Source organism: Loxodonta africana, chromosome 15, assembly GCF_030014295.1.
Source record: "Loxodonta africana isolate mLoxAfr1 chromosome 15, mLoxAfr1.hap2, whole genome shotgun sequence".
NCBI lineage: Eukaryota > Metazoa > Chordata > Mammalia > Proboscidea > Elephantidae > Loxodonta > Loxodonta africana.
The window spans coordinates 14,002,359-15,149,402 of NC_087356.1; the positions used below are offsets into that span (position 1 = coordinate 14,002,359).

General features: G+C 43.7%; 6 protein-coding genes, 1 long non-coding RNA gene and 1 other non-coding gene across 12 annotated transcripts; 3 read left to right on the forward strand and 5 right to left on the reverse strand.

Moving 5' to 3' along the window:
• Positions 1 to 1,352: 1,352 nt before the first annotated feature.
• EDAR (ectodysplasin A receptor) lies at positions 1,353 to 44,170 on the reverse strand. The gene is made up of 11 exons (XM_023552651.2): positions 44,071 to 44,170; positions 42,420 to 42,542; positions 41,239 to 41,420; positions 32,653 to 32,738; positions 17,417 to 17,503; positions 15,566 to 15,688; positions 15,370 to 15,444; positions 14,804 to 14,876; positions 11,197 to 11,356; positions 9,666 to 9,726; positions 1,353 to 4,237 (listed from the first exon to the last, which is right to left on the reverse strand). The coding sequence occupies exons 1-11, from the start codon at positions 44,110 to 44,112 to the stop codon at positions 3,915 to 3,917; spliced, it is 1,335 nt and encodes a 444-aa protein (XP_023408419.2). The 5' UTR covers positions 44,113 to 44,170; the 3' UTR covers positions 1,353 to 3,914.
• Positions 44,171 to 281,831: 237,661 nt separating this feature from the next.
• SH3RF3 (SH3 domain containing ring finger 3) lies at positions 281,832 to 778,565 on the forward strand. Of its 2 annotated transcripts, none has more exons than XM_023552520.2 (10): positions 281,832 to 282,449; positions 568,480 to 568,755; positions 586,956 to 587,051; positions 642,563 to 642,916; positions 672,417 to 672,520; positions 689,143 to 689,313; positions 694,406 to 694,659; positions 709,608 to 709,942; positions 760,464 to 760,798; positions 774,658 to 778,565. In XM_023552520.2, exons 1-10 carry the CDS (start codon positions 281,832 to 281,834, stop codon positions 774,824 to 774,826), a joined length of 2,712 nt encoding a protein of 903 aa, XP_023408288.2. In that variant the 3' UTR covers positions 774,827 to 778,565. The 2 variants fall into 2 exon arrangements, with proteins under 2 accessions (XP_023408288.2, XP_064124678.1); XM_064268608.1 differs by lacking the exon at positions 281,832 to 282,449 and adding an exon at positions 392,799 to 393,046 and having other exon boundaries at positions 774,658 to 778,563.
• A 67,992-nt stretch (positions 778,566 to 846,557) lies between these two features.
• SEPTIN10 (septin 10) lies at positions 846,558 to 909,531 on the reverse strand. 3 transcript variants are annotated; one of them, XM_064268610.1, is made up of 11 exons: positions 909,407 to 909,529; positions 879,735 to 879,800; positions 876,145 to 876,262; positions 875,545 to 875,740; positions 870,706 to 870,892; positions 864,192 to 864,353; positions 861,595 to 861,691; positions 859,164 to 859,332; positions 857,042 to 857,174; positions 848,418 to 848,599; positions 846,558 to 846,642 (listed from the first exon to the last, which is right to left on the reverse strand). In XM_064268610.1, exons 1-11 carry the CDS (start codon positions 909,434 to 909,436, stop codon positions 846,627 to 846,629), a joined length of 1,356 nt encoding a protein of 451 aa, XP_064124680.1. In that variant the 5' UTR covers positions 909,437 to 909,529; the 3' UTR covers positions 846,558 to 846,626. The 3 variants fall into 3 exon arrangements, with proteins under 3 accessions (XP_064124680.1, XP_064124679.1, XP_064124681.1); XM_064268609.1 differs by having other exon boundaries at positions 876,145 to 876,265; XM_064268611.1 differs by lacking the exon at positions 846,558 to 846,642 and adding an exon at positions 847,764 to 847,899 and having other exon boundaries at positions 909,407 to 909,531.
• LOC135227851 (U4 spliceosomal RNA) lies at positions 906,014 to 906,098 on the forward strand. Its single transcript, XR_010318033.1, has one exon. It is a non-coding gene; the product is annotated as a U4 spliceosomal RNA (small nuclear RNA).
• Positions 909,532 to 910,252: 721 nt separating the features above from the next.
• On the forward strand, positions 910,253 to 918,302 carry SOWAHC (sosondowah ankyrin repeat domain family member C). The gene is made up of 3 exons (XM_010593588.3): positions 910,253 to 910,614; positions 910,653 to 910,662; positions 910,757 to 918,302. Exons 1-3 carry the CDS (start codon positions 910,357 to 910,359, stop codon positions 912,082 to 912,084), a joined length of 1,596 nt encoding a protein of 531 aa, XP_010591890.2. The 5' UTR covers positions 910,253 to 910,356; the 3' UTR covers positions 912,085 to 918,302.
• An 80,674-nt stretch (positions 918,303 to 998,976) lies between these two features.
• Positions 998,977 to 1,000,465, reverse strand: LOC111751546 (reactive oxygen species modulator 1-like). Its single transcript, XM_064268338.1, has one exon. It carries the CDS (start codon positions 999,614 to 999,616, stop codon positions 999,377 to 999,379), a length of 240 nt encoding a protein of 79 aa, XP_064124408.1. The 5' UTR covers positions 999,617 to 1,000,465; the 3' UTR covers positions 998,977 to 999,376.
• A 55,767-nt stretch (positions 1,000,466 to 1,056,232) lies between these two features.
• Positions 1,056,233 to 1,080,170, reverse strand: LOC111751561 (uncharacterized). The gene is made up of 3 exons (XR_002786666.2): positions 1,068,505 to 1,080,170; positions 1,066,418 to 1,066,577; positions 1,056,233 to 1,061,616 (listed from the first exon to the last, which is right to left on the reverse strand). It is a non-coding gene; the product is annotated as an uncharacterized LOC111751561 (long non-coding RNA).
• Positions 1,080,171 to 1,089,432: 9,262 nt separating this feature from the next.
• Positions 1,089,433 to 1,113,022, reverse strand: CHAMP1 (chromosome alignment maintaining phosphoprotein 1). 2 transcript variants are annotated; one of them, XR_002786665.2, is made up of 5 exons: positions 1,112,894 to 1,113,022; positions 1,108,852 to 1,108,969; positions 1,099,192 to 1,103,709; positions 1,091,017 to 1,091,132; positions 1,089,433 to 1,090,051 (listed from the first exon to the last, which is right to left on the reverse strand). XR_002786665.2 is itself a non-coding variant. In XM_023552654.2 (3 exons), the coding sequence occupies exon 3, from the start codon at positions 1,103,655 to 1,103,657 to the stop codon at positions 1,101,189 to 1,101,191; it is 2,469 nt and encodes an 822-aa protein (XP_023408422.1). In that variant the 5' UTR covers positions 1,103,658 to 1,103,709; positions 1,108,852 to 1,108,969; positions 1,112,286 to 1,112,683; the 3' UTR covers positions 1,100,107 to 1,101,188. The 2 variants fall into 2 exon arrangements, 1 of the variants encoding a protein (XP_023408422.1); XM_023552654.2 differs by lacking the exons at positions 1,089,433 to 1,090,051; positions 1,091,017 to 1,091,132; positions 1,112,894 to 1,113,022 and adding an exon at positions 1,112,286 to 1,112,683 and having other exon boundaries at positions 1,100,107 to 1,103,709.
• Between the last annotated feature and the right edge of the window lie 34,022 nt (positions 1,113,023 to 1,147,044).

Below are 1,147,044 nucleotides of genomic sequence, written 5' to 3' on the forward strand. Positions count from 1 at the left end.
GTGCAATTTGACAGTGTTGCTCCTGAAGTTGTTACTGTGTTATATTTCACAACCATTTACACCTGTTGTGGTAGGCATACTAATGCCCCCCTCCCCAAAGGTGTCCATGTCTTAATCCCTAGATCCTCGAAATACATTACTTCACAAGGCGAAAGGGACTTTGCAGATGTGATTAAGTTAAGGACCTTGAGATGGGAAGATTATCCTTTTACCTGGGTGGGCCAGTGTAATTACAAGGGTCTGATGAAAGGAAAGACGGAAGCAGGAGGCTCTGAGAAGGGAATGTGATGATGGACGCGAGGTGGGAGTGATGTGACTGCTGGCTTGGAAGACACAAGAGGGCCATGAACCAAGCAACGTGGGCAACCTCTAGAAGCTGGAAAAGGCAAACAAATAGATTCTTTTCTAAAGCCTTCTAAAGGAATGCAGCCATGCCGTCCATTTTAGATTTCTGAACTTCAGAGCTGTAAATTAATACATTTACATTGTTGTAAGCCATTAATTTCATGGTAATTTGTTACAGTAGCAATAGGAAACTGATATGCCTGTGGAAGTTTGCATGATCTAACCTGGGTTTTACCGTTTTCTACACCCATGCCGTGCCCTTGGCCATTTGGCTCACACAAACAGGTGAAGTCTGTTTTCCTTTGCTTGATTCTGGATTCAACCGTGTGATGGATTTGCTTTGGCCAATAGAAAGAGCTAGAAGTGTGGGTGTGCCAGTTCTGAGCCTAAGTCTTAAGAAACTTTGTGTTTCAACTCTCTTTTGTGCTTCTGCCATGGCCGTAATGAGGACGTGGCTGGGCTAGATCACTAGCTTTAGGAGGATGACCGGCGATGGAGTGGAGCTGCCCCAGGGAAGGTGTTCCAGCAGCTGAGACACAATGCATGACCAAGCTCAGTTGAGATCAACTGAGCCCGGTCTAGCTCAGCTGACCCCTACTGACCCTGAGCTATGATAATAAGTGATTGTTCTTTTAAGCCGATGCATTTTGGGATGGTTTGTTACATGGCAGTAGCTAAGTAATGCAATGCGTTATAAACTAATGATGGCAACTCAGAAAGCAATGTTCCAGGTGGTCTTTATATGATCTCGTTGGAATACTTGCCTCTGCTGAATGAATGGCCCAGGACGTGACCTTTTAGGGAATTCTTACCTGGCTGGCCCCAATCCTATAGTCTCAGAGTCAGAGTACACAGTGTAATAACGACGAAATAGAGCAATCAGATTGTCCCCACTCACCCATTCCAGTTTCCAAAAGAGCTCACATTACAGCAATCTTTAAATATTCTTTTAATTAGTTTGTTTATTGAGATTGTAAAATATAATAAGTTATATATACAGAATTCGGCAAAAATATTGACAATTAAGACTTCACTGGTTAAGGGCCACAGACCTAGCCTGGAGGTGTTTTCTAAATATGTTTAAATATAGCAAAACAATGGCTGTCCCCACACAACGGCAGGTAGAGTCCCAGCCTTGGTCAGGCTCATCATTTTGATGGCCACACCAATTCTGAATTCCGTAATGTAGGTTACAGCTCCATCAGAGCAAACCCTTCCTGGATTTATTTCTAAATAAGTAAAGGGCAAAGGAATGTGTAACAATATGACTGGCTCCCTAAATGGCAGTTTGAGAGTTAATGAAACATGGTCTGCTGCCTGCTGGCCCCTGGCCCCAGAATACTAATAGAGTGAAAGTAGGCAAACCACCCGGTCTGGAGAACAGCTCTCCTCCTCCTTCACTGAAAACATTGCTCTAAGGCAGGTGCTAGCTGTTAACCCAGAATGGTAGGCTCACCACACATGACATTTGTGGTCTTATTAAGGGAGAGACATTCAACATTAAGTCAAAGCAGGGGGAAAAGGACTTCAAAGAGGAGTTAAAAGGATGGTTAAGTTTTGCCGTGGAGTGGTTAGCTTTTAGAATCTACCAGATAGGTTCTGAAAAACAGCAGCAAACAGACACAGTCAACGATGATACTAAATATTCAGAACCTAATTATGATCCTATCACAGAATGTTCTACATAGCCACCACTGTCGAGTTGGTTCTGATTTATAGTGACCCCGTAGGGTTTCCAGGGCTGTAAATCTTTATGGAAGCAGACTGCCACATCTTTCTCCTGTGAAGCGGCTCGTGGGTTTGAACTGCCATCTTTTGGTTAGTAGCCAAGTGCTTCTACCACTGTTCCACCAGGGCTCCTCAGAGCCTCCTTATGATCCTATCACAGCGTGTTCTACGTATGTTGGTGGAAAATTGCTTGTTGGCTTTAAACACATGACTGATTTCTCCCCCCACCCCAGCATGTACTCAATCGTGTGACTTGTAATTTAAAAATATCACTTTATAAGTCAAAGAATTTGTTTTAATTTAAGAATAACGGCAGTCAAACCTGTCACTAGAAGACCTCAGCAGTGAACTCTAAATTCACCCACTGGTGTGATCCCTGCTCTTACTCCCCAGCTCTTGGCAATTACTGGTGAAATAAAGAATCTGCCAAGAACGATGTCAGTTTGTTCACTTTATCTCTAAATGTTATGTCACATAATCACCATTACTGTGAAAACTCTGAATCTGAGCTTTCCTGCTTTTCTTCCCATTTTACTTGACAGCTCACGCTACTTTCACCTCCATGGAGTGCTTCAAAAACCTTGCATTTTCTGCATGCCACTTCCTTTTTGCTCACCTGACCCTTCTCTCTGATTATAAAATCACAACTGAGGCACAGGTGGGAGGACCCTAGAGCCTGGTCAATCCAAACGTCTTGTTTGGAGAAGAAAAACCGACACCCAAGCTGGCACACTGAGAACCTGGGTCTCTGGACTCCAAGCCCAGGGCTGTCTTCACTGCAGGCTCCACTTTCCACAACTGGCTCGACAGATCTGGAGTCAGACACTCGCATGACATGAGGCTCAGCCGTAAGTTTGGAAATCTAGAATGATGCGTGGCTGGACCCCTAGGAAGTTGTCCTTTCCCTTCCTAAGCAAAGTTTAACACGTATTTTTGCTTGAAGCAAAAAGATAGCCTGGCACATTGTAATTTAAACTGCTCATGTCTTTGAGTATTGCTGCCCCCTCAAAAGTCAAATCTGACTAATAAGGAGTAGGGAAAGCAATTCATTCAGCCACCAGGTCTAGGACTCACAGGGTAAATGAAATCAACTACCACACAGATCTACTTGATGGACAAACATGTGCCTTGCAGACCTATGACAAAAAACAGGCCATAGGGTGAGCTCTTCCATTACTGGCTATGAGGGCCATGGGAAATATGAATGACCTCAAGGACAGTTAAAGTTATCCCAGTGAAACCATGTAGGATCTCAACAGACTTGTACTGAATGTGAAACAACACTCGGGGTGGGAGGAGCTGGGGGGAGTCTGCATTTTGTAGCCATTTGCCAAAACTTTCCAGCTACTCTTCTTTATCCACGTGGAAGCCCTCCTTCATTGTCCCAGTGAGGAAGCCATCTCCTTCTCTTAAACCTTCTATTATGTTTTCTTAGCATCCGCTCATACAGTTTGTAGACATGTCTTATGTCGCTCACGAGATTGTAAACTCCTCAATGGCAGGGGCCAGATTCTTCACCTTTGTCACCCCCACACTGTTTGGTTCATTTGGGTACCACTAAGCACTGTCTGTAGAACGAATCAGTGGCTGGCTAGATGAATAAATACTCATCCTGTCTGGTGAGTAGCTGGGAGTATCCCAGCTTGAACCCTTTATCTTCAGTGGGATGGGAAAATAGGCCTCCTTTCCTTTTGCTCCTTGGAACAGCCTAAGGTAGACCCTGGTGACATATTGGAAAAAGCCTGGATTCTTGGCAGTTTGCTGGCACCACTCACAGCTCCAGAGCCCTCGGTTAGGTCTCTTGGCTCATCCCAAGGAAGGACAGTTCACAGTCACACCCCTCAGGATGTAGGGGATGGCTGGGGGGCAGGGGACATGACCCCAGCCCACTCCAGTATGTCTGCACACAGGGACTCCACTGCATCCAGCCGCTCGATTTGCACGAGTTTTGTGAGCAGCTCTGGGATGCTGTAACCTGCCGTGCTGATGCGGTCAAAGAGCTGCATGCCGTCCGTCATGCCCCCGATCTCATCCCGCTTCAGTCCAAAGCTCTCGGCAAGGTGGCGCCATGTCTTCACCACGGCCTTCTCGGAGTTGTATGTGGAGCTGAGCATTCGGCTGGTCTTCTCGAGGCAATCAAATGGCAGTTCTGTGGGGCTGAGACCTATGGAGAGCAAGGGCCACGGTCAGACGTCACCAATGACAGCTAACAGAAGCTCAGCACCATTAAAAATAGTTAAAAAAAAAATTTATATTATAAAATAAAATACAGATTCAGAGAACTAAATGCAACAAATGCATAGCTTACGGCGAACAGTGCCCAGAACGGTGCCAGCCACACGAGAAGCCTCCCCATGTGCCCCAATCCCAATACTAACATGCCCTCCCTCCAAAAATAAGCATGAGCTTGACTGTTATAGTAATCACCTAAAGACCATTTTAGCAGTCTCCAAATTCTTTAGTTCAGGCTACCCTTGGTTGGATAACCCCTGCTTCACATGAGGCTGGGGCTGAGGAGGAATTTTAGGAGAGAGTAGTCACCTTTACGGAGGGTGTTCTGAATGACAGCCCGAAGTTTGGGTCATCTGAGCCAAGTGACTGCCAACTTAATGGTCTATCGGTTCTCAACCCTCACTGTACGTTACACTCACTTCTGGAGCATTTAAAGTAACGCTGATGCAATTCTGCCACTAGGAACTTGGAGTAGATGTACTTTTCCCTATTTCTTCCACTAAGTACAATTAAAAATCCAGGACACGCATGAGATAAACATAAGATCTTCAAAGGTGGAGAGAAAGCACGCCTGCTAGGAACCTTGGGACCCAAGGAAGGCCATGGTGGTGCGTTCCCTGGGCTTTCTTTTGCCTCGTGTATCCCAGACTTGGAGCTGAAGGAGCCAGCAACTCAGAAACACCAATTAGCAGAGACAAAAGAGCCCCAACAAAAGCTTGCTCTTTCCAGCCAAACAACCAGAAAAGGGGCAGCCTGGTAAGACAAAAACTTTTAGACAATAAATAATCTATTTCAGACAAATACCACAGAAAAAAAACCATGGCCTCACCCCAGCCCCGCCAGCAAAGGCTGAGTAGGGAGCCTAGACTTTGAACTGCATGAAGTTGTAGTAAAGGGCTCTTGACAAGTGGCCATGTAGAAAGCCGGGGCTTTCATCCCCCACAGCCAGTAATAGGACCTGAAGTGTCATGGAGACCACGTGGACAGCCTGACTTCCAGCCATGCCCAGCGGTAACATGCTACACCTCCCCTACCCTGGGCCGAGTGGAGAGTAAAGACTTTCACCAGACCCAGCAGCAATGATACCACCCCACTGTGGTGTCAGTGGTGACCACATGGGGAACCCAAACTCCCACCCCTCCCCAGAAGTAACAAGGAACCACTGCCTCAGGTGTCAATGGAGCTGATTGGGAACCTGGGTTTCTACCTCTACCTGGCAGTAAAAAGGTGGTACCCCTCCTTCCTTTATCAGAGCAGTGTGAAAGAAAGCCAGTTAAAATCTTAAATAAGATTCAGAGTCTCATGAGGCAATATGAAAATGTCTATGTTTTAGTAAAAAATCATGGAACCAGGAGGACCTCAAACTGAGCAAAGGCCATCAATAGATGCCAACACTGAGATGACAGAGAAGTCACAATCATATGACAAAGATTTTAAAGCAGCATCATAGAAAAGCTTCAATGAGCAATTACCGTGTGTTGACACAAATGAAAAGCTAGCCCCAGCAAAGAAAGAACCAAATGGAAATTTTAGAACTGAAAAGCACAACTATGTCGTGCTGTCCAAGAATATTCAGTGCGGCTTTATTCATGATAGCCCCAAACTGGAAACAACCTCAGTGTCCTTTAATAGGCAAAAGGTTAAACAAACTATACTGTGGAATACTACTCAGCAATGAAAAGGAACAAACTATTGGTACACCCAAGAATTCTCTGGCTGAATCTCCAGAGAATTATGCCAAGTGAAAAAAAAGTCAATCCCCAAAGGTTACATATCATACACTTCCATTTAAATAACATTCTTGAAATAACAAAATTATAGAAATAGAGAACAGATTAGTAGTTGACAGAAATGGAGAATGGGTTGGCACGTACGAATATAAAAGGGCAACCTGAGGGGTCCACGTGGTGATGGAACGTCCTGTATCTTGACTGTATCCATGTCAATATCTGGCAGTGATATTGTACTAGAGTTTGTAGGATGTTACCTTTGGGGAAGCTAGGTAAAGGTTGTACAGGCTCTCTCTGCAGTATCTCTTACCATTGCATGTGAATCTACAATTGTCTTAAGATAAAAAGATTAATTAGAAAATACATGGAAACCTAGACTTCACCCCAGACTGTTAAATCAGTGTCCTGGGGCAGGTCAGGTGCCCTGGGCAGGCAGAGATACCTTTGAGACTCCCCAGGTGATTCTAAAGTTCATCCAGTGCTGGAAATTGCTGGTCTAACATTCTCAGCTGTGTGTCAGCATCACAGTGGAACTGTAAGACCCACGCCCCTGGGGATGCAAGAGGGTGGCTGAATGGACAAAGCTTCAGATTCTCCACGCTCACTTTCCTGTGGGGTTCCTACAATTAAATTGAAAAGCACCATCCCAGGTGTGTGGGCTCTTCAAGCCAAGACATCCTTGGGAACAGAGAAGGGTTCTCTGGGTGACAGAATGCAAGCCTCAGGCCATTCTTCACTGGGCAGCTGACAGCCTCTGGTCATGCCAGGCTGGACCAGACAGGCTGCCCAGGGCCAGGTATATCTCTGGAGAGATGCCACATCTCTACAGGTAGTCACAAGGAGTTTTGGGACCCCAGAACTCTGTAGTCATAGTTGGTTTTGGCCCACGGAGCACCCAACCAGCAAGATTGCCCTGAGGCTCCATGTGTTGGCACTCAGCTCACTCGGTGAAGTGGCTTCACTCCTGTTGCCCAATCTAAACATGGGAGAGTCCCCAGGAGGAGTGCCAGGGAGACCAGCCCAGCCCAGCCTGGAGGGGAAAGTCCTCCATGCTCAGTGATGAGTGTGGAGCTTTCTGCAAACAAACCCTCAGCTCAGCAGTGGGTGCCAGTGCAGGGGGTACCAGCAGGGACATGGCCTGGAGCAGCTGGAGCCAGGCCCCCCCACCAATGCCTGCCAAACCTGTCATGCTCCCATGGTGCCTCCCTGGCAGCTCTGACCCTGACCTGACCACAGCCCTAACGTGCTTATATCTGTACACAGGGTTGGCAGGAATTCCTGCCCACTGACTCTGGCGTGATCCAACCCTGGCACAACCAGAGGAGAATCACTGGGAGAAGCCATCGAGGAAGGAATGGACACCTGGAGAGCTGGCCACCTATTAGGCGCCAAGCGCTTACGTCCATCTTCTTACTCAGTTTTCATAGCGTGATAGATGATGGTAAGCAGCAGCATTTGTTTTTTCAGATGAAGAAACTGAGGCTCAGTGCAGTTGAATGATTTAAGGTCACACAGCTAGCAAGGGGCAGACAGCAATATCAATTCTTGGTCTATTTGGCTTCTTCCCCCTCTTCCACGTCTAACGCAGTTTTGCCTGGAGTGGAAAGTTTGGCCTGCCTCTGCTGTGGCTACTACTCTCTGCAGTACTGTCGCCACTGCTATCGCTGACTATGGACATAGAGGTGCTGGGTATTCTGCTGAGCAACTCAGAGGCGTCTGACTTGGTTCTTTACCAGAACCTTCATAATCAACTGAGGTAGAAGCTGAGAAAATATTATGGTCACACAAGTGGTAGCGCCATCTGGGGTTTAAACCCAGATTAGTTTGACTCCGAAACCCACATTCTGGTTTTTGTTTGTTCATTTTTCACCGTCTGTTCTTTGCTGGATCGTCATTATGGATGAGGAACCGCACAGTATGGAAAAGCCTCCCTTGACCACAATCGTCAAGGTCTTTGAGCTCTCAGGATGAATGACGTAGCCCAGCTCATCCCAGAGCTTGAAGATCCTGCCAACACATTTCTTTCTAAACCATCTGAAAAGGACAGGAGGCACCGTGGTTCCATACTGTGCCATTTTCAAGTGAGAGGTCTTTTGGGACTGCGCTATTGAAGCCTAGACAGAACTTAAATTCTGCCTCCCTGGGCTGTGGGTTGGTCTGGTCATGGCTGTTCCCAGAGGGGCTCCTGCTGGCTCTACCCTACACCCACTGCTGCAGGGAGCCTGAGTTCTGATGGGGACCTGATTCTGACCACTTATTTCTCTCCCAGCTCTACTAGGAGGCAGCTTTACTTTGTCACCACAGAAGTCATTCATTAAAAAAAAAAAAAAAATCAAACATAAAAAAATGATTTATTACAAAAAAATGGGGACTTTATTTTCAGAGAATTGCATTTTTTGTTTCAAACTTTCTGAAAAGTTCTGTAATCTTAGAAGACTTCTCACTGGTACCAGAGCGATGTCTGAAGAAGTGCTGACCGTACTGCCTGTGGCTGACGGCACTGAGCACGCCCACAGGACTGTGTGGGGCCGAGTCCCGTGAATGGCCTGTCAGCTACACTGAACAACTGCACCTTGAGCAGCCCTGTGGGGGCTTTTTTGCACCTCTGACCAGTTACAAAATTACCCGTGCTGCTTGGCCAGCTCAGCGTTTAACTCTCAGTTTTCATTTACTTTTAGGCTGGAAAGTTTTTTTTTTTTTTTTAATAAACTCTAAATGTGTTCCACGTGTAGAGATGAAGATGAGAAAACACAGGCGAAGTGTCTAGAGCCACGGAAGGCATTTATAAACAAAAGCAAGGCCTTGTAGAGGTGCTGCCATTGGCTGGTTGCCTTCCATACAGGGACCGATGCTTGCTCTTTGAAGTTTTTTGTTTTTTTTTTTAATTTTCTGGGTGAATAAGAAGAAAATTTAGAGACTAGATGTGGAAGAAATTGAAAGTGTGGATTATGATTTCAGGTTGAAATTTGGACTTCTCCTAGTCCTGATGCCCCTTGACTGCCCATTCCAAAACTCTAGTCATCATGAAACAAAGCTCAGCTTTGTTTGCTTAGGATGGCATCTTTGGGAGGGAGCCGAGAGGTTCTACAAGGCCATTACATATTATAAACTGCTAGACGGAAGGGGGCACGACTGCTACTTATTTGGTAATTTACTGGTTAACAACTATTTTCAAAGATGGTAATACTGATGTAGAGCTGGAAATCTGGGAGGGCATGCAAGGTACACGTGGCTCCATTCACGTCTCATTCTCTAGTGTACCTGTGAGTCCTGACTCCATGGGTCACTCCAGTTGGGTCCTACATTGGGGCAGTACTTTGTCTGTTGACCCTGTGAGGGAAGTGTTGTGGGAAATGCTGGGGGAAATGTGTTAAAATAGCTTGGCTACTTCAGCTCTTTTCCACACCTGGAGTTGTAGCAACCAGCCATTCCTGATAAGGGATGTAAAAAGTCTGTGGGAGATTTCACTCAGTTCCCTTCACAGAAACTTCAGGATCTTTCTGTCAAACTCTCATTTCACTGTTGACAGCCAGGTGAAGGTTCTTTAGAATATTCCTGCCCATAACTTAATATTGGGTAATAACCTTATGTTAAGTGAAGTGTCTCCCTTGATGGTTCCTTCATGCTTACCTTCTACTACTCCACACACATTGGCATACACATCCAATATCTTTTTCCTTCGACTTTGTATCTGTGGAAAAAAAGAAATGTTAAAAGAATGTTAATCTTCAGAAAGGGGGGAAAAAAAAAGGTAACAAAAAACCAAACAGCCCATCTGAGTACTGGCAAATAGGTGCTTTTCCCTGATGCCTAGGAGATGTTCAACCAGAAACATACCAAGTCCTGGTATGGAAACCTCATCCATAATTCAGAGGGAGAGAGCCTTTTCTTCAGATTACCTAACGAAGCACCTTCAACGCCCACCAGGGGGGTCTCCTTAGGCTCAACTGGACATTCAGACTCTCCAGACAATGAGAGACCACTCTAGGCACCCGTCTATTTAGAAGGGTGTCTGTTGGGAGTTTTCCAGCAGGGGAGCAGAGAATCCTTGCAGCAGCTCATGCAGTAGCCCCGATAGCTGCGCAGAAGCTTCTTCCCAGGTGATACTGGTCGGTGCAAGGAGGTGAGGCCATGGTGTACACGCACAGAAGTGGCCCTGGCTTAAAAGTCCCATGCAGGACAGGGGCCAGTATCTCTCATAACACCTGCATAGGCTCCAAGGTCCCTACAAGTGACAGCACAGTTACAGAGTCACCGTTCTCAGGGATGCCCAAGCTATTGGCATCTTCAACAAGATTCCAGGCTAGATCTAGTCTACCAATCGGGGGCCATTTTTACCGTGAGCAAGGTTGCCTAGCAACATAGTTGACAAGCTAACTTTTATTAGGTTACCAGAGTGACAAAGTCAACCAAATGTAGCCTGGAAAAGGGCTTTGTTAACATTTTGTCCACAGCACTCATGCCACAACATTTCAAGATGGCCTATCTTAGGTAATAAAACAATGTGGACAATTTTTATATGTGATCCTATTTTTATATTAAAAATGTACACACACAAACTATATATATGTGTAAATGTATATATATATAGAGAGAGAGAGAGAGAGAGCACTCCAGTGGTGCAGTGGTTAAGAGCTCAGGCTGCTAACCAAAAGACGGGCAGTTCGAATCCACCAGCTGATCCTTGGAAACCCTGTGGGGAAGTTCTACTCTGTCCTATAGGGTTGCTATAAGTCAGAATCAACTTGACAGCAATGGGAATATATATATATGTGTGTGTTGTGTAGGAAATTATCTGGTTGGATATTTGCCCGTATATTTACAAAGGTTCTTTCTGTCCTGTGGCATTCCAAGTGATTTTGATTTTCTTCTCTTTGTTTATTATTATTTCTCATTTTCTCCAATAAAGCTATATGATAAGAAAATAAAAATTTTCCTATTTTTAACATCATGCTTTAAACCTGTCACTCTATGCAGGTTTCATATCACAGACTTGTTGGAGAAACATATTGTTTCACAGATAAGCTTATTAAATAAGAAATGTCTCGTCCTTTGGCCATAAATCAGGCAAATCTCTCCTGGCAAGGCAGTGTGTTATTTTCCCACGCCAATAAATCGTGAGTATTAGTAGAAAAATGGTGTGTGCGTGCCAGATCCTCACCCCAGTTGATTTGTTGTTGGTGGAAGACTTCTCTCTCGTCAGGTGAACTAATGATAACAGGCACAGCTCGGGGGAGCCCTGCTTGTCAGTGGCGGGTTCCTCATCACTGTCCATGCTCCGGCTCAGCAGCTGCTCGTTCTCAGATGATGCATCGTTCTCACTGGAGAGATGAGAGCGACGTTAGTGGTGTCTGGGAAGGGCAGCCCTGTAAAGTTCTTTCCATGATTACCTTTATGGCCAAGGTGTAGCTAAGAGGGACACAATCACTTGTTCATCAACCTTTTACTGAGCACCTCGTCAGCTGGTGCTGGGGACACAAGATGAGAAAGACTCATGCCTGCTCTTTGCTTTCTTCCAAACCAGCAACTACAATACAGTGATGCCTACGCATGTAGCCAAAGGAATGGTAAAGGCTGCTGTGGGGGTCGGGGGAGAGGGTCAGCAGTCCTTCAGGGGCTTGGGGCTGCCCATGGGGCAGGGACTGCATCTTGTCATCTTTCCATCTCTTCAGCAAAGCCTAACCCAGGGTGGATGCCCCGTAAATGCTTCTTGAATATGCTACAGATTTCTATATTTAATCCGAATAAGCACCACATTCTACTTTGTGTCTTCGTGTTTATGTGAATGGCTCTGAATTCCTGCAAGCTCTAAGACATAATGGAAAACAAAGCTGAATGGAACTGAGGAACCAGGGAGTTGAGAGCTGTGAGCATGGGAAGCCTTCTCTCTTGGCTAGTGGGGGTGATCTGGCTGAAATGTGCACATCATGGGAACAGGGGCTCAGACCCAGGGCTTCAGGGAATTCCCCAAAAGCGGGAAGGGCAATCCAATGTGCCAAAACTAAGGGCTCCCTTCGTATGAGGGCCGACTGCTGAGCTCCACACTAGTTAGCAAGACAGCCTTAAGCACAAGCGAATTGGACCTTAAACTCTCAAGAAATAAAAAAAAGTTAAGAAAATGTTTTCCACAGCTCATTAAAATCATTCCAAATATATTAAAAACAACATTCTTTTTATAAGCATCCCGCTTGTTTCCTGTGGTTTGGCTGAAGACTCTTTTTGAATGATTATATTTGTTAGTAGTCACTGGGTTACAGTAATAAGTACTCAAATACAACTCTACAGACAGGATGATAAAAAGAAGAGAAACAATGGATGATGCCCCACTGGTGAAACCCATGTCCTGATGTGATCTCAGAGCCTCAAAGGGAGTCAGCTTGCCTGTCCACTGTCTGCACACCAAAGAGGCAAGTAATGAAGCCACCACGGCACACAGTTGGCTGTCTCCCGTCCCCGGATCCTTTCTCCCAAGATTGGAAATCACTCATTAGGGGATGGATCGCAGTGCCTTGTTGTTTTTAAAGTACAATTTTCAAGTTTTAATTTTTGCTTAGAAGTTGTGTATTAAATACGTTTTCTTTTTTTTTCCAATTAAGGTCCCCCAATTTTTCCTCCAGGAGCCCTGGTGGCACAATGGTTAAGAGCTCAGCCGCTCACTGAAAGGTCAGCAGTTGGAACCTTCCATCCACTCTGTGGGAGAAAAGATCTGATGATCTATTTCAGTAATAGATTTAGGGCCTAAGAAACCCTCCGTGGCAGTTCTACTCTGTCATGTGGGGTCACAACGAGTCGGAATCAACTTGATGGCACCCAACACCACCAACAAAAATTTTCCTCAGTCATTAGGTGAAACTCAATCCACAGGACATGTTCCCTGCCTGACTGTTCTTCTTTTTCTACTATTGGGAATAAGAAAGACCAGAAGAAGACAGGGAAAGAGTCTGAAACAAATGGGATTATGGATGGATTGGAAGCTGGAGGGCCAATTCTGTTTCCAATGAGGCAGTGCATAAGAGCCAAATCCACACATTACAGCCCCAGGGCCTGGACTCAGCCCCAGGAATAGCACCTCAAACTTGGCACACACCTGCCAGAGTTACTTGGACCACAAATTCCTGGAGGTTTTGAGAAATGATCAATTGGAATACCTTTTAAATAACCTCTCTCTAAGGGATGACCAATTTCACAGACACATTCTGCTTTTCTTTCCTAGTATGCAAAGGTTTCATGACTTAAGTTTGCTTTCTTGTGTGAGGACTCTTGCGAGATGCTGGGGTTTTCCAAGTGAAATAATATGATCGGATGTGCTTTATAAACGCCCAAGTCTGGAGCTGTTATTGTTCCTAAATATGAAAGGCTTTGTAGAAGTTTACTCACGGTAGAGCAGGAAGATCATGGGGCCAGGGGTCAGGGAGGAGGCCTGGCAGGGAGGGCTGCACACACTGCCTTGCTTGGAATAGATAACCAGGGGATTGGTTTATGGAACCTAGCCATTACCCACTGCTATCGAGTCAATTCCAACTCATAGCGATCCCATAAGGTTTCCAAGGCTGTAAATCTCTATGGCAGCAGACTGCCACATTTCTCTCCCATGGAGTCACTGGTGGTTTCGAACTGTGGACCTTTCGGTTTGCAGTCAATTGCTTTAACCACTGCACCACCAGGGCTCCTTAATAGTGTGAAGTCCAAGTGAATATCCAAGGAGGAGAATAAAATGTTAATTCCCTTCATCCCAGATTTATCTGGGGTGTGATTCACTCCCCCCACCCCCAATTTTATATGTGAAACTTTTGCCTTAAGAGGCCTTATTATACCTAGTGTTGGTTGTTCATCAGGAGCCTGTGGAACGCAGCTCTGGAGGCAGACTACCTGGATTTGGACCCCAGCCTGCCACTCACCAGCTGTGTGGCTTTAGAGAAGTAACTTAACTTCTAAACCTCGGTTTTCTCATCTATGAATGGGAATGATAACGATACCTGACTCACGGGGCTGCGGTGAGACAATGCATTTACACATTTAGCACAGTGCCAGGCATGTAATAAGCACCTAGTATGTGTTGGGTGCAGTGGTTAAGAGCTTGGGCTGCTAACCAGAAAGCTGGTAGTTCAAATCCACCCGCCACTCCTTGGAAACCCCATGGGGCAGTTCTACTGTGTCCAATAGGGTTGCTATGAGTCGGAAGGGACTCGATGGCAATGGATTTGGTTTTAGTTTTTTACGTGTCAGGCATCCTTCTCATTATTATTACTGTTGTCATAGTAACATCACTACTAGCAATAGTGATATTACTATGTTAATAGTGATGTTAATAGTGCTGATATATATGAGTATTTAGGGTTAACAGCAGCATTATTAACCCCAGGTGGCACATGTCGTCGGCTTTCTTTCACAATCTAGAGAAGAACAGGGCATATGGTAAGCTTTGGGATCTGCACATGGAAGGAAGATGTTAAGAAGAAGGGCTGAGAACATATGGCACCAGCAAAACAGAGGATGAGGCCCTGACCCCGGAGTAGCAGGCATATGTTAGCCACCTGCTCTCAACACCAGCCTGGTGCCTGCTGGTTGATGGATGACATGAAGACCAGCATTGACCAGGCCCAGATGGATCAGCTGTCATTGAACAGCCCTCCAGCCACCAGCGTGGCCCTGGTCACCATGTCCTTCTCTAGCACTATCCCAGCAAGCCAGTCGCTCTACTGCTCAATAACCTGGCACACCCATCCACAGCCCTATTGTGCCCAGGACTGCTACTTGCTTGACCTTACCTCTTGGTAGTCTTTGCTGGAGTTGGTGTCAGCTTCTCAAACTCATCCTTCTCAGAGAAAATCACTACATTGTCTGCAGGTAAATGGGAAGATTTTGGGGGAAACAATGAGTTAAATTAGTTCTATGTCTCTGAGCTTGACCTCCCCTGGCTTAGCTCCTCTTTTACTTTTGTCTGATGACTAAATCCCCTTAAATGACACCACCCTTTTAATTACATGCTAAGGATTAAGTGAAGCCCTAGTGGTGCAGTGGTTTACAGCTCGGCCACTAACCAAAACGTTGGCAGTTCAAATCCACCAGCCACTCCTTGGAAACCCTATGGGGCAGTTCGACTCTGCACCATATGGTCACTATAAGTCAGAACTGACTCGATGGCACCTAACAACAACAAAAACAACAGGGATTAAGTAAAATGTGGGTGCTACGAACACCTCTTCCTGTGGCCTCTGTACTAAGTGACAGGAGCAATTAGGAGGTCAGGCTGTTGGGGGTAGTGATAAGAGGAATGTGTAATCTCCCTCGTGTCCTTTTGTGGAAGCAAAGGCACAAGGCAGGGTTTGCTGACCTTGTGTCTCTTTTTTCTCCTCTTCCTTGCTCACTTGGGCTTCTACGCTCTTCACTGAGTGGCTGGTACAGCAGGCTGGTGGGAGAAATAGAAGAATGTGATTAGCAAAGTTTACCTGCTGGGGTAAGTTGATGAAGCTTTCCAAGAGGGAGAGGTAGGGGTGGGCACAGGAGCTTTGGAGAGAAGGGGCAGTCACCTTGGGCAGGCTTCGTCTTCATGATGTAGAACATGATAATGAGGACAATGGCGATGGCCATGATGAAGATGGTGGACATGGCAATGATCAGGGCTGTGGCCAGGTGTCCTTGGCCTGAGAGGTCTGCTGGAGTCAGGAGAGAGAAGAAGGCAATGACCTAGGGCTCAACAGTCTCTGCAGGCAGTGAGTATCCCCCAACTGGGCAATGTGCTCTCTCCTTGAAGACCATGGTCCCCTGCAGGCAATGACCCTGCTGTCAGGATGCTTCCAAGAGACTCTTGGAATCTGAAATGTTGACTTAGTCTGAGAATTGAGCCCCAAAATTTGGCTAAATTAAAAAACTGGAAGCTCTTAATTAAACTGGTTTGCTTCCTAATTTCATTTTGGCCACCAGATCAGTTGTACCAATTAGCTTCTCTTGCTTTTCTCCAATGTGGCTTGTACACACTTGTCTGGGAACACTGTAATTCAATTGACTCGGGGAGCTGGGGACAAGGTGGCCTATGGAGAAAGAAAGAGACCCACAAAAAACGGTGTCCTGCAGGCAGTTCAGTCTAAGTTTGGGCATTTCCAAGTGATAGTCAGGGTACAAAGATCAACTCCTAGGACCAGAGATTTTTATTTTTTGATTGGACCTATGTCAACATAAGAATAGTAAGAATCCCAGGGCAAGGTTAGTGTAAAAGCCCATATACCTATTCCTCCTGTTTTGTCCTATTCAGCTTGTAACCCCCACCACGACAGTCCCTTACCCCTAGGGGAGTGTGCTTATTTCCCTGATTCATAACTGCCTTTGATGTGTAAAATGCACTGAGGCTTGTTCCAATTCTGTTAACTAGCCAATCAAGATTCCCAGTCTCAGGAAGCCGGATCCAGGCTTCCCATTACTCAAACAGGAAAGTGAAGTGTGAAAGTACTTAAAGTTTCTCTGGAATCATCTGCCCAAGGCTACAGCCCAGTTCTGAACAGAAGGCCCAGAGCTGATAGCCAAGGCAGGCACTGTTTTGGCACCTGCCCACCCTCCCGCCTGAGGGCCGCATTTGGGGAGTATCTGTAACCTAGCGTGGATGCCAGGTGTGGGTGATATAGATGCTTTAATATTCTCTGTGTTGTGTGTTACTTCCCCCAGGGCCTGGTGGAAATGAGATTCATATATCCTAGCAGGGTTTCCTGCCTTAATGTTCCCTGTTGAATACAAGGCCGGGTCAGGTTTTGAGGGCCATGAGGAGGTGCTCAGAGCCTCTGTCGCACACAGGTCTGAAGGGTGTTTAAATAATGGGATGCCACTCAAACAGTCGAAAGGGAAAGGAGGATCTAGTTCAAGGTCTTCTGTGAGGGAAATATTAGATTTGGGGAGTATTTGAGAAACTGTTATCCTCTATCATTTCCATCCCTAAATGTAGTTATTGAAAATGAACATTAAAGTGTTAGGGTCAGCAGGTTGATAGGAAAGCCAGCAGTAAACTGCTGTTGATTTCTGGCCAAAGCGAAGCCCTGAGAGCATCTATACCCACTCAGTGGGGATTATTCTGCTGTGGTCAGCAGCCAAGGGCTCTCTCTTCTTACCTTCACTGAATGAGCACCACTCAGTGCTCCTGCTTCCCTAATTCTAATGAAATGAGGATACCCATGGAACGATCAATTCCACCCCTGTCTGAGATAATGATGAACTTCCAGCAACTGGGGTCAGCTCAGGTCATTAAATCACATTAGAGAAATGATCTGAGGTGGGGAAGAGCTTCAAAATTATTACTACAAATTATCTCCTTTCTTCCTGTTCGCTTTCACCCAGCCACCCCTTTTCTCTTGGCGGTTAACTCCAGAAGATCAATACCTGAGCACCTTCCTTACCTTTATGGGCATGCTGGAAAGGGGACAGAGTGCTACTGCCAGAGGTGCTGGGGAAGTTGGCAGAAACTCCCGACGTGGCTCCCACACCTGCAAAGAGAACAAATTTACCCTCCATTCCTCAAGGTGAGCTGGAGAAGCTCCAGTTTTAAAGGCTGGAAAATAAGGTGTGACAATTGAGCTAATGGAGCTAGAATTCCAGGTTACAAATGTGCTGGAGAGAATGGGGGTGGGGAGGGAAGACGTTTTTATTTCCTAGAGTGTTTAGTAATCCCTAGAGTATTCTGGGAAACCACTACCCTGGTGGCATAGTGGCTAAGTGCTACAGCTGCTAACCAAAGGGTCAGCAGTTTAAATCTACCAGGTGTTCCTTGGAAACTCTATGGAACAGTTCTACTCTGTCCTATAGGGTCCCTATGAGTCAGAATTTACTCGACGGCAATGGGTTTTGGGTTTTTTAGAGTATTCTGGGAGCTCTGGTGGCACAATGCTTAAGAGCTTGGCTGCTAACCAAAACATCGGCAGCTAGAATCCACCAGTCGCTCCTTGGAAAACCTATGGGGCAGTTCTACTCTGTCCTATTGGGTTGTTATGAGTTGGAATCGACTCGATGACAATGGGTTTTTTTTTTTTTTTTTAGGATATTCTTACCTTTCAAGGGTTATTTATTGCTTTTTAAGCAAAAGGACACATAATAACTCTGGTAACACCAAACAACAGGCATTGTTCTTGTTGGTGATGGGGGTTTGCAAGCCTCACCAATACAGTTTTCCTATGAGCTGAGATAAAATATATGTAATCTATAGAAAGGAGCCCTGGTGGTACAGTGGTTAAAGTGCTGAGCTGCTAACAAAAGGTCTGTAGATTGAACCTACCAGCCATTTTGCAGGAAGCAAGACGTGGCAGTCTGCTTCCATAAAGATTTACAGCCTCGGAAACGCCGTAGGGCAGTTCTACTCTGTCCTCCAGGGTTGCTACGAGTTGGAATTGACTTGACAGCAGTGGGACTTTTTTGTTGTTTTTTGTTTTAATCTATGAAAACAAGAATACAAACAAACCAAACCTGTTGCTGTTGAGTGGTTTCCGACTCATAGCAACCCTGGAGGACAGAGTAGAACTGCCCCATAGGGTTTCCAGGGGGCGGCTGGTGGATTGGAACTGTCGACCTTTTGGTTACCGGCTGAGCTCTTAACCACTGAGCCACTGGGCTCCAAAAATGAGGATAGTATATGTATATAAAAGTATTATTAGGAAGAAGTAATAATTGACTATTTCAACTACATAGAGCAGTGTAGTATTTTAAATATTTTTGTTGCAATTATAAAAATAATATATGCTTATTATTAAAAATTTGGAAAAAAATGAGAATATGAGAAAGAAGGACCACAATCAGCCCTAGCCTCACTGCATAAAGTTCATAGTTTGATGTATTTTCTTCTAGGTTTTTTTTCTATGATATCTTTTAAAAACAATCGTGGCCAAATTGTTTAAGAGCAGGGATGACCTTCGTCTTTCCTCAAAACTATGATTCATAAACCTCCTTGCTTATGTAAAAAGTAGCACTTAAAACCAAACCCAGTGCCGTATAGGACAGAGTAGAATTGCCCCATAGAGTTTCCAAGGAGCGCCTGGTGGATTCAAACTGCCAACCCTTTGGTTAGCAGCCATAGCACTTAACCACTACGCCACCAGGGTTTCCCTTAGCAGGGATAAAATGGAAGCTGATTTGGCCATCGGTTAAACTGCTAAGAAACTCTTCTCTTAAACAAACAAAAATATTCTGTCAAAGAAAAGACAGGAGTCCCTGGGTGGTGCCATGGTTAACATGCTCAGTGGCTGTCTGGAAGGTTGGCGCTTCCAGTCCACCCAGAGGTACCGCAGAAGAAAGGCCTGGCAAGCTACTTCTGAAAAATCAGCTGCTGAAAACCCTAGGGAGCAGTTGTACTCTGACACACAGGGAGTCACCATGAATCGGAATCGACTCAATGACAACTGGTTACAGAAAAGACAACATCCTCACCGCTAACCTTCTTTTAAGCCGGCCTTTAATAAATACAGTTAATAAATGAGTTTCCCTCTCTCTCCCTTTCGTCTCTACCAGTTTGACAGTGATTTGGGAAGTGGGTTTGCATTATACAAAAGAAGCTTGTGAGTCGAGGACTAGAGAACTGCCCTGCCTAACGTCAGTCCACCCAGGTCCTCCCAAGCCCAGCCAAGGCACGGGGTACAGGCATAGAGGCTTGTACCCTACAGCTCACCAATGTCTGCCGTGCTTTCTTGAGCAACAAGCTTCTGTAACAGGAAAATTTTCTTTAAAAGAACATTCTGGGGAGAAACACAAATGCCTGTTCTGTGAGTATTTCTAAAGCCGTCTACACAACTAGTTTGGGGCTATCTAGCACATAAACTTTTAGACCTTCTGGAATGGGCAGTGACCTCGGCTGCCTGGGAAAAGAAATACCTGAGGAATTATTCACACGTTTTGCTCAGGAGGTAGAGAATGGTCACAGGAGGGCAGGGTCAGAAACTTTGGAATCTTTACAGCCTTTAAAATAAATAGAGAACTATTCGTGAAAGAGGAGCCCTGGTGGCACAGCGGTTAAGCTCTTGGCTGTTAACTGAAAGGCTGAAGGTTTTAGCCCAATTTTTTTTTTTTTTTAGTGGCACCGCAGGAGAAAGGCCTGGCGATTGGCTTTCATAAAGATGACTGCCTAAAAAACCCTGTGGGACTGTTCTACCCTATAAAATAGGGTCACTTTGAGTCAGAGGAAACCCAGGTGGCATAGTGGTTAAGTGTTGCGCGGCTGCTAACCAAAAGGTTGGCAGTTCAAATCCACCAGGTGCTCCTTGGAAACCCTATGGGGGCATTTCTACTCTCTCCTAGAGGGTCGCTATGAGTTGGAACCAGCTAGACAGAAATGGCTTTTTTTTTTTTTTAATGTGTCAGAATCAACTCCACAGCACCCAACATCAACAACAACACTCATAAAAGAGAGTGGAGGCCTTGTGAGGGAGCAACGACCGGCTGGGTGTAATTCTGCTCTTCTGTCTGTGGTCTCTTGGAGGTTGCCTGTTGCTCAAGTTGAACAGGAAATGAAACCGCTGGCTGGTGCATGAGAAACGTCATCTGCCTGCTGAGAGGCAAGAGATGCGTGCTCTTTAACCCACCCATTTTTTAATGCAGTAGGTAAGAGCTCCAGCTGCTAACCAAAAGGCCGGCAGTTCGAATCCACCAGTCACTCCTTGGAAACCCTATGGGGCAGTTCTACTGTGTCCTATAGAGTCACTATGAGTCAGAATCGACTCGATGGCAATGGGTTTGGTTTTTTTGGTTTTGCAGAATGTCCTGGACCTCATCTGGAGCCCAAAGACATATCATGAACTACTGGCCTTTGTCCCTTTGCCTGGTTACTGCCATCCAAGGAATCCTAGGGTGCTGCAAACGGTTATTGTGCTCGGCTGCTAATAAAAAATCGAGTCTACCCAGAGGTGCCTTGGAAGAAAGGCCTGGCAATCCAGTTCTGAAAAATCATGACACACGAGGTCACCCTGAGTCGGACTCCATGGCAACTGGTTTGGTGTTTTTGGTTCTGCCATCCGAAGTTGCCTTACAAATTGGAGTGTGTACCGCCTAGACAACTGCATCATCATGGCTTCCTGTGTAGTTTCTTTCCTCTTTTTTTTTCAATGTTTGGTCATTGCAGTTGCTTATTAACTCTTCCTCTAAAAGTTGGGGGACATCAGGGCACTGAGGCAAACTGCGGCGTCGTTCACTATGTGCTTATTAGCACGGGCTGCCCTTTGAATAGATGAGGACCCTAAAACTGACCTACTCAGATCCAGGCTCTGCTACCTGGTACACCCAGGCTCCCTGAGCCCACGTCCTGGGGCCTCATCCCTTCTCTCTGCAATGACTGACCTAGTGAAGGGACGAAGTCTGTGGGACAGGAAGCAGTAAAGCAGGATGTAGGACCTGAGTGGATGTAACAGCATGATAAAAGGGTTGGAGGAGGAGCCTTGCTGACGACAGCGACAATGTGCAGTTTCCGCTTTGTCTTCCTGGGCTTCCTCTCCATCCGTGGATCCACCGGCCTTCAGTTGTCTCCTTGTCTTTCAGGAGGATAAATAGAAGCTTAGTTTTGTTCCTCCACCTCCAGGGCCAAAATTCATGATTAATTTTGCTTTTATACATAGCTTTCTCCCCTGGCCTCAGAGCAAATATTAGGGGAGGTGCTGGTGGAAAGGTGGGTGCCCAGCTGAGAGGTGCCTGTCTCTCCACAGACACGTGCTCACAAGGTCAGACAACATGACACGGCCCAAAGGCTCGGAAATGCAGGTTTGGCCTTTTACTGCTGAAAGACCCCATTTAATTGCGTTTGAACAACTCCAGCACTGTAAGGCGGGCTTCGGATTTCTTGCCCTGCGTTTACATTAGGAAGCAGCGTATCAGACTTCATCAGGTGAAGTGAGAAAAAGTGATATCATGAACTTAGCGTAACCCAATTTTCTTTTAAAAGTAAATAGGGCAGTGAAAAAAGAAGCTAATCTATATGTTTGGTAAGGAGCTCGAGGGAGTTTAAGATATGTCATCAGGAAAAATAAAATAAAACAACCGTAGGCTCTGCTTGTGGATGTTTGTCATCTTTGTCTCTTCTTTTCCTCTCTGCCGGGGCTTGCAGATTGAGCCTGGGTGACAGGGGTTGGGGACAAAAGTAACCCAGGGCTGTGGTCTAGAGAGGGCTATTAAAACAGCCTCCAGAGCCCGCAGACTTAGGAAATGTCCTCGCATTCACTGGCAAAGGCTAATTACACAATGATGTCGCCAAACAATTCATGCAGGCTACTACAAGTCAACAATGGCGCCTCTCACCGGACCCAGCAGGCACTGAGGATGTACAGCCCTGCCTGTCCCCAGGGTGGGTAACAAGCTGGGGCTTGTTTCTACCCCAGTTCATGAGAATTTTTTTTTCTCAAAACTCCAGCTAGCGTCAACTGAACAGCCCTGGACTGTGCCCTGGGCTGCAGGTTCCTGGTTGTTCACTGATCCCTGAGCTGAACAGAGAAATGTTCTGTTCTGAGCGGATCTGAGTGAGAGGGGAGGGTGGGAGGGGCCGACGGGCAGGGAACAGGCTGGGATCTCTCACCATTTCTTCAAAGCGCAGCCTCTGAATGTCAGGACTTGAGTGAAACACCTGTGTCTGCTTCTGTTGTCCTGGCTCCACCCACACAACCAGCCCCCAACGTGCACCTTGAAGGCCCTGATTGTTCTCATCCCCACTGCTGCCAGGTGGTGGCCCCAGAGGACCCTAGAGAAACCCTGCAGGGAGGGAGGTGAGAGGCTTCCCAAGGCCACCCAACAGCAGATTCAGTCAACTATACTTTTTTTTTAGATACCCCCATAGGCCACCAAGCAAAGGGCAGCAAGCCATTTCCTCACCATGGGCCCCTCTTCCCCAGAGCTCACAACAAGGAGTTATCTTTTCAGCAGACAGGGTGAAGAGAGAAGGTGAGACAGACAAATAATGTCGCAGTGGCCTTTTGCAAACCAATGCAACTGTGGGCTGGAATTTTCAAAAGAGCCATAGCGCCATTACGAGTAGGTAAAAGGAGTATGCTCAGCGGTCATAAAATTGCAAAAACAACATATAGCTTATTTGGTCTGTCTTGTCCACAATTCGTTTCCGTCTGTTTTTTGTCTTCTAGAGTGATGGTGAGGATGTGATAGAGACAAGAGGAAGGTAGAGCCCCCAAGGAGGAACAAACAGCAGGAGGGTCCCCTGACCCTCACGCTCTGCCCTTTCTTGCCTCCTAGTTCCTTCATTGCAATGTTGATCCCTCTACAAGGTGTCAGGTTGGCCCCATCCATGCAGGTATTTTGTCTCTTGTTACTGTTGCCATTACTAGCATTATCACACATTTGACACCGCTATTCTTAGTGAAAACAACTGGGTAGATCTTGTCCACAAGAACCAACTTTGGGCATTGGAGGTGGTTTTGAAGAGCGAGCCAAGGGAGGCACCTGCAGTGGGGAGTGAACCCCAAGCCAGTTCTGCCAGGGGTCTGGTAACGAAGCCTGAAAGTTTTTGCCATTTTTATGGGATTGTGAAAATTCCTAGAGAAAACAAACATCTGCTCCCCATCACCTCTAAATAGTTGAAAAATATATCCCAGAATTGTAACACTACATACTTTAATTTTATTGAAACATCAATATCATGTCGAATAAATGGGATGTCTAACGAAGTCTTGAGCAGCAGGCAGCATAATATAAGGGTGAGGGGATGGGCTTCTGCCTCTTCATTGTTGCTGTTATTGGCTGTCATTGAGTCGATTCTGACTTCCCCTCCTATCACTACCACTGCACTTCCTGGGTGGTGAAACAGTTAAGAACTTGACTGCTAGCTGAAAGGTTGGTGGTTCGAACCCACCCAGAGGTGTCTTGGAAGACAGGCGTGGTGATTCGGATCCAAAAGGTCACAGCCTTGAAAATCCTATGGAGCAGTTCTACTCTGCACATGTGGGGTCACCATGAGTCGGAATTAACAGCGACTAACAACCGCCACTACCAGTTCTGTCTTTCACCACCTATGGGACAACAGACAAATGATTTAACCCCTAATAGCCTATTTCTTAATCTTGAACGTGAGGATAAGTCTCCTTTGCAGAGCAATTAGTAGGATCATAGGTAATGTTGCCAAAGCACCCAGGCTGGGGCCTGGATGCAGCGATTCTAAACAAGGAATTCAAACCTAAACCTAAGCCCTGTGTCAATGAGTTTCTATAAGACAGCCTCCCAGCACCCACCTGGACCCCTGCCAGACCCTGGACCGTGGGTTTTCCTGGTCCAGGTTCTGCTCTGGTCTAGTGAGGATGAATTTAGCACAATACAAGTATTTGGTGTCTGGGAGGTTTCTCTCTCGTATTATGTGACCTGTATTTTCCAGTTTATTTGGTCTCTTTGGAATGGGTAGTGTTATGGATTGACCTTATCCCCAGAGAAGATATACTGAAGTCCTCACTCCTGTACAAAGAGCCCTAGTGGTACAATGATTAAGCACTCAGCTGCTAACCAAAAAGCCAGTGATTTGAACCTACCAGCTGCTCTGTGGAAGAAAAGGCCTGGCAATCTGCACCCATAAAGATTACCGCCTAGGAAACTCTATGGGAGCAGTTCTACTCTGCCCTGTAGGATCTCTATGAGACGGAATTGACTTGACCACACACAACCATGTACCTGTGAACGTGACCTTGCTTGGAAGTAGTTTTTCTTTGCTTATCGGTTAAGCTAAATGAGTATTGAGTAGAACAAATGAAGCCTTATAAAGAGGAGAACAGGCTTGGAAACAGTAGCACGTGCAGGGAGAAAATGCTGTGTGAAGCCAGGTCTATGAGCAGAAGGATGCCAAGAACTGTCGGGAGCCCCAAAACCAGGAGAGAGGCAGGGAGCAGCTTCTCCCTCCGAGCCCTCAGAAGGAATCAACATGATGACACCCCAAATCTGTATTTTGAGCCTCCAGACCTGTGGGAAAATAAATTACTGTTCTTTAAAGCTGCCTTTTTTTTGGTATCTTGTTACAGCAGCCCTGGGAGAGGAAGACAGATAGGTCAGCGGACGTGTTTTCAGTATTGGTTTCTGCTGGATGGTCAACTACCGATCACATAATGTCTGTTTTACCTTCCATAATTCTTCCTCTTGGACACCAGCTTTTAATAACTAAGGAAGAGATATTTTATAACAGGGGAAAGGAAAGATCTGTAAAAGGCGTAGTCTCAGGAAATCCGTAGGAATCTCTACCCAAGCTTTCTGTTAAAATGAAAGAAAGCTAGGTCTGGTTTTGCTCAGCTCCCTGCTGAGTTCAAGGCAGCACTGACTTGGGAACGAGCCGCTGGGACGGGGGAAGCGTAGCAGGGCTTCACAGCGTCTACCTTCGAAAGGATGGATGATACCGTAAACTGTTAAACTTATGAGTTAATGTGGTTGTACCTTGATTCAATGCAATGATAGGATATAATGAGGCCTTTGAGTTTTGTTAATCCATACAATTTATAAATATAGCCAGTATGTATTAAAGACTGGCTTGGATTCTGGAGACTGGGGTAAATAGTTTGGATTCTAAAGGATGGTTTGTTTATTTGTTATTTCTACAGTTGTCGATAAGGGTGGCACAATGGTTAAGTGCTTGGCTGCTAACCAAAAGGTCGTTGGTTCGAACCCACCAGCCACTCCTTGGTAGAGAAGACCTGGTCATCTGTTTCTGTAAAGATTACATACAGCCTTGGAAACACTATGGGGGCAGCTCTACTCTATCCTATAGGGTCTGTATGAGTTGAAATTGACTCCATGGCACACAATGACAATGCTCTTGCATTAGCTGAGCACCCCCTAGTGGCTGATCCTGGAGCAATGGGGAGATTTCATTACAGCCAGGCTATTCAAAGTGTAGTCCCTGGAGCAGCTGCGTCAGCATCACCTGGAAGCTTGTTAGAAATGCAGTCTTTGGTCCCATCCCAGAACTACTGAATCAGAATCCGTTTCTTCACAGATCTCCTGGTGCTGTGTGTGCACATTGAAGTTTGAGAAGCACTGCATTGGAAACAGCTGGGAGCTGATGTTTGGGAGCCCCAAGGGCATTCACATCTGAGTTATGTCACTGTATGGGTGAAAACTCGCTGGGCACTCTTCATAACAGAATGGAATGCTCCAAAAGGTGAGTCCATCTTGGACTTCACTGAGGGGTCTTAGTTACTGCCGAATGATAATAAAAACGAATGTCCACTGAGTACTTACTCAGTGCCAGGTACTGTGCTAACCAAGGTACTGTGCTAACTGAGGTACTGTGCTAACCGAGGTACTGTGCTAACCGAGGTACTGTGCTAACCAAGGTACTGTGCTAACCAAGCGCCTTACTTACTTTAGTTCATTTATCCCTCCTGACCACTCTTTGAGGGAGGTATTCTTTATATATAAATTATATATATATATAAATTAATTTTGTTGAGAATATGCACAGCAAAGCATAAACCATTCAACATTTTCTACATGTACCATTTAGTGACATTGATTTGCTGTTGTCAATTTGATTTCATACAGATATTCTTAAAGGAGGGTAATGCTCAAGCAGATATTCTTTACTAGTTAAGATAAACTGTTGCTTGGTTTTAAAAAGACTTTAGGGGATATTTTTGGTTTAAGATTTAAAGATTATCTCAGGGCAATAGTTTCAGGGGTTCATCTAGCCTTCATGGCTCTGGAAAGTCTGGAGTCTATGAGAATTTGAAATTCTTTTCTTCATTCCCCCCCCCCCCTTTTGATCAAGATTTTTTAATGGAATCTTTGATCAAAATGTTCAGTAATGATAGCTGGGCACCATTCAGTTCTGTTCTCCTGGCAAAGGAGGCATTTGTTGTTCACGGAGGTAATTCCATATTTTTCTCCTATTCCTGGCTCTCCTTCTTCTGTTGTTCCAGGCAAATAGAGACCAATTCTTGTGCCTTGGATGGCTGCTCTCAAGCTTTAAAAAAAATTTTTTTTTATTGTACTTTTAGGTAAAGGTTTACAGAGCAAACTAGTTTCTCATTAAACAATATACATATTGTTTTGTGACATTGGTTGCCAAGCCCATGACATGTCAACACTCTCCCCTTCTTGACCCTGGATTCCCCATTACCAGCTTTCCTTCCCCCTCCTGTCTTCTCATCCTTGCCCCTGGGCTGGTGTGCCCATTTAGTCTTGTTTTGTTTTATGGGCCTGTCTAATCTTTGGCTGAAAGGTGGACCTCAGGAGTGACTTCGTTACTGAGCTATAGCAGTGTCCGGGGGCCTGCCTGCAAGCTTTTTAAGACCCTAGGCACTACACACTGATCTGGGAGATAGAACAGAAGCCCTAAACATGTTATTAGGCTGTGAAAAGATGATCCTAAACTTCCAAACCAAGAAATCAAATTCTGTGAGGTTTTTGGTTGTACATAAGCAGCCTCCGCAGCTACTCTTTCTTTTTTGTCTTTATTGTAAATATATCCGTCACACAACTTTTGCCAATTCAACTTTTTGCGGGTGTACAACTTATTGACAGCCATTACGATAATCAGCTGTGCAATCCTACCTTTAATCAATGAAATATTTCCATCGCTGTTAAACCTCTTTTTCCCCTCCCTCGTGTCCCTGGTAACTGCTAATAAACTTGATCCCTAAACATTTGCCTTTTCTTATCCTTTTATATAGGTGAGATCATACAATATTTGTCCTTTTGTGACTGACTTATTTCACTCAGGGTAATGTCTTTCAGCTCCATCCACACTGTACTATGTATCAAGACTTCATTTCTCCTACTGGCTGAATAGTATTCCATTGTATGTATGAACCACATTTTGTTTATCCATTCATCCGCTGGCGGGCAATTAGGTTGTTTCCACCTTTGGGCTATGATAAATAGTACTGCAAAGAGCTATGGTGTACGAGTCTCCGGGCCTCTGCTTTCAAGTCTTTTGGAGTGGAATTGCTGGGTCAAATGGTAGTTCTACTTTCAGTTTTTTGAGGAGCTGCCACACTGTTCTCTACAATGGCTGTACCATTTTGCAGTCCCACGAGCAATGAGTAATGGTTTCAATTTCCCCACATCCTCGCCAACATTTGTTATTTTCTGTTTTTTTTTTTCCCCCTAATCTTAGGAAATGAAAGCTTACTGCATCTCTGTGATGGGGATCCACAAACAGGAGAGGTAGAGGGTGGGGCGGCTTTCATTTCAAAGCCCTTGAATACCCTCCAGCATTCTCAAGCGTTTGGGTAGAGCTTGTAGCCTCAGCCCAGATTGCCCCTGAGGGGCTAGGTCCATGCGTGCTACCTCTACCACACTCTGTGGCTTAGAGAAGAGTCCTAATTTGAACTTGCTTGTTGTCTTGTTGGCTGCCATCGAGTGGATTTTTGACTCGTGGTGACCCCATCTAACAGAGAACTGCCCCAGAGGGTTTCTTAGGTTGTAATCTTTACAGGAGCAGATCACCAAGTCTTTCCTCCCGACGAGCGGCTGACGGGTTCAAACCTATGACCTTTTGGTTAGCAGCTGAGAGCTTAACTGTTGCAGCACCAGGCTTCCTTAAACTTGCTTAGTGCTTTTCAGTTTTCAAAGTAATTTGTACACGTGTTAGCTCTACTGGTATACCAAAAGCAAACAAACAAAACCAAAAAAACCCAAACCCATTGCCGTCGAGTCAATTCTGACTCATGGCTACCCTACAGGACAGAGTGGAACTGCCCCATACAGTTTCCAAGGAGTGCCTGGTGGATCCGAACTGCCGACCTTTTGGTTAGCAGCAGAACTCTTAACTACTGGGCCACCAGGGCTCCATTCAGATATGATTTTTGTAAATTTACGATAGAGAAAACAGAAACAGAGGGAAAAAGCATGGCTTGCATAGTACTTTATATTTACTAAGTACCAGGTGCAGAACTAAATTCCACCGTACATATATTTTATTTAAAGATGAAAAGCTGGCCTGACATGAATGTTGAGCTCTTTCAAAGGCAGAAAGGATTGTACCTCAACTGGATGGGTGTCCTGTTTCGGTTTCCCTCAAAGTATCTGGCAGTCCCCAAAACCAGAATTATTTCATCTTAAAACGTTTTTCCTGAGGGTCGGTTGGATGGGCTCCATCATATTGGCTAACATGCATGGAGAATATGCTATGTACTAGACTCTGTTCTGAGAACTGTGGGTGTTAAGGTGTTTAATTCTTACAGTGGCCTGTGAGGTAGACACCACTGATGTCTCCATTTTGCAGGTGGGGAAACTGAGGCTTGGGAGGTGAAATAACTTGTCTCAGTTAAAATAGGGGTTTACGTTCAGGCAGGAGTCCTTGCGCTGTGCAAACACTTAATGAACTTTGCTGCTAACCAAAGGGTTAAAGGTTAGAGTCCACCCTGAGGTGCCTCGGAAGAAAAGCCTGGCAATCTAATTCCAAAAAATCAGCCATTGAAAACCCTATGGAACACGGTTTTACTGTGACACACATGAGGTTGCCATGAGTCAGAACTGACTTGACAGCAACTGTTTGTTTTTAAATTGAGGCAGGGAGGTTCCCTTTTGGAAGAAAGTCTTCCCTTTTGGCTGGCGCCAGCTCTGAAATACGTGCTTTTGTGCCACACTCTTTCCCTGGAGTTCTTGGCAAGTTGTCTGTGTGGGTTTTTATATTCACTATTCATTGACTCCACCACCCATCTGTCTGTTGTACTGTGATGACTTATGTGTTGCTATGACGATAGAAGCTATGCCACCACTATTTCAAATATCAGTAGGTCAACTATGGTGGACAGGTTTCAATGGAGCTTCCAGACTAAGGCAGACTAGGAAGAAAGGCCTGGTGATCTGCTTCCAAAAGCCAGCCAGTGACAACCCTGTGGGTCACAACAGAATACTGTCAGATATAGTGCTGGGAGATGAGCACCCTAGGTTGGAAGGCACCCAAAATGCACAGTGCCTGCCACGATGGACTCCAGCACACCAACTATCGTGGGGATGGGGAAGGGCAACGTTTCTTTCTGTTGTACATGAGGTCGCTCTGAATTGGAGCCAACTTCGTGGCTATTAAAAACAACACTTCATTGTCTCTGAGTATTAAGCTCGGCAAGGGCCCAGGTAAATAAAAACCAAACCCAACCAGAGTGAGCTTCTTAGGTTGGAGAAAAAGGAGTGCTGAGCCACTGGCCATGGGCTCAGGAAGAGGCCTGGGCAGGTGACTGGGGACGTTCGTGGTCCTGATGAAATGAGGTTTCTGCCAAGTTCATGGCTTTCTTGGGTAGGGGCTGCTGATGGTAGTGCTGTGAGTTTGGGTCTCAGTGATTACATGAAGGCCACGGTCATAATCAGCCTTTCTGGCTCTGACATATCTGCTGACTGCTGAACTGGTGCAGGGTAAAAAAGATCTTTGGAATGAGGACCAGTGCAGAGGGAAAGCTCAGACTCCAAACGTGGGGGATGTAACTTCCTGTTTCAGGGCCACACTTAAAGAGTCCAGTCACCCAAGGACCTCAGGCAGGGCTCCATCCACCATGCCACACCACAAGGCCCAGCTGGTTATATCTGCCTATTTCCCCGATGGACAGAGGCCTGGTGACTTGCCCAAGGCCACACAGCTAATTGGTAGCACAGCCATGACTGGAGGTCTTTTGACTCCAGGTTCCTTTGAGGGCGTCCTTCAGGCCTGTGTTCTGCCTTCTTACTGCAAGCTGGTTTCCAATTAAGCAATTAAGAGCTAGAGGTGAGTTGAGGTGTGTGCACTCATTTCTAAGACTCCAGGACTCAGGGGAATTTGCTTTCTCTCCGTAGGTGACCTCACTGATGGACCAGAGAAAATGTCTCCTCCTTTGCCTTAGAGCTCTCCAGGCTGGCCAGATATTAGAAGAGCCACCAGGTAGTGACAGAAAACCACTGTGGAACCAGAGTGTGTGCGAGAGGAATTCACACAAAACAGACTAACTGGAGGACAAAAAAACCCTAGACCCACTGCCTTTGAGTTGATTCCAACTACAGGACAGAGTCGAACTGCCTCCCATAGGGTTTCTAAGGAGGAGCTGGTGGATTTGAACTGCTGACCTTTCGGTTAGCAGCCAAGCTCTTAACCACTTTGTCACCAGGGCTCCTCAAAGACTCAAGCAGGTCTGAAATTCAAACCCAGTAGCTATAGACAGGATGACTTTTTAGCTCTTAACCACCTAGGGAACAGTTACTTGTTTTCCAGGTTTCACAGGCAAAGCGCCATTTCTAAATAGGTGGTGAGCATTTGACATCTTCACATATTAGGAGTCTGTCCCTGAGTGATCCTTACTGAATTGGTTTAAATTCCCCAACAGAAGACACATTAGTAATGGCAGCGACTTCACCGCAGGTCATTCTGGCAGTCAGCCTGGAGCCCTTGGGCCTCCTCTAATTTGTGAATTAATTAACATATGGCGGCAGGGTAGGAAAGCTTGGCTTTAAAGGCATGCAAATCCATTATTACCAGAATCATCCACTTAAGCAATTTGGAAAGGAGGGACTGGCTCTCCCTCCAGGGCACCCCTGCCCTACTGCACAGTGGGGGGAAGCTGCTCTCCTCTTCAGCTTGCCTACCTTTCTCAGCTGCTCTTCGGATGCAAGCCCTTTTCTACTCTCCAGATTTTTTGTAAGAACATAGGGGTGGGCAGGGGCTTTTGGGAAACCCTGGTGGCACAGTTGGTAAGAGCTGCTAACCAAAAGGTCAGCAGTTCAAACCCACCAGCTGTTCCTTGGAAGCCCTATGGGGGCAGTTCTACTGTATCCGACAGGGAATTGGCTCGACAGCAACAGGTTTGGTTTTGTTTTGGTAGGGGCCTTAAGACGGAGTCCTGGTGCTGCAGTGGTTAAGCGCTCAGCTGCTAACCAAATCGTTGGCAGTTTAAACCCACCCGTTGCTCAGCGGGAGAAAGACGTGGCAGTCTGCTTCCTTAGAGGTTATAGCCTTGAAAACGCTATATAGGGTCACTATGAGTTGGAATGGACTCCACAGCAATGGGTTTGTTTTTTTTGGTTTAGGGGTCTTATAGGTCCCCTGGGATACCCAGTTTCCTCCCAGCTTCCATCTAGCCTACCTCCCTTAGTATCTCTCCAGGCCACAAATCCAAGAGGCCACTTGGTACATTTTCTGATGCAGAGGCACCTGGTCCTACCTCTTATATAAATGCCAATGAAAACCAAACCATAATGAAAACAGGAAAGAAACATCGCAAGGTAGGATCTGTAAGCTTGTGAGACTGATTTTTTTTTTTTTTTACACGTGGTCTGTGGAATCTGTTAATTGTGATCACTCTTCATATATTTCCCTTGGCCTCATTTGATTTAAAAAAAATGTGTAGGAAAACTTAAATTGTTTGGCACTTTGTGGCTCTTTGCAAAATACCTTTGCATCTGTGGTCTCATTGGTTTTTCCAATAATCCCATGAGATGGCTAGGTCTCATCTTAGTATACCCTTATTACAGACGAGAAAAATGAGACTCATAGAAGTTAAGTGACTTGTTCACTGAGCCACAGTTCAATGATAGCAAGTCTTCCTTCATAGATCTGCTGTCTGATTGATGGGCCATTTTTGACTATGGAACAGGACGATATTTGCCTTCAGTGTAATTCATCTTGTTCAGGTACTAGGAATGGCTTCATTCTACAACACTCTTACTGAAAGATACCAATAATCAACAACTACTGCTCAGATGAAAGGGCTTAGAGACTCACATTCCTTGGTGTTGGGAGGGGCCAGGAGGCAGGAGTAGCAGACCAAGCCGTAGATGTTCCTGGGTCTATTTTCCAACATGTAGTAGCTACAGGGAGGGCAAGACAAGACAAAACAGAGCACAAGTGAGTTGGGCAACTGAACAGGCCCTATTTACTGACCAAGATGATATCCTGACCATTTGGCATGCTCCACAATTGAAGCATTTAGTCAGGCATGAAACAGGCACTGTGGGAACCGGGAGCCCTGCCAAGCCAGTAGCGTATTTGGACCACGGAGTTTCCATGGAGGCTCTCAGCATGTCTTGAAATGGAATATTCTTTTTCTAGTATTAGGCCAGTTTGGGCCTTTCTGTTAATCTCCTCCACCTTTTGGGTCCTTTCACTGGTGGATTTGTTTAGCGTGTTCATATCATGGTCATCTTCATTGACATCATCCACCAGAAACATGGGAGTGTCCACTGTGTGCAGGCCCTGTTTAGTTCTCTGGGTATCTTGCCCATCAGGGAACCGTACTCCCTTGGAGGAAGAGGGCTCCCTCAGCAAGAGCCCCTTCTCGGAGGCTGTAGTGTGCTGGGATTATTGGGGAAGTGTCTATGAGCCTCTGGAATGTTCGGAACCTCCATACACGTTTGCTGAACGAAAGTGCCTGGACTGGGGCTGCTGTAGACAGACAGCTGCAGTGTCCAGAGAGGTCAGTGGAGATGGCTTTAAAGACAGCCTGAAATGCAATAGAGTCAGGATTCAATTCTGTTTGCTTCCTCCTCAGGAAGTACTTGACCGGAGACACCTAGATAATTGCAAGAGTTCAGACTGGGGATTATACTCTTAAAGAAAGGGGCACATTCTGCACAGTGAAAAAAAATGGAAATCCTTTACCCCAGAATGACGCTCTGTGCTCTTTCAAGTTTCCTGATGTCAAAAGACCAGCCCAAGGGCTTAAGTCCTGCCTCTCAGAACGCACTTCCCAGAGAGCCTTACCACTTTGGGTCTGCGTTCTCTGCAGCCCACCATGACCCACCTGTAACACGGCAGGCCCTGCTGACATCACTGTCCTCTCTCCTGGTTTCACAACCTGGCTCCTTTCTAACTGCAGGCTTTGGTGCTTATCTTGGCATATGTCAGCTTTCCATAAACAAACATTCAGCAATGGTCATGGAGGCCATGTATCACATAGTGAGAAGTCGATTAAATAAAGTGAGTTGGTGCCAACATTTTCCGTTTATTACAATTCAAGAAATGAAAAAATTCCTCTCTACTATTGGATTTTTTTTGGTGGTTGTTTTTTTAATCTCTTTTTTATTGGTCGTGTACAACCCAGGTACTCTGCTCATCACACTGGTAACCAGCAGCTCAGAGGAGCAGCAGTGCTCATGGAGGGTATGTGGGGGGAGAGTCTTTGGACTTCAGCCTTCAGGAGTTTGGACCATTACCAGCAACATTATGATAATAATCGCCTGCCCTTCTTCAAAGCCTCTTGTCCTCAGATCCCAGTGTATCTTGTAAACATTAATTAACCAATCTCAAAACACCCCTCAGAGAAGCCACAATAGCTAGTTTTACAGTTAAGCCTTGTAGAAATAGCCTCTCTCAAACATAGTTTTCTGCCACCATCCATAAGCCATTTCTTTGCCTGTGGAAGAGGAAGCAATACTAGGGTAAATGGTAGATCAGCTCTCCCAGCAGGGGCTCATATGTGAGTGGGCCTAAGGGAGGGTGAGCCTGGCAGCCAGGTCAGTCAGTGCCAGTCCCCACTCCCAGCTTTTTATGCCCAGATCAAATGTCACCACTTCCAGGATGCGTTTCAGATATGAGTTATTCTTCCTCTTTACTTTCACCTCCATTGGATTCTCTCTCCTGCCGTATTGTAATTTTCTGTTCCCCCCTCCACTGTGAGGTCCTCGAGGGCAAGACTTGTTCATAGTTATGTTTCTAGTACCTAGTACTGAGGAAGGAGTCCCTGGGTAGTGCAAATGGTTAAGTGCTTGACTACTAGTCAAAAAGTTAGGGGTTGAAACCCACCCAGAGGTGCCTCAGAAGACAGTACTGGCAATCTGTTTCCAAAAGGTCATGGCCTAGGAAACCCTATGGGGCAGGTCTACAGGCAGTCCCAGATTTATGACAAAGTTCTGTTCCAACGTCGTAAGTCAGCTCTGACATAAGTCGGATACCTCTTTTCTTTTGGTTTTCATTATTATTGGTATCTTTATAAATCTGATCTTTATTTGTCTTTGAGGGTTGGAAACGTTACATTGAAACTTACAGATAATGACAACATTAGCAAATTACACGCTGCGACATTGTATGTAGTACACATTACTAATGATGAGATGTAAAAAATAAAAAAAAAGTATAGTCATAAGAGCGGTTCATCGTAACTTGAATATGTCGTAAGCTGGGACTACATGTAGTGTGCACACATGGGCTGCCAAGAGTCACAATCAACTTGAAGGCAACCAACAAAAACAACACCAACAGTACTGAGGAAGGAAGGTTCTTAGTCAGTATTGGTTGGATAAATGCAAGAATGACACCAAGGTCTTCTCCACAGAAGTCTACGATGTGGACGTTGAGAATCCCTGAGGGGCATTTTGTACATCTTTCCTTCCTTTAAAAGCAGAGCCACAGTCATGACCATCCTGCTTCCTTGCCCTGAGTTGGCCATGTCAAGGCAGCACTGTCTTGGATGAACATCAAAAGCCACACTGGTGGCAGGTGCAAAGTGTTTTGGCTTTAGAACAGAGCTCCTACCAGCGTACTTGATGTCTGGCTGGTCCCCAGGGCTACTGTATTTTCTGCAGTCTACACAGGCACCTGGTGAGGGAGCCCAGAGGGGCCTTGGTTCTCTCTTGGGGTGTGTTTCCTGCCTTTTCTTCACACAAAGGTATCAGACTGCATTCATCCAGAGAGTGCATTTTTTAAAGTCCCGCAAATCTGAATAAGCTAGTGGCTGAACCCTCCTACGAAGACGGGGTGCTTGGACCAAGTGATGTAATGTTCTAAAGAACTTAGCAAAGAAACAAAATTGAAAGGCTATCAATTTTTAAAAATATACTCACTCCAGGAAGCTGTTACCTAATTTTACTGTTTGACTCAGCATGAGTGATAAGTACCTCCAATAAAGAGAACGTGCCATTTCTTAGCCTGTATTGTTAAGTTTTTCTCTTTAGGACTAACCTAAACTCTTCATGGTATAGCTTATATCCATACCTCTCATCCTGGGCTAGACAGGGAGGGAGAATAATTGCTTATCTTCTTTCATAGGACAGATTTTCATCCACTTGATGCCGGTTGCTCATATAGGGCCCCCTGTGGCGCCACTAAGGAGTTTAAGATCCCTCATCTTTCTGTAAAGGTCTAATTTCCTACTCTCTGATCCATATTTTGACTTTCTCTAGTTCTTTAGGTTTTTTTTTTTTTTGTTCTTCATGGGTTGATTAAAGTGTATAGTTCAAGACAAAATTCACTTTTAAATGTGGTTTTCAGAATCTTCTAGTTAGGAATTGACTTCCTCCAAGTCAATAGGTATAGATCTTTCCCAAAGTTTTTCTTTTCTCTGGGGTCCTACACTAAACCTGTTGAAAATGTGCTTGTAATTGGCCCCAACGGATCATCAGATGCTCACTTTTCCCTCTAAAATGTTGACAGGTAAAACCAACCACTGTTGTTCTTCTCTCCCCTAGCCTTCCTAGAGCCTCTTATTTGAAGGGAGTGGGCATGGCATGGCACCCAGCCAGCAGAAGCTTCTCCAGTGGGTAAGATGATGCCCTGGAGGAGGTTATGAAATCAAGCCTCCTTGCTCTTCCTCTTCTCATGCTTTTGTTCCCTAGTCCTCCCACACAGACCTTTCTCAACAGGAAAGCCCCCACGTACTGCTGCTCATTGTTCAGCGAGGTATCTCGGCCACATACTGATACACAGCGCAGCCTGAAAGAATAAGGAAAGAGTTCCTGCCAAACCACAAGGGTGGAGAGAGGGCCAAAGAAACCAAACTTGTGGCGTTACAAAGACAAATACAAGGTAGTCTGCATCCGCAGCCAGATAACCGCATGAATTCAGGAATGAAAACACCCTTTCATTGAGGTAAAAATGCCAACTTGCCAAAATTCCTTGTAACCCTGCCCTGTGACATAGGATGAGAGAGTCATTTTGTTCTCCAAACCTAGAGAATATAATAGGAAGCTGGAGGCATTCAGAGTCCTACGCTGATAGAGCACTGACAGAAAGTTCCCTAGAGAGAGGGCATTAGCCAATGAGCGGAGGCTGGGGAACAGGAGGTAAAGAAGGTACCTTCTATTTTGGTAGCCTTGGGCTTGTTGTTGTTATTAGTTGTCTTAGAGTCAGTTCCAACTCATAGAGGCCCCATGTACAACAAAACAAAACACTGCTCAGTCCTGTGCCATCCTCAGAATCCTTGCTATGTTTGAGCCCATTGTTGCAGCCACTGTGTCAGTCCATCTCCTTGAAGGCCCTCCTCTCTTTCACTGACCCTCTACTTTACCAAGCATGATGTCCTTCTCCAGGGATTGGTCCCTCCTGATAACATGTCCAAAGTCTAGCTAACCTTGTTTCTAAGGAGCATTCTGGCTGTACTTGTTCCAAGATAGATTTGTTTATTCTTCTGGCAGTCCATGGTATATTCAGTATTCTTCACCAACACCATAATTCAAAGGCATCAATTCTTCTTTGGCTTCCTTATTCATTGTCTATCTTTTGCACACATGAGAGGCAATTGAAAATACCATGGCTTGGGTCAAGTGCACCTTAGTCCTCAAAGTGACATCTTTGCTTTCTAACACTTAAAAAAAAAGGTCTTTTGCAGTAGATTTGCCCAATGCAACAACGTTGCTTGATTTCTTGACTGCTGCTTCCATGGGCGTTGATTGTGAATCCAAATAAAATGAAATCCTTGACACCTTCGGTCAAACTGAAAAGTGACTCTATGGTTTTCACATCAGTGGAGCAGTGTGAGGGTGCACTGAGATGCAATGTTGAGATGCATCTCCCTGCACAGTATCTTTCATGAAGTTATTGGATGGTGTGGTCCTTGGGTTGACTGGCCCAGGTGGTGAAGATAAAGTGTCGAGTGAGCAGGTTGCTGTTCTCACAGAGGGAAAGGGAGTTTCTCAGTATTTCAGAGCTGGAAAGAACCTTTTCAAAGCACTTACAGGGTCATCCATTTTTGTTTGGATCCTTCTAGAGGCATGGAGCTCACCACAACTGCATTACTGAACTTTAGTGACTAGATACTTTCTGGCAAACACATTAGGACCAAGCAAATTATCTCCATTGTCACAGAATCAGTCTTTCTAATGACCAAGTGGATACCTTGCCTATGGTACAGGATGGTTTGCTGAATTAGCCCAGGTTTTATTTTCTCTGAGTCCCTGAGTGGTGCAAACGGTTAACGTGTTCAGCTGCTAACTGAAAGGTTGGAGGGTTGAGTTTACCCAGAGGTGCCTCAGAAGAAAGGTTTGGCAATCTACTTTCAAAAAATCAGCCTTTGAAAACTCTGGAGCACAGTTCTACTCTCTCACACACATGAGGTCACCATGAGTTGAAATCAACTCTATGGCAATTGGTAGTGGCTTGTCCTTTCTGGCTAGAAATTCTCTGTGGACCCAAATAAAAATGAAACAGCCTACTCAGTGCACATAGTCACTGTATGTTTTGGTCATCTGGAACAAAACCGTGGCTGAATTTCACAGAGTACTGATGCATCCATGGGTCTGAACCGTGGGTGACTAGAGACAGGAATATGACAAGGAGCTCCATTTTCCCTCCCACTCTACAAAGCTGCCTCAGTGGGTGAACCTGTCTGGACCAGTGGCTTCCATCACCATTAATGCCTAGATGACTTCCACATCCTTATCCTCAGCCTGGATCTCTACCCTGAGCTTCATGCTTGTTTATCCATCTATGTGTTTATCTTGTCTGGATGTTCCATCCATAAACCTGCTGCTGTCGAGTCAATTCTGACTCATAGCAACCCTGTAGGACACAGTAGAACTGCCCCATAGGGTTTCCAGGGCTGAAATCTTTATGGAAGCAGACTGCCACATCTTTCTCCCACGAAGTTGCTGGTGGGTTCGAGCTGCCAACCTTTCAGTTAGCAGCTGAGTGCTTAACCACCAGGGCTCCTTGGATGTCCCACAACCACCTCAAATTCCACACATACAAATCTGAACTCCTTATCTTCCATCCTCCCTCCACCTCTTCCTCCGGCATTCCACACCTTAGCAAATGGCGTCGCTGTCTATGCAGACATCTCCTTTCTCTACCGCCCCCGCCAACATGCACTCAGTCTGCAACTTCAGTCAGTGCTACCTTTTGACTAGCTCTTAAATTCTTCCTCTTCCCTCAGCTCCCAATGCCTCCTTCTTTGCTCCAGTTCTTGCCACTTCCCACAGGGATGGTGCTAACCTCCTTCCTGGTTCCCTGGCTCCAATGTCTTCCCTGCCCAACCCGTTCTCCTCACTGCTGCCAAGATTATTATTGTTCAAATGCACAATCTATGTCTGACCATGTCATACAACAGCTTGACCCACAATCAAGTTCAAGCTAAAGATTCAAGTCTTCAGCATTATTCTCAAGAACCCTTTTCCATCTGGCCCCTGTCCACCTCTAACTTCTCCACACCCGTATAAACTATGCACCTTTCACTCTGGCTATTGGGACCCATTCATATTTCAGGCTGCTCACGTAGGAATTGACTCGAGGGCACTGGGTGGGTTTTTTCACACCTTCGAGGTTAAGATTGAGCATCTCTCCGTGCTACTTCTTAACCTAACTCCTACTTGTCCTCCAAGACTTGGCTCCAGCATCACCTAGAAGTCTTCTTTGATCCCTTCCAACTCTACCCCCTGAACCAGGAAGTGAGGGGGGTCCCTCCTCATCTTCGAGAACACTACATGTGTACCTTACCACACTGTGCTGCGGTCACTGATATTCTTGTCTCTCTCCTCTCCTGAAAAGAGAGGAACCATGTCTTTTTTCTTTGGCTCACTAGCACCTACCTGGTAGGTTCTTAATTCAAGGGTTTACAAAAATAAATACTGGAGCTGTTGTGTTAGGAATGTTGGACCAGATACTCACACTGAGAGACTCCCAAAGGAAGTTTAGTTTTTCAAAGAGGGGTATTTTCTTTCCTAGGTGGGCATGGAAGATGTGCCTACTTTGTCTTGGCACATCTATAGGTAGTCCCAGAAAGCTCTGCATTTCGTTCACAGATCAGGTATCTGTACCAATAAAAATCAATCAAGATGAAGTCCTAGGGAGCATGTAAGTTATCAGAGAATGATTCTAGCCATTTCATGTCAAGGTCCTATTGAGTTTCCCACATTCAGAGCTAAGCACAGTATCTGCACAGAGCAGTCCCTCAACAAATGTGTGTGCAATTGGGTGTGAATGCATCGATTCTGGTGCTTCCAACACTGATGCTCCTTTGGTGAAGGCCTCACAATGTAATAATCTCAACAGATGGAGTTAAAGACTACCAGACTACAGAAACTTGTTTTTATTATATTTTCCAGGAGGGTAGTCTAATATTTTCCCTGGTTATAGCTATCTGTAGAGCCCTGGTGGCACAGTGGTTAAGAGCTTGGCTATTAACCAAAAGGTTGGCAGTTCAAATCCACCAGATGCTCCTTGGAAACCCTATGGGACAGTTCTACTCTGTCCTATACGGTCACTATGAGTCAGAATTGACTTGATGGTAATGGGTTTGGGTTTTTTTGGTATAGCTTTCTGCTTTTTTTTTTGCAGATTTAAAAACAAGGTTCTGAAACAAGGTTCCCCTGCTTTATTAATTAACAAACATGTTTGAATTATACTCTGTGTCAGGGACATTTACATGGGGTTACCTAATAGATAGTTAGATATATGGGTCTGTAGCTCCTGAGGCAGGCTTGAGCTGGAGACAGAAAACTGGGGCGACTGATGGTGGGTGTGACCATCAGAGAGCGAAGAATGCAGAAGCCATGGAAATAGATGCTTCTCAGTAACAAATTTGAACTAAGGAAATAATGCTCTTGTATAACCAAAAAACCAAACTCTCTGCCATCAAGTTGATTCTGACTCATAGTGACCACACAGGACAGAGTAGAACTACTCCATAGGGTTTCCAAGGAGTGGCTAGTGGATTCAAACTGCTGACCTTTTGGCTAGCAGCTGAATGCTTAACCACAGCACCACCAGGGCTCCAACGTTTTTGTACAGGATTGTAGTTTTCTTTTTTGCAAAGTAATTCACATATGTCATCTCATTGTAAGTATTTGATGAATTTGTTTATTTGGGTAGTCAGAGATATCATTATTACTATTTGGAGACAAGGTCACCTGGATGGGCTGCCTGTCCTGTGAACACTGGTGACACGACTAAGGCATCCTGGACCACATGTGTGTGGCTCCCTCTCTGCTGAGCTGCCCCTTGTGGAACAGGATGAGTGGCTGGAGTTATGTGACATGGCAGACCTGCAGGTGCTCAGGAGTTCCCAGTTCTCCTGCAGGTTCCCCAGGAGTCCTCACAAAGTGACATTCAGGGCTTTCTGCAGCAAGGTCCTGATGAGGCCCAACAGCACCCCATGCTTACCCGGGGAGACAAGGCCCACACTCAGCATCATTCTCCACGTCCCCCGGCGTCAGCACAGTGGCCCGGAAGAAGCCCTCACAGTCTTTGTGACGCCTGCATATCTGGTAGCCTCCTTTGGAAAACTTCTCTGCTGGGCACGGGACACAGTCATAGTCGTCATCTTTGGTGCCGTAGCCGCAGGACTGACAGGGGGAAAAGGAAATGGGACGCATGTGACTACAGTGACCTACTTCTAAGTAATTCAGACAGGTGGTCCATGGGCAATGACACACTGGCTGTTTCTGAAAGCTACTCTTGCTGAGCCCTCGTTTCCTGACTTATCCTCCATTCACCAGCTGTCATCCTGAGCAGCATTCCTTTTCTCAGGGGCTCTCCAGCTTCAGTCACTGCCCTTCTGAGTGCTCTGAAATAAGTTAAACAAGCTTCTACAATGTCCGGTGTACATCACAGACACCGGTGTCTAACGTTTCTCAGCTATCTGCTGGTTGCTGTTGAGTCACCCCCGACCATGGAGGCCCCGGGTGCGTCAGTGTAGAACTGTGCTTCACAGGGGTTTCAAGAGCCGATTTTTTGGAATTAGATCACCCGACCTTTCTTTCGAGGCGCCTCTGGGTGAATTCGAACCTCCAATGTTTCGGTTAGCAGCTGAACATGTTAAGAGTTTGCACCCTTCAGCGACTCCCTCAGCTGTCTACAAGAACCCCAAATCTTGAAATCGTGGAAGCTTTGCTTAGTTCTTAACAGAACATATATGCTCGGTCTTCCCCAAAGGAGAAGGGAGACACAAAACTCAGGAATAAATAAGCTATTATTGGAAGACATTTCAGTTATGCTTCTGATTCAGATGATCCGAAACACATTTAATCAGGGTTGAATAGGAAAGTAACTGTCCTCTAAAAATATTAAAAATAACTCTGAGAAACCCGTTTACAGATGCCCCGCTGTCTCCCGCTGAGGTAAGCACTGTCCTTGGGTGCAGAGCAGCTGCAATCCTTCAGTCGCAATGTCTAGTGACTACAGAAGACTGCTCTTATTTGCCTGGGTGACCATACAGAGATCAAGGCAAGCTGTGGATGATGTTACATGCAGAAGAAAGCATCTCCCTTGACCTTGGCATTGAGGTTCACCCAGGCCCAGGAGTGGCGCGTGGCCAGTCCAGCTGGGGTAGGTAGGGTCCTTACCATGTAGGGCTCCTCCCCTGGCCCGCACTGTGGACACTCATGGCACAGCCCTGTGGTCTGGTTGTAGTACTCGTTCTCACCGCAGTTTGAGTATTCTGCTCTCGCTGAGTATATCAGAGACACCTGCCACAAGAAAGAGGGTCACTTTTGGCCTCCATGCCTCACTGGAAACACAAGGTACCTTTTCAGGGTCAGGGCCTAAGGAGCTTGGAGATGGCTTATAGGAAAGAAGGCACCTCCTAGAGGGTAGGGAACCCCATTCCATGTTTAGTAAGTTGAGTGTTTGATGCTCAATCAGTCCCCAGTAATTTTTGTCTAATAAGCAGAGCATGACAACACTCTGCCTCCCACCAGCATGCTTCCACCCTGACCCGAGTGACATCCAGGAACCCCACCCCACCTTCGAGGTCTGCTTCAGTTCCTTTTCACCCATGTTATGGATTTCATTGTGTCCCCCCAAAATATGTGCTGTAAATCTTAACCCCTGTACATGTGGATGTAATGCCATTTGGGAATAGGGTTTTCTTTGTTATATTAATGAGACCATCTCAGTGTAGGGTGTGTTTTAAGCCAATTGCTTTTGAGATATAATAAAAGCACAGACTGGGGAAGATAGATGCCACGGCACATGAACATTGCCAGAGAACTGAGGGACAGAAGCTGAAAAGAGACAAGGACCTTCCCCTAGTGCCGACAGAGAGAGAGCTTTCCCCTAGAGCTGGTGCCCTAAATTTGGACTTTGAGCCCCCTAATCTGAGAGAAAATAAATTTCTGTTGGCTGAAACCACCCATGGAGCCCTGGTGGCACAGTGGTTAAGAGATCGGCTGCTAACCAAAAAGTTGGCAGTTCAAATCCGCCAGCTACTCCCTGGAAGCCCTATGGGTCAGTTCTACTCTATCCTATAGGGCCGCTATGAGTCGGAATCAACTCGATGGCAACAGTTTTTTTTTGAAAGCCACACACTTGTGGTATATCTGTTATAGCAGCACTAGATAACTAAGACCACCCATGAGAACTTTCTTTCATTGTCTCCAGGTTATGATCTGGCCACTCCCTCCAGGAGCATCTAAGCCAGCATGGCTCCTTCCAATGCCATAGATATGTCTGCTGGCATTTAGGCCTTGTGGTACTGTCTTAACCTCTCCATCAGGAAGAAAGCTCAGTGAGGGCCAGAAATAGGTCTTTTTCAACTGTGTGTCCCCCATATGGCTTGGTGCTCATCCAATATTCATTGAGTTGCGTGTATCTGAACACAAATGAGCATTTAACCATGTTTCTCTCCATGACTGTATAACAAAGACAGTTACCATTAAAATATGTTTAATTTGAACCAGGTACTGTGTTCAGCACTTTACAGGCATTTTCTTATTTAATCCTCACAAGAACCCTTTGAGAGAGGTGCTATTATCATAACATGTTCCCATTTTACAGTGGTGGAAACTGAGGCTCAAAAGACTAAGGAACTGGTCTACGGTCATATAGCTAATAAGGACATAGCAGGGCATGGGAACCCAAGCTGCTTACCACCAGCTCAGATGCAGGGCTGAGCCTTTCCCCACACCCAAAGATGGATGGCTCAGTGAGTTTGCAAGACTTAACTGAAATGGCAGGTAAGGTGCATATAGCAGCTCAGCATTCTGACACACTTACCACCAGGACAGGGAGCCAGTTTACGGTCCCCCGCGTGGCCATCCTTTCCTGGGTGTCCACCTGCAAAGACACACTTCATCAGCACCAGGTGGGCACCAGGAGGCTGCCTCTTCTCTCAATGCATGCAGTGTAGGCCCTGGCCTTCCAGGAACAGCGCCATGCCCTGGAAGTCATGCCTAGCTCCACCCTGTGCAGTGGGCAATGAATTAATGCCCCCTCCCCAATCCTCGGGCCCACCTGCCTTCAAGGAAAATGTGGCTTCCTCATGGGTGTGATCCACTGGATTTTGTGTTTTTTTCTCACCCCAAAGCGGGGGGTGGGGAACAAATACACCCTGAAGGAAAAGGCAGATTTTAAGCTGAATCCTGGCTCCACGCACCTTGTGCTGACTCCACGGCCCTCACCCAGCATCACACCCATTCCTGGGAAAGAGCCTCAGAGAAGAAGGTCCTCGGGGAGCACATTGACGGGCCTGTTGTTAAACCCTGGGGTTTATGACTAATTGTTTAATGTGCTCAGAAAGCTTTGAAGAAGCCAGGCCTTACATAAGCTTTAAGTATGGGCGTGCTTTGGGCTCCCTCCTGATCTGTGGGTTCCTTGCATAAGGGCAAAAAGAGGACACCCGGAGGGAGTGCCAAGTGAGAGAATCTGGTCCAGGCCTCCATTTACCTCTCTGTTCTTCCAGCCCTCATGTATGTATTTCAATAAGGAGGTTCTTCTCTCTATCTTAATAATGGGTCATCCATCCAAGTAATTAAGAAAATGTTGGGAGTCCACCTGGTTAATTTTCCAGCTGAGACAAATGAAGCCCAGAGAGGTTAAGTGATTGCCCAAGGTCACACATCTAGCTAATGGACAAAGGTTGACTACAGCCTAGGTTTTCTGATGATTTCTACCAACTATTACATTCGTGTACTACTTTGAAGGAGGAGGTGTTATTTTTTTCACTTTCAGAATGGGAGACGTGTGTTTCTAACTCAAAACAGTCTTACCCTGCTAGTCTGGGTGTTAGCTTAGTTGTCCAAAGAGAGATGACATGCTTATGTGACCGCCTAGATTCCCCAATTGCACACTCTGTCACTGTTGCTCTCGTTCAAAGATGGGTTTTGTGGGGAGCCCTCCAGAATTAACCACTGGCGCTGAGCAGAAGTCTAAATGGGCCTTGGAAAATCTCCCAAGATCTTTCACCCTTGAATCCTCTTGTCCTTAGTGAGCCACGATTGGTCATGAGAACCAGTAATTCCCAATACCACACACAAAATACCGTGTAGGGTAGCTCAAAGTAGGCGACCAACAGGAATAGTATAGCCATTCTTTTTTTTAGGAGAAATGTTCTGAACTTTGTCCCTATAACATCCTAAAGGTATTAGGGAGAAAAGCAGCCAAAAGACTATTTACTGGAAATAAAGAAGTTAAATTGAAGAGGTAAGGGCTGAGTAGGTGGGAGTGGGGCAATTGTCTCAAACTGACCTGGAAAGAGCCCCGGGATGCCAGTGAGTGGAGCACCCAGGGGACTGGGTGGAGAATGAAGCTTCTTGTTGGTAGAGACTTGGTCTCATTCTTTTCTGACTCCCTCAGGACTTTAAGTCTTGCTCAGTGAATTTTTTGAAGAGAGAATACATATTTAAGAGAAGCAAGTAGTATATAAATACCTAGAGAGAGAGGAGTGAGAGGTAACATCTGAAGAGCTTCAAGTCTCAGTGGCTCTCAATATCAAGTCTCAGTGGCTCTCAATGTCAAGTCTCAGTGGCTCTCAATGTCAAGCCTCAGTGGTTCTCGATGTCAAGTCTCAGTGGCTCTCAGTGTCAAGTCTCCATGGCTCTCAATGTCAAGTCTCAGTGGTTTTCAATGTCTCAGCACACACAAGTTTGGTTCCTCCAGCAGCCATCTATTCTGACTTCCGACTGTGGAGCAGCAAGCACCCATGCTTTCCATAAGAAAAAGTTTGATATATTCAAAGAGGAGCCTTAAGATAACAGGCTTATTTATAACAGCAACAAACAAAACCCAACCAAACAAAAAGTCCAATGGAGCATCAGATGGGTGGAATACCGTGGAGGGGGCTCTGTCTCCTCGACATGGAAGACGTCTGTCATACATTGCTGGATGAAGAAGAAAGCCGTGTCCTGAGTCACACAGAAGAATGGTTCTCTGTTTGTATCTGCATAGAAATTGTTCTGGAGTGGCATGCAGTAAACTTCCAGCAAAGATTTTCTGGCAATGAGTGACGTAGGGTTGGAGTGACCAAGGACTTGAAGGAGAAATACGAGGGGCATTCACTTTTTATTTTCTACAGTTCTGTACTATCTGGATGATTTAGAATGAGTACATATTAATTTCATAATCAGGAGAAAAAAAAAGACAATAGAGAAATTTTCACTTTGGGAAAAAAGATGCCTCTCTCTGATTGCCCTAAGAACAGGTTTGGGTGATGACTGAGTGTGTGGGGAATCCAGACACTGAAGTAGAACATCCTGAGGGATGATCCTGAGGGGAAAGAGATTGCACTTAAAGATACTGGGGCCCTGCAGGCTCGGACCTTTCCGTGGGCTGGTGCTGTTTGGCCCAGTTATCTTGGAAATGTCTCTCACTCATTCAGTGAATGACACCAGGTGGCATTTGGCGAAGGGCTAAATTTCCAAACCTCTTGTAAAGATACAAACACTGACTGCCTTTTCCCACCTTCTAGCACACAGCCTTACAATTCAGTGCTAAATTAACTGAGCCCAGAAGTTTACCACTGAGAAACACTAAGGAGATTCAGGCAAGATTAAAGCTTCCAGCCACCCCAGCTGTGAACTCACTGGGTATTTTCCTTCTAGCAATGGGGCAAGCCAGGGCAGGCTATGAAGGGAAGCAGAGGGTGCCCAACCCAAAGCCTCACTAAACGGGAAAAGGAAGATGGAAACAAAGGCCCAAAGGGAACCTAGGAACCCACTCCCTTGGGGTCAACGGTCCCTGGCCTTTGTTTTAAGATGATGAAGTTAGCAGTGGTGGGTTTCCTTTGAGTCTGTACATGGGGCCAGAGGTTCTCCTGAAGAGAGCCTGGGCTGGAGGCCTTCCAAGGAAAACATTAATGGTTTCTAATTTAATTGACTTCTAATTATAGCCCAACCTTGGAGGGCGTCTCTGTAAGTGCTAAAAAGGGCTGGGCCTGCCTCACCTGAGAGTCACCCAGGAGCATTTGATGAGAGGCTCATTAAAATTGTTCCCAGGTAAGCCCAAGGAGACAGAAAAGTAAACAAATACATAAAGCAAAACAAAAAGGCCACGGCTTTGGATTTATTTTTATTATCATTACTGTTATTATTACCAGTTCCCCATGAAGGTCAGCGGGGTCGGGGAAGGGAGAAGAGTCTTGTGATCTAGTTTGGATTCTGGTTCTGAAACCTGACTTGCCTTAACAAAATGCAGTTCTGCACCCAAAAGGTGAGCCCAGAAGGCTGAGCTCATGGACTGGGCAGCTTCTGAAGAATAGGTCCAGGCCCCTCAGGAGCTGGTGGGGTGGGCTTTGCTCTCAGTCGTGACCTCCTGCTTGTTTTTTTGGGGGGGGATTTACTGAGAAATCATCCCAAATCCCCTCCCCCCCCTTCACTGCCCAGTGTCAATCTCAGAGCTGCAGTTGCTGAGGAGCCGAGTGGGGTGTGCTCTCCTGCCCGGTAGCACATTTTGGAAGTGCTCCCCTGTCCCCCATAATTACGACAGTGGTGGGAAAATGGAGGGAGTGGCACCGAAACGTTGCCGCTAATTTGTGGAATTACCCACTTTGTGAATGATTCAGTTCGGGGGTCTGTAATCTACGGGTCCACAGGCCGAATCCAACCTGCCACCTGTTTTTGTAAATAAATGTTATTGGAACACAGCCATTCCTACCGCCTATGGCTGCTTTTGGAATCCTTGGGTGGTGTAAACAGTTAAGGTGCCCAGCTGCTAACCAGAAAATTGGTGATCAGAGTCTGCCCGGGGGCACCCTGGAAGAAAGACCTTGCCATCTACTGAAAAATCAGCAAGTGAACACTCTGTGGAGTACAGCTCTACTCTCACACACGGGGGGCTGCCATGAGTCAGAATCAACTTGATAGGAACTGGTGCAATGACAGCTTTCATGATGTGATGGCAGAGTTGAGTTGTTGCCACAGAAACCGTAGTGCCCAGTAAGCCTAAAATATTTACCCTCTGACCTTTTATAAAAAAGTTTGCCAGCCCCTGCTCAAGTTTACTGCTTCTTCTCACTTCCACCTACTCTCTACATTTCTGCCTTTTGGCCTTCTTCAACACTATAATAACAACACAACAATAATGCTAAATGCCTGCAGTTATTGAACTCTGACTTCTTACCAGACACTACTCTTTTCTAATCCTTACCACCACCCTATGAGGTAGGTACTATTCTTATTCACCTTTTATAGGTAAGCAAACTGAGGCACCCAGAGGCTGACTGAAAACTTGCCCAAGATTTGACCTAGCCCTTGCTCGTAATCACTACACTTATTTATTTATTTTTTTAAATTCATATCTGGTTAACAGTTCTAAATCAAGAGTCAGAGGGAAGAGCAGGATGGAACAGTAGGTCTCATTTGGAGAGATTTATGTGGCAGGAATTATTGATGTTTTGTTTCTAAGCTGTCCTATGACCTCAGCAGAATGATACACTGGCCAATAGGTGTAGGGCCAGCCCCTGAGGCTGATGAAAGGTGTCGAGGGAGGAAGAGAGGCCAAAGTGCTCCAGAACCTGGTCCCTCCTGTTATCACCATCTCAGCCCCAGCTGTCCTTTGGCAGCTATCATTTTAGACGTGAGATCACCCTGGTAACCATCATTCCTTTATCGCAAGTCTTTAACCAGCATCAAACAGTCCAACCTCCTAAAACCTGGGTTAGACAAGAAAATGACCAGCAGAGGCCTCTGGGAGGTGTTCGTGGCCCGTGCTCCGGGGTAGCAGCTATGGGGCATCAGAGACACGATGCCTTACAGTTCTTTGGAGAGCTGTTGGCGCTCTGCAGATTTGCCTGAACTGAAGTGGGTCCCACACCCTCCCTTTCTTCTCCTCCCACAGCCCTCTCTAACTCAAGAACCAAGAAAGAAAAGCAAAAGAGAGTTGTCTTCCAAAACCTAGGAATCATACCACTTGCTAATACATAGAGCTTTTCTTACAAGCTATAGAAATTAAGAATCAAAGGATAAAAGTTCAAAACACCCTTAAGTCCAAATATAAAGTCGTATATCCATCAAGAAATCTCCTCTCCCTAAGGCCTCAAGTCAACCAACAAGCACTTATTAAAAATCTACTCTAAGCTGAACCCTGGTGGTGCAGTGGTTAAGAGCTCAGTTGCTAACCAAAAGTCAGAAGTTGGAATCCACTAGCCACTCCTTGGAAACCCTATGGGGGCAGTTTTACTCTGTCCTGTAGGGTTGCTATGAGTCAGAATCGACTTGATGGCAACAGATTTGATTGTTTTTTCTTTCTAAGTAGAGCATGGTGCTTGGCACAAAGCAAGAAGATCAGTGTAGCTCATAGAGTCGCTGTTCTCAGGAAGCTTGCAGTTTGGAATGAAACAGATGAGTCCCTGCCCTCATGATAAAAAATGAGGCACATTGAGTTCCTCAACATGTTAGTCATAGTGTTATTATATGACCCAACAATTCCACTCCCAAGTAGACACCCAAGAGTAATGAAAACGTATGTCCATCTAAAAATATTTACACACATGTTCACTGCAGCATTATTTATAATGGCTTAATGGTTGAAATGTCTATCAAAGGAAGAATGAAAAATAAAATGTGGTATATCCATACGATAGAATATTATTTGGCAATAAAAAGAGATGAAGTACAGAAACTATGGAAGAAGTTTGAAGGCATTATGCTGAGTGAAATAAGGCAGTCACAAAAGATCAAATATTGCATGATTTCATTGATATCAACTGTTTAGAACAGGCAAATCTACAGAAATCCTCAATGAGATGGATTGACACCATAGCCCCAACAATGCACTGGAATACACCCGTGGCTGTGAAGGTGGCACAGGACCAGGCCATATTCCATTCTGTTACACAGAAGGTCACCGAAGTCGGAGCTGACTCAACGGCAACGAACACCAAGGAGACAGAAATTCACTGTCAGGTGTCAGGTGTCAGGGCGGGGAGAACAGAAGCCGACTGCTGATGGAGACAGTTTTCCTTCTCAGAGGATGAAAATGTTCTAAAAGAAGGTTTACACAACTCTGTTCACGTACTGAAAGCTTTTGTATTACATACTTTGAAAGGGTGAATTCTATACTATCTAAATTATAGCTCAATAAAACTGTTACAAAAAACGTTGGCTAACAATGCGATCACTTGCTCTGCTTGTGGAGACTTTCACAGAATGCAGAAGAAAAAGCCCTGGTTTAAGTAGACATGAAAACACATCACGTCTGTGCCCATAAGGAAGGGAAAACCAGGGGTCAAAAGACACTACGTTTGTCCAAATGATAATAATTGCTGAAGCTCTTGCAACTTTTCTGTAAGTTTGAAATCATTTTAAGGGAAAAAGTAAAAAAAGGCGCCATATTTCAAGGATCAGCTAAACTGCGTCTAAAGCAATTAACCAAGAGATGATGAAAATTCTTGCTTATTTGGAAATAAGTTCCTCCCCCCAAATCTTCTGCTATTGTTATTGGTTGGCATTGACTCACGGTGACCCTATGTACAACGGAACAAAATGCTGGCCGGCTTTGCATCATCCCCATGGTCACTTGCAGGTTGGACTATGACTGTTTTTTCAGGTTAGATATAATAATAGTATCTACTTTTCTTACTTTGTCTTAGTCTGGAAGCTCTGCTGAAACCCGTCCAACACCATAGCAACATGAAAGCCTCCACTGACAGATGGGTGCTGGCTGTACACGAGATGCATTGGCCAGGAATTGAACCTGGGTCTCCAGCATGGGAGAGAATTCTAAACTGTCAATGCCTCAAGTCTTCTAAAGAAGACTAAAACACCACCTGTGCTTTCAGCTCTGTGTGAAGCAGGACTGTGTGGGAGAGTGAGAACTGTGTCAACTATCACTCCTGGCAACGGTAAGCCACCCAGCTTCTACCATGAAGCCCTTAGGGGCACACACAGCCTGAGGTCACTTGGCACCTGTGTCCCCATCTACACCTGGACACAGAGTCAGCCTTTGGATAGGCAGGTACACGGACTACATACAATGGGTTGTGCTAACCTGCTTCCTTGAGGCTTTTCATGCTCCCTGAGACCTGGGGCCACAGTTACTCATCAATTTGTCTCCATTTTGTTGACAGTACCTGGTGCAGAGCAGTTGTTCAACGCATCATCACCCTCACTAACATTTCTTGCATGTTTAGTGTTTCCCAGGCACTGTTTTAAGCACTTTAGTATCTACTAACACGTTTGATCCTCACCACAACCATGTGAGATAGAGACTTCTATAACTCTTCTTTACCCATATGAAACCAAGGCACAGAGGAGGTAAGTAACTTGCCCAAGGTAGCACAGCCAGTGGGGCAGAGCCAGGATTTGAACTCATGCATTTGGCCCCAGAGTCTGCCTTTTTCATCACAGCCACTCTATTTGTTGAATGAATGAACTCCAGACAACCTAGGGCTTGGGGAAACTTCACTTTATTCAAAGGCAAGAAAAAGCCTTTGGGACTGACTGTGCGGCCATTTGAGGGCTGGTTTCTGGAGGTTTTGCCTTCTCACCCTGCTCTGGCAACCCCACTTTCCCTGCTTGGGAGGCAGCCTGACATTCCCCCCTATAAAAACGGGGAAATAATGTCCCTTCTACCCTGTGTCTCCACGGGGATCACGCTATGAGGAATAAATGCGATCCTGAATATGACGAGGGCTTTGCAGACTTGAAAACACTGTCAAGGTATATAAAGTGTTTCTGTTCTCAGGAAAATAGAGGTCAAGGTGGTTGCCATGTGGCAGCAACTCCGATTGTGCTCAGTCGGTGGGAGAGAGCTTGATTTTCTTTGTGCTGGAGTTACTGTGAAAATACCCACCTGAGCGTGTTAGAGGCAGTAATAGTATATTCTTTATTTTGGAGCATTTGACAGGTTTCAAAGCACTTGCAATGATTCGTGGGAGGATAAAATAGATACGAGGATCCCTGTTCCAAGAGGTAAACGGGCTCAGGAAGGCTTGTTCAAGGTTACGACTTGGCAGCGTGAATCCCCGTTGTCTGACCCCAGCTCACTGCTTTTCCACCTCCAGCCTCGAAGCTGTCTCCCTGTGAGACTGTACCCTGCCTCACCGAAGGCTTTCTCTGAAGCTGTCTGTGGCATTTCTAACCTGCTGATAAGACCACGTGAGTAACAGAACCATGTCATACATATGTGTGTGAGAATTAACGGCAATAGCTTGTCTTGGGGAGTGAACAGTTGAGATCTAGGGAAATGCTGTTCTCTTTTATGGAAATTATACTCCAGGACCCCAAACTTGTTGGTGGGAAGAGGGGTGTCAGGTAACTCCAGGCTGCTCCTTGCTCAGTCATTGGCTGATGATGGCTAGGCCTGCAGTGATGCAGGTTGGGGGCCTGAGGGGTGGGAGTGGGGGTGACAGAGGAGCCAGCCTGCCTCCCTTTAACACCAGTCTAGAGTACACTTGACCTCTTTTTCTTCATGAGTCTGAAGTTAGCCTGTATATTCAGACGAAGCTGAAATAAAGGCAAAAAGATCAGAAGATAAATAACCACCAAGAAAGGTATCAGTAGAGCCTTGCTAACCCGACCAGCGGCATCAGCAGCACCTCCAAGATTGTAAGATGCAGGATCTCGGGAAGTCCCCCAGGTCGGGGGCACCAGAATCTGCATTTTAACGAGGTCCTCAGGTGATGCATAGGTACACTAAAGTTTGAGAAGCCACCGGTACCGCCAACACCTCCTTGCTTTCTAGGGGCTCGGGGCTTTGTTTAGTTTCACCTGGGAACCCAGGAAGAAGGCTTTGCCTGGGTCTCTCCCTCCCTAAGTCCTGATCCTCTCCCAAGGAACAAATGCCATCTTTAGCATTACCCCACCTAGTATTCTGTACTAGATACTATGATTCCTTTAATTTTGTTCATTTGTTCATTCATTCATCATTTATTCAGCAAATCTTTACTGATTTGCTGAATAAATGATGAAGACTACTATGTAGCAGTCTTACAGACCCTGGGGATGGTGACAAGACGGGCAAGTCCTTGCCCTCAGGGGACTTTCATCTGGCAGGGGAGACAGCCATTGAACACACAATTATATAAAAGTTTAGGCCCACAGTGGTGGTGGTTGCCCAATATAATGAAATTAATTAACACCATTGAATTGTACACGTAAAAAGTGTTGAGACGGCAAATGTATGTTACATACATGTATTTTCACCACAATTCAACAAACAGCTTAGGGCCATTTCCTCTATTTCCAAGTCCCACTTCCTCGAGTCCAGTTTTTAAACGCCCTTCAGCCTTGGAGTGTGGTTTTCCCTCAGCCTACACTTCTCATCCTGTCTGCCTTCAGAGTACACTTGGAAGGCTCACAGGAAGAGGATGACCATTCTTCTTGTTAGTCAGGTCCCAGGACGTCATTGATCATCAGCCTTTTGATTCCAGATAGCCACTGTGTAGTATAGCAAAAAGCTGAACCACTGGTGGCTTCAAGTTCCTTCATTCTGTTTAGAACACCCCTTGACCCCATTTTATCACCCTTGAACATGAACCTGTCCCCAAGGAAGACAAGGGCTGAGCTACAGAGCCACACCTTAGATGTTGCCTATCCCTAATCTGTGGGAAGAGGCCGAAGCAATTTGGCTGCCAGAAGGCTTTGTAAGAATAGAAGCCTTTGGAGTTACCTTTTTAGATGAGTCGGCTGCCGGAGATCCCCTCTTCCTTTGGCCCCTTTGCAATCTCCAGTGTGCGGCCTGCTCCTGGGGGCTCAGAAGCTGGTGCTGGCTGCCTATGCTCCTTCATCCAGATCCAGCTGCAGTGACTGGACACAGAGGCCCCACTGGTGGCCACAGGTGACAGGAGCACACAGTACTGCCCTTGGGGTGGCCTGCATCACCAGTGACAGTGACAAGGGGCAGGAATGTGACTGCTGATTTTCAGGGAGAAGGCTGTGGTAGGTCCACTTGGCACCTTGGCTGACTCTTGGTAGAGAAAGGTGAGGCAGCTGGCAGCTGCCTGTGTTCTGGGTGGAGGCAGCCCTATAGCTGGCTCCCGGCTCCCTGCCCACCCCCAGCACTACCCTCTCCTCCCCTGGCCTCTCCCACCCTCTCCTTCCTCCTACAGAAAGATGCCCCAAGGAAAGGCTGCTGGTGGCCTCCTCCCCACACATCAACAAGATTCCTTTACTCCTCAGACTCCCCAGAAGGCCCTCTGACTTCCCACCAACAGACAGACCTTTCATTCACCCTCCAGGAGCCTGTGGAGCTCATTATCAGAGCAGCTGAAAATACTTCCATTTGATGTGATTTATGACTTGCGAAGCTTCCTTATTCTCAGTTGCATAGCACTAATTAATGCTAGGTTGTGACGAGATTAGCTCATTCTCTTTTTACTTTTGTTTCAGTTAAACGTATTTCATCTGAGAGCTAGGGAGAACACGGACGGAGTTCTGGTGGGGGGTGTACCTGGCCAGGGGTGTATGACATGTACAGTTATACAGGGCTGGCACTTAGAAGGACTCACGCTTGGTTTAATGCCTTGTTGCTGCCATCTTGAGATTCATAATAATTTTTAAACAAGTGGCCCTGCATTTGCATTTTGCACTGGGCCCCACAGATTATGTAGCTGGTCCTGTTCTCAGTCGCTCAGGCCAGGTCAGATGAGGCCACCACAAAGGGCCTGACTGCTGGCTGCTTGGCTCAGTTGCTCCGCAGAACCTGCCCTTGAACAGGGCCTTCAGAGGCAGTGTGGCCAGGGGAGGAGAAGAGTCCGAGAATCAAAAGTCTCGTGAAGACTTAACAGGCAACCTTTCCTCCCTCTAAGCCTTGAACAGAACCACAGAAGGACAGAGAAATGAAAATGAAGACAGAAAATATAGACCAGGTGTATTTTCCAAAAATGTCTAACAATAGAGTATATTTGGGGCATTTTAGAACTGTAAATAACACAACAGTTTTAAAAGGCCAGCCTCCGTTCTTTATAATCGCCCTGAGAAACTTCTGTTCAGAAACTCCTTGCTGAAGGTTTCAGGGTCGTAATAGACAAACTGACTCTCCATCCACACCTCAAGAGCGGAGGGTGGTGCCCATATGTTCTCACAAGGATATACTTTTGACTGAAAATACGTAACGTGTGTGTGACTTTTTTTTTAAGGACCAAGATCTTTCCTTCTGAGTTGAAGGCTTTTTTCTCTGGCTGCAGAAGCACCCACTACGGTTAGTTCTCAGGACAATGCTAGGACTCCAGCTTTTGGTTCTTACATCTGCCTGTGGTGCCATTCAGAAACCCTGGCGGCGTAGTGGTTAAGTGCTACGGCTGTTAACCAAAGGGTCAGCAGTTCGAATCCACCAGGCACCCCTTGGAAACTCTATGGGGCAGTTCTACCCTGTCCTATAGGGTCACTATGAGTCGGAATCAACTCGACGGCACCGGGTTGGGTGGTGCCATTGACTGGGAGAAAGGCAGTTGGGAGCTTTCATCATAAGATGCCTATCTGATACCTGCTGTGTTCTAAAAGGGTTAATACACTAGAGGATTGATGAGTTCTCAAATAATAGGAATAGCAACTTTTATTTCCCCAGAGTTGCACGGGCAGGTGGGGGTGATGAGCAGGAAGCAGGGGGAGGAAACACAAGAAGGGGAGGCTGTAGAGCCACTGAGTGGAAAGAGGTTGGAGTGAACCTTCTGGCTCTGATGACAAACTACAGACAGGGCCACAGGGACAGAGGATCCGACTTGGAGAAGAATAGATAAGGCTGAGCTCACTGGGTCTGAACCCTTGGGTGGGGCCTTCCAAAAAGATGTTGATAAAGAGTTTGGTGGTTTGAATCGAAAGTTTAAAACGAAGGTCCCAAGTTTCATTTTCCAGTTTTAATTAAAATAACATTCAGAAAATAATACACTTGCACACATATAATAATATAACACACAAAGCATGTATCTACTTTTGGCTGCTCCTAGGTTTTCTTTTGGAGGATCACTGGTAGTACAAATAAGCAGGTTCAACTGTTTAGAATTCTATACGGATCCTTAGCCCTTTAGAGGCAAAATCCAGACAGGCGATAACGAGTAAAGAAAACCAGTATTTTGGAAATTTAGTTCACACTTCGCCTTTCTATTTAACTCAACTTTTCCTATCAGTCTTTATTTCCCAACATGTAAACTGGTGACCATGGTAATTGTTTCTGAAGTGCTGTAGACAGCCATGGCTTAACGACATTCCCTGAAGTCTCAGATGATTATTAGTGTTCATCAGACTAGGTCTGGGCTTCTCAGAATATTAATTACATTATTAAGTAGGTACATGTGCATTTGTGCAATGCTAGAACTGGGGCTGGAGCCCAAAGAAGGAGGAAAGCTCTCTCCTACATTTAGAACCGAATGTGTTACTATCTTGAAGTCTTGCTCATGAAAATAACATGGTTAGCAAAGATCTATCCAGAAAGTTCAGAGGGAGAACAATTATCCTTATCAAATCTCCTGCTGTGACGATATGTGCTCACAGTTCCATTTCTGTTTCATGTAATGCCTCAGAGCTAAAATGGTCTTGTGGCAGTGATGAGCCTGGAGAAACTTTGAAAAAAATCCCTGTTTCATTGCCTTATCAAAATTGAAGGAAAACATTTTCATGGTAAAATTAGGCAAGTGATTATAACCCAAATACATTGCTTTAAATGACAAAACACACGTTTTTCTAGAACTCTTACATAAATACAGAAACATGAGATAATTTGTGGGTGTTTTGTTGAGATATGATAGGAGCCACCCTCCAGGACTCTAATGTCTATGCTATTCAATTTCCTTCCATTTCTCTGCCCATTCATCCTTTTATCCATCCATCCATCCATCCATCCATCCATCCATCCATCCATCCATCCATCCATCCATCCATCCATCCATCCATCCATCCTTCCATGCTTGTACTGTTTACTGTGCACCTATTCTGGATCACATTGGAAAACAAACAAACCAACACAGGCCCTGCCCTGGTGCGACCCCACAATTTGTGGAAGACCATGAGAAAGGCAAACATAATTGGGACGAGCACCATAAGGTGGAAGTAAGCACTGGGAATAGTGGGAGCACACGGGAAAACATAACCCATTTGGGAAGGTCAAGAAAACTGCTCCAGACAGAGATATGGAAGGACAGCCAGGAGGCAGTTAAAGAGAAGGGAGGAAGCACATTGGAAAGGTAAAGAAAAAGGAAGAGGGATCGGCATGGATTAAGGTCATTGGAGGTAGAGGATGACACGTCACATCTGGGCCACTAAAGTCTACAGTATACTCCCTTTGGGATCATTGCTCTATCCTCTTGTTTTAGCAATGCATTCTAATGAACTAAATTGCATTCTGATGAAATCAAGACCCCTTTCTGCCAAGTGGCTACTGTTCTTGTTTCTCCCTCAATTCACTGTTCTCATTTCTTTACTCTCTTCAATCCTGAGGTGCTTGAAAAGCAGTACTTTCAGCCCACCTGTCACCCCAAACACAGCCATTCCTCTTGGAGCTGAAGTCCACCAGAGGACAGTAAACTGGCCCCTTAAAACCTTTACACTGCATTATGGAGATGAGGCTTCCTGTGTTAATAGATCTCAATCACATCGATTTGGTTTAACAGCCAAACCAAGAACATAATAAACAATCACTGTAAGACACACTACCAGAATCCCGAAGCATGCCAGCCAAATAAAAGACATGAATTTGTGAGTGAAGACATCTCTCAAAGAAAAAGAAGTTTTTCAAAGAGATAAACCATTAATCGGCACTGGGATCAACAGGTTCTAAATTAGCTACAAAACTTCAGCAAGCAATGAGGTTCTAGAAATCATTACTGTTATTATTCACCCCGGGGGCTCTAGGAGGGCTTGATGCACCTCTGAGGATTTTTTTTTTTTTTTAATGATTTTTTATTGTGCTTTAACTGAAAGTTTACAAATCAAGTCAGTCTCTCACACAAAAACTTACATACACCTTGCTAAAAAAAAAAACAAAACACCTTGCTACGTACTCCCAATTACTCTCCTCCTAATGAGACAGCCCACTCTTTCTGAGGATGGTTTTTGCTCCAGTAATTGAGATGGTTACCACCACGGCTGGCTGAGGCCCGAGGGCGTTGCAGGGTTAGCATCCCTAGACAGCCGTCAATGCCACCAGGGCTTGGCCTGAAAGGAGGGGAGCAGGGAAAGGATATGGAAGGTGGGCATAGGTCACCCAACTCTTCAAGGCCTTAGACCTGAGGGACGTGACTCTCACTTTTCCTTGTTCTCTTCTTCCCTGCACCCTACACCCTCCCTCGCTAAACTACCTCCCCATCTGCCCATTTGCAACTGCCTCTGCCTTGGCACCTCTCTGAAGTCACAGCAAGCCTGGAACAGAACAGAGGCTCTCAATGTGTGGGGAGGAGGCCATGTGTGTCCTGGATCCAGCACTTAGCACTCTGGACTTGGAAGCAGCCCGTCTCTTCGGTTACCTGGAGACTAAGGCAGTTGAATTCTCCATACATCTGAACCAAAAATCTAATAGCATCGTTACACACCATGAACGTAGGATTATGTGCGAATAAGAGAAAAGCTGCTTCTGAGGCCAAGAGTAAGCTCTCTGATTGCATATTACAATATATAATGGGTTACGCACATTATGGCCTATATGTGGGTAGGTGCTTTCAAGTGGGAAATAGTTCGAAATGATTAAAGCAATGTTCTCAGAGCCCATATGTCTCCAAAGAACCTTACGGGTTTATTATTCTGGTTAATGGGCTATATTTTTTTATATTCTTATTGTTAAGACTGAATTTTTAAAAGAACAGCTTTATGAAGGCATAATTAACGTATGATAAAATTCACACATTTTAGGTATACAGGTCAATGACCTTGACAATGGAAACACCCATGTAACTGCCATTGAGTCATGATACAGACCAATTCTATCCCTCCAGAGTTTTCTTGTGGCTCTTTGCCATCCATCTACCCCTACCCCGGGCAAACACCAGCCCATTTTTTTTATCACTATAGATTAATTTTGCCTGTTGTAGATCTTCATATAAATGGAACCATACAGCATGTGTTCTTTTGTGTTTGGCTTCTTTCACTGTACATACTGTGATTCATCCATGTTGTATCAGTAATTCATTCCTTTCATTGCCGAATAGCTTTCCATCGTATTAATAAACCACAACGTTTATCCACTTACCCATTTTGATTTCTTTTTGCTAAGACTACGTTTTAAAATGGTTTCGGTTATGTCCTGGACCTGGGTCAGTCTAGGCCTTACATTTCATGTGTTAGTGTTGTGTGCCGTTGAGTTGATTCTGACTCATAGCGACCCTGTATGACAGGGTAGAATTGCCTCACAGGGTTTCCTAGGCTGTAATCTTTACGAGAGCAGAGAGCCAGGTCTTTTCTCCTGTGGAGCTGCCGTTGGGTTCAGGCTGCCAACTTTGCAGTTAAGCAGTTTAACCATTTCGTTACCAAGGATCCGTATTTGATGTAGATGAGTAAAATATTTAGGCAGGTTTCAGAAGAGGCTGATGCATAACGTTTATTTTTTCCCACAGTGCCATGGGGGGGTGGGGAGTAGGGGTTCTGCTTTCTGCTCCTTTGTTTTTGTCTAAGTCTGTTCTAAACACTTCAAGAACATAATACATGTGGGTTCCAGCCACCTTCATCTCTAAAGACCAGGGCCATTCGGAAGGCACTATTCTGCCCCTTAAGGACAAACAGCTTCCATTGATTTGTTCCCTTCGAAAGGCACCCTGAGACCTTACCCCACTCTGGGCCCAGCTGATTGTTCCATGGAGACCTTACGCAGGAATTCTGAGTGTCCACAAATAAAACACGAGCACCTTCCCACACTAGTCTTGAGCGCCGCCAAAAACGAAGAGTAGAAAGGGAAGAAAAACGAGACATTTTCTCAGTACTCACCTCAGTGAAAGCTTTTCAAAAACTCACTTCAGAAAGATTGCTAGAGTGTTTTGAAAATAACAACCTGTTCACCATTGTAAATGACTACCAGCAACAAAACCCCTCTGTCCTAAGCTCTTTTCATGTTCTCAGGCAGAATTCGCTGGCTGGCCAGAGGAGAAGCAAACACAAGTAAATTTCCTTCACTGAGGTGTGTTTGGTCCTCATTTCCAAATCGTCACTCCATCTTGGCAACCTGAGAGGGCCAGGCCCTACACCCAGCAGAGGAATGAATGTGTGAGTCCAAGGGGGTCAGGAGGCAGGCAGTTGAGATAGCGGGTGTTGCATTCATCAAGCCAACTGGCAAAACTCTGCCTCAAGGAGTGATCTCTCTATTTAAAGATTCCCTGCCACGTAGGAAAAGCAGCACCTTTTCATGTGCCCTTTACTTAATGAGAACCGGGCAGGGTGCCTAAAAGAAATGTCATTTGCTTTCTTCAGGAATCTATGTTTCAAGAGTGGAGTTGGCAGGTGTGTTTGCTGCAGACAGCTGCCCCATTCTCTTAGCCTACTGATGGTTACTATTTATTGAGGGCCTACCCAGGGTCAAAGGAGCCCAGGTGTTGCAGTGGTTAAAGTGCTTGGCTGCTAACTGAAATGTGCTTCCAACCCACCAGCCAATCAGAGGGAGAAAGATATGGCAGTCTGCTCCTGTAAAGATTACGGCCTTGGAAACCCCATGGGGCAGTTCTACTCTGTCCTATAGGGTCATGACTTGACTCGATGGCAATGGGCTCTGTTTGGTTTGACCCACAGTCAGACATTGTTCATGCATACACAACCTCTTTTAATCCTTTTAACACTTAGGAGCCCTGGTGGTGCAGTAGTTAGAGCACTGGGCTGCTAACTAGAAGATCAGCTGTTTGAATCTGCCAGCCACTCCTACGGAGAAAGATGTGGCGGTGTGATTCCATAAAGATTTGTAGCCTTGGAAACCCTGTGGGGCAATTCTACTCTGTCCTATAGGGTCGCTATGAGTCGGAATCGACTTTAGAGCAATGGGTATGGCTTTTGGTTTATTCTCAATTTCTACCACCTACCTGTCTGTCAGTTTGTCATACTGTGGTGGCTTGCATGTTGCTGTGATGCTAGAAGCTATGCCACCGATATTTCAAATACTAGCAGGGTCACCCAAGGTGGACAGGTTTCAGTGGAGCTTCTAGCCTAAGACAGATGAGGAAGAAAGGCCTGATAACCTATTTCTGAAGATCAGCCAATGAAAACCCTATGGATCACAACAGAATATTGTCTGACATAGCACTGGAAGATGAGCCCCCTAGGTTGGAAAAAAAAAAATTAAAAAAAAAATTTTTTTGAAGGCCCTCAAAATACACAGTGGCAGCAACAATGAACTTGAGCATACCAATGATCATGAAGATGGTGCTGGATCAGGGAACGTTTCATTCTGTTATACACAGGGTTGCCATGCGTCAGAGCTGACTCAATGGCAACTAACAACTCCCAGTTTAACTCATTGAGTAAATGGAGGCTCATAGAGGTTAAACAACTTGCCTGAGAGAGTGGTGGAGCTAGGGTACAAACAAACGCAGATATGTTTCACTTCCTGCCATTCTACACAGTCTCTGGGGGAATATAAGTCCTGGGAGCTGCATGGAAAGGCTGGAGGTGGCTGGAAGTGGAGAAGGTAAGAGGGTAAGGTCATTGAAAGAATGCAGGTTCAGGACAACATGGACTAAGTTTAATTTAACTTCTGTGGGCTTGTGATGAATCACATGAATGATGGGCCTTGGCAGGAGCCAGTGATCCCCTTGTCTCCCTCCCTTCCCCAGAAAACATAAATGGCGGCCGCACTTAGTAGTTGGTTGTCATGAAGGAGGTTGAGGAGGCAGAGACGTCTCTCCATCCCACGTGGGGCGCCCCCCACACCAATGACCTTTGAAGATGTCTGGAGAGATTTTGTTCCAGCAGGCTCACGTTATCTCCTCTCCGCATTTCAACATCAAGCCACAGGTATAGAGAATAAGTTACCCAGATATTTAACTCGCAGACAGAGCTGTGGCAGTCTGGACTTCCAGGAAGAGTTCATGCCCTAAAAACATCAGGATGCTGTTTACTAAGAAGGCTCAACAACAGCGGTCTCAATGCAACCGGTCCTTTAAGTTTGAGCAGGTAGGATTTTTGCATGTATGTTTGGTCACAAGTAGATGGATGTTCTCCCGGCTCCTAATCCTTGGATTAGACCGTCCCTTCCCGTGCCTCAGCCCTCACTGATGTGGAAATAACACAGCCACAGATGGTGTTTGATCAGGCAGGTGACTGGTATGGTGCAAGGTTATAAATAGCCATTAAATGTCCCTTTTGGAGCGCCACCCCCACCCTTAAATTCGAGTCCCAGCAAGAAGCAAGTAATCCATAAATTTAGATCCTTCCTGCCAAAGTCAAGGTCTTGTTTTACCGGTTTGAAAGAGGTTTGTTTTTCATCGTTCTCTTTCCAAGTACAGTAATAGGAAAGCCTGAGGAGGGAAAACTGAGCAAAGACAGCTTGTAGGTTTAGCAAGAACACCGAGATGAATCCGCTCTGGTTTTGCTATTCGTTAGTGGGGTCCACCGGGGCTCTAATGAAGAGTCAGAGAAACGAGGAGAGTGTTTATGTCTCTCAGAGCTTGGGGACTATTGGGCTTGAGATTAAACCTCCTATTAGCAGCTTAATTCATTCTTCATATAATTGCAGTATCCATTTATGTGATATAGATCATATTGCAATTATGCCCTATTCATTTTCCTATCTGGCGCCTTTCTTCAGAAGGTAAAGGAGATGAAGTCACTGCTGAAGTCTTTTTTTTTTTAAGAAATTGAAAGTCGTGGCATTGCCCTAGCTGAGACAGGTGGCAAGTTGTCTGTGTGATTAGATTCCAAGGGAAGAGAGCCACCATAAGCTTGGGAGTTCTGGCTTCTGAGCTCACCCCAATTTCTGAATGAACTCTGCAAAGAGATGGTGGCATATTTCCATTGGCCTGGTGGAATAACAGCAAGTGTCCTTACTGGGCTTTGCCTTTCTTGGGTGCTGGTGTCTGCTTTTTGCGGGAGAAAGGAGCTGGTGAGCAGAGCACTCCTCTCTCTCAGTGACAGGGTCCCTGGGCATGGTTGCACCTCACCAGTAGGCTGAGCGCGGTTGAAAGGCTGAAATCCAGTTCACATCCCTGTCCCAGCCCAAGCCTCCACCATCCACCCACAGGAATGCCCTTTTCTAATCTGCACCAAGGCTCTGTATATAAACTAGTAACTATCCCGAGCTTGGTGACCTTGCATAAGTCATTTGAGCTCACTGTGCCTCAGTTTCCCCATGTGTAAATGGGACAAGGACATCGCTCAGTCACCTTGACCGTAAGATGGGGGAAGAGGTCTCCCTGCCTGCCCACTCCTCTGAGATTAAAATGACTTTATCTGGAAGCGTTTTGAATGTAAAAGCTCTATACAGACCGTGGTTCCTCAGGAATATGTACATTCGGTTACTGTCCAGTCGCGGCAGAGAAAATGCTCTTCTGTTTGGCAGGGATAGGGTATTTTCTTTCAGAAAACTAAAATAGTCTGTCTGTGACTGCAATAATGATGGCCATAGAGCCAAGTAGCCAACAACATTATTGCCTTTAACCTAATGGGGTCATTGCCACGGTGAAGTAGAATCTTCTATATTGAGGGAGGGGCTCCTCCCCCCTTTACATAGATGGCCAACTTGTTCCTATGTCGGAAAGGCTTTGGAACACTCACGCACTCCATACCAAAACAAAACTTACTGGGGTCGAGTTGATTTCAACTCATGTTGACCCCATGTGTTACAGAGTAGAACTGCTCCATAGGGTTTTCTTGGCTGTGACCTTTATGGAACCAGATTGCCAGACCTTTCTTCAACAGTGTCACTGAGTGTCTGAACTGCCAACCTCTAGGTTAGTAGTCAAGGGCAAAGCACTTGCATCACCCAGGGACCTGGGCCTTCATTGCTTCTCTGTGTGATTTCTAATAAATGCCTCTTGGGCTAAGTGCTGGGGTCCAGAGAGCTACCATAGCAAGCTCACTCTCATATAGCACTTCCATGTGCTAGGTGTTAATCCAAGTTAACATTCAGTGAGGTAGGTGCTATTCATATCCCCATTTTACAGATGAGGAAACTGTGGCACAGAGCAGATACCTGGCCTTCCTGAGGTCACAGAGTCAGGAGGAGTGATTGAGCCAGGATTCGAGCCTAGGCATTCTGACTGCAGAGTCCATGCTCTCCACCACCAGGCCAGAAGAGCTGCAAGTCCTTTAATGTGAACAAGACTCCTATATTAGTCTTCCTTATTCAGGACTTTGCTGCTTCAGGTGGTAGAAAGGTCAAGAGTTTTCATGATCACTGTATTACACCAGATTGGTGATTAAAACAAACAAAAAATTTTTTTTGTAGCATGCTTTCTGTTTTGCATCAGTGCAATTTAGAGCATTGCCAGACCCACAATGCTGTCTGGCCACGAGGCAGTTCTCACACTCTCCGTGCTTGGGGGACTCTGGACTTGCTTGGGGACTGTAATGGATTGAATTGTGTTCACCCAAAATACATATCAATTTGGCTGGGCCATGATTCCCAGTTTTCTGTGGTTGTCCTTCGTTTTGTGATTGTAATTTTATGTTAAAAAGGATTAGGATGGGATTGTAACGGCACCCTTACTCAGGTCACCCCCCTGATCCAAGGTAAAGGGAGTTTCCCTGGGGCGTGGCCTGCACCATCTTTTATCTCTCAAGAGATAAAAGGAAAGGGAAGGAAGCAGAGAGTTGGGGACCTCATACCACCAAGAAAGCAGCACCAGGAGCAGAGCACGTCCTTGGACCCAGGGTCCCTGTGCCTGAGAAGCTCCTTGACCAGGGGAAGATTGAGGACAAGGACCTTTCTCCGGAGCCAACAAAAAAGAGAAAGCCTTCCCCTGGAGCCAACAGCCTGAATTTGGACTTGTAACCTACTAGGCTGTGAGAAAATAAATTTCTCTTTGTTAAAACCATCCACCTGTGGTATCTCTGTTATGGCAGCACTAGATAACTAAGACAGAGACAAATGGCTGTGCGGCGATAAGTCAAACCAAGCCCAGCGTGTATGGCTGTGTTCTTCCTCAAAGTCCTTCTGCCCTTGTAGAAGGAGCCTGTACTGAATTCTATGCCAATGAATCCAAGTACATAACATTTAAGGACACCGTTCATTAGGTGTTTCCTTATGAAGTTTACTACTCCAGCCGTTCAAATGCCACTTATACCCATGCCAAGAACCATAAAGTGATGCCAAAGTATTTGGAACTAGAGTACGCTGTTGCTAAAATTTAAAAACAAAAAACAAACATTTGAAGCCTTGAAACCTCTTAATTAGAAAGAAATATTAAATTCTTAAAAGAGGAAAATGTCTTTGGGTCTTAAGGGAAGCTAATTACAGGTCTGGATAGAATATATATGATGTGGCTTATTTGGCTCTCTAGTTATCTTAAATATCAACCATCAACAATGGCAGGATCAAGGATTGGAAATGATCTGAAAAATAAAAATACAGCTTTATTTATTTATTTTTTTAAATTGAGATATACTTATTTCAAAATGCCATGGATTCCAAAGGAACATAAACTAATTTAACTTTATTAATACGTGATCATTATATTCCTTAAATCTGAGTTGGTTTGTACCCAAAGCTGAATAGGATGGAAGACATGGGCATGTATATATTGAAGATATCAAGGAACAATAGTTGTTACGTCCAGTGTACTGGCTGTCAACCACTGTCATGGCCTGAGAATAGGGACCATGCTTTATGTGTCTCTTGTAGAGCCCTGGTGGTGCAGTGATTAAAAGCTCAGGCTACTAACCAAAAATGTCAGCAGTTCAAATCCACCAGCTGCTCCTTGGAAACCCTATGGGGCAGTTCTACTCTGTCCTACAGGGTCGTTATGAGTTGGAATCGACGCAATGGTGACAGGTTTGTTTTTTTTGAGGGGGGGGGCCAGCTCAGTGTAGGGTACACAGTGAAGACTACTCGGTAAAAGCTGACGAACTGTTACAGGTTCTGAGCAGAGGACACTGCTTCTCTATGTGATTTCTTTTTTTATTCGGGTGAAATACACATAGCATAAAATTTACCATTAGTGACATTGAGTACAGTCACAACGCTGTGCAACCATCACCACCATCTAAAGCATTTTCATCACCCCAAAAGAAGCCCTGTACCCTTTAGCTGTCATCCCCTGGCCTCCTATCCCTGCAGCCCCTGGCAACTGCTCATCTGCTTTGTCTCCATAGATTTGCCCATTTTAGACATTTCACGTAAATTGAATCATGCACTATGTGGTCGTGTGGTGACAGGCTTCTTTCACTTAGCATGATGATTTCAAGGTTCATCCATATTGTAGCACATGTCAGTGCTTCATTTCTTTTTATGGCTGAATGATATTACACTGTGTGATCTCTATATGATTTTGATGTTAATTCCTGACTGAATGGGAATAATTAATTTTAGCTGGGAATTTTTTTTTTATTGTACTTTAGATGAAGGTTGACAGAACAAACTAGCTTCTCTTTAAACAGTTAGTACACATATTGTTTTATGACATTGGTTAACAACCCCATGACATGTCAACACTCTCTCTTCTTGAACTTAGGATCCCTATTACCAGCTTTCCTGTCCCCTCCTGCCTTCTAGTTCTTGCTTCTGGGATGGCGTGCCCCTGTTGTCTCATTTTGTTTTAGGGGCCTGTCTAATCTTTGGCTGAAGGGTGAACCTAGGAAGTGACTTCACTGCTGAGCTGAAAGAATGTCTGGGGGCCATACTCTCGGGGTTTCTCCAGTCTTTGTCAGGGCAGCAAGTCTGATCTTTCTTTTTGAGTTAGAATTTTGTTCCACATTTTTCTCCAGCTTTGTCCAGAACCATCTACTGTGATCTCTGTCAGAGCAGTCAGTGATGGTAGCCGGGCACCATCTAGTTGTACTGGACTCAGTCCGGTGGAGGCGTGGTAGTTGTGGTCCATTAGTCCTTTGGACTAATCTTTCCCTCGTACCTTTAATTTTCTTCATTCTCCCTTGCTTCCGAAGGGGTGAGACCTGTGGAGTATCTTAGATGGTCGCTCACAGGCTTTTAAGACCCTAGACGCTACTCACCAAAGTAGAATATTTTCTTTATAAACTATGTTATGCCAATTGAGCTAGATGTTCCCCAAGACCATGATCTTAGCTGGGAATTTATTAATTTCTTGTATTAATGTCTTCTAGTGCCATATTCCAGGAGCCCTGGTGGCACAGTGGTTAAGCACTCGGCTGCTAACTGAAAGGTCGGTAGTTCCAACCCGCCAGTCACTCCACAGGAGAAAGATCTGGCAATCTGCTTCTGTAAAGATTTTCAGCGTTGGAAACCCTGTGGGGCAGCTCTACTCTGTCCTCCAGGTCGATAGGAGCCGGCCTGGACTGGAGAGCAGTGGGTTTGGATTATGATGATTTGGTGCCACATTCTTTCCATGAATTTTTTTTCACCCTAGTGTTGGGAATTCCTCTGGGACTCTTCAGCCTCAATCCGAAAAACACAGCTCCTGCTTTTCAGCCCACATAGTATGTTCGTTACGGGACTGAAAGCTTCCTACTCTACAAAACTTTCTTTCAGAAAACCGATCAGAACTGGAAGTTTTTCAGCCTGGGCATTTGACAGGTATAAAAAGCACATTTTAGATAGTGTTCCTTAACTCAAGAGTTGTGTAATTTAAGTTGGAGGCTTCTGTTGTTGGCAATAAACAGCCTTTAAGATTCAAAACGGAAGAAAGCCAAAATCTTTAACTGCTAGGAGAGGGATGGGCAGCAGATTTTCCAATATGTATTATCGGACAAGTAGCTCCTTGACTCCGCCTTGTTTTTAAGGCAACATAACATAAATAAAACTTCAAAGTATCTGTCCAAATTCAAATATGGGTTTAAACTAACGGCAAAAGCAGCAAGCATTTACCCAGATGACCCATTCTCTAAGGAAGAGTGGGCTAGTGCTTCTAACTTCTACTGTCTCCTTAATTGAATTGAACCGTCAGACCCTCAATCCTTATTTTCTCTCATGGCTCATAAACCTCCAATTCTTACTCAAGGCTTTGACCCTTGTTTTTGTTGGATGCTCCTCTGTGAAAATGGACTGTCTCTCCAGAAATTTTTAAAAAGCCTCAGCAAATAGAAAGTGACATTTGTTAAGGGCAGAGAAAACTAAGGAAATATAAAATGAGAAGAGTGTGTGGTCTCTGGGATCAGAGATCACATTGAGGTGAGGCATTAGGGGTCCATGGCGCCAGGTGCTCCGCCATGGCTGGGGTTTTGTAAAGTAGATGGGAGATTCTGACTCAGTAAGCCTGGTGTGTGGGCCTGGAAATCTGTATATTTATGAAAGTTTGCTGGGTTAGTTACTCTCCTGCTTGGTCCTCAGTGGCCCCTCTGAGGGGACCCCTGGCCAAGCCCATGTAGATTTAATTAAAAGAGCAGAAACATGGTAGGTGTAACTACATCTGTAGAGACAGGAGCATTTAATGCTAAGCATTCTGGGAAGGGTACGCACAGAGCAAGGAGAGGGGAGGAGGAGAGGAGAGACTTCAGTCTAAGGTCTTGCCTGTCCTCCTTCATGAGGTAGGTCTGATGTGAGCAAGGTTTTGAAGAGGAGTGGGGTGAGAAATGGGGATAAAAATTCGAAGAGTATGGCCATGTGGATACACCTAGCAGGGAAGATTTTCTGGAAGGAGTGGAGAGCATCAATTTGACATAAGTAAAACAAATGATTACCTATTATCAGACAGATCCTGGGCTTAACTGGGTTCAAGCCCCACCTCTGCTGCTAACAGGTCACCTCAGCTCTCAGAGCCTCAGTTTCCCCATGCGTAAAATGAACAAGGATGATCTCTCAGCTCCCTGTAAGCGCTTGCATTTTCTGGCTCCAGGGGGAGGGTGTTGGGAATATCAGGGAGATTGAACAGGCAAAAGCAGTTCCCAGCTGGGGGAGAAGGCCAAGTTTCCTGTTGGTTACACTGAAAAATAACCATCATGTTTCTCACCCACACACAGTAGACTTGGGGGAAGAGAGTAGAGACCAAATGCCCAGAGGCCAAATGTAGACAGAGGAGAAGTCCATGGGTTGGAGAAGAAGTGAGGAGCAAGGCTGTAGCAGGAGCTGAAGTAGATTAGAGGAGAGGTCCTGGAGGAAGGTGACAGTAAGGCTTGGAGGGCTGCAGGTTTAATAGTTCTTGATAATGAGGAGCCAGTCGTGGTTCTGTGGTAGAATTTGTGCCTTTCATGAGGGAGACTCAAGTTTGATTCCCAACCAATGCACCTCATACATAGCCACCACCCGTGTAGGTGAAGCTTTCGTGTTACTGTGATGCTGAATAAGCTTCAGCGGAGCTTCTAGACTAAGGCAGACCAGGAAGAAAGGCTTAGCAATCTCCTTCTGAAAATCAGCCAGTGAAAGCCCAGTGGATCACAACAGTCTGATCCACAACGGATCATGGGGATAGTGTAGGACAAGACAGCGTTTCATTCTGTCGTGCATGGGATCACCATGAGTCAAGGGCCTACTTGAGGGCAATTGACAACAACGACTTGATAATGAAGAAGTCTATTCTATCCTATTCTTCTGTCTGACCCTTTCTCTAAGTCAACTCAACCCAACTAATTATTTTCAGGCTAGGTTGCTTTTTCTCGCTCCATTACTTTTTATTGTAAACTGGAAGTATTAATCCTCGAGGCCCAACAGAATCAGCCATTTGGGGGGAAGTCCAAAGATTCATGTCTTTAAGGACACACCAGCCCCCTCCTCCTGGAAGTCCCCAACGGCCCTGGGAAAACGTCCTTGGAGTGTGTTCTAGTTGTGAGGAGCAATCGTGGTACAAAATGAAGCCGGGCACCGCTTGTATTCTTGGTCTTAAAATTCTGAGGCTGCCTTGAAACCCCCTCTGTCTTTCTCCCATCACTTTAGACTTCTCAGATAAGCTGCAAACTAATTTCAGTACCTGCAGGGCAGCTCTGTGTGGTGGTGACCAGAGGCAGAGCCCGGGAGGACACGCGCCTGTTCAGCATCACAGAGTGCCTGCTGAGTAGGGGCTCGCTATTAATCTGCTGTGAACTTAACATAAAGATGCCTCCTGGGAGCCCCCTAGCACCAACTGCTTTTTAAAAAACTGGCTCTTTGGCCGAAGATATATTTTATACACTAAAAAGTAAAATTGTTTTGGAGTAAATGACTCTCCGAAGACATTATTTTTTAAGTAGAGCTTATGGTTTATTTTAACCAGTGTAAGAACTCTTTATTGAAGATACTCAAGGGACATCAAACACACACCCGACACACACTGATAATTCCAGAATGCCCACTTCATGTAAAAATGTTACTAATGGTTATTTCTGGGTGGAGGAATTAGGATTTTTTTTTCTTTCTTCTTCATACTTTTCTATATTGCCTGATTTTTTTTTTCACTATGAGTATAGGCTATTTTTTAAAATTAAAAACAATAAAATGGTTATTGTAGAGAACAAAGCAATGGTGTTCACATTCACACGCACACACACACGTGTGTGCACACACCACACACACAAAATACCTGATGATTTTGCTTTTCCGTTAATGTGGCAGAGGTGGCTGCATTCTGCCTGGTAATTTCCTTCCTACAAAGAGCTGTTTTTGGCCCAGGCCTGTAACCCTCCAGTGCAGAACGCTGTTACCTGGGGCATCCAATCACTCTCCGCTAACATTATCTTCCTGCTGCCATCTTTCCTCAGACACCGGCCTCAGAACCAGGGCAAGAATTGTGACTAACTTCATCATGAAAACATTTTTTTTTCTTCTAACAATTGTGATGAGCTTCCCAGTCTTGACCATAAAAAAAGAACCATTTGAGATGAGAGGGCTGGTTGGGGGCTGCAGGAAATAATTACACAAACCAGAGAATCCATTTGAGTCACATCCTACCCCCACCATATATTTCATATGGAAAATGGATGTTCTCATTTTTTCCTTCCAAACTCCAAAGAGTGACTCAGTTGAAATAATAAAGTATACAGCCTATAATTTATCATAGGCTAGGTCCTCATGATGTCTTAAAAGCAGATGTGACTGAAAAATGATCTCAGAATAGTATGGCCCTTCCAAACCAAAGACTTTATGAGCTCAGCCAGTTCAATGCCCTCATTTCCGGAGGTTTTTGAAGAAACCAGTGTGCCTGGGAGTGGAGGAACTCATCTCTCTGGAATTATGAAGATAGGGTGCAGCGAACAGGACAAACCAATTAATCAAATGGTGCATATTCATTGAGTTCATATAGGGCCAGGGTGCACTACAGAAAGGAGCTTCCTAGCTGAGGAGATAAATGGAACACACGTAGAAAAATTCCAGCCCTTCAAGGCAGACTAGGCCTCTGAGCTGTGTATGTCTTTTTATAAGGCTGAAGACATTAACAACAGGTGAGCTTCCTCACGCATTGCTGGTGGGAATGTAAAATGGTGCAGCTGCCGTGGAAAACAGTTTGGTGGTTCCTCAAAAAGTAGAACTACCGTATGACCCAGCAAACCTCATCCTAGGTATAAACCCCCAAAGAATTGAAAGCAGGAACACAAAGAGAAACCTGAGCACCAATATTCATTGCAGCGCTATTCACAATAGCCAAAAGGCGGAAACAACCTAAATGTCCATCAATAGAGGAATGGATAAGCAAAATGTAGTATGTATATACAACGGGATATTATTTAGCCATAAAGGGAAATAAAGTCCTGATACATGTCACAAAATGGATGAACCTTGAAAACATTATGGTGAGTGAAATAAAGCAGTCAAAAAAAGGACAAATATTGTATGATCCCACTTATATGAAACAGACAAATGTATAAAGTTCAAAGCTTCTTAGTGATTGCCATGGACTGGAGGGAGAGAGGAAGGGGGAAGTCCTTGAACTTCTGTTAATGGTGGTGGAACAATCTAGAAACAGTGGTGATGACTGAACAACATGACGAACATAATGTCACTGAACTGTGCATGTAAAAAATTGTTGAACTGGCAAAAATTTTATTTTTGCCACAATTAAAAAAAAAGAAGAGGAGAGTCCAGCCAGGGACAGATTAATCGTGGAAGGGTGAATGTTTCTGTTTATTCTTTCATGTTCCGACATAACATGACTAAAATGTATAGATAGTGTGTGACTTTCACACTGTTCATCACAAGGTCTGTAAGAGACTGTGGTTCTGACTTGATGGACTACTTACCACTTGCGATCACCTTTGCTCTGTTGTAGCCACTCTCAACCCCCCAAGTTTTTGTCCTCACCCTTTCCCCAGGTCAAGTTCCCCAGGAGACAGGTTCTGAAATGGAGATTTAAGGACAGGAAGCTTATCAGAGAGAGCTGTTGGGACTAACACTTGTTGGGGGTGAATGAAGCAAGATTGGGGAGAGAGAGAAGTTGGGCTGTGATGTAGTCACCACAAAGGTCTCAAAGAAGCTGGATGGATCTAGAGAGTTGTCCCGCCTTGGAGCAAAGGGACTGGGTCTTTATACTCTTCATCAACCAGGCATTGTGTGTGAGCTGCCTCCAGGAAGGCGCTGTGATCTTGAGTGAGGCTGACCTCATCATCTAAGAGCAGTTGCCAGGTCGGGGGACTCAACTGCAATTTATCTGCCATCCATACTCTCAGCATCTGGGAGAATGAATGCTTCTGTCTTGAAAGGGAGGATCTGAAGGACATCCCATAGGGTTTGCTACATCCCCATTGCTTGTGCTTGCCCACTAGGCTGATAACTATCTACCCTGGGCCTCTCAGCATCCTGGAATGATTTTATGTAGCTTGAAGCTCTTTCTCAGAGGGTCTTTACAGTAGGGGAGACCCTTCTTTCCCATTCTCCAGATTATACTAGTTCAGTCACCCCAGTAGCTGTGGGGTACTTGGGTGGGGCAAATGGTTAATGCGCTCAGCTGCTAACTAAAAGGTTTGAAGGTTGAGTCCATCTAGAGGCACCTTGGAAGAAAGTTTTGGCAACCTATTTCCAAAAAATCGGCTATTGAAAACCCTATGGAGCACAGTTCTACTCTGACACACATGAGGTCACCATGAATCAGAGCTGATGTGCAACAGTGTTTTTTTTTTTTTTTATAGTAGCTGCATTTTTTTTGTTGTTGTTGTATGCTCTCGAGTCAATTCGGACTCACAGCGACTCTACAGGACAGAGTAGCACTACCCCATAAGGTTTCCTAGTTTTTTTTTTTAATCTTTACTGGAGCAGATGGACAGGTCTTTGCTTCCGTGGATCCACTACTGGGTTCAAACTGCCTCCCCTTCAGTTAGCAGCTGAATGCTTTCACCACTGCGTCGTCACCAGGGCTCTTCATTAAGTAGACAAGGTAAGAAAGAGGGGGTTCCTGAACATCGGGAGGATGCAGTAAAATACGTTAAAAAAAAAATCTCTTTTCTTCAGATCGGATGGTTTCAAGAGATTTTACTTTAAGTCACTGACTCTTCTACAGTCTCCAACATGTTGTTAAGGCCTTTTGGTGAATTTTTCATTTCAGATATTGTACTTCTCTGTTTTAAAATTTCTGTTAAAAAAATACTTTTACTTTCTCTGCTGAGATTCTCTATCTTTTCCCTCGTGACATACGACTTTTTCTTTAAATCCTTGCACAGGTTTTTATTAGTTGTTTTCAAGTCCTTGTCTGCTAATTCCAACATCTGGCTTTCTCGGGGACTGTTTCTACTATTTTCTGGATTGTGGGTCACATTTCCCCACTTCTGTACATGCCTCGTAATGTTTTATTGTATGCTGAACAGCACACTGTGTTACAGTACGATCTGTTCTAGGGAATATACTTTAAACAGTGTCGAGTTTTATTCTGGCAGGCAGTTAAGTTACTGGCAGGTCCTCTTACACCTGTCAGGCTTGGCTCTACTCTTTATTAGGGCTGATCTATTTAGGTTTTTGTTCTTAGTTGTAAGGCATGATCCTTATGCCTCAGGCACGGCCTTTCTGGGTCTCAACTGAATGCATGAAGTCCTCAGTGAGCTTTCTCTACTTTGCGTATGTCAGCACTTCAACATCTCCTGGCCCCGTGAGACCTCTGAGCTCTCTTCAGTGCTTAGTCTCACAACAGCTGCCCTTTGCTAGGTCTTGCAGAGACTCAGCCAAGAAACCTATGGAGAATCCCCATGCGGATTTCCAGAGCCTCCTTCTGTGTAGTTCTCTCATCTCTGATATAAAAAACCCCCAAACCCAGTGCCCCTCAAATTCTAGATATTTAGCAGCCCCAAATTCCAACCTCTGCCTCCTCATCTCAGTAGGAAGCCTTCTTGGCCTGCCTCTTCGAAATCTGGAAAGTGCCTCTGGGTAGAAAGCTGGGATGAATGGGTGTGTTTCCCTTCTCTTCAGGATCACGGTTATGAAAATGGTTGTAGCTTATTGTATACAGTCTGTCCATTCTATAAGTGTCGTTGGTGGGCCCGGACGTGATGGGATGATTTTTTTAGGAAGAGTAAACTAGTGGTATGCTGTGGGATGGCTTGGAGGGATGAGACACTGGAGGCAGATCTGTGCAAATAAGGGCCTAAGATGCGGTGGTGACAGTGGAAACAAAAAGGAAGCATCTAGAAAGCTGGTGGGAGGGTGGCACATTAGAGAAAAGAATGGTTCTGAGGTTTTGAATCTTTTCTCTGCTGCTTTATTACCACCATTTGTATGTCCACAAATCAATGGAAGTTGAACCAGGGATTGAGAATAAAGATCCTTTTTCAAAGAATGCTTTTCTACAAACTATAAATGCAGCATAAAAGACTGCCAAGACCCTAAAACTCCTCAGGTTTCTTCTGAAAAGTGTAACAAGTCTTCCAGTGTCAGACAAAGAGAATTAAAGGATCCCTCTCTTGGTACTAGACTATCTCCCCTACCTGATCTCTCTAGTATTTCTCACATAACTCAACAAGAAAAGTAACACTTGTCATCAGCCCACTCCTTCACCAAACCCACTGTCATCAAGCTGATTCTAATTCATAGCGACCCTATAGGACAGAGTAGAACTGCCTCATTGGGTTTCCAAGCCTGTAACCTTTATGGAAGCAGACTGCCACGTCTCTTTCCTGTGGAGCGGCTGGTGAGATTGAACTTTTTGGTTAGCAGCCAAGTGCTTTAACCACTGCGCCACCAGGGCTCCTTACTCTTTCATCACCTCCTTATAAAATTCTTTGGTTACGGCAGTCCAGATAGCACAGGAGGCATTTCTGTGCAAGAATTCTGGACCCTTTTCTCTTTAGAACAAGGGATCCTGTTCCACAGACAAGCAGGAGGCTGGTATTGTGCCAGGCAGATGGTTATATATCAAGACCTATGGTACATGGCTATAATTTTCCCCCTCTTAAAGTGCGTATCGTTTGAATGGTTCATTACTTAAAGGAATTTCACAGATATTCTGAAGCCAAGCCAGGTTCTGATTCTCTCTCACATTTGGGGACCCTGCTAACTTTGGATAGGTGTGGCCTCTACCCCATCCGTGCAGCCACCAGCCCAGAAACTATAATCCCTACCAGTTCCCCCGGAAAAAATGTGAAATACATGCTTTGCCCTTTTGCCTTAGTCGGTGCCCATCCCAGCTGGTCCTCTGTGCCCCAGGCCACGCAGATCATGTGGTGATTTACCAGGCCCTTGAATTCTCTCTTTATCTGCTTTCCTCCACTCCATCATATCCATGACCTTTATCTAGTCAGTTGTCACCGAGGAGATAATAATTTTATATAGAAATTCATACTAGGTTGTGAGTGATTGACATATCTCCTCCAGGGAGGCACACACAATTAATTTTAAAAATAACGTTATAGGGTAGTGATTATAAGCACAGAGTCCCCAAGTCAGATTTTCAGAGTTCAAATTCTAGCTCGATCTTTTACTATGTGCCTTTGGGCAAGGTATTTAATTATCTGTGTTTGGGTTGTCTCATCAGTAAAATTACGATATTAATAGCATCTACCTCAGAGGTGTGAGAATTAAATAAGATGATGTCTGTAAAGTGCTTAGAACAATGGAGCTGTTTACAGTTGGGTTCATGAAACAGATGAAAACCATTGTTCTTTTGTGTATAAGTAGAAAAGCAAAAACCAAACCCGTTGCAGGTGACAGCTGCCCCACACGGTTTCCAAGGAGCAGCTGGTGGATTTGAACTGCCAGCCTTTTGGTTAGCAGCTGAGCTCTTAACCACTGTGCCACCAAGGTGATCCCTTTTAAACTTTCACTTGGGAGCCAAAGGTCTTAGTCACTGAGGTCAGGAAGTCACAGGAAGGGCAGGTGATGCTGCCCGTTTGAGTACATCTGACCAACCCTGTTATGATTTTCCTAATGATAGTCTTTTAAACAAACCAAGGGCTTGTTTAGCTCCCCCTGAGTGGGCTACTCGGGTCTATCAAGTTCTGCATGGCACACGTGATTTCTTCAAGACCCCCCTCCTCAGTAATGGACCTTCAGACTTGCCTCTCTGACCCACAGCCACACACCTGGATAAACTTTGGCTGCCTGTGTGTGAAGAGACATTTGGTGCCTCCAGCTGCATTTGGCAGATAATTGGTGGGGTGTTACAAACCATTTGATGTCCAAACCCCATCTTTCACCAGGCCTGCAAGGGGAGGCTGGTGGAGGGGAGAAGCCCCATGATCCTTGCTTTTTCATGTATCCAAGCGATTCCAAAGGAAAGGATATTTGTTTTCCCTTTTACTTCTCTAATTGATGCAGCTGCAGGCCGGCCTCATCTGCGTTATGCTAAATATTATGTCTTTGAAATGTTTTTGATCTTCATTAATTATAGCTTGGGAAAGCTGACAGAGATAACCTGCCTCTTTAATATAAACAAGATTAATTGCACGGTTCCTGCTGAAAGTGAACTACCAGCAGTTTAACAAAAAATATTTGTCTTTAAGCAGCTTTTGGATTGAAAAAAAAAAAAAAATTAAAACTGTTACAGGAAGTGCCGAAGCTGCCAAATTACCATGCCCGTAAGCCTCATCCTCATGATCAGACTAAATGAACGCACACACCCCTACACTTTCATCCTCCTCCAGGCCCAAGGAAAAGAAAGGCAAGATAAAAAAAAAAAAAAAAAAAAAAAAAGCCTTTATACAAAAAAGTGTCTCTGAAGTCTGGAATGTACCCTGGCTGTTTGAAGACCAGATTTATACCTGACACCTTTCCTTAAGCTCATTGTTGAGACTCGTCTGTTTTTACATCAACCACAGACTGGGCTGCTTGAGGTACTTCATCTTGTAACGACCACATAATCTAAGATAAATACACAAGGGATTGCTATCACTTTCATTAATAACCATGAAATATTCCTTCCTTCAGCAGGTAAAAAAATAAAATAAAAACGAGCCAATGTAGTCTGTGGAGGCTGAGGGGTGAGTTGGAGGTGCTTGCGGGGAGGGGCTTCAGAGGACACAGGGCAGAGCAAGGTGCTCAGGACAATTTCTCAGTGGAGCGCCCAGGGTAGCACAGCAGGCAGAATGAGCAGCTGGAGGGAACGGCACAGTCACCCTATTGTGCCAGGCCATTGCCCTTAGAGATGGCAAAACCAAGAGTCGGGGTATTCTGTTTCTCCCACTACCTACCCCTCTATTTAAGGGGCCAAAGTCAAGCTAATAGGTCTTTACAAGTCGGCTTCTGTTGGTGGCCTGTGAGATTTAAAAGCCTGAGAGGGAGACCCTGATTGTTTGGGGGTGCTGTGATCTTAAGGCCAATCAGAAAACACTAGCTCATGACTGGCTGGGAAAAGGCTCCAGCTTTTCGGCAGGATGATAATACAGTTCATGAGATAACCAGGGAGCTAGAGCCACACAATAAAATACCACCCGCCTTTGGCTGGCAAGTCCACATCACACAGCCTCTGTGGTTGGTGCCTAAGACAAATGAAGTTGTCAAGTCCCCACAGAAAATGGGACCATGTGCTCTCAAGGTCATGCTTATAAATGAGCTAGAGTCAGAGAAAGGTTTGCGTCAACACCTAATTCTCTGTGGCTTCCCGTGAATTCCTGACTCTGAGAACATTTTGGAAAAATGCCTAATGGGGTGTGTATGTAGAGTGAGGGTGGAGAGCTGGGGGAATAAAGGTTTCGGTGAGGCTAACAAGGCCATCCTGAGGCTAAGCTGGGGCAGAGGAGCAACCCCATGGTAGCTCTATGGTTCTGGGGATTACGCAGATGACCTGGAGTTGGCAATTTGCTTTCCCAGAGATGAAGACATATGTAAAGGAAACCAGAGTTTCCTAGTGTTTGTGATGCAGAGGATGTAGTGGGCCAGATGCCTTGAAGTGATTCTAAAACACGGAAAACCAAACTGTTGTTTAGCTAACGTGGAGAAAGAATTCCATGAAGGTTGGTAGGGTGGAGTGAGCCACAAACGGCTAAATTGTCATTTTCCTAGGCGAGGGGAAATCCTAACATGGAGTTCTCCACACCTGTTGCCATTGAGTCGACTCCGACTGATAGCATCCCTATAGGACAGAGTAGAACTGTACCATATAGCGTTTCCAAGGAGCAGCTGTTGGATTTGAACTATCGACATCTTGGTTAGCAGCTGAGCTCTTAAACACTGGGCCACAATGGCCGCCATACTCTGGTCCAACTTGGGGTCCTTCTGGATTCTTCATGAACAAAATAATGCCTTTTCTGAATGCTTTATTTTTGTGAAATCTTGGCCATCTGTGCCGAAATGACTCAGATTTCAGATTTCCAAGGAACCCTGGCTCCCACAGCAGTCACTGGGCTGGGGAGGATCCTTGGGCCCTCAGACTTCCAACACCGGAATCAGGGTGCACCCTGGAAACTTAGTTCTGAATGCCCAGTGAATGGCTGCTGGTCCCAGAAGGACATTCATGATGGGAAATCAGCTCCACAGAAACGATTGAGGAAGAGGCCTGTTCGCAGGGTATGTCCACGTGATGAGAGCCAAATGTTTGGATGTTACTCAGCAGCTTGGCACAAATCACTGTATGGGAATTAGGAAGACCTGTCTTCTGAAACATTAACCTTGCCACAGGTCTAGCACCACAGAAACTTCAGCCACCTTTGAAAATACACATACATACACATAAAAAATGACACCTGCCCTTTAATTCTGTGCTATTTCTATCCTATGCTACGCGATACTCTTCTATTCCATTACAAAAGTGTTAGTCTTGGTCCATCAGATTCATTTCATGATGCAATAACGGATGGCAACAGGTAATACAAAGGGAGAAATGGATTTGGGATGCCAGCCCACCATAGCCACTACTCTGTGTCCTCCCTAGTTCTTGAATTAACAAGTAGGATTTAAGGCAGCTCATCGTTGTTCTTAGCTGATCCCGTACGCAACAGAACAAAATGCCCAGTCCTGTACCATCCCCAAGACTGACCGCAGATGGGCCCTTTGTGATCCACAAGGAAGCTCATAAACCCAACCCAAACCAAACCCGTTGCCGTCCAATCGATTCTGACTCATAGCCACCCTATAGGACACGGTAGAACTGCCCCATAGAGTTTCCAAGGAGCCTCTGGCGGATCCGAATTGCCGACCTATTGGTTAGCAGCCATAGGTCTTACCATTATGCCACCGGGGTTTCCAAGGCAGCTCATAAAGGAGGGACTTAATATGATATACTGTCAAGTAGCCTAGGAATCAGGAGGGTGGACTCTAGTCCTGGTTCAGCCTGGGCATCTCTGGCAGTCACCTAGTTTCCCTGGGCAGCAGATTCTCTATTTGTAAAAGAACATTGCAATCGGTGATTCCCCAATGTTCTGTCTGTTTCTATGTGCTAATTTGACATGTCCCAAGGAGGCTGAAGAAAAAGGTGATTAGTACCTTACAATTTTTATTGTGGAATGGATTGAGTTCACAACTCAATCTTGACGGTAAGTGCCTTTAAGGATCAACTGTTGTGCTCCTCCAAAATATTAGATATCAGAGTTTCTCAAAACCAGACCATCACGTATTATCTGGAATATTGGAAGGGTGGGGAATGGGCCAGGGTGTACCGGGGTGGGTCCCACACTCCTGTCTCCACTGCCTCTCATTCCGCTGAGACTTGGGGAACTCAGGATTCCAAATAAGTAAGCAGAAAAATGGACATCAACCTCATTGCATTGGCTCACTCATTGATACCCCCTTTTTTATATCTTACTAATGATACAAACAGTATATACTAATTGTAGAAAGTTTTCAAAATGTATAAAAGAAGAAATCTATAAACCACTTGTAGTCCTACCATCCAGAAACATTATTAGGATTTTATATATTTTCTTGTATTTTATGTTGTCGTTGTTAGGTGCTGCCCAGTCGGTTCCGACTCATAGCGACCCTATGCACAACAGAATGAAACACTGCCCGGTCCTGTGCCATCCTTACAATCATTGTTATGCTTGAGCTCATTGTTGCAGCCACTGTGTCAATCCACCTTGTTGAGGGTCTTCCTCTTTTCTGCTGACCCTGTACTCCGCCAAGCATGATGTCCTTCTCCAGAGACTGATCCCTCCTGACAACATGTCCAAAGTATGTAAGACACAGTCTCGCCATCCTTGCTTCTAAGGAGCATTCTGGTTGTACTTCTTCTAAGACAGATTTGTTCGTTCTTTTGGCAGTCCATGGTATATTCAATATTCTTCGCCAACACCATAATTCAAAGGCGTCAACTCTTCTTTGGTCTTCCTTATTCATTGTCCAGCTTTCACATGCATATGATGCGATTGAAAATACCATGGCTTGGGTCAGGTGCACCTTAGTCTTCGGCGTGACATCTTTACTCTTCAACACTTTGAAGAGGTCCTTTGCAGCAGATTTGCCCAATGCAATGCGTCTTTTGATTTCTTGACTGCTGCTTCCATGGCTGTTGCTTGTGGATCCAAGTAAAATGAAATCCTTGACAACTTCAATCTTTTCTCCATTTATCATGATGTTGCTCATTGGTTCAGTTGTAAGGATTTTTGTTTTCTTTATGTTGAGGCGTAATCCATACTAAAGGCTGCGGTCTTTGATCTTCATTAGTAAGTGCTTCAAGTCCTCTTCACTTTCAGCAAGCAAGGTTGTGTCATCTGCATAACGCAGGTTGTTAATGAGTCTTCCTCCAATCCTGATGCCCCGTTCTTCTTCATATAGTCCAGCTTCTCGTATTATTTGTTCAGCATACAGATTAAATAGGTATGGTGAAAGAATACAACCCTGACGCACACCTCTCCTGACTTTAAACCAATCAGTATCCCCTTGTTCTGTCTGAACAACTGCCTCTTGATCTATGTAAAGGTTCCTCATGAGCACAACTAAGTGCTCTGAAATTCCCATTCTTCGCAGTGTTATCCATAGTTTGTTATGATCCACACAGTCAAATGCCTTTGCATAATCAATAAAACACAGGTAAACATCCTTCTGGTGTTCTCTGCTTTCAGCCAGGATCCATCTGACATCAGCAATGATATCCCTGGTTCCACGTCCTCTTCTGAAACCAGTCTGAATTTCTGGCAGTTCCTTGTCGATATACTGCTGCAGCTGCTTTTGAATGACCTTCAGCAGAATTTTGCTTGTGTGTGATATTAATGATATTGTTCTATCATTTCCACATTCAGTTGGATCACCTTTCTTGGGAATAGGCATAAATATGGATCTCTTCCAGTCAGTTGGGCAGGAAGTTGTCTTCCATATTTCTTGGCATAGACCAGTGAGCACCTCCAGCACTGCATCTGTTTGTTGAAACATCTCAATTGATATTCCATCAATTCCTGGAGCCTTGTTTTTTGCTAATGCCTTCAGAGCAGCTTGGACTTCTTCCTTCAGTACCATCGGTTCCTGATCATATGCCACCTCTTGAAATGGTTGAATATTGACTAATTCTTTTTGGTATAATGACTCTGTGTATTCCTTCCATCTTCTTTTGATGCTTCCTACATCATTTAATATTTTCCCCATAGAATCCTTCACTATTGCAACTCGAGGCTTGAATTTTTTCTTCAGGTCTTTCAGCTTGAGAAACGCCGAGCGTGTTCTTCCCTTTTGATTTTCCATCTCCAGCTCTTTGCACATGTCATGATAATACTTTATTTTGTCTTCTTGAGAGGCCCTTTGAAATCTTCTGTTCATTTCTTTTACTTCATCAATTCTTCCTTTTGCTTTAGCTGCTCGTCGCTCAAGAGCAAGTTTCAGAGTCTCCTCCGACATCCATCTTGGTCTTTTCTTTCTTTCCTGTCTTTTCAATGACCTCTTGCTTTCTTCACGTGTGATGTCCTTGATGTCATTCCACAACTTGTCTGGTCTTTGGTCACTAGTGTTTAATGAGTCAAATCTATTCTTGAGGTGGTCTCTAAATTCAGATGGGATATACTCAAGGTCATATTTTGGCTCTCGTGGACTTGCTCTGATTTCCTTCAGTTTCAGCTTGAACTTGCATATGAGCAATTGATGGTCTGTTCCACAGTCGGCCCCTGGCCTTGTTCTGACTGATGATATTGAGCTTTTCCATCGTCTCTTTCCACAGATGTAGTCAATTTGATTTCTGTGTGTTCCATCTGGCGAGGTCCATGTGTATAAAAAATAGTCACCGTTTATGTTGGTGAAAGAAGGTATTTGCAATGAAGAAGTCGTTGGTCTTGCAAAATTCTGTCATTTGATCTCCGGCATTGTTTCTATTACCAAGGCCATATTTTCCAGTTACTGATCCTTCTTCTTTCCAACTTGCGCTTTCCAATCGCCAGTAATTATCAATGCATCTTGATTGCTTATTAGATCAATTTCAGACTGCAGCAGCTGATAAAAATCTTCCATTTTTTCATCTTTGGCCCTAGTGGTTGGTGCATAAATTTGAATAATAGTCATATTAACTGGTCTTCCTTGGAGGTGTATGGATATTATCCTATAACTGACAGCGTTGTACTTCAGGATAGATCTTGAAACTTTCTTTTTGATAATGAATGCAACACCATTCCTCTTTGAGTTGTCATTCCCAGCATAGTAGACTATGTGATTGTCCAATTCAAAATGGCCAATAGCAGTCCATTTCAGTTCACTAATGCCTAGGATATTGAAGTTTATGTGTTCCATTTCATTTTTGACGATTTCCAATTTTCCTAGATTCATACTTCATACATTCCAGGTTCTGATTATTAATGGATATATGCAGCTGTTTCTTCTCATTTTGAGTCGTGCCACATCAGCAAATGAAGGCCCTGAAACCTTTACTCCATCCACGTCATTAAGGTCGACTCTACTTTGAGGACGCAGCTCTTCCCCAGTCATCTTTTGAGTGCCTTCCAACCTGGGGGGCTCATCTTCCAGCACTATATCAGACAATGTCCCACTGTTATTCATAAGGTTTTCACTAGCTAATGCTTTTCAGGAGTAGACTGCTGGGTCTTTCTTCCTAGTCTGTCTCAGTCTGGAAGCTCAGCTGAAACCTGTCCTCCATGGATGACTGTGCTGGTATCTAAATACCGGTGGCATAGCTTCCAAAATCACAGCAACACACAAGCCCCCACAGTACGACAAACTGACAGACACGTGGGGGTTGTATTTTATATATGTGAACAAATCGGTCTTGGAAGAAGTACAGCCTGAATATCCTTAGAAGTGAGGATGGTGACACTTCGTCTCACATACTTTGGACATGTTATCAGGAGGGACATCATGCCTGGTAAAGTAGAGGGTCAGCAAAAACTAGGAAGACCCTCAAGGAGATGGATTGACACAGTGGCTACAACAATGGGCTAAAACATAGCAATGATTGTGAGGATGGCACAGGACTGGGCAACTTTTCCTTCCGTTACATACATGGTCACTATGAGTTGGAGTCAACTCAATGGCACCTAACAACAACAACAACAAATGTGTATATATATATATCTATTTGTAGTTGTTGTTATTGTTAGTTGCTAGGCCCAATGGGACTATATGTATAATATGATTCTCAGTTTTTGTATGTTATTTTTGTTATTATTAGGCACTATCAAATTGGTTCTGACTCATAGCCAAACTCCGTACAATGGAACAAAACAGTGCCCAGTCCTATGCCATCCTCACAGTCATTGCTATACTTGAGCCCATTGTTGAGGCCACTGTGTCAATCCATCTCCTGAGGTCTTCCTCTTTTTCGCTGACCTGCTACTTTACCAAACATGATGTCCTTCTTCAGGGACTGGTCCCTCCTGATAACATGTCCAAAGTTCGTGAGATGAAGTCTTGCCATCCTCACAACTGGACCAATAAACAGTCAAGAAATCAAATGCTTCCATGGGCGTTGATTGTGGATCCAAGTAAAGTGAAATCCTTGACAACTTCAGTCTTTTCTCCATTTATCGTGATTTTGCTTATTGGTCCAGTTGTGAGGATTTTTGTTTTCTTTTTGTTGAAGCATAATCCATACTGAAGGCTGTAGTCTTTGATCTTCATCAGTAAGTGCTTCAAGTCCCCTTTCCTTTCAGGAAGCAAGGTTGTGTCATCTGCATAATGCAGGCTGTTAATAAGTCTTCTTCCAATCCTGATGCCACATTCTTCTTCATATAGTCCAGCTTCTTGGATTATTTGCTCAACATACAGATTGAATAAATATGGTGAAAGGATACAACACTGATGCATAACTTTCCTGATTTTAAACTACAGATTATCCTCTCATTCTGTTCAAACAACTGCCTTTTGGTTTATATACAGGCTCCTCATGAACACAATTGTTCTGGAATTCCCACTCTTTGCAATGTTATTCATAATTTGTCATGATCCACATAGTTGAATGCCCTTGTATAGACAATAAAACACAGGCAAACCTCTTTCAGATATTCTTTGCTTTCAGCCAAGATCCATCTGACATCAGCAATGATATCCTTCATTCTACATCCTCTTCTGAATCTGACTCGAATTTCTGGCAGTTCCCTATCAATGTGCTACTGCAACCGTTTTTGAATGATGTTCAGCAAAACTTGTGTGTAATATTAATGACATTGTTCAATAATTTCCACATTCCAATGGATCGCTTTTCTTTGGAATGGGCACAAATAAGGATCTCATCCAGTTGGGTGGTCAGGTAGCTGTCTTCCAGATTTCTTGGCATAGATGAGTGAGTGAGGTCCTGCAATGTTGCACCTATTTCTTGAAACATCTCAATTGGTATTCTGTCAATTCCTGGAGCCTTGTTTTTCGACAATGCCTTCAGTGCAGCTTGGACTTTTTTCTTCAGTACTGTCAGTTCTTGACCATATGCTACCGCCTGTAATGGTTGGATGTCGACCAATTCTTTTTGGTACAGTGACTTTGTGTATTTCTTTCATCTTCTTTTGATGCTTTTTACATTGTTAAATATTTTCCTCATAAAGTCTTTCCATATTGCAACTCGAGGCTTGAATTTTCTCTTCAATTCTTCCGGCTGGAGAAATGCCATGCATCTCCTTCCCTTTTGGTTTTCTAATTCCAGGCATTTGCTTACTTCATTATAATACTTTACTTTGTCTTCTTGAGCTGCCCTTTAAATCATCTGTTCAGCTCTTTTACTTCATCATTTCTTCCATTTGCTTTAGCTACTCTACATTCAAGAACAAGTTTCAGAGTCTCTTCTGACATCCATTTTGGTCTTTTCTTTCTTTCCTGTCTTTTTAATGATCTCTTGCTTTCTTCGTGTATGATGTTCTTGAGGTCATCCCACAACTCGTCTGGTCTTCAGTTATTTGTGTTCAATGCCTCAAATCTCTTCTTGAAATGGTCTCTAAATTCAGGTGGAATATATTCATGGTTGTGCTTTGACTCTCATGGACCTCTTCTAATTTTCTTCAGCTTCAGCTTGAACGTGCATATGAGCAATTGATGGTCTGTTCTGCAGTCAGCCCCTGACCTCGTTCTGACCGATGACGTTGAGCTTCTCCAACCTCTCTTTCCACAGATGTATTTGATTTCATTCCTGTTTATTCTATCTGGAGAGGTCCACGTGTATAGTCACCATTTATGTTGGTGAACACAGTAAGAGAACCTTAAATATTGTTGGTGGGTAGTTTTTTTATTCCCTCATAGCATTTAACACATATTAACAAGTTACTTCTCATGGAAATCATATGCAATATGTGGGTTTTGTTGTGCCTGTTTTACAGATATTCATTTGCAATGAATAATAAATTGTTGGTCTTGCAAAATTCTATCATGCAATCCCCGGCATCATTTCTATATATATATACAAAATTTAGAATCATGTTGTACATATAGTTTTTATCTTTTTTGCTTAATAATTTAATGAACATCCCCCTTCATCATTGCGTATTCTTCAGAACCATGGCTGCATAGCGTTCTACCATGTGGATGTACTGTGAGTATTTAATCCATCCCCTGGGGTTGGACATTCAAGTTCATTTCACTATGTTTCACTGGCATAATCAATGTTACCACACACATAAACCATATAGAGTAAGTAACTCTATTTCCTTGCAATAAAATACCACTAGTAGCATTGTTGGGTAGTTTATGAGCAGTGTATGAGAGTGTGCACAGATGTACAAGAGCTCTGCCACCTGTTCAGCCCCCTCCCTCAGCCCTTCACCCAGCCAGCACTGGGGAAGGTACTGTATAATAGCCACAGCTACAGGGTCCGTTCAGTCCCTGACTAGATTTTGAAAGTACAGGGAGGAGAATAAAACTGAGCACCACTTGTAATGAAAGAACAAAGAAATAAGTTCCAAGAAAGGAACACTCCCAGCCCATTCCCTCTTGAACAATTAAACAGGTCAGGGAAATCCTCATTAAAAGGAGTGACGTAACCCCAATACAAGGTTGGCTGCTCTGTCAGCAGGAGCCACCAGCTCTGGGCATGACCTCACTGCTTCCCAGGAATTCCCTGGAGCACTCAGTGCCTCCACCATCAGATGGTGGAGGAGGAGTCAGGTCTGAGGCCATACTTCCCTGGAGTCCAGCCACTCTTCATGCCCGATCCTACCCGCCTCCCAGCCTGGGCCCAGGCCTCAGGCCCCAGGCTGCTTTCTTGGAGCTGAAGGGGATCCTCCCAGTGGAAACCTGGAAGGGGCTTCTCTTCAGAAGGAAGCAGAGTTCCCCTCAGGTAACCCCAGGAATTTCTATAAAAAGCCAGCGGCTATTGAGTCAACTCTGCTTCATGGCGACCCTATGTGTGTCGGAGTAGAACTGCGCTCCACAGGTTTCTCACAGGCTGCATTTTCGGAAGTAGATCCCCAGATCCTTCCTCTGAGGCACCTCTGGATAGACTGCCATTGCCAGCCTTTTGGTTAGCAGCTGAGTGCGTTAACTGTTTGTACCGCTTAGGCAGGGACAATTATCCAATAAGCAAAGTATGCATGGGCTTACTTGTGCTTACTTACTAACCTGTAGTGCACAATTTCACCTGTTTTTTTTTTTTTTTTTTCTTTTGTGAAATTTATTAGTTTGAGGAACCAACGTCAGATTTACATATCAAAGATAGAACTGAGGTTTTGGCTATGGAAATTCAGAAAAGTCCAGAGTCTTACATTGAATGAGCATTCATTGACAGAAGGTATTATAATTGTATTTTCCTTTCTGGGACTCTGTAGTCAAAATGAAATCATTCTTAGGCTTGGGCCACACACTGGAGTCTTTCCACACCTGAATGTGGGGTGCACCCTGAGAGCTTAGTTCTGGGTGTCCAGTGAATTACTGCTGGGCCCAGTGGGGCGCTCATGATGGGACCTAGGCCCCACAGAAGTGATTGAGGAAGAGGCCTGACCCCGGGTTTGTCCTTGGGCAAGGCGTTGTCAGCCAAACTGAGTGTTGGATGAGTGGGGAGAAGTCAGGGGAGGCTTCACGGAGGAGGTAAGAAGTGATCAGGCCACATGAATAGAGTCTTCTAATCTGCTACTGAACCTCTTATGGCCTGAGTGGGTGGGGCCCCGTGTGTCACATGAATAGACCCACGCTGGAAACGATCAGGAGCAGTGTAACCCATGTATAGTGTGGCCAACCCCACTCTCGTTTTTCCCAGCTTGATCTTTGTAAGAAAGACTCCAGCTGTGTCCAGGGAAACTGAAGAGGGGAAATGCAGCTGTGAGATGAGTCATGAGTCAAGCCCCCAACATCTCTCCCAAAATGTAACAGTTTGGATAAAATTCTAGAGAGGCATTCTTCCTTGTGTATGCTTTGTCTGTCAATCATAGAAGTGGAATCTACAAAGGTGTCTAAGTGGGAATATATACTTTATCAGGGGCTGGTGTGTGAGAACTTTTCAAAGCATTTCTACCCTGGCCTGTCCTTAGGTTCCTCATGAACACAGCAGAAAACTCAAACCCCCTGCTGTTGATTCGATTCTGACCTATAACGACCTTATAGGACAAAGTAGAACTGCCCCCTAGGGTTTCCAAGGCTGGAATTCTTTGTGGAAGCAGGCTGCGGCATCTTTTCTCCTGTGGAGCGGCTGGTAGGTTTGAACCACCGACCTTCTGGTTAGCAGCCGAGTGCTTTAACCACTGCGCCACCAGGTCTCCTTTGAACATGGTAAGAGAGCATTAAATACTGTTGGTGGGTAGTTTTTTATTCCCTCATAGCACTTACCACATATTAACAAGTTACTTCTCATGGAAATCGTATGCAATAGGTGAGTTTTGTTGTGCCTACTTTACAGATAAAGCCTTGAGGATTAAGGAGATTAGGGCACACAACTAGTCGTGTTGAGAAGGGGACTCAGACTGAGGGCTTCCCACACAAGGCCAGCATTCTCCCCAGTGGTCCGCCTGCGCCGCTTCCCAACTTCCCAGTACGATGTTAGTGTGTGCACTTCCCAAGGCCAAATGTATTACCATTTTGTTCAAGAGTCCGAGCTGAGTGACGCTGAATTAAAAACATAAATCCAGTGTTCGCTTTTCACAGCTGTGCCATGATCTAAAACAAGAGAGCTACAAATGATCCCAGCATTGCCATAGGATAACTAAAGACAGTTACTCAGAGATGCTGAGGGCAGGGTTTGCCCACGGTGGTTGCTGTATCTCCCTGGTGCCAGTAATTGCTGCAGCCACAATCAATCAAACCTGAACAATACCCTGTGGCTCTACATGTCAGTCAAGATGAATCGCTGTCATTTGTAAATCTCAACTCTAGGCACGTCAGTCTCTATGAAGTCCCCGTGCGCTTCCTGACTGAAATCAGTCCAGCTGTACCCTTGATTCCAACAGTATAGAGATGCATTAAAAATTTAGGGTTTTGGAAAACTACATTATACGCAGTCTTACACTATGTACTTTTATTTGAGGGTCTGTGACAAATGTAAAATGGCTGCTGTAAACAAAAAACCCACTCACAACTCACTGCCGTTGAGTCGATTCACAAAAAGATAAGCATAAACCCCAAATTTAGTAAAATTGAAGTTCAGTTTTATTTTGACATGCCATTCAGAGTCTGTGTCTAGGATGCCCACAACAGACATTCTTAAATTAAAAATAATGTGAATTGTAAAAACTGCAGGAGGACTTTTTTTATTCAACAGTAAACTTTTTAGATGGAGACAGTTGTCACTTCATATGCAGTTGTACAAAGTAATACAGAGGAGTCCCATGACCCCTTTACTGTCTTGCTCTCAACGGTTTCATCTTGCAAAATCATAATAAATGTCACGACCAAGATACTAACAGGGGTACAGCCAGGAAACAGAATAGTTACAAGAAGACATTTTGAAGACTCGGTTTTACACAATTCACAAGATGCTCTGTAATCTGCAAGCGATAAGCCACTTCAGCAGAAGATGATCCTGGGGGCTGTTCAAGATGTGACTAATTCTGGGGCCAGTTGCAAGCTGAGGGAGCAACTGCCAGGGATGCTGCAGCCCCCAAAATGATGAGCCCTTCTTTCTGTAAATTCTATCCTTCCCCCGAAAGCTTGTGGGCAGAAAGAGGAAAGGAAGAGGTGGCTGTAAAAGTGTCAAAATACTCAGGAGCAGAATCACAGTGGACTTTGAGGTGAGCAGGGGAGTGAGTCCCTGCATGGTGCAAACAGTTTATGTGCCTGGCTGAAGGTTGGAAGTTCTAGTTCACCCAGAAGCACCTCGGAAGAAAGGCCTGGCAATCTACTTCTGAAAAATCAGCCATTGAAAACCCCGTGGAGCACTGTTCTATTCTGACACACATGGGGTGGCTGTGAGTCAGAGTCAAAGAGGTGACCAAAGTCCTGCTCCCTCTCCAACACTGGCCAATCCAGATTCACTTCTAGCCATCATTTTCCTCAGCTATAAACTGAGATGGTTGATCCCAGAGCTGTCCAGTAAGATAACCGCTAGCGACACGTGGCTGCTGAGCACTTGAAATGTGGCAAGTGAGACGGAGGCGGTGAGTGCTTAATATTAATTAATTTAAATGTAAACAGGCACATGTGGTTAGTGGTGACCCACTTCTCAAATATTCTAATTGAAAAAATATTTAGGCTTCTCTAGGTTTACCATGTTCTTGTTTTTTTTTTCTAAGCACTTGTGAGATAGGCGGTGAACTTGACTCTGAGGGACCTGAGGCTCTGAGAGATGAAGGGACTTTTTTAAGGTCCTGTGGGCAATTCTGTGGTGAAACCAAAGCACACCCGGGCCATCTGACTTGTAGACCAAGCCACCTTCCTTTTTACAGTATAAAATCCATTGTCGTTCAGTTGATTCCAACTCAGCGACCTTACAGGACAGAGTTGAACTGCCCTCTAGAGTTTCCGAGGCTGTAAATCTTTATGGAAGCAGACTGCCACATCTTTCTCCCATGGAACAGCTACTGGGTTTGAACTGCCAACCTTTTGGTTAGCAGCAGAGCATTTAACTACTGGGCCACCAGGGCTTCTCTTTTTGCTGTATAACAAGAGCAACAACAACAAAAATCATTGCTATTGAGTCAATTCTGACTCACAGCAACCCTATGGGACAGAGCAGAACTGCCTCATAGGGTTTCCAAGGAGTGCCTGGTGGATTTGAACAGCTGACCTTTTGGTTAGCAGCTGTAGCACTTAACCACTGCGCCACCAGGGTTTCCTCTTGCTGTATGCCACATCTCAAAAACAATCCCACTAACATCAGCTTTGACAAAAAGGATTCAAGTCACAGAACTGTTTATCCTTCTCTGAACTGAATATGTTCAAGATCAATCCAAAATACGTGAAATAAAACCTCATGTTTCAACTAAGAGAAAATCAGCCACCTTTGAAAAAAATTTATGGCAACTAGTGAGTGAAATGAGGAGAATTTTTTGACAACTAAGAGCCTACTAGTTCAAGAGCCACGTTTCTGTAAGCAAAATAGAACCAAACCAAAAACCAAACCCATTGCCGTTGAGTCGACTCCGACTCATAGCGACCCTATAGGACAGAGTAGAACTGCCCTATATGGTTTCCAAGGAGCGCCTGGTGGATTCCAACTGCCAACCTTTTGGTAGCTCTTAACCACCATGCTACCAGGGTTTCCGCAAAATAGAACGGTAAATAGTAAATCAATTCCAGGAAGAAAAAATATTGAAAGTAAACCCATATGAGAGCTTACAAAATACTAGGCATTTTTTTCCTGCTAGGCCAAGCTTACTGATCATTAAATGATGGCATCAACCCTTAGTTTTGCTCTACTGAGAGACCTAAACCAAAATCAAACCTGTTGCCGTTGATTCTGACTCACAGAGACCCTATAGGCCAGAGCAGAACTGCCCCATAGGGTTTCCAAGGAGCCGCTGGTGGACTTGAACTGCTGACTTTTTGGTTAGCAGCCAAATGCTTAACCACTGCACCACCAGGGCTCCCAGAAAGACCTAGTGCTTCTTAATCAGAGGAGCCGACAGAGAACTGCAGTCACACGATGTTTGGAAAAAATGCTATGAAAATATATCCTGACAAACAATAACAACAGTGTGGTAAAGAATAAGGAACAATTCATTCAATCTAATCCTATGAAGATCAACAGAACATTAAAAACAGATTAAAAAAAAAAAACTAAAGCTCTTTATCTTCAATAACATAACCTGCTCCCTTCACACTAACTTCCTAAACACTTAACCAGTTTCATTCAATATTCCCCCAAGCGTTTTTTTAATTGTCCTGCCAAATCAGAAAATTGTGTTTGTGTGTATAGGGGAGTGGTGGTACCCATATGCTTTCTATGTCCCCAAAGTATCATGATTATAATATCTTTTAATGATGACAAATGTCCCAAATTGTCCCCAGACACAGGTCTTCTGGAAAGATAGTAGAAACACAAGAAGATCCTTGGAAGCTTTTCACCCAGCACCCATTTTCTTCTCCCATGCTCTGGCAGCTTAGAGGGATCTGGGTATCTTTATCTTACCTTTGGGTGTCTGTGTACTTCCTCCATTCTTTTTTTAGTGACTGCTACAGTTGAAAGTTTCCTTCTCCCTTCCCTGGATTTATGGTAACTGACTGTTTGATGTAGGAGAGGTGTGGCTGATCTGTGCATTGGCAGGTGAAGAGAGCGAGGCTGAGGTTTTATCACAGCACATCACAGATGAAATTCAATATTGGGCCCTTTCATGTCTCATCGCCCACCTCCCTCAAGCCCCCTTTGAATTCACTCCCCCTCTACCTTTTCCTTCTAAGCCTCCCACCCCAACCCCACCGGCAAAAATAGATTTCCTGGAAACTGGAAAAACCAGGTACCATCAACCTCAGATCAGTGCTAATAAGATTAAGTTATGAGATTCAGTTCCAGTCCCCTTATCTGTGAGTGACACTTTCCACTTTCCAACCTGGTCTCTTAATATGCACAATTTAAACGTTTGATATCACCATATCCTTGGATCTAATGCAGTTTGTGGCTCTGAACTTCAGGTAAAAAGATAGCACGCCAAGTCTTTGAGTGTGCAAACGGTTAATGCGTTCAGCTGCTAATAGAAAGGTTAGAGTTGTGAGTCTACTCACAGGTCCCTCGGAGGAAAGACCTGGCCATCTATGGCTGAAAAATCAGCCATTAAAAACCACACGGAGCACCGTCTACTCTGACACACGTGGGGTTTGCCCTGAGGTGGAGTTGGCTCATCATAAACTGCTCTCTGCCCTATTTCATGTATTAAATTTCAAAAACTCAAACATGCATATCAGTGTAGCATTACTAGCTATTCACATTCTGTATTATTTTTATTGCTAATTTTTTTTTATCACATGATCTTTACAATGAATATATGGGCTTTGGGTGAAGGATTTAGCATTTTAATCAAAAGGTCAGCAGTTTGAATCCACCAGGTGCTCCTTGGAAACCCTATGGGGCAGTTCTACTCTGTCGTATAGGGTGGCTATGAGTCGGAATCGACTCGATGGCAACGATTTTGGTTTTTTGGTTTATGCTAAGACTGCAGCCCTGGTAGCACAGTGGTTAGGAGCTCAGCTGCTAACCGAAAGGTTGGCAGCTCCAATCCACCAGCCGATCCTTGGAAATCCTAGGGGGCAGTTCTACTCTGTCCTATAGGGTTGCTATGAGTTGGAATCAACTCGACAGCAATGGGTTTGGTCTGGTTTTATGCTAAGACTTGGATGGGAAAGCTGGACAATGAATAAGGAAGATTGAAGAAAAATTGATGCCTTTGAATCACGGTGTTGGTGAAGAATCTTGAATATACCATGGACTGCCAGAAGAACGAACAAATCTGTCTTGGAAGAAATGCAGCCGGAGTGCTCCTTGGAAGCAAGGATGGTGAGGCTATGTCTCACATACTTTGCACATGTTATCGGGGGACCAGTCCCTGGAGAAAGACATCATGCCTGGTAAAGTAGAGGGTCAGTGAAAAAGAGGAAGACCCTAGATAAAATGAGTTGACACAGTGGCTGCAACAATGGGCTCAAGTATAACAACGATTGCAAGGATGGTGCAGGACTAGGCAGTGTTTTGTTCTGTGGTACATAGTGTCGCTGAGAACCAACTCCTAAGCACCTAACAGACATGCTAACTGGTATTAGGCCACTCCAAAACTTTAGGTAGTCAATGGCATTAAGGGCCTGTCCCAGGTGGAGCCCCTTTGGTGATGACATTCCTCAGGGGCACTGAGAATCCTGTTATGCGATGTCTCACTGGGGTGTGGATGCGTAATACAGGGGTGAGAGCCCGTTGCCTGGGGTCTTAGGTGATGTCTTGTGCTCTTTTCTCCTGGCAAAGCCGAGGGCCTATAAGAACAGGTTATCTTTTTTCCTGACACAGGTTTAATGGAATTGGATTGTGTCCTAGTTAATTCAACTTGAAAACAAGTTTCAGCGGTCTTGACTGTGTCTGTGCAAAGCAGCACAAAGTTTCATGTTTGCCATTTTTTTGATCTGTGTGTAAGGTTCCATGGGGTAGAAATACAGGAGCCTTGTTTATCTACAGGGAGCCAACTGCAGATCCTGAAACAGGTAACACAGTGGAGAGAGAGCTGGCCTCCTCGAAACAGAGGGCATTTATTTCCGGGGTAGTGTGGATCACTGGAAACCCTGGTGGCATAGTGGTCAGCAGTTTGGCCCCCCCAGGGACTCCTTGGAAACCCTACAGGGCAGTTCTACTCTGTCTTGTAGGGTCGCTATGAGTCGAAATCGATTCGACAGCAATGATTTTTTTTTGGTGAATCAGTGTCTTTGACTAAACAGTCAAATGGTAAAAACAACAACAACCGAAAAACCACTTGCCATTGAATCGATTTTGACTCATGGTGGCCCCACGTGTGTCACAGCAGAACTGTGCTCCATAGGGTTTTCGACAGCTGAATTTCGGGAAGTAGACAGCCAGGCCTTTCTTCTGAAGCATCTCTGTGTGGACCTGAACCTCCAACTTGCCTTTAACAGCCAAATGCATAACCATTGGCACCAAACAGGGACTCCATATAGGAAAAACAGTCCCACAGACACTGTAATCAAGGAAAAAGAAGGTGGAAATGCAGGGAGGCAGAGAATCAGACTCCCTTTACCAAGGTTTGCCCCCGAAGATGGGCGCATCTTGTATTTTTTGAGAGCAAGTCCTTGGGGGTGATCAGCTGTGAGTTCATATTTCACAGAGGACATCAGAAAAAAAAAATAGTTCATGTTCTCCCTGAGGCTGCAGTGAATGTACGGTAGAAAACATGACTCCCGGGTTTGCAGGCTGAGAAACAGCAGAGGGAAGTAGAGGCCTGCTGCCCTTCAGGCCTTTAACGTTGGTGTTTACAGGTCTTCTTGATTCTCTTTAATCCTTTCTAAAAATTATTGCTACTATTAGCAAAGAGGTTTACAACGGTCCTGTGTGAAACAAACGACTTCCTGATTTTTCTGCCAGAACAAGATAGCTATAAAATTTGAAAAGATCTGGGTGCTGTCCATGCCTGGAAAAACGTATTTTTGTAGCAAAAATTTAATGTGAGTTTGATCCTTTAATTGCTTGAACTTCAATTCATAAACCAAATTTGTGCCCACTTTCCTTCAAAGTTTGTGATAACACCATCTGGGGGTAAAACTAGACCTTGGATTTCTGTTGGATTGAAGACCTCATATATGGATATTTTTTAAAAGGAAAGTAAAAACCTACCCAGATAAGAGTCTGTTTGTGGAACAGTGTTATGAGCGCAGTGACTTTACAGAGACAAAAGGTGGAAAACCCTAGAGATTAGAAAGTCTCAGACCTGTCAAAGACAGCTTTGTAGAAGCAGCATGCACCCTCCCAGGAGCCACAGGAATAGAAAGTAGCCTACAAGAAGAATAAAGCGTATGTGTTCCCCTTACATCTGTGCAGAGAGAGACTTAAAGTATGGTCATATGCGTGCATCGTGGTTCAGTGGTTCTCACGCCTTCTGTGTGAGAGACCCGGGTTCGATTCCTGACCAAGGCACTTCATATACAGCCACCACCTGTCTGTCAGTGGAGGCTTGCGTGTTGCTATGATGTTGACCAGGTTTCAGAGGAGCTTCCAGAGATGGGCTGGGAAGAAAGGCCTGGTTGTCTACTGAAAATCAGCCGATGAAAACCCTATGGATCACAACAGTCCAACACGTAATTGATCATGGGGATGGTGTACGACCAGGCAGCATTTTATTCCATTGTGCAGGGGGCTGCCATGAGACAGGGCTATTTCTTTTTTTTTTTTCATTCAACACTTATTTTTTTATTGTATGTTAGATGAAGGTTTACAGAGCAAATTAGTTTCTCACTAAACAATACGTATATTGCTTTATGACATTGGTTGCCAACCCTGGGACATATCAGCACTCTTCCCTTCTCGATCTTGGGGGGTTCCCCATTACCAGCTTTCCTGTCCCTCCTGTGTTCTCTTCCTTGCCCCTAGGCTGCTGTGCTCATTTAGTCTCATTTTGTTTTACGGGCCTAACCCTTGGCTGAAGGGTGAACCCTCAGGAGGGACTTCTGTATTGAGTTAAAAAAGTGTTCAGGGGCCATACTCTCGGGTTTGAGACAGGGCTATTTCAATGGCAGCTAACAACAGCAAAATATGTGTTTTTGAGCACTGATGATATGACCAAATATTTCCATTTGCCCAGGAAATCCTGGTTCTAACTGGAAGTCTTTCATCCTGGAGCTTTCCCTCAGCTCTGGGCAAATCAAGACTGTTGGTCACGCTAGGGCCAGGCATTGTCCTAAGTGCTCTACACTGCTTCTTTCATTTGATTTTCACAGCAACACCATGAGGTAGGTTTACTATTACTAATCTCACCATACAGATGGGGAAACTGAAGCTCAGAACAGTTAAATAACACACATAGGTTCACAATAAGCTAATAAGTGACAGGCAAGGAATTGTATCCCAAGCTGGCTAACCCTCAAGTATGATACATTTGGTACTTATCCAAATAAATATCCCAAAATTTCATTTTTAAAAGCAGCAGCAGCAGTAGCTGACCAGGCAGGGTGGTAAGCACTTCATTTACACCACAGCACTGAATTCTCCTAGCCCTTCTCTCAGCAGTGTTCTGTAGATAAGGAATCTGAGGCTGTTCTCGCCTCAAAGTGTGGTCCACAGACCAGCCACATCAATGTCATCTGGAAACTTGTTAGAAGTGCAGAATCTTGGACCCCACCCTAGAATTACAATTGGAATCTACATTTTAATAATTACACCTGGGAGGTGATCCACACGCACGTTAAAATTTGCGATGTAACGATTATAACCCAGGCCCTTTTCCTTTTTTTTTGATTGGTTGCACATCCCTATTATTTAAGAAAAAATTGAATAAGCATCATATATACATAATATACATGCACCCTATTGTGTTTTATGTACATGACAAACATACATAAATATAGAAACAAAAAAGCATGAGGCTAAGACGAAATAAGCAATATTTACTGACGAATGGTTTAAGAAACCTCCGGATTGTGTAAGTTTTGGAAACCTGGGTGTAGCATTTTGTGTTTGTGATGGGAAGCTTTCTCCTCACAGTCATGACTGTTAGGAGCTTCGAGGGAACATGAATCAGATAGAACCACATGTGGCTTGTTCATTGATGCCTAAGGGAGCTAATGAGAGGCCTTTCTGCTGCCTGTCTTGGTCCTGTCCCACCAGGCAGAAATCTGGTGAGTGGGAGGTTTTCTGCAGCAAAGCCTGCCAAGGTACAATGGAGCTTGAGGTCCTCAACGAGGGCCTCTCTATAGCATCTCCTCTTAACAGGAAACCCTGGTGGTGTAGTGGTTAAGTGCTATGGCTGCTAACCAAAAGGTCAGCAGTTCAAATCCTACCAAGCACTCCTTGAAAACTCTATGGGGCTGTTCTACTCTGCCTTACAGGGTCACTATGAGTCAGAATTGACTTGATGGCAATGGTTTTATTAGCAAGCGTGGTGTTCTCTTTCTAGCTACAGGGGAAAAAGCTAGCGGGCATCTTCTTCCACACTGCTGTGCAGAGAGGGTCTAGTTTCCTCTGCCCCCTGGGTGTTGCTCTGGGCTACAGTTAGATCCTGATCCAACTAGTTGCTAAAGAAAACAAACACAAAACATTGGACCCCAAGACTATGGCCCCAGGACACTCTGCTAACTCAGAACTGAAACCACTCCCAAAGTCCACCTTTCAGCCAAAGATTAGACAGACCTATAAAAGACACAATAACATACATGAGGAATGTGCTTCTTAGTTCAGTCAAGTATATGAGACCAAATGGGAAACATCTGCCCAAAAGCAAAGACAGGAAGGCAGGAAGGGATAGGAAAACTGAACGAATGGACACGGGGAACCTGGGGTGCAAAAGGGAAGAGTGCGGACACATTGTGGGGATTGTGGCCAATGTTACAAAACAATTCTTGTAGAAATTTTTGAATGGGAAACTAATTTATGCTGTAAACTTTCACCTAAAGCATAATAAAAACAAAACAAACAAACAAACAAACAAAACCTTGGAATTCAGGCAACTTGGAATGACAGGACATCCTTTTCATTGCCATAGGTCTAACTACCAAAAACTAAAACCAAACCCACTGCCATCGAGTTGATTCTGACTCATAGCGACCCTGTAGGACAGAGTAGAACTGCCCATAGAGTTTCCAAGGAGAGCCTGGCAGATTTGAACTGCTGACCTTTTGGTTAGCAGCCATAGCACTTAACCACTATGCCACCAGGGTTTCCAGGTCTAATTAACCAAGGATTATTTAATTCTCCAAAAGAATGTACCTGGTTTTGACTTTTTTTTTATGTACTAGTTGGAGCCCTGGTGGCATGGTGGTTAAAAACTTGGATGCTAACCAAAAAAAAAAAAAAAAAAAGAGCGACAGCCTGAATCCAGCAGCCTATCCTTGGAAACCCTATGGGGGAATTCTACTGTGTCCTATGCGGTTGCTACGAGTCAGAATCAACTTGAGGGCAACGGGATTGAGTTTTGGGTTTTTATGTACTAGTTGGTTAAATCCTAGTCATTGAGAAGTTACATGTTAGCTTGTAGAGTTTTGCCTGGTAAGAAGATAACCCCAAAGTTTATAGTTTTATTGCTCTGTAGGACCTTAAACACGTTTGTTATCCTAACATTCTTTTTTCAATGCCTGTAAGATCCGGTTCCTCACATGCTCTTGGAAGTAGCTTTCCCATCTCATTGGTTCCCCCATTAAGGAGTTAAATAAACTCCTGACATTTTCATTTTATATTTGTATGAGAGTCATCTTTTTAGTTCTTTGAAAATTAGATTTGACATGGCCCTGATGAAGAACAGCACCTCTGCTCTTTATGGCTCCTCCTTATCTACAGGTTTAAGTGTGACTGGGCATCGGCTTTGTGATAAAAAGCCCACAGGAAAAGGACCACCTCTGTTTCGATGCATCAAAGAAAACAGACAAGACCCAAGTTATTCTGAAGTACTCTCTTCTTTTAATTCTGCCCTTCTCTCTGTCCTCAGCCCTCATCGCAACCCCGCACCTATTTTCAGATATGCAGTTTTGTTCTTTCTAAGGACTCATTTGAAATTGCACATTTTCCCCCTTGGTCTTGGTTCTGCTGCCATTGATTTGTACAACCCATGGATGTGATGGCTAAAGGCAGATAGCTTACCTTTCCAATAAGAACAGTTAGCCAACTCATGAATCATTCATTTGCCAAATGTTCATGGTGTCAGACACTGTGCTAGGCCTCCAAAGACATCTAGGTCATGGCCCTTGAGCATCTCATAGGCCAGTGGGAGTGTTGGTGTAGAAGCAGACACTTAGAATGCAATCCAATGAGGGTTGTAAAATGGGAGTGCTTCTGTCTCAATTTAGCTCTTTATTTCTCAAACTAATTTTTTGATTAAGTATGGGAATTTTACCTTGAGTCATTTAAAGAAAAAGTACTTACTAAGTGCCTCACAAATGCACAGCACCATTTCAGTGCTGAAAGAAATGTAAAAGAAGACAAAGATTGAGGAAGCCATAGTCCCTGGGGCCTCACCACCTGCTTGGAAAGGTGGTCAGACACATGTAACAAACTGAAGTAACAACGCAGGGCAGTGTGTGATAAAAGCAAAAATGAACAGTGCCAAGAAAATCTTGGAGGGCTCTAAAAAGGGGCAAAGAATGACTTGGAAGTCAGAGCAGCCTCTGAGGGGAAACTAGCATTTGATCTGGGCCATAAAAATATTTAGATAGGATTTAAACATAAGTAAAAGTAGGGAAATTCTTAATGGAGTCTGGCAAAGGCTTGAGTCAAAGTTGAGCATTAGATACGTGGGTGACATTTAGAGTTGGGCTCAGAAGACTTGTGCTTCTGTGTGGAAGGTGACAAGCATGACAGGCAACATGTGGCCTGATTATGTTGAACCTTAAATGGTCGGCCATTGGCATTCCTCCTATAGAACGTTACTACTCAGATCTTGTGCCAGGATCGCCAGCGTCCCCTGGGGACTAGTTAGAGACAAAGCATCTCAAGCCTCACCCTAGACCTCCAGGATCAGAATCTGCATTTTAACAAGATCCCAGGTGATGTGCACGCACATTAAAGTTTGAGAAGTACTTCTCTAGAACACTAGGAGCCACAAGGTGTTTGCAAACAGTGACACGATGACGGAACTATTTCAGGAATATAAATCGGCTCACGGCGTGTACAAGTTGGAGTAAAGAGGACCCAGAAGCAGAAACTCAATTAAGAGTGTGTTCCAGCAGCTGAGTCATAAAACGACAGGGGTTCTGACACGGTTTTGGATACACTGAAGTAAGGGGGAGGGCAGGACATCCACGTGGAGGTGATCTGGAAGGTGCCAGGCATCCAGGACGGGCCCTGAGGAGCCAGGCTGGAGGCGGAGGCTGATGTGAGCATGCGCAGCCCTGAGATACCAACGAGCCCAAGAGACAGGATTCGTTCTAAGGGAAGTGCATAGCCCGGAAGGATCAGGGGGTCAGAAAGTGAAGTCTGGGGAGCACTTTTACATGACAGAAAGAGGACTCAGAAGAGAAAACAGAAAATCCATAAAGGAGAAAGAAGAAAAATGGGATAATGTTTACTTGCAGCTCTCGTTAAAAGGAATTTTATTAGAATTTCCATAAGCCTAGAAATTCACACTATTAAAATCAGTTCAGAAAATACACTTTATTGGTTAGCGGTGCCAATAAAAGCAGGTTCTCCAAACAATAAAAGTTTAGTCTTGGTAACAGACTACAAGACTAAACAGACACAAATAACAGATTTCCTTGTTTTTTTTCCCTGCGGAAAGAGCTACTGTTCAGTAAATCAGCATAACTGGTGAATGACTTCCAAAGATCATGGAAGATCTGAACTTTATGCTCCTTTCTGCTGTGGTGATGATAAAGGAAGGCAGAAAATGAGGCTTGTCTTGGTGAAATAACAGACCAGCCGGACTCGGTGGTTTACTTCAGATCGTCTTCACATCCTCAAACTCAAACTTACAGTGTGTATTGTTTGTGCTCAGACATAGCAACGATCGTGAGGATGGCACAGGACTGGGCAGTGTTTTGTTCTGTTGTACATAAGGTTGTTGCGAATTGGTATTAAATTATCCACTCGATGGCACCTAACAACAACAACAACAACATTGTCTGGACCACATTGAGAAATCAGCCAGACCCTTATGGTCTTGGGTTGCCACTACATTTTCATGTGTACATCTTCCCCCTTCAAGTAGATTCTTTGTTCTCTGAAGGCTGGAGTTATATTTGTACTTCTGCACTTTTCTCCCAGCATCTAGAAGCTTGCTATTCAAAGTGTGATCCTTGGAATGTATAATGTTACCTGGGAGTTTGTTACAAACACAGAATCTCTCTTCTCAGGGGACTTCTAGCTCAACTGGCATAACATAGTTTATAAAGAAAATGTTCTGCCTACATTCTACTTTGGTGAGTAGCATCTGGGGTCTTAAAAGCTTGTGAGTGGCCATCTACGATACTCCACTGGTCCTACCCCATCTGGAACAAGGGAGAATGAAGAAAACCAAAGACACAATGGAAAGATTAGTCCGAAGGACTAATGGACCACAACTACCACAGCCTCCACCAGACTGAGTCCAGCACAACTAGATGGTGTCCGGCTACCACCACTGACTGCTCTGACAGGGACCACAATAGAGGGTCCCAGACAGGGCTGGAGGAAAACAGAGAACAAAATTCTAACTCACAAAAAAAGACCAGACTTACTGGTCTAACAGAGTATAGTGCCCGGATACCCTTTTAACTCAGTACTGAAGTCATTCCTGAAATGCACCCTTTAGCAAAAGATTAAACAGGTCCATAAAACAAAATGACATTAAATGGGCACACCAGCCCAGGGGCAAGGATGAGGAGGCAGGAGGGGACAGAGAAGCTGGTAATGGGGAACCCAAGGTCGAGAAGGGGAGTGTTGACGTGTCAGGTGGTTGGCAACCAATGTCACAAAGCAATATGTGCATTAATTGTTTAATGAGAAACTAATTTTCTCTGTAAACCTTCATCTAAAATACAAAAAAAAAAAGAAATGCAGACTCTCAGGCCCCACCACAGACCCACTGTATCAAAACCTGCATTATAACAAGATCCTTGTGTGATTTGTATGCACATCAAAGTTTGAGATTATGGCTCTAGAATGGTTCTCTTGGGGAAATTTATGATTATAAGATTTGAAATGATTTGTCTAAAGCCACACGGAAGTTAAAGATGAGCTAACATTAGAAACCAGGGGTGGTGGTTTAAAATATGTACACACATTCTTTGACATTCCCTTCAAAAGGTAGAGCCTAATTCCACCCCCCTCCCCCACTGAGTGTGGGCTGGATTTTAGTAACTCACTTCTAACAAGCAGAAAAAAGGCAGAAGTGACTGTGCGTAACTTCAGAGACTACATCGTGTGAGGTGCTGCAGCCCTTGCCTGTTCGTTCTGTTGGATCGCTCAGTCGCCATGTTGTGAGGACCCTCAAGCAGCCCACGAAGAGGCCCACATGATGAAGAACTGAGCCTTCCAGCCAATTATGTGGATGCTTCAGTCCTGTCTTAGTCATCTGGTGCCACCATAACAGAAATACCACAAGTGGATGGCTTTAACAAAGAGAAATTTATTTCCTCATAGTAAAAGCAGGCTAAAAGTCCAAATTCAAGGCGTCAGTTCCAGGGAAGGCTTTCTCTCTCTGTTGGCTCTGGAGGAAGGTCCTTGTCCTCAATCCTCCCCTGGTTGAGGAGCTTCTCAGGCTCAGGGACCCCAGGTCCAAAGGACGCGCTCTACTCATGGTGCTGCTTTCTTGGTGGTATGAGGTCCCCAACTCTCTGCTTGCTTCTCTTTCCTTTTATTTCTTGAGAGATAGAAGGTGGTGCAGGCCACACCCCAGGGAAATTCTCCTTACATTGGATCGGGGAGGTGATCTGAGTAAGGGTGCTGGTACAATCCTACCCTAATCCTCTGAACATAAAATTACCATCACAAAATGGAAGACGACCACACAATACTGGGAATCATGGCCTAACCAAGTTGACACATTTTTGGGGGGACCCAATTCAATTCATGACAAGTCCCAATCAAGTCTTAAAAAGGCTGCAGCTCCAGCCAACTGCAACCTCATGAAAGACCCTGAGCCAGAACCACCCAACTGAACGGTTCTCTAATTCCTGACCCTCAAAACTGTATAAGATAATAAAGGTTTGTTGTTTTAAGCGGCTATGCTTTGGGGCATGACTAATACCCCAGGGCTTTTGCCTTCAAGTTCTTTGCTACTTCAGTCGCACCCTAGCGAGACATCCACGTGGCACCAAATTATGTTCCACAGAACTTTGGACACTGTGACTCCAGTTCTTGAGCGCCGTAGGATTTAGAGCAGACAATAACAATGAAATCAAAGCATAGAGGCGGGGCACTAGGCCGCTTGATTGCGCAGCCCCACGTACACAGTCACGCTACGGTCCCTGCTCCTTCTCTCGACCCCTCAGTCATCCACCCTGGCGTTCTCGTTGGCTTCCGTTCCAACATTCCAACCACTGTCCTTTCCAACGCAGACTTGGCTGTGGGAGTGTTGGGGTCAGGGCTGGGTCAAGCTGAACTGGGCTAAGGCATCTAAAAAAAAGTGTGACCCTGGTTCAGTAACAGAATGTCGGGCCCTGTGGCAAAACCAGCGTCTGAATGAGCTGATTTCCACTCCTCCCTCTCCCCCACCATTCTGATTCTGTAGCTGTGATTGCACTGGAATGAAAACTTGTCTGACTGATTTAAAGGACAACCCCCAGCTGATTTGTTAATTATCAAAGGTGGGCTATGGTCCAGAAAATTGACGCTGAGATTGAGAGGGGGATGAGAAAAGATGGGTGTCAGGCAAGGCGGTCTCCTGTTGGGATGCTCTCTCTTCTCTGCTTCTTCCTCCATTTGGGAAGGCACCCTGGTTGTCCCTTCCTCCCCTACTCTGGCTAGCTCAATTCTCCCCTTTGCCTTTCTCAGTTTCTTCTAGAATTTTCTGAGTGGGGAGGCTCCAAACAAGGCAACCTATGCCCCTAGTCCAACATATTTCCTGTGATGGTGCTGTTACTTGGTGTTTATAATGCCACCTCCCTTCATTCTGTGCAAACAGGCCATTAAAAGCTGACCTGTTCCTCCCAGACGCTGGCTGGGGCGGGAGGGGGAGCTGAGAGAACTGCGGCCATCCCACAGTCTCCTCCTTCTCTCTGGCAGCACCCAAAACACCCATTGCCCTCAAGTCAAATTCCAACTCATAGCGACCTTCTAGGAGAGAGCAGAACTGCCCCATAGGGTTTCTAAGGCTGTAAATCTTTACAGAAGCAGACAGCCGCATCTTTCTCCCACGGAGTGTCTGGTGGATTTGGACGGTTGGCCTTTTGGTTAGCAGCCTAGTGCTTAACTACTGTGCCATGAGGGCTCCTTCTCTGGCAGCAGTTGCCCTTCTATGGGAGATCCAGAGGGCTGAGCTGGGCTACAGCCATGGCTACCTCAAGGTTTCATTTCCTAGTGTTGTTGGTGCCTGAGGACAACTTACGCCAGAACCCTGGTGGTCAGCAGATATTCCCGCCTCTCTGCTTTGTGCTAGACCAGTCCCAGCCGGAAAGCAGTGGGTCCTAGAACTTGGACCTTGCCTTTCTTACCCCTGCCGGCCAAGCTGCTAGCTGTCTCTGGGGCAATGAGGTGAGGAATGTACTTTCCGGGTGGAGCGGTGTTTGGGAGTCCACTGCGCACATGGTAACAATAGCTTGTTTCGAGCTCCACACTGACTCCAAAAACAGGAGATTGTTTGGCGAGAGCTCGAACTTTGCTTCCATTGCATAGTTAAAAAAAATAAATCAGAATTCTCAAAGGCCTTTTAACATTGGATTCTTTTGAACGCTTTACTGGTCTTTGGTTTTATGTAAATAACTCAACCACTTTTCCTGGGATTCAAGTTCAGGTTCACAGGGCATTTTAAGGACAAAGTTCTTATCCATTATCAATTAAATGTGGAGCTCTTGAAAATGACATCATGTTTGGTAAAACAGAGGGCCAACAAAAACTAAGAAAACCCTCAATCAGATGGGTTGACACGATAGCCACAACAATAGGCCCCAACCTACCGACAATCGTGAAGATGGCACAGGACTGGGCGATGTTTCACTTTGTTGTACGTAAGGTTGCCATGAGTCAGAGCTGGCTCGACGGCAGCTAACAACGAAAGCTCTAGGTGTCATCTTTGTTCACCATAGGTGCCATATTCCACCGCTAGGAGACACGAGGCTGTCCCATTCATTGATTCTCCAAATAATAATAATAATAAATGCTGACACACACTGTGGATTACAGGTTAGACTTTTCATTAGACTCTTTACAAATATTATTTTATCCTTGTATTGTGAAAAGTAGGTATTATTCCCATTTTACAGATAAAGAAACTGAGATTCAGAGGGGAGAAGAGACCTCACATAGTAATAAGTGGCAAGGCAGGAATTTTCTCTCTTGCCACCACCCAGAGCTGCTTCACCAGGCACCCACTGAATGCTTGTAATTTGCACAGTGGGCTTTAACCTCCTCTCTGAAGCTTGCAAGCCTCCAGTGGGAAGATTCAGAATGACTCAGGGCAATAGCTTGGTCAGCTTCTGGCCCTTTCAGGCATCCATTCTGCAGCCTCCTTTAATAAGCATCGGCTTTACACTTGACCTGGAGAACCAAAGCCCAAGTGACCCAATTTTGCCTTTCCTCTAAAAATTTCTTTTTTTTTTCTGAGCCCAGCCTCAAGGGCCAACCCTGCTGAGTGTGCAAGGCACACTGCCTGTGAGAGTTTAGGAAAAACAGCAAGAAAGGGTGCAGTAGCCCAGGAATTGTTACACCCCTAAGCAGGAAGGGGCAAGGGGAGAGAGTGGACCTGACCCAGAGATAGAAAGTGGTGTAGAGGGCTACGTAATAGGAACTACGGCCTCAGGTGGAGAGATGCACGGGGGAGGCTGGGGAATAAATACCCTGACACCATTCTCCCACTGGCCCTGGCCTTCCATTCATGACTTCTATTGGCCAGGCCCAGTTGGAAGCCAGAGGGTAAAGAAGTTTGTTGGTGCAGTCCATGCAGGTCAGACTCCTGGGCACAGAGTGGGAAGGAGAGGGGGAGTGAGTAGATCAGAAGGGAAAAACGGAAAATCATCAGCACAGCGTCCTTCACTAAGCTGGGAGGTGACCGAGTACAAGAACGCGTCTTCTTTATCCTGCTGGCCCCAGCCTGGGGCTCCATATATGTTAGCTGCCGTTGAGTCGGTCCCCGACCAGGGTGACGCCATGCACAGCGGGATCAGATGGTTGTAATTCATAAACTTTTCACTGGCTGATTTCCTGACGTTTCTCGCCAGGCCTTTCTTCCCAGTCTCTCTCAATCCGGAAGCACCACTGAAACCTGTTCAGTGTCACAGCAACACACAAGGCCTCACTGACAGACGAGTGGTGGCTGCACACGAGGTGCCTTGACCGGAAATTGGACCCAGGTCTCCCTCATGGAAGGCGAGAATTCTACCGCCGAACCACGCTGCTCTGACCGTGGTGGCTGAATCAGTGCAGGACTCAGGGAGGGGGAAGGACATGTAAGCACAGATCACCCCCCTTCCCACCTGAACACCAGAAGCAGCGAGGGCAATTTCAAAGGCAGACAGTGGGTGGCCAACACGAACAGGCCTGGGAGAGAGCTGGGCAGTCTGGGGTTGAACTCGGGGAGCTAAGAAGCTTGAAAAAGCCCCAGGTAGAAAAACCCTTAGTCAGAGCCCAGCCTAGTGATGGGGTGGGAGTGGCACAGGGAACCTGAGCTGATTGGTCCAGCAAGAGAAGGGGTGGCATTGTCCTCTCTGGCCCACTGACCACCACTACCCTTGGCAGGTGATGTCAGAGAAGAGTGGGACTGGGAGTGCATGGGGAGGGAAGAGACAGCTGGCTGATCACTAAGAGAAAGACCAGACAATATCAAGATTTCTTATGAAGTCACTTCTGAACATGTTAGCAAAATCAGGGTCACCATTACCTGCTCATAGTGGAATAGAGCAGGGTCTAAGGCCAAGGAGGCATAGTGACGAGGCCTTTGACTTTCAGTGGCTATTTCACTGTCCTGCAAGGAATGACCCTAGGTCATATATCCCTCCCAATCTGTCCTACAGAGGAAGGGTCGAAAGACACGGAAGATTGGGGTTTTCATTACCAAGGAGCTATTCATATTGTGAGTAAGAGGGCCCTGCCTGGTTTGCCAGGAGTGCCCAGAATGTTAGGTTAAGCCAGGGGCCCATAGTGCAATGACAGGGCAGCCACCCTATTCCTAATCTGGAAGACAAAGAGCAGCCAGCCACTAGGAGTCGATAAGGAACCGTGTGTTATGTGTTTCGTCTCTATCTCTTTCTACCTATCTGTCTGTCTGCTGGCCTGTCTCTCTGTCTGTCTATCTAGCTATCGTCTATCATCTAGCTATCTGTGCTCACCTGCTAACTGAAAGGCTGGAGATTTGAGTCCACCTAGAGATGCCTCAAAAGAAAGGCCTGGAGCAGCCATATAAGATGCATCAATTGGTCTCAACCCACCTGGATCAAAGGAGAATGAAGAACACCAAGGACACAAGGCGATCATGAGCCCGAGAGACAGAAAGGGCCACATAAACCAGCGACTACGTCACCCTGAGACCAGAAGAACTAGATGGTGCCTGGCTACAATCAATGACTGCCCTGACAGGGAACACAACAGAGAACCCCCGAGGGAGCAGGAGAGCAGTGGGATGCAGACACCAAATTCTCATAAGACCAGACTTAATGGTGTGACTGAGACTAGAAGGACCCCAGTGGTCATGGCCCCCAGACCTTCTGTTGGCCCAGGACAGGAACCATTCCTGAAGCCAACTCTTCAGACATGGATTGGACTGGACAATGGGTTGGAGAGGGATGCTGGTGAGGAGTGAGCTTCTTGGATCAGGTGGACATTTGAGACTACGTTGGCATCTCCTGCCTGGAGGGGAGATGAGAGGGTGGAGGGGGTTAGAAGCTGGTAAAATGGACATGAAAAGAGAGAGTGGAGGCAAAGAGCAGGCTGTCTCATTAGGGGGAGAGTAATTGGGAGTGTGTAGCAAGGTGTATATGGGTTTTTGTGTGAGAGACTGACTTGATTTGTAAACTTTTGTTTAAAGCATGATAAAAATTATTAAAAAAAAAAAAAAAAGGCCTGGCAATCTACTTCCGGAAAAATCAGGCATTGAAAACCCTATGGTGCACAGCCCTACTCTGACACACACAGGATCTTCATGAATCAGAATCGAATCAACAGCAACTGTTATGTATACACCAGCGGCTTCTGGAGAAAAGACCTGGCAATCTGCTCCCAAAAAGATTCAGCCTAAGAAACCCTATGGGGCAGTCCTACTCTGTCATACAGGGTCACTATTAGTTGGAATCAACTTGATGGCACACAACAACAACAACAACAACAATAACAATGAAAAATATTGGTGCATTATTTTTAACTAAAGTTGATAATCTATTCAGATTTCCTTAGTTTTTACCTAATGTCCTTCTTCTGTCCCAGGATCCCACCCAGGATACTGCATTGCATTTAGTCATCGTTTCCTCTTGGCTCTGACAGTTTTTCAGAATTCCCTTGTTATTGATGACCTTGAGACTTTTGAGGGGTTCTGGTCAGATGTTGTAGCAAAACCCACCCAGTGCTGTCGAGTCGATTCCGATTCCTGTAGACTGTCCGTTACTTGGGATTTCTCTGATGTTTTTCTCATGATTCGACTGGGATTATGCATTTGTGATAAGAAGATCACGGAGGTGAAGTGCCATTCTCATCACATCATATCAAGGATGCATGCTATGAACATGATTTATCACTGTTGATGTTGACCTTGAGCACCTGGCTGAGGCAATCTTTGTCAGGTTTCTCCACCATAAAGTTACTCTCCCCACCCCCCACCCCTTTCACGCGTACTCTTTGGAAAGAAGTCACTGTGGACAGCCCATACTTAAGGGTGGGAGGTAAGTTTCCCCTCTTTGACAGGGGGCAGGGACTAGTGTCTACATATATTACTTGGAATTCTCTGAACGGAAGATTTGTCTCTTCTCTTCCACTTATTTATTCAATCGTTTATTTATATTGGTATGGGTGCATGGATTTTATTTTATGCTTTGGGTTGTAACTCAACGCCACATTATTTATTTTGTTGCTCAAGTTGTTCCACCTTTGGCCATTGGGAGCCCATTCAGTTGACTCCCATGTCCCTTTGACATGCTCACATTGTGTTTTTGTTTGTTTTTATCATTTCCTTACTTTATGGCACCATACGATACTTCAGGTTCATCTTATACATTCCCTGACCCAGCCCTAGAATCTGCCATTTCTCCAGGAGCCTTAGTTCCTTTTATTGAAAAATGGGATTAGAAACCAAGATCTGGGTGTTGGGTGAAGAAACAAATGCTAAGATCTTCAGGATGCTCTGAAATACCTACGGGAAAGAAGCAGCTCACCTTTGTGAGGGTACCTGTGCTGTGATCAGTAAGTCAACAAGGCTGCATTGACAATGGTGGTGGCCCACCACCGGCTCGCCCTTAAAATTTTCCAAAATAGATCAAGCAAAAGTGAACCAAAAGTATCCTAGGTTCCTGGCCAGGAAGTCTGGCTTATTGGGTCATCAGTGGCCTGTCTCAGAGATCTGGTGGCCTTTCACTTTTGACCTTTCATCTTTGGCTCTTTGAATAAGTTCTTCTTCCTGAGTGTTCTTTAAATAGGAAAATGATTCCAGGTATCATGAAAGACTTAGAACATCTGAAAGTCTTCTAATACTTGTTCCCTCAACTTAAAGACACACATTTACTTTCTCATTGGTAAAATCTTTGTTCCAGTTGCTGAAAAAGCCCAGAAAACCCTCATCCATTAATACAAGACTTCAGAGTGGAGAGTAGCAATGTGTTTTAATGTTTTTGAAGGGCCAGCAAGGCTTTTCTGTGGCCTTAGTATATAGCTCCTTCTGTTGAGGGGGACAAATACATCACTAGTTCTTTCCTTTCTCCTTTCAATCTCTCATTCACACAAATAAATCACTTTCTAAGCCCCTATTAAATGAAACATATCATACTAAGTGATGGACAGAGGCAAATGGCATTTGTTTGTTCTTTGTTTTTGGCAGGGTTTATGGCGTCTATGGTTATGGATAAGACCCTTCTAGAAGCCTATATTCTAATACAGCAACATTAAGCAATTTCATCAAATAGAGCTGGGCTGCAGTAGTTCAAAGTATGTCCTTCTCCTGATAAAGGGCATCTACATAGGGAAGTATAAAAGGCAAGAAGGCAAGTTAAAGGAGCACCTGGATGGCATAGGCTAGCAGATGTCATGCCTCTGTAATGCTCAGTACATAGCCTGCTAGGCTGCCTTCATTGAGAAGAGTCTTAAGTATCTTCTAGAAACCCATCACTGGTCTTTGAAGCCCAAAGCATCTACACAGGGCATACGAGCACTGAAAAAATTCAGGAGCTAATAAGTTATAAGGGGTGAGATACACTATCCAGGCTCAAATGTGGGTGAAGACAAGGTCTAGAACACCCAATTAGATCCCTGTGGTTCCCAATAATCACCGTCTTATTAGGCGTCCATGTTTCCCATTAAGTCTAATTAAATACAAAAAGCTCATTAAAAATCACAGAAATTATGTGCAATCAAACACCTCGTGGGATTTGATTCCTTGGTTTGGAGGTTTAGGGTCATGATTTCATGGAACATCCCAGTTAATTGGCCTAATAACATGTTCAGTGCTACTGTTCTATCTCCTAGTTCATTGTGTAGTGCCTGGGCTCTTAAAAGCTTGAGGCCATCCAAGACACAACAATTGGTCTGTATTCACCTGTGGAAGAAGGATAGTCAGGAATAGAAGGAGGATATGCAATGTGTGGCTAATTGCCTCCATGAACAGCTGCCTCCTTTGCCATGAGACCAGAAGAACTGGATGGTGCCTGGCTACCATTACTGAACATCTTGAGCAAAGATTCTACAGAGGAATCTTGATCAAAAGGAGGAGAATGTAGAACAGAATTTAAAATTATCATTGACTCCAGACTTCCTAGAGCCATGGAAGGTGGATGAACCCCTGAAATTATTGCCCTGAGCTAATCTTTAAACCTTTAACCAAAAATATCCTCAAAGTCTTCTTAAACCAAACAGTAATTTAGCTTAACTAGTGAAAAATGTCTGCTTTGAGCATTATGCTCTTTTAAGAACTATCTATATAGGATCAGATTGACAACAGCCACTCAAAAGATTACATAGGAACCTTAGGGGACAGCGAATTTATGTTAATGGGGGAGGAATAACTCAGAAAAGGAGGGATAGAACGGTTACACAACTAGAAGTATGTAATCAATGTCACTGAGTGGCACATGTAGGAACTGCTGAATTTGTGTACGTTTTGCTGTGTATATTCTCAACAACAACAAGAAAATAAAAAAAACTATAGGAAATAATTGCAGAAAAATTGAACTTGGCAGGTTCTGGGTGTCTGCTAATAGGCATGTTTGTGATATCTTAAAAGAGACATGGAGTTTCACAATGTATTTCTAAACAGCAGGGTGCCAAGGGATCTTCATATTTATGGAGCACACAGATCCTCCTCGTAAGCACTGAGGCTGAGAGCAGAAAGGCGAAATATTTTTTCTAAATTTTTGTTTAACAGTGATTTAAAAAAAATCATTACTTCTAACTAATAAAATATAGCCACTAACCTGCTGGAGTCCCTGAGCGGCACAAAGGGTTAAGCGCTTGACTACTAGCCGAAAGGTTGGCAGTTCAAAACCACCCAGAGGCTCCTTGGAAGACAGGGCTGGTGATCTTCCAAAAGGTCACAACCCTGAAAACCCTATGGAGCACAGTTCTACTGTGCACACATGGGGTCATTATGAGTCTGAATCGACTAAATGGCAACTGCCAACAGAAACAACAAACCTGTTAGAATCTGAGATCCAGTGAATTTCGGGCAGAGGAAATTGTTCTAAAGCAACAGGACCCCCAAACACACTGAAAGTGTGTCAGTATGGAGACAGTCTATCAGTAAAGTCAGGGAAAAGGCTGTAGAAAATCCATTCTGAAGGCAGGAGGGCATCAATGAATTTGTTAGCACAGCTGCAAATTAGGTTAAATTAAACCCAACAGGAGAATAATCCATAGACAGAGCAGGGGGAATCAGACAACGTAAACTCGAATGAACACCATTTGAAAGCTTTCCAAAAAGAAACTATTAAACTGCAAGAGTTTTCAGCAGGGGGAGCATAAGGACTAGACATTCCATTTTAAATGAGGACTCAGGTGTGTACTTAGTAAGCTGAGGAGTTCCAGCTTCAAAAATGTTCAGTGTTGTAGAAAACGAGATTCATCTAAAACTCATAAATGCTGAACTACCCAACGGTGCCAAGCATTCTCCCTCCTTCCTTCTCTCCTTCCCTCCCTCCCATCCTTCCTCTTTCCCTCTTACTGAATTTCTTCAGCTTGCCTCTGGGTTCTTTAACAAGTGTCTAAGGAACAGATCTTTCATGCTGCTGGCTAAAGAGAGAGTCTTCAGGTTAGACCCCAGACGTGCGAGAGGTAAAGGCGTCACTCAGTCGTGGAAGTTCAGGAGCCAGATTTATCACCTCCGTGTTAGTCAGCCACCATCTCACCCAACGTCCTTGTTTGCTAGGACCCCCACTAGGCTGCCCTCTACCCCTCGCTTCTCCCACTTCCGCATCCTGCTTCAAGTCTCATCCCAAGCTATTTTGGTTCTTGAGTTTTAACACACACACACACAGATGCACGCACGCACGCACACACACACGCACACACGAAGAGATGCACACACACCAGGCACCATAGTCAGCACCATGCCCTAAGACCAGAACCAACCATGGGGACAGGGGAGCTGCGATTATAAGGCATCCCCCAGCGGAATTCTGGGGCAGGGACAGCACAATTCAGCTGCTTGGGAGAAGAACTGTTTACTCAAAACGTGGAGATGGCTGAAGGGAAGGGCAGGGAGAGAAAGCCAATGACGTTGGGAAAGTGTCAGAGGGAGCGGGGTTCTAGGATACTGAGCAAGGCTGTAGATGTACAGGCTATGGGAAAGAAAAGCTGCCCCCAGCTCCGTCCTGCCCCACAGTTAGATTATATAGGAGAGGACACAGAAAGACAGAATGAAGACCAAGAGGAGCACTCAAGCAGATTTTAGGCAGCAGTCATTAACAAGGGAAAAGCCATTAAGGAATGTTTAGGAACATGCTAATCTGTGGTTCCCTTAACCCCACTCATACCTCTGTAACTGGCTCCTTTCATAAAGATTCTTCATTTCCACCATCTGAAATGCATTGGGTTTCCTGACTCACTACCACTTCTCTCTCTTCGGTGACCAAGCACAGAGTACGGTTGGGACAACATAAGAGGAGGGAAGGAGAAAGCACCATCTGCTTGGGCAGTGTGGCTCCATGGGGAGAGCAGGGGCTACAGAGGCAGAGAGAAGGTGACTCCAGCTCCACCTCCCCAGCTGAGTGGACTTGGGCAAGTGACTTGAGCTTTTCTGGCCTCAGTTTCCTTATCTGAAAATCAGTATAATAATACTTGCCTCCAAGGAGCTCTGGTGGCACAACAGTTAAGCATTCGGTTTCAAACCAAAAGGTTGGTAGTTCAAACTCACCCAGCGACTCCTTGGGGGAAATATCTGGCAATCTGCTCCTGTAAAGATTACAGCCAAGAAAACCCCATGGGATGGGCCACAACTACTGCAGCCTCCACCAGACGGAGTCCAGCACAACTAGATGGTGGCTGGCTACCACCACCAACTAGTCTGACAGGGATCACAATAAAGGGTCCTGGACTGGGCTGGAGAAAAAAGTAGAACAAAATTCTAACTCACACCCACACCCACACCCACACCCACACCCACACCCACACCCACACCCCCACATACCCACACACACACCCACACCCACACACCCACATACCCACACACACACCCACACCCACACCCACACCCACACACACACCCACACAAAACAAGTCTTAATAGTCTGACAGAGACTTGAGAAACTCCAAGAGCATGGCCCCTGGACACACTTATAGCTCAGTAATGAAGTCACTCCTGAGGTTTACCCTTCAGCCAAAGATTAGGCCCATAAAACAAAACGGGACTAAATGGGCACACCAGCCTAGAGTCAAGGACGAGAAGGCAGGAAGGGACAGGAAAGCTGGTAATGGGGAATCCAAAGTAGAGAAGGGGAGAGTGTTGACATGTCTTGGGGTTGGCAACCAGTGTCACAAAACAATATGTGTATCAATTGTTTAATGAGAAAATAATTTGCTCTGTTAACCTTCATCTAAAGTAAAAACAAAACAAAACAAAACAAAAACCCACGGGGCAGTTCTACTCTGTCACACAGGGTTACTATAAGTCGAAAACAATGCAATGGCACCCAACAACAATACTAGCCTCCCAAGGTTGTTATAAGTATTAGTGTTAATGAATATATAGTCATATGCCGCATAATATCTGCTGGGACAATGTCCAACCACATATGTGTCCTTCGTCCTATAAGGTAGGTCATGGTAGAGTTCAGAAATCCTGATAAGAGAATGAGAGACAGAGGAGGTAACCAGATGTAGCAAATGCCACAGCTTCCCCAGGCAACACCTGTATCTCATGTTTCTTGTATATAAATTGATTGCGTTGCCAGGGGTATAATGGTATGGTACATGTATAACCTATAACTCATGTCGTGATAGTCATAGCAAACACCTATGTTAGTGGCTTACGTATGTACTGTACTGTGCTTTCTGTTGTTATCTTATTGCAAACTTGCCCTACTTACAAATAAAAAGTTTATTGTGTAATGGTACATGCTTCCACTCTGCAGCAGCATCTAATCTGGGGTATCACTCATGTCTTGAGTGTTGTAGCGTAATCTCTCTGATTAGTTTTCTTTCGAAAATATTACTGTGAAGTGCATCATGGCCCCCAGACACAGCAGAACCAGTGCTGGCATTAGCAGCAGCAACAGGCAAAGGAGAAGTATCAGTCTGGAAGGGAAACAAAAGGCATCCTACACAGCTTTGCCAAGTATATAATATGGTGTTTGCACAAGGTCCAAATCACATAACGTCGTATTTCACAGACGCACAACTGCACTTTCATTTTATACTATCAGCGATCGTTACGTTCCATGAGATGGGGCGAAGGTGGGTGACCACAGTCACACACTAATTTCTGATATACAAGTGTTTCGACGTCCCCCAGCTGTTCTTTAACCTCACCTCATTTCGTCCTCTTCCCCAGTTGCTTCACTAATTCCAGACACTATTGCGGTGAGAGAATCCCCATCCTGTCTGGGTGACTGTCACATCCTGAAACCTCTGCAGGGGAGAGAAGAGTGACACCTCCCTTACCAGGCTCTCAGGAGCAGAGGGGGAAATTGCCTTCTCCGTTCTGGCAGGCATGTCTTGCCTCTGGTCTCGGCAGATACCCATATTTGTCAACAAGTATTTACTGATTACCCCCTAAGTTTTAGGTTCCCATACGTATGATGACATTTATGATATATATAAAAATATATATATGTACACCTATATAGTGTGTGTGTGTATACATATAAATACAAAAAAAAAGTCATCTAATAATCAATGCTATGGATAAAAATAAAACAGGAAGTTCTGGGGTGGGAACTGTGATTTTATTCAGAGTGCTCAGGGAGCCTTTGTCTGATAAGATGACATATTAGTAGAGACCTGAAGGGAATGAAGGAGAGACCCATACAGAGATCTTGGGAAGAAGCATTTTAGGCAGAAGGAACAGAAGATGACTTGTGTAAGGAGCAGCAAGGTCAGTTTGGCTGGACTACAGTGAGGAAGAGAGTGTCACTGGGGGGAAGGTGGCAACTGGACACCATGCTCCACGGGGCTTGCAGACCCTGCTTTGTCCCTATCAGTGTAGCTGCCCCTTAACTGTGAGGTCCCAGTGGAACTCTGGATCTGCTGGCCAAGTTAATGGGTTGTTCCAAAGAATGACAGACACCTCAGATGGACTTGACATTCCTGAAACTGAACGAACGATTTATAACCAAAGGCATAGCCACATACTTTCTATTCAGTCCATGAGTGTATGGGGAAGACTTTACTGGACTTATTGTGTGCCCATGTCCTGTTCTAAGTGCTTTGCCTGCTTCTTCTCATTTAAATCCTCAAACCAATCTCATGCAGTAAGTACTATTATCCTTTCTACTGCTCAGACGACTGAGAGAATTCGCTCAAAATGATTTGTCCCACCATCAGTATGTAGAGGGGCTAGCATCTGAACCTGTGTCCTTTGGATGCTAGGCTGTGCTCTTACCCATTCTTCTACACTGCCAGCTGCTCCAGCATCCTTTTCTGAGCCATCCTCTTCTACTACGGCCAGCTCACTATAGTCCAACCCTAACATGACATGTCAAATCCAGGTTTGGAAGAGAAGAATGACTTCTGAGGTTGAAATAGATTTAGCTTGTCTCAGGTTTCATGCAACTGACTCATTGCCATTGTCGTGGATAAGCCTAGTTAGGCTCTTGGCCTTGAGAGAATGAAAAGGGTCGTCTAATGGTTCCAAATGCTGCTCTAGCTCCAGCTTCCTACTGACCCACCCAACACCTGTGTAGGTTCCGGGGCCCAGCAGAGTGTCTCTGGGGAACTCAGAGATGTCCAGGGTTCTGGACAGAGTTTTCTGTCTAGGAAAATGACTAGATATAAATCGCCGCCCCCTCTTGAAATGGTTATGATATAAAATTAAGCTTCGATCTTATTTGCCCACCTCATTTCAGATCTGATCTCTGAAGGAGCCCAAGGAGAAGACACAGAGTTGAAGTTCATGAACCTGAGTTGAAATCCTGCCACTTATCAGGAGGAAGCTCATGGGCAAGTCACCTCTCACCTCTCTGAGCCTTCATTTGCATGTTTATGGAACAATGATGGTAATATCCATTTCTCATCATTGTGATGCAGATTAAATAAAGTGAAAACATTGTGAAGGTAAAAAAGTCCAATAAAGGTTGGTTCGTATAAACATTTATTGAGTACCTTCTGTGTGCCAGGCACTGTGCTAGGTGCTAGAGAACATAAGGATGGACAAGACATGCTCCTTATCCTCTGATACAGAGGTATTGATAGTCAGTGCAGTGGAGGAGACGGACATTGAACAGATTAATTACAATGCAAAGCAATGTGACAACTGCTATTTATTTTCATTTCTTCCTATACAGCTTTGCTCTTTGTTTGCGTGTGGATATGCGGTTATTAGACCTATTTTTTTCTTCGCTAGTATGGGCCGTAACAATGAGTCTTTCTTTCTTTTCGATCTTTTAACAAAACCTTGAATAAAATTTGGAGCCCATGATCCTCCTGAGAATGTGGTAGCCTCTTTAATGAAGAAAACCCACCTCCAGGGAGGCCCTCGGAGAAGTGTTTTTCTTCTTCAGACACCATGGTAAACAGGAAAGATGGCCACACCACACCCGCCGTCCAACCCACACTTGGGGAGCGAGCCTGCATCCTCAGCCCTCCTGGTTAGAATCCAGGGAAGGCAGGCGGGGACCCCAGACCACTGCCACAGGTGGAGGGATGTTTAGCCAGATTGATGCCTATATCTCCTGAGGCCCCTTGCTTTTATTTAACCGACGCCCAAAGGAGGTGGAGAGCCTGTCCTTAGAGAACAAGAGGCATGGCATTTGTAAGTGCCTCTATTCTGTAAATGTAAGGAGGAGTTCAACATTCTACTGTTCTTACTTTTGCAATCTTCGCAAAATAAATATTTGCCTTCAAAAGCTACAGCTGCGATAATCATCAGGGTACAATTCGCAAGCGCTGTTTCCCTCACACACTCCAATTGCAGAAGTCGTGTCAAAGAGCTGTGTGTGGTCTGTTTGGATAATGATTTTCATGTGGAAACCTCGAGTTGAAAACCACCTGGCAGTAATTTAGGAGAAAGTTTGGTCTCCTGGTTTTTAGAGTTGACTCAAAATTTCGCTCCTCATTTTATGGAGGGAGGGACATTTCCCAAGTCGCTGAAATGTCCCTCCCTTCATAAAATAAGGAGCGAAATTTACTTAAGTGAGCGCTAAAGAGAACTAGTCCCTGAGTGGTGCACACAGTTAATGTGCTTGGCCGCTAACCATAAAGGTCGGTGGTTTAAGTCCATCCAGAGGGGCCTCAGAAGAAAGGCCTGGTGATCTACTTCCAAAAAATCAGCGATTGAAAACTCCACGGAGCACAGTTCTCCTCGGACGCACACAGGGTCCTCGTGAGTCAGAACCCCCTCCACGGCAGCTGGGTTGCTTTCAGTTTTAAGGGAGAGCTGAGACATCTGCAGCGGAGCTTCCTGGTTGTTGGAAAAGGGCTGGCCTCCAGGTGTCTGTTGTATGATGGATATTTCAAGGGATCAATCTCGCTCCAGAGTCCCTCCAAATCTCTTTAAAAATAAACTTTAATAGGGGTTCTCCTGAATTTAAATACTTGTTGGAATTTTTAGCACCCATAAAGAAAACCACACTCTGCAAATCTAATGATGCACAGTTAATTTGTGCTGTTTACAAATTCCATTCTTTGTCAAGCTGGAAACCATGGTTCTCATGGTTACACTTCCTGGAGATGCAAGCTTTCTGCAGAGTATGGAGTGTCTAAATATCACAGCCTCAAAGTGTACCTTCTGATTTATTTTTTTCATTATGGGCAGGAAGTTTTAGGAGCAGCCATTTTGAGTGCAACCCAAGCCATTATTAAGGACTAAATTTTAAAGAAAATGAACCTTGAGAGTTCCCTAAGGTGCTTTTAAGAAATCTTGGTGCATTTCAATATTTTTAAGAATTAGGATTTTTTTTTTTTCTGGGCCAGAGGTGATGTTTGTTATGCAAGGACACCAAGCTACAATCAAAATATTAAACCATAAGACCACTTCTGCCTGGGTAAATAAAATCAGCCAACCCAATAGACGTTTTCAACACATACGATTGTCCTCAAGGCTCCACTGACTCAGGTCTTCCTATACAACATCAGAACGCTGACTGGGCTCCAAACCAATGAGTCCAACTTTTCAGCTCTTTCCCAGTGATCCATCCATAGGCTTTCAACGTCCCTGGGCTTCCCATGGACAGTACGTCTTTCTCTAGGTTGACTTATCAATCTTTATGATCCCATTACATGAAGGAAATCAAACTTGCCAAGTGCTGGCGGGCTGCACGCTGGCCAGGGCCCAACATCCAGGGATTCTCCGAGTACTCCATAAGAAACTGTGGGCAATTGGCAGTAGCACTTCTGGCAGGCCAAACTGGGTGCTACATTGATCTCTAAATTAGCTCCACAACAGAACACCTGGAAAAGGAGGTATTATGGATTGAATCGTGTCCCCCAAAATTATGCGTTGTAAATCTTCACCTCTATGCCTGTGGAATTGTGGTGCTGGCGAAGAATATTGAATATACCATGGACTGCCAGAAGAAGAAACAAATCTGTCTTGGAAGAAGTACAACCAGAATGCCCCTTAGAAGCAAGGATGGCTTGCTTTGGACATACTTTGGACATGTTGTCAGGAGGGATCAGTCTCTGGAGAAGGACATCATGCTTGGCAGAGTACAGGGTCAGTGGAAAAGAGGAAGACCCTCAACGATGTGGATTGACACAGTGGCAGCAACAATGAGCTCAAGCATAACAATGATTGTAAGGATGGCTCAGGACTGGGCAGTGTTTCGTTCTGTTGTGCACAAGGTCGCTATGAGTCGGAACTGACTCCATGGCACCTAACAACAACAACAACATGCCTGTGGTTATAATTCCATTTGGGAATGGGTTGTCTCCATTATGTTAATGAGACACGTTTAGTGTAGAGGGCATCTTTTAAGAAATAAAAAAGATTAAACAAGCAAATCAGAGAAGCAGAGATGGAGGAAGAGAGATGCCAAGCCACATGAAGACCACCAGGGAGCAGAAGCTCAAAGAGACAAGCACCTTCCTCCAGATCCAAAAGAGAAAGAAAGCCTTCCCCTAGAGCCAACACCCTGAAGTCAGACTTCTAGTCTCCTAAACTGTGAGAAAGTAAATTTCTGTTTGTTAGAGCCACCACCATTGTGGTATTTCTGTTACAGCAGCACTGGATAACTAAGACAGGAGGCTTTTTACATAAAAGAGTCAGGGAAGCCCATGGGCTGTGCTTTGATCAACGCCTCTTTGCCCACCAAATTATATCTCTTTCTGAGCGCTGAAACGTGCTTCTGAGGCATTCCATCTCTCCAAGTTCAGCCAGTGAGAAATGGGGAGTGAACGAAGCTGGCTAGTATCTCTTGGGTGACTGTGGGAGTATTGGGTAGGGCTGGAAGGGGTAGAAGGCAGTGTTTGTTTCTCAAGAATGTCAAGCATTTTCTTTCTTTGCCCAACTTCTTGAGTCTTGAGCATCTAGCTTGAGACTTTAAAATGTAAGCATATGTTTCAAGTCGAGTCTTTAAAAATTTTCTCAGGAAGTCCCATTTGTCATTTTTTAGTTGTCAAGAGAGCAGATGTTGGGTTAAACGGGGTCATTTCACTTCCTGCCAAGTTCTTCCGCTGCCTGCCCCTTTTCTGCTATGCCTAGAGATCAAACTCATTTGGGAGTGATATTCAAAATATAACCATCAGTGCCGCATGGCACTGACCACTGCAGAACAATCATGGGACTGGTACGGAACTGGGCAGCATTTCACTCCGCTGTGCACGGGATCGCCATGGTTCTGGGCTGACTCCACGACAGCTAACAGCAGTGCCCGGCCTGTAGTGGATGCTCAGTGAAGACTTACCGAGTGAATGAATGTTAAAACCAACTTTAAATAGAAAGCACTGGCATATCTAGGGTACTGCACTGTCCCTGGGTGCGTGGCACCACTGAGCAGTTTCTATTAACCTTGCATGGCCCAACATCCTTCCTCAAGCACAGTAATGTGTTAATTAAAAGATTAATATGTTGGTCTCAAACCACCTGGAGCAAAGGAGAATGAAGAACACCAAAGACACAAGGTAATTATGAGCCCGAGAGACAGAAAGGGCCACATAAATCAGAGACTGAATCAGCCTGAGACCAGAAGAACTACATGGTGCCTGGCTACAACTGATGACTGCCCTGACAGGGAACACAACAGAGAATCCCTGATGGAGCGGGAAAGCAGTGGGATGTAGACCTCAAATTCTCATAAAACGACAAGACTTAATGGTCTGAGACTAGAAGCACCCAGAGTCATGGTCCCCAGACCTTCTGCTAGCATGACTGGAACCATTCAGACAGGGATTGGACTGGACTATGAGATAGAAAATGGTACTGGTGAGGAGTGAGCTTCTTGGGTCAAGTAGACACGTGAAACTATGTGGGAAGCTCCTGTCTGGAGGGGAGATGAGAAGGCAGAGGGGGACAGAAGCAGGCTGAATGGACACGGGAAATACAGGGTGGAGAGAAGGAGTGTGCTGTCTCATTAGGGGGAGAGCAGCTAGGAGTATATAGCAAGGTGTATATAAGTTTTTGTATGAGAGACTGACTTGATTTGTAAAGTTTCACTTAAAGCACAATAAAAATTTTAAAAAATGATTAATGAGCTTGACTTGTATTTTCGAGCTGATATTATGGTAAAGTTATCTAAAAGAGGGGTGTTAGATTGGACAAAAAAACCAAACCCATTGCCGTCGAGTCGATTCCATAGTGACCCTGTAGGACAGGGTAGAACTGCCCCATAGAGTTCCCAAGGAGTGCCCGGTGGATTCAAACTGTGGGCCTTTGGTTAGCAGCCATAACTCTTAATCACTATGCTACCGGGGTTCCAGATGGTTGGGCAGGGGCGCAATTTCAGTGCTTGCCATAGGCACCATTTTCTGTAGATACGCTGCTGGCCTTACCAGGTGAATAGAAAGTGCCCAGTGGCACCATGTGCCCAGGGCGGGTGCAATGCCTGCCATACCTGCCAGACCCTAGTTACTCCACTGATAGAAAGCCTTGTTGTAAACGTCCCTTTTTCTCTCTCCTGTGTATGCAGTTTAAGAACCGTAGAATTGGGATATGGAAACATGGAATTTTTAAAAGAAAATATTTGGCAATGGTCTGATAGTTATCAAAACCCTGACCTCTCATATTTTCATTTGCAGTCTAGTTTTGTGTGTCTTTCTTCGTATCTTAAGAAAGTGCTTTATAGCAGGATTAAAGCATTGTTGGCAGAATTATGTCTCTCTTCTTCTCAAGAGACTAATATCTTATTTCAGTCTTTGTGCTCACCTTTCAGTGCTTATGTCTAGCCACTGAATACTGTCATTGAACAGTTTCAATCTTAAAGGATCTAGAAATATCACAACTAAGCTTGGCTTTCATGCACCCTGAGCCTTGCTGCTATTAGTAATAATAATGGGATTGGGGCTGCTGTTGCTCTTATTGCTGATTTCACCGTGACTCACAAGTGAAATAACCTCCCCAGGCCTTCCTGCCACATGTAAGACAGACCCTGGATTTACTGGCTTGCAGAGTGAATTGAGATGGAGTGAGCTTGCTGGGTGGCACAGGTGCAGCCTATCAACGCATGTGCATCTTCCTGTGTGAACCTCATTACCATCCATCCATTTTCCACGGTGAGCTGATTTGCTGGAAATGGAAAACAAAGGCCCCCTGATTAGTTATGTGTGTAAATATGTGTACAATCTATGGGCATTTCCAGGGGTCCCTCTGCAGTCGGTCTGGGCAGAGGAGGCAGGGCTCTCTGGGTTTACTACCATGTGTCTGTTCCACCCTTGTAGCCAAACAGTGTGTTTTACACCCTTGGGCACCCAATCTTTGAGAAATAATAGGTGTCTCTGAGCCTTTTTGAGAAGGGAGCTTTGCCAACTGGAATTTGTCTGTTGACTTAGGGTGCTTTAGTGTTTGGGCGGTCCCTTGCCCCCAGCTGTGTGATTAGAACAACTGGTGACCTTCCTTTGACACAAACAATCTCATTCATTCATTCATTGGACGTATTTTCACTGAGTACCCTCTATGTGCTTGGGAGGACACTAAGACTGAGGACACCTCAGATTCCAGGATCCTCTAACATGCCACCTAATGAATGGCCCACCCTCCTATCAAGACCCACAGCAAAGCTTTTTTCTTAGGTTTGATTGCATAGGGTTAGTCATCCTTGGAGGAGCTTTGGAGGCACAACAGTTAAGCATTTCACAGGCGAAAGGCCTGGTGACCTGCTTCTGTAAAAGAATACAGCCAAGAAAACCCTGTGGGGCAGTTCTACTCTGTCACATGGGGTCACTATGAGTTGGAATCCATTTGAGGGCACCCAACAACAACCACCATCCTTGGGTAATGCTTTCTGATTCTCTTAGGACAGTGATGAAAAATAAAATACACTCAACCCTCATTTATTTGTACTAACAGGGACCAAAGAGTTGTTTCAAAGGGGCTAAAAGGCACTCGAAAATTTGTTAATTACTAGAATACGTTAGCTTGGACCATATGAATTGCCTATATTCAACTGTTCGTGAACTATAAAAGCAGCCATTCCACATGCTCACTGCAGTATTTCCTTTATTATCAAATCTTTTATCGATGTCTCACAAAGAACAAAGCTTAGATTGTGTCCTCTAGAGGCCCTTGCTTCTCGTGAGGACAGGAGGCTAGACAGCAGTGTAGCGCCTAGGACTGAAAGGTGCTTGGAAAACCCCGACACTGGGATGCTAAGTTATCTATGAAGGGGGAGCATTTGTTAACCACGCATTTACTTTGAACTGGTGGTTCTCACTTTCCCTTCTCTGCTGGTCTGCTTGTCCTTTCACGACCGTCACGGCTGCTTGCCTTTGAGTCAGTTCTGATTCATGGTGACCCCAGGTGTGTCAGGGGAAAGCTGTGCTGCGGTCAGTTCCGATGCGTGGTGACCCCAGGTGTGTCAGGGGAAAGCTGTGCTGCGGTCAGTTCCGATGCGTGGTGACCCCAGGTGCGTCAGGGGAAAGCTGTGCTGCGTAAGATTTTCAACGGCCGATTTTTCAGCAGTAGATCACCAGGCTTTTCTTCAGAGGCGCCTCTGGGTAGACTCGAATCTCCAACCCTCTAGTTAGCAATTGAGCGCTTTACCTGTTTGCACTACTTGTCCTTACAAGTGGCAAAATGTGCTAGCCTAAGGGGTAGGAGACGTAGGTTCTAGTCCCACTTCTCCTACTTGCAAGTTAAATGTTCGGCACCAGGCCTGGGCATTTTAAGTACTCAACAATGTCATTATTATTGCTATTATTATTGTTAGCTGTACGGCTTTGGGCAAGTCATTTCACCTCTCTAAGCATCAATTTCCTTATTGGGAAAATAAAAAAACAAAACCCCCTAGGGTCTCCAAGGAGAGGCTGGTAGATTTGAACTGCTGACCTTTTGGTTACAGGCTGTGGTACAGTGGCTAAGAGCAGTTCTACTCTGTCATCTAGGGTCTCTATGAGTCAGAAACAACTTGACAGCAACAGGTTTTAAGCGTCAATTTCCTTATTGGGGAAGACAAACATGGAAACACCTTGTCAAGCAACACAGGGCAGAGGTGAAGTAAGTGGACATCAGTTTATCTCTTCTGGTTGTATTTTATTTTATTTTTTTAGGAAAATAATAAGCAAGGATTAAACAAAAGTCTTGCCTGTAATACGCAAGTTCAAGAACCTGCCTTACTGATGGGCAGCTGAAGTCGCAGGCGGCTGCACTCTTAAAAGGCAGGGGTTGGTGTTTTGTTTCCTAATTGATGTAATGTGCTAAGTGAGCTTAATGTAAGTTAATTAATGATGCTGTTGGTGGGCGGCATTACTTAGGCAGAGCCTAAAACAGCATCAAAGGGAGAGGGCAGGCAGGTGTCCCCTGGGACACTGGAGGAAACAGAGGCCAGGAGTCAGGCGGCTGAGAGGTGTACAGACAGGGAGCTTCAGCAGGCCAGGAGGAAAGTGAGGGGAAGCCAACCAAGAGGGCACCTGACGGTTTAAACAGCGAGGCTGGCTTCCAAAAAGCCATCCTGTTTATAGCTACTGTGTTTGAACTTCAGACCTGCTTGAGTCTTTGAGGAACCTGGTGGTGCAGTGGTTAAGAGCTAAGCCGCTAACCGGAAGGTTGGCAGTTTGAATCGACCAGCTGCTCCTTGGAAACCCTATGTTGCAGTTCTACTCTGTCCTATAGGGTCACTGTGAGTCGGCATCAACTCAACGTCAATCGTTTTTTCCTTTTTTGAAGCTAAGATCCTGTGCATTTCCTTGAGAATGAATTCCATTCTTTGGAAACCACAAAACTCACTTATCTGGGCCCTGAAAAAAGAGACAGGGAGCCGGGCTTTCTATCTGTGCGTCTCCATTGAGACACCAAGGGGTTTTGGCTAGAAGAAGCTCCACAGGATATTTTTTAAAATCAACAGGGCTCGGGCAGTTGCGTTAATCTCTAGGAGTCAATTTGGTTTCGCTCCCTGTGAAATAGGGTTGAGGTCTGGTCTGTCTTCACACCTCCGGCAAACACTGCCATATGGGGACACAGTGATGCTCAAAAGAGAAGGGTGAGTCCCTGACACTTCTAAGCTTTGCGAATATCTATCTTCGATAAAATGAAAACCCTGTTTACTTTTATAAACCAGGAAGTGGTTGGAGAGTGAAAATCAGGCATTTCAGGGAAATTTTATTTATTTTTTTCCTCCCTAAGACACGTCCCTCCAAGATTGCCCCCCAAATGTGCTGTCACAAATTAATATTCCCACAGCGCAGCCTGGCTCACTTAAGGATGGGGAGAGGGCAAAGAGGCCCAATTTCGGGCATATCTGAGACCCCAAATGGTTGTACCAGGACCCTCAGATGCCCCCAATCTTCTCTTCCCGAAATGAAGGGTAAACATGGGCAGTCATTACGACAAACCATAATTTCCTAACTCTGATGAGTGAGCTTCTTGGTGGACTCTGTCAAAATGTACATTGAAAGGCCCCGAGTGCCTGTGACTTTGAAATCTCAGGCACTCAAGTCAGGCGAGAATTATTCTCTCTCTTAAAGTGTTATTTTAAGTGATTCCTTTTCTCCTTCGTCTTTTTTTTTTTTTTTTTTAACTTCTTTAGTATTTTGAAATAGCTATGGTTTCACTCTTAGAGTCTTAAAAAGGCAACTTCAGAACCCCAGAGCAGTGGCTAGCTGCAGAGTCGGGGAAGGAGGGAGCCTGGCTTGGTGTTCGCTCTCTTCCTCTCTCTCCGTTTTTCATTTCATTCATTTCACATCCTTGTGTCCCACCAACTGTGTCTGTATCCTCAGACTGACCAGGTCTTCTGCTCTGTGAGTTTATCACCTCACTCCTGGCCCTTTATTTTTTTAAGCTGTTCCTCTTGTTGTTAATCCAGGGTACATAGAGGCTTATCAGTAAGCAGTTCACCTGCTGTGCTTTCTGCCCAGCCTCACCCTTTCCCAGATCTCACACCTCTGCACGCTGCAGCAACGCGCAGGCTGTTGGGCAGTTACAGCCGGCTCTTTCGCACGGAGCTCAAACTACTCTGTGACCTGTTGGAGGCACTGGGAGAAACCTCTTGAATGGAAGGGAAATCCTTAATCATCAGAAATAGTTACCCAAGTTATACACACACACACACACACACACACACACACACACACAGCCACACAGAGGCCATGAAATCGGGCCTCAGACTTGATTCAAAACCCCATCTAGAAGGGCTCTTAAGGCACTGTGGCTATTTGTGGGTTGGTTGCAGGTACAGAACCCAGAGGCAGCCCCAGCCCTTGCCTGCCTTCTCAGGCAAGCCGAACCCCAGTGCAAACCTGAGAGACAGATTTTCCATGCTCTCTGGAGACACCCGTTGTTACAGTAGCCAAAATCTTAAAGCCTGCTAAGCATACCCAAAGTTTAGCTTGCTAACCAAATGTGCAACCGATAGCAAAACTGAGTTTCTGATGTTTTCCTGAAAACAAAGGCACAATCTTGGATCTTAGAACTGGTGGCGCAGACATACGGTAATTGGTGAAGCTTGTTCAAACGCAACCCAAAAATGACATGCATTTCAAAAATGCACTCAGGCTGTTTCCTAGCCTATGTCACCTCTGTCTCTCCATGCAAAAGAGCACGTGAGCTTAGAAAACCAAAAGAAAAAGACTAAGGCTTACCTGGTACTCGGTGGAGGTTCAGTTTCCAGCCCAAGCAGAAGATGGATCTGTGAGGAAAACCCTACCACGATCCAGTCTGGGGGACACCAGGTTTCCCAGGTGGGTCGTCCCAGCAGATGCTCAAGGTCCCTGTAGGCTGGCAGAGCTCCCTGGGGGCCAGGCACCCCTCCACGGCTGTCAGCCCCACTTCTTTTTGTCTCCAAGGGCTTTCCGGGAACTTTTCCTTGACTACTGAGTGTCCTGTCTGCGAGCTAGGAGACTTCGTCCTTGCAGAGGGGCTTTCCCTCGCTGCAAACTCACCTGCACCACCTAGAGGCCTCTCCCGGCGCTGGAGATTCGAGAGCCTCGGCACTTCAGCCCGTTCCAGCCTGTGCCTGACTTCCTGCCCCTCAAGAGACCAATTGGAATGTGTGAAAATCATTGATTTTTTTTTTTTTCTGGCGGGGGAACGGGACAGAGAGAGTCTTGCTTCTGTTAGAACAACCAAAGCCTTTGGGCAATGGGGTGCTAAAAAAGATAATTAGCATAAAAACATAATTAATCAAGACTTGTTCACGAAGGACCCACCACTGAGATGGCTACAGGCTTGGGTGCTGCTGCTGGAGTCAACTTTGAAACACGTGTGCCACAGGTTCCCCAGCACCCCCTTCACCTGGCACATCTAGGCTTTGAGTTACCAGGAAGCTTTAACTGCTCTTCTGCTCCTCTACCCTGACACCTTACCCCACCAACACTGTACCCCATGTAATTCTAGATAATCTGGAAGATGTCTGAAACACAAACATTTCGAAAGGCATTGCATTTCAGTAGTAGTCCATTTTTTCTCCAAAACTAAACGATTGGGGAGGGGGACCCTCAACCTTGAAAAGAATGTCATTTTTCCAGCTGACCCCACTCCATCCACAAACACAAGAATGGAATGGCTCCTCTAGGACACATTGCTATGTCCCCCTTTTCCATTGGCTCTGGCACATAACATACAACATAATTCACATATGAGAAGTGAATAGTTCAAGACAGAAAAAGAGGCAAAAATGTGTGGGTCTAGGGTGAGGATGCTGACCTCGAAGACTAATTCTGCCACCAGAGAGGGTGAGTAGAACCATATTTGCTTGACTTCCTTGACCAGTGTGAACAATTAATCTGGACAGTGTAGGTTCCCCATGTGAGAGTGTTAAGTTGAACTTTCAGACTTGGTTGTTGACACTGCCCATGCTGACCCCAAACTGAGGGTTCGTGGTAAATTAAAACAATTAAATTAGGAACCCAGGAAACAAATAGGAAGTAAGGGTACTGGGCTAATCTTTTCTATTGCATATAATTTTGACTTTTTGACATTTTCATTTTGATCAATATGTTTGAGGACGGAGATGATCTTAGGGTAACTTTTTTTTTTTTCTGTATTGGAAATTAAATGGTGACTTTAAATTTGCCAAACAGAGATAACAGGGATGCTGCCAAAAGATAAGAAAAAGACAGTTAAAGGATTTGAATATGGATGGTGTCATATAAGCCAAAGGAATTTTCCCCTTTCTCTCTCTCTGAAAAATCTAAAACATGATGCCATTAAGAAAGGTTACAGATGGCTACACTTGAGGTTTTCATAGTCATCATATCCGAATGAAAATGAGCACACAAATTAATTCAGTAGATTAAGAGAAAGAATGAAGCAAGTGAGACTATTGTTTATCTTCATAATTTAAGGCTCCAGAGCTTTGAAGATATGTGAATTTCCGTTTTGCACATTTCATAAAAGGCTGAGGCAGAAATAGCAAAAGGTTATCGATAGCATTTTTGAAATAAGAACATGAATCAAGACTACAAACCATTGTTGGGCCAGTGGGGTCTTTGGGGGCTGTGGAGAATCGGGTGTAATTTAGAACACATGGTAGACACACACACCCAGTAACTCACTCTGCAGTGCCCTGGCCTACGCTTTCATCTAGATTGCACAAATGCGTGACCAGGAATAGAGCAGTGGGGCTGTGGCACGCTGCGGAAGGCACCATCTGTAGCTCTTTTCAGCCACAGTTTTCCGAGGGCTTTTAGGGATTCAGTACAGAATAGGCATGGGCTGGTGCGAATGACCTCCCAGCAGATCAGACAATTGCCAAGGAGTAAACTGAGCCATATTCTGTGTCTTAGCAGCTGACGTCGTGTTGGGTGAGCAGCAAGAAAAACCTTGATACCCTCTTGTCTTAGTCATCTAGTGCTGCTGTAACAGAAATACCACAAGCGGATGGCTTTAACAGGGGAAATTTACTCTCTCACAGTCTAGTAGATTACAAGTCCAAATTCAGGACGTCAGCTCCAGGGGAAGGCTATTTCTCTTCGTCGGCCCTGAAGAAAGGTCCTTGTCCTCAACCTTTCTTTGGTCAGGAGCTTCTCGGGCACAGGTACCCCAGGTTCAAAGGATGCGCTCTGCTCCTTGTGCTGCTTTCTTGGTGGTATGAGGTCCCTCACTCTCTGCTTTCTTCCCTTTCCTTTTATCTCTTGAGAGATAAAAGGTGATGCAGGCCCCACCCCAGAGAAACTCCCTTTACATTGGATCAGGGAGGTGATCTGAGCGAAGGTGGTGTTAAAATCCCACCCTAATCTTCTTAACATAAAATTATAATCCCAAAATTGAGGACAACCACAGAATACTGGGAATCATGGCCTAACCAAGTTGATACACACATTTTTGGGGAGGGGGACCATGTCAATCCATGACACCTCTCAATCCATCAAATTAGCCTGTCTTTTATGTTAATGTACTCATGCATCATTCATTCAGCAAATTCATACCCAGTACCTCTAAGGAAATGGGTAAATGGGTATGGGTACCTCTATGAAGGGTACAAATGGCTAAGAGCTAGGCTGCTGACCAAAAGGTTGGCAGTTTGAACCCACCCAGCGGCTCCATGGGAGAAAGACCTGGCAATCAACTTCTGTAAAGATTACAGCCAAGAAAACTCTACGGGGGAGTTCTACTCTGTCACATGGGATCGCTATGAGTTGAAATCAACTTGACGGCACCTAATAATACTAACAAGAACCAGGTACTGTTTGGGTTGCTGGAATACAATAATGAAAGGGACAGCCAAGACCTCTGGTCTCAGAAAGTTTATACTCTAGCTGGGGAGGTAGCGAATAATCAAATTATCAAGTAAACTTAAAATATACTTTCTGGTAGGACACACGGGTTATGTAGGTGGGGGTTATTACAGCCGGCTGATGACAGTTTCCTGCTACCTGATTACTATCAGGAAAAGTGGTATCAGATCACATACACCAAAATGAGGATGCTCTTTCTGGCAGCTGACCCCTGACATTTAACTGACTTCACCCTAACAACTCATCACAGCAAGTGAACTTTGGTTACCTACAGACGAAGTTTATCTCAGAGTTCTGCAGGAAATCATGTTGTTCAAGGCATAAGAGTATTTGATGAAATGTTTTTACGCCTATGGCGGGTGCTTGGTAACAACCACTGAGTTCTTCAGATCAAACGATCTTAGCTCTGTCTGGTATGGAATTTGCAGCTGCAGACCTGTCTCAGGGCTAGTGCAGACCTGGAATTGTTTTCCGGGACAACCCTGGCCCTGCTGGTGGGTGCTCCTTCAGCCTCGTGGGCTGAGAAGAGCAGGCTCCTCAGGCCCGTCTTGGCCCGGCTCCTGTGCTTTCCCTAAGAACGTGCGATTTGATCTCACCTCTAGCTAATGGCGAATGCACAGGATCTGCCCCCTCAGAGCATGGGCGAGCTAGTTTTTAAAGCATGACCTCAAACTCCCTCCAGCTCACGCTTATCACAATACTATAGGCAGGAACAACAGGAAAATAATAACTTATGATTTAAAGTCCCTGATGCTATCAAAAGAGTGTGGATCATGAGGAGGGGCCTGGCTTACAGATACCTAAAATATCAGACTTGAGTTAGTGGCATGAAGGAAACAAACAACCACTGAGATGGTGCATGAGGGGCTGCTATGTTGGTTGAGAAGGGTCAGGACTGGTTACTCTGAAGGGAAAGATTGACTTTTAAACTGAGACCTGAGAAGAAAGAGTGAGTCTTGCATGGTAGGAGGAGAAGAGGGTTTCAGGGAGAACATAGTGATATGCAAAGGCCCTGAGGTAGAAAAGAGCCAGGAGTGTTGGTGAAACTGAAAGAAACCATGGGGCTTGAAAGTAGGGAGGTGGGCTGGAGAGTGGTCTGAGACAGGATTGGAGAGGGGCTGGAGACCTGATACCATAGTGTTCTGAGGGCCATCTAAAGAGGCTTGGATGTTACTCTAAGTATAAAAACCCAAAAAACAAAACAAAACAAAATCACAATTTAAAGATGACAGAAAATTACTTTAGAAGTAGAACAGAACTCTATCACCACCAATATATGGAAGGGGAGAGACTGAGCCTGGGAGTATTTATATTGGTTGGGCCTTTAGTCTTCTAGGAAAGCCTGGTGGCATAGTGGTTAAGTGCTACGGCTGCTAACCAAGAGGTCAGCAGTTCAAATCCACCAGGTGCTCCTTGGAAACTCTATGGGGCAGTTCTACTCTGTCCCATAGAGTTGCTACGACTCGGAATCGACCATGGCAGTGGGTTTGGTTTGTTTTTTGGTTAAACTAGACCTGAGTGATGAAATAATACGTGAAACTTTGACATACTTGGGTGAACTGTCCTCTGCCAGCATCAGACGAAATGGGCCAACTCCAGGTCAAAGGCAGACTAAGCCAGTTGGGGTTACAACTGATGTTACCCCATTGGAGAATGATATTCTGCACTGATTGGTTTGCCACACCAACCCTGCTGTTAGATAAAGACATAAACGCCAGAATTTGTTTTAGCTACCTGGTTGCCCAAGATTCCTACCAGAAGCACCGTGTATTAAAATGCTGCCTGGATTTGGAATTCTCAGCTGTCGGTAATGATTCTGGTCACAAAAAATACCACGTTTAACTCTCTTCCATGGAGGGAGAAAGAGACCCAGGTGGACGGGAAAAGCTACAGGTCAGGAGCTGAGTCAAGGGCAAAGGGGCACCTTCCCCTCAGTGCCCTAGCCCTCTTTTGCACCCCCATTCCTGTGATGACCCCCCACCTCCCTCCATTATGTAAGCAGTAAAAGTATAATTGAAATTGATCCTGGCCGAGAATGGCTTTGGGAGCTTCAAGAGCGCAAAGGTTCAAATACTAAATCTTTTTTATGACCTGTAATATTGTCATTTAGCTCAATATTACAGATCACTATGTTTTTCTAATAAAAGAAACCACAAGAATATTACAAAACCCATTTGCACTGCACCAAAAAAATTAAGGAGGGGAGGACTGAGTTTAGAAATGCGGAATATTGATGTCTTCATTTAAAAATCAACAAGTTCATTCTCCCCGTAGGTGAGTTCATAATTCCACCACAATTCATGGCTTCAGAGTATTGGGTTAGTGTTTCCTGGGATTATCACTTTCTTCTCCGTGATTACTTACAGCAGGGAAACATGAGTCTGTAGTAAAAACACATATCCGTTCATTGAGTTATGTTCGATAAAACTTGTTGATTAACAAATTTTTATTATGTATATTAGAATATTTTGCAGGTATCTGTAAGGCAGAAGAATCATCAGTTTGCAACAAAGGCTAATGTGTTCTTGAAGAGCCCTGGTGGCACAGAGGTTAAAGTGCTCGGCTGCTAACCAAGAGATCAGTGGTTTGAACCCAGGAGCTGCCTGGGGGAGAAAGATGTGACAGTCTGCTTCTGCAAATATTTACAGTTTTGGAAACCCTGTGTGGCAGTTGGAAACCCTGGTGGCGTAGTGCACTGTTAAGTGCTATGGGTGCTAACCAACAAGTCAGCAGTTCGGATCTACCAGGCACTCCTTAGAAACTCTATGGGGCAGTTTACTCTGTCCTGTAGGGTCGCTATGAGTCGGAATTGACTTAACGACAGTGGATATGGTATGGTATGTATGGTATGGGGCAGTTCTACTCTGTCCTATAGGGTCTATAGGAGTTGGAATCAATGGCAATGGGTTGGTTATTTTGGAGGAATGTGTTCTTTAAGGAGTCATGGTGGTACAACGGTTAAGTGCTCGGCTGCTAATGGAAAGGTCAGTGGTTCAAACCTGCCAGTGACTCCGTGGGAGAAAAGACCTGGTGATCTGCTCCCATAAAGGATACTGCCTAGGGGGTAGTTCTACTATGGGGCAGTTCTACTCTGTCCAATAGGGTCTTTATGAGTTGGAATCAACTTATCAGCAAACAACAACAATGTGTTCTTGAAGGACATTTGATTCTACATTAATATTCCTTTACTCTTCATCTACCATGGATGTGAACTCATCATCCAAAGATCCTAAGAGTTAGAGTCAGAAAAGGAAAACCAGAATGGAGACAAAAAAGTATTTTAGTGGAAATTTAACCTGGACTGGCAGAGACTGCTACTTGCCACCCACTATCCAGTCTCCCATCTTCAGCAGTAACTTCCCCAGTTCTATTCAGTGGAGCCAGGGCACCTGACTAAAAGTCTACGTTTCTCAGCTTCCCTTGCAGCTAGGTATTGCCACATGATTTAGAACCGGCCGAGGAGCCATACGCAGAAGTGTGTGGGACTTCCAAAAAGGCTGCTTGAAGGGGCTGACTCATCTGGGAGGAGGGTTGCTATGTTCTCCTCCACTTACTCTTTCCTGTTGAACAGAGTATAAATGTGATGACTGGTGTGAAAATGGTAGAGTGGAAGGATAGAAGGAGTATTGGTCCCTTCATGAAGCTGTCATGCCAGCCCTGAATTATTTCCATCATTTATGAGAAAGGATGAAGCCTAATGTCTTTTAGCCACTGCAGTCAGGTCTCTGCTACCAGAAGACTAATTGTTTTGCACAGTCCCCCATTATGGAAAATTGGGATATGCAATTTATTTCTTCTGGACAGGTGAGGTTTAAGCAAGTCTATTTTATGATGAGCTTAGCTTTCATATCAGTTTTATTGGGGGCATCACTCATAGTATGAATGGATTCTGAGAATTTCAAAAGTGAGCTCCCCAACATATTGAAATATTTGTTAATTTAAAAGGTTCCGATTTATACTTATCCTTTGGGGAATGGGTAGTGAAGAGTGAGAGTCTTCCGCTGACTAAGCGCGGCTCTCAATGGTAGGCGAATCCAGCCAATGGAGCAGACAAAGGAACTCAGCTCCAGTGACTCAAGAGGCTGTCCCCAAGTGTCTCAACATTGTCTCAGAAACCCAAATTGGGGTGGACAATAGAGAGATGGTACAAGGCTCTTCTCTACCCACCCTTTTCAAAGGGACCAGTAATTGTAACCACACTCCTTGGAGCAGCTCAAAATATGAGAGGCTACAGATGGGGGGAGAATCTATTAGGACACTGGTCTTATTGACCAGGTCCATTAAGTTCATGGTCCAGTGGCCTCCAAAAGTGGGGAGTATGCTCCCCAAAGATGATCAAAGTGATTCACTGGGTGAGGGAGAGAAATATGAAAACTTTCATTTCTCTTTCTGATATCTAAAATATAATAAACAACTTACTACTCATATTTAATCTAGGGATTTGCGTCTTTCACTATGAGTTCTTTTACAAGGTAAAAACAAGTCTAATCAGACTATACAAGAAGTCTACTAATTTTTTTTTTTAAGTTTCAAGAAGAGTTTTTGAAATATATATTTACTTCTATTATTGTTAATGACCGTCATTTGCTCTCTTCCTTTCCTTCTGTTGTCCTGGTCCTCCTACTTAGTAATCTTCCTAGGTCATATTAGTCTGTGTAGGCTAATCTAAGTTGCAGTAACATATAAGCCCTGAAATCTCAGAGGTGTAATACAATAGCTTATTTCTTGTTCATGTCACTTTCTGATGTGGGTCAGGTGGCTCTTCTGGGTGGTTCTCTGTAAGTAGTGGTGCAGATATCCAAGCTCCTTCCATCTTGACATCCTTCTTTCCAAGGCAGATAGGGGAGAGAATGCATGGATGATCAGGGAGGATGCTTTATGCTGTAGGCCTGGCAGTAGTGTATATCACTTCTATTGCTCAAACCTACTCACATGTCCCCAGCCTAACTACAACCAAGACTGGGAAATGTAATGTTCTTGTGTGTCCAGGGAGAGAAGATGGAATTGTGAGTATCTAGCTAGAGTCTCTGTGAGTCAGAATTGACTCGATGGCAATAGGATTAACTGGTGTCTGTCACAATGTACTTTCTGAAACTATTCTTCCTGTTTCGTTAAAACTTATCCAACTTATTCAACTTCTTATCCATTCATTCTTCCAGATCCTGCTTCTAGTTAGCTGATCTGATAAGTCAGGTGGCCTAATATGAGTATAAAAAATTATGTTTGCCAATGGTTTAGAAATGGTCAGAGGACATATTGCATTTTCAACAAGTGTTTTTGTCTAACAAAGATATGAGGAGGCAGGTAGTTGACTGGAAGCTTTGGCATGAAGTCTGGAGACCTGGTTTTAAGACTCTGCTCTGAACTTCCTTAAATGCGTACATTGGCTAAGTCATTTATGCTCAGTAAGTCTCAACATCCACATCTGAGTACAGGGATGATAATAGCCAACTACTGTCCCTCACAGGATTGTACTGAATTTCACAATGAAATGGTTGTATACAGTCATCACTCGGTAAGAACTTGGCTGTTGCTCTCCCTACAATCTGAAATTGTTCTTCCCTAGGTCACCAGGGACCTCCGAACTGCCAAAGCCAATAGATGCCTTTTAGTCTTTATCTTCCTAGAGCTTTTTACTGCAACACACCTGATACCATCAATCTCTTCTTGTGTGAAGCCTGACTCCTTTTCATTCTGTGACCCCATTGGCTTTCCATTTCTTTCTCTGATGGCTTATTCTTGATCTCTCATGGGCAATTCATCTTCCACCTGCCCCTTAGCTGGTGGTATTCTCCAGGTCCCAATCTTGGCCTCTGCTTTCTTCCTGGGAAATTCACCGAGTCTCACAGTCTTGGCAGCCACACGTATACAGATGATCCCTGAATTTACATTTTCAGCCCAGGCCTCAGCCTTTGAGTTTTGACTTTTACATACAACTGAGCGCAAAACGTCTCATCAGGAAGTCTTGTAGATACTGGAAACTAAGCACATCCAATCCACACTCATCGTCACTTGCTGAAACCCACTACTCCTCCTTATTCCATAGGTCAGCTGGGACCACCAACAAGCTGCTCGGGCGGAGATCATGCATTCATCTTTATTTGTTTATTTTTTAAATTTTATTGTGCTTAGGTGAAATTTTACAGCACAGATTAGTTTCTCATTCAAAAATTTATATACAAATTGTTTTGTGACATTGTTTGCAATCCAAGCAAAGTGTCAGCACTCTCTCCCTTTTCACCCTGGGTTCCCCGTGTCCACTTGTCCAGTTTTCTTGTCCCTTTCTGCTTTCTCGTTTTGCTTTTGGATGGGGGTTGCCCATTTGGTCTTGCGTACTTGATTGCACTAAGAAGCACCTTCCTCATGAGTGCTATTGTTTGTTTTATAGGCCTGTATAATCTTTGGCTGAAAAGTGAGCCTCAGGAGTGGCTTCAGTTCTAAGCTGGCAGGGTGTCCGGGGGCTATAGTCTCACGGGTCCCTCCAGTCTCTGTCAAACCAGTAAACTTGGAGCCTTTTGTGAATTTGAATTTTGTTCTACATTTTTCTCCTGCTTTGTCTGGGACTCTCTACTGTGATCCTTGTCAGAGTGGTCAGTTGTGGTAGCCGGTCACCATCTAGGTCTTCTGGGCTCGGGCTGGTGGAGGCTGTGGTTCGTGTGGTCTTTAGTCCTTGGGGCTAATATTTTCCTTGTGTCTTTGGTTTTCTTTATTCTCCTTTGCTCCAGATGGGATAGGACCAATAGATATTTCTTAGATAGCGACTCGTAAGCTTTTAAGACCCCAGATGCTACTCACCAAAGTAGGATCTAGAATATTTTCTTTATGAACTAAATTATATCAATTGACCTAGATGTCTCCTGAGACCATGGTCCCAGCCCTCAGCCCCAGCAGCTTGGTCCCTCAAGGTGTTTAGATGTGTATAGGAAGCTTCTATGACTTTGCCTTAGTCAAGTTGCACTGACTTCCCCTATATTGTGTGTTGTCTTTCCCTTCACCAAAGTTGACACTTATCTACTATCTAGTTAGTGATTTCCCTCGCCATCCCTCCCTTCCCTCAAAGCCATCAAAGATTGTTTTCTTCTGTGTGTAAAGCTTTTCTTGAATTTTTATAATAGTGGTCTCATGCAATATATGTCCTTTTATGATTGACTTATTTCACTCAGCATAATGCCCTCCACATTTATCCATGTTGTGAGACGTTTCATGGATTCATCATTGTTCTTTATCATTGTGTAGTGTTCCTTTGTGTGTATGCACCATAATTTGTTTATTCATTCATCTATTGATGAACAGTTAGGTTGTTTCCATCTTTTTGCTATGGTGAATAATGCTGCAACGAACATAGGTGTACACGTCTATTCATGTGACGGCTCTTATTTCTCTAGGCTATGTTACTAAGAGTGAGATTGCTGGATCATATGGTATTTTAATTTCTAGATTTTTAAGGAGGCACCATATCATTTTCCATAGTGATTGTACCATTTTCATTCCCACCAGCAGTGCATAAGAGTTCCAATCTCCCTGCAACTTCTCCAATATTTGTTATTTTCTGTTTTTTTTTTTTTTTTGATTAGTACGAGCATTGTCAGAGTGAGATGGTATCTCACTATAGTTCTGATTGCACGTCTCTAATGGCTAATGATCTCGAGCATCTCCTCACGTGTCTGTTAGCTGCTTGAATGTCTTCTTTGGTGAAATGTCTGTTCATATCCTTTGCCCATTTTTAAATTGGATTATTTGTCCTTTTGTTGTTGAGGTATTGAAGTATTTTGTAGATTTTAGAGATTAGACCCTTGTTGGATAAGTCGTAGCCAAAAAATTTTTTCCACTCTGTAGGTTCTTTTTTTACTCTTTTCCTGAAGTCTTTTGGTGAGCATCTGTGTTTACTTTTTAGGCACTGCCAGTCATCAAGTTTATCTTCTGGTGTTTTTGCATTGTTAGTTATGGTGTGTGTTGTATTTATGCCATGTATTAGGGCCCCTAGCATTGTCCCGATTTTTCCTTCCATGATCTTTATTGTTTTAGGTTTTATATTTAGGTCTTTGATCCATCTGGAGTTAGCTTTTTTGTGTGGTGTGAGGTATGGGTCCTGTTTCATTTTTTTTACAGATGGACATCCAGTTATTGGAGTCATCTTTAGAGTCTTCCTTTCTTAGCCCCCACATCTTGCCAATTTTACCTCCTAGATGTTTTTCAAATCTACTCCCATCATTCCATGCCGATTGCTTTCGCCCTAGATCAGATTCTTGTTATGTCTTATCTGGATTATAAAGGTCTTCTTTTTTTCTGCCTCTGAATTTATCTTCTCAATCAGTCTCTATAATGATATATCTAAAACTCAAATCTTGAGGACCACGCTATGTATTTGGTAACTGAGTGGAGAGGGCTGAGTGGGGTTGGAGGCATCCAGTCATCACCCAGCTAATTGTTGCTGAAATGCAAGCCTACGGAGTTTTAAGAGATGTTAAAAAAATCTGGATTTTTAAAAAAATGTAAAATCTTCTCATTTTTAAATATTGGTAATTAATCTAAGTCTCTCAGTGGTATAAATGATTATTGTGCTCGACTGGTAACCAAAAGTTTGGAGGTTCAAGTCTACCCAGAGGCACCTTAGAAGAAAGTCCTGGTCATCTGTTTTGGAAAACCAGCCCTTGGAAACCGTCCGCGGCACAGTCCTCCTCTGACAAGCGCGCGCAGTCGTCGTGAGCTGGAATCTACTCCGCAGCCGCTGGCTGTAATCTTTGTGGCCCACCACCCCAAAAAAAGTCTCTGGACTGGGTCTTGGCCTTAGGGAGCCAGGTGGTGCCCTCTAGACTAAAGATTGAAGGCTGAGCCTATTTCCCCCATTTATAGGCCTTCGTTCCCCTTTAGCCCCACAATTCTCCAGGCCAGCTTTGAAGCTCAGACTGCAAGAGCAACCAATAATTTATGGTCTGAAGCCATTTTGTTTTTCTGAAATGAGTTTCTGGAAATAAACTCATCCATTTTTATGTTCCATAGTCCAAATGATTACAGAGTTCTAAGTGGTTGTTAATATAGAAACGTACTTGCTTGGAGAGATCTTGGTGTCAGACAGAATTGTGCTTTCCCACCATAGCTTCTCCTTAGCTTATTAAACCTCTCTAAACCTTGGTTTCTTCACCAGTAAAATGGGGTTAATAATTATACCTACTCCATAGGATTGTTGTGAGGATTAAATCAGATAAAATATACACAGGGCTTAGCTGGGAGCCTGCTGTAAGTGTTAAGTATAATGTAAGCTACTATGCCTATTAATCAGAAATTACACCATCTCTTTCAAACCACCCACTTCATTCATAAAACTACTCTTGCTTACAAATAAGGTGACTTATGAATTCTGCATTACACTTACATGGCAGCTGAAAACTAAAGGAACCAATCCATTTCAGTGAATTATCAAGGACATCATTTTCTACACATCTAACTGAGTAAAGTGACCCTGGTCCTGATCTGACATTAAGTACTTGCTTTATTGCTCCATTAGGCCACTAAATGTGACCTTAATCTTTTCGTATAAAAGATTGTCAGTCTTTGATATGGCAGTGGCACATGGAGATTCTTGGGTAGGTTGATGACAAAAAGCACATGCTGTGTCATGTACCCTTTGTGGTCCTTGTGTTTCATAAAGATTTGTGAAATCCTGTAATTAACGGTTTTAGACCTTCTAGAAGGTAAAGATTAAGTAATTTTTTTAATCACAAAATTTCCCATTTTATTCTTAAAAAAACTTGATGACAGGTATGGGGAAAAATGGTGTTACTTTGAATTTGTGACTTTTCATCAGTGGGAGAGGCTAAGAGTTCGAAATTCAGGGTTGTAGGAGGTGAAAGCTTTGGGTTCCATCAGAGGAATGATTCTCACCCTGCCGAGTTCAGTCCCATTTGATGCCCCTTTGCCCAGGCCTCTTCTTTACACACGGCCTAGTAAACATCTCCCTGTTCTCAAAGGCAATCTGTAGGTTTTAGACAAATCTCTGTGTGTGTGTGCCCTGGTGGCGCAGTGGTTAAGAGCTCAGCTGTAACCAAAAAGGTCAGCAGTTTGAATCTACCAGCTGCTCCTTGGAAACCCTATGGGGGGAGTTCTACTCTCTCCTGTAGGGGTGCTGTGAGTCTGGATCAACTTGATGACAATGCTTTTGGTTTGGTTTTTTTGTGCTTCCTTTATCAAAATTGGTAATGTGAGCAACTGTTGGAAGCGTGACGCTAAGGTGCAGAAGTTAAGCAGAGTGTCAGCAGGCCTATGAACTGAATCCAGAGTGTTTCCTGGGAGAAATTCTGACCCACTGGGAATTCTTAGAGTCAGGGCAGAAAAGGCAGGGAGCCAGGCAGGAGAGCAGGTGAGAAGAGGAGCTGAACAGGCAAATAAGTCCTGATAATGTAGACGAGCCAAAGGAGAGATGCAAAGGAAGTCCTTTCATAGAGGATGGCTTCATGGAGAAGGGCATAGGAGTTAGGCCTTAGAAGAGAGGCAATAATAAGAGTGACCAGCTTACTAGCGCCAGGCACTATTCTAACTGCTTTGCATGACTTAGCTCAAATAATCCTCATAACAGCGCTAGGAGGTAGCTCTACCTATTACCCCCATTTTACAGATGAGAAAACTGAGGGAGAGAATACTACAGTAACTTGCCCAAAGTCACTCAGTAAGTAGCAGAGTCAGGAATCAAATCTGGACAACCACACCCTTAGATCAGAGCTCTGAACACCTTTACTGTGTTGTCACCAGGCCCAGGAGAGGGACTGTGTGTTCTGTTTGCTGTGAGTCTGAGGACATCCTTTTCCCAGTAGGAGAGTAAATTGCAGATCAGGAGAACCTTCACTGCTATTGGTTTTCTGTTCGGTTTTGATGACTCTTTCATTATCAGCAAATGTGCTTAGCAGTTTCAATGCTACATAAGTGGTTTGTGGGAGACATACCGTAGAAGAGCTAATGGTGCTGTGAGCATAAAAGCAAAGACATTTATAGCAAGCCCAGGGGCCATTTGCCCACTTGACTTGGCTTCCAGGGCACTGAGCTCTTTGGCATCACGTGACAATCACAGAAAGAACCAGGCCCCTCGGCTGACAACATTCCTTCTACCTGGCTGTGTGGTGACTACTAAGGCTGAGAAGAGGGTCTGGGACACAGCTGGGGTCACAGAAGGGACATGGCAGCTTTGATGCAGGGAGAGGCAAGTCCAGGCCTGACTCTCAGGAGGGCTGAAAGTGAGCAGCTGTAGGAGCTGGTCCAGCCACCTGGCTGTCCTGCACAGGCCCCACTTCTGCCAGGGCTGGAAGGGATGGGCAAGAGAGAGGGACAGGGAAAGGAGGGAGAAAGAGGACCTCTCCCACTGTGGCTGTCAAAGTGAACGTGTCAGCCGTGTTGGTTGCTGTGGCAGCTATTGACTACCACTCATGGCCCCTGCCACATCAACAGCCCTCATGTTTCCTGGGCTCTTTTGGAAAGGCAGACACAGTGAATTGGCCCTAACATCTTTATCCTATTGCCACCAGGAGAGAGGGCCAATCTTTTATAATGCTTTGCTGGAGAAGTTCTTAACAGAGCCCAGACAGCAGTCTTCAGATCATGTCCTTTCCTTTGGTGGCTCTATACTGCCTTCAGCATGAAGTCCTAGGTCATTGGCTTGGTTATTAAGCTTTAGTACACCAAGCCTTCACAGACTCACAGGGAGCCATTCCCCCCACCACTGCCCCGAACGCTGCACCAGGCTGGGAGCCCCCTGAGCTGAAGGACCCAACACTGATCATGTCTCTAAATCTAGGGCCTGATACTTAAGGTTTTTTTTTAATTTTCTTTTTTTGGTGGATTAAATATGTATTCTTTATTCTGGTCATTCCAACTCACTCCCAGTTTGCTGAATTCTGTCATGCTATTCCCTACTCTTGGGCCTGTGGATGTTGGCCCTCACCCCTTCTTCTTCTTTTTTTTTTTTTGTTGTTGCTGTACTTTAGATGAAGGCTTACAGAACAAACTACTCTCATTAAACAGTTAGTACACATATTGTTTTATGACATTGGTCAGCAATCCTACAACATGTCAACACTTTCGCTTCTGAACCTTGGGTTCCCTATTACCAACTTTCCTGTCCCCTCCTACCTTCCAGTACCTGCCCCTGGGCTGGTGGGCCCCTTTAGTCTTGTTTTGTTCCATGGGCCTGTCCAATCTTTGGCTGAAGGGTGAACCTCAGGAGTAACTTCATTACTGAGCTGAAATGATGTCCAGGGGCCATACTCTCAGGGTTTCTCCAGTGTCTGTCAGGCCAGCAAGTTTGGCCTTCCTTTCTGAGTTAGAATTTGTTCTACGTCTTTCTCCAGCTCTGCCCGGGACCCTGTATTAGGATCCCTGCCAGAGAAGTCAGTGGTGGTAGCCAGGCACCACCTATTTGTACTGGACTCAGTCTGTTGGAGGCCATGGTAGATGTGGTCTGTTAGTCCTTTGGACTAATCTTTCCCTTGTATCTTTAGTTTTCTTCATTCTTCCTTGCTAGAACCTTATTGCTCTAGCTAGAACTTCCAGCACAATGTTAAATAAAACTGGTGATAAAGGGCATCCTTGTCTTGTTCCTGTTCTCCTGGGGAATGATTTCAGCCTCTCTCCATTAAGAATGATGTTGGCTGTTGGTTTTGCATAGATGCCCTTTATTATGTTAAGAAATTTCCCTTCTATACCTATTTTATTGCATTTTTATCAGGAATGGGTGTTGGACTTTGTTGAATGCCTTTTCTGCATCAGTTGAGATGATCATGTGATTCTTTTCTTTCCTTTTATTTATGTAGTGGATTATGTTGATTGATTTTCTAATGTTGAACCATCCTTGCATACCTGGTATGAATCCTACTTGGTCGTGGTGTATTATTTTTTGATATGATGCTGAATTCTATTGGCCAGAACTTTGTTGAGAATTTTTACATCTATATTCATGAGAGATATTGGTCTGTAATTTTCTCTTTTTGTGCTGTCTGCCTGGTTTTGGTATCAGGGTTATGCTAGCTTCATAGAATGAATTTGACAGTATCACTTCCTTTTCTATGTTCTGAAATAATTTGAGTAGTACTGGCATAAGCTCTTTTCTGAATGTTTGGTAGAATGCTCCTGTGAAGCCATCTGGGCCAGGGCTTTTTTTTTGGGGGGGGGGGAAGTTTTTTAAATTACCTTTCCAATCTCTTCTCTTGTTATGGGTCTGTTCAGATTTTCAACATCATTTTGTGTTAGTTAGGGTAGGTAGTGTGTTTTAGAAATTTGTTGGAGTATGGTTTTTCATAACACTGTGTTATCCTTTTTATTTCAGTTGGGTCTGTTGTAATGGCCCCCATTTCATTTCTTATTTGGGCTATTTGCATCCTCGCATGTTTTCCTTTTGCCAGTTTGACCAGTGTTTTGTCAATTTTGTCGATCCTTTCAAAGAACCAACTTTTGGTTTTATTGATTCTTTCTGTCATTTTTCTGTTCTCTATTCCATTTATTTCTGCTCTGATCTTTATTATCTCCTTTCTTCTGGTGGCTGGGGGCTTCTTTTGCTGTTCTCTTTCTATTTCTTCAAGTTGTGTAGCTACTGTTTGATTTTGTCCCTTCCTTCTTTTTTGATGTGTGCATCTATTGCTATAAATTGACCTCTGAGCACTGCCTTGGCTGTATCTCAAAGGTTTTGGTATGAAATGTTTTCAATCTCATTTGATTCTACTAATTTTCTGATTCCACCTCTGATTTCTTCTATTACCCAGTGGTTTTTAAGCAGGGTGTTATTCAGTTTCCATGTAATTGGTTTTTTTCCTTGCTCTTCCTGTTTGTTAATTTCTACTTTGATGGCATTGTGGTCAGAGAAGATTCTTTGTATTATTTCAGTGTTTTGGGTTTTGTTGAGAGTTGCTCTGTGGCCTAAGATGTGATCTATTCTGGAGAATGTTCCATGTGCATTGGAAAAGAATGTGTACTTTGCAGCTGTTGGGTGGAGTGTTCTATATATGTCTATGAGGTCAAGTTGGCTGATTGTGCCCTTTAGCTCTTCTGTATCCTTGTTCAGTTTCTTTCTATATGCTCTGTCCGTTACCAAGAGCAGTGTGTTGAAGTTTCCTACTATTATTGTGAAACTGTCAATTCCTCTTTTCAGTGCTGTTAGAGTTTATGTATTTTGGAGCCCTGCCATTGGGTGCATAGATGTTTATTATGGTTAAGTCTTCTTGATGGATTGTCCCTTTAATCATTATATAGTGCCCTTCTTTGTCTTGTATGGTGGATTTTGGTTAAAATCTATTTTATCTGAGATTAGTTTTGCCACTCCTGCTCTTTTTTGGTAGTTATTTGCTTGATATATTTTTTTTCCATCCTTTGATTTTTAATAAATTTGTGTCTTTGTTTCTAAGGTGTGTTTCTTGTAGACAGTATATTGATGGATCCTGTTTTTTAATCTATTCTGTCACTCTCTGTCTTTTTATGGGTGCATTTAGGCCATTTACAGTCAGTGTAATTTTTTTTTTTTATGAGTTTATTGCTGTCATTTTGTAGTGCTTTTTTTTTTTTTTTTTAATGGTCCTGACATTTTCTATGTTCCTCTTACTTCCTTTTGTTTGTGGATTTCTTTTTCATTTTTTTTTTGTTTTTATAGGTTTTCCTTTTTTTTGAGACTTTATGTTTTTCTTCTATATTTTGATGAGTAGGTCTGTTAACTTTCTTTGTGGTTACTTTGAAATTTACCCTTACCTTCCTAGGTTTGAACCAGTCTATTAATACTTGGTGTTGCCTTACCTTCCTCTCCATTAGAAAGTTCTATACCTACCTGTTTATTCCCTCTTTTATTGTTCTGACGTTGTCGTCATCTACAGATCAACCTCTCTGGTTTCCTGTTGTAATACTTTTGGTTTTGCATAGTTCTTGAGAGTTCATTTCTTAGGTTGGTACCTGGCTGGTACAATCTTGTGTACTAGATTCAGGCTGTTTGTTCTCAGACCAGAGGACTCCGTTTAATAATTCTTATAAGTTTGGTTTGGTTTTTACATATTCCCTTAATATCTGTTTATCTGGAAATGTCCTAATTTCACCATTATATTTGAATGAGAGTTTTGCAGGAGATATTATTCTCAGATGGCATTTTTTTTTCTTTCATAGTTTTATGTATGTCATCTCATTGTCTAATTGCCTGCATGGTTTCTGCCGAATAATCAGAGCTTAGTCTTATTGTTTCTCCTCTGTATGTGGCTTTTTGTTTTTCTCAAGCTGCTCTCAGGATTTTTTCTTTGTCTTTGGTTTTAGCGAGTGTGATTATGATATGCCTTGGTGATTTTCTTTTGGGGTCTCTCCTATATGAGGTTTGTTGAGCTTCTTGGATGGTCAGCTTTTTATCTTTCATTATATTAGGGAAGTTTTCTGTGAGCAATTCTTCAATAATCCTCTCTGTGTTTTCTGTCCTCCCCGCCCCCCATCCTGGAACTCCAATCACTTGCAATTTTTTGCTTTCAATCGTACCCCACATAATTCTCAGGGTTCCTTCATTTTTCTTTGTTCTTTTTTCTGATTTTTCCCGAAACAGAGTTGTATCCAAGTGTTTGTCTTCAATTTTGCTGGACCTGTCTTCCATCATTTCATACCTGCTCCTCAGCTCTTCTATAACACTGTCCATTTCTGAAATCTTGTTGTTTACCTTTTGGATTTCTAATTATCATTTTTGTATGACTTCTAGTTGTGAATTTATTTTGGCCTTTTGTTCCTGTATTATTTTCCTGAGTTCTTCCATGTTTTTGTCTGTATTTTCCATGAACTTTTCTGCCTTTTCCATTAATTTGTCTGTTTGTTCCTCTTTTTTTATCTGCTTTTTGCTTCATCTGTTGGATAGCTCTGAATATTAGAGATTTGAATTCCCTATCAGATAGTTCTAGTGCCTTTTCTTCCACTGGAAAGTTATTTGGTGTTTTATTTTGGATGCCTACTGGAACCATCCTGTCCTGTTTTTTTAAAAAATGTTTTGATACTGTCTGCTGTTTTTGGGACATTCAGTAGTTATTTCCTACATTTCTTCATTGAGATCTGTTTGTTTTTTCCTGATGTTTTGTTTTGTTTGGTTATGTCTCAGTGGATGGGCTGTTCTTTGTTGTTTACTCATCTGTGGTCATGATATTTTCACCTCCATGTCTGGTGGGCAAGGCCTGTCACTCAGCTATTGTGCAGCAGGGCAGGTCCAGCTGAAGGGGAGGCTGGGATTGGTAGTTTGTGGCACATACTAGGGCTAACAGGATGGGCCAGGAATCCGTCCTGGGCAGGTTCTGGTAGGCTGTGCCTGTGCTGCTTGGGGGTGTGATGTTTAGCACACAGTGAAGGTGGGCAGGAAGGAGGGGGGAGGGTGTGATGTGTGGAGCTAATATGGGCATGGGAAAGAGGAGAGAGAGAGTGAAACAGGAGTTAAAAAAAAGAGTGCTAAGGGAGCTTGCTGTTGGAGTGCAGAAATGAGAAACCAAGAAATTGAGGAAAACAAAAAGAAAAAAAAGGGAAAAAGAAAAAAAAAATAGGTAGATAAAAATTTGAAAAAGAAAAGCCCCCAAGAGTCCTCCCACCAGTGCAGCTGCAGAAACCAGGGAAGGCTCCCAGGCTGCATGATATAACCTAGTTAGAGGGGGTATAGATGTCACAAAGCACCAAGTATTCAGGAGCCAGTGAAAGAATGTAAGTATAGAGAGATGAGAACTGAGAAATGAAGAAAGACAGAAAGGAAAAAAAGAGAAAAAAAATGTAGAAAGAAATGCCCCAAGGATCCCACCTATGTGGCTGTACAGATTGGGAGGATGGTCCTAAGCCATGCAGTGCAGCCTGGCTAGAAGGCTCTCCCAAGCTTCGAAGAGAAAAAGAAAACACATGAATAAAGAAAACAGAACAAAACAAAACAAAGCAAAAAAAAAAAAAAATCTTTAGAGATCCCACCAGCATGGTGTCACAGGTTGGGGGAGTGGTTCCCCAGAAGAGTAGTGCTTCACAGCCTTTCAAGAGGAAACAAAGATGGCACATGGAGCCAAGTGTTTGAGAGAAAGGTAGGGGAGGTTATGGGAGGCATGGAAGAAACCAAAAGAAATGGAGGAAAGCAACATCAGCAACAGACAAATGACACTCAATGTGGGTGGGGTGAATCCAAGCAGCCTGTGGCCAAAGCAGCTGCCTTCCGGCCAAGAGACTGTGGCTGGTGGAAAGCAAAGGAAGCCAAAGGGGGGGCATGTAGGGTGGGGGTTAGGAAAGCATATATTGCTGGTTACCGGCTGCTCTGTCTCCTGCTGGGAACTTCGTGAAGCTGCTTTCCCGTACTCCCTGTCCGCTGATCTCTGATGTGGGTGGGGTGAATCCAAGCGGCACGGATGCTGCAGTTCCTGGCCAGCTGAGCCACCTCTGCCAGCCAGGAAGCATGGAGGTAGAGTAGCTGGGAGAGAATGGGGGTAGGAAAGTGTGTATTGCTGGTTACTGGGTGCTCTGTCTCCTGCTGAGAGCTCTGTGTCTGCAGATCTCCGACAGGAGTTTGAGATGGCAAATCTGTGCTGCATTAGCTGATAGGGGACCTCCACACATATCTCTCTTTGCTCTGTATTCTTTGTCAGTTTCTTATTCAATTTGGTGCTTAGCTGAGTTCTTATTCTCTTCATTTGACACCTTGGGTTCCAGGACTGACGTTTGTCTTTGTTTTGCTCAGTTTTTCTGGTCTTTGGTGTGGAGAGATGGTGTGGTGCTTCTGTCTATGGTGCGTGTTAGCTGGAAGATCCTTTTTTTTTTTTTTTTATTGTGGTAAAAATATATGTAACAAAACATTTATTTGCAATTTCAACATTCTTTATGTGTATAATTCAGTAACATTAATTAGGTTTATCATGTTGCTCAATCATCATCCGTATCTGTTTCCAAATCTTCCCATCACCTTTAACAGACCCTCAGTATGCCCTAAGCACTGAGTCCCTCTTTTCTCCTCTCTCCTGCCCACTCCTGGTAACCACTAATAAACTTTGGTCTCTAAACATTTGCCAGTCTAGATGTTTCATATGAACCCTCACCCCTTCTACCTATGAAGCTCATACTTCAAATCACCCTGGAAGAGCTATCCTTTTATTGAAGGTGGTCCAGATGCCAGAAAAATGTTTGTTTACTTGCCTGTCTTCCTCACCAGCTGCCAGCTGGAGTCATTTGAAGCTTAGCATAGTCCTGGGACATAGTAGTCCTCAATAAAGAGCTGAAAAGATAAATAAGTGAGTGACAGATGGTGTGGCCACCTCCTTTAATGCTTTCATTTTGAGCAAGGGCTTATACAACCACATGTGTCTCCTTCAGTATGGAATTAAGCAGCTCAGTTCTGTGTATGGGAATAAAAATGTTCTAGCAAAGGATTTTTTTAAATTGTAATTTAATTGATCAATTAATTATGGTTATATAGTTATATAAATTAATTACAATTTAAATTAAATTATAATTTAATAGATCAAACATGCACTGATAATTCCTGGTGGTTGGAATGTGAAAGTTGGAAACAAAGAAGAAGGATAGGTAATTGGAAAATATGGCCTTGGTGATAGAAACAATGCCGGAGATCACATGATAAAATTTTGCAAGACCAATGATTTCTTCATTGCAAATAACTTTTTTCACCAACATAAACGTGTGGACCTCACCAGATGGAATACACAGGAATCAAATTGACTACTTCTGTGGAAAGAAACAATGGAAAAGCTCAATATCACCGGTCAGAACAAGGCCAGGGGCTGACTTCGGATCAGACCATCAATTACTCATATGCAAATTCAAGTTGAAATTGAAGAAAATTAGAACAAGTTCATGAGAGCCAAAATACCATATTGAGTATATCCCACCTGAATTTAAAAACCATTTCAAGAATAGATTTAGTGCATTGAACACTAATGACCTAAGACCAGACAAGTCGTGGAATGACATCAAGGACATCATACATGAAGGAAACAAGAAGTTATTAAAAAGACAAGAAAGAAAGAAAGAAAAGACCTAAATGGATGTCAGAAGAGACTCTGAAACTTGCTCTGGAACATCGAGTAGCTAAAGCAAAAGGAAAAAATGATGAATTAAAAGAACTGAACAGAAGATTTCAAAGGACAGCTCGAGAAGACAAAGTTAAGTATTATAATGACATGTGCAAAGAAAACAAAACAGGAAAAACATGCTCAGCGTTTCTCAAGCTGAAAGAACTGAAGAAAAAATTCAAGCCTCGAGTTGCAATAGTGAAGGATTTCTATGGGGAATATATTAAATGATGCAGGAAGCATCAAAAGAAGATGGAAGGAATACACAGAATCACTATAACAAAAAGAATTGGTCGATGTTCAACCATTTCAGGAAGTAACATATGATCAGGAACCCAATGGTACTGAACGAAGAAGGCCACACTGCACTGAAGACATTGGTGAAAAACAAGGCTCCGGGAATTGACAGAATACCAATTGAGATGTTTCAGCAAATGAATTGCAGCACTGGAAGTGCTCACTTGTTTATGCCAAATAATTTGGAAGACAGCTACCTGGCCGATCAACTGGAAAAAAAAAAAATAGACCCATATTTATGCCTATTCCCAAGAAAGGTGATCCAACTGAATGCGGATATTATCATTAATATCACATGCAAGCAAAATTTTACTGAACATCATCCAAACACAGCTGCAGCAGTATATCTACAGGGAACTGCCAGAAATTTAAGCTGGATTTAGAAGACGATGTGGAACCAGGGATATCATTGCTGATGTCAGATGGATCCTGGCTGAAAGCAGAGAATCCCGGAAAGATGTTTACCTGTGTTTTATTAACTATGCTAAGGCATTCAACTGCGTGAATCAAAACGAATTATGGATGACATTGTGGAGAATGGAAATTCCGAAATGCTTAATTGTGTTCACGAGGAATCTATACTTGGATCAAGAGGCAGTTATTTGAACAGAACAAGGGAATAGTGGATGGTTTAAAGTTAGGAAACGTGTGCATCAGGCTTGTATCCTTTCACCACACCTATTCGATCTATATGCTGAGCAAATAATCCAAGAAGCTGGACTATATGAAGAAGAATGGGGCATCAGGATTGGAGGAAGACTCATTAAGGACTTGCGTTATGCAGATGACACAACACTGCCTGCTGAAAGTGAAGAGGACTTGAAGCACTTACTGATGAAGATCAAAGACCACAGCCTTCAGTATGGATTACTCCTCTATATAAAGAAAACAAAAATCCTCACAATAAACAACGTCATGATAAACGGAGAAAAGACTGATGTTGTCAAGGATTTCATTTTACTTGAATTCACAATCAACACTCATGGAAACAGCAGTCAAGAAATCAAAAGAGGCACTGCATTGGGCAAATCGGATGCAAGAGATCTCTTCAAAGTGTTAAAAAGCAAAGATGTCACCTTGAGGACTAAGGTGCGCCTGACCCAAGTCATGGTGTGTTCAATCGCCTCATATGCATGTGAAAGCTGGACAATGAACAAGGAAGACCTATGAGGAACTGATGCCCTTGAATTGTGGTGTAGACAAAGAATATTGAATATACCATGGACTGCCAAAAGAACGTACAAATCTGTCTTAGAAGAAGTGCAATCAGAGTGTTCCTTAGAAGGATGGCAAGACTACACTTCACAGACTTTAGACATGTTATCAGGAGGGATCAGTCCCTGGGGAAGGACACCATGCTTGGTAAAGTAGAGGGTCAGTGAAAAAGAGGAAGACCCTCAACGAGACGGATTGACACAGTAGCTGCAAGAATGGGCTCAAGCACAGCAACAATTGTGTAGATGACGCAAGACTGGGCAGTGTTGGTTCCGTTGTACATAGGGTTGCTATGAGTTGGAACTGACCCAATGGCACCTAACAACAACAGCAGCAAAGGATATTGGAAGATAGCTATCAGAGTGTGATACTGAAGAAACTAAGAAGGTAAGAAGGCTGCAAACTTAAGAGACTTGGTTTTCTAATGCAGTTCATGGGAGTCACTTTATAAACCCAGTTTCCCAAGCTGAGTGACTGGCCACCAACCCCTGATAGTGCACCCTCAAAGAGGATCAAGCCCACATTCATTAATTTGATATACAAACCTCCACAGCCCAACTCCAGCGACCTCCTCTCCAAGCCTGCTTTCCAGTACTCCTCCAACTGCCTTCCAAACTCTCATGTCCAGGCCTCTGACGTCCCCCTCCTTCTGTCTGGTGTGCTGTCTTCTCTCCCACCTAGCCTTCAGAAGCAGTATGCGTTTTGTCACCTGTGTGAAGCCTTCCCAGGCACTCAGCCCTCACACTCTCTTCCTCCTTGGTTGACCCGTAACACATATTGGCCCTCTGCATTCATTACGGTTTTATAGGTATTTCACATCCTCAAAATTACGAGCGCTGAGAGCTCTCCTACCAGCATGACTCCTTTAGTTCCACCTCATGGAACACAAGCTCCTTATGGCTGGATTCGGCGGCTAGCACTGGCCCACCCTCCCGAGTGCTGCTGCTTACTCTTCTATCATTATCATCTTACTCTGCCTGCACAGCCTCATATTCGGCGGTACTTAACAACAGCAGTTTTTTCTTGCCCAAGTCACAGCCCAGTTCAGACAGGGAGGAAGCTGCCCTCCTGTTCACAGTCATTCCGGGACCCAGGCTCCTTCCAGCTGCTGGTCTCACTTCTCGATTTCCAAGCTGTAGGATCACTGCATCAGGCTGGCTGAGCGAACAGAGCAGGTGGGAGATCATGTGAGAGGTTGCCGCAGGCAGGCCGGAAGTGGGAGGCATTGCTTCTGCCCTGATTCCATTGACCAGCCCTCAAGTCAATGGTCTGCTTACAGGTACAGTGTATGCATCGGTGTGCTTAGGAAAAGGACAACAAACTCGGATTTTGGTGAGCACAGTCTTTGACACACTCAGCATTTTTTTTGTTTGTTTAATTAATAATTTTCAGAAGACCAAATATGAGATAATTTTACTGGTTAAAATACATGTATGGGTGTGGGTCGTGGAAGCCTGAGGGGGCCAATCACAGTTGAATGTGGCATCATACTTCTGGCTTAGCCATTTCTACCCTTCAAACAATTCCAAAGAAAGCCTAAAACATAAAACATGATGAACATACGCGGTCCACGAGAGCAGAAGCTTCCCTAGCCGACCTCCACTCTACCAACTCAGACTAGTACTCTCTGTTTTGTCTATAAGATACACAGATGGGTGCATAGGGTACGGAGTCGTGGGTGGTGCAAACAGCTAAAGTACAGCTGCTAACTGAGAGGTTGGAGGTTCGAGTCCACTTAGAGGTGCCTGGGAAGAAAGGCCTGGCAGTCTACTTCTGAGACATCAGCCATGGAAACGCTATGGAGCACAGCTCTCCTCTGACACATGCGGGGTCGCCATAAGTCCGAATCCACTCCACGGAAGCTGAGACAGGGATCTCTTCTATCTGGCAGATTCTTTCTAGAATGCTCCAGGCACTTCTGCTCCCTAGGTAAGTTGTATGTTTATCAAGCGTTAGTTGGATTTATTGCCAAACCTTTTTAGACCAATTGTGCATGCTACTTTATTAAAATACATTAGTATTATACAAAGAGATGCGTAAAATAAAAATATGAGTGAAAAAGTATTAAAAAAACTATTTGACTATTTTAGAAAACTTGGTGAAGGTGAGGTGATTAAAATATGACTTTGAATTAGATGTCATTGATAGAACTGTGGGGGGTGAATGTGGGAGGAATTATAAATACTAGAGAATTCTGCACTTTGATTGCTTCAAGGTGTCTCTAAGTTCTAAGTGCACTTTAAAGAAAAGCCCACACTGGAAATTGTATTTGATGCATTACATATGTGATTTTTGCACGGACTGAGTACTTCAGTCATTGGGCACATACTCAGGAAAGGACCTTGGACCCAATTCAAAAGATTGGCAAAAAATGTACACTTAAGCGTTTTAAGTTATTATGGTTATGCATTTTTTTTTTTTTTTTTAATGATTCCCTACTTTAACTGACTTTTTTGGATCAAAAATCCAACTAGTGGTCTATGTATATCAGGCAAAACCCATGCATACCACGTTGTGAACACAGCTCCATAGGGAAGATGCTAAAATTACCCTACAGAAGGCTGATTAACATGAGGAACTGGTTGCTGCCAAGTCAGCTCCAATGCATGCTAACCCCACGTGCGTGAGAGTAGAACTGTGCTCCATAGGGTTTTAAATGACTGATTTTTTGGATGTGGATTGCCAGGCCTTTCTTCTGAGGTGCCTCTAAATGGACTTGAACCTCCGATCTTTTGTTTAGCAGCTGAGTGCACTAACCATTTGTTCCACTCAGGGGCTTCACACTCTAATTTCCAGGAACACTTCCCCTGGCTAAACAATGGTACCTATAGCTTTTAGTACCTCCGGAGCACGGCCTGTGAGTACTCATCCCATATTTGCTGTGACTCCACCTAATCTAGAGAGGTCACACTGCTGCCAGGGGAAGCTGAGGCCCCAGAGCAGCCTACCTAGGGCTGTTCAGCAGGCATCTGGGCTGGGCGTCCCTCTGACTCCCTCTCACACGACCACAGCGTAGGTGCTCAGCTGAAATAGGGAAGGAGATGAATCTTTAGAAGCACGTACCCTTCACCCATTTCTTGGGGGTGAAAGGGAAAGTCCCATTATTTATTTATTTTTTTTATGGCAATGAGGGCAGGTAGAAACACACATATCTTCTATGTTGTCTTAGGAAAAAAAGGCCAGTCCTCTTATCTACTAGAAGAGGTTAAAAAAAAAAGCCTTCCTGCAGGCTCATATCAGCAAGAGACTAAGAGAAGAAATCTAAACCTGTCAGCAGCTTGACTGACGGGAGAGTGGCTGAGGGACAAGAGCTGACCATTCCTGGGTGAGCTGACCATACCGCGGTGACTGCCTTCTCTTTGTTTACACTTTATGCTTTTAAAGAGTTGTTTTTTCTGATAAATTATGCAGACAATGGGCAACACTTGAACACTTTGACCAGATTTGATCCTGCCTTATAGCCATTTACACGCCCGTACATTTCCACTGCTAGAGAGTAAGCTTCTGGAAGTCAGGATCCACCTCTGAGTCCCAACACAGTGTGTGGTGGTGTATCTAAGTACATGGTAAGAAAAAAAAAACTAAACCCATCGCTATCGAGTCGATTCTGACTCATAGCGACCCTATAGGACAGAGTAGAACTGCCCCGTAGAGTTTTCAAGGAGCGCTTGGTGGATTCAAACTGCTGATCTTTTGGTTAGAAGCCTTAGCACTTAACCACTATGCCACCAGGGTTTCCAAGTATGTTTGTGGGACGAGCGCATGCATGAATGATGCTGAGGTAAGAAGATAACAAGAACTTTAATCAGTTTCCAGGTTGCGCCCACGAAACACTGAAATGAAAAAAAGAAAAAATTCAATATTTTAATGAAAAGATATTTTAACAAAATATTTTGTTTAGCTTCCTACCAGGCACCAGGGCTAGGACCAGGCCCTGGGCTCCTTGTCCTCACTCCTTTCCCTCCTGTCAGGTGTAGTGCTCAAGAATGTCGGAGCAGCTGCTGAGAAACAAATAAGAGAAAAAATTCCGTGTGTAATCACCCATCTTTTGTATGCAGCACTGTTTACATTTTATATAGTTAGGTAAAAAGATACCAAAAACAAACAAACAAACAAAACCAAACACCACCCCGGAAACCCAACCCATTGTCGTTAGGTCAGTTTTGACTCATGGTAACCCCATGTGTTACAGAGAAGAACCGAGCTCTTCACAGAAGTAGATTGCCAGGCTTTTCTTTGGCAGAGCTGCTGGGTGGGTTTGAACTGCCAACCTTTTGATTAGTAGCTGAGTGCCACTCAGAGAGACCTTATGATAGCCTGCTTAATTTCAGTGGGGGAATACTTGTATGTGAGAACTTAAAATTAATAACATTTTTTTCTTTCACATATAAGAACAATATCGGCTTGTATTTGGACAATATGGAATAACATTAAAAAAAAATCAAAGTTCATAATCTCACCACCTAAGATAACTTCTGTTAACATCTTGGTAAGAATTATTTCATCCTTTTTCTCTGTATTACTTGGTTTCATAATTGGGATTGCATTGTACACACAGTGTCATGTTCTACCCTCTTCACCTAACTTTATATTTTGAGCCCTCACGTGCCATAGTATATTCCTTAAAATCATAATTTTAATGGCTACCTAATGTTCTATCACTGGATACGCTATAATTTATTTAACAGTTTTTTTTTTTTTTCCTGTATTTGGAGGAAACCCTGGTGGTGTAATGGTTAAGTGCTATGGCTGCTAACCAAAAGGTCGGCAGTTCAAATCCACCAGGCAGTCCTTGGAAACCCTATGGGGCAGTTCTACTTTGTCCTATAGGGTCACTATGAGTTGGAATCGACTCTACGGCACTGGGTTGTGGGTTGGGTCTATATTTGGACATTGTAGATGGACACTTCCATTCAAAAACTTTAATATATGCATTTACATAGTTCACAGAGTCAGATGGCTTTTTAAGGCTTTATGTGAAAATAGCAATCCCCTGTCCTTCTCACCCCAAGCATTTCTTCTCTTTTAGTTGATTATTTTGGAATTTACCTCCATATCTTTCAAAAAAAAAAAAAAATAGCACATTTATACTCCTACTGTAGTTTTAGGCACTATTGACTTCCTTCTCATTCAGCTGTTTTGTAATTCTGAGGAGACCAGCATTTATTGTTCACATGTATGCTCTGCTCACTGACAAGGCGCATGTTATGATTACTTTTCTCTTCTTGGATGTCTTTTTGTTTCCCTGGAGTTCAAAATTGCCCAGGATTTGGAGAAGCTGAAGGAGGAAGCCCAGTAGGGCTGGAGTTGCCCACCCACCACGAGGTGAGCCAGTACCCTGCACCCACCTTCCCAACATAAAAGAATTTGCCTGCTGCTCCATTTTCTCCTCCCAATCACCTGCAAAATTAGAGCTGCTCTCTTTGGCCAACTCTAATCTGGAACCATACAGGGAAGGGAATTCTTTCATCCATTGCGTTGGATACTCAGCGAACCCTAATTTTATTAATAATTTCCTTACCTTCATTTTCTCTATCCTCTCTTTTTGGAACCCTGGTGGTGCAGTGGTTAAGAGCTCAGCTGCTAGACACAAGCTTGGCAGTTTGAATCTGCCAGCTTCTCCTTGGAGACCCTATGGGGCAGTTCTACTCTGTCCTGTAGGGTCGCTATGAGTCGGAATCAACTCCACAGCAATGGGTTTGGTTTTACGATGTGAATTTTGGTGTTCTAGAACTGGTGTTCTCATTTTCTCCTCTTTCCTGTGCTGTTTTCTGTTTGTCTTTTTTTCCCTCTACTTTCTTTGAAACTTCCTCACCTTAACCACCACACTCATCTGTTGAGTTTTTAATTTCTGCCATCATTTCTTAATTTCTAAAAAATCCATGTTCTTTAATTGTTCCTTAAAAATATTGTGTGTGTTTGTATTTGTGTATTACTCTGTTCTTGTAGATGCAATATTTTCTCTTGTGTTTCTGAGGATACTAATGCTAGTACCTTTTAAAGCTGCTTCTCTGATTTGGTCTCTGTATTTCACATTTGAGCCTTTACTCAGGTATCTGGTAATCTTTGATCATCCGCTCATGTTTAGGAGCGAGAGATTAAAAACCTGATAGGAAGCTCTGAGGTTTGCCGACTGCAGGCATTATTTATGGTGATAAATAATGGAAACGCTTATTATTCATATCTTTAGGATTTTCCTCCTGCGGTGGCTGGGGTCCCTCTTTCTCCCCAGGGATCACCCAGTCTCCTTCCAGGAAAGTACGAGCTTGACTGCTAGGGTTCTGAGGACTGACCAGAAGAAAAGGGCTGGAGGGCTCCACACTCAGTATATAAACATTCTACAGTTCCCCTGTTTCCTTACAGTACCCCTGCCCTCAGCTGTGCCTGGCGTCCCTTAGTCCAGAGAGCTTCCATACAATAAATCCTGAGTCATCTGCCACCCCACCTGGGGGAACGGTGGTTCAAGGCAATGAGAGTGAGGGAGAAGGATCTAACTGATTCTTCAGTGTTCTCTCAAATATGTATGCACATGTGTGCATACACACACACACGCAAATATCACATAAACATCCTGTTCTTAGCCTTGCCTTCATCCTCTCTTTCACAGTATCCTGGAGCTGCCATTTTCTAAAGCATTTGTGAGTTCTGCAATACAGATCAAGCTGCTTCTTGGCTTTCCCCACTGTTAATTTAGGATTCAGCTTTTGTGGGTGGGCTAAGTGACTTAAACACTTGTCCGCCTGCTTTACAGTTTCCTCATTTTATTACTGTCATCTATTCTCCCATTCGCTTTGTCCTCATGGGCTTATGCCTCTTCTGTCCATTTTATTGAGATTTGGGAAGGAGCAAGAGTATGTATTCAAGTCAGTGTCTTTACCAGGTACCAAAGGCCTTTTACTAGAATTAAACCAGTCTTCATTCACAGGTGGCCACAAACATGATTCATCTAAGGTGCTGGCTTGGCTCTAAAAATCATCTCTAGCCGATTGCCATGGAGTTGATTCTGACTCATGGTGACCGTATGTGTGTCAGAGTAGAAATGTGCTCCACAGGGTTTTTAATGGGTGATTTTTCAGAAGGAGATCACCACGCCTTTCTTCCGAGGCACCTTTGGGTGAGTGGACTTAAACCTCCAACCTTTCAGTTCATGGTCAAGCGTGTTAATCATTTGCACCACCCAGGAACTCCCAAAAGGCATCTCTGCTGCTGCAGTGTTAATAGATGTGTCCTTTGACTGCTGTTCTTCTCCCTAAAATACATGGAGGCGACCACCTGCCTATATCTTTTCTAATCTCTTCAACTTCATTCAAAGACAGGAACTTTGTATGTTTGCCAGGGGGGAGTCTTTATAAACCGCCAGGGCTCTTTAAAGAAGGATTATTGGGGAGAAACTCCCTGTTTGCAATAGGTGTAAAAAAAAATCTAATTTTCAATCCCTCAGGCTTGGGTTTCAGTGTGTCTGCCTAACTTTTTTTAGGCATCATTTGCATCATTCCAGCCAAGGTAGCCCATCACCGGCGACACTTTTTCAGGCAGCTGGCTGATTTACATAATTTCTTTAAACTATGTTGCCATTAATTTCTGGCTCCTTTCTTGGGCAAGCCACTCAATAAGGACTCCTGTTTCCTCCTCTACTTGCTATCAGCTAGGGGATTAACTTCTGCACAGATGTCCTATCAGTCATCAAGTTAATAGTTTAAAAAGCGAAGTCAAGTTTATAACAGATTTTTATAAAAATGCATTTTTATCATCAGCATAGGAAACTTTTTTTTTAAACATAAAATGGCTGGTTCACTTTAAAGGCACACCTGGCCACTGTGGGAAGTTCATAGTACATAGCAGGGGAGTTGGGTTACAGATGATTTCATAATGTACAAACACATCATTACAAAAACGGGTACGTGCTCTCTAGCAACCTAGTGGTAAGCCATCCTTTGACGTATACAGATGTCACTTTAAACACATTTATATTTCAAAGTGCAAGGTAATCTCTTTCCAATCGCTCTTAATGGCTTATGCTTACTCCTATTTCTGGCTTGTTACTAGATAAAATTTGAAGTTCAGAAGTAAGTTACGTTTATTTTGTTCCCCACTCTTGAACAACAATGAAGGTATTCCAGTTCTGAGCTTATTAGACAATGCCATAAGACAGCTAGAATTTGAATACCTTAAGGATAAAAATTGATATGTATTGTTTATGGTCCAGCAGGTCTTTCAGCTCGGCAATAAATTTACTTTTTTATTAAGCCCTTGGAATCAACCGGATTCTCTTCTTCCAAACAATGGAGGACTTCCACATTGTGAAAAGATGCCTTTTCTTTCAATATGGCTGCCCAAGTGGCCATCGTTTTAGAAAAAATATAGGTTGAGGGGTATCAGGGTTTTGAATGGAAACAGGGTGAGAAGGTAGTGCTCTGTTAAAAACCATGTAGTCGTACTCCAGCTTGAAAAGCCTGATGTTAACATGTCTGTGCCCCTGGGCCAAAGCCCCCATGTGGTTTGGACTCTTCTTCCCTACAGTTTGGGTCTTCTCAGTCCCCACAGTTCATGTCCATTAAAAAAGAGAAAACATATTCGTGGTCTCACAGATAAGTGGATGATGCTCAAAAACAGAGAAACATATCCCTGAGCCAATTTTTATTCTAGACATAGCCCTTGGACAAAAAAGCAGTAACCTTTATTCTTCTGGCAAATTCCTAGTTCTCTGAAACCAGAATCACAAGCAACACAGTGTCTGACAAGATTAATCCAACACCCAAAGCCTGTAAGAGCTCTCCCTACACACACACACACACACTGACACAAGCACTCACACACACATACACACACACTCTCACACACACACTTTTGGCCTTTTTGCTACTTGAGCAACAATCGAGATATTCCAGCTCTGAGCTTGTTATACAATGCAATAAAATAGCTAGAATTTGAATATCTTAAGGACAAAAATTGGTCTGTAAACAGCTTGGTCTCAGTACAGCAGAGGTGTACTGAGTGCAAGATGTAGAGCTAGACCCCAGGGGTCTGAATCACAGCTCCAAGAAGGAGTGTTGTGTGACTTGACAAGTTGCTTAGTCTTTTTGCTCCTCAGTTTTCTCATCTACGAAATGGGTAGTAATAGAACCTACCTTATAAAGCTGTGGGGAGCAAACATGTTAATATACATAAAGTGGGTGTAACAGCACATGGAGCCTGCTCAAAAAGTATTAGCATTATTATCATCGTTGTTATTTTCTTCACAGGTATTGTAGGTGACATTATTGTTGCCATTTTTTTATCCCTCCCTTCCCATGTGACTTTGAAGTTCCTCCCACTAGAGGTAGAATACATTCTTCACCTTTTGACTTTAGGTTTGGCCATGTGACTTGCTTTGGCTAGTGGTGTATGGTTAGAAATAACAATGTACCAATCTTGAGCCTAGGTCTTATGACGTATTGCGTGTTTCCACTTGAGCCCTTAAGCTTCTACCATCATTCTTGAGAAGAACATGCCCTGGCAAGCCCGCTGGTCCAAGGAGGATAAGGGGCATGTGGAACAGAGCTGGACCCAACCCACTTCTTTGGCCAAGCCCAGCTCAACAGTTGACTCTCAGATAACCCTCACATGTTTGATTAAGTGTTTATTTTAAACCAATGAATTTGGGGTAGTTTTTACACAGCATAATCGTGCTAATCGCTGATGGATACAATAAGAAAGTTCATTAAGTGTGTTATGGAGGGGACATGTAAAGAATGGGATACAATTCCTACTGGATTCATGCAGAAACTGAAGTATGAAAGGGTTGAAAGACCTGCGCAAGGCCTGTGGTCTGAAGGCAGGCCTGAGAAGGAAATCTATTCCTCGACTCCTGCTGCGAAGCCCAGTGCCATGAATATCTATGAATCTGCCAAGAGTTTAACTTTATTTTACTGTATTTTAAGAAAGGTGCTCAGTTTCCTCAACATATAACTATCTTGACCGTATTTTCTCATGTCAGAATAAAAATTGTCCTCCCTTTGATTCATACCCAATGGAAACCCTGCCTTGCTCTGGCTGCCCAAGGCTCTTACTACAAACAGATCAGAATTCAGGTCCTGAAAGTGCTGGTTTCTTCATTCACGGTCGGTATGTGTCACTACTTTTCTAAAGCTGTGGAGGCAGCTGAGTGATTTAAACCTCTCTGGTGTAATCCTGAAGCTCCATGGGAGCACGGGCTTGGCACGTTGGCAGGCTTGCTCTGTGCTCTCAGCTTCTGAGGGGGAGAGAGAGAGAGAGAAAGGGAGAGGGAGAGAGAGCACGGGCTTGAGCGCGCAAGTGAGCAGTGGAAGCAAGAGACCTTGGAAACCATGAGATGGTGCTGAGCAGAGATCTTCACCCTGCGGGTGGCTGGTCGTGATCTCTTCAACTTCCTGCCCCTTTCCTCAGCCACTCTTGGGCAGATTTAGGGAAAGCCTGTTTTAAATGAAGGAAGGCCTTTGAAATGTTACCTTTCCCAGTTGGGTTGGAACTCTTCCTTTAAAGTGGCTCCTTTTCCATCCCTTTTTTGTGGTATTTTTTTTTTTTTTTATTGGACAAAGCTAGCTTGTGAAACGGGTGAATATTTTAGTAAATCATCGTGTCATCTCTAATGGATGTATTGACCCCCAGGATGGATAATGTATTCAACCCATCTGTGTGGTGTGGTAGGCAAACCCACACCGGCGTTAATAATTTCTTAGGAGCAGAAACACACAGGCTGGGAGGAGGTCAAGACATCCATCTAAATTCATCCTTTGTTAGAACTGAACATGGTATTTCATGTTATTGGGATTTGTACTTATTTTTCCGTTTAAAATAATCACACTGGAATTTTGCCTGAGGTGATGGAAGTGGTAGTTGAAGTGGGAATAATTCTAGTTAAAATGGTAGTGAGATACATGGCTGGCTCCCTTGTCTCACAGACACCTCATTAGTTAAGCCAAGGTCTTGATGCTTGTTGTTTGGAAATGAGGTTTTGCACCACTCACTGTTTTCTTAAAACAGAATTAGGCAGACTAGACCATCCTACCAATAAGAACTTAAAGTGATGCGTTGCTTCGTATAAGCTCAGTGTGTAGCTTTATATTACAGATGATAAGAAGTTAGCGTTTCTCAAAAGATAGAAAGTAACTTCAACTGGGAAATGACCCAGGACCTGAAATTTTCAAAGCAGTATGGAAGGCATGGGGAGGAAAACTGTCTGCAAAGTCACTTAAGTGAAATGTTACCCTCTCACAACGGCCAGCCTGGGCTGCTGCTCCCCCTCCTAGCAGCCTCCCCATGAGCTGTGGCCCCAGTACATACTCTATCCTGTAGCTGGAGTCATCTTTCTCCAACACAAACAGGATCATGCCATCCTTCTACTTCCTAACCAGCCTCCTGATTAAATTCCTTCAAAGGTTCTCTGTTGCCCTTGGAACCACTTCCTTCCCTCTGCCTGTGAAGTCCAGAGTGATCTGGTCCCCACCCACGGTTCAGCCTCACTGCTCCAGTCCCCCACTCTGGCCATACCTGCAGCTGAGCTCCCCACTACCACAGGGCCTCAGTGCCTTCTCTTCCCTCTGTCTGGAACGCACGACTCCACTGCCTTTCAACTACTAACTAACTCATCCTTCAGGCACTGGCTCAGTTCTGATGTCATTTCTGTGAAGAAGCTACCACAGATCCTCCATCAGGTTCCCAGGTTATAAGCACATGCGGCACTGCTTATCATACATGTAGTTACACTTTTGCATGATTGTCTGGTCAAAGTTCTTTCCCGGTAAACTCTAACTAAGCTCTGTGAAGACAGAGATCATGTAGGTTCTTGCTCACCATCGATTATGTTCCCAACACCAACACACTGCTGGCACATCCCAAGTCCTCAGTAAACATTTGTTGAATCAATGGAAAAGGGAGTTTAGCCAAAAATGCACTTAGAACGTGTAATTGTCATTAGAGAAGCCCATGTTCTAAATTAGATGAGATCAGATCTATTGTTTTTGAAGGGAGGCAGTGTGGTGTGCCAGTTAAAGGCGCGGTCTACGAAGTTGAACTACCTGGGTTCAGACCATTGTCTGTAACTTGCAAACTTCCTGGCTGCACGTGTCTTGGTTTCCCTCTCTGAAAATGGGGATAACCAGGTGCCGTCAAGCTGCTTCCGACTCGTGGCAATCCAGTGTGTGGCAGAGTAGGACTGTGCTCCATAGGGTTTTCAGTGGCTAATTTTTGGGAAGCAGATCACCAGGTCTTTCTTCTGGGCACCTCTGGGCGGCCTAAAACCTCCAACTTCATAGTTAGCAGCCAAGCTGGTTAATAGTTGGCACCACCTAGGGACTCCAGAAATGAGAATGAAAAACCAAAAAACCCATTGTCGTTGAGTGGATTCCGACTCATAGCAACCGTATAGGACGGAGCAGAACTCCCTCATAGCGTTTCCAAGGAGAAGCTGGTCGATTCAAACTGCCAGCCTTTTTTGGTTAGCAGCCAAGATCTTAACCACTGTGCCACCAGGGCTCCTATTAAAAATGAGAAAAAAAAAAAAATCCCGTTGCCATCGAGTTGATGCCGACTCATAGTGACCCTGTAGAACAGAGTAGAACTGCTCCATAGAGTTTCCAAGAAGTGCCTGGTAGATTCGAACTGCTGACCTTTTGGTTAGTAGCCACAGCTCTTTAAGCAATATGCCACCAGGCTTTCCAAAAAGTAGTGCCTAATTCAGGTTTGAGGCTTGAATTAGATACACGTGGAAATCCCTTAGCTCAGTGCTCGTAGTGAGTGCTGTTTGCTGTTGTGGTTGTGTTTCTACACTGTGGTGTACTAAGTTCCAGCAACTCAGTTTTGAGTGGAATAGATCAGATCTGTTGTCACAAAGGAACAAAGATTGGGGAGCTGCTTTTGACCAGGGCCTGTGCTTGTACCCTTGATGTAAGTAAAGCATCTTTGAGCTTTCTGACGTTATTGGTCGTAGAAAGGTGCTAATTCAGGCTGCCCCATCCACCCAGTAAATCACCAAGCAGCTTCTCCAGGAGCCACTGCTTTTGCCTCCTTTCTCAGGGAAAGAACACATCACCCAGGTAATCTTGGGAGAGCTTTTTCTGTCGTCAGGCTCAAGCCAAATACCTCCTGGTTTAGCTCAGTTTGTAGAGCAATTTGATGTGCTGGTTTGATTTTTGACTCAGTGGTTTTTGCCAATAGGCAATTCCTATCCTGGTTCATACCGATTTATAGAAAATAAATCTATCTCTATTTACATGTCTATCTGTCTGCCTATCTCTCTCTCTCCAACCATTAATCTGCCTTTTTAAAATTTTGTCCACATTATGATAAACGGACACTAACACGAGGGATTAGTCCACTCTTGGGTCCTGTGTTTTGCCACTGAGCATCTTAGTTCCCTAGTGCTGCAGTGACAGAAATACCACACATGGATGGCTTTAACAAATAGAAATTTATTTTCTCACAGTTTAGGAGACTAGAAGTCCAAATTCAGGGCGCCAGCTCTAGGGGAAGGTTTTCTGTTGCTGTTGGCTCTGGGGGAATGTCCTTGTCGCTTTTCAGCTTCTGTTTCCCGATTCCTGGGAGATCTCATGTAGCATGGCATCTGTCTTCCCATTTCTGCTCGCTTGCTTAATCTGGTCTTTTATATCTCAAAAGAGATTGACTTAAAACACACCCTACATTAATATTGTGACATTAACATAAAAAAAAAGCCCATCCCCAAATGGGATTATAACCACAGGTATAAAACCAAAACCAAACCTGTTACTGTTGAGTCAATTCCAACTCATCCTGACACTATAGGACAGAGTAGAACTGCCCCACAGGGTTTCCGAGGCTGTAATCTTTACAGAAGCAGACTGCCACCCCTTCTCCCGAAGAGTGGCTGGTAGGTTCATACCACCCAACTTTGGTTAGCAGCCAAATCTTATGCACTGCGCCCACCACCAGGGTTCCTTAAACCACAGGTATTGGGGTTAGGATTTACAACCCATATCTTTGGGGGGACACAATTCAATCCGTAACACTGAGTTTGCTGCCTGAATATTCAGCCCACATTTTTCTCTATAATTAATAGACTTCTGAAATAATCTAAATCAGCGCAGACAATACCTGTGTCCCCAGCAGCCTAGCTCAGAGGTTGACCTGCTCTAACTGTGAAGCGTCACAGAGCACAGGGGAAAAACCAGCAGTAAAAAAACAGAAGCCGGGTCCGGTTTCGGGGCACTGTGTTCAGTGGAATGACTGTGTTTGAACAGGGAGCCCTTTGGGCATGTCGTTGCACTCCTTTTCTTCTGATTTGCTCATTTTCTTTCATAACTCCTTCACTGTAAATACTGGGAAGGGAGATTCTGAGGGAGGCATGCCCTGTGAGACAGATGTGAGACACATACAGTACCATTTGCAAAAACAACAAAGAAGGCCATGAGCAGAGCACGCAGGGAGGTAAACAGCAGAGACAGATGCCAGCACTGTTAAAAGATTGGCCATTAAAGAGAATATCGAAAACAAGCCGCCACAGGAACCTTCTGATAAACCTTCCCCTGGTTTATAAAGCAGGCAGAGATCAAACAAAGGAGGTCAGGGTTAGAATTACCTACAACAGTGGCCACACTTGGATTCCAGTAGAGGAAATCAAGTGATGGTTAAAGGGATTAGGGCTATTTTTAGTGGAAACAAAGAAGAAAACCCTTCAGAGTTGTCGATTCCAATGTGAATGATACAGGCATTAGATGGCCTCTCCTACAAATGGCAGAAAGAGAATGCCATAATTTAACGACTTTATTGGACCCAGATGGGAAAAAGAAACCCCGTAATGATATTAGCTGTGATCTAACTGCAAGGAATTGATAAACCGGGAGGTCACAGAAACAGGCTGGTAGGGAGCCTCACTGAGCACATAGCAAACACAGGTTTTGTGTAGGAGAATGACTGATGGATAACAATAGCCACAACAGTAAGCATTTTTAGTTTTAGGACTTAACATATTAGTAAAACAAAAACAAAAACTATAGTCAGTAGGAGTAATTTCACAAAGGGGGAAATGCAGGCATGAAACGGGTGGATTGCTTGCAGGAGAGAACACGGTGGTGGACGTGTTCAAACCCAGGCTGGAAGACCATGGTCGTCTGCTCAGGTCGATGGGCTTCGGCACAGACAGTAACAGCCCAGGCTTGAGTCTCCGGTCTCTGACGGTGTCTGTAAAGCCAAGCAGGGGCAACATGAATGGTCTCTGAGAGCAGAAACCATTTCAAACACACTGTCCAGCAAAAGGGGAAAAATGGGGACTGGCAGAAACTTTCTTTGACATGGAGATATGACAGGGGCCTGAAAGGCCTGGAGGCTCCCGGAGAAGCTGAACCCGGCGTTGCCACCAGTACCAGTCGTGGCCAAGTTGATCCTGACTCACGGCTGCCCCATGTGCTTCGGAGCAGAACTGTGCTCTGTAGGGTTTTCAGTGGCTGATTTTTCAGAAGAGGATCACCAGGCCTTTCTTCTGAGGTGCCTTTGGTTAGACTCAAAGCACCAACCATTGCACCACAAGGGACTCCTAGAGGATTGTTAAATAAAAAAACCAAATCAGTTGGCATCGAGTTGATTTCAACTCATGGTGAACCCATGTGTTGCAGAGTAGAACTGAGCTCCATAGAGTTTTCATGGTTGTGATCTTTTGGAAGCAGATTGCCAGGCCTTTCTTCTGAGGTACCTCTGGTGGATTCGAACCACCAACCTTTCAGTTATTAGCCCAGTACTGAACTGTTCACTCCACCTGGGGACCTAGAGGGTTGCTAGTGGGTGGTTATGGATTGTGGCAATTTGGTTAGTGCTAACCAAGTAGTAAGGAGCATCAATCATTGAGGTGTGTTTGTATGAAAAATAATGGCAAAGAAGGACTTTACCTATTGAATGAGTCCTGGCTTGAGAAATGTCTTTACAAGAACTGAGGACTTAGGAGCAGATAAATGACAGGAGAAGCAGAGGAAGAATGTTCAAAGAGATTAAGGTAAAGAAAGCACAGGTAAGGAGAACTGGCCTTTCAGGCGGCATCTCATTAATTATCAATTACCCAGGGTGACAAGGATTTGCAAACAGGTCAGCAAAGGACTTCGGAGCCTTTAGCTCACTGTTGGCATCACACTGAGGTCCATTAAAAAGTAGATTGCAGAAGCAGACAAGTGGGTGTTTGGAAATCCAAACAAGTTGCTTTAAAGAGTATCTCTCTTTTCTGACCAGAAGGAATCTGCAACAACATGCTTTTCACCTTCTGCCAGGGATTCTGAAGTGGCTCTAGGGGGTGTTGAAATGCATCTGGGAGCCAAGCAGGAGTTTAAATTTTACAGTTGACCAGGACACATGGCTCTTACACACAGCCTACGTCCCTTTGGCCTGCACAGAAGGCTCACATATTTTGAAAACTTTCTCGAAAATGTGCCCACAGAGCCATCTGCCCCGGCTTGTTTGTTATGTCTGGCACACAGAGGGCGCTGAGCTGCGGTGCTGTCCAAGTCATCAGGCCAGTGTGTGCAGGTTTGTCAGGGGCACAGTAAGTGTGCATGGGTTTGTCAGGGGCACGATAAACATGTGCAGGTTTGTCATGGGTGCAGTAAGTGTGCATGGATTTGACAGGGGCACAGTGTTTCAGGTCCTGGAGCTCGCCTTCATGACCTTCTCACAGGACCGCACTCCAGCCAGGGGCTCCTGTTACACCTTCGTGCCCACTGCTCTTCACCCTCGACTGAGAGGGTGGGGGAGTCACATGAAGACAAGGAAAAGTACCAGAACACCAGTCAGAGGGTGGAGTTGGAGGTAGAGACTGTTGCTCGGGGACACCAACACTGCAGTCAGTCAGAAAGCGAAACTTTCAGTCAGCAGGTGTTTTCTAACACTAAACAACTTAAAAAACAAGTTTCATTCCTTCCCTATCCCCCCGTGCTGCCCCTTTACTGAGTGATTTTTGTTTGTTTGTTTGTAATGAATCAACTGTTTCAAACATACGTATGTGCTGATATACCGCTTTGCCCATCGGCGTTCTCCAGGGAAAGAAAGTTACTCCGTTCAGGCGTCCTAAGCATTATGCGTCCCGTTTAACTGCGTCCAGCGTCCTCTTCTAGCAAAGGCGAATTTTCCAGATCATTGACGTTTTCCTCTTGAAGTGTAAAAACTTTTAAAATGTCATAATTTCTGATGAAAATCTTTATAATGTGTCCACATGCTCGTGTGCTTTCCTAAGCAGAATACACACAGCATAATTCGCTTTCTCTTGATGACCCAGGATGTGATCATGAGTGTCAGTTATGGCGCTCTGCTAACCTACAGTAGTGCCCTGAGGACTTACAGCATTTATAAAACAGTCGTCCCCCACAATGAAGGCTCCCAAACCTCAGTGCCAAAAAAAAAGAAAGAAACTAGAAAACAGAACTAGACGGTTTTTAAAAATTGCACTTTTTCTAATGACAAAAGAATTAGGTGTTCACTGTGCTAAGCTGGTATGTGCAAAATAACAAAAGAGAAATGAAAATGACTGAAATGAGATTTAAAATAGTTTTTTTTTTCCTTGCTGCCAGCTATTCCTGTCAGTGTTTTGCCTCTATCTGTGTTGTTACTACTGAAAATACACTCTTCTTAGCTTCTATCTAATGGTTCTCATTTCTCCTTCAAAGTAAAGGGCCCCGCTTTGTGACAATTGCTTTTATCTCTGGGTAAAATGGTGTTGCTGGTTTCAAGAAGAAAAGATAAATGTTATCGTGAATGTTCAAAATCTTCCTTTATCCCCTTAAAGATAAAGCTGGGTCAATGTATAAACACTATCTTACAAACAGTATCAGTTTAAATCTATAGGAAGTTGGCGAAAGTTTGCAAACAGTCCATAGTCTCTTTGAATCTTTTCATAGTTACTCTTTCAAAATGTTGCAGGTAGATTCTAGAATTAGAAGGTGTCAGGGTTACCTCAGAAACAAATCCCAGAGCTAACTCACTTCAGACTATAGAAATCTGTCCTTTTCACTGTTCCTTCCTTTAACACAGGCTCTAAGAGAAGGGGCTGTAGTCTTCATGGTCATGGTGCTGGTACACATGCCAAATAGTGTCTCACGTCAGGTTTGGGAGAGGGGAAGTTCTGTCCAACTAGAGGAGAAAGGTAAGGCAAAAAAGCACCTGTGCAATCCAGCCTGGAAATTTAGCCACACCCATGTCAGACACGGTTGCAGCTAGTGGTCTGAGAAGTGGCCTAAGTTTACCAAGTTAAGCCAAAGGAAAAGAAAGATGCAGGCAGTTGTAGCTCAAACACCCAGGACATATTTTCAATAGCCAAACCTGAGGAACACATTGTTCTACCCTCTGGCTCCTGCCGACGGTACTTATCTTCAGATAGGAAGACTGATGTACGAATCTGAACGTGAAAGCCAGTCAGAAACTGATATACATCTACCAGGAAGGAGGCATTTGCAAAGGCTGGTGACAAGCTTCCCTAACCCACTGAGAGAAATCGCCCTCTTAGCCTTGAGTATTTAGCTCATTCTATGTCCTTCCAAGGAGACGCTGGGTGGTACTAACAGTTAACGTGATTGGCTGCTAAATGGAAGGTTGGAGATTCAAGTCTACCAGAGGTGCCACAGAAGAAAGGTGTGGCAATCTACTCCTTAAAAATCAACTGTTAAAAACCCTGTGGAGCACAGTTCCACCCTGATACACATGGGGTCGCCATAAGGCAGAACTGACTGGTGATAGACAGTGGGCTCCAGTCTCGAGTGTGTGTATCTGGAGGGTACATACCCTGTGTGGCGGCATAAGGAATTGTCTGAACTCGTGAGGAATGAGAACCAGGGTCAGCACAGATGTGGTTCCCATGAGGAGGAGTTCAGACATACCTCCACTCTCCAACTTCTTCACCATTTCTGATACCAGCTGTTTCCCCCCATGGCACCCTCTACTTCTCTGCTGGCTTTGATAATTCATTGCAGTGGCCACATAGAACTCACAAATCATACTCACAGTTATGTGGTTTATTGGGGGTACAACTCAGGAGACAACTCAGGACCAGAATCAGCTTGGAAGTAACAGAATACAACTCGGAATACAGGATGCAGTTTGTCGATCAGGATGGCCTTCAACCAGGACGACTCTCTCAGCTGCTCTCTGCTGCTAGCGGGCCTCTCTGCCATCCAGACAGACCTCTCTGCTGTCAGGCCTCTCCGTCACTAACTGGCCCAGCTCATGGCTAGTGCAGCCGCCTGCTCAGCTACTGTTTTCTTAGCAGCAGCTTTCTGTTGTTGCCGCTGGCTCTGCCACTGGGCCCCTTACCAGCATCTCGCTTCTGGCTCTTTGCTGCCAGGTGCTTCCAGACCTCTTGCCTTCGGCTCTCTGCCAGGGTCCCCTTCCAGGCTTCTCCCCATCTTTGGTGTTACAACCCTTGACCCTATTTCAGCTCTTTTAGAAGTTCCCCTCCCAGGAACCTCAGGTCCAAACTGCTCCGCTCCAGGTCTTCTTGAGTTTCCCTCCTCCCCTCTCTAAAAATCTCTGTGGATTTAGTTGCTTATGTACACAAACTCCTTCTCAATTTCAAGGCATGATGCTCACAGCAGGACCACGAACTGATGAATCCCCTTGATGGACTGCAAGTCACTCAGTCTTATTGGGTGGTTTTACACACCACCTTTCTCAAGGTGAGTAAATAGACCAGCCCCAGGGCAGATTGCAGCACCCACCCACTGCCCTTGAGTTGATTCCGACTCATAGCGACCCTATAGGACAGAGTAGAACTGCCTGATAGAGTTTCCAGGGAGTGCCTGGCAGATTTGAACTGCAGGCCTCTTGGTTAGCAGTTGTAGCACTAACCACTACTCCACCAGGGTTTCCGATTGCAGCACAGCCAATCATTTTTTGACAGAATGACAAACTCAGGGCCAGAAAAGCCATACATAAGAGAAGCCCATTGCACTGCACAGCCACTGGAGTATGGAAGGAAAATATTAGAACTTTAATATATATTCATTTTTTTCTTAAAATATTTTAAATTTATTTATTTATTTAGGAAACCCTGATGGTGTGGTGGTTAAGAGCTACGGCTGCTAATGAAAAGGTCAGCAGTTCGAATCCACCAGGTGCTCCCTGAAAACTCCATGGGGCAGTTCTACTCTGTCTTATAGGGGTCGCTGTGAGTTGGAACCAACTTGATGGCAATGGGTTTGGTTTTTATTCTTTTTTATCTTTAAAAATATCTTCTTTTCTGTTTTATATTTATATAATATGGTAGCTGAGTAGTATACATATAATTTATAAATTGTTATACCTACTTTGGGGAGCTCTGAATAATTTCTGAGAGAGGTACATTATCAAAAGGATTAAAAGTCGCCAGGTTAGAGCTTCGTGCTGTAGGAGACCCCTACATCCTCACCACCCCTCTCCATTCCTCCAGGCTCCTTTCTGTCATTCTGGCTTTAGAAGATGAGCAAAGCATGCAGCAGAGGGACAGTGAAGGGTCAACATTCTGTAAGTGGTTGAAACTAGCTGAGTAAGAAAGACACAGAAGATGGCTTTATCTACAGGGAGGGAAACTTGCATCCGTGAATGACATGGATGTAATTTCATAGTTATGCAGCTTCTTTCTCAAAAGATTATTAAAGTGAAACTTTTAGTACTCCCATGAAAAATGTAGTAGAGTGTGTGACCCTCCTTTTCCAGCTCAAAAACTGGCCCTCCTGAATAGTCCAAAGATGAGATTTTCAGCAAGTCTACATCAGTGTATCTAACTTAATAGCACCAGTCTCCAAAAGCAGAGGCAGGGGCCCCAAGGAGAAACTGTGAAGCAGACACTTTAGAGCAACTTATCTCAAACCTCGCCTCAGGATGCTCCACGTTTTTTTTCTCTTTGTGTTCTCTCTTTTCCCTACTGAAGCTGCTTGCGGGGAAGAGCTTGATAGCAGCCGTGATCACCGCTGCCAGTGGTTCATCTATGTTCTTGTGTCCAGTAGTGTTAGTAGGTTAAGCTAACCATTATAAACTGAAAGGCTGTGCTCTCTCAAATGTATTTGAGACACCCTGGAGCAGTGACATCCTTAGCCCCAGGCTTCACGGGCAGCCTCTTATTTTGCTCACAGGTACAGCTGTCCCTATAAAGACATACTAACATCTCTCTTGACTTGACAAGGATTGTGGTTGCTATCTCTGTATTCATTCACTCATTCATTCATTATTTGTGAAGTGCCTGTGTGTGTCTTAGAATTACTGCCTGCTTGACTTCTTTCGGAAACCCTGGTGGCGTAGTGGTTAAGTGCTACGCCTGCTAACCATAAGAGTCGGCAGTTCAAATCTGCCAGGTGCTCCTTGGAAACTCTATGGGGCGTTCTACTCTGTCCTATAGGGTCGCTATGAGTCGGAATCGACTCGACGGCACTGGTTTTGTTTTTTTTGTTTTTGTTTTTTGACTTCCTTCTTCAAAAAGAAGTATTCTGGCCTCTGAGTTTTGTTTGGCACCTTGGAGTGCTCTGCCTGTACAAATACCATAAAGTTTCAAATCCACCTGGATTCAAGAGTTTATGAAGTTGGTCTTCAGCCTACATGTCCGACCTTAATCTCAAGCCACTCCTCCACAGCAGCCTGGTTCAGTGCTGCCGGTAAGCATGTCACATATTTAGTGCTTTTCCTTTTACCATTCTTTCCCAGAAGGCCCTACCCCCTTCTCTAAACCTATTACGGTACACTACATAAAATGCCTGAAATGTCAGTTTTAAGTGGCTATCACATAAGTAAAGCAAGGTTGTTAATAATATTGGAAGATTCATTTTTAATTATTAAGAGGCGTGCCAGAAACCTGTCAAATGTGGTGATATATGTAAATGTCCCTAACAGTGCCTGGTGCATAGTAAGCCAAACCCAAAACCAAACCCATTGCTGTTGAGTCAATTCTGACTCATAGTGACCTTATAGGACAGAGTAGAACTGCCCTATAGAGTTCCCAAGGAGCACCTGGTGGATTTGAACTGCTGACCTTTTGGTTAGCAGCCATAGCACTTAACCACTACACCACCAGGGTTTCCATTGGTGCATAGTAAGATGCAATAAATATTAACTGAAAAAATGAATGAATGAATGAAATAGCTCTACTTTCTGTTAAGGAGGGGCTTCCTGAGGAGGAGAGGAAGGTAGTGGCCCAGAGTAAGCAGAACAAGGCTCAGAACTTATAGCACGTATGAAGCAGGAATATCTCACTGGAGTTGCATTCTCCATGAGCGAGCAGGACCATGCTCCTGCCCAAATTTTCTGCACCATTTTTGTTTATACAACCAATCTGCTATCCAGATATTGCCTCTTGACATAAAGCCTACCCAAGACTTGATTGCTTTGTAAAATGGTTATCATAGTAATGTCTGTATCCTTTGTCTCACGTGGTCATTGTGAGGCCCATGTTTGGGAAAGTCATTTGTGAAGAGCTATAAGTCTAAATAATTATTGTTGTTGTTTGTTGTTAGGTGCCGTTGAGTCAGTTCCAACTCATAACAACCCTATGCACAACAGAACGAAACACTGCCAGGTCCTGCGCCGTCCTTACAGTCATTGTTATGCATGAGCTCATTGTTGCAGCCACTGAGTCAATCCACCTCGTTGAGGGTCTTCTTCTTTTCTGCTGACCCTGTACTCTGCCAAGTATGATGTTCTTCTCCAGGGACCGATCCCTCCCGAAAACATGGCCAAAGTATGTAAGATGCAGTCTTGCCATTCTTGCTTCTAAGGAGCATTCTGGTTGTACTTCTTCCAAGACAGATTTGTTCATTCTTCTGGCAGTTCATGGTGTATTCAATATTTTTCGCCAACAGCACAATTCAAAGGCGTCAGTTCTTTTTCGGTCTTCCTAATTCATTGTCCAGCTTTCACATGCATATGATGCAATTGAAAATGGCTTGGGTCAGGTGCACCTTAGTCTTCAAGGTGACATCTTTGCTTTTCAACATTTTAAAGAGATCCTTTGCAGCAGATTTACCCAATGAAATGTGTCGTTTGATTTCTTGACTGCAGCTTCTATGGCTGTTGATTGCGGATCCAAGTATAACGAAATCCTTGACAACTTCAATCTTTTCTCCGTTTATCATGATGTTGCTCATTGGTCCAGTTGTGAGGATTTTTGTTTTCTTTATGTCGAGGTGCAATCCACACTGAAGGTTGTGGTCTTTGATCTTCATTAGTAAGTGCTTCAAGTCATTTTCACTTTCAGCAAACTTACAGTTTTTATTATTGAGTAATAACAATAAATAATTATTGTTATTACTCAATAATAAAAGCTGTAGGTTCCCTGCGACTACTTCCTTCTGCCTCTGAATTCTATGAGGGCAAATGTCTTATTAATTTTACTTCCTTATATATCTCCAGTGTTTGTCGTATCGATAAATATGGAGGAAAGAATGCACAATCTCCCATGCCATCGTTTTCTTTTGTCGTGGTTGTTGTTAGCTGCTGCTGAGTAGACTCCAACTCATGACAACCTATGTATAACGGAACAAAATATTGCCTGGTCCCATGCCGTCTCCATGTCCCAGTCCATTGTCACAGCTCTTGTGTTATTCCATCTCATTGAGGGTTTCTCTTGTTTTTGCTGACCCTCGCTTTACCGATCTGGTTGTCCTTTTCTAGTGATTGGTCTTTCCTGATGATGTGCCCAAAGTAAGTGAACCAAAGTTTCACTGTCCTCACTTCTAGGGAGCGTTCTGATTGTATTTCTTCCCTGATATTTTCCACTATAGACTTATATTCTGCTCAGCTGAATGGTACCAGGTGGTTGAAAAAGAAACATTGTTTCAGTATTGCTAGCATTGTGGGCTGGGCCTTAGCACTTGGCTTTAGCAATCTGGATTGGCTGCAAGCAACCCTGAAGAGACTTATGCATGTCTCAGGGGCCTGCTCTACCTGTTGGATAAAACAGCCCTTCTTTACCACCCAGTCGAAAGAGCTCTCCTCCCCTCTATGTGTTTCTTCAGCTCCAAAGCTTTTATTTTTGCTAAATTTCTTTTAACATGAAAGCCGTGCCCACCCCAGTGTATCTCCTTCTTTCCCCTGTCCCCCCACCACATCCGTTCATTCTCTTTGACCTTCTGCCAAAAATGCTATTTCTTAACGCTCAGCTGCTGTGCCATCTCATTTCCTCACTACGTTTCAGGCACTGTTAAGTTCTTAGTGTTCAAATCCCCTAAGGTTAGATAAACACTACTTTGAATTTATCTTCTTTTTTCTTTCTTTAGAGCTTTGTGTTCAGGTTCATTAGGGACTTCCTCCAGGTGTAATTACCACGGTTTCGTTTTGAATGCTGCCCACCTTCCCCTATTTTGTTAAAAATGTTATAGATCTTCTGAGATTTCATTCACCTTTAAAGTTATTACCTGTCTGCCTGCACATCAATCTTGTTGATTCTATTTCAAGGCATTTTCCAGAGCGCACTTCTCCCGTATAGCTATTTCCCTCCCAGCAGCGCGCGCGCGCACACACACACACACTTCTTTATCTTTTGCAGGAAGGTGCAATAGGACAGAGGGAAAGGCTTAACTCAAAGACTGAACCATAGTCCCTTCAAGTATCGTAATGTGCCTGCTGCTCCCCAGTCTTGTGAAACTGTTATTGGTGACGAACTCAATTGCATATATGTAAGGCTTCCATAAATGCCATGACATTTGTGCCATGAAAGTGTACTCTCCTTTCTTCATTCCACTAGTGTACTACATTACGCCATGAATGAGCTTTCCCTCCCCCACGAGATGCCTGTTTCCTCCAGCTGAGACCAGAAGCCTTGGCAGACTGGGCTTGTCTTTTGGCTGTCACACTTGGACCACCTCTCACCTTTGGCTCAGGCAGGTGATTTAAACGAAACTCTATTTGTGGTTCACAGAGCATTTGATTAAAGCTAATGTTGATTGGAACTCACAAGTCAACATGGAAAATTAATTTGCCTTGGGTTGCAGGCGCAGCTGCTAATGAGCAATCGCTTAATTCCACAGAACAAAAACCAAACCCACTGCCGTGGAGTCGATTCTGACTCACTGTGACTCTCTATAGGACAGAGTAGAACTTCCGCCTAGGGTTTCCAAGGCTTTAAATCTTTATGGAAGCAGACTGCCACATCTTTCTCCCACAGAGTGGCTGGTGGGTTCGAACTGCCGACCTTTCGTTTGACAGCTGAGCACTTTAACCACTGCACCACCTAGGCTCCTTAATTCCATGATAGAGCTCTTGCTAATTGTGTAAACTTAAAGGGGAACTCCACGCAGCCATTAGGAACCAACAATTGTGACCAGAAGCTAATTTTCCCTGCATTTGAGAAAAGGCTTCATATTTAACTCATGTCTCCGAAGGATCAAATATAAATCCCTTCTGAGCTACTAGAAGCTGAGAGTTGTGGTATTGGCCGTGGGAAATACAATTTCCTTTAGATTGGCTGTTACATTTCAGTTTGTTCTGTGCCTTGAGTGGAACAGTGATTTCCCATGTTTAGTCATTCATCAGACAGGCACTTCCTTGAGATGAGGATGGTTTCCCTAGAATGGAATAATGTAGCCCGTTTCAGGCTGTGGATGGAACCTGTCCATTTTAATTTTTACCTTAGCTGTCTCATTTCTGTGAGCTGGGATTTTGGTTATTCTGTTTTCTGAGACTCTCTTTACAAAATGGAGCCATTAGGCTGAATTCCCCACTGTGACCCAGCTACCTCTTGAAGGCAGATGTAGGTGTGAGAGTCCCCAGGTCTTTGCCACGTGGGGAGTTGTTTCCTGTTCACCTGTTTCTGGAGATAGAGAACCAGAAGGAGGAAGAGAACGGAGTCCAAATAACAAAGGCACAAGTAAAATTAGGAACATGGAAATAGGTATGCTAAGATAGATTATGAAAAGATGGTCTGTCCCCAATCTCATAACCCACTATACAGGCATGGTAGTTGAAACAGCCTGGTACTGGTACAATAATAGACACATAGACCAATGGAACAGAACTGAGAACCCAGAAATAAATTCATCCACCTATGGAGAGTTAATCTTCGACAAAGGATCAAAATCAATTAAACGAGGAAGAGATTAGTCTCTTTAACAAATGTTGCTGGCAAAACTGGATATCCATTTGCAAAAAAGAAAAAAAAAAAAGAAACAGGATCCATACCAGCACACCATATACAAAAACTAACTCAAGATGGATCAAAGACCTAAATGTAAAACCTAAAACCATAAAGATCATAGCAGAAAAAATAGAGGCAAACCTAGGAGCCCTAATTTATGGCATAAAGAGACTATCAAACATAACCGAAAAAGCACAAACAGCAGAAGATAAACTAGGCAATTGGGACCTCCTGAAAATCAAATACTTAAGTTCATCAAAAGACTTCTCCAAAAGAGTAAAAGGAGACTCACAGACTGGGGAAAAAAAATTTGGCTATGACAAATCTGACAAGGGTCTAATCTCTAAAATTTATAGAAAACCCCCAAAACTCAACAACAAAAAGAAAACCCAATTAAAAAATGAGCAAAGTACATAAACAGACACTTCACCAAAGAAGACACCCAGGCAGGCAATGAACACATGAAGGAATGCTTGCGATCATTAGCCATTAGAGAGATACAAATCGAAACTACAATGAGATACCACCTCACACCTGTAGTAATGGCACTGATCAAAAAACCAAAAAACCAAACCCAGTGCTGTTGAGCCGATTCCAACTCATAGCGACCCTATAGGACAGAGTAGAACTGCCCCACAGAGTTTCCAAGGAGCACCTGGCAGATTCAAACTGCTGACTGTTTGGTTAGCAGCTGTAGAACGTAACCACTACACCGCCAGGGTTTCCGATCAAAAAAACAGGAAACGACAAGTGCTGAAGAGGCTGTGGAGAGATTGGAACTCTCATACATTGCTGGTGGGGATGTAAAATGGTACAACCACTATGGAAAACAATATGAGGTTTCTTCAAAAGGCTAGAAATAGAAATACCATATGATTCAGCAATCTCAATCTTAGGTTTCTATCCTAGAGAAATAAGAGCTGTGACACGAATAGGCATATGCACACCCATATTCACTGCAACATTATTTACAATAGCAAAAAGATGGAAACAGCTCAAGTGCCCATCATTGGAAGAATGGATGAACAAACTGTGGTACATATACACAATACTTTTCAATTTACTTTGCCCACATCCATCAGTGGAATCATTATCTATGGCAGCTATAGCCTTACAAAATGTATTTCTTAAATAATAAGGCCTGAAAGTCAAAATTACTCCTTGGTTCATGGGCTGCAGAATGAATGTTGTGTTAGCAGGTATGAAAACAACATAAATCTCCTAGTACCTCTCCATCAGAGCTCTTCAGTGATCAGGTGCATTGTCAATGAGCAGTAATATTTTGAAAGGAATCTTTTTTTTTTCCTGAGCAGTAGGAGTCAACAGTGGGCTTAAAATGTTCAGTAAACCATGTTGTAAACAGTTGTGCCGTCATCCAGGCTTTGTTTTTTCCATTTATGGGGCACAGGCAGAGTATTTAGCATAATTCTTAAGGCCCCTAGGTTTTTCAGAATGGTAAATAAGCATTGGCTTCAACCTAAAGTCACTACTTCAGCCCCTAACAAGAGAGTCAGCCTGTTCTTTGAAGCTTTGAAGCCAGGCGTTGACTTCTCTCCAGCTATGAAAGTCCTAGATGGCATCTTCTTCCTATATAAGGCTGTTTCATCTACATTGAAAATCTGTTGGTTAGTGTGGCCACCTTCATCAGTTATCTTAGCTAGATCTGGAACTCCCATGGAAGCAGCAGTCAAGAAATTAAACGACGTATTGCATTGGGCAAATCTGCTGCAAAAGACCTCTTTAAAGTGTTAAAAAGCAAAGACATCACCTTGAAGACTGAGGTGTGCCTGGCCCTAAGCCATGGCGTTTGCAGTTGCCTCATATACATGCGAAAGCCGGACAATGAATAAGGAAGACTTAAGAATTGACGCCTTTGAATTATGGAGTTGGCAAAGAATATTGAATATACCGTGGACAACCAAAAGAACCAAAAAATCTGTTTTGGAAGACGTAAAGCCATAAAGCTCCTTAGAAGCAAAATGAAGAGACTACATCTCACATACTTCAGACATGTTATCAGGAGGGCTCAGTCCCTGGAGAAGGACATCTTGCTTGGTAAAGTAGAGCGTCAGGGAAAAAAGGAAGACCCGTAATGAGATAGATTGACACAGTGGCTGCAACAATGGGCTCAAGCAGAACAGCGATTGTGAGGATGGCGCAGGGCCACGCAGTGTTTTGCTCTGTTGTGCATGGGGTCGCTATGAGTTGGGACCAACTTGGCAGCGCTACCTCGGCACTTGCCGCTTCACCTTGCACCTTTATGTTATGGGGACGGCTTCTTTCCTTAAACCTCATGAACCAACCTGTACTAGCTTCAAACTTTTCTTCTGCAGGTTCCTCACCTCTCTCAGCCTTCAGGGAATTGAAGAGAGGCAGGACCTTGCTCTGGATTAGGCTTTGGCCTAAGGGAATGTTGTGGCTGTTTTGATCTTCTATCCAGACCACTAAAACTTTCTATCTACCAGCAATAAGGCTGTTTTGGTTTCTTACCATTCGTGTGTTCACTGAAGTAGCACTTTTTATTTCCTTCAAGAACTTTTCCTTTGCATTCACATCTTGGCTGTTTGATGTAAGAGGCCTAGCTTTCAGCCTTTCTTGGCTTTCAATATGCCTTCTTCACTAAGCTTAATCATTTCTAACTTTCTTTTTAAAGTGAGACATATGCGACTCTTCCTTTCACTTGGACACTTGTAGGCCATTATAGGGTTATTAATGGGCCTAATTTCAATACTGTTGTGTCTCAGGGAATAGGGAGGTCAGAGGAGAGAGAGAGACAGGAGAAAGGCCAGTTGTTGGAGCAGTCAGAAAACATACAACATTTATCAATTAATTGTGGCATCTTATGTGGGCATGGTTTGTGGTGCCTCAAAACAATTGCAATAGTAACATCAATGATCACTTGATCACAGATCACCATAACAGATATAATTATAATGAAAAAGTTTGAAATGTGAGAATTACCAAAATAAGACACAGAGACACAAAGTAAGCATGTGCTGTTGGAAAAATGGTGCCAACAGACTTGTTTGACACAGGGTTGCCACAAACTTTCAGTTTGTAAGAAACACAACATCTGTGGAGTACAATAAAGCAAAGCACCATAAAAAGAGGTACGCCTGTAGTAGGTCATGGAAGAGTAGGAGGGAAACGTAGAACAAAATTCAAACTCCTAAATAAGACCAGACTTACTAGTCTGGTAGAGTCTGGTGGAACCTCCGAGACTATGGCCCTTAGACACCCTTCAGACTTGGAACTGAAATCATTCCTGGAGGTCACATTATAGGTATGCAATAGACAGGCCTATAAAATGAACGATAACACCAGTGAGGAATGTATACCTCAGAACTATCAAATATATAAGACCTAAAGGGCAGCATTTGCCCAAAAGCAAAGTTCGGAAGGGAGGTAGGTGCAAGAAAGCTGGATGACTGGATATGGGGAACCCAGGGAGGAAGGGGAAGAGTGCTGACACATTCAGGGGTTTGCAACCAATGTCATGAAACAAGCTGTGTATAAATTGTTGAATGGGAAACAAATTTGTTCTGTAAACTTTCACCTAAACCACAATAAAGTGTTAAAACAAAAACGGAGGGTCTGGAGAAAGAGGGAGGATCAAAGCAGCAAAACAGTAGACAGGGCAAGGTACAACTGGAGCAAAAATGTTGGTTCTGGAGTAAAATTAGGAAACCTTCAGTGTTCCTTTTAAGCCTGGTTCAGTACATTTTATTGAGCTAGGGCCAAGCTCTTAAAGACATTGAGCTGGGTCATATGCTCCCTACCTCCATCATGCTATATTCCCGGATACACTGTAAATAGCTTGTTCAAAGTTTTAGGGCTTCTGGGATGTACTGATAGAGGTGGTTAGATGAACTCATTCTTTGCCCCTCTTAAGCAGCTGAGGAGACTTCCTCAAAAAGCAGCAGAGGCTTATACTAACCATAAACAGTAATGATTAAGGATTTCTCAAAAGCTCACCCAGGAGGCAAGGCTTTGAAGAGGGCACAGGAAGAATTACAGAAAAGCGAGTGCCCCTTCACATTTAAAGAAAGAAGAGAATGAACAAGAACGTAATATACATTGGTCTGAAACTTGGCAAAGGCTGTCAGACAAATGGCCCACTAGCGGAGAGCTCTCCTGAGTTTATGAGGAGTTACTTCAACCTTCCCTAAATCAGACTACCTGTCATTGTTCCTCAGCCTTTTCAAATACAATGGCCATTTCCTTGCTTTATTTTAACATTTTTAACAGTGAAGTAAAACTAGAACACAGGAGAAAGTGTTAGAGCATAAATGTAGACCCCTGGTTCTGGTGAATATGGAGTAGCCCTATTCCTCCTAGATCCTTACTCCTACAACTAAAACATCCTGGACGTAACACAACAACAAACTTACGAAGACTCTGAAAGGTGGAAAGAAGAAGGCAGCCTGCCTAGGACCTGGGGACTTGAGTGACATGGAGGTGAGTTCCCTGGATTTTCTTACTGCCTCCCATACTTCCTGGATGGGGCACTCCAGAAGCCTCCAACCCAGAAATACCAACAAGCACAGGGAAAAAAAAAATCCTCTAAGAAAAGCCTGACTGTCCTGGTCAATGGACTGGGAAAAGTGTAGCCTAATGGTAGAAAGCCATTTTGGGGCCTTGTTGGTACAGTAGGTTAAGAGCTTAGCTGCTAACCAGAAGGTTGGCAGCTTGAATCCACCAGCCACCCTTGGAAATCGTATGGGGCAGTTCTACTGTGTCCTGTAGGGTTGCTGTGAGTTGGAATTGACTCGATGGCAATGACCTACCCTAGCCAAACACAATGGAGCCCCTCCCCTGCTTTGTAAGGTTTCAATGGGGTGGGATGTGAAGTTAATCTTCCACTCCATTTCCTCACCTCCCTCACCTCTCGCCCTGCAGGCTGAGGCACTTTGATTCCCCTGCACAGTGGTGTAGGCAGGGCTGAGCTGGGAGCTAATCCTCACACCCTCTGGCAGAGTGAGTCCCAAATAGAAGAAATGCAAAAATATCCACATATCCACACCAAGAAACATCATAATTAAACTTCTGAAAACTAAAAACAAAGAAATAATCTTGAAAGCAGCCAGAGAGAAATGACACATTACCTATAGGAAACACTGATTCAAGGGACAGCGGATTTTTCAGCTGAAACCATGGAGACCAGAAGGAAGAGGTACAATATTTTTCAAGTACTGAAAGAAAGAAAAAAAAAATCTGTCAACTGTGTATCATAGATATGGTGAACGTATCCTTCAAGAATAAAGGAGTTAGACATTCTCAGGTGAAGGAAAACTTAAAGATCTTGTCACCAATACAGCTACCTTAAAAGAATGGCTACAGGGTGTTCTCTAAAGAGAAAGGAAATGATAGAAGAAGGCTTGGAATTTCATAAAAGAAAGACAAACATCAGCATGGATAAAATTTGAAGATTGGAACAAAATTATAACACCATCTGATATGTTATTCAACGTATATAGAGAAATGCATAAGGCAATTATACTGAAAAAGCATGGAGGGTAAAGGGATCTAAGTGAAAGGAAGGTTTCTACACTCAAAGTGACAAAACGCTGATATAAGTACTACGATAAGTTACAAATGAATATTGTGATACCAAAAGCAACCACCAAGAAAACTACACGAAATGATAAACTCAAAAGCTCCATAAACTAATCAAGATGGAATCCTAGAAAATGTTCAAGTAACCCACAAGAAGTTTAAATAAAAGAGAGAAACAGAGGAATGAGAAACAGTGGAAACAAATAGGAATGAAAAATATGAAGGCAGACTTAAGTATTAACATATCAATAACCACTTTAAATGCAAATGGTCTAAAAATATCAATTAAAAGACAGAGATTGGTATAGTGGATTAAAAAACACAATCCAACAATATGCTGTCTGCAATAATTTACCCCAAATACAATGACAGTAATAGGTTGAAAGCATAAGGCTGGAGAAAGATAGACAATGAAAGCATTAATTAAAAAAAATGCAAGATTGGCTTTATTTTTTTTTAAGGAAAGAAAATCACTAGAGACAAAGAGGAACAAATATAAATGTGTATGCAACAAACAACACAGCCTCAAATACATGCAACAAAAACTGACAGAGGTGAAAGAAGAAAGAGACAAATCCACAATTATAATTTGGAACTTCAGTACCCCATTTTCAGCAACTGATAGAACTACTAGACCGAAATGATCAAGGGTATAGAAGAAAAATTGAACCACACGAACAACCAACAGGATTAATTACTACATATATTTTTTTATATTTGGCAGTCCATGGTGTATTCGATATTCTTTGCCAGCACCACAATTCAAAGGTGTCAGTTCTTCTTCCATCTTCCCTATTCATTGTCCATTTTTCGCATGCATATGAGGCAACTGAAAACACCACGGCTTAGGTCAGGCACACCTTAGTCCTTAAGGCAATTATACTGAAAAAGCATGGAGGGTAAAGGGATCAGCTGGTTTCAGCTGAAAAATCCGCTGTCACTTGAATCTTTGCTTTTTAGCACTTTAAAGAGGTCTTTTGCAGCAGATTTGCCCATCACAATGCATAATTTGATTTCTTGAGTGCCACTTTCATGGGTGTTGATTGTGGATCCAAGTAAAATGAAGTCCTTGACAACTTCCGTCTTTACTCTGTTACCATGACGTTGTTAATTGATCCAGTTGTGAGGATTTTTGTTTTCTTTATGTTGAGGTGTAATCCATACTGAAGGCTGTGGTCTTTGATCTTCATTAGTAAAGTGCTTCAAGTCCTCTTCACTTTCAGCAAGCAAGGTTGTGCCATCTGCATAACGTAGGTTGTTAATGAGTCTTCCTCCAATCCTGATGCCCCGTTCTTCTTCATATAGTCCAGCTTCTCGTATTATTTGTTCAGCATACAGATGAAATAGGTATGGTGAAAGAATACAACCCTGATGCACACCTTTCCTGACTTTAAACCAATCAGTATCCCCTTGTTCTATCTGAGTAACTGCCTCTTGATCTATGTAAAGGTTCCTCAAGAACACAATTAAGTGTTCTGGAATTCCCATTCTTCGCAGTGTTATCCACAGTTTGTTATGATCCACACAGTCAAATTCCTTTGCATAATCAATAAAACACAGTCCTTCTGGTATTCTCTGCTTTCAGCCAGGATCCATCTGACATCAGCAATGATATCCCTGGTTCCACATCCTCTTCTGAAACCGGCCTGAATTTCTGGCAGTTCCCTGCTGCATCTGTTTTTGAATGATCTTCAGCAGAATTTTGCTTGTGTGTGATATTAATGATATTGTTCTATCATTTCCACATTCAGTTGATCACCTTTCTTGGGAATAGGCATAAATATGGATCTCTTCCAGTCAGTTGGCCAGGAAGCTGTCTTCCATATTTCTTGGCATCGACGAGTGAGCATCTCCAGCACTGCATCTGTTCGTTGAAACATCTCAACTGATATTCCATCAGTTCCTGAAGCTTTGCTTTTCGCCAATGCCTTCAGAGGAGCTTGGACTTCTTCCTTCAGTACCACCGATTCCTGATCATATGCCACCTCTTGAAATGGTTGAATATCGACTAATTCTTTTTGGTATAATGACTCTGTATATTCCTTCCATCTTCTTTTGATGCTTCCTGCATCGTTTAATATTTTCCCCATGGAATCCTTCAGTATTGCAACTCGAGGCTTGAATTTTTTCTTCAGTTCTTTCAGCTTGAGAAATGCCGAGCGTGTCCTTCCCTTTTGGTTTTCCATCTCCAGCTCTTTGTCTTCTCGAGAGGCCCTTTGAAGTCTTTTGTTCAGTTCTTTTACTTCATCAGTTCTTCCTTTTGCTTTAGCTGCTTGACGCTCAAGAGCAAGCTTCAGAGTCTCCTCTGACATCTATCTTTGTCTTTTCTTTCTTTCCTGTCTTTTCAATGACCTCTTGCTTTCTTCATGGATGAGGTCCTTGATGTCATTCCACAACTCGTCTGGCCTTCAGTCACTAGTGTTCAGTGAGTCAAGTCTATTTTTGAGATGGTCTCTAAATTCAGCTGGGATATATACAAGGTCATATTTTGGCTCTCGTAGGCTTGCTCTGATTTTCTTCAGTATCAGCTTGAACTTGCATGTGAGCAATTGATGGTCTGTTCCACAGTCGGCCCCTGGCCTTGTTCTGACAGATGATATTGACCTTTTCCATCGTCTCTTTCCACAGATGTAATCAATTTGATTTCTGTGTGTTCCATCTGGCGAGGTCCATGTGCATAGTCGCCGTTTATGTTGGCGAAAGAAGGTATTTGCAATGAAGAAGTCATTGGTCTTGCAAAATTCTATCATTCGATCTCTGGCATTGTTTCTATCACCAAGGCCATATTTTCCAACTACTGATCCTTTGTCTTTGTTTCCAACTTCCATATTCCAATCACTAGTAATTATCGATGCGTCTTGATTGCGTGTTCGATCAACTTTAGACTGCGGCAGCTGATAAAAATCTTCTACTTCTTCATATTTGGCCCTAGTGGTTGGTGCATAAATTTGAATAATAGTCATATTGACTGGGCTTCCTTGTAAGCATGTGGATATTATCCTATCACTGACAGTGTTGTACTTCAGGATAGATCTTGAAACGTTCTTTTTGACAATGAATACGACACCTTTCCTCTTCGAGTTGTCATTCTCAGCATAGTAGACTATATGATTGTCCAATTCGAAATGGCTGCTACCAGTCCATTTCAGCTCACTAATGCCTAGGATATTGATGTTTATGCGTTCCATTTCATTTTTGATGATTTCCAATTTTCCTAGATTCATACTTCATACATTCCAGGCTCCGATTATTAATGGATGTTTGCAGCTGTTTCTTCTCATTTTGAGTTATGCCACATCAGCAGATGAAGGGCCCGAAAGCTTTACTCCACCCACATCATTAAGGTCGACTCTACTTTGAGGACGCAGCTCTTCCCCAGTCATCTTTTGAGTGCCTTCCAACCTGGGGGCTCATCTTCCAGCATTATATCAGACAATGTTCCGCTGCTATTCATAAGGTTTTCACTGGCTAATGCTTTTCAGAAGTAGACTGCCGGGTCCTTCTTCCTCGTCTGTCTTAGTCTGATAGCTCAGCTGAAACCTGTCCTCCATGGGTGACCCTGCTGGTATCTGAATACCAGTGACATAGCTTCCAGCATCACAGCAACACGGAAGCCCCCACAGTACGACAAACTGACAGACACGTGGGGGCCTGTAAAAATTACAGCCTAGGAAACCCTAGGGGACAGTTCTACTCTGTCTTATAGGGTTGTTATGAGTTGGAATTGACTAGATGGCACATGACAGCAATATCCCTATAAACTTAAACACAAAAATCCACAAATAGCAGCAAATCAAATCCAGCAATATACAAAAAGAACTGTACATTCATGAGCAAATGGAATTTATTCCAATTACACAAGATTGGTTCAATATTTGAAAATCAATGAAGGTAATATATCATGTCAACACGCTAAAGAAGAAAAATCATATGATTATAACAATTGTTGCAGAAAAAAGCCTTTGGCACAATCCTTCACCCACTGATGATTAAAAAGTCTCAGGAAATTAGGAATAGGGAACTTCCTTAACTTGATAAAGAGCATCTACAAAAAACCTACAGATAACATCATACTTAATGGTGAAAACTGAATGCTTTCTGCTTAATATCTGGAAAAAGAAGGGTGTCTGTTCTCGCCATCCTTATTCAACATAGTACTGAAGTTCTAGCCAATGCAATAAGGCAAGAAAAAGAAATAAAAGGCATATGGATTGGAAAGGAAGAAACAAAACTGTCCCTATTTGCTAATGACATGCTTTTCTACGTAGAAAATCCAAAGAAACCTACTGCAAATGAAGAAACAAAAAACCTCCTAGAACTAATAAAGAAGTTCAGTGAGGTTGCAAGACACAAGATCAACACACAAAAAGCAGATGCATGTGTACGTACTAACAATGAACATTTGGAAACCAAAGTAACACAATATCATTTACAATAACTTAAAAGAAAATGACATGTTTAGGTTTAAGTCCAACAAAATGCGTATATAAACTGTGTGCTGAAAATTATAAAATGCTGAGTCAGCACAACTTGACCAGGGCAAAGTCCTAGAAGCTTCATAGACACATCCAAATACCCTGAGAGACCAAGCTACTGGGCTAAGGGCTAGGGACCACAGTCTTGAGGGACATCTGGCTTAATTGGCATACCGTAGTCTACTGGGTGGTCTATAAAGAAAATGCTCTACATCTGACAGTGGTGAGTAGTGACTGAGATCTTAAAAGCCTGCGAGCGGCCATCTAAGATAATCTGGTCCCATTCTGGTGGGAGCAAAGGAAAATGAAGACCAAAGGCGTAAGGGAAAGATTAGTCCAAAGGACTAATGAATCACAATTACCACAACCTTCACCAGACTGAGCCCAGAACAACTAGATGGTGCCTGGTTACCACCACCAAGTGCTCTGGCAGGGATCACAATAGAGGGTCCTGGACAGAGCAGAAGAAAAATGTAGAACAAAATTCAAATTAAAAAAAAAAAAGACCAGACTTACTGGTCTGACAGAGACTAGAGAAACCCCAAGAGTATGGCCTCCAGACACCCTTTTAACTAAGTACTGAAGTCACTTCTGAGATTCACCCTTCAGCCAAAGATTAGATAGGTCTATAGGGCCAACAATAATACACATGAGGGACATGCTTCGTAGTTCAATCATGTATACGAGACTAATGGGCACACCAGCCCAAAAGCAAAGACAAGAAGGCAGGGAGGAACAGGAAAACTGTATGAATGGAAAGAGGGAACCTGGGGTGGAAAAGGGGAGAGTGTTGACACATTGTGAGGTTGTCAACCAGTGTCACAAAACAATTTGTATATTAATGAGAAATTAATTTGCTCTGTAAACTTTCACCTAAATCACATACACACACACAACAAAGGATAAGGTTGTAGAAATAAGACAGTAACCAAAAGAGAAAATGGGATCAAATCAGAATTTTTTTGGCTACTGAAAAAAAATTATTGTAGTAAAATATGTATGAAAATTTTGCTATTTTAATCATTTTTAAGTGTATAACAAAAAATTTACAAAATGCTGATGAAAGAAATCAGTGGAGAGATGTACTCTGTTCATGGATTGGACAACTCAACATTGTGAAGATATCAGTTCTCCCCAAACTGATCTATAAGTTTAACACACTTCCTATCAAAATCCCAGCAAAGTTTTTTGTAGACATACAAAATATATGGAGGAATCACACTATCTCACATTAAGTCTTATTATATAGCTGTAGTAATCAAGACAGTAAGGAGCCCCTGTGACACAATGGTTAAGTGCTTGGCTGCTAGTTGAAAGGCTGGCAATTCATACCTGCCCAGTGGCCCCATGGGAGAAAGACCTGATGATACGCTCCTGTAAAGATTAAAAGCCCAGAAAACCCTATGGGGGCAGTTCTACTCTGTCACGTAGTGTTGCTCTGAGTTGAAATTGACTTGATGGCACCAAACAACAATAACAATCAAGACAGTGTGGTATTGGCAGAGAGCTATATGCACAGATCAATGGAACAGAATAGAGAACCTTGAAATAGACCTGCACAAACATGCTCAACTGATTTTTGACGAAGATGCAAAAGCAATTCAGTAGAGGAAAGATAGCCCTTTTAGCATATGGAGCTAGAGAAATTGGACATCCATAGCTAAAAAATGAACCTTGGCAAAGTCTCACACCTTATACAAAAAGTAGCTTAAAATGAGTCACACACTTAGATGTAACACAAAACTTTTAGAAAATACGTAAGAGAAAATATTTGGGCTCTGGAGCTAGGCAAAGAGGTTTGACACCAAAAGCACAATCTATAAGAAAGACAAATTGGACCTCATCAAAATTAAAAAAACAAACAAACAGAAAAAACTTTTGCCCTGCAAAAGACCTTGTGAAGAGGATGAAAGGCAAGCTATCCACTAAATATTTTTAAACCACATACCTGACAAAAAACTAGAATCTAGAATATATAAAGAACTCTCAAACCTCAACGGTAAAAAATAAACAGTCCAGTTAGAAAATAAGCAAAAGACATGAACAGGCATTTCCCTGACGAGGATATACAGGTGGAATATAAACACATGAAAATATGTTTAACATCACTAGCCATTAGGGAAATGCAAATTAAAACCACGATGAAACATCACTACACAACTATCAGACTGGCTAAAATAAAAAAATAGCGATGACACTAAATGCTGGCAAGAATGTGGAGAAACGGGATCACTCATAAATTGCTGGTGGAAAATTAACATGATACGACCACTCTGGAAAGCAGTTTGGCAGATTCTTGTAAAGCTAAACATGCAATTTCCATATGACCCAACAATTAGACTCTTGAACATTTATCCTAGAAAAAGTGAAGACTTATATGAACACAAAACCTGTACATAAATGCTCATAGCAGTTTTACTTGTAAACCAATAACTGGAAACAACCCAAACGTCCTTCCAACGGTGAATGGTTAAACTGTGGTGCATCCACACTGGAGAATGCTACTTAGCAAGAAAAAGGAATAAACTGTTGATACGTGCAACGAGTTGGATGAATCTTCAGAGAATTACGCCGAGTAGAAATATCCAACCCCAAAATGTTACATGCTGTACTATTCCATTTACATGACGTTTTTCAAATGACAAAAGTTACACCCTCCGTCCATTTTTATTAATATCTGTTAACTTGTATGGTAATCACTTTGTTGCTTTTCTTCTCTTACCATTTAAGTGTGTGTCTTTAAACAGAGTTTTTTAACTTTAGGTAACTGGAATCATATAAAATCTATCATGTTTGACTTTGTTTACTTAATTCAGTATGTTTACAAGATTGCATCCACGATGCTGCATGCATCTATATAATTCTCTCATTTTTATTTACAGTGTATTATGTCATTGAATAAACATACCACAATTATTCTTTTGATGGACGATTGGATTGCTTACCATTTTTGGCTTCTTTGAATAAAGCTTCTCTGAAGATTCTTGTGCGTGTCTTCTCATGAACATACACATGCATTTCTTTTGAGTGACTATCTAGGAACGAAGTTACTGGGTAGTGGGGTAAGACTATCTTTAACTGGGTTCCAAAACGGTTATACTTTGTCTCAACCAGCAGCATATGGTATCTCCAAATTTTACCTTGCATTTTTCCATTATTAAGGAGGTTGAGCATTTTTGCATAGGTTTACTGGCCATTTGGATTTCCTCTTTTAAGTGCCTTTTTCTGTTTGTTTTTTTCCTACTAGTATATTTATCTTTTTCTTAATAATTTGTAGGCACTTAAAAATATATTCTGTGTATGATCCCAATGCAGTTATAGAGGTTACGAATATAATGTGACTTGCTTTTCACTCTCCTAATGATCTCATTGGATAAATAGGAATCAATAGTTATAATGTCCAATTTCAGTGTTTTCTTCTATGTTCATCCTTTGTGTGGCCCTAACTCAGTTTTCGCTGACCCCAAATGATTTTCTGTATTATAATCTTAAGCCTTCAGTATTTTCTCTTTCACATTTAGATCTGTAATACACCTGGAGTCGATTTTTATATGTGGCATGAAGTAGGGGCCAAATTTCGTTTTTTTCCCGTATGAATCCCAGCATAATTTATTGAAAAGACCCTTCTTTTTCCCCTGAATCTATGTTATTGTCACAGATGAAGTTTCCATATATGCATGGATGTGTTTCTCGCTCTCAATGCTGTTCCCTTGGCCCCATTTTTCTGTCCTTGAACTAATATCCCACTCTCTTAATTACTTTCGTCTTATGGTGAGTCTTAATATCCAGTAAACTCTCCAACCTTGTTTGTTCTTTCTTGTTTCTTTTTTAAAGAATGTCTTGACTCTTCTCGGCTGTTTGTCTTTTATATACATCACAGAATCAGCTTGTAAAAGTACACTCAAAACCTGCTGGAATTTTTATTGGGCTCGCACTGAATCTAGATTAATTTGGGAGAAATTGACATCTTTATGATACCGATTCTCCCGAGCCATAGACACAGTATTGCTTTCCATTCGTTTAGGTCTTTTTAAATTTCTTTCATATTAATGACTTCTAATTTTCTGTCTGGAGGTCTTAAACATTTCTAGCTATTTTGATGCTATTATAACTCAAAGCTTTTGCTATTGTAGCTTATATTTTTTTTTATCTCAAATTCGATTTTACTTGTTTATTGGTGTATAGAAAACAACTGATTTTTTAAATACTGACTTCTGTATATCCAGAAAATTTGCTACACTCACCTCTTGACCCTAGTAGTTGATCTATACATTCTTTTGCACTTTCTACTTAGACAATTATATCATCCATGAATAGTGGTAGTTTTTCAATGAGTTTTTATTCATTCATTCATTTATTCCTGCCTGCCTGCCTTACTGCACGGACTAGGATCTCCAGGACAATGTTGAATGCAAACAGTGAAAGACAACATCCTTGTCTCGATCCCCATTTCCAAACGAAAACTTTCCACACTTCACTGTAGTTTCTTGCAGTTATCCTTTGTTTGATTAAGTAGTTCTTTCTATTTCTAGCTTGCTAAGAGTTTTTCTTTTTAAATCATTAATGAATATGAATTTTATCAAATGCTTTTTCTACATGTATTGAGCTGTTCATATTATTTGTTCTCTTGTATTCTGTAAAGGTGGTGAATTACACTGATTTTCCCATGTTAAACAAATCTTGTATTGTTGGAACAAATGCAAATTGGTTGTGATATCTTTTTATGTGTAAGCTGTATTCGGTCATATTTTGTTTAGAGTTTCTACATCTATGTTTATGAGGGAAATGAGCTATTTACTTTTTTGTAATGTCTTTATCTGGTTTGAGTATCAAGTTTATGTTCTCTTCATAAAGCAAGTTACTTCTTTTTTTAATCTCTGAGTATAGAGCTCTGGGAAGACAGTTACTTTATTCCAGTACACTGAAGATATCATTTTATTATATTCTGGATTCCATAGTTCCTATACAGAAGTCTTCTTTTAAGTAATTGAATACAGTCTATCTCGTTTCTCTGGCTGTTTTTAGATTTTTCTCTTTGATTTTGTGGTCTGAAGTTTTATTATTATGCATAATAAATTTGTATTTATCCTAGCTTCAAGTTTGGTGGGCTTCTTGAATATGTGAGTTTCATCTTGTACTAGTTTTGAAAAGTTCTCAGCCAATCTCTGTCTTTTTTCTTGACGTTCTTCCCACATCCTCTATGCCTTCCACTATCTTGTTTGTTTTATAGGGTTTTCTGCATTTCCATGGCTCTTTCTGGATAATTTCTTCTAACATCTTCTAGTTCATCAATTCTTTCTTCAGTGGTATCTAGTCTGTTGTCAAACTCATCCGTTGAGTTTTAGTTTCATATTTAAACTATTTCTGTTAACTTACATGAAGTTACTTTGTTTTTCAGTACTGAAGTTTCTATCTCATGTTTATTTTAAAATTGTTTTAGTATTCCAATACTTGGCCCCTCTGTGGATTTACTTCTATTGTTTAGTGTCTCCTAATGGTGCCTAGTTAGTTTTGATTTTTGACTGACGTTGTTTTTGTAGAAATAATTTGAGGCTCTGGATGAAGTTATCTCCCTCCAGAGGACTCCCGCCCGCCCCGCTTTCTTTCCTTTCTGCCAAGTTCTTGGGGACACTAGCAATCCAGAATCCCCATAATCAAACTTTAGGGGTTGTGTTTCTGAGCCACCCACATGACTTACAGCTGTGTTACAGTCTGTGTGAAAGCTGGTTTATTTCTGTTTCCCTTATTGCTAGGTCCCATCCCAAAACTCAGGGTATTTTCCAGGTTCCAGCCCTTGGAAGGTACTGAACCTCAATGCTTATCTCTCTTAACCCCGTAAGGTTGTCAAGGATGCCATCAGCTTGTCATTCATCTTTTTTAGATTATCCAATGAGTCCAGAGCAAGAACAGCTCTAAAGGCTGGACTCACCCATCTGGATTTCGGCATTCTTTGGATCTTAACCTTCTAATTCTGCTTGTGTTGTTAGTTCTCCAATGTCTTCAAGCAGATTTTAAAAAATGGTTTATTTAGCTTTATTCCAATGTCCCAGAAGGGAAGTTTGGTCTGGTCCACCATAACTGGGAATCCTAATGACTAATTTCAAAGTTAATACCTTTACATTACTTTTAGAATTCATTGATTGTGAAAGTACCAAATTCAACTATGAATTTAATGAACTTTAAAAATGAATTTCTATGTGATTATTTCTATGTTGTATATTTAAAAAATAGTAGTGCATATGTGTGAAAGTGCATGGTACACACTTAGAATCAGAAACTGTTCACAGTAATTGACTCAGATTCTTTGGTTTACATACTAGGTAAATATTGCTGAGTAAAGGAATTCAAGGGACACCATTTTATTACAGTCCAACCAACATTTAAGCACCTATAATCCTATACTGACAGCAGTTGTGTACATTGTTCACTCTACGAGCTCCTTGCCAAGGAAGTAAGTGAAGACTGAAGTCCAGCCCTTGCTCGGCTGGCCAAACTGCATCCACAGGGCTTTATCCACCTGGTGTGGGGAGGTCACCTTTTTCTACTGTATATGAATGCTAATAGTAGCCCTGGCTAAGAACTGCTATTACAAAAATAAATAAAGTTTTGCCCACAAAATCAGCAGAAGGTTGGAAATGGATTGCCTAACATGATGGGAATAGTTGTTGGTTTTAGGTGCCCTTGAGTCAGTTCCGACTCATAGCAACCCCGCGCACAACAGAAGGAAACACTGCCCAGTCCTGTGCCATCCCCACCATCATTGCTATGCTTGAACTCATTTTTGCAGCCGTGGTGTCAATCCACCTCATCAAGGGTCTTCCTCTCTTTTACTGACGTCCATGTTACCAAGCATGATGTCCTTCATCAGGGACTGGCCCCTCCTGACATCATATCCAAAGTACGCAAGTCGAAGTCTCACCATTCTTGCCCCCAAGGAGCACTCCGGCTGTACTTTTTCCAAGACGGACTTGTTCGTTCTTTTGGCGGTCCATGGTATATTCAGTAGGCTTCCTGAATTAATGAATAGTCAACAATGACTTACAATTAGTGAGTCATTTGTATGTAAATTTTAGTCTCTAAATTACTTTATAAATTCATTCAAGAGATTGAGTATTTCTTGGAATTGTATTTACAGTGTTAATTTGCTTTGCCAACTTTTTTTTTTAATAATAGTTAATACAAGAGTAAACTTCACTACAGATTACCTTTGAATTACAGAAAAATCCCATGTTTGCATAAGAGCACTTTAGTAGAGATGGTGGTTTTATGACTTGAAAGTATTTTATAAGCAACCACAAGCACAGTTATTTGAATGTCACCTAAAGCCAGGCATTGGAACAGACATTAGAAAACTAAAATGAATGAGCCCTTGATACAGTCAGAAGACTACCAAGGGACTGGAACATCATGCTAAAGAAGTTGGATTCTATCTTATAATTAATGATTAACTTTGTTTAAACTAAGAAATGTTTTAGAAAGGAAATTGAGAAGATAAAAATGTTTTGGACACCTGGCTAGGAAGCCATTACAATTATGGACTCCAGCGGTGGCATGAGAAGGGGTGGTGGGGACAGAGGGGCAAGCCTGAAGTGGAGACTGGAGAGGGGTTTTACAGGTAGAGTCCCACAGAGTTTGACAACTAATTACCGGGGAGAATAATCAAGAGGGAGAAATAAAAAATGCTTTTCAGCTTTAGTAAGGAAAATTTGAATTAAGCTTAAAGGACCTTAATATAATTTTAAAAATAGAAGTCTTTTATTCCTAAATCAAAAATTAAGGGCATAAAAACCATAATGTTATCTCTCATTATTGTTTAATTAGAATAGAATTCTTAAAAAAAAATTGATAAGACAAATTGCAATTTCAATAAAACCAGTATTTATGGAATAATCTTTATTCCAGCTCATTCAGTCAAAAGGAAATTTCATGAATTAAAAAAAATATAAAGTGATAGAATCTAAATTAATGAGGGTTTATTGCACAGTTCTTTACCATTCTCAGTCTTGTTTTTAAATATATCTGTGTGTCATAGGCAATAGAAAGAGAGGGCAGGGAACCTGGAGATAAAAAAAAAAAAATAAGAAGTATATTTTATTCAATGTCTGCTTAACTGTGTTTGTGAACGTTTAGTGCGGTTAAGACCCATTCTTTATCTGGAAAGCAAGTCTTCAATGTTTTAATAAAAATCAACCCCCAAATATTTTCTGTCATATAAGGGGAGTGATTTCTCTTGCACAAATAAATGACTCCGCTGAGGTCTTCATATGAAGAGGGTTTACTGTATGGGTAAGCCAAGGAATAGTTATAACTGAAGTCTTTATTCCACAAATTTCTCTGGTCTACGACCAACTTAATACTGTTTGGAGCAGCATTTCTTGAGGGAGGAGGTCAGCAGAAGGTGTGAGGGGCAGGGGTGAGTTGGAGAAGTACACTTGAATGAAGCTCTAATTTATAGCCTTGTTGTAAGTTCAGGAATACCTGGGGAGGCTGGGGGAAAGGGTAAGGAGGAGAGCAGATTGAAAAATATCTGGAAAAGTGCTTTAGGTGTTGAAGAAGGAATAAGGGAGGGAGTAGTCAGGGATGAAGAGGAAGGGGTAGTCTGGAAAAATTAGGGGGAGAGTTGTCCCTTTGTGATGTTCAAAGCATATCGTTAAAATAAAGAAAGGTAACCAAACAATATGCTTCATATTTGTCTTAGTTATTTAGTGCTGTTATAACAATAATACCGCAAGTGGATGGCTTAAAGAAACAGAAATGTGTTCTCTCACAGCCTAGGAGGCTAGAAGTCTAAATTCAGAGCGCCAGGTCTAGGGGAAGGCTTTCTCTCTCTGTTGGTTCTGGCAGAAGGTCCTTGTCATCAATCTTTACCCAGTCTAGGAGCTTCTCAGAGCAGGAACCCTGTGTCCAAAGGATGCACTTTGCTCCCAATGCTGTTTTCTTGGTGGCATGAGATTCCTTTCCTCTCTGCTCTCTTCTGTTTTTATCTCAAAGGAGATTGTCTCAAGGTACAGCCTAATCCTGTAGATTGAGTCCTACCTCATTAACATAATCCTGTCTCATTAACATAATATGATACATGGAAAATCATAGCAGATCACAAAATGGTGGACAACCACACAATACTGGGAATTGTGGCCTAGCCAAGTTGATATATATTTTGGGGGGCCATGCTTAATCCATAACAATATTTAACAGGAATGATAGTTAAAAAAAAATTAAGTCAATACAGGCAGATCCTGGGTTAGAATGAAATCCGTTCTTAAATCTGTCTTTAAGTCAAATTTGTAGGTAAGTCAGAACAGGTACATACAGTTCTTATTTAGCATCAGTTAGTCAAATGTTTCTCTTAGTATATAGTATATATTTTATCTTTCTATGCATATAAAACACTTAACACTTCCAAATTGCACAATGTTTTCATGATCGTTCACAAAGCAGTACGTATGTTCATTATTACAAACCATTGTATTTAACTCAGATTTTTAACATAACAGGCTTGATGGCAGTCCATTCTTAAGTACAAGTTGTCCGCAAGTTGGAGGTTCATAATCTGGGGACTGCCTGTATATTTTTCATTTTTCCTCTATGACCTTTGTAGCATTAGGGCTAAGCCTGGAGGATTATCACCCCACATTAGGATGGGCCTTTGTGTACAAGAATCAAAGTTTGGGGTGTGCCAAACAAAGAGTTTTCCAGCAAGCCATAGTGAAGAGATCTTGAATATTATGACATGGGGAGGTCCACCCAATGGGAAGTGAAATATGAAAGCTGAAGGGGACTGAGGTCAGGTGTGAGTATAATGGCTCCCTCATCAGGAAGAGGGTATAAAAACAATCAGAGAGAAAAGAGGTTGAAGAAACAGGGACCCTAATAGGAACCCAGGAAGTCTGAAGGAGAACCTAAGATGATGTGGGCTGGTCCTTCCCTTCCCTTCATCTATCACTTAGGGTTATGCGACATGACAGAAAGCTAAGAACTGCAACATATCAGAATAGGGCTTTGTTTATATTTTTTAACTTTCTGTTTGGCCTGGGTGAGGGGGAGGAGGGAGAGGCCCTGAAAGTCTGAATACGGAAAAAGATGGCATTAACTTGAAAGAAAGGCTTCAGTATGGATTGCACCTCAACATAAGGAAGACAAAAATCCTCACAACTGGACCAATGAGCAACATCATAATAAATGGACAAAAGATTGAAGTTGTCAAGGATTTCATTTTACTTGGATCCACAATCAACAGCCATGGAAGCAGCAGTCAAGAAATCAAAAGACGCGTTGCATTGGGTAAATCTGCTGCAAAGGACCTGTTGAAAGTATTGAAGAGCAAAGATGTCACCTTGAAGACTAAGGTGCGCCTGACCCAAGCCATGGTATTTTCAATCGCATCATATGCATGTGAAAGCTGGACAATGAATAAGGAAGACCAAAGAAGAATTGATGCCTTTGAATTGTGGCGTTGGCAAAGAATATTAAATATACCATGGACTGCCAGAAGAATGAATAAATCTGTCTTGGAAGAAGTACAACCAGAATGCTCCTTAGAAGCAAGGATGGCGAGACTGCGTCTTACATACTTTGGACATGTTGTTAGGAGGGATCAGTCTCTGGAGAAGGACACCATGCTTGGCAAAGTACAGGGTCAGAGGAAAAGAGAAAGACCCTCAACGAGGTGGACTGACAGTGGCTGCAACAATGGGCTCAAACATAACAACGATTGTAATGATGGTTCAGGACTGGGCAGTGTTTCATTCATTCTGTTGTGGGTAGGGTCGCTGTGAGTCGGAACCGACTCGATGGCTCCTAATGACAACAACAACAACTTGAAAGAGACTGTTTTCAACCAAAATTGAGTATGTTATCTCTAATGGGAACTTTTAAGTATTCCCTCCCCATTCTCATCAACACGATTAGGAGATTCCAGACAAGAGGGGAACCGTTGTGGGGAATGAGAGGATCTAAATGTCTTACAGGCCTCAGTCTGTAAATGTATGTGTATTAATTTGTATATAAGATAATCCAAAATGGGTTTTGCTTTCGGTGGTAGAGTCATCGGCAATTTTTTTTAAACTTCTTTGTTTTTGAATTATGTGAAATTTTTACAATGAGGTTGTATAGCTTTTATTAACCAAAAAAACAAAAACAATACTAAGCCAATTTCCACTTAAATAAAAGAGAGAAAAAGAGTCCCCGCTTCATCCCTCCCACACTGAGTATGCCTTTTCTGGGCCCCAGCCCCAGTGGTCATGCCTTGCCCAAGTTGTTAGGATCTAGTGTCTTGGAACAGCAGCCAGAAGAGAACTGAGAAGTTGAAGGATGAGATAGGAGGCAGGAGACGGAGGGCAGAGCCACTTTGCTGGCCTGGGAAGAAGTAAACCAGTCTTCAAAGCTCTCTTGCCTGTCGTCTGTATGCCTCTGCTAGCAGTTCCATGACACTCTCCCAGATGCACCCACCCTGCTGTGGACTGGTGATGAAAGCAAACTGATGCGTCCTCCAGAGAACCCTCCATGCTCTCCTTCTTTAGCTCTCCCTGGTCCTTTTCTGGCAGGATAATCCCTGCCCCCTGCCCAGGCCCACCCTCATACCCTCCTTCTGCTGCTCTGACCAGCAGCCCCCACCCCCTTCCCAGTAGCACACCCTGCTCCAAACATAGCTCTTCTCCCATGGCTCCCACCAAGTCTGGACTGAGACCTAGTGCCTCCCCACTGTGCTGGGGACCCATCATCCTGAGGAATTAATTGACGCTTAGAGCCAACAGCTGGTGATTACTTAATGCACACACCCCCCCGACCTTCCTAGAGGTCTTAGTGGCTTTTTTTTTTTTTTAACATTTTGGTAGAGGATTTCTGATGACTCAGGGAGGTCAAAGGAGCCAACCCATTCTGAACATGTAAACGTGTGCTCTGCTATTCCATTTCCCCAGGTGGCGATCTGCCACAGTAACCTTGTAGGATGGGCATGATGGTCCCCATGTTACAAATAAAGAAACTGAGGCTTACAGGCCTTATAGCAAAAACAAAACAGGCACAAACAAAACCCCTGAGCCCAAATCACACAGCAGGTAGGTGGCAGGGCCGGGACTGGATTCAATTCCTCTAAGTCCTTTTCTACCATGGTTAGAGAAACCTTTCACCTGCTCCCTTGAAAACCAGCCAGACCGGCCACAGTCCGCTCTGCTAACTGTTAAATTAGTCCTGGGGCGGATGGGTGACAACCCATGACATGAGTGCCACAATGAAATATGCCACCCCCTTCTTGCCATTTTTTGAGGTGACACCATCATCCCAATCAGCAGCTAATGACCACAGAAGGGCAGCAGAATGTCATAGCTGTCTGAATGCTTGATAACTTGCATGGAGAAAAATGAATTTGAAAAAATACCTAGAAATTCCATGTGATCTAGTCTTTCTAAGCATTTGAGCCATTGATTTTGTCCATCAGATGTAATAGCTACAGCTGAGTGTTGTTGGTCTTTCTTGTGAGGCATGATTTATTTATTTACTTTTCAGGGTTCAATCCTATCTTTGGCATTAAATGTTAGACTTAAGCTTTCTCCCAAAAGACATAAACTATACTATCAGGGGGATTTAATCATCTCTGGTAAATATATGGAGCCATGGTGGTGCAGTGGCTAAAGCCCTTGGCTGCTAACTGAAAGACTGACCATTCAAACCCACCAGCCTCTTTACTCGAAAAAGATGTGGCAGTCTGCTTCCGTAAAGACGCAGAGCCTTGGAAACCCTATGGAGCAGTTCTACTCTGTCCTATAGGGTCGCTAGGAGTTGGGATCAACTTGATGGCGGTGGGTTATCCTGGAAAATTACCTTAGAGCAACTGCAAACATATGGAGTTCTGAGCCTTTATCTCCATTGTAGGTGTGATAATACACTAGCCGAGCCCCTTTTAGCCAGCTTTTCGAACTTCTCCTAGGATCTAATAACTATATGTCCTCTACCGGCTCTGCCCCATGCTAATTCAGTCATGTGAAGACTCCAGAATCTATTCTTAAGTGTCGGCTGTTTTCAGACCATTCAGATTCCTTTCTCCATTTTCCCTTTTAATTATTGTAAAAAGCAAAATCAATCTTTCTGAAACATGAACCTTGAGGGGCTGCTGTTGTATATTCTGTAGGCATCCGTGTGGCCCCTGCCAGCCTCCTCCTGAGATAATCCCACTCCTTAGCTTTTCATGGAGGCTGCAGATGGACTAAAGAAATTGACGTTTTTAGAACAGGAGCAAAGAGGTCTATCTCATAAGTTATATATTCATGTAGCTTGACTATGAAAACATAGCTGAAGAGAGTTAATGAACCTGAAAAACGAGCATTTTTTTCCCCTTAATCTTAGAAAAAATCCCATCACCAGATTGGTATGGTGTTGGTCACTTTTGGACTATTCACAATTTTCTCTCTGTTTTCTTTTTAAGAAAATCCTGGTGGTGTAGTGGTTTAGAACTATGGCTGCTAACCAAAAGGTCAGCAGTTTGAATCCACCAGGCGCTCCTTGGAAACCCTATGGGGCAGTTTTACTCTATCTTTTGGGGTTACTGTGAGTCAGAATCTTTGTTTACAGCGTTAAATGTTATCTTTGTGAATGTAAAATGGGTAAGGAAGAAAACAGTTATTCCCAAGGTACCCCGAAGGCAAGAATTTCAAACAAAGGTATTTTTAGCTAAGATATTTTAGGAAACCATAGGGGGGCAAAAAACCTTTTCTAGCTGAGCTAATTACAGGATTGCCCTGGAGTTAATAGAACAAAGGAGCTTACATTTTAGCCTTAGTACTGGCTCCTACTGGTCCAGGCCTTAGATGTGAAACCTTTTCATTAAGAGAAGGCAGGATAACATGTTTCTTTAGGTTGAGATCTAGCCTCCTTTCTTCTCGTCTTGCCTTCCTTTCCTTGCTCCCCTCTCCATAGTCCCGTTTTGCTGACAATGCCTTTGAGAGGTATGCTTAGGTGCATTTTTAGCGCATGTTTTTCATATAGCGGCCAATTGTGTTAGTTGAGTTCAGAGAACTTTCCTAGTGAGCATTTCTTTGCTTGTCCTGCCCAGGAAAACCTTTCAAAGAGATGCCCCCCTTGTCCCTCTGAAGAAACTTCACTTGGATTTAATTGTACATAGGGACATGGGTGGGCCTGGTCCATTTTAGATGGATATGTCTCTTGGCATCTGAGAACAGATATGTGACTCCGCTCTTCTCCTTTCTTAATTTAACCAGCACTGTGTGATCAGATGACCCTGCTGATATCTGAATACCGGTGGTATAGCTTTCAGCATCAAGCAACATGCAAGCCCCCACAGTATGACAAACCGACAGACATGTGGGGGATGTTCTGCTCTTCCTAAGGTTTTCAGTGGCTAATGCTTTTCAGAAGTAGACTGCCGGGTCCTTCTTCCTGGTCTGTCTTAGTCTGGAGGCTTAGCTGAAATCTGTCCTCCATGGGTGAAATCATAGAACAATATCATTAATATCACACGCAAGCAAAGTTTTCCTGAAGATCATTTAAAAACGATTGCAACAGTATATCGACAGGGAACTGCCAGAAATTCAGACTGGTTTCAGAAGAGGACATAGAGCCAGGGATATCATTGCTGATGTCAGATGGATCCTGGCTGAAAGCAGAGAATACCAGAAGGATGTTACTTGTGTTTTATTGATTATGCAAAGGCATTTCGACTGTGTGGATCATAACAAATTATGGATACCCTTGTGAAGAATGGGAATTCCAGAACACTTAATTGTGCTCACGGGAACCTTTACATAGATCAAGAGGCAGTTGTTCGGATGGAACAAGGAGATACTGATTGGTTTAAAGTCAGGAAAGGTTTGCATCAGGGTTATATCCTTTCACAATACCTATTCAATCTGTATGCTGAGCAAATAATCCAGGAAGCTGGACTGTATGAAGAAGAATGGGCCATCAGGATTGGAGGAAGACTCATTAACAACCTGCGTTATGCAGACGACACAACCTTGATTGCTGAAAGTGAAAAAGACTTGAAGTACTTACTAATGAAGATCAAGAACCACAGCCTTCAGTATGGATTACACCTCAACATAAAGAAAACAAAAATCCTCACAACTGGACCAATGAGCAACATCATGATAAACAGAGAAAAGATTGAAGTTGTCAAGGATTTCATTTTACTTGGATCCACAATCAACAGCCATGGAAGCAGCAGTCAAGAAATCAAAAGACACATTGCGCCTGACCCAAGCCATGGTATTTTCAATCACATCATATGCATGTGATAGCTGGACAAGGAATAAAGACCGAAGAAGAACTGACACCTTTGAACTGTGGTGTTGGCAAAGAACATTCAATATACCATGGACTGCCAAAAGAATGAACAAATCTGTCTCGGAGGAAGTGCGACCAGAATGCTCCTTAGAAGCAAGGATGGCAAGACTGTGTCTTACATACTTTGGCCATGTTGTCGGGAGGAATAGATGCTTAATAAATGGTTATGGAGTAAGTGAATAATTGAATGAAAGGAGTATTTATTCACTTCTTATTGTTTCTGATTTTTACTTTTCCTATGTTGGGTATAAACCCAACATTGGTTATTTGATTCCAGGATTTCCTAAGAAATGCCAGAACATTCTTTAAATTTAATTTTTTTGTTGTGATTTAGGTGAAAGTTTATACTTCAAGTTTATTTCTCATACAAAAATATATATACATTGTTGTGTGACATTAGTTGCAATCCCCACAATGTGACTGTACACTCCCCCTTTTCATTCCCAGTTCCCTGTGTCCATTCGACCAGTTCCTGTCCTTTCCTGCCTTCTCATCCTGCCTCTGGACAGGAGTTGTCCATTTGGTCCCGTGTCTTGAACTAAGAAGCATATTCCTCGTGTATTATTTTTTGTATTATAGTCCTGTCTAATCTTTGTTTGAAGAGTGGGCTTCCGGAATGATATCAGTTCTGGGCTAACAGAGCCACCAGGGGCCATGGTTTCGGGAGTTCTTCCAGTCTCTGTCAGATCATTAAGTCTAGTCTTTTTACATGAATTTGAGTTCTGCTCTAGACTTTTCTCCTGGTTCATCTGGGATTCTGTCGTGTTCCCTGTCAGGGTGGTCCTTGGTGGTAGCTGGACACTATCTAGTTCTTCTGGTCTCGGGCCGGTGGAATATCTGGTTCATGAGGTCCTATGAGTTGGAATAGACTCTACGGCACTGAGTTTGGTTTTGTTTTTTTTTCGTGGTCCTTTAGTCTCTTGGGCTAATACTTTCCTTGTGTCTTTGGTTTTCTTTATTCTCCTTTGCTCCAAGTGTCAAATTTAAGTTTAATTCACTTTAATCAACACTTGACTTATAGAAAGGGAAGATATTGCCATATTATTTCTATATAGTGTCTGCCTTAGTTTCTTTGTGCTGCAGTAACAGAAATACTGAAGTGGATGGATTTAAAGAACAGAAATGTGTTTTCTCACAGTTTAGGAAGCTGGAGGTTTGAATTCAGAGCACCATCTATTTCTAGGGCATTCTCTCTCTGTCTGCTGTGGGAGAAAATCCTTGTTTTGGCTTCTTTAGCCCACTGTTCCTCCTTTCCTTGGTGACCTCCAAGTGGCATCTATCTTTCTGCCATTTGTGCTTGCTTGTCTCTGTGCCTAAACTGCTTTTTTTTATATTTCAAAAGTGGTTAGATTTAAGATACACCCTACACTGATACGGCGTCATTAACATAACAAAACACTATTCCCAAATGGAATTATACCCACAGACATGTTATTGTTGTTGTGTGTAAGTGGAGTCCATTCTGACTCATAACAACCCTGTAGAACAAGGTAGAACTGCCCCATAGGGTTTCCTAGGCTGAAATCTTCGTGGGAGCAGATCACCAGGTCTTTTCTCTAGGACTTTGAATTGGTTCGTTCAGGTTAGAAATTTGCATTTCTAACAAGTTCCCAGGCTATGCTAATGATAATGGTTAGAGACCAATTATGAGAACCACTGGTAGAGCAGTGCTTCTCAAAATTTATTATAGGTAAGAATCACCTGGGGATCTTGTTAAAATGTAGATTTTGATTCTGGGGTGGAAATGCACATTCTCAGCAGGGGTTTGAACCAGGATGAACCGGTGTGAAGCTCTGAAAAATATTAGATTTAACCATTCCTTAACCCCAAACCTTCCAGTGGCTTCCCATTGCCCTCAGAATAAATTCTAAAGTCCTTAACTTTGTTCACAAATTCTAAATAATCTGCTCCCACCTACCCCATTTTTCTCATTATGCTCTGTTGTGTCAGTCATCTTGCTCTTCCTGCAATGTAGGAAGTACCTGCTCACCTTAGGATTTATGTGTTTATTTTCTCTCTACTTGGAATGTTCTTCCCCCAGATCTCCCCATGGCTCTCCTTCACTTTCTTCAGGTGTCAGTTCAAATGTCACCTTATTAGAGAAGTTTAGATTCTCCCTCCATAAGCCCAGTAATCTATCATTGTTCCTTATTTTCACCCTGTTTTATTTTCTCCCATGTCCCTGACAATTTAGGTATTTATCTCCTATTGCTAGATATAAGATCCATGAGTACAAGGATTTTATCTATTATATTTAATAATCCCCATGCCCAGCACAATGCCTGAAAGATAGTAGGTCCTCAGTAAATAATTATTGAATCCATTTGGAAGGGAGGGTTGTATAGACCAAGTGTATTACCAGAAGAAAACTATCATGTTAATGCCTAGATTGTACAGAACATTTTTTTACTTTTCTCCTTGAGTCAATCATCATTTTATTTCAACTGCAAATGGGCATTTGGGAGTTCTTACACTTGTTGGGTCTCCCCATTGCCCTCACTTCTTCCTGTTTCCAAGTTTCGCCCTGATAGAGTTCCATTAGGGTTAGGACTTCCGTCCTGGGAGGGCGTGTTCCATCAGTGCTCTCAGAAGATCCCAAGAATCCTCCACAGGCACACACCCAATCAGATTCTTCAGAGTGGTTCACCTCTGAAGCCACAAAAATTCCAGTAACATTGACACATTATTATGCTAAAAGACTCCCTTCCCAAGAAAAGGAATGAGGGGAAGACACAGGGAGCAAAAGGACTGAAAACTTCATCTTGCCAAGGGAGGAGTGTTGTTCTCTAAGGCATTTGAAGGGTTGAGGATTGCATTCATAGAAGGCATGAGCCATTTCACCAGTTTGAAGTCAGAAGAGCCCACATCCCTCACTGTGAACGTGTCTATCTTCTCCTTCTCCCCTCCCACCCTGGGTCACCTTTCTGGTGTTCTCTCATAGGTCCTTAGCCTTATTGCCACTGCAGACCAGAGGGCGCCTGACCCAATGACATTGTCCGTGGGACCATTCTGAGTTCCAAGGGTCTGTTGAAGGTGAGAAACAGAATCTGTCATCAGGAGACATCAGGTGCAGTATCTCTTGTGGCTGCAGGGATGAAATGGAGGTCACGGCTGCTCCCTGGGCAGCCTTTGAAGGTGTGTTTGTGGGGCTGGGGCTCAGCATACCCAGTCTCACAGGTCTTCATTTTATTCTTGGGCTAGGACATCAACCCTGCTGTGCCCCAAATCAGCCCTCCTCCCATCTGAGTCTGGGGTTGTGCCAGGATCACCAGTCCAAATAGCACCTTCCCTGTGATAAGATCTCCTTGGGAGCCCCTTTGCATCTTTTCCTGCTCACTCCTCTTAACTGAGACTATCTCAATTATCAGAAAGGCTCTATTCAAGTGGAACTTCAAAAGGGATGGAAGAGCCCTCCTTTTTCTCTCCCCAGGGGATCCTGGGCTCCTATGCAGATTTGGTGACTCCCTGCCTAAGGTCTTTTTATTTTAATTGGAGTATTATTTGCATAAAATAAAACACAGGTCTCAAGGGTTTAGTTAGATGAGTTTTGACAAATATATAAAGCTGTGTAACCATAGCTGCAATTAAGATATAGAATATTTCCATCGCCTCACTGTGTTCCCTGAGCCCACTTCCAGTCATTTTCCCCCAGTCTCTGCAGGCAACCACTGTTCTGTTTCTATCACCGTAGCTTAGTTTTGTCTGTTCTAGAATATGATACACATGGAATCATACTATATGTACTCTTGAGATTCATCCATGTTGTTTTGTGTTTCAGTGGCTCTTTTTATAGCTAAGTAATATTGTATTATATGTACATACCCCAATTTGTTTATCTAGTCATACCAGCTGATATGAACATCTTTGAATGGACATATGTCTTTATTCCTATTGGCTAAATAGGAGTGGAATTGCTGGTTCATAGAGTAGATGCATGTTGAATAAGAAACCGCTGAGCACTTATTCAAGTGATTGTACCATTTTGTATCTTTACCAGCAATGCATCATACTTCCAGTTGCTCCACACCCTTGCTGACACTTGGTATAGTCAGTTTTATAAATATTAGCCATTTTAGTGGGTAAATGGTGGTATAGCAGTTTTAACTTGCATTTCCATGATGACTAATGAGGTTGAGTATCTTCTTATGTGCGTATTAGCCGTTTGTATATTTTCTTTAGTGAAGTGTCTATTCAAATGTCTCACCCATTGGGTTGCTTAGTTGATTATTGTTGAAATGAGGGCAGTTCTCTGTCAGACATATGTATAACCAATACTTTCTTCCAGATGGTGTCTTGCCTTCTCATTTTCTTAACAGTGTCTTGCTAATATCTTTCTTTGTGCCTTTTCAGTAAGCCCGTGGCAGCTCCAGTATTCTTTGCTATGATTATTTCATTTTTATAGAGTTGCTCAAAATTTACTCAGCTGTAGTCTCCTTGAGTGGGGTTTTGGCTTCTACTGTTTATGTTTCTTCTTCTCACCCCATGGGCAGAGCCTAAAACATGCTCCTGATTGACAGTATTTGCTGATTGATGGGCTAACTTCTATATCAACTCTGTAGCCAGTCCAGGGACCTTTGTTCTGTTTCCTGTTCAATGATAATCTGCTTTGTGTGGGTTGAGGATTCCCCATTGCTAAGTGCAGGATTCTAAAAGTAATTGGTTCTCAAAAATTTATGTGTGTTCTTTTTGTCCCTAAGCTCCATGAAAGCAAGGATCTTGCTCAACACCTGTCTCATGCACCCCTCTACCGTGCTTAGCCCAGTGCCTGGCACACAGCAGGTGCTTAATAAATATCCCTTGGATGAAGTGAATGAATGTGTCCAAGAAGCTCATGGGTGTTGCTGTCCCAGGTTCAAAGGAAAGACTCATAACCAGGTTATAAAATGGTTAACTGAGTTAAATATTCTCCCAGAAATTCTCTTGTAGGAGGAAGAAGTCTGAGAGATGGAGAGAAAATTGCTGTGTTCCTGTCTGTCAGTCTCTGGGGTTTAATCTATTTCTCATCCTTGATTAGAAATTAAGCATCTCCTCATGTGTCTTTGATATCACCTATGTATCTTTTGAAATGAGTGTTTGAATACCTAGGGTTCCTAGGGTTTTAGGCAAGAGATTTGAAGATGTCCATTTCTGTTCCTACAATGTTCATTTGAGAGATTATCATTATGCAAATTAAGATCTAATTAGTCCTTTTAAATAAATCTTCAGCGTCCCCCATAAATCCAGCTACTTTAATATTTTGAACTACAGCCATTAATTTTTCAAGAAAGAGGTCAGCATGTTTATTAATTTGATCTATGGCATTGTATGAATTATGTAAAGGGAAACTGGATTTCCATATTTCCAGTAACTTAAATGGCAAGATGATACTTCAAATTATTTCTAAGGGGTCTTAGTGACAGATGACAGTTCTGTCCTTGACTCTGCTTGACATTTATGATAGGATAATTGCCTTTTAATAAATATTATGTACATGAGAGCAGTGAGCAGATGCGGAGTTGAAGGGTAAAGCCATCTTCAGATTCCTACAGGGTTTCTCTTTCACTTGAACTTTGTGGTAAAGTCACTTTCAGTGATGAAACTTGGGCTGTTCAGCGGCTAGTCAACCGTGAACGGTAAGATTAAATCAGACCTGTCCTTTCAGAGTCACTTATTAGCTTGCTTTAACTTTCGAAGTAGAATGTATCTGATAGTGGGGGCTGAGGTGTTGGCTGCAGGACTTGGTGGATGGCTCTTTGATGAGTACAGTGCACCCGCAATTCCACCTTGGCCCAGACATGTATTTGCAAATAAACATTTGATCACCTAAGTGTTGGCCTTTTTTGATTATGTCAGTCTCTCCGTATGTACTTTTCTGGTGTGAGTCTGGCTGGCTGCCTCAGGGAGCAGGAACTGCCGTCTCTGTCATTCTCGGTACGGCCCTAGCATCACTGCACTTCTAACTAGGCCCTTACTAGCTTTTCAAGGAAGATGATAATCATCTACTTCAGTAGTTACTCATTAGGTTTATTAAATGTTTATATGGCAAGGAGGGGCCTTTGCAGCTGTGGAGGGTAGCGTGTCATGCCAACAAGAGAGTCTTTCTACCTAACCTTAAAGTGGAGATGCTTCAGGGCCAAATAGGCTGGAGAGCAGGGCAAATTATCCAGTAGGCAAGGTAAGCATGGTGCTTTCCTTGCTTACCAGATCATCTGTAGTGAACAATTTCACATTTCTTCCACCACATCAAAGATTCTGCCTCTAGGTATGGCTGGCACCTATCTCTCTCCCAACCACACAGCACTTTTCTACAGAATCAAAAGCTCTTTTCAACTTTACAAGCCCTGGTGGGCAGATGACCCAGTAAGCAAGGTAAACACGGGCTTACTTATGCTTACCTACTAATCCGTAGTGAACAATTTCACCACACATGAAACCCAAGTGAAATTGTTCACTATAGATTAGTAGGTAAGCACAAGTAAGCCCATGCTTACCTTGCTGACTGGGTTATCCGTCCCTGCTTAATGGTCTTTGGGTGTCCCTAGGCCAGCCAGGTGGCAGGGAAGCTGTGGCTCACTGTGTTCAGTGATGGCGGCCAGCGAGGCCCCTCTCCTGCCCACAGCCATGCTGTGGGCTCATATGGTTCCTGGCAGTGGGAGGAGCTTTGGGATAGGCTCTGGGGACTTGGCCACAAAAAGCCCCCATCCACATTTGGGAGGTTGAGCTGCTTTTCAGCGTCAGCCCCTTTTCACTCTCTGAGCAGCACCCTCTTTATCCTTAGAGTCATTTAGTCGTGGTCTGAAGAGGTTGCTGGCTTAAAGAGCTGCAGCTAGGCTGGTGGTATCAGATGTGAACCAGCGTTTTAAAACAAAGTTCATATACTTCTGTGTCATTTCTGCCAAGCCACCCAGCTTCCCGTCCCTTCCCTTGCCCCCGAGCCTCCACAGTGCCAGTGTAGCTCTTCTTAACGCTCTGCAGCCCACAGGAAAGGCATCATCTGGAGGCGCCGAGTCAGTGCCTCAGCTCTCATTCCCTGAGGTATTTATAGGCACTTTGAATGCAAAGATGATACTGTGCAGCTGGCCTGAGGTATTTGCATCAATGTGGAGCTTATTTAATTATTTCATCCCCGGCCAGTCACCTTTGCCCTGCTGTCACAGAAGGGCCCCATGATTCCACACCTATCTCACAATTGTGATGTGGTTCATTAAACGAGGACCACTCTCACTCGGGGGGCTGTGCCAGGAGGCCGCCACAGCACCTGACCTGTCAGAACAGAGACCCTTCTGTGAGGGTTTGGGAAGATCCTTTTTATGGACCGAGTAATTATGATAAATACTTTGGGCCTCTGAAGAGTCAGAGGGTGGGATTGATTGGGTGGAGTGAGGAGAAGAAAGAGGGAAAGAGAGAGCAGAGAGGATCTGTAAAGGGCAATGTCCTCTGTGAGGGTGGAAGGGGTGACATCACGGGAAGCCAACTGGGAGGGGAACAAGTTGGGACAGGGACTCCCAGAAAGAACAATCTCATTGGGGGTCACTCTCCCCTCCATCAAAATTGCGATGGGGAGACCAAATGCCGTTCACACAGATGGAAGGTGGAGAAGCAGGATGGACGCAACACAAGAAGACTGCAAGAAACTAGAGGGGTGGGGGACACGTGGCAGCAGGTGAAGGAAGAGAAGACAGTGAGGAAATAGACAACACATAACTGTGGATCCAAGTAAAAAGAAATCCTTGACAACTTCAGTCTTTTCCCCATTTGTCACGATGTTGCTTATTGGTCCAGTTGTGAGGATTTTTGTTTTCTTTATGCTGCCAAACTACTAGTTACCAGTCGCATTCAAGTCAATTCCCACTCTCAGTGACCCCATGAGTGTCAGAGTAGAACTGTGTTCCACAGGGTGTTCATGGCTGTGACCTTTTGGAAGCAGATCACCAGGCCTTTCTTCCGAGGTGTCTCTGGGTAGACTCAAACCACCAACCTTTCAGTTAGTATGAGCACTTAACTGTTAGCGTAACCCAGGGACCTGCTGCCAAACTGTTATTACTGTTGTTAGGTGCTGTTGAGTTGGTTCCCATTCATAGCAACCCTGTGTACAACAGAACCAAACACTGGCCGGTCCTGCACCATCCTCTCGACCGTTGTTATGCTTGAGCCCATTGTTGCAGCCACTTCGTCAATACATCTCATTGAGGGTCTTCCTCTTTTTCGTTGACCCTCTACTTTGCCAAGCACAATGTCCTTCTCCAGGGACGAATCCCTTTTGATAACGTGTCCAAAGTATGCGAGACGAAGTCTTGCCATCCTCCCTTCTAAGGAGCATTCTGGCTGTACTTCTTCCAAGACAGATTTGTTCACTCTTCCGGCCGGCCACGGTGTATTCAGTATTCCTCGCCAACACCGTAATTCAAAGGCATCAGTTCTTCCTCAGTCTTCCTTATTCATTGTCCAGCTTTCACATGCTTTTGAGGTGACTGAAAATACCACGGCTTGGGTCAGGCGCACATTGTTAGTCCTCAGAGTGACCTCTTTGCTTTTCAACACATTATAAAGGTCTTTTGCAGCAGATTTGCCCAATACAATGAGTCTTTTGATTTCTTGACCGCTGTTCCATGGGCGTTGACTGTGGATCCAAGTAAAATGAAATCCTTGACAACTTCAATCTTTTCTCCATTTATCATGATGTTGCTTATTGGTCCAGTTGTGAGGATTTTTGTTTTCTTTATGCTGCCAAACTACCCAGCCTAAATCGTTTCAAAGAATGGGTGGGGAAGGAGAGAGGAGTTAGACTATCCTCATTCACAGCATTGACCTTTGAGAGGGTTTCAGTCAAGGTACAGTTCAGGACACAGAAACCTCTCTAGCAATTCCAAGGAATTAAGAGTCCACAAATCACTGGACGGCCGAGAGCAGGCACAGTTTGGAACAAACCCTGAACTGTTAATGCCAAGGCCAAACCACGTGGCTGTCATTCAGAGATCAGGAAGCTGCTGCTGCGCCTGCTCCTGCTACACCATCACATCTGTCCCTTGGCACCCAGGGGGCTTGTGAAATTTCCCACTGGAATGTGAAATTCAGCCATCATAAATACCACAGCTGCTGGGACTTGCTTGACAGCCGCCACAGCTGCAGGGAGATGACCTTTGCCCAACTGTGCAATGCAGACCTGACGGGGTGAGTGCATCCTGTTGGCAGAGCCTAAGCTGCACCCAGAACCCAGATGCAGTAGAGTCTGGGAGATGTAGCTTATGGCCTTCAAGCCCCTGCAGTGGAGGGAAAGAGGAGCATAGAAAGGGGTGGGGGAATGCAGTGAGAAGAGCCAACATGCCACAGAGGATCTGGTGAAATGGTGGCATTCTGCTGCTCTGTGTCCCTTCATGGTGTCCTCCAGGCTCCTGGCTCTTAGGCCTGGGCTGGGGTCCTGCCTGCTACCAGATCATGCCTTCCCAGCCCAGCCCGCTGTGGCCTCTTGAGCCATCTTGGCTAATGAGAACCAGACTTCCATCCTGGAGTTAAACATTTTGATAACATGTCTTTTTTGAAGCATGCTGAGTAAATCCTTAGAATATTTCACAGTTACAGCTGATTAAAAATGGAGAATTTAATACATCTATTTAGAAGCTGAAAAATGTAGAAACATAAGGAACTGAGTTGTTAGTAACTGAATACACATGTCTCCCTCAGCCTGTTTCCTGGGGCCATTTATCTAGTTCCCTATCGAACAGTAAAGGATTTACAGTGTGTGTTTACTGAGTAATTTGCTTTAGGTCACATATTCCATGCATATACCTTTGGCAAAGCAAAAAACTGAACTTCAGCTTGACCAAGTCACCGGTGCCACAGTTTCCTCATTTTACTAAACAGGGGAAGCCCCCTAGGGGACAGAATTAGGACACGTGTCGCCACCTTTCTCCTCCCACCTCTCAGCTCACGCTTGTTCTAGCCCTACTTTTCTTCACCTCTGCTTGCATCTCTCCTGAGCTTCTTAGGAACCTTGTGAATAGACCAGCCTCAATTCTCTAAATTATAAAGACGTGGTAAAGTTAGATTCAGGCCAGAAAATGGTAAAGTTAGATTGACCTCCTGAACGAAAGCTACTTTTCCTGTGGGGACTTCACTGAGTGCACAAACATAAGACACCACCAGGCCCTGGGCCTCAGCTTACCCACGTATCACTACCTGATGGCTTTCCTACTGGACAACCTTCTTGTATTTTATGAATTTCTTTGAATTTGAAAATTCCATTATAAATATAATATATGCTTCTGTAGTTAATTGTTATGCTAATTATAGAAAATCTAGAAAATGCCAAAAAAGTAGGAAAAAAAAAATTAAAGTCCCAGCATTCAGAGAGTCAATATTGTTATTTTTGAGTTACCGGATTTCCTTCCACTAATACAGCTCTTCAAACTCGCCCATTTCCATGAAGAACTAAGTATAACAACACTTTGCTTAAATAACAGTTACTTTTGTGATATATACTTTTTTTTTCAGGGCAGGCTTTCTTTTCAGCTGTGGCATTGATCATCAAGCCCCCATAGACATTCTGAAGCCTGCACACTCCGGTTAGCTTTACTAAGGAGCCCCTTGCCTTCTTTTTTTACTGTTTTTTTTTTTTTTTTTTTTTTTCTCAGCAGGCCTCCATGCTGTTGCCTTGGAACCTAAATTAAAAGGAGCAGGGAGGAAAGACAGTACTGTCAGTTGCTATCACACCTTCTGCCTGATTTTTGGTCGTACTTCGTTGTGGTTTCTGAAGTTCTAGGAATATCGCTGAAGATTCTTCTTATCTGCTTTAAAACAGCCAAGTCGAGAACCTTAGTGATCTTAGAGATCACCAGTTCTACAGTTCCTGTTACAGATGAAGAAACTGAGGCACGCCAAGGTGGTGGCCCAGGCCCGCAGTCAGAAGAATCCAACCCCAGCTTCTCTGACTGTGGTTGGCCCTCCGTGGGGGTGCATAATGCTGCTGCTCCACTCGGCCAACATCAAGGCCTGGTTTTGATTCTGGCTGTCCAGGATCCTGGGTGTTTTCCTCTGAGTTCCCAGATGGTACCCCCCTGTGCTCCCTATTAAGAGGAGGTCTGTAGGATGGAAGTTACTTAAATCATAGAAGGCTGTCCTCCTGGGCCATGTGGTGTTGTCCAGGGCTCTGGAGAGTCCTGGACAGTGTGTAATGGAGATGATTCTTGGTGAGAGAGACAGTGTGTTTAAGTACATGTGCACACACCATGTACACAGAATCCCCGGGTTAGGCTGCATTTTTCCATGATATCTTTTTTCAGCATCTCCAGGAAATTCTAGGTATGCTCGTTCAACATACGGAAGGTTTGCTTGACATCATTTCTCATTGCTGGTTTTCCCTCACTTTAAGTTTTCTTTTTCATCTCTGTCCAATTTTCACTTGCTTGGTGGGTCTGTGTGCAGCCAGAGTGTGAAGGCCAGGCTGGGTGCCCTGCAAGCCCTCCTGGCACCCCCACGTATGTCAGAGAACTGTGCTCTCCAGGGTTTTCAATGGCTGATTTTTTGGAAGTAGAACTCCAGGCCTTTCTTTGGGTGGACTTGAACCTTCAACCTTCCCCTTAGCAGCGGAGCACGTTAACCGTTTGCACCACTCCTATGCTAATAGGAGAGACTGTGTGCAGAGGCGAGAGGGGCTATATGGGAACTTCTGTACATTATGTGTAATTTGTCTGTAAACCTAAAATTGCTCCAGAATACAAAGTCTATGAATTTTTTTTGTTTGTTTTAAATGTGGGCGACTGACTTCGCCTCTGCGCCCTGCAGTTTAAGGTTTGGTGAGCTCACGTACTTGTCTCCCTTTGGTGGATGGACGGAGGACCTGTCCATTCAGCGCAGGCACAGACTGAAGCCACACCCACATTCCCGGCACCGGAAGCAGGGCTGGCCCTGTGGCTGGCAGGTAGGATGTCTGCTGTCCCTGAGCCTGTCGTCTCCCATCTGAGGGCCCTGGAACATCCCGGCCTGTACTTTAATCCTCATAGCCCCACAACTGTCCAACATCTGGGTTCCTGGCTTGTCTGGGAGGCAGTGGGGCCGGTTAGGGCCGGACAGAGCCAGGCTTGTGCCTTCTCGATCCTTCCTTTCCCTCTTCCAGAGGAGCTTTAAGCCAGCAACATACGTTTGTTACTGTAGAATTTCAGACATCAAGGACCGAAGGGGCAGGTGTGGGGTGAACGTGTTTTTTGGAGGACTTGTGCTCTGGGACCCTTAAACCAGGCCACACTGGAGGCTGCTCTCTCACAGATTTATCTGCACACTTAGTAAAGTGCACGATCTTAAGTGGATGAATTTTTGTGTATGCGTGCACCCAGGTCAAAACAAATGCCTCCCAGCAGCCTGGTCAATACCCTCCATTGCTGCCCCAAAACTCCTATTCATGTGGAAATATTTTAGCCATTTACCAATCATGTACCTAAGACACAGAGAGGACAAGATACCTTGCTTCAGATCTTACCTGCTCAAAGCTCCCTGTTACTAGACCTGGGTGTTCTGGCTCTAGGCCAGCGCTCTGTCTAATTTCACACCCTCCTCCAGCTCCCCTCATGATCAAATCCTTACTTACACTGCCCTCTCTCGTGTAACTCAGCACCGTGCAAGACTCTTCTGGGATCCCAGAAAAAAAATTGCAGAAACTTCTGGACCCCGCGGGTGCTGGGACGGTGCGGGGGAGGATTTTGGCAGCCTCGTGCACTTGTCCGCCTCAGGGCGACCACCTGTGCAGACAGAGCCTCTGCCAGCCCTGGGCCAGCACACCCACGGCCACCCAGTGCCAGGCTGCACACGGGGTGGAGGGAGGGCATGCAGATGGGTCTAGCTCCTTAAGTTCTGGAGACCCAAGTTCTGAGGTCTCAGGACAGGAGCTGCCTCCTTAACTTTCCACTCTCCCTCTTCTTTACCTGCCACTTGCCGGAGTGCGCAGCTCTCACGCCTACCTCCCAACCTGAGATTCAACGGTGCTGTCTCCCAGGAACCTGGCAGCCACATCCCTCCCTCCTGCCTCATGCTTGTTTGGTCACTGGGGCTCTGAGTTAGACCTGGAGGTTTTCCAACTATGCTTGTATATCCCCAGGGCCTGGGGAAGGCAAGAGTGAGCCACCCACCACCCCAGCTTTTGATCTTGCTTCAAATTACAGGTCAAACCTTTTGACTGTTTCTGGCTCTCTCCCTCACCAACTGCCCTGTCTCTGGGTTTTCCTTTCCCTATTTTAGGTGCCTCTGGAATCTTGGCACTGTGAGGCCTGCACCAGCAACCTCTGTCATTGCTGTGGCCTCTCCTTCTGCTTGCAAGGAGCTCACTTCAGCTAAGGAAATGGGTGCATGGAAGGCAGAAGTGAAGGAGGCCCTCAATCACAGATACCATGCCAGAAACACCTGCTACTGCTTCTCTTCATATGTGCAAGGGAGAAAACTCCCGAGTTGGCTTGCCCAGTAATTAGTTATAGAATTGGCTTATGAACAAACAGTTTCAACTTTCCTGTAGGCACCTGAGTACATACACATACACACACACATACTGACACACCTACACTACAAACTGATTTTTTTCCTTCAATGGTGGGATAATTTTTGACAAATAATATCTAGCTAGTGGCTTGAATAAGGGAAGACTGGCCAAAAGGGGTAACTGCAAGTAATAGAAAAATAGATTTTTTTTTTCTCCTTATGTAATACTAAGCTACAGCTTCGGTTCAGAGATTCAGCAATAACTTTTGACTGTAATTCTTTTGGTCTTATCCCCATGCTTGTTGCTGCATGGGTACAAAATGGCTCTCCCAGCTCCAGCCATCATATCCACCTAAGATGGTTGGGTTGGGTGCTGGGTATACCACACCGGGCTTAGAAGAGATAACATGAGCTTTAAGTGCCAAGCAGTGTTATCCTGTTTAATCCTTACGGTAACTCTCTGAGGTAGGTACTAATGTTATTTCCATTTTATATATGAAGAAACTGAAGCTTAGAGAGGATAAGAACTTTCCCACATCACATAGATGGTAAGTGATGGAACTCGGACTCGAACTCAGTTCTCTCTATGCAAAGTCTTCACCTTTAAATGTTAATCAAGCCTTCAGACTCCATTACATTGTAGAGAGTTAAAATATTATGTAAATACAGCGAACATGCTGTGGAGTTTCTAAAAAAAACAGCGAGAGATTCCTTCAGGCTGCAGAAATGAGTGAGGAGGTGGTGAGACAGCTGAGTCTCAAAGCACACGCGTGACTGGGGCATGAGCAGGAGAGATGGCATTCCACCCCCATCTGACTTCCTCCTTTTTCTATTCAGGGGAACGACTTGAAGCCTCATAGAAGAGATGCTAAGAGAGCATCCTACAAGCTCTAAAGAGGTCATGTCTTCAGGCTGAAGCAAATTGTACCTTGGGGTATTAAAAGAGCTGCGGCTGTGACTGTGGAAGCTCTGCCCTAATGGTTGAGAAACCACAGAGGACAAAGGGCTTGGAGTACAGGAGAGAAACAAATGTTAGCCCCTTTCTCAAAATGAAAAGGAAGAAATTAAGGATACTAAAAACCTCATCAAATGGCCAATTTTCAGGAAAATTTTACAGTAGATTTTTAAACAGATAAATCAAGCCCAATTAACTAATTTTCTTTTCAGAGTACAACCGCATGGGCTGTTAGATGTTTTTGTGAGTTGTCATTGGTGGGCAAATGTACAAGAGAACCAGAGTTATTGGAATGTAGGCCTCTAGTGATGTGCCTGAGGCTTCATATTGATCCAGCCTTGCTTGACACTTATTAATCAATAATTTTGAGGAAGATATAGAAAGGGTGCTTTAAAAATTACAGAAAACACAAAATCCTGGAGGGATAACCTATGATAATAAAATAAAAATTTCAGAAGAGTTTGACAGACAGCCTGGGGCTTAAATAAATGAAATGGAATATAGTAGAGATTCATATAATGTCTGGTGTTAGATTCAGCCCAAGAACTTCAGATGTGTAGGTTCTAGGGTCCTGGCTCATCATTAAGTCATATGAAAAGGACATCACTGACCACAAATCAAACTCAAAGCCAGTATTAAGCAGCATTATATAAAGATAATATTCTTTGTTGTGTGTAGTCTCTGTCCCTGTTCCTTTAGCTTGTGGTCAGCTAGTGGTTTGACAGGGATTTCCTTAAATGCCTTTTTCTTGATTCAGCATTTGCTTGGTTGCTATAAACCTCTGACTGTTTTCCAGAGTTCCAACAAATTTGCATCTGACCATTTTTGTTGGTGTTTCTGGTGTTTCTGTGGAGAGATGAGTCGTTGGAGCTTTCTACTCTGCTCTTTCCACTAAGATCACTCCCATACTTGCCACATTTTATTTAGAATATGGATGTCAGCCTTGTATTCATCTCCAGCTAGGCCATACGTGTTTTATCATGTGCGACTCCCCACACTGGGGGATAACTTGAGAAAGATGGTGAAGGATCACAAACTGGTGGTACTTGACCTGGAAACAGTGAAGCTGTGACAGCTGCTGAAAAACTGCAATGGTCTGACACCTGTCTAGTTCCAAAGGTAAAAGTAAGGACCATGGGAGAAGTTGAAAAGACACTGATTTGTGTTCAGTGCTAGGCAATTTTGTGCAGAAAGAGAAAGTCTATCATGTGTGGTGGTGGCCTCTCCATCTCTGGAAAATTTGAGCAGAGCCCTGCTGACATCTCTTTAAAATGTTGCCGAGGGGATTCTGCACTCAGGGCAGGAAAGGTGAGATGATTTAAGATCCTTTCCATCTCTAAGGCGCTGTCATCGATGTCCATTCTATAGCCTTCAGCTTCTGTCACTAGTTTTTGCTGGTTCTTCTTTATAAAGGCCTATTCTGTTCAACCCCTCCATTACATCCCCACTGCATCAGGCAGACCCTCATTAACTCCTATATGGACCCCTAAAACGGTGCCATAACTGTTCCCACTGCCTCCTGTCTCTCTATCACCCTCCATCTTGTTAAGTATTATAAGAGCTGGCTCTCTACGGCGCAAATATGATCAATCTCTCTCTTTCCTAAAAAATGCAGATGGTTCCTGCTGCCCATGGGACCAAAATCCAATTCCTGCAGTGGAACACTAGGCCTTTTACAACCAGGCCCTAAACTGCCTTTCCAGACCCAGGTTTTGCATGTCCCACCCTCCCCCTTTTACAGCTCAGCTTAGTCAGGGGATAATCATGATGGAGTACAATGAATGTCTCAGTTGCAGGATTCAGGAAGCAGGGGGAATGGGACACTATGGCCAGGACTACATGAGTGTCATGAGGAGATGACATTATTATTGTGCCTTAAAGGAAGGAGAATTCACCAGGTGACAAGGGGAGAAAGGGCAGCCCCAAAGGCACCAAGATCACCCTGACGGGTCACACTTCTCTGAATCAGAGAGATGACCAGGGCTCTCTGACGGTTTACAGCATGCTATGTGGAGTTGCTTTTACAATATTTCATTTTAATGTATTTATGTTCCATCTTCTCCAATGAATTCAAGATGAGGAACAGAAAACCTTATGTCATCCTGGTGCATAGACTTGAAATGTTTTCTCATCAGAAAACAACAATGTATAGCAGAGAGGTAAAATAATATAGAATATAGAAAGAAAAAAAAAGTTGAAAAGAAAGAATGCCAGCATAGCAGGAGAGACCGGCCTTGGTGAACTTACTCAGCGAAGGGTCAACAACGAAGAGACACAGGCTCTCTTGACTTGATTAGGTCCTGGTTGTGCTTTCCTCAGGGGAAGGCCACTGCGATAAGGAAGTAGAAAAAGCCAGCCAATTTTATCCTGCTGTATATAATTACCTTTCCATCTATTTACCCTTGAGGAATTAAAGCAATTATTCATCCTAAAAACACTATGGGCAGCAACACCTCCAATTTTAGCTGTTCCCTCTTCTAATTCAATGTGTAAAGATCAGTAAATGCATAACATTTTAGCAGCTCTTTCCCAGCCCCGTTTTTCTGAGAGAGATTTTCACAGGGGAGGCAGCAATGGCACAGGGGCAACTGCAGTCATCACAATTAAGAGCCAGACCACCAAGTCATGAGTCTCCCAGCTCATCGTGACTCTGGGCAAATCACTTAACCTCTCTGTGCTTTCGTTCCTTCATCTGTAAAGTGGGGATAGTAATAGTATCTATCTCATAGGGCTGTTCAGAGGGTTAAATGAGTCTGTCTGTCTATCTGTGTGTCTATCTGTCCATCCATCCACCCACCCACCCACCCATCATCCATCCATCCATCCATCCATCCATCATCCATCCATCCATCCATCCATCCATCCATCCATCCATCCATCATCCATCCATCCATCCATCCATCCATCCATCCATCATCCATCCCTCCATCCATCCATCATCCATCCATCATCCATCCATCCATCCATCCATCCATCCATCCATCCATCCATCCATCATCCATCCATCCATCCATCATCCATCCATCCATCCATCCATCCATCCATCCATCCATCCATGTGTATATGTGTATATATGTATGCGTGTGTGTGTATATATATATATCTCACTAAGAATATATAACAATCTGTTGTTCCCCTATCCATCCATCCATCCCATCCATCCATCCATCCATCCATCCATCCATCCATCCATCCATCCATCCATCCATCCATGTGTATATGTGTATATATATGTATGCGTGTGTGTGTATATATATATCTCACTAAGAGTATATAACAATCTGTTCTTCATCCACCCATCCATCCATCCATCCATCCATCCATCCATCCATCCATCCATCCATCCATCCATCCATCCATGTGTATATGTGTATATATATGTATGTGTATGTGTGTGTATATATATATATCTCACTAAGAATATATAACAATATATAACAATCTGTTCTTCCCCTCTTCCTCTGGTCTTCTTCATCTCAATCCTTTATCTGCTCAGGCCAAAATTCTTAGAGGCATCTTTGCTTCATCTCCTCTCATATCCAATCTTTCAGTAAACTCTGTTAGCTCTAGGTTCAGAATATACCCAGAATCCACCACTTCTCAACACCACTATTGCTACCACTCTGGTTTAACCCACCATCCCCTCTTGCCCAGATTATTGCTGTAGTCTCCCAACAGTCTCCCTGCTTCCATCCTTGTTCCCCTACAGTTTTTCCTAAGCAAGACAGCCAGAGTAGTCTTTTAAAAACTAGTAGATTATGTCACTCTTTGGCCACATCCTGTGGTGTCTTTCCAAGTCACTAACGGTAAACAGTGGCATCCTTACAATGGTCCTCAGGATCCCTGTGCCTCTTTGACTTGTCATCTGCTATGGTCTTCCTCCTTCACTTCACTTCAGTTACATGGTCTCCTTGCTGTTTCTTGAAAAGGTGGGTTTGCTCTTACTTTAGGGTCTTTGCCCTTGCTCTTCCTTCTGCCTGCAATGCCGTTTCCCCAGATACCTGCACAACTGGTACTCTCAACTCCTTAAAGTCTTGTTCCAATGTCATCTTCTCAGTAAGGACCTCCTTGACCACTGCCACCCACATCACCTACTCATTGGATAGCCTCTTCCCTGTTTTATTTTTATCCACAGTATTTATTAACCTGTAAAAACCCAAAACCAAACTGATTTCCATCAAGTCGATTCTGACTCTTAGTGACCCTATAGGATAGAGTAGAACCAGCCCATAGAGTTTCCAAGGCTGTAATCTTGCAGGAGCAAATTGTCACATCTGTCTCCCCTCTAGGGCCTGGTGCGTTAACCGCTAACACACTATATAATATACTTTTTCAATTTTTCATTGACCTTCTGTTCTCTCTAAAATGGTGGTTCTCAACCAGAGGACATTTGGCAACATATGGAGACACTTTTGGTTGTTGTAACTAGGGGGAGGGGTTGTACTGACACTCAGTGGGCAGAGGCCAGGGATGCTGTGCTACATCCTGTATACACACAGGACATTCCTCTACAACAAAGATGTCCATAGAGCCAAGGCCGAGAAACCCTGATCTAGAATGTAAGATCCATGAGGGCAAGGATTGTTGTCCCCTGTTTTATTTATTTCTTTATCTCCAGCACCTAGAACAGGATACACACATGCACACACACACACATGCACACACACATTTGTTTATATAACATATCACAAAATATGGAAACCCTGGTGGCGTAGTGGTTAAGTGCTATGGCTGATAACCAAAAGGTCAGCAGTTCGAATCCGCCAGGCGCTCCTTGGAAACTCTATGGGGCAGTTCTACTCTGTCCTACAGGGTCACTATGAGTCGGAATTGACTCAATGGCAGTGGGTATCACAAAATAATATATATTAAATAATATATAATTAAAAAAAAAACAAACCCATTGCCTTCCAGTTGATTCGACTCATAGTGACCCTATAGGACAGAGTAGAACTGCCCCACAAGGCTTCCAAGGAGCAGCTAGTGGATTCGAACTGCCGACCTTTTAGTTAGCAGCAAAGCTCTTAACCACTGCATCACCAGGGCTCCATAATATAATTACGTATCAGTAATAATATAGTATAATAATAGCTGCTCCATAAATGTTGTTGAACAGTGTTTAGCACATAGTCAACGCTCAGTAAATATTACTTGTTGTTATGTTATTATTATTTCTTAGTTTCCACAAGTAAGATTTTCAGGAAAATTTTTGCCCTTCTCCTGAGATAGTGTAATAAAGTGCAAGGAGTATTGGATTTGCATTAAAAGACCTGTGTCTGAGTCTCACTTTTGGCATTATTAGCTGTGTGTCTCTCGGCAGGTCACATAACTTCTCTGAAATTTAGTTTTTTCATCAGTTGGGTTGGGATAAAATGCTTTCCTTTTTATCTGGCAAGCTGTTGAAATGAGCAAATATGATGATGTATAAAAGTGCTTATAAACGCACTAGATACATTTAAGTTATTGCCATTATGTGCCTCTTAAATGGAAAACCAATTGACTTTACCTTGATTGACAATCTTAGATTGGTTATAAAGATCCTATTATCCAGGGCCTATTTTTCATAATTTGAGAGGTTTCCGTTTCTGCCCATATGGCACTCCGGCCTTAGACAGGTATCTTGAGAGAGGAAAAGGAGCAGGAGACATCTTTTTAAAATACATTGCACATATCACATATATTTCACTGAACAGCTTTTGCATTTAAAAATTCAGACAATATGCTCAACATTATCCTAATAAATTTTCTATCTTAAGTAACACCTCTCAGACGTATACTGAGAAAAAATAATTAAAGAAAAAGTAATAAGACAGAGATTGTAACAAAAAGGAGGGGTTGGATTGTAAATCAAGGGCCTCGACTCTTAGCCATGATCAAGGCTGCCTTTGAGTGCAAGGATCCCATATGTTTGGTTGGGACATATGCGTTCTTGCAATATGACTGCATTCTCCTTATGAATGAAACATCAAAAGACACATGGCCATAGATGCCAGTGTGCAATAATGTTGGCAAATGTATGCCTCGGAGAACAGAAATAGCCAACGAACAGCTTTCTTCATCGTTCATGGAGCTGTTAGAAGCAAAGCTGAAGGGAGTGTATTGCGCCTGGCTGGCAATGAATAGCCGCTCCTAACAAATCACCAAAAGGCCTTTGGCTAAAAATCTAGAACATCAAAGAGTGAGTGGTGTGGCCTGGCCAACCACCTGGGACAAGGTACTTTGTTCCAGAAGCATGTCTCACAGTTTCACCTTACTGGCTGAGTGGGGATTAAACCTGAAAGAGCCTTTGGAGAAGTTGATATCAAATGAATGTAAATATTATTCACCTAGCAACATAGTTCAGCGTTTTTCTTTTTCTTTTAAATTTTTGGCTCCTTCATGTAGTTGTTGTTCTTTCCTTTAGTTGTCAGTTTCTTCATTTATTCATTCAACAACTATTTACTGAATTCGTTACTCGTGCTGGGCAGTGTTCTAAGTCCCAAGAATTTTGCAGTAAACAAGACAGATAAGTAACCTGACCTTGTGAAGCTTATAATCTGAGAAAATAAGCTAATAAACAAATAAATAAGCCATATAATTTAGAATAGATTAAGTGCTGTGAAGAAACCGGGCAGTGTAATAGAATGTATTTGCATTGCACAGGAGGACAACATCAGGAAGGGGCAGTGAGTAAAGACCTTCTTGAAGAGCTGAGGCTTAAGTGAGGAAGGGACCCAGCAGGGCAACGTGCTGGGGAAGAAGTGTTGGGGAGAGGAGATTGTACATTCAAAGAGCCAGTAGTAGGAACAAGTTAGCAGAAAGCAAGCCACGTGTCTGGAGCAGTGAGCGAGGGAAGAAGAGGAAGCAAAGGGGCCAGGTCATGCAGAGCATCGAAGGCCATGCTGTGGGTTGAACTCGTGGCTGTTTAGGACAATGGGAAGTTGTTGAAGTACTTTACACAGAGGAGTGAGATGATCTGATTTACATTATGAAAAGACCTCTCTGGCTGCTCTGTAGAGAAGGGGTTGTGGATGGGAGAGGAGAGGCAGAGAGACCAGCTGGGGGCTGTTGTAGCAAGAGATAGAGGTGGCTTGGAGTAGGGCAGTGGCAGAGGAGATGGGAGCAGTACATGAATTTGAAATATACTTTGAGGTAGAAAAACAGACCTTTTGAATGGAATAAACACAAACATTAATGGAAAGGGAATATCAAGGATGTCTCCTGGGTTTTTGGCTTAAGCAACAGGGTTAGCAGATGAACACTTAACAACTGTGCTACCAGGGCTCCATGAGGTGCCAGGTAAGTTAGAAGCAGAAAAGAAGCACAACTGTCAAGAATTGAGTTGTGTCCCCCCAAAAATATGTGTCAACTTGATTAGGCCATGGTTCCCAGTATTGTATGGTTGTCCTCCATTTTGTGATTGTGATTTTATGTTAAGAGGATTAGGGTGGGATTGTAACACCACCCTTACTCAGGTCACCTCCCTGATCCACTGTAAAGGGAGTTTCCCTGGGGTGTGGCCGGCACCACCTTTTATCTCTCAAGAGGTAAACTGAAAGGGAAGCAAGCAGAGAGTTGGGGAACTCATACCTCCAAGAAAGCAGCACCAGGAGCGGAGTGCGTCCTTTGGACCTGGGGTCCCTGCGCCTGGGAAGCTCCTCCACCACGGGAAGATTGAGGACAAGGAATCTTCCTCTGTAGCTGACGGAGAAAGCCTTCCTCTGGAACTGACACCCTGAATTTGGACTTGGAACCTACTAGACTGTGAGAGAATAAACTTCTCTTTGTTAAAGTCATCTATGTGTGGTATTTCTGTTATAGCAGCACTAGATGACTAAGACAACACCCAACGCTGGATTTGACAATTCAGGTTATTGGTGAATGGTTTCAGCGGAGTGGTTGGGGCAGAAATCTTCAGGATAAGGAATGAAGGTTTGAAAGGTTGAGGTTAGGAAGGGGTGGGGGACAGCAGTCTTTCAATAATTTTACATGAGAATGAATAGAGAAAGATGATTGCTAGAGGGGAACATTGAACCTAGAAAGAGTGATTTTAGGATGGAAGAAACTTAAGCCCAAGAAGAAGGAGGCGGTAGAGTGGGAGTAGTTGAAGAGACAAGGAGAGGGAATGATTGATAGAGCAGAGCCCCAAAGCCTCTTTACTAATAGCTATCATTTATCTTACTTTTGCCCAATATTGGACAGGACATCTATACGTGTGTGTGTGTGTGTTAATCATATGGTACATTTTTTGGGCAACAGTGACCAGACTTTCAAGAACTATTTTAGAGTATGTTCTGTTGTTTCTTTCTTTTAGTATCTAAGAAGGGAACATTATGGAAGCCTTTACGATGAATGATTCATTTTTCATTTAACACTGGCAAACCCTCTGATCTGGCAAGTAAGTTTGTTGTAATCTTGTGCCTATATCCAGAAAATTATTAAAATAGCAGGAGGGGAGTGTATTAGTTGGGATTCTCAATTGCAAGCAACAGAAATCCACTCTGGATGATTTAAACAGAACAGAAATGTATTAAAAGGATATTGAGCAGCTCACAAAATCTGCAAGAGGACTGGAGAACCAGATTGGATTCCATGTCACCAGGAACAATATTCAAAACCAATGGATTCCACTGCCGCTGTGTCCAATAGGATAGCTCCTAGCTACACGTGGCTACTGAGCACTTGACCTGTGGCTGGTCCTAATGGAGATGTGCTGTGAGCTTAAAATACACATTGGATTTCAAAGACTTCATATAAAAAAAAGAAATTAATGTATCTCATTAATAAATGTTTAATGTTGATTAATTTCAGAACATGGAGGAATCTGGAAGGCATTATGCTGAGTGAAATTAGTCAGTTGCAAAAGGACAAATATTGTACGAGACCAGCATTATAAAAACTCAAAAAATAGTTTAAACAGAGAAGAAAATATTCTTTGATGGTTACCAGAGTGGGGAGGGAAGGAGGGAGAGGGGTTTTCACCAATTAGATAGTAGATAAGAACTATTTTAGGTGAAGGGAAAGACACCTACAGGAGAGGTCAGCACAACTGGATTAAACTAAAAGCAAAGAAGTTTCCTGAATAAACTGAAAGCTTCAAAGGCCAGGGTAGCAGGGGTGGGGGTTCAGGGACCATATTTTCAGGGGACATCTAAGTCAATTGGCATAATAAAATCTATTAAGAAAACATTCTGCATCCACTTTGGAGAGTGGCATCTGGGGTCTAAAATGCTAGCAAGTGGCCCTCTAAGATGCATCAGTTGGTCTCAATCCACTTGGAGCAAAGGAGAATGAAGAACACCAAAGACACAAGGTAATTATGAGCCGGAGAGACTGAAAGGGCCACATAAACCAGAGACTCCATCAGCCTGAGATCAGAAGAATTAGGTGATGCCTGGCCACAATCGATGACTGCCCTGACAGGGAACACAACAGAGAACCCCTGAGGGAGCAGGAAAGCAGTGGGATGCAGACCCCAAATTCTGGTGAAAAGACCAGACTTAATGGTCTGACTGAGACTAGAAGGACCCCAGAGGTACATGGTTCCCAGGCTTTCTGTTAGCCCAAGACAGGAACCATTGCCAAAGCCAACTCTTCAGACAGGGATTGGACTGGACTATGGGATAGAATATGATACTGGTGAAGAATGAGCTTCTTGGATCAAGTAGACACATGAGACTATGTGGGCAGCTCTTGTCTGGAGAAGAGATGAGAGGGCAGAGGAGGTCAGAAGCTGGCCAAATGGACACGAAAATAGAGAGTGGAGGGGAGGAGTGTGCTGTCTCATTAGAGGGAGAACAACTCGGAATATATAGCAAGGTGTATATAAGTTTTTGTATGAGAGACTGATTTGGTTTGTAAACTTTCACTTAAAGCTCAATAAAGATTAAAAAAAATAAATGCTTAATGTTGATTAAATGTTGAAATTTTAATATTTGGATAGATTGGGCTAAATAAAATATATTAAAATCAACTTCAGCTTTTTTTTTTTTAACTTTTTAACTTAGTAACTAGAAAAATTTAAATTACAAATGGAAAACTGGCAAACTTCCTCTGCTTTGTAATGATCAAAGCAGATCACAAAGTCAATTCAGATATTCAAGAGGAAAAAAAACAGACTTTAGCTCTTGATGGGAGGAGTGGCATGCACAGAAAGGGATGGGAGGAATTGTTAGTGGCCAATCTGAAAAACGTCTATGAGTATCTGCCCTCTGCTTTCTTCAAGGGGCCTTGCATCTTTGTACTGAGTACTGGGGATTTGATGAGGGTATGTGATTCTCCAGCTTGATGGCTCAGGCCAAGCTTCAGTCATGTATAGAGTCTTTTGTTATACAAATCAAGTAGGACCTTAGTGGGCTGCCCATCTCTTTTGATCCTAGAGAACCTCATGACCAGTTCTACCATCATATATCACATTTATCAGTCAGAGCATTCTGTTAACCAGGCCTACCTTACTACGTATTATGGTAACCATGTTCTGCTGTCTCTGGCATTTAAGTGCTACGACTTTGCCTCTGTCATCACAGGGCCCTCACACACCTACTGACTTCAAGAGCCCATTTCCACTGCAGTGCCTTCCACCAGCATCCCTAGCCTGCATGGAAGAAGCACCACAGTGCTTTTCAGATATTGGTGTTCTTCTCACCAATGAACTTCTTGTGCCTTGATGAAGAAAGTGTCCCCAGGCCCTCTTGGAGGTTCATAACTGGAGGATAGGTGAGCAGATTTCATAAGATAATTTCACTCCAACATTCTCAGTTTTTCAAGTCTTTGTATTTTTCCCCACATTATACACATGAATTTCTAGCTTCTCAGCTTCATTTCTCATATACTACCATTAAGTCTAAGTTTAAATCAAGAAATACTGTAGTGCAAACAATTAAAACCAGCCCAGCTGTTTGAACTGGCACGCTGTTCCAGAATCTCTCATGCGATGAATTCAGCTCAACCTACAACTAGATTCTTCCATCCTTGTTTGAGCATTTCCAGAATCCATTCCTACATGTACTCACCAGATTTTTATAGCTGAAAAAAAAAAATAAATAAAATCTTCTGAGTCTTTTAATGATAAGTATTCCTCCTTGCTGACGTGAGAGCTACCCTCAGGTAGCAGGTCTCAATCAATGTCCTGTGGCATTCCTTTTTACCTAGTCTTCATTGCTTCTCTTTTCCCTTTCCTCAGCAGCTTTTCCAAAACGTTTTTCAATTTCCTCAAGCTCCTCTCTTCCCTGCATAGTAACCCACTCCTGCAAAGTCCCACTCTTGCCCAGCAGACAATTGAGCCTCCTGTTTCATAGGGCCCCAGCATTAGTAGTTTTGAGCAATGTTATGTTCTGCCTCTTCTGCACTGATCTTAATGCCTGTACCTTCCTTCCTCTCCAGCTTCACTCTCCAAGTACATCCCAACCTATAGCTTCTTTTGTTTCTTTCCCCAAAGACCCTCCTTCCACCATCCACTGGCTGAAAACCTATAATTCATGTATTCCAAATAGAAAATGAATTGGCTGGTTCCAGAATATCCTTATTTCTCCAAAATTCTGACTTCAGGTTGATGTCAACCAAACTCATCTTGGATGTTGATACTTAAAAGCATTTAGCAAAATCTTCACATTGATGAGGAGGGTGGTAAAAATTGGGAGACTGAAGAACTAAACGAAAAACCCATTGCCATCAAGTTGATTCCGACTCATAGCAACCCTGAGTCCTGGTGGTACAGTGGTTAAGTGCTAAAGCTGCTAACCGGAATGTTGTTAGTTGGAATTCACCAGCTGCTCCTTGGAAATACTACGGGTACTTCTAATCTGTCCTGTAGGGTCACTGTGAGTTGAAAGTGACTCAATGGCAACTGTTTTTTTTTTTTTGGTAAGGTTAGGATATAACTGGCCCATAGGGTTTCTAAGGCTGTAAATCCTTTCAGAAGCAGACTGCCACATCTTTCTCCTGTGGAGCGGCTGGTAGGTTCAAAACAATGACGTTTCAGTTAGTAGCTGAGTGCTTTTACCATTGTGCCACCAAGGCTCCTCTGAAGAATCAAGGAGATTTAGTTTCAAATGAAAATGTCATTGCAAAACCAGCGACACTGACTGTGTGTACCAACAGCAGCTGTGAATCTTCCAGGAAAATAAGCGACAAATGTTGCTGCCTTATGCAAGGGATGTTATTGGTATGAGAAATCAGACTGAGTTTCTAGTTGATAGTTCTTCAGATCCTCAGAGCTTTCTACAGTAAGGACTGGTCCTTGACCAAGTGGAAGTTGGCTGTGACTATTGCTTTCTCTATAGGAATCTAAAAAGAACATGGCTTCATCTCTGCCCTCTTCAGAGGTAAGGGACAATGGAGTGACCCAGACTTTGTTAGTTAGAGTGTGCCAAGAAGGTTAAAGATGGAATTAGCTGAGGCCTCTGAAACTCTGAAGAAAACACAGAAGAGGTCTTTTCTAATCTTCAGAACAAAGAGGAGAAAAGGGTACGGCCCACTGTTTGGGGCAGAGGGTGGAATGTCATCTGAGGATGGCAGTGTGGAAATAGGACTCTCCATATTTTGTCTCTTTTCTCTCTCAAGGAGAGTGATCTTCAAATGATGAAGGGCAGAAGGGACACTGGTAAAGAGAAAATTGGAGCCCAAGGTAGGAGAGGATAGCTGCAGAGGGAATTTACCTCTTCAGGCCTTGACAAATTACAGTCCAGTATCCTGAGAGAATTTTGTGGTGATGATACCTGAAGCAGTTCCGGTAAGCCTTAGGAAATGGTACAGCAGTTGTTCTCTCTTAGAGGGCATATAACGATCACTGGAGTCTTGTCGAACTACACACATCTATCTCTTGCCCGTTAGGTAAAGACATTCAAAAGAATAAGAGACTCCGCAGAGCTGAGACAAGAAAATGTCCTAAATTTTAACAAGAGGGAAAAAAGTGGATTCAGGAAATTTTCAGATATTTCCCACCGACAGAAACCCTCTCTCTATCCTCAGAACTGTGGTAGCAGTTTCCTAGGTTAAGATGGTCCTGTGGATGCATTGGAGACCCAGACCCAGTGAACTTGAACTTAGGCATGAGTGTGGAAGGGTTTGGAAGTTTGCAGCCAGGGTGGACCTTGTTGGTTCAAGGCAGTTCTCGTTCAGTTGTAAAGGGGCCAAGCCACCGTTGTTGTTCTGGAGGCTGAGTCTCCTCTCCGTTAGGCTTTGTCACTCCAGAGTATTGGGCAAGTGGCAGTCAGGATGTGGCAAGGCATAGTATTAACGGCATTCATTCATTCCTACTGTTTGATAGAATTCCTGGAGCTCCTGAGAGCAGGGAAAATACAGGGACTTAGTATTCCTTGATCAAACAAACAACAACAACAATAAAAAAACAAACCCGTGGCCATTGAGTCAATTCCAACCCACAGTGTCCCTACAGGGAAGAGTAGAACTGCCCCATAGGGTTTCCAAGGGGTGGCTGGTGGATTCAAACTGCCGACATTTTGGTTAGCAGCCAAGCTCTTAACCACTGCACCACCAGGGCTCCGCAATGTTTCTTGATCATCAGATGCCAAATGCAGTTAAGTCCTTTTACATACGTGATCTCATTTACTTCTCAAAACAACCCTAAGAGGTAGGATGTATTACCCCTGTTTTGCAGATAAGGCTCAGGTTGGAAATCTGCCAAAGGCCCTGTGGTGGAAAGTGATAGAACTGTGATGTCAACTGCGATCTGGCTGAGCCAAAGCCCAGTCTCAGAGCCTCAAGCGCTGCTTCTCAGACTGTGATATTCATAGAAATCTCCCAGTTGGCTTGTTAAAATGCAGGTTCTGTTTCAGCAGTTTCTGGGCCTGAGACCCTGCCATTTTATACAAGCTCCTGGGTGATGCTGATGCTGCTGGTCAGGGGCACACACAAAAGTTGGTGGTCCGAGCCCACCCAGTGGTGCCTTGGGAAAAAGTTCACACCATGAAAACCCTGTGGAGAAATTTTACTCTGCACACATGGGGTTGCCATGAGCATGAGTTGGAATTGACTTGACAGCAACTTTTTTTTTTTTTTTTGTCACTCAGGAGCTGACACTCCAGGGCTGAGCACTGGTCCATGCTGCCTGTGGCAAAACACCTCACAGGACTTCTGGCAAGGTAGGTCACCTCTCTCTACCTCAGCTTTTCAACTTTTCCCTCTAGGGCCTTACAGAATGTTTGCACAAAGAAGGGTCTTTAGAGATCTCCAGTCCATTCTCTCCCTTTCACAGATGAAAAAAACTGAAGCACAGAGAGGGGAGATTATTTATCTCAGGCTGTAGAAAGTTATTGGCAAAACTGAGAGCAGACCTGGGCACAGGTTTCCTAACACTAAGCCCGTTGTTCTCTCCTCTACATACCAAAGTTTTTAGGAGGGTCAAGTTAGTCTTAATTGTCAGGCACATGACATAATGGTTAAGGCCATGTAACTTGGTACAAGATAGTTATGGGTTCAAGTCCTAGCACAACCATTTGCTAACTGTGTTACCTAAGGCAGGTTATTTAACCTCTCCTGGGCCTCAGTTTCTTTATCTTTAAAATGGGGACTACATGTGGTTTGGTGGACAGAGAGTGGATGAGTGAGAGCTTTGAAGTACAATTGGGAGCTATTTTTTCCAAAAAAGTTTTTTTTTTTAGTTGTTCTTTTGATGAAGCCTTACAGAGCAAATTAGTTTCTCATTAAACAATTAATACACATATTGTTTTGTGACATTGGTTGCCAACCCTGCAACGTGTCGACCCTCTTCCCTTCTCCACCTTGGGTTCCCCATTTCTACTCGCCCAGCTTTCCTGTCTCCTCCTGCCTTCTCGTCTCTGGACTGGTGTGCCCATTTAGTCTCGCATGCATGGCTGAGTTACGTGTATTATTACAACTGGGAACTTTGAAGGATGTGGCCAGGAAATGAAGGAAGCAAGCACTATGGATGTGTCATGGTTCCTTCTGTCTGGGATTTTAGAGGAGAGAGGTGGAATAAAGAGAGAAGACAATCTCTGTAGCCCCCACGGGGAGAGTGGGAGGATATATTTTATGGTTCAACGTCTTAAGGGAAGAGTCAGAGCATAATGACTCAGAGCACAGGCTTCGGTGCCAGGCAGACCAGAGCCTGAATTCTGACTCCTCCATTGTGTGGCCTTAAGTGAGGATGCCCTTAACATCTGTTTCCTCGTGGGTGAATGAAGATACTTAAGATAGATATTGTTTGTTGCGGTTTTGAGGATAACTGGGGTAATACATGTGAAGCACATTATATGGCATTGCTAGTATTCTACTCTGTCCTATATGGTCGCTATGAGTCGGAATCGACTCCACGGCACTGGGTTGCTGGGAGTATTCAATAAGCATTATCTATCTATCTTTCATTGTCATCATAATCAAAAGCAATAAAGAATGAGAGAAATTTCTGGGAAAGGTGGAGACCTTGATTATTCATTGGGATAACCCCAGAGAGCGTAATATGCCTTGAATTAAGGAGTTCGATGTAGCCTTAGGAAGAACAAAGGGAATGGATTTATTCTGGAAATTATGTTAGGAGGAAATAAGTCAGGGATGAGGGAAGAACTCAGCAGATCCTGGGGTTTTGGAATCCAAGTTCAGAACCAATTGAGATACAGTTTATACAAGTAGGCAGGTCGAGATCAAAATATCCATCCGATAAATCGTGTTGATGGGTACGGCTTACATCTGGCTGAACGGCTTATGAACACCCTTCCTGTCCTCCTGATGGCCTGAAAAAACAACAAACATATAAACAAAAAACATCTTCACTGAGTTGATTCTGACTCATGGCGACCCTATAAGACAGAGTAGAACTGCTCCATAGTGTTGCCAAGGAGTGGCTGGTGGATTCAAACTGCTGACCTTTTTTGGTGGTCTAAACCAAACCAAACCCATCGCCGTCGAGTCGATTCTGACTCATAGTGGCCCTATAGGACAGAGTAGAACTGTCTCATAGGGTTTCCAAGGAGCAGCTGGTGGATTTGAACTGCCGACCTTTCGGTTAGTAGACTAAACTCTTAACCACTGCGCCACCAGGGTTCCTTTTGGTGATCTAGTCCCGGGAAAATCCATGTGGAGTAAGGTTGGGTCTGTAGAACATGGGAAGACCCAGCATTGCTACCCACTAATGGTACAGTGGGAAGAGGGATTGAAGCCCCCTCTTTGGGACTGTTGACAGAGGTAGAGAAACTAGACCAGTAACTGTACCCACCAACCAGGTAAGGCATTTCTCTGTGGGAGAAATAAGGATAGAACAAGATGCCAAAAGTGTTTGAGGCGAAGCCCTCCACATGGAAACCAGAGGAATGGGGAATAAATGTCCCAACCCCCGAAAAAAGATCAAGAATAAAGACTTTAAAAATTTTTCATTGGAGTGCAGTGGTGGAATTAGGAAGCCTATTGATCTCCATTTTAAAATTACTGTGAAGAATTAAATTGAAGTTATAGGTTTAGGGTATATGCTAGAGAATAAAAAGATGAATTAGAACTGTGTCATGGAAAGGACAGAATTAGCGAATTCTAGGTTAAGGTCCCCAAATGAGTAGCATAAAAGACCAAACTGTGGTATTTAAAAAAAAAAAAACACCAAACCTATAGCCTCTAAGTTGATCCTGACTGATGATGATCCCATGTGCCACAGAGTAGAACTGCTCCATGGGACTTTCCTGACTGTAATCTTTACAGAAGCAGATTGCTGACTCTTTCTTCCATGGTGCTGCTGGGTGAGTTCAAACTGCCAACCTTTAGGTTAGCCGTTGGGCATAAACCATTTTCACTACCCAGGGACTGCTAAAACCTGGTGTCAAAGTAGTTAAATAAACCATCTAGGAATAAATGTTCTGGTGTGGAGAACCAGGACACAATGCTGTCTTCTATTAAAAAAAAAAAGAAAGGAATATATTTATACCAGCTTCCAAGAGGATGTTATAATAAAAGGAAGACCAAATCAAAAACCCATTGCTGTCAAGTTGATTCTGACTCATAGCGACCCTATGGGACTGAGTAGAACTGCCCCACAGGGTTTCCAAGGAGCGGCTGGTGGATTCGAACTGTTGACCTTTGGTTAGCAGCCTGAGCTCTTAACCACTACATCACCTGAGCTCCAAAAAGGAGACCCATAAAAGCCTGTTGCCATATGGTTGATTCCGATTCATAGTGACCCTATAGGACAGAGTAGAACTGCCCCATAGAGTTTCCAGGGAGGTGCTGGTGAATTAGAACTGCCAACCTTTTGGTTACCAGCTGTAGCACTTAACCACTGCACAACCAGGGTTTCCAAAAGGGAGACAGTTGGGTCTGAAATAAAAGATGAAAAGAGATAACTGAGTTAGTAGCATACCACCAAGATTAGTGAAGGAATTCTGGGAACGCAAAAGAGTTTAGCAAGCGGGAGCAAGGGGGTGGGGGCAAAATGAACAAGGTTTATTTCAGGGCATAGTGGAGATAAATGAAGGGACATAGATGAAGTAACTAAGGATGAGCAAAAAGTTCATCAGGAAAATAATCGAGGAAAGGAATGTAAGTGTACTCATTTCAGGAGTGTTAGATTGGGGGTGGGAAGGGTAATGAACAATTCTAGTCAGAATTCAAAAACAAATCAACAAACCAGTTGGCATCAAGTTGATTCTGACTCATGGTTACCCCATGTGTGTCAGAGAATAGCTGCACGCTGTAGGGTTTCCAATGGCTGTGATCTTTCGGAAGTAGATTATCAGGCCTTTCTTCCAAAGTGCCACTGGGTGGGCTCAGACTGCCAACCTTTCGGTTAGTAGCTGAGCTCTTAACTGTTTGTGCCACCCAGGAGACCCCAGTTAGAATAGGAGGAAAGAAAAAACAAAGAGATAAGTTCGTTATAAGAGAAGCTTGGTTTTTTCCTAGCAGCGGTGGGGGGGGCGGGGGGATGCATTAAAATACCTATATATTAAAAACACCAAGGTACGTGTTCTAAGCTTCAGCTGCCATGCTTTTCACCTGCTTATTCCAGCCAACAAACAGGCAGGCATCCAGGTATCATGTGAAAATTGTGTTTTCTAATTTATAAATGTTGACTCTAACAGGCAACTTACAGGTGCTTGTAGGGATGGATTCATTTTGAACATTTATTTACTAAATCTTTTTCACATTAATAATTTGAATAAATGTGAATAATTGGTAGAATTCTTATAGATTGTAAGGTTAAACGCCTGTCACCTATCACGTAAAAAATTGTGTCAAGATATTGTGTGTGTTTCTGAGTATTTAACTTGACCGAATTATTTTATGCATTTGATTGTTGAAGGTTTAAAAATTTTATGATGTGTAAAAATGGGTGAACTCTTAGGAGCCATAAAGACATGGTAATGAAACGTTGGAGGAGAAATCTAATAGTCTGTGAGTTCAAAATGAAACTGTATAATGATGAACACAGAGAGAGAGAGATGGAAAAAAGAAGATGATTGGAAGTGAGAAGGATGAAACACTCCAGGGCAAATCAAGGAGAAGTGCCAGTCAATACTCAACAAGCTATAATCAATGTGGAAGAACATAGGAGACATGATTATTCAACCTGTATAATGGTTATAGACACATACCTCATTCCACCAGATACAAAGAGGCCTCTTATATTCAAAACTGCATTGTTACCTTTTACATTTGAAAAATCCATTAACCAGTGACAGGACCGAGTTTCTAAGAGAATCTGCGTATGCCTTCTCCAAATTGTTACTCTCTTGATATAAGAGGCTGTAAGGACCAGGGTAAGAGGTTTGATGTTTGACTAGTGGGTGTCCCCAAAACAGAACAGTAACTGCAGGAGAGAACAAAGAAATGATAGATGAAAATTTTCCAGACCATGAGTCTTCATCTCGGAAGGGCAACAGAGTGTCTAGCTATTACACATAGACTCTATCATTATGCATGTCTTGGTGTACTTGTGTGGCCGTTTCCAGGGTTGATGCCTAGAATGGAATTTTCAGTTGTAGGTCACACATAGAGACACACACACGTGCACACAGACATCATATTCCAGGACATTAAGGATGAAGAAAAGTTATAAAAACCTTCCAGTGAGATCTTTATGCAAAAGTCTCCACAGATTTTTATTTAAAATTTTGATGTTTTGTTCATCATGGATTTTTTGCATCAATTTTGAGCTTGAGAAATATTGTATTAAAATATTATTTACCTTGATTACTGAATATTTTGGCACCCCCCTTAAATATTGTGCTTGAGGTAAGTGCCTCACTCTTGTTATTCTAGTCTTGGCTACTGAATATCCTAGTCTTGGCACTGAATAGAAGCTCCCAATTAATGGATTTTATACATTTTTTTCTTTGTAGTTAACATTTTAAGAAAGTGTTTAAGAAATATTTGCTTATCCCAAGATCAAGAAAATATTCTACCATGTTTTTCTTTTAGAAGCCTTATTGTTTATTTTCTTTCAGTGCTTTAAAGATGTCATCTTTAAAGATGTTATCTTTTGACTTGTGTAGCTTCATTCTTCTGTGTGTGATATACCTTTTCTCTTTGGTTGCTTTCAAGGTTTTCTCTTTGTCTTTGATGTTTAGTTTGTCTATAAAGGAGCCCTGGTGGCACAATGATTAAGTGCCGGGCTCCTAATCGAAAGTTGACCGTTCAAACCCACCCAGCAGCTCAGCGGGAGAAAATTCTGGTGACCTGTTCTCATTAAGATTACAGTCCAGAAAACTCTATTCGACAGTCAAAAATCAACTCAGCAGAGCACCTAATAATCATGGCAACAATGAGAGCATGTGTGTGTTGGTGTTTATCCTACTTGGTGTCTCTGAACTTCTTAAATCTGTGGTTTGGTGTCTGTCATTCGTTTTGGATAATTCTCAATCCCTCCCAACCTTTTTTTGTTTGTTTTCTTCTGTCCCATTCTCTCTCTTTTTCCTCTCCTCCTGTGATTCCAATTACATGTATGCTAGGCCATTTGATAGTGTCCCATAGCAATTAGGTACTCTGTTCTGTTGCTTTTCCCCGCTTTTTTTTTTTTTCTCTTTGTGCTTCCGTTTGGGTAATTTCTATTGACCTGTTTCCAAGTTTACTGTCTTTTTACTTGGCTATTTCAAGTTTACTGATGAACCTGCTGAAGGTATTTTTCATCTCTGTTACTGCGTTTTTCATTTTTAGCATTTTCATTTGATTCTTACAGTTTCCATCTTTCTGCTGAAATTATTCACCGGATATTGCATGTTCCAACATTTTCTTTAGCTCTTTCAAAGTATTAACTAAAAAAACAAATGAAACCCATTGCTGTTGAGTCAATTCCAATTCATAGTGACCCTATAGGACAGAGTAGAACCACCCCATAAGGGTTTCCAAGGAGCAGCTGGTGGATCTGAACTGCTGACCTTTTGGTTAGCTGCCCAGCTCTTTACCACTGCGGCACCAGGGCCCCTTCAACATCTTAATCATAGTTATTATAATTATTTATCTCATAGTTCAAAAATCTATGTCAGATCTGTTGATTGCTTTGTCTATTGACAGTGTAGATTTTTTTCCCTAGCTTTTTGCATGCCTTGTAAAATTTTGTTGAAAGCCTGGCATCTTGTGTGAGACAGTAGAGACTGGGATAAATGGGTATTATGCTTGGAAATGGACACACCCTTCCTTCTGCTAAGCCTTCAGTGTGGGGGTTTGAGGCAAACTAGTCAGGAATTGGGAGCCCTGGTGGCACTGTGGTTAAGAGCTCAGCTGCTAACCAAAAGGCTGGCAGTTTGACTCCACCAGCTGTTCCTTGGAAACCCTATGGGGCAGTTCTACTCTAGGGTTCCTATGAGTTGGAATAGACTCCAAGGCAACAGTTTTGTTGTTTTTAGTCAGGAGTTGAGCTGGGCTTGGAATTTATTTTGCCTCTGGTTACCTTCAGTGCACCAAGGGCTTCAAATTCCTCTAGTATTATCTTGTTTTTAGGTGGGGCCTGATTTGCTAAAGGGTTTTTCTCAATGTCTGCTCCGCCCTCAGCTTTTGTTGTTCTTAGGTGCCTTCAAGTCAGTTTCAACTCAATTTGTTGTTGTTAGGTACCTTCAAGTTGGTTTCAACTCATAGCGACCCATGTACAACAGAACAAAACACTGCCCAGTCCTGCATCATCCTCACAGCCGTTGTTATGCTTGAGCCCATTCTTGCAGCCACTGTGTCAATCCATCTCATTGAGTGTCTTCCTTTTTTTTCGATGACCCTCTATGTTACTAAGCATGATGTCCTTCTCCAGGAACTGGTCCCTCCTGATAACATGTTCAAAGTATGGAAGATGTAGTCTTGCCATCCTTGCTTCTAAAGAGCATTCTGACTACACTTATTCCAAGACAGATTTGTTCGTTCTTCTGGAAGTCCATGATATATTCAATATTCTTTGCCAACACCATAATTCAAAGGCATTGATTCTTCTTTGGTCTTCTTTATTCATCGCCCAGCTTTCCCATGCGTATGAGGTGATTGAAAACAGCATGGCTTGGGTCAGGTGCACCTTAGTCTTCAAGGTGACATCTTTGCTTTTCAACACTTTAAAGAGGTTTTTTGCAGTAGACTTTCCCAATGCAATGCATGTTTTGATTTCTTGACTGTTACTTCCATGGGCATTGATTGTGGATCCAAGCAAAATGAAATCCTACACAACTTCAACCTTTTCTCCTTTTATCATGATGTAGCTTATTGGTTCAGTTATGAGACTTTTGTTTTCTTTAGGTTGAGGTATAATACATACCGAAGGCTGTGGTCTTTGATCTTCATCAGTAAACGCTTCAAATCCTCTTCACTTTCAGCAAGCAAGGTTGTGCCATCTGCATAAAGCAAGTTGTTAATGAATCTTCCCCCAATCCTGATGCCCCAGTCTTCCTCCTATAGTCCGGCTTCTCAGATTATTTGCTTGGCATACAGATTGAATAGGTATGGCGAAAGGATACAACCCTGATGCACACCTCAGCTTTAGGTCTTCCCTTTGTTCTTTGCCTCAGAGAAAGTCTCTCTCCACACTTTAGCCCTGTCCCTGCAGTATCTCTGTTACTTGTTGCTCAATGCTTGTTAGCCTAGCGGTGAATGAGGGCTGAAGATGTTCTTTGTTGTTCTCCAATTAAGTCTCAGACTTAGGCATGCACCGTGTCCATGGGTCTCAGTGGTGTGGCCTTCTCGGGGACCTGCCCTGCTCCCAGCTGTAGTTCTGGCCCAGCACATATTCCTGTCCTCCAGCAGGGGAAGAGGATTTTTTTCTGTTCTTGGTACTGGTTACAATGCTGTTTCACCAGCGCCCTAAGGACAATAGCGTTATTGCCCTTCCCCAAGAAGTTTAAAGCTTTTGTTAGGTAGAGGGTGCAGGGGAGAAGGATCTGGGCAGGTGTTGTGCCTTTTCTGCCACAGCTGCTGTTCCCATCTCCCAGGCGTGCATCAGGAGGATGTCTTTCTCAGGATTCTTGCAGTCATTGTGTGAGCACTTGGTGAGGTCAGAGGAGAAGAGCCTTTGGGAAGGTGCAAATTCCCCCTAAATCTGTGGTCCGTAGGCATTCTGTATTCTCTGAAAAGCCCACACTTAGCCTTTGACAATTCATTCAATATCTTAGCCGAATTATTCTTAGCAATGTCTGGTGGTATCTGTCCCAGACAAGCGAGCACTCATGCCCATCTCTCTTGTGAAGTGCCTACCTTTCCTTAGATTTTAGGTTAGGCGGCTGCCCTGCCATCTCACATCTCTTGTGGGTTCAAGAAAAGTTGTGAATTTGTAGATTGCCCAACATTTATTTCTTCTTGTTGGTGGTTTAAGGGTGAGAACTTGTCTCTTTCCAGCTTTCCACATCCCATTTGTATGTCTTTGATCACAGCTATTTTATATTCTCTTCAGTTTATCGTTCTGTAGTCTTAGATATTAATGGCTCTAATTCTATTGGCTTCATGTGATTATTAAAACTCTTGGTGCCTGAGTTTTGGAGACTGACAGTTCCTCCCCCAGTAGCTCCAGAGTCAGGCCACATACTCAGTACTTTGGTTTTCAGTTTCTATTTTATTTCTTGAATCTGAGAATGTTCACTATATCTTATCCAGATTTTTTTGGAATTTATAGGAGAAGGATTTGCAGGTAAAATGAATGATTGTATTATAGAATCTGAAGCCTCAGAAAACAATTTTAGATCTATCAAGTGTGAGAGATGATTAATTATGCTTTCAAGATCTTAGAAAGATTATATCTCATGCATTCTTTCCTAGGAATTTTTGAAGACGTACTTGAACCAAATGAGGAAATAAAGCAAGAAAGAGGAAGGATACCATGGCTCTAATCCAGATGAACATTTAAGTTCAAAGATAGCAGCAGTGGAATTGACTAGAGATGGGAGGGCACCATGTGGGAGGACTCCAGGGAAAAGTGAAGAATCGAAAGAATGAATTTTATGATACAGTGTTTGAAAAGAATTGCAGGTATGCTAAAGACAAATAATTCAAGAAAAAGTGAGACAATAAGAAATTCCACGGTGGGTGGGTGGGAGGCCAGAACCAGAAACTCATGGTTTAAATGAAAGGTAAGAAAAGAGTAAGACTAAGCCGCTGACATCCTCAGCTCACAAAGCAGAGAGTTTGGGCATGTCGTTGACATTGTGGGGAATGCAAACAGAGATTTAAGTAAATTACATATCGTTATCCAGCTAATCAATAGAAGAACTAAAAAAAAAAAAAAATCATTGCCATGGAGTCAATTCTGACTCACAGGGACCCCGTGTGTGTGGGAGAAGAACTGTGCTCCAGAAGCTTTTCTCAATGACTGATTTTTCAGAAGTGGATCACCAGGCCTTTCTTCTGAGGTACATCTGGTAGACTCAAACCTCTAACTCAGTTAGTAGCTAAGTGTGTTGTGTTTGTACCACCCAAAAACTCCAGAAGAGTTGAAGTATAATAATAACAACAAGATATCAAACAACAGGAGAAAAGAGTTGTGAGGAACAGTGGAGGGGTGGCTAAATCCTGATTGTTATTTCAGATAACTGCTTAGAGTTTGTAATCAGAAATAGAGGTAAGTTGTGAGCTGGAGGTAAGTATAGAGGTAAGAGAAGAAATAGAGGTAAGTATGTGTCCTGGAAGAAGTACAGCCAGAATGCTCCTTAGAAGCGAGGATGGTGAGACTTCATCTCATATACTTTGGACATGTTTTCAGGAGGAACCAGTCCCTGGAGAAAGTAAAGGGTCAATGAAAAAGAGGAAGACGCTCAATGACATGGACTGACACAGTGGCTGCAACAATGAGCTCAAACATAGCAATGATTGTGAGGATGGTGCAAGACCAGGCAGTGTTTCATTATATGGTATATAGGGTTGTTATGGGTTGGAATTGACTCAATGGCACCTAATAAAAACAACGTGTGAGCTAGACTTATGGAGAAATGACCACAAGCACTAAAATGGAAGCAGTTACAGTGCTCTCTGTTGGAGATGGGAACGAAAGTGAGGAGGGGAAGTACTGGGGACTGGTGCTTTCAGTATGATGTACTCCTGTACTATTTAATTCATTCCCATGTACATATATCATTTTGATAAAAATAAAAGTTCAAAGAACCCCATACTGGGTAATACATCAATATTATTTTGTTACTGTGCGTGACACGACGTTAGGAAGATAGAAACAAGGAAACAGAAGCAGAAATTGTGAAAATCAGAGAACAAAGGAGAGATTTGTTAGGTAATATGATCAAAGTGATAAAAGAAACCAGATCAAGCGAGCTTAGAAGTGCATCCTACAGGCATCTTACAGCAGAAAAAGGAGGGGTGAGAATGGTTGTGCTGGAGCATGAAATTGTCACACATTTAACCCTGTTACTGTCGAGTTGGTTTCGACTCACAGCAACTCTCTATATAGGACAGAGTAGAACTGCCCATAGGGTTTCCAGGGCTGTAACCTCTACAGAAGCAGACTGCCACATCTTCCTCCCTCAGAGCAGCTGACGAGTTTGAAGTACTGACCTTTTGGTTAGCAGCTGGATGCTTAACCACTGTGCCACTAGGGCTCCATCACAAATTTAGGGGTGGAATTTGTCACTCTAGACTGTTTTTGACTCTACTGAGCCCAGTTTTATATCCAAAGATTGAGACAGGGACAGAAGGCTGGAGAGCCTCAAGACTGGAATAACAGGCGCATTGATCTGGGACTCTATCCCATGGGTGATGTTACAAGACAACCCACACATGCAGCCCGTGATGCACAAAGTCTTACATATCTCTCTCAAGTCGTTTTTCAAGACCCCTCTATAGGAGTGGCATCTTCCATGTCTCTCTCAAGTTGTTTTTCAGAACCCCACCATAGGAGTGGCATCCAGCATATCTCTCTTGTAAGTTGTTTTTCAGAACTCTACCATAGGGGGTTGGTGTTACAAGATAACCCACATCCTGGACTCTGACGCATGAAGTTCTGTATACCTTCCCTACAAGCTGTTTTCCAAAGATGAACAGAATCGGCCGACCCCCAGGGCATGCACAGTGAGAATGGGTGCTACCTCACGGTCTTGTCAAGAGGCCACTGAGACTGCACAGTAGTGACGTGACATTGTCCAAACTGACTCCACCTGGGATTCCAGATGTGCACACACCTAATTTCTTAACCTATTTCTCAGAAAGCCCCACCTTTTTCCCAAAAAGCAATGAATAAAACATGGGATCCCTCCCACCTAAAATCCCTTATAAACTCCAGGAAAACCTCTGTTCAGGGAGAGACTGGAGGCTAGCATAGGCAGAAGCCCCTCTCCATCCCTCCCTCGTGAGCCTCTGCTTTCTATTGCTAATAAACCTTTGTTCTGTTGCTAATAAATCTTTGTTTGTGTGGAACCTCTGAGCCTCTCCTGGCCATTATTGGTCAGTAGAAGGCAAGAACCTAGGCAGGACTTGGTCCCAAGCTGGGAAGCCTTGCCCTGCAACAAGATGACTGAAAAATTCCTCTCAGGGACTAAGTAACTGAACTCTCTGGACTTCTAGTACTGTAGCCTCAAGCTGGAGGCCTGGCAAACCTCAGGTGACTGCTCTGAAGTGACCAGGATGAACTCTCCATACTAAATTCCTAAAATTGCAACAAAAATCTGAAGTATGTATCAGGTAGAAAAAAAAAAAAAGAATCAAGAACGACACAGTACGTGTTTGTGAAAAACGACCCCCTTAAAAAAAAAAAAAAACCTAAAATAAAAGCATCTCAGAACGTGTCTTAAAAAAAAAAAACAAAAAACAAACTCTGCCAAGTTCTCCTTAACCTTTAATCCCTAAGTACTCAGATAATTTAATGAGGAGAGAACAGCACTTAAAATTTTTTCTCCCTTGACATAACTCTTCGGTGGTTAGAAATAACCATCTTAAGGAGCTAGAGCTATTTTCTCAGAAGCTTACCACCTGTCGGAATGTATCTGGTGGAACTGTGCAGGGGAGTGAGGATGAGGAAATAAAGAGTCTCTTCGTCTGTCAGCTAAGTAAGTACAAGGTGTTCCTTCTTGCTTGGCTGTTGAAGAACTTTAAATTTCAGAAGATGTGGTAAGTAACAAAGAATAATGGGAGCTGCTCAGTACTTGCTGAGAGAACAAAAGTATTCCAGTAAATTATTCAATGAATTGCTTTGTTCTAAGAAAAGGAATTTGGGGTGAGGGGAGGGAGACGGAAAAGCTGCGAAGAGTCTCATGAAGTGCTCAGTTCTTATTAAGGGAAAGGAGTGATCCATGTGGCAGGAAACAGCTTTGAGAAACCAACCCAAGAATCCACTGCTGTGCAAAAGCAGTGCTCAGAGGCCAATTTATATCGATAAATGCACACATACAAAAAGAAGAAAGAGCCAAAATCAGAGAACTGTCCCTACAACTTGAACAAATAGAAAGTGAGCAACAAAAGAATCCATCAGGCACCAGAAGAAAATAAATAATAAAAATTAGAGCTGAACTAAATGAATTAGAGAACAGAAAAACAACTGAAAGAATTAACAAAGCCAAAAGCTGGTTCTTCGAAAAAATTAACAAAATTGATAAACCATTGGCTAGACTGACTAAAGAAACACAGGAAAGGAAACAAATAACCCGAATAAGAAACGAGAAGGACCACATCACAACAGACCCAACTGAAACTAAAAGAATCATATCAGATTATTACGAAAAATTGTATTCTAACAAATTTGAAAACCTAGAAGAAATGGATGAATTCCTGGAAAAACACTACCTACCTAAACTAACACAATCAGAAGTAGAACAACTAAATAGACCGATAACGAAAAAAGAGATTGAAACGGTAATCAAAAAACTCCCAACCAAAAAAAGCCCTGGTCCGGATGGCTATACTGCAGAGTTCTACCAAACTTTCAGAGAAGAGTTAACACCACTACTACTAAAGGTATTTCAAAGCATAGAAAATGACGGAATACTACCTAACTCATTCTATGAAGCCACCATCTCCCTGATACCAAAACCAGGTAAAGACATTACAAAAAAAGAAAATTACAGACCTATATCCCTCATGAACATAGATGCAAAAATCCTCAACAAAATTCTAGCCAATAGAATTCAACAACATAATCAAAAAAATAATTTACCACGACCAAGTGGGATTTATACCAGGTATGCAAGGCTAGTTTAATATTAGAAAAACCATTAATGTAATCCACCATACAAATAAAACAAAAGATAAAAACCACATGATCTTATCAATAGATGCAGAAAAGGCATTTGATAAAGTCCAACACCCATTTATGATAAAAACTCTCAGCAAAATGGGAATTGAAGGGAAATTCCTTAACATAATAAAGGGCATCTATACAAAGCCAACAGCCAGCGTCAATCTAAATGGAGAGAGCCTGAAAGCATTTCCCTTGAGAACGGGAACCAGACAAGGATGCCCTTTATCACCGCTCTTATTCAACATCGTGCCAGAAGTCCTAGCCAGAGCAATTAGGCTAGACAAAGAAATAAAGGGCATCCAGATTGGCAAGGAGGAAGTAAAATTATCTCTATTTGCAGATGACATGATCTTATACACAGAAAACCCTAAGGAATCCTCCAGAAAACTACTGAAACTAATAGAAGAGTTTGGCAGAGTCTCAGGTTATAAGATAAACATACAAAAATCACTTGGATTCTTCTACATCAACAAAAAGAACATCGAAGAGGAAATAACCAAATCAATACCATTCACAGTAGCCCCCAAGAAGATAAAATACTTAGGAATAAATCTCACCAAAGATGTAAAAGACCTATACAAAGAAAACTACAAAGCTCTACTACAAGAAATTCAAAAGGACTTACTTAAGTGGAAAAACATACCTTGCTCACGGATAGGAAGACTTAACATATTAAAAATGTCTATTCTACCAAAAGCCATCTATACATACAATGCACTTCAGATCCAAATTCCAATGTCATTTTTTAATGTGATAGAGAAACAAATCACCAACTTCATATGGAAGGGAAAGAAGCCTCGGATAAGCAAAGCATTACTGAAAAAGAAGAAGAAAGTGGGAGGCCTCACTCTACCTGATTTCAGAACCTATTATACAGACACAGTAGTCAAAACAGCCTGGTACTGGTACAACAACAGACACATAGACCAGCGGAACAGAATTGAGAACCCAGATATAAATCCATCCACATATGAGCAGCTGATATTTGACAAAGGCCCAGTGTCAGTTAATTGGGGAAAAGATAGTCTTTTTAACAAATGGTGCTGGCATAACTGGATATCCATTTGCAAAAAAATAAAACAGGACCCATACCTCACACCATGCACAAAAACTAACTCCAAGTGGATCAAAGACCTAAACATAAAGACTAAAACGATAAAGATCATGGAAGAAAAAATAGGGACAACATTAGAAGCCCTAATACAAGGTATAAACAGAATACAAAACATTACCAAAAATGACGAAGAGAAACCAAATAACTGGGAGCAAGAAACCAGATAAAATCAAACACTTATGCTCATCTAAAGACTTCACGAAAAGAGTAAAAAGACCACCTACAAACTGGGAAAGAATTTTCAGCTATGACATCTCAGACCAGCGCCTGATCTCTAAAATCTATATGATTCTGTCAAAACTCAACCACAAAAAGACAAACAAACCAATCAAGAAGTGGGCAAAGGATATGAACACACACTTCACTAAAGAAGATATTCAGGCAGCTAACAGATACATGAGAAAATGCTCTCGATCATTAGCCATTAGAGAAATGCAAAGTAAAACTACGATGAGATTCCATCTCACTCCAACAAGGCTGGCATTAATCCAAAAAACACAAAATAATAAATGTTGGAGAGGCTGCGGAGAGATTGGAACTCTTATACACTGCTAGTGGGAATGTAAAATGGTACAACCACTTTGGAAATCTATTTGGCATTATCTTAAACAGTTAGAAATAGAACTACCATACAACCCAGAAATCCCACTCCTCGGAATATACCCTAGAGAAATAAGAGCCTTCACACAAAAAGATATATGCACACCCATGTTTATTGCAGCTCTGTTTACAATAGCAAAAAGCTGGAAGCAACCAAGGTGTCCATCAGCGGATGAATGGTTAAATAAATTGTGGTATATTCACACAATGGAATACTACGCATCGATAAAGAACAGTGACGAATCTGTGAAACATTTCATAACATGGAGGAACCTGGAAGGCACTATGCTGAGCGAAATCAGTCAGAGGCAAAAGGACAAATATTGTATAAGACCAGTATTATAAGATTTTGAGAAATAGTATAAACTGAGAAGAACACATACCTTTGTGGTTACGAGGGGGGGAGGGAGGGTGGGAGAGGGTTTTTTACTGATTAATTAGTAGATAAGAACTGCTTTAGATGAAGGGAAGGACAATACTCAATACATGGAAGGCCAGCTCAACTGGACTGGACTGGACCAAAAGCAAAGAAGTTTCCAGGATAAACTGAATACTTCAAAGGTCAGTGGAGTAAGGGCGGGGGTTTGGGGACTATGGCTTAAGGGGACTTCTAAGTCAATTGGCAAAATAATTCTATTATGAAAACATTCTGCATCCCACTTTGAAATGTGGTGTCTGGGGTCTTAAATGCTAACAAGCGGCCATCTAAGATGCATCAATTGGTCTCAACCCACCTGGATCAAAGGAGAATGAAGAACACCAAGGCCACACGATAACTAAGAGCCCAAGAGACAGAAAGGGCCACATGAACTAGAGACTTACATCATCCTGAGACCAGAAGAACTAGATGGTGCCCGGCTACAACCGAAGACTGCCCTGGCAGGGAGCACAACAAAGAACCCCTGAGGGAGCAGGTGATCAGTGGGATGCAGACCCCAAATTCTCACAAAAAGACCATACTTAATGGTCTGACTGAGACTAGAGGAATCCTGGCGGTCATGGTCCCCAAACCTTCTGTTGGCCCAGGACAGGAACCATTCCCGAAGACAACTCATCAGACATGAAAAGAACTGGACAGTGGGTGCGAGAGAGATGCTGATGAAGAGTGAGCTAATGATATCAGGTGGACACTTGAGACTGTGTTGGCATCTCCTGTCTGGAGGGGGGATGGGAGGATAGAGAGAGTTGGAAGCTGGCAAAATTGTCACGAAAAGGAGAGACTGGAAGGGCTGACTCATTGGGGGAGAGCAAGTGGGAGAACGGAGTAAGGTGTATATAAACTTATTTGTAACAGTCTGACTTGATTTGTAAACGTTCACTTGAAGCTCAATAAAAGTTAAAAAAAAAAAAAAAAAGAATCCACTGCTGTTGAGTCGATTCCGACTCATAGCGACCCTATAGGACAGAGTAGAACTGCCCGATAGAGTTTCCAAGGAGTGCCTGGTGGATCTGAACTGCTGACCTCTTAGTCAGCAGCCATAGCACTTAACCACTATGCCACCAGGGTTTCTGCTTTGAGAAACGGCAGTGCATAAAATTGTATGACTGAAGAAATAAAGAAACCAATATTTACTGAGCACCAGATATGTTGGGGCACTGTGCTGGTGGTTTACACAGAGCAGCTCAACTGCCTGACCTTGAGGCTGCCATGGAGGCAATAGCCTTGAAGGGAAAGTTGGGCGCCTTGGGTCCTAGCCTCAGCTCAGCCCCTAAAATAGTAATGATCATGATGATAATGATAAATATAATGGTTGTTGTTGTTAGGTGCCGTTGAGTTGATTCTGACTCATAGCGACCCTATGTACAACGGAAAGAAATACTGCCCAGCCCTGCATCATCCTCACAATCATTGCTATGTTCGAGCCCATCGTTACATCCACTGCGTCGGTTCATGTCGTTGAGGGTCTTCCTCTTTTTTGTTGACTCTCTGCTTTACCAAGCATAATGTCCTTTTCCAGGGGTTGGTCCCTCCTGACAACATGTCCAAAGTAAGTGAGATGAAATCTTGTCACCCTCGCTTCTAAAGAGCATTCTGATTGTACTTCTTCCAAGACAGATTCGTTCGTTCTTCTGGCAGCCCATGGTATTTTCGATATTCTTCACCCACACCCTAATTTAAGGACATCGATTCTTCTTCAGTCTTCCTTATTCACTGTCCAGCTTTTTTTATGCTTATGAGGCAATTGAAAATACCACAGCTTAGGTCAGGTGTGCTTTAGTCCTCAAAGTGACATCTTTGCTTTTTACCACTTTAAAGAGGTCTTTTGCAGTAGGTTTGTCCAATGCGATACGTTGTTTGAGTTCTTGACTCTTGTTTCCATGGGCGTGTAATATGATGGTTACATGAATTGAATACTTGCTACTTGCCAAATACTGTTCAAAGTTCTTTACATGAATTAAGTCATCTAGTCCTTGCAGAGAAGCCCTGGTGGAGCGAAAGTTTGGTGGTTCTAATCCATCAGTCATCTCCGTGGAAGAAAAGACCTGGTGATCTACTTCCATAAAAATTACAGCCTAGGAAACTCTATGGGGCAGTTCTACTCTGTCATCTAGGGTCACTGTGAGTTGGGACTGACTCCATGGCACACAATGACAACAACAGTCCTTGCAGCAACTGCATGAGGAATACTGTGATTACCACATTTCACAGATGAAGTACTTGTCAACTAACTAGGCATGCTCACCAGTCACTTAATTTAGTTCAGTAAATGTACTGTGCCTTTGTACAAGATCATATCTTGTATGCGATTGCCACTGTGGATCATGTGTCTAACCACACCTCCCAAATGATTCTTAAATGAAGTGGCCCACCAGGGAATTCATAACTAACTGGGGAGATTCTTCCTTATCTGTTAACTAAAAAAAAAAAAAACTAGGTACCATCAAATTGGCTCCAACTCATAGTGACCTTATGTGTTACAGAATGAAACATTGCACAGTCTTGTGCCAACTTTAATAGCCCCTAAAATTTCCCACTTTTTCAGGAAAAGTAATCATGATTTTTCCTGCCCCTCCCCCCAGCCCACTGCTCCTGTTTATAGTTGATGTTCTGTCGGCCTCCACTTCCTGTAGCTGCCAGAAACTTCTAAAATTCAGAAAGACTTCAGGGCCCATGGAGGGAAGAGAACAATGAGAGGAGATGGCAGGGTAGATCCACACCCTCAGTGTAAATACTAGGTCTAGACCTAGAGTCTGAAACTGGGGAGGGTAGCACACCGGGTGGAAGGAAAGCACAACAGAGGGAGCACCGTGCTCTAGCCTGTGCACTGCCTGCTGTATTTCTGAAGGGAACCAGGACTAGCGCCCAGTCCCCAGTCCTCTGAGCTCCAGCCTTACTGTGCCTTTTCAGCGTGCATCTCTGCCATGTGGTTATCTTCAGCCAGAACTTGTCAATTCTGTTTCTGTCTTTCACCTTCATTTGAATATTACTTACCATGCTTCTAACCCCACACAGGTCCTGCCTACAGCTTCTCAGGAAACGTATGCTGATTTGCTACTCAGGAAGGCCAGATCTAAGAAACTCGGCCCCAGCAACAAAAAAGAAATTTCAAAATAAACACTTTTCTGTATCTTTAGATCTGTGAACAGGATATTTAATCCACAGCAACCATTTTTAAAATCCACCCCCTTTCCTGTCAACTTATATGAGCATATAATTTATCATTTAAACCAGAACAATTTTGAGACTAAAAGGGAGCACTAATAATAGTTGTGCTGAAACAACTGTATCAGCCAAGGTTCCATTAGAGAAGCAGAACCACTATCCGTGACATAGACTAAGGGGTTGTGATAGGAACTTGTTGTCATCGAGTCGATTCTGACACATGACCACCCTGTGTGTTACAGAGTAGAGCAGAGCTCCATAGGGTTTTCTTGGCTGTACCCTTTACAGCAGCAGACGACCGAGACTTTCTTCTGTGGCACTGCTGCGGGGGTTTGAACTGCCTACCTTTTAGTTAATAGCCAAGAGCAAACTGTTTTCATCACCTAGGGTCCTTCTTACAGGAACTAGCCCTTATTTAATTATGGGAGTTGATTAAGAAGTCTATGCAAAGCTATTGCCTCAACAACCAGTGTTGGGCCTGACGTTGGCAGGACTGGCAATTGGGAAGGAAAGTGGAACATCAAGTGAGGGAGACCAAGGACAAATTAGAACCTGCACCTTTCTCATCACCTGCAGCCTGAACCACAGAGCTGACCTGCAGGAGAAGCTGGTGCCCTTTGCCATAGCACTTCATGTGCAACTGGCACAGGATTCAAAGGAGTTGGAGCAGCTAAGGCTAGGCTGCTGGTCATACCAGCAAGATGACCCCACAGATCAAGGTCAATGTTGAGGGGCTCCTGGCTCTTTGCCAACCTTCTGAGTGTAAAAAAAGAAGTCTGCTGTTTGACTTCTGCCTCCCAACTCTCGCACATATTTTTCTTGTACCAACCTTGAAACATACAGGAAAGGGAACTCTGGGAAACGTACTCTGGCTTAGCTAAGATGACACAGTGCAAAGCCACCGGAGCAACATACTTCAGTCAGGAGTGTCCCAGAGAACACAACCGAGAGTCCCCGATGGAGCAGGAGAAAAGCGTGGAGCAGAACTCAAATTCACATTAAAAAAAAAAAAAGACAAACAGACTTAATAGTCTGACTGAGACTGGAGGAACCCTTGAAGCCATGGCCTCTGGATGCTCTGGTAACCCAGAACTAAAACCATTCCTGAAGCCTACTCTTCAGACAAAGATTAGACTAGACTGCAAAGCAAAATAATACTCATGAAGAATGCTTCTTAGCTCAAGCAGGTACACGAGACCAAATGGGAGGCTCTTGTCCAGAGACAGAAACGGACAGGAGCTAGTTGAACGGACATGGGAAACCCGCGGTGGAAAGGGAGGGTGTGCTGTCACATTACAGGGATTGCAACTAGTGTCACATAACAATATGTGTATAAGTTTTTGTATGAGAAATTAACTTGAGCAGTAAACTTTCACCTAAAGCACAATTAAAAAAAAAAGAGTGCCGCAGAGAAACCAGGATGTGTGAGTACCTTACGTACACATCACAGTTCCTTTGGTCCTCTGCTCAACTCCTCAAAGAGTTCTCTCTGATTCTTTCTTTGCCTGCCTACTCTGGTCCTTCCCTTGTACTACCCCCCTTTTCTCTCATTTCTGCATTACAGAACCCAAAGAACTAGCCTGGAAGTTTAAGAGGGGACAGAAGTACAGAGCCAGAATTCTCCAGCAGTTGGGGACAGAGAAAAGTCTGAGAAGGGTCATGCATTAGGGATTTTAGTCCTTTCATATCAAGATCCCAAAACCCCAGTGCCATTGAGTCAATTCTGACTCATAGTGACCCTCTAGGACAGAGTAGAACTGCCCCATAGAGTTTCCAAGGAGAGCCTGGTGGATTTGAACTGCCAAGCCTTTGGTTAGCAGCCGTAGCACTTAACCGCTACGCCACCAGGGTTTCCTCATATCAGGATATAACTGGACAATTCAGGATATCGTGGGGGCGTTAAGTGTTGCCACACTCTTATTATATACTGTTACTGTTGAAAGTTCTATCACTTTATAACTTGATCCACTTATTTAATAAATGTTTACTCTGCCCTATAGGGTCACTATGAGTCAGAGTCGGTTGACTGAAATGGGTTTGGTTTGGTTTTTTGTTTTACTTAGCGCCTACTCTGTGCTGAGCGCTGTCCTAGGTGCTGAATCACAATAATTTACTAACATGTAGGCTTCCTGTTCGGAAAGTTAGGCTGCTTGAAGGGAGGGATCCTGCCTCATTCGTATTTGTGTCCTTAGCACAGTGCTTTACAGAAGGGTGCTTAATATGTATTTTGAAGGAAGGAATTAATGCTCAAGCAAATAAACATAATGGTGAGCTCCCAAAAAGTGGGGACACCTTTCCAAGGAGAGTCTTTGCTTTAGCAATGAAAAGTGAGAAGAACTGTGCTGAACCTTTTCCTTAAGGGCATAGAACTTCAGCTAAGCCACTTCTGCCCCACCATCACATGCAGCGCAGAGCACAGGCAAACCTAAAGAAGTATGGAGGAAGTGGAAGCTCTAACTCTGAATTTTATTGCTAATGTGAATTTAATTCAGGACCTTAATGGCATTTTAAAATGGCTTTTATATTTAATTATAGATAACATAGGTAAGTATAGGCAAGCGATTACTTGAAGGCAGGCAGACACAGGAAATCCAAAAACACTAATAGGTTTTTAATGACCAGTTATTTATTATATTGCAAGTTTAATTAAATTGCTTCCTTCAAATACAGTTCATTGCTGATTAATAAAAATATGTTTTCTGTTTATGTGATATGAATACTTATTATACAATCATACTTTACTGGCGAAGTAAGACTTCATAAATGTGGGTGCAAATTATATTTAATTTATATGAATAGATTAGAGATTCAGCTGCACTAATCCTGTTGCAATTAGGTGAATTTAAAAGGACATTGAATCAGTTTTCTTTTCCTGAAGATAATAGTCTTGGAATGGTTCTTAATTTTTATCCGTAGTCCTTATGTCCTTATTATAAAAAGAACCTTTGATCTTAAATCCTGCTGCCTCCAATATGGGCTATTGAGCACACAAATCCCATAGCTTTCCTTTTCATCATGACTTTATGCCAAATGTTGTTAAGAACAGACCCTTGAAAACAAAGCAACAATTTCTGATAAGCCACGTGGCATCTCTCTTCTCAGAGACTGAAGATTTGAGGAGGATCCCCTCACTTGCCCTTTTTCTCTCCCTTTGCCTTATTTGGGGGCTCTGATGGTGCAGTGGTTAAGAGCTTGACAGCTAACCAAAAGGTCGATGGTTCAAATCCACCAGCTGTTCCTTGGAAACCCTACGGGGGCAGTTCTACTCTGTCCTATAGGGTGGCTGTGAATCAGAATCCACAGTGAGTTCAGTTTTGGTTTGGAGTCTTCTTTGCGACGAAGTGCTGGAAGATACAATTAAGACATGCTGGAATCTGAAACACACAGGCAGTTGTGTACAATGGGAATAAAGTGGATTATAAATGAAATCCTAGTTGCCCAGTAATGCTGGAGTATCCATGCTCCCATGGCACTTTGTAAACAGGATCCATTGCTTGCTGTCCTGGCAAGTAGCCACAGTGCTGTGAGTGGGTAGGCGAGCTCTAGAGGCAAAGGAGTCAGGATATTTGGAAATTACAATGAGGCTTTATCAACTCTAAGCCACTAACATAGGCAAATGGCATTTTCCATCACTGGAACTTGGCAGATTTCAAAGCTACCCACGTCTTTAATCTCGTGATCACTTACTTCTGGTTTTTAGAGATGGTCTGGAAATTTGGAGGTCCTCTTCTAAGCCACACTCCTAGGGACACAAGGCAGATCAATATCATCACCCATCACAGTAGCCAGAGATGCGTTTGGAACCAAGAGAGACATCCTCCCAACCTCCTATCCTGCAATGTCTACAATTTAAATAGGTTATTGATAGAATTTGGAAACCCTGGTGGCGTAGTGGTTAAGAGCTACAGCTGCTAACCAAAAGGTCAACAGTTTGAATCCACCAGGCACTCCTTGAAATACCAGTGGGGCAGTCCTATAGGGTCACTATGAGTTGGAATTGACTCGACGGCAACAGGTTTTTTTTTTTTTTTCATTATTGATAGAATTATGAAATCATAGAATCTTGGAATTGTAGGGACCTTACAGAAAATTGACCCAATCTCTTGGCCAGTGCAAGAATTCCATCCACAATCTGTCTGAGAGCCAGCCAGCTGGTCACTAAAAAATTCATGCTGCTTCTTCATGGTGTGGAGTTGTCTTGGGAGGGAGCTATCAATTCCTTCTTACACTCAGCTGAGATCAAGTGACTGGTTCACATTAGTGAAATGAGAGTGGAAGTGAAGTGTGCCACTCAGGCCTGACTTTCTAAGAAACAAGTGGTCCATGTGCACAGTCATCTGGCTAGCTGCAGTGGACTCCACGGCCCTACAAGATGGCAGAGCAACGAGCTGGAAGATGTTTGGGGTCCCTGATTCACACCACCTGCTAACCAGGATACCTGCACTAGACAGTTACATGATCCATAAATAAACTTTTATTGTTTTAAAAACTAGTTGCTGTTGTTGACTCAGACTCATGGCAACCTCGCTTGTGTCAGAGTAGAACTATGCTCTATAGGGTTTTCAGTGGCTTATTTTTCCAAAGTAGATTGCCAGACCTTTCTTCCAGGGTGCAGATGAAGGTACTCAAACTTCTATCCTTTTGGTTAGCAGCCAAGTTCATTAAGCACTTGTCCCACCCAGGGTATTCTTAATTGTATTAAAGCACTGATAATTCAGGGCTTGTTTATTATTGCAACTAGTATTACCCTAACTAATGCCCAGTCACTGCTTGAATATTTTCATGATGAGAAACTTACTGCTTTACAAGGTAGTCTACTCTATTTCTGAATTAATGGACCACTGTGCTTTATCATGAATCAAAATTCCCCTCCTTCTGCCTTCCACATTCTGGCCTCAGCTGCCACATATAGTAATTCAAATCCTGTTGTTTACACACAGGTCTCTATTTTTCGTAGTTTAATATTTATTCATAGATTAGATACAATGTTATTATGGGAATAGTAAAGGACTGGGAATAATATTAACCACCCATTACACCACTGAGTATTTGACTGTTAGGATGTGACCAGAGCAAGCTTATGGTTGAAACTGAAGGGAAAAGTAATCGTAGTCCAGAACAAGGAAATACATAGGTCCAGATATGAACTACTGGTCGCCTGCCACGTTCACAATGGATCTCATTCTCTTCTTCAGCATTGCAGAGTCAGCCCATGCTGCGTTCACCTCTGCAATGAGGTTACAAACTCACTGTTTTTAGGAGATGGTATTTTCCAAAAAGGGGTACAGCAATGTTTCATATACCATATGTTCTTCTCAAACTTAGGACTCCCCCATGAAGAGGTGGAATCTATTTCTCAGCTCTGTAAACTGGGTGGGCTCTTGCGACTGCCTCAGTGAGCAGGATGCAGAGGGAGTGAAGCTATGGGACTCCTGAGGCTAGGTCATAGAAGGTGAAATGGCTTCCACATGGCTCACTCTCTCTGGACACTCACCCTTGGAATCCAGTCACAGTGTTGTAAGGAAACTAAGGCCACTTGGAGAGACCAAAGGTTAGTTCTCTAGCTGACAACCCCAGCTAAGATCTTGGCTGCCAGCCAACATGGACTGCTAGACATGTGAGTGAGCCAGCCTTCCACTGATTCCAGTTCCCAGCCTTGGCGCTTGCACACTTGAGACTGAGTGGGATAGAGACAAGCTTTTCCCACTGAGCCCTGCCCAAGTTACAGATTCATGGGAAAAGTAAATATTGCCATTGTGTGAAGCCAATAAGTTTGGGATTGTCGTTTTACACAGCAATAGATAACTGGAATACTTCACCACTGATGTTCTATGACAAAGCCTCAACATATTGCTCCTGCAGCAGTGGATTCTGGGTGCACAAAAGCGAGTGCAGTGACTAAGCTCCCACCAGGCCCACAAGGTGATTTTCTAGCAAACAAAAGGAAGGGCTTCTCCAATAGGCCGTTACCTTCAGCAGAAATGAGCTGGCATTGAAGATTCAGATTCCTGTGAGAGCAGACCGTGGGTTTGGCCTATTTTGTCCTGTGTAGTACTTAATATCAGCTGGGTTGCCACACAACTTGATGGGCCTCTTTTCATAAACTGTTAGGTGCATTCTTATGAATAACTCGCAGCCTGTAGGGAACTAGAGTTCTGGTGGTGCAGTGGTTAAGAACTATGGGTGCTAACCAAGAGGTAGGCAGTTCGAATCCATCAGACCTTGGAAACCCTATGGAGCAGTTCTGCTCTGTCCAACAAGGTCACTATGAGTTGGAATCGACTAGGTGGCAAAGGGTTTGGTTTGGTTTTTGGTATAGGGAACTTAGTCAAATTTCTCTGGGCTACCAGCAGTATTCTACCCATTGAACTTCATGATGCCTAGTACACAGTGGGTCCTCAGTACAGTTTTGGCTAAGTAACTGATATAGAACACAAGAATGTGGCCCCTAACACCCAAGATAACTATACCCTTGAAAGTTCACCAGTGAAGCAATATTTTACAAATACCATTTCTCCCCAGTAAACCCACCATCAATCAATAAGGTTAAACTTAAACTTGAAATTTTATAGGGATGACCATTGTGGTGCTTTTTCTAGAAACAGTGCATTCCTGACAGATTTACAGACCTTTACATATGAAAAGACCCTAGATGAGAAACAAGCAAGGAAACATTATAAAAATATATATAGGAAAATAATAAACTCAACATCACAGATACAATTTGAATACATGTAAAAGTTCATTAAAATTTTAACCAAATAATAAAAGCAACATTATCTATAAACTTAGTATGTTGGAGATAGCAGGACTAACATCCTTTTCATTACAAAATTGCATGATTCTAGGAGTCCTGGTGGGGCAATGGTTAAGCACTTCGCTGCTAGCCCAAAGGTTGGTGGTTTGAACCCACCCAGTGACTCCATGGGAGAAAGGCCTGGCGATCTGCCGCCATAAAGATTGCAGCCTAGACAACACTATGGAGTGGTTCTACTCTGTCACATAGGGTTGCTACGAGTCGAAAATGGACTGGGTGCCACCTACAACAATAACATGTCCTTCCCAGGCCTAGACCTTTTCTGTCTGATGTTAAACATACAAAGTTTAAAAAAAAAAATTTCTTTGCGAAAATCCCAGATTACATATTTCTAAATAAAAAATGATTAATGTGAGTTTAATTTTAAGAATGTTTGGTAACTTTTACAGAATTCCTTGAGGTTACTGGAGAGAGACACTTTCTGAGGAGTTGCAAAGCCTGGTTTGGGAAACAATTAGCCTAGAGAAGTGAGCAGATGCCTTGGGAGGGGAGCGGTCGACGCCTGGAGACTGTGCTCGGTTATGGCCACTGCAGTGGACGAGGAATAGCAACAATTTAGTGTGTGTTTAAAAGCGCAGACAAAATGATAAAGTCTGGAGAACATTTATTCATTTAACAAACATACATATAGCACCCTCTGTTGCTGTTGAACCGATTCCGACTCACACGCAGTGATTAAGAACTCAGCTGCTAACTAAAAGGTGGACTGTTAGAATCCACCAGCTGCTCCTTGGAAACTCTATGGGGCAGTCCTGCTCTGTCCTATAGGGTTGCTATGAGTCAGAATTGACTCGGTGGCACTGGATTTGATTTTTTTGTTGTTTGTTTATATATAGCACCAGTTTTTTGTTTAAATTTATTTATTTATTGTGCTTTAGGTGACAGTTTACAAATCAAGTCAGTCTCTCATACAAAAAGTTATACACACCTTGCTATGTACTCCTAGCTGCCTTCTTCTTAATGAGACAGCACACTCCTCCTCTCAACCCTGTATTCCCCCATCCATTCAAATAGCTGCTGTCCCCTTCTCCTATCTCATCTTACCTCCAGGCAGAAGTTGCCCACATAGTCTCATGTGTCTACTTGAGCCAAGAAGCTCACTCCTCACCAGTATAGTCTAGTCCAATCCCTGTCTGGAGAGTTGACTTCAGGAATGGTTCCCATCTTGGGCTAACAAAGAGCCCGGGGAGCATGGCCGTCAGGGTCCCTCCAGTCTCAGTCAGACCATTAAGTCTGGTCTTTTTACAAGAATTTGAAGATCTGCACCCCACTTTTGTCCTCCTCCATCAGGGACTCTCTGTTGTGTTCCCTGTCAGGGTGGTCATTGATGGTAGCTGGGCACCATCTAGTTCTTCCAGTCTCAGGCTGATGGAGTCTCTGGTTTATGTGGCCCTTTCTGTCTCTTGGGCTCATCTTTACCATATGTCTTTGGTGTTCTTCATTCTCCTTTGCTCCAGGTAGATTGAGACCAATTGATGTATCATAGATGGCTGCTTGCTAGCATTTAAGACCCCAGATGCCTCTCACCAAAGTGGGATGCAGAAGGTTTTCTTAATACATTTTGTTATGCCAATTGACCTAAATGTCCCCTGAAACCATCATCCCCAAACCCCCATCCCTGCTACTCTGACCTTTGAAGTGTTTTGTTGTATTCAGGAAACTTCTTTGCTTTTGGTTTAGTCTGATAGTATAGCACCAGTTTTGTGCAAGGCACTGAGTTTGGTTTTCCAAGGGGGAAATTAGGTCCTACAAGAAACTTAGGATCTCAGAGGAGATATAAGATGTTCATAGATATAAATTCGCAGACATAAAAGCTATTGAAAAAGCCCAAGCAAAATGCATTGAGACTTACACGAAAACACATCAAGGGATACACCTAAGATTTCTGATGTTTTACTGAATGTATATTATAACTCATTAAGGTACTATAAAATGCTACGGGAAAAAAGAGACAACCTTGGGTTGAGGAAATCTCAGAGAGTTTCACTCTGAATTCTTATTTGGGCTAGTGCCTCCTTAGCAATGGGATTTTGATGAACTTATACGGAAGAGGGAGTCTCTGGGTGGTGCAAATGCTTAAGCACTCAGCTGCTAACAGAAAGGTTGGAGGTTTGTGTCTCCCCAGAAGTGCTATGAAAGAAAGGCCTGGTGGTCTACTTCCAAAAAATCAGCCATTGAAAACCCTATGGAGTGCAGTTCTACCCTATATGAATGGGGTTGCCATAAGTCAGAATTGACTCAATAGCAACTGTGTGTTTAAATGGAAGAGTTCTGCTCAGAGGGAAGACAGCATGCGTGGACAGGTTGACTGGTGGGTAAAATGCCCAGAAAAAGCAGAGGGTACATTGCAGAAGGCATTGGAGAAGTTGGGACTTTATGGTGGCACAGGGGTTAAGAGCTTGGCTGCCAACCAAAAGGTTGACAGTTCAAATCCACCAGTTGCTCCTTAGAAACTCTACGGGGCATTCTCCTCTGTCTTATAGAGTTACTACAAGTTGGAATCTACTCAATGGCAATAGGATTTTTTTATTATTATTATTTAAAGGGAATTCCTTAATTAAAGGAGCAGGAAGGATTTTGGAATTTTAACTTACAAAAGTCCTGATTTCAAAAATTTGGAATCATGTGGCAAAGGGACCAGATTCTTTCCAGGTTACTTGTTGTTGTTGTTAGGTGCTGTCGAGTCAGCTCCGACTCATAGCGACCCTATGCACAACAGAACAAAACATTGCCTGGTCCTGTGCCATCCTCACAATTGTTGTTATGCTTGAGCCCATTGTTGCAGCCACTGTGTCAATCCACCTCGTTGAGGGTCTGCCTCTTTTCGGCTGACGCTGTACTCTGCCAAGCATGATGTCCTTCTCCAGAGACCGGTCCCTCCTAACAACATGTCCAAATTATGTAAGACGCAGTCTCGCCATCCTTGCTTCTAAGGAGCATTCTGGTTGTACTTCTTCTCAGACAGATTTGTTCGTTCTTCTGGCAGTCCATGGTATATTCAATATTCTTTGCCAACACCACAATTCAAAGGCATCAATTCTTCTTTGGTCTTCCTTATTCCTTGTCCAGCTTTCACATGCATGTGATGCGATTGAAAATACCATGGCTTGGGTCAGGCGCACTTTAGTCTTCAAGGCGACATCTTCGCTCTTCATCACTTTAAAGAGGTCCTTTGCAGCAGATTTACCCAACGCGATGCGTCTTTTGATTTCTTGACTGTTGCTTCCATGGCTGTTGATTGTGGATCCAAGTAAAACGAAATCTTTGACAACTTCAATCTTTTCTCTGTTTGCAATGATGTTGCTCACTGGTCCAGTTGTGAGGATTTTTGTTTTCTTTATGTTGAGGTGCAATCCATACTGAAGGCTGCGGTCTTTGATCTTCATTAGTAAGTGCTTCAAGTCCTCTTCACTTTCAGCAAGCAAGGTTGTGTCATCTGCGTAACGCAGGTTGTTAATGAGTCTTCCTCCAATCCTGATGCCCCATTCTTCTTCATATAGTCCAGCTTCTTGTATTATTTACTCAGCATACAGATTGAATAGGTATGGTGAAAGAATACAACCCTAACGCACACCTTTCCTGACTTTAAACCAATCAGTATCCCCCTCTTCTGTCCGAACAACTGCCTCTTGATCTATGTGAAGGTTCCTCGTGAGCACAATTAAGTATTCTGGAATTTCCATTCTTCACAATGTTATCCATAATTTGTTATGATCCACACAGTCGAATGCCTTTGCATAATCAATAAAACACAGGTAAACATCCTTCTGGTATTCTCTGCTTTCAGCCAGGATCCATCTGACATCAGCAATGATATCCCTGGTTCCACGTCCTCTTCTGAAACCAGCCTGAATTTCTGGCAGTTCTCTTCCGATATACTGCTGCAGCCGTTTTTGAACCATCTTCAGCAAAATTTTGCTTGCATGTGATATTAATGATATTGTTCTATCATTTCCACATTCGGTTGGATCACCTTTCTTGGGAATAGGCATAAATATGGATCTCTTCCAGTCTGTTGGGCAGGAAGTTGTCTTCCATATTTCTTGGCATAGATGAGAGAGCACCTCCAGCACTGCATCCGTTTGTTGAAACATCTCAATTGATATTCCATCAATTCCTGGAGCCTTGTTTTTTGCTAATGCCTTCAGAGCAGCTTGGACTTCTTCCTTTAGTACCATCGGTTCCTAATCATACGGTATTTCTTGAAATGGTTAAACATCAACTAATTGTTTTTGGTATAATGACTCTGTGTATTCCTTCCATCTTCTTTTGATGCTTCCTGCGTCGTTTAATATTTTCCCCATAGAATCCTTCACTATTGGAACTCGAGGCTTGAATTTTTCCTTCAGTTCTTTCAGCTTGAGAAATGCCGAGCGTATTCTTCCCTTTTGGTTTTCCATCTCCAGCTCTTTGCACATGTCATTACAATACTTTACTTTGTCTTCTCGAGCTGCCCTTTGAAATCTTCTGTTCAGTTCTTTGACTTCATCAATTCTTCCTTTTGCTTTAGCTGCTCATCGTTCGAGAGCAAGTTTCAGAGTCTCCTCCGACATCCATCTTGGTCTTTTCTTTCTTTCCTGTCTTTTCAATGACCTCTTGCTTTCTTCATGTGTGATGTCCTTGATGTCATTCCACAACTCATCTGGTCGTCGGTCACCAGTGTTCAATGCATCAAATCCATTCTTCAGATGGTCTCTAAATTCAGGTGGGATATACTCAAGGTCATATTTTGGCTCTCGTGGACTTGCTCTGATTTTCTTCAGTTTCAGCTTGAACTTGCAAATGAGCAATTGATGGTCTGTTCCACAGTCAGCCCCTGGCCTTGTTCTGACTGATGATAATGAGCTTTTCCATCGTCTCTTTCCATAGATGTAGACTATTTGATTTCTGTGTGTTCCATCTGGCGAGGCCCATGTGTATAGTCGCCGTTTATGTTGGCGAAAGAAGGTATTTGCAATGAAGAAGTCGTTGGTCTTGCAAAATTCTATCATTCGATCGCTGGCATTGTTTCTATCACCAAGGCCATATTTTCAACTACTGATCTTTCTTTGTTTCCAACTTTCTCGTTCCAATCACCGGTAATTATCAATGCATCTTGATTGCATGTTCAATCAATTTCAGACTGCAGCAGCTGATAAAAATCTTCTATTTCTTCATCTTTGGCCCTAGTGGCTGGTGCGTATATTTGAATAACAGTCGTATTAACTGGTCTTCCTTGTAAGCATATGGATATTATCGTATCACTGACAGCACTGTACTTCAGGTTAGACTTTGAAATGTTCTTTTTGACAATGAATGCAACGCCATTCCTCTTCGAGTTGTCATTCCCAGCATGGTAGACCATATGATTGTCTGATTCAAAATGGCCGATACCAGTCCATTTCAGCTCACTAAAGCCTAGGATACTGATGTTTATGTGTTCCATTTCATTTTTGACAATTTCTAATTTTCCTAGATTCAAACTTCGTACATTCCAGGTTCCGATTATTAACAGATGTTTGCAGCTGTTTCTTCTCATTTTGAGTCGTGCCATATCAGCAAATGAAGGTCCTGAAAGCTTTACTCCATCCACATCATTAAGGTCGACTCTACTTTGAGGACGCAGCTCTTCCCCAGTCATCTTTTGAGTGCCTTCCAACCTGGGGGGCTCATCTTCCAGCACTATATCAGACAATGTTCCGCTGCTATTTATAAGGTTTTCACTGGCTAATACTTTTCAGGAGTAGACTCCCGGTTCCTTCTTTCTAGTCTGTCTTAGTCTGGAAGCTCAGCTGAAACCTGTCCTCCATGGGTGACCCTGCTGGTATCTGAATACCAGTGGGATAGCTTCCAGCATCACAGCAATATGTAAGCCCCCACAGTACGACAAACTGATAGACATGTGGGGGTCCAGGTTACTTAGAGAAGAGCAAGTAGGTAAAAGTTACAGGAAGGTAGACAAAGGCTCAATATACGAATGGATTTTCTAATATTTGTAGTCAGAAAAACAAACCCATTGCTGTCAAGTCGATTCTGACTCATGGCAATCCCATGTATTTCAGAGTAGAATTGTGCTCTGTAGGGTTTTTGTTTTTTAAATAATACTTCTTTGTGTTTTTGGCAAAGGTTTATATAGCAGTTTATGTTCCCATTCAACAATTTTTACACAAGTTGTTTCATATCAGTGTTTTCTAAAGGAGTATAATACTTAAGGGTGATATTCATCACTTTTTGAGCCAATTTGTTATTTAGCTATAAGATGACTTTAGGGGTTAGTTTCAGTTCAAGGTCTGAAGAGTATCTCAGGACAATAGTCTCAGGGAGTCCTCCAGTCTCAACTAGTTCAGTAGGTCTAGTTTTTGTTGTTGTTGTTAGGAATTTGAGATTCTGTTCCACGTTTCTCTCCCCTTGTATTAGAGTCCATCTACTGTGGCCCTGCTTAGAACAGTTGGTAGTGGTAGCTGGGCACCGTCTAGATTTTCTGGTCTCAGGGTAGATGAGGCCATGAATTGTGTAGGCTATTTATCCTGTAGACTAGTTTCTTCTTTGAGTCTTTGGTTTCCTTCTTTCTCTTTTGCTGTGGACGAGTAGAGATCCATAGCTGTATCTTAGATGGCCACTTGCAAGCTTTTAAGACACCAGACACTACTCACCCAAATAGGATGTAGAACATAACTTTATGAACTATATTATGACAACTGACCAAGATGTCCCATGAGACTATGGTCCTAATCCTTCAAAGTCAGAAATCCAATCCTTCGAGGTATTTGGTTATGTCTAATAAGTACCCTTAGCTGTGTCTCCTATGTGCTTTGTTATATATATGAATATATGTGCATACAATCGCATATATGCATATACGTATGCATATGCCTATACACACATGGAGACCCTGGTGGCGTACTGGTTAAGTTCTACAGCTGCTAACCAAAAGGTCAGCAGTTCAAATCCACCATGCACACATATTAATCACATGTACATACCTATACACATATATGCCTACATACATATGTATATACTTGCACTTATATTTTTTGGTTGTTTTCGCTGTTGTTTCAAAATTATATATATATCATAGCAATTACTGGTCCTTTTTTCTTGTGTACTCTTCAGTGACATTGTTTACCTCTGTCAAGCTAATCAAAAGGTCGGCAGTTCGAATTCACTAGGAGCTCCTTGGAAACTCTATGGGGCAGTTCTACTCCGTCCTATAGGGTCGCTATCAGTCGGAATTGACTTGATGGCAACGGGTTTGTTTTTTTTTTTTTTAATATCAGCTCTACCTCTAGTTTTTTGAGGAATTTCCAGACTGTTTTCCACAATGGCTGTACCATTTTGCATTCCCACTAGCAATGGTTGAGGGTTCCAGTTTCTCCACATCCTCTCCAGCACTTGTTATTTTCCTTTTTTATCTTGGCCATCCTAGTGAGAGTGAAATGGTATCTCATTGTGGTTTTGCTTTGCATTTCTCTGATAATTAATGATATCGAGCATCTTTTCATGTGTTTGTTGACCATTTGAATATCCTCTTTGGTGAAGTGTCTGTTTATGTCCTTTGCCCAGTTTTTGATTGGGTCGTTTGTCTTTTTTGTTGTTAAGTTGTAGAAGTTTTCTATCTATCTTAGGTATTAGACCCTTATTAGTTATATTATTCCCAAAGATTTTTTCCCAGTCTGTAGGTTGTCTTTTGCTCTTTTGGTAAAGTCTTTTGATGAGCACGAGTATTTAACTTTCATGAAGTCCCAGTTATGTTTTTTTTCTGTTGTTCCTGTATTGTATTCGATAACATATCATTGAAAAAAAAAATAGGTCCCAAAGCTTTGCTCCTATATTTCTTCCAAGAACTTTATGGTTTTAGATTTAACATGTAGTTCATTGATCTATTTTGAATTAGTTTTTGTGTATGGTGTGAGGTATAAATCTTATTTCATTTTTCTGCCTGTGGAAATCCAGTTTTGCCAGCACCGTTTGTTGAAGAGATGGTTCCTTCACCATTGGATGGATTTGGCACTTTTGTCAAAAATCAACTGACCACAGATGTTTGGATTTTTTTCTGGATTTTCAGTTCTGTTCCCTCAGTCTATGTGTCTATCGTTAAACCAGTACCAGGGAGTTTCGATTACTGTAGCTGTGTAATATGTTTTGAAGGCAGGAAGCATGGGGCCTACTTTGTTCTTCAAAACTGTTTTCCTTATTTGGGATTTCTTGTCTTTCCATACAAAACTGAGGATTAGTTTTTCTACTTCTGTAGAGTGCTGTTGGAATTTTGTTTGGGATAGTTTTGGATAATATTGACATCTTGACTGCATTAGGTCTTACAATCTATGAGCATGGACCAACTTTGCATCTATTTAGCTCTTCTTTAGTCTCTTTTTGAGCTGTGGTGGTGAGTGGTTAAGCATTTGGCTGCTAATCAAAAGGTCGGCAGTTTGAATCCACCAGCCTCTCCTCGGAAACCGTACGGGGCAGGTCTACTCTGTCCCATAGGGTCGCCATGAGTTGGAATCAACTCAACGGCAATAGGTTTTTTGGTTTTTAGTCTCTTTCGGCAGTGTTTTATAGTTTTCATTGCATAAGTTATTCACTTCCCTGGTCCATAGAATTTTCATTTGCTGTAATCTTAAGGAAGTAGATCACTAGGCCTTTCTTCCACAGCACAGCTGAGTGAATTAGAATCTCCAGCCTGTCAGCTAATAGCTGAGCTCAAACTATTTGCACCACCAGGGACCCATCATTTGTGGCATTCAGTAATAAACCAGACTGTTGTTTGAGAGGGTGAGGCTGGCAACTATCTGTCACCTGCCATGTTCAAGCAGAGATTTGCAGGCGACTGTCCTGCTGGAGTACCAGCTTGAAGCATGAAGGTTGAAGGAGGTGACTTTCTAAATTTGAGTCTATGATTTTGTAATAAAATACCTTTGCTGCCTTCATGAAGCTTTTCTTGGAAAGCGTCATCCTAGGTACAGATGAGACTCTGATTTGGCTTTTCAGGAAATGTCTTAGATCCTTCTTTCGATGGTAGCTGTGGAGAAATGTTAAGAATGGCTTACCAGCCCCAGCATCACTGATCTAAGGTACATCAATGTGCATTTGAACCTTCTGAATGTATTTTATTCCAGAAAAGTCTATTTAACCACAGCTCAGAATAAAAACAACCCTTGGCAGATTCACAGTTCTACCCTTTCCTCATAAGGAGGGGGATGTTATCTTAACCCAGAAAAGATTCCATTACTCTTTCTCACGAGATTGATTATTCTACTGTAGCTTTATATCTTTCATAAAATATTTTGCATTTTTCTAGAAAACACATCAGTATTATTTATAATTGACAATCTCCCCTTGGATGATCTAGGATGCACTTCTGCCAAGATGTGAATTCAGATATTAAATATTATTCAATGTCAATTATAGTGTGATGATACTGGAAGTCTTTCTTAGGTTCAATATTCATTCGTTCTGCTTATGACTGTAATTTAAATAAAGGATTTTTTTATTGTGTTAAATGTATTATCAATGCAGTGCTTTGGCTTAATAACTGTACCATGCATACAAGTTTAGGTATTTTCCAAGATCTGGAGCCAAACTAAAATAAAGTGTGTTATGTCTCTGAATTGGAGGAGGGAATTTATTATAATTCTTTTGAAGGCTGTGAAAGAAAACATAGACAACTGCAGGATTATTTTTAATACCAAAGAAGAATTTGAAATATTTTTGTTACAGTGCTATGGAAACTGTTCAGTAATGAGGAGCTACCTCATCAGAGTAAAATGCTCACTGCTTCAGAGTTGAATAAATTGAAATTGTTTATTAAGACATTTATGGCCTAAAAGAAATACAATCGACACTACTGTTCCATCAGTTTGAACAAATTAATGTTTAATAATGTTTTTAACGTTTGAAGCAATCACTCAGGCCCTCACCTGATCAGATGAACAGAAATCCAGATATTTGTCCAGAGATTTGTACCTCCCTCCGAATTTTTCAAGAATTCTGGGGAATCACTTGGTCTGAAGGGGCTGCTGCTGTTTCCATCCAAATTCTGTGTAGTGGGAGACCTGGAGGATGGGACTATCCACCAGAGGGCCCCAGTACCTCCTGTCATTGCTGCGGTGTCCTGTCACTATTGAGGACAGGCCTCCTACAGAGTCAGCTGCCACTCTGTTCGCAGCTCATCTGCATATGCCTGCTTAGAGTGTAGGGCTGGGGGGAGGGAAATTTGTCAACCACTGCATGTTCACCTGGCGTGACCCATTCTGCCAGGGGTCTGGGCTCACTCTCTTTAACAAACAGGGCCATGGTGGGCGGCCACAGGGCTCTTTCAGGAGCCAATCTCTCTCTTCAGGCCGTCTTCAGCCAATGAAGCTTTCCAGGTGGCAGCTCTTGAAATTACCCTTGCACACTCAGCCATTGTCTCCAAGGAGGTTGAGTAAGGAAGGCCTTCCAGTCTGTCTCACACACAGGCTTAATCAGCTATACCATGAACACCAAAATCCTGTTACCCAACCAGGGTCATCAGACCAACCTCACTTCTTTTTTTTAACCAGAATAAACTCATTGATTTTTACTTATTTACCAATTTTTTTTTTTTTGCTGTACTTTAGATGAAGTTTACAGAGCACATTAGTTTCTCATCAAACAATTAATACACATATTGTTTTGTGACGTTGGCTGCCAGCCCCACGACCTGTCAACTCTCTCCCCTTCTTCACTAGCTTTCCTGTCCCCTCCTGCCTTCTCGTCCTTGCCCCTGAGTTGGTGTGCCCATTTAGTCTTGTTTTGTTTTATGGGCCTGTCTAATCTTTGGCTGAAGGGTGAACCTCAGGAGTGACTTCATTACTGATCTAAAATAGTATCCAGGGAGCATATTCTCTGGGTTTCTCCAGTGTCTCTCAGACCAGTAAGCCTGGTCTTTATTTTTTGTGAGTTAAGTTTTGTTCTACATTTTTCTCCTGCTCTGTCTGGGACCCTCTATCGTGATCCCTGTCAGAGCAGTCGGTGGTGGTAGCCAGGCACCATCTTGTGCTGGACTCAGTCTGGTGGAGGCTGGACCTCACTTCTTTTTTGATGAGTTACCCTTTGTGCTCTGGGTGACCTTCTCTTTCAGCAGACCTCAGTCAAAAACATTACAGGAAAGGAGTGAGGAGAGAGGCTGGAAACTGACTCATAAGCCTTTCAGACTTGTGTAGCAAGAGGTGCAGGGAGGGGTGGCTTTTGTCACATCACAAAAATGGTTCTATTAACTTTCCCCAGAGCAGCAGGTGCCTACCCGCCTAATGTCCATAACCAAGGGAAACACTCTATGCTTTCCGAATGGCACAGGTAAGCCTGGCTCCAAGGTGCCTTGCGGTCTCATCTGTACGTAAAGAAAGTGGCAACTCACACAGGGCAGCTCACTCTGGTTAAAAAATAAAGTTCTAACCAGAAATCCAGGTATCTCAACATTAAGAAGCAAAGGTGGGCATCTGTAAAGTAATAAAACATCCTGAACTTCTACTGATGATATTTACATGGCAATTACTGGAACAACTGCTTGAAGAGTGAAATAAGTGCATGGCATATATTTTGCAAGGTTGAGAACTTTCCTCTACCACCACCTCCGTAATGTGGATGGTAACATTTGTGTAGCGTTAAATCACATCTGTAAGGCATTTTGGAACCTGCAGATGGAAAGTGTTATAAATGACTGAGAGTGACTGATCAGCTCCCCTGCTGCACACACCTCCCATCTTCTCCATCAACCAAATCCAAAGCCAAACGTATTGCCATTGTGTCGATTCTGACTCATAGCGACCCTACATTTTCCCCTCAGTTCCAAGTGGAAAACACTGCTTCCTCTTCTCATTCATGGCTTCATCCACCAGCTCCAGGAAAATGACTCCCAGATTCACATCCCCAATCCCAACCTCCCTCCAGAGTTTGTTTGAATCACATCCTTTACTGCCAGACATCTGTACCTCGATGGCCTGCCAGCATCTCAGACTCATGTGTCTAAAATGAAACTTATTATCAGCCCCTCTGAACTCCTCTTTTTGTTAAGGTCTCCATGACCGTTCCCTCTCTCATTCTTCTCAGATCTAGCAAGTGGGCAGTTTTACTTTGAAACACATGGGGTCGCCATGAGATGGAATTGACTTGATAGCAACTAACAACAACATCCATGATTTGTCTCTCTCTCTTTCCTCTTAGATCTAGTCAGTGACTGAGGCATTTCTTTCTTTCTTTTTTTTTTATGTGTGTATTCAGCAAGCATTTATCGAGTGCCTGCTGTGGGTACAGCACTGTACTTGCTAGTTGGGAGAATATAGACTAGAGTCAGATACCCAAAGTACTTAAAAAAAAAAAAAACCAAACCCAGTGCCGTTGAGTCGATTCCGACTCATAGTGACCCTATAGTACAGAGTAGAACTGCCCCATAGAGTTTCCAAGGAGCACCTGGCGGATTCGAACTGCCGACCCTTTGGTTAGCAGCCACTGCGCCACCAGGGTTTCCACAAAGTATTTAGGTTCATGGAAAAACCAAACCCATTGCCATTGAGTAGATTCTGACTCCTAATGATCCTATAGGACAGAGTAGAACTGCCCCATAGTGTTTCCAAGGAGCGGCTGGTGGACTCAAACGGCCAACCTTTTGATTAGCAGCCGAACTCTTGTAGGCTCATAGAAGGGAGATAATATAACTATAGTGGCATGGGAAAGAGGGCTAAAGTCAATATGAAAAGAACAGATAAAGATATAGTTTTGAAGGGGAAACATGAAGGGCAACATACTTTCATGGAAGTAAACTTACATTTATTGAGTGCCTACTCTTTGCTCATTGCGTTAGTTTGGGTTTCCTGAAGCAAGTCCTAAGAGAATGATTTGAGGGCAAGTTGTTGATTAGGGGGAGTCCTTAAGTGGTGCAAGCCGTTAACACAGCCAGCTGCCAACCGAAAGGTTGGAGGTTCAAGTTCACACAGAAAGGCGTGGCAATCGACTTCCAAAAAATTAGCTGTTAAAAACCCAATGGAGCACACGGTTCTATTCTGACACACATGGGGCCGCCAAGCACTGGAATCAACTTGATGGTAACTGGTTAGCTTATTTGGGAGGGGATTCTAGGAAATATCACCAGGGGAGGAGGGATGTGAGACAGAGAGGAGGTGAACCAAGAAAGAGTTTGCCTGTGGGTAAGTGAAGCTTATCCCTGTGGAGGACTCTGGGAATCTGTGTAGGACACGTGCCTTAGAGTGATCCCACCCAAAGAGCAAGAGAGCTGTTGTTTGTCATTGTGGAGGGTTACGCCTGGCATTTGTAGCCTACTGCATGCTGTGGACGCCCTGGTGGTGCAGTGGTTAAGAGCTCAGGCTGCTAACTAAAAGGTCAGCAGTTTGAATCCACCAGCCACTCCTTGGAAACCCTATTAGGCAGTTCTACTTGGTCCTATGGGGTCTCTATGTGTCGCTATCCACTTGACGGCAACAGGTTTGGGTTTGGTTTTGGGCGTGCATGTGAGTATAACAGTATCCAGGTGGCCTGAGAATGCTCTCAAGCAAAGAGACACCCATTGCTGGGAGTGGGAAGTTGGGTCAGTGGGCATGGAGGTAGTTTGGGCTGAGAGCGGGGCTTTGACAGCATCTGCTACAATACGTTATCTCGTTTAAGCCCCATGCCAACTCTGTAAGGTAAGTTTAATTATTCTTATTTTAATAATGAGCTAAGCCTGGGTAACTTGCACATTTACAGTGAACTAATAAATGGTAGCAACAGGTATGAACTCGTGCCATGTTTACTCTGTAGTTCATGGTCTTGCCTCTGCATCACACAGCTGGGAAATCATAGTAGGCTTTCAGGAGAAGGAGGCATTAGGGATGAGTGGGAGGCTTGCAGGTCAAAATACCTGGTGTTGGCAGTGGCTCAGAATTAGTAATCCGCCTTTCCTTTGGGTGCTAACTAGTTACACAATCCTCAGCTTCTCACCTCACTCTTTAGTTCATTGTCTGCCTTCGTGATCATTCCATTTCAGTCTCGTTCATTGTTTCTTTTTCTCATCTCTGAAGCTGTGTTCCCTAGGGCTCTGCCCTAAGTAAGCTTTCCTCTCTTCTCACACTACTCGTTCTCCACGGATGAAAGCATCTATGCCCTTGGGTCTTCCTACTACCTATAAGATGATGATTTTTCAAGTCTGTATTTTTAGCTCTTGCCTTATTCGTGAGCTCCAGGAGTTGAGTGGATATAAAGTAGGCTCTGGAGCCCCCATTCTCTGAGTGCAAATCCTGACTGTATCACTTAATAGCTGTGGGGCTTTGGGCAAGTTACTTAGCCTCTCCCTGCTTCAGTTTTCTCACCTATAAAATGAGGCATGGGGGTAGTGGCAGTTCACTGGTAGACTTCTTGATTTCCATGCAGGAGCCCCAGGTTCGATTCCCGGCCAGTGCACCTCAATTGCTGATTACTGACCAGGTTTCAGCGGAGCTCCCAGACTAAGATGAACTATAAGGAAAGGCCTGGCAATCTACTTCCGAAAATCAGCCAGCGAAACCCCTATGGGTCACAGTGGTCTGATCTGTAACTAATTATGGGATGGTGCAGGACCAGGCAGCATTTTGTTCCATTGTGCATAGGGTCACCTGAAGTTGGGGACTGACTCAACAACGGCAGGTAACGACAACAACAACAACAACATAAAATGAGGCGATATAAGAAGACCTACCGGATAGGGTAGTTTTGAGGATTAGATGAGTTTATATGTATAGAGACTGTAGGACCGTGCCTGGCATGTCTACTCACTCAATGATTATACTATTTTTATTACTGTATTTCTGACTGTTTGTTGCACAGCCTCCTTCAAACCTCCCTTCTCCACTTAATGCGTCTGAAACAAAACACTTTGGTCTCTTTCTAAACAGCCCCTTCCCTCCCCTTCTAGAATGTCAGGATTTCAAAGGAAGGGGCTATGGCCTTTGCTGGCATATTAAAACCAAAACGAAACTAGTTGCATAGAGTCAATTTCGACTCATGGTGACCTTGTGTGTTACTGCTCCATAGTGTTTTTTTGGCTGTAATCTTTACAGAAGCTGGTCACTGGCCTTTCTTCCATGGCACTGCTGGGTGGGTTTAAACTGCCAATCTTTAGGTTAGTAGTCGACAGCAAACCATTTGCACCACTCAGGGACCCTGCTGGTATACACTTGATACTTAATATACAGGTTGTTGAGTGAATTCCCACAGGCATTACTCAAACCAAGGTCTTTAGCACCTACTCCCTACTCTTGTGTTATTTCTTAAACTAATAAGTTTCAATGGCGTGTCTCCTGCATCAAGTTTCTTCTTGCTCCAAATGACTCCATGAAGGGCTGCTGGACTAACCCTAAAACATGGCCCATGCAGTGCCCCATTAGAAGCCCTCAGTGGTTCTGTACGGCATCGAGGACACAGCCAAACCACTTGGCTTGAGTTTGCAGGGCTTCCACGACCTGCCTTTGACTTACTCTCCAAACTCATAGCTCTTAATTCTTCTGCCAAGGTGACCTTCCTTGGTCCTCACACTGGACCGCTCGCCTTCCTTCTGCTGGATGTTCCTGCCCTAAGGGTTCCTTCCCCTTCTTTCTGCCCAGGGAAGTCTAGTCCATCCCAGCAGGCTCCAGAGCCTGCTCCCAACACACTCCCAACTGAACCACTCATTTCGCCCTTCGGACATGCTGCCCTTCATGGTAGCAGTAAATGAAATCAGTAGCTGTCTTGAATCCCCAAATAGACAGAAACTTTCTGAAGATGGGTTTTGTGCCTTCTGCCTCCTGATACTGTAGGACCAAAAAACAAAAACAAAAAACAAATCCCTTGCTGTCGAGTCAATCCTGACTCATAGCGACCGTATAGGACACAGCAGAACTACCCCATACGGTTTCCAAGGAGCAGCTGGTGGATTCGAACTACTGACCTTTTTGTTAGCAGCCAAGCTTTTAAGCACTACGCCACCAGAGCCTAGGCTCACGAATGTGGTTAATAGATTTGAAGGGCTAATTATCAGAAGGTCTTGCTCATCAGAGCTGAACAATAGATAAAGATGTGGTGGGATCAGATGCTGAGTGGGCAAGAGGCCCATGTGCTCATGTAAAGGAAATTTCAACAGTCAGATGATTGCTGAGAGGTTTCCCAAGCCCTGTGGACTGTGTGGTAGGGTGCGGCTCCTGCCCAGCTTCTCTACATGCGTTGTAGACGCAGCGTGGTAAGGGCTGGAAATAGTCACATCCACAGCTGGGAGTCGTGCTATTATTACCTCTGGCAGGCCTACACGATGCATACTACGTAAAATTAATTCTGAGTGCTTCATTCCTTTTTATAAAAAGAAAGCACAATAGACAGTCCACATCTGAGATGCTTAGAAGCATTTATTATGATCTCATACAGTCTTGGTGTTAAAGGGAATTCAGAGGTTAATTAAATTTAGTCCAGTTCTGAAGATGTTTATTAAATGCCTACTATACTCAGGGTCACTATGAGTCGGAATCAACTGGATGGCAATGTGCTTTTTTTTTTTTTTTTAATACTCAGGGCAGGAGTCCCTGGGTAGCACAAATGGTTAACATGATCAGCTATTCATTGAAAGGTTGAAGGTTTTAGTTCACCCAGAGGTGCCTTAGAAGAAAGGCCTGGAGATCTGTTTCCAAAAAATCAGCCACTGAACTACTCTGATTCTACTCTGACACACATAGAATCTCCATGAGTTGGAATTGGCTTGACGGCAACTGATTATGCTCAGGGCACGTCTTGAGAAGTTTGAAAGACTAATAAAACACAGCCTTTGCCCTTGGAGAGTTTATGGCTACAAGACCACTGCAAAAAAAAAAATAAAATAAGGCAGAATATTAAAGGTCCAAGTTTTTTTTTTTTTTAAGAAAAAAGAGCTGTGTGGATTCAAAAGACAAAACATCAGGAAAGGCATCGTGGAGGAGCTGGTGAAATAGATGGGGTTTCAAGAGGCAGAAACAAGTAGAAAGATGCAGTGTGAGTTTATACAGAGTGGGAAAGTGTGGGTGGGTTTGGGAAAGAGCATGGCAGAGGGAGAGGAGTCACTCCCAAGGGGAGACAGCATGAGAAGGTAGCAGCACTGTGATTTAGGGAGCAAAGCTGGCTCCTCAGTGTAGGGTGGATGATGAGCCAGCTTGGAGATAACAAAAGACAGAATTGGTGGCCGTGAAAATGGAAATGGGAGACAGTTGAGGGGCACGATCCTATTGTGATATTAGAAGCTACAAGAATTGACAACTAGGTATACGTGAGGGACTGAGGGAGGAGAAAGCTTTGAAGTTGAATTTCTGTGTTAAACTTGGGTACCTAGGTAAGTGACAGGGTTAGGGCAGCCCCAGGAAGGTGGGTTTTAGTTGAAGTTCTTTTGGCTACGAGTGACAGAAACCCATCTCAAACTAGCTTACGCAGAAAAAGAATTAGAACGGCTCAGTTTCATGTATGGAATATAAATGGTCCAATGATGTCACCAGGTCTCTCTTCTCCCTCTCTCTCCCCTTATTCCTTCTCCTTACCTCGTCTTCCTCTCTCCTCTCACCTATATACTCTACCAGGTCTTTTTCGCATGGTTGGAAAGATGGCCACTAAAAGTCCTGAGCCTACATCTGAAGGCTCAGAATTCAAAAGGAAGCGAGAACTCCTGTCTGAGTCTTCCAGCACTGCTACAACAGAAATACTAGAAGTGGGTGGCTTTAACAAAGAGAAATTTATTCTTCCACACTCTAGGAGGCTAGAAGTCCACATTCAGAGTGCCAGCCCTAGGGGAAGCCTTTCTGTCGGTTCTGGAGGAAGTCCTTGTCATCAACCTTCTCTTGGTCTAGAAGCCTCTCCATGCAGGAACCTCAGGTCCAAAGGACACGCTCTGCTTCTAGTGCTTTCCTGGTGGTATGAGGTCCCCATGTCTCCCTGCTCACTTCTCTCTTTTACATCTCAAAAAAGATTGGCTTAAAACACAGCCTAATCTTGTAGATGGAGTCCTGCCTCATTAACATAACTGCCTCTAATCCTGCCTCGTTAACATCAGAGAGGCAGAATTTACAGCAACACATAGGGAAATCACATCAGATGACAAAATGTTGGACAATCATACAACACTGGGAACCATGGCCCAGCCAAGTTGATACATATTTTGGGGAGACACAATTCAATTCATAACAACCCCCACCCACACCCCAGCATCTATATGTAAAATCTTAGGGACGAAACGTATTGATGCTGCTTTGTTATATATCCATCCCTGAACTAATCATCTCAAGGGGGTGAACTACTGTGATTGGTCAGCTTAGGTCACATGACTATCTCTGTTGGGGGTGAAGGTACAGGCACTGTGATTGACAGTCCTGTGAGAACCACATGGACTGAGGAAGGGGAGACTCCCCAAAGGAAGGGATGATGGTCAGATAAATACCATACATCTCTACAAAGCTGTTTTTTTGGGAAGTGTAGAAGAGATCAAAATTGACCTGTTTTACCAAACTCCTTACAGACATAATTTGTGTTTGAATTCTTTCAATGATGTGGGGCTCACTACTTTACAAGGCTTCGAATTTCATTGTTGGACAACTCAGCCTATTAAAAAGCTCTTACTTGTGTTTAGCTACCACCACCCATCTGCCAGTTTGTCATACTGTGGTGGCTTGCATGTTGCTACGGTGCTGGAAGCTATGCCACCAGTATTTCAGCTGCCAGCAGGGTCACTATGGTGGGCAGGTTTCAAAGGAGCTTCTAGACTAAGACAGGCTAAGACAGGAAGAAAGGCCTGGTGACTTCCTCCAGAAAATTAGCCAATGAAGCCTGTGGATCACAACGGAATGTTGTCCAACTTGCTGACTTTGAACATGTCATCAGGAGGGATCAATTGCTGGAGAAGGACATGATGTTTGGTGAAGCAGAGGGCCAGCAATGGCAAGGGAGACCCTAAAGGGATAGATTGTCACCGTAGCTGCAATGATGGACATGAACTCCAGCGACTGTGAGGATGACGAAGGAATGGGCTATGTTTTGTTCTGTTATACATAGTCGCCATGAATCTGAATTGACTTGACCATAGCTCTCTCTATTTATCTATCCCTATCTCTGAGACATGGATCCCTATAACCTTCATTCATTTTAGTCTCCCCTCCCCCCAATAATAGGGCAAAACAAATATACTCTTAAAATATTTTATTTGATCTTAGAAATTTCAAGAGCCTGTAACCTTTAAGGAGGTTATATTTTTGGCTTCCATTTTACAGAAGATGTACCTGAGTTTCATAGAGGTTATGTCATTTGCCTGAGTCATCCCAGCTGGGTCCCTGTACTTCCGGTGTCAATCTCTACTACCAGACCACACTGCCTATCTTTCTACCCAGGCGCGGTTCACATCCAGAGCCTGACATGTACAATGCACTCAGTAACTGTCTGCTGAATCAATGAATGGTGCTTCAAGTGGTTCACTTTGACGCCTCCAGCATGAAGGCTAGGGGTAGCTGCTGTTCAGTGCAGTGACAATTGTCTCACATTGAGGGCCTTCATTAGTCTCTAACCTGTAATAAATAATTGGCATTAATGGGTTCCTAGTTCCAAAAAACAGAAACTGACTCTGGCTGGCTTAACAAGAAAGGATCTAATTAAATACTATTAAGAAACCCAGAGAATAGCCAGAAAAGCAGGTAAAGCAGTGGAGGTCACAGCCCAGGCTCAACACCTCAAATCATGCCTAGAACTGGTCTGGCGATGGCTGTCTGTCTTCTTCCTAACATCCCCTCAAGATGCCACAGGCCACTCTGCCAACCTGGCTGACATCAGACTCAAGGTGCTGCTGCTACTGGTCCTGACACCTCCCCCACCTGGTCCTGCTGTTGCTAGAAACACAGTGGTGCTCTATGTGCCACTCTCATTCCATCTCTCGCTGTATGGATGACAGCTGGTGACTGGCTGAGCCAGGATCATATCCTCACACCCTAGGTGGAAAAAGAAATATTTGACTGTCACGAAGTGGAGAGTTCCCCAAAGCTAAGAAGGAGTTCAGATTTTGGGCAGCCAAAAACCTGACATACAGCCAGCCGATTCTGCTTCCTCCGAGGTCTCTCTTCCCTCTTCTAACGGCCTCTGTTCCTTCATTCCAAATTTAGGGAGGAGGCCTTCAGATCCCTCACCACCCTGCCATTCATTTTTGGTACTCAGAATGGAAAGTAATCTCCAAATGAGGTCTGATAAGCCTGAGATACAATGGGATTATTTTTTCCATATCAAGACCCCTCCACTTCCATTAATACATCTTAAGATTTCACTACTTTTCTAGGCAGCCATGCTACACTGATGACTCATATTGGCTCATAATATATTTGTGGTCAACTAAATTCCCCAGATCTTTTTCCTATGCACGGCTGTTGGGCCAGGTCTCCTCAGTCTTTTACTTACATAATTGACTTATTGAACATGTGCGAATTTAACCCAGTAATATAAAACGGTATTTGTAATACTTCAACTATTTAGTTTACACCCTTAAATTCTCTTAGACTGTAGTAAATTTTACTTGGCGACTTCAACCAGAAATCAAAAACTGGTGATCTGTAGGCCAATTTGGCCACACATTTATTTTGTTTGGCTAATATGGCACTTTTTTTTTTTTTTTAGAATTGAATTGGCTGCCTGCTGTTGAATATTAGGAGATCTTGAGTGAAAAGCAGGACTTTCAACTTCTCCTGAAGAATAGGAAGACCTGGCAATACTGGGCCCCCATTTCCTCAATGAATGCCTGGCTGGAGCTGACCGGCAGCTAGCTATCCCCTTTAGAAGGTGTAGGCACACCACAGCTCAGCACAGCCCCCAGCATGGTATATTATTTAGGCTCGCTCTGCTCCATTAACGGACCTCATCTGCCCAGTCTCTGTACGCATTTGGGTTTGCAGCCTGTCTGCACTGTGGGAGTTAGAATGAAAATGGAAGAAGCCTGAGAAAGGTGGGGTTCAGTGGCCCCGTGTTTGCTCCAAAGAGCATCCTCTCATTTTGCCAGGGTTGTGCATAACAGAGAGGGAATTTTTATTTTTAATAATAATTTTTATTGTGCTTTAAGTGAAAGTTTACAAATCAAGTCAGTCTCTCACATAGAAACTTATATACACCTTGCTACATATTCCCAATTACTCTCTCCCCCCATGAGACAGCCTGCTCCCTCCTTCCACTCTCTTCTTGTGTCCATTTTGCCAGTTTCTAAGCCCCTCTACCCTCCCCTCTCCCCTGCAGGCAGAAGATGCCAACATAGTCTCAAGTGTCGATCTGATCCAAGTAGCTCATGCCTCACTAACATCCCTCTCCAACCCATTGTCCAGTCCAATCCCTGTCTGACGATTTGGCTTTGGGGAAGGTTCCTGTCGTTGGCCAATAGGTCTGGGAGCCATGACTGCCGGGGTCCTTCTAGTCTCAGTCAGACCATTAAGTCTGGTCTTTTTCTGAGAATTTGGGGTCTGCATCCCACTGTTCTCCTGCTCCCTCAGGGGTTCTAACAGAGACGGAATTTGTGAGAAAAGATTTGGTCTGGGTCCCCGACATGGACGTCAATTGTCCTGTCTGCCTAGCAAGCCACTTCTGGAAATTCTCACGTCTCCTTCCATGTGAAGGGCTCTGGTGGTGCAGTGGCTAAGGACTCGATGGCTAACCAAAAGGTTGGTCATTTGAACCCACCAGCCACATCACAGGAGCAAGATGTAGCAGACTGCTTCCATAAAGATTATAGCCTAGGCAGTTCTGCTCTGTGCTATAGGGTGCTATGAGCCGGAACTGACTTGATGGCAGCAGGTTTGTTTTTCCTTTGGTTCTCTCTGATTCCTGAGAGTGCTGGTAGGTTTCAGGTGATCCCACTCCAATGATCAATGCATATTGATTCAGAGAGTGGCCATCTGACCCAAGTCGGGTGATAGGGTGTTAAAACTTTGAGCAAGTGACAACACCAGGTGAGTCCCTTGTCAGTGACTGGAGCTGTTGGATGACATGCCAAAGGAGCTTTTGACTATGTTTCCTGCTGTGCGGGTTAGACAAGTAGAACAGCTGGTGCAAGAGAGCTAAGGCTAAAGTCGTCACGCAGAGAAGACTGGGGAACAAGGTACCCTGGGGATCCCACCGTATTAACCTGGCCCAGCTAGAGTTAGTTTCTGCTGCGTGCAGCTGAAAGCACCCAGAACATTTCATCACAGGCAATCCCTGCTCTCTGGGGGTCCTCCCTGTGCCTGAGGGGGGTTCCGTCTTCACCCTCCCTATTGGGTCCTGCTTCCTTACAACCCGCTTTGAGGACAAGTATTTGGGTCCTCTAGAAAATTGCCCTTGATTATGCCCAAGTGAAGTTCAAAGACTAAAACTCCACTTCCTCTGGACCTCCCGGAAGTTTGCTCCCAGGTTCCAGGATGCCAGGCAGTTGAGGCACGCCTTCCATCTGGCACTTTTTTCAGTCAGCACTTTTGCCAGTGCCGACTGAATAACACATACGAAAATCCGTGCCACTGAGCAGGTCTGCAAACCCTGGTGGCGTCGTGGTTAAGAGCTATGGCTGCTAACCAAAAGGTCAGCAGTTAGAATCCATCAGGTGCTCCTTGGAAAATGTATGGGGCAGTTCTATGGTTGCAAAGAGTTGGAATTGACTTGAAGGCAACAGGTTTTTTTTTTTTTGGCGGGGGGTGATGTCCATAAAACAGATTTTGGAAAGCCAATTGCTTCCATTAGGAGCAGTTTCCAGGGACTGGTAACCTGACACGAGCTCAGGATACCTGAAATTGAGGTACTAAGATCTGGGTTCGTACGACCACTAGGTGCTGAGGTTGAGACATTCTTTCATTTATTCAACACGTGTTTATTGAGCACCTACTATTACTATGGGCCAGACACTGTTTTAAGCGCCCGTTAAACCCATTGCCGTTGAGTCAATTTGATTTATAGAGACCCCATAGGACAGAGTAGAACTGCCCTGTAGGGTTTCCAAGGAGCTCCTGGTGGATTTGAACTGCTACCTTTTTGGTTAAGCAGCCGAGGTCTTACTCATTGTGCCACCAGGGCTCCGTTTTAAGCACTGGGGATATTAAAGTGTAAAAGACATGTCACTGATACGGAGCTTATATTGTAACAGAATGTGATATTTTCTAAATTTTAGGCTCTGGAGGTGCAAACATTAACAAATTTCAGCCCCGATTATTTCATAACTTTGACCATCACCTTCCTCATTTGTAAAATGAGGTTAAGAATAATCCCACCGGGTTGTTTAAAGGATGAAATAAATTAATGCATAAGCATGTTCTTGGTATTTAAGTCTCAACAAATACTACTTTCTCCCTGAAAAAGCCGAAGAATTACACCTAACCTCACAAACCACGGGACAGCTTGACCAATAGGCAGGTCATGAATACCTGTTTTTGACATTAACCCTGGAAAGAACTGACTGTCTAGTGTCCAGTTGCTTTGGACCAGGGTTTCAGCTGGGCCCAGGATGCTAACAGCTGTGGCGCGTTGGGAATACGAAAACGACCACGAGGGGGCAGCGCACTGCAGGGAATCTCTTCGCCGCCGATCCCAGCAAACCGCCCAAACTTCCCTGGCTTCTCGAGTTCCTCCCGTACGTATTTCCGTTGCTCTGACGCTCTCAGAAGCCTGGGGGTCGGAAAGGAGAGCGCAAATTTCCCCTCCTCTGCGTTTCCTGAAGAAAAATTGGAGAGGGTTAAAGAGACTGTGCTGGCGAGCACGGAGTGGGCGCTGGAGATCGTCGCCGCAGCGCCAGGGAAGGCGCAGCGTGGAGCCAGGTGCCCCGGGAAAGGGTGTCTTATTTGGTTGGCAGCGGGCGCCAGCCTCGTATCCGCTCTTCCTCGGGGACGGCGGGCTGCCGCCCAGAGGAGCCGAGGGCTGGCCCCTGGGGCGCCGACGGCCGCGCCGCCCCCGCGAACTTGAGACGCTTTCCCCTTCCTGCCTCGCCTGGCGGCGGCTCCGCGAAATACCCGCATCTCCAGGCTGTGATTTCTACACGCCGGGTGGAAAGGGGAGAGGATTTGGAGAGCTTCGGAGAGTCGTCGGGGAAGGATGCCCGGGCGTGGGTTGGGACCCTATACTACTCTGTGACGTCGGCGAGGAAGGGAATAGAAATAAAGCAGCCCGCACTTTCTCTCGTGGCAACATCGGGAGCCTCTTACCGAGGCTGGGTGAAAACTGTAGAGAAGACCAGGGGAGCCCAGAGAGAAGAGGGGAGGAAGGAAACGATCGGAGTTGGGGTCCTTCCTTTCCGAAGACCTCTGGAGGATCATCTAAGGGACAAGGCCAATCGCTGGTGTCCAGCCAAGGAGAAGGGAGTTCCAGCGGGGCGCGGCGGCTCCTTTTCCTGAGCCCCTTCCCGTCCCCCGTCCTCCCCCCCACCGCGTGTCCCGGGCCTCCCGCAGTGGCCGTGACCCCCGTGGCGCCCTGATGTGTCGCGCGCTCTCCGCGCACTTGCTTTCGGCGTAGGAAGAGGAAGGGGCCCGGCTGAACGTAGCGTGGGGACAGCCACTCGCGGGCAGGGGCCGGGGGCGCATGGAGGCATCGCGGGGGCGGTGCGGTTCGCCAGCGCCGCGGAGGAGCGCACACGACGCTACCAAGGTTCCGCTGGGACCCGGCCGGCGGCTGTCCGCACTTCCTGCCTCGGGGCTCCTGGCAGCGGGCATCAGCTCTCAGTCCAGAGCCCGCTGAGAGTCGTGCCCGGCAGACTCCGCGGCCACCAACGCGGGACAGACGCGCGGGGCGGGACAGGTGTAGCTGGCAGCCCCGGGGGGCGCCCGGCTCCGAAGGACCGCTGTGGGCTAAGGGCTGGGCGCGAGTTGGCTGGCAGCAGAGCCGAACTCCGGGTCCTCGCGAAGCAGGCCATTCGGTGCGCCACTTTTTCACGGCCGCTGCTGGAGCCTTGGGCCCCCAGGCCGGGTGGGGAGATCTCGCCGGGGGACTCCGGGAAGGAGCAAGCCAACTCCCCCGCTTCCCTGCGGCCGCCGGCCCTCTCGCGCCCTCCTCTCCCCGCCCCCCGGCCTCCGCCGGGGGCGAATGAAGTTGCAGCGGAGCCCGGCCTCTCGGCGGCTGCCCGGGCCGCTGTCCTGATGCCTGCTGCCCGCGGCAGGCCTTGCTCCGGCCCCAGGACCTAGGGCAGCTGCGCGCGCGGCCGCCGGCGGCGGCGCCTTCTCCATGCTTCTCGGAGCCTCCTGGCTGTGCGCGTCCAAGGCGGCCGCCGCTGCTGCGCAGAGCGAGGGCGACGACGAGAGGCCCGGCGAGCGGCGGCGGCGGCGGGCGGCGGCCACGGCCGCGGCGGGCGAGGAAATGGACGAGTCTTCGCTGCTGGACCTGCTGGAGTGCTCCGTGTGCCTGGAGCGCCTGGACACCACGGCCAAGGTGCTGCCTTGCCAGCACACCTTTTGCCGCCGCTGCCTGGAGAGCATCGTGTGCTCCCGCCACGAGCTGCGCTGCCCCGAGTGCCGCATCCTGGTGGGCTGCGGCGTGGACGAGCTGCCCGCCAACATCTTGCTGGTGCGCCTGCTGGACGGCATCCGCCAGAGGCCCCGCGCGGGCGGCAGCGGCACGGGCAGCGGCAGCGGCAGCAGCAGTAACGGCGGCAGCCCCACTGCGCGCCCCTATCCGGGCGCAGCCCCCGCGCTAGGGGGCGGTGGCGGTGGCGCGGCAGGCAGTGCCCCCGGTTCCCCAGTCTTTCTCCCCGCGGCGGCGGCGGGCACCAGCGCGGCAGCGGGCAGTGCCACCTCCAGCCTGCGGGAGTTGGCGGCTGCCAGCAGAAGCGCGCCTTTGGCAAAGGTGAGTGTTTGCCCCGCGGCGCCGCGCCGCGCCACGGAGGGTGTGAGTGTATGTGGGTGTTTGTGAGTGCGCGTAGGTGCGGGGGGCAGTGGTGAGGGGCAAGGGAGGCCAGAGCGTGCCCTCCACGTTGACCCACCCCCTTACCTTGCTCTTTTCCCAACTTCCTTCCTCTCTAGTGACTCGGTGAGTGCTCGTATTTAATTACCATTTTTCAACTCTTGGACATTGTGACCCTCGCCCACACCCCCGCGCCCCCTCACTGGTACTTATGAACTTCTGCTTCTAAGCACGTGCCATTCATCCTCCCCCTCTGGAATTCCTTCTCCCACCACCTGCACTCTCTTTGCAGCGGCATCTGGTCCCGATGAACCTTGCCACCTGTTCCTAGCCCACAGATTCAGTGTGCCAGCTCCGCGTCCTCCCGCGGGCATGGACACTCTTCCGGCCCCATTGCTCTCCCCTAATGCCTGGGCTCTTAAACTTTGCTCCTGCTTTCCCGTCTTCCGAGAAACTACCTTCTTGTCCTGGACGTCCAGACTTGCCCTCTGAATACACACCCTCAGGGTGGGTCTTTGGCCCGCCTCAGGGTAAAGTTAGTTCTTGTTTTCTGGCTTTTGATCGCAAAAAAGACAGTGGGACTCCTCCCTGCGTGTTGGGGGAGGGAGGAGAGAGCAAAGTGGTGTGCCGGGGTTTGGAAACTCCATCTTAGCGGAAGGGAAGGAGTTAATCCAGAAGCCCCAGGAGAGTTTTGGCCATGCCCTTCTCCTGGACTTGGCAGTGTGTGTCTGGAAGCATTGGTTCTCTCCTCGGCTCTTAGCGGGGCAAGAGTTGGATTCCCTTGTGGGTAGTTAGTTTGGACTTTGCTTTTGTGCAACTGCGTTGCACAGTGTCCGCTGCTTCTATTTTAGTCAGAAGACCTTCTCTTGAGGGCTTCAGTGATTTGGTTTCAAAACCTTCTTAGAACTTGCCATTACTCACCCTCAGCTGCCTTGGGGACCATTATGGGGTGGGGGGGTTAGGGGTTAGCCCATGGGATGCTGGTTTACAGGAGAAACAAGTTACTCATGTTTTGTATTTTCTTTAAATGCAGAAAAGCCCGTTTAAAGGCTAAAAAAATTACATTGTTAATGAGTTGGCACTCGCTTTTTTTGAACTACAATCTTATTCCCCTCTTGACCATTTAAAGACTGGATGGCGCATAAAACTTTGGATAATTCTTCTAATATGTGTAATTCTGAAATACTGGGAAAATTCTAGCACCTGAATTACTTAGTAACACAACACCTCTAAGGTCTTGGACGTTGAGCTTTGTGTTTTGCCCAACACCATTTTTCACGTGGTGCAGGGAGAATTGACAGTGGGCCCACCTGGGGAATATTCATTCTTCTAATCATTGGATGAAGCCGTTTTTCTTTAGTTTCCATTGTGGTTAAATATAGTTATATGCTCTTATCACAGATTTTCAAACTTGTCCTTCCAGTCCTTGCTGTTTTTCTCTAAGGTTTTATAGTTATTGTTTGCAAAACAAACAGGTTGCCTGCTCCTCCTTAGAGAATTACATGATTTTGGTGCTGACCAGGTGTTTGCAGATGTTATCCCAGTTCAACTGATGAGAATTGTGTTTGACCAGAATGTTAGAAGGTAACCCCTGCAGTGTGAAAGGTCGCAGCCTTGAGGCAGATCTGGGATTTCTGTGGCATTTCCATCATTCTTTAGGACTTGTCAAAGGTGTTGAAGCTTGTACCCTGTAGTCATGACGCTTAGTAGCAGTGAATTAGTTTTTTGTTGACTAGACTTTGGGACTGTTGACTGACTTTCTGTATGGTCACATGAAATTATTGGACTATGTTCTTGACTTCCTATGCTGTAGGAGACTTTCAGAACACATTTTTTTTTCCTTCCTTTCTTTTTTTTTTCCTGCATTGACTATGTGTAACCCTTAGTTCTTTCTACAGATCTACCTTAAAGAGACTAGATTTGGGTTCCAGAAAGAGGCTGAATTAAATCTAATCTTATATATGATGGTTTGCTGAGAGGAGAGTGGTAGAGGTGGGGACTGGAATACCATCTAGAGTCTCACCTACTGGTTTTGAATAATGGCCAATGGAAGTCTTCTTGGTCAACCAGAAGTGTTGCACGTTGTATTCACAATGCCACTCTGGGGTAGTAGCATTTAGGTTTTGAGTGCATCCTTATTTCATGGAGTAGGGTGGAGGGTTGCAATACAGTATTGCTATTTCAACGTGGAAGTACTTCCAGGCAGGCTTTCAGTCCTTTACTACCCACTGGAATTGCTTTGACTCCTATCACACAGCTCAGTGTTGCTGCATGTTGTTTAATAGATGGGCATTCATTTCATTATTTAGCAAATACCATCTATGCTTGAAAATCAGTCTCCCTTAAGTATAATATAGTCCCCTGTCTTCCCAATGAGAAACTCCTCAAACCTTCTCTTGCCGGTTTGGATGTGTAAACTTTTTTTGTTGTTGCTGTTGTTAGGTGCTCGAGTCGGTTCTGACTACTAGCGACCCTGTGCACAACATAACAAAACACCGCCTGGTCCTGTGCCATCCTTACAATCCTTGTTATGCTTGAGCCCATTGTTGTAGTCACCGTGTCAGTTCAACTCATTGAGGGTGTTCCTCTCTTTTGCTGACCCTCTACTTTACCAAACGTGATGTCCTTCTCCAGGGACTAATCCCTCCTGATAACATGTCCGAAGTATGTGAGATGAAGTCTTGTCATCTTTGCTTCTAAGGAGCATTCTGGTTGCACTTCTTCTGGAACAGATTTGTTCATTTTTTTGGCAGTCCGTGGTATATTCAGTATTCTTCACCAACACCACAATTCAAAGGCATCAGTTGTTCTTTGTCTTCCTTATTCATTGTCCAGCTTTCACATGTGTATGAGGGGATTCAAAATACCATGGCTTCGGCCAGGCGCACTTTAGTCTTCAGGGTGACATCTTTGCTCTTCAACACTTTGAAGAGGTCTTTTGCAGCAGATTTACCCGATGCAATGCGTCTTTTGATTTCTTGACTGCTGCTTCCATGGCTGTTGATTGTGGATCCAAGTAAAATGAAATCGTTGACAACTTCAATCTTTTCTCCGTTTATCATAATGTTGCTTATTGGTCCAGTTGTGAGGATTTTTGTTTCCTTTATGTTGAGGTGCAATCCATGCAGAAGGCTGTGATCTTTAATCTTCATCAGTAAGTGCTTCAAACCCTCTTCACTTTCAGCAAACGAGATTGTAAATAAACTTTTTAGGGATGTAGATAAAGACTTTTTTTAGATTGCTTACTTAATTCATCTAGTTACACTTAAATATTTGGAATGCATCTTGTATAAAATGAATTATTTTGTCTTTGTTTCCACTTGACCTTCATGAAACAATTGTTTTCCAAACTCTTCATTCGCATCTTTTTTTCATCAGGTTTTTGATTATTACCAGAGTCAGTTGGAGCCACCCAACCTGGTTGGCAGAGCCTCTCAGCTTTCCTTTCACCTGAGCCATTTCAGATAAGAGGTTTTTTTTTTTTTTTTTGGCATCAATTAATGATGTTGCTCCTGGAAATTTTATACTAAGTTACAGGCCCCACTGCCTAACTTTAGAACTGTTGGTCTTTTCATTTTTTCCTGTTGGCAAATACTTGTCATTGTGTCAATTCTTAAAGTGGTCTTTAAGAAATCCTATTTTAAAAGTCACATCTCACAGTTGCGATTGTGAAGCCATACTTCAGGGATGCAAAACGGGCGCTAAATTTCCTATCCTAACTTGTTTGTGTTTTGTTTTTACAGTTTTACAAGGTGACCCCTGTAGTACCCCAAACAAGCAGTGACCAAGGCGTTTCAGGGCAAGATATCTTTCTAAAAGGGTTTCGTGGTTCCAAATTGAGTAATTTTTAAAAAAGTGCTTTTTACGATGAGAGATTAAATAAGGACTCAAATAAAAGAGAATCCCAATTTTTTTCTTGGATTTTTTTTTTTTTTTAATTGTTTGCCTTATATTTGGAGTTTGCAAGGCTGTGACCCTTTGGATGCAGATTACCAGGGCTTTCTCCCGAGGTGCCTCTGGGTGAGTTTGAACCGCCAGTCTTTTGGTTGGTAGTCGAGCGTTCAGCCGTTTGTGCCTCCCAGGGACTCGTACATTTGGGCAAGTATAATATTTATTATGTACCTACACTGGGCCAGGCACCATCCAGGCGAAAGAGATGGACAAGGGCTCTTGTCTGACATTATGGGGTGGAAGTCCCCTGATTCCTGCTTTCAGGAGGGCTTGGTATAAATCCAGGACTCTATGAAGTTTAACAGGAAAGACATTTTCACAAGTTAAAGAACTGTAGGAAGCTTGGGTAATGCCTTTGTTGATACAAAACTTAGGCATTATAGCCTAATTAGTTTGTCTTTATTGTATATCTCGAAGGACTGCAGGATATGTTGAAATTGGACGGATTTGAAATCTCTTCTGCGTCTCTCAGCCAATGTGACTGGGACCCGGTAATAGAAAAAGTTAAATAAATTGGAGAATTATAAAAATGCCTGTATCAAATATTTTATCTTATACAGGCACACATATATGTATTCATTTGCCTTTTTGCCTTTTTTATGTAGAGTTAAGGGCTTTTCTTTGAGTAGATGTCTGGCCAGTGGGAGTTCTGAATTGCCTTTCTAGCTTCAACCGCAGCCATAATTTATGATTTTCTATTTGTTTCTTTCAAGCAGAGTGAGAACTAAGACTCTTCCAAAGAATTCTGAGTGGAGCATCATAGACTTCCAGTAATTTCGCCCCATTGTTTTATATTTTTGTTCGCACCTAATTTGACATTTTTAAAGCAACTTGCCTTTATTGAGTCTTCCCTAAATAGGAAATGAGTAGCATTTTTTTTTTTTTTTTTGCACTCAGACTTCTTTGGCTTAAATACTATTTAATTAAATTATAAGTACAACTTGCATAAACAAGGTTGGGAATAAAGACAACTAGTTCCTGATAAGTGTAGAGCTTACCTGGCAGGAGTGCATGTACTAGACAGCAGCTTGCCAGCCTCAAGCCTTCAGGTGTGTGGGTGCGTCTCGCCATTTTACAGAGGACACGTCGGTTATGTGGAGACTGGTTTAGAAAGTGTCCACAGTATCTGGAAACAAATTTATGTGTTCTTTAGTTGTTGACAGCTGGGCAGCTTATGCCCAAGATTTACCTAATATTTAATAAATACTGAGTGCCTGCCATGGTCACTTCGACATATATTGCCTCTGGAAAGTTCACAATCAGTCTGGGAAGTGGTTGGTATAATTGCTTTTTTGAGACCCAGAGAGATTGATATATGGGCAGAATCGGAGAGCTGGAAGCAATTGAGTCAGGATATGTCCTCAGACTCCATTCCTCTGCCCTTTCTATTCTGCTCAACTCTGTCTTTGGGATTTTGTTGTTGTTTGATCTTGGATGTAATAAGGACCCCAAAGGAAGATGCTTAGAGCCTGGAAGGTCTTACCAGAAAAGAGACAGCTTATCAAATGGCAGACAACTGGTTGATTTGTGGTAACCATATCAATAGGGGCCAAATACCAGCCTTTGAGTGACCGATGAGCCACAGTGAAGTCCTTTTCAATGGACCTGTTTACAGAAGACCTCCTGGATGTGGAAACAGGACCTTTGTGATTTACAACAATATTGTGTTTCAGCTTGTAGCTAGTTAGTGAATAATCTAAACTTAGCATTCATTGAGTGCTTACTGTATCCCATGCGGTAAAAAGATAGAGCAGTTTGCTCCTGTAAAGATCACAGCCTTGGAAACCCTACGAGGCAGTTCTGTTCTGTCCTATAGGGTTGCTAGGAGTCTGAACCCAGCTTGATAGCAATGGGTTTGGGTTCTGTGTCCCAAGTGTTGAGTCAAGTGATTTGACTAGATCTTATTTATTCCTTACTACAGTTTAGTGAGGTAGGTAGCTACATGGGTAGAAGCTGAGGCTCCTAGCCTTCCTTGCCCAAGGGCACACAGTTAATAAGATGAACTTCGGACTGACTGGCTAACTGATTTTGTGGCCAGGGGCAACAAGCTCCGTTAACCAGAAACCAAGGTCACAAACCCAAGGGGCACAGACCCCTTGGATTTACCATGTCCCATAGCCACAAATCGCTCTTTGAATTCGAGGCTGCCACCTTGTAAATCAAGGCTGTTGATCCTACAGGCAAGTGGCAGGAACTGTGAAGGGCAGTGTAGTCTAGAAGAAAGAGCATTGATATCTTCTATGGCTCTGGTAGCAAGTAACAGCAAGTTCAGTGGAGATGACATAAGCAGTAAGGATTGGAATACCTCACAGAAAGAAGGCAGGATATGCAGTTTGGGCTTAGAGTCACTCCGGGATGGCTAATTCAGTAGCTCCATTTTGTTACCCACCAGCTGCCCATGTATGCAGAGTAGCTGCTCCATGGTGTTTTCACGGCTGTGACCTTTCAGAAACAGATCACCAGACCTTCCTTCCAAGACACCTCTGGGTGGACTCAAACCTCCAACCTTTCAGTTAGCAGCCAAGGGCATTAACCATTTGTACTCCCCAGGGGCTCCATTTTGTCATCAGGGAGCCAGGTTTGTTCTACCTTTCTGCTTGCCATTGTATTGGTCTTATCCTCAGTTTTACCTGCTTGGTTTCAAGTTCGATGCAGTGGCTTCAGGCATACCTTCCACGACAACACCCCAAAGCAGAGAAAGGAGGGTTCCTTTCTATTGCTTTCTTTCTCCAAGTCAGTGAAAAACCTATCTGGTCACGGTCTAGCATGCCTCCCCTCACATCCCACTGGCCTGCGTTGCAGCACATTCTTGAACCAGTAGGAACTCGGCAAGGGTCAAGGGATGCGGGGCTGGCTTCCCCTCCTGGGCAGAGGTCCCACCCACCCCCTTGAAGCACATTGCCTGTAGACAGGGTGGATTCCTCAGTCAAAGTAGTGTCCTGTGAGGAAAGAGGGAAGGGGGCGAGGACTCAGTGGATGGCTATGGTGTCAGTACACAGGTTCACATAGATTTTAACCTTGGCTTTTTTACGTCTTGACCACGTGCCCTTGGGCAAATGGTTTAGGGTTTCTGAGCCCTCATATCAGTGAGTTAGGGATCATACCTCCTTTATTGGATAGATGGGATAATGGACATACAGTGAGTGATACACATGACTGGCCATCGTTTCAATGCATGTTACTAATATGAAATCTGGAAGTCTTATTGATGAGGCATCCCTGACAGAGTGCACTTTCCAAAAAAAAAAAAAAAAAAACCAACCAAACAAAAACCAAAATAAAACAACTAAACCCATTGTCCTAGAGCTGATTTCAATTCATAGCGACCTGATAGGACAGAGCAAAACTGCCCCATGGAGTTTCTAAAGAGCAGCTGGTGGGTTCAAACTGCTGACATTTTGGTTAGCAGCCAAGCTCTTAACCACTGTGCCACCAGGGCTCCAGTGGGTCCACTTTAATGGTCATGAATTCATGGCATATACCATTTAAAAGTTAAGGGTGTGTGTATGTAGAGATATGTGTGTGTGTTATAGGTCTTGATACCATGCTTTGCCTTTAGATGCAAAGTGGGCCTATAAAATTATTGCTGCTGTAGTGTCAGCCCCCAACTCATGCTGACCCCCCCCCATGAACAATGGAACGAAACACTGCCCAGTCCTGCCTCATCCACGTGATTGGCTATGGATCAGACCCTTGTGATGCATAGGGTGTGCTTGGGTGATTTTCAGAAGTAGATCTCCAGGCCTTTCTTCCTAGGGCTCTGATATAGTGACTGGATTGGTGAACACTAGTGGACATCTCAACTGAGTGGCTGATCCTATCTGTTTGTTTGACCTTTTAAATCATTTCCAAGAGTTATCATTGCTGTCAGAGGCAAGATTCCTAATCCTTACAAGGCTCATTAAGGTGAAAAAAAAAAAAAAAGTCTGAACTATAATCTGCTTAAAGGCGGAAGGGGAGAATAATCTTGCTTAGTTACTGATATGGCAAGTTGGCAGGCTTTCCTGAAAACTACACACACCACCTTCATCTGAACGACACAATAGCTTGTCGACAGCTGCCGGGAGTCAGGCTCCTAGTGATGTGATTGAGCTGAGCAGAATTAAATCCACTGGTTTCTTAGTTCCGGCTTTTGAGGGCTCAAATGCTTGCTGGAGCATGACAAAATGGGGTCTTAATTATGCAGTTATTTCGAGTGTGTATATTAATTCAATCTGTATTTAATCTGCTTTATCTTATTTTTCAGTTAACACGATCCTTTTAGTAGATCTTTGAAAGAAAACGTCAGCAAGGATTTGGTTAGGGGGCAAAGACTCTTTATGGTGCCATTTGAAGAGGCCAAGGTCACTCTTGATCAGATTTGTGTTGCTTGGGAGATGTTCAGATTTGATGAGTTAGAAATAAATGCACGCTCGATGTGGATCCTAATGGAATTTTAATTAACCTTAAAAGAATAGGGTGTCAGGATGAGGTATTGGTAGTGGTGAACGGTTTAAAAATCGTACCACCACGTCAGAACGTGGGCCTCCCTTTTCACATCCAGTGAAATTAAACAGTGTATGAAGGAGCAGCGCAATTTGAATTCTCCCCGCCAGTTGTTGCCTTGTTCTTTAAGCTAGGGGTTAGCTCTCCATGGCTTATGAATATTTAGAGATGTAACAGTCCTCTGGGAGTCCTGGAAGCGTCTGCGAGGGGTTGCTTTGGTTGGCTCTTTCTCTCTTCTGCCACATGCGTTTACATTGTTAAACTGATACGCTGTCTGCAAACATAAAGATATTCTGATATTTGCTTTGCTTCTTAATGGGATGTGCGTGTGATGATTACGTGAATTTATGTGAGTTTAGATGACTTAGGACTAGCCATAGGAGTCAGGTAAATAGAAGTGGTGAGAGGACTTGAAAACATGCTAGCTCAAGGACCAAGATGTAAATGTATGGGAGCCGAGGGCCTTGACAGTAGAAATGCGGGGGAATGCTCAAACGGCTTTCACGTGGCAAAGATGCATCCGGGAAAAGCCCAGGAGTTCACAGTGAATTTTTGTTTTTTTTTTAATACGGTGGTTCAGGAAGAGGGTATATATGCATTTCTGGCTTCTACTTCATTGAATGAATATTTGAGTGCCTACTATGTACCAGACATATAAAAGGCACTGGGGATACTTGGGATAAAAATGATATTAGTCTTTATATGTAATAAAATATAATTTTTTTCCTTTTGTTAAGTGATCAGGCAGACTATAGAGAAAAACATAGGTATATGTGGATATATCTTTGTTAAAATGGTGTGAGGGCAATGTCCAACTTCCTCTAACTTCAAAAGGGGGAAGGAGAGTCAAGATCAATAGCCCAAAGCTGACTTTTCTGAGGCGGAGGTCAGACATGCCTCTTCTCTCCACCAATTCTGACACCAACGGTCCCTCCCACAGCACTCTCTACTTCTCTGCTGGTTTTGATAATTCATGGCAGTGGCCACACAGAACTCACAGGCCATACCTACGATTATGGGGTTTATTAGGGAAGTAACAGGTTACGATTCAGGGTCAGGAACACTCAAGGATATCGTTCTTCTATCAGGACAGCCTCTTCTCAGCTGTGCTTGCAGGCATGCCTCTCCCTGGCTCTAGGCCTCTGCCCAAAGGTACTCAGCTTTCTCTCTTCGAAGCTCACCACGCTGTCTTCTGTTGCCAGGTCTCTGCTGTCGGGTCTCTCCTGCCACCACTTCTCACCGCCTTCAGGATTACAACTCTCTCTCTCTCTGCGTGCTGCTTCCAGGAGCTTCTCAGTGCAGGGATCCTGGGTGCAAAAGATGTGCTGGCTCCTGGCTGTTCTTCCTTGGTGGTGGTGGGATTTTTTCCTTTCCTGCCTCTGAAGTGGCTCATATCAAACCCAGCAGGATGGCAAAACTGACCAGTCCTTTGGTGGGCCACAATTACCCTGTCGGCACAGTCCTGGCCAATCACTTGGGTGGGAGTTACAAGATCATGGCTAGAAAGGCCACAAGAAAGTGGTCCATCACTCTGCAGTCTTTTCGTTTCTATTTATCTTTTAGGAATTTCTAACAAGGAACAGTGTCACCATCATGATTTGGGGCTTAGTGGGTTTTTTTTTTTTTTTTTTTCCACTGAGGGCCCCCGTCTTACAGTTACCTCTCCCATCCTTACCATTTGTCAAAGGAGGACTTCTCATTTCTGCTCTTTAGGTCTTTCTCACTTAGTGGTGGGGAATGAAAACAGGCGGGGAATGTCTCTTCAGTAGTGGGATGCTTTCGATGAAAACGTGTGGCTAATTTCTCAGTTTCCTCTGTTGCTCTAGATCCTGGGGGCTTGGTCATGCAGGGCAGTGTCTTTCAGAGAAGGTGTCTGTCCTTTCTTGGTTCTTGAGTGAAGGGTCCCTAGGCACCACTTTATCTGAAACAGAAGGATTTTGCTGTTGTAGCTGGAAACAATGGGGGTCAAGTGCGTTAAGCACTCAGCTACTAACCGAAAGGTCGGTGATTCGAACCCACCAGCTGCTCACAGGAGAAAGATGGGGCAGTCTGCTTCCATAAAGACTGACAGCCTTGGAAGCCCCACAGGGCAGCTCTACTCAGTCCTATAGGGTCGCTAGGAGTCGGAATCGACTTGATGGCAGAAGGTTTGGTTTGGGTTTGATATAAATAAATAACCAATAAATATATCATTACACGTTGTAATAGGAGATGTGAAAACAGTAAGCCAGAGCCAAGTGATACTGAGTCACACTCTTGGCTTACCGCACAGTCATGGGGTTATTCTGGACTCAGTTCCTCAGCTTATTTTATTTACCTAAATTTATTCACATAATTACTGTTTATGGATACACACTGGATTCCTTAACTCTGTATAATAATACTCCAAATTCTACATAACTTAAAAATTACACCTTTGTTCCCTTCACAAGCACAGCTAAAGAGATTGCTCGAGTAATTAAAGCCAGATGCGTTAGCAGGAGATAATGCGTGCAGAGCATGGGGATGGGGCCGAGCACACAGCTTGTGGGAAATTAACGTCACCTTAAAACAGATAACCAATAAGTCTAACCTCTATCCACAAAGTACATGGTGCCCATGGGTTACTTTTGTCACTAGCAGTGATGGTCTGGGCCAAGTTTGTAGTTTAAACATGTGCGGAATGAAAGGTAGACATTGATGAATAATCACACTCCTGCAGAAGAGACGAGTCTCCTAAATCTTGGCTAGCAGTTCTCGTGTGCCGTTCATGACTGAGGGGGGAGGGAGGACTTCCTGTGTTAAAATCTGCTTTCTTGATTTTAAAAACATGGTTTTCATGGATTTGGGAATGACTAGTGACCTCTTTTGGGTCCCACCTCATCCCCAAAGTTTACCTGGTGCATAAACATTGACATGTGCACTGTAATAACAGTCTTACTGGAATTAAAGTTGTTGCCCCCAGCGTACCAAATAAGGTGACCAGTCATGGATTCTCAAATTGAACCTGACGGTGGAGAATGGCACTTTTTGGTAAATATCAAGGTAAATTATTGCACAATAGATTACAGGTCTTAAATCTTTCCAGTCGTCCATTCATTGAAGACCAGTGTGTGAATTCTACTGCAGTTTGAGATGCTTAGAGTTGCGTGGATGGGTGCCAAGATCCAAAGGGGCAGCAGCCTCAGTGTTTAATGGGTGTGTCTTTGCATTCAGAGTCCTTCGTTTTTGTTAGGTGCTGTCAAGTCGGTTCGGACTCATAGTGACCCCCTGTGCAACAGAAACACTGCACCATCCTCACAATCGCCATTATGCTTGAGCCCATCGTTGCAGCCACGGCGTCAATCCATCTCATTGAGGATCTTCCCCTTTTTCGCTGACCCTCTACTTTACCAAGCGTGATGTCCTTCTCCAGGGACTGGTACCTCCTGATAACGTGCCCAAAGTACATGAGACACCATCCTCACTTCTAAGGAGCGTTCTGGCTGTACTTCTTGCAAGACAGATTTGTTAGTTCGTCTGGCAGTCCATGGTATATTCAGTATTCTTTACCAACACCATAATTCAAAGACATCAATTCTTCTTTGGTCTTCCTTTTCCAGTGTCCAGCTTTTGCATGCATATGAAGTGACTGAAAATACCATGGCTTGGACCAGGTGCATCTTAGTCCTCAAGGTGACAACTTTGCTTTTTAACACTTTGAAGAGGTTTTTTTCAGCAGATTTGCCCAATGTAATATATTGTTTGATTTCTTGACTGCTGCTTCCATGGGCATTGATAGTAGATCCAAGTAGAATGAAACCCTTGACAACTTCAGCATTTACTCCGTTTATCATGATGTTGCTCATTGGTCCAGTTGTGAGGATTTTTGTTTTCTTTATGTTGAGGTGTAGTCCATACTGAAGGCTGTGGTCTTTGATCTTCATCAGTAAGTGCTTCAAGTCCTCTTTGCTTTCAGCAAGCAAAGCTATGTTGTCTGCATATCGAAGGTGGTTAATAAGTCTTCCTTCAATCCTTCATATGGTCCAGCTTCTCAGATTAGTTGCTCAGCATACGTATTGAATAAGTATGGTGAAAGGATACAGCCCTAACACACACCTTTCCTGATCTTAAACCACACAGTACCCCCTTGTTCTGTTTGAACTAGTGCCTCTTGGGGTATGTATAGGTTACTTATGAGAACAGTTAAGTGTTCTGGCATTCCCATTCTTCGGTGGTGCCAATGGTTAATGTACTCAGCTACTAAACAAAAGGTTGGAGGTTTGAGTCCACCTAGAGGCTCCTCAGAAGAAAGACCTTCAATCTACTTTTGAAAGATCAGCCACTGAAAACCCTATGGAACACACAGTTCTACTCTGACTCACCGGGGTTGCCACGAGTCAGGATGGACTTGACAGCCAACTGGTTTGGTTTAATATTTGCGTTCATAGGCAGATGTGGTCTGTTTATCTCGAATACAGCTGCTGTAAAGAAACTGAGTGCTTTATTGACCGGAGATAGTGACTCATAAAATACTGAAACTGTGCCCCCATAACTCAGATGACAAGGCTTGGGTGAAGAGTGCACAGCCAACAGAAGGTTTTCCATGGAAGCCCAGAGCAGACGTCCTTCCCACTGCCGTCCCTTCCAGCCTAATTACTGGTGCGCCTTTTCTAAAGGCTGCCAGGTGATGTGTATGGCCCAGCTCCCCTCTGTCATTGATATCAGCAGCATCCTGCCTCTTCCCCCATATTTCATTTTCCTTCGTGAACCGTAATTCTGCGTATGATGCCTTTACATACTGATACTCGTTTTCTGTTTACCCCAAACTTCAGCAAGTTCTTACCTTTTTATTTAGGTGCTACCTAAAACAGAATTTTACTCCTTTCAGCAAAAGGCATGTATACTCTACACAGGGTTAATAGACAGCCTTTGTGAATTGTGGCTGATAGTAATTGTAACATTTTCTCTGTGGCCCTAAACTAATCAATTCATCAACTTTAACCATCTAGCCCCCACATGGGCGATCTGGCCCCTAGTATACCAGTTTGCCATTTACTGCTTTAAGTGCCATAAACAACCTCATGGGTTTTGAAACAATTTCTTCTACAACCCAGTCTGTCCATCTGTGGGTTTTATGAATGGAAACGAACAAAAGAAAATTGGTTGCTGTCGAGTCGATTCCAATTCAGTGTGACCCCATATATTACAGAGTAGAACCGTGCTCCATAGGCTTTAACTTGGCTGTAATATTTTTTTTCCTTCTGAATTTTATGTATTTTGTTGTTGAGCATATACACAGCAAAACATACATCAATTCAGCGTCTCTCCAGGTACAATTTAGTGACATTGACTACATTCTTTGAGTTGTGCAACCATTCTCACCCTCCTTTTCTGAGTTTTTCTTCCCTCATTAATAAAAACTCACTGCCCCCTAAAGTTCCTATCTAATCTTGGAGTTGCTGTTGTTAATTTGATCCCATATAGATGGTTCTTAAAACAGCATAATGCTCAAGGCAGAACTTTTTTTACTAGTTAAACTATTGTTCAGTTTTAAGATGAATTCAGAGGATAGTTTTGGTTTAAGGTTTAAAGATTATTTCAGGACAATAGTTTCAGGGGTTCATTTACCCTCCATGGCTCCAGAAAGTCTAGAGTCCATGAGAATTTGACATTCTGTTCTACATTTTCCCCTTTTTAATCAGGATTATTCTATGGAATCTTTGATCAAAATGTTCAGTAATGGTAGGTGGGCACCATCCAGTTCTTCTGGTCTCATGGCAAAGGAGGCAGTTGCTCATGGAGGCAATTAGCCACACATCCCACATCCTCCTCCTATTCCTGACTCTCCTTTTTCCTCTCTTGTTCCAGGTGAATAGAGACCAATTTTTGTGCCTTGGATGGCTGCTTGCAAGCTTTCAAGACCCTGGGCACTATGCAACAAACTAGGAGGTAGAATAGAAGCAAGCACACGTTATTAGACCGACTAAATGGGAGGTGCCAGGAAACGATGACCCTAAACCTCCAAACCAAGGAGCCAAATCCCATGAGGTGTTTGGTTGAACATAAGCATTGGCTGTAATCTTTACGGAAGTGGATTGTTGGACCTTTCTTTCATGGTGCCGGGGGTAGGTTCAAACCATCAACCTTTAGGTTAGTAGTCGAACATAAACCGAACATCCCCTAAAATACCACTGACAACCAGGCCATCTGTAGGTGGTCCTGGGAGCAAGGACACTTCGGATGCATCGCCCCTTGAGATGGGCACCTGGGAGTTGGGTGGCTTCTGATTTGGTGTGTGGTAGTGTGCATCTCCCATATTGAAGGGACTAACGCTGTATCAAAATGTAAACTTTGCAATCCAAGTCCCAGTTGACTTCTTCAAGAGGAAAAGATGCCAGTAAACAACCCAGGTTACCTACACCTGCATCTTTATGTGTGTGTGTGGTAAAATATATATAATAAACATCTGCCAATTCAACAATTTTTACATGTTCAGTTCAGAGACATTGATTATGTTCATCATGTTGTTTAGCCATCATCACTCTCCTTTTCCAGATTGTTCGACCACCGTTAGCAGAGACTCAGTGCCCCATAGCAGCGACTTCCCCTTACCCCCTCCCTCCCACACCTGGTAACTGCTAATAAACTTTGGTCTCTATACATGTGCCTGTCTCATGGAAGTGGGATCATACAATATTTATCCTTTTGTGATTGATTGTTTCACTCAGTACACCTGCATCTTCGCCCAGCCCTTTCTTTTGTCTCTCTCCTGTGCAGTTTCTGAGTCCATTTTTATTTCCTCAAGCTGTTTTCAGTGCTCTTTCTTCACTATTCCCTTCTGTGGGCTGTGTGTTTTCCTGACAATTACTGCTTTGTTGGCCCTTTCAAGTTTGGATCAGCTGGCTTCCTGGAGGCAACAGTTAGTCATCTTGCCTCAGTTCCTCTTCTTCGTGCTCTCGCTTTTTTAGTGATTAATGTTCAGCTCTGCACATATCGTTCACCCCCTCCCCTGATAAACGGAATGAAAGCATGCCCAGAGATGGGGTACGAGAGCTACATGGCCCTCCTGCACATTCCCCGTGTCTGAGGCCCGGGTACCAGGTGTGGAGCCAAGCCCTGGGCTACAAAGATCCACCGTAACCCTCTGACCAGCTCTTTATAGATGCAGCCTTGGCTCAAATCGGAATGTAACTTTTCTATTTCAAGAAATCTGTAGTAAATTATAGGAGCATGCCCCACGAAAGGCGGGCAACAGTTAAGGATAACAGTGTATCTTGAGAGAAGAGTTAAGCTTCTAAGTCAGCATCTCATGGGAGAAAGCAAACTCTTCATTTCCTAGGCTCAGGGGAACGGGTCAGTAGCTTAGTAGCTCAGACCAGGTATCCACCGAAGGTAGGACCAGCATGGGAGAGAAGAGCTTAGAGCAGCCACCTGGGGTGTGGGGAAAGGTGTTCGGGCTGGTTAATTCAGCCTCCGTGAAGCCTGCGTTAGGCATTCATCGAGGTTGGTTACGGCACAGATCTCGGCCCATGCCCACCAGGCAAGCGTGCCACCAACAGTGGGCTTTCCAGGTGTTAGTACTGAGGGCTGTTCCCCTCTCTAACTTAGTACATGGTCTTCTTGACTTCCCTGCTGGTCACATACTGTTTTCGCTAGTGATGGTTTTCACCTTTAGGTTGAACAGACAAGCCCTAGTGTCTAGTTAGCATGGCTGGGAACGGTTCCTGGCCCATGAGGAGCAACCATGGGGTTGTACCACCTGAGAGGCCACTTGGCCACTGCCAGCGACTGCCTCCCCTCACACAGTGTTCCTCACGTAGTGCAGGGTTTGTCTGGACTCACCAGGAGAATTCGCACAAATAACTCATCTTCTTCTGGTTTGCCACCTCCACCTACTCACCCCCGGCCAAGTGTCTCTCAAGAGTTCCCTGGAGTCTGCTGGGATGTCTCAGGTGTGTTCCTGAACAGGGTCCATCCTCTCACCTCTTGTCTCTGACCCTGAACCTCATCTTCTGCCACTTGGAGAGTGCCCCCAGCTACCCCGGCTATCCTCAGTGGGAAAGCTCGTGCCTGCTTATTGTTGCTAATAGGTGCCATCAAGTCTATCCCAACTTATGGAAATTCCATGTGACAGACTAGAACTTCCCCATAGAGTTTTCTAGGCTGTAACCTTTATGGGGTCAGATGGCCAGGTCTTTTTTCCCTCAGAGCTACTGAGTGGGTTTGAACTGCCAATCTTTTGGTTAGCAGCCAAGCCCAAACCAGGTGCACCACCAGATGCCCTGCTAGGTGTGGTGTCTTCTGATATGGTTTACAGCAGCCTGTCTCCGAGGAGGCAAGACTGTGGAGATATCCTGGTCATCACTGACCAGGTTGGGGGATGACGGCCCCTCACTGACTCTTCATGTCCATCACATTTTCTCAGCTGTCCCCTTTCCCCCCTACACCCTCTCCACGGATGCTCCTCTAAGGAACAAGTGCTTGTGTGAGGTGTTACTGTGTATAGTGAGACCTGTGAGAGCTGGAACTTGACAGGACTGCCTCATTTTTCCGAGTCTCGGAAGTTTTTCACCTTTCACAGGGTGGAAAATTTTTATGTCACTTGTCTTAGTGGAAAATATTTGAGTTTTCCTTCTCTGACAGGTTTTTACCTTATACAGGTTCAGGTTTTACTGTATATATATATATATATATTTTTTTTTCTTACAAATTCACATGAATGCTTATATTCTACTCAAGGATCTGCCTACTCTGATTGTAATGTAAAAACTGGAGGGTTATCTCCAAAACTCGGGAAAGTGTTTGTCTCACGACACCCCATCCGCGGGCACCCCTCATGTGTGCTCAGCCCGGCAGGCGCGATTGCAGAGGGCTGAGCTGCCATTTTTCAAAGTGTGGATTTGGTAGTAATCACACTTATCGGGTTCCAGCCAGCAGTAAGAAAGGATGGCGCACACGGCTCGCTTCTTTGAAGATAAATTTAGCAATCTGTCCTGAAGCCGAATAGTGAAGTTCACCGAAGGAAAATTTCCAGCCTTGACTTTCATCCGCAGACTTGTCCCGTTACCAGAAGCATCACTGTTGGCAGGATTGGGAGCTGCTCCTGCCTTGATTACTCTTGAGCGGCTCTTTATTTTGGAATTGCCCCGGTGAAATCAGCCTAGTGGAGCGCGTGCCACCGTGAGGTTTATCTTCTGATCGTTGGCGTTTGGCCTGACCTGGCGTGTAATCGGGGATTGTTGTTTGAGTGGAGGAAACTTTGCAGGGATGTCGGTAGATATGGGAAAAGGTTGCAGTCTTTTGGGAATGCTTTCACTCTATAAACTCAAGCAGGAAAAACTCTATCAGGTTGAGAAATTTTCAAGGATGTTAGTTTTCAAAGTGACAGTTGCAGAGTTGACAGACACAGTGTGGGGCTGTTACAAGGAAAGTGTCAGGGACACGACAGGTGGCACCCTGGCTGCCGGAGCAGGACCTGGCCTGTAAAATAGAGAAAGGCAAAATGCCAGATGGGTGCTGGTATTCCTGGTGGGGACCCAGAAAACGTTGTGGATGGTTAAGGTGGTTCCAGCTGCACCTGGGTGAACATGTTTCACGTTAATGTTTGTGATTATTTTAATGGTCCCTTTTTCTATTTATGGAAACCCTGGTGCCATAGTGGTTAAGTGCTACCGCTGCTAATCAAGAGGTCGGCAGTTCGAATCCACCAGATGCTCCTTGGAAACTCTATGGGGCAGTTCTACACTGTCCAATAGGGTCACTATGAGTTGGAATGGACTCGATGGCAGTGGGTTTTGGTTTCTATTTATGGGAGCCCTGGTGGCGCAGTGGTTAAGAGCTCGGCTGCTAACCAAAAGATCAGCAGTTCAAATCCTCCAGCTGCTCCTTGGAAACCCTACAGGGCAGTTCCAGTCTCTCACGTGGGATTGCTGTGAGTTGGAATCGACTTAACAGCAGTGGGTTTTCTATTTATGTCAAGTGATACTTTTTAGATAATTGATGGCAGTTATATGAAATTTCACTTGGAAACACGTTTAAACAAAAAGTGAGTCAATTTAAAGAAGTGGTTAAGTAAATTTTATGAAGATGAGATATGGATAACTACTATAGGTTATGAACACTGCCTTAAGTCACAGAATAGGCAAAATTAATTTCCCTGTAAATCGAAAAACAAAAACAAAAACCCATTGCCAGTGAGTTGATTCCAACTCATAGCGGCCCTGTAGGATAGAGTAGAACTGCCTAATAGGTTTTCCAAGCAGCGGCTGGTGGATTTGAACTGGCGACCTTTTGGTTAGCAGCCCAGCTCTTAACCACTGCAGTACCAGGGCTCCTATAGCATATCAAAGTTCACCTTTTAAACCCCTTGTTTCCTTCTGTATCTTAGATGATAGAGCGCAGACTGTGGGCCGTGCTTAGAATGTGTAAGATCGGGAGAGGTATGGAGAAAGTAAATGTTACAAATAAGGATAGAATTTTATGCTCAAAAACCAGCTTTTGGAAAAATTGCTTTTTTTTTTTTTCGATCCAAGAAGCAAGTGTGAGAATTTTAGCTTTGGGGATTTATTTTGGATTGAAAATATAAATAGGGCAAGAAAGCTTAAGAGTGATATATTACCAGAGGTCCAGACAGGCTTCCTGAACTTTAGAGGTAGGTTCACAGAGGCTTCTCAGTGCCTGTCAGGTTCCTACAGGCCACCCTCTCAGGCCAGATCTCCTTCTGGAGAAATCCAGGGGAAATCCTGACATCTCCTGAGCCCCTGGGGCTCCAGACAGGGACATTTGCATGTCCATCTCTTGCTCTTAGTACCATGCCTCACATGGAGTTGTCTTCACAGAATTTGACCAAGATACGACTGTAGCAGAATAGTAGTGTAGGGTTCAGGAATTAAGACAGGCAAAAGGCAAGAAGAAAATGGCCAAAGCAGGTCTCTTCCACCACCTTTTATCATTAGAGCTTTCCATGCAGCTCCACATCTCCAGGGGAGGCCGAGACAAGTGACCTTGGTGGGGGGAGGGGAGGGCAGGTGGCTAGCACTGATCTCAGGAGCAGGGGGTGGTTCCACACTCTGGTTTCCCATCTTAACCAGTGTAGTGTAAGAAACCAAGGGATAGCATCAGGGTCATGAGTGGGGCTGCCTGGATAAGATCATAATGGAATACTGAGCTTTCGGGGCTTTCCCTAGTACTGGCATTTTAAGGGGCTTTTCCCTCTGTGTCACCAAGTATTATTGTTTCTTTGTCTTGAAAGGCAAAGTTAATTCCTTCCTTTCTGTATCCTCTGAGATACCTCCAAAGCCCAGCTCTCCTTATGTCACAGGTGGGTTTGTATAATACTTCCTAACCGTTCTCCATGCCGTGGGGGACCTGTCTCCTCCAGTCTGCCTTGTGTGCCATGACCCAGGTTGTCATCCTAAAACACTATTTTGTTGTAATGTCTTCCTCTTTACCCTCCCTGTAGGCCAAACTTCAGGTCAGATTTTAAGCTCCACAGACCTGCTCCCACCTTACCTACAAACCTAGGGTCTTTTAAACTATGCCTCCTCTTTCATTCCTACGCAATGTGTCTTTGCTTATATAGTGCCCATTACCTTCTTCTGCACTGATTGGAATTCTGTCCATCCCTGAGGGACTGACCCCGCCTGAAGGACTGCCCCCCAGAATTCTGTATAGATGTCCATCATAATGATTACTTATTGGTCTTTGTTGTAATTACTTACACATCCTACCCCACCTGGTACCAACCGTGCATTGTTGAATGATTCTTTAAACTATGACAAGCCACAGTAGCCCCTAGTCTCATCGACGGTCTGGAGCACTTCTGGCCTAGTATTTATGCTCCAATTGTTTTCCCTGGCTTAGGCTTTTTTCACCCACGCAGGATTGCAGGCTCTTTGAGGTCAAGACCATTGTTGTTATTGTTAGGTGCCATCGAGTTGTCTCCAACTCACAGTGACCTCATGTACAACAGAAAGAAACATTGCCCAGTCCTGCGCTATCCTCATAATCATTGCTATGCTTGAGTCCATTGTGGTAGCCACTGTATTAATCTATCTCATTGAGGGTCTTCCACTTTTTCACTGATTCTCTACTTTACCAAGCATGATGTCCTTCTCCAAGGACTGGTCCCTCCTGATAACATGCCCAAAGTACATGAGACAAAGTCTCGCCATCCGTGCTTCTAAGGAACATTCTGGCTGTACTTATCCCAGGACAGATTTGTTCATTCCTCTGGCAGTCCGTGGTATGTTCAGTACTTGTTGCCAACACTGTAATTCAATGGCATCACTTCTTTGGTCTTCCTTATTCATTGTCTAGCTTTTGCATGCATATGAGGTGATTGAAAATGCCATGCTTGGGTCAGTCTCACCTTAGTCCTCAAGGTGACATCTTTGCTTTTTAATACTTTAAAGAGGTCTTTTGTAGCAGACTTGCCCAAAGCAATATGTCATTTAATATCTTGACTGCTGCTTCCGTGGGTATTGATTGTGGATCCAAGTAAAATGAAATCCTTGACAACTTTGGTATTTTCTCTGCTTATCATGATGTTGCTTTTTGGTCCAGTTGTGAGGACATTTGTTTTCTTTATGTTGGAATGTAGTCCATACTGAAGGCTGTGGTCTTTGATCTTCATCAGTAAGTGCTTTGAGCCCTCTTCACTTTGAGCAAGCAAGGTTGTGTCATCTGCGTACCACGGATTGTTAATGAATCTTCCTCTAATCCTGATGCATATTCTTCTTCATATAGTCCAGCTTCTCAAATTAGTTGCTCAGCATACAGATGGAATAGGTATGATGAAAGGATACAACCCTGATGCATACCTGTCCTGATTTTAAGCCATGTAGTATCCCCTTGTTCTGTTCTAATGACTGCCTCCTGGTCTCTTTTACAGGTGCCACATGAACACAATTAAGTGTTCTGGAGTTCCCGTTCTTCACAATGTTATTTGTAATCTGTTGTGAATAACACAGTCAGAATGCCTTTACATAGTCAACAAAACACAGCTAAACATCTTTCTGGTATTCTCTGCCTTCAGCCAAGATCCATGTGACATCAGCAATGATATCCCTCGTTCCACATCCTCTTCTGAATCCGGCTTGAGTTTCTGGAAGTTCTCTGTTGATGTATGCTGTAACCGTTTTTGAATTATCTTCAGCAAAATTTTACTTGTGTGTATCAGGACCGTACCTTCCATTTATTTAACACACTCCTCCCCCAATAGAAGAAAGATTCAAGAACAATTATTGGTTTGTGGGTTCATGGTTGACCAAAATTTTATTTGTGTGTATCAGGACCATACCTTCCATTTATTTTGCACACTCCTCCCCCAGTAGAGCAAAGATTCAAGAACAGTGTTGGTTAGTTGGTTCATGGTGGACTGAAGAGTAGATTGGTGTGAAGCTTTCGTAGGCCAGAAGGCCAGGAATGAGCTGACCAGTTATGGAGGGCTGCATAGTGTAGTGGACCAGGGTGAAGACCCTGGAGCCAGAATGCCTGGGTTCGCATCCTGTGTACCACACATCTTAGTGTGTGACGGTGGGTAAGCCATTGGGCATGGCTGTTTAATCTCTGTGTTTCAGTTTTCTCATCCATGAAATGGGAATTAAGAAGAGTATCCACTTCAAAGGATTGTGAGGATTGAATGAGTTAATGCATAAAAAAAGGCTTAGAAAAGCACTGGATATTTAGTAAGCATGTAATAAGCGTGTGCTATTTTTTTTTTATTACTGTTATTAGTCTTGAGTTTCGTTTTTCAATAATGGTAATTAGAATGAAAATAATAATAATAATGGCCCTTATTATTAGGGCTAAATAACATTTATTGGGCACTTAGTGCTGGCTGCTTTTGGAGCCAGGTTAAGGGTTAGGTCAGAGAGCATCAATTAATGGGGCCTGAAGCATCATTGGAATAAACTGTCAAAAGAAATTATTTCAGCTCCCCAAAAGGAGGTTGTGCCCCCAAGTGGAAAAAAAAGCACAAAATGACTCAGTACTGCTGACCTGTCTCTGTTAAATATTTTTGCACTGATCTCTTTTTCATTGATCCTGTGCCAGGAGGTCTCCAGTATGGTGGGCATTCCCATCCATTCATATCAATGTCCAGTGGCAGTAGAAAGGATCTGTCACTTTCTTGTTTCTTTGTAGGAGTCAAGAAATCTATCTCTGAAGATAATCCCCTCCCCCCAACTCCCCATGATTCCAAGCAGACTTCTGCTCTTCATACCTCAATGGCCACTATTGGGTCCCACGACCATTCTTTCATCAGGAAGGGGAATCACAGCATCTCCATCAGCAGACTCCCTGAGCACATGGATGCTGGGAAGGGGTGACCTCTCAACAAAGTCAGGGCTGGAACCACAAAAAGGAAAGTTGGGGGCATGGATCAGGGGATCCAGTAGGGTCTACATTGGATATCTTTTTTGAAATTCTTCCTTCCCAAAAGTGTGGGTATACTTTTTATCTAGTACCATATTATCTGCTGGTGCCCTACCTTTTTAAGTTGGTCAAGGTAAAATAAAGTTATGTCTGGTAAGGGCTGTGAGTATATTCTGGTTGTTCCTTTTTCTCTTTCACCTTTCACATTCCACCACCACCACCCTCCCAACACACCTGTATTCACCAGCCCCAGGAAAAGAGGGTGACAGGAAGAGGTTACACTCACTCAGAGGAGTAGGCCATTTAAGCAAGCCTGCATCTTTTTTGCATCAGTCATTCTCAGTGATAGAGGTGCCAGCAAGGAGGTGGGTCCGGAGGCAAGATCAGAGGAGGCCGTGTTCTCCGTGGGTGCCCACCTGCTTTTGTACTTAAGCCAGTAATCTCTGTCCTGAGCACCTAGAGAGGCTTTGTGAATCTTGGCAGGAGCTTTGTTGTGTAGGCCAAGTTTCAGCTGGGATCTCTGTCTTTTTGAGATTCAAATGAAATTGGCTGGTAGCCTTTCTAAGTGCAGTGAGAGACCATGTTTCTTTCTCCCAGTCTCTTAGGGGATTCTGGAGGAGCTCCATGCTTTCTTCAGCCTCCCATGGCTGAAAGTCTTTTGTCCCACAGAAGTAGTTCACTTCTCGTGATCCTGCTGGATGCTAACTTGGTTATTTAAAAAACCATTGATCAACACAAAGAGTGAACCCCAAAGTACCCTATGGACTTTAGTTAATAATTTGGTTTATCAGTTGCAGCAAATGTACCGCATGAAGGCAAGATGTTAATAACAGGAGAAACAACGTGCAGTGGGGAGAGGAGGTATATGAATCTCTGCACTTTTTGCATAATTCTTCTGTAAACCTAAAGCTGTTCTAAAAAATAAAGCCCGTTAAAAAACAAGGAATTGACCCAAAGTTCACTGAGGGTTATAGGCAATGAAGGTGTCTTAGTCTGGGTTCTCTAGAGAAGTAAAACCAATGAAGTGTGTGTGTGTGTGTGTGTGTGTGTGTAAAGATTTATCTCAAGCCAGTGGCTCACACAGTTGTAGAGGCTGGCAAGTCCCAAATCCATGGGTCAGATGTCAGGCTTCTGATTCACGTGGTTTCAGGACCTGATGAATCCCAGAATCAACAGGTCAAATGGCAGGTTACTGGCTCAAGTCCCAAGAACCAGAGGTCAGATTATGATGAGCTGGATCCAGACTAATAAGAGTGAGCTTTGCCAGAGCATCCATATATATTGGCTGTAGGTCACAACCCTCAGGGAAACTCCCCTTACGTCAGATACTTGTAGTGCCTTGAGTAGGGGCGTGGCTTGAGTACGGCTGTGACTTGAGCACCGCTGTGACTTGAGTCACCCCCTTTTGTAAGGGTGCCACTCAAGATACACCCCGCACTAATTCTGCCTCATTGACATATAGGGGTTTAGGATTTACAACACATAAAATGGAGGGTAATTACATAATGCCACAAAATGGAGGAAAATTACATCAGATCACAAAATCGAAGATAATTACACAATACTGGGAATCATGACCCAGCCAAGTTGACACGTAATATTAACCATCACAGAGGAGTTCTTGTGCAGCACAGCCAGCCATGTCATATATGCCAACAGCCTTGTGTTTGGAAGTCCTTTGCTAGCCAGTATCTCCGTGGTTCCTCCTGCCATGGTGCTCTCAAGAACTGTCTCCTCTAGCTGTCTCTCCTCTCCTTTCTTACTATTCTGTCCCAATCTCAATGTCCAGTTAGTAAACTCTTCCCCAAGTTAGCTCTTTGTTTTGATCTTTGTTTTGATCTTTCCTCCTAGAACTTTCCCTGGGGCGTCATCGCCCAACTCAAGTGGCCTCTCAAGGTTTTTTCCTAAGCAAAGGCTCTTGCCTTCCTAAAGCTACTCTGGTTTCAACTGTTCAAATAAGTTCTTTTTCCTTCCTGTTTCATCTGTATTTATTTTTTCCCTCTTGGTGAATAGGTTTTCTGTTTTATCCCAATGGGAGAGCTCTTCTTGGCTGTCACCTTGCTAGAAGTACCTGGAAGAAATGTCCAAAATGTTTGTTTCTTTAAATTATAGTTGTTAAATTGATAATGAGTGGTTTGCTAGATGGAAATAAATGTAGGTGAGACGCTGCTATTCTGTATCAGAGAGTGCATCAACAGCACCCCAAAAAGCTTTGATGTACACGTATTGGATCTGTGTGTTGACAAAGGGCCTTACTATCACTAGGGTCAAATGCACTTGGTTGTGGAACAGTAACTTTAGTGCTCTGTTTGTACAATAAAGACACACTGTATCTGTGTGTATATATAATATTATTGCCCATCTGTTGCTTGGTCAACAGATCTGATAACAAGCCAACATTTGAGTGAATTATCTTGCAGCAAGCACTAAATGGAATACTAAACATAGTACTGTATTAATGGTCCAAAAAAAGATGCCTTGTAAATTATTCAAGAGGGACATATCAAGGTCTCATAGCTCGTTGTTGATTCCCAGTTCTTCTAAAAGTGATTTACTTCTTAGTTCTCCATCAAGTGACCTTTACAGTTATATTTTTCTGCTTCTAGGTCTTAGGTCACTTGGTTTAGTAAGAAGAAGTTAACAATCAGTTGTTCAGATAAAATGTTCAAAATTTTAGCCTGGAACCACCCACCTAACACATTCATCTTTCGCTTAATAACTGCTACATTTTGTACTCAGATACGAAGACATTTATAATTATTAATTGAATTGGCAGTTCATCCCTCTGAATGGAAAATTGGAGGATTAGCTGATTCCTGCTGACCTTTAAATTTGCTTAAGATCACTCAGCTCTTCAAAATACATTGTATAATGAGAAAGGTCCTGTAGATGGATTGATATGCGGTGACAAGGTACAGGCTGAGTCATCTGTCACATCCTAGCTAACTCCTTTTATGTGTGTCTTTGGGTTTCATGTAATCAGGGAAGCAGTGTGTTGTCGTGGTAAGAGTACAGACTTCCAGGGAACTGAAGGTGGAATCCCAGCTCTACCACCTGCTAGCTGTACAACTTGAACAAATTGCTTATTTTTCAGACTACCCACTTTACCCACTTTCTCTTCTGTGATGTTCCCTAATAATGACAACTGTGCAGAGTACATGTGGTGGGGACCAACAGGGACATATGAACAGCACCTGGCATGTGATCAGAGTTCCATCAATAGTTGCCATTGACACTATTCAAGAACTCATTAGAAAGCCATTATAATGATGATTTCTTAAAGATACGTATTTTTTTTCCTTTTTGGACAAATGGGTAAGATGTTATACCTTAAACTGTGTACAAATCCCCTCACGTGCAAGCTAGTACTTTTGAAGAATGAAAGACGGGCTGAGTAATTGATGCTGGGGAATATTATTGCTGACTGGTGCCATTTTGATGAGTAATATATGCCATTAGATCACTCGATTATGTATAATTAAAGATGGCATTAGTCAGGCGGAAACCACAGCATTTAAAAATGTGAAAAGGATAATATCTGATGCTGAAAAGTACACTCATGGCTTAAGAAGCAGAAAATCTTACTGTGTATTTGATTCAGGAAGTTGCTAAGACTTGGTTTATTGACGGACTGCTTGTTTGGTAGGACAGCTGGTGTCCTTTAAGTCTCAAATATTTGTGGTGACAGCAATCATATTGATTTTTAAAAGAGAATTTTAGGTGAGTTCACAGCTCGTGAACATTTCTGAATGGCGGTTTGACCAAAACAGAAGTACTATTTTTTATTCTTTGTGGAGTAGGCGGAGCCCAGGCAAACTTTAGGAGTCTCAGTTTCCCTGTTTGCACTTTCTAGCTTTCAACTCCCAATTCTTTCTTTCCCTGCTGACTCCCTTCTTAGAACGCTTCTCTCGTTTATTCATTTATTCCTTCATTCATTCAGGAAACTTTGATCGAGTGCGTTGTGCAGACCAGACAGTTCTAGGCTCTGGGAAAAGAGCAGCAAACCGCTCAAATCCCCTGCCCTCAAGGAGCTTACGCTTTAGTGAACAGAAAATGAGTTGTGAAATGGTGAACTTGGAGGGGACACGGAGCATGGTGTCCTTGCCCCTGGCTGATGTCACTCACTTGACTTTACTCAGATTCCTCTAGTTAGATGTTTAGGATATTCTCTGCCCTGCTGTGACCTGTTCTCCGGTAGATGCATTGGCTCAGAGCTGAAAAGTCTCTGGTTTGGATTAAGCCCCTCAAGTTGCTGCACCACTTCACTTCTTTTAATCAAGAGTCAAGTGTCTGGCAGAGAGAACTTCAAGTTATTAATAGGGTTGCTGTTAATATTCATATTGGCAGTCATTTGCACTTCTAAACCTCTTTCCATCTCAAAGATTACCACAGCATTTGAGAAACTACATGTTAATGGTTTCAAATGAAGGTGCGGGTTCTCTCCTGGAGTGAGAAGGCAGCCAGGCCTGGAAAGAGATGGAAGCCCAGAAATGCCAAGGAGAGAATTCTTTTGTTTAATTTAGTTAGTGAAATTAAGATAGCTTGTGCCCGGGTCTGTGCTAGATAAGAAACAAAGGACTTCTGGCCCTGGCCTCCAGCCACGTACAGTCCAGCAGGGGGATGACAAGTCTCACATCAGAAGCTGTTCATTCAGCGCCTATTTCTTCAACACCTACTGTGTGCCAGGCACTGCTCTAGGCACTGGTGATATGGCAGAGAAGAAGATAAAGTCGCTGACCTTGCGGAGCTTACATTCTAGTTAGTGCTAAGGGGGCTCTCTTCAGAGACTATGAGTAAAATGGCAATTGATGAAAGTTGCAGGCATAAGGAGATGCTTTGTCGCATGTGTTTTTTGTACTCTAAGTGGACTTGGAAACCCTGGTAGCGTAGTGGTTAAGAGCTACGGCTGCTAACCAAAAGGTCGGCAGTTTGAATCTACCAGGTGCTCCTTGGAAACTATCAGGCAGTTCTACTCTGTCCTATAGAGTCGCTATGAGTCAGAATCGACTCGAAAGCATTGGGTTTTTTGGTAAGTGGACTTAATTTAGATTTAAAAAACCCAGCAAGTCCTCTTTGCAATCTATAGATGACTTTTTTTAAATCCTATTGTAAATTCGAAGTCGTTTTTTTTAAATATTACAGTTTTGTTCCTTTACAAAACCAGTGGCTCTCAACTTTGGCTGCATGTTGAAATCACTTGGGGGAATAGTGGTTTCTCGTCCCGCCCTCAGAGGTCCTGATGTGAATGGTCTCTGTACTGCTTGGAATTAGAGGATTTTCGGAATTCCCCGGATGACGCTAACACCAGCGTTGAGCAGCACTGGTCTCAGTCACGTAAGGCGGGGAAGAGTTGATGGAGTAGAGACAAGTTTTCCTGATTGCTCATTGCCAACTTGCAAAGAAGGGTGAGGGTTTGTGAGAGCAAACACCTGGAGAATCTTGCCAAATACGAAACTGGAAGGATTAGGGGGATGTGGCCAGTGAAGAGGGAGGATGAGAATGTTCCAGGCAGAGAAAACATCAGGTATAGAGGCCTGAGGTCCAGAGGTGCTTGGAGCAAATGAGGAGCTGAAGGGAAGTAAACGGGGGCCAGTGAGGTACAATGAGACCAGCTTGGGATGAGGCTGGAGGGGAAGGTGGAGGTAGGCGGAGCAAACCATGGTGGGGATTTTGGTCTGTAACCTGACAGCAATTAGAGCCCTTTTATTTATGAGCCAGGCACTGTTCTGTTCATCCATTCACTTAATCCATTAAAAAAAATTAATTCAACTCATTAATTCACTTAGTCCTTGTAACAACTCAATGGAATAGGTTCTATGATTATCCCTATTTTGCGGATGAAGGAAACAAGGCCCAGAGAAGTTAGTTGCTTGTCATGAGGCTAGTGGGTGGTGGAGCTGGGATTGGGGCCCAGGTAAGCGCCTGCATCTGCGCTGGTGATCCTGCTCTGCATTTTTATAGGGTTGGGGCTCATTTTACAGAGAGGGAAACTGAGATGCGAGTTGGTGTTAGAATTCAGTTCTGACTACCTCAGAACTCAAGTTATTTTTCCTTACCAGGCCACCCAAACGGGGGGAAATTATTTTGTACTTTATTTTACTCTGTTGTAACTGTTAAAAAAACAAAAACAATGAGTGTATAAATGTGTGAGTCAGTGAGCGAGTTTTATAGCTGAATGTAAGGAGCGTATTAAGAGGCGATGTGTTTTAGGGAGTCCCTGGGTGGTGCAAACCGTTAATGTGCCTCGCGGCTAACTAAAAGGCTGCAGGCTCAGATCCATTCAGAGGACTTGGAAGAAAGGCCTGGCGATCTGCTTCTGAAAAGTCAGCCTTTGAAAACCCTGTGGAGCACAGTTTTACTCTGACACACATGAAGTCACCATGAGTTGGAGTCAACTCAGTGGCAGCTGGCTTTTTACGTATTTGAAGATGATGGAGAAAGGATGCGATGGAAAGGTTCTACCTCGTCCATTGCTGAAATCTTGGTGAAGAACAGGAGGTTAGCCCCGCTTATGGATAAAATGCAGGAGGAAAGACTTAAAGACAATCTCCCATCAGATAGATGGACGCTAATAGAACACAAGGTACACTTGCCCTGTATTTGGGGGCCCTTGGGTTCTTGCTTATATTTGAGGAGTTCTAGAATCACACCATGTAATAACATTATAGAAAATGTGGTCACAGCGTCCCAGGGTACCCTCGAATGTTGAAGATGTCTTTTTGTTCAAGACTTTCTTAAATAGTTGGTCTCTTCCCTGCCATCTGGTCTCCTTCCCTCTGGATTAGATGTTAAAATCAGCCCAAGATGTTTGTGGGGCTCCACACTTGTAGCCATGGAGGCGGACTTGATACAGACTTTTATTTTTCTTCCTGGAAAGCTGTGCCTATGTGTTTCAAAAACATTTACAAGAAGCTAATGGATTGTTTTATAAAAGCTAGTTTTCAAATAAAGTCTTTTTTTTTTTGGATCATTTGAATTCTGAATTTTATACTCTAAAGCCATATATATAGTTTTAAATGTCTCACAGCCACATTAAAAAAGGAAAAAGAAATTAATAATATATTTTAGGTAACTCACTCTGTCTCAAATAGTGTCATGTCAACATGTAATCACCATGAAAACATTAATGAGATAGTTGGTAAACTTTTTTCCGTACTAAGCCTGAAGTTTGGTGTGTATTTTAACCCTCCCAGGACATTTTGGACCGGCCCCACGTCAAGAGCATATTAATGTATTAGTAGCCATGTGTGGCCAGTGGTTATCCTACTGGGCAGCACAGACCTAACGGATTAGACTACTTCTGTATCTGTAGTGCATTGAAGTTCCAGTGCTGACACACTTTTAATGGTTCTAATAGTTGTTGTTGTTAGGTGCCGTCAAGTCGGTTCCGACTCGTAATGACCCTGTGCACAACAGAACGAAACACTGCCCGGTCCTGAGCCATCCTTGCAATCATGGTTATGCTTGAGCTCTTTGTTGCAGCAACTGTGTCAGTCCACCTCATTGAGGGTCTTCCTCTTTTCCGCTGACCCTGTACTCTGCCAAGCATGATGTCCTTCTCCAGGGACTGATCCCTCCTGACAACATGTCCAAAGTATGTAAGATGCAGTCTCGCCATCCTTGCTTCTAAGGAGCATTCTGGTTGTACTTTTTCTAAGACAGACTTGTTCGTTCTTTTGGCAATGCATGGTATATTCAATATTCTTCGCCAACACCACAATTCAAAGGCGTCAACTTTTCTTCAGTCTTTCCTTATTCACTGTCCAGCTTTCACATGCATATGATGGGATTGAAAACACCATGGCTTGGGTCAGGCACACCTTAGTCTTCAGGGTGACATCTTTGCTCTTCAACACTTTGAAGAGGTCCTTTGCAGCAGATTTGCCCGATGCAATGCGTCTTTTGATTTCTCGACTGCTGCTTCCATGGCTGTTGATTGTGGATCCAAATAAAATGAAATTCTTGACAACTTCAGTCTTTTCTCCGTTTTTCATGATGTTCTAACAGACACGTACCTAAATAAGGTACTTTCAGAAGGTTAATGGGCAAAAACATGAAGTTTCCACTGATTCTGAATTGTCATCATGATAGAATCTGCAAACGACAGGAGGAATTTTTTTGTTTTGAACTTAATGTGATAGAAACCTGAAGGGTTTATAAAAGGCATGCTGAGAAATCAGTCTGAAACCCAGAACGAGCCTATCTTTCCTACCCAGCTGATTATTTAAATCTTGCGAGAGGAAACTATTACTCCTTCAACATGTCTCCTCATCAGCAATCTCTTTTCAGTGGTCTTGATGGACATGGAGTCTGATTTTATTTTTTTTCTCCTGGTCCCATTTTGGAGGAAGTGAATTTCAGTGTCTAGATTTACAATCCTACATAGAAAAAAATACTCAGCGTCTGAGTATTAAATGATTACAAAACTATCCTCTGTCTAGTTGTCCATTTTCAGAGGTGACAGGCAGTGCCATAATGGGAGGTGGACATTTTCCCTTTGTCATTGTGTTACGTCTTGATAGGTTTTGGGACTGTGTGTCGGGGGGCAGGGAGGTAGCACTTTCCCTAATGCGTTTGGCAAATCCTTTGTACAGTGCTTTTTGTTAGCTGACATGCAAAGTGAATTGAGTAAATAATTCTGGGCTCGTGTCTCAAGAACGTGTGTGATAACCCTGTTACAGAGGGCCTGGTGTGCCTACAGTGACTTTACAGTGTGCAGAATGAAAGCTAATTTAATGGAAACAGCAGAGCGTTTGAAAGTTCACTGCATGAAAATTGGATTTTTGCCTTTTATTATTTACATTGTGTATTATCAGATTTATATTTAAGGCTTTGGGGATTATCATTTTCTTTAAATGACGTTATTTAATAAAGAGTTGGCGTTTCATGGTTTTCAGAGCGGGGGACCCAGCTCATCATTGGAAATTCCATTAACTGGCTCTAGCTGGAGCGGGCATGGGTCAAGGGGGAGGGAGGGCCTGGGTGGTAATCTGTTGTTCTTCTCTCTGTCTGGGGGTTGTGGTGTTTCATCCCAGCCATCTGAATGGTTGCCTCTCCAGTGTTACATTACTTATAGCAAATATCTCCTTGTCTTTCAAACTTGTAGAGTAAATCTTAGCATATACTCTCTTCCCTGCCCTCAAAATCAGACAAATAGATACTTGGGGCGCCTTCAGTTTAAAGCTTTAATCTCTGGGTTGGAAAACAATTGGTAAAGATAGTACTGAAAGCTAAAAGTCATTGATGCTATGATGTGACTGAACGTGAGCCTTTCTTGGGAACAAAGTTTGCTGGGCAGAAATTGACTTAGTCCATTGACAATTAATTGTAAAACTTTTGTTTGAAAGCCTGTTCCCAGCAGAGCGAAGGTTGTTGATATTTCAGCAGACCAGCAAACATCTGAATATATGTACTACGCTGTCGTCCCTAAACCCATTTGTGAGTGAGGCAGGGACGGACACATTTGCGTCTAATCAAACAAATGAAATTGATCCTCAGTGATAATGTGGGCATTTAAGAAATAAGAGAACCTATTACTGGGGAAAAAGCTGGAATTGGGTGTTTTTTTCTCTAGGCTTTTAGTGATTTTTTTTTTCTTATTTGCATTTTTGTTGAGTCTTGGAAAGGCAGTTATGCTGATTTTGTCAGAAATTTGCATGGACTGGCTCAGTTGAGAAGGAAATAATGAAGGCATTACAAGGGCAAAAAATTTACTATGATTTTATGGTAGCAGTATGGGGTCACACCCTCCTCCCTCGTGATGACTATATGAAACCCTAGACTCAGTCCGATCCTGATATGCTTAATTACCTGAAGAACCTTCTGTTCCGTGCGACTGGACCAACAGATTGTATTTCCGTGTGCATGGAAGCTGCTAAACTAGGTGTCATAAAAAAAAAAAAAAATTACCCAAATTGCTTTATTTCTGACACATTGGCAGGAACCTTGACTCAGCCCTGCAGAGGACAGACTTTTCTGGTGTGTATTTTGTTCTCAGTCTGGCTCTCATGCGTTTTGATTCAGACTCACATGACTTGGCATGTAACAGACCCTGACTGAAGCTGGAATGTCCCTGCAGACCTGCCTCTTCAATCCGGTCCACCCATCTCCAAGTGCCTCTGGGGCATTCGTGATTAGGACTGGCTGTGTAATTTGCCCGAAACCCTGGTGGTGTAGTGGTTAAGTGCTATGGCTACAAACCAAAAGGTCAGCAGTTTGAATCTACCAAACGCTCCTTGGAAACTCTATGGGGCAGTTCTACTCTGTCCTGTGGGGTTGCTATGAGTTGGAATTGACTCCACGGAAACGGGTTTGGTTTTTTTTTTTAAATGTAGTGTGCAACTGTGTCAGTTTTTCATCTGGGCTGGTTTTTGTGTTGCTGTGATTCTGGAAATGATGCCACTGGTATTTTCGGATACCCGGATAGTCACCCATGGTGGGCAGGTTTCAGTGGACCTTCGAGACTAAAGCAGACTAGGAAGAGAGTCCTGGTGATCCACTTCCAAAAATTAGCCAATGAAAATAGAATATTGTCTGATAAACTGGTGCAGGACCGGGCAATGTTTTGTTTGTTGTACATCACCATGAGTCAGAGCGGACTTGATGGTAAGCGATAACAGTGACAACATAATTTGCTATCCATTATTTGGGGTTACCAGAATCTGAGAGAGACAAGAAAAGATCTTCCCCTAGAGGCTTTGGAGAGAACATGGCTTTGCCGACACTCTGAATTTGGATTCCTAACCTCCACAACTGTGAGATGATAGAGGTCTGCTTTTATAAGCCACCCAATTTGTGGTACTTTGTTTTGGCAGCCCTAGGGAACCAATATAGTGTGGATACTGTCAATATGTTGAGATTCCCAAATTTTGATTTCCCTTGTTTAAAAGTGGTTTCCAGAGCTTCTGTTTTGTCTCGTTTGGAATTCAAAATGTCTTCCCTGCGTGGAGCCGTTTGATCTAGCTGAGAATGAGGAACATATTGATGGGAGTCATGGAGGGACCCATTTGTGGTTTTTGTTCTTGCTGTTGGTACCTGAGTGATCAGATTGGACAAAAGTAGGGAAATGGAGAGAAGAGAAGGAGGTAATTGGATGTTCTGGTAGAGGAGGATTTGGGGGAGAATTCAGGGTAGGTGGTATAGATGTGGTACAAAGTACTGTCCTGTGTCCCCTTCACCCAGCACTGCTGCCTTTGTGTGCCAGTAATGAAGAAGCAAGACATTGCTGGACAGGGCTCCTGAGATGAGACCTTCTTGAGGAGGAAGGTCTTGACAGCTCCCTCAGCTGGCTTGAATCCCTCCCTTATTGCTGTGGAAAGCCCAAAACCAAAACCAAACCTGTTGCCATCCAGTTGATTCTGACTCATAGCGACCCTATAGGACAGAGTAGTACTGCCCCGTAGAGTTTCCAAGAAGCACCTGATGGATTTGAACTGCCAACCTTTTGGTTAGCAGCCGTAGCACTTAACCCCTACACCACCAGGGTTTCCTGTGGAAAGCCAGGACTCTTTAAATTGGGATTGGCCCAAAGTCATGGCCAGACAGCTGAGCTAAAGGTGGTAGTGTTCAGGGGCCACATTTCTCTCTTTGTCCTAGTTCCTCTTGCTTTCAAATTAATATTTCTGATCTGGTTGGTTGAGTAGCCAGTGTTTGGACAGGGCCACTGTAGGGACAGAGTCCCTGGGTGGAGCAAATGGTTAACGCACTCAGTTGCTAACTGAAAGGGTAAAGGTTCAAGTCCACCCAGAGGTGCCTTGGAAGAGAGGTCTGGAGATCTACTTACAAAAAATCAGCCATTGAAAGCTCTAAGAAGCACAGTTCTACTCTGACACCAGGGCTTTGGACTAGTTCATTCAGGTTTGAATCTCTGCTGAGAATTTGCGTTTCTAACAAGTTCCAAGGCTATGCTAATGTTGGTGGTTAGGGACCAGTTCTGAGAACCACTCATAGAGCAAGGGTTCTCAAAATTTATTATACAGAAGAATCACCTGGGGATCTTTTTTAAAAAAGTATAGATTTGGATTCCACCAGAACAAACCAGTTCAAAATACTGTCTGACACACATAGGGTCACCATGAGTTGGCATCAGCTCAACAGCAATTGGTTTTCATTGTGGGCAAAGGGGAGTTTGACTCTTACTTAGAAGGCTTCCAATGTGTATGTTTTTGGAGGCTGTCCGTCTCTTGGGTTTCCTGGAGTTCTCTGTCTGGTCCATGAAGATGACTTGGAAGTCGCCATTCACTTTGACACCTTTAATGACTCAAACCTGCTGCGTTATCCCAACAAGAATAACCTTGAGCTATCTTAAAAGCAGGGTCTTGAGGGGAGAATGACTTTTGGATCCTCACTTCCCATCACTGCCCCGAGCTGCTGTAGGGAAATTCTTCTGGAGAAAAATCAGCTCCAATTTCCTAAGGTAGCCTTTGCAATAGTGCCGGCTCTCCAAATCACGAGTTAGGAAAAGAAGCCTTTCTAAATTCCAAGACAAGTAAGGACAGATAGTTAACTTTCATAGTAGTTTGTTTTTCTGCTGGATTCATAAAATAGAGCAGAGTTTTTTCCACGGACACTTAGGGAACACTGAGACCCCCGCCTCCCACAGCGGATTAGGATGGTGGCTGGAGGAGCTTAGGCAAAGGTGTTTTATAACTTGGAAATTACTAATAGTGATGTTAGGTGGTCTCATAATCCATGTGTATCTTGCATTTATGCCTGTCTTATGGTGTGTTTTTACTGTTTTAAATGATTATAGAGTTTTGAAGTTGTATCTTTGCTTTTGTGGCACATTTTTAGTTATTTATGATTTATTTTAAGCAGAGTATCTGGCTTGTAATTCAATCCCAAATTATAACATTGTTCCCATGGGAACTTTGATATGGCTTCCAGCAATACATTATAACAAGTAGCGAGTACTGCCAATATGTATAAAAGCACACGTGTCTGTGTGTATAAATATAAAATGGATGGCTTTGCGAAAACTAGGTGCTGCTTCTGCCAAGGGCCAAAACTTTATTTTTAAATGTTTTGTTGGAAATATTTCTAAAATGATTGTATTTATTGTAACAAGTGTATTGAGTAGGATTTAAGGTTTTTTCAGTGACACGGGCTCATTGTGCGTTGTGTAATTCAGTAATGCCCTCAGGAACTGCTGAGCTGCCTGCTGGGCTGTTTTGCCCCTACACGAAATAGCCCCAGATTGTTTAATGCCACGGATTCTTCCTTCTTTGCTGTCACTTTTCAAAACGTTGAGCTGTAGTCATCCTCTCAATTCCTGCACATTCCAACTTGCCAATTTGCATTCCACCTTAAAGCCCCAAAACCCATTGTCCTCATGTTGATTCCGACTCACAATAACCCTGTAGGACAGAGTGGAACTGCCCCAGACGGTTTCCAAGGAGTGGCTGGTGGGTTGGAACCGCTGACATTTTGGTTAGTGGCAGAGCTCTTAACCACTGTGCCACCAGGGCTCCCACTCCACCTTACCCACTAAAACCCACTGCCGTTGCCACTCCACCTTGCTTTAGCAGGTTGAAACTCAGCTTTTTTTTTAAATATCTATAAGAACAGCAATTTATTATCTCATAATTCTAGAGGGAAACTAAGCTTGTTAAATCAGTGGACTTAGCATTGGGCATAAAATTAATGACTTATTAATGAAAGGAGCCCTGGTAGTGCAATGATTAAGTGCTTGGCTGCTAACCAAAAGGTTGTTGGTGGCTGGAACCCACCAGCCGTTCCTCGGGAGAAAGACCTGGTGATTTGTTTCTGTAAAGATTATAGCCAAGAAAACCCTATGGGGCATTTCTACTCTGTCACATGGGGTCTCTGTGAGTTGGAATTGACTCAAAGGCACCCAACAACAACAGTAACAACAACTTTTTAATGGAAGGGCTGAAGTTATTGTTTTTGCCCATAATAAGCTTACCACAATCATGTATATGTTCTCTGTGTGTTTTTCACTTGTTGGTATCTTCTTCATACCTGGGATTGTTGAGACTCCTTGATCTTGTAGGGCAGGGAAATGAAATGTCCGCTAGAGGCATTTGTATTTGGACCTTTTAATGATTCAGAGGGAGAGGGAAATGCTAAGGTATGAATTTAAAGTTGTTTTCTTTTTAAATGATGTGAAGGCTGATGTAGGAGATCTAAATGCAGGCTGTATGCTTACCTGATTATGTGTTTAAAGCTGGTCTTAATGCAGAGCCAAGGAAGTAGGCTAGATCGTTTTTGATTTATCTCTAATGGCTAATGGAGGCAGTTAATACTTTCTTTATAGTTCAAATGCTATCTCTGATTTAAAGACCGCCAAATAAAGATTTTACTTTGCTCTGAAATCACACGTAAATTGCATATTACTTCAGCCTGTTTTTTTTTTTTTTTTAAACGGAAGGACTTGTATCTTCTGACCCTGTCCGTGAAGACAACGTCCCTGAGGACTTCCTATGAGGACTCCCTATGAGTTGGAATGAGAGCCCTTGAATCTGATTTCCCAGATCGTTATAATGTTTTGTTGATGTTGTCAGGAGCTGTCAAGTTGGCTTCAACTCACAGTGACCCCATGCACAACAGAATGAAACACTGCCCGGTCCTGTGCCATCCTCACAATCGTTGCTATGTTTGAGCCCATTGTTATTATTGACTAGGGACCTTTACATATTTCATTATAAGACTCATTTTATTGTATAGACTCATATTCTATATCCCAGACATAAAATTATAAAAACAGGGCAATATGCATAATATTGCCAGGGATAGTTCCCATCTGTAAAAATGAAACAAAGTCTATATTTCCTGACTTTGTGGACACCCTGTAGATCTGAAATGGGCCTTGGAGATTATCTCGCCTGGAATTCATTAACAAATGAGGAAGATGCTAGGACTTCCTTGGTCTTGTCTGGTTATTAGAAGAGGGAGGATGGAACCCCAGTTTCTCAAATCCCAGTCTAGTATTCTTTCTGTTTCACAAACCAAAAACCAAACCAGCTGCTGTCAAATAGATTCCAATTCAGGGTGACTTCATGTATGTCAAAGTAAAACTGTGCTCCATAGGGTTTTCAATGGCTGCTTTTTTTTCAGAAGTTGATTGTGAGGTCCTTCTTCCAAGGCACTTCTGGGTGGACTCAAACCTTCAACCTTTCCATTTGCAGCTGAGTGCATTAAAAATTTATACTACCCAGGGATTCTAGGTACTTTACATGTATTAGCTCAGTTAAACCAAAAACCAAACCCAGTGCCATCGAGTCGATTCCGACTCATAGCAACCCTATAGGACAGGGTAGAACTGCCCCACAGAGTTTCCAAGGAGCATCTGGCAGATTTGAACTGCCGACCCTTTGGTTAGCAGCCGTAGCACTTAACCACTATGCCACCAGGGTTTCCATTAGCTCCGTTAGTCCTTACTAATTAGCTAGATATGATAGGTAATCTTATCGGACTCATTTTTTACAATTGAAGCAGCTGTGGATTAAGGTGGTGAAGGAATTTGCCCCAGGCAGGTCACACAGGTACTCAGATGCAGAGCAAGGATTTGAGGCAGGTCTCTCTGACTCTGCTCTGTGTTATCACCATGCCCTGTGGCTTTCCTTACTAGATAGGACTCTGATCCTGGCACCAGCTCTCACTCCCCTCATGATCCTTCCTGTAGAGTCCCTCAGCCTCTTGGAGCCTCGGTTTCCTCATCCTCCAGAGGAGGTGTGCTCCCTGCCCTGCCTAACACACAGGCTCGCTGGAAGGGTCCAGAGAGAAATGCATACAAAAGGGCTTTGGAGGCCAGGAAAGGTGATGCTATTATAGAGTGTTATTATGCAAGGTGATAGCATTCTGAAATGCACCCTTCCTGTGTTACTGTGGGGCCCTGGTGGCGCAGTGGCTAAAGAGCTTGGCTGCTAACCAAAAGGTTGGCAGCTTGAATCCATCAGCTGCTCCTTGGAAACCCTCTGGGGTAGCTCTCCTCTGTCCTATAGAGTTGCAGCGAGTTGGAATTGACTCGATGGCAATGGTTTTTTTTTTTTTTTTTTTTATGTTACTGTGGATTTTAGTGATAAAGAACTAACATGCTTTATATCGTTTTTCCTGGTTAACGTGGAATCCTAATGGTGATTTGTAACCCATGTGGTGGTGGTGGTTGTTGCTGTCGAGCCAGCTCCAGCTCATGCCGATCTGTGTACAACAGAATGAAATGTTGCCTGGTCCTATGCCCTCTTCGTCATCACTGGTATGTTTGAGTCCACGTTGCAGCTATCGTGTCCGTCCATCTCACTGAGGGTTTCTTTGTTTTCGCTGACCCTCTACCAAACATGATGTCCTTTTCTAGGGATTGATCTTTCCTGATGACATGTCCAAAGTCGGTGAGCCGAAGTCTTGCTGTCCTTGCTTCTAAGAAGCCTTCTGGTTGGGTTTTTTCTAAGACTGATCTGTTCGTTCTTCTGGCAGTCCACGATATATTTAATGTTCTTCACAAACACCACAATGCAAAGGCATCGATTACAGCCCATGTGTTTAATATTATTGAGAGCTTCTGTTATTTATAAAGTTATCAATTGATTTATAGACCCAGCTTGTCAAACATGTATTCAGCACCTACCCTGTGCTAGGGGCAGGGCTGGCCTCTGGGGCGTCACCTGAAAATCATGGTCTCTGCTCTTGAGGAGTTGACAGTTTTATGGTCTGAATGCCAGGTTAATCAGTAGCTGCTAAACGGAGTGATAAGTGTGATGCAAGAAACATCTGGGGGTTGCCACCGAAGCACAGAGGAGAAGCTTCTAAGTTTGACTGGCGGGGAGAGAAGGCTTTCTTAAGAAGGTGACGTTTGAGCTTAGCTGGATGAATAAAAGTTCAGCAGACTTGTCTGTGTACTCCCGAGAAGGAGTGGTGGTGGGTAGGAGGGCTTTTCACTGCAGTTAAAATTGGAAAGGAACAGGGCCTTGAAGCAGTATTGTGCCTTCAGGGAAGAACAATTGGCCAGTGTAGCCGGGGCTGGACACTCAGCTTGGAGAGGGCGAGACTAAAAAGACCCTCATCCCAGGAGTATTTGCTGGGTACTTGTATGGGCTGGGCACTCAGGTGAGTGTTTCGTGGACACCGTCTCATTTAATTCTCACAATAACTCCATGATGTAAGCATAGTCGTGCACCCTCATTTGAGGTCCTACGACTCAAAAATGGTGAGGCTAGTGGTCAAACTCAAATTCCTCTGGCCCCAGAGGCTGTGCTTGCCTCCACTGGCCCTGCCCCCCACCCCTGGAAACCAGATCTGGAAGGGCGTTGAGGGTTGGTAGAGAAGGTTGAACTTCCCCATTAGGCCAGGAGGAGTCACTGAAGAGCTTACGTGTGAGATGTGGTTTTGGAATGGTCCTGTGAGTTGTGGGAGGGACTGAGAAGGAGGCAGGCAGGGCGGAAGGTGGTGGTGGGGGGCGCAATCTAAGTGAAAGATGATGAGAGCTTCCACCAAGGTGGGGGCAGCAGAGGGGAAGGAGAGAAAGTGAGTCCAGAGAGATTTAAGGGGGTGATGTCTGTCAGCTGGGATGTGGGGGATAGCTGAGAGAATGGATCCCCGAGGATCTGGCATGGATAATGCCATGGACGGTCCATGAACTGGGAGAGAGGATGAAGGAGAACTGGGAGAGAGGATGAAGGAGAACTGGGAGAGAGGATGAAGGAGAACTGGGAGAGAGGATGAAGGAGAACTGGGAGAGAGGATGAAGGAGAACTGGGAGAGAGGATGAAGGAGAACTGGGAGAGAGGATGAAGGAGAACTGGGAGAGAGGATGAAGGAGAACTGGTTCTTCTAAGCAACAAACTTATTTGCTTAGAAGAAAAGATGTTTCAGGTTTCCTGATGTGTTCTTTGTTTTTTATGCATAAAATTGTTGTCAGTAACAGTAAAGCTGGTGGTTCTGGGCATGGAACAGGCAGTTAAATCATGGGGGCAATTTGAATGCGTGTGAAATCCTCATCTTTTGATTTATGTTTTTTTACGTAAAGCATGAATCTGCAGTGCATAGTTTCAGTGAGTCTTGGCCTCTCAGCAGGACCTTGGGAGATGCAGATGGTTTGTGCTAAACTGAAGGTTGCAAGTTTGAACCTACCCAGTGGTGCCACGGAAGAATGGCCTGGTGATCTGCCATAAAAATCACAGCCAAGAAAACTCTATGGGACAGCTCTACCCTGTAACACACGGCTTTGCCATGAGTAGGAACTGGCTGGGCAGCAGCAGGTTTTTGGCCCCTCAGCAGACTGTCTTGCCACAGCAGGAGGTAAGGGAGTGGGAGGGATGTGCTGGCGAGGGCTGAGCCTGGCATTCGGAGTCACACCCTACTTCCAGCTCATCTCTTCCACCTGCTAGCTGTCGTGATCTTGTGAGTGATATGTAATCTCTCTGAGCATCCATTACTTTTTAGTACAGTGGGAACATGAGGCTTCACAGGGTGCCAATGATTTTTCAGTAACGAGTATCACAGAAGCCTTGCGTGGTGTGAACAGTTTATGTGCTCAGCTGCTAACCGAATGGTTGGAGTTTCAAGTCCACCCAGAAGTGCCTCTGAGGAAAAGCCTGGCAGTCCGCTCCCCCAAAAACCAGCCACTGAAAGCCTTTCGGAGCGCAGTTCCACTCTGACACACGTGGGGTTGCCGTGAGTTGGAACTGACAGCAACTGGTTGGGTTTGGTATTGGGCATCACAGGTCCTTAATGTGTAGAAGGGACTCAGGAAGCACTGCTGCCCTGGTCCCAGCCTCCTCCTCAGGAAGCATCCTCAATGTTCAGAGGGAGTGCGTTCGTGCTCACTGAGGAATTCTGCTGGGTGGCAGAGGTAGGAGCTGAAGAAGGCCATCTACTTGTTTCCTTCTACACATGTCTTTGGCCCCATAGTGGAAAATGGAAAGACCTCAATGAGAAATTCATGGAACTCACGTTGTGTGTGTGTATGTGTGTGCCTGTGGATGCCTTGGGTGTGAAGTCTCACTAAAGACCAGCCTGTCTTTTGTGAACATGGAAAATCTCAACTTGGCTATTAAAATTCCTGCAAGGTGCTAGTTAGCGTAAATAAAACTACCCTGACAAGTAAGCAATCACAAAGCCATGGCCTCTGTCATTTCCCTCCCTCCCTCCTTATGGCTGCCTTGACCTTTGAATATGAGAGAATTGTTTAGTTCCTCCATCATATTCCTTTCTTTAATCAGGACACCACAGGGTCAGAGACTGCGGACGATGACTAGAATAAGTAGCCTCTTCCTTAATGTTCCTTGATTGTAAGAGCTCTTGGTGGCCACCTTTTAAGATGGCTGAAATTGTCACCTGTCTTAGAGATTTACAGCCTTTCTCTGACTTGGAGGCTACTTGGATTTGGAGGGAAAAAAGCCCTGAGTATTTATAGTGATAGCAAAGGCTTGACACACAGGCTCAGCCAAACAGGAGGCTGAGGTTGAGTGGATTAATAGCAGCGAGGCCTTTATTTAACTTGGCAGCCTCAGCTGAGCCAGGTTTGCCATTTCTTTGACAGTGGTATTTCAGGACACAGGCAGAGAGGTCCCCAAGAGTCTGAAAGCTGAGCTTGCCCTGGAAACAGGAATGAGAACTTGTGGACAGCTTAGACTCAAACACAATTTTGTTTTTTGGTGTGCAGTGAGTTGTTGACTATGGTGCCCTGTCTTTGATTTTCTAGCCTAATAAAATAGGTGATTACACCATTTGGAGAAAACCAGGTGAACTTTCAAGGGTCATCAAAGGGCAAAATGGAGTTCTTAAGTTTGGTTTTAAAAATAGAAATCAGATCCTCCAAGACCGGACGTTCTTAAGGTTGGAAATTTTATGACTCCATAGTTCGTCACAGATACAGTCAGCAGCTCGGTCTCAGAATGAAACAGTGTATTGTCCTGTTCCTGCTCCTTGCCCCTCAAATAATGGGTTTTCCATGATCTCTCAGCTCTGTTACTTACCATTTGAGGTTGGACCAAGTTGGAATGAAAAAATGCACCTAAAGTTTGATAGGTTGGTAAGTGGGCTAAGGCTGATTTCAATTTCATTATTTGGACTGTTTTTTCTCTTCCCCTGCACTTTCCCTAGGACTTCAGTTCATTTGGTACAGTGAGATCTGACATGATCGTTGTGTTCATGAATCTTTACCTCAAAGGTGAACCACACTGGCTGTGGGGGGATGAAGGTCCCACTCTTTTCCCACAGGTGTTAAATCCTCAAGGAATTCTTCTGGGTCTAGGCCAACTCTCATGCCCTCTGTATTTATTATTAATATTATTTGTAGACCTTATGGCCAGGCCTGCCTATTTCCCAGTTTACTGCTCGTATTCACTCTCCCACCTATCCAGGTTCCTTTTCTAGGACTCTGCCAGGCATTGGTGTGGTGGTAAATGTTAGCAACTTGACCTCTGGGGAAAAAAGAACCCTGGCTTGTAGCATTTACCAATTTCAGAGGTGTAAATACTCCCTCTATAACTAATTTCTAAATACCAATGTGACATTGAATGATTTGCAAGATGCCTGGAAATTAACTATGAGCCCTCATAAATTGGTCCAAGCCGGTCCAGCACACCACTGTGCCAGCAGATTGCTGTTGGTGGTTGCTTTCGGGTTGACTCCAACTCATGGTAGCCTTATAATAGAAAGAAACACTGCCCAGTCTTGTGCCACCTTCGTAATTATTGGTATGTTTGAGCCCCCTGTTGCAGCTGTTGTGACAGTCCGTCTCAATGAGGGTTTCTCTCCTTTTTTGCTGACCCTCTACTTTACTTTTCTAACAATTGGTCTTTCCTGATGATGTGTCCAAAGTGAGTGAGTCCAGGTCTCCAGGATATAGGTTCCAAATTTCTCCTCCTTGTGTTTCTAACCAATCCTACAAATTTCTTTAATGTTTTCAAAGGGGTTTACTAGTGGTCCCTACAAGGAACTAGACCATTGTGAATAAAAATAACAAACGATGGGGGAGGGAGGTTGTAATTGTTTTTCTTTTTAAAGCCTCTTTGTCCTAGTCTTCATTGCAATATAAATCAAGGAAGGTCGGGTTCCCTTCACGGAATCATTTTCCATTCCTGTTGGCAGTAGAACTTGACAGAATTGTGTGTTCTCATTCCCAGGGCTAGTTTCTTCTGGATTCTTCACCTCACCTTTGATAAGGACAAGCTGACTTTAGGTCCTCAACTCCCTGCCAACATAGAATAAAACCATCTCCCACAAAAACGGAGGGAAGGCAGGTGCTAAACGTGCAAACAGATGGTTACTGCGTGTATTAAGGTTTATTTTCGTCTTGGAGGAAAGAGTGGCTGTGAGTGGGGACTGCCTGTCTTGGGCCAACACCAGCCATTCCCACACACCCTCGCTCTTCCTTCCTGCCTCAGTTAGGAAACATTGGCAGAAGTTACTGCCTGACAAGGCAGTTGGAGAAATGAATATGGTTGGCTCAGTGTATCCCATCTCCATTACTAGAAGAAAAACAAGGTGTGGGTGGAAGGGGCATAAGAAAAACCTGAAAGCGGGGATTGGTAAACTGTGGCCAATGGTGGTTGGAACACAGCCACACCCACTCATTTACATATTGTCTGTGGCTGCCTTCCCACAGGCAGAGTTGAGTAGTTGTGACAGAGATCTTATGACCCCCCCAAGACCTAAACTATTTACTACCTGGTCCCTTACAGAAAATATTTGCAGACCCCTGACTTAATGGATTTATTCTGCAGAGTATGCTGAACACCAGGATGAAATATTTTACTTTTAAAGCCCATCTGGGAGCCCATAGGTCTCATATGGCTTAGTGACACCTCAGGTTGGGAAATATCTTTTTTTTTTTTTTAAGTAATTTATTTTATTTGTTGTTGAGAATATACACAGCAGAACTTACACCAGTTCAACAATTTCCATATGTACAATTCAGTGACATTGATTACACTCTTCAAACTGTGCAACCATCCTCACCCTCCTTTTCCAAATTGTTCCTTCGCCATTAATATAAACTCACTGCCTCCTAAGTTTCTCATCTAGTCTTTCGAGTTGCTGTTGTCAGTTTGAGCCCATATGGATAGTCCTTAAACGAGCACAACGCTCAAGGCAGACATTCTTTACTAAAGAAAAAAAAAATTCTTTACTAGTTAAGCTAAATTGTTGTTTTAGAGAAGACTTCAGGAGATACTTTTGGCTTAAGGTTTACAGATTATCTTAGGCAATAATTTCAGGAGTTCATCTAGCCTCCATGGCTCCAGAAAGTCTGGATTTGAACTTCTTTTCTGCATTTTCTCCCTTTTGATCAGGATTCTCCTGTAGAACTCACCAAAACATTCACTAATGGTAGCCAGACATCATCCAGTTCTTCTGGTCTCATGGCAAAAGAGGAAGTTGTTCGTGGAGACAATTAGCCACACGTTCCAGGAAATGGTATCCTTTTTTACTGCTTGTTATGGATTGAATTGTGTCCCCGTCAAAAGATATGTTGAAGTCCTAATCCCTGTACCTGTGAATGTGACCTTGTTTGCAATTAGAGTTTTTCTTTTGCTATCAGTTAACATGGTCCTACCAGGGTAGGATGGGTCCTAGCCCCTTTTGAGTGGCATCTTATAAAAGGAGAGAACAGACAGAGAGACAGAGTCAGCAGGGAGAAAGCACCATATGAAAGAATATCCCAACACAGCAAAGGGAAGCCAAGGATTGCTGGTAACCACTAGAAGCTAGGAGAGAGGCACAGAAAAGTTCTTCTCTCAGAGATCTCAGAAGGAATAATCATGGCTGATACCCTGATTTGAACTTCTAGGCTCCAGAATTGTGAGACAATAAAGCCACCCACTTTGTGGTATTTTGTCATGGCAGCCCTGGGAAACTAAGACACCGCCCTAACCCTCTCCCTTAGAATTTATTTTCCCTTCTTTTTAGGAACACAAGAATCCTCATTTGGCACGAGCGAGATAATCAAAGTTTATTTTAGCACATTTGTCTATCTGTGACTCAGCTTAAGTGTTAAATGCTCTCACTTGTGCCCTGGGCTGGGTGCCTACTCAAGACCCTGTTGTTTCAGAAACAGACAGTCATTAAATTTTATATTTTAGGTACTTGACTTTGGCTCAGACTCCCTTTCCTCTTATTTTCTACTCTTGGGTTCACTTTTCCCATTTTCCTGCTAACTCTGTAGATAAATTCACTTGCAAGCTGCATAGGTGAGGTACAGCGTCCTTTGCGAGCTAAGACTGAGAGCCTGTCCACTTTTCTGGCAGGGGCAGAGATGAGGAATGGCCAGGTACAAAGCAATGGCACAGGCTCCTTCATATGATTGTCTCTGCCCTAAGTTCTCAGCACTGAAGCAAAATATAGCCTTTACCTAGTAGTACCTCATGTCCGTTTGTAGTGTTACATCTCTTTCTCCTGAGATGCTATCACCTGTGCTGAGTCATAGCAGTCGGTAAGAAAAGATTATTCAGGAAAACATTATTCATAGTGAGTTTTTTTGAAGAAATTCCACTGGGGGAGTGAAGGGGAAAAGTCCTGAGCAGAAAGAATCTAGGACACAGGAAATGAAGAAAAGACCTTAAATTCTTCTGCAAAGAGATATGGAATGTCAGTTTTTTGTTTTTTTTTTTCCTTAACCCTACTGACAGTTGCAGTAGGTTCTGGCACTGTCTAAGACTCTAGCTTCAATTTTTAACAGCCCCCCAATACATGATTTTTTAAAGATTCTTTTTTAGCTCTAAGTTTTGCTTAGGAGTTCCTACTTTAAAAAAAAAAAAAACTGTGTTTATACGTTCAACATGATGTATCCATAAATATGCCTTCTTGTTAAAATGCCCATTCTCTAGCCTCCAGCAAGCTAAATATCGTGTTGCTGTTGTTATTAGGTGCTGTTGAGTCGATTCTGACTCATAGCGACTCTGTGCACAGCAGAACGAAACAGTGCCCAGTCCTGTGCATCCTTACAATCGTTGCTATGTTTGAGCCCATTGTTGCAGCCACTGTGTCAGTCCTTCTCATTGAGGGTCTTCCTCTTTTTCGTTGACTTTCTACCAAGCATTATGTCCCTCTCCAGAGACTGGCCCTTGCTAATAACATGTCCAAAGTATGTAAGACAAAGTCTCACCATCCTGCCTTCCAAGGAGCGTTCTGGCTATACTTTTACCAAGACAAATTTGTTCATTCTTCTAGAAGTCCACTCTCTTAGTCATCTAGTGCTGCTGTGATAGAAATACCACAAGTGGATGGCTTTAACAAAGAGAAGTTTATTCTCTCACAGTCTAGTAGGCTAGAAGTCCAAGTTCAGGGCATCAGCTCCAGGAGAAGGCTTTCTCTCCCTGTTAGCTCTGGAGGAAGATCCATGGCATCATCTTCCCTTGGCCTAGGAGCATCTCAGCACAGGAACCTCAGGTCCAAAGGACACACTGCTCATAGCACTGCTTTCTTGGTGGCATGAGGTCCCTGTGTTTCTCTGCTCATTTCTCTCTTTTATATCTCAGAAGAGATTGGCTTAAGACACAACCTAATCTTGTAGATCTCATCAATATAACTGCTGCTAATCCATCTCATTATATCATAATGATAGGATTTACAACACATAGGGAAATCCCATCAGATGACAAAATGGTAGACAGTCGTACAATACTGGGAATCGTGACCTAGCTAAGTTGTCAGATATTTTGGGGGGGCACAATTCAATCCATGACATTCAGTATATTCAGTATTCTTTGCCAATACTGTAATTCAAAGGCATCAGTTCTTCTTCAGCCTTCCTTATTCATTGTCCAGCTTTCACATGCGTATGAGGCAACTGAAAATACCCTGGCTTGGGTCAGGCTCATCTTAGTCCTTCAAGTGACATCTTTGCTTTTTTAGCACTTTAAAGATGTCTTTTTCAGCAGATATGTCCAATGCAATATATCGTATTTTAAAAAAACCCATTGCTGTTGAGTCGATTCCAGCTCAGAGCAACCCTATAGGATACAGTAGAACTGCCCCAAAGTGTTTCCAAGGATCGGCTGGTAGATTTCAATCGGCCTTTTTGGTTAGCAGTTGAACTCTTAACTAGTGCACCACTGGGGCTCATTTAGATGGCTCTAAAAGTACTGTCCAGACAACTCGTTGGATTCCTGTGATCATCACATGGAGGCCAATGGAATTTAGAAGTTGAATTAATAGCATGATTAGCTCAGTAGTAGTTCTAGTAAGTACTCTTTTATGGTATGGTTTCTGGCATATGGAATATTATGCTTCCACCTTTTCCCAGAATATGTAGCCTATACTAAAAAACGGGAGGGAGGTGGCACTTTTAGACCAAAGCATGGCTGCCCATTTACTTAGATACTTAAGAGAAATCATGGGGATAGGAGGATGTGGTAGAGCGATGAAAAAAAATTGAGCCATTAAAACAAGGTCGCTTCTCACCACTTGCAGCCAAACAACATGAGTTGAATGATTAGCTTTCTCTAATACTTGGACTATATTTGATTTAAGAGTGCTGGGGACACTTGATAGTTTATTACCTGGTAAGAGGTGACGATCAGTGTGTGTGTGTTGTGGGGGACCCTGAGACTAGGAGAGTTCTCCTTATTCATTTTTTTCCCTCCTATTATACCCTGAACCCCCCATTGTACCTTCATCACACAACAGTTGTTCGTGTCTAAATTCCCTGCTTGGCCGTGAGCTTCGTAAGACACGGAGCTGTGTTTTGTCTATTATTATGTCTCTCAAATGTATCACATAATAGGTGCTGAAGAACATTTATTAAATAAGTACATAATACAGAGCAATCCCTCCTAAATGTGATTTCTGGAAAGAAGCTTGTTCTATGAAAGGCCTCTGTGAGACTTTGAATTGCTAAAATGAAATAATCCTACGAACTCAAATAAGATAGGCCTTTTATTTTGCTTGAGGTCCCTGGGTGGCGTAAATAGTTAATGCTCTTGGCTGCTAACTGAAAGGTTGGAAGTTTAAATCCACGCAGGGGTACCTTAGAACAAAGGTCTGGTGATCTACTTCTGAAAATTCAGCCTTTGAGAATGATGTGGAGCACAGCTCTACTCTGACACACATGGGGTCACTGTGAATTGGAGTCAATTGTTTGCAACCTTTTTTTTTTTTTTTAATAGTATTGTATTGTGTTTGAGGCAAACGTTTACACAGTGAATTAAGTTCTTGTGTAACAATTTCTATGCAGCTTATTCGCTGATACTGGTTACATTTTTCACAATGTGTCATCATTCTTAATCATTTCATTCTGGCTGTACCATTTCCAGTACTGTAGTTTCTCTATGTGTATCCATAGATACATCTATCCCTGCACACGTATGTACTCACGTATATGCCTATATACATATTTGTGTAACCACACATGCATTTTTTTAGTTGTTGTTGGTGTCATTGCAAATTCATACTTGTCATATCCTTTACCTTTTTTCTTGTGCCCTTCTTAGTGACATCATTTGCCTTGGTCAAGCTGTGTGCACTTTATCCACATTCAGTTGGAAATCCTTTGGAGTGTTAGTATTTACTGGGTCTATTTTTTTCCATTAAATTCATAGTATCTCCCATTAACGGTAATTGATTTCAGGTACACAAAAACGTCAGGAAGCGTTCCCTTGCTCTGTGCTGTGATGATGTGGATGATGGTCATGATAAAGAGAAACGCAACCCAAGTTCCTGAGGGTGGAAGAGGGGTGTTAAAATCATAGGGAAAGGAAGCCGTAGGTGGTTTCTTGTCTTTGTGCTATCTTGCTCACCATTCCATTTTATTTTATGCTTCCTCTTTTCTAAGGGGTCTAGACTAGGCATAAAATTATTTTATGCTGAACAAACCGACCAATCTTTAGCAATCAGAATAGTTCTCTATAAACATAATAGAGTTGGGGAATGCATTTGGACACAGTAGCTATTTAATTGCATGACTTTTAGGCGGCCAAAGTATGTGAATTTCTTTAACTAGTCTTGTTTGAACGAAGAGACCTTAGTGTAGTATCTGGTAATGAAAGAAACATCACCTCGTGGTTCCCTGATCCATAATGCACTTACAACCTCATCTTCATGTAAAACCAGTTGCCCACCAGTTGACTGTGACTCACGGGAACCCCACGTGTGTCAGAGTGAAACTGCTCCACGGGGTTTTCAGTAGCGCAGTTTTTGGAGGTGGATCCCACCAGACCCTTCCTCTGAAATGCCTGTGGATGGGCTCAGACCTCCAACCTTCCTGTTAGTAGTCAAGCCCATGAACTACACCACCCAGGGACTCCTCTTCATATAGCCCATAGTTATGTTTCAGGAGCCTGTTACAGTAGTAATCACCAAGAAATTTTGGCCAAAACACCTTACGAGAAAACTACAATTTACGTATCTCTAAAAATTTCCGGAGGATATAAGGTGCTTTAGAGTGTCGTTCAGGGATGGCAGTATGGTAAAGCAGAAAGGGTTAAACTCAGACTACCTGGGCTCTAGGTCTGGGTTTGCCATTATCAAGCGTTATAATTTTGCATGATGCTTTTTTATCATCAGTGAGTCTTATTTCCATATCTGTAGTTGAGTGGGGTGATATTTTCTAAGGATTGATCCTGCTTCAAAGCTGAGATAGTTATTCCATCATTAAACACATACCTACTGAGTACCAACTGTAATACACCTATGGGGCAGGCACAGGAATAAAGCAGCGGATAAGCCCAGCCTGCTGCTCTCATGAGGTGTACATTCCCTTGCCTGGCACAGACATTCCAAATGGACAGATCAATGGCACATTCTTCCCCTCAGAAGAGGGGTCACCTTCCCAAGTTCAAACAGGAATGTCAAATGCACTCATCGAACAGCGACACAGCCCTACTGGTACCGCACACCGGGCTAGACGCCTAGAGGCACAAAGATAAATAGGATGTGTTTTCGAAATGCATTTAGCCTGGTGGGAGTCACTGACTGGCTAATAGATCATTCTGACCCTGTGTGGTGAGTTCTGCAACAGAAGTGTGGTCAAAGCGTCAGGGAGGAAGGAGCATATATCCTGGTTTGGTTCATTTAAGCCCTGATTTTATGTAACCCACTTGCTATTCCACTTTTCTTGAGTAATTTACAGAGTGTAACAGTTCATTAGATTTTTTTTTTTTTTTTTTAGTTTCGTATATTTGTCTGGTTGAATGTCTTTTTATCTATTTGCCGTATCTTATGCCTTGTCTGTGTTGAAAAGCAAAGATGTCACCTTGAAGACTAAGGTGCACCTGACCCAAGCCATGGTGTTTTCAGTCACCTCCTATGCATGTGAAAGCTGGATGATGAATAAAGAAGACCGAAGAATTGACACCTTTGAATTGTGGTGTTGGCAAAGAATATTGAATATACCATGGACTGCCAAAAGAACGAACAAATCTGTCTTGGAAGAAGTACAACCAGGATGCTCCTTAGAAGCAGGGATGGTGAGACTACGTCTCACATACTTTGGACATGTTCTCAGAAGGGATCGGTCCCTGGAGAAGGACATCATGCTTGGTAAAGTAGAGGGTCAGCGAAAAAGAGAAAGACCCTCAATGAGATGGATTGACACAGTGGCTGCAACAATGGGTTTAAGCATAACAATGATTGCGAAGATGACACAGGACCGGGTAGTCTTTTGTTCTGTTGTACACAGGGTTGCTGTGCGTTGGAACTGGCTCGATGGCACCTAACAACAACAACAATAACAACATACTTTGTCTATAGTCTGTTAGGCGTCCCTGGGTGGCACAAACAATTATCTTAGCTACTAACCAAGAGGATGGAAGTTTGAGTCCACCCAGAGGTGTCTTGGAAGAAAGATCTAGAGATCTACTTCCAAAAAATCAGCCATTAAAAACCTTACAGGGTCTACTGTGACACGCACGGGGTCACTATGAGTCAGAGTCAACTAGACGGTAACTGCTTTTATAGCCTGTTAAGAATGCAAAGTTTTTGTCATCCTCAAACAAAATCATGTCGACTTGCTATTAATATGCACATTCAGAGAAAATCGTATATATAAGAATTGAAATACTCCTCCCTTTCTAAGATGATTTCCTCATCCTCCATGTTTTTGCTTGCTTTCTCTTTTATAAGGACACTTTAAGAACTGGTACTTGGGCTCGCAGGCACAGTTATAACTCTTTTGCCCTCTTGTTGGCCAGTAAAAGGCATTAGAACACAGAACACATGGGCGTCATTTCCTTCTCACCATCTATTATCCGTGCAAAACTGCATCTGAAACATTTCCTGTTGGGGAAGAAAATCAAGGGTTCTACAGGCTTGTTTAGTCTGGGCCTCTGGGAGTTTGGTACTGTTAATGCCTTCCAGAAGCCTGACCACCCGTCTCCCCTGCCTGGGCTGTTGCCCGGTGGGGCCGCGACACACCCCATAGGGTTCCCGTCCAGATTCAGGCCCCTCTCCTCTGATGGCCTTTGAGGGCACGCCAGTGTCCTGAGCACACTCCAAATTGGGAGGAAAAGGAGTGGATTGCTTACACCAAGCTGGCATCTCTTTTGTGGAGTGAAGATATTATTTCATGTTTTATATGGCTCCGTTTTTGAAAACCTCATTTCGTGTTCCCATAAAATACACGAATGTGCAGAGAACTGAATCATAACTCCTTCCTTGGGTTGTGGTAAACTTCACTTCCAGCATGATTTTTAGCTGAGTTGCCCCTGTTTCCCAATAAAAGGCAGCATCCAGGGCTGTGGGCTGCATTATTGCCTGTTGGGTTGCTTGGTTTGGAGCGTAAGGAAAAACTTGATATACGCGTCATTCTCAGATTCTAAGAAATGACCCGAAGGCAAAGCTGGATGGAGAGTTTGTCTCTCTCCCAGGGCCATCTGGAGTGCGGTGAGTAAGCTGTTGGTTAGTTCCAAGTGTCAGGATCTGCAGGCATCCAAGGGTCTTGAGCGCTGTTTTTGATGCACTGGGCCACCCAACTTGTCCTCTGCAGGAAAGAGCCGTGTGTACCACTTTCTTCAGCTTTGGGCCTGCACATTCCTGAAAAGCACCCCTCAAGCCTCTATCAGATGGGAAAAAAGCAAACCAGTGGGTCAAAACATGCCGTTTATCATGCACTTATCCTAACCGCGTGGGCTTCCTTTTTTTGTGACTGTGTTTGTAACTTAAATTTTTTTAATAAATGCTTATTGAGATATATTTTAACTCTTTTGGTGTTATGAATAAAAAATACCTTTCAATTGTGTAATTGTTTTTCCTTTCTTCTCTACTTTTCCTCTCTCCCTCCCTTCCTCACTCCCTTCCTTCCTCCTTCCGTCCCTTCCTTCTTTCCTTCCTCACTCCCTTCCTTCCTCCCTCTGTCCCTTCTTTTTTTCCTCCCTCCCTCTCTTCTTTCCTTCCTTCCTCTCCCTCCCTCACTTCCTTCCTTCCTTCCTTCCTTCCTTTCCTCCTCCCTCCCCCCATCCTGCCTCTTTCTTTCATGTTTTTCCAAATAATGTCAACAGGTTCATGGCTTTGCCTTATCACCCATATTGATGCTTTAAAGTCACCTGCACCCATGACGGGAGCAGTCGCTTGGCAGTCTCAGGTGGCCTTCCTCTGGGCTAGGGCTGCTCATTTTCCTCCCTTTTACTTGGAACAGTGGGGCACATTCATCCATGTAAAGCTCTGGAATGGGTGCTGGACTTTTTGTAGTGACTAAGAAATAAAACCAAGAGTGGATTTACAGACGTGGTCTCTTTAGTTTTTAGTCCCAGCATTTAACCTCATTGAGTGTATATTTCAGAGCCCTGTGGTGGCACAGTGATTAAGAGCTCTTTGGTCAAAGGTTTGCAGTTTGAATCCATCAGCTGCTCCTTGGAAACCCTAGAGGGCAGTTCTACCCGGTCCTATAGGGTCACTATGAGTTGGAATCGACTCAATGGCAATGGGTTTTTAGAGTATATTACAGAAGAGTATTGTGCTACTTGAGTCTAATGTTTTTCCAAAGGAAAGAATATGCAAGTTCAAAATAATTACTTGGATGTGCAGATAATTATTGCTGTGGAAAGCTATGCATGACTGATACTTCCATGACAGCAGCAGGTAGAGTATTTAAAGTTGTGTGCACCTCTTTACGCAGATACTGGCAACGTTATTCACCAAAATGTCCATCCAAGTTGGTTATCTTGGGTGGGAGGAATACAGGTGAATTCTAACTTTCTTCATTTTTTTTTTTTTTGGGTCTTTTAGGTTTTTACAATAAGCATATGTTATTTTTTTGCTCATATTTTTTAAAAGGTACAATTTTTAGAGTATTAGGATTTCTTTTCATGGTAATCAAATACAGAGTCAGTCACAATTTTTAGAATCACAGAATTTTGGAGCTGCAAAGAATCTTAAAGGTCGCCTAATTCAAAAATTCATAATTCAGATGAGAAGAGGTGGCAGAGCTTACACTTCGGCTCTCTCCTTTTGATTCTACCTCCTGTGCGATTTCAACCATCAGTCAAGCTGTCCCTGACTTGGGTGGCCAATATCTGACTATTTCAGGTAGAAGTGGTTTATTCTAGTTTGGGATAATTTGGATAAATGACATAGTTCTTCACTTCTTTTATAATTGAGGCCATACTCACAAACTATAGCAAAGTAGGGCCAAGGGGCCAACCACCTGTTTTTATAAATAGAGTTTTATTGGAACATAACCATACTCACTCATTTACGTATTTCCTGCGGCTGCTTTTGCCCCACAACAGCTGAACTGAGTAGTTGCTATAGAGACCTTATGGTGTGCAAATCCTAAAATATTTACTATCTTGCTCTTTAAGAAAATGTTTTCTGACCTTTGTTTAAGACATGTAAGATGATAGAAGGTTAACAAGAATCGTGAAACAAGTGGGAAATCTCTCTGGAGTGAAAATGTTGAGAAGAAAACAGAGATACTAGCTTGATGTGCTGTTTGCAATCATCTTAGTTTAGGCCACCCTTTGACCAAAGGCTTGAGATGGGAATGGAAAGCTACTGTAGTCCTTGGAAGTAGATATTAAAAATCAGCTACTCTGCTCTGTTGCTTCATCTGGAGTGTTCTCATTAGGAATGTGGAGTTCAGTGTGGGCCAATTCTTACGCCCTTTAAAACAGATGTCTGGTTCAGGCTATGGGTACTGAGTGTTTGAGGCTGGCATCGGCAGTGGAAAATACTGTTGGGGCTCAGTTCATAGCACATATCAGAAGGTGGTGAAGCAGTGCAGTCTGGTAGTCTGCTCCTGCCCTGTGTCCATGCCTTCCTCATGATGCTGCAGGGTTCCGGGTAACCTCCTGACAGCAGGACCGTGCCACCTGGCAGGGGTTCCCAACCCGAGGCTTCTGGAAGCCTTGCAGTCCATGAAGGTTGTAATGGAAGTCCCCTAGCCATTTTTAATATTTCAAAGAGGGAGGTGGAAATTGTATAGTTATCTATGACAGGGTAGCACAGACAGAGAGATCAAAGTTGCTTTGTTTTGGCAAAAAGGGAAAAGGAACAAACATTTAGGGACACACTGTGTACTAAGGGAGCCCTGGTGGTACAGTAGTTAAGCACGCAGCTGCTAACCGAAAGGTCAGCGGTTTCAACCCACCAGCCACTCTGTGGGACAAAGAAGTGGCAGTCTACTTCTGTAAAGATTAGTTTTGGAAACCTTATGGGTCAGTTCTACCCTATCCTATGGAGTCAGTATGAGTCTGAAATCGACTCAACGGCAACGAGTTTGACTGGGTACCAGTCTTGCTGTTGGATACTTTTTATTTTACTTCGCTTTTTCCGTCATAATACCTCTTTGCAATGAGTAGCTAGTATTTCAATTTTTTAGTGGAGGGTGTGGGTAGGGGCAGAGCAGGGACCTGAAGTTCAGAATTTAAGCAACGGGGTCGCATTCACATAACTGGTAAGTGGCAGAACCAGGATTAAAGTTCCATATTTGAATTGAAGTCTGTGGTCTTTCTACTACATCATGTGGCTTCTGGAATCCCCTCAGTATAGCAAGTATGTTCATAGCTTGATGGACAGAAGTCTTAACTGGAAATTGTATGTGTTGGATAAGGAATGGGAAGGTGAATGGTTACTAAATACAATTTATTTGGAAGATAAAATCTTTCAAAGACAGGATTCATCAGTTGAGGTGGGGGATTTTAATGATATCTTTGGAACAAAAGTTAAGAACTTTGCTCTATTGTGTAAATAATTCCCTGGAGACATGTTGGGGAAACCTCGTGAGGGCAGGGTACTACAGAACATTTTTCAGGAGAAGCAGGAGTTCGGACAATCTCTCTCTCACAGCGTATTTTGGATTGCCTTTTGGGCTTGTCCAACGCTAATGTCATCTAATGAAGAGATTCCTTCTAATTGCCAAGAAGAGGGTATATTTAGAGAGTAGTTTCTACTCTTACCAAAAATAATTCATTGTTTAGTTATCTTTAGGCTTCCTTGAGTACCTCTTCTTTGACTCTGGCAACAAAAATCCATACTTAAAGTGTTTTAAGATACAGCTAAGAAATGCATTAATGTCTCCTTGTAGTCCTGGTCATAGAGCTTCGATCTTACTGAAGCCCTGAGACATACTCACAATCCAAGATTGGAAATCTGAATCCATCATTTTCAGAGTCGCTGGTGAAGTTAGTCTTGTGCTATAGACTGTGGAGCTCCCTATTCATGAGCCTGGAGCTTGCATTTCATTATTGCCCCATTGGGCACTCCAGTCTTTGAATAGCTTTATGTTGCTGAAATCTGATAATCTCTTCTTGAACCAAAGAAGAAGGTTAATTTACCAAAAAGTAAATGCTAATGAAATTAAGCATCCTTGAAAATAAATACAATTTCTTGGCAGCTATCCACTTAACATGGAGGCATCATGAATTGACAGGTGGTTTGCATGTTTGTTTGTTAATTTACTCTACAATTATTTGCTGAGAGCGAATTAGGGCAAGAGCATAACTCCCTTTAATAAGACTAACCCTATGACCATACTCAAATGTGTGAGTAGCAAATCTAAAATCTTATGTTATTGCTTTGGCTTAAAAGTGAGATCTGAACAGAAACCTTGCTTTCAAGGATATCTGTTGAATAAAGGGATTTTCTAGTTAGAGTGACAAAACTGAGGTAATTTTGAACGGGTCTAATCTTTTTTTTTTTTTTTTGTAATTAATTGTTTATTTTTAACTAGAAATTTTTTAGAATTGTGGTTTAGATGAAAGTTTACAGCTCAAGTTAATTTCTCATACAAAAATTTATACACACATTGTTATGTGACCCTAGTTGCAATGCCTGTAATGTGACAGCACACTCCCCCTTTCCACCTCTCGTTTCCTGTGTCCATTCAACTAGTTACTATCCCTTTCTGTCTTCTTATCCCGCCCCTGGACAGGAGCTGCCCATTTAGTTTCCTGTATCTACTTGAACTAGGAAGCACATACTTCATGAGTATTATTTTATGTTTTATAGTCCAGCCTAATGTTTATCTGAAGAGTTGGGTTCGGGAAAGATTTTAGTTCTGAGTTAGCAGAGAGTTCAGGAGCCATGTCTTCTGGGGTTTCTCTAGTCTCAGTCTGACCATTAAGTCTGGTCTTTTTATGTGAATTTGAATTCTGCACCCCACTTTTCTCCTGCTCCGTCGGGGACTCTCTGTTGTGTTCCCTGTCCGAGTGGTCATTGGTCGTAGCTGGGCACCATCTAGCTCTTCTAGTCTCAGACTGATGGATTCTCTGGTTTATGTGGCTCTTTTGTCTCTTGGGCTAATATTTTCCTTGTATCTTTGGTGTTCTTCATTCTCCTTTGCACCAGGTGGGTTGAGACCAATTGATGCATCTTAGATGGTTGCTCTCTAGCTTTTAAGACCTCAGAAGCCACTCACCAAAGTGGGATGAAGAACATTTTCTTAATAAACTTTGTTATGCCAGTTGACCTAGATGTCCCCTGAAACCATGATCTCCTAGACCCGCACCCCTGCTACTCTGTTCCTCGAAGTGTTTGGTCGTATTCAGGAAAATTCTTAGCTTTCGGGTTAGTCCAGTTGTGCTGACTTCCACTGTATTGTGTGCTGTCCTTCAATTCACCTGAGATAATTCTTGTCTACTGTCTGGTTAGTGAATTCCCCTCTCTCTCCCTCCCCACCCTTGTAGCCATCAAATAATGCTTTCTTCTGTGTTTAAACATTTTCTTGAGTTTTTAAAATAGTGGTCTCATATAATATTTGTCATTTTGCAACTAATTTCACTCAGCATAATGCCTTCCAGATTCATGCATGTAGTGAGATGTTTCTCGGATTCATCGTTGTTCTTTATCGTTGTGTAGTATTCCGTTGTGTGAACAGGTCTAATCTTGAATAGGTCTATAAGCTTAATAGAAAGACAACTTTGCAGTAGGGGATAATTCAGTTTTTACCGGGCTTAAGCTGTCATTCTAATAAACTAGATGTTAAAATGCCTTTTAGTTTTACATTTTAATTATTTATTGGATGAGCACTGATTTTTTCCCGTGGGAGTTCTTTGAACATTTATAGTGATACTTGATTTATCTTCATTTAAGCAAATCAGAGTGGAAAAGATCTACATGGTCCAAATGATAGTCTGTATTTTATATCCATGAGAGACCATTTGTCTTACTTAGGGTCTGTCTTTTTTTGCTTTTGGTTGGCATACTCGGAAAATCCATTCAATCAACTGGCATTTCCTGGGGGCATTCAATGGATCCCTGGTGGTACAGTGATTAAGAGCTTGGCTGCTAACCAAAAGGTCAGCTGTTCGAATCCATCAGCCACTCCTTGGAAACTCTGAGGCAGTTCTGCTCTGTCCTGTAGGGTTACTATGAGTTGGAACTGACTGGACAGCAACTGGCTAGGTTTGGTCTTTGGTTAGTAATCAATATACAGATTAGTGGGGAAAAAACTGACTTGTACTATAATTATTTTGTAATGCTTGAGTTAAGTAGTAACTGTAGAGGTCCTTAAAATATATAAGAACACAGAGGAGGAAGTCAATTAAAATGATTGTTTTACAAAGGGCTGGATGGTGGTGTTCTGGAAGAAGACAGATGAATAACAATGAAAGAATGACTCCAAGTAGAAACAACATCTGTAAAGGCTTGTTATGTTTTTAGGAGACAAATAATTGTTCAGAGTTTCCAGACCAAAAGGCATAAGGGCATAGAAGCAAGAAAGGAGGCTGTTATCAAGGCAGGAGTCAGGCTCAGCCGCAAATCTTATTTTATAGGTGACGAGGTGTCATTGAATGGTTTTCAGCAGAGACGATGTGTGTTTGAGGGAGAAAGATCACTGTGGCTGAAGTGTGAGGATGGATTTGCAGGGAGTGAGGTTGGTGGTGAGGAGATCACGTAGGAGAATTTGTATTCTGGATGAGATGTGAGGGACGCAGGTACTGCTGTGGAGGTGGGAAGAGAAGTGAGGGTGAGGCCCATGTGTAGTGGAGGAAGCCCTGCACTGGGTGTCAGGTGATCAGGCCCCCATCCAGCTTTGTAGTCTGCTTGCTGTGGGTCCTGGGGAAATTACTTTTTTAAAATGCTTTGAAATCTGAGACAGTGAGCTCTGCTTCTCTGGAAAGATCATTCGTGTGGTGACCTACTCCTCGGTGATGCTGAGGTTAACCATCTGCCTCAGTCTCAAAGAAATGTCTTTCCCTTACACATATATCCCACCCTAGAAGGGGGACTATTTTCTCTTTTGTTAAAAACAGGGGGGATAATACCCCTTTTGTAGGATTATTAAACACAAGGATTAAGTGCCTAGCATAGGGCCTGATATGATGCATAGGCGGTGCCCAGTGAATGGTGATTTTCTTTCATATTTGCAAAGGTCACTGTGGTGGATCCCACGAACATAACCAACCAGGTGGCACCCAGGCATAAATTAATTAGACATGAAATAGTTTGGGGAAGGAATTTTTAAACTTGGGGCCCAGGGCTCCATCGAGGGTCCACGAATGGGCTTTGGAAGCTTCACGATCCCCATGGGACTGTATGTGAAATTGATTTTGTGCTCGCAGGCTCATGGAGCTTTCATTTTTCTGGGAAGTGTGGCCGCCAGATTCTTTTGAGGGCACATAATCCCAAAAGATTAGAATGAATGATCTAGAGAAAGAATAAGGACTACAAGGCATGTGTGGGGTGGGGGCGGGAAGAGAGAAGAGCCGTGACTGCCTTATCTAGAGAAGACTCTGAGGTCCTGCTCTGGTAGTTATTAGGTGCAGTCGAGCAATTCTGACTCAAAGCGGCCGTATATACAACAGGACGAGACACTGCCTGGTCCTGCACCATCCTCATGATCTTTGTTATACTTGAGCCTAGCCTTTGTAGTAAGAAATCTGAACATTCTTCTAATAACTTAGAACAGGCATACTTCAGAGCAAAATGATAGGAATCTCTTTTCCACTTGATTTTCCAGTAGATTTCAGATGGAAGGAATATCAAAGCCTCTTAGACGAGGCAGTTTATTTTGGCTGACTACTTCATGACTTGTAGGTCAAGAGCAAGTAAACTTGTTTGCCTAATCCACCCTTCTCCCTTAAGGTAGGATTTCCCTACTACGTTAGAAGCTTCTAGGGAGTGAGAATCTCATTTCGTTTGTCTGTATATTTCCCAATGCTTCTAACATAATTAGTAAAACCAGAAGTCTTGAAGAATATTCTGTATTCTCCCTTCTAGTTGTTTGAGTATGTTTTTATGTTAAGGTGTAAAAAGACAAACAACTAACCAAACACACTCTAAAGTCGAAAATCACTTTTCCTTCTTATATGTAAACCAAAGTAGGTCTGCTACACTGTTATATCTAGCCCTTCTTTGGGTGAGAAATAAGGCAGCCACACTTACTAGCTTAATACTTTCATATATATTTCAGACATTACCAAGTCATCTTCTGTAACTTCTTCAAGAAGACAGGTGTCTCATTTTTTCATTCTCTTTGTTGTTTTGATTTTTAGAACTGTTTTATGAATGTTCTGTATTCCAGTTTGCAGCGCTCAATGACCATAGAGTGCCTCCACTAGACCTGACAGACCTGAATGTGATGGAGGAGTATTTGTGGATCCAACTCAAGTGACTCTTTAATTTCCTTCAGCTTTGTCCTTTGCAGGGCACTGGTGGCTTGGTGGGAGCCTGGAATCATCTCTTTAGCAGGTACTCTGGAGACATCATATTTGTACACAGGTAATCCTGGATTACGAATGAGTCCCATTGCTAAATGTGTATAAATCAAATTTGTGCATAAGTCGAAACAGATATGGTTTGTATTTCACGTCAGTTAGTCAAATGCTTGTCTTGGTATATAGTATACAGTGGAAATCCTGGTGGTGTAGTAGTTAAGTGCTATGGTTGCTAACTAAAAGGTGGGCTGTTCGAATCCACTGGGCGCTCCTTGGAAACTGTGGGGCAGTTCTACTCTGTCCCTGTAGGGTTGCTATGAGGCGGAATCGACTTGACAACAACAGGTTTGGTTTTGCTTTTTATAGTATATAGTGTACCTTTCTATGCACAAAAAACATTAAAGAAACACTTCCAGATACACTAAAACATCTTTAACATAAGAATAAGCAATAATAATAATGCTTCGATGCACATTGCGAAGTACCGCCCATTTGTTGTTATACATTGTGTATACCTCAAATTTTTAACATAAGAGTCTTTATGGGAGTTGTTTCCTAACTACAGGTTGTACGTAAGTTGGATGTTTGTAACCTGGGGACTGCCCGTAGTTTATATCCCCTGAATATTAGGGATTTTTTCCAGCATTGCTATGTATTATTGATGCCAACTTTTCTATCTTATCAAAGATCTTTGGATTTAAGTGTGCTGATTTTCAAAATCAAGTCCATGGTGGAAGAGCAGGGTAGAATTGATGGCATGGTTCTTGGTTTACTTATATATTAAGCTCTTCTTTCATATCCCTTCCCTGGAATTCACTTTGTTAAATTTCTTATGCTCTTCACTTAGATCTAATTAACATTTTTAATTGGCGTGTTGTGTAGTTCTGGAAACTGCTTATTAGATTTCATAGGTGTCCCTGGGAGCGCAAAATGTTTAATGAGCAAAATAATTGTGTTACAGTGAAATGAATATGTGCATATTCACTGAATTAATAAATGAATTAAATGATCACTGCATGGAAACCTCCTGAGAAATGTGGTTATGGACTATCTTAATATTCTCAGTATAAGATATTGAAATTGACTTTGTGTGTGTGTATGGAGGTTTTAACGAAAGGAGCGTGTTTTTTATTTTAGATTGTAATCATATCGTGGGTGTGTATTTTTTTAGTCAGAATGTGAGTCTGTAAGTAAAACAGGATTCAGATCCTTTACCTGAGCCTTAGAAGAGTCTGTAAAATGCTGTGGCAGCTGAAAGAAAGTGGGTAGGGTATATAGTGTTTCTGAACAGAGAAATATATATCTGGCAGCTGTATGGAAATTGAGACAATCAAAATTGGTCCTACTTCCTGTTCTGACAAGCAGTCGTTTCATTCCCTGATTCTGGAGGTAATGGCCGAGGAGTGAGAGGATGATGTAAAGAAAGGCGGTGCGTCGACTTTTGGAGCTGCTGGGAATGAGTCCAAACTCCTCCTGTATTAGATAAAGAAGCAGAATCCTTGAGGCCATGACTTGTCCAGAGTCATGTAGCTCGTGCCTGATATGGGGAGACCCCCGAGGGCTTTTAACAGGCTTTTTGGTTGAATTATGATGTCTTTTACCGCTGGAACTGTTCATTGTAGGAGGAAAATAAACCAAATAAGACCAAACCAGTTGCCGTTGAGTTGACTCCAACTCATGGCGACTCCATGTGTGTCAGGGTAGAACTGTGTTCCACTGGATTTTCGATGGCCGACTTTTCGGAAGTAGATAGCCAGGTCTTTCTTCTTTGGCATTTCTGGGTGGAATCGAACCTCCAACTTTTCGGTTAGCAGTAGAGCACATTGACTGTTTGCACCACCCAGGAACTCTGTGAGGAAAATAGAAGGATGAAAACAATGACTAAAGAAAGAGCTGGGGCTATTAAACAAGTGGGAGGCTAGATCATTTTGGCCCAAAAGTATTTTTTTAAGACTCTTTTGGTTGTTAGAGTCTTATTCCGAGACAATACATTCTCAAGAATAAAAACTCAAATTCAAGTGGTGGCAGCTTATTATATGGTTTTCCCTGCATGGGGACCCAGGCACAGCTGAACAGGGTCTTAGAAGGGTCAGAAATCACAGGACAGCCAGGCCATGGGGGCAGCTGTCCAGCTGGGTTGTGGGATTTTCTCTGGTCTGCCAGGAAGAAGGAGTCTCTGACTCCTGCTTAAGACACCTTTACTGATTCTGCGGATATTGTTAATGGCTTTTCCTCTTCCTGCTTCCTGTTTCCAATTCTCAAAAAGAGTAGTTTGACTGGCCCAGGGAATCATTTCACAGCAGGCTGTACCCAGGTCATTAGTCAGCCAATGAACTGGCTCTTTCTGGGTCAGGTGCCTTTCTCTAGTCCAGTCAGCTGAGGCTGCAGTTACATGGGCCTCAAGGGACTTTCCTTAAACCAGGGGCTAAGTCCAGGGCAATTTCACTTAGAAGGACTGCAAGGCACCTGGTGATAGCCCTTTATAGTGAAACATATTACCAGATTCCTCCATACAATGTGATTTCTCTTATTTGAAGATGGTTATTTAGATTGATTAATTTCTAACTCCACTTATCTCACCATCTCTTCCTGACAAGGTTACCTTTCTGGTGGTCTAGCCTGGTAGTGTCCATACTGTGCTCAGGGCGACCCTTCATAGGCATAGGTCAAAACCAAAAACCAAACCCAATGCTGTTGAGTTGATTCCGACTCATAGCAACTCTGTAGGACAGAACAGAGCTGCCCTGTAGAGTTTTCGAGGCTGTAAATCTTATTTATTTATTTTATTGTACTTTAGATGAAGGTTTACAGAACAAACTGGCTTTTCATTAAACACTTCATATATTGTTTTATGACATTGGTTAACAACCCCATGATATGTCAACACTCTCCCTTCTTAACCTTGGATTACCTGTTACCAGCTTTCCTGTCCCCTCCTGCCTTCTAGTCCTTGCCCCTGGGCTGGTGTGCCCCTTTAGTCTTGTTTTTGTTTTATGGGCCTGTCTAATCTTTGGCTAAAGGGTGAACCTCAGGAGTGACTTCATTACTGAACTAAAAGTGTGTCCAGGGGCAATACTCTCAGGTTATCTCCTGTCTCTGTCAGGCCAATAAGTCTGGTCTTTTTTTGTGAGTTAGAATTTTGTTCTACATTTTTCTCCAGCTCTGTCCAGGACCCCCTATTGTGATCCCTGTCAGAGCAGTCATTGGTGGTAGCTGGGCACCATCTAGTTTTACTGGACTCAGTCTGGCGGAGGCCATGGTAGTTGTGGTCCAGTTAGTCCTTTGGACTAATCTTTTCCTTGTGTCTTTAGTTTTCTTCCTTCTCCCTTGCTCCTGAAACGGTGAGACCAGTGGTGTGTCTTAGATGGCCACTCACAGGCATTTAAGACCCGAGACGCTACTCACCAAAGCAGAATGTAGAACATTTCGTTATGAACTGTGTTATGCCAGTTGAGCTAGATGTTCCCCGAGACCATGGTCCCCACAGCGAGGCTGTTAATCTTTATGGAAACACAGACCGCCACATCTTTCTCCTGCTAATTGGCTGGTGGGTTCGAATCACCAAGCTTTCAATTATCAGCTGAGTGCTTAACCACTGAACCACCAGGGCTGCTTCATAGGCACAGGTAATGAGGAGGAAGGAATTGAGTGGGCAGGCCCTTCAGCAGAGCTGCTCCCATCTCAACTGTTTTAAATGTTGGATTGACTTGTCAGTTGTTTTCAAATGAACTTTTTATTTTGGAGTGATTTTAGATTTACAAAAAGTTGAAACAGATAGTACACAGAATTCTCATATATCCATCACCCAGTTTTCCCTAATGTTGACGTATTACATCGCCATGGTACATTTATCTAAACTAAGGAATTTACATTGATGCATTACTATTGACTAGGTTACAGACTTTATTCAGATTTTCCTAGTCCTTCTACTCATGTCCTTTTTCCGTTCCAGGATCCAACCCAAAATACCACATTGCATTCAGCTGTGTGAGATTTTGCGTGAAGAAAGGATTTTACTGTAAAACACACACTCATACACACACTACCACCATCACCAACACAAACCAACCTGAAAGGCTGCAGTCCAACCTACACCATACTAAACATTTCTACCAGATTGATCTTCCTTAAAGGCTGCTCTTGTTACCCTACTCTGGTTCAAGTAGATTCCTGTGGCTGAACACATCAAATCCCAAACCCTCGCTTGGCCCCTTGGACCCTTCTACCCTTGAAGTCTGTTCTCTCCTCCACTTTCCCTTTCTTCTTCAGGATAATGGGTGCTGGGTTCCACCCACACACACTCCTGCCTTTGTTGTCGTTGTTTGTTTGTTTGCATTTCTGAGCACACTTCCTCTGTGCTGCTTTCTGAAAGCAATTTCTGCACCATCTATGCCCCTTTTTCTAGATCCCTGCAGGGATTATGTTTACAGTGTTATCTGTATGCCAATTATTCTGTAGCTTTTCCTGTTAGGTCTCACTACAAGTGTATTGTTACATCTGCAAGGGACAGGGCCTCCCCAGACCTTCATGCTTGCCACGTACAGGTCAGTGATGGTCACTCTCTGCCCAGAGGAAGAGGAGAAGCCCAATTTTAGATTTTCTTTTTTTAATTCTCCATGCCATAAACATAGATATGCTGCAAATCTGAATGATTTTTTAAAAATGGATTAAAAACCCACCTTATTGGAGCATAAAGAGATCCCAGAAAGTTGTCTAAGTCTTATCTCACATACCAAAACCAAACGAAACCTGTTGCTGTCAGGCTGATTCTGACTCATAGTGACCCTATCGGACAGAGTAGAACTGCTCTATAGGGTTTCCAGGGAGCACCTGGTGGATTCGAACTGTGGACCTTTTGGTTAGCGTAGTTGAGTATTTATTCATAGTTGTGCTTGGGACATGGAAGGCCTATGACGTTGCACAATAAATATTTGTTGAGTGAATAAATGAATAAGGAGTTGAATGAATGGATAATGATGGCTCCAGTCAAATTCTAATATGTTGAGGATGACCTGGTGGCATCATACCCTTTATGTCATCCACCATGTTTGTCTAAATAAGTGATTTTTCCATTTTTCTGATGTGAAGATTAAAAAAAAAAAAAAAAATGTGTCAGGCCAACCTGAACATGTGAATTTCTAGGAATATAGATGGAGTCTTCAAATATCTACTTCTCATATTTAGTGTACTTAATTGTGTATATTAAAGTCACGTACAATTATATTAATTTAAAACCCTTTTTCTACTCTCTCACTTCATAAATTAATTTGATTCAAGAATTTGCTATGCACTTTTGACACTGGTGCCTTTATTATCCCAGAACCACTTTTTGAGTCTCCTAACAGCCCTGGGGAAACCCTGGGGGCGTAGCGGGTAAGTGCTATGGCTGCTAACCAAGGGGTCGGCAGTTCGAATCCGCCAGGCGCTCCTTGGAAACTCTATGGGGCAGTTCTGCTCTGTCCTGTAGGGTCGCTATCAGTCGGAATCGACTCGTCGGCACTGGGTTTGGTTTTTTTGGCTTTAACAGGCCTTTTGGTGCAGTGGTTAAGAGCTCAACTGGTAACCAAAAGGCTGTCGGTTTGAATCCACCAAACTTTCCTTGGAAACCCTATGGGGAAGGTCTACTCTGTCCTTCAGGGTCACTATGAGTCGGAATCCACGGCAATGGCTTTGGTCTTTTTTGGTAACGGGCTGCAGAGCACATCATCCTTACACAGGACTATGTTGTGTGGCTTGTTTTCTAATCATTTTTATCCCTAGCCACAGTTACTGATCCACCCAACACTGAAACAGTTTACTTTTTAAAAAAGTCATCCTGAATTGCTCTTTTTTTTTTTTTTGGTAAGTGATCTTTAAGGGCTGTCCAGAGTATCATCCCAGGTCATTTCTTTGGGGTTAATTACTGAGTCTGTGTTAACTTCCTTTGTCCGTTGTATACTAAAACCACTACTGGAAGTTCCTTTTAGGCTTGTGGGTCTTCTCTAAACACAACTTTGGTGTATTTAATACAGTAATTGGTAGAGTTCTTGGCAAGATGAAGATCCACACAGGGAATCTGCTAGAAGGGACCTCCTCCTTTTCTGCATGATGACTTTGGATAAAAGCTTTACCCTCTTTTTAGGCACATACAGTGGCTCTGGTCCCAAATTTTAAACATCAGGAAATTAAAGCCTGGGGAGTTTTAAATCGTCTTCTGTAGGCCATGACTTTTGTATTTAAACCAGGACTAGAACATTTGAGTCATAGATCAGCCTCTTCACAATTCGATGTCCTTTTTAAAATTTATTTTTAAATAAAAGAATCTGGAAACTAACTTCTTTCTCTCCTACCTCTCTGCTCACTATTCGATTCTGAAAATGGACAGGTCATCCCTTAAAACAAAAACAAAACCTATTCAATCTCCCTTCATTTTCTTACAGGGAGTATTGAATTCTCACAGCACTTCTGTCAAGTCAGGAATTATTTATCCACTTTACAGATAAGACGATAAGGCCTCGAGAGGTTAAATTACCTTCTGAGATCACGTAGTTAATGAGGAGTGGAGCCAAGGTCCCAAACCGGGTCAGCGTTGTTGTCCCACTGTGGCAAAGCGGTGAGGAGTGTGGGCTTGGGGATCCCATCCACCTGAGTTTGAATTCCACTTCCTGCACTTAACTAGCCGTAGATAAGTCCCTTAACTCCTCGAAGCCTCAGTTTTTCTCATCTCTGAAATGGAGACATGATAGTCCTTGTAAGATTAAGGAACAGTGTATGCTGAGCCCTGGGTATTGTTCCTGGTGTAGCACAATAGAGCTTTACCCTGGGTGGGGGGTTGAGGTTACAAGGTGGTTTCACACGCTTCACCTGCTTACTGTCGGCCTGCCTTGGCTGGTGTCTGACTGTGGTGTTTGGACAAATCTATCTGTCCTTCCAAGCTGGTCTGCATTTCCACTCTCTTCAGGGTTCTGGGAGCTTCGATTGCCTCCAGGTCAAACTAGTATTACACTCCCTGTCCTTCCAACTCCAAATTAGCAGGTTCAGCTCTCTGCTCATATAGATAAATATTTACTGCACAAAGGCCTGGAGTTTCCTAGCAAAATAAAACATGTAAACGCAGTTTTCAAGTGATGCAGGTAGAGCAGGTGTTGCCTGGGCTACCAGCCTGGGAAAGCACAGCAGAGACTGGAAGGTTCAGCTGCCCAGCCCCCTGCCTGCCTGCTCACAGTCCACAGGGCTTCCTCCCAGACACCTGCCTGGGGGTGGAAGGGTGGGGTGGTGGCGGGGAGGGAGTGCTCTTAAACACACTACTCAGCTTCACAAATTATTTCCAAGTTATTTGGTCACCTCACCCCAATCTCAGGGCACTCCTGAGCCTCCACTTCCCTAGAGAGAGGCAGCCTGTCCCCTCAACTCCCTCTGGCTGAGCTGGGTCTGCCCCTCCCTGCCTCCCTGAGAAGCACTTCCTTCGTCTGAGTTCTTCTCACCGTGGGTGTGTGGGTTCCTGCCCTGGCAGGACTTTCTGTTTTGGGTTTGTAGAGCTTGGGAGTTGTGCCACATCCAAGAAGGTGTTTGCCAAGCCCAATGTGGCAGTTGGGTGGTTGTCTAGAAAACTGGGGAAAAGTTAATGTTTATCATTGAGGCATGTCCCCAGAAAACAGTGACCTCCCCAAGCAACAGGTAGTTTAAGAAATTATTTGCGTTTACCATTCATTGCCACCTGTAAAACATAAAAATAATTGTAGGTGCCTGTGAATCATATGTTATACCCATATTGTAGCTGTACCAATCTGCTATTAAAATATGGGACCCAGTTAAATCTTGTTTGTGCACTACAGATTCCTCTGTTCAGGGCTGAGTTATACCACTGAGATAATAAAATATGATCAGAGTAGAATATATCTGTTGACAGACAGTTTGCATTGCCTCTGGCATATTTTTCCAGATTATTAGAATTTCTCTTCTGTTGGGGTTTGAAGGGCAGCTTTTTTTCCATGTACTGACCAGGTGGAATAATAATTTGACAGGGACATATTGTCACATAAATGGTTCTTTATGAATGAATGTGAGTAAAATCCCATGTAAGAGAACCAGGTACTTTTTTTTTTGTTTGAAATAGTAGGAAGATTGGATTGTTAGAGCATTAGAGACGCGTGAAGACAGCTGTGTTTGTTTTCTTTGGGAACCTAAATAAAAAGCCTTGTTTTACAGGCTTGATCTGAAGAGGCCAATTAATTTAACAAAATAAACTCAGGACGTTACGTTTACTTGCAAAACAGAAAATGTTGAGAAATGCAGATGTCAGGAGGCACAGACATTTGGCAGATCCCACAGACACTGTTGGGCGTGGAATGCCCAGTGCCTCTGGGCAGGAGTTATTTTTCCTGCCCCCGTGGATGGCAAATGAGCCAGAGCCGGGGCCCCTGAACATGACAGCCGAGGACACTCCTAGTTCACCTGAGTTTATTCGGCGCGGTGCTCAGGTCTAGGCAGAAAAGACGTCTTCTGGAGAGGAAGTGGGGGGACTTAATAAATATTAGGCACACAAAAGTCATCCAGGAGTTTACACTGATTTGCTGTGGCAGAATTGGCAAATTAAGTTTTTAGTATTTTTTTTTTTTAGTGTGGTAGATGAAATGTGCTGCAGTGTCTTGTAATTTAAAGGCATTCTTGAGCCCCTTGAAGCGGCCAAGTCACTCGTTAAAGTAGACACGGTCTGTTACTCTGCCATTAGTCATCTCCGCCCCCCCGCCCCCCCGCCCCGCCCCGGCTCCTGTTAATGCTGGCTCTGAGCCCCCGTGGTCGACCAGCAGTGGCCTGACCTTGGCTGTCACCAGCATGTTTCATACCATTCTCTGTGCGGTTTTTATTCTCTTAGTCACTGGGATGGTTATTTTGTGCACTTAACCCAGTGTTGTCGCCTGCGTTTTACATCCTCAGGGTGATCTGAACTCCAAAAGAGGGCAGGTTGTGTCCGTGTCTTTGAAAAGCTTGTTTCCACAATTGTCCTGGGTGTTTGACAGTTTTGTACATGAAAATTCTATGTTTGCCTCGCAGAAACAAAGATGTGATAACTTGAATCCTTACTATGTACTAGGCCCTTCTCTGACCATTTTGCGTGTGTGAATTCATATTTTTTTCAGAACAACCCTATGAAATAGGTACTGCCATCATCCCCATTCTATGGATGAGGACACTGAGGCACAAAGAGGTTGAGTAACTTGCGTGAGGTCACACAGCTATTATGGGCTAGAGCCCGGATTTGACTCCAGAAAGTGTGGCTTTACAGGACATACCCTAACCATCAGGTTGGACCTTTCTCTGTGAGTTCAGGTTATGTATAAAATAAAAATTTATTGGGCCAGTTATCCCTGCTTTAATTTAGAAACAAATACCTCCCCTACCTTCAAGTTACAAGGAGCCCTGGTGGCGCAATGGTCAAGCGCTTGATTGCTAACCAAAACGTTGGCAGTTCAAACCCACAAGCCGCTCAGCAAGAGAAAAGACCTGGTGATCTGCTCCTGTAAAAATTTCCAGCTAGGAAACCCTATAAGCTAGTTCTACTCTGTCCTATAGGGTCTGTTTGAGTCAGAATCAACTTGATGGCTTACAATAACAACAACCCCCAAGCTAAAAATGAATCAAAAGACAGTTCATTCTTTGAATGGGATTTCAGAATGAGATTCTTATATCATTGCAGGAAATTTATCTTATTTGTTTGTCTCCTAATAAAGGAACCGCGCATAAGGCATTGAGGGAAATACTTTCTTTGCACCATATTTGGAGGGTCCAGTAGCAGATGGGAAAGAGAAGGCACCCAGCAAATAGTAGTTGCATTGTATTCAATGTACTGATTTAGCATTTATCTTACCTCGCCAGCTATTAGACCAGAGTTTAATTTCTGTGGGTCTATTTATTTGCCCAGTTTACAAGATAAAAGAACAGTAGAGCTGGGCGAAAACTTAGGAGGTCGTTTGTTGCCTTCTCCACTTGTGGACCTAAGAAGTTCTGAACGACACACACAGGTAGAGTGTGGGTACTTGCCCGGTAGCATTTGCCAAGCCAATCACAGATCAGTTCACGTAAGCACTATTGCACTATTTCACTCGCCACACTCTATCATGAGCTCCAGCAGATAGATAGGACCCCTGTCCTACAGTGCTTATCACTACTTTGTCATTGCAACCAGTTATTCCCAAAGGTATCTGTTATATATCCATCATATACCTTTTGTTAGCTTGGGTTTTAAAATCTACTGGAGATCCTTATGATTGCCCAATTAAAAATATCATCGATTAGTGAAGTGTTTTTGTTTCAGAGTATAGAAGACAACCATAGACTCTTAAAATTGGCATTGTGTGGGAAAACTCAAGATGAGCATGGCTGGTGCTTAAGGCCACACGTGTGTGTGTGTGTGTGTGGAGCCCTGGTGGCACAGTGCTTAAACTTTTGGCAGCTAATCAGAAGGTCGGCAGTTCAAATCACCAACCGCTCCTTGAAAACCCTGTGGAGCAGTTCTACTCTGTCCTGTAGGCTTGCTAGGAGTCAGAATGGACTTGATGGCAATGGGTTTGGTTTCTTGGGGGTATATATGTATGTATGTATATATATATATATATGGAGCCCTGGTGGCAGAGTGGTTAAGAGCTTGGCTACTAACCAAAAGGTCAGCAGTTCAAATCCACTAATCGCTCCTTGGAAACCCTATGGGGCAGTTCTAATCTGTGCTATAGGGTTGCTATGAGTTGGAATCAATGAACTCGAGGCAATGGGTTTGGTTTTTTATTTTTATTTTTTGGTATATGTATGTTGTTGGCAGCTGCTGTTGGGTCAGCTCTGACACATGGTGACCCCAGTTGAAGTGGAATGAACTATTGCCTAGGCCTGCGCCACCTTCACAATCGTTGGTGTGCTTGAATCAAGGGTTGCAACCACTCTGTATTTTGAGATCCTTCCAACCTAGGGGCTCATCTGCAGCCCTATATCAGACAATATTCTGCTGTGATGCATAGGATTTTCACTGACTGATTTCAGAAGTAGATCACCAGGCCTGTCTTCCTACTCTGTCTTAGCCTGGGAGCTTCACTGAAACTTAGGGGTGACCCTGCTAGTATTTGAAATACTGGTGGCATAGCTTCCAGCCTCATAGCATCATGCAAGGCACCACAGTATGGCAAACTGATAGATGGGTGGTTGAATACACACACACACACACACACACACACGTATATACAGATACCTTCACACACATGCACACATGTATGTTATACATGCATATAGTCTGGACACACATTCACATTAGGCACACTTCAGACTTATTTTTCCGGTCATCCTTGTAATAAAAGGATTGTTCTCGGCTTATTCAGCACATACTTGTGTGCTTTCTATGTACTGTACAGTTTCCACAGAACTTCAGGAAATGTTAAAGCTTTGTGTGTCGTGGCCTTTGGAACTTGCGTGACCACTGTCAGAGAAGCCTCTCTTTGAAGGCCATAGGCCCATTGCTGTGAAGTATAAAGGGTATGAGGGGAGGGTACTGCCCTCCAGCCCTTTCACTTCCTTGGATGGTGATTCCTCCTCATGGTGACACCCTGGGAGGGAGCCTAGTAATTTCTACTTACAGACTTTCTGAGAAACAGACCCCATTCTCTGAGCCCAGGAGCGCTTGCCTGTTGCCAGCTCTTTAACCCTGGAATCATATTCAATCAGGATGGCAAAGTAGGGGAGGCTCTTCCCAAATACCCCTCCACTTGCCACCAGATTTCTATGCATTTCTTTCTGTAAGATCGTGGGAAGCAGAAAAGAATAGCCATCTGGTCTGGAGCTTGGTTTTCTCTTTCCTCTCTTCCTCACCGGCCATGATCACCACCTCCATGGTTCCAAGGGAGGCTACTGTTTTCTACAGGCTAGACTACCATGGGGGCCACACTGTTTGCAGATCAGACTTAGACACAGGGTACACGCTTTTCCCTCTGGGGTTTGTGCTATCCCTAGTTTTGTTTTATCATCCAGATGATAGACCATTTCTGGAGAAATAGCGTCCCCAGTCATCATGATGACATCCATAAGGGAGATTTAGCTGGTCCTTTCCTCTCTCTCGAACAACAAAATCTTCCTACAGTTTGCTTTGTGGTGACAGGGAAGTTATTCTAATCCAGGGCTGCCTATAGAAGGTTTAAGTGGCGAGTGTTTGGGGTTTGCTTTTATTTCTGTATGATCACATCAAATGGCGCTTGTTGTCAATGTGACTCCTGAGGCTTGTTGAAAGGTGCCATCACAAAAGCAAAGTATTACAATCGGATTGTTTATTGACATCCATGGATAGAATAAGAATGGTTCTCACTTTCTAAGCTGCTTCTTCAAGTGCAATTGAAAGGGGGAAAGTGTTTGCTTTTCTGGGGCACTGTGCAGCAGCTGGCGTTTATTCTAGCACCCTTTTCTTTATTTAATAAAAGAGTCTGAAAATATTTTTAAAGTGCTCCTTTTAATCTGAAAAATAGAAGCTTCTTCTGAGGGAAGGAGGCAGCTCTACACTAGCACCTTCTAATTTCCCATCAGGGCTGAAAACGAAGGGAGAATTTAGGTAATTACACCTACTCTTCACTTACCGACTCTTATTATCTGATATTTCCCATTTACAACCATAGCGAAAAGCCTACTATCTAACTGTTTTGTGGATTAATGACATATGTCTGGCAGTAATGAAGGCTGAGGTGTGAGGGGTGTGAGGTGAGAGTAACGCTGCCTATGATGATTGAGGTTGTGTGTCAGCTTGGGGGGGTCATGATTCTCAGCGGTTTGGCAGTTATGTAGTGATGTAATTTGGCAGTTATGTAATGGTGTAATTTGGTGGTTATGTAATGATGTGGTCATCCTCCGTTTTTGTAATCTGATGTATTCATCCCTCATTTTCACATGACACTGATTTTCACATAATGACCTGTCTTTGGAACCTAACCATGTCAGTAAATGAGAAGTTGGTGTGCTCTAATCAAAACCTGATTGCTCAAACTGAAGGTCTTGAATCATAGGTTGAGGGACTCACAGAATTTGTCGGGGTAGATGCTTTCGTGTTCCTTCTAGCAGAGGCTTCTGCTAGATTCTGTGACCTCGTGACAGAGTGTTGAATTTCTTTTGGGGTGGAAAACATTGCCTACAATACCCTACAGCGATACAGAAGACCCCTGTGTCTAAGAAGGAGATGGTGTGAGGTGTGTCCAAGTGCAGTCTGGAGTTACCTGGGTGTGGGGGTTTCCTGGCAGTAACTGTATGCTTTTAAATATCAGGCTCCGTCAATACCTCATCACTCAACAGCATATATTAGGTGAATTTTTTTCAGGTGAGTTTATTTTGACTTTCTCTATCATACCTTTTGGAGAAAAAAACTCACGTCTATTGAATTCTGAATTTCTTCCCAAGGAGTTTTATTTAGTAAAATAAAAGAACCATGATTTATTTATATCGGTGTTCTCCAATTTTTTAAATATCTTCCCTCCCCACGAATGACTTTCTAGATTATTATAAATTGTTGTTAGGTGCCATTGAGTCGGTTTTGACTAATAGCAGCCCTGTGTACAACAGAATGAAACATTGCCCAGCGCTGCGCCAGCCTCACAGTCGCTGCTATATTTGAGTCTATTGTTGCAGCCACTATGTCAATTCATTTCATTGAGGCTCGTCCTCATTTTTGCTGACCCTCTGCCTCACCAAGCATGATGTCCTTCTCCAGAGACTGGTCCCTCCTGATAGCATGTCCAAAGTACATGAGATGAAGTCTGACCATCCTTGCTTCTAAGGAGTGCTCTGGCTATAGGTCTTCCAAGACAGACCTGTTCGTTCTTCTGGCAGTCCGTGATATATTCTTCTCCAACACCATAATTCAAAGGCATCAATTCTTCTTCAGTCCTCCTTATTCCTTGTCTGGCTTTTGCATGAATATGAAGTGATTGAAAATATCATGGCTTGGGTCAGGCACACCTTAGTCCTCAAAGTGATATCTTTGATGTGCTTTTTAACACTTTAAAGAGGTCTCCTGCAGCAGATTTACCTGATGCAATGCATCGTTTGATTTCTTGACTGCCGCTTCTATGGGCGTTGATTGTGGATCCAAAATGAAACCCTTCACAATTTCGGTGTTTTCTCCATTTATCATATTAACCTGATATGTTGTTAATAATTAAAATTGCAATTAATAGCCCAGTAAAATAGCTTTTATGTTTGTATCCGTATCTGCTAATTGTCTGGGGCTTCTAGCAGCTCTGCCTGTCTTTTTTGAATGTCCTGCAAGTAACACCCACTTCTCAACACTTGCCATTGTTCTCAAGCTGACAGTGACAAAAGGTCATGGTCTTAGACCCACTCGGTTGTTGGTATTAGGGTGGAAATTATGCTCTTTGCACTTCATTCCATAACTGATGCTCCCATGAAGTTGGATGCAAATTGTGGCTGTGTAAAATGGTCCCGTGCAATTTCTTTAACAAATATGCTTATGATTGAGGAAGTTGGCAGAACTGAACAGGAGAGGGAAAACTTGTGAGTACTCTTTGATATAATAACTGTCATTGTTTTAAATTTCCACATAATCAGGTTGGGTGATTTCCTGAATGTGAACTTTAACAAAATTCATGATGAAATCTTTCCCTTTTTTATGGTCAAAATCAGTGTGTCTTATTTTTAAAGGCTGTTGCTGATGGGTTGTAAAATGCCAAAATTTTGATTGTTTTCGTGGGAGACTGTACGGCACCTGAGTGAACAGATTGTTAATGGAGTTGATTAAATTACCAAGCCACTGCTTCCATCGCACCTAATTACGTTGCGCCGACTTGGTGCAAATTTTCTCATTGTTTTATTTTCACAGCCTATGTGCATTTAAAATCAACTGCAACATGTTGGAACATATATTCATTAGGTGTCTGGTATCTCTTTTCCCTTTCCAATCAAATGGCCACACGTCTGTGTGATGGTATAGCCAAAAGGTGTAACACACAAGAGCGGGGGCTCTGAGTAATGTTTTTTTTCCGGGAAGTGTTCAATTTGGAAAACATTTAATTAAACACTCCCAGTATTTATATTCAAAATATAACTATGAGGATTGTGATTTTTTTTGCTCAGTAGAAGCAAACATTTTTATGGGGGTGATTGAAAAAAAATTTAGTAATTCCTTTAATACAGGAGTCAGCCTACCTTTTCTGTAAAGGACCACATAGTAAATCCTATGTCTCCACCATGCCATTATGCATAACGTACGTGGTAGGATCTTTGGGAGCCCAGAGTTGTTGCGGTTAACTCTGGGGTCTGGGCTGTGTATGAATTTCCCAGAGGCAAGAAAAAAACGTAAAGCCTGGAAGTTACGATGAGGATGGAAAGCCTGTTTGTTCATTCTTTCAACAGCTCCTGGTATCCACAAACACATGAGAACATTTTATGTCCCATTCAGGGTTGTAAGAGATGGAAGGATAGAAGATTCAGGTTAAAGAGTCACATCTTTTGACCTAGCAGTTCCATAAAATAAACTTACTCTCCAGATCTCAAATTCATAGTTGGTGCTCAATGAGTCTTAATAGGTACTAATTTTTTTAATGAGCTCAGAGTCCCTGGGTGGTGCAAACAACTGGCATGCTTGGTTGCTTACTGAATGTGGTGGCCCTAGTCTACCCAGAGGCACTCTGGAAGAAAGTCCTGGCAGTTACTTCAGAAAAATCAGCCCTTAAAAATCCTATGGAGCACAGTTCTACTCTGACACAGATGGGGTTGCCATGAGTTAGAATCAACTTGATGGCAACTTTTTTTTTTAATGTGAGCTCTATATTTTTTTTGACTTTAAAGGAAACTCATCTACCGTGTCTTCATTATATGGAAAATCAGTTATTTGGTGGGTGAGGCTAACAGGCTGGGACTGAGAATCCTTCTTCCCTGTAGTTAGAAAAAGAATGACCTTTTATGATTATTAGACCAGTGTTTTTGAAACCCTTACTATTTTTTTCAACAGAAGATCCCTCTGCTTAACAAAAATAGTTGAAAGTGGTACTTTTCTGGTTGATGACGGATGTGACTCAGACTCAGACCTCTTCAGCTACCCTCATTCCACCCTAACCCTTGTGGTCATTCTGGGGGACACAGTTTCAAAAACAGTGAACTTGTCTACCTATGCCGTCATTTTAGAAACGGGGAAACTCAGCAACAAAAGTCAAAGCTGGCTGATTTTTAGACTCAGCGTTTGCTTGTATATCATGCCGTGTTGGCTCTTTGAGACCACTTTGGCACATGGCATTGACCCGTTTGTTCAGCAGGCTACTTCTTTACGTTTGTGCCTATACCTAAAAAGGGAGCCTAACACTGGCACTCAGTCTCATGGGAATGTTTGGGGCAATCACAACTAGAACGTGATTTTAGGTACTTGGAAACAAAAAGCAGCAGGATGAGGTTTTTTTTTGTTTGTTTTTTAAAATCTTCTTTTGATCAGGCACCGTTTTCAAAGCGCAGAGTATTTGTAGGATATATTATCCACAACCGGTTGCCGTTGCGTCTGTTCTGACTCGTGGCCACTCCGTGTGTGTCAGAGTAGAACTGTGCTCCACAGGGTTTTCGGTGACTGTTTTTTTTTTAGTAGATCACCAGGCCTTTCTTCCGAGGAGCCTCTGGGTGGATTAACCATTTCCACCTCCCAGAGACTCCTATGTTACCCATGGGAAACAGTTTCCCAGTTATTAAGAGGAAATACACTTTCATTATTGGGCATTTCGTTTTCATTAGCTGGGTGCATGTAGTAGGCAGTCACACATTTGTTTTGGGTGGGATTAAGTCATTTGTGTTGAGTTTTGGTAATTTGTGTCACTGTCCCAACATTGTCTCTGAGTTCCATTTTCTTCTTGAAACAGGACATGGGATAGCTATGAGATGAGGATGAAATCCACAACTAAATACAGGAGAAATTATCCAAGCGTGCATTCTAGCTCCAGAGCAAAACTTTTTATAATGAGCTATATTTTTCAAGTTTTCAAATTAGGAGACTTATTTCTATTTCTGGGGCCTCTGGCTGCTGATGTGGGCTCCAATGTTGCCTCCACGGTGAAGGTCACAGCATGACAGAAGAGTTCAGGCTTTGACAAATAGGAATGGACAGTGGAATTACTTCAATTCACCATACAGTTATTGAACAGCTGCTTATGTGCCCTGATTTTACGAATTTTCAATTTGTGACAGTCTTCTGGTGAGATGCCAGATACTATAGAGGTAGCCATAGTTAAATTAAGGGTGATAGACAAAAAGAGAGAAATTGTGATGAATGCCCCTATGACTTGGAAATGAGTGGCTTGGGAAGTTATAACATAGATCTTTTGACATCTAAAATGTCAGTCTGAAAAGAAATTCCATAGAGTAGTGCAAAGGTGAATAAATGGGAATAATGGATTAAAATTATGAAGAAAAATTTCTTAACATTTGTAACAATTGGATTTTGGATCCCAAAAGGAAATGCCAGAGAACTGGAATCAAATTAAACAATTTGCCCTCTCCAGGAAGATAGAAATAGGAGAGTAAAAAGTTTCTGGCCATTTAACCTACATTTGCTTTATATTTATTTAGTAAAAAACAAAAAACTTATTGAGATATAATTCACATAGCACACAACTCAAAATGTACAATTCAGTGATATTTAGTATATTCACAGATATGTGTAACGATCACATAGTCAATTTTAGAACATTTTCATCACCTCTAAAAGAAACCCTATACCCTTAAACTGTCATCCCTTGCTGCCCTACCCCCAGCCATAAACAAACACTAACCTACTTTCTGTCTCTATAGCATTCTCTATTCTGGACATGTCATATATATGGAGTCATGCGATGTGTGGTATTTCGTGACTGGTTTCTTTCATTTAATGTGTTTTCAACATTGTAGGATGCATCCGTACTCCATTCCTTTTTATGGCTGAATAATATTCCATTGTATGAATCTGTCCCATTTTGTTTGTACACTCATCAGCTGATGTCTACTTTTAATCATAATATAGAAAGATAAATACATACTATACATTCTGAGACCCAAATCATTCTTTTAAAACCTGGTAACTTATTTCATGAGAACGACTCGTTGCTGTCAAATTGATTCCAACTCATGGTGACCCCCGGTGTTACAGAGTAGAACTGCTATATAGGGTTTTCTTGGCTGGAATTTTTATGGAAGCATAATGCCAGGCCTGTCTTTTGCCGCCCACTGGGTGGGTTTGAACCACCAACCTTTAGGTTAGTAGCTGAGCACAAAGTGTTTGCACCACCTAGTGACCTCTCACGAGAACTAGCTGGCAATTAAAGGGAAAATAATATTTGTACAGTGCTTAGTGTCTGTCATGGTTTGAACTGTGTCCCCCCAAAATATCTGTCAACTTGGCTGGGTCATGATTCCCTTATATGATTGTATGATTGTCTACCGTTTTATTTTCTGATGTGATTTTTCTCTGTGTTGTAAATCCTGTCACTATGATGTAATAAGATGGATTAATGGCAATTATGCGGATGAGGTCAACAAGATTAGGTAGTGTCTTAAGCCAATCTCTTTTGAGATATAAAAGAGAGAAGCGAGCAGAGGGACATGGGAACCTCACACCACTAAGAAAGCGGCACCGGGAGCAGAGTGCATCCTTTGGACCTGAAGTTCCTGCGCTGAGATGCTCCCAGACCACGGGAAGACTGTTGCTTCACCAGGACCTTCCTTCAGAGCCAACAGAGAGAGAAAGCCTACTTTGTAGCCTACTGGACTGTGAGAGAGTAAACTTCTTGTTAAATCCATCTACTTGTGGTATTTCTGTTATAGCTGCACTAGGTGACTAAGACAGGGCCTTAAAGGATTTTTCCTTGACAGAATTTCATTCAGTCCTCACAGTAACCCAGGATAGTAGGTTTTCTGATTACCTCCATTTTACAGAGGAAGAAACTAAGGATTTGGAAGATTATGAGACTTGCCTCAGTGGAGCTCGTGACTAGTGAATTCCAAATGCCATGTTTCTTTTGGCACACCAAATTTCGTGATTGATAAACAAAAATAAACTTGAGCGTCTTAGAACATAGTTTATTCTGCCTGTGTGTGTATACATTACCCCAAATCTCCATATCAGGACATTCTACTATGAATTCCCCCAAGAAATTAGACTCATGGGCAATTGCTATGGGTGGACTACCCTCGAACCCCCCAAGACTCTTCCCGTAACTTTTAAACACTAGTGATTCCAACTCATGGCAACCCCATGTGTGTCAGAGTAGAACTGTGCTCCACAGGGTTCTCGGTGGCCAATTCTTCAGAAGTAGATTACCAGGCCTTTTTTCTGAGGTGCCTCTGGGTGGACTCAAAAGTCTCAACTTTCAGTTAGCAGGTGAGCGTGTTAACCACTGGTACCACCCAGGGATTTCCCCAGCACTCTTAGGAATGCCTAAAATATGGCCCGAGCACTGTTATCACAGAGTACATTAATGAACTCAGCATAAATTAACTTGAAAACATATGTTGATACATAAAACTGACCAACTGTCTCTCCCCTGTGGCATGAATTGCAGGTCTTATCAGTGTCTTCCATCTTCCTTCTTATGTCATAGACGGTGGTGTCTTGCTATTCTCACTTCCCTGAAGACCTTCTGAAGTTCAGCTGTCGTCTCCCTTGGCTGTGCCCCTTCCCGTGCCCCTGGGACCACAAGCTGCGCTGGCCCTTGGTGACCCCCTCTAGCCGTATGCTGGCTTGCCGTCTGCCTCTGCAGCTGCCAGAACAGCAACCTGCCATTGCTGACTCTGTTCTGTGAGGGCAGGGACACCTATTTCCTTGATCACCACTTTTTTCTCTCTCTTTCCCGTCTTTTCAGAGGTGCTCTCTGATGCCACCTCACCTCCCTGCAAGCCACAGCCCTTGGCCGAGCTGTCCAGCTGGCTGATGGCAGCCATGTCACAGCTGCTTGTGATAGAAAAGTCCCCTGATACTTCTGGGTTTGTGTGAGTCTGAGGAAAAGTGGCGTTTGCTTCAGCAGCCAGCAAAGGACACCCAATTTAATGGTGTGAGACGTCCACCCAGCGGAGAGGATGCGAGGGGTGAGGGAGCTGCATACACGCAAACATATGTTCTATGTCTTCTGTGTGTACAGGAATAGATACGGGTTTGGCAACGACCAGATTTTAAGGGGAAACCCTGGTGGCGTAGTGGTTAAGTGCTACAGCTGCTAACCAAAAGGTCCACGATTCAAATCTACCAGGTGCTCCTTGGAAACCCTATGGGGTAGTTCTACTCTGTCCTATAGGGTCGCTGTGAGCCGGAATCGACGTGATGGCAATGGGTTAGATTTTAAGCATCATCAGGGCAGGTGATGGGCTTCACTCTTTACATCCTGAAGGCTGCCTGGCATGCAGAGATGCTTCCTCATATTTCAGTAAATGGCTCTCCCCAGATTATGGTAGTCACAGCTGTGAGAGTTTACACAATGAAAAGATTTACAAACTCCCAGTGCTCGATGCTCAATAGAGAACCTGCTAACTGAAAGTTCAGTGGTTGGAACCCACCAGCCGTTCTGTGGGAGCAAGATGTGGCAGTCTGCTCCCATTATGGAGTCACCTTAAAGGTTACATCCTTGGGAACCCCATGAGGCACTTCTACTCTGTCCTTTGGGATTGCTATGGGTTGGAATTAACTCGACGGCAATGGGTTTGTTTTTTTGTTTGTTTAGCTTACAACAAACTCTTTTTTTGAAAAATATGTACTTTTTTTTTAATGTACTAGTTGGAAAAGAAAAGGAGAACAACTCCAAGGGAGAAAGAAAGAAGGGAAACACTGCAGAGTTAGAAGGCAGGGGACTTGTTCAGAGATTTTGAAGACACAGAGCCTTTTAGAGGCAGGGGAAAATGGAAATGTGAAAATAAGGTTTTTAAAAAGGACCCTAATATTTTGGCTCTTTGAATGAAAAGGAAAGCATTTTACACGTGTATTTGTCATGGGCAGATGGTTAAAATACTTTAAAAAAAAAAAAAAAAGGACACGTTTGGTTCTCCCTAAAATGAGGGATGCTCATGGGAGACAGAGGATAGGTAAATAATAGGTGTCTTCCTCTGCCCAGTCACTCCAGTGCTTAGGAAACAGGAAGATGAGGACTGCTTCTCAGGGCTGGGATCATGTGCAAGGTGGTGGGGCTGGGCTAAGCCCTTCTTGGCCCAGGTAGTGAAGGAGAGGCGTCGGCCAGGCGGAGAGAGAGAGAGACTGAGGAGAGGTGTTGGCCAGGGAGAGAGAGAGACTGAGGAGCTGGCAAAAGCCTCCCTGCCCTCCTCACGCAGGAAGACCCTGTCCTCTGCAGACAGCACTGTCTCCTTTTCATTTCCGATTCATGCCTAGTGTTCAGGGTGTCCCCACCCATTTGTGGCCTGGCTGTTTGAAGAGCTATCTGTTTTATTTTGGAAACCTAAGTTCTTTTGAGACCTGTTTTACTAAGTTCCAGTTTGTACCTAACCCTGGCTTACTTGGTGGGTTTCCCTTGTTGGAGCTATTTTTATGTCGTTTTCTGGAAAGATGCCTCTCTCTTGCCCCTCAGGCAGCTTCCCTGACTGTGTGCCAGATAGCTCAGTTTTTGTTTTGTTTTTCTGAGCACTTGCTATTTTTGATCTTGTAGTACTTATTTGACCTGGACTTCTAATAAGGTTTTTTTAAAAAAGCCTTTGGGCCTCCTGTGGGCTATTGACCTTTTAAAGTTACCCTTCTACCTTTAAATACCTGCTTTTGGTCATAGCTTGATTCTGGAATGGCATAACTCTAGGCATTTGGGGGGTTTCTCTAATTTCCCTTCTACCTTCTAGGTGTTAAGTTGCTTTGTTTCTTAGCTACCTGTGCAATGAAAAGAATCAGGTAGCATGTTCATCTCGTGGGCCGTCTGGAAACTGACGCTAAAAGCTTCAGCAGACACGTTGTAGTTGCTAATCTGTAGGCACACATGTTTTTTCATAGTGGGAATCCATGTTACGTTAAGGCCACGAGAGATGTCTTCCGATTGTCTTGTTCAAAGCCATCTTTTGTGGGCAAAGGAACTGTTATGGATTGAATTGTGTCCCCCCAAAATGGGTGTCAACTTGGCTAGGCCACGATTCCCAGTATTGCGTGCTTAAGCAGTCTACCATTTTGTCACCTGATATGTTTATCCTATGTGTTGTAAATCCTAACCTCTATGAAGTTAATGAAAACCTGGTGGCGTAGTGGTTAAGAGCTACAGCTGCAACCAAAAGGTCAGCAGTTTGAATCCACTAGGTACTCCTTGGAAACCGTATGGGGCCATGTCCTATAGGGTCGCTGTGAGTTGGAATCCACTGGACAGAAACAGGTTTTTTTTTTTTTTTTTGTATGATGTTAATGAGGCAGGATTAGAGGCAGTTATGTTAATGAGGCAGAACTCCATCTATAGGATTAGGTTGTATCTTCAGTCAGTCTTTTCTGAGATATAAGAGAATTGAGCAGAGAGGAGAGGGACCTCATGCCACCAAGAGAGAAGTTCTGGGAGTGGAGCGTGTCCTTTGGACCCAGGGTTCCTGCACTGAGAAACTTATAGACCCAGGGGAAGATTGATGATAGGGACCTTCTCCCAGAGCTGACGGAGAGAGAAACCCTTCCCCTGGAGCTGGTGCCCCTGAATTCAGACTTCTAGCCCTCTAAACTGCGAGAGAATAAATTTCTGTTTTTTAAAGCCATCCACTTGTGGTACTTCTGTTATAGCAGCACTAGATGACTAAGACAGGGACTAAGCTGAAGGTGTTCATTACGGTAGAGCTGGCTGTCTGCTGAAATCTCTGTCCACCCTACTAGGCAGGATCAGATGGCAGTTTTGAGTGCAGTTCCTGTGATGATCACAGGGCCACCTTCGAGAGATGAGGTGATCCTAGAGATTGTCTCAGGGCTGCTGGAGGGGCCGATGACACCGTTTCCTCTGCCCCAGGCCACTCCCTGCCTCTGCCTGGCCTTGCTCATGGCTCCGCTATCCTGGACTGGTGTGTTTCTGCCTTAACCCTTTGGCATGGCATTTTGGCTGTGGCTTGCCTTCCTGGCTTGACTCAGTCCTGCCTCTGGTAGTTACTGTTATTTAATCCCCTGGCGTGGTGCCTTCAGCCCTGTGGCCAGCAATTCCTGCAGCTCTGCTCTACCCTGGGGCAGCCTGGCTGCGGAGAGGAATGCAGAGGACTCCAGATCTGTTTGGAGTGTGTCTGGAGCTGTTTTGGAACATATGCTAATAAGACCGTGAATTTGCCCCTCCTCTGACGGGTTGCCCTACGTAGTGGAAGTGGACTTAGTGCTCACTGGAATCAGCCTCCCCAGCTTTGGAAGAGTGGCTGTTTTGTGCTGACAGCCTGTACCCTGAACCAGCTGGTTTAGGGCTGGTCACGGAGACTGGGGGGAGATGTGTGAATGATAACACCACCCCGTGCTGCGGCTGAGTGTCTGTGATCGTTGGCCCTGGCAGTCGCCTGGGAACCCTGCCAGGGCGGATAAAGCCTGGAGCATTCGGGACCACTAGCTTGCCAGGCCTCAGTGGGGCCAGGTTGTACCACCACTTACAGTCTGACCCCTGACAGTTTCAGGTACAGCTCCCACAGGGGGATTCCTGGACAGAGGTGCAGGTTAAAGTCCTTTGGAGATGCTGGGCAGCCAGGTGTGTGCAGCCTGGTTTTATCTGCCGCATAATAGTAATGGCTTCCGCTTATGCAGCACTTGCTGTGTGCTAAGCACTAGTTTAAGGGCTTTATGTATTAATGTGTGTAGTCCTCACCATAGCTGTATGACTGAGTACCATTATTGTCCCTTTTTGCAGATGAGTAAACTAAGGCAGGTCCCTGGGTAGTGCAAATGGTTAACACTCTTGACTGTTAACCAAAAGGTTGGAAATTTGAGTTCACTGACAGGTGCCTCAGAAGAAAAGCCTGGTGATCTAGTTCTGAAAAATTAGTGGTTGAAAACCCTATGGAGCACAATTGTATTCTGACACATATGGGGGTAATGTGAGTCAGAGTTGACAAAAGAGCAACTTTTTTTTTTTTTTAAACCTAGGCAAAGAGATTAAGTACATTCCCCAAGGTCACACAGCTAGTAAGTAGTAGAGGTAGGATTTGAACCCATGCAGGTGACGCCTAAGTTCCAGCTCTCAACCAGCAAGCCAGCTTCTGGTCACTACAGGTGCGGGAAGGCGTTGGTCTCTGTTCATATTCCACTCATTCACTGTTGAATCCTGGCGTGGTTGTGGAAGGGGCTTCCAAGGGTGCGTGAATGCCCTCAGCCTCATCCCCTGTGTGGCTGGCTCCTCTGCCTGACATAGGTGGGCGACAGGCAAAGTCCGGCCGCTCGCTCAGAAAGAGAGTGGAGTAGAAACAAGTTAGGATGCAAGGTCAGACCAATCTGGAGTTCCTTCTTGGCTCTGTTTTGGCTCTTACAAACTTTTGTCCTCAGGCAAGTGATTTCACCTCTTGGCCCTGTGTTTCTTCATCACTAAGCTGGAGAAGGTGAGGCGCTCCACCTCCCAGGACCCAATGGGACACTGTTTGTGAAAGTGACATATGAACTCTGTGCGTTTTGGACTCAGACGTCCACAAACAGATGTTTCTTGATAGAGGTTTTCGGTGGTTGATGTCTTAGCAGCGGAGCAAAGGAGAGAAGCTGGCGGTAGGACTCTCTTATGGATTGAATTGTGGGCCCCCCCAAAATATGTGTCTACTTGGCTAGGCCATGATTCCCAGTGTTGTGTGGTTGTCCTCCATTTTGTGACCTGATGGAATTGTCCTATGTGTTGTAAATCCTAATCTCTGCCTGTGGTTAATGAGGCAGGATTAAAACCTTTTGCCTTCAAGTTGATCCCAACTCATAGTGACCCTGTTGGACAGAGTAGAACTGTCCCATAGAGTTTTCAAGGAGTGCCTGGTGGATTCGAACTGGTTAGCAGCTGTAGCACTTAACCACTACGCCACCAGGGTTTCCAGGCAAGATTAGGTTATGTTAAAGAGGATTAGGGTGGGATGCAACCTCCTTACCCAGGTCACAGGCCTGATCCAGTGTAAGGGGAGTTTCCCTGGGGCGTGGCCCATATCACTTTTTATTTTACAAGAGATAAAAGAAGAAGCCAGCAGAGAGAGAGAGGAACCTCATACCACCAGAAAGAAGCACTCTTAGTAATTAATAATTTTATCTTTGAATTTTTGATTTGTAAGTGAAGTTTGGGAAACCCTGGTGGCATAGTGGTTAAGTGCTATGGCTGCTAACCCAAGGATCAGCAGTTCGAATCTGCCAGGCGCTCTTTGGAAGCTCTATGGGGCAGTTCTACTCTGTCCTATAGGGTCGCTATGAGTTGGAATCGACTTGACGGCACTGGGTTTGGTTTCTGGGTAAGTGAAGTTTGATGAGACAGTGAGCATGACCTGTGGAGCCTTGGGTCACGTGAGGTCCTGCCTCCCATCAGCTGTTCCCAGGATCAGGTCTCCATTGCCTGCTGCCCAACTCCTGCCCAGCCTCTGCTACTGCTCACCATCCCAGCAGGGGCCTAGGTGCAGGGGAAGTTGGGTGTTTGTGCACCCTGTGCCCTGAGTTGAAGGTGTGGCCCCGGGTGCCTGGGAGACTCAGCACTGTCCCTGCAAGTATCCTATACTCCAGGAGGCACCGCATTAGATAGCAAATAAAAAACACCATGACAGTTTGAGAGAGAAACCACAAAAGAAAGGAAAAGCTTTTTTTCCTGCTTTTAAACAAAAAATCATTTGCCTTGAGATGGCTCCGACTCATGGTGACCCCATGTGTGTCAGAATAGAACTATGCTCCATAGGATTTTCAATGGCTGATTTTTCGGAAGCCGCCAGGCCTTTCTTCTGAGGTACCCCTTGGTTGCCTTGAGCCTCCAACCTTTCAGCTGGCATCCAAGTGTGTTAACCATTTGCATCACCCAGGGATTCATTCTGAACAAAGGGCCCCTCATTTGCATTTTGCATTGCATCCCACAAATTATGTACCCAGCCCTGGTTGGCAGCCTCAGCTATTCAGAATCTGGGTGAGGTCACCGGCAGTTAAGGCTGGGAAAGTAGGAGCAGTTGGGGGTTTTCATTAAATTAGACCTATAATGAGTAAGGGTTGGGTTTTTCAGTGTGGTCGCTGCCGCGTAAAGCTCCTCTGTTCCTGGATTCAGCAGCCCCATGCTTGGCTTTGTCGGGCAGTCAGGCCCTTTGTGGGTAAGTTCCCTTCTCAGGACTTGGCTGATAGCGTCGAGCCTTGCAGCTGTAACTAGTAGTCTCTCAGTGCCCTGGACAGCATGCCTAGGGGTTTAGTCTGTACGCCAGGGACAGCTTACCTCAGGGAGTCCTAGGGGTTGTAAATGATACTCACTGCATGTGTTGTAAGTGAAAAAAAAAACAAAACACAATAAAACCAACAAACACAGTCTAAACCCTATGAGATTAAAGCTGCAGGATAGCCCACACAGCCGTAAAATTTACAACTCCAATGTGTAAATTCTTAACAGTGCAAGACAGAAATTACTTCAAACATCCAAATGACAAATAATCTAAAAATAAAACCCAGTAGTAGGTGAGCTGGGTGTGTTTGGGGAGGAGGAGGCGGTCTGGCAGGCCTCTCCAGGACCCTGATCACCATCTTTGGAGATACCAGACAGAGTGGTTCCCAACTGGAGGCAATTTTGCCCCCCGCCCCCAGCGGACATTTGGCAATGAATGGAGACAGTTTTGGTTGTAAAAACTTGGAGAAGGGGGGCTGGTACTGGCATCTAGTGGGCAGAGGACAGGGATACTGCTAAACACCCTATAATGCACAGGACAGTCCCCACAACGAAGAATTATCTGGCCCCAAATGTCAATACTGCTGAAGTGGAGAAATCACCATGTGTCTTTAAAGTAACTGTGGAGCAATTGACTTGGAGAGAGGGAAGGGCTTTGAAGGGCATTTTCTGTGGAGGGGAATATTCCATGCGGTGTCCACTTATTCTTTATTTTTTTCTTTCATTAAAAATTAGAGAAAAAAATTCATTGTGGTAAAACAAAAACTTTGCCATTTTAACAGTTTTTAAGCATAGGTCAGTGACACACTACTTACATTTGTCATGTTGTACTACCAACACCACTATCCGTTTCCAAAAGTTTTCATCACCCCAAACAGAAACTCAGTCCCCCTTCAGCAGTAACTCACTCCCTCCTCACCCAGGCCCTGGCAACCACTGATAAATTTTTCTCTGTATGCATTTGCCTAATCTAGATATTTCATGTAAGTGGGGTCATACAGTTTTTGTCCTTTGGTGCCTGACTTACTCCACTCAGCATTGTGTTTTCCAGGGTCATCCATGTCACAGCACGCATCAGGACCTCTTTATGGCTGAATAATGCTCCACCATATGGATCTATCACATTTTGTTTATCCATTCATCTGTTGGTGGGTACCTGGGTTAGTTTCCGCCTTTTGGCTGTTGTGAGTAATGCTGTAATGAACATTGGTGTACAAGTATCTGTTTGAGTCTTAGAAGTCTCTTGGGTATATACCTAGGAGTGGAATTGCTGGCTCATATGGTAATTTTACGTTTAACTTTTTGAGGAACCGCCAAACTGTTTTCCACAATGGCTGCGCTATTTTGCATTCCCACCAGCAATGCACGAGTGTTCTGATTCCTCCACACCGTCTCGAACCCTGTTAGCTTCTGTGTTTCTGATAATAGCCATCCTATTATGAGGGTGAGATTGTTCCACTTCCTTTTTAAGACAACCCTGTAAGACATGGACCATTTCCAGTTTATGAGAAAACAAAATACAAACACAAAGACTCCGAGAGGCTAAGAAGAAATACTGGAATGCTACAGCATAGACTGTCACCAGAGGTTATCTCTGAGAGGAAGGATTGTGCCTCTGTGTGTGTCATTATTATCTTTTCAGAAAGACTACTCGCATATGGAGTCTGTTTTCTCAGAGACCTTCACAGAGATCCCTGTCAGCCTCCTTGACGTGCCAGCAGAATTTTATACCAACAGCCTTCCTGTCTCATAGACTCTACTCTTTTTGGTTTCCTTAGGTTTTTCTTTAATTTTCTCTTCTTTCTTGGTTCTTTTCTTGCCTCTCTGACTACTCCTTGCATCCCACATGGTTCTCGGGGTTCAGCTTTGCCTCCCTACTTCCCTGGATGGCCTGTTCCTTGATGATTTTGGCTGACAACTCATTGGTCTCTTGGTTTTGGCTCAGGGGCCTCTGTGTCCTCCTCCCAGGCCTGTGTCCACAGTGCTGACAGGGCTCCTGAACTCTTGCTCTGCTTTGCCAGTTGCCTGCTGGCCATTTTTGCCTGGAGATTCTGACAATATCTGAAGTGAATTTGCTTACAATGAACCTCCCTAACAAAAAAGTGAGATCCTCCTTTCTTGTCTTATTGATTCTGTTGGTGATGCCTCCTTTTCCTATTCACCTGGCCCAAATTCTGTCTTCCTTGGTGCCTCTTCTTCCCCCAACACATGCACTTGGTAACCAGGTCCTGTCATTAGGGCTGGTTACAAATATGCAGGGCCAAAATGAAAATACAGAACACTTTGTTCAAAAAGCAGGAAAAAGGCTTTTTCCTTTCTTCCAAGGTCTCTCTCTCAACCTGTCCTGGTATTTTTTATTTGCTTTTAACGTTGCCCGCCCTTGTGCACAGGCGTACTCACAGGGTAAGTGCAGACACCCTCAAACGTGCCCAGGGCTGCACCCTGCAACTTGGTACCTGGGGCATGCATGCCTGACCCATCCCTTCCTGCACTTGTGCCCAGGCCTTTCTTGGGGACAGACGGTAATAGTGGTCTCTGGGGACAGTGGGGATGGGTGGCTGATAATTTGTCCCAGGGAAATGTTGTGAGATGGCACCACGTGTGAACCAATCTCCAAGTCCCTGGTGTATACTCCTTGTCCCATCTGACTTCACTCACAAAACACAAACTCAAAGATAAGGGTATTTAGACTTTCAAGACAGCGACAACAGGGACATAAACCCCAAGTGAGGGGCCCCCTTCTGGGTGTGGGGCCCTGTGCAACTCACTGGTTGGACCCTCTCTGCCACCGGTCCTCAACGTCCTTTCCATTCTTTTCACCATTCCCTTAGCTCCTGCCTTTATTTTATACTCAGATTGTCCTGTTGCTGTTGACAGTTGCCACTGAGTTGATTCTAACTCATGGCACCCCCAGGTGTGCAGATTGGAACTGCTCCATAGGATTTTCGAGGCTGTGACCTTTCAGAAGTAGGTTGCAATGTCTTTCTGTTGAGGTGTTTTTGGGAGGGTTTGAACTGCTGACCTTTAGGCTAGTAGTTGAGCACTTAACCATTCATGCCATTGAGGGACTCCCAGATTATCCTATAAGTCAATAATCAACCCCCAGGAGTAAAAACTGTCCAAGAATAAAAACTCTTACTCTGTTAAAATAAAAGCAAAGAGATTTATTGAAGGTTCAGTACAGCTCAAGCCGGAGAAGAACGTTCAGCTCACAAAGTGAAACTAGAACACTCTGAGGTGGTATGGTTACAAAGACATATTTATATGCTTAAATCAAAAGCTAACAATACACGATTTCTGATTGGTCCTCAGTGATGTAAGAAGACGGGGCGGGATAACTTGAAGCGGGGAATCGATAGGGATTGGTTCAAAGTGTGTATGTGAGCTTCTTAGATTGGCTACCTTAGGTAATTGCAGAAGTTTGTGACTACAGGGGGGGCTTACAGGGTGGTAACATTCCTTTCTCAGAACACTGGGTTAAAATAGCCTCCTTAGCAAACCCTCTGTAAGAGCGGCTTGTGCAGATTTCTCATGAGGGGCTTGAGTCCAGACTCTTCCTTTAAAAACTTCGTTTCCACATCCTTAGCTTAACCCAAAAAACATTGTCTTAGCTGCAAGATTGAATCTGCTCAAGGTTAACAGTTGCTAGGAGGAAAGCAGAAACTTAAAATGAAGTCAGAACTCAGACCTAGGCCAGCTATTTTACTTCAAACACCTCGATTTTGGAACTCTTGTTCATCTCTAATTCATCTTTCACATGGCTACAAGATTCATGTTCCTCAAACAATGTTTTAATTTCATCACCCTTGAATTTAAAAAGGAAACCCTGGTGGCATAGTGGTGAAGAGCTACAGCTGCTGACCAAAAGGTCGGCAGTTCAAATCCACCAGGCGCTCCTTGGAAACTCTATGGGGCAGTTCTACTCTGTCCTATAGGTTCGCTATGAGTCGGAATCAACCCAATGGCAATGTTTTCTTTTTTGGGGTGGGGGGGGACATTTAAAAACTCATTGCATGAAGTAAAAATTCTTGGACCACATTTGAAACCTTCCACAAACAAACTCCCACCCACTGCTGTAGCATCGCCTCTTAGGTACCTCCCTGCAGTGCTTCCTGTAAACCGTAGGCACAGCCCTGTGCTCTGGACCTTTCCACCTTCCTGTCTCTGCACGAGCCATTTCCCTCTGTTTCTTTTGTTCAGGTCCTGGCATCTCACCCACGCTGAGGCCCAGCTCAAATCCCACCTCTTCCCTGAAGCCACACTCGGCTGTCTGAGAACTAAAGTATTCTCTCAAAGGTTTTGAAAGTTATTTGTGTACCTGTCCTGTCTCCTCCCCTTTAAGTTTCAAGGTCTTTGAGGGCACAGTCCGAGTGTCCATACAGTGTCTTTTACACTATGGCCTCAATTAAATGATCCTCGAGTGAAATTTATCTATTTACTTATTCCCCAGCTCAGTCCAAAAAGCATCGGAAGCAGCTTGCTCCACATTATAAAGGAGATTCACAGACTGCCCAGAGAGGCCCAGCCATAGTGATGAAAGGTCGAATAAATGGTATAAAATACTACTTTGGGAAACTAGTATAAATGCTGTTCAACAGATCTCTTTATGTTCTTTAAATGGGAAAATAATGCTCTTAAGAGAATTACATCCTGTGTTGCCAAGCCAGCCAGCATTCCACCAATTCATCTAACACATTTGAAATCAATACTAGGGTCCATGCGTTTAAAAAAAAAAAAAAATGAATTGAGAAGCAAATGTTTTAATGAAAACCATTTGGTAATATATCCAAAGAAAATTGAGGATGCACGTAATGAACTCAGGCCGCACTTGAAATTCCTTGAAGCCTGGCTGGGTTTTGGAACTGTGTGGCTCAGAACAGGTATGTGCGTACGCCCCCTGGGAGATGATCTCTGTCCTCAGGGTGCATTCTGTTGGAGAGTGTGGCCGTTTCCTCATTTCACTCACAGTTACAGGGCAACACTGTAAATGAACATATTTACAGCTTGTGGGAGGACATTGGCGGTTAATTGGTAGAGTTCTCACCTCCATGCAGGTGGCCTGGGTTTGATTCCTGGGCAGTGCATCTCATGCGCAGCCACCACCCATCCGTCAGTGGGGGCTTGTTGTTGCTATGATGCTAAACAGGTTTCAGCAGCGCTTCTAGACTAAAATGGACTAGAAGGAAAGGCCTGGCTTTCTACTTCTGAAAATCAGCCAATGAAAACCCTACGGATCACAGCGGTCATATCCGCAACTGATCATCAGATGGGACAAGACCCCGGCAGCGTTCCGTTCCACTGTGCATGGGGTCACCCTGATTTAGTGGGCGACTTGACGGCAGCTAACAACAACATTATAGTTTGTAGACAAAACAAGGAGAAGACCGCAGCCCATGCAAAACTGCCATCTTCTTTGCGTGCCCCCCTTTCTCCCTTCTTCCTGGAGCCCTTCCTAGGCTTGCAAGGGGCTGATGCAGCCTCCGGCCTGCCCGGAGGATCCCCAAGGCTGCTTTCTGTGTCTCGGGCCCATTATTTTCCCCCAGAAACTTGAGCTTCATCTATTTTTCAGGTCCAGTTAAGACAGGGTCTGAGCCCCTTTAAAAGAAGATGTTGATAATGCAGTTCTCCCCTGATTGTGTTTCAGGCGCTCCAGGGGCTTTCCACTGTCTGTTTAAGATTTCCTGAAGTGAAGCCATAGTTGGCTGGATTTCTGTTTTCTTTTTTTTTTCTAAATCTCAGTGTTGCTTGTGCTGTGGTACATTCCTTTCGTGTCTGGGTCGCTGGTGGGCAGTTAGCCTGTGCCATTTATATTCCCTCTGCCTTCCATGGCTTCCTCTTCCTCCCTCCCTCCCCACGCCACAGCAGAGATTGTTGTAGATAACTGAAGCATTCCTGCTCAGAGCTTAGGAGATGGAGCACCAGGCCTGGTCTGTGGGACCCTGGCTGTGTCTGAACCAATGGGCAACAGCCTTGGGTGAGCACTGCTTTTCTGAGCCTCCATGTCCCCGTCTGGGAAATCCACCTAACCCTGGCCTGCCGGGGCTGCTGACAGGTGTGCTGTGTGAAAGCCCTTTCTAAATACCACAGCACCCTCCCACGCGTTTTAATAAAGACGGAACCAGAGCCTCCCTTAGTTTGAAGTCTGCTGCAGAATTCAGAGAACAAACAACTGCTTGGTGCATCAGCACGTTTCTCGGTCCTGGTGGTAGTGTTTTAGAGCGTAGCTTACGTGGACTAAATGGAAATACGACTTCACCGTGGGTTTGTAACAGCAGCTCCACTTCGTCTTAGCACTGCTGTCTCAGGGGACATGCGCTCCAGTCGTAGTATTGCCACGATGAAAACTGAAGAAGGATCACTGGTTTGAAACATCCTCTAGGTTCATCGCCTCTGCGCTGGGCCTGGCTCGCAGTCACCCAGGTCCCCTGTCTTGATCGCCTCGGTTCAGTCACGGAGAACTGTTGACTGGAATGGAACTGCTTTACCAGGAGGACGGGGACATTTAGAGAGACGCGTGAGCCTCTTCAGAGAGCTGAAGGACAGTCCTATGAAGGGGGCAGTCTGTACCGCTGTAATCAAGGGGTTGGCAGTGGGTTCCTTGAATGGAAGTCACAAACCATGGCTCCAATGCAGAAGAGCTTTCTAGTAATTACTGTCGTCCCGCTGTGAAGTGGATTGCTCACCTAGTGTTTCCTGGTCCCTGGGAGCCTGTAACCTGTGACCAGGCAACCATTTGCTGAGTCCATTCTATCTGCCAGAGTAATGTTCCTTAAATTGCTTCTCTACTCGAAAGTCCAGTGGCTCCCTGTGGCCTCCTGAATAAACTTTCTCCAAATTTCCTGGTCTGCACTGGGGGCCTCCATGACTGCCCCACCCTATCCATCCAGCTTTATACGACACTGTTACTTTTCACTTACTTTCTGGTGCAATGAACAGTCAGTGAGGCATTTAAATGCCAACTGGAAGGTTGGCAGTTTGAACCCCCCTAGAGATGCCTCGGAAGAAGAGCCTGGTGATTTGTTTCCCGAAGGTCCAAAACAAAACAACCAAACCCATAGCTGTCGAGTCAATTCTGACTCATCATCAACCCTATAGGACCGAATAGAACAGCCCCATAGGGTTTCCAAGGCTGTAAATCTTTTTGGAAGCAAACTGCCAGAGCTTTCTCCCACACAGCAGCTGGTGGGTTCGAACCGCCAACCTTTTGATTAGCAGCTGAGCCCTTAACCACTGCACCACCAGGGCTCCTTTCTAAAAGGTCACAGCCTTGAAAACCCTATGGAGTGCAGTTCTTCTCTGAAACACATGAGATCACCATGAGTATGAGTTAAACCAAAAATAAACGAAACCTGTTGTTGTCAAGTCGATTCTGACTCATAGCGACCCTGTAGGACAGAGTAGAACTGCCCCCATAGGGTTTCCAAGGAGTGCCTGGGGATTGGAACTGCTGGCCTTTTGGTTAACAGCTGAGCCACTGTGCCACCAGGGCTCCAAGTCTAGTTTTGGTGAAATGAACATAATTACTTGCATTCTGTCTCTGTTCCCCTGTACTTTCCCACTACTTTGGCCTAGAATTTCCCTCTGTTGTCTGCACGTGCCCATCCCAGAAAAAACGGCATCCATGTCATGTCTTCCACAAAGTCTTTCTAGTCCTTTTTTCTATACCCGCATACCTGGACTCTTACAGCATTTTCTCTTACGTGTGGTGTGTCTCAGTTTCTCCCTTGTCATGTCTTATTCCTTTTAGACTCTAAGTATCTTGAGGGCAGGAGAGTTGATCTATGCATTGTAGTGGCCTCCAAAGCCTCCCAGCGGAGTGCCTACTTCATACTCAAATGTGCAAATGTTTATGTATCTAAAGAGGTTTTGAATAATGCATATTTGTGAAAATGTCAGAGGGTCTTCCGTGAAAAGCCTGAATTTCCACACATACCCCAAATTGTTGTCATGAACATTTTCAAAGAAGAATAGATGAAAGAAAAATACAGTGAACATCTATATTTTCATTACTGAGATTCAACAATTAATTTTGCCAGATTTGCTTCTTCTTTTTGTCTACCTGTCTGTCTGTCTGCCTATCTATCTATCACCTGTCTGTCGATCTATCTATCAATCATCTATCTATCTAGGAGTCCCTGGGTGGTGCAAGTAGTTAACGAATGTGCTTTGCTGCTAATGACAGATTGGAAGTTTGAGTCCACCCAGAGGCTCCTGGGAAGAAAGGCCTGGCAGTATACTTCCAAAAGTAAACCAATGAAAACCCTGTGGATCACAACAGAATATTATTCATTATTGTGCTAGAAGATGAGGCCCCTAGGTTGGAAGTCACTCAGGATACATAGTGACTGTAACGATGGACTTGAGCACAGCAACGATCATGAAGATGACGCAAATTCAGGCAGCATTTTGTTTTTTGTACGTAGAGTTGCCCTGAGTTGGCGCCAACTTGATAGCAGCTACCACCACCACCAACGTTTTAAGGTAGACCAGCTCTGCAGGGCTCTGGGCCCAGGTGCAGGACCATCACACTGAGTATGAATGATGGGGCGGAGAAAGGGCGTGTTTATCACACATGGGAGAAGGCAACCGTGTGTGAGTTCTTTGGAGCAATATTGCTGGAAGAGTGCACCCTTACAATTGTTTGAGGGTGCACTCTTCCAGCAATGATGCCAGAGAGAGGACCCCTTGCTGTCAGGGAAGTAAGACAGCCCCTCTGGAGACCCTTTCTTGTCAGTGTCCAAGTTACTCTGATTCTGTTGTCCTGATTCACCTGAAATAGGCAGGAGGGAAGTCCAAGACAAATGAAACACTGTGTATGTGTGGGAATGAAACTCTTGAACCTTAATTCATAGTTTTTCTCCTCACTACTTCCTGTTGTTTCATAGATACCAACTATGGGGTTATGTATTATTTGCTTAATTAAAAGAAAAAAGTAGGCATTTGTTTCTCTCAGCTTCATGTAATACTAAGGGTTTATCACGTTAACTTTTTGAAAGGTGGTTAAAGACCAAACGGTTGCTGAAGACTCGCTGGTTGTGTGCTGTCGAGTCGATTCCAACTCATAGTGACCCTACAGGACAGAGTAGACCTGCCCCATAGGGTTTCCAAGGAGCAGCTGGTAGATTCGAACTGCTTACCTTTTGGTTAGCAGCCTGAGCTCTTAACCACTGCGCCACCAGGGCTCCAAAGGCTCACTTGGTAAACCCTTACTTACACTCTGAGTTGCTCTTCAGGCCTCTGCTGTGACTTTTGGGGTATTCTTTGAACTGGAAGTACTTGCATGTGAGATCCTAGGCAGATAGATCTCCAGCCTTGGGAATTCTGCTCTGTACTAAATATTATTATAGGGATTTCGGGAGCCCTGGTGGTGCAGTGGTTAAGCATTCAGCTGCTAACCAAAAGGTCTGCAGTTCAAATTCACCAGCCACTCCTTGGAAACCCTATGGAGCAGTTATGCTCTGTCCTATAGGTTTGCTATGAGTCTGCATCAACTCAATGGCAGTGGTTTTTTTTTTTTTTTTTAAATAGAGAATTGACAGGGTATTTTTAACCATCATCAAGAACTGTAGGATTTGTTGTAATAGTGACCAAGAGTTACTTAAGACGTGGATTTGTTATCCCTGCACCGATTATCAAAGGTAATGAGTTCATAATTCCTCACACATTTTCTGCCCAACTCTGGGCCAGAAGATTGAGTTTAGGTTGGTAAGTCTGTTTCATGTTTGGTTTATTATGGTCGACTGAAGTCAACGTAGGCACGCCTATATTTGGCTTAACTCTGCATTTGCAGGAGGTAAAATTTGCATGGGAATTCTCAGGCAGCACCTGTCTTGGATAATTTGGAGGCAAGGGCGTGGGGACCTGTATGCGTTTGAGAAGGACGATATATGCCTGTATGTGGTTATAGAGGGTGATAAACGGGGTGATGAGGATTCAATGATGATAGAAGCCTGAGTTTGGTATTTTCTAATTATGCTGTCAAAGAGTGTAAACAGAGAGGTCTGTTTACAGCGGTTCATTTTTATGAGTTACAATGATTATTTCCGGATAATTTTGGTATATGGTAATCATTAGAGTAAGCTGTGTATCTGATTAAATAAATAATTTGTCTCTAATTTATGCCAATTTAAAGATGTCTTTTGTGTTTTCTTTGTCTCCAGGGGGAGGGAGGCAGGTTGCTATGGAGACAGTATTAGAAAAAGTGACAGGCAAGAAAGCTTAGCAGTTTTGATTTTGAAAATATTTGTGATGTAGGTAATTATATATGCAATAATGTTACGCAGCAGAGCCATCTGCCTTTGGAAAGATGTGTGTCACGGAATTTTATAATAAGACAATGTTTCTATTAGGAACAAAATACTGTTTGTGTTATTAGGTTGTTGAGGTCGTGAGGAGTAATAAAGATACAACAGAGCCCTACCATTGTTTTCATTGATGTAATTGATATACAATGTGATATACTACCTATAGAATTTGGGAGGCTGTTTTTTCTCTTGAAAGTAAAATATTTCTATACGTAAGACTTACCTGAGACTAAATTGAGTATTCAATTTTGTAAGTAGCTAAAATCAGCCTTATTCTTGCCGATGACTGATTTTGATCAGTTTAAACGATGCCATTATTGTCTTTCTTTTTCTATTAAAATATATCTTTTTTTTTTTTTAACTGGCTGTTTTCCCTTTATCCTCATTTCCCCAGACATTTTGGTTTAGTTTTGTTGCAATTTGGAATGACTCCTTTTTTCCATATGCAGTTGAGAATTTTTTCCCAGTTTTAGAATTCTGATATGATTTAAAACAAACAAAACACTTAAGCATAGGACTCTTTACATTTAACAATTCAGTAACTATTTATTGAATGCCTGTGCTAGGCACTCAACCAGATAAACATGGTGAAACGAAAGTTGAATAAGCCAGGGAACCAGTAATCTTGTCTAAACCCCTCATTTTCTGTATGGAAGTTGAGCCCAGAGAGACAACGTGCTGTTTTCAAAGTAGCCCAGCTAATGAGTGACATGGCAGGTACTGGAGCCCAAGTTCCTGGGGGCAGACTGATCTGGAGGACCCGAACTGGACAACTGGCACGGGACATCCAAGGTTATGAAGAATTTGGAGCCAATAGCCTGAGCGTGTGGGTTTGCAGGTTTTCCGTGACATCTGCAGACGTGGGCAGGAGGGGGCGGCATCATCCATGATGATCATTGTGCATCCCCAAGGCCCGGAGAAGGGTATGTCGGTGGAGTCTGGTGGGCTTCGTGGGTGGGAGTCACAGTGAGGAACCTCTGTTTTCCTGTGATAATTCCTCCTGGGTGTTCAGGCAGGGAGAAATGTGTGACTCCATTGGCTGTTCCTCCAGTAAGATGTACCCATTTCTTAAGCATAAATCAATGCGAAGCATAACTTTTTAAGTTTAGAAATCAATTAATGAACCCTACGTGAGACACCTTCTTTTACTTCATTGAAAACAAGCAAAACAAACAAAAAACCCCAGCACTTTACAGCTGGTAGAATTACTGCTGTTGATTATGACCAAGGGGCTTCCTTTTGGGAGCGGTCACGGAGGGCTCAGCTAGATTCGAGGCCAGGGAGGGGCGTGTGCACTTTCCGCTCAACTCTTTCTTCTCGCTCGGTTGGTGGTGGGTGCCGACTGCTCTTGACTGTTTGCTTTCGCTCTGGTCTTCTGTGAAACGCACATCTGTCTTGGTTAATACACCCATTTATGCATGTCTGTGGGGCCTCTGGAAGAAGCATTACTTGTAAAATTAAACTCAATTAACGGAAAGGTGAGCCTAGCCTTGTGGATTGAAAGCTGATAGAAGGACGGTTCCGTGGCAGGGATAAAAGGCAAGGAAGCAACCATGACAAATGGCAATATGTTAAGTGGAGAGGGGTGCCTGGCAATTTGCAGCAAGGATTGGTTACAAGCCTGAGTTTTGTTTAACGTCTTTATTAATGATGCTGGAGGCAACAGTAAACAGCGCTTTAATGAAATTCACAGATGATGCTAAATCGGGATGTGTTATAAACAACAGTGGAGGCAGAGCACAGCCCTTGGAGGTTAGAAATATGGAGAAGAAATAGCATAGCTTTGTCTAAGAAAAATACAAAAGGTACAGCTAGGATGGAGGGGAGAAACGAGCTGAAGCAGTTACTTATTATGAGAACAGATTCTAGGAAAGCTGTGAGGCCATCGCTGATAACAGAGAGACGAGCTGAGAACACCAAGATAGTGAGCAGCATTCAAGAGACAGACAACTGATATTCTTTCTCGTCTTCACACCTGTTAATTTTCCTGGAAACCTGAACATGAACTCCATTGAATCAATAAATAATTTAAGTACCTACTTTGGTGCAGGAACTGGGCTAGCTTCAAAATTCCGGGAAGATGTTGAAAATTGAAGGCAACAGGTTCAGTTTTTTTGTTTTATCGTGGGTAGCGGACTCCTGGTGGTGCAGTGGTTAAAGTGCTTGACTGCTAACTGAAAGGTCAGTGGTTCGAATTCACCAGCTGCTCTTCAGGAGAAGGATGTGGCAGTCTGCTTCCATAAAGACTTACAGCCTTTGAAATCCTGTGGGGCAGTTCTCCTCTGCCCTATAGGGTTGCTATGAGTCAGAACCGGCTCAGCAGCAGTGGGTTTGGTGTTTGATTATCATGGGTGCTGGGCTGTCAAAGCAAGGAAGATGAGGGAGGGCAGTGGCTGTCAGGTAGGCCTCCTGCTGTGTCTGCCACTGTCAGGACTGCAAACTGTGGGTCTGCAGAAGTAGGTTGGGGCCAGGTCAATGATGGCCTTAGGTACCAAGTTAAGGAGCCTGGTCTTTATCTTTTTCCTTGAGTGGCAAACCACAGGAAGGTTTCGAGTAGGGAAAAGACTCTGGTCACAGTATGGTAGGTGAATTTAAAAGGGCCAAAAGTAGAGACCATGTATCTAGTTATGAGTTTATTTTAGTAATCCAGGTAAGAGATGATTTTCTACATGTGGGTAACAGTAATAGAATGTGAAGGAGGCTGACTTAGTGACACCTTACCCAAACCGGTGGCTGTAGAGTCAGTTCAGGTTCATGGTGACCCCGTGTATGTCAGAGTAAACAGTGCTTCATAGGATTATCGTTGGCTAAGTTTTTGGAAATAGATCACCGGGGCTTTCTCCCAAGGCACCTCTGGGCTTGCTTGAACTTCTAACCTTTCTCTTAGCAGCTGAGCACATTAGCCATTTACACTACCCAGGGGACTCCCATGGCGCCTTAAAGAGACTTGAAGCTTACCCCTGAGGCAAGACTTGATGATGGGGTAGAACATGGAGAATAGGGGAAGGAGAGAAGTCTGAGATGAGTCCCATGTCTCTGGTTTCTGTTAATGAATTAGGGAAAACAGGAAAGTGATAAAATTTGGAGAGCAGCAGAGGAAAACGAGGATTTCTCTTAATTGTTTTCAGTGTGCTGAATTTGTACTTCTGTGACATCTAAGAAGATAACAACCAGCAGGGTGTTGGACATAAACATCTAAAATGTAAGACTGGAAATATAGCTATTAACATATGGTTTATAGTTCACACCACAAGAGGAGATAAAACCACCGAAAGGGAGTGATTAGTGGAACTCGGGCAAATGGATTCTGTCTAATCCTCCAGGGAGCATCCACTTCGGATGGCTGGCCAGAGGAGGACAGCCGAGAGGTTGGAGGGGAGCCGAAGGCCAGGGCAATGGGTTCCAAGAGAGTAGAGATGCCTAGAAAGGAGTGTTTGTTCTCTACTGCCAGATGCAGCAGAGAAGATTAGTGAGACAAGGACCAAAGAATTCTGGGACATGAAACTAAAGGAAGAATATTAATAGACGATTGATTAGGAACCCATTTTGCAAAAAGAAATCTGACTATTGAATTTCCCTGGAGAATTTATCAGCCTAATGTTCTTGCTGACATCTGCAGGGTGTGGTAGTGAACTCAACACTCAGACTAGCTGGGATCCAGTTGTGGCTTTGTTACTCATTAGCTGTGTGACCTTGAGCCAGTCACTTAACCCCTCTTGGCTTGCTTCCTCCTCTGTAAAGGCGAGCCACATCTGTGTACATCAGAGGCATGAGATCGGAGGGCTGCTGGGAGGTAGTGGAGTAAAGATGGGTTGGAAAGTGTAAAGCCCAGTAGGGGAGACACAGAAGGCAGTAGAAGTACTCTCAGCTAGCATTGTGGGGACCTGGCACCCAAGCCACCGGAGCTCTCCTCCTCCAAGAGCAGGAAGCTGATGCTTGGTGAGAGTGAGGGAGTCACCCAGGGTCCTACATCTCGTCAAGGGCAGAGCAAGATATCAAATAATTTGGGAAAACAGCTTTTGTACTTCTAAATGGAGCAATACTGCCCTTTGAAAAAATGAACAGCAGTAAGATTTCAGCTGGGATTATTAAAGTCTATGTGTATCACCATTTGCCATCTAAACACTCCTACGTGTCCTCCCACCCCCTGTGGGACTCTTCTCACCTGGAATAAGGAAATCAGTAGTGCATCCTATCAGGGCGCCTGCCCCTCTTGCTAATGTCAGAAGGGGAGGGAAGGGAGGTGGGCAGAAGGTGGCTTTGGGCAATGGGCGAAGAGAGAATGAGTGCTTCGTCATCGGACAGTGGTTTTCGTCGTTAAAACCAGGAGAGTCAATTTAACACAGGGGAAGGGAGTTTGCTATGTCAAGAAAAAAATGTTTTGACAAAGATCAATGAAACTAGATGATCTGTGAAATACACAGTTTAGCCAACTCCTCCCCAAACCACTTCAAACCTTCGGAACAAGAGCAGAAGGAAAATGAGTTCCAATTTAAAGAGTGTATTTACTTGCCTCGCATTGAGGAGTTCAGTGTACGCCTCCTCCGGGAAGAGCCTCCTGTTTTCCGTAGTGGTTCTTCTTTGCCTCTGGGTGAGTATCTTGTTCTGTGCAATTCTTCCTCACTGCTTCCTGGGTCCCAGCAAGAGGAAGGCGTTCTTGCCTGGCAATGCAGTTTATTGGGATGCTGCTACCAGGATCGCTGCCGTCAGCAGTTCGTGACCCACCCCACTTGCTGCTTTAACCTCACAAATCAACATCACTATGCAGTTATTTCTAAAGACGGAGTGTCGAGCTAGTAGTATTTGTCCACTGTGCATATTATACCAGTTTGTTCCATTTTTATTTTCTCCTGATGGAGAAGTGGGATGTTAAGAATCTGCCACTGTTAGCTGCCATTGAGTCAGCCCCTGACTCGTGGTGACTTCAGGCATGATAGAACTGAACGCTGCCCGGTCCTGCGCCGTCGCCGTGATTGGTTGCAGATCAGACCGCTGTGATCCATAGGGTTTTCACTGGCTGATTTTCAGAAGCCGATCACCAGGGCTTTCTTCCTAGTCCGTCTTAGTCTGGAAGCTCCGCTGAAACCTGTTCAGCATCATAGCAACACTGACAGATGGCCTGTGGCTGTGTATGAGGTGCGCTGACCAGGGTTCAACCTGGGTCTTCCCCATGGAAGGGGAGAAATGGAATTGCTCTTTTTCACAGGACAGTGTGGCTATGAATGTGTCATCAGGCTTCTACTTGCTGGGACCAAGGAAGGTCTGCGTGAGGGTCTGAGCTAGTGGCCAAGTGCCGATTTCCCAGAGACTGTTTGCTTTCATGTCTGACACTTCACAGTCTTACACAATTGTGGAGTTACTGGGGAAGCAAAGGGGAGATGTAGTATTAGAAAGAGATGCCAACCAGCTAACCCAGCTGCCAGAATGGGGCCACACGGGGGGAATTCGTGGCCTCTGTTGTCCTCAGCCAAGTGTCAGGTGGTGGGCATGGGGCTGCTGCTGGTCAGCAGGGCCAGCAGTTGGGATGAAGGGCTGGACACAGAGTGGAGAAGAAAGAGAATGAGGTGGATTTCCCCAGTCTCCACATCTGTCCTTTATTATATCCGACCATGACAAGGTTAATGGCTGAGGCTTCACTTCCTTCCTCCAAATCCTGAACTAACTCCTCTTTTGGTCACCTTTAACCCTGAAACGGGAGTCCCTGGCTGGCACAAAGGCTTAAGTGCTTGACTACTAGATGAAAGATTGGAGGGTCCAACCCATCAGGAGATGCCTCAGAAGAAAGGCCCAGCAATCTGCTTCCGAAAGGTCACGGTCTTGAAAACCCTATGGAGCACAGTTCTACTTTGCACACATGCGGTTGCCTGAGTTGGTATCGACGCGATGACAACTGACAACAACCTTGAAACATAGAGAAAAGGGGATTCTAGGAAACATAGTTCACAGCTTAACAAACCCCACTGGGGGCAGTGTTTACATGCATGCTATCTCATTTAATTTAATCCTCAAAGAAACTCTTTACGTTAAAATAATTAGATCCATTTTGCAGATGAGGAAATTGAGTCATAGGAGACTAAACAACTTGGGGATGGCCGGGCAGTGTGTAAACGGTGAAGCTGCGACTCGTACTCAGCATGACTGTAAATCTCGTGTTCTTACCTCCGTGGTTATAGTGACACAGAGCGTTACTCACAGAAGAAAACAAAACCCAAACGCCGAAGAGTGGAACCAAATGTTTGTTAAACTTGGAATGTTTGATCAGATGCTCTGGGGGCTTTCATGGTTTCCAACCCAAAGCCGGTCATGTGCAGGTGTGAGGACTTTTCCCTCCCCACTGTAGTCAGGTGCTTTGATGGTGGCCAGGTTGGGTCAAAGTTGTTGGGTCACACACTTACCTGGTTGTCTGTTAGAACCTGATATTAATAGGTGTGATCAATATTTGTATAGAGCATATCCTGGAAGCAATAACACTTTGTATACAATTCTATCTTTCTTTGAAGCTTTAAAGTATATTTTACCATTACTTTTAGCATACGGAGTATCGTTGGAGAACCTTGGTGGCCCTATTTGTAGGTATGTACTTGGGTCTGCAATTCCTATAACATGAGTGAGGTAGCAGCTAACTTATAATTGACCCAAACTTCCACATGATCATTACCTGTTGATGTATGTAATTTTCTGTTCTGGGATCACTATCCCACTGTCCCCTGGGCCTGGCTACATGTTAGTCATATCCCTGCTTGACTTTTAGTCTACTCAGTCAGTTGCTTTCTCCAGACTCAAGGTTTATCACCAGGATCGAGAAGTAGGCACATTCCTCCTTGACTGATGGGAGGAAGTCATTGTTGCCATCCCCAAACCTTGAGTATCTTTAGAAAGGCCTCAGAGCAGATTTCTCTCTACCATGACCAACCACATTATGCATATTTGATGGGTAAAATAAGTCCATCAGAAAGGGAACAAAATGCCTGAGAGGGGAATGGAATGGATGCTAAAGCCAGGAGGAAATGATCTCACCAGGAAGGGGAGTGGATATTCCAAGACCTTTTGGGGTTATTATTTAACACCAGACGACCATGGCACGGAGTCCCTGGGTGGTGCAGATGGTTAACATGCTTGGCTCCTAATCAAAAGGCTGGAGATTCTCATCCACTCAGGGCTGTTTTGGAAGAAAGGCCTGCCAATCTACTTCTGAAAGATCAACCACTGAAAATTCCGTGGAGCACAGTTCTACTCTGACACATAGTGGGGCCACCATGAGTTGGAGTCGACTGGAAGGCAACTGGTTAATTAACTATAGCACAGCAATTAATACAGATTACCCCCCCCCCCCACTATGTTTAATTAATGCCAGCCTGGAGGCAGCAGTGGGACACGCTGGGCCCGTTTATCACTGAGGGCCTGGGTGTCCCAGGCTCCTGAATCTCTGAGCCCTTCTGTGAGCCCTCAGTGCCTCTGGGCCCACGGAATTGGACCTTGTACCTGTGAGTGACAAGAAACTTGCCCAGACAGTGCCATTTAGGTCACTCTTGAAGGCTCTTGGCTACAAATGCAGCTGTGGCTTTAAGAGCAAAGCCTTCTTTTTTTGGAGGAAAGTCAGCAGTGGCATTCGGTCTGACCAGGGCGCACTGTGGCTGTGCTTATATAGCAATTTAGACGAGAAATCTGGCCTTTTCTTCCCAGTTTCTTTGAAGTTGCAGTTCTAGGCATTCTGTAAATGGCATTAAGTTCCAGGAGGCCACAAGGGAGCTATCAGGGACCCCTTGTTGATTGGGGCATATGCTTCCCGTTTCCAACAAGCGTGTTCAGCCCTCTCATTGGACCCCTTCCTCCCCACTCAGGGCCTCCACAGAGGGGGCTCATGTATTGTAAGGGACTAGGGCACCTCGGACACTCTGACAGGTGCATCCTAGCCAGTGCGCTACAAGCACCCCTTGGGTTTGGGCCACCTTTCTGATGGGGTTGGAACCCCATACTATCACCTCACGGGCTTCCCCTATTCTAACGCCTCTCACTGTTCCTCCACACAGCAGCTGCCTTTAAAAAATTCTTCTCTCTGGAAGTTAAAGGCCTCAACAGAGAGGTGTCCAAAACAACTGGGTGAGCCACAAAAAATAAAGTTTAACTATCTTATGCTGGTAATCAGCTGCTGAAAAGCAGCCTTCTTAGAGCCCCCTGCCCCTTCCCTCCCCCTCAACTTTTTTACTCCTCTCCCCATCCCTACACACACTTCTCTCTTTTCCTGTCTGTCCTCAAATGAAAGAGAGATGTTGGTTTTCCCGTCTCTTCCTCGCTTGTTTTCTTTTCCACAGCCTTGGCTCCTGGCCCTGTGGCCTGGCCAAGTCTGTGTGGTTCTTGGCAGGCTAGTGCTACTTCATTCCTATTGAGCTTTTATCACCGCATCTAAGCGCGGATTCTACATGACACACATGAATGGAGCCCTCTGAAGAGGGGCCGCACAAAAGTCCTGCCTGTTACACAGATGATTAATGATGGTAGAGTGTGGGTGCCAGGGGCTGAGGGTGGCTGAGGGACGGGGCTCTTGGGACACTGTGCCTTTGGACTGGTGTTCCTTTTGGGCTTTTCTGAGTCTCTCGCTGGCATGCTTCACACAGGCTGAGCTGTCTCACAGACATCATTGTTTAGAGGGAGCTTCTTTCTTTGGCTTGTTCCTTTATGGCTTACCTAATTTCCAACTTCAAAGCTCCCGATGAGGAGGGAAAAATACAGTAGAAAAGGAAAGGAAAGGCAGGAACGCTGGAAAGGGAACATCAGGGTGAGCCTTGAGGGAGGTTGTGCTGGACCGTGTGGAAGGCAACCCTGGATGTATTTTCCCCAAGCCTTTGTTGTTCTTGTTAGTTGCTGTCGAGTCTGTTCTGACTTGTGGGGACTCCATGTGTTTCAGAGTAGAACTGTGGTCCACAGGGTTTTCAAGGCCTGTGGAGCAAGTAGATTGCCAGGCCTGTCTTCTGAGGCACCTCTCCGTGGGTTTGAACCACCAACCTTTTGGCTAGTAGTTGAACGCTTGTTTGTGACACCCAGGGACTCCTCCTTAAGCCTAATTCATAACAAACCCAGAGCAGGCCAGACAATTCTAGAAGGACTCTACCATTTTCCCAGTGGTCTCCGTGGGAGTTTGTACTTTCCCTCAGGGCAGGGGGAAAGGGTTGCCCCTCACATCCCACACCGTCCCACACACAGGAGCGGATCTCTCTGTTGTGGCCTGGCACGAGGGGTGTGCTGACTTGGTTCCTGGAGGTCTCCCAGGCCTGCCACATGACGTTCCATGGCTTGCATAGGTGGGAGTGGAACCCAGGAGACCTTCCAGAAGGAAAGCTCACAGCCAGGAAAATATGCAGAGGCCTTTTTCCTGGAGGGTTTCTGCTGTCACTCCTTTCACCTGTCTTCACTCAAGTGTGGGGATTTGCAGCCTGGGCCTGTGCTGATGGAACCCTGTGCGGCCAGAGAATGAGTTACAGGGTGAGAGTGGGAGGGTGTGAGGGACGTGAGTCAGGGTAGCAGTTTTTGGAAACTGAGCTGAGATGGAAAACCCAGTTTGAATCTCTTTTTCTGCCCCCCCCCCCAAAAAAAAAGAAATAAAGAAAGAAAAAGCCTGCCTGTCTTTACCAGCTTTCTGATAAACGTGACAAAACCTCATTTTAATCAGGGATCATTTATATGGCACTGACACAAAAAGGGAAATTTCAGTATTTGAAACTTTCTTGGCTCTTCTGCCCTCGATTCTGTTGCTTAAAGGAAGGTGTTGATTTCTTCTACTTCCCCAGAAGTCGCCCTTCTTTTGATTTGATATATGGGCTTCTAAGTTGCTGGATGAAACACTCTAGAAACAGTCTTTGAGTGAAAATGTTATGCTTAACAAAAGTGAGGTTCAATTTCCACTTCCTTTCTGCTCTGTGACCCTCCGTGGTGCTGCTCATGAGACAGAAACGTAAGAGCAGATGAAAGGATGTGTGTTACCAGCGCCTTCTGACCACAGAACCCCACAATGAACCTTTTCATCTCCCGCTCAAAATACAACCTCATCACCTCCCCTCCTTAGCCAAAAGACAACACCAAGCTGCTCAATTTGGGAGCAGGTGCCCACAGGGGAGTGAGGGGAGGGTGGGCGTTGTTTTCTTACCCTTTCCTCGGGGTAATGCTTTGGGATTTTGTTCTCCAAGTGAAAACAAGCCATGGCTACTTACTAGGGCTCTGACCGTATTTGTTGTTTATTTAATGCACTGCTTTGCTAAAAGTAAGTTTGAGGTGATTTATAAATATATATATATATACACACATATATGTATAAACTCGTTACCGTCTAGTCAATCCCAGCTCATAGCAACCCTATAAGACAGAGTAGAACTGCCCCCATAGAGTTTCCAAGGAGCGCCTGGTGGATTCAAACTGCCAGCCTTTCGGTTAGCAGCTGTAGCTCTTAACTATTACGCCACCAGGGTTTCCAACTATGCCACCAGGGCTCCATATATATGTTATATATAAACTAACAATACAGTAAGAAAAAAATAGATTGAGAAGATTAAATCAAAAGGGGAAAGTAAGGCTAGAATAACCAAGTGGAGCCAGAGAAAAATTAGGTAAAGATTCAGTGCATTTTCTAATAGTAGACCCATAGAGTTGAGAGCTTCCTAGTGGCCAAAGAAAAAGGGAAAATTTCCAAGAAATCGAGTGTATAGCAGGGCTTAGTCATACCATCTCCAGTGCCAGTTGACAATGACAGGGTAATTTATCGAAGCTCTCAGGGTATAAAGAACGGTTTATGTTTTGATCCTTACGATGACCCATGAAGTTGGCAGGACAGAGGAGTGCTGTCCCTATTTACAACCAAGGAAACTAAAACAGAAGAGAGTGGGTAGTAACTATGGCTGACCGTTCTTAAAGGCCAACTCTGTGCAAGGTGCCGTGCTAAGCCCTTCATAGGCATCACCGCTTAATCTTCACAACAGTCTGAAGAGGTGGGTGCGTTTTTGTCCCTGTGCTATGTTTGGTTCAGAGAAACGAAGTGACCCGCCATGAAATCACAGCCTGAAACAACAGAGCAGAGATTTGATCCCAGGTATTTGTGACTCCAGACTAATGCTTTTAACCCTGAGGCTATAGTGCTGGATGCCATCAAGTTTTGTTTCCACACCTGTAAAATAGAACCAGTACCTGAGAGAATGAGAGTATGTGTGTGCTAGTGTAGCCAGTAAGACACTCATTACCCAAAGCCACCTTTGCCCCACAACCCCCCCAATCTCCCACCTGCCCCGCAGCCCACTAGGTGAGGGCATTGCCTTCTCTGCCAGCTTCAGGCGTGTAGACTGATGTAGGTTTGTAGACTTTCCTCATCTCTTCTTTTCTGGGATGACGCCCTTTATGGGAAGTGACTCCTCCTTCTTGATTAGAGTACTATTTGGGGCTCCAGCCCTCACAAAGCCCAGGACTGGCCTTGATCTGGGTGATTTCCAACTTACCCTCACCTGGCTTCTCACTCCCACCTGCGTGACCGTAGGGCTTCCAGCCTCCCTGGTGCCACATCTCGCCTATGATGGCAGGAAGGGGAAGGTCCTATCACTGGACAATCGGAGAATCTTGCATGTGGAGGGTCTTCGGGGACATCTAGTAGAGTTGTTCCCAGGCTTTTGTTTTCTTGGCCCGGTGTCATTTCCAGAACGCTTTGTGTGCCTACCTAGAGTTCCCACCTCCTTATTTTGCCAAGAAAAACATTAAAAATTTCACCATCATTTCATAAAATAATGAACATTTCAATCACAAAAATAGAAAGGACAGAATCAGAGTAAGACACATGTTCCTCAGAAGGGCCACCGAGCAATGTTATGCAAATATACTAGTGAGAAAAAAAGGGATGTGTTAACGTCGAATGGAGAAAAATTACAAGCTAAAATTTTATAATGTTAATATGTGCAATTGCTTTCTTGATATGAGCTTTTCAATTTGGGAGTCTATATTGGCCGGTGCACGGAGCCCTGGTGGGGCAGTGCTTAAGAGCTGTGGCTGCTAATCAAAAGGTCGGCAGTTCAAATCCACCAGCCTCCTTGGAAACCCTATGGGGCAGTTCTACTCTGCCCTACAGGGTCGCTATGAGCCAGAATTGATGGCAATGGGTTTGTTTGTTTGTTTTTAAATTGTACAGTGCAAATTTAAGTGGAGCTTGATTTAAAAATTCAGTTTTTATCAGTCATGTCCCTAATCCACTTTAAGATAAGTGTGCTGTTGAAAATAGACACAGTTCTTTCATCACTGTCTGGGTGGTTGCTCACACAGTGGTTGATCACCTGACTTGAGCCAGTGCCTCAAGCCCTGCTCCCCCAACATGACACAGAATTATTCTGGGAGAAGACTTAGTCAAGAGGCCCCTTGGCCACTGACCAGAGTTAGGGAGCTGCACTTTAACTTGACGTTCTTATGATGACAGACGTAAGAAATTGAGAGTAAGAGCTTAGAAACTTTTCAAGCAGTTAGTCACTGCTGTGGTGTCCATGAGTGTGGTTTGTGGACTCCTTTCACCTGGCGATGAGTCTGTGTGCACCGGCTGCATACATGTTGTGCACAGTAGGGCCACAGACTGGTCTGCAGCAGCTCAGAAATAAGAAGGCTTGGTCTTTCACCACAGAGAGTGTGGGAAGCCCTAACTTAGCACAGCCGTAACTTTAGGTGCCGTCACCTGTCTGTCAGTTTGTCGTACTGTAGTGGCTTGCACGTTGCTGTGAGGCTGGAAGCTCTGTCACTGGTGTTTAAATACCAGCAGGGTCACCCCTGGTGGACAGGTTTCAGTGGAGCTTCCAGACTAAGACAGACTAGAAAGAAAGGCTTGGCAATTTACTTCTGAAAATCGGCCAATGAAAACCCCATGGATCACAACAGAATACCGCCCAGTGAACAATGACCACGAAGGAGGCGCAGGACCAGGCAGCATTTCACTGCGTTATGCGTGAGGACACCAGGAGTGGGAACTGATTTGATAGCAGTTTACAATAGCAACTGTAGACGGAAGCAGGCGGGGTGTGGTGAGGCTGGGAAACCAGGGCGTTTCTTTCAGCTGCCAACATCCCCAAACCTGTGACATGCCCCTGCTTTTTAATGTGTGTGCACACTTCTCAGGGAATTTGGGGAAACAGGTGTGTTGGACTAGCAGCTGCAGAGCAGAGGGATGGAGCTCTGGGTGCCAGACCCACCTTCTTCAGAGCCTGGGAGACAGCTGGGTAAGCCTCTCCTCTCCTGGCCTCGGCTTTCTCTTCTGTCAAACACCAGGATTAGATTGGCTAATCTCTTTGGGCTCCAACATCTGAAATTAGGTGATTCGCTGAAGGTGTTTTTAGTCTGCTTAAAAAAAAAAAAAAAAAACTGAATAAAGCTCGCTTCAATTCTCAGCCAGGAACTCTGTTTTCCTGCCGACTACACGGTGTTCCCCAAAGGCACTCTTGGCTTCTGTGTCTGGGTCCCACGCTGAGGCTCAGGCAGGTGTGGAAGTGATGGGGTTCGGAGCCTGTCTGGCACCGGCGTCCCCCGTGACTGCGTTTCCCATCATGAGGTGTCCAAGTGGTGATGTGTCCCTCGGTGTGAAGGGTGGGCTCCTGCGCGGTGCCCAGGAGAGACAGTGGCTTTTGGCTCTGTGAACACTATCCATACCTCCAGACCCCAAACGTCATCATCCTGTTTCTCGGCAGAGGCTGGTGTCCCCACCCTGGTGCTCCTCTGTCCCTGACAGGTGGATAGGAAGTGGCCAAGGAGAGTGGCTGGCCAAAGGGTGTGGTTGTCATCTTCTAGCTAAGCCCAGGCATGGGCGTTGCTGCTAAGGACCATTAATATCTTCATTTCCTTTCCTTCCTCTGTCACTCACACACGTGTGCGCGCATACACACACGCACACACACACTTGTAATTAACAGCTAGTTAATCACCATGATTTCAAAGCCACCCGAATGGTCCTGGTCACCCACCAGCAGCTGTGGTGAGGATCCTTCGTTTTTGTTTTCCAGAACTCACTAAGTATCAGAAGGCTTGTGTGAGCGGCAGTAGCCTGGCCTTAGACTGAATTGCGGAAGCTCTTTGTGATTCCTGCATTTTTACAGCAGCCCCTTAGGGAGGGGAGCTGGCCCGCCCAAGGTCAGCCTCTGGGTCAGCAGCCGGAAATACGCTGTCAGGAAGCTTACCTCTCAACTGCTTAGAGGGAGGTCAGAATGAAGGGCATCAGGAACCTGAGTGTGTGCCTTAGCTGTGGGGACAGTTTAGTAGTCCGTGAAGGGCAAAGAGCCAACGTGGAGACAATTTTCGTTTTTCCGGGAACAGCTTTTCAAGGGCTTGACTGATTGCCCTCCTTGGGGCCTCTCTCTCCCTTTTATCCATTGACCGCCTCGTTAGCACCTTTGCCAAAGGGCAAGGGGAACAGATTGTGGCTCTGAACTTCATTTCTTCTTGCCACGGTGTTTGTCCTTATATAGCGGTGTTCCCATTTGCGGTGGTTCAAGTTTATGTAGTTGTATCTTTCAGCAGAAGTGAGCCCTGAAGGATGGGACTCTGTGCTGCCCCTGCTGGTCTCTGCTGCTGGAACATTTGTTGTTGTTATCGTGAGTTGCAACCTGGTCCTGTGCTATCTTCATGATCATTGGTATGTTCGAGTCCATTGTTTTGGGTATTGTGTCAATCCCTTGTTTTCGCTGACCCTCTGCTCTACCAAACATCATGTCCTTTTCTAGGGATTGGTCTTTCCTGCTGACATGCCAAAAGTAGGAGAGCTGAAGTCTCCCCATCCTCGCTTCTAAGAAGCGTTCTCAAACCCATTGCCATTGAGTTGACTCTGACTCATGGTGACCCCACGTGCTACAGAGAAGAACTGAGCTGCATAGGGTTTTCTTGGCTATGATCTTTACAGAAGCAGACAGCCAGGCCTTTCTTCCTCTGCATCACTAGGTAGTGGAGCACAAACCATTTGCGCCATCTAGGGACCTCATCATTCTTCTAGTAGCCCAGTGTATACTTGATATTCCTTGCCAACACCATAATTTAAATGCATCAACTCTTCTTTTGTCTTCCTTTTTCATTGTCCAGTTTTTGCATAAGACATGACTGAAAAGACCATGCCTTGGATCAGGTGCACCTTAGTCATTAAGATGACAACTTTGCTTTCTAACACTTTCAAGAGGTCTTTTGCAGCACATTTGCCCAAATGCAATACGTCGCTTGACTTCTTGACTGCTGCTCCCATGGGCATTGATAGTGGATCCAAGTAAAAGGAAATCCTTGACAACTTCAGCATTTTCTGCACATGAGAATGCTCAATTCTTGTTTGTTGAAATTAAAATTTGTCAGTTTGACACATACATTTATAGAATGTAAGAGTTGAACAGACCTCAGGGTTTATCTAGCCCAGGTTCCTCATTTTACTCATAAAGAAACTGAGACCCAGAAAGGTGACAGGTAACTAGTCCAAGTCACTTAACTTCTGACTCCTGGTCAGCTGGTCTAGTAAATTGTGTGTGTGTGTGTATGTAGGGAGTTATGATTAGTGAGATTTTAACCTTTGCCTACAAAACCAAAAACCAAACACACTGCTGTCAAGTCACCTCCAACTCATAGCGATCCTACAGGACAGAGCAGAACTGCTCCATAGAGTTTCCAAGCAGCACCTGGTGGATTCGAACGGCCAACCTTTTGGTTAGCAGCTATAGCACTTAACCACTGTGCCATCAGGGTTTCCTGCTTTGCCTATAGGACTAAGCAAATAGTATCAAAATTAGATTTTTACTTAACATAGTAAAACAAGACTTGTTTGGTATTATTAAAAAACCAAACCCGTTGCCATCAAGTTGATTCCCACTTATAGCGACCCTATAGTACGGAATAGAACTGCCCCATAGGGTTTCCAAGGAGCAGCTGGTGGATTCAAATTGCTGACCTTTTGGTTAGCAGCCAAGCTCTTAACCACTGTGCCACCAGGGCCCCTTGGTCTCATTAGTAGTACTAAAACTATCAGTGCATGCTGAGCAAATAACCAGAGAAGCTGGCCTGTATAAAGAAGAACGGGGCATCAGGATTGGAAGAAGACTCATTAACAACCTGCATTATGCAGATGACACGACCTTGTTTGCTGAAAGTAAAGAGGACTTGGAGTACTTACTGATGAAGACCAAAGACCACAGCCTTCAACATGGATTACACCTCAACATAAAGAAAACAAAAATCCTCACAACTGGACCAATAAGCAACATCATGATAAACAGAGAAAAGATTGAAGTTGTCAAGGATTTCAGTTTACTTGGATCCATAATCAATACCCGTGGAAGCAGCAGTCAAGAAATCAAAAGACGCATTGCGTTGGGCAAATCTGCAAAGGACTTCTTTAAAGTGTTGAAAAGCAAAATTGTCACCTTGAAGACTAAGGTGCGCCTGACCCAAGCCATAGTATTTTCACTCGCATCATATGCATACAAAAGCTGGACAATGAATAAGGAAGACCAAAGAAGAATTAATGCCTTTGAATTGTGGTGTTGGTGAAGAATATTGAAAATACCATGGACTGCCAAAAGAATGAACAAATCTGTCTTGGAAGAAGTACGACCAGAACGCTCCTTAGAAGCAAGGATGGCGAGACTGCATCTTACATACTTTGGACATGTTGTCAGGAGGGATCAGTCACTGGAGCAGGACATCATGCTTGGTAAAGTACAGAGTCAGTGGAAAAGAGGAAGACCCTCAATGAGATGGATTGACACAGTGACTGCAACAATGGGCTCAAGCATAACGATTGTAACGATGGTGCGCAGGACTGGACGGTGTTTCGTTCTGTGGTACTAGGGTAGCTATTAGTCGGAACTGACTCAACAGCACCTAACAACAACAAAACTATCATATGTTGGGCAAACAAAAAGTATGCGGACATGCTTGTTGTTTCTTGACGCCATGTTGGATTTAATCCCTTTAATTTCCATTTTCTTCTGATGTGAAAGGTTGCTGAAAGCAACTCTTACAAGCCTGGACATATCAGTGATGATGACAGTGTTCTATATCGACCCTGTCCTACAGTGGCTGTTGAACAATTGAACTGTGGCTAGTGTGATTTAGGAACTGAATTTTTAATTTTCTTTAATTGAATTTAAATAACCACATGTGGCTAGAGGCTACTGTAATGGACAGTGAAGTTAGGGAATTGTAATCTAATCTTGTCTTATTTTTCAAATCTAACATTAAAGGAATTTGTGGATGTGAAGGAAGGATTAGGTCTGCAGGAAGGCTGTGTCTGAGCTAGGGTTGTTTTGACTCCTGGTGTAGAGTTTTTTTCCTTCCTGCTAGTCTTCTAGCAACCCACTAAGCTGGGTGATGTCAGAATAATTATTTAACTTCTCGGGGCCTCAAGGCTTCCTCTGGTTCTGGGATCCCATCTCTTCCCATTCTTGGTTACTGGGGATTGAAAGAGAACTATTTTAATTAAAAAAATAGGAATATTTGTTAGTCACTTATTAAATAATTCGGGGCCGGGTGCTCTTCGAGTCAATGTAGTCTCAGCTAGGGGAACCAAAAAAACCAAACCCGTTGCCGTCCAGTCAATTTTGACTCATACTGACCCTACAGGACAGGGTAGAACTGGCCCACAGAGTTTCCAAGGAGTGCCTGGTGGATTTGAACTGCCAACTTTTTGGTTGGCAGCCGTAGCACTTAACCACTACGCCACCAGCTTTTCTTCAGCTAGAGTAGAGAAACCAAAACAAACCAAACCCGTTGCTGTCAAGTCTATTCCGACCTATAAAAAAAAAAAAAAAGGGTTTCCAAGGAGCAGCTGGTGAATTTGAACTTCCTGCCTCTTAGTTAGCAGCCGAGCTCTTAGCCACTGCACTTCCAGGGCTCCTGGGACATGAAAAATAACCTGAAGACAATTTCAAAATGCAGATTTCTGGGCTCCATCCCAGACCCATTGCACTGGGGGAGGGGCAGTTAAGAGGCAGGATATCAGCATTTTAACTAGTTCCCAGGTGATTCTTATTCAAATGGTTCTACTTAAAGTGGCCTTTAAAAAACACAAGCCAGATAGACTTTGGGACAGCGAGAACCTCCAAGCCTGGTCAACGTGGGTGTCCAGCAAAGTGGAATTTTTTTTTTTCCTTGAAACCTGAGCCCCAGAATTATTTCCAATGTGGTATACTTAGAGCCCGTACTCCATATCTAGCCAGTTTGGATGGTTTCAATTACCATCGTGTTTTAAATTCAGAAAGTTGAGCTGTATGCTAACGTACTCCAATGATTGTTTTATTTATTTAGTTTTTCTACAAATATTACAAATAGAGATAAGAGCAGAAGTTATTTTAATGTTTATTTTAATAAGTTAGTTTCCAGTTTGCTTTCTAAGGCAACGTGTTCTAATTCCTATTATCGGAGCTAGCTATAACGAATTACCAAAATGTGATGATTTTAATATTAAAGCCTTAGTTGGTCATGAAAAAATAAACCTAAACCTGAACTGTTTTTCTGCATAACTCTCATCTTGTCATTTTGACTCAGGGCAAACGACTTTTTCATTTCTAGGAGGAGACGTAGGAGGTGGTTGTCCCAAAATAGAAGCTGTTATCTGTCTCCCAGGTTCCTAAAGAACTAAAGCCAACTCCAAGTTCTGCTTGTCAGAAGGAACTTGGAGAAAGATTACCTCCTTTTAAATTTTTTATTATAATAGTTAATGTAACAACAGCCGTGTAAACAGATCATTAAACTCATTTTAAGTGTGACCTTGCCAACTCTTTCAAAGCTAAGGTCCTAATTTAGTGATGAAAATCTGCCGTTTTATCTGTGCTGTTTATGGTCCATGGACAAGGCGGAGCAGTGTAGGTCAGATGCGTCGATGCCTACAGGCTCATTTGCAGCTTCTGTGTTTAAGTGTACCCCACTGACCTTTTAAGACTTGAGTGAAAAATAAACTGTAGTAACAGACTAAGCCTTTTTAAGGTTTAGTAGTTTGTAGTTCTTTATGCTGACTGTCAGGAGCTCTGCTGGTGCCTTGGTTAAAGCCCTTGACTGCTGACTAAAACGTTGGTAGTTTGAACCCTCCAACTGCTCTGCAGGAGAAAGATGTGTCAGTCTGCTTCCATAAAGATTACAGCCTTGGAAACCCTATGGGGTAGTTCTACTCTGTCCTTTAGGGTTGCTATGAGTTGGACTCAACTGGACAGCAGTGGGTTTGGGTAGTTTTTTTTTTTTTTTTTTTTGGTATGTTGACTGTGGTTCAGTCTCTTTTCCTTAACTGTTTTCATTTCTTCTTGAATCACTGCTTGTTCCTGTGTCTTTATCCGTCTCTCATCTTAATTATTCATGTGTGATGCTTCTACTCATTCAGTAAGTCAACTCAGCCCAAGGTCTTTGTAGGGTTTATCATGTGGAAGGCATTATATCGTTCTTTGGGGGTACTCAGATGCATAAAGCAGTTGCCCTTGAGTCGACTCCGATTCATGGTGACCTCGTGTGTGCCCAAGTAGAACTTTGCACCATGAGGTTTTCAGTGGCTAATTTTTCAAAAGTAGATTGCCAGGCTTTGTTTTCATGGCACCTCTGAATGGACTCAAATCTTCAGCCTTTTGGTTAGGGCCGATCGCATTAACCATTGGTACCGCTCAGGGACTCCATTCAGATGTATATAATATGCTTTACACCGTTAAGTAGCTTGTAGTCTAGTAAGAGAAAGAGCCAGTTATAGAAAGGAACCAGGATTCTGACCATTGCAAGGAAGAGAAAATCTAACTCAAACCAGCCAAAAAAACAGAAATAATTTAGTGACTTCTGTAACAAAGTCCTTAGTTGGCTTCCGTTGTGACCGAATACATGCACAGGTGATGTCATCAGGATTTGGTTTCTTTCTAGCTCTGTGCCTTGTGCAAGGCTCTTTGTGGGGGCCTGGCAGCTCTGGGGTCTCTTCATGGGAGCATGATGGTGTTAATGTAGCCATCCTTTTTCTGGAGCCTTTTTTTTTGTTAGCCTTTACAGAACATACATTCACTGACTGGTTGTGTGACCAGTTACTGTGGCCAGAGGAATATAACACCGTGACTCGCTCAGACTTAGGTCATGTGCTCCATCTTGAAACTGGGTGGACTCCACCCAGAGCACAAGGCCTGAGGGTTAGGGGAGAGTGGCTGCTGCCAGAAGAAGGGGATTGACCACTAGGAAGGTAAACAATGCATGTCCATGCCAGGAAATTAATAGAAGAAGGTATTTCATGAGTCGCAAATAAATGAAGAATCAAATGGGAAGGGAGTGCTGAGGATGGAGAGAGAGGGAGAAATCAGGACTATTTCATGTTGGGGAATCCTTGGGAGATGAAAATGGTTAACCTATTCGGCCACTAACCAAAACATTTGAGGTCAAGTCCACCCACAGGTGCCTTGGAAAAAAAGGCCTGGTGATTGACTTCTGAAAAATCAGCCATTGAAAACCCTATGGAGTACAGTTTTACTCTGACACACATGAGATTGTCATGCATTAGAGGAGACTCCACGGCACCTGGCACTGGTACTTCACGCGGGAGTTTTTTGGGTCTCTCTGGGCCCCTGATCTTCCTTGGGAAACCACTGACTTTTCAAGGTCAACTTTGTGTGGAAGATCTGCCCTCGAGCTGGCCTGGCCCTGCCCACTGGCTCCTGGTGGTAAGCTTCAGCGTCCCCTCTCTTCTAGCGCTCCCCGTCTGCCTGTCCAGTTCTCTAGAGATATGAGAATTCAACTCAGCCCCTCAAGGTCCAGCTCAAATCCCCCTTCTTCTGGGAAGTTCATCCCTCCCGTGCCAGCTAAGTTCATGCTCCCTTCTCTGAATTCCTGCCAACATTCGGTGTTCATGCTTGGCCCTTCCGGTGTCACTTCCTTTGATCTGTCTCCTCTTCCCACTTCATCTCTAAGCTTCCATGGGGTCACGTTTGTCATTTCTGATGCTTCTCCGTTTCCCTCTTAGCATGCAGCACGGTAGACATTAAACAGATATCAGTGTTTCCCTGGCTCCGAGGGGTATGGAATTTAAGTTTGTTGTGGGTATGAGAGTGAGGAGCACCTCAGTATTTTCTTTTCTTGTAGGAAAGTGATACCCAGATCCTGGTGTGTATACTGGATACTTGGGCTCTTGCTTGATGTATACACAGTCTCTAATGGTTGAATTTTCATGCAGCAAATTATGTACTTTGTAATGTTTGGCAAACACACTGCCACTTGCTTATAATACTGTCAGAAATTCAATCAGCGGCCTCCATAGCCCCCAGGAAGGTGCTCAGGTGGCAGGTGTTACACTGTGCGTGTCTGTTCCCCGAGGGCTTTTATTGTCTCATTAATGAGCAGGTGCAATAAATTGTCTCATCGACAGGATTTCTGTTAGTCTGCATATGTTTGGAGAGATGTGTTCTGTCCCCGCACGTCACCCTCTCCCTCCCCCTCACCACTTTGGGTACACTGTTTATTGTAGAATAGTCGTGAATACAGCAGAGAGCGTTCCCATGTACCCTACCCCAAGTTTCCCATGCTAACACTGTACATTAGCGTATGTGGCACTTTTGATACGTCGTTATTAACTGAAGTCCTTACTTTATTCAGATGTTTTTAGCTTTTACCAAACGTCCTTTTTCTGTCCTGAGATCCCATCCCGGAGACCACATTACAGTTAGTTGTCACGTCTCCTTAGGCTCTTCTGAGCTGTGATAATTTCTCAGGTTTCCTTATTTTGATGATCTTGACAGTTTTGAGACATACTGGCCAGATATTTTGTAGTCTGCCCCTCATTTGGGGTTTTTCTGTTTTGTTTTCTTTTCTTTTTTTCCTGATTAGACTGGGGTTGTGGGTTCCTGGAAGGAAGTGCACAGAGGGAAGGTACCATGTCATTACATCACGTCATATCAAGGGTACAAGCTGTCTTCCCTTTTTTTCTTATCTTTCTTTTTTAAAGCAGACCAAAAATGCCATTTTCATTTCTAAGCATCCTGGGAATTCACTGGCCCGTAAGCCTCCCTTTGGGGGCTTCTCCCATCTAGGCTGAGGAACAAGGAGGAAGGCAGGAAAGGTCACACTCATTTGTGGAAAGGAGTTGGGTTTAACTGTGCAAGACAAAAAGGCCCTCATTATGTGTAATTAATCCTCCCGGTTCCTGCATGTCAGCTTTCAGACCGAGCAGTGGCGTTGGTTCCTGGGACGCAGTTATTGTTCGCTGGCCCTGACTGCAAAGAGGCTTTCAGTGGCTGGCCTAACCTGCGTGCACATGATTCCACCTGCTTCTGTCCCAGGAGTGGCCTGTTCAGTGTCTTTGTGGGAACTCTCCATTGAAATGTCAGACTTGAGCAGTTATTCATCCAGGAGCTGTTTACCTGGTCTAATTACTGCTCTTTCTTCTACAGCTGAGAGGAATTGGTGGGCGGATGTGGGAGGGGCAAGCTAATGCTATGAGATTTTGACAAGTGTGTTACAATAAAATAACTCCCATCGGAGGTTAATGCAGTTCTCAGCTATGTTAACTCTGGATTCCTGGATTTGTACCTTGTTGGGGTAGGATGGTTTTCTCTTCCTGTGCAGACTCAACTCCACCCATATTCCAACACGTAGTGTGTGAATTTTTTCCTTTCTCCCAGAAACATCTACGAAGAATAAATATAATCATCTGTTCACGGATTTTTCCACTGGGGGTTCCTGTTATATTCCTTTATTCTATGACAGGCTCCCTCTTTCCACCTCCTAGTTAACTAGGTTGCTTGCCTCCACTCTTGGCTGACATTGTGGCTGAGGACGACAGACTAATTTTAACATTAGCCTAAGTAAAAATGTAATTAGTATTTTTAGTCTGCTTCCAAATTAAATCATGCCATGTATTCTGAAGAAAACTATAGAGCATTTGGGATTTGTTTGTTATGCTGAAGCTTCCATTCCCTGTCTCCTTCTTACTCATTTTTAGTCATGTAGCAGTTTTTCATTTTACCATTTTACAGTCCCACCAGCAGTGTATGGAAGTCCCAGTTTCTCCACATCTTTGCCAACACTCGTTATTATCTGTTCTTTTGATTATAACCATTCTAAACCCATTGCCATTGGGTCGATTCCGACTATAGGACAGAGTAGAACTGCCCCATAGGGTTTCCAAGGAACAGCTGGTAGATTCGAACTGCTGACCTTTTGGTTAGCAGCCGAGCTCTTAACCACTGTGCCACCAGGACTCCATAACCATTCTAGCGGTATATTATTTTAGAGCTGGGAAATAATATAGAATAGTGGCTAGAAGGAAACCCTGGTGGTGTAGCGGTTAAGTGCTACAGCTGCTAACCAAAGGGTTGGTAGTTCGAATGTGCCAGGTGCTTCTTGGAAACTCTATGGGGCAGTTCTACTCTGTCCTATAGGGTTGCTATGAGTCGGAATCGACTTGATGGCACTGGGCTTGGTTTTTTGGTTTGAGTAGCTAGAAGTATAGATAAGGGTTCAAGTTAGTACTTGATCACTTACTACTTACTACCTGTGTAACCTGGACAAGTTGCTTAATTTCTCTGAACACTAGTTTTCTTCTCTGTAAAGAGGAGATAATAATACTGCCCTTACTTTGGGAAGCTGTGGGGCTTCACTGTGACCTGCTGTAACATGCATTAAAACTATTCAAGCTTAAAAAAATCTCAAAGATTAATGGTTTGTTTCTGGGGAACAGTTTTAGAGCTGTTAATCACTTTGCCAAAAAGAAACAAAACTCTTTCTGGAAGTGAAAGCTGGCTCATGATGACAGTGTTACTTGGACCTTGTATTAATGATCAAGAAGCCCTGGTGGTGCAGTGGTTAAAGTGCTCAGCTGCTAACCAAAAGGTCAGATGTTTGAACCCACCAGCTGCTCCGTGGGAGAAAGTTGTGTCAGCCTCCTCCTGTGAGATCACAGCCCTGGAAACCCTGTGCAGCAGTTCTGCTTTGTCCTGTAGGGTCACTGTGAGTCAAAATCGACTTGACAGCAGTGGGGCTTTGGTTTTTGTTGATGATCAGACTCCCCAGGGCACAGAGAACCAGGACATTTTTGCAGGTGCTGGATGCCATGCTCCAAACGGTACCTGTAGAGTCCGCGATTCTCCCAGGAAAGCCCTCAGAGGTTGCTCTCTGACATTCTTTCCGTTTCCTCCATAGTGAGAAGCGCCATCACAGAAAAAAAGCATTTCCCACACAGTTGGTGTAAATCACTCTCTCCTCCTCCCTAAAATATACATGGGCATTTATGTTGCTGATTGTGAGCTGTGTTTATGAGGAAGGAGAGAAGAATTCTTGGGTCGGTGAATTTTAGGAAATAGATTGTGTATTTTCTATGCTTATTTGTTCACATACATTTAGTTAAAGATTACAGTCGATGAGGGTTTTATTTTGTTTAGGAACAGGGACACTACTGTTCCCTAGTACCACCTGAAGAAGCTGCCCAAATGGGGGAATTTAAGGAAAACTAAAGGTCAAGGTTGAGGAAAGGAAATCCTGACTGACCCTGCCCTGCCCTCTTGCTTTATTTTTACCTCCTGAAACCCGCGGGACTGTTTCCTGTTTGCAAACTGATGCTGCAGCTGAAATATGATACAGGTCAGACTCACTAGCCTGGGAACACAGCCCATACAGTCACAGGGACTCTAACCCAAGGTCCGAGTCCCTGGGTGGTGCAAACAGTTAACTCACTTGGTTGCTAACCAAAAGGTTGGAGGCTCGAGACCACCCAGAGGTACGTAGGAATAAAGGCCTGGTGATACTTCAGAAAAATCAGCCATTGAAAACCCTGTGGAACACAGTTCTACTCTGACACACAAGGGTCTCCGTGAGTTGGAATCAACGCAGCAACAGGTTTTAATCCAAGGTCAAAAACATGGTCGGCTAATGTGGCAGGTCGTGGAAGTCTGTGGGTGTCCTGATGGTCGGCTAATGTGGTAGGTCGTGGAAGTCTGTGGGTGTTCTGATGGTCGGCTAATGTGGTAGGTCGTGGAAGTCTGTGGGTGTCCTGATGGTCGGCTAATGTGGTAGGTCGAGGAAGTCTGTGGGTGTCCTGATGGTCGGCTAATGTGGCAGGTCGTGGAAGTCTGTGGGTGTCCTGATGGTCGGCTAATGTGGCAGGTCGTGGAAGTCTGTGAGTGTCCTGATGGTCGGCTAATATGGCAGGTCGTGGAAGTCTGTGGGTGTCCTGATGGTCAGTTAATGTGGTAGGTCGTGGAAGTCTGTGGGTGTCCTGATGGTCAGCTAATGTGGTAGGTCGTGGAAGTCTGTGGGTGTCCTGATGGTCGGCTAATGTGGCAGGTCGTGGAAGTCTGTGGGTGTCCTGCGCTCACAGACTCAGGTGACAAGGCCAGAGTATGGCTAAGGGATGAGGGATAAGCATCCCCCAAGTACATTTCAAGTGGCCCAAAGACTTAAATATTCAAAACCCAGTCCAAGAAAGACCAGAAGAACCAACACCTGGAACAAGGTAACTATCCAAACTGAGAAGAGAGAGAAGACAACACAAGTGAAAATTGTGTTGTTGTCTTGACCACACACAATGTTAAAACCAGGGCTTAGCTGGTTTGAATCCCTGTTGAGCGTTTGCATTTCCACCCCAGATATACTGAATTGGAATCTACATTTTAACAAGATCCCCAGGTGATTCTTATGTGTAATGAATTTTGAGAACCACTGCTCTACTAGTGCTTCTCAGAGTTGATCCCTAACCAGCAGTACTAACATCGCCTGAGAACTTGGTAGAAATACATATTCTCGGCAGGAATGAGCTGGTTCAAAGCCCTGGTTAACACAAGTTTTTAAAACAAACTCTTCAAACTAAAAGGCAAAATATACAGGGGGGAAAAGATACTTCCAGAATGTATTTCAAAGAGTTAATATTTTTAATGTATGAAGAACATGTTAAATGTGGTTGCTTAAAACTATGAAAATCTGGTCATACAATGCAGCAAAGACTATGTACAAATAATTTGTAATAGCGGAAATGACAATAATTAATGTTGGAAAACATCTGATCTTTGTTATCTGAAAACATGGAAAATGTCTGATCTTAATAATCAAAAAGATAAACATTTTAAAAAGCAATAAAATGCCATTTCTTAACTGTTCAAATTAACAAAAAAATTTTTTAAAAGATTGCGTCCTTACTCATCAGACATGGAAGGGACTGGACAATGGGCTGGAGAGACATGCTGATGAAGAGTGAGCTACTTGTATCAGGTGGACACTTGAGACTGTATTGGCATCTCCTGTCTGGAGGGGAGATGGGAGGGTAGAGAGGGTTAGAAACTGGCAAAATTTTCACGAAAGGAGAGACTGGAAGGAAGGAGCAGACTGACTCATTAGGGGGAGAGTAAGTGGGAGTATGGAGTAAGGTGTATATAAGCTTATATGTGACAGACTGACTTGATTTGTAAACTTTCACTTAAAGCACAATAAAAATTATTTAAAAAAAAAAAAGTTTGCAGTCTTGATAAGGCCGTGGTGAAAAGGTCACTGAGAGCATCCTTCTGTAAAACAGCACGATGTATTATTGTGAATCATTTTAAAATGTCCTTGTCTTTGGCCCAGTGATTGTATTCGGGGATCTGTCATAAGAAAATAATCCTCAAACACTTTTTACCCAAAGTTTTCATTTTAATATTATAAATCATAGCAAAAAAATGGAGAACAATTTGAATATTAGTAATAGCAAGGGAATTGCTAGATAAACAATTGTGTACCCAGTTAATTCATTGTCACCCATCCAGTTTAAAATGATTTTCATGAAGGCTGATACAGTAGCAGAGTGTTGGCACTTAAAAAGAAGCAAGATACCAAGTAATTACCAAATGGTAACCAAACCTGTTGCTATTGTGTCGATTCTGATTCATGGTGATACTGCGTGTCACAGAGCAGAACTGCTCCATAGGGTTTTCTTGTCCATAATCTTTTGTGGAAGCGGATTGCCAGGCCTTCCTTCTGCAGGGCAGCTGGGTGGGTTCCAACCACCAACCTTTAGCTTAGTAGTTGAGCACAAACCATTTGTGCCACCCAGGCACCTGGATACACATACACACATATACACACACTGGCATTACCAAAAAAATGTAAACGTTGTGTAAACGTATGCTTAGAAAAAAGGCTGGAAGACCACTGATGAAAGCACTCATAGGTGGATTTTTAAAATAAAAAGGGAGCTTTAAAATAAATCTCTCATCTTCTATATTTTAAAGTTTTATTAATTAGTATGCATTCTTTTTATATTGATGAAAATAAAACTTCATCTTGATGCTCTTGACAGCCACCCAGGCAGTGTAGTTCTTGGTGTAAAGTCTTGATCTGAGAGTTCTGGCTTAATGGCAATTTCTATATGGGGCTTCCCTATACAGCAGCTGTAGTTGTCAGGTGCCATCAAGTGAGTTCTGACTCATAGCAACCCTGTGTACAACAGAACAAAATACTACCCGGTCCTTTGCCTCCTCACCATCGTTGTCATGCTTGAGCCCATTCTTGCAGCCAGTGTGTCAGTCCGTCTCCTTAAGGGTCTTCCTGTCATTCATCGACCCTCTACTTCGCAAGCATGATTTCCTTCTCTAGGAACTGGTCCCTCCTGATAACGTGTTCAAAGTATGTGAGATGAAGTCTTGCCATCTTCACTTCTAAGCAGCGTTCTGGCTGTACTTCTTACAAGACAGATTTGTTCGTTCTTTTGGCAGTCCATGGTATATTACGTATTACTTCTCCAACACCATAATTCAAAGGCATCAATTCTTCTTCAGTCTTCCTTATTCGTTGTCCAGCTTTCACATGTGTATGAGCTGATTGAAAACACCGTGGCTTGGGTCAGGCGCACCTTGGTCTTCAAGGTGACATCTTTGCTTTTCAACACTTTAAAGAGGCCTTTAAAGTTGCTTGAAATTAGTAATTTTGTGTGATGGTCATGGAACAGTACTGTGTACAGTTTTTACTTCTCCCATTCAAGGCAGCCCTAACCCATACAACAGGATTTGGGAGGAAAAGTAGCTGAAGAGGAGGTCCCATGGGAGGCCTTCATCGCCAAGCTGCACATCTGCCAGGGTGTCTTGTGTCCATCAAGGTCGTATTAGCTGGTAAAGGGAGGGTGGGAGAGGGTTTTTTACTGATTAGTTAGTAGATAAGAACTACTTTAGGTGAAGGGAAGGACAATACTCAATACATGGAAGGGGAGCTCAACTGGACTGTGCCAAAAGCAACGAAGTTTCCGGGATAAACTGAATGCTTCAAAGGTCAGCGGAGCAAGGGCAGGGGTTTGGGGACCGTGGTTTAAGGGGACTTCTAAGTCAATTGGCAAAATAATTCTATTTTGAAAACATTCTGCATCCCACTTTGAAATGTGGCGTCTGGGGTCTTAAATGCTCACAAGCGGCCATCTAAGATGCATCAATTGGTCTCAACCCACCTGGATCAAAGGAGAAAGAAGAACACCAAGGTCACACGATAACTATGAGCCCAAGAGACAGAAAGGGCCACATGAACCGGTGACTTACATCATCCTGAGACCAGAAGAACTAGTTGGTGCCCGGCCACAACCGATGACTGCCCTGACAGGGAGCACAACAGAGAACCCCTGAGGGAGCAGGAGATCAGTGGGATGCAGACCCCAAATTCTCACAAAAAGACCATACTTAATGGTCTGACTGAGACTAGAGGAATCCCGGCTGTCATGGTCCCCAAACCTTCTATTGGCCCAGGACAGGAACTATTCCTGAAGACAACTCATCAGACATGGAAGGGACTGGACAGTGGGTAGGAGAGAGATGCTGATGAAGAGTGAGCTATTTGTATCAGGTGGACACTTGAGACTGTGTTGGCATCTCCTGTCTGGAGGGGGGATGGGAGGATAGAGAGAGAGGGAAGCTGGCAAAATTGTCACGAAAGGAGAGACTGGAAGGGCTGACTCATTGGGGGAGAGCAAGTGGGAGTATGGAGTAAGGTGTATATAAACTTATATGTGACAGTCTGACTTGATTTGTAAACGTTCACTTGAAGCTCAATAAAAGTTAAAAAAAACCAAACTTGTTGCCTTCGAATTGATTCATAGCAACCCCATAGGACAGGGTAGAACTTGCTCCAGAGGGTTTGCAAGGAGTGGCTGGTGGATTTGAACTGCCAACCTTTTGGTTAGCAGCCTGAGCTCTTAACCACTGTACCACCAGGGCTCCGTTAGCTGGTAGGGAGGAGAAGAACATAGGAAGGTGTAGAGAGCTCTTTCTGATGGCAGAGCGTTAAGCTTGGTTCCCACTCACAACTGCTAACCCGAGGGTGGGGAGACCAGTGAAGGGGTGGCAAAATGAAGACCAGTTTTCCTGACGTTGCTTCATGAAAGGTGATCCTGCGGCCTAGAAGAAAGAGGAATGCTCCACTTTTTGTGAAGTAGGTCAGCAGATTGTTGGCGACATCCTTACTTTGCATCATTAGAAAATTTGGAAGGGACATTTTCTTCAAGAACTATTTTCAGCTTTATTGATGCCTTTGCTTCAGAGCTTCTTAAACCCAGAGTATGATTACAGAAAAAGGAGAGAGCTGAAAGGACAATTGCACTCAGCAGTAAGTGAGTAACACACCTTGTTGTTCAAGCATGTCCTTTTTCTGGAAGATTTATTCGTTGTTTCCACTGGTTGCTCTGACCGCACATAAGGAAAAGCTCTGGATGAAACAGAACCAACCAGTCAGCAGTGATCCCCACAGGTGGCTTCAACTTCAGAGCTGTTCTGTAATGCCTTCCTTTTCTGAAGGGATGACACTGACTTTGCCTGTGGTTGGCCTACCTGGTTTACTGGTCTATGAATGGCAGTAGACCAGAGGAGGTAAATCGAAGCAACAGTTGGAGAGAGGTTGACTCCAGTTGGTTTTTCTGCCTTCTGTTCTTCCTATTGGTAGAAAACAAAAAGCTACATGATATATAGAACAATGATCAGGATAATAAAATCAACCAATTCCCTGGGTTTATGCAAGAACAGTGTCAAGATGGTTGTGCACTTGTAAAGACTTGGAAAACATATTTCTTCCAAGTATTTCAAAACTCAGGATCTTTGTGAACACTTTTAAGATTCACAACCAAGACCTCTTTCTTTTCATCTTACGTGGTACCTAGCATGCTTTGAACAGAGTTAGTAATCAGTAACACAACTTTGAATAAAAGGGGACATGGTTGGTGAAGTATTAGCTTTGTTTTTATGTGGATTTTTGTGTTCTTGAGGGCCTCTAGGGAAGCTTTTACACATTCCCAGTGGCTTAAGAGAACTGCTTTTGTTAAGTTTTCAGTGGGTTGCTTCCAGAGTAGCCATTTCTTTCTCCTGCGCAAAAATAAACTGAATAAGGTTACGTTTTGCAAGTGCAAAGCTGGATCTTTTTTCCCCCATCAGGTAAAATTTTTCTAGATCAAGTGAACCGCAGTGGTCTTAGGAGATTTTGAATTTAAATCTTTATTTGGTTTCAAAATCTGACCAAGGAAAGGGGGTTAATGTGTAAATATGAGACTGGTAACTGCCCAGAGAGATTATCCAGGAAAACAGGGAAGAAGTGGAGGTGAGTGAAGGGCGATGATTTTAAGAATATTCTTAGCTGAATAATAGATCTTAGGGAAAGAGAATTTTCTGGAAAACACTCCAACTTAAACAGAACCACCCGTGGAGAAGAACCAGTGGCTCAGCTATGGAAGTTAGAGATCTTAGAAGGAGGGAGATGACTATTTATTTTACAAATCTTTGGGAGAGAGCATTTCCATGGCCACCTGCCTTTCATCACTGTAACTGTGAAAGGGCTGCCTCTCACAGCTTCTTCCAGAATTTCTGATGGTTTTTCTTTGAGGCTTAGAAAAATGTGCGCTGAAAGGTGAGGATTGATCCCATCGCTGGGCACGTGGCCATGATTACTTATTCTACAAAACGTTTTCTGGTTAGCAATGGGGTTGCAAAGAAGGATGCCTAAGTGGTTTTCAGATGGCTCGCTAGCTACCAAGAATGGATAAATCATTTAGTCTGTCAGGGGCTGCCAGGCCTCTGACCCAGATTCTTGCCCTTGATTTGCTTATGTGAGTTAAGAATGTTGTATTGCTCAGTGGAATGAGCCCTGTCTGAGGATTCCAGACCTGATTCTCTCATTTCTTCCTGCGGTACTGTGGGCAACTCACTTAACACCTCTGGGCTTCAGTTTTCTTCATGTGCAAACCTAGGGTTGGAGTTTTGATGGTCTGTTTTAGTTCTATCATTTGGAGAGTCCTCTGATAGAGACCTACAATACTTGTACTTACTGATAAACAGGGTTTTCACTGTGGCTGTTTCAGATCTTTGAAGTGTCTTCAAACCCCCTAGCCTCCTCTACCACTGACCTAACTTCTTATTTCACACAGATACAAGAGGCCATTAGATGGCCTCCCTCCAACTTCTGAGCTTGTTCATATTTCCTCCTGGGCTCCTTCTCCTCTGTGAAACTGAGAGGTTTATCTTTTCTAAGTCTGCTTCCTCCTTTCATGCTATTAAGTCCATTCCCTGCCTCCTTGAGAACTTGATCTTATCGCTTAGCCTCTCTCGTGGGTGTTCAATCTTCCTTCTCCACCGGCTCCTTACAATCAGCATCCAGTCAAGCCCAAGTCTCCTCAAACAAATCTCAAATCTTCCTGTTGACCAAAAAACAAAACACTGAAACTCTATAAAGCACCAGAAGAAGAATTAGTGGTTACCAAAAAATGTATGCTTAAAATAAATAACCTTAGTAAGAAACTCTAAGACCAAGAGGCCTTATTGTCTAATAAATTAATTAGAATGAGTTAACATTCAGTGATGACAAGAAGAGAATGAGACAAGTTTGCATTTCCGCAGGTTGAAAAGCAATCTCTCGGAAAAGCATTGGGTCTAAACCTAGAAAAGGTCTGTATCATCTTTGGCCTAGCAATTCCAGCCTAAAAAAAAATTAGGCAATGATTCATTTGTAAAGAATTTCATCACAATGACCAAATGAACCAAACCAAATGTTTAATAATAGAGGAATTAAATCATTGTCTATCTGTCTGTCTGTGTTTCTGTCTGTCTGTCTAAACCCATTGCCCTCTAGTTGATTCCAACTCCTGGTGACCCTCTAAGATGGAGTAGAACTGCCCCATAGGGTTTCAAAGGATCGGCTGGTGGATTTGAACTGCTGACCTTTTGGTTAGCAACTGAGCTCTTAACCACTGTGCCACCAGGGCTCTAAGTCATAATATAGAGGAACTAAATCATAATTAAATCATAATAATGGAATATTAGAAAGCCATTATAAAGGATATAAGGATATGGGAACATTTCAAGTAAAACAAGTATATACAATTCTTTATATGCTGTGTTCTCCTCTTTTTTCCAATGCCATATGTGTATGCATTAGGGAAAAACAAAGAAATAAACCAAAAAACTCTCTCACATGCACACACACACACAAATACTGGAAGGAATGCTTTGAATTGTTGTTGTTAGGTGCTTGAGCTCATTGTTGCAGGCACTGTGTCAGTCCATCTCGTTGAGGGTCTCCCTCTTTTTTGCTGGCACTTTACCAAGCATGATGTCCTTCTCCAGGGACTGATCCCTCCTGACAACATGTCCAAAGTATGGGAGACTTTGAGAGTGCCTATTTTTTTTCTTTCTATCTTTTGAAATTTTCTACGATGATCTTGTATAACAGTTTTGAGCAGAAAATCAGATTTAGGAAACTGTTGCTCTCTCTTCCTGCTCCTCTGACATGTACACCTCAGCGTGCAGGTTTTCACCCCTCTCATACATCATGCCCCGGTGAAGACCCTGCTGGCCTGTCTTTGGCCTTCTTCCTACCCATAGCATTTGTCAGCTCTCTCCCCCATTACCTGAAATCCCTGTCTCTTGGCTTCAGTACCTTCCAGCTTGCTTTCTCTGTTTTTTCTTTTTTTATCTAGTCTCTTCAAGAATCTTTTCATTCTGCTTGTTCCCCAGGGTATGGTCTTCACAGCTTGTTTCACGGTGTGTGATAATCATGAGCAATCAGATGCTGACTAGAGGCTTCCATTTCTCAATATTTCCTCTGGCAAGCTGTTGTTGTTTTTAGGTGCCCTTAAGTTGATTTCAACTCAGTGACCCTATGCACAACAGAATGAAATGCTGCCTGGTCCTGTACCATCCTCACAATCGTTGCTATGTTTGAGCCCACTGTTGCAGCTACTGTGTCAATCCATCTTATTGAGGGTCTCCCTCTTTTTTACTGACTCTGTACTTTACCAAGCATGATGTTTTTATCCAGGGACCAGCCCCTCCTGATAACATGTCCAAAGTACATGAGGTGAAGTCTTGCCATCCTCACTTCTAAGGAGCTTTCTGGTTGTACTTCTTCTAAGACAGATTTGTTCATTCTTCTGGCATTCCCACTGGTCTATAGATCACAGGTTTTAGGCATTTGGTGGTCACTAGAGAAGCATCAGTTGAGTGGAAATGAGTTCAAGAGGAGAAGTCTGTGTTTTTGCCCTGACTTCCATGCCCTGGGGCTGGTCTAGCTGGGGTATTTGGTTGGCCTTGACTTTACCCTACTCGGGTTGTGCCTATCTTGTAAGGAAGAGGAAACCCAGTAAAATCAATACCAGTGGGCTGCTTCGTCAGATAGTTAAGGACTATTTCTTAAGCCTCTGCTCTGTACAGTGCTTCCTCAGAGTCGTTGAGGCCAGAATCAGTGGCTGACCTTCTTTACCATTCATCTCCTCAGACAGGGATGCAGTGACTCTGAGGGAATAGTGACCCTGACTCTGTGGCGCAAATAGATTGACAGGGCCTTCCCTCCTGCTCACATTATCTGCTCTCAAAAAGAGAACAAGCATCAGAAGATTTTAGAGAACAGCAGTAGGAAATGAGGAATTGCAGCCAAAGGGAATTATGTTCTTTATGTGAGACTAGATTGGACTTTAATGACTCATGGTTCTGTGATTCTGAATTTATGAGACTATTGGAGAAATTGAGTTCAGAGTGTCATGATTTATGGAAAGGAAAATATGGGCTGTTCACGCTCCTGTCAGAGCCGTGGAACAATAGTGGGTAAGATGTAAAATATTGTATTTTAGGCAAGCAATTTGGAAGAAGATTATTACCTTTCACAAGTGCCTAGTGAGGGCTGAAAAAACAGTTTTTGGGGATATTTGAACAGCAGTGACCATCAAGGACTGCAGGCCAAGGGAACAGAAGACCACCCTTGGAATAAGGCTCAGTGGCAGCAGTGGCTGACATGACTCCCACCCAGTGATTGACAGTCAGTGGGCTAGAGACCACATCACTCCATACTCTTCACAGTTCCTTAGACCTGCTATGCATTGCTATACGTCTGAGCATTCATGCGTTCTGTTCTCTTATATTCACTGACTTATTAGCTGCTTATGGAATGTTTTCTGGGTGCCTGCCATTGTTCCATGCACTGAGTATACAGTGGTGAATAAGAAATACAGTGTCCCTTTTCTCACAAAACTGATATTCCAGTGGGGGCACTGACAAACATGAGATATTAATGAAAACAGAAAATCAGATGGGGTTAAGCAATATGCAGATAATCAACATTCCAGGAAAATCTAATGGAAAATAACAAAAATGTCTATTTTTATGTTTGGCAGCCAAGGGATGTCTCTGAAGAGATGATGTCTAAGCTGAGACCAGAAGATATGAGTGATCTATATGATAAGAGGGAGCCAGCGAGGCAGAGATTGGGGAGGGAACACCTGGTCCAAAGGTGCTAAGGTACGAATGAGCTTAGCATCTTCCAAGGACCACAAGGTGGCCAAAATCATTTTGCAATCCAGTATAACGAGTTTGGATCATGTTCTCAGTGCACTGGGAAGTCACTGAAAGATTTTAATCAGGGAATGACATGATCTGGTTTGAGATCACAGCCAAGGAAAACCTATGGAGCAGCTATAGTCTGTAATACATGAGGCCGCCATGAGTCAGAATCCATTCAATGGCAACTAACAACAACAACAACAACAGTTTGCTTTTAAAAGATTGTGTTGGCTACTGTGCAGGGAAGAGATTGAAAGGAATCAAGTTTGGGAAGCAGGTGACCAGTTAGGAAGTGGTTACAACATAAGAAAGAAATGGCAAAGACTTAGACTTGGTTGTAGTAGTAAGAGATGGAAAGAAGTGGACAGAGGCAGGATGTTTTTGGAAAAAGGATCAACAGGTCTTGCTGATGCATCGGATGTTCGACATGAGGGAGAGGTAAATGAAGAATAACTCCTAGAGTTTTGGCTTCTGCAACTGGATGGATATTAGTACTATTTGCAAAAGTTACGAACATAGGTAAATATTCAAAGGGAATATAAAAAGTTCTAATGGGAGCATATTATGGTTACAACGTCTATTACACATCGAAGTAGAGATGTCAAATAGTCAATTGGTTATACAGGTTAGAGGCATAGGTTCTTGGAGTTAACCTTATTTTTCTCAAAAAGCGTGCACGTGTAAATAACTCACACATATAACACCTGAGAAAATAATGCGCTGGGGGTGTTTCATAGTTGCCAAAAGACGTATAACATGCACGTTCTTTGAGTAAAAATACGGTAATGACATTTAGAAAGGATGACTACATGTTTCTGTTTTTTCAGGACAGTCCTGGCTTGCACCTGTTGTCTTGACATAATTATTAAGAGGATTCCTTTTTTACTCTCAAAGGTGTACCAGTTTGTACTGTAATTTATATGATCACTTTACATAGGTGGCATTTAAAGCTATGGGACTGGACAAGGTCATCAAGTGAGGGGATGCAAATAATGACAGATCCCTGGAGCTCTCCAATGTTTAGATTTTGGAGGAGACTGAGAAGAAGTAGCTACTGAAGTAAGAGAAAAGCCAGGAGAAGGTAAAGTCATGGAAGCCAAGAGAAGAAAGTGTCTGAGAAGGAAGGAGTGGTCAAGTGTGACAGAGTAAGATGAGAACACACAAGTGACCATTGGATTTAGCAATTTGATAAGGACAGTTGCAGTGGACAGCTTGAAGGTGGAAGCCCAAATGGAAGGAGCTGAGGAGAGACTGTAAGACGAGCTTGTCACACTCTCTGTGCCTACACCTTTCGGAAAAAATTCTTACTTATATCCTTCATGACTAATTTAAATGTGACCTCTTCCAGTGAAATTTACCTAAGTTTCCAACAACTAACTGGTTGGAATAATTGCTATTCTGTTTTCTCATAGCACATTGTTTATGACTTTGCACATAACAGTCTCTTTATTGTTCATTGTGTTATAGCCATGTGTGCGTATCAGCATCTCCTCACTAGACTGCAGACTGCTTGAGAGTTGTTGTTCTTGTTATTAGGTGCCATCAAGTCAGTTCCAACTCACAGCCATCCTTTGTACCACAGGACTAAACACTGCCTGGTCCTGTGCCTTGCTCACAATCATTGTTATGCTTGAGCCCATTGTTGTAGTCAGTGTGTCAGTTCAACTCATTGAGGGTCTTTCCCTTTTTTTGCTGACCCTGTACTTTACCAAGGATGATGTCCTTCTCCAGGGACTGATCCCTCCTGATAACATATCCTATGTATGTAAGACGTAGTCTCACCATCCTTGCTTCTAAGGAGCATTCTGGTTGTACTTCTTCCAAGACAGATTTGCTCGTTCTTTTGGCAGTTCATGGTATATTCAATATTCTCCTCCAACACCATAATTCAAAAGCCTGAATTTTTCTTTGGTCTTCCTTATTTGTCATCCAGCTTTCACATGCATATTGATGTAATCAAAAATACCATGGCTTGGGTCAGGCGCACCTTAGTCTTCAAGGTGACATCTTTGCTTTTCAACAATTTAAGGAGGTCTTTCACAGCAGATTTGCCCCATACAATGAGTCTCTTGATTTCTTGTCTGCTGCTTCCACAGGTGTTGATTGTGGATCCAAGTAAAATGAAATACTTGAGAACTTCAATCTTTTCCCCATTTATCATGATGTTCTTATTGATCCAGTTGTGAGGATTTTTGTTTATGTTGAGGTATAATCCTTATTGAAGGCTGTGGTCTTTGATCTTCATCAGTAAGTGCTTCAAGTCTTCTTTATTTTCAGCAAGCAGGGACATGTCATCTGCATAACACAGGTAGTTAATGAGCATTCGTCCAATCCCGATGCCCCATTCTTTATATAGTACAGCTTCTCAGATTATTTGCTCAGCATGCAGATTGAATACGTATGATGAAACAGTACAACCCTGACACACACCGTTCCTGACTTTAAACCATGCAGTATCCCCTTGTTCTGTTTGCACACCTGCCTCTTGGTCTATGTACAGGTTCCTAATGAGCACAGTTAAGTGTTCTGAATTCCCATTCTTTGCAATGTTATCCATAGTTTGTTATGATCCACACAGTCGAATGCCTTTGCATAATCAATAAAACACAGGTAAACATCCTTCTGGTATTCTCTGCTTTCAGCCAGGATCCATCTGACATCAGCAATGATATCCCTGGTTCCACGTCCTCTTCTGAATCTGGCCTGAATTTCTGGCAGTTCCCTGTCGATATACTGCTGCAGCCGCTTTTGAATGATCTTCAGCAAAATTTTACTTGCGTGTGATATTAATGATATTATTCAATAATTTCCACATTCGGTTGGATCACCTTTCTTGGGAATAGGCATAAATATGGATCTCTTCCAGTCAGTTGGCCAGGAAGCTGTCTTCCGAATCTCCTGGCATAGAGGAGTGAGCACTTCATCCATTTGTTGAAACATCTCAATTGATATTCCATCAATTACTGGAGCCAATGCCATAGGTGCAGCTTGGACTTCTTCCTTCAGTACCATCGGTTCCTAATCATATGCTATCTCTTGAAATGGTTGAATGCCAACCAATTCTTTTTGGTATAATGACTCTGTATTCCTTCCATCTTCTTTTGATGCTTTCTGCATCATTTAGTATTTTCCCCATGGAATCCTTCACTATTGCAACTTGAGGCTTGAATTTTTTCTTCAGTTCTTTCAGCTTGAGAAATGCCAAGCGTGTTCTTCCTTTTTGGTTTTCTATCTCCAGCTCTCTGCACATGTCATTATAATACTTTACTTTGTCTTCTCTAGCCACCCTTTGAAATCTTCTATTCAATTCTTTTATTTCATCATTTCTTCCTTTAGCTTTAGCTACTTGCCATTCAAGAGCAAGTTTCAGAGTCTCGTCTGACATCCATTTTGGTCTTTTCTTTCTTTTTTGCCTTTTTAATGACCTCTTGCTTTCTTGATGGATGATGTCATTAAACAATTCATCTGGTCTTCCATCATCATTGTTCAGTACATCAAATCTGTTCTTGAGATGGTCTTTAAATTCAGGTGGGATATACTCAAGGCTGTACTTTGACTCTCATGGACTTGTTCTAATTTTCTTCAGTTTCAGCTTGAACTTGCATATGAGCAATTGATGGTCTGTTCTGCCGTCAGCCCTTGGCCTTGTTCTGACTGATGATATTGAGCTTTTCCATCATCTCTTTCCACAGATGTAGTCGATTTGATTCCTGTGTATTCCATCTGGTGAGGTCTGTGTGTATAGTTGCTGTTTATGTTGATGAAAAACGGTATTTGCAATGAAGAAGTCATAGGTCTTGCAAAATTCTGTCATTCAATCTCCGGGATCATTTCTATCACCAAGGCCATATTTTCAAACTACCGATCAGTAGCTTAAGGGTAGGGACTATTTTTTATCCATCTTTATCATCCTTTTGGACCATTTTAAAACAAACAAACAAAAACCCATTGCTATTGAGTCAATTCCAACTCATAACAACTGTATAGGACAGAGTAGAACTGCCCCATAGAGTTTCCAAGGCTGTAATCCTTATGGAAGCAGACTGCCACATCTTTCTCCCTTGAAGAAGCTGGTGGGTTCAAACCTTTGACCTTTTGGTTAGCAGCTGAGTGCTTTGACCATTGTGTTACCAGGACTCCATGCTCCTACCACCAGACATTTGAGAGGAGTTGAATGGCTGAGTGAATGAATGAGTTATTAACACCCCAGTTGAGTTGGTACTAAATACATATGCAGCGTAGCAGCCACAGGGAGTTTTTATTTTTGTTGTCTCTCCTCTCCCAACTCGTTGGTTCAGAGGCAGTGGTACCTGATGATCATCAAACATTATAGCAAATAAATGTAAGGAGGATATTTTCTTTTCTGCTGGTCCCAGGCTGCCTGTAATTCTGATGGAAACAGTAGTTTCCTTGAACTGAACATTCAGCGGATCTTCCATAGCTATTTTTCTGTTTTCCTTGTACCGTTTGAAGGATACACTATTTGTGGACTGGAAAACAATACATTCTAATCTGAGCTAGAGATAAAATGCGGGGGCCGGGCGGGCGCGTAAAACATTTAAGAAGCAAGCAGGAATCACAACAAAGCATATCAAAAGCTTTCCCGGGAAAATGCTCACATCTTGGATTTAGAAGCCACTCAGCAAAGCGGTGTGTAGCCGATTTGTCCTAGTACAGAAACCCCTGGTAATATTGAGAAGATAAATACTATATTAGGTCTTTAGGCAGAGCCATCAGTACCGGTGTTCACCCGTGAATGCAATTCTGTCTTCCTGATGCGTTGGAAATACCCTGAAACAAATGCCAAAAGTGAGACTGAGAATTAAATTTATAGGCCCCTAGGCTGTGTGAAACTATGGTTTTAAGATTAGAGCTATTCCACCTAATAGTTGGTGAAGGAATAAGCTGGCAGAATGAGGGAAGCCTAGGAGCGCCAGTTAGTAAGAGAAGATGTTGCCGGAATTTCTGTTAGGCAAACAGAGAGAGGAACTCTGTGTGTTTTATTGGCAGCCCTGAAAACCACAGCCTTGAGAAACAGAAGTCAAAGGCACCCAGATCCGTGATGTGCAGTTCCTTAAACCAGCCTGTGGCCTCGGCCAAGTTCCTCCACGCCCTTGGCCTCAGCTCTGGAAGGCTCATTTGTGAAGCAGAGGGGAGGGGCTTCATGAGCATAGTCCTTCCTGCTGAAGCTGAGTCAGACTCCACAGACCTTCCCTACTGCAGCCTGCACCACCATCATGAGTCCCGGGGCCCCATTCTTTATGGTGTAGACACAAAGTTAAAAGCAAGACATAGTCTGCCTTGGGCTTGCCCTTGTGTTTCAGCAACCCAAGGAAGCTCTTGATGTCTCTGGGGAGGTAAACATAGTTCTTGCTTGTCTTTTGCTGTTTGGATGGCGTCCGCTTGAAATTTCAGTCCTGTTGTTCTGGGCAGCCTTCTGCTGAGAGACCCGTTGCCAAGGTACACGTCTGCCCAGCTCTCAGCAGATGGGAGAGAGGGGTCTCTGGCTCATCTAGTCAAAAGCTCCCCCTGCCAGGCACGATTTGCTTCTTTATGGATGACATCCATGCTCTTGTTTGATGGACAGGCTGTCTGTCTGATGGGTCGGCTCTTCAGCTACTCTGAGATTTTCAGACACAGAGACCCTCTGGAGAGCTGAACTGCCTATTGCCATGATCAGAGTGTAGCCCGTAACTGTGGTCACTTTGTTCTTTGTGCTACTCGAGGCCAGCGTCAGCCTCTGGTGTAACTGGACTTCACTCTTGCTGCTCAGATGTGATTTTTATTTCCTTGTGGTCATTTCAGTCTAAATATTCAAGCCCTCAGAATCTGGCAAAATAATTTGCACATTAATCCTTCCTACGTGAGTTCATAATTTTCCTTTCCAAGTGTCAACTAGCGATCAAAAGCCAATTGATTTTTCTTTTTCTTGGCCAAGCTGTGCCTCTCAACTGATTCGTTATTATAGATACTCGGACTTTGAGGGAGACACATTTAAGGCTATAAAATATCTTCATGATTTTTCATGTTTGTTTCTTATCCCTCGTACTGAGACCAGAGGCTTTACTGTTTTCTCCCAAACTTGGTCACAATAAACATGCTAACCTGTTCGTGAAACTCATGGTATATCATTGTTTTTACTATGATTCCTGGCTGTTCAGATTTTTTAGTCAAAGTTGCCTCTTGGGACACTCTCAGATTGATCTTTTGTGGAGTTGGTAGACCCCCTAAGGCTGAGGATCTCTTATGGAGCTTGTAGATGCTCTAAGGTTGAGGATCTCTCATGGAGCTTGTAGACCGTGCAAGGTTGAGGACTCTTAGCCTTGAAATCCAGAGCACTGAACACAATACTGGGCACTATTTACTAGACTCTGTAACCTTTTTGAGGAAAATGAAAAATTATGCCTCTCTAATGAAACTTGCCAAACTACCTCATCCATAGAAAGCAGTGTGGGGAAGCAAAACAGAGCATGGATTTTTGAAATCTGAGTCTGGAGGCCCAGCTGAAACCTGTCCACCGTGGGTGACCCTGCTGGTATTTGAATACCGGCAGCATAGCTTCCAGCATCACAGCAAAACGCAAGACCCTACAGTACCACAAACTGGCAGATGCATGGGGGGGACGTCCAGAACCCTGGTTTTAAATCTCAGTTTTACACTTAGGACTATGATAAAAATGAGTACGTTACTTCTTTGAGTGCCTGTTTCATTATTTGTGAAATGGGCTGATACCTGCCTTTCAGGGGAGTTGTAAGATTAAAGTAGGCCTATGAAATAAAATGGAGTCCTTGGGTGATGTAAACAGTTAACAGGCTCAGCTGCTAGCTAAACGGTTGGAGGTTCAAGTCCACCCAGAGGCACCTTGGAAGAAAGGCTTGGCAATCTACTTCCAAAAAATCAGCCATTGAAAACACTGTGGAGCACAGTTCTACTCTGACACAATGGGGTCACCATGAGTCAGAGTTGACTCAATGGCAACTGGACTGGTTTATGGAATAAAATGCCTAAGAGGATGACTGATAATAGTAGATACCCAACAGCTGGAGTCCCCTACTCCCTTCCTTTCCACATGAGCTGCTAAAACATTGGCCTGTAAGTATTTCATTTGATGTCTTGTAGAATTAACTCTAGTGGTAGAATTGCTTTGATTTACCCTAAAGACAGATGCCTCTGTTTATATGAACTGGGAAGCAGTAGGGATGCAGGAGTGGAGATGATGTGTTCAAGGTGGTAAACCTGGAAACTCATTTGTTGCGTGTTGAACTGTGGACATGAACCCTGGACCCTGGTCTACATGTTTCAGTTCTGATAGTGAGTGGTACTGTGGGAATGTCATTATTCCATGTAGTAAGGGTGTTTGACACAAGGCTGAGGAAGAAGACAGGAAGCACTGATGTAGGCAAAGCTCTTAGGTTCTCCCTGACTTTGGATCCAGAAAAATGCTGCAGCAAAATTATGAGCAAAGATTTTCAGTAGATGAAGAGGACACACACACTAGGAAGTCTGTTAATTTCTTTCTAATCAAACTTACTGCTGGGTAAAATGATGTGACATGTTATATGGAATCATAACTACATCGAACTGTAAAACATTTTATTTTTTCATTTTCCACTCTTTGGGGTGGGGCTATGAAAAAATGGTGTGGGGGCAGCGTCTGACCTCCTCTAACTTCACAAGGGGGAAGGAGAATCAAGATCAACAGCCCAAGGCTGGTTCCTGTGAGGTGAAAGTCAGACATGCCTCCTCTCTCTGCCATCTTTCTAATTCTCACAGCAACCGTCTCTCTCACAGCACTCTCTGTTTTTCTGCTGGATTCGATAATTCATTGCAATGGCCACACAGACCTCACAGACCATACTCACAGTTATGGGGTTTGTAAGGGAAGTAAGAGTTATAATTCAGGCTCAGGAACATCAGGATACAGTCGTCCCATCAGAACAGCCTCTTCCCAGCTGTGCACACAGGCATGCCTCTCCCTGGCCCAAGGCCTCTGCCCAAAGGCCCTCGGCTTTCTCTCTCCATGGGCCAGGAAGCCCAAGGTGCCATCTCTTGCCGCTGAGCCTCTGCTGCTGGGCCTCTCTTGCCAGGTCTCTCCTGCCGCCACATCTCACCGTCTTCAGGGTTACAGCTTGCTTTCTCTCTTGGCCTCCTGCTTCCAGCTGCTTCTTAGCACAGGGATCCCAGGTCAAAAGGACATGCTGGCCCCTGGCTATTCTTCCTTGGTGGAACTGGTGGGATCTTCTCTTTCCTGCCTTTGAGGTGGCTCATTTCAAGGTCAGCGGGAGGCAGAGCTGACCAATCCCTTTGTTAGGCCACAATTACCCTATCTGCAAGACAGGCCACACAAAAGTGAGCCTTCACACCACAGGCTAAAATCCCATGGTTGTATGAATGTAACCCATAGATACAAAACTTGGAGTTTGAGTTTTCAAGGGACAGGTGGATCAGTGAGGGAATGGAGAACAGAATTAGCCCCACCCACACCCAGGTGCATACATGTTATGTGTCGCAATTATATCTTTAATTTCCAGTAGCCGGCGGAAGTGCCGAGAATGACTTTGGGAAGCTTTACCCCCTCCTCAGAAGCTCCTGCGGCCCCTCTCCCTGCATTCTCTGTTGGTCTCTCATGAGTGTGCACTTAAACAGAGCCAGCACAGTGCAGAACACGCTGAGCTTGACGAGAAGTCCTCTAGCTCACATCACCGCCACATCACTGCCCCTACATCCTCCCATGAGGAATCCTGGAATCGTGAGGAATTGTTGCTAGCGCAGTAAGACCTGCGAAAGCCAGAACCCATATTAGTCAAAACCTGTCAGAGGGAAGACGCAAGTATTTTCTATTAAAACGAGCGATAGAAAAGTGGTAAGACTGTACCCTGTCAAAGGCGGAAAACTTTCGAACCCCAGAAAGACAAGGCAGTCCTGTGGAGTTCCGGCTCTGGATTGTGTTTATGCAAAATAGCCTTCTTCCCCTCTATCCATTCTTCAGCCTTATCTGTAGTGGTTCTTCTTCTGCAGAAATTCTCGCCCAGTTATACTCAGCGGCGTCTTCCTCTAACCGTTTCCTTCTCAGGCCTGCGTTTGAGCGTCCCTGACTCCTCAGGTTCGACAGGCTGGTTAAGTAATTTAGTTCTGTCAAAGCTCCTCTTGTTGGCATTGTAGTATGTTTCACATTAGCCAACTGAGTTTTAACGATTCCTCACAGGAGTTTTTACATTTCAAATTGTGAAATATAGCGTGTAGCAAAAGATTGTGTTAAACCATATATACAGTTTAAAGGACAATAATAAAATGAACACTGTGTGCCCACCAACCAGGACAAAATAGGACGTTACTATTACCCAGAAGCCTTTGCTTCAACCCCTGTCTCCTCCCGTAGGTAGTCACTGCCCTATGTTTTCTGTCAATCACGTTGTTATGTGTCTTTCTATTCCTGAACTATGTGTAGTTTAACCTTACCTATTGTTGAATTTTGAATAAATAGGTTCATACAGTACCTATTCTGCCGCTTGCTTCCTTTAGGCAATGTGGTTTGATATATGTTGCAGCTAAGTGTTCATATTCACTGCTGCTTAGAAGTCCATTGTATGAATATAACACAATTTCTGCATTCACTTTACTGTTGACAGCATTGCTTCTCATCAAAGGGATTTATACTGGCATGCTCTGGGGATGGTGTTTCCTACATAGCGTTATGAGTGTTCCTATCCTGAGGAAAATTTCAACCTAAAAACTGCAGAGATAACAAGGACATACGTTGACCAAACGTGTGTTAAAGTAAGTGTGGGATTTCAGTTAAGTGCAAATAATGATTGTATTTGGTGAGCAAAGAGAAAACTGGAGAAGAAACTGATTTTTTTAACTTCAACTAAGAAATCCACCCCCCCACACCCTGGCTGGAAACCCTGGTGGCGTATTGGTTACGTGCTACGGCTGCTAACCAAAAGTTTGGCAGTTCGAATCCACCAGGCGCTCCTTGGAAACCCTGTGGGGCAGTTCTACTCTGTCCTATAGGGTTGCTGTGAGTTGGAAATAGACTCGACGGCCACGGGTTTACACCCTGCCCAGTGATTTCCTTCAGGATTCGGTTGAAAAGTTATTTGGTAAGAAAAAGGGCCTGAGCATTAATTTTTAAGATGGAGAGAAGGAAGCCTAACATATAATCTTCACAAAAATCTTTGAGCAAGTTGGTATTAACACCATGTTACATATGAGGAAGCCAAAGCCCAAAGAGGCTGGTTGAGACTCACCTGACCATGGGTCCACCTGGGCCTGTCTGACTGCAAAGCCGCTGCCTTTTCTGTCATGACTGCCTGTTACCCAGGATCTTTGGAGGGTCATGAGAAGAGGAATCCCCCTCTCTCCTCCATCACCGTTCTTCCCATAAAATTTTTAATCAAGGGAAACACAAATGAAAACCTCGTTATTTTTACTATGACTGGCATCAGTATTTTTCATGGCAAGATAATACGCACGACATTGTTTTCTAATTCTAACTCTTGTTTTTTCTGCCCTTGAGGTTTTTCTTCTCCATCCCTGGGAATTATAACCTTCTAGAGTAGCTTGTCCCCTAAAGTTTTGATAATTCGGTAATTAGCTATTTTAGGAAAGGTACCTGAGCAGAGGTTTAACATTTTTCAGAAATTGTGAAACCCTGGGGCAAACCTCTCACCCAGTACTGGCTGGATAGAGTGAACCGTGAAAGACCAGCCATGAGGGAAATTTAAATGTATGTGACAAAATTTCCTTTCAGCTCTAAATTAACATTTTATCAACATAAGTTATGTTGTGTATGATTTAGTTCATGAAATTATCATGTAATAAAGTACTTATTATTCAAGTACTTATTATTATTTAAATAAATGGAGTGATAATGGACTGGATTTTACCTTTTTTTCTACTGTTACAGAGGATAAAATATAGAAAAACAAAAATACCTTTAACGGAATAATGTTATCATTTAACTCTGTGTTTTCTGGGCTACATTTAGAAAACGTCACAGTATAAAATGGATATAGAAAATGTATATTTCTCCAAGGAGGAACTGAGAACAAACTACCCAAACTTGCCGAATTTAACTTCAACATTTGTTGTAATTTATTAATTAGTGATTTTAGGAAAAGTGCTTAGATAGAGATTTAGGATTTTGAGGAATTTTGAAGCCCTAGGGAAAGATTACAGCCATTATTGATTGGATAGGACAAAAAGTCAAATCAGTTACTTGGAGTAAATTCAAATAAGCGCAACTCTTTCTTAAAATCACTTTTAAAAATTATAAATCAGCTTTTTTTTTTAAACTTAGGAACATAAGTTGTATTCTTAGTTTTCTTTATGAAATTATCTTTTACTACAAAATTTGACATACTATACTCAGAAAAATACCAAGTTTCTAAATTTTTTTAAAAAATGAATTGGGTTCTAAGAGAGTGGGTATTAAAGTTCTACACATTGAGTTCTTTTTCTTAGGTTCTTCAGTAGGCAAAAATACCCCAAAACAAAACAAGATAAAACTTTTAACATTATAACTACTACAGATGTTTTTAAGAGGAGTACCCAAGGAAAGGAAATCCTGGTGGCGTAGTGGTTAAGACCTATGGCTGCTAACCAAAAGGTCGGCAGTTTGAATCTTCCAGGAGCTCCTTGGAAACTCTGTGCGGCAGCTCTACTCTGTCCTGTAGGGTCACTATGAGTTGAAATAGACTTGATGGCAGTGGGATGGTTTTTTTGGTTTTTACCTGAGGACAAGCTGAATTTACTGAATTTGATGCCTGTACCTGACATTGTCTCTTTAGATTCAGGTTTGGTTTCTGAGCTGTCACTATGTGTACTTTATCTTTTGGCAAGCCGCCATTTTTATCTTTTTCTTGGCATCATCAGCTGTCCCAGTTTGCCTGCGACTGAGGGGGTTCCTGTGATGCAGTACTTTAGATGCTAAAACTGGGAATGTCCCAGGCAAACCACTCTAGTCTTCATGACCTTCAAAAAACAAGTTTTGGGTCAGATTTGTGCCCACATCTCTAGCCTTTAATTTAGGTCACCAGTACCCCTCGTGGAGGACCCTATGTGTGTCAGAGTAGAAATGTTCTCACTAGAGTTTTCAGTGGCTGATTTTTCAAGACTAGATCTCCAGGCTTTTCTTCTGAGATGCCTCTGGGTAGACTCGAACCTTCAACCTTTCAGTTAGCAGCTGAGTTCATAAATCATTTGCACCAGCCAAACCAAAATGAAACTTCTTGCTGTGAAGAGTTCATTCCAACTCATGGCTCCATAAGGTTTACTTGGCCGTTTTTTTTTTTTTTTTTTTTAATCTTTATGGAAGCAGATCCCTAGCCCTTTCGTCTGTGGTGCTGCTGGGTGGGTTTGAACCACCCGTCTTTAGGTGAATGACCAAACCAAACCCGTTGCCTTTGAGTTGAGTCTGATTCATAGTGGCAACCCTAGAGGACCGGATAGAACTGCCCCATAGGGTTTCCAAGGAGCACCTGGTGGATTTGAACTTCTGACCTTTTGGTTAGCAGCTGTAGCTCTTAACCACTATGCTGCCATGGTTTCCCTGTGTAGGTTAGTAGGTGAGTGCAAACCACTATCCAAACCTATACCCAAATTAGACCAAAATCCTAACCCGTTGCCGTGGAGTTGATTCCAGTGAGCTCCTAACCACTGTGCCACCAGGGCTCCCTCAAAAAAATATTAAGGGACTCCTTAATTTAGATTGGAAACCCTGGTGGCATAGTGGTTAAGCGCTATGGCTGCTAACCAAAAGGTCGGCAGTTTGAACCCACCAGGTGCTCCTTGGATACTCTCTGGGCCAGTTCTACTCTGTCCTATAGGGTTGCTTTGAGTTGGAATCGACTCGACGGCAGTGGGTTTGGTTTGGTTAATTTAGATTAGTTTGATTGGTTTGTTTCCTGACACAAACAGTTTCTGTGAGAGGCAGAAGTGGTTAGTTGTGTTGAGGTAGCTTCAGGAGGAGTGGGTGCTGGGGCAGGCCCACAAGGACCATCTTTGTTGCTCAGTGCTAACATTTCCCAAATGTGCTACTTGTTTGCTAATTCAGGCAATGTGGTAGCACCACTGACGTTTATGATTTGCATATTAGACCTAAGATTTTGAAGCAACGCATTCTGATCCTTCTCATTTATTTAACAGCCCCTTACTTTAGGCTTCCGGGCAGGGCTGATTTAGAGTTTTGATAAAAATTGATTGTATCTGGGTCACTTGGAAAGGAATTTGCTTATCTGGAAACTGGAACATAGAACAGGTAGTTATTAAACGATGAGGCCAAGTTGAGATCAGGATTTCTGTTTGATTTAGATGCAAAGATTGCTATATAGGTTGACATATAAAGATTTATAATACGTGATTTAAGAAAATAATTATTCAGGGAGTGAAGACCAGGAAGTATTACAGGAGCATTTTGCCTTAACTTTTTCTTCACTGTCTTCATTATACTCCCAAATCATTATACTCTTTTAACTGCTGCTCCCACAGCATCTAGGGCTGCCAAGCGAGGTTGCACAGGCTGTGTACTGCACAAGGTGGGGGGAGGCACAATTCACATCACATTTATCCTAGATTGCCTTGAGAAAGGGATTTGTGTGTGTGTGTGATTTGTACAAGAATATCCCTGGGGTAGTGGCAGCTAGCCTGGCTGCCTTCCTCGTTCTCCCAGCAACTGTACTTAGAAGAAAACATGAAGAAAATCAAATTTTTATTCTGCTAACATTTCCCAGCCTCCATCACCCTCATTCCAGACCTGAGACAACTGATTCATTTTTCTAGTTTTTAACATGCAGAATAGTAGCTTCGAGCACAGACCCTGGATTAGCACCCTTTTTTTTTTTTTTCTACCTGCATTATTCAGGGCAAGTAACTTACCCCTTTATGCCCCAGTTTCCTCATCTGTAAAATGAAGGTGGGAATAGTACCGTTCTTCACTGGCTTATTGGGAGGATTAAATGAGTCAATGCTGTGAAGTGCTTAGAACGGTACCTGACGCGTTGTGTGTAACTGCCACTAGCTTTGATCAGCTTTCTACCTGGCATTGCTCCAGCGTACACCCAGATGTCACAAGATCACATTTTAAACACTGAGTAAAATTTGAGGACACACAGGTACCCTCAAAGATCTATTCCCGTGATCACATGAGAAGATGTCCAGATAAATAACCAGTTTCTTGGTCTATGTACCTTTTTTTTTTTTTTTTAATATTTTAGGTGAACGTTGACAGCAAATTTGTTTCTCATTCAGCACATTGTACACAAAGCATTCTATGACATTGATTTCAGTCCCCACACTGTGTCAGCACTCTCCCCATTTCCATCCTGGGGTTTCTGTTTTCTTTCGTCTGGTTTTCCTACTCCTTCCTGCTTTCTCATCTTTACATTTGGGCAGATGTTGCCCTTTTGATTTCATGTAATTATTTGTTCTATGGACCACATTCTTTTTCAGTGTTATTGTTTATTTTATGGACCTGTCTATGGCTTGGCTGGAAGGTGGTTTCCGAGAATGGCTGCAGTTCTAAGTCAGAGGGGTGTGTTAGGGCAATATGGTCTTGAGGGTTCCTCCAGTCTCTGTCAGGCCACTAAGTCAGATCATCTTTTTTATGAATTTGATTTTTTGTTCTATTCTGCATTTTTCTCCCACTCAGTCTAGGGCCGTCTATTGTGATGCTGGTCAGTGCGGTAGGTAGTGGTAGCCGGGTACCATCTAGTTCTTTTGGTCTTGGGATGGTGGAGGCTGTGGTACATGTGGTACATTAGCCCTTTGGACTCATTGCTCCCTTGAGTCTTTGGTTTTCTTCACTGTCCTTTACTCCAGATTGGAAGAGACCACTAGTTGTATCTTAGACGGCCGTTTGCAAGTTTTTAAGACCCTAGACGCTACTTACCAATGTAGGATGTAGAACATTGTTTTTATGCACTGTGTTACACCAATTGACATAGATGGTCTGTTTACTACTGGGTTTTGCTTCTACATATCTCAGCAATGGAGTCCTTGTATGGTACAAATGTTTAATGTGCTTGGTTGCTAACCAAAAGCTTGGAGGTTGGAACCCTAATGCACCTCAGAAGGCCTGGCAGTCTGCTTCCGAAAAATCAGCCACTGAAAACCCTATGAAGCACAGCTGTACTCTGCAGCACGGAGCACATTCTTTTCGGATGTTATTGTTTACTTTATAGACCTGTCTATTGCTTGGCTGGAAGGTGGTTTCTGGGAATTGGCTGCAGTTCCAGAGGGGTGTCTTAGGGCCATAGCCTTGGGTGGCGGGGGTGCCGTGAGCCAGAGTCAACTTATCAGCAATTTGTTTATCCCGGCAGTCCCCCCACCTCAGTGTGTACTTGTTTATTTGTCTGTTGGCCTCTCCCAGGAGACTGAGCTTCTTCTTTAGAGGAAACTTTAATTTCTAGACTTAACAAGGCTCATGGAAAATGCTCCAGGGGTATTGAAGTGGATGGACCGGCACTGCTCCAGTGGTTGGGAGGCTCTTTCAGGACAGTGCTCTCTCCTTTGGATGCTATTATTCTCGAGGGCAGGCTAGTAGAGTTGTCAAAACCTCCCACAGACCTAGCTGGGCAGAGCTCACCACATTCTCTTCTCAAAAATCTATAAAATTGCTCTGGAAGGACTTTGATTCCGTATGTGGTTCCAGTTGGATCAGGAAGTGATTGTCATTTCCACCAGAGCTGAAAGCACAGTGTTGAGCCGGAATCACAGTTGAGACCTAAACAAAGGAAGCAAGAGGGAGTCTTTCTGAGTTGTGCAAGCCTATAATCCTCGTAAGACCTAAAAGAGACTTTGTGGTGGTGTGTCACAGCACAGGATTTTAAAGTTGTGTGTGTGAGTATATGTGTGTGAGACTCTTTCTTCATACGTGTATGGGATTCACCTTTCCTAATGAAATGCAGGTAACTCCTGGGGGCCACATAGGACACATTCAGATTTGATATTTCTCTCAGTGACCTCATCATATAAGGTTTCAAGGAGACACCATATTTGTCCGTTGAATTAAACTTAACTAAATAGTCCACGTGACACAAACTAATGCTCAGATCCTAACCAAAAGGTTGGAGGTTCAAGTCCACCCAGAGGTACCTTAGAGGAAAGGCTTGGTGACCTACTTCTGAAAGTCCACAGCCATTGAAGACCCTATGGAACGTGACTCTACCCCGCACGCGTGGGGTCACCATGGGCCGGAGTCAACTTAGGAGCAATTGCTTTGGTTTTGTTGTTGTTGTTGTTACTGTTTGTTTGTTTTAAAAGATATGCTAAGAACACATAGCATTGTACATGCTGTGTTTTGTCAACTTTGCCATTAAAAATAAATTCCTGGCACATGTACACCGATGTTCAATGCAGCACTATTTACAATATCCAAGAGGTGGAAAAAATCTCAATGTCCATCAACAGACGAATGGATAAACCAAATGTGGCACACATATATGTATTTACGATGCACTATTACTCAGCTACAAGGAAAAATGAAGTCCTGATAAATGCCACGACTTGGATGAACCTTGAAAACATTATGCTGAATGAAGTAAATTGGTCACCAAAGGACAAATAGTGTGTGGTCTCATTTCCATGAAATATCTAGAATAGGCGAATGTATAGGTATCAAAGTTTATTAGTGGTTGGAGGGAGTCTTTGTTTAGGAAGCATTGAGTTTCTGTTTATAGTGGTGGAAATTTGGTGATGATATTGGCAATAATTGTACAACATGATTAATGTAATTGGTGTGACTGAATTGTACACGTGAAAAACATTGAATTGGCAAATGTTGCGTTATATATATTTTTACAGCAATAAAAAACTTCTGATCTTTTTATTTTAATGATCGGTATAAAGATATAAAAAGTTATGGACACTTCTAGAGTTGGATTTGAGTTTGTATCAGTCAATTAACTGGGTATCTTTTTTCACGAAAGATGCAAAATTAGTAAATAACCCCATCAAAATGATTTTGACGGTTTCTCTTACCAGAGATTCCATAACCCCTATAATTATGCAAATTTTAAATGAGGTAGGCCTAAGAATGTGGACAACTGTAAAAGGAACAACTTTCTGTGTCTTTTTAAGAAGCTGTTTATCAGAAGATAAACTACATCGGAAGATCTCATGGTAGTGTCTGGTGAGTACTAGTTCATTGTGTAGCCATGACACTTGCTGAATCTGTCTTCCTGATTTAATGAAGACAACAAAATGAAACAAAGCAATCTGAGAGATCCACCTGTCTATCGTTTGTACCTTTCCGACGCAGAAGTTTTCAGAAAAATAAGTAAAGACTGCCGAATTACTTTTTCTTTTTGCCCCTGTAAGTATCCCTCCTTCGGTTCAGCAGAGCGAGAGGAAGGAGAACCATCTTTATTTTCTTGCTCCGCCCAGTAGTACACACTTTACCCCTGAAGAGTTCTTCTGTGTGTGCTGAGGTTGTTAGTTGCCGTTGAGTCAGCTCTGAATCATGGTGAGCCCACGTATAGCAGGATGAAGCATTGCCTGGTCCTGCGCCACCTCACGGCCTTTGTTGTTGTGTCTGAGTCCAGTGTTGCAGCTGTGGCGTAGGCCTGCCAACCTAGGGGACTCTTCTCCCAGCACTACGTCGGACAGTGTCCTTTTTGATCCATAATGTTTTCACTGGCTAAGTTGCAGAAGTAGAATGCAAGCCTTTCATCCCAGTCAGTCTTAGTCTGGGAGCTCCACTGAAACCTGTCCACCATGGTGACCCAGTTGTATTTGAAATGCTACTGGTGGCCTAGCAATGTGCAAGCCACCAAGGAAAACAAACTGCCAGACAGGTGGTGATGGTAGTGTGTGTGCGGATTGTTGTTAGTTGCCGTCGAGTTGATTCTGACTCATGGTGACCTCAGGTGTGCAAAGTAGAACCACACTGCACAGGGTTTTCAAGGCTGTGACCTTGCGGAAGTAGATTGTCAGGCCTTACTTCTAAAATACCTTAGGGTGGTTTCGAACCACCAACTTCTCAGTTAGTAGTCCAGTGCTTATACATATTCTCTTACCATCCTCTTTTTCCTTTTCACAAATATTTACATTTATTTGTTCAATACCTGTCTTTACCATCAGACTGTAAACTCCACGTGGGAGAGGCCAAACCTGTATTAATCATTTCTCTAGCCTTGGCTTCAAGAATACTTGTTTCTTGAGTTGAATGAACTAGGGTGATACCACCATTTTAAAAGAGATTGAAAGTTATATGTAGCCAACTGTCCCACCTAGTCAGTGGAGTTCTGGGAATTAAGGAGGTTGATAGTGCTAACACGAATCCTGAGGTAAACCCAGAATGTATTCTTGATTTGTCAATTTCAACTGATTTTCATCTCAGCGATACAGTCAATAATTCAATATTGTCTCTGGAAGAAAGTTGTTTCAAACCTATGATTTATTTTAACACAGAGGCAAGCGCTCACTTATTTAAACAAGGGAGATTCAAGATAGCTCGCAAGTACTTCTCAGGTCTAAGGTTGCAAAGGTTCCTTGGGCATGGCGGGGCGGGGGTGTATGTTTAGGGGGTGCAGCGTGGAGGTGCTGTGATTCGCCCCGGGTGTGTTGGGAGTTCCCGAGCTTCAGGAGGGTTTGCATCTGGGATTGTGCCGTATTTTTCATTGTTACTCTTTTTCTAGCCTTTATTGCCTCTATTTCATTTTCTAAATCTTTCTTTTCTCATTTTCTCTGTGTGGAGTTAAGTTTTACTCAGTGAAAGGGAAAATGCCAAGCTATTGATGAATGAATCACTGGAGAAAACAGCAAAGGAGGATTTTATTTCATGGTATCTTAAGTGTCTTTTTTTTTTTTTTTAAAGTGTCAGTACCAGAGAACAGACGGTGGTATCTCTTGTATTTCATTGCCCTGGAGACTAGCCATCACCTCCCAATCCCATCAAATGGTATTTTTATGTGTTCTTCATCAAGGAAGATGGATGGAGCCTTGTGGAGAGACCTATAGCTCTTCCTGGCTGGGAAGGCGTTACACCACCCTCTCTCTCCAAACGGACCTTAGCGGGCATGGTGCTAACACATCAGTACTGCTCAGCGGTTCTCATTTTATTGCAGTTGAATGTCACTCAGAATGAGCCCTGTATGTTCTAGTGGCTGTGAGCTTCTCAGTCTAGACAGCCCGAAAGCCACCAGACCCGCTGTTACCTACTTCACAGCCTCCATGCACTCAGCATCCTAGAACAGTATCCATGGAAGCAGGAGCTTCTCATGCTTTGTGTGGGCACCAAGATAAGTGTTTATTTAGGAAGACTCAATCAACTCATTCAGTCATTATGTGACAAGGAAATAATAAATCAACTGTTTCTGCTTTTAAACTATGTGGGCTTAAGAAAAAAGAAAGAAAACAGCCTTGTGGCTTTACTGTAAATATCAGCTGACCTTCGTGTCTGTTTGAAATGTCCACAGTGAGGAATTGAATCAGCCCAAGTCTGAATGGGGCGAGTTTAAGCCAAGAAGCTGTGCCTGAGTCTGTGGTGGCCGAGGGGGTGGGAAGGATCTTGAGGCGCAAAGCTGGCGTTGTTTCCTTCCCTTGGCTGCTCTGGACCAGGCCAGACTCTGCCTGCCTCCAGCCACATACAGGACATTCTCTCTCCTTGATGCCCTGGTGTGTATTTTATGAAACCCACTGGCGCGTTACCCATTTCCTTAATTAGGCGGCTAGAACGCTTCCCTGTCTCAGTCTCCAAAACAAGCAAGGGACTCAGAGTGCAGAAACAAGGCTAAAAATGTATGTTTTATGTAAAGGAGACAGAGACACATTTTTAACTGGAGGCCTTGTTGGAAACTTCTTTTCCAACAAGAGTCACTGTGAACACAGACCACGTCACCAGGGTTAGGCCATCTTTAGAACTAGACCACGTTTAGCATTTGTACCCTCCATTTCAGTGGTCTTTTCCCCTGGGTAGTTCAAATGGTTAACATGCTTGGCTGCTAACCAAAAGGTTGGAGATTCAAATCCACCAGAGGCGCCTTGGAAGAAAGACCTGGTGATCTACTTCAGAAAAACCAGCCACTAAAAACCCTATGGAATGCTGTTCTCCTCTGACACACATGGGGTCACCAGGAGTTAGAGTCAACTCGATGGCAACTGGTTTTTTTGGTGTTCCACCTCTGGTTGCCACTGCGCACGCCCGCACATCCACATGTACGCGCCTGCACTTTCTTTTATTTGTTGACTGAGGTAGCCCTGCCATCCCCTGGCTACCTGGGAACCCACCTGCCCTTGAGAAGCAGACTGCCTGTCAAGACTTACTTGCTGATTCTGGCCCACCTGGGAAGAACCTGGAGCTCATCTGGCCCATGTATTAGAAACACAAAGGTGCTGGAGGCTGATCAAACTTTACCCCATAAATCTACACTTAAATACAAATAAACCCACCTTAATAATCCCTAAAAATAAATTCCCACGGGAAAGATTTCCAAGAGTCGGGACAAGCTAGAGCTAATTGTGTTGTCGATGTTAGGACCATCTAGTCAAACTTTGACTCATAGCAACCCATGAGACAGAGTAGAACTGCCCCATAGGGTTTCCTAGGCTATAATCTTCATGGGAGCAGACTGCCAGGTCCTTTTCCTGCGGAGCCAGCTGCTGGATGGATTTGAACTGCCAACATTCAGTTAGCAGTCTAGTGGTTAACCATTGCGCCAAGCTATTTGTAGGAAAGGCAATTAACATTTATTTAGGGTCTATTAATGCAACTGGTCAATATGACAATGAGGGAAAGGTGGTATTGCCATTTTGTTCTTGATGTTAGCTGCAGTAGAGTCGGCTCCCGACTCATGTTGACTCTGTGCACGACGGGATTGAACCACTGTGATCTGTCGGGTTTTCATTAGCTGATTTTTGGAAGTAGATCACCAGGCCTTTATTCCTAGTCTCTTTTAGCCTAGAAGCTCCACTGACACCTGTTCGGCATCATAGCAACAAGGAAGCCTCCACTGACAGGTAAATGGTGACTATCCGGGAATCAAACCTGAGTCTTCTGCAATTTGAAAGAGCAAGGAACTGAGGAATAAAAAGGGATACTAAATGTAGTGAAGGCGGGATTTGCATGAAGGTCTTTCCAAGGTCAAAGTCTATCATCTTTCTGTTATCCCTTGAAATGTGGGGAAGAGCCTTCCTTGGGACTGCTCAAATCACTCCCACCACGGCTTTGCCAAATACGTAGACTGTGAGGATGGTGATGGGGATGTTATTACCAACTCTTGTCCTTACCAGTGATTCAGCCAATCAGTCAGTCAGTGGGCCCCTGATTATGGCTCTTCCTACTGCCTGTTTCTCCAACATTAGAAATATGGTGCTGAGTGCCGTGGTGCCCCGTCCTGGTGTTTGTTCCCCTATGGATGCTGCTGCTCACCTCACGCCTCTGAGAGCCTAACTGTGGCAGCCGCTGGCTGAGGGTGACAGTCAGAAAGCTCTGGGGATCTGGATTGTTGCTAAAATGTGCAGATTTGAAACACTGCTTTAAAACCAGTAACCTGATCTACTCTTTGCTCCTCTCAACAAAGGGGCATGGCTTCCCTCCGGGTCCAAGCAAGCATACATCTAGACATGGCCACCTGGGCTGAGCTGGTGTGGAAAGGTGTTTGAGCCCTTTGGCTGCCTACTGGGGGGCTGCCCTGAGAAAATTAATTGGCTGTGATTTAGGCAACCAGAGCATTCTGTGATCAGGGATTTTGCCTTTTAGCAGAAATTTCAAAGAGACCCTCTCTGACAGTTTTACCTTTGCTCAGAAAAGCCCTTCTGTCCATGGGCGCCACCATGCCCCCTCTGCCTGGGGGACCAAAGGAAGATCGCTCTGAATCAACCTGCAGTTGAAGGCTGCCTTTGCAAAGGAAAGATGGCATCCCAGAAAAGTAGGGGATCTAGTTTTTCATTTAACTTCATCAAAGGATATCTGAAACACACCTACTGCCAAATCATAAATAATAGCTACGACATAGTCATGTGGCTCCAGGGTTAAATTATTTACATAAGCTGGGTCAGAGAAGCCGTAAGGCCTGGCTCTCAAACAGGGATGTGTCTATGTGCTTGGGTTTTTCTGACCTCCATGGGTCTGATGAAGCCGTGCTGCCAAGCTATGGGAAGCACCCCAGGCCCGACAGTTCCTGAGATGAAGCTACCATTGATGTGCAAACATCTGGCTCCCACTGTACAAACTGAAGGCTTGTCCAGTAAGGCCTGGCTCCTGACACCTGTCTGAGCCTGGCTAATTGTGAGGTGGTTGTCTGCTGGTGCCTCTGAGGCAGCCATTCAAAACTGTTTTAAAACCCGTTGCATTGACCGACTCATAGGGACCGCATAGGACAGAATTGAACTGCCCAGTAGGGTTTCCAGGCAGTGGCTAGTGGATTCGAACTGCTCATCTTTTGGTTAGCAGCCAGGCTCTTAACCACTGCATCGTCAGGGCTCCAGGTGTCTCGAAAACCTGGAAGGTTGGGATTCCTGCTGGCTTCTCAGTTCTTATTTCTTCTGAGCACTGTGATAAAGCGACACATTGACTGCTGTGCGGTTGTGAATGGTTTGGGGCCCTTTACAGCTACAGCCGTGGGTTTTAGGAGACAGACAGCTCCCGGCCTGGCCTGAAGTCTACACACTGCTGTATCACTGGCCGAGCCTCCGCACCACCTCTATTTCCTTCTGTGAAGAAGGTTTCTCTCTAGGGTCCTTTGAACTTTAGCATCCTAAAACCAGCTGCCATCGAGTTGACTCAGAGTCATGGCAACCCCCCCCCACCCCACCATGTGTCAGAGTACAACTGTGCTCCATAGGGTTTTCAAGGGCTGATTTTTCAAAAGTGGGGTGCCAGGTCTTTCTTCTGAGGTGCCTCCAAGTGGGCTTAAACCTCCCCTTTTGGCTAGCAGCCGAATGTGTTAACTGTTTTGTGCCACTCAGGGACTCCTTAGCATCTTAAGGAGCTTATTAATCTTTTTCTCCCCCCTCACGATTCCCTGGAGTTACCATGTTTCAGAGACAACTTATTTAGAGAGAGGTTGATGGCAGTGAGGAGAATCTGATTTAAATTAAAATATAATGATTTCTATACTTGTTCTCACTGCCTACAGAAGAAGGTTTTTTTTCTCCCTCTTACTCTTGATTTGATTCCCTTTTGCTGGGTGGAGGCTTCAAGCAGGTGATGTGAAAGGAGCTTTGTGGCAAGGCAGGGCTGCCTCCCCCCACCCCCAGCACAGGGAGTTTTGGGTGCTAGCCTGGTCTCTGGGCTGGGGGGGCAGAGGGAGTGAGTTCTGATTGCTGTCAGACCTCATGTTTGCGATGGGCTGTGTGCAACAGCCCTCTGGCTCATGGCACCTGTGTTCTCAGATACCCAGGAGCTCTCTCTGCTTCAGTTGTCTTCCCCCTGCCCCCCTGGCTTATGATGTTTATCTCAGCTCTGGGAATAGCGGGGAGGTTCTTTGGGATCTTTTCATTTTCTGAATTCTCAATGCATCTTGGGAGTAAAATTCCTGAGAGCCTCCCGGTGGCTATTTATAAACGTGCAGTTCTCTAACTAGGATTGGCAACCCTGCAATTTAGCTTTCCTCTCTGTGGTGCAAAAACCTTGCAGACTGACACCTCATCTCAAAGGCTCGCTTGGTGTCTCTGCGGACTGCAAAGGCTGAGTGCGGTGGCCTCGGCTCTGGTGCCACGTGTGGTCACTGAAGGGACACGTGACCTTGGGGACAGGGAGTGGCATGCACCTTATTGGTAGACAGAGGTGGGGAGTCAAAGCTCTCAGGGAAACCAGTGGGATTCAGCAATGAATGGCTGGGTGGGTGATCACATTCATACACGTGGTGAGTCAGGCCATTATTCTTGTTGTTTGCTGTTGTGGGGTTGGCCCTGGACCCATGGTGACCCTCTGCACACTGGAGTGAAATGCTGCCCTGTTCTGTGCCAGCCCCATGACTGATTGCGGGTCAGATTGTTGTCATCCATAGGGTTTTTGCTGGATGATTTTCAGAAGTAGATCTCCAGGCTTTTCTTCCAAGTCTGTCTTAGTCTGGAAGTTCTGCTAACACTTGTTCAGCATCACAGCAACACACAAGCCTCCACTCAGACACGTCGTGGCTACACTTGAGGTGCATCAGCCAGGAATCGAACCTGGGACTCCCACGTGGAAGGTGAGAATTCTACCACTAAGTTACCACCACGTCCTAAACGTTAAGCTACAGCCTTGAAAATAACAACAACAACAAAAAACCCATTGTTGTTGAGTTGATTCCGACTCATAGCAACCCTAGAAGACAGAGTAGAACTGCCCCATAGGATTTCCAGTGAGCGTCTGGCGGATTCGAACTGCCGACCTTTTGGTTAGCCACCAAACTCTTAACCACTACACCACCAGGGCTTCCAAAATAACAAAGCTGTCTTTTTGTTTTTAGCAGTGAGATGAAATCCTGCAGTTAGCTACAGCACAATGGGATGAAAGGCTCCCTGCTCCTGTGCCATCCCCATAAGTGGTTGCAGATCTGACCATTGTGATCCGTAGACTTCTCATTGGCTGATTTTTGGATGTAGATTGCCAGACCTTTCTTCTTAGTCTATCTTAGTCTGGAAGCTAAGTCTGAAACCTGTTCAGCATCATAGCAACAGGCAAGCCTCCACTGACAAGATGGGTGGCGGCTGCGCATGAGTCACATTGGCCGGGAATCGAACCCGGCTCTTCTGCAGAGAGGGTGAGAATTCTGCCACTGCCCTTCCTTCTCAGGGCTAGCAGTACTACCACTGCCTCCACCAATTCTACTTCTGTGATCTTACGTTTGCTTAATGCTTTGAAGTTTAGAAAGCACTTTCAGAGAAGCTCGTTTGCTCTTCGCAGCCACCACGTGGGGGAATTTACTGATTGTGAAACCTCGGGTGAACCATTTAACCTCTCTGAGTCTATCTGGGCTCAAAGCCCTGGCGTGTGCTTCCAGCGTTCAACTGGCCAGCCATGCTCTAACCCGTGACCTCCACTTCCAAGTATAGGACTGTCTCCCTTAGGCCACGCCCCCGCAGAAACAGGGAGAGATGGGCACAGACCCGAATGGTGGAAGCTCAGGACAGAGTCAGCCATGGTGGTGGGCTGGGGTGGGGGGGCTTGATGGCCTTAGGACCTGATGTATCTGGGTTTTAATCCCAGCTGCATAGCGGTTATGGGCAAGTCACCTAAACTCCTTTGAGCTCAGTGTTTTCATCTATAAAGTGGGCATGGTAATACTGTTTATTATCTGTAAGTTTCCAGATGCTACACGTGAAGGGTCTGGCCTAGTGCCTGGCCCACAGCAGGTGATGTGTGGATGAGAACAGATACTCTTTAAGTGTACTTGCTTAGGTTATCCCAGGTCAAATGAAGAATGGGGAAGAAGTTGCCTGTCGCCGTAGATGGGGTAAAGGATGGACTTGCAATCACGTAACCTAAAACTGTCCATAGACAAGCCCAATGAAAGAGTGAATTTAAGCTTCAGGTGCCCTTATATTGTGTCTAAACAAAGTTCCCAAGAGCTTGGTCTAAGAAGAGGGAGCTTCTTTTTCCTTCTTTTCAGAGAATAACTGAAAGTAAATAGACTAGAACGGATAGGCAGGATGGCTTCTGAGCCCCTTCCTGTTTAATTCTGTGATAGGAAGTCCATTCTGTGAATAAGCTTGTGTGGCTGGTTTGTCTAAGGGCCAGTCTCAGCTGTAGGCAGGCCCCTGGTCTGGATTTTAGGGCCTTTCTCTCCCTTTAGAGGTGGTTGTGTCTGTAGGCAGGAGGTTCAGTAGCATGACAACTTTGCCTGAGACGTCTTAGAGGTGTAACGCTTTTTGCCAAGGAGGTTCAGCTATGCTTCAGTAGCCTTGTATATTAGGCCAGTATCTCTACTGTCGCAGGTTTGCAGAAATTTTCTGCTCCATGATACAGGTATGGTTAATTAAACCCAGATAACGGCCTTCCATTTGTAGTTGTGTAGGTATGAGGAGCAGCTCTTGGCCGATGGCTTCTCCTGTCCTGTAAAACAAAGCCATGATGAGAAGGCGACCATCCTGTATCCAGGGCTCTGGGAAGCCACCATCCCTCAAACTGTGCAGAGCCACCCACGGCAGGGGTGCTAATTAATCACCAAGATTGCATTTTGCTTGTTTGCATTGTAATGTAGTAAAACGCTCTGCCTGAGCCATTAAACTGGCAGAGTGCGGAGACAGCGCGTGAGTCACGGTGATTAAGAGATGTCATGGAAGGGATGTTTAGAGTCATTGAAAATATCAGACCTTATAAGTGTGGCGCTGGTGAATGATCTTCAGTCAATGAAAACGCATATCCCCTGCCCTGGGTGTGCCTTAGCCGAATGCCTGTTAGCTCCATGAGCAATTGGAAATCCACAAATCTTAAACAGATGCATTGAAAAGGAAAGGGGATATTCCAAAGTGGTACGGGACGGCAGGAGGTATTTATTGGGTGTTTGATCATTTTTTACTCTGGTGGCTGTGACAGTATGTCTCCTGGTGAGACACCTTGATGATGGGGGTAAGGATTAGGGCTCTGATGATGCTGGGCAGTGGGAAGACAGCCCACCGCGGCACCCTGCTGCTGCCTATCACACACACGGGGGACCCAGAATGCTTCCTTCCTCTGGCTGTTTTGTTCAGAGGCGCAGGTCAGCCCGACTGGTTATGTGGGTGTGTGCGTGTCTGTCACAGATGGAGAGACGTTGGCTTAGGTCCGTTTAGCCTGGAATTGAGAAAGTCATGTCTGTTTCATTTGGCCTTATGCCTGTTGACCCAAACTCATGCCATATCATACAGACCCTTGTTGTTCAGGAAAACCTGCCCAGGAAACCACAGAGGCGAGGGCTGTATGAGGAAGAGGGCAACCCCGCTTTGAATTGCTTGATGATGAAGCAAGGGAAAAACATACCATTTGGATGGGGTGGGACCCCTTCCACCCAGAAGCCCAGACCCCAGAAAAAGGGTGGTGCAGGAGCGGGGCCTGGGTGATGAATGATATCCTTTGGGATCCGTCTGAGGGATGGATTTGGGAAGAGGGCAGACCCAGGCCACTCATTGCTACAGGTCTGCACCTCCCTACCCAAGACCCCGAGCAAAAGTCTTCTGGAATAGCCCAGCCTGACGTTTAAGATGCCTAATCTAGACACCCTTGAGTGTGGCTGTGGGTTTCGTGGTTCTCTGTATTTGTAATGGGTATTTGGCATGTTTCTTCCTGAGCTTTCTGAGCAGAGCCAGGTGCAGTGCTAAGTTAAATAATAGTTAAGGCGTGGGTGGTGGCCGATGTTTCGAGTCCATATATGGACCCTCTCGTGGGAACAGCAGTCAAGCTGCTGAAATTCACATCTCGATGTGAGAACTAGCGAACAGGGCTGTGGGAGAATGAAGGACAGATCATTAATAGCGCACTTTTTTTACAGAGCGTTTCACAGTTTTCTGAGTGTTTTCGTAAATATTGTTCCGTTTCATCTTTAGACAATTCCGTGGAAGGCAGACAAATGATCCTCGTTGTTGGCAAGTTGACTCGGACTCATGGCAACCCCATGTGTGTCAGAGTAGAACTGAGCTCCATAGGGCTTTCAATGGCTGACTTTTTGGAAGTAGATTGCCAGGCCTTTCTTCCGAGGTACCTCTGGGTGAACTCAAACCTCCAACCTTTCAGTTAGCAGTTGAGAGCATTAACTATTTGCACTACCCAGGGGCTACCCCTGTTTTATAGAAGAGGCAGAAGAAGCCCAGCAAGGGCAACATTTTGCCCAAAGATCCAGGATTAAGTCAGTGGTGGGACTGAGACTCTGAACAGTGCTTGGATTCTGTGTTGTTCCATTTAGAGGACTGCAGGACAAGAAATAAGTAAAGGAAAAATAAACCGAGACAGAATGCCAAACTACGCAAATTCCATCTCTTTTGTAAACTGTCTCCCATTAGCTAAACTAATTTGTAACCATCTCCTCCTCTGTTGAATACCTGTAGCGCTTACTATTGGGATAATTCACTTGCCAGTAAAACAATATTGCCTTGTACCATTTTTTTGCTGTCATGAACACTGACTTTGATATTGTGGAACTTTTCAAGTGTTTATGGCCTGTCTCTCTTATATTTTAGTTGCCTCGAAGGCAGAGAGTCTGTTAACTTTCTGTGTGTCCACATCCCCAAAACTCTGCTTGCTTCCATCACTGCCCTGCCTGGAGAGTGCCTAGAGAAGACTGGAAACCCTTCCTGTTAAGAAAATGTGTGCTGTTTTTGTGCATTTATTTATTAGTCTTTGAATGGGACATGTATTTAAAATTTGGCTTTTCAAGCCTTAGCGTGAATGGAAGGCATTTCCAGACATTAGTCATAGACTCATAAAATGTTTGGAAGCTGAAGGCGCCTTTGGAGACCATCGAATTCAACCCCTTCATCTTACCGGGGGAAACCGAGGTTGAGAAAGGGCAAGTGGCTTGCCCTTTCCTTGTTACATAAGCTCTCCATTCTCTTGACATGAGACATTTTGATGTACTTCAATATGACACGTATTAAAATACTTGAATGAATATGTAGTATTTATTTCATCAGATCAGGGGGAGAGGCCACAGGACTCTAGAAAACAAGGTCCTCCAGCAGGACAAATTGCGGAGAAAACAGAAGGAGCCCAGCAGACCATCCACCTTAATGGGAGACGGACTGAGGGTTAAAAAAGAAACTAGCAAGCCTCAGGACTCCCCTTGGCACTGCCGGAAAATGCCTGGGAAACATTATTACAGTGCTGGGACCTTTCCCATGAAGGTTGCCAGTTGAATTTTTCTAAGGAAGTCTTATTTAAAGAAGATCATCATTAAGATTCTGCATGTAGATAACTGAGGCTTGAAAGCTTAGAGAGGAATCACTTGCTAATTGGTTTTGTAATAGTAGAGATCAATGTCTCCGGAGACCATATTTCAGAAGCACCAGAAAGATAGTATAGTAACAGCAAGGAGCTTCTCATACCATGTAGGGGGTAGCCTGCAACTGCCTTGGGAAGCCTGGAGGTTGCTGCCTTTGAAGCCACAGTGGCCTTTCTTGGAGCCTGTGGCGGGATTTGAGGGACCCAGAGTGCAGGGTTTGGGCTACTCCAGCTCTCTGCAGACAGATAAGCCGACCCAGCCAAATCAGTGCCTCATCACTTCAAAAGTTTTCAAAGGAAAAAAAAAAAAAAGCTAAGATACATAAGGAGCCCTGGTGGCATCATGGTTAAGCACTTGGCTGCTAACCGAAACACGGCTAGTGATTCGACCCCATCCAGCAGCTCCGTGGGAGAATGACCTGGTGATCTGCTCCTGTAAGGATTACAGCCTAGAACACCCTGTGGGTCAGTTCTACTGTGTCACATAGGGTTGCTCTGAGTCTGAATTGACTTGATGGTAGCCAACAACAACAATAGCAACAAGGACACAGAAATCCTCTCGTGGGTTGGGGGGCTTAAACATGGAGGGACTGATTCCCTAACTTTTTCCCCCCCGTCAGGAGGAGCCAGGCAGGGAGTTAGCTTTTTGGGAGGTGGATTTCCATGGCCTGAGCAAAGCCAATAGTAAACTCAGTGCATTTCCTCAGAAAATCTCTCCATGAGAGACAGCACTAGAAAGGCCTATGAGCTGGGGCGTGTCAGTCCCCAACAAAACAAGACTGGGTACTCTGTCCTGCTCCCTTAGGCTGTGGGGTGGGAGAATGAGCCTTCTGAGCATCAATGCTGGGTCTTCCCGATGTTTTTCTTCTGCTGTCTACAAAAAACATCCTCACTGAAAATTCAGTGATGCTGATTGCACTTTCCATGTTGTGCCACCATTCTTGCTATCCTTTTCCAAAATATATCACCACCATTAACATAAACTCAGTGCCCCCAAACAGAAGCTCCCCCTTCTTCTGTAGTCTTTAAACTGGCAGAGTGGAGTCTGTGAGTTCTCCTGCCTGTGGCTTTTTGCCTGTTCAGTACAACTAGTTTTCCATGTGTGCTAAGCTCCTAAGTGGTGCGGTGCCTGTGTCGTGAGTGTGGGCCGTCAGAAGTGTCAGGAGACTGAGATGCTTTTGTTAGACTCAATTTCTATACATGAATCAGTGTTTCTTTAAAAGTTAACTTGCTGGCAGGGGAGCATCAAGGAAAAAGCCCACGAAAGACTCCAGGAGCCAGGGTAAAGAGCTCTTTGGCTCAGCAAGACTTCGAAATACTAGGGAGTTTCCTTTCAACCCAATGGCAACACCATCTTACCAGAGGCCTCCATTCCTGATAAGTCAACTGCTGTTCCTGCTTCTCCCCAGGTAACTCAGGTGAGCTCCCACCTAAAAGCAGAGAGCAGATTCTCCAGGAGAGAGAAGTTCAGTGTTACCCTAAACCAGCACTTTGAGCAGGTGGCCTAGTGGATTGTCTTTATAGATATTTTGGCAGTAACGAGAACTCTAGCAACTTAGGTCTATTCAGATCAAACAATATTTCCCCAGCCCAACAAGAAGCTCAAAGGTATATAAATCTTGGCTTGTTTCTACATAGTATATGGTCATGTTGACAGGAGGGAACTTACCATGCACAAAACCTTGGGTCTTACTCAAAGGATGTGATACAGTTTGGAATGGATTATCAAACCCGTTTCTCTTTCTCTCCAGTCTCACTAGTTCAGAAGGATTTTTTTCTGTGTGACCTGTGTGTTTTGTGCCTAAGAAGAGTTGACAGGCAAAGATTTTGTGTAATAGTAGCTCATTGGTAGTCCATAGACTTCTCTGCTCTTGGTAAGCTGTTTCTCCTTTGTTAATTGACATTGGTATCCAGGCACCAATGACTATGGGGTGGTCATTCTTACCCATATCCTGAAGTTTGCCTGTACATCCGTTCCCACCAAAAAGCAGACAAATAAGAGCAATAATCCATAACCCTGACGTGAGGACGATGTTAGCATGCATGGGATCACTCTAGGAAGAGCTGCAGTAAAAATGCTGACGATGAGAGTTGGCATTTGTGGAGTTACTGCTTGATGACAGGTACTGTACACTGTATAAAAAAACAGTTGCTATCGAGTCGAATCTGATCCAGGTCATAAGTTTTTCAATGACTGATTTTTTGGAAGTAGATTATCAGGCCTTTCTCTCAAGGCACCTCTGGGTGGACTTGAACTGCCAACTTTTTGGTTAGCAGCCGAGCATTAATCATTAACCACTCATAACACTCAAGGACTCCATATGCCCTGAAGTATTGTACTATGCAATGCACTGCCCGTGCATTGTTTGTGATCTTTTTAAAGCAGCTCAGATGTTTTACAGACAAGACTGAGGCCCAGAGAAGTGAAATAACCCTTTCAAGACTCATGGAACACACAGTATCCCACCCACTTTTTATGCCTCTAGAGTTCTTTGGAAAGGGATTAGCCCAATTTTAATGCATTTAGCCTCAAGGTGGGAGCCTTCTGAAGTGTGGAAACTCAAAAACCCTGAGTGGTAGCCTCATTTTTATATAGATTGAGCATTGTTTTAGGTGATGCCTCCCAGATGTGTGAATTTTCTAAACTTTTGACAGGTTTGCCTTTCTTTCTGTGAGGTAAGCTTCCTCACTATGTTTCCCAGTTACTACGTTCTTCCGAGAATGTACTTACAGTGAGAATAAGCTATTGCCAGACTTCATTCAGTCATAGTGGCCATTTTCTCGTTTATGCGGTCCAGTGCTTCCAGGTGTTACTGTCTCCCTTTTTTTCTAGCTTCTGAACAGTAAATAATGCCTTTCCAGTAAGAAATAATGCTTTGCACTAGTACTTTTCAAAAGATTAGAACTCCTATAAATTATTCTTACCCTGCATTCAATTTTAGGGCCCAAGCATTGCTTCCACGTGTAGCAGGTGGAGTGTTCCGCTGTGAACAGTTCTGCAGTACTCTAGGGCAGCTGTTTCTGCTTCTTAGCTGTTAGTACTGCTTTTGTTACAATGAAGAATACACATAGTGGTGGTAATTTTTCTGAGATTCAAATTCTTTTAGTTTTGTTTATTTTGCCTCTAAGTACTGCTTTTGCAGTGATAAAGAATGTATTGTGATAATTTTCCTGAGATTAAAAAATCCCTTGGCAGACTTCTAGCCAACATGACACCATAGACAGAAGCACCACACCGTCCCTCCACAGCAAAGACCTGAAAAACTAAGTAAAACACAGACAAACATCACTTCTGGAACCCGAAGTGTCAAATGAAGAAATAAAGAACTCAGCCAAGCACTGAATGGGATAAGAAACTCACAGGAACAGAGAGTGAGGAGAGCTACGTCCAGAGGTTCTCTATCAGCTAGCAGCACGGATCTGCCATCTTGGACTCCTTTCGGAGATCAGTGGACAGGGAGCATAGGAAAGCAGCTTCACGGAGCTCCTAGCAGGAGACAGAGCTTCCAGTAACCAGTGATATACACTTTCCCGCCCCTCATCCTCTCCCTGCTGCTCTACCTGTGCGCTTCCTGGCTGGCAGTGGTGGCTCAGCTGGCTGAGAAGTGCATCGTCCGTGCCACTTGAATTCACCCTGCCTACATCGGAGATCTGCGGATGGGAGTACAGGACAGCAGCTTCGTGAAGTTCCCAGCAGGAGACGGAGCACCCAGTAACCAGGGATATACATGTTCCTAACCCCATCCTTCTTCCCCACCCCCGCCTGCCCCCCGCAGCCTCCTCTGCTTCCTGCCAGCCCCCGTCTTTTTGCTGGGAGGCAGCTGCTTCTGCCTGAGGCCTCCTGGATTCACCTCGTCCACACTGGCCAGACCTGAGTGCCATTTGTTGCTATTTCTTTTGGTTTCATCCATGCCTCCCACCACCTCCCCGCCCACCTTCTCTCGAACACCTGGCTCCGTGTGCCATCTTTGCTTCTTCTTAAAAGGCTGTGAAGCGCTGCTCGACTGGGGAACCATCCGCCTGGCCTGAAACACCATACTGGTGGGATCCCCAGGGTGCTTTTCTTTCTTTCTTTTTTCTTTTTTGCCTTGTTCTGTTCTGTTCATTTGTTTGTTTTTTCTTTTCACAGCTTGGGAGCACCTTCTAGCCAGGCTGTACTGCATGGCTTTGGAGCCACTTCTGCAGTCGGTGGGATCTCTGGGGGACAGTTCTTTTTTCTTTCTTTTTCCTCGTTCTCTTTTTTCCCTTCTGTCTTTCTTTATTTCTCAGTTTCTCGCCTCTTTGTACTTACATTCTTTTCCTGTCTCTTGTATACCTGCCACTGTGTGACATTTATACCCCCTCTAGTCAGGCTATACTGCACAGCCTGGGAGCCACTCAGCTTTCCTTTCTTTCTTTTCAAATTTTTATCTAGCTACTTTTTCTTCTTTTTCTCATTTTTCTCCTTTTTGTTTTGCTCCATTTCTTTGTTTCTCATCTCTCCACTCTAATGGCAAGCTCCCTTAGCACTCTTTTGTTGTTTGTTTGCTTTTGGTGCCTGCTTTTCTCTCCGCTCTCTCGTCTTTCCCATACACATATTAGGTCCATACATCACACCCACCCACCTCCTTCCTGCCTACCTGCACCGTGTGCTGAACATCACACCCCTGAGCAGCACAGGCACAGCCTACTGGAACCTGCCCAGCACTGATTCTTGGCCCACCCTGTCAGCCCTAGTACGTGCCACAAACAACCTATCTCAGCCCCCGCCTTCAGCTGGATCTACCCTGTTGCACCATAGCTGAGCAACTGGACCTACCCATTGGACGGGGGGTGAAGAGTATCGTGACCACAGATGAACAAACGATAAAGAACACACAGCCTGCCTGCTCAGACATAACCAAATAAAACAAAAAGCAGGACAAAACAAACAGATCTGCATCCAGTAAACAAAGAAAATAACTACTGAATGTCCTGAAGACAGCAGACAATATCAAAACATTAAAAATCAGGACAGGATGGTTCCAGTAGGCATCCAAAATAAAACACTGGATGACTTTCCAGTAGAAGAAGAGGCACTAGGACTACCTGAAAAGGAATTCAAATCTCTAATATTCAGAGCTACCCAAGAGTTAAAGAAAAAGCAGACAAAAATGAGGAAAAAAAAATAGGCAAATTCATGGAAAGAGCAGAAAAATTCGTGGAAAACACAGACAAAAACATGGAAGAATTCAAGAAAATAATACAGGAACAAAATGCCAAAATAAATTCACAACTAGAAATCATACAGAGACAGCAATCAGAAATTCAAAAGATAAACAACAAGATTTCATCAATGGACAACGTCATAGAAGGGCTGAGGAGCAGGTTTGAAATGATAGAAGACAGGATCAGCGAAATTGAAGACAAACATTTGGATACAACACTGTTTGAGGAAAAAATCCAAAAACAGATTGCAGATGACGAAACCCTGAGAATTATGTGGGATACAATTAAAACCAAAAATTTTTGAGTGATTGGAGTTCCAGAATAGGGGGAGAAAATGGAAAACATAGAATCATTGAAGAATTGCTGACAGAAAACTTCCCTAATATCATGAAAGATGAAAAGCTGACAATCCAAGAAGCTCAATGAGCCCCGTATAAGATAAACCCTACAAGAAAATCACCAAGACATATCATAATCACACTCGCCAAAACCAAAGACAAAGAAAAAATCCTGAAAGCAGCTTGAGAAAAACAAAAGGTCACATACAGAGGAGAAACAATAAGACTAAGCTCTGATTTTTCAGCAGAAACCATGCGGGCAAGAAGACAATGGGATGACATATAAAAAACCTTGAAAGGAAAACATTGCCAATGAAGAATAATATATCCTGCAAAACTTTCATTCAAATATGATGGTTTAATTAGGACATTTCCAGATAAACAGAAATTAAGGGAATATGTAAAAAACAAACCAAACTTACAAGAATTATTAAAGGTAGTCCTTCGGTCTTTTTTTTTTTTTTCGGTCTGAGAACAAACAACATCAGACCACAGCCTGAATCTAGGATGTGAGATTGTACCAGCCAGATACCAACCTAGGACTATCCAAGGACTATCCAAAACCAAAAGAAATACAACAGGGAACCAGAGAGGTTAATTTGTAAATGACAACAACGTCAGAACAATAACAGAGGGAATAAATGGTGTAGATATGGAACTTTTTACACCTTTGAGAGGAAGGCAAGGTGATACCAACTGATAATAGACTGGCTCAAACCTAGGAAGATAAGCGTAAATATCGAGGTAACCACAAAAAAAAAGTTAACAAACCTACGCATAAAAATGAAGAAGAAAAAATAAAGTCTCTATAAAAACAAAAGAAATGAAAAAGAAATCCACAAACAAAAGGAATTCAATCACAAAAGGACAAATATTGTATGAGACCACTACTGTAAAACTCATGTAAAGGTTTACACATAAAAAGAAACAATTTTTGATGATTACAAGGGTGGGGAGGTGTGGGGATGAAAAAACACTAAATAGACAATAGATAAGTGGTAACTTTGGTGAAGTGTAAGACAGTACACAATAATGGGGAAGCCAGCACAACTTCTACAAGGCAAGGTCATAGAAGCTCCATAGGTACATCCAAACCCCCTGAGGGACTAAATGTCTGGGCTGAGGGCTGTGGGGACTGTGATCTCAGGGAACATCTAGCTCAATTGGCGTAACAGTTCATAAAGAAAAAGTTCTACATTCTAACGTGGTGAGTAGAGTCTGGGGTCTTAAAACCTTGTGAGCAGCCACCTAGGATACACCACTGGTCTCACCACTTTGGGAGCAAGGAAGAATGAAGAAAACGAAAGACACAAGGGAAAGATTAGTCCAGAGGACTAATGGACCACATCTACCATAGCCTCCACCAGACTGAGTCCAGTACAACTAGATGGTGCCCAGCTACCACCGCTGACTGCTCTGACAGGGATCACAATAGAGGGTCCTCAAACAAGCTGGAGAAAAATGTAAAATGAAACTCTAACTCAAAAAGAAGCACCAGACTTGTGGGCCTAACAGACTGGAGAAACCCTGAGAATATGGCCCCCGGACACCTTTTTAGCCCAGTAATGAAGTCACTCCTGAGGTTCCCCTCAGCCAAAGATTGGACAGGCCTAAAAAACAAAACAAGACTAAAGGGGCACACCAACTCTGGGGCAAGGACTAGAGGGCTGGAGGGGACAGAAAAGCTGGTAATGGGAAACCTAAAGCTGAGAAGGGAGAGCGTTGACCTGTCGTAGGTGGGTAACCAATGGTATTAAACAATGTGTTTATTAGCTGTTTAATGACAAACTAGTTTGTTCTGTAAACCTTCATCTAAAGTACAAAAAAAAAAAAAATCCCTTGGCTTTATTTACTTGGGCTGTAAGTACTACTTTTGCAGTAAGGAAGAAACATTGTACCATGTTTTGAAAAGCTTCATGAAAAATAATAAAAAGGCTAAGAAGCACAGTAGTCAAAACAGCCTGGTATTGGTACAACAACAGGCACATAGACCAATGGGACAGAATTGAGAACCCAGATATAAATCCATCCACATATGAGCGGCTGATATTTGACAAAGGCCCAGTGTCAGTTAATTGGGGAAAAGATAGTCTTTTTAACAAATGGTGCTGGCATAACTGGAATTTGCAAAAAAATGAAACAGGACCCATACCTCATACCAAGTGGATCAAAGACCTAAACATAAAGACTAAAACGATGAAGATCATGGAAGAAAAAATAGGGACAACGTTAGGAGCCCTAATACACAAAACATTGCTAAAAATGACGAAGAGAAACCAGATAACTGGGAGCTCCTAAAAATCAAACACCTATGCTCATCTAAAGACTTCACCAAAAGAGTAAAAAGACCACCTAAAGATTGGGAAAAAATTTTCAGCTATGACATCTCTGAGCAGCACCTGATCTCTAAAATCTATATGATTCTGTTAAAACTCAACCACAAAAAGACAAACAACCCAATCAAAAAGTGGGCAAAGGATATGAACATGCATTTCACTAAAGAAGATATTCAGGCAGCTAACAGACACATGAGAAAATGCTCTCGATCATTAGCCATTAGAGAAATGCAAATTAAGACTGCGATGAGATTCCATCTCACTCCAACAAGGCTGGCATTAATCCAAAAAACACAAAATAATAAATGTTGGAGGGGCTGCGGAGAGATTGAAACTCTTATACATTGCTGGTGGGAATGTAAAATGGTACAACCACTTTGGAAATCTATCTGGCGTTTTCTTAAAAAGGTAGAAATAGAACTACCATACCAACCCAGAAATCCCACTCCTTGGAATATACCCTAGAGAAATAAGAGCCTTTACACGAACAGATATATGCACACCCATGTTTATTGCAGCACTGTTTACAATAGCAAAAAGCTGGAAGCAACCAAGGTGTCCATCAATAGATGAATGGTTAAATAAATTGTGGTACATACACACAATGGAATACTATGCACCGATAAAGAACAGTGACAAATCTGTGAAACATTTCATAACATGGAGGAACCTGGAAGGTATTATGCTGAGTGAAATTAGTCAAATGCAAGAGGACAAATACTGTATAAGACCACTATTATAAGTTCTTGAGAAATAGTACAAACTGAGAAGAACACATTCTTTTGTGGTTATGAGAGGGGGCAGGGAGGGAGGGTGGGAGAGGGTTATTTACGGATTAGTTAGTAGATAAGAACTACTTTAGGTGAAGGGAAGGACAATACTCAATACAGAGAAGGTCAGCTCAACTGGACTGGACCAAAAGCAAAGAAGTTTCTGGTCAGCAGAGCAAGGGGTGGGGCGGGGGGAGGTTTGGGGGCTATGGCTTAAGGGGACTTCTAAGTCAATTGGCATAATAAACTCTATTATGAAAACATTCTGCATCCCACTTTGAACTGTGGCGCTAACAAGCGGCCATCTAAGATGCATCAGTTGGTCTCAACCCACCTGGATCAAAGGAGAATGAAGAACAACAAGGTCACATGACAACTATGAGCCCGAGACAGAAAGGGCCACATGAACCAGAGACTTACATCATCCTGAGACTAGAGGAACTGGATGGTGCCCGGCCACAACTGATGACTGCCCTGACAGGGAGCACAACAGAGAACCCCTGAGGGAGCAGAAGAACAGTAGGATACAGACCCCAAATTCTCATAAAAAGACCATACTTAATGGTCTGACTGAGACTAGAAGAATCCTGGCGGTCATGGTCCCCAAACCTTCTGTTGGCCCAGGACAGGAACCATTCCCGAAGACAACTCATCAGACATGGAAGGGACTGGACAATGGGGTGGAGAGAGATGCTGATGAAGAGTGAGCTACTTGTATCAGGTGGACACTTGAGACTGTGTTGGCATCTCCTGTCTGGAGGGGAGATGGGAGGGTAGAGAGGGTTAGAAACTGGCAAAACGGTCATGAAAGGAGAGACTGGAAGAAGGGAGCGGGCTGACTCATTAGGGGGAGAGTAAATGGGAGTATGTAGTAAGGTGTATATAAGCTTATATGTGACAGACTGACTTGATTTGTAAACTTTCACTTAAAGCACAATAAAAATTATTTAAAAAAAAAAGGCTAAGAAGAAAGAGAATAGAATAAAATGTATGTGCAGTCATTGCCAGGTGCCTTCATGTTTTACCTCATGTTTTTCAAAATCCGAAGAAATAAAAAAACAAAAAACAATCTTATCATTGACTCATATCAGCAGGATTTATGTCATCCAGGGTCTGCTGGGACATATGGGATGCCAGATAATGGGTATCACAATCCATAACTCATAAGAAAAATTTTAAGTTGGTCCTTTAATCAGCATGTCTTCGTTAGTGAAAACACATAGTATAAACAAAAATATCAGTGGAGAAAATAATTGGATCTTGAAAGGGATAACTTGCCCAGCGGCATCTGGCTGGGAGGTGATGGAGCTGAGATTCAAATCGAGGTCCCTCTCAAGGGCCTGCGTGTGCTCTAGAGAGTCAGGATATGGGTGTCTCATGCACAGCTTTTGATTCCCTTTTCTAGTCAGGAGGGCCCCCACTCCTGCTCTGGAAACCTGCTGCAGGGATTCCTGAATTCATACTGAGCCTCAGCAGGGACCCCCGGGGTGGTGGTCAAGAGGTGCCCTTCTTCCACCACCTGCTTGCCGTGAGCCATAAAACACAGATGCTGACGCCAGCCTTGTCCCTCACATGGGCTTGTTCCAAGATCAAACAAGAGATGGGATTGGTCATGTGCTGGACCAGTACGGCTGTGGGCTCCGTGTTGCCCACCACCCTTCAGAGTTTGCAGAGGATTCATTACGGCGAGGGAAAGAATAGTCAATGGTTATATTAAAGAGCCCAGTACAGTGTGGTTGCTTAACTGCGCTTCCTTCTCCCCTCCTGGGTCATTATAGGAGGGAGCAGGTCCCCAGCTTCTACCCACCTCATCTCATGCCCCAAAGAAATTAAAAGTTAATTTTGCTCAAAACAGAAAAATCCCAGGCCCTAAGGCTGAGGAGCCCTCCGGGGATTAAGCACTCAGCTGCGTTTAAACCCACCTAGCAGTTCCATTCCACAGGAGAAAGGCCTGACGAACTGCACTCAAAAAGATTACAGCCTAGAAAACCCTGTGGGGCAGTTCTACTCTGTCACACGGGGTCGCTATGAGTCGGAATAGACTCCATGGCACCTAACAACATCCGGGTTAAGAGAGAGAGAGGTCTGTTCCTTCTTGGTACTGTGGTGAGGTCAGCTTTATTTTTATTTTAAATACTAGTATGTAGTCTGGTTTGGTTATATGACTGGGTGTGTTTCAGGGGAAATAGCAAGGAAAAAAGTTAAATATCTGTGTGGCCCCCCGAAGGGAGAAGAGAGAGGTGGCCCTGGGTTAGGGAGAGGTTTGGCCAGGCTTGCCTGGGGCCTTGGGTTCCCAGAGTGTTCTGGTCACATCCTTGGATTTGGAGTGGCGTCATTGCCGATTGCATTCGTCTTGCCTTTCTCCAGCGCTCTGTATTAACTACCCTTGGGCTTATGCTGCAACGCTCGGCATAAGCCCCTCTCGCCACGTTACGCTTTCTGGAGCACAGATGCCTAAGTTGCCCTCAGAATCCTCAAGCTTTTACTGTTAGAGTTGCGACTCCATTTCTCATGACTGCAGCTTCAGCTCCATCCATGCAGGCAGTATTTACTGTTGAACATGGCCCTTGTCCTGGAACACCAGACTATGAGTTCAGCTGACTAGACTTCCAGGCTAGACCTCTAGGCCCCCACGTGGGGAATGGGGATGAAATGGAAGAAGGATTGATTAGCCTGAGGGCAGATGTCATGGCCAGTCTATCCATAGGAACCTTTTACTGTGGACTTTGGGGTCCAGATAGAATTCCTAGACAGGGCCCAGGTCAAAGTGATCATGGGTCAGCCCAGCCCCAGTTATTTCCCAGTTTTGCTTCTAAATGTTTTTTCCACTCACCAGTCAACATGGACTTGATGAATTTCTCTGACTGTCCACTAAGGCCTCATCTGTAGAAGCTGAGGAGGTGCTACAAACTGTGTCCATCAGCCTCGATGGCCATTGGCAGAACCATGGGGGACATTTATAGATACCTGTAAATTCTCCTTGACTCTGTAGTGAAATCCTTTGTTTTAGTGGATGCCCCGGTGGCACAGCGGTTAATAGCTTGGCTGCTAACCAGAAGGTCTGCAGTTCAAATCCACCAGCCATTCCTTGGAAACCCTATGGGGCAGTTCTACTCTATCCTGTGGGGTCACTATGAGTCAAAAAACAACTTGACGGCACCTAACAGGAACAACAAACTCATTTCAAACTGAGTTTTTCTACCAGTGGCTTTAGTCAGCCCGAAACTTCCCCGAGGGAGGAGACCAGGGAGCCTATGCCCCTCCCCAGTGCCTCACTCCTAGTAGGTACTCGGTAAATAAAAAGTTTACTAAATTTGTTGAATAAATGGAGTCTCAAGACCAGTGCCACGCTTTATTAATAAGATCTCAAGGCACAATTTAAAAACCAGGGCATGTGGGCTGCAAGTTGGAAATCAGGACTCTGGGTTGTAGTGGAGTTTAAAATGGAAAGGATAACAGCTACTCACATTAAGCCCTTGTAAGTGCCAGATGTTTTCCTAAGGGCTTTCTGTGTATTACTCGTTTCATCCCCTCATAAGCCCCATGAAGTTAGCACTTTCACTGCTATCAGAGAGGTTGAGGAACTTGTTGGGTGTCACAAAGCTGGTACTCAAATCCAAGTGTGAACCTACATGTGACAGACTGATTGGAATCGTAAATGTTCACTTGAAGCTTAATAAAAATTAAAAAAAAAAAAAATCCAAGTGTGACCCAGAGCCTGGGCTCTAACTGCCATGCTTAATCTCTTTACCAGTCCAATTCCTGCCGAGTCAGTTCCGACTCACGGAGACCCTATGTATGTCAGAGTAGAACTGTGCTCCATACGGTTTTCAGTGGCTGATTTTTTGGAAGTAGATCCCCGGGCCTTTCACCCCAGGTGCCTGGGGCAAACTTAAGCCTCCAACCTTTCAGTTAGCCCCCAAGCATGTTAACCATTTGCACCACCCAGAGACTCCTTATTCTCTATAGGCTTTTCTAAAATGCAGTGTTTCTCCATATTTGGTTTGTCAGTACATGGCAGGATATTTCCTAAACATATTATAGATTGAATTGTATCCCCCAAAAATGTGTGTCAAATTGGCTAGGCCATGATTGCCAGTATTGTGATTGCTCACCATTCTGTGATCTGATGTGATTTTCCTATGTGTTGTAAATCCTATCTCTGTGATGTTAGTGAAACAGGATTAGAGGCAGCTAATGAGGCAGGACTCAGTCTATATAGCATTAGATTGTATCTTGAGTCAATCTCTTTTGAGATACAAAAGAGAGAAGCGAACAGAGAGGGACCTCCTACCACCAAAAAAGAAGCACTGGGAGTGGAGAGCGTTCTTTGGACCGGGGGTCCCTGTGTGGAGAAGCTCCTAGACCAGGGGAAGGTTGATGACAAGGACCTTCCCCCCAGAGCTGACAGATAGAGAAAGCCTTCCCCTGGAGCTGTCGCCCTGAATTCAGACTTCTAGCCTCCTAGACTGCAAGAAAATAAATTTCTATTTGTTAAAGCTCTCCACTTGTGGTGTTTCTGTTATAGCAGCACTAGGTAACTAAGACACATGTCAAACTTCCTGGGAAAATTCTTCTTGTAAAAAATCTAGAGTTTTTTTTTTTTTTTGAGGGGAAGGGTACATCATGGATTGTTGTTGTTATGTGCCTTTGAATTAGTTCTGACTCATTGTGACTCTATAGGACAGAGTAGAACTACCCTGTAGGGTTTCTTATTTTTTTTTTAATCTATGGAAACAGATAACCAGGAATTCTCTTCCATGGAGCGGCTGGTAGGTTTGAACCTCTGACCTTTCAGTTAGCAGCTGAACACTTAACCGTTGCCCACCAGGGCTCCTTACATCACGGATAGTCTCATGTTTTGCTTTTGAGACACCACTCAGTTTGAGGAACTGTGACCCATTAGGCTGACACACAGAAAGAAAGCCTGCTTCCAGGGCTGGTTTAGTGCGTATTCCAGGGACTAGGCAATTTGTACTCTCGCTCTTTTGCTTTCTAAAATGGCTTGTTTTTCTTTATTGTTGCTATGGATTGAATTGTACCCCCCCAAAAAAAGAAAGTGTGTCAACTTGGCTAGGCCATGATTCCCAGTATTGTGTGGTTGTCCTCCATTTTGTGATCTGATGTGATTGTCCTATGTGTTGTAAATCCTACCTTCTGTGATGTTAATGAGGCAGGATTACAGGCAGTTATATTAACAATGTAGGACTCAATCTACAGGATTAGGTTGTATCTTGAGTTACTGTCTTTTGAGATATGAAAGAGAGAAGTGAGCAGAGATGAGAGGGACCTCAAACCACGAAGAAAGAAGAGCCAGGAGTAGAGTGTGTCATTTGGGCCTGGAGTCCTTGCACTGAGAAACTCCTAGACCTGAGGGAAGATTGATGACAAGGACCTTCCCCTAGAGCTGACACAGAGAGAAAGGCTTTCCCTGGAGCTGGCACCCTGAATTTGGACTTCTAACTTCCTAGACTGTGAGAGAATAAATTTGTTTGTTAAAGCCATCAACTTACGGTATTTCCATTATAGCAGCACTAGGTAACTAAGACAATTATTATTAAAAAAGAACATTTAATAAAGCCATGAGGCCATTTAGTGGAAATGGAGACACAGAGAACAGCTATGCATTAGAATTTAAAAAGCCGAAGGAGGAAAGAGGCTGAGGTAACGATCTGTGGCGAAGAAAGGCCTGATGAGCTATTCTGAAAATCCGCCCCTGTGGATCACAAGGGTGTTATCCGTAACTGATCGTGGGGATGCCACAGGACTATGCAGTGTTTCATATTGCTGTGCATGGGATTGACACGAGTCAGGGACTGACTCCATAGCAGCTAACAAGAACAACAAAACTATCTATGGTAGCTTGTGGGATGTGCTCACCAACTGCTGAAAAGTCATGAGATTTGAAAAACAAACAAAATACCATAAAATTGACCTTGCCTAGTCCCCTTTCTCTTTGTATAATTAAAATCTCTGAAAATCAGATTGTGGAAACACTTATTATAATTCTAAAAATAAGCCAGATACTAACATTGAGCGTAGGAAAATACTGCCCTGTGCTGGCAGAAATAACACAGTGCTGAGATAGTCTGGATTCTACCCACAAGCACTTGGTTTTCTTCAGCTATGAAGCGAGCAGGCTCTTTTAGGCCAGTAGGCTCAGCCTGGGTCCCTGAAAACCCAGGGCTTGTTACAGGCAGGAAGAGACCCCTGTTTCAGAGAGATCAAGGGAATCTCTGTGTTTACCTTCGGTGAGGTTGCCTACGAGAAACCAGCATGCGTCTGTGCTTTGGGATGAATGTATAGCCACTCAGGGTAATAACTGCAGTTATCTGATTATTGTCAGAGCTCTGATTAGCAGCTGCAGGGTTTTTTATCAATAAAATGAAAAATATTTAATAAAAGAGATTTTTCGTAGAGAATCTTTTAATGTGTGGGATCCTTGGAAGGCTGTGGGAATACTAAGAGGTCCTTGGTGGATGAGGAGTACAGAATCACTGACCCAGATCACGAAGACTTCTTCCAGCTCGAAGGGTGTTGAAGTCTGAAGCATTTAGGGGGTGGAAAGAAAGTTGAAATGACCCACTGACCCCCGGAGAAATTTGTAGGAGGACGGAAGTTTTGCTTGTGTGTGTGTGAGACAGGAAATCCATTCCAAACATCTGATTAGAGGCTTGCCCGAAGCTGGAGTGTCCTTCTGACATGATGAGACTTATTCCTGTCTAGAGGAAATGTCAAGGGACACCTACATTTGGAAATGTCTCCATTGAGGCCTCCTTAATTTGTCCTTTCTCATTGCCTCTGGCTCTCATCGCTCTCCGAAATAGAATGAAATCCTTTAACTACTGTTGACACTGTGCCCAGTGCTCAGCACAAAGCGCAGTGCTCCGGGTGAGCCCTGAATGAGCCAGAGCTGGTGTGCCCCCAAAGCCCAGGTCAGGCCTTCACGCTAAAACAGCTAGCTTCAGTGCTAATGCTAAGCAACGAAGTCAGAAGATTGTCTGTTTCATGCTTTCCCTTCCCGAGGTTAAATGGCCCCAAGCTTTCTTACTTCGTTAGCACTGTGCTAAGAAAAGAATGTGTGTATACTTGTGTGTGTGTTCGTGTGTGTGCATGTACGTGTGCATGTGAGAGAGAGAAAATGAACCAGAGAGAGATTTATCCCAAATTATTTAAGCATCCTCCAGATATTCAGACCAATGATACAAACAACCTCTCTGTTAAGGACAGGGGTGATTGATGCTCACTAAGCAGTAAAGGGGAAACCTGATGGCACAGTGGTTAAGAGCTCAGGTTGCTAACCAAAAGGTCAGCAGTTCGAATCCCCCTGCCGCTCTTTGGAAACCCTGTGGGGCAGTTCTCCTCTGTCCTCTAGGGTCACTATGAGTTGGAATCAACTCGATGGCAACAGATTTAAGCAGTAAAGGATATTATCTGTAAGCTGATTTGCTTAAAACTGTTTGTAAGCAGCAACTTTTAGTTTGCGAAACTACAAAATCTTTGAGACTTAAAAATTAAAAAAAAAAAAAACCCCTAGCTATAGATAGACATTGGTATAAGCATTTATCGATAATGAAGTATATCATGCAGAAAAATGCCCCGTATTCATCAGCTCTCTGATGGTGGTCTCTCGCACTGGTTGACTAATCAGCAAGGGAGTTAGAAAAACTGGGGTCCCCTCCCATTAGTTATTTTCCCTGTACGTGCTGAGAAACTTTTTTTTTTTTTTAAAGCAATCTACCTCCCTCCAATAGGAAATACATGTCAAGGCAAACAATGAAACCAGAAAGAGCTTCCTGTTAGATTTGCAGTCGGGAGTCACCAGTCAGGGAAAAGGGCGGTATCCAAATACAGGCATAACTAGCTTACAGCAAACCCAAACAAACCTCAAAGATAATAACTGTTCAGTTTGTAAAAGTGCTGATCATGCCAGAAGAAAGAAACAGATGACAAAAAGAAATTACCACTGCCCTCACTCAGAGAAAATCTTGTTCCTGGACTCCTTTTTATAAAAACAAAAATCGATATTTCTAAGATAAAGATGAAAAAGCATCTGGCTTTTGTGCTTACCTGGTTTTATTAGCTTCATTCCCTTTCAGCAGAATCTTAGAAAGTTCTGTGTCTAATGAGGGAGCTGCTGTGGATTTGATGGACCCAGTGAGGGGCCTCAGAATGAGGACACCGGTTTTGTCCAGGGCTTCTTAGCACCCACGTTGTAATGGCCGTGACTCCCAAATCTGGGAGGCAGGAAGCCCATTTATAGGTCTCTTTTCTTCCTGGACTTGCTTCCATACTTAATTTTTTAAAAAAGCATCATCACTGTGTTTAGGAGAGAGCCAAGTAGAACATCCAGCCATGTTTCTTTCCAAGGAGGCTCTGAGTTGAATTCCTGAAGAATTCCTGGGCAAGCCAGGACCAGCTGAGATGGTCTCCTCAGACTTCATGTCCTGAAGGGCTTCCTCTAAGGAGGCTGCGGTGGGGTTGGGAGGATGGAGCGGCTGGAACCATGCTTCCTTGGTTCCCAGAGAGAAGACTTATTGAGCTCCTCAAACCTTCAGTCCTTGCCACAGTTGTGTGGTCACGCTGGTGTCCTCCCTAAGGGGCCTGTCACACTCTAACTGAGTCTTCATGGGTGTATGTGGTCCTGGTGACCTACCGTTGTAGGCCAGCTGCTCCCTCCTAACTGCCTCTGATGAGACAACGTTCTCGTGTCTCCTTATGCTCTGTAAGTGTCTGCGAAAACCAGAAGCTCCTTCACCTCAGCCCCTGTCAGCAGCTGCCAAGGGGATGGCAGGGTCCATTTGTTTCCAGTCTTCGTGGTTTCTGTGTCTGCCCCTGACTTGGGGTCAATTGGTGGGGCCAGTTCACATAAACCTTGAACTCTGGCTACTGGGCTGTGAGAGTGGATTGGTTGCAACCGGCAAATTCTCAATTTCTTTCTCAGCTTCTAGCTAGAGCAGAGGTTCCCACTCTGAATCCTAATATGCCACCAAGTTTGAGAACCACTGAGCTAAGGGCATGCCCTCAACTGTGTAGAATCCTCTGAGGGGAGCACAAAGACTGGCAAATGGAACTTCTCCAGCTGTCCCTCCTCTTGGTGCAGCAGCCAGCCCTGGCTGCATGTTAGAATCATCTGAGGAGCCTCTTAGGTTCCTGACACCTAAGCTGTACCTCAGGCAGGTTAAATTGGGACCTGTGAGGGTAGGACCCAGGCAGAGTAGGTTTTGAAGCTTCCTAGGTGGTTCCATATCAGCAGGTTGGGAATCACTATCCTAGATGTTCTCACACCAGCGTGGCCATTGTTCAAGGCTCTTGTGAAACTTACCTGAGCTCTGGTTCAGGTATGTGTTCTATGACGTAGTACAGTATGGAGCCTCCCTTGGTGCCTATCCTGCACTCTGGGGCCCCTCTCCTCCCCTGGTTTCCAGGCTTGGCTGTGACTAGCTCAAGTGAGCTCTACTAGGCCTGCGCGACAGGGTCAACCTTCCCTGTGAGCTTTTCCCGGTGAGCAGACATCCCTGGTGCCATGTTCTTCTCTTCGGTCCCCTGTTTGGACACCAGCGAGGAAGCTGCCCTTCTGGGCTGGGCTGCCTATGGGCTCGTAGAGATCTAGACTCTCTGTCTTCAATCCAGAGTCAAGGTGTGATGGATGACAAGAGCTTGGAGAGACAGCTTCAGAGAATCAAACTTCCTCTGCTACTAATGTCTGCTGATTTTTATGATGTTAGAAAGGATGGAGGGAAAGTAGTCAGCTGGGATAGATTCATCTTCCCCAAGTGATTTTGAGATGGAATTGAAAACCCTGAGTCCTGATCCTTGAAGTCTCTTCTCTTTTCTTTTCAGAAGAATGTCCGCTGATGACTTCTTAAGCCATAAAACGTGCAATCATATTGGAGATGCTCATAGAAAGCTCAGTCTCCACGTTACAGATATTTTTTTTTCAACCTGCAGGATCTTATTACCTTACATTTGCACATGGTGCAAGGGCTGCCTTTGGAATCTTTGCAATAAGTGGGTGAGGAAGAATGAGTACATGGGGTCAGGTCTACGTGGAGGGTGGAGGACTTAAAGGGAGTGGTTTTCTCTTTAACTTTGGTCCTGGGAGAGGTTAATGTGGAAGGAATCAGATTCCTAAGTTCTTGTTCGTAATTTTTTGACAATGATAGAGAATGACTGTCACCAAATCAAGAATAATGGCGTGGAGATCGGATAACCTTGCCGCTCCCTTGGGGAATACAGAGGGAAGGCCTCCAACAAAATATTGCTATTTCTAGAAAACACTGCTCTGCTGAAAGTGTCATTCTGGGGTTTTCTTTTTCAGGTTGCCAAGTACAACTGGAGCCCTGGTAGCACAGTGGTTAAAAGCTATAGCTGCTAACCAAAAGGGAGGCAGTTCAAATCCACCAGCCGCTCCTTGAAAATCTTATGGGGCAGTTCTACTCTGTTCTGTAGGGTCACTGTGAGTCGGAATTGACTTGAGGGCAACTGGTTTTTGTTTTTGTTTTAAGTATAACTATTTCCTCTTCTTAACCCCTTCAAAAATCTAGTTCCCTCTTTCTTCCGATTTTAAGCACTAGAGAAAAGTAGTTGCCAGAATACTTGTCCATTTGAGGCATTGAGACTAAGCCTCAAGAAAACTCACTTGTTCCAGCATTTATTAATTACATCAGTCTTCAGTCCCACGGTCCCGCTGCAAAGAAAAAAAAAAAAAAGGAAAATGTAACTAGCACTAATAAGCTGGTTGTGCGGAGAATTCCTGGCTGCACAGAAAATTAATGAAGCATTAGAAAAGGGGATGTGATGAAATGCTTAATAGATTATGGATTGAAACTGTTGAAGGACCCAGATCTGTCAGGCACTGAATGAAGTCAACTGCTGTGAGCCCAGCAGACATATTTTCCCAGTGAGTCAGTTTCTTGCCCAGAGCAGCTGAGCCCTGGGCTAGGGAGCCAAGCCTTTCTTCTGGCCCCTTCCTCCCTGCTCACTCCACAGTCTCGGCCCCACCTGAAATCCCCGAGGTTAGTCTGGTTTGAATTAAAGATCAGCAGATTGAGGCCGTTTACAGCTAGTCAAAAGGAAGACCTGTGGAGGGAGACTGTTGATGACGAAGCATGGGTGAAACTGCTGTGTGTCCTTTGTAAGGGGAGTCCGTGGTCACCCGTTACATATGGAAAACAGCCCTCTTGGAAAGCTGGGAGCGTGTTTCCAGGAATGGAAAGGTCACTCTTCAGAAAGCAGTTACCTCTGCAGTGCCTTCTGTCCATGCTCACCCCCCGTGGAAGGGTAGCTGGAGCCCTTCAACAGTTCTGCCCTGGGTGGTCATGAATCCCTGCTATAGGACGAATGGGCCCTGAGAATGGCCAAGGCTGCCACAAGAGAAGGGGGGCTTTCGTCTTTCTTCTACTGCTTGACCCGGGACTAAGAGGCATGTGACTTACCTGGCCAAACTGTTGAGGAAGACTCCATCCCTTCTCTGTGACCGGTAGCCATAGCCCAGGGTGGTATAACAGCAAGTCAAGACTAATTGTTATCCCAGGACACATGAAAGCGGGGATGTGGCAATTCACAGGAAAAGCATGGTATGCTAAACAAACATAAGAGTCTCAGCGCTCTCTCCAGGCTATGTAGACTGGTGTCTGGAATGTACTTCCGGGGATCATTCCCAATTGTCTGACTTTGTTCCTGCTCTTACTCAGTGTTACCTTTCTCTAGTTGAGGGTGCTGTGCCAGGCCCTGGGCACCCAGGACAGACAAACTCCAGAACAAACAAAAGTTACATCAAAAGAACTTTGCTAGAATCTTGTGATGAAGGAAGCTGTGTACTGAGACTTATCCCGTGGCACCTGTCCCTGTGCGCCAGCCTCAGAGGGGAGTGTAGGAGGGGAGAGAAGACCGGAGCTGGCCTGCTTATGGCTTACTTTATCCGGTCTTGGAATCACAATTACTTTTAAAATTTTTATTCAGCGTTTTGGCCACTGTTTATTGGGCATATACTGTCTTAATTATAAGTTAATGAAACTGTAAGTTAATCTCCACTTTCTTCCTGTCCACCTCAAATATCCAATTCGGGAGCTTGGAGAAGCCAGAAAGCCTGAGCTAAGAAATACCAAGTGGTGTCTCTTGTCTCCCGAGATTGTTTGATAATAATAATAATAGTAATCACTGTCATCATCAAGTTTTGTCAACTTGAAATGGAAAAGTGGCAATAAACCAAGAATGAACTCTTCCAGAAACTCTGTCTCCAACACCGAGTCGTCCTTCCCTATTTGGTGTGATATTTGTAGACTTCTGTTTTTTAGATCCTATCTTCAGAGACACTTAACCTATCTCATGAGGAACTGCAGTAGATGTGCTGAGCAAACTTAAAACAAGAAGCTCAAAAGCATGGAGTGAAAACTTTCAGCATTTAGCTTTTTGGAATAAGAGCCTCCCCCACTCCAAAAAAAGCATTCAGACTATATTGCTCTATCCTTTCTGTTAAATCAACTTAAATGTTTTATATCAGCCTACACTAAATCATTCAGGGAGAGAGAGTTCTCTGGATACCCTCAAACGAGATCACAAATTGATAGTTCAAATCATAACTATGGCGTCCCACCAGGACTCCCAGGAGGGAGGGCGTAATTCAAAAAATGGGGTGGGACAGAGATTCCTAGAATTCGTTGGAGTCACTATCATCAAAAAACATGATGGAAGTGCTGCTATGTCATTTTAGTACTGAGGCCCTTCCTCAATGCTAATTTCTTTGTCTGGACAGCAAATCATGTGTGACCTGTGACCTTTTACTTCATTGGATTTCTTTGGCATCAATATTGAAATCCAACATTTAGCTTGAAAAAAGAAAAACCAAACCTGTTGCCGTTCAGTAGATTCTGACTCATAGCAACCCTATAGGACAGAGGAGAACTGCCCCAGAGGGCTTCTAAGGAGCGGCTGGTGGATTTGAACTGCTGACCTTTTGGGTAGCAGCGTGAGCCCTTAACCACTGCACCACCAAGGCTCCATGTTAGGTTACTATCCCTAAAATGCTGTGCAAATCTGAACTGAATATGTTTATTCTGTAGCTTGATTATTGAAAATGGCTGGGACAAGCCAAAGGAAACTGAAGTCCTAACTTGACCTATAGTTATAATCATCGTTACTCACACATATTCTCATCTCTGTATTCTCTTTGTCATGGTGGCGATTGGTAATTTTCAGATTGTAGTATCTCAGGTGTATCTGGTGTGGATGAGTTAACTCAACACTACTGACTGTGTGGTGCAGTGGTGCTATCCTGGCCCAGCCCCTCGTGTCATGGATTTTGCTCCATGTGGCAGTCCCATATGTTTAGCTTCCTCTGGCCAGCCTGTTTGGACTGATAGAGGGGGCCATCCCTGGTCTGAAGAATAAGACTCACGTGGATCAGAACCATAGAACCGACCTCCAGCTGATTGATTGACAGTTTTTTTCTGTCCAGCAAAATTTCTAGTAATTTTTGAACCAAAAGCAGCTTCTTGGAGTTGGTAGCTACACATTTTGTGAGAAATGCTGCCTCTGAAATGTAAGAGCTTCTGGAGAATGGAACCCAGAAGAACTATTAAAAAAAAAAAAAACCTGTTGCTGTCAAGTCGATTCCGACTCGTAGTGACTCTGTAGGACAGAATAGAACTGCCCCATAGAGTTTCCAAGGAGCACTTGGTGGATTCGTACTGCCAACCTTTTGGTTAGTAGCCACCACTATGCCACCGGGGTTTCCAAGGAGAATTATAACAACAGCGAAATTGTGCTGGGCTATCCTGTGAAAGATCCAGATGAAGAAACCTGTCTGAGCAGACTCACTAGAGCCTAATCGCCCAGCTTGGCTCTCCACTGCAGTTAGCTCTCACTGCCTGTATGTGTGGTGCAGTTAGGGGTAAAGATGCCATCTCTGCTTTCAGAAGCCGATACCACCTCTCCAGGATAAACATGTTATACACAATAGCTAGTTATTCTTTTTTCTTTTCTCTTCTTTTCTTTTAATGACGATGTGTACTTAGGCTGAAAGGAACTTTTGTACCCTTGGGAATCCTGCTGCAAGTGAATAAAAGGCATGCTTTTAGGCATAAATATAGTTCCCGACAGCTCTCCTTGACCATCAGTCTTTAGTATTCATGGAAATGATTCAGGCTGACCTGTCTGTGGTCTGTGAAGGGATGAAAGGGCCACGGTGACACCCTGTTGGCAGCGGGGCAGGGGGGGTACCCCAAGATCTTGAGGCAGTTGTAGAACTTGTGGGGGAGGATGGGTGTTTGAGAGGACCGTGACTCAGAATAAATGCATCTCAAGAAGAGTGACTCCGAATGCTATGGCACCTGGCATAACATCAGGTTTGTGCTCATGGGTCTCCACTCTTGCTTTCCATTGGTTACCTTTCTTTAATATTCCCAGAACCAGGGCTTGCTCACCTTCAGAGTGCAATTTCAGTATTATGCCAAGACAACTTCCCAGCATCCTCAGTTAGGAGTCACAAAAGGCCCATTTTTTCCACTTGGTTGCTACGAGTTGGAATCGACTCTCCGGAAACTGGTTGGTTGGTGGGGTTAAGCTACTAGAAGAAATTAAATGAGAAAAAGAAAATGGCTACTTTTTAAAAATTGGTTTTAATTTCTCCAATGTGTTAGAGACCAATACAATGTCAAATAGAAGTTGTTTACCAAGTGTTTAGGGTTGAAGAAATATTAGTTCTTGATGACCATATGGGTGACATAGGACAAATTGTTTAATCTTCTATATGTGATGTGAAGGCATGGCCCATTAACTAGCAAGATTATAGTCCTGTCTTAAAGATTATTACATGCTTGTTATCCTTTGGAAACCCTGGTGGCATAGTGGTTAAGTGCTAGGGTTGCCAACCAAAAACGTCACCGGTTTGAATCCATCAGGTGCTCCTTGGAAACTCTAGGGAATATTTCTACACTGTCCTATAGGGTCGCTATGAGTCGGAATCGACTTGACAGTAGTGGGTTTTGTTTTCATTTAGTGCCACCTCTCAGCGCAGGGGAAGGCCAACACCTGCTGAGTATGATAGGAGCAGGTGGGCACATGACCCTTAGACAGAGTGTTTCCTGGGCTTATCTGGAAGGAGTGTGTCCATGGGGCAGCTGCAGGTGTCACCGAGGCAGGAAAGCTCTGAATCATGGATGAAGAAGAGCAAGATCATAAAAGGGACATCTAGCTTCATGTCTACCCAGAGGAGGCATGCTGAATCTTTGAGTGTGTCTGAATTTTTGGCAGGTAATAATTTTTTTTTTAATAGGGTTTTTGCTTTCTGCCTCCTTCCTCAAATCATACCCTCAGAGTCTAGAGGTACATATGTATACCCGTTGTAAACACAAATTCTACTCCCAGAGTCCAGAGGTACATATGTGTACTAAATAAAATTTTCAAAATTTGTATTTTTCCTGCCAAAAATCCAGTGATTCAGCACCACCTCATACAATACCCTGTAAAAAAAAAAAAAAAAAACAGTGATTTGCAGCACGTGCCTGTTTTTTCTGTTTTATACTGTTGTGTAGGGTCTTGCCTGCCTGCTTCTCAATGAATCCCGGAGGTATGGAAAGTAAAAGATAGCTATATACACCACCAGTAGGGAAAGCGCTTTGGATAATCCTCAAGAACATGGTCATTGCTCCTTGCTGAAATACAATGTGCCCTCAGGTGCTGCCAAGTTAGACGAACATTTACCCTACTCTATTCTTCTCCTGAAAAGTGGAAAAGATTTGGGACATTCCAGGAGAAATCAGATAACGAAATTTAATTGTATGTATCTGCAATAATGGAAACCCTGGTGGCGTAGTGGTTAACTGCTACAGCTGCTAACCTAAAGGTCGGCAGTTCGAATCCACCAGGCGCTCCTTGGAAACTCTATGGGGCAATTCTACTCTGTCCTTTAGGGTCGCTATGAGTCGGAATTGACTCGATGGCAACGGGTTTGGTCTGGGTTTAGCTGCGATAACATTGGGAACCCTGGTGACGTAGTGGTTAAGAGCTACAGCTGCTAACCGAAAGATCGGCAGTTTGAATCTACCAGGTGCTCCTTGGAAACTCTATGGGGCAGTTCTACTCTATCGTATAGGGTTGCTATGAGTCAGCATTGACTCGACGGCAATGGGTTTTGTTTTGTTTTGGGTGACAATATTGGTAAATCTCTTAGAACTGTACCTGCCTATAGCGAGTGAGATCTCTATGTTTGTTAACATGATCTGAAGAGGGCTCCATGGTTCCTGTTTACTTCAACAGACACAGAAGGTCTACTGTTGGCCAGAGTTGGCAAGTGGGGCTGCATCTATAAAGAACAGATGATGGCCCCTACCCTCTTGGGTTTCTATGGGCTGTGTGGAAACTATTTTGTTTCTCACTGATTTTGGACATTATTTGCTTATTCTTGGTTCAGATGACCAAGGCAACTAGACATCTTAAAAGTAAACATGTAATTCATTGGTAAGCACTCAAACTGTAACCTGTTTCTATCCTATCCCACCCTTTGCCTGTCTATGAGGCAAAGATGGTTGCTATTTCTAAATTCATGAATTAGCCAAGGTTGTCCGGGTGCTTGATTAGCTTAGTCTTATAAAAAGAGTCAATTCTCCATTTAGCTGTTTGCCAACCTCCCCTTCTCCTCTAATATAACCACTTAATGCTTCGCCTCACCAATAATAGTTAATGGAGCGAGGCATGAGTTAGAGGGAGGTGAAGGGTTCAGGGGGGAACTGGTAATATGATCTAGGCTTTTCCCTTCAAGGTCAGTTGGCTTTTTAAGTTCACTCTAGGTTTATGAAGAGCAAAATTCATTATAGTCTGACATTATTTGACTGCTGTTATGGAGCGGATTTATAGCCCAAGTCAAGTATGACTAGGTGTGGGAAGACAAAACTTCCATTCTATTTGACATTCATGGCCGGCCCAGTGTTTTCATTCTGTGGAGAATTTCGTGGTTTGGTTGTCAGAGAGTAACTCAACAGCTCTTCATTCGAGATGGCGTCTCCCCTCCCAAGGGGTGTAGTGACTCTGAGCTGGAGATGGTTGAAGACATCCTTTGGCAGAACCTGACAAAGATTAGAGTTAGGAAGCCCTTGGTTCTCCGCGATTGTTGTTCTCACTCTAAAGAAGCAGCCGTTCAGCTTAAAACTAGAGAAAATACTAATACTTTCCCACATTACTTTTCATGGTAATATGAACATCCCTGTTGTTGTTGTTGTTAGGCCCCATCGAGTTGGTTCTGACTCATAGCAACCCTGTGCACAACAGAATGAAACATTGCCTGGTCCTACGCCATCCTCATAATCGTTGGTATACCTGAGCCCATTGTTTTGGCCACCATGTCAATCTTTCTCATTGAGAGTCTTCTCTTTTAACTCTCACACCTTGTCATTGTTGTTGTTGTTAGGTGCCATTGAGTCGGTTCCAACTCACAGTGACCCTATCCACAACAGAACGAAACACTGCCCAGTCCTGCACCATCCTTGCAATCGTTGTTATGCCTGAGTTCATTGTTGCAGCCACTGTGTCAATCCACCTTGTTGAGGGTCTTCCTCTTTTCCACTGACCCTGTACTTTGCCAAGCATGATGTCCTTCTCCAGAGACTGATCCCTCCTGACAACATGTCCAAAGTATGTAAGACGCAGTCTGGCCATCCTTGCTTCTAAGGAGCGTTCTGGCTATACTTCTTCTAAGGCAGATTTGTTCATTCTTTTGGCAGTCCATGGTATATTCAATATTCTTCACCAACACCACAATTCAAAGGCATCAATTCTTCTTCGGTCTTCCTTATTCATTGTCCAGCTTTCACATGCATATGATGTGATTGGAAATACCATGGCTTGGGTCAGGCGCGCCTTAGTCCTCAAGGTGATATCTTTGCTCTTCAACACTTTGAAGAGGTCCTTTGCAGCATATTTACCCAATGCAATGCGTCTTTTGATTTCTTGACTGCTGCTTCCATGGCTGTTGATTGTGGATCCAAGTAAAATGAAATCCTTGACAACTTCAATCTTTTCTCCGTTTATCATGATGTTGCTCATTGGTTCAGTTGTGAGGATTTTTGTTTTCTTTATGTTGAGGTATAATCCATACTGAAGGCTGTGGTCTTTGATCTTCATTAGTAAGTGCTTCAAGTCCTCTTCACTTTCAGCAAGCAAGGTTGTGTCATCTGCATAATGCAGGTTGTTAATGAGTCTTCCTCCAATCCTGATGCCCTGTTCTTCTTCAGATAGTCCAGCTTCTCGGATTATTTGCTCACACCTTAGAAAAAGAAAAAATCATTTGCCTATATGGGATTAGATGTTTGGGATATGAATGGCACTGATGGCAAACGTGTATCTCTTAATAAAAATAGCAGTTGTATTAGGGCAAACCTGGCGGTTACAGCCTGAGAATGAATATCAAGGTCCAGGCTCATTTGAAGATTATGGAGGATCATCTGTGGACCTAGGGAGGACTTGATTGATACATATATGTCCAGTTATTGGTTGAGACATATAGGGCCTTGTTTATACTGCTTAGCGACTTCATGAATTTGTGCCTCATTTTCTCCATCTCCAAAGTGGATGTAGCAACTGAAGAAAACCTGTATTTCACGTGTATGTTGTCTAACTAAATTTTATGATCACTCATTATGCTGTGAGTGTTTTGGGCTAAGGTACTGGACAGATCTGAACTGTTAACAGGTAAATAAATCAGAAAGAGAACCCCTTTAAAAAACCTTTACTCCTAGCATTTTGAGTATCTCAGCTTCCTCTATTGTTTTGCAGCTGGAGAAGCCAATTTTTATTTATTTATATGTACGCTACCTTGTTCCTGAAATGATTAAGATGCCTTATAGAAAGACACAGAGTTCCTGGGTGATGCAAATGGTTAATGTGCTTGGCTGCTAATCAAAAGGATGGAGGTTTGAGTTCACCCAGAGGCACCTTGGAAGAAAGTCCTGGCAACATGTTTCCAAAAAATCAACTGTTGAAAACCCTATGGAGCACAGTTCTACTCTGACATACATGGGGTCACCATGAGTCAATTGACATGATGGCAACTGATATTGGTATAGAAATACATACAATTAAGAAAATCAAACATTTAATTAAGCTTCATGTTTGGGGAAGAGTTTTATGGTCGAGAACTTAGATTGAGAACAGTCTTTTCCCTGAAAGGAGTAGTGAACAAATTGATGTAATCCAGCAGACTTGTTTTGAGTCTCTCTTAAGTGCCAAGCATTGTGCTAGGTGCTGGGAATAACAGTGAAGTAAACTCCGTGTTGGCTGTTGACCAGCTGCTTAGAGTCCGTAGGAGTTGAGTAGGGACAGGCGGTGGTGGAGATGGTATGGTAGGTCAGGCCTTTAGTGTGTCTTCACTATTTAATTAAAAAGGAATTCTCAGAATTTCAGCTAGATCTTTGCAAATTTTATCCACCATTTTGGATTTTTCACAGCTGTCCTCTATCTCCGTTTGTGCAGTAACCTAAATGTGACTCTAGCTGGGATAGATATTACTGAGGTTTGTAGGTAACAGTTTCATTAGATTTTGAACTGTTTATTTCCCTGGTGTTATTTCATTTAGAGCTGTATGTGTGACCCAGGACTTGCTACAGAAATCTACTTTATGCTCTCAATTACGATGGCTGTATAATTTCATAAGATTTAGTATCTTCTATGAAGAGTCCTACTTCTGTTAGGGCATTTAGCAGCTGCCTGCATCTCTGAGCCATCCATGGAATACCAAGTAACAGGCGTTTATTCAGTTGGAAGTGCCTCCCTGAAACTTATTGTGTGCGGTGTTGTTATTTATTACCCCGTACTCGTCTTCAGCGTAGCTCAGAATTAACTTTGAGTTAAACAGGCAAGACTTGGGTTGGGACTCCATTTCTCCTACTCAGGCAAGACTTGGGTTGGGACTCCATTTCTCCCACTCAGGGTGACTCCCATTCACGAGGAGTCCCAGAAGTGTTTGGAGGCATGCATTCAGTCATCAGCACCAGGGCCATTTACCCCAAGCGTAGCTGTGGATGGATGTGTGGGCTTGGGGAAATGATTACTTGGAAAATTACGTTCTTCTGCTTGACAGCCTTACATCTTGAAAGTGGAGAAACAGTGGCAAAGTAACTCAGACTCTTTCCTCGTGAAAACGAATTACAAGGGCATTTCTTTTGCTGAAAGCCATTTCAGCAATTCACTCAGACTATTTTCTCTGCATTCATTTGTGGAGGGTGTTTTCCTTGAGCTCATGACAGATACTTCATTGGCAGGGGTTGCCGATTCAGCCGCACTGGCACACGTGTATGTAACAGATTGGTACCTGCGGTAGGTGTGGGCCCACGGAGCATCAGGTTGGGGCTTTTCAGTTTGCAGTGATGATCAGTTTTGAGGGAACAGGGGCATGTCTTCTTCTAACCTGGTGTTCACTGCTGTTATGAATTGAATTACTTCCTCTAAAACGTATATCAATTTGGCTAGGCCTTGATTCCCAGTATCGTGTGGCTGTCCTCCAAATTGTGATCTGATGTGTTATAAATCCTAACCTCTGTGATGTTAAAGAGGCAGGATTAGAGGCAGTTATGTTAACAAGGCAGGACACAATCTACAGGATTAGGTTGTAGCTTGAGATATAAAAGAGAGAAGTGAGCAGAGAGGAAAAGGACCTCATACCACTAAGAAAGAAGAGCCAAGAGAAGAGTGCATCCTTTGGACCCAGGGTCCCTGCACTGAGAAACTCATAGACCCAAGGGAAGATTGACAATAAGGACCTTCCCTCAGAGCCAAGAGAGAGAGAGAGCCTTCCCTAGGAGCTGGTGCCCTGAATTTGGACTTCTAGCCTCCTAAACTATGAGAGAATAACTTTCTGTTAAAGCCATATGCTTGTGCGATATCTGTTAGAGCAGCACTAAATAACTAAGACACGTGCTCTCTGCTTAACTAAAATACATGTGCCTGATGAACACTGCCTTATGGTCAACAATGAGGCACATAAGACTGATAGTGCAGTAGACCAACCATGTGGTTACAGGTATATTGCGCACTCTAATGCCCCAGTAGCGCTGTATAACAATCCACCCCAAAAGTCAGTGGCATATAAAAATAAGCATTTGCTCCTCACTCATACTTTTGCAGGTAGGCTGAGGCTTGGCTAGTGTAGGCTGGACTTGACTTTAAGCTGTGGGTTGGGTCCAGGCCTGCTGCATTTGATTTTCATTCTCTTTGGATCACCTGCCACCTGAGCCATATTCTCATGGTGAAAGGCAAGACCACAACAAAGCAAGCACAACTATGCCCAACAAAAATGCATTTCAAGCCCTTCCTGTGCCTTGTCTTCCATTGTCCCATTGGCCAAAGCAAGTCATGCCAAGCCCAAGGTCAAGGGATATGGATTTGGGGGAGGAAAAACGAATGAGTATTCACTGCCTATTAATCTACTCCAGGCACTCAACGTATACGTGTACATCCAGCAATCAAGAAAAGACCACAACTTTTAGGCTTGTAAGTTTCCGCACCCAGAAGTCAGTCTGCATGTGTTTGACTTTTAAGGTGATTTTTCTGCTTGATTGTGAAGCATGAGAGAAAGGAAGAGGGTCTTGGAGACTGTGATGGCCATTAATTTTATGGCTAATCCATCTACTGCCTGGAAAGTCATCCATGTGGCATTGAGTGGCAGATGAAGAACTTTGGTCCAGATGTGCGTGCATTTTGGGAAGAGGCTTCGATGTATACTAATTAGCTTGCTGAGAGGTTTGTTCACTTCCTATAAGAGATGACTTCAACTCCAGCCATTTGCACCATCTTTATTACTTTTACAAAGCTGACAGTCTTGAAAGGATTTCGAGGGTCAGGTATAGTTTTTACAGAGCTAATGAATGAAGATTTGAGGACACTGCCAGTTAGGCTAAATCTGCAGTTTACGGGATCTGTATGTGAGGCCACAGCTTTTCTTAGGCTGTGGAGTTTTCTTGGTGTAGGAGAAATAGAGATTTTTGACTAGAGAATGCTAGACAGCCCCCTCCCCCTCTATTTTGCTGAGTCTCTGTCTCTTGGCCTCGTGAGAATAGTGCAGTGTGTCTTTTCAAGAGTTCATCCTGTCCATGAGGCCTTTCCCCCACTTCACATTGATGCTGGTGAGATCGCTCAGTCTTGGGCTGGAGAAATCATCACGAATCCCCTCCCCTCACTGACATCCTGAAGGTCCAGGGCTGGAATGAGGAGTGTACACATTTGTCTATTCAGTGGGATTTCAAGGAAATAGGATACATTCCTTTCCCATCCCCTCACCTTTTCCCAGAAATGCCCTGACCACCCTTCCCTTTTGGAATCTTATCACTGGAATTTCCCACTTTTGCCGCTCTTGTCGGCTTGTGTTTCCTTTGAAAAGCAGTACCCTTGGGAGCAATGACGCCAAACCATTATAAACATTGATCTTGTTTCCAACTTTTCTTAAAATCAGGCCTAGTGAGAAGGGGACAAGGGGAGGGCTGCTTTCAGAAGAAAGGTTAGGGATGTATTAGGAGTCCCTAATGCAGTGAGACTTAGGCTGTAGGCCACTGGGCGGCATTGGGAAGCTGAGGAGTGAGGGTGGGGGGCAGGAGATGAGAGGATGCCAAAAAACAAATACCCCCGACCTCACGGATTTGGGATTATAGAATGCTATACAGGCTTCCTTCTTCTCCTTCTTCTTCTTCTTTTTTTGCTTCATCCCAGAATCCAACATAGTTCTTCTTTTCTGTCTGCTTTTCAGGCAGTCCTTTCTTGTTGCAGTGCTCAGTAAAAATCATAAACAGCTGACATCTATAATTAACTTTCATTATCTGCACTAGTGGAGGGAAGAAAAGACATGTAAAATACAAAATAACTGGTAATTGAGAACTTGGCAGTAGAATCCTAGAATGTTAGCACGGAAAGAGAACTTAGAGGCTGCTAGTTTAGCCCTCTTGTTTTAAATACAAGGAAACAGACGCAGAGGGCGGAAGGACTTCCCCAGGGTACACAGCCAGTCGGTGGCTGTTGGTTTTGGCATGCGTTGGACATGCAGCATTCACACACTGCCTCTGCTTTGGGCTCTACCTCTGTGCGCCCTTGGCTGGGCAGAGTCATCAAGGGCCCGGCCTGCTGGACAATCAACAATGGGGGATAGACCCTTCCTAAATGATGGAGTGATGACCAGATTGGGGGTTGACTAGGGTAATGATTCAACAGTAGCCCTAGTAGTTATATTGTTTTTATCTGCCATTGAGTCTGCCCCCAACTCATGGCAACTCTTGACTCATAGCAACTCCACACATAATGAAATGAAACACTGCCCAGTCCTACACCATCTCTATGATTGGTTACAGATTGGACTGTTGTGATCCATAGGGTTTTCAGTGGTTGGTTTTTGGAACTAGATCCTCAGTCTTCTCTTCCTAGTCCTTCTTAGTCTGGAAGCTCCACTGAAAGCTATTCAGCTTAGCAACACACAAGCCTCCACCAACAGGTGGGTAGTGGCTGCACTTCAGGTGCATTGGCTGGAAATCAAACCTGGGTCTCCTGCATGGAAGGTGAAACCTCTGCTACCGAACCACCATTGCCCTCTTGGTAATAGAAATACAGTGATTCAATTTCCCATCCTTGGAAATTCTGTGTAAGGGATTTCCAAGCTCAAAAAATGTACACAATAGACCAGCCTGTAAAAAGATGGTCTTGAAACATTTTGAGTAATGTAAACAACTCTTCTGTTATTTAACATAACACCAAAAGGTGCTTACGTAATGTATCTGATTAAGTTGAATACCTACTCACTTAGCAACTGTCTGCTTTACTTTGTTTTGAGGGTATCTAGCCAAGTGGGTTGTGAGTCCATGACTTGAGAGTGTTGTGAATTTCGTTTTGACAAGGATCCCATTTCTCCCTCCATTTACTGAGCACCTACTGTGTGGTCACCTGTATTTTGTCCAGCGTCCATTATTGCATACTCTTTATGATAACCCTTTTGAGGTAGGTACGTTATCCTCATTACAAATGTGGACAGTAAAGCTCTGGGCCGTTAAGGAAGTAGGCCACATAGGTAGAAATGGTGTTACAGAATGCCAACAAAGATCTGTTTAAACTCAAAACCTCACTTTCCTGACAATTACACCATGCCGGCCTCAACACCTTCCTCACACATCAAGACAGGGTCTGAGACAAAGAGTAAGAACACTGATTATTGCACACCCCTGAGAGACAGGTATGGGTATAAATTGTCACCATTGCAGTAAGAAATGGAGTCCCCACCTCTGTGACACAATGAGAGTCACAGATAAAAGAAGTTGAGCAGTTGTCTCTAATCTATGTATGACCCCAACTTCTGCCACACTGTTGAAGGAGAACATTTTTCTGTAAGAGCATGGCTGCCAATAGATGGCTAGAGAGAGTTTTATTTGGGTGGGAGCACTTTCAGTTATACTTCTGCCTCATGCCTGCTCATACCGTCTACCTCCTCCAGCCTGAATTCCACTACCGGAAGTTAGAAAGTGGGAAGATGGAACGGCTCTATCAAAGTATGTGAGGGGTTCAGACCAGTTCTGCTGATGTACATTCACCAAACACGATCTCCCTCTAGTCTGGTCTCAAGCACGCACCACGTGAGTCAAGTGCGAGCTTTTGGGTTTTGACTCTGTAGGAGTATTTCTCATCTGTTTGGCAGCATCAGAGTGTGTGTGAGGGAATGATGGTGGGTATTTTACTGCTGGGTAATTAAGGATGGAACCTTTCTAATCAAGCTGTAGGTCTGCTCATTGGAAAAGTGCTGTACTTAATTTGAACGTGATGTTTTTGAGTGAGCAGCTGCCCAATTTTCCACAGTGCTCTCAGATCGGTGTTGAGTTAAAGCAGAAGTCTATCTCCTTTGGAGGGGCCAAAAAACGCAAACCTGCATGGAGATTTTATAACAGAGCAACCCACCAACCACATTGTGGGGAGTGGGCTAGAGCAGACATTTTCCCAACTAGAGAGAGGCAAAACCTAGAGACAGCCGTGTGTCTGACGTTAAAGGGCCTTGACCCACGCTGGGAACTTGGAGAGCAGGAACCTCTGAGAAGTCCTCGTGACTGAGCTAAATGGTGTGTTGCCAGGCCTTTGAAAAGATCCCGTGCTCAGGTTCAAGATGAGTCTCTGGTCAATGTCAAGAACATTGAAAAGATCTGAGTTGGCGCTTAGCTGGCTTGAGTCTCTGTCTCTAATTGTGTTACAACCCAGGGAAGGTGCTTTTGTTTGTTTGCTTCCCTGTTTGTTTATTTCTACCTTTCCAAAGGAGCAATTTCTGGTCGGTGATGAATAGCAACTATTTTTGCTTTTTCTTATTGCTGCCTGTGTGCACTGGGGCTAAATCCTCATCATTCCTTTGCACATTACTGTAGTGAGAAAGACTTTTTGAGAAGGTGCTTATATCGGATGGCATTATTGAGGCTAACATGTTGATAATTGGTGCAAGTTATCTGTTTTTTCTTAACCAAAAAATGCAACTCAGGGAAACAATGAGCTTAGGATTTGCTGAGTTGCTAAAGCCTGGTGTAGAGTAGACTGGGTCAGTGCCTTCGGCTGGGGTCTCTAGAGAAGCAAAACCAGTGAAGCGAGTGTGTATGTTTGTATGTATGTATTAAACCAAAAAACCAAACCCATTGCCATTGAGTCAATTCTGACTCATAATGACCCTATAGGACAGAGTAGAACTGCCACAACGGGTTTCCAAGCAGTGCCTGGTGGATTTGAACTGCCAACCTTTTGGTTAGCAGCTGTAGCTCTTAACCACTACACCACTAGGGTTTCCTATATAGGGTCGCTATGAGTCGGAATAGACTCGACGGCACTGGGCTTTTTTATAGGTATATATGTATGGATGTATGTACATATGTATATAGAGAGAGATATCAAGGAAATGACCCACGCTGCTGTACAGGCTGGAAAGTCCCAAGTCCGTGGGTCAGGCTAGAGGCTTCTCCTGACTCATGTAGCTGCAGAGGCTGGCAAACCCAAGAGTCAGACTGTGGAGGTTGAGGAATCCCAAGATTGCCCCATAAGTTACTACTCAGGTCCCAAGAACGAGAGGTCAGATGAACTGCAGCTAGCTGCAGGATCCAGAGTGAGCAAAAGCCAGCGAGCCTTGCCAGCAAGTCCACCTCTGTTGGATTCCAGCCATACCGCCAAGGAAACTCCCTTTCAACTGATTGGCTACTCACAGCAGATCCTATCAGGGAGGTGATCATATTATATCGATCTCATCATGGAGGTGATTGCATCATTTTGCGACTGCCAAGCTACATCATAACTGTCAAACCAATGGGAATCGTGACCCAGCCAAGTTGACACACAACCTTAACCATCACAGTGAGCTTGATGAGTCTTCCTGGCCTATCCGATAGCCCCCAGTTTCATGAGCACATTAGAGAACCCCTATGTGGGTCCCTGAAACAGGCATCACCCTGACCTCCAGAGTCTGACCTTGCAGTGAGAGGTCAAGGGGGTGATTTAAGACTGCCATTTGGACCTGAAACTACTTCAGGGCTTGGGAACACTCTATCAGATAGTGTGGGTAACATTTTAACTCATTCAAGTTCTTATCTTTATGATGGGAGATGTTTGTATATACCCATTTGCTTGAATTAATTTCCTTAAAGTGGGCCTAGATAGTCATTTTCTTTTACTTTTTAACTTCTTGTATTTGTTTCATGTTTAGTAGCCAGAAAGGCCAAAGGTGAAAAATGTAGAGCTACATCAAATGGTAGAAATCGATTCTCGCTTCCTACAGGGTCAGTGCATCAGGGAGGTGAAGTGTGTGTAGCATTCCATGACCAGAAAGGGTGGCGCTGGAGGAGGCGTGCTCCTTTCCTCTGGGCAGGATAGTGAGTCTGTGGCAGGGGGAGGTTGAGGTTGCCAGCTTGATGGAAGGAGCACTGCATGGGGAGTCTGGAGGCCCCACTGTGAACTCCAGTGTCCATTATGAGACCTCAGGGATTTGCTGAGGTGCTAAAGCCTGGTGTAGAGTAGACTGGGTCAGTGCTTTACGCTGGGGTCTCTAGAGAAGCAAAACCAGTGAAGCGTGTGTGTCTGTTTGTATGTACGTATGTATGTATGTATTAAACCAAAAAACCAAACCCATTGCCATCGAGTCAGTTGAAGTACATGTAAAATGAGCCTTGGATTCCATTCCATTGCTGGGAAGGTGTGGAGAGACACTTGGATGCATGTTGGGGCACTTTAGTTAATCTCCCTGAGCCTTAATTTCCTCATATATACAGTGGTTAAATGGAATAGTATTAAACGCCATAAAGGAAGTCAAAAGCTTAGCTCAGGACCTGGTTCATGGTCGACAGTAATGATGGTGGTAGAATGATAAATTCTGAAAGACACACCGTGGATGCTAATGTGAACCACAGATATACCTGGTGCCCCAGAGCAATAATGGCTGTCTGTCTTATTTCACGGAGTCCTTGGGTAGTACAGTTAACAGGATTGTACCAACTGAAAGATTGGAGGTTCAAGTCCATCTAGAAACTCTCAGAAGAAAGGTTTGGTGACCTGCTTCTGAAAAATCAGCCATTCAGAACCCCGTGGAGCACAGTTCTACTGTAATACACATCGGTCGCCACGAGTTAGAATCGACTTGGTTACAACTAGTATATAGTTCTTATCTCATTGGATTGAGACTGAGTGTTCAGGTGTCTCTTCTTCTCAGCAATGAGCTCTCCCAGAGAGCAAGAGCTGTCCTGCCCTGTTTGTTGTATCTGTTGTAGACAGAGAAGGGCTCTGGAAAATTCTTGATGAATAAAAAACTTGGCTCTGCCTGGCTCCAAAACTTGTGTTCATTCTCTTTCTGCAACTCCCTTATGGAGTTGTGAGATTCTGGGAGGCTTAGCCAAGGCTGGGTGCTAAGCTGGAAAAAAGTCCTGGTGATTTATTTCTGAAAAATCAGCCATTGAAAACCCTAGGGAGCACAGTTCTACTCTGACACACGAGGGGTCGCCATGAGTTGGAATCGACTCCACAGTGACCGGTTTGGGTTTTGGTTTTTGTGCTAAGCAGCCAGGGCGGTTGAAGATTCTTTTATATGTATTGTCAGTTGAAATACATGTAAAATGACCCTTGGATTCCGTTCCATTGCTGGGATTCTGTGTTTCTGTCCCTCCCTGTCCCTCATAATTCTGTTTGGAGGTGCTATTATATAAAAGCTTGAGTCTGGCATATTACAAATCTGGGGAGGGGTGTGGCCATTGGTAATGTCACATGTGTACTTTCAACACCCTATTAATTTTGTCACTAATATTCCTTTGTCACTGGTTAAGTGGCGATCTCATTTTTTAGTCATAATGAAGGATCTTGAAGGAATCTAAGCTCATGGGTCTCCTAGAAGGAGCAGCTCTGGAGAGAGAATGAGTTGGGAGGACTTCAGGTTTTCATCTCTGATACGCCCTCTGGGATTTCATTCTTGGAGGTTGCATTTTTATTATGTAGGTGTCATTGGTTTTCTTGAGCACTTGCATTCTATTGATGACAATGAATATTACTAAAGGGTAATTTTTTTATTGTGATAAATACATTTGCCATTTCAACAATCTTCACATGTACAGTTCAGTGACATTAATTATGTTTGTGTTGTTCCACCATCAACCTTATCCATAAATTTTACCGTCATCCTTAACCTCAGTGTCCCACAGGCATTGAGTACTGAATGATATTTTTATTCTTAACACATTTTGGGACAGATCATGAACAAAATTATGAGACAGTTTGTAACAGATGACATAAGTGAAATCTGATGATTGTCAGGATAGGCCAGGGAATGCACTGAGCAACAGCCTCCATGCTTAAGACTTTATTCTCTAAGGAAACTAGTCTATTGAGTGCTGGCTGGGAGGTAAGAAAAAAAACAAACAAACACATTGCTGTCGAGTCAATTCCAACTCATAGCAACTGGGAGGTGGGCCTAGGAAAAAAAGGTGCACATCCCGTTCTCCTTACCGCTCGCTCTCTCACAGTGTGATCTTCATGTCACCCAGCTTAGGGAAAGCCACTTGAGACATATTTGCTGCCGGGAGACTTTGTGTTTAGATGCCATGAGGAGCAGTTCAACGTGGATTGTTTTGGCAGGGAAGAAGAGTATGAATTGGCATCTGGAAGTGTGTGCGGTACCCTCGCCAATTTTCTGTTCCAAATGGTGTTTTTGAGGCTTTGGTGATTTTTTGAAGCTCTTCCCAAGACCAGGCTAGGCAAATCCAGTGAAAGTTCCACTGGGTCATCAAACCTGTCTCCATGGTGTGTGCGTGTGTATGTGTGTTTAAAAACAGTCTGTGGCCCAATGTAGGATTTTGCACTTGAACATACTGAGTTAAAAAAGAAAAAAAATACTGGGCTCATCTTCTGCTTTCCTAATGACAGGGTTTGGGAAACTAATGAAAGATATTCTGGCCTTGCAGTATCAAAAGTAAAAACTAACTCAATGTAGGAAACAGCTGCTGCTTTCAATAATGTCATCCATGTGCTCTGCAACAGGTGCCTCCATTCTGCAGCCAGACTGCACTTATCTCATCATTGCCGAGAGATAAAAGCAAGACACAGAAGCAGTTCATCATCCAACTGTGAAAGAATCCCAGAGGGAGGGGGAGGGTTGTGTCTGAGGCTGGAGTTTTCCATGGGAAGCTCTTTGAAAGAAGGAAACAAATTGATCCCTAGCCTGGGCATTCCAGTTTGGGGAAGCACAAGACAGCTTTCCCCATTTCACACCTACCTGCTGAGCAACCTAGGAATTTTCAGGAAGGATTGTTGAAATAGCAAGTGTTAATACCTGGATTAAGCCGCTCTGTGAATCTGTAGCATGCCCTTCCAAAGCGATCCTCCAACTTGTTCTGTGTTCATTAGACTTAACGCATGAAGTCTCAAGTCTCCCGTGGGTTTTTGCTCTCTATGTAAAAAAAAAATTTTTTTTTTTTTTTTATGTGGTAGGTTTTTTTTTTTTTTATGTATTTGGAAGTATCATATTAACAGTACATGCTGGAAGGGGGGATGGGATGGGAAACCTTGATCTAGTCATGGTCTGGAGCATGTTTGTGCTATGAGTGAGCTCGATGGGTTGTCTCCCTCCGTCTTCTCTGAGACTTCTGCAGGACCAAAGTTCCACTCGTGGCTTATGAAATCTTTTTGTCTGCATCTGTCAAGGAATCATGCGTGTTCCAGTGTGAGGGAACTTAGCATCTGGGATCCACCAATGTGTGAGTCTGAAGGTTATAGACACCTTTCCTTCTTTTTTGTTCTGCTTTGGTGGCCTCGCATCTGACATTGGAAACAGTGTCTTTGCAGGGGTGAGGGTCATGATCAGAGGCCCCCCTTCTTGTACATTTCTGTGTCTTCTTCCATTGCATTAATTCTACTGTTTTTACTCACAGGAGTTGTAGCCTGATGGACCCAGCTTTTCTCTTTTCTGCTCTGGGCCCTAAGGTTCTGTGGCCTGCTAGATAGTTTGCCTAGGATAAGCCATGGTGTTTTAGTAAGATCCTGGTAAAAACCTGATCTCATGCTTAACCATAAAATGTTTCTGATGGTGAGATGCGGACATGTAGCCCAATCAATGTCATTAAGTGGTGGCAGGGAAAATTATGTGGTGATTGGACACGTGAACGCAAGGTGCCTTGTATCTGGGTATTTTGAAAGTAACTTTATCCAAGGATTTTATTTCACTTTGAGTTCTCACAGTAAGGGATATTGTTGTTGTTGGGTGCCATTGAGCCGATTCCGACTCATAGCGACGCTGCACGACAAAGTAGAACTGCCCCATGGGGTTTTCTTGGCCAGATCTTTCTCCCACAGAGCTGCTGGATGGGTTCAAACCACCAACCCTTAAGTTAGTAGTTGAGTGCTTAACTGTTGCACAACTGTAAACTCAAAAAAAAAAAAAAAACAACTCATTGAGTCAATTCTAACTTCTTATAGTGACCCTATATGACAGACTAGAACTGCCCCATAGGGTTTCCAAGGAGCAGCTGGGGCATTCGAACTGTCACCCTTTTGGTTAGCAGCTGAGCTCTTAACCACTGCACCACAGGCTCCTTAAAGTAAAGGATAAGCAAAAGAAATGGGATAGATTTCTGTATTACTCTGATGGAGGAAATTGTGAGTCAAACACAGATTTAGTTATGATGACTAAAAAAATGTGGTCGAGGGACATTTTAGATCGTCCTGGAGAGAATCAAGGATGACATTCAGCCTCATGGTATTGTCCAGGCCCTCATCGTTCCCTGCAATTATGAAGATAAGTGAGAGACTAGAGGCAGACAGATGAAAGGGATGAGCCTTCTCATTTGCAGGGTGCTATCTTGTGCTGTGTGATCACTAAGCCCCATCTCTTCCAATCTCACACTAACCCCTCATGAAGTTGACACATTGCTATCTCCTGAGTGTTTCAGAAGAGCTAACTGAAACCCAGAGGCAGTCAGTGATTTGCTCAAGCTTTTGAATGGTAGAGCTGGAACTGAGACTCAAGCAGGCTCTTCTTTCTGCATCTCACACTGAAGGCTGACTAGCTCATTCCTGCCACTCCTGACCAATGGAACCATTCTTAATTAGGGTGTGAAAGGAGCCTCTGAAGGAACCCTGGAGTGCAGTTGTTAAGCACTTACCTGCTAACCAAAAGGCTAGTGGTCCAAACCTACCAGCCACTCCAAAGGAGAAAGATGTAACAGACTGCTTCTGTGAAAATTGCAGTCTTGGAAACCCTATGCAGCAGTTCTACTCAGTCCTATAGGGTCGGTGTGAGTCAGAATCGACTCGATAGCAATAGGTTTGGCTTTTTTGGTTGGATAGTGCAAACAATTTGAGCTAGATTACTAACCTACAGGTTGGTGGTTAGAACTCACCAAGATGCCCTGCAGGAGAAAGTCCTGGCGATCTGTTTCCGTAAAGATTACAGCCAAGAGAACCCTATGGAGCATTTCTCCTGTAACACATGGGGTCGCCATAAATCAGAATTGACCTGATGGCAACGGGTTTGGTTTCTTCTTTCACATGTATTTCACTGTAGGTATATGTTGAACAACATACGATTTAGGTAATAGACAGAATTTTACCTTTCTAGAATCTAAAAATTTCTGAATTCATAAACCCATCTGTCCCCGAGAGTTTTAGTTAAGTGACATGGACCTGTGTTTGAAAGAATGAGTGAGCAGTTTCCGGATGCCTGCCCATGTCTGCAAGTCATGCGTCAGCCTCCACTGTCATGGAAAACTGGGAAATAAGGTGCTTCCTGATTTTCCGGAGTTCAGACCTCCTAAACTGATTTTACTCCAGTCAGAAACTACCGATTGCATTCGGATTTGCTCTCTGTGGGTTTCGGTTCTTTCTTCTGTAAAACTCAGTTAGTTGGTAACAATGGTATCAGCCTGGGGGGAGAAGGCATGGCTGTGAGATTCAAAGAGATGCTGGTCACATGACACAGCATTTTACGTCCCAAATTTGCATTTTAAATATCTCCAGGGGACTGATTCCTGCTAGGGTGGGCGTCCGGAACCTGTCTGATGATTGTAATCACCGCCCTGTCCCAGATTCCCTGGCTTCACCCTGAGCTTGGTGCTAGGCATCTCCGTGCTGCCGGAAACCAAAAAAAGAAAGAAAAACAACAACAGTGAACAAAGCAGTTGGCGTTGAGTCGATTCCAACTCATGGCGCCCCCATATGTGGCAGAGTAAAACTGTGCTCCATAGGGTTTTCAAGGCTGTGACCTTTTAGAAGCAGATTGCTAGGCCTTTCTTCAGAGGCGCCTCTGGGTAACTTCAAACTGCCAGTCTTTTTGGTTAGAAGTCAAGTACTTAATCATTTGCACCACCCAGGGACGCCAGGCTTGGGGACCACACTCAGGTGGTGTTGCTGTTATGCCAGGTATTTTCCACTTGCCCCTCCAGAGTCACTCTCCACTCTATTCTGTGCTCTGGGAGGCTGACCTGTCTGGGCGACACCCCTAGGCATCTGTTGCATTTGTCCAGTAGAAAGCCCCTGCAAGATCAGGAGCAACAGATCAGGATATTTACTTCCCTGGCTTGCTAGCTCCCTCCGCAGAGGCTCCAGCTCCCATCCTGAGGCCATTTGCATGGAGCTGTTTTCTCTGAGCTCCGTTTGCCTCTCTCTTCCTTTCCCCCTAAGCCCTTTGCCTCTCTCTTCCTTTCCCCCTAAGCCGTCATGTTTGCCCGGAAGGTGAGGCTGTCAAGAAAACCCTTTCCATTTGACCTTTTACCTCCAAGAAGACTTCAGGAAACCTGGATGCACCATGCCTGAAACCATTCAGAAATAGCAAAAGAATCCAACTCCGAGGACCTTGTTATGGATGAATGAGAAAAGGAAGTTAAAAATCAAGATAACTGTCATGAAATTTAATTGCTTTTGCATAACTCCAGCTGGAGTTATGAGAGGCCTGGAGTTGGGGGTAGTTACGCATAGTTCTTCATGTATTAGGACACACGAACACCCAAAAGTATTCTCATCTAAAGACCAGTTCACAAAGGAGGAATGTCAATGTGAATATGCCAGCTCTTAAAACTGAATGAAGTCAAAAAGTGTGTTAACCTACAGAGATGTAATTAAGAACCCCATATCTGTTGCTGTCAAGTTGATTCCAACTTAAAGAGACCCTATAGGACAGAGTAGCCCTGTAGGGTTTTCCAAGGCTGTAACTCTTGGGCGCAGCCTGCCGGATCTTTTCCCCATGGAGCAGCTGGTGACTTCAGTCTGCCAACCTTTTCGATTAGCACCTGAGTACTTAACTACTGCACCACCAGTTCTCCTTAGAGATGTAATTAAAGATGGTTTTCTGCATCTCTGCATTATTATGCACCCAGGTTGCCTCCCAGAACAGATTTCTGGGCATGTAGGTCTGTCTGAAGTCATGAAGTCAGCCCTGTTGCCTTTCTGTTGAGGGTTGTTCGGTTTTCTGACAGCTCATTGGGATTTTTGCAAGGCACTGTATTGTCACCAAAGAAGGCCGACTTATTTTCATTCTTTTCTACCATTTTTTTTCCTCCTGGCATGACAGAATGCTGCCGGAAGCCTGGGAGATGCCTGTCCCTAATCCTTGCCTGCAGAGCAGGGTTAAAATGTAGTTGTCATGGAGGGTACACAGGGTAAGGCGGCAGATGGCTAGATACACTATGGGTAGAATGAAGTCACTTTCTTATTTAGTAGCTTCTGGAAATCTTTATACCCATGTGGTAGAAAAACAGATGGGTGTCCCGTAAAGAAAGCGATACCAGGGTATACAGACTATAAGAGATTACATCTTGACTCCAAACCATAGCTATGAATAAATTGACAAATTTATTTGTGGGCTTATCAAGGACATAAAAAAATCATTCTGGCTGGCAAATGAAAGTGGCATTGTGTTGTTCACTAACATTCGTTCGTCAACTGTTCTTGGAATGGGTGTTAAATTATAACCGAGGAGCTGGCATTGTAAAGCAGAAATGGGATTTTCCAAGCTGTCAAATGAAAAGAAAATTATTAACTATCTCTTCCTCCCTCACCCCGCTTTCTCCTCCTGCAAAAAAAAAAAAAAAAAGGCCCCTCTTTCTGCTGGCATGTGCCTTGAGATCTACTCTCCATGTGCAGGCAGTATCGTCATGAATGCCACATTGTTATCATCAACTGCCTGGAGATAATGCTCCTCATTATTTACTTCCAACTGGTATAGGATTTCACAATCTTTGCTTCCACACAAAAGAGTCTTAAAAAAAAATTTCAGATAGTTACTTCACTCAGAGTTTCATGTACTGTTCTGCAAAGAAACCGTGCTTTGTATGTGCGTTTGGGTTCTCTCGATGACATATGTCACAGTTTGACAAGGAATGTATCTAGGTGGCACCGCTCTTAAAATACCTTTGCTAGACACAGAGGGTAGTGGAAAGTTGTGTTAAGAATCTCAGTAATTATAGTAGCTACAATGTAGCACGGCGATGTTGTACCTGGCACTTGGGTGTTTTAGAAGCATATGGAAAGCTACATTTATCTTTATCAACTTTTATGCATCTCTTGTTCTACATGGCACAGATATTCTGACTTCAGTTTACAACCCGGGAAACGAAGCATGGTGAAGCACTTTCAGGTTGACTCCAGTAATGCCTTCTGAGGAAGTGTGGTCATGAAAAAAAAAAAAAAAAAAACCTTTAAAAAATAAATAAAAGAAGCCTGAAACAGAATGACAGGGAAATCTTAAAAACTGGGAAAATGGAAAAATCCATGAACGTTTTCAGACTCGGTTTCCTCATCTAGCACGTGGAAGGGTGGACTAGGTGATCTCCGAGGCTCGTTCTAGCTCTGCGTGTCGTCCTCTGATTCTAAGCCTTTGGATTCCTTTGAGCTAGATCATTGCTTCTTACACTTCGAGGTGTAGACAGATCACTGGGGTCACCTTGTTAAAATGCAGATTCTGATTCTTCAGGGCCGTGTCGCACCTGAGATTTGACACGAGCCAAAGAAGCCCCCAAACCGAAAAACCAAACCTGTTGCCATCCAGCAGACGCTGACGTAGAGTGGCCCTAACCCCCAGGTGGTGTCAGAAGTCCTGGTCCATGGACCATGCTTGGAGTCTTATGGACGTAGGTGACCTGTCCAGAGTGTGCCAAAACCTCACTTTGTCTTGATAAGACATTCAGAGCTTTGGCCGTAAAGAGAGACAGGGAGGGCAAAGCAAGATCTTCTGTTTCTAGTAATTCAGTGCGTTACACCTAACTACACAATGCATATTTATTAAATTAAATTAGTCTGCGAATAAATGAATATACCAGTTGCTATGGAGACGATTCTGACTCAGGCTGACCCCAAGTGTGTCAGAGTAGAACTGTGTTCCATAGGGTTTTTGTAGGCTAATTGTTTGGAAGTCGTTTGCCAGGCCTTTCTTCTGAGGTGCCTCTGGGTGAACTCAATCCTCCAGCCTTTTGGTTAGCAGCTGAGTATGTTACCCATTTGTACCACCCACCCACCCAAACAAAAAAACCAAACCATCCCCGTCGATTCTATTCTGACTCAGGGTGACCCCGTGAGTTACACCGGGTTACAGAGCAGAGCTACTCCAGGGGTTTTCTTGGCTGTGATCTTTACAGAAGCGAATCACCAGATCTTTGTTCCACAGCACCGCTGGGTAGGTTTGAAAGTTCAAACCACCAACCTTTAGGTTAGCAGCTGAGTGCAAACCACTTGCACTACTCAAAGACTCCTAAATGAATGTATTTGGGCATATACGTGTATAAAATACTCAACTTTTACCCCACTCGCCACACACACATACGCACACTAAATTCCATTACCTGGAGCCCTCCATTACCTATCCAACTTCTTGACCTTATTCTTCAATATTCAATTTCCATTTTCCTCACTGTCTGCTGTACATACTATGCCTATGTATATGATTTCTTCTTATTTCAATGTCTTTCCCCCTATCTATAGCCTATCCATTTTCCAGGTCAGCTCAAGTTCTAACCTCCTTAAAGCCTTCCTGACTCCTCCAATGCAAATTTCTTCCATTTGTTTCATTCCTGGTTTTTGAGAGCAAGGATGCAAACACTTGGCACAAACGCTGCCCCTGCTTCTTGGCTACAGGCAGTCCCCGGGTTACGAATGTCCAACTTACGGATAACTTGTACTTGCCCTTTAATGTTTTGTAAATTTACCCTCACGTGGTATAGTGGTTAAGCATTCCACTGCTAACCAGAAGGTCACCCCTTGGAAAACCTAAGGGGGGTTCTACTCTGTCCTATTGGGTCACTGTGAGTTGGAATCAACTTGATGGCAATGGGTTTGGTTTTTTGGTTTTGAAATGATTGAACCAGGGCTTCAAACCAGTTCTCCTGGTTCAGTCATGGCTGAGGAAGTGACTCCAGAACCGGAACCAGAACTGCAATGGGAAAAAATTATGGGTTGAAGCCCTTCCAGAAAGCTAATCTCCATCTTGGAAGACAAGGGCAGCATACTGATTGCATAGCAACCAAATCTCTTGCCTGTTGGATTTTGCACACAGTGGGAAAAACAGTGTCCTGCTCAAAGATGATGGCCAACCACACCACCCTGAACGTGTGACACTCTCCTCAGTTCTGGTAATCAGTCTCCTGCATCAGGCTCCTAAAAGGGCTCACTACACCTCTTCTGCGTCTCCCGTACCAGGGCTTTGACCCATAATTGTTCGCATTCTGATTATGGCTCTCGATCACCCAAATTTTAAAAATTCAGGTCTGTTCTCGTGTCACCTCGTTGGCCATGACTGAACCAGTTTGAACCTGTTCAAAGCCCTGGGTTGGACCACCGCGTATTCACAGCAGTTCTCCATCATAGTCACCTTCACTTGCTCCCCGTGCAACTTTTAAATCCTTGAAAAGACTTCGAGCCTTTTTTCGAATTAAACCCAAACCCACGGCTGTTGAGTTGACTGTGACTCATAGTGACCCCACAGGTAAATCTCTACAGAAGCAGATTGCCACACGTTTCTCCCACACAGCCACTGGTGGTTTTGAACTGCTGACCTTTCAATCCCTTTAACCGCTGTGCCACCAGGGCTCCTTTCTTGCACTAAAAAAAGGCTAAATAAGAACCGTATGCACCTGTTCCGACTTACCTGCAAATTCTTAAAGAGACACTCAGGAACAGATCTTGTTTGTAACCAGAGGACTGTCTGTATACTCATGGAAGATACTGCTGATTGGCCCACACTCCTTTGCTGCGCTCAGGATGGGGCTTCAGAGTTCCTCACAACATGGTGCTCTTGACAGCCACTAACAATTGCTTGAATTGTATTTTTCATCCCTGGTTTAAGGCTTAAATATTATCTTTATTCTTTGTGTATGTATTTCCTGCCCCATTAGCTTTTTTTTTATTTATTTATTAGCTAGATAGTTATCTCATTGCGAAAGGGGACTGTGTGTTATTACCACTTTTCTTTTGTTGCTGTTTCCCTGCTGTGCCTGAAAGAGTGCCGGGCACGTAGTAGGTGCACAGTAACCGACGACTTAATTGTCTGAAGCAGCTCTGGGCTGTACATTCTCACAGGCTCAGTGAGTTGGTGACCCCTAACCCCTGACACAACCCATAATTCCTTTGATCCATGAGGTGTCCAGAACTGTCACTCAGTGGGTCGAATGGAACATAATTTGAAGCATTTGTTCTCGTGAGTCTGGGGTAGAAGGGAGGGCACCATGTAACGTAATTTCTTTGAAAATATTGCTAGGATTGTATGGAAGGTGCCAGAAAAGCAATAACAGAAGGTTGTCAGGAGAAAAAGAAGCAGAAGTTTTTATTTTTTTGCATCATGCTTGAGGGGGATGGGGATTGTTTTGATTTTATGTTCCACGTGCAGCTGCCTCTTTTGCTTTCGGTTGGACAAGACCCATCTGTCCAAAAAGCAGAGTGGGAATGCAGCTTTTCAGTGCCCACAATTGCTAGGAGCACCCTGCTGCCATGCAGGCAGGTCAGATGGTGGGGTATGAGGACCAGGCTCAGCTCCAGGTGGGCTTTAGGGCAGTGTGCGTGGAAGGAGTGCTCGCTGAGATGCTGCGAAGCCATTTCCATTCACGGGAATGCTCTGGGGGTTGCCTTGTGCGGCTGCGCCTATCTTCTTCTGAGTATGGGCAATGCTTTCATGTTAGGGAGACTCTCTGAGGAATTATGGAAGGCTAGATCACTTTCTGGGAGTCCCTGGCTAGGTGGAAATGGTTAATGCACTTGGCTGCTAACCAAAATGTTGGAGGTTTGAGTCTACCCAGAGGCACCTTGGAAGAAAGGCTTGGTGATCTACTTCCAAAACATCAGCCATTGAAAGCTCTGTGGAGCGTAGTTCTCCTCTGACACACACACAGGGTCACCAGGGGGTCAAAATCGACTTGACGGCAACTGGTCTTGTAGCCTCTGGGTGGTGCCAATGGTTAACGTGCTCGGCTGCTCACCAAAAGGTTGGAGTTTCCAGTCCACCCAGAGGCTCCTCGATAGAAAGGGTTAGTGATATACTTCAAACAATCCACCATTGAAGACCCTGTGGAGCACAGTTCCACTCGGAGACACATGGGGGGTCACCATAAGTCAGGGTCTACGCAATGGCAGCTGGTTTGTTTGTTTTTTGATTTTTGTTTTGGGTCACTTTCCAATGGATCATGAGTTCCACTAGTTCTTCTTTGCTACCAAGTTGCCCCCAGGCTTCTGTGTTAATTCGAAGATTTCAAAGTGGGACATCTTAACGTGATAAGACTGCCAACCTCAACTGACCACTGTATCTGGCTCTGTTGAGGAGATGCTAAAAGCAGAACCATATTTGACATCTTTTTGGTCTGAAGATAATATAGATTTTAAAATGTTTCCTTCCAATTAAAAGCATATATATGCTCATTACAGAAAAGTTGTGATGTATAAATATACGAAAATAAAATTTCCAAGAAGGAAATAAAACTTGGCCTTTTTGTAATCCAGAGTAAACCACTGTTAATATCTTGGTATTCCGTGTATGTGTTTGTTTTCCAAATGTTAATTGGGATCACATTCAATATGAAGTTTTGTAGCCTGGTCTTTTTACTCAATGCTGTATTTAATCAGGGTATTTTCACTGTATTAAAATGTTTTTAAAATGGAGTATTTAATAGCTGTGAAATATCTCATTGTAGATCTTGCCCATAGTTAATATAACCATTTTCACCTATTAGACATTTAGGTTTGTTCCAGTTTTTCTCTGTTTTAAATAATGCTCTCCTGTTGTCTTGCGTTGTATTCTTAATTTCTATTTTGGACATTTTTCACATGTACCCATTTTTATTTTCTCTTTTGCCAATTTTCTATCTGTATATTTTGCCTTGGAAATATCTGTTCTGTGGAGATGACATGCAGAGGTAGGAGGCCCCTGCCCGGGTCATTTAACAACTACCTGGCATTTAAATGGGATTTATCAGACCCACAGTTTAAAGGATGACCCTGTAAGTGGGTAAAAAGGGTGGGCTTTCACTGCCACACAAACAAAGGGAAACGAATGGAGAGAATGCAAAAACAGACGTGCCCAGGTGGTCCATGCTTTATGTTTTATGGTAGAATTTCAGAAATAAATATCTCTTTGCCTCTTGGATTATCACATGCCATGAGAGTCACGTGTGATTTGTGCTGCTTCAGGGTGTTTACATTAGGGAAGGACAGACAGGAAGGTTGAGGAAAATGCTCTTTCTAAAAATGTTAAACACTGTAATGCAAATAAGCAAGTCCACACAGCTAACTGAAAGTCTCATTTTTTTCTTTTAGTTTTGGATGGTAACTTGTAAGACTCTCAAGTGTCCATTCATGCTTTAGCCATCAAAATCTGGGAAAGGGGGCTACTGTCCCCAAATTCCTCACCCTGGCCCTACACTTCTTGACCAATCTGGGCACTCAGTTTATTGCTGGTCACCGACAATCCAGGACCAGAGAAAGATAACAGGGCTGACAACCGGAGAAAGGAGGGAGGGGCCGAAGAGGGTATTCCCCTCTCTTCACTCACACAACTGCCCCCTACCCTCCATTACCTGGTGGGGACAGGCGTCTTTGATTCCTAATTCTTGGGAAGAAGTTGGGCTTCGTATTGAGAGAAATGGTGAGCCACTGAATCACATATCAACACGAAAGGGCCCAATTGTGACTGTCTTAGTTTGGGTTCTCTAGAGGAGCAAAGCCAGTGAGATGTGTGTAGATACATATATAGGAGCCCTGATGCTACAGTGGTTATAGTGTTTGGTTGCTAACCAAGAGGTCACTCCCACCAGCCACTCCTCAGAAGAAAGATGTATCAGTCTGCTTCCATAAAGATTACAGCCTTGGAAGCCCTATGGGGAAGTTCTACTCTGTCATGTAGGGTCACTGTGAGTCGAAATTGACTGGAAGGCAGCGGGTTCAGTTTTTGGTATATACATATACAGAGAGAGATTTAATTCAAGGAAACAGCTCACGCAATTGAGGGGGGCGCTGGTAAGCCCCAAATCCATAGGTCAAGTGGCAGGTTGGAGACCTCTGCTGGCTCACGGGATTGTGGGGCTGGTAAATCAAAATCTGCAGGTCAGGTGGCAGGCTGGAGACTTCTGCAGGTCAGGTGATGCAGGGTCAAGAGAATGCAAGCTCTGCCAAAATATCCATTTATATACTGGAGACAGGCCACATCTCCAAGGAAAGTCCCCACTGATTGGTTGATCACATCAGATCACATTACATTACGTGACGAAACAGCAACCAGTCCGATGTCTGCCAAACCACTGAGAATCATGGCTTAGACAAGTTGATACATAACACCAACAATCACAGTGACATTAATCATGGCCATGTAACTGATGACAAACCCCCAGTTGTCCCAGGTGCTTTTTTAAATAAAGTTGGGTGAGACTACGTCTCACATACTTTGGACAGGTTATCAGGAAGGATCAGTCCCTAGAGAAGGACATCATGCTTGGTAAAGTAGAGGGTCAGTGAAAAAGAGGGAAGACCCTCAATGAGATGGATTGACACAGTGGCTGCAACAGTGAGCTCAAGCCTAACAATGCTTGCGAGGATTGTGCAGGGCCAGGCAGTGTTTCGTTCTGTCATATATAGGGTTGCCTTGAATCACAACCGACTCAACGGCACCTAACAACATAGGTCCTCGTGAAGCTGTCAGTCTAGTAGTGGCCATTGTCCACACTCTAATGGTGACATTAGTCTGCTGTATTGTTGGTTTTGGGGAGGGAGGATTTTTTCAAACATGAAGATAGGTAGGCCCCTCCTGGGGAAGGTTAATTGGATCTTCAGTCTCCACGCAATCTTTTCAGTAAATATCGAGATGGGCTCTGAGCACGTTTTACTGTCATGAGTGTGAGTCCCTCAGCTGTTTGCTGTGAAGTCTCCCTCTGTTGGTGTGCAAGCCGGGGAGGCTCCTGAAGAGGGCAGAGCTAACGTTCACTCACAGCTTTTGTCCTGGCCAAAATGAAAATGTGCCCTTTAGGAACGGGGAGAATGTTCCTTAGATCCCCTTGTTATGTGGTTTAAAGATGGCGAGCCCTTCTCATATGGGATCATGTGCAGAAGGGACCCCATGGTACAGGCAGCCCCTGAGGTGGGGCCACTCCTCATCCAGGGATAAGGCCTTGAGTGATTAGCAGGCATCTCTGTATATTTTGAAGCTGGACAGTATTGCTAGTTTAAGTCACAGAGATACTTAGCAGCAGAGTGAGTGACAGAAGCCACACTCCTGCCTTCCCTGACAATGTTCTTTTCATTGAACATGAAAAGGAAACTGCTTGTTCACTTGTACACTTGATTCAAAGACACGTGATATTAATGAGCCCTAAGGCAGGACCCTAGTGTGTCTGTGGGAGGGTTAACTGGGAGGTTCTGAAGGTAGCCCTGAATAAAGCCTTCATTCTCCCAGGAACCTTCTCACCACCCCACCCTGTGTCCAGCCCATCAACAAAGGTAGCAGTTCTCCAGGAAGGTGAACCTTACTCTGACATTGGCCAGTTACACTCTGCCACACCTGGCAGAGAGGAAGCCCCCACCTCAGGCAGGGAGCTCCTCGCTGAGAAGGGATATTATTAGTAAGGATACTCCTTGTACGATCCTCTCCTCAATTCTGGTGCCAGGGCTCTTCTCCCATGGGACAGGTGTGTTTGGCCAATGCTGAGACCAACAAACATGGAGGCTTCCTAGGCTCCTCTCTGTCTCTTATACCCCACCTCGGCATGCCCTGTCAGCTCTGCCTCAAAATATCCATGACCCCACCACTTCTCTCACCTCCACTCCTGGCTCTCTGGTCTGGGCCACCATCACCTCTTCCCTGGATGAGGGCAGTAGCCTCCTGACTCTCTCCTACTTCTGCCTTTGCCCTCTATATCTATTCTCACACAGCAGCCAGAGTGATCCTGGTAAAAACAGAAGTCAGATCATGCCACTTCTCAACTCAAACCCCTCCAGTGCTTCCTCATCACAGCCAGCGTCCATGGAATTGTCTACCAGGGTCTGTACCATCTGCCCCACCGTTGCCTGTGCCTATACGATCACTTCTACTCCTCTCCTCTTTGCTTATCTACTTCAACCACACTGGCTTTTCCCACAACAACACCAGTCAGGCTCCCACCTCAGGACATTTGCACTTGCTATTTCTGCTGCCTGCAGTACCCTTCTCCAAACGGCTGCAAAGCTCACCCCTCTCCTCCTGGTCTTGCTTCCAGTGTCCCCTTCTCAGCAAAGCTTTCCCCAACCACTCTATTTAAAACTGCAGCCCTGCCCTCCAAGAATGCTTTCTGTCCCCTTTGCCTTCATTACTCCAGTACTTCTTACCATTTAGCCTTCTCTGTATGTGTGTATATGCATACATTTATATGCATATATACATATATATGTATATATATGTGTGTGTGTATACACACACGCACACTTTGTTAAATAAAATTTCAGGCCTATGAGAGCAGGAATATTTTTTTTCCATTTTGTTCACTGCCGCAATTACATATTCTAGAACAGTGCTGCTTGCGCGTAGACAGCTCAGTAAATACTTGAGTGATTGACCTTAAGGCAATGCTTAGGAAAGTCTGCCAGCCTTTGGGGCCTTTTGAAACAGGAAGACAACACTATGATTTATACCCCCGGGCCTTTGCCCTTGTACCCCCAGGATAGGAGGACTGCTTCCAAAGGGGAGGTGCTGAGAATCATAATGGAGTTACATTACCTTCGATTTTTTTAATTTTCTCGTGTGGGCACGTGGGAAATTTGAATTGTGAGGCATCTCTCTTGCCCTACACTTGATGAATCCAAACGCCAGTCCTGGCTGGAATATTCTAAATAATCAGGTGGATTAAAAAAAAGGAAGAAAAAAATGAGAGTCCTCCAGCAAGCCTTTCATTGCTCACTCTCCGCTCTCCGTTGTCAGCACCAGATGGAGGACGTGGCTGTGGTGCAGGCTAATTTCTTTATTGATTAAAATGCTTACAAATCCTCGCATATACAGCCAGGCAGAACATTCAATTAAAAAGCCTGAAATGAAAATTCAGAGCTACTGAATGACAAGTAGGATGTGCAGAGCCAGCTAAGCAAAGGAAATAAAATGATAAAGCTTAAAGCAGGCGAGGATTTGTTTGATTTATTTACTTTGCCCTGGAAGGCACTGCAGTCCATAGTGCTTGGTAGGTGAGCGAGTGAATGAATGAATGGGTGAGTGAATGAATGAATGCAAGCTTGCATCATGTTATGAGTAGATATTCCATGGAGCAAACATAAGAAAAAGGATGGAAATCTTGACCCGTGGGGCACACAGGTGCACGTTTCTGTGCACATGTACACATGCAGGGAGAATAGTGACCCTGTAGTACACTCTTGAGATGCTGCCATGCCTTTGTGCACGTCATGAGTGAGGAAAAGATAAGAATCCATGCTCCAAAGGTGCTGTATATCCATTTCCACGGTGACTGGCCAAAGGCAAGCCAGTTGCTGCCGAGTCAGTTCTGACTTACGGGAACCCCTTGTGTACTGAAGCAGAACTGTATCCTATAGGGTTTTCAATGGCTGATTTTTCACAACTGGGTCGCCAGACCTTTCTTCCAAGGTGCTTGCAGGTAAACCCAATTCTCCAATCTTTTGGTTAGTGACCGAGCATGTTAACCGTTTGCACTTGCCCAGGGACTCCGAAGGTACCATCGGTGAGCGTGAATTGGGACTTTGAGTTCTTCTTGGTGGCAAGAACTCATACTTCCTCTCCCCATCTTCCTCTTCCTCTTTTGCTTTCAAAGTAAATATAGCCTTTGGCATCCACAAGTCTGACATTTCTTTCAACATGGGATTGCCTGTAGCTCATTTCTCAGAAATGAGTCTTGTGATCTAGGAACCCAGAGTCATCGAGGCTTGGTTCTTATTAAAGCAGAATAACTCAAGAATGAGGCCAGATGCTCCTGAGCTCTCGTGCCCTCTTGTGTCTGCCTTGGAGGCAGCCTAGAGCTGGGGTAAAGAGTTCGAGCTTTGGAGTGCAGCAGGCCTGGTTCAAATCCTCAACTGTGTCGCCTTTCAGCTTTGTGATTATGGGCAGCTTCCTAAACCTGTTCAAGTCTCAGCTTCCTTGTCTGTCAGAGGGCATAGTAATGACTACTTTAGAGTTGTGAGAATTAAATACAATTGAGTATAAGGTGCCCAGTACAGTCAAGTCTCAATAAATCACAATTATTATTTCAATTCTTATGAACACGACAGCGTACTTTGCTTGAGGACTTATATTTGTCCAAAGACAGCAGACAGTTCAGAGGAGAATTGCCAGGTAAGTCTGTGTAGACCTTGTATTAGTTTATCAAAATTGAGATTTGTATCCCTATACAGGTGAGAAACTGACTGTGCGCTCGTGTTCCCTCTGGTTTACCACACGTGCCTTGTGTGTTTTTTGTGTGCAGTTTTTCCCGCTTGTATTACTCTCTTCTCTAGGCATGCCCCGATGTCTACCTTCTCTTTCAGCACAGGTGTTCTGGGACAGCCCACTTGGGAAGAAGGCTGTGCCTCAGAACGACAGCACAAGCGCACGTTTGGACAGCTGGCTTGTCCAAAGCACGCAAACAACCAGCTTCCAGCCACTTGTAATCTGCACTGCTCTCATTCCCAAGTGCTCCTGTGGACTAGAGGATTTTCACTTAGACCAAGCAAGGACCAATATGTACATTTGGTTAGAAATTCAGCTCAACACACTAACTGAATGCGGATAGGTAAATAGAAGTGGGTATGTTTAGGGAGGAGGAGAGCTATTCAGCAACAGCCCTTGATTGGAATGTGTTTTTGAAGCTGATCTTGCACATTCCTGGCCTTCCTCCTTCCTCTGAGGGGGGTTCCCCAGAAGAAACACCGTTCTTATCATGGTTCTAGTCCCGTCTTGCCTCTTCAAGATGTTTGACAAGTTTGGACCAAACTGAGAAAAGTATGTTCTCAGGGGTGTTTTTCCAAATAGCTTCTAAACCTTTAGAGGGCCAAACATGCTGGTTCTTATGTCCCTCAGGCTCTCCACCACTTCTTCACTGAGCTGGGTCCTTTTTAGGCCTTGATCGTGAGATTCCATTCCCATCAGGAAGCCAGCAGTCACAGAAGTACCATAGTCGGCTTTTCTTTTCTGAGGTTTTTAGTGCCCGAAGATTCTGTCTGCTCTTTGCTCTCCCCTCTCCATACCTATCAACAGAGCAGAGAAGGCGGTAGAGAGGTTATTTATTTTATTTTTTAGACTTTTCCTTGTACATGGATATGCAAAGCTCTCCTTGGTGCTAATGGACCCTGTGCTGAGACATGTACAGGCTGTAGCATGTGAAGCTTTTAGGATTTTATATGTCTCCAAAGCTTGGAGGAATGTCTTTACTCTAATGGTCACTGCTTCTTAGGGTTTTCTTCTGTGTTTGTGACCAAAAAAAAAAAAAAAACAATAAAAAATATGTATCTAATTCATCAGTCAGGATAAGAAAGATTATGCTGCAGTAACAACCCTGAAATCTCAGTGGTTTAAAATAGTACATTTATTTCTCACTCACCCTTCCTGTCCATTTTGGGCCACCTAAGGGCTTTGTTTAACATCTTTGTTGTCCGTAATCTGCAACATTGGTGGTCGGCGTGGTAGAGAGGAAGCGGGGAGATCTGGAAGGTTTTGCCTTGGCAGTTAAATGCTTGGCTAGAGAGCAACGTACATCACTTCTGCACACAGCATATTGGACTGAACTCTTCACTGGACCACACCCAGCCATGGTGCTGGGGAGCAAGAAGTGTCATCCTGCCATGTTGTGGAAAGGCAAAGAGCCAAAAATAATTGTGAGCAGCATTTATGACCACTGCCTTAGTCAGGGGCTCTAGAAAAGCAGCACCAGTGAGATGAATGGCTAGAGAGAGAGAGAGGTAGAGATGGATGGATGGATAGATGGATGGATGGATGGATGGATGGATGGATGGATGGATGGATGGATGGATGGATGGATGGATGGATGGATGGAGATAGATAGGTAGGTAGGTAGGTAGACAGACAGGTGGACAGACAGACACAGAGAGAGAAAGAGAGATTTACTTCAAGGAATTGATTCACGTGATTGTAGAGAGCTGGCAAGTCCAAAATCCATAGGTTAGGCAACAGGCTGGAGACTTTTGCAGGCTTGCAGAAAGAGTGCAAAATAAAGAAAGAAAGCTAGTTCTGTCAAAATATCTGTTTATCTATCTATAGTCTGGAGGCAGAACACACCCTAAGGAAGCTCCCTTTTCAACAGATTGATTGATTACATTATATTCGATTACATTGTGAAAGGTGATTCCATTCCATTAGATTACCTTATGGAACGGTAGCTAGACTAGGTTTGGCCAAACCGCTGGAAACCATAGCCTAGCCAAGGTGACACACAAAATTAGCCATCACAGTCACCTGTTGCAGGCCATCTAGCTGCAATGAAGATCCTCTAGTGCCCTCTGGGAGCTTGTAGAAATGGCAGCAAACTGTGGTGTGAACACTCACATTGCTAAATTTTACTGCCTTGTGGTTTACGTGGCTTGGCACACCTTGGTCAGCAGCAACAGCTGGCTCAGTGGAGTGTGATCTCTTGGGTTTTCTGGGACTGAGACCACACAGCCCTGGTCCTCAGGAAGTTAATCCTGGGAGACACATTATCAAAAAAAAAAAAAGTACTCTTAAATTCTTTCTTTTCCCTAAACGTGAGATTCCACTAGCCCCTTGGAGGCTGAAATCAATTAAACGGGAACATTCTAGAGTGGGTGGAAAAATTCTGGTGATCCCTACAACTGAATTTGGAACCAAATTGTCGTGTTCCTTTAATTTTTAAACTCCAGGGTAGCCCAGGACACTGGGAGCAGCTTTACCAAGCTTTGGCAAAGTAGTACCTAAGTCCCTGATAAAACACCTTCCCTGTGTGTATACTTGTGAGTGAATTTGGAGCATTTTCATGTGAAGGAAAGCTCCTATCTCAGGCAGGATTAAGAGAAAACTCATGTTCAGTTTGATTGAGGGTGAATGCTGTTCTATTTTAGGGCAAGCCTTTTCTCTGCTAGCTCAAACCACATTTTTATTTAGATTATCTTTGTGTAGACTCATGCACTGCTGAGCACTAAAAATGATCAAACGTTGCTTTTTTCTTTTTTTTAAGTTGAAAAAATATTTTCACACCTAAGGTGTGGTAGCTAGTAAGTTCAGCGACTCTGAGATGCTTTCCGTTCCCTTTAGGACATCAAGGAGCAGAAGCTTACTCAGTCTGATACGTGTGGCAGGGAAGAGGGCTGCTATACAGGCCTAGTGAAGTCTCTCAAAGATAAGCTGAGCTAAATAGTCAGGCTCCAGGAGACACTTCTGAGACTCCCCATGTTCTCTGACAAATATTCTTTGTCCACTTCTCTTCAGGTGGCTTCCTGAGTCTCCTCTGATAACTCCAGTATATCTAACTGTCTTAGTTTCTTAGTGCTGCTGTAACAGAAATACCACAACTGGGTGGGTTTTAAGGAACAGAGATTCACTTTCTCACTCTTCAGGAGGCTGTAAGTCCAAATTGGGGTCTCAGGTCTAGGGAAAGCTCTCTCTTTGTTGTCTCTGGGAGATCTCTTTCAGCCTCTGTAGCCTCAGCATTTCTCAGTTCCTTGGCAATCTTCACATGACATCTATCTTCCTCCCATTTGTGCTTGCTTATCTCTGTGCCTAATTTCTCTTTTTATATCTGGAAAGCAATTAGGCTTAAGATACACTCTACGCCCATATGGCCTCATTAACACAACAAAGAAAATCCTGTTTCAAAATAGGATCCCACCCATACGCATAAGGGTTAGGATTCCAACACATATTTTGGGGGGACATGATTCAACCCATAACACCACCTAAGCTTCATAAGACAGTTAACTAAAGTTCTCACCCCTCATTGTAACGTCCCTCCATATCTCTTTACTCAGCCTTTAAAGCCACACTGATCAATAGAGTTTAAAGCTATTCAAGTTTAAATTGATTGAAATTAGATAAAAGTAAACATTCAGTCTTCCATCGCGAAACCCACTTTTCAAGTGCTTAGTAACCTCAGTGAACAGCAAAGATTGAGAACATGTCCATCATCATAGAAAGGCCTATTGAACAGCACTGCTCTAGAGTGAGAGACACTTTAGTCCAGCTCATCTTTTGAATCTGGCCACATAAGATAGAGGGTCTGGCCAGTCAATGGACGGACCATCCTGGGATGTCTTCTCCTTTTCCACTCAGCTCTGGCTGAGGGTAATCAATGAGGTTATTGGTGGGGCATGCTTCTTAGAGAAGAAAAGCATGAATGGAAGAATTGCCCTAGAATATATTCTAGTACAAGGAGCCCTAGTTGTGCAATGGTTAAGCTGATAACTGGAAGATTGGCAGTTTGAACCTACCCAGAGGTTCCTTAGGAGAAAGACCAGGCTATCTGCTTCTGTAAAGATTACAGCCAAGAAAACCCTATGGGGCAGTTCTACTCTGTCACGTGGGATCACTATGAGTTGTCAAATTGACTTGATGGCATCCGACGATAACATATGGACTGTACTTCACCAAAACTTAAAATCTACTTCATAATCCTATTGTCGTCATGCTAGGTAGTAGTTTCCCGCCATCCTCAGTCCCCAACACAGTGGCAGGGTTTTGTAAATGGAACAGAAATTTACTCTTTGAATAAGCTTTAGATCAATCAGACCAGAAAACCAGGGCTTTGAATCATTTCTTCCCTGTTTAGTCATGGCCGAGGAAGTGAAATTAATAAAAAATTGAGTGAACTGGAATGGTAATTAGAATGGGAAAAATAATGACGTGAAGCCTTCTAAAAACCTCATCTCCCTCTTAGAAACAAGGGTAACGTACACATTGTATAGCAATCAAATCTCTGGGCCTAGGATTTTGAACAGAGTCAGAGAAACAGCGGCGCCCCGCTCAAAGATGGTGGCCAACCAGGCTGTTTTGAATGTGCATCACTCTCCACAGTCCTTGTAATCGAGTCTCATGCATCAGGCTCCTGAAAGGGCTCACTGCGCCTCTTCCGAGATTTCCATTCCAGGCCTTCGACCCATAATTTTTTCCATTCCAGAGCACCCAAATTGCAAGAATTCGGGTCTGTTCTGGTTTTGCTTCATCAGCCATAACTGAGCTGATTAGAACTGGTTTGAAGCCCTGCAGAAAGCTAGTATTAAAGTATATTTGTTCAAATCCTTTGAATCAATAAGAACCAGAAAATCCTTCCTCACCTTGTGCAAATTCTGCCCTGGGGCTAGTACCCTTAGGATACCAGGACTAACAAAATATTTAAAATCCAAGTCATTTGGCAAAGATTTAAAAACAACAACAACAAAAAAAAAAAAACACGTTACTGTCTAGTCGATTCCAACTCATACTGACCCTGTAGGACAGAGTAGAACTGTTCCATAGGGTTTCCAAGGAGTGGCTGGTGGATCCCATTAAAACCTGTTACTGTCGAGTTAATTCCAATTTATGGCGACCCTACAGGACAGAGTAGAACTGCCCCATAGGGTTTCCAAGGAGTGCCTTGTGGATTCAAACTGCCGGCCTTTCGGTTAGCAACTGTAGCTCTTAACCACTACGCCACCAGGGTTTCCATGGCTGATAGATGGGTCCCTTAAATAAATTTGAAGCAAGCTCCACCCTAAATTCTCAGTGTTATTTTGTGAGATGCTTTAGAGTTTTTAAACTCTCACTTCTGAGATGCTTCATCCTGGCCCTCTCAGCTCCCTCCTAGCCTTCAGTTGTAAATAGACCTATCGACTCTGACAGCACCGAAGAATAACCACGCTGCCGGTTTGTGCAGTGTTAACATCCAGGTGGGTGAGAGGCAGTGGAGGGGGAATGGGTGCTTGAGCTAGAGTGGAACTGCCGTGGGTGTGGCAGACGGAAGAAATGGGCAGAGACCTGGGCTCACTCCCGAGTGCAGCTGTGACTCGGTAGATGGGAGGAAAATAATAATCGTAGTCGAGAGAACAAATGGCAGCTGGAGGAAATAAGCAGCTCAGAGACTCACCTTGAGAAGAACGGAGTGAAGCTGCTGAGATGACGAGTCAGCTAAAAATCACCTGGCTGATTTCAGCCATATCTGTAAAATCGGCATCAACTTGTAAGTATGAGTTTTTAATACGAGTTTAGCCATTTAGGCAAGATATCTGGTTACCTGAGCGCTTCGCAGGGGCTTGCGCTTGGTGTAATTCTCCATCTGACGGTTACCAGCTCATGCAGTGAGAGTGCCTCATAAGCTACTTTTAATTATTTTGATGATGTTAATCTCCTAGGACCAAAAAGCCCCCAAAAAACTAAACCCACTGCCCTCTAGTCGATCCCAACTCATAGCTACCTCTACAGGACAAAGTAGAAGTGCCCCATAGGGTTTCCAAGGCTGTAATCTTTAGGGAAGCAGGCTGCCACACCTTTCTCTCACAATTTGAGCCGCTGACCTTTTTTTGATTAGCAGCCAAGCCCTCCACAGCGCCACCAGGGGTCCTTAGTCTCCTAGGAAGGCGTCCACCATTGGGGGTATACTGATTTTTTCCTGGATTATTTCCCAGGGTTGTGAGGCTTTAATATATCTGTTCTTCTCTTGGTCTTAACCTGTGTACTACTTTTTCCTTCTAAATTTGAGGATTTATGCTAAAGCGTAAGCATTTTTACTGAGGCTTCTCATAAATGAGCCAATAAAGCGCCATTTCTGTATACAATCTGCCTAATAAGGTGATATTGCGTTTCCCCATCTATCTCTTTCCGGGGGGTCGGAAAACGTTCATAAACCAACAAATGTTTTTATTAGTTAGGGACCACAGAAACATAGATTTCCTTTTATAACCTATACACCACAAAGTTTCCTGCCCTGAAATGCTCCAGATAAAAATTAGGGCAGAGTCATCAAGGATAAGTTAATCATGACAGACTGTATGGTTTCATGGAGGTCTAGAAGAGGGACCACTTGGTCAGCCCAGGTGGGGGGAAAGCAGAGCATTCTGGGAGTGGGACCAGACAGGAGCCCTTGGAGAGGAGTGATGTCATCAAGGCCATGTCTAGAGGGTCCCAAAGAAGAGTTGGAGTTTAGGCTGAAATGGAGTGGAGAAGAGAAGGCCAGGTGTGAAAAAAAAGAGCGTAGTCTGGACAAGGTGAGAGGGGAAGGTGATGCTCTCTGAGGTGTGGGAAATGAATGAGGGGAACTGTTGTGCCAAGAAGGGGGCCTGGTGGCACAGTGGTTAAGCACTCACTGCCAAACAGGAGGTTGACCATTCAAACCCACCAGCTGCTCCACAGGAGAAAGATGTGGCAACCTGCTTCAGTAAAGATTACAGCCTAGGAAACTCTATGAGGCAGTTCTACTCTATCCTATAGGGTCACTATGAGTTGGAATCGACTCGATGGCACACAACAATAGCTGTGCCAAGATCTAGCCATCAAGCAAGCACACGTGAGTACAGAGGACGAAAGGCAGATAAGCTTTAACTTTCCACTCTGTTGGTCCCAGGGTTCCTAGGTGGGCGAATGGTTAACACACTCAGGTGGAGGTTTGGGTCCACCAAGAAGTGCCTCAGAAGAAAGGCCTGATGACCTACGTCCAAAAAATCAGCTATTGAAAACGCTGCACAGTTCTACTTTGACACACATGGGGTAGCCATGGGATGGAATTGATTCAACGGCAGCTAGTTTTTGTTATGACCTGTCTTTGAGTGTTTGCCTTAAGACCTGGTGGTGGTAAAGGCAAGAAAATGAGCATTACAGCAGGGTGTTCCTTAACTTTATCCTTCTTGGTATTAAAAGGAAAAAAAGGAAAGAAAAAAAAAAAACCTTGTCTTGCTATAATGGAAGTCAGAAAAATGAGCAATCATTGTCGCTAGAAGGAAAAGAGTCTATAAAATAGATTGCTAAAACAGAGTTGTGTTTAATTAAGATTTAAACCACTCAAACCCCTTTCCTCTTTCCATGGTGCTTTCAGGCCAACAGAAATCTCCAAAAAGACTTTATTATGTTTTAGTTGGAAAAAATAAGTTTTGTTCCTTTAAAATATTGAGGTTCAAAATATTTTTCCCATGCCAACACATCTTTCCACCTCTGAAGCGGAGAGTTTTTTCCCTGCATGATTTCTTGTTCCCGACATTTCCCCCTCTTTTGGTGGAGCAGACACAGCTGCCAGCAAAGAGTCCTTGTGAGGCTTAAAGAGTATCAGTCAGCCTTACAGAGGATTCTTCCATTAGGCACTCCTTTGAATAAAAGCACTTTCTCCAGAACAGTGTCAAATTAAAGGAGTGGCAAGCCATGCCAGGCTGTTGCCATTGACTGGGACCTGGAACGGGGAGCTTGTGGGACCTCGCTGTTCTGATCACATCGCCTGAGCCCTCCTCTCCTCGTCCCCCTCCACTGGGCTGACTACTGGGCCCACAGCAGGGTCTGATGCTGGCTGGGCACTAAGTGACCAGGGTACTTTCGAAAGTGAACAGGGGGGTGCTATTAATAATTATGGAATCCCTGGATTGTGCAAATGGCTAACACGCTCAGCTACTAACTGAAAGTGCCCAGAGACATGTCAGAAGAAAGGCCTGCCAATCTACTTTCAAAAAATCAGCCATTGAAAACCCTATGGAGCACAGTTCTACTCTGACATTCATTGAGTCACCATGAGTGGGAACCGACTCAACAGCAGCTGACTGGTTTGGGTATTATAATTACACCAGTACAAGAGATGTCAACCAGGGCCACCCCAGGGAAACATTTGGTCCTTCTAGGTCTCACCCATCTGCCACCACCAAGCAGGTGGCTGGGGCTGAATGCAAGTCTTTCCACAACTTCTTTTTCTGTTGTACTTACCTCAAACTTGGAACCGGAGAGGGAATGCAAAATAGAACACTCCTTGTCAGTTGCTTGGCATTGGAGTCCTGTCCTCTCTCTGCCTGCCGTTTCCTTTCCATGTGGCTGTATGTGCTGGCATTCTCGACGAAGCCTTTGTTTTAAGCCCAGGGAGGCAGCAGCACATGCTCCAGTCTCCAGCACTTCCAGTTTGGTGTTCCGGTGGCAGTACCACGGAAATACTACACAAGAAAATGCATTACATCAGATATTGAAATTAAGCATTACTTGCCATGTAATTCCAGAGTGTATCCTTTCTCTAAGGAGCTCTGGTGGCACAGTGGTTAAGAGCTCAGTTGCTAATCAAGAGGTTGGCAGTTCAAATCCACCAGCCACTTCTTGGAAACCGTATGGGGCAATTCTACCCTGACCTATATGGTCGTTATGAGTCAGAATCGACTCGATGGCAACAGGTATCCTTTCTCTATAGCATTTCTTTGCACAGAGCTGGGAGCAGGACAGGGAGACCAGTAAGGAAATTATTCCTGATGGCCGGTGAGCTGTTATTGTTAGCTACAGTTGAGTTGGCCCTTGACTCGTGGAGACCCCGTGCGTGATGGAACAGAATGCTGCCATCCCATGATTGGTTGCAATTTGGACCATTGTGATTCTTAGGGTTTTCACTGGCTGATTTTTGGAAGTAGATATCTAGGCCTTCCTTCCTAGTCCGTCTTAGTGTGAAAGCTCCACTGAAACCTGTTCATAACAACACACAAGCCTCCAATGACAGATGGTGGTGGCTGACCATGAGGTGTATCGACCTGGAATCAAACCCGGGTCTCCTGCGTGGAAAGCCAGATTTCTACCTCTGAGCCACCGATGCCCCATAAGCCGGATTAGGCTGGCGACTACAAGAATAGAAGGGATAATGACCCCTAAGAAGGTGCTTTGGATTGTCCACATATACGTTTTATGGCACTTCCCAGTTACACTTGCTATTAAAGTTAATCTAAAGGTAGATGAGAGCTTCAAGCGTGGGCAGGCCCTCTTGCTGATGGGCTTCATCTGTATAAAAAAAAAAAAAAATACAGGGGGTTTACTCAATTCCAGCGGGCCCCATCACTGACATTCCTTCCTGCTCTTGGATTTCGGCAGGAAAATCTCCTGCAGCGGGAGCATGTAGCAGCTGATTAGAGGGGGTACTCTTTCCCACCTCCTGAGAAGCCATGAAGCTTGCTGGAGGTGGCCTCAGAGGCTCGGGGACACTCGGTAGCTCTAATTGAGACAAATACATGTGACAGAAAAGAAATCCACTCTGAGTCCTTCCGCATGCCTGGCAAACCTCTGAACTTGGTCCCTTTTGAGCTGTTCCTCCAGCTGCTCATTGCTTCATTCATTCAGCACAATTAAGGAACTTTTAATAGGATCCTGGCATTTCAAGAGTTAACAATGCAGGAGTGGTTGACTGCATTCTTAGGGGCTTAGTACCTCAGTAAACAACTGGCAACAGTGGGATTTGTTACGGATATTTTCCTTGTCCCCGTACTCCTTAATTTAATGGCACCCTGTCCCATTCTTTCTACCGCGCTTGCAGACGGGTTTTGTGAGTATGAAGACATGAGAGTGTAGCAGCAAATTAAGGTGGTTTCAAAGAAGAGTTCTCAGAGAGAGGCAGGCAGGAGACTGTTTTCATTGTACTTTCTCTCATTCTGATCAAGTGCCCTAAGACTCAAGGTCCACTCTGGTTGCTCAGACTTCCTTTATTTGTAGTTAGTTGCCATTGAGTCACCCACCTGACTCATGGAGATCCCATGCACAATGGACACTGCCTGGTCCTGTGCTATCCCCATGATCAGTTGTGAATCGGGCCATGTGATCCGTGGGTTTTCATTGGCTGACTTTTGCAAGTGATCACCAGGCCTTTCTTCCTGGCCTGTTTCAGGCTGGAAGCTCCCCTGAAACCTGTTCAGCATCTTAGCAACATGCAAGTCTCTACTGACAGACGGGTGGTAGCTGCCCATGAAGTGCATTGGACAGTAATTGAACTCCGGTCTCCCACATAGAAGGCGAGAATTCTACCACTGAACCACCCCTGCTCCCCTTAATTTAGCATGCTGATAAAATGGCACATCAGTAATGAAGCAGACATGAGTGTGAGCGGAGGCACATTTTTCCAACTGGTGCCCAAGCCCTGTTCCCCCGCCAGGGCCCAAACCTTTGTGATGGGAGCAAGCCCATCACGATGGCTGCACTGCGTTTTTAGGATCCATCCACATAGAGGTGGCAGCAGAGCCATCAGATGCCTCTGTCACCTGTGACCTTTAGAGGTAGGGAGGGCAAGTCCCCTCTGTCTGTGCACCTTTGGTCTGCCCTTGTTCCTGCTATTTTTCTGACTTTGTGTGGTGGTTGGTGGCTTTTTCTGAGCAGGAAGGTACATGCTATGAATACGACCCACTGTAATATAAGTACCTGGGATGATTTCAGTGGAGTTAACAGTCAGTGGATTCCAAAGGCCCCCAGTCATTTAGGACGTTATACGAGACAAACCCAGCCTGAAATGGCAGAATCACTTTTCCTGTTGTTTGGTGAGTCCATCAGGGGATGGTCACAGAAGCAGCTCAGGGCATTTGATAGAGTAGTTGACTACATATTCCCCTGGATTTCCACGGTTGATGTGGATTTTGAATAAATAGCTAGGGAGCTGTAGCTTGGCTCACGGATGTGTGCGCAGCATACAAAGAGATTTTGACACTTCATACCCCCAAATGGTTTTGTGACTTGAATCAGAGAGAAATTCTTTTCTCAGTTATTTGCTGTTTAGTATGTATGACTTAACATAATTGACGGTATACGTGAGTATTGCAGTACATTTTTAGTTTATGAATGTAAGACTTTTATGTGTGCTTGTTGGTCCTCTGTGTAATCAGCAGAAGTTCTTTATTTCTCCCTTATATTTTTCTTATGGAAAAATATCTGAGCCTGTCGTACTATTCATCAAGTAATACCCACATTGAGTTTCTGTTGCTGGAATGCTGGGAGATACATATTTGGAAATTGAATATACATAAGTACCTTTTCACAAACTGAACTTTTATGTAACCAAATTGATTTAATTCTTAAATCTATGTTTTAATATAGCTTATTGAAAACATTCTGTTAAGATCGTTATGGGAGCACTCTGCCAGGAGATGTTAAGAAAGGTAGAATTTTGAGGGCAAATGTGGTTCTCCTTCTCTGTTCAGCTCCCCTTCCATATTTTGTGCTAAAGTTTTGAACAGATGCATTTTTGTTTTGGCTTACACACGTCCTAAAAGTAATGGTCCTTGATAGCCAAACCGAAGGATTGAGGTAGTACTTGATCAGAGACCAAGTCTATGGAAATATCTTTTTGATTGATATACTCAAGTCATTGATTTTTCTTTTTGCTTGTCTGATTTCACTTTGAAAACGGCACTAATTTTAAGTGATGAACAAGTCGTATCAAAACTAATCATGTGGCTTGGTCAATGGACTTTATTAAAACAGTGGCTTATCCCTTTCTTTATTATTAGTATTGTTTTCATTAAAGCTTTGAAGTTGTTCTTTCATGTCCCTCCTCCCACAGCTACACGCTCTTCCAGTGGATCTCATGGAGTCCGTCTGACTGTCGAGCACTTGTTTTCTATAAACTGCAAATGTGCTTTTCTCCAAAATGACCGTTACACGGATGAGTCCAGGGAAGAGGCATTCAGCTTGAAAGCGCTGTTTGTTCTCCTGAACTGACTGGGGCGTCACAGCGGACAGCCAGCAGTCAGACACGGCACCTTGGAAACACGTGTATCTGTTTGTTCTTGGTTTCTTTTAGTGTGGCCAGTTCAAAAATACCTCAGTTATCTAGAACTTGCTCTATTCAGTTATTTCAAAATTCAAGATTCTAAAAAAAAAACACCCAGTTTAGAAAACAAAACATAAAAGCCCTCAGGGACAACAATCCCTCAGAACTCACGTTCTAAATCTGGCTGACTTCTCTATGGACAAGGCCTTCCCTCAAAGTCAGTTTCTTATTCTTTATGGTAATTCTAACAAGTTTGATTCTTGGATTTTATTTTATCATTTTTGTCATTGTGATAAAATGCAATACCATAAAATCCACCATTTTAGCTATTTTAAAGTGCATAATTTGGTGGCATTTAGTACATGCACAGTGTTGTGCAACCACCACCACTGTCTAGTTCTAGAACATTCTCATCACCCCATAAGGAAACCCTGGGCCCAGTAGTGCTCTCTCCCCATTCTCTTCCCCAATAGCCTTTGGTAACCACTAATCTGCTTTCTGATTCTCTAGATTTGCCTATTCTGGACATTTCACAGAAATGGAGTCATATACTATGTGGCCTTTTGTGCCTGGCTTCTTTCACTTAGCATAATGTTTCCACGCTTCGTTCATGTTGGAGTGTGTATCAGTACTCCATTCCTTTTTACAGCTGCATAATATTCCATCCTATGTATGTACCACCGGTTGTTTATCCATTTCATCTGTTAATGGACATTTGGGTTGTTTCCACCTTTTGACTCTTACGAATGGTGTTGCTGTGGCTATAACATTTACTAGTTTTTGTTGAACACCTCTTTTTAAGTCTTTGGGGGTATACCTAGGAGTGGAATTGCTAGATCATATGATAATTCCATATTTAACTTATTGAGGAACCACCAAACTGTTTCACACGGTGACTCTTGATTTTTTTACCTAAAGTAAAGGAGTAGAAGAAAAGAGACTGACTTACAGGTAAGCAAATTTGTAGCATTAAAGGAGTCAGAAGACACAGAACCCCACCCAAGCCCACAGGCCTCTGGAGGTAGGAAGTTCTGTTGCTATTGCCAGGCACAGTAGTTGCCTTTGTCCTTTATTCATCCAGCCTCACCTGTGGGCGTGGGCTGGGCTCTGAGGGGCCATGGGTGACCTGGGTATGGGTTAGGGAACTTGTTCTGTATCAACGTCCTCAACCCTGGCTTTATGGTGAGGACACGGATGCCCAGGTCTTATACCACACCCACTGAACGTATATCCTGGGGAGTGGGGGCTTGTTATCTATTTTTCTTGCTTTGTTTGTTCTTAATGCCGTCATCTTAATGCATAGCTAGAGATGAGAACTTCGGTTAAAGTGTGAGACCAGACAACTTTTTTTTTAGAGGCAATAGTTGTTATTAGGTGCTGTGGAGTCGATTTTGACTCATAGAGACTCCATGTGATGGAGTAGAGCTGCCCTGTAGGGGTTTCTAGGCTCTTACCTTTAGGAGAGCCGATTGCCAGGCTTCACTCATCCTGCGAAGCCACTAGTTGAGTTCGAACCGCCAACCTTTTGGGAGTTGGCAGATGAGTGCTACCAGGGCTTCTTAGAGACAGTGGTGATAAAGGGCAAAGCCAGCAGTGGCTCACACGTGAGTTTACCAGGTGCCCAGCACTGTTCTCCATCTTTCTGCGTATTTATCAGTTCATCTTCACACTCACCTTATGAGATACAGAAGACGAAACTGAAGCCCAGAGAGGCTTTGTACTTTGTCCAACATCACACAGCTGAGTGGCAGAACCAGGGTTCCAGTACCAGCCATAAGGCTCACTGCAGGCAGCTCCGACTGCCTCTCACGTCTGACATCCACAGGAGAGGTGAGAATGAAGTACTTCGGAGTTTAGATGAATTTCCTCAGCAGAAAGAAGGGAAGGCTTTGTCCAGGAGGTTGTGTTTTCCTTAGGACCTGGAGGATGCTTAGCGTTTATTTGTCAAGATGAAGGGTCAGCCACTCTGTGCACGGTGGCAGCATGAGCAAAGGAAAGGGGCTTGGGAGTTCTGGGTATACGTGGGGAATAGTGAGTGAAGGTGGCTGTCATGGATTGAACTGTGTCTCCCCAAAATGGGCGTCAACCTGGCTAGGCCATGATTCCCAGTATTTTGTGATTGTCTACCATTTTGTCATCTGATGTGATTTTTCTGTGTATTGTAAATCCTACCTCTATGATGTTGATGAGGCAGGATTAGAGACAGTGATGTTAATGAGGCAGGACTAAATCTACAAGATTAGGTTGGGTCTTAAGCCAATCTCTTTTGAGATATTAAAGAGAGACGTGAGCAGAGAGATGGGGGACCTCATACCACCAGGAAACAAGAGCCGGGAGAACAGCATGTTCTTTGGTCTGGGGGTCCCTGTGCTGGGAAACTCGTAGACCAGGGGAAGATTGATGACAAGGGCTTTCTCCCAGGGCTGACAGAGAGAGAAAGCCTTCGCCTGGAGCGGGAATCCTGAATTCAGACTTCTAGCCTACTAGACTGTGAGAGAATAAATTTCTGTTTGTTAAAGCCATCCACTTGTGGTATTTCTGTTATAGCAGCACTAGATGACTGAGACAGTGGGCTTAGCTAGTGCAAAGGCGGCTTGGAGAGTAGTAGTGCAGAAAGTATTTGTAAAGATGTTTTGGGGCCTTGCATGTAAGACTGAGGAGCTTGGCTTTTGTTTCATAGGAAGTAAGAGAGACAGTTGGTGGTTTTGAAGCAGGGGAGGAAGGTGGTTAGGAAGACTACTGAGACCACAGGACACTGGAGCCATGGGGCACCGGATAGCGAGAGAGGCTGGAGAGTGGTTATCAGGATCTAAACCAGTGTGCATTTGGGAGGTGCCACAGTGGTGGAAAGCAGCAAACCTGAGCTGCTATCTAAATGTGGGCAGCTAGACAGAGGGAGGAGGCAGAGGAGATGCTGTACTTTGTAGTGGTGGGGGTGGGGGAAACGCGGAGACACGAGGTGGTGGGTGTCATAAACAGCAACAGCAGAGCCTTGCATTTAGAAACAACACGGTTGTTGTCGTTGTTAGGTGCCATTGAGCCAATTCCGACTCATAGCAACCCTGTGTACAATAGAATGAAACACTGCCCAGTCCTGCACCATCCTCACAACTGTTGTTATGCTTGAGCCCATTGTTGCAGCGACTGTGTGAGTACATCTCATTGAGGGTCTTCCTTTCTTTTACTGACCCTTCACTTTACCAAGCAGGATGTGCTTCTCCAGGGACCGATCCCTCCTGGTAACATGCCCAAAGTATGTGAAGCAAAGTCTCACCATCCTTGCTTCTAAGGAGGATTCTAGCTATACTTCTTCCAAGACAGAGTTCTTCATTCTCCTGGCAGTCCATGGTATATTCAGTATTCTTCTCCAACACCACAATTTAAAGGCATCGATTCTTCTTTGATCTTCCTTATTCATCATCCGGCTTTCATATGCATATGAGGTGACTGAAAATACCTTGGCTTAGGTTTTCAGTAACACTGGGACTGGGTTATTAAGAAGAATTTGACATGTATTTAATGTGGTCTGCTTTAAGAAAGTAGGGACTTGAAGGTCCCTGGGTGTCACAAACAGTTTGCACTTAACTGGTAGCCAAGAGCTTGGCAGTTCTAACCCACCCAGTGGAACCGTGGAATATACAGGCTGGTGATTGGGTTCCATAAAGACTTCAGCCAAGAAAACCCTATGGGGTAAGTTCCACTCTAACAGATGAGGCCTCTCCAAAGTCACAACCCAACAACAAAAACAAAGTCAATAACAAAGAAAGCAGAGACTTGGAATACATTTTAGGGAGTCCCCCCCGCCAAAAAAAAAGGCAAAATTGATAAGTCCTCAATTATCTCGAAAGCTCAGGATTCCAGAGAATTAGTATTTTGAAGGGCTAAATCCCCTGGGTCTGGTAGGAGCAACAGTAATGAAACTTTGGTGCAGCCTGGGCATCAGAGTTGGAGGCAAGGACCAAAGCATGTGCCAAGTCCCACTGGGAGAGTGGGTCAGTTCTAAACAACATGACCTTTGACTTCACCTCCCTGCAGGCATGAACTTCTCTGTCATATGAATAAAACTGAACGAATTCATTTTTATTATTCCTGCCACCTCAAAGTAATGCCTGTCACTTTCCATGGTCTTTAAAGGTTGTGTATAAATTTGTCAATTAGTCCTCCTTTACATGCATGGGGCAGACTTGCTCTTTAATGAACCCTTTGATGAATCTCTTTTAAAAGCCTGTAATCTTCACCAGCCAATTTTCTTATTCTGTATCTTATCCCATTTTGGTTGTTTTTTTTTTTTTTTTTTAAGTGAAGGTATAACTGCACTGGCACAGAATTTCTGCCAGGGAATAGAAGAATAAGATCACCAGAGTATTAGATGAACTCTGTCATAGACCCGTGTCAGAAGGAAGTGAATCATGGGTAAAATGCCACTGGTGACTTCGGGGACTCACAGAGACACCCTGCATGACTGTTATTCTCAATTAAACTGCTAGTTTTGGAACGACTTCCAACACTGATTCTAGAGCTGTACCGTCCAAAATGGAAGCCACTCCTCACATTTGCCGAGTGGCCGCCATATTGGATAGTGCAAACACAGAGCATTTCGGTCAGCACGGCTCTAGAATGATGAAGAAAAAGGCAGCAAGTTTTACTAGACTGAGTGTTATTGGCACACGGTCTTGCTTTATGATTTATTCCCCGGGGTCCCATCTATCAAATGTGAATCCCAACACCATGTCAGAGTGCCATCGGTCTTTCCATAACAAAACAGAATTTGCCAGTGAAAAAAGCCCAATGTTTTTAAAAGGTCCCTAGGTTCAGCCTCAACTTGGGGCCATTAACTGAACAATAACTGCTAAGCAAGATAACTTGCCTTGTTCCTTGAGTCTTACAGCTTTGCTAGTGATTAAAAACAAAGGAAAATCAGCCTCTGTTCCATCTCAGTAGAACTATTTTGAGGAAAATAATAGTTTATATTCATAGAATACACTGGCTTATACTAAGAGGCAGCAAGACAGTATCTTAGAACAAAGCATAAATATATATACATATTTTTTTTATAGAATAATGATCAGTTTTTGGTGTAAGCAAAGGGGACAATGAGCATGCCTGTCTTATAGATGTTAGAAAATGTCCGTAATGTATGGGGACATAAATATTCAAGTAAAGGTATCCATGAGTCATCCTAACCTAGCTGGTAAAAGAGGGAGGCCTCCTTCTCTTGTTGAGGCTTCTCCATCCGCAGCTTGTTTTCTGTTCTCTTTCATTTTCGTCTTGTCTGGCTCTTCTGACATTAACTGAGGTCAAGAAATTTTTTGTGCTGACTTGGCGCAGATGTAACCTTGGCTGCTCTGTAAGATGCAGAGTGTAGCGTTTTCATCTTGGAAGGCCCTTCGTTTTTATGTGTCAATACTTGATTTAAGTAACAAAGCCAGCAGTTACCGGAACAATTACCAGGTGTCAGAGCAAGTCTCTGCGCTCTGTGGTGTATATAGTATACTATGTGTAGTTGTGTGCCACCGGGTCGGTGCTGTCTCGTAGCGACCCTCTAGGACAGGGTAGAGCTGCCCCATAGGGTTCCCGAGGCTGTGATCTTCATGGAAGCAGACCACCACACCCCTCCTCAGTGGCGCTGCTGGTGGGTGTGAACCACCAGCCTTTCGGTGAGCAGCTGAGCATTTTAACTACTGCACCGCCAGGGCTCCTTGTATGCTATATTGTGCTAGAGAATGTGGAGGACGTGAGCCTTTTTCGATTTTTTTTTTTTTTTTTGGAGCTTTTTTGGTTTAACTGTGTGAGGTTTTACGCCAGTGTATCACAGCCATTTTCACTTGAATTGCAGGGTTCTAGTATTTTTTTTTTTTTTTTTTAGTATTAGGGATTGGATGTGGCGGTAGAAGACGCTTTTCTAGCATGCAGTTCCAAAGCGGAAAAAAAGATCAAGCTTTCAAGGGAGAGAGAGTATAAGAGGGGTCTGGAGACAGGTGTTCAGAACTGGTTCGTCGAGCTTTAGTGCTTGGAGAAGGTTCCACTGAAGCCCCGGTTCCTGAGTTTCATCTCTTACAGCAGGTCTGCACAGCTCTAAGTGGGCCTGCGGGGGCTTTGCCTGGCATGCTTCGTGGACTCCAGGACGGATGACTGAAGGAGGGTGAAGTTCACATCTTCCTTTCAGGATGTGGGAGTCAGTGCTGATGAGGTCACTAGCGACTGTGGCCAGCTCTGCTTGGCCCAGCTGAACAAGGGAGGGCTCTGACATTCATGCTGTTTCTCGTGCAGACACTGCCCTTCCGTCCAGAAGAGATGATCAAAACCTGCACAGCGCTGCCCAGCCTGTATGCATATCAGAGTGTTCATCGCTACGCAGGCAGCCTTTAAAAACATGGCCCATAACATTGAAGAGAGTGGTGCTAATGATTAACGTGTCAGCTGCTTACAGAAAGTTTGGAGACTTGAGCCCACTCAGACGTGCCTCGGAAGAAAGGCAGGGCGATCTACTTCTGAAAAGTCAGCCGTGGAAAACCCAATGGAGCACAGCTCTATTTTGACATACATGAGGTCACCATGAGTTGGAATCAACCTAAAGGCAACTGATACTTTACAGATACTTTTCCTCACCTTAGACATTCCTTCATTTTAAGGTGTTTGTGGGATCACAGCTATACCTACCACTTGGATGGATTTTTTTTTTTTTTCCTAACAAAGTGAACTTCTGGCATAGCTTTTCTTGTTCATTAGCTAAAGTTAGCTCCAGTGCACACAGCCTTGTTGTCAGGTCTTTGCCATGGTAAACTCGCGTTTAACATGTCGCTGGTGATTCTTGGATCTCAGAGGAGTTATTTTGTGGGCAAGTGGGCATGTGCTGCTCTCCTCTGAATGAGTTGAAGGAGGGAAAGGGCACAGGCTCTCTCTCTCTCTCTCTTTCTGGTTGTTAGAACTCAGTGAGAAAATTCTGTCTCCCTCAGTGATAGACAGGGAGTCCCAGCCACCCATTCCACCTCCAGCCCATTTCCATCTGGTAATAGATCAGCATTTTCAGAGGGAGGCTTGATGTTGCTAAGTGGCTTCAGGCTCATAGTAAGAAGCTCAAGCCTGAGGTCCGCTTTGGCCAGGCTTCGCCTCCTCTGCCGTGCTGCTCTTTCTAAGGTACAGCATGATCAGAAAGCCTGGTTTCTGTACGTCGCTGTCACTGGAAAAAGAGAATTGACTCTTTTTAAAAAATATTTTATTGTGTTTTAGGTGAAAGTTTATACAACAATTAGGTTCCCATTGAACACCTTTTATAGAAATTGTTCTGTGGCACCGGTTACGCTTTTCACAGCGTGCCAGCATTCTCATCATTTCTGTTCTGTTTATTCTGTTTCCCTCGGTCTAGCTTCCCTGCCCCTCCTTGACTTCTCATCTTTGCTTTTGGGTAAATGTTGACCATTTGGCCTCATATAGTTGTTTGTTTAAGGGGGCACCTTGCTTACGGGTGATAATGTTTATTTTGTAAGCCAATCTGTTATTTGGCTGAAAGGTGACCTCTTGGAGTGACTTCAGTTCAAAGTTCATAGGGTATCTTAGGGTGATAGTCTCAGGGGTTCCTCTAGTCTCTATCAGTCCAATAGATCTCACTTTTTTAGGAATTTGTATTTTGTTCTACATTTTTCTTCCATTCTATCTGGGACCTTCTATCGTGTCCACGGTCAGAATGGTCAGTAGTGGTAGCCAGACAGAGAATGGACACTTGTTTAAATAAGTTCAGGTGCATAAATATTAAACCAAAAAAAAAAAAAAACAAACCCAGGGCCATCGAGTCAATTCCGACTCATAGCGACCCTATAGGACGGAGTGAAACTGCCCCACAGAGCTTCCAAGGAGCGCCTGGCAGATTCGAACTGCCGACCCTTTGGTTAGCAGCCGTAGCACTTAACCACTACGCCACCAGGGTTTCCCATAAGTATTAGTTACCTTTATTTTTATATCACGGTATGAAAATAAGTTAAGGGCAGAATAAGAGGGATTCTTCCCTTTTGAAAAGAAAAGTTTTACCTGAATGTAACTCTGCTTATGAATGCCTTCATGGTGGCCTGATAGTGACTGGTGGATATGTCCCAGGGACTTGAAGAACTACCCACCTCCAGTTTAGACTCCTCAAGAAGACAAATGACTGGTGTCTTAGTTAATTAGGGAAAGACTTGGGAAGTCAGTTGCGATTTCACTCAGCTTGAGAACTTGGTCGAAGCTGCCACTTGTCCTAAACAAAGCTGCAATGAAGATGAAAGAAGACCTATAATAGAACAGAAGGTCAGTCACCACAAAGTGGAAGGGAAGAAGGCCAGTTATGACCCTTGCTCTCTTTCTGTTTCACTAAACCATGAGAAGACTGAATTTCCATGTTCCAAAAAAAAAAAAAAAAGCTCCCTTTAAGCCAAAAAGCCATTCTAGTGATATTGAGAGTGAGAGTTGAAATCCTTGCCTAATTTCAGATAAAACATAAGCATTTGGCAAATACCAAGATTGTAAAGTTGTGCAAGCAAAAGAATCACTTTGAAATTTGAAGCATAGCCCCAGATGTTTGGGAGTATTTCCATTCGGCTGTTCCTCGTAGCGTGACTGGTTGCATACCTCCCAGACACTAAAACCCCATCCGCGAGTGTTGGCTCTTCGCTAGTTTACTGCTCATGCCTGCTGTAGGAGGAAGGAATGCCACTAAGCGCCAGTTGATTACGAGAGAATGGTGTAAGAGGAAGCAAGTCGGGACTGCTCTCAAAACACTCGTTTATCAAAGTGATTGAATTGCAGCACATTTGAACTCTAAATTTTGGGATTTAGGGGATAGATGATATCAGAGAAGTGTGGTTTGCTGGTGTGGAGAGCCCTTGTCCAAAGTCAGGGCGAACGTGGCCAGATTCTAATGGCAATCATAGGAGTGTCAGCATTCAGGTGGCGGTGTTTGTTTCTGTAGCTTGGTTGGTGAGAATGGGGACTTCGTGAAGCCAGAATGGTTCTTTGGATTCTGCTCTGGCCAGAAGCTGGTCCAGCGCAGGCTAGCTGTTAGCAACAGGCACAGGTGCTGACCCTTCTGGGGGTTAACATCCAGATCTAAAGGCAAAGTAGAAAGGATAAGCCCCAATTAGCCCTGGCCTGAGGCCACTCCTCCACTCAAAGGCAGAGGTTGGCTTTGAAGAGAAAGAGGGACGCACTTCAGGAACCAAACCCAACTGGAACTGCTTGCCTCCTGAAGATAGAGCCAAGAACATTAAATATGCAATGAAACTTTGCTTCAAAAACTCTCTGAGACATCCTTATTTAAAGCCTCTGTTCCAGAACAGATCAAAAGCACTCACCTGCCTAGGATTAAAGAGAGGAAAGTGAATTAAATATTCACGTCCCAGGGCAGGGCCTGCGCCTGCTGCGTGCATCTTGTCTGGTGCAGAAGGCTTTAGGAACAGTGATTACCTGTAGGGATCTACAGCAGAGTAACTTGCCATCTTTGCCGTTGGTTTTCTCCAGTACTTTCTCCTTGGTTGTCACTCTATAAATGTTAGCTAGTGACAGGAGAACAATTTTCCAGGACCAAGGGTTAAGCTTGTTACCTTATTTGTGCTGAGAGGGAATTGGTCCCTAGAGCATTTTGATAGAAACTCTGCATTTATTTCCGCCTTCTTGTGAACTAGTGAAGGGCAATTGGCTAGAAAGAGGCAAGTGGTCCTCAGCTGTGTCTTGCCTGTAGGCTCAGTGGAGAAATCACAGAAAACCCCAGCATTTTTCCTTTAAATGTCCTGGGTGGAGCAGTTGGACTTAGAAGCCCTTTGCCTTTCTCACTCTTGCAGCTTCGCTGGGGTAGTGACTAGCCAAGGGAAATACAAGTTAGCCAGAATCAGTGTTTCCCATGCCCAAGGTACAGTTTTAGTGCCCAAAGGAAAGCGAGTCCACACGACAGAAAATAACTTCATGGGGTTTGTTCCAAAGCAGAACGTTCCCCCCACACCGGCTGATCCTCCCTTATCATCTCTGCTGTTTTTAAATATTAGCTTTATCTCCCCACCCTCCCTCTCTCCAGCGTTTTAAAATATGCTAACTTGCAGAATGTCTGGCCAGAGCCAGATGCTGTGGGCAGGTGCAGGCCTGGCTCCCTCTCCAGGCTCTGCCTGCATTCTGGGTGGGGCCATTTCTGGCAATGTCCCTCCTCCCCTTGGCCCAAACTAGAGTCTTTTCCACCCAGAGAAAGACTCTTCTGCCCCTTGGAAAGGAGAGGGCCATTATTCACATCAGTCCGTTTTTCCTACATTTCGGACTTAGAAATCTCCTCTGTTGTTGTATTTGGGATTCCTCCTGGCAGGAGGGAGATGAAGGAGAGCTGATAGAAGCAGAGAGGACTAGAGTGGGTGATGGCGGGGTGAAGGGCCCAATGTAAGCAGCGTCCATTCCCAATGTAAGCAACTTTCCTTTGAAATCTTCAGGGAGCTTCTTTTCTGCCTTGAGCCAAGGAAGTGGCCTTTCATGGTCCCTTTCCTTGGGTCTGGGATGGGGAAAATATTTTTGTGCTAACTTGAATTTTTCTTGGCCAGCCACCTCCTAGCCAAGCTGTGAGGAGGAGAAAGGGAGAACCCTGGCCACCAACCTAGGGTTTCAAGGCAGGCTCCGAAGGCTAAAGACAGCCTCTGCACCCCAAACAATGAAATAAATAGCCACTGGGTTGCGTGATTTACAAATGACTTGTCCTGCAGTATCTGATTGGCTGTGGCCACAACTGGACCATCTGTCAGTTCTTAAAGATCTAAGGAGCAGCTCCTTCAATCCTCTGCCCATCCCTGCCTGTTAGCTCCACCTCTCGTTGCCTCCTTACCCTTAATTCCATCTTTGTTATGCTGTTTCTTCTGCATCCATTCCACTCCCCACCTGACCTGGAAGGAGCCCCGGTGGAGCAATGGCTAAGCATTCAGTTGCTAAACAAAAGGTCAGTGATTCAAACCCACCAGCCTCTCCATGGGAGAAAAGACCTGGCAACCTGTTCCGATAAAGATTACATCTTGGAAACTCTGTGGGGCAGCTCTGCTCTGTCCCATAGGGTTGTTATGAGCCAGAACTGAGTCAACAGCATACCACAACGACAATAACAATTCTACCTGGAAAACGTCTACTCCTCTTTCAAAACCTGGAATGTCACTTCTTCTTGAAGCCACCTTTGACCCCTCCAGCTATATAGCTGTTATCTGTCCCTTCTGTTTCACCCTTCACTGTGATTATGTCTCCATAAAGACACTGGTCATGTTCCATTGTCTATCGTACATGGCTTTTTTGTGATGATTAGGGCAGTGGTGATTCTGTGATAGAAATCTCACGTTCCATACGGGAGACCTGTGTTTGATTCCCGGCCAGTGCGCCTCAAACTCAGCCACTACCTATCTGTCGGTGGAGGCCTACATGTTGCTGTGATACCAAATAGGTTTCAGTGGATCTTCCAGACTAGGAAGAAAGGCTTGGTGATATACTTCTGAAAATCAGCCAGTGAAAACCCTACGGAGCTCAACGGTTCCATCTAGGGTCACCACAAGTCAGGGGGCCAACTCGACAGCAGCTAAGAACAGCAACAGAATGTATGTAACTGTGAGCTCCCCAAAGCATAGCAGGCACTCGTTTAATGTTTGTGGAATGAAGGTGACTGTTCTCTCAGCCCCGCTTTGGTGATCAGTATCAGTTTTGCACTCTTCCCTGCTCCAGTCATTATCAGTAATTCAATTTTGGAGGGTTGGTTCTGGGTGGTGGAGGTGCCACATGAGAACCAAGGTGAGAGGTTTCTTTCCTGTTCTCTGGGTAAGTGTGCAGAGAACAGGAAAGAAGAGGAAGCTAGGGGCTCTCACTCTCCTAAGCCCATCTGGGGCAGCACACGAAATACCGATTTTAACCGCAATGATCACAAAAGCTTCTTTCCTATTAGCAGAACAACTTCAGGTCCAGTACCATATTACTCACATCCTGGGCAGTGAGTCACAGCTTCCTCTTTGCATTTTCTAATCCAAGGTCAGTTACACCCTTTCTATGCTAAAAGGGAAGTTATTTTACCTGTCTGAGCTACAGTTGTTATCCAGAAAGCAGCTGAGGTCTATCCCATGCTAATTAGAATGTTTAAACTCTCTGCTTGCTAGGTTACCAAAATTGGTTATGGATTCTGGAGCATTGATACACAATATGCAGAACTATTGTTATTATAAAATTATTGATGTCCCTCTCTGACTTAGTTACCTAGTGTTGCTGTAACAGAAATATCACAAGTAGATGGCTTCAACAAACAGAAGTTTATTCTCTCACAGTCTAGTAGGCTAGAAGCCCAAATTCAGGGTGTCAGCTCCAGGGGAAGGCTTTCTCCCTCTGTTGGCTCTGGAGGGAGGTCTTTGTCATCAATCTTCTCCTGGACTAGGAGCTTCTCAGTGCAGGGACCCCAGATTCAAAGGCTGTGCTCTGCCCCTGGCGCTACTTTCTTGGTGGTATGAGATCCCCTTGTCTCTCTGCTCACTTCTCTGTTTTATATCTCAAAAGAGATTGACTTAAAACAAAACCTCATCTTGTAGCTTGAGTCCTGCCTCATTAACATAACTACCACTAATCCCACCTCATTAACATCATAGAGGTATGATTTACAACACATAGGAAAATCACATCAGGTGGCAGAATGGTGTACAGTCACACGATACCGCAAATCATGGCCTAGCCAAGTTGATACATATTTTTGGGGGACGCAATTCAATCCATAACTCTCCTATAAGATGTCAACCCATAGGTAAATGGGGTGGTCAAAGCAACAGGTGAATAAGCAGTGTCATGCAAATCAACTTATTTCTGGAAGAAAATAAAACTCTCCAGCCATGGTGCTTTATAAGAGTATATTAGAAAGGCAGAGTGGCATAATGGAATACTCACTCAATTTGGTGGCAGACCTGGGTTCAAATCCCTATCTTACTACTTGTTGTCTGTGTGACCTTATACAATTTATTTAACCTCTCTGAACAACAAATGCTTTTATCTGTAAAATGAGGATAGTATTGCCTACCTTTCAGCAGCATTTTAAAATGTGTATTAGGATATGTGTAAAGCATCTAAAGATTGCCCCACAGGAGCTCAAAAATGGTTGCTATTAGTGCTAAATTTTAGTATTGTAAGTAATGATAACTGAAACCTGTTAACCTGTTGCCATCGAGTCGATTTCGACTCATCACGATCCTACAGGACAGAGTAGAACTGCCCCATAAAATTTCCAAGGAGCGTCTGGTGGATTCAAACCGCCTGCCTTTTGGTTAGCACCCATAGCTCTCAATCACTACTCCACCAGGGTTTCCAGTGATAACTGGTAAGTATTGATATAAGTATTAGTATTCATGAAAGAGGAAATCATAGACACACAAGATGCCAAGATGTGTGAATGCGTCTCTTAAACGCTTCTTCATCGTTCTTCTCATTCTTTGAGGTATACGGCCAGTAATAGAACTCAGCCCCTCCATCTTAGCATTCACTTTTTATTAGAATGCTCTCATCAAAACCCCGTTCCTTTACTATCTTGCCACTTAATTTAGTAAATTGTTAGAGTAAGTGTGGCATGTAAATTGCCTTTGTCACTCCAGAACATCACCCATTGCCAAAGACGGCATGGATTCGAAGCATTTGAAGTGGAAATTAGTTGAGTCAGGGCATACGGTTGGCTAATTTTGATGATCTGCTTATGGTATTTTAAAAATGAGATTGTGCTTTGTTTCCCTTTTGAACAGGGAGAAAAGTGCTGTTGGTAGTGTTTTTATGAAAATTGAAATCTAATAAACAGTCTTCAGTGACCGGGATCACCCGAGATCAGACCGGTCAATAGCGGGATTGACTTTTACCAAGCCAATTTAGGAGCCTTGTCAAGACAGAAACCCTAATAAACAACAAAGAAACCAAACCTGTTGTTGCCAGGTTGATCCTGACTCATGGTGACCACATGTGTTTCAGAGTAGAACGGCTCCATCGGGTTTGCTTGGGCTGTAATCTTTATGGAAGCATATTGCCAGACCTTTTTTCCATGGTATCTCTGGGTGAGTTTGAACCATAGTTGAGAGCAAACGGTTTGCACCATGCAGGGATCACACTGTCAGAAAAGATCTGGTGAATATGAATAAGTGTCTACAAAGTCCTTGTTCCCTGTCACGCAGCTCCAGGTAAGATAGATTTCTGGAGGGGGGAGGATCTAATTCAACTAACATGTCTTCTGTAAGAGATGGGTAAGTAAGGGATTGGTCACATGTGGACATCAAAGATTTGGCCATCGTCTGGGGTCTTAAATGCTAACAAGCGGCCATCTAAGATGCATCAACTGGTCTCAACCCACCTGGAGCAAAGGAGAATGAAGAACACCAAGGTCACACAATAACTATGAGCCCAAGAGACAGAAAGGGCCACATGAACCAGAGACTTACATCATCCTGAGACCAGAAGAACTAGATGGTGCCCGGCCGCAACCGATGACTGCCCTGACGGGGAGCACAACAGAGAACCCCTGAGGGAGCAGGAGAACAGTGGGATACAGACCCCAAATTCTCATAAAAAGACCAGACTTAATGGTCTGACTGAGACTAGAGGAATCCCGGCGGTCATGGTCCCCAAACCTTCTGTTGGCCCGGGACAGGAACCATTCCCGAAGACAACTCATCAGACATGGAAGGGACTGGACAGTGAGTTGGAGAAAGATGCTGACGAAGAGTGAGCTACTTGTATCAGGTGGACACTTGAGACTGTACTGGCATCTCCTGTCTGGAGGGGAGATGGGAGGGTAGAGAGGGTTAGAAACTGGCAAAATTGTCAGGAAAGGAGAGACTGGAAGGAAGGAGCAGGCTGACTCATTAGGGGGAGAATAAGTGGGAGTATGGAGTAAGGTGTATATGAGCTTACATGTGACAGACTGACTTGATTTGTAAACTTTCACTTAAAGCACAATAAAAATTAAAAAAAAAAAAAGATTTGGCCATGAAAATCCCAAAGTTCTGGCCAATTCCGATGGATGACCACTGCTCATCCAAAGTCCTGGTGTGGTCAGAACCTCAGAACTCAGCGTGAAGTGGTGAGGGGCTATTTTCTGGGAAATTTTCTAGCTGTGAAGATTATCAATTCTGGTTATTCAGCACCAAGACAAATACCACATTTCAAGAAGTGGATGACTTTTTTTTAAAATCACCTTGACAACTGAGAAAGTACAGTAGGGAAAGGGAAAGGGTAAGAGAGAGGAAGGAGGAGGGAGAGAGAGTGTAGGAGAAGGAAAGAGAAGGGTTGAGGGGAGGATGAAAGAGAGAGACAGAGACAGGGAGAAAAGAGAAAAGCAGAGACATAGACAGATGAAATACCTGGCATGGCTTCTAAGAGCCTGAAATCCCCAAATAATCCCCACTCCTTCTCCCTTCCTAGCTGAACTTTCTGTACTTCGCATTTTCTGTTGAAGTCATAAATCCGGATCCTGCTCTGTAAACCCACCAGATCTGAGAGCAGCCAGGCCAAGGTAAAGCCAAACCTGCAGAAATGCATGCACCATGACCACCTTGGCGGTGGAAAGGTATGACAGAAACCCAGAATGTTGACCTAAGACATCTAAGCTCTACTAGCCTTAGAGTTGAGCTTAAATAAGCCGATAAAATTGTCAGTCTTAAGGAAGCTTGGATTTCTAAATAAGGCTATAAATAATTTCACAAATGGGGCCTGTGCTGTATAATAGTGTGTGCTGATTTTCGAGAGCTACTGCAAGAATAAATTTGCTGAATGAATAAATCTGCTGTAGCTGCCAGTTGAATGTGAAAGGACGGTCCGATGCAGAAATAACCTTTTAAAAAGAATGCATTAACTGAGCACAAAGGGTACCCACATAAGTGATTTCTAATTCATTAAGGGATAGACTATCAGCTCATTCTTTTGTTTTTCCCGCAGTTCAGAATTGAAATGAGGACCTTTCTCCAACTGGGAAACGAGGCTTCTACTGTCAGTGTGTCCCCCACATTAGGATACAAGTAGACAGCTTTATTGCCATCAATTAAAATTCCACGTACAAATCTTGTAATGTTAAGATGAGGCTAAGAGGTAGCTTTTCACTGGCTGGATTGGAATTTAGTGAGAGTAGGCAGACGTCATAAAAAAAGATAAATATGGGATGTGGGCACGGTTGTTAAGCTGTGTTGCAGAGGGATTTTCTTGCACAACGTCAGTGTCTTTATCATTTTACCCCCGAGGTGTTTCATTAAAATGTTATAGCAGAGACAGGAGGGAACTTGCAGATATTTTGTGGCTTCTGCTTCTGACTTCCCTACTAGTCTTGCTCAGGCTTCCGGCATGTACCCCGAAGAGAGGCATCCGGCTTCCATTGACAATGCAATGGATGGAAAGGGGACGTGTGCACTTCTGAAGTGGGAAGAAGGGGCCAGAGGGCCATTGGGATCCTCTGGCTCATCAAGTCTGGGTGTCGTCAGATGTTTAGCAAGGGTTGGCACAGGGGCAGGTGTCTGCCGAGTGGGTGACACAGAGAAAGACAGAATGAAGAAGAAACCTGTGTGATTCTGGCTGTAGGCTTTGCACTTTCTCCATGAATGGGGACTTGTTTGAGTGAAAAAAAAAAAAACATTCATGCATACATGCACACACACGCATACGGACACACACACAGACTATACATACTATCCCAAAGAATGCTGCATGAGATTTAAAAAAATAAACAACCCAAGTGCATTTTCTTCTAGTCTTTTGTAGTGTGTCCTCCCTCTCTTTCTCTCTCTCTTTCCAAGAAGAATAGCCCTGGTGGTGGTGGGCGGAGAGCGAACTTATAGCTCCCCCAGGGTATCAGTCCAAAACGTGAAGTGAATCTACTTCTGTTGCCCAGGGTTGGTGGCCTCATGGGGAGCATGTGAGGTTTACTTTTATATCTAGCTGTGTGCCCTTCAGGCAGCTCCCTGAAACCATCAACTCTGTGGAAATGAGGATCATGGCAATGCCTGCCCTCCCTCCCTCTCTTCCTCCTCCAAGGGGTTGTAAAGTTCAAAAGATAGAGTGGGCATGAAGACTTCTTTCTAATCTGTTAAGATATTTTATGGAGGTTAATAATATCTCAGAGAGCTAGTTTTTGACTTTTTTTTTTTAGTTTATATCCTGTCTTTTTAAAATGGTTTTTAGTATGTTCACAAAGTTGTGCAACCATCACCACAATCTAATTCCAGAAGGTTTTCATAACCACCAAAAGGAATCCTGTACCCAACGCAGTCACTCCCTGCCCCCCTCTCCCCCAAGCTCTTGGCAACAACAAATCTCCTTTCCGTCTCTGGGAATTTGCCGGTTCTGGACCTTTCACAGAAATGGAAACATATAATATTTGGCCTTTTGTGACTGACTTCACTCAGCATAATGTTTTCAAGGTTCACCCGTGTCATAGCATGCACCAGCACTTCATTCCTTTTCATGACGGAGTAATATTCCACTGTATGGATATACTGCGTTTTGTTTATCAGTTCATCCATTGATTGACATTTGGGTTGTTTCAGCTTTTTGACAACTATGAATAGTGCTACTATGAATATTCATATGTAAGTTTTTGTGTGAACATATATTTGTGTAGATCTTGGATATTATATACCTCAGAGTGGAACGGCGGGGTCATATGGTAACTCTGATTTTAACCTTTTGAGGAACTGCCAGTCTAGTTCCAAAGTGGCTGCACCATTTTACATTCCCACCAGAAATGTAGGAGGGTTCCAATTTCTGTACATCCTTACCAACGTTTGTTGTCATCTGTCTTTATGGTTATAGCTACCCTAGTGGATGTAAAGTGGTATCTCATTGTGGTTTTGATTAATCTTTTAGATTTTAAAATAATCATGAAAGGTACAGTCACCACCCACCTTGGGAAGGAAAACCAAGTTCACAACCTATCAACTGTATTTGTAAAGTACTAAGAAGTTCTTTGAAGATAGTATATCAGCAGGACCAAGCTGATCCTTTGTGTCTGCAATCCTTTGCTCAGAAGCTGTCAATACTTTCCAGTAGTAAAAAAAAAAAAAAAAGTAAATGAAAACTAGCGTCGCTCTGTAAACACTGAGTGACACTGACGAGAGGGTGAATGTATGGATGCAAAAAGTGAGCATAAATCTGCTTCTGATTTCAAGGAGCAGCATTTTTCTCCCCTCCCAATGCAACCTGCATGACTACAAGTATGAATGTTTGAGTGTGTGTGTTAACATATCATCTCCTGGAAGGAACAGTTTAGGTGTTGTTTCCCCAAACCCTCTCCTCTTCCCATTTCTAATTGGTAATGACTAAAACAGAAAAAGGCAATCAGAAGATTCTGGCAAGGAAAAGTCTATTCTGGGACAGGCCTTTGGCTTGTGTAAGAAACATTTTTTAAATGTGTGTGTGGTTTTGTGTCTTGTTTTTTCCTAGAGGCTAGAAGGGAGGATGTAATGGCTCTTGCTGGGTCCTAGAGGTCAGTGTGGGGTTCCTTGGTCAGATTTCTTTTATGGTGCTTGGAAACAAATTCACTAGTCTTTAATTTTCTCTAAAAATCAATACTTCACTCCAACCCTCCCGCTGGACTTGTTGGAGTCAGAGTGGGTCATTTTACATAGAGCAGGGAGAGAAAGCATTAAATCTCAGTATGAAAGTGGAGTTTTAGATACTGCCTGCTCTATTTATGTTCTTGGTTTCCCCTTACCTCTATCCCCATTGATTGACCTGCCATTACAACACCCCTCAAAGTGATTGGCCCCTGTCTGCTTGGGTCCCAGACAGCTACACAGAACTCACCACCTCCTAAGGCAGCTGCCCAGTAACATTCACCCAGTGATCTGGGTTCCAACCTGTGGGTCACTCAGCACATGTTTGTCCCAATCTTTTACATGGTGGCCCTTTAATTTAAGTATTAAAAAGCAGCCATTACCGCATCCCTACTAATCTCCTGGTTGCCAGGCCAGGTGTCCCATCTGCTCCTCCTAGCACCCACTCTGAATATCTTACATACTATGCCAGGCCTAGAGCACTTTGTAGGGACTGCAGGTTCCTACTGCTTTCTCTCCTAATTACTGCTGTACACTGATAACAATGATTTAAGATGCACCTCCTACCCCTTCATTCCTTTCTCTCCTGGTAAAAAGCTAGTAGAGGGTTAAAAGAGTCATGGTGTCTAATTATAAATAATAGTCTTTATACCTTATTTTTCACAATATTTTTATTGTGAACGTATTATATATATAAAGGAGTCCTAGTGGTATAGTGGTTAAGAGCTCAGCTACTAACCAAAAAGTCAGTGGTTCAAATCTACTAACTGCCCCTTGGAAAGCCGGTGGGCAGTTCTACTCTGTCCTATAGGGTTGCTATCAGTCAGAATCGACTCAACAGCAATGGGTTTGGTTTGGTTTTTTTTTTTTTTAATTATATATAAAAAGTTTATACAATGTGTTTAAGCAATAATAATAAAACAATCACCAGCGTATCTACTATGCAGCGTCAAAACATCAGGATCACAAGATGGTGGACTAGTCAGACGCACCATACCATCCCTCTGTAGCAAAGACTCAAGAAACCAAGTGAAACAGGTGCAGATAACAATCTCGGAGCCCTGAACACCAAAAAGGAAGAATAAAGAATTGAATTGAACCCCGACTGGAAAAAAAAACTGAACAAAGGCCGTGTAAGAGGAGCGAAACTGAGCAGAGGGGCCCTGTCAGCCGTCCCAGCTCAACGTGGCCATCCTGAGACAAAGCCAGCAGCGACCCCGGGTGAGGAGCACAGAAAGGCAACTTCATGGCATGCCCTTAAGAGACAGAGAAACCATACACATACAGCCAGAAAGAAGCAAGCTGAGTGAATCATGATCCAGATCTAATGAAGGAAAACACAGAAAGGAGAGTGAGAATTCCAGGGATCCTGATATCCAGAGAGCAGGGAGGGAGCCAGGATCCAGAGTCAGGTATCTAACAATGGCAGTCACTGACTTCCAGGGTAGATGATGAGTACAAGGTTGGCATGTTATCAGGGGGGACCTGTTCCTGGAGAAGGACATCATGCTGGTAAAGTAAAGGGTCAGTGAAAGAGAGGAAGACCCTCAGTGAGATGGTTTGACACAGTGGCTGCAACAGTGGGCTCAAACATAGCAACGACCGTGAAGATGACACAGGACCAGGCAGTGTTTTGTTCTGTTGTACATAGGGTCACTCTGAGTTGGAACCAACTCAATGGCACCTAATAAGAGTGCTCCATATTTTATAGTTAGAATCATTGTGTTTTTTCGTGACTTGCTTCTTTCACCCAGAATCATCCATGTTGACCCATGTAGATGTCATTCATTCATTTTTTTCTACTCTGTAGTAGTATCCCACGATTTGAGCATATCACACATGCTCCAGTTTGTAATAGGTAGGCATTTTGGTTGCTTCTGTTTTGTGCGTGTGTGTGTTTCGATGCACACAGAAAACAGTAATTTTACCATAAAGAATGCGAGGGTATATTCTTTGGACTTGACTAGCTGGGTCATAAGGTACCCATTTATACTCCCACCAGCAGCAAATGAGGGAAACTTTTTCTATACCCTTGCCAACATTTGCAGTTGTCAGACTTTGTCATTTTTGCCAATCTGGTGAGTGTGAAGTGGCATCTCATTGTGGTTTAATTTGGAGTGGCCCGATTAACAATGTTATTGAGTATCTTTTCTTGTGTTTATGGATCATTGTGTTTATCTTTGGTATTATGCCTGTTTGAGTTCCTCCTCTTTTTCTTGAAGGGAGAGAGTACTTATCTAGCAATTACTCTATCACCACTGTTCTAAGTTGTTGGTTGCCTTCGAGTCTGTTCTAACCCATAGAGACTCTATGGGACAGCATAGAACTTCCCCAGAGCGTTTTCTAGACTGTGATCTTTAGTAGCTTTGGACATATTATAATAATCCAATAAAGTAGGTTTTATTACGATGATGCCGGTCTTATAGGTAAGGAAACTTAGGCGCAGATGAAGCAACTTGCTCAGGATCCCACAGCCCGAAAGGGCAGAGCAGGGATTAACACCTGGGCAGTCTGCTTCCTGGGCGTACACTCTTAACCACTGCACAAGCTTACCTCGGAGGTGTTTATGTGTCCTGGATGCCGATACCTTGATTCTGATATGTGTTGTAAAGATCTTCTACCAGTTTCTAGATTTTCCTTTTCCTTTCTTTTTAGTACTTTTTGATGAATAAAACCTTTTAATTTTAATATGATTGAACTGAACAATTTTTCTTTTACGGTGAGTGCTATGTGTCTTTTGTTTCCAAAACCAGTTCTTACCCTGAAGCTTGATATGAGCTTGTAAAAGTTTTATAGTTTTGCTTTTCACATTTACTCCTTTAAAAATAATCTTGTATATAGTGCGATATAGGGGATTGTGTACTTCCATATAGAAAACCCAAATTTGCCAATATCAAATATCATTTATTAACTAGTCTAGAGCCTTTCCCTACCGATCTGCAGCGCCCACTCTCATCAGTCAAGTTTTAGCTATGTATGGTTTTGTTTTGGGATTCTCTGTTCAGTTGTTGGTCTATTTGTCTATTCCTGATTCAACTATAGTTTTGTAATTACCATAACTTATTGTAAAGCCTTCACATCTAGTAGGACAAGGCCCTTTGCTCTTCCGAATAAATTTTTTATCAGTTTATCAAGTACTTCAAAATCCTGTTGCGATTTACATTGGAAATGAATTTCAACTATACATCAGTTTGGGAGAAAATTAACAGCTTTTCTGAGTGTTCCTACTCAAGAACATAATATTTCTTTCAATTTATTTAGGCCATCTTTAATATCTTTCAGTAAACTTGCATAATATTCTCTATAAAGGGAATACACAGTTTTTAAAAATTTATTCCTAGTGCCATTTACAGTAGCAACAAAATAGAAAGTATCTTTTTAAAAATTATACATTCTGTTTGTTGATGGTGTAGAGAAAAGCAGTTGACTTTTGTATATTGGTTTTTCTGTACAGTAAGTAACCTTACTAAATTATTATTAATGGCAATCATTCATAAATGAAGTATTTTGAGTTTTTACATAGACAATCATTTCATCTGCAAATAATTATAATTTTGTTTCTTCCTTTGCAATCGGTCTACCTTTCCTTCCCCTCTCCCTCCCTTCTTTCCTTCCTTCCTTCTTTCATTTTGTCTAACTGCATCTCTAATACAATATCAAATAGGAGTGATGATAAAAGACGTCCTTGCCTTATTCCTGATCTTTAAGGTGATGTGCTCAAGATTTCTCTAGTAATGATGATATTTCTGTAGGCGTTTTGTTAATATTCCTTATTGAGTTAAGGAAATTCTATTTTGTTTCAGTCTAAGAGGTTATTTCTAGATTACAGATCAGTTTTGAATTTTATCAAATATTTTTAACTTTTACAATGATACAGTTTTTCTCTTTCAATCTGCCATGTGACAAATGACATTAATTTTTCTGGTATTAAAGTTACCTTCCATTCCTTAAATACCCAAATTAGACGTGATGTATCATCTCTGTTTGCACCTTGGCTGAGTCAGTTGGCCAGTGTTTTGTTTTGGAGACTGGATCGTGGTGGTGGTAGTTGTTAGGTCCCGTGGAGTCAGCTCCGACTCATAGAGACCCTGTGCACAACAGAATGAAACACTGCCCTGTCTTGTGCCATCCTCACAACTGTTGTTATGCTTGAGCCCATTGCTGCAGCCACTGTGTCAATCTGTCTCATTGAGGGTCTTCTTTTTTTTTCGCTAACCCTCCATTTTACCAAGCATGATGTCCTTCTCCAGAGACGGATCCCTCCTGACAACATGTCCAAAGTATGTGAGATATAGTCTTACCATCCTCACTTCTAAGGAGCATTCTGGCTGTACTTCTTCCAAGACAGATTTGTTCGTTCTTTTGGCAGTCCACGGTATATTCAATATTCTTCTCCAACACTACAATTCGAGGGCGTCAATTCTTCTTCAGCCTTCTTTATTCATTGTCCAGTTTTCACATGCATAGTGGTGCACCAGGTGTATTTCTCATCTGTGCTGACACTGAGGGCGTAGCCCTTTAGGCCACAGTTTTACTAGGGATCTCCTAGTAGACTCCCCATCACAAATGGCCTATGCCAACATCAAAATGTGCTCCAGAGCCCCACGGTTCAGCAGAAGCCTCCCAGTAAAAGTTGGCTTTGGCGCCCCCTTCCCAGGGCTTCTGCTTCACTTTTTACTTTTGCGTAATCCTTCCTTTCATGTCTGCTCAGAAATATATTTCTTTCACTTGTTATGATGGATACTCTCATATATACGCGGTAGTGGAGAGTCTAGTGTAATGAGCCGCCAACATACCTAGCATCCAGCACTAACAGTTACCACCATTTTGCCAATCTTATTTCATGTCTCCCTTTACTTTTTTGTTGTTGGAATGTTTTAAAGCAAATCCCAGACGTCATATTTTACCTGTAAATATTGCAGTATGTATCTCCAACAGGTAGTCTTTAAAAAAAACTGCAATATCATGATCACACCTGTCAGTAATTCCTTAATATCATCTAATACCTGTCTATGAACATATTTCCCTGGCAGTCTCTAAAATATTTTTTTCCAGTTGTTTTCTTTGAATCCAGATTAAAATAAGGTCTACACATGGCATTTGATCATATTTTTTATTTTTCCTTTAATCTCTAACAGTTCCCACTGCCCTATTTTTCCCCATGCTATTTATTAGTTGAAAACCCAGTTGCTATGATTTCCACTCATAGCGATCTCATGCTTATCAGAGTAGAACTGTGCTCCACAGGGTTTTTAAAGATTTTTTAATAATATTTGATTGTGTTTTAGGTGAAAGTTTACACAGCAAATTAGGTTCCCGTTTAACAATTTTTATACAGATTATTCCGTGACATTGGTTACAGTTTTCACAGTGTGTCAGCATTCTCATTATTTCCTTTCTGTGTGTTCTGTTTCCATTGATCTAGCTTTTCTTCCCCTCCTTGCCTTCTCATCTTTGCTTTTGGATAAATGTTGACTATTTGATCTCATATAGTTGATTGTTTAAGGGAGCACGTTATTCATGGGTGATATTGTTTATTTTATAAGCCAAACTATTATTTGGTTGAAAGGTGACCTCTGGGAGTGGCTTCAGTTCCAAGTTCAAAGAGTATCTTAGGGTGATAGTCTCAAGGGTTCCTCTAGTCTCTATCGGTCCAGTAGGACTGGCCTTTTTGGAATTTGCATTTTGTTCTACACTTTTCTCCCATTCTATCCAGGACTATTTTGTCCCCGGTCAGAATGGTCAGTAGTGGTGGCTGGATGGTCTGCAGTGGTAGTCAGGCACCATCTAGTTCTTCTGGTCTGAGGTAAGAGCAGGCCATGGTTCCTGTGGACTAGTTTCTTCTTTGAATCTTTGATTTCCTTTTGCTCCAGGTGAGGAGAGATCAGTAGTTGTATCTTAGATGGCTGCTCACAAGCTTTTAAGACCGCAGATGCTACTCACCAAACTAAGACGTAGAACACTGTCTTTAAGAACTATGTTATGCCAGTTGACTAAGTTGTCGCCCAAGACAATGGTTCCAAGCTTTTTAACCCAGGAAACCAATCTCACAAGTTTTTTGGACATGTCTAGGAATCCTCCATAACTGTGCTCCCTATGTGCTTTGTTATATGTATGGATCTGTATGCAACACACAAACGTGTATATACATATGCCTACAGATATACCTATACATGGATGTGCATTTACTCAAATATAACTTCCTGTACACGTAACCACACAGCTATTTTTTGGTTGTTGTTACTGTTGTTGCAAAATTGCATGTGTTACAGCATTTACCAAAATTACCCCTTTTTCTTGTGTACTTCTTAGTATATTTACCTTCGATAAAAATTTTTAATAATATTTTATTGCATCTTAGGTGAAGGTTGTGCTAACTTCACCCATATTTGGTATTGCATTTCCCATCGCCAAAAATAACAAGTACCTACTGTCTAGAAAGTGATTCCCCCTCACGTTCCCTCCCATCCCTGGTAACCATCAAAGAATGTCACTTTCCATGTGTATATCTATTCTTAACTTTTTATAATAGTGGGACCATACAGTATTTGTCCTTTTGTGATTGACTTATTTCACTCAGCATAATGTCATCAACTCGACGGCACTTGGTTGTTTTTTAATGTCCTCCAGATTCATCCATGTTGTAAGATGTCTCATGGACTCTCCATCATTCTTCACAGTTGCATGGTATTCCGTTGTATTATGTACCACAGTTTGTTTATTCCTTCTTCCGTTGATGGGCACATAGATTGTTTGCATCTTTTTGCTATTGTGAATAATGCTGTAATGAACATAGGTGTGCATATGTCTATTCGTGCCACTGCTTTTGTATCTCTTGGTTATGTACCTAGGAGTGGATTTGCTAGATCATAAGGTATTTCTATTTGTAGTTTTTTGAGAAAGTGCCATACAAGTTTCCACGGTGGTTGTACCATCTTACAATCCCACCAGCATTGCATAAGAGTACCAATCTCCCCACTACCTCACTAGCATTTTTTGCAGGGGTGAGATGGTATCTCATTTGTAATTTTGATTTGCATCCCTCTTTTTTTTTTTTAATGGCCAGTGAGAAACCCTGGTGGTGTAGTGATTAAGAGCTATGGCTGCTAACCAAAAGGTCAGCAGTTTGAATCCACCAGGTGCTCCTTGAAAACTATATGGGGCAGTTCTACTCTGTCCCATAGTGTCACTATGAGTCGGAATCGACTCGGACAGCAGTGAGTTTTAATGGCCAATGGGTGCCCTGGTTGCACAGTGATTAAGTGTTAGGCTACTAATCAAAATGTTGGCAGTTTGAATCCACCAGCCACTCCTTGGAAACCCCATGGGCAGTTCTATTCTGTCCTATAGGGTTGCTATGAATCGGAATTGATAGCAATGTTTTGTTTTGTTTTTTTAATGGCCCACGATAGCAAGCATCTTTTCATGTATTTGTTGGCCACCTGAATGTCCTCTTTGATGAAGTGTCTGTTCATGTCCTTTCTCCATATTTCAATTGGATTGTTTTTCTTTTTTTGTTGAGTTGTCGAAGTTTGCTATATATTTTAGAGATTAGACCCTTAGCAGATATGCTGTTGCCAAAGATTTTTTCCAGTATGTAGTTTCCTTTTTTTACTTTCTTGGTAAAAAGTCTGCAGAGGAGCGTGAGTATTTAATTTTTAGGAGGTCCCAGTTATCTAATTTATCTTCTGTCATTCATATGTTTTCGGTTGTGTTTGATAAGCTGTTTTTTTAGGCTGGGTTCTCTAAAGGAGTAAAACCAGTAAAGCGTATAAATATATAAAAGTGGAAAACAGCTCACTCGATTGGGGGGGTCGGAATGTCTCAAGTCCTTGGATCATGATAGAGTCCTTTCCCAATTCACGGAACTGCAGAAGCTGGTGAACCCAAGATGAGCAGGTCAGAGAGCAGGCTTCTGCTCACAGGCCATGGAAGTCAAGGAATCCCCAAGGTTGGCAGGCAAGATTACAAGGTTTCTCCTGATTCACGTGGCTGCAGGGGCTGGTGAACCCAAGATCAGCTGGTCTGGGAGCAGGACTCTTGCTCGCAGGCCATGAAGATCAACAAATCCCAAGAGGGACAGGTATGCTGCTAGCTCGAGTCCCAAGAATCAGAGGTCAGACAAGAGACAGCTGCTGGATCCAGAACAAGCCAACAACCTTGGCAAGGCAAGCAGGAAGGAAGTAGGTGGCGGAAGGTGGAGGGATGAAGGCTGAAGGGCAGTGAGCTGCCACAGGCCCCACCCCCTCCAGTACCACTCATCGGGTTCCATCGTGGGGTTGATCATGTATCAGATTTCAACAGGGAAGTGATCACAACATTATACAACTGCTAAAACACTGGGAATCATGGCCCAGCCAAGTTGACACATAATCTTAACCATCACACTCTTTACACCAAAAATTAGGGTCCCTGGTTTTGTCCCTGTGTTATCGTCTAAGAACTTTATGGTTTTATCTTCAACATTTAGTCTTTAATTCATTTTTCCATAGTGTTTTCAATGGCTGGTTTTTTAGAAGTAGATTGCCAGAACTTTCTTCTGAGGTGCCTCTGGGTAGACTCAAACCTCCAACCTTTTGGTTGGCAACCAAGTGCATTAACCATTTGCACCGTGCAGGGACTCCATTGGTTGAAAAAGCCTAGTCATTTGCCCTGTAGAATTTCCCACATTCTTGATTTTGCTGAGTGTATCCTTGTGGTGTTATTTATCATGTTCCTCTATCCCCTGTATTCCCTGTAAGCTGGTAGTTACATCTAGTGGCTTGAATATATTTGTTTGTTTATGTTTGTCTTTTCCAAGGCCACTTCATAGGTGGTTCTGTGAACCTCCAGGTATAGCAGTGCATTTTAAAAATTGTCTGAGTGCTTTTTTATCTAGCATTTTTCGTTGTTTCCATTAGGAGGGTTATCCAAGGTGCCTAGAGTGTGATACTGATAAAAATGGAAGTCCAGAGATAGTTTTTCGTGATGAGATTGTTCTCCATTTAGATTCCTGTTTGTCACGTCATCATGTAATGTGACAGCATTGAACTTCTCAGAGCCAAACCTTTGCGCATACGGACCAGAGAGACTATGCCCTATCCGTGATCACATTAGTGGGAGGGATGTGACAGTATCTCACAGAAACAGTGATTGTGCTTGATAAGTTAACTGGATGTCAAGAGACATATTTGACACTTGTACAGTCCCCCTCTGGAGAACAATTACCGTTCATATAAAGGTATAAAGTTATAATGAGTTTGTGCCACTTTCTTCTTCCTGTGTCCTGTTGTCTTCTTGGGTGATTGATCATGTGTCCTCAGAGGCAATCTTATGAATATCATGACCTAGTATCTTCCTAACATTTCTCCTGCTAAGGTTTATTTCCTGTTTTACTTCATACATCCTCTCATCTCCAAAAACCGTTTATTATCTCTTCTGTTTGATGTTCTTTCATGTGGATATTTCTGTATATTTTTTTGGTTTTACTCCCCATTCAGTCCTCTTCCAGTTTCCCTCATTCCCAGGCCCAGTCACGGAACAGAACCCGCCTCTTGGATGAATGGTTTCTAAACCTGTCCTTCCAAGAACCTTACTGGAAAGTCCTGAGAGAAAACAGCGCATGGGAAGAAAGGGCTTTTACATGGAGAACAAATCCCCATTACAAATATTTCTGGGCCCAGAGAATCAAGTTGATCTTCAGGAAGTGTTGTTTACTAAGGCTTTTTCAAATGGATATAAATCATTGGATTTCTTGCCTTAAGAGAAAAAAAAAAAAAAGATTCCAGAGGCCACGGCCATAGCCATTACCCATTCTCTCTGTGGTTGACTGGAGAACAACGGATGACAGCCTCTCCAGGCTGTTCAGCCTTCCTTCTGGCATGCTTCTGAGATTGATGGCAGATTGCGATCTGTCTGGAACTGTCAAGCCTCCTCCAGCAGAAGAATGCTTCAACAGATAGGTTTATACATTTCCAAGGGCTGCATGAGGGCAGCACTCCACTTGATTTAGGGCTAAGAAGTAAGAAAGCAGAAAGGAAGGTAAAATAAATTGCAGGAGCCTGACATAAACTAGGCAATAGATGGTTTTTCTTATCGTAGCCCCCAGCTTCCGCCTTCACACCATTTATTCTTCCATTGTCAGGCAGTTTTGCAATTTTTGGAGCTCAACAAGAGAAGGAAAGTTGTATTAAAGTGAATCGTTCCCAGAAGTCTCTGGGAATCATTTCACTTTAGGTCCAGATAAGCCACAACATTCTCAGTGGGTTCTGTATTCCCCAGTCACGGTGACAGTTTGAATGACATTGAACTAGGCATTGAGAAGGGAATGACGTAAGAAGGCAACATTCCTGGCCCTTAATAATGTTTAATTTAGTCTAGAAGGAGCAAGTGCTAAAAAAAAAAAAAAAAAAAAGCCTATGTGTGTACTGAAATATATGTAGCATGTGCATGCTATCCTCTCTCACTCTAGGGTGGCTGTGGAGGTGCTCTGAGGGGAAAATGCTGGAAAGAATGGCTTCTGCCCAGTTTCTGTCATACTGGAATGTGTGTAGTAAATGTGCTCAGTTTTGTGACCTAAAGAAAGAAGAATGTTACCTTTTCCTTAATTTTAGTCTGCATTGCAAATGTTACTCCAAAACTGAAGAAAAATGGCAAACTTCTGCTTGTACCCATCTCTCAGTGTGTCTTATCTTCCTTCCTTCTTTTTTCTTCCTTCCTTCCTCATTTTGGCACATCTCGGAAGTATCTATGACTTTTATTGTGTTGATTCCTAAAAAGTCATGTATGTTCTATATATTTGTACCTAAATGAACATTCCATCTTCTTCATAAACTTTGTGAGAATGGTAGGGTGTGTCAGTCCTTATACCGTTATAAATGTAGTGCCTTACACATTACCTGGCACAGGGAAAGTGGTCAGTGTTGGCATGAATGGATGGATGGAGGGAGGGAGGGAGGGAGGGAGGGAGGGAGGGAGGGAGGGAGGGATGATGGATGGAGGAATGGATGGGTAGAGGGATGGATGGATGGTGGAGGGGTAGATTGATGGATGAACAGATGAATAGATGGTTGGATGAAGAAAAATATTTCAAATATGTATCTAGATACACAGTTGGACACCATCAGTTCCTTCACACCCCTAAAGAGGTATGTGTATCCTCACCCTGGCTCCCACCAATAAGCAGGTTTTGTGTTACGAGACTGAATTCCTATGAAAAGGGTCTATGAGTTACTCACCTCTGTGTCTCCATCACCTTGCACAGTGTGTGGAATGGAAGTTGCCCAAAATATATGTTCAATAAAGGTTAAATCATTCGTTAGTGGTCCAAGCTCCCTATGAAAAGCCAGGCATTTGGAGTATTTGTAGGATCTGTTCTGAACGTCGAGCCAAAAAAGACTCCCAGTCTTTCCCTTTGAGCACATGAAAATGCTCTGTCCAAGATGACCAAAAGATGAATGTACGGTTGTTTCTCACTTCTTTCCATGCTCTCTGTCTGTGTCTCTGTTTTCTCGAGCATCAGGAATGCTGGGTGTTTGTTTCATGAAACCGAAATCCCCAGACAGTTTGCACAGCTCTCGTAGATGCCTGCCCCCAGCCCATCAGGGCTCTGTGTTAAAGCAAGTTATAGGAATTGGCCCTCAAATGATTTCCTCATTTGTAATCAATTAGCAGCCAGCCAGCCTTCTTTCCTCCTCCATCCCCCGCCTCCTTTTTCTCTCCCCTCCTTTCATGTCATAAAGAAATTGATTTGAGCATGAGAACAGGATCTCTCACAGGCCAGGGGCCTTAACAAGGCATTGCACTTGTGTGTGTGCATCATCTCTATTTAGGACATCTGGCCAGTGTCCTTAATCCTGAGAAAAAAACCTGTAGAAAAGGTACCTGTGGAATGTGTGTGTGTGTGTGTGTGTGTGTGGGTGTGTGTGTTGCAAATATGAAACTTCACCATTATTGCTAGCTGTGGCTCAGAAAAGTAAGTGCTGGCTGTCCTGGTTGAGATTTCATTGGCCTCCTAGATCCACAACACCAGTCACCACTGGACCTACACAGCTCCTTCTGAGCTCACCAGGTTTCTTAGACCCCAACCCTGCTCAAAGCTTCTTGCTCTGGTCCCAAGACCTCCCTCCACCCCCACCAAAAAAAAGGTTACTGTGTGAACGTGAGCCTTATGACCTCAATAGCAATTTTTTTTTTAGTTTCCTAGGATTGCCATAACAAAATACCCAAAGTGGGTGACTTTAAAGAACAGGAACTTACTGTCTCACAGTTCTGAGAGCTACAAGTCTGAATTCAGGGCATTGGCAGGGACATGGTCCCTCTCCTTTAGGGGAAGATCTTTCCTTTTCCAGCTTCTGGCCCTTTGGCATCTTCCCCCATGTGACCTCATCTCTTTGTTCTTCCCTTTTATAAGACACCACTCAAAAGGGAGTAAGACCCACCCTACTCTGGTATGACCTCATGAATTGATAACATCTTCAAAAACCAAAAACCAAACCCGTTGGCCTTGAGTAAAATTCTGACTCATAGTGACCTGTAGGACAGTGTAGAACTGCCCCCACACAGTTTCTAAGGAGCGACTGGTGGGTTTGAACTGCCGACTTTCAGAGGAAGATCCTGTTTCCAAATAAGGTCACAGTCAACAGATAGAGGGATTGGGACTTCAAAATATCTTTTGAGGGGACACAATTCGGTACATAATAGTTAGAACTTAATATTATCTCCTATGAACCAAAATTGGCGAGCTCAAAAACATTACTCAGAAATAAGAGAAAGTTTATGTTACAGCACAGAGTATTTTGACTACTTCTGCTCCCAGGTAACCACCTTTAGAAGCCCTGGTTTATTTTATGATAGTCTCTTGTCAGGCAACAGGAAGAAGCTGTGATTTAGCAACTAGAGAATTGATGAGGAAGAAGCAGTAGGAGGAAGAGGCCGTGGTGGCTCAGGAAGTCTGTTGAGTGAAGTGACCAGCATCTTTGAAGTTCATGGGTCCTTACCTCTAGCTCAGACACTTGCTAATATCAAGCCAAGGCCTACTGGATATGAGCCATATACTAACAGAACAGGCCAAAGAGTTTCCCCCACCATATGCATTGGGACTTAGATGAAAGACCTCAGTATAGCACAGGAGTTAGGTGCGTGAGCCTGGCTCCAAGCTCCAGCTTTGGTGCATACTGACAATGTGAACTTATCTCCTCTAGGCCTCAAGGTACTAATCTGTAAAATGGTTATAATAAATAGTACTTACCTTATAAAGGAGCCCTGGTGGTGCAGTGCTTAAAGCACTTGGCTGCCACCCAAAGATCAGCAATTTGAACCTACCAGCCACTCCATGGGAGAAAGATGTGGCAGATTTACTGTCTCAGAAACCCTGTGGGGCAATTCTACTCTGTCCTGTAAGGTGACTATGAGTCGGAATAGACTCAACTGCATCCAAAACCAAACCAAACCAAACCCACTGCCGTCGAGTCGATTCCGACTCCTAGCGACCCTATAGGACAGAGTAGAACTGCCCGATGGAGTTTCCAAGGGGCGCCTGGCAGATTTGAACTGCCAGCCTCTTGGTTAGCAGCCGTAGCACTTAACTACTGCGCCAACAGAGTACTCTATAAAGTTGTACTGAGAAATCAAGGAGATGATTTATATAAAGTGCTTAGTTTAGTACCTGACACATAAATATTCAATTAATGTTTATTAGTAGTAGTAGTTATTTTATTACTCTTGTTATTTTTATTAGCAAAGGAGGCCAACTGGCTGTTCAGCCCAAGCCACCCAGGATGGCCATTCTTTGGTGACATTAATACAGGACAGGGTAAGCTCACAGCATGTGGCTCTCCTGCTACTGCCCTTCATTTCTGTGCTCATGGCAGACCTCACCAATCAATTACTGAACACCTTCCATAGGCACAGCCGTTAATAGTAGATCTGAGATACCTACACAGCATCATGCCAGCTCTACAAGAGACTGATGTATAAACCAGAATGCCAGTTGATTATTTTTCAGTAAGATAAAAGAATTTTCCAAGGGAACTCAAATACTCTCAGTGTTAGGAAATCAGCTTCATGAGCACAGACTCTGAGCTTGGAGAGTGGGGTGATCTAAATGTCTAGTTTCATCATTGTAAATTATCATCTCCACGTTGAGGTACATCTATCTGCCTGGACTGCACCGGAGTCAAGTTGCTTGAACATGGATGTATGTTCAAACAGACTTCGGAAGGAATTTCTTCAGGTACCTATTTCATCCATGACAGTCTGACTTTCCCTTAAACTCCCTCTCCAAGATCAGGAGGAAGGAGGTGGCACCTTGCTGTCACCTCCACTTGCGGACTGCCCATGGATGCACTGTGTGTTCTCGGAAAGTCTTTTACTTTCTCTGAGTCCCACGTATGTGTATGTGTGTGTTACCCTCCCTACGGTCTGTTTTCAATGTATCAGCCAGAGGGGTGTGGTTAGAGTGTATGTCGAACGTGTCATTCCTCCGCCCAGAGCTTTCCAGAAGCTTCTCATTTTGCCCAGTGTAAAAGCCGTTTTTTAAAGGCCAAAGCCCTTACAGTTAAAAGTCCTCACGCTACCTAACTGCCTCTCCTTTACTGCCATCCTCACTTTCTCCCCTCCTGCCCTATTGACCTTCCGCTGTCTTTGGGCAGACCCATCATGGTCCCCTCAGCCCAGAAACATGACCCGGCCTGTCCTGCAGGCCTGGAACACTCTTCCCCCAGAAACCGCATGGCTTACTTCCACTCCTACTTCAAGTTGTTCTCACTATCCTCTTCCCAGATATATATATTTTTCATAGCACTTATTATCTTTACTATACTATGGATTTTTACTTTTTTACTTTGTATGTGTCTTTCCTCTTCTAAAATATACACTCTCTTAGGATAAGGTGTTTGGTCTATTTTGTTTTCAATGTATTCCCAGTTCCTAGAAGAATGTCTGGCACATATTGGGTGGTCAATATGAAGGACAATATTAATAACAGCTCTGAAAAGTCTTGTTAAGCTCTTTGGCCCAATGGCACAATGTAATTACCAATACCCTCGTGATAGTTTTCAGATGACCTTGTCCTTTTTGCAACAGAGAGGCCCAGCTTCTCCTATCCTCCCATGCAGGTGATTCTTAATGTAACTGACCTAAAGGAGTTTGTCTCCACAAGAAGAGCTGGTCTAGAGCCTCTTGCAAATCTATCTGATGCTGTTGAGTCTGTCAGCACTTAACTCATCTGATGCCATCTGAGTCCAACAGAAGTACATACCGGGAATCTTTGGCTTTCACCTTTAGCTGTGAGAAGTCTTAATGATTTTTGCCAATCTTTCAAGTACTTTTGTTTAAAATATATGTCGGCCATGGCTGATGTAAACAGCAGAAAAAGAGGCTCTTTATCCACCAGAGGGAAGCAGCTGCTGCCTTGAACCTGCCCCTCATCCCACCTGTATCTGAAATGGATCAGGCAGACCCTCAGTGGCCTTGCGTGGTGCAGGGTAGAGGGACTGGATTATTTACCCGTTTCGCTCTATTCCCCCATCTCTATCCTCTGAGAGCTCATTCACCTGATCCTATTTTTAGACAAGGTTATTGCTCGGAGAACAGCACCCAGAGGCTCTTAACTGAAATTTCCTCTTCCCTCTCAGCCAGCTCGTCTCTGACTGCACTGGTTGACCTGACAGTCCGTGTGGACTCTTCTTGAAAGAGCTTGGCACCTGCAAGTGTTGAGCAAAGCAGGTGTGGGGTAAGAAGGCCCTCTGCTGCCTCTAACCCCACGCCCATTCCCAAGAATGTGTATGGGGACAGCCTTCTTCTGTCCCCTGCTGCACACCAGAATCCCAAATCACTCCGCTGCTCGGCCTTTCCTGGGCTGGGATTGGTCTGCACTGTTGTTTCGTTAGGGCGTGTTTCTCAGTTTAGGTTTACTGTGCACTGCAAAGGAGGCTGGGCCTGACCAGTGGGCTGAACATGCTCTAATTTGCCGGGCAGGAAGCGGGAATGTTAGCCTATCTCTTTGGAGTGGTTCTTAGAATGCCTATTCCAAAGCAAGGGTCTTGGAGGTTGGTATGCAGTGGTTCAGCCGCTAGTGTAAGCTCCAAAAAATAGTACTTGGGCTCATTCTCTTGAATTTACATGGTATATTGATTGTATCCTTACAAATGTATTGAGTTAGTTCTTGCCATGCAGAATAAATGATCAGAAAACGATGGATTCCTTTGAGCTATTCGGATGGGGTGGTAATAAACTGTGAAAGCAGAACCTTGGCAGTTCCTGACGTCAGCAGGATACAGAAGGCATTTGCAGCCTGGTGGGTAATTTATTTGTATTAATGGACTGGATGTCAGGCTGTGCCCACAGGCTGGGGGTCCTGTTGAATGTGAATGTAACCAGAGCCTGGCTGGGCTGGAGCAGGCAGGATTTACACGCACACACTCACACACACACTCACACTCTCTCACACACACACACACACATACACACACGCTATAGAGGCAGCTCTGCCTGGATAGGCAGTGGTGAAGCTTCGGTGCTGCCCCTAAAGGATTTTTCAGGAAAGACCTTAGTTCTGAGTCCTGCAGTCATCTCCCCTCTGACACTGCTCAGGGCTCAGCCAGTGACGGTCCCAGAACCTCAGAGAAAAACGAACTTGTCTATATTTGTCTAGTGCAGGCCCTCCCCTGCCAGTGGTTGAGAATGCAAGCTATGTGATCAGTTTTACCTTAAAAAGAAACCCAGTCTATCCTTGTTGGACATATTCGTACTGCCTGGAAATTCATAAGAAACTGTATATAGCCATTTTATTGCATCAGTTTGATCATCAGCTTTTTAAAAGGTCAATTCATTGGCTTCTTGCTTTTAAAGATGCAAAATAAAACAAGCCTCGTCTGATTGTCCGTTATTACATTTTGTAAGACACAAAGCAAGGCAACGTACAAAACACAGAGTGGTGTTGTTTTTGTCAGGTGCTATCGAGTCGGTTCCGACTCATAGCGACCCTACGCACAACAGAACGAAACACTGCCCAGTCCTGAGCCATCCTTACAATTGTTGTTATGCTTGAGCTCATTGTTGCAGCCACTCTGTCAATCCACCTTGTTGAGGGTCTTCCTCCTTTCTGCTGACCCTGTACTCTGCCAAGCATGATGTCCTTTTTCAGGGACTGATCCCTCCTAACATGTCCAAAGTATATAAGACACAGTCTCACCATCCTTGCCTCTAAGGAGCATTCTGGCCTCACTTCTTCCAAGACAGATTGGTTCGTTCTTTTGGCAGTCCACGGTATATTAAATATTCTTCGCCAACACCACAATTCGAAGGCTTCAACTCTTCTTGGGTCTTCCTTATTCATTGTCCAGCTTTCACATGCATATGATGCGATTGAAAATAGCATGGCTTGGGTCAGGCGCACCTTAGTCTTCAGGGTGACATTTTTGCTCTTCAACACTTTGAAGAGGTCCTTTGCAGCAGATTTGCCCAATGCAACGCGTCTTTTGATTTCTTGACTGCTGCTTCCATGGCTGTTGATTGTGGATCCAAGTAAAATGAAATCCTTGACAACTTCAGTCTTTTCTCCATTTATCATGATGTTGCTCATTGGTCCAGTTGTGAGGATTTTTGTTTTCTTTATGTTGAGGTGCAATCCATATGGAAGGCTGTGGTCTTTGATCTTCATCAGTAAGTGCTTCAAGTCCTCTTCACTTTCAGCAAGCAAGGTTGTGTCATCTGCATAACGCAGGTTGTTAATGAGTCTTCCTCCAATCCTGATGCCCCATTCTTCTTCATATAGTCCAGCTTCTCAGATTATTTGTTCAGCATACAGTTTAAAAAGGTATGGTGGAAGAATACAACCCTGACGCATACCTTTCCTGACTTTAAACCAATCAGTATCCCCTTGTTCTGTCCGAACAACTGCCTCTTGATCTATGTACAGGTTCCTCATGAGCACAATTAAGTGTTCTGGAATTGCCATCCTTCTCAGTGTTATCCATAATTTGTTATGATCCACACGGTCGAATGCCTTTGTGTAGTCAATAAAACACAGGTAAACATCCTTCTGGTATTCTCTGCTTTCAGCCAGGATCCATCTGACATCAGCAATGATTATCCCTGGCTCCACACCCTCTTCTGAAACCAGCCTGAATTTCTGGCAGTTCCCTGTCAATATACTGCTGCAGCCGTTTTTGAATGATCTTCAGCAAAATTTTGCTTACGTGTGATATTAATGATATTTTTCTATCATTTCCACATTCGGTTGGATCACCTTTCTTGGGAATAGGCATAAATATGGATTTCTTCCAGTCAGTTGGCCAGGAAGCTGTCTTCCATATTTCTTGGCATAGACGAGTGAGCACCTCCAGCGCTGCATCTGTTTGTTGAAACATCTCAATTGATATTCCATCAATTCCTGGAGCCTTGTTTTTCACCAATGCCTTCAGAGCAGCTTGGACTTCTTCCTTCAGTACCATTGGTTCCTGATCATATGCCACCTCTTGAAATGGTTGAATATCGACTAATTCTTTTTGGTATAATGCTTCCTGCGTCGTTTAATATTTTCCCCATGGAATCCTTCACTATTGTAACTCGAGGCAAGAGGTCACTGAAAAGACAGGAAAGAAAGAAAAGACCAAGATGGATGTCAGAGGATACTCTGAAACTTGCTCTTGAGCATTGAGCAGCTAAAGCAAAAGGAAGAATTGTGAAGTAAAAGAACTGAACAGAAGATTTCAAACGGCCTCTCGAGAAGACAAAGTGAAGTATTATAATGACATGTGCAAAGAGTTGGAGATGGAAAACCAAAAGGGAAGAACACGCTCAGCGTTTCTCAAGCTGAAAGAACTGAAGAAAAAAATCAAGCCTTGAGTTGCAATAGTAAAGGAACACAGAGTAGGGATTAGCAAACTACAAGCCATGGGCCAAATCCACCCCAAGATCAGTTTTTTATAAATAAAGTTTTACTGGAGCACAGCTCCATCATTTACCCATAATCGATAACTACTTTTGTGCGACAGTGGCAGAGCTGACTAGTTACGACAGAGATCATACGGCCTTCAGTGCCTAAAATACTGTCTTTCCCTTTACAGAAAAAATGTTTGCTGGCCCCTGGCATAGAAGATAAGGGCACTGACTCTGGGACCAAACTTCCTGGTTTCAAATCCCAGTTCTGCCACTTACTAGCTGTGTGACCTTAGGCAAGTTGCATAACCTCTTTGTGATTCAGTTTCCTCATAAAATGGAGATAAAAATAATACTTACATCATAAGGTTGTTACGAACATTTAAATGAATTAATAATTGGAACATGTTTAGAATAATTCCTGATAAATTGTAAATTTTTTAAGAATAGGGGAAGCATCTAAGACTGTGGAAACATCCAACTACCTATTCAAATCTCAGTCAGCCCTTCATTTTGGCAGTGAAAATTTGAAAACAACCTCAATGTAAGATAACTTTCCTCCTTACCTTCCCCACCTCGTGATGGCTCCTCATTTTAAAGAACGTTGCTTTGTGGGTCTAATTGTTTCCTGTCTGATGTTGCGCCTGTGTGACTTTTCCCTGAAAATAAGGACAAAGACTTGATTGACTGGAGGAAGAATGGAGGCTGGTGTGGCACGAGAACAGAGACTCCTACCGCCTACTTCTGCATGACTGCAAGGGCTGAAGCGCAGTAGCCATGGTTTCCATTGCACTTGGATTCCAGTGAAATAGAAGAGAAGTCTGGCAGGTGAGGGTGGCATAGCAACAAGAAGGCACACTTCTTATTGGAGACAATGAGACACAGGCAACAGAAAAATAGATATGTTGAGGAAAGCTGAAAATAAGCTACAGAATATTTCCTTTAACTCGTTAGAACAGTACGTGAGGGGTTACCTGACATCACTGATGAATTTATTCATACCTCTGCTTCCTCTTGCTTTCTTGGGCTAGAACATTCCACTGTTACCTGCTCCCCTAGATGGTGGTGTTGTTCTTAGTTGCTGTTGAATTGATTTTAGACTCATAGAGACCCCATGTGACAGAGTGGAAGTGCCCCACAGGGTTTTCTTGGCTGTCAACTTTACAGAAGCAAGTTGCCAGGTCTTTCACCTGTAGAGCCACTGGGTGGGTTTGAACTGCTAGCCTTTCAGTTAGCAGCCAGGTGCTTAACCATTGTGCCACAGGGCTCCTCGCTCCCGTAGGTAGCACTTCCAATAAGACAGGCATAGTGCTGGGAAAGCAGGTAGACCATATGTTTGGAGAACCCCAGATTTTTATTGAGGAGTCTCTGGATCCCATTCCTGTTCTCTATTTTATAGGCTAGGTTTTCTGGATTCCTGGTTTTTATTATTTTTATGCATTCTTCAACTGATTTGGGGACTCTGAGAATGCAGTTTATATCACAGCATTGATTGTTCACACATACTTCCTGATCATTCAAATAACAGTTTCATTTCTCCAGAGGGCAATAATTATTACGTCACTGCCTGCATCAAAACTAAAATTTTTATATTCTCAGTGCAGACCCATCAGGCTGTTCTCCCTCATCCTGCGAGTGGGAATGCTGCCTCTGCTGGCCTTCAGTATCCCATTCCTCCTACTGGTATAGAATCCTGAGACTCACAGAGAAGACACCACAACTTCAGAGGAAGAGCTGGAGGAACCTGAGGCTGCACAGCTCTTTACCCATCCCAAACATGGAGAATTTGTCTTCCCAAAATAATTTCCAAGAAAGACATTTTCTCAACATCTTTTTTTTCTCTTGCTCCTGTGCCTGGGTTTCCACATCGAAAACCCCCACTTGCACCCATCTCACTCAGCGTCCCTACTAGGATGTTCAAGGCCCTGCACCATGGTCCCCTTGTAGCCCTGTAGCTTCATCACCTCTTCCCTGCACTGGTCCGTCCCGGGTCCTCCAGTGTACTTGGTGGGCACATGCACAGCTCGGGGCATTTGCATTGGTTCCTTCTGCTTGGAATGCCCTTTCCCCAGGTACCCCCAAAGCTCACCCCCTGTCTTTATGCAGGTAACTATTCAAAAGTTACCTTCTCAGTGAGGACTTCCTGGGCCGCTGTATCAAAATCTTCAACCTATCCCCCTCCCAACATTTCACATCTCCTCCCCTGGTTTCCTGGATGGCACAAACGGTTAACACGCTCGGCTACTAACCAAAAGGGTTGTTTGAGTCCGCCCAGAGGCACCTTGGAAGAAAGCCTGGTGATCTACTTCTGAAAGCTCAGCCATTGATAACCCTGTGGAGCACAGTTCTGCTCTGACACATGGCCATGAGTTGGCTTCAACTCAGTGGAAACTGGTTCCTTGGTTTATTTTTCCCCCAGCACTTATCGCTTTCTAACATACTCTAGATTTTACTTATTTTTGTGTTTATTTGCTATCTCCGCCGCTGGAATGTAGTAAGCTCCATAACCAAAAGAAATCCAAACCCATTGCCTTCGAATAGATTTCAACTCATAGTGACCCTGTAGGACAGGGTAAAACTGCCCCATAGAGTTTCCAAGGCTGTAAATCTTTATGGAAGCTGACTGCCACATCTTTTTCCCACGGACTAGCTGGGGGGTTCAAATCACCGACCTTTCAGTTAGCAGCTGAGCACTTCAACCACTGCACCACCAGGGCTCTTTGTGAGTTCCATGAGGGCAGGGATTATTGAGGGTTTTGTTCACTACCATTTCCCCACTGCCTAGAACAGTGCCCCACATATAGTGGGCACTTGTACTGATTTGTTGAATAAATGTATAACATTTACTAAAACTCCTTATATACTTATTGGGAGGATAAAAATGAAAATTAAATAAAGCCTGTGAAAATCTTTAGAACAATTTAAAATGCCAGATGCATTTGAAAGGTGTAATTCTTAATGAAGCAACCTTAACAGCAAGAAAACAAAATCTTTTTGGAGGGAAATTATATAGACGAGATTTCTAGCACAAAGTTACTGAAACCATAAGGTTGATTTACACTGACTGGCACGATAAGACCTTTCAGGAAAAGTTACACAGCAGAACGTGTTCCTCTCCCTCATTTTTGAAAATCCTGCTAAGCTCTTTGATATGTTAATAAAACCAAACCTGTTGCCATTGAGCTGATTCTGGTTACTGGAGACGCCATGTGCTACAGAGTAGAACTAAGCTTGATAGGGTTTTCAGTGGCCGTAACCTTTCAGAAGCAGATTGCCAGGCCTCTCTTTCGCAGTGCCACTGTTTGGGCTCAAACTGCCAACCTTTCGGTGAGTGGACAAGTGCAAACCGTTTGCACCACCCAGGGACCTATTTTTAATATATTAGGAAATTTAAAAATCCTTATGTTTTAGGAATTTCAGAAATCATCACTTGGCCATGAAGTCAGCAGGTAGAAAAAAGATTCTCCTTTAGCCCCAGGGGACGTGATTCCAAGGTGCAAAGGCAGGCTAGTTTTCTGGACTGGGTGAACGGACAACTGAAGACCTCATTTTCACTTTAAAATGGGTTTACATAGTTGCATTAAAGCATGAAGGTTTTGAGAAGGAATTTCTCATAGCTATAATAGAAAATAATTGGATTGACTCAGTAGCATACAAAATACATTTTGAAGCAAAGCTGCCACCAGTAAATTTCTCCCGTCAGCACAAAGAAGTTTACTGGCGTGCCCGTGGCTAATAAATGCTGAGGGTTCCCTGTGACCACCCCTTCCAGCCTTCAAGCTGCTGTTGAGTAAACCAATCTTTGAGCGATGGTGTGATGTAAGAGCGGCTAGAGCCCAAATTAACGCAAAATTCAGGGGCAGCGTTTCCTCAGTCGCTGAGACACATAGTATTTGCAGCGACTCAGGCGAGCATTTGTTTCTCTGTAATGAGAGTTATTCCCATTAATAGCTTGTTTATGAAGTTCACCTGAAGTCTATGACAGTGACTGTGACATCCAATTTTGTGCTGATTCCATTATCAAAGATAGCAAAGTGTTTTGTAAATGAATGTCCGGAGTTAAGGATTTCTGTAAATCAGCACGGATATAGAATACCAAGGAACATTCTCCAACTCAAACCATGTCCACAAACACCCAGTGAAGTGAAGAATTCTGCCTCAGTGCCCATACATTGCAGCCCAGAGGGTCGTCTGAGTCCCATAGGGGCAGACCATCATCCTAGGTGGATAGCAAATTGCAGATGTAATGAAAGCTAACCAAAAAAACCAAACCCATTGCTGTCAAGTCGATCCTGACTCACAGTGACCCCATAGGACAGAGTAGAACTGCCTCATAGAGCTTCCAAGGAGTGGCTGGTGAATTCAAACTGCCGACATTTTGGTTAGTGGTGAAACTCTTAACCACTACGCCACCAGGGCTCCGATATATGCATGAATTAAACCCAAACCAGTACCTATAATTTGATTCAGGTTTTAAATATTTTAACTTAATAAGCAAATCCTAGGAGCCCTGGTGGTGCAAACAATTAAGTGCTCAGCTGCTAACCAAAAAGGTTGGCGTGGTTCGAATCCACCAGTGGCTCCATGGGAGAAAGATCTAGTGATCTGCTCCTGTAAAGATTACAGTCTAAAAACCTCTAAGGGGCAAGTCTCCACTGTCACAGTGGGCCACTATGCATTGGAACCAGCTCAATGGCTCCCAACAACAACAAAATCTTAAATCAGGGCTTCAGATTTTCATGCCTTTCTACTATGTCTCTGAAGTACCTGAAGCCCTTACAGAGAGAGGAGAAATACAAAAAGGGATTCACTGGGTGACTTTTTCTCTTCTTTTTAAAATTTTTTTTTTATTTTGAGATTGGCCACGTAATATAAAGATTAAAGAACTAAAGTCTAGGCCTGTCAAAATAAAGTCTGTCCCCATCTGTATTGAGAGAAGAGCTTGGCTTCCTTGGTCTCGTTGCCCCTCTGCCTTTTCTCTTCAAGAAGGGACCCAGGAGCTCCTGGCCTGGGCTCCTTGGCTCAGAACCCGTCAGACACGCTGTGGTGGCTGTTCCTTCTGTGGTCCCGTGCCTGTCTGTTATGTCACTCAGGGGCTAGTCCTGTCTGTGGTGTCCCCAGTGCTTTCCACAGTGTTGCCACCTCACAGGAAGGAGGGAAGAGGACACATGGCCAACAATTTCATCTGTGTAACAATAAGGAGGAAACCCTGGTGGTGTAGTGGTTAAGTGCTACAGCTGCTAACCAAGAGGTCATCAGTTCGAACCCACCAGGTGCTCCTTGGAAACTCTATGGGGCAGTTCTACTCTGTCCTATAGGGTTGCTATGAGTCAGAATCGACCTGATGGCAGTGGGTTTGGTTTGGTTTTTTTGGACAATAAGGAAACTCAGGAAGAAGCAAAGCGAGTGGTCCTTAAGCCGTTACTCTGCTCACATGACCATTTTCCAGAGTTTATAAGCACTGCGGAAGGAATTTGTGAACCTTTACAGGGCTTTCAAACACTCCTTCTAAGAAATCTATCATTCTGGTGATGAAAGGACTTTTTGTTTTATAACTGACTCTGCCATATTAGTTGGATTATCTTCATGATCGAGTGGCTTTTGCTAAGGTCTTTTTTTTTTTTTTTAACGTGGCTTGCAGATTTATGTGTTGGGTACATAGCAGTGTGATGTGGCCAACTTTGCTGTTGTTGTTAGGTGCCAGCGAGTTGGTTCTGACTCATAGCAACCCTGTGTACCACAGAAGGAAACATTGCCCAGTCCTGTGCCATCCTTGCAATTCCTGTGCTTGAGCCCGTTGTTGCAGCCACCATGTCAATTCATGTCGTTGAGGGTCTCCCTCTTTTCTGCTGACCCTGTACTTTACCAAGCATCATGTCCTTCTCCAGGGACTGATCCCTCCTGACAACATGTCCAAAGTATGTAATACACAGTCTCACCATCCTTGCTTCTAAGGAGCATTCTGCTTGTACTTCTTCCAAGACAAATTTGTTCGTTCTTTTGGCAGTCCATGGTATGGTATATTCAATATTTTTCACCAACACCACAATTCAAAGGCATCAACTCTTCTTCGGTCTTCCTTATTCATTGTCCAGCTTTCACATGCATATGATGTGATTGAAAATACCATGGCTTGGGTCAGGTGCACCTTAGTCTTCAGGGTGACATCTTTGCTCTTCAACACTTTGAATAGGTCCTTTGCAGCAGATTTACCCAATGCAATGCATCTTTTGATTTCTTGACTGCTGCTTCCATGGCTGTTGATTGTGGATCCAAGTAAAATGAAATCCTTGAGAACTTCAGTCTTTCTCTGTTTATCACGATGTTGCTCATTGGTCCAGTTGTGAGGATTTTTGTTTTCTTTATGTTGAGATGCAACCTGTACTGAAGGCTGTGGTCTTTGATCTTCATCAGTAAGTGCTTCAAGTCCTCTTCACTTTCAGCAAGCAAGGTTGTGTCATCTGCATAATGCGGGTTGTTAATGAGTCTTCCTCCAATCCTGATGCCATGTTCTTCTTCATATAGTCCAGCTTCTTGGATTATTTGCTCAGCATACAGATTGAATAGGTATGGTGAAAGAATACAACCCTGACACACATCTTTCCTAACTTTATACCACTCAGTATGCCCTTGTTCTGTCCGAACAGCTGCCTGTTGATCTCCGTATAGGTTCCTCAGGAGCACAATCAAGTGTTCTGGAATTCCCATTCTTCGCAGTGTTATCCATAGTTTGTTATGATCCACACAGTCAAATGCCTTTGCATAGTCAGTAAAACACAGGTAAACATCTTTGTGGTATTCTGTGCTTTCAGCCAGGATCCATCTGACATCAGGCCGACTTTAGTAAACACATAAAAACATGTTGTTGTTGTTGTTGTTGATGCCATTTGCTCATGGTTTACCAATGGTGAAGGAATTTAATAATCACAGGAAACCGTTTTATAGTATTTACGATGTGCCGGGCACTGTTATGGAAGCCCTGGCTGCCAACCAAAAGATCCACCAGGTGCTCTTTGGAAACCCTGTGAGGCAGTTCTACTCTGTCCTGTAGGGTCGCTATGAGTCAGAACCTGTTGAAGGCAATGGGTTTGGTTAGACATTGTTATAAGCAATTGACATATATTAACCCATTTAATTTCACAAGATCCCTGTGAGAGAGATACTTTATTATGCCCATTTTGCAGTTGAGGAAACTTAGGCACAAAGAGTCTAGTGTGCAGCAGAGGCAGGATTTGAACTACAGTCTGGTGCCAGGCTCAAACTCTTAAACACGGTCATGCCCTGCCACTCTCAGAAGTCCTCCAAGGCTGAGGATCCAGTTCTAAAGCAAGTCACCTTTCTTTGTCCCTAGAGCCAGATTCCTAGGGAAAAGTAATTATTTACATGGACATTTGCAAATATCTCATTTTTTCACTTACCTCCTTGAATTATTTCTTTGTAGCATCAAAACAATGATGTGGGAAAAAATCATTTAAAGACAATGTGGTTAGTTTGGGTTGACATAATAAGGATCTAGAAAGAATCTTCTGCTCCCAGTTCCCCTCCTGACAAAGGAAAGAGGCTGACAGAAGGCTTTTAATTTACCTCCTTGACCTCTTGGCACTTTGAGGCAGTTGCAGATCCCAGTCCACGGTGAGAGGAGGCTCTTTGATCCAAGGCCATGCATCACAGGTGGGCCTGATGAGTGTTCTTCCCACAGGAGGTGGAGAGGCCAGCCTGCCCAGTCAGCCGGTTCAGGCTCCAACAGTCCCTGGGGTGGAGAGAGCGGTGTGGACTGCAGTTGGGAAGCCCTTTGTCCCCTGGGAGGAATCACCAGGAGCGCGTAAGGCCGGTGGCCACTGGACAGAGACTCCCTTCTCAATGTAAAAGAGATGGTCCCATACCAGGCATGCCCCATGACTCCATTACCTGCTCTGATAGGTACACACTGTCGAGAATTTGTCTGGAAATGTCTCAGATGTTACTTCATAATTTGGGGATCGTCTTCCCCAGGAGTGGAAAAATGAGCAATTCTTCTCTGAATTGGATAAATGTAAGCTGGGGTCTAGACCCTGCTGGCCTAAGAGATAAACAATCCACACCTTTCCTTTTCCTTCCAAATCAAACACATCATTATCAGAGCTCTATGAGGGGCTCCCCTACCCCTTTGTGAGACCGAGTCAGTCAGGGTGGAGGTGAAGAACACAGACTTCACAACTGGACGGCCCTGAACTTGAAGCCTGGTGCCCCTCTTCCTAGCTCTGTGACACTGAGTACCTTATTTGCCTCTCAGAATTTTTCTTACTCGTGAAATGTCAACAATAATTCCTACTTCACAGGGTTCCTGTGAGCGACAATTCAATTATCCACAGTTTCTGAGGTGGAATAGCAGCTAAAAACATGATCATGTTGTTACTTTAGGGTTGGCACACAGGCTCAGAAGTCAGACTGCCTGGGTTCAAATTGGGCTCTACCATTTTCTACCACTTCCCTGACCTTGGACAAGTTACTGAGCTTCGCTGTGCCTCAGCTTCCTGTCTCTAAATTGTTGATGATATCAGGTCGTGATAACTACCTTGTAGGGTTGTTGTGGGGATTAAATGGGCTAACGTATGTGAAGTGTATGAAGTAGTACATGGCATATATGAGGTACTCATTAAAAATTGGTTGGCCCTCTTTATGAAGAGGTGATGGTGACTATGAAAATCATGACGAAGAGCTTCCTTTTGAAAGAGAACTAGTGTCACTTGAACTCTGGACAAAAGCCTACAGGAACCCATGAGAGGGTAGGGAAAGGATCTTTACACTCAGGGACAACCAGTCAGTCTTTTGCTCGCTTTACTTTCATTAAACATATTGAGCCAATGTGAGCTGAATGCTACGCTAGGCACCCAAAACACAGTAACAGACCAGGAGGGCGTACTCCTGGCCCTCATCTATATTGCATTTGCTCCCAGTACAGAGTTACTAGGTGATTACTGGCCATGTCTGTGCTCAGAACATTCTGCCTCTTCTAGCACTGGCATCCAGGTTCCTGCGACATTTGTTGCCTCAGCAAACACTGTATGATAATTGTTTTTATAGCACCTTCTTCATTAAGAGACGAAAAGCTCTTTACATATCATCGGTTTTATTCTCTTGACATTACTAGGAAATGTAGAAGGACGGATTTGATTATCTCCAGTTTATGGGAGAGCTAAGCCTCCGAGAATTAAGGTACTTCGTCACAAGCCACTTTGCAAGGCCACCACAGAGTCAGGGCTGTCTCCAATTCCCAAGCCACCAGCAGTGTGCTCTTAAATGTAACACACACTAAATGTACACAGGTGGTCCCTGCTGTCCTCTCCCCTTTTCCCAGTATTGAGGGGGAAACAGTGCAAGCAGCTGACCTTGGACCATTATTAACCTTGACAGTCTATACTAAGGCTCAGCAAACTTTTCTGTAAAGGACTAAAAAAAAAAAAAAAAAGACTAGACAGTAAATATTTTTGGCTTTGCTGCCCGCACAGCCTTTTTATCAGCTTCTCAGCTCTGCTGTTGTAGCTCAAAAGCAGCCATTGGCAATCTGTAAACAAATGGGCATGGTGTGTTCCAATAAAACTTTATTCACAAAACCAGGTGGTAGACTGGATGTGGCCCGAGGGCCACGGTTTGCAGACTCCTGATCTATGCTAATATTACCATATTTTATGCAAATAACTGGTACCTTCTAGGTTTGTTTGCCAACTGTGCCTTCCCCCATGAAGTATTTTCATAATGCACTATGCTGATTTTTTTAACAGCAACATGTAAAAAAATTTGGCATAGCAGCACTTATGAAAATACCATGTGGGGGGAGGGCACCATTGACAAACAAACATAGAAGGCGTGCACTATTTGCATCAAAATACAGTAGGTATTTTTCCCTTTCTCCTCTCTTTACTGACTACAGAAAGATAAATTCAATTATGTGGGTGGGTGAACTATGTTTGAGAAATAGTATTTGAGTGTATGTGTGTAATGCACTCAGCTGCTAACCAAAAGGTTGGAGGTTCCAGTCCACCCAGAGGTCCCTCTGTAGAAAGGCCTGGAAATCTACTTCTGGAAAATTAGCCATGGATGACCCTACGGAGCACAGTTCTACTCTGACACACATGGGGTCACCATGAGCCAGGGTCCACTTGTCAATAACTAGTAGTAGTGGTAATAGTGTGTGTGTGTGTGTGTGCGTGTGCACACACACATATGTACTCATTTGTACCTATACGTGCCAGTTTCTGTACAGTGTATGAAAGATGGGTTCAGGAGCCTGAACTAGGCATTCTGAACCCTAAATGAATGCTTATTAGTGACCTAAATATATGACTACCAACCCTGGGGTTAAAACTTCTCCAGGCAATTCTAATTATCTCATGTCTTCATAATTATCAGGACAAACTTAATTTTAATTTCCTTTGTGAACGAGATGTCATAGAGCTTTCTTCATGCTTTAGGGGAGGTTCATGAAATATAGCACAGAGAAATGGGATATCACAATTACCAGAGCGGGAGGATCTCTGGCCTAAAGGCAGCCCCATGAGTACTTCGCGGTCGCAGAGACAGATGGTGAGAGAAGAGAGGGAAGGCTGTGCCCCCGTTTCATATGGCAGAGCAGGATCTGTTCCGGGCCCAGGGGCCTGAGCAAGCCGGTGGGGTAAAGTGATATCTGCGGGGCATTGTGACCATGTCTGACAGAACACAAGGTACACACATGTAGAACAGAAGATGCTCTGGGGGGTTGGAAACCTCATTTTGTTAGCTTCTTTCAACTCCTGAGTGGAAACCCATTCTGAAAATAAAGGAGAGTACAATCACTAAAGTTGAAGGTAGGGTGCCAGGAAGTGAAGGCCCCTGGCTATGGGGAGTCAAGCCTGGACCGCCCTGGTTCTAGAGCCTCCTGAAGCACAGTTTGGAAGCTGAGGTGGCCTCATTAAAGTCTGGCTTCTCTTAAACATCTGGCCCCACACCTTTAAGCCTGCCATTTGTACAGTTAAGTTCTGCCTGTCTACCAATAGGGAGTAGAAGGGCAGGTCACTCTTCTTTAACCCAGGGGGACTCCAGACGTCTACATTTTAATTTCAGTGAAAGGACCCCATTTCATGCTTTGTTAGAGTCTTCTGTCATGCCTTTCAGGGCACACCTTTTGTGTGATAGTTTGCCTCCTTTGCAGTCCCTATGGTTCTTCTTGCCTTCACTCTCTGCTCAGCCAAATGGCACTCTGAATGAAGACACCTGCCAAATATATATCACGGAGCCTTGGTTTTAGCTCCTTTCCTGTGATTAATTCCAACGCTTTCCCTTTCATGGAAGCTTCTCATTTCATTCCTGACTTTGGGATGTTTCACTGTTCATTTTTCCTTCTATTATAAGGAGGAGAGAAGAAGATGGGAACTCACACTGATTAGGGCTCCTGTGTGGTAACAGCTCTGTTATTCTCTTCAGTACACCGTGTGTGAGGAAGGCCCTTCCAAGGCACTCTGGATGTAGTTACGAAGAAGTTTGATTAAGAAGTCTGAAACTCATGTTAAAACTAAATGCTGGGAGTTACTGCTTAAGGGAAACTGAGTTTCTGTTAATAGTGATGAAAATAGTCTGGGAATGGATAGCGGTGATGGTTGTACAACGTGATGAACGTAATGACACTGAACTGTACACATAAAATATGGTTGAAATGGCAAGTATTTTGTTATATATATCATACTACAATGCAATTTAAACAAAACTAAATGCTGACAATTTCATAGTTTTGCCTCCTGACCCCCCAACCTTACCCTAACCATGTATAATCAAGATTTAGGCAACACAGGAATTCCAGAGAAGTTCTACTAGGGCATCGTTACCTTTGCAAGCCAGAAATAGAGAGGTTGCTAATGAAACAGAGCCCCTGGTGAGGCTGTTGTTTGATTAGAATGCCAACGGTGGATTGTAGCAGTTGTACAGAAACTCTATAAGCACACAGCTGGGATGTTTGTCCTTACAAAGCTAACCTGGCCTTGAAAAGCCTGGTGCCAAGAAATGCAATTGCGTCTCGTCTGAAGCTGCTCAGGCTTTGAAAAAAATGCTTGTGTCTCAAAGGGAATATATAAATAATTATCCTTCAGGTCCTACAGTCTTCACTAATAGGCAGTACAAACTCCCTGCGGGCACCGGACGCAAACCCACTGAGGTTAAGGTTCTGATGTGAACTCAGAACTGAGTCAAAACTGAGGGCCAGCTTGTGGTTCAGGATCAAATAGGGGTTTCTGTTGTTTGGTGGAGCCATGCGTTCCCATCTTCCTCTTCAGGCCAGGTAGCAAGAGGTGGGCCTCTAGCTTTGCCTGAAACAAGAGAACAGCAGCCAGAATGCACTCTTGCCATCAATCGAGCACTGTTGGGTGTGTCCCTGGAGAATGGGGAATAGAGTTCCAGAGGTCTGGTCATCGTAAGTGAGGGGAACTCTTCACTTTATAGGAGCAAATTAACTGCCTTAGAGTCTCCTCAGAGCCAACGTGGAGCCAAGGGTCAGCCAGTGAGTGTGTCTGTGTGTGCACATGTGTGCAAGACCGCATCTGTTCTCCAACAGGATTATCTTCACTATTGATATTTCCATTAATGTTGGCCATAAAAATCTCCCCAAATAGAAAAAAAAAATTCCCAACTGAGCTACTTCCTTGCCGTGTACAAGTATTTTCTAATGGCTTCTCAGTCTGCTTTCCAATGACCTTAATTTGGATCTTGCTTTTCTCTTTGCTAGACTGAGCGTGATCCTAGTGTCCTCCCTCTTTACAAGGTAACAGATGTGAGTGGCTCAGCAGTTGGCTTCGCATCTTTAGATGAGTGAATCAAGTTTTTGTTGTTTTTTTTAAGCCTGAATTCTTTGAAGAGAAGAAGGAGTGTTGTTTTGAAAAAGGTTTATTTTTCCTGTCATGATGATTTTATTATAAAGTTGTATAGGCTAATTTGAGGGGTGGTTTGAAGTGCTGCATTCCTTATATGGCATAATAATGACATTGCTTTGTATAGCACCTTTTATCTGGAGGAATCCAAAGTGCTTTACATGTTCTACATACAAATGACTCCATCCAGCCCTAAGTCACCAGATGTCTCTAAGGCGAAATGTAGCCTTCATTAAATCCCACGCCTCCTAAACAGTTAGGAATGGGAAGTTAAGCCCAATCGTCGTCTAGCAAAATACCATTAACTTCAGAAAACTGACTGCCAAATTGTGCGCGGAGCAGCAGGGAGACTTGAGATGAGAGCCTTTGACAAAGTCTGGGAAAAGTTTAAAAATAAAAATAAAAACTAAAAAAAGTCAAGTTGTGTTGAAATCTCCACTAAGCTTTCTTAGTGAAACATGAAACTGAAACATAAAACTCTGCTAATGATGGCTCTTGCTTATCGTCAGTTCCTATCGTCACAGTTGCATCCCACCACAGCAGCTTAGGCATGTCCTCATCCTATCTGTTTGGGGTAACAAGCTGTGCATTTGTCTTTTATTGTTTTTGTCATTCTATTGTGCTTTTAATGGCTACCGGGCCCATAAGTTGGTGACACGAGTAAAGAAATTGTGTCTTATTCTTTTTTTTGGCTACAAAGCACCATGTACTTCAGAGAAATATATTGGTACCTACTGTTGTTGTTGTTAGGTGCCATCGGGTCAATTTCTACTCACAGCGACCCCATGCGACGGAGTAGAACTGCCCTATAGTGTTTCCTAGGCTGTGATCTGTACAGGAGCAGGTGGCTGGGTCTTTCTCCCACGGAGCTGCTAGTAGGTTTGAACCACCAACTTTGCAGTTAGCAGCCGAGCACTTAACCGTTCGTGCCAGCAGGGCTTCTTAGTGTCTTACTCACTTTCGTAGTCTAGAGTCTAGGGCAACGTCTGGCAAGTTACAGGTGTTCCCTAAATTCTTGGAAGAATGAGTGCACAAATGTGGGGAATGGAAAAGCCATCAGAGTAACAGAGGGAAAGAAACAAAAGCTGGGACCCTATGGGTTGATTTTAACGAGAAGAAGGAGCTTGAAATGTAACTAGCTGTGAAACTCAAACTCAGGGACCTCCTAGTTGGAGTATGATGCAGTAACAGCTTCTTCACCGAATTTGTGAATTTAGGAGATGGGGACACTCTAGTTAAACATGTTATTTAAAACAGGATAATGCCAAAATACCATGTCGTTTCAACTTATTCGACATCTGAGAGTGTCATATTAAAAAGTATTGCTTTAAAATGAAAGTGATAGCCTTTAACAGCAATATTAAAGTAAATGTTTTGGCCTGAAAAATGTTTTTGATCAAAAAAAATCATAAATAGATCTCAGATCTCAAGTTCCCTGAATTAGTCAGAATACAAACTAAACTGCTATAATAAAAAGACACAGCATAGCTGCCCACATGAAATAAGGTTTCCTTCTTTCCCGTCTGAGAGTCCAGTAAAAAGCCCCTTCTCTTTGCTCCTCAAAGTGGAGCTCCGATTCACACTTTCCCCCTTGATCTTTGCAAGGTGAGTTGTTTACAGAGAATGGCCATATCAGATTTGACTTTCTTTTCTAGCTTCCCTTGTTCCTCTTGCCTGTCCTTCAGGGCATAACGAGGGCCCAGGTTCCTTCCTTCTTGTTGCTGCAGGCATAATCCTTGTATGGAAAGAGCCACCATCGTATCTGCCATTTCAGCTTGTGGGAAGGAAAAAATAGGAAGTGGAATTACCTTATAAATTCCATTGTAAAACAAGGCCCGGCATTAACAGGTATCACTTTTGCTTACATCCAGTGATGGAAATTTCGGCAGAGCTATGCCTAACTGCACGTGAGGCTGGAACATGAAGTCTTTAGCTGGATGACCTTCACTCCATTGAAATGTGGGATATTATCTCTAGAAGAAGGGGAGATGGATATTGGGGGACAATTAGCAGCCTTTTTTATCACATTCATCAGAAACCCTGGTGGTGTAGTGGTTAAATGCTACAGTGGCTAACCAAAAGCTCGTCAGTTCGAATCCACCAGGCGCTCCTTGGAAACTCTCTGGGGCAGGTCTACTCTGTCCTATAGGGTCGCTATGAGTCCGAATTGACTCAACAGCAGTGGGTTTGGTTTTTGGTTTTGATACCACATTCATCAGTTCCCTGGGTGGCACAAATGGTTTGTGTTCAACAACTAAGCTAAAGGTTGCTGGTTCAAACCCACCCAGTGGCTCCGAGGAAGAAGATCGGGAGATCTGCTTCCGTAAAGATTACAGCCAAGAAAACCCCATGAATCAGAGTCAGCATGAAGGCAACAGATTTTTTGTTTTCGTTTTTGCCACATTCATCCACCCTGCAATGCTTAATTTAGTTCCGATTAGATAATATCCCCCTCTTGTAGCCTCCTCACCATTTCTAGAACATGCCATGCATGTTTCTCTAACAGTTGTCAACTCTTTGTCAGATACTGTGTGCTAGGTAGGCCCTGGAGACATGAAAATGAGTAAGACACTTATCCATCTCTAACGCCATGCCTTTGCCCAGACTGATTCCTCCAGCCGTATTGCCCTCCTCCTCGTTGAGCAACCACTGGGATTCTTCGGTTTATTGACACCCAGCCACTGTTAGCAACAGGACTTTTGGTGACATGGACCCTGAGTCCCAGACCTTGGGAAAAATAATGGGCAGGGAAGGTTCTTCCAGCCAGGAATTCTTACCCCGGCCCGAATCCCAGATTTGTTAATCAATATATTCCTTTATTCAATTGATATATTCGAGCACTGTAATCTATGTCAGATCTGGACCAGGAATTGAGGGTGCAATAGCGAACAAAAACACAGTATCAGTCCTCGTGGAGCTTATAGTCTATGGGGAAGATATCCATGGATAACGTAGTCACACAAATAACGTGACTACAGCTGTGACAAGTCTTAGGAAAGAAAGGTGCTGGTGCAAAGGGACTGGATAAGGGAGACCTGATTTGAGGAAACCCTGGTAGCGTAGTAGTTAAGAGCTACGGCTGCTAACCAAAAGGTTGGCAGTTCAGATCCACCAGGCACTCCTTGGAAACCCTGTGGGGCAGTTCTACCCTGTCCTGTAGGGTCGCTATGAGTCAGAATCAGCTCGAGGGCAGTGGGTTTGGTTTTGGTTTTGACTTAGCTTTAAGGTCTGAAAGTTGTTTCTTTCTAAGGTTCTTTAAATAATTGCTTGTGTCTGCCTCTTCCACCCTACCTTGCTGGAGTGGGAAGACCTGATCCCAGGCCATTCTCCCATTCCCCCTGGGTTCTGGCCCTCTGCCTTCCCAGCGCTCCATGTCAGCGTGGTGCCTGCCCTCACTCTAAACACAGCAGTCGTGATTTAGACCCCTGTCGGCAATTTGGCGTAATGGAAGCACATTTGTCAAAGCCCACTGCCTCGTTTGATCCCAACAGAAGATGGAAATGGTGCGCTGTGCATGCTTGAGCACCCATCTCTCCACGGGGTAGGACATTAAGCCCAGAGGAAGATTTGTGTGAGACAGCTGAGTAATGAGCCATGAAATTGACATTATAAGTTTTAATTATTATTAATGCTTTGCAGTGGTGGTTGGTGTTAATTATGCTATAGGCATCCCAGGTGTATTTTCCCCTTTTCCTTTTACTTTTTTTCCTTAATGTCTTGAGCCCATATAATGGCAGCTTAGTGGCAGTGTTTGGGTATAATTCCTCCAGAGGGAAACTACAATGTGAGAAAGGTTATCAGTAAACCTTGCTGTGGTCAGAAAGGAAATGGGTTCTAGAGAAACCTGCTCGGTTTTCTTGGACTTGGAGGTAGAGGGTTTGAATTTCAGCTGTCCCTTAGGTTGCTGTTGTTCAATTTGCAGAAGTCTTCCCTCACCATGCAGCCCTGGTGGCGCAATGGTTAAGAACTCAGCTGCTAACCAAAAGGTCGGCAGTTTCGAACCTACCAGCTACCCCTTGGAAACCCTTTGGGGCAGTTCTACTGTGTCCTATAGGGTTGCTATGAGTGGGAATCACCTTGATGGCAACGGGTTTGGTTTTTTGAGGGGTTCCCCTTACCCTAATGGCATTCATCTGCCTCTAGACCTTTTTTATGGACTAATTAGTTCATATACTTATAAATGTTTGAAAATCAAGGACTCTGTGGAGGTTCTCGGTGTCACCATTATTTAACATTTCCTGATAACCAGTTTCTACTGCATATACCCCCCTGAATAAACCACCTCTCAGCTTCATCCTTAATTTTCTTTTTGCCCTCAGAAATGGGCCCTTCATCTTAAAATGGTTTGCTACTTCTCTCAGTTCTTGTTCTGTAAGATGCTGATTCCTAGGCGGTTTGGGGAAAGGGGTCAGAGCAGCGGGCATCTGTCTCTTTCTCCGTCCCTTTCTCCTCTCTTCCTCTTCCCTTTTCCATTTTCTTTCTCTCACTTCTTAACCTTCTCCTCCTTGCCCATCGACCGACACTGACAATGTGTGACCACGTGACCACACTGTAACTGAAGCCAGCCAAGGTCTCTGTTGCTTGTACCCCCAGCCAGTCAGCAGAGGGAGTTTGCCCAGATGTGCAACCACTGCCTATGGCAAGGTGACTCAGGCATGAGCGACGTCCACACGTTGTTCCAGCCTCTGCTTCTTCAGGGGGTGCTTGGCGCCTTCTCTGCCCCTGGCTTAATTGCTAGAAGAATGGCTCTTTGCTTCTCCATGAGGAGCACTGATTGGTACTCTTTGTCCTGGATCTGTGTAGGGTGCGTTGGTTGGCAAAAGATTGCCATATCAGACTTGTCTTACTTTTCTAACTTCCCTACTCCTCCTCTCTGCCTTTTCCTGTCTGAGAAATAGCTTTAGTTTATTTCAACTCGTGAGCATATGTAGGGCACTTACTACGTGCCAGAAACTCCTCTTGGTTCTGGGGTCCCTGTTCTGAGGGCTTTGGTTTATAGGGGCTAATGCAGTGGAATGAATAATAGACTTGAGCTGCCCATGAAGAGTTACAAGAGCACAGCCTGGGGAGGGAGAGAGGACAGAGGAGGTAGCACTGGGGATCAGTCTGCAATGGAAGCCATTTGGGCAACAACCCAGAGGTCCAAAGCACAACCTCTTTGCGAAATAGGCTGCTGCCCGCTTGGCTACGGTATGAGAAGTGGGGAAAAGTGTTGAAGGGTATGGTTGGAAAGGTGTACTGAGACCAGCCTGGAGGAGCCTTGAATACCACGCTAAGGAGCTGGGATTCCACTCTGGGGACCTTGAAAATTTACAAGCAGTAAGATGATAGGGTCAGCTCTCTGTTTTGGCATCCAGCGTCAGAGTGGGCTAACAGAACCTGGAAATTCAGTAGAAGAAGTTTGCGTTGGTTTATGCAAGATTTGATGACAGATAAGATCGTTGTAGTGGAAGTGTGGACGGGGGATCAGTTGGTTAGATTTCAGACGTGGAATCAACAGGATGTGATGACAGATGATGAGACTGATGGAAAGGGTGGGCACAGGGATAACTAGGGGTCCTTGCTTAGCAACTTGGTAGTGAGTCCATGGCCAAGATGAGATATACAAGAGATGGGACTTGAGGGACAGGTCATGGCTTCAGTGTGCTTGTGGGATGTCCAGGCAGAGATGGCTGGCAAGCAGTTAGATTGCTCAAAAAAGCAGTAGGAACCACAGATCTGAAGATGTTTAGCAGCCTCCACAACCCCTACTCTTTAGATGCTAGTAGTACCCTACCCCCAGTCATGACAATCAAAGATGTCTTGAGATTCCTAAATGTCCCCTGGAAGTAGGGGCAAAATTGCCCTTGTTTAGGGATTGACTGGCCCCTGTGGTTAGTGGAATTCTTCTGGTGGCACACAGCTGACACCCTCTTTCATTCTTTTCTGATCGCAGTACTGGTATTGTAAAATGCCCCTTTTCCTTAGCTCTCTAAAATTGGAGCCTATTACAATGTATTGTACTTACAGTGTATTGTACTTACAGTACAAGGCCATCCAGGATGAGTGTTATTGGACGCAAATGGATTTTTTTCCTCTTCGAGTTCTGCAATGAAAAATCCTCTGGTGTTACTATTTAATTGGTTAGTGGTGGTCGTTTGTCAGTTTGCCAGCAGGTTCTCTCTGTTGCTGGAACATAAATGTAGAGTGATTGAGTTGCCAACATATTATTAAGTCCTCTACAAAGAGTTTTTCGATGTACTAGTGCTTCGGGCTTTTGTGCCTTTATTGATTGATTCAAATACTAAAGCAGTCTCTGGCATAGGCGGCCCTGGTGAGAAAATGTGGCTTCTAGTAGGAAAATTGTTGCGTACTGACACAGGGACAATGGGTAAGATTTGTGTTTGGTTTTCGTCTGGCACAGAAGTGGCCTTTGGCAAAGCTTCCTAAGCCGAGTGGGTGTTGGCCACCCTTAAAGAAAAGGAAGAGAAATCCCTGTGGCCATTGGTCTTTATGGAATGGTGCCCATTAGAGAAACCCACAAGGTGGATGAGAGCATCAAGTGAAGTTTTAGAGTTGTTCAACAGACTCCTTTTTGCTGGAAAGTAGAAGATTGTCTAGAATTTTGTTTGGTTTCAGAGCTAGTCTCTGTTTGAGGCCAAAGTTGGCAGATGGCTTTCGGATGGGCTGACTGACTTTGGGGGCATGACAGGAGCATTCTGTGGTGGTAGAAGGATAGTGTTTTGCGTTCTTGAATTGAAGCTCTGGACCAGACTTCAGCAGGCAAGAAAAAACTATGTGTTTTGAGCATAGGGTCTGCAACAGCTGGGAACAACCTTTTAGAACTTTCAGGCCATTGGGGACCAAGGTCCTAGGAGATACCTTTTGGTGGACACTTGACTGCACCTCATTCCGTGGCCAAGTTGTTTGTCTCATCCTGGTCATCATAAATGTGTGCCGTTAGGCCTGAGAGCTACTGAGTGGGACAGGCTCATCACAATCAAAGCAGATCTGTCATCACGACTTGAAAAACTCTTTAAATCGTATGCTGTGAGAGTTTATAGATTAAAAAAGGATAATTTTCATTGTTGGAGATCCTCTGGTTTTTAGACTAAATTCACTGAAAAACACCACCCAGTGGAAGTCAATTCAACAGAGTAGTGGGTAAGAACATTCCAGAGCCGGACAGCCTGGACTCGGATTCTGCCTGTCTAAGTTATGTAATGTTACCATAACAAAAATACCACATAGTGGGTGGCTTTAAAGAAAAGAAATTTATTTTCTAACAGTTCAGGAGGTTACAAGTCTGAATTCAGGGTGTTGGTTCTGGGGGAAAGTCCTTCTTTGTCTCTTTCAGCTCCTGGTTTAAAAAAAAAAAAAAAAAAAACCTTGCCGTTGAGTTGATTCCAACTCATAGCAACCCTATAGGACAGGGTAGAACTGCCCCATAGAGTTTCCAAGGAGCACCTGGTGGATTTGAACTGCCGACCCTTTGGTTAGCAGCCATAGCACTTAACCACTACGCCACCAGAGTTTCCCAGCTCCTAGTAGCTGCTGGCAATTCTTGGCATTACTGGGCTTGTAGATGCACCTGCTTCCATTATCACATGGCATCTGACTTCCCCTGCATATGTTACTCTCCGTGTCTGTTCTCTTTTTATAAAACATCACTCAGGAAGGATTAGGTTTAAGACCAACCTACTCCAGTGTGACCTCATTAACATAACAAAAGAGAACCCTGTTTCCACACAGGGCCACATTCACAGGCACAAGGGTCAGGACTTCAAGACACCTTTTCAAGAGATGCAATTCAATCCATAACACTGCCCTGTCACTTACAGGTGTGGGGATTTGGGCAACTTACTTTATTTCTTTGTGCCTCATTTGCCTCATCTGTAAATGAAGCTACCATTAGCACCTTTTGGACACAGAGTATGGAGCCCTGGTGGCACAGTGCTTACATGTTCGACTGCTAACCAAAAGGTTGGCAGTTCAAATCCACCAGCCACTCCTTGGAAACCCTATGGGACAGTTCTGCTCAGTCTTATAGGGTCACTATGATATAAAGTGAGTTGCCAAAAAAAAAAAAAAAAAGCCAAACCCATTGCCGCCAAGTTGATTGTGACTTATAGCGACCCTATATGTGAAAGGCTTAAGACAGTGTCTGGCACCTAACATGAGCTATCTACTGGTAGATTATTTATCTAAGTGGTTGTGTAGACCCTCTTGTCTCTGCTTGAGGAGCTTGTGGATTCCGGGACAAGAATTCCTTTTACATGGTTTCCACTGCCAGGGCATTCTGTACACGCCCACAGCAACAGAGCTTAACCTCATCACCAGTTGCTGTCGAGTCAGTTCCGACTCATGGCCACCCTATGCATGTCAGAGTAGAACTGTGCTCCACAGGGTTTTCATTGACTGACTTTTTAGACATAGAACACCAGGCCTTTCTTCTGAGGTGCCTCTAGGTGGACTTGAACTTCCAACTTTTTGGTTAGCATCTGAGCGCATTAACTATCTGCATCATCCGGGAACTTCAAGCAATAGAAATCCCCTCGGAAATCCTATGCTCTTCAGAGCAAATTCAACCTCAGGCAGCGGGAAGGATAATGCTTAGTAACCAGGCATTTTATTTTGCTTTCAGAATATTCCCCAACTTCCCTATGGAAAAGCTCTCTACAGTTATGAAGGGAAAGAGCCCGGTGACCTCAAATTTAACAAGGGGGACATCATCATCCTGCGACGCAAAGTGGACGAGAACTGGTACCACGGACAGCTCAATGGCAACCATGGCTTCCTCCCCGCCAGCTACATCCAGTGCCTCCGGCCCTTGCCACAGACCCCGCCTCAGGGCAAAGCACTTTATGATTTTGAGATCAAAGACAAAGACCAAGACAAGGACTGCCTGACCTTCACCAAGGTAAAGTGAAACCACCCTCAGCACACACACCCCCAATCTTTGGTTCTTCCAGGCCATTTACCGCCTCTGTGAGCACATCCTGTGGTCTACTCACATCTTGCCCAGCCAGAGAGAGAGTCTACAAGTTAAAAGCATGGGTTCTGGGGCCAGACATTCAGAGTTTGAATTCTGGCTCCTCTTGGAGACTTTGGACAAATTTCTTAACCTCCCTGTGCCTCAATAAAAGAGCCCTGGTGGTGCTGTGGTTAAACCGCTTGGCTGCTAATCAAAAGGCTGGCGGTTTACACCCACCAGCCGCTCCACAGGAGAAAGATGCAGCAGTCTGCTTCCATAAAGATTTACAGCCTTGGAAACCCTATGGAGCAGTTCTACTCTGTCCTATAGGGTTGCTATGAGTCAGAATAGACTCGATGGCAGAGAGTTTGGTTTTGGTTTGGCACCTCAATAAATGGAGATGATAGGAGGATGATAGGTATTACCCACTTTATAAGTGAATGAAATGAGATGGCACCCAGCCTAACACAGCCACCCGAAAACTGACACACAGTAAGGGCTTGAAAAATGGGAACCACTGTTAGCATTAATAGCAGGACCTTCCGTTGACCTGAATAATGGATATTACCTTCTGGTTTTTAAGTGGTAACTCAGGAGCAACAGAATAAAGAATCACCTGGGCCCATGAGAAGGGGCAGAGGAAACTGCTGCCAAGAGCTCGTCTGGCTCACAGGGAGGTGACTAGTGTGACCCAGAAATCAGCATGCTCCAATCTTCTAAGAGCACCAGAGGCAGGAGGGAGCAACGTGGTTTAGAGCCCTTTAAACTGTCTGGGTATAGACTTGCCAAGAAGGACCAATGGTTGGTGACAAACTAAATGTTACTTATCAAATGTGAGTTGTCCTAGGTGATCTGAGTGGAATGCCGAGGAGCCTGGTTTCTGGCTGTCCTGGCCCTCTGAGGTTGTGAAGTCTTAAGGGAAATAGAGGTGACAGTGCTTAAGCCCTGATGGTCTCATTCCCTTATGGCGATAACAGGAGCTACCGTTCATTAATCATCTATTAAATGCCCGGCTGTATCATGTGCTATACATACTCTGACTTTATCTTCACAACTGTCCGAGGTTCCAAGGGAAGTAGGTGCAGACTTGTGTTCCCGATGATGGAACCAAAGCTCAAAGAGGTGAGGTTATCCAAGGGTGATTGGTCCCCTCTCTCCTTTGTCTTTTCTTCTGTCTCCTCTTTCTCCTCTTTCCATCCTTAGTGCTGCCTATCCGCTCTTGCGCACGCGTGTGCACACGTGCACACAGAGTTGTAAATAGCAGAGCTAGAATTCTAACTCAAATCTCTGACCTTAAAACCCACATTCTTTTACTTCCTACACAGGGAACTATTCCTTTAAATCAGGCCCTCAAGTGCCTCAGGTGCCAAGAGGTCATTGCTATTTTCTCTCTTTTGCAGTCAAGCATTGAACAGTCATCTGCTCTGTGCAGAATTTGGCTGTATACAGAGATCTTTGGACCATCCACAGGGCTGGGGAAGTAGCACGTACACCATTTTTGAGCAAAATTGGCATGTCCACAGGGTTTTCAACTGCAACCTTATTAGGATCAAACCAGGCTATTATGTGACTTTGAAAGTGAAAATAGACAGGGTCATTTTCAGGTGGAAAGGAATGGGACCTCCATAAGGTTAGAGAATCCCAGAATGTTTACTTTATTCTCTTGGCTTTTCCTCATGTGTGCATCCTCTGTGCTGGTTTCCAGGTCCCTGGTGCTAACTCTGCAGCCCGGGCCCCCTGCGGTACTGCCAGTGCTGAGCTGTGCTCACGTCTGCTATTTATGTCTTGTTCCATTGTTCAGCCTGACAGTGAATAATCTATTTTCCATTCAGAGATTCAGCTCTTTCTTATTTCCTTTCATCAAGGTGTTGTGATGCTAATTTCAATTGTCATCTGGCTGATGAAGCTTCCTAGGAAGCCAGCTCCTAGGCCCCTCTCTTTGTCCGAGGGCCAGCATGGCAGGCTGCCAGGGACGTGATTTAGCAGGTAGAGGGAACACGGGCCTTGCTCAGTTCTCTGCGGAATGCAGCCCTCCTTAGAGAGAAGAGCCTCCCGGGGACCCGTGATGCTCTGTGCTATGACTTGTGACCAAGAGTCCTGACTCCAGCTGCCCTTTTTGGTCTCTGGTTAGGCTCTTACTAAGAGTAGAGGCCATGTTCTTCACCTTCCTATTATACCCCCAGGCTCTTCCTAGCTCATTTGGCTCCTGTGACACAGACAAGGTCATCCTTATCAAGACAGTTTTATAGTAAGAAGCCTTCTGGGCCTCAGGTAAACTCATTTTTTTGCTGAAAGGTTCCTGATGTTTGGAGCCTCCTAGGCAGGCACAAGGAGCCCTCGTGGCGTAGTGATTAAGAGCTTGGCTGCTAACCAAAAGGTTGGCAGTTCAAATCTACCAGCTGCTCCTTGAAAACCCTATGAGGCAGTTCTACTCCATCCTATAGGGTCACTATGAATCGGCACCTAACAATGACAACAACAGGCAGGCACAACTTCTCCTGGTGTAAGCAAACTCCTGTTGATCCTACCGCCACCATAACCCTACCCTGATCTACCAGCCTGTGCTGGGAACACTCTTCATTCTGTGGGTGAAGACCAGAACTCATTGGGCAAGAGGACAAAAGGGCGTTCGGTCCATTTATCCAACAAAAAATGATTGGGCCCCAACTCTGTGTTGGGCACCATGCTGTTTACAGGGGATACAGTGATAAAGAGGCACACTAACTCCCTGCCCTCCTGGAGCTTGTAGTCTAGTGGGAGGAACAGGCAATGAGCAAGTCAAGAAATAAATGCAAAAAGGATAATTCCAGAGAGTAATGAACTATATTGAACCACCCAATAGGTAGACAAAGGGTTCTAAAATATTTAGTGATTAAATTTAATGTTTAATATTTCAAAAGAAATATTAAAGTGATCCTCATGGGAGAAATTAGAACTTTGTTAGGCTTCTTGGATCCATTTTGTGATGGGTATTGTTTTTATTTTTAATTTTGTTAGGTGGGTAGCATGATCTTTTTATCCCTTGCGGTTGAGTGGATTCCAGCTCATAGAGAACGTATAGAACAAGGCAGAACTACCGCTGAGGGTTTCCAAGGAGTGGCTGGTGGATTCAAACTGCCAACCTTTTGATTAGCAGCCGTAGCTCACCAAACCACCACACCACCAAGGCTCCTTTTAGTGCTTAGGGCTCATAAAAGTCTCATCTATCTCCGCGAAGTGAGTGGGCATGAGTGCTGTGAGGCTGGGTGGTCACGGAAAGCCTCGCTGAAAAGGAGCTATTTCAGTTAAAATTCAGTGTAGCAAAGGAGCCAGCAGTGTTACTGACACAGTGGCTGTACTCATAGGAGGCTGCGTGGGAAGTGTCAGCACAGTACGTTTTTTCAAGGGCTTTATTTTCTTGAGTCCTGTAGATTCATGTGGAGAGTTAGAGGTCCATGGGTGTGATTCTGAAAGAAAATCATACTGTGACCACCCCCACCCCACACCATATTCAACATAACCTTTTCAACAATACCCACTTTGTCCTCTTACCTACTGCATTGGTTTCCCAGGGCTGCCATGACAAAGTACTGCAAACTCAGTTACAGAAATTTATTGTCTCCCAGTTCTGGAGGATGTTGTTGTCATTAGCTGCCATCAAGTTAATTCCAGCTCATAGTGACCCTGTGTACAACAGAACGAACACTGCCTGGTTCTGCACCATCCTCATGATCATTGTTATTATGCTTGAGCCCATTATTGCAGCCACCATGTCAGTCCATCTTGTTGAGGGTCTTCCTCCGTTTTGCTGACCCTCTACTTTACCAACCATGATGACCTTCTCCAGGACTGGTTCTTCCTGATAACATCTCCAAAGGATGTGAAATGAAGTCTTGCCATCCTTGCTTCTAAGGAGCATTCTGGCTGTACTTCTTTGAAGACAGATTTGTCCATACTTCTGGCAGCCCAGGAGGGTAGAAGTCCAAAATCAAGGTGTGTCAGCCAGACCATGCTCTCTCTGAAGGCTATAAAGACAGATTCTTTCTTGACTCATTCTAGCTTCTGGTGGCTCTTGGCAATCCTTGTCATACCTTGGCCTGTAGAAGCATCACTCCAGTCTACTTTCATCTTCACATGGCCATCTTCCCTCTGTGTGGCTCCATCTCTTTTATAAGGACACCCTTCATAAGGACTCATCCTACTTCTGTGAGACCTCATGTTAACTGGTAACATCTTCAAAGACTCTATTTCCAAACAAGGCCATGTTTGCAAGTACTGGGGTGAGGACTTCAACATAAATTTTTGGTGGGACACAATTCATTTAATAACAAGACTGTAGAACAAAGCTTTGAACCGTGCCTTGATATCACTCCCACCTCTAGTAGCTGCCCTGTTCTAGCTGCATCTCTCCTTTCTAAACTTCTCTAAATATAGGCTCCAGAGGACCATGGGCATGACCCTTTTCTGCTCAATTTCTATTTTCTGTTGCCAGCTCTGTTTTGCTTGATATTTTTCTTTCACTCTGTATTGGACCCAGCTCATTTCCTCCATGCCTGGAATACAGTTGAAGTGCACATGGCTAGTTCAGTTTAACGACTTTCATTTATGTCACACCTCAAGTGACCAAATGGTTCTTTAGCATCATTTGGTTTGTGCCAGCTTGGCTTTGGTTCCAGGGGATTTTTTTTTTTTTTAATATGTTCCATTCTGGAGCCAGCAAAGAAAGATGGAGTCACTAAAAACCACTGATGGTACTAACTTCCCTTAAAAAAAAAAATCATCGTGGTGGTGTTAATGAACTTTAAAAAGACATGAAGCAGGTGAAATCAAAGGAAAATTTTTACCTTTAGTGTTGGCTGTTAAAATGACATTAACTAAAGTCATTCTAAAACCAAAGTCTTTTTTTTTTAATTTAAAAAGGGAATTAATAATTACTTTTTGTAAAGCAGCTATCAAAAGCATATTTGATAACTTCTTAGTTATAAAATCTTAGCCCTACTCCAAAAAACTAAAAAAAAAAAAAAAAAAACCAAACCCATTGTGTGGAATCGATTCTGACTCACAGCTAACCTATAGGACCGAGTAGAACTGCCCCACGGGGTTTCCAAGGAGTGGCTGGTAGATTCAAACGGCCAACCTTTGCTTGGCAGACGAGCTCTTAACCACTGCACCACCAGGGCTCCTCCAAAAACCAGGCATATGTAAATAAAAAGATGAAAGGCAAGAAGTATAGTGGTCGCCAAGCTCTGTTAGCTGTGTCTTGAAAGGCTCATGAGATGACTTGGGGCAGGCTGCCCTCTAAATTCTCAGGGAGGGATTGCATTTGGCGCGTAGGCAATTTGGTACGATGACCTTACTGAAGTTATGCCCCAGTGATTACCTCTGTGACCTTAGGGCAACGCAACCTCATTGAGCCACAAGTTCCTAATCTTCAGGGTTTTTGTTATTAGTTACCGTCAAGTTGACTCCAACTTATGGGAAACCCGTGTGTGCAAAGCAGAACTGCTTCATAGGGTTTTCAAGGCTGTGACCTTTCAGAAACAGATTGCCAGGGCTGTCTTCTGAGGCACTTCTGGATGGGTTTGAACTGCCAACCTTTCACTGAGTAGTTGAGTGCTTAACCATTTGCACTACCTGGGGACTAATACTTACTTACCCTATGCAGTTTCAAGGGTTAAATGATATACTATAAGCAAAGAGCTGAGTGTAAGGCTTGGCATACAAGAGGGAAATATGAGTTGCAGTCTTTTGGGGGTGACTTATTTATCTTATTTTCATTCAGGTACCAAACCAACCCTACCCACTGCCATTGAGTCGATTCTAACTCATTGCAACCCCGTAGGGTTTCCAAGGAACTCTGCTGGCGCGGTGATTAAGAGATCGGCAGCTAACCAAAAGGTTGGCAGTTGGAGTCCACCAGCTGCTTCTTGGAAACCATACGGCGCAGTTCTACTCTGTCCTATAGGATTGCTGTGAGTCGGAATTGACTCAACTAGATTGCCTCAGGCAGTGCCTGGCCCATCTTCAAATCACTTTTCCACCCAACCTACAGTGGGAACACCAGAGTCAGCACACTGGCCCATAATCTATCCTATTGCCAGGGGGAGAAGGCCCAGGACTTTGTGTATGAAGCTACTGCTCCATTCTAATCCTCATCTTGGACCCTCCCTTCTCCACTCCCAGCCCTGCAAGGTCCAAGGGATGCTTTGAGTTGGCAAAAACCCTTTTAGAAATAATACCACCTAGCATTTTGTCCTGACTTAGTCTTTTGTTCTGTTGGTTTCACCATAAAATTCTGCCATATAATCTTCTTATGCTATTGAATAGTTAATCATCATTTCTCATATGTGTGAAAATTCTCTCCATTGTGAATTAACCCAGCATTAATCCCAAACCATGTTCTTCTGATCTGGGGCACAGACTTAGATGGATAAAAATCAAATACGGTAGACAGAGTTTGGGCTCTAGAGTCAGGTAGACATGGATTCAAACCACTACCCTTTTCTATACTATATGATGACTTTGGAAAATTTACTTAGTCTTTGAGTCTCTTTTTAAAGTATAAAATAGAGGCTGATATTAGGATTAAATGAGCCAAGCCTTTTAAAGAACTGAGCACAAAATAGCTATTCGATAAATACTTTTTGCCCTCTCCTTTCTTCTGATTTCAGGAAAAGCTGTGATTCTGTCAGATAATATATGTTAGTTTTTACGTTAGCCCAAAATGCACACATTAAATATTCTTCTTAAGCCGTATTCTGATGGAGGGCGGAGAATTTTGAGGACTAGTCCGCTATACCCTTATTTTCCTGGTGGCTAAATTTTAGCGGGTTAGTCCAGGGAATCTGAAGTCACACCCAGACCCTGCCTTGCGGCCACAGTTCTCTCCCTGGCAGAGCTAGCAAACCTCGCAGCCCAGCTGAACTAGGCACGAGGGCCGGGCATGTACATCCACATTGCTGCATCTGAGCTTCTTGCAGAGTGGGAACCTAGGACGATGCTTTCAGGGTTGGGAAGAGTACGAGAGTGTTTGGAATGAGCTCCAGGAGAGCTGGGCTCATGATAATTCTATCCTCCTTCCTTACTATGTGTTCAGTTTAGGTACATCTACCTTGAAAAGGTTATCAGAAAAACTAAGAGGGACCCAGCTGACCTTTTTGTAGCTCCTTTTATTGTAATTTTCTCCCTCTGGGCTCAGGTAGCAGCCCTGCAGCATCCTCTCCATGCCAAGAGGTCATTCTGTGAGGAAGGCCCCTTTAATAGAGGGTTACCGTCGCAGGCGCACAGGAAAAGACGGAAATGGGGAGCCAATGGGAACTCAGGCAATGCATTTGTCTAGAGAATGTCCTCGCCCTCACCTTTCCTTTTGACATCATATAGGGTTCTGAGAAATTGTATAGAGAATCATTTAGGTTTGCAGGCAAAGGCTGGGAGATACCTGAAAACTTGTCAGAAAATAATTTCAAAAAATATCCAGAATCTGAGCTCTTCTGCTCACAGACACAGCTCCCACCCTGGACCTGACAAATCTCATTTGTCACCTGGATTATTGTAGCACCTCTTAGCCAGCCTCCCTGCTTCCATCCCAATACAGCCTGTTCTCCACTCAATGAAACTACAAACCAAACCTGTTGCCGTCAAGTAGGTTCTGACTCATGGCCACCCCGTGTGTGTCAGAGTAGGCCTGTGTTCCACAGAGTTTCCATGGCTGAGTTTCCCAAAGTAGATCACCAGGCCTTTCTGAAAGTCCAGATGCCTTTAATGTACGTAAGAACCATATCACACCTCTGCTCAGAGCCTTCCAATGGTTTCTCATCTCCTTTAGAAGTTAAAGTCATTATTGCCCCAAAGACCCCATGTGATCCAGCCCCTGGCTACCTCTCCCACCTTATTTCTTGCCACTCGCTCCCTCCACTTCCAGCCACACAAGATTCCTTGCTGTTTGTCTCATGGCCAAGCCAGCTGGCTCCTACAAGGCCTTTCCATTGGGCTCCCCACAGCCTGGACCACTTCCTCAAAATCCACCTAGCTCTCGCCTCACCTTTATCAGATCCCTGCTTGGCTGTTTCCTTCTCAAAGCAGCACACCCTGACCACCCTGTAAAATAGAGCACCCCCCAAAACGTACACTCAGCACGCCATATCCCCTCACATTCCTCTCTTGACATCTGGTATATTTGTTTTCATGTGAAAATCGTCTCTTCTCACTGCAGCACAAGCTCCATGAGGTTGGGGTCATTACCTCTTTATTACAGAATCCCCTGCATGTCCCACAGTGCAGGGCACCTGGGGTGTTTAATAAATATTTGACAGTGAGTATGAGGATAGTCCTCCTTTTTAAGGAATCAAAGAAGTTGAGAGAGAGAGAGAGAGTGTTCTGCCTTGGACGGGGGTAAAGGGTCAGCTATTGAAAGAATCTTACTGTTGAAAGTATGAGTGGTGCAAACGGGTAATGTGCTTGGCTGTTAAGCAGAAGGTTGATGGGCCGAGTCCACCAAGAGGTGCATCAGAAGAAAAGCTCAGCCATTGAAACCTTATGGAGCGCCATTCTACTCTGACACACATTAAGTTGCAAGAAATTGGGATCAACTTGATGGCAACTTGTATCTTGAAAGTATAAGTTTATTCCTTTCCAACCTGCTTGGTCACTTGTTCATTCATTCACTCTTCAGATGCTCATCAACCATTGATTTTGTTCCAGATACTGGGCTAGATGCTGGGAGAGTTAGATGAGTGCCACAGAGTCCCAACCCTCAATCACTCACAATCCAGTGACAAACACTTATGGATTATCAGGCCACACGGGGACTGCACTCTGCTGGCGTGTGTGTGTGTGTGTGTGATTGTGTGAGGGCTCGTGGGTGTGAATGTGCATGAGTGTGTGTGTGTGAGTGTATGTTGTGTGAGAATGAGTGTGTGTGCACACACACCTGCCTGTGTATGTACACAAGGGAGCGCCAGAGGCCAAGGGGGTTCTGACATCTGATGCCTCTACCTCCACGTGGGGAAACCAGGCCCATCTTTGGCTCTAGGCTTCCCTCAGCGCTGAGACTCCCGGAAAGGTGGGCTCTGGAATGTTGCCTCACCTTTAAGTGGCCCCAGGCCTTTGGCAGCCTCTGGAGTTCAGACAGGGTGGGGGCGGGGGGGAACCCTTTGCCATTGCCGTGGAGTCGATTCCAACTCTTAGCAACCCTATGAAATGGGGTAAGAGAGGTGGAAAAATGGGAGAATGCCCCCAGGCTGTCTGGAAAGTCACTCCCACCTGAAGGCTCAGCAGGAAACCCAGCTACAGAGCGAGCCTGCTTTGTGTTGGTGGATTAATGGCAGCTAATGATTCCATTAGGAACCTGGCTGTGAATGGCAGATAGTTATCAGAGGCACAATTTTGTGTTATTTCTGCAACAAAAGGCTGAGGGAGTTTTTGAGCTTTTCCTTTTTTTAATTTTCCCTTCTTTCTGTGAAACAGAGTAGTTAAGAATGATCTGTCTTTGACTGACTTGTGTCTGACAGTGGGGCGCCCGTCTTTAGCAGGGTGGGGGTCCGGCGCCCCGCTGCATCCTGGAGGAGGCTGTGGGTGGTGGCGAAGGGCGAGGGAGTTCACCACCACTCAGCAGAAGAACCCAAGACGCTGTGGCAAACCAGAAGTCGGCATGGGCAGTTTCTAAAGGAACCGTTTCTGGTCCCTGATTCATTTCTGCTTCTTGGAAACCAGTTGACTGTACGTGAGAGAAAGTTGAAGTGGCACTCCAGGAGAGCCACGGACTGTTTACTATTCATGGCCCTTCAGGGACCGTTTCTAGGTGTTTTATACCTAATATTGCCATACAGCTCATTTAAGAGAGTAAAATATTAGACACTTAAGTGATGGTTTATCCAGAGTGGTAGGTGATTGCAGCTGCTGAGGGAATTTTCCACGGCTTCAGTGATCATGGCATTTCAGGCTGAACCCTCAAACGATTGATATGCAAGCTGTGACATTTATCAAGCTGTACCTTTTTAAGAGGTATCAAAGGACAGCGTGTTCCGTGAGCCACCTTTAATGGCATCCAGGGGGTTTCTATGAGGACATGGACATACCTGAACTTGACGTGGGGACAGGGGGCTGGCTTGTCGGGGCTCTGTCTCTATAGCTTTTGTTCCTAATGGAGGCCCATCTGGGTTGGCAGTTTTATTCTTCCCCAGGTAGACGTAAGTGCACAGACTTTTGCAGAGTTAGGTAAATGAATTAGAAATGCAGTTTAAAGGCCCCTTTTAGGTCTTAAATGCTAGCAAGCAGCCATCTAAGATGCATCAATGGGTCTCAACCCACCTGGAGCAAGGGAGAATGAAGAACACCAAAGACACAAGTAATCATGAGCCCAAGAGACACAAAGGACCACATAAACCCAGAGACTACATCAGCCTGAGACCAGAAGAACTAGATGGTGTCTGGCTACGACTGATGACTTCCCTGACAGGCAACACAACAGAGAACCCCTGAGGGAGCAGGAGAGCAGTGGGATGCAGACCTCAAATTCTCATAAAAAGACCAGACTTGATGGTCTGACTGAGACTAGAAGGACCCCGGAGGTCATGATCCCCAGACCTTCTGTTAGCCCAAGACAGGAACCATTCCCAAAGCCAACTCTTCAGACAGGGATTGGACTGGACTGTGGGATAGCAAATGATACTGGTGAAGAGTGAGCTTCTTAGATCAAGTAGACACATGAGACTATGTTGGTATCTTCTGTCTGGAGGGGAGATGGGAGGGCAGAGGGGTCAGAAGCTGGCGAAATGGACATGAAAATAGAGAGTGGAGAGAAGGAGTGTGCTGTCTCATTAGGGGGAGAGCAATTAGGAGTATACAGCAAGGTGTATATAAATTTTTGTATGAGAGACTGACTAGATTTGTAATCTTTCACTTAAGACACAATAAAAATTAAAAAAAAGAAAGAAAAGCAGTTTAAAGGCCCCTTTCAGATGGTGGGGCCTACTATGTTACCTGTATCCTTTGCAAATGCGTGAACCACTGAGCCTTGGGAAGCAAAGGCAGCGCCTTTTTTTTTTAATAGTGGTCTTACACAGTATTTGTCCTTTTTATGATTGACTTATTTCACTCAGCATGATCCCCTCCAGATTTATACATGTTGTGAGATATTTCAAAGATTCATCATTGCTCTTTATAGTTGCGTGGTATTCCACTGTGTGTATGTACCACAGTTTGTTTATCCATTCATCTGTTGATGAACACTTAGGTTGTTTCCATTTTTTTGCTATTGTGAATGATGCTGCAATGAATATGAGTCTGCATATGTCTGTTCGTGTGACGGCTCTTATTTCTCTAGTATATATTCCTAGGAGTGGGATTGCTGGATCGTAGGGAAGGCAAAGTATTTTTTAATACCCACTTAATGTGCACGCCCCTGCATTACAGTCCTTTAGGATCACCCTGAGAGCTCTGAATGCAGAGGAGAGCCCTGAATGCAGGGGAGAACCACTGCCATGCGGCATTGGCATTCGGTGTATTTTTCAAAGCTTAGATATCAGGGAATAGGGGAAACAGGGTATGGAAGTCTACTGACCCACCATGAACAATGAGTGCTTTACACGAAACCTGTAAATGAAATGGAATTGTGTGTCTGAAAGTGCAATGACGCCGGGGAAACAACTTTCATTCATAAAATCCTCGAATACTGCCATATTGGCCCAGAAATTTTCCTACCCCAGCTGACTATCGGTAATGTGTGTGGTGTCTAGTTGGGTTTGGTTTACTCATCTACATGGAGCAGGGACTGGTAAAATTCCAGCTCATGGGACAAATTTTGCCCACTGCTTGATTTTGTAAATAAAGTTTTATAGAAACACAGCCAGGCTCATTGATTTATGCATTGCCTATGGCTGCTTTTGTATGGCAACAACAAAGTGGAGTGGTTGTGGTAGAGACTGTATAGCCTGCAAAGCCTAAAATGTTTACTATCTGGCCCTTTACAGAAAACAGTTTTCTGACCTGTAACACAGAACTCAGCACTATGGAGGCCAAGCACACAGGCATTATCCCTGCACGTTCCACTCACAGGGTTATTCTAAAGCCATGAATAGCCTGCCATATTGAGTGTGTGTGCCTATTAGGAGTGAGTGAGTAGGTGTATCAGGGGAAGCCATTCTCTACCTATAAAGCAGCAACTTAAAATTCATGTCGAAAGTAATATCACTGAATTGTGCATGTAAAAAAGTATTGAAGTGGCAATTTTCTGTTTTATATATAAAATATACATACATATATATATGTTATCTGTATATATACCCAAAAAACCCATTGCCATCGAGTCAATTCCGACTCATAGCAACCCTATAGGACAGAGTAGAACTGCCCCATAGGGTTTCCAAGGAGCATCTGGTGGATTCGAACTGCTGACCTTATGGTTAGCAGCCGTAGGACTTAACCACTACACCACCAGGGTTTCCAATATATATAAAATATGTATAAATATGTATGTTGTATATATTTACATATATATAAAGCATTTGGCTGCTAACCAAAAGGTTAGCAGTTCAAACCCAGCAGCCCCTTCTAGGGAGAAAGATGTGGCAGCCTGCTTTCTTAAAGCCTTGGAAACACTATGGGGCAGTTCTACTCTGTCCTAGAGGGTCACTAGGAGTTGAAATTGAATCAACAGCAATGGGTTTGTTATATATATATATATATATATATATATATATATATATATATCAAATGTATATACCTATATATATAAAATGAAATTGAATTATAATATTACATATAATATTATATATTTAAAAAATAAAAACAAGCCCGTTGCCATTGAGTTGATGCCGGCTGGTGTATTTGAACTGCTGACCTTTCGGTTAGCAGCCGTAGCTCTTAACAAGCATGCCATCAGGGCCTGCCATCTAACATGTTATCTGTCCCTTGCACTGTCACATTGTCTGCAAATCAGTTTTTTTCTGTACAAAAGAAAAATAAATCATTTTTGATTTTTCAATTTTGTTAACAATTTCAAAATTAAGTGAAAACAGAGGGGGTCATCCAGAAACATAAGAAAATGTCTGGCCTCTTGTTTTCTTCATGTTTTTTTTTTTTTTTTTTTTTTGGTCTGGTCTATAAGACAACAGTTCTCTTACTACAAAACCAATATTCATTATGGAATATTTGGAAAATAGAAAAGCGCAAACAGTAAAATAAAGATGCCCTTTTTTGTGTGATGATTATCACAAAAAAAATATGTCTTTGTAAAACACTACCCAGGCGATTTTAGCTCTCTTTTACAGTTACCCACGCTTATAATGTTGGCATATATATTTTCAGACTTTCTCCTAGGTGTATGTATTTAGTTCTTAGCAAAAAATAGGGTCATGGTAGTAAAATAAATCATGACATGTCCACATAATCGATGCGATAACTACGGTTTTATATCCTACTTTTTTTCATTTGAAAATAATTATCAAGTCCATTAAATAAATTATGGTACATTCATGCAATGGAATGCCCTGACGCAGCTGTTAAAGGCGCGAGGGAGACCTGTGTGTTGGTCGCTGAGCGATCTCCAAGCTAAAGTAAGTGGAAAAAGCAAGCTGCAGCACAGTGTGAGGAGCGTGCTGCCATTTGCGTATTTTAAAAAATGATGTAGGTGTGTGCACAGATCTGTATGTGTGTGCATGTGTATACCCTCTGCCGTTAAGTCGATGCCTGCTCATAGCGACCCCATAGGGTTTCCAAGACTATAAGTCTCTGTGGAAGCCGACTGTCACATCTTTCTCCCAGTGAGCTGCTGGTGGTTTCAAACCACCAACGTTTCAGTTTGCATTCGCTCACTTTAACCACTGCACCACCATGTGTAGTCACATACATATGTGGAATATTTTTGTATTTCTGGCAGGCTGAATAAGAAATGGTTGCTTGGAGAACTAGGACACTGGAGGCCAAGGCTGGAATTTGTTTTTTAAATTTAATTTGAACATTTCCATTATAATTCTCATTATGGTGGCACAACACTTAAATGCTCGACTGCTAACCGGAAGGTTGACAGTTTGAACCCACCCAGCAGCTCTGCAAGCAGTCTGCTCCCATAAAGATTACAGCCTAGAAAACCCTCTGAGGCAATTCTGCTCCGTCACATGGGGTCTCTATGAGTCAAAATTGACTCGATGGGACCTAACAGCAACAACATATCATTTTTAAAGATGAGTATATTCCATTGAGCAGACAATGCCATCATTTAACAAATCTTCATCTGTCGTACAGTTGTTTCTAGTTTTTCTCTACTTGATAAAGCAGTGACGAACATCCTCAGAGCTCAATATTTGTGTACATCTTTGACTTTCCTAGAATAGACTCCTAGAGGTGGCATTGTTAGGCCTCGGGCATGCAAGATTCAAAGCTTTTGCTATTTGATAGGAATTGGCAAGCTATAAATTTATGTCCTCACCAAAAATGAGAAAGTACCTAGTTCCCTGCATGCTGGTCAACACCATGAGTTGGCTTTATTTTCATCTTTGCTAATTTGAAAGATAGGAGGGAATAAAAGGGTAAAAAAAAAAAAAAGAAAAAGTATTTTCTTGTTGAAAATTGTATTTCTATGATTACTAGTCGGGTCGAAATTTTAAAATATATTTAATGACAATTTGCTCTTTTTCTTTTGTGAGTTGCTGATTTTTACCTGTTTTTCTCTTCAGGTATTTCTTCTTTCAATTTTTTAAAGAGTTTTATATAGTAAAGATATTATGCTATTCTCTCTCATATACCCTGCAATTATTTTTCTAGTTTATTTGCCATTTTGTTTTATTTCTGTTGTTTTTCACATGAAGAATTTAGTTTTTCTATAGTCAGATCTTTGTTATCGTATTGTGAAAGAACTTCCCCAGCCCAAGATTAAACATTATTTATATTTTCTTCTTCTATATTCAAGTGTTTAAAAAAAAATTAAATCCTTAATCCTTATTGAATTAATTTTGACATAGTGAGTTAGATCACTAACTTTGTTTTTCTTCTAATGGTTAGCCAATTTTAATTGCGTTTTCTAATAGATTTTTCCTGGTATGTGGAAAAGCCAATGACTAATATGTATTTATTTAAAAATTGGCAATCTTATCCAAACTCTTATTTATCCTAATTTTTAGTTGCCACACTGTTTTTCTAGGTAGAAAATTGATTACCTTTCTTTCCAGTATTTATACCTCTTGTTTCTTTTTATTTTGTTATTTCTTGGCTGTAATTTCTAGACCAGTGTTAAATAATCATGCGAATATTCTAGTATTTTCCTCATTTATGAAATCTAAACTGGTATTTTCTTTTTATTTTTTTATGTTGTTGTTGTCGTCAGGTGCCACCAAGTCGACTTTGACTCATAGCGACCCCATGTACAATAGAACGAGATGCTGCCTGGCCATTTGCCAAATTTAAAACCTATTTGTGATATTTTACTGTTGTGAAAACTCTGGCTGATAGGAAGATGTCAGTGTAATGGATTGAATTGTGTCCCCAAAAAATATGTGTTAGCTTGGTTAGGCCATGTGTGGTTGTCTTCCATTTTGTGATTTTTCTATGTGTTATAAATTATAATCTCTACCTGTGGCTAAAAGAATTAGGGTGGGATGTAACACTCTTGCCCAGGTCGCATCCCTGATCCAATGTTAAGGGAGTTTCCCTCGGGTGTGGCCTGCACTGCCTTTTATCTTACAAGAGATAAAAAGAAAGGGAGGCAAGCAGAGAGCTGGGGACCTCATACCACCAAGAAAGCAGCACTGTGAGCAGGGTGCATCCTTTGGACCCGGGGTCCCTGCACCTGAGAAGCTCCTCAACCGGGGGAAGATTGAGGACAAGGACCTTCCTTCCTCCAGAGCCAACAGAGAGAGAAAGCCTTCCCCTGGAGATGACGCCCTGAATTTGGACTTTTAGCCTGCTTTACCGTGAGGAAATAAATTTCTCTTTGTTAAAGCCATCCACTTGCAGTATTTCTGTTACAGCAGCGCTGGATGACTGAGACAGTTGGTTACCTTTCTGAGTGCATAATTAGCCAAGTCTTATGGTCCTCTCTTCGGCTGAATCTGAGCTGAGTTAATGAGTGTGCTCACGACTCCTCTGCTTGTGAGCTTGTGAGGTGAGCAAGACGAGATTAAAGTGGCGTTGTCTGTTCATCTCTCTAAAGCCAATCTGCCACTTTGGTCCTAGCGTGTATCAGAAAAGCCCAAACACTCTAATGATGGAGCATTTGCTAGAAGGAAACCCTTCTAAGTATTATCCTCTAGCCCGAGAATCAATTGCCTGTATGTAACATGTGAAAAGGTATGATTACCTTACAAAGCCTATCGTGTTTCTCTGACCTTGGATATCAGTTGGAAAAAGAAATATTCCAAAGTTGCAAATCATTTTGCTGTTTCTTTGTTTTTAAAAAAGCTGGGAAACTGGGAGTGAGGACAGAGAAAACAAACGCTATGATGACCCTCAAACTCTACCCTATACTCAGGAGACAGTAAGAGGGAGAAGAGATTTGGAACAAACCTTGTGGGCATTCCCAGTACAGATTCCCACCCTTGCCTTTCCCTCTCTTGTGTTTTCTGAAAGGTGTATGTAGTTCCCATTAGATCATCTTACTTTACCCTAGATGAACACCCCAAACTGTTAGGCCACTCAGGTCACAGTGAAGAAGATTTTCTGATAATTTTATAAAGTCTACCCTGACTGGAAGACTGAAGAAGAATTGATGCCTTTGAGTTATGTTGTTGGCGAAGAATATTTAATATGCCATGGACTGCCAGAAAAAGCAAACAAGTCTACCTCGGAAGAAGTATAGCCACAATGCTCCTTAGAAGCAAGGATGGCAAGACTTCATCTCATGTACTTTGGACATGTTTTTACCAGGAGGGACGAGTCCTTTGAGAAGGACATCATGCTTGGTAAAGTAGAGGATCAGCAAAAAAGAGGATTGGATTGGCACAGTGACCACAACAATGGGCTCAAACATAGTAACAATTATGAGAATGGTGCAGGTCTGGGCATTGTTAGGTTCCGCTATACATAGGGTTGCTATGAGTTGGAACCCACTCAACAGCACCTAAAAGCAATACTACCCTGACTGAAAAAGTCCTTCTCTCTGATGCTAAAAAGAAGCTTCAAAGTCCCATAGTATTACTTTACACTGAAGTACTAAAGGTTGGCTGGAAAGGCAGATGCTACATTCAGGTATAATAGGGGTTACCACATTTGGCTGCTCTTGATCGTCAACTCTTTAGCACACTAGATTCCCAGGTTGGCCAGCTGATCTCCTAACAGATTGTTGAGGGACAAAGGACAGGTAGGTTTAAGCAGAGAGACCTTGGAGGAGTACCACTATCTGCCCTGGGTGCTGAAGGAAGGATGGTTATAGGAAAGGGAATGGAGACGAGCCAAAGATACCTTTGGGGTAGGCACTGATTTTTCCCATGGCTGTCTCTGGTAGAGACCTCTGCCCCTCTTTATACTGTTGCAGCTTGGTTGTCTCTTTTTTCCCTGGTTCCTATCTGGTCATTCACCCTTTTGTCCTCCATCTCTTCTCAGTCTTTCTCTCTCTCACCCACCCCTCCTTTCCACATGATCCTATAGCTTGTCTCTGAGGCTCTGGGCATTTGTGACAGATATCCTGGGTATTTTCTTTCCTCGTTGCTTTACACCTCTTCTTTTCTCCTTCCGTCTCCTTCCACTTTGTGCATTTATGCCTGGTATTGTCTGATATACCAAAGAATTTAAGAGGGTTATTCAAAGCTTTATGCACCCACAACTCTAAATAAATAGAGCTGAGCTGGATTATTGTTTTGTTCTTTGATGCAACCAGAACATTAAAACGTTTTATACTTTGGTGACTTTATTTTCATACAATGTATTTTTATTTCACTCAACAAATAACAAGAACACAAATTTTCAAACACCAACTGTGTTGTGAATTGACACACGTTTCCATTTGAGAATCTTCGCAGCCATAATCCAAGAGAGTGAAGGAGACCCATGGGTGAAGACGTAAGGGTTGACTATTTTTTGTATGTCACATATCTGAGTGGATAATAAACCAAAAGTGGTAACGTAAAATCCTTTCTTTGCCTCAACAATACTGACCAGCCTCCTTCTTTTCTTTTTCTTTTTTTGTTGTGTATGTATGTCCGTGTGCTTGTGTACATGGTGGGCTCCAAAACTTTCAGGATGAAATTTTGACTGTGATCAGAAGAGTCGATGATAACTGGGCAGAAGGAATGCTGGGAGACAAGATTGGAATTTTTCCTCTCCTGTATGTGGAGGTAAGGTCATAGCCTTCGGAACTCACTTCCATTTTGCCATTACCGTTTGTTTTACCAGAGGAGGGGAGGCCTGATCTTGGAGCTCCATCTCTAAGAGAGAAAGAGGCAATCCCACAATAATCTAAAGTCATATAGCTGTTGCATATGAGTTTTGACTCAGACCACCATGTTAACGCTATGAACATCGCGTTGGCCAGAGTTTTGCGTGGACCTGTCATGGGCCTGGCTACACCTTATCTCGACATGTGGAAATGTAGGCAAGGGGCCTGTGCCGAGCCTTCTCCATTTTCTCCCAAGAAACTAGAGGGCCCAGCGACAGTGGCATCCCTTTTTCCAGGGCTTTCCCAAGTACTGCTACTCTCCACACCCCCAAAACCAGAGGAACAAGTTCAGACCCAAACGCAGCCTTTTCCTCTGACACTGCAAAGAGATCTGAATCCAAAGCCTGCTGTGTCCCCTAGAGGAAAAAGCTTTTGGGCCATTTGCAAAGTCCTCCTAGGAACCTGGATTGTTGGGCAACTGATCCAGCTGAGAGTCGTTAAAGGGAAGATGATGTGAGGCTAATGGTTGGGGTTAATTTAGGACCTATTAATTTCCTGTCTCCTTTCTGTACCTAAGAAGCACTAGGTTTCTAGGTGGTAATTTTAGACAATTGCCAAATGGGATACATCTTAGAACTTTTAAGTTTTAAATACCTGTTTACCTTGGCCTCTTTGCCTGTATGTAAGAGTGTTCACCTTCTGACAGTGTGCGTTCACTATTTGACAGTGCAAGTCCACGCCTGCACGTTCATGAGCTGCACCATTCTAGGTCACATGCTTTTGTCCTATGACCACCAGAGGTAGCCCATAATAATAGTTTGAGCTAATATGTACTGAGTGCTTGTTGTGTGCCAAAGGCTTCTAAGTACTTACTCATTTAATCTTCTCGACAATCCTAGGATATAAAAACTATTAATATCCCCACTTTACAGATAGGGTAAGAGAGGCACAGAAAGGTTATGTAGCTTTCCCAAGGTCACACAGCGGATAAGTGGCAGAGCGGGGATTTGAACACAGGCATTTGGCTCTAGACTAGAGTTCACTCTCTTAGCCCTTCACTCTCCTGCCCCCACATCATCTCCCACTAACAAACTGCAGTTTACATCAGCTTAGTGTAAAGCTCCACAGAGCCTGCCTGCCTGCCTGCCTCCTTACCTCCTGCTTGATCCAAACCCAAACCTGTTGCCATCGGGTCAATTCCCAGTCATAGCGACCATATAGGACAGGGTAGAGCTGCCTCACAGGATTTACAAAGAGTGGCTGGTAGATTCAAACTGCCGACCTTTGATTAGCAGCCAAGCTCTTAACCACTACACCACCGGGGCTCCTCCTACCTGGCAGTACATCTTAAAATCTTAAGAGTCGTACGAGAGAAGGAGCCAGTAGGTGACATGACTAGCTTTGCCCTGTTACCCACCTACCCAAGCAGTGATTAGGTGCCAGTAGATGTTTGTTAAAAACGCCTGATGATTCTCTGTTGCCTAGAGTATAAAACCCATTTTAACAGAGTATAAAATGCGTGGCATTCAATGCTTCTCGCAATTTGACTCTAATCTGTTGTTCCAGCCTCATTTCTTGTCATTTCTTCTCCCTTCCCCCAAAGATTCTGGGCCAGTGGTTCTCTCACATTTATTCTGGATAAGTTGCCCAGACTGATATCTTCCCCTAACAGCACAAGGTGACGACAGCACGTGCAGAGTACCCTCTCTCTGTTACATTTGTACTCGTCACAATTCCACTAAACACCTTGTAAGTTCCCATCTATTTGGGCATTTTCTTCAGGTCCCAGGGGAGTGTTCTTATCAGTCCATGTGGAGACTGCCCCTTAAGATCAAAGAACTTAATGCGTGCATTCCACTTGCTGTGTTAGTCCAGAAGTCAAAAATCTGAGCTCACAGGCTTTTTTAGGAACTTTTCTCCCCAGGAAGAATCCTAAAGGAATCTCCAAAGAAATGTACAAGAATGTTCCTAGAACCTTTATTATGATAGTCCGAATTGGAAAAAACTCAAATTTATATCAATAATGGAATGGATAGATAAATTCTGGTACATGCATATAGTGGAATACTTCCAGCAATGGCAATAACGAAATACCACTGCATGTAAAAGCAAGGGTGAATCTCACACATTTTTGAGTGAAAGAAGCCAGATACAAAGGAGTACACTCTGTATGACTTTTTTTTTTTTAAGAAGTTCAAAAACAAAACTACTCTGTGGTGATAGAATCAAAGCAGTACTTACTTTGGGCAATATTGGCTGGAAAGGGGAGGCTTCTGGGTTGCTGGAAATGTTTTATATCTTGATCATGGGGATGGTTACACCTATGTGTGTGTCTTAGTCATCTAGTGCTGCTGTAACAGAAGGACCACAAGTGGATGGCTTTAACAAAGAGAAGTTCATTCTTTCACAGTCCAGTGGGCTAGAAGTCCTGATTCAGGGTGCCAGCTCCAGGGAAAAGCTTTCTCTCTCTGTCTGCTCTGGAGGAAGGTCCTTGTCATCAGTCTTCCCTTGGCCTGGGAGCATCTCAGCGCAGGAAGCTCAGGTCCAAAGGACACACTCTGCTGCCTGTGCTGCTTTCTTGGGGTATGAGGTCCCCCTGTCTCTCTGCTTGCTTCTCTCATTTATATCTCAAAAGAGATTGGCTTAAGACACTATCTCATCTTGTAGATCTCAATATAGCTGCCTCTAATCGGTCTCATTTTTTTTTTTTTTTTTTACGTGATAGTGATAGGATTTACAACACATAGGAAAATCTCATCAAATGACAACATGGTGGACAATCACACAATACTGGGAATCGTGGCCTAGCCAAGCTGACACATATTTTTGGGGGACACAATTCAATCCATGGCAGTATGCAGTTGTAGAATGCTGTACACTTAAGATTTGTGTGCTTTCTTTTTGAAAGCTACAGTTTAAAAAGTTAAGACAATCTTACAAGGAACCCTGATGCAGGTAAAATTAGCTCCTCTGTGCTTTAAACGTGGGGTAGTGGTTAAGTGTTTGGCTGCCATGACCAGAAGGTCAGCAGTTCAAATCCACCAGCCCCTCCTTGGAAACCCTATGGGCAGTTCTGTTCTGCCCTATAGGGTCGTATATGAGTTGGAAACGACTCGATGGCAGTGGGGTTTTCTGCTTAAAGGCCTTTCACCAGTATGAACGCTTAAGCTTCATCAAGGAGGCCAAGAGTTTGGAACGGGGTTTGAAAACTAATCAGCAGAGCATTTTGTATTTGCTGAGCCCACAGACATATTCAGACTGATGAGTTTGGCCACATCTGTGGCCTTCTATGGCTTGATTGCCTAATTACTGGAGAAGGTTGGTTGAAATTCTCCCCGTTCAAGGAATGTGAGGAAGCCTCCTTCATTTTGCCTCTCCAGCGGCCCTTCATGACCCACACCTCCGCTCACAGGCCCTGCCTCTGCTCCTGGATGCAAACTCCTCCTGCCCTTCTCCATTTCCCCTGCAACAGGAGGGCGCTGCAGGGTCAGGGACACTTCTCTTGTCTTCAGTAGCAATGGCAGCGCTTGGCCCAAAGCAAACTTACAGCAAGGGCCTCACCTTCTTTTCTCTCCGTCAAATTTCCTGGCATCTGGTAAAGCCTGTAGCAGCCTCATAGAGCGCAAGACACTACGTAATTGCTCTTGGAGACTTGCTGCCCAAAGCCACTTGCTGTCTGAGATATTGTTGAATAAACTGCTAGGCACCTTGGTTTCTGCAACACTGAAGGTGAAGAAGCCCAAGAAGGCTGTTTTCTGAGTCTGTGTTCTGCTATTTATATATTAATTCTCTGTTGAAGAGCTTGAGGTACATGACAAAGTCCATTCCTCTCACCCCATACATACTCTTAAGAGGCAGATCCTGGTGGATCGTGAACTTTACAATTTAGCCCAGCCTGTCTTCCCAATAAGGAGCCCCGGTGGTACAGTGGTTAAAGAGCTCAGCTGCTAACCAAAAGGTCAGCAGTTTGAGCCCACCAGCCACTCGGTGGGTCAGTAAAGATGTACAGTCTTGAAAACCCTATGGGGGAGTTCTACTGTGCCCTGCAGCGGCACTATGCATCAGAATCGACTTGACAGCAGTAGGTTTGGGTTGGGTTTGGTCTTCCCTGTGGGAGGCCAACCAACCGTTTGAGATGAGACTCAGTCAAGGGGTAAGAATTTTCACAGGATTTGTATTAGATGCAGACTGGTATTCCAGGGGAGACATGTTGGATTTCCGTTTTCCGCTGCTGTTCAATCAGAGAGCTCAGTATTAGAAACGGCAGTACGTCTGGAGCATTGCTTATATCCCTGGAAGAAGAGCATGGTGCTTGTGAAGAAATGCAGCCAAATACGTTGACCTTTAATTGGTGGCATACCTTAACTAATACTTCTCATAAAACTGAATTACAAAGAGGTTTCCTCCTCCAGAAGGAAGCACATCCATTAGAGAACAATTTGTTCACAGAGCCTTCAGTTCCAGGCATGACTTGAAGCAATGGTACAGGGAAATCCAGGCTCTCAGAATTTTTAACCAATGGGACCATTCCACAAGAGATGAAAAGATGTTTGTGGGCAAAAGTCCTGGCTGTGAATTCCAGCTCTACCATGTGCTCACTCCTCTCCTAGCCCCAGTTTCCCCATTGTTTCAAGGCCGATCATGATGGGTGACCAACATTGAATCCTTAAGAAATAAATGAGAAAGTCCCTGTGAACTAAACAGCCCTATACAAACACTGATTATTTCTTTGCTCTGGGTTTAGCCTAGTGGGGATGGTGAGACAAAATGGTATAAACATCCTTAGGGAGCTGGCTTGGACTTTCTTCTTCTAGAGACCTGTCTCCAGAAATATATTTCCTGATATACTTTAGAAATAATCCTTTCACCCTTGCTGTCCACACCTCCCCACCAAGTGTCCACCTAGTAAATGGGTCAGTGAACATCAGTCCACATCAGTGACCACCAGGCCGGTTTCTCATTGGGCACTAAATCTGCCTGAATCTTGCTCATCCCAAGAATCCTCCTCACCACTCATGTGTGGCTTTTCTTCCCCCAAATCCTTTGACATTCCTTATTTCTTTTCCAGCTCCTGTTCCTGTTTCTCCTACCCATAACCCCTTGTCCTTTTCTTCCCATGAGTAGTGATGAAACTGTCATACTCCAGTTGCCACCATCAAAGCTGGACTCGTGGCAAGTCTCATTAACACCTGTTCATTCGTTCAGCTAACTACCTGTACAGTGTCCACTGGCAGGGAGCTAGGGCTGGGCTTGCACTGGCGTCTACTCAACGCACACAGAGCAGAGGTGGGGGAAGCACAGAGGACTTGTAAAACATGGCTCTTGCCCTTGAGGAACTTTCAGACTATTGGCTAGGAGAAGAATCTAACCAAAATACACAGACTTAACCTTCCTTCTATTTCTTTAGCCCTTTGAGGAGCAGGATAATTTGTCATCGTTTTGATTTTTCAGCATGCACTCGTTCTAATGGAAATGAGATTGATTCAATCTGAAAGAAATTACTTGGACACAGGAGGGGCAGGAGAGCACTTCCCCCTAATCATGTGAAGGCTGTCGGTGCTGATTGCAGTATTTAAAATGAGCCATTGAAGAAGACATGTGAAACCGCTCTATTCATTTGACTGAGTCCTGGGCCCTGCCTCTGCCTTTCAGCAGTGACCACCCTGACTTTGAAAGCAACACGTGAACATGTATAAAAAGGACCTGCCAAGCTGAGCTCATTCTCCCTTTTGATTCTCCTTGAACCTTGTCGCCAAGACGGGCATGCTTAGGGTCTGCCATTAACATGGCCTTCAGAGATAATCCCAGGAGCACAAGGCCCATTCCTCATTAATATGTACTTCATGAGGTAGTTATGGGAGCTCTGGTGGTGCAGTGGTTAAGAGCTTGGCTGCTAACCAAAAGGTCAGCAGTTTGAATCCATCAGACACTCTTTAGAAACAATATGGGGCAGTTCTACTCTATCCAATAGGGTAGCTATGAGTCAGAACCAACTCGATGGCAATGGATTTGGTGTTTTTTTGTTTGCTTTTTTTGGTAGTTGTGAGGGCTAAAGAAAATAACCAAGCATACAGACAAAGCTTGGCACAAGGTGGGCTTGACAGTGCTATTTCCTGTAGTTTCTGTGTTTGTTAAATGAATAACTGCTCGTTTGTTCATTCATGTATTTAGTAAAAATTTTTGTGTCAGCCCTTAGCATTTAACATATTTGACCTTGCATGGCTGAATATTTTTTCACAAGTATTCATTTTACCTCCTAAGCTCGGGTGTAAGCTTTTTGAAGGCAGGGCTATTTCTATGCAGACACCACAGTACCTGCCTTGGTTTACTGCACAGAGTAATGTTTGCTGTTGAATAATTGTATGGGTATTCGAAGTGTAGACATTCGAAGCATAGGTGACAGGAGAGTGTTATGGATTTAATTGTGTCCCCCAAAAACGTATATCAACTTAGCTAGGCCAGATTCTCAATATTGTGTAGTTGTCTACCATTTTGTGATCTGATGTGATTATCCTACATCTTGTAAATCCTAACCTCTATGATATTAATGAGGCAGGATCAGAGACAGTTACGTTAATGAGATAGGACTCAATCTACAGGATTAGATTGTATCTTGAGTCAATCTCTTTTGAGATATAAAAGAGAGAATTGAGCAAAGAAGAAAGGGACCTCATACTAACAGAAAAAAGGAGCCAGGAGTGGAGCGCTTCCTTTGGACCTGAGGTCCCTGCACTGAGAAGCTCCTAGATCAGGGGAATGATGACAAGGACCTTCCCCAAGAGTTGACAGAGAGAGAAAGCCTTCCCTTGGAGCTGGTGACCTGAATTCACTTTTAGCTTCCTAAACTGTGAGAGAATAAGCTTCCATTCCCTGAAGCCATCCACTTGTGGTGTTTCTGTTAGAGCAGCACCAGATAACTAAGGCAGAGAGGTAGTTTGCTTGAAAGCTGCTACAAAGGTTGGTTGAGGGAATCAGCCTCAGTCTGAAGGGAGAGCCAGAGACAGGACGCAGGGCTGTGTTCTGCCTTTTCTGTGCTGTGTCTTGATTGATGACTTGCCTGGGAACGTGGGAGGCATGTTAACAAGTTTGCAAATGATGCTTGACTTAGTGAGAAGAACCACTGCACGCTGGCCAGAATCAAGATCCTGAAGACCTTACTAGGCTGAACACATGATCGAAACCAATGATGAAATGTAATGAGTACAAATGTCAAGTTCTGCCTTTACATTCAAAAATCCGTTGTTCAAATAGAGTAATGGGGAGACCTAGGTCACCAACAGTTGTTAAAGGAAAGACCTCCAACCCCTGAAAACTGCTGCCCTGAGATAATCTTTAAACTTCAAACCGAAAATTTCCCAGAAGTCTTCTTAAACCAAACAGTAGTTTACTTAACCAGTAAAAAATGTCTGCCTTGAGTACTATGCTCTTTTAAGAACTACGTACATGGGATCAAAATGACAACAGCAACTTGAAAGATTAGATAGGAACCTTAGGGGGACGTGAATTTATGTTAATGGTGAAAGGACAACTCAGAGAAGGAGGGTGAGAATGGTTGCACAACTCAAAATATGTAATCAGAGCTACTAAATGGTACAAGTAGAAACTGTTTGTTTTGCTATTTTGCTGTATATATTCTCAACAACAAAATAAATGGAAAAAAAAAAAAAAAACTCCGAAGTTGCTCAATAATATAATGGTGCTGTGAGTTGATATCAACTTGACAGCACAAAACAACATATTTATATGGAGTAAAATATTTTAAAATGTGTATGTATGTGAAGGGGAGCCCTGGTGGCACAGTGGTTAAGTGCTTAGCTGCTAACCGAAAGGTTGGCAGAAAGAACCTCCCAGCCGCTCTGTAGAAGAAAGATGTGGCAATCTGCTTCCATAAAAATTTACAGCCTTGGAAACCCTATGGGGCAGTTCTACGTTGTCCTATAGGGTCGCTATGAGTCAGAATCAACTCCATGGCAGTGGGTTTGGTTTTTGGTTTATGTAAGTGAATGGATACCTATATAGACCTATGTATGCATGACTCAGAGGAGAGAAGAGTCACACAGGGCCTGTAAGTATTTTGCTGCATTTCAATTTGGCTGTGGGAGAAAAGATCACTAGCTGTTCCCTAAGGGAAGGTTTCATTACCATCATGTATTTGATTGGAGCTGTAGCTATTCCAGGCATTTTACATTAATTGTCTGTGTTTATTTGAACAACTTTTCTTTGAGGGTTATGGGTAAGAGATGATTATCCCTGTTTGGCTGATAAGAAATGTGAAGCCAGAAGGGTGATGGCATCAGGCATTGGACTTCCCAGGGAAGTAATGACAGAGCCACAGGGGCTCTGCTGGCCTGACCCCAGTCCTGGGCTCTTTGAACAGCATATGGGCAGGCAAACATTGAAAATGGGGAAGGGGCAGTTTCTTGACTCGCAAAGGAGGAATGGCTCGGTTCTATTGGAACGATGTAATGCCTTGGTGCTCTTCTGGAAACAAAACATTTAACTTCTCTTTCCAGGTAACCTGGAAAGGCCTTGTTTTCTTCAGTGTATATACACATATGGATAGAGTTGGTCTAAGATGGAAAAGGTTGAAGCATGTAGTGAACCATGGGTCAATGACGACCTTGGCTTGACTCAGACATGGGGAGTGGAAGTGGAGGGGCACAGATGAATTGAAGGAGCCTTCTGGTAATGTGCTGAGGGGCTGATACTTCAAAGAAAGCACCATAGCACTACTGGATTTAATAAGACAACCCCAGGATCTAGAGAAGAGAAAGGGCAGTACAATTTTCTTAGATTTTCTGCAAGCATGTCTATGTGAAGAGACGATATCATGATGCCCTGGCTGGTTGCTCCCAGACTTGCTGCAGACATCTGTAACTCTCCCCACTCTCCCTCAGCTACTCTGTGTAGAGATCCAAGAATTCCTAGGTTTCTTTTCTGTGACTTGTCAACTCCATTGCTTTGGGAATAGAGGCAAAATAGGCAGAATTTTAGTGGTGACAAGTTATACTTTATTCATCCACCTGGCCCATGGTGAATGGGAAGGAGATGGGCTTTGAGGGGACGTCTGGGTCTTGGAAGCTGCAACAGGTCAGGTCCAGGGTAGAGGTGGAAGCTTGAGTAGAAATTCTCTGGTGGCCTCCTACCTGGTGGTAACCCCAGTGAGAAAAGTCCTGAGGCCTGAACAGGCATTTTCAAATGTGTCTGCAGTAGCAGCAGCAGGAGGCACTTTGCTGACTGCCATATTCCACATTTGGAAAGCTGTGTCGTGTACGGGCCATGGCAGCAGGTGGAGGAGGAGCCAGGCCTGCCGTTCTGTCCTCCTGGAGCTGTGCACCCACATAAGTAAAGTATTCCTCAGGTGTGGCTCAGAGATGATTTGCCCAGGAACAAGGGGAACAAACCAAAGTATCACCCATACTCCTTTGCCCCCAGAGCTGAATCTCCAGCCATTACAACTACCCTGAGCTACAAACTCATATCTGCAGCTGATGAAGCTTGCCAGGTGTTCTTAGCGGCACCACAGTTCTTCATGTTCCACTCTGAAGTCACCAGGACCTTCTTGCTCTTCACATCTCCTTTATTACCCATCACAGTAGAGTTTCCAAAGCCAAAAACCTGGTTCTTGTCATTTCCCCTTTCTTCTCGCTTCCCAAATCTACTCTGTCATCAGTTCCCATCGGTCTTGTCTCTGTAAATCTTAGTGAATTTGAACATTATTTAACGTGCAGCTACTATGCATGAGGAACCGGCCTTGCCATTAATACATCGGTAAAAAAAAAAAAACAGAAAAAATTCCTTTCCTCAAGGAACATGTTTTCTAGTGTAGGGGACAGACAACAAATTATAAGCATATTATGTAATGTAAGCATGTTAAAAAGTGATATTGGCAATGGAGAAAAAATAAAACAGAAGGGACAGAAAGAATGTTGGGCAAGTGGTCCAGGAAGAGGGAACAGCCAGTGTAAAGGGCCTGGGGAGGAAATGTGCCAGGCATGCTGGGGAACAACAGGAAGGGTAGGATGGCTGGAATCAAGTGAGCAAGGGGAAGGGTAGTAGGAGGTGAAGTTTGTAAGGTAAAAGGAGTCAGAGCATGTAGGCCTTTTTAAAAACATTGACTTTTGTTTTGGGTGAAATGGGGAACCATTGAAGAGTTTTTGAACCGTTTATTTTAAGTGGATCACTCTGACTCTTGTGTTAAGCAGAGACTGGTAGGAGTGGCAAGAATGGAAGTCGGAGCCAAGTTAGGAGGCTATTGCACTCATCTGGGTAAGAGATGAGCTGGCTCAGGCCTGGATGGTAGCCACAGAAGTGGTAACGACGATTCGATGCTGGGCTCTTATAAGAGTATGGCCAACAGGATGTCCTGATGGGTTGGTTGTGAGATGTAAGACATCAAAAGGAGTCATAGATGTTCCCAGTGTTTTTGACCTGAGCAGACAGAGGAATGGAATTACCCCCTGACTGAGGTGGAGAGACGTGAGGGTGAAGTGGGTGATGGGGAGAGGCAGGTATGCAGGTCAGGAGCTCAGATCTGCGGAGATTGGGATGTCTATTAAAGAGCCACGTGGTGAAGTCAGATAGGCAAGTGGATATATGAGTCTGAAGTTCAAGACAGGGAGTCTTGGCATATAGACAGAGTTAAATGCAAGAGCCTAGATCAGATCACTAAGTAAGTGAGTGTAGGCTGAGTCCTCCCTTCATTCGGGTCTTCATCATCTGTGTCCTGGTGTCTCTTTAAAAAACTTCTCAGACTCCAACACCAGCCTTCTTCCACACTAAGCCCCCCCTCCTCCCTGTAGCCGAAGTGGTCACTCTAGAAAGTGTCTCATCCCACCCTTCTCCTCTAATCCACAACCCTCTTTCTTCCTTCCCAACCTGGGCTCCTGCTGCCTCCAGGATAATGCCAAAGCCTGCCAATGCTATACAAGAACGACACAGTTCTGACTTCAGAATTTCCAGCCTCATCTCCCAGCACACCTCCCCTTTACCACACCCACATGCTCCTTATATTCTGGCCACCCAAAGGTTTTTACCATTCTCTTTGCAAACTCGGAGCCTCTATACAGCCCTGTTAAGGTTCTCTTCGCTTTACAGAACATAACTCAAATGTCCCCTCCCTCCATGAAGCCTTTCCTAGAGTTCAAACTCCATCTGCTGTGACACTTTCTTCATTTGGGGACACAAAACTTATAGTATTTTTTTTTTTTTAATCTCTTTACTCCTTCCCACTTAAACTGCAAGGCTCCCTGGGTGGTGCAAATGGTTAAGCACTTGGCTACCAGCCAAAGGGTTGGTGGTTAGGACTCACCCAAAGGCATTTCGGAGGAAAGGTCTGGCGATCTACTTTCAAAAGGTCACAGCTACTCTGCACACATGAGGTCACCGTGACTCGGAATTGGCTCGACAGCAACTGGTTTTTTGTTTGTTTCTTGTTTACTTAGGCTGTAGTCCTTCAAGTCAGGAACATTTTTTTGTTCGTTTTTAATATCTCTAGTGCTTAGAAAAGTGATGGGCACACAACAGGTGCTTAATAAATGTTTAACTGCCTGAGAGACAGCTTGTCAGGAGCTTAGCAGCCCAAGAATTAGCCAAGACAAGGACTAGAAGGCAGGAGGGAAGAGGAAAGCTGGTTATAGGGAACCCAAGGTAAAGAAGGGAGACTGTTGACATGTCATGGGGTTGTTAACCAATGTCATAAAACAATACGTGTACTAACTGTTTCATGAGAAGCTAGTTTGTTCTGTAAACCTTCATCTAAAGTACGATTTAAAAAAAAGAATTAGCCAAGAGCCAATTCTTGGATAGAGCAAAAATTCAGCGAGGTGGGGCCAAGATGATGGACTAGGTAGACGCTACCTCGGATCCCTCTTGCAACAAAGACTCGGAAAAACAAGTGAATCAATCACATACATAACAATATACGAACCCTGAACAACAAACACAGATTTAGAGATGGAAAACGAACAAATACAGGGAAGCAGCGATTGTTTTCAGAGCCTGGAGCCAGCGTCCCAGTCAGGTAACCTTTGGCGCCCGAGTTAGGGCAGGGCGCAGGGGAGCTGACGGCTCAAACAAGGGGCGCAGCCCTACCCCCCTGAACTCACCCCAGGAGGGGGCCCAGCCAGTCCGTGTGGTGGCGTGGCAACACAGCCGGTGGGAGAAGTCTCCGGGAGGAAGTGACTGGTCTTGGAGCTGGGAGAGCAGCGTCCCAGCCGGGGAATCTTGCCACCGGGCTTTTGACTCGGCGCTGTCACGGCACAAGCACGAGGAGCTGCTCCATTCCCCTGAACTAACCCCGGGAAGGGGCCCAGCCGGTCCGCGGGAGTGGCACGACGACACCGCGGGCTGGACGAGAAGTCTCCGGGAGGCAGTGACTGATTTTGGAGCCGAGAGGGCAGCATCCCAGCCGGGGAATCTTGCCGCCGGGCATTTGGGCGCCGTTGCGGCGCAAGCACAGAGAGCTGCTCCACTCCCCTGAACTAACCCCGGGAGGGGGCCCAGCCAGTTCGCGGGGGCGGCGCGGCCACACGGCTGGCGGAACGAGAAGTCCTGGGGAGGCAGCAACTGATTTTGGAGTCGGGAGAGCACCGTCCCAGCAGGGGAACCTTGATGTTGGGCGTGGGACTGGCAGCGGAGGATCTGACGGTGGCTTCGGTGGGCCAGATCCCCGGGGGCAATCTCCACACAGCCAGCACACGTAGGTGACACGCCCCTCGGGAATCTCAGATAAAATAGTCATTCCAAGCAAGACAAGCAACTCTGGCTATATTCAGAGGTTCTACTCTCCTATCTCTCTGATCCCTCCCCCACCCTCCCCAGGCAGCTTCATTAACATTGGAATTTCCTGAGCCAGAGGGAGAACGGCTCCGGCTCCACGGCGGCTTTGCTTCCCCCCCGCCTTTTTTTTTTTTTGGTCTTTTCCTAACCCACTCTTCTGGCCTGAGAGAAGGAAACACAAAAAACCCAGGGACCAAAAATACACCCCTAATTGGACTAAAAACCAGCTACAGCCAAGCATATATGATCCAAATCTCAGACTTTCATCCTTACAGGGAACAAGGTGGTGATTATAATCCAAAGGCAGTTCTGATAGGGATCTGACTGCATTTTTTTTTTAGCGGATTTTCTGGAAAAACTAGTTTCCCAGTGATGGCTCGGAGACAGCAGTCCATATCAAACCACATAAAGAAGCAGACCGTGACAGCTTCTACAACCCCCCAAACAAAAGAATCAAAATCTTTCCCAAATGAAGATACAATTCTGGAATTATCAGATACAGAAAATAAAAAACTAATTTACAGAATGCTTCAAGACATCAGAAACGAAATAAGGCAAACTGCAGAAAAAGCCAAGGAACGCACTGATAAAACTGTTGAAGAACTCAAAAAGATTATTCAAGAACATAGTGGAAAAATTAATAAGTTGCAAGAATCCATAGAGAGACAGCATGTAGAAATCCAAAAGATTAACAATAAAATTACGGAATTAGACAACGCAATAGGAAGTCAGAGGAGCAGACTCGAGCAATTAGAATGCAGACTGGGACATCTGGAGGACCAGGGAATTAACACCAACATAGCTGAAAAAAAATCAGATAAAAGAATTAAAAAAAATGAAGAAACCCTAAGAATCATGTGGGACTCTATCAAGAAGGATAACTTGCGTGTGATTGGAGTCCCAGAACAGGGAGGGAGGACAGAAAACACAGAGAAAATAGTTGAAGATCTCCTGACAGAAAACTTCCCTGACATCATGAAAGACGAAAGGATATCTATCCAAGATGCTCATCGAACCCCACTTAAGATTGATCCAAAAAGAAAAATACCAAGACATATTATCATCAAACTCGCCAAAACCAAAGATAAAGAGAAAATTTTAAAAGCAGCCAGGGAGAAAAGAAAGGTTTCCTTCAAGGGAGAATCAATAAGAATAAGTTCAGACTACTCAGCAGAAACCAAGCAGGCAAGAAGGGAATGGGACGACATGTACAGAGCACTGAAGGAGAAAAACTGCCAGCCAAGGATCATATATCCAGCAAAACTCTCTCTGAAATATGAAGGCGAAATTAAGATATTTACAGATAAACACAAGTTTAGAGCATTTGCAAAAACCAAACCAAAGCTACAAGAAGTACTAAAGGATATTGTTTGGTCAGAAAACCAATAACATCAGATACCAGCACAACACAAGGTCACAGAACAGAACATCCTGATATCAACTCAAATAGGGAAATCACAAATTAAGATTAATTAAAAAAAAAAATGCTCATAACAGGGAATCACTGAAGTCAATATGTAAAAGATCACAATAATGAAAAAGAGGGACTAAATACAGGAGGCATAGAACTGCCATATGGAGAGTGATACAAGGCTATATAGAACAATACAAGTTAGGTTTTTACTTAGAAAAATCGGGGTAAATAATAAGGTAACCACAAAGAGGTATAACAACTCCATAACTCAAGATGAAAGCCAAGAAAAACGTAACGACTCAACAAACATAAAGTCAAACACTACGAAAATGAGGATCTCACAATTTACTAAGAAAAACGTCTCAGCACAAAAAAGTATGTGGAAAAATGAAATTGTCAACAACACACATAAAAAGGCATCAAAATGACAACACTAAACACTTATTTATCTATAATTACGCTGAATGTAAATGGCCTAAATGCACCAATAAAGAGACAGAGAGTCTTGGACTGGATAAAGAAACACGATCCGTCTATATGCTGCCTACAATAGACACACCTTAGACTTAGAGACACAAACAAACTAAAACTCAAAGGATGGAAAAAAATATATCAAGCAAACAATAAGCAAAAAAGAAGAGGAGTAGCAATATTAATTTCTGACAAAATAGACTTCAGACTTAAATCCGCCACAAAGGATAAAGAAGGACACTACATAATGATAAAAGGGACAATTGATCAGGAAGACATAACCATATTAAATATTTATGGATCCAATGACAGGGCTGCAAGATACATAAATCAAATTTTAACAGAACTGAAAAGTGAGATAGACACCTCCACAATTATAGTAGGAGACTTCAACACACCACTTTCGGAGAAGGACAGGACATCCAGTAAGAAGCTCAATAGAGACACAGAAGACCTAATTACAACAATCAACCACCTTGACCTCATTGACTTATACAGAACTCTCCACCCAACTGCTGCAAAGTATACTTTTTTTTCTAGCGCACATGGAACATTCTCTAGAATAGACCACATATTAGGTCATAAAACAAACCTTTGCAGAATCCAAAACATCGAAATATTACAAAGCATCTTCTCAGATCACAAGGCAATAAAACTAGAAATCAATAACAGAAAAACTAGGGACAAGAAATCAAATACTTGGAAACTGAACAATACCCTCCTGAAAAAAGACTGGGTTATAGAAGACATCAAGGAGGGAATAAGGAAATTCATAGAATGCAACGAGAATGAAAATACTTCCTATCAAAACCTCTGGGACACAGCAAAAGCAGTGTTCGGAGGCCAATTTATATCGATAAATGCACACATACAAAAAGAAGAAAGAGCCAAAATCAGAGAACTGTCCTGACAACTTGAACAAATAGAAAGTGAGCAACAAAAGAATCCATCAGGCACCAGAAGAAAACAAATAATAAAAATTAGAGCTGAACTAAATGAATTAGAGAACAGAAGAACAATTGAAAGAATTAACAAAGCCAAAAGCTGGTTCTTTGAAAAAAGTAACAAAATTGATAAACCATTGGCTAGACTGACTAAAGAAACACAGGAAAGGAAACAAATAACCCGAATAAGAAACGAGAAAGACCACATCACAACAGAACCATCTGAAATTAAAAGAATCATATCAGATTATTACGAAAAATTGTACTCTAAGAAATTTGTAAACCTAGAAGAAATGGATGAATTCCTGGAAAAACACTACCTACCTAAACTAACACAATCAGAAGTAGAACAACTAAATAGACCCATAAGAAAAAAAGAGATTGAAACGGTAATCAAAAAACTCCCAACAAAAAAAAGCCCTGGCCCAGACGGCTTCACTGCAGAGTTCTACCAAACTTTCAGAGAAGAGTTAACACCACTACTACTAAAGGTATTTCAAAGCATAGAAAATGACGGAATACTACCCAACTCATTCTATGAAGCTACCATCTCCCTGATACCAAAACCAGGTAAAGACATTACAAAAAAAGAAAATTACAGACCTATATCCCTCATGAACATAGATGCAAAAATCCTCAACAAAATTCTAGCCAATAGAATTCAACAACATATCAAAAAAATAATTCACCACGACCAAGTGGGATTTATACCAGGTGTGCAAGGCTGGTTTAATATCAGAAAAACCATTAATGTAATCCACCACATAAATAAAACAAAAACCACATGATCTTATCAATTGATGCAGAAAAGGCATTTGACAAAGTCCAACGCCCATTTATGATAAAAACTCTCACCAAAATAGGAATTGAAGGAAAATTCCTCAACATAATAAAGGGCATCTATGCAAAGCCAAGAGCCAACATCACTCTAAATGGAGAGAACCTGAAAGCATTTCCCTTGAGAACGGGAACCAGACAAGGATGCCCTTTATCACCGCTCTTATTCAACATCGTGCTAGAAGTCCTAGCCAGGGAAATTAGGCTAGACAAAGAAATAAAAGGCATCCGGATTGGCAAGGAGGAAGTAAAATTATCTCTATTTGCAGATGACATGATCTTATACACAGAAAACCCTAAGGAATCCTCCAGAAAACTACTGAAACTAATAGAAGAGTTTGGCAGAGTCTCAGGTTATAAAATAAACATACAAAAATCACTTGGATTCCTCTACATCAACAAAAAGAACATCGAAGAGGAAATAACCAAATCAATACCATTCACAGTAGCCCCCAAGAAGATAAAATACTTAGGAATAAATCTTACCAAGGATGTAAAAGACCTATACAAAGAAAACTACAAAGCTCTACTACAAGAAATTCAAAAGGACGTACTTAAGTGGAAAAACATACCTTGCTCATGGATAGGAAGACTTAACATAGTAAAAATGTCTATTCTACCAAAAGCCATCTATACATACAATGCACTTCCGATCCAAATTCCAATGTCATTTGTTAAGGTGATAGAGAAACAAATCACCAATTTCATATGGAAGGGAAAGAAGCCTCGGATAAGCAAAGCATTACTGAAAAAGAAGAAGAAAGTGGGAGGCCTCACTCTACCTGATTTCAGAAGCTATTATACAGCCACAGTAGTCAAAACAGCCTGGTACTGGTACAACTACAGGCACATAGACCAATGGAACAGAATTGAGAACCCAGATATAAATCCATCCACGTATGAGCAGCTGATATTTGACAAAGGCCCAGTGTCAGTTAATTGGGGAAAAGATAGTCTTTTTAACAAATGGTGCTGGCATAACTGGATATCCATTTGCCAAAAAATGAAACAGGACCCATACCTCACACCATGCACAAAAACTAACTCCAAGTGGATCAAAAAGACTAAAACGATAAAGATCATGGAAGAAAAAATAGGGACAACCCTAGGAGCCCTAATACAAGGCATAAACAGAATACAAAACATTACCAAAAATGACGAAGAGAAACCAGATAACTGGGAGCTCCTAAAAATCAAATACCTATATGCTCATCTAAAGACTTCACCAAAAGAGTAAAAAGACCACCTACAGACTGGGAAAGAATTTTCAGCTATGACATCTCCGACCAGCGCCTGATCTCTAAAATCTACATGATTCTGTCAAAACTCAACCACAAAAAGACAAACAACCCAATCAAGAAGTGGGCAAAGGATATGAACACACACTTCACTAAAGAAGATATTCAGGCAGCTAACAGATACATGAGAAAATGCTCTCGATCATTAGCCATTAGAGAAATGCAAATTAAAACTATGATGAGATTCCATCTCACTCCAACAAGGCTGGCATTAATCCAAAAAACACAAAATAATAAATGTTGGAGAGGCTGCGGAGAGATTGGAACTCTTATACACTGCTGGTGGGAATGTAAAATGGTACAACCACTTTGGAAATCTATCTGGCATTATCTTAAACAGTTAGAAACAGAACTACCATACAACCCAGAAATCCCACTCCTCGGAATATACCCTAGAGAAACAAGAGCCTTCACACAAACAGATATATGCACACCCATGTTTATTGCAGCTCTGTTTACAATAGCAAAAAGCTGGAAGCAACCAAGGTGTCCATCTACGGATGAATGGGTAAATAAATCGTGGTATATTCACACAATGGAATACTACGCATCGATAAAGAACAGTGACGGATCTGTCAAGCATTTCATAACATGGAGGATCCTGGAAGGCATTATGCTGAGCGAAATCAGTCAGAGGCAAAAGGACAAATATTGCATAAGAGCACTATTATAAGATCTTGAGAAATAGTATAAACTGAGAAGAACACATACTTTTGTGGTTACGAGGGGGGGAGGGAGGGAGAGGGTTTTTTTACTAATTAATTAGCTGAAAAGAACTGCTTTAGGTGAAGGGAAGGACAAAACTCAATACATGGAAGGTCAGCTCAACTGGACTGGACTGGACCAAAAGCAAAGAAGCTTCCGGGATAAACTGAATACTTCAAAGGTTAGCGGAGCAAGGGCAGGGGTTTGGGAACCATGGTTTAAGGGGACTTCTAAGTCAATTGGCAAAATAATTCTATTGAAAACATTCTGCATCCCACTTTGAAATGTGGCGTCTGGGGTCTTAAAAGCTAACAAGCAGCCATCTAAGATGCATCAACTGGTCTCAACCCACCTGGAGCAAAGGAGAATGAAGAACACCAAGGTCACACGACAACTAAGAGCCCAAGAGACAGAAAGGGCCACATGAACCAGAGACCTACATTATCCTGAGAACAGAAGAACTAGTTGGTGCCCGGCCACAATCGATGACTGCCCTGACAGGGAGCACAGCAGGGGACCCCTGAGGGAGCAGGAGATCAGTGGGATGCAGACCCCAAATTCTCATAAAAAGACCATACTTAATGGTCTGACTGAGATTAGAGGAATCCCGGCTGTCATGGTCCCCAAACCTTCTGTTGGCACAGGATGGGAACCATCCCTGAAGACAATTCATCAGACATGAAAGGGACTGGACAGTGGGTGGGAGAGAGATGCTGATGAAGAGTGAGCTAATAATATCAGGTGGACACTTGAGACTGTGTTGGCATCTCCTGTCTGGAGGGGGAATGTGAGGATAGAGAGAGTTGGAGGCTGCCAAATTTTTCACGAAAAGAGAGACTGACTGGAAGGGCTGACTCATTAGGGGGAGAGCAAGTGGGAGTAAGGAGTAAAATTTATATTAACTTATATGTGACAGACTGACTTGATTTGTAAACGTTCACTTGAAGCTCAATAAAAGTTAATAAAAAAAAAAAATTCAGCAATTACCCAAGGCCAGTCACTATTTGGGGGACTTGGTGGCATATCCTGAGGGGAAGCAGGGCATGAGGGAGAAATTGTCATTAAACTAGTTATTAATTTAAAGAAAAAGTATATATGATGCTCATTATAAGTGTCCTAGGACTATCATAACAAATTACCACAAACTTGATGGCTTAAAACAACAGAACTTTATTCTCTCACAGTACTGGGGACTAAAAGTCAGAAATCAAGGTGTCAGTAAGGTTGGTTCCTGCTGGGGTCTCTGAGGGAAAACCTGTTCTATCTGCCCCTCCTAGCTGGTGATTGGGAGCAATGCTTGGCGTTCCTTGGCTTGTAGGCACATCCCTCCAGTCACTGCTTCTGTCTTCGCATGGCCTTCTATTGGGTCTGTGGCCTGTGTTCTCAACTCCCTCTGTCTTGGTCTGTTATAGAGACACTGGTCATTGAATTCAGGGCTCACTGCAGTCTAGAATGATCTCATCTCTAGATCCTTAACTTAATTACAGCTGCAAAGACCCCATTTTTCCAAATAAGGTCACATTTGCTTGTTCCAGGGCTTAGAACTTGTACATATATTTTTGCCTCACACTGTTGAATCCAGAACATTCGTATAGAATGCAAGGCTGGGGCTGGGTGTCTAGATACAGCAGAAATAGTATAACGTTCCTTGTTTCAGAATTTTAGTGTTTACGCAGATCTTCGACTAGCAGCATTCTCCCTGAAGACCTCTGTGTACTTCCTCACAGGCCATGTGCTGCCTCTGTGTGTTTTATTTCCTCTTGATGTTCATAACATAGAGATATCACCTTTATGTGGTGAGCTGGGATGGGAGAACATGTCTCCATGGGGCTGAGTTCCTCCAGAGTCTGAGCTGGCAGCCAAGGGGGGACACTGTATTTTAGGAATGGATGGGAAACCTCTCTTTTATCTCAATTCTGGGCCTTTATTTGTGCTGCTGCCTATAGGGGGTACCCCCCAAAACAGTTGCCGTTGGGTCTACTCTGACTCATGGCAACCCCGTGTGTGTCAGAGTAGATCTGTGCCCCACAGGGTTTTCAGTGGCTGAGTTTTTAGAAGCAGATCATTAGGCCCTTCTTCAAGGTACCTCTGGGTGGACTTGAACCTCCAACCTTTTGGTTAGCAGTCGAGCATGTTAACCGTTTGCACCACCCAGGGACACCCAGGTGCCCCCCGACCCCATCTAACCTGGATTATAGCCACTGGTCTCTGAGAAGCCAGCTCCCGTATCCCTTCGGTGAGGAGCCCCTGCAGTGTGACCTCCATCCCTACTGGTTTAAAGGCTTTCTTTGGGTTCCCATAACTCTCTGTACTTAACCTTGGTCACAGTACTTAGCTCACCAAATTATAGTGACCAGTTTACTGCCTTGTCCACTTAGACCCTGAGCTCCCTGCAGACTGAGCTTGGTCTTGTCTGCCTTTATATCTCCAGTGTGTGGATCAATGCCTGGTACCCAGAGAGAACTCAGTTAAATGTTTCATTCATGAGTGGATTGATAAGCAGTACACCACTGGAAACTTGCTTTCATAATATTTTATGTCACACCAATAAACATTCACAGACGAACACTGTCTACCCATTGAGCATAGATCATGATGCCCTGATACATGGAAAACGGGGCTGGGCTTTTAACATTGAACATGCACTTGGGCCCAGAGGGAGTGATTACGTGCAGATGCTGAGGAAGCTCTGTTCTGTTCTTCTGCAGGTTGCAGGACTTCTGGATTGAAGGTGATGGTGTATTCTGACCTTTTTTGGAGACCATATCTCAACCTTTATTTAACTTAAACATGCAGTGCAGCTTATATGTGTTTCCTTGTTTTGTGCTCTTGCACTTAAACATGGAGCTAAGGAAATGGCCCTTCGTATTTCTCTGAGACTTGGGCAAATGAGACAATTGAAGTGGAGTTGCACCGGTGCTCTTGATGAGCTTCTGTTTGTGTACAATGGAAGAGCAATGAGCTGCCTCCAGCCACAGTGTAGAAAGGGCTAAGGTTGACTCTTGGGATCCTAGGTACTTTTCCCAGGGATCCCTTTACGTGAGTGAAAGGGAACTGATACCCAGGGAGACTGGGTCTGCAGAAGGTGCATGTTGGAAATCCAGGTCAGCAGGGGTGTGGAGAAGGGAAGGATAAAGCTCTGAATAGGGATTATATTAGTTCAGGGAACACTGCCTGCTATAAAGGAGTCCCTAGGTGGGTTTTTTGTTTAGGTGATGCAAATGGTTAATGTGCTCGGCTAATAGCCAAGAGTTTGGCTATTCGAATCCACCCAGAGGCACCTTGGGAGAAAGCCCTGGCGATCTACTTCCAAAAGATCACAGCCATTGAAAACCCTACGGTGCACTGTTCTACTTTGAACCACATGGGGTCACCATGAGTTGGAATCGACTCAACAGCAATTGGTTTTGTTTTGTTTATGACAGATAAACCCTGAAATCCTATTGGCCTAAGCACAGTAGAGGTTTGTATCTTGCTGGTGTGAAACCCAGACACTGTTGATGATTGCCTAGGCTGAGGGCTTGGTGGGTAGAGCTCTGCTTCACACAATCCTTAGGAAACCAGGTTGATGGAGGCCCTACTATCCTTAACACATGATTTCCAAGGTCATGTACTTCAATAACACCTAGTAGAAAAGGGGGACAGGAGAGAGAGAGAGAATAGAGGATGAAGTGGGAGGTTTTATGGGCCAGCTCTGAAAGTGGAGATCAGCACCACCACCTGCAAGCCATTGGCTAAAACTCAGTCACATGATCTGACCCAACTGCAAGGGGGACTGGGAAATGTAGTCAAGCTGTCTGCTCAGAGGAAGAGGAACAGTGTTGCCAATCTCTGCTCCAATGAGCTTGGAATGTGTGGATCCTCAGAACAGAAGGGACCATCCTAATCGAGGGCCTTTGGTTTACTTTATTCAGGGTGTGTTTCATTAGAGGTGAGAAGGGAATGACTTTAAATACAAGTCTCTTTCAGAGGAAGCCTAAAGAAAATCTCTCCTCTATCACGGCTTCCCCTTCCTACCAATCTTAAAAGGCCATTGCAGTTGCATATGGGAACAAAGATAAAGGGCCAGTGATGGGTGAGTAGAGAGGAAGTGGACCTCGTTCCTGAAGGGCAAGGAAAGGGACATATCTTGGTAGGCTATCAGAGTTGAGGTAATGTTTTGATTGAGTTTATATTGGATGGGGCACCCTGGAGGAAGAATATTATAAGAGGAGACAGATAAAAATGTTAGAAATAGATGTGATAATTGATGAACTGCAGTTCAAAAAGAGATGGAAGGAGATGGAATGAAGAACTTAGATGGAGGCTCCTTCCTTGATGAGAAGAAGAACAAGCCCTTCAGAAGAAAGGGGAGAGAACAGGTGAAGATACTGAGATGTACTGAGGGTTGGAGGGATGATGAGAGTTTATGTCAGGTTGTCTTGATCTCACCTACTTTACAGAAAAGATTATGTGTTGAAAATGACAAGGTTCAGGACTTGAAAATAGAGGAGATTTGAGGAATTCACCAAAGGGACTATGATAGAGGCTTTGAAAGAGACTTGTGAGAGATTGCAGAGAGCTGAGGAATGAAGGGCAGGTAAAGGATTCCTGGGTGTGGGGCCTGCAGTGTGGAAATGCTAGAAGGATGTGTGTGTGTGTGCGCGTGCGCGCATGCATGCATCACTCCAGGGCACTGGTGTGTGGTTGAAACACCCAGCCATAGGCTGCAGAGTAGGCATGGTGATCAGTGAGGTTGATTGGAAGGACAGTGAACAAAGAAATGAGGCCCCGGGAGCTGAAAAATGTTCCGAGAAGGAGAAAGGCCAGGTTGAAACAGATGTGATGAGGTGGCAGGACGGAAGGTAAAAGCTTGTGGTGCGTGATATCTCAGAGCAGCCTGCTGAGGTGCTCTGTGTGCTGAAGTCAGGAGTTTTGTCTTCCCTCCCTCTGTCACCCCAAATTGGATCAAAGACAGCTCTGACATTCATCACTCCACACTTAGCTGGAATGCCTCCCAGCACTTAGTCGCAGAAAGCCTCTTTCCAAAGCCTAGGAGCAGAACCGTGGGCAGAGGTTCATCTAGCTTCTTGTTGCCTGAGGACAGCTCCACCCACTGCCTGACTCCTCTTTCCACTGTCTTTTTTTTTTTTTTTCCTCCTGCTTCTACTGCTTCCAGATGCCAGAGATCCGGAATTCATCTCATTCTCTCGCAATGGTGCCTGCATCCTTGACTGAAGGCTGCTCTCCGTCATGTGCCCCGGAAGTGAAGTAACTCTCTGGCACCCAGAGAGCTTAGGGACTACATCTCCTTCAAGGGGCTGGCAGCCAGGGACAACTGCAGACACTTCTCAAGAATAATCATATTCTGGGTTGTGGGAGAGATGGGGGAAAAGGGACAGCTCCAGAAAGTGCCGGCCATTCTCATCCCAGAGCTAACGGGAGCATGTGGGAGAGGATCCAGAGAATTCTGACTTGTGGAACCAGATTCAAGGCCTTTGTCTCTTAGAGTCAGTATATGTATGTTTCAGTTTTGATGTTGAACAAATAGATATATAGATATGACAGATAGATACGTTGCCGTCGAGTCTATTCCAACTTATAGCGACCCTTTAAGACAGAGTAGAACTGCCCCATAGAGTTTCCAAGGAGGGGCTAGTGGATTTGAACTGCCGACCTTTTGATTAGCAGCCGTAGCTCTTAACCACTACACCACCAAGGTTTTATTATGGGAAAGAGTTGATGTGATGATACCTACAGATCCTGAAAAAATAATGGAGACAAAAACTAAAATCTTGAGGTACCCCAACTTAAGTAATAGCCCAAAACAAAAAAAGTAATAGTAGTTACTAATGACAACTGATTTCCATTTGAGATTCATTATCTTCAGCACAGTAATTATTACGTATGTTGTCAGATGGTTTTGTTCTAAGTCTCAGTTGGCTGCAACGTTGAACTCGGTTCATTTTGCTCATGTAGCGCAGTTGTCTCGTCATCTCTTTATTTTTTATAAAGAGAGAATATTATTTTGAACTTTTGCCTTTAAATGTGGGTTAAAGCATTTGGTGATAGTTTATATAGGCATAACTGACAGCTTTTGTTGGAAACCAGATAACTCTAAAGTTATTATGCTTTCATTGCAGAGAAGCCAGTGGGAGATGACTTGTTATTTATCCAACTTTGTACTCTTGATTTTTACACCCCTTAACTCTGGGCAGGCAGCGTGTTTTCAGGGAGGAAGATGAGGAGTCCTGAGGGAATGCCCCTGGTGAGGGTTAGCACAGCACCAGAAGTCACAGACCACCTTTCTTCTCTTCAGAGCCTACCACAGACCCTATAATTGTGATAAATGAGGGACAGGTTAGCGGTCCTGAGTTCCTGGTTAAAGGGGAGCTCATTCGTAGTCACTAGTCCTGTTCTCTGCTTTTTCCCTCCTCCTTCCAAGTACTCCCTTAGCCTCTCAAAGAGGAAACTCAGCATGTAAGGAAACAACATGGGTGACGGGAAAGGAAAGAACAGGAGAGGTTCTGATTTTCTGCTTCCGGTTCACCTTCTGCCCCATCATCTGAAAATGCAAGACTTGGAAGACCTCTTGGTTCTGTCTTGACTCTGGGATCAGGTGACTATATGGCCTTGGCTGAGCTGTGTGATGCCTCTGAAGCAAATTTCTCCCTCCATACAACATGGAGAATGCCACATCAGAAGTTGTGTCGTGAGGATCGATGCAATGAGATAACAAGTTAAAGGCCCGTGTAAGTTGTCCAGTCATATAAGCAGAAAGCAGTGATTTTGTGGCACTGGCTTCTGGGTGCAAGCTCTTCTCTGGATGATGGAGCAGCTCTGTGTACCAGGCAGGAAGATTCCTGACAACTGCTAAGGAAACAAGAGCCAGGCATTTCCCATTCACTCACCAGCTGAGCCAGTGTGGGGGCAGTGGCTCCCAGCAAAATGGGGCTCTCTTCAATAAAGGAAATCCTTTATTTTATTTTATTTTTCTCTTAACGTTCTTTACTGCCTACCAAGAACCAGTTCTGTTAACCTCTATAAAGTATTGGCAGAAACTTGCTCTGGTGTTAACATGAGGATGGACTGAAGCCGTGTTTGAGGGCTTCTGCGTTTTCCTGACACACTCTTCTCCACACCGATTACTGTTCAGGCTGTTAGGAGTTTAGAGAGTGTGTGGAGACAGACAGGGGTCTGGAAATGGCAGCATGGACACTGGATACTCATTGGGGAGCCACGAAAACCCCTAAACGACAGGTTAGCGGCCTGACCTGGCTTTAATAACATTTCACCCTGGTACAGTTTTAAAACTACTGACATGAAACCATGTCTCGACGTTTTACTGCACAGTAATGAGGTGAATGTTATGTGGCTTTAATTGTTCCCGGTGATGATCCCTTTCTCATAGTCACTGAACCAGTTGACTTGTGTCCTGCTCAGCACCAGGGCTGCAGGCTGATGGAGGGTGGAGGCTAATGGAGTGTGGAGGCTGGTGGAGGCTGGTGGAGGCTGGAGGCTGGTGAGCGAGCCTGACCCTGGTGCCCTTCTACAGAGACCTTCGTCAGCACTACAGAGCATATTTTACCAGACTGCACCCATTCTCTGATAGGGGGATTTTGTTTTGAGCACATTGCCGAATTTCTGTTTTCTGTGGAAGGAAATGAAAAGCACTCTGAATGAAGGGAATTGGCAGGTTAGAAGTACAAGGGTCCTGCTAGATAGAGGGGAGCAGATTATATCTGTCTTTTTGTGGCGTAGTTTGGAAGGTGGTCTGGGTGCCTAGGTGGAGTTGATCTCAGACATTGTTTTTTTTTCTTCTCTAGAAGTTTGATTCAGGTCTTTTTTTTTTTTTTTGTCTTCTATATTTCTCCTTTACACACTCATGCTTGCTCTACCTCTTTTGATATATGAAATATAAGAATAATAAGTATTTCCATGTCCTTTCCTGCAAAATTCTATCATTTATGCCATTTCTGGTTCTTTTTCTACTGATTGACTTTTTCCTCATTAAAGGTTGTATTTTCCTGCTTCTTCGCATGCCTGGTAATTTTTAATGGAATACGGACTTCATGAATTTTATCTTTTTGATTGCTGCATATTTTTGTATTCCTATAAATATTCTTGAGCTTTGCTCTGGGGCGCCACTAGGTTACTTATGAACAGTTTGATCCTTTTGAGGCGTGCTTTTAGGGTTCATGAGGCAGGATCAGGCAACCTTTAATTTGGGCTCTTTTTCCCCACTGCTCAGGCTGTAATCTTCCGGGTACTCTACCATACGCCCCATGTATCAAGACGTTTTCTCTCTGGGGGTGGGAACCACGAATATTCCTGCTCAAATTATTCCACCTATTCTTTTTGGGATTTTTGGGTGTCTCTGTCCCAAATCTTGGGTACTTGCCTCATGTCAATGTCCTGATCAATACTCAGCTGAAGACTCAAGGGGGAACCTCTACAGATCTTCAGAACTCTCTCTCTCCCTTAGTCTCTCTCTCTCTGCATAGCGCTCTCCTCTCTGTTACTCTGCCCTGTAAACTACAGCCACCAGAGTCTCCTCAGACTCAAAACTCTATGTCCCTAACTCAGGGAGAAAGCTGAGGAGCCCCAGCACAATGATGGAGCTCACCATATTTGCTTCGTCTCTCTCAGTAATCACTGTCCTGTGCTGCCTGGTGTCCAATGTCTTAGAACCACTGTGTCATATACTTTTTTTTTCTGTGTTTTAGGCAGGAGAGTAAATCTGGTCCATGTTACTCCATCTTGGCCAGGTGGAGGTAAAACCAAACATTGCTGTGAACTCGATTCCAACTCATAGTGACTCTACAGGACAGGGTAGAACTGCCTCATAGGGTTTCCAAGGAGTAGCTGGTGGATTTGAACTGCTGGTCTTTTGGTTAGCAGCCGAACTCTTAACCACTGTACCACCAGGGCTGGATGATATAAGAATTTTGAAGTAGAGGTAAGGAACTATAGTCAGAAGGGGGTTTTTTTTTGGCTGAACAGAAGTTATAGATGGCTCGTGAATGTGAGCTGTTGTATTTGCAACTTCAGTGCCAAAGAGTAAATAGTCAAGGACTTCTTATTAGCGAGGTGAGGAACTGGTAAAAAGTGTTTGAGGTAATCATAGAGATTGGCTACAACCTAGTCCCACAACCTTGGTACTGTAGTCCAACCTCCAACATGAAACCGGTAGTCCTGTTCGTTACACTGGTGGCATTTCCCCCATTTCTTCTGATCAGATGTGATCCCTCCTTCCTCACCTCACCCAGAGCCTAACTCTCAGGACACTTAGGCTTTTACCACATTAGACGTAACGTGAAAAAAGCCTCTGGGAGGAAACAAAAGAGGACCACTCGGGTTTCTCGTATAGAATGTTATGGGAAATGAGAGATTTTTTTTTTTTTAATTTTCTTTTTTTTTTTTGCACATCCTTTTTTCTTCAAGTCCTCTCCTGCAGCAGACAGCTTGTGGTAGGATTTCCCCTGGCCCTGCCTTGTGTACTCCTGCTGGTGTTTCTGTGCCCAGGTGTGAACCGTGCCTTCAAGCAAACATAGTGCACTGATACACCGGTGACATCCCAGTTACCAAAGACATGCTTGGTGAGGAGGGCAGAGGGGACACTCATCAGAACAAAGAGAGGAGTGGGAAAAGGGGAGCTTGACAGGTGCCATCTAGGAGCAAAGTGCTCTATGGGGGAGAACAAGCCACACACCTAGCCTTCACCAACACTCCATTCTTTTCCTTAACCTACAATAGAATTTTCATACAGGGATGAATAAATGTAAAGAAATCAGACAAAATTCCATAAAAGACTTTAGGCGCATTGATTTAGCCAAACCATGGCCTGAGTATGTACATTTTCCTGCAGGAAGCTGATCCCCAAGGCATAATCCAAGCTCGCATGGTGTAAGATTTGTTTTTTCTCCAACAAAAATAAGTAGATACATAGGTACCCATTCCCCCTGATTTCTCCCATCTTTAACTCTTTTTGAACTAGTCTTTGAGATTGGCATCTTGTAGTATAATGTCTTAAATTCTGTAATGCTTTGCTGTGTTTTTCTTGCCCCCCTGACTACGTACGTAAGCCCTTTTAAAGCCAAGCCTGTAACGCAATTATTTTCCTTCTTGTTCCTGACACAGTGCTTGGCACATAGTAGGCAGGAAGTTTGTACATTTTTGCAGTATCCTTGGGTTGTGGTCAATATTTCTCAGAACTAAGCAAAATAAGAGGAATTACTCGTTGACTATTTCTGAACAGGTCTTAGCTTGCAAGCTTTAAGTGTGTTCTTCCTGGAGACTCACGGTAAGACTGAGTGCTTGAGAAGCCATTGGTGCTTACCCACCAGTCTCACTGGAGCTTCTGTACTGGTCGGTGAGTGGCCTTGCCCACTGCCTGAGAAGCTCGGATGCGGGGGAGCGGGGGGTGGTGGGACACAGGCTCACGCTAAACGTTTTGGGGCCTGGACAAAGGTGCGCTTGGAAAACACATACCATATTCACCAGATTTATCCCAAAGGTCCCTGGGCGGCACAAATGGTTTTACTCGGCTATTCACTGAAAGGTTGGCAGTTTGAATCCACCGAGAGGCACCTTGGAAGAAAGGCCTTTAGATCTAAATAATGTAGTAGATTATGTATCTGTGTGTAGTCGAGTCAATTCCAACTCACAGCAGCCCTGTATGACAGAGGGGAACTGCTCCGTAAGGTTTCTTGGGCTGTAATCTTTACAAGAGCATAAGATTACAGCCATTGAACACCCTATGGAGCAGTTCCACTCTGTAACACATGGGATTGCCAGAAGTCAGAATCGACTCCACGGCAGTGGGTTTGGTTTGGTTTTGGGGTTTTTGATTTTAGCCCACTCAGTCTTAGCCAGGAAATCTCTGCCCACAAGACGCCCCCAACCTCCTACATGCATAGGCATCGCGCCTTTCAAAGAAAAAAAAAACCAAACCTGTTGCCATCGAGTCGATTCCAGCCCAGAGTCGGACCCTACAGGGCAGAATAGAACTGTCCCATAGGGCTTCTAAGGAGTGGCTAGAAGATTCGAACTGCACATGTTTTGGTTAGCAGCAAAGCTTTTAACCACTGCGCCACCAAACGATGTGGAGGCTGGAAAGCCAGGTCCTAATTTAGAATTCCCAGAGTTCTGTGGGCTCTCAACCAATGTGTCACCAGGGCTCCTTGGCCACAATGGCCTTGAAATATTCCCCTTCTCTAACCCCTACTTGGTTGCCTCTTCTCTGGCTCCTCCTATCTCATCCCTGAAGGGCATCACAGTCCTGAGTCTGGCTCTCCTCTCTTGGCCCTTCCATTGGAACACCAGATCCCTTCCACATCCTCAAACACCTTCAGGCCTTTCTTACATCCATGTGCCCATAAAACCTCAGAATAACTCTGGGAGGAAGACAGTGCTCTCCCGTTCTCCTGAGGAGAACCTGAGGGTCGGCCCTCATCCAGTATCCCACAGCTGACAGTGTTCCACGCCAGACTCTGAAATTAAGCATACAAAATGTTCTTTACCTTCATGAATGATAATGAGGAAACATCTTGTTGTTGGGTCATAAACCCAATAGCGTGCTGAACTGCAATCTCACGCCACGTCATTTCTTTCTGAACGTGATGAGGATCGAGGCTACGTTCCGTTCTGTTTTCTCTCAGTTTCTGAGTCTTTAGAACCTGACAGCCTGATTGAAAGATGACTCTGTTAACCTGGAGATGGGCTGCATGAAGCCTCCCCCACACTTTCAAGAACTTGGAGGGGGAAATTGTTCTGTAATTTTCCACATAACCCCCCAAGGAGAGGCTTTAGCCATTGACATGGAGCTGCCCGGGGGAGAGAAACCTGCTTATGTTTATCTTTCTCCCTTGAGAAGACCTTTTCAGCATCAGCTGTCTTTCAGGTGTGAAGGTGAAAGTGTACCTAGCCATCTGAAGATCTGGCTTTGGGTGTTTGTAACGTTTATAACGTATTTCTTCGCCGAGGTTCAGAGGCTGTGTTCAGTATAGGAGAAACAGCATGTCTGAATTTGTAGCTGGAACCAAACAAACTCATCCAGAGTCCCTAGGGAGGCTCTGGGCATCCTTCTTCCATAGCACATAAAGGATTTGTGGGAAGATCTGTCCTGCAGTTTGGAGCTGCGGCCTCACCATTAATTCTAAAGCTTGACAGTGAATTGTCACCAAGGTTAATAACATGCTGGGCCAGCTGGGAAAATGCTTTGGTTGTCATTATGTTTCTCCCCCCTACTACCTTTTATTACTACTTCCTGTTTGGAAAAAGGAGGAAGGGTAAGTTGGTGGTGGCCAGGACATTTTTAAGACTCAGGTAAAATGCTCAAACTGTTCTTGTACGTAGTATCGGGAGACTGTCGATAGACACCTCAGTTCCCCCTACCATCTGTGAAGTGAGGAAGCACAGCTAATTCTGCCTTCATCTTTTTCCTTCTCGACTTCCTCAGAGAACCTCTAAACTACTATCTGTGGCTTTTACTTCTTTCAAACTCTTTCAAAGTGAGAGCGATTAAGAACAATAGTTTGAAGCCACTGAGGATTTTCTTATTGTTGGGAAGCAAAGACAAAGCCTTGGTTCATCAACAATACTTTTCCAGGTGTCTTTGTTTTCAGTACCTTTTTCTATCCCAGTTCCCAGGCTCACGGAATCCCCTTAGCGCATTGCAGAGCTTGTGCTGGAAGCCATTTTAATGAGGGTTTAGACAGTTCGTAGTTGCCACAAATTCTTATACTCCGGGGCTGGCCCCTAATAAACGAAGGCAGCCCATTCCTTAAGTCACAGCCCTGGTGGAAGAAGTGCAGTACCCCAGCATCCTCAGGGACAGCACACAGTGACAGCCACAGTCAATCTTCCTGATTTCAACTGTAAAATAAATAAACTTGCTGGTGCCAAAACAGTTTCAGTCCGCTTGGAGATGTGCCTGTACCTTTCGCTGTCAGTATTTGGTTGGCACGTGTTAGCCCTTGAAGGAAAGAGCAAGTTCCCACTAACACAAATTAGTTCTCCAAGTGGTTCCTTTCAGGCCACAAGTGAGCCACTGTACATTCATTCATTCATCCCTTCACTCATTCAGCAGAGGTGTATTGAGCATCCAGGATGAGCCAGACACTCTGCTAGCAACAGGGATATAGCCGGGAACAAACAGATACGAACCATCCTGAAGCCTGTCTTCTGTGGGAGGAGACAAACACTCAAGACAGGAAATAAATGATAAACCAGAAGCTTAAAGTCGTTAAGTAATTTCCCAAGGCTATGAGTCTAGTAAAAGGCCAAGCTTGAAATAGAAATTCCTATCTATCCAGGGCACAGTGCGCTTTTCTTACGCAAATCGGTTGCCAGCGAGCCGACTCTGCCTCACAGGGACCCCGTGTGTGTCAGAGTGGAACTGTGTTCCATAGGCTTTCCAGTGACTGGTTTTTCATCAGTGGATCACCAGGCCCTTCTTCCAAGGCACTTTTGGGTGAATTCAAACCACCAACCTTTGGGTTAGCAGCCGAGTCCATTAACTGTTTGTACCACCTAGGGACTCCGTTATATTCTACAAGGAGAAAACAAAGCTGGAAAGAGGGGATAAGAAATGTTAGGGGTAGAGGGGGGTTACAATAAGGAAAGGCCGTATTGAGGAAGCAACCTTGGAGTGTGAAAGGGAAGGTGTGAGCTCAGCTGACTCCAGGCAGTGGGCATGGCTCACGGCTAGGCCCTGAGGTGGGCTGTGGCGGTGGGGGGCCGGGGGGAAGGGTCAAGGAACAGCAGGAGGTCAGGGTGACTGAAGCAGGCTGAGCAAGAAAGAGACAGTAAGAGGTGAGCTCGGAGAGGCACCAGGGAGGCAGACTTTAAAGGGCCTTTCTGGTCACTCTGAAGACTCTGGCATTTGCTCTGAGTGGGTGACTCTGGTTTGGGGCTGTCTCCCTTTCAGACAGCTTCCGTGCTCAGTGCATGCACCTTTGTCCCTATATCCCACTGACTCTTCCCTGACCATGTCCTTGTCTTCTCTCAAGCCCATCTCCTGCCTTTGCGTAGGTGAGCTTTGGTAGTGACAAATAGGAAAATAATCACTGAACATAGAGAGACCCTTCTAGACTAAATATTTCTAATCTATGGCCACCAGAGACCCAGTGGGGTCCTTGGGCTCCCCAGGGATGGGTCAGAAGGCCTCACGGCAGCTCCTAGCAGACCTTCCTCCCTTCCCTCCTGCCTGCCCACAATCCATTCTCACAGAGCAACCGGAGTCATCTGTACAAAAGATCTCTCAGGCCACTTCACTCCCGTTGAAAGCCATCCAGTGTGTCCCATTGCTCTGAGAATAAATTTCAGACTCCCCACCACCCCCTCTTCACATGTCCCCGTGTCTCCTTCTCACTGTACCCAGCCACACTGACCTTCCTTCTGTCCCTCTGACAGGCTGGGCTCCCTCCTGCCTTGGCATAGATGTCGTACAGCATAGTGGTTAGGAGCAAGCCTTCTGGAACCAATCCACCAAGGTTCTAACTCCAGCTCCATCACTTACAATCTGGGTGACTTTGGGCAAATCATTTAACCTCCTTGTGCCTCAGTTTCCTCATCTGTATAATGGGGAGAATGATCTTATCTGCTTCCTAGGCTTCTTATGAGGATTGAATGAGTAACGTGAGCAATGTGCGGAGAACGGTACCATCATGAACTTTATTTTTAGGTCCTACTGAAACTCTGGGGCCCCTAAGCCATCACCCAGTGCCACTCAACAGAGAGCAGTCAAAGAAGTCCCCAAGCCTGGCTGCAAAATTGTATTTTAGTGCTAGAGTATTGTTTTTCAAGCTATGGTATGAATAAGAAAAAAAGAACGTGAACCCTTAAAAAAAAAAATTGGAATATCCTTCCACTTCATTTGGAAAGAGGAAAAATAACCATTTGAAAGATGAGTATCCATGAACCGTGTAGGGCAAGGGAGCCTTGTCTGAAATAACCTGAGGCTTCAGAAAACGGGTCACCGGCACCCTGCTACATGCAGCCAAGAAGAGCCTGAGGACGGAGCGCAGCGTGGGCAGAAGCAGGAGGACTGTGGCCCGCACGCATGTTCTCAGGCTTCCAGGTGTACAGGCCTCCTGCGGTCTCCTGGAAAGGCGGATTCTGACTCAGAGGGGTGAGGCAGGGCCTGAGATGGCTGCATTTCTAGAGAACTCCCAACCGAGGAGGTGCCGGTGGAGACACATCTCTCTCCACGTTTGAGCCACGTATGTGTTAAGGTTGCAGATTAAACTGTACCGTCAAGAGTCAGCAGCAAAGAGAACTCTGACAGATGTGACTGGGCCCAGGCCTGAAACCATGGATGGAAAAATAAGCTCAGGAGCCCAAATTTCGAGTTCTGTAACCCTTTTCCTGTTTAAATGGGGGTGAACGTAGTTAAACTTTGCTCTTTTTCTTACTTCTCACTGCTAAGTTTGCAACACCCTTCATGTGTTAACCTGCTCATAAATACTTATCTTTCGGGAGAATTGATTGGGTTATTTGTTGGCGTTTTTGTCAAAGCAATTCTTCATACCCTGTTCTTTGATCCAGCTGAGAAATAAGATAGGTGTCTGAAAGATGGAAATTGAAACTGACATCCGTCAGTGGAGGCTTGCACGTTGCTATGATGCTGAACAGGTTTCAGTGGAGCTTCTGGACTAAGACAGACTAGGAAGAAAGGCCTGGTGTTCTACTTCTGAAACTCAACCAGTTAAAAAGCGATGGATGACAACAGTGCCGTCTCCAGCTGATCATGAGGATGGTGCAGGACCAGGCAGCTTTGCATCCTGTTGGGCATGGGGCCACCATGAGTTGGGGGCCAACACCGTGGCAGCTAACAACAGCAACTAAGAGAACTTGCCTGGGGAATCCCTGGCATGGGCGCAATTCTGATGACTCGATTATTTCCTGGGCTCAACCATGGTGAGGGGAATTAGGCCCAGCGCTTTGCAAACTCATTCGTCGACGTCCCAGGCCACCATGGCTGACTATGCAGCTTGTTCACCGCGAGAGGTGCTTAACAGGGAGGGTGCCTCTCTCTAACTTTCAGGAAGGGGCTGTATGGACTAGCAGCAAAGTGATCAACGTTGTCTCAGTCATCCAGTGCTTCTACAACAGAACTACCACAGGTGGATGGCTTTAACAATCAGAAATTTATTCTCTCACAGTTTAGGAGACTAGAAGTCTGAACTCAGGGCTCTGGCTCCAGGGGAAGGCTTTCTGTCTCTGTTGGCTCTGGGGGAAGGTCCTTGTTCTCAATCTTCCCCTGGTCTAGGAGCCTCTCAGTTCAGGGACCCTGAGTCCAAAGGATGTGCTCTGCTCCTGGCTCTTTTCTTGGTGGTAGGAGGCCCCCACCTCTCTGCTCACTTCTGTCTTTCATATCTCAAAAGAGATTGACTCAAGATACAACCTAATCCTGTAGATTGTGCCCTGCCTCATTAACAACATCCAAAACCAAAAAAACCCATTGCCACTGAGTTGATTCCAACTCATAGCAACACTATAGGACAGAGTAGAACTGCACCACAGGGTTTCCAAGGAGTGGCTGGTGGATTCGAACTGCTGACCTTTTGGTTAGCAGCTGAGCTCTTAACCACTCCACCATCATAAAGGTTAGGATTTACAACACACGGGATAATTAGGTCAGATCACAAAACGGAGGATAACCACACAATACTAGGAATCATGGCCTGGTCAAGTTGATACACGATTCAATCCGTAACAAATGTGAATGCCGTTCTAGCCTGAGTGATGGTAAGGGGTGGGGGAGGTTTGTCAGAGCAATCCATAACGAAGCGTAAGCTCGGCCAGACTGCTCCTGAAAGCCGCCAACACTTTAGAGGCAGGTGAGGTAACCCCTGCTCTTTCTGCTTTGCCAGGGCCTGATGGGATGGTATGATCTGCCTCTCGTGGGAACTGGCTCCTGGCGTCTATTTTGTCCAACCTGAATACCACAGTGCTGAAATGAATAACATTTTCTACCTCCCTCTGCTTCAATTTTTAAGCATCATTTCTTCTGAAATCCTTGCCTATGCTTGATATGTAAGGATCCCTGGTGGCACAGTGGTTAAAGCGCTCAGCTGCTAACCGAAAGGTTGGCAGTTTGAACCCACCAGCTGCTCTGTGGGAGAAAGATGTGGCAGTCTGCTTCTGTAAAGATTACAGCCTTGGAAAACCATATGGGGCTGTTGTCCTTTGTCCTGTGGGGTTACCCTGAGTCAGAATCGATTCTCTGGCAACAGGTATGGTATGCTGATCTTTACAAGCAAAATTAGGCAATTGTCCGTGTGGTTCAGGTCTACACACGCTTTTGTCTTACGTGCCAGGATAGTTCTTGTTTTAATCTCAATTATCTGAATAATTGCCTCTATTTGTCAACTGACTTTGGAAACCTAACCACGACCCCATCTGTACTCTAGTTCCCTTGAGAGAGTGAGCAGTGCTTGGATTCTAATACAGAGAAGACAAAATGGAAAACGTGGAGGCTGCAGTGGGCTGAGTGGGGTGTGGGTCACATGCTGGACTTTTCAGTGGTAGCTAGGGCACCCAAGGCTCTGGGTCTGGGTTGTATTCAGGAGGAATTATTTGCCCCTCCTCTGGGTCTCCATAACACTATTGTAGTGCTTCGGATACTGCTTACCATTTTTTCAGCTTTTCATCCTCAAGGGTAAAAACTTCTCATGTGTTAGACGCACAGAACACGTTTGTTGAATGAATGGGTGAGTGTCAGTCTAGAGTAATGGCATAAGACTTGACAATATCTCCATTAACAAAAGGGCAGTGCTGAAAACAGGCCTGTGAGGTCACTACCACTTCTTGTAAGAAATGGAAAGGAAGAGAAATGGCCTCCAGCCTTGGTAACTGTAACTGGCATCTTCTCCTTGTGAGAATTTGACTAATTTGCATACCATGCTTAACCAAAAAAAAGTCTGATTTTTAAAGATCTACATTTAAATCTCTCAAATGAACCCGATTCTCCTATTGCCAATGGCATAAATATACCTCAATAAACATATTAATTTTTTAACTAATTTTTTATCCTAAAGATGTAGCAAGATTGAAAAAGCCTTCCCAAGCTCTGCAGAAGTGAAGGGCGGGCCTGTGAGATATAGTAGAAAAGGCATAAGCAATGACGATTGTGCCACTTGTTGGCTGCGTGATTTGGGGACAAGTCACTCAGTCTCTCAGAGCCTCGGTTTCCTCGTCTGGAAAGTGGGCATGTTAACATCACCTCAAATGGTTGATATAAGGGTCTAATGAGAATCTGAAAGGCCATGCTATTGGCATTTGTAGTGATTAAGGGAGATCTTGGATGTATTGGCCAATGGTCATCACCGGGCCATTTACTTTTGACCAGCTCCATCAAGAGTTGAGAGCCCGTTTTGATGGCCTTTCTCGTCACAGGCTCCAGCTGTGCTGTAGCTCAAACCTTTAGTGATAAGAGCCAGAGTTGGAAGGAAATCACTCAATACTCCACCCTTCCCCTACTGATGACTTAGTGGCATTTTACAGCTAAGAAGTTCTGATCAGAGTGCAGCTCAGCTGTCTTCACCTACCTATGTCAGCAAGGCAGGAGACGCCTGAGACTTCTCATGACAAAAGCTTCAGGCAGGTAAAGGTGTTCTTCATCGGCTCCTGAGCTTGTGAAGCTCTAAGGGATAATAGGCCAACTGTCACACTGGTGACCTATACCGTAGTCAGCCCACCAGGGGAAGGAGTAATAGATGAAAGGCAAATGCCAAGCAAGGGTCTCAGGCAGACACCGTGATCTTTGTGTCATGTGGATATTTCACAGTGAGGGCTCAAAGACATTTTTTAACAGTACTGCTCCCCAGAATGAAGCCAATCTCTATGTTCAGTGGTGCTTCTGTGTATGTTACTATGTCCAGGAGAGAGTGAGACTAGCCGAGCTATCACTTGATGACCCTGCTTGCTTTTTGTTGACAATAGCCTGTCTCTCCATAACCAGCCTGGCATAGCTTAGGCCTCCCAGGGCAGACTCAATGCTCTGCGACCAGTGTGATCTGGGATCCGTGCTGTCACAGCAGGATACGTATGGAAATCAACAGTAAGCATTGGAAAACTTCCATAGCATTATGAAGAGCAAGGAGCTTGCTGGTGGCACAGTGGTTAAGAGCTCAGGCTGTTAACCAAAAGGTCGGCAGTTCAAATCCACCAGCCGCTCTTTGGAAACCCTATGGGGCAGTTCTGTTCTGTGACATGGGTTACTTAGGAGTAGAAAATCAACTCCACGGCTTCTAACAACAACAACAAATCTAATAGTAAAGTTTTTGGTTTGCATTTTTTCTCTATTTTTAATTCTTTTTTAAAAGCAATTCGTCTTTATCATATTTTACATATCAGTCTGCTATGAATTGGGAATATTTTTCAAATTTTTAAAAATTAAATTTAAAAAAAGGTTATTTGACATAGACGGTTTGAGAAGTACCATGGTCAACCAGTGCTTCTCAAACGTTAACGTTTATGTGCAGCAACTGGGCATCATGTTGAAAGGCAGATTCTGATGCCATTGGTGGAGGATAGGGCCTGAGATTCTTCATTTCTAACAAACACCCAGGTGATGTTGCTGCTACAAGGTCCATGGATCATGCAGAGAGTAGCAAGGCCCTAGAGGCCCTCTAGAGTAGATTCCAAAACAAGCCCAGACCTCAGCATCTATGAGGTTGTCTTGATACCACTGTCCTGGCGTGGTGAATGACAGCCTATCTGTTTTAGGGAAGGCTGACCCTTTACCTGCCTCCTTCTGCAGAATGCTGACCTCATTATCTCCCTATGTTGGGTCTAGCTGCAAATTGAATGGACCTCCTCTTTTCACCTATTCGTGGCTAAAATTATTAAATCCAACAGGGTCAATGGCGGACCCTGCAGCAAACAGGCTATGAGTTGTCCCCAGGAACAGCTTGGGCCAGCAGTCTCTGAGCACACACTTCCTCTCTCCACCAGTGATCCTGGTACCTAGCTCAGAGCTTGCAAACTGGTGGCTCTCAGGCTGGTGTGGTCTGCAGGCATGTTCTGTTTGCCCTACACAGTGTTTCCTTTTTTAATTTCAGATTAGTTGCCAACATTTAAAAATCGGAAGATTTCACATAAAATTTACCTTTTTGTGAAAATTTGGAAACTCTGGTGACAGGCCCACATTGGCAACAACCGACTACAACCCCATAGTGGCCGCCTCCCATGCACCAGTTTGCTTTACTGTCCTCCACTCCGTGTGGTCTCCTGAACACCGAGACTGAGTGTCTGGTGCTGTTTGTCACCAAGTCAGTGTTGCTTTTCTCTTGTAGAGTTAAACCTGGTTCACACTGCTCTTCTGCATGAGCTGCACAGCTTCTGCAGGCATTTGAGTTCATGATCTCTCTTCTAGCTTGTATTTCTGCCTCTCGTCTGCCAGGAACACAACCTTCTTACAGATCTTTCTGGGATCCAGTTGTTACCATTGCAGCCACAGTTTCTTCATCTGCTGCCCACTTGTTCTGTCCATATAGGAAGTGGGAATTGTGTGCACCGGATTCCTCTTAGTAAGCCCAGTCTCCTCCCTAGGAACCATCAAGGTCAAGTACAATGTGAAGGAAAGGAATCATTACTGTTTTCAAGGGGTGGTAGATCAGCTGTTGGAGAACTTGTCCTAGCATTTGGCTCAGCATTGGAGACAGGTTCCCAGGCCTTTAGTCTGTAGACTCCACTTCTTCTGTTCCTTTCTCCAGCCTTGCTCTTGCAGTTCCCTTGCTCCATACTGTGCAGATTCTTGCCTGACACTGCCCCTAAGTCGAGAGGCTCCTACTCATTTAGAACACCCTTGGATCCCTGATCATGCAGCTGGGCTGCTAACCAAAAGGTCAGCAATTGGAATTCAGCAGGCGCGCCTTGGAAACCCTATGGGTGCAGTTCTACTCTGTCCTACAGGGTCACTATGAGTCGGAATTGACACAACAGCAGTGGGTTTTTTGGGGTTTTTTGAGAGGGGAGGGCAGGGGAGGTCTCCCACACTCTATTCAGCCATTCTGACCAGACCCCTTTATTGGTTTTTGGTCCTGAGGGTTCTCTCTTTGACAGAGAAAGCAGCAGCTGCAAGGCAGAAGTTGAATATTTTCACTTTTGCCATTCATTAGCTTTCTTGTAAACATCACTAGAAAAAGCTTTATTGGCGTCTTTACCATTTCTTTAAGCCTTGAATTACTTTTGGCCTTACTTTTTCTGACAGGTTTTATAAGTCTGGCTTTTACAGTATCTCCCTTTTCTTGTTTTTGTTTTGTTTTTTTTTTTTTTGCCCCTCATTACGTGCATGGGTTGTTTGAAAACCAGAAATTCATTTTGAGATATCTCTGGGAATAACCATACTGTTTTCTCTGAATCATCACCTTTCTTTCTGCGTAAATTAATCAGTGATTACATAGCCAGAATTGCATTTTGAGAGCCTTTTAAGACATCCTTGGAGATGTGTTTCCTTAAAAAAATAAAAATAAAAAGCTAGTATTTATGAAGCACTTAGGATGTGCCAGAACTATGCTCAGTGCTTTGCAGGCATCATCTCAGTTCATCTTCATGACACGCTAGGAAGAGGGAACTGTTTACTCCCCGTATTAGAGACAGGAAACAAAGGGTTTAACAACTGTGAGTAGCGCTTCAACCCAAGCCGTTGAGAGCCCAGCTCTGCTGCCTTTTAGGGTCCATGCTATTGGCCCATGCCTCTCAACCTCTCTGGCGGAAGAGTATGGGATTCACACCTGGCTCTGTCCAGGCTGCTCCAAACTGAGAGAGAATGGGAAGGCTTCCTGCAAGCCTTTGACCACGTCCATTGTGCCAACTCGTTCATTCTTGTTCAACAGAACCCAAGGTAGAGTGGCTGGCTAGTCCTCATTCAGTTCCTTGACTTCCTCTGACTTATAGAACCCTTAGCTTTTAGCTCCAGGGATCAAAGCCCACAAATCTGTACCATACCTTGCCTCTACCTACCTGGCCTTCCTCAGCAGACACACACCCCCACTCTGTCATTTTCTCAACACACTAAGCTGGATCTGTGTTGTTTACTGTTGGATTCCTGGCATACCTGCTACCTGCCACACGGTTGTTGTTAGTTACTGGCAAGTCGACTCCAACTCATGGTTAACCCCACGTGTAACAGAACTTAGCGTTGCCCAGTCCTGCACCATCGTTGGTGTGTCCAAGTTCACTGTTGTGGCCATTGTGTATTTTGAGACCCTTCCACCCTAGGGGGCTCATCTTCCAGCACTATATCGGCAGGCACAGATTACCTGATAAGCAAGGTACGCACAGGCTTACTCGTGCTTTGTGCACTATGGATTAGTAAGTAAGCACAATTAAGCCTGTGTAGCTTACTGTAAACTGGTGCATACCATGCTTACTGGTTAATCCGCCCCTGTATATCCGACAGTATCCTGTTGTGATCCATAGGGTTTTCACTGACTAATTCTCAGAGGTACAGCACTAGACCTTTCTTCCTACTCTATATGAATCTGGAAGTTCCGCTGAAACCTGTTCACCATGGGTGACCTTGCTGGTATTTGAAATACTGGTGGTATAGCTTCCAGTGTCACAGCAACGTGAAAGCCACTGACAGGCAGGTGGTTGGCCACGATAGGCGCTATATAAATATTGCTCAGGGTCAGGCAGTCTATGGGAACCCACTTCTGGCCTGCTCCGTGTCCTGCTTGATTTTCCATCATAGTGATGATCACCACCTGACATTATTTGTTTACTATTTCCCCCCTTCCCCTCCGCCATAGTGGCTCTCAAACTTATTGCCTATTAGAATCACCTGGGAGGTTTTGAACTATCCTGAGACCTAGGCATCCCATACCAATTAAATCAGTCACTGGGAGTAGGACCGAAGCATGAGTTTTTTTGTTTTTTTGTTTTTAATTCCCAGGAGAATCCAGTATGAAGCCAAGGTTGTAAGACAGTGTTCCAGAAGCTTGCTACTCAAATGTGGTCTCCTGGGAGCTTGTAGAAATGCAGAAACTCAGACTTCAGCCCAAAGCTATTGAATCAGAATCTGCATTTAAAAAAAAAAAAAAAAAGATCCCCAGGTAATTGATGCACATTGAAATAGAAATTCCCTTAGAGCAGGGTCTTTTGTTTACTGCAATATCCCCAGCACCTAAAATAGAGCCTGGGACGTGGTAGGTGCTCAGTAAATATTTGTTGTTTGAATGGTGCATCCATGAAAAGATTCATATTGCTGCCTTCTTTTAAAATTGTATGCACCTGTCCTCCTACATGTTTTCGCTTTCTGGTTCCTGAGTTTCCTTGAAGATGTGGGCTTTTTTGACTCTTTTCTCTCCACTCTTAATGGGACTTTCTGGGGATTACGTAGTCAGATCCTGGTCACAGGTCTCATCACTCCGTGTAGTGAATGTGTGTAGGCTGTACTTCCTATGCTCTGGGCTGTAACCCATGGGCTACATAGAGGGTGTACACATTTAAGCCCTTATGTTCTTCCTCCAACCTAATTCCCAATTATTTTGCCTGTGAACTATTGGACACCTCCCACCTCATTGTTCTTCTTCTCATGTTATATCTGATGTCCTCTCTTATGTCTGATTTTCCAATTTTTTTTTTTAATTTCTCTTATATACATTCATCTTAAAGTCCTCTTGATCAGAAATCAGTGGGCCCTGGGTAACTCTGCTCTGTCCAGGACCCCTAAATGAATACAGGGGTGCTGTCCCTGACCAAGCACCAAAATCCAGTGCAGACCTTGGGCTCACCCTGGGGAGTCTCATGACTCACTTAAACCTGACACATGGGGCAGCCTTCTTGTTTTAACCTGGTCTCCAAATTCAGATACAGGGGGACCACTACAATTCTGAGAAGCCATCCCATGAAACTACTGAAGCAATGAAGAGACTATTACAACTAAGCTAATAAAGTTGGTGAGACAGAGGTCTAGGAAGAAGAATGCAAAGGCGCAGAGGCAAAAAGGGTCACAGGAAATGGCAGACAGCCGCTGACCAGGGGAAAACAGGTCTTGGCCTTGACTATTGTAGTCCCATTGGACTGTGGTGGAGAAGGATACATCTCACTGCTTTAGCTTACCTCCCCTACGAATTCCACGTCCCCAGTAGCATCCGGATTATGATTTGGCTTAGGGGTGCCATGGAGCCCTGGTGGTCCAGTGGTTGAGAGCTTGGCTGCTAACCAAAAGATCGGCAGTTTGAATCCACCAGCCACTCCTTGGAATCCTGATGGGGCAGTTCTACTCTGTCCTGTAGGCTCACTATGAGTTGGAATCAACTACACAACAGCAGGTTTTGGATAGGGGTGCCAAGGAGCCCTGGTGGTGCAATGGCTAAGTGCTCGGCTGCTAACCAAAAGGTTGACAGTTCGAACTCCCCCAGCAGCTCTGAGGGAAAAAAGACCTGGCAATCTGCTCTTGTAAAGATTATAGCCTAGAAAACCCTAAGGGACTGTTCTACTGTGTCACCTGGGGTCCCTATGAGTAGAAATTGACTCGACAGCACATACTGACAACAATAGGGGTGCCAGCAGAGACAGGGGGCTCTGGTCCTGCTGATGGGGGCGCTCCTTTCCATGTGGCAATTACGGTCCTCATTATAAATGAATACTCAAGATTTTTTTTTTTTTTTAATTTTGGTGCTAATGTTTTGTTTGCAGTATGTATGGAAGTTGAAAATGTCTTCTGTTTTCATCAAAAGACTATCAAAATTGGAGTCACTAGATGGATTGGTTAATCACTATTTTTGCTGTATGGAAGAAGAAAGCACAGTGTGTGTGTGTGTGTGTGCATGCGTCCACATGCGGGCGTGTTTGTGTGGATTGGAAGTATCCTTTTGAGAAACAAATGAAGTAACCATCCATGTGACCTATGTCTTGTGAGAGTAATCCTATGTGGCTGAGCAGTTTGAGCCTTTCATCTCCGGATGAGCATCTTAGCAGGGGAGAGGGGAACGTCCTAAAACAGAATCCCAGGAAACGCTCCTTCGACTTACCACCTACCACCCCCTCACAGCTGGCAGCCAGCAGTCACTCACAAAACATTCTCAAAGTCTTGGTTGTGCGGGAGAAGGCAAAAGCCTCAGACGTACATGACTTCCTCTGCCCTCCCCCAGGATACTCGGGCTAATTCAGCCAGGATTCCCCCATGCCTGGTGAGGCAGAGCTGTAGCACCTACTTAAGGGAAGCAGAGCCATCTGGTCTGTGTGCAGTGTGGGGCCTGTAAGCAATAGGAGCCTGCACCAATTTGGAGAATGATGAAGTGGGAAATCATGTCCACTCCTAACGGGTCTGAAACAGGCTCTGCTGTTCCAGGCAAATGCCAGCAGGTGCAGGGCGTTTTGTGCTAATGGGCCCATGTGGACATTTGCAGCTGACGAGACGGCCTTCTAATTGGGATGGCATCGGTGGTGCCCAGCAGCCAGTCCCAGCTCTGAGCATTGTCCTGCTTGAGTAATTAGAGCTTGTTGGGAAGACGATGGAAGTTTCCCAGTACAATAAGATTTGCCACCAAGGACTGAGTCACAAAGGTGCTGGCAGTCATCTCAGATTCTGCTACATCCACGGCTTGTTTGTTTTCCACTTTGCTTGCCTGAGTCTAGCCAGCCAGGGTCTCCCATCCTGGGTGATAAATTATTGAATAAATAAATAAGTGAATATGTACGTATATTGAGAACCTCTGAGTTAGTCAGTTCCAGACTTCCAGAACAAAGACATCACAGGGCAGGAGGAAAGAAGCCCATTGAGAAGAAATTTGGCTCCAGCACGTAGCTGTTTGTCACAGTAGCACTCAACAAGATAAAACCTGTTTGCCTTCCTCAGGGGGGGTCTTTCACAGGCAGCTCCCTAGCCTGTTGCAAGGATTTCAGGGACTATAAAGCTATTGATGAAATGTTGAGACTTCACCACCTTGAAGCAGAAATTCTTATTTTCTTGCAGTTTGTTGAAGCCACTTATCTTTAACTGAAGTTTATTTGCTCTTGCTTTTGACATCCATCAAGGGCTTTGAATTGTTGAGCCTTGAATGAGAAAGGCATGCTGTCTCTATGCACCCTAGCTCTCCATCAAAAAAGGGGGGGGTATATTGTTATTTGTAAATAGCCTCTTGAGAAGACATATTGATGGCTGACAAGTACTAGTAATGAAATGCTTCGTAATCATTATGGATTTGGCATCGCCTAGGTACAGAGCAATATAGTGTTCTTGGCTTCTGTGGCCACAGGATTATAATAGAGAGACTGGAAATCCATGACATCAGCTGAAATTATGGTACCATATACTCAGAAAGAATTCTTGCCTTCCCTGCGGGAGACCCAGGTTCAATTCCCAGACAGTGCACCTCATGCAGAGCTAATACCGTCTGGCAGCAGAGGCTCACGTGTTGCCGTGAGGCTCAACAGGTTTCAGTGGAGCTTCCACACTAAGATGGTTTAAGAAGAATGGCCTGGTGATCTACTTCTGAAAAACAGCCGATGGAAACGCTATGGATCATAACAGCCCAATCTGTAACCAATCGTGGGGATGGCGCAGGACCAGCCAGTGTTTCATTCCATTGTGCACAGGATGGCCAGCAGCTAACAACAACATAGTCTGAATGCATTCACAGTCAATCTTTGGGTGCCTGGATTTTCTTGTTTTGAAAATGGAGTTTCTAATACCAACTCAACAGAGTCATGGGGGAACTAAGTGAGGCCCCACAGGTCCATTGCTTTGGGGAAGAGCAGAATTATTTTAGCCCAGCTGTGGGCATTATTGCCGCCACTATTTCTATATAATAATGTTCCAAATGGAGACACATGGCGGGTAGTGTTCCAAGTGTGTTTTGAGGCCGTTTAATGAAGGGCATTATGCATGCTGCTTCCTGCTTCTCTGTGTTCCTCTTGGCACTGCAGGGCCTGGTGCTGAACCCAAGTGTTCAGGAGGCCAACCCTCAGGTATTCTGAGTGTGCCTTTTGAAGGGCTGTGGTGGGAAGCAAGGCCCTGGTTTGTTCTTTGAGCTCCCACTTTTGAGGAAGCAAGTGAATAAAGCCATAAAATAGAGCAAAACAGATTGAGCATGGTTGGAGGCCACATTTCAGAGGAAATAATCCTGGATTTAGACCACACATTTTGGAACCTGGAGTGAGTTTTTCATAATCTCCCTCTGAAAGACAGGTATTTGTAATGGAAGGGCTGACCGCCCACCACTCGGCTGTGTGGCTGAAGGGGCTGTAACACCCACGGCATGTGTAGTCTACGTGGCTGTACAAGGAGTGTGCCCTGTGATGGATCCAAGCTGCTCTCATGCTGCTTAAATTCAGCAGGCTTTTTGTTTTTTTGTGTGTGTGTTTGGTTTTTTAACTCTTCAAGGTGGCTACCAGCTGCAGATGCTAGTGATATATGCAGTGTGAGAAACAGGTATTTTTCCCTTCACCACTTAACTGGAAGGCTGGGAATTTCCTAACCCAAGCTGGTGTTAGAATCCACTGCTTGGGTGTAAGAGGAACTTAAGGAGTAGGTGTGGTGAGCCTGGGCCTCGTCAGCCGTGGTACCACCTTGCCTTCAGCCACATGAAAGGGCTTACCAAACCAAAAAACAAACCCATTGCCATCAAGTCGATTCCAAGTCATAGCGACCCTATAGGACAGAGTAGAACGGCCCCCGTAGAGTTTCCAAAGAGCATCTGGTGGATTCAAATTGCCGACCTTTTGGTTAGCAGCCGTAGCTCTTAACCACTACACCACCAGAGTTTCCTGAAAGGGCTTAGAGCAAGGAAATGACAGCAGGCCGCCTCTATGCTAATGTCAGGCAGGCACAGAGGAAATGGGCATGACTCCCTGAGCCAGGTGACGCGCAAATGCTAACTGGCTCCACGTTTATCTCTTCCTTGTCTGCTATGACCCTTCCTACCTTCCTCGACAGCACTTCCTCACCTCACTCCCCCGTCTAAATCCTGTGCATCCTGCCAGACCCCACGGAGTCCCGTTTTCTCCACAAAGGCTTCCAACTGCCTCCCCAAAGCCTCTGTTGGTTTACTCCTTCTGTAAACTACCCCGTACATATAATGCCAGTTGCTCACCAGTTGACTCTGACTTACGGCAGCCCCATGTGTGTCAGAGTAGAACTGTGTTCCATAGGGTTTTCAGTGGGTGATCTCTCAGAAGTAGATCACTAGGGCTTTCTTCCAAGGCACCTCTGGGTGTTCTCGAACCGTCAACCTTTTGATTAGCAGCTGAGCAAGTTAACAATTTGTACCACCCAGGGACTCCTGTGGATAATAACCAAACCCTTAATACTAAATTCTGTGCTATTTTATTGTCTTTTATTTCAGTCTTGCCAGCACTGTTCCCACCTAGTTTGCAGACTGTTGGAACAGGGCTCTGTCTCATACATCCTTGTCTAACTTCCCAGACACAGACCAATGGAGCGTCAGGCAGATGGTAGATCTTCAAGGCTCTGAGTGCTGAGTTGAGAGCCCTCAGGGAGGGAGCTGGGGGAGACTTCTCTGGAAACCCCCACGTTACCTGTTTCTCTTCCATCTGAAAATGCATTCAGCCTGGGAAGCCTGGGCAGCGGGCCTGCACAGCAGAGCCAAGGAGCACGGGAAGCCACATGGCCTTCCAGTACTTAGGGAGGGCAGGTAGTCATAGGCTGCTTTGGAAATAAATAGCTGACCCAGTTTGCAGCTGTCAGCAGCCCCCAATCCAAGCAGGCCACCTCACTGTACACTGTTTCCTGTGAGGTTACAGCCAGGCTTCTCGTGGGAAAGCTGTTTCAGGAGAAAGTAGAGTGTCTCGAGCTGACCTTCTACACTTAGCACGCACCCTCGCTGAGCACTGTCCCCTAAAGCGTAGCTTGGCTAAGGCGCGAAGGAAACAGATTACCCTCGTGTTCTCCTCCTGCCCTTTCACCATCCTTTGCCCCTGCTGTTGATGGGCCACCTCCCCTGGACACCCCATGCCATAGGCTGGCCCTGGCAGTAGATTGTGGGTGAACTGTCCTGACTAAGCTGAGTCCCGCTCTCTGGAGCATGGCCAGGGGACTGACCCCCAGTCACCTCCAATTCCAGTGCCAGGGATTTCAGGTGCCTTAGCCTTGGTGGCGCAATAGTTTAGTGCTAGGCCACTAACCTACTAACCGAAAAGTCGGAGGTTCAAACCCACCAGCTGCTCCTCAGGAGAAAGATGTGGCAGTATGTTTCTATAAAGATTACAGCCTTGGGAACGCTGTGGAGCAGTTCTGCTTTGTCCTGTTGAGTTGCCATGAGTCAGAATCGACTTGATGGCAATGGGTCTTTTGTGTGGAGACTTGTTTGGAGGCGGGGGGCGGGGAGGGGAGCAGCATCCTGTGTAGGTTGGGCCTGCTCGGCCTCTGGGTGGCTGGCTCTCTGACTGGACAACTCTGAGATCTGGGTTTCTGGGTTAAAGCCCCTTGGCTCAGCTGAGCCTTTCTAACCGTCTTGGTTTTCTAGTGCTGCTATGAAAGAAGTACAGGCAGGTAGCTTTAAAGAAATTTATTTTCTCACAGTTAGGAGGCTAGACGTCTGAATTCAGGGCACCGGCTGCAGGGGAAGGCTTTCCCTGGCTCTGAGGAAAGATCTTTGTTTCTCTCAGCTTCTGTAGACCCAGTATTCCTTGGTTTCTTGGAGATCTTCATGCGACATCGATCTTCCCCCCATTTGGGCTTGTTCATTGTTGTGCCAATGCTGCTCATTAGGGTTAGGACACCGATTAGGTTTAGGACACCCTGCACTGATACTGCCCCATTAACGTAACAAAGAAAACCCTATTCGCAAACAGTATTGTATCCACAGATATAGGGGTTAAGATTCCAACCGATATTTTGTTGTTGTTGTGCTTTAAGTGAAAGTTTACAGTTCAAATTATTGTCTCATACAAAGTTTTATACACACACTGTTGTGTGACCCTAGTTGCTTTCCCTATAATTTGACAGCATACTCCTTCTTTCCATCCCAGATTTCCGATGTCCATTCAACCAGCTACTGTCCCTTTTTGCCTTCTCATCTCACCTCTGGACAGGAGCTGCCCATTTAGTGTCTTGTACCTACTCAAGCTAAGAAGCACTGTCTTCACCAGTATCATTTTATGTCTTATAGTCCAGTCTAATCTCTCTCTGAAGAGTTGGCTTCAGGAATGGTTTCAGTTCTGGGCTAACAGAGAATCCAGGAGTCCCTCCAGTCTCAGACCATTAAGTCTGGTCTTTTTACTAGAATTTGACTTCTGCACCCCACTTTTCTCCTGCTCCATGAGGGATTCTGTTCCGTTCCCTATCAGGGTGGTCATTGGTGGTAGCCGGGCACCATCTAGTTCTTCTGGCCTCAGGCTGATGGAGCCTCTGGTTTCTGTGGCCCTTTCTGTCCCTTGGGCTCAAATCTTCCTGTGTCTTTGGTGTTCTTCATTCTTCTTTGTTCCAGGTAGGTTGGGACCAATTGATGTGTCTTAGATGGCAGCTCGCTAGCTTTAAAGACCCCAGTCGCCAGTAACCAAAATGGTACGCAGAACATTTTCTTAATAAACTTTGTTATGCCAATTGACCTAGAAGTCTCTGAAACCATGGTCCCCAGACCTCTGCCCCTGCTACTCTGTCCCTCAAAGTGTTTGGCTGTATTCAGGAAACTTGTTAGCTTTTGGTTTAGTCCATTTGTGCTGACTTCCCCTGTATAGTGTGTTCTTCTTCCCTCACCTAAAATAATTCTTATGTACTATCGTGAATGCCTCTCTCCCTCCCTCCCCACTCTCATAACCATCAAAGAATATTTTCTTCTGGGTTTAAACCTTTTCATGAGTTCTTGTAACGGTGGTCTCATGTAATATTTATCCTTTTGCGACTGACTAATTTCATTCAGCATAATGCCTTCCAGATGCATCCATGTTATGTTTTGCAGATTCATCGTTGAACTTTATCGTTGTATAGCGTATACAATACGCTACATATATACGTTGTGTGAAAATACCATAATTTGTTTATCCATTCGTCCACTGATTGGCACCTAGGTTGTTTCCATCTTTTTGCTGTTGTGAACAGTGCTGCAGTGAACAAGAGTGTGCATCTATCTATTAGTGTGACGGTTCTTATTTCTCTAGGATATATTCCAAGGAGTGGGGCTGCTAGATGATGGTATTTCTATTTCTAGCTTTTTAAGGAAGTGCGAAATTAATTTCCAAAGTGGTTGTACCAATTTACATTCCCATCAGCAGTGTAAAAGTGTTCCAGTCTCTCCACAACCTCTCCAGCATTTATTATTTTGTGTTTTTTGGAATAATGCTAGCCTTGTTGAGGTGAGACAGTATCTCATTGTAGTTTTGATTTGCACTTCTCTAATGGCTAATGATTGTGAGCATTTCCTCATGTATCTGGTAGCCACCTGAATGTCTTCTTTGGATAAGTGCCTGTTCATATCCTTTGCCCATTTTTTAATGGGTTATGTGTCTTTTTATTGTTGAGGTTTTGCAGTATCAGGTAGATTTTAGAGATTAGACGCTGATCAGATTTGTTGTAGCCAAAAATCTTTTCCCAGTCTGTAGGTTGTCTTTTTACTCTTTTGGTGAAATCTTTGAATGAGCGTGTTTGATTTTTAGGCGCTCCCAGTTACCTAGTTTCTCTTCTGGTGTTTGCGCATTGTTAGTAATGTTTTGTATTCTGTTTATGCCATGTATTAGGGCCCCTAGCATTGTCCATATTTTTCCTTCCATGACCTTTATCATTTTAGATTTTGTATTTAGGTCTTTGATCCATTTTGAGTTAGTTTTTGTGCATGGTGTAAGGTATGGGTCTTGTTTCTTTTTTTTTTTTTGCAGATTGTCATCTAGTTATACCAGCACCTTTTGTTAAAGAGGCTGCCTTTTCCCAATTAATGGACTTTGGGCCTTTGTCAAATATCAGCTGCTCACAGGTGGATGAATTTACATCTGGATTCTCAATTCTATTCCATTGGTCTATGTATCTGGGTGTTGTACCAGTACCAGGCTGTTTTGACTACAGCGGCAGTATAATAGCTACTAAAATCGGGTAATGTGAGGCTTCCCGCTTTGTTCTTCTTTAGTAATGCTCTACTTATTAGAGACCTCTTCCCTTTCCGTATGAAGTTAGTGATTTGTTTTTCCATGTCATTAAAAATGCCTTTGGAATTTGGATCGGGATTGTGTTGTACCTGTAAATCACTTTGGGTAGAATAGGCATTCTTACAACATTGAGTCTTCCGATCCATGAGCAAGGTATGTCTTTCCACTTACGTAGGCTTCTTGCAGTAGTGTTGTAGTTTTCTTTGCATACGTCTTTTACATCTCTGGTTAGATTTATTCCTGAGTATTTTCTCTTCTTGGGGCCTATTGTAAACGGTACTGATCTGGTGATTTCCACTTTGAAGTTCTCTTCATTGGTGTAGAGGCGTCCAACTGGTTTTTGTATGTTTATCTTGTAACCTGATACTTTGCTGAAACCTTCTATTAGTTCCAGTAGTTTTCTTGTGGATTCTTTGGGATTTTCTGCGTATAAGATCATATCATCTGCAAATAGAGATTATTTTACTTCTTCCTTACCAATCTGGATGCCCTTTATTTCTTTTTCTAACCTAATTGCTCTTCCTAGTACCTCCAGCACAATGTTGAATAGGAGTGGTGATGAAGGGCATCCTTGTCTGGTTTCTGTTCTCAAGGGGAATGCTTTCAGACTCTCTCCATTTAGAATGATGTTGGCTGTTGGCTTTGTATAAATGCCCTTTATTATACCAACCCGTATATTTGAAGGCTACAAATCCATAAAACCTCCTGACTTTCTGTGACAGGAATGTTATCTTCTATCTCCTGTGCATAGTCATCATCCGAAGGCTGGCCCCCTACCTTGTTTTAAGGCTATAGGGGCAAGGGGGTGTCCCCGATGGCTGAATCTTGGTAACAGCCCTTTGTCCATTCAGCCTTCTGGACTACTGGAGATGGAGCATTTCTCTTTCTAGTCTTCTTTTAAAAAAATTTTTTTTTCTTAATTTTATTATCACAGTTGCAAGGGCAACTTCTCAGAATGCATTACGTACCTCTGCCATTCATTGGCACCCAGCCTTCCCAGTGAGTAGCTCATCGGCGTCCTTCCCTCACCACAGACAACATTGGCATCTCACTCGCTATCCAGGTTCCACAAGCAAACACAGACCTCACTTTGGTAAGCCTCTCAGAACAGAGTCGGGGGATATGTGCCTACATTTGCCTCATTTGTCCCAGAGGAAAACATGGTTGGGATTGGGCTGACACCCAGATCTTGAAGTAAGTTTTAGGAAAACAAGTGCTTCTTTGAAGTTGAAGGATCGTTCTACTTTTGAATCCGTTGAGAAGAGATGGACTGGAGCTCTGCAAATTTCTTGTCCACTTGCAAGAACGCGACTGGTCCCTGGTTCTTTTTGTTTGTGTTCAGAGTCAGGTCAGAGAGGCATTCTCTGGCCCTATAACCTATCAGAGCTTTAGTTACTATTTCATTCCAGAGTGTCCATGTTTCATTTAGAAAGCAAAGTTTGACTAAGCAGCCAGAGTTCTTACTAGCTAACCCTGCTCGTTGCGCCAGTTGTATCAGATCAGTCCAGGGAAATCTCAGCTTCCCTTTCCTGGTCAGTCCAGGCCCCAGCTGCTCCACACAACCCTTTCTCTCTCCTCCCCACTCACCTGGGGCTAGTTCAGCAGGTAACAGCCCCTTCTCTCTCTCATTGCCATTCACCCAAGGCTAGATCAGTGAGTACCGGCTCCTCTCCTGTTTCTTAGGTCTGACAATTCATCGAAATGACTCACAAAATACAAGGCAAAGTGCTAGCTTTAATCTGACAATAAACAGAATACAAACGCAAAGGGCAAAATGTTTCCATATTCCCAGGGGACATGCTTACCCTCCTAAGAGCAAATGCTTACTCAGGGAGCTCCACTGAGGTCTTTTATTGACCTTACCATATGGCTGTGATAGAAGACATCATGCCTCCTGAGGCTTGGTCAGCATCAGGCCCCTTGGTGATCCCTCTTGGTCTGGTTGCCCTCATTCGTTGGTTGTGCTCAGGCTCTCAGGAACCAGGACCAAAGGCCAAATTGTGTACTGCAAGGGGGTCCTCCTGTACCTGGCATCGACCCAGACAGTGACTGTCCTCAGGACATTTATCCTGTCAGAGCTGACATAGAGCTCATGTCTATAGGCTCCAAATTTAAGAGCATGGTGTCTGGAAAGAAAAAAGGAGAACACAAATATGAAGCCTAAGGCTCAGGCTTAAGAAGCCAGCTGGGGCAGTCATTGCCTGGGGAACTTTTCTCTAGCTGAGGGGTCAGCAGACTACAGCCTGCATGCCAAAATAGTTCCACCTCTTGTTTTTGTAAATAAATTTTTGTTGGAATACAGTCATGCCCATTCACTTATGTGTCATCCGTGGCTGCTTCTGCACTCCAACAATAGAGTTGGAAAGTTGCAACAGAGACTGTATGGGCTGCAAAATCTAAAATATTTACTATTGACCTTTTATAGAAAACATTTACCTACCCCTATACTGTAGCCTGTAACACCCACAACTATTTGTATTGGAGGAGGAGAAAAATAAGAAAAGAAATTGCTTTAGTTCCTGTACTTTTCTAGGTAGGTCTGCCCAGTGGGCTAGCTGGCATTTACTCAGTTTCTTCTGTTACTTTTTCAGAATATGAGCAGACATAATGGAATGTTACAGAAATTTACCTAGCATAATAGCATTTATTTAACCCGTCTTGTGAAGATGATTCCAAGCTGATTCTAACATCACATTTCCTTCCTGGCCACCCCTGTACATACAACTCAGGTTTAGCAGTAAATAGTTCTCTCTGCTCCATTCCTTCAATCCCTGCAAATAGCCCCTTTAGGTGTGAACTTAGGTTGCATCAAATCCAGCAGGAGTCCGGGCAGAGCTCCTAACTGGTTCATTCAGGTTAGAGCCCCTGCTGAGAATTTGCATTTTTAACAAGTTCCCAGGTGATGCTAATGCTGCTGGTTAGGGGCCAATTCTGAGAATGGCCAGTAGAGCAGTGGTTCTCAAATTTTTTTATACACAAGAATCAACTGGGGATCTTGTTAAAATAGAGATTCTGATTCAGTATATCTTGGGTAGAAATGCAAATTCTCAGTGACAGTTTGAACCAAAATGAACTGGTTCAAAGCCCTGGCCCAGGGGGGCACTATTGCTTGATTCTTCACCCACCTTGAGGTCACACTGACACCCCCATACACAAGCACAAGCAGCCTCTTCCTCCCCCAACCTCCTGCCCGGAGCTGGTCAGCTCATAGATCTGCCCAGGGCATGATGAGGCTAACCATGCCCAGCCCCTTCCAACCTCCAAGTGTGACCCATTGTGACAGTACAACCCTACAAACGAAGATGTGGTTTTAGCTGGTGTGGAGTATTCCAAATTAATACAAGTTATTCATAGAACCGAGCCCCTTATCCCACCTTTACTGACAAGTACCGCCTAGGATCAATTTTTTGTCAAAGGCAAACTCTGCCTTTAAAAACCATCTATTATTTTGTAGAACAGTGTATATTGATTTCCTTTGTTGTTGTTAGCTGCTGTCAAGTTAATTCCAACTCATGGTAACTCCATGCGTGGCAGTGTAGAACTGTGTTCCATAGGGTTTTCATGGTTGTGACCTTTCAGAAACAGATCACCAGTCCTGTCTTCCAAGGCACTTCTTGGTAGGTTTAAACCACCAACCCTTTGGCTAGTAGTTGAGCGCTTAGCCACTTGTACCACCCAGGCACCTGCTACTGGTTTCCTAGAGCTGCCATAACGAAAGTACCACAAACCAAGTGGCTTAAAATAACAGAACTTTATTCTTTCACGTTTTATGGAAGCTAGAGGTTCAAAATCAAGGTTATCTACAAGGTTGGTTCCTTCTGGAGGGTCTGAGAGAGAGTTCGTTCCATGCCTCTCCTAGCTTCTGGTGGTTTTCCATAATCCTTGGCTTGTAACGCATCCCTCCAATCTCTGCTTCAGTCTCATGTCCATCTTCCCTCTGCGTCTGTGTGCCTCCGTGTCTCTTCTCTTTTTATAAGGACACCAGTCATATTTGAGCCCATCTTACTCCAGTATGACTTCATACTAATGTAACTACTTACATCTGCAGAGATTCTGTTTCCTGACAAAGTCACATTCACAGGTACTGGGGATTGGGACTTCACCATATCCTCTTGAGGGACACAATTCAATCTATAACAAACAGGTTGGGAGATATGGGAAGGAGTAATGTCCTGAGTTCTTGCTGAATTGCTCAAAATAAGAAATTATTTACTGCTCATGAGACGAGGATAGCTGGGGGAACCAGGGGCCAGGGGCGGTCAGATCAGCTTCTCAGTCTTGATAACCTGAGCAGAGACTATTCCTAGAAAGATGACATCCACGGATCACACACGACATACCCATTTCTGGTTTTCTCCCGGTCACCAGACCAGACTCTCCAGTCATCAGCAGTCATCTAGTGGTGAGAACAGAGCATACTGGTCACATGCCTTTAATTTTCTACCAGAGTGGCCAGGATGGCAAAGGGAAGGCTGGGACTCTCTTGTCATGGTGAATGGAGGTGGCAAAGCGGAGCGATGTGGTCCTTCCTCTGGACCATCTTCAGGTCTGGGTGATAGCTGTGCTTTCCTCCCTAGCGTCGCTTCTCCCTCATTCCTCTCTCTCCACGCAGGGTTTGCACCTCACCCCCTGTACACCCAAAGCCTGGTAAAAGATTTGGGTGAGACATGGTGGACAGCCTTCAGAAAACTCTCCCTATCTGTGTCCTGCGTCCCCTGCTCTCTGTCACAACTCTGCCAGCCTTTGCACAGCTGCTCCAGAAAACTCAATAAAATCTACAGATGTCATCCCAGCCTTTGTTATTTCTTTTAATGCAGTGCTCGTGCTGGACGCGGCTGTTAGGAAGATGTGACCAATTTGAAGATGTTGCTAATGTCAGTTTTTAAATGCTAGCACAGGCCGGGAGGGAGAACAGAGAGCTAGAAATAGAATGTGATGAGTATTTAATGAATCCTCCCTCCCTCCCTTCTTCCCCTTTTTTACATAGCTCAACGACTCTGCCAAGCAGCTTATTGAGATGGACAAGACGTGCTTAGCGGCAGCGTCTGGCTGTGATGCCTCCTTGCCCTCTGACCCCAGCGCAGCAGCCACTCTGGCCCCAAGTTCCACTTTAAGCAGCACGGGAGCGGTCAGTGCCTTTCAGCGGCGTATTGATGGCAAGAAGAATGCCAAGAAACGCCACTCCTTCACTGCACTCAGTGTGACGCACAAATCCTCCCAGGCCGTGAGCAATAGGCATTCCATGGAAATTAGTGCTCCGGTTCTCATCAGCTCCAGTGATCCTCGGGCTGCAGCCAGAATCGGAGAGTTGGCTCAACTGTCGTCCAGTGCTCCAACCCAGGTAACAGTCACTTTGTGATGCCGGCCATGGGTGTGGCAGGGGTAGGCGCCCGCCCCTTCTCTGGGCCCCAGGTCTAGGCCTTGTGGCTCAGCTCCCCATGGGTTCTTTGGGACTCCAGGCACCCACATTTCCTGAGCTAGTGTAAAGGAAACTACAGCAGAACTGCCCTTTCTAATGCCCTTTAAATGCAATTTCCTTCTTGCCACCTGACATTAGGGATTTCCCCTAGGCCTTGGTAAAAATGTCTCCCTGTTACTACCCAAAGTAAATATGCAACCAGTATTCTTAGCGGTAAGGAGTCCCTGGGTGGGAAAAACAGTTAAGCACTTGGCTACTAACCAAGAGGTTGGTAGTTCAAACCCACCCAGAGGCGCCTCGGAAGACAGTCCTGGTGATCTGCTTCTGAAAGCTCCCAGCCTTGAAAACCCTATGAAGCAGTACCACTCTGCATACATGGGGTCGCCGTGAGTTGGGATCGGGCTTGATGGCAACTGGTTTGGCTTTAGGGCTCCACCTGCCGTTGAAAGTTCGGTCACTAAAGCCTGGGTTTGGTTAGAAGGAGCAAGTCTCATGAGCTGACGCTCCCTACCCAGGCTTCCAGCAGCTCACTGGGCTCCGGGCTCCAGCACCCACCACTGCCCGGCTCTCTGTGGTCCCACACGTCGCCGGCCTTGCTAGTTTCCCATCAGAGGCGTTTGAGGACCTTGTCTATCATCCACAGCAGTGGTTCCCAACCTTGACCATACTTCCCTGTCATCTGGAGCACAGAGCAAAGTCTGATGCCTGGGTCCCCCTGGTAATCAGCCTGGGCTGTGGCCTGGCCGTGAGGATTTTAAACCACCGCCACCCCCTCCCCCGGGGAATTCTAATGTGTGGCCAGGGTTCAGAACCACTGGGCCATCTCACAGAGACTAGCAGCCCTTCTTTCAGGTCCCAGGCTTTGCCACAGTGCGTGCTTGAACCAAGCCCTGTGTCACATAGAGGGTGACCGGCTCTCTTCGGGTGCCTAGGACTAGGAGTATTCCCAGGACACAAGACTTTTACTGCTAAAACGGGGACAGTTGGTCACCCTAGAACATTTTTCTTCCCATCCACTAGGCTCCACAGGGAGATGTTTGGAGGCTTTTGGAAAAAATGTCTTCTTTGTCATCTTTGTGCCAGGCCCTGTGCTGGGTGCCAGAGAAGCAAAGACACTCAGCCTTGGTCTCCATTCCTGAGAGACCCAGACCCTGGTGGGGGATATGTAAACAAAGGGCCGTTCAGTGTTACTTCAGGGCTGGTGCTGTCAATCCCAGCTGCTAGCGTCATCCAGGGAGGCCTTTAAAACATTCCAATCCCAGGGCCCATCCCAGATCAATGAAATCAGAATCTCTGCGGAGAGAGAGGGGTGAGCGTGATGTATCAGCCAGGCTTCGCTGCAGCAATGCCGTGTAACAAACAGCCTCCGTGTGTACAGAACCGGCAACTATATTCCTCACTCGGGGACTCTGGGCCAGCTGCGCTGGGCTCCAGGTTCCAGGGCAGGTTCAGCTCTGCACCATGTATCTCCTTTGGGGCCCAGGCAAAGGGGCAGTGCCTCCCCGGGGTATCCGCTTCTCGTGTTGAGGTGTGCCAGGCTGCTACCTGTGCCCACTTGCCATTGATGAAAGCAGGTAACATGGAAAAGCCCCGTATGGATGGGAAGAGAAACGTACTCCTCTTGTGGAGGTGGGGGAGGAGTAAACGTTTGCTGGGAAACAACCTGATGAACCCACTGGAGTTCTTACCACCCCCCAGGTGATCTACTGCCCTTTAGGTTGCAGAACCCCTGCTTTAGGCCAGGGATTAGCGAACAATGGCGGGGCGTGGGGAGTGGGGAAGGGGTAGGGGAGGCTGATTTTACACAACTCTTGTGCTAGGTATAATTCTTACATTTTTAAAGGGTTGTACAAAAAGGAAGAAAAAGGAAGAAGAAGAAACAAAAGAGACCATACACAGCTCTCAAAGCCGAAAATATTTACTATCTGGCTCTTGACAGAAAAAGTTTTCTGACTGGTGCTTTAGATTAAAGCTTTGTTGATGTTGACACAGAAAAGGTTATAAAAAAAAGTAAAGGAAGAAAAATAGTAATTATGTAAGGTTAGCTGAAGGTCTCAGTTTGGGAAAGGGGAAAAAAAAAAGACAGAATTGGGAAAAAAGAAACCATTGACATTGAGTCAATTCCGACTCATAGTGACCGTGTAGGACACAGTAGATCTGCCCCACAGGGTTTCCAAAGATTTGGGTTTGAACCACCGACCTTTTGGTTAGCAGCCAAATGCTTAACCACTGTGCCACCAGGGAGGAGGGAGTCTTAAAACACAAAAGGGGAGGTTGCTTTGACTTTCAGACCTGAAATTTAAAGACACTGATTTCATGTTCTTCCAGAGCCCAGAATCTTGTATGTATGTGGTGATGGGGTAGATCGGAAATTTGAGGAGATTCCAGAACTGTTTTTTTTTTTCTTCCTTTGGAGTATCCCGTGGAACAGCACCCTGCGTCTCATGGAGGTTCTTGTGCATCAAATAACCATTTCAGAAAATTCGACAGGTTCTAGACATAGAATTTCAATGATTTGTTCTAGAGAGACAAGAGCATAGGAAAGAAGGTGTTGTAGCAGAGAATACTACCCTTGGATGGTACAGTTCATGCTCTCGGTTACTAATCAAAAAGTTGGAGGTTCAAGTCCACCCAGAGGCACTTTTGGAAGAAAGACCTGGAGGTCTGCTTCTGAAAGATCACCAAAACCAAACCAAACCCCTTATCTTCGAGTCAATTCCAACTCATAGCGACCCTATGAGACAGAGTAGAACTGCCCCATAGGGTTTCCAACGCTGTAAATCTTTGCAGAAGCAGACCGTCACACGTTTCTCCTGTGGAGTGCCTGGTCGGTTCAAACAACCAATCTTTTGGTTAGCAGCCAAGCACTTAACCACTGCACTGCCAGGGCTCCTTTGAAAGATCATAGTCGTTGAAAATCCTATGGAGCACAGTTGTACTCTGACACACATTGGGTCACCATGAGTTGGAATCGACTTGACAGTAAGCACAGGGGTGTGTGTGTGTGTAAAGCAGGGAACTAGCAGGAAGGTTTGCTGATGCTGAGGGTGGGGGGCGCCAGCTCAGTCAAGGTGGAAGAGGAATTGCCTCTGCCTGGGGTACTGCTGTTCCTCGCTGGCAGCACCTTGGGGCCCACAAGGAGACTGTGAAGATGCAGCCCCAGACTACCCACAGTGCAGGAGAAGGCGGAAGGGGAATTTACCCTCCTCTACCTTCTTTTCACACCTTAAGAGCTCAGCTGCTAACCAAAAGGCCAGCAGTTGAAATCCACCAGCCACTCCTTGAGAACCCTATGGGGCCGTTCTACTCTGTCCTGTAGGATCCCTATGAGTCAGGATGGACTCAACGGCCACAGGTTTGGTTTGGTTTGTTTTCCCTGGTTTATCCGGTCCCAGTGCTGGTGCAAAAGACTGTCTCGCTCTTCCCTTTACCACTGAAATGCTTCCACTTTCTTATATCAGATGCCCTCAGCTCTGCATCAAACCTCTGCCTCCACCCCTGCTGCTGAAACTGTCCGGGCCAAGGTCACTAATGTCCAGGTCCAGAATCCTTTGCTCCATCCTCCTCCTCCTTGATAATCTTTGGTAGCATTTGGCAAAAGACCCCTTCCTAAATTTTTCTCCTCCCTTTGCTTCTGTGATGTACTCTTCTGGTTCTGAGCACTTTTTCTTGCCTCTTATAGTGGATCCACTTTCTCTACCCCTCACATAAATATTGATGCTCCCTGGGTTAGTTCCTTGGCCGCTTTCTTTTTCTATCTTGTACACACTTTTGTCCATTCCCATAATTCCAACCACAGCTAAACTCTCAAGTGTCTAAATTCTGGCCTCTGATACCTTTTCCGAACTATTAGATTCTTTCTTTCTACCTCTTCATGTCTTTACCTGGAAAAGTGCCTCAGTTTCAAAACATGCCACCCCCATTACCACCCCGTTGCCGTCAAGTTGATTCCAACTCATAGCAACCCTATAGGACAGAGTAGAACTGCCCCATAGAGTTTACAAGGAGTGCCTGATAGATTCGAACTGCCGATCTTTTGGTTAGCAGCTGTAGCTCTTAACCACTACCCCACCAGGATTTCCTAAAACATGCCAAAAGAGAATAATTCTTTTCCTTCTTCTTCAAACCTATATCCTCTTCTTTATTCCATTCATATCTCAATGAATGGCACACCATCCTCAAATTCCCTAAGTGAAGTGATCTCTGTAAAGAAATATCTGGATTTTTAAAATTGAAGGATGCCTGAATATTCTTCCTCCTCTCCTCTGATAACCTTTCCTCCCTCATCAGAAAGTTGACATGTGAGTGCTATTTCATTATTCACAAGCAACTGAGCTGACCCTGTGACCTCTCCAAATAGCAGGAGAAATAATTCATGAGGGTGCAAATGTGAGCAGGATGGGCCATCTGAGGCTCAGCCTGACCACACACCACTGGGAGTCCCTTAACTGGACGTGAACCAGCTGTGCCCTCCTCTGCAGCTGTCTATGGAGACCTGGGGCCTATGGGGAGTCAATAAATGGCTAAAGCCGTCCTGGTGTGGAATCCACATGACCTTTCAGGTGCCATGTTGTTTTACGTGTGAGACTATTCGGTACATGAGGCTGCTGAAATGGGTCACGTTGACCACCAAAGAAGAAAACTCATGTATATTGAACCCTGCCTGTGTGCCAGGCAGCAGGATACAGAAGCAATTGAGACCTAGTTTCTGCCCTCAAGAACCTCAAAGTCCAGTGTGAGAGACAGCCGTAAAAATACTAAGACAATAAGCTCTGTAAAAACAGATATGTAAAAAGTCCTGCAGGCACAAAGACAGAGGAGAAATTAATTTGGTTGCTGAAAAAGTGACATAGTCATGGATGCCGCAGAGAGAGGTAAGCATTAGGTAGGTCATGAAAAGTAAGCAGGACTTTTCCATATGGGTTTGTGTTTGGGTGTTGAGTGGAAAGCACAATGGTGAGAAGGGAAGAGGGTTGACAAGAAAGAAGAAACAGCCTGGGCAAAGGAGTCAGTTGATGCAGGTAGTCTTGGAGAGGGAGAAACCTGAACCAAACCAGTACGGGGGATGCAGCCATCAGATCTGTGTAGACAGAGCTGGAGTGGACAGTGACTGGTGGTGAAGCCAGAAAGGCACCTGGGGCCAAGTTATGAAGGACTTTGCAGGCCAAGGTAAGAAGCTTAGAGTCTATCCTAAGGCAATGAAGGAAACTTCATAAGCATTTGTAGAAAGACCAGACTTACTACAGATGGATTCAAGGAGAGACCCCAGAGGTACAGAGTTAGAAATCACTTGCTGCAGTCTTGGTGAGGGGCGAGGGAAGCCTGAACCAAACTAGTGTAAGGGTGATGGAGAAGAGGGACATGTGGATGTGGCTGGCCTCTTAGTGTCTGCCTAACATCCATGTACTCCTCTACATTTCCCAGCAGTTATGTTGGGACCAGGTGGTGGTCTGGTTAATGACGAGAGGAAACATGACTAGTGTCATTTCTAGTTAAATGCTATAGTGCCTCTTCCATCCCTCTCTTCCTGTTGGAGGCTATATGTTCCAAGTAATTATAAGATGAAGCAGCCTGGTCCCCAGGTCACTGCGTGGGCAAGTCACTAAGGAAAGCTGCCCAGACCCACCCTGGACTTTGCATTAGTACATAATAAACCTTCACTGTGTTGAATCACACTGGGATTCTTACAGTAGATGACCTATCCCAGCCTGACTAATACCATGAGAGAAGCGTTTTAGAATTAGAACACGGACACCATTTGGATGTCAGAGTCAATAGAAAGAATGGAGTCAGGAGGTCATATTACCCACAAAGCCTAAAGTATGTATTATCTGGACCTTTATAGAAAACGTTTGCCGACCCCTGATCTAGAACATTCCCAGTCTCAGTGGCAGGGGTAGGGAATCTGGTAACTAGTGCAGTGGCCCTAAAAGGTGTCCACATGGCGGTGACAGGTGTCACTTCTGCTCATGTTTCATTGGCCGAAACGAGTCGTGGCTCCACCTAACTTGAAGCAAGGTGGGGAAGTGAAGTCCAATACGGAGGAGGAAACCCAATCACTCCACCTTTCCCATTGTATTATAAGGCTTAACCTGCTTACCACAGAGATTGGGAAAACTTTGCAGTGTTGGAAGTGGCTGTCTGCTGAAGATGACTGCCAGGGAAGGACTGACACCTTTAAAAAATGAAACCGGTCAAGAAAGAGTGTGTCATTTACGTAATATTTGTTCTTGAACTACTTGTATAAAACACATTGGCTTTTAGGAATAAGTGTGGAATCCTTGCCTGCTGAGGCTGAAGACCCAGGTTCGATTCCAGGCCAGTGCACCTCATGTGCAGCCACCACCCATCTGTCAGTGAAGGCTTGTGTGTTGCCATGATGCTGAACAAGTGTCAGCGGAGCTTCCAGACTGAGATGGCCTAGGAAGGCCTGGTAATCTACTTCCAAAAATCAGCCAGTGAAAATCATATGAATCACAATGGTCTGGTCTGCAGCTGATCAGTGGGATGGCACAGGACTGGGCAGAGTTTTGTTTCGTTGTGCCTGGGGTCACCATGAGTCAGCAGCTAACGACACCACATTTAGGAAGGGGACTCCCTCAGGCAGGGCTCTAGAGCTGTGGCTATGAAGTGGCCGGGCTCTGACACAGCTATGCTCCCTGTCCAGCTGAGAACAAGCCTGCTCTTTCACCAAGACATCAGTGTTGGTCTCAGCTTCAAAGAGCACAATGGTTTACAAATCAACTTCCAATAAACAAACAAAAGCCCTTGAGATTGGGAAAATGCCTTTTAAAATCGATGAAAGGGGCAGTGTTTGATATTCAGTGGGGAGAACATCAAAAGAGAAAATTTCTCAAATGTCTTCCCTGTGTCTAAGAAGTAAATTAGAAGAAGTCCGCTCAGAAGCTCTCAGGGCATCTTTAAAATTCATCACCATCCAGCGTAGGAGGTGGCCCGCATTTGTCTTTTTAAGTGCGGCTCTTTTTGTTTGCAGTGTCTTATCTCTGCTACAGGAAAGATGCGGTGAGCTGGAGAAAGCGCAGGGAGAAAAGCTGAAGAAACTGAAATATGACTTCATTTCTCAGGGCCCTGGCAGTTTAGAGACTTATTTAGTCAGCTGCTTATCAGCTCTGTGGCTCCCTGGGTCCAGTGCAAAGCCCGGGGCTCTGCCAAGGACCGCACTCACCTGCAAAGGGCAGGCTGTGCGGATGGTGGAGCACCTGGGCTTATTTTTAGCATTTTCAAAAAATCATAAATTTAATTACATGCCTTATAAAGAGCCAAATATATATAGTTGGCAGTTGATATATAGATATATATACCAACTGAGCCTAAACCAAAAACCAAACACGTTGCTATCAAGTCAGTTCCAACTCGTAGCGACCCTATACGATGGAGTAGAACTGCCCCACAGGGCTTCCAAGGAGCGGCTGGTGGATTCGAACTGCCAGCCTTTTCTTTAACAGCTGAGCTCTTGACCACTGTGCCACTAGGGCTCCCCAAATGAGCCTGAGATGGTTAAAAAGCAAAAATCTCATTGTGAGTGAGGATCTGGCACAAGAAAAACTTCCTTCCACAAATCTGGAAATAGCTGTATCTCTGTGACTCACCATCCCTTGCCTTTAAGGTGTGAACTGAGAGCACCTTGGTTGCCTGTGACCTGACATCTCTGCTTCCATTGACCATCAAGCTTTTCATCAATAGCATCAGGTGTCGACCGCCTTTCCTTTGCTACTATGATGACAGAGGAACCCTATCTACAGGTTTCTGTCTGTGCCGCTGAGCTGTTCGCTGGTCGAGCAAGGGAGGCATAAGTCAAGGAAGGTCTCTGACATTTCCTTGGCACTTGGTAAGCTCCCTGGTACTCTGCGGGGGCATATGCTGGCACCAGAGATGCCAGATGAGCTGGTGGTTCCCTCATTCCTTCCTCTCATGTTTTTTAAGGTCATTAGTGTTAAAGATACATCCTTGGTGGATGCAAGAAGGCATTAATAATGGATACTAATCTCTAGAACTCATGGATCACCAGGATGTGAACATAAATCCATGCCATAAAAAAAAAAAATAGAGGCTAGAAATTAGGGAGTGCCATAGAAACAGCACAAAGAAAAGGCCATGGAAGCTCTGGGGGTGGGGGGTGGATTTACATCTAGAAGGAATCAAGAAGAAGTAAGGCAAGAATTGATGTTAAGAGTCACTGAAGTGGGTTCCTCCAGTATCTTCCATGTCTCCTCAGGGCCTTGGTGCAAAGGCACTTGTTTCTGGACAGAAGGATGTTAACAAAGTTAAGAACCTTCCTGTTCTTGACTATAAAATATTGATGAAAGAAATTAAGAAGACCTAAATAAATGGAAAGACATCCCATGTTCAGAATTGGAAGACTTAGTATTCTTAAGAAGTCAACATTACCCAGAGCGATGTACAGATTGAACCCAATCCCTATCAAAATTCTAAGGGCCTTTTTTGCAGAAATGGAAAAGCTAATCCTCAAGTTTATATAGAAATCAAAGGACTCTAAGAGCCAAAACAATCTTGACAAAGAACAAAGTAGGAGGACTCACAATTCCTGATTTCAAAACATACTATAAAGCTACAGTAATCAAAACAGCAATGTCCTGGCGTAAGGGTAGACATTATGGTGTGATGGATCACTTTTGTGTGGCCTTTCTAGCCATGGTCTTGTAACTCCTACTGAAGTGATTGGGCAGGACTGTGATAAGAAATTGTAGCCCATCAGGGATTGGTCAATTTTGCCATCCTGTTGGGTTTGAAATGAGCCATCCCAGAGGCGGGAAAGAGAAGATTCCACTACCACCAAGGAAGAACAGCTAGAAGCCATCATGTCCTTTGGACCCAGGATTCCTGAGCTGAGAAACTCCTGGATCCAGGAGACAGAGAGTGAACTGTAACCCTGAAAGTGGCAAAAATCAGTGGCAGAGACCTGGCAGCAGAGACCCAGCAACAGGATATGGTGCGATGGGTTTCCCAGCCAACAAAGAGAGAAAGCTGATTGCCTTTGGACAGATGGCCTAGGGCCAGGGAGCGGTGTGCCTAGGAGCACAGCTGGGAAGAGGCTGTCCTGATGGAAGAACTGTGTCCTGGGTGTTCCTGAGCCTGAATTGTAACCTGTTGCTTCCTATGAGGCAGTTCTACTCTGTCCTATAGGGTCGCTGTGAGTTGAAACAAACTCAACACCACCCAACAACAACAACAACCTCTCTAATAAACCTCATAATCGTGACTATGGTCTGTGAGTTCTGTGTGGCCATTGCAATGAATTATCAAACCCAGCAGAGAAGTAGAGAGTGTCGTGGGAAGGATGGTTGGTGTCGAAACTGGTAAAGATGGCGGAGAGAGGAGGCATATCTGAGTGCCACCTCATAGGAATCAGCCTTGGGCTGTTTATCTTGATTGTCCTTTTCCATTCTGAAGCTAGAGGAGGTGAGACATTCCCCCTCAAGCTGTTTTTACAGACATGTAGACCAAAGGAATAGAATTAAGAGTTTAGAAATAAACCCATACATCTATGGCCAATTGATTTTTGACAAGGGTGCCAAGGCCGTTCCATGGGAAAAGAATAATCTCTTCAATAAATGATGCTGGAGTAGCTGGAGACCCACCTGTAAAAGAATGAAGTTGGATCCATACTTCATACCATATACAAAAATTAACTCAAAATTGAACAATGACCTAAATATAGGAACTAAAACTATAAAATTCTTCAGAGAAAACAGGGGTAAAACTTCAAGACCTTATCTTTGACAATGATTCTTAGATGTGGCACCAAAAACATGAGCAGCAAAAGACAAAACAGATAAATTGGACTTCACTGAAACAAATTTCTGCGCATCAAAAGACTTTATCAAGAAAGTGAAGAGACACCTTATAGAATGGGAGGAAATATTTGGGAACCACATATCTGATAATGGTTTAAGATCCAAAATATATAAAGAACTCCTACAACTCAACATCAAAAAGACGACCCAATTAAAAAATGGGCAAAGGACTTGAGTAGACATTTCTCTAAAGAAGATAAACACATGGCCCACATGAAAGGGTGCTCAACAGTCTTAGTCATTAGGGAAGTGCAAATCAAAACTACAATGAGAAACCACCTCACACCCACCAGGATGGCTATTATCAGAAAATGGAAACTAGCAAGTATTGGCCAGCACGTGGAGAAGTTGGAACCTTTGTGCATTACTAGTGGGAATGTGAAATGGTGAAGCCTCTGTGGAAAACGGTTTGGCACTTGCTCTGGAAGTTAAAGATAGAATTACCAGATGACCTAGTAATTCCACTCCTGGGTATATGCCCAAGAGGCTTGAAAGCAGGGACTCAGATACCTGTACACCAATGTTTATTGCAGCAGTAGGCACAACAGCCAAAAGGTGGGAACAACCTAAGTGTCCATCAGCAGATGAATGGATAAATAAGATGTGGTACATACATACAATGCAATATTATTCAGCTCTAAAGAGAAATGAAAGTTCTGATACATACTACGACATAGATGACCCTTGAAAACAATTAATGCTGTGAAATAAGTCAGACACAGTAGGACAGATATTGTATGATTCCACTTAGATGAAAACTCTAGATCAGGCAAATGCATAGAGATCAGTTTATTAGTGGTTACCAGTGGCTGGTGGGAGGAGGGAATGGGAGTTACTGGTGAAGGGGAACTAAGTTTCTGCTTGGGGTAATGTAAAACTTCTGGAAATGGACAGTGATAATGGTAGCATGACCTGGTGGGTATAATTAATGACACTGAATTGCGCTCTTACAAGTGGTTAAGATGATAAGCAATTATGTTATATATCTTTCACCACAATAATATTTAAAACAAAATAAAAAAAGAACCTTCCTCATCTCACCCTGGATTCCTGTCTACCACATCCCTTACTGCCCTCCTCCCCCACCCCCAGCTGCTGCTATACACTCAGAGCACACCCTGCCCTGCCCTCTCTCTGTGCTGGGCTCTGGACCTCCTGCTTCCACCCCCAGGCATCATTCTGGACTATGTGCAGGTGGGGAGGACTCCCAGCAGCCTTCCAGGACTCAGACATCCCACCGTGAGCTCCCACACCCCATGCTGGTTATAGGCATGGCTCTTCTAGCCTTGCTCCTTCATCATCTGTCTATACCACCAGCCCCTGTGCTTTTTAAAAGCAGAGAGTGTGCCTTACTCCTCTTTGTAACTTCAGTTACACAGTAGACTCTCAGACAGATGTATGGCTAGATGGACAGACACACTGAATTAGAGTCAAAAGTAGGATTTTTGGAGCCCATTTCTCCTGCAGCTTCTGGCTGTATAGGAGGCACGCTCAGGGTTAAAGCAGAAGAGACAAGTCGTTGGGATATGAATATTATGCTCTTTGCTGCAAAACCAGATGACGGTGCCACTTGGTCTTATGGAGTCGCACGGAGAGTTGGGCTCCACAATAGCTATTGACGACTTCCTACAATCAAAGGCTACTGAGCAAACTGATTTTTGTACGGGAGTAAAAAACTAAGAGAAGAAAATAATGAATAGAGACCTATCTATGACTTCTCTTGGCTAAAGAAAAGTTTAAGGGCTAAGTCTATTGGTTCAAAGTTAAAACTTTTCAGGTCACAAATCGGTAAGAAATAGATCCTGTAACTACTTTTACAAACCCCTCCTTTCCTCTTTGTTGTTTGGAGATTGTCATTCTCCAAACTGGAACATTTTTGTCTGTGGTGTTCTCCCATATCACCCCCTTTTTTGTAATTCTCCACAGTAAGGTCATCGTGATGCCTTTTTAAGGTTTTTGGTCCCAGCAGTTGGCCCAGTAAATGAGAGCAGAAACTGAAGCTTCACCCTTTCATTATAGGCCACCTAGTGAAGAGGCTGGCAATCTTTTTCTTTTTTGCTGTAAAGGGCCAGATAGTAAATATTATAGGCTTTGCAGGCCATATGGTCTCTGTTGCAACTACTCAACTCTGCCTTTGAGTGTAACCGTTGTTGTTGTTAGGTGCCATCGAATTGATTCCAACTCATAACAACTCTATGTGTGACAGAGTAGAACTGCTCCACGGGGTTTTCTTGACTGTAATCTTTATGGAAGCAGATTGCCAGGTCTTTCTCCCGTGGAACCGTCATACCAAAACCCAAACTCACTGCCGTCAAGTCAGTTCCAACTCATAGCAACCGCATAGGTTTGCAAGGCTGTAAATCTCTATGGAAGCAGACTGCCACATCTTTCTCCCACAGAAGTGCTGGTGGTTTCAAACTGCCGACCTTTTGGTTAGCAGCCCATTACTTTAACCACTACGCACCAGGGCTTCCTTGGAGCTGTCACAGACAATAATAAATGGGTATGGCTGTGATCCAATAAAACCCTCAGGTGGCTCCTTAGAGTGGACAGCACATGCACAGTGCCCCTGGGGTCTGGGAGTCCAGGGCTCCAGGATCTGTCCTTGGTGCTGGACGTCCCTACCTCTTGCTGAACTAGTCCCTGAGAGAGCTGAAAGAGCTGCACTTTTCTCAACATTTAAATTTCCTATTTAAAGTCCAAGGAGTCCTGGTGGTGCACTGGCTAAGCGCTCGGCTGCTAACCAGAAGGCCAGTGGTTCGAACCAGCTGCTGCTCCACTGGAGAAAGATGTGGCAGTCTGCTTCCGTAGAGATTACAGCCTTGGAAACCTTACAGGGCAGTTCTACTCTGTCCTACAGGGTTGCCGTGCCTCAGAATTTGCAAAGACAAATTTGGTCTAAAAGCAGAGCAAGGGGCCTATTCAACAGTCATTGAGTCCGCAGCTCAGTGGCTAGAGAGTTAAACAGCCCAAAAGCAAATCTAGAGGGCCTGAAGGAAGGAAAGTGAGCAGCAGTCAAGGTGAATTGGAGGCCCCCTTGCAGCTCCATCTTAGGTGGTGAGCAAGCTTCACTAAGGGCTGAACAAGACTGCCGTGACAGTTGATGGTGACAAAAGCATTCCTCTCAGGTTCCTCTCCCAGGAACAGAACCATCTATCTGCTCAGAGCTCCTTCACTTCTGAGCCTTAGGAGCCGGGGCGATCTCATCCAACACCCGATGAGGAAGCTGAGGCCCTGAAGTCGTGCCCTGCCCTGAGAGAGGCTGGGTCCAGGAGGACCAGCTCCCCACCTGCCCAGCCCTGCTTCCACCGAGCTGTGCTCCTCGGCGTCCTCACCCACCTCAGAGCACCTCAGAGTTAGCAGTGGTACAGCCGTGCTCCTTGAGCCACGTGACCAAACCCGCCAATGGGCGAGGGGAGTGCGCAAAGGGAGGTGCCTTGGCCCTCTGACTCTGCAGGCAGGTTTGTTGTTAGTAGAACCAAGCAGAAGAATCAGGCTGTATGAATGCTTTATTCTAAAGTTTTCTTTGGGAAGCAAGTTAGTAAGAGTCTGATTTACACTGTTGTGTAATAGGGTAGTAGCTTGTGATGAATAAAACATTCTTATTTCACTGCTCCTTGGGGTGATGACAGTGTTTTCTGGATTCATATTAAAAGTTAAAATGAGGAGATTCTTTTCAGGGTCTTAGCCTATTCCACTGTGTCAAGGAAGGCGACTTGGAGTCCCCGTATAGCCTGCCAGCCCACAGACCCCCTTTTTTTTTTCTCTTATTAATCCCAACTGTGATATTAATCCCAACAGTGATATGGCCTGATTCCCAGCTACCGCTTAGGGGCCCCCTTCAAATGCAGCGAAGGGGCCTCTGGTGTCTAGTAGCAATCTGTTAATTTAGAATCGGGGGGCCTGTGGCGGGCGGCACCTTAGCCGGAAGCTGACGCAGGGCTTCTAACCAGCCAAGGCCAGAACAGTACAGAGTGGGCATGCAGATCACTGTAATAAATGATCACCTAAATCTTACAGAATGATAGCTCCGGGGGACTCCCTGGGTGGCGCAAACAGTTAAGCACTCAACTACCAGCCGAAAGGATGGTGGTTCGAACCCACCCAGAGGTACCTCAAAAAACAGACCTAGCAAGCATCTTCCAAAAGGTCACAGTCTTGAAAACCCTATGGGAACAGTTCTACTGTGCCCACATGGAGTCCACGAGTCAGAATTGACTCCGAGGCAATTAAAAGCAACAATATCAATAGCTCCAAAGGGATTGTGCACCCCTCACCCGTTCAGTCTGAGTGGTTCTGCCCTTTCCATAGTAGGAAAAGAAGGTCTGGAAAGGGTGAGGAACTTGCCCCAGGTTCCGCAGCAAATCTGGTTGTAAAGCCAATCAATACTGAGCGCTCGCCCTCCTCCCTCCCTTCCAGAGTACCTGAAGGGCATTACGTCCGCGATGGTACAGGGAGGGGTCCTGCCACTGCTGTGGCACCCAGGGAGTGGCGATATCATGTGCTCCTCGGCATGTGTGTTCTCTACTCTTTGCTGAAGGAAGAGCTCAGTTTTAATTACTGTCTGTTTTATGTCACAAATGTTTAGAAAAAGAGATGAGGATGTCGTGAACTGGGTAATAATTTTTTTGTAACTAAATTTTTACAGCAGTTTTAGGTGTACACAGAAATCACACAGAAAGTACAGAGTTCCCGCAGACTCTCCCCCTGCCCATGATTTCTGTCTTATTGACATCTTACATTCCCATGATGCCTTTATTATAATTGATGAGCCAATACCGATGCGTTATTGTTAACGAAAGCCCATTAGCGTTCACTCCTTGTGTGGTACAGTCCTATGCGTTTGACAACTAATGTCATGTGTCCACCATGACAGCATCCTGCAGCATCCTGGATCAGCTCGCACTTGGGCACATTCCACTTGAGGCCATACTATCTTACCTGTAACCCTGCCAGTCAGTCCTACGTGCTCGTGGCTCTCATTCAATGCTTGCAGCTTTCTGTTTTGTTAAGTTAAACATTATGCCCAAAGTCACAGCTGGAGTCTTTGTTTTATGGAGTCAGTGAATCCGAAAGCCCGAGCCACCTGCATCCCCATGGTCATTGGTGGGCTTTTCCAAATCATGGCGCATTCACCTGCCTGAGCAGGACCCTGGCGTTTGTCCATTTTGCAGTCCTTTAAAAAGATAGCAGGAGAATGCGATGTAAACCTGACTTTATTACAGTCAAGGCCTTGTCTGTGAATGGACCAGTGTGCAAAGCTCTGTGATAAAACAGGGCTGGATTTGGCTTTGAAGCTGGGGCAGAGATTTCAACCCGTGATGGCTCTGATAGGAAGAACGTTTGTCCGAAGGCTGCATTTGCAATTATTTTATTCAAGAGCAGCTGGAGCTTGAAGCCCCCTGCCCCTTCCTCTGCCTTATTTTTATCACTGTCTGACTCTCTCACTCCTGCCAGGCCTTCACTAATCCCTTAAGGCCCAGAATCAATGAAAATTAAGCTGTTAAAAATCAAAGCAGTATCAGAGATCTGGCTCCAAGTGAGGAGCAGAAACCAGGCCGAGTCCAGGCTGGGGGCCCAGGAAGCCATTTCACGTGTAGTCAGAACAGGAGGGCACAGGGCAGCAGGTGCTCTAATGCTGCTGCAGTCGATAGATCTCAAACCATTGTCTTCGTTTTCTTTTTCCTTTTCTTATCCTCTGTGTTCTGTTTGGCTTCAGCAAATGTCCCGGAGTGAGGAGTGATTCGTTAAGTGTGTGGAAGCGTGTCGACAGAGTGCAGGATTTCAAAGGCTCAGCGTAGATTGAGTATTTGGAAGGCTGTGCAGTGCATTGTACTTGTAAGTTTCTAGGAGAGGCTTTTTTTTTTTTTTCAATACCTGCTGGGAGTCGACAGTGGCCCAGCTGCTATCAGAATTTCTCAGGACACCCCACTGTTCTCTGTGCTGCTCAGCCAGACCCAGGAGGTCACTGTCTGCGGTTCCCAGCTCTGGAGTGAGTGGCTCCCAGCTAAGCCAGGCAGCACGGAGGATACAGGCCCCAGTCGGCAGAGTCTTCGGGCCCTCCCAGGTGGTCCTTTGACTATTCAAAGGGTGCTTGTAACAACCCCAAGTGTTACCAGTACACTTTGCCCAGACTGCCAGGCCTCCCTTCACCGCACGGCCACACACCCATGGGGAACTGGAGCAAGCCCTGCCATCTTCCTGTGACCCTTCCCACTTCCGCCCCCTCCCTGCCCCTGGAGGTAGTCACCAGCCTGCCTTTTGTGACAACCTTTCCCTTCATTGTTGGTTTCATGTTTTGCTTTTGCATAGTCTTACCAGGGATGGATGTTTCCACAAACAATATCATCTTTCCTCTTTTGAGCGTCATACAGATAGGATCATATGAGTCAATGTGTTCTCTTGTGTCTAGCTTCTTGTTTGTAAGATTCATCTGTGTTAATGGGTGAGGCTACACTGATTTCTTTGCATGGCTGCATGGTATTCCGTTGCATATACAGACCACAGTGTATTTATTCACTCTACTATTTATTCACTCCACTATTGTTGGTTGTTGGAAGGAGCCCTGGTGGCACAACAGTTAAGAGATCAGCCGCTAACTGAAAAGTTGGCAGTTTGAACCCACCTGGCAACTCCACGGGAGAAAGACTTAGTGATCTGCTCCTGTAAAGATTCAAAAAAAAACCCCAACCTGTTGCTGTCAAGTCAATTCTGACTTGTAGCGATCCTATAGGACTAGGGTATAACTGCCCCATAGGGTTTCCAAGGCTGTAATCTTTATGGAAGCAGGCTGTCACATCTTTCTCCTGTGGAACGGTTGGTGGATTCGAACCGCCGACCTTATGGTTAGCAGTTGAGTGATTATTAACTGCTGTGCTACCAGGGCTCCCTGTAAAAATTACAGCTTAGGAAATGTTATGGGGCATTTCTACCCTGTCATGCAGGGTCACTATGAGTCGAAATCGACTCGATGGCACCAAACAACAAAAACAGAGTTATCAGTGGCTGTTGCAAACCAGGTTGCCCTGAACATTCTGGTGCACACCTCCTGTCACAGGTGGGGAAATGTTTCTGAGAGACTGTACTTAGGAGTAGCCTTGCTGGTTTGTAGGGTGTGTGTGCATCCGCAACTCTGTGTGGGTGCTTTCCCGCTTCCCCCGACTATAGCCATTCCAGCAACCCCTGTGGTGGGTCCCGTCCTTCCCAGCCCCCGCTGCAGGCACATGCACATTCCCACATGCAGGCACCTATGTGGGGCAGGGCAGGCGGTGTGCAAATGCTGCGTCCCCACGTGGGTCCCTGCCACTAGCTGCCAGAGGAGTCCGACAGCATTATAGACATTGTCCCTATCAATGCACAGCTGCCATCTGTTCTGAGCTAAGCAGGGGAAGAAAGGCTTACCCTCTGCTCTAGATAATGTGCCTGGGAATGCTGTTATGTTTTCTAAAAACCATTATCCAAAAAAAGCATGTGGATTGTTGCGTCCATTCACTCAGAGATAGTCCAGGACTGTTAATTAGAAATAATTAGGGCAAATGCGACGCTAGAGAACATCTCTGTAGAATACAGAAGCAGAGAGCGGGAGAGAGGAGCAGGTCCAGCAGGAAGGCTATTGCGAAAGGTAGAGCGATCAGAGCGGAGGTGAGGGGGCAACCCTGGGAAATACGAACCTGTCAAACTAGAGACATTCAAGAAGGTTGATTGGCACATGATGATAACATAGCATTTTTAGTATGTTTATATTATTTTAACAGATTAAAACAAAATAGATAAGCCAAAAGTCTTTCTCGATAGACACCTTCCCTCTGGTACTGACCTGAGAGGTGGTCTCTATCGAATGCACATATATCTCTAGGCATTTTTCTATACATTTAAGTACGTACGTAAGGAGCTCTGGTGGCACAAATGTTAAGCACCCAGCTGCTAACCAAAAGGTTGGCAGTTCGAACCCACCCAATGGCTCTATGGGAGAAAGACTTAGCGTCTGCTTCCTTAAAGATTTCAGCCAAGAAAACCCTCTGGGGCAGTTCTACTGTATCACATGGAATTGTCATGAGTTAGAATCAATGCAACAGCACCCACCAACAACAACAGGCACATATCTGCCATAGCAAAAATACTTCCTGTACAGTTTCTTTTTTCTTTTTTATATAAATGGTATCATACTACACATATTCTGCAGTTTGTTCCTTTTCTCTTTTAACTTTATACCTCGGGAGATTTCCATATGTTTATCTATGGAGCTACTGCTTCTTTCTAACTATAGCAGCAGCATCTATTGTATGACTTCTGTATACTTTATTGAGCCATTCTTTGATGAAGGGCAATTAGGCTGCTTCCAACTCTTCCTATTACAATTTGAGCTCTGATGCCAGCCCTCACGCCTGTCTTCTCTCAGTTAGATACTAAAAAGTGGAAGTGTTGAATCAAAGTGTACACGTTTTTAATCTTAGTAGATATGATACAACTGCCCTCCAAAGAGACTGTACCAATTTACCCTCTCCCCAGCAACACCCTCACCCTTACATATTACTCCCAGTCTGAAGGGAGAAAAATGGTATGTCGGTTTTATTGGTATTTTCCTGGTATAGTGCCATACTTACTAAAATTACAAAGACTTATTAACTTAGAAGAATGAGCCCCAAAACACTTGATTATAGTATTAAGAAATGAGAGAACCCACCTTTGTCCTTACAAGTTTCCATTCCTTCTGAGTCTTTGTTGTTTTTCGTGGTGTAGGTTTATTGCCATATATTATAGAACGATCATAGTCACAGAGTGTACCTGTCATCTCCACGTAATTACTAACGGTACCCCTTTCTCTCAAAAGTGGTCTGAACTGAACAGTAAATTATGTAGTACCCTATTCATTATATGAACACAGATGCCCGTGTTGTGTCATGTTCGGAGGCTGTTTAATTTCCTAAAGCTCGGCATTGTGGTTGTTAGATGTTGTCGAGTCAATTCCAACTCTTAGCAGCCCTATGTGACAGAGTTGAGCTGCCACATAGGGTTTTTTAGGTTGTAATCTTCGTCACACAGCAACCCTCACCTCATGACCTAGTATCAGTAGAAACTGAAAACGAAGTCGTAATTTGGTGGAGGATTGTCTACATCAGGAAGTCACGAAGGGCATGTCACATAATTCTTTGTGCTTAGAGCTTTTATATCCCTGAAGGCAGAGATGGTTAAGCACTCAGCTGCTAACCAAAAGTTTGGCAGTTTCAACCCACCAGCCACTTTGTGAGAGAAAGGTGTGGCAGTCTGCTTCCAAAAAAATACAGCCTTGGAAACCCTGTGGAGTAGTAGAGCTACTATGAGTCGAAATCGACTCGACAGCAATGGGTTTGGTTTCTTTTTGGAGGACAGAGGCTAGCCTGGTGTTGCCACCTGCTCACCAGGACACCCTGAAATGTCCCTTGACTGACACCCTCTGTATGGACATCATGAAACCAGGTGCTGGCAAATTTGCAGCCAACCTGTACTTGTTGCTGTCGAGTCGATTCTGACGCATAGCAACCCTATAGGACATAGTAGAACTGTCCCATGGGGTTTCCAAGGCTGTAATCTTTATGCAAACAGACTGACATATCTTTCTCCCAAGGAGCAGCTGGTGGGTTCCAACCACAGACCTTTCGATTAGCAGCCAAGCACTTAACCATTGCGCCATCAGGGCTCCTTTTACAGCAGCTATCTAGCTCAGATGTCTTTTATTTTGGGAAAAGGCTTCATTTCATCTAGGGTACTGCACTCACTACACAGTGGAGCTAAGGGTGAGGGCAAAATAGGAACCACCGACTCAGTTGAGTATCAGTTTTAGATATTCTGCATCTTGACCTTCAAAAGAAAAATTTTTCAAAAGTATGACCTTTCTCTTTGCTGCTTTATCCATCCCAGCTCTAAACAGTAGTTTGCTGTGAAATACCACACATTTGCTTTGTAACGTTTGTTATATCAGGTTTCAACTGAACGCCAGTTTCTAGCAAAGTCACAAGAACGTCTCTTCCATATAGCTTCGTTTCTGTATAGCCAGTGTGTCTCAGGGCAGACAATCTCCCAGATCCTCTAAATGGGGCCCTTCAGCTGCTGTCATCATTCAAGTCCCTGGGACCCCAGGCTGACATGTATACTTGGCTCAATCCTCCCTAAGCTTCATAACACCCTACCATATAGAGTGTTCTGTGTTCAGCTCACCCAGGGGAGTTGGTGGATGCAGACAAAGGTGGGGTCTTGAGCCTTTAATGCTGTGATACACAACTTGATGATCTCGTAAAGTCCACATTCACAGCCAACCCTCTCCTTCTTCCCAGCAGATGGAAATCAATCTTCTCCATTTCTCCTGGTCAAATCCATGATTACTTTCTGTTGAATTATGGCACAAAGGGCTCAAGGATGTGGGGATGGGTTGAAATTCACGTGCAACTGCAAATTCTAGCAGACAGCCTGCCCTCCAAACACAGTGCAGCTCATGTAGTCACGCACCCTGGGTCTCACTGGTTGTCCTAGGCTGGGTTCTCTAGGGAAGCAAACCCAGTGAAGTGTATATAGAGAGAGAGATTTATCTCAAGGAAATGGCTCATGCCGTTGTAGAGGCTGAAAAGTCCCAAGTCTGTAGGTCAGGTGTCAGGCTGGAGAATTCTCCTGACTCACATAGCTGCAGGGGTTAACAAACCCAGAATTGACAGGTCAGATGGCAGGCCACTGGCTCACAGACTACAGAGGCTGACGAACCCCAAGATAGGCAGGCAATACAGCAAGCCACTGGTTCACGTTCCAAGAACCAGAGGTCAGATGATGATGAGCCAGATGCAGGATCCAGAGCAAGCAAGCGAGCTTTGCCAGAACATCCATGTATATGTGGGATATAGGCCACAGCCCCGAGGATATTTCCCTTACAACTGATTGGCTGATCACATCATATCGCATCATGGAAAATGACTACATCATTGCATATCTGTCAAATTCCATCATTACATAACTGCCAAACCACTGAGAATCATGACCCAGCCAAGCTGACACACAACCTTAACCATCACACTGGTCCTATGTGTTTGCTGTGGTTGTGTTGACTGGTTTGATTGTTTCAGAAGAGTTTATCTGAATAAGAGGCAATGTTAAGAAAAGCAGAATCATAGATTTGGGCTCAGTCTGAGCCAGTCATTGTGAGCTTTCCCTTGTGCGTACACCAGTTCCACTACCCCCAACTAACTGCCTGGTAACTGCATGCTACAGCATCACAAGGAGTCACCTTGACCTCACTGCATAGGATGATCAGCTCAGCCTTCTGCTGATGCTGAAGGATCCCCACACAACATATCCTCTCCTTGTCAGTGCCTAGCACCCTCTCACAAAGATGGTATGCCCAGAGTCAAGGAAAATATGGAACCACCATCAACCAGAGCTTGATTTGAAAACATAGCTCAAATAATTTAACCCTGTTATTCTTTTCATATTACTTTGAAAATTGATTGGAACGCAATTGTTCTTTGTTAATCCTAAAATGATGAAGACATTTAACTTACAGATAAAAAGAAAGTTAAAATCATCCCAAATCCCAACTCCCAAAAGTACCCGTATTATCATTTGATATGTAAATTTCTAGAATTTTTTCCCATGAAAATGCATATATCTTTTACCAAAAGTTAAATAATCTTATACACTCATTTCTGTAACCTCCTTTCCATTTAGTATTCTCTAAATAGTCCTCCATGTCAGTTAGTGCAGATCTGCAGCTTATAATGACTCTATGTTATTCTGCAGTGTCATCAACAAGCTAATCCTCTACCCGGGGACATTTGGGTTGCTTCAGTAGCTTGTTGTTTGTAGCTGCCATTGAGTCACCTGACTCATGATGGCTCCATGCATAACAGAATTGGACCAGTGTGATCCATAGATTTTTTTCATTGGCTGATTTTCAGAAATAGATCGTCAGCCCTGTCTTCCTAGTTGGTCTTAGTCTGGAAGCTCTGCTGCAACCTGTTCAACATCGTAGCAACACACAAGCCTTCACTGACAGAAAAATGGTGACCGTGCTTGAGGCACATTGGTTGGGAATGGAACCCGGGGTTACCTGATGGGAGGGGAGAATTCAACCACTGAACTACCACTGCCTTTACAGGAGTTAGGGTTCTCATGTCGGAAATATTGCTGCAGTGAAATCCTTGTATGTGCCTCCATTCTGACTTATCTGATTGTTTTAGGATTCATTCTTAAAAGGAAACTACTGGATCTACTCTCTCTCTCTTTGTTTCTTCTTTCTTTCTCTCTCCAGAACAGAGAAAAGCTTTGTCTGTGAGCCCAAGTAATTAGCATTTTTTGATGACTGTGTGGTGACTAGCTGTAGCCCACAAGTTCCTTATCCAGTTCATTTCTTTAATCTGTAGTGTGGGATACCACCACCTGCCCCTTCTGACCTCACAGAGATGTCATGTGAGTCATAGCTGTGGCAGGACTTGAGCTGTGGCATTCTCTGTTACTGGCTCATGGCATAACAGTGCAGAAGTGGCTGTGGATAGACTGGCAAAGCCACAGAGGCTGAGGACATAGGATGGAGGGCTTTCCATGCAGGAATGAGTGAATCCAGTACAGATGAATATTGTTTGTGTGTTCTGGGAGGCTGGGTCCAATGTGTGAGCCAACCTGATCATCTACCAATGATAGTCGCCAGCTCCAGTTGAGCACACTGTTGATGCCAGCATCTGTCAGCATCACTAATTCAAATGGATCCTCGTTGGTCCTCACCTAACTTGACCTCTCTGCAGCATACAGTATGATCGATGACTGCTGCTTCTTTGAAACATCCTCTTCCCTTGGATCCTGAGACAGGAGTGCTTCTGGTTTTCCTTCTGTTCCTCTGGCAGCCCCATCTCTGGCTCCTTTGCTGTTCCCTCTGCCATGCTGGTGTTCCAGAGACTGTCTCAGGGAGCCTTCTCTCCTTACTCTACACTTTCTCCCAGGCTTACTCATCCACCTCCCACCCTGGCCTCAATAAAAATTATTCTAGCTAATACTTGTTGAAGACTTAGCGTGAGCTTTAAATCAGCTCATTTAATATTCCCAATCAACCTAGAAGGTGGCAGCCATTACAGCCCCCACTTTCTCATCTCTCAGGGATCAATGCCTGATTTTCAAAGACTTGGAAACTATTGTTTCACATATTTTGTTCAGTTTCTTAGTTTCAAGTGGGAGGGTCAATTCAGTCCTTGTTGCTCCATCTCAGTCAGGAGCAGAAGTTAATGACACTCATCTTGAAGATGGGAAACTGAGGCACACTGAAATGACATTAATTTGTCTAAGGTCACACAGGTTTTTTTTTAAAAGCCCATTGCCATCATGTTTATTCCGACTCATAGTGACCCTATTGTAGAGTGACCCTGGAGTACAGAGTAAAACTACCCCATAGAGTTTCCAAGGAGTGGCAGGTGGATTTGAGCTGCTGGCCATTTGGTTAGCAGCCAAGCTCTTAACCACTCACTACCAGGGCCCCAGTATTATGTGGTAAAGGCAGGATTCCAACACTACCCCACACCCTTGAGAGCTAAGTACTTAACTGTGAGGATGGACTGGCTCGTAGATCAACTGTCACCTGTGTGCTGATGACCCCAAATCTACGTCTCCAGGCCAGTCTCCTCTTTGGCGCTCCTGGTTGGTGTCACCGACTGTCCTCATCTTCAACCTTTGGGTGTCTTCAGGCACCTCAAACTCAACATATCCGGCACTGAACTCATGCTCCCTTTCAGGCCTCATCCTTCCCATCTCTTTCAATGGTATCTCCATCTGTTCAGTTGATAAAGCCAGAAACTTGGCTCATTCTCCTCCCTCATGTCCTACAGACCATGAACCAACTAGTCCTATTGGTAGAGGAGAGAATAATGGCCCCCAAAGATGTCCTCATCCTAATCTCCAAAACCTGCAAATATATGACTTTACATTGCAAAAGGCACTTTGCAGATGTAATTAAATTAAGAAGCTTAAGATGGGAAGATTATCCCATATCATCCAGGTAATCAAAAAGAGGAAGGCAAGAGGGTCAAAGTTATACAGGAGATATGACGATGGAAGCAGTGGTCAGAGAGATTTAAAGAAGCTGTGCTATGACTTTGAGGATGGAGGAAGGGGCCGTAGCTAAGGAATGCAAAGCCAAGGAAACAAATTATCCCCTGCTGACACCTTGATTCTGGACTTCTGGCCTCCAGAACTATAAGATAATAAATTTGTGTTGTTTTAAACCACTAAGTGTATGGCAGAAACCCTGGTGGTGTAGCGGTTAAGAGCTATAGCTGCTAACCAAGTGGTCAGCAGCTCAAATCCACCGGGCACTCCTTGGAAACTCTATGGGGCAGCTCTGCTCTGTCCTGTGGGGTTGCTATGGGTCGGAATTGACTCAAGAGCAACAGGTTTTTTTTTTTTTTTTTTTAAGTGTATGGCAAATTTTTATAGCAGCAACAGGAAACTAATATAGACGGTGTGGTTGATAAGTACATGACTTCCTGAACCAGACCCTCTGACTTCAAGTCCAGCCTCTACCACTTACTAATTATATGATTGTGAGCCATTTACCTAACTTCTCTGTGCCTCAGTTTCCTCATTTTTGTAAAATGGTGATAAAAACAATGCCCACCTTATAGGGTTGTTTTGAGGATTAAATGCATTATTACAGGTGAAATGCTTCTAACAGAGGCTTGCCTATGCTAAACTCTATATGAGGGTGAGTAGGTAGTATTGTTGTTAGGGTTATTGTTATTATCAATAGTCTCTTAAACACATCTAGGCCTCTCCACCCCTCTCCCTCTCCATTGCCATGCCCGTCATCCAAGCCTGAACTACTCAGAGCTTCCTAACTGGTCTACCACATCCACTCCCCACAGGGCAGCCAGAGCTGCCCTTAAAGATGTGGATCTCATTCTATTGCTGTTTATTTCATGCTGGCTTTCCAGGGCATCTCTTTGCTTTCAAGGCAAAGACCAAAACCCTCACGGGGGCCCACAAGGCCTCATCCAAATTGGCCTGACTTGCCCTCCTGCTCCTGCCTGAAGCTCTGTGGAGAATAATCCATGGCTGGCTGTAGTGGACTCATCTGTTGACTCTCATAAAGCAGAGTGATAACACCATTGTTGGGAAACACCTTCTAGCCTGTCTTGCTTCAGAGGCAAGCAACGGGGAGGAACAAGCACAATGACAGACAGAAGACCTCAGAATCTGTTGTTGTTGTTAGGTGCCATCGAGTCGGTTCCGACTCATAGCGACCCTATGTACAACAGAACGAAACACTGCCCCATCCTGCACCATGCCCACAATCGTTCTTATGCTTGAGCCCGTTGTTGTAGCCACTGTGTAAATCCATTTCGTTTAGGGTCGTCCTCTTTTTGGTTGACCCTGTACTCTACCAAGCATGATGTCCTTCTACAAGGACTGATCTCTCCTGACAACATGTCCAAAGTATGTAAGACATAGTCTCGCCATCCTTGCTTCTAAGGAGCATTCTGATTGTACTTCTTCCAAGACAGATTTGTTCGTTCTTTTGGCAGTCCATGGTATATTCAATATTCTTCCCAGCACCACAATTCAAAGGTATCAATTCTTGTTCTGTCTTCCTTATTCATTGTGCAGCTTTCACATGCATATGATGTGATTGAAAATACCATGGCTTGGGTCAGGCGCACCTTGGTCTTCAGCACTTTAAAGAGGTCTTTTGCCCTCTTCTTTGCCCTTCAGCACTTTAAAGAGGCCTTTTGCAGCAGATTTGCCCAGTGCTATGTGTTTTTTGATTTCTTGGTTGTTGATTGTGGATCCAAGTAAGATGAAATCCTTGACAACTTCAATCTTTCTCCATTTATCATGATGTTGCTTATTGGTCCAGTTGTGAGGATTTTTATTTTCTTTATATTGAGTTGCAATCCATACTGAAGGCTGTGGTCTTTGTTCTTCATCAGTAAGTGCATCAAGTTCTCTTCACTTTCAGCAAGCAAGGTTGTGTCATCTACATAACACAGGTTGTTAATGAGTCTTCCACCAATCCTGATGCCCCGTTCTTCTTCATATAGTGCAGCTTCTCAGATTATTTGCTGAGCATACAGATTGAATGGGTATGGTGAAAGAAAACAACCCCACACACACCTCTCCTTACCTTAAACCCCCTGTTCTGCCCGAACAACTGCCTCTTGATCTATGTACAGGTTCCTCATGAGCACAATCAAATGTTCTGGAATTCCCATTCTTCGCAACGTTATCCATAATTTGTTATAATCCACACAGTCGAATGCCTTTGCATAGTCAGTAAAACACAGGTAAACATTTTTCTGGTATTCTCTGCTTTCAGCCAGGATCCATCTGACTTCAGCTGATGTCAGAATCTGTAGCCAAGAGGAATATTCCCTCCCACCTTTCACCCCAGTTCCCACAGAACACTCTAGGCCTTTCCCTGTGTGGAGACTAGGCTTCTGTGTGTCTGCCGATGGAATGCAATCTGCTGAAGGGGCTGCATCATGAAAACTGGATCTCTGCAGCCTTTGAACAGCAGAGGTTTCTCTCACAAGTGTCAGAACTTGAAATGGAAAGTCCTTTGAGGTTTTGAGTTACCTTGGAGACATGAGTGAAGCTCCATTTCTCTGTTGCACATTCTCGATCTGCCAGGCTCTCCATTTTTAAAAAAAGAAGAAATACAATTTCTGATTTCTTACAGGTTGCAGATGTGCTGTGGTGGGTCACATTAGTTTCTAGCACCTTTCAGTACTCCCTAGTCTTGGAGGGACGTGAACTACCCAGGGAGGAGCAATAAGCTGCCTGTAGCACTGCCTTGTGCGGCTCCTCAGCTAAGCAAGGTCAGAACTTGGCAGCAAGCTGATGAGACAATATCCCCTTCGCCCTTCACAAAAGCTCAGGGAAGTGGTGTGATGGTCAGTTGAGTTTTAGAGGTGGTTCCGCCTGTCTGGGGCAGGTTCCAAGTAGACTTCTCAGCCCATCTTTGTAATTTCTTCTGGTGATCTTTGCTCACGTGAGAATCCAAACGTGGCGACATGTTCACCTTCCTCAACCAGAGCCTTGGCAGCACCCACACAGCCCTCTCTCCCCTCCTCCCTTGCCTTCTGCCAAGGTGATCCCATCCCATTACTGCAGCCCTGAAGGGTTCTGCTCAAGTCTGCCCTGCTCCCCTTTCACCTGGGATTCCTATCTTACGGGGGATCCTACGAGGGTCCTTGAGGGAGGAAGGAGACTCCTGGCTCCCTGTACTGTGTGGAAGTGGACTCCACTTTCTTCAGGACACCCCTAGATATCTCCACCTCTGTCAGTCTCCCATGGCTGTTGTAACAAATTAGCACAAACTTTTTGGCTTAAAGCAACCGAAAGTTATTCTCTCACAGTCCTGGAGGCCAGAAATTCAAAAGCAAGGTGTCGGCAGGGTTGATTCCCTCTGAAGGCTGAGGGAGAGCCCGTTCCATGCCTCTCACTTAGCTTCTGGTCCAAACCAAAACCAAACCCACTGCCATCAAGTCGATTCCAACTCATAGCGACCCTATAGGACAGAGTAGAACTGCCCCATAGAGTTTCCAAGCAGCATCTGGCAGATTTGAACTGCCGACCTCTTGGCAGCCGTAGCACTTAACCACTACGCCCCCAGGGTTTCCCTAGCTTCTGGTAGCTGCCAGAAATCCTTGGTGTTCCTTAGTTTGTAGCTGCCTAACTCCAATCTCTGCCTCCGTCATTACCTGGCCTTCACCTCTGTGTGTCTCTGTTCTCTTTTTCTGTCTCTTACAAGGACACTCATCAGTGGATTTAGGGCCCACCCTAATCCAGGATGATCTCATCTCAAGATCCTTACCTTAATTGTATCTGCAAAGACCCTTAATCCGAATAAAGTAACATTCACAAGTACCCAAGAGAAAACCTACTGCTGTAGAGTCGATTCCACCTCATAGTGACCCTAAAGGACAGAGTAGAACTGCCCCCCTAGGGTTTCCAAGGCTGTAAATCTTTATGGAAGCAGACTGCCACATCTTCCTCCACATTAGTGCAATGACTAATGAGTTCGAACCACCAACCTTTTGGTTAGCATCCGGGTGCTTTAACTACTTCACCGCCAGGGTTCCTCACAAATACCAGGGGTTAGGAATCCCACATAGCTTTTGTTGTTGTTGTTGTTAGCTGCAGTCAAGCCGGCCTCTGACTCATGACGATGCCACGCACAATGGAACAAAATGCTTCGAGGTCCTGTGCCATCCTCATGATCAGTTGAGATAAGACTGTTGTGATCCGGAGGGTTTTTATTGGCTGATTTTCAAAAGTAGGCCACCAGTAGATCTTTCTGGTCCATCTTAGTGCGGAGACCCCTCCGAAACCTGTCCAGCATCATAGCAACACCCAAGCCTCCGCCGACAGTCAGGTCCTGGCGGCACATGAGGTGCGCTGGCCTGGAATTGAACCTAGGTCTCCCACGTGAAAGGTAATTGTTCCACCACTGAACCACCATTGCCCCCACATATCTTTTAGGGGGACGTATTTCAACGCACAACAGCATCTAATACCTCTGAACAGGAAGACAGGATAGCTGTCTGGGAATCATAGGGCAGGACGAACCAGCTGGGTGATGAGGGGGTTCAGGAACAACGTTGGCCCCTTGTGGGCTGGGTCCACAGGGTTCTCCAAGTAGGAATTGCCTTTGCAAGATCATCATGTGACTCAGTTTCCTGTACTCTGCTGGTTTCACCACAGAGCCAGCCAGCCCTTAACCACTGCCCTTGAAGAGCTTAGCTTCCCACACCCAAGGTTTACAAGGCATGGCCTTGAGGCAGCTGTCCTCTTTAGCTCGTCGGCAAGTAATCTCCTGGCATAATAAACTCTTGAAGCTTCAAGTACCTCAGGGTCTTAGATAAAAAATGCTGTGCTTTGTAAATCCTGGCACCCTTACAGCCTCTCCCTTTGTTGGCCACCAAAGGACCAATTTTCTGTAAAGATTAGTCTTCACTTCCTAGGAATGCAAGTTTTAAATAAGTTCAGATTTTGTAGCATAAAATGTTTTGTCCAGATTTTCTTTAACAAACGCAGAATAGTTCATTCAAGTTCTAAGAATAAAACATGACTCCCAATACTGCCTTTTCCATGTTGAAAATAGTGAATTGCTGACCCACCCAGGCACAAACCAAAGAATGATGTTCTAAGCTGGTCAGAAAGGGGCTCTTGAAACTGGTTTGGGTACAGGTGTAATTTCTTCCAAGGTACCTCCCACCAAAAGCCTGTTGCTGTAACGTCAATTCCTACTCATAGCATCCCTATAGGACCGAGTAGAACTGTCCCATAGGATTTCCAAAGAGCAGCTGGTGGATTCAAACTGCCACCTTTTGGTAGCAGCTGAGCCCTTAACCACTGCACCACCAGGGCTCCAAGGTCACTCCAATGGGCTGAAAAAACACTGTTAACAAGCCAGACCATCAGAACCTAAGCATTTTGGAGGCCACAAGGTTGGGCTGCAGCATGGGGAAGCTGAGGGAAGCGCAGCTGCCAGTCAAGTCCAACTTGACTTCACATTTCTCTCTCCCTTGGGGAGAAGCCCCTGGGAACCCTCACTTATGTCTCCTCTTGTCTGTTTCCAGGACTCCTCCTCTTCGGCCGGATCCGCCACCATGGCTGTCCCGCGAGCTGGTGCAGCGGCTGGCGAGCAGGGAACATCTCCCAAAGTCCAGCTACCCCTCAACGTGTGAGCTGTCATTTATGACTGTTGTGGTCGAGCGTTCCCTTCTCTGTCTCCTACACCTTCCATCTCTCTCTCCCCACTCTATGCGTGCACATGAACCTGTGGTTTCTATACCAAAACTCAAAAACGAAACCAGCAGCCCTCGAGTCAGCTCTGACTCAAGCGACCCTGTGTGTAGAACTGTGCTCTATAGGGCTGTCAATGGCTGCTTTTATAGAAGCAGATTGCCAGGTCTTTCTTCCAAGGTACCTCTGGGTGGACTCAAACTTCCAAACCTTTTGGTTAGTAGTTGAGTGCTTAACTGTTGGCTCCACTCAGGGACCCCACAGTTCCTGTAAGGTTTTTAAACTTACTACTAGCTGTTCAATTAAGCTGTGTCCATCAATAATACATGATCATGTGCTGAAAGGAGAGAGTAGCAAAGAAAAATCTACTGGTTTTTTTTTTTTTTTTTAATATGATTGTTCCTAGGGCAATATATATAGCATATAAACAGAGATGACATTTCAAACAGTTGACAGAACAGGTACTGGTCAATCAGGAAAGGACCCAGAGACCCCAAGAAGATCTGGGGTGGTCCCTGTGGAGGGAACAGTGTGGCTGGAACAGTGGGTAGTCTTGAGGGGTTGGGGACAGTAGCTAGTTAGCAGCTGCTCAGAAGTAGTTCACTATTTGAACAACTCTAACTGCCACCAGTGCAGACCAGCTGCACAGCATCCCCCAAAATAACCAGATGAATCATTGCTAAGGAAGTGAGATGCTTATCTTGTTCCGAAAATTGGCTCCATTCGGCTCTAACTCTTAAAAGATACGTGCAGTTTAAAAACTCCCCATTGAAAACGTGTTCTGAGGCATTAGGCTGCCTTTCATTCGGCCATGAACCAGTTGCTTGAATGAATGCCTCAAGCTGGAGAATTTGAATTTGGCAAACGATATGGAGAAGACAGAAAGTTAGATCCAGGTCCGGTCAAAGGGGACGCGTTGAACCTGTGTTGTTGAAGAACTAGCTGTATTTTCAGCAAAAATGCCTTGTGAAAAACCAATTTACTAAGCTTCAGAAGGTTTCCTAGAAGTTGCTGAAACATACCCAGACACAGTCACGCACCTCTTGAAGCCAAGTTGAAATATTTGCCTTTATCTGATGACAGATAGGAAAGCTCTGAACATCTTCCCTTTATCTGCCCCCTCTGTTGTGGTTAGGTTTATTACCACAACCAATTTAACTGAAAGGAAATTGAAATTTACCTTTTTTTTTTTTTTTTTAGCTTCCTGAAGGGCCCATAGATTGGGAAGCTACATTCCACATGTCTTTAGGCTGAAATTCAAGTTTTCACCAGCAATGGACAGAAAATAATCTCTTCTGATTTATGTCTCTCTGCTTAACCTCCAGAGGCTTCTGCTCAAAACCATGAGAGCAAGAAGGCACATGGGAAAAGATGAGTTCTACTGGTTTTTGCTCTTCTTGAAACAATTTGGACACACAACCCGTTACTTATCTCTGAGGCAATAGGCCTCCGTCCACCAGAGACAGTTGGGCCTTATTGTGGAGTGGCAGGACAAGGTCAAAAGAGACCAGGAGCTCTTCAAGGACAAGAAATTGGTTTACTCATTGTGGGGTCTCCAGAAACTAGCTGAATACGTGTCACACAGGCTGTCAATAAATGTTTACTTGTTAAATGAGAACCAAAGCCTTCCCATGGCGGGCACCACGGTAGACAAACGATAAGAGATTATCCTCTGTCCTGTGTTGCTGAGGTTCCTCATTTCTTCCCCAGAGCCTGAAGCTCATGTACGTTGGCATCACCAGGGATGTTGCCTCTGGTCAGTCACCTAGGGAGGTCTTTCTGTCTTTGAGGCCCAAAAGGTAATACAATTCCACAGGTACCATTCCCCAAAGAGCTGCGAGACATTCTGGAGGCTTCAATCCTATACAGATCTTCCAAGTCCTGGAGGTCTTTTTCATTGAACCCAAACTGTAGGGGAAATCTCTTTCTTCCATCATGGGGGGAACCCTCTCAAGTCAAATATAGTCCAAGCATCCAAGACAAGGGATCTCCTAGCCCTCTGCTCCTGGCATCTTTACCCTGCTCCCACACAGCATGACTGTCCAGGTTTAGATTTTCATCGGGGCCATGGGAAGGGAAACTGACATGTCAGAGGATGTCCTTCCAAGGACAACTATTGTGACAGAGATGTGTCCACTGGTGACATGGTAACCATCTTGGCTGCAGATGAACTGTGATCTGCATTACTTTCTTGATCAGCTGTCATGAGTAAGTTAAATATGTGTATTCTGTAGCTGTTTGTGCTAAGCACCAGGCAATAGCGTAGGTACTATAAAATAAGTTAGAGCAGTATTCGTTATCCATCTTAAAAACATAGTCTTTGTAATCAGACTTTTTAATGTATTCCTAGGGAGAAAAAGATAAGATTGGCCTCACCAATTTATCACACGGAGGATTAGCCTGACCACTCCCTCAACCATTCTCTTTATCTCCAAGAATCTAGCAGCCCACACTTACTAGGTGACATGTGCAGAAGGCAGGGCTCTGATTGCTTTTTATCTGACTGCCCTGCCCAAATCAGTAACTGTAAGTCGTGTTCGAAAAAGCCTCTAGCTCTGAAATCGAGATGGAGAAGTGCCACCCTTAAAGAAACAACCACAGCAACAAGTATGTTGGTGTGTGCCAGAGAGGCTACAAATCATCACGGCCTTGGACTGCATGCCGGCGCCCCAATGAGGCTAACCTGGGGATCGGTGATTGAATAACTTTAATAGAATCTCATCTCATAATCCTCATTATCACATGGATTTGACCTCTGCAGGTCAAAGCACGTCCCTTAAAACATGACTCTGCATGATTAAAAGGCCTGATCTGTCACGGTCAGCCTGTTAGTTCAAAACCTATTGCCGTTGAGTCAATTCGGAACTGCCCCATAGGTTTTCCAAGGAATGGCTGGTGGATTCGAACTGCTGACCTTTGGTTAGCAGCTGAGCGCCACCAGGGCTCCAGCCTGTTAGTGGCAGAATGTTGTTCCCCTTCTCCTAGGACATAAACAGGGACAGATTAACCAGTAAGCAAGGTACACACAGGCTTACATTAAGCAAGGTACGCACAGGCTTACTTGTGTTTACTTACTAATCTGTAGTGCACGATTTCAAAAAACATGATGAAAAACAGTAAAATTGTACACTACAGATTAGTAAGTAAGCACAAATGAGTGTACCTTGCTTATCGGGTAATCCATTCTGCATATGAGAGGCTTCCACGGGCAGTCATTTCTTTAAGGTTCAACTGCCTTGAACCACAAGAAGGGGTCTCAGTTTGCCCAGCCAGTGCATTAGAGGCAGCTCCTCATCTTCAGAGACACCTACTCACTCAGACCCACTGCGTTCCACGCCCTCCCTTCCCCACTTCTGCTGCATTTGGAAGCCACCTGAATTTCACTTCCTGACTCTAGGGCTTGTCTGCCTTCCATCCTGGGAGACTTGCAGGTGCAGAATTTTGAGTGTCCAGTCCTGAAGGTCACGCTGTAGGTCAGAAATGAGCCAGTCAAAAGATCTAAAGGTTGATAAAGAACCTTTGTGAATAAGATGTCACTGACACTGCGGTGCTTAATCCTTGCTTTCACTTCTCCAGAAACATCTTAGAGCCAGAAGCAGGATAGTGAAGGAGCAGAGGAGCCAGGAAGAGGGTGGACGGGGAACCTACAGGGCTGAATCGGCAACTGATGGGTGATTTAGGCTGAGAAAGAAGGACTGAGCCCACCTAAAATACCTCATCTGGCACCTTCAGTGGTTTCAACCAAGTCTGCTGGACAATCACAGGTGTGGAGTAGTAGAGAAGGCTCAGGTGTCAGAGTCAGGAAGATCTGCATCTGAGGCCTGACTGGCCTTCGGGTTAGATGCCTCCCTTCTGCCAGCTTCAGTTTACAGGCCTGTGAGCTGAGGGCAGTCATCGCTGTTGGCCGTTAGCACCTCCACTCCAAGGAACTGGCTATGAGATTACCCTCTGAGGGTGAGATTTCCAGTCAGCGGGGAGGATCTACCTACCACTTGTGGGAGGAAACCAAGAGCTTGTCTGACAGTGTGACTGGAGAGTTTGGGAGCACCTAGAATTCCATGGGGAATCTAGGAGTCCTATCAAGGTGGCCAGAGCAAGACTGAGAGAACAGGTGGAGTGTGGTTGGCCTGGAGACCAGAAAAGGGAACGCCAAGGGGAACAGAAGAAAGAAATGGGCAGAATTTCTCTGATGGTACTTGGGGTGAAGGCAGAGGTCACTGAATCTGGTCACCTGAGACCTGTACTCTGTGGTGAGCAAGGACACTCTAGCAGGCCTTGCTGTGGTGGGAGGCAGCCCTCAAGAACACCACCTCCATTTGTTCTGATGATTAGAAGGTCACCACACCACCTTCTAATAAACTATACAGTCTCCAAGGTTTTGACATCAGGAAAGGGGTTTGTTGACAAAGCATTTCCCAGACGAGAAAGGAATATATTTCATTATAAATTAATAAAGCAGACTCTGATTCTACACTTTAATCTGTGATGGGTTTGACTAGTATGAATTTAGTACAACAGAATCTGGTAAAATAATTCCCTGAGAAGACTGAGGACCAAGACCTGGACTGGTGGCCACCAAGTTATGGCCACCCAGAAATGTCATGGTCAGCAGCCATTCAGTCTTCTCTGGCAACACCCTAACTTCCTGGTCAGTCCTTTCAGGCTTTCACAGCATCTGACCTTGGGGTTCTTGAGAGGATAGATGTGACAGTGTGTGCAAGAACCCTCAGTGATGGTTGTCCCTGTCCCCTACCCCACACAAGCCTGTTATGCTGATCCTACGTATATATGGAGAGGGCAGAATTAGGGTCCCAGCCATGTACGGGAATAGGGAGAAAGGCACATAGGTAGAACACAAGAATTACCTTAAAAGAATTCTCTAGAGCGGAGCATAGAGCCTGGTGGGTAGTTTCCATTCTGGTGTTTGGAAGACCTCTAGAGCTGCTGGCAGGGCTGACTGCATCTGGGACAAAGGAGATGCTCCCTTGAGCCCTGAGGGCCAGGAGGCTGCAGGGCACATGGCAGCAGGGTCTCCCTAGCAGCACAGCCTTTGTCTTAGGCTGGGCTTTTGGAAGCAGACTCTCAGAATGAGAGGGGCATCAGAAGGTTCATTGGAGCATGCTCTCAAGAGAGACACCTGTAAAGGAATGAGGGTGGCAGAACTGCATGGAGGGAGAAGCTCAGTTGTAGCTGCAACAGAAGCCTCAGCTGATCCTAAAGGGGGGAGCTCTGTAGCTGAGATAGCCCTTCAGAGTTCCCCAAATTGAGGCTGCCCTTGGGAGGGAGGCATAATCTTGGACAAAGCAGTAGCCTGCAGGGTAATACCCAGTGAGGGCCCGGCCGTGAGCTGTCAGCAGCCCATAGTCTTAGCAGCTGTAGGATGGGTGTCTTGGCCCTGAAGAGGGAACCTGGGCAGTGCACCTCTGTACCCACTACAGCAGTAGTTCTTAAACTTTACAGTGCACCAGAAATACCTGGAGGACTTGTTGACAGACAGACTGCTGGGTCCTAGCCCCAGTAGAGGAGTCCTGGGGGGTGCAAATGGTTAACCACAAGGCTGGAGGTTCAAGTCTACCCAATGGCACCTTGGAAGAAAGGTCTGGTTATCTATTTCCAAAAAAGCAGCCATTGAAAACATAATTCTACTCTGACACACATGGAGTGGCCATGAGTCAGTGTCAGCTAGATGGCAACTGGTTTTTAACCCCAATAGATCAAGAGTGGGGACCAAGAATTTGCATTTCTGACAAGTTCCCGGGTGATGCTGATGCTACTGGCCCAGGGACTGCACCTGGGACTCACTGCACTATTGCCAACCAGGGCAACATCACACGGACTCAGTGTGAAGGCGATGCTAGCCCCACACTGGCTGTGCAGCCCCACACTGGCTGTGCAGTCCCACTGCCCCAGCTCCCTTCTTCCAGGCTTCCCAGCACTGGGGGGAGTTGCCTGGGCACCACTTGGGAGAACTGTGAAATCGAAAGGAACACCGGGGGATTGAGTGGGATACACAAGCTTGGTCGGGTACAGACCATGATGCCAGACGCTCAGGGAGGAGATGAAAGGCAGGAGCGCTTGAGGGGAGCAGACCACTATGCAGCCACCCTGAGAGTTTCCCAAATGCACCCCATTCTCTCTCTCTTCTGGGCTTCTGCACCCACAGGTAGCCCTGTCTGGAATACCTCACAGCCCCTGTGTATGCTTCACTCCCCAGCTCAGCTGTCACCTGTGTGCGGAGGATTTACCTGTCTCCGGTGACTGGGCAGGGCCTCCTCCTTGGGTTCCTGTGGCATCCAGCATAGGAGGCTGAGTTTGTACTTACAGCTCTTTGCCCCCCTCCCTGCCCCTGAATGGGTGCTTCTTAAGGGCAGGCTGTGTGTGTGCACAACTCTACCACCTGGCCGTCATTCAGTAGGTACTTACGGAGTTGAGAAATCAATGAATGGGCACGTGTCTAGTTAGCCTTACTGCTGTAGTCCTGGCAACAAGAGCAGAAGCAGAACTTCTTGTAGGAGGAATAGAAAATAATCTTTGGCTTATTTTAAGAGAGCCGTGAGCAAGCTATCATGTAGGGGAGAAAGAGTGTAAAATTGATGGAGGATTTAAAATACTTTCATTTGCTTCTTGATTAGTGTGGAAGGGGAATATGTAGACAGTCACCAGGGAGTAAAGATCTTACTGGAGTTCCTGCTGGTGCAGTTAATTCACTCAGCTGCCAACCAAAAGGTTGGAGGTTCAAGTCCACCCAGAGGCACCTCAGAAGAAAGGCCTCATGATCTATTTGCAGAAAATCAGCCATTGAAAACCCTATGGAGCACAGTTCTTCTCTGACACACACAGGATCACCGGGAGTCAGAGTTGACTCTAGGACAAACGGTTTTTAAAGATCTTGATCTTGCTACAGAAATAAGCAAATAATAAGGGCAAGTGAAGGCTGTGCTCAGATCCTTTCAGCAGGCTGTACATAAAAACTTTGTGTGGGAGTTCACATGGGTGATATCTGAACATGGAAGAGGCTGGCACCCTTACGGTTTACATGTATTATAGAACCTTCCCGGAATACTGCTATGTAGGAATGCTGGTAAGCTGCCAAGGCCTTTTTATGTAAATGTGACAGTTGGGCCCGGCCCATAAATACCACCTTGACTTATTTGATTTCGTACCAAAGATGTTAACTGGGTCACAGCAGCCTTTGTGCCTGCACCTGTGCCCAGCTGTGACACCTGAAGGCTCTGTATGAGGACTAGCTTGCACTTCTGAGCACTGGCAATGGCCACCAGCTCAGCCAAGAGACTGTCTCTATACACAGTTCTGGCAGGAGGTGGACTGAGGGGTGACAGGAAGGAAAGGGCAGTTAAGAGTTACCTGGAATCTAGAATCAACAAGGTGCATGAAGTGGGCTTTGGAGACCAGGAGGAGCTGGAGCCATCAGGTAGAGAGCTGGCTGATCCATTCTGCATGGTACAAATCACTCTTCAAGTGAGGTCCATCTGGTGCGTTCTCTGGAATCATTCTGAAAGGAAAACAGATGCAAAATGACATCTTCACCCACACGGGGCCAGTGCCTTACCCCGCCGCGAGTCACATGCCAGACGCGCAGATACCGTGCACTCAAGAGTGTCGTGCAAGGAAACGGAACGAGCCAGCAATCCCATCTGATTTTGGTTTCCCATCTGAGGCCTCCAGGGGGAAAAAAGTAGGAGGGGAAGAGATTTTTCAAGGTGAAGTCAGGCTTATTTACATTCCAGTTCCCCCAGCAACGTACACCTAGAGGCTGAACTTGAAATATTTAAACCAGAGGAAGGATTAGTCATATGACAGAATAAATTTAAAATAAAGATGAAAATACCACGCACATTAATGGCCTGGTGAAAATCAGCACAGCACTTTGCCTGAATGGTGGACCACATTAGACCTGCACCCTAAGTAAGGGGAGGAAGGGGCTGTCCCTCCCTGTCCCATAAATCCTATCTTACCAGCGCCCCCTACAGGAGAGCCCGTGCTACATCTCAGCTGGGCCTTGCCCCACTCTCCTTACATAGCATTTCATGATGCCTTATCAAAGTCTCTGGTGCCCTGATGGCGCAGCGATTAAGGACTTGGCTGCTAACCAAAAGGTCAGCAGTTCAAACCCACCACCATTCCTTGGAAACCCTACGGGGCAGTTCTACTCTGTCCCATAGGATCACTTTGAGTTGGAATCAACTCGATGGCAATGGGTTTGGTTTTTTTTTTTTTTTTATCCTTAGAGCCACCCCAAGCTGCAACAACTTATAAATAAGGCCTCAAATAAAATCGGAGAGCTGATGACAATGCTTTATAAAAGAAGACTATGTCACCCCTCTGGTGATGATGCTGTTCCTTGGAAATGATACCTGACTGCTGTTGCTGTTAGCACCAGAGGGGTGTCGTGTATCACTGGGCTTTTAGATAAATAAAGTACATTCAAATGTGAAAGAACTATTGACTTCATACTGTTAAGAATCTAGACTTCGTGTGAAGAGGCATAAGGTAGTATAAAAGTCAAATCTATCCCTTTTTTTTTTTTTTTTTTGCAAACTAACCTAAGTTACACTGTTCTCTCAGCCCATCCTGTTCTAAAAGGATGGGAGGAAAGTGAGAGTCAATGTTTGTCCCTGGTCTTTGGCAATGTGGGTGGGGTACACTTAGTCAAGTTAAACAAGTAGGGCAGTGGATGTATGGCCAAGTTCACTTCTTGCTTTTCCATTATTCTGCCTTTATTATTTCGTTGGGAATCATATCTGTGTTTATTTTTAAATAAAAATGGGATTTCAAAAGAAGAATTCTTTTCGACTTAAAAAACTTAATCAAGATGACTTAAGGCCCACTATATAAAGAATCTTCAGGTCTATTTTGATGAAGAAGGATTGAAAGTCCCCTTATATATTAAGAAGTAAACGCAAAGCCCTTGTTCCATTGAATGGCATAGGATTCCTACAGCGTTGCTTAAAAGATAATAAACTCTTTCCCAAATGTAATTAACTTTCAGTTATTTAATGGCTACTCCTTTAGGCTCACAAACATGATGATCAAACCATTCAAATGGTTTGCTGGGCATTTATCAAAGTTGCTAACATTTGCCTTTATTTTTAAAACCTGGAGTGTGAATTTGGCAGCTGTGTAAGTTAGATGTTAATTGACAGCTGTCACTAAGCCCAGGTGTGGGCAGATGTGAATCCATCCTAAACCCTGATGGAGTGGTGGTTAAGAGCTAGGGCTGCTAACCAAAAGGTCGGGAGTTAGAATCCACCAGGCGCTCCTTGGAAAGTCTATGGGGCAGTTCTACTCTGTCCTATAAGGTCGCTATGAATCAGAATAAACTCGATGGCAGTAGGTTTGGTTTTTTTTTTTAAGCCGACATGTGCCTTACGCACACATTCATCCCCTGAGGGTCTGTCCTCTCTTTGGGAGGAACAGCTCATTATCTGGCCAGGTGACTTGGAGAACAAGCCCTCTTGCACTCCACCCGGGAGGAGCACGTAATTCAGAACAAAACCCAAACCAAATCCATTGCTGTCCAGTCAATTCCAACTCATAGCGACCCTATAGGACAGAGTAGAACTGCCCCACAGGGTTTTCTAGGCTATAATCTTTACAGAAGCAGACTGCCACGTCTTTCTCCTGTGGAGCACCTGGTGGCTTCAAACTGACAACCTTTTGGTTAACTGTCCAGCACCACCAGGGCTCTTGATTCAGAGCAGAGGTCCCTTTATTCATAGCTGTGGCACCATTCCCAGTCCCACCCCAGCTGATGGGCAATGTGAGTGACCCATTGAAAGTGGCCCTAGGCCAGATCGCTCCAGCCCCTGGAGGCTGGAAGAGTTGGAGGAGGGAGCAGAGAAGGAAGACTTGCAGGCCACCCATTCTGCCCTGGTTAGAGTGCTCATTGACATTTTCAGTGGCTAGAACAACTCAGTCTGGCATCATTGTGAAAAGAAGCGTTGTCACTTCTAGGTTCTGCTCTCCTCTGTGATATCTCTCATCCCTCCCTCATGCCTTTGATTGTTTTACTTCCTTCCTCCCCACCTTGCCACCCTCTCTGCTTCATTCTTTCTGTCTGTGTTCCTCCAAGCCAATAAGGTTGGACACCCATCTTTCTCTGCCATCCTTGCCCTGTCTTTCAGACTCTGCCGCTCCTTCCGATTTCCTCCCTTTCCCGTTTGGAGATCCATATCCTGCAGTTCCCCCCTTCACATCCTGTTCTCTCTTCCTTTTCTTTTATCCTTCCTGTGAGCATTCCCCATGCCCCGCCCCGCCATCTCCTTTCATTGCCCCAACTCTTGATTCTGACTCCTAAATGAGGGAAACCAAAACTTCTTGCTCTGCTATTATTTTTATAATCTGGGTCAGCTGGCAATTGTTGTTGTTGTTAGGTGCCGTCGAGTTGGTTCCAACTCATAACTACCCTATGTACAACAGAGCGAACACTGCCCCATCCTGTGCCATCCTCATAATTGTTGTTATGCTGGAGCCCATTGTTACAGCCACTGTCAGTCCATCCTGTCGAGGGTCTTCCTCGTTTCCCACTGACCCTCTACTTTGCCAAGCATGATGTCATTCTCCAGGGACTAGTCCCTCCTGATGACCTGTATGAGGTATGTGAGACAAAGTCTCACCACCCCTGCTGGCAGAGCAGGGGGCCATAAGAAAGGGTTTCCCATGCACACGCGTGGTGTGTATGTGCTCATCCACACACACACACACCCACCTTTTCCCTCAGCAGTCTTAACCTTAGTCTCAAAACCAGGACTCCTGTTTTATTCTTCCTTTAACAAGTATTTGTTAAGAACCTACTCAGTGTCAGCCTCTATTATAGGTACAGAACAAAACACAAAAACCCCTGCTCGCATGGAGGGTACAGTCTAGGGGGACAGAGGAGGGATGAGAGATGAGAGCTCCAAAGAGAGTAAGTGCAAAGGTCCTGAGGCAGGAGCGTGTTTGGTATATTCAGACAACACCTTAGAGAAGAGCTTCCCTGAGCCAGGGTTTGCTGGGTCATCTCAGCCAGAAGACCTCCATGGGGTTCCCGTCCTCTGGACTTCTTCAACCCTGAGGCAAAATGTCCCCCAGAACTCTGGTTTCCAGCAGAGGGGAGCCATGTCTTCTCCTCCACTCAGCACGCAGGAGGGAGGCTTCCCTACAGGTTCACAGGTAGGCGTCTTTTTCTAGGATTCCTGCTGTCACAAGGCGACACAGCTGCTCAGAATCCCACAGCTCTTACAGCCAGCCCTGTGATAAGAACTGGGGAGAAGAGGGCGGCAGAGAAGGGAAGGTAAACTCTCCCCATGGTGCTCAACCCCATAGCCAGACTCTCCTTGAGGCTATCAGCCTCTCCTTCTTGGAACCTCTATGTATGAAAGGCACCATTTGGAAAAGGCGTCTTCAATAAAGCAAGGCTCACAGCAAAACAAAAACAGAGAGGCTGAGAGGGGAGGAAACATTCTGCATATGACTTCAACGAAATATAATGCTTTCCTCATTAAAGTGTTTTAAGATCTGTAGCCCACATGTGCACAACACTGTGCTGGCAAGATGTGAAGGGGGCTTAGCACTTTCGTCAGGCTGAGATCAAACAGAGGAACCCCCAGAGTCTCTCTGGGACACGCAGGAATATGGCCCCAGTGGCCCAGTCTTTCCTGTGAAGATGTTTAATCACGGGAAGTAGCATCAGCCCCAGATGGAAAAGGCGGGAAGAGAAGTGGGCCAAGACGACACAGGCCCTGAGTCAGGGGAGACCCAGCCCAGGACAAGGCCCACAGAATCTCTGTCTCCTTCTGGAGTTCCATGAGTAGAACTCCCTAGAAACCTGGCAGAATACTTCTGGGGTCTGCCTTGGCTGGCACAGATGGGCTCATCATTTGCATAGGCCTGGTGGTGGGCCTGTGCATAGCTTTAGAGCCAACACTGCCTCTCTGTGTCCAGCAGTCTCTAGACAGGCCCCAGTGGTGCATGGAACAGGCCAGCTTTGTTTAACATAAGGTCCCTAGGTGGCAGAAACGGTTTGCACTTGACTACTAACCTAAATGTTGGCAGTTCAAACCCACCCAGAAGCCCTGCAGAAGAAAGCCTTGGTGATCTGTTTCTGTAAATATCACGGCCAAGAAAACCCAATGGAACAGCTTTGCTCTGTAGCACATGGGGTTGCCATGAGTTGGAATCGACTTGACAGCAATGGGTTTTTGTTTCGCGTGCATGGGCCTGTTCTGGGCCTCCTGTTTCCCATCAGGCAGCTGAGGACACCTCTGAGTTGTTGCTCCCTGATTATGTACACAGAACAAACACAGTGCACACTGGTGTCTCCCATCTGCTGACTGACGAAGTATCATTATTTGATTAGGTCTGGTGCCACGCGCACTTGCCCATCGACCTAAGCACGCCCTGAGGAACCATTACCCCTGCTTGGTATTCTGCTCATTACCTCTGTTTATTTACTGGCTACAGAATCAGAAAGATGGCTCTGACATCATAAAGAGACAGAATGAGGCAACCTTAAACAGGATTTATGCTTCAATTATATTTCCTTGAGAGTGGGCTCGAACAGCCGTGCATCATTTTTATTGGTTCACAAGCCTCCCCCCATCACAGCCATCTTTTTTCTTTTTATTTTTTCTTTGCCTTAGCTCTGAGGTGTGTCTGAGCCCCCCTCCTTCTCCCTGCGTGAGGCTGTCCCTGCATGAGGGCCTTTGTGGTGTTAATGCAGGTTTCATGTGACTTTTCCATTTATAGTAATTCCTCTGTCACCATCAAAGAGCTCCCTAAGAATCGGCAAATGTGAAAACAGGATGATTACCCCTGGGTTCCACTTTATTTGTCACCTGGGAGTGGTGTCCAAAATGTGAATATTTATGTCCAGGCAGAGCAAGGCGTCCTCTCTGGTGATGGCTTTGTTTATCTTCCTACAAGTCCAGGAGTCATTCCTAATTTTCAGTATTTATCTTTTCAAACAGGTAAAGAAATAAAGGTTTAAGTCACACTTTTATTTTCCAGCTTGTCTCTGAGGGAAGGGGGAGGGGAGGGAAACTGTAAACAAAGGAGGTAAACAAGACTGTAATTGAATAAAAGCAGAATGTACTTGGGCTGTGTAGCATTAGGAAGTCGGAAAGGAATGGCAGATTTTTTTTTATTTTAAGACCAAGAAATCTCTAGTCTCCACAGGACTCTAATTCTGTTCTAGAATATTCCTTACTAGGACTCTCAGACCTAGAAACCAGTTACCATCAAGTCAGTTCCGACTCATGACAACCTCATGTGTGTCACAGCAGAACTGTGCTCCATCAGGTTTTCAGTGGCTGATTTTTTTGGAAATAAATCGACAGGGCTTTTTTCTCAGGCACCTCTGGGTGAACTCAAACCACCAACCTTTTGGTTAACAACCGGGCGTGTGAATCGTTTATACCATCCAGTGACTCCCTCAGACCCAGGAGGCCTCGTTTCTTCTCAGTTGAACTCTAGTGAGCCATATCCTCTTTCTGTGTTCCCCTAATACGAAGGCCCCTCCCAGGGTCAGGAAGGAGCTCTGGGAAGTCTCTGAACTTTCTCAGACCCCCAGAGACCTGGTGCCCACATGAGCCCTTGAGAGTCTATGGCTTCTGGAAAGACCTCAAATATACCCACCAAGTAACCCCAGACTGGTCTGAGATCCAGTAGATGACACTTCTTTAAAATTCATGATATTGAACTTAATTCTCCACCAACTTTCCTGGCTGAATCTTCTGAACAAATATAGTTGTCCGATGGAATTCTCTCCATCAGTTCAAAATCAACCATTCCCCAGCCCCAAAAGCAGCAAAGCACATTTACAAGTATTATTCAGTCCTCTTAAGTACCTGTGATGTTGTGATCCAGGTATTACTAGGTACTTTACAAGAGGGAAACCTAGGAGGTAAGGTGGCTTATTTGGGGCCATGAGCTGAGTTAGTAGCACAATTTCAAAACCCTAGGCCAGCATTTTCACCACTACATTTCATACTTTGGTCTTTCCTTGTCTGCAAATAAGATTTAAAAGAAAAGTAGAATTCGAACAAAATAGTCATAGCACACATATTGCAAGGAAGAATATGACCAGGAATTCCCTATCTAGATGATCTCTTTTAAAAAGGCTTCTGAGATCTCTTCCAATTCAGATTTTATTGAATTTACATCAGGCAGGTAAGCCAAGCCCACATTAGTTTAAATGAGGAAAAACCAGTCTAAAAATGCTTACTTAGTTCATACTTGGTTTCTTTTGCCTAGATAGTATGAAAGAATAGGAAAAATTGTGGGGTCTAAGATGCGGTCCCTAGGAATCCAGTTCTGATACATATTATAGGGCCTTGTCCACAGGTGGCACAGTTAACTGCTCAGCTACTGTTATGGATTGAATTGTGTCCCCCCAAAATTTGTCAGCTTGGCTGGGCCATGATTCCCAGTATTGTGTAGTTGTCCTCCATCTTGGAATCTGTTGTAATTATCCTTCATTTTGTGATGTGTTGTAAATCCTAGCCTATATGCCTGTCGTTATGGTCCCACCTGGAAGTGAGTTGTCCATTATGTTAATGAGGCAGGATTAGGGTGGGATGTATCTCAAGGCACTGCCTTACTAGAGGGTATGACTCAAGTCACCACCCTTACCCCAGTTACCACCCTTATCCAAGTCATGTTCTTACTTGAGTCACACCTTTTATCTTACAAAAGATAAAAGGAGAGAGAAGTGAGCAGAGATAGGGACTTCAATACCACCAAGAAGAAGAGATGGAAGCAGAGCACATCCTTTCAACCCAGAGTCCCTGTGCTGAAACCCCCCAGAACCAGGAGACACAGAGAGAGCACTGTAATAACCAGAGATGGTGCCAGACAGCAGCAGCAGAACCAGGACACCGGCGGGACACAGCATGGGAGCCAACCCATGGAGTGAGAGAGCTGAGTGCCTTCTGGCAGAAGGCTTCCCGGCAGAAGGCTTCCCAGCAGAAGGGGGTGCCTCTGGGCACTTATCAGTGGAGCTAAAGAGCTTTGTAACACCTGCCAGAGCAGGGTAGAGACTAGACCCAGGGGCCAGGAGAAGAGAGAGCCCTGACTGTAGACATGGCTAAGAAGAGGCTGTCCTTATCGACACAGATCTTCCCCCAGAGTTAACAGAGAGAGAAAGCCTTCCCTGCAAACCAGTGCTCTGAATTTGGATTTCTAGCCTCCTAAACTGTGAGAAACTAACTTTCTGTTTGTTAAAGCCATCCACTTGTGGTATTTCTGTTATAACCGCACTAGATAACTAAGACAGCTACTGAACTGTGTCCCCCCAAAGTATGTGTCAACTTGGTTAGGCCATGATTCTCAGAACTGTGTGGTTGTCCTCCATTTTGAGATTGTGATTTTCCTGTGTGTTGTAAATCCTAATCTCTGCCTATGGTTAATGAGGCAAGATTAGATTATGTTAAAGAGGATTAGGTTGGATGTAACACCTTGACTTAGGTCACATCCCTGATATAATGTAAAGGGAGTTTCCCTGGGGTATGGCCTGCACCACCTTTTACCTTACAAGAGATAAAAGGAAAGGGAAGCCAGCAGAGAGTGAGGACCTCATATCACGAAGAAAGCAGTACCAGGAACAGAGTGTGTCATTTGGACCTGCACCTGAGACGCTTCTTGACCAGGGGAAGATTGATGACAAGGACCTTCCTCTAGAGCCAAAAGAAAGAGAAAGCCTTCCCCTGGAGCTGACACCCTGAATTTGGACTTGTAGCCTACTAGACTGTGAGAGAATAAATTTCTTTTTGCTAAACCCATCCACTTATGGTATTTCCTTTAGAGCAGCACTACATAACTAAGACAGCTACTAAGCAAAAGGTTGGCCATTCAAACCCACCCAAGAGGAACCTAGGAAGAAAGACCTGACAATCTGCTTCAAAAAGGTCCATCCATGAAAATTCTATGGAACGCAGTTCTACACTGCACACGTGTGGTCTCCATGAGTCAGAATCAACTCAAGGTCACCTAGGTATTGTTGGGTTTTACAGGGCCTTGGGCAAATTGCTTAACCTCACTGAGCCTGGTTTCCCATCCATAAAATGGGGAGGTGACGATGACTACCCTGCCTTCCCAGAACCAGCACAGGGTTTGGAGTGACCATGGGCTCTAGGCTCAAAGTGATTGGGCTGCAAAGGTCCCAGCTCTGTCCCTTCCCTGCTATGTATCTGTGGGCACATCGTTTATGTCCTGGACCTGGTGCTTCAGGAGTGAAATGGCAATAACTGTAGCTACCACGCAGACTATGGTGTGTGAAAGCCCCGCCTCTCACAGGTACCCAGTGAACACTCCTTTCCCCCTTCCTTCTTACGTACTGCATTGATTTATTGTGAAGATTAGGTCAGCTAAGGTGTATGCCAGTTCTTTGTAAACTGCAGAGCCCCCAAAGACATTAGCTACTATTTTTAGGTTGAGTTCATCCAAAGACGAGCTCTCAAATGTGCTCCAGGTGATATAGACAGCTCTATGCCCACTCTGCCACCCTCGTCCACCCCATGAACTGAATCCAATTACCCTTGACCCTGAATCTTGTACCTGCAGGTACCTGGCACTTTACGCCTACAAGCCCCAGAAGACCGATGAGCTGGAGTTGCGCAAGGGCGAGATGTACCGAGTCACTGAGAAGTGTCAGGACGGCTGGTTCAAGGGGACGTCCCTGAGGACTGGGGTCTCGGGTGTGTTCCCCGGAAACTACGTGACACCTGTCTCCAGGTGAGGGCCAAGCAGACCTGGAAGGTAGCAAGCTTTCTCCATGGTTCCCTTAATGTGATTGTTATTGCGTAGAAGTGATGCAGTGGTCAGGACGACCCAAAACATAGACAATCCAGAAGGCGACAAAGCACGCTACTGCCTGTGGAGGTCAGCTCACGTGAACTCTGAGGTCTCCTTGCGGCAACGACTCTGTGGGCCTGAGAAGGTTCAGAAAGCATAGGGAAATGGGTTTGCTTGGTTTTACCTCAGTAGACACTGGCTACCTTAGGGGAGAAGAATGGGAAGAGAATGAGTTGAAATTAGAGCAGCAGCATTACCTAACCAGGAGAGCCACCAAAGAGAATAAGATCTCAAGTGTGTGTGTGTATGTGAGAGAGACAGAGAGGGGTGTATGTGTATGTGCGTGTTATCACATCTAGACCTGTTACACATAAAACACGTATGTGTATATATATATATATATATGTATGCAAAGGACGAAGGATAACAAACATTAACAATTATTACAGAATGGTAACTTTATGTGTAATTTTTTTTTAATTTTCTTCCTTGTGCTTTCCTATACTTTACAAATTTTCTGTTATTTTATAAATTGTTTTTTTAAATTATTTTAAAAATTCACCAAAGAGGTAATCCAGAGTTGTCTGAGAATTTTCCACGGAGATGAGGGGCACCATGGCTTGATTTCATGTCAGTCAGTCATACTCATCGAAGCCCCTTATGGACACTTCCCTGTGTTAACACTCCAGGACATACACAGAAATTAAAGACATGGCCCTTGGCATTCTACTCTCTTTCAGAACAAGGCTGCCATGAAGAAAAATAATGCCTAAAACCTTCCATTGATTGTTAGACTGATTCGAACTTTTCAAAGTTGTGTAAGAAGGTAGATGGCAGCATATACTTTGTATTTATTTTAACTGACTTTATTTAGCCAACCCATTCTTTAGCCAGTGCTGCCCAGGTGGTGTCCAGTCGGGGCCTCGGGAGAGAATGGAGTCTGGCCGGAGCTCAGGAAGTTGTACAAGGACAAGGGATAAGAAGTGGTTGAGCTTATTCATGTGACTCTCAGCAGGGAAAAGCTTAACCGACCTGCAGAGGCACTTTGAGAAATGCCCCATGCCTCAAATTCCAGTAGCATGAAGCCAAGGGGCCCCTCCTTTGGGTGGTCTCCCCTACAGCTCTCTTGGTGCTTGCTTACAGGTGTGGAATGACTTCCCCAGCTTCGTACTTTCCATTAACCTGTTGCCATCGAGTCCATTCCGACTCACAGAGACCCTATAGTCCTAGATTTTTAAAGCCTTTCCAAGTCATCTTGTCCTTGAAGAAAACACCAAGGTAGTTCAGTGCAGCTGAGCCCCAACCAAGGCAGGGGATGAGCACTTTAAAGCTAGTGGCGTCCTCTTTCTCTCTAGGCAGTCACTCGAACCAGTAAAAATCGCCTCAGCTGAGCCCAGGCTTGGGTTTCTGTCAGTGCGGATTAGCTCCAGAGCCTCCTCATGTTTAAACTGCTCGTTAACCTGTGACTCTTCGTCCAAGGAAGACCAAATCACCTGGCTGTACTCCCAGCTGTGGAAGGAGGGAACATCAGCACACACAGGAGTGATGCTGGCCTGGAAACAAGCACACTCAGCCTGTCCTCAGACGGCCCTTCCTGGAAAATGTGGGTCACTCCCCAAGATGATGGCATCTACCCTGCCAAGCTTGCACCATCAAGGAAAACCGAAGCCTGAGATGGCAGGTTGTCCTGGATCCCAGCAGCCTTACCCAGTCCTGCCTGGGTAAATTTCACCCTGCTGCTCACTCTTCACCTTTACAGGAAAAGCGCATCCCTCTCCACCCATAAGTGTAATGTCAGAGTAGTCAGTCTTCGGGGGGAGTTGATTGGCTTTTAGGCTACAAACTGGTTCCCCAAATTCCCAGTTTCCCCACTTTCTCTCCTCCAATTCTTCTTTTACATTTACCCTAGGATTTCTTGTTTTATTTGACATTCAGGATCCTCTGTCGTCTGACTCATGACTGTCTTTCCAGCCGTTTTTGCCACCCGAATGCTCTGCCCCTTTAATCCAGCCATACTGGACTCTTTACCATCCCTGCTTACATCGTGCAGTTTCATCACTTGAGCTTTTCTTTAGGCTGCCCTCCCCCTCCCCCCAAATCTAATACACCTTCCCACTTCTTCCAACTACAAAATTAAATGCTACACAGCCTTCAAGACTTCAATTCTAGGGTCACTCACTCTATAAAACCTTCTCTGATTACCCCCCTCCCTGCACCACTCCGATTGGATAGTCTTCATCCATGCTGTCTTGAGCGTCCTCTCAGCAGTACTGCTTGTAACAGGGTGACCATGTAGGTGAGCAGCAACCCCACTGGCCTGTAAGCTCCCTAACCACAGTAGCCATCTCTAGCTTGGCATCCCATAGCTTTTGCCTACCATTTGCCCATACTAGGTGCTCAACAAAAGCAGGTTGAGTAAATAAATGAAATCTGGTCATTTTGATGAGAATTTAGCTTCAAGAATGGTCTTCCCATACCACCTGGGACTTTTTTAATGAGAAAATTCTCGAATTGATGAAATTTGAACCACTTTGGGTGACCTGGGTCAACTCCCTCCATCACTGCTTGTGAGCTCCATCATTTGTTGAACTCAGGCCCTCTGGATCTTCAACCTCTGAAGATATTTAGAACACGAGAAAACCAGTTTGCTCTAACCGAAACCAAACCATTGCAGTCAAGTCGATTCCAACTCATAGCAACCGTATAAGACAGAGTAGAACTGCCCCATAGAGTTTCCAAGGAGCACCTGGTGAATTCAAACTGCCGACTTTTTGATTAGCAGCTATAGCACTTAACCACTACGCCACCAAGGTTTTCCAGTTTGTGCTAGTCTGATTCTGCAGTTAGGAGTCCATCCTGGTAACTGCAGTATTGTGATGGTCACTGGTTGGCCACTGTCTAACCACTAGGAAAAGGAGTGGTCAGGTGCCCCCTTAGTATCTCAGAGACTCAGATTTCCCCACCCAGCTCCATAAGGGGAACTGTCATCTTCCCTGTGGCTCTGCAGATTTATAACCTCACTGATCCAAGCTTCTTGCTGTTCTTAAGGAAAATTGCCAAAGTTACCCAGCTAAAAAGTGATGCCTTTCCAGCACAGTGGACAAGTGGATGGGTGGAAGGCTCAGTCCGTTATTCACAGACCTGTATTTGTGCAACTGCCCTCACTGCCAGCCATCCTGAAATGCTCTGCGGCATTGGCGGACTCTTAATGGGCTTGTAGTTTAGTGGTTAGAGTTAATTGGTAGCTGTACAAACTTTGAGGGCTTCAGAGTTCATTTAAAACTACGGCGAAGAGGATCATGGTGCCTGGCTACTGGAAGTGATAGCATGCACTCAGGAAATAAAGGAAAGCTTGTGTGGACGCCTTTGCCAAACCGCTCTTAGAGAAGACGTAAAGGGATTTACCACTGCCAAACTAGAAGCAGATGGGTGTCTGCATTTGCTGTGTTCAGGCTTGTCCATGTAATCTTGCAGATTAATGACCCATAAAGTCCACTTTATTTAATCTAAAAAAAAATCATTTCCTAGGGTAAAAATGAATTCAACAGGTGACAAATGTGATTTAAAAAAAAAAAAAAATCTTGGGCAATTCTGCTGACAGAGTAACTTGCCAGAGTAAAGGTTAAAACCCTCTCAAGACCCATGGGACAGATAGTATTCCACCCACTTCTACGTCTCTGGAGTTCTTTGGAAACTGGCTAGCCCCATTTGAAGGCATTTAGCCTCAAGGTGGGAGCCTTTGGAAATGTGTGAAATTCAAAAATCCTGAGTGGGAGCCTCATTTTTGTGTAGATTGAGCATTGTTTTAGGTGATACCTCCTGGATGTGTGAATTTTCCAAACTTTTAACAGGTTTGCCTTTATTTGTGTGAGATAAGCCTCCTGAGCTATGTTTCTCGGTTACTATATTCTCGTGATAATGTACTTTCAGCAAGAGGAAACCATTGCCAGTCTTCATTCAGTCATACTGGCCATTTTCTCCTTTATGCCATTCGTTGTTTCCAGATATTACGGCTATCTTCTTTTCTAGCTTCTGAACAGTAACCCACACCTGGAGATGGTGTCTTGGTGTGGTACCAACCCACACCCGGAAATGGTGTCCTGGGGCCTGACCCAGGGGAGGCAAGAGCTTGACGGTCCCTGTTTTTTCCCATCCATTTCATCATTATTGCCATCCTAAAGGGACAGGAAGGGGAGGTTTCCTCAGCCGTTGATTTCAGGGGCCTCTTGGACAAATGCCAAACACTCTGATTCCCCTGAACCCCCTGAAACTGAACCCACGAAAGCTTTCAAGCCCCTAAACTCTGCAATAGCTTATACCTCCATAGCCAGTACATGGCTTTAGTATAAATAGGGGAAAAGGGTTAAAGCCCCGTTTCCAAAGCTTCTGTATTGCTTTTGTATTACTTAAACACTCTAAACTCGTTTCATCTGGAAACTTTGGGGTGAAAGGGCATCTATTTCTGGTATGAAACTACAAGTTCTTTGAAATCCCTGAGAAGGATGTTATGTTTTCTGTGCCTTTTCCCAGAAGCCTTGGTCAGAGGCCGGCAGAAACAAAATGGCGGCCATGTCCATAGGGAGTCAGTTGTTTTTTCCGTTGTTTTTCCCCTGCCACACTGTCAAATGTTTTAAAGCCTGGTGGGACATGACTGGGTCATCCATTTTTTATGGATGTGTTTGGGGACACACAGATGTTTGTTAAAATGAGTTAAGGCAGACGCTCTAGTAGAAAATATTTCATTAACTTGAGATCATTCCTCTGTTTCATATGGTTATTTTGCTATTTCTCATATTCACATTGGAAGTTGGCATCCATGAAGGTTTTATAAAGAGTGCCCTTCTCAGCTTGAGCTCTGGAGGCGGTTCAACTATGAGAATTATTTTGACATTGTTTTTAGAACACTATCCTCTCAACTTTTTTTTTTAATTTCCTAATGTCAGTAGGTGATTGTGGGCCTTTGTCAGTGGCCTGTGTTATATGATTTCATCTGAGCCCTCTCGCCTGACTTAATTCTGCTTTATTTCCTTAGGGTTCCTGTAGGAGGGGCTGGACCACCCCGGAACAATGTAGTTGGAGGGTCTCCACTGGCCAAAGGAATGACGACAACCATCCACCCAGGTGGTGGAAGTCTGAGCAGCCCAGCCACTGCCACCAGACCTGCCCTTCCACTCACCACACCTCAGGCCCATGCCCAGCACCAGGCAGGCTCTCCCCCAGTGGGCAGTTGTCTGCGACACTCAGCCCAGCCGGCAGCCAGCCAAGCCCGGAGTACCATCCCAACAGGTATATACCTTGACTCTCAGGAGCCTCTCCCCTGCCAGAGAATTTGACAAGTGGTGGTGAGGGGGTGCCCATTGGGACACATGTTGTGAGAAACATTTTTGGCCCGGACCTCAAGCAATCCATGGTTGGGCAAGTTGTATTTGCTTATCATAATCATAAACTTATGCTGATCGCTGGGAAGTTTGCTTGACTTATCATATTACCCTATCCTGGCAGCTGAAATGGATTAGGGAGTTTACAAATATTTATACATTTCCCTGTAGCAAGAGGACTGCATGGACTAATAAGATCAACATTGGTGCCTTTGGATGACTCCCCTGGTGAGGCAATTGTTGATCGGCCACATAGACCTTCCAATTGCCAGGCCCTTCAGAGTTTCCCAATTAGTCAGCATTTCACAGGACAGAGGGCTGGTAATGAGACACAAATACGGAGTAGAGTATTCCCTTTCTAAAGAGCTCTGAGACTAGAAGGAAATGATTATCACTGATCCTTCATCTTCATGCCTGCATTATCAATAGACAGGCTGCCACAACTTAAGGAAGGACCAGTTTGCCCCAGGATGGTGTGAGATGAAAAGAAATTATGAGGTGAATCTTCAGAAGCATAAGGAATGTGAACGCATCTTGTTTGAAAGCTTAGCAGTGAGCTAATAGGAACTGTTGAAGCTTGACTTACATGATGCTTTCAGGTGCCTACACCAAGTGACCTTCAGAAACCATAGAGCTGAGCGACCTATCCCCGTGCATAACAGTAACCCAAGATAGAAGGGTGCAACTCTTAATTTCTATTAAATGATACAGAGTTTCCCTTCCCATCCCAGCCCTATCATCTCAGAAATCCTCTCTTTTCTTCTAAAAGTAAGACTTAAAGGAAAAAAAGCATGTAGATTCTTTGGAGCCATAAAACACACTGTAGTTTAAAATCTAGCCAACCAGGAGATGACCCATTAAAAGTGCTTCAGAAAGCAGCATCTCGAGTGTAAAAAGTCAAGACAATACTTAGCAGAGTCTATATTTTCTCCGGAGTCATGGCTTATGGGACAAGAGAGAGAGGGGTGAATGTCTACCTATCAAAGCTAATCACCACCATTTACTCTTCAGAGAAGCTGGCCTGTAAATACCCATTTAAAAAAAAAAAAAACTAAATCCGTTGCCATTGAGCCGATTCCAACTCACAGCAAACTTATAGGACGGAGTAGAACTGCCTCATATGGTTTCCAAGGAGCACCTGATGTATTCGAACTACTGACCTTTTGGTTGGCAGCTTTAGCTCTTAACCACTACACCACCATGCTGACAGCCAATTCAGACTTACATGGGATAGAAAGAATTACTTTTCCCTTGCAGGAAAACCTAACTTTAATATAAACCTTGCTTGCTGAAAGTGAAGAGGACTTGAAGCACTTACCGATGAAGATCAAAGACTACAGCCTTCAGTATGGATTACACCTCAACATAAAGAAAACAAAAATCCTCACAATTGTACTGATAACCAACATCATGATAAATGAGGAAAAGATTGAAGTTGTCAAGGATTTCATTTTACTTGGTTCCACAATCAATGCCCATGGAAGCAACAGTCGAGAAATCAAATGACACATTGCACCAGGCAAATCTTCTGCAAAAGACCTCTTTGGAGTGTTAAAAAAGCAAAGATGTCACTTTAAGGACTAAGATGCGACTGACCCAAGCCATGGTGTTTTCGCTAGCCTCATATGCATGCAAAAGCTGGGCAATGAATAAGGAAGACTGAAGAAGAATTGATGCCTTCAAATTATGGTGTTGGCAAAGAATAGTGACTATACCATGGACTGCCAAAAGAATGAACAAATCTGTCTTGGAAAAAGTACAGCCAGAATGCTCCTTAGAAGTGAAATGGCAAGACTTCCCCTGACGTACTTTGGACATGTTATCAGGAAGGATCAGTCCCAGGAGAAGGTCATCATGCTTGGTAAAGTAGAGGGTCAGCAAAAAGGAGGAAGACCCTTAATGAGATGGATTGACACAGTGGCTGCAACAATGGGCTCAAGCATAACAATGATCATGAGGATGGTGCAGGACCAGGCAGTGTTTCGTTCTGTTGTACACAGGGTTGCTATGAGTTGGAACCAACTTAACAGCACCTAACAACAACGTATTGTGTCCCCAAAAAATTACATTAGTCTTAACCCCAGTACCTCTGAATGTGACCTTGTTGGGGAAATAGGGTCTTTCTTTGAAGATCAGTTAAGATAATGCGGTCATACCCAAATAGGGTAGTTCTTAATCTTGTGTGACTGGTGTCTTATAAAAGAAGACAGACACAGAGACACAGCTATACACAGGAAAAAGGTGTCATGTGAAGATAGTTCTATAAGCAGTAAAGGAACGCCAAGCATTTCTGGTGACCACTAGAAGCTAGCAGAGAGGCATGGAGTTTCCTCAGAGCTCTCAGGAGGAATCAACACGGCAGATACCCTGATTTGGACTTTGAACCTCCAGAACTGTGAGACGATGAGTTTCTGCTCTTTATAGCCACCCACTTTGTGGTATTTTGTTACCTCAGGCCTAGGAATCTAAGGCATTATTTTAAGAGACTTTTATAGTATGGTCTATTTCAGTCAAGGTGCCTACCTACTATACTCCTCCTACTATCTCTCCCTGGTCCTCAGAGTACAACAAAACACGACAACATCCCTGCTCTCAGGTTGCTCATTGATAATCAAGGAAACAGTGCTAATCCAGCTATGAGGGCTGTGGGCACTAGTGGAGGGAAGATCTAAATCTGGGGCAGGTTGGGATGGAGGGTGGGAGAGTGGGGAGAGGCTCCACGGAAGAATTCATTACCAGAATGAGCAGCAACTGGTTAACGCTCAGGCAGGTAAACAAAGGTAAGGGAGTCAATTGAAGCAGAAGGAAAGGAACATTCAAACTAACAGGAGCATGAGAAAGCACGTTTTTATTCAACTGGTTGCAAGTAACTCAGTAAAGACAGAGCAGACAGAGGCCTGGTTGAAGGCCTGGGCTTGGGAGACAGACTGACCTATGTTCAAATTCTGGGGCTGCTGTTACTGCTGTCTCCTCCTCTGTAAAATGGGAATATAAATGACCCTTGCCTCCTAGTATTGGGTGTGAGGATTATCTAATGTGCCTGGAATAGAGTATAGCACTTTGTGCAAGTTCAATAAATCATATCTATTTTTGTAATTCTGTTCAAAAATGAAAATATTATTGAAGCACTCAATGCGTGAGAGTAAAAAAAGTAAATAGTTACCAAAGGATCTGTAGTTGTTGTCATCTTGTGTCAACGAGTCAGTTCCACAGTGACCCTTGTGTTGCAGAGTAGAACTTCTCCATAGCGTTGTTTTTTTTTTTTTTTCTGGCTATAATCTTTACAGAAGCAGACCAACAGGCTTTTTCTTCCACAGTGCCACTGGGTAGGTTCGAACCACCAACCTTTCTTTTAACTGTCTGCACCACTATGGGCCTTCCAAATGCTCCAAGGGGGTTGAATTCTCTCACAGGGACAATGGGGACCCATTATTTCTTAAAGCAAGGGGATAACACTTGACAGTATCTCCCCATGGTACAGTATGGAGGAAGAGGTGGTGTGGGGCCAACTGGGCCCAAGGGAGGGAGCCAGTTAGAAAGCTGTTGATTTGTCCAGGTGAAAGATGATGATGGGCCGGAATTAAGTGAGTTGTCTTGTAGAATTGAGGACACATTAAAGAGATAGTTAGGACGTAGAATGGTTATGACTTGAAGATGGACCGGATGTACATGTTCAGGGAGTGCAAGGAATCAAGTACATTTCCCGTGTTTCTGGATTGGTTGACAGGGAGAATAACAATGGCATTCCCTGACCTAAAAAATACCAGAAAGGAACTAGTTTATTAGAGAAGATGATGAAGTGGGTTTAGACCTGTTGCATTGAGAAGCGAAGTGGACATTTGTCAGGATTGTGGCCACTTGCTGACTTTGAACAAGTCCCGATGTCTGAGTCCCCCCACATTGTGAATTCTGCCTTGCCATGAGGGGAGGCAAACCCTGTTTCTCCAGTTAATGTGCAGGCACATGACCTAAACTCTGGGAAATGGATCCTCTTGCATAAAGGTTCAATTCTGAAGACAAAAGCATGGGGAAATAGATGCCGTGTGGATCCATTTTTAGGGTGAGGGTAGTAGAGAAACACCCAGAATTTCAGGGACAGCAGTGTGGAGCTTCTGGCTCCCAGTCCCCAGCACCATCATTAGGTTCGATGTCCATGTCCAGCAGCAGTGATGAGATCTTCAGTGGAAAGCTTTACGGTGCTCTGGGCATTATTCCTGGCTGCGGACCCTCCAAGACTGACTCCCAGAGCTTCTACAAAGTGCCTGATACTCTTAAATGTATTTCCTTTTTGCTTGAATTAGCCAAGAGTGAGTTGTAAGGTTTCTGTTTTGTTTTGTTTTGCAACCCTAGCCTATGGAACCCTGAGGAAGAGCTAGTTGTTTCTATAGGAAAAATTGTTTTATTATCTGGTGCCAAACCCTCACCTCTAGCCCTTTGCCTTCCAGTCAGCCATACTTATGCATGGTTGAAGTTCATCTGATGGTTCATCATTAGTACCCTTCAGTGAGGGATAGGGTCCCTTGGGGGCACAAACTGTTTTTACTCAGCTACTAATTGAAAGGTTGATGTTCAAACCCACCCAGCAATGCCATGGAAGAAATGCCTTGTGACCTGCTTCTGTAAAGACTACATCCAAGAAAACCCTAAGGAGTGCACACATAGGTTGCTATGAGTCGGAATTGACAGCAACAGGAAAGAAAGGAGAGCTAGGGATACAGCCATTGTAGTAGTAAGTGATCAAGTGATTCTACAGCAGAGCCTTCATACTGATACGCCATGACTGGGTCAGAAGTTTCTCAAGACACTGGTCTCCTTAAACCAGGAAGGAACTGGCACAGCTAAAGTCCCAAGCCAATGTTCTGGTTATGAACCCTCTCATCCATTCACCCCAGTGTGTCATACAAACATTTCCTGCGTGTTCCATGACATGAGAAAGGTTGGGAAGTACCACCCTTCATTGTGAACAAACATTGCAGTACAGCAGCCTTGGCTTTCTGGGCAAAATCACCAGGATAATAGCCCTTTTATGCCATGCCTTAGTAGAAACTTCCCTAATTCAAAGAAGAAAATTGAGCCCTGACAGCCATTCCTCCCTCTATGGAATAACAAGCAGCATCAGAAAGAATTGGCATGGCTATGAATCTATAACATTGTATCTCAGTCATCAATCACCATAGTAACCACTATGGTTTAACAAGCATTTTCTTCCATCAGTTTAATTTTACATATGGGAAAAGAGGTACAGGATGGTTAAAATGGCTTCCCCGGTGCATTCCAACATAAAGCTCAGTCCCCACACCCCTGCTGTCACGACCAGGTTAAAAAATGGCTCCTGCTGAGTCATATCAGTAAATTAAATGCCACTGAGTTCCCACAGCATTTTGCACTTCATTCTGCATTTAGAGAGAGAAAAAGCACTGTTGACAGTACGAGTAATGGATTGTTCACTGCAGTAATTGCCCATTTCAGCAGACCCCAACCCAGGCAGTTGGGAGGCGTTTCATCAACGTTCTCATCTCGAGCCAAAGTCAGAGAGTTTGACAAAGACTTAATTGCATTGGCCATAGCATCCAGTATGATTTGTTCTACTTGATTAATGTGACTCCTTTCTCCAAGGTCAGAGCCCTTCCTGTAAAGTGTGTTCAGTGTTCCACACATCCTCATATCAGTGGCTTAGCAGGGCCAAGATCCAGCACAGCCATTTGTTCATCAGAAGGAGAAAAAAAAAAAAGCACTGAAAGAGAGCTAAATGCGTGCCAGATGCTGTGCTAGGGTCTGGAAATAGAGAGAAGAACCAGATTGACCTCATTTCTGCCCCAGGAAAAGGAAGCAAACTTCTCCAATAGAGTTTGAAAAGTGCTGTGGTAGAAGCATGTAAAACCCAGAACTAGGGTGCTAATTAAGCATGGAGTAGAGATATCTTATTCAGACTAGGGAGGAGGGGGATGTAGGAGAAGCTATAAGGAAAGAGGCTTATAGAAAGTCCCAACAGGTTGTGGTAAGACCTTGAGTCTTGAAGGGCAAACCTGAGCAGATAAAGCAGGAAGGGAGTTGTAGGCAGCGGGACTAGCCAGTGCAAAGGCATGATGAAGAACGACCATGTTTTGTATTTTGGGTAACTCCATTTAGGTTGGTGTGATTGGAACAAAAGATGTGGAAGGAGAAGCCTAGTGTGTAGATGACAATTTCCCTGAGGAAGAAAAATTTAAGGCCTAAGGTTGGCTAGAACTGAGCATGCTTTCAGACAGACTGAAAGCATGTAAAAAGCTGTGAGGCTAGCAGAAACCTGGTACATTTGAAAACCTAAATAAGGTCGGTATGAAGGAACAAAGAGGGCAACTCCTAGGTACTTACCCAAGAGAAAATGAAGTATATACTCATGCAAAAACTTGCACATTAGTGTTCATAGCAGCTTTATTTGTAATAGCCCAAACTGGAAGCAACTCACGTGTCCATTTGGATATACAAAGTGTGGTATACTCACAGTATGGAACTACTCAGCAATAAAAAGGAATGAACTATTGATACATGCTGAAGCATGGATGCATCTCAAAATAATTTTGCTAAGTGAAAGAAACCATAACCCCCCTCCAAAGGAAATAGTACATTCTGTGTGATTCCATTTATACGAAATTCTATGTAAACTGATGTATAATGACGGAAAGCCAACCACTGGTTCCCTGGGAGGGAGCAGGGAAGGTTGGGACAGAAGGATTACAAAGTGGCATGAAGAAACTTTTGAGGATGATGGATGGGTATATTATCTTGATTGTAGTGATAGTTTCATGCGTATATACACCTACATCAAAATAGGTACATTTTAAATTTGTATGCTTTAAGTATGTGTAGTTTATTGTATGTCAGTTATATGTCAATAAAGCTATTATAAAATAAAAATATATAAATATTATGGTAACCACAGATAAAGAATGGATTGAAGAGGGTAGGAGTGAATGTGGGAGGTCAGGTAAGAGGAATTCAGGTGAAAAATGCTGGTAGCTTAGAATAGAGTCATGGCAGTGGAGAAAAGTGGAATGTCACACTAAGACATTTGAACTATGTCTGGAAGTCAGAAGGGAGATACGAGATCAGTCTTAGCTTTTAAAAATGTATTTCTGGTTGTATTGTAGAAGGTGGAGCCTAGATATAGGAAGACCTTTTTGATAGTCCAAGTAAGAGATGATAAGGGACAAGTCTAAGAAAGTGATGGCAGGAATGGAGAAAAAAGGTCAAGGGCTTGGTGACAGATTGAACATTGGAAGAAAGAAGGAAATAAGATGGAAGACTCAAGCTTGTCTCCCATGATTTTTGCTTCTGTGGCTGAATATAGAATCATGATACTAAACAATATAGATGATTCTAAATGTGCTGATGATGATGATGGAAGAGAGGGGAACGTAATGAGTTCAGATTTGAACATATTCATTTTTCGTGTGCCTTAGAGACAGGTGGATATGCCCAGATGGAAATTGGAATTATGTGTCTGGGGCTCAAGGAAGAGATTTTGGATGGTGGTTAGGATTTGAGCATCAGTAGCATTTAGGTTGGGGATGGATGTGATCACCCAGAGAAGGAGAGAGAACATAAAGCGTGAAGAGAAAAAAAAGACTGAAGATGGATAGAACTTGGGTGACATCAGTATTTTAATAGCAAGTGGAGGAATGATATCATGTAAAGTTAAAAGAGAAGAAATGATTGGGGGGAGGGGTAGCAAGAAAATCAAGAGAAAGGTGGCTCGGAAATTAAGAACAGAGAGAATTTCTGGAATAAAGGAGTAATTGATAGCATGAACTGATTTAGAGAAATCAATTGAAATGAAGGTAGAAAAGTGCCCATTTAATTTGGTAACATACAGACTCATAATTGATATTTTCAAAATCAAATTTGGTGGAATGATGGGGTGAGAAATCATATTTCAGTGGTCTGAGAATGAATGAAGGACTCCTGGACAGGACGGAAGACTGAGTTCATGTGGAAACACCCTATTGTGTAGCAGAGCAAAGCTTTGTTGTTGTTATTGTTGTTTTTAAGATAACAAATAAAAACTCTATGGATCTAAGCAAAATGAAACACACAATAACATGTGAGGGTTGAAGCACCAGCCCACTGGGCTCCAGGATGAAAAAAACCAGTGTTGTCTGACTTTTAACTCCCATGGAAGAGCAGGGGCAGAAAGCCCCTCATGAGTGTGAGGAAAACAGGGCCAGGCTCACCCGTTGTCACCGCTGCAGCCTCTTCCAGGGAGTGTCAATTCTGAGCTACTACCTGGGGTGTGGGAAAGAATAGACAAGAGTCCCAACTCTGGGCACCGAGCTGAGCTAGGCTAAGCTCTGGCTGGAAGACTAGATCTGTACTATAGCCCTACCCTGGTGGTGTAGTGGTTGAGTGCTATGGCTACTAACCAAAAGGTCGGCAGTTCGAATCTGCCAGGTGCTCCTTGGAAACTCTGTGTGGCAGTTCTACTCTGTTGTATAGGGCCGCTATGAGTCGGAATCGACTCGACGGTAGTGGGTTTGGTTTTTTTGGTGCATTATAGCCCTACAGGGCCAGAGCTCCAAACCACCCAATTACAACTGGTTCTGAGTGGAAATACCAGAGGACCAAGCAGAAGCAACCACAAAACAGCCAGAACCTGAAGGGTAAACTAGGAGAGGAAACAACAGCAATAGGACACTCCAACTCAAGATGAGCTTAGACACTGAAATTTCAAAACACAGTTGGAAAACTAATGCATAAAAGATAGACAATAAACTCAAGAAATGGGAGGGAAATAAAAGAGCAATCTGGAAAAGTCTCTGAAATCAGTATGTTTAATATCCTTTGAGAGAAAAAAAAAAGCAGCCCTGGTGACACAATGGTTAAGCACTCAGTTACTAACCAAAAGGTTGGTGGTTTGAACCCATCCAGTATCTCCACAGGAGAAAAGACCTGGTGGTCTCCTTTTATAAAGATTGTAGCCTAGGAAATGCTATGGGGTAGTTCTACTGTGTCCTACAGGGCCTCTATGAATCAGAGGCGACTTGACAGCACACAACAAAGAGAACAAAAGAAGGAATAACATTCAACAAAACAAACAAAAAGCAGGGTGATATGAAGCAAAAGTAGGTGAATGGCTGTGAATCAGAAACAGCTTTGAATTTTGGAAAGGAAAAATACATTTATTGAAATACATCTATAGATAGTGAGATAAACCCTGTTGGACGGAGTTGGAGATATAATTAGTGAAATTGGAAAGCCATACACTGAAGAGAGATGAAAAATATGAAAGAAAAGTATAAATGTGGAGCTCCAAAATACTTCTAACAGACTTTTAGCAATAGAAAATAGAGGGAATGGTATAATCACTGAGAATTCTCCGAAATTGAAGAAAGGCTCAAGTCTTTACACTGAAAGCACAAACAGTGCTGAGAAGGAAAAATAATCATAAATCCAAACCTCAACGTTCTGTACTTAAGCCTTAGACATTAAGGACAGAGAAGACAGCATGAAAACTAGCAGAAAGAAAGTACAGATTACTTACAAAGAAATGAATGAAAAGCAAGAGTCGGTGTACACTACTATTTTGAGACTATTATTAGGTATCGAGAAAAGTGGGAAAAGGACATACTAGCTAAGGAGGACAAAGTGTAGAAGGAGGGTTATTTTTTAAATGGGAGAGACTTGAGTTGATTAATAAATTAAGGAGGAAAAGCTAATAGAGGAGGTAAAGTAGAGGAGAGAATGAGCGATGGGCTTAACATTATCCCTGAGCAGATGGAAAGGTTGAGGGATCAAGAATGAAGGTGAAGGAATTTGCATTGTGGTGACCTGGTATCCTCCAAGACTAGAGGGAGGGGTGGGTCTGGATGTGGACGAATTGAGATGGAGACAGTTGTAACCAGTGTTCCATTTTATTCATGAAATGGGAAGTGATGACCCTGAAAATAAGGGAAGGGCAAAGTTGAGATAAAGTAGGTTATTTATTCATACAACTACTAATTATTAAGTGTCTGCTGAAAGGAATAGGCACAATTCTAGGTGCTGAGGACATAGCGTGAACTAAGTGAGGAGTAATGGGATTCAGGGGACTCCAGTTGCTGAGGCTTTAAAGCATACCAGAAGTTTAAAGAGGAGGAAAGGAAAAGGGAAACCATAGTCTATGAAATAGGGCCTTGGAATAGCATTTTTTCAAACACCCTACATCTGTTGGTTTGACTCTTCAAAGGAAGTAAAGGCTGCCATGCCGTGGTTAACTAGTAGGATAGTTGTCTAGGTCAGCACAAGGTTGAGGGACACAGTATGGGAGAAATCAGAGGATAAATCCCATCTGATCCTATTTGACCATCATGTTATATGTGTGAAGATCAACAGATTCCAGAATTCTTATATAAGCCAGTGTAATGAGTCATGCCTCTCTCTTTCCCATAGAGCATTTGTTCTTCCCCTGCGGTACAGTTATGTGAAATTATAGCTTGGGTTCTATTTTCTCAAAGATTCATTCATTCATTCAAAAAAGTTATTGAGCACCTACTTCATGCCAGGTGCCATTCCAGGTATTTGGGATATATCAGTGATTAAACAGTCAAATGTGCCCATCCCCACGGAACTGACATTTTAGTGGTGAAGACAGACAATTAATAATCAGTATATAACAAAAAAGGAAATTATACAGTCTATTAACAAGAGATAAATGCGTTGGAAGAAAATAAAAATCAGAGGAGGGAAAGAAGGACTTGAACAGCCATTTCACCAAAGAAGACATTCAAATGGCCACCAAACGCATGAGGAGATGCTCATCGTCATGAGCCATCAGACAGCTGCAAATCAAAACCACGATGAGATACCATTTCACTCCCACTAGGATGGCTAAGATAAAAAAGAAAAAACACAGAAAATAACAAATGTGGGCAAGAATGTGGGGAAATTGGAATGCTTACCCATTGCTGGTGGAAATGCAAAATGGTATAGCTATTGTGGAAAACACTGTGGCAGTTACTCAAGAAATTAAAAATAAAACTACCATATGATTCAGCAACTCCCCTCCTAGGTATATACCCAAAAAGCTTCAAAGCAGAGACTTGTACACCAGTGTTCACTGTAGCACTATTCATAGTAGCTGGAAGGTGGGAGCAACCTACATGCCCATCAACAGATGAATGGATAAACAAAATGTGGTACATACATACAATGGAATACTACACGGCCAGCAGGAGAAATGAAGTCTTGATACATGCTACAGTGTGGATGGGGCTGGAAGACATTATGCTGAGTGAAATAAGTCAATCACAAAAGGACAAATATTGTATGACCTCACTTATATAAAAAGACAAGAAAAGACAAATGTATAGTGAACAAATTTTATTAGTGGTTACCAGGGGCAGGTAGGAGGGGGAAAAGAAGGTCAATGGTGACAGAAAAGTTGAATTGATTCAGGGTAGGGTTATGCAGCAGATTTTTGTAATTGCTGTCAATATGTTGTACATCTGTAAGAAGTTGAATTGGCAAAAGTTGTGTAATAGATATATTTACAACAATAACAAGAAAAAGAGTAGCTGCTGAGGCTGCTTATGTACAACAAACACCTCCTGAGATTTGGTTTCTCGGTTTGGATGTTTAGGGCCATGATTTCATGGGACATCCCAGTTAATTGGCCTAATAACATGTTCATTGCTTCTGCTGTACTTCCGAGTTTGTTGTGGAGTGCCTGGGGTCTTAAAAGCTTGCAAACAGCCATCCAAGGCACAACAATTAGTCTCTATTCACCTGAAGCATCAGAGAAAGAAGAAGAGTCAAGAAAAATAGGAGGATATGGAAAGTGTAGCTAATTGCCTCCATGAACAACTGCCTACTCTGCCATGAGATCAAAAGAACTGGATGGTGCCTGGCAACCACTTCTAAACATTTTGATCAGTTTCCATAGAAGAATCCTGATCAAAAAGGGGAAAATACAAAATAGAATTGCAAATTCTCAAGAACTCCAGACTTTCTGAAGCCACGGAGGGTGGATGAACCCCTGAAACTATTGCCCTGAGATTATATTTAAACCTTAAAACAACTATCCCCTGAAGTCTTCTTAAAACCAAGTAATACTTCAGCTTAACTTGCGAAAATGTCTACCTTGAGCATTATACTCTTTAACAACAGTCTATATGTGACCAAGTTGACGAAATATTAGGCGGCATCAAGTTTATGTTAATGAGGAAGGAACAACTCAGAAAAAGAGGGTGAGAATGGTTCTGCAACTTGAAGAATGTAATCAATGTCTCTAAGTTGTACATGTAGAAACTGTTGAAACTGTGTGTGTTTAGCTGTGTATATTCTCAACAACAACAACATAAAATATAGCAAAAAAAAAATTGTAGATCGCTAGGCCTTTTTTGCTGAGGTGCCTCTGGGTGGACTCATACCTCCAAACCTCAGGTCAGCAGCCGAGTGTATTAATTCCTTTCACCTCCCCAGGGACTCCAGAAGGAACAAGGGTGAGACTACTAGGAAGTAAGGTTAGAGAGGTTACATGGTGGGTGGGCTCAGAGCTTTCTGGAACATCCCTTTCTTCTTCAGCTTCTGAGTTTAATAGTATTTTGAATCCAGTTTAGCCAAGCGATGTGGCAGTCACAAGGAAGCTAGCCAGAAGGGAGAGGTGAGTTATGCAAAGCCCTCTGACAGGAAAACCTCCTACAGCCCTTGGAGATTGAATTTCTGAGGGCCAAGGTGTAATTGCCCTTCCCTGAGTGAGCAGTAATTTCCCTATTCTAGGGGGTGACTGGCCGGGGTGAAGGAGAGTTCAGACAACAGGGGAAAGGGAAATAAATTGCTCCCCGAGGGGCACCCCTTCCGAGTCACAGGGTTACCTCACGGGTGATTAAATGACCCCAGTGGCTTAATTGATCTGCATAATTGCCCAACCTGTTCTCCCTTTTAAAATGTGGAGCCCCATTTTGTGAGGACTCAGATGCTGTAGGTTTTCAACCCATCCAAAACCCTGAATTATTTTTTTACAAAACATAAATCAGCCTTTATATATTTCACCTCTTGGAAGCAGTGGATGCCACGTGAAGTCCTGGAGAATTCCTGATCACATCATTAGATCACCCAAGCTATTCCCACACAGCTCTGTTAGAGGGAAGAAGGCATGCCTCACAGATGGAGTGGGTTTTGTTTGTTTTGTGAAGTTATTTAACATACCCAGGAACGCTGTTAAGATTTATGAGTGCATTATATATTCAAGGCATATTTGGGGGTTGAGAATATTGTTTTTATTGTGCGTATTTTTTTTTCATGTTTCTGAAGCCATGAATGCCACAAATTCTGGTGGTAGAAATAATTACAGAGTGATATATAATTTTCTCTCTGGCATAACAATGCAAAACTGACTGACTCTGAGTTGCATAATCTTAGATGGAACACTTAGCATGAAGTCATGGCTAATGTCAAGACCTATATCTCTCCACCTTATAAGCCAAGCCCACGTTACAAGTTACAATTTCCATGGTGTCATTTATTCCTCCCATTCAGTTGCCTCATCCGTAATTAGTAAGAATGTGACTCTTCAAAATTACTAACACAAATAGCAGAAAGAGAAAAACAGTTGTCATCAAGTCAGTTCAGATTCATGGCAACCCCATGTGTTGCAGAGTAGAACTGTGCTCCAAAGGGTTTTAAATGGCTGTGATCTTTCAGAAGTAGATCACCATGCCTTTCTTTCGAGGCTCCTCTGGTTGGATTCAAACCGCCAACCTTTTGGTTCATAGCCCAGTGCTTAACCTTTTGCATTGCCCAGGGACCAGCATACAAAGGAACAGGATTAGTCTTTACAGAGTGCTGCGTTTAGAGGGAGTTTTCTCTTCTCAAATGGGAGATTTTTATAAGCTGAGTGCCTTTTTGTTTTGGGGAGTGCCTTTAGATCCCTAGCATCTTTAAGGAGCGTTTCAGCTGGCAGCAAGGCAGTGGATTCATAGTTGTGAGGTTCCTGTTTTACACATCCAGAAACTTCAGTGCTTAAACTTGTAGGTAAGGCAACAACGGCAAACAAATTGCAATGGAAATGGAGGGCTGCTTAGCCTCAAGGAGGCAGGGAAGAGAAATGTACACAGCCTTTCTCATGTGGTTGTCACGGGTGAAGGCAGTTTCACACTCACGTGGCCCTAGCTCGGGAAGGATCAGTAATACCCTTGGGTGCATCACGTATGAGAAACGAAAGAACTGGTAGCTGTAGTTCTGGGGTCAAGGCTAACCAAAGTCAAACAGGAAGCTTACCTGCTTATTGTTATTGTCATTAGTTGCCATCCAGCTGGCTCCAGCTCACGGCAACCATCTATGTAGCAGAATGAAACATTACCCAGCCATCTTTAGGATCGTTTGAGTCCCTTGTGTGGCTTTTGTGTCAATCCATGTCGTTGACTTGCAGTAGTGCCTAATAATTTGGGGGCATCTTGAAGCTCCTACAGGATTCTTTGACAGATTTTCTTTGGTGGGCACCTTACCAAGGGTGTTTTAAAAAGTCTTCTGGGTGCATTGGTTCATCAGCAGAAAAAACTAAATTGGAGACTTCCTACAACATGCCCGTGCTCACTGTACAACCTTGGAAAAGACATGTTAGCTTTCCCCGAGGGAAGGGATGTTTTGAATAACAGCAGGGTCCCCTTGATCACTCAGGCTTTGGAAAGATGGGAATGCATTTTCAGCGTTGCTCAGCCTCAGTTTCTCAGTCTGTGAAGTGGGGGATTCATGACTGCGGCCGGGTCGGGAGACACTTCTTAAAAGAGAGAGTCCATGACCACTTGGAGGATGAGTTGAGGAAAGAGACTGCATTGCAATTAAATTGTTGCTTACTAACTAACCTCTCAATCCTGTTTTTTCTCCTCCTCTGTGCTCCAGCGGCCCACTCCTCAGCTCAGGCCCAGGACCGACCAACTGCTACCGTGTCGCCCCTGCGGACCCAGAACTCTCCATCGCGCCTGCCTGCTGCCGGCCTCAGGCCCCACTCTGTGGTGTCCCCACAGCACGTTCACCAACCCCCGATCCAGATGGTCATCGGAGCCCAGTGCCCCCGGCCGGTCATCCCTCTCACATCAGCAGCTTCAGCCATCACACCTCCCAATGTCAGTGCCGCCAACCTCAACGGGGAGGTTGGAGGGGGGCCCATTGGTGGTCTGTTGACATCCAGCCCCACCAACACAGGATGTAAACCAGATGAGAAGAAAAATGAAAAGGTAAGTGACCCCCTCCTGGGCCAGCCCTGTACCCTGGTCCAGCTGGGTATTGTAACTGGAGCCAGATGCCAATGGCACTTTAGATATTGTACAACTGAGGCTTGAACGTGCTCACAGAGCTCCTGTCTGCAGATACACCAGGTGTGTGACAGAGATGGAGGCCAAACCAGCAAAGCAGCTCATCCTTGGAGTGAAATTCAGGGAGGACTTGGTGTCTTGACAGTGTATTTCCATCTTTTGGAAAACTATTGTGATATATTCAGTTCGTTAGAATAAGACACTTATTTCCATGGACCAGGACACTGTTATGATAAATATACAAATATATGTGTGCATACTGTGAATGGCACATCCCTTTCCCCCAACTTAGATGTAACATGTTTGTGCAGTCCACAGCCTGTTCAACTGTATGGAATGGCCCTGTTCCCTGAGAAGAAGCAGGAAGAGGTTGCCAACCTGATAGTTGGTTTGGACAGTATTTCCAGCTGTTCTTTTAGCTGTAAAGGAAGTTGGGCTTATTTTGTAGAAGAAAATCTGAGTTCAGTGAGTTTGCTGTAATTGCCACCTAACTAGACATTGGATTAGCCAGGATTAGAATCCATATTTCCAAATCAGTGCAGTCCTATAGCAATATATGCAAGCCACATATGTAATTCTAAATTTTCTTGTAACCACATTTTTTTAAAGTAATTTTAAAATAAAATTAAAAGGTAAAATTAATTTTAGTAACATTCCAAATATATCCAAGATATTATTGTTTTAATATGTAATCTATTCAAAAAAATTATTTATGAGCTATTTTACCTTTGTTTTCTGATAAAGTCTTTGAAATCCAGTGTGTATTTTACACTTACGCACATATCAAATCAGACCAGACTCATGTCAGGTGCTGGCTGTGGCTGCCATACTGAACAGCATGGGTCTCGATTTTCAGCCTGGAACCACTCTATTTATTGGCCTTGCTGCATGAGCAGTCCAGTTTAGCTACTACTGTCCTCGTCTTTGTCACTGGGTGGCACAAACCGTTAACGCCCTAGACTGCTAACTGGTGGGTTGGAGGCTCCAGTCCCCCCAGAGTTACCTCAGAAGAAAGTCCTAGTGATCTGCTTCTGAGACATCAGCTGTTGAAAACCCTACAGAGTAGAGTTCTCCGATGCACATAGGGTCCCCATGAGGCAGAACTGACTTGGTGGCACCTGTTGGTGTGTTTATCCTTATCTTTACTATATTCTGTGGATCTTTTAAAACATTTTCATATAAAAATCAATCTTTTGATTAGGGTGTATTATCCAGGATAGAGATGAGCATGTTCAATGATAGACAGTGTATTTGGGGCAAGGACAGCGCACAGCTTCTCCCTCTCTGTCTACCTTGGGTATAATAGCAAAACCAGCATTGACCCCTCAGAGCATCTTCCCAGGGATTGTTGGAGGTAGGCCTACCTGGTTCCTGCCCCCTTCCTCAGCAAGAGCCCAAGTATGCTCCAGAGATGTGCTCAACTCAGACTACCCAGGGCCTTTGTCTTTGGTTTGGCTTGACTCTTAGGCCTCATCACCTCCTGTCCCATCTGGTCCAGAGGACCTCTTGTTCGTTCTGTTCACTGGGTGGGGAGAGGACTCCATTGTGGTGGCTACTGCTACATCTCAGCCATCAACACTTGGGAGGCTTATGATGATTCCAGCTCCTCAAGGCCAACGGGGCGCTTGGGCATGAAGTGGAAGGGTTGTTCTGTGTGCTGTGTCCAAGTCTACTTGAAAACACTTAGGTCTTGAATCTGTCCCTTTCTACCTCTCAGTTCTTGCTCTGAGATGTAGCTCAGTGTTCTCAGAAGGCAGAGGTGGAGGTTATGGCCCTATCCTCTGACTTGGACATTTCTTCCTGGAAGACAAGCTTTCATGTGCCTTCCACACTGAGAAAAACAAAACAAAACAGGGAAACAGACTTGGAAATGGTGGGGGCCGTCAGTAGTTATATAAACATTTCTGGGTCTTTCCAAAAAAAAAACTCTTTAGTTTGTGAAACAATAGGTCTGGCTTTAATATGATTCATTACTGAGTGGGATTTCTGTGACATAGATTCAGGCTTTTAGGAATCTTTATCAGGAGTGATATTGTTCGCCATCGTTGCCCTCCTAAGTGTGTAACTAATGAAAACCAGGCTAGGGGTCTGCTTTCAGCATTCCCAGGCTGTTAGACACTTAGCAACTATTTTGCTTTCACCCAAGGTCAACACTCTGCTAACGACTCTCAGGCATCAGCAAAGAACAATTGAGTCCAGTGAATGCCTGTCTTGCTGGGTTCTCTAGAGAAGCAAAACCAAAAAGTGTGTATATGTGTGTGTGTGTGTGTGTGTATATATATATATATATATATATACAAAACCACCTACCATATATATATATAGAGCCCTGATGGTGCAGTGTTAAGAATTCGGCTACTAATCAAAAGGTCCGCAATTCAAATCTACCAGCTGACCCTTTGGAAGTCCTATGGGGCAATTCTACTCTGTCCTATAGGGTTGCTATGAGTCAGAATTAACTCGGCAGCAGTGGGTTTTTTGGTTATATGTATTTTTTTTTATACATAGAGAGAGAGAGAGATTCAACTCAAGAAAATGGCTCATGCGGTTGTAGAGGCTGGCAAGACGCAAGTCTCTTGGTCAGGCATCAGGCTAGAGGTTTCTCCTGACTCAACATAGCTGCAGGGGCTGACGAACCCAAGACTGGCAGGTGATACGGTAGGTTGCTGGCTCACAGGCTGTGGAGGCTGACAAACCCAAGATCAGCAGGCAATATGACAGGCCTCTGGCTCAAGTCCCAAGAACCGGAGGTCAGATGATGATGAGCCAGATCCCAGATCCCGAGCAAGCAAGCAAGCTTTGCCAGAACGTCCATATATATATTGAATGCAGACCATACCCCCAAGGATACACCCCTTACAGCTCATTGGCTGATCACATCAGATCACATCATGGAGGATAACTACGTCATTACATAACTGCCAGATTACATAATTACATAACTGTCAAACTATATCATTATATAACTACCAAATTACATCATTGTCTAACTGCCAAACCATTGAAATCATGGCCCAGCCAAGTTGACACATAACCTTAATCATCACAACTCCCAAAGAGTCCTTCTCGATTAAATGAAACTTGGAAGGAAGCCCTAACTCTTAGTTAAAAAGTTGCAGATTTGACAACTTAGCATCCTTCTCATCTGGTAGAAATGCTTCCTCTAGAAGTCCCCGAGCTGGCCCCTAGCAATGGAAGTACACAGGGCCAGCAGCAGTCTGGTACCCGAACAGGCTCTGGGTTGGACAAGCACCATGCACCAGCAGAGGGGTGAAGTTCATGCTCTTCCAAGTAGGAAATAGAAGCGGATGCCCTGAGATGAGGTGAGCGTGTGTTAACAGACATAACAATGCCCAGACCCTCAGCAGAGAAGTACACCTGTGGTGTGGTCGTTTTCATTTCTTACCTCTTGAACAAAAAAAACCCTAGTCTGAGAAACCGCCTGTTAAAGTTTTTATCTTCTCTATCCCCAGCTGAATTTTTCCTAATTTGCAGAAAAGTGTAAAGTGTCCACAGTTGCCATTTTTAGCACAAGAGCCAAGACAATCGTTGTTGAAATCCTGTTTCTCGTAAGCAAACGGATGGGTCTGTTCAGAGCCAGCAACACGGCCAGAGCTGAGCCTGTTGCTGTGTTGGCAGAGGCTGGGGAAGGCCTTTGCATACTCTCAGACATGCCCTCTCCCAGCTCCCCACCGTGACCATAATGGAACAGATTTTACTAACTTTAAAAACACAGCTGTCTGCTTCGATTCTATTTCTGGGTAACCCCACCTTAGATGTGCACATGGCTAATTATGGCAAAAGGATTTTTAAAACATAGTTGGCAGTACTCTCAGGCTGTGTCTGTTACTGAGTTTTTCTCAGGAAAAGACAACGAGCTCTCCAGCTCTACTGTCCACTGAGACCCAGCCCTCAGCATGCTGTGTGTTTTCAGAGTGCCAAGCTCTGTTGAAATTAGATCTGGGCACTTCCAAACATGTGCGAGAGAGCAAGCAGTGATTAATAGGGCTCCTGGGCACCCCAAAGTAGGGGTAGGTGGGCATCATTTCCTTCCGGGAGCACAGGAGATTGATGCTCAGGCATCCCCTGGGTGTGGAGATGGAAGAGGCCACAAGCCTAGCTCGTATGGTATCTGTCGTGTAGAACTGCTGGGAGGCTGGCGCTCGGCTTAGTATACCCCCGTGGTGATTGGGTGCTTTCAGCCCTGCTCCAGGCATGCCTCGCAAATCAGCCCTGCTTGGCTGAGTATAAGATTCTTTGGCAGTGCAAACAGTTTGCGCTCAACTGCTAACCTTAAGGTTGGCGGTTCAAACCTATCTAGCTGTACCTTAGAAGAAAGGCCAGGTGATCCATAAAGATTGGAGCCCTGGTGGCGCAGTTCTAATCTGTAACACATGGGGTCCATGAGTTGGAATCGACTCGACGGCAATAGGTTTGGTTTGGTTTGGGCCGAGTATGGCGTGGGAGCCTTTGGGGAAGACTCAAGCGCTGATAGGGTGGGGATTCTCTCTATAGACTGAATCTTGAACCAGAGCCTCCGCTTTGGGCCCAGAGGCCCTGCCAGATTCTGGGCCTCTGGTGCAGGGGCCTCTCACCCTGATACAGTCCCCACCCGTGGGCCCTGGTCACATTGGCCCCCTTCAGGGGCTACCCTTGCAGCCAGGCCTCCATGCCACAGCAGCCACCCTCCTGGAAGGCTGCATGCTTCACCCGGCCCATTACAGGTCCAGCCTTGTCCCTGTGTGCTGCGGCCCCAACTTCCCACCAGAGATTAAATCTGGAAATGAAATATTTGGGCTCCTTGTCAGGACAGACTGTGGGATAAAGATAGGCCTGGGATGAAGGGAAAATTCTGATTGAATGGTTCCTTCTGAGATCTGGACAGGACTACGGACCCTTCCAGCATCTGGGTTTTGAGAGGTTGACCAGAGGTTCTATTCTGCTTGGGAATGGATCTTCCTTGGGTGATACTTGGGTTAGAGAGGACCATCTCTTCCAAGGAGATCCCAAAGCGACCACTTCTTTGAAGCTGGCCCAATTGCAAGGGGATCCATGGAGATGCTGGAAAGATTGGAGGCCCCCCAGGGCATGGAGTACATCCACTGGCCTGTCACTTGGGGGTCCTGGTCATTAGAAGGTACAGCAGATGAGCATTATTACAGTCTTGGTATCCTTGGATGCGTTTGAAGAAGGAGCTGGATACAGCTCTGAAGTAATCTTTGTGGTACCCACCAATCACAGAGAAGAAACCAAGTCTGGTAAGACTTTTAAGAAGATCTGTAAGCCTTAAGTTAATCGTTTTGCACTTAAAATTTTTAATTTTGTGCTTGAAACCACCATCAAACACTACCTATTATGTCCACCAGTGACCATTTTATATTTCTGTGGCCTTATAAGCACATCAGCACCAGATGATAAGGGCCAATTATCATCTGTTTAGTTCCAGGGCAAAAGTCATCAGGGGCCACAGTCAATGACTAAGGGCCATAGACATTCTCAAAGAGGACAAAGACGTTCATAAGCCCTCCACCACCCGTGAGCATCTAATCTCTTCTTCAAGATCTAGCTTATCCTTAAAGTCTCCCTGGCCTCCTAGCTAGAAGTCACTTATTCATTTGTACATTCGCACCCTCACTTGCCTACTTACTGCAATGAGCATAGTACTGGGCACTGTGAGGTTATGGAGATAAAAGGGGCAGCCTTAACCTCAAGGAGCTCAGAGTCTAATATAAGGAACTTAGACAGGTAGACAGGTAATTATAACACAGTGTGACAGGCCTGAGTGCAAGGAGCAAAGGGACACAGAGAAGGCTATCTGATCCAGCCTGGGGCCAGCGGAGGCTTCTGGGAGAGGTTCTGCCTAACTAGTGTCTTGAAGGACAAATGGGGAACTGCATGAGCTAAGGCCAGTGAAAGTGACTAGAAGGTGAAGAGCTTGTGAGCAGGTGGCCTCATTTTCAGAAGTTTGAATTTTGTCATGATGCTGGGGGTGAGTTAAGAGCTCAGCTGCTAACCAAAAGGTCAGCAGTTTGAATCCAACAACTGCTTCTTGGAAACCCTGTGGGGCAGTTCTACTCTGTCCTATAGGGTTGTTATGAGTCGGAATCAACTCGACAACAACTTTTTTTTTTTTTTTTTTTTAAGAGTGCCTTGATCATAGAGGGCCTCTGGTGATATTTGCAGACAAAAGTGAGTTGGAAAAACTGCTGCCAGTAAGTTTTCACTCCCATGGCTTGTGGAAAATCCTTTATGTTATAAGCCAAAAGAAAATTAACTTTCTGCTTATAACTGAGATAGTTTAAGTTTCATAGAAAGATACAATGTGTAACTGGGCAGAGCAGCTGAAGATCTTTTCATTAAACTCCTCATTTTTTATGACAATGCTGAGGCTCAGAAATGTTGGGAGACTTGCCCAAGATCACACAGCATCGGTAGTGGAACCAGCACAAGAACTCATGTCTCCTAGCTCCCACTTCACTGCTGTTTCCACGCTTATGTGCTGATTCTTGGTGGCCTCCCCAGTCCAGTCCACACGGAGCTTATAGCCTCAGGTGTGTTTGACATGCCCAGGAGTCCCCTGGTGAAATGTCCAGGGTTGCTGCTGGCAAGAGGCCATGAAGTCAGCCTCTGATCAGGGAGGATGAGTCTGAGCCTCCCACCTTCTGGACCAATGTAGCCAGAACCCACATGATAGTGTATTACTTGACCAAATCCATTTGGATGGCATGACCTATTTGGATGGTTTCCCTTTGGGAAATTTGTTTGGTTTTAAGAAAGAGGCAGGAGACCTGGCAGAATAACCCGTAACCAATGGCAAGTAGACCTGGCCTCTAGAGGGGGCCTGTCAGGGGAAAATGTGTTTGCTTATCAGTTTATTATTATTATTTATTTATTTATTTATTATTATGTATAAGTACCTAAAGCATTTATTGATTGATTGATAAGTCATGTTGTTAGTTGCCATCAGACTGGTCCCCAATTCATGGCAACTCCATGCACCAGGGAACAAAACCCTGCCCAGTGCCGTGCCATCTCCATGTTCAGTTGCAGATCGGACCACTGTGACCATAGTTTTCATTGGCTGCTTTTCGTCGGTAGATCATCAGGCCCTTCTTCCTAGCCTGTCTTAGCTTGGAAGCTCAGCTGTAACCCGTTCAGCATCATAACGACACACAAGCCTCCACTGAGGACGGGTAGGGGCTCTGCGTGCGGTGCATTGCCCAGGAATGGAGCCCGGATCTCCCACATGGAAGGCAAAAATCCTACCGCTGAACTGCCTCCCCAATAATGAAAGGCACATGTAGGATTACTATTATATTTTTAATGAACCCAGGAATGTGCCATCTAAAGAAACCTTCAGGGTGAAGCTCTTTTGAACAACCCAGGGGCTTTTATCTAAGGTGAATCATCACTGGCTTATAAGTTTATTTTCTCTCAGGTTGGGGCTCAGCGCAATGAGCCAGCCTTTGCTTGTGTGATCCCATTTTTGCTGTTTCTAAACTGCAGACTGGGGACGGGGCTGCTGCAAGCCCTGGAACTCAGCTTCTCAGTTGCTGCCAACGGGTCTCCAATTTTAAAGCAGGCAAATGCGTTCCTGTGATCACACGCTGGCTGCGTAAGCTATTAAACCAGCGGTGGGGAAAATGCCATGCTCCCATTTATTGATTCACAGATATTAAAATCAGAGGTAGGAAGGAACTGGGGTTGACATAACCCGGAACTGAATTTCGTCTCAGACGGAATCATCTCTTCATGGCAGGAGGTGAGGGCGAGGAACGGGACTTTAACCTAATGTTTCCTTGAGGGTCCGGTCCAAGCATTTGGAGACCCTCCACCCAGCGCTGTGTTGGTAAAGTGCAGCTTGGGTCTTCAGTACAAGAAGGGCAATGGCTGGAGGCCTCAATGGGTGAGCTGTACTGGTGACGGTGAACACCCAGGGTCTCTGCCCCCACAAATGAGCCGCTGAGGAGTCAGACAGACAGTTGTGGCCTACTTCCTCCCCAGGACACTCATGCTGGGCAGCTCTGCCCACCAGAGGCCACTGACATTGACTCTGACTGGTTGGTGATTCACCAGGACTGACCTGGGCCTAGGGAACCTCCTTCCTGACCTCTGTGTGGGCCGTAGCCACGGAGCGAGCCCCTGTGTGTCGTGGAGACCAGGTGACTTCAGACCTTTTCGTCACCTTTTTCCTTAATTCTGCCTGCTTTCTGCAGGATGAAGAAAGCTGGCATATGGCTGATGAATAATTTCCAAGCTGAAAATGAACCCATTCTGAAAGCACAAATTCCAGCTGTCAAAACAAGAGCATTCTGAAATTTTACAGGCAATTTTTTTTCCCCCAAAGGGGACGGGCTGCTGAATGTCACCTCCCTGGTGACAAGGGGCAGCACCCCTTCCTCACAGTTCCCATTTAGTTTGCCATCACAGACTGGGAAGAGTTTGTGAATCCCCCCTACTCAGAGCACAGATGCTCCAGGAGTTGGACAGAGTAGCAGCCACGTCACCCTGGCCTGGAGAGACATCAGAAGGCCCTTGCTCCCAGGGGCCTGGAGACCTTCTGACTTTTACCCTCTCCCAGGAAGGAGATGCAGGCCAGTCATCCCCCTAATTCTCCCATAGAAACCATTTGTATTGGGATGCACTTTGGAGCAAAGCACAGTTCTCAGCTGGGTTGTGAGTATGGATGACCCTTTCAGTGTGTAAATGTAGATTTGGAGGTCCAGGGAGCCAAGGTGACCTGCCCAAGTCACCCAGCTAGTAAATCACTGGGAACAACATCAGGCCTCTTGGTGCCCAGCTGAGTGCCCCAGTCTTTCTCTTCCTCTCTTATTAGCCCGCTTCTTCTGTTGGGTACCCAAGGTCTTAGGACATTGAGTGCTCAGCGTATGGTCTGGGATGAGGGAGGGAAACAAGAGCCAAAATTAGTTCAACAATGAGTAAAGCTTGAATTTGGAGGAAGAAGACACAAATAATTAGCCTAGAGGGTAGATCTGGAGCCCTGCTGCCTGGTCGGAATCTGGGCTCTTCTGTTCACTAACTATGATTTTGAGCAAGTTCCTTTGCCTTCCTATGCCTCAGTTTCCCTGTCTGAGTTGTCGGGAGGAATAAACTAGCTAGTCACTTAAGTACTTAATAGAGTATTCGGAGCAAAAATACTAGAAATTATTATTATTTTATGGCTAATTGAAGGCCCTATCCCATAAGAATTATGAGATAGATACAGGTAAAGCTAGAAGGTATATAAAATATTTGAAGAAAATGTTATATCCCTGAGGCTTCCATAAAAGATTGAAAGAGATTTGATTTTGCTATTTTAGAAAAGCACGTGAAAGACCCTAGAAAAAAAAAATACCGAACTCGTTGCTGTGGAGTCAATTCCAACTCCTAGCAACCCTATAGGACAGGGTAGAACTGCCCCATAGGGTTTCCAAGGAGCGGCTGATAGTTTCAAACTGCCAACGTTTTGGTTAGCAACTGAGCTCTTAACTACTGCGCCACCAGGGCTCCATGAAAGACCATATCACCATTAAATGAAGAGTAGTAGGCTGCTACAAAAGCGAACCCCAACTGGTTGATGCGATCTATGGTGTTTATACATCTCTTCAGCCACATTCCACTTCCTGGTTCATTTTTCCTCTGCCCACCAAAAAGCACAAATAGAGAGGGATTTTTTAAAAGGTGCCAAGTTCAGCCCTGACATTTAGCCCAAACAATGGATGGAGCCCAAGAAAACTATTTTAGTAAGAAGCAAGATTTCAACTGCAAAGCATTAAAACCGCATTTCTTTTTTAAACAATAACAAACTCTAGACATGGAAGAGGATCTGTGAATAATCTGTAATAGCCATGGGGGTTCTGTCACCATCCCACATGGGCAAAGTTTGCCCTAACTAATGGGGATTGTTAGGGGACACATGACTGGACCCTCCTGGGCAACCAAGAGGTCAAGGTAACAACATGGCTGGTGACATAGAACATAGACATTTGGGGTGCCATGAGCTGCTGGACGTGTTTGATTTCCCATGTCAGGTTTAAGTTCTGCTCACTAGTGAAATTCTGCTGTTGTTAACGCCTTCCTTGTCAATTGACGTGTCCTCACTTTGCTCACAAGGACGTGGGATATTTTTTTCCAGTCTTCCATGCCCAAGAAACTCAGCTTATGGAATAGGTTCAAAAGAAAAGCAGACACACACCCCTCATAAGCCACATCAGAAGGTAATACCTACAGATGGGACCCGACAGTTGGTCTCCTCAGAAGGCAGGCCAACGTCAGCACGATGGGGCTTCTCTAAATATTCTAGAGAACTCGTGGGCGTTTTTCCATTTTAGTCATATAACTGAGGGTAACGCCATAAAAGAGCAGAAAGAGAATGCTGGCGTAATCATTTTGTTTTTTGTGATTTTATTTTGTTGAGGGCTAGGTGGTGGGGAAGGAGCCCTGGTGGTACAGTGGTTAAAGCAATCAACTGTTAACCAAAAGGTCAGTGGTTCAAAACCACCAGAGGCTCTGCGGGAAAAAGATGTGGCAGTCTGCTTCCGTAGAGATTTATGGCCTTGGAAACCCTATGGGGTCGTTATGAGTCAGAATTGACGCAATGGCAGCGGATTTGGTTTGGAGGTGGTGCGGGGTGGGATATACCCTGAAACTTCAGTGGGATAAGACAGCTCCATATTATCATTTCACTCTGTGATGAAGTCACTCTTGGGATAGACTTAATTTTTGTTTGCCCGTTGTGTTATGGGCTTAGTAATTCCTTCCAGGCCATATCTTAATAAATTCCAAGACACATTTGCATGTAGTTGGAGAATGAAGCTGATTCATCTTTTCAGCGGCTGCTGCCCTCTCTCTATGCATACCTCGAGTAGAACTAATGGGTCAATTGAATGAAACTATCACTGCTTTAGGATCACTTTGTGAGACTAGCAGGAATGCTGGATTGCCGGCTGCCGTTACCCGGCTTCTGTCTCTGGTTGGTCCTTTTCATCACTTTCTATCACCTTAGACAAATTACTTAGATTTCACTTTGTTTAATATTAAAATTTACCAACTACTCATGAAGATATTATAGAAATTAATGATTGCTTAATATCAGTAGAAAAATCTGCAGTGCTTAAGCGAAACATAACTGAAAATTTCCAAGGGCAATATTATTTAAATAAAAGTCTGAGCGATAGTGCCATGCTGATGTTTTATTTTCCAAGGCTTCGTGATGAATACGCTCTTATCAGCAGTCTCCTTCTCATGGTGCTATGCAGAGTCATCACTGGGGTGATTTGTGGGTTGGGGTTTCAGCTTGTTACATGTAGTTACAGGTAAAGTAAGATCTGTCCTGTGAGGGGAAAAATGAATCACTTCAGATATCTGATTATTGAGCAACTTTTAACAAATCAGCACTTTGGAAGCAATGAGAAAGAATCTATAAATTTGCCAGGGCTTACAGAAAAGGAGGGATATTACCATTTCTTTCCTCTGCAATGAAGTTGTCCAAACCAACCTAATACCTTACATAGGCACAGCTTCAAATATTTGTATTAGGAAGATACTAAGATCTTTAAGAAGAGTGCCCAAAGCTATACTTGAGTGATGCAAGGAAATTGTCCATTTCTCGGCAGGAATGGTTTTTTGTTCCTCTGTTGGGGCCCCTTTCTGTTCTGTCGAAGCTGTCTAATTCCTCAGCTGGGTTTCAGGGTAATGGATGCTGCAGGTGAACATAGATAGGGGCAGACGGTGAACATTCACAGTCCTCTCGGGAAAAGACACCTGTATAAAGTGCCCCAGGCAAGAAGACACTGAAAGAGACTACAGACACTCTCACTCATAAGTAGCCCCGAGTTCATGAGAGCTTAGTACTGGCAGGGAGCCCCTGGGAGGTGCACACAGTTAACCAGCTCAGTTACTAACTGAAAGGTTGGAGGTTCAGTCTACCCAGAGGTACCTCAGAAGAAAGGCCTTGCAATCTACTTCCAAACAATCAGCCATTGAAAACCCTACGGAGTGCAGTTCTACTCTGACACAGATGGGGCTGCCATGAGTCAGAATCAAGTCAATGGCAAGTGGTCAACTGGTTTTAGCACTGGCAGGGATTGTAGAAGTCATGTGCGCTGAGCAGACTCACCGGCCCCCCGCCAACCCAGCAGTCCCGTCTGCAACATTTCTAGAGAGTCATTTGGATTCTGCTAAAACACCTCCAGGGACAAAACTGAAACCCAAACCCATTGCCATCGAGTCAATTCCAACTCATAGTGACCCTGTAGGACAGAGTAGAACTGCCCCACAGGGTTTTCAAGGAGTGGCTGGTGGATTCCAGGGACAAGGAGATCACTACGTAATGAAGGAGCCTATTCTATTGTTGGACTGATCTATTTAAAAAATCCACCCTCTCGTTGAGTCAAAATCTACCATCCTGCAGAGTCAATCCACATGCCTTTTCTGCCACCTCACCATCCATTCCCACTTCTAAAAACGGCCTTTCTGGTGTTAGAAGTTGTCCTCTCAAAGTCTGTTTAAAATCTGGGTTAAACAAACGTCGATCACCCAACAGTCCTCACACAGCACTGCATCCACCACCCTAGACACTCACTTCCTCCACAACAACTTACTGAGCGCCTTTTCTGTCTTAGGTGTGGGCTGTGCACTGGGACCCAGTGGCGAGCAAGATAGCAGGGTCCCTGCTCCTAGTGCTGATGAAACAACTGTGAGGAGCTACACAGATACATAAACAAAGAATTAACAAGTGTGGTTTCAGGTACTTACAAGCCGAATAAAGACAAAGAAGCAAGGTAGAGGAGATAGGGGAGGAGGGTGCTATTTTAGACAAAGGCCTACATGAAGAAAGGAGAGAGCTTACCAGAGGGGAAAAGTGCCTTCTAGATGGAGGAGGAACAAGAGCCTCGTCCCTGGAGTAGCCAAGCAGCCAGTTTGGCATGTTTGAAAAAGACCAGGAAGACCAGTGTGGTCAGATTAAAGTGGTTGAAAGGATCAGTGGTAACAGATGGCTAAGAGGTCACCAGGGAGGGCCTCGTCGTGGACCGTGGTGGGGAGTTTGGATTCTAACTGAAATACAATGGAGAGTCTTTGGAGCGTTTTGAACTAGAGTGATATGATCACATTTGACCTTCTAGAAATACCAGTGAGTCCTCTGGTTGAAGCAGGGAGGGGCAGGAATGGAAGCAGGACAGCCCCATGGGAGGTGCGTAAAGGTCTCATTAAGAGATGGTGGTGGCTTGGAGTAGAGTGGACCCTTTCCATTCTCAAAAAGTATGTGAATAATAAACACAATTACATAAATTTTAAAGATGGGCAAAGGGAAGTCAAAAGGGAATAACTGACTTAACCACAGAAACAAGAAAGCTATTTTATCATGAAAACAAGACGAGAATTTTCTCTGTAAGACTTGTGTTTATTTTTATGTAAAAACTTACTCCTTAAGATTTACATAGGTTTAAAAAAAACAAATCAAACCCATCAAGTCGATTGCCATCAAGTCGATTCCTTCTCATAGCCACCCTATAGGACAGAGTAGAACTGCCCCATAGGGATTCCAAGGAACGCATGGTGGATTTGAACTGCCAACATTTTGGTTAGCAGCTGTAGTGCTTAACCACAAAGCCACTGGGTTTCCTATATCGGTTTAGGCGTGTGCATATCCATGTGTATGCATGTTTGTGTGTGTGTGTCCATATTCCGTGAGTAAGAAAGAGACTGAAATTTAAAGGATTAGACGGGGAGCTCTCAACCGCTGCTGGTAAAAATATAAAATGGTGCAACTATTTTGGAGACAATTTAGCAGTTTCTTAAAAAATTGACCATACACCTACCATATGATCTGGCCATTCCATTCTTAGGTATTTACCCAAGAAAACTGAAAACACCTGCCTATACAAAGATGTGTACATGAATAATAGCTTTATTTGTAATGGCCAAAAATTGGAAGCAACCCAAATGTCCATCAACAGGTGAATAAATAAATAAATTGTGGTACGTCCATACAATGGAGTACTACTCAGCAATAAAAAGGAATTTGCTAATGATACATGCATCATCATAGATGAATCACAACGTTATCAAAGAAGCCAGACAGAAAGTAATAGTACATACTGGACGATTCCATTTATATATAGCCTTTTATATCTCTAGAGACTGAAAGCAGGTCTTTAGTTGCCTGGGACAGGGAATAATTAAGAGAAGGATTACAGAGGTACGAGCAAACTTTTAAGGGTAATAAAAATGTGTGTTTTGATTATGATCAAATCTTATCCAAGTATACACTTCATATCTATAATAGTTCATTATCAATTATATATGAGAAGACTTAATTAAAAAAAAAGTAAGAGTGCTTTAATTAAAAAGAACTTAATGTATTTTTGTGAAAATATATATTTTAGAACAAGAAAAAAGAGTAAGCGTGGATTTGCATATCTATTTCAGGGTCAGTATTTAAAACAGTGTATCTACATTGATTTGATAAGAGTTGACCGTTTACATTCCTGATGTGACCATTATGCAAACCACACATCAGTCAGAATAGGATAGGCTATGCCGCCGTAACAAATACACCCAAATCGTTAGCATCTTAAGTAAAGGCTTATTTCTCTCACAAACCCCGTGTCCTTTGCCATTTGGCTGAAGTCTCTAATTCATGTCACCTCATTCCAGAACATAGGCCGATGTGTCTGCCACCATCTTGAACATTATTGGTTGTCATAGCAGAGGGAAAGAGACCTCTGGAAGGTGCCCACTAACAGTGACATTTTTCAGCCCCAAAGTGATACATATTACATTTGTTCACAACTTAATTGGTCAAAACTAGATACATGGCCCCACTCAACCCCAGAGGGACCGGGAAGCAAAATATTACTGTCTACCTGGAAAGCAGAGAGCTGGCAGTATTCCATCCACAGCACAAACAACTACCACATATAGTTATAAAGAAGTAGAGTTCAGACCTGTGACTCATGGTGAGGTTTGCTAACCCTCAAAGGCTTTAATACTAGAACTTCCTTCCCGTTAGTGGTGGCCTCCCTGGGTTACCAGCTGCATGTGAAGTTTAAGGCATTTTAAAGTGGTATTAGCGGTCTGTTTGCCTCTTAGCCCAGAAAGACTAAGAGAGTCAAGTGTGACGCCCTGCTTCATAGGCTATGTAGGAACTAACATACTTAGCAGCTTTCCACCTTCCATCCCACACCACACCTCCCTCACTCCCATCCTGAGAGCCAAACGCCAGCCGCATCCCATAATATGTGCTTACACAGCATAGTCTTTCTGTGCCTTTAAATTATCACAGGATATTCCTGGAGGGATGGGAATTGACTAGGAGAGAATGCACCTGGATCTAACTACTAATATGTAAATACACAACTTGACAGTGTCCTCCACTCTGAACCTTGGAGTTCCTGCATGGCTAGCTTCTGCCTGGGATGTGCTGGGTCCTCACCAAGACTTACCAGGCTTGATTCCTTTGCTTTGAAATTAGAACACCTTGACTGGTAGTGCCGCCTCTCATCCTTTTCTGTGTACAGATCTACACCTCTGTCGACAGAGGGCTTAACAGTGAAATGTGACCCAGTGAAGGAGGTTGTCAGGAACCAAGCTAAGGTATTGCAGGGATTAACAGCTTTCCGTGGACTAATTTAAATGAAGCACAAAACTTAGTCCATCTACGCAAAAGGGCAAATATTGTATGAGACCGTTATAATAAGAATTCAAGAAAAGGTTTAAACACAGAAGAAAACATTCTTTGATGGTTATGAGGGAGGGGAGCAAGGGAGTGGGGAATTCACTAACTAGATAGTAGGCAAGAATCGTCTTAGGTGAAGGAAAGGACAGCACACAAAACAGGGTAAGTCAGGAAAACTAGACTAAACCAAAAGCTAAGAAGTTTCCTGAACACAACCAAATACTTGGAGGGACAGAGTAGGAGGGGTTGGGGTCGGGGGACCATGGTTTTGGGGGACATCTAGGTCAATTAGCATGACCATTAAGAAAATGTTCTGCATCCTACTTTGGCGAGTGATGTCTAGGGTCTTAAAAGCTTGCAAGCGGCCATCTAAAATACATCACTTGGTCCCAAATCACTTGGAGCAAAGGAGAATAAAGAACACTAAAGACACAAGGAAAATATTAGCCCAAGAGACCAAAGGGCTACATAAACCAGAGAATCCATAAGCCTGAGACCAGAAGAACTAGATGGTACCTGGCTACCACCAATGAATGCCTTGACAAGGAACACAACAAAGAGTTCCTGACGGAGCAGGAGAAAAGTGTAGAGCAGAACTCAAATTCATGTAAAGAGACCAAACTTGATGGTCTGACTGAGACTGGAGGAACCCTCGAAGCCATGGCCCCCATACGCTCTGTTAACACAGAACTAAAACTATTCCCGAAGCCAACTCTTCAGGCAAAGATTAGACTGGACTATAAAACATAAAATAATACTCTTGAAGAGTGTGCTTCTTAGTTTAAGCAGATACATGACACCAAATGGGCAGCTTCTGTCCGGAGGCAGGATGAGAAGGTAGGAATGGACAGGAGCAGATTGGATGGATATGGGAAGCCCGGGGTGGAAAGGAGGAGTGTGATGTCACATTATAAGGATTGTAACTAGTGTCACATAACAATATGTGTATAAATTTTTGTATGAGAAATTAACTTGAGCTGTAAACTTTCACCTAAAGCACAAAAAAAAAAACTTAGTCCATCTAGAAAATAATAGTGTGTTCTTTATATATGTTTAGGAAGAACTGGGCTCAGATTGTTCAGAGATACATTGCAGAGCTGGACTTGCGTACTTGGATAAAGGAGAAATCCACCAAGCTCAGGAAACACAAAAAGCTAGTAGTATGGTTGGTTATTCTCTTACAAATGCTGGAAACCTAATATTTTTGCCAGATCAAAGCATCCCCTCCCCGCCCCCCACCCGAGCTCTCATGAAGAAAAACCAGAAATCTGTGATTTTACTCAGGAAACAGGTCTGGATCTCCTCCAGCAGTTGGTTATGTGCGAAGTTTGGGCCACAGAGAAGTTGAGGACGAGGTGTTGCTCCGCTGTGACCATAGACAACCTCAGGAATGTTCTGTGGAGTGTCTAAGCTGGACAACAAGAGTTCCTTAAAGCATTTGCCAGGATATTTGAGCTGTAAATTATCCTGCAGGGTGGAGTCATTCAATGTTGACCGTTTCAATATTGGAGAATCCTATTCTGTGTGGTTGTAGTTGAGTCCTTTTAGGGAATGGGCAAGCACCAGAACTCTTCTGGTTAGTGAAGGCCAATCCACATTCCCAACCACTGGGATTCTTATTCTCTACTATGGGGTGGAAGGGCCATGTCTTACAGGCCGATGGCGTTCCCTTTGTTAATCTGGGATACCCACTTTCCTCATCAATAAATGATGGGAATTGACACCATGACCTGCAGAGCCCTCCCCAGCTCTAGCAATCCGTGAGTCCCTGTTTGTGTTTTTAGTAGATTCCCACTGATTCATGCACTGTCTGTAAGATCAGCTTTTCTAGAACTTTGCTGGATCTCAATGAGAGGTCCCTGGAAGCATCTTATCAATCTGTGGTTTCCAGAATTTACCCTTTTCCTTATTGGCAATTCATCCTTTTCCTTATTCTGCACCCTTTCCCTTATTCGCAAAACTTTGGTATGGTTGCCCTTTGGTAATTCATTTCTTTTTCATCCATTAAGTTAACAAAGCATTTGTGGAGCTCCTATGTGTGGCAAGCCCTGCCTAACCGTTGTACACCCAGAGCTGAGCAAGGCGGTCTGTAGGAGGGACATTACTACGCACAGTCAGTTACACAGAACAGTGTGGGACTGCTCTAGTGGTGACCCATCGGGGCTGCTGTGGGAACTTAGAAGAAGAGCCCCTAATGTTGCCAGAGCATCCAGGGAGGCTGACTGTTGGAAGCCTGGGAGGGCATTTCCAGGTTAAAGCAGGAAGGCATGTGTGCCATGGGGCTCAGGGCATGCAGGTGGGCCCATGCTAGTGGGGGGCAGGATACCAAGGGGCATTTGCCAGAGTGCAGAGATGTGTGGGAAAAATCCCCAGAAGCAGACAGCCCAGAGCTATGTCACCCCTTTTGTCTTAGTCTCCTAGTGCTGCTGTGTCTGAAATACCACAAGTAGGTGGCTTTCAAGAACAGACATGTATTTTCTCACAGTTTAGGAGTCTGGAAGCCCTAACTCGGGGCACCGGCTTTAGGGAGAGACTCTCTGTGGGCTCTGGGGAAGATTGTTGTCTCTTCTAGCATCTGTACCCCCAGCGTCCCTGGGTTCCTTGGTGATTTTCATGTGGCATCAACCTCTCTACCCGTTTGGGCTCGCTTCTGTGTTTAATCTGTTCTTTTTATAACTCAGATGTGATTAGGTTGAAGACACCGTACCTGGATAGGGCTCATTAACATAACAAAGAGAACCCCATTTCCAAGTGGCATTACATCCACAGGTAGACTTATTGCTTTCCTTGAGTGGATTCCAACTCATAGCGACCCTGTAGGACAGAGCAGAACTGCATAGGGCCTCCAAGGCTATAATCTTTACGGAAGCCGACTGCTACATCTTTCTCCCACAGAGCTGCTGGTGAGTTCAAACCGCCAACCTTTTGATTAGCTGCCAAGCCCTTTAACCACTGCCCCGCCAGGCTCCTTGAAAATACCCATACCAAAAAAAAAAAAAATCAAACTCGTTGCAGTCAAGTCTATTCAGACTCATAATGACCCTATCAGACGGAGTAGAACTGCCCCATAGGATTTCCAAGGAGTGGCTGGTGGGTTCGAACTGCCGACCTTTTGGTTAGCAACTAAGCTCTTAACCACAGCACCACCGGGGCTCCATTCCACAAGTATAGGGGTTAGTATTCCAACACATGTTTTGGGAGGACACAATCCAATCCATAACACCCTGCTTCATAAAGCTGCAGCTCAAAGTGACCCTTTGGGGAGAAATCTTCACTCTAAACAGAGAGAAGTGTAGAGCCAGCTAAAGATAATGACATTTCATTCCTCTTTGCTGATTACGAGAAATCACTTCTGTTGCCTGAGGCAGGATTGGTAATAAAATCAGTAATAGTAACAGCCAGCACCATGCCAGGTACTTCGCATGCATTACTTCATTTTGCCAGCACAGCAGTCCTCGGAGGCCAGCACTACTATACTTCATGCATGAGGAAGCGGCGCTGTGAGTAGCTTGCTCCAGGACACACAGCTGGGATGTGGTCTAAGGCCCATCCTTTTCCACTAACCCGCCCAACTTCCACGTCCCCAGTAGAACAATGTCCTAAAAGTTTAGTCATAGACGGTAACTCATAGCTCACAGCTCTTTTGGACAGAGCACTTCTTGTTAAACTTTTCCCAAATTCCCTTTCGCTGGTAGCACCAGTAGTTAAGTGCTCAGCTACTAACTGAAAGATTGGCGGTTCGAACCCACCCAGCAGCTCCAGGGGAGAAAATACATGGTGATCTGCTCCCATAAAGATTAAAGCTTAGGAAACCCTATGGGGCAGTTCTACTGTGTCACACTGGGTCACTGTGAGTCGGAATCGACTCAATGGCACCCAACAACAACAGCAAGATGACACAGCCACACAGGGAAAGTAGATGCTTAGTTACTATCCCGAAGGTACGGGTTCTGTGGACAGCCAGCCCATATAATTTGATCTAAAAAATATGACATTTTCCTCCAAGATTACCTTGGTAATTCAGGAAGAGCAGAATCTTGAGCCCCTAAACCGTGTCAATCTGTAGACCTAGATTCTGACATCTCAGGTACATTTGAATTTCCATCCTTTTCTAATCATTCGAATGTTCTAGTAACAACAAGTACGTGACCTCATGACTGTGACCTCTTACAACAAATTGTGCTTAGGAACAGTTGTCAGTTTAAGATTGGACAAGGACAAAGGCCCCAGAAGGGGACCTTACTCAAGGAAGAAGGAATCTGGGTGGCGCAAGTGGTTTGCCATCAACCGCTCACCTAAAGGTTGGTGGTTAGAACCTAACCAGCAGCTCCTTGAAGAAAGACCTGACAACCCTCTTCAGTAAAGACTGTAGCCAAGAAAACCCTATGGAGAATTTCTACTCTGTAACACACGAGGTTGCTGTGAGTTGGAATCAACAATAACTGGATGCCAACTGGGGTTTTTGTTTGTTTATTCAAGGAGGTACTGCCCAGCCAGTAATCATGGTGGCTTCCCAAGTGGGTGGTAAAAGGAGAGGCTCCCAACCAGCCAGGCTTCCTGATCCCTTCCTCCACCTTCATCTCTGAGGTGGTCCCCCACGTTCAGTGTGCATCCTGCGTTTCCTGGAAGCAGTCTGTCTGTCTGAAAAAGCAAGCAAAGATAGTAAGAAAATCCAAATCATATCTCAGAGTTTGCGGAGTTAAATGTCAGTGCTTGGCATGCCCCAGGAAGTAGTAATGGAAGTCATCGCATTGATTCATAACTGCCGCCTCAGAAATTCTGCACCTCATTGATGCAGCGTGGCGCTCCCGTATTTAACACAACCTGTCTGTTGTTGCCTTTCTGGTTGGGTGAAGTTATTTACATCCGTCTGTTTTGTTTAAAAAAAAAAAATCAGAAAGTACGTGAGCTTGGCATACCTGACTAAATAATAATGTATTTAATCTTTCTGGTCCCATTCCAGAAATCCATCAGAAGGATGCCAGATTTTACAGGGATTTCATTTGAATGCATTTCATTTAATCTAATACTTTATAGCAGTATTGTGTTTGTTCTACAGAAAACAAGCCAGAGGCCCGTGTGAAATCCAAATGCAAGGCAGAGTTTTCCTAATGGGACAAAGCTGTAACACACCTCAGACACATCATAAAGCAAGCAAGAGTTCTTATCTCCGTCCATCCTGCCTTTTTCCCTAATCTCCTTTGTAGCCGTTTTAAAGAAATTAATGTTATGCTATAAATCCTACTGGGTTAGCAAGGGCCTTTCTGACCTTATTGAAAAGATAATGGTGTCGGGACAATGTGGCAAGGGGACACGGGTCACACATTGCTGCAGTTTCTCAGATGCTGAGTGCAGAAGAATCTGTGCAAAATTGAAACCTCAGCATTTAATCCTTCCTCCTTTAGCAGTGTTCAACCTGTTAAAGGAGCCCTGGTGGCGCAGTGGTTAAGAGCTATGGCTGCTACCCAAAAGGTCGGCAGTTCGCATCCACCAGCGGCTCCTTGCAAACCCTATTGGGCAGTTCTACTCTGTCCTGTAGGGTCGCTATGAGTCGGAATCGACTCGATGACAATGAGTTTAAACCCAGTTAACTCTGTCTAAGCTCTGTTACAGTTTTCCTAGGAAGGATGGCTTCTTGCCTGAAAATATGAGTGCCAGCAAGGAGGTCTGGTCTTTTCTCCATTTCATGCCTACGCACCTCTGAGAACTTGAAGCTCAGACTCAACTCTGTGATGGCCACCATCAGTTCCTGGCACTGGTTACAAGGACTAATAGGATGTGGCCCCTGCCCTCATGGTCCATCGCCATGGGGAGGTAAAAGTAACAAAAACAGACAACAAAGAGGGCCTAAGCAGTGTAGAGTGTGAGGGCACAGACTGATATGTAGGAAAGAAAAAATAAATTCATCCCAAAATGCTCCACCAAGATTTCAGAGAGGAGATGATTTCCAAATGGGGCTTAAAACCTTGAATAGGGGTTTGCAGGAGAAACAAACAGGGACCGAGGGTTCTAGGTAGAAATAAGAGATAATATGCCACTGTGTCCTGCAACTTCTAGAAGGCAGAGGGAGTCTTGTCCACATACCCCATTGCCTTTCCGCCACCTCATCCCTTCCTGGAAGACCCCTTCTCACTTCTAACCCCATCGACCACAATGTGGCTGATGTAAGCCTATCTGAGAGGCCCGTGGGCACCCAGGCTCCCTAGTGGGGCTTCTGAGCTTCCTGAGCTCATCTACCCACCTTAGCCTGGTGGGTTTTCTTTCCTGGGGGGTCCTCTAGTCTCTCTGCTTATGCCCCTCGATCTCATCAGTAGACCTGTGGTTCCTCTTTGGGATACCACTCCTCCCTTACAAGTCAGAAAGTATACTCAGACATCGTCATTTTCCTCTAGGGTGCTTTAGGTCATCATGTCCACGAAATGGGGCTCTGGCCCTGAGAGACTTTCCATGCCTCTGTTTGGTCTCATCACCCATGATTTCTTGGGAGTTTGTAGCTTCCATTTGAAATCTGTAATAAGGGGCTGGGAGAGGTGGCAGAGTTTTCAGAACTGGCAGGTGTTCGGGAGACACAGGTGCCAGGGGAGCTGGGTGTCTGTACAAGAACACACATGTGTGAGAGCATACTCCTATGAGAGCACACACCTGTGAGAGCACACGCCTGTGAGAGCACACGCCTGTGAGAGCACACGCCTGTGAGAGCACACGCCTGTGAGAGCACACACCTATGAGAGCACACTCCTGCGAGGGTGCATGCCTGTGAAAGCACGCTCCTATGATAGCACACACACATGCAGCAGAAGCTGGCTCCTCAGTGCCATCCCCCGCCCCGTGAGTCCTAGCTGTTCCCTAGGTGGGGTGGAAGTGGGGCCGTTTCCTTCTCTGGCTGCTTTTGGGGAAGGAGGAAGGGATTGAGTTAGGCATGTGATAGTTATGTTTCAGAAAACTCTCGGGTTTCTGTGAGTCATTTGGGCTCCAAATGCAAGCTAATCACTGATGTTTGCCTGCCAAAGTCCTAATAGAGTTCTGGGAGAGGGCGGGGCTGTTTCCACTCTCAGATGCAGTTCGCTGTTGATTGAAAACATGGCTGCAATCACGAGCAGAGGATGTGTTCCTCTGGGGGAAGTGTGGCAGTGATGTGCGAGGCCTCCGCTTGGCCTGGGAGCTGGGCGGCAGTCACAGCAGTACTGGGGCTCCCAGGCTGCAAATGTGTGGGCTGTCAACGATTCCAACCTGGCCTGGCACAGGGTACCATGCCCGCCCTAAACAGCAACACCCCGCCTGCTGTGGAGGAGGCCTAGCTGGGACTGCCCAGAAGGCTAGAGGCTGGACCCTGAGGCCTTGCCTGGAGCAGCATGCAGATGCCAGTCCCCTTTGTTTATCCAGGGTGTCCACAGGTACTGCTGTTGTCACAGGGAACAGTGGGGTAGATGGAGATGGCTTCGGTGATGGCGTTTCCGTACCCCCTGGAGGGGGGCATAAACATGGACTGACAGCGCGTGCCTGGTGAGCTCTTTCAGTGCTGTACAGGTTCTTCGCACTCACTCTTGCCTGAAAGCTCAGCAACTTGCTAACAGCAAGGCCAAACCTGCCCTGTTCAGCCCCAGGAAAGGCAGAACCTCTCTTCCCAGCTCACAGAAGTTAAAAATAGTAACTTGCAATGTGGCCTGTAAACCTACAAGGGTTTCTGGATGACCCTGTTGGCCAGACTGACTCTGCATCACTCCTCCACCTCCATGCCCCTCCAAAGCAAACCAACTGAATGCCTCCCAAGAGCTGTTCAGAGCTCAGCATATCCAGCTCTCTCTGACCCTAAAGAAAAAGCCGAGGGGGAATGGGATGCTGAAGGGCAGCCCAGGGTGCAAAAGGCCCAGCCAGCCAACGGCTGCATTCCGTAATTGACTCTACCCCGGAATGGCTGTAGGGAAAGGGCCAAGGACAGACACTCCAGGAGAACCTGATATCCGTCATATGAACCAGGGTTTCTCAACCTTGACACTATCAACCTTTCGGGCGAGATAGTTCTTTGTTGTGGGGGGCTGTCCAGTGTTATAGGATACATGGAACCATCCCACCTCTACCCGCTAAATATCAGAAGCATTCCCTACCCCAGTTGTGACAACCAAAAATATCTTCGGACTTTGCCAAATGTCTCCTATGGGTTAAAATCAGCCCCAGTTGAGAACCATTGGTATAAACCAACTGTGTTTCTGGAACCATGCATTAATTGTTAGGACCCCTGGTCCTAGGCCTGGTTCTGCTGCTAAGTTATGTTGATATGTGGTCTTGGGCAAATCACTCATCTTTGCAAGCCTTCAGAATCCTCATTTTCAAAAGTGCCCTAGTCCTACTGGAAAAAACCCTGTGGTAAAGTTGAGCATATTAGTATAGTGAAGGCTCTGAGAAAGTTCTGTTGTAGAGAAGCCTGTTTACCTTCCTTCCCCCAAACTCCCCTAAGCTGACGATACGGCTTTTCTCACATCATGCCTGTTAACATCCCGCAGCACTGCATTCTCAGGGAGCGATATGGGGTGGAGGGAGATGTTGGTATCATGCCTTGTGAGTTTTGGTGAAGATCAACTGCAATAATGTAAGCAGGAGCTCTTTGAAAATTGTGGCATAACCTAAAGGGTAAGATATGATTGCTAAGATCATACCAGACTCTTCAGACAGTTTATGAAATGAGATCTAATACACACAATATTTGAGCCTTTATGTGAGCCTGGGTCCTACCATATCTAGGACTACTAGATATTGGTCTTCTCTAAAGTTTCCTCTAGGATCTCTGAGGGTCTCGATGATTACAAAGAACTTCACCCTGAGTGACAGTGAGCTTTGGGGAGAACTTGAAATTCTTGAAGCTTACACCCCCTGCCCCATAAGCACGCACCTCCCATTGGTGACTGTTAGAAACTGACCCAGAGGGAGAAAATTACTTCCTGCTTCTCCAAAAAAGCACAGCCTTTGTGTCCAATGACCACTTCCCCCTCTGCCCTCCAAAGACGAAATGGCAGGCCATACTTAGCAGTATGTCACTCATTCTCCTGCAGCCATGGTCTTCACAGGTTCCCCCATCCTTCTCTCCCCATCCCTAAATACCTAAAAGGAGAGCAGAGAACTTGGGGCAGGAGAGTATCTTCCCCTCCTGGTTGAAGAACACATTCCCCAGCAGGAAGAGAATTGAAGTAACTGGCGTCAAAGCTTTACTGGATTTAAATCCCCTTTGTATAGATTTCAACCAGTTGCCATGGAGTTAACTCTGATTCTTGGCAACCCTATGTGTGTCAGAGTAGAACTGGGCTTCATAGGGTATTCAGTGGGTGATTTTTCTGAAGGAGATCTCCAGGCCTCCTTTCCAAGGCGCCTCTGGATGGAGTCAAACCTCCAGCTTTTCAGTTGGCAACTGAGCACTTAACCATTTGCATCACCCAGGGACTCCAGTATAGATTTACACAGGGGACATTCTCTTCTTTGGCTGCTGGGGTTCCCTGTACACTCCATCTCCTCACTCCTCTGCCCCTGGTAATGAAATATGACTTGAATGGTCATAAGACTGAGCGAGCCCCCTGGGGAGAAGGTCCTTCCAGTGCCCTATTGACGGACAGGAATGAAAAGGCCTACGAAGGGCTTCAAGGGAGTTGAGCAGCATCCGCTCTGCAGAGAGGTAGACCAGCTGCCTGATGGGAAGCAGTGTCCTGGGCAAGCAATTTAAATGCTTTTTATGACCTAATGGCCTTGTTAAGTTTCTCACTCCCATCTCTGTGGCTCTCGCTGTATTTTCGTTCCTTCTTTCTGTGTCAGCTCCCATAAAGCCATCTAGCTGCCCCTTTGACACATTCAAACTTGCATGGTTTGGATTGCATGGGCTCTTTGAAAAATGTGTCCTTTGGGTGAAATCCTTCTACCTCAATTCCCAGTTATGCCTTATAGTCAAGATGGGGCCTTCTAGTTTCTGCACCCCATCAATGTGAAATGTGATCTTGTTGGTTTTTATGACCCTGCTGTTTGGTTTGATTGTATTAGGTTATCTAGAAGTCTTCACGTTTCCAGTAAAAATATATTGACGTTCAGTTCTTGGCGTCCTTCCTTACAGAATTCTTCTCATCTATTATTTGGTTGCCTGGTGCCTTCAGCTGTACATGTTTCCAATATTTCTCTCAACTTTTCCAAAGAAGCCTGTTGGGATGTGCTTTCATTTTTCCATCCCACATTTGTTTATCGAAAATACTGTGTGTGTGCGCGCGCACGCACGTGCACGTGTAGCTCCAATGTAACATCTTTATACTCAAAGATGGCCAGGCCAACAGTCTTATTGTACAAGCGGCCTGTGACTAGGAAATCTGATGAGAGGACAAAGTGAAACTTGTTTCACTTAGTATTGCTATAAAACACATCACCCCAAACTCAGTGATTTAAAGCCACAATTATTTTATTACGCTGATGATTCCATGGGTCAGGAATTTGGATGAGGCACAACAGAAAACGCTTGTCTCTACCCCACTATGTCTGGGGCCTCAGCTGAGAAAACTTGAAGGCTTAGGATGACTTGCTGGCTGGGGCTGGAATCATCTGGAGGCGACTTCACACATGTTTGACAGTTGGTGCTGACTGTTGGCTGGAACCTCAGCTGGGCTGTTGGTCAGAACACCTGCCTGTGGCTGTTCCATGTGGTTCCTCCATGTGGACTAATTTGGGCTTCCTCACAGAATGGCGGCTGGGTTCCAAGAGCAAGTGCCCTACAGAGCAAGACAGAAATGGGTGGCATCTTTATGATCTACTCACAGAAGTCAAGCAGAAGCATTTCTACTATGTTCTATCATACGAGGCCTTCACAAAGGTCTCCTAGCTGTAACAGGAGGGGACATAAATTCTATCAATGGGAGGAAGGTCAAAGTCACGTTGTAAGCAGGGTAAGTGGGATGGGAGACATTGTTGAGGCTGTATTTAGAAAACGCCATTTGCCACATTATCTGAGGTCTTCTTTAAGCTCAGTGACCTGTCCCTCTATCTTTGAGTTTAGTCAGAACATTCATCAGCTACAGCTCCCTCCAGCTCAGAACTTTTTAATTAAGTGCAAAAATGCAGTCTACTTTATCTGTTATCCCTAAGGAGTCTTGCTTTCAAATTCTCCCTGATGTAATTAGGCAGAGGAAGAAGCAGCTGGGGGCAGTGCCAGGCATGTTTGTACAGGACTCCGTAGCCCCGGTTCCAGCCCAAGGTCAGCCAGAGGTAGTTCTGTAGACGGATGCCAGGCAAATCCTCAGGACGTTCATTTCCTCATTTTTCAAATGAATTCAACAGTCAGTTGCTTAATATTAAGGAAGCAGGCATGGACCCCTTTGAGAACCTGCAGGAAGCCATATTTGCACACCTACTCCCAAGCTGGCGTGTGATTTCTGGTGTTTCAAAGTCCCCCAAAGCCATTCGTGGACCACTAATGAATCCGGCACAAGATATTTTAGGTTCTTTACAGTCTAAAAATAAAACCAAACCCACTGCCATCGAGTTGATCCCAACTCATGGTGACCCTATAGGGCAGAGTAGAACTGCCCCATAGGGTTTCCAAGGCTGTAACCTTTGCAGAAGCAAACTGCCACATCTTTCTCATGTGGAGCAGTTGGTGGGTTTGAACTGCCGATCTTTAGGTTAGCAGTTGAGCACTTTAACCACTGCACCTCCAGGGCTCCAGCTTTGCAGCCTAGCACTTAATAAACCTGTGATAGTGAGGAACAGAGATATTCCTAGGACTCTAGTTGCTGCCCCTGGTTTGCTGTTACCCCCTCCGTAGCCCCGTGTACACAGGTGATGTCTACCTTAGTGCCAAATAACTTAGTCACAGCCTATGGGAGAGGCAAAGGAAGGGGCTTTTGACCAATGGTTTCAAACTTGCTACACATGGTTTCAAAAGGAAAGAATAGATCCTGGTGCTTTACTTTTGGCTGAAGGCTTCTCCACTTCGGTGCTGGAAGCCTGGGTTCAGTTCATGGCCAGGGCACCTCAAGCGCAGCCACCGCCCATCTTCAGAGGAGGTTTGTGTGTTGCCATGATGCTGAGCAGGTTTCAGAGAAGCATCCAGACTAAGACAGATGAGGAAGAAAAGCCTGGCAATCTACTTGTAAAAATCTGCCAGTGAAAATCCAACCCACAACTGATCATGGGGATGGCGCAGGACTGAGCAGTGTTCTGTTCCGCTGCACATGGGGTCCCCGTGAGTCACGGCCAACTTGACAGCAGCTAACAACAACAACAAAAAGGAAATGTGGGGTGATGCTCCATTTTCAGATGGCACCCAGGTGCCAGGCACAGTTTTAAGCACTTGATCCCCATAGGAACCCTACGTGGGCGATACTATTATTATCCTCACTTACAAATGAGCAAACTGAGGTGCAGATCATTTGAGTTCAAGGTCACAGAGCTGGCAAGTGATAGAAGCCAGATGAGAATCCAGGCCTTCTGCTTCTTGCTCTTCACCGCAACACTACATTGCCTCTCTTAGCCTTCACTTTTTAGAGTCTTCATTTGGTCTCTTGGTTTGACCATCCCCTCTGACAGCATGTGACGGGCCACTTCCTGGTATGCAGTCCGCTAGACCTCTCGAGCCTTTCTTCTGCAGCCTGCTTGTCCCTCCTTTCACTCACCATTCACATATCGTGGGCTGCTCCTGCTGTCATCTGTGGTGATGCCTGTGCAGTCTAGGGGGATCACAGGTGCTCAGCTGCTGACATATGCAGCTCTGTGGTGATGCTGACCTTGTCCTGCCATTTGAACTAGAGAATGGTGTGTGGCCCACACTGGGAGAAGCCAGACATGCGTCTATGACGGGCCCACTAGGTCTCTGATCCCGCTTGTCTGGCCGAGTGCTGGCCCTGGGCTGGACTTGGGGACTCCGTGGTAAATGTAGCCCAGTCACTGCCCGTACAGTCCTGTGAAGCTGAGGGAGAGGAGTAGGAGATGCCATCCTCCTGGTTTTCTTGATGGGTCAAGGGTCACCAGGGAGGCATATGTCAGATGCCCACCCCAAACCCAACCAAACCTGCTGCCATCAAGTCTATTCTGACTCATAGCGACCCTACAAGACAGAGTAGAACTGCCCATACAGTTTCCAAGGAGCAGCTGGTGGATTCAAACTGCCGGCCCTTTGGTTAACAGCTGAGCTCTTAACCACTGCACCACCAGGGCTCCGACGCCTACCTAAACCTGCTGAATTAGAATCTCAGGGGTGGCATCCAACAGCTGTCACTCAGAACGTTTCAAAGGGGATGGAGGCATGGTTACTGGTCTCAGCCTTTATCATGACATTCGTCAAATATCTAGTAACCACGGGATTAATGAGAGAGATGTGAGATGCCATCTGTTGGCAAGCAGGAAAAGGGGATAACCACGCGTGGGCGTAATAATAGGCAGCACACGGGCTCCATGGTCAGTGCCAGTGAGTCATGGGCAGTCACCTCCAGTCCTTTAGGAGGGAGAGTCCCCATGGGCTTGCAAGGGAGTGTTTTGGAGAGATCACGAGGCTTGGTCTAAGGAGGTGTAGGATTCATGGGAGAGTTCACGCCAGTTCAGGCTTGGAGTCAGTGATGGTGTTAAGGGGGCAGCAAGTGAAGACTAGTTAGAGCCAGGAAACACAGAGCAACATCCTCAGAACTGTACTCAGGCCATGGGGAGCAGGGCAGATAGAGACAAGAGAGACCCAAGCCAGAGGACTCCTGGTGACTCCAGTTGTGAGGAAAGAATAATCCCCCCTCCGTTCCTCCGTGCGTTCATCCAGCACTTCACTAGCTGGCATTGGAAATGGCAGGCAGTGTGTCAGGGCAGGGTCAACAGGGGGTTCAGCTTTCAGAGACCTGGGTTCAGGCCCCCATTCCACCCTGGCCTCAATGCATGGCCGTGGGCAAGATCACAAAACCTCTCTCAGCTTATGTTTCCTCAGCTGTTAAGTGAGGTTACCCTGTCCCTTACACAGCTGTTCTGTAGGGTCAATTAAAATAGAAAAAAAAAAAAAAAATGCCAGGCATATGGTAGATGGCCAAGAATGGCTAATGCTCCTCCTGGTTCATTGCTGGGCTTTGCTTCCTCCTCTGTAAAACAAAAGTGATGGTAATGATGCTACCACCTACCTGACTGAGAAAGAAACAGGAGATGGAGTACGGCTGATGTAAAGGGGAGAGACCTGCAGAACTCTAAGAGAGGAGGAAAGGAAGAAGCCCGGGAGAGGCTGAGACTGGCCCCTACCAGTCTACAAGGTGGGGAAAATGGAGCCTTCATCCATCCAGGTGTGGATTCACATTCCTGAGCAGGAAGGGGGTGTCTTCAGGCTGCTCCTCTCTGTTGGTGGAGAGGATAGAGACAAGTGGCCAGTGCAGAACTAAGTATAAATTGTGGTGAGAACGTCCCTGTCCTTAGAACTCTGTTTCAGCCTCACTCCTTTCCTTCTCTTCTGCTTAGTCCCCTGGGCTCACCTGGCAGCATCCTGCAGGGGCACAGGAACCAGTGACACAATCACCTCTTGGCATCTCACACCACGGACTGCAGGGGGTGGGGGACAGGTCTTCCAGCGCTGAGCTTTGGTATCTTTCGGTGGTATTTTACATGTTTGATTTTTGCCTTTTCAAATCATCTAGATAAAGTTGCAAACAAAAGATTGAGAGCTCATATGAGACATTGAGGCTAAAGATCCTTCTCCCGTAGAATTAAGAATTGCAGCAAGCGCCAGTCTTATAGCTTCAGGCAAGAGAACATTAACAGGAGAAGAGAGGGACGAGGCATCTGAGGAGTGTTTACTTCCAGGGGCTGGGAGAAAGGAGGAATGGGGCTGGGAAAAATAATCACAGTGGTTCAGAAAGGTGGGAGAAGAAACAACACAATACAGCCTCAAGAAGCCCAAGAGAGGAAAACATTTCACTGGGAAGGAGAAAGGGGATGCCAACGTCCTGGAGGTATCAGTGACAATGAGGCTCTGCCAAGTTCAGGGTAACAGGCAAGCTGCTGAATGGGCCCACCCCAGTGACATTTTTTGCACTCAAGTTCTAGTCACTGTACTGTCGCCATATTTAGTACGATTGCTGGAAGTGGCAAAGTCCACCTGTTGCTTACCACCCAGCAAAATGAGTTTGAACAAAACATGGGAAAACAACATATTTATTGTGGCTGTGTTTCTTAAAATGTTCCTGCCCTTAGGCCAGAGACCAATGTGTTTTTTCGAGTTTGGAGCTTCTTAGACATGGCTGTGCCCAGCAATTGGTTAGGCTGGCCTGTTCCACGAACTTGAGGAATAGTCTCAGCCTGTTATCACACAAGATATTTGCAGAGGATATGTAGACAAGTATCTGGCTTTTTAAGTCTCTATTGCATCTTCTTTTATGAGTGAATAAACAAAACAAACTGTAATTCCTCTAATCTACCCCTGTGCTAGCAGGAAATGAATATGGCGGAGAGACGTATGAATGGATGACTAGCACTGGCATGTATCACCGCAATAACTAAGAATAATAACAGCTAATATTTACTGAGAGCTTACTATGTGCCAATCCTCCCAACAGTACTATGAGATGGCTACTATTAATACCCCAACTGTAAAGAAGCTGCAGCCTAGAGAAGTAAAGTACTTGCCCAAGTGACAAACTTGATAAGTAATTGGGCAGCCCACTGTTTCATCATATAATCACTGTTAGTTCTGTAGTCATCCTTCCATATAAATCCCTCAGTGACCATTCATGAAATTGTTTAAACAGATGAAAACCTAAACAGTGTGTTATAGGAGTGTTGTTGTTTTGGGGTGCCGTTAAGTCGATTCTAACTCATAGTAATCCCATGTGACAGAGTAGAAATGCCTCATGAGGTTTTCTTGGCTGTAACCTTTATGGAAACAGATCACCAGGTCTTTTCTCCCGTAGAGGGATGGGTTCCAACTGCCAACCTTTCGATAAGCAGCCAATCATTTGTGCCACCAGGGCTCCTTATATAGGAGTAGCTACTATTTACGAATACCTACTGCGTCCCATACAAAGGAGCCCTGGTGGTGCAGCAGTTAAAGCACTTGGCTGCTAACCAAAGGGTCAGTGGTTTTGAACTTGCCAGCCACTCCACAGGAGGTGTATGTGGCAGTCTGCTTCCGTAAAGACTGAAAGCCTCGGAAACCCTATGGGCAGCTCTACTCTGTCACACAGGGTTGCTGTGAGTTGGAATCAACTCAACAGCAGCGGGTGGGTATGTCCCACACAGCAGTTCAGTGTATTATTTGCACTGTCCTACTGAATTCTCATGACAGAGTGTAGACCAGTGGTTGAAATTTGGAATCAACCAATCCAGGTTCAAATCCAAGTTGTATAACTTTCTAGTTGACATATTGTCCTGTGTCCATTGTTTAATATCGCAGATCCTCCATTTTCTCTCAAGGGATGTTTTAAGAATTAAATGAGCTAACCCTGGTGGTGTAGTGGTTAAGAGCTACCACTGCTAACCAAAAGGTCAGCAGTTTGAATTCACAAGGCACTCCTTGGAAACTCTATGGGACAGTTCTACTCTGTCCTATAGGGTCACTATGAGTCAGAATTGACTTGACAGCAGTGGTTTTTTTTTGTTGTCGTTGTTGTTTAATGTATGTGGGAGAAAGACATAGCAGTCTTTTTTTTTATATAGAGAAATGGTTTACATGTTACTTTCACTGAAGACGTTTTCTATCCACACTTTTATGATACCCTGTGAGATAGATAGCATTATTTTACTTCTTGGATTTCCTTTTGTAAGGATAAGGATAGAGGAAGCAGCTCTTCCTTGGGGTGGGAGATCTCGCCTGCTGCCCCTTCGAATTCCCAGGAATATTGTCTCCGTGCGTGCTCTGACTTGTTCAGAGGAAGTCTGTGTTTACTTTCTTCTGCCTGCTTCTTGGGCATCTAATAGTGTTGCCTGTGTAGTATACATGAAAAAAACATGGATGGATACATGCTAAACAGTGTGTGTATGAGTGTGTATATATACATACATATGTATACATATATGTGTGTACACACACACATATGCACACATACATGTGTGGGGGGGTTCTAGGCATGTAGCTCTAGAATGCAATTTCTTTTTTCTCTTTCTCCTGGAGACCTGTTTATTTTCAAAGTCCTGAGTGATAGTGCCAACAAATACATATTGAAGGCACATTAAAGGCTTGCACATACTACCTTTGTGTCACCTATCACCACCACTAACACTCCCTTCTCTACTTTCGCTGCCTTTGGTGCTAACCAAGTACTTTCACATGCTAATCAAAGTTCTTGGCTCAAGCCTAAGATGGACAGGTAAGACTTTTCTCCTATTTGAGGACAAAGTATTTGCCCTCTGGTCTTCAGATTCACAAAGGTTCATCCTTACCGCTGCTCTCCCACAACTGTCCCCATATGTATTTTTTTTCTTTTTTTTTTTTATTGTGCTTTAAGTGAAAGTTTACAGTTCAAGTGAGTTTCTCATACAAAAACTTAAACACACATTGTTATGTGACCCTAGTTACTCTTCCTACAATGTGACAGCACACTCTTTTCTCCACCCTGTATTTCCTGTGTCCATTCAACCAGCTCCTGTCCCTCTCTGCCTTCTCATCTCGCCTCCAGACAGGAGCTATCTACATAGTCTCATGTGTCTACTTGAGCTAAGAAGCACACTCCTCACCAGTATCATTTTCTGTCTTACAGTCCAGTCTAATCTTTGTCTGAAGAGTTGGCTTCAGGAATGGCTTTAATTTGGGGCTAACAGAGAGTCCAGGAGCCATGTCCTCTGAGATGTATCCGTCTATTTCCATAAAGATTTATAGCCTTCAAATCCTATGGGGCAGTTCTACTCTGTCCTATAGGGCCACTATTAATCAGAACCTACTCAACGACGGTGGGTTTGGGTTTGGTTTAATGTACGTACGAGGCTTAGAACAGTGCTGGGTTCATAGTGAGCTCTCAGGAAGCAGTTGCCACTATATTATTAGGGCATCTCCATAGTCCATGGAGATATCTGCATTTTACATGAGGAAACCGAGGCTAAGAACAGTTAAGTCACTCGCTTAACATCAGCCAACTAATAAATGAATTTAAAACCCAGCTCTCTCTGTCTCCAAGACTTGTATTTTCCACGGTTGTCAGGTACTTCTCACAACCACCCATGATGCGGGCTGTTATCCTCTCTAAGTTCTTCAGGGAGACAGTATCTTCAGCTGCAGGAGTTCTCGCACGCTGTGTTGAATTTCACTGGTCAGCCAGACCTCATTGCCAAGCCTAGCTTGGCAGATGAAAGAAGAGAAGAGTGTTAATTTTGTTCTTTGCTCCATTTCTGAGTCTGGCGAACTTCTAAGATTGCAATGCCCATGGCTCTGCTTTCAAGTACTAGGATATCCATCAACTCCTGCCTTTCCTTCTGTCCTTTGAGCTCCCTTTTCAAAGTGCCCAGCCCAGTGCTGCAGGCTGTCAGGCACTGAACAAAGGCTTTTTACTGCTGATGGTTTCACCCTTCAGGAAAAGCAAGAAAAGCAGCGAGATGTAACAGGCGTTTCTTCTTCCTCTACTTCTTCATCAAAAACTAAAGCCGGAGAAGGTAAAATCAGATTGGCGCTTCTTTCTCGGCTGCGTCCCATTCCCCCATAGTTTCCTGTATCAATTTTTCTTTTTCTTCTGTCTTTTGCAAGGGCAGTATTTTTGAAGACGTGTTTTAATGTTTAAAATACCCGATAGCTCAAAGTAGTCTTTCTGTCTCTTTTAATTAGCTTGTTAACTTCCTCCTCTTTATTCATTATAGATATTCTATCCCTCTTCCTGTTCCGAAAATGCCTTGCATATTTATGCTGTTAGAAAACCTTCTTCGTTCTTCCAGCTACTGTGTTTTCAGGCATAACCAAAAATGTGCCCTTTCCCCATCAAAATTTTAACAGGGCAGAGCTTTTAATTACCCTTTCCTCAGCTCCAGAGGAAACATTTCCCAACATAAAATTCCAATCAAAAAGCTTCCAAGTGTAGCTTGCTGCCTGGGAGCCAGACTCAATAAAGATAAGGATGGAGTGTTTCCCCCCTCCCCTCCCTGCCCCCTGTTTTTTTTGTTTTGGGTTTTTTTTTTTTTTTTTAATAAATGAAAGCTCATTAAATTCCCCAGCGTTATTTGTGATGTCAGACTCATGTGGATCAGGCTCGGACCTTGCTTGAATCTCACCAGCCCCTTTCTGACTGTTTATTTGGATGCAGGGATAGATTACCCAATAAGCAAGGTACGCACAGGCTTACTCGTGCTTACTTACTAATCTGTAGTGCACAGTTTCACCTGTTCTTCTGTGATGTAGTGACCCCCCTGTGAAATTGTGCACTATAGATTAGTAAGTAAACACAATTAAGCCCGTGTGTACCTTGCACACTGTAAGCCCATGTGTACCTTGCTTACTGTAAGCCCGTGAGTACCTTGTTTACTGTTAGTCCGCCCCTGGATGTCATTCTAATAGGTGTGTGAGGAGTTAAAAATCCTCCCTTCCCTGGGCTCCAACCTTCCTGTAGGCCTTTGATATCTGTCACCTGTTTTTCCTGGCTGCCTGTAGATTTATATGGCACCAGAATTATTTGACCATCCTTCTGAATTCATTTTGCCTCCTTTGACATTCCACCTGCTGTGTCAGCCAAACTATTGACGTTACTCCACAGATCATTAAAGGGTAAGAATTGGCATAGGACTTGGCAGAGACTCAAGGCGGGGGAGGTGAGAAGAGTCTGCCACGGTCACTTGGACAAGAAGCAAGTTCTTTTCAGCCGACGCTCAACACAGCAGTTTGAAGTCACAAAATAACGGGAGGCCCAGCCTGCTATGTCCACGGCCCTTTCCTTTCCAGCTTACCTCCTCTCTAAACTCCTCCTCGCTCTTTGAGACCTGCCCACTCAGGCTGGCCTAGGTCCTCAGAAGTACTGCCACAACTCATGGCTGCGTCCTGTAGATGCGCCACTGCGGAATCTCTCACACCCTCCTATCGTCCCCATCCTTCTAACGGCACTCCTCTGCTCATACAGCGCGGCTCCCCAGGGTCTGCCGAATGAACACCAAGCTCTGCAGGTGGGCCCTCAGGGCCTGCCAAGATCTTCTGTCAGCCTACGGTTCTAATCTCCTCTGCCATCACTTCCCTAAGCACATACCACACTCTGGCCAGACCCTTCTTTTTTTCTTTTTTAAAAATTATGGTAGAAATATAGATAACAAAATATTCACCAATTCAACCATTTTTATATGTACAATTCAGAAGTAACATTGATTACCTTCGTCATACTGTGCGAGCATCACCACTACGCCACCATTCCACCACCATTAACAGAAACTCAGTGCCCCCTGAGCAAGGACAGACACCCATTCCATGCTCTCTGGTCATCACCTCACCTGGAACGTATCACCCACCAATACACCCCTTTCATTATACCCAAATCAAAAGGGCCACCTCAACTACCACCTCATATGAGAACACTTCCTTCCCTATAAGCTAATTAATAGCAAAAATTCTATCTGGTTCACCTATATAGCCAGAGAATCATAGCCACTGCCATTATGTCAAATCAAACCAAAACCAAACCCACTGCCATCAAATTGATTCTAACTCACAGTGACCCCATAGGGTTTCCGAGGCTGTAAATCTCTACAGAAGCAAACTTCCACATCTTTCTCCCATGGAGCCGCTGGTAGTTTCGAACTGCTGACCTTTCAGTTAGCAGTTGATGGCTTTAACCCCTGTACCACCAGGGCTCCTACTACCATTATGCCAAATCAAACCAAAAACCAAGCCAGTTGCCATAAAGCCAACTCAAACTCGTGGTGGCCCGTGTGTGTAAGAGCAGACCTGTGCTTCACTGGGTTTTCAATTGCTGACTTTGTAGAAGTAGATCACCAAGTGTTTCTTCCCAGGACCTTCTAGGTAGACTCAAACCTCCAACCTTTCCGTTAGCAGCCAGGCAATTAGCTACCAAATCAATAGGTTACAAATTTTTTTTCCTTTTTTATGTTTCTCCTCTTAAGTTAGAAAGAAACATGTTTAATATAGTAAGTCAAATAATACAAAAGCACATGATGAGAGCTAAGCACTGCTTCTGTGTTGCTGTTGTTAGGTGCCCTTGAATCAGTTCCAACTCATAACGGCCCTCTGTATAGCATAACTGAACAGTGCCCTGTCCTGCACCATCTTCACAATCGTTGCTGTGTCTGAGCCCATTGTTGCAACCACTGTGTCAATCCATCCCATCGAGGGTCTTCCACTTTTTCACTAACACTGTATTTTACCAATCATGACGTCCTTCTCCAGGAACTGGTGGTCCCTCCTGATAACATGTCCAAAGTATGTGAGACCAAGTCTCACCAGCCTCGCTTCCAAGGAGCACAGTGACTGTACTTATTCCAGGATAGACTTGTTCATTCTTTTGGCAGTCCTTGTTGGATTCAATATTCTTTGCCAACACCATAATTCAAAGGCATAAATTTTTCTTCAGCCTTCCTTATTCATTGTCCAGCTTTTGCATGCATATGAGACAATCAAAAATACCATAGCTTGGGTCAGGTGCCCCTTAGTCTTCAAAGTAACATCATTCCTTGTCAACACTTTAAAGAGTCTTTTGCAGCAGATTTGCCCTATACAATACCTCATTTGATATCTTGACTGCTGCTTCCATGGGTGTTCTGCTACTTCCATGGCATCATTTGTGGATCCAAGTAAAATGAAATCCTTGACAACCTCAATATTTTCTCTTTATCATGATGTTGCTTATTGGTCCACTTGTGAGGATTTTTGCTCTCTTTATGTTGAGATGTAATCCATACTGAAGGCTGTGGTGTTTGATCTTCATCAGTAAGTGCTTCAAATCCACTTCGCTTTCAGCAAGCAAGGTTGCGCCATCTGCATATCACAGGGTGTTAATGAGTCTTCCTTCAGTCCTGATGCATGTTCTTCATATAGTCCAGCTTCTTGGATTATTTGCTCAGCGTACAGATTGAATAGGTATGGTTAAAGGATACAACCCTGAGGCACAACTTTGCTGATTTTGAATGATGTAGTATCCCCTTATTTTGTTCAAGTAACTGCCTCTCGATCTATGTACACAGGTTCCTCATGAGCGCAATTAAGTGTTCTGGAATTCCCATTCCTCACAATATTATCCATAATTTATCATGATCCTCACAGTCGAATGCCTTTGCATAGTCAATAAAACACAGGTAAACATCTTCCCAGTACTCTCTATTTTCATCCAAGATCCATCTGACATCAGCAATGATATCCCTCATTCCACACTCTCTTCTGAATCTGGCTTGAATTTCTGGCAGTTCCCTCCCGATGTTCTGCTGCAACCACTTTTGAATGATCTTCAGCAAAATTTTACTTGCGTGTGATATTAATGATATTGTTCAATAATTTCCACATCCTGTCAGATCACCTTTCTTTGGAATGAGCACAAATACGGATCTCTTCCAGTAGGTTAGCCAAGTGGCTGTCTTCCAAATTTTTTGGCATAGACAAGTGAACATCTCCAGCGCTGCATGTGTTTGTTGAAACATCTCAATTGATATTTTGTCAATTTCTAGAGCCTTGTTTTTTGCCAATGGCTTCAGTGCAGCTTGGACTTCTTCCTTCAGTACCATCGGTTCTTAATCATATGCTACCTCCTGAAATGCTTGAACATCGACCAATTCTTTTTGGTACAGTGACTCTGTGTATTCTTCCATCTTCTTTTGATGCTTCCTGAGTCATTTAATATTTTCTCTGTAGAATCCTTCAATATTGCCGTTCGAAGCTTGAATTTGTTCTTCAGTTCTTTCAGCTTGAGAAATGCTGAGCATTTTCTTTTCGGTTTTCTAACTCCAGGTCTTTGCACATTTCATTACAATACTTTACTTTGTCTTTTCGAGCTGCCCTTTGAAATCTTCTGTTTAGCTCTTTTATTTTATCATTTCTTCCATTCACTTTAGCTACTCTATGTTCAAGATCAAGTTTCAGAGTTTCTTCTGACATCCATTTTGGTCTTTTCTTTCTTTCCCATCTTTTTAATGATCTTTTGCTTTCCTCATGTATGATGTCCTTGATGTCATCCCACAATTCTTCTGATCTTCTGTCATTAGTGTTCAATGCTTCAAATCTATTCTTGAGATGGTCTCCAAATTCAGATGGAATATACTCAAGGTTGTATTTTGGCTCTCGTGCTCTAATTCTCTTCCACTTAAACTTGCACATGAGCAATTGATGGTTTGTTCTGCAGCAGACACCTGGGCTTTGTTCTGACTGATGATATGGAACTTTTCCATCATCTCTTTCCACAGATGTAGTTGATTTGTTTTCTGTGTTTTCCATCCGGTCAGTTCCACGTGTATAGTTGCTGTTACGTTATTGAAAAAAAAAGGTATTTGCAATGAAGAAGTCGTTGGTCTTGCCAAATTCTATCATGCAATCTCCGGCATCATTTCTATCACCAAGGTCATATTTTCCAATTTCTGATCCTTCTTCTTGTTTCCAACTTTCGAATGGACCAGTAATTATCGATGGATCGTGATTGCATGTTTGATCAATTTCAGAGCACAGAAGTTGGTAAAAATCTTCAATTTCTTCATCTTTGGCTTTAGTGGTTGGTGTGTAAATTTGAATAGTAGTCATATTAACTGGTCTTTCTTGTAGGCATATGGATATTATCCTATCACTGACAGCGCTATACTTCAGGATAGATCTCCAAATGTTCTTTTTGACCACGAATGCAACATCATTCCTCTTCAATTTGTCATTCCCAGAGTAGTAGACCATATGATTGTCCTATTCAAAATGGCCAACACCAGTCCATTTCAGCCTAGGGTATCAATCTTTGTGTGTTCTATTTTGTCTTTGGTGACTTCCACTTTTCCTAGATTCATACTTCATACATTCCAGGTTCAGATTATTAATGAATGTTTGTAGCTGTTTCTTCTCATTTCAGTCCTGGGTCTTAGCTCACGCAAATGTCTTTTGTGAGCCTGGCAAAGTGAAAATGTTTGATTGTGTTTAATCCTTTATTACCAAAGTTAATTATTGGTCTTCCTCCTTTCTGGTGCTAATAAAAAGTATGTTCCCCGTGATGTGTGCAGTCAGTCTTGTGTTCTCCAGACTTAGGTTTGGCTGGGCTATCAGGGGTAAACTTTTCCAATCAAGTCTGTGTCTACATGCTTCCCACCATATCTGACCAGCATTCAGTGAGTGTCCTACCAATGCAAGTGAATTTTAAACCTTGCCCCAAGCAAAAAAGAATTAGGATGGTAAGTCTGTTTGAGAAAAATTACCCAATGGCCACTTCCTTTCACATGCGTCAAAAAAGGAGCCAACTTGTTCAAATGCGACATTCATAGGCCACATTTACAAGTTTACGTTAACAAAATGAATTGTATCGCTGAAAAGTTTAATGTCACTTTTTATAAATCAAATTGTTACCTTTGGCTTCTGATCATTTCAGACAATTTTCCATAATTTCCGGTGGACCTTTAACTGGCAAGGTTCCTTAAGTTCAGCTTTAAATTTCTTTTTCCCTTTGCCAAGTTTTGATATTAATGTACTATGAACCAATTAAGGCCCCTAGAGGAGCCCTTGTCTCAATCATAGCAAAAAGGCTATTACCATCTGTATAGTGCTTTACAGCTGTCCTGAGCTGAGTACAGTATGAACACCCTCAAACATCTCTTTTTTTAATATTAGATTTCCAGATGGTGATCCCTTTAAAGTATAAATGGGTGGCGCAAATGGTTATGTGCTGAACTACTAATTGTAAGGTTTCCAGCTCACACCCACCCAGAGATCCCTCAGAAAAAAGTCATGGCGATCTTCCGAAAAGTCACAGCCATGAAAACCCTACCTGGCCGTTCTGCTCTGCACGTGTGGGGTCGCCATGAGTTGGAACGGATTCAAGGGCCGCTAACTATATAAATTTATTTAAGGGTGTGTGTGTGTGTGTGTGTGTGTGTGTGTATTTGTGTGAGTGTGAGTGCGTGCGTGTGTGCCTGTATGTGTGCATGTGTAATGTTTTCGTAATATAAGCCACAGCTCAGGCTCCTCAGACATTGATAGTACTGCACTTACATGCTGAGATGGCCTTTCAGATCTAGATGTGTATCTAAGAGCTGCAGCTTCTGCAATAGCCTAATTTCATGCCTCCAGTCCTTTGTTCATGCTGTGCCCCCTGCCTGGGATGCCCTTTCCTACCTGTGAGCTCCCATTCAACCACTAGCACCTTGGTCTACGGCGGAGCAGCATCACCTGGGGGCTTATTAAAAACCAAACCAAACCCGTTGATATGGAGTTGATTCTGACTCGTAGTGGCCCTATAGGACAGAGTAGAACTGCCCCATAGGGTTTCCAAGGCTGTAAATCTTGACAGAAGCAGGCCGCCACATCTTTCTCCCACAGAGTGGCTGGTGGGTTCGAACTGTTGACCTTTTGGTTAGCAGCTGAGCTCTTAACCACTTCGCCACCAGGGCTTATTAGACATGTAGAATCTCAGCCCCACCCATACCTACCTAATCAGAGTCTGCATTGCAACAAGATCCCCAGCGGATTCACACGCGTGTTCAAGCTTGAAAGATGACACTTTAAAACCCATGGCGTCCTCTGTGCTGGGGCCCTTAGTGGTGGTGTTGTTGGCTGCCAGGGGGTCATCCCTTTACCTTTACTCGTGGTGACCCCATGCACAACGGGATGGGATCTTTGTGATCCGTAGGATTTTCACTGGCTGATTTTTTTGAAGTGGATCTCCAGGCCGTTCTTCCTAGTCCATCTTAGTCTGGAAACTCCACTGAAACCTGTTCAGCATCACAGCAACACACGAGCCTCCTCTGAAAGACGGGTGGTGACTGTGCGTCAGGTGCACTGGCCGGGAGTTGAACCCAGGTCTCCAGTGTGGAAGGCGAGAAGTCTACCACTGAACCACCTTTGCCCCATTTGCTGTTTACTGTGTTAGAAAAGAAAGCATCACCTTTCAGCCAAAAGTAAAGCACCAGGATCTATTCATTCCTTCTGCGACAACACATAGCAAGGTTGAAAGCCCTGCTCAGGAGCCCCTGCCAAGGTCTTCTGAGCACTCCTGATGGGAGGCAAGAATTCTACCGCTGGGCCACCACTGCCCCCACATCACGTAGTAAGTGCTCAGAAAACCTTATTTTCTTTCCTTTTCTGCTTTCCCAAGAAACCAGTCCCTTCTCTGTGCCTTGCCATCACTTTTTGTAGTCTTCTTAAATCCCTTTTCAGGTTGCATAGATGACCATTGGCCTCTAATGTATCACTTCCTACACTCTGTATCCAAATCACTTTTTTGTCCCCATTTTCAGAAGTGCTGAAGCAGAATCTTTGAGGGTGGGACCCAAAAGCTTGCATTTTATCAGACTTCCTGGTTGGTTCTTTGTACATAAATGGTTCTGAACCCCCACATTCATCCTCTGGCTCCCCCAAGGTAGAGGGTATGGTTAGTGGTGAGACACCGCATCTTGGACGTGAATCTCATTTTATTCATTTAAGAAAACTTTATTGGGAGCTAACCAGGTCCCAGATATTTTGCAAAACATTTCATTTCAAAGGTGAGTAGGGAAGACACACCATCACATCTTCGCCACCTGTAAGGGAGACAGTGTTCTTCCAGTCGCACAGGAGACAAGCTTGTGGTAGGAGCAGCCTAAGATCACCCAGTGAGTAAAAGAGCTGGGACCCAAAGCCAGGCCTTCCCGGCACCAGCCCAGTGTTTCTCCTGTGCTACACGGCCACATTCTCAGAGCACAGCAGTGGGACATGATGGGTGCCATGACAGAGGAGGGGGGATAGGCAAGCACCAAACCAAAAACCTCTTGCCATTGAGTCAAGACTCATAGCAACCCTATAGGACAGAGTAGAACTGCCCCCATAGAGTTTCCAAGGATCAGCTGGTGAATTTGAACTGCCGACCTTCTGATTAGCAGCTGAGTTCTTAACCACTTGGGTGGGATTAACTGCATGGGCGAGGTTGGGGAAGGCTTCACAAAGAAGGGGACATCCCAGCTGTGTGGCGGTAGCTCTCTTTGGGGGCAGGTGTGGACTCTTCTCTACAGATGTGCCATCCCTCCCAAGTCAGGACTTCTGAGAGCGAGGGAGGAATTTTGTTCCAAGGTCAAATAGCTTGGATTGGGTCCACCCACTAAGGCTGAAATGGTTGGACCTTGGCCATTCAGAGGAATCATTGGGATGGGAGCGATCCTCCCCCAAGAGAAGGGAATTTAAGCTGCAGATGGAAAGAACAGTATGCTGGCTGGAACACTTGTGTGGGGAAAGAATGACCACCCCTAAAATGTAACAATGAAGCTGTTCTCTGCATCTCACTGGGCTTATGAAAGTTGCTGATTAAGCTCAAGTCCCAAGAGAAACCCCCAAAAAATCATCTCCCCTTAATGTAAACTTTTAGCCCAGATCAATCACAAATTGTGTTCTCTAAAACCTTCTATCCTCCCTCAGTGTTGCCCCATAATCCATCAGTGAGCCTTTCCCCACAACATTCAAAGTGTCCATTAACTAATTCTTACCCGCATTACATGGGACTGTGAGAGGAAGGGCGTGGAGGGTCAAAGTAAATATTCCGTGAATTCCATGTGCGTGATGATGGCTAGTACACCGAATTCCCCAGGCATTTGTAATAATTGAATGCTTAAGGCATTTGCAGAATTCTGTCCTGGAAGGCAGGATTTTCAGCCATGATAATCAGTGTTTAGCCAAAGTCAAATCAAGAAAATGACGGGTCTTATTTAATCACGGAGAACGGAGACAGGAAAATCATCCGTCGCCCACCCCACCCCAGCCCTTTCCAAAATATACAGCTAAGGTGGGAACTTTACTCCAAATTCTAAGTCATCCGGTGGTAAGATCGTGGAAACTAAAAGATAGACCGGGAGTTTGTCTTCTCTCTGCTCAACTGTGCAGTCTCTCAAGGGACAGTCCATGCCGTCGGGGCTTTCTATTACAGTTGCCCTGCAGACAAGTGTTGGCTGATTCTGTTCTCTGCTCATCAGGCAGGCAGAGCATGTCTGTAGGGGACATGAGAGCTTCCATATGGAACTTATTTCATTCAACAACTGTGTACTGATGAGCACCTGCTGTGTTCTGGGCACTGTACTAAGCACTGGGGATACTGAATTAAATCAACATGGTCCCTGCCCTCCCGAGGCTTATATTCTAGAGGAGAAGACCACACGGGGATGACAAGGGACCTGACCCATCTGGGGTGAAGGAGGAAGACCAGCTGGGCAGGGAAAGGTTGGCTGGAGAGTGTGCTTGGCAGGAAGCATCTCATGGTGCCAGGCTGTCTCTTTTCTCCATTGAGACAGGTGGAGGCCCAGCACCCATGGAAGCATGCTGAGTGGGGCTGCACCTGGATGCTCCTTTGTACATCTGGCCAGCTGTCCTCTCCCTTGTAGACCAGGGATCTTAGCTTTGGCAATATTGACATTTCGGGCCGGATAATTTTTGGATATGGGGGCCTGTCCTTTGCATTGTAAGGTGTTCAGCAGCATCCCTGGCCTCTACCCACTAAATACCAGTAGCATTCCCTATCCCAGTTGTGACATCCAGAAATGTCTTAGGATATTGCCAAATATCTCCTGGAGGGAAAATTGTCTTTCCTCTACCCCATCTAGAACCACTGTCGCAGAGCCAGACCTGCTGGGGAAGCCAGTCCCCACCTTGGATACTGCAATTCTTATATCCTTCCTGGCCTGCTAGAAACAGAAGCAGCCCTGCAAACAGGCTGAGCATCTTGAACAGGTGGTTCTCAGCCACCACGTTCCCCAGGAAATCTTCTCCAGATTCATCTAGGCACCAGGCCTTGTGGTTTGCTTTTTGTGAATGTCCACAACAGTCAGCCCTGCTTCATTCTTCCCAGTCACCAGCCTAACCCAGCCTCGTCACTTCCCACCCAGTTGTTGCAGGCAGCTCCCCAGGTTTCCCCCTCTGCCATTGTCTCCTCATTTCTAGCCTCTACTCTAGCATCGCCCAAAGTCTGGTCCCTCGGGTGCTCTGCCAAAAAGGGTCCTGTTAGGAAATGAACTTTGAAAAATGCCACATTTTATACCAACACCATATGAAAGGCTCTGATTTAACATGCTTTCCAATGGAATATTCTAGGTTTTATTTCCCTGCACAATATCCAAAAAAAAAAAACCCCAAAAAACCCATTGCTATGGAGTCCATTCTGACTCATAGTCACCCTATAGGACAGAATAGAACTGCATAGGGCTCCCAGGGGGAGGCTGGTGGATTTGAACTGATGACCTTTTGGTTAGCTGCCAAGCTTTTAACCGCTAGGTCACCAGGGCTTCTCCAGCAGGCACATATTAACCAGTAAACATGGTCCTACCAGCTTACAGTAAGCAAGGTACACACCGGCTTAATTGTGTTTACTTACTAATCTGTAGTGCCCAATTTCACATGAGTTTCACCACATCCTTGATGACTGGTGATATGTGTCCAGGTGGTATGTGACCAGATTCCGCCCCCCGCCCCCCGCCCCCCACCCAACCCAGCTCATGAAGCTTTGTTCAGACCAGAGTGACAAGATCCTGCTTGGTTCCTGCTGCCCTTGAAGGTATATGGGCCATGTTCCTTAGGAACCTGGTGTTGAAGGCCTGTGTTTGCCCTCCCACTTTCTTCAGAATTCTTAGAACTAGGGCTGAGGCCTGCCTGGAAGCCCCTTTTCAGCCATCGTGGTAAAATTGTGCACCACAGATTAGTAAGTAAGCACAATTAAGTCCGTGCATACATTGCTTATTGAGTACTCCGTCCCTGCTCTGGGCCTAGCATAGTACACAGGAGAAAGACGTCCAGTAAAAGCTCTTGGAGGGAGATTGGAGGAGGGGAAAGGCATGGAAACCGCAAGCACAGTAGGGAAAGGCAAGGTGCCAGCCCGTTAACCCAGTGCTCATGGGTTCATGCGCAGGGCTGTGCCTGCCTCTTCTTCACGCCCCACAATCACCCCAAAACTCCCTTATTGGCATCAGTAGGGAGTCTAAGAGTAGGAATGGCTGGCCCCCAAAATGCGTTCACCTGCTGGAGAAAATACATGTGGAGAAACAATCAGACCTGCATCTGAATAGAAGCCCACCCTCAGGCAGGTAGTGGGCTGTCTCTGACACGGGCACCGTGGGGACTTGCCTTCCCTTTTTAAGCTGCTGGACCCTCGTAGGAAGTACCATGTTTTCACCTCAGAAATCTCTAAGAGGTAGGTAGATCCCCACCTACTCTGGGTATGTGTTAATTCTCTCTCCTTCCATTAATATTTTATATGTAGCTAGAGGTCTGAAGGCCCTGGACTTTGCATGTAGCTGAGAATTAACAAATGTGGTGGAGCCAACTCTTATAGCCAAGGGTGATGGTGATCGATGCTTTAAAAATACTTAACCCAGATGTAGATCTTTAACCTGGACGCTTGCCAGAGTCTCTCATGGAGGTGGGGTGGGGGGTGGGAACCACCACTTCACTGGGCACACGTATCTAGATTCACTCATCTGGAACAAGATTTCTCTGGCAATGTGGCCACAAACAATTCAGTTACATACCCTAGAGGAGCTGTGGGCTAGCCTGGTGCCCCACGGCTCTAGTACTCCCTCCAGGAGGCGTCTGCCAGCCAAGGAGAGACTGTCTATTCTACACCCTCTAGTCTTGGAAGCTCCCCCTAAAAAGCACACAGCGCTGAGGTCAACCTACTACACGCAGAACTACACACAGCCTGCAAGAGCGGCCGGGAAACCTGTGTCAGGTCCTAGGATCAGGGACCACAGGCTGAACGAGAGTTAGGTTTCGTGTTGTCTGGAAGCCACAGTCTCCTCTCCCCTCAGGGCCGTCTGGCAGGATTGAAGATCCATTGCATACTGTTCATATTTTTAGTTAAATATGTATGTTTATACCCACAGGTACATATGCAATTATTTTCAGTTTGGGGGCAATCAGCTTCTCATTTCTGTTTTACTAGTAACTGGAATGTTTAACATTTGATAGCTTCTGGCTTTTTGATCTGCAATCTAGCAGTGCTTTGGGTGTTTAATTGTCATCATGGGATCTCTCGATTTATTGAGCAGGCGCACTCTTCCATATTACCGGAAGGGCCATGGACCATTCAGACTCCATCACTCATGCCCACTCTAAATTTATCCTCCAACCTTTAACACCCTCCCCCTGACAGTCACATGTTTCGAGATTGTTGTCATAAAGAGCTGGACACACACCACCAGCCATTAGCGGCTCTGCGGTTAAGGAGGCCTCAGGAGTCCCAGCTGCTTGGAGGAACTGAGACTCCCCAAGGCAGCTATGTAGCGCCCCCTGGTGGCAGAATTACAGAAACCACTCTTAAGTGTGCCCCAAGCAAGTGTCAGAACAGGGCTGAGCCAAGCAAAATGAAACAGACAGGGCTGCCCGTGGTACTACCCTACCCTCACATCCATCTCCTCCACCAGATGTAGGGCTTTCCCCAGCCAGCCTGTCTTCATCGTGTGTCATATTTAGAACATCTGCTTCTATCCTTTCTATTAATATCTGTGCCGGAGGTAGAGAAAAACATACGGGTTTATTCATACTAAAGTATTAATGATTTATGCATATCCCAAGATATTTGCGTTTTAAGGCAGTTACATGGCCGCTGGCTCCTCCCACGAGTGCTCTAATCACGAATGCTAGGCAGCCATGACTGGTTGGAGAGAGAATCGTTACGACTGGAAAAGGCAGGAAAAAGAAATCTATCGACCTGTCCTGTGCCCACAGCGGACTCCTCAGCAGCCATCAGTGACCTAGTGGCTACGGTGTCAGACTTCTGTCCACTGCCACCATGTTATACCATATGCCCCTGGTTGGGCCCCTGCCACGTAACTTTCACTTAACGACAAAAAAAAATTCCAGTAAATTCATTAAAATGTCCCCATTCTGGGGTAAGCACATTGTTATAAAACCACCTCTTTGCGTGTGTACAAACTCTGTCCCTTTTACTCTCACACACACACGTACTCACACATACATACGCACGTACACATGGCCCAGCCTCCAGTGAGTATGGTTATTTTTATCTCACACATGGACTTTACTTAGACTGTCAGTGGACAGTATTTTAAGTGCCTCCCATGTCGATCACCACAGGCCACTGCTGAGAGCGGCAAAAGGAAGAGACCTCCATTCACTCATAAGGATGGACAGAGTTCAGAGCAGATAGAAATGGCAGACATGCTAGTTGGTCCAGGTAACCGAGGACACCTCCCATGTCACTTTTCTTGGTTTGGTCTCACTGCCCCAGCCTGCTGCCTCAGCCTCACCTGTTGTTATTTATCAAGGCTCTACTCTGTTTCAACATGGGGTAAGACTTAATGAGAGAAGGCTCCTCTGAGCCAGTGGAGTGCTGAGTCTGTGACTCAGAGACGAAGATTCTGTAGCTGGTTGTCTCACCTGCAGGGGGTCACTTTGAGGGTGGGTGGAAGGGGAATCATCTACAAGAAATGGGAATAAGTCATCATCTTTGAGAGGGGATTGGGCATCCTAGAAGGGAGGTGTTGAGGTAGGGTCTCCTGATTGTAAGGGCAGATTCCTTCCAACTATTTGGTTGGTTTTGTGTGTAAGTAACCTTGATCACGTACTGACACATCTCATAATAACCTTTTCCCTTAATGGGGGGAAGCCACTTGCCAGGGTGAAGAGGTTATGTCCCACTGAGGGAACTCAGGGCAAAGTGCACCAAGGTGCAGCAGACTCCAAGTCCTCCATCTGCTGTCTGTGGTTGGTGTGAGGAGAATTAGCACAGCCAGGAAGAAAGAGAAGCCTCAAAGGGCTGCTAAGAGGAGCCTGTGGCCTCTTCGTCAAGTGCTGCGCTCTTCTCTAGGACAAGCATGCCTCCCTTCCCTACAGATGTCTCTCCTGGGATTTATATAAGAAGCATACAGACACACACACACACATTGTTGTTGTCAGGTGCTGGTTTTCCACTCATAGTGACCCCATGTGACAGAGCAGAATCACCCCTAGGGTTTTCTAGGCTTCAGTCTTTACAGGAGCAGAATAGGACTGTGTGCTTCATGGGGTTTTCAATGGCTGACTTTTCAGAAGTAGATCTCCAGGTCTTTCTCCCACTGCGTAGGTTTGAACCACCAACCTTTAGGTTAGCAGCCAACCGCTTAACCATTGTGTCACCAGGGCTCCATATACACAGGCAAACACACACACTGCGAAATTTTCTGTATTGTGCAAGTCATTTTGTACAGAGAAAAGTTATCATAAAATGTGGTCCAGTCTTAAACACTAGCAAGTGGCCATCTAAGATGCATCAATGGGTCTCAGCCCACCTGGATCAAAGGAGAATGGAGAACACCAAAGACACAAAGTAATTATGAGCCCAAGGGACAGAAAGGGCCACATAAATCAGAGACTACATCAGCCTGAGACCAGAAGAACTAGATGCTGCCCGGCTACAACCCTTGACTGCCGTAACAGGGAACACAACAGAGAACCCCTGACGGAGCAGGAGAGCAGTGGGATGCAGACCTCAAATTCTTTTAAAAAGAACAGACTTAATAGTCTGACTGAGACTACAAGGACCCTAGAGGTCATGGTCCCCAGACCTTCTGTTAGCCCAAGACAGGAACCATTCCCAAAGCCAACTCTTCAGACAGGGATTGACTGGACTATAGCATAGAAAATGATACTGGTGAGGAGTGAGCTTCTTGGCTCAAGTAGACACATGAGACTATGTGGGCAGCTCCTGTCTGGAGGGGGAGATGAGAAGGCAGAGGCGGACAGAAGCTGGCTGAATGGACATGGCAATAGAGGGTGGAGCGAAGGAGTGTGCTGTCTCATTAGGGGGAGAGCAACTAGGAGTACATAGCAAGGTGTATATAAATTTTTGTATGAGAGACTGACTGGATTTGTAAACTTTCACTTAAAGCACAACAAAAATTAAAAAAAAAAAAAAATGTGGCCCAGGGTTTCCAAATGAAACTTGGGTCTGGGGATCCACAAGATTTGGCTCTGCTAACCCAGAGGTTGAGAGGAGCATATCTCAGGAAGCCTACTGTAGATTAATTAACCCCCAGCCAAGCTGCATAGCTCTGAAATTTCCTGTTAAAAATGTCTGAAGTAAAAAGAGAAAAATGTTTGAAGTTAACAGGGAATGATACAGGGACCCTCTGGGAATAAACGGGTAATTGGAGTGTCCAGTAAAGAACAAAATGTTACCTTCACACCCAACAGTAACAGCGAAAGTGGGCCATGGCCAACGTCTTCAAAAGAGAGACATACGCTCCTAAGAAGAACAAGGGCTCCACCCATGGTCTCTGACCTCATGGGAAATACAGTCAGGAACAACGAGAAGGAGGCCACGTCATCTGTCCGGCAAAATCCACTTAAAAAGGCTGGGCAAGGAGAAACCAAATTCTGTTGATTCTTGGTTTCTCTGGCCCAGCAAAATAAAGTTGCCAGACTAGAACAAGGTCCCGAGGTGGAGAGTGGGATGCTGGGTTGTTGAGAATGGCAGTTCTGCAGCATTCATTCCCGGCAGTGACCCACTTCTCCTGGCCAGGGGCCTCATGGATCTGCTGTGGACACTTCTGCCAGGTCCGGGGAAAGGAAGAAAAGCAAGAATTGGAAATAGCTTTGGATCTGAACTTTGTTTTATTCCTCAAACTGGCTCTACACAATTGTTCTTTACAGCTTTCAAATAGGCTTATACTTACCCCCTCTTCACTAACAGCAAGGGAATTTAGAAATGTTAACCCATTTGGTTTCCATTCTGTGTGTCTTTCCAGAAGGAGAAGAAGAGTGGGCTGCTGAAACTTCTGGCAGGAGCATCTACCAAAAAGAAGTCACGCTCCCCACCGTCTATCTCGCCAACCCACGACCCCCAGGTGGCGGTGGACACCTCACTCCAGGGCGCCATGGGGCCCGAAGTGTCCTCGCTGTCCAGCCACGGGAGGGCAGGCTCCTGCCCCATAGAGAGCGAGATGCAGGGCGCCATGGGAATGGAGCCACTGCACAGAAAGACGGGCTCCTTGGATCTCAACTTCTCCTTGTCCCCTTCGAGGCAAGTGCCTCTTTCCATGGCTGCTATCCGCCCCGAGCCCAAGCCGTTGCCCAGAGAGAGGTAAGGTGGGGAGAGGAGCAGGCGTGTCATGGTGGTGAGGGAGTTGTTCTCTGCAGACCTGGAGGCCACCTTTGAAGAACAGGGACAACAGGGCTTACAGCTGTGGAGCTGTTAGAGGATCACGTTTACCAAATATCCCTCACTATCCAAATCGATTCAGTTCCTGAGTCTGGTTAGTAAGCATCTGGGTAAAATGAGTCATACAGAGGCATAACTGGGGTATGGCAGGTATTGCAGCAGCTCTGGGCGCGTGGAGCCACTGAGCAGTTTCTATTAACCCAGTAAGGCCAGCAGCATATCCAGGGAAACTGGCGCCTATGGCAAACACTGAAATTGCGCCTCCTGTCCGAGCATCTGACACCCCTCTTTTAGATCACTTTGCCATAATATCAGCTCAGAAATTCAAGTCAAGCTCATTAACCTTTTATTAACATGTTACTGTGCTCGAGGAAGGACACTGGGCCATACACTGAGCAGGTTAATAGAAACTGCTCAGTGACACCACACTCCCACGGCGGGTGCAATACCCTAGGTACGCCGTTGTCATATTCCATTTTCTGAATCCATCTGGTTTCTGAGTTTGGGCTTGCAAGGGATTCATCAAAAAATGTATCAGAGTGGTGTAGTGGTTAAGTGCTATGGCAGCCGACCAAAAGGCTGGCAGTTTGAATCCACCAGCCCTCCTTGGAAACTCTGTGGTGCAGTTCTATTCTGTCCTGTAGGGTTGCTATGAGTCAGAATCGACTCGACAGCAACAGATTTTTGGTTTATGAGGCTCTAAGTCCAAACATTGGAAGATGAGGTAATAAGGGAATCTGTGGATTCCCTGTGGCAACCCTCAAGTGAAGCCCACAGGCTGTGTCCCCAGGGAGTACGTACTCCACTCAGAAAGCAGCTTCTCCTGAACCTCTCAGCCCACTGTGATAACTTAGAATTATACAACATTACCGACAATAAAGGAACCTGATGGTGCAATGGTTAAGTGCTGGGCTACTAACCAAAAAGTCAGGGGTTTGAATCTACCAGCGGCTCTGCGGGAGAAAAGACCTGGGTATCCGCTCCTGTAAAGCCAAAGAAACCCTACGGGGCAGTTCTGTCCTGTCCTACAGGGTCATTAGGAGTTGGAATCTGCTGAATGGCACACAACAACAGCAAACCCAAAATAGTTGTCAAGAGTGTTTAGTCCATTAGGCTGAACCATATGAAATTGCTGATATTCATCCATTTTTTACCAAAAACAGCAATTTCATATGGTTCAGCCTAGGGAGGGATTTACAGATGAGAAGACTGAGCCCAAGAGAGGGCTGAAGTCACCTGCCGTGGTCACACAGCTGTGGAGCCTGGACTAGCCCCCAGGCAGCAGGAGCTTCAGGCTTGATTTTATAAGGGGTCACAGGGCTCATTTCTTTCTCTATGGGCTGACCTGTTGGAGCCCTGGTGGCGAAGTGGTAATTAAGAGCTATGGCGTGCTACGGCTGCTAACCAAAAAGGTTGTCAGTTCAAATCCACTAGCTGCTTCTTAGAAACCTTATGGGGCAGTTCTTCTCTGTCCTATAGGATTGCTATGGGTTTTGGTTTGAGTGATCAGTCCTAAAAAGCTCTTAAATGAATGCTAGAAGGCATTATGGAGAGAGAAAATGGTTGTCAAGTTAGATAGTGGGAAAATATTTTCCTTTCTAAGCTCTTTAATGTTGAAACACTGTTTAAATAATAAAAATATTAACAATCTCCTGAGTAAGCAATTCTGTCATCTCTGTCAGTAATCCTCTCCCACTTCTCAGCCATATTTACTGATGGTAAGTTCTTCCACGTGTCTCAACTCTGTACCGTGGCCTCTGCAAGTGGCCCCTGCAGCTTGAGAAGGCCGTCTACCGTCCTTAGCATCTGCTAAGCTCAGAGACCAGCCCCTCCCACTGCCTTAGATCAAGGTCGGCACACCTTTTCTGTCAAGGGACTGATAGTAAATATTTCAGACAGTAAATATTTTAGAGCCTGAGGGCCTTACCATCTCTGTCGCAACTACTCAACTTTGCCTTTTTAGCATGAAGGCAGACATAAACAGTGTGTAAATGAATGGGCATAGCTGTTCCAATAAAGCTTTATTTATGGACACGGAAATTTTAATTTCATGTAATTTGCTCGTGTCTTGAAATACTATTTTTCTTTTGATTTTATTTTCAATTTAAAAAATGTAAAAACATTCTTAACTCCAAGTAGCCCACAGGCTGTAATTTGCCAACCCCTGATCTAGGTGATGGAGCTGCTAAGCAAAAGGTCAGCAGTTCAAATCCACCAGCCACTCCTTGGAAACCCTATGGGGCAGTTCTACTCTGTCCTATAGGGTCACTGTGAGTAGGAATCGACTTGATGGCAACAGGTTTGGATCTAAAAGACTCACCATTTCTGAGCTGAGCCTACTGGATGACATGGGGCCAGCACTTATCACCTTGTGATAGACAGTTAAAATGTATGCCTATATTTATACCTTTTTTAGGATAATAATAATAGCCATCATTTATTGCATGCTCTGTGCAGTAGTGATACTCAGAACATTCAACAACTGGTATGAGTTTCAGCTACAAACCCACGGGATGGCCATACCCTACGTACAGCTTAACATCTGCCCTTGCTAGGTGCCCAACATTTTTTAAATCATCTTCTGTATATTATATCTTTTAATCCTCCCAAGGGCCCTATGAGTTCAGTAATATTGTTGCCTTCATTTTATAGACAAGGGAACTAAGTTTAGTAAAAGGTTAAGTAGCTTACTCAAGATCAGACAGAGAGTAGCAGAGCCAGGATTGGAACCGAGGGCAGTTTGGCCACAAAGCCCAAGCTCCTAACCACTCCATTTTACGGGAGCCACATGATCAGCAGCCACCCCAGTATACTTGCAGGGGGCCCACAAAAGGATCTAGGTATCTTTAATTAGTGAATGGTATAGAAAATGTCCCCTCCCCACTGGGATATCATTATCTCTGCATCCAGATCCTCCATAGTCGATTACTCGACCATTTGTCCAATGTGCAGCCACATTGTTGACCAAACATGACATAACTAACTACAGTAAAGTGCCTGCACCAGAACAAGTTCCCCAGGACCCTCAAATAACTGGATTTACACACACACACACACACAAAGAAACACATACATGCACCTTGCACATCACCGCTCTCTCTCCCCTCCACTTCTTTTCCCCAGGGAGGTTCTTCCAGTTTCCAGCAGCTAGTAAATACTGGAACCTTCTTCCTTCCATGAGGCCAACATCCAGCTGCCTGGATTTCTGAATGTGGGTCACGGTCCTTCCCTCCCAGGTCACACAGAGTTGGTCAGCTGGCTCATGAGAATGGTAGATTTCTAGATATTCGAAAGCTGCTCTCATATCTCCCCTAAGTTTCCGTCTCTCCAGATCTTTCAACTTTATCTTCAAAGACATGATTTCTGGACTCCCCAGTAAAAAAGAGTACCTTAAAAGTCCCAGTTCTAAAAAATTGTGGAAGTCTATGAATAAAAATTGTGGAAGTCTATGAATAATGGGAAAATTCAGAGGTTTACTCCCATTCTCTGACTATTCCATCTAATTAGGGTGTTATTGTACCAGAAAAGCCTAAAGCTACCCAGAGCCTCTTGACGCCTTCCTTGTCCACAGAGCCTCAAACATGAGAAGAGTTTTTTAAAAAACTGCCTTAAACCAAACCGCTTCCCAATGAGCCACAGACACTTGATTTGCCCTCAGCCTTCACAGCCCAAAAGACTGCTTGGTATCCCAGTTAGCCCCGGGAAGGGTGGAGCTGAGGATGTCACAATGGAACACAAGTTGTCACCCTTCAGACAACTCTGGGACAACTCCAGAAAGCCACTGAACTAGGGCCCTAGAGGCTTGTGAATAAAACTCACTTCAAAGCTGGAGGAGGGGGAATAGCTGTGATCCTGCCGCCTCAAAGAGGCGAGAATCCCTGCTGATGAAGACCTTGCACATTCACTCATTTGCCATATATTTATGGAGCGCCTGTTGAGGCCCACTTTAGGGAAGCGGGAAAAGCAATGGAAGGGCAGAATCGGGACTGCCAAACTCAAGGTTTTCACCACCAGACTCTTAAGAAGGAGCCCTCTCTCCCCTTGGAATGATGGACTAGGTTCGGATACAGCCATGTTGATGCCTGCATTTCTTGGGTGTCTCCTGTGTATAGACTCCCACAGGTCTCAATCTGAGCGTCTCTCTTGAGGATTTGTGGAGACCACAGTGAACTGCTGTATTAACTGCGCTCCAAGGAGGGAAGTTTAGTTTGAAGGGTGCTGCAGAGGAAACCCCGGTGGCGTAGTGGTTAAGTGCTATGGCTGCTAACCAAAAGGTCAGCAGTTCAAATCTGCCAAGCGCTCCTTGGAAACTCTATGGGGCAGTTCTACCCTGTCCTATAGGGTTGCTATGAGTCAGAATCGACTCAACGGCAGTGGGTTTGGTTTTTGTTTTTGTTTTTTTTGTTTGCAGAGGCATGCCACGGGGAAGGGTGCTCATGGGAGTGGACCTTGGGGAATTCCCATCAGCAGGGCCTGACCCTCTGCCTGCAAGTTCGGAGTCCCTGCCCTGTCAGCACGCTAGAAGTAGGTCCATCTCACAGAAGTACACCTGTATGGACCAAGTTCACAAGCCTGATGTATAAAACCATTAGTAATCCCTTCCAGTAGGGCTTAACTATTGGGTCACCTGAGCACATTCTTGCCCTGTGGACAATATGCATGGGAAGGCAAACTTTATAAAGCAGAGCTCATAATAGGGGGCATAGTTAATTTAATAATAAAAAAAAAAAGCTGCCATCAGTTCGATTCTAACTCATGGCAACACCATGTGTTACAAAGTAGAACTGCTCCATAGGATTTTCTTGGTTGTAATCTTTTAGAAGCAGATCACTAGCCGTTTCGTTCACAGCACCACTGGGCAGGAATTCGAACCACCAACCTTTAGATTAGTAGTCAAGCACAAACTGTGTGCACCACCAAGGGACCTTAGTTATGGGATGCAAATTCCACATGGCATCTAATACCCCCATCTTTCCAGCAGGTATATGCCAACGCTGGACAAATCTAGTGCTGGATCAGCTCCTCACCACTCCCATCCTCTGGACTCCTGCCTTCTGTCTAATCTATATCTTGGCAATATTGCAAAGTAGCTTTGAGCAGAGACAACTGCTATTTATCAGCCATCTCACTTCCAACAAGTTTCTTAATTTCTTTGAGTACTTGTTAAAACCCATAAACCCATTGCCATCGAGTTAATTCTGACTCATAGCAACCCTGTAGAACAGAGTAGAACTGCCCCATGGGGTATCCAAGGAGCAGCTGGTGGATTCAAACTGCCAGCCTTTTGGTTAGCAGCCCAGCTCTTAACCACTGGGCCACCAGGGTGCCCTTTGAGTACCACACGTATAAAATAGGCAGTGCTCCTTGAAAGCAAGGATGACAACACTTTGTCTCATGTACTTTGGACATGTTATCAGGAGGGACCAGTCCTCCTGAAGAAAGGCATCATGCTTAGTAAGGTAGGGTCGGTGAAAAAAAGGAAGACCCTTGACGAGGTGGATTGATGCAGTGGCTGCGACAGTGAGCTCAAGCATAGCAAGGATTGTGAGGATGGCGCAGGACAGGGCAGTGTTTCGCTCTGTTGTACATAGGGTCACTATGAGTCGCTATGCTGACTCGACGGCACTTAACGACAACAATCCCTACCTGACAGGTATAATATTTGTAGAACACTTAAATTAATTCCTGGAAAATTATGAGTCCACAGTAACTAGTCTTATTATTATTCCTCACTACTGCCTGGCAGCCCTCCACCCCCTTTTGAGTGACAGTCTTTTCTTCCATGTGTTCACACGTTCAGTCAGTTCACCCTCAGCTCTTACTGGCCCGCGAGTTGTTCAGCTTTGTGAGGAGTTACACATTTTTTACTTTGGTCCATTATATGTTATGGTAGGCAGAATAACCCCCAAAACCTCTGAATATGTTATGTTACATGGCAAAGGGGAATTTAGGTTGCAGATGGAATCCAGGTTATTAATTAGTCAACCTTAAAATGGAGAGATTATGCTGGATTATCTGAGTTTGCCCAGTGTAATCACAAGGGCCCTTAAAAGTGAGAAAGGGAGGCAGGAGAGGAGGCCAGAATGCTTGATGTGACGTAAGAGGGACTTGACCTGCCATTGCTTTGAAGACAGCGGAAGGGTCTTCGAGTGAAGAAATGCAGGCAGCCTCTAGAAGTTGAAAAATACAAAACAACAGATTCTCCCCTAGAGCCTCAAAGAGAGGAGGCTTACACCTTGATTTTAACCCAGTGAGACCCATGTCAGGCTTCTAACACAGAGAACTGTGAAATAATAAATGTGTGTTCTATTATGCCATTAACCACCCAAAAAACCAAACCTGCTGCCATTGAGTTGATTCCAACTTATGGCAACCCTGTATGTTCAGTGTAGAACTGCTCATAGGGTTTTCTGGGCTGTAATCTTAACAGAAGCCGATTTCCAGGCCTTTCTCCCATGGCGCAGCTGGGTGAGTTCAAACCGCCAACCTTTAGGTTAGTAAATGAGTGCAAACCGTTTGTGCCACCCAGGGACGTCATTAAGCCATTAAGTTTGCAGTAATTTGTTATAGCAGCGATAGGAAACTAATACATGTGTTGATACTGTAGTTTAGGGTATAGACTTACTTTTATCATTTCCGAGATATTAGGGGGACTGTAAATCAAAATCCATTGCCATTGAGTCAATCCCAACTCATAGTGACCCTATAGGACAGAGCAAAACTGTTCCATAGGGTTTCCAAGGAGCACCTGGTGGATTTGAACTGCTGGCCTTTTGGTTAGCAGCCCAGCTCTTAACCACTGTGCCACCAGGACTCCACTGGGGGACATTCCTCTGTAATGGCCACATTCCACCAACTCAGAGGACCATGCTTCCTGAACAACGTTGAAATGAGAACTTTGGAAAGTCTACCATGTGGAGGACAACCTTGTGATTCCTGCTGTCCGGAAGGGGGAGAGATAACACAGGAAGAGGATAGGGCATGCCAAACCTCACACATAAAGCTAATTGTGATAAGCTATGATAAGAAGCCATTCCCATTTTAAGCATTTTGATTCACAGAGCCTTACATCTGAAAACTAGTTATAATTGACATTGCTGTAATTATACTCAGCAGGACAGAGTCTCCGCTTGATTTATGATGCCACAATCACAACACTGGAGTAGCATCGGTCCTCAACTGCTCATATGGCCCTTTATGTCTACAATGGGGAATATTAATTACTTTCATACAGCAGGAAGAATAATGCAGAGTCTTAGAATAATCTGGACCCAAACGTTAAACACTTGGCTCGTATAAATTCAGCCCACATCCATCTGGGCTCATTAAATCACTGAATTGCTATGAAGCACCAAATTACTTTTTTTTCCTCTAACAAATTACATTTTTTAAAGCTGCTTGTTTGTTTCGCATCTGGCAGTTGAGGCAAAAGCCAAAACTTCTGTTCAGAGTCTGAGAAATCTCACCCTTTGCCTTTTTTTTTTTTTTGTCTTGGAGAAGAGAGGAGACAGGTGTTTAGAGAAGCACTGCAGAGCCACAGAAGGGACCTCTCCCTCTCACTCCCCCAGAGACTCACAGGCAAAACGGGCACTGATTTTTGTGCACACACACACACACACACACGCACGCACACACACATGCACGCAGTTTCAGATTCCGAAGGAAATAGCCAGAGATGTGAGAACGATTCAGGTAGGGAACTGTGCATTTGTGCGCCATGCTGTCTGGCTTCATCAGACCATTTGCTACATCCCAGCGGTCATCTGTCGTCCTTCAAGAGGACAGTGTCTCCTTCTGCAGAGACACTGGGCTGGGAGGAGGCGGGAGTCACTCTCTATTTCCCCTCCTCCTCAACATCTCCTCGAAGCCAGGGTGGCAGCACGCTCTTGCCGGGGTCTGGCGTGCTCGGCGGGAACTGGCCCAAGTCTGTCACACCCTGCAGGCATTCCAAGGCACTTAGAGTTGATGGACCCTCTGTGTTGAGACCTGGGACCTGGGCTAGCCCGACTCCCTCAGGAAGAGGAGCCCTGCAGTGCGGGCGGCCACACCCACAACCTTAGGTCTGGAGCCACCGTCCTCTCTGTCTGCCTGCTCTTACCTGCCTGGAGCAAGTGGGGGTCTGTGTGCCTCATTGACTGTCAGCTCTCCGAGGGCTGGACCTAGGTCTTCTCCATCTGTGCATCTTCCGGACCTCCAGCACAAATCCCAGCTACCCCGACTTCTCTGTCCCGACCCAGACAGGGGTGGGAGGTACAGGTACCCCAGGCCCTGTGTGGTGGGCAGACTGAGGAGGGTATAAAGTCTTCTTCCCTAGAGTGTTTTCACTTGGCGCCTTGATTCTCAAACATGGATGTACACAGCCCTCACCATAGAACTCGTTGAAAATACCCACCCTCATCCCCACACCCGGAGAGTCTTGTCTCAAGAAGGTTTAGAATAGACCCTAGGAATCCAACTCAGGGGTCCTGAGGTCTGTGGGCCACACTTTGAGAAATACTGACTTAGAGTCTCTTTCATTTTAATTAGTTTTATAATTTCCTGGTTTCTCAAAGACCAAAATACATGAGGTCAGAGGTTCCATATACAGAACCTGTTGTAGACCCCACAGAGCAGCCGCTGCCTGTGACACCCAGATAATTGACGTCAGGGGCCATTTGTGGGGCTGTGGCAGACTGGGGCAGGGAGACAGAATGCCCCCAGCAGCCTGTGGAAGACTCAGGAGAAAGGAATTTCCCACCTTCCCCCAGCCAGGAGGCCAGCACCTCAGCTGTGGAATGGCCAGGCAAAGGGAGGAGGGTGAGAACAGGACTCCCATCCATTGCCTCCTCGTGGCACCCAGGTCTAGTCCAGGCTTCAGTCTCAGGGAATGAGGCTTTCACATCAGGTCCTGAGCCTCTGAGGTCTGCTCCCACCACAGGTGCAAATTCTTAGGAAGGCTTGACTTCCTCGAAGTGTTTCTTCAGCTCTCTTTGGAACGAGGTGGAAAAGAGGAGGAAAGATGGAGGGAGCCATTGAGTGAAGAGAGAGTTGGGAAGGGCCAAGTGGAGGCTGTTGTTGTTGGGTGCCACGGAGTTCATTCCAGCTCTTAGCAGCCCCCATGACAGAGTAGAACTGCCCCATAAGGTTTTCTAGGCTGTAATATTTAAGGAAGGAGCCCTGGTGGCACAATGGCTAAGGTGCCACCAATGGCTCTGCAGGGGAAAGATGTGGCAGTTTGCTTCCATAAAGATTTACAGCCTTGGAAACCCCATGGGGTCACTATCAATGGCAGTGGGATTTGGGTTTGGGATCTTTAAGGAAGTAGATTGCCCCATCTCTCTCCCACAGAGCCACTGGGTGGGTTCAAACTGCTGACCTTTCATTTAGCAGCTGTGCGCTTCATCATTCACGCCACCAGGGCAATAAACAGATCTCTATAACATGAAGATTCAGATGTTTCCCCACCTTGAGGTTCATAAGAGTACCTGGATCAGTGAATCAAAAGAGGACTAAGGGCTGGGGACCATGGTCTCAGGGGACATTTAGCTCAATCGGCATAACATAGTTTATAAAGAAAATGTTCTACGTCCTACTTTGGTGAGTAATGTCTAGGATCTTAAAACCTTGTGAGCATCCATCTAAGATGCTCCACTGGTCCCACCCATCTGAAGAAAGGGAGAATGAAGAAAACCAAAGACACAAGGGAAAGATTCGTCCAAAGGACTAAGGGACCACAACTACCACAGCCTCCACCACATCAAGTCCAGCACAACTAGATGGTGCCCAGCTACCACCACGACTACTCTGACAGGGATTACAACCCAGGGTCCCAGACAGAGCTAGAGAAAAATGTAGAACAAAATTCAGAGTCACAAAAAAAGACCAGACTTACTGGTCTGACAGAGACTGGAGAAACCACGAGAGTATGGCCCCCAGACACCCTTTTAACCCAGTACTGAAGGCACTCCTGAGGGTCACCCCTCATCCATGGATCAGAGAGGGCCATAAAACAAACAGTATTACACGTAGCTCAACCATGTATACAAGACTAAGTGGGCACACCAGCCCAGGGGCAAGGACAAGAAAGCAGGAGGGGACAGAAAAGCCAGATGAATGGAAATGGGGAACCCAAGGTCAAGAAGGGGAGAGTGTTGACACATCATGGAGGTGGTGACCAATGTCACAAAAGAATATGTGTACTAATTGTTTAACGAGAAACTAATGTGCTCTGTAAACCTTCACTAAAGCACAATTAAAAAAAAAATTTATAACTTAAAAAAAAAAAGAGGACCCAGAGCCACCTGTCCCATTGTATAGAAGCCATTGCCTGCAGGCCTGAGAGCCGGGGCGCAGCTGCAGGGGGCATTTCTGGGTGCCCTGGTGAGTCTCAGGGCAGGTCTCAGCTGGTGGCCTTCGCCCCTACCCACCGGGATCCCCGCGCCCTTGGCCCCTAAGCTCAGGGAGCCGCAGGACAGATGACAGCTTGATGAACTGCTTTCTCCCGCTCAACCGGCTGCGCACATTTCAGCTCTTATTATTTCCCTTTGCCCACAGGAGGGGGTGACAGCCAGATTTATTAGCCGAGGAGGGAGATGACTGATGGACTGTTGTAGACTGGGTACATCAGTGACAGGAGACCAGCCAGGACAGCTGGGCCAGGGGGAGGAGCTATTTATTAGGAGGGTGATGGTGGAGCTGCAGATTTAGCTGAACCAACTGCCAAGCCTCAGGACCTTCCTCATCCCCTGCCACCACCACCCCCCCCCAAAGCAGAAGCTCCTGTCCCCTGGCTGGCACTTATTCAGCTGCTGCCGCCTCTGCTGCCAGCCCCTACCCTGCAGCTCCCCTGTCACAGTTCCACTTAAGGGCCTCCAGCCTTCCCTCCTTCATTTATTCAACAATGAAGTAACCCAGCAGGTATTTACTGAGCAACTACTACCTGCCAGGCACTGTTCTAGGCACTGGAGATACAGCAATAAGCAAAACATACAGCAATTCTTGCCATTCTGTAACTTGCGTGCCAGTGTGGGGACAGACAATAAGTAAGACTAACAGATAAATGACATCACATGCTGGCCGTTGGCCCCCAGAAGGAGAGGCAGGGAAGGCCATGGACATTGGAGCCGATGGCGAGGTGCACCCCATAGCCATGACAGGGGAGTGCCTTCCAGGCACAGGGACAGCCAGTGCACGGCCCTGGGGTGGAGTGGCCTGGAGCGCCCAAGGCAGAGCAAGGAGCCCATGGGCTGGAGTGAGTAGGGCAAGCATAGCAGGACTGATGGTCAGAGAGGCCATGGGGACCTCAGAAGCCAGTTCCTGACTTTGGCTTTTGCTCTGAGAGATGGGAAACCACTGGGGACTTTTGGGCAGAGAATGGATGTGACCTGGCTTGTTTTCAAAGAACCCCTCTGGCTGCTGAGTTGTGGACAGACTGGAGTGGAGCAAGAGTAAAGCAGGACGTCCTGTTAGGAGGCAGCTGCCGTAACCTAGGAGGGCTCTGGGCTATAGATACACTTTTGGAAGTCGTCGATATTCGTAGTATTTAAAGCCGTGAGGCTGGGTGAGATTCCCCTGGGGAAGGCTGGTCAGTAGAGATCCGGGCAGATACTTATTTCAGGCAACTCCTAGAAGGCTTTCCTAGCAGCCTGAGTGCAGCGCCCAGAGCCTGTGGGCACAACCCAGCAAGCCGCCACTGGGCATCTCCGCTGTGCCAGGCTCTGGGCTGGGCTGCCTCCCTTCAGCGCTGACTCAGCAAAACGTTGCAAAAGAGGAGGTTAATCTTCAGTGACTTTCAGCTGGAGATTTTCAGGGACTGAGACCAGCTACCCATCAACTAAGAATGCCCACCAGCTGCCCTGCTTGTTGCAATCGTACACACTTAGGGCTTGCACGTTGTACTGGAGACTCCCAACACACTGTGCTGAGATAGTGTGGGCCTCCACTAAGCCCTTCCTGCACAACAGTCTAGAAATACAGGCAGTCATTCCCATTAGGATTGAGGGTTCAGGGGCCCAGTCCAAAATGCCCCTCCGAGCTCCCTAGAGGACCAGAATGAGGTGAGGAGGTAGGCTGAAAGGGTGAGGTGCGGGGATGAGGGGACATTTCCTGTCAGGGGCTGGCAGTGATGAGAGGCACAAGAATACTCACTGGTCTGCCCCTTAAAAAAAAAAAAAAAACTCCAAACCCGTTGCTGTGGAGTTGATTCTGACGGCAATCCCGTGTCTTACAGAGTAGAACTGCTCCATAGGGTTTTCCCGGCTGTAATCTTTACAGAAGCAGATCGCCAGGTCTTTCTTCCACAGCACTGCTGGGTGTGTTCCAACTGCGAACCTTTAGGTTGGTAGTCGAGCGCAAACCATTTGCACCACCCAGGGACCTTGGTTTGCCCCCTAGGGTGGTGTTTTGGAAGAAGGCCGAGTCTCAAGGAGAACACAGCCCCTCCTCACCTGAGCCCTGCAGGACCAGCATGGGGCTGGGGGCCGGAGGGGAGTGTGTAGTTCAAGTTCAGAGCCCGGCAGGTAGGCTGCTAGTCAGTCTGCCAGCATTTCATGCCCGGTTGCTGCCATTGCCAAGTGCTGGTCAAGCCGCCCCTGTGCTGACTGTGATGTTCTGGGTGCTTGGCAGGGTGTCACCCAGAGAGGACCAACCCACATCTCAGATCCTGGGAGCTATGGAGGGGGGAACTCTCCAGCATCCTCCGGGAGGCCCTGCAGTTATTGCTGGGTGCTGGAACACCTCCTGAAGCCCCTGGTAGGCACAGGCTATGGCACGGAGGACACCTTTACACTTGTATTTCTCATCAGATGGTCAGATTTTTATGTAAATGTTGGTCTGAAACCGCGGACCTGGCAGAGGCCTTGAAGCTGCAGGGAGGGGGCCAAGGTTCTGTGAGAATGCAAGCAGGAAAACGTATGCAAATGAGATGCATGAAAAGCCGAACCTCATTTGTGATGTGGCCTTAGGCCAGCTCAGGTGCTAATGCTACAATATTTTATCATTTGGGGAGGATGTTTACAAAATACGACCATTTTACCAAAAAAAAAAAAATCTTTTTTTTTCAAAGCACCTTCACACATGGCGTGGGTTCTCAGCCACCTGGTGAGGTAGACCAAGATGCCAGTGCTCAGAGGTAGAAACAGCTAGCACAGAGCCTGTCCTTCCTGGCCCTCCACCTGAGGATTACAGGGGGAGACCACAGTCTGGTAGGAAGGTCAGCACCGGCAGGAAGAGGGAATGGCTGAAATCTGAAACGGCGGCTGTGTTGGGTGGGCTGATGGAGGGCAGAGGGAGGCCTTAACAAGATGCGCACTGAGCACAGAACATTCCAGCTGGACAGGTGGCTGTCTGCAGTAATTCTGAAGAGTAAGGGAATGAAATGGGAGGGAAAAAAAAAGAGAGAGAGAGGAAAATTTAAACATTAAAAACAGGGAAAACATTAAAATAAATTTAAAATATTTAAAGTGGGGAAAAAACCCGTTCCTGTCAGGTCAATTCCAATTCATAGCGACCCTAAAGGAAGAGTAGAAACGCCCCCATAGGGTTTCCAAGGATTGGCTGGTGGATTCGAACTGCCAACTTTTCAGTTAGCAGCCCTAGCTCTTAACCACTGCGCCACCAGGGCTCCAAAAAGTGGGAAAAGTAGCTCCAAATCCTGCCAATTTACACTAAAAAGGGAAAAACGAAAGACAGGGAGCAGGCCCTGCGTCCTTCCTTCCACCGCCTAACACCGCTGACCCGGAAGGGATGCAGCGCACCTCTTGTGAATCTCAGGCTCACCTACTGGTTTCTGGTGTCTCCCCCAGGTACCGAGTGGTGGTCTCGTACCCCCCTCAGAGCGAGGCGGAGATTGAGCTGAAGGAAGGCGACATTGTCTTTGTGCACAAGAAGCGTGAGGATGGCTGGTACAAGGGGACCCTGCAGAGGAACGGCCGCACCGGGCTCTTCCCGGGCAGCTTCGTCGAGAGCTTCTGAGGACCCGCTCTTTGAGGACCCCCCTGCTCGCCATGGCACCGGAGAGGGGAGAGAGGCCCGCTCCGAGGTCGCAGGTCTCCTGAGAGGCCTTGTGGGCAGATGGGCGCCATGTTCCTGGAGAGGGGGGGTGGCCTCAACCAGGCTGGGTGGCTGGGGGGAAGGGGTTTTGAGGTAGTGCCTTCCGCCTACAACCCCCAACAGTGAGCACATACACTCTGGGGTGGTTCTGCAACGAAATGCCAGCTCCCTCTGTGTAAATTGTAAAGAAAATCTCTTTTAAAAAGCAGATGACGCTGAGAGTTGATTTATTGCTGTAACTTATTGCCGATCTGCAGTGTTCTTATTCGCTGTCTATGCAAGATGAGGTTGACAGTGGCAGGAGGGCTGCTGGGAGCATTGACACTTTTGGCCTGGGGCTGGGAGGGTGGAGGTGGGCACCAAGAGAGTTTGGAGAATGTCTTCACAGGCCTGCCCTGGGGTTCAAGCGGGAAGTCCAAGTCGCTGTATCACCCTCTCACCCTCTCTATATACCTCGATATCCTTCCACCTGGCCATTGGGCAAGGGTGTTCGTGAACAAGAGGTGCTTTGTCAGAAGGGTGCTGACTGATGGGCCCCGGGGATCCCTCAAGAAGCCGACCGCAGGCCTCTTATTGGGGATGGGAAATACGATCCTATTTGGCTTTGTCTCCTGCCGATATTATACGTCACATTTTTTGGGTTGGCCACCACTGTCCCTTTCCATTGCTTCTTTCTTATGACGTATCTTTTTAATGTAAAGCTATTAGACTTTATATATTTCTAATAGGTTGTACATTGCCTATTTTTTCATACATCTGGTGCTGCCTTTTTGTAACACTTGGTTGAGCTTGAAAGAAAACAATGCCTGAGGCGACATCAAAGAGGCAGAATTTTTATATTTACCATATGAATTTTGGAGAAGGCCGAAAAGCCCATGTCCTGGACATCAAAATGTTGGCTGGTGCTCCACGGGGTAAGAGAGAATCCATTTAGGTGTGTGTTGGGGCGGGGGGAAGTTTGGGAAAAGCCAGTTTCTTGAAACCCTTGCCAAAACCCCGTGCTCTGTCTAGATGGTGATCAGTGTTACCCAAGAAGTGGGAACATTGCTCGGAAGGGTCCTTGTAATTGCCTTTTATGTAGCAGTAAAGAGGACACTGCAGGTCTGCCCCAGCCCAGGAAGGCAGGATTTTCCTTTGTTAATGGCTGCAGAGAGAATGGCTGCAATTAGCATTACCCAAATGTGATTTCTTGCTATAGAAATGTGCAGTTTTTACCCCAGCTCAGACTCACCGCCTTGTGAAGGTTTCTCCCTCTTCCTTTTTTCTTTAATGAATAGATGCTCCCATATCAGGGCAGTGCAGACCTTCATCTGCTAGAGACTTAAGTACAAGGAAGAGAAGCAAGGAGATTCGATGCATGGATGCAGACTTCGAGGATCAAGTTCAATAGCTGAGCTCCAAGGGGAGAGAGGAGGAAAGGGCAGCTTTGACTGTGAGTTCTTCAACTAAGAGGAGTTGAAGGAAACTTAACTCATTACTACAACAGCTCTCTTCCGCAGACACTGACGAGTGGAGCCCTGGTGCAAGACAGTTTTATTCTCAAGAGATTCACACCTTGGGAATACAGTTTAATCAGTTCAGAGTCACAATTGGTAACCCCTCTCTCTTCATATATTTTTACAAAAATTACTCAGACTTAAATTAGGCTGAAAAAGTTAGCCTTTGGTAGCACAGAGTCTCCCTGGTTTTCAAGGCTATAACAAATTCTAGAAACACAGTCTCTTGCCTGGCATGAAACCTTTGAAATACTGAACGCTTATTTTCGGAGTTCCTATTTTGGGATGTGACTTGGCTATTTGTTACTGCCAGGTGGCTACCATACTCACAAGATCATACTTCGAGCAAGGCTCTTTTTCTCATTCCAGATGAAAATAGATTTTAAGAAATTTGTTCTGAAACGAAGAAGAAAAATGTGCTTTAAACATAGAGAGCCTTGTGTGCTGAGTTCATCAAACCCACAAAGTATCTATTCGCCATCGGTTGCCAAATTAGTTGCCTAACACACACAGAAATCATGTACGTGTTCAAAATCATATTGCAGTCAAGAACGGGCATGAATTAACACAGTGATTGAGGCGCTTGTTCTCCAGTAAAACCGGAATTAACTCAAGTCTCCGGATAATAAGGAAAATCTTTTTAAAAAAGAACTAAGGCAGCTACCAAGTAACAGAGCAGACCAATCTGGACTTTAATTTCTCTCGCAGCCACTGCCCACACAGTGGTGGTGTTAGGTGTGTCAAGTCCATTTTTTACTCATAGTGACCCATGTGACAGAGTACAACTGCCCCACAGGGTTTCCTAGGCTGTAATCCTTACGGGAGCAAATCACCGGGTCTTTCTCCCAAAGAGCCACTGGGTAGGTTCAAACCGCCAACCTTTCAGTTAGCAGCCGATCGCTTAACTGGGGCTTACCGGGAAATGTGGTCAAAAGCATAATCACTGTGGAGAGAGGCAACAGCCCGTAGGGGCCTAAACACCCCATACCCTTCCTAGCTGAAAGTTGGGTCAAGGAGCCAGATCTCTTTGGAAGACATCACTTGGTCCCCTCTCGTGGCAGAGCCAGTGGGTGGACATTGTTACACCTGGGGAGGGAGAAGGAGAACTCGCAGCAGCACGATCCCTTGGCGTCCTGATCCAGCCAGCACACAAGGCCATTTTCATACTGGGTTCTCTGGGATCCAATGCCCGGCTGCCAGAAAGCAGGAGAAAGGCACAATCAGGCAGAATGTCTCGTGATGAGTGTTTGAAAACACATTCAATCTGCCAACCTTGAAGATTTAAACTCAGAGAAGAGCAGGAGTAGAATGAGTCCTTTTCTTTGGGCCATCTTGCCTTGAAGGGCTATTTGGCTATTAAGATGAAACCAATATCTGGCTTGAAACCCTGATGTTCCAACCGGGGGCAGCAATTTATACACGTTAGTTGTGGAGCAGCATCTTGGTGGCCCAGGCACTTTGCTTTGAGAGCACAGTACAGCGTCTGCAGCCACTATAGCCCGCAGAAACTGATGTTACCGAAAACAGTGCAGGCCACCAGAGGACTGGCGGCCATTAGATGGCATGAGTAGAGCCAAGGGAAGGAAGGCAGGCGGGGGGATGGCATGTGAGCGCTTCCCCTGGGCAAAAGGCATTCTCTTGGCCGCCTTGTGATGCGAATGCTAGCTAGTCTTGTGTGCCCCAAGCTCAGCTGACTGAACGGAGAAATTCTTTGTACTTTGCACAGTTCACACACACACAAAAATGTTTTTGTCAAACACAAATGTCAGCGTGTGATTTTGGAAGAATTGACAGTGATGACAAAACTATGATGCCTGTGTTTCTGAGTCTTTAAATAAAAATGAACATGGAGACATCTCATGTCAAATAACTTCTTTTCTGGGATGTGGAAGCAGTGTGGTACAGAGCAGAGGCTGTAAGGGCCTGAAGAGAAAGACCCCAGCCCTAATGAGGAATAGCAGTAAAAAAGGCCCCCAACTGGGGCAGGCACCACACTCGTTCACTTTGGCCAACTCCGTGAGTTGGATTGGTGGCGTGCTTACATACCTTCTGCCTCAGTGCGTTTCCCCTGTGGGAGAACACCCACATTTCTATCACAGCAGGCAGGCTGTCTAGAAGATCTGGGGGATTTTGGCCAGCAGGTGACATCCTATGGCCATATGGAGAACATGTGGAAGATCCACTGGCTGGGCCTGGGAGAATGGAACCGCAGAAATGAGAGGCCGGCCCAGGATCTGAGGCTCATTTGCCTGGGAGAAGGTTTCATGTCAAGTCCCCACGCAAGGTAAACCAGGAGTGCCAGTCTTGATCTCCAAGTGAGCATATTCATGGCATCTGCCCCTCTTTAAGACCACACTGTCTCTCTGGCTCTTGGGGTGCAGGAGTCATGGGAAGTCTGTACTCTGAAGCACAAATGGTGGGTGCATGGAGTCCCACCAATAGGAGGGGCCTCAGGAGGGATGCCAGCCTCTATGAAGGTGGGTCTGTCCCCAGTCACCGAGGACAGCCTGACAGAGGGCTCCCCTGCCTGCCTTAAAGAGACACTTCATATTTCCTGAAATAGGCTTTCGTTGTCTTCACAGTCAAGAAGCATGCCTGTATTCTTTGACATGTTGTTGTTGAATTGGTAGGAAGCTTAGAAAAGAGCCATTTTACCATTCTGTAAAAATTAAATAACAAAGCATGGCTAGTATGTAGGGAAGACAGTGAGGTGCTCAGCACTGTAGTAAGCAAGCATGTTACAGGCTCGTTTAACCCTCACAACAAGCCTGCATGAAAGGTACTCTTATCCTTATTTGCTTCATGAGCAATCAAGGTTAGCAGAGGTGTCCAAGGTCACATAATGACTCAGCTCAATGGCACACCATGACTTGAACTCAAGTCTACTTATGCAACTCCAATTCTACCCTTCCAACTCCAGTAGCTGGATGCTAAAGGTATACTCCTCTATAGAAATAATATGTCAAGCCTGACAGCACAGGAAAAGGAAGCCCAGATGAAATGTAGGCTCTGTCCATCCCAACTCAGTCAGAAAAGAGTACCCAACTCAGTCAGAAAAGAGTACCCCAGTAGGCCAACACAGCAAGTCTCCTGGGCAGGTCTAGACCCTACTTATAGAGAGAAACTCAGCAACCCTTTGGGGCCTGGTGCCATTTTACATTCAGATCACATAACCCACTCACTTCTCATGTTCTGAAGCTGTGTTAACTAAACAAACATGATTAATTTGCCTTTGCTTGTTTAACAACCATGGGGAAAAAGTGTACTAGTAAGGGTAGCTCAACAGTTTGGCCTGCCTAGCAGACACATTTCTCATCATCCATCAATGAACTGGGCCACTGGATGAGATCTCACTTCCTGTAGATTTTGTGACCAGGAGTCAGTATCCCTGCCTCTAATGGACACTGACAAGGTGGCATGTCTGACTCAGGGGGCCATTTGGTCTTCAGGAGAAAGGCTCCACAGCCCCACCCTTCACTTGAGGCTCCCTCACAAAGAGCCACACCAGGTGCCCCAGGGTGACCAAAGATGAGTGACAGCTGACAGCCGCTGCTAAGACCACACACCTGACTGAGGTATAAGATGTGTGAATCTCAGGGGACCCTCCTAAACAGTCTTATGAGGGTCCACAGAAGAGAAAGCCATGCTCACTTGAGAAATACATGGTGCTTGAGCTGTATTTTTCAGAGAGTTACGGAGCAGGTTAAGGATTGGGGCATTTCAAATAGAGGGAAGGGAAGAGTATTTAAAATCTTTCAGGTACATATTGTTTTCACATATATTATCTCATCTAACCCTTAGGCAATCCCTCTCAGGTGAGGTTATTATCATCCTCATTTTACAGATTAAAAAATTTGAGTCTCCGAGAAGCTATATTATTAGTTCTGAATTAAATGACTAGTAAGTAACAGAGCCAGGACTGCTGACTTCAAGTGTCTGACAATTTCTTAAATGCAGCAGAAACACAAAGTAAAAATAATGATTGTAACAGCTAACACTCAGTTGTAAGCAATAACAACCTTACAAGGCAGGTACTGGTATCTTCATTTTATAGGTAAACTGAGGCACCACAAGTTCAAGTAACTGGTGTAAGGCCACACACAGTGGTTCAATCCCAGAAATCTACATTCATAACACAGCGTTTAACCACTACGCCTCAGAGAATTTGGGTATAAAAGGAACAGTGAGTGCCAGGGCTGCTCGGGACAGTGCAGGCCTTGAATGCCAGGAAAAGTCTGGGCTCAGTTCCATGGACGACGGGGAGCCCTGGACAATTATTACCTGGGGAGTAGCATGCTGTGAGCTATACGTAAGGGAGAATAATCTGGCACCTATATAAGAGAATGAATTGAAGAGGGAAAGAAGGACTCTGTCATTTTTAAGATCTCTTCTTACGCTGAACTTTCTCTAAAATAAATTTCTCCCTTCTTGCTTAGACCATAGAAGCAAAGGTAGAACAACTGCACAGCACCCCCCTCATAAAATCCTTTGTCTGATAGAGAAAGCCCCTGAATCACCTTGGGTCTCTCCCTTCCCAAGTTAGCTCCAGCCACCTTAGCCTTTCCTTACAAGAGCCAGTCACCATTTCTGTGGATCTTGTCAGGATCCTTATTGATTTGACCATATTGTAGGGATTCTCTTCTAATTTCTATTTCATGTTACCCATCCAAGTGATTCACTTAATATCTCAAAGAATGCCACGTTCTACTCACCAAGTAAAGAGCACATCTTAGTCCTGTGAGCTGTGGGGGCCCTGATTCAGGTTTAGCTGTTTTCACCTCAACGTCCAAGGCTAGTCCCAGCATGCTGCTCCCTGTCCTCTCTCTCTATGCTGTTTTCCAGGATCAGAATTGGACAAATTTTCGTTTGTCCGTAGTAAATAAGATCCTGTGTTTACCACATTATTGCGCCACTTCATTGACTTCTTTTTGAATTAAAGCCCTGTGCTGTGATGTGCTACCCACAAGATCACCCAATGTGGTAAGGATAAAATCCCAGATCCTCCATAAAGTTGTGCTAGGTTGTCATTAGTCAGGAGCCTTGCATTTGAAAATGTCAGAAAACCAACTTGAATAAGTAAAATGGGAATGTTTTGACACAAGTAGCTGAAAAGCCAAGGGCACCCAACTGGGACACTTGAAAATGATGCATGTGGTTTTGGTAATGACAATGACTGGGGTCACTATCAGCATTTTGTTGTTAAGAGTTAGGATGTTGAACATCTTGCAATGTGTGCGATAGTCCCATACAGTGAAGACTGCCTTGCCCAAAATACCAAGTGTCTCCATTAAGAAACATTGGTTTAGGTATAATTCCCTCAGCACAGCTAGATCCAGGGGCTCATATAATATTCTTGGATATGACTCTCTCCATCTGTTTGCATCGCTCTATGTTGGCTCCCTTCTCAGCAAACTCCCGCCACATCACAGCAATATGATCACCAGCAGGTTTAGGATGACATCCCCACACCTTAGCCATCCTTGTAGAAAGAGCTTCTCTTTCTCAACAGTCCCAGCCAAAATCCTGGGGTTGATTCTCAGTCATTCAATTTGGCCACATGCCGCCCTCCCTGACTTAGTCATTAAGGACAGACAACAGATACGACGATGTCTGAGATAAAGACCTACCCCTGTGGTGGGTATGGAGATCTCAGCCCCACCCAAACTACATGAATTGGGAGTGGGGGTGAGAGAGCATCCCCAAAGTGTTGTTAACCAAAAAAAGAGGAAACTGTTACTGGGCAGGAAGAAACAACAGATACCCACTCCACAGGGATTTTCCCTCCAAGACACTAGCCCCAGAAACACCCACACTGGTGATTCCTTTTGAGAGAATGGATCATTAGAGGTTCATCGTACCATAATTATGAAAATGAGGTAGAAAAACTGCATCTAAAAAAAGTGCCACTGGGAATATAGGCAGATTTGGACACAATTACGAATGTGGACAAAGAAGTCCTAGTTTGGAAGAGGTCAAGTTCAATGATGTCCTAAAACCAGGACCGGATGAAAGGCTGGATAAGGCAAGGGGATGTCATGGGAGGAACTGAAGGGTTCATGCTCTATTTATGGCCCCCGTATTCACCCGTTCATTCATCATTGAATAGACATTTACAGAACACTCACTCTACACCAGGCACTGAGCCCAACCCCAGAGACAGGGTGGGAAAGGACATATACAATCTCTCCCCCCCGACCCCCACCCGCCCCCGCCTGCCCCCCCCACCCCCACCCACAGAGTGTACAGTCTGGAGAAGGAGGCTGGCCCTGAACCAGTGCTTACAAACATGAAGAACACTGTGGATGAAAGGGCTCTGGAAGCACGCGTCCAAAGCGTTCAGGAGATTCTTGGAAAGAGTGGACAATGTTAGCAAGAGGCAAGGAGCTTGCTTTGGAGCTGACGCTACTGGGAAATGGATGAGCATGTCTCTGCCACGAGAGATCCAAGGTTGCTACCCATTCTATCAAGGTCATCTAAGGACATTTGCTCTATGTCTGTGCGCCTCTCCATTCCTCCCACTTCTAGTCATTCTTTCAACAAACACTTCCGAAAGCTCCTCTGTACCAGGCAAGAGCATTTCAGGGACGAATTCGGGTCAGGTGATCCTGCCTGAGGTGTACCTGCTATGCTGGAGCTTCCCAGGGAGCAGGTGGTACCTTCCAGGCTGGAACTGTGATGCCCCAGCAGGAGGCCAGAAGGCCCCAGGTCAAAGCCCTTTCCTCTGTCCCTCCAGGAGGGAGCTTCAGGGCTACTTCCCCTCTAGCTTTGCAGTGAGGGCTGGAGCTTCAGGTCCTCTAACCTGGTGAGTGGGCTCCAGTCAGTCAGTCAGTGTTGAAGCTGCAGAAACAACAAAACCCTCCTGGTACTGGTCCTCGTGGAGTGTATGTCCTCACGAAGAAGACAAAAGTCCAAGTAATTAAAAAGAATTAAACAATAGCTACAATAATCAGGCAAATAATTACTACAGCGCAAAGTGCCAGGAGATCAAAAGGAGAATCCTCTCTATTTTGGGAGGGCAGGAGTGGAGGGTCATTATAAGGGAGCTCTCCTGTCTTATCTGGCCCTCTGCAGAAGAAATTAGAAAGGTGAAGGGAGGGGAGGAGGTGTTCCTGGTAAAACCAATCAAAAACATGCAAGACACAGACTCTGTCTCATCACAGCTTAGGGGACTAGATAGTGTGGGCTCCCAAGGACAGGAAACCACCCACTGTCCAGGCCCTGGGGAAGTAGACTCCTTTCTAGCAGTGGCAGCCCTGGACCTCCTGAACCCCTTCTCCACAGAGGTCTGTGGAAGTCAGCCCAGCTCCTCCACTCACCTCTAAGGAGCCGGCACTGCTTCCTAATCAAAGGACTTGAAAATCCATGTTGGCTCCTACTTCACATGTCTTCCCAGTCACCCCTATCAGATGGCTAATGGAAGCCTTGGGGTCCAGCTGCACACCCAAAGACAGAGTATACATCCGTTAAGGGTCCTTCTGGCTCTGTAAGGCTAAGCCAGCACTCTGTAGACAGCTGTCTTTCCATCTACATGTCTGTGGGTCACTCTAAGTGTCTCAAGGGTAAGGCCAGACCCCTGGATCTGCTAGTCCCAGCTGATGGGATGAGGTGGGAGAGAGAAGCAGAAGCTGAACTACTGTCGTCTTCTCTGTCTTGGCTCTCAGGGGCTACCACCATGCTCAGGTCCCAAGAGCACTCTACTAGATGGGAGGCAGCGTCCCAGGCTCCCAGAGGGTGCTGCAGGAGCCTGGAGGAGATGCAGTACTGAGCTGGGTTGGCCAGAAAAGTTCTCACTGAGGACATAGGACAGGAGCTGGGTCTTCAGGGACAAAGGAGCAGAGGGAAAGAATTCGACACATTCTAGGCAGCACAGCCTATGAAAGTGCAGGGATTTTGGAGTCCAAGGGTCAGATTCACTAACCATTGTCCCCTGTTCACGATGAGCTGACTACTGCCAAATCCATCCATGACAAAGAAGAAGACTCCGCATTTGATGTTTGACCACAGCCAAGTTCCTGTCCCTGCTTTGCCCACCACTCAGCCAATAAGAAGGCCCACAGGCAAGCCCCACCTCTTCGTCCAGATGGGAATTTCAACCCACCAATCCCTAGCTGAGCACAGGGACCTCCTCCTCCTGACCACAACAAAAGCCCAAACCACTGCCTGCTTCCCTCTTACCCTTCAGACTGCCTTGTGCCCTCCCTATTCCTCCCTGGAAAGTCCCATCCTGGTGAGTAATATGCTCTCTTTGCGTGGCTCATTGGTAAGCAATGGCATCATCGGTCTCAATTTCCGAACCAGTTTTGGCTGGGGGTTGATACTGCCCTCCATAAGTCGACCACAAAACACCAGCCTTTAGTCCTAATGGCACAGAACTTCTCTGTCTCGTTTGGCGGGGTTAAGCACTCCCTCTTCCTGGACACTCTTGACTTCTCAGTGCAATGCTCTCCTGATTCTCCTTCTCCAGCTGGGTCTCTCCCTGGATTTCCTGGGGTTCCTTGCTCCTCTTTCTCTATGCACACCCATGACCTCATACCCCTGTGGTCAGAAATGCCTCCTGTGATTGGTAGGTGCAGTCGAGTCAATTTACAACCCACAGCAACCCCACGTGACAGAGTAGAACTGCCCCATTTTTTTTTAATCTTTATGGGAGCAGATTACTAGATCTTTCTCCCGTGGAGTCACTGGATGGGTTCAAACCGCCAACCTTTCAGTTAGCAGCCAAGTGCTGAACAATTTTGTTAGCAGGGCTCCTTCTTATGATTGGAGGATTCTCAAACATCTGCCTCAGCCTCAATCTCGCCCCTCAGCCCTATCTTAGTGTGTCTAACTGCTGACTGAACACGTCCACGTGGACATACCACAGGCATTTCAGCATGTCCCAATATGATGGCATTCCTCCCCGTTCCCTTCCCCCATGTCCCCTGCTCCTCCCAGTCTCAGCTAATGGGACCCAGGCCAGAATCCAGGAGTCACCCTCTACTCATTCTTCATCCTCTTCTTAGCATCCAAGGACTCTCCTGCTTCTGCTGCTGGTTTCATCTTTGAATCCCCCGTCTCCCCTCCATCCTTTCTGTCTCCATCCCAGTTTAGGCTCCTCCCAGGTATAGGCAAGTACAGCCTTACCAGATGTATATGGCTGGCATCTGATTGGTCAGGTGTCCATTCTGATTGCCTGGAGACTGTCCGGTACTGGTTGTTTCATATTGTTAAAAACATCCCTGTTTGCCCTCTCTCCTAGTCCACTGCAACAGCCTCCTAACTGGTCACCTTATCATTTGCCTTGCATCACTTTATCTCCATACTGAGTGTTTACTGAGACCCCTGGACTTGAGAGGCCACACTGTGTTAAGGCAGGAGCTGGCACACTGGGGCACGTGTGAGATGCGCTAGCCGAAAAGGATAGTTAAGAAAAAGAGTAAGAAGCCATCATCAAGAGCTGCGACAGACGTCACTGGGCAGAGCTTGATTGCCTTCCAGGCAGCTCGTTTCTGACTTTCCAGCCCCCTGTTGGTTCCACCTCTTTGAGGACTTTCAACCTTGAATGCCCCTGGGATCTACACCTCCTGTGATACCTCACCCCTGTTCACTGCTCCTGGCTCTTTCCCTGAGCTAACAAAATAACCCTGAGTGCATATATCCACTACTACCCGTCTGTCAGTTTGTCACACTGTGGTGGCTTGTGTGTCGTTGTGATGCTGGAAGCTATGCCACCAGTATTTCAAATACCAGCAGGGTCACCCATGGTGGACAGGTTTCAGTGGAGCTTCCAGACTAAGACAGACTAGGAAGAAAGGCCATTTACTTCTTACTTCTTCTTAAAGATCAACTTCCTAAAATCTGCCAACGAAAACCCTATGGATCACAACAAAACATTGTCTGATTCACTTGTTTCAGACAAGTCATCAGAGGGATCAACTGCTGGAGGAAGACACCGTGCTTGGTTAAGCAGAGGGCCGGCACGGGCATGGGAGACTCTTGGTGAGATGGATTGGCACAATGGCTGCAATAATGGACTTGGACATGCTGGCGGTTGTGAGGATGCTGCAGGACCGGCGACATTTCTTTCTGTTGTACATAAGGTCATCATGGATCAGAGTTGACTCAATGGCAGCTAGAAACAACAAGCATATTGTGTATCTCCTGTGTCCCAAATCCCACCAGGCCCACCTTTACTTCAGCCATTGCCATGGTAACCAGCTTAATGCAAGCGTAGACTGACATCACACCCCTTGGCTGCACCTTTTTGTTCTGGGGCTTTTCTGTCACCTCAGTGAAGGGAGCCTGCAGGCAACTGCTGGGCACTTGTGATGGGCCAAACTGAGTGTGGGAGTTAGCATTGCGGGGAAGCCTGGGCCAGACCAGGGAGAGATGCAGCTGGTGGAGAAATGCCCCTCCCTTCTTGTGGGACGTATCTGAGACAGGTGCTACACCAGTGGGAGCACCTTACATTGACGCTTCCTCCTTCCTTTTTCTACTTTCCCTGATTTGCATCCCTGTTCCCTGGAATCACTTCCCCAAATAAAATACCTAGACAATAGCCCTTGTTTCAGAAACCAGGACCCTTTTTTTTTTTCAGAGCCCCCCAACACACAAACGCACACACATACACACACTTTCTTCCACCTTCTTGCACCCTGGTGCTGGATAAGGTTTAAAAGGAGAAGAACTGCCAGGATAGAAGGGAGAGGACAATTGATTGTAGTCTGTGGCCCCCACCCTCTAAGGCCAGCCTGGGGATGCAAAGGACATGGTGAGGGGTGCAGGGAAATGGTGAGTGTCACTAGTAGACCAAGCCCTCACTCACAGTCTTTCCTGGGGTCATTCCCTCTTCACCCCAGTGACCTCCACATCCAAGACAGGGCAACGAAGTCCCCCAGAGCATCACGGTAGGGCTGCAGCGCTCGTGATCCTGGCTGATGAGAAACCCGAGAAAAGCAAACAGCTCATGTGGGAAGCCCAAAGCAACCTGCTGGGCCTGCCTGGTCTCCTCTCCAACAGCAGGTCTGCAGCCCATGGCAGTCCTCGCCTTCCTCTCCCGCCTGAAGCGGAGCGCAGAGCCTCACAAGTGTACGTTTTCCCACGTCCCTCCGGAGGGCAGCAAGCCCAGTTTCTGTCTCCGGCATGCAAGGGCCCTCGCGGCTTTGATATTTGTTTGAAACCTAAACTCTGCATCAGAGCTCCATGGGCCAGATTCTGAGCTTATGTAACTCCCTGGGAATTCCCATGTGTTGGGCTGGCTGTTCCTAGGATATGATTCATAACTTGGTTATGGACGTGAAGCCTTGGTGGAGCTCTGTGCTGTTAAATACGGAGTATCTGCTTTAGACTCAGAAAACCATGTTATAAAACCCAGACCAGGGTTGTTAGGAAAACGCCGCCTGGGTAGTGCAGCCTCAGTCAGGCTACCCAACCTCTCTGTCCTGTCCAGCCCCCTACCAGACCCCAATCTTAGTGAATTAAAACTTGTAAACAGCTCTGACCGGCTCAGATAGAAGGCATTGCGTATACTCAGGCACTGTCATAATTAAATTAAATCTGAGGAATTTTGCTGTCTCCCAAGTTCGCTGTGTCTAAGTGCTGACCTGCATCAGACAGCAAGCAGTTGGGAGGGTGCTGATCACAGAAGCTGCTCCTTTAAGATGGACCACCTCCCAGCCACACTACAGCCCCGCCTTCACCCCAGTAGTATCAGTTGTCCAGGTCAAGTGCCTGGGCACCTCCACTTTCCTCCATGGAATCGGACAAGCCACCAACACCCACAGTGGCCTTGTGCGTGGTCACTGCTGGGACTGGAGTGTTATTTCCCCCACTTCCCACTTTCTGTCACCGAGTGACTGGTTTCTGGAACTCTTCTTGCAGTTTTATTACATTGCGTGGAGTCGACAGCTTGATTCCCCTTGAGGGGCTGGGGGAGTGTAGCGAGGAGAATTTCCTCTTCCCATCCAGAATCTGGCAACCTGAACCAATTTCATTCATAGCAGATGCGGTCCAAGTCACTTCCTTAGGCCGGCCTCTCTCTTCTCTCTCGGTTTCATAATACTCCCCCCTTTCTTACCCAGAATTTCCCCGTCTCCCACACCCACTTCTTCTCTCACACACTCCCCAAATCCTTGTCTTATATTAGCCAGAAACTCCTGGAATGTAGATTCAACCCCCTTCTTGGTGGTTCCCATACCCAGCATTTTGCCTTCTGGTCTGAATGTGGGTCTAGGGATAGCGTGCCCTCTTGGATGGGTGGTAGCCATCCTGAATCAGGTGCCCCTGCCCCTGAGCTCAGGGTTCGCCCGCTGCTCCCGAGCTCAGCAGCCGAGCCTGGCTCTGCTGATGTCCAGTTCAGTGCAAGGAAATGGTTTCTCATTATCCAGAACCAGCCTTCATGGAAACTAGACAAACACACCCTGCAACTCCCAGTGATGGCTTAGTACAAACTGTCATGCGCAACCTTGTGTATCAGACAATCTATACGTAAACTACAGAGGTTTAGAGGCAACGACTATGGTCCCGGGGTGGAGCGAGCAGTTTGTACTTGACTACTAACCAAAAGGTTGGCAGTTTGAATCCACCCAGCCATGCTGCAGAAGAAAGGCTTGGCGATCTGCTTTCGTAAAGATTACAGCCAAGAAAACCTTCTGGAGCTCAGTTCTACTCTATAACATGTGGTGACCATGATTCAGGAACAGCTTGCTTGCAATGGGTAGAGGCAGTGACTGGAGCATCCGTCTTCTATAAAGGGAAAGAGAGAATTTGGGAAGCTGGCACACCCTCCCTGGGGGGTTAGCTAAGCAGCTTCATTGGAGATGGGGGAACACCCTGCCCATTATGAATTCACTTCATCTTGTAAACTTCCAGGCCCCCAGAATGCAGACCACCAAGGAGCTGAGGGGGTCCCAGATGATAGGAGCCATTTGTAGTGTGGCCACCTCCTCCCCTTCCTCTCCTGGACGCCTGACCTGGCGCCTGCCTGTGCAAAGCTGTCGCCCCATGGTGGAAAGAGCAAGGCCCACTTTTCAATTCACCATTTGCAGCACCCCCAAACTTTGCATCAGCTACAGAGAAGCTTCTACTTCAGGAGAGAGGTGCAATTTGGCCTAATGGCCCGTTCAGCACTTCATCCTTTCACTCAGCTCCAAGACCTGGAGCTGAATGGAGCAGTTACTGATTCCAGAGCCTCCCTAGGCCCAGGGGAGTGGAAACAACCCTCCCAGCCATATGCTGCCGTCATGACAAATCAACCCCAGCAGTGAGGCCTGGCTCCAGAAGGGATGTCACCCCTTCCCAGGGTTTCCAGGGGCAGCGCTCCCCTGCAGCCCGACCTGCTGTCCCTCGAGAAGGGCCAGTGTTGCGGCTGCAGCAGCTGACACCTCACAGGCCCTGCAGGCTCCCAGCCATCAAAAAGGGAGGCTGCAGATAAAGCCTGGCCCCCAGCACCCTACTGCATGTAGGGTGATCCAGCTCCTTGGGCTTATTTCTTGAGTGTTTACTGCATTAGAAAAACCCAAGCTCCAGTGCCGGATCCTCACCACGTGATCTCAAGACCAAGATTTCCTCAGCCAGTTAAATGTGGGAATAATAATACCTACTCTCAGGTTTAAGGAATAAGAGGCATAATGTTTGTAAAATGCTTGGTGCAAGGGAGGCTTCCAGCATAAACTCAGCCCCATGGAAACTCAGGACTGCCTCTGTTGTTGTTGTTGGATGCTGCTGAATCGATTCCAGATCATAGCAACCCTATAGGACAGAGTAGAACTGCCCCATAGGATTTCCTAGGCTGACATCTTTACGGAGCAGACTGCCACATCTTTCTCCCCCGGAGCAGCTGGTGGATTCAAACTGTCAGCCTTTTAGTTAGCAGCCAAGCACTTAACCATTGCTCCATCAGGGCTCCTTTGGGACTGCCCTTACATATGGTTAACTAGGTCCGTGGGCTACTGGGCACTGCGGATGCAGAGAGTCTGTCCAGCCCCTGCCCTTGTGGAGTTCCCTTCTTAGGGTACAAGGCAGGGGAAGCCTGGTACGCTCGGCTGGTATGAAGTGGGCCCTGGCTTGCAGCTACTACCCAGGTCCCTGCCAGGGCCTGCCCATGGTGTAACTCAAAAACTGAGTGGATCTATTCAGCAAGTGGGGCCCTGGTAGCACAGTGGTTAAGCATTTGGCTGCTAACCAAAAAGTCAGCAATTCAAAGCCACCAGCTGCTCTTTGGAAACCCTATGGAGCAGTTCTATTCTGCCCTATAGGGTCTCCCCGAGTTGGAATTGACTCAACAGCAACAGGTTTATTGAGAAGGGGGAAAGGAGGTGAAGGTCACCTGTGGGTAAAAATCATACTTGGTTTTTTACAGGAACCCTCAGAGCTTTGCTATAGCTCCAGGGAGTGCAAAGCATAGCTAACGTGAGCTGACTGCTCAGCTCACCAAATGGTTAGAACTAATGTACGTATTCTTGTCTTTTGCCTCAGATGAAGATCTCGTGAACAACAGTTTAATTTTCCAGGGGAGACAGCATAATTATTTTACCACAATAACTTTTAAAAATGAAAAACAGTTCATCACGACTCTTCCTCAGTGTCAAATGGATCCTGGTTGCTGAGGAGGGCAAGGGTACAAGGTGGGCAGCATTCCATCCAGAGTCTCTGGCCTTGGCTTTATGATCTCAGCCAGACCCTTGACCTGCTCGATTCAATAAACACGGATTACAGAGGTACTTACTGTGGGAAACCAGCTGCTGCTGAGTCAGCTATGACTCACAGTCACCCCATGTGTTTCAGAGTAGAACTGTGCTCCATACAGTCTTCAATGGCTGATTTTTTGGAAGTAGATCACCAAGCCTTTCTTCCTAGGCATGGCTGGGTAAACCAAAACCTCCAACATTTCAGATAGCAGCTGAGTGTGTTAAGTGTTTACCTCATCCGGGGTCTCCCACACTGCTAACCTTACCTCATCAAACCACCTTACAAGACTATCAGCCCCACCCCTTGCACCACAGGCCCAATGACTTGGCCAGAACCATTGTGATCTGAGAGGCTGGTGTGACTCGGATGGAGCCTAGGAACAGGCAACCTGGAATCTGCAGATTTCAGAAAGAAACACAGAAGTCCTCTACCCTGCCCTCCCTCTGAGGCCTGCTTCTCCCACTGCAGTCCTTTGCCCTCTCCCCTTCCTCCACCCCAACCTCTGTGGTGATGGAGAAAGGAGTCCTCAAAACTTGTCTTAGATACGTGAGACAGTTCAGTCAATTGGCATGACATAGTTCATAAAAATAATGTTCTACATCTTAGTATGGTGAAAAGTATCTGGGATCTTAAAAGCTTGATAGCAGACATCTAAGATACAACTATTTTTCTCTACTTATCTGGAGTGAAAGAGAAAGAAGGAAACCAAAGATTCAATGAAGAAACTAGTCCATAGGACTAATGGCCCACACGAACTACAACGTCTTCCAGCCTGAGACCAGAAGAACTAGATGGAGTCCAGCTACCACTACCAACAGCTCTGACCAGGGATGCAATAGAAGGTCCTGGATACAATGGTAGAAAAATGTAGAACAAAATGCAAATTTCTGAAAAAGGCCAGACTTACTGGTCCAATAGAGACTAGGGGAACCCCTGAGACAATCACCCTAAGATGCCCTTTGAACTGGGAATTGAAGCTATTCCTGGAGGTCCCTTTTCAGCCAGATAATAGATTGGCTTATAAAATAAGCAATATCACCCATGAGTAATGTGCTCCCTTAAGCAATAAACTATATGAGACCAAACGGTCAACACTTACCAAAAACAAAGATGAAAAGGCAAGGGGCGGCAGGGAAGCTAGATCAATGGAAACAGAACAAACAGAATGGAAATGATGAGAACGCTGGCCAAAACCAAAACCAAACCCATTGCCATCCGGTCGATTTCGACTCATAGTGACCCTAATGTCACAGCACAATTTGTATAAAAATTGTTAAATGGGAACCTAATTTGCTGTGTAAACTTTCACCTAACTAAAACACAATAAAATAGTTTTTTAAAAAAAAGATGCAGAACAAAATTTCAAATTCTCATGGAATCCAGACTTTTTGGAGCCATGGAGGCTGGATGAACCCCTGAAGCTATTGCCCTGGGATAATCTTTAAACCTTAAGCTAAAAATATTCTCTAGAGTCTCCTTAACACCAAACAATAGTTTAGCTTAACTTGTAAAGAATGTCTCCCTTGAACTTTATGCTCTTTCAAGATCTATCTATATAGGATCAAACTGAAAGCAGCAACTCAAATGATTAGATAGGAACCTTAGGAGGCAGTGAGTTTATGTTCATGAGGGAGGAACAACTCAGAAAAGGAGGGTGAGAGTGCTTGCACAACTCGAAGAATGTAATCAATGTCACTGAATTGTATATGTAGAAACTATTGAGTTGGTGTATGTGTTACTGTGTATAGTATATTCTCAACTACAACAACAAAATAAATTAAAAAAAAAAGGGCAGACTAGGCACAGAGAAAGGGCACTCACAAACTGCAGAAGACAGATGCCATGTGAAGATCATCAAGGAACCAAATAAGGCTGGGACTAAGGAAGCTGATATTAAACGAAGAGGGATATCATAGGTTTACCTGTGTTTTATTGAGGTATGCAGAAGCATTCAACTATGTGGATCATAACAAATCATGGATAACATTGCAAAGAATGGGAATTCCAGAACACTTATTTGTGCTCAGGAGGAACCTCTACACAGATCAAGAGGCAGTCATTTGAATGGAACAAGGGGGTACTGTGTGGTTTAAAGTCAGGAAAGGTGTGTATCAGGGTTGTATCTATCATTTCATCAATCTTATTCAATCTGTATGCTGAACAAATAATTCAAGAAGCTGGACTATATGAAGAAGAATGGGGCATCAGGATAGGAGGAAGACTCATTAATAACCTGTAATATGCAGATGACACAACTTTGCTTGCTGAATGTGAAGAGAACTTGAAGCACTCACGGATGAAGATCAAAGACTTCAGTATAGATTACACCTTAACATAAAGAAAACAAAAGTCCTCACAACTGGACCAATAAGCAACATCATGATAAACGGAGAAAAGACTAAAGTTGTCAAGGATTTCATTTCACTTGGATCCACAATCAACACCCATGAAAGCAGCAGTCAAGAAATCAAAAGATGCATTGCATTGGGCAAATGTGCTGCAAAAGACCTCTTCAAAGTGTTGAAAAGCAAAGATGTCACCTAGGGTCCTGTCGCTTGGTCTGCCTGGGCCTCACTTCTCCACTCCCATTGATTCTCCAGCTTGGCCACATTCCAGAATCACTTGGGAAGTTTAAAAAAAAGTCCCAATGCCTAGGTCCCTGCCGCAGAGATGCTGATCCAACAGGTCTGGGGTAGAAATCTCCCCAGTTGATTCTGAGGTGCAGCGAAGGGTGAGAATCACTGTTCTCAAGAATACAGAGAGCATGTTCAACTGGCCCTTTGAGCAAACTCAGAAGTGTGGGCTCAGGTGTTTCACAAGAAATGTGTTAGGCTGTGCCATTTCTGGCACGATCTCAGGTTCCTCTGGAAATTTATGGGGTGGATCTTGTATCCTTTAGAGTCGACGCATGGCTGCAGCTCACAAGAAGAGCTGTTTCCACCATCTGCTGAGGTTTGTAAGGGTTACAGCTAGCTGGGCTAAGTCTCCTAGGGGAATTCTGGGAAGACTGCACAAGAGGTCGTGGGAGCTGAGGGCTCTGGAATTGAGTCTCATTTTAGAAAATCAGAAAGGCAAACTTGAATAAAAATGGGATGTCAGCAGGTGGTGTGGGTACAGATCAATATGCTAAGGTCTTCCTACCAATTAATGTCCTTTATTGACCTGCAAATTCCACTTGACCTGCAAATTCCACTACACTTGGTCTACAACTATATTCTCAGCTGAATGGTTTGTTTGTTTTTCTTTAATTGACCTCATTAGAAGCCTTAAATGATATACCTAACAAATAATCTTCAAAATGAAATAAATGAATAAATATAAGGACATTTGTATTACTTTTCTAGTTTTGATCAATATAGATCAATATAGCATGAATCTGTTTAGAACCCTTATGGAAGAGCTGTTTGCATATGTCTTGTTTCTTCTACTAAACAGCAAGCCTCTTGAGGGAATGGAGCATTAGCTATGCTTTCATTCACAGCTTTACACAGGATGTTAGCTGCCATTGACTAAGCACTGTGCTAAGCACTTAACGTGATTATCTCATTTAATTTTACAAGTTCCCTGCACTTAAGTACTATTATCACACCATTTTACCAATGGAAAAGCAGAGTTTATGGAGGTTAGGAAACTTTCCCAAGGTCTCAGAGCCAATGAGTGACTGAACTGTGAGCCAAACATGCCCCACCTTCTCCAGAGCTTTTGCTATTAGGTCACACATGCACACACACCTTGCATACCCTAAATTCTCAGAAATACACCTGGAACTGATAACCTGCTAATCCTAGCAGAGAAGTCATTGCTGTAAGAATTATTGCCTTATAATTTCTGATGGAAATTCTCTTGATTAACATTCTTGATGTTAGGTGCCATCAAGTCAATTTCGACTCAGAATGACTCCATGTGACAGAGTATAGGGTTTTCTAGGTGGTAATCATTATGTGTCCTCTTTAAGTCCTCTTCACTTGAAGCACTAACTTCATCAGTAAGTATGGATTACACCTCATCATAAAGAAAACAAAAATTCTCACAAATGGACCAGTAAGCAATATCATGATAAACAGAGAAAAGACTGAAGTTGTCAAGGATTTCATTTTACTTGGATTCACAATCAATGCCCATAGAAGCAGCAGTCAAGAAATCAAACAATACATTGCACTGGACACATCTGCTGCAATAAGACCTCTTTAAAGTATTAAAAAGCAAAGTTGTCACTTTGAGTACTAAGGTGAACCTGACCCAAGCATGGTATTTTCAATCACCTCAAATGCACGCAAAAGCTTAACAACGAATAAGGAAGACTTTTGAATTATGGTGTTGGTGAAGAATATTGAATATACCATGAACTGCCAGAAGAACGAGCAAATCTGTCTTGGAAGAAGTACAGCCAGAATGGTCCTTAGAAGCAAGGATGGTGAATCTTTGTCTCACATACTTTGGACATATTATCAGGAGGGACAAGTCCCTGGAGAAGAACATCTCGCTTGGTAAAGTAGAGGGTCAGCGAAAAAGAGGAAGACTCTGAACAAGATGGATTGACACAGTGGCTGCAACAATGGGCTCACACATAGCAACAGTTGAGTTTCATTCTATTGCACATAGGGTCGCTATGAGTCAGAACCAATTCACTGGCACCTAACAACAACAACAACAATCTCTATAAAAGCAGATCACCAGGTCTTTCTCCCTTGGAGTTGCTGGGTGGGTTCCATCTACCAACCTTTCAGTTAGAAGCTGAACGCTTAACCGTTACACCACCAGGGCTCCTTATGCTAATAAAACTGTATGCAAAGCAAATAAGCCTTCATTGAATCAAATTTTTCAACTGAACTTTGCTGGAATTTCAAAAATGCATTCTCACAGAAAATGTTTTGGGTTCCATACATATTTATTACTGCATGGGTCATCCAAACTTTTACTTCCAGGAGTATTCTCCCATATATTATTCTCTTCTAGACCTCAAGACCACTACCTGCCTGTCTGTTTGTCACACTCTGGTAGCCTATGTGTTGCTATAAAGATGGAAGCTATGCCACTTGCATTTCAAATACCAGAAGGGTCACCCATAGGGGACAGATTTAAGAGGAGCTTCCAGACTAAGACAGGCTAGGCAGACTAGATCTTAAGACAACCTTCTTCTAGAAATTAACCAATGAAAACCTTACAGACCACAACAGAACATTGTCTGACTCACTTGCTTGAAAGATGTCATCAGGAGGGATCAGTCACTGGAGAAGGACATCATATTTGATGAAGAAAGGGCCAGTGAGGGCAAGGGAAAGCCTTGGTGAGATGGATTGGCACCAATAGCCACAATAGACTAGAACATGGTGGTGATCATGAGGATGATGCAGGACTGAGCAACATTTCGGTGTGTTGTACCTAAGTTCACCATATATTATTCTCTACTAGACCCCTTGGAGTGGACTCAACAGCAGCGATCTATCTACGTATCTTGAACCCTCAAGAAATTAGTTAAACGGACAATATAGGCATAGAGAGCACAGGAGTGGGCAAAGCTGAGTTCAGCCCTAGTTCTGCCACTAACGTGGTCCGTCCAGTTGTCTGGGCTTTAGATACTTGTCTGTAAAATGTAGAGATTTGAGATGGTGAGTTTATGAAACATATAATCACCTATGCATGAATGTCATTCTGTTAGTTACCATTTCATTGAAAGTTCTTCCAGAACCCTAGGTAAGCAGAAACCAGTGAGGTGTTTAGCATGTTTATATCAAGAATGTGTTAGGGTGTTCATTTCTGTATACCAGCTTCCCTCAACCTACTCTTGTTTCTATTATCTCTTCTGAAGAAGGTTAGACTAGTACCAAGCTGGTGCTAATTATACCAATTACTTATATCCTAATAGATGATCAAAGTCTTGCAGATTCCAGAAAGAGGTGGGCTTCCCAGGGTGGGCATGTGTGGCCAAGCCCAGCAGGACCAGGTGTAGAAAATAAGCTGAAGATAGGGGGTCTCCAGAACCACTGTTCTAGATCTTGAGCCCCCTACTTTTTAAATTGTTTTAAAATATATATGTATAACACAACATTTTCCAGTTCAATGTTTTTCGTGTGTACAATTTAGTGACACCAGTTTCATTAATCATGTTGTATAACCATCACCAGCATCCATTGCCAAATTTTCCATCGCCATAAACACACTCAATGGTTCCTAAACAATAACTCCCTCTACCCACGCCCCCCCCCGCCGCTCCTGTAACCATTAATAAATTTTGGTCTGTATACATTTACCTATCTAGATATTTCATTTAATTGAGATCAACAATATTTGTCCTTTTTGTGATTGACTTACTTCACTCAGAATGATGTCTTCATGGTTCATCCATGTTGCAGCATGTATCAGGAACTCATTTCTCTTATGGCTGAGTAAAACAGTCCATTGTATGTATATATCACACTTTGTTTATCCGTGCATTTGTGATGGACATTTAGCTTTTCTCTACTTTTTGGCTATTGTGAAAAGTACTGCAATGAACATTGGTGTACATGTGTCTATGCGTTTCTGCTTTCAAGTCCCTTGGGTATATACCTAAGAGTAGAGTTGCTGGATTATATGGTAGTTCTAAAGAAGCCTGGTGGCGCAGTGGTTAAATGCTCAGCTGCTAACCAAAATGTTGGCCATTCAAACACAACTGCAGCTTCATGGAAGTAAAGACCTAGTGATCTGTTCTGGGAAAACTTACAGCCTAGGAAACCCTATAGTTCTCCTCTGCACTGTAGGGTTGCTAAGAGTCGGAATTGACTAGACGATGGTGGGTTTGGTTTTTTCTTAATGGCTTAAGGAGGAGCCCTGGTGGCACAGTGATTAAAGCACTCAGATGCCAACTGAAAGATCAGCAGTTCTAACCTACCAGCCATTCCACTTGGGAGAAAGATGTGGCAGTCTGCTTCCGTAAAGATTTACAGCCTTGGAAACCCTATGGGGCAGTTCTACTCTGTCCTATAGGGTCCTTATCAGTCAGAATCTACTCGATAACTGAGTAATGGCTAAGGTCCCTTTTTAAAAACCAGTTTCCAATGACCTGAAGGGACAAAGAATGATAACTGGCAGGTATTGAGTTCCTCCCATGTGTCTGGGGCTTTTAATATATAATAATACTTCTGTAACGTAACAGGACATTTAATTTCCAGACCCACTCTTCTCCAGAAGAATTCCATACAAGTTTAGAAAAAGTTCTTTGATAAGTTTCTTGGAATGGGGAGCAATGATGCACAGAAACCCCAAAGGATATCATCAAGTAACAGTAGTCAGTTGCTGATCTGCCTTCCTGTCAACTGCAGAGCGCTGGCTTCACTGAGAGCAGAATGAGTGGGATTTGCATGTTTGGGACAGAGCTGAATTGCTCACACAGGAGAGGAGGGGGGAGCTAGGTGAGGGAGAGCTGGTACTCATTTACTTCTTGAATTAAGTATGGGCTATGTTTATCTTCTTGCCTAAGATAGTCACAAATTACCCCTGCTATTTTTTTTTATATAGTCAAGATAGTCAAGGAAACATATCTCCGGTTTTTTACTTCTTGTGGAGGATGAAATATTTCTAAACAAGGTGGAAAAAAGTCAGAAAAGAAATACCTTCTGAAGGGATGGGATTAATTGAAATCTGTATCAAATGGAAAAACATGGGCCAGGAAAAACACATGCTTCCACCCTGGAAATGTGATAAAATTATACAGCCATTGGAGCCCTGGTGGCATAGTAGATAAGAGCTCAGCTGCTAACCAAAAGGTCGCCTTGGAAACCATATGGAGTAGTTCTACTCTGTCCTATACGGTCTCTATGAGTCAGAATCGACTCAACGGCAATAGGTTTGGGTTTTGTTGTTTTGTTTTGTTTTGTTTTTGATATACAACCACTGCCCTGAGAACCCGGCCTTCTGAGTCAGGGCAAGCACAGCCACCAATGACTTAGAGTGCTTGGACACCAGCAGGTGTGTGAAACCCAGCTCTTGACATCAGATAGCTGATGTGGCAGGTGCCCTCTTTTGCTGCAGATTCCAGGAAGTGAGGCAGGTGAGTTGAGTTCCTGTTTGCTGCTGATGAGGTCCTGGCTTAGCCCAGCCTGTTTCCCAGCAATGAAGAAGGAGCTGTCTCGTCCATCAGATGTCTGCTCGACATCTGCCTAGTTCATTCTGCTACCCAACTCTGACCACCCTGGATGCAGCTCTGAGGGGAGGCAGGACCTGTCAGGACCCATCAAACTACCCCCTGGGCTCACATGGGCTGAGTCGAGCAGAGCACTGTGATGGAGAAACCTGGAACCTATCGTGAAAGTCTTTTGAGTCATGTGCAGGAGGTAACTGTGGAAGATGAAGGGCCCGTGTGATTTGTCTTCCCATCTTCAGGGGAGATGGGGACTATGTAAGAAGAAAAAGAGTCATGGAAAGTGAGCAGTGGGCCACGTGGAAGGCCAAAGAGTAGAGTTTGCTTTTCTGGACCAGGATAATGATAGTCCCTGCAAGGAAAATACTGCAACTCATCCAGGGGAGGAAGAACATGCTTGGCAGCCTGACCCAATCAAGAAGCTTAAAGTTGAATTTTGAGAGGGAGAGCAGCAAAGACTTGGATGTGATTCATTATGAATTCAACACAGCATACTTGAAAATGAGCAGATTTGAAATCAGACCATCCTAGGTGCAAACCCTGCCTCTACACCTTCAGTATGGATTGTACCTTGACATAAAGAAAACAAAAAATCCTCACGACTGGACCAATAAGCAACATCATGATAAATGGAGTAAATAGTGAAGTTGTAAAGGATTTAGTTTTACTTGGATCCACAATCAATGTCCATGGAAACAGCAGTCAAGAAATCAAACAACACATTCAGTTGGGCAAATCTGCTGCAAAAGACCTCTTTAAAGTGTTAAAAAGCAAAGATGTCACTTTAAGGACTAAGGTGCACTTGACCCAAGCCACGGTATTTTCAGTCACCTCATATGCACGTGAAAGCTGGACAATGAATAAGGAAGACCTAAGAAGAATTGATGCCTTTGAATTATGGTATTGGCGAAGAAGATTGAATATACCATGGACTGCCAGAAGAATGAACAAATATGTCTTGTAAGAAGTACAGCCAGAATGTTCATTAGATGGCGAGACTTCATCTCACATACTTTGGACATATTATCGGGAGGGACCAGTCCCTGGAGAAGGGCATCATACTTGGGAGAATAGAGGGTTAAAAGAAAAAGAGGAAGACCCTCAATGAGACGGATTGACACAGTGGCTGCAACAATGGGCTTAAGCATAACAATGATTATGAGGATGGTGCAGGGGCGAGCAGTTTCATTCTGTTGTACGTAGGGTCGCTATGACTCGGAACCAACTAGACAGCAACTAACAACAACATGCCTTCTACCTTGGACAGTTAAGTAATCTGAGTCTTATTTTCTCATCTGTAAAATAGGGGAAGCAAAACTTACCACGTCCCTTGTGAAGATGCTCAGAAAGAATGTGTGTAACCTGCCTCATACCAGGGATATGGCAACAAATATTGCCATTCATGTAATCTCCAGTGATCATGTACTGAGGACCAAGTAGGATACAAGCAGCGATGAACCACTGAAGGCTTTTTGGCTGAGGAGGGACATGATCCCGTCTGGGTTCTACAGAACATACTCTGGAGGCAAGCGCAGGACAGAATGAAGGAGGCAGAGACAAACGAGGAGGCAGCAGTGGTCTCCAGGGCAGGCGGATAAGGACCTGAAGTGGGGTGGGGCCAGGGCCAGCTCCTTGCTTGGTGTTCCCATCATTCTGAAAGGCTGCCAGCTGTCATTTTATTCACCTAGTGCTTCTCCCCACACCTTTATCATTTCTGGGTCTGTATCTCCATGGCCTGAGAAGTCTCTAAGAGCAGGGGTGCATTTATTCATCTCCCTTTCTTGGCACTGCCTTTCTCCCTCTGCCTGACACAGGGCAGGTATCAATGAACTTACATGCCCTGGGAAAGGCCTGATGTGGCCAGCTAACTGAGGGCCAGAGTGGCAGGAAGCTGGAGAGGAGAAAGCACTGGAATCAGACCCATCCACTGGGGCCAGGGCAGCTGTGGCTGGGAGAAACCCATTCAGATACAACGCATGGTTTTCTAGAGGAGGGGACAGCAAGTGGAAACTCCCCAGGCTGGTGAAGCACAGCTCACAGGTGTCAGGGAGGAGGTATGCTCCAGAGCTCAGGGAGGGCCTCCAGTCCTGGGGAGATCCAGGGCATGTCCCAGTCCTAGGGATTAAAGGGTAGGGCTTGAGACCCAGGAAACCTGACATGGATCCCGTTGAAAGTGCCAAATGGGGCACAAGTCTTAGAAACAAGGCAAAGAATTGCTTGCTGCATGACTGGTGACGGCAAGAGGCACTGTTCATTGAACCCCTGCCACCTGCTCAGTCCCCTCAACAAGGCTGCAAGACGCAGGCCCAGGCCAGGCCAGAACACATACATCACTCCTGCCTTCAATCTGGATTGGGAACACAGGGCAGAGCAGAACAGGCTAAGGAAGCTGGAAAGAGAGAGGGTCTGATCCTGCTGATTCAGCTCTATGTACAGTGGTGGATGGAGCAGACATAGTGGGCAGCCTACGGCCAAGAGCCACCACAAAAGGGGACCAGGAAACAGTGGAAATAGGGGAAGACTAAAAGCTATGCAAAAAAATACACTAAGTACAATTTTCAAGGGGGGGGGGTAAATGGACTTTTATCTAGACTATATGAAGAATTCTCAAAATTCAACAGCAAAAAAAATCCCTAAACAATCCAATTAGAAAATGAGCAAAAGATGCAGAGACATTTCACTAAACAGGACAAAGAGATGGCTAATAAACACATGAAATGTCCAACATCATCACCCATCAGAGAAATTGTAATTAGTTACTACATAATTACCAGAACAGCTAGAAGAAAAAATAGTGCTAACACCAAATGCTGGTGAGGCTGCAGAGAAACTGGACCACTCATGCTTTGCTGATGGGAATGTAATGTGGCGCATCAACTCTGGAAAAGAGTATGACAATTTCTTACAAAACTAAACACACGCTACGTGGCCCAGTGGCTGCACTCTCGGACATTTATCCCAGAGAAATGAAAACTTATGTTCATACAGAAACCAGTAGTACACTGAGTTCATAGCAGCTTCATTCATAATAGCCCAAAACTGGAAACTACCTATACTTCCTCCGAAAGGGAAATGGTTAAGCGAACGGTGATATGTCCTGACCGTGGAATACCACTCGGTAATGAGAAGGAACAAACTGTTGGTGCACACAACCTGAATGAATCTCCAGACAATGATGCTGAGTGAAAAAAGCCAATCCCAATAAGTTACATGTGGTATGATTCTGTTATATAATATTCTTGAGATGATCAAATTATAGAGATGGAGTACAGATCAGTAGTTGGCTGGGAGAATGGGGAAAGTAGGGAGTTGGTTGTGGTTAAAAAGCACAGCATAAGGGGTCCCTGTGATGAACTGTTCTGCATCTTGACTGTAGTGGTGGTCACTGCGGTGTGATGGATTGCCTTCATGTGGCCTTTCTTGGCACTCTCACCCAAGTATGCAAATAGGGTAATGGTGGCCCACCAAGGGGATTGGTCAGTTTTGCCATCCTGCTGGGCTTGAAATGAGCCATCCAAGAGGCAAGAAAGGAGAGACCAGCAGCAGAAACCAGCAGGAGATGGCAAGGTAGGCTTCCCAGCCCATGGAGCAAAGAAAGCTGAGTGCCTTTGAGCAGGAGGCTTGCTGGTGGAGTAGGGTACCTCCAGGCACTTGGTGGAGCTAGGTTTGCCAACCCATGGAGATAGAGCTGAACACCTTCAGGCCGAGGCTTATTGGTATTGTGGGGTGCCTCCAGGCATTCATCAGCCAAGCTAAAAGAGCAGGGCAGAGGCTAAGGGCCAGAGAAAGCCTTGCCCGCAAGCACCACTGGGAAGAGGCTATCCTGATGGAAGAACTGTACCCTGAGCATTCCGCAACCTGTTACTTCCCTAATGAACCCCATAATTGTAAGTATTGTCTGTGAGTTCTGTGTGGCCATTGCAACGAATTGTCAAACTCAGCAAGAGATAGAGAATGCTAGGAGATGGACAGTTGGTGTCAGAATTGGCAAAGATGGCGGAGAGAGGAGATGTGTGTGGTCTTCACCTCACAGGAATCAGCCTCAGGCTGCTGATCTTGATTCTCCTTCCCCCTTGTGAAGTTAGAGGAGGTCAGGTACCACCCCCACACCATTTTATAGTCACACAAATTTACATTTGTGATAAAATTGCAAAAAACTACCTGCACGCATACACACTCATAAATAAATGCATGTAAACCAGAGAAATCTGAATGAAGTCAATGGATTGTATCAACATCAATTTCCTGGTTGAGATACTGGAGGATGTTGCCATTGAGGAAAATTGGATGAAATATCTTTCTCTATTATTTCTTACAACTGCATATGAATCTATAATTATCTCTAAAAACTTTAAAATGGCAGGGGATGGGTTAGGACAAAGTGATGAAAAAATTGGGGATAAGAGTCCTGCTTAAGAATTATGAATGATGTTAAAGATGACAGGAAGTAGGTAGATGTTCTTAGCAACTCATCCCAAGTTTGTGTTGTCTTCTCCATCAAGGAGAATGATCTTCAGATGAGAGGGGATGATCAGAGAGGGCCAAGGGAGAGAGATGCTGCCCATGGAGACTTGTGACCCCTGGGATGTGACCCCAGACCAGAGCTCCCCTTGTCAGTGGGTCAACACAGACCACGGTCTGCTCCTCAGCTGGGCAGGGCTAGAAACTCAATTATAACACCACATGCAGAGGACTTAGAGCTCCAGGGTCCTGAATTCAGGATGTCCCAATCTATTAATTTATCATGAGAGCTGTAACATCCAAGGGGACAAGGCTTCTCATTCAGTCATTCAACATTCAAACATTTATCGAGTGACTTCTTCTCTCCCCAGTCGAAAAGCTGCAAGGGAAGTAAAAATATAAAACGTAAGTTTCCTTGGAAAGCAGATTAGAGCATCCAACGTTAGTGGATGACCTTCTGGCTAATGCTCTCAAGACCTCCCTCTCCACCACAGGCAAGGAGCTCAATCAGCTGGGCCAGGGCTCTCTGCTCAACTGCTCACTGCTCGACATTCTGTGCTCCCTGCTGACCCTCCCAGAGAGGCAGTCCCCTGGAGGTGTCCCTAAAAAACTGAGATTCCCAGGCCCCTCCCTCAGGGAGTCTGATCCCTATCTCTGGGGCCCAGGAGTCTATATTCTTAATTAGCACTCCCAGGGAATACTTATGATCATACAAAGTCAGGAAACACTGACGTGGTGGAACGAAACCAGACTTAGGAGCCAAGAAGACTTACACCCATGTAATAATCACACTAGTTAACACATAAGTTGTCCTCCGATGCTGGGCACTGTTGAGGGTGCTTTATGTATATTAATTCTTAATCCTCACAATGACCATCAGGAGTAGGTCCAGATAGTACCCTCATTTTATACATGAGGACGGAGAGGCATGGGGTCACCCAATTAGGAGGCAGTCTGACTTCACACCCTTGTCATCACTACGCCAGTGGTTCTGTTCTCAAAGTGCCCCCAGAACAGCAGCAGCAGCATCACCCAGGGTCATGTTAGGAAATACAAAATCTCAGGTCCCACCCCAGACCAAACCTCAGGAACTCTGGGAGTGGGCCCCAGCCATTTGTTTCAACAAGCCCTCCCGGTGGTTCTGACATCCGCTAAAGTTTGAGGAGCACCGTACACTGCCTTTGAAACATGAGCCCTCTGAGCCTCAGTTTCCTGCTCAGGAAAATGGAGATAATAATGCCTGTGAATGCCACTGTGAAGGCTTTAAGTTGGTGCATGTATAACACCTGTCGCTGTGCTTACCGTAAATGCCTGTTCCTGCATCTCTGTTTTTCTTTATATCTGATGCAAATCACTCAATAAGTTTAAGGTCTCTTAGTTATAATAATCACATTCTTTGCACTTCCCTTTGGTTAACCCTTCCTTCAAGCTCAAAAGTCAACTCCTGGAAAACCTTTTCTGATGACCTCCACACTTCTACCTGGCAGAGTTTGAGGTTCCCTCCTCTTTGTCCCTGATGCCCCATAAATTACTGTATCGTGTTTATTATTGTTTGGTTTTGTTTTTCACACCTATCTTATCCATTAGACTCAGCTCCTAACAGACAGCTTTTCTATTCATCATCACAATGCTGGACATGGAGAAAGCATCATTTATGAAGCACCTTCCATACGTCAAGTACCGTTCTGGAGACGCGATGATGGTCAAGTCACACCACACTCATCTGCTTTCTTATGGGCTGGTTACTCGGTCTCAGCTTCCCCAGTACGACTGAGAACATGGCCTGGAAAGTATAAGATTTCTTTAGCCACTTTATTAGAAGCAGTCTAGCAAGGAAAATGAGCTGCCTTGTAAGGTTGCTGCCCACCGGAAACAGATAACAGTAATGAGTCAGCACCTGTTGTGCTGAGTCAGCATTTGTTGCATGCTTATTGTATGTCAGGCACTGCTCTAATGATTTAACTCTTTTACTTAAGTCTAATCTATTCTACATCAACATTCATGGGAGCAGCAGTCAAGAAGTCAGATGACATATCGTGTTGGACAAATCTGCTGCAAATGACCTCTTTAAAGTGTTAAAACAAGGATGTCACCTTGAAGACTAAGGTGCGCCTGACCCAAGCCATGGTATTTTCAATCGCATCATATGCATGCGAAAGCTGGGCAATGAATAAGGAAGACCCAAGAAGAATTGATGCCTTTGAATTATGGTGTTGGCAAAGAATATTGAATATACCACGGACTGCCAAAACAATGAACAAATCTGTCTTGGAAGAAGTACAGTCAGAAAGCTTCTTAAAAGCAAGGATGGTGAGAATTCGTCTCACATACTCCGGACATATTATCAGGAGGGACCAGTGAAAGGTTGGTGGTTCAAACCCACCCAGAGGCACCTCAGAAGGCAGGTCTGAAGATCTGCTTCCACAATGTCATAGCCTCGAAAACCCCATGGAGCAGTTCTTTCTGCTCTGCACACATGGGGCTGCCATGAATCGGAACTGACTCGAAGGCCACTAACAACAATATAGTCTACTTTATTCTATGTCTTTCCATTCCTTTTATTTGGGACTTCATGTGTTTGGTAATCAAAAGAAGTCCCCAGCTGGAAGAGTCACCTGGAAACATCCTTTCAAACTGAAAGCGGACTTGCATCCACAGGAAATATGGTGGTGTCTGCTTAAAAGACCCAAACAGTCTTATCTCCTTGGGGGCTCCTACTGTTGACGCTTTAATTACAGATTTAATCAACTCATTAGCTAAGTACCTCTTATTAGTGCCTGTTATAAGTAGGTGTTAATTGAAGCTGGGGTCTTTGAAGCTTACATTTCTGCAGGGACAGGAGAATGAGATATCCCTGGAGCTGCCACTCGTGCTTCCCAGGGTCATTTCCATGACTCCTGATTCCGTCTTCGGCTTCTATTTTTAACAAAGCTTTATTGGGCACCTTTATTGGGCACCTCCTTTATTGCACAGCACTGGGGACACAATGATATGGAAAATGCCATTTGTGCCTGCCTTAGTCGTGATTAGCCTGGCCTCAAGATACCCACATCTAACGACAGCCATTGACTTAGCAACTGCTTAGTGAGGAGAGAGCTGTCACTCTGGAATGGCAGCATTTCACTGTGCAACATTTAAACTTTTGAAGGAAATTTTCTTCAAACCATAATTTAAAAGAAGAAACTGCTGAATGAACATATGCAAATTGAGGTGGAATCTCCTAACAGTTGAGATCAGTAAAAAGATAGCAAAGGAAGTTTTGAGGCGGGTATTTTGTTTCACCAGTGATCTGTATCTGTGGTTCTCAACCTCAGTCACACGTCAGCATCCCTGAGGGAAAAAAGACCAGTGTCCAGCCTCATGCCAAAGATTCTGACCCCAACTAACTGGCCTGGGATCAGGCCCAGGCATCAGTATTTTCTAAAAGCTTCCCCAGGGACTCTAATGTTGTTACTGTGTGCTGTCAAGACGATTCGGCTCAGAGCAGCCCTATAGGACAGAGCAGAGCTGCCCCATAGGGTTTCCAAAGCTGTATGGGAGCCCAGGCTGCCACGTCTTTCTCCCACTGAGCAGCTGGTGGGTTCAAACAGCTGACCTTTCATTTGACAGCCAAGCGCTTAACCACTGCACCACAAGGGCTCCTTTTTTACTCTAATGCAGCTAAAAAAGGGATTCAAAACCATTCCTCCGTATCTTCATTTCAGGAAACGGTAATTCAGCCATCGGCGGCACCTATGCCAGGACAGTGAAAGTACAGCAGTCAGGCTTCCACTGAAAGAGAATAACTGAGAGAAGCAATACCTTAAAAATAAATGTTCATTTAGACAGAGCCGCATAAATCCAAGTTCCAGTTATAAATTGTAGATTGTCCAATTTACAGTAAGCGCTAAAAGGAAAAACACACACGTATGTTTAAGTAGCCTGCCACTGAGTTTAATGTGCTAATTGGCCTGTGCCTCGAAAAACATTTGCTCCTTTAACATTCTCACACCTACAAGCTTCCCTGGGTCATTTCCATGACTTCTGGTTCCATCTTCAGCTTCTATTTTTAACAAAGCTTTATTGGGCACCTTTATTGGGCACCTCCTTTATCGCGAAGCACTGGGGACACAATGATATAGAAGATGCCATCTGTGCCTGTCTTAGTCATCTGGTGCTGCTGTAACAGAAATACCACAGGCAGATGGCTTGAACAACAGGAATTTATTCTCTCACAGTCCAGGAGGCTAGAAGTCAGAATTCAGGGCACCAACTCCAGGGAAGACTTTCTCTGTCTATTGGTCCTGGAGGGAGAACCTTGTCATCAATCTTCGCCTTGTCGAGGAGATTCTCAGTGCAGGAACCGTGGGTCCAAATGGCATGCTCCCCTCCTGGTTCTTCATTCTTGGTGGTAGGAGGTCCCCCTGTCTCTCTGCTCACTTCTCTTTTTTATATCTCAAAAGAGACTGACTTAAGATAAAACCTAGTCTTGTAGATTGAGTCCTGCCTCTTTAGCATTAGCATAACTGCCTTTAATCCTGCCTCATTAATATCACAGAGGTAGGATTTACAACACATAGGAAAATCACATCAGATGACAAAATGGCGAACAATCATACAATACTGGGAACCATGGCCTGGCCAACTTGACACACATTTTCGGGGGTCACAGTTCAATCCATAACAGCGCACTTAAAGCACTTAGAATCCAGTGCCTCTCAATCTCTGAGCACTAACTGTCTGCTAAGTGGCCCTTGGGCAGGTCTTTCTGCCACCTGGAGCTTCAAACCCAGCTCCTCCTCCAAGCGGCCCACCTGAAAGGGGACAGACACTTGTATATTGTATATTGCATATCCTGACCCTTCTGAAGGCACCCAGGGCAGCAAACCACCCAGATTCTTGTGACCTGCCTTTTGAAAGACTTAGTGTACAGGTGGCAATACGGGCTAGGTTCCCCAAGCACTAGGTGGGGTTTCTCAGCAGAGATCTGAGACAGGGTGGCTCAGGGTCGTGACAGGCTGTTACGAGTTGAAGTGTGTCCCCCCAAAAGATATGTTCAACTCCTAACGCCTAGTATCTGTCAATATGACCTTGTTTGGAAATGGAGTCTTGAAGATTTTACCAGTTAACATGAGGTCATACTGGAGTATAGTGGGCACTAATCCTATATTACTGGTACCCTCATAAAAGAGGAAAGAGACCACAGAGACAGAGGGAAGATAGCCAGGTGATGATGAAGTTATGCTGCAGCTGAAGCCAAGGAACACCTGGCTGGGCCTACCAGAAGCTGCAACACATGAGAAAGAATCTTCCCCTAGAGCCAATAGAGAAAGTATGGCCTGGCTGACACCCTGAATTTGGACTTTCGGACTGTGAAACAATAAATCTTTGTTCTTATACCCAGTTTGTGGTATTTTGATACAGCAGCCCTGGAAATAATACACACGCAAAGTTCAAGCCAGCCAAGATGGCTGCCACATCACACAGGGGAGCTGCTGACAGGGTCTGCCAGTGAAACTTGGCACTGTGGCCTGTTAAGGAATGGCTTTAGAGTGTGGCAAAATGTACCAAGAGACTTAAGATTTCATATCCTTCGGTCGTTTGGGGAATTTAACCAAGGAAATATTAATCAGTGATGGGAACAAAACGTTATGTCAAAGGATATTTGCTGAAGCATTATTCAAAATAACGAAAAATTGATGAGGAAATAAATGGGCAACCGTGGGAAATTGTTTAATTCATCTACGATATGCTGGAATATCAGGCAGCAGCTGGGACTACACTCAAGATATAAAATTAATTGAACACGAAGGATGTAAAAGTGTAAACTCTACGCTTACAGAAAACTCATGCTTAGAGGAAAAACGACTGGAAGACACCTGAAAAGATTTACTCTGAATTAGGGGACTACGGGTGATTTTCAATTTCTTCTTGATTGTTTTCTTTGCCAAATTTTCTACAATGCATACTTCTATAATTTAAAAACTCTTAGTAATTTTAAAAAGAAGTCTTCTTTATCTAGATAATAAATATGGGGGCTGGCTAGACTTGCCTAGGAGCCCTGGTGGCACAGTGGTTAAAGCGCTCAACTGCTACCCAGAGAGTTGGTAGTTCAAACCCACTGGCCACTCCACAGGACAAAGATGTGGCCATCTGCCTCCGTAAAGATTACAGCCCTGGAAACCCTATAGGGCAGTTCTCCTTTGTCCTGTAGGGGTTGCTGTGACTCGACAGCAGTGGGTTTAGACTTGCCTTTTCAGAAATCCCAGCATTCTAGTCCCTGATGTTCACATATTCAATAGAGCATACAGAAATGCAATTGGAGTAGAGGTCACGCCCCTTGCGCTCCTCTGGATTGGACTTGCTGAGAGCTAGCCAGTAATTCGCACATGGAAACCCTTTTGGTATCCACAGCAACATCGCGTTGTGATTTTATTTGTTGATATAAACCAGCTGTGGTGCAAAGGAGCGTGGTAAATCATTACAATAAACGGCTCCCAATGAGCCACACCTCCCTGGATCCATGCCCTTTTGTGGCCCCTCCCACCTTGACTCTGAGTTTGGTCATATAACTTGCTTCGACTAATAGGACATTGGCAAATAGTTTGAAAAGCATTTGCACTTTGGCCTTTGGCCTCTCTTGCTGTTGGGAATTCTTCTGCCACCTTGTGAGTAAGCCTGGCTAGCCTGCTGGGGACACATGACACAGAACGACTGCCAGACACATGAGCGAGGCTGTCTTAGGCCTCTGTCCTCAGTGCAGATGCCAGAGGACGACAACCACATGAGTGACCCCAGGTGGAATCAGCAGAACTGCCTAGCTGAGTCTAGCCCATACTCCAGAATCATCCAAGCCAAAATAAATGGCTGGTTTAAGCCGCTGAGTTTTGAGGTGGTTTGCTGTGAACTACACTGAAACCAGCGACAGCCAGAACTGGACTGGACCACCTTGTTTTTCCAGATCTCGCAAGTTTTCCACCTTTGACAGGGTTCAGTCTTACAACTTTTCAATTGCTTATTTTAGTGGAAAATACTTGAGTTTTCCTTCTCTGACAGGTTTCCACCTTACACAGGTTCTGGTTTTTACTGTAGTAGATAACCAAGTTGGAGAGCTTGGTTTGGCCCCAAATTTTGCCACTTATTAGTGTGGATATAAGGCTTAACTTCACTGAGTCACATTTTCCTTGACCATATGGTGGGGAAAACACTTCACAGGATGGGGACATGATGTATGTGAAAATATCTTGTGTGATAAAAAGCAGTAAACAGTGACTCGAGGTGTTGGTTTATCATTATTCTCAGCCAAATGAGAGCTTCTCCTTTCCAGACACTTCTTCCAGCAATGCTGCCCTCGTTTGTGGAACTCCTCTTTGACTTGCCTTCACTGCCTCTAGCGTCGTCTTTGGAATCTCTTCAACGTTAACTAACCTTTGTCCTTTGAGGTTGGATTTATTTTTGGAAATGGCCAAATGTCAGCAAGAACGAAGCCTTGGGAGAAAGACGACTGGTAAATCTGAATACAATTGCTCATAAACAAGGTAGAAACATAAATTAATGAGATCTACTTTGTGTTCTACTCTTTGAAGTGAATTCCCTGAGAAAAGTCCTAGAAATGTTTTAAGCCGTGGCTGCACCACTGGAATATTTGTATTGCTTCCTTTGAATCTGTGAACTTAGAGACGTTCTGGTTGGTTTCCCAAAATTATAGCACTCTGCTATATACACATAAAATCAATAACAAGAACTAATATTTATAGAGTGCTTATATGTTCCAGCCATTGTGCTAATGTTTTGACACAAATTACCTCATTTAACCCTTACAGCACAGGGGAAATAGGAATCCAAGGACACACAGACAGTTGAGTAGGGGAGTCAATCTGTGGGTTCAGGCTGTACTCAGTGGAGCCACGTGACCAGCAATACCCTAAATGTGCCACTGGAAGGTTGGGCCAGAAACAAAGAAGCAAGTTTGCTTACCAATGAGGGGTCTGGGCCAGACTGTCCCCGGTAAATCCTGGTGCTGCCACTTGCTACCTGTGCGAGCTGGGCAAGTGCTTAGCAGCTCATTTCCACTGTTTCTCACGTCTAGAATGGGCACTTGTGGTTTCTACCTCATAGGGCAGGCAGTGGTGGTTCCGTGGTAGAAGTCTCACTTTCCACACGAGAAGAAACAAACCAAACCCATTGCTGTCAAGTCGATTCCGACTCGTGGCAACCCTATAGAATGGAGTAGAGCTGCCCCAAAGGGTTTCCAAGGAGCACTGGGCGGACTCTAACTGCGGACCTTTGGTTTAGCGGCCATAGCTCTTAACCACTGTGCTACCAGGGCTTCATGCAGGAGGCCCAGGCTCAATTCCTGGCCAACGTGGCCCATCCATAGCTACCATCCATCTGTCACTGGAGGCTTGTGTGTTGCTGTGATACTGAATAGGTTTCAGTGGAGCTCCCAGGCTAAGACAGACTAGGAAGGCCTATTGATCTACTTCCAAAAATCAGCCAGTGCTATGTATGGTGTCTCCCCACTTGTCCCCCTATGAATCACAACCATCTGACCACGGGGATGGCACAGGACCAGGCAGCATTTTGTTCTGTAGTGGGGTCAACATGAGTCAGGGGCCAGTTCAATGGCAGCTCAGAACAACAAACCTCATAGGATCATTCCAAAGATTTAATGAGTCAACAGCTCTAAGGTGCCTGGCACATGGTAAACAATACGTAACCAAAAAACAAAACAAAACAATTAAACTTGTTGCTGTCAAGTCAATTCCAACTCATAGTGACCCCACAGGACAGAGTAGAGCTGCCCCAGAGAGTTTCCAAGGAGTGGCTGGTGGATTCAACTGCCAATCTTTTGGTTAGCAGCCAAGCTCTTTAACCACTATGCCACCAGGGCTCTAGTATATACATAATTGCTGAATCAATGAAGTACATGGAACAGCTTGTATGTGCACAGCACATCCACAGGAGGAGAACCATCTGTGTGTGGGCCCTCATCTGTGTCCCTGCAGAACTGAGAATAGAGGGTGCTATGTCTGCCCAGAGGCAACAGGCAGTTCTGTGGACCAGGTGCCCTCCTGAGCCAAGCCCCCCCTCCGACCCCGCCTTGTAGTCCCACAAGACCATTAAGCTATGCAGAGGGGCCCACGCAGACAGGCTGGGGCTGCCCCTCACCTCTGTCCACATTCTCTTTGATGAGCAGGCTCTTCTAGCTGGAGATCCCATTCTGTGCATTTTACCTTCAAGTTCTCCTATGGTGCCACCCCACTTGTCCACTGTTCTTCCTGCCACCTCCCGGGAGACCTTTTCTACCAGGATATTGAGGAACCCCCAACTCTATAGAAGTGTACAACAATGGCATAGATGGGCCAAGTCCCTGCCAGCCCTCGCCACCTCCTCCTCCTCAGGGCCCTGGTACTCTTTGTACGTCCTATGTCAGGAATACTGTGATCCAAACACTCACCATTGGAAGGCACTTTCCTTTGCAGTTGCTCCCAACGTCTTGTGCCAACAGTATAAATTCCAGGTCTTCATCAAGCAGGCTTGCCAGGCACACCACAGCCATTTTGAGTCTTCCAGCTGGGACAATTCTCCCAGGGTCTTCCAGTGACCAATTACTAGGAGACTAAATGTCCTTCTCTACTAATTTATCACCGTCCACCTAGATGATGGCCTCCTTTTCTTACTGGATTTGGCATCTCTCCCATCCCCAGCTCTGTGTTGTCTTGGACTATCCAAAGAAATGCCTTCTTATGACTGCAAAGTGAAGTCATTGGACCCTACCCCATCCTGCCATGATATTCACACAATGCAAGAGAAATGGTACCAATGATACCGGAGTGGGAGGCAGCCCATGGAGATCCACAGAAGTCCCTCAACGCTAGGGGTTCTGTGGGAGTTAGCCTTCCACATGTCTGCTCTGACAACCCCCATAATAGACCTCACCAGGAAAATAAAAGGAGTGTGTCAGACTCCCAGAAGAAGTCAAGGCCTTCCAGCAGCCAAAAATGCTACTTGCCTCCACCCTCCCACTCTCCCTCTGCCCACTTCACCCAGCCCAGCCCTCCACTTTCAAAACTAAGTATTTTCAAAGCTCAATTTTCTTTTCTGAAGGCAGCGCTTCTGAACTGCGTATTCACTTTCTAGGACAGCTATAATAAAATGCCACAAACTGGATGACAGTAAAGAAATGTATGGCCTCAGATTCCAGAGGCTGGAAGTCTAAATTAGGGTATCAACTGTGTTGATTCCTTCTGAGGGCTCTGAGAGAGAAACTATTCCCTACCACTCGCCCAGCCTCTTCTGGTGGCTCCTGGCAATCCTGAGCTTGCAGCCGCAGCATCACACGGCATCCTCCATCTGTCTGTCTGTCTCAGTGTCCCCTCTTTTTTATAAGACACCAGTCATACATACATTAGGACCCACCCTACTCACTAGAACCTCATGTTAATCTGAGTGAGAACATTTTCAAAGACGCCGTTTCCAAACAAGGCCACATTCGCAGGTATCAAGGGTTAGAACTTCAACGTATCTTTTGGGGAGGGGCCACAATTCAATTCTTAACAAGCTGGGCCTGGAAAAGCAACAAGTGTATCCGGATGGAGAAGAAGCCGGAGCCCCAGAACCTGTCAAGATTCCTAAAGGAGTAGAGTCTTTGGATTTGGTGGGCACCTTGTCTTCGGCATTCCAGAGGTTGAAAACACCCCACGATGACTCCCTGGTCACTTGTCAAGGTATCAGGACAACTTGCTTAGAGCCCATTAGTCGCACATACCAGCGAGAAAGGTTATGGTGATTTACTGGCCATTACTCTTATATTACTATGAAGAACAAGCTCCATTTCTGAAACATAAAAGCTTTCCCTACTCACCCATCTTACCTGTTTGGTGCCCCTGCTGGTGCCATAGATGACAATTTGGGTGTCCTGATTGCTGGCTCCAACTTCCCTTTTCTGTTCAGTTACTTGGGGTCTCACGTTTCCTACCACTTGTCATCTGAAGCAGATGGAGGGATGATTTCCTTTTTTGCTGCTATTGCTAATTCTCCTGCTTCAGGGCATTTTTCCAGCTTACTCAGAAGCCTCAGCGTTAATAGCCTCTAAAATGAGCCACACTCGGCAGCAGAGTATGCGGGGGAGGAACACGCCACAGCCCGGGCTGCTCCCTGAGTCTCTCAGGCCTTGGGCCTGCAGCTGTCTCGAGGCCCCGCTCACAGATAGGTCGGGCACAGGAGAAGCCAGCCATGAGGAGCGGCCCCCTGAGCCCCAGCACCCAGGAGCCATCATTGCCAATCAAGATCTGAGCCTCTGGCATGTACTAACTCAGCACAGTTAGTACGAGATTAAGTTTTGTTACATCTCTTTACAGATTAGATTTCCCTTCTTTCGTTTCTCACAAGGACTTCATCTGTCATCCGGAGATTCAAATTCACCGACAATCTGGTTGCCAGCAAGTCGATTCTGATGCATGGCACCCTCATGTGTGTCAAAGTAGAACTGCACTCCACAGGGTTTTCAGTGGCTGCTTTTCCGGAAGTAGCTCGCCAGGCCTTTCTTCTGAGGCGCATCTGGGGTGGACTCGGACCCCCAATCTTTTGGTTAGCAGCCGAGCTCCTAATTGTTTAGATCACCCAGGGATTCCAAATTCAAGGTACAGCCTTTCTTTTTCTTGTGCTTAAATCCCAGGGCTGCCTCCTACTGGCTTTGTGGCCTTGGGCAGGCTACCCAAGCTGCCTCTCCCTCATCTTCAAATGATGATAATAGCCCCGACTTCTGGAGTTGTTCTGAGGATTACAGAAAATGTAAGGAATGCATCTGACATGAGACCCAGCACCAAGGGACTCAACAGATGGGAGTCTAATTGTAAACCTTTTCTGCCTGCAGCTCCCCAAAGGCGCCCTTCTCTCTCATCTCTGCCTGGAACCCACCTCTTGGCCCTCAACACTCTCTCACTTCTTAGCCTGGTGAGTTCCCACTGAACCTCTGGCCTCCCCTAGGATATCACTTCTTCGGGAAGCCGCCCCTAAGGGCCAGTGTGGCCCAGAATCACATCTGTCTGCTCCACCTGAGCAAGCAGCACGTGGTCTGCCTGTTTGCTTTCCAGGGGTGATCGGATGCTACATGAAGACAGCAGCTGTGCCTTATTGTTCATTAGTAGTTACCGTTATGGACTGACTTGTGTGAGCCCCATACCTGTGACTGTGATCCTATCTGGAAATAAGGTGATCTTTGTTATGTTAATGACGTCCTATCGGTAACCATGTCTGAGTCATAAAAAGCAAATCAGATACACAGAAGGGCCCATACTAGGGAAGACAGACTCCATGTGAGGATCGCCAAGAACCAAGGAATGCCCGGGGGTACTGACAAGGAAGCAACCGACAAGGCTGAGACCCTGAAGTTGGACTTCTAGCCTCCTGAACTGTCTGTTCTTTAGAGCCACCCACTTGTGGTATTTGTGTTACAGCAACACCAGAAAGCTAAGACAGTGTCTAATCAGTACAGTGCCCGCCACGAGGTTGGCACTCAATAAATTCTGGTTGAACAATTAAATGGCTTAATTTGGCTTATGGAAATTATCAACTTTTATAAAAACTATCCATAGAGGGCCCCCCAACACACACACACATATGTTTACATACCTATGCAACACCACACACAATCTCACATACATGAGACTCACATGAGTTACTTAATCTAACTCATTGACATTTATTGATCAGCCCCAGGCGCTGTGCCGAGTCCTGGAGATGAAAAGATGAAGAGGACACGTTCCTCCACCACGCTTACAAACACGGAAAATCAGACACGTGCAAAAGTAAGGCTAATGCTAGGCAGAACTCATTCACTCCGTGGCAGGATAGGGTGGGTTGCCCTCTCCTAGACATGGCGCAAGAGTTTGGGTAAGATAAAGAGACAGGCATGTTGACATGCCTATGAAATGACATATTACATTTCAGCATATTACAGATATACTGTGACAAGATCATGAGAAAAAGACAGAGGAACTGTCACAGATTGGAGGAGACTGAAGAGACACGACAACTAAGTGCAATGTGGTACCCTCAGTTGGATCCTAGCCAAGACAAAGGGAATTAGTGAGATGATTGGGAGTATTCGAATAAAGTCTGTAAATTGGTCAATGGTATCGTACCAATGTTAGTTTTCTGGTTTAGATCATTGTACCATGATTACATAAGGTGGTAACATTAGGCAAGCTGGGTGAATGGTATATACACCTACTCCCCACTCATCAACTACCTTGTTATCTGACGTTTCGCATTTATGACAATAGTAAAAAATCTACTATCTGGCTATTTTGCACGTTAACAATGTACATCTGGCAGTAACAAACACTGAGGTGCAAGGTAAGGGTAACACTGGCTGAGATGCTTAAGGTTGTGTGTCATCTTGGCTGGGCCGTGATTCTCAGCGGTTTGGTAGTTACATAGTGATGTAATCCGGCAGTTATGTAATGATGCAATATGGCAGTTATGTAATGATGTACTCATCCTCCAGTTAGTGATATGAGGTGATCATGCTCCATTTTTGCGTAACACTGATTTTCATTTTCACATAATGACCTGAGTTTTGGAACCTAACCATGTCAATGGTGAGGACTGGGTGTAATAACTGTACTATTTTTGTGACTTTTTCATAAGTCTAAAATTATCTCAAAAAAAAATTGGTATAAAATTAAAAAAAAAAATACATCAACTTATTGAGTTTGCTTCATGGTGGATTCCCTTTGAAGGACCTCAGATAAGTAATGTGTCCTTTGTTATGTTGACTTCACAGTCACCCAGGACTGAATCCCACTGTCTTAGTTTCTTTGTGCTGCTATAACAGAAATACCACAAGTGGGCGGCTTTAAAGAACAGAAATTTATTTTCTCACAGTTCAGGAGGCTAAAATTCTGAATTTAGGGCACCGGTTCTAGGGGAAGGCACTCTCTGTCAGTTCTGGGGGAAAATCCTTGTCTCTTTCAGCTTCTGTGGCCCTGGTGCTCCTTGGTCCTTGGCGATTCCCAGGTGGCATCTATGCTGTTTGCTGCTGTGTCTGTGCTGCTCGATCACTCAGAAGTGATCTAGGTTTAGGACACATCCTACACTTATATGGCCTCATTAACAGAAAACCCTATGTCCAAATAGGATTTTTGTCATTCTTCCGATCCACAGTGTGTATTGGGTAGGACTCCAACGCATATTTTGGTGGGACATGATCCATAACACCTACCTTCCTAGCTCCATGAGGAACAACCAGATGGGAATGGCTCCTGTGGGGAGAGCAGAGGGGCGAGAGGCCAAGGAGACAGTGGGAGTGAGAACGAGGGAGGGAGAGCAGAGAGGGCACCCACCCTGAAGCCCACCCAACACAGCTCGGGCTGCACTGAAGGGAAGCTTGATGAGAAGAGCGAAGATGCATTTGGGCCCCCTCTGGGCTCAAGTGTAAGCAGCACCATCTGCATGCACCTCCGACCAGTGAATGGCTAGGCACACTGCAAAAGTTCAAAGACAGATGAGGGGAGCAGGGGTGGAACAAAGTTGGGAACTGTGAGGTTAGGGGGTGTCAAGAGAGGCTTTGTAGAGGAGGCCACACTTGAGATGTAAGAAAAGGAGTTAGTAGGTGGAGGGGGAAGGGTAGAAGGAGTGACATGAGCCAAGCACAGTGGTGAGAAATCAGCGGCGCCTTAGAGGAGGAGGAAGTCATCCAGTTAGCTGGAGGTCCAAATGTGTTCTAGAGGAGGCACAGGGGGGAGTTCAGGAAAGGCCAACAGGGCTGGGATCAGGGGGCTCTGAATGCCACCAGGACCACTCCATCCTGGAGAAGCCATAGAATATATTTAAACAGAGGAGTAGCTTGATCACCGCCCAGGAAAGTTCTTCAGTCTCAGAGGGGAGGATGCAGCTGTGATTGGAGCAGAATGTCTGTGGTCAGACTTGGGGCTGGGCCTCCACAGGGCATCTGGAATTGTCAACTTTGATGACACTGTGTCATCAGCTAATATTTTTTGTTAAGTGGTGTGTCACACAGATGTCCTGCCCCTCCCTCCACCCCTCCTTCCATTACGTATACACATATTTAAAAAATTGAAGGAAAAAAATTGCCTGCCAAGAATCATATATCCAGCAAAACTGTCTCTTAAATATAAAGATGAAATTAAGACATTTCCAGATAAACACAAGTTTAGGGAATTCATGAAAACCAAACCAAAACTACAAGAAATACTAAAGGGGGTTCTTTGGTTAGAAAACCAATAATATCAGGTATCAAGCCAAGACTAGAACACTGGGTAGAGCAACCAGGAGTCAACCCAGACAGGGAAATCCAAAAAAAAAAAAAGCAAGATTATTAAAAAAAAAAAAAAGCCCAAAACAGGGTAACAACGATGTTATTATATAAAAGAAGACAACATTAAAATAATACAGAGGGACTAAGAAATGTAATCATACACCTTCCATATGGAGAGGAAGATACGGCGATACAAAGAAATAAAAGTTAGTTTTAAATTTAGAAAAATAGGGGTAAATAATAAGGTAACCACAAAGGAGACAAACTATCTTACTCATCAAAATAAAATACAGGGGAAAAATACATACAACAACAAATATGAGGAAAGGACAATATATAAAGAAAATCTACTCAGCACATAAAATCAAGTGGGGAAAAGAAACTGTCAACACACAAAAAAAGACATCAAAATGATAGCACTAAATTCATACCTATCCATAATTACCCCGAATGTAAATGGACTAAATGCACCAATAAAGAGACAGAGAGTGGCAGAATGGGTTAAAAAAACAAGATCCGTCTATAAGCTGCCTACAAGAGACACACCTTAGACTTAGAGACACAAACAAACTAAAACTCAAGGGATAGAAAAAAAATTATCAAGCAAACAACCAAAAAAGAGCAGGAGTGGCAATACTAATTTCTGACAAAATAGACTCTAAAGTTAAATCCATCAGAAAGGATAAAGAAGGACATTATATAATGATTAAAGGGACAATATACAAAGAAGACATAACCATATTAAATATTTATACACCCAATGACAGGGCTGCAAGATACATAAAACAAACTCTATCAGCATTGAAAAGCGAGATAGCTCCACAATAATAGTAGAAGACTTCAACAGGACATCTAGAAAGAAGCTCAATAAAGACACGGAAGATCTAAATGCCACAATCAACCAACTTGACCTCATAGACATATACAGAACACTCCACCCAACAGCAACCAAGTACACTTTCTTTTCTAGTGCACATGGAACTTTCTCTAGAATAGACCACATATTAGGTAATAAAGCAAGCCTTAGCAGAATCCAAACATTGAAATATTACAAAGCATCTTCTCTGACCATAAGGCCATAAAAGTGGAAACCAATAATAGGAAAAGCAGGGAAAAGAAATCAAACACTTGGAAACTGAACAATACCCTCCTCAAAAAAGACTGGATTATAGAAGACATTAAGGATGGAATAAAGAAATTCAGAGAATCCAATGAGAATGAAAACACTTCCTATCAGAACCTTTGGGACACAGTAAAAGCGGTGCTCAGAGGCCAATTTATATCAATAAATGCACACATCCAAAAAGAAGGGCCAAGACCAAAGAATTATCCCTACAACTTGAACAAATAGAAAAAGAGCAACAAAAGAAACCCACAGACACCAGAAGAAAACAAATAATAAAAATTAGAGCTGAACTAAATGAAATAGAAAACAGAAAAACAATTGAAAGAATTAACAAGACCAAAAGCTGCTTTTTTGAAAAACTCAACACAATTGATAAACCACTGGGCAAACTGACAAAAGAAACACAGGAGAGGAAGCAAATAACCCGAATAAGAAATGAGAGGGCCGATATTACAACAGACCCAACTGAAATTAAAAGAATCATATCAGATTACTATGAAAAAATATACTCAAACAAATTTGAAAACCTAGAAGAAATGGATGAATTCCTAGAAACACACTACCTACCTAAACTAACACAAACGGAGGTAGAACTAAACAGATCCATAACAAAAGAAGAGATTGGAAAGCTAATCAAAAAACTCCCAACAAAAAAAAGCCCTGGTCCAGACAGCTTCACTGCAGAGTTCTACAAAAATTTCAGAGAAGAGTTAACACTACTACTACTGAAGGTATTTCAGAGCATAGAAAAGGACAGAATACTACCAAACTCATTCTATGAAGCCACCATCTCCCTGATACCAAAACCAGGTGAAGACACCACAAGAAAAGAAAATTATAGACCTATATCCCTCGCGAATGTAGATGCAAAAATCCTCAACAAAATTCTAGCCAATAGAATTCAACAACATATCAAAAAAATAATTCACCATGACCAAGTGGGATTCATACCAGGTATGCAGGGATGGTTCAACATTAGAAAAACAATTAATGTAATCCACCACATAAATAAAACAAAAGACAAGAATCACATGATTTTATCAATTGATGCAGAAAACGCATTTGACAGAGTTCAACACTCAACCGTGATAAAAACTCTCAGCAAAATAGGAATAGAAGGAAAATTCAACATAATAAAGGGCATTTATACAAAGCCAACAGCCAATACCACCCTAAATGGAGAGAGCCTGAAAACATTCCCACTGAGGTCGGGAACCAGACAAGGATGCCCTTTATCACCACTCTTATTGAACATTGTGCTGGAAGTCCTAGCCAGAGCAATTAGGCTAGATAAAGAAACAAAGAGCATCCAGATTGGCAAGGAAGAAGTAAGAGTACCTCTATTTGCAGATGACATGATCTTATACACAGAAAATCCTAAGGAATCCTCCAGAAAACTACCAAAACTAATAAAAGAGCTCAGGAGAATATCAGGATAAAAGGTAAACATATAAAAATCAGTTGGATTCCTCTACACCAACAAAAAGAACATCAAAGAGGAAATCACCAAATCAATGTCATTTACAGTACCCCCAAGAAGATAAAATACTTAGGAATAAATCTTACCAGAGATGTAGAAGACTTATACAAAGAAAACTACAGTACACTTCTGCAAGAAACCAAAAGAGACTTACATAAGTGGAAGAACATACCTTGCTCATGGACAGGAAGACTTAACATTATAAAAATGTCTATTCTACCAAAAGCGATCTATACATTTAATGCAATTCTGATCCAAATCCCAGTGATATTTCTTAATGAGATGGAGAAACAAATCACCAACTTCATATGGAAGGGAAAGAGGCCCTGGATAAATAAGGCATTACTGAAAAAGAAGAACAAAGTGGGAGGCCTTACTTTACCTGATTTTAGAACCTATTATACCTCCTCAGTAGTCAAAACAGCCTGGTACTGGTACAACAACAGATACGTGGACCAATGGAACAGAACTGAGAATCCAGACATAAATCCATCCACATATGAGCAGTTGATATTTGACAAAGGCCCCAAAACAGTTAAATGAGGAAAAGACAGTCTTTTTAACAAATGGTGCTGGCATAACTGGATATCCATCAGCAAAAAAATGAAACAAGATCCATACCTCACTCCATGCAAAAAACTAACTCAAAATGGATTAAAGGCCTAAATATAAAATCTAAAACAACAAAGATCATGGGAAAAAAAAAAAAACAGGGACAACGTTAGGAGCCCTAATACATGGCATAAACAATATACAAAACATTATAAAGAATGTAGAAGAAAAACTAGGTAACTGGGAGCTCCTGAAAATTAAACACCTATGCTCATCCAAAGACTTCACCAAAAAAGTAAAAAGACTACCTACAGAATGAAGTTGTCAAGGATTTCATTTTACCTGGATCCACAATCAACAGCCATGGAAGCAGCAGTCAAGAAATCAAAAGACACATTGCATTGGGCAAATCTGCTGCAAAGGGCCTCTTCAAAGTGTTGAAGACCAAAGATGTAACCCTGAAGACTAAGGTGCTCCTGACCCAAGACATGGTATTTTCAATTACATCATATGCATGTGAAAACTGGACAGTGAATAAGGAAGACCGAAGAAGAGTTGACGCCTTTGAATTGTGGTGTTCGTGAAGAATACTGAATATACCGTGGACTGCCAAAAGAATGAACAAATCTGTCTTGGAAAAACTGCAACCAGAATGCTCCTTAGAGGCAAGGATGGTGAGAATGCATCTTACATACTTTGGACATATTGTCAGGAGGGATCAGTCCCTGGAGAAGGACATCATGCTTGGCAGAGTACAAGGTCAGCAGAAAAGAGGAAGACCCTCAATGAGGTGGATTGACACAGTGGCTGCAACAATGAGCTCAAGCATAACAATGATTGTAAAGATGGCGCAGGACCAGGCAGTGTTCCGTTCTGTTGTGCATAGGGTCGCTATGAGTTGGAACCAACTCGACGGCACCTAACAACAACAACACAGACTGGGAAAAAGTTTTTAGCTATGACATTTCTGATCAGCGCCTGATCTCTAAAATCTACATGATACTGCAAAAACTCAACTGCAAAAAGACAAATAACCCAATTAAAAAATGGGCAAAAGATATGAATAGACACTTCACTAAAGAAGACATTCAGGTAGCTAACAGATATATGAGGAAATGTTCACGATCATTAGCCATTAGAGAAATGCAGATCAAAACTACAATCAGATTTCATCTCACTCCAACAAGGCTGGCATTAATCCAAAAAACACAAAATAACAAATGTTGGAGAGGCTGTGGAGAGATTGGAACACTTATACACTGCTGGTGGGAATGTCAAGTGGTACAACCACTTTGGAAATCGATTTGGTGCTTCCTTAAAAACCTAGAAATAGAACTACCATACAACCCAGCAATCCCACTCCTTGGAATATATCCTAGAGAAATAAGAGCCTTTACACGAACAGATATATGCACACCTATGTTTACTGCAGCACTGTTTACAATAGCAAAAAGATGGAACCAACCAAGGTGCCCATCAATGGACGAATGCATAAATAAATTATGGTATATTCACACAATGGAATACTACACATTGATAAAGAACAGTGAGGAATCTGTGAAACATTTCATAACATGGAGGAACCTGGAAGGCATTATGCTGAGTGAAATTAGTCAGTTGCAAAAAGAGGAATATTGTATAAGACCACTATTATAAGAACTTGAGAAATAGTTTAAACTGAAAAGAACACATTATTTTGAGGTTACGAGAGGGTGGGAGAGGGGCATTCACTAATTAGATAGTAGATAAGAACTACTTTAGGTGAAGGGAAAGACAGCACACAATACAGGGGAGGTCAGTACAATAGGACTAAACCAAAAGCAAAGAAGTTTCCTGAATAAACAATGCTTCCAAGGCCAGCGTAGCAGGGGCAGGGGTCTGGGGACCATGGTTTCAGGGGACATCTAGGTCAATTGGCATAATAAAATCTATTAACAAAACATTCTGCATCCCACTTTGAAGAATGGCGTCTGGGGTCTTAAATGCTAGCAAGCAGCCATCTAAGATGCATCAATTGGTCTCAACCCACCTGGATCAAAGGAAAAGGAAGAATACCAAGGACACAAGGCAATTACGAGCCCAAGAGACAGAAAGGGCTACATGAACCAGAGACTACATCATCCTGAGACCAGAAGAACTAGATGGTGCCCAGCCACAACTGATGAGTGCCCTGACAGGGAACACAACAGAGAACCCCTGAGGGAGCAGGAGAACAGTGGAATGCAGACCCAAATTCTCATAAAAAGACCAGACTTAATGGTCTGACTGAGACTGGAAGGACCCCGGTGGTCATGGCCCCCAGACCTTCTGTTGGCCCAGGACAGGAACCATTCCCAAAGCCAACTCTTCAGACATGGATTGGACTGGACAATGGGTTGGAGAGGGATGCTGGTGAGGAGTGAGCTTCTTGGATCAGGTGGACACTTGAGACTATGTTGGCATCTCCTGCCTGGAGGGGAGATGAGAGGGTGGAGGGGGTTAGAAGCTGGCGAAACGGACATGAAAAGAGAGAGTGGAGGGAGAGAGCGGGCTGTCTCATTAGGCGGACTGTAAGTGGGAGCGTGTAGCAAGGTGTATATGGGTTTTTGTGTGAGAGACTGACTTGATTTGTGAACTTTCGATTGAAGCACAATTAAAATTATATATATTAAAAAAAAAAAAAATGAAGCCAGAGAGGTTAATAAACATGACCGCTGAGTGTTTAAAAGTTTGACTTTTTTAGGCTATGTCGAAATGGCCGTAGGTCAAAGCGGTTGTGTTAAGAGCCCAACTAGTATATCTGGTGTCCTCCTGGGAAGACAGGAACCAGATTGGGAAGGTCTGGTTAGCCAAGTTAAGACTTGATCCTACAGCCAACCAAGAGGTTTTCAACCTGGAAGGGACAGGATTACGTTTGTGGTTTAGGAAGTTAATTCTGGCAACTCTGAGGAGGTTGGATAAGAAGGAGAAGAGAATAGGGCCAGGGAGACCTCTTAAGAAGCTCTTGCAATAGGCAGGGCCAGCAATACCGGGAAGAAAGGTAAAGGGGTGATTGGGAGGATGCAGTGCTGACCCGTTGTGCATTCAGAACAGAGCTAAAAACTGACCAAGTATCTTTCAGCTGGTGAGTGGATAAACTGTGGTACATGTATGCAATGGGATACTTCTGAGCAATAAAAAGGAACAGACTAGTGACACACAACATGAATGGATCTCAAAAGCATGATGTCAAAGGCTCCACACATAAGAGTACATGTGGTATTATTCCATTTATATAAAACTCCAGAAATGGCAAAACTATAGTGACCAGCGGTTGCCTGGGGTGGGAGAAGAGGGTCATCTGCAGAGGAGCGTAGGGGAACTTTCAGCCTTGGAAATAGTCTACCTGGAGAGTGTGGTGGTGACTACATCACTTTTTACATTTGTCAAAACTCACCAAATTGTATGCCAAAATTGGGAAATTTTATTATATATAAATTATACTTTAATAAAGCTGAAAAAGGGGGGAGGGGTCTTCTGAATATAAAATTTGTACAGGAACACGGGAGTGGCACAGCAGAGTGGTCAAGAGTTTGGGCTCAGAGGTAGCTACTTGGACTCAAAGCCGGGCTCTATCACCTTCTAGCTGTATGACCTTGGGCAAATTATTCAACTTCTCCAGCTTCAGTTTCCTCAACTAAATGATGGTAATAATAATAACATTGACCTCACAGCCTTGTTGGAAGACTAAAAGAGAGAACACATGTGGAGCTCTTGGCATGAGGACCAGTACATACCAAGCCCACGACATTAAGAAATTCCAGAATCTCTTTGTCATTGTTTGCAGCTGCGTCCTTTATAAACGTACCCCAACCTCTTTTTAATTCAGGCCTATCTGCTTCTGGTACCATCTTTTGGGATGGCACCAAGGTCAAATCCTCCCCTCATCACAACAGCCTCTTCTTCTCTCGGAGTGGCCTTTGTAATATGTCTTACCAGGACAGGAGGTATGTGGCGTACCAGGAGTCGGAGGAGACGAAAAGGCAATGAGATCACCCCCAAGCAGGTGCAGAGCTGAATAAAGACTGGGAGCCACAGGGTCCCTGTGGCAGGAGGCCCTTTACAAGCACAGCTTGTCCAGCAGCTGTAGGGCCTCAGCCACCAAGCTGAGACCCAAGACACTCATTATAGGGGTATGTGAGGGAGAGGAAGAGTGAGGGAGTCCTGCCCTCCCTGGAAGACATTTTGTTCCTTTTAAAAATGAAGCTAAGTAAAAGGACAAAAACCTGAAACTATATGCTCTTAAAGTAATGACAGCGATTATCTCTCATCAAAGGTCTTTTTCAGAAACCTCCAACCCTGCTGCCACCCCATCTCCACTTCACAGGGAAAGTGAGAGCCTTACCTGGGAACTCACTTCAAACTCCCAGTCTCCTGGTTCCTTCCTGTTCGCCCATTTTCCTGTCTGCTTACTCAACAAACATTCACTGGCACTGAGCCGGACCCTGAGGATACAGCAGTGAACAAGACAGACCAGGCCCCTTTCCTCATGGAGCTTATGTTCTAGAAGGACAACAACGAAGACACACAAGGTAACTTCCGAGAGTAGTACCTGCCATGAAGCACACGGAAACAGGTGACAGACGCCTGAGTGAGGGGGTGGACACTTCCAACTGAGTGTCCCAGAAAGGCCTCACTGCAGAAGGAGCTGGCACTCCAGCTGAGGCCAGAATGACACAAAGGAGCCTGTCACACTCACAGGAGGATGGGGGAAGGAGCCAGGCAGAGGGAGCAGCAAGGTAGCTGAAGGGAGGGAGAGGGGACCGAGGTCATAGAGGAAGGGGGGTCGCATTGTGCAGGGAGCTTTTAAGCAGGGGTATGTTGTGATCCGAATTGTGTGCTTAAAAGGTCACTCTGGCTGCTGTGTGGAGAATGGGTTACAGGAGGACAGAAGTGGATGAGAAGCCAATGACATGGGAGACATGTCCCTTTCCCTGTTTGCACCCATCCTACCTCCTGATCCTGGACTCACCCTGCCTTTCTTCTCAGGGACTTTGACTTCTCCTTCACCCCCTCTCTCTTCTCTGTGTTTACCCTCTCTTGCTCTCCTTACCTCCAAGTCCATCCCATTACCATCTTAAAAAGCAAAAAAAGAACCCTCCCTCAATCTCATCCTGTTCTTTCAGCCATTGCCTGAGGTAGACTGATTACAGAATGGCCACAACCCCTTACTCCTCCCTGCCTGTGTCTGTGTCCTTTGCAATGTGACTTTCCAGCTCCTCCCATCAAGAGGTGGGGTCTATTTCCCACTGCAATCCTGTGACCTACTTTGCAGAATGCACAGAATGCAGCAGAAGTGACAGTGTGCCAGTCCCAGCCTGTGCCCAGAGAAGCCATGCACAGGTCCGTTTGCTCTCTACCAAGAGAAGGAGCTCAGGCTAACCTGGCACAGGATGAGACCACACAGGGCAGAGATCAGCCATCCAGCCAAGACTCATAAATTAGCTAGCCCCCAGCTAAGGACTGACCACCACCTGACTGCAATATAAGTGAACCCAGCCAAGCTCCAGCAAGCCAGGCCTAGATCAGCAGAACTGCATAGCCAACCTGCAATCTAGTGAGAAGTAATAAAAGCTTGTTATTTTAAGCTACTACATTTTGGAGTGATTTGTTGTTATTCAGTAATTGCAAACTACAACAGGGATGCTCCTTAGAATCGAGGATGGTGAGACTTCGATTCGCTTACTTTGAACACGTCATCAGGAAAGACCAATCTCTACAAAAGATTAGCATGTTTTAATAAAAGGCATTTATACAAAGCCAACAGCCAACATCATCCTAAATGGAGAGAGCCTGAAAGCATTTCCCTTGAGAACGGGAACCAGACAAGGATGCCCTCTATCACCACTCTTATTCAACATTGTGGTGGAGGTCCTAGCCAGAGCAATTAGGCTAGACAAAGAAACAAAGGGCATCCAGGCTGGCAAAGAAGAAGTAATATTATCTCTACTTACAGATAACATGATCTTATACACAGAAAATCCTAAGGAATCCTCCAGAAAACTACTGAAACCAATAGAAGAGTTCAGCAGAGCATCAGGTTATAAGATAAACATACAAAAATCAGTTGGATTCCTCTACATCAGCAAAAAGAACATTGAAGAGGAAATCATCAAATCAATACCATTCACAGTAGTCCCCAAGAAGATAAAATACTTAGGAATAAATCTTACCAAAGATGTAAAAGACCTATACAAAGAAAACTACAAGGTAGTACTGCAAGAAACCAAAAGGGGCCTATGTAAGTGGAAAAACATACCTTGCTCATGGGTAGGAAGACTTAACATTGTAAAAATGTCTATTCTACCAAAAGCCATCTACATTTACAATGCACTTCTGATCCAAATTCCAACGACCTTTTTTAATGAGATGGAGAAACAAATCACCAACTTCATATGGAAGGGAAAGAAGCCCTGGATAAGTAAAGCATTACTGAAAAAGAAGAACAAGGTGGGGGGACTCACTGTACCTAATTTTAGAACCTATTATACTGCCACAGTAGTCAAAACAGCCTGGTACTGGTACAACAACAGACTCATAGACCAATGGAATAGAATTGAGAATCCAGATATATATCCACCGACATATGAGCAGCTGATATTTGACAAAGGCCCAGTGTCAGTTAATTGGGGAAAAGATAGTCCTTTTAATAAATGGTGCTGGCATAACTGGATATCCATCTGCAAAAAAATGAAACAGGGCCCATACCTCACACCATGCACAAAAACTAACTCCAAATGGATCAAAGACCTAAACATAAAATCTAAAACGATAAAGATCATGGAAGAAAAAATAGGGGCAACGTTAGGAGCCCTAATACATGGCATAAACAGAATACAAAACATTACTAATAATGCCGAAGAGAAAACAGATAACTGGGAGCTCCTAAAAATCAAACACCTATGCTCATCTAAAGACTTCACCAAAAGAGTAAAAAAAAAAAAAACACCTACAGACTGGGAAAAAATTTTCAGCTATGACTTCTCCAGCCAGCACCTGATTTCTAAAATCTACATTACTCTGCTAAAACTCAACCACATAAAGACAAATAACCCAATTAAAAAATAGGCAATAGATATGAACAGGCACTTCACTAAAGAAGACATTCAGGAGGCTAACAGATACATGAGGAAATGCTCTCGATCATTAGCCATTAGAGAAATGCAAATCAAAACTACAATCAGATTCCATCTCACTCCAACGAGGCTGGCATTAATCCAAAAAACACAAAATAACAAATGTTAGAGAGGCTGTGGAGAGATTGGAACACTTATACACTGCTGGTGGGAATGTCAAATGGTACAACCACTTTGGAAATCGATTTGGTGCTTCCTTAAAAAGCTAGAAATAGAACTACTATACGACCCAGCAATCCCATTCCTCAGAATCTATCCTACAGAAATAAGAGCCTTTACACGAACAGATATATGCACGCCCATGTTTATTGCAGCACTGTTTATAATAGCAAAAAGATGGAACCAACCAAGGTGCCCATCAATGGATGGATAAATTATGGTATTTTCACACAATGGAATACTACACATTGATAAAGAACAGTGATGAATCTATGAAACATTTCATAACATGGAAGAACCTGGAAGGCATTATGCTGAGTGAAATTAGTTGCAAAAGGACAAATATTGTATAAGACCACTATTATAAGAACTTGAGAAATAGTTTAAAGTGAGAAGAACACACTTTTGTGGTTATGAGAGGGGGGACAGAGGGGGAGTGGGAGAGGGGTATTTACTAAATAGATAGTAGACAAGAACTACTTTATGTGAAGGGAAGGACAACACTCAACACAGTGGAGGTCAGCACAACTAGACTAAACCGAAGCAAAGAAGCTTCCTGAATAAACTGAATGCTTCAAAGGTCAGCGAAGCAGGGACAGGGTTTGGGGACCATGGTTTCAGGGGACATCAATTGGCATAATAAAATCTATTAAGAAAACATTCTGCATCCCACTTTGAAGAATGGCATCTGGGGTCTTAAATGCTAGCAAGCAGCCATCTAGGAGGCATCAATGAGTCTCAACCTACCTGGATCAAAGGAGAAGGAAGAACAACAAGGACACAAGGTAATAATGAGCCCAAGAGACAGAAAGGGCTACATGAACCAGAGACTACATCATCCTGAGACCAGAAGAACTAGATGGTGCCCGGCCACAACCGATGACTGCCCTGACAGAAAATACAACAGAGAACCCTTGAGGGAGCAGGAGAACAGTGGGATGCAGACCCCAAATTCTCATAAAAAGGCCAGACTTAATGACTGAGACTGAAGGACTGAGACTAGAAGGACCCTGGTAGTCATGGCCCCCAGACCTTCGGTTGGCCCACAACAGGAACCATTCCCGAAGCCAACTCGTCAGACATGGATTGGACTGGACAATGGGTTGGAGAGGGATGCTGGTGAGGCATTGGCTTGGATCAGGTGGACACTTGAGACCATGTTGGCATCTCCTGCCTGGAGGGGAGATGGGAGGGTAGAGGATCTTAGAAGTTGGCAAAATGGGCACGAAGAGAGAGAGTGGAAGGAGGGAGCGGGCTGTCTCATGGGGGGTGGGAGAGTAATTGGGAATATGTAGCAAGGTGTATATGTTTTTACGTGAGAGACTGACTTGATTTGTAAACTTTCCCTTAAAGCACAATAAAAATCATTTAAAAAAAAAGATTAGCATGTTTGATAAAGGATCAGTGAAAACAAGTGAAACCCTCAATGAGATGGATTAACATGGTGGCTGCAACGCTGGGCTCAGACATATCAGATCATGGAGATGGTGCAGGACCAGACTCCTTTTTGTTCTGTTATACACGGGCTTGCCATGAGTCAGGGCCAATTCGAGGGCAGCTAACAAGAGCGAACTGAAAACTTGGAAACACTCCCTTCACTTCTCTGATCCTGCCCTTACCTCCAGGATGCCACACTCTCTTGATTTCCTGCCACCTCTCTGGCCATCCTTTCTCTGTTTCCTTTGCAGGCTCTTCTACCCTGGCCTGTCCCTTAAATGCTGCTGCTCCTCCGGGTTCTGTGTGAGGCATTTTTCTTCTCTCTACATGTCTCCCCTGGGGGACCTCAAATACTCCTGGGCCTCAAGTCCCACCTGTACCCCTATCTCTGTCTCCAATGCAGACCTCTCTGCTGAGGTTCAGGCCCAGAGAGCTGGCTGCCTTCTAGGTGTCTCTGTGATTGTCCATACATCTCCACCTCATTCCCTGAATCTGCTCCTTCTCCTGGCTTCCTTGTCTCAGCTCACGGCACCACTCTCTGCCCAGGTGACCATGCCAGAAATCTGGGGAGTTGTCCTGGGTGCCCTTCTATCCCTCACCCTCACATCCCACCAAACGAGTCCTGCAAGTCCATCTTTCAATCCTCTCTAATATGTCTGCCTCTCTCTCCCACCTCTGGGCCTAGGCTAGGCCATCGTCAGTGTCACGACAGGAGCATGTCAGCAGCCCCTGATGGTTCGCCATCTCTGGTCTTACTGCTTCCCAATTTACTCTTCACAACGCAGCCAGGAGACTTCTCCCTAAAATGCACATCTGGTTAAGTCATTCCCTTAGAAAACGCTTCAATGGTTTCCCGTTGCCCTTAGGATAAAGTCCAAACCCTTAATATGACCTGAAAGGTCTTTTCTGACCCAGCTCCTGCTTACATCCCTGCCTCCTCCAGAGGGAGGAATGAGGCCTTATTCTCCCTTTGGCTCATCCTCTGCATCCACTCTTGCCTGTACCTGCACCACACCCCTCTACTCTCTTCTGGCTAATCCAGCATCCTTAAGGTCCCAATACAGATGTCAGCTCCTCTGGAGACTCCTGTGACTCCCACAACTCCAGACTGGTCATGCCATTTATGCTTCAGTAGCATCCTAAACTCCCCTACCCAGCCCTAATCAAGATGAACTCTGGTTGCTTACAGGACTGTGTGCTCATACAGCATACCACAGCTTATTGCATGGATAAATGAATTAGTAGGATAAGCTTTACAAAACATTCCTCAAAGCCTCATGGAGAAGGAACAATAATTACAAGACCCATATTCCTATGTGTGCCAGATCCTAGAAAAAAAAGAAGTGTGATAAGCTTTATAGAACAAACACATTACACACACATGTAAACATGGTAGTTAAATTTCTATGCTATCAGAAACTACACAGTGGAAGTGGAGAGATAAAGGTACTAGGAATTAAGGATGAGCTAATTACTGTTGTTGGGCATTAAATTTAACTCTGAGCTCCCTAGTAGCCAAAGCAAAAAATGAAAATAGTGGGAGAGGGGAAGCTATAAAATTCTCATTGGCTGATAAGAAGGAATAACCTGATTATTAGCAGAAGCAGCTTACAGAGATCAAAAGACAGGAACAAGATTACTCAGGAACATGATTGCCACGTGAACAATTATGAACTTCCTGGAAAGTAATATTACCTACAAATCTATGCTTGTCAATAATCTGTAAATTTGACTGACTTCTCACCGTACATAACAAGATGGTTTGAGCTTCATGGCTGTGACTGGTCAGAGCCAGCTTAATCATGCAGAACTTAGCTAATATACTAAAATCAGCAGCAACTATACGAGGAAAGATTTTAAGGAAAATAACCAAAAGTCATTAAAGTCAGAGAGAGTGACTCCACTTTCTCACAAATAACATCTTATGTTTCTTTTGAGAGAAACAGAGAGAGAGACTTAAACACAGGAAATACAGTGCTTATCTTTTTTTCACAGGGGCCTGGAGAGAGGTCTTGGTGGGTAATCCTCACTTTAAAATGGAGGCTTGGAGTCCTCTGGGAGAGAAGTGATTTGTGCGTCCATTCACAAGAGCCAGTATTGACTTTTGGGTTGTCCACTAACAGTGGATCCAGAACCTGGCCAGGCCAGGTGGAGTTTTGAGCGGCTGTCACCTTCCTCCAAGCAGCAGCAGGTAGCATGCCCTCCCTCACCTCACCCAGTAGGGTGTAACCTGATTAGCTCAGGGAGCAAGCAGGCTGAGGAAGACCAAGGTGCAATGACCCGACTCCTTGAAGACCATGCCTCCTAATGGAAAGAGTTCAGTTCGGCCACCTTATAGCTGAAGACTATGTAAAATAACTGAAAAGCAATCTAATGCCCTGGCTATGTCATATGTTGTGTACTTGTTGCTAAATAATAGTTATATTGGTCTAGTTATCAATTTATTGCCCCTCAACTTCAAATTCATCTTCATTGCCTGCTCTGAGAAAATGGAGCTGGGCCCTTTAAATGTTTTTCCTTTGCCAGCTGGCACATGTTTCATCAGTAAAGAGGGCTGGAGAAAGGGGTTTTCTTTCCAGGTTCCAGTGTCCTCTCAGCAGGCTTCTCATGCACAGCTTTCCCAGCTCCTGCACTGCGTGGTGGTCAGCAGCATCCAACAGCCAGCATCTCCCTCAGGTACTCTCCTCAGGTGTTTTTATAGTGGAGCGCCTTTTGTGAGACACCTGCCTGTGAAAAGCTTCCCTCAGAATCCTAGAAGGTAGATTTCTAGCAAGTTCCAGAAGGCGGATTTCCAACAAGTTCCACTAGCACAGCATGACAGCAACTTCTCTGCCATCCCGTGAGTGTGGCCATGCTCTCTCCAACCAGGTTTGGATCTCAGCTTTGAGGTGGGCTTGGGGGTGGGGCTCTATCTCAGCCCAAAGAGTAGCATCTGCTCCTTACATCTGCTGTTCCTTTATTCTTTAGGGTTCTCTTTACTTCTTACCCGTTGACCTTCTTTACTTCAATCCGACTGTAGCCAACAATTTTATATATTGAATTTTCCCTGTTTACATTACTGTGTGGTTTCTTTCTCCCGACTGGGCCCTAACTGATGCATATAACATCTGCTAGAAACACTATTTTTCTGCAGTGATTAAAAATAAGTTTGTGTAGAGCACATAAGCATAAATTTTAGATACCAGTAGACTGTATTCCATTCATTCAGAAGTCTTAGGTAAATAAGGACTGTGTGCTAGACTCTGGAACTACAGAGATGAATAAGATGTGGACCCTGACCATAAGGGTTTGTGGTTTAGTGGGAAAATTAAGCACATAAACTGACAATAAGACATCTGAGCATTCTAATGTAGGAATATATTATACGGGAGCTACATGAAGGGGATCCCGAAAGCATCACAGGCCTTTTACCCTGCTAGCCTGGCTCTTCTATACTGCTCTCCTCTCTTCCTTCCCTACCCTCCCTCTTCAATCTGCCACATTCTCAGCAGTACCATAGTTAGACCGCAGCCCTAGGTACTACGCTCTATAGGGCCCTGTTCTGGGTGACTTCCAGCCGTACTCTCTCCACTGGGTGAGGAGTTCTCATTTGCTCATCTAATTTAAAGGACAAAAGGAATAGGCAATAATCTGACCATCTTTTTTTTTTTTTAATTGTGCTTTAAGTGAAAGTTTACAAATCAAGTCAGTCTTTCACACAAAAGCTTATATACAGCTTGCTACATACTGCCAGTTACTCTCCCCATAATGAGACAGCCCACTCCTTCCCTCCACTCTCACTTTTTGTGTCCATTTTACCAGTTTCTAACACCCTTCTACCCTCTCATCTCCCCTCCAGACAGGAGATGCCAACATAGTCTCAAGTGCCCACCTGACCCAAGAAGCTCACTCCTCACCAGCATCCCTCTCCATCCCATTGCCCAGCCCAATCCCTGTCTGGAGAGTTGGCTTTGGGAATGGTTCCTGTCCTGGGCCAACAGAAGGTCTGGGGGCCACGACCACTGGGGACCTTCTAGTCTCGGTCAGATCATTAAGTCTGGTCTTTTTACGAGAATTTGGGATCTGCATCTCACTGCTCTCCTGCTCCCTCAGGGGTTCTCTGTTGTGTTCCCTGTCAGGGCAGTCATCAGTTGTAGCCGGGCACCATCTAGTTCTTCTGGTCTCAGGCTGATGTAGTCTCTGATTTATGTGGCCCTTTCTGTCTCTTGGGCTCATAATTACCTTGTGTCCAATAATCTGACCATCTTAATGCAACAGAGAAAACTATCCAGCTCAGTAACTTATCTAAAGGTAGAGATTATTTTTATAATTACCCATTGCTGTCAAGTTGATTCTGACTCATAGTAATCCTACAGGGCAGAGTGGAACTTTACGGAAGCGTACTGCCACATCTTTCTCTTGTGGAGCAGCTAGTGGGTTTGAACCACTGACCTTTTGGTTAGCAGCTGACTGCTTAACCACTGCACCACGAGGGCTCTATTTTTATCGTTAGTATGTCATTACTCTATCGCCCATCTGTCAGTTTATCATACTGTGGTGGCTTGCATGGCGCTATGGTGCTGGAGGCTATGCCACCAGTGTTTCACACACCAGCAGGGACATCCATGGTGGACAGGTTTCAGCACAGCTTCCAGACCAAGACAGACTAGGAAAAAAAAAAACTAAACCCACTGCTGTCGAGTCAATTCTGACTCATAGCAATCCTACAGGACAGAGTAGAACTGTCGCATAGGGTTTCCAAGGAGTGGCTGGTAGATTCGAACTGCTAATCTTTTGGTTAGTGGCCATAGCTCTTAACCACTGCACCACCAGGGCTACACTAGGAAGATGGGCCTAGTGATCTACTTCTGAAAATTAGCCAGTGAAAACCCTGTGGACCACAACAGACTATTGCCCAATACAGTGGTCGAAGATGAGCCCCCTAGGTCAGAAGGCACTCAAATACAGTGGCAGCAACAATGGACTCAAGCATACCAATGATTGTGAAGATGGCGCAGGACCTGGCAATTTTAGTTCTGTTGTACATGGGGTCGCCGTGACTTGAAGCCAACTCAACAGCAACTAACATGTCATTATTTTTGCTGATGAAAATGAGGCACCACTTAAGGTCCTATGTGGTACTAAGGTAAAAAGAAAGTAATCAAGCATCTAATCCTTATCTAAACGATAGATTTATGAACGAGACCGAAAGGTTTTCCTTACGTCAGTCAACTCTGGGAATACTCGACTATGCTATATAACACTCTTCAGGAATTTTCTGGGCAGTTTGAAATGATTCTCCCCTTCCTTAAACTGACATTACCTTCTTTGATGCTGGGTAAGCCCTACGTTTGTTCATAAATTTGCACAAAAGCATCGATGCTCATCAAGGAAACAGCTGTCTTAACAACATGACTATGATGTACAGCCACATACGACTTAATGTGATTACTTAGCAGCATCTGCTGGCGGGAATCATAAACACCCTGGATTTGAAATCATTTTGGTTGTGGCAAACTATATATTGTCATCAGGAAAATCTAGCTCCACAGAAAGGTTTTATTTCTTTGTTTTATTTCATTAAATAGGAAGAAAAAATATTAAAATGGTTCACATTTAAATGAACACTGAAGAGGGAAGCATTTTTAAAATCAACGTACCAGTTTACACCGACATATACACTTCTGTAAACATCCCAGAAGTTGAAGAACATGTTGATATATGCTGCTGAGGGATGTAAGCCTAAAATGCACACACATACGTATTAATTTAAAACTATTAAAATTAATATCAAGACATTGACTTATCCTTTTTTGTTACTTTGTATTTTTACAATAAATATTACAGACTCTTTTTTCTTTCTGTTAGAGAAGATAGTTAAGTTTTATTTGCATCTTTTGGTCAAGAACTGCTAGCCATCTCTGTTCTAGGGAAGAAATGTGTACTTGGTGCTCCATGGGACACAACAATAAAACATAAGCCCGAAATTGGGAGTATGTAGCAAGGTGTACATAAGTTTTTGTGTAAGAGGCTGACTTGATTTGTAAACTTTCATGTAAAGCACAATAAAAATTAAAAAAAAAAAAACATGAGCCCAAGGAGGCTGTCAATGGAGAAAGACCATCGATGTGATAACACAGGTGTGAGGTAATGTCTGCATTCCCATAATATTCTCCACTCAATGTCCCATTCATACATAAATTTTTTTCACAGAATAATTTTTTAAAACAAAAAAAAAAAATGACCCCTTAGCAAATATCGACAAATGGGAATTAGATGGCACAGCGTCATATGAACTGTGACTTCACTTAACGTGTGCCTAACCTGTAAAGAAAAACAGTTTATGATCAAATTAGATGATTTGCCAGGCTCTGGGAGGTGCCCGCAACATTTCCGCCATTTTCTGATATTCCAGAAAGCCCACCGTTCAAACTCATTTGAGTCTTGAAGATTTTCCATTCTTTAAGTATCTTCTTTATTTGTTGTTTTTGAGAATATACACAGCAAAACATATACCAGTTCAGCAGTTTCTACATGGACCATTTAGTAACACTGATGACATTCTTCGAGTTGTGCAACCATTCTCATCCTCCTTTTCTGAGTTGTTTCTCCCCCATTAACATAAATTCACTGCCCAATAAGGTTCCTACCTAACCTGAGTTGCTGTCGTCAATTTGATCCCATACAGACAGTTCTTAAATAAGCATAATGCTCAAGGCAGACCTTTTTTACTAGTTAAGCTAAACTATTGTTTGGTTTTAAGAAGATTTCAGGGGATATTTCTGGTTTAAGGTTTAAAGACTATCTCAGAGCAATAGTTTCAGGGGTTCATCCAGCCTCCATGCTCCAGGAAGTCTAGAGCCATGATAATGTGCAATTCTGTTCTGCATTCTCCCCCTTTTGATCAGGATTCTTCTATAGAATCTTTGATCAAAATGTTCAGTAACAGTAGCTGGGCACCATCCAGTTCTTCTGGTCTCTTGGCAAAGGAGGCAGTTATTCATGGAGGCAATTAGCCACACATTCCGTATCCTCCTTCTATTCCTGACTCGCCTTTTTCCTCTGTTGCTCCAGGCAAGTACAGACCAACTGTTGTGTCTTGGATAGCCACTTGTGAGCTTTTAAGGCCCCAGGCCTTATGCAGTTAACTAGGAGGTAGAATAGAAGCACTAAACATGTTATCAGGCCAATTAACTAGGATGTCCCATGAAGCCATGACCCTAAACCTCCAAACCAAGAAACCAAATCCCATGAGGTTTTCGGTTGTACAAAATCAGTCTCAGCAGCTACTCTTTTTTTTTTTTTTTCCTTTTTTGGTCATTTTTGTAAATATATCTATCAATTCAACTTTTTACAGGTTTACAACTTATTGACATCAATTAGAATAATCGGCTGTGCAAATCCTACACTTAATGAAATTTTTCATCACCATTAACCCGCTTTTTCCCCATCTTTCCTGCCCCTGGTAACCGCTAATAAACTTTGTGCTCTGTACATTTTCCTTTTCTTACTGTTTTATGTAAGCGAGGTCATACAATATTTGACCTTCTGTGATTGACTTACTAAGCTTGTCTTCCAGCTCCATCCATACTGTAACATGTATCAAGACTTCACTTCTCCTACTAGCTTAGTAGTATTACAATGTATGTATGTATCACATTTTGTTTATCCATTCTTCTGTTGATGGGCATTTAGGTTGTTTTCACCTTTTGAATATTATCAATAGTGCTGCAATGAACATTGGTGTACAAGTCTCATTTTGAGTCTCTGCTTTCAAGCCTTTTGAGTATATATATACCTAGGAGTGGAACTGCTGGGTCGTATGCTATTTCTATTTTTAGTTTTTTGAGGAGCTGCCACACTATTTTCCACAACAGCTGTACCATTTTGCATTCCCACCAGCAATGGGTAAGTGTTCCAATTTCCCCCCATCCTCGCCAATATTCATTGTTTTCTTTTTTTTTCTTAGCCATCCTAGTGAGAGTGTTAAGCATCTCCTTTTAAAGCTAATATCTTTTCCTATGTGAGGTAATACCTTACCTGAAATTAACAACTCCTCAATGAGAAATTGGAAATAAATGAGGTGTTACAGGGGCAAGCCCTGGGGGAAAATACACAGAACTGGTAGAGGGTCGCTATGAGTTGGAATCGACTCGACGGCTCTGGGGCACTGGGTGAGTAAAGGGAAGACAGGTTGCCTTCTATCTCTTATTTTGTCCAACTCAAAGGACATTATAAGCTCTCTTGCCAGATGCCCGAAGCAGTGGGCGGAGGGCAGTGGTGGTTCAATGGCAGAATTCTTGCCTTTTTTATGCGGAAGACAAGGGTTCGATTCCTGGCCGACGCATCTCACGTTCAGCCACCGCTCGCGTGAGTGGAGTCTTGCGTGTTGCTATGATACTGAACAGGTTTCAGCGGAGCTTCCAGACTAAGACAGACCAGGAAGAAAGTTGTGATGATGTGCTTCTGAATACCAGCCAACAAAAACCGTATGGATCCCAATGGTCCAACCACAAGTCATGAGGATGGCACGGGACAAGGTAGCATTTTGTTCCATTGTACATGGGGTTGCCACAAGCAGGGGGCCAACTCTACAGCAGCTACCTACAACAAGGAGGAGTTCCCTTCAGTTCACTTCTTCCCTGAAACATTCGGTGACCAGGTCTATGTTGGTATGTAAAACCGGTAAAGCCAAGTTTTGTGTACAATCACCTACACTGTCTACTTGGAAATACTTAGAGTCCAGACATGCAGCCGAACTGCCTGGTCTCCTTGGCCTCGTATGGATGGCGTTACAGTAGGAGACAGGCAAGTCCAGATTCCAATTCCATCCCTGCCACTCTCACTTCTGTTCATTCACTTCTCTTGGCCTCCACTTCCTGACCTGTGCAACAGGGATGATGCCTGCCCACCTACTTCTTTGGGCTCAAATAAGAACACAGGTGGTAGTTGGGAAATAACACAATGCTCTAAAAGCAACTGGAAAATGTGGTGTACCAGAATAAAGAACTATATTTAGGCCAATGCTATTGAAATGGTTAGGACCAGAAGCTACTTGTTTCTGAACTGATTGAAGCTGGTTAATTTAGGTGAGTCAGCACTGGATACAATTAGGGAAGAGCTAAAGATTAACTAGTTTTTCTAGTAGTGCCAGTGAATTAGGGTTAAAACCAAACCTGTTGCCATCAAGTCAAATCCAGCTCATAGTGACCCTACAGGACAGAGTAGAACTGCCCCATAGGGTTTCCAAGGAGTGGCTGGTGGATTTCAACTGCTGACCTTTTGGTTAGCAGCCAAGTGCTTAAACACTGCACCACCAGGGCCTCTGGATTAGTCAAATGCATATACTTCTTGTTCTCTCTGTGCTTTCCCATTTCTTTAAATTTTTGTGATATGAACAGGCAACATCCTTTGAGCACTTAAATACAAATTCTGCCACGCGCTCACCATGAAATTAGGTCATGTGCAAATACGGTATTGTTGGGGGGTTACTTCTCCTCCACTTCTGATGTTTCCTTTTATGACGTCAGAGTTAAGTTGTATATCTCCTGGAGTCTCTCTTTTCCTTTCCTTAATATTTCCCAGGGGAGGTGTTACGGATTGTCCCCCCACCCCCCGCAAAATATGTTATAAACCCTAACCTCTATGCCTATGGTTATAATCCCATTTGGAAAGGGTTGTCTTTGTTATGTTGAGGCAAGATTAGTGTAGGGTGTATCTCAAGTCAATTTGAAATATAAAAGAGATTAAACAAGGGAGCAGAGCAGAAATTGGGGAAGAGAGATACCAAGCCACGTGGAGATCTCCAAGGAACAAGGAAACGAAAGCTGAAGAGACAAGGGCCTTCCTCCAGAGCTGACAAGAAAGGGAAAGCCTTTCCCTAGAGCCGGTGTTCTGAATTCAGACTTCTAGCTCCCTAAATTGTGAGAAAATAAATCTGTCAAAGCCATCCACTTGAGGCGTTTCTGTTACAGCAGCACTAGATAACTAAGAAAGTAATGTGGCAACTTTGAGAAGGATTTGGACATGGTCAGTTAAGCAAGATACTGCTTTGTCTTGGACGTGAGTCACCTATAAGGAGCAGCTGTCTGCTCTTGGGGCAGGGCACTGCCCCCTTTTTACTGGGGTAGGGGTTGTCCCGATGGAGAAGCCTGTACCCATCTAGCATTGCCTCTGAGTGGAAGGGTGATTCGGCCTAATTCTGGGCTTCATTTAACAAACTCATTTGGCTCTCACACTAGGTTACGCTCTAAAGCTCAGCCTTTATCAGTAACATATTTTGGCCTCCAGCTGACACATTTTTCAGTTTCTTTCAGAAGTCCTTTCTCTTGAATAGATTTCTAGGAATGGGATTGTTGGGTTGTATGGTATGTCAGGCAGAGTAATAGGCCCCTAAAGATGCCTACAACCTAGTCTCCAGAACCATGAATATATTAGGTTACATGGCAAAGTGGAATTAAGATTGCAGATGGAATTAAAGTTCTAATCAGCAAACAAAGAGCCCTGGTGGCACAGTGGTTAAGTCATCGGCTGCTAACTGAAAGGTCATCGGTTAGAACCCACTAGCTGCTCCGCAGGAGAAAGATGTGGTGGTCTGCTTCCACAAAGATTACAGCCTTGGAAACCCTATGGGGTAGTACTACTCTGTTCTACAGAGTTGCTATGAGTCGGAACACTCAACGGCAACAAGTAATCAGCAAATAGGGAAATTATTCTAGGTTATCCAGGTGACTCCAGTGTTATTATTAGGGTCCTTTAAAAGTGGGAGGAAGAGATAGAGAGGAGTTAGAACAAGATGTGAGAGGATTCGACCCACCATTGCTGGCTTTGAAGATTAAAAAGGGCCACAAACCAAGGAATGCGGGCAGCCTCCAGGCTGCAGGAAGCTGGAAAAGCCAAGAAAATGATTGTCCCTCAGCTCCAGAAAAGAATGCAGACCTGCCAACACTTTGATTTTAGCCCAGGGAGACCCATGTCAGACTTCTGACTTTCAAAACTGTAGGATAACTGTGTTGTTTTGAGTCACTTGTTGTCGTCAGCTGCCACTGAAATCAGCCCTGACTCACAGTGGCCCCACACACAATCAAACACAATGCTGCCCAGTCCTGCGCCATCCCCGTGATAGGTTGCAGATCGGACCACTGGGGTCCACAGAGTTTTCACTGGCTGATTTTCAGAAGTAGGCCACCAGGCCCTTACGTTTGTAGTAACTGGTTACAACAGCCACAGAAAATTAATAGATGGGGTACAAGACACTGCCAAGCTGTTTTCCAGAGTAGGTGCATGATTTTGCCTTCCCCCCAGTGATGTAGTGGTCTAGTCGCTCCACACCCTTTCCAGCACTTGGTACTGCCAGTTTGTTGGCTTTGGTTTTTTAATTCAGCCATTCTACGTCTTTTTTCGGTCTTTCTTCCCATGGATTTATCAACCTTAATATTTTATAGATACAAAAACTGTCTTTTTTCCATCTCATTAACTCCTGCTCTCATCTTTATCAGTTTTCTTTCTTTGGGTTTAGTTTGTTCTTTTCCTAACTTCTTCAGATGGATGTATGGAACAATGGTTTTCAGCTCTAATATATGCATTTAATTTCAACTCTAAATATGGCCCTGGTACGCCTCCCACAAATTATGATGCGTGATATTTTCACTAATGCACAGTCCAAAATATTTTCTAATTTTTTTATTTCTTCTTTGACCCATGGGTTATTTAGAAATGTATTTTGTAATTTCCAGACGCACGAGAGTTTTTTAGTTATCTTTTTATTATTGATTTCCATCTTAATTGTATTATGGTCGGAGAGCATAATCTGGAGGATTTAATTCCTTTACAACGTTGAGATTGCTTTCTAGTCGAACATACGTATGGTCAATTTTTGTAAATGTTCTACATGTACTCGAAAACAAACGTGTACTCTGCAGTTCTTGGGTGCACTGTTCTTTATCTGTTCACAAAGTATAGGTTGTTAAATGTTTCTTCAGGCCTTCCGTCTCTGTACTCATGTTTGTTCCCCTTGTTCTACTATTTACAAGGCATGTTAAAATCTCCCACTGAATGTGATTTTGCATATTTCTCCATGTATTCCTGCCAGTTTTCACTTTAAATACACTGAAGCTATTACTAGGTACATAACCCACCCCCCGAAAAAAAAACTACTACTAGGTACATAGGAACCTAGAACTGTTTTATCTTCCTGGTGAGTAGAATCTTATTTAACGTGTCCCTCCTCGTCTTGGGCAATGCTTTTTGTCTTAGAGTTTTCTTCATTTATAGGAAATACAGCTACACATTAGCTTTCCTTTGGTTAGTGTCTACGTGATGTAACATTTCCTATCTTCTTTTAACCTTTCTCTTGTAAGCTGCATATAGCTGATTTTTAAAAAATGTTTATCTTTTAATTACAGCATGTATGTAATCTGTGTAACTGCTGATATCCTCGGGTACAAATCTACCATATTGCTAAGTGCTTTCTGTTTGTCATGCCTCTCATTTCTTCTCTTTTGGATTATCATTTATTAATCCATTTTTCCCTCTACTAGCTTGGAAGTTACATATTTTACCATACTTTTCGGGTTACCCTACAGATTACAACATGCACCTTCAGCTAACAAAGTCTAATGTTAACTGGTTGACTGGTACCTTTACACTCATTCCAAGTAATGCCAGAACCTTAGATCACTTGATTTACTCCATCCTCCCAACTTATGTGCCACTATTGTCTTATATTTTAATTCTCTATATATTTTCAACCTCATAAGACATTATAATTGTTTTATACAGTCATTATTCATTTAGCTACCATGTTCACTGATACATACTCTCCCCTACATCAGTGTTTTTAAAATATTCCTTGGGTGATTCTATTGTGTACCCAGTGTTAAGAACCACTGTCTCCCTAAAATGTCTGCCTGCCCCTTGTCTAGTTCCCCTCCAACACATCTTTCCCATGAATGCTGGAGGAACACCAGTCCATGTGACTTCCCCCAAATCTTTCAATGGCTCACTGCTGGATTGAGCAAAATACTCTTTAACACAATGTATAAACTTTCTTAACGTGCCCCCTACCTAACTCTAACACCTTACCCCCCTCATGCTCCATTTGTCCCCTAATACTCTCCAGTGGTATTTAGCTACATTACCCAGAGTACACAAGATTTTATGGAAAACATGCTATTCCTCATACCTGAACTGCCCTTTTATATATCTGACAAATTGCTCCTAGTCCTCTAAGATCCAGGCACTTCCCCTGGGCAGTCTTCTTGTGCTTTGTGATAGAGCTGGGCACCCTTTTTAGAGCATCCTATACAGAATGCAGAAATCCGCAGGAATGTTGTCCCTACTGGTCTAGTTGCTCCAGAAGGGCATGGATAGCCTTAATCATGTTTGTGCCCCAATTTCCTAGTCCAGCAGGAGAGCGAGAATGAGAAATTCTGGGCCTAAATGTGGTTCATCTATAAAAATGGGACAATAGTAACAATTCCTGTAATGTTTTTCTTTTGTGCTATTTTCAATCTCAAATGAGAGTCTATGTAAAAAAGCTTTAAAAATTAAAGGAGTATATACAAAGATTAATGGTTTGGGGTTGGGGCAATTCTGTTTCACATACTTTATTAAAAAGAATTTGTAAACTAAACACAGTTAGCTTTATTTTATTCCTAACCCAAACCAAACCCGTTGCTGTTGAATCGATTCCAACTCATAGGCGCCCTGTAGGACAGAGTAGAGCTGCCCCATAGGATTTCCAAGGCTCTAATCTTTACGGAAGCAGACTACCACATCTTTCTCCCAAGGAGCGGCTGGTGGGTTCTGGACCAGTGACCTTTTCGGTTTGCAGCCAAGCGCTTTAACCACTGTGCCACCAGAGCTCCTATTTTGTTCCTAGGAGATTTATTACTTTGAGCATCAGCAGAGAATGACTCACTTTGTAACCCTGTGCCTGAATGGTTGGGAATAAATTACCTTTCTAATGTGTGAAGGAGAGCTTGGACTTCACAGTGCAATCACTTAGAATTTTTTTTTTCTTAGCCAGTGCAACCCTTTTAAAATGAAATCTAATATGGAATCCTAAATACATGGAATAAATTAAAGAGTCACATCGTGGTTGACGCAGGAGTGAGGGCTTCTCATAGCAAAGCACTGAAAAACGATTACCCTCTTGTTAAGTCCAGAGTCTTAGGCAGGCTTCCATTAAGTTCTTTTCAACTAGAAACTTTACTAACTGCTTTGCCATGCCAACAACCAACAGAGCATTTAAAGGTAAATTTATTAAAGCTTAGGATAGCTGTTTCTACAGCTTGTATAATATGGCTACAAAACAACAGTCATTCATTGAATGTTACTAAATTCTTATGAGGAACACTTTTCTCTACTAAAGCCAAGCATCGTGGTGCTGAACCCCTTGTAAAGCAGACTACTTGTCTGCAGGGACCTCACCTATCAGAAGTCAGTTATCCTGAGAAGAGAGTTCACAGCTTTTTCTCTGACACTCATAATTTACCGAAGTCTTAAGAGACTAAGAGGTATTTGTGAGTTTCAAATACAAAAATGGGATTAAAGTGTTTGTAAAGATAAACTGTGGTATAAAATGAAAGGTACTGTTTGTGACTTACACAACCTTCAGGAAAAAGTACACGTTCAGAATCTGACATAAAACTAAGTAAAATATTTTGTTAGTAAAATATCTCTGCTTTTTAAAATAGCTCAAACCTATAATTAAGTGAACTAATTTTGATAAAATGTTTTAAGATGACAGTTTGCAAAAAGAAAAGCTAAACACATTTCAATCAATATGTAGGCATATTTTATTTTTCAAGAGTAAAATGTCAGTTTTACTTCGAAGTATTCAAGTACAAAAAATGAGAAATGATATACCTGTTAAGTATGTATGTATATATATAGACTGTTAAGAAAAGGCTAGAAATAATCAAATTGTTTGGCAAATACTACTAAGGCACTTTGAATTCAAATATCCCTTGAGATGTGAATTACCTGGATTTTTTAACATCTTTAATATTCAGATGTTCGCTTATTTGCTTTAAAAAATGGTTTTTAATAGGATAATTCAACTTCATTATTTTTCCCTAGAAGATAAGCATTTTAAACAAGTATAAAACACATCCTAATGAAAATCATGTGATACGCCCAGTTTCAAAAGGTATTTATACTAGAAAAGAATTTATATGCCTGGATGTTTTTACCTTTAAACATATTTTCTTTCAATACATAAACTGCTGTAAGTCATACTGAAGCCCAGAAGGTCATCATGTTACATAATTTGATACAAAAGCTTAGTATCATGTTACCAACTAGGTAAACACACCAAAAATTAAGAATTTCTATAAAACTAGTCAAAAGTTAGACAGGTTTAGGCATATAATACATTTCAAAACATTTCCAAAATTTTACGTTAGTGTGTACAAAAAAAAAAGGTTTGTCTTGGGACATAAATGCAATCAGGCAGCCATAATATGCAGTTCTGTATTTTAAATGGCACTGAAAATTAGCACTTTGGTATGATGCATTCCCTGCGAAGTTACAATGAAGTTGGCAACAGGGAGAAACCATCTAGATTCCTCTCAAACCAGCAACTTAAACATTTCTACCAACAGCAAATATGTAAGTAATACCGTCCACCCTCACATATGTAATTGACCTTATATTTGAAAATATTTTTCCATAAATGGCATTTCTTGTGTCCATCCACCAGATACAGAATAAGAAATACAGCAAATGTAAAAACAGCAAAGAAAATCAAAGCATACTTCAAACTTTTTAATAACTTTTACTTGTAATGATCTTCTGTGATAGGTAGTTCTAGAATGACTGTCTTATATAAAATTGGAGCTGAAAAGAGAAAAAAAAATCCTTTTGATTAGTACAATTACAAAAAACATACAGGAAATGAAAATTACCAGAATCATTAGTTTTATAAAGCTTTCATAGAAAGAACAAATACACACCTAATATACTGTAGAATATTTAGCTGTAAGATTTGGAGGGGGGGACACCAAACCATATTTTCTTGAGGATAAATGCCTTCTGAGCTCTCCAACAGTGTAAGTTTGGCCATTATTTAGTTTAAAAAAAAAAAAAGCACACACTAATGGTTCTCAAGTGGAGCAGAGTGATAATTCTTACAAGGGAAATGTATCATCTTTCACATATGAAATAAAATCGGGGAATCCAATTTTAGTAACAGTGAATTAAGATAAAAGGATAAGAAGGTAAAAGGTCCCTTAGCTTTTTAATTCAAAGCATGACAAAAAAAAAAGGGGGGGCAATAAATCATATTTATAGTTCATCTTCTGGAAATGCAATTCTTTAGCTAAATAATACATGAGTAAAACATAGCTATTATACTATCGTATTCATTCTTTCAACAAACAACCGCGTACCTCCTATGTGCCAGGCTGGTCTAGGCTCCAGGGATGGCTACATCAGTAAACAAAGATCCACACCCCTGCAGAGCGGTCATTAGAGGACCACATACGAGAACTCCTTTTCTCTTCCCCAAAAAACTATAAAATCCACAGGCTGAGTAAATTCACCAAAATCTTATGGATTTACTTTTCTTCTCCTCATTTCAAAATTGGAAAAGCCACTGTGAGCCAAGATTATGTTTTCCTAACTATTTTGAAATGGAGTTGCAATATTCTGGAAATACTAGACATGGTGGTAAAATTAAAACAGAAGAAGTGTTGCTCTGTGAGGAACCTAAGGAGAACTTGAGGCTACTAAAGCAGAGGTAGTTGGAGTAGATGGAGGCAAAGACTCAAAAAGGTAGCATGCTAAGTAAAGTGAGCCACAATGAATTTCAACAACAGTCAAATAGGACATTTTAAGTGGGAGAAATAAAATGAGGCACACGAAGTACAGAAAGGAATTAACAAAAAGGGGTGAAAAAAATACTTATTTTCTAAAACTTTGGTAACTTTAACACATACCCCAAACCTATCAGCCTTGAGATTATCGTCCAAACGCTACTCATGGCCGCCCCACTGTACTGGAGCCCCTCTACCTTCCTCTGCACCTTTACGTCCACCAATCGGTTCACAAGCTCTGACATCAAAGCACAGGAGTTCCAATCGATAGCCTTGTTCCCTTATCAAAATAAAAATTCTCACGGAATTGGTATCAGTAATAGTTGTTAAAAATAAAAAAAAGTGAGCCTAAGAATTAGCTGTATTTTATATGAGTCCCCAGCGAAGCGCACAGCTTCCATTTATATTGGTAGGTCAGCAGTCGCTAGCTGTGTATTAGAGGCACAGGTCGGGCTACAAAAGAAGAGCAGCCAGTTCTGTTTGTTTGTTTTCCCCCAGCTAACCAACCTTTTCTACAGTGTGATGTGTTTTGGTTTTCTTCATTCACTTTGGAAAATACTTACTGGGCACCTACTGTGTGCCAGGCACTGTTCTAAATGCTGGAGAAACCTCAGTGAACAAGATGGACAAAGTCTCTGACCTGAGGAGCTGACACTTTAGTTGCAAGAGGCAGATAAGGAATAAGGAAACAGACAGTGAAGAAGTGCTATGAAGAAAATCAAACAGGGCAACGAGACAAAGTCACAGGTGGAGAGCGGGACAGGGCCACAACAGATAGGCTGGTCAAGGACTACTTACTTCTTCCGATCCTTGTCTTTCTTGCTACCGGTTGCAAGAAAGGACTGGTTCTGGAATATTTCACAGGTAGCTTTCTTTTTAGAAAAAGCAGCCATTTCTTCTTCCAAAAGTCTTCTCTTTTCTTCAAGCTTCACTCTCTCTTCGTGGTGAACTCTTTTAAGGTGTTCAAATTTGGCCTGGAGCTGGGGAAACAAAGGTGCAATTCTCACTAATGACACAGAGTGGCAGCATATCCACAGGAATGTGCTCTGTCTCAGGAAAACAAGGGATCGCCTTCATCTTCACAAGGTCTCCATCCTCACAAGGTCTCAAAAGTTGATCCTCAGGGTAAAAGTTTAGACGTGGAATTGCCTTGGTAACTTTAATTTTAAATGACTCCCCATGCCAAGAATGCTTGAACCAAATGTAACAAAAATTACAGCCATGAGCAAAACTCAATTTTTCAAACGTTTGACCTTTTCCTACTGAGTTTTTTTTCCTAGCTCTACATTTTCCCCACATAGCTTTTTCAAATAAAGTTTCTCAAATCCATGCTCAATAAAAATACATTCATTAAAAGATACTATGTGTAGCCAGACAGGTGTTGAGAGTTATTCCGCTGAAGTCCTCTAGAACAACAACAACAAAAAAGTCTACTGCCGTCAAGTCACGTCCAACTCATAGCGACCCTATAGGACAGAGTAGAACTGCCCCATAAGGTTTCCGAGGAGCAGCTAGCAGATTCAAACTGCTGACCTTCTGGTTAACAGCCAGGCTCTTAACCACTGTGCCACTAGGGTTCCAAAATCCTCTAGAAAGCAACTGTTAATGTCGAGAACCTTAAAAATCTATTACATTTTTCTACAGTCATTCTCCTTCTTGAAATTTAAACTAAATAAGGAAACCCTAAATTCAGAGAAAGCTTTATACATAAGAATTCACTGTAGGAGAATTTACACCATAATGAAAAAAAACTAAGTGTCCAAGAGATAAAGTAAAAAAAAAAAATTATGCGAAATACTCAATGAAGCCACTAAAACAAGTTCTACAGAAGTTGATAACATTACATGAGATTTCCCTTGTAAGTGAAAACAGCAGAAATGCAGAAGAAAAAATAGTTAAAAGACATCATTCAGCATATTTTCATTTACCTGGGGCTTGAAATCATCTTGATAAACCATAAGAAGGGAACAAAGTCACCTTGGATGCCAGCAGTGACAGGCCTGTGTTTGACTTTATTTTTTTCCACATGTTAAAGAACATCTTGTATGTATCATGGAAATCATGTTTATCAAAGCTATGAATGGCATAACTCCATGGGGCAGTTCTACTCTGTCCTATAAGATCACTATGAGTCGGAACCAACTGCACAGCAACGCGTTTGGTTTCGGTTATGAATGGCATAAAGCTCAGAAATTACTAATAGATAAAACTCCTAAAGCCACTGGCGTTGAGTCAATTCTGACTCACCTGGTCTACAGGCTGTAAATCTCCATGGAAGCAGACTGCCACATCTTTCTCCCAAGGAGCCGCTGGTGGTTTCAAACTGTCGACCTTTTGGTTAGCAGTTGGTCACTCTAACTACTGTGCCACCAGGGCTCCTTAATAGATACAAAGGAAGTTAAAAAAAAAGGCTTATAAGAAAAAAGAAAAGCTATTTTACATTTTTACCATGATGCCTGGCATATAGTAAAAAAAAAAAAAATTTTTTTTTTTTTTTTTTTTTTGCATATAGTAAGCACCCAATAAATATTAGTCATTATTTTAAAATTAAGAAAAAAAAAGCTCACCTTTCTCCAACCCCTGCCCTGGGCTAAGGGCTCCCTCCCCTGTGCTCCATTAGGACCATAAAAGAAGCCCTAAGAACAGCAAGTCCTGGGTAACTGTTCACATGACCACCGCTGCCTCAGCACAGGAGCTATGCCTTTTCCCTCTACATACCCCCGGCACCTAGCAGTCCGTTATTCACTACAACAGGCACAAATGCTCAGGAAAAGATTCTGAAAGATGTTGAAGGACTGGTAACAAGATGAAATGTAAACGAAATGTATGTGAAGTCCTGCATTTAAATCCAAAGAATCAATTCTACAAGAAAGAATGTTTCCTGGTTTAATTATGGTTTACCTAATAAGAATCAGGGGCTTCAGCTGACTCACTACTCATCAGCTGAGTGACAGCCTGCCAAGAACACAAGCACAGTGTCTAGAAACTAGATGAAGAAAGTTATTTTTTTTTTTCTCTTGGTCCTCTGGCAGGGTCAGATACACGTAAGATGAGTAATTTCAGTTCTGGGCAGCAACCTAGCGTTGATGCAGAAAGCGGGGTTCGGCGTCTAGAACAGACGGCACATAATAGTGGGGGAAGTATTCCACTAAGAGGCTGAGGGTGGATAGCAGAGAGCTAAAATGCAGCCTAATAAAAACTACATGTGCAAAATATGGACTAGTTGTCACGGGAGCCAGTGAGCCCCCGATAGGACATGTATTCAGATGGAAACCAGACAGAGTTGAAACAGATGACAAACGTAGCTCCTTCCAACCTAAGACTCTTTTATCCCAGAGGCTGCCCTTCCAGAGAAATACCACTTCCTTAGTTCTGTTCGGTTCCTGCTTTTAACAAAAATAGATACTGAATGTATTTGTGTGTTTAGAGGGTGGTCTCACCTAGCTGTCACGCATACCAGGGGTGTAAATAAAAAGAGGGGAGCATGTGCGTACTCCGAGCACGCGTGCACCCCTGTACATGTGGGAGAGGGGCAGAGAGAAGGGTGAAGCTGGCAAAGGGAGGACACGGGGGCAGATTTATATATACCTCCGACTGCTTAAATGGAGGCTCATGCTTGAGTATCTTAAAAAGATACAGAGTACTTCATATATCATTCATGAAGTTGACTATAAATTCCAGGAACACTGTGAAGACAAAAACTAAAGAAAAAAAGGAGGAAGAGGGTTCACAGCTTTGACAACAGCGGCCCGTTCCACATACATGAAGCATATTACCACTCACTCGTGGTTCTGTTCAGAAGCCCTAGTGGCTCACTGGTTAAGTGTTCAGCTGCTAACCAAAAGAACAGCAGTTCAAACCCGTCAGCTGCTCCCTGAGAGAAAAGACCTGGCCATCTGCTCCCGTAAAGATTACAGTGTAGGGAAACGGTATGGGACAGTTCCACTCTGTCCTACAGGGTGCTATGAGTCAGAATCACCTGGACGGCACATAAGAGTAACACAAGAGGCACACAAGAGTAACAACGTGGTTCCTACAACAGGCGTAAATTCAAACACATTTCCAAATACTCAAAAAATTAAAAACCAAGGGATCTTTTGTGCTGTTCATGACTAGTCGTCAATGCTCTTATGCTTGGATCACTGACAGGGCACCCCCGCTGGGTCTTTAGTAAACACTACTTATGAGACTATTGTTCAATGATCCTTCTAAAAACACCCTTTCTTAGAAATGAGAAATGAATGCCAAAGAAAACATTTCTCTCCTGTTGAACGCACAGGCGTCTTTAATCTGAGCTGTAGCTCCCTGTGGCCCCTTTTGCCCTGACCACCTAAAAGTCAGAGCAAAAGGCTATGTGTCCTTTAAGAAGTCACCTGACCAGGCCCCTCAGCTGCACTTCTGTGCAGCCCGCTCTCCTGGCCCAGTATTATATGGCTCCTGCTCTCTTCCGTTCCCATGGTTATAATACATCTGAAGGTTTCTTGTTTTTTTAAACTGTAAATCGTCTAGCATATTTTTTGGAAGTATGGGGGCATAAATATTAAGTTAACATATTATACTAAGAAACAGACTTACATATAAAATGGGGAAGTTTTAATATTTCGATTATGGCTACGTGCTTTACTTGAAGGATATACACTGTCCTTTTTCTTGTAGTGGGGAGGGGCTATGGGAAATCTGTCATAGATAAGATGCCTCCTCATTAGTTCATTTAGAATGATGGTAATAAAGAAGCAGAAAAGGTAACATTTAAGCAGTATTTCCAGTTAAGATACCATTTGTCCAGTGCTTCTCATTACTGTGGTTATCCAGCGTTCACATACTGCCATCTAAGTGCATGTTACTTTAAGCAAATGATCTATGAAAATCTAGATTTATACAAAACATAAATAAGGGATATTTGTAGCATAAATAACAGGGTCCTCTAATACACACTTTAAGAATGTTTTGGATTACCAAAAATTATTTTATTAGCTGCTGCGAGTTTTTTACTGATATAAATAGCTTTAAAATGCTAAGAGCCCAGTATCAGGTAATGAAATGTCCCTGTATGCCCACAAGAGACCTGGTTTACACCTACCTTTTACTGTCCCAGTTGGAAACCCTGGTGGCGTACTGGTTAAGTGCTACGGCTGCTAACCAAAGGGTCGGCAGTTTGAATCCGCCAGGAGCTCCTTGGAAACTCTATGGGGCAGTTCTATTCTTCCCTATAGGGTTGCTATGAGTCGAAATCGACTCGACGGCACTGGGTTTGTTTTTTTTGGTTTATTGTTCCAGTATAATTATTAAGCCCCGTCTTAGTTATCCAGCACTGCTATGACAGAAATACCACAAGTGGATGGCTCTTAACAGACAGAAATTTATTTTCTCACAGTTTAGGAGGCTAGATGTCCGAATTCAGGTGCCGGCTCTAGGGAAAGGCTTTCTCTCTGTCAGCTCTGGAAGACGGTGCTTGTCTCTTCTGAGCTTCTGGTACTGGGCAATCTTGGCTTCTCTCTCCCCCCATCTCTGCTCTGCTCACTTGTTTAATCTCCTTTATATCTCAAAAGAGACTGGCTCAAGGTATACCCTACACTAATCCTGCCTCATTAACATAACAAAGACAACCCATTCCCAAATGTGATGATAACCACAGGCGCAGAGGTTAGGACTTACGATACATAATTTAGGGGGACACAATTCAATCCATAACACCTCCTTTCCCTCTAAAACTGTCCTAATTAAGACAGTAAATTATACAGTCCCCCTGAGTCCTTGCATCAATAATTCTTGGTCTCACAGGAGGGATGATCACTGACTCGATGCCCTTCTACACAGACGGGCCCTGGTTGCAGGTATTACTAATGCTGGCTATAAACTATGGAAACTGGTCACAAAGTGCCCCTTCATATTAATAAAACGGATCACTGAAATCGATGTCTCTAAAGCTATAAAGTTAAAAGCTTAGAATGCTTTGAATAACTTTTGACTTTGGTACTTCAGGTTTAAAAAGGGCACTTGAACCAAAAACCCAAAACAACAAACAAAAATTCACAAACCATCTAATGACAAATTTTTCCTTTCAATAATTTGGTCTCACTGAATTTTCAATTTTCCTTTTAAATAACACATCACAATTAAATACAATATTCTTCTATTAAAAAAAAAAACATTGCCATCAAGTCAATTCTGACGCGTCTATACGATTTTAAAAGTTAAAAATGGACTATAGACCACTTTTAAATCTCTCTCTTCTCACTGGTGAATTAAGGATGATATATGCGACAACACTAAATTTTAACGCAAATAATGGCCGCCTTCTCTGTTTGTTTGCCAACTGCACCCTCCCCCTGGTGAAGTATTTTTTTTGTAAGCGCACTAGGCTAATTTTTTTACAGCAACAAGTAAGAAAAATTGGCTTAATGGTGCTTATGAAAATACCTCACAAAGGGAGGGCGTAGTCGGCAAACAAATGCAGAAGGCTCATGTTACTTATGTAAAATACAGTAAACTCTTAAAAGTTTTACCCTGATATCACCCTAAGATGAATCTGCTAATTTAAGAAGAAAAAAAAATCACCACCCTTACTTCCATTACAACTCCCTTTCCAACATTCACATTTAAAAATAACTTCGATTTAACATAGTAAAAATGTCTATTCTACCAAAAGCCGTCTATACAGACAATGCACTTCTGATCCAAATTCCAATGACATTTTTTAACGTGATAGAAAAACAAATCACCAACTTCATATGGAAGGGAAAGAAGCCCTAGATAAGTAAAGCATTACTGAAAAAGAAGAAGAAAGTGGGAGGCCTCACTCTACCTGATTTTAGAACCTATTATACAGCCACAGTAGTCAAAACAGCCTGATACTGGTACAAGAACAGACACATAGACCAATGGAACAGAATTGAGAACCCAGATATAAATCCATCCACATATGAGCAGCTGATATTTGACAAAGGCTCAGTGTCAGTTAATTGGGGAAAAGATAGTCCTTTTAACAAATGGTGCTGGCATAACTGGATATCCATTTGCAAAAAAATGAAACAGGACCCATACCTCACACCATGCACAAAAACTAATTCCAAGTGGATCAAAGACCTAAACATGAAGACTAAAACGATAAAGATCATGGAAGAAAAAATAGGGACAATGTAAGGAGCCCTAATACAAGGCATAAACAGAATACAAAACATTACCAAAAACGACAAGGAGAAACCAGATAACTGGGAGCTCCTAAAAATCAAACACCTATGCTCATCTAAAGACTTCACCAAAAGAGTAAAAAGACCACCTACAGACTGGGAAAGAATTTTCAGCTATGACATCTCTGACCAGCGCCTGATCTCTAAAATCTATATGATTCTGTTAAAACTCAACCACAACAAGACAAACAACCCAATCAAGAAGTGGGCAAAGGATATGAACACACACTTCACTAAAGAAGATATTCAGGCAGCTAACAGATATATGAGAAAATGCTCTCGATCATTAGCCATTAGAGAAATGCAAATTAAAATTACGATGAGATTCCATTCCACTCCAACAAGGCTGGCATTAATCCAAAAAACACAACATAATAAATGTTGAGGAGGCTGCAGAGAGATGGGAATGTAAAATGGTACAACCACTTTGGAAATCTATCTGGCGTTTTCTTAAAAAGTTAGAAATAGAACTACCATACAACCCAGAAATCCCACTCCTCGGAATATACCCTAGAGAAATAAGAGCCTTCACACAAACAGATATATGCACACCCATGTTTATTGCAGCTCTGTTTACAATAGCAAAAAGCCGGAAGCAACCGAGGTGTCCATCAACAGATGAATGGTTAAATAAATTGTGGTATATTCACACAATGGAATACTACGCATCGATAAAGAACAGTGACGAATCTGTGAAACATTTCATAACATGCAGGAACCTGGAAGGCATTATGCTGAGTGAAATTAGTCAGAGGCAAAAGGACAAATATTGTATAAGACCACTATTGTAAGATCTTGAGAAATAGTATAAACTGAGAAGAACACATACTTTTGTGGTTACGGGGGTGGGGGAGGGAGGGTGGGAAAGGGTTATTTACTGATTTGTTAGTAGATAAGAACTACTTTAGGTGAAGGGAAGGACAATACTCAATACAGGGAAGGTCAGCTCAACTGGACTGGACCAAAAGCAAAGAAGTTTCCGGGATAAACTGAATGCTTCAAAGGTCAGCGGAGCAAGGGCGGGGGTTTGGGGACCATGGTTTAAGGGGACTTCTAAGTCAATTGGCAAAATAATTCTATTATGAAAATATTCTGCATCCCACTTTGAAATGTGGCGTCTGGGGTCTTAAATGCTAACAAGCGGCCAACTAAGATGCATCAATTTGTCTCAACCCACCTGGATCAAAGGAGAATGAAGAACACCAAGGTCACACGATAACTATGAGCCCAAGAGACAGAAAGGGCCACATCAACCAGAGACTTACATATCATGAGACCAGAAGAACTAGATGGTGCCCAGCCACAACCGATGACTGCCCTGACAGGGAGCACAACAGAGAACCCCTGATGGAGTAGGAGATGTAGACCCCAAATTCTCATAAAAAGACCACACTTAATGGTCTGACTGAGACTAGAGGAATCCCGGTGGTCATGGTCCCCAAACCTTCTGTTGGCCCAGGACAGGAACCATTCCCGAAGACAACTCATCAGACATGGAAGGGACTGGACAATAGGTTGGAGAGAGATGCTGATGAAGAGTGAGCTACTTGTATCAGGTGGACACTTGAGACTGTGTTGGCATCTCCTGTCTGGAGGGGAGATAGGAGGGTAGAGAGGGTTAGAGACTGACAAAATTGTCACGAAAGGAGAGACTGGAAGGAGGGAGTAGGCTGACTCTTTAGGGGGAGGGTAAGTGGGAGTATGGAGTAAGGTGTATATAAGCTTATATGTGACAGACTGACTTGATTTGTAAACTTTCACTTAAAGCACAATAAAAATTAATTTAAAAAAATAAATAAATAAAAATAACTTCAAACTGGGACGTCCTTGAGTAAGAGAAACTAGAGAAGCGTAACATCCAAATGCAACATGTGATCCGGCATTGAACCCTGGTTCAAAAACTAAAACAGAAAGGGCGGGCCCAAGCTGACGTGTGCCATCCGACTGAAGATGCTATAAAACCAGCAAGGTATTTTAAATGGACGCTATGTTCATCTTTAAGATATGTAAAACACTGCTTAGTAAACCAGTCCATCACAAGTCCTTGGTAAACCACTTCAAATTTTAATTTTGGACTATGATTTTTTTTAATCTATATTCAAGAACTATGTGTTAAAATAGCTAACTTTTAAAGAACAATTACCATCTCAACTAAATTCTTGAGATAAAGCTTCCAAATTAAGAGGACACCTGAAAAATACATGCAAATCACATCAAACCAACAGTACTTGCCTCTCTTTCAGCTTCTTTCAATATGGCTTCTTTCTCCTTTACTCGCTGCACAAACGTCTGCTTCATTTCTTCTTCCTTCCTCTGACGTTCGCCATAGAATTCGTGTCTTTTGGCTTCGTAAGTCTCTTGAAGACTAAAAAGTTATTTGTGGTACTCTCATGTTAAAAAGATGACATAACAAACTGGCAGAAACTCATACATTTCATGTTAGGCCTCGTATGTAAGTGAAACCTGTTGGTGTTGGTGAAGAATATTAAATAGACCATGGATTAAAGTGATAAATCTGTCTTGGAAGTAGTACAGCCAGAATGCTCTTTAGAAGCAAGGATGGTGAGTCTCCATCTCACATACTTTGGACATGTTATCTGGAGGGACCAGTCCCCGGAGAAGGACATCATACTTGGTAATGTAGAAGTCAACAAGAAAGAGGAAAACCCTCAACAAGATAGATTGACACAGTGGCTGCAAAAATGGGCTCGAGCATAGCAACAATTTTAAGGATGTCACAGGATCGGGCAATGTTTGATTCTGTCGTACACAGGATCACTCCGAGTCACGATCAACTCAGCGGCACCCAACAACAACAATCTTTATGGAAGCTGACTGCCACATCTTTCTTCTCCAGAGCAGCTGGTGGGTTCGAACTGCCAACCTTTCCGTTAGCAGCCAAGCACTTTAACTACTGCACCACCAGGAGTCCTCCAGAAGGGGTTAATACATGCAATTCTTAGTTTATTATGCTACCAGACGTTTAAGAAAACACGAAGAAGTTAGATACACAGGTTGAGGAAATGTAAAAATTTAACCTCATCTGTTGTTAAATCTTGCAAAAGGACTTCCTGCCGTAGCAGCACTGATCTGAGGTTCTCCTCACCTTCGTCCCTTTGTGTCTTTTCTGAGAAGGACTAATAACCAGAAAGGACGGCAATGCAAGTAACAAAACAGAATAAGAATCTTCAGTCTCCGTGACAGAGTTTAAGACAGTGTCTGTCCTAAGGATTTCACGTTTTCTTCCATGCAAATTTGTTCTGGAATGCTACATCAAATCAAATTTGATTTACTATGTTAAGGATTAGAGAGTTTCAGGTGTAATGCGTTTTAATTTTTCAAAAAAAGTCAGAAATGTAGCGCCATATGAAGTTACCAAGCAAGTTTATAATACAACATCATTAAATGCTCTAATCGATGAGCAAGGTCATCAGGTCCTAAAATCCTTAAAATTAAAGTATTATAAGAAACAATCCAATTTCTGACTCCCTACAAGTACTCTGGAGCCACGGTGGTGCAGTGGTTAAGCATTCAGCTGCTAACCAAAAGGTCGGTAGTTCAAACTCAACAGCTACTCTCTGGGAGAGAGAAAGATACGGCAATCTACTTCCGTAAAGATTACAGCCTTGGAAATCCTACGGGGCAGTTCTACTCTGTCCTACACGGTTGCCATGAGTCAGAATTGACTTGACGGTAGCAGGTTTGGTTTACAAGTACCTTCTTTCTTTACAATATATTTTGCTAAGTTTAAGTCACTCTAAAACTTTCTGCAGGGTGAAAACCAACAAAAAATGTTTTAAGCTCACTTGATATGGTTAAAATCCATCCAGAGGTGTCTCGGAAGAAAGGCCTGGCTATTTGCTTCCAAAAGGGCGCAGCTACGAAAGCCCTAGGGAAGCCCTACTCTGAAGCACTCACGAGGTCACCGTGACTTAGAATCGACCAGACAGCAACTGGTAACGGCTCATGTTCCAACTTTCTTTGGTAATAATTAAATGTACTTTCATTTTCTTTATAGAACTATAAAAATAAACCAAACAACGGGGTTTTTATTCCTTCAGATATTCATTTCAGCATTTACTGAAATAAGGTAAGCCCTTCCGTATGCTGTTCCTTCTATCTAACTCCATCTAAGTGAGAAGGCTATTAAAGAGCCTCCGAAGGTAGGCTCTTTAAATAGTCAAGAAGCACAGTAACTAATCATTATTAAGTGATTCTATTTCATGATTTTGAGCAACTTCTCATAAACTTATTCTCCATCATCCTGGATATATAAAAGGCTACAACTCCTTCTGACTTCCACTTTGCTGGCTTCCTCTCAGCAGCAGCTTGTCCAAGAGCAATCCCCACTTACCTGACTGGCTTGTTCTCTGGGCCGACATCTTTGAAGCCCAATTCCTCCAGCTTGCAACGCCTGTAAAGTTCATAGTGTCGACTGTGCGTCTGTTCTCGCAGGTCTTCCATATTTGTACAAATCAGCATTTCCCGGAGCTTTACAAAGTCACAATGGTTTTCATTTTCCACTACCCAGAAAACAAATGAAACAGCAACACTAGTTTTTAAGTTCTGACACACAATTGGTATTTGTTGAATGGATGAATAAATGAAAACACATTTAAAATAACAAACAGCCAGATGATCAGTCTGATTGACAGCTATGATTATTTCACGCAAGTAACCAAGAAGAAACTCTTGTGTTATACACACCACATTATAAACCAGGTTAATGAACAGACCAGGAAGTTTGTTTTAAATTTAGTAGCCAATGGATAAAGAGGACATAGCAAAGAAATACATTATATTACCGAACGCTCTAGTTATTGACTAATATTTTGTTAGCAGCTTACAATCCAGCCTCCGGATATTTCACATAGTGCTTAAAAAGAGTATCTAATAGCATTTCACCAAAGCTTCAACGTTGTAAATTTTGCAGACTCAAAGAGTACCGCCTGTGCATGCTACGATTACCAAATTTTTTTTATACAATACCACATTTATGATTCTGTGTTAGACACTGTAATGGACTGAATTGTGTCCCTCCAAAAATATGTGTCAACTTGGTTAGGTCATGATTCCCAGTATTCTGTGGTTGTCCTCCATTTTGTGATTGTAATTTTATGTTGAGAGGATTAGGGTGGGACTGTAACACCACCCTTACTCAGGTCACCTCCCTGATTCAAGGTAAAGGGAGTTTCCCTGGGTGTGGCCTGCACCACCTTTTATCTCTCAAGAGATAAAAGGAAAGGGATGCAAGCAGAGAGTTGGGGACCTCATACTACCAAGAAAGTGCTGGGAGCAGAGCGCACCCTTTGGACATGGGGTCCCTGCGCCTGAGAAGCTCCTTGACCAGGAGAAGACTGAGAACAAGGACCTCCCTCCAGAGCCTACAGGGAGAGAAAGCCTTCGCCTGGAGCCAACAACCTGAATTTGGACTTGTAACGTACTAGGCTGTGAGAGAATAAATTTCTCTTTGTTAAAGCCATCCACTTGTGGTATTTCTGTTATAGCAGTACTAGAAGACAGAAATTATTCAAAATTACCGAGTAAACATATATGATCCTTCTTCCATGTTTATGGTGACCCAAAAAAAAAAAAAAAAAAAACCTGTTACCGTCAAGTCGATTCCAATGAATAGCAACCCTACAGGACAGAGTAGAACTGCACCACAAGGTTTCCAAGGAGTGGCTGGTAGATTCGAACTGCCGGCCTTTTGGTTAGCAGCTGTAGCTCACCATGGTTCTTAATCACTGCACCAACAGGGCCCCTTATGGTGACCAGAAGTCTGTAAATACAGTATGTGTTTCTGTGGCCAATGGTTTTAAGTACAATTAGTACTTTTATATTCTTTACACATTAAAAATGTGAAGTTTTCTCAATATTTTTCATTATTTACCAAATTTGTCAATTTTTAAAAAGGAGCATCTGGAAACCAGTACTGGTGGGGGTACTCCATTCCCCATTAGTTGGCCTCAAGTAAATAATCCAGTACTAAAGAAGTACTAACTACTTTGTCATTATAATGATAGATAAATAACCTGTCAAGTGGATTTAGTTTTTCAGTTGACTGGTTTGTACTGGAAATAGGCAGCAATACTTTGTCCTGTTGATCAGTGAAAATATATAAATTTACAAGATGGCTTACTGTGCCCCACATTAAGTAGTTTGTGTATCATGTTTAAACACTACTTTGTTCTTATTGTGTGCTGCAGTCGATTCTGACTCACAGCAACCCTTAGGAAAGAGCTGAAATGCCCCACAGTGTTTCCAAGGCTGTGTGTGTAATCTTTATGGGAGCAGCTCACCAGGTCTTTTCTCCCATGGAGCAGCTAGCTGGTTTGAACCACCAACCTTTCGGTTAGCATCTGAGCACTTAACCATTGCGCCACCAAGGCTCCTTTTAATCTTTTTTTTTTAAATTGTGCTTTAAGTGAAAGTTTACTAATCAAGTCAGTCTCTCACACAAAAACTTCTACAGGGCTCCTTTTAGACACTATTATTTACACTCAAATTTTGTTCCAAGTGCCCCACCAGTGCTTCCCACCTGCTGAGTGTCCTGGCACACCCAGGGAGGTGATTAGGTGTGTGGCACAGTGCAGAAAATGAGGCAGCTCTGTCTGGCCTTTACAGGCTTTGGCCTACAACAGTACATGGCAAACTCTTGTGACAACCAATCATAATCCAAACTAAGTGTCACCTCAAGGAAGGCATTAAATGCAACTTTGAGACTATTAGGTGACACGTGTTTCTAATAATCATTCCCAACAGTTCACATTTATCTTATTTACCTTGTACAACACCCCAAGGATACTGACGAGCTTTGACCATCTTATTTCCGACTTTCACCTCATCCATACTTCCCACAACAGCAAATGGTAAATGTGCCTGGAAAGGAACCATAGTATCAATCACATCTTCTCATACCAATGGGATCATCAACTAAGAAAGTTTTATGAAACCAACAGAGAATAATTCATTCTCAGGTTTTAAAACTTGGCAGTGAACATGTGCTCATTTTTCTACAAGAGTCATTTTCATAAGGCAAAATAAAATTTTTTTTAAAACAAAAGTTATTTTCAGACCCTATAAAAAATTAAAAAATTATTTACTGAGCATCACCTAATGCAAGGCACCATGCTATTGGGAATGTAAAAAAGCAAAGAATTCTAGTATCCATATCATTTCCCTTAATATTATCACTGCCCTAAAAGATACTGTTGAGGAAATTACCCACACACACATGCAAACACAGGCACGCATACCCATATAGTATACAGAGCTGAAGTGTATGCATACAGCTATGTGATACTTATACAAAGTAATATACAAGCCCCGAAGTAATGCTAAAGATAGTAAATGCTACAAAAATTTAGAGGACTGATCACTATGAGCAGGAAGAATGAGAGAAAGGTTGAAGAAGGCAGTGCAACTCAAGCAGTCCTGTAAAATACATCTCTTGTTTCCACCTCATCCGGAGCAAAGGAAAATGAAGAAAACCAAAGACACAAGGAAAATATTAGTCCAAAGGACTAAGGGACCACATGAACCACAGCCTCCACCAGCCTGAGCCCAGAAGAACTAGATGGTGCCCCGCTACCACCACCGACCACTCTGACAGGGATCACAGTAAAGGGTTACGGACAGAGCAGGAGAAAACGTAGTACAAAATTCAAATTCATAAAGACCAGACCTACTAGTCTGAGAGAAACTGGAGGATCCCCCAAGACTATGGCTCCCGGACACCCTGCTAACTCAGAACTGAAGCCACTCTTGAAGTCTACCTTTCAGCCAAAGATTAGACAGGCCTATAAAACAAAAACACATGTGAGGAACGTGATTCTTAGTTCAATCAAGTATATGAGACCAGATGGGCAACACCTGCCCAAAAGCAAAGACAAGAAGGTAGGAAGAGACAGGAAAACTGGACAAATGGACACTGGGAACCCAGGGTAGAAAGGGAAAGGGGGAGAATGCTGACACAAGGTGGGGACTGCAACCAATGTCACAAAACAATTTGTGTATGAATTTTTTAATGAGAAACTAATTTGCATTGTAAACGTTCACTAAAACATGATAAAATTTTTAAAAAAGAAAAGAAAGTACAACCCAAGCTGCATCAAAAAGAATTAGATTGAGATCGATCGAGAAGAGCAGGAAGGACCAACTTAGGTAAGGAGAAGGTTCTGAACAACCATACAGAAACAGGAACATGCAAAAGGCAGATTCAGGGGCAGTGAGCAGACTCCCTGTCTGAAGTTGAGGATTAATACAGGGGAAAAGCCTAACGTACAAAGTTTTAAGTACTATGTTTAATATTTAATAATTAACATTGTTTAGTCTCTTAATTGCTTCTTTCTGAAAAATTCTTCCAGGTGAGTACAAGGAATAAAATTAGATGTAAAGACAATTTAACACAAAGGAATTAAAATCATTTTGTTTAGATTAGTCAGCTTTTTATATATTTAGTTTAGGTAACTTAATATAAACAAAGTATGAAAAAATCATAAAAGAAAAAAAGAAGAAATGGAATTAACATTTTTTGAATGGCACTGTCAGGCACTTAACAAAGGCTGTATCACTTAATCCTCAAAACACCTGAGATGAGTATTGTTAACCCCATGTGTAGACAAGTTCACAGTATCAGAGAATAATGCCCACAATAGACGGTTAAGTCCAGCTCCAGAATTCCTGATTGTTCAAAACATAATCAGACGTTTAAGAAATTTGTTAGCCTGAAGAAAGTAAAACAAAGAACTTTGTCATTTTCAATTTTCAATTGTATTAATAAACTAAAAAAAAAAAAAAAAATGAAACTTGTTGCCATGAAGTCAATTCTGACTCATAGCGACCCCTGTAGGACAGAGTAGAACTGTCCCATAGGTTTTCAGTGAACGGCTGATAGATTCAAACTGCTGATCTTTTGGTTAGCAGATGAGCTCTTAACCACTGTGCCATCAGGGCTCCAATAAATTAAAAGTTATGTGAATATTTAATAGGTATATGAGACACTATAAGAATGAGCTTAAATTCCAGATTAGAAAAATCCACTTGAACTAAAGATTTTAAGTTTCTGAAGCATTCTAAACGAGGCTGGAAAGACAGAATAGAAAGTCATCTTTCTGAGGCAATTTATTTCCACAAAAGGTCTATCCCATTCACATAAATGTACTGCTTTATTTGGGTGACAGAAGGGAGGAAGGAAAACATGCTTAAAAATATATTATTATACTTTTTCCAACTCAAGAAAATTAAACATTTTTGAAAATTCACCTTGTTTGAAGTCTTTTTGGAAGATACAAGTGAAAATATATTGTAGCAGTGTTACTTACAAATAATCTTTTTATTTTCACATGTAAAACAGAATTAATAGTCAGCAGGAGCTTACATTCATTGAAGAATTGATTTTAGCAATAGTTTCATCATCTGTTGGGAACTGGTATATCTGGACGCCATTGCTAACCAATTCACTCATGAGCTTGATCTTAAACTTCTGTAATTCAGTTTTAGAAATTGCATCTGCTTTGGCAATCACGGGTATAATGTTCACCTATTAAGAATAAAGAAAAACGAAATCTCATAACTGAGGATTTGTTTTTAATCCTATAAGCTTTCACATTTAAAGCTACCCAACCAACCAACCCAGCGCCGTTGAGTCGATTCTGACTCATAGCAACACTAAAGGACAGAGTACAACTGCCCCATAGGGTTTCCAAGGAGCACCTAGTGGATTTGACCTGCAGACCTTCTGGTTAGCAGCTGTAGCTCTTAACCGCTATGCCACCAGGGTTTCCTTAGAGCTATCAGTCTCTGACAATTTCCTCAACCTAGATCAGGAGGTCAGGAGAGGTTCATTTCCCTGTCTATTTTTAATAAAGTTTTATTGGAATACAGTCTTGTCCATTCATTTACATATTATTTATGGCTGCTTTCATGCTACGACAGCAGAGATGAGTGTTATAACAGAGACCATGTGCCTGCAAAGCCTAAAGTAGTTAGTACCTGGCCCTTTACAGGAAAGCCGGCCAGTCCCTGACCTAGATAATCATTCTTACACGTGCTATATACAATCATTCCTACAAATGCTGGCTTTATAATGATTACTTTTAAAAAGCAGAGTTTGCATAAGATTACTCTTCTACCTGATTTAGGCTTAGAAATCTCACTTTTTCTTCTGTCTCCCTCAAAGTCTCTTACAGTTCCATCACACACAAAATAACTAAAATGTAAGCAGTAAACTGAAATAGCCTGCTTAATTCACTAAGAATTTTTATTTCTTAAAAATCTAAGTAGGAGTCCCTGGTTGGTACAAGCAGTAAACACACTTGGCTGCTAACTCAAACGTTGGAGGTTGGAGTCCATCCAGAAGTGCCTCAGAAGAAAGGCCTGGCAATCTGGTTCTGAAAAACCAGCCCCTGAAAGCGCCATAGACACATTTCTACTCTGACGCGTATGAGGCTGTCATGAATCAAATCACCTCAGCGGCGACCTGTTCAATAACCTGAGCGCTAAATCATCAGGGTGACTGACCTCTCAGCAGAACTAAGAAACAGATGGTCTGTCCTTCTCTCATTTCAGCAGGTCCCTTTCCTCACCCCCAATGAATCCGTCTCTGTGACTCACTGTCAGACTCTTACCTAGATGTCGCAGGAAGGAAATTTTACAAATACCAACTGAAAGTATTCATGATGCAAAGCAGTAACTTTCTCAGCACTATTTAAGGTCTGTTAGTGGCCAGAAGGAGGAGATCTGGGGCCATGAAGACCGACTGATTCCTAAGTCTAGTCCTGTAAAAGACTAACATCTCCACGAGAGACTGATGTCTGCACAATTTGGGGGCTGGTTTTTTTGGTATTCTTTTTCCCCATTTCCTTATTTGTCTTTAGTCATATATTTCAGGCTAACCAGTGACATGTGTGAAGGGAGTGAGCTCACAATGTAATTTTCAGACAAAAGTGAAAAGTACAAATCATAATCCCTGTTCCGTTTCTTCTCTTCTCCAGGGCCCCACTGATTGACTGTGTGCATTTAAATTTATTAGTCTCCCATATGTTTCAAAAAGATAAAAAATTTTTCCAACTATTCATGAAATTAATGCTAGAAAATTTCCCAATGATTATGGGTAAACAATTTTCATGATAAATTAAAGTACCTAAAAAATCTGATGCCAAGTTCACATGTTCAATATCACACTTAGCTATCCCATAAATTATGCCAAGTGAATAACTTATAATTGCCTCTACAATAACTACAAGTCGACTGAATGTTAAAAAAATGTTTCTGTGTCAGGGAGAGGTAAAATTAAAGGTTTCTCAATGAAGGTAACTTGTCACTATTTCCATAAGATAAGGTAACTTTCCATGTCAATAACTTCTCAAGTGTTCTGCTTTTAGAAACAAGATAACCATCCCCAAGGCGGCTGAGGAAACTAGGAGGAGAAGCCAGCAGGACATCTCCCATCTTTATGTAATTAAAAACAAAACAAAACAAACCAGTTGCTGACCAGTGGATTCTAATTCCCCGAGACCCCAAGTGTGTGGAGTAGAACTGCGCTCCATAGGGTTTTCAAGGCTGTCACCTTTCAGAAGCAGATGACTAGGCCTTTCTTCCGAGGTATTTCTGGGGGAGTTCAAACTGCCAACTTGTCATCGAGTGGTGTAAATTAGGATCTTCCTGTACCTGCAAGGAAACCCTGGTGCTGTAGTGGTTAAGAGCTATGGCTGCTAACCAAAAGGTCGGCAGTTCGATTCCACCAGGCACTCTCTGGAAACCATATGGGGCAGTTCTACTCTATCCTATAGGGTCATTGTGAGTCGGAATCAACTCAACGGCAATGGCCCTGGTTTGTTTTTCTATCTTCCATTTCGCTGTGGGTTAACAGCTGTCTCCACAAGAAAGCCTGTGTATCCTTATATACATCTCATCAAGCAACTGAAGAATACCTTCATTTTACCTAGAAATCTAAATCTCATTAAACAAGTAATGAAGCTTATCTGTAACATTCCTTTCTGGTTTGTAAAACTGAAAGCTGAAGACAAGGCGTCTTTGATAAAGGTATCCCATCAACTGAATAAAGCAGAAGAGGGTGGTGACAGTCTTTAAATAAGTGTACAATACTCATGATCTTTTACTGTTACCATGAAACATTAGAGTTTGAGTGAAGTAACAAAATATTGTGATACTATTCAAAGTCTTGTGGTAATGTATAATCTCCATCTCAAGCTAGTGAGACAGGCAAGAGATCAGGCTGGCTATAATTAAAAGGCCTTTGACTCAGTATTCTTGGAATCTGAACCTCAGTGCAGACCACCACATAACTTTTACTGACAGCACCCAAGAACTACTTGTGATTAACAAACTAGGTGCTCAGACAAGATAAGGGGCTACATTCCAAGGCCCTGTGTGCTTGACCAGCTATAGTTAAATAACCTCTAATTCAGTATTCTTGGAATCTAAACCTAAGTGCAGACCACCACATAACTTTTATTGCTGGCACTTGAGGACTACTTGTGACTAACAAACTAGGTGCTTAGACAAGATAAGGGGCCACATTCCCTATCCCTACATGCTTGACTAGCTAGAAGTTACTGATAACCCTCCTGAGCTGTTTTTCAAGTCCCCCACCAGATGTAGAGCATACGCAGTAAAAATCAAGGTGGCCTATGAATGACTTTCCACATGAGATAATTATGAGCAAAGATCCCTTGCCAAGACTTGGACCAGGATCCATGCGCAACATCCCAGAATAAGTCCTGTTTGACATCCCAGCTGCCTTTGTGACAGACTCCATCTTAGTTCCAGCAACCTCTGTGAGGAAATCCATCCTGAATTCCAACTGTGGGCATTTGATTTTCATAATCCCTCCCCTTCTCCTAAGAAATCTCCACCCATCCAATGAATAAAGATAATGTCTTTTTATACCCCACCAACCCAGTGCCATCAAGTTGATTCCAACTCACAGTGACCCTATAGGACAGAGTAGTACTGCCCCATAGAGTTTCCAAGGAGCGCCTGGTGGATTCGAACTGCTGACCCTTTGGTTAGCAGCCGTAGCACTTAACCACTATGCCACCAGGGTTTCCAATGTCTTTTTATAAGTCCTAAGAAATCCTTCGTTCAGAGACTGGAGGCTAGCGTAGATGAAAACCCCTCTCCATTTCTTCCTCGTGAGACTTTTCCTAATAAACCTTTGTTCATGTGGAACCTCAGGGCCTCTCCTGGTCATTCTTGGTCAGAAGAAGGTAAGAGCCTAAGCAGGGCTTAGTCCCAAGCTGGGAAGCCCTGCCCTGTAACTCTAGTTGTTGGTAGGGTTGGTAGCATATATGGTTTATTGCTGGTCCAAAGATGAGCACTAACCAAGTGCTCAATATCTCTTCCATTAATTTCTTGAAAAATCTACTTTTATCTATATAAATTACTCCTAGCTAGCTCTGCTCAAAGACTGACGACTCAAAAGCTGGCTAACATAAACCAATAACTAAAATATCAATATTTAAACATTTGGAATAAGACTGTGCCTATTAATTACAAAACAGTTTTAAAATAACAGAATAAGTTACTTGCTGGGTACTTCCTAGGTGCTGAGCATTGTACTAAGTGCTCTGTAATTCACCTCAGTTAACCTTCACTGACATCTTAAAGTTCGCTCACTGTCCCCATTTTACAGATGAAGAAAGTGCGGTTCAGGTAATTTGCGCACGGTCACGACAGCTAGCAGGTGGCAGGGTAAGACATTGAATCCAGGCAGGTTGACACACAGCCATGCTTTTACCCTCAGTTCTGCTTATTTTATTCCACCCTAGAGAACTGAGCTGGGTAGGCCTCACCTAACTCTGAAACATTCTTGCACGACATAAGAGGCAGAATGCTTTTTACCAGGTAGTTTACATTTTATCATAAAAAATAAAAAGTATCTTTAAATCACCAATTCTAGAGAAGCCTAGAGAGTGTATGTTTACACGTTGTACTAAACCAAACTTTTGCTCTATGCCATATACAGGTGGTCCCTGTTAATGTAACTACAGGTAGTCCCTGACTTACGATAAACTGCACTTACAACTGTCCAGGATTTTTTTTTGTACATCTTATCATTAGTACTATGTACTATATACAATGTTGTAGCATGTAATTTTCCAATGTTATCATTTTCAGATGTTCACTAGCAGATTTCAAAGACAAAGAGTGGATTTATAAAGACACTGATAATAAAGGGCAATAATAATGAAAACTAAAAAAAACAAAGAGGTATTTGACTTACGTCAGAACTTACAACGGAGTCATCAGAACAGAACCTTGTCGTAAGTCGGTGGCTACCTGTAGTTATATTCTGGCTACTCAGAAGGGTGACTGTGCATGTTTACATGTTTTGAACTTCACATATATGTGATAAAGGCTTTAAATACATTATTTCATTTAGTCCTCACAAGACAATGATAATAGCTATCTTTAACTGGGCACGTCTATTTGTCATGCACTTTACTAAACCCTTTACATGCATCAATTTAACTACTCCTCACATCTACCGCTTAGGAAGGTCATCTCCCAAGTTTTCACTCTAGAGGTAAGGAGACTGAGGCTCAGAACGCTAAACAAACCTGCCCAAGATCCAGAGCTAATAAGTGATAGAGCCAACATTTAAAACCAGCCTCTTCTGATATCAAATTCTATCATCTTTAGACATACTATATCATGTTATTTCTGTCTAACACTACTTTCATTTTTATATTCCTTTAATAAACCTAAATTTCCATATAATCAGATTAAACTACGGAAATAACTGGCTAGATGGTTTGAGCATCAATCAAATGAATAGACTATCATATAAGCCCCATCATGATTTTGCTAAATCCAGGGGGCTGTGCAGCTAGTCAGAAGTCAACCTATGTATGCACCAAGCCTTCACTAGAAGGCTTTCATGCTTTCCATACCTATTTCTATAGACAGCAGTAGCAGCCAGAACACCCTTCCATTCTGAATCCTACGTTACATAATAATAGCCAGAAGGTTACAGGAAAACCCTGGAGTTTATTTATTTAGCGTAAGTAGTTCTTAACCATCTTTAAAAAAATAAACAAATAAAAACTTCTGAAATCAATTATTCTGTATTTTTTTTAATAGCTCTTTGAATTTATATACAGTTTCTTGGCTTAAAAATTCAGAAGTCGGTTTTCTTGGTATGGTCTACATTAAAATACTGTTATTATAATATGAAACATTTTTCCATGAAGCACCTCTTACCTAATAGTGCCATAAAGTGAAATCAGTGTCAACTAAAGTCTATATAAAAAATATAGATGAAGTCCCATGTTCTGGCATGCAATTTAATCACTAAAAAGGGAACTACGATTTTATTTTAGTGTTCCTGCTTTACATCTGATCTTCCAGACTGAATTTCTCCGGAAAATAGGCTGAGACTGAAATATCCAGCGTTTTAAGATGCACAGGAAAAAAAATAATATGATACAGACTGTCCCTGGATTACAAACGAGTTCCGTTCCTAAGCCTGTGTTCAAGTCAAATTTGTACGTAAATCAGAACAGTTAGGTACGGTTCATATCTAACATCAGGTAGTCAAATATTTATCTTAATACATAGTATATAGTGTACCTTTCTATGCATAAAAAAATTAAACAGATACACTGAAACATCTTTACCATAATAATAGTCATAACAATGTTTTCATGTGCGTCACAAGGTAGCACCCATCTGTTATTATGAACCATTGTATGTATCTCAAATGTATAATAATAGGCTTTACAGGGATTGATTCATAACTACTAGTTGTGTGTAAGTCAGATGTTTGTAACCCGGGGACTGCCTGTATATACGAATACCTTAAAGGTGTGCTAAGAGTTCAAAATAAATACTCAAGCATGATGAGTCGATTTCTTTCCCCAAAGTACCTTACTGTCAAGATTTTTCATTGTCAAAAGATCAAGTGTCTTCAGAGAGTGGCCAGTAGGCGAAATGAAGTAAAGGCACACATGGATGCGAGAATCATGGTAGTTAAAGAGACACCGTTTAATCTTCAGCTCTTCTTGGAGGTAGGCCTCAAACTGAGCATCTATGTAGTCGACTATTGGTTGATAGCTGAAAAAGTAATTCAAATATTTAATACAACATGCTACCTTAAGATATCTGTGTAACTTTATAAAGTCTGCGGTCTGCATTTTCACTAATAAACAGTTAATAGCTATACTCAACAGATAACCTGAGTGATAAAACATTAACATTCAGAACCTGCGCATACAAAGATATTACTTCAAAGTGATCAGAACCACCTGTACTTTAAATTGTTTTATAGAAATGATACTGACTTGGCATTGACTCATTCCTGCATTCATGTACATCCTGAGTCCCTTTCTGACAAAGGTTCCCATTTGGCAGACTGATAGGCGTCTAATTTGTAACCTAATTAGTGTATGGCATATTTCTCAACTAATTGAAAAAAGGCGTGGGCATGAATAATTTAAAAAGATATTTAAGACACATTCCATGACTCCTTGCCTCTTAAGTCAGATTCATAGGCATGAAAAGGCTTAACACAATAAAGAGGAAAGGCACACATCAAGCGGAAGTATCTAACTAGTAATGCTGCCACGATTTTATTTTTGTTTAACTATAAGGAAAGGAGCATCACATCCTGTGCTCCATGTTGTTTCGCCTCCCTGGAATATCTTCTTCCCTCTGGCTTTCTAATCCTAGTCATCCTTCAAGATCCAAATCACATCTCAGTCTATATGAAAAGCCCTTTGCTAACATTGTTTCTAAACATACCACCTCATTTTGATATGCTAAATTACTACCTATGCAACTTGCCTTTCCACTCATAACTATTCTCATTACTTAACTATGGGTTGCCAAGTGAAAATAATAGCAAATAGTGCTGATGTCAAATTTCAGGAACACCTTCCTAATTATCCTTGAGCCCCCAAAATGGAGCAGCACTTTGTGCTTATGAGGCACTCAATTAATGTGTGCAGAAGTGAATTCTTACATAAAGTTGTCTGACCCTTCTGGTCCTTGAGTAGCATCACTTCTTTTAAACTCATACAAATCACTGTCTCCCTACCCAGATGGCATGCAATTTGAGGACAGAGACAGGATCTTGGAATTTTTTTTTTTTTCAAAAGAACTACCCTAATACCTTCAACATTATAAGAACTCAATTGATTATACAGTGGCTATTATTAGGAGTACCAGTAAATGACCCTTGGGAAACTGGTCTAAACGTGAGATAACATGATTCCCTCCCCAAAACGATAAAATAGTAAAAGTTAATTTGTAAGAACAAATTTAACATAAAAACGCCAATGAAGGTTCTTACTTATGACTTAAGACAGGTTACTAACATGATTCTCTTTTCCCAGAAAGTGAAGCAGAATCCTAGTAAGAAATTTTAAAATGCTACTAGTCACTCAGGCTTACCAAGATATTAAATATAAACAAATCATCTAAAAATAAAAAGCCATAAATGTTTATCTGAATGCTTTGTTTCATGCTTTTCAAAAGTAAAAGCCATAAACATCTTCTGTAAAATACATTATGTACCATAGGAATTCTTCCATAGGAATTTGCCCAAGTTTTCCATTTCCAGTAAATAAGAGACTCTCCTTTCCAGCAAAAACAAGGACACTGGCTTAAAATATAAAAATCACCTCCTTAAAATCATCAAAGATCTCAGAAGGTGACATGGAATTAACCAGGCCAAAATTGGAGAAGAGGAACTGATAACTGTAAGCAGAGCACTAGAGCAGGGGTCAGTAAACTATGAACCACAGGCCAAATCCAAATCACGGCCTACTTTTGTAAATATAAAGTTTTACTGCTACACGGCGACTTCGTTCATTTATGTATTGTATATGGCTGCTTTCGTGCCACAATGGCAAAGTTGAGTACAGGCAGTCCCCCGATTACAAACGAGTTCAGTTCCTAAGTCCACCTTTAAGTCAAATTTGTATGTAAATTGAAACAGGTACGGTTTATAGTATATAGTGTACCTTTCTATGCATAAAAAAAAATTCCAGATACACTAAAACACCTTTAACAATATAGTAATAATATTATTTTGATGCACGTCACAAAGTAGTACCATTTGTTATTATAAACCATTGTATGTACCTTGAATTTTTAATATCATAGGCTTTACAGGGATAGGTTTGTAACTACAAGTTGTACTTAAGTTGGACATTTGTAACCCCGGGACTGCCTACAGTTGGAACAGAGACCACATGTCCCACAAAGCTTAAGATATTTACTATCTACCCCTTTGTAGAAAAAGTTCGCCAACACCTGCATTAAAGCATCAAGGCTGCTTTCACCCTGATGGCATCTGACAACACAGTTCATGGGCTTTGCTTCTGAAGGACACACAAGGTAAATATGAAAAAATCTAAACCCAGTACCCACACAAAGTGGGGGAATCTAATGAGACCCTCCCTATACTGAGCTGATATCCTGAAGCGGATACCCTGATCACCGTCCAGGGTAAGGGTGAACCAGAAGGAAATCTACAACTCCTCCCTACCCTCTAAGGACCTGCAGGGAAGGTTTTCTTGACACTAAATGGAGACAATAAAACGGGGTGGTGGATCATTCTTGACAACCTGTGGCCACAGAGCTAGCCCCTGCACATATCTATAGCCCAGGTTCACATTGCCTCTTTGATTCTGGGACCCTCAATCCATGAAATAGGTTTAGGGACCTCTAGGCTATTAATGTGCAGAAGGGCCTAGCATAAGCAAATTATGTTATTCATTGATGCTGTTCACATCATGTTACGGATTGAACTGTATCCCCCCCCCACCAAAATGTGTGTCAATGTAGCTATGCCATGATTCTCAGTATTGTGTGACTGCCCTCCATTTTGTCATCTGATTTGATTTTCCTATGTGTTATAAACCTTGGCTCTGTGATGTTAATGAACCAGGATTAGAGTTGCGTTAATGAGGCAAGACTCAATCTACAAGATTAGGTTGGGTCTTAAATCAACCTCTTTTGAGATATAAAAGAGAGAGGCAAGCAGAGAGACAGGCGGGCCTCCTACCACCAAGAATGCAGAACCAGGAGGGGAGAGCATCCTTTGGACCTGGGGTTCCTGCATTGAGAAGCTCCTAGACCAGAGGAAGACTGATGACAAGGACCTTCCCTCAGCGCCAACAGAAAGAGAAGCCTTCTCCTGGACCTGGCACCCTGAATTTGAACTTCTAATATCCTAGGCTGTGAGAGAATGAATTTCTCTTTGTTAAAGCCATCCACTTGCGGTTATTTCTCTTATAGCGGCACTAGATAACTAAGACAATGGTTAAGGCAATAAATTCAAAAATATGAATGAAATGGACACATTCCTAGAAAATTATAACTTATGAAAATTGTCTCAAAAAAAACCTTCTGAACCATCCTAAAACCATTAAAGAAAATGAATTAATAATCCAAAATCTGTTCAGAAAGAAAACTCCAGGCCCAAATGGTTTTATTGCTGAGTTCCACCAAACATTCCAGGGAAAAATATCTGTAACAGGTATAATTTTACACAAATTTTTCTAGAGACTAGGAAGACAGTAAAAAAAAACTACCCAAACTCATCCTAGGGGATGGCTAAAGTGGGTTTACAATTTCTCTGTATTATTTGATATTTTCACAGAAATATATAATAAAACATAGGTATTATTTTGGTAGTTGATAGAAAACAAACAATTCAACACACAAACGGGAAAAATTAAGTTATAATTTATTTCCGGGACGAAGTTACATAGAAAGTTATACCTATTGTGAGTCTTACTCCACAATATAATGAAATTTATTCAGCAGGTCAAGCATATTCACGCTATGTTTAAGTTCATTTAAAATTACTTTCATTATTATACACTAATTAGTTATAAGTTGGTACCTATCTTGTAAGTATTAATAACATTTAAATCAATGTGTTGCAGGCTTTGCCTCTGCCACTCATCATTGACTTCTTTCATAAGGCCTACACAAATCATTTCTTCATATTTAACGTAGAACACAAATGCATTGAAAAGACTATGCCAACATAAGTCACAGAGAGTCATTTTTGCAAAATATTTTCCTTCTAAAGAATACTTTCAGAATCTAGAAAAATTACTTATGATAAAAATGTATACATTTTGGTAAGGAAAAAACTACATTACTGCTTTGTCCCAATCTATTTCCCCCTCTCATAGCTTACATTTGATAGTCTATAACCAGTCTTTACAATCCTTTATAATAGGAGAAACAATGACATAAGATAGAATATAAATAAAAATTTCATTATCAAACCTCCCCTGCAATGCTGAGTAATGTATCTGGCTGTTTTGGTTAGAATTTCACACACACAAAAAAAATGCACACACCATGTATTTGGTCGCTGCTTATGATTACCCTCATATGTCTTTTGTTCTTTCCTCAGCAAGACAAGATCCTGTCTGAAAATCAGTACACATCACTTAATACAGACTGACATGCATACTGGGAAATAATTAAAACTATTTTTGCTGAAATATGTATTTTAGTAATGTGATTCAAATTATTCTAAAGAAATTAGACAACCGGATAGAAAAAAAATGTCAATTTTCTAAAAAGAATGGAACATTACTTAATTATTTAAAAAAGTAATAAGGTCTGGGAGGAAAACCATGGATTACCGTAGTAGAAAATCAAATCACAGCCCTTGGAGCAAGAAAGGAAATTTCTCAATATAACAAAAGCTTGTTTTATTAAAAAAAGAAAACACAAACCTCTCTTCTTTGTTTATTTGGTCCCCAAAGCCCACTGTATTCACAATGGTCAACTTCAATCGAACGTTACTTTCCTGGAGTTCATAGGTCTGAGCCTTAAGTCTAACGTGTGGGTAAAAATGTGAGGATTCATGGTCTTCGAAATTAGTGTTAAACAATGTATCAATCAGCGTTGATTTTCCAATCCCAGTTTCCCCTGAAATAAACAAAGACACATCTTCACAGGTGCGTTTTATGGCTAAGAAGAAACGTAACTCTAAATTCTCATGGTCATTTCAAGGATCACAAATATTTCAAAGGCCGGGTTGTCTCTAAAAGTACAGATGGTAAGGCTGGTCCACTGAGTCATGAGCAGAGCATTTAAATGAGTACGTATGATAAGTTACTCAGCACTCTGAAGAAGGCACTGAAATGTTTGGGGAAAAAAAAGTTTAATGCGGTCTGGCCAAGAAAGCGAAAACGGACAGAATTTAAATAACTGAAAAAAACTTGGGGTCATGACCTCAAACTGGTAACATCAGCATCAAACTGCTTATGACAAGTGGGAAGTGAGCACAAGAAACAAGAAGGAATGATATAGAGGAAAAGTGTGGCACTTACCGACACAGAGAATATTAAAACAGAAGCCTTGCTGAATGGATCTATTGACCAGCTGATCAGGCAAACTCTCAAAACCAACATGGCCAGACATAGTTAAAGAACGAATATTTTCTTTCTTCTGCTGAAGGAAAACAAAAACAACAGTGAAAGAAAAAAAAAAAAAAAAAACTCTTATTAAAGTAGGAAATAGGCACATTTGAAAGGACAAATATAATTTATCAAAGAAACTAAAGATTTTACAATTATCTTCACCCAAGATAGAAGTAAATCTGTAATAAAAGAATTCTGTGTCCAGACACTCCAAACACATATTTCTTATTTTTAACAGTGCAGTATGATTTATAGCATCAAAACATTTGATTTCCAAAAGTAAAAAAATATCCAAGTAAACTATGGTAAACTCATTCACAAAATGGAGCATGTAAAATCATTACAGATGTTTATTATGATACATTTTTAATAACTTGGAAAACTTTTACATTAAAATGTCAAGTGAAAAAAAATGTACTACAAAATTACATATACAGTTCCAACTCCCAGAAACAGTAATTTATGTCAAACTAACCTTCCTAACTAACAATTATAAGCAACGCCTTCAAGTCACCAAAGGCAGGTAGACACTGGACAGAACAGGACTTGTGAAAGAAGTGGGATGCACATTTATCTCACTTTTTCCCTGAGGGCACTTCACTGTCAGAGCAGCACAAGAAAAATGATGCTCAAGAAGAAAGTGGTGTAGTCTTACTGGGCTGGGAAGTCAGTTAGAGATTGGTGCAGGCATTCCCGCTAGAAATTGACAGGGAAAATTCCAGAAAGCAGGAAATCTGAAGTTTGCAGACACGCTCCCCTTAAATATTTGACTGACTGCTGAACTGCGCATGTACAGAAGGAACACAAAGAGCCCAGCAGGAGGGAAATGAGAAGTGGAAGGTGCCAACCAGAGCTGTCAAGAGTGTCATCCTGGGGAGACAGAGTTTGAATTGCAAGTTTTCTAAGTAAAAAGGGCTTGGTAAACACCATAGGCTTTCTACTGAAAACCTGTATAAGCCACATATTAGGAGAAAGGACCACATCCCAGGAATTAGGAATGCTCTCTAGCATTGAAGGCAAGCTGAAACAGACCTGCAAAACAAAGCCTAAAACCAAAGCACAACATGAACAAAAGACAATTTAACTGCCTGCTAGAATAAAATTCAACACACTTCCAAAGAAGAAAACATAATCCAGAATTTCTCCAATGCACCATCCACAATATCTACTGTATAATCAAAACTTACTAGATAGGAAGAAGCAAAAAATGTGACTCATAATCAAAAAAAAAAAAAAAAAAGGGTCAACACAAAGAGATCCACAAATGAAAAGCAGATGTTGAATTAGCTGAGAAAGACTTTAAAATAATTATGACAAATATGCTAAAAAAATCTATAGGATAAAGAAGGATATAATGCGATGAGATGACAAGGAATTATAAGAGATACATAAAGCTCTTTTTAAAAAGCAACAAATGGAATTCCACAGTGGAATAAAAAATACATTGGATTAAATTAACAGCAGGTCAAATAATGGAAGAAAGATTTGTCCAATAGTAATTACTAAGTGAAAGCATAGGGAGAGCCGCAATGACCTGTAGGGCAATATCAAAAGGTCTAACATCCCTATAATTGGAATCCTAGGAGGAAAAGAGAGTAGGACAGAAAATATATCTAAGAAGTAAAACTGAAAATGTTCCCATTTTCTAACCATCATCATCTCTTCTATTCACTTTAGCTACTCTGTGCTTAAGAATGAGTTTCAAAGTATGAGAGGGATTCAAATACAAGAAGTTTTCCTTGCTGGGCTTTGAAGAAAGAGGGGGCCACATGGCAAGGACCTGAGAACTGCCTCTAGGAGTTGACAGTAACTCCCCAGTCAACTCCCAGCAAGAAACTTAATTCTGCCAACAACATGAAGGAGTCTGAAAGCAGATTCTTCCCCACAGCCTCCAGATAAGAACCCAGCCCAGCTGATACTTGAGCATAAGACTCTGAGCAGAAAAAGCCAGCTACACTGTGCCTCGCTTCCTGGCCTACAGGAAGAAAAACAGGTGTTGTTTTAAGCTGCTAAATTTGTGGCAATGGCTTATGCGGCAATAGAAAACTAGTACACTGTATTCTCTTCTGTGCCCTTGAGTCCCTTTTATTCATGTAAGCGTGTTATTTTTTATGGTTAACGGAAAAAAGATTGTGAAGAAACTAGAGCTTTGAACCAGTTCCTTCTGCCTGCTGAGAATTTGCATTTCTAACAATTTCCCAGTCAATGCTAACACTGCCAGTCAGGGACCAATTCTGACAATCATTAGTAGAGCAGTGGTTCTCAAAACGTATTATACATAAAAATCACCTGGGGATCTAGTTAAAGTGTAGATTCTGATTTAGTATATCTGGGATGGAAGTGCAAATTCTCAGCAGGGGTGCGAACTGGAATGAACCAGTTCAGAGGCGTGGAAGAAAACTGTGTTTTCAAGTTATGAAAGTTTCAAGAAAGGATGAGAAAAATATTCATTAAGAGTTTCCATGGAAAGCACCGCTTACCAGATGAAAGTTGAATTAAATGGCCTCTAGGATCCCTTCTGGTTCTAAAGATGTAAGATTTTAACGTCATGGGAATAAAGAAAGCATTTTTAAAAAGGTGTGGTCACCATGACTTAATGCAGAAGAGAGGCCAGAGAAAACGCGGAACGAGCAACAGCCACTCAATAGCTTAGTCACTGAGAGATTCCTGTGATCTCGCCAGTAGTTTCTGCAACGCAATGCGTTAGGAAGCAGATTTAGAGTAACTCAAAAAGTCTGGACAGTGATAAAATAAAGATGCAATAGACTGTTGACTTAAAAGAATTGCCAGTCTGAGAAAGAAACAAAAAAGATGGTAGTTTGGTGGTAAAATTAAGTCTTATCGAAACTGCAGGAATCCTTGCATGTACGGAGGTAGAGGAAAAAACAAGAGACCATAATTAACCGAACACAGAACTAAGAGACATTATTTAATCTTATTAAATTACCTATGTTTGTATTTGAATTTTCTTTTTTAAAAAATATACAACTCACCTCTTTCAAAGTTTGCTACTTCATTTTAAATATAAATTTTAATGTGAATTACAAAAAACTTTCCCTCACATACAGAAACGTTTCAGAAGGAATCTTAAAAACATAAAAACCTCCCACTCAGCAACACCTAACAGGTGCCCATCCAGCTCCTTCCTTAAACTCTGTCAATAAGAGTTTTCTATAATCCACAAACTTCTACAAGTATGTCCATCAAAAGCAGTGGTCATCTTCCCACCACATGTTGTTGACGTTCTTGGAGTTTTCACTTATTTTCCTTTAATGTCAAGTAGGTTTTTTTTTAGGACAGAGACATGTGGATACTCCACAATTAACCACCACTGGTTTGTTATAAATTCAATCGATATAAAAGTTGATTCACATTCAAGCTAAGTACACACATAAGCCTCTATCACAGAAGTTTGTCAGTTCGTTCTCTGAATAGCTATTTTGAAATCACAGAAGCATTTAGAGTACAATATGCAGTCTTCTATCTAAATATATACTTACTCCCTGTTCATCATCAGATACTGGAGAGGATATACAAGTTTTCGCTGCCATGTGAGTTTGAAAAAGCTGAAAAAAGAAAAAAATAAAAACTTAAAATACGGGCATATCTGGTTTTATTGCACTTCACTTTATTGTACTTCACACATACTGTATTTTTCACAAATTTAAGGTTTGTGGCAACCCTGTGTCCCGGAAGTCTATCAGCACCATTTTTCCAACAGCATGTGCTGACTTCATGTCTCTGTGTCACATTTTGTTGATTCTCACAATATTTCAAATGTTTTCATTATTACTGTATCCGTTATGGTGATCTGTGATCAGTGATCTTTGATGTTACTATTGTAATTGTTTTGGGGTGCCACTATCTACACCCATATAAAACAATGAACTTAATAAACATGTGTGTTCTCTGAGTGCTCCACCAACCAGCTGCTCCCCTCTCTCCCTCTTCTTGGGGCCCCCTATTCCCTGAGACATGACAATATTGAAATTAGGCCAATTATTAACCCTACTGTGGCCTTCAAGTGTTCAAGTGAAAGAAGAGTCGCATGTCTCTACTTTAAATCAAAAGCTAGAAATGATTAAGCTTAGTGAGAAAGTCGCAGCAAAAGCTGAGATAGGCCGAAAGCTCTTACACCAAGCAGTTAGCCAAGATGTGAATGCAAAGGAAAAGTTCTTGAAGGAAATGAAAAGTGCTACTCCAGCAAACACGCAAATGATAAGAAAGCAAAACAGGTTTATCACAGATATGACAAAGTTTTAGTGGTCTGGATAGACGATCAGCCACAATATTCCCTTAAGCCAAAGCCTACTCCAGGGCAAGACCCTAACTCTCTTCAATCCTATCAAGGCTGAGAGAGGTGAGGAAGCTGCAGAAGAAGGGTTTGAAGCTAGCAGAGGTTGTTTCATGAGATTTAAGGAAAGACGTCTCCATATCATAAAAGTTCAACATGAAGTTGCAAGTGCTGATGTAGAAGCTGCAGCAAGTTATGCAGAAGATCTAGCTGAGATAATTGATGAAGGCGGCTACACTCAACAACAGGTTCTCAATGTACATGAAACAGCCTCATACGGGAAGAAGACGCCGATCTAGGATTGTCATAGCTAGAGAGGAGAAGTCAATGCCTGGCTTCAAAGCGTCAAAGGACAGGCTGACTTTTGTTAGTGGCTAATGCAGCTTGTGACTTTAACCCTTTGGTAACCCAATTATTTTCGCCTTTGAATTTTTTTGTCCATACCATGTATTTTCACTAATGGAAGGCATGCCGATTAAGGGACCAACTCAGAATTTTTGCTATGAGTTATGGATTTTGATATCCATTATCTGGGATTACATTATGGGTGTAGTAAATCCTACCAATATAAGTCAACGAAAGCATGGTAAGAATAACTTACACAAGGTCAAGTCTTTTGAAAAGGACCACTGCAATGTGTTAGTCCTTATTGGAAAGGCATTATTTACTGTTCAGAAGCTAGAAAAGAAGGGAGCCAGTAACACCTGGAAACAATGAATGGCATAAAGGAGAAAATGGCCACTATGACTGAACGAAGTTCATTCTCACAGTAAGCACATTCTCTCCAGAACATAGTGACTGGGAAACAGTGAGGAAGCTTATCTTACAGAAATAAAGGCAAACCTGTCAAAAGTTTAGAAAATTCACATATTCAGGACATAGCACCTATGACAATGCTCAAACTACACAAAAATGAGGCTCCCACTCAGGATTTTTGAGTTTCAGGGATTTCAAAAGGCTCCAGCCTTAAGGCTAAAAGCATTAAACTCCAGAGGCATAAAAACTGACTGGGAAGTATGTCTCACAAATCTCCAGAAGGTTAAGTTGAAGTCAATGCTCATTTACCATTCTGAAAATCCTAGGGCCCTTGAGAATTATGCTAAATCTACTCTTCCTGTGCTCTACAAATGGAACAACAAAGCCTGGATGACAACACATTTGTTTACAAAAGAGTTTACTGAATATTTTAACCCCGCTGTTGAGACCTACTGCTCAGAAAAAAAGGTTCCTTTCAAAATATTACTGCTCATTGACAATGCGTCTGGTCACCCAAGAGCTCTGATGGAGAGGTACAAGATTGATGTTGTTTTCATGCCTGCTAACGCAACATCCATTCTGTAGCCCAAGGATCAAGGAGTAATTTCAACTTTCAAGTCTTATTATCTAAGAAATATATATTTCATAAGGCTATAGCTGCCACAGTAATGATTCCTCTGATGGATCTGGGCAAAAAAGTAAATTGAAAACCTTCTGGAAAGGATTCACCATTCTAGATGCCATTAAGAACATTAATGATTCAAGGGAGGTCAAAACAGCAACATAAATGGGAGTTTGGAAGAAGTTGATTCCAACCCTCATGGATGACTTTGAGGGGCTCAAGCCTTCGGTGAAGGAGGTGACTGCAGATGTGGTAGAAAAAGCAAGAGAACTGGAAATTAGAAGTGGAGCCTGAAGATGTGACTGAATTGCTGCAATCTCATGATAAAACCTTAAAGGATAAGGACTCGCTTCATGCGGATGAGCAAAGAAAGTGGGTTTCTTGAGGTGGAATCTACTTCTGGTGAAGATGCTGCGAACATTGTTGAAATGACAACAATGGATTTAGAACATTACATGAACTTAGTTGATAAAGCAGGGTTTGAGAGGACTGACTCCAATTTTGAAAGACATTCTGCTGTGGGGAAAATGCTATGAAACAACATCGCATGTTACAGAGAAATCTCTCATGAAAGGAAAAGTCAATCGATGCAGCAAACTTCAATGGTGTCTTACTCTAAGAAATTGCCACAGCCACCCCAATCTTCAGCAACCACCACCCTGATCAGTCAGCAGCCATCAACATCAAGGCAAGACCCTCCACTAACAAAAAAATCACTATTTGTGGAAGACTCAGATGATGGTTAGCATTTTTTTTAGCAATAAAGTTATTTTTTAATTAAGGTATGTACATTGTTTTAGACATAATGCTATTACACATTTAATAGGCTACAGTATAAAGATAACTTTACATGCACTGGAAAAATTTAAAAATCTGTGTGACTCACTTTATTGCGATATTTGTTTTACTGCCGTGGTCTGGAACCAAACCCACAATATCTTCAAGGTTTGCCTGTACAAGCACTACCTCGAAAAAGTCTAAATCTAAATACTATATTTACATTAAAAAAATATTCAAATACTGTCATTATCATCAAGTTTTGACTTAAAGTCTACACTACTCACTCAAGTCTAAAATTGTAGTTTCCTTGCTGGATAGGTATCTGCATAAATAAATAATACGTAATATTCAACGTATACAGTGAAACCTGTGAGATTCAGAATTTGACAAGACTGCCTTGTTGTTACAGGTCTTGCAAGTTTTCCGCCTTTGTCAGGGTGCTGTCAACACTTTTCTATAACTCTCTATTAAAAGAAAATATTTTAGTTTTCCTTCTCTGACAGGTTTCCGCCTTACAGAGGTTCCAGATTTTGCAGTCTTTACTGTACCACAGTAAAAAAACAAAAACCAAACCCTGTGCTGTCGAATAGATTCTGACTCATAGTAACCCTAGAAGACAGACTAAAACTACCCCAATAGGGTTTCCAAGGAGCGGCTGGTGGATTCAAACTGCCAACCTTTTGGTTAGCAGCCAAGGTATGCTTTATAGTATATATATGGGTGCACTCAGCTGGTAACTAAAGGTCAGCGGTTCAAACCCACCAGCAGCTCCACATGAGAAAAGTCCTAGCAATCTGCTACCATAAAGATTATAGCCTTGGAAAGCCAATGGGGCAGTTCTACTCTGTCCTATAGGGTTGCTATGAGTTGGAATCAACTCAACAGCACAAAACAAAAATAATATTTAAGCGCTCCCCTAGTTTTTAATTACAATCAATGAACTATGCAGCAATTAACAGTTTTGTCCATGAGAGGAGCACGGGGTGTGATGTTCCTGGAAACCCCACCCCCACCCCATTAGAATTATGAATACAATCCCACACAAACAGCCTAGTGTGCATCACGACTGGTTTTTCCAGAATGTAAGAACATTCTTTCTCAGGTACATTATGGGTAAAATAAGCTTTTGCCGGCTGGTCTTATGCTTAATCACTACAGGTAACATCATTTCCAAACACTGAGGAGTTACCAACACATTTTTCTAACATGACGCTTGTTAGCTGAGAAATGCTCAACTAAACAAGACAATAGAGCATTCCATGCTCAAGTCACCATTTATCCTTCCCAGAGACCTGGCCTAGCAGTGTTATTTCCCCATGTAACATTTACATGCAGTCCTCACAGACATGGGTAGGTTCCAAAGACCAGGTCATTATACAAAAATCGGTATTATGAAAAAATGGAAGATGACCACATCAGATCACAAAATGAAAAAGGGCTACATAATTACATAACTGCCAAACCACTGAGAAGCCTGGCCCAGCCAAGTTGACACATAACCTTAACCATCACAGCCAGGGTTACTTGTGCCTCACACCTCAGCGTTTATTACTACCAGGCGTATGTAGTTAATGAGCAAAACAGATAGCATATTTTTTACTATTGTCATAAATGCAAAATGTCAGATAACGAGATAGCCAATAAGTGACAAGTAGGTATATTTACTCACATTAGGGTATCTGAGTCTACTGTGATACGCCACACATCTAATTAACTGAAGGCTAACGAAGGCTTGTATGGGTAGCACACACATTTAACACACTCTGCCGCTAACTGAAAGTTTGAAGGTCCGTGTCCACCCAGCCGTGCCTAGGAAGAAAGGCCTGTCACGTGCTTCCAAAAAATCGGCCACTGAAAACCCTACGGAGCACAGCTCTACTCTGACACACTTGAAGCTGCCATGAGTTGGAGTCAACTTGACACCAACTGGTTTTTATTTTATTTGGACCAATCAACTATAGAACTTTAATGAAAACTAAACTTTTTAAAAATTACTTGTAAGAAGTAGTATTTGGTTTTACTATAATGGATAGAATTTCATTAAATTTTCTGAAATGCTGCTTAATAAACAGTTTGGTTGATAACAAAAATTTGCTTAGAAAAGAATATAGGTTTTGTGCTTATTTGCCATCGAAGTTTCACTAATCAAGTGTAGGATAAGCTTCTGTCAATTGTGTAAGTTCATATCGAACATGGCTTTTGTTTATTTACTTCCGATGTTTCTGAATACCTGCCAAAAAGCCTACTTAAAAACTCTGTGGATAAATGTTTTGATTAGGAAGCTTGAATGAGTCATACAAAAGTAATATAAATAGATGTTTTTAATATTTCCTACTAGTACTACATGACTGGTCAAAATTTCAAAACAAGTTTTAGAACAAAAATAGTTTTCAGTTAATTAACAGGACGGTGTTTAAGGTAAAATAACACAAAGATAAGAGTTGACAGAGTCCCTCTAGCAGCCAAAAGAGCTCGGTGTAGGGTTAAGAAACTCTACACTTAAAACGAAAAAAAACAATCTACAAGGGGAATTCAGGTTCACTCCATCACTGACCACCTACGAGCAAATGACTATTTTGGGGCACTGGGATCTCAAGAGCAGTAAGACATGACCCTTGACCTTAAGGCCTATCCAAAGAGAAGCACTAATTCATACCAGGCACTCACAATCTCATTTCAAAGGAAAAGGCGACTGAGAAAATCAACATCCAAAATTAGTCAATTTTCTTTTTATGTAGTTATTAAATACATATATACATCATACATATGCAAAACAGATATGTATTTACACCTACATACCTACTATGCAGAAGGGAAAAACTAATACAATGCCTTTAACTCCTAACAAAGCCTAACACATGCTTACGAATTTTGAAAAACAAGAGTTGTAGTATTTAATGAATCACAGAGAATATCTGAAAAATAGAAAAATCATAGGGAAAAATAATATCCATATGTCTACAAAGAAGACCAGTTAATACAACTATTATTTAAATTTACGCACCAACCACTAAGGCCAAAGATGAAGAAACTGAAGATTTTAACCAATTTCTGCAGCCTGAACTTGATCAAGCATGCGATGAAAATGCATTAATAATCCCTGGCAATTGAAATGTGAAAGTTGGAAACAAAGAAGGATAAGTAGTTGGAAAATATGCCCTTGGTGATAGAAATGACAACGGAGATAGCATCATAAAATTTTGCAAGACCAATGACCTATTCATTGGAAATAGGTCACTGGTCTTGCAAAACAAGTCATTCATTGGAGAAGACAAAGTATAAAATATTATAAAGAAACGTACAAAGACTGGAGTTAGAAGACCAAAAAGGAAGAACACGCTTGGCATTTCTCAAGCTGAAAGAATTGAAGGAAAAATTTAAAACTTGAGTTGAGAAGCATTCTACGGGCAAAATATTGAATGACACAAGAAGCATCAAAAGAACATGGACGGAATACACAGAGCCACTGTACCGAAAAGAACTGGTCAACATTCAACCATTCAGCAGGTAACATATAATCAAGAACCGACGGTACTGAAGGAAAAAGTCCAAGATGCACTGAAGACACTGGCAAAAAATAAGGCTCCAGGAACTGACAGAATGTCAACTGAAATGTTTCAATGGATACAACTCTGGGAGCACTCACTGGTCTATGCCAAGAAATCTGGCCAATCGACTAGAAGAGATCCATATCTGTGCCCATTTCAAAGGAAGGTGATCCAACAGAATGCAGAAACTATTGAACAATATCATTAATATCACATCCAAGTAAAACTTTGCTGAAGATAATTCAAAAACAGATACAGCAGGGAACTGCCAGAAATTCAAGCCAGACTCAGAAGAGAACAGATGGATCTTGGCTGAAAGCAGAAGAGTGCCAGAAAGACGTTTACCTGTGCTTTATTGACTATGCAAAGGCATTCGACTATGCAGATCACAACAATTATGGATAACATTGAAAAGAATGGGAATTCCAGAACACTCGAGTCTTGGTTATCTAAGGCTGCTGTAACAGAAATACCACAAGTGGATGGCTTTAACAAAGAGAAGTTTATTCTCTCATAGTTCAGTAGGCTGGAAGTCCGAGTTCAGGGAGCCAGCTCCAGAGGAAGGCTTTCTCTCTCTGTCAGCTCTAGAGGAAGGGCCTTGTCATCAGTCTTTCTTGGTCTGGGAGCATCTCAGCTCAGGAACATCAAGTCCAAAGGACGCACTCTGCTCTCGACACTGCTTTCTTGGTGGTATGAGGTCCCCTTGTGTCTTTTGGCTTGCTTCTCTCTTTACTCTCTCAAAAGAGATTGGCCTAAGATACTATCTAATCTTGCAGATCCCATCAATATAACTGCCACTAATCCATCTCATTACATCATAGTGATAGGATTTACAACACACAGAGAAACCACATCAGATGACAAAATGGTAGGCAGTCATACAATACTGGGAATCATGACCTTGCCAAGTTGACAGATATTTTGGTGGGACACAATTCAATCAGTGACAACCTGACTGTGCTCATGCAGAACATGTACATAGACCAGGAGGCAGTCGTTCAAACAGAACAAGGGTATAGCATGCATGGTTTAAAACAGGAAAGGCGTGCATCTGGGTTATATCCTTTCACCATACTTATTCAATCCGTATGCTGAGTAAATAATCCAAGGAAGTTGGACTACATGAAGAACAGGGCATTAGTACTGGAGGAAGACTCATTAACAACCTGCAATATGCAGATGACACAACCTTGCTTCCTGAAAATGAAGAGGACTTGAGGCACTTACTGAAGAAAATCAAAGACCACAGCCTTCAGTATGGATTACATCTTAACATAAAGAGAACAAAAAATCTTCACAACTGGACCAATAAGCAACATTATGATAAACAGAGAAAATACTGAAGTTGTTGAGGATTTCAATTTACCTGGATTCACAATCAATGCCCATGGAAACAGCAGTCAAGAAATCAAACCACATATTACATTGGGCAAATCTGCTGAAAAGACTTCTTTAAGATGTTAAAAAGCAAAGATGTCACCTTGAGGACCAAGGTGCCTCTGACCCAAGCCATGGTATTTTCAATCACCTGATATGCATTCAAAAACTGAACAATGAATAAGGAAGACCAAAGAAGATTTGATGGCTTTGAATTACAGTGCTGGCAAAGGATACTGAATATATCATGGACTGCCAGAAGAATGAACAAGTCTGTCCTGGAAGAAGAATGATCCTTAGAAGAGAGGATGGCGAGACTTTGTCTCCCCTACTTTGGACATGTTATCAGGAGGGACCAGTCCCTGGAGAAGGATACTATGCTTGGCAGAGGGTCTGTAAAAAGAGGAAGACCCTCAACAAGATGGACTGACACAATGCTGCAACAGTAGGCTCAAACAGAGCAGCGATTGTGGGGATGGTGCAGGACCAGGCAGTGTTTCATTCTGTTGTACACAGGGTCATCATGAGTCAGAACCTACTAGGCCACAGCAAACAACAACAGAAAAAATTCTGAGAGCACCCTGGGATAGAGCTGGAGGAATATCAAGTTCTCCACTGTCTTTGAAATTTCAGCATTGGGGGCATGGGCACAGACATTCCTGAAACTGTCTCATATCCTCTCCCTAGATGATATAACAATGAGCTTCAGAGGAACAGAATCCTGACTTGGCTTCAATTTAACTTCACTTTCCACAGTTTTTACCTTTATATAAAGCAGGACTTAGAATGAGTTCATTCTGTTTTGAACCCTGCTGAGAATTTGCATTTTTAATAAGCTCCCTGCCAAAAATTTGCATTTCCACCCCAGATATACTGAATCAGAATCTACAGTTTAACTAGATTCCCAGGTGATTCTTATGTATAACTTCCTGGGAACTTGTCAGAAATCCGAAGCCCTAATCAACAACTAAGCACAATGCAGGTATTAGATAAAGCCTGGCCTTTCTGCCCAACACAGGATTCTTCTAACTGGCAATCTTTGCCCCAGAGCTCTCCACAGGGTTGGATAAGACTATCAGATCCACATTGCTATCTGAGGCTCTCTCTGTGCAGTTCTGCTTACTCCTCTTGGTCATCTAGGGCTGCTATAACAGAAATACCACAAGTGGATGGCTTTAACAAAGAAGTTTATTCTCTCACAGTTCAGTAGACTAGAAGTCTGAGTTCAGGAAGCTGGCTCCAGGGGAAGGCTCTCTCTCTCTGTCTGCTTTGGAGGAAGGTCTTTGTCATCAGTCTTCCCTTGGTCTGCGAACATCTCAGCGCAAGGACCTCAGGTCCAAACGACACCCTCTGCTCCTGGCGCTGCTTTCTTGGTGTCATGAGGTCCCCAACTCTCTGCTTGCTTCCCTTTCCTTTTACCTCTTGTAAGATAAAAGGTTGTACAGGCCACACCCCAGGGAAACTCCCTTTACAGTGGATCAGGGATGTGACCTTAGTAAGGGTGTTACACCAAAAAAAAAAAAACCAAACCATTGCTGTCAAGTTGATTCTGACTCACAGCGACCCTATCAGACAGAGTAGAACTGCCCCACAGAGTTTCCCAGGAGCGCCTGGCAGATTCACACTGCTGACCCCTTGATTAGCAGCTGTAGCTCTTCACCACTAAGCCAGCAGGGTTTCCCATCCCACTCTAATGCTCTTTAACATAAAACTACCATCACAAAATGGAGGACAACCACACAATACTGGGAATCATGGCCCAGCCAAATTGATACACACATTTTTGGGGGGACATAATTCAATTCATGACACTCCTGCTGCTTTTCACAGATTTAAGTACCTGCATCATGCCCTTAAGGCTTTCCCTGCCCAATCCTGCTTCCTTTCCCTTCATCTTTCCTTCTTCACAGGTGTTAGGTCTCCTTCCCTGTCCGTCAATAAATCTCTTGTCCTAATAAATCCTTTTCAGCATCTGCTTCTGAAACTGACACACCTGTATAGGCATAAATCATTTTGTACATCCGATAATCTCCTTATGACCAATTCCTAGAAGTGTAATAACCTGTCAAAGCTATAAACATATTGCCAAACTGTCCCTCAAAAAAACTGTTGTTAGCTGCCAATGAGTTGGCCTGCAACTCATGGTAACCCCAGGCACAACAGAATAGAACACTGCCTGGTCCTATGACAGCCCCGTGATTGGTTGCGGATCAGACTGTTGGGACCCACAGGGTTCTCACTGGCTGATTTTCAGGAAAAGATCGCCAGGCTTTTCTTCCTAGTCTGCCTTAGTCTGGAAGTGCCACTGAAACCCGTTTGGCATCATAACAACACACATGCTTTCACTGACAAACAGGTGGTGGCTGGGCATAAGGTGTATTGGCTGGAAATCAAACCTGGCTCTCCCACACGGAAGACGCAAATTCTACCACTGAACCATCACTGCTGTCCAATAAAACTGTACCTGCTTACATTTCCAGTATTAGTCTATGAAAGTGCCCATTTCATTACACAGTCATCAACACAGGGTGTTAACAGCTTTTAAGTTTTTGTCAATTAGATGGGCAAAACTAACATCTTAATTTGATTTCTGGTATTTTGAACATTTTTTTCAGGTTACTGGCCATTTCTAAGACGTTTTTACAAATCACTAATTCATGATTCTCTCCCATTTGTGTGTCAGGGTATTTTTGTTGCTGTTGCAGTTTCTTTATTAACAAGAGCTGCTGGATATACGCTGATTGTTATGTGTATTGCAAATGTATTTTCCTAGTACTGCAAATGTTCTCCTAATTTGCCACTCATCTTTTCAAGTTTTACATAGCCCCATCGATCTTTTCCTTTACGGCCTCTTTCTTAGTTTTAAAGCTTAGAAAATCTTTCCACATCCTGAGGTTAAGAAAAAAAAAAAAGCATCTAATTTTTTTCCAAGTTTTTTTATGGTTTCATGTCTTATATATATGTCTCCAATCCTTCTGGAAGTTATTTTCCAATACTCTGTGAGTTAAAGAAATCTGACTTTTTCCCCAACACTGTTAGCCTATTGCATGATCAGAGGGTCAAGGGACAGCAAAGCATATTCAAATATCTGTAGTCTGTCATAAGGATATAAATCTCCAGAGAAAAATGAGGACCAGTGAATGGAACAGAGAGGCATATTTTGACAGAATTAAGATATTTTATTTCAGGATTAGAGCTATCTAACAAAAACTGAATCCAGCCTTTTGAAGAGGTGAGAGTCCCATCACTGGAAATACTCAAGCAGAGAAGCCCAGTAACTGTCAGGTGGCATGCTATAGTGCTGATTCCTGCACTGAGCGGGAAGCTAGAATAATGATCATCTAAAGCCCCTTTCAAGTCAGACTTTATGACTGTATACCTCTGAGCAAGCAAAGAGGAAAAAGTATGTGATGTGGCGGAGGATAAAGAATGAGTAATGGAAACTGCATGTACTGACAGGCTGGATTAAGGAAAGACACAACAAAATTGTACCCAGTTTTTCTTTTTATTGTGCTTCAGGTGAAAGTTTGCAGCTCACGTTAGTTTCTCATACAAAAATCTATATACACATTGTTATGTGACCCTAGTTGCTATCCCTATAATGTGACTGCACATTCCTCCTGTCCACCCCTAATTTCTCATGTCCATTCAACCAGCTTCTATCCCTTTCTGCCTTCTCATCTCAACTCCGGACAGGGGCTGCCCATTTAGTCTCATGTATCTACTTGAACTAAGAAAGAAGCACACTTTTCACAATTATCATTTTATGTCTTACAGCCCAGTCTATTCTTTGTCTGAAGAGTTGGCTTCGGGAATGGTTTTAGTTCTGGGTTAAGAGAGAGTCCGGGGACCAAGTCTTCTGAAGTTTCTCCAGTCTCAGTCAGACCATTAAATCTAGTCTTTCTTACTAAAATTTGAGTTCTGCACCCCACTTTTCTCCTGTCCATCATGAACTCTCTAGTGTGTTCTCTGTCAGGGTGATCACTGATGGTAGCCAGGTACCATCTACTTCTTTTGTGTACCTAGTTTTTATGGGAAGACTTCAGGGAATTGAAATTTCAAGTCCTGGTTATATGAAAAGTAGTAGATGGCTTAAAATCCTGGAAGAGGGAGCAAACTCCAAGAGCACTAGAGGGTAGAAAGGCCAATTAAATGCAAGGTCATTTATTGAACACAGGAAAAGCAAATATAACAGGAACTGAAGAAAAAGGGAAGGCAGAAGAGATGAGCACTCATTAAAAAGACTTAAAATTGACAATGAGCATTTGGGAAAGAAGAATATTAAGGAACCAGTATGAAGTCTAACAATAAACATTGGTTTTCATTTATTCCACAAATATACTCTCTATTTACTAAAAGACATTACATTTTAAGGACAGAAAAACAGACTGCAGGCACTGAGGATCAGAGATGAGTAAGTCCATTTCCTTACAGTTTAAATTTTAGTACAGGTGGGGGATATGCACACAACTCAAAATATGTACAAGACACAGTAGAAGCTCAGGGTATAATGAACTCTGCTAGGAAGCCAGAGAAGGCTTTGCCAAGGAAAGGCTTGAGCTGAGACTTGAAAGAGTAACAGCAATTATCCTAGCAGAAAAAGAAAGAGAGAGGAATCAATGTGTACAAAAGCATGCATGTATGCTTTCTGTGGTTAGAAAACTGCAGTAAACTCACTAATACTTAAGCCTAAAGGAACAAGGACAGCAGGAGAGGCTGAACACACATCATGCTTTAGTGCGATGTCACGAGAGACTTCTAAAGTCTTAAACTGAAGGATATCTTAAACTGAGATGGTACTATGAAACAAGAGAGAAAATATCAGATAAGTCGGCACAGGTATGGTTCAATTTTGGAAACACTGAGTTTAAGTTTCCTGTGGACACCTTGGATACCTCAAGGAGACTCCTAACCCTCTAAAAGTTTAGTCAAGTGTATAGTTAATCTAGAATAATTTTTCATGATTATCAAACATAAATATATATACCCCAGTGGTGATTCCCATTTTTCTTGAAGCTTCTACTGATTCCCTAAGACTTGAATTCTTCCAAATCAATAAGAGCACTAAAGGCCCAGCCCAACTCACTTGACCCAGGCAGGCTTACTTTATAAAATGAACGCAGTTCTACTATACTAGTACCAGGTTGCAGTTTAAAAGTTATTATTTCATGCAATCCCAATTCATATCCAAATGGCATTTTTTAATGAGATGGAGAAACAAAACACCAACTTCATATGGAAAGGGAAGAGACCCCGGATAAATAAAGCATTACCGAAAAAGAAGCACAAAGTAGGAGGCTTCACATTACCTGATTTTAGAACCTATTATACTGCCACAGTAGTCAAAACAGACTGGTACTGGTACAGCAACAGATACACAGACCAACAGAACAGAATGAGAATCCAGACATAAATTCATCCACCTATGAGCAGCTCATATTTGACAAAGACCCAAAGTCCATTAAACGGGGAAAAGACAGTCTCTTTAACAAATGGTGCTGGCATAACTGGATATCCATCTGCAAAAAAATGAAACAAGACCCTACCTCACGCCATGCACAAAAACTAATTCAAAATGGATCAAAGACCTAAATATAAAATCTAAAACAATAAAGATCATGGAAGAAAAAATAGGGAGTCCTTATACATGGCATAAACAGTATATAAAACATTGCTAACAATGTACCAACACCAGAAGAAAAACTAGATAACTGGGATCTCCTAAAAATCAAACACCTATGCTCATCCAAAGACTTCACCAAGAAAGTAAAAATATAACCTACAGACTGGGGAAAAAAAAAAATTGGCTACAACAAATCCGATCAGCATCATCTCTAAAATCTACAAGATACTGCAAAACCTCAACAAGAAAAAAGAGAAATAACCCAATTAAAAAATGGGCAAAGGATGTGAACAGGCACTTCATCAAAGAAGGCATTCAGGCAGCTAACAGATACATGAGGAAATGCTCATGATCATTAGCCATTAGAGAAGTGCAAATCAAAACTACGATGAGATACCACCTGACCCCAACAAGGCTGGCATTAATCCAAAAAACACAAAATAATAAATGTTGGAGAGGTGTGGAGAGACTGGAACACTTATACACTGCTGATGGGAATGTCAAATGGCACAACCACTTTGGACATCAATCTGGCACTTCCTTAAAACTACCATACGATCCAGCAATCCCACTCCTTGCAATATATCCTAGGGAAACAACAGCCTTCACACGAATAGATATACGCACACGCATGTTCACTGCAACACTGTTTACAATAGCAAAAAGAGGGAATCAACTAAGGTGCCCATCAACGGATGAATGGATAAACAATGGAATACTACGCAATGATAAAGAACAATGATGAATCTGTGAAACCTCTCATAACTTGGAGGAACCTGGAAGGCATTACACTAAGTGAAATTAGTCAGCCATAAAAAGTCAAATATTTGTACGAGACCACTATTATAAGAACGCAAGAAAAGGTTTAAACACAGAAGAACATTCTTTGATGGTTACGAGGGTAGCAAGGAAGGGAGAGGGGAATTCACTAACTAGATAATGGGCAAGAATTACTTTAGGTGAAGGGAAGGACAACACACAATACAGGGGAAGTCAGCATAACTGGACTAATCCAAAAGCTAAGAAGTTTCCTGAATACAACCACGCATTTCAAGGGACAGAGCAGCAGGGGCATGAGTTTGGGTCCATGGTTTCAGGGGACATTTAGGTCAACTGGCATAACAAAGTGTATCAGGAAAATGTTCTGCATCTCACTTTGGTGAGTGCCATCTGGGGTCTTAAATGCTAGCAAGTGGCCATCTAAGATGTGTCAATTGGTTGCAACCCACTTGGAGCAAAGGAGACTAAAGAACACCAAAGACACAACAAAAATATGAGCCCAAGAGAAAGAAAGGGCCACATAAACCACAGACTCCAACAGCCTGAAACTGGAAGAGCTACATGGTGCCCGGCTACGACCAATGACTGTCCTGACAGGGAACACAACAGAGAATCCCTGAAGGAGCAGCAGAACAGTGGGATGCAGACCTCAAATTCTAGTAAAAAGATCAGATTTAATGATCTGACTGAGACTGGAGGGACCCCAGAGGTGACGGCCCCCGGACTCTTAGTCCAGGACTGAAACCATTCCCGAAGCCAACTCTTCAGACAAAGCTTAGACTGGACTACAAGACATAAAACGATACTGGTGAGGAGTACGCTTCTTAGTTCAAGCAGACACATGAGACTATGTGGGGCAGCTCCTGTCCCGAGGCGAGATGAGAAGGCAGAGGGGTACAGGAGCTGGTTGAATGGACATGGGGAAACACAGGGTGGAGAGAGGGTGTGTGCTGTCACATTGTAGGGAGATCAACTAGGATCATATAGCAATGCGTGTATAAGTTTTTGTATGAGAAACTGACTTGAATTGTAAACTTTCACTTGAAGCACAATTTAAAAAAAGTTATTATGTCACTTTTATTACTCAGAAAAAAATCTTTAAAAGAAAAAAGTTGCATATATGAAGAGTCTATACTGAAATACTGGGAACGGGGAATATAATTACAAAGCTGAGAAGCAATTATTATTAAAATTAAGACAAATAGGTACGACATGCTGTTAAGTGGCAAAAAGGAGGATTCAAGATCTTTTCAACACCACGGTTATAGGTAAAAATATTTATGTGTATGTGCAAGCCCTAGAAGCTAATATAGAAAACTCAGAGTCTCATTCATCAGAGGGAGAGAATAAATAAATATTCGCCTTTCTTTTTGATATCCATTAATATTATAAGAAACCTTGGTGGAGTAGTGGTTAAAAGTCTGGCTGCTAACCAAAAGGCTGGCAGTTCAAATCCACCAGGCGCTCCTTGGAAATCCCATGGGGCAGTTCTATTCTGTCCCATAGGGTGGCTATGAGTCAGGATCGACTCGGCAGTAACGGGTTTGGCTTTCTTTTTTTTTTCCAGTTATCACCTATGTGAATTTAACAAAAACTACAGTGGAAAAAAGAATATGAGTCTTCCTGAAATTTCTACAAAAAGGCATGTATTCAACAAATATTTATTGAGTAACTACTGTATTCCAGGGATTGTCCTAAGCACTGGGGATACATAATTTAATAAAATAGAAAAAAATTCCTGTCCTTATGGAGCATACATTCTAGTTGGGGAAGGGGGGTGAGATAAAAATCTAAGTGAAGCCTATGCTATGTCAGAGAATAATAAATACAATTACCGTAAAAAAAGAATAAGGCAGGGAAAGGGGAACAGGAAATGTGAAGGTGGCATGGGGGAGTTGCCATTTTGAACAGGGTGGTTAGGGATGGCCTCGCTAAAAAGGTAATTTGTTGTTGTTAGTTGCCCTCGAGGTAAATCCAACAAAAAAACCAAAGCAGTTGCCATCAAGTTGATTCTGACTCTCGACAACCCAGTATGTGTCAGAGAAGAACTGTGCTCCATTGGGTTTTCAATAACTGCTTTTTCAGAAATAGATCACCAAGCCTTTCTTCCAAAGCACCTATCAGTGGATCTGAACATCCAATCTGTCAGTTAGCAGCCAAGCTGTTATTTGTTTACGCCAACTCAGGGACTCTCACACTTGTCATACCACCCAGTAATGCCACTCCTACATATCTACCCAAGTGAAATGAAAACATATAATCATGCAAAAACCTGTACATGAATGTGTATAGCAGCTTTATTCACCATCATCAAAAAACTGGAAATCCAAAAGTCCTTCAACAAGAAAAAGGATAAACTAAATTGTGGTACATCCATGCAAGGGAATAGTACACAGCAATAAAAAGGAGCACATACAACATGAATGAATCTCAAAAGTATTACACTTAGTCAAAGAAGTAAGCTCAAAGGCTGTATATAATTGCATTTACACGGCTCTCTGGAAAAGGCAAAACAATACGGACAGAAAATTTATCAGTGGCTGGGAGAGACTGAGGGTGAGAGGAGGGGTTAACCACCAAGAAACAAAAGGGAATTGGGGTGGAGGGTGATCGAACAGTTTTTTATCTTGATTGTGTTTGGGGTTACACAACTATATGTGTTCATCAAAACCCACAGAACTTTATATTATAAAGTAAACTTTACTATATGTATCATTTTTAAAAAGTTAACCCATAAAGATGTAAGATTTTCTGACTAAAGATAATTAATCAATATATGAGAAAGCAGTAGCTAACAAAAACTTAATAGGACATCTGAGGACTAACTAATTGATTAATAAAAAACCAAAACCAAACCCAGTGCCGACGAGTCCATTCCAACTCATAGCGACCCTATAGGACAGGGTAGAACTACCCCATAGTTTCCAAGGAGTGCCTGGTGGATTCGAACTGCTGACCCTTTGGTTAGCAGCCATAGCACTTAACCACTACGCCACAAGGGTTTCCAAGTGATTAATACATGTATTAAATACAAAACAAGATGAAGTTATTTTCTCCAACTGTTCAAACTGTACTGCAGTATTCAGTTCTCTAAGGCCTGTTATGTGAAAACTGTAAATTATAATTCTTTTCTATACAACAGGATCTCTGTTACTATATGACAAGCAGCCCATCTTCTCTCAAAACAGAGAGGCCCTAGAAATTATCTCAATGACCCATGTCACAATGGAGAATGAACATGACATCAGTATAAATGTATGGCTTAAAAAGGCTATTAGAATTAACTGCTTGGGGGCAGCAACAGATGCAAACTGCTGTCACACTAAATAACTGCCAAAGCCATGTATAAGGACCTGGGGCAAGGAGGTACAATGACAACAAGAACAAGAGCTATTTTGTTCAACAAAATTTGGGAAAGTTGACCCTCATCCAACAAAATGGAGATGACAGTACCCATCAGCTCATGGGGCCAGGAGAACAAATGTGACAAAGCAGGTAAAGTACTTGCCACAGTGTGTGCACTTGGCATCTAAACCAAAAACCAAACCCATTTCTGTCCGGTCTATTCCAGCTCACAGCAACACCACAGAACAAGGCAGAACCGCCCCACAGGGTCTCCAAGCCTGTAAATCTACTAGCATTCCATTAGAGCAGTGGATATTTTTAAAGCTTCAAAGGAAAAATCCATACAAAAATATACCTTGAATATTTTAACATTTGCAAAGATCTTTAGAGATTACTAGACCACTAAAAAAGTAAAAATATGTCCAAAGGAGTTTAATGTAACAGCTAAAGCTCACTGTCTTTAAAATATGCATTAAAGACAAATTTTAAGCTGTTTTTTCATGATTGGTAAATAAAAGGCTTCTGATGTTATTTTAAGACTGAGTGTATAGACAGAGTCTAGGATGATGAATCCTCTTCCTGCCTAAAACATTCAGCCAGCTCTTCTCTGCTAACCCAGGTTCACCTCTTCAATATTAGGTTAACATTGAGCTTTTGCAAAAAGCCTTCTTTCTTTACATATTTAAAGCTAGTATTAACCGTACCCTCTCAAATAGGTTTTACCCCAAAAGCTCATTTTGTAGGCTGCTTAGAGTAAGAATGCATTCTTCACAGAAGCAACGCTATAAATGAAATTAAGGTACTAAGTAGGTTCACAAACACCTTACTTATTTAACCCATAATTTATTGAGTACAGGTATCCCCCACTTTTGGAAAGTTCACTTTACACCCCTACGCTTTCATAAAAGACCTATGTTAGTACCTGTTTTCACTAACTAAATAAATCAGAAGACCATATTTGCTTTTACAAAAAAAAGGGCAAAAAGTGGAAATAACGTTCAGCGTTTGTATCTGCAGCAAGCCGGTAAAGAGGCAGCACATGCCCCGAGCAGCGAAGAGTGGCGTCACCAAGCTCCTTCCCCAGGACCACACTCAGTCTCACCATCAAGTCTCCAAAGCTGTGAGCTGTGTCTGTGAGCATCTGTGCTTTGATCTGGATTTATTCTGTGCATCCGTTAGCAAGACGTGTCCTGAGGTGTCAGAAAAGCCTAAGGCAGCTCCTGAGGGTTATATGTGGTATTTGTATGCTTTGGTAGGTTACTTTTCGGGTACAGGAATACTCAAAAAAATTTCCCGTGTAAATTAACGGTAACTGCTTCTTCACTTTATGTCATTTCAGCTTGCAAAAGGCTTCAGAGGAACACTCTATTTTCCCAGATACCAGGGAAAATCCGTATTTACAAACTTGGACTAAGTTTTCAAGTCTGGAAGAACAATAAGAAGAAAGCACATTTATTGCTCTCGTCCTAGAAAGGCTAACTCTAGACCATGCAAGCTCAGTGGGACAGTATTATCCCTCAAGAGGGCAAAAACGAATTCTTGGGGGACAAAAGAAATCAGATATTACAATGGTCTGTGGCCTTCAAAGCTCAGCTCTGTCAGATAAAATCTTATTCCTCTTATTGTATTTCTCTCATTAGGGAGAACCGGAAGTGAAATTGGGTTAATTAATTTAACTTACTTAACCATATGTATTCATTTTTTATGCATTAAATTTTTTTTCATTAAGTTTGTTATTAATTAAATTTTATTTAAACTAACTTTTTCTCCTGGGACCGTAATGAAGAAAAGATTGAGAAACACTGTTCTAGATAAACCCTGAAACGGTCAGAGTTTATATTTAGCATTTTCCTACCTCCCTTTTTGAAGTCCTTTCCCATGCTGCCCTAATAACCCCCACCCGCCACCTCACCCAGTCTTGCACTAAATCCAATCTACCCACCCTGTTTGTCCCTTACAAAACTTTTACTTTCTTGGTTACCAAGATCTCACTAGGTGCTAAGAAAGTGACCCACTGACTAACCTCCCCATGGAGAATCTCTACTTTTTGCCATCACGTTGATTCCAACTCCTAGTGACCCCATACGACAGAGCGAACTGCCCCATAGGATTTCCAAGGAGCCGCTGGTGAATTCCAACTGCTGACCTTCTGGTTAGAAGCCGAGCTCTTAACTGCTGTGCCACCAGGGCTCCTCTCTACTTTTACAAGAGGGAAAAGACTTTCTAGTAAAAGGATTTCATGAGTGTAAGTGGGGAAAATGCTGGGAATGATACTGGAAGTGGGTGGATAATACTCAGCTAAGCAAAAATATCACTGTACACAACTTCTACTGTCCATGAAGAAACTGGAGCACGGACCACTCACAAAACACTTAAGATATCCGCCAGTATACTCTGTACCTATGTTTCACTACTTATGACCTCTTCCTACACATACCATGCTCTCATATTAGAACAATAGGACTTCCCATTGTTCCCATAAATATGTCCCAGAGAGGAGAGAATAAACTTGACCTGGTTCTTAAGAGAAGAAGGTAAAAGAGATCAGACAAGATGTTCTCCTCCCCCGCAGTTCTCCCACCTCATCTTTGGTAAGCCCTTTGGTCATCTACGCTAAGCTGCCTGAAACTAGTGTGGAAGAACTGGGCACATACCTGGTACAGACCTGCCGGGCCAGCTAGTTTACCTGTCCGCCTGGTCCCTCCCTTCTCCCCACCTCCAGCATCAAACAAAAATTAAGTCTCTTTTCCCATCCCCCTAACAAATACCCCTTCTTACTCCTCAAGATGTGTATTTTATTTTTTCAACATATGGCATAATTTAAATTCATATTTCAATTGTATTACTCAGATCTGACATCTCAGAAAATTACCCTATGCCTCCTATGTAATTTCTCCTTCTGGTAATAAACATTTCTAGAACACATCCTTTGTTAGCTCAACGATTGCTATACAATCTCTACTAATCTGCCATATACTTACTCTTACATCTGTCCGTTGTCTCCGGCCTACGTATCAGAGTAATTAGGATTCTTTAAATGGAAAGAGATTTGGGCAACTTTACAGACTATGGCTGAGAGGGTGTACCTCGCTCCCTCCCCCTTAGTAAATGTTCTGTAGTCTCAGCTCCCGAGGACATTCCTGTTAGACAAGCTACCCGCTATTCATTCTCCTTACTTGGGTCTCTAAGCACCTTTCCTTCAAACAGAAGCAAGACTGAAGCTCAGCTTCCTTTCTAAGGCTGTACTTAAAAATCTGTCCCCTGCTCTGATTTTACCTTCCTTTTCTTGTTTCAACACCTAGTTCACTTTTTAAAATTCTCCCCAACAAACCATTTATTCCACAATTTAAAATCTTCTCATGTCTGAAAAGGATTGTCTGGGTGATGCAAGCTGTTACACATTTGACTACTAGCTAAAAGACTGGTGGTTCGAATCCACCCAGAGGTGCCTGAAAAGACAGGCCCGGCGATCTGCTTCTGAAAGGTCAGTCTTGAAAACCCTATGGAGCAGTTCTACTTCGGGGTCACCATGAGTTGGAATCAACAGGACAGCAACTAACAACAAGCGTCTGAAAAAGTAGCCTGAAGGAAATCTACAAATTCCAGAGTTTGAGTATTGTCGACTCATGGTTACTGACAGATTACTGTGACCATGTACCCCAAAACAGAAGCTCCAGATACATGGTCTAAAAGAATCGTGGTACTTGGAAAGACAACTAGCTGTTCCAGAAAACCCAGGACTCAGGACTGCACTAACTAGGTAAAAATCCAACCATGTACCTTCATTTGTTTGTGAAGTAAGGGCTTCACGTAGCCACAAGGGAAACCCATACATTTGATGTGGCATTGTTCAAATAAACCACAACAAACAAATCAGCAAATACTGGATGCCCATGTAATTCTGAACAACTTTAAGAGTACCAAACAAAAATTCACCTAGAAGATGTTCTGAAATTAATCACATGACATAAATGAACTTTGAGTTCCATTATATCTAAACTGCTACATTTAAAAGTCACTGGACTTTTTGAACAATAGAAAACAGTTAATTTTAAATAAGTGTAACTGCCAGGTATAGGAGCCCTGGTGGTATAGTGGTTACGGCCTCTACTGCTAACCAAAAGGTCCGCAGTTCTAACCCACCAGCTGCTCTGTGGGACAAAGAAATGGCAGTCTGCTTCCAGAAAGATTAAAAAAAAAAAAAAACAAAAAAAATTACAGCCGTGGAAATCCTATGGGGGCAGTTCTGCTCTGTCCTATAGGGTCACTATGAGTCAGAATCGACTCAGCAACACACAACAACTGCCAGGTGCAAAATTTCAAAGTCAGGAAGACTATTAGAGAAAAATATGTATATTTATAAAAAGTAGCACTAACATTCTAGCCTAGTAAATCATGACATTTGTTTTAAATATATTTCACTGAGTTTTTCACCTTTTAATTATGTTTTGTGACCATGAGAGCTGTGATTTCTACTTCCGTGATCTTGTCGGCCTTAGATAGAAATCCTACAAAGTGTTAAATAAATTTTTAAAATAAAGCATCATCTAAATCAAACGTTCTCCCAAACATAATCAGAAGAAGGAGTAAGAATTAAAATTCAGTGTGGAAAAGCTTTCAGAACCAGGTTTTTTAAATCAGGAATACTCAAAATCTTAAGCAAAGAAAATCAGATAGAATATGATTGAAAATGAGGGGCCAATACGTATTCTTGAAGAAAGGAAATCTATCCTGTCTTTAGTGGAATATAATAAGAAGACCCTTCTCCTCTTCTCCCAAACACACCAAAATTATAAATAAATAAATACAGATACAAATAGTTATAGTCTGGGGATGGTGGAGCTTCACGAGAACATAAACATACACTGAAAAACAGCTCCTGGCTGCCTAGAACAGTTTACAATTTATTCATCTAACATTCAACAAGAATAAAACCATTCAAGCTGAGTATTTTCCATACTTAAAAAAAAAAAAAAAATCAATACCTGTCCTCAAAGATACAAGGTCAGGGCTATGAAGGATACAAAGAATAACACGAGTTACCTCTTTCTGAAGAAAGATCATTTGAGGCGAAAAAAAATGGAAGCCTCATTAAAAGCTAATTGATTCAAAACCTTAAGTAAAAAACAATAAAAAAAAAAATTACAAAGCATTTTTTTTTTTTTTTTTGCAAGGTAGCATGGTACTAAGTGCCAAAAGGACAGCAGGAGAAGACTACTGAGGGTTGGGATTCTCTGGGAAAGCTTCAAAGCAGGTGGGACGGGGAGTTGGGTCTTTCATTATGCTATAATGATTATGGAATCTGGATCAGTGGGGGAAAAAAGATGTCTCTCCAGATGGAGAGATGGGAATATCCAAAGGCACTGAGGTGTTAACTCCAGGACATGAAAGGAAAAAATTAAGAATCACACCTTTGGGAAAGAAAGCAAAACAAATGATGGAAGCCTCTAAGATTTTCAGATCTTCACTTAAGGGTAACTAAAAAGAGTTCAGAAGCATCACAGCTGAAACACGAAATGATAAACGTGGCTAGGAATTGAAAAGATTTAGATACCATTTACAAAGTGTTTGGTAAGGGTAACCTGAACAAGTGGAAAATTATGGGTGTGCTTCTCAGGGCACAGGAAAAGGGAGTTGGTGGAATGTACTCAACATTACAAACCACTATTGCAGTCAGCAATAAGTAATTATATGTCAAGATCTCCTGAGGCATGAAACTGTTGTAACTACTAATAAGGGACATACTGGAGACAATGGATGAGACAATATAGTATAGCAAGTCTCACCACTACTAGCTGTGCTTCCTCGAGCAAGACACTAAACCCCCTAAGTCTTAATTTGCTCTTCTATTGAAAAAGAAAAAAAAGTTTAAAAATCTGTTAAGAGTATCAAATGACATTTAACGTAAGAACTTTGATAAAAATAAAGGTAGAATGAAAATGAAAATATACAACATATCAGAATTTATGGGACAGCTAAAGCAATGCTGAAGGGGAAATTCATAGCCCTAAATGCATACATTACAAAAAAAGGAAAAGTCTCAAATCTAAGCTTACACCTCAAGAACCAAGAAAAAGAAAAGCAAAAGGAAATAACAAAGATCAGAACAAGTATCAGTGAAGTGGGAAACAGAAAATCGATGAAACAAAGAGCTGGATCTTTGAAATCAATATAATTAACAGTCTTTAGCAGAACTGACAAAGAGAAAAAGATAGAAAACAGAATTACCAACACCAGGGATGAAACGGGGGATAAACAGGCCCTGAAAACATCAAAAGGATAAGGGAATACTACAAACAACTCTACACACATAAATCTGACAAACTGAAAAGGATGGATCAATTACTCAAAAACTACCACAACTCACCCAGTATCAAACATTATGAATAGCCTCGTAATTTATTAAGGAAATTGAATTTGTAATTTTAAAACTCCCATAAAGAAACATCCAGTCCCAGATGGTTTCACCAGAACAGACTAATATTCCTTAAGAATACATACACAAGAATCCTTAACAAAATATTAGCAAAACATAACTCAGCAATATATAAAAAGAATTATACGCCATGACCATACCAAAACCAAACCTGTTGCCGTCGAGTTGATTCCAACTCATAGCGACCCTATAGGACAGAGTAGAACTGCCCCACAGTTTTCAATGAGCGCCTGGTGGATTTGAACTGCCTACCTTTTGGTCAGAAGCCATAGCTCTTAATCACTATGCAACCAGGGTTTCCATACACCACGACAAGTAAGCCTTATTCCAGGGATAAAAGGTTGGTTCAATATTCAAAAATCAATCAATATATTCTACCGTATCAATACGCTAAAGAAAAAAAACCATATTATCATATCAACAGATGCAGAAAAAGCATCTGGCAAAACTCAACAGCCATTCGTGACAAAACTCGCAGAAACATAAGGGTCGAGGGAAACTTCCTCAGCTTGAAGAGCATCTACAAAAAACTTACAGCTAACATAACGCTTACTGGTGAAACACTGAATGCTTTCCCCCTAAGATCAGAAGTAGGCAAGGACGTCCGCTTTGACTCCTCTTACTCAGTAGAGTAAAGAAGCCCTGGAGGTACAGTGGTTAAGCGCTCAGCTGCTAACCAAAAGGTCCCCCTGGTTCAAACCCACCAGCCACTCTGCAGGAGAAAGACACCGCAGCCTGCTTCCATGAAGATCACAGCCTAGAAAACCCTAGGCTGTGATCTGGTTTTACTCTGTCCTATAGGGTTTTTTTTTTATAGGGTTGCTGTGAGTTGGATGGTGACAAGTTTGGATTCAACATAGTACTAGAAGTTTGTAACCAGTTCAATAAGGCAAGAAGTGTGTGTGGGGGTGGGGGGGAGCATACAGATTAGAAAAGAATGAATAAAACTGTCCTTATTTGCAGAAGACATGATTATTTACATAAAAAGTCTCAAGAAATCTATAGAAAAACTCCTAGAATAAGTGAGTTCAGCAAAGTTGCAACACCACCAGATGAGCACGCAAAAACTGATCACATTTCTAGGCATTCACGATAAGCATGTGGAAACCAAAATTAAAAACAAAAACAAAAAAACACAATACCACGTGCAACTTCTCCACCAAGGAATGAAATGCTTAGGTATGGATCATGCGCACATATGGTCTGCAGTCTCAAAATTACAAAAGACTGATGAAATCAGCCAAAGAAGACCTAAAGAAACGGGAGACACGTTGTGGTCAAATACCAGAAGGTTCAATACAGTAAAGATGTCAGTTCTCCACAAACGGATACACTGGTTTAACATAATTCCTATCAAAATCCTAGCAAGACGTTTTGTAGCTATAGACAAGATTGTTCTCAAAGTTATAAGGCGGAGGAACTAAAACAGCTAAGCCCATCTGAGAAAGAAGAGCCTGGCAGGCACCAACGGTTAAGCACTGGACTGCTAACTGAAAGGCTGGCAGTACGAGCCCACCCAGAGCGGCCTTGGAAGAGAGGCCTGGCGATCCGCTCCTGAAAGGTCACGGCCACGAAAACCCTATGGAGCAGTTCTACTCTGGCACACACAGCATTGCCAGGAGTCGGAGCTGACTGATGGCAACTTTTGTTTGTTTGCTGGTTGGTTGGTTGATTTGTTTGGGTTTTTTTCCACTTCAAGGTTTATTACACAGTTATAGTAATTAAGACTGTGTGGTATTAGAGGAATAACACAGACATGCAGATCAATAAAACAGAATACAGAAACCAGAGATAGACTCACACAAATATGCTCAACTGATTTTAGAAGAAATGAAAAAGCAATTCAACGGACAGCCTTTTCAAAAAATGGTGCCAAAGCCAAGTGGTCACCTACAGGCCAAAAAATGAACCGAAGCCTCAGGTCTTACACAAAATTAACTCAAAATGAATCAGACTTAAATGCAAAGTGTAAAACTACAAAACCTTTAGAAAAAGAAAACATGAGAAAATCTTTGAAATCTAGAGTTAAGCAAAGCGTTCTTAACACATCACCAAAAGCATGAACGATAAAAACTAATAAAATGGACTTCATCGAAATTAAAAGCTTTTGCTCTGCAAAAGACCCTGTAATGACCCTGAAAAGACATACATCTAACAAAGACTATTATCTTGAAATTATAAAGAAACTCTACACTCAACAGTTAAAAAAAAAAAAACCAGCTTTGTGCAATGGCAATATCGTAGCCAGTGAGATTTATCCAAGACGTGATTATTGTTACTTGAAAAAAAAAAAATCCAATTAGAATCCAAGGAAAAGACATGAAGACAACATACAGATGTTAAGCACACGAAAAGATGTTCAACATCAATAGCCATTAGGGAAATGCAAATTAAGGCCTCAATGATATACCACTCCACGCCTATCAGAATGGCTAAAACAAAAAATAGTGACACCACCAAATGCCAGTAAGGATGCGGGGAAACTGGGTCACTCATACATCGCTGGTGGCTATGTAAAATGGTACAGTAACTCTGGAAAACAGTTCGGCAGTTTCTTATAAAACTAGGAGCTCCGGTATTGTAGTAGTTAAGAGATCGGCTGGTCGCCAAAAGGTCAGCAGTTCAAACCCACCAGCTGTAACTTGGAAACCCTATGGGACAGTTACACTCTGTCCTATAGGGTCGCTATGGGTCGTCACCAACTCAATGGCAACCGGTTTGTTTTGGTTTATAAAACTAAACATGCAGCTACCACACAACCCAGCAATTGCATGCCTGGGCATTTAGCCAGAGAAATGAAGATTTACGCTCACACAAAAACCTCTGAGTGAATGTTTAGAGCTCCTTCATTCCTAATAGCCCAAAACTGGAAACAACCCAGGTGTCCTTCAAACAAACTGTGGTACGTCCATACCATGAAATACTACTTAGCAATTAAAAGCAACAAACAACAACATGGATGAATCTCCAGAAAATGATTGTTGTTATTGTTAGCTGCTGTTAAGTCAGCACCCCACTCATGGTAACCCCATACACACGACCAGACCATTGTGATCCATAGTTTTCACCGGCTGGTTTTTCGGAACTGCCAGGCCTTTCTTCCTAGTCTTAGTCTGGAAGTTCCACTGAAATCTGTTCGGCATCATAGCAACACGCAAGCCTCCATGGACAGACAAATGGTGGCTGCACTTGATGTGCACTGACCAGGCACCCAGAAAACGATGCTGAGTGAAAAAACCCAATCCCAAAAGGTTACATACTATACGATTCCATTATGTAACGTTCTTGAAATGAAAAAATTAGATGGAGAACAGGTTAGTGGCTGTCAGCAGTTAAGGAGGAGGTGGGGGCAGGAGGGAAGTGGGTATGGCTATGAAAGAGCAACATGAGGGATCCTCATGGTCATGGAAATATTCTGTAACTTGACCGTATCATTGTCAATACCCTGGTTGTGCTATCACACTATAGTTTTGCTAGATGTTTCCAAGGGGGACGCTGGGTAAAGAGTATAGCGGGTCTCTTTATTATTTCTTACAACAATTATCTCAAAATAAAAAGTTTTAAGAACAAAAGTGGCGTCAAAACAAATGAAGAAATCTAATAGTGAATAAATGAAGTGTCCTCGTCTGCCAAAGTCTGGTATAATACTAAAGATTACTCTGAGAATCGACAACTGTACAAGACATACTCTTCCTCTCCCATACATACACTCAAACACGGCAAGTTTAAGGAGGCAGTTCTGACAAGACAAGTGAGACTTTACTAAGTACCTGATAAAAACCAAAAACCAAACCCAGTGCCGTCGAGTCGATTCTGACTAGCAACCCCATAGGACAGAGCAGAACTGCCCCACAGAGTTTCCAAGGAGCGCCTGGCAGATTCAAACTGCCGACCCTTTGGTTAGCAGCCGTAGGACTTAACCACTATGCAACCAGGGTTTCCAAGTACCTGATACATACTTCTACATACTATCAGAATCAGAGAAGGAAAATGCTTGTACAAAACAAATGAGCTGTGTAGGTTTGGACAGATCACCTTACCTCTCAGCCTGTTCTCACAATCTGAATTTAGAAGGCTGCTTAGACTAGCAGTTCTCAAACCTTTTGGTTTCAGGCAAAAGATTTTGTTTATATGGATACCAAAAAAACCAAACCCGTTGCCATCGAGTTGATTCCGACTCACAGAGACCCTATAGGACAGAGTAGAGCTGCACCATAGTTTCCAGGGAGCACCTGGTGGATTTGAACTGCCGACCTTTTGGTTAGCAGCGGTAGCTCTTAACCACTAGGCCAACAGAGTTTCCACATGGATTATAATCATTTATAACTACCGTATCAGGAATTAAAACACATTTTTACAACACAAGAATATATAAGAACATATTCCATTAGCATTAAGCACGATGTCATTACATGTTATGTAGCCTCTGGTTAACTGCTCAGCTACTAACTGAAGGTGGTGGTTCAAATCCACAGAGGTGCCTCAGAAGAGAGGCCTGGCGGTCTACTTCTGGAAGTCACAGCTACTGAAAACTGTGGAGCACAGGTCTGCACGGAAACACATGGAGTCACTGGAAGGCAGAATCTACTCAACAGCAACCGGTTTGGTTTGGTTTCATTGTTACGCAAATAGTTAAGACCACACTTTGAAAACCCCTGGCTCTCAAAAGAATGCATATTTATACGTATATGGAATGTGTATATGAGAACGATTCGAAAGGTATAAAAAACACTATACAAATCAATCATGTGTTTTCTTTTAATGTACCGGTGCCACGGCAAAAAAAAAAAAAAAGAGGAGGGAGCAGCCTGGACAACCAACACCACAGCTGGGTAAAAACGGGAGAGCTTCTGAAAGGCCAAGGGAGCGGGACTTCACCCAGAGAATCCAGAGTCACGGAAGTGTAATCAAGCCGTAAAATCACTACTACTGTACTAAGCCTGCACTAGGTGTTCAAAACCGTTATAAAAATAAGGAACACACATCACTTTTAAATCTAACTTTTGGCAACGACCAGAAAATCAGGCAAAAGGAAACCTCCCCGAAGTCCCGGCCTTCCAGCCTCCTCCTCCACGGCTCGCTCTGCAAGCTGCGCGGGGTCCGCCTTCGCGCTCCGAGTTTGGGGGTGAGGGGCGAAGTGGGGGCAACCCGTGCGGAGGGAGCCGCGCGCTTCCCGCGCGGGAGCGGGACTGACTCAGGCCGCCCTTCCCGCTAGAGCGGGAGACAACCGCCCCCGCTTCCCGCCTGGGGATCGAGGACCCCGGGTCCGGGAACCAGGCTTCGCCCGCCCGGGGGACGGGGCTGAGGGGGGCCCAGACCGGGAGGGGCGCGGCGCCGAGGGCGCGCGTCACAGTGCGAGCCCGAAACAAACGGGGCCGAGGGAGAAGGGGAGGGTCGCCGGGGGCAGCTCGAGGGGCGGGGGGAAGGGCCGCGGCGCCCCGAGGTAAGGAAGTTACGGTCGGAAGCCCGGGGAGCGCACCCCAGGAGGGGGTCCGCGGGCGTGGGCTCCCCGGGCGGGGGCGGCGCTGGGGAACGGCGTCCGAGGGCCCCAAGGTCGGGGCGACAGGGATTCTGGAGGGGGAGTGGGTGCTAGAGAGGGTCCGGGACTCACCAGGTGCCGCGACACTTCGGAGGAGGCCATGGCCCCGAGCGGGAAGGCAGCGAAGGGCGGGGCGGGGGCCAGCCGGAGCCGCGGTCACAGGGCCCGCACCCCGAGCGGCCGGTCCGGGCGGGAGAGGTGGAGCCGCCGGGGGAGTCCGAAGGAGGGGAGAGGGCGGGGCCTGGGAGGACCGAGGGAAGGGATGTAACCGGCGGCGCGAGGGCGGCCACCGAGCGCGCGGAGGCTGGCCCGGGCGCGGCGGGACGCGGCCAGTGGAGCCATGCGGCCCGGGAGGGGGCGCCCGAGGAGCCGAGGCCTGGATTCGGAACCTCCGCCCGAGGACGGGAGCGGGGCAGGGGTGTGAGGTCGGGCCCGTCGCTCCGGTACGGAACATGGGAGGGGTCAAACCTAGCGACCTCGGTGACTAAGCGGTGCGGGCCCCGGAGGGGCCAGGCCCCGCCAATCGGGGTCGCGAGCCATGAACCGCGCCAAGTCCTTTAGCGCGCGTGTGGAGCGAGCCCCTCGGGGAGTGTAGGTGGGACCTCTGTGTTCTAAAGAATGAGACATAAGTACACGGGGAGCGTGAGTGGAGGACACTTGGGCTGTGAGGAAGAAGCGCAAGGAGGGACGACCCGGCCTCCTCAGCGCCGGCCTCCTCAGCCCCCGCCCCTGACGAGCCGAGCACAGATTGCGGGCCGGCCGCGGAGACCGGAAGTGGGGCGGGGCGGGGGCGGGGCCTGGCGACGCGGGCTGCGGGCGGGGGCGTGTCCGCCGCGGCGGCTCCTCGGTGAGGTGGTGGCGGCATCCTCCCGCCTCAGACGCCCGGGCGAGCGGGGCCGGCGCAGGAGAGCCCGCGAGGAGACTCCGCCGGCCCAAGCCCAGCATCTCCGAGCGGGGCCGCTCTCGGCGCCCGCCATGGGGCCGGGCTGAGCCGCCCGCCGGCCGGACAAGTAGGAGCCGGGATGGAGGGCACCGCGGAGCTCAGCCAGGAGGCGGTGCTGCGCTTCCTCGGCCAGCACGGGGGCCGAGTCCGCAACGCCGAGCTGGTGGAGCACTTCAGGGGCGCCCTGGGCGGAGAGCCCGAGCAGCGGGCCCGCGCCCGCGAGCACTTCAAGCAGCTGGTCAACGCCGTGGCCACGGTCCGCACCGACCCGGCCGACGGCGCCAAGTACGTGCACCTCAAGAAGAAGTTCAGCGCGGGGCTCCCGCCGCCCGAGGAGGTCCCGGCCCCCGCCGCCGGCCCGGCGCGCCCTCCCAGCCCCCGGGAGGCCCGCCGCGCCGGGGAGCCCCGGGCCAGGCCCGAGCAGCCCCCGCCGCCGCCCCCCGACGACGCCGTCGCCGCCCCTCCTCTACCCCCCCGAGATCTGCCGCGCATCTCAGTGACCGCGGAGCCCTGCGATGACGATCCGGGGACCCCAGAGGACCTGGCCCAGCCTGGGGAGAGCGACCCGCTCCCCGCAGAGGCGGCCGAGCACCCCCCGGCGGAGGGCCCGGCCGGGGAGAGCCGGAGTGAGCCGCCCAGGTCCGGGCAGGTGCCGGCCCTGAGCGTCGGGGTCCGGAGGAGAAACTCGGGGCGCAACCTGCAGCCCCTGCCCCGGGCACCGCCCCCAGGGCTCTGCGAGGAGCTGGAGCCCCCGCCTCACAGCTGGGAGGACGCGGATGGGAGCAGCTCCTCTGGGGGAGCCACCACCCCGCGATCTACCCGCAAGAACTTCCGAGACCTGGTGATGGGCAGCTCCCCGCAACTGAAAAGGAGCTTCTTTCCGGGGGGCAGTAGCCCGGGGAGCTCCTCCGGGGGAGGCCGCGGCAAGGGCGGAGGGGACTCGGACAGCGCCTCCCTGGCTTCGTCGTCGGCGGAGGAGGAGGGCAGCGGCGGGGGCTCGGTGACGCTGGACCCCCTGGAGCACGCCTGGATGCTCTCGGCCTCGGACGGCAAGTGGGACAGCCTGGAAGGGCTGCTGACCTGCGACCCCGGCCTGCTGGCCAAGCGGGACTTCATCACCGGCTTCACCTGCATGCACTGGGCCGCCAAGCACGGCAGGCCGGAGATCCTGGCCAGGCTGGTCAACTTCGCCAACAAACACCAGCTCCCGGTGAACATCAACGCCAGGACGAGCGGGGGCTACACGGCCCTGCACTTGGCGGCCATGCACGGGCACGGGGAGGTGGTGAAGCTGCTGGTGGGGGCCTACGACGCCGACGTGGACGTCAGGGACTACAGTGGGAAAAAGGCGTCGCAGTATCTGAATCAGAGCGTCGCCGAGGAGATCAGGAACCTGGTGGGAGCCTTGGACGAGGCCGACGCGGAGAGCGCAGCCGGCAGTGGAGGTGGGCGCTGGAGCTTTTCGAAGGTGCTCCCCTCGCATATCATCACCCACAAACTGTCGCACACCCTAGAGGACGGAGGGGATCACCACCACCACCATCATCACCCCCACCACCTCTTGGCCGAGGCGTGGGCTGGAGGAGGCAAAGCAAAGGATTCAGGTCGCAAGGCCTCAGTCGGCTCTAGCGGGCGGTTAAAACCCAGACTCAACAAAATCCGTTTTCGAACCCAGATCATCCACACCACACCCTCCTTCAGGGACCTGGAGCAACCACTAGAGGAGGAGGAGGAAGACGAACGGCCCCTGAAAGGCCACACATCCTCCTCATTCAAACTGAGACCGAAGTCCAACGTATTTGGGTAAAAGTAATTTCTTCTAGACAATTGTAAGGTTCGTTTGCCTTCGGGAATAGAATACGGGGCGTGGGCCAGGAAGTGAAACCAGAAAAGACCGAGGCTAAATTCTGTAATGGAGCAGGTGGGATGGAAGAAGTAACAGGTAAAAACACCTGGCTTTCCGTGCGTGTGCCCGTGCCGTCTGCAGGCTAGCCTTCCTGGGGAAGTGGCTTTCTTTTTAAACTGGTTCATCATACCCTGACCTGTGCCTCTTTGCCCACTCTTCCTTCTGCCCTGGAGTCCCTCTTTCTGTGGACTAGAAATGTGGCCGAATTGGCGGGACCATCGAGCATTCTTTGCTGTAACCATTGCCTGATGCCATGAGAAGGAAGGAATTTTCTCTGTTTTTAAAAGTTGGTGACTCTTCCAAAAGCAACAAGAAATGCAGATTGTGACCGGTAGTCTTTATTAAGAGTGAACAAAACTGCCTGCAGCCCTGTTGATTTACTAATTGCAGTTGATTACTAAGGTACGACTGAAGGTCAGGTCAAATTGAAATGCAGAAGTTCTCAGTAGAATAATGTGAATAAAAATGGGAATCCTGTTTGTATTACAAGTAACAGTGCAACTTTTTGAAAAAAGCAATTTCAGTTTTAATCACTGATGTGAAAAAAGGCAACATTCACTTGGAGTTAATCTGTAGTCTGGTTTCTGTTTATCTCTCACACCACTACCCTCGGTATTAAGGTACATTATTAATAAATACACAGTTTTTTATTAAAAGTTAAGAATACTCAGCATCCTGCAGTCCGTGTAAATAAAACATTGCCTCTCCTGATTCGCATTACTTATTTTGCTGTTGTAGAAGTCTAAATTTGCCGGGGTTTTATTCTGGCGGCCATATAACCATTGGTTTTATTTGGCATGACCCTATTTGGTGGTGCTTAGATTGACTTAAGGAGCCCTGGTAGCACAGTGGTTAAGCACTTGGCTGCTAACCAAAAGGTCAGTGGTTCGAACCCACCAGCCACTCTGAGGGAGAAAGATGTGGTAGTCTACTGCCATAAAGTTAGATTACAGCCTTGGAAACCCTATGGGGCAGCTCTACTCTGCCCTGCAGGGTCACCATGAGTGAGAATTGATGGCAGTGGGTTAGAGTTGAAATTGCACCGAGAAACCATTTCTCATTTAGACGATTAGCAAAATTGGCGTAAATGTTAGTAGGCCTACACTTCTGTGAAGTAATGATTAACTCAATGACTTTCACTTAAGGTACACTTTTTATTTTACTAATAAAATAACATTCATAGCCTCTATACTTTGTAGCAATGTTTGCAAATGTTTAAAATTATAAATCCTTTAAATTTTCCAATGTTTCTTTGAATTTATTAGAGACCTATGGTAAAGTTACTGAAAAGCTGGGTAGTAAACCCACCCAGTTAAAGATAGCACTTTATAAACAAGGAAAGAAAAAGAGATGGGACTATTTCTATACTTACATGCTGCTGACTATTGACTCTTTGTATTTAAGTGGAAAGTACTACCCATTAATTAAAGACTTGTTTAAGTGGCTCATAATTACATTTCATTCAAATATGTTAGGGTAAATGGCTTTGTAATTGCTTTAATATCTAACTCACAAACAAATCTGCTTGTAAGGAGGTTATAAACAACTTTTGTGGGGGACTAATTTGAACAGTCTTTATCCCTGAGCCTTCTTGGTCTCATTGTTGCTGAAACATAATTACCTACAGCCGAGAGAGGTAAGGAAACCCTGGTGGCGGGCGTACTGGTTAAGTGCTATAGCTGCTAACCAAGAGGTCGGCAGTTCGGTTCTGCCAGGTACTCCTTGGAAACTATGGTGCAGTCCTACTCTGCCCTATAGGGTCCCTACGAGTCAGAATTGACTAGACGGCAGTGGATTTATAGAGGTAAAGTAGGTGCAGTAACAGCCTGCAGAAGGAATGAACTGAGCTGTGAACTGCACAGGGCAGCAGCATCTAGAATTCTTAGATTTTTTATTTCCCAGGTCGGAAATCTGTGACAAGTTTATCATCATGCCTTTCTCTAGGTAGCAATTGGATTTGTTTAAAAATGAATGAAAAAAATCACATAAAATATATGAAGCATTATACATTTGTGCCTTTACATTTGTCTTAGGATTATGGAAATAGGGCATGAACACCTGGGAAGCACTTTCATCCACACAGGTGGGTGAAGAACCAGTCTAATTTTGTATAAAGATAGGTTCCTTGAAGGTGAAAGTGGTCGTTTGTCCTGAAATTATATCACCATCACATGCATCTAGTGCAGACGAGCTATGACTTCCAGGGGAAGACTCTTCAATTACACCGACATGTAACGCTAAGGTGAACTATAAAGAGTGGACGCTTCAGAACCACCTAGATGTTCTACTGAACAGTCAGTATTAATCTCTGAAATGTGTGTTAGTAACTAACTGCACAACATGTATAATTTCCTAGATCTTTACCAATTGAATCAATACTTCATTTACTTGTTTTTCACCTGAAAAGCTTTGACTTTTCTATTAAAATATATTTTAAATTTTACAGAAAAAATCATTCCTGAGGGAAACTACTTGTAACCTTCATTTTTACCTTGTGGTTGTGTGCCGTAAAGTGTAGCATTTTCAGCTACTCAGCTCTACATTCCTCTTATTTTTTCCATTTCAAAAGCAAGAGATTATAAAAAGCAAATAATTTGTGTAATTTGATATTTATAGAGTTGTGCCTACCATTAATGGAAATGTGTACATCAGATATTTAGGTGTTTATCAATATAAAACTGTGTGATCATATGTGTTTCTTACAGGTGCACTTGAAACTCGTAAATGTCACAGTTTTGTTAAGATTTTATGGTATGTAAAATGCAGCTAGCTTACATAACTTGAAAATTTGGTACTATTTCATTGTCATGCCTGAAAACTTGGAGTCCAGGATGTCTTGTCTTATTTTTTAAATAAGTGAAGCTTTGAGAGTTTGAGAATGTAAACTTTGTTTATAAAGTTAGTTTTATCAAAATAAAAGAAGCCCACTAGAGTTTTTCTGTCTGTAGTTCATTTTTCCTTTGTAATTCTTTATACTTTTCACTTTTTTGTACAGTGCTTTACATTTTACAAAATGCTTTTTGCAGTTCCAACTTATCTGATCCTTTCGCTATCCTTTAGGGTTCCTGGCCATATATCCCTAATTTACAGATGAGGAAATGAAGCTGAAGATCGATGGTTGTTCAGGGTCAGAAGTAAATGGCTGTTAGTAAGGTCTTTTGATTCAGTGCTTTTCCGTATTATGTTTTCTACACTGCGGATTGCCAAGTTTTGGCAAAACTTCTGTAGTTTGGTCTCAATGATGGAGGACTCAGCTTGCAGAGAGGGTAGCCACCACCTTAAAAAAAAAAAAAAAAATGCACACACCATCTGCCATAAATCCTCCCTACCCAAACTTGATCTTAGATAGGTATAGGAATAGTTTTTTCCGTTTTCTTCAGCATCCGTCCAGCTTTAGACATCAACAAATTCATCTCATCAAGCCTTCCTTTGATCTATATTTTAACAAAATTCACCTGTATAAGAGGGCACAGGAATGTGGCAATCCTTGGTGTAGCTTCCCACCATTGTGCTCTCTTAGGGAGAGTGCATTGTGATTGCTGCTGGCTTTTGGTCATTTTATGACAACCCATACAACATTTTTTAGTATAACTGAATATCTAGGGAAACCTAGTTTATTTCTAGAATGGCTTCTTTCCCTAGAAGTATGTATCTTAAAAGGACTCATTGGTGATCTCTTTCACATTTTTCCTAGTGAAAGGTTTTTATTTTGTTAAAGAAATGACATTATTTGGGATTCCTCCTAAGGTTAACTCTAAAAGTAAATGGGAATTTGCTGCAAACCCGTGTTCCTTCAGCGATGAGTCATAAATTTTCAGAAAATACTAAATAGTAGAGAGCTGGAAGATGGAACTTGCTTCTCTAGATACAGCAGTAGAGTTGGTTATGTTCCTATTTGCTTTTTTCCCCTAACATTATAAAGAAATAACCTTCACGTTATCATACGCTTTCCCCTTAACTCTCTCTTTAAATGTCAGTTTCAACTAGGAAGTGGCTTCCCCATTCCGTTAGTAATTACCTATTTGATGTATTGATGAGGAATGTGTGACAAAAGCCTCTTGGCACGATGCCTGGCACATTGAAGGTACTCAATAAGTGGTGTTGTTTTATGGAAAATACTGAAGAAATATTTAGTAGCAATACATCATATACTTAACATGGATAAATTCAATAGCTTGCACTCATGCCAAGTGAGTAAAGGTGTTTTTCATACAACATACCTCCTAACTGCCAGTCAGCCACTTCATCTACAGCTCAAACAAAAGAACAGCAGTTGATTCCAATTCTGGAAGTAAAATTGCTTTTAATGAGATTTTAGTTTGTAAATGATTTTAAGAAATTTTCAGAAGTAAATTAGACTGTAAATTTTACCTAGAAGCTGACTCAAGTATAAAACCCCTAGGAGATTCTAACTGGCTTTAAATATTCTACGTACTGTCACGTATATAAATGTCTATTATGTGAAATCCTAAAAATCAAAAAGAGTAGGGAGATGAAGTTTAGCTTAGCCTACTGAATTTTCTAATAATCATTTTAACATGGCATGATTGCCTCCTTAGATCTAGAACAGTCAACCTTTGAAAATAATGTCAGAGGTTACGTGAGCACATAAAAGATTAAAAGAGATCATTTTAAAGCACCCTTGTGACCAGCTCTGTCTTGGGAACCACTGCTCTAGGCCATATCTGTTCTGACCAAAGGTTTAACCAGAAATGGCGCTAACACAACCACAGAATGACGTGATTTAATCAGCCCTTCATTACTGGAGTAAAGTAGGATCATGTAATTTTTTTTTTTAACCCAACATTATGCTGTCCCAAACAAAAAACCTGGAAGCCCCTGTTAGAATACTCTCCTAGGTCTCTAAGAAGCTTTGAATTTAATAGTCTAGAAATATAATCGAACATCCCTGAGATTCGTCCAGAAGTTTCGGATAGTGATCAATGTGATCCTCAAGTTGGTAGCGTTTAAGAGGAAATCAGTCTGGCTCTAGTCAACAGTTCAATGCTATGTGAGATTCTAAATCTGGCTAAGGATTTTCTTTGGCATTAGGAAAGCACACTTTACAAAAAGTAAGCCTTTTAATATGACCCTCATCTACTCATTCGATTTTGGTATGCATTGTATCGATAGCACATTGAGGTACAGCGACTCAGCTATTTGCTGAATTCACTGAGCTACTTGCTTACAAGTTCATGTTGCTAGTTCATAGCAGAGCCTGGCTCTAGGGTTTGTGCACTTGACCACTGTGCTATGCCACTTCTCTGGGAATGTCTCTTAAGACAGTCAACTGGCCCTCAGCTTACAGAGCTACCACCTAATGATGCAGAAAATTGTTGACCACAGTACCTGTAAAAGAGATCAAACTAAAGACCACTAATGGGTAAAGCAAACCTGATGGCTACAACAAATAATGGATTTAGCACGCTAATATCACTGCTGAGTTTGAATAGGATTAGATCTGGATTTTGAAGTGTTTGTTCTTTTAGTCTTACTGAGGATAAAATGCATTTGGTTTGGAAAAGAATATGTACCTGTGGAGGAGCTGCTAAAATTTGTGGGGTGTTTATGTTTCTTTTTTAGGCTCACCTACCCTCTCCCCAGCCCTTGTCTGAGCACTTATACGTTGATGGAAGGGTCCAGGCCGGCTTCCACATGATCCTGAGATTAAAGGCAGACCAGGAAGAGAAGCATCAACACCACATCCATTTTCCATCCCGTCAAATTAAAAAATGTATAACCCACTGAATCAGAATTTTGATAATTCATGTCAGAATAGGCAGAAGCTTTCCTTTGTTTTAAAGGGTGCTCTTTGAATGTTTTAAAATACTGAATCATTACGAATATTAGCTCATTGTTTACCAACTGCTCTTAAAATGAGTCACTTGGCACAACTTTGATGCCCAGTTAACTATGTGTGTACTTCAAATGAATAAAAGTGCCTTGTTTTTTATGAAGAATATTTTGTATTAAAAAATTAATATAGGCTCATGGTTTTAAACAAATGACAATGTAGAAGCAGAGAGGGTGAAAAGTAAGTTACTCATTTCTCCCCCTATCTTCATTCACCAGTATAACTTCCACCCTTTTCCTCATTACACTTTCCTCTAATTTAGGCTGGCTTCTTTCTTTCAGTTAAACTAATTTATTCAGTGTATACTGGATTATAGCTAATGTAAATATTCAATAAAAAAAAAAAAGCCAGTATTTAGATTCTTATCTAAAGGACACTTAAATCTAAAACTTTGAGATAAGAGTGTAATTTGTTACAGGTTAGATTCCTCTGGAAGCTTAGTTCAGGTCCTCATTCCATCTGAAGGTGTTCATTGCAACAGCCTCTGAACCGGTATATATGCCATTCCCAGAGGGAGGTTTCCAAAATGAAAATCTGATCATACCATCCAGATTCCTTGAACTCACAGAAAAGACTTTCCCTGATCCATCCCCTGCCTTTTTTCTTTTAATAGTTTTTTTAATTGTACATTAGATGAAGGTTTACAGAGCAAATTAGTTTCTCATTAAACAATAACACATATTGTTTTGTGACATTGGTTACCAACCCCCTGACATGTCAACACTCTACCTTCCTCAACCTAGGGTTCCCCGTTACCAGCTTTCCTGTCTCCTCCTGCCTTCTCGTCCTTGCCCCTGGGCTGGTGTGCCCATTTAGTCTCATTTTGTTTTATGGGCCTGTCTAATCTTTGGCTGAAGGGTGACCCTCAGGCGTGACTTCAGTACAGAGTTAAAAGGGTGTCCAGGGGCCATATTTTTGGAGCCCCTGCCTTTTTTTGACCTCATTTCTTGCCACTTGCCCTCACACACCTTATACTTCGCACATGCCCAACTACTTGAAGTTTTCAGCACACACAGTGCTCTTGGAAGCCTCTGTGCCCTTTTTCAAACTGTTCCAATGGCTGGAACTCTCTTTCTCTTGGCTGCCTGGAAACTCCTGGTCCCCTCCTCTCTGACAGCCCACCCCCTACTAAGGCTGAACAGTTGAGGGTGCTCTCCTTCGTGCTCCTACGCACCCTGCCCAGCCCTCTCGCATGAACCACTGTTTTCTTTGCCCGGGTTTAGACTGTCCTTCAGAGCAGATGCCATGTCTCAGTCATCTCTGTACCCAGTACCCAGCCATTCCTGACATGCTTGCACTCAGTGGTTGTCTATGGCACAAAGGAATGAACAAATCTTGCCAACCATCTTCCCACAGTTTATAATTTGTCTGGCAACTTCTGAATCTCTAAGAGGAAGATATCTGGATACCTGGAGCTTTTTTTTTTTTTAAACCAAAACCTAGAGTAGCGCCCCCAGTGGATGGCTTTTGGCAGGTGAGTCGGCCAGCCAGGTAAACCTCGAGAGGATGTATCTGTATGGTATGACGTTATTCATTTAGAAATTATCCCACCTTAATTATCTTTCCCAGTGTCTTACCCTAAAGGGAACATGTGCATGGATTAAGGTAGCCTGTGTAGGGGCACTGTAGCAAAAGTCCTTCCTGGGGAGGTAAAGTTTTAACCCATTATCAACCACTGAAAAATCATGAATTCCTTTATCAAAAGCCACAAATCTATCTCCTAAAAGAACTACAAAAACAAGGTTGGTGAATTTGGGGTGGAGGAAGGGAAGCAGAAGAGATAAGAGCTCTGAACAGGAGGCTAGCCTGAGGCGGGGTCAGGACCAGATGGGATGTTCACAAGAGTCCTGGGCGAAACCGCCAAGGGGGGTGCTGGACACAGGCCCTCACCTATTTCATCTTTGTGCCAACTGAATTCTACAAGAACGTGATGGTTTCCTTTCTGTGTGCTTTTAGGCATGGCCGCCTGTTAGTGTCTAGGCTACGTAAGGGTAGGGGCTGGGTCTGTCTCGTTCGCCACTCTATACCCAGTGCTTTGCACATGGTAGGTGCTTCTTAACGTGTGTTCAGAGCATGCATGGGATGGTAGTCTGAGACTGAGATGATAATGAATGCCCTGGTTCAGCCCATCATAGATAAGGGCTTTGAGATAACCTCAACACTGGGGATGCTCCTGGGATGACTAATAGGAGATCAGCATACAGGAACAGATAGGGAGTCATCTGGTAGAACCCTTTGAATGCCAGACTGGGACGTTTGTCCATAAAGAGATTCTGGAAAGTTTTTTGAGCAGGAAAGCAACATGACACGTATTTTAAGAAACTGGCAAATAACTTGCTTTTGTTCTGGACCATGATATATTCATATACTTTCAACCCATCTTGTCCTATCTCACAAACGTTACCTCATTGTTTTTGTCGAGTTTTCACTTTGAAGGCTTCTTCAAATTGCCTGCAGAACTTTACTTGAAGTCTGCTCTTCTTTTTCTTCCCTCACGAGGAGATAGTGGGTATAGTCTACCCGTTGCCATCGAGTCGATTCCAACTCATTGCCACCCTATAGGACAGAGTAGAGCTGCCCCACAGTGCTTCCAAGGGGCAGCTGGTGGATTCAAACTGCCGACTTTCTGGTTAGCAGCCAAGCTCTTAACCACTACTCCACCGGGGTTTCTGGGTATAGCCTAGGCATATGTGAATTCTATCTGACTGCTGCAGATTCTCTCTCCTGTGTCCTTTCCCTCATCTCTTACAGGCTCTTAGTTTAAAACAGAAAACCTATTCTTTAGGTTTTGGGCTAAATTGAAATAAATGTCTTAACCCATCATAAATAGAGATTTTGGTAGGCAGAAGTACAGAATAAAGAAGTATTCAAGGGAAATGTTTACAAGGTAAATAAATTCTTTTTGAGGACTTTAAACCACAACCACAAGCCTTTCACTGACATGTAAACAGAGCCTAAGATTGTCATTAGTGTAGTACGCAAGAGAGAATTCCGGAACTGAGTGAAAAGTTGGATAGGATGACCTTTCAGGTTCTTTTAACTAGAGCATTCCATGATACAGATGCTTATTCTCCCGCCCCAGAACCCTCGCTCAGGTCACTCTTGGCATTCATTCATGTTGGGGCCCACGCTGAAGCCAAGATTTGTTAACCTGGTTGGAGTTTACCTTTCAGAAATGGGCTGTGTTTATAATATCTTATAATTCATATTTTTCACCAATTCAGGTGACCTGACTCCCAATCAGTACTGATTATGATATTTTTAAAAATTTGCTTAGATATAATGACCTCATGCAAAAAGCAGAGTCTTCATTTTCTCCCTGAAAGTGATCACTATCTATATCTTGATCTACCATTTACTTGCCATCTAAACATAGGCAAACTATTTTATGTACTTTGAGTTTCAGTAATTTCTCTATAAATTGGAAATGATCTATCCTGGACAGCCCATCACTCACAGTTGTTTTGAGATTCAAATGAGACACCATGTGGATGGTTAAAAATAACAAACTCTAAGCGCATAAAGAATGGAATGAGGTTTAGTGTCAGAGTTTATTTTCTCTCCTCGCTCACAAAATCTGGCTGTTTTCTCTTCTAAAACTGCCATTATATATCCCTAGCTGTCCGTGGGTAAAATTAAAAGCATACAGATTTCAAAGTGAAATTAATAAATCCGTGGTTAGAAGATTCTAATATGTCTTTCAGAAGTTGATCATGCATTCCAAACATTGAAAATGCTACTGGATAGCTGAATAACCAAACTAACTACTTAATATTTGATTTTAAATGACCCCTGCACCTACCTAACAAATTGAGAATGTGTATTATTTTCCATTATACACAGCATTTTATAGGTCACAAAGGCAGGATCAACAAATTTCAAAGAATACCGTATAGACCCAGTCCTCTTACTGCAGCACAATTAAATTGTTGTTTGGTGCCATCAAGTCGGTTCTGACTCAAAGAAAACCTATGTATGACAGAAAGAAACACTGCCTGGTCCTGAGCCGTCCTAACAATCGTTGTTATGCTTGAGTCTGTTGTTGCAGCCACTGTGTCGATCCATCTCTTTGAGAGCCTTCCTCTTTTTCCCTGATCCTCTACCAAGCATGATGTCTTTCTCTAGGCACTGATCCCTCCTAACAAGTCCAAAGTATGTGAGATGTAGTCTCGCCATCCTTGCTTCTAAGGAGCATTCTGGCTGTCCTTCTTCCAAGACAGATTTGTTCATTCTTTGGGCAGTCCATTGTATATTCAATATTCTTTGCCAACACCACAATCCAAAGGCATCAATTCTGCCTTGGTTTTCCTTATTCATCATCCAGCTTTTGCATGCATATGAGGCAATTAAATTAGATGAACAATAATAGTTTTTAAACAATCATTTCTTTGAAACTCTAAAATTGTATTCCTAAAAAGCTAATGGATTTAAAAAAATTTTTTATTGTGCTTTAAGTGAAAGTTTACAAATTAAGTCAGTCTCTCATATAAAAATGTATACGCACCTTGCTATATACTCCTAATTGCTCTCCTGCTAATGTGACAGCACACTCCTTCCCTCGCCTCTATTTTCATGTCCATTCAGCCAGATTCTGACCCCCTCTGCTCTCTCATCTCCCCTCCAGAGAGGAGATGCCAACATAGTCTTACGTGTCTACTTGATCCAAGAAGCTCATTCTTCACCAGTATCATTTTTTATCCCGCAGTCCAGTCCAATCCCTGTCTGAAGAGCTGGCTTTGGGAATGGCTCCTGTCTTGGGCTAACAGAAGGTATGAGGCCCATAACCTCTGGGGTCCTTCTAGTCTCAGTCAGACCATTAAGTCTGGTTTCTTTATGAGAATTTGGGGTCTGCATCCCACCGCTCTCCTGCTCCCTCAGGGGTTCTCTGTTGTGTTCCCTGTCAGGGCAGTCATTGGTTGTAGCCGGGCACCATCTAGCTCTTCTGGTCTCAGGCCAATGCAGTCTCTGGATTATGGGGCCCTTTCTGTCTCTTGGGCTCAAAATTACCTTGTGTCTTTGGTGTTTCAAGCTAAGAGATTTTTTAAAAATCACATTGGGAATGACAACATCCAGGGCCTAGAAGTGAATTACGTTGAAAGTGGTATATGTGAAAACTTGTGGAATGGATCTAAAGTGGTATTTGAATCAAATTTATAGCTTTAAAGAAATTCTTTACCAAAATAATTTGAAAATAACTAAGTTAAACATTCACCTCAAACTAGAATTAAAAAACTGTAAACTTAAAAATGGTAGTAAGAAACAAATAACATAGCAATGAATAACTTTATACTAACAATTTGAAAACTAATATTAAATGTAGCCAATGTTTTAGAAAAAAATTACTGAAAAACAAACAGAAAGCCTTTTACAACCAACTAACCATTGAATTAACTGACAATTAAAAGTTATCTTCTCTCTCCAACTCTGTACCCATCGAAACAAACAAAAAACACCAGGAGCAGACACTTCCTTTCGATAAGAATAGTTTCAGAGAATATAAAAAGAGATACTGACTTTATGAGTTAGTGTAATCTTTTTTTTCTTAAATAATTTTTGTTGTGCTTTAAGTGAAAGTTCACAAATCAAGTCAGTCTCTCACACAAAAACCCATATACACCTTGCTACACACTCCCAATTACTCTCCCCCTAATGAGACAGCCTGCTCTCTCCCTCCACTCTCTCTTTTCGTGTCCTTTTCATCAGCTTCGAACCCCCTCCACCCTCTCATCTCCACTCCAGGCAGGAGATGCCAACATAGTCTCAAGTGTGCACCTGATCCAAGAAGCTCACTCCTCACCAGTATCCCTCTCCAACCCATTGTCCAGTCCAATCCATGTCTGAAGAGTTGGCTTTGGGAATGGTTCCTGTCCTGGCCCAGCAGAAGGTCTGGGGGCCATGACCACCGGGGTCCTTCTGGTCTCAGTCAGACCATTAAGTCTGGTCTTATGAGAATTTGGGGTCTGCATCCCACTGTTCTCCTGCTCTCTCAGGGGTTCTCTGTTGTGTTCCCTGTCAGGGCAGTCACTGGTTGTAGCCGGGCACCATCTAGCTCTTCTGGTCTCAGGATTATGTAGTCTCTGGTTCATGTGGCCCTTTCTGTCTCTTGGGCTCGTAATTGCCTTGTGTCCTTGGTGTTCTTCCTTTTCCTTTGATCCAGGTGGGTTGAGATCAATGATGCATCTTAGATGGCTGCTTGCTAGCATTTAAGACCCCAGACTCCACCCTTCAAAGTGGGATGCAGAATGTTTTGTTAATAGATATTATTATGCCAATTGGCTTAGATGTCCCCTGAAACCATGGTCCCAGACCCCTGCCCCTGCTATGCCAGCCTTCAAAGCAATCAGTTTATTCAGGAAACTGCTTTGCTTTTGGTTTAGTCCAATTGTGCTGACCTCCCCTGTATGTGTGCTGTCTTTCCCTTCACCTAAAGTAGTTCTTGTCTACTATCTAATTAGTGAATGCCACTCTCTCACCCTCCCTCCCCTCCTCGTAACCACAAAAGAATGTTTTCACAGTTTAAACTATTTTTAAGTTCTTGTAATAGTGGTCTTATACAATATTTGTCCTTTTGCAACTGACTAATTTCACTCAGCATAATGCCTTCCAGGTTCCTCCACGTTATGAAATGTTTCACAGATTCCTCACTGTTCTTTATTGATCCGTAGTATTCCATTGTGTGAATATACCGTAATTTATTTATCCATTCATCCGTTGATGGACACCTTGGTTGCTTCCATGTTTTTGCTATTGTAAACAGTGAGTTAGTGTAATCTTGATACCAAAATCAGACTAGGACAGCAAAAGAAAAGAAAATTGTAGACCAGTCTCACTTAAGAACCTAGATGTAAAAATCCTTTAAAATAGCATATCAAATTCAGTAAATTCAAGTGACGTCCTTCCTCCAGCAATGGAAAACTGGTTCAAAATCAAGAAGGAGGTTTAGCATAATACATGACACATGTAGGTATGGAGAAAAAGTATGTAATCAAGGATTGGTGAAGATATGAAGCAAAAGGAATGCTCATAGCATTGAGGCTGTGAATTAGTACCCCTGGTGAGGGTAATTTAGAAAAATATAATAAAGTTGAAGATACACAGACCCTTTAACCCAACAACTCCACTTCTAGCTATATACTCTATTGGCAATGTGGCCTTTGGACCATCGGCTTCACTGGGGAGCTTGTTAGAATGCAGGATCTAAGACCATATCCCAGGTCTGCCGAATCTGTGTTTTAACAAGATCCCCCAGGAACTTGCGAGCCCTGGTCCTGGAGGACACAAGCCCTGGTGCATATGAGGACATGTTGTATGCATGTGTGTTTATTGCAGCATTATGTCTAATAAAAAAATGAAAACAACCCAAATACCAGCATCAGGAAAGCAGGTAAATTTTGGTACTATCATACAATAACATATTATCAAAAATTAAAAAGAGTCATATATCAACATGGATTAAACTCCAAAGCATAATGTTAAACGAAAAACAACAAATTGCAGACTGAAAGGTAGAGTACAACACACTTTATTTGAAGATTAAAAACAAAACAATACGTTGTTTCATTTGGGAATCCATACCTACGTAGCCATAGGCATGTGAGGATACACACCACATTCAAGGCCTGTGTTATCTCTGGAGAGGAGGGGAATTAAGCAGAGAAAGAATTTTGAAAAACAAAGATAGCTATGGTGTTTTGTTGCTTTAAAAATTTCAGAATCAAACATAGCAGTATGTTAAGATACGATAAATTTGGGAGATGGGCAGACATTTATTTACTATGTTATTCCCTATATTTTTCTATATGTTTGAAACAGTTCACAAGGAAAAAAGAATATGAAAAGACAGACAGAACTGTGTCTTCCTTGTCACGGCTTCTCCACTCTTCTCCAATTTGCTGTTTAATGGTCTTTCTCCTACATCTCTGGGTTCCTAGTATGCTCCCCTCTATCAAACTCTCTCCTGTGGAAAGTATCTGAACTCATTCACGAAACCTCTGAATGATAAAATATAATGCCCCTGATAGGGCTATCTTTAAGCTATTAACAGCCTAGATGGAATTAAACCAAAAAGGTGAATGCCTGGCAGATTGTAGACTGGTCACTCAACTCCATGCCAACCCTCCTGGCCCTTGCCATAGTGCAGAACCTGGAAAGCTCACACTACGTTTCTCAGACCTTTACACGTGAGCTTTGTTACATAGGCTAGCGTCCGCCAACGTGCTGCCTTGCCAGAGCAGACCGTGGAAGCAAGGAGCAGGCGGTTTTGCTGCTGCTTCTGTGTTTCTGCCAGCAAAAAGATGACGGGGGGGCGGGGTTTTCCTTGGCAGTAGCGGCCTTAGTTTAGCCCTTAGCTTCACTGATGCATAGAGCCAGTGTGCAGGCATCTGATTTGCTGTGTGGACTGCAGCTGGGGCAGTGTGGTTCAGTAGTTGAAGTTTTTTTTTTTTTTTTTTTTTTAAGTAGTGACCAAAAAAAAAAATCCGTTTATGGAAGTACATAATATACATGTAGAAAAGTACACTTATTACAAGTATATAATGATATATTTTCAGGAGCTGAGCACACCTACGTTCTAGCACCCAGAACAAGAAACAACATTTCCAGCACCCCAGAAGTCCCTCTCGTGCCCCCTTCCAGTCAAGGGTAACTCCCAATGAGGGTAACACTGTCCTGACTTGTAATATCATAGATTAATTTTGGCTGGTTTTGTACATTATTTGAGTGAAACCATCTAATATGTATTCCTTATGTCTGGCTCTTTTGCTCAACATTATTTGTAAGATTCATCCATGTCGTTGCTTATCGTTATAGATTGTTTATTGTCATTGTGAGAGCTGCATGACAACCAGACCACGAACCAGGTGCTGTGGAGTCAAGACTCCCGTGTGTCAGAGCAGAACTTCACCCCACAAAGTCTTCAGTGGCTGACTTTTTGGAAGTAGATCACTAGGCCTTTCTTCCATGGTGCTTCTGGGTAGTCTCGAACTTCCAAACTTTCCGTTAGCAGCCTAGCACATTAAATATTTGCACCACCCCAGGACTCCATGATACCATAGGTTATTTACCTCTCCCACTGCTCATGGGGAAACCCTGGTGGTGTAGTGGTTAAATACTAGAGCTGCTAACCAAGAGGTCAGCAGTTCGAATCTGCCAGGCGCTCCTTGAAAACTCTATGGGGCAGTTCTACTCTGTCCTATAGGGTCGCTATGAGTCGGAGTCGACTGAACAGCAGTGGGTTTTACTGCTCTGGGAATCTGAGTAGATCTATTTTGGGCTTTTACACTAGTGCTGCTAAGAACATTTTAGCGGATGGCTTTTGGTGAGTACAGGTATGATATTGCTGGGTGGTCGTGCATGCATGGTAGATACGAGGGCAGTGACTTCTTGATTCTCCATTTCCAGATGGTTACAGACATGGCAGTTCCAGTGGCCCACTTCCATGGAGTTGTTCCGGAAGTCATTCCTAAAAACTCAGCCTAAAGCCTGCTTCTCCAAAACTTGTAAAGGTGCTCTAAGCACCTAAGGGACTTTAGTAAATCTGTTTCTCCTGGTTTTTGTTATATGCAACTGATCACAAACCATTAAAAAAGATATTTGCCATTTTTTCCAGTGTGGCCACCTTCAGTTTGCTAGTTGAAGCGCCCCTCATTATAGTCTCATGGGTTCCTGTTCTAGATTGTCATTCTAGGTGGATGCATTTTTCTGCTAAGCTCCTCTTTTCTCCAAAGCTGCCTGCTGGTTTTATGTCTGTTTCAATCTATCCTATTTTGTTTCAAGGCCTTTTACCAATATGGCAGCATGCTACATTTTCAAAGCAGCACAACTCAAGTAACAAATCCAATCTGCTTTTAAACAGTGGATTTCTTTTTTTTTTAGCCTTACCAAAAAATGGTGTTTAAGTGAATTCTGGTGGTTATTCCTTTCTCTTTATAGAGGAAGCTCAAGCCTTGGCAAGCAGTCTGGCAATCATTTAATTGTAAGTGTCTGACTAACATAAAATACTTCTTGGATGGATAATCATGCAAGTACGAACATTACTTGGCCTAAAGTTTTTTTTTTTAATAAATAATATTGTAGTTTCATTTTTCTAGACCTTATGACCACAAGCTTGAAAAAATGATAACTATCCACCTGAATATAAAAATGATAGCTTGACATATGCTTACTAAATTGAGAATTTGTTTTTAAATCTCAGTACCATTCTGCACTAATATGAATGGTAAATATCAAAATATGTGTATGAGTATACTTTTATATATATACATGCATTTTACAGTACCTAATGGTTAATGGTTATTCACTAAAAAGTAACTCTAGAGCCCAGACAAGGAGAAGAGCAGTATGTTTCACCATGTAGAGAAAACAATGGTCTAGATGTCCCAGGTTCTCCCCTCAAGGAGCTTCTAGTCAAGAGCAAAACAGAACATGCCCACAAATAGCTGCAGTGCAAGAAAGAATAAGAAAAAATCCATGTGGCTTGGTCTGGAGGTTTTGAGTCATAGTTTAACGGCCTGACATCCACTTAATTGGCCTAGTATTGTGTTTGGCGCTTCTGTTCTACCACCTACATCGTTGTGTAGTGCCTGGGGTCTTAAAAGCTTGTAAGTGGCCATCCAAGGTACAATTCATCTCTATTCACCTGGAGTAACAGAGGAGAGTCAGGAATAGGAGGAGGAAATGGAATGTGTGGATAACTGTCTCCCTGAACTACTGCCTCCCTTGCCCAGAGACCAGAAGAACTTGATGGCACCCGACTACCATTACTGAATGTTTTGATCAAGGATTTTATGGAAGAATCCTGATCAAAAAGGGGAAAATGCAGAACAGAATTTCATATTCTCATGGAATTCAGACTTTCTGGAGCCATGGAGGCTGGATGAATCCCCTAAACTATTGCCCTGAGATAATCTTTAAAATTTAAACCAAAAATATCCCCTTAAGTCTTCTTAAAACCAAAACAATAGCCTAGCTTAACTAGTAAAGAACATCTGCCTTGAGCATTGTGCTCTTTTAAGCGCTATCTATATCAGATCAAATTGATAATAACAACTGAAAAGATTAGACAGGAACCTTAGGGGGCAGTGAATTTATGTTAATAGGGGAGGAACAATTTGGAAAAGGAGGGTGAGAAGGGTTGCACAACTTGATGAATGTAATCAGTGTCACTAAATGGTACTCGCAGAAATTGTTGAATTGTGTATGTTCTGCTGTGTATATTCTCAACCACAACAATAAAAATAAAATAAAATAAAAGAAAGAAAAAATCCATGGGGGTTATACAGACAAGGTAATATTAAGGTTTAGGAAATGAGAGAAAACTTCCAGCTGGAGTTCTTTGTGGAGGAAACATTAAAGGACATACAGATGAAGGATAGAAGGCTTCCAAGACGAAAATTTGAAAAGTAAATATTGAAGATATTTTCCATTACAAAACAGTCCTAGTTATTTGATACTTAAATAGATATTATGTCATTGTTGTATCAACTGAACGTTGACTTGTGACAGTCATAGGATTATAGATGTCATCTAATTCAACCCCTGGTGTTACAGATGAAATGACAGAGATAAGGGATGAATCTGAGGTCACATTGTGGCAGATCCAGGACTTGGATTAAATCTGCAGACTCTCAGCCCAACCCTATTTCCTCCACATGCACTATTCTCTGTGACTTGGACCAATTTTACTTTTTAATAATGGAATATTTTGAAAAGAATTTGTTATTCATAATCCCAAATTATCTAGAAAGTGAGTTAAATATACAGATATCAGCTCATAGTTCTCACAATGACATCCGTCATAACTTGTCAAGTTCTTAACTTCTGCGACCTTAATTGCAAGTAACGTCCAATGCTAAGTTATATACTGATGTGTGACCTAAGCACCCCCCCACCCCCCACTAATACAAGGTTTGAAAATCAAATTCTCCTGCGAGAAGCTACGTGTTCATTCAGGCATCTCATAATCATATTATCTGTTCAATTCTGGATGTCCAAGACGGAGTACAAGATTGTCGAATTCCTTTCAGCTCCAAACTTCTGTGAGTTATCTTACATGTTGTCACTCCCTTTTTATTATTAGTCATGCTCTTTGGAAAACAGCATGCTTTGGGGAACTGTATCAGGTAGGGTCCTGACAGGAAGTAGAGACACTCAACTGGCATTTTTTAAAAAAAGACTTCTGAATGAAGGTGCTATTTTTAAAAGAATAGGGAGCATTGAGGGAACCAACAGAGAATGTTGCGGCACTTAAGGGTTAGTGACAGAAGGAAACTGTTACCACCCTTAAGCTGAGGTGTTACCAGAGCCTGCCTGGTTGATAGAGAGTTGTAGAAAGGGGCTGCCTGACAAGATCTATAGTCACAGAAGTGTACGGCCACTGCAGAACCAAAGTCAAGCAGTAAACCTTCTCTCTAGAGCCCTGGTGGCGCAACGGTTAAGAGCTTGGCTGCTAACCAAAAGGTTGGCAGTTCGAATCCACCAGCCGTTTCTTGGAAACCCTCCTATAGGGTCTTTGACGGCAACAGGTGTGATTGTTGATGTTTCTGTCCTCCCATCCTCCCATCTCTGGCCTGTGCCTCTCTGCAGGTGAATGGAACTGACAGAAAAATGAAAAGGGAGCCCAGATCATTCAGTCCATAGAAGTCATCCTTCCAGGTTGAGAAAAATCCTGGGGGTGCATGGATAACATTTAGCATAGGAAATCAGCCTAGGGCTCAAAATAAGAGACTAGTGGATTCCAGGAGTGTCACGGATGTGTTGATTTTTAAAAAGCCCATTGGCCTTTGTAGTTTCATGTAGCATAAATTCCATTTACTTCCATCAAAAATCTAGTGTATAGAACAGCTGGTATCACATAAATACTATTGCACAAGAGGGGTTTGGATTAACTGGTGATCTCATGTGTAATCTGTAGCTAGTCATGTTCTCTGGGAATGATTTACAAAAAAAAAAAAAAAAAAATTTTTTTTTTCTAGGCTACATTAGTTTTTCCACCAACCTATTTACTGTACTATGAGCTCTCTGGGGCATGGACTTTTTCTTCTTTTCTGAAAGTCCAGCAACTAGAACAGAGAGCCAACTGATAAGTATGCATCGGACTATAAGTTATATAACATTTAACTAAAATATGCCTAATATTACCAGAGATATCATTGATAATATAAATATATTAGATTTTTTGAATTTCCATTACATTTTGCTCCCAATATTTCTGGTGTCATATTTTATAAATAAATATATTCATTTATAATTTATCAATGGACAAATAAAAATCACTCAAGTATTATCTTCATACAGGATTTTTTATTTTTGCTATTTTGTGAAAGGTATGATATCAGTTAAGTAAACATTTTGACCAATATAAATATTAGGGGATTAAATATTGAAATAAAGTATGGTAAATACTTTAACGATAAACCAAAGGTCCTAGACTTGTAAGAAACGGAAATACATAAAGCTTAATAAAGAGGAAGTCAAATTGTTATTACTCATAAATGATACAATTATGTATGTAGAAAGTATAAAACCAAACCAAACCCATTGCCATCGAGTTGATTCTGACTCATAGCGACCCTAAAGGACAGAGTAGAACTCCCGGTGGATTTGAACTGCTGACCTTTTGGTTAGCAGCCATAGCTCTTAACCACCATGCCACCAAGGTTTCCAGAAAGTATAAAAGAATGCACAAATAAATTATTTGAATTAATATGAAATTTAGCAAGTTTGTAGAATCAATATTAAAATATCATTTGTATTTTACATACCAGAAATAATCACTTAGAAAATAATATTTAAAAGGGTGATAGTATATATAAAATCATGAAATTATAAATTAAATAAGAATAAATCTAATAAAAAATGTATGAGAACTTTTTGGAGAAATTATAAAATGTTATGGAGTTTAAGAACACCTAATAAATTATATATACATCATGTTCATGAATTGAAAGTGTTATAAATAGTCTCAAACTCACGTCAAATTCATCTATGGATTCAATGTAATGAAATTGGATTTTTTTTTTTGGTGTGAAGCTTGACAATATGATTCCAAAATTTATACTGAAGTGTGAAAGTCTAAGAAAAGCCAAGACTTCTTAAAGTAGAAAAAAAAAAAAAAGATGAGGGACTTCCCTTGCTAAATCAAAACTGAAAGCTGTAGTAATTGAGACTATGTTGCATTGAGTCAGGCAAACACAAACAGATGAATGGGATACATTAGATAGCCCACTAACCGACTTATTCATATGTATACATTTAACATATGACAAAGGGAGAAAGCAGAGCAGTAAGGAAATAATCAGTGAACAAACTTTTAATGAATGGTGCTTAACGATCGGATAGTCATAATGAAAAAAAATTTTAATTGAATCTTTACCTCATGCTGTTCATAAAAATCAATTCCAACTAAATTGAAGACTTAAATATATAAAGCAAAACTGAAGCTTTTTAGAAGATTACTAACTTCATGACCTTGGGTAGGGAAATATTTTTTAAGTAAGATCTCCCCAGAAAGCACCATTTATAAAAGAAAAGGCTAATACTTTTGACTATATTAAAATTAATATTCTGTTTCTAAAATTAAGTTTGCTGAAAGATAACAAAGAGAACAAAAAGACTTTATTTTTTAGAGAGAATGGAGAGGATATCTGCAATACATGTAATTAACAAAGGATTAGTATACTGAATACATAAAGAGCTGTCAAGAAACAATATGAAAAAGACAAATAACATTATAGAAAAATGGGGAAAGGACTTTGTAAGGAATTTCACAATAGATGGAATCCAAATGTACAATAACTGAAACACCCATTGCCGTCGAGTTGATTCCAACTCATAGCAACCCTACAGGACAGAGTACAACTGCCCCACGGGGTTTCCAAGGAGAGGTTGGTGGATTGTAACTGCTGACCTTTTGATAGCAGCCGTAGCTCAACCACTGTGCCACCAGGGCTCCAAATGCAAAATAAGCATATGAAAAGGTGTACAATATCGTTAGTATTCATGAAAATGCAAATTAAAACCCCAATAATAAATCATTACACACCCAACAGATTAGCAAAATTTAAAAAAACTGATAATACTGTTATTGATTGAATTATATTCCCCCCAAATACGTGTCGAAGTCCTAACCTGTAAATATGACCCTATATGGAAATGGGGATTTTCTTTTGTTATGTTAAAGTCATACCAGAACACTGTGGGCCCTAAAACTAATCACTTCTAAGTGGTACCTTATAAAAAGAGCAGAATAGACATAAAGACACACACAGGGAGAAGACAGATGCCAAGTGAGGACCTGTCCAAAGTAAAGGATCACCAGCAGACACCAGAAACCAGGAAAGAGGCCTGCAGAAGGATCTGACACAGCCAAGTCCCTCATTTGGACTTTTAGCCTCCAGAACTGTGAGAAAATAAATTGCTGTTCTTTAAAGCCACCCACCCTGTGGTATTTTGTTATGGCAGACCTAGGAAACTAAGATAAAACCAAGTGCTGACGAGGATGTAAAGGAATGAATTCTAATACTCTGCTTTGTGGGACGGTAAATTGAGTCAACCTCTTTGGAAAACCATTTAGCAATGGTTAATAAAGTTGAATGTAGGTATAACATGTATGATACAGCAGGGGTTCTTAAAAAGCGAGGTCTACATACTTCTGGGCAGCTCTAAGACCTTTTTAAGAGGTCTGCAAGGTGAAAACTATTTTCTTAACTATATTAAGATGATGTTTGCCTTTTTCTGCATGCAGACATTTGCATTGATTTGGTGCAAACGCAGTGGTGGAGAAAATGGTACTTAGCATGAGTTAAACTGTAATAGAGGCCATTGAGAAGTTTCTGGGTTTGCAAACGATTAAGAGTTCAACTATTAACTGAAAGGTTAGTTGTTGGAACCCACCCAGGGGCATCTCAGAAGACCCTATGGAACAGTTCTACTCTGCACACATGGGTCTCCATGAGTCGGGATTGACTTGAGGGCAACTAACAACAGAGGCTATTGTATTCTTCACTGTCCAGCACTGTCTTAGTTATCTAGGATTGCTATAACAGAAATACCACAAGTGGATGGCCTCAACAAACGGAAGTTTATTCTTTCACAGTCTAGTAGGCTAGAAGTCCAAATTCAGGGCATCAGCTCCAGGGGAAGTCTTTCTCTGTCGGTTATGGAGGAGGTCCTTGCCATCAACCTTCCCTTGATCTAGGAGTTTCTCCACGCAGGAACCCCGGGTCCAAAGGACACGCTATGCTCCCAGTGCTACCTTCTTGATAGTATGAGATCCCCATGTCTCTTCGCTCACTTCTCTCTTTTATATCTCAAAAGATGTTGGCCTAAGACCCAACCTAATCTTGTAGACTGAGTTCTGCCTCATTAAAATAACTGCTGCTAATCCCATCTCATCAACATCATAACCCAGAAAACCCATTGCCAGCGAGTCAATTCTGACTCATAGCAGCCCTATAGGACAGAGTAGAACTGCCCCATAGGGTTTCCAAAGAGTGCCCAGTGGATTCGAGCTACCGACCTTTTGGTTAGCAGCCTTAGCTCTTAACCACTACGCCACCAGGATTTCCATTGTCATAGGGATAGGCTTTACAACACATAGGAAAATCACCTCAGATGACAAAATGGTGGGCAATTACACAATACTGGGGATCATGGATTAGCCAAATTGATATACATATTTTGGGGGGACACAATTCAGTCCATGATAAGCACTCACAGTAAAGTTAAAACAAAAAGCTAGCTTTGTTTTAAAATGTCCTTGATAAAATAGTCAATATTAATTTTATTAAATCTTTATCCTTGAGTACGTGCCTTCTTAATAGTCTGTGTGACACAGTGGAAAGTACACATAAAGCGCGTCTGCTGCACCCTGAAGAATGGTGGCTGTCTCAGAGAAAAGCACGTGTGAGCCTGAGTCGCCACCTCAACTGTCACTGTTTTCCATGGAACACCATTTTTACTTGAATGACCAACAGTCAAGTTATGGTTAATCAGGCTTGGCCTTCTGGCAGACATTTTCTTGAAAAGGAATGATGTGAGCTTGCCAAGAAAAACATCTGACCGTATTTGTTGACAGTATTTGTCTGACAGTATTTGATAATATTCAATCTTGAAAGTGAAAATTAGAATTTTGGGAAACTTGTATCAGCCACTATGAGCGTGGGAGTTTCCCAATGCTTAGACTTTTCTGATGAACTCAGTAGTGATTTTGATAACTGTAGTTTTTAAAAATATTCTGTAATGAAATGGCCAACATTTGGAAGATCTGCATAACTCAGTGAACCAATAGTTTACAAATGACCAAGGCATAATGGTACAAAATCATGCATGAGTGGAAGATCCACTTAAAGTGAGAGACAAATGGATATTAATACAGCAAAGTACAAAAAAGCTCACTGATGTGATTTTGGCTTACGCATTGCAACAAACCTTTAAGAAACCACCTCTTAGCGAGCTCTGGCGCAGTATCAAGAAGGGTATCCGTAATTAACTGAAAAGGCTATTAAAATACTTCTTTACCACTGTGCCACTGGGCTCCTTTTTCCAGCTACACATCTGAACAAGGCTGAGTTTTCTTCACAAACTCCAGTCAAAACAAAGTATTGCAAATAGATTAAATGCAGAAACAGATATAAGAACCTACCTATCTTCATTAAAATACAAAAAAAGGAAAAGAACACAATGCTTCTCATTATTTTGTTTTGTTTTGGAAACTGTACTTATTTTTCATAAATATATCTTGTGCATTTTAATATAAAATGAGTTTACAGTTGTTATTTTTAATAAATTAAATAAATATTTAAAAGTTTCTGTTTTAATTTATCATATGGTAAATATTATCCACATAAACAAAAGCTCTTTGAGGTCCTCAGTAATTTTTAAGAATGTTAAAAGGATCCTGAAGCCAAAAATTTTGAGAACCACTACGTATACGAACCAGGAAACTTGTGCGGGGAGGGATATTCACAGCAGCCTTGTTTACAATCATCAGAAGCTAGAAACACACCGTTATAGCTCAGTAATGAAGTCACTCCTGAGGTTCACCCTTCAGCCAAAGATTGGACAGGCGCATAAAACAAAACGAGACTAAGTGGACACACCAGGCCAGGGTCAAGGACGAGGAGGCAGTAGCGGACTGGAAAGCTGGTAATGGGGAACCCAAGATCGAGAAGGGAGAGTATTGACATGTCGTGGGGTTGGCAACTAATGTCACAAAACAATATGTGTATTAATTGTTTAATAAGAAACTAGTTTGCTCTGTAAACCTTCATCTAAAGCACAATAAAAATAAAAAGACGCTAGAAACAATCTAACTTGCCAAATAGTAGAATGGGTAAATAAATTTGAGGGTATTCATACAATGAAATATTATTAAGCAATGAAAATTAACAAACTAAACTAACACATAATATGGATAAATCTTAAAAGGCATAATATTGATCAAAAGGACAGACAAAAAAGAATACATACAGTATAATTCAATTTTTATAAAGTTTACAACCTGGTAAAACTAACTTATACTGCTTGAGGACACATACGTAGGTCCCAAAAAAAACCAAACCCATTGTCAAGTCAATTCCAACTCATAGTGACCCTATAGGACAAAGGAGAACTGCCTCATTGAGTTTCCAAGGAGCGGCTGGTGGATTTGAATTACCAACCCTTCGGTTATCTGCCATAGCACTTAACTACTACGCCACTACGGTTTCCACATACGTATGTAGTAAAGTTTAAAATAAAAGTCAGGGTATTTGTCACCTCCCAGAAGGAAGGAGGGATGATAACCAAGCTGGGGCAAACATAGGTCTTCTGGAATATTGGTAGTGTTCTAACTACCTAGATTAAGAGGTTGGCTGCTAACCAAAAAGTAGGCAGTTCAAATCCACTAGGTGCTCCCTGGGAACTCTATGGGACAGTTCTACTCTGTCCTATAGCGTGGCTATAAGTTGGAATCAACTTGACAGCAATGGGTTTTTAGTCTCACAGGTGGTGGTTAGACAGGTTTAAACTTCAAAAATACTCTATACTCTACATACATGCTGAATACATACTTTTAAAGCACATATTTCACAGTAATTTTGAAATACAGGTATACTTAAATTTCTGGAAATGTGCTGGTCAAATGTCCATTAAAAACATGGCTAAACCAAGAGACAGAAAGGGCCACATGAACCAGAGACCTACATCATCCTGAGACCAGAAGAACTAGTTGGTGCCCGGCCACAATCGATGACTGCCCTGACAGGGAGCACAGCAGAGGACCCCTGAGGGAGCAGGAGATCAGTGGGATACAGACCCCAAATTCTCATAAAAAGACCAAACTTAATGGTCTGACTGAGACTCGAGGAATCCCGGCGGCCATGCTCCCCAGACCTTCTGTTGGCCCAGGACAGGAACCATCCCCGAAGACAACTCATCAGACATGAAAGGGACTGGTCAGCGGGTGGGAGAGAGACGCTGATGAAGAGTGAGCTAATTATATCAGGTGGACACTTGAGATTGTGTTGGCAACTCTTGTCTGGAGAGGGGATGGGAGGATAGAGAGAGAGGGAAGCCAGCAAAATTGTCAAGAAAGGAGAGACTGAAAGGGCTGACTCAAGAGGGGGAGAGCAAGTGGGAGTAGGGAGTGAGATGTATGTAAACTTATATGTGACAGACTGATTGGATTTGTAAACGTTCACTTGAAGCTTAATAAAAGTTATTAAAAAAAAAAAATGGCTAAAATATATGAAAGAAGAAATCTTGAGAGACAAGTAGAACATTGAACCCAGCTTTCACCCTGAGGGCTATTGCTGAACCCAGGTAACCTTTAGCTACAATTTGCATGGCCTAGCAGGACAGAGGGGACAGAAGACAAAGCTTCAGGCACATTTTAGGTGGGAAGTCAAATAGGAGGCCCTTCTCATAAGTGGGAAAGCCAATGGGGTTTCCTTTTAGGGAAAGTCAACTAGAAATAAACCTGCTGCCCAAAGGACAACAAGGAATATTGTTTTTCTCAAATCTTGACACTGGGTTCAGGGGAAGGACATCTACTCCTGTGACCGTGACTCATAAGCCAGGCCTCCCAGCAGTTTGCAGCCCAAATTCCTACTATCTTTTTGGTCCAAAAACCTTAAGCCAAAAATTGAGTTTAAAATGGATCTGGGTAATAATGACCCCACGTGCTTGAAGGACCAGATGGAAATCATTTCAGAAGGAACTCGTCTTCACCCCATATCCAGGTAACTGAGCTCACAGTCTTTTGACAAAACACAAGAAAACAAGACACCAAGTATAAGAGCCTGCAGAAATTACAGAGAGTACAATCAGACCCCAAATTCAGATACTGAAATTATCTGACATAGGATATTAAAAAATACATTTAATAGTTTTAGAAATTAAAAAAAAAGGAATTAAAAATATGAACAAAGAACAAGAAACATAAGCTGACTAAGCTGTTTTGAAAAAGAACTGAACAAAACTTTTATAAACGACCTGTATGATAACTGAAACTTTAAAAAACTAGCTTAACCAGAAGAAGGGAAAAATGAACAGGAAGATACATTTGAAGAAATTATCTAGAATGCAGCTCAGAAAGACAAAGATCTTTTAACGTTAAAAGAGGTTAAGAGAAGGGGACACCAAAAGAGGGTGCAGTGTGCACATCTTGACAAAGGTAAACTATGTCACAAAGAAGTACACAAGAAAAAAGGGCCTCTTGGTCATTGCCATGGTATATATAATTTTGCAACAACAACCAAAAAATATATGTGTGTATATGTATTATGTATATGCATGTATGCTACTGTATGTACATTAATTCATATATATAATAAAGCACATAGGGGACACAGTTACGGCTACTTCTTAGACATAGCCAACCTCCTCACGGAATTACTTTTCTGTGTTTGAAGGCTTAGGACCATAGTCTTGTGGGACAATTCTATCAATATAGGTCATAAAATTTATGTTCTACATCCTAGTTTGGTGAGTAGTGTCTGGGGTTTTGAAAGGTTGTGAGCAGCCATCTAAGATACAACTCATTTGGAACAAAAGAGAAGAAGGAAACCAAAGACTCAAGAAACTAGTTTACAGGACTACATTCTACACAAACCATGGCCTCATCTACCCTGCGACCAGGAGAACTAGATGGTGCCTGGCTACCACTAACAACCATTCTGATCAGGGCCACAATAGATGGATCCTCACAGCATGGAGAAAAAATGTGGAACAGAGTCTCAAATTCTTTAAAAAATCCAGACTTAATGAATCAGTTGAGACTGGAGGACTCCCTGAGACTGTTGTTTGGAGATACTCTTTAAACCTTGAACTGAAACTAATCCCTGAGGTCACCTTGTAACTAAATAGCAGGTTGGCTCACAAAATAAAAAATATCACCCATAAGTATTGTGCTCCTTTAAACAATCATCTATATGAGACCAAATAGTCAACAATTACTTTAAAACAAGGATGAGAAGGTAAGGAGGCAGGGAAAGTAGATTAATGGAAACACAACAACCAGAATGGAAATAATGTGAATGTTCATACATTGTGAAGTATGTAACCAATGTCACTGAAAAATTTGTATAGAAATTGTTGAATGGGAACTTAAATTGCTATGTAAACCTTCACTGAAAACATAATAAAATAATATTTTTTAAAATTAATAAAATCATATTTTTATATATATATGAGGTTAAGAAATATGAAGGCTAGAATGAGATCAAACATACATCTGTTTGGAGTTCTAATAGGAGAAAATAGAGAAAAGGGTAAAAGACAATATTCAAAGAAATAATGGCTGGGAATTTACCTGAACTGATGAAAAACAAGCAGAAAAAATAAATTGAAACCCACGCCCACATAAAAAAAAAAAAGAAACCCAGGCCCACATGCATCATAGTAAAACTGCAGAACATCAAATACAAAGAGGAGATAGTAAAATAAGCCATAGAGAAAAGACACATTATTTCTTAAAAAAAAAAAAAGGACCATCAGGCTGACAGCTGATCTCTTGATAAGAACTAGAAGGCAGTGGGATGATAGCTTCAATGTGCTCACAAAAATAACTGTCAGCTAAAATTATAAATGAAACTAAGATGTCTTTCAGGAATAAGGGCAAAATAAAGACACTTTCAGACAAATAAAAACTGAGGGTTTGCCTCCAACACAGTTGCGCCTTAAGGAAAATACTAGTATTCAGGAAGAACTAAAGGAATCCCAAGTAGGAGAAGGTCTGAGATGCAAGTGGTGAGGTGTATGTTGGTGTGTATATTTGGGCAAGTCAAAAGAATACTGTATTTTGACTGCGTAATACAATAATAACAATGACTTGTGACGTTAAAAATTAAGAGAACTAACATAGGAAGGAGACTGGTATGGAATCTTAATTCCTATACTTGTGGAAAGGAGCCCTGGTGGCGCAATGGTTAAGCACTCAGCTGATAGCTAGAAGGTTGGCAGTTTGAACACACCAGAGACTTGTCATGAAAAAAGACCTGGAGATCTGCTGCCATAAAGTTTACAAAAACCAAATCGAATCTGTTGCCATCGAGTTGATTCGGACTCCTAGTTAGTCTATAGAACAGAGTAGAACTGCCCTATAGGGTTTCCAAGGAGCAGCTGGTGGATTGGAACTGCTGACCTTTTTGGTTAGCAGCCGAGCTCTTAACCACTGTCCCACCAGGGTGCTCCATAAAGATTACAGCCTAGGAAACCCTATGGGGCAATTCTACCCTGTCATATAGGGTTGCTTGCATGAGTAGGACTTGACTCAACAGCACATAACAACAACATACCTGTGGATACAATCCTGTTTTGAAATAAGGTTTTCTTTGTTATGTTAATGAGGCCATACTAGTGTCGGGCTTGTTCTAAACCTAATCACTTCTAAGTTGTGAAAAGAGCAGATTAGGTGCAGGAAGCAAGCAAAAGTGGGGAGAAGATCGATGCCATGTGAGGGTCATCAAGGAGCTGAGGACATGGGCTACAGAAGCTGAGACAGGATCTTTCCAACAGAGCTGACAGAGAGAGCCTCCACCTGGAACCGGTGCCCAGAACTGGACTTCTAGCCTCCTAAACTGTGAGAAAATAAATTTCTGTTCTTTAAAGCCACTCACTTGTGGTATTTTTGTTTCTGCAGCACTCGGAAGCTAAGACATTAAACTAAGATGATCATTAAAAAATGATCAATGTTTACTATAATAATTAGTAGTATTATATGTTGGAGTCCTGGTAGCATAGCGGTTAAGAGCTCAGTGCTAACAAATCAGCCAGCAGTTCAATTCCACCAGCCGCTCCTTGGAAACTTTGGAGACCCTACCCTGTCCTATAGGAGGGGCACTATGAGTCGGAATCGACTCCAGGGCACCTAACAATAAGTGGCAAAAAGAACAGTTTTTGAATGTTAGTGATCTACGTCTCTACCCACTTTATGGAAGTCCAGTGTTTATCAGAAGTGGGAGAAATACTGGCATGCTGTATTTCATCATCCATTCATTCAATCATCAAACATTCGCGGAGTGCTCGAGTGACTGGCAGAGCCACATCTTAAGGATATTTTACCCATTGTTCAAAAGTCGAATCAGATGTCACACCCTAAAAGGGTGCTGAGGTCAAAGCCAAACTGAGTTGTCCAACCCTCCCTAAGCTGGGTTGAAAGAAGCCAAGACAAAGGAGAAGCAGCTGGAAATCAGTAAAGATGACTTGTGAAGATGAAGTGAAAGTGCTCTTCTTTAAAATAATAATTCATTCAATCAATACTCATTGAGTGCCAATTAGATGTCATGCACTTTGCTCAGTGCCAAGTTATAAACCCGAATAAGATATGCTCCTCATTCCAAGATACTTACAGGCTGGCCCTGGGACGTAGTAAGAAAACACAGAATTTGGTACAGTATTACTGAGAGTCTGATGATGGCTTAGATTTTTTTTTTCCACTGAGAAGAGATGTCAAGATATATATATTTTTCCTTTTAAAAAATATTGTACATCAACATATATATCATATATCCTGATACAATGCACCGAAAAGAACAAATTACTTCTAAGACCTCTCTGCCAAAAGTGCATAACCTGAGCTGGACGATGAGGAGAGATTTGACAAGCCTAAACTGAGCAGCATTCTATCACATATGGAGCCATGGTAGCGCAGCGGGGTTCACAGTCTGGCTGAGAACTAAAAAGGTCAGCAGTTCGAATCTGCCAGCAGCTCCTTGGAAACCCTATGGGGCAGTTCTGCTCTGTCCTATAGGGTCGCTGTGAGTCGGGATCAACTCAACAGCAGTGGGTTCTACAAACTGGTATGTTGCCTTCAAGTGTCAATATCATAAAGGCAAAGACTGAGGAAGTACTCCAGATTAAAGGAGACTCAAGAATCAAGACAACTGAATATACACACATTCAGATTTTTCTTTTGCTTGACATTATTGAGACAATTGGTCTGAATAAGCTCTGTAGATTATAACAGTATTGTGTCAAAGCTAATTTCCTGATCTTGACCATTGTTCTGTGGTTATGTAAGAGAATGTCCTTGCTTTTAGGAAATACGCACTAAACTATTTAGGCTAAGGGGCAGGGTCTCTGCAATTGACTCTCAAATGATCCAGAAAAAAAAGAATAGAAAAGGATAAAGCAAAGGTGGTAAAGCGTTAACATTTGAGGAATCTGGATGAAAGATGTAAGAGAATCCTTAACACTATTATTGCAATTTACATAAAAATAAAAGGGTAAAAAAACAAAAGCAACAGTTAAGATACAGGCTTTTCAATACGACTCCCGGCACTTACTAAGAGCAAGTTATGGTCATTTAAAGAAAAGGGTAAGCACTAGGATGGCTCTTTGAAAAGTTTCCAGATGAGGTTTAGCTTTCTCTTGAAACTTTCATTTTGATTCTCTCCCATAAAAGCAAGGTCAACTCCCAGGTTTCCCACCAGGTGTGCGACTGTATGTATTTGGGCTGTTTTCTGTTTTGTTTTGTCCCCCGTCCCGAACCTGGTTTTAAAGGTGACCTCCTGAGTGTGACTGAGCCATCAGAGGATAACAGCGATGTCATTACCAGCTGTCTGTGACCTCATTTAAGTGACTAGTTTAAAAATCAATCCAGTTAGATTTAGCTTTCAAACATATGTCAATAGAATCAATTCCTGACTGCCCATATGTCTTAGTCAGTGTTCTCTAGAGAAACAGAACCAGTGACAGATGTGTGTGTATATATTCTGTTGCTATTGAGTCAGTACCGACTCACGGCGATCGTCTACATTACAGAGTAGAACTGTTCCACAGGGTTTTCTTGGTTGTAATCTTCATGGAAGCAAATTACCAGGCCTTTCTTCTCCAGGACCACTGGGTGCGTTCAGACTGCCAACCTTTAGGCTAGTAGCCAATCATAAACCACTTGGGCCACCCAGGGACCTTCATAGATACATGGATGGATAGAAGGATGGTTGGATACTGAGACAGACAGACAGACAGAGATTTACCTCAGGGAATTGGCTCACAGGTAGCCCAAGTGGAGACTCCTATAGGCTTTCATTCCAAAATCTCTAGATCAAGCAACGAGAAGGGTGCAGAGTAAAGTTCTGCCAAAATATCTATTTATATTTTGGAGGCACAACACACCCTAGAGGAACGTCCTTTTTAACTGACTGATTGATCGCATTGCATTAGGTTACATTGTTTTAAGGAAATTATATTACAATTTACACTATGGAACTCAACTAGACTAGCGTTTGGCCATCATACCATGTAAGATATTTTCAAAGATGGTTTGTATAAACCCAACCCAAAAAACAGCAGTTCAAAAAAATATATATTTTTTTTTCAATGGAACATCAGCAATAGTGCTCCCTTTACCCAATTATCTTTTTGATTCTCTTAATGGCTCATTCATGAGGGCTTGATCTCCACGATTAGGGTGGAGGAAAGAAAAACTGTTTAAATGGCTAGAAAATTGTATTTCTGAGCTGATCTTGCAACATTCCCTGGTTCTTCTGCCAAGCCCCCGAGATGTTTCATGGAGAAATTCAATGGAGATTGGAACCTTTTCCAGCCTCTAGTAGTGGCCTGGCTATGCTCCAAAATAAAGCCTACACCCAGGAGATGTTGCTACTGGCCAAATTCCATTCCAGTGGATATGAGGGCAATCTAAAAGAAATGTTGCCTGGATTTCCCATTGAATGTTATTTGAAGGATGAGGTTAGTTGCCTAATACTTGGATTTCTTTTAGGTTTCATATGTCAAGGTAGTTTGATCAGAAGCAGCCACTCGTTTGCTGAGAATCAAATTTTTTCAAGTTCTTTCATTCTCCACTATTTTCAGAAATGAGAAATTAATAGCAGTCAGTGATGGATTTAAGCATTAGGCCGAATCTATGTTCAGAATAAAGCAGCTGTTTCCTTCAGACACACTGGACATTGTGATAGAATGCTTCTAGAATCTTCCACAGGTGTCAATTACATAGTTATTTGGCTGTGGAAATCATGTTAGGGGTCTCAATATTGAGACTCTGACCTGCCTTTTACAAAAGGTTGCTACTGGTCATTCATGTTTTTAACAGTACAGAAGAGACCAGTCCCTGGAGAAGAACATCATGCTTGGTAAAGTAGGGAAAAAAAAAAAGTAGAGGGTGAGCAAAAAAGAGGAAGACCCTCAATGAGGTGGATTGACACAGTGGCTGCAACAGTGGGCTCAAGCGTAACAAGGATGGCACAGGATCGAGCAGTGTTTCGTTCTGTGGTACACAGGGTCGCTATGAGTTGGAACCAACTCGATGGCACCCAACAACAACAGATTAAAAGTAAAAGAGAATCAAAGGAACTGCTTTCTCAGAAAGGGTTAGGGATTTCTCTTTCCTTCTTCTGCCATCTCTTTTTTTTTCCTAAAAGAATGCACTAAGCAGAATGGAACATTCATTGAATGCTTAGAAATTATGTTTTCAAAGCTCTGAATCTCATTTAATACTTCATTTTTTCCTCACAATAGCTCTGAACAGCGAGCAAGCATCACAGGATAGCTTTTCTAAAAACAGCTAAACTCAAGCAGGAGCAGAGTACGTTACTTACCAAGGGCCACCACAACACTGCATCCCTCAGTGTGTTACTGTGATACCCACGCAGGATTGCCCGGGTTTCAACTGGCCCTGTATGAATCACTGTCATAGTCAGCCTTTCTAAAACGGAGGTTCAGATTCTTGGGCTCTGTTTTCATCCTGTCTGATTCTTGTTTACTGAACAGTCATTCCAAATCCCCAGCCTGGAGACCAAAGCCATTATTGTTCTAAACCAAGCCCAGGTGTAACAGGAAGGAGTGAATCAGATGGCTGAGTGCCCATCCACACTCATTGCCCCGCCTCCCGATAGCTCCTGCCACTCAGAGGCTGTTGCTTTGATGGTGGGGCTTGCCAATGATTGGAAATTGAGGGCACATCTCCTAGAATTACTTAGAGAAAAATAAGGTGGGGAAAGGAAAATTTGGGATGCCTAAGAAGTATACTGCAAACAATGGCTTCCAAACAGACGATTTGGAAAACAAAGGGACCATATCCTGGCCAGTCATGGAAGTGGCAGAGATGAGCTTTTTGCTTCTCTAATAATCTTTCGTTTTCTTCCTCTGGCCCTTTGAAATGCATGAGAAGAGAGCTGAGTAATGGCCATTTAATGAGTAGTTCAGGATATTTGGGCCAGATGGTGTGCTGCTGAACATTTGGGACAGACAGAAGCATTATGCTGCAAGGAGGAAATAAAAGCTTTTTTTTTTGAGTGTGCACAAAATAACACTTTATGTAGAGTCCAGGGGGAAATCTGCTAATATCATCTGCTTAGGTCGATAAGACAAAATTTTCCCACACTAGGCCCAGAATATTCAGAAAACTATCACCAGATGGAAGACACGCCTGGCAATCTGCTTCCGAAAGGTCACAGCCTTAAAAACCCTACCGAGCCATTCTAGTTTGCCCATGTGGGGGCACCATGAGTCAGGGTTGACTCGATAGCAGCTAACGACAACAACACCACCAGGCAATTTTCCTCTCTTTTGGGGGGGTTCCCTCACTTCCAACTTCTCTTTGTCCTAACTTTACTTTCAGATGCCAGTATTTTTTTTTTCCCAAGCTTTCAGGGCTCTACCACTGGCATTTAATTGTGGCCATTCAATTCAACCATATTTTTTGACCACTTACCACGGTGCACCTCTGTGTGTACTAAAAAGCACAAGATAAGGCCCTTGGTCTCAGGTGTTCATAAGGTCGGTAAAGTCATAGGTACACAAAAAGGTACAGCCAGCTGAAGGTGAGACACATAATACCGTGTTACTGATGTTTGGTGAAGATATTATCCTAAAATGGGAAGGATTCAAGTAGATGAGATTTAGACTAAATCATCTGTGATTTGTGGAAACTGTATACTTGGAATGATGACAGAAGGATTGGAATCAGATGGCTGGGCAACAGGACAGTAAAATGCATGTACTCCAAGTCTGGAATATGCATCTCATATTGGGAGACCAAGAACAGACTAGTTTGCTAGAACAAAAGGTGTAGACTGCAGAGGAGTAGAAGATAAGGACGGAAATAGAGGTTGTCACAGGAGTGTGGGCCTTGACAACTAAAGGTCTTGCTTTTTAGGATATGGTTAGTTCTTCACGCTTTTAGTGTTGTTATTGTCGACTTTTCATCACAGAAATTTTCAAAAGCATAGAAAGTTATTTAGAACAGCATATGAACTCCAGTGTAGCCACAATGATCCCCACTTTGATCAAATCTTTTTTCACCTATTTCCCCACCCACTTTCCCCTATTCCATGGTATTCTGAAGCAAATTGCAGACATCAAATAATTTCGTCTGTAAATATTTGTTTGTGTCTCTAAAGGATAAAAAAACCTCTCTAAAGGATAAGCATGTTTTAAAAAACACACATACACACAACCACAATGTTAGTATCACACTTAAAAAATTAGAGTAATTCCTTAACATCATCAAATGTTCAGAGGGTTCAGATTTCCCCAATTTTCCCTATTTTAAAATAAGTAGTTTTCAAAGTAGAATACAAACCAGGTTCGTGCACTATAAATGTTGAATGCTCTTACGTCTCTCTTAATTGATGGCTCCATCTCCCCATCCAACCACCCTTTTTTTTTTTTTAATTCCATTTATTTGTTGAAAAAACTGGGTCATTTTTGCAGTAGTTTCCCACAGTCTAGATTTTGCTGACTGCTTCCCCTTGGCGTCATTTACCATATTCTTCTGCGTCCTGTATGTCCTGTAATTTGGTATTCATATCTAGAGTCTTGATCAATTCAGGTCCCATTTTTTTTAATAAACTTTTTATTTTGTAATAATTTTAGACTTACAGAAAACTTGCAAAGATAGCACAGAGAGTTCCCATACACCTCACACCGAGTTCCCTTTTTGTTAACATCTTATATTACTGTGGTACCTTTGTCACAATTAAGAAGCTGACACTGGTACTGTAAGGGGGAGGGGGAAAGCTCACACTCGAGAAGAGGAAGAGACGGGGGTGGTGACATTCCTCAATAAGATAGTCCCTACAGGGGTTCCTGACTTAGTAGTCAAATGTTAAGCCAAGGAAGTGGTCCCTACAGAGGTCCCTAACTTAATAAGATCCCTAATTTGATAATTAACTGATAGGCCAAAGAAATAGTCTCTACAGGGGTCCCTGACTTGGCAGTTAAACGTTAACAGGGAGAGGTAAGAGAAAAGGGGTATAAAGCCCCAAGACAGGACTGTATTGAGGCACTTAGACTCTTTCTCTGAGTAGCCCACTTGATGCTCCCTAGTCCCTACTTTTGCTACTAACCCTCTGCTAGCTAATAAACCTCTACTCACTTGACACTATTTGTCTCAGTATTTGAATTCTTTCCTACACCGAAGACAAGAACTGAGGCTATTCTCCAGTAACAGTACCTTGTTATTGTCAGGTGCCACCAAGTCGATTTCGACTCATAGTGACCCCATGGGAAGCAGTAGAACTAACTGTCCCATAGGGTTTCCTAGGCTGTAATCTTTTTTTTTTTTTAATTATGCTTTAGGTGGAAGTTTACAGCTCAAGCTAGTTTCTCATACAAAAATTTATACACACATTATTATGTGACCCTAGTTGCTATCCCTGTAATGGGACTGCACATTTCGTCCTTTCCACCCTGGATTTCCCATGTCCATTCAACCAGCCCCTATCCTTTTCTGCATTCTCATCTTGCCTCCCAACAGTAGTTTCTCATTTAGTCTCATGTTATCTACTTGAATTAAGAAGTACACGCTTCAAGAGTATCATTTTACGTCTTATAGACCAGTCTATTCTTTGTCTGAAGAGTTGGCTTTGGGAATGGTTTTAGTTCTGGGTTAATATAGAGTCTGGGGCCATGTCTTCTGGGATTCCTCTAGCCTCAGTCAGACCTTTAAATCTGGTCGTTTTACTAGAGTTTGAGTTCTGCACCCCACTTTTCACCCGCTCTGTCAGGGGCTCTCTGTTGTGTTCCCTGCTAGGGCAGTCGTTGGCAGTAGCCACACACTATCTAGTTTTTCTGGTCTCAGGCTGATGAAGTCTCTGGTTTATGTGGCTCCTTTTGTCTCTCTCGCAAATGTTTTCCTTGTGTCTTTGGTGTTCTTCATCAGGGTCCCATTTTTGGTAAGAATATTCCAAAAGTGGTTTTGTATATTTTTACCAGGAGACATATAGTATCTGTAGTTGTTTGTGTTTGTGTGTGTGGTATTGTCAGGTACTGAAGACCACTGCCCAGATCCTTTATTTTATCTACTTGTTAAAACCTGATGCCATCCGGTTGATCCCAGCTCGTGGGGATCCAGCATGTGTCAGAGCAGAGCTGTGCTCCACGGGGTGTTCAAGGCTGTGAGCCTGCAGGAACAGATTGCCAGGCCTTTCTTCTGAAGCACCACTGGATGGGTTTGAACCACCAACCTTTCAGTTAGTAGTCAAGTGCTTAACCATTTGCACCACTCATTTCATTTCCGTGGCCATCGATGTGATTCCGACTCAGCGACCCTACAGGACAGAGTAGAACTGCCCCATAGAGTTTCCTAGTAACAGCTGGTGGATTCAAACTGGTGACCTTTTGGTTAGCAGCCAAGCTCTTAACCACTGCGCCACTAGGGTTCCCATTATTTCATTAGGTGCTACAAAATGGTAATATTGTAATTCTACCATTCTTCAATTATTAGCCAGAATACTTCTTTAAAGAGAACCTTCTCATCAACTATTTGGTTACCCTGAGGTACAGTTTATATTCTGTCAATTCCTGGAGCCTTATTTTGTGCCAGTGCCTTAAGTGCAGCTTGAACTTCTTCCTTAGGTACCAGCAGTTCTTGATCATATGTTACCTCCTGAAGTGGTTGAATGTCGACCAATTCCTTTCGGTGCAGTAACTCAGTGTATTCCTTCCATCTTCTTTTGATGCTTCCTGTGCCATTGAATTTTTTGCCCATACAGTCCTTCAGCAACACAACTCAAGGCTTGAATTTTCTAACCCCAGGTCATTGCACGTTCACCTTGTCTTCTGCAGCCACCTTTTGAAATCTTCTATTCAGCTTTTTTACTTAATCATTTCTTCCATTAGCTTTTGCATTCTGCGTTTAAAAGCAAGTTTCAGAGTTTTTTCTGACATCTGTTTTGGTCTTTTCCTTCTTTCCTGTCTTTTTAATGATCTTTCACTTTTTTCATGTGTGATATCTTGGATGTCTTGCCATAATTCTTCTGGTCTCTGGTCACTGGTGTTCAGTGTGGCAAATCTATTGTATTCAAGGTCCTACTTTGGCCCTCAAGGTCCTACTTTGGCCCTCATGAATTTGCTTTGACCCTCTTCAGCTTCAACTTGAACTTACACATGAGCAATTGATAGTCTATTCCTCAGTCAACCCCTGGCTTTGTCTTGACTGATGATATTGAACTTCTTTATCATCTCTTTTCACAGATTTGATTCTTGTGTAATCCATCTAGCCAGGTCCATGTGAATAGTCATTGGTTGTATTGTTGAAAAAAATTATGATGCTTCAACAAACGGATGTAACACTGGAAGACAGCTACCTGGACAGCCATCTGAAAGAGAGCCATATTTGTGCCCATTCCAAAGAAAGGTGATCAAATGGGATGCAAAAAATATCGAACAATATCATTAATATCACATTCTAGCAAAATTTTGCTGAAGATAATTCAAAAACGGCTGCAGCCATACATACATCAACCAGTAATTGCCAGAAGTTCAAATTGGATTCATAAGAGGACATGGAGCAAGGGATATCATTGCTGACATCAGATGGATCTTGGCTGAAAGCAGAGAATACCTGAAAGATGTCTACCTGTGTTTTATCAACTACATGAAGGCATTCGACTGCGTGGATCATAAAAAAATCATGAATAATATTATGAAGAATGGGAATTTTAGAACACTTAATTGTGCTCATGGGTTAAGAGGTAGTCATTTGAACAGATCAAGGGGATACCGTGTAGGAAAGGTATGCGGCAGGGTTTATCTTTTCACCTCACTTATTCAATCTGTATGATGAACAAATAATCTGAGAAGAAAAAGAACATGGCATCAGGAATGGAGGAAGACTCATTAACAACCTGCGATATGCAGATGACAGAAACTTCCTTGCTGAAAATGAAGACTACTTGAAGCACTTACTGATGAAGGTCAAAAACTAGACTTCAGTATGAATTACACCTGAATGTAAAGAAAATGAAAATAACTGAACCCGATAAACAACATCATGATAAATGGAGAAACAATTGAAATTGTCAACAATTTTATTCTACTTGGATTAATAATCAGTGTACATGGAAGCAGCAGTCAAGAAATCAAATGAAGTATTGTGTTGGGCAAATCTACTGCAAAAGACCTCTTTAAAGTTTTAAAAAGCAAAGATGTCACTTTGATGACTAAGGTGCGGCCCACTCAAGCCACGGTCTTTCAATTGCCTCATATGCATGTGGAAGCTGGACAATGAAAAAGAAAGACAGAAGAATTGATCCATTTGAATTGTAGTGTTGGTGAAGAATATTGGTTATACCATGGACTATCAAAAGAATGAACAAATCATTCTTGGGGGAAATACAACCAGGATGCTACTTAGAAGCAAGGATGGAGAGACTTCTGCTCTCTTACTTTGGACACATCATCAGGAAAGGTCAACTGCTAGAAAAGGACATTACGTTTGGTAAAGCAGAGGTCAGTGAAAACAAGGGAAACCCTGAATTAGACGGATTGACACCATAGCCACAATGATAGACTCAAACACACCAGCGATCACGAAGACGGTATGATAAATAGGAAGTTCTCAATACCACCTATGGGGTATCTTGCCATAAAAATGGAACCTAAATCTAATCAGCTCTGTAGAACTAGCTACCAGCTTTTAGAAAATTCAGGGGATAGCAAAACAATTTAAATGACACCATGAAGATGTCATCAACCAAATCCAGATGTAGAAAACTCTATAGGACAAATAACCAGGTCTACAACAAATCAATGGCATAAAAAAGGGGTATGATTATAGAATAAAAGAGACTTAAAGGACCCATTAACCAAACACAATATGTGAAACTTATTTGGATCCCAATTCCAACAAAGCAATTGTAAAAATCCATTTTGAGACAAAACATATAATATGAAATAATTATTATGAATTTTGTTAGATAGGAAAACAGTATGGTTGTTTTGTTTCTTTAAAATTCCTTATCAGTTAGAGGTACATAGCACAGCACTTACAGGTAAAACTGACATGACATTTTTTAAATATTCCAAAACAAAATACCAGTGTATGTGGGAGAACAGATAAAATAACATGGAGGAAATGTTAATAATAGTTGGAGCTAGGCGGTAGGTACATGTAGGCTTATTATATTATTCTATCTACTTTTTATACATTTGGAATTTTCCATAATAAAAAATTCTTAAAGCATAAAAAAGTAAAAATAAATAAATGAGGGAGAAAAGCGGGAGGGAGGGAGAGAGGCTTTTGCAATAATCTAGGTGAGGGAAGTTGTCTCGTACCCCAGTTTTATCAGTGAGATGGTGAGAATTGGATGAATTCAGGATGTGTTTGGGCAGTAGAGAAGTTTACTAGTAGAGTTAGGAAAACCACCAAAAAAAAAACCCATTGCCATCGAGTCGATTCCGACTCATAGCGACCCTATAGGACAGAGTAGAACTGCCCCATAGAGTTTCCAAGGAGCGCCTGGTGGATTTGAACTGCTGTCCTTTAGGTTAGCAGACACAGCACTTAACCACTACGCCACCAGGGTTTCCGAGTTAGGAAAAGGATAAACAAATTATGGTTTCTAAAATTTTGACTTTGAGCGACAACAAGGATAGTCATGAACTTACTGAGAAGAAACCGGGGGAAGGGAGGGTGGGCAGAAACTGGGGAGAGATAGACAGAACTCAGAAATTCAGTCCTGATCATATTAAGCTTGAAATGGCTATTAGAAAGCCAAGTAAAAATGTCAAGTCTACAGTTGGGCATTCAGCTCTGGAGCTCAGGAGAGATGTCAGAGCGAGGGACATACATTTAGCAGTCAGCAGCCAATAACCAGTTGCCATCAAGTAAATTCCAACTCGTAGTGACCCCCTATGTGTCAGAGTAGAACTGTGCTCCATAGGGTTTTCAATGGCTGATTTTTTTAAGAAGTAAATCACTGGGCCTTCCTTCCAAAGGCATCTCTGGGTGAACTTGAACTTCCAACTTTTCAGTTAGCAGCCCAGCCTGTTAAACAAATTTACCACCCAGAGACGCCCATCAGCTAATAAAAAGTCAAACCCGTTGCCTTCGAGTCGATTCCGACTCATAGCGACCCCACAGGACAGTAGAGCTGCCCCATAGAGTTTCCGAGGAGCACCTGGTGGATTTAAACTGCCGACCTTTTGGTTAGGAATAGATGGTATTTACAGCCATGGGATTGTATCAGATCACTCGGGGAGAGAGTGTAGTTAAAGAAAAGTATTGAGTTAGAGTTAGAAATTGAAGAAACCATCTGTAAAAATTTCTCTAAGGCACACACACACAAAAAAAACAGTCTTTACAGTAACTAAATTCAAACTGCAAGATCTGTGAGTTGGATCCTGCTGTCTTTTTACACCCCAGGGCATTTATAAAACTGTTGCTCAGTTCTTCCCACAGGAAATTGCAGCAATGTTGCCTGGATGCAGCCTTGGACCGGAATTTAAGCTTGCAGCCCGCACTCCATTTTCTAAAGAAGCGGAGCTGTCATCTAAACCTGGACCTTATTTTCTGTCCCTGCTTCCCCCAGGCGGCTTGTCGATATTTGATTTACAGATCACAGGACCCCATCCGTTGCCAAGCCCCAAGGCCCCTCACTTAAAACAAACAGAAAGGAAGTCAACAATAAGCTCTCTTGTGAAATTGTGTACTTTCAGGGACTTTTCCCTCATTGGTTGGTTCCTGCTGGTTCCCACCCCCCCCCCCCCCCCCAGAATAGCAATACAGCACTAACTCTGAGCCGCTTTTGTTTGGCTCCCAGACTGTGTGGCCCCAAACAACAATGCCACAATTCACAAGCCAGTGGGATCCTAAATGTCAGTGCTAATGCCAGCACCAAAGTTACCCTTCAATACATCGCCAAAATTCCCCCACCAGCAGATGGTATTTATATTTCTAATGCAAGCCTGTCTATGCCCTGCAAACTTCAGTCTTTGACTGCTTTCCTTGAGTTTGATTGCCAATACAGTTGAGGCTTAATTGTATGTTGCAAATGAATTTAAAGATAGATTGGAAGAGGAGGTGAGAGTGGGGATGTTCATTGCAAATTGCCACTGATTCAGTAAGTAAATCAAGCTACTTAGAGCTAGAGCAAGCAAGCAAGCAAGCAAGCAAGCAAGCAGAGTCTGCGAATTGGCGTAGACCAGGTACCCAATGCCTACTGGGCAAATCCTTGATGGACGATGTCTGACATTCACCGTTTCCACCTGAGAGTTTGTTCTCTGTGTAGAGCCAACTATTGCTGTCATTAGTCATGCCTCGTTAAAATCAACCCGGGCCCTCTGAAGTTTCTATCTGAAAGGAGAATTTCCAGGTGAGAAATGTGCCTTCAAGCTGCAGCTTGTTCTCAGAGGTAGCTCACTGAGAAGTGTGTTTTTTCCTGAACTCTGCAGTCAAACAGACTGCCTGGATTTGAATCCCAGATCCACCACGTAACAGTGTGGATTGTTGTTGTTAACTGCAGCCACTTCACCCCCCTCCACCCCCCCCCACGGTGACCCCATTCACAATGGGATTGCACCACTGTGTGATCCATAGGGTTTTTATTGACTGGTTTTCAGAAGTTGAACCCAGGTCTCCTGCATGAAAAGCAAGAAGTCTACCACTGAACCACCACTGCCCCCTCTGTGTGGATTAGTACTGAGCAAATTATCCTTTGTTTCCTCATCAAAGAGGGATAATAATAGTGCCTACCTGGTAGAGCTGTTTTGAGTCTAAAATTCATTAACATGGGTAAAACCCTTAGAACTGTGTCTACACAGAGTAAACATAGCTTGTTAGTCATAACCATTTTATTTTGATTGTCACCTCCACGCTGGCTCCTAGGGGTACACTGTTCCCATTTTAAACTCTCTGGTCCAAGTGAGCCGGAATCAACTCGACAACAACGTGCATGGTGTTTGGTTGGTCCAGGTACAGACACAACTATTCCCTCTCGGTACAGCCAAGAAAGGCTGCAACGTTCACTAAAACTTCACTAAGACACAAGGAAGAACCAAAGGGAAATAAGCTCAAAGAAAACCTGAAGCGGGAGACCAGTGGAGTTTCCAGCACCTGGCATACATTTCCACTTGCCCCAAAGGGCTAGCTTATCATCCCAGGTACCTAGCCTGCTTCCTGACTTCCAGTCTTTTCTCCTAGGACATCTTCAGCCTCCTGGACACATTCTCCCCAGGTTTTGTCCTGTCGGTTATATTCCTGGTTTTCATCCAGGTGACTGACTCTCAACCTTTAGGTGAGACCTGACTACTTTTCCCCAGGAGTTGGCTTTGGGCAGGAATAAGGGTGAGGCAAGTGAGGCCCTGAACTCAGGAACGACTGTAAAGGGTACCCACAGCTCAGCAATCAAGATAAATAATATTTTGATACACTATTTTAAAAAATCAAGTGAATGCAAAAAGAAAAAAAAAAACCATGATAAATAAAATATTACAATGTTAAATGAAGACAAGATCCAACAGCCAAGTCATCTTGGAGCCTGAGACAAAGAGAATAATGTGCTTACCTGTACACAATTTTTTAATGGTTAGTGATTTTTATAAAAATCGATTGAAGGGTTTGCCTTCATAAAAGCTGGGAAAGTATAAATATAATAAATTCTGCTTTTGGTATAAGTAAAATACAAGCAGTCCCCGACTTACGAACGAGATCCGTTCCTAACAGTGCCTTTAAGCCAAATTTGTAAGTCGGTAATGGGTACACGTGGTTCTTACTCAGCCTTACTTTACTATAAGAAGGAAGCCTTGGTGGCGCGGTGGTTAAAGCCATCGACTCCTAACCAAAAGGTCAGTGGTTTGAAACTACCAGCGACTCCTCCCTCGAGGAAGATGTGGCAGTCTGCTTTCGTAGAGATTTACAGCCTTGGAAACCCTATGGGGTCGCGATGAGTCGGGATCAACTCAGTGGCAGTGGGTGTGGTTTTTGGTGTTACTACAAGAATGGAGCCCTGGTGGGAATCCACCAGCCGCTCCTTAGAAACCCTGTGGGGCACTTCTACTCTGCCCTATAGGGTCACTATGAGTGGGAATCGACTCCATGGCAATAGTTGGAAGGCCTTTTGATGATTTAAAACCTGCACATGCAGCAAGCGAAGGTGACTGTGATGAAGAATTCAAGGAAATGCTGGTGGTGTACCGGTTAAATGCTACAGCTGCTAACCAAGAGGTCAGCAGTTCGAACCCACCAGGCGCTCCTTGGAAACTCTATGGGGCAGTTCTACTCTGTCCTACAGGGCCAACTATGAATTGAAATCGACTCCATGGCAATGGGTTTGTGTTTTTTTGGTTTTAGGGCAAGTATGGGTTGTCCATAAGTCAGATGTTTGTAACCCAAGGACAGCCTGTATTTAAACTTAAAATAATCTTGTGAGTTTTAATAAACCTATTTTTCAACATTTTTTATTACCTTAAAGTTTTGAGAAAAAAGTAATCACTAAAAAAAATACATAAAATATGTAGATGGGACAAACACATTTCTCCTTTTGCCTCCGGCTTCAATATAGCTCTGCAGGGACCCAGTCAGGTACACATATGTGTGTTGTTGTTATCTGCCACAAAGTCAGTGCCCCACTCATGGTGACCCCGTGCACAATGGAGCAAAACATGGCCTGCCTCTGCACCAAGCCCATGATCAGTTGTGAACCTGACCGTTGCAATCCACAGGATTTTCACTGGCTGACTTCCAGACGTAGATCACCAGGCCTTTCTTTCTACTCTGGGAACTTTGCTGAAAACTATTCAGGGTCATAGCAACATGGAAGCCTGAGGTGCAGTGGCTGGGAATCAACCTGGATCTCTGCACTGAAGACAAGAGTTCTACCACTGAACCACTGCTCACACATGTGTCATTGTCACCAATGACTCTCCTATTTAAACACTGTTCCTGCACCCACAGCAGTGGTCCCTAGAGGTGATATTTGTACGATATGACCCTCACTTGACCCAAGCTGGATCAGTCAGAATATATCTTCCTTGAGAATAGGGAAGGAGAGATGTCAGCCTCTGCTGGTCACTGACCAGGGGACATGGTAATCTAGAAACGAGGGGACGGCTATAGCTGGCCGTGTAAACAGAATAGAGAAAGCTGGTCTGCAAAGACAGAGAAAAATGTGCAGATGGAAATGAAACAAAAGCAGCTCCGTGGCACAGACAGCAGAATGCGGGGACTGCCATCCAGGTCCTGGTTATTTCCTCATGAGGTGGCTGTGTTCAGTGGTTCCCTGAAGTCCTTTGTGATGCGGGGCGCAGGGCAATGGCTTTAGGAACCCAGTCCCTAAATAAACCAGGGACTGGGTGTCTGTCTGTCATTCCAGGGCCCTCCTCTTCTCAGGGCCTGAGACTGGCTGCTTAAATGGGAGGGCCTGTACTCAGCCATCTCAGGAAGGTACTTCAGGCTGATCTGTTTTCCTGCTTGTCGTTCTTCCTATTAGGGCCAGTGGCCTGGGTGATAAGCACCAGAGGGGAAGGTGCTTATCTGGTGTGCTGGGGAACCAAACAGTTTGGACTCCACTGCTGGCCTTCCTGGACCTGTGCACCTGGGATGGCCCGGCAGGGGTGAGGTGAGGAGACAGAACTGAAGAGGAGGTAAGAACATTCCTGATGCCCGCCCCCCTCCTCTGCTGCAGCCGCCACAGTTTCTGACCCCATGGACTTGGGGAATACCACTCACTTAACCAGAAAGATGAAAACAGCTTCTTCTGGGCTCCGGCCCAGCAGGAAATGTTCAGCCTCAGAGATGGCAGCTTCCCAAACTGCTGGCTTCCATCCTTCCCCCAGAAAAAGCAGACAAGGAAGCAGTGGATCCAAACAGGGGCATGCTGGGGGAAGGCCGGATCAGGACCTCCTATAACATGCTCCTGCTTCCTCCCCAATTCCCTCCACTTCAGGCTGGCCCAGGAGATCACCTCTGCCCTCAGACACCTGAGGTCGTTTGTCTCTGTGGCAGATACCATTGGCTGCCTTTCCAGCCCAAGTATCCCTTCTCTTCTTGTTAACAAGTTTTGCTCAGAGTCCACCCTTTAGGAAGGTGGCCCTTTCCCCTGCATAGAGATAAATCCTTAGCCCATTACAGGGCAAGTAACTCGATCCTGGCTGATGAGACTTGTGGGAGAGTCTATGGACGGCTTCTGGATAGAGTCCCTCACTCTTAAATAAAGGTGCACACCAGTAGTTATCCCAGAGCTGGGAATAGGGTCACCTGCCTAAGGGGACGCCTTGTTAAGAAAGAAGAAGGAGAGAATGGATGTCAGGAAGATACCAGCAAAGTCTGTTGCAGACACAGCCACCTTCTGAAGGGCCACCAAACCAAAACTTTTGCTGTCGAGTCGATTCCAACTCACAGTGACCCTATAGGACAGAGTAGAACTGCCCCTAGAGTTTCCAAGGAGCGCCTGGTGAATTCAAACTGCCAGCCTTTTGGTTAGCAGCCTGAGCACTTAACTACTACGCCACTAGGGTTTCCTGAAGGGCCACAGGTGGGGGAGATAGGAGGCGATGCCTTTGACTCAAAGCATTCACATTCGCTCTCTCTTCCAATTCACCACCTAAGTGATGGCCCTCAGGGACCACAGCCTCCTTCTCTGCTTGTCCTTAAGAGACTTCCCCAAGGCAGTGCTGAGGCTGACATTCAGAGCTGACAGTCTGTGCTCTTGGCCACAACTCTTCGGACTTTTCCTGTTGCTTTAGTAAAAACCTGAACACCACAGAGCAGAGCTTCTGACACTTTTATGAGAACGCAGAGCACCAGGAAGCTGGGGAAATGCAAGTTCTGATTAGTTGGATTTGAGGTGGGGCTAGAGACCTTGTACTTCCAACAAGCTCCCAAGCAATGGGGGACCACAAACCACAAACTGAGTAACAAGGCCATGCTGACTTCAGACTGTGACCACCTGTATACTGGTCAGAGCTAGTCGGCTTTTGCTATTTCACCTAAACACGGTGCTAGTTAACTATCACCTTGACCCCACACAAAAAATAAGAAAAAAAAACGCTTCCTAGAATTCAAAATTTAGGAGGCAAACACCTAACTATCTTATCATTGAAATAGAAAGAGGAAAAAAATGAAGAGCAAGCTTGTCTAAGCTGATGACTGCAACACTTAGAAGCTGGTGAGAATGCAAGAGAAATCCACCTGGCTCCAGGCCAAAAGAATGAAGCTAAAGCTGAAGCTTTCAAACGTGAGGTGGGGCTTTAAACGTATTACAGGGATTTAGTATTTAAAGGCCTTATGAGCTGTGCCCTTTCTTAAAGTGAAGAGTCCTTTGTGGAAAGCGTCTGATTACCCTCTCATCTATCTGCTCTTGAAAGTTCCAAGTTTTTTACATTCCACTGTCTTAAGACCTGATTTCCAGGATCACAAGGAATACAGCATTTGTTTCAGAATGTCTTTAAGAAAGTTCTCCCCCTATGGGTTTAAGTGGCTACTTAAACAAGAGTTGGCTTGGGAAAGCTGTCACCATGCCATGTTAGCCTTTGGAAGCCATGACGCCTCCCTCATCGCCATGTCATACTTGACATGATTAAAATGATAATTCTGGGATGCAACCACTTCTTGGAAAACAGTTGTGACCTTGTCTCAGGGCAAGGCTGCTGTGATCCTAAAATTCCCAGAACAGTCTTAGTTCTTGATGTTCCTTGCAAGGCACTGATGAGTGCGACTTTGTTTTTTCAACTCAGTCACATACATTTGTGCTCATATCGATTCTGTGGGATGCAGAAGTCATTGCGATGATGGAAATGTATAGGCTAATAACAACGCATTCTAGTGGGGTAATGGCACAGAGACACGGTGTCTTAGTTTCCTAACGCTGCTGTAACAGAAATACCACAAGTGGGTGACTTTAAAGAACCGATATTTATGTTTGCATGGTTTAGGAGGCTGGAAGCCCAAATTCAGGACACTGGCTCTAGGGGAAGTTTTTCTCTCTGTTGGCTCTGGGAGAAGATCCTTGTCTCAGCTTCTGTAGCCCTAGCGGTCCCAGCTCCTCGGCCATCTTCATGTGGCATCTATTCCCCACCACCCCTGACTTCACCTCTTTGTTCTTGCGTATTTCTCCGTCTGTGGTGCTCTTTATATCACTCAGAAATGATTAGATTTAGGACACACCCTACATAAGAAAGAACACTGTATTCCCAAACAGGATTACATTCCCAGGTACAGGGATCAGGACATATTTGGGTGGGGGGAGGAGGAGACACAATTCAATCCATAATATATAGTATTAGTCAGGCTCAGAAAATAGAGTTTAACCCATGTAGATCAACAGCAGGGATTTATTCTGGGGAATTAAGAAGTACTGTGTTAGAGAAACTGATAGAGCATGCAGGGGAAGGTGAGGCACACCAGAGATTAGTAATGGCAGGAAGGTGCTACATCCCCCAGGGAAGAAAGGACAAAGAAGACGAAGGCGGTCCAAACACCAGGAATGCCAGTGTGAGCTGGACCCACAAAAGCTGCCGGGCTGGAGCTGGGGCTCTGAGGGGAGCAACTGCCCTGCCAGGGCTGAACTGCAGAGAAGGCACACAGCCAGGGATGCTGCCTAAAGGGGAGCCTATCCTGGCTTCTCTCCTTTTCCTTTTCTGACTGTCTCTTGCCAGGGCCTCCCACTGGCCAAACCTAAGTGGAAGTCAGCTGGCAAGTGAGCCTGGGAAATGTGGTCTGCAGGGCTCAGTCTCCTGTGACACAGAGCAGAGCAGCTGGAAATGCGGGAGTGTATCTGACAGCAACGGACAAATAACTGGCATGATCCACTCCTTTTTATATGAACTAAACTGTAAAGTTAAGTACTACATATATACACATACATACATATATGGAAACCGTGGTAAGAGTTTGGCTGCTAACCAAAAGGCTGGCAGTTCAAATCCACCAGTCGCTACTCTGTCCTATAGGGTCGCTAAGAGTTGGAATCAACTCGATGGCTGTAGGTACATACATATATATAATTCTATATTTAAAATAAAAAATATTTATAATATTTTACTATTTAAAACTACTAAAACCACAGTTCTCATTTCTGTAACTGTCCTGAGGTTGATACTTACCACTTCTTTTTCCACCACCTGGAGCTGCCATAACAAAATACCACAAATCGGGTGACTTACAAGAACAGAAACTTATTGTCTTGTGGTTCTGGAGGCTAGAATGAATTCAGATGTGGACAGGACCATGCTCCCTCCAGAGACTCCGGGGAAGACCGTTCCTTGTCTCTCAGCTTCTGTCTGGTAGCCCCAGCTGTGCCCTGGCTTGCGGCCACAGCAGTACTCTATCACCACACACTCATCTTCCTGTCTGACTCACTTGTCTTTTCTTCCCTTTTGCCAGGACACCACTCAGATTGCTTCAGGACCCACCCCACCCCAGTGTGACCTTGTTAACTAGTAACATCTTCACAGACCCTATTTCCAAACAACGGCTTATTCACAGGTACCAGCGTTAGAACTTCAACATATCTTTTTAGGGGACACAATTCAATCCATAATACCGCCCGTTCCTGATTCTTTTTTCCATGAACTGACTGGGGGTTCTTTATCTGTTGAGGTGACACAGACCTTTATTTCTGAGTAGCCTGAATTCTTAGTGGTCCTACACTTAACGGGTAGCTATAGTTTTCCATTAAGTTTTACTTTTGGGCGTGGAATTACTAAGAGTCCGCTGAATCCCCTGAGTGCCAGACCTGGTCCTCTCTATCCTCACTGTATAGCATCCCAATGTCCCCTTGTATTACCCAGCCCATTCAGTAACTTCCCCTTCTCTATCTGCCTGTTGGTTAAGTGGTACAGTAAAGCTTGTGAAAGCTGGAACCTGTGTGAGACCTGGAAAAACAAGGCAGTCCCGTCGAGTTCTGGCTGTCACAGGTTTAATGTATAAAGAGCCCCCAAATAGCCAGTCCACAGGATGAAATTCAACGGGAATATTGTGACATGAAAGCATGTCCCCCTTGGGAACCATGCCCCCTAAACCCCAGAGACCCAGTTTTTGAGAAGGAAAGTGGGTTATTAGGTAATAGTGAAAGGGTTCACCACCATTTCCACTCCTTGATCTGTGCATTCTCACTATGGAAGAAACGGTACCACATATGGCTACCTGGCTCAAAGCAGCCGTTTTGGAACCAGCTTGGAGACAGCATCGTGCAAGGTTGTGGGCGCACTGATTCTGGCACCAAAATCATTGGCAAATTCTAGATCTAGTCGGTTTACGTCTACAAGAACTGGTGTCGCTTATGATACTGAACCAGTTTCAGAGACAGACTAGGAAGAAAGGCCTGGTGACCTACTTCCAAAAATCAGTCAGTGAAAACCCTATGGGTCACACAATCCCACTGGAAACTGATCACAGGGATGGGGCAGGACCACGCAGTGTTTTGCTCTGTTGCACACGGGGTCCCCATGATTTGGGGGCCTGACTTGACAGCAGGTAACAACAATAGTTTGTTCTTGATGGCTTAGTAGCCGTGTGACCTTTGGAACGTTACGTGATCTTTCTGGGAGTTTTCTCATTTGCATAACGGAGGTGATTATTATTTCTCGGTCCTACCACACTCTGCTGCATGGCCAGGAACCATCCGTCTCTACTCCTACCACTCCAGGCACAGTTCTGTGGAGGTGAGGAGGACACCAGACCAGCAGTCTATCAATGACGGGCAGCGAGGGGCTCTGCCCAGGGCAAGAATGGATGTAATCAAGTCTCTCATTTGAGAATTAACATGAGTAAGGCCTTAAGTGCCTGGGCTTGGGGAAGTTTGGGGGCCGTGTACAAGCTGAGGTAGAACGATGGTGGCTAATTCACAACAAGAGAAGGAACAAACAAAAGAGACACACAAGAGCAACAAATAATTCAGTTTGCATAAGGTTCTGCTCCATTTCCTCTGTTGAGTTCCCTGAGATGCCCTTATATCTTTATTTCCAAAATAGAAATGCAAAACAAAAACCTCCCTTCACTTGAACCGTCTGAGTACTCTCTTCTTTAAAACCAAAAGACCCTGACCTGGGAACAACAGTAACATCTACCTCACGAATTGTTGTGAACATTAAATGAGGTGATTTGTGTTAAAACCTGTGTGTACTGGAAAAAGACTTGTACTCAAAGCCAGCTGGGCTCAGGGTTCAATTTCTAGATCTATCACTTATTATTAGCTATGGCCTTGGGCGGCTTAACCTCAGTGAGCCTCAGTTCCCTCAACCGTGAAATGAAGATAGTAATTCCATTCGAAATGCCTTTTCAGAGCTGCCAACTTGAGGAACTCCTACCCATTCTTCAAAGCCTAGCTCAGATGACATCTCCACAAATGCTTCTTCAAGGCCCTGAGACAAGTTACCTCCCTTCTCTCCTTCAGCAAGTTGTATGATGTTGTTGTTGTTAGTTGCTGTCAAGTCGATTGCAATTCATGGCAACCCCATGTGTAGAACTGCCCCATAAAGTTTTCTAGGCTGTGACCTTTCAAAGGCAGATGGCCAGGCCTTACTTCCAAGGTGACTCTGGCCGGGTTTGAACTGCTGAGCTTTTGGTTAGTAGTCCAGGGCTTACGCATTTGCACCACCCAGGGATACCTGCCTCATCTCTACTACCAGGCTGTAAGTCTCCTACAGCCAGGGGCCGTGTCCAATCACCTAAATCCCTTACACTCAGACAGCCTCTAAAGAGGAGGTAGTGTGTAAACGGTTCCTGAATGAGTGAGGCATGTACTGTCCATACAACCCACATTCTTTTTCTTTTAAGTTGCAGCTTCCCGGTGGTCCAGTGGTCTAGAGCTTGGCCACCTACCAAAAGGTCAGCAGTTCAAATCCACCGGCTGCTCCTTGGAAACCCTATAGGGCAGTTCTACTCTGTCCTGTAGAGTTGCTATGAGTCAGAATCAACTCTAAGGCAGGAGTTTGGTTTTCCTTAAAAATGGAATTCCAAAGGAAACCCAGCTTTCATTGGTTCAGGTGCTTATCATCTGTAATCATTTCTGAAGTACATCCTATGAGAATTCAGTGGTTGGCAATAATAAAATCAATTTGCTATTTGGAGTTAATAAATGTGAGTCTTCCAAGTTCTCTTCAGCTAAAATTTTAGCGAGTGCAGAAGAAGGCCTCAAGGATATAGAAAGAAATAAAGCAAGGTCTTCTATGATTTTGCTAAGGTAACAGAAAGAATTTAGAAACAGTGGAAAGCTTCACAGGCACAATCAAGGTCCCCCAAAAGAGAAGAAAAAGTGCTGATGGTAGAGAGTGAAGATGATGGGCTAACCTATTATTTCAGCAACCGGATCAAGAAAATCTTGACTATGATTTGAAAGATGAAGTCATTTCAGGTTAGTGAGAAATTTCTAGAATCCCTGCCTTCACGAATGGCCCAAGCCTAGACATTACCTAACTGCTAAATGATAAAAGATCATGCTGGGGGAGGAGGGAGCTCACACTCATCCCTGCGTTTCACCCAGCCAAGCAGCTGTTTGTAACAGACCCAGGACACTCCCAACCATGTTCTTTGTACTCCCACAGAGAAGAAAACCTTCCAAGTATGCTGAGTGAAGTCCAACTTGAAGTAAATATTTAAATTTGTTACACACTTATGTCGGTTACACCTCACTATTAATAATTATTAAGAAGAGTATCTTTATTAAAGGGAGAGGAAGGGGCAGTACAGTCTCAGGAGGCAATCCGAGTCCACTGAAAGTTCCAGAAGCATAAATTCATTGAATTTGTCATTAGTGACTTGAGGTGGAGGGCTCACTTCAAGTTCACAACTTTGAAATGAGCCCAAATCAGGGTATGGTATATAAGCTGATCCTCATTATTATTATTATTTTTTTTTTTCTGAATAAAACCATTTCGTTCGTAACAAACATAAATAAGACAGTGAACGTTCTCTCCTTATGTATACAGACCACTGTGATATCTAGTAACAAGATCCTTTCAGAACAAGCCTGAGTCATGTTGAAAAGATCTTATGAAGGCTATTCAAAGATTCACAGACGGCATCAATGATACCCCAAGAAGAAAATTAGGTAAGAAAATCCAAGCAGGCTCAGGTAACAGCAGCCCGAGGCCTTGGCGCCATTCCAAAGGTGAATGTTGGCGAATGGCAATCAGAGCCCTGTCTCCTGCTGGGGGTGGGGGGGCGCTGCGATTTACCCGGGACTGCTTGCTGTGAGTGTGGTCAGCGGCTGGCAGCTGGATGGACCCGGTGGGAGGGGCTGTGGGCTGGGACAGATGGCAAGTCCTGGTGAGGGGGGAGGGCACAGCCCCTGCAGCAGGTGCTGAATGGAAAGAAGGTTTTGTCAGGCAGACAAAGCACGAAAGCTTAGGCAGGGTGAGAGCAAACACAGATCCCCGGTTAGAAAATGAGCTGGTGAGGGGCTCCAGATGAGGTGATGGGGCTCAAGCATAAGGGAGACACAGGAGCCAGGAAACCTGAACAAGGAGTCTGTCTGTGGGACCCCAGTCCTCGGGCCAGGGCTCTGTACTAAGGGGCGAACAACAACGAAGCAACATTCCAGTTTGAAGATGGCCGATATTCTAGGCAGATTCGTTGAACAGGACACTCGGGACCAGACCAGGAACCAGACCACAGCCAAGCTATGAGAATTGGGACACGAGCTGGGGACTGAGTCTCAGGAACAAGGCAGAGGCCCAGTTGGCTAAACAGAGTAGTGACAATGGTCACCTGAGGCTGAGTCGCAGAACGAGCAGTGGGAACTGGCCTCTTGTCTCAGCTCAGGATTGGTTCTGGGAAACGGAGGAAGAGCTGAGCCTGCAGTGAGGGATCAGCTAGTCCCCATAGCCAGAAGGAGGAGGGAGGGATCAAGGAGCAGCCAGGTCAGGTCACTTGGTGCTACTGAGAATAAAAACCCGGTTTATGGGCTGAGGGAGGCTGTTGGGGGCCTCAGCTGCAGAATTCTGGTTCTGGTTTTGCCACCAAATTACCTTAGGTAAATCTCTCCACATTTTACTTTCCTCTTCTGAAAAGAGCAGTAATAACACCAGTCCCTCCTGACAGTCTGGGTCATGGTCTTGGTTTCCTTCCCTGGCTCTTTGTCAACCACCTGGCCTTTGGGTGCAGGGAAGGTATTACCCTAGGGTCTGTCTTCAGCTCTCTTCTCTTGTTCTATATTCCCTCCCTTGATTCCCTTGTCTATTCTACAGGAGGGACCAGTCCCTGGAGAAGGACATCGTGCTTGATAAAGTAGAGGGTCAGTAAAAAAGAGGAAGACCCTCAACGAGATAGATTAACACAGCAACAACGGGCTCAAGTATAACAATTGTGAGGATGGCTCAGGACCAGGCAGTGTTTCCTTCTGTTGTACACAGGGTTGCTATGAGTCAGAACCAACTTGACAGCACCTAGCAACAACAACAACACTCCCACAGCTGCATCTCTAGCCATGGCCTCTTGAACCTCTGTGTACTAGTTAGGGTTTGTTAGGGTTGATGATCAGCCTAAAGATAATAGAAATGAATTTCTTGCTCAGTTGAACAGCCCAAGGCCATGCTAGGTGGGTGTTATGGATTGAATTGTATCCCCCAAAACATGTGTTGTAGATTCTAACCCTCAAACTAGTGGCTTGAGGAGTCCTGGTTGCACAGTGGTTGAGCACTTGGCTGCTAACCAAAAGGTGGGTGGTTCAAATCCACCAGCTACGCCAGGGCAGAAAGATGTGGCAGTCTACTTCAGTAAAGATTATAGCCTTGGAAACCCTAAAGGGAAGTTCTACTCTGTGCTATATGTCCACTATGAGTCAGAATCAAGGGCAACAGGTTTGGTTTGGTTATACCTATGGTTATAATTCCATTGGGTGATGGGTTTTCTTTGTTGTGTTAATGAGGCAGTATTATTGTATGGTGTGTCTTAAGCCAATCTCTTCTGAGATATAAAAGAGCAGATTAAGCACGCAAGCAAGCAGAGATGGGGGAAGATAGATGACATGCAGAGAAACAGAAGCTGAAAAGAGACAGGGACCTTCCCCTAGAGCTGACAGAGAGAGAAAGCCTTTCCCTGGAGCCAGCACCCTGAATTTGGACTTGTAGGCTGCTAAACTGTGAGAAAATAAATTTCTGTTTGCTAAAGCCACCCACTTGTGGAATTTCTGTTACAGCAGCACTAGATAACTAAGACAGTGGGCAAACCAGTACCAGTCACCATCAAGTCAATACTGACTCATGGCACCTCCACGTGTGTCAGAGTAGCACTGTGCTCCACAGGGTTCCCATGGCTGATTTTTCAGAAGTAGATCACCAGGCCTTTCTTCCGAGGAGTCTCTGGGTGGACTCAAACCACCAACCTTTTGGTTAGCAGCAGAGCATGTTAACTGTTTGCACCATCAGGGGACTCTACAGGTGGGCAGAAGGGCTCTATTCCACATAGTCATTCAGGGATCCAAGCTGATGGAGGCTCTGCCACCTTCAGCATGCAGCTTCATGGTTTCCCTGTCAGTGCCAATTAGCGGAAGGGGAAGGGGCATGCGGGAGTATAAGTAAGAGGTTTAAGCTCCACGTCTGGGAGTGAAACATACCTTTGCTCATATTTCACTGGCTAGGACTCAGTCACACGGTTACACACCTCACTGCAAGGAAGGCTGGTAAATGTAGACAGGGTGCCCAGAAAGTAGCAGAAGCAAGGTTTGGTGAGCAGCTTGTAGTCTCTGTCACGTTCATTCTTGAATTTCCAACTGTCTTCAGGATATATCCCTTGGATACCTCATTGGAACCTCAAACTAAACATATCCAAAGTCAAACTCATTAATGTCCCCAATAAAACTTGTTCCTTCTACCACATTCCCTTCTTCCGTTAATGGTATTAGCATCGGGTCAGATGCCTAGCTACAAACCTCTGAGTAAATTCAACTCTTCCCTCTTCCCCACATCGAACTTTCAGGAAGTTTTGATGCCCACGAAAATGTGCAGTTCATATCTCCTGCTTCGGGGAGCCGAATTGACTGAAGTTCCCATCTGCTGCCCTTCTGGATCCATCACTGTGTTTCCACTAAGACTTTGCTTCCCACGAGCTGCACCCCACCTGTGACTAAGCCCATACGCAAGTCTACCTGTATGAGCTCAGGACTGCTTTAAAGGGTGACTTCGGCACCAGGACTCCCCCTCAGGCAGAAACTTCTTAGACCTGTGCTAAGTCTGAGAATTTCCTCCCTAGTCCTCCTTCCTTCTCTCTTTTACAGGGGTCAGACCCCCTTTGTGGTCTGAAGGCTCACCCCCAACTTCTCTGGTTCCTCCCCCTTTATCCTTCCACATGTTCCCCCAAATAAATCTCTTGCACATCTAATCCAATGTTGACATCTGCTTCTTAACCCACGCACTGCCTTTGAGTAGATTCCAACTCATACTGACGCTACAGAACACAGTAGAATTGCCCCATAGGGTTTCCAAGACTACTGTAATCCTTAGGGAAGCAGACTGCCACATCTTTCTCCCATGGGCTCATACCACCAACCTTTTGGTTAGTAGCCAAGCATTTAACCACTGCACCACCATGTTTCCTTCCTGCTTCTTAGAAAACCCTAACTAAAATAATTTGTCCTCTTTTTTCTGTTCCCACTGCCACTGCCCTAGTTTGGGTGATTATATGCCTTCCTGTACTATTGTAATACCTTCCTAATGATCTCCCTGCTTCTAGTCTAGTTCCCAAACATAGCATCTATACTGCCACCTGAGCTAATTTTCCAAAATATAGATATTAACATGTCATTCCCCTGATCAAAAACCTTTAATGGTTCCTACCTGTCATTTATGGAATCTACCTAAATTTCTTAGAACGTCATTCAAAAACCTTCATTCTCCTGCCTTGCCTTTTACCACCATCCTCCCCTCTCCCACATCCAGACTACTTGCCTTTCCCTGAACATACAATATTCGCCTTTGCCTGGGTTCTTCCTTCTACCCGAAATGGCTTCCACTCATTTCTCATTCTATCAATACCCTATTGATTTATCAAAGGCCAGCTTAAGATCTTCCCTGATCCTCAAAGACCTATTTTATTTCCTCTTCTAGGTTTTCACAACACTTTGCACATATCTTCTACCTTGCATATCTTTCTTTAAGTGCATGTCTATCTCTTCGACTAGCCAGAGATTCACTCAACAAATAGTTATTGAGGCCCTTCCATGTGCCAATTCCTGCTCTGGATGCTGGGGATAATCAAAGAACAAAACAGATAAAAATCCCTGCTCCCATGGATTTTCTCTTTACCATATAAAAAAAAATTTACCCTGTGTTAAGTGGTACCCTTGCTTGTGTGTAAAAGAGTTTTTTCTCCTTTTTTTTTTTTTTTTTTGCTTGCAGCAAGTGCCTAAATGTTTGTTAAATAACTAAAAAGGAGATCTTCTTATTTTAAATCTCCTACTGACCAAATGAAGGAGCCCAGGGTTAAGTGGCTGGCTGCAAACTGAAAGGTTGGCAGTTCAAACCCACCCAATGGCTCTGTGAGAGAAAAGACTTGGCGATCTACTTCTGCAAAGATTACAGCCTAGAAAACTCTATGGGGCAGTTCTACTCTATCACATGGAGTCACTATGAGTCGGAATTAACTGATGGCACCTAACAACAACCAAGAAACAAAACCAAACCCATTGCTGTTGAGTCGATTCCGATTCATAGCGACACTAAAGGACAGAGTAGAACTGCCCCATACGGTTTCCAAAGAGCCACTGGTAGATTCAAACTGCTGACCTTTTGTTTAGCAGTCATAGCTCTTAACCACTGTGCCACCAGGTCTCCTTAAACAATAACATTGACCAAATATGTAGCTAATAGACATGGTGGTTCCGAAAGGAACAACTACATTAGGAGGGGAAAATGAAATTATAAGCTTGGAAAGTCTGCAGAAATTGGAGAAGATCTACACAAATCAAAGTGAGATGAGCCCCAAATTTAGGCCAGAATCACTTGAGGCAAAAGGTAGGAAGGCTGATAGAACGCCCAAACTAAAGGGAACGATCTCTGTACTTGAACCTAACAAGAATCCACAAGTCAGCAGAGGGACCAGATGTGTCTAGGAATCATTTCCAGAAATAGCCCCACCTCCAATTGGCTTTGGGAAATGCTCTGCTGAGAATGAGGTGCCTCCCAAGTGCCGTTGGGCAGCGGCCAATGAAAGCACAGCCATGGACTCAACAATTCTGAAAGCGAGAAGTCATTCAGCAGTGAAGAAATCACCAAAGACAACGCTTCATCCTCTTTTGCTTGAGCACTTCTGAAGCGAGGGGACTACTATTTTGTAAAGTAGACTGTTCTGTTGCTGGGCAGTCCTAATTACATTTATTACCCTTCTAACACATCTTGGTTTTAGCCCATCGTTCCCATGAAGCAAGGAGGCATGGTGGTGCAGAGGTTAAGTGCTCCATTGCTAACTGAAAGATCAGTGGTTCGAACCCACCTGCCTCTTCGTGAAAGAAAGACGTGGCAGTCTGCTGCCATAAAGATTATAGTCTAGGAAACCCTATGGGGCTGTTCTACTCTGTCCTATAGGGTCGGTATGAGTTGGAATCAACTTGATGGCAACGGGTTTCCCATTAAGCCAGATCTTTTTGTTTTGTAGCAAAATGCCTTCACTGTATTTCTAAAGAAATGATGTATGCATTATAGAAATTCAAACAATATCGAAAGGTACAAAGAAAAATTTAAATCACCCTAAATCCCTCCATCCAGAATAACCTTTGTTAATATTTAGAGACCATCTTTATAAAAGAGATATTTTGATGGAAATATAAACATAAATAAAAATTATTATAAATTTCTTAATTTAAATTCTAGTATTAATAAGCTTTTAATCGAAGTATAACATATACACAGAAAAAGAAACAAATCAAAATTGTAAATTCGATGAGTTATCACAAAGTAAACACATCTGTGTAACGTCTATTCAGGTCAAGAAGTAGAACATTTCCAGCATTCTAGAAGCCCACTCACCCTCCTCCATGAGTCTTTCTGGCTTAGGCTGTGTTCTCCAGAGAAGAAAAACCAGTGAAGCATACAGAGAGAGAGAGAGATTTATCTCAAGGAAATGGCTCGCACAATTAGAGTCTGGCAAATCCCAAGACCATGGGTCAGGCATGAGGCTGGAGGCTTCTCTTCACTCATGTAGTTGCAGGGGCTGACGAATCCAAGATCAGCAAGTAAGACAGCAGACTGCTGGCTCACAGGTTGAGGAGGTCGACAAATCCCAAGACTGGCAGGCAAGAAGGCAGGCCGCTAGCTCAAATTCTAAGAACCAGAGGTTAGATGATGACAAGCCAGATGCAGGATTCAGAGCAAAAGCCAGCAAGCTTTGCCGGAGCATCCATATATATTGGATGCAGGCCACACCCCTGACGAAACTCCCCTTACAACTGATTGGCTGATCACATCATATCACATCATTTAGGTGATTACATCAGATCACAAGATGGAAGACGACTACATCATTGCATAACTGCTAAACCACTGAGAATCATGGCCCAGCCAAATTGACACATAACCGTAGCCATCACACCTTCCAATTATTATTCTCTCCTTCTTCCCTAAATATGACATTATCCTGACTTCTAATACCATAGATTCGTTTTGCCTTTTCTTTTCTTATATTAGGAATTATTTTATGTCTAGCTTCTTTGAGTCAAAAATATGTTTGAAAGATTCATTAACATTATTGCACACATCTGTAGTATTGCTGTATAGTATTCCATAGTTTATTTATGCATTCAGCTGTCACCAGACATTTGGGTTATTTCCAGTTTGGGGATATTTATAAATAATGTTGCTATCAACACTCCTGTACCTGTTTGAGCCACATATGTACACATTTCTGTAGACACTGCCCAGGACTAGAATTGTTGGGGCATACAGCATGCACGTGGCCAACTTTAAGTAGAAAAGACCAGTTTTCCATGGTAATTTTATCAGTTTACACTGCTATTAGAAGTGTTTGAGAGTTCCAGGAGTCCCCAACCTTTTCTGCACTTGTCCATTTATTTTTCTTTTTACTATCCTGGGTACAAAGTCGTAGCTCATTGGGGTTTAAATTTGCATTTCTCTGAAAACTAATGAGGTTGAGTACTTTTGCACGTATTTATTGGCCATTTGGGACATCTCTTTTATGCCTGTTCAAATCTTTTGCCCAGTTTTTCTACTGAGTTATCTGTTATTTTACTTCTGATTTCCTGGGGTTATTTACATATTCTAGACATGAGCCTTTTGTTAACTATATGTTACAAATACCTTCTCATGCTCTGTGGTATGCCCTTCACTCTCTTAATTCTGTCTTGTGATAGACAATTTTTTTTATTTTACCAGTTGTTACTTTGTGTTAGTGTAAAGATCCTATTTTAAATAACAAATATTGAGTGTAATTGTTCTTGGATTAACAGAAGTAAAACTGAAGGAATTGCTGAATTTCAGATAAATGTTTCCTCATCATAAAAAAATACTAATTTCTAAAATAACCCACAAAAATTAAGGAAAGGGCTTATGAAAAGTATTAATGAGTAGTTGTTATCTTAAGGAAGTCCCTGGTGGTACAAATGGTCAATGCGCTCGCTGCTAACTGAAGGGCTGGAGGTTTGAGTCCACCCAGAGGCACCTGAGAAGAAAGGCCCAGCGATCTATTTCTGAAAAAAATCAGCCATTGAAAACCCTATGGAGAACAGGGTTGCCATGAGTCAGAATTGACTTGATGACAACCACTATTTATTTTAAAGCATGTTTTAACTTTAGACATTGTCTATTAATTCCTTGTTATAAAAGAGAAGAAATTAACCTTCTTATATTTCCTCCACCCTCCTCCCTTTCAGCCTCCCAAATTTACTAGGTTTATACTGTCTAGATTTATTATTTACATTTCATTCTAAAACCATGATTTCTGCAGTAGTACAGGCTGCTAACCAAAAGGTCAGCAGTTCAAATCCACCAGCCGCTCCTTGTAACTGTATGGAGAAGTTCTACTCTATCCTACAGGGTCTCGGTGAGTCCGAATCAACTTGACGGCAATGGGTCTTCATAGTCTCAACTCCTGGTTTAAACGGAGTCATCCTTCTTTACCAGTCTTTTTACCACAGCTTCTCCCTTCCTTCATTTTCTATTTTGATTCATCTCTTGGCTAGGCTTCATTTTGAACTACACTTTTTAAGGATCCTGGGATGCTGTTTTCCTCTGATGCTGGAGAATGTCTGTCTGCTACCTTTCTACTTGAAGGACAACTTGGCAAGGTATAAAATGCTTGGACAGGGACCTTGGCTGATAGAGTAACCCAGGTTCTCATCTACAAGTTCAGCGAGTGTGAACTAATTTCCCGTTGACACATCCCTCTTGGTGAACTGATAACACTGAGTTCAGAATCAGCAGAGGCCAGAAAGCAGAGATAACACCGTAGCAACCTAATGGCCCCATTTTAATCCCGGGCCTCCTTCCTTCCTGCACCTGTCTCTCTTTGCCAAGGGTGGGATCTGTTCGAACGCTCTGGAGTAAAAAAAATTACAGGCAGGCACTCCTATTTCCCGGCCCATGATCTATAAAGACTAAGTAGAATTGTTGTTGAGGTTTCTCTGAAGAATGAACTGCTTGGTTCACACAAGACCAGATGGGGTATGTGTGGATTAGTGAGACTGCCATGGCCAATGAGGAGGATTGGATTTAATTAGCCAGTGCACCCATGCATTTATTCCTTCCACAAATATTCACATACAAGGCAGGTCTTCTGGTTTAATATTCATCACAGTCTCGCTTTATGTCTGAAATACTCAAGAGAAGTCTTTTCCAACAAGCCGAAAGGACCAGAGTCAAATAGCCCCACACTCCCTTCCTGGCTTCTTCTCCTCTGGCCTCCTCCTCACCTCAGCCCACTTGGATGCGCTACATGTGGTAACACGCCTTGCACTCTCTGCCTTCCCACTTGCACCCAGGAGACTCTGGAAGTCATGGGTAGAAAGGAGAGTCGGGCTCCTGGTTATCATCTTCACCACCAGGTAAAAGTGCAACCTCTCCCAGCACCATCACCCACTGCCATACTGAATGTTCAAGCTCTCTCTCTCTCTCTGTCTCTAACTCCCCGCACCCCTCAGGAATTCTCCCATACCCCTCTGTGAAGTGTTCACCTAAATAAGTACCTTTGCTAAGTGCAATTTGATGAGCACAGAAGCAGGGAGCCCACAGTCAGGCCTGTGCAGACATAGGTCACACACCCAGTTGCCAGGGTCTGGGCTGTTAATACCATCAAGCAAAGTTTCTACAGATTCAGCACTGCCAGGTAAGAAAGGTCCTTTTCCTCTGAGCTTACCTTAGTCCGAAGCAAAAGCAGTAAAACCAACATGTTACCACAGGCTCAGGAAATTCCAGCTAAAGGAGGGATCATTAAACTTTCTATGTAAAGAAAAGTGGGTATTTTTTTTCCTCCCCGAAGTAAAGAGGCAAGTAAGATAGTCGCAACACAAATACTTTCCAAGACCTGACTTCCGAAAGAGAGGTGCCACAGTGTGTTCATTTTGTGTAGTTTAATCTCACTATAAGCACTGGTGCATGTAATCTGAGTCTGATCTCCCCCGAGATCTGTGATTACATTCTTATCGAGGCTTCCTTCTAGACAGACTGTAATGGGTTTTACTTTGGTATCTATCTGGCTAGCTATCTGGCTATCATCAATCTATCATCTATTTCTAGACATGGTGTCAACGTAAAGATAGGGCTATACTAATGGTGAGATTTGAAATTTGAGAGGAAAAATGTAGTTGTCTCTTCAGAAGATAGGATGTCATCTCTTACTTGTCCACTTTTGCCCTCTCCTTCCCCCCATCGTCTTATAGCAAAGCTCCTATTTTCCAAGGGTTGATATCCTCATTTGCAGGTGGTCCAGGTCCCTGATCCCTTCCATTTCACTCCTGCCCCTTCTTATCAGCATCCTCTGAGCTCCTCCTTCTCTGGGAGTCACCTCCTCTGTGTCCCCGGCCTAGTTCCCCAGGAGAATCAACACCCCTTCCCCTCACCTCCATTAGAGGACAGCCCCGGTGGTGGCTGGGGTCTCACCTCCCCTGCAAGTTTGGCAAGGACTGACTCAGATCCTATCACATAGTTTCTCAGACTATGTAAGCCAGCATCCTCCCCAGGATTTCTCTGGATTTTCAGGGGAAGGGGTTTAGATTCTCAAGGACACTTGTGCACCAACTTCCAGCCTTGGCCACATTGTTCTTGCTTTGTAATTTATGACTAGTCCTTGGCATCAACTCAAACAAGAGTTGCAGCCCCTTCTCTTTGATCACCCCCTTCACAGTAACAGCGAACAGGAAGCTACTGGGGCAGCAGAATGTTTGCTGAAGGTTTATGGGTCATGGGAAGTGGGTCATTAAAGCAAAGTACTGAAAATCCACATTACTCTTTAAACCGTCCTCCAGCTAGGATTTCTCATAGCTGGCCCACCCTTCCTTACCTTCCCTTCTTTTTTAGAAACATTCACTCCACAGCCCAACTTTTCCCCTTGACAACAATATCCATACCCCTCAGGGGCATACCACCCTGCCCCAGAAATTTATCAAATAGAGAAAGTTCCCTTCCTGTGAGGAAATGTGGTGCCAACTGCTTAAAAATAAATCAAACCCATCGCCGTCAAGTTGATTCCACCTCATAGCGACCCTATGTGGACAGAGTAGAACTGCCCCATAGGGTTTCCAAGGAGCGGCTGGTGGATTTCAACTGCCAACTTTTTGATTAGCACCCAAATGCTTAACCACTGTGCCACCAGGGCTCCACCAACTGCTTAGATGATACATTTTTCCATTTCCTCACACTAGCAATGACCACGTTGTAGTATAATAACCTGTTTCCATCTCTCTCCCTAAAACTAGACTGTACTCTCACTGAAGGCAGGGGCCTCATCTTTTCCTGTGCATCCCCAGCACCTGGCAAGGGGTCTAAACCAAACAAAAAAAACCACTGCCATTGAGTCGGTTCCAACTCATAGAGACCCTCTAGGACAGAACAGAACTTTCCCGTAGGGTTTCCAAGGAGCACCTGGTGGATCCGAACTGTCGACCTTTTGGTTAGCAGCTGAACTCTTAACCACTTTACCACTGGAGTTTCTGGTAAGGGGTCTAGTAGGTGCCATAACCCTTCCTGTTACAACAGTGAATCACTGGGAAGAGAGGAGAAAAGCGACATAGGCCTTGTTATGGGTTGAATTAACCCGATGCCATCGAATTAAGTCTGACTCATAGTGACCTTATAGGACAGAAGAGGAGAACTGCCCCATACGGCTTCTGAGGAGCACCTGGTAGATTAGAACCAATGACCTTTTGGTTTGCAGCCAAGCTCTTAACCACTGTGCCACCAGGGCTCCATGGGTTGAATTGTGTCCCCTAAAATAAGTGTTAGAATCCTAATCCCCTGTACATGTGGATGGAATTCCATTTGGGAATAGGATTTCCTTTGTTATGTTAATGAGGCTGTATCAGTGTAGGGGGTGTCCTAAATCTACTCACTTCTGAGTTATGAAAAGAGCAGATTAGACGCAGAAGCAAGCACATACAGGGGGAAAACAGAGTCTATCTGGCAATGAGGAAGGCAAATGAATCTACAAGCCCAGGAGCCCCAAGGACTGCTAGCTACTAGAAGCTGAAATAGACAAAGAAGGACCTCCTTCCAGAGCAACTCCCTGAATTTGGACTTCTAGCCTCCTAAACTGTGAGAAAATGAATTTCTGCTCTTTAAAGACACCCGCTTGAGGTATTTCCGTTACAGCAGCACTAGGTTACTATGACAGGCCTATCGGACAACACTGTCTGCATTGGCTCTGCTTCTCTGTGTGAGAGTGAGAACCAGGCAGTGGTGTTGCTAGGTGCTGGGTTTTGAGGAGAGATGTGAAGTGTTGCTTAGCAACATTTCACCACTGCCCTATCACTCAGAATGGACAGGACCAAAAAATCCTTAGAGTAAGACTGGGTCTTTTGAACTATCTCACCTAAAAATAGGTAAGATCTTTCCTTTTGTCTCCGCTCAGGATACATAGTTTTTTGTTTTGTTTTGTTTTTAAAGGACTATGACAGAGAAACATATTGAAGATCCCAAATAGTCACACCTCGAAATCCACTTCGGCAGAAGGTTAACTGACGGACATTGGAAGGATTTCAAAGAGACCGCAGCCTGCCTCCTATTCCCTGAAGGGACAAGTTCAGTTAGCTTTGGATGCTAACGTTTCTGGGTCTGAGGTACATTTTTCTTTGCTACAGACTTAGAGAGATAATTCACTCATTTGTCACAGCAAGGGATCACAAAGCATGTCTTCTCCCCAAGGACAAAAATGTCTTCTGGATGTGGTTGACATTTCCCTTCCTAGCTTGGCCCAGAAAGAAGAACCCTTGGATTTATTGTCCATCTGTAAGCTAGAAAACCTTTGTATGAACTTAAGTTCCTAGAAATATTTGCACCGAGAAAGCCTCATTTGAGTCAAATAATCATAGCTAGTTGGCCAGGTTTTCCTCAGTTTGTGCCAGAGAATACACATTATACGTTCTGTGACTGTTTTTCCTTCCCCTCCACTTCTCACTCTCCTGGACAAACAAGAGGATACACTAGTGAGTCCAGGATATCAGGAGGAGGACACCCCACATGTCTCTGTGGGTGCAGGAGGGGACCCACTGCTGTACATTTATGGTGCTCTCTGAAATGGGGGCTCCCTGAAAACAGTCATCACCTATGCTGTATTCAGCACATAAAAAGGCCAGTTGCCATCAAATAGATTGCAACTCATGGCAACCCCATATGTGTCTGAGTACAACTATGTTCCATAGGGTTTTTGATTGCTGATTTGAAGTAGATTGCCAGGCTTTTCATATGAGGTGCCTCTGGGTGGATTCCAACCATCAACCTTTCAGCTAGTAGTTGAGTGTGTAAACCGTTTGTACCACCTGGGAAGCCACTCAGCACATATCCGAAAAAAAAAACCAAACCCGTTGCCATTGAGTTGATTCTGACCCATAGTGACCCTATAGGACAAAGCAGAACTGCCCTATACGGTTTCCAAAGAGTAGCTGGTGGATTCAAACTGCTGACTTTTTGGTTAGCAGCCAAGCTCTTAACCACTGTGCCACCAGGGCTCCACGCAGCACATAAAAAAAAAAATTTTTTAGCGGGGGTGAAATCAAAGAATATATCTAGAGCTGTTCGTTTATTCAGCAAATACTTTTTAAGGACCTGCCATGTGTCAGGCACCGTGTAAGATACCAGAGCTGCAAAGGCAGAGACGAGGCGTGGTCCAAACTCAGAGCTTGCAGATTGGCTGGGAAGATGCAGGTGAGCCCACCTCTTGTGGCCTCAAGGGCTTCCCCACACTCTTCGTTCCCCCGCCGCACTCCTTCACCTAGTTCAAATTTCACTTGCTACTTGATGATCACTTCCCAGTGATAAGCTCTTTCTTAGAAACTCTTGGAGTGCCCCGTAATTTCCCTTTACGTAACAGTCATAGGTGCAATTGCATGATTTCTTGATTAACCTCATCTCCTCCATGGTCTATGAACTTCAAGACGGAGACACATGTGTTTAACAATATTCCTTTCAAGGCTATTGGGATTAGAGATAAAAAAAAAAAAAAAAAACGCAAAGGGCATATGGCCCTGTGCCTGGCACGTAGTTAACACCGGATAATGGGAGATAATCCCCACCACTACTTTTAACTCTTATGCTGAGCCCTACAGAGGCGAGCCCGAGGCTCTATGGACCAGTAGTGCTTTGAATCTGAAGTGGGTGCAGCCCTCTTCCCTATCCTTGGCAGCTTTTCCAGCTGGCACTGTCCCTCCATTTTGACGCACCCCTCCCTGCCCCAGGGAGCCTGTTTGGCACTAGTGTGCGGGGCATGGGAAGGGCCGAGAATTAAATCTGAGCATCTTCAGGGTCTTTGCCAGTTAGAACCACCATAAACATCCACATAAGGACAGCTGGTGCTCATCAGTATTTGGGAAAAATATCAACACATATCGTTGTTTTTAGGTTCCCTCAAGTCGGCTCCAACTCATAGTGGCCCTATGTACAACAGAACGAAACACTACCCAGTCCTCCATCAACCTCACAATCGTTGTTATGCTTGAGACCATTGTTTCAGCCATTGTGTCAATCCATCTCGTTGAGGGTCTTCCTCTTTTTCACTGACCCTCTACCAAGCACGGTGTCCTTCTCCAGGGATTGATCCCTCCTAATAACATGTCCAAATATGTGAGATGTAGTCTCACCATCTTTGCTTCTAAGGAGCATTCTGGTTGTACTTCTTTCAAGACATAAATGTGTTTGTTCTTTTGGCAGGCCGTAGTACATTCAATATTCTTCGCCAACACCACAATTCAAAGGTGTCAATTCTTCTTCGGTCTTTCTTATAATATATATGTATATAAACATGTATATATAAAATCTTGGGTAGATATTTTATATACACATATATATAATCACAAACCAAACCAAACCTGTCAAGTCCATTCCAGCTCACAGCGACCTTACAGGACAGAGTAGAACTGCCTCATAGGGTTTCCAGGGGGGGCTAGTGGATTTGAACTGCTGACTATTTGGTTAGCAGCTGAGCTCTTAACCATTGCACACACCAAAAAAACAAAAAAAAAACCCCACTGTTGTCAAGTTGATTCTGACTCATAGCAACCCTGTCGGACAGAGTAGAACTGCCCCATAGGGCTTCCTAGGACGCAGACTGCCACATCTTTCTCCCACGGAGCAGACAGTAAGTTCAAACCACTGACCTTTCAGTTAGCAACCAAGAATTTTAACTTCTGTGCCACCAGGGCCCCTTTCCCTCCCTACAGTTCACTAATTTATTCAACCAATGTTTTCTGGGCACCTATTATGTGCCAGGCACTGTTCCAGGACTTGTGGGATATAATAGTGAATAAAATAGATATAGTCCTTGCTATGCACTATTAGCCTACTGGAGGAAATGGTTTCTAGAACTTCAGATAGGACTGCTCATTAGAGACTCAACTATGCCCTTATTCCTCTCCCCACCTCCCTAAAAGATAAGAACCACCAGCCTGGTTCCTTTCTCCCTCAGGCTCTTCCTCAAACATATAGCTGTTTTGCCCAGTTCCGGCCCACCTGTCACCTGTGCCTTGCATTGCTGTTTCATGACACTGTTCACAGTCACTGAACTTTGTCCAGTGAAGCAAGAGGCATTGGGTCAGCGCATTCCCTGGGTGGAGTTCTCAGAGTGGAGGTCAGGGGAGGAGCAGTTCTGATGGAATCTGCCTAAGACCGCAAAGCAGGCATCAGTCCAGGACAGAGGCAGGAAGAGAAGTGTGACGTGTCTGGGAGAACCTGGTCTTGGGTGAGTGCGGTTTTTCCCACCTTTTCTGATTACCTGAGACATGCATTCCAGGCTAAGCCAGGCCTTCCTGGTGAAGAGCTCTTCTTCTCTCAGTCCCATCCGAAGGCTGCATGGGAAAGGATTCTGGTAGCACAAGCAGGCAGCCTGCTGTTCCTCCTTGCCTTCACAGAACTGACATGGAAAACATTTCATTCTTTTTTCTCTTTTTTAATTGTACTTTAGATGAAGGTTTACAGAGCAAATTAGTTTCTCATTAAACAATATGCTTATTGTTTTATGACATTGGTTGCCAACCCCACAACATGTCAACACCCTCCCCTTCTCAACCTTGGGTTTCCCATTACCAGCTTTTCTGTCCCCTCCTGCCTTCTCGTCCTTGCCCCTGGGCTGGTGTGCCCACTTAATCTCCTTTTGTTTTATGGGCCTGTCTAATCTTTGGCTGAAGGGCGAACCTCAGGTGTGACTTCAGTACTGAGTTAAAAGGGTACACAGGGAAAACATTTCATTCTTCATCTGCCTTCACTTTGCCTTGACCCGAGGCAGCAATTTAAGGCTGCTTGTTTTTGTTTTTTAGCATGACATGTAAATATGATTACTACCAGGATCGTAATTAAAGAAATTCAAACTAATGCCATGAGATCAGATTGAGAGGCATTTTAAAGAGTGATAATCTGCAGTGTTGGAGGTGTGGGAAAACAGATATCTTGATATGCTGTTGTGAGAGAATAAATTAGAGCACAGTTTTTAGAGTGCAAATCGGTAATATCCATAAAAATGAAAAAATACACACACCCTTTGGCCCAGCCATTCCACTGTAGGAATGAACCCTGCAATATTACTCAAAGTATTTACTGCAGTACTGGGTATAACAGTAAATAAAAAAGTTGGAAAGAACAAACCTAAAGGCTCTCAATAGGGGGATGGTTAAATAAATTATGAATTTTTTTTAAAATTGAATATCAAGTAACCATTAAAAAATAAGCTAGAATTGTACATACTGACATGGAAAGGTCTCCAAAATACACGTCTTCATCTGTTCTTGAATAATTCATTCAATAAACAGTTACCGTAATTACTATGTCACCAAGCAGGAGAAGGAAAGAGAGCCTTGCTCAGAGCCTCTTGTTGTTTTAGGTGCTGCTGAGTCGGTTTTGACTCATAGCAAACTTAGGCTCAACAGGATGAAACACTGCCTGGTCCTGCACCATCCTCACAATCGTTGCTATGATTGAACCCACTGCTGCAGCCACTGTGTCAATCCATCTCATTGAGGGTCTCCTTCTTTTTCACTGACCTCTACCAAGCATGATGTCCTTCTCCAGGGACTGATCCCCCCTAATAACACGGCCAAAGTACGTGAGGCAAAGTCTCACCATCCTCGCTTCCAAGGAGCAATCTGGCTGTGCTTTTTCCAATACAGATTGTTCATTCTTCTGATAGTCCATGGTATATTCAACATTCTTCACCAACACCATAATTCAAAGGCATCAATTCTTTGGTCTTCCTTATTCATTGTCCAGCTCTCGCATGCATATGAGGCAATTGAAAATAGGAACCTTAAATACAAATGGCTAAGGAGAAGAGGATATACCTTAGGAAGGGAAAGAAACAGCGGGAGAGGTGAGGGAAAGAGGAGAGTGTGAAAGGGTAGAGAATTGAGGAAGGAGGAGTGGCCATGGGGGTCAAATGATGCTCAAGTTGTTAGATGAGGACTGGAAAACACTCTTTGCATTTAGCGCCTCAATGTCGCCGTGTTACCAGGTGGAAACCTCAGGTTCTTACTCAGCATGACTTGTATTGGCCAATAAACGAGAGACCGAGGTGGGAGAACAGAAAAGGCACATTAATTTCATTTTACAAGGAAATGGAGCCAGTCAGAGCTTACTCCTACCAAGACTGCTCACTAAGCAGAGGCAGGTAAGTTACTTTAAAAGGATTTACAAGTCTGGAGTTCATACAAGTTAGGTCAGCAATGGGGTTTACATATAACCTCCAAGCAACAGCAGGATTCAAATGCAAAGCTGAGGGGAAGGAGCCCAGCAAAGGAAACAATTTTGCAACACAACACTGTAGGGGAGGGAGGAAGCCAGGTAAAGAACACAGCACTGTGGGCTCAACTGAGGAATGGCTGTGTCAGTGGGAACAGAAGCCAGGCTGGAGAGGGCTGAGTAAAAAATGAGGTGAGAAAATAGAGACTCTGAACATGGATAACTTGAAAAATATGTCTATGAACATAAGGAGGATATCACGGATTGAATTGCGTCTCCCAAAAATATGTGTTGGAAACCTAACCCTCACACCGGTGGATGTAATCTTATTTGGGAATAGGGTTTTCTTTGTTATGTTAATGATGGCATAGCAGCCATATCCATGTAGGGTGTTCTAAACCTAATCACTTCTGAGTTATAAAAAAAGCAAATGAGATACAAATGCAAGCACCAACAGTGATAGTGGGTGGATATAGACAGCAGGTAAAGATCTTGCAGGGATTGAGGACCACTGGGCATTGAGGAGCACTGTGGCTATAAAGGAAACCCTGGTGGCATAGTGGTTAAGAGCTACAGCTGCTAACAAAAAGGTCGGCAGTTCAAATCCACCAGGCGCTCCTTGGAAACTCTGGGGCAGTTCTACTCTGTCCTCTAAGGTCGCTATGAGCCGGAATTGACTCGACAGCAATGGGTTTGGTTTTGGTTTTTTTTTATAGAGACTAGGACCTCCCTCCAGAGCTGAGAGAGTTTTTCCACTAGAGCTGAAGCCCTGAAATAAAACTTCTAGCCTCCTGACTGCTAGAAAATAAAATTCTGTTCTTTCAAGCCACCCCCTCGTGGTGTTTCTGTTACAGCAAAAACAGCAGCAGTAGCTAATTAAAACAGAGAGAAATAAGGTGGTAGTGAGAAGGGGATGAAGGTCGAGTGAGATTTATTTTTTTTTAATGAAATAGACTCAATTATGTAAAAGCCAATGGGAGGAATTCAATTGTAATGTATTTTAAAATTAAAAAAATATATACATGCAGAAACGTGTGTGTGCTGTAATTCCATTGGTGTAAAATTTTAAAGGCCATTCACGTGTTGGTATATACATAAAACTTTTTTTCTGGAAAGACACACAAGAAATTAATGATAGTGGTTCATCTGAGGAGACGTAGTCGGGTGGGGGAACCTTGGTGGCCTAGTGGTCAAGAGCTATGAGTGCTAACCAGACTGTCGGGTGGCAGTTTGAATCCACCAGCTACTCCTTGGAAACTCAGTGGGGCGGTTCTACTTTCAATCAACTGGATGGCAATGAGTTTGGGGTTTCAGTGGGGTAGAAAAAAAAAAAAGAGAGAGGCATATTTTTACTTTTTGTTTTATACTTCTTCACAACTCCCTTCTCCTTCATCCAGAACTCTCCTTTTTGAGGGTAATTGACCTTGGCTAAGTATTGGGCAGAAAGATATTCTAATGGAAGGAATCTAAGGCATACAAGCTAAACTGTACATCACCAGCCCCCACCCCAGGTTTTTACATTTTAAACAGCGTTCATTTTAACCAGTTAAACTGTCATTCATGGGCTTTGGGCTTATAACAAAGAGAAGTGAAGTATTCCAGGAATGTGAGGCCATCTCTCCTCCCTTCCTGGTGTCTGTGCCTGGAAGCTGAGCAAGGTCTAGATCAGCTATTCCCAACGCTGGCTGTGGGTGTGAATTACCTGGGGAGCTTTACAAGTATGGATGACTTGTTACCACACCAGATAAAGTAAATCAGAGTAACTGGGAGTGGAGCCCAGGCATCAGTGTTTTGAAGGCTTGATTCTCAAACGAGAATCAAGAGTAATGGTTCCCAACCCAGCTGCACATTAGAATCACTTGGGGAGATTAAAAAAAAAAAGCATATAATGTATATTAAAAAAAACCAAACCCATTGCTGTTGAGTCGATTCCGATATATATGTATATAAAAAAAAAAAAAATGTATATAACCCCCCAAAAAACCCGTTGCTGTTCCGACTCATAGCGACCCTATGAGACAGGGTAGAACTGCCCCACAGGGTTTCCAGGGAGCAGCTGGGGGATTCAAACTGCTGACCTTTTGGTTAGCAGCCAAATACATAACCACTGCACCATCAGGGCTCTCTCTGTCTTATCTATATATATGCCCAAGTTCCATTAAATCAGAAGCTCTGGAGGTGGGGCCTAGCATAAATATTTTTTTAAAGCACTCCAGATAACATGCATCCAGGGCTGAGAAAGGCCAGTTGATAGGGTAATGAGGAAGTAGAAAAGGGCAGGCTACCACACTTCATAACCTGCATGGTTGCATACAGTTGGTGCCGATGTTGCTATTTTAATATGATTTTTTGACTAAAAGTGGCTAGCAATGTCCCAAAGACTACCACTTCACTCATTCCATTTTTTTATCTCCTCCCACTTTGGGTGTTCAATCTTTGAGGACCACTGTGGTCAGTTTTGGAGACCCTGGTGGCACAGTGGTTAAATAAAAGCTACAGCTGCTAACCAAAAGGTCGGCAGTTCGAATCCACCAGGCACTCCTTGGAAACCCTATGGGGCAGTTCTACTTTGTCCTATAGGGTCGCTATGAGTCAGAATTGACTCGATAGCAATGGGTTTGGGGATCAATTTTCTTCTTAATTTGAGAGTAAAAACTGGTTGCTTTTGAGTTGATTCTGATTCTTGGCAACCTTAGGTGTGTCAGAGCAGAACAGTACTCCACAGGGTTTTCAATGACTGGTTTTTCAGAAGTACATCACCAGGCCTTTCTTCCAAGGGCCTCCAACCTTTACGTTAGCAGTGGTGCCTATTAACTGCACCAAATCCTAGAATAACCAGATTTAGTTCCCTAAATCCAGAGTGATCAAAATGTAAATGAGTTTCAGATAAGATAATGATATCACTGAAAAGAGGCTAGGCAAGGTGACAAGTATGGAAAGGTGACTCCCAGAAGGAGTGGCCTGGGATAAGGGGCTGGCACTGCTGGCTGCATCTCCAGTGAGTTCCCTCACTTCCTTTGGCTGTCAGAGCCCTCTTTTGTTCATCTGGGGATGCAGCTTTCTGTCCTCAGCCCAGGGATGGATCCTGGTTCACTCTGGCCAGTCCTGAAGTCTGATTGCCCTGCAGCGGTTGGCTTATGGGTGACCATGAGAAGTAATCTGATGAATGACTTGTGAGAGAGGTTTACGGAGGGTTTCCAGGAAAGCTTTTTCTCCACCAATTGAAAGAGTCACAAACGAGGGAAGGTGCCTTTTCTGCCTCTGGGGCTTGCTGTGTGAGGCTGTGATGTCAGAAGCTGACCCTGGGAACTAGCTTGAGAATGTGGCTGATGAGCTGAGGACATCTCGGTGCAGAGATGGGGAGAACCTGGATCCTCGATGATGTCATTACCTCACGGAGTTAACCAACCCCTGGAACTGCTCTAGCTTTGTACTTCTTGTTATATGAGGTAATACATTCCCTTCTGTTTAAATGGTTGATCTGGGGTTTTCTGTTCCTTACAGCCAAAAGCAACCAAACCTGATAGATATTCCAAGGCAATGGTTCTCAACCCTGGCTACAAATTGAAACCACTCAGGGAACTTAAAAAAATAAAACAAAACACTGATTTCTGGATCCACTATCCAAATATTCTGATTTCACTGGTCCAGGGTAAAGGGAAGGCACCAGGAATTTTTACAGCTTCCCAGGTGATTTTAACGTCAGCCAGAGTCGGGAACCCTGGTGGTGTAGTGGTTACTGCTAACTAAAAGGATGGCAATTCAAATCTACCAGGGGCTCCTTGGAAATTTTATGGGGCAGTTCTACGCTGACCTATAAGGTTGACTATGAGTCAGAATTGACTCGAGGGCAGTGGGTTTTTTTTTTTATAGGTCAGAGTTGAGAATGAGTGCTGTAATGCTAGAAGACTGATAAGAAAGGGAATTTGGAAGCTGCTTCAAAGCCTCTTCAGCCAAAAAGTGTATAAAATAGCAAGCGGACGAGATGCCTCTCGTCCTGGGCTTTCTGTCTGCAGAGGATTAGTGTGGCAGTTCACACGAGCCTGCTAGAGCTGGAAGATCACTTTCTACCTAGGACCAGCCGCGGACCTGGGATCCAGAGAGCAATCACCTCGTTTCCTTACAGAAAAATGATCTCACCAATCAGAGCTAGTGCGTGGCGAGGTGTAGGGGTGCGGAGATGGAAGTTTGCACAGTAGCTTAGATGTGGGCGGAAGGAAGGGTTTTCCAGGAAGAAACGCCACTGGTGACTGAAAGCCTGACTGAGGGGAGAACCTGTCCCGAGCCTGATTCCACAGCGAGACCAGTTTGTGACTATGTGTGTGGCTTGTGCTCTGAGGTCTCCCCAAATGATAATAAAGTGAACTTCGCTCCCTAAACTTTAGGCACAAAAAGACTGTGATGTGGTATGCCAGCCTGGGGAACGTTAAAACAAAAATCATATTACACCAATAACAGAACTTGGTTGAAGTTTATTTAATATACGATTTGCAAATCAGGGTAACATTTCCAACTAGAAAGTAAAAGTTGTTCCAAAGAAGAAAAATCTTTTACAGATTCTTATACTCCAGCTCATCGACAGTGCTGAAAATCGTGAAATTATTAAATTTGTGTATTAACTCTTCAGCTCTACTTTTCAGGTCATGAGCCCGGGAACGCCTGGTCTGAAATGTCAGACAACAGTTCTGAAGTTTGGTACAAGTGGGAAGGCTTTTGTAATGGCAGACAAACAAGGACAAGGCAGACATACCAGGCAATTTTCAGATTGGCTGGCGGGTATTTTCTTTCCTTATTTGGGATTAAGCGGAAATTTTGAACCAGGTTAAACTGATAGATCAAGTACTGTTTGGCTAGCTTAGGCTTCTGTTTCTGGGAGTCAACTGATTTCCTTTGATTTTTGTCTCCTGGGAAAGCTAGGCATTCACTTGAAATAGAAATTTAGGTTTCAGTTCGCTGACAAGAGGCTCAGCACAAGTGGCTATTTTGAGGCGGTATAGGGTCACTACGAGGCAGAATCGACTCAGTGGCAATGGGTAACACTAGTAATAACATATTACCATGAAGACAGGACCAGAAGAGTGTTTACACAATAACTTGTGGATATGCAACTTTTTTCTGGAAGACCAAGTCAGGTAATTACTGATTTACCCTAAAACATAGCTCCAAGTCTGACCTTTGGAGTTTCTGTTACTGAAACTGCACAGAGGTATTTCTTTTAAAAGAGCACAATGCCCAAGGTGAACATTCTTCACCAATTAAGCTAAGCCATTGTTCAACCTAAAGATGGCCCTCAGGAAACCAGTCTTCTCAAGGCTTAAGGTTCAAAGGTTATCTCAGGATGATAGCCTAAGTGGGTTAATTCAACCTCCATGAAATCTAGAAGTATGGATTTGATGAGAACTCAAAACTCAATTCCTCAGGAGGAAGGAAGGGGACACAAAGCGAGAACAGAGCAGCTGGCAAAACCGAGATCACAGACAGAAACACAGCTTGTGGGGGGAGATCCTGGTCCCTGTGTGATGCCAATAGAATTTACCCTGTCAGCCAAGACAACAGCTCTTACTGTTGGTGGTGATGATACTAACCCATAAAACTCCTCTGCAAATTCCTACGTGCCACTCCTCATTGGGAAAAAGTGCCGATTCATAGAAGACTTGCCTACAAGGATTGTAACTAGGGACAGGCCCTCCTTCTTCTTTATTTTCCCTACATAAATAAGAAGCAAATAACTCTTTCTCTTTAAACTTCCCTTTAAGGATTACCTAAGATTCATGTGAAGAGCTCTGATGGCACAGTGGCTAAAGCGGTGCTAACCAAAAGGTCCTCAGTTCAAACCCACCAGCCACTCCGGGGGAAAAAGATGTGGCGGTCGGCATCCATAAAGATTTACAGCCTTGGAAGCCCTATGGGGGCAGTAGTACTCTGTCCTATAGGTTTGCTGTGAGTCAAAATCGACTTGACAGCAGTGGGTTTTGGTTCTTCAGATTCACGTGCCTAAAAATCCCAGTGGTTTCAGTGAGACAGCTGACCCTATCTTTTGGGTGGTGATGAAGAAACCATTCATTCATTTACTCAAAAAGTACTTAGTGAGAAACTAATAAGTGCTGGAGAAGATATCAGTGTAGGATAATACTTAGCCCGGTCCTCAAAGAGCTTATAACTTGTTAAACCCGTTGCTGTCAAGTCGATTCCGACTCACAGCGCCCCTATAGGACAGAGAAGAACTGCTCCACGGGGTTTTCAAGTAGCGGCTGGTGCATTAGAATAGGCAGACTTTTGGTTAGCAGCCGAGTTCTTAACCGCTGAGCCACCAGGGTTCCTATAACTTGTTTGGGAAGGGAAACTAAATTGCATAACAGGACTAAAAAATAATTAAGGGTTAAACTGTAAAATGCTAATAATAAATACCACTGAATAGAAATTGGGAGATCTAAAGAAGGGGAAAAGGAGCCCTAGTAGCGCAGTGATTAAGTGCTCAGCTGCTAAATGAAAGGTTCGTGGTTCAAACCCATCAGTGGTTCCAAAGGAAAAAAGGCCTGGCAATCTGATTCCGTAAAGATTACAGCCTTAGAAACCCTATGGGGCAGTTCTACTCTGTCATATAGGGTTGCAATGAGTCGGAATCTACTCGATGGCACACAACAACAAAGAAGGAGAAGGTAAGACTTGAGTTGGCTGTTGAGAAGTGCATAGGATTTGGCCAGGTGGAGGAGCATACATGGATGGGGAGGAAGAGTCGGAGCAAGTTGACACAGAGAACCCAGCCTAGCAGGGCACAGGGCGGGGAAGACAGCCTGAGTGAAGGAAGCAGTAGGAATGAGTTGGCTGTGGGACAGTGGCCAGAATATGGAAGACATTGAAAATCCAGAACATCAGGGAGAAATAGAAACATTCAAAAACTGACTCATGTGTCCTGAGTCACAAGGGCAGGGTTCTATAATTTATGACGTTCCCCCAGCACTTGCATCCCTCCACCCAACTACGACAAGTGCATCATGAGTGAACAACTGGCGCAATGTGACCTGACACAGAATAAATATTCCTTCCAGGACATAGACCAAGTCACTCCTTGTGTTCCTGTTAGGCTGTTGGCATTGAATCATTCAGTCAATGAATGACCATTCTCACAAAAATGCTTGTCCATTGAGCAATAAACGCCTGGTCTCCCGGGGGCAGAATGCATGGTTTGCTCTGGCTGGCCTCCCTCTAACACTGTCCAGAGCACTCCCAAGAGCCGGCTGCCCTCTGACCCGGCACATTCTGCTCATCCTCCAAAGCCCTGTTCTGCCCTGAAGCCTTCCCTGATACTTGATACCTACTGCTTGGGGATCACATTTTGGAATTTCACTGCTTCCCTCCTTGTATAGTTTGCCAACAGTTCCTTGTTCACTTTCACTCAGAATAGAGACGATTGGGCGGAAATGGTTCAGAGAGTAAGAGTGAGGAAGATGGGAGAAGGAGTAAATGATGTCTAGGGTTATGAGGTGCTGGATGAGCAGGGAACTCCAGGAGAAGAGATAAAGGCTTTTTGGGGGGAAAAAATGTCCAGACTAAACCATGAGACGAAATTGGTGCATTGGCTGCTAACCAAAAAGTCGGCAGTTGGAATCCACCAGTCACTCCTTGGAAACTATGGGGCACTCTATTCTTATTATAAGGGTCGCTAAGAGTCGGAATTGACTCCACAGCAATAGGTTCACCATTTCTGCTCAGTCTTGTAGAGGTCGGATATAAGCATTTTGGGGATCCGTTGGCAGTGTTTTGGGTAACCTCTGAGAAGGGTTTGAGAGGGCCTCGTGGGTTTACACTGAAGCAAGTCAAGCCCTGATCCAATGACCACTTGAAGTGTCAAGGAGGAAGGCTGGTCATTATTTTAGGTGAAATCCATACATACACACACATCTACATTCTTAACTATCTGTAAGATTTGCACATCAAGCTCAAATTTTAATTTAAGCAAAGTGATTTCAGCACCTAAATTTAAATACACTGCAGATGTGATAAATGGGTTTACATTTTTAATCCTAAACTTGCTGGTTTGAATGCTTAAGAGTTTATATCTTAAATATGCCTATGCAATTAGAAACTTGGGCGCATTCGCATAAACTTTTTTGAATATTTTTTTGTGGTTTAGGTAAAAGTTAACATAGAAAATTAGTTTCTCAATCAACAATTTATGAACAGCTTGTTTCATGACATTGGTTGCAAACCCCTGAATGTGTCAGCATTCTCTCCCCTTCCTCCCTGGTTCCCTGGGTTCATTCACCCAGGTTTCCTGCCCCTACCTTCCTTCTGAACTTTGCTTTGGAGCAAATGCTGCCCTTTGGGTCTCATATAATTGATTGTTCTGAGGTGTACATTCCTCACTGGTGTTATTGCTCATTTTATAGGCCTGTCTATTATACGGCTATAATGTGATCTCCAGGAGTGATTTCAGCTCCAAGTCTCAGGAGTTCCACCAGTCTATCAGACCAGTAAGCCTGGTCTTATTTATGAGTTTGAATTTTGTTCTACATTTCTCTCCCACTCTGTCCATTACCTACTATTGTGGTCCCAGTCAGAGCAGTCAGTAGTGGTAGCTGAGTACCATCTAGTTCTTCTGGTCTCTCCATAAATGTTTTATAAAAGATGTTTGTCCTTTAAAAGAAGCCTCCTTTTCCGCATAGGGATCATTTGATTCTTTTTTTTTAATCAGAATTATGCTACTTGTATAGTTAATCATGCACTTATAGGCCTTCATTAGAGTCCTTGGGTGGTGCAAAAGGTTAAGTGTTATCAGAGCTGCCTGCCACAGACAGCCAATTCCTGAGACAGGGGTGAGGTAAGTAGCAAGAGCTTTAATGTGTATCGATACACAGGAGACAGAGGGGAATGATCTCCTCCAAAGCCTGTCTCTCCCAAAGGGAGGCTGGCTCAAAGATTTATAGGGCGAAATCACAGATTTCAGGAACTTGTGGAATGTCATTCTCTCCTGGGTTGGTTCCAGTGATCATGCTCCCAAGGTATCATTTTTCATCTGCCTAGTGGGTGACTGGTCTCCTGGGGTGATTTCTGTGGTCATAAGACTTTCTTAGGTCATATAATTTGTTTTTATGGTCTGAAAAGGACATTAGTCATTAGTAAAAATTCAACAAGGAGAAAGGAGCTGAGCAGTTAAGAGTAAGTTTAGAAGAAAGAAAAATGGCATAGGTCCTGCTCATGTCATGGCCGAGCAGCCTGTTCCAATCCACACTTTTTGTTGTGAGTTTCTCAATCTTGGGAAACAGGGCGTTGAGACTCTCTAGCTGTTTCCTTCTGGATGGAGGTATAGAGCCCTAAAGGTTAGAGGAGTGGAACCCTCCTGTTGTCTGAGCTAAACTATTATATCTCTCTTGTACCTATATTGGCCCTTGGTTGGGCTATTGTCTCTTCTCTGGATGGGGGATGGGTTGAAATCCCTGATCAACCATCATCTGAAGCTAGAACTTTCGAATCACTTGAAGTGACTCTACCCTTCGGGGAGAAGGCACCAACTCATTACGGCATACACAAAGACACATAAGCTTGTCTAGAAAGAGGAACAGTGCAAGCAAAGGTTAAAATGATTCTGGACTGACCGCAGTCTGTGAAAGTATCAGCATCTGCACAAGCGTTCTGGAACCCTCGACTGAGTCTAGTTACACTCCTGTTCCTAAGTCCAATATAGTCCATCTTTTTTGTTAAGATATTCTGGCCAAATGTTTTCAGAAAATCAGCAAAGTAAAAACTTATCTGCAGATGACAAAACTTAATATGGCCATAATTAATTTATAAACGTAACTCTTAATAGTGAAAGACCTGATAGAAATTAATTACAAGCATAAAGGCCAAATAAAATCAGTTAAAAAAACTGTAGATAAAAATATTTCTAAATATAACTATTAACTGTATTTTAAAGGGCTTCGGATATAAAGCATAATAGTCTTTACTAAGAATATACGAAGATTACCAAGTCTCTAAATATCTGAATAGTAATTAAAAAAAAAAAAAACTTCACAGGTAAATAATGTGAATTCCTCAATTAAACCATTGGCTTCTATGATGCTAGAGTCAAAAAATTAAAGTTTAAATTACAACATAATATTATGCATTTGCTGTATAATATTAGGCAAAAACATAAGAGGAAATACTAACATGTGAATTTTAACCCAGTCAAGAACCAGGCACGTCTCTTGATTTTAACGACATGTTCCATGTAACTTATAACATGTTAAATAAACCTTTTTAGCACTTTTTCCTCATAAAAAATTTTTCATGGCTTTCAAACTCATCAGGAGTTTATCATAAGTTACCATGAAACAATACTTAAGTTATTTAACCAAAGATCTTTAAGTAAAAAAAAAAAAAAAACCTTAGCTCGTTTTTTTTTTGTCCTAAACTTATATGGCTTGGTTTTCAATTTAGGAATCTTATTCTAAGGAAAGATCAAACCTTTGTCTTTGAGGCAGATTACACAAAGAATAGATTAACTCTCTAACTCAGTAATCAAAGAAAATTTTGTTATTTTAACAGCGAGAAACTCAATTTTTTATCTATGTTATTTAACGGTAAAGCTCTTAAAAATCTCATAAATTAAACCATTAAACTTCAGTCAGACAGATAAAACTTTGACCATTATCAAATCAATTGCTTTTTTTCTCAATAAACCTCTTAAATGTTCATAGAGTACATCCCTTTAAATGGCAAAAATGAACTCACTCATTAGCAGACCCAAATACACACATATATATATATTTTTTTCTTTTTGGCTTCTTAAAGTTCTCCTACAATAGAGAGAACTTGTTTACAGTTCTTTTAAGACTGGGATTCACCCAGTTTCTGATAACTACAGTAAAACAGCTATTTTCCTTATCTCTTGTCTTAAAGGGTTTTCACCTAGTTGGAAACAGTCTTTCAAAAGCTTCCCTGGAGCTATACAACCTTGGAGAGCAGGGCTGGGGGCTGAGAAGGCCTGATCTTGCCCAGCCCTACCTACCTTTTAACTCATGGTAGAAGACAAGATTAGGTTATTCTAATTCATTTATATATGTTTAAGTTGATCTAAACGTTTTTGAAAGGCAAAAGATAATTAATTTCTTTTCCTTTCACTGCTCTGGAACTGTTACTTTTACTTTAAGAAAAAATTACCTTTTTCTTTAAATTTCATGTAATATCTAGCTTAAGTTACTTAGAAAGGTTTTGCTTCTAAGATTGACATACTGACATAAAAATCTTGGTGTATTTTTCAAATAGACCAATTTATATAAAAGTTTCTCTAAGTTGTTACTAAAAATCTGAATCTTGAGACAGACACAAGACACAGCTTTTCTGGAGGAGGAAAGAATTGAGGTTCTAAGACAGCCTTAAAAAAACCAGCAGTTGTCAGCCATTGCCTCTAACCTGATACCAGACAGAAACTCAGATACAATGCTCTAGACCAAAGCAAGCTCTTAGAACAGAAAGCTCACATAAACTCACTGAACAATACCACACAAAACGAGGATATGAGAATTCTAGTTTGTTAAAGTGTTTATAGCAATTTTTGGTAAGAGTGACTCAATTCTATTAGGATTCCCAGAATTCCTATCCTAGGGCCCCAACCTCCCCGGAGATGCCACTCCAAGCTAGCCTGTGCATAGTAAACTTCCTTAGACCAAAATAGTTTCTGAATCTGGTGGGGGGTTTCATACAAGATTGCTATGACAACGTTACAAGGATTCAGGGGTACAGGTACACATAAATAGACACACAAAGAACCTTTAAACTGACACAAGACTAACAGACAAGGGCGACAGAGGTAATCCCGGCAGCCTCAACCCCCCAGACGACCCAATGATGTGACGGAGGTGATCTCGAGGGCCTCAACCTCCCAGACTCCCCTGTTCCAATGGCCGCCACGCCAACCTTCCAACTCTAATGTTCCCCGGAGTCCCCCTCTGGGGCCCTACTCACGGAGTTGGTCATCCAGGGCGCCACTCACCCCCAGAAACCAAGGGCTAGGATCCAGTTCCGGAAGCCACACGGGTCTGCCCTGTCCACTCCGGCCCTGAGCGCAACAGGGAGAGAGTCGCAGACCCATTTTAGGATCCTAAACAGGTCTTGCCTTTTACTCACCTCCGGGAACGCGGTGGTGCCGGGGGGAGCCTGAGCCAGACCAACAGCTCCTTCGGGGACGGGGACGAACTAGGTATACAGTGGCCGCTAGATGGAAGAGCTGCTGATCAGGCCCAAGCCCCGCCCCGGGGCCACCATGCGTCAGACGGCTAGAGCCCCACATTGGGCGTCAAAATTTGTTACCGCAATTTCTCAGGTCAGAGCCACCTGCCACAGATAGCCAATTCCTGAGACAGGGGTGAGGTGAGTAGCAAGAGCTTTAATGTGTATCCATACACAGGAGACAGAGGGGAATGATCTCCTCCAAAGCCTATCTACCCCAAATGGACACTGGCTCAAAGATTTATAGGGCAAAATCACCGTTTCAAGAACTTGTGGAACCTCCCTCTCTCTTGGGGTGGTTCCAGTGATCAGGGTCCCAAGCTATCATCTCATCTGTTCAGGGGGTGACTAGACTTCTGGGGTGATTTCGGCGGTCATAAGACTTTCTTAGATCATATCATTTGTTTTTACCGTCTGAAAAAGACACTAGTCATTACTAAAAATTCAACAAGGAAAAAGGAACTGAGCAGTCAAGAATAAGATTAGAAGAAAGAAAAATGGGGTAGGTCCTGTTCGTGTCATGGCTAAGCAGCCTGTTTCATTCTCAGTGGACAGAACTAGTAAATACATGTTTGAGGAATGGAATTTTTGTTTTGTTGTTGTTGTTCAGAATATACACAGCAGAACTTTTGTTGTTCAGAATACATACAGCAGAACTTACACCAATGCAACAATTTCTACACGTACAATTCAGTGACATCGATTACATTTTTTAATTGTGCAACCATTCTCACGCTCTTTTTCTGAGTTTTTCCTTCTCCATTAACATAAACACACTGCCCCTTAAGTTTCTTATCTAATCTTTCAAGTTGTTGTTGTCAGTTTGATCCCATATAGATAGATCTTAAAAGAGCACAGTGCTCAAGATAGACATTCTTTACTAGTTAAGCTAAACTGATATTTGGTTTTAAGACAACTTCAGGGGGTATTTTGGTTTAAAGTTTAAAGATTATCTCAGGGCAGTAGTTTCAGAAGTTCATCCAGCCTCGCTCCATGGCTCCAGAAAGTCTGGATTCCACGAGAATTTGAAATTCTGAACGAATGGAATTTTTAATTCTCACAGAATCCAGATTTCTGGAGAGGATGCAGAAGACAAATAAAGCCACAGAGCTTTTCTGATTACAAACGCCATGCCGGGAAACTGTTCCTAAACGGTAGTGGTTACACCATCTTCTTGGCCTTGCCGGATCCATAGCTTTCTCTTTGGCTTTCAGCCTCAAGTAGAGGCGCATGAGCTTTTACGGTGGCAACAGCAGAGCAAAAGATCTCCCCAAAGCCCTCAGTTTCCTGTGGGTCAGGCGATCTAGGGGCACAGCTCCAATTCTTGGCCGGGCTACAGGGAGCCCTTGGTAACCTAGTTCCTTGAATGAGCTGCGATTTAAACTGCACGTGTGTTTTTTGCCTTGTTCTGGCCACACAGTGGACTGGCGGCTGAGGAAGCCGCAGGCCTGCGGCAGCTTCAGGGCTACGTGAGGATTCTTTTGCGCTGAACACTAGTTCTTCTCACAGGCACCAGTGGGCCCCTGGCTCCCCACTGGCTGAGTTTCTCTCAGGAGTGTGACCTTTGCAGCACCCTGGCTGGGTCAGCCTCCTTTAAGTGGACATCCGGTTGGATCTCATTTTCCCTCTTAGAATGAATACAAAATATTTTTCGCTTACTCAACACTGTGTCCCTATCGTCCTTTCCTTAACGGATATTTTGTAGGAACCTGTTACCTCTCTCTCCAAAATCCCATCGGCACCACTAGGAACGCCTTTTAGACCTAGGGGCAGCCTTTCAGAAAGGCCCAGAACGTGATGCTTTGGGAACAGAGGGAGGGCAAGCTTGCCAGATAGGTGGCCGGCAGGTTGGAGAACATTCCACGTATCATAAGCCCCAGCCGTGGGATGACCCTCCAGCAGTGTAAGTGGCTCCAGCGTTCTTTTTTCAAGTCCATTTAGCACAAAACGACAGGGTAGAACTGAAATTTCAGGCGCACATCTTTATCTTGCAAACGTTTGGGGTCATCAGGTAGAAGGGGAGGAACGTCAGCAGGAAACAATTTGTGGAGGGATTTTAACGAGCTACAGCATACTTTCAGTACCTGCTTCCTATTAGGAATGACACAACCCAGCCAGGTCTTGGACTCAGCCTTTCCCCCCTCCTCCATTCTGGGTCAGTAAACTCTAGAATTCCTCCTGCCAAGCCCTCTCTTCCTCACAAGCCTCCTCCCGGCTTCCATTTCTAAAAGCAAAGTCAAACACTTAAAAGGAAATTTGATCCGTATGGTTTGGATTGGTTACACTTAGCTCATAAAAACGGCTACTTTGTAAGAGTTAGTCCATTGCCAAGAGTCTCTGAACAAACATAAAGTCTTTTCCAAGAAAATGTGACATCTAAACACCAGAAATTAGTATCTGCCTTCTACTCTCTCCCCCTTACTTAAAATTTTATTCAATGCAGTGAGCATTTAGGAGATTTCCTAATATGTGGAAAGAAGCCCTAGTGGAGAAGGGTTTAAAGTGCCTGGCTGCTAACCGAAGGGTCGGCAGTTGGAACCCACCAGCTCCTTGGGACAAAGATGAGGCAGTCTGCTTCTGTAAAGATGTACAGCCTTGGAAATCCTATGGGGCAGTTCTACTCTGTCCTATAGGGTTACTATGAGTCGGAATCGACTCGAAGGCAACATATCCCTAATATGTGCCTGGAACTAGGGGTACAAAGATAAAGGATGTCTGGGTCCTCGTCTCCTGGAGTCTAAAGAGAAAAGTAGAAATGGGCTGATGATGATACTACTATTAATTAAATTCTTAGCCTGTTGCAGGCACAGGTGGCAAAGGAGACCACCGAGACACAGAGGAACTTGCAGCATCCTTTGAGAGTAACTTGCTCCAGGTCACACGGTGAGTAAGTGATGGAGCCATCATTTGAAGCCAGGTCTGCCCTTGAACCAATCTACTGCTTTATCATCAATAAATCAATGCATGGAAAAGGATAGCCAGAATGGTTAAACAACTTGAAGGATATAACCAATGGTGGTTAATTGTACATGTAGAAATTGGTGAGATGGTGTAAGTTTTTACCACAATAAAATAAAAAATAAGATAAATCAACACATGAGGATGAGAGCCCTTTGGGTGGGGGTGGGGGTGGGAAGAACTTTGCCAGACCCACCCCTCCCTGATTTTGGTTTTTCCTTTGCCCCACCTTCTTCCTTCTTGCCAGCTCAATAACCAGAGGATTCTGAACACCGTCCCTCTGATTTTCCCTGTTGGGCCAGGCACAGCTTTGTCCTCTGCTTCTCATACCCACGAGGGAGCACCACAGCAGGTCAGGCCACATCCAGTTCTGCAGGTTTTACAACATCCAGTCATAAACACCAGAGCAACCAGCTCGGTCCTGCTGGAAAGCAGGTGGCTTTCTTTACAAACAGGGAGCAAAGACCTTGGGTCTCTCCCCAGCACTGCAAAAGTTAGGGCTAAAAATACTTAGGAATGATGGGAAGTGTTTACAATAGCCCTCGCCAGAAGCCCAGCAGACCTGTTTAAAGAAAAACAGAACTGGCTTTCAAGTAACAGAACCAGTCACAGCCGGTTGTTACTTATCGGGAGAGAAATTTCCCTTAAATAACAGGTTTTTGGTGGACACCGCCTATCAATGGTGACTTGGCGGAGTGCCATCAAAAGCCACAGTCCAATGGTCAATCACTAGCTCCTCCACTGCTGAGCTGTTTTTCCGGAGGGCTGGGGCCTGTTGGGGGCTGGGCTCCTGGCTCACCCAGGCCTGTTTCCAGGGCTCTGCTCTGGGCTGGATCAAAGCAGAAACATCCAGAATGACCTGACATTTGGCTAGGCTCTCTAGCCTCAGGGGCCAATCTAAGTCCAGCACACACTGCAGAGAATATTTTGCAAGTTCTCCCAAATAAAAAAATTTTTTAAAAGACCATTGCTGTGGAACTCTAACTCATGGTAACCCCATGCGTTATAGAGCAGAACTGCTCCATAAGCTTTTCTTGGCTATATTCTTTATAGGAGCAGATTGCCAGGCCTTTCCTCCACAGCACTACTAAGTAGGTTCTAATCACCAACCTTTTGGTTAGCAGTCGGGTACAAACTGTGCTGCCCAGGGACCAGAATCTGTGCTCCTGCTTAGACTTCAGGTGGTCTCTGGCTCCTTCCTGTGCCCCTCAGTGGGGGATAAGGGTGGACATGGGAACAGACAAGTAGTCAGAGTGGAAGCTTTGTGGGGGTCCTAGTTGCACACAGCCCTATTTCCACTTCCAACCTTAAGCACTGTGGTGCAGTGGTTAAGCACTCAGCTGCTAACCAAAAGGTCAGAGATTCAAAAGCACCAGTGGCAACGAGGAAGAAAGATGTGGCAGTCTGCTTCTGTAAGGATTACAGCCTAGTGAAACCCTATGGGGCAGTTCTACTCTGTCCTATAAGGTCGCTATGAGTCGGAATCAACTCAACGGGTTTGGTATTTTCCGGTCACATGTTGGTGATCAATTTGCAATTTTTGCTTCTTGAACTGAAATCTTTCTCTTGCAAGCTCACTCACTGCGTAAACTGGCATTCATGTTCTGGATCAGGTGCTAATCAAATATGGCAGAAGCCAGTCACAAAAAGCCACATATTATAATACTCCATTTAGGGTGAAATGTCCAGAACAGGGAAATCCATCAAGACAGAAAGTAGATTGGTGGTTGCTGGGGGCTGGGAAGAGGAGGGAATGAGGACTGACTGCTAAGGGGTACGGGCTTCTTTTTGGGGTGATGGAATGGTCTGAATTATACAGTGGTGATGGGAACATAAATTTGTGACTATATTACAACCGCTGAATTACATACTTTAAAAGGGTGAGCTTTACAGTAAGTGGATCGTCTCAATAAAAAATAAATGTCACAGTAGAATTGAGACACACAAAATCAAAGCCAAGAGGCCTCTTGCATCTCTCCTCATTGAGAACATCCCTGGATTTTATTTTTTACGTTTTTTTTAAGCTCGGCTAGAGGCTATCGGCCATACCAGAGAAAAACCTAAAACATATGGCCTCTCCCCTCTCCCTGCACTGGCCCTTTGCCGTTCCTTGTTTTTAGTCAAAGACCTCATTCTATTATAGTACACGGGCTGGCACTGATGGGAGGGGGTGGATGACTGCACTGGTCAGCACAAGATGCCCATTCCCATGGCTGTGAACGTGCCAAAGGTGCTGCCACGCTGTGACATGGTTTTCTCAATGCCGCCCATCAGCTCCTGACCCCACATTCCCATCCTGAAACAGGAAAAGGTGCCAAAGAGTGCCCCGGCCACCATGCCCATGGTACAATCCATCACGAAGCCCATCTTCAAGTGGCCGAAGCAGCTTGGCTGGGACTGCCCATAGGGACCCATGGGCACTGGCATCTCCCTTACACGGTGTGTTACCTCTTTGCAATTTCTTCTTTGTCTAAGTGAGAATTTTTGGCTGCTAACAAGCAATTAAAATGCTGCCAGAATTAATTCACCTCCAAAGTTGCCTAGCAATGAGTCCATATATACCCCATTCAGTGTCCTTTATCTAATTTCATCCATTTATCGTGTTTATTTTTTTTATTGTGCTTTACGTGAAAGTTTACAGAGGAAATTAGTTTCTCATTAAACACTGAATACACAAATTGTTTTGCGACATTGGTTGCCAACCCTGCGATATGTGTCAACACTCTCCCCTTCTCCACCCCGGGTTCCCTGTTTCCATTCGTCCAGTTTTCCCGTCCCTTCCTGCCTTCTCGTCTTTGCTTTTGGGCTGGTGTGCCCATTAGTCTCGTGTACATGACTGAACTATGACGCATGTCCCTCACGTGTGTTATTGTTTGTCTTACAGATTTGTCTAATCTTTGGTTGAAGGTTAAACCTTGGGAGTGACTTCAGTACTGAGTTAAAACGGTGTCCAGGAGCCATACTCGCAGAATTTCTCCAGTTTCTTGTCAGACCAGCAAGTCTGGTCTTTTTCTTTTGTGAATTTGAATTTTGTTCTACATTTTTCTCCTGATCTGTCCGGGACCCTCTATTGTGATCCCTGTCAGAGCAGTCAGTGATGGTAACTGGGCACCATCTAGTTATTCCGGGCTTAGTCTGGCGGAGATTGTGCTAGCATTTAACACATATTTATTGAGTGCCAGCTATGTGCCAGACACTGTTTTAGGCAGTTGGGATACATCAGCTCTTCCATTCATGGAGCTTACATTTTAGTAAAGGAAGACAGAAAAGCAGTAAACATAATAAGTATGTAAATTATGTGTCTATGAGGAGGTAATAAATGCTAAGGAAGAAAGAAAAATCAAAGCAGGGGAGAGGGGCATGGAGGAGCTCCCGGGTGGTGCAAATGGTGAAGCACTCAACTACTAACCAATACGCTGGAAGTTGGAACTCACCCAGAACTGCCTCGGAAGAAAGGCCTAGCTATCTCCTTCCGAGAGGTCGCAACCTTGAAAGCCCTATGGAGTGCAGGTCTACTGTGCACACGCGGGGTCACCGTGAGTGAGAACCGACTTGACGGCAGCCCGTTTTGGTTCAGGGGGGCTTGGGAACACAGTGCGGTGGGACGGGGGTGGGACAGACTGCAAGTTTAAAATAAGGTGAGCAGAGCAGACCTCACTGAGAAGGGGTCACCTGAGCAACAACTTGAAGGGGTGAGGGAGTAAGCCCCAAGTTATCTGGGGGAAGGTCCCGGGCCCTGGTCCTGAGGCAGAAGCATGCCTGGCTGGCTGAGTAGAGGGAGAGAGGGGAGAACAGGAAAGGCGCAGGGGCGGGGCTGCAGCTCCAGGAGGCACCCCTAGGGCTTTGGCTTCTGTTCTGAGCGAGGTGGGGAACCGCTGGAGCATTTCGAGCAGAGGCAGGACATGTCCTGAGTTGTTTCTAAGGACTTCTCTGGTTACTGTGTTGAGAATAGACTACAGGACAAAGATGAAATCCAGGAGAGCAGCTGGAAGGCTACCGCCATCATCTTGGTAACAGACGAGGGTGACCATTGGGACCAGGCTAGTAGCTATGGAGGTGGCGAGAAATGCATTTTAGATACATTATGAATGTGGAATCTGACCAATTAGACACGTGGCATAAAAGGAAGAGTAGTCGAGATGACTCTACTTGAATTTTGTCCTGAGCAAAGGAGAACGGGCATTGGCATCAGGTTAGACGGAGAAGGCTGTGGTGGGGAGCAGGTTTTGGGGGAGGAGACATGATTAGGATTTTAGCTCTGGATGTGTTGAGTTGGAGATGTCTATTAGATGAGCCCTGGTGGTGCAACAGTTAAGTGCTCGACTGCTAACCCAAAGGTTCGTGGTTCAAACCCACATAGTGGCTCCAAGGGAGAAAAACCTGGTGGTCTGTTCCCGTAATGATTATAGCCAAGAAAACCCTATGGGGCAGTTCTACTCCGTCACACAGGGTTGCTATAGTCGGAATCAATTTGAAGGCACCCAACAAGTGGGATGTCTGATAAACTATCGGACATACAAGTTTGGAGTGTGGAGGGAGAACTGGGCTGGAGATAATATGAGTGGCCAGCAGATGGGAGAGGAGGGTATTTAAAGCCATGAGGCCAGGTAAGATCATCCATGGAGAAGAGAAGAGCTCCCAAGATGAAGTCCTGGGGACCCCAACATTAAGAGATCAGTAAGGAGACAAGACCAGCACCGGAGACTAAGAAGCAGTTGTGAACCGTTGAGCTGGAGATGAGCGTCTCCATCCTCTGCACTTCCATCCAGCTTATACCTGTCACCAAGTGCTCTCCTGCGGTGGGCCTGCTGTGTCCCCTGTGTGAAGGCATAACCCTTGAAATCAGGGACCCTGTACTCGTCTGTTACCAGGATGATGGCGGTAGCCTTCCAGCTGCTCTCCTGGATTTCAGGGGGGATTCATGAGCAAAGTCACATCCATTGAAAGCATATATATTTTGTTGCATACATTTTACCTCAATTAAATTAATTAAAAAAAAATTATTTTAAATTCATCACTGTGGCACGTGAGTGAAGATCCTACAGCAGGCCAAGAGCAGTAGATTACTATGGGAATCCAGGCAGAGAAGAGGGTGACCTGGATTGAGGTGATAGGGAGGGAAGGGACAATTTGGGGGTAATTTGGGGGGAACTGGTGCATGGGATTTGCTGGCAAATTGATGGGGTGGGTAAGGAAAAGAGAGGGACCATGATTACTCCTGGGGTTTTGGTTTGAGCAACTGAGTGAAGAAAACGGAAGGAGTCTGAGTCCTTCTGGTAAGGTTAGTAGTACAGGGTCCCTGATTTCAAGGGTTATGCCTTCACACAGGGGACACAGCAGGCCCACCGCAGGAGAGCACTTGGTGACAGGTATAAGCTGGATGGAAGTGCAGAGGATGGAGATGCTCATCTCCAGCTCAACGGTTCACAAAGCTTCAGGGAGACAGTGCTGGTTAAGGGGTGACCAGCCAAGCAGAAGTCCCAGTTCCCCTCTATTTGGTGCACAGTAAAATAATTCTGGAATAAATAGGAAATGTAATACAGGTTAACCTAAGTTTTCTCATGTGACTCCCTTCATGACTGGAGAAATGTATCAACCCTGCTCCCATTAAAGTAGAAAGCATCCAGGGTAGAAAAGAGATTTCTTGGCCATATCAAGGTTTTTTGGTTGGGTGCTTTTTGCATAGTGAACATTAGGTTTGGTGGCGTAACCACAGACCCTGAACCAGCAGCTGACACAGTTGCTGGAAGTCAACAGCACAGCCAGCTGAAGTTCTAAGCCCAAGTAGTGCATAGAGTATGGGTCTTTACTAGAATGAGTGATTTAATTTAAAATAAAACAAAACAGTTGTACCTCCCTCCCCCTCCAGACTATCGCCTTGAGAGCTACCCTTTAAGCTTTGAACCAAAACTACTGCCAGAGTCACCTTTCAGCTAAATAACAGATTGGCTCATAAAATAAAGAATATCACTCATGAGTACCATGCCCCTTTAAAAAACGTCCATATGAAACAGAGACCTACATCATCCTGAGACCAGAAGAACTAGATGGTGCCCGGCCACAACCAATGACTGCCCTGACAGGGAGCACAACAGAGAACCCCTGAGGGAGCAGGAGAACAGTGGGATGCAGACCCCAAATTCTCATAAAAAGACCACACTTAATGGTCTGACTGAGACTAGAGGGATCCTGGCGGTCATGGTCCCCAAACCTTCTGTTGGCTCAGGACAGGAACCATTCCCAAAGACAACTCATCAGACATGGAAGGGACTGGACAGTGGGTTGGAGAGAAATGCTGATGAAGAGTGAGCTACTTGTATCAGGTGGACACTTGAGACTGTGTTGGCATCTTCTGTCTGGAGGGGAGATGGGAGGATAGAGAGGGTTAGAAACTGGCAAAACTGTCACGAAAGGAGAGACTGGAAGGAGGGAGCGGGCTGACTCATTAGGGGGAGAGTAAGTGGGTGTATGGAGTAAGGTGTATATAAGCTTATATGTGACAGTCTGACTTGATTTGTAAACTTGCACTTAAAGCACAATAAAAATTATTTAAAAAAAAAAAATCCATATGAGACCAAATGGTCAACATTTACTCTAAAGCAAAGATGACACGGTAAGGGGGGCAGGGAAACTAGATTGTTGGAAATGCAACAGCGAGACAGAGATAATGAGAATGTTGACACATTGTGAAAAATGTAACCAATGTCACTGAACAGTTTGTATAAAAATTATTAAATGGGAACCTAATTTGCTGTGCAAACTTTCACCAAAAGCACAATAAAATATTATTTAAAAAAAAAACAAAAAACAGTTGTCAAGTCTTGTTCCTGCTCATGGCGACCCCGTGTGTTTCAGAGGAGAACTGTGCTCCACAGGCTTTCAATGGCTGTGATCTTACAGAAGGAGAGTGCCAGGCCTTTCTTCTGAGGCACCACTGCGTGGGTTCAAACCACTGACCTTTCAGTTAGCTGTCAAGCACTTAACCACTTGTACCGCCTGGGAACTCCTTTTTAAACCAAAACCAAAACCCAGTGTCTAAGTGGGAAAAGATAACTAAAGACTGAAGAATTTCAGGAACATGAGAAATCTTTTTCTATTTCTTTTGCCCCAGAATGTTGACTCTGCTTTAGCCAGTCAGGTTGATTAGTAAGTTTATCTGTTTTTTGAAAAAGACATTTCATGTGACAATGTTGATTAACTATCTGAGTTCGAAACGGAATATAAAATGGGATTTTTTTTTTTTTACTTCTGCTGTGTTGTGAACTTAATTTCAAGATTCATTTACTGCAAGTCAATTATGAGCAGACCTATTTTTGCATTTATGAAAACTCCAGCATGTGGCTAAATTACACTGAATTAATGCTGTGGAAATTTACTCCAGTGATGTGGTTGGGTAGCCCATTGCACTTAATGTGATGAACTGCGATCAGAATATATCACAAGATAAATGTACAATAAGACTTTGAGATCACTTCTCTGAGACTTCAGCAACAGCTGTTTCTCTAACTCAAGACGTTATAAAAAGAAAGTGTCAGTTAAGGAGAAATCCTATTTACAAACTTGGTTTGTGGTTTCAGTAGACATAAACTCATTAAAAAGTATTTGTGATTATCCACGTCAAATTCACGTCCGAAGGTTCTTTGTGACTTGTCAGGTAAGTGCCTGAATTATCCCTTGTGACTAATGCTATCCAGTTATGAGTAAGGGAAACTATAAAATGGAAGCCATTCCCAATGAGTTATTATCTTACGTTCAATGCATGAGATAAATCCTTTACATTAAATATAAAAGAAACGTTTTCATGTTTATTTACATAAAATCACTTTCTGACGCCACAAAATAAGCATAGAATAAATATTTACAGGACATTTTTTCCAAGGCGTACTCAGGCCTCAGTCCAGTTCTGTGAGGAAGAAGCGACGTGTGAGCCAAGCTTTGAAAATGTCAAGAAGCGGTGATGGAAAAGGAAGGCATTCCAGAGTGGGGATAGTGTCGGGGAGGGCTCAGAGGCAAAACGGTAAATAGCGCTGCTTGGCCCAGTAGGATCTACGTATGGAAGTGGCTCGAATGATGAGTGAGGACCAGATCGGAAAGTCCCTAGTGCCAGGCTCAGGGCTGCTCAACGATTGGAGGATTCTGAGCAGGAGGGTGGCATGGTCAGAGCTGAACATTAGAGGATTACTCTGGCATAAATATACCCAGAAGATTGCATTCTTGAGGGTATCCTAACAAGTCGCCAGTTGCCATTGAGTTGATTCTGACTCATGGCGACCCCATGTATGTCAGAGTAGATCTGTGCTCCATAAAGTTTTCTTCTTTTTTAGTTGTAAAAATATGTTTAGCACCTTTGCCAATTTAACTTTTTTTTTTATGTGTACAATTTAGTGGCATCAATTACATTAATCATGTTGAGCGCCCATCATCAAAATCTGTTGCCAAGTTTTTCTTCACCATAAACAGAAACTCAAAGTTTCCTAAATAATGGCTCCCTTTCTCCCTCTCCCTTCCGCCCCTGGTAACCACAAATAAACTTCAGTCTCTATACATTTGCCTATTCTCGATATTTCACATGAGTGAGATCATACAATATTTGTCCTTTTGTGATTGACTTACTTCATTCAGCATAATGTTTTCAAGGTCCATCCATATCGTAGCTAGTATGAGGACTTTATTTCTCTTTACGGCTGAATAATACTCCATTATATGTATACATCACATTTTTTTAATCCATTCACTTTTGATGGATATTTAGGTTGTTTCCGCCTTTAGGCAATTGTGAGAAATGCTGCAATGAACATGGGTGTACAGGTTTCTGTTTGTGTCTCTGCTTTCAAGTCTCTTGCCTAGGAGTGGAGTTGCTGGATCATATGGTAGCTCTATGTTTAACTTTTTGAGGAGCCACCAAACTGTTTTCCACAGCAGCTACACCATTTTGCATTCTCACCAGCAATGGATAAAAGTTCCAGTTTCTCTACATCCTTGCTGACATTTGTTGTTTTCCACTTCTTTGATCCTAGCCATCCTAGTGGAGGTAAAGCGATATATTATCGTGGTTTTGATTTGTCTGCATCTCTCTCCAGAGGATTTTTCAAAGGCTGATTTTTTCAGAAGTATATCGCCAGCCCTTCCTTCCTAAGCACCTCTGGTTGGGCTTGAACCTCCAACCTTTCAGTTAGTAATTGAGTGTTTTAACTTTTTGTACCACCCACGGACTCAAAAAGGGTAGCATTTTTGTTCTAGAGTACATCCCTATGCCTCGTATTGTTTCCAACTGATGGATGAAGTTGTTGACTTACATGTTATTATAGACTGCCTCTGGAAAGCATCCTTGCTCCCAGGGGATTTATTTTTATATGTCACAAGCTCTATCTTTAGGTAGCTTACATTTTGCTCGGGAGGTAAGACTAGAACACATGAAATAACAGTAAACAAGACGGCGCTCAGCTGAGACTAGTAGTCCTAGAGGAATACTAGAACAGGGAAGTCAAGGAGCTGCTAGCGAAACTGTCAGGAAACTCCCCAGTGGGGTGAGAGACCCCTGACACCGCCAGGAATTGAGAACTAAGGGGATTAACAGACTGTGAATTTTGTGCTTAAGCAAGGAGTTGTAGATACCCTTAGCTGTCTGCCAAGCACTTTATCTGTCCTTCCTTCCTCTTATTAGAACTCAGATTTGCAGACCACGTGACTCAGGGGGAGCTGGCTCATGCTGCTCTATGAGTAGGTCCTGATTAGTCTAAAGAAACCAGTCTTGCTAAACCCACCTCCCCTTGCCAGTGATTGGTCCAGGGATCCAGGCTAAAGCCAATCAGAGCATGGCATCTTTTGGGCAACCATTATTGGTCTAAGGATGGGCAAGTGACCTAAGTTGGCCCAATAAGACAGAAGGGAAAGACTGTTACTCCAACAGTTGGAGGAGAGGCTGTCAACAAGGCAGCAGGTTGTCTTAGTTGCTGTTGGTGCCCATCTCATGATGATAAAGCCTGAGTACCAAGCCAGCACACGAATAAGGGCAGAGCTGAGGGAATTGCAGAGAAATGGAGAGGAAACCTTGATCATGCCATGCTTGAAGCTGCCCTATGCTGGAACTTCCTGATATGTGAGCGAATACATTACCTTATTGTTTTAAAGTCAGTTTAAGTTCAGTTTTTTGTTACAACTGAGAAAGCTGCAAGTCCATCCTAAGTGATAAGTGATCAGTGATAGATAAGGCATGCCAAAATTGGTGCACCCTTTCCAGAAAGATAGGCTGAGGGAGAATAAGTAAAACATACAATCCTATTATTAAGAAATCCAGCTTGCTTTACCTTTTTTTTTTAAATATTTTATTGTGTTTTAGGTGAAAGTTTACAGAGCAAATTAGTTTCCCATTCAACAAATTGTACACAAAGTGTTGCATGACATTGGTTATCATCCCCAGCTGTGTCAACACTCTCCCCATTTCTGCCCCGGGTTCCCTGTTCCATTTCCTCTGGTTTTCTTACCCTTTCCTGCGTTCTTTTCTTTACTTTTGGGCAATGTTGCCATTTTGGTTTCCCATAATTGCTTGTTCTATGGAGCACATTCTTTTCGGGTGTTATTGTTTACTTTATAGGCCTGTCTCTTGCTTGGCTGGAAGGTGGTTTCTAGGAATGGCTGCAGTTCTAAGTCAGAGGGGTGTCTTAGGGCCATAGGCTCAGGGGTTCTTCCAGTCTCTATCAGGCCAGTAAGTCTAGTCTTCTTTTATGAATTTGATTTTTGTTCTACATTTTTCTCCTGCTCCGTTCAGGACTCTCTACGGTGATCCAGGTCGATGTGGTTGGCTTGCTTTTTTGATATGTATATCTCCATAGGTAGACTAGTAAGAAAGCCAGATTTTAGGAAAAAGGAAGTCATTTATAATTGGATGACAATTGGTACCTTGGGTTCGGTTATAAGAAGATACAGAACACCTGCCAGGGTTTGGCTGCAGACTTCAGGCAAGGCCCCTCCATCATCTGCCTCCCATTTGGAAAGTGTTTTCAACACTAGCTATGGGAGTGAGAACCTTAAGATGATTCAGATTCCCCCTCAGGCAGAGGACTTGTGGGGAATAAGGACGGTGTGAAGCCACCTGGCCCTAGGTGTCCTGAAGCTTTGATCTCTCTGCATTCAAAGTAGTCTAATCTAGAGAAGAGGGCTTCCTTAATTTTGGCAGACCCTAGAATATGATGGCTAGAATGGGTAGCAAAATTTGAGCTGGGTATCAGTGTCTTTTACTATCTTCTGCATTTTTTAACAGAAATGCTAATTTTAAGAGTAAAATATTTAGAAATTCTTGTTTCAAAAAATAAGATAACACACATTGAGTTGCTCTTATTTTGCTTTTGTGTGTTTTGAGATTTTTTGTTTTGTTTTTGTCTTTCACTCCTCTGGATCAATGGTGTTTGACAGAAAATGGGCCTCTTAACCCATATATATCAATAAAATCTATGTCAATAATTAGTGGGTAGGAAACTTGAAAGGGAATAACCAGACCCTCCCTTTCTTAAAAACCCTTTTATGCTCCCCATTGCTAATAGTCTGGGTCCCTAGCATGGTGTTTAAAGTCTTACAAACCCAGCCTGGCTTCCCTCTTCTTCATGCCTGCCGCTTCAACTAACCTGAATTATTTACAATTCTCTGAATATGTGTCCACACTTCTTTAGCTCACTGCCTCTGCCTAGAATGTTCCTTTTCCCCACCCCCTATTCTCCCCACTCCCTTCTGTTTTTCAGGACTCAGCTCAGGCATAATATCCTCCAGGAAACTTGCCTTGACATCCCCCAAGCCACCCCCAGTCTGGAGTAGGTGTAGTTCATCTCGGCACACATGGATCTTAACCTTTGAGTTCTACTATAGTGCTGAGCACTCAGCAATATTTATCTTTGGATAAATTGGAATTTTTGCCTGTTCAAGCATACCTTGTTTTACTCCTATCATTCCATCTTACATAAGGAAAGACCTTGGAGAGATGGGATGGCTGGGGATGGAGGTGGCAAAAGGGCAGTCCCTTTCTCCTAAAGCACTGGGTAGAGCCATAGTCCTCTGCTAGGGGCTGGGGCTGGGGCAGGCTGGCGTTAGGGTTAGGAGCTGGGAGTGGGGCTTTCCCTGGGTAGATGCTGCAAAGGTTAGACAGCAAGAGGCTGCCCAGACACTGGAAATCAGTATCTTGTCCTGTCCCAGTCTTACCAGCCAGAGAACACATTGTCTGAATTCCTAGACACACCCCACCAAGGAAGCTGATGAGGGTTCTCCCTAAGCCACAAGCCCACTGACTCTCAGGGACGGCAAAGGCATCCTTCTGCCTTTGATACTCACTTTTTCCAGAGGAAAATGGACGGGATGTAGCGGGGTAGAGGAATAATGGGCAAAAGCAGGAGAGCAAAGATTCTGACAGCATTTCATTTAGGAAATTCCTCCTCCACTTGCGATTGTTCTGGTTGGGAAGTGGAATAATTAGTTACACCCAGCAAATCCCAAGAGGGAACAGGATACCAGATCCCAGAGCACAGAAGCAAATTAAGTGTTGGCCTGAGGCAGATGAAGACTGCAGAGAAGGTCAGGGCAGCCTCTGTTCTTAGGATCACTGATGCATTGCTGGTGAGTGATGAAGCCAAGGAAGGAGGGGAAGAATTATTCCCCAACCCAGTTACAAAATGACCCTTTTATTGGTCCTTCAGCAAATAAAGGAAAAAAAAAAAATCACCTATTACCCCACCATAGCTTTTCAGGCTTTTTCTCTGCACATATACACAGACCTTTTCATTTCTTCAATCCCAGAGATAGGGACATGTTCCTCATACTGCTTTGTGACTTGCTTTTTAAATTTAACAATATAACATGAACTTATTTCCATTCATGTCGTTACATATAGTTCAACATAACCATTGTTTAATGATGGTGTGTGATATTTCACTGTAACAGATGCAATGTCAAAATAAAAATAATAATTATCATAATCATAACCTAGTGTGAATACCTGACAATCTATAAGTATGTTGGACAGATTAATTATTGTTTGTACATCCTGTGACAATAAAGCACTTCTGTACTGAAATTTTGGTATGGCTAATAAGGATACGGTGAGCAGAAAAGATAAGGAAAAAATTAGCAGAGCCAGAGGGAGTAGGCATAATTAGAGGGCACCGGGTGCTTGCTGACTCCTTTCCTTTAAGGACACAGGAACGGCGAGGTGTACTCTGGCTCAGAGCAGCCCAGTGCAATGGCAGTTATGTGGAGCAAGACCTTAAGGAGCAAATCAGAAGACACAGGAGGAAGGCTGGGAGTCTAGGGAAAGGCCAGGGCAAAAGAGAATTTATGAAGAACCAAACCAGCTGCTGTCAAGTCAGCCTCAACTCACGGCAACCCCGTGTGTGTCAGAGTAGCACCGTGCCCCGTAGGGTTCTCAGTGCTGGAAGCAGACGGCCAGGCCTTTTTTCTGAGGCACCTCGGGGTGGACATGAACCTCCAACCTTCCAGTTAGCAGCCGAGTGTGTTAACAGTTGGCACCACCAGGGTCTCAGAAACCTCAAAAACAACAAAGGAGATAGGTTCTGCCCCACACACCTTTGTGGCTGAGGTGAAGCCATGGGACCCAAAGTGCAGGAGAGAAGTTCTCAGGAGACTGGGTCCTGGGCTCAGCATTGCCACCGTGATCACTCACCTGCTGCAGTGCCAGAATAATACCAAATTAGCCCAAACCCCACGATGATCTCTACATGGGGGTAGTTTCTTTACACAAGGCAAGTTAAAAAAAAAAGATTACTTTATCTCCTGGGAAATTTGTGTTTGGTTTCTACAGTTAGTTGAATAACCAAACCAGATCTGTTGTCATCAAGTTGATTCTGACTCATAGCGACCCTATAGGACAGAGGAGAACTGCTCCGTAGGGTTTCCAAAGAGTGGCTGGTGGACTTGAACTGCTGACCTTTTGGTTAGCAGCCAAGCCCTTACCACTGTGCCACTAGCGCTCCATTGAGTTAAATAGTGTCCCCCCAAAATTCATGTCCACCCAGAGCCTTTGAACACGATCTTACTTGGAGATGGGATCTGTGCGGGTACAATCAAGTTCCGACGGGGCCACGCGGAATTAGGATGGGCCCTAAGTCCAATGGCTGGTGTCTCTGTAGGAAGAAGGAGAGGGAGTCGGATGCAGAGACGCAGAGGAGATACAGCGGAAAGGAGCTTGTGATGATGGAGGCAGAGACTGGAAAGAGGAAGCTGCCAGGGGCACCAAGGATTGCTGGGAGCCACCACAGGCTGGAAGAGGCAACGAAGAATTCTTCCCTGGAGCCTTCTGAGGAAGCTTGGAGCCTCTGACACCCGGATTTCAGACTGACCTCCAGAACCATGAGAGAATACGTTTCTATTGCTTAAAGCCACTCAGCTTATGGTATTTTGTTACTTTACAGCAGCCCTAAGAAACTACTAATGCAAAATACTTATTTTGGAAAATCAGTAGTTTAAATCTGAACCTTTACTTGAATTGATCAAAAATATGTTGATTTTTTCTTCTTAGGAAATCACAAAAGCCAATTAATCCCTGAGCATCAATCTGATCCTTTTGTTTCATTAATGACTATAATTGAGTACAATTTCACAACATAGCTTTGAACAGTCTCCTGTGGAGTTACGGTAAACAACCACCAAACAGTGTGACCTGAGGGACTCCAGAAAGGGTTACTTGCCTGAAATGGTACTTCCATACATCTGCCACAATGCTTGAAGTCCCACCACGTAAATGCCTCCAAGAAGGAAGACCTCACAAGCTGACTGCCCGGTAGTCCCACTTTTGTGTGACATAATGTATTAGCTCCCTTTCCTCGTGACAAAAGACTAAGACTAGGACACAGAGAAAATAGCTATTGAGTGGAGGATAAAGAAAGGAGTATGACTTGGGATGTGAAAAATTTTCTTGAGAGGATAGGCTTGGAGGGTTAGAAAACTCAGGGTTAAAGAGTATTAAAACAGGAGATCAAAAAGAAGAGGCAAAGAGACAGCAAAAACAAAACTCCACCTGTAAGCTTGCTTGGGGCAGGCCCTGGGGCAGTGACCTCATTCTTAATCACCAGTTTGCATTCACTGATCTTCAGTCCAACTACAGCTCAAGGACTGACTTGCCCATGACCCACCTGGTACCCAAGCCAAAAGTCTCCTCCCTTTGGCCACCTGCAATAAGCCAGAGCATGTCCCACACCACCTGGCTGTGCAAACATTGTCTGGGTGTATCTCGGATGCCTCTTCCAGGCCCTGCCCCTTTCCTACACCCCATAAAAAGATAACACACTGCCAACCGCACAGTGAGCCTGGAACTTATCCCAAGAAAGGAGTCATTCTGAGCAGTCCTTCCTTCTTGTTCTGACCTTGACTTTCCTTAAGCTTGTAACTTTATGTAATCTTATTAGAGTTCCTATCAGTAATAGGAGACTCCAGTGGTGTAGTGGTTAAGATCTATGGCTGCTAACCAAAAGGTGGGCAGTTCCAATCTGCCAGGCACTCCTTGGAAACCATATGGGGCAGTTCTACTCTGTCCTATAGGGTTGCTATGGGTCAGAATCGACTTGATGGCAACAGGTTTGGTGGTCTTATCAGTAATAAGTCAGAGGATTGATACTGCTCGGTGGTACGTGCCCAGCTCAGTTCCCTAGATCTTTCTTCCTCTCAACCACATTCTGAGTCCTGAATCAGTCATTCCTTTATTATGGGCATGTTACAGACACAGTAGCTGTTCCTGTGTTATGTTGTGTGACAACAAGGGTGTGGCCACTTAGGGGATGACCTCGAGCTCTAGAAACCTCTTCATTTCCTCAAGACTTCTAAAGTCCTGTTCTTTCAAGAGGACTTCTCCCCTGTGTGAATGTGTCTCTCCACATTTCCACCCACGCCCCTAACCTCAGACACAGTAGCATAACACACCACAAAACTAGCAAACAATCTGCACTGGATTTGGGAGTGGGGCTAGAAATAGAATGTACAAAAAGATTTGTCTGAGTAGAGGGCTTTTCGGGGGGAGGAGTGTGGATGATTACTGTGAAAATGAGCAGAAATAACCACTTGAGAGCAAAAATGAGAGGGAAAGAGCTACATATCAACCAAATAATTAAATTCCAAATATTTATACTAGTTGGCCAGACGAAACTGCTAAATTCCTGGACATTTACCTAGTGTCGAGATTAGCCAGCTAATCTTGATAATTGCTGAGGTTTGAGTTTTTAGCTGCTTTATATTACATTCTGCCACCGAGCTGGTGTGTAAACTCTAATAAAAGAATACTGTGTCTTTTGAGTCATGCTTGGCACCTAGCATAATATGTTCACATTCACTCAGACACCAAATAAATATTACGTGGTGGTGATTTGTTTCTATTTTCTACATTTTAACTGGGTTGCCTTGCATTTGGTTGTGATAGTATTTTTCCAGCTGAGTCTTCCTCCTTTATTTTTTCCTTTCCTCTTTCCATCTAACACACACTGTTAATAATCTTCCCCAAACGTCCTGTCTTCCCTCCTCTCAAAAACGTGTAAAGGTTTCTAATTACTGTTGGTTAAAGTCCAAACCCAATGCAATGCATTGTTTGATTTCTTGGCTGCTGCTTCTAAGGGCGTTGTTCGTGGATCCAAGTAAAATGAAATCCTTGACAACTACAATATTTTCTCTGTTTATCATGATGTTGCTTATTGGTCCAGATGTGAGAATTTTTGTTTTATGTTGAGGTATAATCCATACTGAAGGCTGTAGTCTTTGATCTTCATCAGCAAGTGCTTCAAGTTCTCTTTGCTTTCAGCAAGCAAGGTTGTGTCATCTGTATATCTCAGACTGTTAATGAGTCATCCTACAATCCTGATGCCGCATTCTTCTTCCTATAGTCCAGTTTCTCGGATTATTTGTTCAGCATATAGATTAAAAAAATATGGTGAAAGGATACAGCTCCCATGCATACCTCTTCTGGCAAATTTGCTGCAAAAGACTTCTTCACAGTGTTGAAAAGCAAAGATGTCACTTTGAGGACAAGGGTGCACCCGACCCAAACCATGGTATTTTTAGTCACCTGGTATGCGTGCAAAAGCTGGGCGATGAATAAGGAAGACGAAAGAAGAATTGGTGCATTTAAATTATAATGTTGGTGAAGAATATTGAACATACCACGGACTGCCAGAAGAACAAACAATTCTGTCTTGGAAGAAGTACAGCCAGAGTGCTCCTTAGAAGTAAGGATGGTGAGACTTCATCTCACATACTTTGGACATATTATAGGAGGGACAGTCCCTAGAGAACGACATCCTGATAGGTAAAGTAGAGGGTCAGCAAAAAAGAGGAAGATCCTCAATGAGATGGATTGCAACAATGGGCTCATAACGATTGTGAGGCTGGCACAGGACTGAGTGTTTCATTCTGTTGTATATAGGGTCACTATGAGTTGGAACCAACTGGATGGCATCTAACAACAACAACAAAGTCCAAACCATATAACTGGGCACTTTTGGGTTAGCACTGGTGAAGACCACAAATAACAAGATACATTTCCATCACTGGCGATATCGAATGATATATCGTTGCTCTGAAATGTACTAGAGTTGCCAAGCATTTCTTCCACCCACCATTTTCTCACTACTTCCATACTCCCTTATCAAAGAATCTATCCAGGCTAAGGGCAGTGGGTCAACTTAACTGACTGCTCTTGCCAGAGCTTATTGGCTGAGGGGTTGAAACATGATTCATCAGGTTACTTAGACCTTCTCTTCCAACTTGGAAGCGGAACTTAGAAATCCCAGCTAGTTTATGTTGAGCCTTGAATGGAGCTGCTAGGGCCACAGTCTTCTCCAGCAGAGGCAACTGTCCTCCGGGGAGATGGAAATAAAACCTACATCATCAAGAGCATCAAATATCAATGAGAAGTATCAAAAGTTCCTATAAGTCAATACTCATAGAGGATGTTCAAATCCCTCTAGGACCTGTACTGTTGTTGCTGGGTGCTGTCAGTGAATTCTGACTCACAGCGACCCCATGTGACAGAGCAGAACTGCCCCACAGGGTTTTCTACGCTGCAATCTTTACAGGAGCAGATCGCCAGGTCTTACTTCCGTGAAGCCACTGGGTGGGTTTGCGCCACAAATGGAACAATGAGATGTATTTTTCTTCTTTTTTTTCCCCTTCGATCAGATTTGCAAATTAAAACAGAATTGAATATATGTAGAGAGGATGGACGGAGAGGTGGAAGATAAGTAGATGCCAGCGAGCACGGATGCCCAATCAGCTCACTGCTGGAGGGCTTTCTTGTTGCCACATGGGGTTGCTGGTAAAGCTGAGTCCCCCATTGTACTTGTCAGCTAGGCAGAGATTGCTGTGCTATTCCAGAATCAAACCCTGAGTTAAAGCTCCTGTAGTTCACGGTCCTGGCTCAGCCATTTTTCTCCAAGCATAGCAGCCCTGGATGGGGTAGCTGGGTCCTGGCCTCAGCCTCAAGCTGGGCCCGAGCCAGGCTGCCCGCCGGCCCTCTGGGCAATATCCTGAGCCACTTCTGTGCCCTGTGCTCCCTCTGGGCCTTAGTCTGAGCAACCTCGGTTCAGGCCAGCAGACACTCCTAAATTTGAAGTTTGTGGCAGGAATTAAGGCCTTGGTCCCCAAGGAGGTGTTAGGCTTTTATACTAATGAAGCCAGCTCTGCCTACTGAGGTTTTAGGGGAATCATTGTCTAATAAACATCTCAAATTCAATGTTGTAGAATGGAATTCCTAATGTCAGCCCCCTGTAAAAAATAACCCTGGCCACTGGCTGCCTGCCCCAGCTTAAAAGGAATGATTCCAGCTGCTCATCCAAACAAACAAAAGCTCTTGGGTCATCCCACATTCTGCTTCTCAAACTCATACCCAGGCTACTAGGAAATTCTTCAAAATATGTCAAAAACCCAACCCCTTCTCATAACTAACACCCCGGTGAGAACCACTGTCATCTCTCACCTGGGCTGGGTAGTGGCCTCTTAACTGCCCCCCCTGCTTCTGCCCCACCCCGTGGAGTCTGTTCTAGGGACAGCAGACAAAGAGTTCCTTTATAGGACATAAATTAGATCACTGCAGCCTTCTGTTCAACCCTGCATTGGTGCTCTATTTCCCTCAGAGTAAGAGCCAGTCTGTCCACGGAGGACAAGGCCCTGGTGACTTGGCTCCCCATTGCTTCTGTGACCTCCCCTCCACTCCAGCTGCACTGCCCCTTCCTGGTCCTTGAACTCACCAGGCACAGGTCTTGCCTCAGGGCTTTCATGCTGGCTGTTTCCTCTGTCTGGAATGCCCTTCCCTCAGAAATCCACATGGCTAAGTCCTTCCCTCAAATCTCGCCTTCTTATGGAGGGCCCTCCTTGACTACCCACCCTCCCCCAATATCCCTAATGCCCTTCACCCTGCTCTGTCCCCCTGCCATAGTACTTATTATCTGTTATTTATTACATGTATGTTCGATCCCTTCTTCCCCCAGACATCTTTTTCTGTTCACAAGTATTTGGCACAATGCTTGGCACATAGTAGGCACTCAACAAATATTTGTTGAATGAGCAAATAAAGGAAAAAATAATGGCAATTCTAATCAAATCCGATCTGTTACATCTTTAATTTCTGGCGAAGGGATGTCAAGTTGCCTTTGACATGAGTAGCTAAGATGGACCACCCAAGGTTTCTTCACAAACAAAGACGCTTTGCTCCAAGGAGGCTATCCGTCATCTTCCCTCCCAGAAGGAGAGCCGGACACTGCATTTGATGTAACTCCCTCAAAGGATACCCAGTTTAATCTCTGCCATAAGGTTGTTGTTGTATGCCATCGAGTCATTTCTGACTCATAGCAACCCTAAAGGGCAGAGTAGAACTGCCCCTTAGGGTTTCCAAGAAGCAGCTGGTGGATTCAAACTGCTGACCTTTTGGTTAGCAGCCTGAGCTCTTAACCACTTCACCACCAGGGCTCCAAAACTGAACGAAGGATGTGGGCATCAATCCCGCTACCTCTCACATGCTAAGCGAGCACTCTACCCCTTGAGCTAATCCCCCAGCTGCCATAACAGGGATGCGTATATATGGCTGCTCTTAAATGTATTAAACAAGATCTAGAAAGATAACACCAAACTACCAAGAGTATAACTTCTGGGGAGAGGGTGCGCTGGAAGGACAAAGAGGGGAATTTTACTTATTTTATAGGGTTCTGAATTATTGAAAAATTTTTACACATACTATAAATATTACTTTTATAATTAGATGACTTTTGTTTTTAATGTCAATGCGCAGAGAGAAGCGGAGTCAGAGAGCATGAGGACTCCAGAGAGAGGAAGAGAGTGGCAGAGGGTTTACTTTGACCCGGTAGTTCCCCAGCCCCTGGTTCCAGGCCCTGTGAGGTCAGGCAGCACTTCCTGCCTGAGTTAATGAACTACTCCAGGGAATATTCTTAGATGCAAGCAACAGAAGCTGACTCCGGCTGATTAAGTAGGTAAGGAACTTATCACAAAGATGTTCGCAGATTCAGGCTTGGAAAACGAGCAGGAACAAACAGAAGCTAATTTGGCCAGAGCCTCAGCAGAAACACTACCACAGAACTGCTAGGTGGACCAAGCACGCCTAGCGTGGGGTGCAGGGTGCTGCCTCTGGCTAGTGCTACCAGTTGGCTTTGAGTTGACTCCGACTCATGGTGACCCAACTTGTGTCGGAGTAGAACTGTGCTCTGTAGGGTTTTCAATGGCTGATTTTTTCAGAAGTAGATCACCAAGCCCTTCTTCTGAGGTGCTTCTGGGTGGATTCCAACCACCAAACTTTGGGTTAGCAGCCAAATGTTAACTGTGTACACCACCCAGAGACTCCCTGGCTGCTGCTACAACTCTGGAACCTGGATGTTGTTGCTGTTACTGCCATCACCAAGGAGTTCTCCCATCCCTGCTTCTTTGCATCACTGGCTCTCGATTCAAAATCTGGGGTGGGCACATCTGATTGACCTAACTGCCTGTCCTCTAGCTGCAAGGGAAGCTGGGAAAGTGAGTACCTGATTTTTTTCAGCTCCCATAATGGAAGGAAAGCTCATATAGTGGGGGACTTGCCAAACAAAAAAGGGGGTTCATAGCCTAGGCTGCCAAAAGAACCAGCAGAAGGTCAGTGACAAACAGGTTTCGGTCATTAAAATCAAACAATCCCTGTTTGAAAGTGACATGTGTTTTGGGTGATCTGTTGGGGAGTTAATCTTTTAAGAAAAATGTGCTTCTATGGTGGTACAGTCCTTTGGACTCATTTTGTAACTTGCTAATGGAATACACCATCTCCAGGGGTGTGGAGGGATATGTGACAGGTGATTCACCCCTGCGGCGGGGCTTCCCCAGGAGTTGTGGTGTGAGGAGGAAGTGCTGGATCCAGGGTGGGAAGGAGGTGGGGGAGAGAAGGCGGTGCTCCAGAGCCAGGAGCAGGATGGCTTTAGCTTAGGGATGAAAGAGAATGACAAGACCAGAGAAGGAGTTATCTAGGAGTTATCAGGAAGAGAAAGGAAGGGGATATGGGTGGAAGGACAAAAAGTGCATTGTTGGCCCCTTAGGCAGATCCTTGTTCAGTTCTTTGGCCCCCCAAGTACCAAATGGGAGGTGAAGACCCTAGGCAGCCTGGCCCCTGCCTACGTTACACACCTTCTCCCCCTCTCCCTGCCTCAGCTGGCCTCAGGATCCTCCTATGTTCCAGCCAAACTGGTCTGTCTACTAATTGTTCCCAGTCAGGTCCTGAGCATCCCTATTTCTGAGCTTTGCTTCACATCACTTCTTCTAATGGAGTTTCCCTGCCCTCAGCTCCTTACCTTCTTATTTCTATCTTCCTTCAGAGTAAAAAAAAAAAAAAAATTTTTTTTTTTTCAGAGTCCAGCCTTCTGCTCTTTCCTCAACCCCACCTTTCCAGACTATCTCCCCTGACTGGCCCCAGGACCTCACTTTAGTTCAATTCAGGTCCACTCTACATTTGCTGTGTCATCCCCTCACCACACACACACCTTGTCAGGACCTTATCACTAGGAGTTGGAAGCCTGGAGGTGGTGGGGTGGGTGACACACATGTGAATAGGTGTATTCAATTCAGCATCCTAAGCTCTGTAGTAGAAGGGGGCCCAGGGTCATCTGGGAGCACAGAGTAAGGTCCCCTCACCCAAATGGAGTAGGAAGGTGTTCAGGAAAGGGTACCTGAAAGGAGGATCCTGAGTTGAGTTTTGAAGAATGGATCCCAAGAGAAAGAGCTGTTTACGGGTTGATGCGGCCGGTGAAGGACAGGGAGATGCAGGGGGTGGTTCCTCCAACTCCAGTGCAGACTAGGTGAGGAAGGGCCATAGCCTCATTCTGGTACCTAGGCTTGTCTCCTTAGGGCTCCCCTGTGTACCCGAGTCTCTCTCCCGCCCATCAGGGTGCAGTCATACACGTCTGCTGGGGTAATCCACAACTGTGCTTACATAAACACATTTTTAACTTTAGATCTACTGCCTATTAACCCCTTGCAGGAAATTTTCCTAGCCAATGACATGTTCTAGAGGGCTTTCCTAAAGCTAAGATCATGTTTTAAAGCCACTTAGAGGTTGTAGCACAATTTCTACAAAAGGAGCCCAACTAGTTCTTTGCCTCTCTATCCTCCATGACTTACGTCTGCTTTCACTTAGATTTGGCACAGCACCGTTCCTTCTCCCTACACTTCCTAAGTAAACCCAAGGGAAAGCAGTGCTAAGATTATGGACCTGCTTGATATCAATCCGCCCCAAAATATATTCCTTAAACCAAAAGCCAAAGCAGTGACCGTTAAGTTGATTCTGACTCATGGCAACCTCACGTGTGTCAGAGTAGAACTGTGCTCCACAGGGGTTTCAATATCTGATTTTTTTAGATGTAGATTGCCAGGTCGTTCTTCTGAGATGCCTCAATCATTTGCACCACCCAGGGACTCTGATATATACCTTAACCAAAAAAGCTCATTGCCGTGGAGTCAATGCCAACTCATAGCAACCCTATAGGACAGAGCAGAACTGCCCTATAGGGTTTCCAAGGCTGTCATCTTTATGGAAGTAGACTACCACATCTTTCTCCTGCGGAGTGGCTGATGGGTTCAAACAGCCAACCTTTCAGTTAGCTGGCGAGTGCTTATCCACTATGCCACCAGAGCTCTGAATATACCCCTTAACCAAAAACCCACTGCCATCGAGTCGATTCCGAACTCATAGTCGACCCTATAGGACAGAGTAGAACTGCCCGATAGAGTTCCCAAGGTGCGCCTGGCGGATTCAAACTGCTGACCTCTTGGTTAGCAGCCGTAGCACTTAACCACTACGCCACCAGGGTTTCTGAATATACCCCTTAAAAAAAAAAAAAAACCCTTAAATATCCACGCAGCCAAACAGGTTGTAAAATGCCGAAATAATTCCGTGCTACCCTGGTGGCATAGTGGTTAAGTGCCACAGCTGTTAATTCGCCAGGTGCTCCTTGGAAACTCTGTGGGGCAGTTCTATTCAGTCCTATAGGGTCGCTATGAGTCGGAATCAACTCGACGGCACTAGGTTTTCTAGCTTAGTAGGTAACTTATTGAGGCTCCTCAGTCCTCCAGATATTCCCTAGCCCTTCTTCTGGGGCACCCCCTCCCCACTAAAGGGGGCTTGTCTGGCCCAGCAGGCAGGTGCTAATTTTAAAACCTAACCTTAAGGCCAGCGTCCATTCTGATTGGTCAGTGCCTGTGCTGCGCTGGGTGTTAAATATTTTGAATAGCCCCCCTGCACTTTACTTTTAAAACTCAAACCTCTTCTGTCTCATACTTTTTTCTGTCAACCACATGACTTTAAAGTGTTGAATAGGTATCTAAATGCTCAGATGTGCATAGAGCAATTAAAACTCCTTGGTTTGAGCTTCTCAGTCCAGCCAGACCCCAACTTAGCTCCATTAGAGAGGCCAGAGCCACACTAGTTTACCCTTGCAGAAACTGGCTATAGAATCCGCTGCAGAGGGTGACAGAGGGTCTACAATGGGCTTCTGATACCCAGGCACTTTAGCAACGTGAACGCAATCCTGCACTAAGTGAACATTGTTTTGGGCTTAGACAAATCTACTTAGTGTCTTAGAGTCAGTTCTGAGAAATCCTTTCTTTGTGTCTCCAAGGCAAGACCCCAACCTCCCTTGTTCTTTGAGTGAGTAGACATTCCATTTACCTGGGGCACTCGGTTTACGCTGTCTTCCTATTCTCAAAAGTATCCTGTTAAGTTGGAAATTTTATGGTCACCCTACTTATTCCTCACTGGAAAGAAGGTGGAAGATCCTACCTCTGGAAATGTGGAGAAAGGCTACCACTGCCGTCACAGTCAAGCCTCTGAGGATGAAGAAATGTTTTATTACAAACCCCCGTCTCAGCACACTAACACTGAGAATGTATACGATGTCTTCAGGCGGTGTTCTGTCTAGCTTCCTTCAGAATCATAGAAAATGTCAAACAGTTGGGGGCTAAAAGTCTGTGGTGATCCACGCTCACCATCTTAGCCAACTTCCAAAATCGCCAGCCATTTCCTTGCCCTGCACTACATGAAATGGTCCCTCAAAGCCACCAAGAAATGAAATGAAATATGCGTTATTTTTTAACCTTTTGTTATTTTCTGGGGAAAAGAATGTCCTTGTGACAATAAATTAGAAAAAAAGATAAAATACATTAAAAGTTACCCATAGTTCATGTTCTACAAGACACCTGGCCTGGAATCTTCAGAAAGTCAGTGTCATGGGGGAAAAAGTGGAGTGAATGTTCTAGATTTAAAAAAGGTAAAGATAACATTGCAACCAAATGTAATGTATAAGCCCTGATTGGATCATGGATTTAAAAAAAAAAAAAGCCAGAAAAGTAATTTTTGGGGACAGTTGGGGCAATCTGAACATGGATCAATAGCTGATATTATGGAATTATTGTTAATTTTCTTAGATATGAAATGAAAGAGAAAAAAGTATGTGTGTATACACATACATATACACACACACACACAAACAAATAAAGCAAATAAGTGGCAAATCTGGTTAAAGGCTATATTGGTGTTCTTTTAACCTTTTGTGTTTACAAATTTTAAAAATAAAAAGGGGGTAAATCAACCCATAATCATTTTACTGAAAGGTAGCCACCATTACCAGTATTTTTATATACATCATAAATATATGTTTTAAATAAATTGGTTTATATGTATACATAATTTTGTAACCTCTTTTTAACAATATATACATGTTTTATTTTAAAATAACATTTTTTATTTAAAAAAACTAAAACCGAGTAACATACACAGTTTTGACACCTCCTTTTCTGACTATATTCTGAGTATTTTCTGTCATTAAGTATTCATAGGAAACATAACTATTAGTGATGCCTAATGGTACCATGTGACTATGATAATCTATTTAATCATTTTCTGATTTAGAGGGTCTCCACTGTTGGCGCACTGTTATGAACAACTTTACATAAGTCTTTGACCACATTTAGAATGGTTTCTTATCTGTGTATAGTTTATACTTCACAAAATATCTTACTACATGCTAGTAGCAGGAGCCTTTTCTCAAGTTCACAGCAGAATTGCCTTCCTTGATACAGAGTTGACTGTTATGCCCTCGGTCAGTTAATCAAGTGTCAGCAGAGGAAATAGACACGGGACAACTGGTTGTGTGTTTGCTGTCACATCATAGTGGAAGGCATAGGTTAATGCCACATTCAGTGCTCCTGGCATAGACTTGGTCTCTCTTAAATGTGTTAACCAGGGAAATACTAGTTCTCACTGAAAAATGGACAGGCATTTTCTTCCTATCAATGCTGCAACATGAACTTAACCCACCATGTCTACCCAGAACCTCAGCATCAAATTTAATGTTCTCCCGGAATAACCACACTAGTCCTCACACTAGCCAACTTTTTGGAGACTTTGATTTTTCTATCTATTCTTATAACCTTTTTGGGTGTAGATGGAACAAAACTAGGCCACCTTCTGGGCAGCCTCAGCATTGGACACAAATGGACCTGCCAGAAGGAAATAACCTAACTTTAAAAAAATGAAGGATAATTACCTAACACTGAGAATCATGGCCTAGCCAAGCTGACACATAACATCAACTATCACATACTGCAGTCTAGATTTCGTATGTATTTTGTATGCGTGTGTATACAAAAGATTTTCCTCTATCTTAACAAGATAACAATTTAAAAACTCTTAAAACCCAATCTTAGAACAGAAAAAAAGAACCACTGCAAACAAAATAAAAAAAATTTAAACCCCTATATTTAAGCAATTTCAAAAAGGAAGAGGAAGAAATGAGACAATTTAACATATCAGGACCTTATAAACAGAAAAGATTATTTGACATACAGGGATTTTAAATTTTTAATTCTGCTTAGTAATTATAATTGTAGAATTCTAATTTTTCATTTTTTACATTTTTGACTTTTGAGTCCAAAAGGTTAATTGTTGAGTAGCGTTTCCAAATAGAAAACAGATCACGGGTTACTCATAAAATTACACTATCACAGGACAAGATGGATTGACGCAGTGGCTGCAACGATGGGCGCAGGCATAGCAACAATGGTGGGGACGCCGCAGGACTGGGCAGGGTTTCCTTCTATTGTACATGGGGCATCCATGAGTCAGAACCGACTTGACAGCACCTAACAACGACAACACAGTGCTGCTAGGTATTTGTTTAAGTGAATCTGTGAGGGGGTGGAATTGTTGGAACGTTGCTGTCTAGTGTGAAATGCAAAGAATCTGAAGTCAGAATGTGTGAATAAGAGCCTGGGCATTGGAGCCAGGCAGCCTGGGCTGCATAACCCAGCTTTACCACTTATTCACTCTATCATCTTAGACAAGTTACTTAACCTGTCTGAGCTTCAGATTCCTTGTCTATAATGTGGAGGTATTGACAGTGTCTATAAAATAATGTGGAGGTATTGACAGTGTCTATACTATCAGGTTATTGTAAAGATTAAACAAGACAATGCATCCTTGGCAACATGCCCAGCACATAGGACGCACTCAGTAAAAATTATCAGCCACATGCTAACACATTATTCTTTACAGATGGAAGTAATGTCTTTGATCACATTTAAACAAACAAAAAGTTATAATAAGCAATGGTCAAATTGATGAAGCAAAATACTTCTTTTTTTTAATTGTACTTTAGATGAAGGTTTACAAAACAAACTAGTTTCTCATTAAACAGCATGTCAACACTCTCCCTTCTCAACATTGGGTTTCCTATTACCAGCTTTCCTGATCCTTCCTGCCTTCTAGTCCTTGTCCTTAGGCTGGTGTGCCCCTTCAGTTTTGTTTTGTTTTATGGGCCTGTCCAATCTCTGGCTGAAGGGTGAACCTCAGGAGCAACTTCATCACTGAGCTGAAAGGGTCTCCGGGAGCCAGACTCTCAGGGTTTCTCCAGTCTCTGTCAGGCCAGTAAGTCTGGTCTTTTTTGTGAGTTAGAATTTTGTTCTGTATTTTTCTCCAGCTCTGTCCAGGACCCTCTATTGTGATTCCTGTCAGAGCAGTTAGTGGTGGTAGCTGGGAACCATCTAGTTGTACTGGACTCAGTTTGGCGTGAAGGCCGTGGTGGTTGTAGTCCATTAGTCCTTTGGATTAATCTTTCCCTTGTATCTTTACTTTCCTTCATTCTCCCTTAATCCCAAAGGCATGAGACCAGTGGAGTACTTTAGACGGCTGCTCACAGGCTTTTAAGACTCCAGACACTACTCACCGAAGTAGAATGTAGAACATTCTCTTTATAAACTATGTTATGCCAATTGAAATAGATGTTCCCTGAGACCATGGTCCCCATAGCCCTCAGCTCAGCAATTCAGTCCCTCAGGGAGTTTGGATGTGTCTGTGGAGCTTTCATGACCTTGCCTTGTGCAAGCTGTACTGGCTTCCCCAGTATTGTGTACTGTCTTACCCTTAACCATAAAATACTTTTAAGAATGAGTGACAAACTTTGCAGGAGTCCAAAAGTAGACCTGGGCCAAACCTGGAGTCAGCAAAAGGCAAGGGGAGAAAGGGCTCTTTCTGCAAGTGGGGTGCTTCTGCGCTCCCTGAGGGGAAGAAGAGCCCAGCAAGCACTCCAAAAGCCTACACCTCTGGTTCTCAAGGGGTCAGTGGGTGATGCAAATAGTAACATGCTTGGCTGCTAACCAAAAGATTGGCAGTTTGAGTCCACCGAGAGGCACCTCGGCTGTCTACTTCTGAGAAGTCAGCCATCAAAAACCCTATGGAGCACAGATCTACTCTGACACACGTGGAGTCACCAAGAGTCAATTCACTCAACAACAATGGGTTACTGGTGGTCCTCAAGCTTTGATGTTCATCAGAATCTCCTGGAGGTAGGGTAAGATACAGAAGCTGTGCATACCCTACCACAGGGGACTGAACTCCTGGGTTCCTGGTTATTATATTTTTGATAAGTCTCTCAGGTGATTCTGATGAATCTCAAAGTCAACCACCATCGGCAAAAAGCATTCAGTCAGGGAGAAAGGTCAGAAGTAGAAGGAAAAAAGCAAGAGCCAGAAGAACACTGGGGAAAAGATGGGCAGACTACCCCAGACATTTTAGCTGTGTTGAAGTAACAGCGTTGGCATAAAAAGTGAGACATTTGGTGATCACTGAGACACGAAGATGCCTTCACAATAGTAAATTTTTTTTAAATAGCGCAATTTATTGGGAATAACTTCTCTGATTGAGGTGCATCTAAATGTCACAGTGCCAGACATTCAAGCAACCAACAAACACATGAAAAGATGCTCACAATCATTAGCCATTAGAGAGATGAAAACCAAAACTATAATGACATACCATCTCACCTTGGCTAAAATGGCACTGATTCAAAAAAAAAACACAGAAAACAAAAAATGTGGGCGGGGACATGGGGAGATTGGAACTCTTATCCATTGCTGGTGGGACTGTAAATGGTATAACCACTATGGAAAACAGTATGGCACTTCCTCAAAAAAACTAGAAATAGAAATACCTTATGATCCAGCAATCCCACTCCTAGGTATATACCCTAGAGATCTAATAAAAGAGACATGGACAGACATATGTACACCTTTGTTCATTGCAGCATTATTCATGATAGCAAAAAAAAAAAAAAAGAAAGTGGAAACAGCCTAAGTGCCCTTCAACAGATGAATGGATAAGCAAAGTATGGTACATACATACGACGGAATGCTACGAAACCATGAAGAACAATGATGAGTTCAAAAAACATAACATGGATGGATCTGGAGGACATAATGCTAAGTGAAATAAGCCAATCACATAAGGACAAATATTGTATGAGCCCGCTTTTAGAAGAAGACAAGCATAGACATAAATAGAGAGACCAATGTTCATTGATGATTACCAGGGATGGGCAGGAAGGGAGGGGAAGTCACTCTCTGGATGGCAGATACTTGTTATTTTTGGTGTTGAGAAAAGTAGCACTGAATGTGGGTGTAATGAGCACAGCTCAGCCAAAGTCAATGATGCCACTAAGAAGCACAAAAAATAAATAATGTCTTGGTGCTTTGGCACTCTGCACCCATAACCATCACAGCCTTGGAAACCCTACAGGGGGTTGTACTTGTCCTATAAGGTCACTATAAGTCAGAATTGACTCAACAGCAACAGGTTGGGTTTATTTTTTGGAATCTTTCCAGAAGCGGACCGCCACACCTTTCTTCTGCAGAGCAACTGACCATTTGGTTAGCAGCCGAGCATTTAACCACTGTACCACAAGGCTACTTATCTTATACTGGATGTGTACGAGCCCTCCCATTTGCTTTCTCTTTACATTCTTTCTGTTATTACAGGAAGATGAGTCACTAAAGCACTTGAGGCTGTAACCACTGTAGGTGGTTCTCAACAGATTTGGGGCCTTAAACTCTTTGAGACTCTCATAAAAGTTAGGGGCCAGAACCCCCTACTGCCTTCTTGCCCCCACTCACCCCAAGTACAAGCCCATATCCATATAAGATGGTGCACACAATATCCAAAGCCTACTACAGTTTCAAAGTGCAAAGAGCTGGAGATGGAAAACCAAAAGGGAAGAACACGTTCGGCATTTCTCAAGCTGAAAGAACTGAAGAAAAAATTCAAGCCTCAAGTTGCAATAGTGAAGGATTCTATGGGGAAAATATTAAATGATGCAGAAAGCATTAAAAGAAGATGGAAAGGAATACACAGAGTCATTATACCAAAAAGAATTAGTTGATGTTCAACCATTTCAAGAGGTGCCATATGATCAGGAACCGATGGTACTGAAGGAAGAAGTCCAAGCTGCTCTGAAGGCATTGGAGAAAAACAAGGCTCCAGGAATCGCTGAAATATCAATTGAGATGTTTCAACAAACAGATGCAGCACTGGAGGTGCTCACTCTTCTATGCCAAGAAATATGGAAGACAGCTTCCTGGAAAACTGACTGGAAGAGATCCATATTTATGCCTATTCCCAAGAAAGGTGATCCAACCGAATGTGGAAATTAGACAACAATATCATTAATGTCACACGCAAGCAAAATTCTGCTGAAGATCATTCAAAAACGGCTGCAGCAGTATATCGAAGGGAAACTGCCAGAAATTCAGGCCGGTTTCAGAAGAGGACGTGGAACCAGGGATATCATTGCTGATGTCAGATGGATCCTGGCTGAAAGCAGAGAATACCAGAAGGATGTTTATCTGTGTTTTATTGACTATGCAAAGGCATTCGACTGTGTGGATCATAACAAATTATGGATAACATTGTGAAGAATGAGAATTCCAGAACACTTAATTGTGCTCATGAGGAACCTTTACATAGATCAAGAGGCAGAACAAGGGGATACTGATCGGTTTAAAGTCAGGAAACGTGTGCATCAGAGCTGTATTCTTTCACCACACCTATTCAATCTGTATGCTGAGCAAATAACCCGAGAAGCTGGACTATACGAAGAAGAATGGGGCATCAGGATTGGAGGAAGACTCATTAACAACCTGTGTTATGCAGATGACACAACCTTGCTTGCTGAAAGTGAAGAGGACTTGAAACACTTACTGATGAAGATCAAAGACCATAGCCTTCAGCATGGATTGCACTTCAACATAAAGAAAACAAAAATCCTCACAACTGGACCAATGCGCAACATCATGATAAACGGAGAAGCGATTGAAGTTGTCATGGATTTCATTTTACCTGGATCCACAATCAACAGCCATTGAAGCAGCAGTCAAGAAATCAAAAGACGCATTGCATTGGGCAAATCTGCTGCAAAGGACCTCTTCAAAGTGTTGAAGAGCAAAGATGTCACCCTGAAGACTAAGGTGCGCCTGACCCAAGCCATGGTATTTTCAATCACATCATATGCATGTGAAAGCTGGACAATGCATAAGGAAGACTGAAGAAGAATTGATGGCTTTGAATTGTGGTGTTGGCAAAGAATATTGAATATACCATGGACTGCCAAAAGAATGAACAAATCTGTCTTGGAAGAAGTACAACCAGGATGCTCCTTAGAAGCAAGGATGGCAAGACTTCATCTCACATATTTTGGACATGTTGTCAGGAAGAATCAGTCCCTGAAGAAGGACATCATGCTTGGCAAAGTATAGGGTTAGCGGAAAAGAGGAAGACCCTCAACGAGGTGGACTGACACAGTGGCTGCAACAATGAGCTCAAGCATAACAACGATTGTAAGGATGGCGCAGGACCAGGCAGTATTTTTTCTGTTGTGCATAGGGTCGCTATGCGTAGGAACTGACTTGACGGCACCTAACACCACCATCACCACAGTTTCCAGGTTAAGAATCCCTGGCCTATGCAGAAAGAAAAGAGCTTTTTAGGAAAATTCTAAGAGCTGGCATGGGTGATTTCCCCCAGCCCACTGGTTCACAGATGAAAAGCCAAAGCAAGGCCCAGCAATCAGCAGTCATAAACTGCCCTCTGTGAGCATGTGGACCTGATCTGACTTCTCCCAACTCTCAGCAAGGAGTCTGGGATGGGAAGGGCTTAACAGCCCTGTCATTTACTGGCTGTGAAACCTTGGTCCATTCTTTATCTGCTTCTCAGTTTCCTCAGCTGTAATTAGGGCTACAACTGTCCCTACTTCAAAGGAACGTGATCAGGATGAAAGGACACAGTGCAGTATGAAGGGCTTGGCACTGGGCTTGACCCACAATGCCTAATAACCCCAGCTCAGAGCTCCTCCCACCACACTACGTGGCCACCTTAACCACCTAGTCAGTGTGCACTTACCTCAGGCACTCAAGCTTGTTTTCGTTCCTCTTGAGGAGGGACGCTATGCCCAATGCGTTTGTTATGCTGCCATGTCGCAGAAGGTAGGAATGGGCCTCCACCTTTACACTGTCATGTGGTTGGTTGTGCTGGCCAACCTCTTTGAGTCATGGTCTCCTCCCTTATGACCTGGGCTTGGAGGGAACCTACTTTATATGGCCACTGTATGAAATGGCAATTGTCCTAAAATGCTATCCTTAAAATGTACGAGGTCTCATCTTAGGTAATCAATTTCCAATTACCTGAGTAATTAAACTTCGAGGGCTAAAATTTGGATGTCTGAGGGAAGCCTACGAACCCTGAGGTTACCCAGGCACCTTAAGGGAAATAATTTTAATGTAATAATAACTTTAAATAACCACTTCTGTAAGGAGTTTGTTATAAAAAATGCCCAAAACCACATTCATGTGGCAGAGCCAGCCCAGCAGAGTTGTCTGGGAAGTGGCCACCCAGCCAGGGACCCGGTTTCCCAGGCACCTTGCACCCGGCTGGGGGTGGGGGCGGGTGGGCACGTGACTGGTTTTCACCAACGGAACGCGAGCACTCCATTAGGAACTCCACGGTAAGTAGAGGTGTGCCAGAAGCAGCGTGGTTTAGTGGTAGGATTCCTGCCGTCCGTACCAGGAGCCCCAGCCTCGATGTCTGGCCGGTGGGCCTCATGCGCACTCACCACCCGCCTTTCAGTGGAGGCTGTGTGCTGCTATGGTGCTGTGGTCTCAGCAGAGCTTCCGGACTAAGACAGACTAGGAGGAAAGGCCTGGTGATCTACCTCCAAAAATCAGCCACTGAAAACCCAGGGGGTCACAACGTTCTGATTCCACTGAGCGTGGGCCAGCTCCAGCACCCTCACATCCCTTTCCATAGCACCTACCTTTCTGCTTTTCCCCTGGACTGTGGGGTTCTGGGGGGCAGGAACCATGTTGCCTTCATTTTGGGGACCCCAGCACCTAGAACAAAGTTTCACATACAGTATATATTCAATAAATGCTGGCTAAATTGAAATCCCTTCCTGTCTAATCTTGGGAGCTGAAAAAACCAATTTGAAAAAGTTAACTTTAACGCCAAGCAAAAATCTTCCATCTAGCTACATTTACTTCTGAGGCTGATTCTGAGATAGTAACTGTCCTTGAGTCACACCTCCGAAGGACTGCTCAGTTTCAAAATACAAATGTGTCCTTTACCCTCAACTGATCGTCTTCTCTAGAGGACAGATTGGTTCTGGTCCACCTTCCTTTCCTTTTTTGGAGTAAAATACAATGCTAAGTTATATAAAAGTAAGCTCTTTATCCTCCACACCAAAAAAGAAAAGATAAAAGCCATTGGCAGGATTGGAAAAGAAAATTAAACCCAAGAGTTTTTAGAGGTGTCCGTAAGTTGAGCTGCGGGAATGGCTTTCCAGACAGGGAGCACACAGGAAATGAGGAGGCAGGGCAGGCTGGGAGCTGAGGCCGGACGCAGGCCTGCGTTGACTCACTTGCTCCGAGGCTGGAGCTAAGCTGCTCGAGCTGCGCCCGTCTACCCTGGGCGGGCTTGAGGGTTATGGTTAGAGTTAGGGTTAGGGTCGGGGTGCCTTCCGCTTTCGAGCCAGGATCCATGTGGCAAGTCGTCCAACAGCCTTCTTGCCTGCACCTTCCCTCTCAGCTCAGTGGCTGATACAATCAACTGGTTTGGACATCATGAAGGGGACAACGCACAACACTATGTTCTGTCTTAGCTTTGAACAAATCCCCACTGACTGCTGGATTTTTCTTTCCTTCTCAAACAGGAGGTTCCAAACTGCTAAAATAACTCTCCTAGATACCTCTTCCTGGCTGACTGAGGGCTGCCCTGGCTGGGCTGTGTCGAGGAACACGCCTGGAACGGGGAAAACAGGGTTCAGGGGCCACATTGGCCCCTGTTGGTCCTTCCTGCTCTGGGGCTACACTTTTCCAGGCTGACACCTAAGCCCTTGAACTGCACTTTTACCCTCAGGGTCGTATATGACTTTTGTGTGTCCTGGGCATTTCTGCCTTCCTGGGCCCCTTCCTTCATATCAAAATATAAAAAATTATATATTCCAACTGCATTGGTATAAACACAAATAGAATCCAGGCTGGATTCATTATTATATACTCAATGTTATTATGTTGATTTTTTTTTTCCTTCTGATTTTTAAAGAAATTAAAATTAGAACATTTTCATGGGTCCCTAAAACAAGTATCATGGGTCCTAGGTACTGTGCCAGTCCCTGGGTGGTACAAACAGTGAAGCGCTCAACTACCCCCTGAAAAGGTTAGCAGTTCAAACTCACCCAGAGGGGCCTTGGAAGAAAGGCCTGGTGATCAGCTTCCAAAAAATCACCCATTGAAAACCCTATCGGGTCACCATGAGTCAGAATCTACTTAACAGCAACTTGGTGTGATTTGGTGTCAGGCACTGTGCCAACTCTGCCTAATGGGGAAGTCGGCCCCGTTTACCTGCCCCTGTCTATTTCCTTGACCCTATACGTATGGATAAGGAACCCTGGTGGCACGGTGGTTAAGCACTCAGTTGCTAACCGTAAAGGTCAGTGGTCCAAACCCATCAGTGGCTCCATGAGAGAAAAAACTTGGCAATCTGCTCCTGTAAAGATTACAGCCTAGGAAAGCCTGTGGGGCAGTTCTGCTCTGATCTAATTGCAAATATCACTTAGGCATTGACAACTCCTTCAAAACCACCAAGAAGTCAGGCTGACCAGGGTGGCAGCATGGGATGAGAGCTGGAGTGTCAGCTCTGACAGGTCACTATAAACTGTGTGACAAGGCAGGTCATGTATCCACTATAAACCAGGACTAACAATTGCACTTACCTCACTGGGCTGAGGATCAAAGGAGATCATGAATTTGTGTTTTGTAAACTATAAAGAGAATGTCAAGGACAAGCTCTGCAGCAGTGACCCTGGTCTTGGGGTTCTTAACAGTGTCCTGAGATCCTAGACACTGTTGGACAGGGGTGCTGGTGGGGGGTGTTCGTAGCTACATCAGACTACCCTAGGTGTCTGCTACCTAAAAAAGACCATTCCAGAACCACTGAGGCAGGTGGACCTCACCTGAGGCATTATAAATCTCAAGCCCTGGCCAGAAAGATGAGATCATTCTTTAAGCAAAAGTGCATTTGTTTCTTCTCACCAAACAGGCATCTATATCGCTCAAAACGTGATGACGTCAAGCCTGAAGCTGGGAGGGACGGGAGGAAATGGGCCACTAGAAACTGCTGCTGTACCTGAGGAATGAGTCCTTACTCCCGGTGGACTTCAGCCGTCACTGTGCTTGCTCGCCAGCCAGCTCTGTTCCATCAGCTGCTATTTGTGGTTGACATAAAATTTCCTTTGACGTTTCCACTGGCTTCAGCAGCTTTTAGCAGTACAACAAGCCCTGGAGAGACCAATATAAAATACTGAACATCCTCCCCGCCTCCTTCCAAGACCCATTTGGTATTCTGATCTTTATTTCTAAAAAACCCCTGCAGCAGTGCGTCATTAAGCCAGGCTGACTCCACTGTGATCATCACCATAGGAGCTCTGGACACTTACCAGGGGTACTGAGCCCTGGCTGCACCTGCGAATCACCTGAGGAGCTTATAAAAACAGCAGTGCCTGGCTGGGCCCCAGCCCAGACAAATTCAAACCAAATCTCTTACGGAGGTAAGTTTTGGGATCAGTAGCTTTTCAAAGTCCCACTCGAAAAAATCCACTGCCATCGAGTTGATTCCGACTCACAGCGACCCTGCAGAACAAAGTAGAACTGACCGACAGGGTTTCCAAGGCTGTCATCTTTACGGAAACAGACTGCCACATCTTTCTCTCGTGGGCTGGCTTGTAGGTTTGAAACGCCGATCTTTCGATTAGCAACCGAGCACTTAATCACTGCACCACCAGGGCTCCTTTAAAAAGCACTAAAGTGACTCTAATGCAGTGTGAGGGTGGAGAATCACCATAGCTAGGCAGTGAGAGAATGCATCCCCTCCTCCAAATGGAAAGTCTGTAAAAATTTGGCACCCCAAATGCAAATTCTCAAGCCAGGGATCCAGGTACCAAATAATGCCACCGCTGTTTACAGTACTAAGGGGACCTAATCCACCATCTAATCCAGTCTCCTTAGTGTTCAGGTATGTAAATGACCCCACGGATGTGAGTTCTTGCCCAAGGTTACATGGTTTTGCCCTTGTCCCCAGAAGACTCGGGAGTTTCCCCAGCCTGGGAAGCTGAAACAGGGCTCTGTGCTGCTGCCAACAGCCCTCCCCCTCCTTGCTTGTCCCTAGCCAGCCCCACAGGAAGGTGGCCATTGCAGAAGGATTTGGGAATGTGGCTTCCTTTCTAGCTATGCCTCTTCGCATCTACCGGAGAGACCTTGTTTACAGTGATGAACACCCAGATTACAGACAGTGGCCCTTGAGGCTGATACAGCTGCACTAAGATTGCACAATATTTGCCACAATTGATCAAAATGTCAGCTGCTCAGCTACCCCTACGGACTGTTCCAACTAGGGACTCAGTAGATGGTCCCAGATAGAATAGGAGAAAAATGTAGAACAAAACTCAAATTCCTCTAAAAAAGGCCGGACTTACTGGACTGGTAGAGACTAGATGAACCCCCAAGACTATGGTACTGAGATACTCTTTAAACTTGGAACTCAAACCAGTCCCAGAGGGCACCTTTCAGTCAAATGACAGATTGGCCCATAAAATAAGTAATATCCCCGTGAGTACTGTCCTCCTCAAAAATAATCATCTAGATGGAACCAAATGGTTAACATTTACCCTAGACCAAACATGAGAAGGCTAGGGGGACAGGGAAGCTAGATTAATGAGAACAGAACAGCCAAAATGGAAGTAACAAGAATGCTGATTTCTTGCAAAGAATGTAACCAACGTCACTGAACAATGTGTACAGAAATTGTCAAATGAGAACATAATTTCCTATGTAAACTTTCACCAAAAACACACTAAAATGTTAAAAAAAAAAAAAAAAAAAAAGTCAGCTGCCAGAAAACAAAAGGGGGTGATCTAAATGCTAGAAAAGATACATGAAAATATTAATTCATTTCATTTCTGGAGGCTTCTTAATCAAGCCTTTTGAGTAGATCTCGGATATCATTAAAAAAGAGTGTTCATACCCTGTGGCTGGAACTTAAACTTATTTTTTCCTGCTCCAGCTTTTTTTGACTTGATGCCCCCATTAAAAGAGGCAAAGCTGAACAAGTTTGTTCAGCAGCTAAAAGCTGTCATATCAGAAATTCCACACTGGTAGGGCTTATGGAACATGAAACGTGTGATTTGTTACCAAAGCAGCAAACTCATAAAAGCACAAGATTGTGCAGGAACATGCTGGGTGTTCGTAATAATTAATCAGATTAGGGCTACCTCAGCAGGCAGGTATTAGGGCAAAGATAGCATCAGAATGATAGCAGTGGAATTTGCTCAGAGGGCACCGTCTTCTTGTCCATTTAAGCCCCACAGACGACAAACAGGATTGCCAAGGCCCCACGGCTAGCTGGCGGCAGGACCAGGACGAAGACGTGGGGGTGCTGGTGGGTGCTGTTTTGGTCTCCCCATTCAGTGTTTTCCTTCCAAAACTCAACCCACCTTTCCTTTAATTTCAATTTTTTCACCATGAACTTCATTTTGTCTATTAAATAGATACCAGGCAGTAACATGTGCTGAATGCTCATCGCCATCCCCGAGTCATAGAGAATTTAACAGTCTTGTAGTGCTACAGCTGCCAACCAAAAGGTCGGCAGTTCGAATCCACCGGCCGCTCCTTAGAAACCCTATGGAGCAGTTCTCCTCTGTCTATAGGGTCACTATGAGTTGGTGGCAATGGGTTTGGTTTGGTTTGGTTGTTTGGGTATATGCAGAAAACGTGGTTTACCTTTAGCAAAAAGCAACCGGACCCGCCCCCGATCCTGGCCAAAGACAGCAGAAAACCAGCTCATCCAAACTCAATGAGGCTTCATCTCCCACCACATAATCAACTCAAGAATTCTGTACAGCCCGTTCACTCATTTAATGAGCTAGGCTTCTGTTTTGCAACACATTTACCTTAGAGGGAATGCAAAGAAGTCTGCCGCCCAAGGTTAACTGCTCTACGCTTGCTTTCTTCTTGTTAGTTCCCATCCAATTGATTCTGACTCATGGTGGCCCCGTGTGTGCAGTGTGGAACTGCTCCATAGAGTTTTCAGGGCTGTGACCTTTCCAAAGCAGATCGCCAGGCCTGTCTTCCAAGGCATCTCTGGGTGGGTTCGAAATGCTAACCTGTCTAGCTAGTAGTCGAGTGCTTAACTGTTTGCACCACCCAGGGATCCTTCCATGGCTGCTTTAGTGAGTTTTTATTTCTTTGGCAGGGTGTTTGAAATGAGATAGAGAAGAGGATGTCAAAGAAGCCACCTGGTTAAACCTGATTTTAAAATGGTGTGAGCTGAGCTGAGAGCTAGGAGCTCTTTCATCTGTATCCTGGACCATGCCCCATGTACTTCAAGAAGAGAACCTTGGTTCTGCTTGCTGGATGCCTCACCTTTCAGAAGAGGGCTAACCTTCTGGTTAAATAGCCAGACACTGCTGGGCTAGAGCCTGGAACTCCTGCCCAGCTCAATATTTCCTAAAAGTTTGAATGGAGAGATTACCTTCTGGGGTGGCGGGCTGAAGGGTGTATGATCTATCCATCCCGCTAACTACCCATGTCCACACTGTGCCCAAGTGCAGTATATTCCTATGGATTCGCTTCTTCCTGAGGACACTGTTGGAATCTGGGGTGAGCCCTGTGTGCTTCTATAAAGGCCATGCCCCAGGGGTGAGTCCTGTCCCCCATCACTGATCTAAACCTTGCCCCAGATTGAGCCTGCAGTGCACCTGGCACAAGATAAGGTCTTGAAACATTAGTCACCTGTTTTGCTCCCCAGCACTCACTGACCCTTCTAGAACCTCTGAGGCAGCCAGAATCAGGGCTACTGTAGCAAGATTATGAAGTGAAGGAAGTTTCTGTTGTGTGTGCGTGTGTTGCTTTTTACTTCCAAGATTCCAAAAGGAAGCAGAGCATTGAGCCATGTCATACCAGAGGCAGATGGCTCTGGTGACCCCACCCCCAAAGAGTGGGGCAGGAGGAAACAGGGTGCGGCATGACCTTGGAGGAGGTGAGGAGGTGTTGGGAGCCAGGTAGGGAAGAGCAGAAAGGATGAGATGATGCCGAGAACATCTTGGCGACCAGTGCTAGGGAGCCAAGCAGCTCCGGAGACCAACCACTCACTCAGTCAAACCTTAGCGAATTACTATCGGATAGGTGTGCCTGGCACTGTTCTAGGCACTGGGGATTCAGCAGTGAACAAAACAGAAAAAATTCCCTGTTCTCGTGGGGCTTACATTCTAATGGAAAGAACTGACAATAAACACAGACACAATTAAGCCGTTCCCCATCTCCTTCATTGGTGGAAAGCCTTCCATGACAGGGTTCCTGCTTCCCATCTACCTGAAGGAAGTCCTCCCACCTGAGCCCAGAGACCACACTGGGCCCATGTGTGCCCTCTTGTCCCTGCCCAGGTTACCTGTGAGCCCCACCTCTACCCCACTACTTCAAACATAGGTGAAGGCTCCATGCCCAGAAAGTGGGGCTGGGGTGGAAGAGAAAGCGCCAGCTCCCAGTCTTGGCAAGGTGTGGACAGAACAGAAACCCATTGTCCTTGACTATGATTTGTCCCTTTTCCCCTTGCCCACCCCCAAGAACTATTTTATCTAAACCACTTTGGTGTTATGCCATCAACTTTATTCAGGGAGAAGAATACTGTCCCATGGGCTGGCACTTCCTGCAGCTTCTGTGCTGTGCCTGGGCCTCTGTGAAAAGCACTCTAGTATTTTTAGTAGGGACAAAGTCAAGGACCTTGATCACCTCATTATGTAAGTCCTCTGCTTGAGGACTCTCAAAAGAAATGTCGCTGTTCACAGTGCCAGGAATGGCTGAGCTTCTTCTGAGCCCTGCTTTGGGTATGGACAATGTGCGTCACAAAAGTGAGGTCCAAGCTTTATGCTGGGTGCTAGCAAGCCCTGAGCCAGCTCTGCAGCCTCCAGCAAGGGCACAGGATGCCCAGCAGGCATCCTGCCAGCTCATCTTATCTCTTTTTATTTTTTTTTGGTCCAGTTTTCCTCATCCACCCATTTTTTAACTTTAGTTTATAGTATTCGATTGAATTAGCAAGAAAACATAAATACCGTCTGTCTTTGTGGACAGAGTGCTGTATTGCATCCTGGAGGCACACAGTATAAAACAGAGCAGCCCCAGTTTCCCAGAGCTGCGTGCAGGGCTCAAGGGTGGACAAAGAACAAACTTTGGTGGGCTCAGTAGCCTTCTGCCACTGCTATCCTGGTGACGGTGTATAAATCATCCTCTCTGAGTCTTAGCCTCTATACCTATTAAACGAGAATTCCACAGAGCTGTGGAGAGGATGGAAAGGGTTAAGATTCGTAGAGGGTCTCACCTATAGTGGACATTCTATCCGTATGTTCCCGGACACAGGATGAAACAGCAATACCAGTGAGGGTGGATTCTACACAAGGCAAGGAAGGTAGATTTCAATCCCAGCTCCTCTCTAGGAAATGCCTTGGGACTGAAAGCATTTGAGGCTCTCTTGATCCTAGGGGGGAAAAGCCCAAGCACATTTATTATTTCCTCTCAGCTAACTGCACAGTGGGGCCCTGGTGGCACAGTGGTTGAGAGCTATGGCTGCTAACCAAAAGGATCAGCAGTTGGAATCCACCAGCCGCTCCTTGGAAACCCTACAGGCAGTTCTACTCTGTCCTGTAGGGTTGCTATGAGTCAGAATCGACTTGATGGCAATGGGTTTGGTTTTTTGGTTTATCTGCCAAGTAAAGACCCAAATAAAGACCTCTGCCGGACTCAGCTTGAGCGTTATCTTCTCTAAGAAGCCTTTTCTGACTCTTCTGTCCCCTGTAGAACTGACTTCTCCCTGCTTGGGATCCCTAGAGAGCCCTGTACAAAGCCTTCCCGAACAGAGGGTCAGCTCCTTGGAAGAGCAGCTGCGTGGACCCCATCTGCAGCCACAACCAGCAGCAGATCCTGGCCCCAGAAATGTGTCGGATGAATGTGTGGATGAACGCGCTTCCCCCTGACTGGTGAAGATACGACAAAGAAGTCATCCCTCCCGATGTGTACTTCACACTTAAGTGTAGTTGTTACAAGCACTCACAGGGACGAGGGAGACAGGTGCGTGGAGGGGAAGGAGGGGCTCAGGTGCTGTACCAGCAGCTGGAGCTCATTAATTACAGCTAAAATTGATTACTTGCCAACCCTGTGCTAATTACCTGACGTGTTCTCTCACTTGACTTACATAACATTCCCCATTTAGCTGTGCCCCCATTTTACAGATGCAGAAACTGAGGTTAGGGAAAGTTGTTGAAAGGTATACCTTGGGTTGTGGCTGGACAAGAAGTGGGGAGAGGCAGGCTGTCTCAGACCAATATTTATGGACCATCTCCTACTGGTAACACACAGAAAGATATCTTAAGCAGAAGTTCAGAACCCTGAGGGAGACCACATGGGGATTCACTGTGAAGTAAGTAGAGCTAGCAATGTAGAGGGGAATTCCCACGCATGAGCTGGGGAGGCGAGATGAAAGGGACCAAAAACCAAACCCAACCCATTGCTGTCCAGCTGATTCTGACTCACAGGGACCCTACAGGATAGAGCAGAGCTCCAAGGAGCGGCTAGGGGATTTGGAACACCAGCCTTTTGGTTAGCAGCCGAGCTTTTAACCACTGCGCCACCAGAGCTCTGATGAAAGGGACAGGACTCTTGAAAAACCAATATCAGAGGCTGGTGTCTGAATCACCGGCCCTGGGAGAACCAGTAAATTAGTTGCTGCCGAGTCAGTTCTGACCACTGGTGACCCCGCAAGTGTCAGAGTAGAACAGTGCTCCGTCGGGTTTTCTAGGGCAGATTTTTGGGAAGCAGATCCCCAGGCCTTTCTTCTGAGGCACTTGTGGCTGGGCTTAAACTTCCAAACTTTCAGTTGGCATCCAAGTGCCATAACCGCCCAGGGACTCCGGGAGAACCAGTTGTTGCTGTTGTTAGGTGCCGTCGAGTCTGTTCCAACTCATAGCAACCCCACGCACAACCGAACGAAACTCTGCCCGGTCCTGCGCAATCCTCAAAATTGTTGCTCTGCTTAAGCCCATTGTTGCAGTCGCTGTGTCAGTCCATCTCGCTGAAGGTCCTTTTCACCGACCCGCTACGGGAGATCCAGCAGAAGGCTGCAAATAGTAAACGGCATAAACTTGAGAAAATGATGTTGAACTGGGTGTTTCTGAAGGTGACGTTTAGGAGGGTGAAGTACAAGGTGTATAACTGTCTAAGTGTGAAATGGCCAGAGGAATAAAGTTGATTACAGTTTCTCAGTCTGAAATGGCAAGCCCTACAGGCCATTGGAAACCCTGGTGGCATAGTGGTCAAGAGCTCGGCTGCTAACCAAAAGGTGAATAGTTCTAATCTACCAGGTGCTCCTTGGGAACCCTACCGGGCAGTTCTACTCTGTCCTATAGGGTCTCTAGAAGTTGGAATCGACTCGACGGCAATGGTTTTTTTTAGGCCATTAGGCAGAAGGGACAGGGAGGGGAGTCCAGTGTGAGGGAAGTGTCTAAGAAGAAGACAGCTCGACTTGTGACCCCACCACAGATTCGAGTGCCATTCCCTGAGGCCTGCCTCAGGCCAGACACTAGCAGTTAAATACTTTGTTTTCTCCCAGCAAAACACTAAGAGCCCTGCCTGACTCCCTCACTAAGTGTGCCAGGCACACAGACGAACACAAAAACTAATAAATAAAAATAACTTGTTTTTGTCAAGTCAAGACAAGATCAGGGATTGGAAATTGCCATTCTGGGGGCTCTTCCAGCTTTCGGGGGTGAGGGGCAGCTGGAAGGTGCCAAGCGTGAAAGGTAACGAGGGGCTGTGCCTTACCTTGTTTATGCGCTTTGAGCCTGTGATAGGCAGTCACCCAGCTTGCCCAGGACAGGACCCTGCGGCAGCCTGAGGCTTGTGTCCACTGCCCCCTGGTGGTGAAATGCAGCCTGCCACGGCGGCCGTGACGGCATTCATGCTTGGCCGGAAACTATTGGTGCTTCTCAACCTCTCTTTTCGGCTTTCAGTCGTGCCTCGTTTGCACTTTGTGCTAACACAGCTGCCCTCTGTACTGACCAGCATAAGCCACATGAGCTGGCATTTCCTGCCACCTCTGTGCCGTCCTTGGGGCTGACCTTCTGAGACCAACTGAGAAGAAACCAGCGTTGTGCAGGGGTCAGAATCACACAGGGGTTCGTGTTATTTTTGAGGCTTCGAGAGGAGAGACCATGAATTATCCCACTTCCAGTGAGAGAACTGCCGTTTCTGACTGCTGGCAGTGACTAGATTCTGGCTATAGAGACACTGATTACATTTGCAATGGACTGACTTTGTTTGGGGGGGATTCACTAGGATGGTCTTTATGGTTCCCAAGCTAAAAGAGGGAAGGGGATAGAGGTTATCAGTCTACTGCTTTTGGAGGAAAGCAAGCTACCATAAATGAACATACAGTTGCTGCAGACAGAAGCGATTTACTTAGTTATGTAAATTGGATGTCTTTTTTTTTTCCTAGTGAAAATGCTACCGCAAATTGCGGGTTCGAGCTGCCTGACGCAAAGCCAATACTGAGACAGGAGGAGGTAAGGAGGCAAGCAGTAAATTAAAAAAAAAAATTTTTTTTTATTTAAGAAGGCTTTATTGAATACCCGTATTCAAGAGTCAGAGGGGGTTAAATTTCTCCCAAATTCTGTCTGCCCTAAAGGGTTGATGGGACGGTTTTATATGGGAAAGATCAGGATTACCTAATGTTTTGAGCACATAGTCCACAGACGGTCTTATACATCACAAAACAACTACAAAAACTCTTTATTAAACTAAAGGTAAACATGTCAGGCACCTTGGACTCTAATCAGTATATTTATAACAAGGCTGAAAAACTCTCATAAGAAGAGAGTTTTTCAGCCTTGTTATAAATATATTGATTAGAGCCAAGTCTCTCGGCTAGTGGAGCTGTTTTGCCAAGTCCACTGTGGCTGAGATAGGGAGCAAGAAAGCAAACCTTCTTGTCGTTTTGCAGGCTGAAGGCCATTTCTCAAGAGAACAAAGAAAGGAGGCATCAAGGCCACAGGAGCGGAGATAGCTCCGTACCCCTTTGGAGGAGACCAGTGCAGCTGGTGCAATTAAAAAACGTTTAGAGATTACTTAGAGCATCATTATGGCATTAGCCGTGTCAAGCTCTCAATCGCCTATTTCGAATAAGGGAAAATATGTTGTAAGGTATTAGGGTGTTTGTTATGTTTAAGAGAGGTACGGGCTGCTCAGCTATATTTTGAACAGAGCCTGCACCATTTTCCAAGGACTAGAGATTAATCACAGCTTATACAGCTGTACTAAAACAAATGAGAAAATATATTCTCCCTAATATTAAAACACTAAAGAAAAAACATTTTCACTACTTCAAAAATATGCACAGAAAAACATACACCAATTCAACAATTTCTGCATGTACAATTCAGCGACATTGATTACCTTCTTCAAGTTGGTTAACCATCCTGGCTATTCTTTTCCAAATTATGTCACAACCATTACACCATTAACACAAACACTGCTGAACTGGGCGTCTCTTTATTAACTAGAACATACCAGTGAGGAGTTAGCAAATGTTCTTCCCAAATATACATTTCTATGGGACTCTTAGTGTGTGCACAACACACACAAACACACTGGCACTGCGATTACAGTGGAATACATAAGCACCACACACACACACACACTGGCACTAAGATTACAGTGGAATACATAAGCACCACACACACACAGGCACTAAGATTACAGTAGAATACATAAGCACCACACATATACACTAAGATTACAGCAGACTACAAAGCAGACTTTGGGAAATGTATTGCTGATTGTTGGTATCCCACCTCTAGCTACACCTGCTGGGTATCCCATAAAAGCACAAATGTCCCTGCTCTCAACTGTGTTGGGAAGAGAACAAACAGGTCCTGGCCTGCAGGGAGGGACCTACTCTGGGTGAGGATTGGGGACTTCTGGACTCTGAGAGAGCCAAGCCTGGTGGAAGCTGGCCTCCTGGCTTTGGAGGTGGCCTAAATGTGGCAGGGACTCTGAGGTTTCATTTATGGTCTGTGAGCCCAAGAGTCAACACTGCCAGCAGCAGGGGAAGTTATTCTCAGCTCTGTGCTTGTCAGTCAGCTGGGCCTTGGCCCTGGCTGGGTTGCGTGAAAGGAGAGCCCTGTGTCCAAGCTTGGAGCAACTAGGTACTATATAGAGGGCAAGCAGCCTGAAGAAATAGGCTTTGAACTTCACAGGGTGATGTGAAAAGCCACAAAGCAGCAAAGGTTTGGAGCCTGAAGGGAGGTGGTGAGGAAAAATGACCATGGGGATAGGTCTGTAGAACCTCCAGACATGCTTTCCTTGGCAAAGCCAGACATTACCTGGAGGAGAGACCCCTGGGAAAGCCAGGACTTCCTGCAGAAAGGTGTGGCCTCTCAGTAGTTACAGTCTGATCATTAAAAGAAATCTGACCTTATGTTGTGGCCCAGCTGGGGAAGAAACATACCAGTGATAGTAGTTAGATCTGTAGTTATAACACAGTAAAGCTTCCATTTCTGTGACACACAGCAGTTTACAAAGCAGTCTTATAGAGTCTGCATCTCATTTCGTTGTTGTTGTAAGCGGCCCTTGAGTTGGCCCCCGACTCAGGACGACTCCAAGCACGATGGAATTAAAGGCTGTCGGGTTCTGTGTGGCTCAGCCAGCTGTGACCCAGAGGGTTCTCGGTGGCTGACTTTTGGAGGCAAATCACTAGACCTTTCTTCCTAGTCCATCTCAGTCCGGAAGCACTTCCGAACCTATTCAGCATCATAGCAATACACGAGCCTGCGCTGACATGATGTGCACTGACTGGGAGTCAAACCTGGGTCTCCCATTCAGAAGGCGAGAATTCTATCACTGAACCACTAAATGCCTGATTTTAAAAACAAAAGGCCTGTCTGATATGATGGTAATAAATATAGCTGATCGGACTTGCCTATTCAGAAATGCCAGCGTTCTTGTCCCTGATGTTTCCATATTCAATATAGCTTATAAAAGTTCAGTTGGAGTAGAGGTCACGCCACTTGCTGTCCTCTGGGTTGGCCTTGCCGATAGTTAGCTAGCCAGTGATTCGCACATGGAAACCCTTTTGGTGCCCGCAGCAATGCCACAAGATGACTTGATTTGTTGTTTGGACCTTTAAAAAAAAAGGAGGGGCGGGCAGAGTAACCTAATGACCCTGGGCAGGTAACCTCATCTTTCTGAGGCTATTTTTGTCTTCTGCAAAATGGCAGTGACGACAGCCACCTTCAGGACCCTTGTGAATTGTGGAAGTTAGAGAGACAGAATCCATGACACAGTTGACCCTTTCTGAGGTAGTCATGTGATCCTAGCTGCTTGGTTACTAGGCTCCTGACAAGCTATACGACTATGCAAAGACTATTTAACTTCACTGATCCTACTAGACAAACAGTCTTAACATATTATTATCATTATTTTAATTTTCCAAAAGAAGGTCAGAAAGGGGGATGAATGTGCAAGCTGCTCTTGATGGTGGGGGCCAGTTGCCCCTTCTCCATCCTGGAGAACACACCTCTGAAAGGGGAATGTGGCTGTAACCCTGGGTTCCCGGATAACTTGGGAAAGCTTTGAGATCTCCCAGGGGCTCTGACTGAACCAGAGGCAAGGACGAGACCTTATATTCTCTGTCCTGGCACTAACTGCAGTTTGAATCTTTAACATCACTGGACTTTCCAAGGCAGAACAATTAGTAAAATGTCAGTTGGGCTTCCCCCTTGACTCCAAGCACTAAGCATTATCTCAGTGTTTCCAGAAAATGATGACAGGTCTGGTGACAGGAAGAAGCAAAGCCAGATGTGTGGGAACCTGGGGCTTTTACACAGCTGAGAGTCTGGCGCTTTGGCTTCCAAGTCACATTTTTCGGGTTCTGTGTACATGTGTGATGAGCCTGCTGTGTGTACTATACCTGCTCTTATCCAATGCTCAGAACAGCTCTGTGAAGTAGGGATTATTATGTTCATTTACAATACGGGCATGAAGGCTCTATAGGGAGCCCTGGTGGTGCAGTGGTTAAGAGCTCGGCTGCTAACCAAAAAGTTGGCAGCCCAAATCCATCAGCCACCCTTTGGAAACCCTATGGGGCAGTTCTCCTCTGTCCTAATGGATCGCTATGAGTCAGAAGTGAGCTGACGGCAACGGGTAAGGCTCTACAGAGTTAGCAACTTGCTCGGCATCCCACAGCTAGTGATTGGGGCTAGGTTGCTGGGCATGTTGTTTGTTTATTACCCCGGAAGTTCTGAGTCTGCATTTTCATAAAGATGTCCTATAAGCCTCTAAACTACTGCCTTATTATTGTGGTAATCCCAAGATTCCTTTTTTGATAGGAAATTCTTTCAGTTCCTCTTTGCCAAAAAATATATTTACGTCATCCTTGGTCTTGAAGTCAGCTGATTAGCAACCTTAATTCCACCAGCAACCTTAATCCCCTGGTTACCATATAACATGGCGGCAGGGGGGTGGGGAGGCTAAAGTTGCAGATGGAATTAAGATTTCTAATCAGCTGACCTCAAAATAAGGACATTAATCCCCTTCTTGCCGTGTAACATGAGGTGCCCTGATGGGGCAATGGTTAAATGCTCAGTTGCTAACAGAAAGGTCTCCCACTAGCTGCTTCGTGGGAGAAGGATGTGGCAGTCTTGGAAACCCGGTGGGGCAGCTCTACTCTGTCCTACAGGGTCGCTGTGAGTTGGAATCCACTGAACAGCAGGTTTCTCTTCCTTGTAGTATGTAGACCTCCTTCTACATTTACTCTCTGCCTCTCTTTGAGAGTTGGCACTCTCAAAATTTGGTTGTAAATTTCCCTACAGCTAAGTCAAGAGTACAAGACTGGGTTAAATAGATTCCTGGGTTAATTACTTATCCTCTGTCAGGGCTGGGTAAGTTCTTTTAAGTTCAATTTATACCTTTCAAAAAAAGGCTGGGGTGGGGAGAGGGAGATGGAAGTCAATTGGGTCAGGAATGTAATTATGGGTAGGAGTTCATGAACTCTTCTCTTTGGGTCAGTGATAGCAGAGAATGCGCCTGGGGGAGGGTGCCTGTAACCAATGAGCCCTGGGGAAGTTCCCCTGGTTCCACGTGGGAGGCTCATGCTTGTTGTCCTGCAACACCAGTGTCCTTGCAACAGCCCAGGGAAGACCAGAGCTCACCTACCATATGCAATTAACCACAGTTTACAGGGAACACTGCGGGACATACAGCACTGAGGTATGCAGTAGATGGCTGTGTGGTAGAAAGGGCACCTTCATCTTTCCAAACCAGTAATTGGCTAACTTTCCCATAAAACAGTTTTACTCGATGGCTTTAACAATAACTTCCCCTACCAAGGCCCCAGACACATTTCCGCATGGTGAAGGCCTGATGGTGCTTTTCTCCTCCACTACACCACCAGCTGATATCAGGTCAACTCCAACTCGTGGAGACACCATGTATGTCAGATTAGAACTGTGCTCCACAGCGTTTTCAGTGGCTGATTTTTCAAAAGTAGATTGCTAGACCTTTCTTCTGAGGCATTTTTGGGTGAACTTGAAACTTGAACCTTTCAGTTACCAACTGAGCACCCTAACCATTTGCACCGTCCAGGGAATCATCCCCCCACTATGCCAGAAACCAAAACCCGTTGCCAGTCAAGTCAATTCTGACTCCTAGCAGTCTTACAGGACAGAGGAGAACTGCTCCACGGGTTTCCAAGGCTGTATTCTTTATGGGAGCAGACTGCCACATCTTTCTCCTGTGGAGCCACTGGTGCGTTTGAACTGCCGACCTTTCGGTTAGCAGCCAGCACTTAACCACTGCATCACCAGGGCTCCTTCCTCACATTATAGTACATCTTAAAGTGAAGAAATCAAGAGGAAGGAAGTAGATGAGTGCCTTTTTGAAGGAGTCAGCTCACCCGTTAATATTCACTGCCACCCCCTCCCTGCCATTGCTTTGTGACTGGGATGATTTCCAAACTATCAATAATGAAAAACAAACCTTGATCAACCATGATAAAGGTAAGACTGAATTATCTTTCTATTCTCTATGGAATAAACCATTACAAAATCAATGCACATGAAGAGTCTATTCAAAAGCATATATTTAAATAATGTAAAGAAAAAAGTATTACAGCGGTGCAGCAGATAGGTAACATTTATACAAATGTTATTTTTCCATATTTTTTATATCTGTGATATTTTTCAGCTTTTAATAATTTGTAGTTGTTATATATTTTCTTATTCTTGACAGTCACATTAGTACTTTATTTTGTGGTGGTACTTTTGTACTCATTTTATTAGAGAGATACCAAAACTATATAAGGCTCAGGCCTTGTAAAACTGGAGCTGACCTGGGTAAGTGCTATTCTTTTTGCCCATTTTACAGATGAGGAAAGGGAGGCACAAGGAAATTAGATAACGTGCCTATAGTCACACTGCCAGTAAGTAGTAGAACTGAGATTTTAACCCCAGCAATCTGGCTCCGGACTTCTTGGGTTCAAACCACTATATTTCTTCCTCCATAAAACAAGGTAGACGTGAAAAGGCTATAGAGAGTTGAATGAAGCCAGAGGAGGCATATATGACTTCTGGATTAATGGATAAGAAAGCTTCCTGATGGAATGGCACTTGAATCACATATAGAAAGGAATATACACACATAACACACACACACACACACACACACAACTATTAGAGCTAATAAACAAGTCCAGCAATGGTGCAATATACCCTTAGGAGTAATTTTTTGTTGTTGTGCTTTAAGTGCAAGTTTACAAATCAAGTCAGTCTCTCATACAAAAACTTATACACACCTTGCTATGTACGCCTAGCTGCTCTCCCCCTAATGAGACAGCACACTCCTCCTCTCCACCCTGTATTCCCTGTGTCTATTCAGCTGGCTCCTGTCCCCCTCTGCCTTCTCATCTCACCTCCAGGCAGAAGCTACCCACATAGTCTCATGAATCTACTTAAGCCAAGAAGCTCACTCCTCACCAGTATCATTTTCTGTCTTTTAGTCCAGTCCAATCCGTGTCTGAAGAGTTGGCTTTGGGAATGGTTCCAGTCTTGCGTACTTAGGAGTAATTTTAACAAATGGAGTTCAAGACTTGTACACAGAAAACTACAAAATACCACTGAAAGAAATTAAAGAAGATCTAAATAAATGTGAAGAAATTCCATGTTTGCAGATTAGAAGACTCAAGGTTGTTAAGACGGCAATACTTCCCAAATTGATCTACAGATACAACGCGATCCCTATCAAAATACCAGCTTCCTTCTTTTGCAGAAATTGACAAGCTAGTTGTAAAATTCACATGGAAATGCAAGGGTCCCAGGACAGTCAAAACAATCTTGAAATATAAGAACAAAGTTGGAGGGTTCACCCATCCTAATTTCAAAATTTACTACAGAGCTATAACAATCGAGACAGTATGTTACTGGAACAATGACAGACATATAGATCAATGAAATAGAATTGAGAGTCTAGAAATAAACTCTTACACTTATGGCCAATTGATTTTTGACAAGAATACCAAGACAATTCAATGGGAGAAGAAAGAGTCTTTTCAACAAATGGTGCTGGGACAGCTAGATATTCACATTCAAAAGAAGGAAGTTGGATCTCTACCTCACACCATATACAAAATCAACTCAAAATAGATCAGTAACCTTAAGGTAAGAGCTAAAATTATAAAACCCTTAGAAAAAAACAGATATAAATCTTTGTGGCCTTGTATTAGTCAGTGGTTTCTTAGATATGATACCAAAAAGACAAGCAACAAAAGGAAAAACAGATAAATTGGATCTCATAAAAACTTAAAACTTTGTTCTTCAAAGGACACTAACATGAAAGTGACAACCTCCAGAATGTGAGAATATATTGTGAATTATATACCTGATAAAGGACTAGTATCTAGAATACATAAACCAAACTTGATGCCATTGAGTCGATTCCAAATTATAGAGACTATTTATTTATTTATTTATTTATTTATTTATACAGGACAGAGTAGAACTGCCCCACAGGGTTTGCAAGGAGCAGCTGGTAGATTAGAACTGCTGACCTTTTGGTTAGCAGCCAAGCTCTTAACCACTGCACCACTAGTGTTTCAGAATATATAATGAACTTTTAAATCTCAACAATAAAAGGCTAATAACTCGATTTTAAAATGGGCAAAGCATGTGAATAGGCATTTCTCCAAAGACACACAATTGGCCAAGAAGCACGTGAAAAGATGCTCAACATCTTTAGTCATCGGGGAAATGCAAATCAAAACCACAGTGAGATACCACTTCACACCTACTAGGATGGCTATAATAAAAAAGGAGGCGGGGGGCAATAACAAGTGTTGGTGAAGATATGGAGAAATTAGAACTCTCATGCTTTGCTGGTGGGTATATAAAATGGTACAGCCACTGTAGAAAACAGTTTGGTGGTTTCTTATAAAGTTACACACGCACTTACCTTACAACCCTGCAATTGCACTGTTGGGCATTATCACAGAGAAATGAAAACTTAGGTTTACACAAAAACCTGTACACAGTGTTCATGGAAGCTTTACTCATAATACCAAGAAAATGAAAACCCTCAATGGGTGAGTGGTTAAACTCTGGTACATTCATATTATGAAATATTACTCAGCAGTAAATGGAATGTACTATTGATACGTTCAACAACTTGGCTGGGTTTTAATGTCACTATGCTGAATGGAAAAAACCCAACCTCAGAAGGTTGTATACTCTATGATTCCATTTATATAATATTTTTGAAATGACAGAATTGTAGAGATGAAAAACAGATAAGGGTTAGTGATAGGGGAGACTTGGTTGTGGCTATAAATGAGTAGCAAGAAGGATCCTTGGCGTGATGGAATAGTTCTATGCCTTGATTGTGGTGGTGGTACTTACACAAATCTACACAGGTGATAAAACTGCATAGAACTAAACACACACAAGTGCATGCATGTAAAACTGATGACATCTGAGTAAGGAATGTGGGTTGTACCAATGTCAGTTTTCTGGCTTTGATATTGTACTATAGTGACGAAAGATGGTACCATTGGAGGAAACTGGGGGAAGAGTACATGGGACCTCCCTGTACTTTCTTTTTTTTTTGCAACTTCCTATGAATCTATCATAATTTCAAAATAAAAAGTAGAGAGGAATGCACAGACTTGAATCAGGCAAACATTCAAGGAATCTCTGTTCTGAGATGGCCTTGGACAAATTAACTTCAAACTTCAGATTCTCACCTGTAAAATAAGGATAATACCTACTCCAGGAGCCCTGCTGGTGCAGTGGTTAAGAGCTCGGCTGCCAAACAAAAGATTAGCAGTTCAAATCCACCCGCTGCTCCTGGGGCAGTTCTACTCTGTCCTATAGGGTTGCTATGAGTCAGAATTCACTCAACAGCAACAGGTTTCATTTTAGTTTTTTGGTATCTACTCCTAGGAACTTAAGCCCCATACAGTATAAGCTTGTGTAGGATGAGAACTCCAAGAGAGTAGCAAACTTACTTATTTATTAGTATTCTAATGCCTAGAATGGAGCCCTGGTGGCATAGTGGCTAAAAGCTCAAACTTGATACCTAATAAGCACTTATGTATCTGTTGAGTTATGAATGAGTGTTGTGACAGTGAATAAGCATATATAAAGCACCCAGTACAGTGTCGACCTATAATACACTCTGAATAAGGGGTTGGCTGCTAACTAAAAGGTCAGCGGTTCAAATCCACCAGCCACTCCTTGGAACCCCTACGGGGTAGTTCTGCTTTGTCCTATAGGTTTACTATAATTTGAAATCAACTCAACAGCAATGGATTTGGTGTTTTTTTTTTTTTTTCTTTAGCATCATGCCCACGACTGGCGTGGGATGCTCAACTTGAATTTTCCATTGTTGCACATCTGTAATTGCTTTACAATTCTTTTAAACAGTTTTAGTCTGTATAACCAACCAGTCAAACCAGCCTGTTGCCATCAAGTTGATTCCAGCTCATAGCAACTCTATAGGACAGAGTGGAGCTGCCCCATAGGGTTTCCAAGGAGCAGCTGGTGGATTTGAATTGCTGACTTGTGGTTAGCAGCCAAATGCTTAACCACTGCACCGCCAGGGCCCCCTTAGTCTATGTACAAAGCCTATATTCTTTATACAAAGCTGTCATGGATTGACATTGTGTCCCCCCAAAATATCTGACAACTTGGCTAGGTCATGATTCCCAGTATTGTATGATTGTCTACCATTTCGTCATCTGATGTGATTTCCCTACGTGTTGTAAATCCCATTACCATGATATAATGAGACGGATTAGTGGCAGTTAATACTGATGAGATCTACAAGATTAGGTTGGTCTTAAGCCAATCTCTTTTGAGATATAAAAAAGAGAAGCAAAGAGAGAGACATGGGGACCTCATACCACCAAGAAAGCAGTGCTGGGAGCAGAGTGTGTCCTTTGGACATGAGGTTCCTGTGCTGAGATGCTCCCAGACCAAGGAAAGCCTGATGACAAGGACCTTCCTCCAGAGCTGACAGAGAGAAAGCCTTCCTCTGGAGCTGATGCCCTGAATTTGGACTTCTAGCCTACCAGACTGAGAAAATAAATTTCTCTTTGTTAAAGCCATACACTTGTGGTATTCGTGTTATAGCAGCACTAGATAAGACAAAAGCCTATATTCTTTGAAGTGGTTCTCTAAGCCTAAAGACAGTCAGGCCCTGTGTCCAGCCATCAAAGGAGAATTTCATCATTCAACTCCTAGAAAAAGGTTAGCTTGAATCCTGCAGCCAGAGCATTGTCACAGCTGCCTCTGTTGAATCTTTCATACAAGGTACTTGTTGAAGTGTTGAAAGCTCAGAGTTGAAACCTTCCTGAGCTCAGAGACAGGCTGTATCAGTGTTTTCGGGTATGCTTGTTAAAAAATGTTTGTCTCTGGAAGACCTCTGATGATGAGGTTGCTGGGGAGAAGGCCTTAGCCTTCACCTACCTCTAACCAGCAGAGGTGTATTTGTCAGCTATTGCTGCAATAATGCTGCATAACAAATCACTTGAAACTCAGTGGTTTACAACAAAAAACTTTTTTTTTCTTGGTCACAACTCTGAGAGTTGGCTGGGCTGGGCTCCAGGCTTGGAATTGAGTTCAGATCTGTTCCTGGTGTCTCATTCTCAGGGCCCAGCTAAAGGGGCAGCGACTACCTTTTCAGAGTAAATCACAGCCTACAAGAGGCAAGCCAAATGACATAGGCATATTTAAAGTCTCTGCTCACATCAAGTGTGTTCTCATTCATTAGCCAAATTAAGTACGTGGCCAAACCCAAGTCTGGATTGCAGGGAGGTACTGGCTGCACCAAGGCTGCTGATATCTAACCCGTGAATGGCCAAAGTGACTTAGCTCACGTCAAACCATGCCACTATTCCTGAAGACACTTTCTAGTACTGTTTACTCTTTTCAGGTGTCCTAACTTGACCCTGCTTTGTCCCCATTTCTAGTAACCTGATCCCATCAAATCAGGGCATAAGTGGTTGAAGGACAAGATGGATTGCTGACCACTGCAAACAGGTCAGCTCATGCCAGAGCAAGCCTGAGAGAGCATCTCTGGGGAGAGCGTGCTATTGAACGAGCAGTAGTGGAGATCTGACACTAACCATTCCCCCAGCTGGAGCATGCACAACCTTTATCCCCAAGGGAGAGAGACAGCAGCGGCATCGTTGCCAGAAGACAGTGGTGGCACCATCTTGGGACTGGGCTTGGCAAGACCTTAGAGGCAGGCAATGTCCCGGGGCAGCACCAGGAAGCTGATGAAGCCTATTCTGAGCATAAGATATTCTTAGCTGAGTTGCCTGGGACTACATTAAAGCTTCTCCTCCTGGCTTTGTTCCAAAGTTTACTTTAATGCTAGTTGTTTCTGACTGCTGAGCCAAGATTTGTAGGAAATAATTGTAAAAATTAGTAAGAACTTGAAGGGACAAAGTGTCACAGCCTTTTTGAAAAGCAATCTGGCAATGGTTATTAAAATTAAAAATATATATACATTTCTACCTAGCAATTCAGTCATGAGAGTTTATTCCATAGAAATAAGTGCACACGTATGTGATGACATATGTACCAGGATGTTTACTGAAGGACCGTTTGTAGTGTGTGGGTGTGTGCACACAGACACACACACACGAATACACACACACAGGAAACAAAGTGGACGTCTATAGCAGAGGAATGGCTGGTAAACTGATGCATCCATACCACGGAGGGTGATGCAACCACCAGAAGACTGGTTATACCAATGGATTTGGAGAGATTCCCACAAGCTAATGTTGACTGAGAAAAGCCAGAAGCAGAAATGTGTGTACAGTATGATCCACATTTTGTAAAACCAGCAACAAAGACGATGCATATAAATTTTATGTATGTCTGTAGAGAAAGATAAGAACAGGTTGGAAAGGACACACGCTAGGTTGTGAATGTGAATTATCTTGCAGGGTAGATGGATAGGAGGTGGCGTGGTGGAGGAAAAAGTAGGAAGAAAGAGACAAAAATGGAAAGAAGGAAAAGGATAATACTAAAAAAAAAATGTATAACCTTGAAGACATTATGCTGAGTGAAATAAATCAGTCACAAAGGACAGATGTTGTATGATCCCACTTACATGAAATATCTAAAATACGCAAGTGTACAGAGATCAGCGTTTACTAGGGGCGGACAGAGGAGGGGAAAGGAAGACAGTTTCGGGACACGGAGCTTCTGTTAAGGTGGTGGAAAAATTCGGGGATGCTTAATGGGGATGGCTGAACATGATGACATACCTAATGTCACTGTACTGTTGGAATGGCAAATACTTTTTACCTACATATTTATCACAAGAGAGGTGATCCAACCAAATGTGGAAATTATAGAACAATATCATTAATATCACATGCAAGCAAAATTTTGCTGAAGATCATTCAAAAACAGCTGCAGCAGTATATTGACAGGGAACAGCCAGAAATTCAGGCCGGTTTCAGAAGAGGATGTGGAACCAGGGATATCATTGCTGATGTCAGATGGATCCTGGCTGAAAGCAGAGAATACCAGAAGGATGTTTACCTGTGTTTTATTGACTATGCAAAGGCGTTCGACTGTGTGGATCATAACAAACTATGGATAACATTGTGAAGAATGAGAATTCCAGAACACTTAATTGTGCTCATGAGGAACCTTTACATAGATCAAGAGGCAGTTGTTCAGACAGAACAAGTGATACTGATTGGTTTAAATTCAGGAAAGGTGTGCGTCAGGGTTGTACTCTTTCACCATACCTATTCAATATGTACGCTGAGCAAATAATACAAGAAGCTGGACTATATGAAGAACGGGGCATCAGGATTGGAGGAAGACTCATTAACAACCTACGTTATGCAGATGACACAACCTTACTTGCTGAAAGTGAAGAGGGCTTGAAGCACTTATTAATGAAGATCAAAGACGACAGCCTTCGGTATGGATTGCACCTCAACATAAAGAAAACAAAAATCCTCACAACTGGACCAATGAGCAACATCATGATAAATGGAGAAAAGATTGAAGTTGTCAAGGATTTCATTTTACTTGGATCCACAATCAACAGCCATGAAAGGAGCAGTCAAGAAACCAAAAGACGCATTGCATTGGGCAAATCTGCTGCAAAGGACCTCTTCAAAGTGTTGAAGACCAAAGATGTCACCCTGAAGACTAAGGTGTGCATGACCCAAGCCATGGTATTTTCAATTGCATCATATGCATGCGAAAGCTGAACAATGAATAAGGAAGACCAAAGAATTGACACTTTTGAATTGTGGTGCTGGCGAAGAATATTGAATATACCATGGACTGCCAAAAGAACGAACAAATCTGTCTTGGAAGAAGTACAACCAGGATGCTCCTTAGAAGCAAGGATGGTGAGACTGCGTCTTACATACTTTGGACATGTTGTCAGGAGGAATCAGTCCCTGAAGAAGGACATCATGCTTGGCAAAGTATAGGGTCAGTGGAAAAGAGGAAGACCCTCAACAAGGTGGACTGACACAGTGGCTGCAACAATGAGCTCAAGCATAACAACGATTGTAAGGATAGCTCAGGACCGGGCAGTGTTTCATTCTGTTGTGCATTGGGCCGCTATGAGTTGAAACTGACTTGACGGCACCTAACGACAACAGCATTTATCACAATACTAAAAAAAATAAGAATGTATATGATCATATTAATGTAACTCCATAAATAATACAGAAACCCTGGTGGTGTGGTGGTTAAGTGCTACAGCTGCTAACCAAAAGGTCAGCAGTTCAAATCCGCCAGGCGCTCCTTGGAAACTCTATGGGGCAGTTCTACTCTGCCCTATAGGGTCGCTATGAGTTGGAATCGACTCGACGGCACTGGGTTTGGTTTTGTTTTTTTGTTGTTGTTTACAAATAATACAGGTTTGGAGAGGCCTAGGAATTGGTATATTACCAATCAATGGATTCAATGGTAGACTTGTCCATGCTGCTAAACGCCCAGTTATCAACCAGTAAACCATGGTTCAATAGAAGGAAGGAAGAAAGGAAAGAAGGGAGGGAAGGAGGGAGGGAGGAAGGTGAGGGAAGGAGGAAGAAAGATCATTACGAAAGCAAGCAGATGAGTGTGGCTGAAGCATCTTTATCATAAAAGCTTGCAAAACTATCTCAGAAATTCCAATGCTTAATCTTGAGAATTTTGACTTTGTCTGGATGGCACACCAAGAGCTGAAGGATACAGCTGTGTCCCAAGGCTCTATGGGATTCATTAAAAAAAAAAAAAAAAATTTTTTTTTTTTTCTTTTAAACCTGGCTGCCCTATCTACCAACAGAAGCAAACCCTCCCATCAGCTATCTCTGACTCACTTCCTGCTAGGTCTCAGCTCTATTTATGAAGGGAGAAAGATATAAATATGCCTTGAATCCACCTGGATGAGCTACAGCCTCCAACTCAACTTTGCCTGACTGACAGCTCCACCCAACAGTGTCTCTTCAATAGGACAGAGACTACTGATGGCCTGGGTCACCCTGCCCCTGAGCAGACAATTCCATCCTTAGCATCTCTCTCTCCTCCCTTGCCTGCCCTGTGAGCTAAAACAAATGGAATTCGGAGCATGACATGAACTACAAAGGAGCTTCTGGCTTCTGAAAGGGAAAGGTCAAGGGCTCCCAGAGAGGAAGGTACAGGATAACAACACAGGATGGAATAGCTCACAAAAGAGCAATCTGGAGAGTGACACTAGCATAATGAAATCCAGAGGGACAATCCCCGGCACCAGGTCACAAAGAAACATCTGGGTTTACGTGAGATGCAGGACCTGGGAGCACAGCTTCCTCCTTCCTGGTGGCATCACCTCACTGGACAGGCTAAAGGAAACAGCAGGCAGGAATATCCAAAAGTGACCACAACCCTCAAAATGCACAGTGGGCATGTTAGAGTGGACAATACGGGGTATATGGTCATGAAAATACAGCTCGGGGATTTGGTCCATATGCTTGAGGAAACTCAGTAAACTACAGAATTCTTTCTGTGCAGAACTTTCAAATGTATTTACAAAACTCAGCCTAGTATAGGCAAAGCAAGTAGCCCTGGTGATGCCGTGGTTAAGTTCAAGCCTGCTAAACGAAAAGGTCAGCAGTTCAAACCCAGCAGCCACCCCACGCGAGAAAGATGTGGCAGTCTGCTTCTGTAGAGATTCCAGCCTTGGAAGCCCTACGGGGCAGTTCTACTCTGTCCTGGAATTGATTCGATGGCAACAGCTTTTTGGTTTACAGGCAAAGCTGGTCCGGTATGCCGGGTCTCTAATACGCACATTCATTGCCTGGCCTCCCGCCTCCCCATCATGTCTTCCTGCAGTGCTCATTGATATGAAGGATGCTTTGAACAGGGAGTTAAAGCCCTCTATGTGCAAGTGACTCTGGAAAAGACATCCCACGGAGATAAATTCACTCCAGGCTGTCCAGGATATCGAAATCTTCCATCAGGACAGGTTTTTCTAAACCAGGATGCCAGCCCACTAAGCTGGGACAGAGGTCCCGGACCAGAGGTTGGTCACTGGGGAGACAGAGATTACTACTGTGCTTAGGGTAAACATAAAATTATCAAGCTAGAGGTTCCTCCTAAAAAGGAACCAATGTCCACTTGTTGTTGTTAGATGCTGTCCAGTTTGTTCTGACTCATAGCAGCCCCATGTACAACAGAATGAAATACCGCGCACTCCTGCGTCATCTTCACAATCGTTATGCTTGAGCCCATTGTTGCAGCCACTGTGTCAATCCATCTCGCCGAGAGTCTTCCTCTTTTTTGCTGACCCTCTACGTTACCCTCCTGATAACATGTCCAAATTACGTGACACAAAGTTTCACCATCCTTGCTTTTAAGGAGCATTCTGGCTGTACTTCTTCCGAGACAGATTTGTTCCTTCTTCTGGCAGTCCATGGTATATTCAATATTTGTCACAACACCATAATTCAAAGGCATCAATTCTTCTTCAGTCTTCCTTGTTCATTGTCCAGCTTTCACATGCATATGAGGCAATTGAAAACATCATGGCTTAGGTCAGGCGCACCTTAGTCCTCAAAGTGACATCTTTGCTTTTCAACACTTTAAAGAGGTCTTTTGCAGCAGATTTGCCCAATGCAACATGTCATTTGATTTCCTGACTGCTGCTCCCAGGGGCGTTGATTGTGGATTCAAGTAAAATTTAATCCCTGACAGCTTCAATCTTTTCTCTGTTTATCATGATGTTGCTTAGTGTCTACCTTAAAAAAAAAAAACTCTTTTTTTTTTTTACGACCCAGTAATCCCACTCCTAGGTGTACACTCAAGAGAAATAAGTGCAGACATCCACACAAAGACTTGTACACAAATGTTCATAGCAGCTTTATTCATGTTAGCCCAGAACTACAAACAAAAATGCCCATCAACAGGAAAATGGGGAAAAACTGAGGTATGTTCATACAATGGACTACTACTTAGCAATAAAAAAGGACAAAGTTCTGATACACATAACGACATGGATGACCCTCACCAATATATGGAGCAAAAGAAGCCACATACAGAAAAGTTGATGCTATGTGATTTCATTTATATGAAGTTCAAGAACAGGCAAAATCAGTCTGTGGTGATAGAATAGTTACTTCTGGGAGGAAGAAAGGGGTATTGACTGGAGGGAAGCATAAGAAATCTTTCTGGGATGATAAGACTATTCTGTAACTTGGACAGGGTGGTTACATGGGTATATACATGTGTAGAAACTCATTGATATACTCATTTAGTATTTGTACATTTTACGTATGTTGTTAAAAAAAAATTTTTTTTTTTTTATCTTGTTAGCTGCCGTCAAGTCAGCTCTGATTCGTAATGACCTTATTTTATGTACTAGAGAACAAAACGTTGCCTGGTCCTGCATCAACCTCACAATCACCAGCTCTGTGTATATCATACCACAATTAAAAAAAAAAAAAAAATCATTAAGCTGAATCTGTCTGCTGTCATCTGACTGGCTTCCAGTTTTCTTTGCGTTTGTTCCCGACTGGTTTTTGGGAAAAACCTAAAAATATTCTTCCTCTCCAATCTGCTGAGCGAATAACGATTTGTTTGACACAGGTCATGGAAAGAACCCACACACCCACAAAAAGATGCAGGGCCAGGCGTGGGAATTCTGAGAAGGGTGGAAAGCTGGCCAGAGGCCTGCGGAGAGCGAGCGGGTGGTCCCTAGAGAGACAGAATAGCATGGCCACACACACAAGACCCCTCTGGTCCAGCCCTCCACCTAAGTGCCCCAGCACTCATCCTGTACTTGGTGAGTCTAAATATTTACGGATTTGCTGAGATTGGCTCTTCCTGTTGTACTTTCTTTCCTCAGTTTGGGCCATTGACAGCTGTCCAGCCCCTCATGATTGTCCAATTTTAAATGTTCTCTTTTAGCCTAGTGCTTTCCACAGGGTAGGAGTTTAATATATATTTCTTGGTTGAACGAATAAATGGGAGGACACCAGAACATTTGGATTCTGCTCATTTACAGTCTAAATTTGAGATCTTGAATAGAATGTTATTTACCCAAAAGCTCACTAGAGTCAGGGGCGGGGGAGGGGGTGGGCATTACTAAAGTAACAGAAGAACCTCACGGGAAGTCAGCCACCTTCCTCACAGAAGCCCCAAGGACGCCCGTGCGTGGAGACTGCTGGACCTCTGTGCACCCTGTATATCGGCAATTCACGAAATGCAACATGGTGGAGATGATGTTGGTAAATGGTTAGAAAAAAATAAAAATCTCTCAGCTTCTTTATCTGGAATGTAGGGGCACAAGTTGAGTTCCAATTGCAAATATTCAAGATGTAGGGTCAAATGGCTAAGGGCTTTGGAGATATACAGCCCAGAGTTTGAATTCCAGCTCTGCCCCTTTCTGCTTGGGGACCTTGCGTAAATTACTTCACCTCTGGAAGCCTTATTTTCCATTTTTCTAAGACAGTGAAAACAACAGGACAGTTCTTCCCAGGGTTGCTGAAAAGGCTGACTGAGCTACGGCAGACACTGCACCGCACAGTGCCTGCCACACCACACGGCGAGCGCTCCATACGGCGAGCGCTCCATACAGCGAGCAGTGAAGCCAATTGCCTTCGAGTGGAGTTGATTTTGACTCATGGAGACCCTAAAACAGAACTGCTCCGTAGGGTTTTCAAGGCCGTGACCTTTAGCCGTGACCTTTAGGAGGCAGATCGGCAGGCCCATCTTCCAAGGTGTCGCTGGGTGGGTTTGAACTGCCAACCTTTTGGTTGGTAGTCAAGTGCTTAACCATTTGTGCCACTCAGGGACTCCCAGGTAGCACTTCTGGTAGCGTTAGCACCACTCCTGAACCAGAGCTTAGGGCGTGTAAGGTTTACTGAGGGCAGAGTCAAGGCTTCTGTGGCTACTAGAAACGGCAGAAAAGGAACCCAGCCCTGAGGGAGGCCAGACTGCAGCCCAGAACTGCCAAAGCCAGCCAGCTGCTTGGAGGGCTGTTTGTTTTCTTACTCCTCAGAAAAGGTCAGTTATGAAGGGTTTACTTGTACCAGATGCTGACACGGCGACTGTAAAACTGTGATTGTTCTTTTCTAACGTTCCTCAAAGTGGTGACTGTTTTCACCCACCTCCCCAGGGGGCAGCGCCACAGGAATCAGGCGCCCCGAGGGCCCTAGGAGGTGGCCTGAGGAGCTGGGAATTCAAATCAGAACAAACCCCTGTGGGTTCACTTGCACTTACCAGCAACAGCCTCAGCAGCCCAGACAGAGCTGGGAGAAAAGTAGGGGCCGAAGGCCTGGCTTCTGGCAAAAATTCCAATTCTGAGATTAGCAAACCCACATGGAGGGGGTGTCGCAAAATTCTTAACCTAAAACAAATTTTAATCCCCAGCATTGTAGCTAGCAGGCAGGAGATGTAGAGAGGTAAGGAGAGAAGTGTTAAATGAGAAGAGGAAAAGATGGGCTTTGAACCTAAATGGCGGGTCACTGTCCTGGATGCTCCTGTTTTATAAGGAGCTTTCCCAAATTTTGGGATAAAAGGATAATAAACAAAAACCCAATAACAGGCACTATTTCAACCCTCTTTTTTAAAAATGCATGCAAAAGCTGAACAACGAATAAAGAAGACCGAAGAACTGATGCCTTTGAATTACGGTGTTAGCGAAGAATATAGAATGTATACCACGGACTGCCAGAAGAACGAATAACTCTGTCTTGGAAGAAGTATAGCCAGCATGCTCCTTAGAAGCAAGGATGGCAAGACTTCATCTCACATACTTTGGAAGTGTTATCAGGAGGGATCAGCCCCTGGAGAAGCACATCATGCTTGGTAAAGTAGAGGGTCAGCAAAAAAGAGGAAGACCCTCAACGAGATGGACTGACACAGTGGCTGCAACAACGGGCTTCAGCATAACAATGACTGTGAAGATGGTGCAGGACTGGGCAGTGTTTCATTCTGTTGTACACAGGGTTGCTATGAGTTGGAGCCGACTTGACAGAACCTAACAAAAACAACAAATTTTTTGAAACTTTCATTATTTGCACCCCCTTATTTTTTTTAATGTTATAAAAATATAGACAATACATTTGCCAATTCAACATTTTTCACGTGTACAATTCAGGGAGAAATTCCTGGTGACACGAGTTGACGACCAGCTGAAAGTCTGGCAGTGTGAACCCACCCACAGGTGCCTCAGAAGACACGCCTGGTGATCTGCTTCCAAACGGTCACAGCTTTGGAAATCCTAGGGAGCAGTTCTACTCTGCATGCATGGGGTTGCCATGAGTTGGAATCCACTTGACATCAACTAACAACAACCACAACAAAAATTCACAACTACAACACCAATTACCGCTCTTATTTTTAAATAATTCTGTTTATAAAGTGCAGATAATACACAGCATTCATGGACATACACACTGGTCAAAGCGAGGCAAACCTATTACAGTCCAGTAGCCCTCGTAGCCTAGTTCTTCCCGAGTTTTTGGGGAGACTGGATGAGAGAGGAGGAAGGATGCAGGGTCTAAGTTAGGACAGTGAGGAAGGAGGAAGGGCCCCCAGAGTTTGGAGAGACAGGACGCCCCGGCACAGGCTGCCTTGATTCTCAGGCCTGAGCAGCTGGACAGTGAATATGTGGCCTGCAGCCTAGATGGTGCCCCTCCCCTGTGACCGGGATGGTAGTCACGTGGTCTTTATCAGACTGGTGAAAGAAGGTTCAGTTCCCTGAGCATCTGGTGGCACTTACTCAAGGAGCACACGCAATCAGAGTCTCTTAAAATTCTGAAATTCAGTATTCCAAGAGGGATACCACCGACAGGAAATGAAAATGCCTCTTCACAAAGCATTCTGGATTCCTGGAGGAACCACTGGCCCTCAGTCGGCTGTCTGGGGAAGCCAGGCATATTATGAGCCTTTCCAGGTTTTCAGTGCGGTAAGATGGAGTCTTCCAGGGCCTCCTCCCAATCTTGGTGTCGCCTGCAGAGACAGAACACCAGAAACGGCTGAGCTGACCTGAGTTGGTATGCCAGTTCTATATTCTAACTCTCAAGGGTTTTCTTTTTTGAAGCACCTTTTTTTCAGGTTGCTCTACAATGTGCGCTTCTTACCTGGAATGGCCTGAGAAGAAAGACAACCTTCTGTAATTTTTTTTTGGAAAAGCTTTAGCTTTACAGAAAATTTGAGAAGATAGTACAGAGAGTTCCCATATACCCCGCACTCAGTTTCTCCTATTATTAACACCTTACATCAGCACTGCACTGGGCCAATCTGCTGCAAAAGACCTCTTTAAAGTGTTAAAAAGCAAAGATGTTACTCTGAGGACTAAGATGTACCTGACCCAAGCCATGATGTTTTCAATCACCTCATACCCATGGGGAAGCTGGACTATGAATAAGGAAGACCAAAGAAGAATTGATGCCTTTAAATTACAGTGTTCATGAAGTCCATATACCATGGACTGCCAGAAGAACAAATACATGTCTTGGAAAAAGCACAGCCAGAGTGCTCCTTAGAAGCAAGGATGGCAAGACTTTGTCTCACATACTTTGGACATGTTATCAGGAGGGACCAGTATTTGGAGAAGGACATCATGCTTGGTAAAGCAGAGGGTCAGCAAAAAATAGGAAGACCCTCAATGCGGTGGTCTGACACAGTTGTTACAACAGTGGGCTCAAGCATAAAAACAATTGTGAGTAAGTGCAATACTGGGCAGTGTTTCGTTCTGTTGTGCACAGGGTTGCTATGAGTCAGAAGTGACTCGACAGCACCTAACAACAACAACATATTAGCATGGTACATTTGTTACAATTAATGAACTGATATGGATACTTTATTATTAACTAAAGCCCTTACTATATTAGGATTTCCTTTGTTTCTACCTAATGTCCTTTTTCTGTGCCAGGATCCCATTTGGGAGACCGCATTGCATTTAGTCATAAGGTCTCCTTAAGCTCCTCTTGGTTGTGGCAGTTTCTTAGACTTTCCTCATTTATGATGAATTTGACAGTTTTGAGGAGTACTGGTCAGGTATTTTGTAGAATGTCCCTCTTTTGCAATTTGAAGTTTTCCTCATGATTAAACTGGAGTTTTGTGTTTTGGGGAGGAAGCCCAGAGAGGTAGAGTGCCATTTTCATCACATCATATCAATGGTACTTAGTATCAACATAACTTATCACTGTTGTTAACCTTGGTCATCTGGCTGAGATAGTGTTTGTCAGGTTTCTCTGTTGAAAAGTCACTCTTTTACCCCCTTTCCATACTGTACTCTTTGGGAGGAAGTCACTACATGGAGCCCACACCTAAAAAGTGGAGAGTTATGCTTCACCTACTTGAGGAGGGTAGTTTCTACCTGAATTATCTGGAATTCTTCTACAAGAGAGATCTGTCGCTTCACTCATTTATTTATGGCAGTATAGACTGAGGGATATTTATTTTATACTTCAGGTTATAATCCAGTAGTACTTTATTTTTCTGCTCAAATTGTTCCATCATTGGCCATTGGCTCCTATACCCCGTTGACGTATTTCCATCAGTGTGGGTATCTTACAGGGTAATATTACATCTTAAGGGTAGTATTTTTATCCCTTAAGTTACTAGGCAATAAAACAAATGACCCATCAGACCATCCTGATGCAGGCAAACTCTGAGAGGCAAAACAGGCTTGTTACCCTTTGAAGAAAGGTAGTAATTAAATCCTACCTCTATTACTTTTTTTTTTTTCTATTGCATACATTGTGTCATTGTGCTTACATTGTGAATTTGTCTCTATAGGAGGTAAGGCAGGAAAAATACTTGAAATGTACCTAACTGCCAAAGGGCTACTTGCCTCAACATAAAAGTTATGTGGTGTTGTGGTTAAGCACTATGGCTGCTAACCAAAAAGTTGGCAATTTTAATCCACCAGCTGCTCTTTGGGAACCCTATGGGACAGTTCTACTCTGTCCTATAGGGTCACTATGAGTCAGAATCGACTTGACAGCAATGGGTTTGTTTTGTTTGTTTGTTTGTTTATTCATTACCACATTGTTTGTAGTCAGAAAAGCCTGAGAAAGACTTAAATGTCCATCAATAGGGTCTAATTAAGTGAATTATGGACCATCCATACAATAGAATATAGACTATAATGCATACACGGAAAAGAATGAGCATGTGAAAAATGTATGTTGATATAGAAACAACTAACTCAAAAACATGTAGTTAGCTGAGCAGTGTGTAACTATGTTACTACCTTTTTATTTAAGAAAATTAAAAGGGGATGTATATATACATTCGTTTATATGTATAGAATACATCTGGAAGCAGACCCAAGAAACTGATAACAGTGCTTGCCTTTGGGGAGAATTACGAGGCTGGAGGAAACCCTGGTGGTCTAGTGGTTAAGTGCTATGGCTGCTAGCCAAAAGGTCAGCAGTTGAAATCCACCAGGTACTCCTTGGAAACTCTATGTGGCAGTTCTACTCTGTCCTATAGGGTTGCTATGAGTTGGAATCAACTCCACAGCACTGGGGTCTGGTTTGGTTTTTGGTTTGGGGGTAGGAGGAAACCTGCTTTTCATGCATAATTCTTTTATGCATATACTACCTTAGAAAAAACAACAATGAATAGAAGATAAATCACTATTAAGGTAGTTGTGGAAAGGAAGTCTCTTGAAATGCTAAGTAGAAAGTGTCTTAAAGTCAAATAGTCAATGACCTTGTGGCTTCTTACCTGCAAAACCAGACTCTAGTAAAGATCTGGGGTTTTGGATACAAATAAAAACGTTTAAAGAATCAAGTAACTCGTGTTGTAACTGAAAAGAAAAAATAATTAACAAAGGCACCATTTCCCAGAGTGGAGATGCTGAAGGTATTAGGGGTGAGAAGGAGGAAGCGGTTTTGGGCTAAAAGTTTAGGACATGGATACACTGGGCCCCTTCTGGAGATTTTGCGCCCACATATTAAAGGTCTGAAAAGTCCCAGAGAGAAGTGGTTTATCTCTGTATAACCCCATACTTTCCAAATTTATTTAACTACAGAAACACCAATACAACCTTTTTTTTTTGTTTGTTTTAAATCGCCTGTGATAATCCTGGGAGCCCTGGTGGTGCAGTGATTAAAGAGCTCGGTGCTAACCAAAAGGTCAGTGGCTCAAACCCATCAGCCAGTCTGAGGGAGAAAGATGTGGCAATCTGCTTCCATAAAGATTTACGGCTCCATGGAGCAGTTCTACTCTGCTCTAGTGGGTTGTTATGAATCAGAATCAACTTGATGGCAGTGAGTTTGGTTTTGGTTTTTTATGATCTTCCTAGAACACATCATGTGGAAAACCCCACACTGAGAGCTTATTTTCCAGTTTGGCAACTGGTTTTCCTTTTACATTTAAAACACTAAACAGGTCACCAGGTAAACCAAAGGCTATACAACCACCTTGCCTCATATAAACCAGTGCTCGTTCTTGGTTAATATCACAGTAAGCTCACCCTAAACAATACTGGGTTGTTTTTAGTCATGACGAATGACAAAGAAGTCATATAATATGAAAGCACATTTATGCCGAAAATGAGCTCCAAGGGGATATTAAATTTTGTGCAGCACACAATGGATGCATTTACACGAAAAAGCAGATCTTCTGGTGAAAAGACACACGTAATAATCTCTAAAAAATCTTTTCACTTTAGCTATTAGTGGCCTCTGTTCATCACTTTACTAACTAGACTGATAACTGAAGGAGGAGGTAAAGAAGAAACAAAAAAGAGAGAACAAGGCACACAAGCTCTTAACTGTTTTTTCTGAACCTGGTAAGAAGTAACTTACTATCAACACCGTTTTCAGAGCGGGCCAGACCTAAGCTGTGGACCTTGGGCAGGCTAACTAACCACTCTGACCTAGTATCATCATCAGTAAAATCAGGAATAATAAAAATAATGAACCTAACAGGTTGTTGTGAGAAAATTAAATGAGAGAATTCCTGAAAAGACCTTCACTCAATGCCTACCCCATGCTGTTGTTGTCATGTGCCATTGAGTCGACTCCAACCCACAGCAACCCATCCTGTAGGACAGGGTTTCCAAGGCTGTAATCTTTCTAGGAGGATATCCTTAGGTCTTTTCTCCTGTGGAACTGCTGGTGGATTCAAACCACTGACCTTTCGGTTAGCAGCCGAGCACTTAACCACTGTACCACCAGGGCTCCTTGCCTAGCCCATAGAAAATGATAAATGTTAGCTATTACTGCAATTAAAACTGAAAGTGACTTGCATGTTACATGGCTTTCATTTGTCCTAATGTGTTCATTAATGATAAAACACAAGAAGTAAAATGAAAGAAAGCTCTCATGAATTTGAAAAGCTGAGCGAGACCTATAACCCACATGCCCTATTTTCTAGTTCTGCTATGAAACAAAAGAAGGCCACAATCTCCATCTTTCTAAGACAGACAAACCTGGGAAGGTAATCAGGTGGGAGGCAGAGAAAAAAAATAATAGCTACCATTTACCAAGTGATTATTTTGTCAGATGGTCTTACATAGCATCTCATTTAATCCCTCTAACATTCCTGCATGTAGGCACAGTTATTCCTATCATATTAGGGGGGAAACCAGGAGTCAAAAGATGTTAAGAAACATGTCCAAGGTCGCATACAGGAAGAGACAGAGCCAGGATTCGAACTAGGTTGATTCGATTGCAAGTGCTATGCTTGTTCCAACACATCTATATATTGCTTCCTACAAATATAAATGCATTGACTGTTCAGACACACACCTTTGTCCTCTTTCCCTTAGAAGAGTGATATGGACACTTACCTACTGGCAGCCAGAGCTGATTGGAGGAGTTTGGTTTATTCAACAGAGTTTCCTTCTTTCCAAACTGTCCAGTTCAATTCAACAAACTGTCGTTGAGCACCTGAAATCTACCAGGCATAGTGCTAGGTTCTCCCAGGGCTTGTCTAGCACTAAAGAGATTCTAGAGAAAAAATTATTCTTTGTTATGGATTGAATTGTGTCCCCCGGAATATGTGCTAGACTCCTAATCCCTATACCTGTGGATGTAATGTAATGTAATCATCTTCCATAATGCAATCTAACGTTACGTTAGTGAGGCCATACCAGCATACGGTATGTCCTAAACCTAATTACTTCTGAGTTATAAAAAGAGCAGATTAGATACAGAACAAGCACAAAGTGGGGAAAACAGGTGCCATGTGAGGACTGCTAAGGAACCAAGGAATTCCTGGGACTATCAACAAGGAATGGGGAAACCCTGGTGGTGTAGTGGTTAAGAGCTACAGCTGCTAACCAAAAGGTTGGCAGTTCAAATTCACCAGGTGCTCCTTGGAAACCCTGTGGGGCAGTTCTACTCAGTCCTATAGAGTCGCTATGAGTCAGAATTGACTCGATGGCAACAGGTTTGGTTTTTTGGTTTATCATCAAGGAAGGAATCAACATGGCCAAGACCCTGACTTGAACTTTTAGCCTCCAGAACTGGGAGAAAATAAATTTCTATTCTTTAAAGCCACCCACTTGTGCTATTTCTGTTGCAGTAGCACTAGGAAACTAAGATACTGATGTATTAATTTTACCTAAGATATTCTTAGTTTCTGACTCTAAAAAAAGGGGTAGGGGTAGGCAATGGGTGAAAGGGTATGAAGGAAAGATAACAGATATTAAGGAAGATGAGAGTGTTTCTCTTTACTGCCAGGGTTCTTTTTTAAAGTTGTTTTGGTTATTCTAGGTCTCTTGGATTTCCATACAGATTTTAGAATCAGCTTGTCAATTTCTACCAAAAAAAAAGTCTACTGGCATTTTGATTGAGATTGCATTGAATTTATAGATCAATTTAGGGAGAATGGTCATCTTAATAATTTTGAGTCTTCAGATCCATGAACATTGTGTATCTCTTCATTTACTTAAATTAAAAACCAAACTCTTTGCCATTGAGTCAATTCTGGCTTATAGTGACACTTGGGTCTCTTTTAATTTCTCTCGGTAATATTTTGTAGTGTCCAGTGTAGAGGATTTGGATACATTTTGTTAGATTTATTTCTAAGTATTTTTTCATGCTACTGTAAGTATAGGGTGGCTATGAGTCAGAATCAACTCGACGGCACTGGGTTTGGTTTTTGGTTTACTGTAAGTGGTGTAAGTGGAATTTTTTTTTTTAATTTCTCTTTCTAGGTTGCTGCTAATATATACATATACAATTAATATTGGTATATTAACCTGCATTGTGACCTTGCTAAAAACATTACTTCTTTCTCTCCAATTTTATGCCTTTTATTCCTTTTTCTTGCCTTAATGCAATGGCTAGGACCTCCAGTATCATGATGAATAACATGGTAAAAGTGAACATCCTTGCCTTTTTCTCAGTCTCAGAGGGAAACAATTCAGTCTTTTGCCATTATATTAGCTGCAGGTCTTTGTAGACATCCTTTATCAGTTTGAGGAAATTCCTTACTTCCTAGTTTAACTAGGAGATTTTATCATAAATAAGTGTTGGATTTTGTCAAATATTTTTGTGCATCCATTGAAATGATCATATTGCATTTCTCCTGTGTTCTGTTAATATTGTGAATTACATTGACTGAGTTTTGAACGTTTAACCAACCTTGCATTCCTGCGAGAAACCCTACTTGGTCACGCTGTACTCATTTTTTATATTACTGGATTTGAATTTGTAATATGTTAAGAATATTTTTGTCTATATTCATTAATTTTCTTATTTATAGAATCTTTGTCAGGTTCTAGTATTGGTGTTATGGTGGACTCATAAAGTGACTTAAAACTGTCTGATTTTGATGGTTGTATTCCGGTTATATAGGAGAGTGTCCTTATTTGTAAGAAATACACACTAGAGAATTCAGAAATGATTGGCATCACTTTCGGTCACTTACTTTCAAATGGTTCAAGAAGGAAAAGTTATTCACTCCGGCACTTGCAACCTTTCTGTCCTCCCAGAATTCTTTCAAATTAAAAAAAAAAGTATGTATGTATGTATGCGTATATACACATACATATGCACTACAGAAAGAAAAGCTGCCCAGTCCTGCGCCATCTCCACAACTGTTGCTATGCTTGAGCCCGTGGTTGCAGCCACTGTGTCAGTCTATCTCGTTGAGGGTATTCCTCTTTTTCGCTGACCCTCTCTTTACTTTAGTAGGCACGATGTCCTTCTCCAGGGACTGGTCTCTCCCAACAACATGTCCAAAGTATGTGAGACATAGTCTCGCCATCCTTGCTTCTAAGGAGCATTCTGGTTGTACTTCTGAAATAGATTTGTTCGTTCTTTTGGCAGTCGATGGTATATTCAACATTCTTCGTCAACACCACAACTCAAAGGCATCAATTCTTCTTAGGTCTTCCTTATTCATTGTCCAGCTTTTGTACGTATCAGGCGCACCTTAGTCCTCAAGGTGACATCTTTACGTTTTAACACTTTAAAGAGATCTCTTGCAGGCAATTTGTCCAATGCAATGCATCTTTTGACAGCTGATAATAAAACACTGCCAACATAAGGTAAATTCCTTTAGTGAACTCTTCCTCCAACCAAGGTGATCGCTATTCCTGAATCTGGTGTTTCATTCCATGCACTTTTTCCAAAAGCTCTTTTTGTCTCATTACATCATTAGTTCAAATGATTATAATCATCTAAATGGGGGCACTATCAGCATTTGGGTGAGACAATTCTTCCTAATGTGAGACAGCCCTACTCAATTCAGGATGTCTGCATCCCCACCCCAAAGCAGTTTTTGAACCTCTCCGTCACTGCTTGAACTCACCTTATCTGGCCCCATCACCCCATGTCCATGAATAATCAGTTTCATTCTCCACACTTCTTAAAATCACATCACTAAATCTAACCACAAGGCTTTATTGAGTAGGTATTATTTCTACTTGGCCCTGAACAATGATTAGCCCTCAGATGCAGGGGTTTTAGTCTAGCTGCAGAGATAGGTCAAATAAATGATTTGTCTATTAATTTTACCTGACATTTACTGAACATTTACTATGTTCCATGTCCCAAGTACTGGTCTAAAACACTTGTATTAATTTATTTAATTCTCACCGTAACCCTAAAAGGAAATGTCTATTTTCATTTAGCAGATTAGGAAACTGAGGTACAAAGAGATTAAATAATTTGCCCAGGGTTTTCACAGCTAGTAGAGGTGCCTGGGTGATAATAAACAGTTTGCAATCAGCTGCTAACCTAAAGATTGGCCATTTGAACCTACCAAGAGGCTCCACGGGAGAAAGACCTGGAGATCTGCTCCTGTAAAGACTACAGCCTGGAAAACCCTACAGAGCAGTTCTAACCTGTAACACATGGGGCCACGATGAGTCAGAATCAACTCAACATCAACACGTAACACAGCTAGTATGCAGCAGAGCCAGGACTGAAACTCTTTGGAGTTCGTACCCACTATCCTATACCATTTCTCCCATAAAATTCAGTTGTATCATGGAACCAGGGAGAGTGACACAGAATATAAATGCCACAGAACAAGTGTGTCTGCCTAGAAAAGCGTTCGCACAACTCAGCTGGCAGCCTTCATCTAATACATGCTTTCTCAGAGTTGTTCTCCCACATCACTGTTGACACTAGCACAGAAAGGGCCACTCGTAAGACAGCTGTAAGGTATTACTTGTTATAATCAGCTCTGTTGATTACAGGAGACACAGACCCACTGGAGTTATTTCAAGAAGAGGAGAGTTTACTATAAAGATAAGTGCAGCCCAGAACTAGAACTGAAGGCTGCCAAGCACCAGGCAGTCCTGGGGCACTGCTACTCTCACAGCTTTTCTGCTGTGCTCTTTAAACCTCTCCACCCCGCTCTCTCTACCAGCCAGCTTCCACAGAGGGCCTTTAGTGTCTTCTTCTCTTGAGTTTGCACACAGCCCTGCATGGCCTCTGAAGTCACAACTTTTTAGCTTGTGACTCCCACCTTCCATGGAACGTAGCTGGTAAACTGGTTCATTATTTTCCAGTTCAAATTCCCGAATGAAGGAACCTGGCCATTCATCTGTGTGAGCCAGACCACACATAGGTTGTCAGCCTATGGATTGGCAGCCCTTGTGAGCCAGTCGCTCTGGCCCATTCAGCTTTGGTGAAATGGGGCCTTGCAGTTCAAATCATGGCTGTCTAGGCAGCCTCTTCTGCTTGGGCTGGAGGCAGCGCAATTTCCTCCTTAACAGCTGCTGCATCTGTCCTGCCCTTTCACCCACTGCCTGTCCCCTTAGCGTTTTTCTAGTCAGAAGCTAAGCAAAGCACACACGCCCACACCAGCTACCCACACAAAGCCACAGAACATGGGGGCATCTAGCGTACAGCCATCACCACTAGCACTGCCAGGTCTGCCTGCCGCAATTCATCCAATCCACAAACATCTAGTGAGCATCTACTATGTGTCAGGCGCTATGCTGGGCAATGGGGATAAAGCAATACCCAGGACAGACCAAAAGTCCTGGCCTCACAGAGCTTCCCTCCTAATGAGGGCAGACAGATAACAACACAATAATTCAGAAGATAGTATTTTAGAAGGTAGTATGTGCTAGAAGGAAACCCTGGTGGCTTAGTGGTTACGTGCTACGGCTGTTAGCCAAAAATTTGGCAGTTCGAATTCACCAGGCACTCCTTGGAAACTCTATGGGGCAGTTCTACTCTGTCCTATAGGGTCGCTATGAGTTAGAATCAACTCGATGGCAACGGGTATAACAGGTATGTGCTAGAAGCCCTGGTGGCAAAGTGGTTAAAGCCCTCGGCTGTTGACCAAAAGTTTGGCCGTTCGAACCTAGAATTAGATCACTTAAGTACTGTATTTTGACTGAAATGAAAGGCCCACAGTCATCATTGAAGTTTGACATGACCTGGCTGTGACTTCTGAAATACAACACCATTTCTATGTGCTCTGACCTTTTATTATAATTCTGTAAAAGTAACTTAATATTTACCCCAAGAAATTTTGATGGGTTTTAAACTGAAGTAAGAACATAAACAAAATACTTAAAAACAACAAGACTCCCCAGCTAAAATTTGTATTATTTTTTATTAGTTTAGTCCTAAATTTATAGTTAAGGAGGTTGGACATTTGACAACCATTTTTTTTCTTGTTTTGTGATTTTTTTTTTATGTTGTTTACATATTCTTTGCTGTTGAAATGTTTCTAAATTTCGTGCAGTCAAAATAAAAGTTTCCCTATATGTCTTTCTGGGTTTTGTTTTTTGCTTTAAAAGAAAGTCCTCAATCTGGTAATTTTTTGTAAAACTACTGGTTTTATGTAATATTTTATGGTTTCACTCTTGAGGCCATCCAAGGCATGCACCATATATGAAAGCTTAAGAAGCCCCCAAAGATTTCATACAAGTCCCCAACAGAGGGATGCTGGAAGCAGTAAGTTTTGAGTTAGAAGTCAGTTGTTTCTGAAGACCCTCAGGACGTTTTTTGCTTCATCTACAATGTCAAGAAGCAATTAGATCAACTAGAAATCTCACTTTGATGTCTATGAACAAAGAATTCAGACACGATGTTCTTTTTAAATGGCTTCCTGGATCTGGTCTCTGAGTTCAAAGAGCTTAAAATTTAGTAGAGAAATACTTACACACACGAACTAACTAAAAATTCTTCAGGTTGCCCACTCCTCAGAGAGGAAGGATGAGGGATAAACCAGGGCAGACCTGGCCTGTGAACTGGGATTAGAGAGGAACAGAATTTTGATAAATGAAAGAAAGAAGATGAGCATGAAGCTGTGTTTGAGAAAACAAGGGAGCAAGACTGGAGACAGGATGGTGTTAAGGATCAAGAGACGAGAGTCACTGTGAAGAGCCTCGAAGGCCATGAAATGGGTTTGCACTTTATTCTTTATGTGACGGGGGGACACTGAAGAGAACTTTTGAGTAAGTGAGAGGATGCCATCTCTCCCCTGGCACCTTCTTCAGTAATCAAAATCAGACCTATTTTGGGCCAAAATTTGTTTTCAAAGAATAGCGCTATACTTAGATTCCTGTGTACTTAGGAAAGCATTGGTAGTTCTAAGTCAGGAGTCTTTGGGCTCAGAGAAGAGAGAGAGAGAGAGAAAGGACGAGGAGGGAGAAAGGAAGGCGGGGGACACTAAGAAACTCACTGGTCTGGTCTTGGGTTAATTGAAAAAAAAAAAAAAAAGGTAGAGGGAAACTTTGCAAGCCACACCTAGAAAACGTTTTTTCCTTCCTCCAAATGAGAGAGATTCATATAATTGAGGGTTGAGGAGTGTTTTGACTGACATACTGTTTATGAAAACCTTGCTGAAGACACATACCTACACTGGAGTCCCCTTTCTCAGATCTCCCCATGCTCAGAATTCATTGAGTCTTTATTATAACTGTGTTGTTTTGCCTTTTAATTTTTTTATTTGACGAGGTCTGAAATTGATCGAACGTGCAGACAAGATGCATTGATAAATTCTGGTGATTGGAATGCGAAAGTTGGAAACAAAGAAGGACCAGTAGCTGGAAAATATGGCCTTGGTGATAGAAACAATGCCGGAGATCAAATGACAGAATTTTGCAAGACCAACGACTTCTTCATTGCAAGTACCTTCTTTCACCAACATAAACGGTGACTATACACATGGACCTCACCAGATGGAACACACAGAAATCAAATTGACTACCTCTGTGGAAAGAGGCGATGGAAAAGCTTAATATCTTCAGTCAGAACAAGGCCAGGGGCTGACTGTGGAACAGGCCGTCAATTGCTCATATGCAAGTTCAAACTGAAACTGAAGAAAATCAGAGCAAGTCCATGAGAGCCAAAATATGACCTTGAGTATATCCCACCTGAATTTAGAGACCATCTGAAGAATAGATTTGACGCATTGAACACTAGTGACCGCAGAAGAGTTGTGGAATGACATCAAGGACATTATCCCTGAAGAAAGCAAGGTCACTGAAAAGACAGGAAAGAAAGAAAAGACCAAGATGGATGTCAGAGGAGACTCTGAAACTTGTTCTTGAGCATCGAGCAGCTAAAGCAAAAGGAAGAATTGATGAAGTAAAAGAACTGAACAGAAGATTTCAAAGGGCCTCTCGAGAAGACAAAGTAAAGTATTATAATGACATGTGCAAAGAGCTAGAGAGGGAAAACCAAAAGGGAAGAACACACTCGGCGTTTCTCAAGCTGAAAGAACTGAGGAAAAAATTCAAGCCTCAAGTTGCAACAGTGAAGGATTCTATGGGGAAAATATTAAATGATGCAGGAAGCATCAAAAGAAGATGGAAGGAATACACAGAGTCATTATACCAAAAAGAATTAGTCGATATTCAACCATTTCAAGGGATGGCATATGATCAGGAACCGATGGTACTGAAGGAAGAAGTCCAAGCTGCTCTGAAGGCATTGGAGAAAAACAAGGCTCCAGGAATTGATAGAATATCAACTGAGATATTTCAATGAACAGATGCAGCCAGCGCTGGAGGTGCTCACTCTTCTCTGCCAAGAAATATGGAAGACAGCTTCCTGGCCAACTGACTGGAAGAGATCCATAATTATGCCTATTCCCAAGAAAGGTGATCCAACCAAATGTGGAAATTATAGAACAATATCATTAATATCACACGCAAGCAAAATTCTGCTGAAGATCATTCAAAAGCGGCTCCAGCAGTATATCGACAGGGAACTGCCAGAAATTCAGGCCAGTTTCAGAAGAGGACGTGGAGCCAGGGATATCGTTGCTGATGTCAGATGGATCTTGGCTGAAAGCAGAGAATACCAGAAAGATGTTTACCTGTGTTTCATTGACTATGCAAAGACATTCAACTGTGTGGATCATAACAAATTATGGATAACATTGTGGAGGATGTTTACCTGTGTTTTATTGATTATGCAAAGGTATTTGACTGTGTGGATCATAACAAACTATGGATAACACTGCAAAGAATGGGAATTCCAGAACACTTAATTGTGCTCATGAGGAACCTTTACATAGATCAAGAGGCAGTTGTTCGGACAGAACAAGGGGATACTGATTGGTTTAAAGTCAGGAAACGTGTGCGTCAGGGTTGTGTTCTTTCACCATACCTATTCAATCTGTATGCTGAAAAAATAATCTGAGAAACTGGACTATATGAAGAACAGGGCATCAGGATTGGAGGAAGACTTATTAACAACCTGCATTATGCAAATGACACAACCTTGCTTGCTGAAAGTGAAGAGGACTTGAAGCACTTACTAATGAAGATCAAAGAAAGACCACAGCCTTCAGTATGGATTACACCTCAACATAAAGAAAACAAAAATCCTCGCAACTGGACCAATGAGCAACATCATGATAAACAGAGAAAAGATTGAAGTTGTCAAGGATTTCATTTTACTTGGATCCACCATCAACAGCCATGGAAGCAGCAGTCAAGAAATCAAAAGACGCATTGCACTGCGCAAATCTGCTGCAAAGGACCTCTTCAAAGTGTTGAAGAGCAAAGATGTCACCCTGAAGACTAAGGTGCGCCTGACCCAAGCCATGGTATTTTCAATCACATCATATGCATGTGAAAGCTGGACAATGAATAAGGAAGAGCGAATAAGAGTTGACGCCTTTGAATTGTGGTGTTGGCAAAGAATATTGAATATGCCAAAAGAATGAACAAATCTGTCTTGGAAGAAGTGTGGCCAGAATGCTCCTTAGAGGCAAGGATGACGAGACTGCGTTTTACATACTTTGGACATGTTGTCAGGAGGGATCAGTCCCCGGAGAAAGATATCATACTTGGCAGAGTACAGGGTCAGTGGAAGAGAGGAAGACCTTCAACGAGGTGGACTGACACAGTGGCTGCAACAATGAGCTCAAGCATAACAACGACTGTAAGGATGGCATAGGACCAGGCAGTGTTTCATTCTGTTGTGCATAGGGTCGCTATGAGTCAGAACTGACTCGACCGCACCTAACAACAACAAAGGTAATACATGTGTGATAAAAATTTGAAAGATACAAAAGGTATTGCAGTGAAAAATATGGCTCTGCCTCTCTTTCCCTTTAGCATCCCTGCCTTCAAGCCCACCATTCTCCTCCTTAGGAGCAAACATTGTCATTCATTTCTTGTGCATGCTTCCTGAAATAGCCTATGCATATATAAGCATATATACTACACGAATGATAAAAACGTTTTGCACCTTGCTTTATTTATCTCTAGGGAGTCCTGGTGGCACAGTGATTAAGTGCTCGGTGGCTAACCAAAAGGTCAGTGATTGAAACCTTCCAGCAGCTCCACAGAAGAAAGATGTAGCAGTTTGCTTTCATAAGGATTATAGACCTGGAAACCCTATGGAGCGGTTCTACTCTGTCCTGTAGGGTCGCAATGAGTTGGAATTGACTCGAGGGCAGTGAGTTTCTTTTTGGTTTGGAGTGATGGACACTGGATTGTTTTCAGTCTTTTGCTTCTAGATATACAACTGCTTTATAATTATTTGGGCTGTGTTCATAACTTGTTTCCACCTCTAGAGTAACAGGCCCTAGAAATAGAGGCTGCATTACACTTTACTGGTTTTTATACAGGAATACACTCTCCATGTAAAGAAAAAATATATATACCTGGTACTCATACCAACCCTAGAGGTAGGATTTACAATACTTGGGAAAATCACATCAGATGACAAAATGGTGGACAATCACACAATACTGGGAATCATGGCCTAGCCAAATTGATACACATCTTGAGGGGACATAATTCAATCCATAACACTAGCCTACCAGTTCTACCTCCTGAGCATGTCCCTAACCTGCCCACTTTTATCCCCACCAGCCCCACTACCATTTCTCACCTGGATTTCTGCAATAGGTTACCCTCTCATCTGTCGACTCCTCCTTGCCATCTATAATCCATTTTCTCCGCAGTAGCCTAAATGATAATTTTAAGCAATGAATCTGATCACCTCTCTTCTCGGCCTCCCATTGCACTTTGAATTAAATACAACTTCTCTTGTGGCCTATAAGCCTGATCTTGGCCCTTCGCTTTCTCCCTACTCACTGTACTTCAGTTACCCTATCCTTCTTTCTGTCTCTCCAGCACCAAAACCCATTCCTGCCTCAGCTGTGCTTGGCACTTGCAGTGCCCTCTGCTGGAATGACATTCTTCTGCTCACCTGATCTTCCCTCGGTGCCTCCTTCTAGAGATTTCTGTCTCAGCTCAGCTCCTCTCCAGAGGAACCTCCTAGCCACCCTGTCTAACATTATGCCACTTCCCCCCAATGCATATTTCTCTGTCATGTAGCTCTGTTTTGACTTCTTAATATACCTTTTCACATCTGAAATTTTTCTATTGATTCATTTACTTGCCTCAGGTCTGTTTCCCACACCAGAATGTATGCTCCATGAGAGCAAGAACCAGGCACCCCCATGCCAAGACAGTGTCCGGCACAAAATAAGTGACCAATGTATATTGGCTGAATGGACCCATGTATCAATCTCTTATAATCTGTTTCCTCCATAACACCTAATGAAAAACAATAGATATAGTTGGGTTTTTTCACCACATCCAAACCAAACCTGTTGCCATCAAGTTGATTCCTACTTATACCGACCCTATAGGACAGTATAGAACTGCTCCACAGGGTTTCCAAGGAGTGCCTGTGGACTTGAACTATCGACCTTTTGGTTAGCAGCCATAGCTTTTAACCACTATGCCACCAGGGTTTCCTTTCACCACATAGTAGAGTTTAAATTTTTTTTTTAATTGTAGTAAATATGTATGTACCAAAACGTTTGTCATTTCAACAATCTTTGCATGGACAGTTCAGTGACACTGTGTGTACCATGTTGTTCAACCATCACCCTTATCTTTTTCCCAATTTTTCCATCCAACATGGTAAGCTTTTAATCATTATTGGATGAATGGATGGTGGGGAGACTGAATTTTTTAAAAATCTTTGTAGTGATTAATTTTATTAAAGTGACAAGTTAGAAAACTCAAGATATAAAATTTATATATGTAGTATGGTTTCAATAGTTAAGAACACACACACACAAACTCACATATACTCACACATACCTACACACACAAATGTATATAAAGACTTAAAGGAAATATAACAAAATGTTATCACTAGTTTTCTGTGGATATTGGAACTGAAGAGTAATTTTTATTTTCTTCAGGCTTCTATTTTCTAAATCCACTGCAGACAACACATAAACCCGTTGCTGCTGAGTCAATTCCGACTCATAGCGACCCTATAGGACACAGCAGAACTGCCCCAAAGAGTTTCGAAGGAGCGCCTGGTGGATTCAGACTGCCAACCTTTTGGTTAGTAGACGTAGCTCTTAATCACTACACCACCAGGGTTTCCAAACAACACATACTACCTGTATAATCAGGAAAAAAAAAAAGCTATTTAAAAACATGTTTAGGGGGCCAAGCAATATTAGAAGCTCACGTAGAGCCACAGTTAGCAACAACCCCCAAGCCAAACAAGATGTAGGCTCCATTTTCTGTTCATAAGTATAGCAAATGTGATTGACTTTGTCTTCATGTTTCTTCTGGTATAGAGAAGGGCTGTGGGAAGGGGCCGTTTTTACAGTTTATGGCCCCTCTACTCACCTCCTAGAGTACCAGTTCCCTACTCTGCCTGGGGCAGATACTGCCGCCTGCTTGATCAGGGACCTTGAATCGGCACTTCCTAAAGAGACCCTCAGCCTGCACAATCCTACTGACCACGGGCAGTACTGATCTTGTCAGCTAAAGTGACAGGCTTTGTTTTTGTTTGAATTTGAGAGAGATAGTGCTTAAAAGAAAAAAAGAAGAATGGACTGAAGTTGAGGGAGAAAAATTTTAACTGTCAAATAATTTTATCTATGAAAACTGTCAATCGTATCGCTAGAACCTTTTTTCTTCTTATTTTTAAAATGAGATGTTTTACCTGAATCTTGGAGAAACTGTGAAATGCCTCTGCTCACCCCTTGCTGTTCCACGTGCTCTCTCCTCTCTTACTCGTATCAGCATGTGGTCTTGTTCCACTTAAATAAGTTGACACAGGAACACTTATGTGAGAAGAGGGTATTAAAAAAAAAAATTGCTGATGAACTTCACTGGGAACTGAAGTCACAAACAACAGCATTCGCTCCAAGGCTGTTTGTTATTATGCCCCCTACTAGCAAGGGTTTGTAAACAGTTTCCTGGCATGTCTTTTAACATTGTGAACACTTCAGTTACCAGTGTGGATTCACTAGCCTGGCCCCTCTGTTGTGACAGAGAACTGTCCTAAGCACTGTTTGTAGATTTTCTTCTTTGCCTTTTGTGTCCAGCCGGGGGCCTTTCCGAAGAGTTACACTCAACCAGGACCTCCCCATCGTCCAGCCAGTTTCCTGTGAATACTTCCTTTGTGCTCCTTCAAGCCCAGGACAGGCACTGGGTTCCTATGTTACTAGGAAAATGAGCTCCAATTGCCGAACACAGGTATGGCAGCTTAATGAGATGGACACAGAGTTGCATCTTTCTTATTTATTCAGAAAAATGAAGATTCAACAGATCTTCAAGTCACCTATAAATAAAAATCGCTATTTTAGATAACCTCTTAGATGGCAGGATGCAGTTTGAAAATGGTTTCCTAAAGCATTTACTTGTTTTCTTGCATTTTTCCTTCCAAGGAATCTTTTTGGCTTTTTTTATTTTTTTTTTAATTGTGCTTTAGGTGAAAGTTTACAGCTCAAATTCTCATACTAAACTTTATATACATATTGTTATATGACCCTAGTTGCAACCCCCATAATGTGACAGCACACTCCCCCTTTCCACGGGTGTTTTATGTGTCCATTCAACTAGCTCCTATCCCTTTCTGCATTCTCATCCCACCTCTGGACAGGAGCTGCCCATTTGGTCTCTTGTATATCTACTTGAACTAAGAATAAGAAGTACACTCTTTACAAGTATTATTTTATGTTTTATAGTCCAGTCTAATCTTTGTCTGAAGAGTTGGCTTTGGGAACAGTTTTAGTTCTGGGTTAACAGAGAGTCAGGGGCCATGTCTTCTGGGGTTCCTCTAGTCTCAGTCAGACCATTAAGTCTGGTCTTTCTACGTGAGTTTGAGTTCTGCACCACACTTTTCTCCTGTTCCATCAGGGACTCTCTGTCGCATTCCCTGTCAGAGCAGTCATTGCTGGTAGCCAGGCACCATCTATTATTCTGGTCTCAGGCTGAGGGAGTCTCTGGTTTACGTGGCCCTTTTGTTCTTGGACTAGTATTTTCCTTGTGCCTTTCGTGTTCTTCATTCTCCTTTGCTCCAGATAGGTTGGGACCAATTGATGCATCTTAGATGGCCACTCGAAAGTTTTTAAGACCCCAGACGTCATTCACCAAAGTGGGATGCAGAACATTTTCTTAATAAACTTTTTTATGCCAATTTACCTAAATGTCATCTGAAACCATGGTCCCCAGACCCCTGCCCCTGCTACTACGGCCTTCGAAGTGTTTGGTTGTGTTCAGGAAACTTCTTAGCTTTTGGTTTAATCCAGTTGTGCTGACTTCCCCTGTATTGTGTTGTCCTTCCCTGCACCTAAGATAATGCTTGTCTACTATCTAGTTAGTGAATCCCCTCTCCCTCCCTCCCCATCCTTGTGATCAAAGAATGTTTTCTTTTGTGTTTAAACCTTTTCTTGAGTTCTTATAATAGTGGTCTTGTCCACTATTATAAGCAATCTTTTGAAATAAAACTACCAGAGACCAATGGTCTGTGGAAATCAGCAAATCACTTGTGCACCGCTCTTTTTCAATTAAAATATTGACTACTAAGTATTTCGTACTGTTGTACATAGGGTCGCTATGAGTCGGAACCGACTTGACGGCACCTAACAACAACAAAGTATATAACCAAATCTCACTGTCGGGTCATGCCTTTCTATACTTTTTGTATTTCAGAGAAAGAGATGATTTACATGAAAACAAAAACCCATAAAGCCCACAAGTCCATTTCCAATATAAAAAGTATGTTTAGAAAAAAAAAAAACTGTTTAGAGTCAGCCCAAATTTATCCTAATGTCCTACACCTACAGGTAATTTTAGCACCACAGGAAAAAAATCAATTAGTGTTAACAATTATGACCCAAGACTCACCGAAAGAGATTAAGCCCATGACCGAACTCTGCACATTCTAATAGAAATGGTTGGGGAAAATGGGAGAGTTTCCAGGAGGCAATTAGAATGATGGTACCGCATCTCAGGTAAGAGGGTGGGATAGTCAGCATACATTTGAGAATAATCTGTAAATAAACTGAAGCCCCGATAGGAAATAAGATAAAACAGGAAGCAAGAAAAAGAGGTGTTTCAAGGTTGGACCCTCAACTTTAAGGATGATGTGGGTGAATGAGCAGCCTTCACTTAAAAACACTGTGAAGGACAAAGTTTCTTCAAAGGAAAGCCAGTTTCAGTCAAAGGAAGGAGAAGGAGCATATATTCTGTGAAAGTTGCAGAAGGTTCTTGGCAGTGAAACCCAGATTCTAGAGGATACTGGGGTGAAGCTAGAAAGGAGTTCTGCACAAGAAGGCTGGGCCAGTGAAGGGGTCACCTGGAAGGGAAGTAGAACCCAGCTACTCAGGGGTTTCTCCCTGTGGGAAAGTGGGGTTGAGGGAAGCAAGTGCAGAGAAGTAGAAAGGAACCCAGAGGCCTTCGTCTTCCTTTTGGGGCTGAGTGAGAAGCTGTTGTGGTGCCTCTGAAAGTTTTTTCCGAGTGGCTTCCATCATGGTCTTGCTCTCACCCTTGTCCCCACTACAGTCTGTTTTCACCACTGAAGTGACAGCAATCATATTAGATCAGGTCAAAACCTTACAAGGACTCACCAAAGACAAAGTTAACAATGTAGCAAGGCAACAAGGGCTGACACCTCCTCCTCCTCACCTCTCTGACTTCATCTCCCACTATACCCGCCCTTTGCTCCCACCTTCGGTCCTTTGCACTCAGTCCTTTGCACTCGTTGCTTTCTTTATTCCAAAATATGCACACATGCTGTCTTCCTCACCTCCTCAGTCCCTGTTCAAATACCACTTTCTCTTTGAGGCCTTCCTTGCCATAGTACTGAAAACTCCACCCTTCCACCTCAACCACCCAACGCTTCCTAGCCCAATACTAGCACATATCCAAACCCAAATGTATTCATAAGGATTATATTACAATCATCTATATTCAAAAAACACTATCTTAGGAATTATAATTCTATCCAACTTCAATAAGAGTAAAGGTGGCATCCGTTAAATAACAGCAGTTAAACTACAAAGAGAAAAATCAAAATTACTTTTACGGAGAGAAAACACAGGCAAATGCTTTGCTTGGTTGTGGCTCTTCAGGGGTCAGCCGCTATGGTATCAAAACTGTGCCTGGCCCTGGATCACTGGACCCTTAGTTTAGCCCTCCTTCTTTCCTGGGACTTGATGACCCTGGGAATGCCCTCATCCTCTCTGGTTTCTGCCCAGAGCATGCACAAAAGGGGTACTTGGGAAAAGCTGGGATTTAGACTCTGCTCCAGCCAGTTTTTGTCCGCTGTGACCACTTTTTTTCCTTACCTGGTTGAACTCTCTCTCAGTCAAACAGAGCTACCAACAAACTTACTTGATCTTTTTCTTCATGGGCAATAGTTTGATGGAAGGAATTGAGTGGTTCTTCCCAGGTCTTTCCCGTCTTCAGCCATTTTCCTGTAGGAGTCGCACTTGTGATATGTACAGCTGATGGTTTCCTACACTTTGGGAAGTTTCTTCTCTATTTCAAGTTTCTTTGGGTTTCCCTGGGAGATTCCAGTGTGTGCTGCTATGATTATTTGTAAAGCCAAGAGCCAACATACTATTGAAAGCCAACTTCTCTATTCTGTGAAGTTGCATTGCACGTCCTTGACGAGGTTCAGGCAGTACTTCAAGTTTCAGTGGAAGCTTCTGGATCTCACTTAGGTACCCTGAATTTTCAGACTTCCAAGACGCTTCCTAGTTTGGAGGCTTTTCATTTGACCTGTAGTTCTTCATTCATTTGATTTTATTCACACGATTTAAAAAATATTCCTTGTTTTCCTCCTTCAAGTCTTCTTAAGGAAAAGTTTGTTACTTCTGACATATAGTCTCAGTGGACCCCGTCTTCTGATCCACACTTTCTGTCCAATTCTAAGTTGCCATCATGCATGTAATCTGCTCTAAAGAGAATCTTCAGCATGGTTTCAGGCAGAGATGGTCGCTGGCTGTCTTCATCATTTACAACTTTTGCATTTTTCTGATGGAGTTTTCAAGCATGCTTTTCCTGCTCCTTCCACTCCTGCACTCTTTCCTCCCAGCACACAGCTTCTCAGGAAAGCAGTTTCAGGCATTCCTGGAGGTGAGCATTTTCTTACAAGCCACCCACCTTTTCCTCTGAAGTTGCTATCTATTCTTCTGTAACACTTGTAAGAAGCTTTTGCCATCAGTCACTTGTGTTTGGAGGGATTTTGATGCATCTTCGGGTAACCACGTCTGTCCTTAAAGACAAGGCATTATCACTTCATGAAATGAAAGTTTAAGGAGCTCGCTTTTCTGTTCTGTTGAGGTCTACTGTACCCTTAAGTGACGGATGGGCCTATTTAGATTTTTATTGAGTGCTGCTGTTAAACACACTGTTTGTAACTTCAGAGGACTGGCTCCCCTCAAGTGACTCGAGGGCTCCATCAACTTGTGTTACCACTCTGATGTTCTCACTGACTTTTCAATATTCTTTAACCAGGGCAGAAAATCTTTTAGCTAGTTCTTTTTCCTTCCTTAAAGTATGCTGGCTCTTTGCTCTAAAAACAATCATAGTAGCACATACTAGAATCTCCCAGGGAAACCGTAAGAGACTTGGGCCTTGTCTCAAGCCTTCAGACAACACTGCCAGACTACCACACAGCTGTTCCATGACCAGTTGAAGAAACATTTTTGTGGCAGTGAGCAGGCCCTCCATGGCTCCAGAGGATACCGCGGCTCTGCCTCTGGTAGCCGGTGATCTGCGGGCCACAACTGACCAAATGATTCCTGGCAGTTCCTAGTAAACAGGAGAGACCATGAGAGGGGATGCATGAGGGGAGACCAGGTTCTGTAACACAGTGCTCTTTAACTTTGCTCTACTCACTGCACAAACAGAAACTGATACTAATTGCACAGTGAGTTGCAGGAAGTTGAAAAGGCTGATTGCAGCTGGAGGAGACCAGCCTGTGAGCTCTGCCCACTCGAGGTCCCACCTGGCCCTATAGCAAATTTAGGGGATCAAAGCAGTATCACGCCATAACCCATTCTCTGCACACAAGCATGTCAGGGCATAATAGTGGGACGTGAGTACACCTGGGTGAAGCTCACCCTCCCAATCCAAGGTTTCCTTCTGCAGCATGGAACCTAGATCCCACAAAATCCACAAAGCTCACAGAGAACGCTCTCTCTGTGTTGTGTTTGGTCAGTGCAGGCAGGCAGGGCCAGAGAACTGCAGGCCCCAGCAAAGGCATTAGCTAAGAGATCAGTCGTAAGAACTCAGGAGAAATCCATCAGAACTGGCAATATCAACATTTCATGGATTTCCTGTGGAGCCAGTTCGCACCAGTTCAAACGTTCATGGAGGGGAGACTCTCCTGGGGTGGTGGGCCTGTTACCCAGGCTCCCTCCATCACATACCCCTGCCATCTTCAGCACAGATCATCCCCAAGTTTGCCCTGGGGTTGATCTCTAGCCCACCAAGTTGTCTTCAGAAGTGTGCCTCTGTGGAGGGTCTCTGGAGGGAGCAGGTTCTTTTGGTTGCATTTGTCACCATTTATTTCTTTAAACAGCATTTCACTCTCCTAGTATCTCTCTGCAGACTCAGGTCCACAGCCTCCTTGTACATCACCTGGGGTTCTGCCAGGACTAACTCACCCCCAGTACTTTACCTGGGAGAGCCATCAGCAGAGGCCGTTCTGCATATAAAACTTGCCAGTAAATTTCCATTAGTCCTTAAACTAGCCCAAGCCAGATTTGGCCTGTCCTGCATGCATAGAAGGGCCAGCTGTGACCACTAATTGACCACAACAGAGGATGCAGCAATAGGAGAAACAAATCAGAAGGAAAATTCATCACCAGGGCCCTGTTCCAAAGCAAGAGGTCCAACAAGAACCACGTCACCTCCTGTTTCCTGGCCACCTTCTAGAATTTTCCCTCCCTAGTTTTTTAGTACACCTGCACTGCCACCATCTTGCTGCCGAAATCACATATAAGGCCCGCTTCCCCATTGCTTGAGGAGCCAGATCTGAGAATTTCTCCCAGCTCCTTGCTCTGCACATTGCAATAAAGTTAACTTTCTTTCTCAAAGATCCGTGTCCAGATAATTGGCAAGTCTGAGCATGCCAGACAAGGACCTACCTTCCCGGGTTCGGTAACACAGGGGTCCTGGAGGGTGCCAGGATTCAAACCAAAGTCCTCCTATGGATGTGGAAAACAGAGGCTTTGACCAGGCTTAGTGATTAAGGGAACGTCTGATGAAGTGATATTTGCTTGTTTACAATTTATTTAAGAGGAAATTCGCATTTAAAAGTTTATAACCTGTTTTTGAAGGCAAGGAATTCAGCCATCATGGGAAAAAAAGTCAAGCGTGGAGAGTGATTTAGTCTGAACTCTCTAAGTTGCATATGACGAACACAACTGGAAGTAGCTTTAGGCAAAAGAGAGGTTTAAGGTAAGGATACTGAGGTGGCCCACAGAACGGGAAAAAGGCAGGAACCAGGGCACCAGCCCCTGGAACCTTGGTAGGAGTCAAAAGACTCACTGTTCCCAGGAGTCCTTCTGTCCATGTCTCATCTCAGGTCAAAAAAGGGCCTCTGGATATCTGTGGGTGAGGTATCAAGTTTCTCCAAAGGGCTTCTTTTTCCCCACCAGCTGGGGAAGGATTTTGTTTGGCCCAACTAAGGTCACATGCCCATCCCTGGAACAACTATGAGACCGTGTACTGTGATTGGCCAGGCTGTGTCATGTGCTCACCCCTGAGGCTAGTGGGTGCAGTCTGAGATTCAAAGCCTCTCTGGGAAAATGTGACTACAGAGAGAAGGAAGCAGTTGCCCAAATGAAAGGGTGCTGTTACCAGAAAAGAAGGGAGGAAACAGCTGCTGGATAGACACAAACAAGGAGTTGGTAACAGAACGAAATTTTATCCCTTTATGTCACTCTGGCAGTATTGACCAGGAAAAACCCAAAGAGAAAGCTTCCCAGATAAATCCACCAAGGCTAAAGTGACTATCTACTGCCACCTCCTGGGTAACCAGGGTTTTTCTCTCATTCAAAGGCAGTTTCCAGAATCTGAGCACTTCATTCTTGGCTCTGGTCCTGCAGTAGACTTTTCTGACCTGTTCTTATCAGTTCAACACTCTCTGCTGATTAAAGTTGATTAAAGTGCCCCAGCTTTGTTACAGTGAGTGGAATGGAATTCACAGGGACAAGCTCTACAGATAAGGGCAGTTTCAGGAACCCAGTGGCATTTGATTCTTGTTTCACTCGGCTTCTAGCACTTCTCAGGCTCTCAGATCTGTCCAGTCTCATACTTAGGTGAGCCAACCCCTGTGGTGGCAAAATCCTTTGGGACACTCTGCCCTTCTATTCCTCTTGTTGTTGTCTTGTGCCATGGAGTCGATTCCAACTCATAGTGACTTCTTCCATCCCAGTACACCCTATTTCTGCACTTCAGCCCAAGCTGAGAGCTATTTCTTTCATTCCCCTCAGGCCCTATGGAATGAGGGTCATTTCTGGGTGAGCCCCTGGTGAGTTTGAAAGCTCCACACTGGAGGTGCCCTGAACACCGAATTCCATGAATGATATGTCCTCTTTTCTGAGCAATTCTGCTCTGCATTCCTTCTGTTCCCTCTGTCTTGAATACCCTTCCCTCCTTCCTTCACCACTTTTTATCATTTTCTCCTTTCATTTCCTCTTTGAGCCTTTTCACAACTCCACTCCCCCAACAACCAACCCAAGTCCCCGGTTCCCTGGGTTTGGGAGCCACCATTTGAGGCATTTGCTGTCCAGCTTCAGCCACACTTCAGACAGGTCTCTGCGTGAGATATTAGCCTGTATCCTTTAATTACTCCAGATTCAATTAATGGATGTTTTTAATTAAAAATTACATTTTATTACAAAGGCTACACGTTTATGGCAAAAATGTTAGAAAACGCAAATATAAAACAAGGGAAAAACACTGAAAAGCACCGCTCTTAATACTTTGATATATATCTACCCAGGTTTATGGGATTGCACTATATGAAAAATTCTAAAACCTACACTTTAAGCTAACAACATGCTGTGAACATCTTTTCGTGTCAGTAAGTATTCATCTACAATATTTTTAATAGTTGGATGGTATTCCATTGTACGGTTATACTAGGTCTTAAATAATGGAATGTTTACCATTTTATAAAAACTTTCACTATTAGAATAATAGTGAAACATTTTTGTACAAATATCTTTGTACATCTTCCAAACTCTTTCTTTAGCTTATTTCCTATAATAATTTCCTATAATTGCTGAATTAAAGGCTATGTGTGTTTTTAAAGCTTTTGATACGTAGTGTCACAATGCCTTTCAGAAAACTTACACACCAACTTATGGTCCCACTGGTAATGTGTTACGGTGTTCTTTTCTCTGCACCTTTACCAATAGTGGGTGTCCTAGTCTCCTAAGGCTGTCATAACAAAGCACCACAAAGTGGGTGGCTTTAAACAACAGAGATTTACTGTCTGACAGCTCTGGAGGCTATTAAGTCCAAACGCAGGGCTTCAGGAGAGCCATACCCTGTGTACTCTCGGGGAAGATCCTTTCTTGTCTCTCCCAGCTTCTGGTAGCCCCAGGAGTTCCCTGGCTTGTAAACACTTCTCCGCATGACTATCTCCCTGTTGTGTCTCTCTCTGTGTGTCTTCTACTTTTATAAGGACACCAATCACCAGCAGGGATTAGGACACTCCCTATTCCAGTATGACCTCATGCTAACTGATAACATCTTCAAAGACCCCATTTCCAAGCAATGGTAAGTTCACAGGTACCAGAGGTTAGGACTTCAACAGATCTTTTTGGGGGACACAATTCAATCCACAAAGGTGGGTATTAATATTGGTGGTTTTTACTCCACACTCAGTTTAACCTATCACACTGAGAAAATTACCATATTTCACCAGAGAAGGAATAAGCTTTTCAACAACAAAAATACTTTGTGAAAATCTAGGTTAAGTTTAAAGGTTACTTTGTTAATTGGTTTAAACCTTTGTTATCTTCATCTTTTTGGATTAGTTTTCACAAGGTATATTTACAAAAGGCAAGATTTTGATGTGTTGATTAGCTACTGTGTTAGTCCAGGTTTCCCAAGAAATGGATACCAAGACAGGATTAGAAGTATATCTTAGTCATCCAGTGCTGCTATAACAGAAATACCACAAGTGGATGGATTTAACAAAGAGAAACTTTTTCTTTCACAGTTTAGGAGCCTAGAAGTCCAAATTCAGGGTGCCAGATCCAGAGGAGGGCTTTCTCTCTGTCAGCTCTAGGGGAAAGTTCTTGTCATCAATCTTTCCTGTTTGAGGAGCTTCTCAGCACAGGAACCCCGGGTCCAAAAGATGCACTATTCTCCCAGCTCTTGTTTCTTTGTGGTATGAGGTCCCCACATCTCTCTGCTCCCTCCTCTCCTTTGTGTCTCAAAAGATATTGACTTAAGACACAACCTAATCCTGTAGACTGAGTCCTGACTCATTAACATAACTGCCACTAACTCATTAACATTGACTCATTAACTAAACTGCCACTTAACATGGATTTACAACACATGGGAAAATCACATCAGATGACAAAATGGTGGACAATCGCACAATACTGGGAATAATGGCTTAGCCAAATTGACAGGTATTTTGTGGGGTGACAATTCAATCCATGACAAAAGTGCAAGAGATTTATTGGAGAAAATGCTAATTAAGGAAAATGGAGAGGGAGCCAGAGGAGGCTAGGAGAACCATCAGATCACAGTCATGAAGAGATGCAGAGGTAAAAAAGGGAGGGAGGGAGGAAGGTTGATTTTAGATTGCAGTGCAGTGCTAGGATGTTTCAACAAAACCAATACCAAGTCTCAAGCCAGTCGCCCCTCAGAGAGGTCCCTCCCCTCCCGCCTAACAGGAGGGGGCTGCCTTAGTATCCCTGCCACATTCAGTCACTGGCTGGGAGACGGACATGAGAAGTGTGGCCTTGGCACAAACTGTGTGAGGGATTCATAGTACAGCAACTGAGGCTGTCAATCAATTTTGTTCCCCTCAGCAGGAGATCTGAGAGGCACATTTTCATGGTCACCACAACCACACATACATAATAAAGTTCTGAAACATGACTGTCACCTAGGCCATACATTCTGATGACGAGGGGATACAGAAGACAATCAACTCATGAAAAGGAGGGCCTAAGCATTCATGAGTAAGAATAGGATGGAGGTATTTCTCACTCCTTTGTTGACATTCTTGAATGGCATTTATGTAACAATCATGCTGATTTATCATTAATTATCTGTTCCACTCCAACTATATCCTGTAGTTCATCAAAGTCTGGAAGGCTGATGAGAGATTCTGCTTCCAGAAAAGGCTGTTTGAATTAAAACACTTAGATAGTTCCTTCTTGCTCTGGAAACTTTGGTTCCATATTTTGATTAAATGTGGAAAATAAGGCAGATCAACTCAGATAAAGATAAATTTTCAAATCCTTTTTTCCAGTCATGCTGAGCAAAATTACGAGCAGACAAATTTATAGTCAACACTAGGAGTAACTCCTTTCTGGAGCTGTTCTTTTCTGGTTTTCCACAGCCCCAAGTCTCTCTTTTGTCACTTCTTTTCAGAAAAAGCTTCTGATTGTCCCCACAAAAATTTTTTTTTTTTTTTAAGGTTTCTGTAACTGTGACATCTAAGACTTGGTATCTGTAAAGGACTGTCAAGCAAAAGCTGTTAAAAGGGGGTAGTGACTCACTTTAGTCATAGAAAGGGAGGCTCTAGCACAGGAAAAGGAGGGACGGTGTAATAAAGGAAGACCAGACCTTGAGTCAGTAAAACCAAGCGTGAATTTGGGCAAGTGATACCACCTCTGAATCTCTTTGGTTCACTTGTAAGTTGGGAACAATTCCACTAGACTTATCTCCCAAAGCTCTTCAGAGGTGAATGACAGCATGGACATGAAAACACTTTATAAAGATGCCAGTTTTCCACTTCCTAAATTCTGCTTTCAGAGAGGCATTGCCACTAGTTCCCAAAATGTAAAGGCATTTCTATATAGTTATGCCCAGTACTGATGCCTCGGCCATGGTCAAAGATAATTAATCATGAACTTTACTTACACAGACATTGCTAGCAGCTTCAAGTCCCCTGCTCCAGAACATTCACAGCTCCCTTTAGTGAGATACCTTTCCTAATTCAGGTATGCCAATACTTGACTCTTTTCGAAGGCTGACATTTTCATGGGTTGTTACTGGAACAAATACCTTGTTGAGGAAAACAAAAATAGAACTTTGCCACTTTTGTGCTGATGTCTGACCTAGTCCTTTTTTACTGTATGTGATATAATAAGAATGGAATTCGAAATGGTGTCCTGATTTGATAGCACGTAAAATTCGTCTCTGTCCCAAACCAACCTGTGTATTGATTTAATTGCCAGCTGAGGTCCAAACAGGTATAATTGAGGATTTAAGACCTTTGGGTTACTGAATTCAGAAAAAAGTCAGACCATTTGTGAACCTTTCTAAATTCTGACTATCTTTGTAATATATCACCTGTCTCCAGAGCTGTCACAGGCACAGAAAAGCTTCATGGTAATAAAGCTGCTGGGCTGTCTGTTTAGCTGACAGTTTGGAAAATTAATTCTAACTCTAGGGCAATGTGGAATTTGAAAAGATATGAGAAATCTGTCATGAAGCATTCTTTAAAAAAAAAAATGGAATAGTAGAGGGAAATGTCAGATTTAATTTTAACTTTGCAGATGAAGCTATTTTTGTCATTTTCCATCTCTCTCCTAGCCCATATTTTTATACTTACCAAAAATAAATCAATTATGTTAAATGAACTTGAGAAATGTAACTGATTCTAAAGGCACCAAAGCATTTGGGGGAGGCTAGGGGAAAGGAAAGGGGAAGGTGAAGGAGGCCAACTTCTATTTTCTGGCACTAAATTTGCAAGGCAGCAGGAGGAAACTATCATTTTTAATTAACTGTGGGAGGGTTATGAGCTGGAAGAAGGATGATGGAGGAAATAACTGAAGATAGTTCCACTGAGGGGTTCTGACAGCAAAATGGAGCTAGATCACTTGTCTTATCAAGGTTTCTGGAAATGTTTGGTTTCTTCTCTAAGGCTTTGAAATGTGCACGGCACTGTGACATTTGAGCAACATTTATTATGGGGATCTCAGTACAAAGAATAAAGCAAGAAGTAGAAAGTGAACCCAGAAACTCACTTGACTAGTTGTCTTCAGGCTATCCTTGGAGCCAGATGAATGAGAGTTGTACTCATTCTTTCCACATTTTGCTACAGATGGGAACATATCACTTAGTAGATATTGCCAACCAGTTTCTGTCAGAAAACCAAGGAAGAGTTAACAAAAAAGTGGCTGATCTTCTTATATTCAATTTCGCTATTTACTAGGCTACAAGAAGGTGTAGCACTTTGGAATGGAAGACCATCTAAGCCTTCAAGTTTGTGATCAAAGACCTGCTAATGTTTCTTCCTCCAGCCATAATAATTTCTCATGAATGGAAGAACACAAATCACTTGCCTACTCTTTACCTATTTTAATTCTCATACTAACACTGAGAGACAGACAGTAAAGGTATTAATGCTTTCCTCACAGCAATGACTCACAGAGGCAGAGGAGCTTGCCCAGGGTCACCCAGCCAGTAAGAAGTAGAGACAACTAGCATCCAGTCTTCCTGCTAGTTCTGTGCTCTCCACGACAAAATACCCTCTCTCCTATTTCCAAAGATCAGTCCCCTTCATTTCTCTTGCGAGGTGCGATCTCTATTTGATCCACCACAAAACTGAAATCCAGGTTTCCTTTCATTACTCCTGGTGAAGGAGGAGTTCCACATTTTGTTCTGCATGCCTGTACTGTTTGATTTTTTATAAGAATGTATCCATATACAGTCTTAGTTCTTTTAAAAAAAAAAAAAAGTCAAGGTAGAAAGATGGGGCTGGGGGAGAGTTATAAGATTTAAGAGTAGACTCTGGGTCTCCTGGGTTCATGTCACTCTATCTGCTTCAGTGGATCTGCAGCAAGCCTTCAAGTTTTTGAGACTTTTCAAGTGAAATTATCTCTGACCTGGAGGTGAAGTTGAATATTTCAGGAATGTTCGGGGCTGTATTACCAAGAGAATGTTCTATCTGCAACCAAGGCCTGAGTTTAAGTTGTCTTGCTGGCACTGTAATAAAGCTTTCGGTTCTGTTTAGAGCAGAAAGGCTTTATTGTACACTAAAATCTTGCAGCTAAGCATGTCCAAGGTATCCTGATACAGGTTTGTCTGTCCACTCATAAATTCCTAGTAAGAACACACATTTTGTAGTTTTCACTTTAATTTGAATCAGGAATAGAAATGTTGACCTTCAAAATACTACTGGATCTTTGCCCTTTTTTCATTCTACTTATTATACAATTGAATTTATAGCTATTTGTTTTCTGTACTTGGGGGGCATAAAAAGACTATCAATGTAAGACTGTCTTCTGAGAGTTAAACTTCAACATCACAGTGATTCAGAGTAGAGGACTAAAAATAAAAAAGAGAAAAGGACAGACTCCCAGGTTGACAACAGTTGACACCAATCTGAGCGGATTATTGGCCTATCTAAGATCTGCTTCCAGTCAAGGACAGGCAGAGAGAAAGAAGAGTTGGGCAAGAATGTCCTTGCTACCTATCCAAGCACAGCTCAAGGTACATAATGGCATCCTGTGTGAAACCAGATTTGGGGACTTACTTATCCAGTGCCCTTTTCAAGGCTCAGTGCCTCCACTAGTCCACTCCTGGTGGCAGCTATAACCTTGTTGTAAGCTCCCATTCAAATCCTATTAACTACCTCACCTCATTCTAATCTAATGCTTTCTAAAACACCTTCTGATTACAATTTGGTTTCCCATGTGGCACAAGAAGAAAATGCACCAGGGAATTCATAGTTCCAATCCCATTGACATTTGTGGTTTTGATTGTAAGATTACAAATTGGCATTCTGACTTTATATATCTGCCTTGTGCACTCGGTTAACAGGAATCTGCACAAGAGATTGATCCAGTCTTAGGGTGTTGAGCAAACAAGGTTTCTGAACTTACAGAACTGTGGTGAGTGCTGTGATACTCCACCAGGTTCCCTGTCAGAAATAAGGTCTTAGTTCCCCAGCTGCTGAAGATGGCCCTCAATTGTTAGCCCTCTTTGGGAATTGCCTCGGCTGAAAAAAATCTGTCTCACCCATGAACTCGCTTCCTTCCAGAGTTAGCCTATAACCACATTTATCGATGCCATGGTATAAAAGCCCAGCACTCTTGCTTCCACTCTGGTCATCACTGAAGGGCTATCCTGGCTCCAGGTCTCCCCATAGAGTCAGCTAAGGACCCTCCAATGGGACTGTATCACAGCTCAGTCCCTACCTATGCCCAATCCTGCTTCCTTCTCTTCCCTTCCACAGGTGTTGATTCAAGAGCTCTCCTTAATAAATATCCTACATGCTCATCTCCATCTCTGAGTCAGCTTCCCCAGGAACCAAAATTGACAAGGGCCAAGGTCCAGCCCTTTGGAATGTGGCTAATTCTCTAGGGCAGATCCACACAGTTGAATGCCTTTGCATAGTCATAAAACACAAGCAAACTTTTTCTGCAAAGAACCAAACAGTAAATATTTTAGGCTTTGTGGGCCTAAACTGTCCCAACTACTCAACTCTACTGCATAGACCCTATGTAAATGAATGGGCATGGCAGTCTTCCAATAAAACTTTACAAAAACAGGCAACGGTTAGATTTCACCGGCAGGTCTTAGCTTTGCTGACCCCTTCTCTAGGGCAAAGCCTCATGATCAAGAACCCTTCACTTTTCAGGTGACACACCCCCCGCATTCCTGTTGGTAAGAGAGATGTTCCTTCTTTGATGGTCTACACTGACCATGGTAACTTTTGGCACCTATATTTCAAGTAAGATCGCAGTAAATTTCTTCACAAAATTTTATTTTTATCATGAGAAAGATGAGACATCAACATCTCTCAAAGTAACAGTTACCTTATTATTTGTGGCTTACTTAATTTTAAATTCTATTTGAAAGCATACAAGAAACTATCTTACTTATGATAAAATAGCCTGTCAAGAAACATGAAGAGAAAAGGTACGACGGGCCTCTCCAGTCAACATCTGGTGGAATGGTTGGTATGAAGGCAGTAGCGTGCTGTTGTTGGTAGTGTTGTGTGCAGGTGAGTCAATTCTGATTCATAGTGGCCCTATATGACAGAGTAGAACTGCTCCATAGGATAACCAAAGCTGTAATCTTTGCGGGAGCAGATCACCAGGTCTTTTCTTCTGCAGAGAGACTGGTGGGTTAGAACCAATGACCTTTCAACAACTGAGCGCTTAACCATTGGGCCACCAGGGATTCCTAGAAGTAGCACTGTTGTTGCTGTTGGTGTGTCTCTGAGTCGGTTCTGACTTATAGCGACCCTATGTACAACAGAACAAAACAGTGCCCAGTCCTGTGCCATCCTGAAAATCGTTGCTATGTTTGAGCCCACCGTTGCAGCTGCTATGTCAATCCATCTTGAGGGTATTTCTCTTTTTCACTGACCCTCTACTTTACCAAGCATGATGTCCTTCTCTAGGGACTGGTCCCTCCTGATAACATGTCTGAAGTACACGAGACAAAGTCTCGCCATCCTCGCTTCTAAGAGGCATTCTGGTTGTACTTTGTTCAAGATAGATTTGTTTGTTCTTCTGACAGTCCATGGTATATTCAATATTCGTCCCCAAAATCATAATTCAAATCTTCATTATTCATTGTCCAGTTTTCACATGGATATGAGGCAGCTGAAAATACCATGGCTTGGGTCAGGTACAACTTAGTCCTCAAAGTGACATCTTTGCTTTCCAACACTTACAAGAGGTCTTTTGCAGCAGATTTGCCCAATGCAGTAAGTTGCTTGATTTCTTGACTGCTGCTTTTAGGGGCACTGATTGTGTAAAAATGAAATCCTTGACAACTTAAATCTTTTCTCCGTTTATCATGATGTCGCTTATTGGTCCAGTAGTGAGGATTTTTGTTTTATGTGGAGGTGTAATCCATACTGAAGGCTGTAGTCTTTGATCTTCATCAGTAAGTGCTTCAAGTCCTCTTCACTTTCAGCAAGGCAGGCTGTATCATCTGCATGTCACAGGTTGTTAGTGAGTTTTCCTCCAAACCTGATGCCTCGTTCTTCTTCATGTAGTTCAGCTTCTCAGAGTATGTGCTCAGCATACACACTGAATAAATATAGTAAAAGGATACAAACCTGATGCACAGCTTCCCCTTTTCTGTTCGAATGACTGACCCTCGATCTATGTACAAGGTTCTGCATAAGCATGATTGTTCTGGAATTTCCATTTTTCACAATGTTATCCATGATTTGTTACAATCCACACAGTTGAATGCCTTTGCACAGTCATAAAACACAGGTAAACATCTTTCTGGTATTCTCTAGTTTCAGCCAAGATCCATCTGACATCAGTAGTAACATCTCTTGTTCCACATCCTCTTTGAATCTGGCTTGAATTTCTGGCAGTTCCCTGTCAATGTACTGCTGCAACCATTTTTGAATTACCTTCACCAAATTTTACTTGTGTGTTATATTAATGATATTGTTTGATCATTTCTGCATTCTGTTGGATCACCTTTCTTTGGAATGGGCACAAATATGGATCTCTTTCAGTCAGATGGCCAAGTAGCAGTCTTCCAAATTTTTGGCATAGATGAGTGAGTGCTTCCAGCATTGCATCCGTTTGTAGAAACATCTCAATTGGTATTCCGTCAATTCCTAGAGTCTTGTTTTTCACCGATGCCTTCAAAGGAGCCTGGACTTCTTCCGTCAGTACCATTGGTTCTTGGCCATATGTTACTTCTGAAATGGTTGAATACTGACCAATTCTTTTTGGTACAGTTGCCCTGTGTATTCCTTCCATCTTCTTTTGATGCTTCCTGCATCATTCAACATTTTGCCCATAGAATCCTTCAATATTACAACTCAAGGCTTGAATTTTTTCTTTAGTTCATTCAGCTTGGAAAATGCAAAGCACATTCTTCCCTTTTGGTTTTCTAATTCCGGGTCTTGGCACATTTCGTTATAATACTTTACTTAGTCTTATTGAGCCACCTTTGAAATCTTGTTCTTTTACTTCACAATTTCTTCCTTTTGCTTTAGCTACTCTACTCTTCCAACATCCATTTTGGTCTTTTCTGTCTTTTCAATGACCTTTTGCTTTCTTCATCTATGATGTCCTTAATGTCATTCTGTAACTCTTCTGGTCTTTGGTCATTAGTGTTCAATGTTTGACTCCATCTATGTCATTAAGGTCGATTCTACTTTGAGGAGGCAGCTCTTTCTCAGTTGTATTTTGAGTGCCTCTCAACCTGAGGGGCTCATCCTCCAGCACTATATCAGACAATGTTCCGCTGCTATTTATAAGGTTTTCACTGCCAGTTTTTTTAGAAGTTGATCACCAGGTCCTTCTAGCCTGCCTTAGTCTGAAAACTCCACTGAAACTTGCTCTACGTGGGTGATCCTGCCGGTATTTGAAATACCAGTGACGTAGATTCTAGCACCACAGTAAACAGGACAGAGTAGGTAACTGAAAACAAGGCTGCCTCAGAAGAGGACCCAAAGAGGGACAAAACAAGGCTGGAGAAATAAGGAGACACTGCATTGTGCACAGCCTTGAGGGTCATTTTAAGAAGTTTGTATTTTAGCCTAAGTGCAATGGGAAATGACTATTTCAAGAAGGAAATTTACAGACTAATAAGTGTTTCAAGAGATATATTTTATCCTAGTGTATTATATTAGTTGGAAAGAGGCAAAAATGAAATCAGGGATACCAGTTTAGGAGGTCTGACATTGCTTGGCAGCAACAGAAGTGGAGAGAAGTACATAGATTCAATACCAACTACATAGATCTCTGTGACGATGGCCTGGAGTCATCACACCTGCAACCTAGACAGGTAGGCATCCCACGTTTGCCCCAGAATCTTGGTTGCCATAATTCCTCACCAGGATCCAGGACTTCCACTTCCACATTAAAGAGCACAATGTGGCTCTCTCCATCCTGTTATGATGGAAAGTTATCAGATTTACATGGGGCTATACGGTTGCTATGAGTTGGAATCAAGTGCAACAGGTTTTTTTTTTAGATGGTAATAGATGAAAACAGTGCATCTATACCTACAAAGAGTACTGCTAAATATCAGGAGTTCCTGGGTGGCACAAATGGTTAAGAACTGGACTAGTAGCCAAAGGGTTGGTGGTTCAAACCCACCCAGAGGCACCTCAAAAGTAAGGCCTGGCGATCTACTTCCAAAAGGTCACAGCCATAAAAACCCTACGGAGCAGTTGACTCATGGTGTCAACGTGAGTCGGTATTAACTCGGCAGAAACAAATATCAGAAAGTAAATGTTGCCCTTATTACTGTCTATGAACTTAAAGGCTGGTGGGGAATAATGAAAATCTCTACAGAGTGGGAGAATGTTATCATTCCCAAGAGGGAGAAAGAGGATTTAGGTTAAGAGTGAATAACCCATTGCCATGGGAGTTGATTTCCACTCACAGAGACCCTAAAGGACAGAGCAGAACTGCCCCATAGGGTTTCCAAGGCTGTAACCTTTACAGAAGCAGGCTGCCACATCTTTCTTTTGCAGAGTGGCTGTTGGGTTCAGAGCCCTGACTTTTCAGTTAGCAGCCACACTTAACCACTGTGCAAAGAGTGAATGCGGTATATGAAAGTGATGCTGATGCCCCCAGGAGGAGGGGGGCTTTTAGATTCCTTAAGCCACTCTCATCCACTCCAGTAACCCATTAGTCGTTATTAAAAAAAAAAAAAGTCGCTATAGAACATGGTAATTATGAGCTGTCTGCTTTGACATCAGGCTGACTGAATTTGCATTTTTTGTGTAACTTCAAACTTTGAAAAGGACATAGTGTTAGCGTCAAGCTAACAGGGTTGCAGCGAAGATTAAGAGATTCATGTAAAGCACTTAGAACGATGCTTAGCCCACAATGATAGTGCTTTTTTAAAATTCTTGCCCAATCCTAATTTTGCTTAAAACTCAGGCTTTCTTAAGGGTATATGCAAATTAGCGGTCTCCCTAGAAGTTTTATTTTACACCATTCACCATCACCCATTGTCATCAAGTGGATTCCAACTCATAGTGACCCTGTAAGACAGAGGAGAACTGCCTCACAGAGTTTCCAAGGAGCCACTAGTGGATTCGAACTGCTGATCTTTTGGTTAGCAGCTGAGCTCTTAACCACTGCACCACCTTATACATTTTATTCTATATTCCTCAAAACCACCTATAAACATTGAACAAAACAGGATTTATTCCTAACTTTTCCAAAACATTTCATATTTAAGAATCCAAGAAATACATAAAGAGACATCTTTAAAATGTCTGAATAATCTATATTACGTTATAATCTTGTACTTCTTTTCATGAATTAGGCTCGGCTACCCGACAACTTCATCAAAGTTGAAAAATTGTCTCACTGATTCTAAGAGCAGCCTCAAGATCAGTGTCAGATAAGAGGAATCTGGCCCAAATGACTTACAGAACTGCTAAAAAATTTGTTTAAACCATTAAAATCTGTGATAATTACAGTAGCTATACAAAAATAATATGCCATGTAGTCAGAATTACACATGAACAGAATTTGTAAAGTTGGGAAAGGGGAAAAATTTCAAGGATTTTTAGATCTGGGGGCGTACTTTAACCCTAAAAGGTATCCCTACCAGTTTTGCGATGCTTGTAGATTGAATAAGTATCCCTCAGTAACTTCATCCAAGACAAATGTATGGAATCCACACCAATATTAAAAATGAAAGCAAAACCTGCTACAGGCATATGATAATTCATGTACTTATAGTAAAAAAAAAAAAAAAAAAAAACCCAGTGCCGTCAAGTCAATTCCGACTCATAGTGACCCTATAGGACAGAGTAGAACTGCCCCATAGAGCTTCCAAAGAGTGCCTGGTGGATTTGAACTGCCTACTCTTCGGTTAGCAGCCATAGCACTTAACCACTATGCCACCAGCATTTCTACTTATAGTAAAAGTAATGAAAATTAAATTGGTCACCCAAAGCATCAGGGTAAATTCCATGTGGAGTAAAACAGTACAATAATTTTATTTTCTTTCATATTATATAAAATTGTTGAAAAACAAAAATGTACTGAGTCAGTCAAAATGATAAGAAAGGGATGCTATCATTTAGGAGGGAAGTCATCAAGGTTAAATGAAGTCATTAAGTTCTAAAGAAATGGTACGGCTCACTCTGATCTCTAGAAACAGGACAAAAAAAAAAGGAAACCACAAAAGCAAGGTGAAAGAAGACAACAGTCCAAAACTACACATGCGCTATCACCACTTACTCTGGCAAAGGATTCCCCATTTTAGGGCATGAGAAAATCCACATACAGCAAAAATCAGATGGCGAGTCCTGAGATCTAGCTGGCTCCACTTTGAGCAAAGGTTTAGGAAGGATTCTGTGAGAGGCTCAAACACCAAAAGGGTGAAGTCCTAAGGAAAAGAATTAGGTGTTAACAGTGATTTGAGAATGCAGGCTTCAAGAGGGTTTCTAGATGCCGGAGACCCTTGTTTCTCCATCTGTCTTAGTCAAGTCAGTGTAAATGGAGGAAAAAAAAAAAAAAAAAGACAACTGTATATCCAAGTTTTCTTACCCATTCTACTTGATGGCATCATTGCCTAGGAAGAAACTTCAGAACTGGAAGGAGCTCATTCTCAAAGTGCCCACGTAAACAGACAACAATTATAGCAGCAGGCCACTTGTAGTGCTTTTCTTGCCCTTGACTATACTCACCAAAGTAAGAGCCAGACCTGAAACTTCTAAGACTTCACCCAGCATTGTCTATTGTCTTCCAAACTGGCATGTTAACAGGGATGCCATGAAAAGAGAAACTATTCTTTATTAATTAAATTAAACCCAGTTATCTCAATCATGGCTACACAGTGGAATCCCTTATAGCACTTGACAAGTACCCCTACAGTCTGTAAAGGTCTTTAATTACAGCCAGGGTTGAGAACCACAAGCTAAATTTCTCAGAACCTTTAATATCCTAATGTGTGTGGATGAGATTTTCCACAAAGGGGTGCCTAACATACAGTGCCTTCCTTAGTTTACATGACTGTTTTCTCCCCCTCAGAGAAGACACAGCTTAGAAAATGCTGTTCCCAGGAGTGAAAACTAATATGCTGAAAACAAGTGGAAATAGGAAAGAATAATGGAAGCTCAATATCGTGCAATGAAAAGTACTTAAGACACGGACTTCGCTGAAACAAAAACTTTGCTTTTAATTTGATAGATACACATTTGACAAAATATTTTAGAATAAAATTATCCATGAACAGGCACAAGTAACAGAACTGTAAAAAACATAAAAGTAATGTTTTTCAAACAGAAACATCTATTTATAAAATTGTCTACTGTGAATCTGGAAGACTTTCAGTTCCTACTCATTCCTCCAATCTTAAGCCCCAAAAGGTGACATGCAAGACCCAGCAGTAGGAAGTACAAGCTCTAACACATTTGGCAATTAAGGACCATTTATTGGCGTGAGCTGGCAAGGAAGTAAAGAGCCAGATCTTAGGATAAAATACAGAATGGAAGACTCCAATGGAAAGTCTATTTTACAACTGAGGGCAAGAAAAACTCAGTATCAGATTAACCTTTCTCTTAGCTTCCTGCAGTCACTCTCTTTTTCTAAGTACTCTCCTCCAAAAGAAGGCTGCAAACTATTTATAAAACTTATTCAATTTTCCCCCTTTTAGCAGAAAATCAGCAACCCTGAGACTCCAATTTTCCATGACATAAAAGCTAATAAACATCTAGAACTGTTCAAGACTTATAAATAATTTTATATGATCAAATAGAAACTTTGATCGAAATAACTTTTAGGATCCGAAAACACATTCAACAAAAGGGAACAAAATTTCTCTGAAATTTACTTTTCAAGCCTAATTTGTAAACATCCAAATAACTTCTACTGACCAAAGTTAGTTTCACAAGAAGATACACCAGATGTTTTAAACTGAGTACAACTTGCTCATGATTGTTAAAATGGAATGCCTGCCTCTTCATATTATTATTCAAACATACTTAAAAGAAATGAGAACTTTCCATCCATCTGGAATATATAAGAATTTGATTTGCAAGACAGCCACATAAACAAATGATAAAAAAAATAGCCAAACGCTTATTCTCTGTAACACTACCAAGACAACGGAACACAATACGACTGTACACATCAACATCTAACTGACCCGAGCAGGCTACTTAATTAGCTGTATTTTCAAAGAATGGTTTTAACAAACACCTTTGTAGAGCATATATGCACACTGTGTTCAAAAGTTAAATTTGCTGCTCCTCCAGGGGTGGTTCGACAGCCTCCATTAGCTTTTTATTTGCCTCTTCATTGTGCCGGCTTTGACAATGAGTTAAATGTTTCTTAAAGCCTCTTGGGAAATTTGACTCAAAATTACAACGCGGACATTTAAGTAAACTTTGCCCATGGGCGGCAACATGATTCTTAAGGAGAGATTCCAAAAGAAAAGCCTTTCCACAAATTGTGCATTTGTAAGGGCTGTGAACATTATGCTTATTAACCAAATGATGCAAAACAGCACCTTTTTTCATAGCACGACAGCAACAAATTTTACAATAATACTTTCCTTTTCCACGCTTCATGTACTTTGCTATCTCCTCTTCAGAGATAAAAGCTTCTTTTTCTTCAGTAAACTGAAGCACATTTTTGGACTGCTCTGGACTAGTTATATCCATTTTGTTCTCTTTACTAAAATCAAGAGATTCCACATCAACCTGCTCCTGATCACTGCTTGATTCCTGGCCCTTAATATCTATCGCATCCAAATCTGTCTTGAGATACTCACTACTACTAAGCTCGGCATCTGAGTTCTCTTGGTTGTCTTTCTTGAGCTTCTTTGAGCAAGGAAATAAGGCATCTTCTAAAAGTCTCTTGGGTGTAGCTAGAAGTTCTTCGTGAACCAAAATATCACATTTTTGATCATCTATGGCATCTACCTGCAGTTCATCACCAAGTTCAAGTGCCTTCTGAGATTCTGAGAATATAGCAGATTTAGGAAGCTCGGGGAAAAGGGCATGTTTCCTGGGCTCGGGGAAAAGAGCACGCTTCCTTGGTTCAGGGGAAGCAGCCGGGGCTGTTTTGGCAGGCTCAGAAAAAAGGGCAGGTTTCCTAGTCTCGGCATCCATAGAAAGGACAGGTTTCCAGATCTCGGAGGCTGCTTTAGGGGATTCAGATGGCCCTGAAGGACCTGCTTTCCGGGTTTCAGGGAAGACAGGAGGTTTTTGAGGCTCAATAAAAAAGGAAGACTTCCAGAGATCAGGAGAACTACCACGGGAGCTTTTCTGGGAGTCAGGGAAATCAAGAGAGGCAGGAGAAGTTTTCCGTTGATCAGGAGAAATCTTCCAAAGCTCGGGTGACCCTGAGGGTTTTCTGAGCTCTGGAGATCCTGCCGGGCTACGGATCTCTGGAGATAGTGGTGGGCCTGGTTTGCGAATCTCAGGAGACAAGGGAGGTCCTGTTTTACGGAGCTCAGAAGACACTGGGGGAACTGCCTTCCAATGTTCAGGTGACAAGGTGGGAGTTGTCTTTCGGAGTTCTGGTGGGCCAGACTTCCATGATTCAGGGGATGCAGGAGGAGATTTCCAGGAACTAGGAGACACCGATGAAGATTTCCAGGATGAAGGGGACACAGATGGAGTTGGTTTCCAAGGTCCAGGTGATACAGAAGGAATTGGTTTCCAAGGTCCAGGCGACACAGATGGAGCAGGCTTAGCTGGTTTCCAAGGTCCTGATGGTGCTGACGGACTAGATTTCCAAGGTCTAGGAGACCCGGGTGGCCCTGCCTTCCAAGAACCAGGTGACACAGCTGGGGCTGGTCTCCTAGGTTCCGAGGAGACAGCAGGAAATGACTTCCAAGATTCAGGAGACTCAGATGGGGATGGCTTCCTGGGCTCAGGGGAGACAGTCTGGGCTGATTTCCGAGATTCTGGAGATGCAGTAGGGGATGGACCCCAAGGTTCAGGGGAAGCAGCTAGAACTGGTGACTCTGGAGATGAAGCTGAAGGTGACCCCAGTGTTTCTGGGAAATGAGAATGTTTCTGGGACTTGGTATTAATAAGAGCAGTCTTTACTGCTTCAGTAGACACAGGGGCAAGTTTCTGTGGTTCTGGAGAAGGAACGGGGACAGGTTTCTGAGATTCAGAAACAACAGGAACTGGGTTTGGAAGTTCAGGTGAAGAAACAGAAGCGGGTTTTGGAGGCTCAGAAGAAGTAAGGGAAGGTGTCTGTGGCTCAGAAGAAACAACAGGGTCAGGTTTCTGAGGCTCCAGGGGAGTAACAGGAGTAGGCTTTGGGGATTCTGGGCCAAGTTTCTGAGTTTCTACAGAAAGGACGAGTACAGGTTTCAGTTCTGCTGAATTAGAGGGTATTTTCTGTTGCTCAGGAAGAGGAGGGCTTTTTCCAAGATCTATTTCTTTGTTCAGCTGATGTTTTGGTTTATCATTCCATTTCTCAGGGGCTGCGTGTTTGGACGTGATATGATAATACACATTGGAGTACATCTTGCTGGTGAAGAAGCACTTATGGCAGTGAAACAGCTTTGCACTTTTCTGGTAAAAAATCATTTTACCTAAGCCACCAGCATCCATTTCATCACAAAATTCGGGATGGATGGTACCCATATGGATTTGTACATTTTCATAATCTGAGCCCCTGAAATTGCAGTGGTCACACTCCAAACGTGCTGATGGCTTACGAAGCTCCTGGAATACTTCCATTTTTCCTTCTGTTATAATACACACGTTATATTCTTTAAAACTTTCAATATGGCTGCAACAAAGTAGAAATAAATTATTTTCATGGAACATAACTTTGAATAAAAGGCTGCTCTAATCCATTCTATGACTGTGTGATTTTAAGTCTAGAATGGCATCTGCATTTATTAGATAATACGACTCTATGAAGATTTTGGGGATGAGATAGGAAAAACAGAACTCATTTTTAACTGGGTCTACACACTCTGCCAGGAGTTTTACATACATTATCTCATTTAACCCTTCTAACACTATGACATATTGCTTTCATTTACAGATGAAGAAACTGAAGTTGAGAGAAGTGACCGATGCTGCAAGAATACAAATGACAGAGCTGAGGTTCACACCCAAGCCTGATTCCAGGATTATCTACGGTATGTGCCTGATTTTGACTCTCAGAAACCTGAATTGACAAGCATACAAACCTTAGGACAAATCACAATTACATCTAGGTTACTTAAGGCTGAGCACTAGTATAATATGCTTTATACTTTCAGATAAAGCAGTTTTTAAACTTTTCGGAAAGCAATTACTAAACTATCTATGAAAAGATGGTTATTTTGTTTTTTTTTTTTTTTACTTGTTGGCTTATTTAATGTCAACATATAATGTTTTATCTATTCTAATACAAAACACTGTATTCATTTACTTAATAAATGAATTATTTGTATATCCCATGCCATTCTAGGTACTTGGGTTTTCAGCAGCTGTCCTGCAAGATGGAGCAGACATTTTTAGGGAGATAGTGTGGAAAGCAATGTAGATAAGGTGGTCAGGAAAGATTTCTTTTTTTAAATTTTTAAGCCAGTCTTTTTTAGGTGGTAAAGTTAACCTAAAACTCACTGCCATTTAGTCGATTTCACAACCCTACGGGACAAAGGAGAACCGCCCCGTAGGGTTTCCAAGGAGCAGCTGATAAGAGTCAACCATCACTCTTCTGGTTAGCAGCCGAGCTCTTAACCACTATGACACCAGGGCTCAAAAACTAATCTAAGCTCATAGTGAAAAACAAACTTACTTACACAGTACCAACATACTCACACGTATCACCCCCTAAAGACAGCCACTGTACTTATGTATCATTGTAGAATTTTATTGGGCATGTACAAATCCACACATACATTTTACAGAAATTAAACATATTGTTCTGAAACTTACTTTCATTTAAGAATTTATCTAGGACAGTTTCACATATATAGTAAGGACTCAATTCCCTTATTGTCGCTATGAGTCGAAATCGACTCGATGGCAGTGGGTGGGTTCAATTCCCTTGTACATGTCTTTGAATGTGAGGATATTTCTGAAGGGAAAATTCTATTAAGAGATCATCTCGTTCAAAGACTATGTGCATTTAAAATTGATGTTTTATCAAATTCTCAAAAACCTGTAGTACTATTACATACTGATCAATGTGCAAATATGGGGGACAATTACCCACTCCTTCATAAACACTATTATTAAACTTCTTAACCCTCATTATTTGTTAGGCTAAAACTGGAATCTCACTATTGTCTTAATTTACTTTTCTTTAACGTGTAAGAGTAAACTTTTTTTTCCATTTATTAGCCATTTGTATTTCTTTTTCTATGAAGTACAGGATCATTTCCTTTGTCCTCTTAATAATTCATAAGCTGCCTTTGTATGAACAATAGGTCAGGCATGTTATTGAGAATATTTTTTCCTCTTTATCATGGTTTTTTTTTTTAACTTCATTTGCAGTATTTTTTACCATACATAATTGGTTTACATAAAGATTTAAAACTTTAAAATGTTTTCTTTTTTTACTGTGGGCTTTAAACTATATGTAAAAAGCCTTTCCACGTCAACATTATTTTTTTTAACTTAATTTATTAGCACCAAAGACAATCCCTATCACCAACCTGTAAGTACCAAATTTGATAAAATTTATTGTAGAAACAAGGTTGAAGGATTTTTTAGGATGTAAACACGTTATCCATAGTATGACCGGATTATCATGTCACTTTTACATTTTCTCCTTCAGCTCTTATCAATGTCTCGAGGTAGCTACAATTTAGTGTACTGCAATCATAATATACAATGCTGAGATTCGGTTTTTTCCATGTATCATCGTATTGTAACCATTTTTCTCTTGCACTTGCTAACCTTTATAGTTATCATGGATGGATGACCAACGTCACTTTTTTAAAGTTACTATTTTTTCTTATGATTTTGATAATTTCATTCACTTTTTACATTTGTATCTTTAATCCATCTGGTACAAGTGAGGTAGGAATCCAGCCTATTTTTCCATCCCAAACAGCTAATTCAGTTTCTCAACAACATTATCTTTTTTCTCACCGATTGGTAATGTTTCATAAATTTCGTGTGGCTGATCCTATTCTGGACTTCGTTCTATTGTTTATTTCTCTATCAGTTTCATCTGGTATGGCTCTTCTCCTCATGGTATCCAACAACAGCTAAAACAGATTGTGGCTGATATACAGTAAATTTTATTCGCCAAGTGGGTTACAAAATCTTTTCACAATAAATTATGCCACATTGTTTACCAAAAGCACCAACCACTACAGAGCATCAGATATGCTGTGCACTAATGGTAACAACAGTGTAAACACATACTCGTTCCATTGTACTGTTCCTCAAAGAACAGGATAGATTAGAAGCACTTCTAATCACAGGGTCTCCCTTCATTAATTAAAAAAAAAAAATAACATTTCTAATTTTGATACTATCTGCTTTTAATTAACTATTGTTTTACATCATCTGTATGAGTGGCTTATCACTTGCCCTTTTTTTTTAGTCTAAGGTAGAAAAGGCAATAGATAGTTGGGAAAACTAATGTTTTTCTTCAGAAAGGATTAGCTCCTTCTGAATTACCTTTCAATTACACTGCCTTTTGGAAAATTGCTTGTCAGACTTTCTTGTTCTCTATAATTTGTGGTGGTGGTGGAAAGGAGGGCTACAACAAAAGAAACATAATCACTTAATACTGAATACAAAAATCTCTAAAACCAGAAGACTTCAGCGGAAACGAAAGACGTGTCTCAACAACCCCATCAGCCCCTAAGTGGCAATGATGAGCAGCCGGGGGACAATCAGATTAAAGACGCACTGGTTAACAGCTCGGATGCTAACCAAAAGGTCAGCAGTTCAAACCCACCAGCCACCGCATGGGAAAATATGTGGCAGTCTGCTTCTGAGAAGACTGACAGTCTTGGCAACTCTGTCCTATAGGGTCTCTATGAGTCGGAATCGAACCGACAGCAACGGGTTGGGGTTTTTTTGGTACAGCACAGAGGTAAAGAGTTCAGGCTTTCCAGGTGTGCATCCCAGCTCTACAACTTAGTATGTGGTTTTGGCAAGTTAAGCCTTTCCATGCTTAAGTTTCCTCGTCTGTAAAATGGGTATAATATCACTTCTGTTATAGACACAAATACTTTGTAACATATTTAGAACAATATCTGATACATAATAAGTATTCGATGTTAGTCATTATTATTATATTAGAAACTATAAAGTAGACTCTAAAAAAATATACCTTCAGCTTCTGATAATTAAATAATCCCAAACCACCTTGGTAAAGTTGTGGCTGACCAACACCTAGGCTACTCCACAGAAGCTCATCCAAAAAAGACACTCTTTCATCCAAGTTCTGTTTGTGACAGGCAGAAAGATATTATTTTCATGATTTCTTAAGCTCACTTAAGCAAACTATTAACTAGAGAAACTTCCTATCATCTCAGAAATTCGGTATAAAATATTTTTGTTTTCTTATTTCAATTTAAGGGTTACTGAGCTGCAACCATCCTCTTCCTGCATAATGTATGTTCCCATTAATGAAATATTTTTTTCATATATACTAACTCAGCAACTTTTACTAATACTACCTCATAAGACATAGGTCATCAAAGAACTTAGTTAAGTGTATAATACGGAGATTTTATAAACCGTAAGGATAAAGCCTTTTCTATTCCCATAGGAATGACTGAACACATTGACAAACCCACATCTCATAAACGGGCACTGTAAGAGCTGAGAACCAATTTCCTCTAGAGGTCCCCCCTTCTCTTTCCCAACTGCTAGCCAACTCTTGTGGTCCCTTTCTGTATGCAAAGCGTTACCTACTTTTTCTCTGTATTTGTAGTTTTCATTAACTATATTTCTCCCTTTGGAAATATTATACTAATGCTACATCACACAGCTATACTAGTCCCCGTTTCTAATGAATTAACACTTGGGCTAATTCCTGCTTCTCCAATGCCTAATACCTCCAGCCAGCTCATCTTCTCTGCCTGGACAGCATCCACCTGTCCTTAATTGCGCCCTATTTCCTTCCTGCCTGTCAAATCTGTCCATTCTCCAACTCCCCCACCTTTCATTTATAGCCACTTAATAAGGTACACCATTCATTCCCATCCTTTTCAGATTTATTAAATCCCAACTATTCCTCAAGACTTCTATATCATTCTCTAACTCTTCCAACTGCCCCCCCTTTTTCTTCCTTCTTACCACCAACTCTTTTAGCCAATCTCAAAAGTTTCTAATACCCATGCCTGCTAGTATTACCACTCCTCATTACTGCACTCTAATAACCTTTACAAAAATTCTTAAAAGAATACTACAGAATTTGCTTCTCAAACCCCATATTCTATCATAACTCATTGCCAATGAGTCGACTCCGACTCACGGAGACCTCATGCATTACTGAGTATAACTGCTTCATAGGGTTTTCCTGGCTGGCATCTTTATGAAAGAAGATCGCTATGCCTTTCTTCTGAGGCATCCCTGGGTGCGTTCAAACTGCCACCTTTAGGCTAGTAGAAGATCACAAACCATCTGCACTGTTCAAGGACCCAAAATTGTATCACAGATATGTATATACAGTTATATACATACTTTCATATATTAACTACTGTGGTATGATATGTATACTTTTATATAGAAAGTTTTGGTGTATATGTTTTTATATGAAGTTTTTCCTCCAAAGAACTCCAAGCACTTTTCAAAGAATTTCTCATTATAATATTCTCCTAAACATTAAAAAATGAGAAATATTAAAAGCAAACGAAAAAATACATGCAAACTAATACTGGTTGAATACCACTTTATAAATCCACAGCAAGAGCTTCTAGAGTGAAGAAGAAACAAAGACAAACATTTTTTTTCCTAGTAGACTTACCAGCTGTCTTATCAGAGGCCTTAAAAGCGGTCTTCAAAGGACAGGCAACTTACATGGCTTTTTGACTAAACCACAGAAAATGCCATAGTACATGACGAAGAAAGATGAGAAGCTGAGCCTGGGGGGAAAAAAAAGGGGGGTAATTAAAATGACATCTCTTTAATAACTTGTACCCCCGTAACGGAATTCTACTTATCCCTCTCTCTCACCTCCTTTACCAGTAAGAGCAATCAAATCAAACAAGTCTGATCAATAATGAAACGAAACCAAAGATGGGAAGATTTGTGGGAAGCTGCAATACATGTAATTCCCTGACTGGTCATCTGCTGACCTAAAGGCTGGTGGAAACCCTATGGGGCAGTTCTGTTCTGTCCTATAGGGCCGCTGTAAGTCAGAATGGACTTGATGACAACAGGTTTAGTTTGGTTATGGAAGGAATGCCCATGTGTATAACCAAACCATTCTCAAACTCACCCATTCAACTTTAGCTTATGTAGCCTCAGAGGGTACTGATACAAATTTTTACTTCCCTGACATGCACTCAGAAAACTCTGCTGCTGTGACCACAGACTACAGGACCACCTGACGTTTTGTCAATTATCAATACTACACAGTGACAAGCTAACAGGCAGTAGAGAAAGGGACAATAATACACAGTTTACAAGACCATATAGGGCAAAAAAGGAAGAGGATTCTGGGCAAGACAGGATGGTAGTACTTTGACACCTAGAAACTATGGACAGATCCATTTCAGTGACTCCTCTGGCCTTTTCTCTTCCAGGATGAATTTCAAAGAGAAAGCTTCACAGTCTGTGTTAGTTTGTTGACTTGAATGGACTGGGATAAACTTCCCCTGAATACAGCGGGCAAACAAGCTAGATAACAGCACACAATGTGCGTCTGATAAACTCTAGTACATCATCTATCTATCCCTCTCTTCCCTATACCTTGCCACTATTTTAATTCTGGTACCTGATCACCCTGCCTCTAGACTCCCTTCCAATCCGTTCATCATACTGCCACCAAAGTCATCTTCCAAACACAGAAATCTAGTGTTGCTTGCCTGCTCACAGTTCCTCAGAGGCTCATCAACAGCTACAGTATAAAATTTAAACATGGCAGACAAGCACTCCATAAGCTGACCTCCTGCCTTATTATCAGTTTTCAGCCTTGCATCTTCCCTAATGTAATTCCCTGACTGTTCAAGCTTCCATACTTCTGCATAAGCTATTTCTTCTCCTTTACGTTCCCCATCGTGCCACTCAACCACTAGACAAATCTGTACTCATCCTTCAGGCAGTATTTCTCCTCAAGTATTTCTCAGTTTCCCACTGCCTCTCAGTCATCCTTGGATCCCCCTTCTGTATACACACCTCCATTACAGCAACTATCCTATGGCACTATAACCTGATCCACGTTAGGTGGTGAGCTCTTGGGAGGGCAGGGACTACCTATTTATTCACCTCTGTAACCGCTGCACATCCCTGGCACACAGTAGGTGTTCAGGAAATATCTGTTCACTCTAAGACTGGGAACCCAATCAGAGATTGACGGGATTTTAAAACTGGAAGCGGCTTAAGCTACCATCTAGCCTTGGAATCATGGGGCTTTAGGGCAGGAGAAAGCCTCAGGGATGATCTACTGAAATGCAAGTCTAAACATTAAATAACTTACCCAAAAAAACCCCAATGCTGTCGAGTTGATTCCAACTCATAGCAGCCCTACAGCACAGAGTAGGATTTCCAAGGAGCAGCTGGTAGATTCAAACTGCTGACGTTTTGGTTAGCAGCTGTAGCATTTAACCACTGTGCCACCAGGGCTCCAGACTTACCCAAAGAAAGGTAAATAACCAGCATCTGATGAAGGACTAGAATAAAGTTTTGCCATCTACCCCCATTCTGTCTAGTTATATCACGATCAAACTAATACTGTGGAATTTGGCAAGATCTTAAAAAGCCAGTAGATGGACCAAAACCAACAAGGTGAAAAGTATCAAGCATTTAAAGTCCAAATATCAACTGCAGAAATACAGGACCACAGAGAATAGCACCCCATATTCTGCACTGGACAGGGTATCCCACTGGATCATTGCGTCCAGCTCTGGGTAGGAAGAACACTTTAAGAGAGCCTCTAACAAACTGGGGAATACTCAAAGAAAGCAACCAGGATGCCAGGTAGTCTTATGTCATTTATGAGAACTAGACATATTTACCTTCAAAGGGGTAAGAATTATTGAGAATACGTAAGCTGTCCTAGAAACAGCAAGTGGAAGCCAGCAGAAAAAGTGATTTCAGCTCAAACATAAAAGAGTTTTACAAATTACTCCATCATGGACTAGAAGAAGTTGCCTTATCAGGTAGAAGCTCCCCTTAACTGGAAGTCGATGATCACTATAGGACTGAAAGGATCCTCAGAGGACCTGAGTCCAACCTCTTCATTTTACAATTGAGAAAATCGAAGCTGAGGGAAAGAAGCAACTGGTCAAAGATCACACAATTAGGTCAGAGGAAGCAACAGGAGATCCTGGTTTCCTTACTGGTTCTATATTAACACACCACACTATCTTTTCACAGCAGCTGATCACCCACAGGGATGCTGTTCAGTGAGTTCAGGCATAGGTTAGGTATCTACAGTTCCTCCCAGTTTAAAGATTCTAGCAATTTTTCCCCCTAAATCTCAGAGCTCTTAACACTTGACAGAAACTATTAAAAAAAAAAAAAAAACTCTACATTGTTCAGACTGATTAAAAAAAAATTTTTTTTAATTTCTCCATTCTACTTTTCTCCTCTACAGAACAATTTGTCTCTAAAAAACACAAATTTGAAATCAGTGGCGCTTTGTCATTTCGTCATCCAGTATTTTTCAACGCAGTACTATGCCATGTGGTATCACACCTATTTCTCTTTTCTCATCCAATTTCCTTCTTGAAATCTATCATCATTAATCATCTTCTAAAATGCATTTTAACATACATCTTTTTAAAATGAAATTTCAATATATGGAGTATATCTCGAGCTAATTGGGTACTATGAATCTCTATACACACTACAGATAGTGTTATTATTGTCTTTTATTATCAGTATCTTTATAAATCCTATCTTTGAACATCTGCAAGTGGAGTGAATATCTGAGAATATCAGCAAATTACATGCTCTGATACTGCATATAGCACACATTACTAACAACAACAAAAGCCCGTTGCTGTAGAGTGGATTCCGACTCTTAGCGACCCTACAGGACAGAGTAGAACTGCCCCACAGGGTTTTCAAGGAGTGCCTGGTGGATCTGAACTGCCAACCTTGTGGTCAGCAGCCGTAGCACTTAACCACTACGCCACCGGGGTTTCCATTACTAACAATAAGATGTGCAAAAAGCAAAACAGGCGGTCCTAAGTGCGGTTGTGGTAACCCGAAGACGTCGGAAGTGGGGACTACCTGCAGTATTGTTCTTCATCCCTAGCCGATTTTTAAACAATAACAGAAGCTGAGACAGACTAGAGGCAGAGAAGATGGCACCGAGGGCTAAAACAGAAAGAATGCCTTGCGTCCTGTGCCAGGCCCCAACTTCCCAACGGGTTTTAAGAAAATGTTTCCAGTCTCCGATGCAACTGACACCCCCAGCATTCCAGAAGTGCTCTGCAAAACGCCCGGCTTTCCAGAAGCTCGACCTTGCCAGAACCCAAGGCCAGGTCCCTGCACTCCTCGGTGACGTCCCTAAGCAGTGCCTGCTCGGACCGAAGACAGGCCGGTCCCCGGGCCCCAAAGCTGGGTCGGCATCACCGGCTTCTCCCAGACGGGCCCCTGGCTGGGCTCCGGACGGGCGGGGGCACGACCGCGCGAGCTGACCCTCCCCCGGCCCCTCTCCTCAGGAAAAGCCGACAGCCTCCCCTGGCAGACTCGGCCCGGGGCGGCGGCGGCGGCCGGGACCCTCGGGCCTAGCGCGGGCCCGCCGGAACGACGCCTCCAGCCGCGCGTCCCCGCCCCCAGGGCCGCCCCTCCCCCGCCTCCCGCCTCTCCTCAGCGGTCCCGCTCACGTTTCTCACCGGTCGGGCCCGCGAGCGGCGACCACGTAGGGCGAAGGGAGACAAGGGGGGATGGACGGCGGGGAGGGCCGGCTTCTCCGGGCCGGGGTCTCGCGGCAGCCCAGGCTCCTCCGCGGGGCCCCTGCGGCGCGCGGCTGCTTTCCCGAATGGCGACGCGAGACGCAGAGAGCCGGGCTTCGGGCGCACGAGCGTGCGCGCGGCCGCGGGTGTAGGGGCGGAGCCGGGGGCGGGGCGGGGCTGGCGGGTGAGCGGGGAAGCGAGTTTACCGCCGCCCCGCGCGGGCCAATCAGCTGGCGGATCGCGTGGCGCCCCAATGCCGAGAGAGAGCCGGCGTGTGCAGCATCTGCCGCCGCGCAACCGGAAGTGCCTGCGCGTCCGCTCGCCCCGCCCCCGCCTTCCGCGCGCGGGGCCCCATCTCCAGGAGAGGTCCGGGCGCGCGCAGGATGAGGGAGGCGGGGCCTGGGCGGCTGTGCGGAGCGGGTTGCGGGGTTGGCAGGGCTGGGCCGGGGGGCTGTCGGCGGCCGTTCGCCTCGGCGTCCCCCACCCGGATTCGAGGGACCCGAGCCTGGTCTTGGGTGCAGCCACAGACCGCTCCCGCGAGCCTTTGTTTCTTTGTTTTGTTTCTGTCTTTTGTCTGATCTTTAAAATTAATAGGCCCATTGACCCTGAAGTGCCTTCGTACCAAGGCAATGGGGTTGCAATAGGAAACTCCGTGTTTTAAGTTCTTTGCATATGCTTGGGTGGATCCTGTTAATTACAAGAAGACAAAAATCCTTAGGCCAGCCTTCTTGCCCTACTTTGTCTAAGCCAAGTTTACCTTTGAATAAACAAGAATTTATTTAATCTCTGTGTCGGTATCTCCAGTCTTAAGATCCTACAGTCTTCAATTTTACGGTGATTTTTTATTTCGAATAATCAAATCACTGGAAGTGTTTTAGGGAATTTTCTGACTTTCGGTTTTTTTTTTTTTAGCAAAATGATTCATTAAATCTGATCTGATATGATCTTTGTTTAAAAAAAAGAAAGGAAAAAAGAAAAACTTTCCACGTAAACCAAACCAAACCCAGTGCTGTCGAGTTGATTCTGACTCATAGTGACCCTAAGGGACAGGGTAGAACCGCCCCATAGAGTTTCCAAGGAGCGCCTGGTGGATTCGAACTGCGACCCTTCTGTTAACAGCTATAGCACTTAACCTCTAAGCCGCCAGGGTTTCCAGCTTTCTCCATAAAGTTTTTAAAATTGTAACTCATTTTGTCCCTCCGGACTCAGACTGCCCAAATGAAGGCCGCCTCCATGGGGCGACATGGAGCGAACTTGCCCAAGGACACTATAAGCTTTTTGCGGGAGGGATTGCGTGTCGCTAGTTTTGCTTACTTTCTCATTTCCTGGCACAGATAAGTAGATGCTCAACATTTTTGGGATGATCAACTAATAAGTGGATGTCAAACCCCGTTCTCCTAGGCTCACTTCTGTAATAAACCCCTCTCATGAAAAAGCTCTTTGTAAAAAAGAAAAAGTTGAACGTTCTACTAGAAATGTGGCCCAAAGACACAGATAATTTACAAAAAAAGAAACATGAATGTCAAATAAGCAAGTAAAACAAAAGTCTTCAGCCTTGTTAATAAAAATGCAATTTTTAAAAAAAGCTTTGAAAACTAAATGTTAAATGTAGACATGAGAGGTTCTTTTCTCTGAACATCAAGTTTTTTACCTGTTAAGAATTAGTGAGATTGTGGTCTTTAATGTGAAGTTCTTTTGTGAAATTCAGTATGTGCAAAGATGGTGTGCTGTTCGTCTTCTCTTAAGTCTGTATTAAGAAAGTTCCTAATGATTATAATATGAATGTTGCCGTTAGATCAGCATTACTTAAATAACTTGCAACCCTCTATTATTGTTGTTGCTGTTACTCCTAAAGCCATTTCCTGGAAGGTATTTTCCTTTGACACTCACATCACATAATTTCTATTTAAATAACTGGTTAGAGACCAAAAACTGGTAAACAAGATACCAGTTTATTATTTATTCAGCTGGCAAAGATCAGCTGTCTCTAGGATGACTTTTCAATGAAATGTCAATTTGTACAAGAGCACTGTCTTTTTGGTGTTTCATGCTTTTTCCCTGCAAAAGGAAGTCCTCTTAGGTCAGTACGTGGTTGCAGAGTGTGTGACCACCTCAGTTGGTACCTCTTCAGCAGAGCAGAGCAGGGTCTCTCAATCACCTGAGCCCAAGGAGCGCTGGGTTCCCTTTCTTTGAGAAGCTTCTTTGGAGCCTTTGAAGATGCTGCTATGAATATTACTTTCAGAAACAAGGTTCATTGCACCTGCAGGCCTAAATTGGAAGAGTTGCTTTACTTGGTTCTTTCCTGAAGCGTTTGAATGTGTTGATTATCCCAAAGACCTATCTAAGCCAACCTCTACCATAAGACAACTCCTGGAATCCAAAACTTAGATTGTGACAGGGCAAAAACTTCGCATCATTTTTATTGATGTTTTCTCTGCCAGTTAAACAATAACAACAAAAGACAAAAAAAATTCTCCGCTGTTATTTAGAACTGAAATTATATAAGCAAAGCAGCAGTTACAGAATACATAAATAGTTCAAGATGAACAATGCAAATAGGCTCACAATTATTGAACTCTTTGTCTTTTTTACAATCTCTCAGAATATTGCCTTAAACTTGAAAGTAATCAAAGAAAGAGACAATGCTTTCAAAATCATGTACTAAAACTAGGCCTTTATAGATTTTCAAACAAACCTGTATTTAAGGCTCTTGTTTAGCATATAATTAACAACCTAGTTGAATGTTACAGCAACCTACCTTAAGATTCTAAGGGCCCAACTCAGGGAGTGTGTGAAGGCAGGTGAACAATACTGCCACCAGAAGTGACAGCCTGATACCCTTTTGGGAGGAGGAGCCCAAAATATAAACACAGGTCAAATTTTGTCATTTTCTTAGCATGTTAAAGAAAAACAATGCCACACCTCTGCGCATACTTGAAGCCTACATAGAATGAAATGGCCAAAGTCAGTCCCCATTGTCAAATGAATCAGCCAAAATCACACTTACTTTCTGTGGAGAAGAGCCAGACTTAGTTTTTCAATATAGATTGTAGCATTATTAGTATATGTTTCAAGGAATATCATAAAAAATGAGAAATAAATTAAGAAAGATTTCCTGTAAAATAGGTTTTAAAATGCTTGCTGAAAGTGAAGGGGACTCGAAGCACTAACTGATGAAGATCAAAGACTACAGCCTTCAGTATGGATTACACTTCAACTTAAAACATAAATCCTCATATCTGGACGAATAAGCAGTATCATGATAAATGGAGAAAATATTGAAGCTGTCAAGGATTTCACTTTACTTGGATCCAGAATTAACGCCTATGGAAGCAGCAGTCAAGAAATCAAATGATGTATTGCACTGGGCAAATCTGCTACAAAAGACTTCTTGAACGTATTAAAAAGCAAAGATGTCACTTTGAGAAGTAAGGTGTATCTGACCTAAGCCATGGTATTTTCAGTTGCCTTATATGCATGTGAATATTGGACAATGAATAAGGAAGAAAAAGAAGAATTGATGCCTTTGAATTATGGTGTTGACAAAGAATATTGAATGTACCATGGACTGCCAGAAGAACAAACCAATCTATCTTAGAAGTGCGGTCAGAATGCTCCTTAGAAGCAAGGATGGCGAGACTTCAACTCATGTATTTTGGATATGTTATGAGGAGGGACCATCCCTAGAGAAGGACATCATGCTTGGGACAGTAGAGGGTCAGCAAAGAAGAGAAAGACCCTCAACAAGATGGATTGACAGAGTGGCTGCAACAATGGGCTCAAGCATAGCAATGATTGTGAGGATGACACAGGACCGGGCAGTGTACACAGGGTTGCTTTGAGTTGGAACTGACTCCAGGGCACCTAACAACAACATAATTAACATATCTATTTTATAAATACTAAAAACAAAACAAATTACTCTGCTGTTGCTGGTTGCCGACGAGTGCATTCTGACTCATTGTGACCCCATGTGTGCAGAGTAGAACTGCTCTATACAGTTTTCAAGGCTGTGACCTTTCTGAAGCCTGTCTTCTGAGGTACCCCTGAGAAGGTTTGAACCTCTAGTCTTTTGGCTACTAATCCAGTGCTTAACCGTTTATAACACCCAGGGACTCCAAATTAGTTTCTATTTCTCTCTAATTTATAATAACGCAGAATAATGTGTAGCTAAAATGGTAAGTTAGTTATTAAATGAGTGTAAGGAAAAGGGTATTCTTTCCATGTGTGAGTGTATCAAGCTCTAGTATTGGGTTTCCCAAAAAAAAAAAAGTTGCTGTTGAGTCGATTCCAACTCACAGCGACCCTATAGGACAGAGTAGAACTGCCCCATAGGGTTTCCAAGGAGCACCTGGTGGATTTGAACTGCCTATCTTTTGGCTAGCAGCCATAGCTCTTAACCTCTACAACACCAGGGTTTCCGTTGGGTTTCCAATAATGTCAAAGTATAATTTTCAGAAAGTTAAGAACATGACTGTCACACAAATATAAAGTGAACAGTTATCAAAGATTTATTTATCTCATTAATAAGGGAACCAAGAGGAAGCTAAAGCTAGGTCAAAGAGAATTCCTAAGACGGAGTATATCTAATCACTAGAAGAAGGAACACTGGAATCAGATTGCTAGGTTAGATAAAAAAAGTGGTTAACATTCTACAGTGAAATAAAACTGTAACCTTTAGGGTAATCTTTTCTATCTGATAGAAGTCATTCGCATCTCTGCTGGACAAAAATCTACAAGACATGTAACTTCATGGTGTGAAAGCCCACATCGTTAAGAAATAATAAGTCAAACTCCCAATCAATCCTTAGGTGAGCCTGTTGGGCATGACATAAAAAGGCCATGCAATCATTCATTTGCCTTATTTCCATGCTTTGGACAATTTTTCCTACCAAAAACCAAAATAACCCTTTGCTGTGGAGTCGATTTCAACTCATAGTGACCCTACAGAACAGAGTAGAACTGCCCCATACAGTTTCTAAGGAGCGCCCTGTAGATTCAAAATGCCAACCTTTTGGTTAGCAGCCATAGCACTTAACCACTACACTACCAGGGTTTCCTTTTTCCTACTAGAGTTGATTAAATAAGAATCAAGTATAAAAATGAGGATCAACTCCATTAATATTTTTGATGTGTTATCAAGTGCTTTCCAAAAAAATTAATGGAAATAACAGTATATGATGCTAGAAAACCAAAATCAATTCCCTTAACTCACCATGCTCGTGTCCTTGGAAGGTCTTTACATGCCCTTGTGTACTTGGTTTGAAAATCCTGGCTTACAGCATGTCTTCAACCAGTGTTACTGTGATGCTATTCATTAAAATAACCCTCTGAGGGCTGTAGGGCCATGGTCTTGGGGAACATCTAGCTCAATTGGCATAACATAGTTTACAAAGAAAATGTTGTACATTCTACTTTGGTGAGTAGCGTCTAGGGTCTTAAAAGCCTGTGGGTGGCCATCTAGGATACTGCACTGGTCTCGCCCCTTCAGGACCAAGGAAGAATGAAGAAAACCAAAGATACAAGGAAAAGATTAGTCCAAATGACTAATGGACCACAACTACCACAGCCTCCACCAGACTAAGTCCAGGACAACTAGATGGTGCCTGGCTACCACCACTGACTGCTCTGGCAGGGATCACAGTAGAGGATCCTGGACAGAGCTGGAGAAAAATGTAGAACAAAACTCTAACTCAAAAAGAAAGACCAGACTTGCTGGCCTGATAGAGACTGGCAAAACCCTGAGAGTGTGGCCCCTGGATACCCTTTCAGCTCAGTAATGAGGTCACTCCTGAGATTTACCCTTCAGCCAAATATAAGACAGGCCCATAAAACAAAATGAGACTAAAGGGACACACCAGCTGAGGGACAAGGACTAGAAGGCAGAAGGGGACAGGAAAGCTGGTAATAGGGAACCCGAGGTTGAGAAGGGAGAGTGTTGACATGTCTTGGGGTTGTTAACCAGTGTCATAAAACAATATGTGTAGTAACTGTTTAATGAGAAACTAGTTTATTCTGTAAACCTTCATCTAAAATACAATTAAAAAAAATGTTGGAGAGGCTGCAGGGAGATTGGAACTCTTATGCACGCTGGTGGTAATGCAAAATGGTACAACTGTTTGGGAAAACAATATGGTGTTTAGAAAGCTAGAAATAGAAATACCACACGGTCCAGCAATCCCACTCCTAGGTATGTATCCTAGAGAAATAAGAGCTATCCCATTAATAGACATATGCATACCCATGTTCATTACAGCATTGTTCACAATAGCAAAAAGATGGAAACAACCTAGATGCGCATCAACAGATGAATGGATAAACAAACTATAGTACATACACACAATGGAGTACTATGCAATGATAAAGAACAATGATGAATCTGCAAAGCATCTCACAACGTGGAGGAATCTGAAAGGCATTGTTGTTGTTGTTAGGTGCCATAGAGTCAGTTCTGACTCATAGTAACCCTATGCCCAGCAGAACGAAACACTGCCCGGTCCTGCATATTCCTCACAATTATTACTATGCTTGAGCCCATTGTTGCAGCCACTGTGTCATTCCATCTCATTGAGGGTCTTCCTCTTTTTTGCTGACACTCTCCTTTACTAGGCATGATGTCCTTCTCCAGGAACTGATGCCTCCTGACAACATGTCCAAAGTAGGTAAGACATAGTCTCGCCATCCTTGCTTCTCAAAGAGCTCTGAAGGGCATTATGCTGAGTGAAATAATCACAAAAGGACAAATATTGTTTGAGACCATGACTTTAAAAACTCATGAAAAGTTTACACGCAAAAAAGAAACAATCTTTGATAGTTACAAGGGAGGGGAGGGATGAGGATGGAAAAACACTAAATAGACAACTGAAAAGTGGTAACTTTGGTGAAAGGTGAGACAGTGTACAATACTGGGGAAGCCAGCACAGCTTGTACAAGGCAAGGTCATGGAAGCTTCATAGATACATCCAAACTCCCTGAGAGACCCAATTGCTGGGCTGAGGGCTGTGGGGACCATGGTCTTGGGAAACATCTAGCTCAGTTAGCATAACACAGTTTATAAAGAAAATGCTCTACGTTCTACTTTGGTGAGTAGGTCTTACAAGCTTGTGAGCAGCCATCTAAGATACTCCACTGGTCTCACCCCTTCGGAGCAAGGGAAAATGAAGAAAACTAAAGACACAAGGGACTAATGGACTGCAACTACCATGGCCTCCACCAGACTGAGTCCAGTACAACTAGATGGTGCCTGGCTACCTCCACTGACTGCTCTGACAGGGATCACAATAGAGGGTCCCCAACAGAGCTGGAGAAAAATGTAGAACAAAATTTTAACTCACAAAAAAAGACCAGACTTACTGGCCTGACAGAGACTGGAGAAACCCTGAGAGTATGGTCCCCAGATGCCCTTTTAGCTCAGTAAAGAAGTCATTCCTGAGTTCACCCTTTACCCAAAGATTAGACAGGCCCGTAAAACAAAATGAGGCTGAAGGGGCATACCAGCCCAAGGGTGAGAACTAGAAGGCAGGAGGGGACAGGAAAGCTGGTAATAGGGAACCCAAGGTCGAGAAGGGTAAGTGTTGGCATGTTGAGGGGTTGTTAACCTATGTCATAAAAGAATAAGTGTACTAACAGTTTAATGAGAAGCTAGTGTGTTCTGTAAACCTTCATCCAAAGTACAAAAAGTAAAAGGAAAAAAAAAACCCTCTGAGGCATTAGCCCATGCTAAAGATGAGAAAACGTATCCAAATCCACACAAATACTAAAGAGCCAGAGTTAGGAGCAGAACCCACTTGTGTTCGGCTCCTAATCCCACCTGCTGACCCTTACTTATTATAAAAATTAGTAGATTAAACTTGGTATTTTTTTGGTTCTCAATATACTTACTGCTCCTATTAGAAACTTCTACCACCCATCTATCAGTGTGTCTACCGTGGTGGCTTCAGTGTTGCTGTGATGCTGGAATCTATGCCACTGGTATTTCAAATACCATTCAGGTCACCCATGGTGGAGAGGTTTCAATGGAGTATCCAAATTAAGACAGACTAGGAAGAAAGACCTGGTGAGCTACTTGCAAAAATTAGCCAATGTAAACCTTATGGATCACAACAGAACATCGTCTAACTTGATTGCTTTGGACATGTCATCAATAGGGATCAATCGCTGGAGGAGACGTTACGTTCGTTGAAGTAGGGGGCCAGCAAGGGAAAGGGAGACCCTCAGTGAGATGGATTGGCACAACAGCCACAATGCTGGACTCACACATGCCAGCTATCATGAGGATAATGCAAGATAGGTGTCGTGGATTGAACTGTGTCCCCCCAAAATATGTATCAACTTGGCTAGGCCATGATTCCCAGTATTGTGGGATTATCCACCATTTTGTCATCTGATATGATTTTCCTATGTGTTGTAAATCCTACCTCTATGATGTTAGTGAGGTGGGATTAGTGGCAGTTATGTTAATGAGGCAGGACTCAACTACAAGATTAGATTTTGTCTTAAGTCAATCGCTTTAGAGATACAAAAGAGAAGTGAGCAGAGAGACATGGGGACCTCATACCACCAAGAAACAATACCCAGGAGAATAGCACACACTTTGGACCCAGTGTCCCTGAGCGGAGAAGCTTCTCCACTGGTGAAGATTGATGACAAGCACTTTCCCCAGATCTGACAAAGACAGAGGGCCTTCCCCTGGAGCTGATGCCCTGAATTTGGACTTGTAACCTCCTAGACTGTGAGAGAATAAATTTGCCTTTGTTAAAAGCCATTCACTTGTGGTATTTGTGTTATAGCAGCACTAGATAGCTAAGACAATGGGCAATATTTTGTTTAGCTGTACTAAAGGTCACCATGAGTCAGATTGACTCCTTGGCGGCTATCTATCTCTTAGAAACTTAACAAAACCTGATTAGCATCCTTCAAGGTAGTTCTGAGGAGGAATCACATCTATCCTATTTATCACTTTCCTAAACCCAGCAAACAAAATGGAGAAAGCCCATTTAGAAGGGAAAAGTAGACCATCTGTTTTGACTGTTGATGGTCATTATCTGATTGATGGATGTCACCTGGAACCCCTGAAGTCATTACCAAAACGTGAGTAAGCTTGACCTTGGAAGGGGCCTCACTGACTGGTTAAGAGAGAAAAAAGCAAGAGGTTGCTAGGGCCAAATGTAAGGATGTTGACTTATCCTTGCAGGGCCGTTCCCCAAGGAGGTGGCCAGGTCTGAACCATCCTGTCCAGGGTGATCTGACTAACTTGAGTCTGGTTCAAGGTGATTTTAGAACCCAGGGACCAGGTCAGTACAGGGTGCTGAGGTGATGAGCATGTTGAAGTCTGGCACCTGGAAGTCTATCATGAGGGCATCAGTGTTATCGAAGCAGGACTCCAGGCTACACCAAGAATATAAGGAGCAGGATTCAACCCTCCTGGGCTAGAAAAATGTCAGTACTCTAGTGGATCAGGCAGAGGTTCAGCAGAAAAGAACCAGATGACATGTCATGACCTGAGGCCATTCACAAGCTTGTTCACCTTAGTGAAGAGAGGAAAAGAGGGTGCCCAGGCCCACCAGAAACTTGACTTAGGGTAGTAGACTGATCCCAGAATCCTCTCCTCGTGGGGCGGGAACTCTTTCTTTTGCCAGGCAGTGCTGTCTTTGCTGCTGGCCAGGGTGAGGGTAGGCAGGAACTGATAATATCTGTTCACTCTCTAGTACATGGTACAGTGCCTGGCACACTGTAGGTGCCCAATAAATATTAGTTGAATAAATGAATGAATGGGCTTCTCACATGTATGCAAATGAAAGGACTATCAGGAACCCTGGCACTGGGCCTGGCCTTCTGGAGCAGTCGAGTTTCTTTATACATTGCCAATTTATCATGACAGTGCAAAGCCAAATCTCTTTTCAAACAATCCTATTCAGCTCCTGTGAAAGGGGGGGCAGAGGGCAATTTTCTGCAAATAGGGTGCCCCAGGAGCTAAGGCAACCTGTTCTTGCTGATTAAAAAAAAACAAAACAAAACAGGAGTGCTGAACATAGAAACCATTCCAGAGAAGCAACTCGACCTGGCCCTGGATGCTGTTGGTGATTGTGGAACTGCAGAGCGAACCCATGACTTCTCTCCTGCCCAGGGTTCTGTATGAGATCTGTAGCCAGGCTCCTTCTCCGAGCAAGGACTTCCACCACCTGGCCGTCACCCAAACTGAGGTAAAGTGCCGGCAAATCTAAGGGCCCGATTTCTTGGACGTTACAGCTTTCATATTTGAATGGCAAATACCCCCTCACATACTAGTAACAACATAGTGGTTAAGAGCTTGAGTAGTCAAGTTACATAAACCTGTGGTGGAATTCTGCCTCCAATCCTTTCTGTGTGTGTGTGTGTGTGTGTGTGTGTGTTTGTGAATGTGAACTTGGGCAAGCTATTTTTTCATATGCAAAATGGAGTAGAATTGTAGCACTGACTTCATATATTTTTATGGTATAAAATGGCATAATGCATTCAGAGCACTTAGCAAAATGCCTGCCACACTGAATATACTTAATAAATGTTAAGTGCTATTATTACTTCATGCTCTGATAGAATTATAATGGCAAGACTTTTGCCCACTGGTAAGGAAAATAAGTTAATATTAAAAACTGAAGATTTTGTGAGCTTTACTCTTACTGGTGATGAGTTAGGACTTTTGAAGCTTTCATTCTATCAAACATCTGAGTTATGAATAACCAACATACAGCCACCCTGGAAATACTGATGATGGACTCCCATTGCTGATGTTGGAGCTCCAGTGAGTTAAAAGCAGTATCTGATTTTCCATGCACCCTTCCTGCTGTCACTGTAGAAGTGAGGCCTGATTAAAACGCAGCCCAAGCACCACTTCCTCTAGGCCTTTCCTGCCTTCCCAAGGCCGAATACGGTACCTCTTCTCTGGGAGCTCCCATAGATGCCTCCACCACACCCCTACATACTTCATTGTAATTGACTTTGATTGGTGTGTCTTCCCTTCTAGACTATGAGCCTCTGAAGGAAAGTGAGTTGCATGCCTTATTCCTGGAATATAGTACTTTCTTAAATATTTATTGAATAAGTGAATGGCTAGAGGATGGAGCATTCCTTGGTGTCACCCAGCATTTTCCCCATAGATACAGTGCTCTATAGATCGGTGATTCTCCACCCTAGCTGCAGGTTAGAATCATCCTGGGAACCTTTAAAAATACTTGTGCCTGGGCCCCTGCCCAGGCTAATTAAATCTTTAAGGGTGGAGCCCAGACACGGGTGTTTTCTAGAATCTCTCAGATGTTTCTAGTGTCAGCAGGGTTGAGAACTGCTCTTATAAACCATGCTCGATAAGACCTCGGGCTTACTCATAGCCTATGTAGCCCATAACCTGCCTGTGCCACAGTCAGAGAAGCTCCACACGTGGGAATTAGGAGACCTGGCATCAAGTCACGGACGGCACCTTACCTCTCTCTCCTTCAATTTATCTGTCTTTAAAATGGGAATGTAGTGACATCTGCTTCATGAAGCTGTTAGAATAAAACAATGTTTAAGTGAAAGTAGCTGCAGAAGTTGTGCATCACATTTTAAATGTGAAATATTATGACTATAATGAAGCAGCAGTGTCCTATCACTGTATTTTTTTAGTTTTAAAATGCAGTGTTTTCATGAGCAGAGAAAGAGGATAAAGAAATCTGGTTCTTTAAATTATTGTTTCTCTAGACTCAGGGTGGGAGAGGGTTGAAACGGGGCCACAGTGAGTTATATTGGTGCCAAAGCAGACAAATAATTTGGTTCACGTTTAAACTGATATTTTTAAAATATTTGCTCAACCTTCGTTCCAAGAGGAGGCTATGTGCCAGGAGGGGGAGGGCAGAGGAGGCCGGGCTCAGCTGCTTATCCTCTGCTGTCCTGAGCAATTCACTTCTTGTCTCTGAACAAACTCGTTAGAAAGTAGGCTAGTGACCAACCATTGCCCCTGTAAGATGCTCATGGGAGAACCCATCCCTACCAAGCAATTTTTCCTAGTATTCCCTTCGACCATGTGGAGTTCTCCAAAGGGGTTCTGGTGAATAGAATTTTCACCATCTTGGTACATTTCCAAAACCAGCAAAGTCCTTTTCTTAAAGCTCTAGAGGTCAGAGGCTGGGGGCGGGGCTGGGCCCTCTGGGCTCAGAAACAATGAAGCAACCTCCCTAAATGATCTTGTTAGGGGCCATCGAGTAGGTTCCAACTCATAGCAACCCTATAGGACAGAGAAGAACTGCCCCACAGGGTTTCCAAGGAGCAGCTGGTGGATTTGAACTGCCAAAGATCTTACTGGGACTAACTTAAGTTGGAGTGCCCATTAAAAGATCAAGTGATTGCTCAAAATGGATGGCTTGGGACTTGGGGGAAATGCTAACGCCCAGGTTTCATCCATGGAACTTCCAATCATTTGTGGAGCAGACTGTGTACCTTTGTTTCAAGAGAAGCACAGAGATGTGAGCTAGCTTGCCCAGAACTCACTGCAAAGCTCCACATGATCACAACCTCCATTCTCCCACCCGGCCTTCAGTCACTTAAAATAGCATTGGATTTACTCTGGACATGGATCGGTATGAGTCAGAATCGACTGAATGGCAACTGGTAAGATGATTTTAAGATAATCAATTTCTGGAGGCTAAGCTTTCAGAAGTACTCTTTTTGCTAACATCCGCCTGCTTGAGAACTGACCTGCAAGTCTACACACTTTCTCCATTCCCTCCATCCCTTTCACAATAGTCCTTTTTTCTCGTTACATAAGACAAGCTCCCCCTTTACCTATCCTAAATCTCAGTACAACGCACCGCCCCTACATAAAAACCTCCTGGGCCAAAAGCAAAAGAATAATTTCAATTATTGGTTTGGAGAAATCACTAATTAATGATTAATCAAAGTGCCATAAACCTGGTCAATGCTTGTCTTTTCCTGCTTTAAATATATTTCTGTTAAGATTGAAGTGTGGCCTCAGAAACAAGTTGTATAAGTTTTGTATCATGGCTCTAACAAATTACCACAGACTGAGGGCCTTTGAACAGCATACATTTATTTCTTTACAGTATTGGAGGTCAGAAGTCAGACATGGGTCCCTCTGGATTAAATCAAAGCATTGTCAGGGCTGTATTCCTTGTTGGAGACTATAGGGGAGAATTTGTTTTCTTGCCTTTTCCAGCTTCTAGAGGCTGCCAGCATTCCTTGGCTTGTGGTCCCACTTCTTTTATCTTCAGAACCAGCAGTGTTGCATCAGTCTGACCCTTCTTCCATTGTCACATCTCTGACTACACTCAGGAAAGGTTCTCTGCTTTTAAGGGCTCATGAGATTAGACTGGGCCCACCTGGATAACCCAGAATAATCTCCCTATCTCAAAGTCTTTAACCTTAGTCACATCTGTGAAGTCTCTTTTACCATTTAAAGTAATACATTCACAGATTCCAGGGATCAGAGTGTGAGCATCTTTGTTTGTTGTTGCTAATTGCTGTCCAGTCAGCTCCAACTCATGGCAACCTATGTGTAACAGAATGAATTGTTGCCTGGTCCTGCACCATGTTCATGATTGTTGGTATGTATGAGTCAGTTGTTGAGGCTATTGTATCAGTCCACCTCATTGAGTTTCCCTTGTATTTGATGACCCTCTCCTTTATCAGCCATGATTATGGTTTTATTTCTTCTAGGACTGATTTGTTCATTCTTCTGGCAGTCTATGGTATATTCAATATTCTTCCTCAACACCACAGCTCAGATGCATCGATTCTTCTTCTGTCTTTTTCATTGTCCAGCTTTTACATGAGTTGGAATCAACTTAATGGCATCTGGATATCTCTGAGGGAGGGGGCATGTGTGGCGCTATTCTGTTTACCGCTCAGAGTATTTTGTCCTGTGTTGGGATGTTCTGAATTCAAACATATCATAGAGTCCTGTGACTCTGCCTCTTCCTCCTTCGTTATTATTAAAGTATATGTAGTCCTTGAGGGAGAAACTATTAGGACAAAACAAAGCGAGACCTTTTCCCACATATTAGGCAGTAGGAAAGCTTTTCAGTGACTATGAGTTCTTGTCCTTAAACTATGTCATTAGCTGAATAGGAAAGTGCCCCCAAATAGCTGAAGCAGAGCACGTTAGAGATGCTAATTTCCTTGAAACATAGCCGGAAGTTCTCTGGGACTATTTCAAAAATCCATGCTACAAAGCCTATGGATAAAAATTTTATGTGATTGCTTCCAGATAAGATGTGCAATGATCATTAATAGAGTTAAAATCTATTTTATCAAATCATATCAACTGTGTTTTCCAATTACATTTGCAATTACAGCTCAATTAAATATTTTATTATTTCTACTTTCCATTGATGAGAAAATACAATTATATGATAGTTACCAGACAGGTTGGTTTTTAGCAGTATATATTTTTCTCTTTTATTAAATACGTAGGAAATGTTTGGTCGTGGTGCAAAACAAAATTAATGGGTTTATTTGTGAGTTTTAAAAATAAATGAATCTTATTTAATTATTCCCAAAAGCTCAATGCTAAAATGTGATACACTCATGCAAACATATTTACTGACAAAATAAAATTCCTATCACACTCCTCACTTTGTCAATAACTCGGACTTAGCTGCACCTTATATTGCATTATTTTAAATTGAGTAATGGGAATCAGAATTAGCACTACGTAATTCTAATCTCGACTTTGCTACTTGTAGTAATCTCTTACTAGATATGTTCTGTCTTAGCTAGTGCTGCTGTAATGGAAATACCACAAGTGGGTGGCTTTAAAAAAACAGAAATTTATTTTCTCACAGTTTAGGTGGGGGCTAGAAATCTGATTCAGGACGCTGGCTCTAAGAAGGCTTTCTCCCTCTGTTGGCTCTGGCGAAGTTCCTTGTATCTTTTCAGCTTCTGTTCCTTGGCTCCTTGATGATTTTCATGTGACATGGCATCTATCTTCCCGCATCTCTGCTGGCTGGTTTCCTGGTTTAATCTGCTCTTTTATATTTTAAAAGAGTGACTTAAAATGCTAATCCTGCCTCATTAACATAGCAAAGTAAACCCATTCTCCAATGGGATTATAACCACAGATACAGGTGTTGGAATTTACAACATGTATCTTTTTATTTTTTTTATTTTTGGGAGACACAACTGAACCCATAACATGTTCCAAATTTGTTTTTATAAGTAAGTCCTCATTTTGAAACAAATTTCACATTTGTTTGAATTGAAAAATAAAGCTTTAATGTCTGATATAAGCCTGATTTGGCTGATTGGTTTGATAATAAGTACATTTTAGCTGAAGTTTCAGGGTGACTATTTTTAATAAATTTTATATTTTAATAAATTGAATGACTTAAATCTGCAACCCAAGGCTCTGGATTATATTTAAAGGTATAATTTGATAAGTCTTGGGAAAGCCTTTATGACTACTTTCCAGAAACTGAGAAACTGAATGACTGTAATGATTGAATAACAAAATCCTTTCAACAGTCAGATAGTTTCCAATCCTTTGCTTTCAATAAAATTGAAAGAATTATCAGATGATGGACCATTGGAAGTCTTTTTTGATATAGAAAACTACATGTATTTTTGCATATAACTTGAAAGAAATTCAAAGAACTAAGTGGTATTAATATAACAAAATGCCTTCCAGTTCCCGTCTAGTTATTTATGTAAATCAGTTTCCTCAGCAATTATATCAATAAAAATGAAAAATTGAAATAGAATGTCCAACACTGTTTTATTTTATTAATAAAAAGATTCATCTAATTCAGCCACTGATGCATGAACCAGTTGGGAAATAAGCCCCCATTTATCTGAGATAATTTTTTAAAACATTTTATTATTGAAAAATTTAAACATCCACAAATGTAAACAGAGTAGTAAAATAGACCCCATGTACGTTCACCAGCTTCAAACAGTTACCAGCATCCTACATTTTTTAATTCAAGATGTATTTTTAACCATTTTACTTTTTATGTTTAGATATTGGCTTTAATAAAAAATGCACTTATCATAACAAAGATCTTTTTAATACTTAGGACTTTATGATAGGATGTTAAATTTTTTTATATGTATATTTTTATTACAGCGAAGTATGATACAAATTATCACTAGGATAAATCAGGTAGGGGAAATAAAGTTGAAATATGAAAAGTTTTTTAGGAAATATAGGAACAAAAAGTTTTGAAGACGATTTGGTAAGGAAACGACAGTTGGCTAAGAATAGAAATTGACGTTTGTAACTGGGACCAGTCTTCCCTGATTCCTCACCCACTTTTTGTTTTTTTCTGACACACGCAAACTGTACACATTGATTATCAGTCAGTCTTTTGGGGCCTGGAAAGGGTAAAAAAAAAATCAGACATATCTTACCTAAGAATCATTAGAGTACTAGATAAAGGCAGAGTCTGATCAGTGGATCTGGTCTATAGGGTCGCTACGAGTTGAAATCGACCTACGGTAACGGGTTTGCTTTGATTTGGGGTAGGGTCAAAGAAGCTTTATTCATAGGTAGCTGTCCCAGAGATTCCAAGATAGGTGATTGGCCTACCTTGGACAAATCCTTCCCAGGCTGGAGTGGGGCAGGGTCCTGCACATGTTAACACTGGTGGCCTCTCCAAGCTGTACCTAAGGACCATGTAATGTCAACACTCATGGATTGTCCAAAGGAGTTGGCCAGATCTGTCTTTATTGAAAATGTTGATATTTCGTTTATCATGCATTTTTTGCATTAATTTAGATTTTAAAGATATTGCATTAAAATGTTACTTATCTTGACGGATGAGTTTTTCTGCCACCCTCTTAAATTTCGCACTCCAGGTGTGTGCCTCACTCTACCCACCCAAGTCTCCGCCATGCTTGGCTAGGTCATTTCTAAAGACTTGTTTTGAAAGCCCCTTTTCTCTGGCCTCTATGGTGTGCAACTTGGCCTACATTTAACCAGACTACATTTGTTTGCTTCTTTTGCAGGTTGTCTGGAAGTCGTGGGTGGTTTCTCTTTGCCTGGAACAAGAAACAACCCTCCCAAGAGAAGTGAAGAAATCCCACGCGGATTTTCTGCTGAGCAAGCAGCAACACAGCAAGTATTGGGCTGGCAAACAGCGGGGATGGTCTGCGTGTGTCGTGTGGCATGGTTTTGAGTTAACCCTGGGCACCCCGGTGTAGATGAACGGCCTGGGCTTTGTCTTCCTTACTCTTTCAGGAAAGCTGTTTGTTCTTGGTGCTAGATGCCTGGGGTGGGAGATGTGAGCAATTCATTACAAATTCGCCAAAGAGGCTGCACCAGCTTTGCCTAAATTCCTATAGGCCCTTCCTGTGATTTCAGGAAGCCCAGACGAGAGCTGAACCCAGGCTTCTGAGGCTTTCTGAAAATCTTCGGGCCTCTGGCTGGTGTGTACCTCTTGTCTGGCAGCTATCAGGGGTTCATCCCAGACTCCCCAGAGGACTGAACCTTGAGTATTATTTTATCATGGCCACATCGTCAGACCCTCTCTTGTTCTATCCAGGAACGTCACAGTGAGTAGAACCAATGAAGGATGCATTGGACTATTCACTCATTAGGCATTTAGTAAGTGTCCACTGTGTAGGAACAGCTTTAGGCTCTGGGATGCAAAAACGAATGATGCAGTGTGCTTTTGTGGTACTTAAAAACTGAACCACTGAACAGTTGCCATCGAGCCGGCCCCAACTCATGGTGACCCCATGTGTGAAGAGTAAAACTGCACTCTGTAGGGTTTTCAAAGGCCATGGCCTTTCAGAAGCAGATCATCAAGTCTTTCTTTTGTGGTACCGCTGGGTGGGTTCAAGCTGCCAACCTTTAGATTAGCAGCCAAGAGCAAACCATTTGCACTGCCCAGGGAACTGCCAAATGATTTAAAACCAAAACCCAAACTTATTGCCATTGAGCCGGTTCCCATTCATAATGACCCTGTAGGACAGAGTAGAACTGACCCATAGAGTTTCCAAGGAGTGACTGGTGGATTTGATCTGCCAACCTTTTGGTTAGCAGCCGTAGCTCTTAACCACTATGCCACCAGGGTTTCCTGCCAAATGACATACACCCTTTAAATAGTAATTGTTAGTCTGTTATGGGGTCCTGCTGGAGATAGATGATGTCACTGAAGAAACAATAACTCTCAATAGCCCCTCTCCGCCCCTACCACCACCTCTGCAATCATGGCAGAGTTCTTGAGTTCCTAGGAGCCAGAGGGTGGGAACAAGGAGGACTTGAAGGGTATTATGGATTGAATTGTGTCCCCCAAAATGTGTGTCAACTTGGCTAGGCCATGATTCCCAGTGTTGTGTGATTGTCCACCATTTTGTCATCAGATGTGATTTTCCTGTGTGTTGTAAATCCTACCTGTATGATGTTAATGAAGCAGGATTAGAAGCAGTTATTTAATGAGGTAGGACTCAGTCTACAAGATTAGGTTGTATCTTGAGTCCATCTCTTTTGAGATATAAAAGAGAGAACCAGCAGAGAGATGGAGGACCTCATACCATCAAGAAAGCAGCATAGGGAGCAGAGTCTCTGCACTGAGACACTCCTCGATCAGGGGAAGACTGACAATAAGGACCGTCCCCCAGAGAGGAGAGAGAAAGCCTTCACCTCGAGCTGGCACCTTAAACTTGGACTTCTAGCCTTCTAGACTGTGAGAGAATAAATTTCTCTTTGTTAAAGCTATTCACTTGTGGTATTTCTGTTATAGCAGCACTAGATGACTAAGACAAGGGGTAAGCACACTCTTTGGCAACTGCTCTGATATGTGAATGGATCGACTGTGTCTTAGCCTGGGCTCCCCCAGGCTGCAGAGCCTGAGACAAGGGCTTGCATAAAAAACCAAACCAGTTGCTGTCATGTTGACCTTGACTCATGGCGACCCCACGTGTGTCAGAGTAGAACTGTGTTCCATAGGGTTTTCGATGGCTGATTTTTTGGAAGCAGATTGGCAGGTCTTTCCTTCCAAGTTGCCTTTGGGTGAACTTGAACTTCCAACCTTTTGGTTAGCAGCCGAAAGCATTAAATGTTTGTACCACCCAGGGACTCCAACAACTTGCATACAAGTAGTTTATCTTTAGAAGTAACCCCAAAAAGTAGGCGTGGAGAACTAAGAAAGTAAATTAGGAAAAAAAGGAAAAGTCAAAAGAAGGGTGTGTTTGAATTAGTCTGGGCAAGTGTGTCTCCATCCTGCAAATGGAAGGCATCTCGGTATTGTCTACTGGAGGACTAAGAAGCGAATATTTATCTCTCACCTCTCAACTCTCTTTGGTCAAGGGTTGACTGATGGTGTGCTAACTTCCTTGTACTATTGCATATTCTGGCTGATCAGACTTTTTTAATGAGCCTCCAATGGCCAAGAGGCCAACTGAGGAAAGAACACATTTTCTCCTAGATAGACCTGCTATGTCTCTCCCTTCTCTCCCTAGGGCAATTGGACTGAGTTGGCTAAATGGAAGAGCAATATAAGCTCTAGCTGGCACTAGGTGGCTTTGGTATTCAAACTCCCTAGCTGAGCTCCAAACAGTCTCCTTTACAAAGAAGGCCAGTGTTACCGTCTTAGTCACCTAGTGCAGCTGTAACAGAAATACCACAAATGGATGGCTTTAGCAAAAAGAAGTTTATTCTGTCACAGTCTGGTAAGCTAGAAGTCCAAATTCAGGCCACTGGCTACAGGGGAAGACTTTCTCTCTTTGTTTGCTCTGGAGAAAGGTCCTTGTTATCAGTCTTCCCTTGGTCTTGGAGCATCTCAGCGAAGGAACCTCAGGTCCAAAGGACATGCTCTGCCCCCGGGGCTGCTTTCTTGATGGTATGAGATTCCCAACTCTCTGCTCGCTTCCCTTTCCATTTATCTCTTGAGAGATAAAAGGTGGTGCAGGCCACACCACAGGGAAACTCCCTTTACAGTGGATCAGGGATGTGTCCTGAGCAAGGGTGTTACATCCCACCCTAATCGTCTTTAACCACAGGCAGAGATTATGATTTATAACACATAGGAAAAATCACAAAATGGAGGGCAACCACACACGGCCTAACCAAAGTGACACATATTTTTGAGGGACACAATTCAATCCATTACAGTTACACAGTCACAGTGCATAGGAGTTTCCTGCTCTTTCTTATAACCTCACTTTAAATATGCAAAGTCATATGAGGATGGGGTCCTCTTCCTGGAAGACCACCATTATGCATCCATCTGGCCATGTCCCTGCCTGGGCATGTGTGCCATTTTTTTTTCTAATTGTACATTAGTGGAAGGTTTGCAGAACAAACTAGTTTCTCATTGAACAGTTACTACACATATTGTTTTATGACATTGGTTAGCAATCCTACAACATGTCAACACTCTCTCTTCTCAACCTTGGGTTCCCTATTACCAGCTTTCCTGTCCCCCTCCTGCCTTCTAGTCCTTGCCCCTGGGCTGATGTGCCCCTTTAGTCTCGTTTTGTTTTATGGACCTCTCCAATTTTTGGCTGAAGGGTGAACCGCAGGAGTGACATCATTACTGAGTTGAAAGGGTGTCCGGAAGCCATACTTTCCGGAAGCTAGTCTCTGTCAGGTCAGAAAGTCTGGTCTTTTTTTCTTTTTGCCTGCTATAAAACATATTTCTTTTTTTTATTGCACTTTATTTAGATGCAGGTTTGCAGAACAAACTAGTTTCTCATCAGTTAGTACACATATTGTTCTATGACATAGGTTAACAACCCCATGACATGTAAACATTCTGCCTTCTCAAGCCTGGGTTCAGTATTACCAGCTTTCCTGTTCCTACCTTCCAGTCCCTGCCCCAAGGCTGGTATGCCCCTTTAGTCTTGTTTTGTTCCATGGGCCTGTTCAATCTTTGGCTGAAGGGTAAACCTCTGGATTGACCTCATTATTGAGCTAAAAGGGTGTCTGGGGGTCATACTGTCAGGGCCTCTCCAGTCTGTCAGGTCAGCAAGTCTGGTCTTTCTTTTTGAGTTAGAATTTTGTTCTATTTTTCTCCAGCTCTGTCAGGGACCCTTTATCATGATCCCTGTCAGAGCAGTCAGTGGTGGTAGCCGGGCAACATCTAGTTGTGCTGGACTCCAGTCTGGTGGAGGCCGTGGTAGATGTGGTCCATTAGTCCTTGTATCTTTAGTTTTCTTCGTTCTCCTTGCTCCTAAAGGGGTGAGACCAGTGGAGTATCCTAGATGGCCACTCGCAGGCTTTTAAGACCCCAGATGCTACTCACCAAAGTAGAATGTAGAACATACTCTTTATAAATTGTTACTCCAATTGAGCTAAATGTTCCCTGAGACCCTGGTCCCCACAGTCCTCAGCCCAACAATTTGGTCCCTCAGGGAGTTTGGATGTGTCTACAGAGCTTCCGGGAAACCCTGGTGGGGTAGTAGTTAAATGCTAAGGCTGCTAACCAAAGGGTCGGCAGTTTGAATCTGCCAGGTGCTCCTTGGAAACTCTATGGGGCGGTTCTACTCTGTCCTATAGGGTAGCTATGAGTTGGAATTGACTCGACGGCGCTGGGTTTGTTTTTTTTTTTGGTTTTTGATGGAGCTTCCATGACCTTGCCTTGTACAAGTTGTGCTGGCTTCCCCAGAATTGTTGACTGTCTTACCCTTCACCAAAGTTACCACTTATCTATAGTCTATTTAGTGTTTTTCCATCCCCACCCCTCCCCTCCCTCATAACCATCAAAGATTGTTTCTTTTTGTGTGTAAGCCTTTTCATGAGTTTTTAAAATAGTGGTCTCAAACAATATTTGTCCTTTTGTGATTGACTTATTTCACTCAGCATAATGCCCTCCAGATTCTTCCATGTTATGAGATGCTTCACACATTCTTTGTTGTTCTTTATTGTTGTGTAATACTCCACTGTGTGTGTGTTCCACAGTTTGTTTATCCATTCATCTGTTGATGGACATCTAGGTGGTTTCCTTTTTTTGCTATTGTGAACAATGCTGCAATGAACATGGGTGTGCATATGTCTATTTGTATGATAACTCATTTCTTTAGGATATATCTGTAGGAGTGGGACTGTTGGATCATATGGCATTTCTATTCCTAGCTTTCTAAAGAAATGCCATATTGTTTTCCAAAATGGTTGTATCATTTTGCATTCCCACCAGCACTGCATAAGAGTTCCAATCTCCCCACAGCCTCTCCAACATTTGTTATTTCCTGTTTTTTGATTCGTGCCAGTAATGCCAGGATGGGATGGTATCTCATTGTGGTCTTGATTTGCATTTCTCTAATGGTTAGTGATCAAGAGCATTTCCTCATATGTCTGTTGGCCGCTTGAATGTCTTCTTTGGTGAAGTGTCTGTTCATTTCCTTTGCCCATTTTTTAATTGGATTATTTGTCTTTTTGTTGTAGAGGTGTTGGATTTTCTTGTAGATTTTAGAGATTAGACCTTTGTCTGATTTTTAATAGCCAAAATTTTTTTCCCAGTCTGTAGGTTCTCTCTTTACTCTTTTGGTGAAGTCTTTTGATGAGCATAAGTGTTTAATTTTTAGAAGATCCCAGTTATCTAGCATATCCTCTGGAACTTGTGCGTTGCTGGGTTGTAATTTGTATCCTGTTAATGCCATGTTTTAGGGCCTCTAGTGTTGATCCTATTTTTTCTTCTATGCACTTCATACTTTTTGGCTTTATATTTAGGTCTTTGATCCATTTGAATTAGTTTTGTATATGGCGTGAGGTATGGGTCCTGTTTCATGTTTTTGCAGAGGGACATCCAGTTTTGCCAGCACCATTTGTTAAAAAGACTGTCTTTTCCCCATTTGACGGACTTGGTCCCTTGTCAAAGATCAGGTGACCATAGGTGGATGGGTTTACATCTAGGTTCTCAATTCTGTTCCATTGGCCGATGTATCTGTTGTACCATTACAGGCTGTTTTGACTACCGTAGCTGTATAGTAGGTTCTGAGGGAAGGTAGTGTGAGTCCTCCTACTTTAGTCTTCTTTTTCAATAGTGCTTTATTTACCTGGGGTTTCTTCTTTTCCATATAAAGTTAATGATAAGTTTTTCCATCTCTTTAAAGAATGTTGTTGGTATTTGGATCAGGATTGCATTGTCTTTGTAAATTGTTTTGGGTAGAATTGTCATTTTCATAATGTTGAGTCTACCTATCCATGATGATGGTATGTTTTTCCATTTATGTAGATCTCTTTCGGTTTCTTGCACTAGTATTTTGTAGTTTTCTTTGTATAGGTTTTTTACATCCCTGGTTAGATTTATTCCTAAGTATTTTATTTTTTTAGAGACTCTTATAAATGGTATTGTTTTCCTGATTTTCTTTTCATCATTCTCTTTATCGGTGTATAGGAATCCAATAGATTTTTGCATGTTTATCTTGTATCCTGCTACTCTGCTGAATCTTTCTATTAGTTCCAGTAGTTTTCTTGTGGAATTTTTTGGGTTTTCTATGTATAGTATCATATCATCCACAAATAGGGACAGTTTAACTTCTTCATTACCAATTTAGATGCCCTTTATTTCTTTTTCTTGCCTTATTGCTCTAGCTAGAACTTCTAGCATAATGTTAAATAGGAGTGGTCATAAAGAGCATCCTTGTCTTGTTCGTGTTCTCAAGGGGAATGTTTTCAGTCTCTCCATTAAGAATGATGTTGGCTGTTGGTTTTGCATAGACACCATTTATTATGTTGAGAAATTTCCCTTCTATACCTATTTTACGGAGAGTTTTTATCAGGAATGGGTTTTGGACTTTCTTGAATGCCTTTTCTGTGTCGATTGAGATGAGCATGTGATTCTTTTCTTTCCTTTTATTTATGTGGTGGATAACGTTGATTGATTTTCTAATGTTGAACCATGCTTGCATACCTGGTATGAATCCTACTTAGCTGTGGTGTATTTTTTTTTATATGATGCTGAATTCTACTGGCTAGAATTTTGCTGAGAACTTTTGTATCTATATTCATGAGAGATATTGGTCTGTAATTTTTTTTTTTGTGGTGTCTGCCTGGTTTTGGTATCAAGGTTATGCTGGCCTCATAGGATGAATTTGGAAGTATTGCTTCTTTTTCTGTGTTCTAAAATATTTTGAGTAGTACTGGTGTAGGGTCTTCTCTGAATGTTTGCTAGAATTCTCCAGTGAAGCCACCGGGGCCAGGGCTTTTTTGGTTGGGAGTTATTATTTTTTTTTAATTACCTTTTCAATTTCTTCTCTTGTTATGGGTCTGTTCAGATTTTCAACATCATTTTCTGTTGGTTTGGGTAGGTAGTGTGTTTCTAGAAATTTGTCCATTTCCTCTAGGTTTTCAAATTTGTTGTAGTTTTTCGTAATACCCTGTTATGATCCTTTTTATTTCAGCTGGGTCTGTTGTAACGTCCCCCATTTCATTTCTTATTTGGGTTGTTTGCATCCTCTCATGTTTTTCTTTTGTCAGTTTGCCCAGCAGTTTGTTGGTTTTGTTGATCCTTCAAAGAACCAACTTTTGGTTTTGTAGATTCTTTCTATTTTCTATTTCATTTATTTCTGCTCTTATCTTTATTATTTCCTTTCTTCTGATGGCTGTTCTCTTTCTATTTGTTCATGTTGTGTAGATAATGTTTTGATTTTGTCTCTTCTTTTTTGATGTGTGAATCTGTTGCTATAAATTGACTTCTGAGGACTGCATTTGCTGTGTCCCATAGGTTTTGGTGTGAGGTGTTATCATTCTCATTTGATTCTAGGAATTTTTTTATTCCATCTCTGATTTCTTCTATTACCTAGTCGTTTATAAGCAGGGTGTTATTCAGTTTCCATGTAATTGATTTTTTTCCTCCCACTTCCTTTTGTTAATTTCTGCTTTGAGGGCATTGTGGTCAGAGAATATACTTTGTATTATCTCAATATTTTGGATTTTGTTGAGGGTTTGAGTGGTGGGTGTTGAGGGTTGTTCTGCAGCCTAAGATGTGGTCTATTCTGGAGAATGTTCCATGTGCGCATGTGTACCCTTCTGACCCTCTGTTGATAACCTTGCTCAAATAAAACCTCTTTATCATGCCTGCATGGTGGTTGTTAGAGGTATTTTGTCCATGTCTCTTGACTGGTTGCAATAGTTTCCTAGGACTGCCATAACACAGCACCACAGTCTGGGTGGCTTAAAACAAGAGAAATGTATTCTGTCACAGTTCTGGAGAACGTAAGTCTGAAATCAAGGTATCAGCAGAGCCATGCTTCCTCTGAAGGCTCAGGGGAAAAACCTGTTCCATGCCTTTCTCTTAGCCTCTGGTGTTGCCAGAAATCCTTGGTGTTACTGGAATTCCATGGCATTCCTTGGCTTGTAGACACATCACTCCAATCTCTGTCTCTGTGGCTTCACATAGCTATCTTCTGTCTGTGCCCAAATTTTCTTCTTATAAGGACATCGGTCATAATAGATTAGGGCCACACTATTCCAGTATGACCTCATCTTCACTAATAACAACTGCAAAGACCCTATTTCCAAATAAGGTCACATTCTGAGGTTCCAGGAAGGGTGTGCATTTTGAGGGGCACTTTTTCCAGTCCAGTGACATTAGAGAACTTTGCCCTTTTTGATATGAATTACAGATATTTTAAGGAGCCCTTGTGGTGCAGTGGTTAAGTGTTTGGCTGCTAACTGAAGGGTCAGCAGTTCAAACCCACCAGCCGCTCCACGGGAGGAAGAGGTGGCAGTCCGCTTCCGTAAAGATTTACAGCCTTGGAAACCTTATGGGGCAGTTCTACTCTGTCTTATAGGGTTGCTATGAATCGGAATCGACTCAATGATGAGTTTGGGTTTTTTGGTTGGGCAGATATTTTTCCAGTTTCTGATTTGTCTTTTGATTTTTTTTGCATGGAAAAATACCACAAGTAGCTTTTGATTTTATGTGGTTCAATACATTAATCTTTTCTTTTATGGCTTCTTAATTTTCAGTCTTAGTTAGAAAGGCTTTCCCCATTTTAGGACTTAAAAAAATTCTTTCTCATATTTTCTTTTAGAATGTTTATATTTGAATCCTTTATCCATTGATATTTATTCTGGTTACAGCTGCACATTATGAATGCAGCTTTATTTTTTCAAAATGGCAATCCAGTTGTTTGTACAATGTTTATCGAGTAGTCCATCTTCTCCCTCCTTCACTCATTTAGATGCCACTTTTATTATATAAAAATTTTCCATATTTTTCTACTTCTGTATCTTTCTTTGCATTCTATTGTCTGTTTGTCAATCCACACTACCTTTAATTATTGAGTTTAAAAAAAACACATTTTAATATTTGATAGGACTAGTCTATGTTCAGAAACCCGGTGGCATAGTGGTTAAGAGCTACGGCTGCTAACCAAAAAGTTGGCAGTTCGAATCCACCAGGCACAACTTGGAAACCCTATGGGACATTTCTACTCTGTCCTATAGGGTCACTATGAGTCAGAATCCACTCAATAACCATGAATTTAGTCTGTTCATTTATCTTTTTCCAAATTTGATTTTGCTATTTTTATTCATTTCTTTTATATGAACTTTAGTTTAACTTGTCTAGTTAAAAAAAAAAAAACTGGTGATGTTTTTATTGGGATTGTATTTCATTTATAAGTTTATCAAGGAGCATTACTTATTTTTGCTTCCTTGTGTGTTACAGAATTTATTATTGTGAGCTGATGTTTACTTAAACTTAATTTATGGGAGTCATGAAGGCCAAAAATAGAACGTTTTCCTCCAGAGAAGATTTGCATTTGCTTTTGCCATGGGCCAGGGAGTACTTTTAGTTTGGGGTATTTTGGTTCCCTTTAAGGGTCCCCAGCTTGATGTGGAACCTGTACGTTTGGCACTCCAACCATGTGATGATCTCTTCTATTATTGTTCTGTTTGTTGGTTTCTATTTCTTTACTTTCTGCTCTCAGCCTTTATTTCCCTCCTTCCTCTTCTTAGTTTTCCTATTGTTTCTTTCTAACTTCATGAGTTAAAAGTTTTTCATTAATTCTTATTTATTTCTGTTTAATAATATATCTGCATTTAAGTTTTTAAAATTCCCCCTAATTATTGCCTTAGCTAACACTGGTCCGCCAAGGTAGCCTGAGTTGCCAGTGGGTCTGCTCTGTTGTATTCTGAACCTTACCTGAGCCTCTATCTTCACATTCTTGGGCTTGGCTCTTTGGAGCTTCCTTGGGCTGTTGGTTGTTCTCTTGAAGCCTGACCTCCATGTTCCTGACACCAAGATGGCTGTCTGGGGTTATGCTAGTTCCTGACTTCTTCCTTTGCTTGGGTATGTGGCTCTTGAAGGCAGCCTGAGGCAGAGATTAGTCCTTTGAGAGGTGCTCAGAAGACAGCATATCCTTCCCTTAAAAGTTTAGAGTACCCAGAAACTTCTTCAGGGGCTAGAAGTGGTAGAGGTAAGAGTGGGGTAGGGGACACAAAAGACTGGGCAAGATTTCACTCATATTTCTTTAAGGACAGGTATGTCATATGATCACATTCAAAAGTGGTGGCCATATCATTATGGGAAATGTGCTCTTCCACTTGTGAAGAAATGTATAGGCCATTGCACGTTTTTGAATGTAGGGTTGTAAGAAGTCTTAGACCACGAAGGCCATACCCTTTATTTTGTTGATGGAGGGAAGTGAAGGCCAAAGAGGTTAAATGATTTATCCAAAATAATCCAGCTGGTAAGAGACAGGACAGGTGTTGAAACCCATATTTGACCCTAGCCTGGGTTTTTTTTTTTTTTTTTAATTGCGGTAAGTATATATATATAAAACCAAAGTGTGTGTGTGTATATATATATATACACACACATACACATATATATACCTAACCAAAAAACCCAAACCCATTGCCATCGAGTCACTTTTGACTCATAGCAACCCTTTAGGACACAGTAGAACTGCCCTATAGGGTTTCCAAGGAGTGCCTGGTGGATCTGAACTGCCAAACTTTTGGTTAGCAGCCATAGCTCTTAACCACTATGCCACCAGGGATACATACATACATATATATATATATATATATATATAACAAAATATTGGCCATTTCAACATTTTTTACGTCATCCCAGTTTTTTCCCCCTCTACATGCTACCTTTATGAAAACAAAAAATGACTCCTTTAAAAAAATTTTTTAAAAATGCAGTATATCAGAAACCACTTAAATAGAGACCAGCTGAATAAATTATGCTATAGTGTCACAATGAAATTATATCAAAAAACTCTATTCAGTTATTCAATATCACATTTTAGAAAAATAATAGTGATATGGGATAACAATAACAATATAATGCTGTATACTACGTTATATGTAGAATGATTCAAATTCCATTTTATTTGCTGGGTGAAAGACTTGAAAGTCAACTCCAGGGATTTATTTTTTTTTATATCTGGTGAGATGACACACGGTTTTAATTTTCTTATTCATGCTTTCTGGAATTTTCTAACTGATCTCCAGTGAGCATCTGATTATATTTTTCACTGAGCAAGACAGTTGGAATTCCTTTTAAAGGAACTGGGAAGCTCAGCATTTAGGTCTGTTTTCATCTCTCTGCAGAGGGATGGCTTTTGAGATACAGTGTATTTGTGAGATATGTATTTGTGTATCTGAGATAGATGCTATTTTCCATTCTAAATTTATAATTATTTACAATTACTGGAAAAAAATTTTTTTTTGCTGTAATTCCAAGGAATCTGTATTTAAAAAAAATAATTGAGGAAGGCCAAACCCCAAAATAGCACTTTAAATAAATCACCACTAAATACTTTCAGGATTAAGCCCTCTGTGAGAGAATACCATAATCGGCAGTTTCACTCTCACCGGAAGGGTTTACCACTCTTCTCTAATCCCTGCCTTTCACTTACTAGCTACAAACACTTGATCACTGAGTCCGAGTGGCCACATCTGTAAAATGAGGACAATACTGATTTCACGGAGTTGTTTGCTGTTGTTGTTAGGTGCCATCAAGTTGGTTTTTGACTCATAAAAGAGAAAAAAAAAACAAAACCCAGTGCTGTGGAGAGACAGAGCAGAATTGCCCCATACGGTTTTTTAGAATGGAATCGTCACGGCAGCAGATCACCGGGTCTTACGTTTATGGAGCCACTAGGTGGGTTGGAACCACCAACCTTTATATCAGCTGAGCTCTTAACCATTGCGACACTAGGAATCCCTGGTTATTGAGGCCAAATAAAAATGTATCTGTAAAAGGGCTTGGCATGTTGGGGGAATTAAAGATATATGGTTCTGTCTTGTTCAGAGGTTTATCACAATACGGAAGCCAGGCTCTTCACTGGTTCAAGGGGCCTGACAGCTATACTTCGCAAGGGCTAAAGGGGTGGCGGTTTCCACAGGGTGAAGGGGGACATTTGTAGTATTTTTAGGCCTATATACGTCAAAATTACCTAGAGTGTCTTTAAATCTTTAAATGCAAGTTCCTCGCCACACCCAAAACCATTGAATCAAACTTTCTGGTGGATGGTGTCCAAGAATCTACACTTAGAAAGCTCTTTAGATACTTGCCTACTCAAATCTGAAACTACTAGCCAGGACCCTGTATTTCCCTAGCTGGAACCTCCTTTCTCACTCTCCCTAAGTTATTCATGAAGGGCTCTGGGATTTGTAAGGTATTGTAATTCAAATTAAGAATTAGATATAAGTATTTTCTAAGTTGCAATTCTAAAAATCTGGTAATATGTAATCAAAAAGTTCCGTTCGGATAGATTTATCATGGAAGAGAGGGCAAAATGTGCCTCACAGCACACCCCCTCTTTATCCCCACCACTTAACTTTATAGAAAATAGCCCTGGCCTAGTTAAAATGCTAGTTCAAGACAACAGACAGTGGTGCAGAAGGGTAATACCACTGTAAAATAAATACTCTTTCTCTAAGTGCCTGTATTAGTGCTTAAACGGTGTTCACGCTAATGACTCATAAAGCCCTATCTCCACTTTAAATTTCTGCCAAGAATGCCAGATATACTAGCAGACGTCGGCCCCCAAATCTGTCCTTTCTCTTGAATTTCCTGTCTCAGAGAATGGGCTCATTGTTCATCTAGTCGCCCAACATAGAAACGCAGGGGCCATCTTTCAGTTTTACTTGCAACATCTAATTAGCTCCTGAGTTCTGTTGATTGTCTCCCTGTTGATTCCACACCCTTACCATCTCTTAAATTTGTTCACTTTTCTCCTGGTCTCCCTACTTCCAGTTTCACTTTACCTAAATTCATTCTTCTGTTGTTACCAGAAGGAGCTCTGGTGGTGCATGATTAAACTCTGGCTAGTAACCAAAATCCCCATGCGTCTGTCAGTTTGTCTACTGCAGTGGCTTGCGTGTTGCTGTGATGCTGGGAGCTATGCCACCGGTATTCAAATACCAGCAGGGTCACCTATGGTGGACAGGTTTCAGCTGAGCTTCCAGACTAAGACAGACTAGGAAGAAGGACCTGGTGATCTACTTCTGAAAAGAATTAGCCAGTGAAAACTTTATGAATAGCAGCGGAACATTCTCTGATATAGTGCTGGAAGATGAGCCCCTCAGGTTGGAAGGCACTCAAAAGATGACTGGGGAAGAGCTGCCTCCTCAAAGTAGAGTCGACCTTAATGACGTAGATGGAGTCCAGTTTTCGGGACCTTCATTTGCTGATGTGGCACGACTCAAAATGAGAAGAAACAACTGCAAACATAATTGGGTGCAACTATAGGGTCAAGATTAACAATGATTGTGAAGATGGTGCAGGACTGGGGAGTGTTTTGTTCTCCTGCACACAGGGTCACTATGGGTCAGAACCTACTCAATGGCACCTAACAATAACAGTAACCAAAAGGTCGATGGTTCATGCCCACCTGGTGGCTCCCCAGAAAAAAGACCTGGAGACCTGCTTTCATAAAGATTACAGAAAAGAAAACCCCATGGGGCAGTTCCACTCTGTCACATGGGGTCACTATGGCTCAGGACCAACTTGATGAGACCCAATCTGTAAACTAAAATCTTATCATGTCACTTTTATGACACTACTTTAATGGCTCTCTATTGAGTTCAAGATAGGTCTTAATTCTTTAGATGGCTTACAATGTCCCTCATGATCTGGCCCCTGCTTACCTCTCCAGCTTCCTCTCCTATGTCTCACTTTCTAGTTGCTCATTCTTCTATGTGATATTCATTCTTCTGGCTTTGTTGCAATCCTATCTTGATGTTATGTAACCAAGGGACTAAATCTGCACTGTTCAATATGGTAGTCCCTAGCCACATGTGGTTATTGAACACTTGATATGTGGCTAGTCTGAATTGAGATTAAAGAAACCCATTGCCGTTGAGTTGATTCCGAGTCATAGTGACCCCATAAGACAGAGTAGAACTGCTCCATAGGGTTTCCAAAGAGCGCCTGGTGTATTCGAACTGCCGACCTTTCTGAACTGAGATATGCTGTGTTAAATACATGCTGGATTTTAAAGGCTTAGTATAAAAGGATGTAAAATGTCTCATTAATAATTTTTGTACTGATTACGTATTGAAATGGTATAACACTTAGGATATTTCAGCTAAAATATATTATTAAAATTAATTTCACCTGTTTAACTTTTTAATGTTTTTTAATGTTGCTACTATAAGATGCTGAAAGAACTGAAGGAAAAATTCAAACCTCGAGTTGCAACAGTGAAGGATTCCATGGGGAAAATATTAAACAATGCAGGAAGCATCAAAAGAAGATGAAAGGAATACACAGAGTCATTATACCAAAAAGAATTAGTCTATATTCAACCATTTCAAGAGGTGGCATATGATCAGGAACCGATGGTACTGAAGGAAGAAGTCCAAGCTGCTCTGAAGGCATTGGAGAAAAACAAGGCTTCAGGAATTGATGGAGTATCAACTGAGATGTTTCAACAAAGAGATGCAATGCTGGAGGTGCTCACTCTTCCATGCCAAGAAATATGGAAGACAGCTTCCTGGCCAACTGACTGGAAGAGATCCATATTTATGCCTATTCCCAAGAAAGGTGATCCAACCGAACGCGGAAATTATAGAACAATATCATTAATATCACACGCAAGCAAAATTTTGCTGAAGATCATTCAAAAGCGGCTCCAGCAGTATATCAACAGGGAGGCGCCAGAAATTCAGGCTGGTTTCAGAAAAGGACATGGAACCAGGGATATCACTGCTGATGTCAGATGGATCCTGGCTGAAAGCAGAGACTACCAGAAGGATGTTTACCTGTTTTATTGACTATGCAAAGGCATTTGACTGTGTGGATCATAACTATGGATAACACCGCGAAGAATGGGAATTCCACAACACTTAATTGTGCTCACGAGGAACCTTTACATAGATCGAGAGTCAGTTGTTCAGACAGAACGAGGGGATACTGATTGGTTTAAAGTCAGGAAACGTGTGCGTCAGGGTTGTATTCTTTCACCATACCTATTTAATCTGTATGCTGAACAAATAATACTAGAAGCTGGACTATATGAAGAAGAACGGGGCATCAGGATTGGAGGAAGACTCATTAACAACCTGTGTTATGCAGATGACACAACCTTGCTTGCTGAAAGTGAAGAGGACTTGAAGCACTTACTAATGAAGATCAAAGACGACAGCCTTCGGTATGGATTGCACCTCAACATAAAGAAAACAAAAATCCTCACAACTGGACCAATGAGCAACATCATGATAAATGGAGAAAAGACTGAAGTTGTCAAGGATTTCATTTTACTTGGATCCACAATCAACAGCCATGGAAGCAGCAGTCAAGAAATCAAAAGACGCATTGCATCGGGCAAATCTGCTGCAAAGGACCTCTTCAAAGTGTTGAAGAACAAAGATGTCACCCTGAAGACTAAGGTGTGCCTGACCCAAGCCATGGTATTTTCAATCACAACATATGCATGTGAAAGCTGGACAATGAATAAGGAAGACCGAAGAAGAGTTGACGCCTTTGAATTGTGGTGTTGGCGAAGAATATTGAATATACGATGGACTGCCAAAAGAACGAGCAAATCTGTCTTGGAAGAAGTGCGGCCAGAATGCTCCCTAGAGGCAAAGATGGCGAGACTGTGTCTTACATACTTTGGACATGTTGTCAGGAGGGATCAGTCACTGGAGAAGGACATCATCCTTGGCAGAGTACAGCGTCAGCGGAAAAGAGGAAGACCCTCAACAAGGTGGATTGACACAGTGGCTGAAACAATGAGCTCAAGCATAACAACGATTGTAAGGATGGCGCAGGACCGCGCAGTGTTTCGTTCTGTTGTGCATTGCGCCGCTGTGAGTCGGATCCGACTTGATCTCTGCAATTTGCATCCACATTGTTGGCTCCATTCTGAGGCTGCTTTCCCTTGGAGCTTCAAGTTGGCTGCCAGCAGCACTAGGGAAACTTGCCTCCTTGATGAGACTCGAGAGAGAAATTAAAATCTTTTATTACAACCACAGAAGGTAAATTTGCCCTGAAATCTCATTGTACTCATCGAGCTCATGTGCCTACCACTTGACCAATGACAGCTGGGAGAGCGTATGCAAGAAACAGATTGGTTTATTCCTGAGGCCGGAACTGAAGAAAGCCAGCCCTGAGCCGCATGGGCTACAGAGCAGGTGTAGGTGGTATCTGGTAGGTGGTATCTGCCTGTGAGCAGAGTTCTGCAAGGAAGAAAGACGGGGGTAACGGGTGCCTGTAGGGAACAGTGGCAAATTCTCAACAGTGACTGCAGTTGAGAAATAATGCATATTAAGTGTTTGTTATTTTAGGTAATAGCTTTTGCCTATAATATTGAATGGTTGCATTTTATGGCAAGAAGATTGTGGAAATCATTTTAAAGATACATATGTATTTGTGAAGAAGCATACAGTCTATGTACTTTAAAGCCAAGTGATTTTTTTTTTTTGAGGGTGGGTGGGAGTGAGTTTGCATGTTAGATAACCTAATTTCTCTTTCTGTTTCTCTGCACCTAGCCCCCCCGCCCCCCCGCCGCCCCATATTTAGGGCAGATACAGAAAGTGTTTGGCAAAGAAGTGCTGAATTATTCTTTGAATCTGTGCCAGGGAAAATTTGATTTGTTGGTTCGCATGCCTGACAACATAACCATACAGATCTTCTCTTTTCTTGACGTGGATGACATTGGACAGCTGTCAAAAACCTGCAAAAAATTCCAAAAGGTAAAGTCTTCAATTT

Coding starts and splice junctions, on each gene's coding strand:
- CHAMP1 (XM_023552654.2), bottom strand. CDS start 1,103,657: ATGGAAGTATTCCAGGAGCTTCGTAAGCCATCAGCACGTTTGGAGTGT.
- SH3RF3 (XM_023552520.2), top strand. CDS start 281,832: ATGCTTCTCGGAGCCTCCTGGCTGTGCGCGTCCAAGGCGGCCGCCGCT. Junction 282,450..568,479: donor GAAGCGCGCCTTTGGCAAAG/GTGAGTGTTTGC, acceptor TTTTGCTTTCAG/AATATTCCCCAACTTCCCTA. Junction 689,314..694,405: donor TACGTGACACCTGTCTCCAG/GTGAGGGCCAAG, acceptor TTATTTCCTTAG/GGTTCCTGTAGGAGGGGCTG.
- EDAR (XM_023552651.2), bottom strand. CDS start 44,112: ATGGCCACGCGGGGGACCGTAAACTGGCTCCCTGTCCTGGTG. Junction 41,421..42,419: donor CAGGGGAGGAGCCCTACATG/GTAAGGACCCTA, acceptor TCCCCCTGTCAG/TCCTGCGGCTACGGCACCAA. Junction 15,689..17,416: donor TTTCCAGCATGCCCATAAAG/GTAAGGAAGGTG, acceptor TGACTCCAGCAG/ACCTCTCAGGCCAAGGACAC.
- SEPTIN10 (XM_064268611.1), bottom strand. CDS start 909,436: ATGGCCTCCTCCGAAGTGTCGCGGCACCTG. Junction 876,263..879,734: donor TATCTGATGATGAACAGGGA/GTAAGTATATAT, acceptor TTCCTTCAGCAG/AAGAAAGAAAATATTCGTTC. Junction 864,354..870,705: donor TGAAAAATCTTGACAGTAAG/GTACTTTGGGGA, acceptor TATTCTTAATAG/GTGAACATTATACCCGTGAT.
- LOC111751546 (XM_064268338.1), bottom strand. CDS start 999,616: ATGCCAGTGCCCATGGGTCCCTATGGGCAGTCCCAGCCAAGCTGCTTC.
- SOWAHC (XM_010593588.3), top strand. CDS start 910,357: ATGGAGGGCACCGCGGAGCTCAGCCAGGAGGCGGTGCTGCGCTTCCTC.